Raw genomic sequence first — 1,086,804 nt, forward strand, 5'->3', positions numbered from 1 at the left:
ATCAAATGCATGCAATGTAGTAGTTGTGCTACCAAGGATGATGGTAGCACTTTTATCCTCTTTCGTCAACGAGCCAATTAGAACGTCGGAGGGTAAGGTAACTGCCACTGTCTGTCAACTCAAGAGAAAATAAGTCTTAGAACTGAAAAATAATATTTCAAAATACCGAAGGTGTAAACTCTAGCAAGCCGGGTGAGCCAAAATGCATCTCGAGCAGAGGTTCTTGGGAAAATTGGTAAATTTGCAAAACAGCACAGTCATTGGAATCGCTTGAAGATGATCGAAACCTCTGCTGTTGAATTCCTGTCAGCATGAGGCCCTTGCGATCATCAAAGAGTGTGTATTTATGACTTCTTAACCAAAATCCACAGCATATGTCTGAAAATTTAATTGAGATTAGCAAGAAGAATTGAGATGAAATGCATGTACATATGATCGATTCAGAGAAAAATACAAATACGTAATACGCATGCATTTATGTACATACAGTCATATTGATGCTGTATCTCTATCTTATTTGAACATCCCAAAACTTCCAAGCGTACTGCACCGTTTTCTGAGGAAAATTTCATTGTGTGAATCATAAATCAAATAACCTATATAATATTTACATATGTACATTTCTGTCATACTTGCAGATGGAGAAATGGATGCAGCAGCGCTGGTCATGTCTTTATTTCGCTTGTACTGCAGGGTTGACTTCATGTACTTCAAATATGTGAATCAAACTAATTCAACCAGCTATCACTAGATAAAAAGGATCAATGTTGAATGCCTCCCTAAAGGAGCTAAAGTTGTGCGATAAACCACAAATATGTGTTGTTAGATTATTATTTGCACAAATAATTCACGACACAAAATAGCAAAAATGCGTCTCGTTGTATATGGCTGACACCAATCTGTTCGTCCGAATAATGAATGAAACCAGAGCGAACGTCTGTTACTTTATTGATTTAAATTACAAAATATATTTATATGATGCCGATATGGCCTGGCCGAATAAAAGCCCCCGGTCGGGTGAAGTGAATCTCTCCGCAAGTCTAAGGTAATCAAACAAAGACAAACAAGTAGTTGCGAAAGTCTATTTATAGATTTTCTGATACAGCTAGAGCGAATTAATTGCAAGGCGACATAGTATAAGTATGTGGTACGTATGTACATATGTCGGGAGTCGGTTTTCTGCCAATGTCACGCCACGCATTCACACACTTTTTCACTAAATCCAGTTATTGGGTCGAATAAAATGTAAACTAAGAAATCATACAGCAAAGGTTTACATTTTACATGAACAACAGATACGTATTTATCCGTAAATCAATAGAAATTACAAAGTTTAATAAATATTCAGTATTTGTAATTATCTACTTACATAATAGGTTACTTTTAGTTTAGATAAGTTGGAGTAGCAGTTACATATTTATTAATACATAAATAACTGTTAATCATTTTTCTAATGATGTTGCTGTTGCCGGCGATTTGTTACAGTAATCTTGCATGTAGACGGACGTCATTTCTGCGGTTTTGGCAGGAATGTTACCGTTGAAATCAAAGCTCGTTTTCATTTGATGATTTGGGGAATCCACCGGTCGTTTGATGGGCGACGTTTGCATTTCTGGAGTTGTTCTTCCTTGCATTGACTCTAAATAAGCTGTAATTATTTTATAATGGTAAATTATCTACTTCATAAAAAGTGTTATGCATCAAAGATGAACATTTTACTAAATTTCGCTACCCAATACATGGCGTTCATCCTTAGAGTAAAGTTTGGAGGATTGTGGTGGAGTGCCAGGTCGCAGTGAAAATGATTGCTTAGGCCTTGGTTTGGGCTGACTACTCGTTTTTTGAGAAGACATTCCAGTATTTTTAGCTTCTTAAATTTCCTACTTTCTAAGCTGTATTTATTATTTATTTGTTGTTACTGCTGTTAAGAAACTGACTTGTTTTCAATGATTGAAAGTGGTATGTATTTGCATAAGTACATATGTACGACAGGTTAGGTGAGAGGAATTTATAATTTTACAATTATATTATTATGAGCTGACTTTTCTACTACCAAACCTTCGGTATTGTAAATTATCAGCTCTCTTTATCATATTTTATTATCACCGATTAGTGCAAACCAGCCATTCGTCCCTGTTGTGTCGTCAGTCTTCTTCCGTATACAAGTATGTAAAATAATGAGATTGGGTTTGATAGATGGATTTCTCTGTGACTCACAACAGGAATGATTTGAACACTGCAAAATTATTTATTATGCTCAACTTTTTCTTCAACATTTACAGAAGGTGCACACAATTTTGAATTTCTACCAACGGAAAATAGTATTTGTTTTCTGCATCTAACACAATTTTTTTGTAATTTACAATCACATCACAACAACAATCACAACATCCGTTTGATGATTAAAGTATTAGTTTAGTGTCTAAATAAAACAGTGTTCAATGCATGTTCAAACCTCATACACAAAGTTCTTGTACACATTACTAGAATATTTTACAATAGTTTGTCCATGCAACTATAAAGCTTAGATTTGGGCAAACCCAAAAACCCCTGAGGTATTACATATGTAGATAGTCGTTGACTAGTCAATGTATTTATGTGCTTACTACTATTACATTCATAAAACATTGTAGATTAACTGCTTAAGCAATCTAGTGATCAAATAGAATGTACTGTTTTGGCACGGAATGTTAATTTGTCGGTGGTGAGGATGGCATCAAGAAAATACTGAATTAATGAGATCCAGGATGGAATGGTTGCATATTACATGATCATTCGACAATTATCGTCTGATAGTAAAATTATACACGTTTAGTTATATAGTAAAATTAAGTTTAACACGTGAATATCTCAACCAAATGGTTTTTATCCCCCAACCGTAACATGCTGGAACCCGGCGGTGGGGTTATTTTTCTTATTGTTGGCCCACATTGACCCCTTAGCTAATTTGGGGTTGGGGCCATGAGCAAGGCCAGTGGCAGCGACACGATTTGTAAGTTGAGGTCCTTTGTGCAATACACTTGGGCCTTTTACAGGCATATACGTGGGTCTGAAATTTAAATTGATGGGTTCATACATCCGTATGTCACTCATGATAACTCAAAACTAAAAAAAAGTATTATTATTATCTTACTGGAGAAGTGCTGGGTTAGATCCTCGCACCAATGAAGAATTCGGTCCTTTGGCCGTTTTACTTGTATTAGAGTAATCTTTTTCTTTGTCAAACTTTGACTTGAACAATCTACAAAAGAACACGAGTCAATTAATTAAAAACTTGTGACATTGTATAATAAAGATCTCTCTCTCCTCGTAAAACTTGTTGTAATCTTACGAAGTGATAAAGTTTTTCTTTCTACTTTTTCCTTCAAGCTCAAAGTAACCAGAGTCTGGTGTGTCAATATCTGTAGTTTTAAAGTCGTCAACTTTATTCCATGATAATCTTGCGATATGAGGCATTCCAGGACTAATGACACTCTTGACAACTTCAGCCATTGTGTCTCCAGACTCGGCAAATCGCACCACTAACGAAATACAATAAGACAAAGTGGAATGAGTTCAAGTCCGCAAAAAAGTAAAATTCGTCCCAATAATCGTAAAAATTGTCATTAATGCTGGCATGCATACTTCGTTTCTCGACGCTTTCGTCTCTTCCCAGTCTACAAAAAGCAGCAGAAGGAGCATCATTTACTGGGGATAAAGCCACGAATGCTTTGAATTCATTTGGAGTTTCAGGTCCAACTTCTTGCAATTGTAAATAAATAAAATATTTAATTAGTGTACCTCCAGGAGGATATTCAAAGAGAAAAATAGGGGGTTTTCTACTAAAATATGATGACTAGTGAATTAATCTGGATGAAAAAATATGAGTATATATGGAATAAATTTAAAAACAACAAATAGTTTTAATGGGTTTGACAATTAGTTCGGTTTTATTCGGAGAAAGTGAAATCATGACATAACTAACAAAAAGTTCATGAATGTAGTACAAAAAAAAATTATATAAGTAATATTACTCAAATACTTAATTTATACAAAAACGTGTTCATTCATGCGTCTACCTCAACCTCCTCCTCTTCATCATCTAGTTCTACATATTCTATGGTACTAATATCTAGACCGTTATCAGTAATTAAATGGGATTGTAACATTTCAATAATTAAGTCGATATGGTTCATGAGAAAAAAAGGCTATCCAGTGTCTTCAATACACATATGGCGTCTAACTTTCTCCGAACTACCCATTTAATTTGCGAGATTAGAAGTGCCGAGTGACCGTAAATCTCGAAACTTCTGGCTTCTTCCGGAACAAAATACCAACCCTGTCTAACTTTCTCTCTAGAGCTGCATCCTCTATATTTCTCTTTAAGTTTAGGTGGCTTGCTTATGGCAGTCTTAATTTCATTGGATACGTGACGTAGATCAGTAAATGTCGTAAACGACACCGAAATTCCTGACGGGACTCCATCCTTGTTGTACCATATCAAACGGTATAGTTGGTAAATCCTTCCTCTTCCGTTTGGCAAATCTGCACATATGTAGTAAGTAGTTTTGTTATACATATAATAAACATGTGAACATTAGTATATATTTATCAAATAATTAAATAAAAAAATATTACATAATAAATCTGAATCCCTGCTTGTCCTAAACTCTATCTCATCCCTCTCGTTCAGTGCGAAAATTGAAATATTTTCACCACGTTGGTTTTGTATTTGAATGTGACCTAAGTTCTGATGTTTTGTCAAATTATCGGTAGATCGAAAACGGAAGCCATAAATTGGACATGGATATTTTACAACTAAAAAAGATTATACATACATAGTCCGACCATAAGTTCCCGTGAATGCATTTCCGGTGATAAAGCCCAAAGTATTAGAGCTATCTGATAGAAATTTTTGTGGATGAACAAGGTATTAATCTTGTTTAGAAATCATAACTTCGTTTTCACAATTTCCTCCACGGGCTTGTACACAAGACATAAGTCGTGGCGAAAACTGCTCGATCGCGGCACGCACGGATTTCCTGGGAAAAGCGCCAGATCTTCAGTAAGTGCGACCTCAGCCCTTCCACACTTGGGTGAAATTTAGAGCATACTTGTACCTATAATTTTGACCACCAGTCATAATTTAGGGGATTAAGGTCTGCAGATACTGAGCACCGTTCTACGGATGAAAAAAAGTCATGAAAATTCGTCTGAAGCCAGTTTTGGACAATTTTGCACCTTGCGCAGGAACAGAGTCTTGTTGAAAGGTCCAATGTCGATTTTCGGAGGGTCCAGGGTTCAGGTTATTAACGTTTGGCTTTAGGACACTCTGAAAATAATTCTTGGCTTCAACTTGTACCCTTTGCGATGAAAAACAGAGATTTCATTTCTCCAGCCAACTTGCTCCCATGCACACCACGGTGATGACTTCGTATTGACTTCCGCATACTTAAACGGATGTCAGACTTCTGTACAACAAATATCTGGCCTTTTTTTCTATTAAATTTTTTGCCAACGGTGAAAAGTCTGAAATACTTTTGGCACGAAAATTGGCGCGTACCACGATCAACCTGTGGCCGTCACGAGTTATGTCTTGTCTAATTGCCCGTGGACGAAATCTTGACAAAGAAGTTATGATTTCTAAACAATATTAATACCTTCTTAATCCATAAAAATTTCGAACAGATAGCTCTAATACTTTGGGATTTATTACCGGAAATGCATTCACGAGAACTTATGACCCCACTATGTATATCAATATTAAAATTTAACCCAAACAGGAACATTTAATTTTATTTTTTGGACTTACGCATGTGAATTGACTTGACATGTTGAATGATACTCGCCCGCCTCAACCCCCCAAATCCACAAATCTGACATCGGTAAGGAGAATCTTGAAGGTGAGTGTGACGGTAGTGATTTATTAATCGGAAAGGAGTTTCAAATGTAAAATTTCTGCAACTGTTGTTTTCTTCACCAAAATTCCCCCAACATTGATATTCCAAATTTTGAGTTCTTTGGTTTTCAACTTCCTGCATCATTAAATTATAAACGGTTGTTTGTTGTGGATTTACTTGTTCCACATTTTCTTCTGGGATAATGGGAGGCATTATTTCATTTGTCGAGGTTATGCGTTCAATCTATAATTAAATCATGTATAAAAATAGGGTTTTCGTGAGTATAAAAATTACACATACCATTTTTAAATATCTTATAGCGACAGATGACATTATTTTTTCTTTGTAAGATATTTCTTTACTCATAGCTTCCAGTATAGCTTTAGTTTCGCGTAGTTGCCATTCTTGTAAAGTCAAAGGTTTAGAGAAAGGTTGTTCATCCTTCCAATCCACGACTACCTCGCCTAAGTCGTTTCCATCCAGCAGGTTCTGTAGGTATTCTATTTTCTGTGGGGGAAGATGTTCTCCATCTCGAATGAGCAATTCGATGTCGGGTAAGGACAGATTTGAGAGTTTGTACTTATGTGTGGAACAATATTTATTTTGTGGACAATTTATCTGATTGTGATTCAAAAATAAATAAGACAATTAGATACGTTAAACAACACGCTGCAATAAAACGTAAAGTGTGATGTATGTACATATATAAAATTATGTATGATAATAGCAGAAAATTTTAAAGTTTTATTTACCTCATTACACTCCATGGGTTCCATCATGTTATTTTTCAGAAGATACAAAAATCGGAACTCCGTCTAAATGTCGGTACTTGTTGGATGATACTGATGATACTGTTGATACTTGCTGAACACAAATGATGCTACGAATGGTTGGAGACCCAAGAAAAAGCCAAGATGCCAATGGTGGCGTCCAAAACGCCGCTTTATGCATCTCGGCTAAACGTGACAATGGAGGACATGTTATCAACGACGCGGTATAATAATATTTTTCTATTTTTTCCATCTACTTCCACACATGGTGGATGTATATGAGAAACATATAGTATGTTATCAGACAAGCCCATGTTAATTTGAGAGGGGTCGTGTGGGGTCCCCTTAAACTATAGAACAATGCGGTTAACGGCATAATGACCGTATACCAAATATAGGGATAGGGTACGCATACCGCTTTTCAAAATTTTGAAAACTTTTTGAAATATCCTCGTTGACGCATCATGAACTGCTGTGACGTCACTTTTACACTAAATATTTTTTCAAATGATCTGAGTGCATGATAGACCTAAAAGGTCAACGGGGTCATATGTATGTGTTATTGGGCTACAACAAACATTTGAAACTTTTTTCAAAATAAGGCTTCCCTAAGGCGGGAAAATTCAAAGTGTCATTTTTAATGTCGCTTCATTCTCGCTGGATAAAATTTTTCACAGAGTCAATTTTTCGGGTCGGTCTCACTGGAATCGTATTCTTGAGGGTACTGTGCAGGGCCCTCTTCATACTTTTACTACAAGACTGACTGAATTATTCTGTAATCACAATTTGATTACACAGAGCAGATTGATCGTATCACTTGTAGGTATGTGAAAATATGTTGATGAAAACCAATTTTGTATTGGTTTTGATCTATGAAAGCAATGCATCAAGGTAGAAATAAAAAGCAATAAGGGTCACATCCTTTTCACCTGACAATAATCTGGATGCTTTCTCCAACTCAAACTTGGCAGCTTCGGACGCCCTTTATTAATAAGACGAGAAGATTGCATTTTAGCTTCCAACTTGAAAGTACGTATGCATGCAGCAATATATTTCTAATAGGGTTTAGATTCTCTCTTACCACGATACAAATCTGTTTGGCAGGTTGGGAAACCTTTTGATTAAGTCATCCTTCACCTTTTCCTTATCTTCTGCTGATAAATGAGGTCGAGCAGGTTTCATGAGTGGGGTTGGGAAGGGGGATTCGACCGGCTCACCCAAGGATATATGCATTTGGTTTACAACCTTTTGTTGCTCCAATGCTTTATTCCGCTTTTCAATAAGCAGTTTTACCTCCAGCCACTTTTGCCTAGCCGGTCTGAAGTCATAAAAGAGAAAATATAATAAAGTTTTGGCTAATCATCTTCACCACATGAAAGCAATGAATCTGTCTGATCATAACAATATTTTTATAGCCAATCTTACTTTGCTGGTGGCGTTCGCGTAAAGCCCTTTTGAAGCAGCTTCTGCATTGCCTTTTGTATATTGTCTTCGCAAGAGATCTGCATTAAGAAATACATGTACATGGATTCAAATTATATATATACATAAATGCATGTACGTGTACACGAGGTAGAAAATTTTATTAGAATTTGTTCAGGAACTGACTTCATAATTTTTTTTTACATTATTTAGTAATTAGAATAATATCTCTGTTTTTAGCATTCATATTAGTATGCCAAAGGATTAACGTGTATTTGTACTTGACAGGTAGATAATGTGTGGAGCATAAAATAATAAATAAATTTGGGATGCATTTGGAGTGGATATGAAATTGGGTAACCTCACCAAAACGTCCAACAAGAATGTTTCATCTGCTGCTGGGAAAATCCCCTTCAAATATTTTAGCTTCATCTTTGGACTCTTGGCAATTTGGTTTTTGCTTTCTTCCTTAACCTATGCCACAAGACACATGCACGAATGAATAGATAAGTGCGCACACCGCTGGGTTACTTTACCACCCATCTTATCTATATTATTATCTCTAGTTTAATTATTTACCATTTGCAGTTGTGGGGACATGGAGAGCATTGGGGAACCCCACCGAGTGTGAATGCTTCCCGTGGATGAAGGATTATTACTGAATTTTAGCATGGAGATAGGAGTTCCTGTTCTAGCTGGGCTCCCTGTTGTGAAGCTGCAAGATATAATTAATTTCTCCGTGTCATCAATTTTCTTCTCGTAATCATCACAGAAATAAGAATAATTAGTCTTAATTTGTGCCAACCTGCTCGTTTTGTAAGGTGAATGAATGCCTATCGACTTGTTCTCGCCGAGTAATGACGCAATCGTGTCCGTATCTCCATCCTTCAGCTTCAAGTCCAAGTGACTCGCAATTTCTGCAACGTAAGGGTGTTTCTCGACCTGCAACGCCGACACGACCAGCGTTGCACGATTGTGGTATCTGTCATATACGATTTATTCATTTATTATAGTCCTTGACCATAAATTAACAATTTTTGAAATATACTGACTTGTGAAACAAGTGTCGGATGTGTGGTTCTCCTGCAAATAATAATGAAATGCTACAATTAATTATAGTTAAACATTAATAGCGTAAAGCTATCTAGCACTTTTATGACTAAATAGCTCATATTAAACCAAAAAGGTCATGGTAGTATGTTTCATGAGAATGGCTTTCTATTCGTACCTGCCGTGGGAAAAAGGGCGCAAACGGTTCTGAATCCTGTTTCTGCATCGCACGTGCCCAAGAAGGACGGGACCCCGGAGTAAGAGGCGCTCGAGAATGATCTCGCGGATTGGGGTCGCTCATACGGAATCTCGTTATTGTTGATAAGCAACGCGTTAGATTCTGTCCCAATGCTGGACGAACGCCCACGACTGGTTCCAGGAGCTGCTTCATTCTGAGCAGAAGTGGACGCTGCAATAGTGACGGAAGTTGTGGTTGGCTTATCTTGAGCCACACCCAGTATGACCTGCTGCTGCTCACTTCTTCGTGGCGTGGGCACTGGAGATGGAGCAATACGAGGGGAACCTCCAAGTCGTGGTGAAGAGCCCCGTCGGTTCAATGTGAAAGCACGCAAGCTGGGCACCGGGCTCGACCAACGGCTTCCACCAACGTCCTGTGGGAACCAATATAATTACAACCTCATAGTCTACCGTATGTACTTAGACGGATATGTATGTATGGATAGACTCATGAGAAAAAGATCATTTGGACTACAAACTCAGCACTTCAAAGTAAAAGAGATCACGAATGTGTTCTGCTATTCTTCTCCCCGGTGAATAGTTCACCAAAGTAAATAATGGATGGAAGATCTTGTCCAATTATTCGTTTGTATTCTATGTTAGTTAAGCATGTAGGGTTTTCGGAAGGATTAGGAGCGAAGGAGGAGAAATTCTGCATCAAAAATTGATAGTGATAAATAGCCATGGCTGATACGGATGAGGTGTTTTCTCCGCTGGTTCAATGTACAGGAAAATAATGCCAGCATTAACTTGGCAGTAGATTATAGGCACTTAGACTTCATCGAATTATTTACTTGGTTGTTGTGTTGAATTAGATAATTTATCCTCGTACTTATCTACCCCATCATTACACTTATCTGCATTTACAAATTTATGTAAGCAGCAGTGGCAACACTCGCCACGATTCTTAAAAAGTATTTATATAAACATGCTGTTTGATACATTACGTATATATAAGTAAACAAAAGCATTAAGATGAATATCCGCACGATTCATTCATTCTTGTTATACATCAAACTTACCGTTGACAGTGCAAACTCGATATATATTTAAATGCTATACTTTAACGCCCGAGTCAGTGATTTTCTTTATATTTTTGTAATTTCTAAACCCATTGGGAGTGACCCTCTTTTGGTGCCCTGACCAATATTTAGCAAAAGTGGACTCTTTATTAAGCAAAACTTTCTCCACGGAACTCATCTTGCCCATCTTCAAACTCATTCAATTGGCTTTGTCAATGTCTAGCTAGATGCGCAATTTGTAAAGGTTTAATTTTTTAATCAGTGCAGCGGTTCGTTCGCTTGCGTGCAGACGGAAAGGCAGACATGACGATTTTTTAGCCCTGTTAGGACTAAAATTCGCGATTACTTATGGTGCGACAAGTACGGGTAGCAGAGTTGCATGTGAAAGCGTTTCTTCCGCATTTGTTTAATGACTGTCATTTGTTTCACCTGACGTGAGCTTCCATCCGCCGTTCCTACAATTCAACAACGATGAATGAATAATGAAGCCCCGAAGAGAGCAATAATTTTTAATTGGACAATTTATTCATTTCCATTCACAAAGAATTGCGATTGATTGAACCGAGAAAAACTGCTCGCCCCGACCGACTAATAATTGACAAGATGAGACATGTTGGAATGAGACTTGAGCCATCGCACATAAAACGTATGCTGAAGCATATCCAGCAAACAAGGTGAGACGTGTTGGAGCAAAGCAGAGTACAATCCGGGCAGACTATTTAATTAAATTGTTGTTTTTATATCATTAATTTCACAAAATTTAATCTTTAGAAATTATTTTCCGTTTCAAAATGAGTTTGTCAAAGGTGTTATCTCCACCCCGGAAACTTTATGTATTTTTTAATACGGAAGGTGATATCAAAATCAAGGAGTATAAAGAAAAACATTGTGAGTCATCATTTCTTTTAATTATTATTATTGTATTAATTGTGTAATTTTGTTTTTGTCGGCAGGCAAGGAGGGAATCACTCAAGTGATGTACTTTACTCCACTCGTGGACAGTGAATTTGACATGGTGGCGACAACGGTTGGGAGAACCAACATTATTGACGACATAGCAAAAGTGGGAAGGCAACGTGCATTAATTGAATTTTGCTCAGCAAGGTAAATATGCACCATTTTTGATTATAATTTCACACTCGATCTCTAAATTGTACATATTTTAGGCGCGTCAAAAAGTTTGGGATCGTCTATGGCCCTGTTCTGGGAGACAGCCTCCTTATATACACCAACAACGACGAAATCGCTGATCTTCTGAAGTGGTGGTGTCGAATTTTTATGGGAGCTATTGACTCCATGGAACCATCAGAGTGTATCTCCAAACTGGCCCATCTCGAGAAGGAGCTTAAGGACCATCTCTTCCAACTTGTTGACATCTTGCCTTCCTGTACGGTCTGCTATATGAGAAGCTGGGGGGATGGCCCCTTGATTGAACACTGGAATCTTTTTGCTCGCGAGCTGCAGATCCACCAGCCTAACCCAAAGGAGTTCGTGTCGGTTCCCACTGCGACGATCAACAATATCATCGAAGCGTTGAAATTCAACCCGGACGCCAAAAATCTCGTGGATGAGCTGCATAATCACCTCGATACAGCTGCAGCTCTACTATCACGAGGTACTTGCAACATATAAAATGGTGATGCTGTCGTCTTTGCCAATTTGAAGTGTAAATGTTACATTAATTTATATTTTTTAGCAAAACTCCAACAACATCCAGATCCGAAAAACTTTTGGTTAACGGAAGAGAAAATGGCCGAGATCGCCCACCGTGAGAAAAACCTGCCCTTGGCTCTCAAAAAGGTGGATGAAGGATCGGAGTCCGTGCTTGGTGCAGCCAGAACTCTGCAGCTTAATAGACAAACTCTGAAAATTAAAATGAAGCAAGCAGGGGTTAAGTCGCAGTTCAAAAGTGGGGGGCAACTGAAGACTGGTAAACCCGACTCGCTGGACGATGCGTTCGAGTTGGCGTCGACACGTGTAGTTGGCGTAGCGGATGTAGCAAGGAGCAAAGGAGTAAAAAGGACCACACTCGCCATGAGAATGAGTAGAGCTGGAATCAGGTCATCTGTTTCCGTTGGACGCCAACCCAGTTATACATATTCACAGGAGGACATGGATGAAGCCATTAGAATGTGTGAAGCTGGCGAGATGGCCCCAAAAGAAGCTGCTAGTCATTTTAGCATCCCATCTGGTACCCTTGGGTCAAGAATGTTTAGGTTTGTGGAATAATTTTTATTTATCTCGTAACTGATTCTACAAATATTATAATTATTGTTTTCCTGTATGAAATAGACGAAAGCAACAGCAAAGAAAATAAGACCGATTATTACCACAAGTCCTACAAATTCGATAATCTCATAAGGGTTTTCCCCATTACCCATACAACGACTCGACATTGTTGATGCTATTGACGGCAGTAATATCTGCACTCTAATTTAGAAATGGAGGATAGAAAAAGTTGTACTCTTATAAATAATAATAATACATTTCAGGTATACATTTGTATTGTTGTATACATTTTTTTGATTTAATGGCCAACTTTTAATTGGACAACCACTCGTTACTAATGGAAGGCAAGCTTTCATCGCCGCCACTTTCCCCTCGTCCTCTCGTCGCTATTTCATTTTGTTTTATATTTCAGACGCAGGGAAAATGGGGTTGCGGGATTATGAGATTACCGCACCAAATCCGCATGGGACGTGATTCTTGGTCACTGGTTTGCGAGAGAAAGCACTCTATGTATTATTGCATCGTCATGAAATCTGGATATGACATTTGTGCCCTCATTTTTTTGACACAAGAAAATTGTTATTCCAAGTGCACTTGTCTTCTCTAATTGAAGATAAAAACAAGGTAGGCTTATTTCTAGTAGTCGTGGTGTGGGCTGTGTGGTTAACATAGATTTTCGTTGCGTTACTTATTATTAGGGGAACAACTTTTATATAGTAATTGGTCCAACACACAGGCGAAAGTCACAAGAGTAAAGATTTAGCCAATTTCCTCATTCTGTGTGTTCTCCACAAAGTGACAAGGATTGCCTCACTAATTGCATTTGCAATTTGATGCGATGGTTGGCGACTACGGTGCCTGTGTATTAAGCGTCCACACTCTAATTGGGAAATGGAGTTTGGGGAAAGTATCGGCCTCGTAAGTAGTTACTTTTGTGTGGTCTGCGGCATACTTGAAACACTCCCTAAGAAATATTTCCTGTCATCACTTTGACAAAAGTCTGGTCTTCATGTTGCATCAAGACATCCTCGAGCAAAACAATTTTCATTCCTAATTTAAAGGTCAGTTGAGTGACGTAATTGGCTTCAGGTTCAGCAATGTTTTTTCTTCAAATATTGACGATAAAATCAATTAGGGCTGTCAATCTTTCATCGCTATCCATGCCACTTTGCTCACATAAAGCATTTATTCCCAAATTGTACGTTTATTTCAAGTAAACTATTAAAGCTAAAGTTGTTGGCAATTATCTCCATGACCAGTAACCTATACTTAACTATAGACTAGACTAAATAATTATTTACTGTCCTGTACATGTGTGTACAACGAACCCACATTTGTGTACTTTGGTACGGTTAAATGAGAATTGGTCGACCTCGAGGTTAATGCTGCTGGTTGATTGGTAACAAAATAAATCCAATTCCTTTCACCTAAAGCTTATTAGATGTCACTGACGGCAGAGGCCATCAACGAATTTGAAAGATTACCTGAATAATTTGAATTCCAAGTGCAGCGAGAAAGCAGGGCTGAAGGTTTTCTCAGTTTGTTCTAAAATGTATTTGTATGCAAAGCTCGAATGCGTTTAAACCAAACGACCGGAATTCTAAATCAAACAGATGAAAGCTTTCTCCATTTGAAGAAATCTTCTTTGCTTTGTCAACAATGCTCAGTTCCCACTCATCAATGATGGTTTGCGCCCATATAAATATGTAAAAGAGCACTCGGTAAATAATGTATGTTGAGTTCAAGTCAACAAAAAGAAACTCTAGAGAAGCAGAAATTTGAAAGGAAAATATAAACAGAAAAATATTTGAAGAGTAAATACGTGCTATGCTTTCTCCAATTCGATTTTTTGTGAAGTTCAAACTTTTGTCGTGAACACAGGCCCAACTACTGAACTAAAAAACATTTGACAATATAAAATAGCAATTCTTTTGAAGCTGATTTAAGTGTCAAGCTATAACGTGTATACATACAGACAGATTTCATTTCAAAGAGTTAGTAAACTGCCTTTGAAATGTTAGAGTAAAAAATAATGATTTTCTAGACTGAATTTTTCTCCGACCAGTCGATATTTTAGTTGGTGTTGTTTTTAGCTGGTGGATGGTGGAGGAAGAAATTAGAAAGTACTGCTGGGAAAGCAAAGAGCCGAGAGCTGAGTGCTCTGCTGAGAGCTCTGCTTTCTCAGCTTTCCCACAACGTGCCAGATCACGTAGCAGGTTAATGAGCCAGTTGATTACAAAAGCCATTTAACTCCTCTCTTGTGGCTCTGTCCAACCTCCAGCTCTCGAATATCTACATCCACCCATCCACCAAATAAATACCCATCCAACGTCTATTGCTATATAAATACTTTTCCCAACCAAGGACGGCAAGAAAAAAGTAGAAAATCGGCAATATATTATTGGTTGGAATTGTGACTGTTTTGACCAAACCCTTGTGGTTGAAGGAGGAGGAGGAGGAGATGTGATAAGGCAGCACTTTTATCCTCCTGAAAAGATGGGTCTTGTGCTACAGGCTAAAAGTAGCATCAAAGAAGATGTTAATGTCATAGGTCAAGGAGCCAGACAACCAGCAGAGAAGGAGTGAACACTAAAGTATAATTTATTGCAAACTTTAATAGAATACAAAAGAAGAGATGAATACTTCCAGCTAATAAAAACAAGAAAACCAGAAACTTGCGAAACTTGCAAACAATGGCTTTAAATTTCAAAATTAGCCTCATGAATTGAAATAATTTATTGCGCATTGCTTGTCCCTTCTTCCAGGTCCTAACCTCCCAGCTTTTTCTCCATGGAACGAGGCTCATGTCAGAAACGGGTAATTCTCCAATTCATAACTTGAGGATTTATGCTCGGAGAACAAAAGAAAATAATAAAATATGCGTTGTAAGACTAGACTGGAATGCAAATATGCAGCAATTGCCTTGGAGCCAGAGCTTCGGAATTTCGCTCCAGACCTTTCTCTATTTTCTAGCCTCTGTTTGACCGTTCTTCTGTGCAGTAATAACGAGCGAGTTAGCCAAGCAAGAAATGTGATGTATATTCCCATAAAATAATAGACTGCCACGGCCGCATGGTAAAAGAAAGAAGTCATTAAAATTCATTTCGAGTAGTACAGTTCCTTTGCACTCTGAGTATCTACATTCCTCAAAGAAATTCCATACACCTCACTTTCTGTGTTATTATTTCTCAATTTTGAAGAGTGGCAAGCAAAGGTGTGTGCGACTCCGCAATAAACCATCCATCATATCATGCAGTCATGTCATATTAATCAACCTCTGATCTCAAATCCTTGATCGAATTTTTACTAGAACTTTCATCCATAATCATTTACCTTGGGATTTCAAACAATCGTGAAACATAGTTATGAATTCATACAGCGAATGCATGTTTCTTATTATTGTCATTCCGACTCGCTTTATGGTGGTGAAATGCAACTGACTATGCATGTATATGAAGTAACGCTTGCGAGATTTGTTAACTTTTCGTAGCATCCAATCCCACGTTGTCTCTGCAAAAGGGTTGACTTTGCTAAATGAAAAAGAGTTTCAGGCTGGACTGACCTCGAAATAAGCTGATGGTTGAGCTACGGCAATGTTATATGGTGGAGGAGGGAAGACCAGTCGAGGATCAATCCACGTTGTTGTTTTCCCAGAATGATTTATAAAATATCTGCAACAGAGTATATAAACAATTCCTTATAAACAAATGTGGATAAGTTGTTGGTTGGCTCATATTTTGTTTTTATGCAGCTAAATACATTGTTCTACGGCGGCACGAGAGCTGCAAGTTCAGAGGAAGTGCTGTGCGAAAAGTACTAATGTATTATTTACTAATATTCAATTTTAAATAAGTCATAAGAGGATGTTAGCATGTGTTGTGAAACATTTCATACCCATATAATTTGGACAGGACTCGACGGCTATTAATTATGGATACCAACACACGCTCAGCCAGCAGTAAATAACATAAAGGACGAGTTATTTTCTTTGGGTGGATGAATTGCTAGAATTGTGAGGTGAAAATAAATGTGGTTGTTCCATTGTTTCTGCGGTTCGTCGTTGAGCTAGTAGAGAACTCAAGTGAGGAATTCCCTAATTCCCCAACTTAATTTACTAACGAAGATCGATATATAAATATAATGTGCCTTGGTTGATTGATTGTTAGAGCCACGAGAAAAATTAGACGAGTCAAATCCATTAATTTGCGGTCAATATAGGGCTCTCGGCTAGGCATCGATTTTCGGATTATTCTCATTTATGGGGCAGTATTCTGGTTTCTCACTTTACGTATGTACTGCCTCTTTATAATGTGTAGTACTGTTCACAAGTGCTAAATGAAATGAATAAACTACCACTGAGGACTGTGCTGCGACTAGCAAAATAAATGTCCAATGCTGTGTCGCGTAATTAATTGATAAGGACATGAACCAGTTGCCAGAATAAACTACTTGATTGTAGTGAATTGAAATTGACAGAAACCATAATTTTGCTTGTTTCTGTTCATCATTCTAATTGCAAGTTGCAATTTGCAACTACCCATGGCTTACGTAAATTTGTAACGTAACCAGAGTCAAGTCAAGTAAGCATTCATTCAACGAATGGCAACAACAAATTCACTTTCATCGGTCCAACATCATCATCATCATATTTTATGAGCTTGGAAGATGCAAACATGTTGCTGCGTATGCGAAAGAGAGAGAGCAAAGCACTCGAGAAGTAACCGAATTTACTGATCACAGTAAATGTCTTTAAAATTACTCAGGTAAGTCAATTTATTTGCATGCAAGCAACCTCTCTTTCTCAGAAGAAGAGTACCAAAACATGAGCTAGGAGTAATCTGATTACCTTTTCATTCTAAATTTGGGTATACACTATTATTATAAGTTCTCTCGTTTTAACTGTGTTATTTTATGCCTTGTATACTCTGTCATACGCGGTTGGTAATTTCATTAGGGATTGATTATACATTGGTCTTTTACTTCATCTCGTCTTTTTGAACGGAAATGGCCACGTAGATGTCTCCTCATCAAAGTCAATTTGCTAATGCTTCGGCCTAATAAATTGGAATGTGATGGTGAATGGAAATGTAAAAATTCTAATGATGCAGGAACACGTATGCTTTTTGGCTAGATGTTGAACACGATGTATGTTCCAAGTCATAAAAGTAATTGGAACACTTTCTCAATTTCACTGGAAATTCCCCTTGAATAATGCTCCTGGTAGATCGAGAGAAAGCACGTTTATGGTTTGGAATTCATTAGTTGGGATGATGACTACAAAGTGGTTTGTACGTACGTATAGACAGAGAAAGATACATTACTCTTCATTTCTGGAACTAAGGTTTGAAATACCGATAAGCCATATTTCAAAACTTGTATGTTCCCACTTAACGCGTGATGAGGCCATTCACATATTTATAGACTTTCACTCTTTCAATAGAAATATATTCAATGAAATATACGTATTACTTACAGTCGTCCCGTCTTTGGCTCAATCTTAGCCTCCCACCCATTAGGTAGAGGTCCAAGACCGAACGCTTCCATATTGCTAATATTCCCTTATCGATAACTATAAGTTGTCATCCAAGAGTTACGAGATTGAGTCGATAGAATTAGTTCAAGCGCATGTATGCCCGTACACTTCGGAGAAAAACGTTATTTCGAGTAAATAATTTTACAATTCAGTAAAAAAAATTTGCTTTCACAACACAGTTTGAAAAAAAAACTTTCTCTGCGTGCTGCAATTTTCACTTATAAACTATGGAGCAGTGGCATTGGAGTAATCCAGCAAGAGTCGAAAGTAGTGCACATTCAGTCAAAACTCTGGAGAATCGCATGAATGATTGCGTTATTAAGGTAGTTTATTTGTTTACTTTTCACTTTCCTCCTCCGTTACAGTACGTGGTATGGAGCACAGCACAACACTTTATATTAAGCCCAGCAGCAGCAGCATATTCCAGTTGCGATGATAAAAACCACGTCATTTGACTGCTAGAAGAAAATCTTGTATGCCAAAGTGGCTGCTTCCTTGAGGAATCAGACGGCGAAGGGAGAACCAGGCGTCTTCTTCACCTCGGTGAAATTGCCTTTGGAGAAAGGCATTAAATCGGAAAGTTTCCGTGTCGGTTCGGCCCAGAGTATAGTGTTCTCTGAATAAGAGATCCGTCCGTCCGTCCGTCTGTGTTCCCACCAGCTTTCTCCAACCTCAGATTGAATTTGATGAGGATCTGCGAATAAAACATTCACCCAAAACTTCTCCCTTCCACAACATGTGGGTGACTCAGGCAGTAGTCGTAGTCAGTTCCATGTAGATAATCCTACTGGCGACTGCACATCGCGAGCTGTGTGTGGTGTGTGTGTGTTGTGGTTTTCTACTCGTGCTTCACCATCATGCAATCTTCTTTCTCTCCATTCCCTGCACTTCTTCTTTCACCCGACTCTTCCTTCGCCCGGGTTTTATAGACTCAACAAGGTCCCCTCCAAGGCTTACTTTTGAGTCTTTCCCTTCACTTGACTTAAGTGAAACGACGGCAAAGTTTTAGCTGATCTCGTTCCTCGAATTGTAGTGTACAAGAAGAAGAAGGCGGCGAAGACGGAAAGAAACAAAAACGGGTGGTGAATGCCAAATTTTGTTTTCTGCATTCGCCCATACGGATCCAGACACGAATGAACTTTTCCGTATATAATAATGATGATATAAAGAATTTACTTCTCGGTGAAAAGCACCGAGTTTTAGTATTTTCCTTGAGTCCGAGAGGTTAAGATATAGCGAGAGAGCAGAGAAGAAGCTATTCCAACCCTTTCCTGGCTCACTTGGCAGTCGCCCTTGATAACCTGAGACGACAACCCAGAAGAACCGCAAAAGCTGTGCAAAATCCGGTTTAAAAAGGTCTCTTATCACCTCCACCTCAACGTGCCTGTACTTTCTCCTTATCTTGAAACTACTGTAACAGCCAAGTGACAATGGCTTTTATCGCCAGCAGAAGTAGTAGTGAGCCAGATCCTACACATATAGACGTAAAATAATCACTCGGCACAGATTCACTACTTTTGTACAGGAGACCATTCTTCAAAATGTAAGTTTGGTGTTGATGAAAATTCATGCTCTTTATATATTCTATAATATCGAGTAGTTCATGGTATTAACTCAGCTAAACTAAGTATGTATTATTTAATGAGGGTGCAAAGCAGGCTTCAATTTCACGCTTGTTATCTATATACGTACGAATACATACCTATTCACATATGTTACAATGGATAGATAGAGGATTCTCACAAACCGGGCTTTCCTCGTCGGCGGCCGGGTATTCGGCTCAAAGAGGGGAAATAGAAAGCGGGTAGATTTTCATCAAAATATAAAGACTGAGACTGCGTGTTCTTCTGAGGAAGGAGAAACTACTCTCGCTACGCACAGACGACAAACGGCTGCTGTCACTGCTTTCCCCCTTTCGTTTTAAGCGAGATGTTACACCGTACGACAGATACGTAGAAGGATAAATGCAAGCGTTGTTTGGATGGATGGACGGTAATAAGTAATAATTTCGGTACACATTGGTGTTACATAGTTCGTTACCGGCACGGGAAAGTTTTTTTGGAAGGTATTTAATCACGACGGTGAAAGTTGATGCGGCAGAGTTTTCACTTCACTCCCGTGCCGTGTGCTCTTTGGAGCATGTCTTTATATCCGCATCTCTTTAAATGCCGACGTAAAGTGAGCAAAGGCAGGGAACAACGGCACCCATGCATTATACATAATCTTTTGAATTATGTGTGCACCAAGCGGACCGTGAGAAGGCATGCAGACCCCAATCGCGGTGAAATTGCTTCTCAACTCAGGCTCATGCAAATTGAGAGACTTCTCTCAAAGCCTTTCGCATCGAGAGTTTCTTGAATCACGGGCATATTTCTGGCTTGGCGTGGCAGATTGGATGGAGAAAACGAGGACGGAGGAAAGCACGGAGACCGAGAATGATACTACTCGTCGTTTGACATCAAGAAATTGTACCCTCGCCAAATGAGTTTGGTTGGCTGATTTAGTTTCTCATCAAGTGCGGTCGTCTCAAAGTCTCGGCTCTGAAATCTCTCGCTGATCCTTCAGATTTGACATGGCTTTCCCCATTTGCAATACGTGAATTTTTTCTCTTATGCAGCAGGAGGAGGAGAAATATGTGTGTGTGGAAGGGTGGCTTGTAAACAGCAATCTTCTGCAATGCTGTCAGCTATTCAGGCGGAATGCGTTCAATTTCAACAAATTTGTCATGGCTCACGTCAGATTTGTGGCAGAATCAAAAGCACATCAAATAGATATGTAGCTGGATAGTGTATCTAGAGATATGCTGCACATGCACGCGCTTGCCTGGGTCATCATACTCTGCGTCTGAAAAAATGGTTGCTTTATTTACCTCAACCTTTAGACAAAATTGTCAGTAAACAAAATGCGAATGTTTGCATGTTTGTACGTTCAGGTGCTTTCTCGTGCTAAGAACATGCCCATTAGGAATATGACGAGGACGATGTTGTGAACAGAGTAAGTATTGTTTGAAGTGGGTGAATAGCGGCACAGGCTTCGCCTACTTGGCTCCATTCCCAAAACGACCAACGAACACGATGTGAAAACAGGCAGGGAAAGGTTAGAGTACCATTCAGTTTCTGTCTGTTGCGTATTCTACAGTAGAGCAACAAACAAAAGGGAAGCATTTTATTTCCATGCTACCTCCAACACTACACTTCGATGACTTACACAAAGGTGGATGAGCATTAGTTCCTGAGATATTGCACCACCACCGTTTTCAAAAATCTCCCCCTGGAATTAATTTACAGAGTACTTTGCATTGCATTATTTTATAGTTCCAACACATGTACATACAACATCCTACTTAATAATTACGTCAGTTTCTTTGTACTGTTAATTCTACTCCCCTTTGTAGCGAAGGTCCATGTCGAGAAAGCTAATAAGCTTGCAAGATACATAATGAAATACTTGCCTACTTATGAATGTATACCGATATAGCATCATTGCTCCAAAGTGGTACATATTTCCCACGCTTGGAAATAGCTAAAGTACTGATAAAATGTAAATACTTTCTGTGGTGAAAAGGAATCGGACATTTTAAAAAGCATTAACAGCTGGCATGAGGTTACTTTTCAGGAACTGTACAGTATTGGGGATATTTTATTAAAATAGCACGCGTCCTGTTTAAATTTGTGTAGCATGGGCCATCACAAAATTTTTTGAGCCTTTGGGATCAATAAAATATTAATATCAAGTTTTGATAACTTTTTCATTTCAATTTATCGAATTTTGTAATATTTTCCCGTATTTCCCAGGTGGGATGGGAAACAGCTTTTGAGACTGGGAAATATGTAACACTACTGCATATTTATTAGTGTCAGCATCCAAGTGAAAGTCAACATAGCGCAGGTTACGGGGTTGTTATGTTTTACCTTTACGTGCGAGTTTGTTTGTAGTTCACATAATCTTGCGATCTTTAGAATCTATATTTTCGCCTCGGTCGACATTTTGCATACAAAGTACATACGAAGTAAAGGGTAAAAATATAGGGTCATTGAGGTTGAAAGTGCTCAATTCAGGTCACTCAATATTTTGTTTCATTTATTGCTTGTAACCGGAAACTAACTAGCTAACTTTGTCTGCTTTTACTTTGTTTCAAGAAAGTGGGGACATTAGGCTTTAATTAATATCTCATCCGGCGTCCAATCTCCCCCGTCCCATGAATAGCATTGTGCATACACTCACACTCTTCACAGCTTTCTCTGGTCCCAGAGAGCACTCAAATCGGAGTTTGTTCTAAATTCATACAGTCGTCATAACGAAGGGAATGAATAGTTGGCTGTTTCTCTGTGACTACAACAATTATTAAACATTTCACCTTTCTCGTTAAGTAGGCAGCATGGCATGTTTCATCCGACTATTAACATCAAACGGTGTGATGGTACACTGGAGCCCAACTTTTGAGGTAAAGTCGACTTCCAACTGCGATATTTAGATTTGAGATGATTAAGAAACAGTTGAAGAAAAGGAGGTTGTTGTCGTCTTTGTGTGGCCATTATAATGGCACCACCACTGCCGACACACCAAACCAACACCGTGCTTTCTTTGTGTGTGGCTGGTGGGGCATGCATAAGAAGGAGCGTTGAATGAGTGAAGCTCGAGGTGCTGCTGCTACCCTCGCACTTACTTTTCCTCTTTTCTCTCCTTGTCCAGTTTATTTTGTTTATTAGCAAAAGTTAAAACTAAAATCTTGTTTCCGAAGAAAGTGCTTCCAACTCGTCGTGCTTCCAGCTGGCTTCCGTTCACTCCTTTTCTCTCCAGAGCTTCTCTCATTGTGAAATGTTTGCCAAGTCTTTGTAATTATATTACACCCGACCAGCAGCACCAGCAGCAGCACCACTACCACCAACACTCACTTTATATGTACATATACGACGAACATGCAATGCTGTGCGCTTTCTATAAACTCTTGCACCCACCAAGCCAACCAATTCAAATGTTTACTTTGTACTATTCAAAGTAACCTAAATACGAACTTTATTTATGTTCGATTCAACTCGTAGCAGATTTACCCACTCTTCTTCTGGTACAATAACAAGTAAAGAAGAAAAGTATCTCACCACCATCCCAACAACTACAGAGTTTTCGGTGTTTTGCTTTCCTCCACCACGGCCTCAGCCAGAGAGCCACGACCATTCTCCTTGTCCACCTTTCGACCTTTTCACTCAGACATCTAGACTTGCTTTTATTTAGTACTTTGTCAGCCTGCCCTTCCAGCTAGCTGGAAGGAATGAAAGAACTGAAATAAGTTATTTTCTATCCAAGGACTGATTCGATTCAGCATTTTCATTTCATTGATAAAGTGAATGAGATTTTGCGTGTATTTCATCCCAAGGAGTTTTATGTCTATCAGAGGAGCAAAATACCTCGTTATTGCACTACACATATAGTTTGGTCAGGAGAAAGATATAGAAATGGGAAGGATTCGTGTGTGTGTGGGTTCCACTTGGGCAGCTTGAGCAGCAACCAATCTATTCAGCCTCTTTCCCATACAACTTATTCAGTCTTTCATTGGCAGTCTCGACTTGTGCCCACACGGCTGATATATAGCTTATGAGAAAGTTCAAGGAGAGAAAGGATTGAGATAAAATAAAGCACGGAGGAGAAGGAGGAAACTGGAAGGAGTCTGCATGGGTGAGAAGTCGGTGTCCATCCATCCAGGGGAAAAGCGAGGCAGAGGAAGCAGAGTTTTTTCAGAGAAAGAGAGAGAAAAAAACGAAGGTGGTAAGAAGAAGCTTCGCCCAGCTTTCTCCGCTTGCCTTGGTCGTCCTTCTCGTCGTCGTCCTCGTCGTCACATGTGAGTTGAGGAGGCAGGCGAGTTGGGGGGAAGAGCTTCTTGGAGGAGGAAGGAAAGTAGATTGCTTTGGCCCAATATTTGCCTCGAGAGAAGGAGACGGATGGAGAGCAGGCGATGGATAAAAGTCAGAACCACTGAGCTCAACTCGCTGGATTCCTTGGCGAACCTCGGTCCGTGGTGCAACTCAGATCTCTCTCGTTCTCTCACTTTCTCACTTTCTCCGCTCGATATCAATATCGGATTTCTGGACAAAAGTGAATCATTATACGCTCGCTCGCTCGCTACCTCGGATCATCGCACATTACTAAAAATAACTTATTTACTCGTTTTTTTTTTGTTTTTACTCGAGAGGGAGAAACTAAATACCTGGTCCGCGGTGTAATAGATAGTGGTGAAAAAGGACGAAGTGAAATCGTGGTAGCTAATGGACAGAGAAACAAAATATCACCAAATTCACTGGACTTTTGTGAGTTGCTTGTTTGTTAGTGGTGGTGGTAGGACACTTGGCATGGTGTGCACTTGCTACTAGTCGAGAAGCACACAATCTGACTCCCTTCAATATTATCCGATCGGTTGTCGGTAGAGAAAATCCATAACAAACAAGGACTCTCATTCTAATCTCCAAATCGAAAAGTGAACTCCACTGTTCTCTCTCCAGCCAGATTGGGTCTGGAGTCTTACCACACATTCGGATGGGAAAGGAGTGTGAGAGACAAAGTCCAAAATCTATCTGTGGATGCCGGATGGGACACCGCTTCTTCTACTGCTGCTGTAATAATAACGGGCGAGTCTTCCGCTGCCAAATCTACTACTGTTAGTACTTTATACCATCTCGAATCGACATGCTCACTGTAATCTCTCTATACCTATTTGCGAGACAATTTCCTTTTCTGTGGTGAATTGGATGTGGTGTTGCCTTTTACGTTTCTCACCGCTAGCAGTGTCACCCTGACTGGATGCCATGTCACACACAACCACCAAATCACTAGTGCAGAGAGCCACTGAGATCAGAAGTCAGTAGCCAATATTCTGTCCATTTGTCGTCGTCGTCGTTGTCGCCAACTTTACTTTCCCACACAGAGCGGTACGAGTTGGAGTACCTATAATATTGGACAGTATAGTACAACATAATCATCCAACTGGCTCTTTTTGCTCTGCCATCACCATCATCATCATCAGTCTATTTAGAAAGTGTGGTACGCTTGAGTGACTGAGTGAGGCGTCTGGCGCAATCATCACCGCAGATATTGGACGGCTGACGGAACGAGATTGCTTGGCAGTTGGCAATCGTCAAAGAGAAAGTGGGGAAAGCAAGGTGCAGAGAGCAAGCAGTTTTAAGCTGCAAATTGAAATTGAAAACGAAGCTTTTATCTGTCATGTCTATTCAGCAGTCTGAGCAACTAGCATGGACGTCGTCAGCATCGCACTGGTGGTGAAAGTGGGATACGAAGTGAATTACACCGTCCTAGATTAAGACATGAATGAAAGGGAAAGTCAGTCAGTGCGAGACGGCTCCTGTATCTTGACTCCTCTCTGAAAAAAAAGACGAGATAAAGAGAGACTTTTTTGAGACAAACTTTTTTCTGTGTAAATAGCGAGAGACACGCACACACGGCCATCACCACATTTTATCTCTGCAGACTTTTGTGAGAATTTAATTTTATTTGATTTTTTGTATCTCGACGAGTAGAACGGAGGAATGAGAACGGTAATGCTGTCCAAGTGGGCTGGCAACTTTGCCGGCAAGTTTTTGCTGGTCGCAGCCATGGGCGTCATTGGTCTGATGGTCTACTGGCAACACAAACTACTCACTCTGGAAGAACAGCAGAAATACATTGGTAAGTTGTTAAACTTGTTCTCAGCCTTATACTTCTTGCTAATACAGGTATTTATGGCGCTCTAAAGTACTTCTAAGTACTAAAGTATTCTCAGGATTATCTACAAATAAATCTCCGCCTTATCTTTACTTTTCCGTTTCCTTGATAAACATTTTCTAAAGCTCCAAAGGTTTTCCTTTCCCGTGATCTTTCCATACAATCCACAAAACCATTCTTTCACATATAAAGCATTATTCTAGGTCCCCGTTTAAAGCCTGTGTTTGGTTTTTTCTTTTTATTTCTACGGAAGATGCAGCAATTTATGTATTATCACCGTCTGACAGGATTACAATTGTCCTTACCATTTTCCTGTCTCTTCTTCTCTGTAATGTATGCACATTCGCCCTTATAATCACGATCCTACTTCATTATTAGCATCTGAATGATGCAGAAGCAGCAGCAGTTATGTTTATGTATGAATTCATCAATTGCACTGGTCTGGGGACAAAGATCGGGAGAGAGAGAGAGGAGAGAACATGTACTGGGACCGCACAAGTCCCTTGTTCCTCAATTTTCTCTGGGGCGTAACAGAGTGAGTTAGAGAGGACACAGAAGAATTTCCAAGTCACTCTATTATTATTATGTAGCAACAAGACCGTGTTCATACTTCATGGCGCACGAGGCTTGTCTGTAGCAGTGGGCTAAATGTCTATCCATCCACCATCGCGTCTCTCCCTCCAATCTAAATCTTCGTCTTTGCTGACAACGAGGATCGAGTGTCGTGGAGCTGCTTTTCTCCATTCTTCCCTCAACAAAGGTGGTGGTGCGGTGGAGGCTGGCAGCGAGAGGAGAATGAAGGAGAGACCCGACGACGATGTAAATCGAGAGAGTGAAAGCAAAAGACCTTTCTCCGCCGTATACACATATATCATCTTTTGTCTTTAGTGAAATAATAACCTCGCCGTAGAGAACCCCGCTGGGGGGAATATTGTTCTTTATGAGTCTTCCTGAGTAACAGAATCATGATAAATTTGAAAAGCGGAGGATTTATTTAATAAATGTCTCTTCGTTAGGGCAATTTTTGAAGAGACCATTGACGTCAAAAGAGATAAAAGCTAAAATTGGATCAATGCAGACAGATTTCAAATTGATATAAGAGATAAGTGTCTGATGGTGATCTTGAAAGAAGGGAAACATGACTAAATTATTATTCTACCATAATAAGAATGATTATGATGGCGAGCGTCAGTTTTTTGAACGCGTGTCTCTCAGCCCAGAATAATAACGAGCGTTTGTGTACATGCATGTAAGTTATAATATGGAAACACGCAGGGGTAGTAAACTCACTTTAAATCAAACTCTATTGCATAATGGATAAGTGGCGGAGGAGAATTGGAACCATGTATGAAAGAGGATTTTATCAAAATGAATTGCACAAAGTAGTTATAACTTCAAGTTCCTACGAGTAAAATAGTTTCGGATGCATGCACATTCATGTATGCAGTTGATCATACAGAGTCGAGAGTTGAGTCGAGCAGCCCCTTTGAAGTTGAGTTTAAATCCAACCCAGACAAAGTTAACAAGGTTGAACACCTTATTTGTAAGGATCCGGTTGGCTGGTTGAATAAAAAAGAAATCTGCATATGTGAAGTTTTACCCTCTTTTTTCCTCTCTCTCACTTGAATAACAACCTGGATGGAGTTGTGATTATTGTGATAGACTTGACTACTTTCGACTTGCTTTCCCCACCACCACCATGCTAAATGCGTGCATTGAATGGACCGAGTTTTTCCAAAGGTTTCGAGAATGCGTCGAATGGGCGGAGAGGAAACTTTTGACCGGAGAAAGAGAGTTAGCCCGAGGGAGTATATCAGAATTGCAATCCATGGCTTTTCTCCACCACCATCACAACCGTACTAACTAACTAGCTGGGACGCATTTCGAAACGAAAAAGCTACTTATGTTCCACCACCACCAGAACAACATGAATGGAAGAGCATGGTGGTGGTCGTGGGATGCTGAGAAATCCTGAATGTTGTTTGGTTTGTGTGTATGGCTACTTAGTTTCAACTAACCAAATACGAGCTATCAGGATCAACTCTGGCACAAGATCATCGAATAAGACCATAAATCTAATGGTTAGCCGTAACAGAGCCCCGACAAAGTTTGGCTAAGTTGGCTGAGTTTACTTAGTCTTTCTCCTCTGGCCTTTCCACGTTCCTTTCTCACAGTGTGATGTAGATTGGAGTCGGGGATGGGAACATATTCTTTTTCATAGTTTTACGCCATGCCTGTGTAAATATTAGACGGTCACCCGTGGTATCATCATAAGTAATGCTAGCTGGATGAACTAACAGCCTTCTCCGTCTTCCCAGCAGAAGAACATTTTTGCCCAGTTGAGCCTTTCTCTGGAGGAGCAAACCACTTCCGTTCCGTTAGTGTCATAGTTTAACAGAGCAGAAAGAAAGGAGGCAGAGAAAGAAAGAACAAGCAGGCAGCCAAGCAAGCACTCGGTCATGGTTTCTCCTGTGCCGAATATTATTCTACGAGTAGCACTGAAGCTCTAATCCATTCCTATCTCTATCCATCTAACCTTACGGAATGGGAGAGAGTGCTATATTATGAAAGCAATAATAATAATATCAAGGGACATCAGGAGAGAAAAACTGAGAGGGAAGAAGACGAAGAGGTGGAAGAGAAAGGTGCACGAAAGCACATAATACGAACCAACGAACGAACGAACGGACGGGCGAGCCATGCCACCCCTTCAAGCCAAAACCAACCCAATTCCAGTCAATAGCTCTAATGCATTGCATTCCCTCGTGGCAAACCAACTGAAAAGTGAATCGTTGGTTGAATGTCGCTTCCAATGTTCCACCAACTTTCCCTCTTTTCTGTTTGTTCTAACACATTCCCGTCCTCGTGCTTCGGCTGGCCAGGCAGCCAGGCAGGGAGACTGGCAGCAGTATTAATGTTCTCAATGGGGCAGACTACATAGCATGGTCAGTTTATATATACATAAGGACATGTATACCTTGAATGTGGAACTTGACAGCACGTTCCCCCAGAACAAGCATTCATACCTCTGTTCTCCTTCTGGGTGGAAAACTAAGCAGTCGAATATCGAATACTGATCTGTAAATTTAACTCGTACAACATTCGTCTTGGTTAATGTGTTTCTAGGAAAGTCTTCCGGCACCATTCCCACCTTTTGTACGACTTTCTCTCAACGACACTTTCATCCATTTTCAATTCTCGGGTTCCTAACCCCATGGTTAGCACACATTGACATTCCCTTAATTTTCTTAGCATCAGTGGAATTGAATAGAAAACCAGACGAAAGATGAAATTGGCTATGACGGAAGAAATGCCCTTGTTTCTTTGTTTTTCTCAGCATAAAAATCCGATTACCTGGCCATTAAAATCCCAACGAGCTAGTAAATGCAATCCTCACTTTATTTGTTTTCCACTTTCACTACTTGGTCTTGAGCGTTATTTCTATTTCTTTTTTATTTCCGACTCAGTTGACAATAAAAGAGACAAATTTTCCTGCATGTGCATTTTCTCGTTTCTTCACCAAGCAAGAAAACCGTACATACTCACTGGTTCCAGACGTGTACATAAAAGTTGCTACTGAAATAAAATAGTCTTCACTCATTATTCAACCTGACTTTCACCTCTGACTTTTTCCTTCCAATGGGTCGAGCAAGAAGGAGAAAGTGGGAAGAAAAATCTGAAATCAGAGTCGTCTCTCCGAGAGATGAAGAGATAAAGTAAAAGTTCAAGTAGATTTGGGTAAGCTCACCGTGTGGAGAAGAAGAGAGAAAAGTTGTTGCTGTTGCTACTACGACTCCTGAGCTACATACATATTTACTGCCACACTACATTTTACTGCATAAATTACAGGAACGGAGGCATAAAATATTTCTCAATATTGTCACTCACAGCCTATTTCCTGATTTGAACTCTACTGCCGTGGCATGCCGTTGCATATGTCATTCTGTTTGCTTACTTTCACAAGCTTGGGTTTCTCGGGGTTTCTCACTTCTACGATGTAGGAATAGGAGCAGCAGTCTCAGCAAAAAGGACCCCTGCTGCAATCGAGCAACTTCAGTCACTCACAAACACAGTCCACAATAGGACAAACAGATAGGCGCATTTTACTTAGTTACAAAAGTGTTATTGTGTTGTTGTATCACGATTGCAAATACTGAGGAATTGGAGAAAGTGGTGTTAGTAAGAGTCGAAACTTGGTTGCACCACCACCACCACCACGACGGACGGACATGTTTATGTCTTCTCTATAAGCAATCCCCATGAATAATGTAGTCCTGCCGTATTTGGACGTATCAGTGACATATATGTTATAGGAGAAGAAGAGGAGGAGGAAGAAGGGTAAGATTCTTCCACTGCTGTTGTCAAATTTTCTCCGCTGGCTCCACTGCTCCTGCCACTCTTCTTCGAGTCGCGTACACCTAGTCCATCAACCCACATCCCACAGATTGCATTACGAGAACTACGGGGAAAGCAACAACAACAACAACCAGCAGCGAGACAAAGGCTTTTTTCTTGGTCTTCCTCGCACGGAGGGAAAGACAAGGCAGCATTCCAATCTTATTTATTTGAGTCAGCTTTGGTGACTACGAGTCTTCAAGTTGAATGAAGGGAGTCCACATTATCGACATAGCAGTACAACATTATGTCACTGCTGTCATACAGGACAACTCTCTAGAGTGAGAACGAGAGTGTTTGTATTCCGCAGGCTTTTTCCTCATTGAAAACTACTATAGTAATGCTCTCTCTCTCATCCTCTAGTGCTACACACTGGATTTTTTCTTCAATTGCATGCATCGATTTAGCGTCCTTTTACCCTTATTCTTCACGACCAAAATCTCTTGACTTTGGGAGAGCGTTGAAGTCGTGGGTAGGAAAACAGATCCAGAGTTTGAAGTTGGTCGAGAAAGCCGTTTACTTTGGAGTATTTGCTTTGCGATTTGCACCGCACACATTCCTCGACCACATTCACCAAGTTACAAGATTGGATGAACCACTGAGGCCTCACTATTGTAGCACTAATGCCCAACTAAAACTCAAGTATCTTTGGGGATTGGTTCATTACAAATTACAAGGACCTGAGTACACAAGTGAGACAGTAAAAGGTAACCATCGTTGCCTTTCCTAACGACGAAGGCGGCTGACTCTATACGTACGTCCTCCTATGTTTATATGGTATGCATGTATGTGCGTATACCTAGATATCTATATCCACATGACATCAATTTAGTGGTTGCTGCCACCAGTTATCGAAAACCAAGAGAGGTTTACGACTCGCAACTTGAACATTTATTACTTTTTGTAAAATTCTAGTCCTTACCACACTAAAAATATCTAAGCTTTCCCGTACAAAAAAGATAAAGTTCTTCTGTGCGCATATAAGCTGTACATAAATCAAGAGACATATTCCTCGTGTATCATAGCACAGGATTGAGGGGAGGTTCATGGTTAGTGATGGTAGTTTGTAGGGAGAAAAAGAGAGTAAACTATCTCCTAATTTCTCCCGGTAGTTGAATTATTGATTTTTAGTTAGGTATTCATCAACCTTGGAGAGATAAGACGAGGAATTACCTTCGCTTTTTTTCACCGAGAGACAGGGAAGAGTTTACTTTCCCCCAGACCAAGCTAACTCTACTCAGTTACAGTAACTAAGTGAATGCAGAAAAACGTAAAAGTTTACGCTGATTTCCATTAGAGCATTTGGGTTACGACTTACGACTCCTCGCATGCTCTACAATACTTTCCCAAGTTTCAGCCGTAACCAATCCTCCTTCTCCTCCCTAAAATAACAAACTATCAACAGTTCAAATCAAGTCATATATTTACCATCGTCTCATCTTCTTAATTCGCGTGCCTTTCACTACCAACCAACGAAACCGAAAATGAGTAAAAAAAAAAGTGACTGGCTACCTGCGTAGACATTTTGGTTTGCTGAAGCATTTTCCCATTTTACTTTCTTTCCTCCCTTGCTCGTTTCTTATTTACACAAGCGAACAACCGTGGAGCCATATCCAATTCAACTTTTGCTTTTCCAATGAATCTCTGCGTTTAAGCAGTCTCCTTCGCTAACTAACTAAACGACGCTAACTACCAGACACACGAACGAACTCGTCTCGTCACCCGCACAATGTTCCCTTCTTTTTTCTCTTTACATTTGCTCACCTCGGACAGGTTTGATACGAGTCAGTAAAAAAATGAAAGGAAAATTGCTCAAAGAGAAACTTGTCTACTCGCTATTGTAGTGAGCAGAACTGGTGCAAGTATCCATTCTACGCTTTTGTCAGAGGTAGCTCCTTACTTATGTGCATACATGTTATTACTTTCTCACTCATTTCCTAGAATTCGTTTCTTTCTTCATCGTCCTTTTTTGAGACTACACAGACAAATTCTAGGGGAAAAGGCGAAGATGATATTTTATTAGAAAGAGAGTGAAAGTTTGTTTGTGGTGCAAGGAAACTATCAATATATCCGTGTTTTCTTGTTTCATTACAGGAGCAAAGTTGGGGATCGTGACCAAGACGAATGCAAACAATGGCGGTAGTTCAGGGCGGCTCGGCAGCAGTGGCGTTGGTGGTGGTGCTGATGGTGGAACGTTTGGGGCTATCAACGCTTATGATTCTATTGATGGAAGTGAGTAACGTTTAATGTTTCTTTTATCAGGGAATGAGTAGATAAAAACAATGCAAACTGCTCAACACTCCTTCCCTCCTCCTCGCCTTTTGTGTTGTGTTTACATAAATACTTTGTGCAGCCAGCACATTTTGTTGCCCGTCCAGACGTTGCTTTCACTAGAAACACCGAGTACTTTTTTCCTCAACCTGCTACTTCTATGTACTCCTCTCTCGCAGTGTCATGTAAAAATGTTGTCAAAAATTTATTTGCTCCTTCACTTAACGGTAAGTAGGTTTTTGCCGAAAACAGGTTTGCAATGTCTACATAGAATATTGTAGAGTGAACAAACTCCTGCCTTGAACTGTGTGATGTCCACGAGTACGTAAATACAATAGAAAGTTATTACATCACATTCAAGGCAACAGCATTTGCTACAGACTGCTCCAGGTTTGAATGTTGCCCGGAGTGTTCGTGATGTGCAAAGAAAATTAAAAAGTTGCGTAACTTAAGATATTGAAATTTATGACCCATTTAAAAATAATAGACCGGTTGTAGCATGGTTTTAAATGCACACCTGTATATCAAGTAATCAAGTCATTAAAAGGAGTTTTACTGACAATTGATTAGAGCTCGTTATAAAATGTGCAGTGTCACACCTTATTTCAGTCCATTCAGGAATTGTTAAGAATTTGTGACGTTTAAGCTGTGCACATATGGTAGGAAATTTACTGGCCTTTCTTTCAAAGTGCTTTCCTCTTCCCGTTTTCTTCAATAGAAGCACAAGGTCATTCGTGCAACATTTTGTTTAGAGAGAAAGAGAGACCATGAAAGTAGTGCGTGGAGTGAAATGAAATTACTTTTGTAGAAAGCAAATGAAGTCGTTGACAATAACAATCAATGCGGAAACAAGTTGCAAGAGAAAGTTTTTCTGACACAAGTAGAATCAGTATCAGCGAATGCACATTTAACTTTTAAAACAACTCAAGCCCAGTTCTTTTAGGCTTTCGTTTTGTATACCCTTTTCCCTCTCCATAAATAATTTGGTGCTATTGTACATATGCACTGCTCATTTGTAGATATGTAGGTACAAAGTTCGGTGTGGTACTACTAATACGCGAGTTGGTTGTTTTATAGTACGCACAAAAAATAGTCATAAAATTGCAAAACTCGTGGAGTGCTTTGGTCGTTTGTAACTTGAGCATTTATTCGCACTCATGAAGCTACCTGTCACAAAGCTTGCATATGTCGAGCATTTAACCAGACTGGGAAGTGTCTTACCGACTAGAATGACTGAGCACCCGTTTTATGTCTCATTTTCACAGGTCCCAACGATGACTCTCCAGACTTGTCAGTAATTATTTACAATCGCATTCCCAAAACAGGTATATATTAATATCTCAGTCTCTAAAAGTATAGTTTTTCTTCCTCAGCCTTACTTTTTTGTCTTCGTAAACAATTTTATTATGCTGGAGATGATAATAATGACTCAATTTTCTACTTATATATGTATCTACCATTTTGAATATATTTGAATTGTGACCTATTTAGGATCCACGTCACTCATGGGCATTGCGTACGAACTTTGTTCCAAGAATTTATTTTCTGTGATTCATCTCAACACGACGAAAAATAGTCACGTGTTAACTCCTGCAGACCAAGTAAGTAAACGAATTAATTAAGCCGATCTAATAAACACCCGACCGCTTTATTGGGAGAAAAGAGAGAAAGAAGAACGCCATTCATTTTCACGGACGAATTCTTCCTACATATATCTCAGCCCCAATAAAACTCTTTGTAGGTATATTTACAGGCTATACAAACACATTGATACGCGTATACAAAGACCAGCCCCATTATTACGTAGGAAACACCCCGCTTGTCAGTATTGGGTTATTGTATCAGAAATAATAGTATTATCACTCGCCGTATAGGATTTCACTTTGCTTGTTTTTGTGTCGAAATGTGTAATCGAGATGAGCATGGCATGGATGATGTTGGGTGGATGGGAAAGAATAGATCAAGATTTAATTAGCATAATGCCCCGTCGTAAAATGCCCTTGTAAATTTAATCAGCTTGATGAACTGATAATGGTCGAGGACTCTGAATTTATATGACTCCCCACGTCACCTTACTTATTACTTGCCCATCCATCCAGGGTTGCATAACAGAAACAGTGAGGAGAGCCTTGGGTTACAGGCGGCCTGGGAGAAAGCATGCAGAGAAAAAGTGAGCTTATAGTTGGAAGCAGGCAACGTCGTTGACTATGGGCAAAGGGGGGTTAGTTATCTATGTACTTATACACTGTGCAATGAAGTCGGATAGGAGGAGGCCGGTTCGGTGGTGGTGGTCCGATTTCCCCCCACGGTGCTCACAAATCACCTTCTCGCATTCGGCTCCTTTCACTGTTTCATGTTTATTGTGAGCCGAAAAAAATTATTGGGCTGCAAATTGTTGTTGGTTTCCTCCTCCGGTCAGCTCTACTTTCTCCACGGGATGAAATAGATGGATTGCACTTTAATTTGACGTGTGATTATGTGCTCTTTCTTTGTCTCGTGATAGATTCGTTTCGCCCAAAATCTTAATACGACGTATATCTTTTAGATTCGTTTCGCCCAAAATATTTCGAATTGGATGGAGAGAAGGCCGGCCATATATCATGGCCACTTGGGCTACCTTGATTTTGACTGTAAGTTGAAGTACGAGAGTTTCTGTAGTTTGGAATATTTAGGCTAAAGATGTGCATTACTTGGATTTTGCAGCTTTGGGAGTGAATCTCAGACCTTTGTATATCAATGTGGTTAGAGACCCATTAGAGAGGTATGTACTTATAGTGCGTCAATCAAAAAAATTAATTTTTAATCAAAATTTACAATTACAGACTGATCTCATACTACTACTTCCTGCGATTTGGTGAGCGAAAAAATATTTATTGTGCTCAGATCAGTAATTCTAACGTTAAGTTAACTAATTGTGTGTCAATTTTTGCAGGTGATAATTTTAGACCGGAGGTGGTGAGGAAACGCAAGGGCAATAAAGAGGTTGGTCAACATTTTAAATAATAAACTAATTAATCCGATTTATTCCCACTACTTTATCACACGAAGACCCAATTTGTTGCTAAATGGTGAGACAAAGGTCTAGCGGAATGACTACCCAGGTTTGGTAATTATGGTTGTTGGAATGGAAATGCCATCAACAAAACCACACCACGTTTTGAAACGCATGGTAAACAAAAGCACATATTTGCCGTATTACGTTACTTTGAATCTGTAGCAGAATAAGGGCAAATGCCATTTCATCTGTTTTGTGATTATAATCAAATTCGTTCATATAAATTCCGTCTGCAGGACGCAAATGTAGCATTCTGCAATACAAATAACCCCGTAATCGCAATAATCTTGAGAATATCTAAAAGGTTGTATAATTTTATTTCTTTCTTGCTCGAGCAATACAAAATAGCGAGGCAGCAGCTTACCAAATACGTTGCTAAATTTCCCAAAGAATAGATAACGACGGGGATTGGATGATCCAGAGGAATACAGGAATCCAAACCCTACATTTGAAACCCATTACATTGGGCATAAATTTTTATGATTTCCTCTCCTCACCAGAGAAAGCAAAATACTTATCCCATTTGGAAATGGGCAGACATTTGGGACCTAAGTACAAATCCACAGAGTTTTCATGCCTCTCTATCCTTTTTGTTGTCTCAGCAGCAGCACCTATAAGCACTAGACTTTCACCTACTTGTTATTCTCTTTCGTTCCAATTGCTTTGAGTAGGATAGGATTACAATCCCTCTGTTTTTCTAGACACAAGATTATGTTTTCACATGTGATGTGCTTCGCTGGAGTTAGTTGGCTCTATGGGAAACAACAAAGAACAAAGAGTCAGGAGAAGGAGGAGAGGAGGAGGTTCCATCCTATGCAACATTCGACATAAGTAGGCGGAAGCATGCAAAGCTTTCGTCCGTCATACATAATACCACGGCTGCTAACTATACATACATATTCCTTATCCCTTCCTCGTCCCTTCACCTACTCGCGGAACGGACTTTTTCTCTCAACACCCATTTCAAATTCAAAGCAGGTTCCATATACGTACGCCACACCACCAGCTACTTTTCACCAATTTCAATTCTAGCCTGGGGCAAAGTAATTCACAGGCCGTGACCCGACAACGAGCAAAATAAGAGCATGAACATAGCAGGAAAACTGTTTTGCATGTTGTTAAAACGGAGACACAACAGTTAGATTTGCACCTCCCCAAAAGGAACGAACAAAGCGTACAGGTGCAAAACGATTTCTGACAATTTAGCGTGTGTAAGAGTACACGCTAAAGTGTAATATTCTCCACCCACTAAACGTCATATTATTACATATGCACAGCACAACTTGTGCAGGTATTATACACCAAGAGCAAATTTAAATGTTGGTTGAGGAAAGTCACGAAAGTACACAACTGCCAATGATAGTGGTCTTACTTGCCAGTTTTTTAGTCAGAGTATTTGGAGAAAGTTTTTATTTTATGTGTAAACGTCAAGCTGGAGGAACTTTATTGAGAAGAGATGCGAACGAATGAAGTTGAGATGTACGTTTTGACAGATTGAGAAATGGTTTATTCATAGAGTGTGAAGTTTCTCATGCTCTACTACATATCTATCATGGAGATGCATGCATGTGAATACATCTCGACATTTTTGTGTGCATGTGTCTATATTATATTTAATAATTTTGGAGGCTGTCAATCTCAAACTTTAAACATTTGTCTACAGACATTCGACGAATGTGTCACTCGCGGAGGGACGGACTGTGATCCGGTCAATTTGTGGATGCAAATTCCATTTTTCTGTGGTCACCACTCGGCGTGCTGGGAACCAGGAAATACATGGGCTTTACAACAGGTAAATAAATAAATTTTCCCAGCCATATGTACCATAGCTATGTTAATAAATGCATATTTACTCATTTTGCAATCTCTTATAGGCGAAGGCGAACTTGGCCAAGTCGTATTTCCTCGTTGGGACAACTGAGAATATTCTCGAATTTGTTACCCTGCTGGAAGCATCCCTTCCTCGTTTCTTTCGCGGTGCCTTGAAACTTTTTAATTCAGGTACATAACTTTATAGACATTATATTGCAACGTGTTACACACCGACGTAATATGATGACGGAGAATGTTTGTATTCATGCAAAAGCGCAAGTAACCAGCTTTTCAGCTTATGTATGAATTTGTATATGCATATGAAATTGTCACATTTCGAGACTAAAAAATTGTATGTAAACCATCGCTAATGATCTTTGATGTCTACACTTTCTCCATGCATTCGCCAGCAGTGCTCCTTTTAACGTAAACTAATTGATCTGCAAATAATAGGGTGCATTTTGTCGCTATGTAGGAATTCATGTCAATTTTTCTCTACATATTTGAATTTTTTCAGATGGAAAGTCACATCTGAGGAAGACGTTCGGGAAACAGCTCCCCAGCAAGGACACAATCAAGGTACGTAAACGCTAACTTTCACCACATGTCGGAAAGGGTTTATTCTAAAAAGATATTCTCTTTTGTATTTCCAGGTACGCAATTATTTTAGTTTATTCCATTTTTTCACTGTTACTAAAATTCTATAAAAATACTTAGGCGATCCATAAGTCTAAAATTTGGCAAATGGAACAAGATTTTTATATGTTTGCCAAAAAGAATTTCAACTCAATTAAAAAACGAGCTCTTCCAACCGACGGGAGTACATTCATCCCACAGCAGTTTCGCTTTGAGAAAATACGTCCAGGACTACGCTGAATCTTTTATGGTTGTATGTAATAAGTAATAACTCTGGATTTCGACTTTTGCCATCTTTGATCAACTCATTTTGTCATCGTACACTCAACCTAATATTTATCAGAGTAGATACTCCTACAGTCTGTCTTCACCGCAATTATTCAGTCAATTAACGAAATTTTGACGACTTAACTTATGTACGTATATATTGTTGCAAATCTATTCCTACAAAACTATCATATTATTGTTAGTAGTATCGTTCCCCAAATGTGTACTAAGATAATGACCAATAACCTTGTTTTACTGTAATATTGTTATGATTTTCAAACACAAGGAACAGAAATTACAAAAAAATGCTCAATTTTAAACATACAGTTCTCAACATGAGCGTGTATTTAAAATGGCATAAATATCACTTCTTGAAATCATATCAAAATTAAATATATGACTCTTGATCCCGAGGAAATGTCCCTTTTTCGACGACAAATCATTGTATATCTGATATAGCAATTGTCATACATATAAATATACCACAAAAGCGACTGCGACTGGCAGTTTTATCAATTTACCGTTCACGGGAAAAATAAGACTCGATGCAACATTATCAGATAGACTTACCTGAAGTAATAATAATGATAAAAATACGCTGATGAACCTACGTACTCATTTTATTTTCGTAGAGAGATGCAAATGTACCTTATGAAATCGAATCAAGTATGGAATGAATGCATGTAGATCACTGAACTGAACCAATTCAGCAAGAGACATCATGTTCCTTTAATAAACGCGTGTATTTAAATTAAAATATTAATCTATCCAATAGAAAAATTGTTGACCTTTGCAAATTATGTTGCATTTTTCTGTAAAATCAAATGTAATACATATGCATTTATGTTAAACAATATATGCATAAATAGTATAGTATTTGAATGTACGCTATTAATTAATTAAATCTGCAGTAATATTATTCTGATGTTGGTTGTTAAAAATAAAATAAACATTTTTAAGTGTAACGGTTTTTATCAAATTGAATTTTTAGTGGTGGAAGTTCATTTTAATTTTAAGATAAGAATTTGTTCTAAAGAGATGATGTTTCTTCTTATTTATTACACTTCTGTATGTATTACCACCGACACAACTTGTTAATGTACAAATTATATTTACCATGCAATTTTTCATTCTCGGATGGTAAATGAAAATTATTTTGTGAGGAATGGTTCACTCTTGTTTTTAAATAAATTTCTGAATATTTTAAAAACTCTAAAGATTTTAGTACACTCGAAGTATACGATTTATTTGGGAGATCATAATGATCGTGATAATAAACGTCATACAAATTGATAAAACTTCCAAAAAATCTTGCATCTATTAATACTACACGTACTTAGGCGATATACTTATGAAGTTGCATATCACCCCAAAAACTATCTAACGATGATATTGGCGGGCCGTCAATGATGCTTCGAGAAATTCAGACTAATTTAAAAAGAAGAATTATTTCATGAATGTAACAATAGAAAAAAATGATAAGCATAGATGAGGCACTTCATTAGAACGCGTTGCCGCTGAAATCACTCAGATTCGGCCCGACCATTTTATTTTATTCAGGATCGAAAGTAAAGTCCTATATTTTTGCATAATTCTCAAGGCGTGACTGAATTGCACCGCGGGGTGGAATTATAATTTTCGATATAATAATAAATGACTAGGGAAGGTCCATAAATTATGTCACACAAGAGGGGGCGGTCCAAGACTCCAATGATATCGTGGCTATGTAACACATGTTAAAGGGCGGGTCTAGAAAATCGCGATTTTTGCGTGACGTAATTTAGGCCCCCTACGAGTTGGCATGATTTCAAAAATCTAAAATATATGTTTGCTTAGACGTGTTTCGAAATAGTTTCAATTTATCGAAAATTTAATGAGTTTTAATGTCTGAAAATTCAAACATGTTTTGTTTTGAAGATTTATAGAACTTGGTTCTAAGGGCATTAGCGACTGTCCGTAACTCTGGCTAATATGGACAGGACAAGGTTTTTCCCTATCCTGCACAACCTGGCCAGCGTTACGGACATTCTATTTTATTAGGCTAAACGAGCAACCTGTCGAATACGCAAGTTAGAAACCAGGAATCTTCAAGTTTATTGATGACAAACCAAAAATTGTAATAAATAAAATATATTCGGGTAAAGCATTTTAGATAATACTTGACTTAGGTAAAGTCAACATGAGCGGTACACTAGGCATGATTAAGTTTACAATATAAGACGCGGTCATGGCGCTACTTGTCAGCGTAAAGGACGATATCCCATAAACCTGTGGCGTCATCTAGAACTCCTTCGTCAAAAGTCTGTTGCTGCAGAGTACCACCGCGCCACGGGCTCCATCAATAATTTTGCTGCGCACGCACGTCATGAGTATTCGGCATGCATGCTCGTTGTGGGAGGGACTCGTCCTCCTGGCGGCCGTAAACCGAATTAGCGATAGCATGGGCAAGATGCCCACACGATCCGTAAATGTGTACGATCTGAGGGCGGGATTTGCCTCTGCTCGTTCCCATCCGTGTGTAGAAGCACAAAACCAGTGCCCCACTCACACACACAAACTCGCTCAGCTGCAAACTAGTATAATAAGTTTCGCACTTATCATTGGGCTTATACTGCCATAAAAACGCGCCGGTGGCGCCCTCAACACCAATGAGTTTGCGCAAGAAGGGGTTAGAAAGGCCTCTATAATTACTTACCTTTGGAACAATCGGCTTGCAGGACAAATTCATATAAAAGTTTTTATTACCCTGTTCCGTTCTGCTTGCTCGTCTTCTCTTGTCCTCTCTGCAAAAACGAAAAATAACAAGTCTCAATAAGTTAATCAAACTTGCTTTATTTTTAGTACTTTTTCACCTTAATACCAAACCAACACACGACGGAAAAGTGGTCAAGAGACTGGAATTATAATGTGACATTATCATCATGTATGTAAGTCATATATTGGGCATAGTGAAAGTGAAAGTCTAAAGTTCAAAGTCAAGGGAAGGTGTGATTAGTGCATGTCTTGTTTAATTAAATGAACACCATTAAAATAATTGATATAAATCGTCATCACATTATTGCTGATGACTGCTGGTGGGACAATGAGCAATCGTGTGAAAACTGAAAAGCGGCCGTCGGTCCCTGCCGTGGGGACGACCACTGAGGAGCGAGAGTTGGAGGAATGGGCCCGCCGCCTTGTCAGTCGACCCACCCCCCAGATCGGAACAGCCGGAGCAGGTCAGCCCACCCTCAACAACTTCCTGAACCTCGGCAACCCCACCGCCGCTGCCACCGGAGCTGACGGCCTCCCACCTCACAACGGGTAACCAATGACATCAACATCAAATTACCCTCAGGATTTTGTTAATTTTGATTGTCACTAATCAGTAATCATTATAGTTAATATGCTCAGTATGATTAAATAATAATACGCTATTTTCTTTCATTCTGTAGGTTTGACAAAGATAGTGCCATAGGAAGGTTTACGTGGTACACGGTTGCAGGGGACAAGTACATACCATGTATCTTCAGGTGCAATGACAAATTTTGCTCGGTGAAAATGGCGGAAATTTCAGCCCTTGGAGATCTACTTAGACTACTGCCGGTAGAGCTTTATGAGTGTGTTAATCTCAAGAGTTACTCAGTAAGTCTTTACTTTACATAAGATTATTATTAATCATAATAATAGTTTGCGGTGTTCTAATCTAATGAATTAATATCATTTAACTCATAAACAGGCGAGTAACGTGGAAGCGCGACTACTAGGTCATATCAATGCATGGCATTGTGATGGATTTTACGGCTCTGAAACTTTTAGCACTAAAGAGCAACTCATCCGGGTGGAAGACATTGAGAAATTTTACAATTTTTTATATTTTGCTTACGCCGTGCTCAGTACTGGAGGTCGAAATGAAAACATGGACTACTCGAAATGTGCATTTATAAAAGTTAACTCGGACAATTTGATACCATATACTGTTTTACCGGGCGATGAGAAAGGGGTTCCACTTTTTTATTTTGAAGGTCAAACTGATATTTTAAAGGAAAAAGCTGTGGTAAGAATAATAATTGCATATCTTATTTTGTGATTCATGTATGCGTTGTATTTAAAAATTTCATCATTTGTTGCAGCCGTTGGAAGGATGGGAACTTGCCTATCTTAAAGTGTGCTGTAAAGTGCAGGGTGTGAGAAAAGACTTAATCGCTGGAAATACTTTACAAATAGTAAAAGTGTCTGACCTTCGCTCGTACTTTCCTAGGAGAACTGTTTTTACTGGTAAGAATGAATTATTATTAATTAATTGGTTTTTATTATTTAGTTTACAAGAACTGAATTGATTCGTAAAATAGTTATATGTAAAATGAGTCTTTCTACATTTGAAATGGTCCTTGCTACAAGTAATGAAAGGATAAAGGACAACTTTGCTCAGGATATTTTATTTTTCTGTTACAGAAGAGTGTTGGCCGGATCCTAAATCAAAGTCTTTACTATCGTCAAAAAATAATAATGGTACAATTGTTGCATTTCCCAACAATGCGATTCCCTCCTGTGATAAGTGGGCAAACTCGGTTCCCTACGTTAATCCAGCAGCTCCTAGAAGTAACTGTCCCAGTGGAATGGTTCCCAGTAGCGGTACGACGACGGCCTCTACATTTGTCAGTATTACGGCGAAATCGTCAACCTCTGATCAAGCACCTGTGATACCAGTGAGAAACGGAAGTGCAACAAACAATAGTAGTGTGGCTGTGCGAGTTGCAAAGACAAATGGTGCTCCAAGCATACCAATGGAATTGCAAGCAAAGTCGGATGCTCTTAAAAAAATAAAAGTTCTAAGTCCCCCTCAAGCGTTGTCGCAATTTCAACTCGTCCCAGAATTCAATGATCCTTTAAATCGGGATGGTGCATACTCAATTAGATTGGTAAGGTTAAGCATATTTTGTATAGTAAATAATATGGGTAAGGCAAATAGAAGCAATTATTACTATTATTTCTCATCATTATGTAGATTATCATTGATAAGGAACTGATGCATTGTATCAACTTGCATCCATTTAAAAATGACACGTATTTGGTGGTCCTGCAACAGTTTATGAACCAGTTTTTCCCGTCTATCTCAATATATCCTACGGCAGTCAGTGTGCTTAAAACCTGTGGTGTAGCAACCTTTATGCCAAATCAGTAAGTGCAATTATTGACTACTTTAATTCCGACGTAAATGATTCCAATGTAAATTACGTTGGTATTTTTTCACCTTTATTTTTAGAGCACAAATCCGTACTCTCAACTCTTTTGGATTCATGATTCAGCATCCATGGCAAATACCACTGATTCAAGCAGTGGCAGTCACTCAGGTTATGACCAAGCTGAAAGAAGTGTTTAGACCACGGAATGCTGCCAGCGCTATTCATAACTCAAACTCAAGCAGGGGTGCCCCTGGCCCCAGAAGCAATGGCTACGCTTATACCATCAGATGAAGCCTCATCCTGATAAACCTTAATTTTACATAATCGTAATAATTTTATTGTTATAAGCCTCATGTATGCTGTATAAATAAGTTTGGCTGCCTGTAAATGGTTTACCATACCTTAATTAAATTGTTATACAATGACTAATGTGTACAAGAGAGTATTTAATTGTTTCAACTACGGTCTTTAAATATTTCATATCTATTGTTTTGTTAATTTACGTTTGATATTACAAAAGAGAGAAAGGACAAAATAATATGAGTAAATGATATTCGTATGAAAAGAAACATCCATTTGGCAAACATTCCTTGTAACTTTATTTTCATGTTACATCATCAATTCTTTAGTTAACAGGAAGCATCGTGCAGTAACTTCATATTATTGATATCATATCGTTGTATTATCATTTTGCATAAAATAAATCTGCATGTCCCGGAATTAAATATTTCGCAAGCTTACAAAGTTACACAAAATCGCAGCATTTCTCTACCCAAGACAACTCAACACGAGTTGCATGGTTTAGCAATCCCATTGCCCGGTTTGCAATGTATTTGCGAGGGAATGTACATAATTTTGCCTTTTGGCAAAAATATTATCGTCGTAGTTTGTGTTGTCTTCCTCATCGTGGTGGTTGGTTGGGAGGTTGGTTGTGGTGGCCTAACCAAGGTCCTTTGGGCCTTTTGACATTTCTTTCTGCCATCACCATCCCGAACATATTCATATTTCAAGATCATCTGCCTATCTTACTTGTCCTGCCTCGCTATACAAGATAATCAAGACAGATAACGTGGGTGAGTGATTCATATATTCGGTTTCATGCATATACGGAATCTGCAAAGCGTAGATTACTTACAGCTAGAAATTTTCTAGTAGAAAATAAATCATGCTTTCCTATCCTCTAGTAAATAAGTCATTTGCATAGGCTTTTGATGTCATTGGTTTGCAAGCTGCTATATCTTCTTGAAATTCTCATTTATGCATTTCTGTACAATTTGAATTAATTTGCAATTTTTGCAAACAATTCTTTTAATTCTTGTAACTAGAAAGTTGCAAGTTGTAAAGTAAATATTCTTTGTTGCTTATTAATCTAGACGAAGTCTTTGATATATTATCCGCGTCCTTTCTTTTACAGTTCACAGTATTGATTCATCCTCGGACAGAGAAGGAATGCTTTGCTAGTACTTGAGACTTACTGACGACCAAGTTGTACACGGGATAAAATCATAATATTTCTCGCAAAATGAGCTCACCGCCAAGGGACGACCCGACGCCGACGCCACCCAAGAATGACAACGACGACACGACGCCACCAAAGAATGACAACGACGACCCGACGCCACCCAAGAATGACAACGACGACCCGACGCCACCCAAGAATGACAACGACGACCCGACGCCACCCAAGAATGACAACGACGACCCGACGCCACCCAAGAATGACAACGACGACCCGACGCCACCCAAGACTGATAACGACGACCCGACGCCACCCAAGACTGATAACGACGACCCGACGCCACCCAAGAATGATAACGACGTTCCGACGCTACCTAAGAACGACAACGATGATAACGTCGCGAACGACAATGTTGTAGAAGGAGCAGCTATATCACCCGAAGACATCCAAAATCTTAACACCATTCAAGATTTTGACGTGTGTAAGTCCACACAGCATTTTACTATTACATATATGCATCTCTCAAAAACCCTACGGCTACATATATGGACACTGTCAGTCTAATTTAGACACTAAATTGTCTCTTTTGTATAATTGCAGCTACGTCGGAAAATGTTTCTGAATTTCTCCGTTTCGTCGGCATTCCTGGACATATTATGGATTCTGAGCTTAATCTTCTCTTGTGGCTCATCTTGGAGCATGAACTTCAAGAATTGGACAAGAAGGTTTTGTGGATGGCAGCGAGAAATAATCCAAAGCCAGTTGTAAACAACGATAATGAAGAGGATGACGTCGTGGACAACAACGTCCTCCTAGCACCAATGCAACCAATCATCCTTGACCCTTCTATTCCTAATCCGCGTCCCTTCCTTCCAGGTCGAGAGGACCCATTTGCAGGACTCACAAGCAGAGAGCGGAGAAGAAATGCGTCACATTCGGCGAAGTCTAGGAAGCGTAAGTTTTCCCCATCATTTTTAAATAAATAGTACTATATAGCGTATAGAAAATTTTATTGTTTTTCCGTACCTTTCCGTTTTTAACGCTATGATTTTAGAGATCGAGTATTTGCTACGTACGACCGGGTATAATTTGCCATTTCAGCAACTAAGCGTTGCCGAGAGGAAGTCATTGTTCCAACAATTGGCAAATTCGTCTGTGATGCTGCCCCCCAAGTACAAGTAGGTTACATTGAATGAGATTGCTATGAAATCTCCTAATGTTAATTACTTAATAGATTAAAGTTGTACTATACTGATAGGTTATCATTGTCCTTGATTTTAGTTCAGTTCCTGAGATATTGGACGAGTTGCGAACCAGATCCAGAATTACGGAAGAATTCAAAATTGGGGATCGACTTGGTGGAGGGAACTTTGGGGATGTGTACGAAGTGACAAGTCGCCAATCGAATATAAAATATGCAGCGAAAAGAATCTCCCTCAGTATAAATTGTTTCGAAGAAATGAGGATGACTTTGAATGAATCGAGAATTTTGAAAAGTTTGAACCATGAAAACGTCATTCAATGCTCAGATTCTTGGTTGGAGTTAAAATACGACCCTAGGCACCCAAACGAAAGTGAGGCCGAGCCACTAAAGTTTTACGTCTTGATGGAATTTTGCTATCAGAGCTTTAGTGAATGGATTACTGAAGTCAGAGAAAAGCCTACTTTGAAGTTAATGATTCTTATATTAAAGCAGCTACTTGGTGCAGTTCGCTACTTGCATTCAAATCAAATCTTGCATTTCGATATCAATACTAGAAATATTTTGTGGCAAACTGAAGAAAGAACGGTTTTAAAAATTGGAGACTTTGGGTATATAATATTCTTTAACTAATGGTTATTTAAATCATGTTACGAATTAAATACGGAATTGCTAATATATTAAAATCATGTTGTGTAAATTATTGTGCATAGGTTGGCCATTAAAGGTGACTCATTCCCTTACCAAACAGGAACGCCACCATATGCTGCCCCCGAATGTGTTTTCACCTACAAGGTTAGCTTAATTTAATTTAATTAAGTAAACAAATGATTACGGTCGTGATAATTTTTTAAACAGAGTGACGTCTTCTCACTTGGTGTCACAATACTTGAAATCGCTGATAACATTACTACTGCTCAAGAATTGATTCAGAGACTCGAAGTCAGCGATTATTCAACTGAATTTGCATTCTTGGTATGTCAAATACTATAATAACACTATATTACCGTTTTGTTCTTTTTTACCCATGATTTTTTTGTACTTTGACTACAGAACAATGCTTTGCCCATCGTTCTGAGCAAGAATCCCAACACACGACCCTCTGTTCAGCAGTTTCAAAACATGTTGACTCGGGTTTTGAACCCCCCAGCACGGCCAGTGTTAGAATTGGAACCAGAAGACTATTTGCTTCTACGACCTCCTGTGCCCGACGCTATCCATGAAGAAGATGAAACCGAAAGTGATGACGATGACGATCAAGGAAATGGAAATGAAGTTGAGGAGGATGGAAACAGGGCTCCCCAGGATGACGACGACGACGACGACGACGAAGATGATGATGAGGACAAGGAGTGAATCCTAACCGTGAGGACTAGAACGATCAATAAATAATGTGATATATTATATTGTCTAGTGAACTGTGATAGCAGAAAGCGTATGTATAATATTATAATGAATAATAGTCCTATCTATAATGATCAGAGCTCCTAAAAATCAGTTTATGATTTCAAACTAGACTTCATCAGTTCAATATTATTGTGTTCCTCTATTTTATATTTTATCATGTGCTAATGTTTTTAATCTACAAGGTTGGATAATTTTATCCATTAAAATTATTATGATTCGTCAATGCTGAGCATGTTCCTTTGTTGTATGATATTATTATGTTTCATTTTTACTTACAAAGTACAAAATACAATAAGTGGTTTTTTCCTATGATCCTATTACGTCGAAATGGTAAATTATTACCCTTCCATAAAAATCGAAACTCGAGTTTAAGGTTAGCTTAAAACTGGAAGAAGTCATTGGTTTCTCCAGTTTGAATTCCTGAAATTGGTTCGTGTCCCGTGGATGAAATTCGTGTTTTTCTACATTATTACTACTACTATCGCAATTTTCCACACTTTGCAATTCAACTTGCTTCGCTGCAAAGCCACCTTGAAATTGAATGTTTATTTGGGTCACATTTTTAGGCTCACTGAAGCTGAATTCTATTTTTTGAGAGGATCCCTGCAAATATTTAATTATAACCAATCCATAAAATTACATTACATCTGAACTTCTTTACAACAAACAAATTTAAATTTGAATACCTTATCAGAATTCCAACATGTCTCATCACTCCCATCGAATAAAAATGTTTTTCCATACATCTTCTTATCTCCATTTAGCACGGAGCTAACCCTGGACAAACCCAACGTTAAACAAATTAATTTCATAATCATTTAACTGAGTTTATGATAATTATTGATAATCATTTGGTAAAAATAAACGGCGAATATAATAATAATGAACATTTCACTTACCTATAATCCTTGAGCTCGCGAACTAAGGAGGTCATTTTCTGTTCCTTATTTTAAATTTTATAAAATCTTGTAGCATTCTATTATAGTATTCAACACAAAAAAATGAATGAATTTTATTTACATCAATTGAACAACGTGTTTGTAAAACACATGAAAGAATTGTAAACCGCACAATTCTTCGTTTTCCCCCAAATTGAGATTCTCAACTTGAGAATCTCAAGTTGAGAATCTCAAACACCAAACTTGTCCTATGCAAAAAGCAAAACTCATGCAAAATCGACGTCACCGACTTGAATTTTACTATTAAAATGCTAAACTTGAAGGCAACGATAAAATTAAATTCATTCATCCAATTATTTTTTTAAGTGATTTTATTTGTAGCGAATAAATAAGCTAGTTTATTGTAAGGAACAAACGGTGGAATTTGGATCTGGGACTGAAGTTCCCCCTGCGACGGATTTTGAAGGAGGAGGGGGAAGGAGGACTGGGTGGTTATGCGGCACCCCTCCCACCAAAGATTCTCGTTTCGAAGGAGGCAGACTCGCTTGAAGAATTGCATGTTCACGAACACGTTGTTTCGCATCAGGATTCAAATGGTAAATTCCACATTTTTGGAAACAAGTCAAAACCTATGTAGAACCAAATTTTTAGTCACATAGAAAGCAAAAAAAATGTATGAACGCATATAGTAAAGTTCTAACAGATTCGCCAGATTTCGCAGACGACAGAAACGACAGAGGAATATTATGTTCTTGTGCAAATCTGGTGTGAGCATCTAGTCTCACTGCCCTCAAGTGCTCCAAGTCCCCTTTCAACCCCACCAGGGCAACGGAAGGTTCATAATTCCTGGTTCCTGAAAAGGCTGCAATGACGGTGATCCACTTTCTCAATTCATTCAATGAATTAGAGTTGGTCATGTCGTATGCGAGAAGAAAAAGCTGCAATGATTAGCAAATTGGGTCTTGCATACGTATATCATCCATATATATTGTTATCCAGAAAACTATAAAGTTAAGAATGTGCCAATATCAAACCTCAATTCCATTGATGTAGATGGGCAACATTTTTGAGTTCAAGGCGTTGGATCCAATGTCCACAATGATGAAAGTCACAGTGCCGACAGTTTTGAGACTCATCCTTCGAGCAAAAAAGTCAACCCCCTGCGTCGAATTGTACTGGCTTCCATGAAATGAATTTTCCACAAAACGCTTTATCATACAAGTCTAGTCAAATTATATTCAATATCCAAATTAGAAGAATTATCAATTATGCTTTGACGTTATACATATTTATTCAAATATGCAAGTTGTGATTTACTTACTTTCCCTATGCATGATGTCCCTACTATGCCCACACGAATTTGTTTTCCTTCAAGATCCGTCATGTCGAAATACTCTTTGTTTTTTGTTTATAATTGTCCTTCAGTTAGGTTAGGACACGATTTTATGAATTTCGCCAAAATTAAGGTTTAAAACCGTGGTAAGTTTAGTATGGCCGACATGATGATGGTCATTCATATGGGGTTTTTTGTTGTGCTAATTTCATAATCGATATTGGTTTCTCTATGCACCTTGTGAAGAGTTCCCAACCATTACTCCTGTTACACACTGCTTGTGTGTTAGTACGGAAATCTCTATGAATTTCTGTGTATGACCAATTTTAGATATGCATACAAAATATAAGTTTATTCAAAAATAATATTTTTCGCAATAATCATTATTAAACAAACATGTTGCGTTATAATTTATCCAAGTTTGCTAAGTAAGTACTGCACAATATTCTATGGCATTATCTATAACTATTTATATGCATGGGTACATCGTCTGACTGAAATATGCATATTTGCATATATTATAAGCATATTTGTATGGCAAATATGTTTGTTACGCTGTACAAGAAAAATTCCAGAGAACAAGTGAATATAGGTAAATTTATCACAAAACTTTATTTTCAGTCAATTTATGTAATGCCAGTTCAACAAAAATTGCATATTATTTAGATAATAGACTCCAGTACTAGAAAGTCGTTTTGGTTGCTCAAAACTGGTTTTGATCTCCAGAAAGAATTAAACTTGCAAAACAGCCTTCCGTGACCACCCGTCAAGTCCAGTCCATGTCGTATTATTTATTATGTATGTATGTGCCTAAAATCAAGAAATGGAGGAAGATGCGCTTTTAATTGCTGCTTCATGGATATTTGTGATCTGTCTGTCATTTAATCTTTATGATATACATCAGTTAAGGAATGGTGTATGGATCACAAAATTTTTAACGTACCATTTTCTTTGTATTTTTTGTGTATCCAGCCCCATCCTAAAATTTGCAGTTGACCATGATACGCATATGATATGTATGACCATGCTTTGTTTGCCAAATCGCAGATTAAAACAGACCTTTGTCTTGCATCCTTCGTACATTATATAATTACAAATTTTATTTTCAACCTGAAATACTTTAAAAATCTGTTACAATGAAAATCAGAATTGTAATCCTCTTGTTGGCGTTGATGTCCATCATCGAAGCAAGGCCTCAAGTTCCAGACCAAGTGCAACAATTTTTGCAACAGACATTTTTTAACCCTATTCTTGAAAAAGTAGAACAAGGAGGAGAAGCTGCGTCTCGAGTCATCGGTCATATAACCAATATAACTCGTGGTCACGCTGAACACGACCAGGATGGTCAAAACTCTGGAGTACAAACAAACGGATTTCCAGATTTATCACCCGTTGATCAGATTTTATCCAAAATCAAGGATCAAGAAGAGAACCAGGAATCGTCAACTGATTTGACGACGACTGCATCTACAAATTCGGATATTGAAATTGAACAAGTAACAATAATTCCTACCCAAGCCCCAGCCAAAAATAAAACTCGAATAGTAAATCACTTGGACAAAGAAGCAATTGATAAAATGTGAGCATGTTAACCAGTAAACTACAGCTTAAGCTATTGCATAATTCTCCGTTAATTAATCGCATATGGACTAAAATTAATTTAGGAAAGCCATGTGTCCAGAACTTGTGAATGCCACGGATTTTGAGATTGTTCGATACAGATATTTTGAGCCGAGGGGAGGTTGTTTCCGATACGGATTTCAAGGACCTTGTGGTAATGGCATGAAGCTCTTCATCAAGGAACACGGAAGCATCTATGGTCAATGCGACTGCCGACTAGATGCAAGAATGTGGATTTATCACGAGGAAAGCCTCGCCTGTTACAAAATATTCTCACAGGTATCGTAATTCATTAAAATACCTGATGAACTTCAGAAAATAGATTTTGATTGATTTCTAGGGTGGATGCTCAGAGGGGAATTACATGGACTTGACAGAAGATGGGAAACCTGGCTGTGTAGAAAATCCTTGTGCTGCTAATGGCACAGAATTTTATAAACTCCGTGGCGTGTGCGCCCAGATAGGAAAACCAAATGAGGAAATTTGCAAGGACAATTCTGTGATTGATTTTATTCCGAAGAAACGAACCCCTGATTGCATCAAGACTCAAGGAATTGTCACTGGCGTTGGAATTTTACCTTGCCGGCCGGGCTCAGTTCTAGCCGTTCATGGAAAATGTCATATTGAGGAGTGGGATTTCGGCAAGGAAGATTAGCTTTGAATTAAATTTTTAAAACTTTCATCTCTATTCTGAATCAAAATATTTAGCAGTTATGCATATTTTGTTGAGATTCTTTATTTCTTCAAATGAACAAATATAATGATTCATTAAAGAAAATTCCGCGAATTGTTATAGCCAAGTTTGTTATTCATAATACTCAAAGTTATCTGAACATTGGGTATTACGCATTTGCACGTGTATATAAGGCGTCATCTACGTTTCATATGTATATTAACTCAATACTTTTTATGCACGTGCATATGTACATATGCACATACGTACCAATATATACTTTATAAGACTGTATTATAAAGTTTGCTTTCGTAAATATGTAAATTACTGATGTAGAATATGTCCAAGTGCGAATGATCAAGACGTATTTACTGAATTTTTGCAGGAGTGGTATATGCACATATACAAATTCATGCTAAATTAAGGTCACTGCCAGTTCACGGGATTAAGAATTCTTAGAAGAATCTGTGGGATAAGAAAGATTATGAGGCTCACTTACTATGGCATTCTCACATGGTCGCATAAATTTTCTAATAAAATTTTCCTGACGGTTTCATTCATTTAAATAATTAGTTTAGTGATCATATACAAATACGTGCACATAAAAATAAATATTTCGATTCATTTAAGTAAATTTTATTTTCTAACAATGGAACTTCCGTTTTTTTCGTTTTTCGTATCTCTATTTTCAGTTTTTACTGGAAACGGTACGACTAATTTTAATTTACCGAATAATTCACATAAAAGTACATCTCCTGTTCGTCAAATTATTTTAAATATTACTGGAAAGATGAAAGTGACCCCAACAATTTCAACAACGACGACGACAACAACAACCCAGCTCCCAGACTTGTTGATGATTTTGTGAGTTGAAACCCCAATTCATTTCTCATATTTCTGTAGTTTACAACAATCTTCTATTTAATTAGGTGCCCGATGAGTCAAAATCAATCATCACAACTTCACTTTCGATACTACAACCGAACCAAACGGTGCTATCCCGTTTCCTCCAAGGGACCATGTGGAACCAACATGGCCTATTTTGCGGAGGATGAGACTTATGGAGAATGCGGTTGTCAAACAACTGACGATCGATTGCTCATTTACAATAAGAAGCAAAATCAATGTTACTTTATCTTCCAACAAGTATTCAAATTTGATTCATATTCAAAATCCGACACAATTCGTTCCAAATTTAACATGCTTTATTACTGCTTATATTTAGGGCTTTTGTGGAAAGACACAATGGTTGGACATTACTCGGAACGGAATTCCAATTTGCATAAGAAACCCATGTACATCTCATATTCGAGGCTCAAAGAAAGATTTTGTATATTTTCAATCAAGATGTGTCGAGGTGGGCGAATCCTGGTCTGGATGTGACCAAGACCAAGTCGTGGGATTCAAAATGTTTAGACGACTCCCTACCTGCATAAGTTCTCACAGTATTCCAGCCTCAGCTCGAGCTATCGGAGTACCCACGACCCCTTGTGACTTGGGCTCGGTTATGGCGTTGGATGGTCGATGTAACCCACCATTCGAGTTTGACTAATAATGAGGAAGTGGCTGGATTCATTAATTGTGTATGTTGTTTGTTGTAACCGTTGTTTATTTGAAATTAAAGCTTGTAGCTGCTAATAAAGTAGCTACAATGTATTTTCTTAATGTGCCATCACCAATGATGTACAAATTCTTTACTATTTCACCGAAACTCTAGATTGTAGTTAAGTGCCACTTATAGATACTGTAGTCATTATGCTCTATACCCCCATGATATATAGCACATTCCTTTTATCAGATGCACATTTGACACTAAAGATCAATTTCTGACATTTCCGAACTGCGTTGTAATTTTCACGCACTGATTGAGCACATTGTTTGTAAAATACAAAGGATACGACTTCCATGCATTGGAAACAAGTGAAGTAGACTGTAAACAATGTTAATTTTATTAACTGAGACATTCTTTTTCCGTGACACAGTTAAAATATATTCATCATCCATGAAAGACAGTTTTCTCTACCCTGCTCAAACTAACGTCCGCTAATAAGCCGAAAAGACGACGGAAACAGACCCACAATCTCACATACTTACGTATGCACACTTATGCACAAACGGAGTTGCTGCCAATACAGTGCAACACGTTCTCGTGTTTAAAAAAGTGTTTCTTTCACGCAGGTTCTTGATCTGCTCCCATTTCCATCCATAATTACCTTATCCCATCTCTGCCTCCTAGAACTTTAGATTTTTGTTTTTCCAAAAATAATCTAAAGAAAGAGTGCAATTAAGTAACTGCTATGTATGAACGCGTCTTGTATTTTCTAATCAAATTTGAAATGAACAAATAAATAAACCATTCGAAATTTGTTCCCGGATGGAGGGATTGGTTCATTGGAATCTGTTGAAATATTTTTTTTAAGTCAGATCACTTGACTTCATCACGTCAACTCGTTTTTTTCTAAACCTCGCCCACTACTATGCATGCTATTTCTAGGAGATTGCTGAAAAATGGCCCATGAGACAATTTCAACACATAATTCTGTAAAGAAACTAAACTTTATGTGAAGGAGAAATTTGTGATTTGTAGGAGTTAGTACTACTGAGGATAAGCAGGATAAAAAATGCATGTATTCCACGGAGCCAAAAACTAATCCACTCCAACAAGAATTCCCGTCCTGTGTGATGTAACTCGACATTAATTAAGTAGATTTGTAGCAGTTGAGTTATAATCTTGGTGTTGGTTTCATCAGTACAGCCCACCACCTCACGGATGATTGGATTTTTCTTTTTTTTAATAGGAGCCTTGCTTTCTTTATTATTCATCGTTAATTTACGACTGGCACAGGCCGTCCGGAAATAACCGTTGAATGAATCCTGTGGTGTAAAATGTTTGAGATGACATTTTGCCAAGATGAGATGCTTATCAAGAAAGCACTCATTTGGTTTGGGTTTGCATTAAATCTTTATTTCCTTAAGACCAACCAAAGCTTTATGCGTAACCCGTTGCGGTTTGTTATTCAGTTGAAGGAAGAAAATAAATTGTAAACGACGAGACGGCATAAAAAAACACAAGTCTTTTATATAATTTCTATTCTTATGTTGGGTGAAAGGTCTTGCAACTCTGATGAGTCTCATCTTGCTGGTTGAGCTACTCGGTGGAAATAAGATTTCGATGAGGTGGATGTAATACCCGTCTCATATATTATACTCGGTCTGACTAACTGCTAGCTGCGTTCGAAGGGTTGTGTCAGAACAAAATTCGGTGTTTTGTGTTGTAAATCTACTCCTGCAGTCACTTATCTGCCATGGTGGAAAAATGACTCTGAAAGTCAATACTCTAGTTGAGAAATATCCGCGTCTCATTCCGCCTCATTAGAAGAACAGATTGCTAATTTGGGATTGCAGTTCTATTCGAAATCATAAAAATGTCAATCACGTCAAAGTTGTTTGCGGAATCGTTACTACCCCGAAGACCGTCCTCCTCATCATCTTGCAAATGTGCAGTGCTGATTGGAATCATTTTCATCACAGTTTTACTTTTGATGCCAGCTCCAGCTCAGGCTCAACGTCGTCGATTCCTTATGCGACAAAGAGAGAAGCAAATTTTGGATATCGTGTTGAGCAATACTACGTATGACAACCGAATTCGCCCAAGTCCACTGTTAAATAGCACCACTGGAGAAACCCAAGTTTATGTAAATCTGCTAATTCGCTCCGTGAGCAAAATAGATGATTTCGCAATGGAATACAGTGTGCAATTACTGGTAATTCTTTTATTAATTATTATGTTTGGATTTATGTAGTCACTAATTTTTCTGTATCCTACAATTCTAAATCTCAATAAAGCTTCGAGAAGAGTGGTATGACGATAGGCTCAAATTTGAGAGCTTTAGAAGTTCACAAGCGAGCACCTCAGATTTTCCGCCTTATCTGACCATCGTGGACACCAAAAGGGTGTGGATGCCTGACATTTTTTTCATTAATGAGAAAGAGGGGAGGCTCCACGGGATTATCAAGCCCAACGAATACGTCAGAATATATCCCGACGGGAATGTTCTCTTTTCTGTTCGCATCTCCCTTGTTCTTGCCTGTCCAATGGACCTACAATTCTTCCCAATGGATGAGCAAACGTGTCGTATTGCAATGGTACAGTATTAACGAAACCTTATATAAATACTACTTCATAATTAAATGTTTGATTGCTTATTTTTTTCAACTCATGAAAAAAGGCTAGTTATGGTCTGACAACGGAAGATATAGTATTTCATTGGAAAGTGGAGGAGCCAGTACAAGTACCAAACTTGACACTACCGAGGTTTAATCTACAAGCTGTTAAAACCTATAAGGATGACCGAACAACAAATACGGGAACGTACAGCACCTTGAAAGCAGATTTTGTTTTACGACGAAATTTTTCATATTACATGACCCAACTTTACATACCATGCATTATGCTGGTAATTGTTTCCCAAGTCAGTTTCTATATTGGTGAGTAAGAATATACCTGAGAATATATTTATTAAATTAAAAACCAAAATATATGTGCAAATTAATATAATTTCTATGTATTTCATGTAGATGAAAATGGCAAGTGCTCGTAATTTACTTTTTGTGCAAGGTTTTTAGATGTTGAAAGCGATATAAAATTAATTTTTAGCCGTTCCTGCAAGAACAGCCCTTGGCATTACAACTCGTAAGCAATATTATGATGCTTCCCAATTATAGCAATTGGTCCAAGTAATTTAATAATTGTCTAGTGCTGACTATGGCTACACAATCAGCATCAATTAACAGATCATTGGTACGTATCACGTGTGAATTAAATACTTATTTTTATTATTATCCATACAATTTGGTCTTTCTTGTCTTTAGCCACCTGTATCTTATACAAAATCAGGCAAGCACGACAAGACCCATGCAGAGATGATCCACGCGAGAATGACCCATGTTTTAGACCCAACATCAAGATGACAGAATGACACATAGATATTCTGATAATATTCAGTCCTGAGTAAACGTTTGTGATATCCAGAGCATATTTCAAGAATTGTATGCAATTAAGAAATTTGCGACATTCTCAATGTTACAAATTTCATCGTACCATACTTTGGAATTTAAATTTAAATCTTACATTACTTTTATAATCCTGTCGTTCCTGCATCTTCACATTATTTTATACTTTCAGTGACGACTTATATACATTTTACTGACGGACATAATTGAATGAATAGGGTATGATGCATGTTCGGGGTCTAAACCATGGGTCATATTCACCGGGTCATCTTTGCATGGGTCACATTAATTTGGTTCAGTCGACGTATGGAGCGGAGTGTGTTTGATATTTGTCTTCGCTGCTCTGATCGAGTTTGCATTTGTCAACTACTACAACCGATTTGACAAAAGAACAAAGAAGCTTTGGATTGAGGAGCACGGACACGAGCCACCTCCGCCCGAGGGGTGTGGCTGGCTTTCAAGACGCTACCCGTCCAAGTCAAAAAGGATTGACGTGTGTTCTCGGGTCATTTTTCCAATTTTATTTATAATATTCAACATTTGCTACTGGTCAGTGTGCTTGACTGCCAAATTTTAATCTGACGCATTTAACATACTGAATAAAGTAGTATTCATCTAACAACTCGTCGAAATACCTCTGGAAATAAATGGGAAAATCTGGAGAAAAATAACTAAACTTTGTTTTGCCGAGTTATTTTTGGGCTTCATCCAACTAATTTATATTTTTACTTTTATTCAAAACACATCACATGACAGTATAAATTACATGCAACGTGTTTTACAACTGATTCTACTGTAGTTAAAAGACATGTTTTGTCAACTTACTCTTTGTAGATATGCAAACGAGTCAAAACAAAATGATTTGTCAACTATGTATGAATCTTTATAGACCGACCGAGTTGTTCCCCATCACATTCAAATTGTTCTAAAACTTGGTCATCGTGTAGATTTTTTAGCTCAATTATGATTTGCTTCGATCTAGATGCTAGCGGTTTGGATAAAGGATCATGTATGTGTAATGAGGAAGTTCCAATAAATTTTAAATTTCGGCACGTCGTCGGAACTTATTTTTATGCAGGGTCAATTATTTAGGAAAGTTACAATTGTGTGATCTTGAAACCTTGTGGCCTATTTATCTCTCCTAAAATTGATAGATTATGTACAGAACAATACGCAGTTACTAGCAAGCCTTGCGTCAGCAAAGATCAAATCCATTCTTCGCACTTTTCGGGTGGTGAACAATTGCACATCATATTTTAAAATATAATAGAAAGATGGGAAAGACGGAAAAAATATTTTTTAGCTTGTGTCTTATCATTGTGTCCGCAAACGGAGCCATGTCCAGCTACTCGTTTGGCCAATTTGGGGTAGCCAGCGAAGAAGAGACAAATTCTACCTGGCCCACAAAGATGACTTTCCATGAAACAAAAACCAACTACAGTGAGTAAAAAAAATCTATACATTTTTTTATACAATCGAATTTGAGTCTTTTGAAAATTTTTGCATGTTTCCTTCAGTGCTGGGGTCAACTCTGTTACGAAGATTGTACGGAAGAATTGATCATATGGAAAACTTATTCAAAATAGAATTGAATCAAGTACGTTATTTTTTCTTCGTTATAATTAACATGATTTGTATCGTAGTCATAATTTTTAACAGGTGTATGAGAAATTGCGTGACCAAATTGAAAAGAATTTCCGGAAATGTGACAGACAACGGAGACGAGCAGATACCTCGAAGCTGCAAAATGGTACAAACAACCCCAAAGGTTTTTATGGCGACAAGCAGTCCAACCGGAAAGATAGGGAAGGGAAGAAAGCTGGCAATAAGGACAAGAGGGGCAAGAAGGATAGGAAGCAAAGTAATGAAGGGCACGCCTCATCAGTGGGTCACAATTATTGATTATTTTATACATTAATTAACTAGTCTGATGTACAAACCGTATACGTATGCATTTTTGAGTTATTTGTCAATGATAATAAAATTTATTGTTATAATTCACAAATTTGTTCCATTTCATAACAGCACAATAACAAATTTCAGAGTATAAATGCATTCATGTACATACATTTAAAATATGCTGGTACCTTATATCACAGTTCATAAGAAAATTCCCATTAACAAACAATAGCATATGGAAAAGCTAGTTAATGTTTCATAATAATATTAAATTTCCATTCACTTACTTGAGACGATCGAATATCTGTAATATCAGAATTTTTATGCTTAGACAGCTAATTCATAAACCTAGTCATTTATGGCGAGGGTCATACAGCTATCGAATAATCCGAGCTGGTTGATCTCCGTTTATTTCTTCGGAGGTTGGTAGAGGAACCTGACTCTTTCATTTTGTGAGGTTTGCTCATTTCTCGGGCTGACTTTTTGTTCGTGTTGACATTTCTGTCTCAAACATAGAATATTGTAAAATAGTGAGAACTCGTAAATAGATATGGGTGCACAGAGTGTGTTGCTCACCTATCTTTTTTGGCAGTTCGCCTATCCATCGTCGTTCTTGACGGATCTCCGGCTGAAGAAGACGAGGAGCTGTCGCCGTTTTCTAAGTCAGAGTTATCGATGGGGATCTGGTGATGGTTCTTCTGATATCCCATGGATTGATATGGGAGAGGTGGCGGTTGAGAAGGAGGGTTGATTTGGTAAAGATTACCAAGACGAGATTTTTGAACAGGAATTACAGAGTATCTTTGTGCATTTTCACTCTCTGAATCCTCGGAATCCTGCATTTGTCTGGAATCTCTGTCCATCCATTTGTCATGGGACCCCCTGGGGAACTTTGTCGCCGGGTGAAACTTTGCCACAACTATCTCTTGACTAAAAGTTTCCTCGTGGAATTTCTTGGGGTCGGATATTTGAAAGGTTGCATACGGTGAAATATCATCCAATCCTAAATTTATGTAAGTAAAGATTGTTACCCAAAAAGCCAAACTTTCACAGATAATAATGGATGGTAGAATTATTGCGTCAACTTTTAAATGATTGTAGTTTATAATACAAGTGCGGTCTGCACATATTTAAGGGTGAAGATTGGTCAAGAAGCTATATAGTTGCAATTAAACATGCATTATGTACGCATAACCATACCAGGCGTAGGGCACGGAAGCCCGGAATAAAATTGTTCCTCTGCCGATAGATTTTTCCTTTGTTGTTGTAAATATCCGTAATTTACATCATTGGGTTGTTTTATAACACAGTTCGTCTCCAAAGTAGGGGGTTGTCGCCCTCCTTCATAAATAATAATTATAACTGGCGTCTTATTTAATCATATTACACAAATAATTAGTTATTATGTAGATATTACGCTTCATTAAGGATACAAAACTTACTGGTTTTGCAGTAAATTATGATTGCGATGCTGGACGCAAGGATTGCGACGATGGACAGTACGGTAGGAAGTATCAACGTGAGGTTGTTGTACAGGGGGGAGTACTCGCTCGTCACTTTGTGCTTACTCAGAACATCAAGGGATGGATTATCTGCTCAGATATTGTGCGTGCAAATTTATGATGCCAAAACTTGTTTACTTTAATTTTGTAACAAATATAATAACTGTTTTTTTCGACTTCTTTGGAAGTGGAAAAAATAACTCACCACCGAAAAGCGTAAGTGTAGTGAAAGTCAGTGTAGTGGAGCGAGATGTGGAATAGCCAAAAGTGGTGATCGTAATCTCATAAGGAGTTTTGGGTTTCAGACCGTCGATTGTATATTCGTTCCGGAACTGAATCTTAACATCTTTTCCTGTGTAATAACAATATCAACTCAGAAAAGTTTAAATATACCCAGAAAGTTTCTCTCAAATTAAATTGCATACTTATTTCTATGTATCCATTTTTGACAATTTGGTTGATTTCGCAAACTTTGCAATAAATTTTGAACCACGCAGAAAAATTTGCGAGCGGCATAGTAGCGCTATTAATCGTGCGTTCAAGTATTTGTACTTAATGGGTATGACTTTGAGCGTGAATTTAGCTTTGAACCAATCTGTGTCACCACATACTGGGCGACACGTTTGATGAAATTATTTATGGGAAACTAACCTGGTAACCACTCCGACGACCGCCATTCTTTGAGAGCCACGGAGAACTTTTCCACGGGACAGAAGGTGATGTTGGCGTTGAGGGGGTAGAGATTGAGGAGCACGGAAGTGATATTTGCCACCAGGAGTTCGAGGGGGTGCGGGAATGGGGCGATTGAATGGGAGACGACCACGCTCATTAAATGCGTGTCGACCGACATTCCGACCTCATTGAATCCTACCATGTACATGTTCAAAATTGAGCCGCATGTTGCCTGGAACGATCAAACGACAAACTTTGACACTCTCATAAAAAGCAATATCTAAAGAAAGTCACACTCCATGATCGTAACCTCAAAAGTTGCCTCTCTTCCAACCATACCATTTCGTGGACCTCAGTCCACCTCGCTATTTCATGTTGTCTATAAAAACATAGGGATGACGCATGTATTTACGAATCCGATGAATTCCCTGGCCCATGAATATTATGGCAACAGGAAATGTTTACGTATTCGGGTCAAAAGTAATCACTTTTGCAGATTATAAATTTTCGTTCAAGTTGGCCACTATATTCTGACGATTGATACAAAAATTTGACATATTCCTCGATCTGTTGAATCCCTTGGTCAAGTATCTTGAGAAACATATGTCTTGGCGCAGTCGATTCATATTATATTACATATTATTACAATGCTGTTGAAAAAAATATAAAACTTTTTGTTAATCCCAACGGAGACAAGATAACGCCACATTACTCACTCGGAGATCTTGCTTCGCTCAGATCGAGCTCGGTTTATATCTGTTTGTGGAGGATTGGGATGAAAACTTTACAAATCAAGTCACGTTCCTTTTCACCAGTGGGAAAAGTTAAGCCATCAGTTTCCTATCTTCAGAGGAACTCTGATCCGTTCTTTGTATAGGTCAGTAGCGAAAGATCCTAATTCTCCCAGCACATCCCGGCCGCCTATAGTCACCGTCTTTCCACAGTCTCGAAAGAAAGGCTGCCACGAAGTCGTGACCGTTGCAGTATCGTCGTATCGTCCGTTTGACCAAAAAACTCATTCAAGAATGAAGTGACCATTTCAGAAGACACCATACTGCTTTTTCTACCTAATAGTCAGCTTCTGCTAAATGTTCTTCTTCGCTTTCACCATCGCTGCTGTATTACTCGATTTGATATGATCAAAAACCAGAAATCGTTTTTTTATTGCTGGACTTTATGCCTCTTCATGCTTTTACCAATGAAGAGTTTTGCTACATAATAAAAGTTTGTGAGATGGCCTGCATCACAAATCAAGAGAGAGAGAGAGCGAGAGGAAGCATCAGCAGATCACCTGCCGAAACACGGTGCGATAGACTGGCCATAATTTTCCTTTTAATCTCGCAATGCTTTCACTAAGGAAAACTTTTAAGGGAGAAAGTGACGCGGTTCCATAAGTCATTCTCGTTTTATGCTTTCACCCAACTTGCGATAAAATTTACAAAAGCATCATAATAAAAGATGAACTGGAACGAAAAGTAAACCTTGAGAGTGTAGTTTCGGGCTCCGGGTTGAAAAATGATTTTCTTCCAGTCCAGTATTGAACCGAGAGCTCTAAAGTAAAGGATGAAGCCCATTGGGGGATCACAACTAGAACTCGTTTCGCCGTCCACTGCCCACATGACCAAAATATCTCGGTCAAGAATTTTGTACGATGGGGTGGGAGCACAAGGAGACGCTGCAACACAAAATATTGATATTGAAGCAATTAATGGCAAGATTATTCAGGTTTCATAAAAAATAAAATAACTCTCTGCCTTGATTAAGCATCTCAGTGTCAGGAAGAGTTCGGCTTTTTCAGATTGGTCAAATTACCATGATATTTACACTACAGTCACCCAAAATGAAATCAAAAGACAGGAAGCAATCCGAGAAAGTTTTTTCTTGGTTGAAAAGAAGTGATTAATGAACCGAAACAACAGTCTTACAGCCGTCTTTGCCCAGTGTGTGGCTTATGTACAGCGGACTTATGCTTTCAATTAAGTTGATGGAAGTGTCGTGGATCCCAAAGAAAGGATGCTGCTGCTGCTAAGACCTTTCTTTCGGAAGGACTAAGCGCTGATGTAACCATCGGGATTTTAAGCCAATTTACTCAATCACTAACAGAAATGGATCAATGGACTTGTAAGGGATGCCTTATACGTACCAACTTTCAATACTTTTGTGGTCTCACTGTCACATGCACAAAAAGGAAAGCAAGACTAAATATGTATTCCTGCTCACTAAACAATTGCAACGACTGTATCATGAAACTCTGTATGCACACAGGATTTGTTTGAGTACATATTTGGAGTGTTTTGTGTGGCTTGTTTATTTACACATTCACGGAGAACTGGGCACGATGGCAGGAATCATTTCTCTCCACGCCGATGTTTTAAGTACGAATCTGTTTGAAAGTGACGTATGTATGTATGCACGCATGCAGCATATTGACAGAATGCAGACGACTGGTGAAACACGAATGGTACACTGAGAACAAGGGTGTAAAATGAAGATTCAATCGACTTTGAAATATTCAGTGTCGGCCGAGGGGTGTTGGAAAGTAAACAATAATTTTGCATTTCATGCGGAAGGAAAAAGTGGGATTCGGATTGGTTGGCTGAAGGTGTGCGTAACTCATCTATCTTGGCAAGGAAAGCAATGATAAATCGATACCTTTGACTCGCAAAGTGTAAGTCAACTGCTGCTTTTGAGGTTGGAGGTCCATCCCGCTGATTACTTTTTTGGATGTCTTGGACTTTTTATTCCCGTTTTTACTTCCATTCTTCATCTGTGTGTATGAGCACGTATAATTTCCTTGGTCAGACTTCCTCGTGCTGATGAACATTAAATCGGTTTGTCCAGGTTTTATATAAACATTATTCCCATCGAATCCTACGCGTTTCCCATCCAACGACCAGCTCACAAAGTGCTCAGACGAGGGACCCATTGGAAGGTCGAGGATTCGACAGGGAAGGATCAAGGGATTCCCTTCCCGGATTTCAATACTTCTCGACTGGCCCACAAGCCGTGTTTCGACTGCAGGAAAAAGCAAGAGAAAGTAAATCAACACTTACTTAAATATATGGGAACAAATGGACTTTGGACTCGGAAGTAGTAAATATATTTCTAGAAATATATGTGAAATTTTGCCAAGTCTCGACATATTTCACCATATATCTTCATTTCACTCCCTTAGTCGTCGTATCTCTTCCTCTCTCATACACACCCAAAGTCAAAAGTCAATTACAATAAGCTCAACCAACTCGCACTTGTGCCTTGAGAAAACGTCTGTCATTTAATATTCAGATTTATTGTACAGGAGCTACGACCCCTTTTCCATCTTGGCATTATGCTCCCTTGATTTATAACACTTATATGTTCATGATTTGTCAACTACACAATTGTTCTTCTCTCATGCCCGAAAACCTACTTTACATAATCACCAACATCTTAATAATTTTAAAATAATCTAGTCGAGGGTTATTAAGCGGTTTATGCTTATCATTGGTGTCCTGCATAATACATAAATGAAGACAAGGCGAATGAATTTGGAAGAAAACGTAACCAATGTGTAAGAGTAGAATTAGATATGTGGCGCAGATGTAAATACATACGTACACATGGATTTGTGTAGATTATTCTTACCAAGTGGAGGTGGACTAAAAATGAGCTGTTTGGATGGTTGACTTTCTCCCATATGAGATGACGATGTCACCCAAAAGACGTACTTAAATCGGGACAAATCCAAGTCGTTTTCTTCGTGGTAGTCAACATTTCCAGGAACCGTTCTCTTTACATACGAATCCGACATTTTGTCGATCACTCTGCAGACACAAAATTTCATTCGCATTCGGTGTATAATATATTTAGGACGCGTATACTTAATATTACGAAATGTAACGGCTCGGTATAGGAATTAAGATAACGGAGGAGTAAAGTGTAAAATACCGAAAGTAAATGGTGCTGTGCGATGTAGGTTTTGTTTGAAGCCAACTCAAGTAAACGGAGGTCTCTGTGCTTGGAAATCCTATTAAATTACTTGGAGAAGACGGCACTAAATCAAAATCAGAATAGGAAATCTTGTCAACATCTTTAATAAATCTGTCATCTTTGGTCCCAGCGTGCGAAAAATGTATGAAAAGCTTAATAACAAGCCATGCACTTACCATCTTCCGAAGTTTTACAAAATACACTGAGCGACTGCGACCCTTCTCCGGCAATGTTTATCGGTGATATGTGAAAGCTATAATTCGTGTTTGGTGACAAACCTCCAATGACAGCAGTTAAGCCCGTTGTCCTATGCATTTCCCCTCCAAACCCTCCTGCCACAAAATTGGTAGTTCAGTCAGAGTCACGATTTTGAGAGGAAAGAGACGCAGAGAAAGACTGAATTTGGACCACGACGACACTTACTGTTGTTCTGTGCATTGAACTCTAATGGATAGAAGAGGACTTTGTAAGAATTAATTGGTCCATTTGATTGTGCGGGGTGTAACCAGCTTAGTTGAATACTATGGGACGTCAGCGCAAGACATTGTGGATTCCGTGGTGGCAGTTGTGGTGCTGTGAATTTTCAGCTTTCCGTAAGATTAATTAATCCGGTAAATTTATGTAGGGAAGGGTAATTGGACGTGAAATGAAATTTTTCTTGCCTTCTTCCGAGGTTCTGACAGAGAAAGGGGGAGAAAGCGGTCCGGCACCAGCAATGTTCAAACCTCGTAATGTTCAAACCAAACTTTGAAAGTATACGATCTCATGGTGATACAATGAGCAATGGTAGTAGCGGGTTTTAGTTCAAAAAAGTGTAGATATTGTTTTGGTGATCATTAGTCACAATAAAAATTATTAATTATTAATTATAAAATTATTAATTATTAATTATAATAATTATTACAACATGAGATGTATTAAAATGTTGGTTACCTCGTACTTTGATCTCATAATGACTAAAAGGAAGGAGCCCATGAATCAAAGTCTCACAACAATTTTGCTCGTTGACGGTTGCATTATTGTGGAAATTTCTGTAAGATGTGGCTGACGGGACTAAAATTGTTGCACTGTTTCCACTATTCCCATGAGACCTGCGAAGGAACAGTGGTCTACATATAAAATGCATGTTTATTCTCATTTTGATTTCTCTCAGACCACTTTTTAACTTCCAGAGTTAAACTTTTCTAGTAGCGTAGTAAAAAGAAGTATCATAATAAGATTGTACATAGAAAAGTCACCACGCTATGTAAGTACACGCGTGAACTATGATCGTGGAAGTGTGAACAAAAAATCTTGAATGTTTTACTTACGAATCCGCATTTAAACCAAGAACGACGTGGTAAGCCACAATTCTTCCGAAAGTCATGTCAACTGGAATTAAACTCCATGAAACTAGAAGAGACCTTGAAGACACTGCTATTCCGTGTACCTGTCGAGCCCATAAAAAAGAGGAACGAAATAAAGTATACGCATTTGTGATCTTGTTTACATGTAACAAGCGTGTTGATTTGTTGTAATAGGAGGAAGCATCAAGTTAATAAAATCAGGTCTCCCCAGTAGGATGCCTCTTTTTTACAGCAGATTACAATTTGTACATTTGTGCGTATACTTACATGCAGTGTTAGCTTATGCATTTGTTTTTAGGCTTTGCTTTTGTGGTGTGCTTACATTGCTGGGCGAGACAGTTGGTGGAATATTTGCAGTGCGAACCAGGAAATAGTCCGACGCTGGTCCAGCACCCGCTCTGTTGACTGCATGGACACGGAACGCATATTCGGCCGCAGGACTCAGATTGTCCACCGTGGCCCGAGTGTTCCCACCACCCGGGACTTCCATGTGTCGAGAAAATCGGGTATTTTCAGCCGCTTTTTCTCTCGTCAGTGAGAATTCGAGAACATAGATGAGAATTGGTGGTGGGAGAACGGCGACGGTGGTTGTTGTGCCTTCTTTTCCTCGGAATGGACGTGGTGGTTCTTCCCCAGAGAGTCGACTTTCCTTTGATGATGAGTATTCACTTGGTAAATCCCACTCTAGGACTACTCGTGTCGCTTCTGGACCATTTCTCTGACTTTCTTCCGCCAATCTCAGACGCTGCGGTGGTCCTGGTTGCTCTGTTTCGGGGTCACAGGAAATGAGCTGTTTCAGTGGTTTGGCTCAACACATATGTGTTGTTCTTTATTGCTCATTGTACTCAATTGATAGCATTTTATTCTATTTGCTGCCCTTCCTTTCACTTTTACCTTTGATTCCCTACAACCTCGCAGTCTTACCTACATGTACAAATACACTCACTCGACTGGTTTGTATGCTTGTATGTATAAGCACTTGTATGACATTATTTTCTATCAGAATTCGCCAAGGACCATGTGAACGAGATTGTCCACTTATGAACGTATGAAAGTGTTCAGAGGAAGAATGCGAAGAGAGAATCCAAGCAAATAAGGAATATTGTGAAAATACCTTCAACCATGACTCTGTAACTTCGGGCAACCTTTCCCAGTGAGTTCGATGCTGTGCACTTGTACAGACCTATTTTTGGATTGAAATGACACAGATTTACAGAAAGGGAGAGTGGGAGAAAGTAAATAAATTGTCAATTACCAACCTGTGTCATCACTGCGAATATCCTTCATGACCAAGGTGGATTTGGTCCTCCGTCCCTCCATCAAAACTACCGTATGAATCCTACGCGAAACATTTGTGTACTTATCAAAATATTCACATTTTACTGCTCACGTCAGATACAATCATCACATTGTGAACAACGTTGTCAGGCAAGTTATCGGAAAGCATCTCGTTTTCAGCACATGAAACTCAATGGGGAGAGAAAATGGAATATTTTGAGGAAAATTACAATTGACAGTTGACAAGCTTTAATGCACAGCAAATGGGTTTCTTCACATCGAGTAGTGCATTTCCAGCGTGTCGGAGGATCTTCATAGACGCGATAACATATGATATATACGTATATATGTGCAAAGATAGTGGATACATCGATGAAAAAGAGGCAATTTTCATCTAGAGGTAGAAAAATGTACTCGAACAAGGGTTGCATTAACGTGTTTGTCATCAGGAGGGATGTGATGTATTATTAATCATAAAACTGTCACCATCACTTATCAGCATGATATCACTCATGCTGATAATAAAAATAAAATGAAAGAACCACCATATTGTTGCCCGCGGTTCTATGATATTGCCTCCCGTGAAAGATAACTCTTCGCTTCGGTGGACATTAATAATTATTTGGGGAAATTGTCGCGTGGGTGGCGTGTAGGAGTGGGGAGGACGAAAGAATAATGCTGACTACCTGTTGGCCGGAACGTTGAAAAATACATTGGTTCCTTTGGACCAAGTGACATAGCTGGGAGAAGACGAACACACTTCGCAAGTAATCTCATGAGTCTTCCCCTGCGTCAAACTTATGGACTGACTTTCACCTCCCACAAAGTACGGCGGAACTGTAATTGTGGAGAAAACAAGAGACGAAGATTTGTTTGAACTTGATTATTTAGAAATTGGATTTATTCCCTGCAGCACTCTTTACATGAGAAGTTAAAGGGGAGGGATTTTTATATATTTACCATGAACATGGAGCTGTATGATTTTGGATAATCCAGATCCAATGCCGTTGGAAATGGTGCACATATATTGTCCTTCATGAACTTCCTCCACAGCATAGAAAATCAATGATCCATTCTCAAGAGATATTGCTTTTGCTGCGGCGGATGGCCAAATTGTCTCCACAGACCTCCAATTCAAGTCTTTGTCGTCACCTTGTCCGCCCATTTTGAAAAAATAGCGTATTAATTTATTATCTAGTTTATTTCCACATCTGTGCAAGCTGCCAAGATGCCAACATCTAGCACAACGATCTAAATACATACATGTCGAATACAGTATGGTTTTGTGTATCTACATTTTTTTCTTTTTCATGACACACTTGCTTTGATACTAATAAATCCATCTCAATTTTTGACATGCTTATTCCGAAGAGTTTGTAGAAAAAAATTGGGTGCTAATGGAACTTTTAGATTAAATTATAACGGACACTCTAAAACAAGGGACAAATGTTTTCATAACGTTCCATATTATCATTACGCACTACTTTTACTTTGCGTAGTACTTAACCTCAGCTTCATAGATTCGACCCTCCGTGCTGTACATGGTTTGATTATTTGAGAAAGTGTTGATTCAGCTGAGGGCTATTTAGTGAGTGGTGAATTGAGTGGAGTTTGCATGCAATTATGCAAATTCTAATGAAGTGCGGGTGTTAGGAAAACATGGGTTTCCTCCCGAGTGCAAACTCATTTCTCAATCAGCACAGTGTACGCAGTTTGGGGAAAAGTGAAAGTTTTGTATACCAACCTGTAGATTTAAGCCAGGTAATTTTTGGTTTCGGTATCGAAAACCCAGAACAGGCTAATTGTCCTCCATCTCCTCTGGTAACGTTAATATCCGCCGGCTCTTTCACCCATCTGGGTGCAACTATATTAAATTCATCACATTTGAAGCCAGGAACAATAATCGCGAATTCAAAACGGTAAAAATTATACTTTCTCTTATAATTATACATAGCAATATATAGCCTATTGGAAAATAATTGCTTTTAAACTTTATTTTTTTTTATTTACTAAACTTTGTCTATAATAACGTGGCGAATGGTGGCTTGTGACGTGTTAAAGGTTTGAAAAATTTGCAAAAATTCAGCACAAAAATGCAGTAACAAAACCATTTGATAGATACATGATTAAAAAGTGACACAAAACTCGTTGCAAAACATGTCACGCATCAAAAATGCTCAAGTTGAATGAAAAATGAAAATAGTTCCGTAACATGATGGGCTTTATTTTCACATCAAACTTTGACGTTAGAAAAATTTAGCCAAAAATAAAATCACCACCAAGAGACGACAATACTTACACACACAAAAAGTAGGGAGAAAGTTTGCACACCGGGACTGACTATTTGCGTAGACGGAACTCACTCACAAAGTAATAATAACAATAATATTCTCTTGCAGGACAACATTCTGAGGAGGCAAAAAAGAAAGTCAAGTTTTAAAGTTGCGACAAGCACAACAAGAAAGATGGTGGAGGAGGTATGTAAAAAAATCCATCCACATTCAAAATGCAGAAAAACTGCCAAAATGCAAAATCTTTAAAGAGTTTTCAATCGAGAGCACTTCAAAACATCATGCATCAAATAGTTACAAAAAAGCTGTAAAAATCATTTATAATCAACAACATTCTGTATTGTTTGTTGATTATTAACTGAAATATTTAGAAATTCTCCGTTATCGTGATCGTTATTGCGTTAGATTTATTTTGGCGAACTTGAGCCGATGCAAATCTCAAAATACAAAATTTTCTTGTTTGTTTTTGGTTCTTGATTGCCACAAAGTCGTCGAGCATCGAGAAGACCGAAGAGTAATTTGATATTTACTGGGACATCATTACACTGTCCAACGCCGTGTCTTCTTACCTTGGACGAGGAGTTTGGCCGAGTAATGTGTTTGAGAAACGAGATTTGTTGCGAGACATGTGTAAGTTCCAGAATTAAGTTCTGACAGTGAGGAGAATCTGAGGATGGTGGAGAAGGAGTCGAGGGTGGAAATCTCAATGTTGTTTCTCGACGTCGTTTGTGGGACCCCGTCTTTGAACCAAACGAAGGTTATTGGCAAGTCCCCCTGAGACACTCCGCAGACAAGACGGGTCATCATCTTTTCCTGCAGAGCTTCTTGGAATGCGAATGGCTCTACTTTCACTTTTACTTGAGGAGCATAAGCAAGAAACAACAAAAATGAGCATCATTTAAAATGCAAGCGTACTCCATTTCAAGTACATATTCATTCACAATATTTTACTGAGCATTTCTCACATTACCAAACACATGACACTGCAATATGCTACATTACACACCAATTTGTAACAACTCATTCCAAGGAAAATAGTATCACCAAACCACGCCACACGTTCCTCCATTCTCCAGACTTTACATTATCATTTGTCTCCCGTTACGTTAAACGACTGTGAATGGGACTGTCATGCTGTCTAAAACTGCAATGGAATTCAAATTGGGATAAGAATGTACTATGTATATGCATACATGTAGGTACGATTACTCGATTTTGAGCCAGTAAGTAATAGGAAAATACATCCCAAATAGATTAGAAAAGTATTCGTATATAAATATATTTATACTCCTTAATTCGCACGAATTAGGATATTTTATAGGACTGGTCTCGGAATTCTATAAAACTAAAATATAATAAGCCTATAATTAATAATTAAGAAGATGTCTCTTGCACACTTCTTCTCGTCATACCAAGAACTGTAAGGTCATGGCTGCGCAAAGTGGTCCCCGCCGCAGCCGAGGAAACATTGCAAACGTACAATCCAGCATGACGGTCCATAACTCTAGGAATACTCAAAAGACTTGTGAATGGATCCGTATTTAGCACGGAAAACAAGGCTGGTTCCTCGGCGGGTGAAAGCTGGGAGCTCGGTCTCAACTTTCTCTCCTCTTGATCTGGGAACTCGGATGTGTGCTTGAGAAGGGAGGATGAGAATCGGTGCCCAGCAGAGTGGCGATGGGACTGTGTGGGCACCATCGTCCATTGGATTTCAACTGGAGCATCCCCCGAACTTAGACCACAAACCAGGTTCAACCTCTCACCCTCCACTACTTTGCCGTTTTCCGGAAAGGGTGCAATTCTCAGTGGAGCTGAGTTACCCAAACCATTCAATTACTCTTCAAAGTCATAATTTCACGCATTCATTCATTAAAGTATCAAATCCTCCTTCTATACAAATTTATAAAAGTATTTTCATATTGTTGACCATGACTTTTCCAGTTTGGTTTGAGGGCTGTCAATTACATAAGTATCCAATTTTTACCCAGATGGTCTGTACGTAATAATAAGTAAGTAGTATTTGTGCATGTCCGAGGATGAGTGGAATGGCTGATGATAAAAACAGAGAAATGTGTGTCTGGAGTAAAATAACTGGAATTGGACCAAAAACAACTTAACGAGTTTAATAAAACAATCTGCAGGAGGAGGAAGTGGTAGGAAAAGTGGACGTCCAGGTCCAGAGTGGATATCAGTGTTGTGTAAGATGAGGAGCGAGTGCAATGTATCGCGTGGTCACTTTTCACAGAAATACACAGTCCAGTTTATTACTCCGGAAATGTGAGATACGTCGTGAATCTTAAGGAGGATGGAGTGGACTGGCTGAAGTGGGAAGTTGCGTCTAAGCTTCATATGGAGTGTGCTTATCTGTCTCTTCTTCTCTGACCAGGACTGAATTACTTACTGTTGTTCAATTCTCTGATAAATGAAAGTATTTCCATGAATCAATGCTGCAATGCAATGCTTTGTATTTAGTTTTCTCCACACAGAAAATGTATCTAGACTTTCACTTTACTGAATATAACTCGATTGGTGCAATAGTGTCGAAGGAATATCAACTTTGGAAAGACAAGTCGTGGGTGTCTGTCTGTATATAAGGAGGACTTGGAATGGTTGTAGTCAAAAGTTGTGTATGGTCGTAATAGAATAATGGTGTTGATTTGATGTTGTAACTACGTTCGTCTGGTTGTTACACCAGACGAGCCGCCTGCGTATGCACTTACCCACCACATTGACCCGAATCTCTCGTCGAATTGTTCGTCCCTGAGAATCCAGTATGGAGCAGTGATAGCCTCCTGAATCGGACTTATCAACCAGGGTAATTGTGAGGCTGCCATTCGTTCCGACCCGATGGCGTGGATTTGACGGCAGCTTCTGCCCATCTGCGGATACATGGGACAAATTACTCTGCAGTTGACAAACCACGCATTAAACACAAAACTACACCAAACAAGCAAAGCTGCTTCTGCGACTCTTGTTTAATCCGATTCATTATTTTGAAATGCTTTGATCCTTTACACATCTGCCTCATTTCTCCGCCGGCGTCAATATTCCAACCAAAATAAGCTTAATGAGCACCACAGATGGGATACATGTAGGAATGTGGTGAGAGATTTTTTTACCTTTCTCCCACACGATGCTCGAGAATCCCCTCGGCCATCCAGAAATAGGGCAACTGAGGACGAAAAACTCTCCACTGATTGCGACGACAGGAGAGACCACTCTAATCCAAAGAGGACCTGTGGGTGGGTGCAGATCAATTTTGCGGTATATGTTCCTAACTTGTCTACACGCGCATGCTTTTATTCGTCTCATTTATCAGTAGCGGAAATACATTAATTATTTGACGTACCATAAATGTTTAATCTTGAAGAATGGGAAATGACTCCAGAAGCTCGATTTTGTGCACTGTTTTAGATTATAAGTCTTTAGATTATATGCATCATTATACATGTGTAAGAGTTATAGTCAGAGTCAATTTGCCTGCATTGGTAATTTCCTCCATCCTCAACTCGAGTTTCGCTAATGTTGAGATAAGTGATCAAATGTCCGTGCGATGTAACGTTGCCGATCAATATCCTTTCAAAAAGAAAATTGACATAATTGTGATAAAATGTTGCGCCAAACTTACGGAGGAAACATTTGTCTTGATTTTGCTAATGATAAAGTGACAGAGTCTGAGTGTGCCATGCATGCGAGCCAGGGTCTTTTGACTGTTTCCTTGGAGGATTTCTAGACAAGTTTGAGAATACGGACTATTTTTGCTGGGAGAGTTTGGTTGTCAAGAAAAATGAAATATTCTATAAAACGTCATAAATGCATGCGAAAAATTTGTAGGTACCGTTTTTGATACCGATTCTAGTTCAATTATTTCATAACTATTTTAATTTGCAATTAAATTAAATCGTTGACATTTTACGACGGTTTATAAAATATTTCATTTTTCTTGACAACCAAACTCTCCCAGCAAAAATAGCGCATATTCCCAAACTTTAAAATCTGTAAAAAAAATTTGGAGAATTTTTGAACTGACATGACCCTGTCTAGAAATCCTCCAAGGAAACAGTCAAAAGACCCTGATGCGAGCGGTTTATGAAGGAGGCACATCCACTAACAACCAGCCTGCCTGACACACTGGCAGTCTCCCTCGTCAGCTTTATAAGTGTGTAGATATGCACATACATATATGGAGAAAATGGAGGTTAATGAGCATTTACCTGGAGTCGTCGGAGGAAACAGGCCAGCCATCGATAGTCCACTTGACCATAGTGGGAGGCGGCCAACCAAAGAAAACACACTTCAAGGACACCATAGGGCCAGGCATAAGGGTCTGGTCGTTGAAGCCATAAATCAGTCGTGGTGGAGCGTCTAATAAAATTCATGCCCAAAGTTTTTTTCGTTTTTTTTTCTATAAAGTACTGCCCATTAACTACAATAGGACTTCTTCCCCTTTAACTGCTATTTTATGAGGTAGCAAGTTATACAGTCGATATATTTAGTTACGGTCCTTCCAACAGCCACGCACAAATCACTCCCATATAATAACACATAAGAGCATGTGCCTACTAATTGAGCAGAACAACTGACCAAAACTAACTTTAGACTTCTCGAGACTTTCACCAGTGATGATAACATAAAACTTTTTCATACCTGCAATCTCCAATCGCACGGAATCTTGAACTGACTCCATTTCTGCCCTCGCTCTTACGAGACATTGCCACATTCCACGATCATCTTGTTGGATTTGATTGATCTATAGTAAAACAAATAACTCTCCATGGGTTGGTTTTCGATTTATGAGCAAGTGGGACATATTCTCACGTTTGGTTGTTGCATGAAAGTAAATAAGAAAGTTGTTTTTCTACAGTTTGACCCCATTTTCCCATTCATTTCGAATGAGAAAGTAGTAGCGGTCAGTGACAGCAGGACAATAAACCGGAAGCACAACTATACCTGAAGTACATTAGTTGCAAAGAACCGGATCCTCCCACCAGAAGTGATCAAATTGCCATCCTTAAGCCAAATAACCGAGGGCGAGTCGTGTGATGAAGACGAAACGGTGCAAGTGAGCTCTGTGGTGGATTCCAGAGGTGACTTTGCTTGATTAATGGTCACGCTGACGGACAATGGCTCACTCACTCGAACCTCAAACTCCCCCACGCTCTCCTTGCTGTTCGGACTGTCCCCTCTGCGAAAGCACCGATAGTTCCCGGCCACCGACTTTCTTGCGCTCTTCTCGCTCACTAACGAGTTTCCTATCTGTCGAAGTTGATGTTGGTGGAACGTCCCTCCTCCTCCTCCTCCCACTGAAATCTCCACCCACGAATTTCCTGACAATTTCTCCCATCTACAACGTCATCAAATTCATTTTATACATTTATTCTACAAAAAAAATAAATCTGGAAACTATTGCTTTGAAAGATGATGGAATAAATCTTGGCAAGAATATGAAAATTTTTAGGTTTATACATGACGGAGCTTTTTTTCATGACTTGTCTACGCATTTTGCATATCTCTCATATCTACTGCACAGTCAGCCATCAGCGACAAATAGGTTGCAGCAGAGAAAAGACGTGAAGACATACATATTCAATATTCCATCATTCCAGTTTCTTAGTCATACCTGATGTTGGCATTCGAGTTGAAGCTAGGTGACGACGAATAACAATTGAGAACAATTGGTTCTCCTTCACGGATGACAATGGGTACTGGAAAGCTTTCAACTATATTGAGATCACTGCGTGCATGGTTGGGCATTTCTGCAAAAGGGAAGAGTCCTGTGAGATTGGTGAATTAGTTACAAGACATCAGCAGCTTCCGCTCTGTCATCGTACTCCGCACATACGGATTTTGAACCCGCCTGCTCTTCCACTCCTCTCCTGCCAACACACCTCCATAATGCATCGCATTGTGTATTATCCTCTTGGGAGGAGTGAAAGGGAATTTTTTCATTTAAGAAAGAGGATGTGATGAGTCTGTTCTAAGTGTACGGTTGAGTGAACGATTTACTGCAAGCGAGGTGAAAGGTGTTTCCGAAAAGTTGGTGAGTGAAAGTTACCGACCGGAATCCTTGGCTTCCTCTTACAGCCTGCCTCTTACCTTCGTACATTTACTGACTCTGCTACTTGTTCCACTTCTCGTACTACCAACCACCACCTGCCTTCCTGTCTACCTGTCAACTAAATCTCATAATCTGCCAACGTCATGTTAGGGCTCCATTTACGACTACATACAATACCTCCCTACTCCCTGCTACAAAACACTGGCTTTAATTTTTAGTTTTGGACAAAAAGAAGTCATCATGGCAGAATAGAACGTAGAAATCTTCCATTCAACACATTCTTGAGTTTTGTATGTGTATGACTGACCCAGTTGTTTCGATATTGTGATTTGAATTTCCATTTAAAAAGAAAGTCTAGATTTTTTTCTGCCATACGGAAAATGAGTTGATAAAGGACGACATTCTGTTATGAGAACAGGAATAGAATGCAAAAATGAATGATGAAGTGTGTCTAAGGCATACATTTGTCATCGTACGTGCCTTCAGTGTCGTATCACTTTTATTCAATGCAACCACTCAAGTGAACACAGTCATCTCGTGATTACTCACTCTCTACAATGGATCACTTTCACATCCCTTTCACTGAATTTTGGCATGTCCTGTGTACATATCTTATCTTTAAATGGACAATAACCCTTCAGTTTTGACAGAAAAATTGAAACCTTATCCTGACAATTACTTATTTTCCATGTAAATGAGGAGAAAGTCACAAAATTCGGGAATATTTAGAAGGCTCCTTTAGTTCAAAGTGGCTAAACTTGAATCCATCATAATCTCGCAGAGTGAGGTAATAAGCGCTTGAAACGAACCATTTCCATGCTAATCCAATACAAACAACTGACACATGGTAACATACATTGGAAAGCAATTTGGGCACATGTTCACCTGAAAACGTGATGATGAAGGGAGGACTAGCAATTTGTTGTCTCGTTATTTTATGACGTGTTTGACACACCACTTTGGCCTCAAAGTCCTCTTCAAGGAGAGAATCGATAACCAAATCTCCATTCGGCAGAACATGCCAGTGACTCGACTCATCTTCATCACCACCGTCTGCAAAGGTCGATCAATGCAAAACAGAAAATGATTAAATATCACATAACCAAAGTGTCGAAGACTGAGTTTAAAACCATAGCAGAGTAAAACTCACCATATAATCTCTGAGATCCCTGCGTGATAAATTTCTGGTCTCTTTTCCACCCAGTCACCTGAACAAACTCGCGTCCTCCGCCCATCAAATCCACTTCGCATTTGAGGAGAATGGGTCCAGCCCTGGGAGAAAGATGAGCTGGGCTGGCAACTATTTTCACTGACCATTGTTGGGCTATAACTGTTATATTGAGAGTAAAAGTAATAAAGAGAAATGAGTTCATCTGAATAAAACCTACAATGTCTTCGTATGTTCGTATTTAGGAGAATGTAGTGAATATAAAAATTATCAAAGTGCTGAACGAGCCACTTTCCATTTACTTGGGTGCATTTGTGTAATCACGATGAAAACAATCAACTGTCACATAAAATAAGTAGGACAAAGGGCCACTTTAATATTACGGGCTTAGACTAAGCATGCATTAGCATAGTTTAAGGAGATTAAATTTAGAAGAGCAAATTCCTCCCTTCAATGTATTCCCTTTTCTATCCTATCTGCATGAGAGAAGTTTAAATAAATAAGAGAAAAGCGAAACTTATTGTTCTTACCAGCTCTCACGTGAATGTCTCGTGAACGAATTGTTCCCACAGTGTTCGACGCCTTGCAAATATAAATTGTAGAATGGACGTCCTGCACATGAAACGATTAATATGATTAAACCCATTTAATTTAAGCATACGAAATCATACACGTAAACGGAATAAATAAGTACTGGGAATAAATAAATACCGAACCGAATCTCACCTGCCTGTAGGCAGCTGGTTTGAACGGATGTATTAACAAAGTCGAGTTGGAAAGCACGGTACGAAAATTAGAAATGGTCGAAACTAGTTTATTATCACCACCCAACCAAATCACTGACGGCATTGGATATCCGTCTGCTTGGCATCTGTTGTGAAGGAATAAATATGTAGTAATCACGGCTAAGCTTAATTTTCGGTTGGCAAATTTTGGCAAAGCCGAAGGATTAAAAACATGGAGCTTATCCGCTATTGTGTAAAGACAACTGCGTATTTATTACAGTTATGGGACTCAGTATGCAAACTCATTGTCAGTAGGAAAATCTGGTGGCAATAATCTTTGAATGTGGCTTTTGAGTTGGGAATGAAATGGTGAAAGTGTAGCCTTTCGTGGGAGCCTATGCATTGATGAGCCGTAGCAGTAACATAATTATGGGGTCCTTTCGCCCTTGGAGGGAACAGATGAGTGAGGGAAAGCGATTCAACTTTTAGCCCACGACCAAGTAATACAATTTTATTATTATTATACATATAAGGTGGAAGACGAAGCGAGTCAAGTTCACGGCGATTACGGGGTATCATCATGAAATGAAACTGCTGCTGGTGTTCCTTGGCTATTAGCACCACAACTGTCATTTCCCTGCTGGTTGGCATAGTTGGCTTCTGTACGTCCATAGGGTCGGAGTGAAGGGAAATAGGACTCGATCGTATACTTGCAAATGATTCCGCTTATGTCAAGTGTAGATGGTTTAGTTATATCATCATCGTCGTGGAGAAAGCGGGCATAAACAGGAATGTAAAGCATTAAGGAAAATGGGTCGTTTCATTAACTTACACTATTACAGCACCGTGCTCGTTTAGAAAGTCAATTCTATCTCCTGGCTCCTCTGTAAACCGTGGGGCGTGCCATTGCGGCTCTGAGAATATTCCTGTGTGAACAAATAATAAGCCGGTAATTATTTAACTCAACTCAAGGTGGCTTCAAGTCCAAGAGACATTCTCATCATTTCGTCATTTCAATTTTTAGCGATATACTTATAAACATATGTTTCTTGTGTGGAAATAATGATGAGCATCAAACTAGCATATTTAGCATATCCACTATCCACATATGTGCGCGCATATACACACTCCGTAATAACTATAAAGGATATAATAGAATACGTACAAATCTGAATGTGTTGTCGTATTATGAGCATTTTTCACCAAGCTAAAGTAAAAATTATGAGACGTTCGAGTGTGCTATTTTTTCTAGGAGGAATAGAGATTAAAATCCTCATAAGCAGCTCAGAGTGGATTTTCATTCTGCGGAATGCAATCTTGGGTTTTGCAGTAACAGTCAACATCACAACGAAATTCATTTAGCAGTATAATGCAAATTTGCAAGAAAATTGAATTGATTTAATCACAACGAGGTTGAAATGTAATTGCAACACTTTCAACACTTTAGACAGATTTATAATTTTGTAGCAAAAATGCGCCATCCAACCAGACCAACTTTCCTCTTTCTCCACACATACATTTACGCGAGGAAAATACAGTGAACGAGAGTACCAAGAAAGGAAAACTGTATCAGCGGCAAAGGAACCGAGGAATAAGAAATAGAAAGCGAGAACGATGAATGTTGTTGGAAGAGATCGAGATTGGAAATGTCTCTGGGGACAAAAATCCCTGAGGAATTCTACATTTAGCTCAAACTAATACGAGAAAATTTGAATTTGAATTTCCACCATGCTCATCCTGACAAATTCCTCAAGTGTGATGACTTGATTGCATTTCATTTTCCAGATATTGACGTGCGGTGAAAGAAATGAAGATGAAACTCATTCAAAGAAGATTTCAATTGCGTCGGCAGAAAGACATGGAAATGTTCTCTCTTTGTCACTAATACACATGTTTCACAAACAGGACCATATTTTGAATTGATAAAACCGCTATGCTTTGATATTTGGGGATTAAATTGGGGCATTAATATTTCTGCAAAAATTGCAATCTTCAGTCAGATTCGTATTTTAAAATAAATCGGCAGCTTCCGACCGCTTTGCGCAGTGTGGAAAGTGGATGTGAGAAATGTCTTCCGTTTTTCCCCTTCGCTGCTGAAGGCTAGGCAATAATGCATAAAATTTACTTTTTGAGCATCTTTGCCACGTTATATGACGGAAAGCTTGGCTGCTTGGATGGTGGGGCCACGATTTCAAATCTTGAATGAAATAAATAAATGGCTATTTCTCTTTTCCACTTCGGAGCCGCATTTTCGCTCTTTATTTAAGCCAAGAGCAGGAAGGAGCTGGGGAACGTTATCGTATCACTGCTGACATGCGGAGGCAACAACGACGGGCCTGCCTGCTGGTCCTGTTGGTGAGTGAAAGTCAAATAACCACTCCGGCTCTTCGGCTCCGTTGATATTAACATTCAGAAAACATTTCTCTTGCTCGCCCTTTCATTTAAAATGCTGCGAGGAACGCCCAACGTCTTGATGTTTGCCATAACCTGCTCAAACTATTTATGCAAATGATCTTTGTGTATTTTTGAGTTTTTTTTACTTATGAGATGGCGAAAGTAAAATTTTTTGCCATTTTTAAGTGCAGGCCAAACTAAAAAATAATTTGACCCAAATCCCTTGAAATATAAATGCAAGCTTTAAATTAGTCAGATATTTTAATTCAATTCGTCCGAAACGCCAGCACCAGCAGAAAGTATTCGCAAGTGACAGGGATTCAATTTTGATTGGAAGACAACAAAGGAATTGTAGAGCTTGCTTTTATCATCGCAACAATGTGTCCCAAACCAACATACGGAAAGTTTTTCATTAAAAGATCCGAATCTAATTCCCCCAGAGTCTGGACGACTCACTTTCTTCTGGCCGTCTCTTATTTTGTACATACGGAAAACTCGGGTGAATGAAACAGAAAATTAGTGAAAGAGTGGAGAAAGATCAAGAAGTTATTCTTTGCTTCCTGTCCGACAATAAGTCTGCTTCACACTACAACTTCTCCTCCTGCATCATCTTCACCTTTCCTCCAAAGAGCAATTCCGCTGCTTTCTCTCCTGTTTCGTCTGCTGCTCCTCCTCGAGAAACATGGCATTTACTCCGGTCTGCAGAACCGTGTGTGTAGAGAGATATGTGCTCTGTTCACACAATGAACGACGATGTAAAGGCCTATGTGTATCTCGGGCCAAGTTGAAAACTTTTTAACGAGAATCATTCTTCTGTGCTTGCGTGTGAGACTTTCAGCCCACTCTACTCAATTTTGAACCAAGTTTGACCATCACCGAGTCTCTTTCAGTCAGCAGGTAGCATGTAGTACAACGTCCGCCGTACAAAGAGACCAAGCAGTATGTATAGTACAACGAGACGGAATTGGAGGAAGTGCTGAAGGGTAAAGTGAAAGGTGATGTAACATCATCGCAGGACGGAACGACGACTTTGACTCGTTCACTTTTCCAGAGTGAATGGTTAGTGGTTCACTTTTAGACTGACCCATGTGCCTACTTTGTATATGTAGGAGCAGGAGAAAGTAGGAAAATGATGATGATGATGAAGCTGCTGATCTGCTCCCTCAGTCGTTTGCTTTCCATTTGTGCCTTAGTCTTCAAAAATAACAGGAGAATGGAATCCATTGTCCCCTGGGCAAATTTGGAGCACTTTCACCGTGTACATACCTATTACGTTGGGACATCAGCTTCACCTATGCGCTATTTTATAAGCCACTAGTACATCCAATAAGTTGGACAGAAACCCAAACAAACTTGTCAATTCAAAACTTAATCCAGTTGGTTTTTAGAGTTTGTTCCAAATCGAATTTAAATTCAAAATCAAAAGAAAAGTTTTGGGCAAATGGGAGTCATCTCAAAGAAGTTGAGTAACTTGAAAACTCCTTCTGCAACCTCCTAGACAGATAGGCAGGTGAGGTGTTTGAACCTTTGTGACGACTGGGGGTTGACAATCTGTCATATTGAGAACACTCAATAAATGCTCTAGACCACTAATGAGTTAATGTGTTAATGTGTTAATATTTAACGTTATTAGTGTAGAAAATATCCCACCTAGAAAATAACGACAGACTCCGAAGACTCAGATTATTCGTTAATCAGTGGTGAGAGAAATGAGTCTACTCAGGTGTATAAATGAAAACTAGGAGGGACGTAAGAAAAAATTAATTTTAAGATTACGCATACGGCAAGTAAAAGCATTTACACATTTTCTGCATACATACATACGTACAAAGATGCATACATCCATATGTAGATGCACATACAGATCTGCCAAAGGATTTGGCTTCGGCACAATGTTTTCAAATAGGGGTTCTTGTCTGTAATTGAATTCATTCAAGTACAATTGCATTTGTCTTGTCCACTAAAATCAAGTGTGCTGCTTTCTCTCTGCTGGCCCTCACCGTTCCTGAGTTTATTTTCCAATCTAACTTGAGAGGCAGTTGGTCCAACGTTTTTCCCGAAATCCATTGTGAATTCAATTGAATTAACTGTTTAAAACTTGGAAAGTAGCTAATCTGGGGATGGAGCTCCACACATTCTTATTCCTTCCTTTAACCTGGAACTTGAAAGGAAGTGAAAGTAATGAAAATGTTGCTTTGCAAGGACAATGACATTTGAAAACGACAAAGATTATAAAATCTTCGAATAAAGTAAGGTGGTGGTATAGGGATAAGCTATAGGGATGTGCATACATACATATGTATGTACGCCCATATTCCAGTAAATCAGGTAACTGATCTGTACTTGTGTAGGACAATTTGTAGTCAGAAAGTCCAATTTAAGGCAAGTCATAGGCTTAACTGGAAGCGAAAAATAAGAAAATTCACAAAAATTTTCTTTCCTATTGCAACAACAGAGGTTGCATAATATTATGTTCAATTGAAAAAAACTTATAGGTATTCAGAAATGCACAAACACGATGATACATAAAACTTGAGTTGTCGGAAAGTCTAAAAAATAAAATAAAATAAATGTAATTGTGCAGAGTTGTGTGGTATTTTCCGACCTTTGAGAGCGAGACAGACAAGACATGGATGGGAAAGATAAATGTGGAGTGTTCACTTCTGATACGTGGTCTTGTTGCGAAAGTGGCTGATATTATTGGCACATCTTTCTCAACAACATGCACAGTAAAGTAGAAAATATTTCGTATCTTTTCGTCCCATGTCGTTGGTGAAAAAATTGTGCAAGTTGCTTGCAGGCTTATGTACATCAGTGTGAGCTTATGGTTGTATATGTGCCCAGTGTAGTCTCAACTAGTCTGAGAAATTCTATCTTAAATTTTATCCACCATTGCGAAAAAAAGTTGACGACTGTAAATTAATACTGGACATGACCACTTGAAGGACTAGTTGCGTAATGTTGTTCTTCACTTTTTATTCCACTCCGTCTTCGTCTACACTGTTAAATAACATATTCTTTGATCTTTCTTGTGTATTTACAAGATATGCATAACTGACTTACCAATGACTACGGAGAGGGAAAATACCTATGAAAAAATAATGATGCCGTATGCCATATTCATATCTATCCAACTTTTAGGAAAGAGTGTAAGTCACTAATGGGGTCTTAAATGAAAAATAATCGGGAAAGTTTTTGCCACCAAACTTTCTGGTATCAATTAAGAGTGAGGAGAAAGTTATTACGAGTTAAAGAACGAAGATGTGTGCAATCCAATGGTATATTTTATTCAGCTTATTAGGTTAGTTAAGGTTACCCACCACCACCCACCACGTCTCACGTGTCTATAAATACCCATTAGCTGTCATTTTTTCATCAAGTTCATGAATGGATTTGACATGCTAATTGCATATTCAACCGCATGACGTCAATTATTGCAAAATTATCGCAATATTTTGCGATAATTCACTGAAATGATTTGGTAAAATAATATATCGTGATGATCAATATGACCCATTGTCATCATAAAAGCTTTCTTATTTTAGTAGCAAATGGTAAAGGCAATTGGTTCATCAAATGTGTACAGCGTTGAATGGAATAAGACATCCATCCCATGTTTCATATTGTTTGCCCAAGGGTACTGTCACAAGCAGTTCGGCCTGTAATAGACGTTGATTGAGTACTTAATGATTTTATCCCATTAACACTCAGGAGACAAGTTTCACTTCAACTTCGCTACACAATATACTTAACTTTTCTCCGCGTAAGACGAAGTATTTCACTTTCGCCAACGATAAGTCAATTTGTGCAAAAGTCTTGTTAGCAATTGCTAGTCGAACCTCCTCTTTTTATGCACCGTGTATTGTATTTTGTATATAAATTCGTTTGCTTAGATCTAATCAGGTCATAATTTCATGAATGGAAATTTTGCAAATATATTCTTCGCCTTCCTCAATAAGGAGGAACGTGGTGCAAAATTATGCATTCTAGAATATTACATATTACAATATGTATATTGTATTTGATATGTAATAAACGATTACATATCAAACATTATATATGTATCATTATGCGGCACATGTTTGAACATGTACATGCTTGATCATGGTACATGCATTAACTACCGATCAGTAGTATTTCACTGGCTGTGCTTGTTCACACATTGTTAGTACTAGATATCTTTGCTTACTCCATTATGACTGGAATTGCCAACGTCAATGTGAAGCTTAATCCCTCCCCAGTTGTCCATAAGCATTTGAGTCACTGAGCTTTCTAAAGTGAGTCCCATGCCGTAAAGACTAATTATAGTTGAGCATCACATCCGGTACTCTTAAATCTGAGCATTTTATTTGCTTCCAGAGAAGCAGAACCAACCAACAATGTAGACATTCTAACTCTCAAACCCATATCTCTGTAAAATGGTTTGTATCTCCCTGATGAGCCACATTTATGACCAAAGGTCGGCTGTTCTTGGGCAGTCGCACAGTTTTAGAAAAATCTCCAGAGCGTTTTTGATGCAAACATTCGAAACACAGAGAAGCCAGGAGCCCAACGAGGCACATATCTGCGAGGAATATGTAAGGATACGGAGCTTTGACGCTGCATGGTTTTAGGGCTTTTCATTTTCAAGTGGTCTCGAGCAGGGAATGAGGAGGAGGAAATGAGCCTAGCTGGAGGAATGCAGAGCTGAGGATCCAGCCTGCATTTACTCCTTCCATCGTTTAAAAGCTTTCACAAGACTAAATTCATTGTCTTCCATTTATTCCCGAAATGTACAAGCAGAAGACACTGGTGGTGGTCTCTCATTTTGTGCTTTTGTCTGCTCCCCTCTCACTGGTTCCACTCCTATTTGCACTACTACCACTATCCGCTTTCTACTTTCATTACATCTCATCCACTCGACTGCCAGCAAAGCAACTCTCAGAGCCGTTTTGCACTATTTTATGCGGAATTGTTCCTCCCAACTCCTCAATTTAGTCGCTACTTCAACTCCACTAAAGGGAAAAAGAGGAATGTCAGTCTCACTTTCTTGGATGGAGTGTACAACACCAAAAATCCGGTTTGGCATCCATTTTCCTTTTCACTGTTTCCGATCCTGGGATGCCACAGATCCGTTTTTATCAGCGTCGTAACCCACTTGTGTTTCGTGGCCTGACCTGCATTGACTCTGACAGCTACACAATCAAACACTCGGTATATATTTACTTATCCCTACCTTATTCTACCATACCCTCTTTATTTCCAGAGATAACGTTGAATAAATACAAGTTTATTTCGTACTCCAAAACGTAGTATTTCTTACAAAAAATGGAGCAGTTATAAATAGCAATTACTTATTAGAAATTAGCAGACTTGGAAATTATCAAACTTTTTATTCAAGAGCTCGTCCTCCTCAAGTGCTTGACGAGTTTGTATCACAAACAATTTAAATCAATACGCGCAGACAGAATAGACTTGAATACAGCGAACATACAAATAATTGAGTTTGAAGGAGAGACTCTTCAAGTGGACGAGCAACAATAATCTCCGCCTGAAATGCGGAAGGTATGAATAAAATCCTCCCTCCAATCGACCAAAGGCGCAGTTATTGAAAAGGATGATGAGAGTTTGGGTGGTTTAGTTGGTTGGTTGGTGAGCAATAATGCGAAGGAAAAGTGGTAGATGCAAATGAGCTACGTGCCTGAGGATCGGTCTGGCTTGATTTGAGAGCAGCAGAAGACTCAGCTCCCTCTCATTTCCTCTGCGGTGCTTTCTCCCATTTCCACAAAAAATTGGAACCGTAATTCCACGTTTTTTTAATCTTCATCACGCGAAGAGCAAGAAACCCACCCAACCTCCGACCCAACACTTGTCGACCTTTACAGAAAATGGAGATTTTGTGATCAAGACGAAACTCGGCAACGCTACCTACAAAAGCACTTAATGTATGTATCCTATTTTTGTTGCTCCTAGTCATCGCTCATCGTTAGTTGAATTGATGGTATTCAGGGAAGCACTCAATTCGGTAGGCAAACCAAACACCGATGAGGGTGAGGCACAATATATCTGACCAGCTCAATCAAGTATCAACATCAACCGACACTATCCCATCATTCACTTCATCTTCTGTCTTCCTTCAAAAAAGTAAGCAAAACATGATGAAAAAGTAAGTACTCCTTTCCTCCCACTCGTGTTTGTTTTCCTTCCTTTTTATTCGGAGTAAAAATGTGCAGGAATTGTTCTACCGCTTTCACCAAAAATAAATTTAGTCTACCGTCATGTTAAGTGGAAAGGATTAGTATGCCTTTCAATTGCATGTGTCTGTATAGGCATTGAATTTACATGGAGCATGTTCTCAAATTTTAAGCGACTTTGAGCCCCCCTCTCATGTTTCAGGGGCTCAATTTCGATCACGTGTTTTATGCACAATCCCAAATAAGATGGCTACTTGATTCAGAGAATTTCAACAGGAGAGGTTATGCAAATAGTACGAAAGAATCTATGATAAATTTTTGCAGAATTTTTAAGCTACAGAAAACTGGAAATCAAATTTTTATCCAATATATACTAACGTTACTAGAAAATTTCTGAAAATTTAGTATGTCACCAGGAATTTTAATTTTCTACTTTGTTCAAAGAAATTCTAATATGTACTAATTCCACCATTCTCCAATGAATTTCGTGCATTCATTCATAGTACATGCAGAAAAAGTGATATGTAAAAGAGTTGCATTTAGTGGAACATACAATTCCCAGCGTGCTGTAAGAAACAAATAAAAAAAATATTAAAAAAACACGAAACGCTTCTCAAAATTGGCCAAATAAGAGTTTGTGGAATTATGCAAAAAATGGATATACGTTTGATCTAAAAATATATGTGGAAAAGTGGAGGTTCGCTTTATGTACCACAAGTTTCTTTCTCGACTGCTGGGATCACATCACACCTTTTTGGCTTTTATTATTGTTCTCCACCCAAGGCTGTCAATTTACTCTTTTCCCCAGACACCCCATGGGAAAAAAATCATGAAAAAAATTCATCATACTTTCTACGTCTCTCTCTCTCTTTATTCAGAAAAAAACGGTTAATGACATGGGAAATAAATAGCGAAAAAACTAGTTTGCTCCAACTCTAGTTTGAAAATAATATCACAATGCAAAATTGTGTAACTGAACGTTTAGCACACTGCATTTCCAGCCATGACAAACTTGAAGAACACGACGAAATTGACGCTAAAGCACTGGAATGTTTTAACATGTACAGACAAGGATTACAAGGACTGAATACCAAACACTAGAGTCTGTTCTGGTCCAGTAGTTTCATGTATCTCTACTTTCTAAGAGGAGAAGCAGGCAATTGTAAATGTCCCTCATCCTTACCTTTGTCGGGGTGAGAAACAGAGTAAAATAAGGGAACGGGAAACATGTAACTGCAAGTGAAAGTAAGCATTTCCTTCAGATTGTCACGACTCTTAGCCAATTCGGTATTGCCTCCGGTTGGGATTTGGAGCACAACAAGGGTTACAATAAGTATAAAGGAATGGGCAGGGAATGCTCGTACCGAAAACGGAGATGAAGATACTACTGTGACGACGATTCCTTATCCGTTCGATCTGGCTTTGTACTTTTCGCTTGGAATTTTCCATCCTACCTGTGATGTTGCTCTCCCTCTCTCTACACGTAAACGTAAGAATATACGTACACAGACCAAATTGGACCAAGTCTGCAGGGTGAAAATCCTAGCGTAAACCAACATTACTTAATGCTAACAAGTTTGTTTGTTGGTTGGTTGCTTCACATTCAATTGGGCAATACCATAGTACATACAAACAAGGACGCATTAGTCTTGAATGTTATATTGGCGAAATCGCTTAATTCAATAAAATGTCAAACTTTCACCTTTCTTTCTCTATTTGCTTGAATTGGTATTTCCTCCGGCGATTGGATATAGAGTACGAAAAGAAGATTGGCATGTGCATTCTTACATATTGGTAAATCTGTTGGGGAGTCAAACCAGATTTTCATGTATTCCTTGCATTTAAATGACCATACAATTCTCCATTTAACACGCATCCGGATTGCTGAGATATTTATGGACCTGCCCAAAGATTAATGACCTGTTGTTTTAAAACCGCAGTGTAATTGTTAGAACACAACTGTTGTACGTAGGATTCATTAACGTAGTCCAGCCAGCCTTAACAGCCATAAAGAGCTGTGTTTTCGACACTTTTAAGAAAAGTAGTTGGGAATTATTGTCGACTTATGTAATGGTGAAAGCTTTGAGAAATTTATTGGAGTTACGCGTAGGATTCTGCCAAAATCTACAAAGCAGCCGAACCACTAACCAAACTGACAAATTCTTTTCCAAGCTAAGACATGCCACAAGTTAACACGAAATGGAACTAAGCGCATGTAAAACTCTTTTTTTGAGAGATTCACGCATTGGAGAGATTTGTCCACGATACTTGAGTTTGCTCAGAGAGAGTGCAAGTGTGCAAATGTAGTATTTGGCATGGGAAAACTTGGTCTTATTGCTTCTAACACTCTTACAACGTGATGTTTCAGAGACAACCACTAAATACGACTTATGGTATTTCGTCGTTCGCTGGCAGCCCATTTGACAATTCACATCTCGTCTCATTTCACAACCAACGAGATACAGATATACATGCTATTTGTACATGGATGTCTTAAACCATTCTTAAAGTCTTCCCAGTATACCGTAGATTTTTATTTGACTTAAGCTTTCAAGATTTACGACACTAATGTCTTTCCTTCAACAAAGAGGTTGCCTCCTGGTGAAACTTAAAGTTGGAGTAAGCAACCAAGTCGGGAGGGAAGTGGGGGAGTTGAGTGGACGCACGAATGTCAAACTACAAGAAGAAGAAAGCAGAAATTCTGGAATTCTAAAAAAAACTTTATTCTGGAAGTGCAGTAAAAGAGACAGGAATTTCTCTCCATGGACTCTGCAAGTTCCTTATTCTGTAAACGATGCTGCATCTTTAGTTCGTCTGCCCCATGGTATAGCTCCTCTTCCGAAGACATCCAGCCCTCATTCTTAGGTACAACAATGCGGCTTGTTTGCGGTGGTATATAAATGAGAACATATAGATGTAGTCGTGATAGTTTTACCTCTTCGGAGTTCAAGAACAAACTAATCACTAATGTTTTTGAAATACTTCTACTCTGTTCTGCAACAGAGATATTGCCGCATCCTTGACAGAAGGCGGTGAAAGTCGAGACGTAAATAAGCGGCGAGAGGGATGTGTAAACCATTATGTTGCATTCTTAGTTTCTCGTTAGTCTAAGGGCGTACCCCTTTAATTTCAACGTAGATACTACATCGAAAATTCTAGATTTTAAGACTGGCGATTTAAAACTGGAATTACAATCCTCTTTCATGTACTATTTCGAAGTGAGGGTAAAAATAGAAAACAATTAACCATCTCTTATTTATGTATGCAGGATGCATTCCACATACTTATTTACTTGTTGTACAGTGATGCATGAACAATTTCACCGTTTTATTTGAAGTTACTTAACAAATACATTTTAAAATACGGTACCCAGTCTATTAAACTTGTAGTAGAAAGACAACCAAGTAACCACCGAGGCGGAAAACCAAACCAATGTCGTACAAAATGAAAGCTGATTCCAGGTTCAAATTTTCATCTCATTCACCGATGTGTGCATGTAACACTAGACAGCATTTTAGCTACGGAGATAGCATTTTCATCGTTCACACCACCAGTTTACTCGCCAGCCAGCCAGGCAGTCATGCAAGAGTGAACGGATTGCAAATAAAATGGAGACTGGGAACAAATCGACAATAATATCTCCACATGAATGAAGAACTTTCTGTCTCTCTCTCTCTCTTTCAATTTGTGTTTTCGTCTCCGCTTCTCGACTTTCTCCTGCTCGTTTGATATTGCACGTGCAGATGAATAGTTCCGCAAATCCATCAAATGCAAAGGGATGAGAAATGTAGATGAGCACGCTCATCGCTTTGTTGTTCGTGGTGAGTTAATTCTTTGATGGGAATCATTCATTCATTCGTCCAAGGTTGAAAACAGGATGTACAGCACCGTGTCAGATATTATTTTGAAACATCTGGCGCAAAATTATTATCATACTAAAATGGATCGAGTATATGCTTTCGGTTGATGTAGATGTGCGCATACCTAGCTAAATATTCTACCTTACAAGAATTATTGTGTTGTTGTAATGCATAAAAGTTCGTCCTAGATAGAAAGAACTCGTACTTTCGCCTATTTTTAGAGTGCCCATTAATTTTGCAGTGGTTGAAATTGTTGAAACATCAGACATGACGATTGGGAGTAATCTTAGGCATGTCGCAACCCAATGATATCTGTACATTCTCGCCTTTGATCCACGGTCTTGATTAATTCTACAGAAAGAGGGGTGATAAACTGAGTTCCCTGTAAATATGACATGATGTTTATCACTTCCGTGATACAAATGATACAGTTGTTATTGGAAAATATGGATGAAAAAGTTTATACAGTGACACATAGTAGGTATTCAGCTGTGTAAATATTTTATATTTTTAGGCATACTGCTCCAGATGTTCAGCCGTGTCGTACAAATTGTTGAATTTTAATCTACATATTTCTCTTTGAGGATATAATTGTACGTATGGCATACTATCTTAATATTTAATACGGTAAATGCATCTGCTGATTTGATTTACGTTACAAAGTGGAGGGAGCTTAGATAATGTAACTTTTCAAGTTGCAAAATACAACAATAATGATAAATAATTACTGGAGTCCATTTCTTGAAATGTTTTAGCTTTTCGTAAACTATGTTCAAACTCTTGATGCTTGTGTGATTCAATAAATATGAAAATCGATCAATTTAGCTTGCACTGCCTGTTAAAAAAATCAACATGCTCAGACCGCCACATTTCAAAGGAAAAAACCAATTCAGTATTGACAAGGATAGAACGACATACAGAAAGTCTAGATGAAATTGTGTAAGGGTGCTGAAATTGCATAATGCAAAGTGCAGTGATTGCACCAACCCATGAATTATTAGTGAGTCTTACGTACGCATTCGGGTGAGAATGGCAAGCCCACGGATTAAAGTCATCCACTGACTTGATAGCATCGGCAGCGTGTACCAATCTTACATTCAAATCAAAGGTGAGCAAAATTAGTTTTCCGACAGTCAAAGTCGGCTCCTCGAACGATTTACTTTCATCGGTTCACTCGAACGAAACCGCAGAATGAGCGTTGTAGGCTTAATTGGATTGAAATTTGTTATCGGGATTCGTAAGACTAGATCAGGCTTGACTGCTAGTAAAGATTAGAAAACTAAAATACTAGAATTTGCCGTCACAATTCTAAAATGCAAGACCTCGCGGTCTTTGACAAACTGCTCGTTTATCAAAATAGAAAGTTCCGAGGAGAACTAAATACTCGCAAGTGCTGATAGAAATTAAGTGCAGATGAAAAGCAATCCAATTTTAACGAGTGGAAATCTCTCCAAAGAATTGGTACGGATTGCATTATAAATTGGGTAAAAATAGACCTATGTACATATGTACATACTCGGAGAATAATAAATTATGCTGTAAAGCCAGCTCATCCGAAAATTGCAATCTTCTAGTATCAACCAAATTACCAAATGCTATACAAAGGTTTAGGAGAAAATCCAAGTATTTGATGAGTGAATAAGACCTTTCTCGAATCAGGCCAGAAGAGTAAAGAGAAAGAATGATGATGACTTGAAGTTAAGTACGGATTTAAAATCTATTATGATGACGTTTGCTGATCCCCCCAACTTGTTACCCGTCCCTCTTATCATACTTTCCCTTAGCTGCATTGCATTGCCATTTCTCAACCTTCCCTTTATTACAGAATAATGCTGTGCTGCGTCACATCTCAAACGATATATTATTTTAGGTCTTGAACTCGCCTTCCTCTTTCCACGGAGGAGAAAGAAATATTTTCTCATCACTTTTCCAGACTTTTCCTTGTTTCCCAACTCCGACAAACTACTACTTCTATGGATAGTCGTCCTGCCTGAGAGAGAAAATCAGAAGACTCAGGATCAGTATATATGTGTGCGAATCCATCCTTCCGTCTTCACCACAAAAGCTGTGAACCAAAACCTTTAAAACTGTGGATTCTGTTCACAGCCGCGGCATCACATGAAGAGAAGCCAGGAAAGGTTTTGTTCTTCTTGGTCTCGGTGAAGTGAATCAGCAGAGATAAATCTCACAGACTCACTTTCACTTAAGATTTCGCTGCTGCAACTTCAGAGCCAACCAGCCCGCCCGGTTATCTTCTATTAACTCTTGATTCCGTAAATACCTCAACTAAGTGAAGATTCGCAGTGAGGGGAAGAAGGCTTTGGTCTATACGAGTAACAAGGATCTCGTATTCTTACTTAGCTTGAGCCACACAACCAACCAATATGAGCGATTATGGGTTCACTGGCTGCTTCACATTTCGCATCTTCCGAAGTGAAAGGGCAATCCAAGCAGAAAATTCTCATTTCTTTTCACCACAACAGTCGCAATTCATTCCGCTCTTTTCATTCCACTCTTGCGTATATAAATATACGAGAACAATCGTCTTGGAATGTTGACGAAGGAAACTTGTACAAAATTAGAAAGAATCGAGATCTTCCATTATCCAAAACTCGTTCTAACTAACAAATCCAATCCGTTGTCTCTGCAGAAAAAAACTCTTCCCAAGTTCCCTGACTTACTTTCCCGTCTCAGCTTCGCACACACTATCCTCAAATTTTGTCGAAGTTCCGAAACATGTCACTCTTATATACAAATATATAAACATACAGAGACCGTCTACAAATATAATAATTTCTGAAATCATAGCCATAGAAAATAGTCCATAAGAAGCCCATTGCATTTTGTAATGGCTGTAATTGAAAAGCAACTAACTTTTCAGCTATGCAAGAAACCTTATTATAAATTTAGCCTCGATCGTTCAAATAATTATCTCGCCTTCTCCGTTACGTAAATGCATAGATGGCAGAGATATTCGATGCTCGTTATTCAATAATTCAATCTAAATAAATACTTCAAGCGCTCATCAACGAATCTTCTACCCAAGTCATTTTGCCTGGCGTTCTATGTGCGATCCTTGTGTATATTTAAATGGTCTGTGATGCAATTTACAGACATCAAACTCAGCATCATTTCTGGAAGGAGGCAACACTATACTTTTTCTATTAAAACTAAATTTTATCTTTGATACTACACCTGCAATAATAAATCTTGAACTGCTTTTTGCATAAAGAAAGGCCTGTGTATCCCGAGCCAGCGTTGTGGCACAGTTTTTGTATCCAACTTTCAAAATACTTTCTTCATTCTTCGCAAGAATAAAATCCAGAATTAGCACATCTTCTGCATAATTAAATCCATTTCGGTTATAATTACGCGTCCAAACGGCGTTCTTATATGTGTGACGCCAAGAGCTAGGCCACGCAGAGAATGTGAGGGAAACTTTGTTTTGGGAGTTGGTAGGATAGTGAACTAAATTAGTTGAATGCGATATTTACGCCTGGAGAACAATGGTTGAAGTTGGAAATTTGGAGGAAGATGAAACTTTCGCCTTTATTTACAATTTAGACTGGTTCGGACGAGACAGTGGGGAGACAGATGGTAGTCGGATGGAGGGCGATAAGGTCCATCTCTCCCTCCGGTATATGATGATAATGGCGAAGGCTCGGATGTGGTGTTGAGACTCGATCTTCCTCATTTCTGGTGGAGAACCATCCCAATTCAAAAGTTGTCTTGCGGACAATACATGCGAGCAACTGCTGCGTTGAGTAGTCAGTTCATAAGATGGAGATGAGTTGGTGAGGGCAAAGGGGGGAGACGACTTTCCCAGAGTTTTAGCATACTGACACCCGAGGAGGAGAGATTTAGCGAACGACTCATGCATAATTAGCAAAGGTCAATAAGATCCCTCCAAGGGTTTGCTAATTGCATTAAACAACAGCAGCCAAGTAGTCGACACCACCAAACTCATTCACTCACTTGGATGGAGCCAAGTAGAATATAATACTCTTCAGCTATCCAGACGAGAAGTTATCGCCACGTCACAGCAACATTTCAATTAATTACTATTTCAGCAACTAGCTTACTCTACTTTAAGGGGAAAGCAATTTAAGGCTATGTCTATAGCAGCGATACACGGGCACGAGTGTGCATGCAGTGTGTGTCAATTACCGTTAGTATTGATCATCTTTAAAACAGGAGCCTGTCTTAACAAAGTTGCTCAAGGAGGCAAAGTTGAGGTCACCACAGAGTGAAACGTGCTCTTAATGAAGTGGCATTTAATTCATCGTTTGGGTACTAAATAGAATGAGAACAGAGGCTGAGGAATTTACAAAATCTACTGTTTGCACTTTAGCCGTTAAAAAGAAGCAGCACTACTTTTGCATGAAACAAGTTCTATGTGCATGCATACAATAGTGCTCAGTCAGCCTCAGACAGGGACCAAAGATCTTTTGTGATAATAAAGAGAATGAATGACTGGATAACTTTCTTCTTCCAAGTAAAGCCCCAGCCAATCTTTCTCCCTGAAGAGTTAACTCATCTAGAATTTACTAATGTTTTTCCATCGGTGAATTCCCAACTGGGCCATTTGATGTTGTTTTTGTTGTGAATCTCCTCTTCTTCCGCTGCACAGGATCAACAACACACGGGTCCATTTACTCTTAAAATGTTTACATGCTTTACTTCATTACAAGCCATCCCAGACCTTTTGTAGATATCAGTAAAGTCTACTTTCGTGGGCACATTTTTAAAATGCAAACTTCACTTTCTCTCTATGTCCAACCTCCAAATATATAAATCTGTATGGGATGTAAATAGTAGCTTTACAAAAGTGCTGTCAATTAAAAATGACATTATTCTAGTTTCCTACATAGTATGTATTTTTTAAATTCGATAAACTTACTAACTCCTACTTAACGGCATAATATGTTTTATGTATGTACGTATTTGCTAATAAAAGGATTTTCTATGCCGAATATGGCGATTTATAACATGGCTCCAGCTCAGTCAGATGGAACTTTGCTCACACAATCTCAGTGAAATTATTAATATTATTATGTATGTAGGTACTTGTTGCTAGGAACACATCCCGGATTGCTTACACCAGTGTGGAATCCCTCAAAGTACTCCTAAACATGTAACGTGCATGACGAAGTGAAACTTCGGTAACCAAGAAGAAGCCGCAAATGGAATAACTTACTTTGTGTGGTAAAGTCCAAAGTTACAGTTTCCAATTCAATTAGTGAAATACAAACGAGAGCTGATATCGAGTTTATGGTTCACCACAACCAACAACTTTAGGAAGAACAAGGATGTTTGTCTATTTATCTATTTACACCTACAGAATTTTAATGTTAATGTCGGATGCGTGGAATGATGATGAGAATCACGACTACATACATTCTAAATATAATATTTGAGAAAACATACTTAATCAACGTTAAAAATACCCTTGCAATTTTCCTCAAGAATACAATATCGGATATTGGTCGGTCATGGAAAAGTCAGTCCATGCATGGAATTCAAGAGCTGGGCGTTCAAAGAATTGAAATTCGACATCTTCCGTTTTACATTGCGGTCGGGGAACGTGAGTTTGTGTGAAATGTTTCCCAAATTCTACTCGTTGTACAATATTCAAAATAAGTTCTTCCGTTTTCGAAGATGGAGAAAATGGATGGGTTCGAAGATTGGAATTCCCACTTGTGCAGATATTACAACAAAATATTAGGTACATGCGGCCATCATCATCCGGAGATCTGCACAACGCTCCGGGTGGTATGCAAATAAGGTTGATGCCATCATCAATGTTCTCCAGTCGAGGAGGGTAGTCCAGCCGCCTTGTGCTTTTACCACCATTTCCATTCTCCAGTCAACAAAATTTCGATTTTTCAACATCCTTTTGCAGAAAGACAATCATCAAAGCAAGATCTTTTTTATAAAACTGAGAAATGGAATATTTTTGGCTGATTGATAAAGAAAACTCCGTCCAAGTGGAACTGCGGGGATCACTTTCCTCAGTGAATGCAGCGAACCTATCTCTGGTGGACCGGTGAAAGTTTAGTGAATAAAGGGAGCGTATTCCTCACCAAGTATTGAAATTGAAGGAAAAAGAAGAATGCAGACATTGTTCGAAAGCTGAGGCATGTTGAAACACAAGATCTCAACTTGACCTATTTGCCATTTGCATTTGTTTGGGCCAGCTAGGAAGGCAGGAGTCAAAATGGAAATAGAGAACAAATGCACATTTCCAATTCAAAATTTTTTCAATTTCGAGGAGGCAGCAGGGTTCAGTAGTCAAGTGGAATTCTGGAAGCAAAAAGGCAAAAGACCCTCCCTACGCAGACTGATAAGAGATTATTTATCATTAGAGAGGCCAAAATACTTTTACTTTACTAAACCTTCCAAAGTCATCAAAACATATTCCGACGTAAATCATTATTAGAATTTTTGTAATTTCTTTAATCAATCTCTTAATTTAGTAATGTGAAAGCAAAGTGAAAATTAGATATGCATGTATAGAATTTAAGCAGGGTACGTGTGTCTTATCCCGAAATGTAATTAACAAATCTTTCTTAGTCTGAATTGCAGTAGAAATAAATCATGCGCTTAATATTAGAGAAACAAAGTTTTAAGTGAATTAAATATCAAACCTGTTGAGGAGGCAAAATTAATTGGGCTGGAGGAGGACGATGGCGTTGCCTCGAGTTCTTGTGGTCGTAGGAGGAGGAAGATGAAGAATATTGGAGAGTGGAGTTTACGGAAAATCCAGCAGGGCTGTTGAAGGGGCTTCATTATTTCTTCAAAATCAAACCACAAATTCAGTTCTAGTCGTATCTTGGCTGTTCCATATCACAGTTTGCAATAGATTCACTCAGCAGCAAGTCAGTACAAATTATTCGGTCTTCTTAAGTATATCTGCACGTTAAGTTTATTGCAGCAACTACGAATACGGGGAACTCTGGCTTGGTAATGACATGTAGAAGAGACATGATAGAAGTGTGTAGTAAGTGGATTTTTGTTATTATTACACGAGTACTTGTAGACAGGAATTCAGCGAGTGACTCCTTTGCGGTTGAGGTCGAGGAATGAGCTTGCACGCGAGGTTGGCGTCGGGTGAGAAAATATTGAGAGGTGGACCACGATGAGCGAGCGCCGGTGGCAGTCTGAACTGGGATGGAGAAAGCTCGCGGAGAAAATGAGAAAACGCAGCTTTCACCACAACCACCCCACCAGCACCACGAACAGAACGCAGTGGGGAAGTTGACTCTGGGGAGAGTTGAAAGACTCCACTTCATCCGTGGCTCCACTGCCTGCTCTTCCCATCACCCATCCGTCTGCTTTCACTGTGCGGTAGGCGAATTAGAAAGTTGCCCACAGTCAGCGCCTCCATTGTTTGTTGAAGTGGAATGACTTCACGAAACACTGAAGTATGCACTTGATACAATTTTGTATATCAAACAATGCACAAAGTGTGTAAGTTGTTGTACGGTACGATTCTTGAACTATGGGAGCTTTATTTCTGTTCAGTCGCTACTATTAAGTTGCCTCTCTGACTCCAGGAGTCGAAGATAAGTATCTCGAAGGTTTGCGAGCCGGAACCGGAAGTTAAGAGACTGGAGCCGATGGGTGAATTTGTGACAATGACTGTGTTTGATTTTCTCCGTGACGAGCCAATACATAGATCTGATTGGAATTGGAAATGCTGTTCGCTATGGAACACTAATAATTTGAGGTGCTTTTATCCAGCGTAGGACGAAATCAAACTATTCAAACTTACGAGTGTGTATCTATTCATTATAACTTCACATATCCAGCGATTTTTAAACCAAATGGAAGTTCAACATCTTTATCCAAGGGGCTAATTTGTTTAGATTTCTATAAACAATGTTCATTCTTTAGACCATATTTATTATGACAATATTTGTCGCATGAAAGCATATCTCCAAGAAATTGCTAAACTTGCTTCTTACCACCATTTGCTATTAGGTATACTTAATCTTTCACAACGAAGCGCTCAAGGTTGCACTATAATTTTCCAAACGAGGGTCTGGTGAACTGATTTGTACATAATTTTGCTCAAAGAGAAAGGAGTCGAGCTTGTACACAGTCCTTCTATCTTCAGCGATTATGTATAATTCAACCTAAAACTAGTAAATTTCATTTTATTATACAAGTTGTTATTCTTGAGCCTGTACATCAGTTTTTATGCAATGATCGCTCATGATCGCTGACACTAGTTACAGAGTTCTGCTAATAGAGTAGAATTTTATATGTTCAAATATACAGTCACATATAAACCAATATTACTGTTGGTGTAGCCATTGCTGGTCGTTTAGTAATGAAGGGCTGTTCCATAAGCTACTTAAAAAATGGATTTCGACAACAAATTGCAATTTTTGTGCAGGATTTCTAATTAGGTGATTTGCATACGACAATTCCTAAATGACGTATGAAGTTAACTTAACCATAAGTACTTAGGATTAGCCTATAGTTTATCCATAAGATATGTCTTGCCTATGAAGCTATCATGATTCCCAAGTCGTGCAGTATTATGTATGTCTTCTTGTGCTGGACTTCATGAATAATCCTAAGAAAAATGATGGTGATAAACTGCAGTACTGAATAGAGGCACTGAATATGCAGTATTCAAGGATCAAAATGTAGATATGTAGATATGTAGATTAAGCAAAGAGAAAGTGCTCAAGAATGTGAAAATTCAGATGATGACAAATATTATGATATCAAAATAAATGAACAATGTTGCTCAAAGTGCACTATTCTCCAGTTAAAAACTTCCACAAAGAGAACGAATCTCTCTAAATTTTCAAAAATTGAGCGATTTGAAATGTATATTTAGTAGCATACAGGAAAATAATTGCACAAATGGAAAATGGTTTGAGGTGATAAATTAAAGCATGAATGATAAATGTGTATATTGTAAGTTTTATTATACTTGAAAAGACAAAACATATTTACAAAGGGGAGAAATTATTAGATCTTAATTCAAGAAGCTATGAAATTAACGCAAGATTCAACTACGACGACTACAGTGAAGCTTTCTAAATATTTACATTTACTTATCATTTATGTTCTTAGTTCATAGTTATTATTATCCATATTTTTTTAGTACATTCTGATCTACTTTCATATGTACTTGCTAAAGATTTTTATGTTTTTATTTTAGTAGAATATATAATAAGTTTGAATATTAGTGTTGTTAAAACTATAAAGAATGCTACTTTCTACAGGCCAGTTTAAAAGTAAGTTAATCAATACAATGTATAACATTCAACAAATATGTAAATAATGTGATCAGACTAAAACTAGGGATTTAATTTTCGGCAGAGATGCGCACAATTTCTGCATTCATATGAAGAATTTGGTTCAAGAAGTTTTCGTCATGAAGGACTCTTCCAATTACATTCATGGTTTGTGTCAATTTTCCACGTTTGAGTCCCATTTGCTCCTCGCAGAGTTGGATTTCTCGAGTCTCCTTCACATTTCGGGATACATTCAATCGAACGTTGACTCGGTTGTTATTTTCCATAAAGAAAATTGTCATCGTCTTCTTTACATTGGTCTAAGCAGTGAGAAAGCGCGCATTAAAATACTTGTCTGACAACGGACTAAATGACACCTTAATTAGTAGAAACCTACCTTTGTTAAAGGAAAATATAATCCACTTATCGGTTGTCCTTTAGGGTCACGTTTGAGTACGGATTTAAAATCATAGACCAGGTTCCGTCTTTCAGCACAATCCAACCCACTTAGAAACGGTCGGTCTATGAAAATGAGACTTGAGTGTGATGTGACTTTTCCCTTCTTGGTGTCAGTAATGGTCCAGTTGATGTACTTAAGTTTGGCCAAGTGGGTGTATTCGTACTCTTTTTTGTTTGTGCCGTCATCATTTTGGACAAATTTTCCTATTGTTGAAGTGAAAAGTATTAACTTCATTACAAGGGCAAAGCAACTGTGATCATGTTATCGTTTTAGAAACTTTGTAAGATAATTTATCAGATATTAGTATGACACACTCACCAGTGTGTGGATAAATGCCATCTTCCATAATAGTCACTGGTCTCGAAACATGGTAGCCTGGGTCTAACAACATGCATCCGTTCCTATTATGCCCGATCATGATTTTTAGGCAAACGGAGACATGTTCCTTCTCGACAATTTCTTTATCAGGTGGCGTGTTCTTTATGTATTCCTCCGTGGTCTCGATTGCCTATACATACATATGTAGGTATGCATTGATTTTGTTCCCAACATGACATGCAAAATACGACTCACTCACCTCCTCGCAAGATGTTACATAAAATTTGCCAGCTGCTGGGTGGCGAGTTGGCAATGTTGCATTTATTTGAGAAATCAATTCATGAGCCAACCCAACGCACGTATAATGACATGGTGTTATTGGCGACTGGTATTGGCGATAGAATGATTCCAAGGAGTCCATTTTAGATTTTTTGAATGCTCGGTAGAATCTAGGAAATGTAAATTCTAAATTAATTCAGATCACAAGAATTACCACAACCACGCAATAATAGGTAAGATACCTAATAAAGTTGTCCACCGTGTTGTATTTATGACCCGACACGACTCGCTGGGAAACGAGTTCCACCAAACCTGCAAACGCCTCGTACTCGAGAACATTTTCAAAGTGTACCACTTTCGGTGGCCGTTGATCCCACTGGGGGTACGGAAGAGGACGCCCAACAGGCCAGTCATGAATCAGGACTTCCTGCTCTTGGACATCCTCCTCGTCTTCTTGAACCTCTTTCTCCTCATCAACTTCCTTGTGCGCATTTGAACCTTGTTGGGATGGGGTTCTTCGTCTGACTGGGGACTGGTTGTTATAATCGCTTTCATCGGTACTGATACTCTCCGTACTGTCACTCTCTTCATCTTGGTCGCCTCCATCCTCATCATCTGATGATGACGACGAATTCGTCTGGTTGCTATTTTGTTGGGCAGGGGGGTCAAGGCTAACCAGTATTGGGGGGTCATTGGTATTGTTGTGTTTGTCATTGGGTTTGGGTTGTGTACAATTGGAGTTCCGGTCGAGCCGCTGGTTGGAAGTAGTATTATTATTACGACTTCCACCAGAGGGTTGGGTAGATGCTGAGTCCGAATAATTTCTAGTGGGGTGTGCTAGATGAAGGGAGTTAGGTCTTTGTCGCGGCGAGGCTGCAATTTAGGTAATTTTGAAATTTAATATAATACTTGCAATAGCTTAACAATTATGTATATATTTTTGTAATAAAACCTGCGGCGTTGTCGAGTCAGCTTGGCCACTCACGAATCCAACGACTGTTCCTGAGGTTGGCATGTAATGCATTTCTTGCTTCGTTTTGAAATAGTAAATCTTCTTGTTGTTGAAACGATTTCGTCAAATCTGTCAAATTAGTAATGAATTGAAGATGAAGAATGGATTACAGAGAATTTTCCAATTTTGAGTTTAAAGCTTAGAAAATTTCTGCAACTCTTAGGTTCGTAAAGGTCACCTTTGATTGAGCTTTAAACTACTAGTTATATTCGTTAACATTTTTAGCTCTCAACTATTTTTCTGTTAATTGAAGAGTTGCCAAAATTTTCAACCGTGAACTTGACATGTACAACGTACATATCTAGGTAGATACTTACCCATAAAATGGAACCTTCACAAACTTTAAAAAGAAACAGAAAACCTGATTTTCTGTAAAAATTGTTTCGAAATATATCAGAGGTGACCTCTTTCGTATTTGGTTAGATATTCACTTCTTCTTGATGGTCTTGGGAAATGTAGGGTTTGTTTTGTTTACAAATTAATTAGGTTGACACTTGATTTTTTGTTCCGCTGTCGATAATGTCAGACAAATCTGAGTGGGTCAGGTGAGTTGAGCTAGTTATTCCTCAGTTCGATTAATATCCAGTTGCTCTTTTGTAACTGGAATATCAAAAATTTCATTAATTACATAGAATCACATAATAAAAAAGTTTAATTATTTCAGCGAAGTTATTGTAGCATCATTTATGATGATGCTACGGAAAATATTTAACCATAACAAGATGTATAGAAATTGAGAACTTTTTGCATGAAAGCAAGCAATGACTGGGTCTTTCATTCAGGTGACCTCAAACTACTATTAAATATATTCCTCAAACTTAACATTAGTATGAGGTTAATTTTATAAACATTAATCTACACAATCCTCCATTTTGCATTCATTGCAAACTGACATACTTAGGATTTATGAATGGAAAATTTTCCATTAATCAATTTATTTCCAGCAATTGAGACTTTAATGAACATATATTGTACATATAACATATACCTTTATTCTGTCATACAACCATCGTCATTATTAAATAGATGACTGTGGTACTATTTTTAAAAGCTTGATGAATATAATCACAAAATGCCCAAATTCGTCTATAAGATTCTAGCACTAATAAATTTAAGATGTCTCATTACGCCTCACAGAACAAATCGTGAATGCGAGTCAGTAGAAATTCTCAATGATAGATTACTTACTTTGCCTTACTTTGTTTCGTGTCTCAATTTCCTCGCACTGAATTCTCCTCTCTTCTGGTTGCAACGTGTCGTATTTTCTCTTTAAATTGTTTATTGCAGGAAACTACGTTTAATTTATGAGTTAAACTCCTAACAAATTAAAGTATACTTAACGGGTCAATCGAATTGGATTCCATTTTTAAGCTTGAACTGATAACACAACGAAATTAGCAAAAACAATTAAAACTTTGACAAATTGTCAAAACGAAAAAGCTATGAGCTCTGATTTGAGAAAGCTTGTGGAACAGAAGGACAGCGTCAGGCTATCAAACTCGACTGAAGAAGCTTAACAAATGGTGGGTTGTTAAAAGGAAAACTGTGTAAGAGCACTCGGAGGAGGAGGCACAAATGTGGCGTTTACAATTATTGGCGTATGTGTGCAAAGTGACATGTACATATGCATGGGTCGTGTTTATTATAATAATTATTTACCATATGCTGCATCACGTATATAAAAGTTAATGTAATACAAGCAGAATGTTTTCTGAAATACGTGACTATAAGCTCCCTTCCTGGTATGGTACGGACCAAAGTACAATGCAACATATTTTATCAAATAATGTCACGAGAAAGCTAGCATTGTTTGCACTTTGGACTTGATTTGCATGAATACTTTTGGGTATGCAGCATGTTATTTGCTGATATAAAATACAAAAATAAAATGCAGAGTTGCATGTAACAAAATTCTTGTCTTGTGTTATTAGAGGTTAAAAATGTTATCAACGATTTATTTCCGGCCTGACTGCGATGCATTTCTGTCAAAGTCTGTTCATTTACTTAATTCTAAGATGTTCGTCTTCTCATCTTTGCCAGAAAACACTAGAATCACGGGATAACGTGCATACATAAAACGAGTTTTACCTCATTGGATTTGTTGCGCAGATTTGTTTTTATTTTTAACTGTTCATTTGTGCATATGCAAATATACATCAAATGTACATTGATTGTGACCCACAAGGGCATTCCTCATGTAAACAGTAACACGTATGTACATGTGTGAACTATATTTCTCCAAAATGCAAATCAAATTCTTGTGGTAAACTTGTTACCGAAATGCATATGCAATATGCTGCATCTCCTGCATGCATTTTTAGTGCATGGAAGGCCGGAAATGAACTTTCATCCCGTCATTTAAGGCTATATCTCCGAATTCAGCCAGTCAATAATTCTAAATTTAGCTCATTATACATATAATTTGAATAGCAAAGTGCAAGGCTAGTAATAAATGCATACCTACTCACAATACATATTTTTCGTGCTATCGATCATTCTTTTACGTCGTGCACTATCAAGCTATACGCCAAGCAGAAGCACATTAAAAGAAAATGCGTCTTACTCTACAAAAAGTTTATTGTCCATGAAATTGGGTACGTTGTACGTAGAAAAAAACAATGGAACGCTTACGCATCATTTAATTTATGAATGTATGTACTTATATAATTTAAAGCATAAAAAATTACCTTGTAAATTGTGTCGCAATAATTTTTTATGAATAGTTGAGATATATTCACTGACAGGACACTATCATTCGTGGTGTCGGTATCATCGTCACGAAAATTAATGTAATCACAGAGTCACCAAGAATTCTTTGAGCATTAATAAATGTACCCAAATAACCTAAACGAAACTGTTTATTGGGCATAGGTTTTTTCACTGGAGATAAATTACACTTAACACTTCTTACTCCAAATTGCGTAGTTCCGTTTTTCATACACGAATTTAACCTGCTTTTCGGCATCCTAGGCAAATTATGACATCGTTATATGCTTTTTGTTCGTGTTGAAAATTAGCTTGCCACACTGCAATGGTAATTTTTCAATTGGTAATGATTAAACGTTCGAAAAGGGGATTTGAAAATATGTCGTACTCGACTAGCGAGGAGAGTGGAGGGCGAATGAATGTGGAGCACAACATGCTCTCGGGTTTCAGACTTGGCGAAATTCGGACGGACGGAGATAAGACTTGCGCAAGACAAAGACTTACTTGACACATACAACGTACGAACATGACGAATTTTGCAATACCATGAATCACACCTTATTCGTCATTGGGACAGGAATAAAATGCTTTCTGGACACGCAGATTTTTATGCCGCATGGACAGCTCGCAGTTGAACAAGCGTCAATGTTATTAGAATACGGAGGGATGCTATTAATAGCACTTTGGTTATTCTGGTATAGATGAGACATGAAGACAATCGATGTGAATGTATTGAGAAATTGTTTATTGATCGGTATGAATAAATTTGGTACGAGGCCATGATAATATTGGAATATACATGGTCAAATCTGGGTACTAAATACAATTAGAACTATAATTACCTAAATGATAATAATGCTAGAAATAACGCAAAAAATTGAAAAATAGAACTCAGCATAATATGAAATATATTATTGTTCACTCACTTAACATTCATATAAACTAAGGCCTAGTTTAAAATTTGGACAATATAGGTTTCATTTAAAGTAATTTTATTCGTGTACAATAATCTGAACAAAAAACCATGAACTCACTCACAATAAACCTGCGTGTGTGGATTATGATGGATCGTTATATTATTCTTCAAAGTGGTGAATTAAGACGTACTAAATCGTTATCGTTTTTCAATAAAAAATTTTGAGTGAGTGGTTACTGGTTACTTCTTTCTTGCTGGTAAGCATTTCGGGCAATACCACTTCCCCTTTGGTATCTGATTGAGTCCCATACATCCAATGTGGAACCATTCAATGGGACATTCTGGATTATCGCAAGCAATCATTTGGCCGTATGATACTTGATGACAAATGCAATAAGTTGGCTCGTTTGGATCGACGGGCATATCCAATACGTCCCCTGACGATCCAGCAGATCCAGCAGCAGCCTGTTCCACTGCCATAACAATTTCAGACTTTTGTCGTTTGCGAGATGGACTTGCGGATCCGACTTTGTTGCTTTTGTCTTCGGCCTCAGACTTGGACTTTTTAGATTCCTTTTCTTTTTTGCGTCCACCTACAATGAAATTCAATGTAATGGAATGGATCAAATATTACTATATGTTAAACATTTTTCTAAAATAAAAAATTATGAAAAGCTAATAGGATATTATATTTAGCTTACGCTTGCTAGCTGTAGATTGAGGTTGTTCTTCTCTAGGAGATGAGGCAGACTGTCCGCTTCCTCCACCATTTTTTATTTCAGATTCGAACCTAGCAAGATCAGAGTCCAATCTCCGTATATGTTTGTCAACCAACTCATAAGTTTGGATGGCCTAGTAAGTAGATTTCAAATTGAAAGTTAAGGAAAATAGGTCCGAGGTCATGCATATCTCCAGATTTAGTATATTTTATTTTAACTTACAAGTTGTACTTTATCATCTGCATATTCTTTCGCTTTACTATACAGTTTCTATTACAAGGACATGAAAATCATCGTAAGAAGATCCATATTCTAATTCACATCAGGAATGCATTATTTAACAATTTAGTAGTACCTGAATCTTGGACGACAATTCTTTTTTCTTCTCACTGTTTCCAGTTCGTGCCAGTTTTAAATAATCATCCCCGTGTTGGTCAATATCATGCATTACTCTTTGAGCCCTCTCGTCCAAGTCGCGCATCAGGATAAAATTTCTCTGAAGTTCCACAGGAAGCGACTCCAAGCCTAAAAAATAAATTTAAAGTAAAAACAGATGCACACAATCAGTGAATTCCCATTCAATTCACCCTTTAAAACTATAAACCCAGCTCACATTTAATAATAATTTAATAATAATCATTTAATCTAATTTGTTACAATGAGATACTTAATTCCATTAAATGAGATATTACACCTCAAGGAGACATTTCAATCATCAAGTTATCGAAATCGCCAATTTCTCTTTGCCAAGACTTACTTTCTAGATAATGCTCCAAGTAAATTGCAGTTGTCATTTTGTTTGACTTAATGTTTCTTAATTTCACTTAAAGAGTTCACCAACCACACTAACTTATCGTGTTGTTTTGTGATTATTATTGGAAGCTATTTCAACAGCTACTCCTCAGCAGGCCATTAGTGAACTGAGTAATATGCCAGGGATGTCAAATCTTGTAATTAACTACATCATTTTGTAGAATCAGTTCGGAATTTTGGGAATTTTTTGACCAGGAAATGATAAGTTGTGTCGTTTGTTTTGGAGGAGTTGCTTTGTGATGGGGCGGTTAGAGGCGCGTGACGTGTGAGTGGCCGCGGGGCGAGATGAGTCATCTATCAAAAAAACAGTTGTTGAGGAATCACAAAAGTTGAGGAGATCACTGAATCGACACCACTCCTTCCTCGCAACTTCCTGCTTTCACCCATCACAACCACCACCTGTTCCACCACTCACCAACTTTCACCACACCCACATCCTCCCAGGTAAGGTCAACTGACTCACGCCAACTCAATCTCACTTGACAGTTAATACACTTTGCTCTGCAAAATTTTTGCGGTTGGTTCTTGGTTGTTCAAGAAATTATAAACTTTAAATTGAAGACTTCAATTTGAACTTAAAATTTTGAAGTACAAAGTATTCAAATCAGGGAAGAACAAAGTGATGTTAATTAGTAAATATGTAGATTGTTCCGGTGCCATTGAATTGGTGATATAGTTATTGATGATCTGTGGAAAGTTTAGTTAGATAGATTTCTCTCAAATTGTATATAATTAGGATGTTACTCTTTATGTAGGTCAATAGACGGCGAGTCCATCCGGGAAATTGTGTTGTAGTGAAAGAGGGCAAATATGGTAAAATTGTTTGCCATCAGCGTGATTCGACGGCCCACGGAGGATCCAGTGGGAGGACGATGCGTCACGCTTAAAGCCTCTTTCGACCTCGCCTCCTTTGGCTTCTTTCAAAGAGCCAGCGTCCAAGAGTTCCTCTCCTTCTCGTCCACCACAATTGTGGAACGGACGGGACTTGCGACGAGGCAGTCTGTCAAGGAACAAGGTAGAGTGCCGAGTGTAGAGACACACTCATAATAAAATTACCTCAAGTATGCAAACCAAAGTGAAAGTGAAAGTTGTCTCATGCAAAATTTTCAGAATATCTATGCCACGTTTATGTAAGAGGAGACGGCCTGGGTGCGGTTTTGGTTTCCGATGCTGACTACCCACCCCGTGTCGCCCACACCCTCCTCACCAAAGTCTTGGACGACGTGTCCTCCAAAGTTGAGTGGAAAATGGCCAACGCTGAGAGTTTGAAAAACTACAAAGAAATTGATATAGTCCTCGCCAGATATCAAGATCCAAAGCAGGCAGATGCTTTAACGAAAATCCAAGCAGAATTAGATGAAACAAAAATCATCATGGTATTGAATTACTCTTAATTTCAGGAAAATAATAACGATAAACTGATGGCTCATTTGTGTGTATTTTGTTTGCAAATTACAGCATAATACAATTGAAGCTGTCTTAGAACGTGGAGAAAAATTGGATGACTTGGTAGCAAAATCTGATAACCTATCGGCACAGTCAAAAATGTTTTACAAAACGGCCAAGAAGACCAATTCTTGTTGCAACTTTTAGTTACTATTCTTATTTTAGAAGTAATCCAAAAGAAAGTGGTGATTTACGGCGGTGTTGAAAAAAACTCAGTCACGCATGGAAGATCATTATTCTTATTATTATATCCTGGAGAATTGAAAAACCACATACCATGATAAAAACAGTCACTAAATCATTCCGTACTAGTAAACAATCGAGAAGCTAAAACGCTTTATTACGAGTGATCGAGTGCTCGGATATTTATTCTCATTGTACTGACTGACTGAACAGTGTATTTTGATATTCTTACTCTATACTCGCTAGATTTATATATAATGTCATGTTGCATAATAATTTACCTCATTTGCTACTATTATGTTATACCTTATGCATTATTTACCATGTTTCTTGTGTGATTTTTTTGAGTCTTGTATCAACAAATGTAGGCATGTAGGAACACTATATAATGAAATGAATCGACACAGTGAGTGTAAATCGTAGTAGAATTAATTCATATTATGACAAAATGGCCAACATATACATATGTATGTAACTATTGATCGGAAAGTTGTGATTATTTGTAAAATCAAAAAAAATATTACAATGCCGATTTTGAATGCAGAATAACAACATAAAAATAAATATTTTGTTAACTAGCTATATCGCAATTTCTTGTTTAAGATGATAGATTCATTTTTATTTGACCCTTGTCGATTTCTTGGTTACAATGTATGCAGCAATGAAAGCCAGACTACACAATAATACACTGCAAAAATTTGTGTACGTCACAACTTCAGGGTGTTGCTCAACTAATTTTCCAACAATTGCTGGGTATGCCATCCCAACCAGCGATCCAGAAACTAACATAACACAACCCACAAAGTCCGTGAATACTAAATGCCTCTCCATAAAGGAACAGAAACTGGCGTATAATGTCGAAAACCCAAAACCGAGGGTTATACAGGCGCACCATAAGATTTTGGTGGAAAGTCCGAGATAAGCCCACATCAATAAAGTCACATTCCCTACAATCACTAACAGAGCGTTGAAACTAAGGATAATTTGGGGAGAGACTTTGAGAGTGATTAAAATGCCAATGCCCCTTCCAATTGCAAACGCTCCAGTTAAGCCAGTCAAGATGAGTGCTGCTTCTGCTCCGGATAACTTGTTGACACTTCCAAACTGAGCCAGAGTTGGGACAAATTGTAATGTGCACATTTCCATCCCTTGATAAAACCCAAGAAATAGACCGGAAAGGGTGACGAGCAGGATTTTACGAGAATTTGATCCCACGTTGTTGTCGGATTCAGATTGAGTTTTTAATAGTGCATCTGGTTGTGGTAGACTAATTTTATTGCCGTTGTTGTTGCCGTTATCATTCCCACTAATCTTGTGAGCATCTGTGTCTGAACATTCTCGTTCTGGGACGACGTAGGGATAACCGGTGAGTAAGAAGAGTTCGTACAAGACATTCATCAACGCCAACGCACCAACAATGGTAAACGGTATTTTGCTGGAGGAGCTGTAGTCAGTACCAGTATTTGCTTCACTTATTACATCACTGCTAGTGCTGTCTGGAAGAAATGGTCTTGTTAAAAGGGATGGCAAATTAGATCCTAGTGCGAAGCAAAAATGTTGCGCTTGGATGAAGGGTCCAGATTTACTCTGCCACATCTCCATAATCCACACCGTCTGAATGAGAGGTAGAAATAGAGAGTTCATTTCATAAAATTTATCACTGGTTTTAATCACATCAGAAAAATTTCGTTCGAAATGCATAAATCATTGTTCGTGTAGATAAATAATCAAATGTATGAAAAGAACTTGCCTGGGCGGTGTCGTATGCTCCACAACTTAACCCAAGAAAGCCCACACTGACGAACAAGTAAGTGATAGTTGGACAATAAGGGGTTACGAAGAGTGAAAGTGAGATGCCGGAGAAAGCAATGACTACTCCATATTGACGTCGTATTAGTTTCTCGTACATTATGCCACCTAAAAATATGACAAAAATGATCAGAGAGACACAAATGTAGTATTTATTATTTATTGTCTAATACATAAGTACCTAGCATGGCCCCACACAAATACGTCAGCGTCAGCACAACGAATATATTTGACATTGAACCAATATCAGTCTCATATTTCTCACTGAGTTGTACCAACAATGGTGAAAACAAGTTAAAAGCACAACCCTGTGGAATAATGCATAGAAGAAACTTTTATTATTTTTTTAAAGAAAACGGATCATTAGAATTGGCATACAAAATTATTTTGTGTGCAATAAGGCAAGCTTCAAAATATGTAAGTTTTAATTTTGGTTGACAATATATTTGTATGTTCTCTGCAAACGTAAAGGCTTATGTACATTAGCACACGTATTATATATTTGATTGATTTTCATGAAATGCAAATCTTACAAATGTTATACATTCCAGAAATATTGCAGCAGTCGTTAAATACATAACTTTTGCAGAGAGTGGAGGTTTCAACGTTGGTAAATTCGAACTTTCACATTTTGAATTCATCATCTTTCGAACCAATATTTTATTTAAATTTCAGAGAGTTTATATATGTATTTATTACGTTATACTACTTACTATTAGTAAAAGAGAGGAGTTTCCACAACATAAGTACATACATAGTTTAGTTGACAGATTGATGACGTGCCTATTCAATAGAAATAATTGTTTGTGTATCAATTTCTAGTCACTCACAGACCGTCAATCTAGTAAAATAAATGAAATGATACAGGTTAACAAACCACTATCAATCAGTTCAGTTCATACAAAGTAACATAATTTACACATAACCTGTCTTGATCTTGGCAATGATAGAGGTCATGACCATGCATATTCCAGGCACTCTTTATGCTAAGCGCATGCATTTGTAAGTAAATCATAACATAAATCAAATAGAGCATCTTTGCTCTGATTGTTCGTAATTGATGTTTGAAATAATACTTATGACTAAATTTAATCATTTTTAATCTGCCAAATTTCGCGTCAGATATTTGAAATATTCATATACATAGATAGCACTCCATATAAATACTCACATAATGTCAATGCACCCACCGTATTTATCCTTAGTTATATTATATATAAGTATCTATATATGCATTCTTGAAGCTCATCATCTCCTGATAAACCACATGTGTCCAAAGAAAATTCATTCCTAACGAAAAACGAATATCATATCTTGCACCGCTCGCTAGTCGCTGTGTTGCTACTTTCGGCTGAGAATAACTTTAGACTGACATCAACTTTGCATAATCATTTTAAAGAAATAGTAACATGACAGGTAAAGTGTCGACAATGGAAATTGGAGGAGATTTTGTATCAAATCCAATTCCTCAAATCTTGGCCACTCTGGCAGGTATGAAAATATTTGTATATACATGCGCTTACGAAATCGTTGTCATTTTAGGGATCACTGATTTTTTTTCCTATAGTGGCCACGTCGTCTTTCTCGTTGGGTGCAATTATTGCATGGACTTCTCCAAGTATTCCCGACCTTGAGAGAACTGGAAGTTTGGGCATTCTGACCCTTGAAGATAAGTCTTGGATTGCATCATTAGTGACTGTTAGTACACAAACTATGACATTTCTATTTGAGGATAATTTCATAATGCGTTTCTTTGTGGGGCCGTACGTATGTCTCCCGTTACTCATATCTAGATAGGAGCCTTATTATGTGGTCCATTTTCTGGATATATAATAGAAAAATGTGGAAGGAGGAGTAGCTTGCAAATATTTGCAATAATAATGACGATTGGTTGGTGCCTTATGTCCACTGGGCTGAATGTTCTAGTAATGTGTGTAGGAAGGTTTTTAACAGGTTTGTAATATATTACCACAAGTATTGCAACAATGCTACTAACCTAACATTGCAACACTATAATAGGATTTGCTATGGGTGGAAACATTCATATTACGATGGTGTATCTGAGTGAAATCTCGGAAGAAAAGATTCGTGGAATTCTAATGTCACTGACATACATCGAATGTGCCTTAGGAATCCTTTACATGTAAAAACCACTGCATACATAAATACGCCATGAACAGTTATATTACTAAATCGAGAATCTCTGTACCTTTAAATATTTAAATATTTTTCTGACGCAGTTACGTTCTTGGCAGTTTTGTGTCATGGTTCACTCTGACTGTAACCAATATTGTTTTTCCTGTCATCTCGTTTTGTTCTCTCTTTTTTATCCCCGAATCTCCACTGCATCTCATGAACAAAGGGAGAAAGAAGGAGGCAGGCGATGCTTTGATGTGGTTACGACGTGCTGATAGCTTTGAACAAATTGAATCAGAATTTAGAAAGGTACACCAGCAAAGAAAGAAATAAAATTACGTTACGTTAGTGGGAATTCTAAAATTAGAATTTTGTCATGCAGCTTTTAGAAATAAGTCTGCAGCCAACTAGTAAAAATGGAGACGTCATACAAGAAAATTTTTCAGCTTTCACCAGGGGAAATCTAGGCGCTCTTGCTATCGTTGTGGGTCTAATGTTATGTCAACAACTATCTGGGGTAGTGTTTTTGTATTTATTAATAGTCACAATTTTGATAGCAGTGATACTTAAATATTGGTTTCCTTAATTGAACCAGGTGAATGCAGTCGTATTCTATTCACTTTTCATATTCGATACTGCCGGAACAGGGCTGGATCCTAATATGTGCTCAATCATCGTGGGTGTCGTGATATTGGTTTCGGTTTTTATTAACTTAATGCTAATTGATCGAGTTGGTCGGCGAGTGCTTCTTATTGTTTCGCAATTGGGGATGACACTTTCACTCGTTTCTCTCGGGACGTTTTTCTATTTAAAGAAGGAAAATGGGGGCGAAACGCCGCCCGGACTTTCACTCTTGCCCCTGTTCTGTCTGATTTCATTTATGGTCACTTACAACTTTGGAGCTGGTCCTGTGCCGTGGATAATGATGGGGGAACTTCTGCCCATACAAATAAAGAGTAAGATGTATTTTTAGAAGAAATATAAATAAGTTCATATTTTTGAAAGATTATAATTTCATTAAGGATTTGGATGTGCTTTTGCAACTTCGCTCAACTGGGTCCTGGCATTTATTGTTACCAAATACTTTGAAAATTTAGTAGTGCTGCTGGATATTCACATGTGCTACTTTCTATTCGGAGGATTCTGCTTCATAGGTCTAATATTTTGCATCATGTGGGTACCTGAAACTAGAGGCAAAAGTTTGGAAGCCATTCAAATGCTTTATTTTCCCAAATAAATAATGTTATATAAATGCAAGTGTATTTATTGTATCACAAATAACATTCATAACACTTTCATAAAACGCTGTGCCAACGTAACCAGTACGGAACTCGTTGAAATTGTTCACTTTTACTTTCCCAGATGGAAGGGCAGGGAGCATACTATTCAATAAACGTGGCTCTTTGAGAGATTTAATCTCTGAGAACATGCGAACAGTGTCAATTCCAGTTCAGAATTATTTCCTCAGACCTATTGTTTTACAACGAATTGAAATAATTGTCCTGCCGCTAAATTACAGATGAAAGAAAACTCGAAGAAACCAGACTCTCAATGCAAAGAAACATTCATGGGTACGTATTATGTGATGCACTTGCTAAACACCAGACATACTGCGGGTTTTATGGTAGATTGTACCTAGATTTCATCATACTAAATTAAGGAAATGTAAACTAACTTAGAATACTGAACAATGCAGGCATATAAGCACCTTCCTACATACTTAAATACATAACTTTAGTCCTGAATAAGGAAGAAACGGAAATGAAAGAAAATAGTCTTGCTTGTTTTGACAATGTTTCAATTGTAATACGTTATTCCCAACGAATGTGAAAATGACTTTGGCCCTCTTAATTTAATGTGATAATTTATTTAGTGTTCCCGTACATAAGTCGGATGTTGGAAACCCGAAGTAAGTTCATGCTTGTAAGTTCTCTTGAGCAAAATAATGCAAATTATTTTCTGGTTCCGAATTAGATAGCTCTAAATTTTTGATGCATAAGCTCGTTGAACAAATTTCCGTAGAAGTCAAGCTCCATAAATTTCAAGACTAATCAATCTAAAAACATGTTAGAGAAAAACAATCATGAGAATGCAATTTGATAATCCAACACCAATATGCAATTTATAATGGATCGATAAAGTGAAGTGGTCGTTTATTTCTCCAAACATTTAATTTTATGTCAAGTATTCTGTGGAATTTGTATTAAGGTAATACAAGTCAGACCAATACAGATAACAGATATAGAATACTTCGTTTATTTGAACATGTAACATAGTATTACATAAATAGTTGAAACTTCAAATGTAGTATCGATTATAGATTGCATATAGTAGTTCCAATACCCAACGAACCTTTGAATTTTGATACACATAAGAAATTCAGTTAGAATACGGAAATTCTTTTTGCCAATTAGAAAACAGAGATTAAGGTGGCAAAATTGTGTGTTTTGAAAATGGCATCATTTTTAAATTTGATGGATTTTAGAATTTGACCCACCCCGAAGGTATACCACAGATGTGCGATTTGCAATTTAACTAATTCTTCACCCTGGAAGTTTGAAAGATTAAGTTTATGATGGGGTCAACCACGACCTTCAAAAATTTAAAGCATCATTCACTGGAAATAGGCGGATATACATAGTACGTTCTATGGAATAACTGGTTTTGTGCCGATTCAGTTGCAGGATTTCGATCCTATACCATGTTCAAAGTGCACAGGTCGGATGAAGCCTCATTCAATTTGAAGCGTCATGCATCAGGAACTTTTTTCATTATTGAACCCAAGAACCAACATGCTACTTGTTCGATGTATTCGTCTATGACACAAAAAAGAAAGTAGTCCCACCGGATTTGGTTGTATAATTCGGAGGACATTTCAATTTGTTGTTCGTCAATAAAAGGTTCTCATTTCGGACAGGTTGTCTTTATTGCTGCTGCGACGGTTTCGATTTGACTACTCAATTACACGGGAAGTAACAATAGTCCATCGAATCCTTGAAAATAATTCAATACACCGTCCCTCGCAGACATTTGATGCAAACTAGAATTTGGCATTTTTTTCTAGCGCAAGACGATACAAAAAAATCCCTCTGGTTGACCGCTTAAAATATATTCCAAGCAATCCAAATACTCAGCAGTTTTTTTTCCTGAGTGCAGGCGCCATCGGCAGTATATTTACATTTTGGAGATGACACTTTCCCATGAAGCTGAAGAGTGATGAGATGTCACAGTGCCAACCACATCGGTACAAGCACTTGGTAGTGAAACCTGCCATCAATGTCCCCCGATTCAATGGTGGAAGAAAGTGAACCATGCTTTGAATACGTGAAAAGTTACAAAGTCTCAAGAGCGTCTAGGACGTGTAATACATGAACCCAAGTTATTCCATTATCCTTTACAACTTCACTGGCGCATCAGCCCTTATGATATGTCCAATGTGCCAAAATCGATAAATGACGGACCCATTACCAGACAAAGACGACGCCATCCTCCAGTAGATATGTGTCTACTTGAAGTGAACATGAATTGCAGATATTGCATATGTACATAAGTACAATTATGTCCAAATGTTTCTTCATTAGCCAAGTAGTTCAACTTGTGTTTGGAACACAAATCGCTATTGGGAACAAGTACACCTACGGAATTAGTCTCGGCATAACATGTTAATGGAAGATTCAAAATGAGACAACAGTTGGCCTGCAAAATGATACAATTAAAAGTAAGCTGATAATAACTAACCACGGAATAACTACATCTCCAAGAGTATTTAACTGTTAATGCGTGTTACGATTTCATCTCACTTTTACAGCCACGTCTTGATTCATTACCACAGTGTTGATGGGGGATCAGTCTCATATTTACTTTCTCCGCTTTCGAGTCCACTCTCATATGACTATTAAACGAGTAATAGTATCTTCCCCTGCTCATTTTACAAAGCAAAGTCATCCTGACAGTTCTTGTCGTCCCCCATTTGTACAAATAATTCACTTATGTCAAGCTCCATTCCACTCACCACACTTTCTCCAACAACCACCATTTCCAGTTCTGTTCTCCGCTTTCCCATGTAGATCTCTGCAGTAAGACAATCTTTCTCCAACAGGTCTGCAATTGTAGATGACGTTGGTAGTTTTGGTACTAAAGTAGCATAACCCAAAAAAATGTGCTCCAATCTGTCTCAATAACTTAAGGACTTCAATGGCAAGAGTTCTTTTCATGATGATCCATTTCAGCGTATGCCCTACTGCGCCGTTCCCTGTACTTGATCTTATTATAAAACTGAGACTCGAATTTGCAACATATGGATCCTTTCAACCCACTTTCGACATGAATTTTGTAAAAGTTGCAAAGTTCAATGCGTGCAAGGCATCGTTCCAATTTTGTGTGGCAGAGAGCTTAAACAACACTTCCATAAATTGCGTTCTTTTCCGACGCTGTCCAATGTCCAAACGTCGACATGAAAACCTCTTTAATAAAACAAACGATACTTTGTCCTCGTCAACTTCAGTGTTCGGCATGGGTTATTTGTTTTAAGAAAATCCAATTAAAATTAGTTTCGCAACGCCTTGTGCGTGGACAAATCTACCATTTTTATTTAAAAAATGGCATCCAAAACGTGTCCACGCGGCTGCGGCTAAACAGTTTTGTGTGGTGATGGCATAATTGTTTATTACTAAATTATTCAATGATTAATGAACATAAATAGTACAGTATATTATGTGTAAATGCATCCAGTTTTGCATTGTCATACAGCTACATACATAAACTAGCAATATATTGTAAAAATAAAGGTGAGGTGCTTCAATATCTTGGAGCACCTCAGTTAATCATTGCCGATGAGACAGGGAGGAACGTTCTAGATGGTTTGAGATTATAGTAGATTTGAAACTTGAGAGTTGAACAACTGTTTGTTTAAGAAAATGAGATGTTGAACTTCTTCCTCGTCTTGGGTTAACGCTTAATCAAATAGTAGAGGGATTTCATCAGTTATACGAAACTACGTATAAGAACTAATTGTAAATTAAGTTTTTAGAAGATTGCGACGGACGATTTTCCGTGTTCGTATTTGTCTTTGACCTTCTTGATGAACGTTAAACTTTGTCCATCTCCAAGTGCAGTAGACGATGATCAACTCGGTGATGAGTAGACTATGCACATACGTAAATATCTAATTAAGTATACTACATTTGTGTGAATGTTTAATTTAGAGGCTACAATATTTACATAAATGTATGGTTGGTTAGAAGAAATATAAAGGTGTTGTGGCAAGATTGAAAATTATTCCGTCGTTGTCCCCTGCTCGACTACACACAAGAAAGTAGACAATTGACCAAAATGCTATTCTCCACCAGCCAATCGGGCATTTCACTCTCAGTCCCTGTTTGCACTTTCACCACCAAAGATTCGTTTTGATCCTCTTATTCCTTCTCCGGCTCCTCAACCAAACACCCATTGCAATGCAATAAGCAACTTTTAGAAGGAGGATTGTGGACCAAATTATTGATCGACATAATTTTCTATATTTATCCGCCTTTGCCTGTTTTGCTGTGCGTTGCATACTTGACAAACCATTCACATGGCATGCGTTATAAATAAATTTCACAATCAACAAAATTAACTTTGTCGAGAATATGTACAAATCACTACGAAATTCACAATTGAGAAAATCTCTGCAGTACAATGTTACATGCATTCATTCAAATTGTGGTCAGTTGTTTCCCCATTGTTCTGAATTCTGCTACAGAAAGAGAAAGTTGAACATCAATCCTACTTTTTGCTTGTTTGGTTTGGACTGACTGCATCCATATTAATATTGGAAGACTTCCCTCCTACTCCTCTCCCTCGAATGGCTTGCCAAGTGTTCGGATGGAAAAACAGACGCCATTTGTATGACCACTCGAACTTGTCAGTGAGGGATGGGATAGCATCAATCAAGACTAAACTACTTGGAAGAGACTGGGAGAGACCACTTCGTCAGAGAGATGGATTTGCGGATTAGTTTTACTCGCATAGTTTAAACGATCGAATACGAGAAAGGAGGACTCGCTCGAAAGGAAATAATGGACAAATACCAACTACTGGAGCCGTCTCAATTTTAACGTCATTCCAGCTCAGCAAAAAATTTGTGCATGTAACTTGCCGCAGATATGAGCTAAAAACGAGTTTCTGGTTAAACTGCCCTCGCCACTTTCTCTCAAACTGTCCGCAGTCCATTTCGTTATTGTATTATTCATGACGTCGTTTGTTTCATACATGTTTTTGTTCAAGTATACGTTAAGATGGGAAAATGGATTGAAATATGAAAAGAAGGCCGATTCATATCTTATTTATGAATAAGGACACATAAGAAATTCAAATAAGATAAAAAAATCCTTTCTTCTTTTCGCCGTATGATTTCTGAAATTCTTTATTATTTTAATGTATGTAACAGTTAACGAAGAATGTTCTAAGATGACAGCATAATTAATTGATTTGATTACATACAAAATGGCCACAAATAAACAGCAGGGAGATTTTCTGCCAATTATCGAAACCGTCCAGATAAGAGTGACAAAGGATATTGCCGATTTGAGTGCTTCAAGTTACATAAATGCGCATAACCTACAAAAGTTTTTTTTTCCTCTTCACGCCACCACTTAACTTTTCAGACTGAGCTGGTTTATGCCATCATAAACCTAATAAGCTTATTTTTGGTTTTCCGTTTACAAAGAATTTACTAAACTCTTTTATATCAATATTTTTTTTAGTGAGGCAAATACCTAACAACCAAAAAAAATTACTAAGTATGCATTTACCCCACTCAAAAAAAGTGACATAAATCGATTTCTCGGCCATTTCTTAACCGATTTTGATGAAATTTTGCACAGATCATTGTTAAGTAATTTAGAAAAGATGTGCTAGTCGACTTGGCGAATTTTTGATTTTTACCCAAGTTATGTGCCAAAATGTGCAAAAATTTTCCCCTGAAAACATATTTATTTTTATGATTCATAAGTGGTGTATCTCAGCATGCTCGCTTATTGAAAATATTTTAGTTAATGTCATTCCGGACATTTTAAGCGCAAAATGACCTAAATCGGTTGAGAAATAACGGCGTTATTCAAGTTTGAAAATCAAAAATTTAATAAAAATATTCAGGGTGCCGATAATAACGGCGGTTGTGCAGTAAAAATAATGTCTTTGACAACCAATTACAAGTTTTAAATAAACAAGGTCCCAAAAAGTGGGAAATCTTAGTGAGGAAGTGCAATTACAGCTAATAAGTAAATTTAGATTGCATAATTTTTGCATCACCGCTCTCGGTGCCATTCTTACTTTACATTTTTACCGAGAGCGGTGAAGCAAAAATTATGCAACCTAAATTTACTTATTAGCTGTAATTGCACTTCCTCACTAAGATTTCCCACTTTTTGGGACCTTGTTTATAACATAAAATTGTCGCTTGAAAGATGCAAAGTGTAATTTTATACATCAACTGTGTAAGCTAAACTTGAAGCAAACAACTAAAGAAGGAGTGTTCTAGTCCCAAATGAAAAAAATCCATATTCAATTCTAAGTAGAAATTGAGATAACTTAATTTCTCCAGTTCATCAATGTTAGGGTAGCGTATCATGCAGGTATTATTTATTGCTCGAGTTTTGATTACATTGAAAATTCAATCGTCGCAAGAAAGGTTACTTTCACCCCCAACCATCCAAATTCAGTGTAAATATACCTTGATGTACAAATTGGAGCGGGACTAATGCTACATTTTCACTGACAATGTAGAGTTTCCTGATGGTTGGAAGAACGGAGGACAAATTGTGCTGGGAGGAGGGAGAGAAAGAGTAAATTTCTTAATCAGAAGATATATTCGACATGAAAGAGGAACGCTACCCACCGTCCCACGCTCGCTTTCACCACCACCACCACCACCACCGCCACCATTATGGCCACAGTGGGAAAAAAGCAGAGAAGCGTGGTTGCCTACGCAGAGGCAGAGAAAGTGGAGAAAGCAGCGGAGAAAGCATAGCTTCCTCAGATGCGATGGGATGTTCTCTGGTCTGATCCATCTCCAGTCTGCCTCAGTCGGGTGACGAGGATCCGGCTTCCTATAAGAGGCCGCTCAATGTGGCCCTGTCGTCTCAATTGTAGTTATCTGGTCGTATCGTCAACAACAAATCCAAGGGTCCCATCAACAGCATCCACACCCTGTACACACACTTCCTCCAGTCTCAACCTTCCTGACAGTCTTTGATCCATTTCGGTAAGTCAAGTACTGTTACTTTTAGGAAATTTTGGATTTGCACCTTCAAAAAACGAGGTTTCATTTAAGATTTAAGCGTATTTTCTATTATTTTCGAAAAATAAAGACAAACGTTTATAGCAATATTTTATAGTATCATTTCATAGCATTGACATACATTGCAAATTAGCAGTTTTCTACCACATTGGCACATTCTGCTAAAGATACGTTGCTAAATTGTATTCAGGAATATCCCTCTAAACAAATAGGCACGAAATATACTAATCAGAAACGGCAGTGCGGAGGTTCAACGACAGACAGGTGAATACATGTCAGGTATTATATGACGTGTATCTCCGCTCATTTGTGTCAGTTCTTTTGTCAGAAAATCCAGAAACATGGTATGATTTTATATAATTCTCGCAAAATATAATAAACTAATTTGTTGTATTCGTGTCTTTCATTCGTACATTGGGTAGCTTTTATCGAAAATGTATTGCATTCCATCGATTTGTGTGTATCCCTGCAATATATTTCTCCAATTAATTATGCAGCAGTTCGCATAAAAAGAACGGAGGAAAGGCAATTCCTCGGATCACGAATGACTAAACTAACTTTCTCCTAAAAGGACAAAACACATTTATTTCCCTGCATGCATCTACCCACGTCGTGTGGTCAATGTTTTATAATCGACCAGCAAGCGTTTGTAAGGGAATTGTCCAAACAAACAAAACCATTTATGTATCGGGCTAAAGTGTATTAAACATTCGATTCGCTGACAATATAACAAATTAACTCGTACCACACGGTTTAATGCATCGTCCGCTTTGGGTGTACTACATATATTACTGTCCTCTCATTCCCCAGTTTCAGTGTAACCTTCTCCAGCTACAGGTTCACAAATAACGGATAAATTGGATATTTCAATTTCCTATTTGCATACTTGTTGAAGTCAAGAATTTACTTGAAAAGCGATAACAATTTAGACTTTGAACTTGAGGTTTTGTTAAAAATTCATCTTTTCAATTCGGAAAAGGAAGGTTCGTATTTTGAATATATAATGATTAACCTTACAAAAAGGGCACACTGATTAACCTCGCACTTCAAATTGCATGGCGAAGAAAGTTTGCTTGCTTATTTGTAGGTTTTTAGCTATTGGGCACTCCATCCCATTTCAATTATCGTTGAATGAACCATCAATTCGAAAAGTTTTCAGACCCACAAGTTTGAATTCAATTCTGATTCTTTACAAATTTTGAGAAGTGCTTAAGATATTTGACGTTTATGACTTATTCTTTCCTTAAGATTTCAATTTATTTTTTAAGGGGCATTTAGCGTCAAATCTGGCCTCTTTTTTTTACCAGAAGTAGCAAAACTTTTTTGTATATGGAATTATGGCAAATTGTTATTATTGTCATATCAGTAACTGAATTCTGTCGAATGTTCTGTTGTTAAATTAACATTCAACTTTTCATAAAAAAGGTGGCCGTAATCGCATATCAATAAATGTACTTTTCATATTTTCACTAACAAATTGCACTCAAAATTTGAGCATACATGTATTTATAACCTGGGTAAAAGAGTCCAAAATTGTCGTCTCAAATTGAACCGTGCCCTAAAAGAAAGCAGTTGGGTTTCTTCTTGGGCAAACGGGGGCTCAGCGTCACATTTGTTTGACATTCTCCACGCACCAAAATAGTTATCCGAGATTGAAGAGTAGGCCACAGGGGTCGGTGGTTGTTAGGTTAGAGGAGAGGGACAAAAGGTATATGTACGATCACAGAGATCTCATTTGAAGCCGGAAGACGAAGGTTACTTGTCCCTTGGGCATCTCCCAGAAGGATAAAGATTGAAGATTTGAGCGAATAACAAATCTGTCCAAAAAATTTGGCAAGACAAGGAGCCTCAAAAGGATATTGCAGTAATAGTTGAGACACAAAAAGGACCATGCAAGGTTTCTAGTGCTTAAAACCATTCATTTTTACAGTTTGTCTCACTTTCCCCCATTGTTGCATCCATGCAAAGATTATTTCTCATCATTGAGTTGGAAACACTGGCTTTGGTCTTGTCTCCCAAAAGAGAAAGTTGGAGATTCTACATTTGATTCTAGTAGTTTGAGCTCCTTAAACCTCGCAATTTGTTTGATAAGATTACCATTCTCGCTTGACAGTCCTTGTTAGTTTAAATATGGGATTTGTGGCGAGCAACATTATGGTTGAAACTTTTCTTTTAGATTTATATCATCAAAGAACCATTTCGTTTGTATGTAGATATGAATGTCTTCACGATTTAAAAGTTGTCGGTTGTCTCCTTAATTGTGTGAGTGGGTGGTTCATTGTGGTTTCTTTAACCCAAGAAATTCACCTAATTAAATTGGAATTAGTCAAGCCAAACTTTCAAAGATTTAGGTTTAAGAGAGAATCATAGAACCCCTTTTTCCCAGTGGAAAACCAATCTTGAGATTTGGAAGGAAAGGAAATGACTGTTGAAAGATGTCAATGGAAAGCGGAATGTAAAAATAATAAGAAAATCAAAGCAAAACTTTACTGCATTACGACCACCGTTTCTGGGGCATTACAAGTTTTTTTCAGCCCACCTGCATGTGAAACATAAAGGAACTAGTCGATTCTCTTTTCTCAAAGGTATTTGAATTTGCATTAAATTTGAGCTTGTTTTCTCCAGCGGAGGGAGAAACTCTTCTCATTCAATGCAACCTGGGATGAGATCAAAACGAGTCCAACAGTTAAAGACACTTAAACAAGTAGGAAAGCCAATGAAGGAAAATATGTACCTATGCAGCTGTGCTATTTCTTGATGACGGGAAAAGAGCGTCACTACTTATTGTTCGTAATTCCTTGTAATACTTTGAAATGGTCTGAGCTGGTAACAATGCTGCATGCAACAGTGAATGCAGGAAATACGCAACCCACGAGCTCCAACCAGTTCACAATGAGTTGAAATGGAGAAACCTAAAGTTCATGTAAATTAGCCCCACCCGGACATCGTCCCTGTCTTCTTCACTATCCGTCTTTGTCAAAGTTGCTACTTTTGCGTAGTTTCACTGCATGTCTTCACTCCTTCGCATTCTTGTTTCACGGGTGCAAAGGGCATGGGAAACTGCTTGATGAAAGCCACATCCTAATCTAATGAAACATCTTTTGACGTAGGTTGCACAAACAAATGGCCAGAAGAAGGTGGTCAAATGAATGAGTGGTAAAAGCGAGAAAGGTTCCTCGTCACGTCTTTGTGTGATTGACAAGATTGACATTACATGTGGGCTTCAGATCGGGAGGGGAGCTTGCGAGGTTGATAATAACAGATCTCGATGCCCTTTGGATATGTGATAGGGTCTCATGAGTGTACTAAAACCCTGAAGTGGTTTGACTCCATGGCCACATTGCTCACTGTGCACGTACACTCAGAATTTCTACATGCCAAGTCTAGTGCTGGACACAATGAGCATTGTGAGCATTATGTTCAGCAAGGAGCCGTTGTAATTTTTCAGCTTTGATCCCTTTTTTGAAAAAAGACACAAAATCAATTTTACCTTGAGACAAATGTCAAATCTTATTTATACATTTTATTTATTCTGCAAAGTCAAGAATAATAAGTGTAAAAAAAGTGGCGTCGTCGAGCGAGGACTTTCCCCTCCTTTGTGTATTTGTATAGAAAAATTTATCAATGAGAAGCACTGTTGGCGTACTTGCTTTTAAGCCCTCTTCACACCAAGATTTGGATGGCACCGACATCAATGGCATGCAGTCAAAATCAGTAGTGTGAAATACAAACCGGCGTGGCCAGGGATTCTGTTCATCGTTTTCCTCGATGTCGGTGCTGCAGTTTTTCCAATTAGAAAAATGAATTGACAGAGCTGCAGCAGAAAAAACGGAGCGTGCTGATTGGCTTAACCTCCGTCTCAGCTTGCACTCCGCGCGAATTTCAAATTATTTTTTGATTATTTTTTATTCTCTGCCCCTGATTTTTGCCGATAATTCTTCTAAACTGCTTAATATTTCATTATTTATCAATTTAAAATCGAAAATGAGCTTCCAATTATTAGTGACGGCAAATGAAATCTTCGAGAATTCTTAAAATGACTGTAAAGAGGCTAAAACTAAAGAAGTTAAAAATTTCTGCAATAACCGATTTGTAAATATAGGTTCATATTTTCCGCTGTGCTGAGCAGTATTTAGTCTCACAGAAACTGCTCATTTATAGGTGTCATAACATTCTGCCGTGTGAACGATTCACAATTTTTCTGCCACTGACACCTATGCCACAAGTTTCGTGTTGCATCCAAATCTTGGTGTGAAGAGGGCTTTAGTGTGGAGTGAAGGGGCAACTTGCTACATGCGGAGAAAATATTTTGGCAGATGACAAGTCAACAATAAATGCTGTTCAGAAGCAAGTTACGCACTTCGTGGTGGGGATTACCTGTGGCATTACTGCATTACGATGTACACATCTACGTATGTACGTACGAGTCCACGCACGAATGCCATTTTTGTTGAAAGAGAAAACTGCTTTCTGGATTTGGGCTAAAGTCGCTTTTTATAAGCTTTCTTTTACAGTATATATTTGTATCCATATCGTTGTAGAGTGGGAGGCTGGCAAAAGTTGTAAAGGATGAAGGCGAATTTTATTATTTATATTCCTAAACTATAAGAAAGCAGGATACGAGAAAGACGTTTTATTGTTTATACCTTCCTTTTTGTGTTATTGAAATAAGAGAGTTTAAAAGGATTGCGCAGAGGAGTAGGGTCAGAAATTGTGGTATGAAAATATTTTTGTCAACCTTAGTTCATCCTTTACAATTTCAATCTTTCAGTTAATCGTGAACATGGAAGAGTCAATTGTTTTACCAAGTTTTTACAATTTGTCAGTAAATCCGATATTTCATTTTGCCTTTTGGAGTCATACAATATTTTCATATAGATAGAATAAGAAATAGGTGTTGCCTGGTGTAGGCGGTGTACGCCAAAAGCAATCATAATAAAAGAAGGGAAATGTGTTTCCATTTCTCAAATTTTTGGGTTGGATGCGTAGGAGTAATAAATATGAAAACGATATAGCTGACTACAATATCAGTCGATTATAAAGAAAATATTTTGCATAATTTTCCTTGTGAGGATCTCAATATGCCCCTGGGCTCATTATTTAAATGTAAACGGATGTTTTTCATAAAGAAGGGTCCCAATTCAACTCTCACGATTGTTCATTTTAAATAAATATTCTGCTCTATATGATCTGGGAAAACACATTTGCAACCGTTCAGTAAAACGGTTCAGTAAAATATGGTAATTGGCTCGATCTTTCTCATGCAATATAGTAAGACACAAATAAGAAGTTCTTGTAGGCACTGCATGTTCACATCAAAAGTCGATGTCACTGATAAAAGCCATTAACTATTGAGCCCATGAGGAAACCTGTCGCCTACAAGATCCACTTCCATTCACCACACATCCGAAATCATTATTTCACTCGACGGTGAATCACCAATCGCCAGCGACATTTCATATTCTGTCCCTACGAACCGAGACGGTGTAGCTACTTTGCTTGTCACATTGTATTCACTTGGGCCCCAGCTGCAGAAGGAGCATGGAGAAAGTGGTGGTGAATTTCAGATCAGGATATTTTCATGATGTAGGCAAATAGTATTTCATGGGAGAGACTGATGGGAACTAGGACGGCATGTGCCGAAGGTCGATAAGTGTTTACCGTAGTGGATTCCATCTCCAATGCTGGCTCCATGTGTGAAATTTCATTTTAATAATGCTATCACCTGCCCGCAGGGATTGAGCCGTTACAAGCTCAACTTTTACATGCATACACGTCCTATTTTCCGTCTGAGAAATGGATACTTTTATTCATAATCTTGTCCTCTAAAATTTGCTACGCACGTAAGAATTTTTTAACAAATACTAAAACATGTTGATTTGCAGGTAAATATTCAGGAGGTAGTGTCTTCAGTGTAACTATATGACTTGCATATTTAGTTGCGTTCGAGCATTCTTACCGTTTGTAACAACTGACTTGTGCAAAGTCTACTTGCGATTTTTCCACAGCAGTAATACTGCAAAACATGAAAGTTTGCGTAGTGCAAAATTTTATCCTCTTATCCTGACAGGAATAATTATATGAATCGAATCTAAGGTAATTTCCCTGAAGCGTGCTTTCTCTGAATGAGAAATGTGGCATGGATGAAAAATTGACAAGAAATGCCTTTTGATATTTTCATATTTAATAATCAAATGATACTCCGAGTTCTATAAAGTATACTTACTTGATTAGTTAATAATTGAGTACTGCACTTAATCCTTAATTTTTTGATTTGGTCAAACTGGAAAATTGTCCATTCATTCATGGGTATATGCACAATACTTGCGTCATGACCTTCGTTAGAAGCTCTGCGTAGTGCTCTTGGTCTAGAAAACACTCGACGAATCATTGTAAATAATTTACAAATATGATATCCTTAGGCTAGAAAAGAGAATGCAATTGAATATGTATGCACTGATCCTGAATGCTGCAATATTCCCATCAAAGTTCTCATATCTAGATATAATTCTGTGTGGACACTGTACAACGCCTACATACATAGTTTTGCGTAATAGTAGGCAATGTGAAAAAGATGGAAATACGTTTTAACAATGAATATCTTAATACGGCCCTTGAGTTGAATTTGCAAACCTCCTGGACCAGGAGGTTTGCTTCAAAATTCTAATTTGGAAAAGTTATTGTCGCCAATGTTCACAGGCTGTTATCAAGTGTTTACTAAACCTCGGGAGGTATGGGATGAGACCTATTAGAACTTTGCTTTTAACTTTTCCATCCCGTTACGACGACGACTTTTAAGGGAAACTTGTGGTGGGATTAATTGGGTAGGATGCGCCCACTTTATATTCCTAAAAAGACCAGTCTATAGTTTTCCCAGTGTCGTAAAGAAATAATGGAAATGAAGTTACTTTCCAAACTTTAATATCCCACAGTTTCTGGAAACTATTTGGCGTCATCATCGTCACCAAATCACTTGCTCTGCTAAATAATACTTTCATCCTGGCTAAAAATTTGCAAACTAGAAAGGTTTTACCTTATTTCACTTACGGCGTGTGTGAGTAGAGTACACATTAGAAATTTTTCACCCATAAAAATTATCTGTATCCTCATAAAACTCATCTGCGTACATACGTATTGTTCATCTCGTCACAGTTCCTGTTCATAAGTTGTGTATACCCATCGAAGAGACACTAAATTAAATTAAGTGATATTACATAACCATCGAATTGTGTCCTTATTTCTCACAGATTTTTATCTTAATTTATCGCTCATAACACTTGATGCCGATTTTCCGATTACTTTGCATAATCTGCATAAGATAAAAATATGGAAAAGTATCATAATTCTGTACATTCGGTTACATTGTCATTTACAAGAAGGAACTTTATCCCTTGTCGAGAAATTCCTGCAAAAATATTCCTGGTTACACATAAATATATTTTTCTTCTGGTAGAATAAAGGTAAACTGTTTTTAGCTTTATTTAGTTGTTAGACCTTGGAGTCCCTCCTACACAGGTTATTTAGCGACAAAAGTTGTCGCGAAACCCGTCAGGACAGATTTCCATTACACAAGTTAACCTGGTCTGGCATTGTTGAACGCGTCTGTTTGCTTAGACGCGAGTAAGTAATAAAGAGAAAGTTTTATTAGAAGTTTGCCTCGTGGTTAACAATAAACGCAAGTGCTGTTCGGCCTTTCATACGAGCGAATGAGTGACAGACAACCTTTCCTTTATTGCAGATTTCGGAACCATGGAGTACGGAAAAACCATTCAGATCATCGGAGTCGTTCTTTGTGTCCTTCTCGTCGTAACCGAGATTTATTCCTTGCCTGCATACTCGAGTGAGGATTATGATCAAGGTGAGCACAGATTTTTTATATGAAAACTGATTATTTATGCATTATTCACTCTCATCAAGTTACTCTTCATACTTGGATAATAGATTTGCTTTACATCATTAATGGTGAAGGTCACAACTATTCAATCGTGATTTAATATGTTTCGACTAATGACCAAAACAGGAGATGAACATTGTGCGGAATGGAGCAAATAATTATAATTCAGCCGTTCATGCATGATAATGATATGAAACTCGTAACTTGAGTGAATCGATTTAATGACTTTCATAAAGATTGGTTACATATCTATCTCGCACAAAACAAATATTTCACCCCAGAATAATTTCAGAAATAATTATGATAATTTTGCCAAGAAAATATGACTAGAGTTGTTTAAGCTGGATGACATTCAAAATATATTTTTTGTTTTTGTTGTCAATGCGAAAATGAGAATTTCGCCAGATTTATATGTTTGCATGGTCTAATCTTGTAAGACAGCTAGTTAAATAATATTCGTAATGGTGGCAATAAAGAACAAAATATTAATAAAAATGGGTTAAAAGGCCCATTGGAACCAAGTGATAAACATGAAAGTATATTTGGGGCACGCTGAATCTCGGAGCATTTTCAATAAAGAAAATAGAGTTTTGTGATTTATCCACCAGTTGACATTTATTGTGAGGAGTAACAATATTGCCAGCCTATTTTTATTTTTGCGACAGATGAAAAATGATTTTTTTCTGACTCTTGGATTTTCTTACGACTTACATAATCCAATATTATGGCTGCACGGAGACCAGCCCACACGTTATTGAATATTAACATCATTTTAAAACAGAAAGAGTTTCATAGATATATTGCGTATTTTCTGCCACCCATGAAAAGGGAAATTTGAGTTTTCTAGCAGTTCTACACAGTACTGACCGTAATGGTAATAAATACGTAGTTATAACACATATTTGATATTCATTTCTGCTGGGATAAAGAGATTTAAGTATTTACTTGCACATTCTAAGATAGTTTTTAGCAGGTGAAAATAGGATCTGAACTGAATGTAAGTATCTATGTTATGTCGCCGTCCGTATTTAGCATGTTAATTGAATTTCACGTCACTTCAACTTTATTCGCAAGCAAATAATACATATGTGCAAAGTGAACTTATGTGCTTAAGAGAAGTATTTACTTATTTCTATGAGAAAATTCCACCTTGGATCAAGGTCCTTGATGTTCAATCCGACGATGAGGCAGGCGGGTGATAAACGCCCTCGACAAAGCTCAAGGCACTCATGAGCCCCTGCATAGGATAGCAGTGATCATTATCAGATCATATTCCAACCTGCCAATCTATTTAGCAATCTATTTACCCACAGCAATTATCAAATAAGATCATGTAGGAACGAAGGCTCCTGCATGCCTATACATAATTTCCTGTTCAGAAGGAATCTACTCCACTGCCAACCCAGATCTAAATAAATTTGTATATGTCCGATCGAGTCAGAATATTTTTCGTCATTAAGAAGGATTATTTACGTCATAACGTTCCTCGAAATGCCGCAAGGGAGACCTGTTGAAACTCACAAATACATAAGTAGTTTTGAAATTTAGGAGCTTATACCCCTTCACTTTGAAAAGGAAGATAAAAACAAATTGCAAATATTAATGATGTCAGGAATACTTATTAGAGCCCAATTCTGCGAAAATTATCCATTTTGCAAAGTACACGTGTAATGGCTCATATGTAACTCGTGATATTGAACAAGGCCTTCGAAGCGACACCAATTTCATGGATCCCTCATGAAAAATTATGTGTCTCCTTCCTGTTAGCATGTCCATGTAATTGGGAAATGATTAGGTTGAAGCCAAAACAAAATGACAAAAAACGGACGTTATCCACTCCATCATTGTCATTGCCCATAATGTCGTTGGTTGATACTCCTAATACGGCTATTACCGCAACGATTTTATACATTATCAGCATTACCTGAACGAAATGGAGAATAAAATTGTGTTGCATTTATCAACTCGAGTTCGAACTGGTTGAATCGTGGAGGTAAGTCATGGCTTTAGGCAAAAAATACGGGAGGAAAATCTTTTGCACCGACGAAATCCAATTTACACCTATGAATGAGAAAACTTTCATCTCCTGGCACGTCTGAGGATTTAACAGAGTTTTGTCCGCGACGTCTACAATCCTGCCTCATGTGATTTTCCTAAACAATGTTTGCTGTCTTTTTTCTTGTCACACTCGGGTAGTTCTGGGCGTGGAAGGTTGTAAGCCAGTTAACTCTGGAGCTCGTAACATCAACATATTCTGTCATGTCATCCTAGCGTTGCTAACATAATTATGTACATGCAAAGGTGAAATTCTTCATCGTATGCATACATAGTTTCTTCTTTAAACAGAAGATGCAAATGAAATTAGATCTTACTGTCACTTTATCAAATCTTAAGACTGACGACTTTCTTCTTCTCTTAAATTGCATTCATCCAATTACTTTTGTAAGTATGAGACAAATTATTTACTTCGACATTACGGCTCTACTTTGAATGTTTGCAAAAATTAATTAATTTGGGTATACGTGTATGCATAACATATTTTTCTACTTTTTGTAAAATATGGTTGGGTAAGCACATCGATTTGAACTTGATGTTTTAATGCCTATTTGGATTGAATTTATTGATTCTTAACCAACAGTCTCATATTCTAAATATTTTAAAACTAAAACGAGCTTATTAACTAACAATAAGTTTCAATGGGAAATTGTAATCAAATTAGTATAAATTCGTAAAGAAAGCAATATTTTATGCATAAAACGGACAACTTCTACTGGTTTAGTACATACATAGGTTTATATTCTACTCCCTGCTGGATAAATAGGATACATATCTACATGAAATAAATATGCAGCATTTATTACAAATATCATTCAAAATAAGGATTTTGTAATTCGTGTGACTCGCACGATTACTTTTTTTTATTAGAAATACTTTTCCATTGGTTGGTTCAATCATCGAATAAAGCGAAAAATCTATCTTGACAGACAGCTGCCAGAAGTGGATTATGGAAATGAGAAAACAAAATAAAAATGTTTGTGTCATGTTTCGTATGAATACATGTTTCCGGAGGGAGAAAGATCAAAATCAAGACTAGTCATAAACATCATAACTCACAGTTGTATGTATTACATAAATAAACGCGCTGCAGAAAATTACGAGTGACAGGAGTTGCAATGCGGAAAGTAACAAAAGCGTCAGAAATAAATTGAAGAAATGCATTTAATGATGCTGTCAAATTGGACGGTCGTTTTTTAGTCTGTAGAAATATAAAATGCTCAATCATGTAATAAAACTTGATTTTGTAGGAAAAGAGACCTACATACATAATCCAGATTGCCGAGAGAAAGTCAGGAGACGGCATAAAGTTGGTATTAGTCATACACAAGCTGAAAAAACCTATCTCTAGATTCCAGACTCGAATTTACTCCATTTTTCACTACATAAGCCTTGTTTATTATTTGTACAGTATTTGCTCAATAACAATTCCAACTTTCAATCTTCACAACTCATTATTCCTTGAGCAACTGACAATGAGTGAAATATATCACTTGCAGTGTTGAACACACTATTGATGGCAGAATTGAGCTCAAGGAAACAATCTTGATATTATAAACTGAGAATGCGTGGTTGATTATATTCTTAAATGCAGGGCAGACATGAACTAGGTCTGTAACTACTTAACGTTGATTCTAAACAGTCTTCCGAAAGTCTTTAACCTTTTGTGTTTCCGATACAGTCTCAATATTTGCTTGTAACAAAGAGCAGAATGGAAGCATGATTTGGCTTTTTCGACATTTGTGTGCGGTATCCGGTCTCCCGCTCGCAAATGTTGAATTCGATTGGGATCGCTAAAATATTTGCATTCATTCAAGTGTGCACACATTACTCATACCGACAGAGACACATTGCTTCACATCAGCAAACAAGGGTAAGATGGATGGCACATTTAGATAAAAGCTTCCTTTGGATACACGGCTTTCACCAACTTTCACCAACAATAGAATCCGCCACTCACCACCATTCCCGACAAGATTTTTGTTACGTGATACTGAATCACTGACATTGGTCGTTAGAAGGCGGCTATATGTATAAACGTCTGTATATGTAAGGGTTGGACTGGATTAGACAACGAGACAGAACAGGAAACACGGCTTCTGCTTCAAACATTTGTTTGCTCATATAATATCATAGTCAACTTTTGCCTAAATAAAACTACTTTGACCTTTGCATTGGTTTCATATCTGGATAATAAACAGGGTCTCTGTGGAATGCAGTTATTTAAATTTAAATACTTTAGTGACTATGCAGAGGACAGAATTGTTGAGTATATGAATACATATGTAATGTCCATATCCATATATTTAATAGTATGCAAAATCGTTTTCCGGAAGTTAGCTTTCCTTGTAAATCCTTCCTCTCCAAAAATATAGTGTTGATATATTGGTATTCTCTCAATACATGAATATTTTCTCACATGAAATTGTTATAACGTTGCATATACTTTTGGGAGTTCGTACCAATTGTACAGAGGCATTCATAGAATTGCTGAATACCTCTGATTCTGGTTTCGACAAATTCGACAATGGGAATGCTATAGGATGTAAATCGCCAGGAAAACACTCAAGATGAAAAGTTTAGTGTTTGTTTTAAACTGCACTATAGGTAAATAAATATGTATGCCTGGACGCTTATCGGAATTTGTGGTGAAAGCCTTGCAAAGAATGATGGTATCTGAGTTGTGTGGCTCTGTAGATTAAAGGAATGTGAATAAATGTTTTTTAAAATTAATCATGTTGGATCGTTAGCCACCGCAAAAGGTGCATTCCTCATGTAAATCGATCCCTTTGAAGTTCGAAATCAGTGTCGTTTTGATCAAAAGTTACTACAAAGCAGCTTTTAAAATTAGGAATATGGGAAGGATATTACCAGTCGTTTTTTTAATTTTCTGAAAAATTTGAAAATGTTCTTGTCAGTAGAGTTTGAGTTGTTAGTGAATACATAAACCTGGATTTGGGAACACGGCACAACATGACGCTGTCAAGTCGTACTACATATACTCAAGCCCATATCATAAAAGATAATCTCCTTTTGCTTTCACAATTGTTGATCGTTGTTTACAGTACACATAAACTGGTTCCTGTTCCACGTTCCTGTAAGGTAAGGTGGATGTGTGGGAAGGTTTCACCGTTAAATGTTAACTTGAGTATGGATGGAACTTTCGAATAGTTGCGTTGTTTTCAGTAGTCAGTCGTGAGGGATTTGGGATTTTTGAGTCTTTAGACAAGTGGACTAGATGTTCATCTGCTCTCTCGTTCCAGTCCAGATCATGACATACGTTCCGCTGGGAGAAAGTCATTAAATGCCGTCATGGGTCGGTGCAATCTGACTTACCGGTTATGTAGGGAGGAGAATAGATGACAGTTGTAGTTTGTATCCAGACATGTGAATAAAGCATGAGGGGCTTTCACTCTGCAAGAGCTGCAATGGATATAGGATGAAACATACAGGGACTACTCTTGGACTACGTTTTTACTACTGAAGAAACATGCCGTTCACAGATATGCCTACAGATAAGGTAATCAACAGGCAAAATTGGTGGGTGAATTTTTTATATCCTCATCTTTGTAAATGAACTCAACAATTGAATCTTCTACATATAGAGACGAGGCAAGATGAGACAGAGGATAAGTTGTAAAGTCAAGATGAATATGTATGCCCGTTATGCTAAAAATGCTGACTTTCGTCACTGACTAACACGTGCGCAGCTTATTTAGTAACACGTCTCAAAAGTGTAACGTAATTTCCCGTAGTTAATTATAAGAGCCCAAGTAAATTATCGCAGGCAGGGCACATTCACTTAAATCTCACAGCACTAAGAATGACTAATTATTTATGTGTTAGGTAACTGTGTCATCTCAAGCAATAATAAATCTTTTCATAGCGTAGGCGTGTAAAATAGTATCTCCATTTAATTACAAGAGGCAGCACATACATACAATATACGTCGTACACACAGTTACACATTTGCACTAACTTTGCAATTAGGAATTGTAACGTGTAAGGTGTAACTCGATTTGACTCGTTTTACATTGTGCAGAGAAATTACTTTCACCCGTTTACACGTGCATATTTCATTCACATCAATAAACTGATTTATGATTATGAAACACATGTTTTAATTTACAGAGAAATAAATCCTAAACAAATCTGCATAATCTCATCCGAATTGTACAAGCAAAATCCATTACAGTCAGTCCTTTGGTATATGAATATTAAGAGTGCTTACACTGGTTGATGCATAATTTAGAATTCCGGTTATTTTGCATATTTTAGATTGTTGGAAAGTCACCTTTATAGCAACTAGATTCTGGTGACAATATGCACTGGATAATTTTAAAGCTGCGAGTCATTAAAGAGTTAGTCACTGATTTAATTTGAGTTGGTGAGCGTGGTGCATGGAAGATGAAAGCAGGGAGACTTTTCAAAATTCCACAACACTCAGCTCAGGCAGCACAAAGACAACAAATGACAAAATAATCCAGCCAGACATAATCCGCAATGGCCGACATGTTGGTTTCGGTGAATAAACATCAAAACCTCATTCAATACGCGTCGAAAAGAGATGCTAAACACGAAGTTGTCGAATGTTTATTTGTAGGAAGGGGTTTATAACTTGGTCTCACAGCAGTTTCATGTGAACCTGTTCACTATTCAGTCAACTTCAAATCCTGCGTTTTAGCCATAAACACCGTTTTTGAACTTTAGATTAGTTTAGCTACCTTCGCAGCTGCCTTTTACATGTACCAACACAGGGTTGATTAGAAGGGGCTGGAGGTTAAATAAAAAGCTACTTATAATCAAAAGGTCAGCAGCTAAATTCATCTTATTAAGGCACGATTCCTTACCAAATTATGGACACTTCCCACTTGCTGAAAATTATATTGCAAGCTTGATCATCGTACTTATAAATGCGGTTCTGGAGGCTACTGCATTATTTGTGCCCGCTCTACTGGTACTTTTAGTACTAAACTTTGAAACATTAATCAGTTGTTTGCAGAACTTTGAATACCATCACGTTTTACTTATGCATGTAACCCACGCACGAACAGGACTGTTGCAGCTCTAAAGCAAGGTTGTTACATATTCTCATTATCCATTTTCTTGAATAACTGCTGCACAGAAACAACCATAATTCCAATTGTACGGCGCCATCCGAACGGCACGGCAACTGTCTGGTTCGCACTGTTTCCAATTTGTGTTTGATGAGTCTTGCCTCATCCCATTCCCAGTGGATTAAGACCACTATAATCTTATCTGGAGAAATTTGGTCGACCCAAGAAACATTCTTGAAGATCACCTTTGAGAGATTTCGCCATTAATGGAGTTAGTGGTAGTTTCATACCAATTAATTTAAAAGATTAATCATCTTTGCAGCGTAATGGAGGCGGTTAGGGTGCAATCACTTGCGGCTTATCTTGCCCTAGTTGTTTTTAGTACGTGTGTATATGTGCAAGTATGCAGTTGAGGAGTAAATTTAACTTTCTTGCTCTCATCCACCCGTCTACATTAAGACATTTGGGAAGTTTATAAAGAGCTATGGAATCGTCTACGGAATAAGCAATAGAGATTTTTAGGGATAAGAGGAGAAAGTTGAGATGGAGATTGCGGCTGAAGTTTGGACATTCTGATACGAGATTGAATTCGGTCGATTAACAGATTGGAGTGGTGCATATGAGGTCCACAATGTGCTCAACCCCTCCTTTGTTCGCTTTACTACCCACATTAACAAAATGTGGGAATGCGAAAACGAGTGGCTGAGGTACCAGTTTAGTCGTGGACATAAAACTCGACGCTCTTCACCAAAAGAAAGGATTCGTCCTCCTTCCTGCATGGTTATGCACAAGTAGCCCAAGATCGTGTACAATTCATGTGTACTACGAAATATATGGGCATTCTGGGCCATATTATGCATTATCAGTCGGATGGTTTTCCAAATCTATGTATATTTCCTGACAGAAAAAAATACTTTACAAAATTAGGTATAAGATACGTTAAGCGGCCGTTTATTCCTGCGGACTCTGTTTTTAATGTTTTTGGGAGATTTGAGCCTATGATACCAAATAATAGCGATCGACTCCTAACTAAACCCCATGCACCTGATGCTGCTTTGTGTGTCAACCCAGCAGTGTCAGCGTAAATACATATCAGTATTACCGCAATGTCATTTAACAGCCATCGCCTCCATCTCTCAATAAGGTATTTGATGTGGCTAACTGGAAATGTCGTTAAATTAACTCTGCCGGCTGTAATCTGGGTCTCCGTTGATTTGATATAAACCCAACGACATTTTAAGATAGCTCGGCCAGTGTTGGAAGCAGGAGAAATTTTACGATGGAAGAATACAATCCATAACCGTTCGTCATGGGGTGAAAGTGAAGAAAGCCGAGAGATTAGATTAGATCTGGTTTGACTTTCATTCAACTTCGCTTACTCTGACAGATTGGATTACATTGGAGATTTGTCTAATCGTGGCAGACTTGCTAGACCAGCACTGTTATCGTCAATTGGGAGGAAAGGCGGAAATAAAGAAGTCAATCGTACTCATGTTAGGTTGGGCATTTAAGTGTGTTTCTGTGTTATACGTTGCTACACATTTTCTCATGTTTCGAACCGAACCATTGTTTCTTTCTTGTCATTTGGCTTCAACTGGGGTTCATTATACTGGCGCCGAAGGGAATGATATGGTCGAATACTGCGTAGTTGATCCTTGGATGGATTATCGAGGTGCTGCATCCGAATTCCGAAGAAATCTCATCTGATCAATGTCTTTGACTCTACCATTTTCAGCTAACTGACAACTTGATGCTAGATTCGGGTTTTGTTAGGAGCGTGCCGTGGCCGATGCTACACAAAAGTCGCATGAAAGCCGTAGACTCCATGTCAGTCTAAACATGAACAGGAACAAATGCCTTATGGAGACAACTTCAGCTTTCGTGCAGAAAATCGTCGGGCAGAGAATTTCTCTTGCTGGCCCATATTTTGCTTGGACTGGATTCGTAATTGAATCTTGTAGAAACTAGAATTGCAGTAGAAAGCCATGTTATTGAGATAATTCGGCTGGAGTGAAATTAGCCAGAACGAAAGGGATGCTCGTAGGACCTTTGTAACTTTAGGTACTTGTAGGACGAATGAAGGGAAATGTCGCATGCAGAGAAAGCACTAAACCCTACATAGCTTATTATACGTTACATGTACATACATATATGTGTGTATTGACCGGTTTCATAATTCGATACCTACTGCGACAATGAATAAATTGGCAAGTTGAAATATTTGATAGTTGTAAAAGCAGCATCTCATTTTGTCTCGACAACAGAGACGAGGTCGAAATGAAATGCTTCACTTTTGTTGTGAAAATAGACAGGAAGGAAGTACAAGAAGTTGAAACGTTGGCAGCATTTTAAGCAGGCTGACAGACTCCGTTGTTTGCATAAGACCACCCATTAAATAAGTTTATGTACTAATTTTTTATGATAAGCCCAATTCCGTCGACGTAATATGCATGTGCAAAAGTCTTCAGAATAAATTTGAACTAAACTTTGTACATCTTGCTATTTCCTTCTTTTATATCTATATTTTTTTCTTTTTAAATAATATTCTCAGTGAAAACTTGGATTGTGGATTCTGATAATGAAAAAGTTGTGCTACGTCGTTTGCTGAATTGACATAATCTGAAAACGAGTAGTGATTTGGAGTTATCTATTTATTAAGCGTATATCAATCTTGAAATTATTTGGGGTGATTTGGTGCTGAGTGGATTTTCATCAGATATGAGCGATCCGTCGTGGATCATCTACTAAAATTGGTTATAAATATAATTCTGCCTTAATCAAACCATTTGCATAAAAACTTCTCGCCCTGAGGGTTGTATACATAATTGTGCTTTTTTAATTTGCAGGGGTGCGAGAAATGATGGAGGAGTTGGAGAGGCAGGGGCTCACGGGTCCCATGGTCGGTCGAGCGTACCATCCTAATCACAATATGATGAGAAAGTCGCAACGATCCAACAACTTGCGTCTTCGGTTTGGAAAGCGAAGTGTCCCTGACGCAGTCCCAATAAACACCATGTTCAAGGTTCGTATATTTAGCTCTGGTGCCATTTAATGAAACTTTGCGTTTCTCCGTAATGTTTGCGACGAGTGCTGTGTAAAATTGTTTACAAGCACTTTGTCAATGTCCTTATAAAATACACAGTATTCTATTTAAAACTTTTATATTATTACATTTTTTCTCCCCTTTGAACTCTTTAACGCCAATCATCAAAATATGTTGTTCATTCGTACTTTCACCTTTGACTGCTCGTGCATAAAAATTCAACACAGGGCAAATTCAATTAGCTATTTTGAGTAAATGATGAAAATCGACATCTTGTAGACTAGTGATTATGTCTGTTTTCAATGGAAAAGTTTACTGCGTTATCTAGTTTTCCTTTGATTCTCCTTTTTAGTTCAAAGGTTCAATTGAGCTCAGAAGAGCTACCGGGTTAAATTTTCTAAAGAAGAATTCCAGGAAATCAAGCTACACATAGTGCCTCCTACTTGTATAAAAATATTGTCAACTTCTCAATACAAAATGTACTTGTAAACATTATTGGCCTAAAAAAACGGTAGTGAGTCTGATAGTGAGCCTGATTGTGTAGGATTAGCGTTTGGAAGATGCTTTGGAAGATGTTTGGAAGATTTTACAAAAAATTCAACAGCGCAAGCTACCGCAATTCCTCAAGTACAGACAGACTCACGAGTTTTAATAATAAGCTATAAATATGTGACGTGGGAGGGATGAGACTTTTCTGAAAAAAATGTTAATTGCAACGATCTTAAAGTTCGGCTTGAGTTTTCAATTATCGCAATTATTTTTTCCCAGTAGCGACTGTAACGAGTGATGTCCTTGCTTTACAACTTTGTTTTAAACAAGTTCTTAGTAAAGTCTGCAAAGTTTTCGTTTAATGATACTTTGAAGGACTGCTCCCAACTCAAATGTCACATAATGAGAAACATTTTCTTAATTGACATTTAGCATAATGAGTTCAAGTGAAGGCGTGTATATTTATTGGTTGAATAATTTTTTCATCAGAATAATAGCCAAACGACTCATCTAATTTATTTTTTGCAGCCACTCGACGACGCCCAAAAAGCGGAATGAAGTCCAAGATCTGTCAATATTTGACTGGAGCATTTTTTGGGCGAAGCAAACCAACCCCAATGAATGAATGGCAAAATGCTTTCGCAAAGGGCAAATAAACATTTGTTTTACATCATTTATCTAATGAGTAAATAGATATCGTTATTCTCACAAATGACAAACTCGTACCTTTAGTAAGTATTTATCTCTAATTAAAGTATACGTGTGAAAATATGGGGTGACACTTTGTTTATTTGTTTATTATTTACTTACTTATTTCACCTGATGTAAATACATAATTTATTCAATTAGCGAAATTACTTATGCAACAATTTTTCAGCCTTGTAGTGACAGCTTGTGGTGCAAATAATTTTATGAAAACGGCTAGAAAAAAAGTATATATCCACTTAATCCCAACCAGCCTTAGCCGTTTCATAATACATATATATGCAACTTTTAAATTTCCTATGTTCCATCATATACATAACTAGCATATTATTAGCTAAAGGTGTTTTTGTATTACATAAAAAAACCCAGTGTCCTAAGTCTGTACGTTACAGTCAGTTGTATACTAAAAATAAAAATTATAATGTATATAAATGTATGTAAAAAAAATGCAAATAATATATTCCACACCTCACCACTGCATGATCCATGACCATCCATTTTGTGCAAGTATTAATCAAAGTCCTATTACACGAACTAAAATTTTGGCAAAAAAAGATTGAAAACAATTTCTATTTATTTTTATTCGTCTCATTTTCCCCCAAAAGTTTTCTCGCATTTTCTCTATACTATTGATGTTATACATATGTATGTACACATATTATTGTATCTTATATTTTCGTGAAAGTTTCTCTATGTAGTAATAGAATTTTACGTAATTACAAAAAATAAATCTAAATGTGCCATGTACACAATCAATGAAATTTGACTAAAAATAAATAAAAAATATTGTTTTATGGTTTCATAATTTCGTTGAAACGGCGCATTGCACAATTACGCATCACAATTGACTCATCCCTTTATTCCTGAATGATGTATGTATCTAACAAGTAAGTACGTATGCATAATCCGCCCACGCTTTCCACACGAGTTCTCACCTTTCACCCAAAAATCGTCTGCCATAAATTTGATGTCACAAAAAAGTAGAACGTCACCAAAAGTCCCAGGAGACCTGATTCCCTTCCATCCAGGTTAACTCAGGAATAAAAGGTGGTGAAGTCGCCCACCTACTTTTCTCTTTTTTCCCTTGAGGACACTGAAAATTAGGAGAAAGGTGGCCCGTTTGAATCAAAGGGACGCTCTAATTAAATGATGGAGCCGTGAGGTAAAAGAAAGTAACAAATTATGCTGACAACAAGTCACAATAAATATAAAGGTCCACGTGTGTTTTTCTTCTGCCATAGATAAGCACACGAGTCTACGTGTGTATACATGGCAGAGAATATGTGCATCCAGACAAGAAGAATGGGACAAGACAAGCCGTGCATGCTTCGTTACTTTCACTATGACCAATCAGAGCACCGAATTCGTTTCTGGAGATCAAATGTCTCCATTAAGAAAATACTCCCTCTGGAATTCTCAGGAAATTTAATTCAGAAGTTTACAAAGAACACGACCATTAATCTCCTCGCATGTCTAAATGGTTGTAACCTGACACTAAATGGACATGTTTCGCTGTAAATTTATCCCTGAAGAGAAACCTCCTAAATTAGCAACGTATAACGGCGTATGTTCAAATTTGCCTTTGTGACAATCTTGCTGAAAATGATTGTTATCTCTTATTCTAGTCCAATAAATTAAAATTTACTGTTCGGAGCTGTTGAACTATTGCTTACTAACTTTTCTTAAATTGCATTTTAATTGAACAAAAGGAAAAAGGTTCTACTGTGTAATTTTCAGGGGCAATTGCACATTTTAGTGAAATTAGATTTTGAAGGGCTTCATAAAGGTACGTTCTTGTGTTAAACTTTCTTTATTCATTTTTCTTAGTACAGTTAAATGTTATTTGATTTAGTAATTCTACTGGTGCAATGGTATGATTATTGACAGTATCACAATTCACAAGCAATAGAGCTTGAAACATTACAAGTCATTGAGTCTCACAATTCAATAACCTTCATTATCGGTTCCACAAAGGTATTTACTAGAATCTTGGACATATTATATTACCCCAAATTAATTAAGTAATTCTCCTGTATGAATTCTGCCCATATGTCTTCAGTCATCTCATGTTTTTATATATTAAAGTACAAAATAAATTACTTTTTGAGTGTCAGTCACAAACTTTCACTACAACTCTTCACGTTCATTAGCCTTTATTTTCATAAACCGGATAAAATCCTGTGCCTTTCTTGGATCGTTGTAATCTGAGGAAAACTTGCCGTTCTTAAAATATTGGAAAGTGGGGTAGCCAGAGACTTTGTATCGTTGGCACGTCTGAAATGAAACATATTTTATCATACAGAAGCATGAATACATGCGTTTGTGAAAAGGCACTTACTTTCTCAGATACTGAACAGTCAACGGCTGCCAACGCTCCAATACCTTCCCTGTCCAAAATCGCTGCAGCTTGAGCAAAATCTGGCTTGGCAGTCTTATCCGCTGCACATATACGAAATAATTAATTAAGATTCGTCTCAGAACTTCTGAGTCAGAAGTCTCACCTCCCCACATTGCAAAAAAACTACGCAATCAATCTTCATACATTGATTCAACGTGAACATAGGGCAATGTGAGAAATCGCAAAAACATGACATGCATTCTTGCCAAAATACTTACATGTTGTATAGAACATGACGAGAGAGGATTCATGAGTGCTAAAGTATTTCTCTATTGTGCTGTCTGTTAAAATGTTCACTTTCTCATAACCAGGGTTCTCTGACCAGTCGTCTTCTTGTGCGGTCTCCGAATTTGGTGATGGTGAACCACTACGTTTCAATTCACTCAGAAATCCAGATTTCTGAATACAACGGGAATAATCATGAGCCATTTAATTAAGAAAAATACGCTTATTATTAAAACTGAATAACGGTATTATGCCAACCGTTCTTTCTCCATCGTAGTTGAGCACGTCTTCTTTGTTGAAATACTGAAAAATTTTAAACGTGGGAAATCCTCGGACTTCATACGTTTCACAAAGAGATTTCTCCACCGTACAGTCAACAGCACCGTACATTACTCTCGGATCGTCCTTGAGTTCTTCCGCTGCAGCCGTTAGTGAGGGCTTGGCGTTTTTGCAGTGACCACACCCTATTTATAGCGAAACTAGAATTACTCTACCCATTTATTCTCATATTTTCTTCTGCAAAGGGCTAAGTAATGAGGTGAAAGTGTGCAAAAAGAATATCTTATTACATGGAGCATAGAACATGACAAGGGCTCGCTTCTTTTTACGCAAAGTCGATTTAAAGTTTTCCTCGTTAAGATGAATCACGGCGGACTCTTCTTCCGACCACGCCTTCTCGGGCGGAGGTGGCGGCGGTGGCTCTTTTGGATTTTTCATAAAGTCAATTATTGCTGATTCATCTCTCACGTTTCCGACATCAAAAGCTAATTCTCCGTCTTTGAAGTATTTTACGGTGGGGTAGCCTTTAATATCATACCGAGTCCCGAGAGACGATTCTTTCGTTACATCAACAGCAGCTAACACGCCGACGATCTGTGGTGAAAGTACATTCCAGCCAGACAAAGAGCGGGGAAACGATAAATTGTTAATTGTTGAAAAAACATGGGATCTGACTACAACTTATTTATACCTTCTGCTTCTTTAATTTTTCAGCGGCCACAACGTAGCCGGGTTTCATTTTCTTACAATGTCCTGTAAACATAAATGGTAGTAAGAATGAATCAGCAGCAAAGAGAGTACGGTACACAAATGTATAGATCGAAAATGATTGTTTTGAGGTGGATGTCAATTTTTAAACTTTTAGAACTCACCACACCAGGGGGCATAAAACATGACTAGAACAGAAGGATTTTCCTAGAAAATTTTAAAAATACATCAGTTACGGATGGAATTAAAACTTACTCAAAATTCAAGGCATTACGAAAGGCATTATGCATGCTAGGCTTCTTAAATTTGCTTATGAATGAGTATTACACAGAACTGCAATCTCGACAATACTACTTCTCAGTAATGATAATTAGCACTGAAAAGACTTCCCGTCAATGACAATTATAAATTCTGACTTATATAAGAGCACCACAAGGCGATGGTGGGTGTGATGGAAAGTAGAATGGATGGCATCAAGTATCAAAGAAGATATTCTACCTTAATTGTCGTATCAAAGGTGGAAGTCGTCAAATGAACCACTTCACTAGGTTCATCAGACCACTCTGCGTCTTTCGGTTTTTCCACTTTGGGAGCACTCGGGTCTCGCATAAAGCTAATAATTCCTTCCTTGTTGTTTTCTCCTTCAAACTGTTGTTTCATTTGTCCATTCCTGGAAGCAATTATGACGCTATTCTCATTTCATATTTCAAGTGTACACCATTCAAAGAAGTGGAACATACAAAGAGAAATGTTGAATTGATCTTTTTTTTACGCCAAATATAAAATTACGATAAATGTAAAATAAATACTCAGGTTATTTAGGCATGATTTACTACATACCATGAATTGCATATACTTTCAGCAAAGTTGTTCGTGACGAGTGATTGAGTGAACTGAGCAATAAAAACAACAGAGAAAAAGCTTTCACCTCTAAATGTCTTACCTAAAGTAAAGAAGGGTTGGGAATCCAGTGATGTTGTACTTTTGGCGAACAGGCCCATTCTCCGGCATATTTACGTCAATGGCAGCTAGAATTCCATCTTCTTCCTTCAGTTCTTCCGCCGCAGCAACATAGTCAGGCTTAATCTTTTTACAAAAGCCACACCAAGGGGTGTAATATAGAACCATTACCCCTCTGGACCAACTTTCCTTCTTTATAAGTTTCTGCAAAGCCTACAAACACACAAAATGTCGACATCAGATTGTAGATAAAACATTTCTTGTGTTTTGTGAAAGATTATTTCATTTTATGTCTGATTTCCGGAACTGAGGGTACTCAAACTAAAATTATCTACTGATAACATTCAGAATTTGAGGAAACACGACTTGATCCATATTTATTCATACGACATTGCTTACTGGATGAGAAATATGAACATGTGAACCTGATAAGCACGCTTAATTGAGGTAAAGTTTAATTAAGGCATTGTGTCAGTATAGTCAGCGGGAAATTAAGACGTTTTCGTGGGATGATGAACACATTTTCGTAGAAATGGAGATTAAACAATGGGAGGTTCATGTGAACATTAGCTTCTCAGCGTATAGAATGAATTAAAGATATTAAAAAGAGACCTGGAGATTTGGAAGATGGACCACAGCAGTTGCAGTTTCATCCTCATGCCAGGGCAGATCGCCAGTCGGGTCTTTCAGAAAATTCACCACGGACGACACCCTCGGAGCTCGGTCGTAGTCTTTATTAAATTCTCCATTGTTGTAATGTTTCATCACATAGTTTCCAGGAGAGGGACTGGCTTTCACTTTCTTGCACAACTTTTTCGCGTCCCTGAGTTTCAATGAAATGTTAAATTAATCATCAACTCAGAGTCACTTTTCATTGTGACTGGCCCCAAATGAAAAAAAAATCTAAAGCCAGAACTAGCTACATACACGTAGGTTAATGAGAATGTGAATGTGAGAAATGAGAAAGTTGACACGTTGTCGTTTCAACTTTCATTGAAAAATAATGGCAAACGTGTAGGAAGGCATTAATAATGGTTATTTAACATACTTATGCTAAGTCAGGGTGCAAAACATTCTCCCCTTTCAAAACCTAGCGGTATCAGGAGAAAGTGTAGAGTAAAAATGTGTAGTGTGGTGTCATCCGCCTGTCTTTTCGATTTCGAAAGTCGCCAAGCAGGTGGTTTCAGGTTTTAATCTCTTAAAAAGTTTCCTCTGCTCTTTAGCAAATGATCCCAATGAGACCTCATCCATCCTCCCTTTCTCCGCTAATGCTACCACGAATGTGCCCAGAAGGAACACTTTCATGATGGAACTACACCATCGTACCACCGCAAACTTGGTTCATTACAAACCGATGATACAACCTAATACGCCATTACATTTGAAAGTGCTACAATAAGTCATTGTTTCCCGATGCTCCCATATGCATAATTCACCATTAATATGTCGCATGTCTCCTGTGTATATTGCTTCTGAATTGACAGGCTATTTACCACCTGAAACCCACGCAGATCCACCAACTCCTCTTAAAAAGAATGACCTACTGTTATCCTCACACACATGCAGAATGTACATAATCGTAGAGTAAAAGTTAGAGTAAAAGTCGTGGTTGTAATGGATTGAGATTAATGTATGAGGTCGTTTCACAGTTTCACCGTAAATATATGGTAGTTGTTTCAGCAAAGCACGAATTCATTCAGTCTACAGGCATTTAGATAAATTAGATATATAAGATATTTCAGGTATCCAACCAGGTTTCACATATGAATAGTCCTTCTGAATTTATGGCACATTTACATACAACTCGTACTTCACTTTGTAAGTTTGCAACTAGTAAACAATATAATTTCTTCAATTACTGTGAATTATTTGAACAAAGCATTCATATAACCTCTTCATATAAATCTCCTTATTAATTAAGAGGCAAGAAAACCTCGAAAATGTAGCGTAATTAATATCTTGAACTTTCACTACGAATACATAAGAACTGGACGTGGAAGACTAAATCTCAAATTTCAGAATGTGAACGTTTACTTTCCTATCATTCCCTTTCTTTCAGTGTTTATATCTTATGAGAAAGAAAACAATGTTTTAATTATGTTTCCTTCCGTATACATTATTTCCAGCAAAGGAAGCTCACATACTGCGAGCCTATTCTGTCTGCTCGCATCAAGCAAATCATTACTCGGACAACTTTTACTATCCATTCGCAGTACATCTAGACGTTCACTGTATTTATTATCGTAATGCAATACGTAATGCAACATACATAAAATGAGCTACGTGATTTATCCGACCACAAAAACTTTGTCTGACCACATTTGCAATCTACATGTTAATAAAATCACAGAATAAAAATAAAACCGTATCTCCAACATAAAACCACACGATGCTATTAAAATAAGGTCTGCACTGTCTGTCGCAGGATCGTGATTTCATTCCTACAATATCTCACCCACCCACCTACCCAAGTATTAGAGTTTGGGAAAGTATGGAGAAAGTTGAGAAAACGGCATCAAAGGAGAAAGCAGGCTCACTTCTCCCCAAAAACTCACTTTCACCACCACCACCAAATGCTACATATATTGATGGTGACATAAGCAGCAAGAAGGAAAGAAATAGATACTTGCCCCGAACTGGCACAGTCGACGAGGGCGATGGTGCCCAAGCCTTTGACGACCCCTGCCGCCTCCTTGAGCACCCCGAGAATGTCGTCACGAGCAAAGGAAGCCCTGCCACTCCCGAAGCAGATGAGAACATTTGTCTTGCTTTTGATCAGCCTCTTCCATTCCTTAACATCCGTCATCTCATTGAGCACCACCTTGTTCTTCTGTGAACCAATGCGATTCGATGATAGCTGCTCATCACCCAAACTGCTCGGAACTCTGTAGAGCAGAGTGAGGAGAAAGGTGGTGGTGACGACGAACAATGAGAAAGTCTGTGGGGGAAGAAACGTACAATTTTTTGAGTGAATCGTAACTTTAATATTCCAAACGAATTGACAAAGCGAGTTCAAGCAAACGGGGAATGTTATAATTAACATATTGACTCTGATTCTTTTCATCCATCTAATCATCAACAAGTTGTTGAGTCAGACAAAGTTTTCCAATATAAGCATGAAGGAAAACAGATCCCGTGAAAATGTAATTGGTAATTAATTATGTTTCACTGAACATACTTGCTTTCTCATAGTTGAAAGGAAATCAATATTTCTTATGTATTCATTATTTAATGTGTCTGACAGATGCAGAAGAAATGTATGAATTTCATTTAACCAATTTTAAAGTTAAAAAGGAATTTCAAATCACAAGTGAAAATTTGCTGCACTTTCATGAAATAAAATACTTATCTAAATACTTATCTAAATATTTATGTAACAATGACATAAGAAACATGTAATATTAATTTCCTTATCTAACTTGTTCATTGTCCAACTTTTAGCTTAGTAAGCAATCTTTTGCAAAATGTATGCAATTTGAATAACTAAGTAAATGTTATAGTGCAACAAACTGAGAATTTGCCAACCTTTCTTCCGGGGTGAAAGTATCCATGAGTGTGCATTTGCATCTTTCTTCCCACGCAATAATTGATCAACTCATACAAATTTAGCTCAAACCTGCACGTTTTCCACTCAATTCTTCACACACACAAATGAATCAATTGTTTACAATTTAATATATAACTCTTATTAGCTATCTATTTAAACTGTGAAATCCCATTTATTCAAATTTTTGCAAGACATGTGATGTTTGACAACTTTCACTACTACTATAGTAGTAGTACGAATATTATGTTTTAAGTTTTTAGGCAAATCAGTTTAAGCTCCAGATTTGCTTTCACCACCAACCAACTCAAAACAATCAGCTTTCCGTTAATATTCTCTCCTCTTCTGGTTTGTCAGAAATAAGTTTAGGAGTCTATTTTAGATGCATATTTGCAGACTAATTTGTCTCCACAATCTAAATGTAAATATCATATCATTTCAACCGGCATGCTATATTTATCGTTAAATTGTAATTTGTCATTCATTGTTCATTTGTTCGTCAAAACAGGCATATTATATCTTTGAGATGTGATGGTGATGTGTCAAAAATCAAGTCGGATGCTCACGCAAATTCCCACACATTTCCTCCAGGCGCCTGGAGCAACAAGTGTGAGTTTGAGGATGCAGAGCTGCCTTTCGGAGCCAGAAATACTCACTTTTCTGATCAAAGTTTCTTCTGAGCGGGATTTGGCGGCGGATCATCCCTGCCGTTCACTTTGTTCTTTTGTTGTCAGCTTCAATCTCCTGATTTCATTTCATCTTGTTATTTAATTTTAGCGAGTTTTATAACTCTCATTTTAAAATATTAGTTTTCCTTTTTTGTGAATTGGTAAAATGGATGTCGCTGGAGCTACGACTGGACAACATCGTGTCGCTGACGATGTTGGGGAACGATGTCAAAAATTGTTTCAGGATTTTTTGGAACAGTAAGTAACATAAATAGAGATGAAGTAATGTAGTCTAATTAATTGATACGATTGCTTTATAATTCGTAATATGATAGGTTCAAGGAATATCAAACAAATCCTCCCAAATATCTTGAAGATGCTCGAAACTTGATAAAACCTGAGAGAAATACTTTGACAATTTCCTTTGCTGACATTACGGACTTCAACCAACATTTGGGGGACTGTATTACTCAAGAGTATTATCGGTAATAAAATGTTATTTTACAAATTCAATTGAACTCTATAAGTTTGTTAGTGCCGTGTAATTTCACCAGTTGTTTTTATTACCTCACCGCAGGATTTATCCATACTTGTGTCGCGCTGTGAAGAACTTTTTGAAGGACCAGGCCGACATTAATGTTCCTCTCAAAGAGTACTTTGTCGCTCTGACGGATGTTCCAACCCGTTTTAAAGTTCGAGAACTGTCAACCACAAAAGTTGGGACATTGATCCGAATTTCTGGCCAGGTGGTAAGAACTCATCCTGTTCATCCGGAACTGGTGGCTGGAACTTTTAAGTGTATGGATTGTCAGACGGTTATTAGAGATGTTGAACAACAATTTAAGGTAATTTTTGTTTATTAATTTGTTAATTTTAATGCGCATCATTACATAATTAATTTAATATTATTTTATTTCTTCATATTTTGTAGTACACTCAACCCGTGACTTGTACCAACCAAGCTTGTGCGAACCGTTCTCGTTTTGTTCTCGACCCAAAAACCTCGAGGTTTGTGGATTTTCAGAAAATACGAATTCAAGAAACTCAAGCTGAATTGCCTCGAGGCTCGATCCCTAGAAGGTTTGTTTTATAAGACGTGACTTTAATTAATATTAATATTAATATGTGGTATGGACATGATAATGTATACCACTCTATTTACAGCATGGAAGTTATTGTGAGAGCCGAAGCAGTTGAAGTTGCCCAAGCTGGTGACCAGTGCGACTTTATTGGAACCTTAATCGTTGTCCCCGATGTGGGGTCTCTTAATTTGCCAGGTGCAAAGGCTGAAACAGGGGCCAGAAATAGGGTGAGTTCAAGCTACTAATTTAGTCCGATTAAATATCTAATCCGACATGAATTAAAACACTGTATATTCTCTTTCTGTGTAGGGAGAACGATCGGAAGGTGATAATGATGGCCTACAGGGGCTTAAGGCTTTGGGAGTCCGAGAGCTTAGTTATCGACTAGCTTTTCTGGCATGTAATGTTTCGTCATCGAATCCCAAGGTACATAATAACCATATTGACATTATTTATCTCATATTTATTATGTATGTACAATGTACCTGATTCCTTCTAGTTTGCTGGACGAGAATGGATTCTTGAGGACATTTCAAAGGAATCCCTTCAAAAACAAATGAATCCCGAGGAATGGGCAAAGATTTTCAGCATGTGCAATGATAAGCATTTGTACGTCAAGTTGATTAGCAGCTTGTTCCCAACCATTCATGGAAATGAAGAAGTAAAGCGTGGTTTACTGCTCATGTTATTTGGTGGAGTTCCAAAAGTGACGATGGAAAAGACTGCACTACGAGGAGATATTAACATTTGCATTGTCGGAGATCCAAGTGTAGCAAAATCACAGTTTTTGAAACAAGTATGTTCGTCTTCAGTTTATCAATTTAAAATTCTTGGGTTTATGTACATTATTATATATATATATATTGTAAATCAAAACAGGTGGCAGATTTTAGCCCAAGAGCAGTTTACACTTCGGGGAAAGCATCAAGTGCAGCAGGTTTGACCGCCGCCGTGGTTCGAGATGAAGAATCGTTCGAGTTTGTTATTGAAGCTGGGGCTCTTATGCTTGCTGACAATGGAGTTTGTTGCATTGACGAATTTGACAAAATGGACCCAAGGGACCAGGTAGCTATCCACGAAGCAATGGAACAGCAAACAATTTCCATCACAAAGGTGAGTTTATTCGTATCTTGGTATTGCTAATTAATTTGTACATGCATGTTCCTTGCAACTGGAATGCAAAACTAAATGCCAAAATATATTTGTAGGCTGGTGTAAGAGCAACGTTAAACGCAAGAACTTCTATATTAGCTGCCGCAAACCCAATCAACGGCCGATATAATAGAGCAAAATCGCTTCGACAAAATATCAATCTCGGAGCTCCAATTTTGTCTCGATTTGATCTGTTCTTCATCCTGATTGACGACACAAATGAAGTCACAGACTATGCTATTGCTAGAAAAATTGTAGACTTACATTGCAGAATGGAGGAATCGATTGAACGTGTTTACAGCCGGGAAGAAATTTTGCGGTACATCCTGTTTGCACGTCAATTCAAGCCTAAACTGAGCACAGTAAGTGATAAACTAGAGCTTATTATTACTTAGTTGTTACACATTTTGAATAGTGAGTTAACTTTTGTGTTGTCGTTTCAGGATGCGTCTAAATTACTCATTAAATGCTACAAAACGCTTAGACAGCGAGAAGTTGGAAATTCATCTAGAACTGCGTGGAGAATTACAGTCCGTCAATTGGAGAGTTTGATAAGATTGTCAGAGGCAATGGCCAGACTATATTGCTCGGACAAGGTGAATTAATATAACATGTATATAATTTCGGAATAATCGTTGAGGAGAGAATGTATTAATTTAGTAACAATTTAGAAATATATCATGATAACAATTGATAACTTACAGGTGACTGTTCCTCATGTCGAAGAAGCATACCGTTTGCTGAATAAATCCATCATTCGCGTTGAACAACCAGACATAAATCTGGACGGTGAAGAAGACGAACCAGGCGCTGTACATGAGGAGGACGAAGAAGCTCAAGCAATGGACGATATGCGTGCCGAAGAAGCAGAAATGATGGAAACGGAGAGTCGTGGTGATTCACACAGTATTGCAGACTCTCGACCTGAAAGTCTTTCACAAAAGAAGAAATTGAAGATGAGCTACATCGACTACAAAAATATGTCAAATCTCATCTTAATATACATGAGGCGAGAAGAAGGCAAATCTGAAGATGACGGAGAGGAAACAGAAGGTTTGAAGAGAAGTCGTATCGTGGACTGGTATTTAAATGAAATTGGCGACACCATTGATACGGAGGAAGAGTTGATTGAGAAGAAAGAATTGGTAGAAAAGGTCATTAAGAGATTGATCGAACATGTAAGCAATTTGGTCGCTTTAATGACGTACAAATTATGAGAAATATATGACTGCGTTTAGTATGTGAGTATGAAATTTATTTAAAACTTGTATATATTTCCAAATTTAGGATCGTGTAATCATTCAATTGGTGACCTCCAAGTTTCAACGAGGACAACAAGACCCCATTGAAGAGGAGGAAGATCCACTGTTGGTCGTTCATCCCAATTACCAGATTAACTATTAATTTATGTTCTTTACAATTTCTTCGGCTAATCCTGTAACTAATTTTTCTATTGATCATATTTTATAAAAGTCTATCCAATTTTTAATTCCCGTGATTGTGACAAAGGGATATTAATAAAATTATAAATATAACATGTATCATTATTTTTTTTATATATTTCATATATATATATATATATATCAAGAGTAACAGCAACAATAATTTCAATAACGTTGGATTATTAGAGGACCTATAAGATGCCAATCGTTATCAACATGTAAAAACCAACACTAATTCTATTGCTTGTAACAACTGCCAGCTTTCCCTCGAGGATCCCATCGTACGCTGACTTTAATGACTTCATCGAGTCCATTAATTGGTACCTTGTAGGTGACGTCATAGTCATCGTGGGATTTCAATAGATTAGTTTGCCAATTATGATAATCAATACCACGAATGTCGCGGTCAATCATTTGACAAACGCTGTCCACAATTTCGACCGGCGTTTGGCATTTACCAGAGAAACGAGCGGCAGTAACGCAGGTGGCAATGAATTGCATATGAGCCGTGACGAGGTTTTGCAAAGCTCGGGCTCGTGCAACTTTTGAACTTCTTAGAATTTTTGGATTTCTGATTATCATCGCAGGATTCAACAACGGTTTGCTGGTTGATGTTCGGCATTCATATCCACACAAATAGTCAGCGGAGGACGAGTTCAAATGCAAGGCTTGATCAGCGTTGATTAGTTTAGTAGGTAACGGCCGAAAGAAGTTACACAACTTGATAAAGGGCACACTATTCTCGACATTGCTAACCTGAGGGATCTTAAAACGATCCATACAATCCCGTGCAAATACCATAAATTTCTTAATATGAAAGATTGACACATGGGTTAAAAAATCATTAGAAGGGTTTGCAGGCTCCAAGATAAAACGTCCCACGTTGTTCAAGTTCACTGAAGGCGTTAGTTTCAGCACCTGGGGTGGGATGGAAGCTCGACTTGTGTCGACAAAATTATCCCATCCTCCACTCGAACCGGTGTAAAATGCACATCTCAGGTGATCCAGTCGATTCAAGTATGAGAGAAACATGATAAAAGCATCGTGCAAAGATTTCACCCGTCGTTTGGCAGCACAAACAGCAATCAACTCGATGATGGTAATTCCGCCAGGGATGTATTCTCCAAAAAAGAGCGACTTGTACCAAAATTTGGCAAGGCGCACTAGGTCTTGCGTAAACGGGGTTTGTTGCCGCATAAAACCCAGTTGATCTTCCACCAAGCTGTTTCTGTAGTAGGCATGTGTTGTTGGATGGCGTGCAATTTTTCTAGTTACTTCATCCAGCTGCACCTTGGCAAAATTCAGCGATTGTGGATTGTGCACCAAATTCACTGCGGGCAGTATTTCGACGACAAAACCAGCGCTTTGTTCTAATCCTCCTATTCCAGACGGTGGTACTACAAACCGAACGCATTTGCTATGTTGAATTTCATTTTCATTGATGCCAAACGTTGTTGAGATTACGGCCTCGAAATCTTCAAGAATTTTAACAAAATCAGGTTTATCGTTAATGTTGACGAATACCGTGAGATAGAGGCTTTGGAACATGACGGCCGTGTACTTGTCATTGCGCCCTTCATAGATCATCCTCATGATGGGGAACTTGCTGTTAGCCTTTAGTGCAGCCAGTATCTTGATATGATAGGACAACCAATGACTAATTAATTCCAAACCTAGGTTTGTTATGTTGTTATCGGTGAATTTTTTTAACGATAATACCTTGTCAGCTAATTGCTGGCCTTCCATGACGTACTCGTCCTTGGGGATAAGAGATCGACTAAAGTTGTGTAAAGCATCGTCAACCTGAGATCCAACCATTGTGCTTTACTTTGGAGTAGCAAGATCAGCAATGAAGAAGTAGAAATTAATAAACTCAAAGGACCTGTTTACAATAAAAGTGAAAATTCAGAATATATGACGTTACTACAATTATTTCATTTCTTTCTTACCGATCCGTAGTGTGATTCGTCGCTGCTATAGGATAAGGACTGGGTCAGCTTGGCAGATATTTAGCCAAGTCGCACATGAAACTACAATGAATTTATGAATTTATCTAACGTATTAAAATAAATTGGATGACTGTTGTGTGTGTGGAGCAGCAGCAGACGCAATTTCCAAATGAACCTGCCCGCACACAGTCACATGTGGCCCCCACCTTGCTATTCTCAAATACCACACATTAGTAAGTCTTGTATTCCTTCGTGACTTGGCACACCCACAAACAAGCTCCTTGCCCAAATTTGTTGGCCTTTAAAGACTTGTTTTTAATTTAAAAAAAAAACGAATTTCAATGGGTACCTCAATTTTGATACATCAATGTCAATAATACATCAATGATACATCAATAATTCTCGCCTATCCGAGAATGCTTTCACCTTGTCCTACATATATATTATTTAAAACCTGTTTTTAAACCTATCAAAAATATATTTGTTTTTATATTACTAGATGCAAAATAACAGTTCTGCAACTTCAAATAGTGAAATGAAATAAAGTTCTAGAAATAAAGTTCATATGTAGAAAAGAGTAAGTTGTCCTTCTCTCTCTTGTTGCCCCATGTTGACGTATTGGTTTCTCCTTCATTGGAAGTAGTGAGTGCGACCACTTTCTCCAACACCATGTCCTCCGCGTTTGTTCTTTCTCCAAAAATATGTCTCCCGAGACTTCTTTCCATTTCCTGAAAGGCTTTTCTTAATTCACTCTGGGGAGAAACTTGAGGGTCTTTCGGTGATGAAAATGTCCCACTTATCTGAGACTGCAACTTGCTGACTGCTGCTCCTTCTCTTCTTTTCCTCTTTCTCTCTGTGTGTTGCCTCTTTGTGGGAGCAATTTCTTGGAGTAAACAGTTTAGGTTTCGAAATGAAACATGTTCAACGAGAGGAAACTATACGGCTGAAGGAGCCCAGTTAAAAAATCCGGAATTTATTTAAATTTGTACCAGAGTGCTTCAACTGCTACACTTTGATCTCTTGATGTCGGCATATTTGCATATTTGACATGAGACTTCAAAGTCCCATTTAATTGCCCTAATTTTATGTCTTGCGTGCACGTATCAGAAATAATGGATAAATAGATAACTTTCACTTGTGTTGACGTACGTTTGCATGATTTAGAGTTAAAATTGTCAATATAGAATAATTAACACCAGAAACACACAAGTTAACCAAGTTGGATACAATAATTTTTATTTACAATACATACGTCAGTATTTTCAATCTCACTCATGCATAACGATGCCGGAGAAAGCAAAATGTGAGTCAAATGAAATTAAATATTCGGAATAACTATGTATTGACATGCAACATCCAAACTTATCGATTTCAATAACTGTTGAACATATTACGTCTTTACTTGCTTAACACATGCATATCTATGCTATTTGCACGCACTATATGTATTTGCATGATTTTGATACCATAGGATTGAGTAGACGTCTTCTTCCGCTTCTTCTCATGTATTTTTCTGATTTCCTTATATGCATTCTTCACAGTGTAAGTTTTATGTAACAACGAGTTTGGCAGTCCAAATACTGACCGACAAGTCGTTTGAATACAAAAGGGTCAAGATTTATTTCTTAGGTCGAGAATTTTTGATTATGTATTATTTGCATGGAAGTCAAGCTTGAGGAATATGCACATTAGGCATGCGGATTTCAGTGAAACAGTGAAACCCATTAGTTGATTCTCATTGGAGGATTCCCTTCCGCTGCCGTTGTGTGAAGAGAACTGAGGTGGCACAAACAAGTTTTTGCACTTATCGGCTTCACCGCTCAGGTTGTTCATACTGTTGTTTGAATTGGACAAATGGGGGGTTTGAAAGACAAGACAAGTACAAAAATAGAAAACGCCCACAGTCAGCAGTCAGTACTCTGAGGATTTCTGTATGCCCGCTTGGCTGGACATTAGCATTTACTCATAACAATGACAGAGAAAGCACGGCCAACTATAAAGATTCCCACATTGGGAAATACCCAAGTTCATTAACATCAAGAAATCAAATTCCGAGATGATTACAATAAATTTGATGATTATACATAGTAAATCCTGGTACGTCTTACTTGGTCGATAATAAAATGCTTTCAGACCAGATGGGAATGACATGTAACTCTTCGTAACATAACAAAACATGTCCCTTTCCCGAACTAAAGATTAATGATCTAGCCATGCGACAGGGACGACAGCGGTTGGGCAATAATTTTACAAACGTAGATGTACAAATGTATGTACAAGAATTTCCTTATATGGATAAAGGGAAAGTGATATCTACAAGGCAGATTGCTCTTTGAGTTGAAAATAAACTTTCCCTATTCAGGAATTCTTTTTAATGCACATTCATCTGTGTGACAGGAGCGGTTTATTTCGACATTTTAGGACACACAGTCTTCATATACAGAATTTGAGTAACCTTTTGATAAAATAGTATGCAAACCTCAACCTTAATTCCTCAACGTCATTTGTTCTCCCAACTTTTGCAGTTACGACTTACTGTCGGTCATTTGTCTGGGCTTCCTTCCCCTGCAGCATTATGATGATGAGATCTGGTGAAGTGTTGCAAGTGGTGGCTTCGAACTTAAAATATTCCCACATTCTCGACTTGTTCAACTTTCTCCTTGGTCGAGGAGCATCTCTCATATAAAGGAAGAGATGACGAAGACGCTGTCTGGATAACTGTGACAAATGTTCGGGGTTAAAAGTGAATGAAATGGATGTTGGAAACGATTACCTTACCACCACGATATCTGGCTGGGGACAGTTGTGGCTTAGTTGGGTGGAATTCAACTGAGTTCCTTTTGTGACTAGTAAAGTAGTGGTTTCCTATAGAATTCACTCATCTATCATCTGGTTCTACCTGCCTATGCACATAGGGCTATTTTTGTTGTTTCCTTATATGCACAAGAAATGTAAATCTACGAAAATTTGCAACATCAGGCCAGCAGGTGTTGGTATCGGAAAAGTAATTTAAGGATTTCTCCTCTGATTTCAACCGTGTGAATAAGCAAATAAGTAGAACAGATGCATCAGATTACAGGGAGTGTGCATAATTTGGAAATATTCATCCTTCTTTCGCCCGTCACTGCCATTTATACATATATTCCATCACTTTTCCTTTATGTGATGTATATGTGTAGGTATGTCATGTCGTTGGGTCTCGTGCTTAAGCAAATTAAAATACAAAAGTATACGGGTCGATGTTTGCAAACAAGGCAAAAATACATGGTCATTTGTTGCTAATTTGAGCAATGGTGTTTGCATACAACTTCTGGCAAAGTTTTATAATGATACTTCATAGTGACTCGGGAAGACACAAATTTATGTGCAAAGGAGAAGATAATAATGGAACTGCTTGCAAGTTGGTCATGGAAAACCTTGGTACCATGATACGCATGGTATCAATTTATGGAGAAAGTAATGCAATAAAGCTAAACGAGGAATCAGCAGGTATCCGCATAAATGGTGTGCGTATGTATGTGGCATAATAAATGGTATGCAAATGATCAACTGCATACTGCAACAACTGGTCGTTCGTGGCGATTGATTTAAGTTTATATATCAAACTATGATATATGTACATAAGTATATATTATATATTGCGCAACTATCAACTTTTACCTCATTTCAGCATTACACCAAATTCTGGTCGGAAACACCATAGCGTGGCAAAGCATTTAGGCGAAATAGGGGAACAGCACTAAAAATTGGATCAAGCGTACTATGCGTGAGAGAAAGCGGAAGCATAATATGCAAATTCAAGTGATTCGCCTCTAAATTTTAATCTGGTTGATTCGTGCACATTTAAGCTCACGCACTTAAGCAGCTACCGGACTCCATCCTGAGGAACACACTCGGGTAGAAACGAATCTATTGTATTCAAATTACGACCCGTCGTTTGGTTGGATTACAGAATAAATCCAATTCCCTCTCTTATGCATTTCTTTAACGTTTCAAGACAAGAAAACTCTTTCCGTGTGGGTCATGGGCTATAAAGAAGAAAGTATAAAGTTTTTGGAATTTTGCTCCCGTTTGCGAAAACCCAAGTGCATAGGTTGAAGCACCCTCATCGTGTATATATTTCTACATACCCACCCAGTTACGCTCGAGCATTGTTCGATTTATACAGCATTCAACAAAATTGAGTAGTTGCATGCATACATGCTGAGTTCTGAAATCTTTCTTTCCTGGCAGGCTCCTCTTGAAAAAGTGCAAAGTCGGAGTCTGCCTGAGTTTGCTCGAGAGATTGGTACAACAGGAGGCGAGGAGGACGAAAGAAGTGAAACCGGTGAGTAAGTGAAGCAGTTGAGGTTTGTTGGCATGCGAGTCCAACTCAAAGTCTGCGTGTGAACACGGAGGAAGAGAAAAGCACGAGGCTGTAGCAGGAAAAGTACAAAGCGCAACGCAGGAGGGAAAGTTGTATGCATTCGCAGTGGCTGGAGAGTAAAGCAAGTTACACATTTTGTGTGTCCCTTGTTTCAGACTGCGAATCCAAAGCCCGGGGTTTTCCTTGCCCATGCCACATTTCACCTTCAGTCTTCGGTAAAGGAAGACGAGAAAGCACGCGAGAAGATCCGTGGTTGTGCACCTCAAGTCAACTATTACAAAACTCATTACTTCATATTACACGGTATTATAATACATTATAAGTGGAGGCTGCTGGGCTTATAAGGTGAGCAGCAGCAGAGGGCCGTTAAATTTCCAGTGAAGAGACTTTCATGCGTTGGTGCTAAATGTACTGCAGTACGCATATTATCTCCCAGTTACCATCCGGAGAGGAAACCAGCTTTTACATAACGAACACCATCGTGGAAACTGCAAACAAGATAAGTTAAAATAAAGAGATATCAACTTGATGGTTGGTACGTTGCCACCTATGTAAAGACATTCCTCATTCACCAACATTTCTCAAGTCTCATAGATTAGCGTACTTATGTATCTAAAGTCGCTCATTCTTGTCTCCATTATATAATTTCTCCGAGTGATGAGTGAAAGTAAGGTTCAAACATTCATCACAACTAGTGGGCAAAGGCGAAATACGTTAAATTCATTGTTCCAATCGTACCTGTTTTGAATTGATTGTGATTTGTTGCATAAATAACTCTTCATTTCCATACTTCTTTCATACTTTGTTGTCTTGCTCTCCTCACGTTGGTATACCTAAAAGGTGCTGAAGTGAAATAAAGTGTTGTGTGCACTCTCTTGAGGACGGGGACATTTTCCTGATAAATGTTTAAGTTGGAATTGAACTGATAGTGGATTCAAACATTGTTCTTCCATGCTGTGAGAAGAAATGCTGAGGGGCTCATGTGTCTGTTTGTACCCACGAACATCACCACCCACCAAGAGAAATAAGTGATCTCAAACTGTTTTTGAGTGAAAAGAATGGTGAAAGTTGTGCAAAGTTTATACACTTGGCTGACCGAGCTCATGAAAAATTTCTATTTGTTATCAAACAGGAAGTGAGACCGGCGGGGAGGAGGGAAGACGATTGTGATCGGAGGCACTTCCTCCCACACTTCAGTCTCTGTTGACCTTCCTCACAGTGATAAATCATCATCACAGCACACCAGACCCCACAACCAAGCTAAGCCAAACACACGCCAGCTATGTACATTCCAGCCCAATATTTAGAGAGTGAAAATGAAGTGCGACTAGGAGGAAAAATAATTGACTTTGATAGTGTCTGTCATCAACCACATATGTGTCTAGCAACAGCGTTCCGGTAGCCGGTGTGAATGTATGTACATACAACGTGTGCAATTTGGTGTGGAAAATCTTCCCAAGTTGACTGGCTCATCGTCGTGTGGTTGTGAAGTTCAAACAATTGAAGAAACAAGGTGTTAATCCATATGTCAACAGAGAATGTAATCTTTGTTTAACTAGCGGTGACAGCATTCATCGTTCCATCCATGTTTTCCTTTCGCTGTCTCATCGGAACAATGCGAATTATCAACTGAATCAATACCGAGATACTTCAAACTCCTGGTGCTCTGAGTTTAGAAAATATTTGTGTATGTACTCATAGGACACAAACCTTATTTCTATCGGCGTATGAGAAACAATGGAAATTGACTGACATTTGAAGCATAAACAACAAAGAACATAATAAATAATCGATATCGCCATTATCTTAACTGAGGTTAAACTTTATTCGTATATTTTAATTACTGGGATGCGTGTTATTGGAATAATTTATTATACCAGTTATTATCACATTACGAGGAATCCTCGGCACTGCCAGCAACTCGTGTGCAAAGATTAATTAGCCATTCAACCCGAAAACATCAAAAAGTTAAAAGGAAGCCATCCAAAAAGAAAATCACCAACCAACCACAAAACCGGTGCGGTTTAATAAATGGTCTCGTAAACACGAACTGAATGGATTTTCATCTTTGAAAGGATTTTTATCAAAAACAGAAGCGGAGGATGGTGTGCTTCCCTGATTTTCTCTCGTTAGTTAGTTCCTATGAAGCTTTGCCAAAGATCATAAACTGGCGTAACGGGAATTTAACGACATGAATACGTATAGCGGAAATAAATAGCGGAAATAACGAAAAATTTATGGGAATAAGCGTCACCTCATAAGCCATTTCATGCCAAGTCAGAATAAATGATATTAATGCAAATCTTGCAAATTATAAATCTGTCAAAAATGGAACACCACTAAACTCAACCTAAAAAATTCGGCATTCAGTTCCTGAAAAAGTAATCTTGAAACCTTTGAACTGCAAATACATCCACGATACTTTTCTCCCCATTATTTCTTTCGCACTACCGCAAAAGCCAGCCCTGGAATACATGCATGTAGAAACAAACCCAAAGGAATATAAAAACTGGCCAACCAGTCGGTCGTAAACTGGTTGCTACTGCATAAATGAAAGCAAGTCGCCGCCGCCGTCGTGAATTACAACTTTGAAAACAAGATAAGGTTTAACTGACTCAATTTCAACCTATATTAGACTTGTACAAATATATCTACAATACGATACGACATGTATATGCATCGTCAAATACTCAAAAACTAACTCATCCATCCAACCATAGCCGAAATCGGTGCAATAATCTTTGTGATAATTAGCTTCTGTAGCCAAGTGTTGGAGGAAACCGCCCCAAAGGAGACAACCGTAAATAGATTAATTACCTGAGATATTCCTACTCATCGCCGTCATCATGGATCTGAAAGATAAGAAGACCTCCAAACACGTAGTACAACCGGAAGAAATATGCATTCGACTTGAGGAACAAATGCCAAGCGCCCCAGCATCCGAACAGCCCTCAACATCAACCAGCCAGCAAGAAACTCAGCTTCAGCAGCAAAAGCGTCCTCATCCACAGGCTCGAAACCCACGACTAAAATCTCAAACATCTGAAAGTCTCGTGAGTGTTGGAGATGGATCGGTTAAATCTTCAGAGCGCCGGTATTGTATAAATATTTTATTTATCACATATGAACACAGAACTCCCCGGATCGAATCGTATGCATGCAGCGTTGCAGATATGTAGCAGAGTTGAGTTGGGAATACAAACTCTGCAATTCTGAATATGAGTCCCCCGTTTATGCAGTCATTTGCAACTTTTTATCATTTACACCGCAGCACTTATCTCTAAGTGTGATCCTGTATTGAGAAAAGGAAGAACAAATTGATAAGTCGAGATTTTGAGGGGAAAAGTCTACAAGTACGAGTACAAGTCTCCAACAGAAGAGCATCATCGCTCTCTCTGTTGGTATATCATTTCCGGCTGAAAAAGTTGCTCAACTTATCACAAAGAAAAGTATTAATGTGAACAAGAAAGTTAGTCGATAGATTCTTCTTGCGTTGCAAAAGGGATTTTCATCATCGTGGAATAAAGAATGTTCAGTTGGACCAGATCAGTCAGGAGGATGATATAGAAAATACAGTAATCTGGTTCACAAAGGAGCTTACTTTCAACTCGTACTTGTAAAAGCGCAACGGTGCAGAGTTTCCATAGGTTATTACATGTATTCTATTTTGTTATTTTATTTAGGAGGAGAGTAGATATAAACTATAGACATTACAAAAAGGCATTCATACTCCAAACTTTGGAATGTGTATACATATCTACAACTTCAGAATGATTATTCAGGCTTATTTAAGTAGTATACGATTATACTATAAAAACACGAGAGATAAATTTGCATGGTTTTAATCGGCGTCAGAGGACATGTTAATTGAGAAAATATTTACTATCTTGCAAGCTTTCGAATAAACATATAGTTATTTTTCTTCAGGCAAAGCACAATCGGCAAACTAAAAATCATTTCAAGTTCTAAATCCAATTGGTGAAAAGTGATGTATATAAACTATACAGTGCTGATTTAAAGAATTCTAGATTGGCGTTGAGGACTATTGGTGTTTTAGCATGTTTGTAAAGCTATATAGATAATCAAATAGAACTGACTACCTCAATAACTGATCATGCATACATACCATTATTGGTTTTCATAACTCATGATTCTCTATTATCGACAACAGAGAATAATTTAATTCAATACGGCACAAACGTGCGGTACTGAATAAAATTATCACCAGATTTATTAATTAATTAATTTTTTATTTTTATTATTGTACCAACATTTTTCTAAGTAATCCTTAGAAAGAACTGCGAAAATAGCTAAATACACAGAAAAATTGGACTTGAGAAGAAGCAAGTTGGACTGTCTGACCATTCGAAGAGCGATGGGTACGCAGTGAAAATGAGAACATTTGTACGTACAACTTATCGGCGGTGAAAGTCGTATAGAAGACATCACGATTCCATTCACATCCTTCAACTTTTGCTCGCCACCACATTCGTGGTTATGTTGGAGAATGGAATAATGTTGTAGAGCCAACTCTCTCTCTCACTTTCTCTTCAACGTGACAGGAAGAACGTTGGTTCGGCCTGTCTTCTGGCCGCAATAACCACAAACATGCTACAGAAGAATGAGCCTCCTCCCGGCAGCACGTATTTTGACTGCGTGTTATTACACCAAGCAATCTGTATAACGTATTGAGATCATGGATTAAGACGGAAAAAGGAGAAAGTCCAATTTGCTCAAATACTGAAGTAGAAGCACAAAGATAATAGTGCATTTTCATAAATTAAGCAAAGACATCTGCCTGGCCAGCATGCAAAAAACGAGTTCCAGTGTTCAAAGTAAAATGCAATGGAGGGACACTGGCGATGATCGGGTAGCCATAAGACCAGTTCTCCTCCTAGTCCCGCATTGCATTAGGATAAATCGCGGCGAAGGCTTAATTTCCTAAATTACAACACTTTCACCACTGCCACTTTCGCGAGTTTCCCAATTCCATTTTACTAATGAAATCATTAGTGGTTTCCTAATTGAGGCAGGAGAAGCAATTGCTTAAAACTTTATCCGTATAATTGTTTTTCCACGTTCGATGTCAATTCTCATGAATGCCTCGTTTTACTATTTATCAAAATTATACGAGAGTTTTAAATTGCATTCTATCTAAGTTTACAAATGTGAATTGAATCACCAATTCTATCGTATAAACATTTATTTTAGAAGATCACAATCTTATATGACATGAAGGTACTTACTTAATTTCAAGTAGTTTCATCCGCAATTGAGAGACAAATGATCGCTGTATGTTTTTATGTGCTGATAGATTGCAGACACATTGAATTGACTGTTGCTTAAACTGTCAAAGGTTGAAGTGAAAGCCATCCAAGTGATCGTTAAATCCGAAAGGAAAAAAAATCTTTTCAATCGATTTCTTCCCAGCAAGAGGAGCGTATAATAATACTAATAATAATATGAGAAGGACGGAGGAAACAAATGGAAAAGCAATGAGATGAGAGCTTCTGAAATCCTTCCTTGAGGCAATTTAACCAACTACGATTTTCTCCAGCCGATTCTCAACCTCAAAACTCACAACCTGCACTTTTGTCGCCAAAAAACTTTGTAACGAGCAACAGCCACCGAATTTGGCGTTAAAACAACTCCCCAATTTTTTGCGGTATTTTGCGTCCTCAGATGCATTTGTCAGGCACCTTTTTTGTTTCACCTAACGCAGAAAAGGAGGATCTCTGATGGCCACAGTTCGGATCAAGGAAAATGGTTTGAAGCCATCATACATTGACTGGTCTTTGTTGTGGCCATGGTTTGGATTGACAAAGAAAAAAGGAAGAAGGCACCGCTTAAGTGTTAGTTGTGTAGTTTGGTAGATGGAAAATGACACCATGAGTATCACTTTTTACGTTTATTGACAAGCACTTCGATCGTGTCATCCTCATCTGACGCTGATTTCTCTCGTCATATTATTTGATATTCAAGCTCTGCTCGTCGTGACTTACTTATTTACGTAAAGATATCAAACTGTCAATTTTTCCAATTGACGGGAGGCCAGCAAAGTAAACGGCATACAGAACAAAAGTGTCTCTTCGCCATGATACCAGAGATGCTATCAGAAGGTGAAGGGGCTTGGCGTGCGGTGGTAATGCTTCAAGCTTGCGATGCTTGACGGGGGATAAAACTTTTCACTTTGGCGTTTCGAAAGTTGTGTGATGTGACCTTTAATCAAATGTTTTTACGATGTTGGACCAAAATCAAAGTTTCAATTCTAAAAGTTTTCTGGACCAACTTTTTTATTATCTCGAAATTATACAAAGGCACATCAACCACTTATAACAGAATGCCATCTCCAGGCATTATGTTTACATAACACACATTTACGAGCACATTAATATCCGATTATACATACATAATCGTAAGAGCCTCAAACTATCATTTCGTAATTCATACAGATGTAGATCTAAATTTGTGTCCATTTTAATGAAAAATCTCTAAAGATTAGCGAAGCATTATTCAATTTTAATTTTATCTGGATGCATTGTTGGAAAGGCAATAAGGTATAAAGTTAAAGAGTTATTATGGCAAGGGTAACAGTTCATACGTGTTATCTTGGGAGGAATTGGAGACATTAGAACATTAGGATCCGAGAATTATTAACAGGAAGAAAGATTCCCATATGGTTCTCTGGCATTCACAATATTTCATTTGAACATGATGCATCGTGGCAATCCCATTTCTACTTCTTGATTAAATGTGAACCCATCCAGCTTATTCTTCCCCCGTTCCTTTGAAACGGTCCTGCGAGAAGCGAATCCTGAGCCAAAAGCAAGCACGAGAGGAAACAAGTGAAAGTGCAAGACAAGGTAACTGATAGGGACACAAGAGAAGAGCCATATTGTACACACTCCTAAAGGCAACGGCAGGCGGTGATCCAAGTTTTCTTGGATTTGAAGAATTGAAGAGAGTTCGACTTTGGCTTTCCGTTTTGCCCAGAAATCTCGGGAATATATTGGAGGAAGAGGATGTCATCATCATTACAATTTGACAGATGTATATAGATGTGGTCTAAAACGCCGGCTTATGACTCCTTGAGTCGCTCATTCTTTCTCAAATCTCCTCTAGAAAAGAAAATTCATTTCGCTCTTTGAATTCTTCTTAGTCTGGCTCAAGTCTCACAAAGGAAAAGTCGCACATATATTCCTACTCTAAACCCTTTTCTGTAATAAACCACTCATTCAATAGAATGGAGAGACAGTGTCGTATATTGCAGAAACTTATGGCGTAACACAAACAATAAGGAAGGAAGGGATGAGCCTCTTTCTCTTGACTTTGGATATTTCGTTTAAAAAGTTTTCATTTCAGTCACAGCAGTCATTCTTGCATCTTGTTTGGCTTAATCCATATCTCAAGGTAGAACTCGCACAATTGCTAGACACCCTTTAAAACAATGTAAAAAAGATGAAGAAGGACTTAATTTGTCGACTTCCAAATTTCTTGAATCATAAATCCTACAAGCTCTGCCTGAGAGTAAATATGTATTTATGTATTAATACATTGAAATGAAAGCGAAGCAAAGTTTGGTCCGTTGGTTGCAGCAGTTTGTTTGATTGCTAATTCACCATAAATTCTAATCTAGAATATTTTGAGAAAGTACAGCGACTGTTTCTCAATCCGGTCTGCCCGGGCGGATATTGTGTCGGGAATGGAAGAGGAGACCAAAAATGAGAAAGTGAAAACTTTCTTTTGTAAGAAAGCTGTGACGTTTCTTTCTCTCGAAATACCCAAGTGTTGTCCACCAGCTAAACTAACTCTCTATCCGGGGCACAAAGTTCCCCATCTCTCAGAGAAGGGGGAAAGGAGTGACAGATTCTCATTATAAAAATTGTCTCCCTGCGTAATCCAGCCGCCCTCCTTTTTCAATTAGTTTGCGGATAAATGATGTTTTCTCATTACAACTAAAGACCCGTCACGTTTCTTCTTCTCGTCTCTTGCAAAATCTCCATTTCGCATCCACATTTTATCCTCGCTGCACTAAAACCTAATCCTTCGTCTCGTCTTACTCGCTCCGAATTCAATCATTATGCAGCATCTCCTGTGTATATATGCACCTCCATGTAGTTATTCCTCTTTTTTAGTCGTTTATCCAATACGACCTCCTTGAATTACGGCATTTCTTTGTCTGCACAGTTGATTTAATTTCCCTCGTGAATCTGCTTCTGTGAAGTTTAGGCAATTTCATTGAATTATGATTCTAAAACCATTCTTCAAATTAATTGAAAATGCATCCGTGCAGCTCGTAGCATGTAGTAAACGTCAGTGGCAGCTATGCAACTCAATCCTTCTAATCCTAAGTACCACCCAATTCCCTGAAATACTTTTGGTTACCAAATTAAACTTTGCCCATAAATCATTTTTGTGTTTGGCCGTAAAGACAAGAGGGACACTCTCACAAGTGAAGCGTGTTAATATCTAATACTAGTCGATGTTGGGTCGCCTCTGTAAATATGTGAAAAGGAACCAATTGTAAACGGATGCATCGCGACGAAAAGAAAGCTTGCACGAGGGAATAACCTGATGCCCGAAAATATAGGTCCGAGGAGAGTGCAAGAAATATCAGTACGATTCTGTTGTAAAGGGTGATTGGTTATTTAGGTCAGATTTCAAATCCATCCCAACCTCCTCGACGACAACGGTTGGCAATGGCAATTTGTGCTGGTGGATAAAGTAACTTCGATCTAGTGGACTGTAACCACCAGCTCGGCTCAGCTCAAAGAGGGATCAAACGTCTGAATCAAGTCGAGTGCTTACTCACTGTCCCCTTTTGTCCTTGTTCCTCAATCAACTTTCATTTGTCTTAATCAAAGACTTCTCCATGCTCATGGACTGCATTTTATATATTTTTTTTCTGTTAAGACTGATCTCAGGTCCGATTTTTCAGTAGTGTTCAATTATTTTCTGGTTGGGTGGTTGTGATGCATAACTTGAATATATACATACATATTATTACGAACAGGATGCTGCTAACGTGTGTTGTGTGCTTTCCTCCTAACTTTTTCGACAATTGAGACTTGGGAATGGGAGCTGAATACTGATGACACTAATGAACACGGAATTATAAATTTTGAATTTCTCATTTTCTTACGTTTGTTACAGACGAGCCGTGGAGGAAGAAACGGCTGAAAACAAGCGGATTACAGCCATTGTTGGAGGAGCAACTGCCTGCATATTTCTCGCCGCTTTCATCCTCATCGCAGTCACATTAAAAATGACGCCGAAAATTGATGAAATTTGTAAGTTTGTTAATTATTTATCCTTGCATTTGTTCAAGCTTTGTAGTCATCTGGTGAATTCTGGTTACTCGCATGGATGTATGGCTTTGGTTTATTGAGTGAGTTATCTCTTCGCTGCTATTGCTTTGTCTATGTACGAGTATTATGTATATGCAAAAAGTAAGTAACACTAGTAGGAAAACATGCACGGAATAAAATGTTCTCAAGCTTACACAAGACCCACTGAAATGATGCTCAGCAAACCAACTACATGGTCTAATATCTCGTCGTGCAGTAATTCTGTTGAGGTTGAGTTGGAAGACTTGAGTTGCATTCAAATTCCGTATTAATGTAATAACGAGAAGCAGAACATTCTACTTTCTCCGAGTTGGAGAGTGCTGCATATTTCAGTTCAACTGATTCACCGTCTGCCAGGCTCACCCCGTGTTAGATTAAGTTATAAAATTTAGAGGGTAGTTTCTCATTAGACACCCGACTCAAATCATTGCTGATGTTTGCGATTGAAATAAAAATTGGTTATTTATTGAAATTTCTGGGCTGAGGGGTAACATTGAAGGGTTTATATTGCTTTGTTTACAGTCAATGTTTTAAGCGAGAATTCTTATGCAAGCAAATAAAGCAAGATTATAATTTCAATAATTTATTTGCAAGTTCAAAATCATATCAAATTTATCTAAAGGTGACAGTGTGAATAGATCCTTTAATGGAGACTCATATGCCATTTGCAGATTGTTTGATTGCTAATTCATCATTAATTTTGATTGAATTTGACTAATTTTGGTCTAAATGAGAATGATTTATTAATTGCGTAACAAGTGCCACAAATTGTTGTTAAACTAGCATTTATTATAACGGCGAGAGCATGTGCTTATACCGCTTGACTATTCTAGTCTTGGTTGGAGTGAAATTTTATTGAAGCAAAAACTACGGCTTGCCACAACTTTCTCCATCTAAAATGTGACTTCGGCAAGCATGGTATGAACAATTCCCGGGTTTCTTAACCGAATCCTTTGATCAAATGTTCAAGCAGTACCCGGCTTTCCCGGAAGAGGAATCTCTCTACCCTTTGCACTTTCACTCGGCTGGAAGCTGTACAATTGTTACCGACGATATTAACTCTCAGAGTCTTGTGGTACGCCGATATGTATTTTATGCAAATCATTCTAATAATGCGAAATAACTCCCGAAATCTATGTACATCATATAGTATTTTGTACCAAACTTATTATCGATATGCATTTGAATCGACTTAGGGAATAAAAACTCCAATTTACCCCTTAGCCGACGCAGGTTTGACTTGTCAAACATTTTTCATAAAAGCTCTGGTTTATTTCAACGTTATGGTTTCACATGCTTATTGCGTTATATGGCCATGCGTTAAAGGAACTCAAATTATACAATGTATACATGCAATTTGTAAAATAAATGGAATAAAACCTACCAATTTATACCACTCTAAGTAATGAAGTCGGGGGAAATGTTCGTAGTGAAAGTGGCATATTTTTGCTTCTTCATCACTTTAACCCTAAAACCACAAAAGCATAACACAGCGGAATTTGATGTAACGGAAGCTGTATTGCATCATCATAATTTCTTCAACTTTAATTTCGACCAAAGAATGGCAGCTATAAATTATAATTCTTCATGCAGGCCAGTAAGATAGTGGTCTGCATGGATTGATGGACGGGGTTGCTCCAGTTTGGCGGAAACAAGGCGGTGGTGCTCAGATTCATGAGTCCGTTTTCGCAAATTACTTTTTCTTATCAACATCCGGCTTTTAATACAAATTGCTGATATAACTCTCGTCTCTGTTGCTTTTTGTGATTTCTTCTCTCATCACATCCCATCATCTCATGCGATAAAGTAAGCTCCGAGTAGCCCCCAGTGACTCGTATTGCTTTGTCTGCGCGTTCTATCCTATTTCACGGGCCAATTCCATTTCCATCTCCCTTGTCCCACATACGTAGTATGTAAGTAGGCATGTGTGTCTGTTACAGCGAACAATAATGCCAGGGAATTCTGTAGAAAACCGGTAGAAATTCATCGTCAATCTTGGGCGTTGGTCTGTTCACTGGCTTGGTCGAAACTCACATTCCATCAAACGGATAAATCTGCATTTTGAATGTGTGTTACATATATTGGTCAGGAGACTATTGATCGTTGACTTTTGTATGCGGATTCCTGATCTCAGCTCGAAATATACAATAAAATTCGTCGACAGTTAAAGTTTAACGAGTCATATAAAATATATGCAAGTATTTTATATGCTCCGTCCGACATGTTAACCTCACGTGACCTGTGAATGCATAAACTTTGTGAATGCGTTTTATTCAATAATAATAAGCACATTTATTTCAAGGGATCATAAATGCATAAGTTCGTGGCTATAAATCTTGAGGAATAAATCTGACAAATACCTCGAGACCTACTGTGGAAATCTCAAGTAGCCCATTTCTAAAGGTTTGCAACGAATGATGCAAAATTCCATACCCTTCTCTAAACATTTTGTTGACGTGGTTGGGTTACTTACACAATGATTATATAACGCATACAGACATTCACTTTCTCTTTCTTTACGTGTTGGAGAATGTTGGCTCGAATACAATTTCAAAACCCAAGGTAAAAGTTGTGCATTTGAAGAAATCTAATTTCGCGCACCTAGCTGAACTAAATTCTTCAACTCACTGTGTTAATAGTGCTGTCCTGCGTCGCATTTCAAAAGTTGAGCAAGCATTACTAAAGCAATCTCGCGTAAAAAGAGGAATTTTCCGTGACTTCACACGTTGCAGATTGCCTCTTTCCAGATTTGAGAAGTGTCAGGGTCACAACTTTACGTAAGCGTGATGACAAAGCCTTGGATGGTGATCTAATGATAAATGATTTTTCCACGATTTTTTCATCCCTGTTTACAGCGTGGGGAGAATATATCGACCACGTTTAAAGAAAACTACTTGAGAAAGAAAGACACAACGAGACGAGGAGCAAGGACGAGTCTCGTAACCGCTTTTGAGTGTATCCAATCTCACAACCACCACGAAATAGTCTCATATCTCTCTTCTCTCCACACTCCACCAGCAGAGGAACAAGTTGAGTCGTCGTGTGAGACGGTGAAAGTAAATCTGGCTGGAGAAGATTCATCGGTGAGCATCGGAGGCTCCGATCTCATCATCATCTCCTTCACTACGTTCTCTTTTCCTGCCCAACAAGACTTTCTTCACTCACTGCAGTCCTCCTACGTACGTATTTACGTGTAGTCGAGTTCAGCAACTTTCTCCACCAGCAGCAGCGGACGGATAGGGGAATCGCCCTCCAGTTGTAGCAGTAGAAAGCAGTTTGGTTGTTGGGATTCCAGGCCGAGTGGGTCCGGTCGTGAGAACTCTCTCTTCTTCAGCCAGAGTTGAGTCACTCTTAGGAGTTTAGGTCCGTAACCTTTCCATTACAGAGGCAGTTTGGTTCCGTCTCTCAAACCATTCTGATCCCAACCTCACGTGCTCCTCTCATTAGACTCGCTTTCTCTCTGGTTATGTGACCGCAGCAAAGTTTAGGTGGCACTGACACTGACTGATAAGTCCAAGATATCATTGCCGTTAGAGTTGCAATGGGACTTTTCCTAACCTTGGGCCCATCCAAATAATGGAGTTGAATTCAAAAGCTACTGGAAAACAAGCACTTGGTAGTAGCACTGCAGCGATCGTCGTTGAAAAGTTGTTGGGTAAAGAGGAGGACACGGTTGTGAAACAGGGTGGACGTGCTGACAGTGCTTCTGACAATGAAGTGTTTGTGTCTGTCAAATCAATCAATATTTCAGGATCTGGACCAGATTTGCCTACGTTGGTGGTGGGCACCGAGGGGGAAAGTGGATTGAATAGCGGAAATGTGGCAGGGAGCAGGAACCTTGAAGGCGGTGGTGGTGGCGGAGAAAGCAACAATGAGCAGTCGAATCTTTCTAAAAGTGAGACGAGTGGTCGGGTGCTCCTAGTGCCGCGTGTGTGTAGTGATAGTCACATTGGCGAAGGTGAAGGTTTTCACTCTTCGAGACTCTCGTCCTCCGCCTCACTGGGCTCTCTCTCCTCGGCCGTCTTCTTGGCAGTGGGAATCTCTTCTGAGGAAGGCTCCAAGACTGCTTCTTCTGCTGCTCATCCTCCAGTCGTCGAGGATGGTGTGAGCGGCGATAAGAAGACGAAAAAGAAGTGTCAAAGTGGAGGAAACGAGGCGAGAGCTGAGAATGTGAATGCAGAACTGGGTGAAAGTTTACATGTCTCGTTTGGGAATACGACCCACAGCAGCAGTGGTGGCAGTGGTGGTGGTAAGAGCAAGGGGAAAACTTTGTTAGGTGTACTTGGTCCTGCTTGTCCTACTAAGGACGTAAAAACTGAGCCGGAGGAAAGTGATATCGATTTAGATACGGATTCGAGCATACAGGTTGAACACGATTTGTCTGTGGGGAATACAAAGGATTTCGTGGAAGACGAACTGCTTGAGGAGTATGATGAGCCGGACGATGAGCTGCATCGAGAGTTAGAGCAGATTTTTGAGACGGACTTGATACCGAGTGGTGGTGTTGCAAAGGGTGGGCACCGAGGAGGCAGTAGATTTAGTCCTTGCAAGAGCAAACGGTCAAAATACGTAGATTCCGCCACATGGACACAGGAAGACGATATGCCTAGCTCATTAAGTGATTTGAGCCCTGTGCAGAGTCCAAAGAAAAAAAGTAGTCACTCTTCTAGCAGTAAAGGAAGAGTGCATAGTTCGGGTCTTGCTGAGACGAGTGGGCATCATTCCACTTCTTCCACCGCTGCTGGCCATTATCCCGGAGGTCAGTTTGATCATCAATATCAATATCATAGCCATCACCAGAGCCACAAAGTAGGAGGAGGAGGTGGGATTGGAGGGCATCCAGGGAGTCGTCGCCATCCGCAGCAACAAGGGCAGCAGGCTCCTCAAAGTGGTAGCGGTAGTAGTCGCAACGGTAAAAGTCACCATCGTATCCATCAAAGTCAATCTAATCAACGACTAACTGGGAACTCGAGTGGAGGGCTCGGAAGTGAATTTATCCACCAAAATCAACCTCAACAACACCCCGTTCAGGAATGTTACACCGTTTCATCACAACTACTCTCGCGTGAAGGTACGTTTAAAATAGTTGATGGAAAGTTAATCAATGTTCTCCTATGTTTGTTGTTAATGGCTTAAAGGTAATTTTCATCTGATAAAATTTTTAGCTCGGCTCTACGAGAACTTCCCCACAACTCAGGGGGAACTGGAAACACTTGAGATTCTCCTCACTGGTGGAGAAAGCTGTAATTATCCAACATCAGGTGGTGGTGGTGGCTTTGGTAGAAATAATAGCAACCCCAAAGCTTCTACGTCTCGAAATTCCCTCTACAAAACCAACAACGGTGGTGGTGGAGGAAGTGGGAGTGGGAGTGGTGGGAGTTCTGGCACTAACAATAATAATCATATCCTCCTTCATTATCATCATCACAGTGCATCCAACCTGAATTCTTCTCCAGGACCAGGTTCCATCCGTAACTCTGTGGAACAGCTTTTTTCAGTTTCTGAGCTGCTGGGACCAGGAAGTTGTTTAGCCGTGGGTGGTAGTGGTGGTGGCATCGGCGGCGGCTGTGGTCCCCCTTCTCGAACCTCTTGGGTTGATAGTGGCAGAGAAAGTTTAAGTTTTGACGGGGAGAATAACAATTCCGGCGGAAGCTCGAGAAATTTATTGCTAATCCCTCCTCCACCCCCACCACCAATTAATTATCAAGGATTTGTCAATAGCAGTATCATTATGCAAGCCCATCACACATCCAACCAGTCCCCTTCGCATAATTCACAGGCACATTCCTCTAGAAAATCAGGAAGCAGGCGAGATCGGCTGGTACGACAGAAGCAAGCAATTGATGAGACCTTTCTCCCCATCCCCACAAACTCTACGGATAACCTGGGCATCGATCAAGGCGGAACTGGAGGGGGCTGCGGCTATTTGGCTGTCCCATCTCCACGACGAACAGGAGGCATGATGGCTAATAACCTAATTGCTGCAAACTTTTGCAATGCTGCTGCGTCTCCCATAAGTCTCCATCGACACCCTCCAGCCTCACAGATCATGTTGCACGAAAACAAGAAGAACAAACCTCTCATTCCTTGCGACAGTCCGTATGGCATCATGACCGGTGGGCATGGAAATGGTGACTGGACGTTTGGAGGAGGTACTGATAAGAAGGGGGGTCAAATGTCAAGAGATTTGCTTCGGTGTCGAAGTCCACAGCGGACTGGTCGGTCGAGAGGCAAGAATAGTCACAATCAATCTTTTGACTATGGAGAACTCCCCTCGCAACACCAAATGTTCCCCAAGAGGCATTTGCTGTCGAGTCGTCAACTTTCTTCTTACAACAACCACCAGCAAGGCTTCATTCCCGCTTCAGGGGGCAGCCAAATTGGAAATAATAATCCTGCCCTCATCTTACAACCCCAACAACAGCATAGATCGTTCCCGGTCGGTCTCTTTAGGTAAGTCATCACATTATGTAGACGATATGACTTCAGAGCACAATGGACATCACAACTGACACTTGACACACAACGACTCACATACTCGACTGATTTTTTAGTTTCACATATTAATGAAAAACCTACTAGAATGTAAGAATACACATATGTATGAGCAGGAAAAAAACACATGTATTTGAGAATCCAATAAACCTTGCCCTGTACGTACGTAGCATGGAAACGTAAACATGAACAATGGACCGAGCTACTGTTGACAAAGACCAGACAAAGTTATGACTACTTTCACCAACCAACCACGATCTCTACAAAGTAACCAATATCTAATCGGCAACAAGCAATAAAAATCATAAAACTGATGAAGACGGAAACAATTGTGGGCAATAAGTAATGACTCCTCATCTTGGCATGGGGCATGCAGCGCCTTATTAACGATACTGGTCACAGTTCAGCTCAGCAGTAAATGAAAGCAATAGGGAGTCGTCGTCGTTCATTTTATGATTGCTTAAATCCTTCCCTCCGCATTTCGTATACGTACATGTGCAGCACACGTAGAGGAGAAAATCCCACACTCTCTTCATCCCAGCAATAAAGTAAATGAGACGCGGAGCAAAGTGGGGAATAATACACAGTTGTTTTAGGAGTGGGGATGTTTTGTAGAGAAATGACGGAAATGACACTTACTTAATGAAATGAGCATGGGGTCCAACAGCAGCAAAAAAGGATTGTCATAAGATATTATCACGGCCGTGTGTGTGTGTTGCCTTTGCATCTCATACATAGTGTAAGCCCTGCTTTCCTTTCATATCCAAGATCCAGCCAACTTCTTCTTGTGTCATTCTCTTTTTTATAGCAGAAAGTGCTGGAACTTTATACTGTATCCGAGTGTAGATAGTTGTGTGGTGCTACATTCTGCAGTAATAGCACATGAAACGTACATTGTAGCACAGCAGCACCAAGCACAGTAGAAGAAAACTGCTCTTCTTTGTTCAGCAACAGCAAATGTTTGGCATCGTGGTCGTTGTTGGGGAGTCAATGCCGTCGCCATTCGTTCGTAAGGTACACACACTTCCTTCTTCTTCTTGAGTGTCGTTATCACGATCCCTGGAGAAAGTATGCTAAGCACAGTATTGTGTTTTCATGTAGCTTGAAAGGAATATAGGTCAGCTTTCACCTTCCTTCTCACTTTACATCGAGATAATACTGGGGCAAGAAGTGGATAAATGTAAAAGTGTGAAAATATGTACTGAGCTTTAGAGTTCCTTTCAGTGCATGTATATATTTTTCAGTAGCATTTCATGATACAAAGGACTTGTATATGTAAGCAGATCATCTGGAACATTCGTGCTGATTGGTTGTATTAATAGAGTCTGATGCTAATGCATGACGAGTTCACTGTTCTACGCGTATACATGAAACCCATCTACGTTCTATCTCTTAAGGATATATTTAAGTACCACAAGCATGCAAGGCTGTGAAAATATAAAATGGTGGTCAGCTTATTCCCTGTGTCAGGCGATGCAGAAACGAGGTTGTTTTGCAGGAAGTCGATCATTTGATTTCTTGCGAAAGTTTTTGGCCCTATGAACGAGTTCCACTTTGCAGTTTAAATGGAACTCGAGTACATTTCCTTTTATTATTTTTTCTACGGACTAAAAAATTGACTTTCTTTATACTCGTTCCATTTGACCACTAGGCCAGAGAAAGAGCGAGCCCATATGGAAAATGGTTTTAAATTTTGAGTCAAACTTGACACGCGGTGGTGGTTGTGGGCGGTCCATTTCCATTTTATATCTTTCTGATGGTTGTGCTCCATTTCTTTGGAAAAGCAGCCTCCACTTTCTCCGCCTGCAGCATGATTGATGGCTCTTATGGGGAAAGGAATTTCCAAACAGAGGATAGAGAAAGAGCAACAAAGAGACGACGACAGATAGACAACTCATGAGACTTAGGAGGGGAGCTTGCGAGGTTGATAATAACAGATCCTGATGCCCTTTGGATATGTGGTAGGGACCCATGAGTGTACTAAAACCCTGAAGTGGTTTGACTCCATAGCCACGTTTGCGCCCGCCACACCCACTCAAAAATGCCCAAAAACCGCTTTCACTCCAGTTTTCACTCACTCAAATCCACGCCAAAAATCCAATTTTGCTCGGATTTTGAAATTTCTTTCACCATTACACTCCCAGATAGTTGCTTTCTTCAATTCGATATCAAACTCAATATTTTAGAAATTATTAGTATTTTTAAAATTTAAAATTCTGAATGAGCAATGTTGTAGTAATCAACAACGCAAATTATGCCTGCGAAATAATCATTATCAAAATTGAGATTGACATTGGATTGAAGAAAGCAACTATCTGGGAGTGTAATGGTGAAAGAAATTTCAAAATCCGAGCAAAATTGGATTTTTGGCGTGGATTTGAGTGAGTGAAAACTGGAGTGAAAGCGGTTTTTGGGCATTTTTGAGTGGGTGTGGCGGGCGCAAATGTGGCCATGGAGTCAAACCACTTCAGGGTTTTAGTACACTCATAGGACCCTACCACATATCCAAAGGGCATCAGGATCTGTTATTATCAACCTCGCAAGCTCCCCTCCTCAGTGCCCCACCTAAATCAGCGTTAGGCCTGACAATGAAATGACATAAATATGTAATTTGTCGACATGAATTCTAAAAATGTGAAGTCCAAAATTTGTCAAATATTTTACTACCAAAAATACTTTCTCCACTATAACAAAATATATAATGGGAGCAGTGAAAGCTATTATCGGTAAAGTTTCAGACGAGTCTCGGAGGAGACAAAAGTGAATTATTCCTATATAATCTCAAGCAAAAGAGCACTTTCACTCTCATCCATGCAGTGCGTAAGATCTGATCGTGAATGTTGCTAGAATTACTAGAATATCATGAAGCATGCATGGCATCAATTTTTTCCTGTCCCAAAGATGACCACCAGCCAACAGATCACTCTGCTCTATCGACATTCCGCACTCCTAGTGACGGACTCACACAAAAAACTTGCCATCACCACCGCTCCGTTTTCGCTCATATCTTTTGACGAGAAAAGGGAAAGGAAAAAACTCTGTGTTGAGCAAAAAAGTTGGAAAAGGGAAAGTAAACAGTGAGTGGATCTCTCTCTCTCTCATCTTCTGCTGAACTTACCTCCTGTCAGTACTGGCTCCCGTTGTGCGGAGACATGTATTGTTTCATATTACATTCCACCAGAGTCGAGTGGCTCACCGATAAGTCATAAAAACAAAATTGTTCAAGTCATACGGAATAAAAGTATGGTTAGTGTTCGAGGATGCAGTTTCATTCTATATATATTTTTATATTACCAGCTTGCAAAAAGACCAGTCTACAGTCTTAATCCCGTGCATTTTTTTTACTTGTTAGGTTGTGAGTTGTAAATAGAAAATATCGTTGTCATTTCTGCTAGTACGAATAAAAGGGAAGAATAGACATACATATGTCTATTCTACAATATTGCACACATCGACTACCAACGAAAGAAAAAAATGAATGGAATGGTGGTCACAAATCCAAGGTTTGGAGAGAGAGCAGACGGCTGACATCATCAGTACGATGTACTTGTGGTTGGTCCTTCAGATAACATTTTTCTCATTGTTCTGTCCTAATGGTTGTCATTATCTCTCAAGTGTGTGTGTGGACTGTACAAGGGATATGTACTTATCCCATTTGGTCACCGTGTTTTCTTGATTTCTCTTTTCAATCCTGACTTGTACTTTTGCAAGTTAATGGACACAAACGGTGTGAAGAGTATGGCATCTTGAGCAAAGAATATTTGTCTCTTGCTACGAAAACCTAAAGAAAGCATAGTATTTATAATTTAGCGTGTGTTATCTCATCAAATACAGTAATACTAGAAAGGAGACGCTATGAGAAGAGTGCTTTCATTTGACGCCGCTTGGTAACAACCTTAATTTATCGCGACCTGACCATGCTCTAACTACATTTTTCTCCATGAACTATCTTATCCGAGGTTGTACCATTGTAATTACAGCAGATGTGCCAGTTTGTTAAAAAAGTGGAGAAAGTATGTCAGCAGTTAGAATGAAAGTTATACAACATAAAACTTTTCCACTTTCTACCACCGTGTTCCATGAACTCATTCCGAATGCAAAACTGGGTACCTGCCATTACTTGGCTTTGTCGTATCGGGGAAGGGATGATAAACTGAGAACCCTTTGTTATATAGAATCTCAAAACTTTCTCTCTTAATTTTAACTTATGTAATTTCTGTACACAATGAATTCTTAAACCACAGTTTCTCTTCTTGTGATAAATTACTATATCATTTTTATCCTCGTAGTTGGATTATCTGTAGGACGAATATCTGTACTTTCTTGCTACGAAGAAAATTGTTACTTTCGTGCATTTAGTTCCTATGAATAAAGATAGTGGGCCCCAAATGACTAAGAATATATTGTTAGTCAAATAATTGAACAGTCGCGATAATAACAGATTAAACAACAGGTATTACGAAACCTTCTCTAACGAAATGCTGGACTGATTAGTTGGACAACTACGACAATTATTCTACTTCACGGATGGTCAAGCATGCTTTCTCTTAAACAAACAATTTTCTTGAAGTTAACAATAGTTAAGCTGTGCTCCTGGATATGAGCAGTGCATAAGTTATGAGCCTGCAATCAATGTCTGGCTTGTGTTTTCTATTGGTTCGTACAATTCCCAATCCATTTCTACAGATTAAACACTATGTTTCAATTAAAGCTAAAGTCTATAATATTTGCAATTCATTTACTCGTTCCAATAAAGCTCCACACTTTAACGAGTTAGGCTGAAACCATTTTAGCTTGACATATAAATATATGTATGTGCATCTATTATGTGTCACGTTGTTGCCATAAATCTAGAATAAGCGAGCAATATTCTAACTTTATTTGGAGATAAAGTCTTTATCGATTTCGAATAGTTGTAATTTCACAATGCTGATGATGTAACTGCACAATGGAATTTTGACTGTCGTCGCATCAGCGTGAGCCTAAGAGTGGGTTTTATAAATGTCTTTGAAGACCGAGGAGCATAGGATGGAACAGCGAAAACCCGAATTTCGTGCGAGGGCAGAAAGCGTATCCCTTTCCATCCAATATGAGTAAGCGATATACTGCGGGTTTCGTTTCGAATGTGGGCGTCAGAGTGGGATGAACTGCTGATGATGAAAAGGCCAATCGACCTCCGTGGTGAAGATTATGGAGAAAGCAGAATTTCTCTTTTTCTTCTCAATAGCATGTTACAAATATAAAATAAGTGGGTGTAAGATGAGTATCATCATTAGTTTTAATTGCACTTTTTAAATCATCGGTTTAGCTACCACAATCATATCCCTTGTGGGAAAAGGTGTATATTATGGTTCATTAGAGAACCGAATTGTGAATATTTATCTAGTGCCGTCATACAAGAAGCAGATACCACAAGGCAAATATGTACATATGTATAAAAACCCTAGGTTTCTATTCTAGGAAACTACGTATACTTTAATGCGTGGGAGGAAAAAGCTTTTTCAAATGTCATAGTGAAGTTGCACTTACATAGTTTTCCTTTTATTTTGGAGAAAGCAGACTTCTCAATTCGGAGTTTTACGTACTTACTCAGCATCCGCAGAGGGGTTATTTTGCGGTCTTCTGTGAAGGAGAAATGAAACAACACTATAGCAAAGCGTCTTTCTTATATTTTCTTGGGAGCAGTAGAAAGAAATCTAAAAGATAAACAATTAATTTTGATAATTGCATTAAACTTCTAAAGTTTGTAGACTTTCAGGATATAAATCAGCCAATTAATGAATGCTAATATATGTGAGAACTTGTATATAAATCTTTTAGTTGTCTCATCAAGAGGAATGCACAGGGAACAGCACAGAAATTTAGAAGTCACACCATCAAAGCAAACTTATATAAGAAAAGACATGCAGTGGTCGAGAGTGAGGTCTTCGTTTCAAATAGTTTCCAAATACTTTAAGCTCACCAGACTTACTAGGAATTGGAACAATTTAACGTGCACCGTCGAAATTGAGAATTGTGAACAATTTTCGAATGAGGGAGGAAAAGGGAATTGTTCTGCATTGTCGGCTATGTTTCAACTGTTGTAAATACACATTCTTACACTACACGTTGTATAAGAAATTGCATATCAACTAATTCTTTGTTAATTGAGTGTCAAGAGTTAAGCAACAAGATAAATAGATGGCAATCCATTAAAGGGAAACAACCACTTTCTGACGTTCATATAATTTTCAAACCCACAAATCTCAACACGGTTCCAAATGGGAAATCAGTTCATAGCATGAGATATATATATTACCGTTGATAACATGTCGTTGGCCTACTTTCTCGTATGTTCTGCGCAAGCAATAAAATTCATTCTCAATTGCCTCGAAATGTTGTATGGCTTGACTACAGCTTTATCGTTCCAGTAAATTGTACGCCATATTCCAAATTGCTAAATAAATAAATTCAAACTGCAATTAAAATCGAAAAATAAGAAGCATAGGCCCAATGAACCTCGTACCTGCATGTGTTGACAAAACTGCTCATTAGTTCATTATCTACATTTACATATGCATTGTGACCAGAGATGTAACTGGTAACTCTTTGTTTCTTTCTACTAATTTATTCATGAGGTTTACATGTATGGATTTTCCTAATGTCGTAAATATGATTACGCCAATTTCGTTTTGCAAGGTTAAAAGCACATATGTACTATGAAATTACTTGAAACTTGTAACCGAACAGAAGAGGTTGGTGAAAGTGTGTTATAAATTCATACTAAAATTAAATTTAGCAAATGCTAAAGCAATTTTGCACTTTATACACATACGTGCGGCAAATTCACAAAGTTTCTCTGCGCTGACCATGAAACTTTGTAAGACAATCAAAAGTAGTTCTCCACTTTTGCTTCAAGTAAAAGTAATAGGAAAAGAAGGGTTGCTGTGTTCTAAATATACGACACATCGTTTTTGACCCGATTTGAGATTTCAATTACATACTTGAGTGAGACTCACAGTCAGCCCACTTGATGTATTTTTGTACGATTTGTAGAACTCGGTTTAGTCATAAAACGGTGAAAGAAAAGTACACTTTTTCCAGGGGAAGGATGAATTCAGTCCCACGGGAAGTTTTCATCTGTCCATTAATCTAGAAATATCTGCCGCTTTGCTCACCTACTTTCTACCCTACCTGACCTTTTCCTTTCAACCCATGCATAGGGAAGAAGGATGTCATAATATATCTCTCTCCATCCACTCACCACTTAATATTAGATGTGATCCAATATAACGACGTCTATTCCAAAGACGAGCTCACTCTACCGAGAAACCATTCTTGCTAATTTGACATTTGGTACTTTGGATCTCTTGACATTTCTTCTTCTGTGGGACGGGTTTACTGGCACAAGACATGCTACTGCACATTGCTCAAGTTTATTGATTGGGGTAGAAAGTTATCGCATGCGGAAGGGTTAGCAGCATCCACATCACGGAAGAAGTATGTAGTCATGTGGGCACGATGGCAGCAAAAGCATAGTGAGCAGAAAACGGATTAAATTCTAGTTTGCTTCCCGATCTCCGTGAGAACTAGGGCAAACCACTCCTTCGGCCTTTTCACAAGACCTATTTTCTGGTCATATTCACTGCTTATGCACACAAAACCCACTGTCTAAACCTTTAGCAAATAAAAGGCGGAGAAGACTTTTTAGTGACTTCATTACTTTTGTGAAGTAATTCCTGTGGCTATGTACTTATCAAAAGTATATTTCGATATGTATATCAAGCACTGGCACATGAATTTTATCGTGATGGAGAGAAAATGCATGGAAATTAAGGTTGTCCAATGCAGATTCTGCCCTCCATCTGGAATATTCCAAGCCAGGTAGAAAGGTTTTATTGGAATTTAGATTCCACGTCTGTGGTTTGACTCGAACCACACCAAGTTGTAAGATGGTGTAATTTGACAAAATTCAAATCACGTCGTTCAGCTAATTCAATTCCTTATTTCAGCCCCTGTTGCATTAGCTCCAACCCACACAGACCCAATCTTTTATGTCGTCCAGAGTCAATGTGACATGTAAATTAGCAAAAGCTAACAGAGAGATCTGTACTACAATGGATTCTTTGTGCCGTTGTGCTGGAGCTGCTCGTTGGAGTAGAGATTATTGGACTATTGTTACGGATATATATTGTTGGGAAGGATTACTATGTATTTGCTGGTGAAAGCCTTGAGTAGAAAAAGTGGTGGGTGTTGTATAAATTAGACATAAATCCCCATTGTCCACCCCAAAACCCGTACGCTTTTTACGACACAAAGTATTTGATTAGTGGGAGTTCTTACTTCTTTTCATATGGAAATAAGTATTGACCCGTGGAAATTCTGTACGAAGACATTGTCATTGACGGCTCTGTTGTCAAATGTCGAATGTTGAGTTGATGTTCAAAAGATTCTCAACGCTTCTTCTAGATTTTAATCAAGCCAACGGTGCAAATGAAGCACAAATACCCTGCACAAAACAAATCTCCCAAATAGAAGTGAGTCAAAACTAATTGAAAGGATTTCTAGGATGTATATATGTATGAAGGCCATTTGGTCCTGGGTATGAATAAAATAAGCATCGTGAGTGCCTGTGGCAGTAAATTGTCTCAACTCTCCATTCGTCATATCTCTCATATACTGCTTTCCCTGGATTTGTTCCACTGGAACAAGCAGAATTTACTGCAAGCTCGTTCGGATGTTGTTTATTCGTCCTGAAAAGCAGAGTGAGCAGCAGAGTTGCGGAGGTTTCGGGTTAATCAATCATAATCATTCATCGCGGATGAGTGACTCGAACATAATGTGTTTCAGTCACTGACCAACTTTCAGATGACTATGCATTTCCACTCACTCTATGTAAATACACCACGTTCGTTGGCTATTCAAACAAATAAATGAATACTCTCGCAGTGGCTGTGATGATCATTTTTATTATTATAATACTATCCATTAAAGCCCACTTCAAGAGTGAAAGGTACATAGTTTCGGACAGCGGAATCACACGTGGACATCCATACACATGTACATAGTGGACGTTACAACTGACTTGACCTTACATTATATGTACGACTTGAACGAACTGGTAGGATAATCACAATTTTGCGCTTTCTTGAAACAGCGGGGGTGCACCCAAGTCCTGTTCCATGGGGGACTTGACCTCATCCACAGCCTCGCCCAACAAACGTCCCCCCAACCACAGCAACCACCACAACTGCCAATCTTTTCACGGAAAGGCGTCGGACGAGGTTGCCCTCTGTCCTCCTCATCCGAACCCCGCCTCTCTCGTCACCTCGCTCCCCCTGCCACCCCAAACCTCGGTCACCTACGAGTTCTCTCTCGCCCCCCAATCCGGCACCCTCGCACCCGGCTGGAACTTGACCGCAGTCCAGAGAGGTAAATTTTCACTAAACAAATATTTAATCAACAAATAGTTAGCTGGAAATTCTAGACTGAATACATAGAAAAAATATGAAAGTCCCCGAATCGAAAAATCTTGTAGCCTGAAAATTTTAATAAAATTTTAATCCAAACAGGACTGGCCACTGCAGTTCCACTAGGTAAGTATCATTAATTTGCTTTACTATTCCTTATTTTATTACGACTAAAATTCAAATTTTGACAATATCTCATTAGCTGCAGCCGTTGCGAGAAGAAGATTGCCTCGCCCAAGAACAATGCGACCAAGATTTGGATTCACAGACAAGAATGAAGCACGAAAAGCCAAGTGGACCATTGTTGTCACAGCATTGGCATTGTTAGCCATGAGCATATTGTTGGTAGCCATCACGCTAAGATTGGCACCTTTGATCGATGACCTTGGTAAGAGAGGATGTTTGCCTCCCATTATTTTCCTCCAATCTGGTTATGGATACGTCTCCGCCTGCTTTGTTTGCAAGCTCATTTAAGCCAAATTAGTTTTCGGTGTTCGCTTTCTCCAGAAATAGGACGTGACAAGTTAACTTGAAAAATCAGGTATTTTTCTCCCCTTCTACGGGGAGAAGTTGGTGAAAAGGCAAATCTACGTCCCACGAGTGCACTTTTGGTTGACTTATTCTAACCACGTGCTAACGTTGCGTCATAGGTGATTCAGCAATTAAGTTCAGGTGTTGAGCATGTAGAGTTTGGAGACGTTATTTTCTATGAAAAAGGTTGAATAACCTGTGAACGGAACGGAGGTAGACATTGTGTCCATAAAAAATTGACATGACGCATTAATTTTTCTATAATGAAACTCACTTTCACGCTCACCTTTTAGATTGATGAATTTCTCCACGAACGTGGGTCGAATAACAATGGAACAAAAGTGGGTAAATGAGACATGAAAAATTGTTCTAAAATGTAGGCCCAAAAAACGTACAGCTCGGCTCAGTTGATTTGTATGATTTTTAAAAGTGATATAATTTATTTCCACTTGACATAAACTGTGTTGCAGGATACGCAAGAGTGAAGTTTTCGAGCTGGGTTTTAACTAGAATGATGGACCTCAGGTCTCATAAAACGCTAGATTTGCTTGATTTAAGTTTTCGGTATGAATTCGGCAAACGCCAAGCCAAGACAGCTTGTTACGTAAAGATACCACGGTTCGTTCGGGAGAATAGAGCAGAGCGAGTGGGGCTTGTGCGTGGGCAAGTGGTTCTCCGTTTGTTTTTGCTGATGTCGACAATTTATCCTCGATAAAGTTGATTGGGTGTGTGCTTTCTCCAACCGAGTCGACTTTGCGTCGCTCAATAGTTTCATACTCAATGGACCAATTCAGTGAAATGAGTTCTACTTACGTCCTTCCTGATTTCCTTCACCTCATCATCATTTCGCTAGATTTCCGCTTTTGTTCACTCTGCTAATGGTAATACAATCTGCACAACATTCCTCCGATTCGCATTTCTGGCATGCAATTTCCTCAATGGTTCGCTTTTGGCCAACTTTTCTCACCGAACCAACTCCATCCATACCTCGCTTTCTGTAAATGGGTGTACCTTATTATGATTTCACCCAGATTAGCTAGCTCATTAATTGAAACGTGATAATAAATTTAAGTACAATGTCTCCATTATGTAGTCCAAATTCCATTGCATCGTAGCCAATTATGTAAGGTCACGAAGTAGATTAAAATCAATTTTAGCATTATTATTTTTGGCGTGAGTTTATTTCTTTAAAAAAAATGGAGCAATTTTCAAAAAGTAAAGCCAAGTGTGAATTGGGGTCTATTTATAGTCTACTCATATACGGACAACGGCAACATTCTTTATTGCTCCCTCGTGAGCCGATGTTGCTAAACTAATCTAAACTACAAACTCCTCAAACCAAAGATATTCCAGTGCAAAAGAAACAAAACACTGACACCCATTGTATCGATGTTGAAACAATGGCTTCAAAATCTGCATGAGGTCCACATAACCCATTCATGATCAGAGTTTCTGTTAAAAACTATTCATCAACAAAAATACTGTACAATATCTGATTTAAGATTTTGCAATAATGGATGAACAAAACCGTGGATCTACCACGAGTCTCTCAGAGTCCGATTAATCTGAGTTGTGGGAGACGACCCTCTACGGTCACGTCAGCAGCGTAGGAATACTTTGAAACTATTTCATGTCAGTACTGATATGGCTTTCACGCAACCAACCTCTTTTCATCAGCCCACCCGCAGAACCAATACTTTCACCACGTCAGAGTATGTAGTCAATGGCTGTGTGCATAGTCACCCTACAACCCACAACACTGCTCTTCCCGTTCTCCACCAAATAACAACAAACTTTAGCACATTGTTTCAGATACGTATTTGGGTATCGTGCATGAGTTGTTTCATTTGTTCAATTTAATTCCCAGAAAAGAGTCGTAACAAATTAGAGACCACATCAAACCAACCAAATAAAGAGCAAGAATCTTTTGGTAGCCCATCATCGCATGTATTGCACATGTATCGAGAGCGTAATTGGATTTCATAGTACGATGTAACGAAATTAGACTGTAAATGGATTATGACGGATTCGTATGTTGAAGAACATGTGGGCAGCATTAGGCTCTTTTCCAAATAATTGATTTAATAATGAGGGTGCAAACGAGGTTGGTGTGATTAAGTGACCGCGATTTCACTCAATTCGATGATTGATCAAACACATTGGTTCTATTTTTAACTCTTGGTGAAAAGCTTTCACCAGCAGCGTGGGGGTCCCATCGTTAATCCCATCTCATCGGAGAGCACTTCTACCTGAATGTCACCGCTAGTATACGTATATGCCTCGCAGTAATGGCCCACGGAACGTCGACGGGAGGGCCAATATCCGATTGACGTGATAGAATTGTTTCAGACCGACAAATCCTTGAACTTTCTGCATCTATAAAATGTCCTTGGATCAAGTTTAGCTCTCAAAGCAGAATAACTAAACATGCGTCCTTCCACCAGTCGTTAGGTGTGGTCCGAGTGGCAGGAAATAGTCTCCGATTCACGAAGTACATACATTTATTTTCTATGTATACACTTGTGTACATATGTCAATTTAGCAATTTGTATTTAATAATTTGCAAGGCCTCGAGCCAAGACCAGAAAAACATTCGGCATGGAGAAGGGAAGGGAGAAGGAAAGAATTTTGGAGATGAAGCTCGGCAGGGAATATGAAAAGGCATTAGTTTTTTATACACGTTCCAAATGTTCAAAGTCACCTACCTGACTCTCCTCTCAGCCAACTGTGCACACAGTCAAAAACTCCTTTTTGTTCAACAAAGTTTGGTACACATTGGAGAAACTGTGTCTAAATGTTGTCTGCCTCATCTTACAGCGTACAGATAGCTCCGCTGGAACTTTCTCCTCTTCCCATTAGATTATCATCGCCTCTCCTCGAATCCTCCCTCAACAAGTTTTCCAGCATTTCGTGCTCTATAACTCACCTATAATTACAATTCTTTGTCTATAGCCTACAGATTTTTATTTTTTAAAGCCAGCCAAAAACTCTCCGCTGTTAGGCATGCACACATTTTGGACGCTGCGAGAGCGATAACATTTTGAAACAAACTATTATAAGATGGCAGCTGCAATACGTTGAGGAATACATGACCTGAAATTTGGTCATTAAAATTCAGGTCGCAATTTCTAATTCAGAAATGTTCTGACTTATCTGGAGTAACATCTGTGCCGTACTCTCTTCTCTGCTGTCTATCCGAGCAGATTACCACCATACCGTCTTACAAAACGGTAACTTTGAAAATCGCTTTTTGATCCTGTCTGTGTGGAAGCCTGATCTGATATTCATATAATCGCGTTCCGCAGCAGTGGCACGTCGAGTGAGGCAGTTCGGCTCCGTTTCTTATAAATGCGTTGCCGCCCGTGCTCTTTACACATTTAGCCAGTTTGGAAATTGTTTCAAATATCAACATATTTATAACACAATTCGGTGACAAATACGTTATTCGTAACTGAATTACTTATAACAATCAAGAGATTTGCATAACTGGATTACGTTTTGGAAATGCGAAAATATGAAAACTTGTGCAGATTTCCAGTTACTTACGAATGGGAGTGAATGGGACATATCCTTCGCGAAAGTGGGCAGCACGACGTTGTTGGGATGGCTGCTGCTCCACGGTCGATAACCTACTTTTGCTGATGCTCTTCTCATGGTTGCTTATGGATGCAAGAAGGATGAGGAAGAATTCGTTCATTTTTGTAATTACCAATGTTGAATGTTGAGCAGTACGGCTTTTTGTATTATACTTATTTCATTGCTTAAAATCCGAGAAAGCATGACCATATTTAGAAGTACTAAAAATCTGAAACATGATTTTGCTTTTTATTTACTTTGGCTTTGTCAGCGTACCGAATACCATAAGTTTAGCTGAATAGAAGAAATGCATGCGTTGCAGAACAAGGTTATATAGGTATGCATAAACGATGCGCTAGTTGCAACTTTTGGTGACTATTATATTATTTATATTAAATTGACCAGGTGCCAAGTACAGTTACAACTTGTTAAAAATTGGCAGGTCCAAAAGCTAAAGTTGTTGAAGTTACATGGCATAATTGCATTCCAAAATTTCTCTTCACTTGTACAACAAACGATCTTCCGCTGATGGAGAACGTGTGAACCCGATTCACTTGTTCTTAATGAAGGAGGATGCATTCGTATTTTTGGCAGCGAGTTTACATAATGACATTATTTGCCTTTGTGCATAATGTACTTCATGCGATCCCACACCAGATACTACAACTGCTATGTATGATTTTGTGCACTTCAACGACGAATACGTTGAGGCTGTGTCCGGACCTCGTTTGAGCTTTGATTTATGCTTCAGAATAATGAAATATGAGTGTGCCTTCTAATTAGGTGCAAACAACGTCTGATGTTACATAACCCTTGTTAAAATGGGGTTTTTGTTTCACCAGTTTGTAAGTAAGTACTTAAATGGAGAAGTACTTTACTCTAAATAAAATATTTTTTTCGTCTCTCCGTCCGCTTTTTGTCATAGGATACTTATCCAACATAATGGATATAATATAGTTTACACGATAAGGGTGAACTAAATTCCTTCTCGCTCTTTTCATGCCATGACTTATTTAATGCTGTGGAAAATTGCAGAATGCTACATAGTTGTGCTCATCCTGAAGCAAGTGGGTCTGACAAGGAGGCTGTTTGTCTCTGGCTGTGATAAAGGGTTTCATTTCCTATATTTGCCAGTTGAAATTAAGCACGAGTGGTGAAACAAAGTCGTTCCGAGTAAGCTAAGCAGTTTCTCGGCTCGTGAATTTAATCTGCGTGTGAATTTTGTTACACCACTCGCTCACTTTTCACTCGTGTACTGAACGGAAATTATTTTTGGCTTGAAAAGACCAACTTGAATTTTGCAACGAATCGAAACACTTCAAGAGAATTTCATATACTTGGAATTTCTTTTATCTGAGTGAAATAAACCAAGTGAATTGTATGGAACTTTTTCACTTGAGGGAACTCCAGAAAAGTTTTTGGTAAATGAAAGACGAAAAGATAATCCACTATAGAAAGTGGAAAGCCTGAATCGAAGGCATGTTGTTGCACAAGAAGTAAATGGTCTAGTTTTTTTTGAAGAGGTTGTAATTTTTCAGACACGATTTTATTTTGTTATATAGCCATCAAGTTTTTCCCTCGATCATTTAATCAGCAACTCTGTCAGAACATTTTCTATGAAAAAATTTTATTTTCAAAAAAAGATGAGTGGGAGTTTAAGTAATTGCTTGATTTAATCTCCCATCAAAATAGTGACAAACTTCGGTTGATGAGTATCACGATTGTATAGTCATGGGCGGTTTAAGATGGGCGAGTTCTAGAACACCACTAGAAACCGATGAGTTAGAAAAATCTCATAAATTTTTCATGTTCAAAGTGTCTGCCTGCGCGTAGCTTTCTCATCCATAAAGACTTAACTTTTTAGCTTCATAACTTTTACGAAGAAAGAAACTTAAAACTAGATGACGTCAATGATTGGGTAAACTTACAAGTAACAGCAGGCTACCCATTAATCAATTCTATCTAGACGGACCTACTCAGCACTGTTTGATTTTTAATAGAGGTTCTAATCATACATAAACCGCTGATCTTGATTCATGGCTATTTTGATGGTAATTCAGAGTTTCCATTGAAGGTAATTGATGGCACAGGTAGACCAGCGGTTTATGCTAATGTGCAAATACTCTTCATAGTACATACAAACTTGCCATAATTAGTTTTTTAAGCAAACAAAAGCGAGTTAAAATGAGCAGTGTTGTGACATTACATACAAATTAACACTTTGAAGACTTTTTGTGACCATGACCTTGTATTAATATTTGGACAGGAAGTAAATGTTTGTAAACTAAGCTACAAACACCACTACAGTACTTACCCATACAATAATAATACAAAACTACGGTTTAAAAAGGAACATAATATCTGGATTTGTCAATCCAACTTGCCAATTTCCTACAAGATATCCTATACATTACATCGGCCAAAGTTTGATCTAACTTAAGTCCAAGATACCAGTACTGACACTCATGGTCAACATAACATCTCGGTCTGCAATAATAAAACAACCATAACACGAAGAGCAAGAAAGTGCGATATGTATTTGCGAAAAGAGTTGGGTAGTTGCAATTATTAAGCAAACTATTTTGGGCTGAGGAGTTCGAAAAATAGACCAAGTATAGTTCTTCTCTCTCAAAAGAGCGTGTGACTTGAGTTTTGAGTGAGTGAAGAGTTGAGCAAGAACAACATAAAACAAGAGGAAAAGAAAGTAAAACAAACTCTGAGCAGAGAAAAAATACACGAAGCAGACGACAGATCTTAGCCAGAGTAGAAAAAAATCGAAATGGGTTCCACGAAAGCAACTCCATTCAACAACTCAAAATCCGAATTTTCGGATCCCGTCATAATCAACACTACTACTTCTGGTAAATCTACCGATAATAATGTTGGTGGGAGCCACCACTTCTTCACTGAGGGCATCATTCGGAAACCAGACCTCCGTTTGTCGACTTCTCCTTTGGCTGCAAACAACGGGCCAATTTACTTTCAAAAGGATAGTGAGGAAACTTTGTTGAAATTTAATTCCGTTTACTTATGGGACAAATCAAAGTCGCAAAGTAGTGGGGAGTGTTCTCTTCCTTCTGCAGAGTCCAATGGGAATTACAAAGGTTCTGGAACAACCGAAACTGCTGCCTCTCCTTCCTTTCATTCGACAGAGGAGAAGTCCAGGTTTAGCCTTTATGACCAAGCAGTAAATTTTGCAAACCAAGTTGGTTCATGGAATCGAAAGTTTGGCCCAGTCTGGTCGCCTCTATTGACCTACCCATCAGATCTGCACAGAATTGGGAGGACAGCTTTAATGACTGCTGTGACTGGCTACGTTCTCGCCAGAACCTTGGACCAGTTAGTTACTGGGGCGGATTTACAACAATTGAGCTATCTCTTAAGTAAAGTCTTGGAACATAATCTATTGGATGGGACGGATGCAATCGACCCAGGGAGAGTAGGAGTTAACAAGGATTTCATCTCCTGAGTCTCCAATTTCCAACATATTCAAGTATATACATGCGTGTGTGTATATATGTATACTTATGTACACATACATATGTACATGTACAATCGTAGTTCAATTAGTCAAGAAGTGTCGTTCTTGTAAAGTAGGGATTAGTGCCTGGAAGGAAAACACTTGCTACTAAAAGTACCTGTTGTATGTTATGTATGTCTTTCTGCTCCAATGCAATTTCCAAATAGTCGTATATTCAGTAGTGAAATAGGAAATGAATTACTACAAACCGGATATTCGCACGTCAAATATTTCAGCAGAACTGAACTCTGTGGAAACTCTTTGCCTGTGCTTGTCTTGAAGAAATTGACGTTGACATTGTCAAGTTTATGGCATGATTTCCCCCAAAAACAACCTAAATTTCTCTAACCAGGAAGCACGTACATAAATAAAGACCTAAACCGGACGTTCGAAATTGGACGGAAGGAAGTTAAAAAGAAAACCATGAAATCAGTATAGGCGACAGCAAGTCTTTGGGATAACCATGCAGACAGACTTTCACCTCCCCAAACAACCAACCAAGTTTCTCCAAGTTTAGTCAACTTTTTCGTCAGACAGATTAGCGAGTACTGCTTGCTTATCTCTCTCATACGGCTTTCCTTCAGTCTCGAGCACTTGTGGTTACGTAAGCAAGCAAGTAAATTCGGTACGTTGTTGTTGCTGCGTGTGACAGGATGATATAAAATGGTGAAGTTTTATACATTTTTGTGAATTGAGTCAACCTATGTACACGGTGGAGCTCATTTCATTCTGCATGGAGGATAGCAAAGGCTGCATGAAGAGAGAGTACTTGTGCATAGGGGAAAGTGGATGGCAAATAAAAGAACATACGAGCAAGGACATGTGATACATAGAAAGAGCCTGTTTTTCGTCAGTTTCATTGGAATGAAAATTTTGTGACAGGAGAAATAAAAAGGAAAGATTGTGATTTCTTCTCAAGATTAGTTTACCTTTCCAAGTACCTCCCACCACCACTTCCTCTACCTCCACGTTCTCTGCAACTTACGACGAGGTGAACTCCTGACTAGTGATACCACGTAGTCACCGTTATATTACTTTCTCCTTTGCCTGCTGCAGAGAAAGCGAGAGGAAATTATCGGAGCACAATTGGGGGAAGAAAAGAAAGGAGCTCTGTATATACACTACGACGACGACTGCTGGGTTGTGTCAATCTCTCTGTTATCCCATTGTCAACTAAATCCAAAATACGTTCACTCCCAAGGAGGAAGCTCGCTCTAAATTGAAAAGAAAATTCCTCGCTCGGTCTCCTCTTTCCTTTGTGGCAAAGGCCAACACGGAAATCCAGCCGGCTTACTCGCAACTTTCTCTGTTTGTGGAATGAAATTATTCTATAATCGATGAATCTTCCGCCGCATTCACTCCTTGCATCCGCCGTGTGTACATTGTCAAACGAAAATTATTCTGAAATATCGCATCAAATCATCAAATCATCTTGACACTGACAAGAATGGATCATCGCAATTTGTTCCAATCATACATCTGTACCTCGCAGAGAGATGGGTTCACAATGAGTGTAAGGTTTTTATTTATTTTTACTCTGTGCACAGATGAATCTTGTTGTGAGGTGAAATTAAAATGGTAAATGAACAAAGGTATTTATTTATGACCCAAGATTCAATAATGAAAAATAATGGTGATAATTCCAAATTACTGCTGGATTGGATAGGAGATATCCGATGTCAAAAGCAAGCAGGACTCCTATTTGTGATCTGGATGGTTGCAAACGGAACTGCAAAAGAAAGGAGAGTGTAGTTCTGTAGAAATGGGAGTGAATGAGGAGAATGAGACAAGAATGAGGCTGGCTGGCAGTTCCTACAGCAAATGCCGTGCTTGAGGCTGACGAAAGTGGTCTTGACTTTTGATATATCAATCTCTTTCAAATGTGTCCTACTTTTCCTTGTTTCACTTTCCTATGGAACAGAACAAGTTTTCACATAAATGAACCATGGCTGTAATTTTGCTTCTCAGAACTCACTCGAGCTCAAGAGATGAGTTGGAAAGTTGGAATGAATAATTGAAACGACAGAATTCTCTGGTGTTTTGGTTATAGCACAGTAACTACATAAAATGTCCAAATTAAATTGTGCCAAAAAATACGAATTTAAATCATTGTATATTTCATGAAGAATTTAAAAATTGTATTACGCACATTCATAGTTTTATTAGCCTAGCACTTCTGACTACTGACTTGTTCTGACAGAACTTTTTTTCCCATTTACGGTTCCGCGGACAATAAAAACTGCAAAGAATAAACCACTCGTAATATATTCGTGCACAGTAATAAATATAATCTGCATTAAATTTATTATATTTATTACTTACGAGTCTATACAGGGATTCTTGCCATGAAATATAACATGTCCTGTTTTAACAATAAGATTTTTGTTGGGAAATATCGAGCACACACGGCGCTATACGATTGCATAAATGATAGCTCCTTTCCTGATCTGGACCCTGTTTTCTTCTCTTATCTTTACGCTATGATGTATCGCGTATCCAAAATTCTGGATCTGACTGGACATTTATCCTTAAAAAATTCCATCTCTTTTATATTTATTCGAGAGTTCGATCGATTCTGTCACTGTCAATTCTTGTGCATGGTAAATGTTTGCGAGTAAACCTTGGTAGATATGTATATACTTATTTGCACACATATCTAACAGCAGAGATTTTGCATTGTTATTTACATACACACGTGGGCATGCATATTTTGCATATTATAGATGCTTAATATTTTTATTTTTCATATTTAAATATGTAGTTCGAAATGAATCGCAAGAAATGAGGTTTCCGCATGGTCGGTGAAAGTGCCGTCTGACATTTCGACAATTTGGTTGCGAGCTGAGCAAACAGACAGATTAGATTCATTGCTCTTTACTGCGGAAAGAAGTGGATTGTCCATCTCCATATGTCAAAGATTACACTGGTCGCTCCGCCTGATGAACCATTGTCTGAGAAAGGATGTACATTAGGCATGCATTCGAGTACCTTTCCGCATTGGAGAAAGCAAAGTGTGTGCAAAGTTTATTCATCTCGGAACTTGCAGATTTCGGCGGTACTTATCTGCGCTGCTCCATCGTTTTTTTTGGCCGGATAGAATCACGAGCTTTTAGGAATCGAGGGCAATTTATGAATGTTGGGTTCAGTGCCCCCGATAGGAGAGGAGGAATTTACGGCATTTTCAAGATTTAAAAGCTGAGTCTCGGTTTGACTCTTGACATTGGGATTTACGAATTACTAGATCTCCTCCGTGGACAGTGAAATATATTGCTGTTTAACTTTCCAAGACTTTTAACATTGGAAATTAAGAGTAATGTTACTTGAATTAATAAATCTGTGTGACAGAAATTTAAGGTTGTCCGATGAAAAAGTCTAAACGTGCTATGCATTGTTCATATGGTCAATGAGCATATATGTAAATAATCAAGTTTGATTTGAATCTCTCTCGTGACCATATACTTATGTAATCATTGAGAACAAGTAAACTAAACCTCCGCGGTATTGCATATGGATAATAACGCACTAGATTTACTTGTCCTTTTTGGAAGGAACGTTAGTATTCTTAAAAATCAAAGTATAGCACTCGCACAATCCACGCAGCTGGTGAAAGGCAGAACAGAATGGTCGAGGAGAGAAAAAGTCCGTCACTTCCATAATATTGGTTACCATTTCATTCTATTATGCCCGATCTGGTGGATGTGTAGCCATTCCAACCTCACTCTGGAGAAACGTAAAAACATCGGGTACAGAAGTTTTAACTTGGTTGCACGGTGCACACCACTAGCGACGAGGAGGAGGAGGAGGAGACACGAGGATAAGTAATTCCCAACCACTGCATCACTTCCTCCCTTTCTCTCTCCCAGCATGAGAAAGAACTTATTGTATTAATGCACCCATGGAGTCAAAGAAGGAATAAATTGTTCCCGTATTTTTACAGTTTTTGGAGTTTGGTTGAGATGAATGGGAAGTATGGGCATTCAGCATTCAAGACTTAGTTGGCATTACTACTTCACTTCTGATATCACAAGTTATACTGGGTGGCAAGAAATCCTCGTAAAAACGTCAATGGCCCATGAGGAACGTGAATGTGCTTATCTAAACCTCGTCTCCCTTTCCCAGACTTCACGGGCGGAATCGTAAAATTGCTTCACATTCCGATAAAGCATAACATTGGAACATCCACAGCTTCTCACACCACCACCAGCATATCCGAATATTTAGTATCGCAGGAGCATCACCGGCTTTATTGTCAGCTTCTCCTCTGACACATGAGTAACTCGTTTAAAGATAATAATGTTTGCTTTTGGAAACTGTAAGCTCTTTTGAAAATTCATATATCAATGAATTCAGTATCAAGGCGGTACAAGTCAAAAGACATCTGTTTACTGGGCTGGAGTAATGAAAGCTTGTCGGGATTCTCATTTCTCTGCAAGTATTTATCTAGTCCACTTTCGAGCTTCGGAGGATACCTTCTCCACGAAATTTGGTCGCAGTATAATTATTTCAAGTAAGCAAGGTTCTCCAATTCCTTAATATCCAAATGGAAAACCCATTAAGAAAATGTTTCAGTGGCCCGAAGGGAAAAGTCGGTCCTATAAATTTAGATACAAAACACAGGATTGTTCATTTCATAAACATTTCGGTCCGTAGAGAGATTTAGCAGAGCAACAGAGTAGGAAAACACGAAAGCTCATATATTATGTTTGCTAGATGTGTGATTGTGTTGTTGTGGACTGACTCAGGTCAACCCATTATTCACCGTATCTCACACTGTGCTTCTCAACACTGGGAGGTCTTACCCTACTTTCTCCAACACACCCTGTGATTAGAGAGGACTGAAGGGAAGAGATCAGCGCCGAGTTGAAACCTTGTCTTGCAAAATTTGTGCGAAACGGAAATCAAATAGAAACTGAGAAAGGATGGCCCTGTGCTAATCCAATTTAGAAACAGTGGGAATAAGAGCAGAGTGAGGAATTTAGCACAGGCTGCGGACCAACACACACGTGTGGTGGGTTTATCCAGCTATGTAAGTTTTGGTCCGTACGTCTTGCGATTGCCATTGTCTTCCACTTTATTTGATTCGATAAAGCTCAACCACACCACCACGTCACGATATTGCTTTCCTAGTTTTTCTAGTTTACTGTGGAGAAGGAGGGTCAATAGAAGCACAGATGGTCGCAAATGAAGAAAATAACTCTGGCGTATGGGCTTTCTTTTCTGTGGTTTCATCCTGTTTATATCACAGCCTGGATTACAACAATATATTTGCTCAAGATCTGCTCCGTAGACGGAGGCGAGCACCCGAAACATTTTCAGAGTAGAAGGTGACAAATTCGTGGAAGTCATTGATGAATTGAGACACAATAGAACTAATTGTCCAAGTTTACCAGTTTTCTGAGTTCGAGAAGACTTGTTTATAAAGTTTTTCTTGAGAAATAACATTAATGGTAATGCCATTAGCGTATATGTAACTTGGACTTTCTCCTCCTCTCCAAACTCCTATCCTATCATACGTACATATCGCAGCTTGTGATTAGTTCACTTTCTTCTCAGAGTTTCAAGGGTTGCAAAAGTCTTTGGAAAATGCTCCTTAAAACTGAGAAATTCTGAAGGCAGCAACTTTTCCGAGAAACCAATATAACCCGAACTCCTTCAAAATATTGCACAAGAGGTAGAGCTGTGGTTGGTGGAACGTGGAATCGTCAATTAAAAAACTCATTATTTCTGAGATTGATGAATATATTCGCCTCTCCAATCAGCATTAATTTGATCTTTCATCTGCCATCTTTAACCTTTAGGATCCCAGTCCACGAATGTCATGGAATTTATTAAATTTTCACTTAAATCCCATGTACACGAGTGTCATGGAATTTGTAAAACATCCCACAAATCCCAAGTCCACGAATGTCATGGAATTTTGAAATTTGACCCTGTGTCCCAGATACATGAATATCATGGATACGCGACAAAATGCGTTGAATCCCGTATACACAAATACGTGTATTTTCAAAAAATTACAAATTTGGCGACCGTGGAAACATTGCATGAAATTGAAGGGTTTTGATATGGCGCCCGAGTTAGGGCTTATGGAATCGTGATGGTTGTCCGTCTGTCTGTCTGTCCGTGAACAGGCTAGAGCCAAAACGACTGACCCGATTCACATGAAATTTTTAGTATATGCAAATTGGACAAAGTTAGAAACGAGTTCGCAGATGGGGAAATTGGTCAAGTGGTTGACCGGTGGGGGTCGTCTGAGTGGATGGGGTAATAGTATATGTATATGGGAAGTAGTTTTTGTGGATTATCATTGCATGTGATAATACAAATATATTCCGTTGGTTTTTTCTTGAAAATAAAATTCGGGTCAGTGTGGTCGAAAAAGATTCAGCAGCTTGGGTGCGTGAGGACAGATAGCTGACAATTATTTGGGCCTTAAAGGGCATTTAATTGAAGATTAATTAGGGACTTAGTGATACGATTTTTCGTGACAACAATTTTGAAATGGGATCCTAAAGGTTAATCAGATCACATGCGATGAATATTCTGATTCTGTGAGAATCAAATCGGATTTCAAGATGTTGCAATTAAACTTTTCGTAGACAACGATGACAACGTGAGTTTGAGTTCATCTTATACTCGTTTGTTTGTATAACGTGTAATTGTGACTACATTTGTCGTCGTTGTTCTACTGTATGCATTGATCATACTATTATAATTTCACTCTACAACAAGATTCAAATCGAATTGGTTATGTAAAATGTAAAAAGTTTGCAACTTTTTTTATTACTTTTTGTTTCAGATCTTGAGCCCAAATAACGTTGGCATTCTGTGAGCATTGATCCTACATGTTTTACCTTATCACACCTAACAGGCAATTTCGCACAAGAAAACTATCACACTCAATTTTGTTCAAAGTCCAAGTGAACAAATAAACTTCATTTCGTTTCAAAGGAGCTGAAACAGCCTTGCCATTCTAGGATTGCTGAACTGAACGGAATGTAATACAAAAGGACTATCTGCTTATTTCTATACACAGTGAATAGCAGGACTAGCAGTGTAATACCCAATTCTTAAAAGTCTTCAGTTTTTTGTGCTATCGTAATGAAATGACGATGGTCGTGGAATGAAAAAATTTCAAAGAAAGCAGAGCATAGTGGAACAATAATGCTGTTCAAGGGATGGGACAAAATCCGTCTAAATTGAAAAGTAGTTAGGTTGGCTTTGTTTTACAGCTAGCCTTTTGTTGTTGTAGTCATCGACCTAAAAGTCAAATTCAAGATCCAATTTGCAGTTTGGAGATCCGTTCATTTGGAGGTTATTTGGATTTCTGAGAAAAATCTGAAATTGTTGAGATTGAAATTTCGATACGTCGAGGGCGGTCGTGAAGTGTGCCTGGGGTGGAATTATTGCATCTAGAGGCCGATTATATGTCAAGTCAACTAAGAAAGAATGTTCCACACGGTGTTTGGTTGGTTGGCATGATTTTGAGATAGAGCAAAACCTATCATTTTGTAAATTTAGTCGGATCAAGTTTTCAAGGATCACAATGGAAGTCGGGAGCCAAACGGAGCCCATGGATCGTCAAGACATATTAAATCTACTCCGACAGAAATCGTTTGAGCTGGAGAAAAAGACAGGCGTGAGTTGTGGAGACCAGGACGAGATTCACTCTGTGGAAATCATTGATGGGGAGTCCCCCCACTTTAATTCACACAATGAGGACACAACTGGCGCCGGGCTGAGGAAAAATAGTCAAGCGGTCGGAAAACAACTTTCTTCCAAGAAATCTCTTAAAGCAGGACATCCTTTGGAGCAGCCTTCACTTGCAGATATGATATGTGACGCCGTGTGGAGTAGGAAGGGCAGCTTTCACTCGCCTGGACCCAGTCGAAGTTCATCCAAAAAGTCACGACTAGTGAGAAGTCAGTCTTTTTCAAAAGGTTATTTCAGAATAATTTTCAGTCAGTCAACCAGTTTGACTTGTGCTAGCACTCAACTAAATTTAACCCATTGGTTACCGATGTCAATTAATGTCTTCAAACTATTAACTTTTAAAATACTTTTTAAATCCCCATAAACCTAGTCAGGGAATTTTCATGATAAAATATCCTCAAAGATAGCAATCAGATAAACAAGGAGACACGCCCCACATGCAATTATATGCAAGTTGAAAGTATCTTCTAAATTCAACTTTGTGACAAAACTAACTGCCATTTATACTTATCTTCTTTAACAAATACAACAAAGGCTGTGTAAAATAAATCCCTTGAATCTGCTCTCCTTCTGCCGTGTCTACTTTCGTTTGTGCTGCTTTTCTTCTTACTCCAAAGTCCCAAGGATCTTGTCTCAATAGCTGAAATACTCTACACGCTGCTCTTATTTCTTCTTCCTCTGTACTAACGCTCCATCTATTTCACTCACTCACTTACTTTCTCCGCCATCCAAGCCGAACCATGCAGCAGGAACAACTGGCTTCCTCCACAATAACAACTTGCCGTCCCGAGTGGAGTGGACTAATACAAATAACAAGAAGCAAAGTCTAAATCTCTTCTTCTACAATAATTTAAAAGGTTCCAGTTCCACTTCGTCGAGCTTATCTCCCACCAAGGCCCATCCAACTGATGGTAGCACCAATGGCACTGGTGGGATTCCCACCACTACTGGCGTCTGCATGGACCCATATGCCAGAAGACCATCCGGTGCTGCGTCGTACATCCTCCGTTCGGCTGGGAACCGTCCTTACTCTTCTGCCAGCCGGGAACACTTACCTACTTCTTCTCCCAAATTTGATTCCAGAGTCCGACGAAGTCAGGGTGACATTGACATAAACAGGCAGATCAGTGCCACACTCAGTATCCCATCAAGGGAAAATTCGGTGAAAAGCTGCTCCAGCAAAAGCACCAGTGGCCAAATCAGTCCTGTCGTCATTACCCCACCAAGCAACACTCCATATGGATACGGATATTGGCCCACGAATCCAACTGTAATGATCCCAGCCCAACCTAGCACTTTCTCCGAGATGACTCCACACTTTTACAGGGGACAAGTTTCGCCAGGCTCGTCCAATTGTTTAACTCCGATAACTCATGGTAGAGGAAGTCGAAGCAGCAGTATTGCCCAAAGTACCACAGGCAGTGGTCATCAACACCAGTTTCGAGAAGAGTTTGAGGATCACGTTAAGCAGAAGCGACAACGGAAATATGTCGTTGTAGGCTTCACTTTCCTCCTGATCGTGGCCGTGGCCTGTGTGGTCATATCCTTGGGCTTATCCAGTCGCGTCACTCCGCCTGGTAGTGTGGACACGGTCCAACTTGTTACGGTGGTGCAAAATTACACTGATGACCAAGAAGAAGGAGAAGGTACCTAATCGTTGTCGAGTACTTATTTAGTGATGGAAATGTTTTTGGGATATGGTGGAGCAAAACTTGTTTGTTTCACCACGACCACGTATTCATGTACTATGCACTGACTCACCTCCTTCTTTTAGTCTGTTAATTATTAGCAAACTTAACTTTCTCTAATAATGCTAAACTCCTGATGAGTGAAAGTCTTGCATGATGGTTTGGTTTGGTGTAACAACAATACTTCAACAACCTATACCTACAATAAACTCGACTAGTATTTCTTTATAATTAGTTTTCACGATACTTTTGTGGTTTTGTGATGCGTGGAGTTAGTGCAGACAAGACCTCGGCCACAACAAGAGATGATTCATTTCCACTAACCCCCAAAATAATTACTTTTCTGAGAAATGAGCCAGCAGCCACAATATATATTTCACTAGAAAATAAACTTTCTCTAACTAACTGTATGCATGTACTTGTAAGAATTTGAAGATATATTGTTCTCCACTAAAATTCTGACGTTTCATTCTGAAGTTTTCATTTTTATTCCTTAAATTGTATTGATCGTCATACATCACAACGGGTACATGCATTATAGAATGGTGCCCATTCACGCCTAGCTGCTACCAATACCACATATATTCTGCTGATAAAAAGATTGTCTGTGCACCCTTAATCACTGGTGAAGGGCTTTGTAGTCGATTCACCATAACTTTTATTGGAACGTTATCACGTTTATTGGCAATTTATGGGATTTTCAGAGTATAACTGGTTGTTGTCTATTAGTACTCAACACGTTAATTGCACTTTCGTCAGTCATTCGGATTTTATTGCGTGTGAATGTAGTGGCCATTAAACAGTTTTGATTCCGGGACACAATAGTGAGATGATGATTCGCTCAGTTGGCCACGGAAGAAACAAACTGATGTTTTTGTGAGAAAAAATTAAATAGCTTGAGCATTGTTAGCCTAAAATTATCTGGGGAATATATACGTACATAAATATTATGCACAAGAATATTTATGCCAAGAAAAATAATTGTGCAGCACAAACTATGTACGAAAGAACCGCACCAAGATTTCTTAGTCTTTCTGTCAATCTTTATCATAACTTTGCTCAGTTTTCCAACTTTTCCAACGAGTTAGTTGGCTGAGTGTGACAACATGAACGTATTTTGCATACACATCTCGACTCATGAATACAGAACTATTACATTTACCAGCCAACCACAGCATCTCAGCAGCCTCGAATTGCACTTGGAGTTGAAAATCAGTAGTGAGTGATGGATGTGTAGTTAGCAAGCATCAACCGATTTTTTGCCACTCGTCTTCTTCCCCACGTCCACACATACGCAGGGAAGACAGACGACGAGAATCGAGGTTCAAGCCAGAGTTGAAATTGGAAGTGATAGAATGAAATGGGAAAACTACGAAGCGTGAAAAGTGAGATTCAATATAACCATCATTTCCGGAACCGAAGAAGAGAAAATTACTTTCTCTGGTGAAACTTGCTGCTGCTCAAGTTAAACTCAGTCACTTTATTCACCACCCCTTTGCAGTTGTCCCATAAAATTCTGTACTCACCAGCTTAACCAGCAGCACATTCTATTCTTACAATAGTTTAAAATTTTCTCTCTCTCTCTTTCTCCAAAGCATTGTCAAATTATACTTACTGGATAATAGTATAAAGATGTTTCACTCGGGTGAACTTTTTTAACCTTTGACCTGTTGTACTCAAACGACCAGAAGTAGCGTACGCGTGTAAAAAATGGCTCAAACCCTTTTTGTCATAATGCTGCAAAAAAGCTCGTATTAATGATCCGAGCGTGTGAGAACAGAAATATTCAAATTGCTTGGGCTAGCCTAGCTGGCTTGCTCGTGTAGTTGGAATTTATATGTAGATATGCAACCCTCGGTATTATTATGCTTCGTGTTTCTTCTTGGTGAGACTTATTACACTCGTGTACGCAGAATAAGATAAAGCCAGGCAGGCGTTTCTGGTTGTTGTTGTTCTTGGAACTTATGGATAGCAAACTGCTTTCTCCACGGTATAAAAACTTTACAAAGTTGAAACATGTCTTCAGCACCAGAGGTGAATTGCGAGAAGACGCAGCTATTCCCTGAGGAAAGTTCAGTCAAGGAAATTCCCAGCTCACTCATTGGATTAGGGTATGAGTGAGAGCATAATCAAGTTTTGAATCTCATCACTTTCTCCAACTCCCGTCAAAATTTACTCCCCATCAATTACACGCATCGTAGTTCCGGCCTCATATTCAAACTATGCATGCAGATTAGTCACGGGGCAGGGCTGAAATTGTGCGTACTTTGTACGGTACGGATGAGTATATTAAATATTGCGGGCATGGTGCGTATTATGAAACTGTGCGTTGCTTGCTGCTTGGATAAATACGTAGGATTGGGTAGGACGGCATGCAAATTTGGCGCTACATATACTGCCAAGTTAACATCAACACCAAGGCCAAGGATTTATTACCTCCATCCGAATCTAATTTACAATGTGTGTCCCCGGTGCATGAATCGTAAAGCTTGTTGTTGGTAGGGAAAGTTTCCAGATTGTCGGACTTGGGTGGGATTTTCTTGCTCGTGATGAAAGGTAAAGTAATTGGAATTGAGCTCTGAGGTTGTTGGAATGGGTCACTCTTCTCGGCAGGCAAGAGATTGCAAGTATTGAAACCATCAAATGACGAGACTAACTGGCTGGTGCAGCACAGAACTGTGATAGATCAACCCAGTGGCAGGCAAAATACGTAAGCCAGTTGGTGAAAGTCTAATAATAGGTTTAGTGTGGAAATAATTTTGTTTCAATTCTACAAACTATCAACTTTAGTAAACAGAGCATATATATTTTAGGAGTATGAAACGAATGTAAAATTAAACAAGTTTCATAATTAAGTTGGAAAGTAAATTAAATGTTGATTGTTCTCACCACATGTAGTAGCTGGCAATTCCACTTATTACATATGCATACTCGTATATGAGTCGTGAATAAGTGTAACGTGCTGATCCGACTTAGGATTAGTACGAAACCAGACGCCTTTTACTATTAATAGCTGACCTGCGTAATATGGGGGAACCATTGAATTTCTCATGTCCGTCTGTCTTTTAAAAAGTTTTCAATTGATGCCAATTGAATAGGAGCTGCTCCCCTATTGAATAACTCACAATTAGTAAGTAACACTACTGGTATTGAACAATAGGTAAGGCAAAATGACGAGAATCGATGCAAAAGTGTATAATAAACGCAATAAATAATTATACAATTTAGAAATAATTTTACTTGGAAATTATGTCAAAATTGTGGGTTCATTTTCTCCGGTTATTCTGCACCATTGATGTGTAGAGGTCAAAAGTATGTCAAAATATTGTGACGATTTTATCCGTTTCTTCAATGCCATACCATTGGTGTGTAGATGTAAAAAAAATTATGTCAAAATCATGTATTTACATATGTGTACTTACATATTTTCCCTGTATTACAGGGCAAGCTGTTTCCAAGTATTTCCAACATTATTACGGTTTATTTCATCATCACAATTATGCTTTGCAGGGTGTCTCTTGTAGTAGTTTCCTTTGTATGATGAATCAAATAGTTGTATTGTAGAAAAGCATAATACTTATTGTATTAATTGGCTCTCTTCTCTGTGATAAAATCTTTTCGTGTGAAGTTTTATGCATATTCGATGAAAATCGAATATGCATAAAACCCACATCGTTTTGCATATCTCTCGTTAATTCTACGCCGTGCCTATAAAAATAAACAATGTTTAATTTTGAAGAATGCTGACGACTTTGTCAACCGAATTTCATTACCAAGTGGATTGCTTCCTATGTCCCGGAAGAATTTTTGACTCGAGTATTAAGCTATGCTATTTGTGTAGTAGTTTGTTCTGTAGGGATGGATTTTACATATTCTCCCAGTTCCCCCTGATGGAATGGGCGATCGTTTACATGTGAAATTGGGATCATTTTGTAAAGAGCAAAGCAAATCTCCGTTTATTGAAATAGTTGTTGTTGTGGGTGGTGGGACGAGGACGGAGGACGAGGAAGACATGACAAAAACAATTCCTTCAAGTCTATTCCCCATTTGCTTTCTCATTTATTTTCTCCATGAACAAAACCAAACTTGGAAAATGATGTGTAGTAATATGGAAGAACATGGGCTGTTGAGTCATTCGCTTAACCAAGGCCTATTACCATACAGTATCGACCGAAAACATTTTGTGTATTGCCCTGCTCTCTATTCCCTTGAATCCATTTGAATTTCAAACAGTACAATTTGCACAATATATTGGGCAAAATCTCCGGAAGGCACCAACGCAGAAACAATATTGCAGAATTTCATGAACACAGTGAATCATTTTTTTATATACTCAAAAGAATCAAAAGGAGCAAAAAGAGCTCAAGTTTCCACCACCAACCGATCCTTACTGATACACCTTTTCAGTTCAATCGCCTCATATTCTAAATGTGATCACTTGGCGTTTTAACACGCTAACGCAACAACTACTTCATCAAATGCTGCGTTAATATTCCCCTCCAGTTTGCTCAATCCTCTTCTATGGGATCTTCGAGCCTGGCTTCTAATTACTCGTAATTACCAAAGTTCTCCGTGGCCAGACGGAACAATTAGCGTTGTAAATATACATTATGATTTTTTGTGTATCCAACTCCAAGCAAGAAACGTGATTCTGCTTAATTAATGCTCATCTTTAAGAAGGAGAGAAAGTGGGAGAGGCGCAACAAGGGGGAAGAGGAGAAAATCCTCTCATCCGTTATAATAGCTTGTTCAGCGTGCGTAAGTAACATTAAGCGATTTCATTCCACCACCACCTTGATGAAAAAGTTGCTTTCTCTCAATTTGAGAATCATCCTCCCTTTGTTGCACTCTGCTGTGCACTTTCCTTCTTCTGGGCTGCATGGGGAAGGACGAAAATGGAATTTATTTTACTCCCATTTGTGGAAAATACCCCACACACACTGCGACTGTAATAAAGCGTGTTTTATGACGGGAATACAAAATAGTCTGTCTCTCTGCCTGAATATCTACGTAATACGTACTCATGGGAAAAGTGGTATGATTTCGTTGGGACAAGAAATGAGGCTGGCATGACCCGGAATAATTTATCACTCTGCTCCTGGTACGAGGAGAACGGTAGACTTCACTTTTGTGCAATTGCTTCTAATGCTGCCTTTCATTTGCGAGTAATAAGGCCCAATTTTAACGGGGTCCTTGGTTGGTTTGTTTTTTAATGGATTGTATTAAACTATGCTAATCATTCAATTAATCACAGGAATTATGTTTATTTATTTTGCTTCAATAGTCTAAAAGCATTTGCAGCTTTCCAATATCTTTCATGCTATGGCATGATAAAGCAATCCTTGAAATTTATTTGCTTAGTTTTACGAATAGAGGTGGACACTTAACTTGTGAGAAGGTAGAAGATAACCTTAAACTGAGATTACTTTCTTTCTGTTACTTTTAGTGCGGAAAGAAAACGAAAATTTGATGCGGGTGATTCAGCACACATCGCCGAACCTCAACCTAACGAACACGAGCAACTTTTCGACCCCAGTTCCACCACCCCCTCTGCTAATAGATGATCAAGATGAGAGTAGTGGAAATTACAATAACAATAACAATAATAACTTTGGGGGCTCGTCTCTGACAAGAAGTGTGATCACTGTTGACCCCGGACCAGGGCCTCTTCCAAAAGTTGACTCGTCTTTGGAACGAGACATGGGAATAAGATCCATGAGAAATGAAAGTGAAAGTCCAACGACCAACTCTTCATCCTTTACTTTCACTACCACCAACCCGGCACCAATACCACTGGCACCACTGGACTTTGATAGAGATCGGGATGAAAGTGGGACCCTAAGTTCAAGTTTAATTGCCGACATTCTACTCAGCAGCAGCAGCGGCGACAGAAAGACTAAAACTCGTGTTGATAAGCCTAAAAACAAATTTCCCGTGGATAATGTCATGATGCAAGATGCTGCCGTTCCACTTGGCAATTCAGAAACTTCTATAAACGCAGAAACTCCCTACACTGAACAAATTATTAGCGATAGCGATATCGATGAAAATGAATATGATAGAGTTAGAACAAGCATTGTCCTTCGATGATGATGATTAGTTTTCCTCGTCCTCAGTTTGCGCTAAAGTAGAAGCAATCACCATGTTTTAATATGCCAGCATCCGCGTTCAATTGTTATTGCAGCGCTCAACCAAGAATGTGGAAGAAATTTTACTTAGACGCAGGACAAGGAAGTTTTACTTCAAAGGAAAAATATGTGATCAGTTGGATTATTATGCATGACAAACAACTCATGAACGGACTTCAGCACGCGATACGATATGCAATGCTAATTAATACCAAAATTTGCTAAACAGCTACATAACAAATATATCTACTCATGGAGGGACATGCAGTATTTAACATGCAATTAGTGATCGTGGGCAATTTTTATATGTACAAATAGCATTCGTGTGACAAGTTTTTCACTACTCTTGCATAGAATGCAAAAGTTGTTAGAAAAGGTATTTTTACTAAAGAGAGAAAAACAAAAAACAAATGCATCTTACGTGTAGAAGAATTCCATGCAGTTTTACAAGGTCCGATATCAATGAAATGTATTCCCTGCAAATATTTATTGCAAGGGGCATTAGATTTATCTTGAATGCATTCTTCAAGCCAAGGATACAGATTTGTGTACTTATGTGATGTGTATAGATAGCTAACTAATAACAATGTCCCCCAATAATTACCCCACCCAAGTACCTTCCATACCACACGTATAGCTATTTAGTTCCCCACTGTTTTTAGTCGCATGATTTCTCCAACCTTAAACGAGAATATATACTAAAAACCTTAGGGGAATCTTTCCTACAAAACCCTATGAAATTATGAAATTGCCCTATTTTATACTCTATAAAGGACTACGTTACGTACTTTCTCTCCGTAGCGCATCTTCCCGTTTAATAACCAAGACTTTGGACTGCTCAGAAGAAGAAGAAACACTTGTCAGCAGCAGTCTTTCAGATTGTCAGCGTTGAAAAGTACTCAGTGCTGATCTAACACAATTTATGGTAAATGCATAAAAATAATTGTTGGCGTTGATGGAACACGTCAGAGTATAAAATATATTGTTAGTGGCCTTGCTTTATTAGCATGGAATAAATAATAATTCGAAGACAAGTTTAAAGTCAAAATGCCAGGCCAATAACAGCGCATACATAATAGCAGACGACGACGACTCTTTGTAGAACACATTTATTAACGTTGAAGCAATCATTTTAGAACAAAATCATTAACTAACATTATAATTTAACGTGTTAGATTATGACAAGAAACTGAAACTCTATCGTAGCGTCTAGCTCTACAAACTATTATTACTATGCTATACTGACTGTAACGATATACTTACATGTATGGTACTTGACATAGCGTTTATTATTAGTATAAATATCATTATAATAAATCCGGACGGGAAGAGATGAATAGTAGAAATGTAACAAATAAAGTAATATACGAATTATAAAAATAAATCCTTGTTTCTATTGTTCACCAGTATTGCTATTTTACACATGTATATATTTGTTTTTTGCATACAATCAAGGCTAGTTTAAAATGTAATCATCACGATAAAACAAGTCGGAAGACTCCTTGCAATTCGCAAATCGATATTATGCATTGGTGTGATTCTCCATACATGATTAATTTGGGTATTTAAAATTTCGTCACTATAACAGGCTTTCTCCTAGATCGCCACTGCCATGTCCGTTCGTCTCATGCTCGTCTAAAATATCATCTTGGTCATCTTCAACCTACAAAAATCACATAAATTGTCATTCATTCTTTAGATTTATTATCATTAGTCAATTCTTACCGGTATCCCATTCTGACGAAGCGTTGTTTTTAAAGTGGCAATTTTATTGTCCTGTTCCGTAAGTAATTCCAAAAGTTCGTCTTGGTCCTTTTTCATCTTATCAAGTTCTTCAACCATCACTTTATTTTCCTCTTCCAATTTAATAGTCAATTCCTCTTGTATCGGATTTTTTGTGGACGTACTAAGTGACTGTTCCAATTCGTGAACTCTATATTGCTAGAAATCCCCAAATACAAATCATAAGTATTTGCTTCCTATTTAAAACAAAAACATGTGTTCAACCATTATTCAACCAGAGACTCACCAACTGTTGAATTAGGTAATCTTTCTGAGCAATTGCAGCGTTATGGTCTTCAATTGAAATGTTAGCTCTATTATTTTGTTGATTCAGTTCAAAGGTTTCTCTGTGTGCTTGTGCTAAGGCCAATTGACTTTTCAGCTGGTTGACTTCAGTTAGCATTTCTTCAATTTTTCCCTGAACATATAAAACTCAATTAATCCTTTTCTATAATTTATCCGTCTACTCAATACATATACAAAATTGCAATACACGATTACCTGAAACTCCTGATTTTTGTCTTTTAGCTCCCCAATTTCTTGCTTGCACCCTTCAATAGTCTCGTCTTGAGTCCTAATGACTTCTTTATAACGACTTATCACATCGTTTGGGGATTGATGATTGTTGACCATGTGACCCATGCTGTTAATGTCTGATCTAGAGTTTTCATGCGAATGGTGCGGGTTGTTGGGCTCACTAAGCTGGAGCACGATAAGCGATTCATACTTCTTGAAGACCATGCAGAATGAGTGATCAAAAACCAAGTCAGAAGAGTGTTTGGCAAGCAGTTGTGGGTGCTTTAGGGAATGTAAGTACAAGTCTGATTTTGAAATTTGCCCTAAACCATCAGTTAATGTTTCCATTCGTATCCTGTTATTAATCAGTTGGATCAAATTGTCCTGCACGTAAATTGTAAGCACGATTTGTAAAAAAAATCACCAAACTCAATACAATCAATCTTAAGTACCGAAGTTACCTTAGAATATGCCGCCACTGTGTTTGGATTAAAATACAAGCATAAACCAATAACGAATGCAGATACTCCTTTCACAAGAGCTTCCTTTTCATCTGACTCGGGAGATGTTATCTGAAAAAATACAAGCAGGGTTAATTATGTATATTGTTATCGATTTTCACTTGGCATAGAAATATTTTATCCATTACCTGGTTGATTAAAAATGGTACAGAGTTTGGATTAGAGAGAAAATGTGTGATTGCTGGTTGTGAATTCTCTAACCATAATGAAATAAACTGTAAGAGGCCAATTTTCATCTGCCATTTCGTACTCTGTAAGAACAACCAACAACAATCGCCATGAAGAAAATATTACTTTATGACTTCTGGCTAACAGAATATTGTATAACCACTACCTGCTGTAGAACTAGAATAAGATGGTTCATAAGTGTAGACGCTGGAGTGTTTGCCTTTGTTGCAAGTTGAACTTTCAGCAGATTCTCCCTTTGCGTTGGACTGTCAAGCAACGCGTGACTTAACGATATGGCCGAAAACCAATTGTTGGTTAGTTCCCTGCTAAAAAGGCCAGTACAGAGAAGCTGACCTGATGTGACTGTTCCAGGTGAGGCTGAAATTTATACACATGCCAATTACGTTTACATTTCACAATATTTCGCGCAAGCCAAATAAGTACACGAAGATACCTTCTGTAGACGCTGGGAGCAAGGTTTTGACAACATCATTTTGACCTTTTTCATTTTTAAACAAGTAGCATTGAATACAATACAGGACCGTGCATCGAAGGGACAATGGCTGACGTTCGTTAACCAGTGTCATTAGTAGAATGACTAAAACGGGCCTGCAAAAATACAAATCATCGAAATATGTTCATACAAACAACGTTATACACCTTAATTACATTATTTTTACGATATTTTCAGATCTTATCAGCAATATTCATTGCGAGCTCGATCACATATTTCCAGCAAAAAATATTGCTGTGTAATACTGGAGCTCAAGCTCGAGTATCTTTAAATGTACATCATAATTGGTAAACTACTATATCACTACTTTTTGTATGTTTTACCTTGGAGGATCTGAAGGTGCTTCTACTTTTCCAAAATATTCTTGATTATCTCTGCCACCTCGCATTGCCTCTGCAACAGTCGCTATGTACGAGATATAAGCGATTAGTGTCATTTAGTGATTTTTTAATTACGTTATCCGATTCAGTTAGTAAAATTGTTACCGATTGCTTCAGTTAATGTTTCCGACGGTATTCCGTTCGCCAAGATGATATTGCAGAGGCACTCTAAAATTCCACAAGCCTTCAGAGATTTTTGGCACGCTTGAGTAACATGGCTAGGATTCAGTGGTGAAACGAGCCTTCGTACAACAAACAACATGTGATAAAAATTTGAAACTTTTTGTGTTGGCCAGCCCAATTCTGGATCATCGGGAAGCTTGAAGAAGGGAACCAACTTCTTGACATAATTCCCTAAACAAAAGCAAACATATGAAAATATTCAATTTATAACTTAATCTGATAGATTTTCTGATCAGCAAACGGTTTGATTTACCTTCACGGAAAAAAGTTTGATTACTAGTGTTATTTTTCAAAAGGTTCAGAAACAATGATAAGCAATCTTCCACCACAGGGCCTCCATCCGAGTAGCCCTCCTCTTGAATTATTTGCAAAATCCGATCGAAACCATTTTCAAATGCAATAATTTTTTGGATACTAGCATTATTCCGGGTTAGAGCAATCAGTAGAAGAATAGACTAGAAAACGTAAGAATAATCAATGATTAGATTATCACAATCTAAATTATCACAGCAATCCTTGTCACTTGTGCCTACCTCATTGCGAATAAATTCTCTGGAATCACTGAGAAGATCCATGATCTTGGAAATGCCCATTGGACTAACAAGTAAAATCTCTTGCACATCTTTCGGTCTATTGGTCAGCAAGTTTGTCATTAGCCTAATTAAAGGAACTCTAATTTTATAGTCGTATTCTTCAAGAAGTAAAAGTAAGTTGGCTATGTTTTCTGGCTTCTTGGAAATAATTTCGGTGAACTGTTCCCCAATTCCTTTCACGTTGGGGTCCTCGTCATCCAGTAACTCTGGGGAGGTGACATTGAGGAGACACTCTACAGCGTAGGTCATAATTTCCGTGTCGACTCTGTCCAAGCCTAGCAAGTTGAGAATGGCATCCATTCCTTGCGCCCCAACTTCAACTCTATACTTGCGTGACAGGGACTTGAGCGCCCGGCAAGCGTCTCGACGGTCATCGAGTAGTGTAGACGTAATTAAACGTTCCACCAACCTTTCGACCTGCATTAATTAAATTACATATTAGTCAAATCATATGATGATAAAGGTCATTTTGTATCACGAACTATTAAACACGTTAAGCTCTTTATGCTATACCGTTTCTGCTCCTGTGGCATCTTGTCCAGTACTTTTCTGCTCACCGCCCCCACCCAACACAGTTTTAAATCCACTTTTGAACAACTCCATTGGATGCACTACTGGGTAATCAATTTCATTAAATCGTAGTTCAAATTTCACTTCTTATATTTTGTATCATTCAAAAACGCATTCGCCGTTTCTTTATTACTTTTCGATCTTCCTAACAGTCCATCATACTTCGTGTCTCGCGTATGTAAATAATGTCTAGTTTACTAAAAATTAAAATTAAACCAGCCAAAAATTTGCACAAATTAAATTAAATAAAGTCACAAGCTGGGTATTTCGTTGTGACAAGTTGGCAATCTGGCAAATTGAAATCTGGTGAATTCCCGGATACCCGCGAAGCGAAGCCTGCGGATTATGCTGCACACACAAACAGATGTAAACATGTAAATGGACATTGAATTGGATACTGGACACTACGTTGGTTGAGTTTGAGTTATCTTTGGTAAGGATTAAGTTTCATCAGGAACAATTAGATAATTTCCAATTAATGTTATAATTTTGTATGAACTAGTGTTAATTATTTTAGGGTCGGTAGGCCAAGGTACCAAATGCACCATGGCTGGACGTGTAGACAAAGTTACAACGTTCAAACTTTTCGTAAAAAACCTGGGTTATGGAACAACGCAGGAAGAGCTGAAAACTGTGTTTGAAACTTGTGGACGAGTAGTGGAATGCCAGATTTTTAAGAACACGTTGGCCTTTGTTGTGAGTTAATAATAAAACGCAAAGTTGAGATACCCTTTAATAGGACTCAACTTGACGTTACATAATTTTTTAATCCTGTATTTACTTTTTCCATTCAAAATTACGATTTTTGTAGCACATGGAAGATGAAATCAGTGGTAGGAATGCTATTCTGATGCTGAATTCAAAGCTAATCAATGGTAAATGTATGGCTGTGGAGGAGTCGCTACACAAGGAAGGCCCTAGTGTGGCGTCAACCCGTCTCAGAGTTCGAAATGTACCCACTGCTTTATCGGCCAATGCTTTGAGAGATCTATTCAGAAAGTATGGCGCCATACTAGCCGTGGAGATTACAGATAATGAAGCAATAGTGGTACGTCAAAATATTTATTATATATTATTTGAACAACAGTACGGAATTTTGCAATTGATGCATTATTTTAGACAATCGAAGCCATTAGTGATATGCGAGCAGCTATAAATGATTTAAATGGGTATGCATGGGATGGTCAGCAAATAACTGTGGAGCCAATCTTGAACACGGCTATAAGTTACAGCCCAAAGAAAAAAATGCCTTGGTATGACGCCTATCCACAGAAGTACAGCGGTCCTCCAAGAAATGACATGCGTAACGGTCCACCACGACCCATGTTCTCGGGGAGAGGATTTTATCCACCACCCTCACGAGGGGCTAATTTTTATAATCCAGAAGGACGAGTTTTACGAGACCCCGTTGGAGCTGGATTTCCTCCACCGCCACCAATTGTTTATGGAGTTGATCCACCACCGCGTCCTGATGTTCCAGCAGCGATGGGACGTGGCAATAATCATTATTCGAATGTTACTATTGAACCATTGTTCTTCAAAAGACACGAGTTTAATAACAAACAGCAGCAGCAACAACCAAATCAAGACATCTCATCATCATTTGATGAAGATGTATCACTCGACAATTTAGATAATGCCGGTATTTCATTTGAGTCGCCTCAAAAATCTAATTCTATACCATCATCGAATTCGTCTGGTGAACAGCAGCTGTTGACTGATCATCAACGACAAAGAATCCCAATGAAACGTCATGCGGTCGAGTCATTTACACCTGAAGCAGGAGAACAGGTGAGAGTTTTATTTTATTAGATCCAGGCTACTAATGCAATGAGATTCTTATTTATTGGTTTGCACTATCAAATTTTAGTTCCCAGTGCCTGGTATGATTGCTCCTGGGACATTTAAACCTCCCAAAAAGTATTATTGCAATCTTCCAAATCGCCCTAAAAAGAAGAAGAATAAGTCTCAGCCAAAACCTCAGCTTCCAGTCCCAGAGGATATTTATTTCCAGCGACCAGTTCCTGATTTCTCGAGCTATTATACAGATCCAAGTACTCCAGTTTCCTTACGGCCATTTCCTCCTCCGTCGAATCCGTAAGCGAAATGTACTATTTCCCAAACTTATTAGTAACTAATAATTAATACTTGTTTAATTGTGTGTCGTTTTAGAGAATATGATTATACCGATGACATTGATGTCTAAGGGCGATGATCTGATACTAAACGCGGTAAACATTTCGACAAAGCAGACATTACATCAACTATTAGTGATATATTTAATTTGTATTGTAATGAGACAAATTGAATAATGTTATTTACTGTAAACAAGACTGATTAAAACACTAGTAATTTTCATATAAACACATCGCGTTTTTTTCTTGCATGAAAATGAACTCATTCAGTAAAACAAATTCTTTTGGTGTTATAAACGAAAGCAAATCTCTGGAACTTGATCCATGTCATTATCTTGCACAGCTTCTTTAAATTTAAATGTTACTTTTCCTTCTGCACCTAAATATTACAATTCTAATATCAATTAATATCGATTATAAATCATGATTAGTATTATTATTATTATTGTCAATTACCACAATTGGCAACAATTTGTGATTCCCCAACTGAACTTTTATAGAATGTTTCTTTTCCTTTCACAATGTACGAAATCGTGTACAAAACATCTTTATTGATCCGAACTGGTGTCTTGAATTTGATATGAAAAACATCTTCTGTTACTAAACTCTTTACATTCGTGTCCATAATTTCTGCCAATGTGTCAGTCATTTCATGATTCAGTATTTTCACTCCTACGTCCAACACTGCGTTGGGTTCGATGGCTCTGAAAAATCCTAAACTGATGACTCTAATATCACGATCTGTTTGAAAACAAAAATTGTTCCATTGTCTTCCAAAGTCAAAGCCGTGTCCTTTTAGCCGTCGCAAGTTGTAGACAAAATAGCTCAGAGACCTCTTTGTCGTGTTGAATTTAAGTTGCACATCAGGCTTTACCTCCTCTCTTTTCTCTTGTGGCGTCGTCATAAATCTGAAATACAAATCAATCTGAAAATACACATTAGATTTGGAATGAAGGAGCGGGAAAAACAACAAAGAGCTTCTCTCATATGCAACCCGGCAAACCAATAATTTAGTTCTTTGTTGTTTCTCTTTGAATCATAAATATAATTTATTGTTGTTCACAAAATGATTAGTGATAGTGAGTTATTGCGACAGGAGCCTAAAGTGGGGGTGGATCTATTCTTCTGGAAAGACGACAATGATGACATCCAAATGCGTGTCATGACGGAGCAGGATATTAAAAGTAATTTTAATTATTTACACTTCACTCTAAATAAATTTGTGAACCAAATGCTAATAAATTGTATTATTTTAGAGAAACTAACTCAAATTTACTTCTCTCTTCTGACTGACAAACACGGGGATATGAGGGACATGACTGTGAATAAGGGGCCAGCAAGTACGTGTCTTATAGTGAAAACGGAATCTGTCGTCGGTAATTTTAATAGCAACGCTTTGGACCTCGATGGTTGTAAAGTTAAGTAAGTGATAAATGGTTCATCTTACAAACATTCATTATCAAGATGCATTTACAAAAATGAACAATTTACAGAGAACTTGAAGAACAATGGGGTTGGAAAGTTGACCCTAAGTTGACCTACTCTTTCCACATCTACACGGATGATTCTTGGGTCGCTGACCAACTCAGATTCCGCATTCGGAGGAAGTTTGGAGTAGTGTGTGCCAAAGCCCCATACAGCTCAGAAGTAGTGTTGGCCAAATATGCCGAGAAGATTGATGCACATTTGCGGCAATTTCTCCATCGTCTTCCGCAAATCAGGGAGGATTACTTCAACAACCCTCCTCCTCCTCCTCCAGAAAAATTACAAAACCCTAGACCACTCCCACCATCACAAGAAAGACGCAAATGTGTATTATGTGGTGAAGTTATCCAAGGGATCGCGAGTGGTCATTTGCAACACATGATTGTATGCATTTCTTATTTTTTCAAACAATTTCAATGGTATTGTATATAATATTAATGTTTCTAGTCAAGCCACTACTCCGATGCATTCCCTTGTAATCTGTGTCCCTGCAGTTTTGCAACACCAGCTAGCCGACATTCTCATCGAGCCATGTACCACCCAGGAACAGAACCACCAAAGAGGAATACATTCGGGATCCCCGATATTAATGAGGAGGACGCTGCAAAATGTGATGCCCTGATGGAGCTTCTCCCACTTGAAGAGGGGTCAAAGGCCATCAAGTATAGGTGCATTTGGGGACGAGATAGTGGACGAGAGTGTGGGAAAATGCACACCGGGTTGTTAGTTTCTCGGTAATTCACTTTGTATGTCATGGCCTCATGGGAATTATTATGCTAATATTATTATTATTGATGTTACAGTGAACACGCCTGTTCCCACTTAGGACTCAAACCGCACACTTGCCCTGCATCAGGATGTTACTATTCCTCTTCATTTTACAGCACCACTGTCAAACACTACAAAGTATGTACTCCACTTTAGTTATTTAGTGGCATTATTTTAATCATGTATTGCTCCCCTAGAATGAACATCAAGGAGAAGAAGTAGAGGACAAAGACTCTGAGGAACAAGATGATGAACCCCCAGACAAAAAGACAAAATCTTCAGCTCAACCACGACAATCGAGTACACGAAAGAGTTGTTAATGACGCCGCATCGGGGGCATTTCCACATTCAAAGGGATTTGAAGAAGTTTTTTATATTGTTAATAGTGCAATATATAAAATTTATTTATTGAATAATAGAGGAAAATAATAATTGTAATAATAATTGACTACCTGAAAATGGTGACGGTGTCCTCTAATGGCAAAATATTTTTGGGTACCACTTGCAGAGAAAAGTCTTCAGGGCTCATGTTAGTGAATCTAATGAGTGGAATCACGTCCTTTAGTACGTCATACATGAAGGATGAATCGTCAGGATTTCCGTTCATTTTCAAACATTCACCTCGACCCCACGAGTAAACTGCAGAATAATAAAAGTATTAAATATAATGTAACAAAACTTGTATAACTTCCTGAAGAGAATTATTTATGAACCTGCATTGAACAAATCAATCTCAGCTACGTTAAGTTCGTCGTTTTTCAAAATTTTTCCCAAGTCAGTCTTGTTAATTTTGGTAATTTTTCCAGAAGTGAAGAGTGAATTTGCATTGTGCAAAATATATTCTTCGGTCGCCTTGTTGAGATCAGGTTCATCCATGAGCTCGGCAACTTGATAGATTTGCATAACGTTTTGAACTGTGAGAGCATCCGTTAGCTGTTCGATGCATTTCTTTATGAGTTGGTTGCACATGTATTTTTTCCCAAGGACAAGAACTGAAATGAGTTTGTCGATATCACTGGTCGAGAAGGAGCCAGTGTATACAAATTCGAGAAAAAATTTGAAAATTTCCATCTCCTCGTCAGGAAGGGAGATTGTTTGCATGTGGATTTCTTTCGATTGCCACCGTTGGCCGAACATTGTTTCAAAAACGGGCGAATGAAGAACGAGCAATATTTTATGACATTCGATCACTTCCTCGTCAAACCCAACCGAGAATGCGACGTCCGTGAACAATTTGTTATTCCAAACGTACAGCCACCGATCTGTAGATTTGGAAAGGACGACTTGCCAAGGTTCCAAAGTCGCTGATGTGGTCCTATTGATTGCTTTCTCTTTTCCTGTATTTATTTCCCCCATTTTTGTAAATTTTTCAAGGCATGTACCAATACTGTATATAGGAGAGGAGGATCTTTAATCGCCTAAAACGTGCATAAATAAGATACTACTTCCTCGGTTCTCTGTAAACTCAGATGTGTGTGCAATTTCTATTTTTAGAACGTTACACATTACACTGCGTGCGAATCTCTGTCCTATGAAATGTGCAAGATGCATCTTTCTAGCCCGAGTCGGGGCATATGGAACCGCAAGTTAAGCCGAAGCTGGGCAAAATCGGTCTAGGGGTTAGTGGTTGACCGGTGGGGGTCATAGAGGTTGGAAGGGGAAGCCTTAAATTTGGCATAGTCCTGCAGGGGCAGGTCAGATTAACAAATACGAAGCAGATTTTACGATTTTGTTATCTAAGGCCCAATAGGGTGACCAAACTAATTTTTTAAATTTGTTGCAGAAAGTTGAATTTTGGTATCCATTAAGGCGCAAGGGCACATTCAAACTAAAGAATACGAGGTCAAATTTAGGAATACTTTTGCAAGATGAATCCTGACCCATACAGTTTTTCAAATTGGAAAGCTGAAATTTTGAATGCTAGATTATGGGAACATTTTTGAATAGTAGTTGAATAGTAGTAATAGTAGATTATGAATAGTAGTTGGGCCATCTGACAAAAATTTAGAAGTGGACTGTGACCCTATGACTCGGCCTAAATAAACACTGCATACAGTAATAATGATATGCTTATAATTATGTAATATGATGAGTAATAATAACACGCTTATAATTATTGTACGTACAAATGCTATTAGATACCCATCGTATCCACATATGAATATGCAATATTTAAGAACAATAAAAGAGAGACGTGGATTTCTTGGCGTCTCTTCTGGCACTGCGAGTGAGCTACTTAGGTTCGGAAGAGAAAGTTGTGCGGGGAAAGCGGAGAACGGCCGGTTTGCGGTTGCGGGAGAGAGTTGCTCTTTCAGTGACACATATAGTAAAACACTCCCAGCAACAACTCACCCCCAATTTCTACCCTCACTTCTGGCAGTTGCTTTCTCCAGCATCTGTAAAAGGGAAATTAGAAGAAATTACAATGCAGACCAACTAGTGATTAGTTAGTCCAGATCACACCATTTGTTCTCAGTTCTCAACATGTTACACATATTCTCAAGTAACTTTTTACTTTTTCTGAAGTTCATTTTGTTATTCATTCATGTAATTATTGTGTCACAACTGATGAGTTACAGATTCACTGATACTGATCTAATTTTATGGTTTCTAGAAAATGGGAGAATCTTTCATGAATGCTGCTGTGGGATGGGGCTCTGGTTGACCAGAATGGATTAAGTGTTTACTTTCTTCCGGTGACGCAAGACTGAATAATTACAAATATAAATATTGCACATCACACTGTAAAATGTCGCTAACAATTGTAAGATACAAGATAGCCCTTTGCTTCGTGGCTCTGGGTCAAGTGGTGGGGCTGTCGTTGTTATTTTTGGGAATTGTGGGTAACTTGGAGTTGAACCTCCATCAGGAGCAGCAAGACAATATAAATGGCGACGATACTTCGAAACACAAAATTGATTATAAGCAAGTTATTGATCCCGAGACGATGCCTAATCAAGTAGTTTTGATCATTGTGGACGCATTGAGAGTGGACATGATGACCCCGACTAACTTTCCCTTCCTTTTAACTTCCTTGAAAAATCACAAAAAGACTGGTGTATTGTTGTATAACGTCACGGTGGACTCGCCAACGGTTACGCTTCCAAGGGTTAAGGTAAGCTACTTTCTATTCATGTGTACCTAAACATTTCTAATAATTATAACTACATTACATTTGCCATCCTATAATTGTACAGACCATGATGACTGGAAAGGCACCCACGTATTTGGACATTCTCAAGAATTTACAGACGTCGGATAATAGTTTGTCTTCTAATCTACTAACGCAGGACAACATTATTAAACTTCTTAGGGAGAACAGAAATGATTTGGGAATTTGTTTTTTCGGGGATGAGACATGGGTAAGACATTTGGGGCTTCTGCCCGTATGTACATTTTTTCATTGATAATTTTATCGATGACAAAATAAAGATAGGGCAATTCTTAGTCGAGTTTTCTGTTGATCGGACGGAGGTATATGCTAATATATTTTTTTGCTACGCAGCTTCGCCTATTTCCTGCCGATCAAGATGGGACGTCAAAATTCTTTCAACAATCAGAAGGAGTTACTTCCTTTTTCGTGAAAGACTTTCATGAAGTTGATAATAATGTGACTAGGAATTTAAACAATATTCAAGACTGCAAATTTTTAATTTTACATTACTTGGGCCTCGATCATATAGGCCACGTTTACGGTCCAACGGAACGACCAGATTTAATTAAGAGCAAATTAAAAGAAATGGACAAAGTCATTCAAAAGATTTACAACAGGATTTCAAAGTTAAAAGGTCATTCAAATAAAAGTGTTATAATCGTCACTGGTGATCATGGAATGGCTAATGTTGGAGGACATGGGGGAAGCAGTTACGAAGAAATTACTACCCCTTTGGCAGCTGTTATTACTAGCATCTCGCACATGAAGAATCTGAAGCCGATAGTCTCCTCAATTAACCAGGTTGATATTGGTAGGAATTCTCCATTTTCTGTATTAAATAATCTTTAGAGTAAGAAATCATGCATGGCCATACATAATTTGATGAAAAATATTTGCTATTCTAATAGCTCCCACATTGGCTGCTTTGTGGAGGCTGAGAATGCCAGAAGAATCACAAGGGAAACTGATACTAGAAATTGTAGAATCTTTCCAATCCAGTCAAACGCTAGCACACACATACGAAGATAATTGTAAACATTTGATGAAAATGCTTGGTGAAGCAAGAATTGCTGCAACTTATCGACTATGGTTCAACGAGATTTCCAAACTTGAGAAGCCACTTTCGATTAAAAAGTATATTGAACTCGAAAACGAACTGGCCGTTGCACTAAGGTCTTTAAGGCAGGAACAGGGAACAATTTCTGGACATTATGTTTTGATTGGTGTAGTTCTATTGATTATTGTTGAAGGCGTAGCATTTTTCTTAACTGCACGGATGCTATCGGTTGTGTGGAATGGAGCAAATTATGCTGTGATTTTGTCAATACTTCCACCTTTGCTTATATATTTCAGTTCTAGTTTTATAGAAGAAGAACATTATATCCGTTATTTTATATTTAGCTGTGTCATGTTAAACCTTTATTGGTACAATGTTACTGATTACATGAGTGCGTGGAAACTGCTGAAGGTTTTATTTTATCATCGAATTCTAACTACATTCAATCAGACTGGGGATAAATGGAGTCATATACCGGACATAAACGACATTATAATTTGGGAAAACTTGACATGGCTCTCTGCACTGATTGGAACTATTCTTGTTTGGAGATTTCTAGTTTATTCGGGTAGGGATACAAAACTTTGTGCTATTTCGCTCGGATTGACCTGGTGGTGCAAAATTGTGAATAAGAGCGAATTTCTCTCAAAACTATGGCCATTTTCGTAAGATTTGCATCTTTAATGTTGTCAATACACATGTATGAAAGGCTACAACTATAAGTAAATAAATTATTTTCAGGTTTTTTGGTGAAGTGGGTATTCAACAAATCACATTTTTAATGATCCTATTTCACTCAATAATTACATTGTGGAGAAGATCAGCCAGAGAAAGTATCTTCACTGGAATTCTGCTAGTCGTTCTGCATCTTCAGCGTCAGCAAAATATATTGGTAGTTGGACTGCTGTTGACAGGACTGTTGGAACTCATTTCGTTTTTCCATCATCATCAAATGCTGAAATTGGAATCCCAAACAAACTTAAGCAAAGTTGCAAATAATGTACCGTTGTCTACTCAGGTTGCGTTTGTTTGGTTTGCCCATAATTCCTTTTTTTACCAGGTATATTATGGTTCTTTATCAACTTACAGGAATTACTTATCTAATCCTTCCAAATTTTTCAGGGCAATTCTAACGGATTAGCGACGATCGATGTTAGTGCTGGTTATATTGGTCTTGGATCATTTGCTTCAAATGTTTTAATCGCGATTTTTATTTTCCTAAATACATATGGAAATCCTTTTCTTGTATATCTACATTTTGCATCCATCAGGTATGACTTTCTTATCTGTGTTCATCGTTTTAAATTATTAACTTAAGTAAATTAACCTCAAATGTTCCGTTGTAGGTCTGATACTAAAGCCACTACCTCCAACAATTCTACTTACCATGTCTTGTCAAATAAGAAACCTAGATATCGGAACAAAATTTCTAATCCACTCCCTGTGATAAGCTTACTCTCGAATGGGGTGGAATGCATAATTTACTCTGTCACATTGCTCATGTTCTCCAACCATTTGTTTATTTGGTCAGTGTTTGTGCCAAAACTGTTATATCTTATTAGTCAAACTGTGATGCATTTAATATTGAATATTATTTATTTATTTATTTAAAATATTTTTTATCCCAGCAATAAATGAAGTATAGTTATGATTCATAACTTATGAACGTGTGCATATGCTTAGCTTATTTTGATTTTTATTAACGATAAGCAGTGAGAAGTTAAAATAACCCTTGGTCAGAACTTTTGAAGGACACCGGATGTTTCAGATGCACTCTTTTACTATGTTTGTAATATCTGCTTCGTTTTGATCTGTATCCATCATTTTGAGGCATCAAATTTAGATTTTGGTTGACTTTGGGTGGCAGTCCCACTACCTCGTAATGGATGGTTGGATGATAACCCGTGTGATCGCTAAAATATGTTACCACTTGCATTCGCCTAAATCAAAAATAATTACCGATTACTTATTGTTTTTGCCGAATTTTATTTTATAGACATAATTTTTACCCGTCAGGTAATAAGACATGGTAGCGTCCTTGTGCTCTAGAGTCCTTTCTAGTCTCCTCGTGTCCAAAATAATTTCCACCCCCATGAACTTGGTATTTGAAATCATAATTTGGAGTTTCCTATTCACAAATTTATGTTATTAGCTAATTAGACTTTATAAGCATCATGCAGTTATTTACATATTCCGGCGTGTCCAAATTTTGGAGTTGTTCTCCATACACAGACGCCATTTTCTCTTGAGGGGCATGTAAAATGTCTAAATTGCTGGATCCTTGTCCACCAGTGAAACCCCCCAGTCTTCGACTTTGGTATCCTTGCCTGCGCTGTTGCGATGTAGGGACTGCATGGATCACAATGGTAATGCACAGCACCGAGAATCCAAAATATTTGTCGGTCTTTGTTGGCAGCCACATCTTGGATTTTAGTATGAAGAATACCACAAATTCTGCAGCCAACTGAACTCGCTTTGCTTTTCAAAAATGAAAGAATCCAAACTTTCTTATCGCCACGAATAATTATCGGAAAGAGTTCACTTTGAATACGTAATATTTATGTAGAGTGACTATAATTTAAATCACCAACAATAAGTTATCAAACGATTCGTCAATCCAATCTCAGCCAGATGCACATGTTTATGCATTCTGTCAAATTACGCTTTCACGAGAGATAATTCTCGATATTAAAATTGAATGAATTTGTTGTTGGTTGCGGTGTTGAGAAACAGTAGGGCGTCTGACTGGCCGATCTGATTTTGTGCACGACGCTTTCTTCACACTCGAAAATAAAAATGAACAAAGGACAATCGATCAATGAGCCTTTTATTCAACGCGTTGCTGACCACACAAGTATTCTGCTCCTCTGGGATGTCACTTGTGCTAATGAACACGTAACTTTATCGGCATACGTATTTAAGAAGCATCGGCCCAATATCAAACCATAACAGTCTGATCTTTATCATTGTTTAAGGTGAGTGTTTTTGGATGAGAGGGTGAATGGAAGTGGGTCCCTTTGTGCCCCTTTTCGATGATGATCAACTTCCCTTTCGTTAAGTATCTCACCCTACATACATCGTAATTCGTCGCTAAAAAAGGCAGATTCACTCTTAAACTTCTTGCCCATGCGAAAAGGAAAGCTTGATCCTACAAAGTTGAGCGTTATGCCGCCCAACTTGTCTTATAAATATGTATTTTGAGTATTTGAGCTGTATATTAATTATAAATTACATTTATTTAAGTAAGCAGTAAAAACTTCGGTATTGTTTCTGGGAGAAAACATTGGGACCTGTTTATATGTTTCCAAAATCAATCCGATCATATTTTACTGGGTGTATTTTTTAAATTATTGTTAGCATTAGAGTAAAAAAATGCGAGTCATTTATTATCTACTAGCACTTCCTTTCTGGCTTGACGAACAAGCGTTTCCAATGAGTGAAATACTTTCAGCTTAATCTACGGTGAAGATTGTAACATGTTGCGAGAACTTGCACGCATATTACATTTACATTTTTAGTGTAGTCACTGATGGATGATTGTTCTTGGTGAACTTTCGTCGACAGTTCAAGTGACATGACACGAGAGAGGTTGAGCGCATTAAATATTAATTCACAACTTTTAAATATTTAAAGCTTGCCTAGCAGATATTTTTACGGCAGAATTTCAGCTACTATTAAAAAACCTTTTACAAAAGTATACAAGGAATTGTGATTAACAAGTAGTAGGCAATAATTGCCAATCATCTTGTATGCAAACGATACCTTTTCATTTCCTGCAACAATTTTAGGGAATGTATAGATTATCGTTATTAATTTCCATAAATCGCTTTTGCTCTATTTAATTTGTTAACGGTGAAAAGTTTGAATATCATTTTATCCGAATATGTAATGTCGCAATGTTCAGTCGAATGGAAGTGATTTTATCCTTAGAAATCTAAATCATGATCAGATAAGAATCGGTCAGTCAGAAAACGTTTCGCTTAACTACATTTTGCAGGATTGCATCATATTTAAGTAGCAATTATTCTTAATATATTTTTCCTGATAAAATGTTCAAAATAATACATATGTAACAATAGTGGTTAAATACCTTGTTGATAATTGGCTTGGGGAGCAGAGAGAAAACCCGAATATTGTGTACTATTGCTTCTGTAATTATCCGATGTTTGTAGAACGTAGTAGCCATTCCTTCAATTGATCATAAAACATAGGGGTTAAAATACCGATATGTAAACCTTAAATGTCATTGAGCCGTCATGTCATGACTGCTCATCATCTTCATTTGACCGTCTAACTCTTCAAAGTTGTTCAATTAGGTGCACAATATCTCCCTTGTGCACCTTTTTAGACATTGCTTATTTACTCTTTTTTGTTGGTCTTTGATAAGCTCTAGCGAGATTCGATTGATTTGGTCGGGGGCGTAGCTGCACACTTCAAGTGTCCAAATTTCTATTGAAGACTAATGCTTCAAATCAATATATTCTATTATTTAATATTTCATTTACTTAATTCGTGCAAGATGAACTCCGTCTGAAGGATTCTCCCCTTTGTATTTGTCTCACGGAGATCTAATCATTCATATTTGGATTTGGATCAATCTGCTATTTTGTGGAGATGACGAAACTCAGCTCTGTCGGAGTATCTACAGGGCAAGTGACAATGATACGAGTGCATATGCATTGGCGAGTGCTTATTAGTGCCAACTAAAACAACAGTGGTTAACCAATAATATAGAAAAATTGCTTGTCATCCCTTCATCGTATCATATTCCCCCTTATGAACTAATGATGTTTGTTAGAGATGCAAGACACCTTGTACTGATTTAATTAATTCAAGGTTTTGCAAATCTTATCGCTGCACATAATTGCAGGTTACCGAGGATTATATGCAACAACCTATTTCAAGTGAGACAAGACTTGTGGTGCACAATCTTTATTGAACGCCAAATTTTCCATGGAGGGAGTGTCACAGTTCAATGTCATCGGCGGTTTCAAATGGTTCACAGTTTCACAATACCAAATATTAAAAGATGCTCGTTGAACCAATTTTAACCAACGTCAGCTTTAAAAAACAAAGGAGTTATATACAATGCTTCAACAGAAATGGATAAATGCAATGACATATGTATATGCATATGTACATACATACATTAAGGCGGAATAGCATGCTGGCTGATGCGGGGTTTTTTGTTTGAATTGTTGTGTCTCAACTATTCCTTCCTCCATGTATTCAAATGGCGATTTTGAAAAATGTTCACCGCCTTTCGTTTTTAACAATATGAAGATATTAATGCACCTAAAAATCGGTAATTTTTAGGCTTACATAGCTAGGAGATAATAATTTTGATTTTTTTCTTCAACAAGAAGATAAATATAAAATAGATGAAAAATAATCAACAAAATTTAAATATTTCTTTATTGAAGAAAAAAATCAAAATTTTTATCTCCTAGCTATGTAAGCCTAAAAATCACCGATTTTTAGGTGCATTAATATCTTCATATTGTTAAAAACGAAAGGCGGTGAACATTTTTCAAAATCGCCATTTGAATACATGGAGGAAGGGAAAGTTGAGACACAACAATTCAAACAAAAAACACGTGATACAATGCCACGTTAACATGCTGCCAGTTCTTTTACTGCTTCTATGTACGTGTGCCATATGCACATATTAACAAGAATTAAGGGCTCATTACAAAATGTAAACTTATTTTAGTATTGTCCATAATTTTTTAATGGTTCATTAGAGATGTTAGACAAAAGTTTTCAATGTCATTTTCATATTATATTCTACATTTTCATGTTTAGCAGCTACTGACTTAGTTTTGACTAAGACAATTCCTTTGTTTTATTTATGCCTTTGAAATGCATGTAAGTATGTACATACCTACCATTTGTGTAATTCAACATTGCACAATTATACATAAGTCTTTAACGATCAGACGTTTAGAAAATTAAATTGGAAATAAATATTTAACATACATTCTTTTGTGTACATGCACACAGGTAGGTGCCCAGAAATCAATCAGGATTAGACGTTACTGTGTACAATGAAATTCCATTACTACAATATCCTGCCACTGATGTACGTATATTGATTATGTTTATGAAATTTTCATGGGCCCATCATTAACTGCATTTAGAGGATGTTGCATCCATCATTAACTCCTCATTTGAATTAATTACATAAATAAGGTCCCAATGCGGAATTGATATATTTAATTCCACATTTCAACATACACAAGTCATCTTCTAGGTACATGTGTATATGTTAATGTAGCTACTGGCTATATTTCGCAGGGCAAAGCATGTTGCTGTCTTGTAATAACGGATGAAAGGCAAAACCTTCTGCAAAATATTAACTCCTTTTTAGAATAAAAAAAGTATGTTAAGTAGTGAAATGATTGACGAAACGAAGAAGGAGGGTCTGATCATGATTCACGAGTTGGAAATACTTGAAAATGGGAAATATCGAAATATGTCGCATTTCTTATGGTCCTTATAAATTTCCAACACCTCGTAGTACACTGATTAATTTTCTGTCATTTCTTAGTCATGTATCAATTAATATACCTCGATATGCAACACATGAGTATATCCATATGTATATAGTAAAGAACGTGTGTGATTGACAAGTTCGTGAGCTGATGTTACATATTATTGTTTTTTTGAATCGATATATGTATATCAGACGTGTACTTGCAGGTATATATGAATGAATGAATATCATTGAAATATCAGCGAAATGCCTCATTGATAAATAACTTTAATGATTAATGTTCTTCTAATTTAAAGCAGCCTTTAAGATAATCGTAATTTCTGGCGCAAGTATGTGCGTTCCTGTATAAATGTTGCATCTTATTTAGTTTGTTGGTTGGTTGATATCCGCTGAGCTGAGATCCATTGGGAAATAAATTAATTGTCTATCAGCTGAATTTTGAATATATCTGTTTCTTGCAGGTAAAGAATCCAGTTTCCTGGGGTGATATTATTAATTAATTCATGATCCACGCAGTTCTATGTGTAATGGAACTGCTAATGTACATTTAATTTGATGTATATCTAGTTAGGCATGCTTATTTCTATAACTTGCATCATCCGTGCCAAATCATTTAAAAATCACTCCCTGATCTTTAGTTAGTGGAGAATGTCTTCGATCAGCCTGAAGCAAATAATAATGTTGAATTAATGGAGAGTGTGCATATGCAGATCTATGACAAATGTATGCACGGTGAGTCATTAAGATATTTTAAGGGCGTGTGTCCCCTCATAAATTAAAATATAGGTAACGAATGAAACCACGTAATACGAGATAATCGGAAAATAATGCATTGTTCCGCTTCGTATTTAGTATTTGCATTCGACCAAATATGGACTCTAGTCTCGACAAGGGTCACATCACGAAATAAAGTGATTGTCTTGCCCGTTCCCATGATAAATTTGAAATGAATGACGAACCAACTTTTTTCATCATTAAAAGATAATGCTACTGTTTGCTCAATTTTTGGCTCGTATGTTAGTAATAGCAATAATAATAATAACAATAATACTAGTCTCGGTTTGACGTGTCGAGGCTCCCTGTCGGCAGGTTTAATATGTAGATGAATGTGCAGAGGAGTTTATTTTTATTTACATATTAATTGTAAAGAAGTAGAATCACAATGTGTGTGTAAATTCTGGGTTGGTGAAGGTAAATGAAAGCGCATTGTAGTTTTTAATTTGTAATTAGATATATTATTTCTTTCCATAACTGTTTTCTGCATTGCTATTATTTGTTCGACCAGCTCTGCATTTATCTGCATTTGACTTGCAGAGTCAAACATTAATAATAATTAATTAATTGTTATAAAAAACGAAACTGGGCACTCCAGCAATCCATGTATATTGACCTTGATGTATGAAGTAAGCTGATTATAAATGATTAAACTTCATGACTTGATCACATTCGTGATGGGTATAGTTCGTAAAAATCATGTGCCTTGTCATTGCGAACATGACCAACATTTTTGGACATGAAATAGTCTGTACTCGGGACTCGTACCTACAATTGTATGGTTGAGAAAATGTGAATTGTGAAGCGAGTGTATGTCTGTACATACGTATATTTATTTAGTTTCGATTTTCTAGTTTACTGGTCAACACTTTATTCGGAACTTTGACTCTCCAAGAGCAATAATTATGGATCATCATTATGTGAGATTAGCAAGTGGCCATAAAATGCCATTAGTGGGACTTGGTAATTTATTTGCATGTCCAGATTACCCCTTAGTTTATTTCATTATGCAAAGTAGTATTATTTTTAACTTTGATTCTCAGGGACTTGGCAAGCCAAGGATCAAGATGAAGTAGAAATAGCTCTGAACGAAGCGCTTAGAGCTGGATATCGCCACATTGATACTGCTTACATGTATGAAAACGAGAAATGCATTGGAAAAGTTCTACGAGAATGGCTCGATTCTGGACGTGTACAACGAGAAGAATTGTTCATTGTCACAAAGGTACATAGTGAAAATACGACACATTTTCATCACTGCTAATAAATACTATATGAGAATCACACATTGTATCCAAATTTCAGCTCCCTTGGATTGGTATGTACTGATAAAACACTCGTACAAAAAATGATGAAGCATCTTAACTCTTAACCCATATTTGTTAATTAGGGATTCACCCTGATCGTGTTCCCCATTTTTTGAAAAAGTCCTTGGAAGCTCTCCAATTGGATTACGTGGATCTATATTTGATTCACTCTCCATTGGGCTTGCAATACGTTAGTGACACCGATACATGGCCAACCAACAAGGACGGTGAAACTTTGCTGGATATGAAAACAGATTTGGTAGCAACCTGGAAAGCAATGGAGAAAGAGGTTGATGCAGGTCACGCAAAGTCCATCGGAGTTTCTAATTTTGATGAAGATCAGGTTGAAAGAATTGTGAAAATTGCAAGAATTCCAATATCAAACATTCAGGTTACTGGTTTCATATCTACATATAAGAGTACATTCGTCAATTCTTCATTTAGAAACTTTGACTTGCTGTTCAGGTGGAACTACAAATCTACTTGCAGCAGAAACCCTTACGCAAGGTTTGTCTTAAGCATAACATATCGGTGTGTTCATATGGCAGTCTTGGGAGCCCAGGGCGCAAGGAGGCTTGGGAAAAATATGGAATGTAAATAATTAGTTTCAAATATTAAATTAATCATTATCTTAATTATTTGATTGGGAAAAATTATATACTGTCATTAGGAAATATGAAGATCCAGGTATACTGAATAATCCCGTGGTTAAATCGATAGCTGAACACCACAATAAAACAACTGCACAAGTTGGACTTCGATTTCTTGTGCAAGAAGGAATAATTGTAATTCCAAAAAGCACAAACCCTCAGCGACTTAGAGAAAACATAGACGTAGGTCCTTAATTAAAATTTCCATTGATGTGTAGGAGGAAAATTAATTTGATTAACATATTTTAAGATTTTCAACTTTGAATTAACAAACAATGAGATGGTTCAACTAAGAGCATTGGACAAAAATGGGAACGAAGGTCGTTTCTTTGCATTTGACAACATCAAAGGGTTTGTTCGCAACATATTTAAAAGATTATTATAAACTTTTAAACTTAAATGTACTAAAAAATTACCCTGCAACCTTTTATAGAGCTCAGGACCATCCAGAATGTCCAAACTTCGCCAAATTGTCAAAGTAAATGGATATTTTTTCATGTATTTAGAACTATATCGAGTACATAAATAAATATTAGAGCACACATTTATATCCTTGCTTTAATTACATTAAAATACGATTTGAGTTTAATAATCAGAGTGACGCCATGATAAACTCATGCTGCTTACAAAGCTATCTCACCTCTTTGTCTATTGTTGTCTGTACATGAATAAAAACCTAGTGGGACGGGTGCATCCATAAAATATTGACCTTGGGATTTCTACACGAATCTTTTATTTTATTACCATGTATAGGATCCCGAAAGACAACCAGCAATTCGAGAATCTGCCATGCCATGCATATTTACATATGTAATTCCACATTAACACGTATTTTCAGTCTCTTGTGTCATTTGCTCTGCCAAACAATCTTTGTGTTATCAATTTTAATAAACAAAATCTTAAAATATGGCTCAGTACGTAGAATTGGCGAGTGGGTATAAAATGCCAACTGTTGGACTTGGTAAGAAACCGATACAAAATTTTGTTGCGTTCACCAACTTAATTATCAGTTCCTTGTACACATATTTTTAGGGACTTGGCAAGCAACCAATGCGACAGAGATAGAATCTGCGGTGGACGAAGCCCTTAAAGCCGGCTATCGGCATATTGATACTGCATATTTGTATGAAAATGAAAAATCCATCGGGAAGGTTCTTCGAGAATGGCTTGACTCTGGACGTGTGAAACGTGAGGACCTCTTCATCGTAACGAAGGTTATTTTTTCACAATGGCTTACAACTTGGAATTCTGTGAATAATTGTTTTTTTTTTTGGTGCACAATAGCTTCCAGGAATTGGTACGTGACAATTAAATGACAATAATTTCGTGTGATTATACTATAAATTATGAATATTTAGGTGTACACCCTGACCGTGTTCCCTACTTTTTGAAAAAATCTTTGGAATCCCTTCAGTTGGATTACGTGGACCTTTACTTGATCCACTCGCCCATAGGAATGCAATACGTTAATGACACGGAAATGTGGCCAGCTAAGGACGGTGAGCCCTTATACGACATGGACACAGATTTGGAAGCAACCTGGAAAGCAATGGAGAAAGAGGTTGATGCAGGTCATGCAAAGTCCATTGGAGTTTCTAATTTTGATGAAGATCAGGTTGAAAGAATTGTGAAAATTGCAAGAATTCCAATATCAAACATCCAAGTTTGTTGCTCTTATTTTATTTATAAAATGCATATCAAATTAACTGTCACTACAAGTTTTAATGATGCAAAATTGAAATTTATAATTCGACTCTTTGACTCAGGTGGAACTACAAGTTTACATGCAACAAAAATCTTTGAGAGAAACATGTCGCAAGCATAACATATCGGTTTGCAGTTACGGGCCGATCGGAAGTCCGGGTCGCAAAGCGTTATTTGAAAAAAGGGGAATGTAAGTTTACGCGTACAATTATAGTAATATTTTGGGCTGATTTTTAACCCCCGAGCGAATTATTATCATTAGGAAATTCGAAGATCCAGGTCTGCTGGATGATGCTGTGGTCAAATCGATAGCTGAACACCACAATAAAACAACTGCACAAATCCTCCTTCGATTTCTTGTCCAAGAAGGAATAATTGTAATTCCAAAAAGCACAAACCCTCAACGACTCAGAGCAAATATTAATGTACATACACACAAATAAGCACGTCGATATTGATGATGCCTCTATTGTTTGTTTTGTCTGAGAATGTTTCTGTTTCTCCCCTAAGATTTTTGACTTCGACTTATCACAAGACGACATGACTCGACTCACGGCATTGGATAGAAAGGAGGATGGTCGATTTTTCACGTTTGCAGCATTCAAAGGGTTTGTATTTCATTTCTCGTATTTTATAGCAAATTAGAATTGTATTTTTTAACAGAATAAATAACCATCCCGAGTGCCCAAAATTCATCAAGAGTCGAATTCAAAAATAGAAATCCGAATTCAAGAATTCTTACCTTTGTTGCCGTATGTACATATGTGCATGCTGAAAAACGTCAAAGGATATATGATTATGTTGTTTGATAATATCATTTTTTGTGAATTCTACTTAAACCATCAGTTTCGTGCAATCAATTTAATACACAATATTAGATAATGTATTTACATACTTGAAATAACATCACTGTGAATTATGCAGTGTCATTTAAATAACCTTGATTTCCATGATTTAATGATGTAACTTTGGCTAAATAAAACAAGCTTATTCATGATAATGACAAGCACTTTTTGCAATTACTCCAACCTTACTTAAAAGCACGAGACTACCATTTTACCATTAATATTATTATTTCTCTCGTCACATCACTTGCACCTGTTACCGGAGCAAATCGTATTCTCCAGGTTGTGCATGTAAAATTGCAAGAGAAAAAATATTAAAATGTCGCAAACTGTAACATTTCCAAATGGCCGGAAAATGCCATTGGTTGGTCTTGGTAAAGCTACATAAATAATTTAAATTTGTCGCATTTTCATTGGATAATATTTTTATTTAGTATGTGTGAAACTTAACAGGAACGTGGTTAGCTACAAACGAGCAGGAAATTGAGACTGCGGTGAATGAGGCTTTACAGGCTGGATATCGTCATTTCGATACAGCTTACATGTACACTAACGAAAAAACCATTGGAAGAGTTTTGAAACAATGGATTGATTCTGGAAAAATCACACGAGAAGAGCTATTCATCGTCACAAAAGTAAAATGCATCATGAGTTCAGACATTTAATTATTAATAAATATATATAGCTGCACATGTAAACTAATAATCACATATTCCCTTTACATTTATCGGTATCTTTGAACCACTTATTACTCAACAGCTACCAATGATTGGTAAGACGAATATAATTTAAAGGATTTGTGAAGAAATATGAAATAACTAACTATAAGTAGTTACATACGTATTTACTTGTGTACAGGAAATACTCCCGAGAAAGTTGGGCATTTTGTACAGTTGCAATTAGAAGCTTTGCAACTGGATTATTTGGACTTGTACTTGATTCATGCCCCAATTGGGTTTAAATATTCCAACGATACGGAACTTGTCCCAAAAGGACAAGACGGAAAGATTGCGATCGACATGTCGACAAACCTTGAAGCCATCTGGACTGAAATGGAAGCCCAAGTCAATTCTGGCAAAATAAAATCCATCGGAGTCTCCAACTTTAATTCAAAGCAGATTGAACGAATCGTTAAAATTGCAAAAGTACCTTTAAGCAACATCCAAGTCGAACTGTATGTCTATTTCCAACAAAAGGCTTTGAGGGAAACTTGTGCAAAGCATAATATTACAGTATGTGCATACGGTCCGCTAGGATCACCAGGTCGTGGTGCTTTGTACGCGTCACGGGGGGTGTAAGTTTTATCGTAATTAAAAACTTAGGAAATTTCACACTAGTCTAATCTAATTTCTGTTGTCAGAACTTTTGATGCTCAAAACCCAATGGAGGAACCCGTTGTGAAAGAAATTGCTAAAAAACACAATAAAACCCCTGCCCAGATACTTTTGCGATTCCTTGTTCAGCATAAAATTGTTGTGATTCCTAAGAGCACCAACCCGCAAAGGCTCCGCCAAAATATTGAGGTACGATTTATTCAAATTGCATATGGTTATGCAATGCTTTATGTATTATTTACATCTAACCATTTCAAAATCCGTGATGTTATTTCGTTAACAGATTTATGATTTTGAACTGAGTTCAGTGGATATGGGACGCCTGGAAGCATTGGATCGTGGGGATAAAGGGCGAACATTTGGTCTGGATAGTTTCCCAGGGTAAGTTATGCTTCTAAAAGAATATGTTCGCCATTCATGTTTTCTCTTTTTATAGCGTCGACAAGCATCCCGAATGTCCCTACCTACTTAAATAACCATTTTATCATTTCAAAAATTTGAAGATATGAAAATAAGTTTCACCAACAGTTCTTGAATAAAGTACAGATATTGTGGAAATCTTATCTGGGTCGTAAAAATTTGTGAATTTTTTTGTGAAAATCTAACTTTGTGCGTTGTACAGAGGTGCATATAATAATTTAATTTATTGCATGTAACAATAATTTAAGTAGCTACTCAAACTCTCAGGATAAGATCTCTAAGATTTGTCTGGAGCTGATAGGTCTATATGCTTATCAGCTCCAGACAATAATTATCCATCCTCCAATTTACTCGTGAGACATATGCACAAACAGACATAAGGCCAGGTTTTAACTTTCAGTGATTAATGAATGACGACAAATAATTTTTTTATGATCCAAGCAACCTTGTGACAACATAAGAATGGAATGGACGGATGTTTCTTATATTTGTATACTTACGTACATACGTATATAGTGCGTCGTCAACAACAAAGTTGGAAGTTGACAGATTTTCTAGGTACATTACATTTTCATAAAACCAGATTTCAAGTGCCAGACTCAATTACTGGTACACGTTACATGTTTTGTGCATGTCTTGTGATACGTCCCATCAGCATAAGTAATCCTGTTGTAAAAGCCATTGCAACTCTTAAATCAGGTTTCCCTTTAATGAACTCTATATACTATCGTCGTTAAAGTGCATTAAGCGATCTGAGATTTCAGAGTATTTGATAATGTGTTATCTTAATAATACTCTAAAGAGAACTTGGGGGTAGGAAATTATCCACACTGCTTTAGAATGTCAACTATGCAGCAATAAATATAATGTCATTTCAACGACATCATTGTAAACAAATACCTACGTGTCGTTTTTGTGTATTCATTCGTCGTCTTTAATAAAGGCTTTTTATGAACACGAGTTCAAATGTTATTAATAAAACCTACAGTGCAGACTTGATATAGCCCGAGTCAGGCGTAAATCTGTTTTCAAATTAAAATTTTTAAAACTTCGAATTCTTCAATTAAGAGCCTTTAGTAACCCATATACTAAAATTTATTCACTATCACTAAATTTTTGTTAGTGCACACATTTTTTTCCCTTGGTCACCAGTATAACTTTGAAACGAGTGTATATTTTTTCTTAAAACTTTCAGGATATTATGTTACCAACATTCAATGTAACATCTATAAATTCCAGGTATGCGGGTGACTAGGGTCATATGCTTTTGTTCGTGCACAACACATATTTTTCTTCCTGGTCACCAGTATTGACCATGACCATAACTTTGAAACGAGTGTATTGTTTTTCCTAAAACTCTCAGGATATTATCTTGGTAATATTAGACGCAACATATGCAAATTCCAGCCACGCGGGTGACTATGTTCGTATACATTTGTTGGTGCACACATATTTTTCTCCCTGGTCACCTTATTGGGTCGCCCAATAAGGTCCTCCAGGTGAAAATTTTCTTATTTTACTTCATTACGAGCTATTACCAACTTGTCTACCAAATTTCAGCTCAATTTGACGAATTTGAAAAATTGGTATGGGTCACCCCATAGGGTCTGTCCAGGTGAAAATGTGTCCAATTTCAATTCATATTTTTCTATTGGTAGTCATTAACAACCTATATACCAAATTTCAGCTCGATTGGATAAGTTTTAATAATCGGTAAGGGTCACCCCCTAGGGTCCCTCCACATGAGAATTTTTATAATTTTACTTTATATTCTTTCATTAGAAACCATCATCAACCTCTGTACCAAATTTCAGCTTCCTACTATAATTTTGAAAATTTGGCGCATAATACCCCACCCACCTTTATGACCCCCACCGGTCAATCACTTGACCGATTTCGCCCATCTTCGAACTTAACTCCTCATTTGACCCATACTACATTTGTGCAAAATCTCAAGTCGATCGGATTAGTTTTACGGCAGTTATCGCAAGACGGACAGACAGACGGACAGACGGACGTGACGGGTACATAAGCCCTGACTCGGGCTAAAAACTCAAATATTTAATTGTGAAGCTCTGTTTGTTAAATCGAGCTCTAATGATAGTTCAAGTAATCGGAGGTGAAAGTCAGTAACTGACCTCAGCATACGCACAACCTATTTTCATATTGATTCTTCAATACAAATCAGGAGATATATATGTAGCGTGACAGAAATACAGAATTTTAAAATTCACTCTACTCGAGGGGTCAAGGCAGAGGTTGCAAAAAGTGGGCAGTGAACAGCAGTGGTCACGGACATTAGTGAAGTCATGAATTATTTTAATCGCGTACGGGAGAACATTCGTCGAAAAGTTTCTGTGTTTTCGGGATCACAATGGGTCATAATTTTAGTATTTTGTTTTGCATACTTATTTGCGGCATGCGTTAACTCGTTACAAGCCCCGTTTTATCCGGCTGAGGTAATTTATATGAAGAAAAATTAAGTTTGCTACCTTTACACGTGTCGCTAATTTCATGATTGATTAAGTATAGGCTGAAAGGAAAGGGGCTTCAGCCACAGAATACGGTCTTGTATTTGGAATTTTTCAACTAATTGTGTTTATTGCTTCTCCGATATTTGGGAAATATGTAAGTTTGGTAAATCCTGTCTCAATGAGTAGATGCATATGTGTGAATAGTATTTAAACACATATGTAATTAAATACTTGCATGAATGAATAATTTCAGATGCACTTCCTTGGAGCAAAGTTGGTTCTAGAGCTTGGATTATTTACGATAGGAGCAAGTTGCTTTGCTTTTGGATTTCTTGCCAGAGTTAATGATCACACAGCATTTATTACGTTATCATTCGCCATACGGGTGTTTGAAGCGATCGGTGCTTCAGCATTTTGCACTGCTTCGTTTACTATCATTGCGGGAGAGTTTGCTGGTTCGGTTGCGACCACTTTTGTAAGAATATATGTACATGAATCATGACGCCTTATCAATGGGATATTTTCATTGTGGTAATTATGAAACGATAGGCATCCTTAGAGACGTTTTATGGCTTGGGACTTATCATTGGGCCAACTTTAGGAGGTATTCTTTTTGAGGTGAACTTTAATAATGCTAATTATTAACTTAATTGCGACATTTCAAATTACTGATTCATCTACATTTTGCAATAACAGTTGGGAGGATTTTTGTTACCATTTGTTGTCACTGGGTTATGTCTGATTGTCGTGGCCTTGATAACGCCATGCCTTGTACCCGGTGGAGGCTCAATGGATAAAGCAGATTCGAACGACCAAGAAGGCTTCAGTATAATAACGTTATTGAGAATTCCTGCCGCGACCTTAGCCGCTTTGACAATTTGGATGAGTTCATGCTCAATCGGATTCTTAAGTGCGACGTTAGAGCCGCATTTGAGACAGGTTCGGTTACAGCTTATCAAGCTATGCTTTAATAAATATACAAACCTTATACGTACATGAATTTCTATTTTTCCCCTCAGTTTCACTTGTCAGAGATGCAAGTTGGCCTTGTGTTTATGACCACAGGTATTTCGTATTCTTTGTCTGCACCCATTTGGGGAAAGTTAATGGATAAAAAGTGGCACCCAAAGTATGTTTCTTTATTCGGATGTGGACTTCTTATCGTGGCTCATCTCATTATTGGTCCTGCCATCTTTATACCAATTGAACCGTAATCATTGCACAAAAACTGAACATTGTTAATTGTTGGTTTTGTTCGTTTGTCATGAATCTTGTTTGTATTGTATCACAACGTAGTCAACTCGGCATTACCTGTGTTGGTCTTATAATTCATGGCATTGGTGTGGGTGCAATCCAAGTTTCCGGTTTTGTCCTAGCCCTTAGAGAATCGATGTGAGTGTTAATTGTGCTCTTCTCAAATCAGTTTATAACAAATATTTGCATTGATTGAATGGCCAAAATTGTCGTATGATAGAGCTAATGGATTCCCCGATAGTTTGAAGACATACAGTGTTGTTTCCGGGTTGTGGGCATCCTTTCTTTCGTTAGGAATGTTCGTAGGACCATCGCTCGGGGGTTGGTTGCTGGATCAAAGCAGTTTTAGGATGTCATCCTTGTTTCCACTTGTTACAGCTATAATTGTGGTAAGCCGGAAGACCTCCCCATACTTTCAGCCTATTATTTAACTTTCAAACCAATTCTGGAATTATTCATGCATGCTGAACTAGTCAAATTAAAGCTCTGCCTTTACTGGTTTTTAAATATTTGTCTAACATTTTCAGTTGGTTCTTGTAATCGGATTTATCATCCGGAAATTCTTGCAACCATTTTAGTAAAAACATTTTAGCATGAATATAATTATTTGAATGCTAATAATTTTTTCGTTTGAATTTTTGGTTGAATTTTCTAGTCTGTTCTCGTAATTCCTATCGTTTACATTCACAATCGTCAGACAAGACGGAGGTTCGGCTGGGAGAGTAACGGAAATATAACCAACGCATCAGAGTCTTCGACTCTACTTCATCAGGGGCCAAACAATAGTCGAAAAGGTTCGCAGGAATTTTATGGATCGTTCCGGCCAATGGCGTAAATTAATTGGAGTGGAAAGCAAGGCAAACATAATGCATGGAGTCATAATTAACTTAAAACTTGTAGTCACATTAACCTCCGTGTCTATACCGTATACCGTACATATCTCGTATTCAGAGAAATTTATAACCAAAATAAAATACATTCACAAATAAGTGAATGCAAATGAACAAAGAATTTTCTCAATATTGCAAAAATGATCTGAAACGTTTTCTGATACTGATAAATTGCGAATATGCATAAAGTTTTATTTTTGCATGTATAATGTGAACAATCATGCGTAATATTCAACACCGGTATTTACAATTTACATACACATGTACAACATGACAACTCTCGACAAAGTTAACGATTTGGTTGATAAACATCAACCATATAGTCAAACGACGCGTTAAATGTGACCTTTCGCATAAATGTGTTCCATTTTTCCTCTATTTTGGGAAGATGAGATTTCTTCAATGCTAGTAATTGAACAATAGGATTCAATCAACCATACTTAAATAATTCACAAAACATATTTGTGTGTAATAATCGAATGTATATGTACCACCCAGTAGTTGCGAGAGAAAATAGATTGTTGCCACTAGTCCAATAATTTGTAGGGCGGGTCCAAATTTATAGCTCATCCATGAAACAAGCCCTCTTGACGGGTTTCCTGAGTATAAATCTTGTAAATTCATCTGTATTTCAAAACCATGTAACAAGTAATTTTGTCACCAAACCTTTACTCTGACAAAATAATTCTTTTGGACTCTCATCGCCATCTCCCAAAACGTTTGAAATTGAATTATGAAAAGTGGACACTTGTTTTTTTAGTTCGGCAACCACATCCAAAATTTCTTTGCCTAATTCTGCACATTGATAAGTAGAGGATTGAAAGTCTTTGACCACTGCATCAAGACGTAATTCGAGTGCCTGGATCTTCAAGGGATATTCTTCATGAAATTGGTCAGAATTTATCTGCGCCCGTCCTAACCCCAGTGAATAGCAACACTTTATGAAACCAGAAAGAAACACATTAATTAACTATTCAAAAAATATTCTCAATATAATTTCCATAATTTTTAAATGTGTAAAATTCATTGTAATGTCATACCCAGAAATAAGTAGCAATCAGTAACATCTCAGAAATAAACAACCTTTTTGTCTCCCTTCTTGTAGTACTCATTTTGCAGATCAAAATTGTGCTATGATGAACAATGGTACTATTATTTTAAAATATGCAATGTTTCATCCCTATTGTAAGAGGAGAGCAGTATCGGTATTATTTACACTGTTCTTCTTAAATATACATAAATAAGACAGCTATTCTCCGAGGGGTTGATAATCTAGATATGCAAATCTTTCTAAAGATTAGATATTGAAGACTGCATAAATAATAAATGAAGTTTATGTACTAGAATCAGTAAGTTGGCTGCCCTGTTCCTTTCACATCGATCCTCCCTGAACAGAAAAAACATAAAGGTTTTAAAAACACATAAATACTTCCTAAAAATCATATAATATTCAGCTATCAAATTTTTCATTTATTACAAATGCTTAACACAGGTAAGCAAGCAAAAGTGACCAACCAATACTATTCCTCTTTGTACATAAATGCGACTTTCACTCATACATTTATTTATTATTCTATCCATTTAAATTGTTGTTTAATCAATCGTAGATATGGATGACACGGATTTGATGACGTGCTTTTACTTGTTTCTTACCCTTGTGACATATCCGCTTGAACTGGCAAGGAGGGGACTGGTGGCCTTGTATGATACGCGATTGGGAAGACTAATTGGCAATGGAATAATGGATTTTGGGAATTTCCTCTGGGGTTGCATCAAATATTTTGCCAAATTCATAATTTGTTGGATCGTTTTCCGTCTGGTGATCTACCTTTTTGGATATTCCGACGCCAAGGAACTTTTGTCCTCGATTTTATTCATCTTGAAGTACTCTGTACAATTATTTGTTAACTGTCGCTGCTGGGCACTCGTACTTTTTATTTTTGTATGTTTTCAATTCAGACGCTGGGTGCAGGTTGTTTAAAATAATTAATAATTCTCCAACTCGTTTTACTTGTTTACTCGTTTTACCCAATTTATTTTATAATTATTTTTATAACTTATTTTATATTTTACGTATAATTTTTCTTGATAATAAGTTTCCATTTCTGGCATATAGTTCACATAGTTAACATACAAAAATCATGCCATCAACTCTGTTTCACAGTTTGGTTGTTGGCAATCATAAATGCAACAATGTAAACTATAACACGAAATATAAATACATTTAAGAAATAAAATGCTCCCTATTTTTATTCATATTATTTGCATAAGTTTTGTTTTAACTTCCGGTTTGCATTTTATCAGTGAAACTCTTAAGTGCTGGCCTATCTGCTGGAAATTGGCTCAAGTACTTCTTGACAAAGTTTCCATTCTGTTGTAGCAAAATATCCCCACCCATCTGCAGCGGATCATCCTTTATGTCCGGATAAGGAGTTATCAATTTCCTCCCTGTAAGCATCGCTCCAACGTAAAATGAATTTGTGCTGCGACTCCAACACTGAAATTGAAAGCATGAATTATAACATTATTACTACTAGAATATTTTGCATATGTAATTGAGAAATTTTGATAGTTTATACCTTTGCTAATGACCTATGCATTCCTAAAGCAAAGTAAAGTTTCCGGTCCTGGTCCAGATATATGTTAAATGGACAATTTGTATCATTTTTCCACCGTAAAGCTCCTTCCCTTTCACCGAACGAGACGATGATCACTTTACATCCCAATGCAGCCACCTTCTCCTAATACCAAACATCGCATTTCATGGATTATTTTGTAATTGTTGCCAATTAATAATCATCTCAGACAAATTTAATATCTATACTTCATTGGCCGCAATCAGGGATGCAACATGATCTCGTCACGGTAATCAGGCAAAATGTCGCAGAAACACCATCCACGTGAAATTCGACCCTTCAACGATGTCACGTATGTTTGGCCTTGAATCTGGATCTGCCAAAGTTTGCAGTTGGAAATCTAAAATGTTCCCATCAATATTTGGGAAGGGATTGAGCATCGTATCCAATTTATCAAGCAAATTATCATACTCCACCTCCGAGTTGAAAAAGTCCTCAAGTGTTTCCTGGAATTGTAAATTGTTTTTTTCAGAGATGGAAATGTGTTTAAGAAATTCCAAGTTTTCTTGTTCCGAGCCACTTTCACAGGCACGCCACAAATGTTCATAGGCCTTGAACATTCCCAAGAGCATGCCCAGGTTCTTCTTGGTGAATTCCTCCACCCCCTTGTCGGCCACAACTTGTTCCACCGATTGAATGATGGATCGAATTGTAGTTGAGAAATATTTCAAAGCCTCCTCAGCTACTCTAACCGAAGAAAGTTCCATTGCAGTGCGGGGAATTAAAGGAAATTAAATGGTCTCACACGGAATTGGTCTGATCTCAAAGGCTTAAATATGCATACATGTGTATGTCATAGTATCGATCTTCATGTGTAGAGTTGACTGGTCTGTTGATATATGACCTTGAACAATTGGACACACATGGATTGACGGACGCAAAGCATGTTTCATCCTATTTTCTTTTACATACATATATCCGTTGAAGTAGTAATTCATTCATACACCATACCGGCTCTACTCTGAGTAATATCTATCAATTTATAAGTCATGTCGGTGGGTTATCGACCCTACGATTTACACAGACGAAAAGAAACACTCATTGACAGTAGTCTATAATGCAACAATCTGTAAGTCAAATTCATGTTTATTTCTGTCCATATAAATGCTGTTACAAATTATAACTAATTATGGTCGAACGTTATATAATTTACACAGGCAATATAAATTACTTCCATATTTTAATGACACCATCCGCAGAAGAAGAAATGATAAAGCTTTGGTTAGGAGTTGCAACTGTGGCAATATCAGTTATAACATTATGATGTGCGTTTGAATGATGGTACGAATGACCAGAAGATGTATTCGAAGTTGGTGAACCGCTCCCACCTCCACCCGAGTCCATGTCAAACTTTTTGCCAAGTTGGTTTTGATTTTGGCTCACAGTAACATCTTGTATAACTTCAACCCCGTCAACAATTCTAAATCTAAATTCGCCGTGTTTTACAAAGGAACCAGTTACGGGCTGCTCTGGCTTATCAGGGCTAACTAAGACGTAAGAGTTTTCAGGGTTGGTGATCACGTCCCACCATCTAATACACATATCGCTCCCTGCAGTAATCACGGCGTTGTGAGACTTGACAAACGTCATGCCAAACATGGACATTGAAGGTCGTGATGGAATGCTTGATTCTGGTTGCTTTGATAATAAAGGAAGGTTGCTGGCTGGAAATGGAAAGCTCTATTTAATTGACATATGTATGTGCCTATGATTAATGTTTTTTAGTAAATGCGAAATGTCTTACCCCATAAGGACACTTGCCTACTTCCTACATATATCATAAAAAATTGTACAAAACTTTGTATTAAAAAAAGTGTTTGGGTTATTTTTGTTGGATACCTGTTTCTAAATTCCACAAGGATGCTTCATTTTGATATCTCGGACATGAAAATACGCTACCGGGGTGTAGAGGAGATGGCTTCAATTTCCGAACTGGTGTGTCAGTTTTCACTGGAAGGAAAAAGTCTATATCGCAGGCAAGCCCAAGTTATTTATATATGTCAAAAAAACATACCGGTATTGACAGGAACACCAAATCGTAAGTCCCAACATGTCAAAATTCCTTTAGATGTGCCCTACACAATAGAAAATGCAATATTTTTAATGATTGTAAATCATATACAAGTAATATGTGCATATGTATGCACATGTGTGGTTAATTCAAAATTCACATACAGTACACATCCAGTTTTGTTCTTCGTCAACGCACAGACTGCTTAATAGTCCCCATTTGAGATCCGATTGTAGTCTGAACACATCCTTTGTTGCAATGCGAATATCAAATCCTAAAACAGTACCCAGTTCGGTTCCAACCACCATAAGATAAGGAGAATGGGATTCAAGTGCCATTGGTATTCCAATATCCACTGCTTGATTATTTATTGGCAAAGTAAATATGCTTTTTGCAACCATATTTTCCAACCTAAAAATAGAAATAATTGGTAACGTATTACCAGTGGAACGAATGAATCTAGCAAATTAACATATCATATTGTTATTAATACACATACCCAAATCCATAAAGTGTTTTGTCATCGGCGACTCCAATCACATTTGCACCAGCGGCGTATGTTATATTCGAAATGTTTTTTTCTCTGAAATCATTACAATGCTTGACTCAATATTTACATGAAGATTTGGACTGCTATTGAAAAGGCCGAAAAATTGGTAAATATATTGTAAGACTTTTCACCTCTCTCCAGGCAGTCGAATATGACAGCGAGACCTGTTTGCAACGTTCTTTCCCTCCATCTTTTCCGCATCCCAAATTCTGACATCATTGCGGCAAGCTGTTGCAAATAGTCCTCTGAAATAATTAACAGTGCAGATTGCAGTGTAATCAGCATCTCTTCAATCGAATCGTTCATAATAGATTAATATTGAGGGTATTCATTATTTCTTCGTATCCTTAGTATTCTTCGTATCGTAAAATAACTTACGACGCTTACGAGATTTTGTAAGCGTCGTAAGATTTTCTCATCGAAAATCACGTTACTACGCTTACGATTTTTACTAAACCTGACCCCTTGTTTTTTCTTCGTAAACTATTTTACGATACTACGGATACGAAGAAATAATGAATACCCTCATTATATTAATTACTTTGTAAATGTCAGCGGACATATTTTAGTTATACAACTCGAGTGTTCATGTAGATGTGCGACAAGGATTCCTCTCGGTTTTTCTGTGAAGTTGGCATAATATTGTGGACCAGGGCTCTTTATATTAGGACTAATATTTGCAGGTATCGATGGCCCCGACATTAATGATGCTGAGCTCATATCAGGACCAGTAACGGTTGAAAATGATCCAGGATACATAAGTTCTTTCAAAGGAGGAGTCGACATGATAAGTAAATGACTTTGAAGCTGTTGCTGACTAAATCCGTTGTTTTTCCCATTGTTGGTAGAAAATGCAGAGACATCAGTAGTTCGCAGGCATCGTTGCGTATTAACTTTCATCACATGTTTCTGTAAGAAATAGATTTCAGAACTGAACTTATCAGTCCTCCAACAATTTCCTCCAATTACCTGTAAGAATGTGATGTAGACAGGGTCAACTGGAGTATTTAATCCCTCTGCCTTCAATCTTGCTAGGAACTATTTTGATACAAACAACAAAAAACTAATCAGCAAAGAATTCATACCTGAATTTAAGCATATAGATGCAAATAAATATTTGCATAATAATATTATTACACACAAATAAGGAGCAGCTTACATTGGAAACTTCGTTAGAATCAGGTTCTCCCTTTCCTTGTCTATTTCTCAAGTACTCGATCGTGACTTCAAGAAGAACGCCCTTTGCTTTACTACAACTTTCGTATACTTGACGCTCTAGAGGTTTTCTAATTTTGCTTGATATTGCCACCTCGTTCAATCCCCAGATAGAGGAGAAAGTTGGATTCAAATAAACTTTTAAACGTGGAATCACGTGACAATGTAAATCCACTTCAGACAGGTTTACTTTAATCGACGTGATTACTCCAACACTGGCATTTCGTAACCACAAATTTGGATGTATCACAAATGGCAAGACTTCTTCCAGTAAGTCGAGTAAGAAGCGGTGACCGAAATAATTGATCTCCGTCAAGCTTTTGATTGTAATTAAAGCTTGTCGCATAACAAATTCTTCTACATCCGACAGTCCTTGCTTCAATAATGGAATCAAAAGCGGTGCAGCGTGCCAACCAATAAACGAGGCAACACCAGGAACACAGCGAAAAAATGCAGCCCTTAGGTGCCAGTCGTCCTTGTCATTTAGAAACGTTATTAAATGCGAGAGTAGAATATCGTGAGATTTCACCCTTCCAAAATAAGAACATAACCCCTCTAATGATCCACTCGTAGAGACTAAAACTCGTTTCACCACAGGGTCCGTATCAGTAAGAAGGGTTGACAGAAAGGTGGCTACAGTATCGCGTTGAGATTGGAGTTCTGCAATAAATTGGGGCTGTTGAGGCCCATGTCCTTGGAGAAATGAAGCCTCCAAATATCTGTAAGTAATGCACCATAATTATATAGTCATTCATCATATTATTTTTAATAAGTAAGAGCACTATACTCACCTCATCGAAATCTGTGCAATGCGGGATAATGTTTTAGCAAGAGCAATTCGAACAGCCACGTCTCGATCTAGCCTTTCCAGCGCAGGGAATATATAGGCAGAAAATATGTTGTAGTCCGAAGGAGGAATTTGGGTTACCAAATCCAAGCAGTGGACAAGAGTTGTTAAAGCTTCGGCCCGTACTCTTGGTGATACTGGGTCTTGCAAAAGGTAAACAATGTATGGAATGACTCGTTCAAGGACATCATCGTCATTTAAGTTATGTGCAAGTCGTCGAAAGGAATCCAATGCAAACAACTTTGCAGTGACTGATTTTAATCCTCGAACTTCTGCGCTTACTAAAGAAGTAAAAATTAAGTTGAGGGATACATCATCCGGTAACGTCCTACAATATTAAACAAAAAATTATAATATGGTTTTGTATTTGGCATCAGTTAATAAATACATATCTGCATTTACCGAACGTCATGGCGCAACCTTGCCATTCGAGAATCTGGGGTAATGAGGGGCTGAAAGGCCAGGATATCAAAGTATGACTGCAATGTCGAGTAAAATACTTCTGGAAATAGTCGACCACGAAAGCGAGTCAAGTACTCTGCAGCGGTTAGTCGTTTACTAGGGTCCCTTTGTACCATGTCAGATAACAGCTCCTTTGCACTTGGATCTTCAATTAACTCTATAACTGTTGTTGGATCATAATCATTTGCGCAAAATGAGAGAAGTTGTGAGAGATCAAATGGAACTCTTCCTTCTGTAAATAATTCTATCAAGCAGCACCTGAAATATTATAGAAAATAATGTTTTAATTTATTAATTTATTGCCAATATTGGTATATTATATGCACTATAATATACTTATAGAGGATATTATTAAATAATGGGGCAATTGCATTTTTAATTGGTTAAACAGATCATTCTTGTATGTATGCACTAACCCTGCAGAAAATATATCCATGGAGGGAAGGAGAAAGTGTCTCAGCTCATCTTCTTGGGTCAAAAGGTTATCGAGTTGAGTTTTGTCATCTTGAAATCTCTCAGGTGCCACATAGCAGCATCGTCTTCCCGCAGTATCGAAAAAGAATCCAAAAATCGCGGAAGGGTTATTCCTTGGAAGATATACTGGCTTAAAAGGCGCAAAATCGCACAACAAAAGTCGTAGCCCTATTCAAAATTAATCAGTGGCTATAATTATATAAATTATGTCCAAGCTAATATTTCCTGTCACAATAAACTTGTAGTACCTGGAGTAATTAGGATATTTTCCAGTTTCAAGTCGCCGTGACACAAACTGTGTTTGTGGAGTTGTACAAGCCCACAAAGTAATTGAAATGCAATCCATAATTTTTCTGACTTTCTGAGAAAGGGCCGAGTGGACATTCGATCATATAGAGAAAATTTCACATATGGGCGGATTACGACCACCGATTTCTCTGTCGACTATAATATACAGTACATTATGCATTGTACATAATATTCTTATGTAAATTATTTCAAAAAGACTAAAAAACACTCACGATTGTTTTAGTGTAAGGAAGGCAATTTGGCGAAGGCGTGGAACCCAAGCATTTCCTAAGATTTTGCAATCTCTCACAATAAACTTGGATTGGAAGTGTGTGCTCGTGTATCACAAACACTTTCACCACCACAAGTAGGGGACCTTGTTTTGCTCGACAAACTTTCGAGAAAATCAAAATTAAAATTATTGCCATTGTCATCCCATCCGCACTTCATAAGTCAAGATCAGGATAATTAGCCTTTATTGCCTGCAAATATTTGAGAAGTAATTATTACATACCTTTCAGGAACCTAGTCGATCCCAAGCTGAAAACCATTAACAATTTACATTTTTATAGCCAAAATTATGCATATTACATATTATTGGCACATACTTTGATTCAAAGTAGAGTTCAGGAACATCAGTGAGGTAAAATTCTACAGGACGAATTAATGAGGGGGCAAATGCCACCAATTGATTACCCATTTCTATCAATGCGTGTGTAACTTGAGTTATGGGGAGAAAATTCAATAAAACAAAGTCCAACTGTGAATGGAAATAAATAAATAACGTCAAATAAATAACTTCATTCTCAGATTACGGATTACATATTTCATATTTAAACTATATTATATAACCAATAATATTACCTCATAGATACATGCGTAATCTGATGCTACATTGTCAGTTAGATAACCATAAATTTAAAAATGTCCCCAATTAAGTAAGGATACTTAATTAAGTTAAAAATAATTTAGAAAAAACACTGAACATGCGAGAACTAATCCCCTGAGCAGTCCTAAATGAAGATTTGATCAGCAACTATGTAATTTATGAGGCTTAACGTATTATTAATTAAGTAGTCACACCAAAATTACATCATCGACAATTTTTTTAAACACATTTATTAGAAAAATTAATGACGTTGCGTTTCTAAATTTTATTTGAAGTTTTTGATGTATTTTGATTCATCAGATGATTGAAGGAGCAAGTAAATAAGATTTCCCTCGCCACATCTCAGACTCGATGGGTCACCACCAGCACCATCACATCAGCCAGCCCACTCTAATCGCTGTGTGTACTGAGAGCAGACACCAATTTCTCAATTTTATTTGTAATTGGTTTCAATCATTAAAAATATTTCGTCACTAACTAATTGCGATGAGCGATATTACTGCACCAGCGATCAAAAATTGTGTGCAAACTGGTGACTGGTGTCAATAATTCATGGTTGTTCTGCTACAGACTAAATTTGGTGCATAATTACGCCTCGTTCGTCCTTCGTCTGGTGTGGCCTGGGAGGTCATTCGAGAAACTATAGTGAAAGCCAGTTGAAAGTGCGTTCAATAATTGAGCATAATTTTTAGAATTGTGAAAGGTTGTTGTGAAGAAAAGAGCTTTATAAGGAAGAAGGCTGAGGATTGGAGGATGTACTTTCACTTCACACTTTTGAGTGAGACGGACGGAAGTGATAACTAAACGGTACAAATAACTGGGATCGAAGTACGACCGGAGAAACGTACAGGCCACAGAAAAGGTCAGCATTTTTTTAAACTTTTGAACCGAAGTATCCGAATTTTGGTTTACTATTTAGCTTTAATTAATGTGTATGTAACAGTGACATAATCATAAATGTACATATCTTTCTCAATTTTAGTATAGATTGCAATTAGAGTAACATTATAAATAATTTGTACATGTCATATTATATTCTTGTAGGTAATATTGTTTGACCATACTAAATGTCTACGTCTGCTTACAGGCTATATAATAATTTTTCATAACTAAAAATTAAAGCATAAATTTTATATGCTGGCTAAAAAGGACTAAAAGAAACTTTTAGTTTTTTTCCTTGCAATTATTATCAGTCACATTCTTTATTCAATTGAGTTGCGTGTCTCATTTGTCTTGTCATAGTCGAGTTTTCTAATAGTTTATATCAGTCAGTTAACTACTTTGGGGTTAGATTGGTTTCTATTTTGTTTGAAGAAATGCGATTATTGTTGCAGTTAGGGTTATAGCATACAAGATTTATGAATTGTTACAGGTGTGGTGCATAGTATAAGTGTGGTTATTTGGGTAATAATAATAATGCAACCAAAGACTTTTATTTGCGTTCTATTGTGGTCTTGTTAATATTCATAAAATCATTCATAATAAATTATAGCACGATCCTTCCGCTCTTCATCTTTAAAATTCTCGTCTCCTATTTTTGCTCTACTAACTAGAAATGAATTAAGAGGTACGCCTAAATTGAAGCATATAATTACAAAGGATGGGCCGGGACGCTTAGGGTGGGAATAATAAATAATTCGGACGAATTTACTGTGTCACTACCGATATGCGTGTGTTGAATGACTTTTTTTTATCGCACTTCGTATATTATTCCAAACAACCAGATCCAACCAAGAACTGATCAGAATAGGAATAAGTACTGGGAGATAGTATGTATGTGCATAGTGATGTACCTACACAAAGCAAAAATTATCATGCACATCAAACTAGTACAAATAGAACGAAAATACAGTGAGTCACGACCGAGTAACGCGAGTTCATTCGATTCAACAATTCAACTCTACTACGTGTGCACGTCAAACTGTTTCTGCTGTAAAAGACGACAAGTTTTTTTTCATCCATTAAACTGTCATTTATTTAAGATTACTTATGTACGTGTGTCCAGAATTTGTTAATAAGATTTAAACACATAAAGGGTGATCTGATCCGAAAAAATGCAAAAGTTCTTCTTACGTGAATACTAAAGCGTTTAGTGATTATTAGTGAATTGCTCGAATTTGTTTGACGTTATTTTTGAACCATTTGATAGTACAGACTTCTGATTTTCAGATCCTTATTGGCAATCGGATTTGTCGCAAAACCATCTCACGTAATTATGAAATGTTTTATTGACTGATATTATGCACATTTGAAAATCTTATGGCATTCTTTCCGGACCACGCTTTAGATAAAAGAAAGTCAAATATCGCTTTATAACTTGCGAACCACGCCGAAAGATTCGGACACTCAGTCAGTAAATGCAAAAAACTAGTACTTCCTTCCTCCTACATGCATACTAATACTTCCTCCTAATTCTATTTTAATCATTAAATGAAATACAATTTATAGTTGTCAGATACAAGATCACGATTTAGAAAGGTTTGCGCCACCATCGTGTGTTTCGAGGGCTGCAAACTGTGCAAATTCAATAGGTTGGCAAACAATTTTCAGGGAATTTGTAAACATTTAAAACTCGAAATTAGACTAGACGCATGAATAAGTCGATTTGAAATGAGTCTTCCTCGTGCATCTTGTATTTTTAACTTTTCTCTCATGGATCAGAAGAGGAAGCCCCTCTTGTTGGGAAAAGTAAGAGTGCTTATTGCTTAAAATTACAGGGGGATGAAAACAGAGATGCTCTTCAATGTCTGTAATGTAGTACTATATTTGCACATTGTTGTCGGCGATAAAAAACATTATATTAGATGTTGTTTGTGCTGTTGTTGCAGAAAATTGGGTTGGCCTACTGTACAAAGTCTCAGGTCCTATTTGATTCCTAGAAAGCACACAGGACGGGAGCACCTCTTTATCACTCATCAGACAACTTGAGGACTGGAAGCTCTGAGGAAATGGATGCCATGAGTGAAAGTTTGTTCACGTGGGTGGGGACCTTGCCTCCATTCATCCAGCGAAAGTCAGAACCTGTTGCTAAAGATTTTATGGACGGAGCCATACTTGCAAAAATTTTAAAGGAAGTGGTGGATCCTAGCTTCTTTAAAGACTTGAATACATCTCCACAAGAATCAACTCCTCTCATCGTATTAAACAAAAAAATGCAAGAATACTTATGTGATCAGGTATGTATATCAGCATTAAGGATTTTATTGTTTCTGGCTGAAATAAAATCATAAGTCTTCGCCTAATAGGGTTTCACCCTATAATACTTTGTAATATGAGTTGGAATAGAGTTAAATTATTCTATTCAAATGTCATACTATGAGAAGCTATAAACCAAAACAATTACTGTTGTTTAACATTTGTTTACACATTCCACAGATTGGACACGGACTTCCTAGAGAAATAGCTCCTAATATTCCACGAATTATGACATCTGGTAAGCATATATAATTTTTTAAATATAAATTCATATTATTATAATATGCTTTTTTCTTAAATATAAATTGTATTCACCTTCTAGGAGATGTACGAGAAATCGGTCGTCTTCTCCAACTACTGCTCGTGTGTACAGTTAACAGTCCTCGTCGTGAGGTTAGTATTTTCATCAATACCACAATGTAGACTCCAAAACCGACTTCAAAAGGATACAATTTGCAATAATATAAATATTGTAATATCGTTTACTATTCAATTTCATGTCTAATTTTTGCCAGGAGTTTATTAGCAGCATAAGGACAATGGGAACATTTGTCCAGGTATGTAGTTTTAAACAGTTCAGTAAATCTAATGGGTAAGTTAAATCAAACGTTAACTATTTATGCGCATATTTGTAATTTTTGTAGACTGAAATAGTTGGAGCTATTCAAGAAGTTATTGATGCTAAACCTAATCAGTCTCCGAAAGAGGAAGATATGCTAGGAATGCAATTGAAGAAAGTCCAAATTGACATGATATCCTTACAAGAGGATAAAGAAAGACTGTCCCAAGTAAATCGAAATATTTTTTGCCCGACATGTGTTATTTGTTATTGGTATTTGATATTTATTTTACAAATATATTTATGATTTAGCAATGCCATGAACTCAATCAAAAAATGTCAGAAATGATGGTAGAGAAAACGGCTCTGCAGACGGAAAATGAACGATTGCAGCATCAACTGAACGGAACCATGAACGATCCAGAGTCCTTGCACATGTCAAACAAACTTCAAGAAGACAACAGACGTGAAATAGAGCAATTACGGGAGAGAAATTATGAGCTCGAGGCAATTGTGGATGATTTCAAAGTTAAAAATCAGGTTAGATAGCTACTTTATTCCATACGTTATGTTATATATTTAACGCCCTTCGTGTTCTTTTTAATGACGATTTAAACATGTTTGTAGGTGTTACAAAAGCAGATAAGTGAAACACATTTCAAAATGGCTTCAGCCGTGAGTGCAGAAGAAGAGGTGACACGACTTAAGGACGAAATGGATTCATTGCGAGAGATGGCTGACAAAGCGTCCCATTATGGAAAGCAAATGAAAATTTTGCAAAAGAAGCTGGAAGATATGGCTGAATTGAAGCAAACGGCGAAGCTTCTCGGGGATAAAAATACTGAACTCGTAACGGTATGACTTTATTATAGTATAGTGGTGTCTACAATGATTCGACCTTATGTCATGCAATTTATTTTTGATTTCAGTTGAATTTTGATTTATCAGAAGAAAACAAAAAGATTCAAAACTTCAAGGCGACCATAGACAATTTAAAGAAAAACTTGGCTGAAGCACAAAATACTCTGTCCCAGGAGATATTTAAAAGTACAAAATTAATACTATCATGATTTGGTTGTGCTATTGTAAATTTGTCTATTACATATGAATTAGATAACAAGATCAGCCATGATCTTCAACAAGCTCGAGAGAAGGCAGAAACCATGCATGGCCAGATTCAAGCATTGCAAGAAGAAAAAACCCATTTGAAAGATACGATTGAAGAGCTGAGACTGCTCAACAACGAGACTAATTCTCCAACAGGGTTCCCCAATATGGCTGGGACTTCTGAGTATTCGATGGAACTCTTACCTCCCTCTGTGAGACAAAAGATGGTTGGGCTAGAGGTAATACCATGAAAACAATTATACGATTTTACTATATACAGATAGAAGTTAATAATCTCTTGTAATTAATTGCTTAAATGTATGTTATAGCTTGAGAATAAGAAATTGCAGAGCAACCTGCAATCCGTAATGACCAATGACTCTTCCTCCGAAGGGTCGCAAATTCTTGTCGAGCAGCTACGCAAACACGAAGAAAAATTGGACAAAGAGCTTCTAGCAAAGAATCAAGAACTAATAGGTCAGTCACGACAGTCATATTTATTCGATAACTTGGAAGCTAACTACACTTGACATTGAGATGATCATGTAGTGATCATCCTCGTATGCATATCATTTTTTAGTGCTTGCGTATCATTAGTTTTAATAACGCAATTTATCCTTAATGTGATTTTTATTTAGATATGAAATCTGCGCTTCAAGAAAAGATCAAGAGCTTGGAAGCTATAATAGTTGCTAAAGACGAAGATCTAAAAAAGAAGGAACAAACATATAGTAATTATACTTTTATTGCCGATCATCATTACAGTATATCAAATCAACAAATGAATATAATGCATTATAATATAATTTTTCAGAAAAATGCATGGAGAAAGCCCAAAGTGTAATAAAAACTTTGGAACCTACCACGGCGGGTTTGGATCCTACAAAATCAGAAGAACTAGAGAAAGCACGATCCGTCCGAGAAATGGAAGATAAGCTTTTACAATCTGCATTTTACCACTATGGAATAGCCCTTCATCACAAAGCAGTCGAAGTCAGAAATAGAACATTCCTCGGACAACATCGTAATGTCGCTGGACGAAGGCGAGGAAGTGAATTGCCTTGATATGGGACACCATTTTTTTTTTACATACATACGTCCACTTCTCTCCCATTCCACCTTATCAACGTTAACGTTTTTCTTTAAATTTGTGGAAGAGAAGGAATTATTTTAATTTTAAATTTTATAAAATTTCACTTGTACCTGAATGAATCAAGGAATTTATTCTAAACAGCGCCCATGTAATGTAATTGTAGATAGGATATGTGTACACTTACATTGTATTTTAATGTATGTGTGTATTTTATATTATATCTCTTTTATTTATTTTTAGTTCGCAATGATCGTAACAGTATATGTATGTAGTGGTGGTCGGAGTAGGATCATTATTTGAATACCAAAGATTTTCAAGTTTCAAGTCACTAATCATTATTTTAGCCACACTGTGTATTTCTAAATTTATCTTCTTAAGTTATTTGATTCAGTCTCGCTTGTATTTTTAATCCCATACCTTAATATTGGAGATCGTAAACGAAATAAACGATTTCTCAAAGTATACTCACAGATTTTATTCAACATTAAAACATTCATGCTACGGGTACAAGTTTGTTGGAAAAATGGTTCACAAAAATAACTGTCCAAAAAAATGAGCCAGAGGTCACCACGATTCTTCAATGACTAGTAATTTGCAGCAGTTTCATAAATTGTTAATAAGCAATCTGATCCTCATCCTCAGTCCCAGACTTCAAAAGCGTCTTCTCCGAGGCCTGCATTATAAATATTGCCACCCACCTCGAAAATACTCTACAAAATACAATAGAGAAAAGTACGACAAGTTGCAATTTTTATGACTTTTTTGAGCGAGTGAGTAACGTGAAGTTCTAACTGTACTGATGCCATCAACTGTTTGTCTGCCCAGACAAACAGTTGTGCCCAGATGAAGTGACACACTTTGGGCTCAAATTACAATAGCTGATGTTTAATTATTTTATTGCGATACAAAACCTAGTAATTAATCCCAGAGAATCAACTTTTCATATGCAGAACGTTACGAATAATATGTAAACCACCACCGATCCAACCAACCAGCAGCAAACCAAGGTATAAGTGCCATCATTCCTATATCCGATTCGTCACAGGAAATTCTCACCACGACTTCACGGCTCCACTTACAAACAATGCCAATGGTAAAAATTAATTAGCATTTGGACTCGGAACAAAGACCTCAGTCGAATTCCCCATGACAGACAAATTCTTGTAATTATTACCTGTGCAGACAATTTGAGCATAAACTTGATGAGGTGACTAACAGGAAATTGAATTTCACCTGAATCTGGGGACCCAACAAACTCTCAATGTTAATGCTAGTGAAGCACCAACTTAAAACTTTATCCATATTGTTTTTCAGACAAGTTGGTTTTTATAACTAAATAACTTAAAATAACTAAACGTGTGTGTACAATGTACACTGTACATTGGTCAATTACTTTCGTTGCACAAAAGTTTTTGATGTAATAAACGGAAGGTCATAAACACCAGGTACAAAGCAAAAGTCTTTATATAACGATGCAATTAGGAGGCCAATTCTAGCTTGTGCATGTACGTGAGTTGGAGTCGGCTAATGACATTTGTGTAGCTCTTTGAAGGCCATAATTCAGGAAAAGTGTCAAAACAGTCTGGCTAAGGATTCTATCTCATTTCGTTTCTGTATTTTGGCTGCGCCATATTGATGGTGAATCTGCGAAATTAGGTAGACTGCTATTAGAAACAGTTGTCGCACGACCATTGAGGAATATACTTAAATTCCATATATAACATTAGCTGGATTTAGCAAACCGTCAATTGTCAATGGACAAAATCATCTCTTTTAATGAATCGACCAAATCACGTCGAAAAAAAACATTTGAAACTTGAGCACGTAGAGGCAGTTTCGAGATCGTTTGTCTGACTGAATTGTATCGTTTCATAGAAGTAATAACCCATGATTACCATTCCTTTGCAGGGAAGGAATAATGGACGCTTATGCAACCGTGGTACATGCATCTAGCTGTGTTTCATTTTACCCACAAGAGGTTCATCGCTTATGTATACGAATACGACGAAACGATTCATGGCCTTATCGACACTGACTGCACATTATGAGAGAGATTTAAAAACTCTGGTCATCTTGATAGCTAATTGTCATAAGGAAGGATACACAAATCTTGGAGGAGTTAAGACTGCGAGACAATGTGAGACTACGAGAAAGGATTCTTGTTGTCAGATTACAGATCTTCCATAAAAAAGCTTTCGAGAATCTATGAACTCATATGCATCAGAGAGAGAAGATGGCGAATGTATGAAGGAGGAGTGGTGAGAACCAAATTATCATTGTAACCCTTTGCACTCACCTGTGCACAGGTGGAAATGTGAGCACTTTTGTGTTAAAATAATATCCATCCTCTGCTCTGTAGGTAAGCTACATGGGAGAGGAGGGATCGAGACCGGACCAGCTTCATTTCACCATTAAAGGTGGTAATAACCCGTAGAAATAGTATGTTGCACACAAAGTACAGCTTTTATTAAAGAGTTTCTACCACCACCGCTACACGAGCACCATCATATCATCAATGTATCCCCGGATGTTGGAACAGGTAGGCAACAATAGAAACCAAAACCCTTTACACAACATCCAACTCACCTGAAGCCAAGTAAACCAACTTTGGTATTCAACTTGTATGCCAGCCAACCATGATTTGAAATGCACAGCAGAGGTTCACGTACTTCCCTCAAGCAAGCCCCCATACATACATCGACATCGCTCCACCGTCCTCGTCGTCGTACACTGCCTGCAACAAACAAAATAATAATGAACTTTTGTAACTGCATCCTCCGTCCAAAGAAAAGTAGGGGATTTCAAACTCTTCAATTGTTAGCACATCATCTCGGTGACTGAGAATATTTATTCTATTCAGTTGAGTTAAGTAGTGGTGGAGTACCATTAGTGAACAATTTTGCATAGCGATGGACGCACGCAGATTTTTGAGTTGCAATAAATAATATTATATTTCATGAATTGATTTAAGTAGCGACGAACCGAGTTGCCTTTGTGTTAAAGAGCTTTGAATTTAATTTTCATGTCATAAAATGCAGCCATTCCGTGTTGAGGAATCAAGTTCACCATTTCCTGTCAGAATTTATAGTTAAGTATTTGTGTGATTTGGCAGTAAATTTGGGTTATTGAAAATATGATATGTACAGTGAGAGTGTGTTATCATTTTAGTAAGTCTTACTGGAAGTGACTGGAAGTGATTAGAAGTATGTGCATACATTGAATTATTTTAATATTCGTTTAACCGAGTGTCATTCAACTTGTTCTACGGAATCCAATCAAGCTTATTAGAGGATGACAGAAACTGGATTCAAAACGCAGGTAATCTTTACTTTACTGTGGGAATTTTTTAAAGTGCATGTGAGAAAGCCAGAGGTAAAAGTTGAATTTTTTGCGCGACAAGCGTAATTAAATAATTATAGTTTTATGAAGAAGTAAAAGCATCGTAAAGTCAAAATTAGTTGAAACTTGACCAGATTCTGTTTGATGTCCTGAGAAATAGAGATTAAGCGAAGTCACTTGCAATGGTGGTGTATGTCTGTATTTACTAAGAAGGATGTGTATACCTCTGATCTACTCAGAATCTGCTGCATCGCCGGAAGTAAACTATCAGTTTGTGTTTCATCAGACCAATTAGTTCAAGTTCATTAGGAGATGCCCAAGAGACATTTCCTTCGTTTAATTTTATTAGATTTCGACTGCTGCCTGTAGTAAAACTAAAGCACTAAAAGTCAAAGGTGATTCGACCCCTATATACGACGCGCGTCATATTATGATGTCCTTCCTTATACCGTCGCACCTTTCTCCATATTTTCCTAGACCCATTTCACATAAATGTGCAATTCAGTCTCACATTAACTCGGCCTGCCCAGTGTTAATAAGCAAGTTGTATGGTGGACGTCGCATCGTGGAATTTGAACGGGTGGTGAGCTCATCTAACTGGTGGGTCATCTCTTGTTAATTTCAAAATTGCGCAATTGGATGTTACTGAAATGAAAGGCTTTGAGCAATTGTGCTCATACTCTTGTGGTTGCGAGAAATTGGTGAACCTGCCAAAATCGGATAGATTTTAGCAGACTGTTGGATTTTAGTTTGTCTTTTATTTTCATGTCCTTTCGTCTAGCAAAATATTCATTCAGTTTTAGCTATGTAAAGAACTGCGTTATGGCAGATTTGCATGCCATTTTAGAGATTGGCGAGGCATGCCAAAATCTCTTAAACTGGACTGTATATTGCCCCCACGTGTGAAGCATGGCAAAGAAATGACCAACTTTCACTTTGGAATCAGCCGACCCAACAACTCACTCACTGCTACTCCTACTTTTCTATACGGCACTTCTCCAAAACAATAAGAAACTATAAACTTTTCGTGTTCAAATTCATGATACTCTATATGCAGACTCATTTTGTACAACTGAAGTAAAATATTGTGCATGTGAGATATGAAACTCGACTACCAACTGCACTCATATGTTCCATTTCGTGCAAAACTGCTATAGAATATGTATGAAAGAGAAACGACAGTCCGTTGAGCGATAATGGAATAATATTCCAAATTTGGTACTTTAGCATTTTGCATGACAGCTATTGAGCATATGGCTTCTAAAATAAGTACGTATGTAGAGAAATTAGTCGCAAAAACATAGGTAAATACATAAATACATGGAGGAAATTTGAAATCAAAATATACCAAAATTCTAGACAAAGCACAGCTTCTTACAACATGAAGGTTGGATCGTCGAACTACATTTTGTTCGCATGGCTTTCCATAACCTAATAATAACTAACCCCGTGCCTTTTCATGATATATGTACATACATACAAACAATATGACAAAAGGAAGACTAAAAATCCAATAATTTCTCTATCCCACTCTCAATCGTAGTCTAATGTGAGGGGTTGTTGTACAGCCATATTATGTCAATGTATGAAAAAGGTTATTGATTTTCTACCTCCAATGCCTCATACACACCCCCACGTTTTCCGTAGCATATTAGTCGTGCGACAGGGGAGTGGAACCTTGTCGTCGTCGTCACTCATCACGTTATTACACTCTACAAATCAAAGCTAAATAGAACGAGGAGCTGGATCCATCTCGGATGATCAACATGGTCAAAGTGTCAAGTTGACGCTGCACAACAAGAAAAAGGGTGTACAGATTTTGTCCCTGTCAATTTAAAAAGCCGATTGGGTGTCGGGCTCAAATCCTGGTTTTGCTTCCGCTTTGTGTGTTCTCATGGCTGACTAGTTGTGCTCACCAAGAAAAACCAAAAACCTCGAACGAGAGAGAGAGAGATTGTTGAGATTGAATGGGTTTGGTGTTCACCCATCCAACCGTGTGGGGCTGATGCTTTAAAGGAAAGTCGTCGAGAGTGAGAGGAGTGAAGTCTGGTTTGAAACTCAGCAGCAGCAGCTCCTTCCGAACAGGATTTTCCCAGGAACATTGAGGAAATTGGAAGAAAGGGAAAGCGGCAGACACACAGCAGCAGCAGCAGGTTCCACAATTCCAGACTCATTTGATCCCACACACCGGGTAGTTCAGGCCTCACTTGGGGTTCAGCCTTCAGCAGGAGCGTGAGTGAACCGGGTACTTTCTGCCGTTACGACGAGGAGGACACTTTCTCAGTCGTACCTTCCTATCTCATCACATCCTTGGCCTGACTTTACTTGACTTGTGTGTGCTTGTGCAGTTAAACTTTCTCCCATACATCTTCCCTCGTGGAGAAAGTCGTCTCGAAACAAGCGACAACTAAACGCTATATGTTCCCCTCGTTTAGTGAGCGTGACAGTTATAAGAAATTCAATTGGACACTTCTTTTCAACTTTTCTCGTCTCATTCAACCTCTGCACAGATAGTGGCACTGCATACGTACACTTTCCGCCATGTGTGTATCCTGGTCGATGACAAAGTCAGCCAAGCTAAAAAGTAAGCCCAATGGTGTCCAGGACTCTTTTCCGTCTGTAATATTATTACGTAAAGTGTGGTAATGGGTATGTATGTAGGGATGGCATTGCCAGGTGATATTTACCAAGTTCATTCACGGATATTATATTTCATATTTTATTCCCACATGCATCTGATCTCCTCCTTGTTAAAAAAAGTGAACCGAATCTGGTCCCCGTGAGGGATTTTAGAAAGATGTAAGAAAAAGATAGTTCGTAATGCACCTTTTACTAACTTTTATGTATGTACATACGTAGAAGAGAAAACTTTAGAAGTAAGTTATTTTCAGTATAAAGTAATTTAATAGTATTATGTCTTAAATCATATCCCAAAATCCCAAATTCAGTTTCCAAACTAGGTAAAACTAAGTCTCAACTACAAAATTGAGTTGCCATTATGTTCTTGGTAACTCTATCAAAAAAGAGGAAGAGTCAAAAGTGCTTTGAAGTCATTCATTCATGAAGGGAAGAAAATCTCTCAAAACTCGGAAAAGAAAGGTTTGGTTTGACAGGATATAGATGGGTAGCGGAAACCAGAGACTTCTTTTAGCCAGAAACGATAGGGAGCAATATTTCGTATCCTAGCTCGTTGCTTCATCCTCCATAACCAACCAACCAGCGCAAACTAACTGTCGTTACACCCTCACATTCTCGTCTTGAGGAGACGATGTGTTGCAAAGGGCTAAACACTTTGTTAAATCCCACCCAGATGTTTTCTAATTCCAGCTTTTCAGAATTGAAGAAACCATTAGCCAACGCTTATCTGACAAAGTGGAAATCTTTTTTGTTCACTTGACTGGTCCAAGTAAATTTTAGAGCTAAATATGAGATCCAATGAGAGGATGAGATTATGTTAGAGACACACTACGAAGAACTCATTTTGATTCCTTGCCCAGTTCTACAGTACGTACGGACGGAGTAGAATGGTGGTCTTATTGTTGGGGATTTTTGTAGGTGCTGGACCGGACTGGTCTAAAAATCTTTTTGCCATTAAGTGAATCTCGTCTCAGAGGTCGTCTGGAAAGCAATAGAACTCGAAGTGAAGGATCTTTATCTCTCTCTGATCTCCTTCCACTTCTTTCTACCCACGATCCTCTTGTGGTCCAGTTGGGTCAGCTTTACGTCTGACCCTAAAATTTGGAATAATAATCCTGCTTGCACACTTGTGGCAAGTTTTTTAATGATACGACAGTTTATGGTCACTGTACCGTTGTCAAGTAGTGTTATGGCCATGGGTGACTCTACGTAGATATTTTCTTGCTTCTAAACTGTACCCAAGCTGAATAAATTTCAAAATTAATAATCCATTCTCTAAGGTTGGATTCGTTTGAAATTCTGATAAAGGGCAGTAACATTTAGATAATTATGCCAGTAATATATATATATCGAACAAATCAAGTGTCTAACAAATCGCTATATGTATAGAATTTGTATAGAATTTGTGCCAACAATTGACATATTTTGCTCCTCCTGGGCTGATGGTGAGAATGACTAGATCCTATGTACAAATGTACATATGCTATGAACATAATGTAAATTATACAATTCATCATTGCATCATATTTATTCTAGGACTTTGTTACATGATGCATATATGTATGCACATTTTTTTCTCTTTCATATGCAGTTGTAATTAAACTGAATGACAGGTTTTCAGCATTTGAAATCCGACAAGTAGAAAAAGGGACAATTTTGCCTCAATAAAACTAATTTCTATCAAAGTGTGATCAAAGTGTGGTTCAAAATTAGTTCTTTTTCGGAATCTGAAATATTTTAAAATGGTGAAAATCTAATAATAAGCAGTTGGCTCCCTGCTGATATTAATATAGAACAAAATCTAAAAATCGTCTACTTAATAAAAGTATTTTAGTTTTCTGGTGTCGATAAGTCCACTCATATTTTTTCTTTGAATAGCCTTCAGTTAAGTCTACGTGTTAGCTTAAAAACACTGAAAGGACTATGCTTACTTCACACACGATCCATTTATCAACATTTAATAATGATCTAATTGTTCCTATTGCTCTACAATTTTCCGAGTACCACTCAGCCTGAGAGTTTTGCACTCTGTTAAAAAAGAAATTCAAGTACCAGACTTGTCTGTAGCAAATTAATCAATGGCGAAAGAGCGGACGAACCACTTCATTAAATGTTTAATTATAATCGCTCATTAGCAGGGAGAGCGTGTTGTTTTTGCCACCAAGCACTGCAAACATTGTTATACAGACTCGGGACAAAATAGCAATTAAAATGTGGGCCACTCGCATTATTACTTATTGCTGCTGAGTACGACAATTAAAGTCATTTTATCTAAGCTGTACTTTGGTCTGCAAAGTAATTAAACACAAACAGATTAGCCGTGTCATTTTATTGGACAGTGGATTAGAAACGCTAAACGTGGAGAAATTATCATTTGGTAATTATTGTTAATTAACAACATTAAATTGGGAATAACTTGTGGAAATATGTAGTAAATGCACAGAGCCATCGTCTCTCAGGGGTATAACGAAAGACATCTTGCTGGACGCACACGGTTTATCTGTGAAAGTTGTGAATGAGATTAGAAGGACATTCTCATTTGTTTAAGTGGTTTGCTACCGCAGAATTCCAGATGAGACCTTGGAAAACAGGTTTTCACAGAGTTTAATACAAATCAACTGACTCCAACTGAACTTTTCCAGGTGAAAATTCAAGCAAATGACTGCATTTGACTGCATACCTCTCCATTAGAGACTCGGGAGTACAAGGAATCTCCAACATTTTACTGGTAAGCCAAAGTTTTTCTCTTTCAACTTATTTTTATTTGGAGTACGAAACTATTCGCCAAATGTCTACATATGTAGAACATCAGCAGACTGTAGTGTGTGTCGAGAGAGAGTATTTTAAACTTGAGATTTGTATCATCAAATTGGAAAGAAAGAAACGTGTCTCTCTGCACCTGCTGGTGAAAAAGTGTATTGGCTCCGAATGCATTTTATCCTTCCGTGCACCTGAATATATTAAGTCCAAGTCGATAGATAGATAAGTAATGCCCACCCACGGCCCATCCATAATTGACTGGAATTTATTAATGGTACGTGTACCAACGAGAATGTATTTGTAGAAAAGTCAAGTGCACACGAAATTGAGTTTCGAGTACCAGCAGAAAAAGTTCGTCCATCCAGTACATCGAGGATGAGCCCATTGTGTAAAAGACCGAATAAGCCATTTCTCCTCCTCCTATTTTCCCCCTCACAACAAAAAGGGCAAAAGTGATGGTGAAAGCGAATGCTGGAAATTATTCACGAGGGATTCACCACAAACTTCCACAGCCCACATTCAATAATGCGTGTTTACTTAACAAATATGTACCCCTCACTCACTTGTTCGTGTCCAGTTGAATTTGAGCCTTGTTGATTAATTTCTGCAATGCAACCACAACTTAATAAGCTGGTACAAAATCTCTTGTATATCATATTTATAACTTGAGCTTAAAGTTTTGATATCAGCACATTCCTCTACTATTCACTTTGAAAAATTGTAGATCATATCATAAAAATTGACGTGGCAGGAATGAGCATTGTGTCGCTCAAATTTACAAGCGTCCAAAATTGAAAGTAACATAAATATATCAAAAAGGTGCATGTATTCTCCTACTCTTGAGACTGAATTTCTCGTGCGTCCCCTCTGCATGACAATTTATGATTACGACCTAAAAGTGTAAGCAGAAAGATGCGTGTTTTGACGCATGTTGATGAACACGAGAAGGAAAAGTAAGTAAAACTTTATTCTATTGCCGATCTACGCAAATTTTGCTCTGCTGTTGGTTCTTCTGGTGCAGTCGGGCTGGATATTTTCATTCAAAGCAAATCCTAATCCGGGAACAAAACTACTGTCACCACGATTGATCTGCATCGAAAAGTTTCAAAAACTATTTGTAGCATTTTCTTTTGTAGACGAACTAACAACTTACAACTAACTAGATCCAAACTAAATTCCTCAACGATGGCATAAAAACTAACAAAACTCTAAGATGCCTGACTAAGACTAAGCGTGTTATTATTATTTTCATCATCATCATCACAGAAATGAAACACACGCAGCACACGAAATATAAAATAATATCAAAACCATGAACCGTTGAACCCTCGGTAATTGCATCTCTTTTTTCTTCTTCTTCTTACACACGACAATATTTTCTTGTGCCAGCGAGACGTTTGGTTACTTTGTAATCATTTGGCGACCGAGTCTTCTGGCCAAGCTTAACTAATGCTTCTTTCCCCGAGAAAGACTCTAATTCCGAGTTATGTGGCCGACCTGTGGAGACGGAGAGAAAGCGATCAACGATTTCATTCAGAAAGAAACATCGTGCTCGCGGACGATGATGTGAACCAGGCTGGAATATCGCGTCTGTTCTAGAAGAGAAACCCGTGCACCAAAAGGACAGCATGTTGGCTAAACGGGGATGGTGGGTTGGCAGAGAAAGCCAAGGACAGGAGGGCATTTTGCTACAGTATCATAATTTACTCCCTAAATTCTACCACCCTCCCTTTCACTGCAACACTTGCTTCAAAACTGTGACCTAGAGGCAAACAGGGCCATCAAAATTTGGTCATAAACAGCCTTTTTGAGGAGTGACTTATGACATGTTTTAGGCCAGAATTGTAAATAGATACACAGAGCGAGATAAGTATGTGGTTTCTCTTGGTGGAGATACACGTACATATTCCGAGCGTGCCGCGGATGAAATGAGATGAGAAGCAGCATAACAATGAAACTTTTTATGACCTTTCTCCTCCGTGCTTCCTCTTCTAGGCAGCAGGGCTTTGCAATAAAACACGAGTTGCAAATTTGGATGCGAGGGTTTAAATAAATATTTAGTTTACCTTCAAGCTGATGAAATTGGTAACAATAATATTTTTCAACAGATAAGAAACTGAGTAAATAAACGGACGTGCACATCTCAGACCTCTACAGTTAGTTCTACGGACGGATTGTTATATTTTATTCAAGGCACTTCATAAAAAGAATCGCTCGCTCTGTGCGATAATAAATGGTTCTCCACTCCTTGCTTTTTTGTGGCCCTCATTCATCCTTATATTGCGGCACCTTGAAAGTTTGACATTCATCAGGATTGTGCTAATTAAGCGCAAGAGGGTCCTCTTAAAAAATTTAGGTTTGGTGCATGGCAAGGAAACGCTTTTGTATACGTATAAAGTCAAAAAGCGTCGCAGTGATTTGCAGATTGTTCATAAAGTTAATAGCGCAGCAATCCCAAGTACTTTACAACCCTCAATTCAGCGCTCTTCTCAAGTTCGCCCCACAAGTTGTTGTCATCTAAGGACATCCGACAGCTTCTTCCCCTTTAGATCTACATCTTTCAAATTTATTCACTATCATCTCCCCGTATGGTTATTACATCCCATTATTTTATAGTTCTCCCGTAGTTCTAGTGAAGAAGGCATACATAACGAGTCAACGAGCGAATTACAATGACGCGGCGACGAGACACTGCATCTTTGCCTTTGAAATTTTACTAAGTAGTTGACACACCAGGAAAAACGCACCAGGTTTTAAACTCAGTTTACTTCCTGCAAATAGTTCCAGTCTATAAAATATTTTGCATAAAATGTACTCCCGAATCTACGTTAACCTTTAAAGATAGCAAAGGAGAAAGAAGGCACGACTCTCGTAAAGCCCACCATTTTTCTATGTCTTTCTCCTGGATTAAGGAGGAGGTAGGCCGGACGTAGTTCTCAGATTCTTGGTTTTTGAAGCAAGTAGGTACGTTAAACCGTCGTAGCAATATCGTCGTCGCATCACATTTGCAAATCATCTTTAACAGAAAAGGGATTATCGAGGCGTGGTGATGATTGCGCTTTCGATGGAAAGGGAAGATATTTGAGGAACCCATCATACATATGACATGTCACAGAGATTTCACGCTAAATTCTGCCTCCCACGGCAGATATCTTGTTTGCATAGGAGAGATTACAAGTTGAAAAGGGTTGGTTGGCAAACGAAACGTACAAGAGCCCCTCTTACGTAAGTACAGACGGAATCTTATTTGAAGTAAATGTGCATGGGATTTGGTGGGTTTTCATCAAGCCTCAATTTATACGTATGAAAACCTGTGGTTATTGGAAAATCGAGTGAGTGGACTTTAGAGGGTTTGAGTGACAATTATTTTAGAAGGAGGAAATATCAGCCAAGTATGGTGACAATGGACGAAGGGAAAAAATATGGGTGGGAGGTGAATAGCGTGAAGGATAATGGGGAGAGAGGTTGAAAACGGAAATGTGGGTAATATGTCAATAAAACGCTCCCTCACTTTGTAGTCATTTCCTTCGTGTCCAACCCCACCTGTACCCGACTCGGAGTGAAAGTGAGTTTCGGAAAATGGCTGAGTTTTCAAATTTTTCTTTGTCATTTGGGAATATGAAACGGAACAAAGAATCATTCACTTTATGGGTGCAGAGTTCAGAGGAGCTTTTCCTGACACCATTATTATGCGCATGTATAAAAGTAGCAGCTTGTGTAACTTGGAGAAAGTTTGAAATGCAACGTCAATTTTCCTAAAAAGTTAAGCCTCCACTATATTCAGAGGGTCCTTTTAGAATCGGGTACGGTTAAAAATCCGATGCCAATATATCCACCAATCGTACATTTAAATTCTTTTGAAGAAAAAAAAAACTCCGGTGAAAATCATTTCAATCCAATAAGTATTTATGAATTTCTTTCTTCAGGATTGATTAAACCTTTCATTACAAAGAAGGCTGCTGGACGCGAATTGCACAAGTATCTCATTTGCATCTAAATACGACCGGAATGCAGATAAGGTATATACGCACCTAAGAGTGAAAATACGTATAAAAATCACAAGGAAAAGTTTTCATAGCACATCCAACCAAATTGAAAATGCTCCTTAAAATTCTGACGGTTTCATTCTCACACTCGTCCGCTGTTTTCTAAACAATATGGACATGGGTTTAATACGATATCTGCCACCAATGAATGCAAGTGGACGGAGAAGGGCAGAACGCATTCGCTCCCTCTCCTACATACATACTCTCTGCCAGAGCATTGTGTTTGTGCAGAATTCCTTCCAAACCTTGTCTTGGTTGCTTTCTGAGCGTTTTTCTTTATTTCTCGGAGGAATTCTCATCTCGTTCCTTTCGTTCCGAGAGAGACAGGCAGGCAGCAGAAGAGAGAGAGAAAGAGTCTCAATAAGGAAAAGGAAGAAGTCTTAGACATATCTCAGAGCTGAGAGATGGGGTAAAACGGGGTCTAGTTTTTGGGGAAATGCTGCTGCTGCAAGCGTCAACTTTGTTCTGCTTATTAGTTCCATGTGAGAGTCCTTGTACAAATATTCATCACTTTGCCAGCCACTAAACGCAAATGAGTTTTCCATGCAACGGACTCGTGTCTGTGGTAGTAGAAGTAGTAATTGTTGGTTGTCTAAGTTTTACCATACGTGTATAATACATATGTAATATGCATGTGCCATATACGTCCGTAGAGTGTTGATCTTATTTTCCTTTCTCTCTCACCACTTTCGTCAATCTCTTTTGTTTTTTCAAACCCCGAGGTTAGGTTTTCTACAAATTTGCCACCCGGTCCCAGTCTTCATGAGTAATTATAGAAAGTGCATGATGGTTGGTTAAAGGTGGGTTTCTCAGGTAGGGAGACAGCCCTCATCAAGTTTTTAGCACAAGCAGGGATTAATAATTAATGCATAATTAGTTACTGTTCCAACAAAAGTATGTGAGTAATCCTAGCTCTTAATCCCTCACTGTCAAACTCATAAACGGAACAGTAATTTCTAATTGCTTCTTACACAAACTAGGGAAAGAAAGTAATCATGAAATGGTGCATGTAACATCTAAATTTAATGGAAATTCATTTACTAAACAAATAATGGAGGCAAAAACTATATGTTTGGTCTATTTGTTCTTGTGTGGCTCATTGTTTGTCTGGTATATGTAACTTTTTGTATTCATTATGAAAAAATGTGTATTTTAAGTTCTCATTTCTGACTTTTCGTTATAAACATACATGACTGAAGAAGGACTTTAATTCAATTTATGTAACTTTCTCTCATTTAAATGCCATTGGACATTATGTAAAGAGTGGCACAGAAATTTGCTCAAACAAAGGCTCCCATTTCGTGTAGGCCACTGTAGGCAAGTGTTTAATTAATTTTCAAAATAGCTCCTAGATGAAGGTTCCATGTAATTGAAGAAACTTTTGCTCAGCCTTCCACCAAACGCAACTAGACAGATATGGACGAAAAGGAGGAAAAAATTGTGTTGTCTTGTTCCTCAGAGGGATGCGTTTTTGATGGAGAGGAGCAGTGAGGATTTGCAGGAGACGTATTTATGTGTGCCATGTCTTATCACATTCTGCTCCCATTTTCTTGTTATCGAGACACCATAGCCAATAACATATTCTTATTTTCTGGACAGATATCCATGAATAAGAACAAACTTCTTTATGCCTCTCTTTGGGTTTAAGTACGACGACGACTTTATTTATGGTGCTTTGAGGAGCCTGAGTTATATTCTACGTGCCATCGTGTCACGGGAGAGAAGAGGAACACCAGATGCAGTGCAGGATATATGCCTGTGGATACTTGAAGATGCAAGTCTCAAAGTCAAAGATTTGAATGGATTGAGCCGACGACGGAGTCTTTGAGACGGAGGAAGAAATGAGGAGAAAACGGGAGTGTCTGAGGGGACTTGAGGGGAGCGAAATATGTGCCTGACTCGACGAATGATCAAAACCATTCGTTTACGTCGCTGTCTAAATGAACTCAATTCTTTCGCCCATTTCACTAATTTCTGAGGGATGTACATCTTTTCTCGCGAGTGCATCGCATTTTGAAAATTGCTCTGCCTGCTCGTTTGTTTTGTAGGACCTCGCACTTGACGATTACGATTTGGTTCATATTTTTCTCTAAATCCCGCACAATGGAGATTACAACACACATTCTTCTCATGCGCTAGGAATATTTAGTGTGGATTAAAACTCGTCGAATTCAAAAACTGACGGAAAGGGCTTGGTTTTCAGTCTCAATAAAGCTGGCTCAAGTTGGCCTCCGTTTATTTAAAGTCAACAAATACAATTGCTTTTATGACGATTTATGGGAATGTTAATGCCATTAATGCTAACGATTTATATCTTAAAATAAGCTAGTAATAAATTTGGAGGGTGTGATACGAACAACCCGAAGAATAAGCCAACTGTACATTAGAGACGCTCGTCTGCTGCAGCACATTAAAGCTTTTACGTACAATAAGTGTGAACCTTGTAAAAAATGCAATGTGGGACACGAGTAAAAAGGTTGTCGATTTCTCAAACCGATTCTGTATGTTCAAATTTGAACGGGCTTGACTTCAATTACGCAGAATCCCCATTGTTAATTCGATCCCCGAATTATCATTTTTGAATATTAATAAAGAGTCTTGCATTGTAAAAACGAAGGGTTGCACCAAAACTCTTTTTTTGGTGAAACTGTGCAATTTAAGAATTACTATAATTTCTGTCATTCAGTAATGTATACATACGTACACAACCTGTAATTGAAGGCCATAAAACTCATCCATATAGAATTGGAAATAGCAATCAAAAGTAATTTGGGTTAATTTGTGACGGTAAAAACTTGCACGTGCATAATTACAATGGCAATATCCTCAAAATTATTGGCTTGAGTACCCACACATACAATGGATGACGCAATTTATTAATTGAAAAACTTTGTCACTTTGCGGAAGCGTCATTTTATTACAATATTGTAACCAGAATTAAATGTGCACATTTATTTGCAAACAGTAAAATTATGTGCTTATGTGTGAATGAGGAGACAATTCGTAAGTTATGTATATTGGCAGCACATCATTCCTAGCAAATAAATGGAGCATGATATGATTCTGACTGGTCTGGAACAAATGAATTATTTTTCCCTTCCTCGTTTCACCCAGCGATCAGTGAGAAATACATATTATTTTCACCTCATTTATGATCAAATTAATTCAACTGCTTACGTTGCATTAACATTAGATAAAGAGCTCGGAATCCCAACGTTATGCGTTATTTCCCCCAACCGAGTTGATGTATAGCAGAAAATATTGGAATGTTTCCCATATTTCTCGCTTTTTGAACGGAACATCCATCAAATTAAATCGCTGGTCATGAAGCAATCTTGCTGCTGGAAGGTTCATAGAATAAAATTCTCAAATAATGAGATTGCAAACGAAGAAACTCTAAACACCATACAAATGGATCATCGCCAAAAAGTCTCCGTTGGACCGTTGATAAGTAGTTCTACCTCCAGAAAAATGCGGTTATTTGCACTTACACAATTTTAGTTCTTATTTTCACCACGGTCACACCCCTAATTCTACATTTTTTTTATGGCTTTCTTTCATGTTGAATTCTAAAACTGTAGTGTAGATTAATAACATCTACATCCTTTTAATACACGATAATTACATATATCGTATGTACCCGTAAGATTTATTTAAATCGGTTGATAAAAATAAATGCAGATTTACCAAACGCCAAATTGAATCCTAAAATGTCATGATGAAAATTATGATGATAATTCCGTGCATTCTTCTCCTTGTACACGTTTCGATTCGACGGTCAAATTTAATGAGATGATCATTGTCTTTGGTGCTCTTTGTTTTGATGAGGAGAGAGGAAGTCGTCTCCATTTGTCCTTTGCATAACATCCGACTGAGGATGAGGATGAGCAGGGGTTTTGGTTTGCTGAATGTGAATTACAGCAATTGCACGGGCCGAGAGACAAACGAAACTAACTTTTATGCGTGCTTAGAGACCAGAATAAGCGTACATACATGCGTTATGATGACAAAAGAGGCGTGGTAAAAGTATTGTTGTCTCATGTCATGTAATGTAATCCACTTCAGGGTATTCAAAAACAAGTCGCTGGAATAAGCTTGGTTAATTGCATTCCGTATCAATCCTCGAAACACATTCTATTACGGACAGAATGTGTTACTCGCAATTTGTTTTATTACATTTTTCCTTGACAGTGTTATTATCACTGGTGACTCCGTAAGGTATACTTTTGCGTACTCTATGCACTTGGATAATATTAAGTACGAGGATAAATCTCTTCTCCTGCAGAATATTTTTTTCTCTTTGATCTTCGTTCCTTGTCAATGGGAGAGGATATGTTGAATAATAAATAGTAAGGCCAGGAGACTTAAATTGGCAAGATATCCCCAATTACCCTCCCTCTTCACATGTTGGCTTCTTTTTATTTGTTTGTGATGCCGGTTGAACTTCTCTTTCAGTTTCAAGTTGGAGGGTGACATATAAAGATCAGGATTTTGACTAGCCGTGTCATTTGTCATGATAAATTGCAAAATTCTTGACATACCCGCCACAATAAATCTTCATTATAATTGAGAATGAAAATCTGTATAAAACATGGCTAGGGACATATCCCTTTCGGAACCTTCCGTTTCCAGTTTTATTGTAGAATTTGGACATAATAAATGGGGGGAAAGTACTGTCATATTATTTGCATTCGTAAACAACATGTAAATGTTGATGTGAAAAAGTGGCCGTTCAAAGTTGCGATAAATCAGTGAAAAGAGCATGCATACATAACAAGCGTCAATGTCAATGAAGAAGCGGTTTAATGGATCGAAGGTAAATAATATGCCGTTTATGTCTTCAAATAATGTCGTTTCACACTCAATGAATTTGCTAATTACCTGTCTAATTACATTTATGCAGAGACAAAGACTGGCACCCCTTCGTGCCCCTTGAATTTACTGCTCACATAACCTTTTGAAAGCTGCCGTTCTCCGTATTGCTATTTAAATCAGACTCGCAAAGCAAAATGAAATGACGTTCAACTCTGTATAAATCATTCAAGGGTTGGGTGAACTGGAATATGATGACAGATTGAGTGTTTTATGCTGATAATGCCACTTTGCTGAACGATATTTGCAAAAACAGAGAGCTTTTAGCTTCTGGCTTGAAGGATACTCAAAAGTACTAATTCTAAATGCTCTTGCATAGTATCTGCATACATACATTGCATAAAAACACTCGTCCCTGAAAGCCAAATAATTAATAGTGGTCAACAGTGTGCTCGACCAAAAGGCAATAATGAAACGTTTAGATATGCGTACAGTTACATAATATCAAACAGGAAATTAGTGTTGGGTTGATGGTGAAAGAAACTAAACACGTAAATATGCATATCATCGGCAAATGTCACAATATGCTAATTTAGGGAACAGAACTAATCGTAAGAGAAGAGAGACTGCTACTGCTGTGTAAATGGCATCGCTCGCTCCTCAGTCAGACAACGTGTCCAAGTGTCCACCCAAATTTTGCCATCCATGTTCCAACTGCAGAAAACCCAAACTTTGTTGAGTTTGATGGACTGAATAGAAACGAGGATGAATTGAACAACATCATAATGCATCCTGATCCTACATTACAGACATGCAATTATTTTGAAGTACCAGTTACACATTCATCCATGGTATCTTAACTATCGCTTTCGTCTACACATTTTTCTGCTTCGGTTAAAAATGCATAAGCCCTTCTTTAGTTTTAAGTCACGTTGGTAATGTGATACAGTACATTTATTTTAGCTGCGGGATGCAACGTATTATTCGTTTAGGAGAAGCATGTTTTTGACAAATGCCTACGTTTCTTGCCGAGAAACAGTTCTTTTATTTTTATTACTGCTTCATCACAAGCGTTTGAGCCGCTGCTAAGTGTGTGGATGGACAGAAAGTTCATTGATCTACCAAAGAAGAAGAGGTTTGTACTACACGACACTGCATGCAAACTGCACTCATATTATTTCATATGTGTGCATGCATAATCTGCTCCTTGTAACAACACGAGGAAAATGCCGAAACCCTCGAGACATGTATTTAAACGAAATATTGATCAGCTCAAGGATTAATAACACATCGATGCGCTAATGAGCAAACACAACGGGAGTTTTATCATGTCATGCTCACCAGTAGTGGCAGAATGCTTGAGAGGGCAATTAATTACACATAGACAGAGATTCTAGATAAATGACGAAAAAGATTTCTCATTAGACGACACTTTCTTGAACCCCACTGTTCGAATTCAATGGGTTGGAGGAGAGTTTCGTAACTGATATAAATATTATAGATCACCTCAAATGCTGAAATGGAAATTAGTGGTTGGTCCCCGACTCCCCAATTGTAAATGCACGCATTTTGCGTCAAGACATTCTATTTTATTTCGTCGTCCACGTTTTTATACATCCACTCTCTAACAATAAGTGCTAAAATTGATACCAGATTATATTTTCTAACAGAGTTGGCATTGTACATTGAAATAAGCTATAAAAATGTTTTTTTTGTGCAAAAATTTCAAGTTCCACATCATCGTGAGGGGATACATAGGTATACGAACGAACAAGAAGAAAGTATTTATATAGTCGCATGTTATAATGCTGAAATAATACAATTCTTTCGAAGAAAGGAGGCAATTAAAGCTCTTAAGGGATTCAAATCACAAAGAGTCGATATACGCCATGCAATGCCTTCCTGGCAGCACAGCAGGAGGAACACATCTAATCGAATCAACCAACAACATGAGCAAAAAAGCAAAACAATCCAAACTAAAATGCTTTTATTTATTAACTCAACATGTAACAAGAAGGAATGTTTGCAGATAAAATGTAAAAATGCAATCCAAGCTTTTCTTTGCTCACGTTTTGTTGCTAGATTGGTCATGAATAAAGATAACGGAACCAGGGACATGATTTGTTTCATTTACTTGTCGTGCTTTCTGCATTGGCCAAATGTTGGAGTAAGGTTTTTTATTTATTTATATCAGTCAACAGTCGTTTGCGAAGGTCTGATGACAATTTAGGATTTGCACAATATTTCTTTTTTGCACTCTCATCTTTTAGCAGCCGTTCGCCTTTCTTTGGCAGAGGATGATTGACAATTTTAGTATATTTTGCTCGTTTGAGTGTGTACGAGTTATTTATTTTATGGGCTTTGTTCAGCAACGACTCATTATCATTACAAAAAGAAATAGGAGTAAGTTTTCCTGTCAGGTCCTGAACGGAGAGAAATATATGTGCGAGGCTTGAGAAAGGTGAGATTGTGGAAACAATTGTCATCAAGATGAGACAACAACACTGCTGCCTTAATTTACATACTGTATGCACATCCGTTCCCCTTCCCATGTTCTCATTACTACACTCGCTGGCTTGCATTGTTTTTAATATTTGCTTTACATGGGCGCCGGAAATGGACTCGAAAATCTAAGTCAACACCCCCACCCAATGCTGAAACCCTGACTTGATGGTGTTTTTATTTAGCAGGGGTGAAAAGCTATAAAATATTTCCATGCTCGCAGGACCATGGGAAATTATACCTACATAAATAATATTCTAAGCTCTATAATAATAATATATATGCTCCCGTTAATGTACTCTCATTGTCTTCCTCCCTGGCTGAGTTTGAGGGTGCTCGTTATATGGATTTCATGGAGCACACAATCGATCATGACGCTCTGGAGAATGTTCGATCCACTTCCAATGTCAATATTGTATGTAGTCTTGAAACTTGCTAGCAGAGTTACACTGCATTAATGAAAGATGCACTCCTCTTGTCTAATGCAATTAGTTTGCGTCTCCCACTGCCTGAAATCTTGCCTAGCAATATTTCAGAGTAAATATGGATGACAACCTCTAATGGCAGAATTGGATTTGCACTGATGGATTGGTGGCAGGTTTAGTTTTCCATTTCGGTTTAGAGAGAAACCTCAAAATTCAATTTAGTTGAAGGTCTTATACGATTACTTTACCTGAGCGATTGGAGTATTTGCATTTTATACGATCACAAAACACTCCCGAGATTTGATTGATTAATCGTTTACCAGATGACGTTAATACGCATGCAATACTTTTGCATTCCTGGTTTGTGCTGGACAGTTGTACGTATTTACTATTCATAATGTCTTAAGGTTGGAAATCAATTGTAACCGATTGAAATTGATTAAACAATTTTATTATCAAATTATTGTCAAATTGATACATGCAGTTTGTACATATCTCAAAACCTGATTAAAATAATATGTCCCCGATATACGCAAAATTACCATGTGCATACATATCAACGATCCCTCGTACATTCGCACATTTTTAGTAGCACTGATTTATGCTCCATACTGTAAGAATCGCCAGTAATATTGCCCATGGTAAATCAGGTTAAATTTTTATGGGCAGTTATTCTTTATGTATAGGGGAGCCAAGAGATACAGGAATTTGAGGTATTTAATCTCGATATGTTACACAAAAGTTTGTGTATTCCACGCAGTAAACTAAATATTTACAACTATGTATGCGAGATCACTTAATCATTTGCTGTACCCTCTCCCACTGCACTTTACTGCGAGTTTTATGCCACATACTTACATTACAAAGAACCAACCAAAAGTATTCACCAACAACCGAAATGATTTTACCGTAAGCAACTTGTTCATCAAATCGCCGTATAGCACAGCATGCATTGCATTGTGCGAACTTCTTGCTAATCCGATCACTGTAATATCGTAGTAAATTGGGCCCTTACTCCCTTGCTTATTACCTGTCCTATCTACCTCTAATGAAATGCACAGTCAACCTGAACGTAAAATACACCTCACGCAGAATACACAGTGATAAGAAAAATAAGTAAACAGTTTCTCATCATGGCAAACCCCTCAATCTCAACGCGACATAGCACAACAGCAGAGCTTCATCTATCATTCTAGGCGCAGTGAATGGTGGGGCTTGTTTCGAAATGGTTGGGGTGCCAGACCCAGAGAATTTGTGGAAATTTAGCTGTACAATACAGAATAGACTACGACACTGAAAAACCAATCACGTTGTAACTCGAGCATCTATAATCTGCATAAATTTTGGATCTGACATTCGTGGGTTGGTTGAAAAGTTGATTTCAAATCTAATATTGAACATTGAAGACTAAACTCTGAAATAAAGTTGAGATCATCGGAAAGAAGCCACTGCGAGCAAGCGAAAAAAACTCTTGAGAAAAAACGTTTGAGAATTTTTAGCAGCAGCTTTTCAACAAATTCCCTAAATCATGCATTTGTACATACAGGAAGTGCACCCCCAACGACATTTGAGGATTGAATAATACCAGAGAAAACTGCATATATATTTATACAACCAACCAGTCTAAACCACTATTCACTGTCTGCCACATAACGGAAATATTGCCAAGATTTATCCAATATTCAGCGTTTGACTACTCGACGCCACGTTGTGCTGTATATTTTACTTTGGTGATTCCTTGGACGGACAAACCAAAATTGTAGAAAACCGCAATTTAGTTTGTGAAGAATTCAATACTCGGCTGGAATGATTGTCTTGATTCATATTTTACTGTTTATGAGATCGGCTCGTTCTGCTGAGGATGAGCGGAAGGATTTATCATCCCCAGAAGCGTCGTTTACGTTCTTTTTCTAGCTCTTTCACTGCATTCAAATCAGTGATCAGATTTTAAGCACCTACATGACAATCCATTCGATGGGGTTGAAGAAAATCTAAAACTGACGACAAAGTCCAAAATTCAAGGAGAGTGTGTGTAGATACATATGTCCTCGTTATTGAGATTTGAGGTTTGTGTCATTAATGTGCTGTGTTGTTGTTGATAGTGCATTTTTACCATCGAAAAAAGAGTTTATCAACCGTGAATTTCTTATGTGCGATGAAATGGATGGACTGATGCAAGGATTTGAGAGGGACGCTTATTAGAATTTAGCAAAGTGCAAATGCGCACGAGAGATAGTCAGGTAAATGAATGTATGTACGTAATGTGACGACTATTCATTGGTGTGACAATCCGGTGAAAGTGTCAATCTTTGCTCTAGATCCCTTGTTTTGTTCTCCAATATTGATATACACATAGGCACCAGGAGTAGCAGGGCGTTGCGAGCATGAGTCTGGTTGTGCCATGCAAAAAATCTTGACATAGCGTTTGCAATCCTTTGAATTTAATTTCGATTAAACGCACATTACAGCCTTTGAGTCATATTGATGAAGCCCATTATTTGCTGTTACGCTTGAAAAACTTTTATTTATTGACACTTTCGACTATAAATATTAAGATGTTAATGTGCGGTTAAGAAATCCATTTACTTTTTTATGTCAATTTCCATTTAACGTGAAATGTAAATGTAAATGTTGGAAATTATGTTAGTTTGACAATGAAAGTTATACGAAATGATTATCGATAAGTTATTTATACTATGATCATAAGGATAAATGGCTTAAAAATAAGTTGATACGAGCATAATTGGGGATATGCAAATGATGATCACGAAATCATAAATGGATGGAGATTGGGACAAATTCTTCGTCGAATTGATTACTCTAACTTTCCAACCCATTTAGAAGTCATGACCGGCAACACAACCGGCGTTGTTGAAGTTTAGATTTTAAAAGTACTACATAATGTTGATGAAACAAACAAACCGCTTACGATAAATTGAACAAATGTTTCACGATTTCAAAAGAATAGCAAAACTGCGTTTGGCCATTAAACTAAATTCCTGTAATTTCAATTTTGTTGGTACGAATTGTTAAATCAAAATCGTTAACCCAATGTCATAAAGGTTTGCCGGAAGATTTGGCCATTATCACACAGAATTGTTATCAATTTCGGATAAAACAAGGCCATAACGCATCAAAACATGCGCTTCACATTATGTTTCATGATTCATCGGTCTTCTGATTTAATGCGAACTATTAATTGATGCTTCGTTTATTTACTTGAATGGTGTGTATTTTTTTTATTTTCTGTTTTATTTGCAACTTTTTGTTTATTATTTATTTTTCAGATGTCAATATAAATTAAATAATATGGATCATAAATTGGCACCAAAAATGGAAGTAGGATCAGATCAAGGGTCGGATCAAGTTGCCAATTATTTGTCCTCCCGACAGAGCGGTGACACCATTGTTGTCGAAGAAAGCTTTAATGATAAATTGACTCCGCTTCTCGACCTGGTAAATAATATCAGTGGCAACGCATACCACGAATGTCAGCAAAACGAAGCCAACTCCAGGTCATTGGATGACGGGTTTTCTCGTCAGCAAGGTTTCAGTCAACGTCACATGGAATCATTGGAAGACGAGGGGGGGCAGCAGATGGAAATGGAAATCCGAATCCAAGGAGCAGAAAACGGAGATTATGGCGACTTTCAGTTCTTTCACCACAAACTTTCACTACAACAGCATTTAGGACACAATGAATTTTCTGGCGTCAGCTCCTTTGGATTACAGAATGGTAGTGCTGAGGAATGTGATGATAATGGAACTGGCAGCAGTTTTTCTGTAAGTTAATTATTTTTGGTTGGCTATTTTGATTTGTTTGTATTTTTTGCTCATCACAAAGTATTTCATGCTCATGATATTGGTGTCATTCACTAAAAGACATACATACACGAACGAATGTATATTATGTACTTACGCAAAGTTCAGATCTCGGGTTATACAGTTATGCTAATTGTGACAGCAAGTTAAGGAACGATTAAGCTTCTAAAATCGGTCACATTTTTTCTTGCAGCAGAAGAATGAATACTGAATCTCATTTGTTGTATGTACTTATTTCTGTAAACTGTTTAGAAATAATTGTCTCTAATGTGACTCTAGTGGGTCATTATATCTTTATCTTCGCATAAATTGTTCACGCCGCATTTTGAAGTAAATTAACAAGAAGACCACTGTCCTCCTCAATTTTGAATGGGTGGGTAGTGAATTGAATCCCATTGTGATTTTTGCCGGCGAAGATAAATAACTAGCAATTGATGGACATGAATTTTCTGCTTGACAAAGTACCTGTCGTATGTATTTAAGAATGCAACTACGACGGTGGCAAAATGCGACGGTATAGGATTTTCAATTTTTAAGTAGATAGCATCCGTTTGTCATAAACTGAGAGATTGTTGTTTTCTTGCTGTTTGTCGCTTGTTGACACAAATACTTCGAGCATCGTTCTAATTATGATGTGTACTTCTGAGTTCTGATAATCCCACTTAAAGTGGAATTTTTGTTGCAGCATGAGAAAAATTGCCGTTCACTGTCAAAGTCAAAGAATGGAATAATTTGTAAGTGGTAGCCGGCAGCAATGCGATAATGAAGTGCATGTTGATTAAGTTGTGACATTCTAATGATTTGCAAACCGTTGTAGCCATTTGCAGAAATATGTGCATAGATATAGAGATGCCATTCATTCATACATACATACATTGTTGGTTCGAAAAGCATAATCATGTGAGTTTGTAAAAAAGATGAGCTTCTTTGATGTTTCGAATATAATGACAAGAAAATCTTTGGCAATAAAATGATTGTGGTGATTTGTAAATTAGGAACGGGTGTTGCAAAACCTACAGTTTAAGTGGCCACCATTGATTTTGCGTCCATACAAATGTCTATGATTTCTATATATTGCTAGTAAATTGGCCTCCATTATCGTTGTCGACAGGACGCAATATTCCGATTATTGCTGCGGTCCCGTAATATTAATCTACATATTACCATCCTTCTTTCAAACGTCGCCATTGAGCTACTTGCTTACTTGGGTTTCTTTCTGGGTAATATGCTCATTCAGTTGATGAGTTCACACAATTTAAAAACGCAGCATATTTTAATGACCAAAGTACTTGTCGCTTTTCTCATCCGAATTTATGGACATAAATCACACTTGGTTACAGTTTGGCCTGATAACATGCTTGTAATGTTTTCCATTTATTACTTGAACCAACGATGAAAATTAATGATATCAACGAATGCTCATGTACATGTAGTGCATACTGACGTTGATTGTTTACGATGACAGATGAAGTATCACACACACTCATGATTTACTTCGCATCCTCGTCAAAGTAAAAATTATGCAGTGGACTTCTCCCCAGCCAGCCGTGCCGTGTTGCAACGTTAACAAATAAGTACTTGCCAATGAGTTTATTCTACATATCAAGTCTCAGTCTCAGAAAATCAAGAAGTGAGATAGACACGGTTTGAAAATTGGTGACGGCTGCGATATTTTATGAGAACGAGCTTCGCAACTGAAACTGATAAGCGTCAAAAAAGTAATGTTTTTAAAAGAGAAGGGAGAGAAGCAATGCATGCAAGAAAAAAATCGTGATTGAATTTGTATTCATCATTTAGAGTGAGTAAAAATCTATGTACATACAAATTTCCCAACTCAAGTTGAGATATGATCCGCCTGTGTGCGTGATTCTAAGGCGAATAAATTATTGCACAGTTTGAATCACTAATTCATATTTTACACTTTAATTGAAGCTGTACTTGGTTATCAGGAAATGCAAGCTTGCAAGCCTCACGTGGCGCTTACATCACATAAGAGTAAGAATTAAATGATTCGACAAGCAGATCCGCCGACTATTTCAAAAGTGGAAATACTCTATTGCATTATGTTCCCCACATGAAAAGAATTAAAACTTACCAATTTTTTCGGGCGCCAAAATTTCCCTTGGGGGGTTATGAGAATAATGGGAGATTTATATGGTGCACATAGGGCACAGCATAGCTATGGGAGGGGTTGAAGAAATTTTAGAAACAAAATTTTGTTAGACTCTCTGGATCAGTACACCGATAGGTTTTTCGAACCGAGTTGGAATTCCGACTTTCAGGGGTTTTTCGCAGCGACGCAAGATTGACTCAAAAATTGGTTTTTCGCTATGAAGAAAAAGTATGACGAAATGTTCATACGTTAGCGTTTCACCAATTTTTACTACGTTGCAAATTATTAGTAGTAGAATAAAGGTTAAATTACCCAAAAAGTTGAAATCGACCTGCGTGACCTTTTCCGGAGATCCAAAGGTCACAATGTCAAAGGTCACATTGCCCGATAAATGGGGTATCGTTGGAAAGGTATTGGCGAGAGAATTCAGAATATGTATACTTTGTGGGGTCAGAAATCACTCCCTGTAAGTCTAGAGGCAAACGAGCGAAAATCGACAGTTGTCCAGAATTTAACACAGCAGTGGATTGGGAGCTAACACGGAAGCATGCATGGGAAAAACTCAAAAATATTCTTCTGGCTCTATGTTTGCGGGGAGTGATTTCAGACCCCACAAGGTATACATATTCTGAATCTTCTCGCTAATACCTTTCCAACGATACCCCATTTATCGGGCAATGTGACCTTTGACATTGTGACCTTTGGATCTCCGGAAAAGGTCACGCAGGTCGATTTCAACTTTTTGGGTAATTTAACCTTTATTCTACTACTAATAATTTGCAACGTAGTAAAAATTGGTGAAACGCTAACGTATGAACATTTCGTCATACTTTTTCTTCATAGCGAAAAACCAATTTTTGAGTCAATCTTGCGTCGCTGCGAAAAACCCCTGAAAGTCGGAATTCCAACTCGGTTCGAAAAACCTATCGGTGTACTGATCCAGAGAGTCTAACAAAATTTTGTTTCTAAAATTTCTTCAACCCCTCCCATAGCTATGCTGTGCCCTATGTGCACCATATAAATCTCCCATTATTCTCATAACCCCCCAAGGGAAATTTTGGCGCCCGAAAAAATTGGTAAGTTTTAATTCTTTTCATGTGGGGAACATAATGCAATAGAGTATTTCCACTTTTGAAATAGTCGGCGGATCTGCTTGTCGAATTATTTATTTCTTACTCATAAATGCATTAAATAGGTGCCGATTCATCCCCATCAAATCTGAATAATTTATAACGGTAGTGGAGGAAAACATATCGTTGCACTTGCAATTTGGGTTGATCCTCATGCTCATAATATGTGTGTATGTTCATAACACAAGTGATATGAGAATTTTATGAGAGTGATATTCTGCCTGTCTAATTCTGAACAGATTGCTGGTAAAATTACTATTTAATTATGCAAACTCAACAGTTAGAATCTTCACATTCATTATTTTTTAATTTTAATATTAAATATGAATATTTAATTTGCCAAATCAGAGAATCGTCTCTTCGAGGAGAATGAGAGATGTGTATGTACATCCTACGATTAGAAGTTTTAATGAAATTAAGCCGCTATCCACCCAAAAATAATTAATTTTAACACAAACATGAAATAGTCTTTCATTTAATGATACGATCGTGCGTCACTCGCCAACATTTTCCTAAAATTCACAGTTGAAAGTTAAGCTTTGATAGATTTCTTGAAATTCTATTATTAAGCATTTGTTTGTCAAAAAGCAAGAATGCATAATATGTATTTACTTCTTATTTATGGGTCACTGAGATATTATAGATTGACATATCGAGATAAATATGACGCGTTTGTTTCATTTATGCCTGGCTTTTAACTTGTAAAAGTCTAACTTTGCATAATGCGTCAAGAAATTTGATACGATCAAGGAAATTAATTTTATTGTGTTACACGTACAATTGCAATTCCATTAAATTTATGTATTGTATGTCACAGCTGAAATAATTATTTTCAAGAATATCAAAGTATTATAATCATTCAGCTATGACTTTGGACAGGATAGTTTTAAAATAGACCAACCCCAGCAAAGGCATGTACCTTGTACTTTACACTCGTATGCATACGAGTATAACTCTCAGAATTATCTAAAATATGAAATGACAGCTTTATGCTATTGTAAACAAAGTTGTGCTGGCTGCTGGCTTATTTTCAAACTTGAAGACTATTCCAATTCCAACTCTTTCTACTTTGCAATAATAAAGTCATTATCTAATCCTATTGACTTGGACTGAAGAATTGGAGGAGAATGGAGAGCTTAACTTGATTTAAGAAACGTGACCCACGGTTTTATTCCACTTCCGTTATAAAACAACTTGTCCCAAATGAAGAAGTGAAGCAATTCTTCTGCCAATGTACGTTGGATGGCTGCAGGCAAACAAACGTGTAGGAGGGTGAGGGGAGGATATAATGATCGTCCAGAAGACAGAGCACCATCATTGCAGAATTTCTAGAAACTTTCCTGAGAACTGCATACTACTTCAATAAGTAAAGTTAAATAATAGGGGCAGATCTGCCAAACAATTTTTCCTCTGGGAACCAACTTTTTGCTATTTACTTGTTACTTCATTATCCGATAATATCTAGAGTCAAATCAAGATCCCATTCTGTGGGATGATGTTGCACGAGGGAGGAGACGATGGGGGATAAATGGGAAAAGTCTCAATTAATGGACCCCCTCCCCTCAACTTGAGATGCTATTTGTTGAATGTGTTTGCGATTGCCACGCAATGCTTGGAATTACACATTTCATCGTATCGAAGTTCTTGTTGATCAACATTTTAGTACGCTAAATCTCATTTTATTCCAATCTTACTATTTACATATATACCAGTTTCATGCAACTATTGGCACAAATACAGATAATCATATACAAGGATAATTATTAACCCCAGGCATACGACAGTTTTTGCAGGTTTCCTCGTAATATTTTTGTTTTCTAAGATTGATTAATATTTAATCAATCATGACTGTACAGCCTAAAATTCTGGGAAAACATTGAAACGATACTTATGTAAAGGAGAAAGTTTTCCTAAAAATACCTTTTGCAAGTACATATGTACTCATGTAACTTTTCTTGTGACGCACTGTTTGCACTGAAGTTTGTGTTATGGAGCCTGGAGATGTGTTTTTAACCGCATGTCAAAGAAGGAAACCTTTGGAAATCTTGGTTCATGTGCAGCCTTATAACAGAAAGCAATTTCATATGAAAATAATTGCATAATCAAAGAATTGAATGGCATTGAAATAAACGTACAGCTGCGAATATTTTTTTGCTTGGTTAAGTATATGCGCATAAAATAACATCCGTTGTACTTATCAATTGGGTACGACGCCATGAAAATTTGAAACTTTGTCATAATTTAAGAAGCACTAATAGAATTTGTTTTCTGATATCTAAATGTGGACAGGAATCAATAATGACATCTCTGGAACCGTTTTCTCAACGGAAATCCATTCCTCCTACGCCAAAGCACTATCAAACCAAATAGAGATTTTGAAATTGCAGATTAGATTACAAAATAAAATGTCATGAAAGAGGTCTCTCAGCTTGAGGATTTGCCATGCTCTTGTAAATCACACACAAAATCTTGTTAATGCTCACGAAGAAGGAAGCACAACACCACCACAGAACGGCTCCTTTTTTTCGCCTTGTTCTTCTTTCTTGACTTATCGTTTGTTAAGAGCACTGCCACTCGCAATGTAGCGTGCGTGGGATGGATGGGCAGAGATTAATGGGATCAGACGGAATGAAAAATGGGAGTGAAATAGAGAACCTGGAATGAAAGAAAATCTCGTGTTAAAGACGGATCGAAAGTTCCACACAAATAAATAAGCTAACCCAATTGTTTCTTACTTTCAGGAAAACCCGTTTGTTTTTCCCGATAATGTGATGGAGTACGGTGAACCACAGGTAAAAAATAATAAATCAAATGCACATAAACCGACCCTCTATTGAACTGGGAATAATAACAATAATGTAAATCCCTGAAATAGTTTTTCCCTGGCAGCTGTGTAACTGGGTATCTAGAGACGGTAATTATCTTATCTATTAAGTAGTGCATATTATAAGCATGCTATTAGTGTGCGAATTATTATGATGAACATAATCGGAACAGATACTGGAGGAAACGGATGAAGAGTTCGACGAGGAGGAGGGGTGCTCAGGTCGTCATTGGTGGAATGCTAATGACAGCGATACTGACACAGACTCCGTGATCAGAGTTGACAATCAGGTGCAACAACACCACAACCACTCCCAATTGTGCAACAACAATAACAATCAGTCAGTCTCATCAGTCGTCCCATCCGTAACCACAAACTCCAAGCTAAAGTCTGTCGACAATGTTGAAGATTTATCTGTCCAATCCACCTTTCGCTCCTCGGCAAGCTCAAGGCAAGTTTATTTAATGCCAAAACGTATGATCAAGTACATACTAAGTTGAATATGATTTTTCTTAATTTCAAAAGGCCTTTTGAGCTCGAGGATTTGCATCTCTTGGACCAACTTGATCTCGCATTTGAGGAGACGTTGATGGAACCCAGACGCAGGTCAGGATTTGCAGCATTTGGCCACCAATTACATTTGCTTGACCAACCTCTAGAGAAACATGTCAAACTATTTCATCACGATTATGAAAATGACGATGGCCGAGCAGCATTTCTCAGGGACGGAGTTGTTCTTAAAAGATCTGCAAGTCACGACGGTGAAAGGACAGTATTCTCCAGCGAGGATGATTTCATAGTGCCCCAGAGAAAGGAGAAAGTGGTTAGTGAAAAAGTTGAGAATAACTCGGTGAGCAGTAGTGGTGACAGGGACAGCAAAAAAGACGGTGGTGGTGAAAGCGAGTTGCCCTTGGGTAACGTCGTAAGTAAAGAAACATTTGGGTCGTCGTTGTCACCATCTTCATCCGACTCCTCAGAACCGCATGAAGTAGCAGAAGAGGATTTCTTTTACTCTTCACCTGGATCTGAAGAGGACGAGGAGGAGGAAGTTAGCTCATCAGATGACTCGGAGAAAGCAGAATCTGGAGGAGTTGTCCTAGCAGAATTTTCCCTAGCTGGAAGTGGAACTGGGGGAGGAAATAATAACTCATTTAGCTCTGGGATGCTGTTTGGAAGTGGAAGAAATCGTCGGTCTTTGGAGTCCACAACTTCATCTTCTGCCAGCTCCTCAAAGCTCAAGTCCTTTCGCAGTTTTGATAGTCTCAACGCCCTTTCAGGTACTGAACTCCTGTTCTCAAAAGCAGACACATTCCCTTCGTTCCATTACATTAAGGAAGATATAGAACCCGGTGGTGGTGGTGGCGGCGGCGGCTCTTCTGGACCCGATTGCAATCTTACTTCCTGTTCCACAAATGATGTTCCGGGCGTCAGCTGCCCTGAAAGAGGTGGCGAAGAGGAGTCCCAGTCCCTTCCATCTCATCACTCTTCTCCTTGTTATGGGCCAGGGTTCCCACCGACATTCCATATCACAAAGACAACCCCCTCTCACTCTTCATCGTCTACGTCGACAGCCTCATCCAGTTCCACGTCCACCACATCTGGAATTGTACATTCATCCGAGAATTTGTCAGAAGATAGTGGTATTGGACCCGAAGGGACATTGGCTGGAAGTCGTCGTCATCCCATCAAACGGAGCAGTGAGAGCTTTTCTGACGAACCTGAGCAGCAAGAAGATGGAGGCGAAGAAAGTGCCAAAGCATACATTGCCAAATCTGAATTCGCCCTGAATCCATTAGTATTCTCATCTCTCTCCTCGTCCTCAGATGCTGGGAGTAATAGTCCAAGCATAAACAGCATCCCGAGTTTAAATAATAACGAATCATCGTCAGTGGTGGATTTCTCGGGGAAGTTAAAGGAAGAATTAAAGGGAAATCAGGGATGCGTGACGAATGGAGAAAGTGTCGTGACTGCACAACCTGCGCCCCACCACAACTATTATGCGGAGAAGGACGTCGGAGTAGTGAGAGGCGGAGCGGAGAATGTTACAGATGAGATTGGAACCATTACACATAACTCTTTATCCAATTTTCATCAGGGCAAAGTGGATGCGAGTGATTCTCTTCAAATTGAAAGTCCACAGCCACAACCAAGTAATCATAAGGCAGGGCCGGGTGCTTTTGCTGCAAGTATTCCATTTGAGACGAAATTGCTCATTTCCATCAATGACCAGCCGACCAAACCCGCAGCAGCATCTTCGCTTTCATCCAATTTCTCCACCTTTGAATGTAATTGTTCCTCCAAGACCAAACAGGAATGTGGACTCCACCCGTATTCAACATCATCAGATACTACGGCGGATTTGCGAAACTTCACCACCAAAGTAGTAGCAGGAACAGGAGGGAAAGCTGACGAAGCGAAAGATTGCTGCACGCTATCTCCTACTACTGGTAGTTCTAGTTCTGGTAGTTCTGCCGAACTCGTCGGCATCATCCCTGATAGAGATTCAGATAGCCTCAATTCCTTGAACTACCACGTCACTCCTCAATCCGCCAGCTTAACGAATTCTTGCGTAAAAATTGACACCAACCTCGATCAACGTAATTCTAAGGTGGCTGAAACGAAACCATTATTATCATTCCCATCAGCAATTGAAAAAAACGACTCAACTCAGCACGAGAGCACTAGAAATCGCACAAACAACTGTCCTTCTTTGGCGACAGAATCCCATATTTCACTCCATCGTAAGAACAACAATGGTGTAGATGCAGAATCAAGAACCTTGATGAATAACTCTCAAAACCAAGATAGAAGAGTGGGTGGTGGTTCTGTGGTGCATTGTCAAGTGCCTTATTCGTCAGAAATGGAAATAAGAGAAGGGGTGCCAGACGAAGAGTGTACTACAAATAGTTTTCCACCTCCGCATGATTACTTATTGCCATCATCATCCATATGTCAAGGTGGAGGTTCGATAGAGATGTTGTCGTCGTCGTCTCATCGTCAACAAAGTAATGACATGAAAGATGGTGCGGATCATGTTTCTAGCTCAGCAGTGGATCCACCCACAAGCAAAATAACTCGTCCTATTCAAAGGCAACGAAGCCAGAGTGAAAGTGAGTTTGAGTGTGTGGAATGTGCCGTTGAATTGGATAGCTTTGTGAACTCGGAACCCACAACAAAGCGTCAAAGCAGCAGCATCTCATCTCCCCCCACAACGCGTGAACCCATTTGTGGTGATACTGCTGGTGGTAACTTGGCAATAAATGGGGAAAGTGGGCCAGTGTCAACCTTGATGCAAAGTTTTGAGCAGAATGGAATGCAGCACCAGCAGCAGCTTCATGAGGATGGGCAAAAAAATATTGTTGATGTTGCGAACATGAGGTCTGCTGCTCCCCATAAACTTTTTACTTCACCTTTGCTATCCTCCCATGATGGTGGTGATGCTCATGCTGGTCAGAAGGACCATGTTCATGCTAATGGCACAAGTGGTGGCAGTAATTCAATTGAACCCACTTATTGGCCAGCACAAGTTGGGGAGACGAGTTGTGCTGGCATTAAAAACGCAAAAATTTCATTACATCATCCCAGAAGTGATCTGTTGGAGCAAGATCATGCTCATCCAACCAATAATAACGTTAATGGTGAGCAGAAGAGTGAGATAGCAGCAAAGCTACCACCACCACAAAACGAGGCAGTGGGCCAGCAGATTGAGATAAAACCTTCAAGATCAGTTAACTCGGAATATTCCTCAAGTACGGATGTTGTCCATCAGCCAACAGTAGACAAAGTGAATAAAAGTGAATGTGGAGTTGACAAACATAAACATTCATCGTCGTCATCAGCATCAGTTATTGGTCGTATTCGTGAGGGATCATCGGATAATCACGCGGGGTTAGTTGGAGCAGTAAAACCTATCCACCCTATGCACATAGGTGTGGCAGACGTAAAAAAGTTTAGTCAATTAGATTCGTCCGCAGCACCAGCACCAGTATTTCATCTCTCTCATCAAGCAGTAGGAGAATCCGAATCCGAATCGGAGAACAAGAAGAGGCATTCTGGTGGTAAAACAGAAGAGGGGTCTATTTTAGGGCAGTCTAATTTTGGATTTTTTGGACGTTCTTCCCACCCGAAATTTCTCGCATCTCTCAATTCTGCTAAGAAGCAGGAGAGTTTGGAACGGTTCGGAACGGAATCAGTTCGCTTGCCTTCTTCTTCTTTCCAATCCATTCACAGCACAACTGATTCATCAGAGTTACCATCCTACGGCTTCCCATCTTCGCATTCTCATTTTACAACTCATCGTCCCAACCCCAACAACGCTGGCAGCATAACACAACTTGACTACGAAGAAGGGGACAAGAACCACGAAATAACAGAAGAAGAAACAACCCATAATAATACTACTACGAGATACGACCGAGCATCAGGGCATTTGCATCTGGAAGATATCACGTGTGGAAATCACCCAGACCAATTCACTATTTCATTGGGTCTTCACTCCCTTGGGTCCGTAGCTGTTGCTCCTTCGCTACCCTCTAAACGCCTCGTCTTTCTCAATGAAAGAGATTCCCTTCCCAGTGGTATAGGAACCTCCATTGCTACAACTCCAGCTTCTCCACTATCCATACCGAATAATAAGGTTTTTACCAAAGACGGATTTAGTAAAAGGACGAGTTCGAATAGTAATCCTCTTAATGGAGACGACGTTGTTGCAGACGACGACTCGACAAATAGTTGCCCCGTTTCTTCTTCCCATCACCCTCCTGATGTACTAGGAGTAAGAAAAACAGAATCTTCGTCTTCTTTTTCTCCAGGAAGTGGGGAGGTTGACAGGACTGAAAAAGGTGCTAAGCATATCGCAATGGAAGTCGACGCCGGTCGTGGTGGTGATAGACAAAGCCCATCAGGAGGAATCCCAATTAAGACGAGAACATATGGACCCCGAAACGAAGTTGAAGTTGTTCATATGAGTCGAAACTCTCGAACGCCAAGTCCTGCCCCCGTACCCGGCACAAACTTTCCTCTGAGCTCCAGTCTCAAACAAACTACTCAGCCCGTGACATCGTCTTCTTCTTTTGGTGGCGAAGACTGGAACGACGGCGACCAGCAGAGTGGTGGTGCGACTAGTGAGACAATTTCCAGTTCTTGCCCGGAACCACCGGTGAAAGCTCCGAGAACTCGGGTTCATTTTAGCCCGGTGGTCTCAGAAATCAGCTGGAGAGAGAGTTATATCGATCAAGGCTCCGAATTTTCTGGCTCCACCGAAGACATTGTATTTGCAGCACAACAACAACAACAATTGCAAACTGGTCGTGCGGAAAGTGGGATAGTGTCACCCTCCTTGCTCAGCAGTGCTGCTAGTAATAGTGAAAGTGTTGGGAACGTTGTCAATGTGAACAGTTTAGTGAGACCTCTGGAAATGACGGACACGGTGCATAATAATAAAAATAGTCCAACAGTGGGAGATAATCCTTTCCGGCAACAACGCCAACCTTCACCCGGAAGGGGTCCTCCCATTCTGGTGGAGAAAGTGCAAATGCGATCATCCTTTCTCCAAGGTGGAGATGATGATGATGATGAAGAAGATGATGACGATTTGGAACGTAAGTTGACCCTTGCCTTGCACACACAACAACCAAATAGAGCACGTTCCCCAGTGGACGAGGACCATTTGGATGGAGATTTTATAATGGACGACGGACCAAGGAAAGAAGGTATGCATTTCACTAGTGCGTCTTCCCACACAACAAACCAACTGGATAATAACGGGGTGCTGGATTTGTACGAAGATGTCAGTGTGGCCATAGAGCCACAGACAAATAGTACCTTGTCTATGATGCCAGATTTGCTTAGTCAGTGTGAAAATGCAGCCCACGCACAAACACATATTGACGTGTGCATAGAAGAAAGTGGTGCACAAGTTAATTATCCATCAGGAAAGCCCCCACTGAAGCCAAAACCACAAAGAAAATCTCATTCGCCGACACCCCAGCCTGTCCACTTTTCGTCTTCTTCTTTTGAGATACCTCCTCCACCCGTAGGAATGGATGAAGGTCTGCAACAACGACAACCCCAACAACAAATATTTCCCAAAATGTTTGCCGATGATTCGAACGGGACCACCTTTGGTAAATTTGGAAGCAGCAAAAGTGACAGCAAGAACAATTCATCTTCCTCATTAAACAAGAAAAAATCATCCAAAGGATTTGGTTTGGGCAAAAAGAGCGTTTCGGGGGGAGATTTACAAAAAGAGCAACGAGATAACAAGGAGGCAAGTAGTACCAGTAACAAGGAGAAAGAGACTGATGCTTCGAAGGAGAACAAGACTGGTAGCGGCAAAGGCAACAAACCAGGATTTTTCGAGCGTCTGTCAAAAATTAGGCTTAGCGGAAGCAAACCGAAAAAGCAAAAGGTTCATCCCAAAATGGATGAGGCAGTAGTGCAACCGCTAAAGGCTCAGAATGCTGTCAATTTTAATGGCAGTTCTTCCAACAACGGAACAAAGTCCTCCACTTCGTCAGCTCAACAACCCAATAAAACGATGCCCACACAACCCATTCTTAAAAAGTCCAGTCAGCCGTCTACCACTCCAGTCATACTAAATTATACGCCGAGCAGTGACTTTGATAATGAGCCGGATGAGTCACACGCAGCATTTGAAAACATTCTTGACGAAATTGCCGGAATCAAAAACATTCAGATGCGAATGGACAAATCATCCTCCAGCACTCCAGAGAAACGCCACGTCTCATCACCACCACCACCAAAAGAAATGAGGAGTTTTGCGAAACGAAAGCAATTCTACAGCAGTGGTGCCACTACAACTGAATCGTCAACTCCATCTCCACCAGTGAGTCCGAATGGAAGGAGTATGTCAGACTTGGACAGGAAATTAAGTCAGTTTAAAGAGGAGACGTCCAAGAACAGGGTCATAATTTCTAAATCCCATCCAGACTTGGAACTGATTGAAGATATGGTGCGACAACAGTCAGCTTCACCTGAACAAAAGATAGTGGTGACCGTTGATTCTTCTCTTTCTTCGCCCAAGCAGTCGAAATCACCAGAAAAGCCAGAGTCCAAGAAATCCCCGAAAAAATCCCACATGTCAGAAACAGGGCAAAAGAATGAACGGGAGTGGTACAAACTACTCAAGTCCGCAGCCGAGAAATATTATTATCGTGGGTCCAACAAGGACAAGGATGACAGTAAAGAAAAGGACACGACCAAGTCATTCACACTGCCACGCACGGGGATTGTTGAAACGGATTTAGACACTGGTACGTGAAACTTTACTACTCTCAACCTCATCTCGTAATAAATATCTCCATACACTAGTTTGAAATTGCTTCATTTATCATTGTCTTCATCATCTTATGAGCTTGAAACATATTCAACACGCCATTTGACAGATAGGTTGAGTAATGAGTATCGAAATTTATTAACACGGTTTGTGCATGCAACACTACAAGCATCATTTGAACAAAGGTGCCAGCAAACAGTCATTGCGACATTCCATAGTCGGATGCGTAGTAAGTACATACATACGTAGAATTGCACATTAATTATATTATTACACCTCTTCACCCAGTAATTTGTTCCACAGTGTTGACAATACAATGCCAAATTTGTCACATATCTACTACAAGCTCCTCTTCGTGGTGACGAGTTGCGAATTGCAAATGTTGCTACTTGATAATAATAACAGGGTTCATTCAGCAGAGTTTGTTCTGTCTGGCTGATTTGCTACTTCCTCCCTCTCTGCTAATGTCCCACTAACCAGCGCTCATAGAATAAAATATGTGTGCATCATGATTGCAGAACATACGAATAATGCTAGATCTATGCGATACGATAGGTATGATAATAAGTATGTTCCAGTAACAACCCAAAAGCTGGACCAAGTGCAGATTTATAATCTATGTATAGGCGTGTGCAGCATTGTTATATTTGGGCATAATAGTGGAGTAGCAGTAGCTCAGTGCGGTAAAAGGATTCGTACAAATGCTGATTAATGGGATTTCCTTTAATAATAGAAAACTCACATCACGTCATCCTCCTCTCTCCCAATTTTTCCGAAAGGCTTTGCGAATATTCTCAACATGAACGAGTGATCGCATGGCATCTCTAAATATGTACTCATACAGCACAACAGTATGCACCAACGGCACAGTGTACAATCTAGATTCGTTTGCATGATCATCGCTGAATTCATTCCTTGTTCAGTTCAGTCATTAATCTTTGTTCAATGCTAAAGTAAAGCTCTCCCTTACTTGGCGCACCCTTTGCTCAGATATCTGTACCCAGAGTTATGAATAGTGCAGTGGAATGATGATGAAAGTGTGTTGTACTGCAAGACTTAGTATAGCACAAAACTATCGAGTTAATGAAATGATAATTAATTCGACATTGAATGACAACAAGGTACTATGCATTAGATTAGAATATTAGACTGGTGTTTATATATTCTCTCATCATGTGCGTCCTTATCTCATTCCTGATATATAACATACGCATTATACAACTGATATCAGTTGTAATTTCAATGTCAACTTGAGCGAAGACCGTATAAATGCTAATTTTTAGTTCCGCAAAAGGTGTCATCTACTTCAGACCACATTACTTAATTCACTTGGCTCAATAACTTAATTATACATATTATCACTCGCGTTCAGTGTGTTAGTAATTCTATTTGTCCAGCCTGCTAATCAGGTCGGTGTTTGCTGTGTGTGGGTTGCTCAGTCCGTTTGAGAAGAGGTTTTAAATTATTATTATTTAATCATCCATAAAGTCTCAAGGGCATTTCGCAAGTCCTTTTACCAAACCCAATTACCACACATATCAGGATTTGCATGAACCACTATGATAACGTCAACGTCACATATGATCCACATTGCGGCCCAAACCCGACACATGCGAGTATGAAAGTACTGTAAATATATTTAGACTTGGTAATTATTTTCTTGGTCGCATAGCTAACGCTGCTCGACTAACACATATAGGTATTATTTAAACCTAAATTTTCCACCACCATGACATTCGTTTTACCTCAAGATTGAGTACACTTGAAATCGCTCAAGAAGATGAGGCATGAAATTCTATTGGGTCGTCATCATAGATCTTGTATATTAGTCGTCATCTGCGGAGCTGATGATGCTCAAGACATGACGGCATGATGAGAGATGTTCGAGTAGAAAAAGATCTATTTTTGGACATTAAAAGGCTGCACAGGAGCAAGTTGCAAGGTCCACTTCCTTTGAATCTTCCTTGGGAACATGTTTCCTGCTAAGATTTATTTGTTCTTCAACTTGGCTTATTTCCTTGTGTGAACCATAATGCATTGCATCGCTCCCTGCTTCAACAAGGGGAATGCTGACTTCTTTCTGTCGGCAAGTACACAAGAAGCGAAATAAACGGTATTTTTATTAAGCCATTCCTGTCTTTTTATGTCTATTCGAGACCAATTTGAGTTAATTTAAGTTGGCAGTTGGGCCTAACTTATTGTATTCTTGTCTGTGTAACACTCACACTTTACTTTCCCAAGTGAAATGGATATATGCATGGAGATACAATTAATTAATGCATATGTATACGTCTTTTGTACTTGTAATAAGAGGTTCCAGTACGAATTTCTGCTATACTTACTCGATAGTGATTGGAGTTGAACTAGTATTTAAAGAAAGGGTTTCAATTCTGTTTATCAGTGATGCGTTTAACTACTTTGCTGTTTTTCTCTTTATCCTTCGTGCTCTTTTGCTTACATTGTTATCTTCGTGGATTATAAATCCAGATTGTTCATTGACTGTCAAGTTTTATTTACGTCATGCCAGTACGTATGCATGTGTATATTAATTATTACGATCACATTAGCCCAGGTGATTTGTTCGCACTTATTGCTTATGCCTATTACTTATATCTCGTACATATGTGCATATGCATAACAATTTTTTATTATATTTAAAAGAACGAGCATTAAATGTTATTACAGCAGTTTTACTCGGCCTCAGTGATATTGTAGGACAATGGCGTTTCTAATCATGAATTATTAATAATCATGTTCCATACAAAACAATTTTCGAAATGAGGAACCATCACCATTTGCTCACAGTAACAAAATGCCTTCTACATGGTTTATTTAGCCGAAACTATTTGCATTTAACCATTGTGTCATCGATACTACCAAAATTTGATCCTAGATTTTCCACAGCACGTATATAGGTATGTATTACATCCTCTAAATATCCGTAGTCGCAAAATTTGCACCTCTCAACAACTTTCAGTTCATGTGTTTGCATATAATAATCTGAAAATTGGTGGTTATTAAATATCTACTCAACATCTCATTAGGACAACATCCATGTTAAATGATTGTTCCGTTTTAGTTTTCTCTGACATGTTAGTGCAACAACATTACTTATTTCCCCTTGTTCTCAGTTAAAAATAGAGCGTCTAATGATTTTAACACACATCATCGTAGCATCTGCCCTCCACAATCACAAGAAGTCGTCACTCACTGCACAAGACATAAGAGATGGTTGTGATTATGGTGACGCTTCACCAGGAGGAAAGTTAAACTCTTTTCCAGTCCATAACCAGCAAACAATGTTTAGCTGTATCTAAGAATAGTAAAAGTCTTTGAGGTGTACTCCGGTACTACGTAAAAGACCATTTCCTCATGGCCACATATGTACATATCTAGTCTGCCATCCAAAGTCATTTGATTTTTTTTTACAATTTTGCAGGAACAAGTCGGGAGATAGAGATGTTGGACGCTGAATTGGTGGAACATGGCAGAAAATTGCCAATGTTCACCGCTTCCACGTCGGACATAACTTACGGCACCCACACGGGCCCCTTGACCACGATGGCGTCCTCCTCCCCTGGAAGTTCTTCCACCACGACCAAGGCTCGAAGTCTCACCAACCTCTCCACTCGACTCCCTCTTTCCATCGCACCCTCCTCCTCAGCAAACTACGACGACGACGACGACGTGGACCATTTGGCCCAAAGGGAACTCAACGAGTTTGACGAACGAGCTAAATCTTACGAATTCCTGCTTGATGACAATCAAAAAAGCTTCTCTGTTGTGAGTCTGCATTCACATTCCTTCCTGTTTTTAATGATTTAAGCGGTTCAAAGAAAAACATATCAGATATGCGGCTGTTATTTGTGAAAAAAAATGCAGACATCAACTATGTATGTACATGCGTCAACCTTGCTGCAGTAATATACAGATCTATGACTTCAACGAAGACATTTTATTTTAGTGCATTTTTTAGTGGATTATACATGCAGAGGAGAAGCTATGCAAACGTTTTGAGGTTTTGACACAACCAAACAAATAGAGCAGCTCGAAAGAATTTTCCAGAGATCAAGTTGCAGGCGACGTGCTTAAAAAATATGGCATCTCTCTGTTGTTTAGAGTTCTGTTCAATTGTATGTATTACATTTCCAGACGGCTTTCTGCAATGTGAGCTGATTGTGAGTTGACTGGTAGGCAATAAGTTGATGCTAATTTAGGACTTGAGTTAAGTAGATTAATCCTGACGACGCTCCATCAGCACTAACTGAAAGTAGAAGAAGCAAAATAGGCAATTAGTTTAGTTTATTCGACACCACATTTATGAATGTATGCCCATAAGTACGAGACGCCTGACACAACATAAAAATGTCTAGCCCATTAACAGCTTAGTTTATGAATACAAAAAATTGAACTACTTTTAATAATTTAATGCATTGAAATACTTATATTTGACAAAATGAGGACATGTTTATAAACTTTGATTTTTTTTCATTAGCCTCCGGAAAATAAACTACGAACTGAAGCACGTCAGCTTTCTGAACATGAATTGAGGATTCAGAGATCACTTCAACGAATAGATGTACCGGAATGGTATAAAAAACACGAAGCAGCGAGCACAAATTCTCGAACATCTACTCCAGACCGACCATCTTCAGGGCAAGATCTGGAAAAATCTGGAGGAACGTTAAAACTTTTAAACCGAAGGTCTGAATTTGGAAGTTCTGGAGGATTGGCAGGCGGGTGGGCTGGGCTTTCGGCGTTTAAAGCACCGTCTCTGTCAAGTTTGCAGAATGCAAATGGTGGCCGTTATTCTGGTAAATATCATTTATTACTCTCATGTGCATGTGTCATTCTCTAACTAACCTCCAAATTGTATTTCCTCCAAAAAACTATTATTCTTTTCTTCAGTAATCCACTATTTCTTTTGTACTGATTTCCTTGTGATAAATTTTTCTCTATTCCGGAAGTATGCCTGATTGATTAATTAATTCGTATTTAGTTTAAATTTTATGTAACATTGACACCATTTTATTTATGTTATGTATACAGGGTCACTAAATCGTTCAAACTTCATTCGTGGACGCCCTGTCACGATGAGCGCCACACGACTCTCTAGGGAATCATTGACTGGATCCGGATCTGCCAGTCACAGCCCATCTGCTTATGATCGCTGTTCCTTTACGTAAGAATATAAAATATAAATACAAATATTTATATTACACTATGTAACCGTACTTTGATGACTTGTCTCAACCTGACCTTCTCTCTTATTTATGCAGGTATGGAATGCCATATGCAATGACACGATTTGGTCAAGGTCGAATGAGCAATAATTCGGGCACCGCTACTCCCACGTCAATTTCAGAATCCAACGCCTCTGCGAATCCCTCCTATGTGAAGAAGCCCTATTTAGGATGGCGTTCTCAGGAAAGACTGAACGCTGCTTCTGCTACTGCTGGAGGCACTACGAGCGATGGGGCCCCCAAATTATCTGTTTATCTTCCACCCGAAGAGAGATTGGCAGCGGACTTGCTGCGAACTAGGATTCCAATTAGGCCTCCAATTAGCGACAGACCTCCACTTCCACGGCCACCACCAAGATCTGAAAAAACTTCTCTGTCCAATACTCCCCAACAATCTGGAAATCAAACTCGGGCAGCCGGACACACCACGAATGCGAATTCAATCCCTCCTCCAAATTTTTATGACACTCCACAACAATCATCTTCCTCTTCTTCATCATTCATACTTGGCCATGGAAGAAGCTCCAACGTTCATGACTCAATCCGAGAAGTTACCAACGCCATCAATCAATACGTTGCCAAAGGGGAACAGGCGCCGAAACCACAACCACGAAGAAAGTCTCCTGGAAGACAAGCAATTTGGATGGAGTCTTCCTTCGTTGGGAGCAAGCCAGCCAACAACAAATAATAATAATACTTTTTTCTATTTTTTTTCTAGATTTTATTATGACGCAAAGCATACAAACTAACTTTCTCTCGAAATTATTAGGACACAAAACAGTCATCAAATATTTATATTTTTGTACAACCAAGATATATGAACAGTTAAGATGTACACTAACGAAAATGTTGGCCCTTTTGAGCAGCTTTCAAATTACTCAGATGCAGATACGTATGCATATAGTTGCATACATATGTACTGCAAATTGCAAATGAGCAAACTTGTTTTTATTTTATTATAAAATAGTGTATAAAAATTGTTGATTATTCGAACTCGTTTATTGTTAAAAATAATATATTGCTTAATTACTGTTTTTCAATTTTCTTCGACATGCAAGAATAATTTATTCTAATTTGTAAATAGGTATATATTGTTACAAGTGTTATATTATGACTATTAACAATCAATCGTTATTATGCTAATATTTGTTGATAATAAAATGACTTTCTCGGTATAAAATGATATGAATTTCGTTTTATCCACATGCACGGGTGCATGCATGCATATGTACATGAGGTGCTTATTAGAAAGCAATTGATTCATTTTCAGAATTAGCATAGTTATTTTTAGTAATGCCACTTCATCTTTTATCTTTCAAATTGATAGGAGAATTAAATAACTCGGGTTGTCCAGCAACTTTGCTGGAATTTTATTTCACAGTCCATGCATGGCACGATTGCTTGACATTAAGTATCTAGGTAACGCTTCTCCCTTAACGGTTGCGACAATAGACTGATAAAGTGTCAAATAATCTTGCATGCATGGACGAATTTGAATTGACATAATTTTGTAGATTATATTTTATTTCGGTCCGAATATTTTTTGTAACTCAAAATCGTTTGTCAAATAATACATTTTAATCACATTCTCACAAAATGGCAGAACCGAAAAGTCCACTTGAAACTAATGTTGACGTATCATTCCAAGACATGGCTGATGCAGTGATTGACTCATTCGCACGAATACAATCTGGCATGAACCCTTCCAAATCAATCAACCGAAGGCGCATAATTCGATGTATGTTGGTTCTAAAGAAAACTTCAAGTTGAAGTCTTCAACAGAAAAACTTGTAAAACTTAAAATACTTTTCATTCAAAATAATTTTCCTTCTTGACAAATGCAGCGACCCACTTTGATATGAATGAGTACATTCAACCGTCAAGAATTTTTGATATTAAAAGGCTGTGGAAAAATGAGACAAAGAAAAACAGGAAGCCAGGACGAAAGCATCAAATAAAAATCAATCCGATGAAAGGGTTCCAAGATCCACTGAAACTACGGAAAAAATGTCTTGTTAAAATGTATGCAAATATATTAATAAATTATTTTAAATGATTAATCCAATTAACAATTGGTCTTAATTGGCTGGGCTGGCTGTTTATAACAGTCTTGTGTATTATATGTAGGCCATCCGTTCCTGGCGTTCCATTCGTTTTGATTTATGATGAATCACCATATATTCCACCAGCCTTCAATGTCCCAGCGTAATAATATATGACACGCCGCTATATATGTATCATAGTTGAATACAATTTTATGCAGATGTACCCAAGCTAGATTTCTCACATTTCAGACATATTTTAAGTGTGGAGAGAAACCTCCCCAAATTGACAAGATCGCCAATGTTTCATGAAACTGAGGTCTGTTTAAAAAAGTATATCCTGATAACAAAGAAATATCAGCGGAATGAAATTCATTACATTTGTTTTATTAGGTGCTTGGAAAGTACATAAACCCTTGTTTCCTCAAACCCAAAGTGAAAACAAGAGTAAAGTCGAGACCTTTACAATTAGTGAAGGAGGCACACAAAATTCCCGACTTTCCGGAAGAATTTGCTCGTGAAAAATATCATGCCCCTCCAGGATCCAAGGAAAACTTCACTTGTAGAAATTGTCCAGACATTACCGCAGCAGATAAAGCGCTTGACGATGTTTCGATTTTCATGAACAGTCGCACCATCCGAAATGCACCACATGGAGATCTGAACAACTTTTCTAGTCTCACTGAACAACTCGTGAAAAATTTGGAAGGGGATGTGGACTGTTTAGCGGATGACTACGAGTGGACGAAATTTCATCTCCACCGGGGATCTAGCCTTCAATTTTCAGAAAGTGAAAGCGAAGCTGATCCGTTGGCCAGCATTGCAGAGTTTAAAAATTTCGAGGACGTCATGGCAAGAGATGCATCTTCCAAACTTCGTTCAAGTGAGACTGGAGACGGAATTGATTATCCTAATGAAGATTGTCAGTCATTATTATCATCGCCACCCGCAAAGGAAAATTTGACCATTGAAATTATTAACATGACGAAAGATAAGCCACACATAGTTCGCAGAATAATTAAGGAATCGCAGTCCGTGTCAGAGTGGCTTGAGGAGAAAATTATTTCTGTGCATAGTGACAGTTGCCTGGAAAAATACAGACCCCCATCGCTGTATGAGATGACCAAATCTGGTTCAACATTGCAACCAAAATTGAGACATGAGACCTACAAAGCTTTAAAAGCCAAATCTTGCTGCACGTTCGGGTACTAAGGCTGAATATTAAGTAATAATGCTATATATTAGTGTACGTTACTTATTATTATTAGTGTAAATAGCTGCAAATCCGAATCGAGTGAATTCCTACTTCAAACTACCAAGCCAGACAGTACCATTTCTGATAAATCACTGGATATTTTAAAGCAAAGGTCCAAATGCCATAATGTAACTCCACTCACAGCAATCAACTCTGTGGATGATGTATTACAACTAAGGACAGTAAATCCTGTGGGATTTTGTATTTGGCGAGCATTGTGTTCAAAAAAGCTGGATTTGTATGCGTATAAAAGCGAATGTCGTCCCCACTCAATCGACGAATTTGACACACAAGCTTCCATCTGCAAGTTCAAAAAGTTCAGTGCTCGACGACTGAGTAGAGGGGATGACGAATCTGATCAAACTGGATATTTGGGATCCGAAGAAGACGAGGAATACAAGTGTCAAATTCTTAATGGTACCATTTAATTTTCAAGTAATTCGTAATTTTGTGAATCACACTATGCAGTGAATATCATTATTAGATTTTTGGCCGATTCGTTCTCAATGTACGACTAAAGATTCTGAGCCATCGATTCCTGATTTTTCCAAGGATCTCCATGCAGTAAATCGTGATCAAAATCAAAGTGCTGCCCCCGCTAACATAATTTTTATCGACTGTGATGGATCGGAATACTGGTCATGTAAATCTGCATATGAGGACATATTCTATCCATTCCATGCTCATGTACAAAATTCTGACGATGGAAGGACAACATTTTCCCTGCATAATAATAATGGAAATGCCGATTCATGTAAAATTCGAAAGCAATCACATATTCAACAAACCCGATTAGGGCGTTGCATATCTAAACTTGCAACGTGGTGTAAGAATGGGTTACTTAAAAACCTATAAGATTCAAGAACAAGGATAAAATTCAGAATAAAATTTTTAGTTTTCTCGAAATAGTCGCTCCAGTACTGTACATTTACTGTAAATTTACATCTACTGTAAATTTCAAGTATGACCTATTTTTTAATTTTGTATAATATAAACCTTCGTACAACAATGTACAATATTCATTCACCACTTGATTTTAGATATCTAAGGACATATGATATTTTGTATTAAATTAACGTTAAGAAAGGACTTAAAGCTAAATCCCTTCCAGGGATATTTTTATTTCTGTTGCATGCATTCAAAATCCAAAGTAAGAATTTAATTTATTACTACTTAAAAAAAGTAATAAACAGCCATTTAAATATGTACAAGTGGTTTTCATGTATTTCTCCAGTCTCAAAATGTCTCATGGGTTTGTTCAACGGTTCGAAGGAGCCATTCAAACTCGAACCAGGAAGCTAAACTAGAAAGGAAAACACTCAAATAGTAATAGCATTTCTTTCTTCTGCCTTTCTATCCCCCACCAGCCGACGTGTTCATACGTAGTTTATTCGTATTATTTTAGAATATTTAATTTAGACTTCCAATTTAAATCGGAAGGGCAGGTGAACTGAGAAATTTATTCATCTCTTGCATCCTTCTTTGGTTTTCTTACCATTAATTATAGACAGATAGTTATCTTTAGTTATGTAGGGAGGTATCCTTTTAAAACACACAAATTTGTAGAGTGCAGAGAGTCGCACAGATTGGAAACCCTTACCGTTAGTAAGGGTCCCTTACGGATAACCTGGGAATGAACTGAAGTGGAACACTTCGTTTGGGTACGTATTAAGTGAGTCAATTTACCATTGCTTTGTATTTCGGATAGAAATAATACTTTTGGGTATTTAATTTCTATGTATTTCGTTCAATATGTAAGGTTGTGATTCAGGAGGGATATTACAGTGATCCTTGGCCATGTTTCAATACGCTTTCGATGCCATCAAGGTCAATTTGCCTTTCAACAAAAAGTCCAACGTCGCGAAAGATAGTTCCAGCGATGAAGACGAAGAAGATGGACAAGATGGGGCGCCTACTGCATACCCAAAATATAAGTCAAAGGTCAGTCTTTACATATTACTAATATTAGGCTGAATTTTGAATACCCTATTAATGATATGTATCACATCATCACTATCATCAGGTGATGAGTCCTGGTTCCTCAAATCTAATCTCCAAGACATTCGACCCTACAGCGGACTTGGGAGACGGCACAAAAGACCCCGCTGGTGACCAAGAGGACAATGATGAAGGTCGAGAAAGCGTCCAGTCGACAGGGTTTATTACACGCCTGGATGAATCAATGCCTAAAGGGGTCATAGATCGGACTTACTGTTTCGATATTAAAACATTTTGCTCCAAGAATCACAATTTCCAACTCCACTCTAAAGTGGATTTTGAAGCATTTCGCAGCAACGCATCTCCAGCATGGGCTGTCACGTCGATGAAAATACATGTCTCTAAAAAGGAGATACAAGCGAAGGAAACATGTCGCCATAAGATCCAGATTATGAAAGTTGTAAGTGTTGGATATGATTGGATTGACGCGGAATGGGGGGACAATAAAGTCCAGCGGTTGCCAAAATTGAAGGACCTACTTCCGAAATATCAAATAAAATCTGGTATGCGTACTAACTTACGTTTTCTCTCCGTCATTTCTATTTTACTCTAGAATTTGGTTATGCTTATTTATTTGTAATCTCTTAATTAATAATTATACATAATATTGCACTTTTCAGGTGACTGGCTGAAAGTACATTTTGAACAACTTTATGAGGCAGCTGAGGCACAAGGATTATCCGGTGATGAAACCTTGGGCAAGATTATTAGTATTCAGCCAAGCCAACAAAAAACAATTGTAGGAAAAATAACTAAACGAGGGAACGAATTTTGTGTGGAAGACTACATCTACGTCACCCTTGAAGCAATAAAGGGTGGCCGTCAAATTCCTCTCAACACACTTGTGCGATGCGTGGCTGTCGAATCGACTCAAAAATTGAAACATGGAGAATTTCAGTGGCGAGCTGTAGAAGTGTCTTTGTCTAATTTTATGCAGCATTTGACAGATAACCACAAGTAAGTACACAGTGAATAAATATGCATATTCTCTATTCTCTCATATAAGGAAATATTGTTAAATGTATTATGAAGGACGGTTTAAAACTAATATATGGATTTTTTCCTCTTGTTCAGTCGAGATGACGAGGAACACTTTTGTCATGAAAATGTTGACATTCGCTACCGTGATTTATACGACAACCGAGGCGGAATCAAAATCAAGCCAGAGGCCTATGTCAAGTTTCAGCCGGCCATCATTGGAACTTGTGTTCAAAAGTCTGTTTCCGTGCAGAATATGTCGAACCGAAGTATCACGCTTCAATCGATTGAATTTCCTCACGATAATGCAATTTGCAAGTTTGAGTTGGAATTACCTCAACGGGATCGTGACGTTATCAGAGTTCTTGCACCGGAGGACATGTACACTTTTAAGGTCAATTGTACTCCACTTCAAATGGGCAGAACAAAAGAAATGGGCCTATTTGACTTTGGCGAGTTCAAAATTGCTCGTGACTTCATCATTACGGGATTAACGGCTGACGAGGAGCTGCTCAACAAGGTCAAGAAGCCGGAACATGGACACCGTGCACAAAGGTTCAGTAGAATCCGTGGAGTGGAGCAAATCAGTGCACTAATGAACGATAACCATCGGACTCGAATTCGTGGAACTGCACCAATTCGCGCCCCATTCTTTGTTCCCTCAAGAATACCAAGCTATTCCGTACCAACTGAAATATGGGACGCCTACAGGGAGCAATCTGAAGAAATTATTAAGCAACACTATGCCGGAGTTTTAATGGCTTTAGATATCAACAATTATCAGGTTAATGCAACTTTTAAGCCTTTAAATTAAAGTTAAACCTTCCTGCTATAGTTTTATATTCAAATTTCATGAAAATTTAATTGTTCATGTTTACTCAGACCAAATTCCAAGTCAGCCTGTGGTTTGAAGAAGTTGACAACGATATACGAAGGCGCCAGTATGATTTGGGAGGGGTCAGATTCAAGAGAGCTTCGGATTACTACACGTTTATTGCCCCTCATATTCAAGACATACAACCTTCCGTGCTTATTGGCGACCCAATTGATGCATTTGATCCTGAGGACCCCAAAGGTATATATGATTGGAAAATTTCATTAATTGCGTTGCCCTGTATTGTACACAGGAAGTAACAGGCACATGTATAAAATAGTCAATATACACTATTGCATATGTTTCAGCTGTAAAATATCAAGGATTTATCAAAAAGATTCACGGGACTGAGGTGTCTGTTGGATTTAGCGATGCTTTTAACGAGACTTATGGGGGCGGACTTCTCAGTGTTAGATTCTGCCAAGGAAGGATGACCTATAAAAGACAGCACTATGCTGTCGAGTTGGCTCTTCAAAACCTCGGAGAAATGTTTTTATTTCCTTTCGGATTTTCGCAAACGGAAGTTAAAAACCCACGGATTCCATTTTTTGAAGATGAGGATTCATCAAACGAAACAGTCACTGATGAAGTAACCGAGCCCGTTGTTTCTACAACAGTAAGCTTGTGAAAAATTTATAGTTCATATATATATATATATACACATATATTCAGGTCGTATTTTAATAATAATATATATAACAACAATAATACAATAATTATTATGTATTGATTTATCAGCAACATCAGGAGGATTCAGTTGCTCCTGCCTTTGGATTATTTGCAAAACGACAAGAGCCAAATGAAATTAAGAAAGCTCCTAACGCTGTGGATAAGACAAACAGAAGAGTTCAAAGTCTTCGAACACGATTTGTCAGCGACGTTCCGACCACAAATTTTCTCAATGATGTCAAGCTAAACTGGTTCAATAAAAATTTGAATGAGGAACAGAAAAATGCTGTGCGACGTGTTTTAAGAGGACAAGCCCGACCACTTCCATATATTATTTTTGGACCTCCAGGTTTGGCTTAAATAAAATTGTGCTTGTTGATTCTGAATTAGTAAATAATATAAAAATGATTTTGGATTCAGGAACTGGAAAAACAGTAACTGTGGTTGAAGCTATAATGCAAGTAAATAAGTTGGATCCAAACAGCAGGTACATAAATGCAACTTAATTTTAGAGCTTGTTTATACGAGTACCAACCTACCAAAATTAAGGTTTGATTTTTTTCTCTAGGATTTTGGTTACTGCTCCCACCAACCACGCAGCGGACGTCATAGCAGAGTGCTTGGTTAAAAGTGGACAATACCATCCTGGAGAATTTATCCGGTTTAATGGATTCCTCAGACAAGAGCAAGGCATACTGGATTCCATCAAGGAGTATTGCACTGATGGCGAACTACTGGATCATGTTGCTATAAGCCGCTTAATTGTGTCAACATGCGCCACGGCGGGCCAATTTTTCAGTCTTAAATTGACACCTGGCCATTTCACGCATGTGTTTATTGACGAAGCTGGGTACTGCACCGAGCCTGAGACTATGATCTCTGCAGTGAACCTTGCTATCGATCGAGAAGGACAGGTAATAAACAATACTCATATGACAATATGCAGAGATAATTTCATATTTTATATTTATTTATTATTATTATTATTAAATACTTTTTAGTTGATTATTGCGGGGGATCCTAAACAACTAGGACCCGTCCTTATGAGTGACATTGCTCAAAATCTGGACTTGAATCTTTCCTTTCTTGAGCGTTTGATGAACGGCAAGAAAGGAATGCAAAACATTTATGGGCGGAACCCAGAAAAATTTGGACAAGAAAATTGTGGGTATAACACCCTAGTTTTGACTAAACTGGTCAAAAATTACCGTGCTCACGAATCCTTGCTCAAGCTTCCGTCTCATCTATTCTACGATGATGATTTAGTAGCATGTGCCTCACAGGAAGAGGCTTACATGTTAACCCAAAATCACACAATTTCTCAGAAGATTTTACTTTCCCAAGGGGTCCCTATTGTCTTCCACGGAGTTCAGGGCACCAGCGTTCGTGAGCGCGACTCCCCTAGTTGGTACAACGCTGCTGAAGTTATGCAAGTTGTAAATTATGTCCGAACCCTTAAGTCTTGTGGAGTCGAAAATGATGATATCGGAATTATTACGCCGTATCGAAAGCAGGTACTTACCTCAATGCTTTTGTGATGTTTACACAGACTTATGATCAGCCTTACAGAATAATAGGTATGTGTCAATAATTAACGTCCTTGGTAATGTTCCAGGCGGAGAAACTGCGTCTTGCTATGAAAATGGGGCTGCTTGAAGATGAGATTCCAAAGGTGGGTTCTGTTGAAGAGTTCCAAGGGGGTGAACGTCAAGTGGTTATCATATCCACTGTACGCTCCTTATACGAAGATAAGATAAACTCGTGTGTCCAACAACTTGGGTTCATTTATAATGAAAAAAGATTCAACGTCGCAATTACACGAGCAAAATCTTTGATGATCGTCGTTGGAAATCCTCACGTCCTTTGCAAAGACAAGCACTGGAAAAACCTTCTTCGTTATTGCATAGAATTGCAAGCCTACAAAGGCTGCAACTTGCCAATTGAATTGGACGAGGTTACAAACAAGCTGTATTACGATTTTAAAAATCAGGAGGGCAGCAGGGATGTTCCTACCCTTCCTCCTGACATGGCAACTTTGACATACAACCCTGATGGGTTGGACGAGGATGACTTTAAGGATGCGTTGCAATTGAATTAACGTTGAGACACGACTATGTTAAAATGTAATCAAATTTGTTGTTGAATTCATTGGTCCATGTAATGTTGAAAATGTGAAAGATGATGATGAGGATGATACCGTCAACAATTTCCGGATTTTTCATAATGTAATTGACTTTCCAGAATTTGTGTTTGTTGTTTGGCTATTTGTGTATGTATATATATGTAGGGTGGCACGAACACAGTGGCACATTTGAATATCGTGAATTATTATTATAACAATATTTAGAAATAGTATGCTAGCTGATCAAGGTAATGATTAGCTGGCCACTTTGAAAAACACAAATTTACGACAAAACATGCAGGAGATGGATTTGGGTAGTGTTGGACTGTAAATGCAAGCATTTAACATCATGCCATTTACAGATTTAAAATCCTTAATTTTAGATAGTTTTATGTATTCTACACAAATGTAGTAAAAAAATTATAGTGCGTCTTTTACCTATAAACAATGCTAAACTTAATTTTTGTAGTTCTTTTTTTCATGTCTTCTGGTACGTATTTCATCCAACGTATTGTAAATGAGTTCAGTTGCATGAATATATTTATATGTTATGTTATTTGATGATGCAGTTTAATAAAATCAAAATGCATTTAAAAAATTGCCAGATTTTTATGAAATCGCCTCTCCTTCTTTACATAAATATACATGGTATAAATTTTATTATTATACATTCTGCATCTCCAAAAATTTGACACGTTAATTATTTAAGAATATTATTTACTATGATTTTACTAAGATGCTGTCATTAAGATTGGATTCTTGTAGTTCAGCGTACTGCGCGTCGATATCTAATTGACTACGAATAATATTTTTTAAATTGGTAGTAGCAATCTGATCCTTTTGGGCTGAAATTGATAAAATATGTTCAAATTTCATTGGGAACGATGGTCTAAATTCAGGCGGTAAAGTATTTATGTATGCACTATATAACTTGTCATCAGTTAGCGTTTTGCGAACATTTTGTATAATAGGGTAGGAATTAGGTAGGTCCATCTTGTTTAGTGCCAGAATAGCCGATTTCTCAGTAAGGTCTGCTTGATACAACTCAAGTTCTTTATTGAGTAAAACGATAGTTTCCAGTGCTGATCGATGAGGATGTTGTGGACTTATCTGGAAGCCGTGCAGATCTACGACGAAAAGTAAGAGTTTTGTTCGTTCCACATGTTTTAAGAATTTGTGCCCCATCCCTTGATTTGCATGAGCTCCTTCAATTAAACCAGGCAAATCTGCCAAGGATATTCGACGAAAGTCATTAAACTCTACAATTCCTATGTTTGGATTAATCGTTGTGAAGGGATAAGACGCGATTTTTGGTCGAGCTTTAGACAGTGCTTGGAGTAAAGTAGACTTTCCAGCGTTGGGGAAGCCGAGGAAGCCCACATCAGCAATAAGTTTAAGGTCTAGAGTTACAATATGAGCTTGACCTTTCTCCGCAGCAAACCCATTGGCAGCACATCCTCCAATTCCTACAAACAAAAGATTACATCATTACAGTAGTGTCATACCAAGGTGTTGTTTGATGAGATGAAGTGAGCATGTAATATTTAACCTCCTTTCCCGATAACAACTTTTTCTCCCGCTCGGTTAATTTCCCCAATCGTGTTCCCATTTTCTGAAATGACAGTTATTCCTAAATGTGTAAAAAGAATAAACATTTTATTAGTCATGGATTAACATAATTGAAAATCTTCCATTGCGTACCACCAGAAATCGATGTGAATACGAATACCAACGTCTATATGAAAATTATAAGTATAACCCCCATCGTTAATTCTGGCTCGCTAAACAAATTATATTAAGATTTTGCGAGATTATGCATTTTCTAGTAAATAAATAAAATAATGCAAATCTTTTAAACCGTTTAAAATGGATCAAACGGATTTAACAGGATCCGCGAAATAGATATGTCATATAATGGAATTGTACGGTTTAATAACACATAGCTGCTCACCAAGGGGAACTGGGATTTGAATGGGTTTTGCGTTTTCTCCATATAAACAAAAGAATCTCGAGTCTTGTCCAGTGGAGGCTGCTATACGTTTACTTGGCCAGGCTTTTAAAACATCTTTTAGTGTAAAATTATCTTTCTTCGACCCCACTATCACGACATCTCCACCTCTCCCTCCAGCTCCACCATTCCTGGGAAGACCTTGGCCACCTTTACCACCTTTGACATGGATTCTTAAGCTGTCGATAAAATGTAAGTGTTTTTTTGATACTTTCTTCACTTTTTTTTCGTCAGTACAATAACATCGAAATTGGGGAAGTTTAAACAATGTTAGAGTTGATATCGTTTGAACAGGTCCACAACTGAATGTTTTATATGATCCAGCGGTGGATAAAATTGTATACCCTGCCTCTAATTGACGACAGGTTAATCTTGCATGCATCATTTTGAATGACATATCTGAAATAAATGGAGACAGCAATAAGTTCTTAACCAACCTGTATCGTCACAATTAAATATTTAAAATATTATGTGGCACTTACAAATTTGTGTTTATTAGTTATCTTTCTTTACTTCTTTGGTGGTTGAAGCAAGACTGTCTTTAGTCTGATTACTTCGAAATTCGTCCCTCCAGGCGATGTAGGCATAAACGGCAATCACAGTCCACACGGTCAGTACAGCAGCGACGACAGGAAGAAGCGTGTTGAGAAATAAATTGTCAGCTTTGAAGTGAGGATAGTTTTGCTCAAGGACGTATTTTGAACCAAAGTATGAAACGAAAGGTAACGTGAACATGAGAATGCTGAAATTATTATCAAGAGTTTACAACATTACGATAACGATGGTCAAGAATTATAACGAATAAACCCACCTGAACAAGAACCACTCCCCTAAAATTGCGAGTTGGCTTCTCATATTTTCATCACCAAACCTTAGACTGGCTGAAAATATATAAACATTATTTAAAAACAAATTCACAGCACCCACAAAATGTCATAAATTAGCTCAACAGCAGGCCCCTCAGGTTGGAAAATACACTGACCGTGCGACATAGCTAACCTAGACTTACCATTACCAAATATTCAGCTTGTCGGATTTCCAAATTTACTTAAAGTATTTGTAACTTCACAAAAGTACGAAAACGTGCAAAATAAATGCAAATCTCAACAATGCACCCTGGAAGATTGGCGGTCTAGAACTGTGGGAAATGAGACAGGGTGGCACTGTAAAAGAGCACTATACACTATGGGAAATTCGTCCAAATTATCGCTCAAAATTCCAGGAGCACTTTTCCGGAGATATTTTTGCATTATCCGAGCTCTGTGGGGTCGAAGAACTGCTCATAAAAAATTCGAAGAACCACACCCACTTTGGGTGTGGTTTTTTCCTAGTGGAGTTAGAGTCAATCGCCATATTTAAAATTGTAGTCCATGCGATTGTCGACCTACCATAAAAATTGCATCCAAACCCGTCCATAAACAAAAAAGTTATGAGCCTGGGAACCTCGGCGACAGTCAAAAAACCACGACTTTAGGGGCGTGGCTCTACGAATGGGGCAAATACCAAACTCCAAAAAGGACTCTTTATGATAGTCCTAGGTGAGATCTACTTGTTCCAGGAAAAACGGAGATCTGAAATCTGCCCCTTCCCAAGATATTATCCCGGGAACATTGAAAAAAATCATGTCGAAATTGTCCAAAACGGGTGAAATTCAACATGACGCAGAGCAGCGAAAATTGATATCTAGCTTTAGCTAGGCAGGAAAAGTTGGTCTCAAGTGAAATTAACCCATGTCGTAAGGGAACGATGTCGACATGGAGCTAGAGAGCTGAAATTCATAAGGAATGCTTCTCTACTCTTAAAAATGCAGATTCAACAGTTTTTGACCATGTCGACAGCATATGGAGCTAAACTAGATTTCGATTTTGATATTTCGACATTCCAAGGCTGCTATTTCGGGCAATATGCTGTCGACATGGGCAAAAACTGTTGAATCTGTATTTTTAAGAGAAGAGAAGTATTCCTTATGAATTTCAGCTCTCTAGCTCCATGTCGAAATTTCGATATGTCGACATCGTTCCCTTACGACATGGGTTAATTTCACTTGCGACCGACTTTTCCTGCCTAGCTGAAGCTAGATATCAATTTTCGCTGCTCTGCGTCATGTTGAATTTCACCCGTTTTGGACAATTTCGACATGATTTTTTTCAATGTTCCCGGGATAATATCTTGGGAAGGGGCAGATTTCAGATCTCCGTTTTTCCTGGAACAAGTAGATCTCACCTAGGACTATCATAAAGAGTCCTTTTTGGAGTTTGGTATTTGCCCCATTCGTAGAGCCACGCCCCTAAAGTCGTGGTTTTTTGACTGTCGCCGAGGTTCCCAGGCTCATAACTTTTTTGCTTATGGACGGATTTGGATGCAATTTTTATGGTACTCCTGTTTTTTTGGCTATAAAATCTCGCGGTAAAAAGGTTTCCACCTGGCCCACACAGTTCGCACCCACTTCCATTCAAAACCCTATGTCTAAAGTTTTAAGTTGCCATAAGCTTTGAATGGAATTGGGTGCGAACTGTATGGGGCAGATGGAAACCTTTTTACCGCGAGATTTTACAGCAAATAAAATAAGAGTAGGTCGACAATCGCATGGACTACAATTTTAAATATGGCGATTGACTCTAACTCCACTAGGAAAAAACCACACCCAAAGTGGGTGTGGTTCTTCGAATTTTTTATGAGCAGTTCTTCGACCCCTCAGAGCTCGGATAATGCAAAAATACCTCCGGAAAAGTGCTCCTGGAATTTTGAGCGATAATTTGGACGAATTTCCCATAGTGCTATAGACGGTGCTGTTGGTTTTAGTGAGACAGCGCGGCGCACCGAAATTGGCAATCATTCATCATCCGTCCTTCTCTCAATCGGATTTCCACATTTTTCGCAAATGGATGGCACCTTCACGGTGGTGGCTGGATCTTCGAATTCTAAATTCTGAATTTAATCAACCTGAACAATCAGTAACGAAACGACTAACGGCTCCCACACGGACGGACGGAAGGAGGGAGGTGAAAACAACTGGTGACTAAATTCCATCTAAACGAGGTGATTATTAATTTTTTTCCAGCCACGAAGCCACCAGGTGGTGGAAGAAATATCTGAATTAAATTCGGCGTAAAAAATTCTGATCGATTAATTTAATTTACATAATGTGTAATGACAATTACTGTTTTTGACCTTAGAAATTGGGGCGTATTCAGTATTGCAAATTATTTGATGTTTATTTGCATTACACAGTACAATTTGTGCTACACATGTTTACTTTCTTCTTGTTTACTTGATCGAGCAGTAGAATAAAATTGATTCGTCATCCTAAAACAGTATGATGACGATGATAAATTTAATTGAATGCTGATAGTATTCCTATCGTTAACTTATAATTTGGCGTTTTCCTTAATTAGCAGATATTAATATATTTCTTATTTGACGTTTCAGCGACTACTCAATTTCAAATTAAAGTTAAAAGAAGGAACTTTCCAAACAGTATTAAACGTGTAACTACCAAAGATTTTAGGTAAGTACGGTGGTTTATACTTTAAACTGTAAATGTTATTAATTAAACTGTATTAATAACATTTTATATTTATTATTTAAAAAAAATTAATTTCTAGCTGGTCCTGATCCTGATACAACTTGGAAAATTACTGTGCAGAATTACATTATCTGTTGTGCTTCGAGAATCGATTGTCGGAATGTCTTGCACAAGTTCAAGATTATTTTGTCCTCATCTATCATTCCGTCAGACTAATAGACATAAAAGATCATCAGGAAGAAGCGGCCATTTAAATGAAGAAGACGGAGGTAGTAGCATTAGTGTTCACAGCAGTGGTGTTGTAGATGATGCGTCTTCATATCAAGAATATATTCACGAAGGTTCTGGAGAACCTGCCGATCTGTTACCATTTCCATCTTACGATAATAATAACCAACACCAAGGAGGAGGAGTAGTAACATCAGAATTGTTGAGAAAGGAATTAATTTGTGAAGATTGTGATCCTAACGAGTTTTCCTCACCAAGGCTTCCTAATCATTTATGGAAGTGTTTAGAACCAAAGTGCAGGCGCATGTTGTGTGGAAAGCAAGGCCAAAATCATTCCCAATACCACTTTCAAGTAAGTAATATATGTTTATAACACGTTGTTACGTGACCAGATCTGCACACATCTTAATTCGTTTTTGCTAAATTACTAAACTCATTTTTTAGGAGTTCCCTCATCACTTTGTTCAGGAAAATGTTGCAAACAAGCGAATTTGGTGTAATGAGTGCAGCATGGAAGTATTTCCGGATCAAAGAAATAGAAGGAGTCCCCCAGCTGTATGGGTTCCGCCGATGGGAGTGGAAGAAGAACCACCTCGTGGATTATACAACATTGGCAACACCTGCTTCATGAATGCGGCTTTGCAGGTAATTAAAGTACCTAATATAAGTAAAATAAATGTGAATGTAGATAGAACATATACGACTCATAAACATGTTTATGCCTCATAAATACGCAAAAATAGTAATGTTGATAAAACTTGTTACTTATGTTTAATCCTAAACCCATCTTCACTTTACAATTGCAGTGCATGGCCGCAGTCAAACCTCTGAGCTCATTTATTCTTGGCAACAGCTGTAGTTTTAAGGGTATTGATGTGTACATTTTTACTGAGCATGTTATCATGTATGTAAATCATCGTTAATATGAATTTGATTTTCAGGAAAAAATGTGGCAAACAGTTATTTGTGGTTCCTCTCAGAAATGTGGTCCAGGGATAGTCAAGGTTATTCGAAAGGGGTAATGCCATCTAGATTGCTTCATTCTGTTCGAGCAGCACATCCAATATTCAGAGGTTTTCAACAACATGATACACAAGAATTTTTGAGACTTTTTATGGACACCCTGGCCGAAGAAACAAAAGTTCCTCATTTCATTTTGGACGAAACTGAAGTGGACAAACAAAGCGATGCCGGCTCAGATGATGGTACTATGTCCGTTGACTCTGAAACTGAATCATTTGAAACTTGTGACTCGGGCAATGCTTCAGAAGAAACAATGTCAACTCGTGAACCCCGCAATGGATGCAAGCAGCCATTAAAAGATATCAAAATACAAATGAAATCAATTGTTTCCGAAATATTTGACGGGCAGGTTGAAAGCTCAGCTCAATGTCTTTCCTGCAAACAGTAAGTAGTAGTACCAAAAGTGGGCTACAACCAATTACCTGAAATGATTAATTATTATAGAAATTGTACATAACAAACTGTATTTCAGAGTTTCCTCCCGCTTGGAAGTATTCCAAGACCTAAGTTTGCCAATTCCAACTAGGGAAGAACTTACAGCCCTTCGGATATCAGCGGATAGATATGAAGCTGAAGATGGAAGAAATAACCCCGGGTGGATTGGTTGGTTTCTTGAATGGGTCAAAAGTTTCTTTTGGGGGCCAGCTCCTACATTGGAAGATTGCTTTTCCGCGTTCTTCTCCTCAGACGAATTGAAAGGTTGGTCTCCATTATTATATTATCGTATCAGATTACTCAACTAATGGAAACAATGCGACTTTGTTTAACTTTTATATGTGCGTGATAGGGAAGAACATGTATTCCTGTGAAAAGTGTCAAAAATTAAGGAATGGTGTAAAACGATGTTCCTTATATCGTCTGCCCGAAATCCTCTGTGTTCACTTAAAGCGGTTTCGAATGTACGAGTACAGTGGAGGCATGGGATTTTCAGGCAAAGTAAGCCAGTATGTTCAATTCCCTTTGGAAGGGTTGGACTTGAGTCCGTTCCTGAATAAAGGTAACCACATCCTTGGATCAAGTTGACATTCGTACTTTATCATATTGTGCTCTAAAGTCAAGATTTGTTTTAGATTGCCCTAGTCAAGTAACTACTTATCGATTACTTGGAGCTATCTGCCATATTGGGTATGTTGGTTGGTACACAAAAAACGCAATAATCAAATGTGAAAGTATTTTATTTAACACATAGATTATTTAGCCTTATACAATATACCTCTTAAATACTCACATATACTACAATCAATTATATTGATAAATGTCGTATTTATAGATCATTCCTTGGTGGTCACTATACTGCCTATATCCGCCGTGATGACGAGTGGTACTTGTGCGATGATTCCCGAGTTGTACTTGTATCACCTGAAACTGTTGCTGATTGTGAAGCGTACGTTTTGTTCTACCAGTGAGTATTTTGAATCTTATTTTCAATTTTATACACGAAGTAATACATGACGTAACGCATTGTCATCATAGGAAATATGATCTTCCTGACCATGTCCGAGAGCTGAAGCAAGAAGTTTTGGAATCATGGGAGGCTGCAGACACTAATGACTTAAAAGAAATGAAGTTTCACTTATTGTCAAGAAAATGGTTGGCTCGCTTCATTTGGGGGGAAGAACCTGGACCGATAGATAACTCGGATGTTGTTTGTCCTCATGAATTTATCGCTCCGTATGACTCTGTTCATCTTGGAGCGACGTGGGTACCAGAACCAGTGTGGAATATTCTTATAGAGAGGTATTTACCTTCGTCCACATTAGTAGAAGTAGTTTATGATTTTATTATTTGCTAATAAGTCAATTTACTAGATTTGGTGGTGGACCTGACCTTGTCCACTCTGAGGAATGTGTTATATGTTTATCTGCATGGAGAAAACATATAAAATCTGCTAATCCAGAAAGAGAGCGAAACCTGAGGCGTAAGTTTTGCTTTTCTCATTAAATTATCATCAGATGCAATATGCATACATTTATAGATATATGTATATGCTAAAAAATATGTTTGTAACCAATTTCAGAATTCGACGGTGTGTAACAAAGTGCAAACCCAACATACTTATTTAACTGAATAGTTTTCTAACAGTCCAATTCCGAATACCCCAATATAAAAGCAATATAATGATGTATTACCACTTACAAGCCATTTGCCATTATTTTAATGACCGAGACATCATGATCTATTTTTCTTGCACCATGAAAGCTTTCGTTGATATTTGTGTGCTTATCCGCTTGGTGCATAGTTAATTATGACCATCGTGATGTATTAACAGTCATCCAATATCATTATCCTTAATTGTTAAATTCTTTTAGTCAGAGGATTTATTGTTTATATGTGCTACACAGATTTTATTATTTTATATGATACTTGAGAGCATCGTCGGAAGATTTGTTGTAAGCATTTCTTAATACAGTAACCTCACAACTTGCAGTTAGTAATATTGCCATCTGTACTCTACAACTATTCAAGATGAAATAATAATTCTGACTGAACTCTTTACTTGCATATGTCAGAAAATTTGTTTTATTATATTATGTATGAAGCTGTGCTTACATATACATAAGTATTTGCATATGTCCAGAATATATATTTTCTGTTATTAAAAGTTTTCACACAATTGGATTGGTACACACACAATAAAATGAAGTCAGGAAATTAACATTTTTTAGATTTTACTACCATTCAGTGAAAGCATTTTGGTTAATATATGTTTCACATTATTGTCAAAGTGTGAATATTAGTATCATTTGAAATGAAGAGGACCAATATTGCACTCACCCTCCTCATCCCTTAATACATATGTAGGCACACCAGGATCTGTTGTGGCTTACCAACAACTGGCCATGATTAGCATAACACCTGTGTCATTATTATTCCGTTTGAGGGGAATGTTAGTACTAATCAGTCTCGTCTTCATTAAATTTCCAGCGTGTCCCTCCTCGCCCATCAGAATTTATTTGTACACCGCATATGCATACATACGTGCCGCTTATTGATCGTATCTCGATTTAGGATCATCTTTTATAATTATTCCCATCCAGCAGTGATATTGGGAAAATTATAAGATACGTTTGGCAAAGTACCGCTTCTCGACAGTTTTTTTATTGTCAGTCATTCGTATGGATTATGACACATTGGTTAGTTGAATTAAATGCTGTTCTAAACGCTGCCTGTTTGGATAATGTCATGCCCAACTTAATACGACAATACATACGATGCAACCCATAAAGCTACATTATGTACATCGAGTCCAGATGTCATTTGAACGTCGTTACACTTCTCCAGTATAACTTATGTAGGTATTGCATATGAGATGAATATTTATCGCGTAGTTGTCCTATTGCTACAAACCTGGTTAATATAGTCAACGGCTAAAAATATTTAACACCAGGGCACAGAGAATACAAACTTTAAAGTAACCGGATGCTTCCATGGCGGACGGATCTCACGGACTTGGTCGCAGTGGTGTAGGAGTGGTAGAAAACAACTCAGAAGAAATAGTACCTACGACTAGTCAGACCAAGATCAGGGTCACTGCAATAGGAGGAGAACATGGGAGAAATCCGAGAAACATAATAAAATTGTACCAAGCTGCACCAGCTATTCTTCAAGACCAACAATGTGAAGATAGAACCGAGACAAAGGAGACAGATGCAAAATTATATTCTGCTGATCATGAAGAAGGTGGAATACAAGTCAAAGTAATTACAGAACAACCAAACAAAGAAATTCATCAAAGTGAATCCGATCAAATTGAAGCCGACAAAGTTCCAGAAATTACTCTGCAATTTTTAAACCCTGTTGACAATAATAAATCTGCGAATGAAGAATACACCACTCCTGCATCCTCTGGACTGGTCCTAAAATTTTCTGAGAACGAACAAAATGAGAATACCGAGTCTCATGAATTTGCACAAACGATGCCTCTAAACTTGGACATGCATGTTCATATCATGCAAGATTCTGGTGGTGAAAGTTTTGTCGAGAAACATAATGAATCTCTTATTTACAACAACAACCCTGAAGAAGGACTCATTAGTAATGATAAATCTGCAAATGATCAATGCTTCACTATTCGAGGTCTTGGAGAAGAGTTCCTCTATTTGCCACCGGCTAACCAAAATAGTGACCACCATCAACTTCAACATCATCATCATCATAATCATCATCCCTCGTCAATAACTTTTCACCAACTGCCCCCACAAATGCGACAAGGAGAACATCATCATCGACTAACGGAACTGGGAGTGACGCCGGCAGAAATGTACTATGACGGGCTAGGCTATGGGTCCATTCCTATTGAGAGGGTGCCAAACCCCCGACACTGGAGAGAAAGTCCGACCAACTCTCTCGCTCAGTCGGAGAAAGGTTGTCCATGTTATCAAAACAAAACATAATGATCGATCAGCTATTCACTGGCTAATTTTGTTGAGTAGATTTCTCTTGTGGTTTTACAGATTATAAGAAATCGGCTTGTGACAGGGAGCGTACAAGAATGAGGGACATGAATAGAGCTTTCGACAGGTATTTCAAATGAAATGTGTCAATGTCATGGGCGCATTGATGTTACCAAATCCAATGGTTATTTTATTATCAACCAAATCAAGCAAAATAGCTCACGGTCCCCGATTGTTTAATCTATTCCAACAATTTCCTGTCTCGTAAGACTTTGGGTTAATCGGGTGCCGTGAGTTGCTATTGTTGTGAAGCTCTTGGTTCATACTAGAACACAGAACTTGACTGGCAGGCACATTTCACATGAAATTTATATATACTCTGCATATCTAGCTTGCGAGCACGCCTACCATATGCAAAACCACCGGGGAAGAAATTATCAAAGATTGAATCTCTCAAATTTGCAATTCGACACATCCGATATTTGCAAAGTCTGTTGGAGAGTCCGAGTCCTCCAAACTTTGACCCTCACGTTATGGGAGGTCCGCTTGGACATCCAGGAGGAGGCTATTACTTTTCTGGGGGACGACAGTATCAAATACCAAGTCCTCGAATGGGAATGTTTCATCAGCAACAAATTCCAGTCCAGTACTGTCCATTTCCAAATTCCTACTTTTGTGCAACCCCTCCAACTACCGGAATGCAGCAAGGACAGTTTCCTGGAGTTCAGCAACACCAACACCAAATAGTAGAGTCAAGCCAAGGATTGCCACCAGGAATAGGAGGAAGTACTGGAGAATTACCTGCTTTTGCCACCACTTATTCCACCGTTGCTAATGTGGCGTCCCCGTACGGGTCTCCTCAATTGAAACTGACTGAGGATGGCGAAATTTCTCAGGGCGAACCATCTATGGAAGCCCCCACATATTTTAATCTCAACAATCCTTAATATCCTTATGTATGTGTACTATACTAACACAAGTTACGAAACATGTATTCACTATTTCATAGATACATATTTACTAGTCAGTCATTGTATTAATTATGTAAGATTGCGTCACATCTCAGTACATTCATTCTGTTCTAGTCGGTTCATAAATACCTGATATGAAATATATTCGTACGCTATGATTTTAATTTTTCTTATTTTCATCATTTGAATTCGCAAATCAGGATGGGAATGATACAAGTTAGGGTCAGTTGCTTAGCAATCTGAGCACAACAAGATGAACTTATTTTACGTTGTGGTGCAAGTTTGCGTGACACATTGCGAGTTGGTGCGACTGGTGCGAGTTTATTGCAAGCAGTATAAGCACTTTAGTTTTGGTCATGTTTTGGTATTATGCAAATAAGTATATAACTTGTAAATGATACGCACCCACTTTTGTTGTCGAAAATATCTATCTTACATTTCAATTTTAAAACTACCAATTTGTTACCATCATCATGGCAGAAGACCCTACTTTACCAGTTGTGGCGGAACTTAAAGATCTAACGAGCAAAGAAAAGACCACAAGTCAAGACCCTGCTGAGAAAGGCCAATTGAAAAACGACCCATCTAAGAAAGAGGTCGTCGTCGACATATATAATGTCGAGAGAAAGTAAAAAGCAATTGAAAATTTACATGCCCTCAGTACAAATAGAACACAATAACCCCATTGATTTTCCACATTGTTGTGTTATACTGTAGGCTTACCAGGGAGGAAGTGAGGAAGGCTCTGGATGTTAAGCTTATCCCAGAACCTCTTGTGTTCAAGAAGGCGGAAGTGGTCAGCCACCCGCCAAGACAAACTAGGATGGCTGACTTTACAACAATTTATCTGCTAGGAAGTGCTTCTTCGGTACTTTTAGCATATTCATTACATATATTGTAAATTGGCGAGTATGCAGTATTAACCAAATATGCGCATAAGGGCCCGTTCATATATTACGCCATCAAAAAATCGGATTTTCAGATCCCCCCCTACCCCCTTTAACATGGGCAAGATAGGCACGATATCATTGGTGGTCAGACCCCCTCCCCCCCCTCTCTTGTTGACGTAATATATGAACGGGCCCTAATTTAATCCTTAAAGGGCAAGACGATGCTCATAAATCGTTTATTGGATAAGACTGAAGTGCCCAAGCCCACTGTTGCATTGGATTACACATTTGCAAGGAGAACCGTGCAAAATGCGGAAGGCTCTCAGTTTCCGGTGAGGAATGGAAAATGATAATCAGATTCGTCAACGTTTAAAATTTTATTGTGCATACAAAATAGATCAAAGAAGTGTGCAATATTTGGGAACTAGGAGGTGACGCTTTTAGACTTGCAGAACTCGTGGAAACTCCAGTAGTCACAAACCGTGGATTGGATAAAATGGCAATTTTCTTGGTCTTGGATTTGTCAGAGCCTCTGAAATTGTGGCCAACTCTGGACACTGCTGTGAAACAATTAACACGGTACATTTTTTGTTAATAAATTAAACATGCATGAATGCTTGTGAACAGTAGGCTATAAATCGTACTTGAATTGCACATAGTGGCATCACTCAGGCTTTGGCAAATAATATGCGAAACAGTAAAAAAGGAGACATGACAAAGAAACTGGAGGAAAACATTGTAAAACGGCTTGGAGACAATTTATCGGTTGGTGCACATTTTAAATACATAATTTTAATTGGGTAAAGTTCTTTGTATTCATATTTTGTGTCTGCAGGACAAACCATACCTGGAGCCATTTCCACTCCCCATTGTCATAATCGGGACAAAGTTTGATTTATTCCAGGTACATAATGTATAACGTAGATATATACAGTTCGTAGAAATGAATCATAGATGTGTTGGTAATAATTCATGCATTGTCATTTTAAATCAACCACAAGAGTAAAAAAACGCCTTACACAATTTATTATATCAAGTCAGAAGCAAGATGAGTCACAAACATTCAAATTTCCATTTATGTCGCCAACGTCTTTGGCATCGTCCAATAATGCAATAATAATAGCAAATGTTACATCATCATAACACTAATTAAATTTTGAAGTTTAATGAGATGGCTCAAGTCAGTCGATCGATCGATCGGCTACATAATTGGATTTAATTTGAGATTAGCTTTCAATTGACCTTCAGGCTGTTCACACGGTGTTAAGTCTTTGAACTATCGAATTGAAGGGCACATTATGATTATTAGTTATGTGGAATAAGCTTTCTGCACTCTCATGTTACTTGGCCATACTACACTTACGTGCTTATATAATCTAGCATTAAAATGCAGTAAACGAGAGACGACCATAATATATTCGATGGATGATCCAACTTAAAGCGTGCTTAAGAAGGAAATCTTAATCTTAATCTTAAGGAAATCCAGTATTTAAATCTTGCAATGTGTCTTTAGTTGTAATAAATTTGCATATTTTTCACAGAATTTCGAACCAGAGAGGAGGAAACAAGTGAGCAGAATACTTCGGCTTGCGTCACATCGATTGGGTGCCTCTTTGAACTACTTCTCCAAGAATGAAGTAGCTCATAATAGGCGTGTACGTGAATTATTTACCCACTACGCTTTTGGAACACGATTCCCGTACGAATTTCATTACCAAATCAATCTTACAAAAAAATGAATTAATTTGCTTAGATCTTTGTCTATATTTTGCCAATCTCTCTCTATGTATGAATGTACAGGAAAGATGTGTGTCACGATTTCAACAAAGGCTTACTAATTCCCCACGGAGGCGATTCGTACAACCAAATTTGGTCTGGGGCAAATCCTGGCCAGTTTACCTTTGACTATTTTAAACACTTGTACGAGTCCCAGATTGGCAAAAGTGAAGACTACAAAAATGATGCTGCAGATGAAGCAAATTTTCGCGAGCCGCAGATTGACTCACAAAGAAATATCTTGCTTGAAGAATTACGCATGATGGAAGAAAGTTTTACAGAGTTTAGCAATCAGGGACATCAAATTAAAATTATTAAGTAGTCATTTTAACTTTTCTATTGAATAATTATTTATTTAGCATTCTGCAGTTATCTGTCAGAGGTTACATACATACGTAATATTAAATGTATTTACATACATATACCATTTTGTCATATTCGAAAAGTTGTAGGCAAATGCAATGGTGATCTCACTGGCCCCTGGCAAAATAAAATTAATTGATGAAGGAATGATAAATTCATTCATGGGTCAACAAGAATGCAAATTTGGCGTATTTTGTAGTCTATTCGCTATATATCGATTGGTTTGCTAACACGATGACTACTGAATATGTATGTAGCTGACGCCAAGCAGTCTGATCTGAATGAGTTGTCTAAACTAAAGATGTGAATAATTGGGTATGCATGTAGTGTGCATGCATACGTTTAATACCGAAGGTAGAGGGTGAGATCATCATTTTTAATAGTTTGCCCTTTAATAATAATCTGTAGCTGTCAGTCAACTCGGCTCTCCTTTAATTTAATTATTTCTGTTTTGCGAACTCTGGTGATCAGTGAAGAAAGAAAGACAGAAAAAATGCATCAATAATGCCAATTTTGAGGAAATATTGTTAGGATAACGACTATTTTTATTTTTAAACTTATCATTTTCTGGATTACAGTTCATGGAAGATTAAACGCGGAGTACTAATCTAAAATACTTTTACTTAATTTCTTACCATGTCTATAAATACAAAAGTATATGTATCACAATGAACAATTATCTACGTAATTTCTTAGAAATATGACAACGATATGAGTAAAATATATATGTAATTCAGTAAAGTATTAATGATATTAGTCAAACTACAAACAGTTGATTGACTGATTTTGCAGTTAGAAATTCAAGTGTTTTCATTTGAACCAGAAGTGTTGAACTTGAAAGTAAACTACGTATGCATGCAATTCCTACTATCAGAATAATTTTGTCAACCAGATAAATCAATTATCACTTGAAGCTACACGAAGAACATCTGACTAATTGCATTCCATCCGGTTTTTGCGATTAATGACCTCTGTATTGCAGTTTCAAGTAGCGAGAATTAAGTTACTTTATATTTAACCCTTAATTGCTCATGTAAATAATTTAAGAAGTTTTAGGAAGCGCTTCGAAATACGTGATTCAAAAGGAGATTCATTGACAGGAGATTTATTACATGGGAAGTATGTATGTAGACAGCATTAAACAGGGAATTTTTGGACGATGTATCCTAAGTTTGAAGGACTTTTAATACAAAATCAGTTTAAATGTTTCATAAATCAAAATGTGTGATAAAACAAGGAAGAGGTTCATTCAATTTGAAATCAAAGATTGATATCGTTTGCCACTTTTTTATGTAATAATTTTGGAGCATCAATAAGAGAAGATAAACATTTGATTGATACTCGTGTCTACCCTCGCCGTACAAAATAGGAAACGAAAAGCGAGATTACATGTAAATCTCTGCTGTTGGCTGTTTTGGCTGATGCTATAAAAGATGTGTCATAGTGTCATTGTCATTCAAGACATTCATCATGCAACTTGTCTCCCCTTCTACGTATTCATGAATGCTTTTTCTATTTATGTATAAGTTGTTTTGTGAATAACTGTGAATAACTAAATCAACCAACTGGAAGAGCATCCTCTCAGTTTGTTTTTAATTAATTGGGACAACCAATGAATGAATTGGCCTAGAATTTTCAAAGCAATAGACACAACCACACAACAGAAATGTTGTACACCACAAAACTCCTGCGAATTGTGTACACCAATAATTCCTCAGAATTTCATCGTCATTATCAAAACGCAGTATATTACCTAAAAATAAAGGATAAGAAATACATACATAATATTTCTAATTACTTAGTTTTTCTAACTGAAATATCTAATCTTCCTCCTCTTCCACACTTGGAAGGGAACATTGTCTCGGCATTCGTCGTTGTCCCAAAACGAGAACTGGGTTTGATGGTTCCAAGGCGCTCAACCAGCGTGGTAGGAGTAAAGTGTCCTCACAGAGGAAAATCAGGGCAGCTGAAGAGGTGTCACATTTCTGCACAAAAATGAAAGGCAATTACATATAATGCAAATTATGAATCAGTTATACATGCGGACATATTATGCAGTTTTGAATCGCTATGGGTAGACATACGTATAATCATAAAGAAGCCAGCCAAGCAAAGGGAAACCATAAAATTAATTCCAAATCTGCATAGGCAGCCAATAATTTCCCACAGCAAATACGCTACTACTGCATAAACTTTCTTGCCACAACCACCGGAAATAAGGGTTGATGATTAATAATGCAAAATATTGTAGGATATTCTGATTATATAATATTGATCTGATGAAAGTGAAGGGATTATGTTTGAGGTTAATGGTTTTCTTGTGATAATAGAATAATATGAAAAACGGCCGAATATCTAGATGTTTTTATGAAAGAGAGGTTTTTGAAATTATTTTAAGCTTGTAAATTTTCTTTTAATTGAATGAATTAGAGTAGATTTGTTAATGCAATTACATTTTGACATGTATTTAACCATATTTCGAAAGGTTATGCACAATAACTTTTTTAAGGGATTATTGCATGATCACTGACTGACAAATGAATTGCTCAATCGATGTTAGTTTAGCAATAGAATTAAAATATTGAGAGAGTTTCGTATCACTCGTCATCATTATGTACATTTGTGTATCTAGAATCTGTTTATTGCATGTCAACAACTTAGACGTCTTTAAAGGTTATCAGACTTATTAAAGATTAGCTCATTTGTTTGCATCTGTCTTTAACGCATTTTGCTATAATGATCGAGGTATTTATTTCTGAATAACTTACAGAAATAGTTAGATAACACGTAACGAAAAAAAATTGTTTGATCGATTTTTTGATCTTCGAAATATTGAAAAGTATTTGAAAATATTTTTTAAAAGAGTCACATGCTTACGAAGTTTGAAACCTATTTGTATGAACCTATCAAGTCAGAATTAAATAAATAAATAAACCTCTGAGTATTACGGTACAATAACCTCACAAGAAAATTCCTGAGTTGTTTTTCCTCCTTATTTTCGTCAGGAATCGACACAGAAATTATTAGTAAATAATATTAATTCTGAACAACATATTTACTAGCAGTCATACATTACATTATTCGCAATAACAAATTATGTCGACTAAACCAAACCTAATTTCTATTGCCATAATTTTCTACTTTCAATTAAAATTCATAATTCAAAGTCAACTGAGCAATTTAGCTGTAACCACAAACACGCAAAACGACGATGATGATCAGAGTAAGATGAGAATCTATGTAACTTCCCATATCAATTATTATACGAATGAATGTTTTGCTTCACTCTATAATTGCCAAGTTAGAAGTTGCATTTTCTTTATCATATTTTATATTTCACAAAATAGAGCAATAATGAGCAGTTTGACAGTCGACGTAGTGGTTAATAGTTGGCCCCAGAAGTCAAGCAAGTCCAGCTGTGTGCAAGACTGCAGGTTCACCAATACCAATTAGTGGTAACGATGATGAGGTTACGTGCCAAATGCTATTATTCGCATGTTATGTGATGTGACGCTATTATTGCTATACATTTTTACATATAAGCAACAATGACAACGAGGAGGCACACTATAGCAAGAGGAAGGATACAAATAAGCAATTACATGTAGGAACGGCCATTAATTTTCAACTGGGCCTTAATTAACAGCAGTTTTAATTAAGAGGTCGAACGGCTGCTGAATCAATTAGGAAATACCTTCGGTCTGAGAGTGAAGCCCTTGATGCCTGATCCCAACGCCGTCTCCTCGCTGGTCACTCCTCTCAGGTTGATGCAACCTGCTGGCTTCAAAGCAATCATTTTCCGTCTGTAACATGAAATAGAGAACTCATCAACACAGTCCTAATAATAAGAAGAACAAGCAATCATAATCATTCATCAGTATGTTATTAACATTGTGATCACAACAATAAGTTCACTTCCGATGAAATCGCGACCAATTTGATGCGTGTAAAAATGCTTCCTGGACACCCCTTTCTGGTCTATTGTTACTACAATTATTTAGCACACCCTGTCCACGCACAATGGCTGACAAATTTAGGACTTTGATCATCGTCCCAAATACTCTGAATACTTATGCCTACACGTATGTGCCACAACTGTAAAGAGAATGTTTACCTTCGACGCTTAAATAACTAACAAATGGCCTTATGGAATATTTAACTAATATTAAATTAAAAATAGGAAATGTGTACCATATTCTCTTTTTATTGACGTGACACAAATATTTAAGGCCCGTTCACAATTTCCAGCAATGAATCACGTGCAAGTATTTTTCGTTAATCAAGTGCATGGAATAAAGTGACGTAATGGAGTTTTTTGATCGAGTTAAATGCTCAATAATAACAATTAACTACAGCTATGCGCATTTGTCCAACTTAAATATTTGGATTTAGATAACGAAACAGAGGCAGAGGAATTCAAAATAGGATTTGCTGTCAAAATTTTTATCTAATCTTACGTAGTTACTTATGTGTGAGTAACGTTTTCAGCCTACTGATAATGCATATGTACTTGACTGGTCAACAGGAAATAATACTCAAGAATACGAAATAATTTTGACATGATTATTATTACTAAATATTATTATAATACGGAAACTCCAGTAGAATTGAAAAATAAAATTACGAAGAATGAGAATATATACTCCTTGGCCTATATTATATGTAAATATTGGAATCCGTTAGAGATAATAATTGTGAATCTGATAACGATGCCAAATACAAAGTTATGCTTTATTACTGTATTTCTAATACGAAGCATATTTGAAATACATTAATAATTTGACGCATTGTTTTTGCCTTCCAGAAATACTTTACGAAATTGCGTAACACGCCACAATAAAATTTAGCAATATTGTTCAATAATAGCTCCTCTGTCTGTAGCAATAGCTAGCTTTGCTTCACAAATGCTTCACAAATGCTTGATAAATGGTCCTGTTGCGACATGTCACCATAAATCTATGCATATATCCGATTACAATGACAACTGACTGAATCAGAGTGTTTGAAATTAACTAAAACATCTCCCATTTGAAACCTTGAACCTTCTCGGAGCAGCTCAAGATCATAATGTTCCATAAAACTGTCATTGTACTTTCGGATACATATTTATCTGGCAGATTTAGCTACATCACCATGAACATAAACCACAACTTAAAGCTTGCACGTACTCAGTATTTTATTGCCAACAGATTTAACTATACACCGCTGACTTAAATAGGTTTAATCAGTGTTGTGCAGTGCACTGTGTAAATAAGCGGATAATTAGTTGTGACATTGGGCTCAATACAATTTAGAAGGAGTTCAATACATTTTCCTTGAACTTCACCGGTCTCGTTAAATGCCTAATACATATGTTACACAAATAGATTTCCCATTGAGTAATAAACTCTATTTTTGCGTTCAAACTTGATGATGTGCAAACTGCGTCTATTTTTGACACTGTCCATGAGAAACCAGGACATTTAGATTTATAGGTTGCCAATCCCTTAAGAGATTAGTTGAGTCATGTCCTGTGCATATACCTCTGTTGACCAATTTATCGGCAATCATGATATGAATGATCATCTCCTCTAATATTAAAGAATCACCTACCGGTTATCAGGGTAAACGAGGGCAAAGTGATCGACGGAGGTTCGGAAGATGGAGAGGATCACTTTTTGAGGTCCGTGTAAGGAGCTGAAAAGCGTGACTGGACCCCGCATGATCTCATTATCGCTTGGATTCATGTTGTACCCATTGTTTCCAAATTCAGTTCCACTCCCACCCCTCTCAGCAGAGGCAGCAATTACTGTGTGGTTGTCAAACTTGTTGTGATACGTAGGGCTCAGAAGAGCGATTACTGGTGAGTTCATTTTTGAAAAATGGCGTTGTTCCACTACTTCACTTGTGCAATGTAGAATTCACTCCTGAGCGAAAAATGTGACGAATCTGCAAATAATTTAAATGATGTGAATTATTTTACGAGTCAAGTAATGTACGAGAGGATGCCAATTCTTTGCGTGAAACATAACTTATTCAGGGTTTATCATGTCAAATGAATGTAATTTACATAGAATTTTCCAACCAATGCACGAACTTTAGTCGCTGCCGTACGAACTTTGAAGAATGTACCACCCAAAATGCAGGGCAATGCAGAAAAATGCAGTTGGTTCGTGGATTGGGTGGATGGAGGATGTAATCTGGCAGGGGGGACAAAGTACAAAAGCTGCTTCAATTGGGCTTTGGTCATTAAATGAATCTTTCTTGATCTGATGTGATCTGCTTCATGACAATAGTTCCTTCACCTTTGCCAACTCTGACGATGAAACTCTGATGGAAAGAATGTGCGAATTTCTTCCCTTGTTGCACCTATGGTTTGACGTTGGTTGCACTCTCAATAACTGCACTCTTGTATTTTTTTTACTGAAAGTGAAATTCCTTGCACGATATACTATATTGGGCCAATTTCGAAACCGTTAACAAAACTTTTGAAAACTCTATTCAGCATACATACACATTTCTTGTTATGCAGGCAGAATACGAATAAAATACTTTCGGATCAGAACACTCTGTCACTACACCGACCAATCCGTCTGACCGCGGATAACACGCAGTTTGTCAATTTATAGAGTGTTGTTGCAATTCTGCAATGACGAGAACAACCGTTCTCTTTCATATCAAATCACAACAAGATTATTTAATGTACTTTGATGATAAGCATATACGTGTATGCATATTTACTAGTTATATGCAGTTAGATGTTTTATGTAGACAAATTGCGGCGGATAGATCGATAAATTTTACAACAGAACAGAACAGAATAATGACTTGGATAATTATAATGCTGCTGCCAGATACAAAACAGGACACAAAATTCCTATCAGAACAAAAGTCAAGTGGAGTTTTTTTGCCACAAAGTTCTTTCTAATGATTCATTAGTAATGATGCGATCTCTGGTTTCTCGATTAGCCACACGTGCTTGCATATACCCATTATATGTGCTATTCCTTAGTTATCGCCAGTAAATAACTACTTAAAACTGAGAGTAGTAAAGTCAAGCATATTTATATTTACCAATTTCAGAGCACAAAGACTTGAATTTTTGATATAATCACAGCAAACTTTGTGTTATAAAATAAATTATACGGCACTCATGTGTCGGTATATTCGTGTGATCCTCAAGTGACGGTGCTGTATTATTTGTTGACTGATAATGAGAGATTTCAATTTCAAATGTCGTACTTACCTAATTCACTCAAGTGCAAACCACCTCGTTATCTCAATAAATAATCCATAAACTGCGAGTGAATTTGTGAGTTTTATGTTTTCAGATCTGTCGAATGCAGTATGTCGTCAATAAAAATTATCCACTATGCATGCAGACAATTGTACGGGATATGTGTTAATTATGAAATGCGTCTCAACATCAGGACAACATGATATGAATGCATATGTATTATGTGTATTCGAGAGAAATAAAATAAAATACCTTGTTCTCTCTGCCACTTCCCGTTTCCCGTACTGAGTATTTCAGGAAGAAACTCCGTCTTATAAATGACTTTCGTTCAAAATATACGTACACATGTACACACTGACTTTGATACAGGTCAGGATCGTGTTACACAGCTCTGGGTCTTATTGTTAAATAATAGTTTTTCGGGCATATGGACACTAGCCAGAGATGCTGAAATATGTACTGTCGAGTTCTCAGAAAGACCAATTCTCAGATTTAATATAAAAAATCTTGAGTGTGTCACCTCAACTCACTCACAAAAAACAAATATAATTGGACTTTCCAAGACACGGAGTATGATTCACCAAAACACATTTAATCACAAGTTGGCACACAATTTATGAGACTCTGCTGAAGCCAAAGTTGTGGTTGTAACTGAATGCAAGACGACTCGAGCTGGTGGTTTTGTTGCAAAAAGAAAATGAGACGGAGAACTGGCAGCTTCTTAACGTTCTTATGGTAGCGTGGTTTGCTACTAAAGTTGGTTATGATGATGTTTGAATGATGATGAATAATGAAGACTCGGGAGAGGAATGCGAATTCTATAACACTTTTAGTGTTCACTCACATTCACTGACCAAATTAGTCGCTGTTTCAAGATTTGTCTTGCTTAACACACAACTACTAATTTGGAGATGGAAAATATCTCAACGTACACACCTACGTACATATAAACTAACCTGTCATAATAAAATATAGATAAGAAACGATTGCATAGTAATAATGCTACTATACGGTAAATTTTAACTGAAGATGAGTACTAATCTCTGAAATAAAAGATGATTCTGACCTGCGACATTCCGAATTTATAACCGTTGCCTGTAGAAAAAGTTTATCTTGCCTTTTTTACAGGAGTACTGAGAAAAATATTGTCAAAAATCACTGTTGTGGTACTATTTGTATTTAATTACGCGTTGTATTTTTTCATCATTGTTTGTGCGGTGCTACTTTTACATGAATGTAATTATTTGCATTCATTATCGTATCGTTACAATGAACCATGTGTCGATCGATTACGTTTCAAGACAAATTGTTTTTCGAATTCATTAGGTTTGAACGAACGCAAATTTGAATGAGCGATATTTCTATTGTTTCAAATAAATTATAGTTCAGACTAACTTTTGAGGTTAGCTCATATTTATGTACATACCACTCGTGAGGTGAGCAAGCAATGCTAGAATTATATTACCTTAAAAATCTACCTGGTGGAAATTTTCATGAGTTTTCACGATATTAATTTGTGAAACCTAAAATGTAGAAATGGATATATATATAATTAATAGTTATGTATAGATGTATACATACATATGTATGCACATATATACACATCAAGCTGTTTTTCTACATATGTACCTGTAGGTATTTCCTCAATAACATAGGTTTCTTGCTTTACATGTGCACACCTCGAGCGTATATCCAAATATCCAACCAAAGCTTTGAGGACAATTGACCTGTAATCCAGTGGTATGGAGAATCACGTAAATATTATTGAGCGCATGCAGGACGCTATTTATAAAATCTGACGAAATATTATGGATATGGACTAAGGAGGAGAGGTTGTGGACTATCAACTCACGGATCTCGATGCCCTTTGGACATGTTGTAGTGTCCCATGCATGAACAAGAACCCCCCTCCCAGTAGTTTGATGCCATGGCCACATTTGTGCCCGCCACACCCACTCAAAGGTGACCAAAAAACGGTGAAAGTAGCGCTTTCACTCATTCAAATCCACGCTAAAAATCCAATTTTACTCGGATTTTAAATACCCGTACACCATTATACTCCCAGATAGTTGTTTTCTTATGTCCAACATCAAACTCAACTTCTTGAAATTCTTAGTATTTTTGAAATTTAAACTTCTGAATGAGCATTGTTGTAGTAATCAGCAACGCAAATATGCCTGCGAAATAATCATCAAAAAAGTTGAGTTTGATGTTGGATATATGAAAACAACTATCTGGGAGTATAATGGTGTACGGATTTTCAAAATCCGAGTAAAATTGGATTTTTAGTGTGGATTTGAATGAGTGAAAGCGCTACTTTCACCGTTTTTTGGTCACCTTTGAGTGGGTGTGACGAGCGCTAATGTGGCCATGGCATCAAACTACTGGGAGGGGGGTTCTTGTTCATTTATGAGAGACTATAACATATCCAAATGGCATCGAGGTCCATGAGTTGATAGTCCATAACCTCTCCTCCTAAGTCATGAAACCTCAACTAGAATGTACCGTGCATCATTGCATTCACTTTCACTCACTGTGAATTTAAATTTATTTGTGATAATGCACCTTTGGTAGCCTGAAATTGAATGGATAATTGGAATTTCGAAGTTGAGACTTATGATCTGCACATATGTAGTCATGCTAATGCGACTGAGGAGAGAAAGCTGTGGCCCAAGGATTGGGGTTACATCATAGAACAAAGCCAAAACATGGTTGAAGCCGGGTATTATTATTCAAATGTGATGTTTATAACATTTTATTAAATTCGGTTTTGTCTCGACTGCTGGGATCCAATCCAGTTCAAATTACAAACGAATAAGAACTATCGACATATTTAGTTTAGACAGACCAGCACCGCTTCAAAAGCTTTGTAAAGCCGAGCACATCGTGATAAGAGTGTGAAAAGTGAAAATTGTTCGTTTCTCATTTTTGCAAAAATTCACTAAAAATTAATGAACATCCCCTACAAGGAATTTTTACTTACCTAACCAATTTGTAAACCTATGAAAATGAATAGCGTGTATGTACCTCTAAAGCATCTGTATACATGTATGTGCAAAATGTGAAAGAATTATCCACATTTCTGGTAGGTACCTTAACTTGCGGACTGACTACTTGATATGCTCATTCAAATTCAAAGTCGCCACAGAATTTGGAATTTGACACCATGTATGTAATACGGCATTCGTAATGGACGAAATCCTCCGACCTCTTCAAGCCTAAAATTCGCACAATGTTGTAAAAATTATCGTAATATTTCATTTTAGTGAACAGTGTCAAGTCAACCTTCTCCAACCCAAGCTTTCCGATTTAAGTCCGGCATAGACTGCATAACAGTCTCAATTTTTTTTTACTTAAATATAAATCAGCCAGATATTTTATAACCGGTTATAAAATTTCTGTTAAGGCCTTGACACAGACATGAAAACACGTTCTGCAGCAAGAAATCAACGCATTGAACAACGAGAAACCGCTTCAAAGGAAGTAAATTTTGAACAATGGTAACACCCAGAAAAGAATAATTTGCCTATCCAATTGAAAATGGAACATATAAATGCGATTTATGTAAGCTGGATAATTGGACATGAATGCAATTGGAATCCACATAAATCGCATCTATACATATTTATATGCTCCATACTGTAAAGTAAATGAAAATTTACTTGATAATGCTTAGGAAAATTGATGCTGAGACATGGGTAAAGGACGGTGTGGTAATAAATCCAGAGTTCAAGGAGCCATCGTTCGACACCTTGGTCAAATGGAAATTAATAGTCACAACTGCCCAAAATCATCCCAACGTCCTTGCACATAAAGATTTTACGATTGTTCGAGACCTTTGTCAATTTTTTGGAGTATTTATCACATATGAGACATCGGACTTAATCGTGGAATTTTCAGTAACACAACATTTTATTATTCACTTCATCATAGTCCCAAAATAAAACCAATAAACTAATCTTTGTGCATGTTTTGCAATATATTTCAGACTAATGAGACTGTTGGCAATGTGGAAAGGGAAAATGAGTCCATTCATCTCCTAAATTCCAACGGAAATGAAGAATTCGTTGATACTGAAAGCTCTTTGAGTTGTGTATTTGGAAGAATAGATCATTTTGAAGTCATTCCTAATCTTAACGCAGTTCGTATTTGTAACTATAAACTGATCAATGATTTGAAATTATCGTTGGCAGATCTCGTAGAATTTATCTGGACAGTCCCTGAAGTATTACTTTATGAAAAATTTAATTTTATATACGAATTTCTTGTGAAATTAGGAGTCTCTCCAGATACAATTACATCCGAAGTCTATCAAACCCAATGTCGTAGAGCTCAAAATAAGTTTCCTGCTTCAACTTTACTTCTTAAACTTGGCATTCCAGAATCAACTCTGGTGAAATCTTACGACGTCAACCAATATAATCATCATCATGATGACCCTGGTAGTGAGACGAGTAACAACCTTAGTCGCCGTACCAGTTTTTCTTCACAGTCTGAAGCGGATAGCGGAATTGAAAGCTGGGATAATTTCGAATCTTCTACATCAGTATCCCCATCACCTGATTTCGATACACCATCCATGAAGTTTAAGAGCCCTGACCAACTTGTTTTTGCAAAAAAATCAAAGGTGGTTGAGGTGATTGAGGAGGGTCCCCAAAAGTTGAATCCCACAGAATTTAGTCACGCTGCTGGTAAACAATTCAAATGTACTGTTTGCCCAAAGAGATATATCACAAAAGGAAACTGCAATTGGCACATTCGCAAGAGGCACCCTGGCGCTTGCTTACTTCCGGGAAGTAAATTGTTTCGACAACCAAAATCGTATTATTGTCCGTTTTGTGGAAAAGCTTTCACTTATCCTCAGTATGTTAAAAACCATATTGAAAGGTTACATCCAGAGTCATCTTCGAGTAACCTACAACAGAAATTCACTCTCCACTCGTCATTTAAGTCCAAGAAGATGAAGAATTTAGGAAATTTGAAACTGAGACACCAGCAAAGAAACAAAATCGCGTCTATTGTTATCTCTACTAATAGTAGACGAGGTCATCATCACCACTCTAAAAAAAGTCTGAGAAAACTTGTTACTTCCAGTAAATTAAATGGTTTGTAAGGAATCGGTTTAGTACAATTTCTCCACCAGCAACTACCGAAATGGAAAAGTTTTAAAACTTGTGCATAACTATTTATCTTGATGTGGCTGTATGTTAGTCGTATAATAAATGTGATGTATTGTTCGTATTTTTTCAATCTGTGGTTGTTTGCAGTAATGTATGTATTATGTATTAGTTATTAAATGCTATATAATGTGTATTCTGTATTACAGTATGGATCTCATACATATGTACTTACTTATTTACATACATTTTGTCCTTTAAATATAGTGTGAAACTATTTCTTGTCAAATTTGTTCATACATGTAGTTATTATGTGAATAATAATTAACTGCATCATGATATTACTTGAATGTACAAATGTTTGCTTGTATCGTTGACATCACGGTTTATGCAACTACTTGCATACCGACTCCAGTAATTTTTGTTTGGATATTATGAGTCATAATAAATATAGACCATTTGAAATTAAAAACAAATCACTCGTTTTGACATTAAAGCGATAACTTTATTTGAGATCGTCGCACTGCGATTGCGACAAATATCGCCCGGGAAGTAAATCGAAAATTTCACCACAACTCCACCACTAATAATGACTTAACACCCAGCAGATAATCAGTTCATTCTTTATCACTACTATAAACAGACAATGTAATAAAGAATTCGTTTTGGGTATACCTAAAATATTAAATATCAACAGTATCAGTCTGTTAAATGCACAATTTTACCTAATCGAATGTATTGCACAGTGGATTTAAAAACAATAGTAATGCATTTACAACTAACAAGGTTCCATATTATATATTTATAAGTAAAATAAAATACACTCGACCGACGAAATATTGCATCATTATTAAATATTCTCCAAGTAAAGCTGCGTGAATGAAAATGAGCATTCACGAGTCTAACCCTAACCTCGACATTATGTACTTTGTACATATAACTTACACACAATTTTGTATTTTTTCTACGATCGTTAAATAGAGCAGCATTGTGTGATGATACGATAGCGTAAAATCTTTCAATACTAGATCGAGTGACCACTTTTCATGCCCTAAAGTTTATCAAGAGATTAGTAAAGTTTTTTTCAGCGTTTCATACAGCATTCTTTTTCTGAAATATGCAGTGTGTTTTTGTTCAAAGTCGAAATTCTGTCGACGAGATAAATATTCTGCAAACTGCAAGCAAAATACTCCACAATCTCTTCCATTCTTTTGCTGCGGGATATCCTGAAAACGATAATAAATGATACTTGAAATTCTGTAAGTAATAGATTGAAGGGTCTTTCTGAATAGTGGAGTCTGTAAAAATGAATAATTTGAAACCACTTACATCAGCTCCTAGGTTTTTAATTATCCAGCCCTCTCCCAAATAGTTTCCCCAGGGTTCATCATCATCGTTAATACAGTTCAAATTTACAAGCGAAGTTGAACTTCTCCCATCGCGTTGTCCCTGCGTCACTCTGGAGGGCTTTAGTTCTTTCCACTCACGCTTCAAGTATCCAGCAATAATCTAAAATAGCAATAAATTATTATAATAAATAGTAAAAATAAGTTGTATAGAACAAAATTCTAGTAAATTTTGAAAACCTACTCGAAGATGCTTCTCATTATCGTGATCCATACTGTCGTAGCACATCATGGTTTTTTCATTAAAGTCCACCACGACTAATACCCAATGATGATCACTGTGGATTGGGATTAAAACTAGATCGAACTGAAATATATTATCCTGAAAATTGAAAATATTGTAACATAAATAAGACATGAAAATACCAACATAGTGAAATAGTAATAATTTATCACTGATATACGTCACCTTTCCGGTGGCTCCTTGCACTGATTCATATCCACGTTTGTCTAAAAGTTTATAGAAGTAGCTTTGGAAAATATATACGCTTGGGTACTGGCTGCCTTCTCGATTGTTGCGATGTTTGATCATTTCCAAATAAAAATCAATATTCTGTAAAGCAAATTAGCATGTACCGGTTAGTTAACAGTGTATATTTTATAGTATCTTATTTTATGAACGACATACGGCATCTTCCAACCATTCCGATTTATTATAAACTGCCAACTGTTCTTGCATGAGGGTAAGACCGTAAGCTGAGACAATTTTATCTTTCTTTGGTCTTGATAACTATGAAATGCAAAATGCAATGTTAAAATTCTGTAAAACCATTAAAATATTACGCAATTCAGATTAAACTTACGGCTTCTTCAATTTCTTCAAACATTTTAAAATACAGTTCAGGACCATTCTGTGGTCTTGGGTAATCTCGTAAAATTTCTTGGTCCGACTTGGGTAGATTTTCTTTGTCTACAAAATACAATACGTTTTATAGCAATACCATCATTTTAGAAAAATGGAGAATGGTAAATAAAGAACTGTCTTACCTCTCCCTGTGTCTGGAGGTTCTAAATCTGGAAGATCATCGTGACCAAAATCTTTATCGATGACGGCACAATTATTGGAGCTACCAGCAGGATCATCATAAAATGAGTTGAACTTGATCATCATTCCCGTATCCCCTCCTCCAATAGTTCGCGACCCACGTGGACTTTCATCAATGTCCATTGATCTGTATGATATGTCATTGCGCCCATAGCTGCGATTCCTTCCAATTGATGGCGACCTATCAAAATCTCTAGAGCTTGAATTGAACCGTGTTCTTTTTCTAGGAATTGGTACATCATGCTCAATGCCGTTGATTGGGGTAGGGGGTGGAGTGTCGTTTTCAATAACTTCGTCGTCAGGACTGCTTAAGAACAATGGACTTCGTCGACTAGTTGGCTTAATTTGTTCAAGGTTATCATCGATGGCTGATCTGCACTCAAAGTCGTCTTTTGGAATTGAAATTGTTGGTTGTAAATTAACAGCTTTAGCTTTCGTATTAGTCAAGCCATTTCTTCTGCAGTTTTCCAGAGGTTGACTAGACTTTACCCTGAGTGGAGATTGTTGAGCTTTGGTGGAGTTTCTTGTTTGTCGTTTGTTTTTGGAAGAAGCATTTTCCTTTTCCCCTGTAATTATTCAAGTGGAGAAAATAATTTATGATTATTTATTATTTATTAATTATAATAAATATTAAATTTAAATAATGTAAGATAAGATCTGAATTTCAAACCTTCAACTTCCAAGTCCATGATCAGACAACGGTTTTCAACTGGCAAGGGGTCTTCTGGTTGACTATTGCTTATCACACTAGAGGTTTCACTTTCTTTATCTCCATCATCGTCGTTTTCGTTGTCACTTGTATTCTCTCCAGTTATTTTTCTCCGCACCAAGTCGTCCTGCTTTTTATCGAATTCGACAGCCAACAATAAAAATCTAGTTGCACGTTCTGTACTATTAGGTGATGTCCTTCCCCTCCTTGCAGTGGGTGCACTCAGTATCTGAGCAACTTTCGAAGAGTACTCGTTCGAAGCAATTTGCTCGATAATATTATTTGCTAGAGTTTCGAGACTTGCATCTCTATTGTACCGTCTCTCATCTGGAGTTCCCTTCCTTGCAGCCAAAATCAATTCTTTCCATGTAGCGACACAAAATAATTTCTCCAGGTCTTCACTGTATCCATTCAAAGCTTTGGTGATGAATTTGAATCTCTCGTCCTGATGTTTCGCTATCCTCTTTTGTCGACGAACAGGAGATGTGTCATTTTCCACAGGGCTCGCCCGAATATTTCTGGTTTCAATCGTCATAGGAATGACTCCATTTAGCTTGACTGGACTCTGTAGTTTTCCACGACCCGTTGTGGCTCTTGTTTTCATGGTGTCTACGATGTTTCTGATGCAGAGTAGGTCTTGTTGAAATCAAATTTCAAAACCCTCACCTGCGACGATTGGAGTAGTCTTGATTTAATCGTATATCACAGTAAAATTCCTCACTTGCCGTTTTATGAACCGAAGCGTGCTGCACCAAAAACATTAAAAATTAATTACATTTTAACTCAATATTCACCCAATCATTTTTATTTATTTTTTGATGAGCAGTTGTGCTTAAATTGAAGGTTGACTAAATAAATGTTTTGAAAACTATTTTACTCAAAGAACAGTCCAACTACATACAAAGTATGAAGTCTCAAAATAACACAATTTACCTTCTTTTCTTGGCTTCGAGTCAAATCCGACAACCTTATGAAACTTGGTGACCTTACGTTTTGTATGCACACAATGCTTCGGTGGTAACACCACCCACTGCTGGTAAATAGTATTTCCCACTTATTCGCAGTTCATTATCAAATATTACATTCCTCATAAATTCAATTCAATCCTTCGTCCAGTACTTTTTTTTATGTTATGGTTAAATAAAATACCACACTGCGTTTAGTTAGGTTCAGGTTTCCAGACTGACTTGCCTACTAAGCAAGGCGTAGGTGACCCTTCACGAGCAAGGTAGATTTCTGAGTATTTTTATTTATTCATAGTATTTTTGTTTTTGTTGTCCCTTGGCCCTGCTGTGAACTATAGTGCGTGGTGGTGGTGTTGGTGGGTGGAGCAGAGAAAAGTAATATGGTAATATGGTAGTAGTAGTATAGCGAAATCACCACCATCACGGTGGTGGAGGTGAAGTTTAAAAGCAGGCAGAGTGAGAACAGGTCCAGTCAAGTCCAGACTAAAGTTTCATCGCAGTCTCGCCATCTCGCCAACTCACACCCTCTCCATCTACCACGACATCACTCGCTCCAAATATTTATAGTATGGCTTATCGTCCTCTGATAACCCCTTTTTACCACTTGCTACATTTGCACTGATAGTTTATCAAATTTGGCTGCAGGGCAGCTGGGCCATGGACGTGTTATATATGTTATTAGGGTTGAGATATATGAATTACTTTGTGCGTGTCAACCTGCCCCACCCCAAGTTCATTCTGAGATTATTGCTTGCAGTCTTCGACGCAACCTGTTTTTGTTCTCACTCTATCTTTGTTGCAGAGTGTATCTCCTGAGCACAATGGATGAAGGAGAAGATGAGATAATTGCATCACTAATGAGTTCTATGCACTGCACTGCAAGCCATCTTCGTTTTGGCATCGCGTTAAAAAATGTTTAAATGAGTGCAAGATGCTGGTTTGGGGTAAAGGTGGATGGATTTGCATGGGTATTTAACTTTCTTTATTGTCAACCCTTGGTTTTATTCCGATTGATTTTTCTACTATGTTTAACTGTGGACTCGAGACCTAAAAAGTCGCAGATTGTATAATACTTGCGTTTGTCGAAAGCCTCGTCGTCTAAACATCCGTACATTGAATTCAATTTTAAACAGTCCAATTGAGACAGAGTTATCCGTTGTCCGATCTTGGCTCCTTTCTCCTTTGGCACTAGGGTGGGATTTTTCCGATTTTTGCTAGATTTTATTTGAGTAGAAATTCATTTCGAATTTTATGGATTGATTGAGTATTTTTGCCAAAATAATACCTGAAAAAGTTTGTTCCATAGTGCATTATGCTGTTGTAGTCGTAGTGAAATGGCAGACTAACGTTGGTTGAGGCAAGCTTGTCAAAATTATTGATGAATCCTGCATGACCAAAAATAATGTTGGGTCTTACATAATATGCAATTTTGGAGACTTGTTATGCAATAATTTTTTCCACCTGTTAACACATTAGTTTTTGTCACAGAGATGAATTTATCTCTATCTGGACGAGATTGCTCGTGGTATACTCCCAGAGCGTGCATAATTTCATGCAATGGACTATATTGGCAAGTCTAATTAGTTGGGCAATTTCTTAAACGGAAATGTTATTATGCAAGTAATTTTCTCTTACCGTCCTAGACCTGCAAAACATTGCGGGGATTTTTTGTCAGGTTTTTGCAAGGACACGATTTGAGGTCCTCCCAATCTCCCAACTTTGTACAAATTGTAGAAAAGCGGATTGAGATTGGTACATGCATTATGTATATTCTGTATTAAAACTTATTGAATTCTCACCATATGACCAGCATCTGTGGAGCGTAAAAATTTAAAATATTTCAGCAGAATCAGACATTAGTCAAATAATTATTACTTAGGAATAAAAGTATGTATACCCGTTGGGTTTCTGCACTGGCCATATAATGAGATAATCTGGTTTATCACCGTCCCATTCTTTAAATGTGATGCATGTAAAAAATCCCAGCATATCGATAGCAGTTTTTATGATTTGGTACTCTTCTGGCACTGTTCGTGAATTGACATTCAGTTAACACTTAACAATTCTTCTGCAAGAACTCACCGTATAGATCACTGATCAGATAATGAACAGTATTGTTGGGCCATTTTCTATTCGGAAACTGTTTAAAATTAATTCCGACCCTGCCAAGCTGTATTTCAAAAATGAATTTATGCATATAATTCCTTTGCGTGACTTTAGTTTATGTAATGGCTTACATCATCTTCTCCGTCAAACATGCCTGCCATGTCCCCTGATTAATAAAATCATGATATAACTTGTATCGTACTAAATTGTCTCTTTGTAGTTAGTAGTTAGTAAATACCTTGAAAAAACCCAGGCATCACTTCTGGATCTTGCTCCATTAGCTCTTTATCACCTTGAATCAGATCTCTTTGTTTTTGGGCCATAGATTCCACTACTGAAAGGACAAAAAGACAAACATGGTTAACTATTCATAAACCATTGTTCAGTCATTTATTTTAAAACTCACAAGCTTTCTGAATCAGTTCTTTTATTGAGTCACGAGGAATTGTGACTCTGCTGTGAGTGCCCATTATCATCACCAACCCCACAATGAACATAACAAATCCCGTCATCATGCTTGATCTGTAAAAAATGAGATGCATATTCTGTCAACAAATAAGGAAATTTGATGCACGAAAGTTGAAATTGAGAGTTATTGGGGGATTGCGATATGAGACTTTTTTCAGTCCTGGTTGAAAGTTGAATTGAGACGTCGTCTCATTCCGATGTTCCAAGTGAGACGACGACCAGAATCGTCTCACGCATCCCAAACCGTCTAAACATAACGCGCATTTATTGAACACGTGCAATTATTCCAAGTTGTGCAACTTTCCATGCAGAAAAATGTTATAAAGTTTGCAAAAGAAAATTAAGTTTCAAATTGAACAGAGCAGTGCTCCGCTAAACAAAACTGAAATTCGATCTGTTTCACTTTCCCCAAGTGTTTTTATCTGGACTGCTGCTGCACATGCTCTACATGATTCCCATTTACTTCACTCGCCGTGACGAGAACGAGAAGGTATGTAAAATGTAAACTCATCCAATTCTAAATTGTGTGCACTTAAGTTCGAGTTATGTATGAATGTAATATGCATATTTAGAATTAATGAATCATGAAAATTAAAATTCATAAGTCTAATCTAGTTACCCACGACTTCTCTCAAGTAACAATTCTCTGTCAGGGAGAAAGCAGTCTCAAGTTACACTTTTGACGATATGTTGAATAGTTGAATTGGTTAATGCAGTCACGAATACGAATGAAACTTGACAAAACTCGACAATGAATGTATATTTGCAAGCTTGTCAGACTTGCGATTTAAAGTATGATTCTTATACTTGACAATTCTTTGTATCATATATTTTTTATATGAAGTATTAAAAATTAAATATTAAATATTCACATATTTAACTTTGTTAGATCCTCCAGTTATGTATTCGATGATTGAATTGAATATGTCGTCAGCTTCGAAAGAAAAACACAACTACTTTCCTCCTACAAGTTTTCCATTAAAACTGATTGGTTTTCAATCTTCTTCCAAGAATTGCAATCTTGTGTCGGGATTTATTGACTTGACATGAAACACACGATCAAGACAATCTATCAAACAGAACTTTTTGCCGACTTATATGTGGGCTTGTTAACATAATTACACTGTTCGTTTTACACGAAATAAATTAAAAGCCATCACCGGGTGGATTCGGTGAATTAATGTGAAATTGCAGTTAAACCGGTTCAGCTTGGTATCATATCACCACTTGATGGTCAATTTCATACTGACGACGACGAACCTTTCTTCCTCCAACTTTTGTTCACCACTTTCTTCTTGATTTCTTTGAGCAACCGCTGTTGTTGTTGAGCTGATCCCCTTCATCCCAAAAAGGCAACGGCTTGTTATTATCATTCAGTTCAGTTTGGTGTATCATCTTCGTGAACAAATTTGCATTAATGAAATGTGTACCAGAGTTAGGAGTGACAATGAAGTATAGATATATGTACAAGTATATTTGGTGTCATCAGTTTTTTACCTCATAGAGTACAATTCTTTTTTTAAGTCTGCTCACGACTTTTGCATTGTAATTGTAAGTATAAACAGAGGCAGTATCATCAGCAAGAGTTCATGTAGTCCATTTTCTTCACCTGTCTCACATTTCTCAGTCGCATTATCTGCGGTAGCATTTCATGTTTTTAATTTCCATTGATTAAATTTGCCCTTTCAAAGTTATGAAGGAGTGCACTCATACTACTACTCATTTTATAGCCAACTTTTGTGTTCATTGTGCTGCAGACTTTATGACATGACTTTACATGTGTATGCACATATGTGTGTATTTGTATTTTGCATGGAACGAAGAGAGGTCAAAGAACGCTTGACCAACCCGGAATACAAGATAAAGATGTACACTTTTTATAAAAGAATGTTTTACATTGTTTCTCTTATGTAGTATTTACGTAGTTAAACGTGACATGTCATGCCTATTTTACTTATATAATAATGGATACTTATAAAAATTGGCCATGCTGACTTGCCGTATTTGAGGCAGTAATTGAGAGTATTTCACGAAGCAACCTTTCGACATTGAATTTCTGCAACCAAGAATGATGTTTATCAATTGACAAACCTACATACATATTTGGCATTTGGTGTTTAAACGATCTCAACTATCTGTAGTGTTTGCTTTCTTTCATGACTACAATGTAGAAGTAACATTCCAGTTTTGTGTATTCAATTATGATTACAAGTTTATAATTACAAGTTAGGGATTGTACTCGCTAGCCATGTATGTATTCACATGTTTTACATTATATTCTATTCTAATGAACTGGGTTTCATTCTTTACTGAATTCGATTTACAATCTAACTGGCACTGTTTACACTGCTACCAATCACTACTGATTTCTGCAACTATACCTGTGTTACAAGGTTGTCTGATTGTGATAATCATGAAACATTTGCAGCTTTGATGATAACTAATTCTGTGTTGTACATGCCAAAAGTAAATATAAAGGCTAATCTGTCGATGTTTATAATTTCGGATTTCAGTGATATATTCAAAAACTACAAAAGGATGATGTCAAGACATAATTTAGTCAACTAACTAATTCACACTGTTGTTGAACAACCATAAACGGTCATTCACAGTAAGGAATGGTTGGGTACAATGAATCTGCAGATCACAAAGTGTCTGAATTATGGCAAGGCATCGCTGGAATTTCCAGTGGAATCATCACGCGAGTTTTATGTCAACCTTTGGACGTGCTAAAAATTCGTTTTCAGGTAAAGTGAGGTTTTTGGATTATATTGAGTATCATGTACAAATGTTATCGTAATTGCACAATTGAATAGCTCCAACACGAGCCCCTGCAACGCTGTTCAGAAAACTATTATTGGGGAATCAAGCATGCATCTTCTCGAATTGTGAAAGAAGAATCAATCCGAGCATTGTGGAAAGGCCACAGTAAAAAAAATTCTCATTTATTAGTTATGTAGTTGATTTCATTTCGATTTTGATTATAAATGATTCGATGTTACTGTTTTTTCGACAATGATTTAGTTCCTGCACAAGTTTTATCCGGGACCTATGGTTTAACCCAGGTTTGTAATCCACAATCATAACGACCTTATTTGCATTATGCTAGTTATTATCTATTGTATCTACATATTATTATAATGCATATATTACCATATGCGGAGGTGTGCGGATTTGTTTAATAATCCCTTCAGGGTAAAATTCTGCGATGTGGTACATAATTTACTGTCTGCATTAATATTCTGCCCCGCCCATTCCTGGTTGAGTTTGCTGATAAAAAATTTTGGGTTTTAAAATCTCGTCAGTGATTGATAAATAAAATATCATGATGGAATATTTTGCCTGCAGTTTTTTTTCAAACTCAGGAATAATAATATTGTATATGTATAAATGTTACAATTTTTTTTCCTTTTCAGTTCTTATCCTTTGAAGTTTTAACAAAATATGTCTCAAAATCCAGTGATCGCCAACTCAATAAGACTGGAGTTCATTTTGCTTGTGGCTGTATCAGTGGGGCACTTGCGACAAGTCTCACGATGCCGTTCGACACTGTGCGAACTCGTCTCGTGGGGCAAGGAGAACCAAAAGTGAGGAAATGATTATCATTCGGGGTTACGTGAGATATTCGGACATTTACTGTAATCGCTAGTCCTAAGTTTTTGTTTGCATATATCTAGATTTATAAGGGCGTATTTCATGCATTTACGACCATGGTTCGGACGGAAGGTTTCCTCTCATTCTACAAAGGTTTAACGCCGAATCTCATTCAAATCATACCTCACACGGGGATGCAATTTGCCCTATTCAACTTGGCCACAGAAATTTATAGCAGCGTAATTAAGACTGGTGCGATAAAACCCAAAAGAAGATAATCTACTTTAAACTTAGCCTTAATACTTTTGATGAACAAATTATGTAGATGCTTCCGGCAAGTTGCCTGTGATTGGAAATCTCGTTTGTGGATCATTGGCTGGTGTTGGAGCCAAAACTGCCGTTTATCCTTTAGATCTGGCCAAGAAAAGACTGCAGATTCAAGGGTTTGAAGTAGCTCGAGAAAAATTTGGCAGGGTAAAAAATTCTCTTGAATTGATATCACATTTTTATTTTATTTTTAATTGGATATGAACTTATCTAGATCCGAATTTACACTGGAATGATAGATTGTATACGTAGTACTTTTAAAGAAGAGAGTTTTTTGGGACTTTATAAAGGATTAACTCCTAGTTGTATCAAAGCAATGGCAACCAGCGGACTAATATTTGCATTGTATGAAGAAATATCTCATCTCTTCAAATCTCTAAAACTCTAGTGTCGTCCTAAATTCATTGAATTTACTATGTAGCCTATATTCTAGTCGTTCATATCTATACGCCATATGATCATATATAGTTGCGTACCTAGGCATGATACTTGTCTTATCCAGGAATGACAATAAAATATATCAATTAATTAGACATTGTAATGACGCCTCTGGTTTTTTTTATCTAAATAAGTGTTGAATGCATGGACAAGTTTCATACGTAAATTGAGCAATAAACATATTTATATGTATGCATCTCCCCTGATCCCCTGAAACAACTAATTAATTTAATGCGTCAATTTTCATTGAACCACGAAAGCATATAATATAATAATAATAGATTTATTTCAGCACACAAAATTTTGTCAAATAATTTACAAAAATGATCAAACCCTATCTAGTAGGAAATATCTTGATCATCTACGTCGCTTAAACAATATCAAGCTCATCTTGATTTAACATAAATATATTGTTTTACAAATAATAGTTCTATTGTTTTACAAATAATATAAAGGAACAAGAAGTTGTTGCAGTTGCATAAAAATCAGAAATCTGTGCTCAATTGACCCCGTCGGGTTGCGGCAGCCTCTATGTCTTTGCTACACAGTGTAGCCTACACTGGATTCTCGGGATTCTCTGAAAAAATTGTTGTTGACTTTCGTTGAAAGTTTGGTACGGATTAAATTGACGATCAGGCAAGCCAGAAATGTTTATCTGTTTTATTTAATTTAAAGTAGTCAATCTTTATGCATTGCTGTTGACCTTCATAATTTCAACAATCTCTCTAAATTAAATTAAGAATTGTGAATAATAATCACAGCTGAAAAAATAATTAGGGACAAATAAAAGGATGTCAAATTGACGCAACTTAACGTTTAGCTATACGACCTGAAACTTTACATGAAAAATGGATTCTTGTACGGGAGAGCTTGTTAACAAGATTGAAGGAGCAGAACCTTCACCTGAGCCCTTGGAGGGAACAGAAACTGTCCCCAAAAAAATGTTGACCAAAGAAGAGTTACCTTCGGCAGCGTGCTGCCGTCTCTGCGCTCATGGGGCTGAGCTTGACGACGACGATGGTGAGCTGGACAACAATACTAAGGAATTCCTTCCCCTTTTCGACGAGGACACGAGCGTAGCGTCAACACCAGAGACGAAATCTCAAATTCCCATTCACAGACTGATAAACAAGTATTTGCCAATTGAGGTAAGCTTTTCAGTGTACCAATAAATACAAATACTTAAAAATTGTATACATTATTGGGTTCTTTCTTTTAATAATTTGCTCTAAGGTTTTGGAATCAGATTCCTGTTATCCTAAATTCATCTGCCGGAAATGTTTCATATGTGTCGAAAAATGTATCGAGTTTTTCAACAAAATTTGTGAGGGACAACGATTGCTAGCAAATATTTTAAATTTCTTAAAAAATGACCTTCCTGCCAAACTACTTGAGCAACCGACATTTTCTGATGACAACCCACTGCATAAGGCAGCCAAACGACGCGGAAGGCCCAGAAAGAAACCAGCGCAAGAACAAACAGTCTTTAACAATTGTTCTTCAATAGATGATGAGAACATGGTCGACACAAATATTCAGAAAGTAACCTCTGAAAGAAGAACAAAACGACAAAGCCGTCCTCCAGTTAGATACGTAGATGAAGTGATACCTACAACTCTTAAAAGTGAGGCAATTTCCCAGGACGAAGAAGAAGAAGACCTCCAGAAATCTAGCTCTTCGGTTGTTATATTGCCTTTAAGAACAACTGTTTCCAACAATGTAAGCAGATTTATTTATATTCAAATAGTTAGGTTTCCGTTAAAAAAAGTAACAATATGTACTAAACAACTTGTTGCAGGAAACTTTCTTCCAATCTCCATTAAATCAGCTAATGGATTTGGAAAAGTTGGACATATTGATGGCTGATGATGTTACTTATACAGTTTCGAGAATTGTGACAGATATGCCAGACAAAAGCAGTACTTCTCCTGATGCGATATCTTCACATCCCAAGTTAAGTGACGGAGTTGTGCTACTCGGAGCTACAGGAAAATATAAAGAGAAAAACTTGCATCCGTTAGAAGAATTTGGCGAAAATTCAAGTGATAGTAAAGATCCAACCGTGAAATTACGAGACATTCATCGGCATAAAAGGCCTGCTAAAAGAAAAAAGAAGAAACCTGAGAGAAAAAATGTAACAAAATTTCAGTGTGAACAGTGCCCTAAGATATTCAACCATACATCTTCGTTAGTTTATCATCGTTTATCCGCACATGAAAAGACCAAAAATTTTATATGCACAGTATGTGGACGAGGCTTCGCTCATAAACAGCTCCTTAATAATCATAAATACGTTCATGCGGACGGAAAATATTTTAATTGTGACGTTTGCCCAGCAAAGTTCAAAAGCAAGTCAGTACACTATCAGTAATTCATTTTATAATATCTATAATACATTAACTTGCATCATGGTCATACATATTTCAATTTTTTCAGCGCCAGTTTGTACACTCATAAAAAGTCGAGGCATTCAGCCGTCAGGGAACATACGTGCGATGTTTGTGGAACTCAATTTAGTTTAAAGTCCTCTTTAGTTGGCCATATGAGACTTCATACAGGCGAAAAGCCCTATCACTGTAAGTTATTTTAATTGTCTTCTTCGCATATTACCTTGTAATCAATCGTTACCTGGTCACAAGTAGTATGAAGTACTGCATCACAACTATAAGTCATTTTCTTACAGGTGAATTTTGCGAAAAGAAATTTGCCCAACGAAGTAACCTTCGAGAACATCGGTTAGTTTCATTTTTCATACACATGTGCAACATTCAGAAGCCGTAAACTATCTTTGTTCTATTATTACAGGAGAACACACACGGGAGAAAAACCCTACGGTTGCTCCGAATGCCAAAAATCCTTTACTACTGCGTCCCAACTACGAAGTCATAAGTTTTGTCACTCAAATGAGAAAGTTCACTTGTGTCAAGTGTGTGGAAAAGGATTTAGTCATGCCGAAAATTTTAAGTATCACATGAGGCGACATAATTCAGAAAAGCCTGCTCAATGCCCGATTTGTAAAAAAACATTCACAGAAACGTGGACACTTAAAAAGCACATTCGGCTACACACCGGAGAGAAGCCGTAAATAAATAAATATACTTATATACATATACGTTCAAAATAATATTAACTTTTCTAGATAATTGGTAATTATAACTCATATTTCTAGATACCGGTGCGAGGTGTGTAACAAGGTATTCTCTGATCCCTCAAATTTCGCCAAACACCAACGAATTCATTCCGCCGAACAAAAGATTGAAACTCTTGCCGAAACGGAGCAGTCAATGGAAGAGTATTTACTAACTGATACTATAAACAATGATGATGTTGTTGATGATAATCTCATATGTGATGATGCCGAACTCTCCAACACCAATACTAATACTATTGATGAAACCGCAAGGACGGAACAGCTTGATGTGGAAGAAGGTTCGGGAAGTTACATTACGGCTGAACGACCACCTTCATCATTAGTACAGATTTTAAACTCGGACGACTTGACATTTAGAACATTAGCTCAAGACGACGAAGCTGAGCAAGTTATTTACGTCTATTCTGGTCCAGGCGGACCATTGTTCACCTTTGATTTACCGGATGAGCCTTCTCATTCGCAGCAACAAGAGGTTTATTAAAAATCTTTTAAACGTTCAGCTAAAACCTCCCTCGTGCTCTAAATTTGTCTAAATTACTTACATAATTAGTATTCTATTTACAGATTTCAGTTGAAGACGATGGAAATTTAGGCGTTGGTCCTTTGGAATCTTTTAATCCAAATGACATAGAAGCTCACTACTACAGTTTACAAACTGTTGGGGATTCTACCATTGCTGTTCCTATTCAAATACCGCTTACGCAACTCGGGTCTCATCATTTTGGAAATTCAAGTCTTTCCCAAACCAATCGAATGATGGTGGATGGACGATTAACTGTCGATGGGGACAGCGTTTCTTTAATGTTAAACAATAAGGCTTGCACGTCCGAATCAACATAATTTTCACAATTTTAACCTTACTAAATTTTCATACAATTTGACGATGGAGGATATATAAGTTTAGAATTTTCTCATAATTTTATTGACGAATAGATAAGTCGCAATAGCTTACAATTCACTAATTTTAATCAATCCGCCCATGAATTGATCGGCATTTTTCATATACAATGTTTCAATTCAAGTTTACCTGATAAAATAATAAAAATTAAATTAAAATAAAAATAATTACCTGGTCGGTTACAAGTCAAATGTAGAAATGGCATGGGTGAGAGCATTACGGAATTAAGTGGTGGAAGCAACTCTCTTTTAATGTTGCTTTTCTATCAAATTTTCTGCTATACGTGTTACATGTATTTGTAGCATGAAATGCATTTCTTGCAATGACTGAGATTGTATATGTATGTATACAATCTTGTCTTTTCTAGTTTGCAATGAGATGGTGAATCATCACTAGTTTCGCGAGTAGGCTTCCCTTCACAACATGCAAAAACTCTACAATGCAAAGGATGTGCTTTTTTGGTGAGATCTCAATCTCACATCCGTTCACCTACTGATATGCTACTCGAGCAAAACTCACTGATGTTAATGTTGGTGCATGCATAACTATAAGTTTTAATATTTTACCACAGCCATATGCGCTAAGCAAACTTGACAGTCGCCAATGCATGTAAACACTGCTGCAACACGTCAGAGAATCAAAATCAAGGAGAAAACTTGTATTTTATCATTATTATTTTACCTGAATTATTTTGGTTTCAAATAAACGCATTTGCAATTTATTACTGACCATCGTTAACAGCAGAAATTCCATCCTCACCTCAGCCAAGCCAGCTGAGGCCCAAGCCAGAAAAGTACCACTGGAAAGTGAAAACATAGCGTCATTGACTCTCTCTCTCGTCGTGTGTCCATGAATCATCAACACATTACATTAGATCTAGATTTCATTGCGAATATTGCGTCTATTTCCATTCGGCAAATATTGCAATAAATATATTCATTGCCCCGGAGCCCGAATTGGATTCGTGTGACGTCCACTAAAGTTTAAGTTTGTCTACATGGGCTGCTATGACTCGAGCATTCTTCGCCCTCTTCTCGGCTCAACAACAAATGGAATAAACAATGGGTCAAGTAATAATAACACCAATAATATTAATAATAACTCTTCCAAACGACGACGGTGGTGGTGCTTTTGGAAACGCAAGCAAGGTTACAATGGAATGGACGAGGATGAAGAAGTAGACATTGACGGTTTGAAAGTTCGCCATCACCGTTCTCCTGGACATCAACGGCCTTTCAGCTGTGACTCGATAATGGGGACTGGGCGGAAATTGGGTTTGTTGGTGTGGAAAAATCTACTCCTTCGGAGGCGCCACTACATTGTGACCGCGTTGGAAATACTGCTGCCCACATTATTCTCCTTGGTCTTAGTCTATGGAAGAGCGCAGGCTAACAAGGCGTCCCATGGAATCTTGTCAAACCCTGCTGTTGCTGACCTATTTCACTACAAGTCGCCCCCGGATATTTACGGCGAAATAAGAGAGGATGTATGTGGTGGAGTGAAAAAGACCGTTAAAATAAATAAATTCATAAAATTATGATAAGGCTTTCTTAACTGGGAATATTTTATGTGTTCAGGAATTCAGAATCTCATGTGGCTCACAGTCTCAGTCTGGAGTTGGTGGAAATTGTCTAGTTGCATATGCTCCAAATTCTAGTGACGCAACTGATGTGATTAATCAACTCGTTGATACTCTAGATTCAAAATTCAAGGAGAAAATCAGTAAAATAAGTTTACATCGTATTCTCCTTCTTTTGTTTGCGTTTCTAACTCATAAATTATTGTTTCTTTAGAATGGAGAGGTTTCCAATCAGAAGCTGAAATTGAGCAGTTTGTTGCTAGTCTGAGCTTTAATGAGATCACTGGTGGACATACGACACTTCGAGCGGCTCTCATCTTTAAAACCAGCTTCCGGCCCATCGGAGGCGTTTTTAGCTATAAAATTAGAATGATGGACAATTCTTTTGCATTCCCACCCGAGGTTATGTCTCTCTATCCGTCATTTCAACTACCCGGACCAGACACCAGTAATTGCAATTACATAATGAATTATACCCACACTCTATGTAAATCACGGTTATTAAATTAATGCTTTATAATCACTAATATTTTCGATTTAGATAACCTAGTTCGATACAAGGAATCTGGATTTTCAGATTTTCAATTAAACCTAGATAAAATCCTAATTAGAAAGTTTACACAAAACAGTCTAAATACAACGGTGAGTAGATACATGCACTGCAAATTGGGAAAACTCTTTATAATTAGATAGTGTTAAAGGACAATATCGTTTAATATGACTTGTTAGATCGGATTACAAGCCTTCCCTTATCCTCCACATGAAAGAATGGCTGTGAATTTCAGTGAATTTTATTTTATCATATTACCGGTTAGTACACAACAAACCAAAGTAAACAAGAAATTGAACCAAACAATTGAATTAACAAGCTTATTTCTAATTGGGTACAAATTCTTTTTCAGAATGTGATAATCCTTGGATTTATATTTATTGTGCCGTCCATAATCAGAGGAGTTGTTAACGAACGCGAGACTGGAATCAAAGTATTATTTATTATGTTTTCTTTATTATTTATTTCATGAGAAACGGTATGATTTTTAGTTGATTTACGTTTAAAATATGAATTCAGGAACTTATGAAACTTTCCGGAATCCCTGGATGGATGCACTGGTTCGCCTGGACCGTGAATTCAATGTTGTTTTTATCGTTAAGTGTCACAATCGTCGTTGTGTTATTTTTCACCGACTATCTGAACAAAGAAGCTGGAGCAATTTTGACAAAGAGTAATCCGCTCTTGTGGTGGATTGTCTTATTTTTGTATGTGCTCGCATCAACGGGATTTTGCTTCTTTATCTCATCATTCTTCCATAAACGTAAGACCAAATAATTTGTGTCGCAATTATTTTAACCAACGTCTTTCAACTCCTCACCAACATGACTAACGACTGATATTATGTTTCTTTTAAAAAATAATATTATATGTTTTAGCCATAATTGCGATAACTGTTGGAATAATATTGTGGCTGGCAACCTATTACGCTCCCTCCGTCCCGTTGGGTGACACTAATAAATATTTGAGCCTTTCCCTTTCGGATAAGATGTTAGTGGCTTTGTTACCTAATATGGCTTTATACTGGGCACTAAAGGTCATGTGTGGACTTGAAGGGAAAGGTATAGATTTTTTCTGGTTTATGCATTTTTCTAGTCATTTTGGTGATTTAATTGAGTATTATTCTTAAAGCATCTGGAGCACAATGGAGTAATTTTTGGGAGCCATTAAGTAGCACGGACTCATTAACCCTAGGTCATACTATTTTGATGTTTCTTGTGGATATCGTTTTTTACTTCCTTTTAACCCTGTACGTTGAAGCAATCCTTCCATCGCAGTATGGAACACGCAAACCGTGGTACTTTATTTTTAAAGTGAGGAATACAATTCAGAATTTCAGAGACTTGAATGTTCATGAATCAGTAGTAGCAAACTGAAACCTTGGTGTCAAAATTTTTTAGCCATCATCTTGGGGAATTTCAAAAAGTGCAGGAAACCTTGAAAGTGAGGATGATGAAGAGCTAACTGAAAAGCTTGGGTTTGAAAAAGAACCACAAGGACTCCATGCAGGAGTCGTAATCAAGAACCTGCGGAAACGATTTGGTCGAAACAATGTAGCTGTGGGTGGAGTATCAATGAAAATGTATGACGGAGAAATATTTGCACTCCTAGGTTCGTATTATTCTTCTTATGAAAATTTTCTTGATTTTCTTGCACGGTTGTGTAACACGTTTGTGTACAAAATAGGTCACAACGGTGCTGGGAAAACTACAACGATTTCCTGTTGTATCGGAATGATGGCGCCTACTAGTGGAACTGCTGTGATAAACAATTATGATATAAGGACCGACATGGACCTTGTACGAGAACAACTTGGCCTTTGCCCTCAGCATAATTTGCTGTTTGATGAGCTAACAGTGGATGAACACTTAACATTCTTTGGCAAGCTGAAGGGATTGGGCCATGAAGAAGCCAAACAGGAACGTGTAGAAATGTTGAAGAAACTCCAATTGACAGAGAAAACCGACACGTTGGCGAGTGCTCTGTCCGGGGGTCAGAAGCGTAAATTGTGTCTAGGAATTTCTTTAATTGGAAAAGCAAAGGTCGTATTCTTGGACGGTATAATTTTTAGCTCATTTATTTATACCAGACGAAAAGTCGTCCTACTTTTGACGGTTGTTGGACGTATATATGTGAATAATTTTAAAATATCACAGAACCCACTAGTGGAATGGATGTGGAAGCTAGGCGAGCTATTTGGGATTTACTATTAGCGGAACGAGGACAACGCACGATAGTGCTAACGACGCACTTCATGGAGGAAGCAGACGTACTTGGTGACAGGATCGGAATTATGGCACATGGCGAACTACAGTGTTGTGGAACTTCTTTGTTTCTGAAAAAACATTACGGTGCTGGATTTACTTTGTCAATGACCATGTCTGATGAAGATAGTGAAAATAAAAATGGTGCTTTATCTATTGTTCAAAATCACGTCCCAAATGCTGCTTTCAAAGAAAATTCATTGGATGGAAGTTCATGTGAAGTTTCAATAATTCTTCCTACCGAATCGTGCACTACGGCTGTATTTCCGGATATGTTCCAACAATTACAACAAAGCCAGCAAGCCTTGGGAATAAGAACAATCGGAATGTCTTTGACCACCATGGAAGAAGTTTTCATTAAGTATTAATACACAGTTTGATCACTTGAAATATATATATATAGCAAGAGTAATGTCACATACATGATGAAAAATGTTATGGCATAGGGCTGATGAAAGTGCAACTGAAAAACGGAATATCATGGGTCTCCAATCAACAAGAGATCATGAGGCAAGTTCTTCGTCCCTTTCAGAAAACACTTCCTTGAATCACAGGGGACATCGAAATGGAGAAGCACTAGTCTCAAAATTTACGGATCCTGAAACCAAAAGTAATTTTAACGTGTTTTCAACATTTTACCGTGTAAATATAACTTCTAAATTAAGAGTTAAGAGTCTTATAATATGTATTGATTAATAGATGCGGTAAGACCCCGCTTGACTTTCGGACTTCGATTGATCATGCAGCAATTTGAAGGATTTTTTATCAAACGACTCAAATATACTTCTCGAAAGTGGATGCTAGTCTTAACACAAGTGAGTGTTTCGAATTTCTTACATGTTTACATACTTTTAGGTGTTTTTCATTCCAAATTATTGTATTTCGATTATTAGGTGTCAATTCCTGTTTTCATTCTTATTATCGCCATCCTTGCTGGTAATACCCAATTACAACCTCCCACTTCTCCAAAAGCTTTAAAAATCGAACTAGGACCATACAAAAAGGCAATAACATTGTTTTCTGGCAATGATGAGGTATACAATAAAATCATAAAATGCCTTATAAGTTTCTGGCATCACGTGTATATGTATATACTACTTTCTTGTTTCGTTGTATAGAAAATGAAAGAGAGCTTTATGTCTCTCGCCGGATCGTCAGCCCAAATGTTTGAAGGAAACGGCACATTTGACTTGGTTCAAGAACTCATACGCATTGGTATCGATGATCTCGCCATATTTCGTGAAAGACATATTGTCGCTGCTGAACTTAATTTAACTCACGTCAAGGCAATGTTTTCGACAATTCCAAACCACGCGTCGCCATTAGCATTGAATCTCGCATCTAATACTCTATTGAGATCCTTAGGACCTACTCAACAAAATCTCAGAATAGAAGTTACCAACCATCCACTTCAGGGAGGCTTTGATTATTTGATTCAAGCCTTACAACCAGACCCTGCCTTTTCAGTTAGTAATGCGCTAATGTTTGGAGCACTCGGTAAGTTATCTATTCTTATCCAGAATTGAATTGATATTTATTGAATTAAACTTTAATCTACAAATTATGTTATTCAATGTTTTATAGTTCCAATTGGTCTTGCACTCCTTGCGGCCAGTTATATTGTGTCTCCCTTGGAAGAAAGGCTTTGCAAAGTAAGTATGGTTTATTAATAATTACAATAATTATTGCAATAAGATGACTTGACAATATACAATAACCTGTATATATTTTCTATAGGGCAAACAACTTCAATTGATGACTGGCGTTCATCCAATTTTATATTGGGGTTCGTCGTTTTTATGGGATTTTCTGGTTATGACTGCAGTTATTATTGTAATGGTCATGTGTTTTCCTATAGTAAGTGAATTATTAATAATTACAATGCTATTTTAAGTATCTACAGAATGTGTAATATATTTTAACTTGTCCCCAGTTTCAAAAAGCACATACTTACACGTCCTATGGTGGTGCTGGTAAGGGTTTTAAATTGAAATAATTTTGTACGTTTAAATCTATTGCTGATAAATACCTTACTGTTTGCACATCTACAACAGGTGCTATATTTCTGATTCTTCTCGTGTATGGTTATGCTGCTATCCCATTTTCATACATTGTCAGTCTTTTTGCTGGCACGGTACCTGGAGGATTTTCCTTTGTTACAATAATTCACATTGCTACTGGTACGTTTAAGGATATTCCTAATTCATTTAAAATACTTACTTTAATGACTCCATATATATACACAGGAATGATCCTACCGTTTGTGGTCTACGTCTTGGAAGCAACTCCAACGCTATCCTCAATTTCTGACACTATTCGAATGGTTGGCCGATTCTTTCCAACTTTTGGTGCATCTATCAGTACGATGAGGTTTGTAGAAATTGCTCTGAAAAATAGTCGATGCAGTTTGTTACCAGAAAATGCTGAAGCACTGCTCTGTGATAAGAATGTAAACTTGAACCCTGAATATCGTCAGTGCTGCGGTTAGTTCACTCCACTTTATAATTATCGTCCAATTAAAAATTGCTAGTGTTTAAACATGATTTCGTTTTTGACAGATAATTGCGAAAGTTTTGCTGGTTCAAATTGTATGAAACCAATTTCATACATTTCATGGATTTACAAGAGAGCATCTTTAATACCTGAGGGAGGTTCAGATAGTGTTGAAATTCCTGGAATTGGGCAAGATATTTTGTACCTCTTCCTACTTGGATTTGCATATCAAGTCATTCTAATATTTTTGGAAGTCGGACTCATTCAACGTCTTCTTGGTCTAATTTTCCGAACAAAAGCTGATGCATTCAGAACAAAGACTGACGATCAAGACGTGGAAGTTGAAGCCGAAAGAGTGCATGAAATTGTCAATAGCGGTTTGCAAAATTATCTCTACTTATAATTTAACCGTCTTGAATTGTCTCTGGAGAGATTTATAATTCTTTAACTGCGTGCTTTTCAGGAAAAATGGGCGAAGATGCACTGGTTGTAGAGAATTTATGCAAAAGTTATGGCTCTCTTGCGGCTGTGGCGAATCTAAATTTTGGAGTGCATTACGGAGAGTGTTTTGGACTCTTGGGTGTAAATGGAGCAGGCGTAAGTTGCATATATTCCGTTAAATTGCATATATAAGTTTTTTAATTTGCACTTCTTGCCATTCTAGAAAACTACTACCTTTAGTAAGTATTCGTTCTCTAACAGTATCTATTTAACAACATAAAGTGCATCACTTTTTTCTGCTTCAGGAATGCTTACTGGTGATGAAATGAGATCAAATGGAAATGCATATGCATCCGGGTTAAATGTGGAATCATCCAGAAAGCAATTCCTTGCAAAAATTGGATATTGTCCCCAATTTGATGGAATTGTTGGGGTTTTGACTGGTAGAGAAATGGTTGAATTGTTCGCTAGACTGCGAGGAGTTGAAAATGTATGCAAAGATTCGGAGAAGTGGTTATCGAAAGTTGGTACGTAGTTATGTATGAACCTGTGCATGAGATCACCCATTGTTTATTACAATTTTGTACATGTTATGTATATAAAATTTATAGGATTGACTGATAGTAGAAATGTACAATGTCAAAAATATTCGGGAGGAATGAAACGTCGCTTGAGTGCGGCTATGGTAAGGAAAACATTGTCGCATTAGTGCAGCCATGGTCTGTTTTAATATTTTTACTAGAAAGTCGGAAATGTTGTAATTCCCCATTATGTTTTTTTTCTAGGCAATGGTGGGTGATCCAGACCTTGTTTTGCTAGACGAGCCAGTAAGAAAAAGACCAAAGAATAACAAAATAATGCATTAATTCATTAATAGTTCTTCTAATTATTCAACTAATATTATTTAATTAGACAACCGGAGTTGATCCTGTTAGCCGGAGAGAATTTTGGAAAATTATTTCATCCATCAGAGAATCCGGGAGGGCGATCATTCTCACTTCTCATAGGTGAGCATACCATACGAACCGACTTGGAAGATATTATGATGTTGTCAATGTCGAAAGCTGATTGTTTTCATACCATGATTTTTGGATTATTGCAGTATGGAAGAAATTACGGCTTGTTGTTCGCGCTTGGGGATTATGGTTAATGGAGAATTCCAATGTATTGGCAGCGTTCAACATTTAAAAAATAAATTTGCACAAGGATACACACTTTCAATCAAGTTGAAATCAAATTCCAACGGATTTGAGGCTGAACTTGCACAACTAGATCGTGAAATAATCGCAAACCTTTCCCCTTGTTCCTTGAAAGATAAGCATCAGGTTACCTCAAATATCCCTACTTTTACTCTGCATATTCTTGACCATTTAATTTACATATATAAAGTAATTGCATAATTATTTCTAATTCAGACTGCAATCCAGTACCACATTCAAAATACATCCCTTCCGTGGGATAAACTTTTTAGGACAATGGAAGATCTCAAGCAAAGATTTGAAGCCGTAGAAGACTATTCTATCACCGAAACCACTCTGGAGGAAGTATTTCTCTCATTTGCACGAAAACAGTATCAAAACAGAGAAGCTAACATTTCTCTATTAAGAAAAATCATGCTATGTCAATGTAACCAATAGTATAATATTTCGTATTAATATTTGACAGAGACTTTGTTTATTTTATTTTTTGTAACGCTACAATTTTGCTATTACTAATAAATGAATGCCTTATTACCATACAAAAGTCAGATCATAATCAATTTTATTGTACTGTATATATCTAATTGAAGCACAAGTGTATGTATCTATATGTTTACGTTATTAAATATTCACTACTATTCTTGTCTTGCTTGGTCAATTAATGCATAGCTAGATATATTAAAGGAATTAAACCGGTCATGTGAAATCTAATATATTATAGCTATAATAATTTATAGCATTTTTTATCATTTTCAAATGACATTGACAAAGTTTAATTTAAAAAGATAATAGAAAACATCGAGCTTATATGATTTTCTTTTGAAAAGTTTATAGTCAGGCTATGTATGCGATTAACATTCACTTACAATAATATTATTATTATACATTCGAAATTACATTCGAAAGTATGTAGGTACAAATTAGAATGCAAGAACAATAATATGATCCAACAAAACCTTTACAAGAATCACAATAAGATATATTCATACATAAACCTAATCAGAAGATATACCACAGACGTGCAGTGATTGTATAGCATGCACAGAGTTATTTAACAACTCCATAAAGTTCAGACCATGAATTTTAAACATGAATCAAATTATAAAGTACAACTCATAATAATTCATTTGTCAAAATTGCTGATTATTGGACATTTCTCATTTTACCAGGAACATAATTTTTATCAATAACAGGATCTTGTAGAAACATATGCAAACATTTTTCATTCTGAGCCAAAGGATGTCCCGCAATTCTACAAAAAAAATCACATAACATATAACAAGTTTGAGTATCGTAAGACCATATAATTACAATATGCATAATAAATTTGAGACTCATTTACTTATTTACAAAAATTTCCAACCCCTTGCGTCTGTCCTGCAATCAAAATTTTTAATTCATTTCAAATATTTGTAACATTTGCTCTATACATCAAAATAAAAACTACCTCAATAAAATCTTCATCAAAGATTCCCTCGTCCTGGCGAAACGGCAATTGTCTTTTCCATGCTTTGCTCGGAAGTGGAGGGACAACTGTTTTAGTTGGTTAAAAATGACATTATGTATTCGAATATACCAAGCGACTTTTCATATCACCGATATTTTTAATACCTAACTTACCAATTACTCCCCTTTCCAATTCTCCTCTGAGCCATTCAAAGTCGGAATATCTAAAGCGAGAGATTGCATTATTTCGGCAAGAATTCTTATGTGGAAACTAAATACAATAATTGGCGAATAATAGAGTAATGTCGTAACTTCTTACCGTCGCCTTACTGAGGATTCCTTGATCCGGAATACAGGCAGGTTGGTCTAAAAATGGGGGCAACATTAGTTATTGCATTATTTTGTACACAATTTTTAAACAAGTAAAAGCACTCACTCTTAGTCTAACTTCATAGTCCGTATATCGTTTGTTCCCAATTCCATGGGTTATAGGATTAATTACGTCAATTTCCAAAAAATTTGCTGGAGCAGCGTATGCGTCTGAAAAGAAGGCACAATATTTCTTATTGATTAAGTACAAAGGATCGAGCTTATTAAAGTCATCTAATACTTACCATCTAGAGTTTGCTTCTTAACATTTAATCGTTTTGTCGCCTCCATTGTATTTCTAAATTCCTCCCCCTTACACTATTTACGTCAATATAGTTTCTGGTGTGGAATGTTATTTCGTAGAATCAAAGATCAGATAAATGGGTTGTCTTGTCCCACCTATTTCATTTTTAAGAAATTTAAGAATTTGTTAATATTGGATTTTACTGTTGATTAAGGAGGATATGTCGATTCGACATTGTCGAATAAGTATATTTAAATAGTACTTGAAAACCTCTTATTTAATCAAAATATTCATATTCAATACATGAACATTAATTAATAATTTACGTACAATTGGTACAATCTACTGCCTTTCCTGTATCACTCAATTTACCGAATTATTGATTAGCTGGAGAACGTAGATTCCAATTTGTTGAGTTCACTTCACACTTTGACTAATAATAAGTCATCGATTATTACTGTCATGTCAATGTGGATTATTGTGGATCAACATTTATTCAAGAAATTGTTGACCTGGCTAAACTATAGTGTGACGATGACTGTGTCGTCTCTAGCCCTTTCGTCCTTATTGAGAATATGAATGAATCAGTAAATGTAACTCCTACTTTTGTGCTGTTAAATAAAAGATATATGTACTATTATATTATGTAGCAATGATAATTGATGGTAAACGAACAACATTGTCAAGCAGAGTGCGGATAAAAGGAAACCATTGAAATGATACAGATGACGTATATACACCAAAGTCACGTTCTCAACACCGCCACAGAATATTCGGCTAAATGCTCAAATAAGCTAAAACATAAAAATAATACCGTACAATTCGTAATTCAATGGAAAATTTAAGAAAAATATTTCTTAAAGGTTGATATTGATAAATGATAGCTTAATGTTCCTGAGATTCCAAGAGGCTAACAAAGCTTCGAGAACGAGCGTTATTTTGTAGAAGAATTTTCAATTGGTATTTGTTTTTAACTAAACTACCAACCTACATACCAATAGTACATTGTATTGTAATAATTTGAATGCAATTTGTAGGTGCACAAATGAGCCTGTTGCCTGCTTGTTTTCGTTGTTTCCGGGGTGGTATCAAGTTGACATTGCCGGGCACGAATTCGTCCCCTGGTTTTCATGGGACCTTATCAATTCAGCAGCAACGATGGAAGGCGAATGATCGGAGGGCCCTAATCGACTCGATGCCCTTGAGGGATACGGGAACTCAGGGGGAAAAATCATTGGACATTGATATCATGAGTGCACCGTGAGTACAAACTGCAAGAGTTTTTGTTGGCAATATGTTGTAAATTGGAGTATCATGTTTTGTTAGAAAAGAAACACTCTTTCCTGACGAGGATACGCCTAATCAGTTATTCCATGGGATAAAATTTGCAGACATCCCAATTTGTCATATAAAAGTTTCCAAAAACAATACTATTTTGCATTTGACCGACACGGTGGGAAATAAAATAGCGTATCGATCGTGCGGTCAAGAAGGATTTAAAAATACAAGAAAAGGAACAAACATTGCGGCACAAACAACAGCGCTTGCTCTGGCAAATGTAAGTATTTAGTAATGGTGTAATTTCATATTTGATTGATTGGCCAGATGTTAATTAATTGCTTCCAGTTGGCGAAAGAACAGGGAGTTGCTGCTATAAAAATTGCTATTCAAGGATTAGGACCTGGTCGTATGAGTGCAGTTAAAGGATTGCAAATGGGCGGAATGAAAATTGTTGCAATTGCTGATACTACGCCAATTTCTTGGCACCCACCACGAGCAAGAAAAGCAAGAAGATTGTAGTTTTTTGAAGATTGAAAATAATGTGTATGAAAGTTTGAGTAAACATTTTGTAATGTGTAAAATTTGTAGCTTTAAAAGTAGTTTTTTTATTTATAAAATGGTAATACATCTAAAATGATTTTGTCGATGTTTGATTGTGTATTTTTGCTAAAAAAATATTTAAAACATATCAAATCAATATCAATTCAGTTGTGTCTGCACCTTCGCTACTAAGTTGAGATATCACAGGCTCACGTCAAATCACGCCCATCTTTTAATATATTACTTTCAAGATATATCACTACATCTAGTCAACTATCATAAAAATACGAAATATAAGGAGGGAAGGCTGCATAAGGTCCCATTAGTACTCTTTCTTATCATAGTAAACAAAAATGTTTCAGTCGAGTTTGGAATTTTATGTAGATCTCGGTTGTTGATGTGCTCTAGAAACACTTGACTTTCCATAAGCATTTGTTAGATTGTTGTTGTTATTATTGTTGTGATTCAGAGTAAATTTGTTAGGTCGAACTTCTAGACGGATATCTCCTCCAGTCGACCTAGCCGACGTGTCCACCGCTGTAGAAGTAAAACAGTCAATCAATATATGCACTTGGACATTTAAATACATATGCAATAGGGAATTATCGAGGGATTATCTTTTTTGATGTGTACCGTAAAAAATATTGGCGTTTGGCGGAAATTTAAGCTCCTTCATAGGCAAAATTTGAACCAAGTTGAAATTTTTTGGGTCCTCTTCTTCCAGTCCTAATTTCTCTAATGCCAATGCAATGACTTTGGGTGTGTGGTCAGAGTTTCCAATCATGATGGATTTGTACATGACATCTCCTTTCACAGGGGTGGACACTTTCACCACAAGCGATGATGATGATGTGTCTGGGCTGGGTGAAATTATTCCACTTCCTGTGCTCCCGTTGGCTGTGGTTCCATACAATATCGAACTCTCATTGGAGCTCGGAATTGAGCCCTGAAAGGAATTTTTACTCAATATTTATAATTCAATTCAAATTGGCGTGTTTTTATAAAGTTGTGTCCACCTTTCTTTGAAGAGCAGACGACGACTCTATATTTTCTGAGGACGAATGAGACGTAAAGGAATCCGTTTTTCGGTGTCCATTTGTTGGGGGTGGATTTTTCTCGGGCTGAATTCCGAGAGAAAGTTCATATGATACTTTATCATCGAGGACAACTAAAGAGTTAAACCACGTGGAAAAATACTGCAATAAAAAAGACATGCGAAAATAAGTAAAATCCACTGAATGAATTGCACATTGAATTGATAACATCATTGTATTTTTACCGGGTCTTCCTCCAACCTGTAACCTTTTGCAGAACCCTGAAGTAATTTGAGCTGTAATTAAGAAATAGACACAGTGCATGAGGTTATGTATAATGTGGGCAAACTATGCATACGCTTTTTCGAAACGATTCATAACAAAAACAACAAACCTGGGCAAGAATTTCAAACTCTTTCCTCCTTTTCTCAAAATTAATCAGATCTCCGTGAACTTTGTCGGAAATGGCAGAGTCGATAAAGGTCAAATCAGTCAGAAAAGTACCGAGATATGGGACTGTTCCATTTGGGCTGTCAATTTCAGTTGAAGCAACCCCTCGACCAGCAGTCCCTTGGCCACGAAGAACACGAGCAAAGAATTTCCTATCTTTTGGATTTTTTGTTGGGGTTGGGAATTTTGCAGTTCCTTCCGCCTCCAACAGCGTCCTTTGGGCACTACGGTTGTTATCCTCAGAGAAAATTTGCGATAGCTGGGAGAAAATTGAGATTCTGTCCTTGGAAATCAAGCTCCAGACTTTTTGCAATCTCCACACTTGATTGCATTCAAGTCCTGATATTCTATAAATATAAACATGTATTGTATTGTATGTATGTATGTAGTTTTTTATTATTGAAATACAAAAACTGTTAAAAACTACTCACATGGCTTTAAGTGAAGAAAAGTTTTTCAGCAAACGAAGCTCCTGTCAAATGATCCAAGGTTTTGTTTTCAGGATGGCGAATTAATGTATCTCAAAATAAATATTTTTATCTACCTGTGCAACCCGGATCCACTTATCCAAATATTTTGCTCGTAGTTGAGTTGTAGCTGTAGGGTCGAGTAAAATTGTGGCTGCAACACAAAAACGGGAAAGTGAGAAAAGTTGTAAAGAACAATTGTATAATTAATTATTATGCTATCTGATCAATTAAACTATTGTGACGTTGTATTCCGATGTAATAATAATCTACGAACCTACGACTCGACCCGATAAAGCGTTGAATTGTTCCACCGTCGCGTGGACGGTTGGGCAACCACATCGACGTTTCCACAAACCTCCAAGACACTCCCACACACGAAGATTTAGAAAAAGTTCCTAAAATTTCAATTTCAATATTATCTATTTATCTCAAATCATCTCCCTCCACCAATTGACAAATTTCAGCCGACTGTTGCAGTGATCTGTTGGTACATACCTTATCAATATAAGTGAGTTGTTGAGCAAAGTGAGATTCTGGAATGGACAGTAGTGAGTACATCTTAATTTGAAGTGGAATTTGGGTTCTTAAGGAATGAACGGATGCTGATTTCCTCATTTTTCTTCTTGTTCTTAGCTTGTACTGAACCTTTAGACTCAATGATTTTAGGTTTTCCTCGTGAGTGAATGGAAGAACAAGCTTTTGCAAACAAATGAAACCCTCCGACCTGAAATATTTATGTAGGTTATTACTACTATAAACATAAAATTATTTTGCTTTCAGTAATTACCCAGGGTCAAAATCTTCAGAATAAGTGTCCAGCCACACATGGATAGAATCCAACATGGCTCTAAAAATAAGAGTGACAATTTATGCAAAGTTATAAATAACGTAATGTCCCTAGAGAATGTCAATTATTATGAGGTGCTTACTTTCTCAAAATCTCTGAATTTGCTCGCTTGTATATTTTAATGATTTCCTTCATAACTTCGGGAGCCGTTGCAAACGCTCTATATGTGGCGAGAAACACGCTAAGGTGAGTAGCCTACAAATTTTTCAAAAAAAATTAACTCACAATTCACCCTTTTTCAAACATATGTGCGAATCCAAATCTCACCTGAACATCACTATCCTCATTTGAAATGGCTTCGACAACTTTCTCCAGTGATCCAGCTTTCAGCACTTTGACCTTCACTGTTTCCCACATGAGATGAGCTATTTCTTCGTGCAAGTCATCGTCGTTGCTGCCAATGCTTCGACGACCCCCGGAAGTTGAGGAGCTAACCGAAAGATTATGATTTCCGCTGGCTTGGACTATTTGCACTGAAATTGATTGATGAAATTGTATGCAGTTTATTGTATGTGGGTTCTTGAAATACCCATAAGATTAACAAGAAATATTCACAAACCTATTGCTGATGGCCTTTGATATCTTACTTTCTTGAGGAACACGCCAAACACTGCATTCTCCTCCTTTTCTTCTCCCCACAGTCTGCAATTCTCCTGTAACAAATGAAACACAAACAAGCTGATGAGTAACTTGCATATTATGAATCGAAATTACCAAGATATTCTTATTTTGAAAAAATCTCTGCAATTGTCTATTTCTCAATAGTTGAAGATGGGGGCGGGGGGTTACCTTTCTAACCCAGAATTTAGATCTGGACATGTCGGCACCTTTATTGCCCTCCTCCTTTGACGGGAGACACTGCGGAGCGAACCATTTGCCCAGCGTAAGGAGAACGCAACCACTATTTTTACGGTTCCTTGTTGTCGCCGTATCTTTGTTATGCGAAATAATGCCATTGCCGACGGGGTTATACAGCTCCTTCTTGTTATTACTATCGCTATTTGCAGTGTTAATTAGCTCTTTGTTCACCAGCAAGATGTTTTGAGTGGTGTAGGAGAGAAGCATATTTGTGAGACAATGATATGAGTAATATTATTATGCAGATGAAGTGTGATCTAATAACGAATGAGCTATGATGAGATCACGAGCGTCACAACAGCTCAGCACTTTTCTTGACTTTTAACGAGTATCGTTTAACTTGCTTATACCCATGCTCCTAGTTCAGTGGAAATGTAATGCAAAGCTAAAACTACGCAACTCTCGGAAACTATTTTCTATTTCATCCACGTAAAACCCCAGTCTCGAATATGCAGTTAGTCTGATGAACTGAGGACTATCCTGTCAATAATATATGTTCTTCAACACTGTCGTAGTCGTTGTCACAAATTATTCCAGGACAAAAAAAAACACAGTCTTGAGGAATTTACGACGCTACGAAATTCTTACAAGAACTAATAATACATGACACTTGACACTTGTTTGGCCAAACTCTTCACTCTTTATTAGTAATCGCAATCCTTTATCCAGACTTGGATTTTCACTGAATGATTCACGTTATCACAAGAACATTTGCGCACACACTGACCACGACTGCGAGGGTATTTACCCAGTTATTAGGTTAAAGGTTGATCGGCAATTATGACAGAAAGTCAAAGTTTAAAATGAAGAACTGATAATGCCATTGCATAATCATCCAAGCATGATTCGTCTTCACTTGACATTGATCTTGCAGAATAATGTACTTTTCAATTTCGGTTAATAATGACAATTTTTCACACGCTGCACGTCAACTTTCAATTAGAGATTGTCTATAATTATGAAGAGATGAAAATTAACAGACTAAAATTAATTTTGTCTGGATCTGAGAATTATCCTCCGTGACTTGGCTGATTGATATAAAGTCGGTGACAGTCGGCCCATTTTGAGTTATCAAAATCGCAATACTCAGTAGTCAACTGTATTGTTGTGAGTATACGTAATTATTATTGTAACTAAACATTGCTTAAGACACAAGAGTGAAACCTATACCACAATATATCTTATTCCATGAGTGAAACTTCTGAAACAAGACTGTATTGTTGTTGGTTATGTTTACACAATGAGTAACTGAAATATGCACAATGTGACATGCAATCTAACTTTTGTAACTCATGATTTGGTGTTATAATTTATATATCGTTTTTTCCAGAGACGTATTATACTAATAAAAATATGCAAGCTTGGTCTACTTATTGCTCTAGAATGGTGTATTTACCATAAATCGACACCATAAATGACTGATGCTCGAGTGTGTTGCAGACAAAATCATTGCCCAGCATAGCGTTATGCTCACACAAAAACTGAATGGGAATGGGACGAGCAAATATATAAACACGAGTAGGCATAAGATAATGGATATCATTTAACTTTAGTTCAAATAGAGGATGAGATGATTGTGGTGTATTTAAATATCCCAACTACCCATATTTTGCGATAGTACTAACAACTAAATAATAAGGCACAACAGTTAGCTATCCAGCAAGCTAAATATGTGAAATGTTTTGTCGTCATCTTTCTATATCATTTGGAAGCATTAAAATTTGCATAACAAAATGATATTTGAGATCGTGGAACTGGCAATAACTATCATATTATGTGTATATACGACAAGGAATAAACCCGTGTAGCCAAAATATGGATTGCTATTGTAGGAAATTGCTTACGGTTAGTATGTGTACATACAGATATGTATTGACTTCATAGATACATGCGAATCACTAAATAAATAGTTTCTATTTCTACGCAAATTATTCAGACAGGAACAAAATATTCGAAAATTTTACAAGTGTATTTGAGCACCTTGAAATGTAATTGGACGGCCATGACTGTGATCTTTGACCTCAAAGGATTCATTTTTCATGCGTACATTTTTATGTAGAGTCGTTCAATTATGTGTTTAGCCTAATTCATTAAACCATGTTTTTAGGAGTTTGTACATGTGTCCATATGCACACAATGGGAATAATTGATATTCGGAATGCGCAGTGTTTTACGACTCTTTGGTATTTATTTTACAGATAATTTTTTGTGTCCAGGCCACACAACCTATTCATATATACATGGCAAATTAATATAATAGTTACCATTCTCGTAAATGTCAAGGTCTAAAATGCGATTACTCTCAAGCTTTCGTATTTATTTATATTGGTGTGATTGGTTTGTTCATTGCATTGCGGTTTATGTAATAGCTCAATGTTTTTAGGCATGAGTTTTTTAGTCCAAGAACGTGGCTCTGTTTGCCTGAAGTTTCAAAACGAACGTTGAAATCGATCAACTCATCTTTAGTCATTCACAAAGGAATCAAGAACAATATGTACGAGTTTATGATCAATAATGTTTTATTATTGGTGTAATATTTTTAAACTTTAAAATTAGAAAAGGCTTGGATAATAAATAATGAATCACCACATCGTAGACTTTGTACATTGCCAAGAAAGGACTAAACTGGTCCGAAAATCCAGTGAGCCTCATTTGGCATTAGCATATTAAACAAAATGGGTCTTTGTCTGGAAATAGAATGATGGTTGTATATTTATTATATTAGATCTACTTTCATAGGAGTTGAACTGCATATATTTAAATAAATCGTTTCATGATTTCCTAACCCAAACTCAAGAAAACACAAGGAACAGACATTTTTCCATACATATGGCATAAACACATAATAACATGGTCATGGTCGTCTGAGACAAGACAATTCAACCCGTCAACAACCAACTTGATTATTCCAGAGAGTTAAATTTAGATCTGGCGAGAAAATTAACACTGGACTCATTGTTTCGCCTTTGCAAGAATCAAGACCTTGATTTCATGGCCAAACGCAATTCCAGGGAAAAAGGAAAACGTTCCAAGACAAGGAATAGGTCAATCAATCAATATTACGATTAATTCTTAATCCTGAGAAGGGTCAACCACGATTAATGTTTTTGGACTTTATGTATAAACTTTGGAAAAGTAACGTTAAAATTAAAACGATTTTGAGCAGATCAGTGCAGAGTGGTATGCGTTCGTGGGATTCTTAAAAAATTGGGCAAAGTACGCAAAAAAATCCACTTACCACAGGTCCTTGATCAAAATTTGTTGGAGAATATCCTCCAGAGTCAGCATCTTCGGTATCCATCCATCAATTTGTTTCAGTCCGTCTCGGACCAAAAAATAGTTTTATACACCACAAACTCTCACTACGTACAACTCATGAACGGAAAGCACAGTCCATGAAAATTATTGTAAAAACAAAAGCGGATCTTCGTCTCACTTAACAAGCACGAAACGAATGAGAAAAATTCGAGTATTAAATATATATTTGCTATGTTATCTCCACAATGTGTAGTTAGGCAAGGAGTATTCAGCTGCAGTTTTCTATACAAATACAATTCATGTGGCTGTAGGTACAATCCAGCTGCAGTGTTTTCTTATTAATAAATGAGATAGATGGGTCAATTTTCGTATACGTCATTCAAGGGAAAATTTTATTTTTGGATCAAAAAATTTCCATTCCTGCTGCACGCTTGTGACAATATTACGACAGGGACATGGTATTAAATTTTACCACAAGATGAGATCTTTATTTGGTGAGAACACACGCCTAATCAAGAGAAGGCTTATCGTAAAGAGCTTAAATCTGAAATGTTGCACCACACTTAGGAAGATATTAGAAAAGGATTGTTTTGTGGTGTCCACTATTTAACCAATATTAAGCATATTACACCTTTTTGCAGTTGCAGTATGACATTCCACAACCCAATCACTTGGAATGAGGTTGGTGTTTTTGCATCGCTTATTCTCACTTTGGGTGGACGATGTTGTTGTCTTGCAATTATTCGTATTCGCATATAGCAGAAGTTGCAGGATTGCAAGAGGACAAGTTACAGGTTGCTGCTTACAGGCATCCCATCGTAATAAGATAATAATGTAAGTGAGAAGAAAGTAGGCTGACGACGGTCCACTGAGCCAAAATTCCGACTCAGAACTATCAAGTTTGTATATTGCTAATCGAGTCTGTAAAACAAAAAATATTTGCAATAGAGGAATTATATTTATAATGTGGAAGGGCATTGAATATTACAATACAATATTTGCTGATATCCTAACATTAGAACTCGTTATGAATATTCAAGTGTATGCACATGCTTATATGACATTCAGCATGTTGGATTTAAGTATGCACGGATAATATTGATGGGAGGGTCATTAAAACCGATTCACTTTTTTTTAATTTTTTTCAATTTGAAGAAATGATAATTATGTAACTCGTAGTTGACTCTTATATCTAATTATATCTCTAATTCTATGGCTGACTCTTTCAATGTCCAAATGAACATTGGTAATTTGAGATCTGTCGAAAAATTATTTACCTAATAGATTTCATACAAAACAAGTTCTCAGTAAGAGGAGATTTCCTAATTTATGTACGTAACCCTATTAAAAGGATATCACAATATATATACAAATACTGCCCAACATGCATACAGTACACTGTATAAAAATAAAAATTGATTATCTGTGTATGTAGATGACTGAACAAAACTATTAGTGTACGATGTACCGATGGATGGTAAAATGTTATCGTGGATATTACTACATAATATTTGTACCCACTCAATTCGAATAATTCAAAGGGTGCAAATTAAGTAAGGTCACAAAAACTAATCAATAATTATCTTTGCTAAACCAATTGCATGTTTATCTTATAACCAATTCTTCCTTTTATTACTTATTTACCTTCCGAGTGTGTTACAGGATATTTCCGTCCATCGAAAACGTTAGCTTGATATCTCGGTTTACTTAATATGTTATATTATTAGCACCAGCAACACAGCTTTTTATGACAAGTTTTATAGTCTCTGTTCCGAATTGTCGTACACTTTAATTGCCAAATTCGGGTGAGTTGCGAATAGATCGATACACCTACGAATCACCCTTTTCACTTCCTGTCGGTTATTAAAAATAGTTATGAAACTCAATCACGTTACGAAATCCATTCTCAGACAGGTACATACATTGCGACCGCACATTTTTACGAAAACTACATAACTGTAGACGAACTTTACTGTACAAATAAAAATACTATTCACTCGTACATAATACAACTTGGAAGGTAAAAACGAGTGAGGTTCAGAGGTGCATTGTTAATGTGAGATAGTACGCATACATATGTACATACATACGTAGTAAAGTAAGTTGTTGTTGTAGTCCAATGAATTCTTATTGCCACGACGGTTTTACGTAGATAGAGAAATATGAGGATAAAGAAAGACGAAAGAGAGGATGATGATGATGATGATGGACGAAAAGGGGTGCAAAATTGATTGCATGAAGGTGAGCAGAATGTTTTAGTCCCTGAAAGAAAGAATATTGCATGATGTGCAATATTCAGACAAAGAAGTTTCACTTTGGCTGCAGCATCTCTGTCGCCGACTTATATTTTAAAACAAAAATGTCAAAGTTATTATTTTTTTTATGTGTAGAGACTCGTTGATCGAGACAAGCAACTGTCTCAACAAACCGTTTGAATAACTTCTCGTTGGGCGTGCACATTTGCAAATATTTATGTATGCGTTTGGCAAATATCAAATGAATGAATTGACTTCCGATTATTGATTTTTGTCTCTGTTCAGAGAATGCATGGTAAATTTATTTCGTTGAAAAATTTAAATTATTATTAAAATCTGTTTAAAAGATTAGTGTTCAATACAAGAAATGAGCAAATTCGAAAATAAAATAGTAAAACATTTCGTCCAATGATTCTGGACGTTTCCCGTTCCGTAATATAAATATAATATATATGAAGGCTGAAGTCCTAGTTGTTTTTTTATTTATGAAATCGATTTCAAAATTTACCATCCCCAGCCGCCCCCTAAAAATAATTTCAAATAACGAAATTTAGATTTGTAGTTATTTTACATACAAAATTTGAATTATTTGTTAATCTAGAATCTTACATCCCCAGCCTTTGCCACCACCTCCACTGTATCCACCACCCTTGATTCCACCCCCTTTGAACCCCCCTGAGAGATAAAGTATTTCTAATAAATTAGCATAAATGTCGTTCTGCAATTTCACTTACCCCCACCTCCGTAACCAATCTCTTTGCCTCCATATCCGCCTGAGACATGAATCATTTTTTAAAAATATAAAACCTATCAAATGATTCTGGATGCTAAAAACTAAAAACGTACCACCACCACCTCCACCGCCACCCCAACCTAAATGGGTAAGAATTTTTAAAAACATGTTTCTACAAAATTGATGACATCACTTTTATGATAACGTACCACCTCCGCCACCACCACCAAAACCACCCCCGTGTCCGCCGCCTCCGTGAAATCCCCCTTCCTTTCCACCACCACCACCGGCATATCCTCCTCCACCCCCTTCTTTCCCACCAAATCCTCCTGCATGGAAATAAATTTACTTGTCGTGTTATATTTTTAAACCGTAAAAATTATCTTACCTCCACCACCTCCATAATTTGCATTACATGCTACTATGAGGCTGGCACAGATTAGGATTCCCTTTAATTCCATGTAAAATTGTATTTAAAACAGTCACGAAGAAAGTATTCTCACAAAGAAATAGCTTACCAATGATATTGCCAAGTTCATTCCAAATTTCGAGTTTGATAAATGTCTCAGTGATCACCTTTGCCCAATTGTAGTAAAATCAGAGATTTATTCCAGCTTTTATACATGCGTCCTGATTAGGAATTTCTGGAACGACGATGAGCATCTTGTACCGGAAGTATGGATTTGAAGAGCAAATTAAGTAGTTTCCAGTCATTTCCATGCATATATATGCACATGTGTATCGTAATGTACTCCCAATGCATAATACATATACTAGAACTAATCAATCATGCGAAAAGTTCTGGGGTCAGAGCCTATAAGAAACTTGAGGACAAAAAGTGGGGCTTCCCATTACTTTTTTTTACTGTTTGTCAACAGGCATATTTTTATTTATTTTTACTATAAAAAATTACCGGACAAGGATATGCATATAAATTGAGAGCCAAAATAACTTACATCAGGTACAGACTAAATAGTGATGAGTACATTTTTATATGCACGCAATTCTATTCTATTTATTTTTAGATCAAATATCTGATTACCTTGTTTTCTAACTACTGTTGACGAAACAAATCATTAATTGAATAAATATTTTACCGAAAATTAAATAAACTTAAAAAATGTTAGTATACTATAGGTACATATACGATTTAGAAGTTCATTAATCTATAGTGCGTTAATTTTTGCAGGAAAAAAATTCTTCAGTCAAAATCATGGCTCGCTTCCCGTTTTTCTAACAAAACTTCTTCATCGTCATCATCACTGCCATCTTCGTTTGGGTCGAATAGCACAATTTCCTTTAACGTTTTCTTTTTCGGTTTGAAACCTCGCTTACTCAAACCAGCAGTTAAACCTGATTCCGTCAACCTAAAAATGTAATTATTATTTTTAGAACAGCATTAGTATTATTATTACGAGATTTAGCAGTAGCATACGCTGTATCCATTTCGCAATCATCGTCTGAATCTACCAGCTCCAAGTAAGGATTATTCCTGGTTCATTCATAGGATTATTCATTATTATTAGGATTATTCAAGGATTATTCATTCATACCTGGTTGGTCTAAACTTGTAGCCCGTAATTACAAAGAAAATGAACGTTGTCATTTCTAGAAACATGTCATCCACCCATTCATATTGAAACGGGACAGTTATCTAGGAATGAATAAAACATTGAAAGTTTTTAGAATATATTAAAATTAATTTAAAATCCCAAGTACAAATAATTAAATAGTAGGTATACTCACCCGCAACAACATCTGAACAATGATTCTAGTAAAGTATATATACGCGACAATCATTATGTAAAAATGACGAAACAATTTCAGCTTTTTTAAGCTCGCTTGAGCTTTGCCATCCGTTTGGGATGCTTCTTGTAAATGACGAATTGACCTTTAAACAAAGTTGACATTATGCTATCTATAGTATTATAAATAGGTCGAGTATTGCATAATATTAGACAACTTAATTTACCACACGACCGGGAATAATATAGCACCACAACACAATAAATCCACGGATATAAAGATGACTTTCCAAGTGGTGTGGACAACTTCGCCCTCTTCGGATTCCTCAATGATAATTTGGGCGACGTTTGCTAATACCTGAAGTATGAAAAATATTATTTAGGATTTAACAATAAAAATGAATACTGAGTGAGAGGAAAACTTGCCTGAAGAGGTATGACAATCATGAAAACCTTCTTCTCTTTGTCTGAGAGCAAATGCTTTACAAACGCGTAGCCGGTTCCAATCAGTAATATTGTTAGGAACAACAAGGCCCCTGAGCAACGTTTTTCGTAATTAGTATCACTCCCACTCAGTTGTCATAATAGATCAGCATCAGCATGCTTTTGTCCATGTTATAACTTCTTCCGTATTACAATTGTAATTACTACCCACAATTATTGATATACTTACCTTTCAACCTAAACAAAATGTTCCATTATTATTAGGCGCTCAAAGAATTAGATATTGTTGTAAAAAAATTTGGAAAAATGTCTCACGTACAGATGCGTAATATAGTAAAGTACAGCCCATCCTTCAGCGTGAAATCCATTATTTTGGATATAATGGTAATTTATGGAATGAAACAGTAAAGATAAACTCTTAACAAAAACCAAAGATCCCATCAAATAATGCAATTTGTACACGGTTACACCGACTTCCCGACTGTAATTCAAATACAAATTATGGAATTAACTCATTAAAAATTATAATATATAAACTTTCTGAACTAATCTTAAAAATACCTGCTTTTCCTCAAAATTAAAACCCAGAAGCATCCGGCAATGAAAAATAATATCGACATCATGAGATATCTGTATATATAAATTAACAATAGAATCACATAAAACGCCTGAAAAGTTTTCCCCACCACGAAAAGAACATAATATGCCTAGCATTAGGTAAACATACAATGCAGGTAACGGGGTTTCTCCGGCAGATAGATAATTTTGTCCCAGCAATGAATCATCCTGGTTCGACTCTATTATTTTCATGTCCAAAGTAACTCGACTATCACGATCATCGGGGGCGCAGTTGTGAAAGTACAAACTATAAAGTCCTTCACAGTCCTCAGCAGCAATGTACACAACAAACTAGAACAAATAACAGTGGCATAATTAATCTAGCTCATTTTCCATTACCGATATTACATAATTCATTCAAAATATCCATGTCAGTTTACATTGAAAGAATATGATAAAGTCCCGTCCGGCATTATGGTAACGTTCAATGGTAAACGACGGTTATTACAACTGTTTCCTTGCCCCTCGGTCAAAATACCGGCTCCTGTTTCAGGAATGTCAGCATCTTTTGCTTGTGAACTCGATTGCGAGTCTTGACCGTTTTGTACTTTTGGGGATGACGAAGATGATGCCACGGCTGGAGCAGCCGAGGCTGATTGTACTTCAGTACTTGGAACATTGGCATTATCATCGTTGACGCTCCTTTTTTGTTTTTGGGTCATCACATTTGGTATTTCCATCTCGGCACGAATTACAGCAGGTCTTTTAGGAACGCATGCACTAGTCTTGCACACTTTTACATGGGACTGCAGTTCCGAACTACAGACAACTTTAGTCGCATTTCCCTTAAGATCCATTTGAAATCGAATATTGGCTACAGATTCGTTCGAAGTATCAAAATCAGAACAAGTGGAGTCCATATTTTGAGAGTATGGATTTATTCCATTATTCAGCGTTCTGTCCACCGTGAATCCAATCTATTATAGAAAAAATTGTCATTAATTCAGTTCTTGTTATTAGTTCCTCCTAATCTACACAGCAATAACAGCGTATTAATAATAAATAATAGTATTTTACAGGGTATTCTTTCATGATGACCGGTTTTATGGAAAATTGTCTCAAATTTACTTCCAGTGATCCTCCTTTGAGAAACCCAAACGTCGTGATATGAATCAGTCTTCGTTCATCATTCTTCACAGTAAAATGATATTTAATATTATTTCTTGTCGATAGCAAACAAAGTTTGAAAATTGCAATTTAACTATACCTCAAGTTTTAGGTGGTGCTTCCGGCCATGAATAACAGGGGAAACTAGCAATATGCAGAAGCATAAAACACTTCTCAACTTCGACGACATTATCGAATGAAGATTTTCAGAATTTACAAATTGTACATAAATTTTTTGAAAAATTGGACCATTAAAATCTTGCAAATTTATGCAGATTATCCCAGCTGTTTTTTATCTGTTCATTATTCTATTTTGTTTTAAAAGGAGCCTAAACACATGCAACACTTGCTTACATTCCACTTAAACAAAACAACTATACAGATTTTCGAACAGGAATTTAAAATTAGATTAATTGCAAATTAGATTAGAGACAATTTTCGGAAGTCTGTCCAACCAAACACGGAGTAAAACCGAGTCGACTTGTTTTGCTACAAGTTTCCCACGTTGCACCGAATTCGCAGTTTGTACTTTGCATAAGATCGCGTAGCGTCGCATGGATAGCGTTGCGCAATGAATTTAACAAAATAAATACGAGCATATGCATAAGACTTCTCATTTACTTTAAATGCAACTAATTGCGTCAATCATAGACAGTAATAGTAATTATAAAAGTCTGTTGTAATACCAATTATGAAATTGTAATCATTTCAATAGAATCGCATAATTTAATTTGTATTTATTTATTAGAATTTGCTCCTTCAGTAAGTTTCAACAAACGCAAAATTAATTGCTAATTTATATTTGTAAACCTGTAAAGTATGTAATAAATTAGTAGACTAATCCATAAATATAGAGGGATAGATTGGCTTTTATGGTATGAGTCTGAAGAAAAAACAAGTTTATGCATTTCTAGTTCCAGAGAAAATGTCATTTCCGAATTAATGCATCCATATGCTCTTGACTTTGAATTTCCAAGATAAAGCTGTATCGAATAGTTTAAACTTGATTCATTCAAGTTAATTTCCATTCAAATTCACTGAAAACTTTTTACTGTACAATCAGTCACATCTGTTTAATGATTATCTGACATTGTTTGAACAGGGCATGCAAATTCATGCCTTCCTGACGTACACAGTATCCCTCCATTGGTTGCAAATAACATAGGCAATTGAGATAAACAAGCGTACTTGATAATATTAGTTTTAATCTATCTGAAGGAAGCCATTACCCGAATCTACAGATTAGAACGAACCATCAAATCAATACATTCCACAAACAATTAATCGCCATTCACGCGAATGTTCTGTAGTGTGACCGTGCTCGCATCGCACTTTCGCCTTTCAGAATTACAAACCTGCCACTCGTTACAACATCCACAGGGCAACTGGTCCAGTGCAATAATGAGGCTCATTATTAGTTTTGGAACTTTGTCCATTGTTCTTTTTGTTCTTGTGAGTTCAGGATACGCCAAATCGATCCCTGATCAAGAATTTGGTATGTAACGAGATTACTCCAGAATTTTTGCTGATGAATATTTGAAGGAGCTTTATATATTCTACATAAAATCCTTATTGTTTAATGATTCTACAGGCTTCAAGAATATTGCCTGCTACACAAATAATGGAGCGACGCCAATGATTGGTAAGAAGCGTTCTGTTCTAGACAATGCCGCGAACCCATGTATTTATTGTTTCTTGATTTTGGCATCGGTGTCACAAGATTTCAGAGACGCTCATTTTGGAAGTAGTGCAGATAATAAAGTAATGCAAAGTATAAATTTTGACTTTCTAGGGGATGTTCCTCACACTTTTGACTGCAACATATATTACAGTTGCGTATATGCGGCGTCAGGTCGGGTTGAACCTCTCATCAGGTTAATATTACTTATTTTGAATGTCTCAAGTTTAAGGTATAGTTCTACATAATTTAAAATATTTAGGGAGTGTCAGGCAGGTCATAATGGTACGCTTCTGTACTATGACTTCCGGAACTGTTGGTGCGTTGAAGAGGAGCTCGCCACCTGCTTCAACCACGAATCCGAACAAGACCAATTAGGTAACACCCATTTGATGACTATCTAATGCTGAACATGCTGACATTGCTATTTCATTTTCAGATCGATTCATTTGCGCTGATGTAGGAGATTCTAAATTGAAACATCAGATCTAGAGGGCTCATTAACCAAATTTTGCTATTTGAGAATTTTGTGTTATTATTTGATAGTGATGATAATATGCTAAATACTTATGATACTGCTGGCAGTGTCGAGATATTAAGTCGCATTGCCACATTTGTTGTAATTGAGTTTTCAAAGAATAAATATCGAAAGCTTCATGATGAGTCTGCACGTACACCTAACATGTAATATAATGATTTGCATAAGAGCGTGGAATTCTATTAGAAGGCTTAAATGTATGTATGGCAAGTATCCACAATATGCACGTATTTATATCATATGCATGTATTATTTATCATATTATAACATTTCTTCGTGTTTCCACTTGACTTATTTTTATGCATTTTTCCCAGTCCTCATATATTATAATTAATGGAAGAAGGAAGCACGGTGTAACATAAAATAATATTTGCAATTCAAGAAAAAAATAGTTCATCAAGGGAGCATTCAGATTTTCTGAATTTGATACTTGATAATTGGACACATCATCATTATAAGATTGTAGAACTAGTTTACTGCAAAATGCAACACAAACACCTCAGGACTATGGCTTGGTTCGCTGAATTAGGACCAGTTTTTTGAATGATGACGATAGGCTTCTGTATTTTACGCGAATGTAGATATGTATGCAGCAGATACTATGAATTCGTGGTTAGTGGTCACCTTTCCTATTATTTTTGTGACGTATTTATTATGCTTAATACTTCTAATCCCAAGTACATAGGCCTTATTTGACGCCTTCATTTGAGGACAGTCGCAATATACCGACAGACTAGCCAACCAAAAATAGCCGAAAATATCTAGCAGCCATCTTGCTGGGGTTTTCTAATTTCTTCTCGAAAACTCAGATATGTATAATCACCGCTACTAATGAATTTTATATAAGAATAAACACACATGTAGAATTGTTCGGAAAAATGATGTTCATATTTGATAACAACACACACATAACACCCCGTTGACCACAATTTCAACAAATACATCCTTATTATTTTATTCCGATAAAATAATTGCAATGTTAGACCAAGTTTGGATTCAAGTTCAAGTTGTGGGAAAACATTATTGTACTTGCCAATTACTCGAGTTTGCTGGAATTAAAGTAGTGCATGCATGCATGTATGGAAGTACATTACGTATGTATGTACATATATGTGTGTATTCATCATGTCTACACAATCAATCACGAGCTCTTTCGTGAAACAAACGGCAAAATGTTGTTTGGATTTACGATTCTTCACACAATAATAATTGAATTGTACGTACATCACTCTTCTACCTGATTCAACGTGTTTGGCATTCACAGGCAATACTTTTCTACATCAAACTCCTTTTAATCGCCTGAAAAGAAAAGAGTACAACTGAATGAAAATTATCATCGCACATACCTGAGTGCTTACAGTAAGCCGTGAATATTATGTAGAAGGAATCCCTTGCTGTCCAACAAGTAGTGACCAATCCAAGTATGCATCATTATAAATGCTTCGTGGGTTTCCCCACTGTAGGTATCGCAGTGTCTTATAGCTTCTGATTTGTGTGGGGAAGAAAAGAAGGTGAGATGCAGATTCTCAGTACAGCAAACCAGCTCGTGTAAATCCTTCCCTTTGTTAACTTATATCTAAATCTTTTAGCTCATGGCATAAAAACTTGTATTTGCAGCTAGCCTTGACAATTGTAGTTAGATTGGTAGAGGATTTGCAATACCTGCTCGCAAATCTCAGAGGTAGTTGGAATTGAACGGCAGCAGAGGCATATTCTCGTCTCACTCTCTCGTCTCGTATGCACTTGTCGACGAAATTATTGTTTCCATCATTAATATTCATCCTGATACCTCAAGTTGGCTAATTTTGTGTGCACTGGTTTTTAAACTGCGATAAGCCACAACTGTGAGGGTAATAGAAAGCGAACCTTTCTAGCAGAGCAAATCAGAGATTAAAAGTTGGCACATTATTGTGTGTTGATATATGTGCATGTACGTACAATAGTTACACTTGTGTGGGATTACACTATAAAAATTAGCACAATCAATTGTCTTTAACCTACAACAACCAAAATGTCCATGAAGAGGTAAGTATTCGCTGTCCCATATTTGGAATACTCAGAATCGATACACAATAATATTTACGCATTTACATACGTACGCTTGCATCAACACGTGAATTATTATTAACCTTTCAGGTATGATAACCCGGGTTTCGATTCGAGTCCTGAGGACTTGAACATGACCCAACTGAAGCGAAACAGCATCACGACAGTCTCTCCGGCGGATATGATTGTGAACGACACCAAAGCCGCAGGTCATGTCAATAAGGCCGTCGCAGTGAAAAACGCAATGAAAACCTACTCTGGAGCGGTAATAAAATTTGAAGGCTTCCCAAAAATAAGAAATGATGGGAATTGTCGGATAATTAATGGCAAGCAACCGCAATATTTTTTTGTAGGCTAAGCCCGTCCTCAATAACTTTTCCATGACCGTGGAAGAAGGGACCATGTAAGTTTATACTTGTTTATTGCTCAAATACTCAATGTGTGCATATTTAACTGGAAACATTTGATGCTCATGCCCTTTATTATCGTTTTCAGCTACAGTCTTCTCGGCTCATCGGGATGTGGAAAAACCACGATATTGTCCTGTATCGTAGGACTTCGAAAAATTGATGGGGGTAAAATTTACGTATTTGGGGCCATGCCTGGAACCAAGGAAAGTGGTGTGCCCGGACGTAGAGTTGGATATGTAAGATTGTTATGCAATTAAGCTACAAATTTAATTTTCGCCCAAGTTTACCTCATTAATGAGAAGTAACGTATTGCAGATGCCACAAGACATTTGTCTTTATCCTGAATTCACCATTAAAGAAGCGTTGCAGTATTTCGGAATAATTTATGGATTAACCTCTGCAGAAATAGAGGAAAAACAAGACTTCCTTATTAAATTCTTAGACCTTCCACAACGTGATCGGACCGTGGGAACCCTTTCGTAAGTAACTCTTTACTTTCAATAACATATTTATCATGGATGAAGCTGTCAATCTATGTACATGTGTATCTACAGAGGTCATAATTACAAATAATTAGTTAATATTTACACATTTCTTTATATTTATAGCGGAGGGCAAAAGCGGCGAGGTGAGTAAATCACAATTGATTAATTTAAATTAATTATTTTATTGAGAACTAATTAAATTATTGTTCAGTGTCCTTCGCATGCGCCTTGATCCACGAGCCACAACTGCTTATCTTAGGTAACGTATTCACGAAAGATATCTGATTCAAACGCCAATATAATTAGTTTATTTCAATTTGAATTTCTTCAATTTCCGGTCCGGTCCGAGCAGATGAACCTACAGTAATATTTTAAATCACAAGATTTTGAATCGTGCGTTATGCATTCAATGTTAAAATTTCATTCCTATTTTTTTAAATTTTAGGTGGGTGTGGATCCATTATTGAGAGAAAAGTGAGAAATTTTAAATATTTTTAATAATTAGTTTTAATCATTTTAACAATTTTAATTCCACTTGGATTTACCAACAAGCATAAAGTGCTTTAACCAAGTTTACATACATATGTATACACTGAAATTACTAAAGTGTGGAAAAGTCCAATTTTCCTATGCTTCCTCCATAATTACTTATCTTGGTATCTTGTATGATTAATTGCAGCATCTGGAACTACCTTTGCCAATTAGTTTCTACTCAGCGCACCACCGTCATAAGTAAGCATATGTATACCAAAATGCACACATTCACCTGTTGAGAAATTTTTTTGAAATATTTTTTAACCAAGTTTTTGAATAAATTTCTAGTTACGACACATTACATAGGTAAGTATTGAGAAGAAACCGATGTCGATGGTATGTAATTAAAACATGCGCAATAAATATTAATTTACTTTTTGCGTTATTTCAGAGGAAGCAAGACAATCACACAAAGTAAATATTTTTTGTCGCATTTTGCCTCTTTCTCTCTCTCTCGCTACTCTAAATGCTTGCTGACTCAGACATGAACTTCACATGTGGTCACATTCTGTGACCCTTCACTTTTTTGGCGAATCAAGTTATTGCGAAATAGATGAGACGAGTGGTTGCATACATACGTATATTCTCTATGACGTCGTTTGTGTACAGGGATAATTATCGCCAGCTACTTACAAGAAACATAAATTAGCAGTTCAGTATACGTCCAACGTACGTATGTACATAATAGCAGCCGATCATTTTTAACTGGTAATTTTAACAGGTTGGGTTGATGCGAGGCGGACGATTACTTACCGAGAAATCGCCAGAAGCCCTTCTAAACGAGCATCAGGCCACATTACTGGAAGACATTGTTCTGAAGCTGTGCAAAAATGACAGCATGGTCATGCAAAACACGGCACAGCCTGATGACGTTGTTGCTCAAGCGATTGATGAAGTTTCATTCCAATCTAAGCGAAGACTGTCCGTTTCACAAAATCAAAACGGAACTTCCACCAATCCTCATGCCAAACTTCAAAAGTCCATGTCCAGCCTGTCAGTGTTGTCCACCAGGTCCACGTATTACAAGAGAAAGCAGTCCGTCATTGAAAATGTAAGGGATGACCTCTGGATGAGCACCTATCGGTTGAGGGCTCTGATCATGAGAAATACCGTTTTGCTCATGAGAAACGTCAAGTGAGTTTATGGGCACCCTGGTTTTTAGTTCGCTGAACTGCTTTAAGTTTTGGAAAAATATTATAAGACATCAATTTCTGCATAGGTTTCTTTTGTTTATCTTGGCCCTACCCTGTCTCCAAATGATTAACACGTGCTTGACCATCGGAAATGATCCGACGGATCTGAGAATTGGAGTTGTGAATATGGATGCGGACTGCACTAATTATACTCTGAACCTCAACTGCGAAGGAGATGAACCTTCTGCAGCATTTCTGAGTTGCCATTATTTGGACTTACTTCCAAACAAGACGCTGTCATTGGTATGCCTCAATTATTCAATTTTAACTTTAAAAATATGTATGGTTATGGATTTAGGTGTTATATTATCATAATGCCTGAAACCCTATTTATATCGTAATGTTTTAAATATCATAGATAAACTTTGAATCGGAAGATTTGGCTCTTGCTGAGGTACAGAAGGGAGATTTGTGGGGATATATTAAATTCCCAGCAAATTATTCGCAAGCTATCTTTGACCGAGTTTTGAGTGGGGGTGACCCCTCTAACGAAACACTGGAGGGTTCTCTCATATCTTTTGAGATGGACATGACAAGTACGTGAACGTGTCGTAAATATATGATAAATTAGATTTATTTATTCGCATGAGGAGTAAAGCTTTAATTTTTTCCTGCAGGCAAGCAAATTGCAGAAACAATTAGGACAGAATTTTTCTTTACTTATCAGAAATACATTATGAGCTTATTTGAACTTTGCAATTATGATCCAAAAGTCGGAAAAATTCCACTGGACGTAAGTGCAGACATAACACTTACATAATTTGATAAATTCGGCATTCAAAGTTTTATTATAATATTTTAGTTCCAAGAACCCGTTTATGGAACTGTTAACACCAACTTCCGTGAATTTATTGCTCCCAGTTCTATTCTGGCGTAAGTTACAAATACAATCAAACTATTACTTGGAAAAACTTGATGTTAACATGATGGCAAAATTTGTATTCAATGTCTTTGGTAAATTTTCAGAATTTTATTCTTCTTTCCACTCATTTCTGGAGCTGTTTCCTACATCAGTGACAAAAAGAACGGAACCCTTGATCGTACTCTTGTTGCGGGCGTTCAGACAGTTGAAATTTTGGCCGCTTATTTTGTAACTGAAGGAGCAGTACTGCTAATTCAAACTGCATTGATCTTTATCATCATGACGCTTGTATTTAGCATACAAGTTCATGGGCCCATATTTTGGGCCTTTGTACTGGCTGCCCTCATCGGCTTTAGTGGATTGTCCCTCGGTAATAATATACACAGACTGCACATTAGAAAATTTCCCAATTAATACTAATGGTTGCATTATAAATGCTCGCAGGGTTCATGATATCCACAATGTGCACGGAAGAAGTGCAAGCCGTCTTGTTGGCATTGGGGACCTATTTTCCAAACATGTTGCTCGCTGGGATGGTCTGGCCCCTTGAAGGTGAGCAATTGATAGGACGGGAAACTTGTGAATTCATTTTATGTAACTTGTATTATCTTATGTTTTTTAGGCATTCCTATATTTCTGCAGTACGTCGCACTGGTAAGTGCCTACATAGATTTACGTACTTAATGATATTGTTAAACACACCTTAATTATACTCATTATTTTTCAATTACAGTTGGTGCCGTGGTATGTGTCTTTTATAATTTAATAATAATAATATAATAAAACCAAGGTTCTCTAACCCAATGGCCCAGTTATGGTAAGAAACTGCAAAGTGAGACAGAGCAAAGTGAGATGGGCAAAATGAGACAATGCGACTGTAAAGTAATGAGAACAATTTGCAGGGCCTTGTTTATAGAATCTTGGTTTAGAACGAATTAGCGAATAGAATACTTACTTTGAAATACTTTACCTTTCACCCTGTCAACTTTTTTTCCAGCAATCTTGCTTGTGAATCAATGAGGTCAATGACGACCCGTGGATGGGGGTTGACGCACATCAGAGTATGGCCTGGTTTCGCCTCAACTCTGGCCTGGATTTGCGTGTACTGGATTTTAACAATTGTCATTCACAGAACTATCGCCAAGAAATGAGCTTCTGCTACTTTACGTAATGTTCCTATATTCATTTTATTATCATTCAGACGCATATTCTTTATTGTTAAATGTATGAGCGAATCTCTCTATAAACAATGTATGTATATGTACATACATTAAATTAGCCTCTGTGAAAATCATCTTCAAAGTAAATTATAAATATGTGGGGTACAAAAAAGCTAATAAATCAAGTTTACTTCTTGTGATAAAACGTGATTTGAAGATTACCAAGAAAATTGAAATCCTTTAAATTGGGTTGAGCTATCGGAACGGAAAATTACTATAAAAGTGCCATCTGCACTCTGTAGTGATTCTCCACTGTATGATTTTTGCTGATCGCAGTATCTGCAAGATTTTTTTACTCTTTAATATAAAACCACTAAAAATAAATCATTAAGTGATAATGCACATACTTTTTGGCCAAGGCATACGACGATTTCACGCTTCCGTAAAAACTGACGGAATCATATTCGCAGTTTTCCTCCTTCTCCATGTCCGTGTATCTAATGTTCACGCGTAGTAGGGAAGAACTGGGGCTGACTACAAAGGTGGAAATCTCGTTGGGCTGGTACAAAGCATTCTTCTCTTCAGGGTGGTTGACATGTCCGACTGGATCTTTCCAATGGGAATGACGATATCGAATGGAGTTGAGGGAATCCCCAGCCGAGTAGTTGCCGTGCCCATGAAAGGTCAGCGTGAACCCATTTCCATGAGTTGTACTATCGGAGAAAAAGCTGACAAAAAGCAGTGGACCTCGGAACGTGTGGACGGCTCGGTTGCCTTGTTCTCTGCATGGAAGAATCTGGTTTAAGTGGATTGGCATCATCACACATGCCATAAGTAACTACTTATTAATTGCATATACATTCTAGAACTCGTAACCAGAGTCATTTCTTCGGTGAATTCTGTGACTGTTATGAAATCACTGTTACTGGTATTCTGGAATCCATCCTCGAGCACTTGAAGCATCACTCGTTGCCTTCGATTGGCACGAATCGTCCAAATACAACGCTCATTGTTGAGATATGGTTGTCGAAATTTGTAGGATAAAAGCCCAGCGTCGCCTATTAGAATGCCTCCGCATCCAGTGGCTACATATGGATGAATCTATTCGTTATGTATATTGCAACACATCACTAATATAAGACATTTACTTTACTTACTCTGTTCCACCCACTTGGGACCGACTTTGAAATAAAAATTGAAAAACAATTTTTCGTTTTGTCAGTATGAACATGCAGGTAAAATGTAATGTAAAAACACATGAAACAAAGCGTGAGTGATAGAAATACCTGAACTAGTCAAGTCCAGGATCTGCATATAATAATAATGAGGCAGAAAAGGGTATTAATATTACTATCAGATTGTTTCTAGTAAAGCAAAATTAGCTTGACGTAATAAGTTATTAAAATGATTGCCTGCTCATTATTGGATTGAACGTTCTTGTCCAGAGTTGTTAACGCCTTTTGATTGAACCTAATCTTCATCTCGTTCATTCGAATGTCGTGGGAAATATTTTCAACCTGAGCATAATAAAACCACTAATAATCATAATTATTCGAACAATTAAGTTGAAAACCATTTCAATTTTAAACCATTCAGGAACGGACCGATGAATTGAGCCTCTTCACGGATGAAGATACGTTCAGAATTTTTTCTCCGGTCGTGTTATACAAGTTTCTCAAGTGCATAGACAAAGAGTTGATCTAGATTATTATTAAATTATTCTTACAATCGCAGCAGTCTACGATTTGTACGAACGTCTATTTTGCGTAACATGTTTTATTATTCTATTCCGTTTATCAACAACGCAAAAACTTACCTGGCCTTCGAAACGACTTTTGTCCGCAGCGAAGGTGTTGCGAATATCCTGAGTAGCATTCTCATTAAGCCTGTAATTTTCACTGATCATTCCAACCTGTATAATCAACAATATGGAAAAAACACTTAAAAAGTATCACAAATAAATCATTTTTGTTTTGTTGATATCATGCAAGAAAATTTCCGCGTTCGTTTTGACCGAATTTATTTGCATGGCTCAATTAAACGCATGCTATGATAGTTTATTAGTATTGGTATGCAAATTTTGTGTCTTTGTATTTGCATTTCATTGGTAATGATTATATACCTTAGTTTGCATCTCCTTAATTGTAGCATTTGTTGTTACATGCCCGCTGATAACGTTGGACTCTACTTCCAAAAGGTGTTGTAAGAATGCCCCCATCTGAACGCAATCCAATCACAGGTTAAAAATCAATAAGAAACGGCAAACGTACTATCCAGAAACAAGCATACAGAACTGGAACTCATTTCGTACATCAGTCAGTCAAGTCTCAGATTTTTGGTTTCATCATAAAATATAATGCTTGCGTAAGTTGTCTGACTCCTAACGTCATTAAAGAATAATGCATCGTATTCTTACTCTAATTTCCAGTTCATCAACTTTTTTGCTTGCTTCGTCCACCTTGTTGTTTATGGCCGTTCTCTCTTCTTGGTTTTTATCCCCTCTCAATAATTGCAACAATTCCTGGAAGAGCAAAACAATTAAAAACAAGGAACATACATACATACCTATACCATGCTTAGAATTATAAAATTAATTTGTAGGCACACAATTGGTCCAAGTCCAAAATGCGACGAAAAACGGACACGTCATTCTCGTAAACCAATCATTAGACTAAGTTGTTGATTGCTTTATATAATATGATGCGCATGTTTTTTATTATTTGTTTCGCAATAATTTGACACTTACCGATTTTTTAAGAATGTCTTGGTCGGCAACCAGTTTATTCTTATTTTGTCGCTTGACTGTCAGAATTGATATATTGATAAATGTGAGTAATGAAAGGTCGATTGATATTAAGTAACCATAATTTTGCAGCTAAATAACCTTGATACGTGAATGTTTCTTCAACATGGTCAAGCTCGTCTTGAGAAGTTTTTATAGAAAAGTTGTTCACATTGATTGGAAAATGTTGAAGGAGGAGAAAATCTCCGGATGAATTGTCGCTAATTCTTTTACAATAAGTTGAATTAGAAGGAATTCAATTTAAAAGAAACGCGTGAGAAACCGCTTACGTCGTTGATGTGGTTCTTTCACTAGTTGCGTGAGTGGATGTGGACGGCTTGGTCGTTGTCGACACTTTCGGAGTGGTTGATAAATCTAGTTTAAAATCGCTTATTTCGCTCATTTCCCAATCTACTGGATCTATTAGTGAGGGTGGATTACTGGGTTTGTTAGTTGTCTTGTTGGCTGCATTATGTATGAGAAAAGTAGAGTATGGTTTTCTAGTTGTGGTTTTATTTGGCAGAATGGATATCGTAAAATTGCTCCGATATGATCGACCATTTTGCCAATATGTTTCTGGGATTCGGTTTAACTCTGGCATGCATTTCACGAGAAAAGGGGAAAATAAAACAACGCAGAAAAATGAATACTTTACAAACTTCATGATTACGTTGAAAAATGTTTTGATGTTGTCAAATGAAATGTCCAAGTGAAAGTGAACGGCTTTAGTGGTTGGATGCCAATTTACATATTTACATGCGTCAAATAAATATAAGACATTTGTCCGATTACCCTATTTTGAGTTCGTCGACAGCACGGCTAATCCGTTCCTGTGATTAAGTATGAGAATTACCAAAGATGGTATTTGATATGTATGCGTATGTCTGGACTAGTCTGGAGTGATCAGTTAGATTGTCTGGAAATTACATAATCATAATAATTCATCGTATTACCAATAGCTTTTATTGACAAGATTTAACTAATAAATGTACAATGCATTACAAATAGGAACTATTATAATCTTTTTTAATTAAAATGCAAAAACTTTACGAGTAATTAACTACCTAACTAAATACCACACGCTACTTGTTTTGTCGTCTGTGAGCTATCGCAGTCAAAATCCAGGAAAGGACACACCAGCCGAACAGCATGGCGAACCCAGGCCAGACATGACTCGAGGAAATGCCCCACCCGCGATTAACGATTGATCTGCAGACGACGTAGTAGAAAAGTAATTAATTTTTATAATAGGCATTTTATGTACATTTTATATACAGAGATGGGCCAAAGCAATAAAGGTTTGTGAGGTAACACGTTCCAAAAAAATGAATTAATGTAAAATTTAATAAAGCGGTGCATTATCTTCCATTACTCTAACTATGGGAGGTCGCCACACCCCTTCAGAAATGTCTCCCGTCATGTTTCCTGGTCATTTATAGTATTGTCTCACATTTCTCCAAAACCCTAAATGTGGCTGGGAACGGACTTTCGGCACACCCACCGGGTTAACATGGTCTTATCGAATGTATAACGCCCATACGACATATCCACAAAGAAATAATACTACACCCTAGCTCAGGGGGTGTGTCCCACGACCACCACATTCGAAATTACAACGTCCAGGGGAATTAGAAATGCATTGATGAAAACCGCATCAACTTATCGTGCAGATAAACAAGGTATTCCCACCATAGACAAGGTATTGGGTATTAACTGTTAATCACAGTTCACAGAGGTCACAAATATCGAAAAATTTTATAGGAAAATAAATTATCTATTAATGTTTTTTAAAATTGTGACAAAGTTTCAAATTTTTTGGAATGTGTTACCCCACAAACCTTTTTTGCTTTGACCCCTCTCTGTTTCTGCTGGTCACAGAGTTGCTCAGGCACAGTACATATGTATATGATATAAACAAATTAAGCATGTACATACCGGATTGCTTCCGTGGGATAAGTTGAGGGAAGACAGTGAGATAACACTTTAACCCCGAAAGCTGTCCCTTCCAAGGGCCAAATAATTCTGATTTTTAATGCAATCAATAATTACAGTTAGTTGATTAAAATTTCGCAAATCATTATTATTATAAAAAATCACAATGATTACCCTGATAAAATTAGAATTGGGGTGTAAAGGCCAAGGGTAATTATCACGGCCTCCATTTCCTCATTTACAAGCATTGCAATAAGAAATCCTAAATTAATAATTAGTTAAATGACTAATTGGAAATGACATTTTTGCATAAGCCGAAAATGAAATAGATCATACTTACCAAGCGACAAACCTGAGATCCCATTCAGTAGAAGAAGGAAAAAGAATAGAATGGATGAACCCTGTATCGTGAGACCAAAACCAAAAACCATGATGATGAATGAAAGCACAACTTGAAAGACGACCAAACTTCCTTCGGTGACCATGAATGCTGCGATTACATCGAACGCGGTCACTCCTGCCACCATAGATCTGTCCAGCGTGCCTAAATGCATATATTTACAACCCAAGATATAATTAACTCTTACACTAATCAGGGACATATCTATGTCTCTTATCTTGAATATTACCTTGTTTCTTATCCTGAATATATGCTATCCCTCCTGAAGCCAATGGCACAAAGTATAAAATTACTATTAAGGCAGCAGGTCCGATGAATTCTTTAAAGCCGGTCTCTAAATCGCCATAAATCGGTCGATACTAAAAGAAAAAGTCAGCATCATATGACACAAAAAGCAAATTCCAAAAAGTACCAACTTACATGCAGTGGGAGTTCAGCAACAGCAGCACTTTGTTGGCAATCCATTGCAATATTTTGGATAAACTTTTGATAATTTTCATAAAATATTCGAACCAACAAAGAACCAGCGAGGAAGTCTATCCGTAGCAGCAGTTTATTTAAAATATGATACATGCGTCCATACCTATGTACATACATATTTGCCACATTTAATTATCAACTTACTCGACATATCCATCTTGATAGAAATTGTTGAGCCTGTAATCGTTTCTTCATCTGCAAAATTTCTGTGAAGACCTCGAAGACGCAAATACTCTGTAAAATTTTCTGGGATTGATAAGTAACCCCAAATTTTGCCGCTTTTTATTGCAAAAAGACCATCCTCTTCTGAATCAAAATTGGACTACAAATGGAATATGCTTTAATTCAGGGGATTTATATAATCTATTTGAGTATAAATAAATAAAGTAAACTTTTCTTACCATTATGACTTGTTCTTCTGGTAAAGAGGATACGTACTTACACCCAGCACCGCTTGCCAAACATCCGGCAGAATACGGACAAGCCATTCCCCCCGTTTCATTGACTTGACCAATTTCATGATTCACTAAACCGACACTCATGTGCTTTGGCTCATTACCAATAATTAAGTTTATTACAATGATCTGGATGGCAGGAATGCACATAACCATCACGGCGAACCTATTTCCACAGGGTACAAATTCCCCATTACGTACAAATTTTTCGACTTGGCTCATTTCAATAAAGTAATTGTCATACTCACATGTAGTTTCGAAATAATGTAATGTAATTTCTATGAATGAGAGCCCTGATTCGGTCACCCCTATTTAATTATATATAATTATTTCATTTAAATAGATATATTTATATGCAAACATATCAATAAAGAAAAGAGTAAGTAATACAAGTAAATGAGTACCTAGAGTAAAAGTAATCTTGCGCGGCTTCCTATACAGCAAAGTTATGGTTTAATAGAGTACAGATTGAAATAGCTTCGTGAGAACAAATTATAAATTTACCTGCACAAATTCTGCTACAGATTGTTGGCGTTTTAAACTCCTCCCTCTGTTGTTTCCCGTCATGTTCTCCTCTGTGAACCTCCTCTTAAATTTTAGTCCGACGATAGGACTTCTGTCCCCAGTGATGGAAGGGTCGGGCTTGTGGCCTCCTCTGACCGTCAAGTTTTTGTTCCCCGTGTAGAAGGAAATTTCTTGCAATGCTTGGGAAACTTCATTGGTTGGGTCTCCCACAGTACTGGGTAGATTTAGTTCGTCTTTTCGACAAAGTTTTAGGACAATGTCCTAAAATATTCCATAAAGAATATTGACCCGTAACGCCTAATTTACTAGGTGCAGTGAAAATGTTTTTTTAAATATGCAAATAATCACCTCAAGCAGATCGGCTTGATATTCTATTAGTAACGCATTTGGAGCTTTCTCTGTATGCATAAAAATATAAAAATATTGGAATCATGTCATAACTATGCAAAAATCATAACCAACTAGCCTGTTAGCAATCGGCCATTTCTCATAAGTCCAACCTAAAGGTGCAAATTATTCACGTTGCATAAGATGAGCATAATTTGACCTTCAACTCAAATTCCAATAAAAATATTATGAGTTGTCTAAATATTGATATTTCTTATCAAACTTGCCGTATGCGCTGTTCTCGTTTCTTCGATATAGTGGGTTGTAACTTGAAATGTAAAAAATTGTACTTAAATATATGTTTATGCTGTAATGATGAATTGAAATCGCACCTATCACCGTTGTTTTCTTGGTTCTCACAAGGTTGGAGAGATGCTCCCAAATAGACTCGCGGAGCATCGGATCCACTCCCACCTACAATTTTTTAAAAATAGGAATGGGATTTTAGCATTGGATGAATAGCGTACGATTAAAAATCTTGTGATTCAAAATATTGATGTGAGCGTGTTAGGAGTAGAGGTGCATTAAATAGCCTGATTAAGTGTACTTACCGTAGGTTCATCTGTTGAGACCGGAAATGGAAGAAATTTAAATTGAAATGGTAAAACTCAATACTATTTACGTTTGGATCTGATATTCATGGTCAATACGTTACCTAAGATTAATAATTCTGGCTGGTGTACTAAAGCTACAGCTAGGCTAGTACGGCGCTGTTGTCCCCCGCTATTCATGAATATTATGATGTTATTATTGGGTATGCTTAAATTACTGGTAAGGTGTACAACGAACCTCAACGTCGCAATAATTCGTGAAGCTTCAGGTAATTCTAGTAAGCCCGACAAATACCCCAGGCGTTGTTCAATGTTCTCTTGGGTCATCCCGTATATCCTGCCGTAGTATTGCAGGATCTCCTTGATGGTCATGTAGGAATACAATGAAATGTCCTGAGGCATATAACCCACTCGAGGCCCTGGACGAATTAATTTATGAGTATGTTGTTCCCAACGGTATGATCTGGGTTTTACCAGGTATTTTAATTACCGGGTATTCCACTTTCTCTTGTCCCAGGTTTGGCACCACAAACTAAAATTTTTCCTTCGTCAAGTTTACGAAGGCCCACAATGCACTAAATTCCCAGTAAAAATTATGTGTTTTTGCATGCACCGTTTCAACAATACATTTATGACAATGCAAGATATTGCACACTATACCGAAAGTATTGTTGTTTTTCCACATCCACTGCTGCCGAGGAGCCCATATCTAAACCATGAATGTCATGCTAGTTCAGGAACGTCTGATTTATAATTAATGACAAATTAATTAATAAGTGAAAGCCTACATCGTTCCTCTAGGTACGGTCATATTGTAATCCAGTAGGATAGGAGGTCTATTCCCGTAAGCTTTTTTGGCATCCTTTACCAGGACACCGGGTGCAATACCGAGTGATCCCTTGGCTCCCGTTCCAGGATTTGTGCTGGGTATTCCCAAACTGATATGGCCCCCTCTAATTGACAAAATCTAGTGTCAATTTCCCCCCTCTCTCTCTCGGATCATTCGTGCATATGTAGGATATAAATTGCAAACAGTACTTACCGTTCAATACGTCCAAAATCCATTATTGTTTTTAACTTTAACACACTACAATTAAGACAAAGAATGAATAATTAAATGCAATTTTTGCAATGAAATAGCTGAAGTCACACTTTTGAAACTTTGCAATTTTTTTGGAACTAAATAAATAATACAATGACAGCTAATGGCTTGGGTTCTATTAACTTTAGATCTGTCACACTGTTAGCAAACTCTCCAGAAAATGGAACTCAGTCTCAAGCTTCAATACATTCTGAATCCTAGTCTTCCAGAGACTACCTTCCATGAGTATGCGGACACAAAATGTGCACAAGCTTGGTGTAAAATCTGCAGAGTACAAGTTTTTCCATGCTATCATCAAGACGTCATAATAAGCTCGTGGTTGAGAAAGAGGTGGCAAAATATTGAATACTAGCGTAGTAAAGTAGCTGCAGACTCAAGTAATTGATGCAGTATATACATACATACTACTCATACCACAACTGGGCCAGTTAGCGTTTACAGAAATTGCTTATGCAGAGGTACTCCGACCGGTTCGCGTTGCTGAAAATTCATACAACAATGGATGATGAATAATACTGATACAAGATGCCAACAAAGTAGGATAACACGCTTTGTATATGTATGTAGTACATAAGTTTCCTTCCTCACTTATTCCAGTCATGGACAATTCCAAAATCCAGCCGAAATTGAATATACCTATCACATTTTTCCCCCATGATGATTCAGGAACGTGGACTTATTGGCATTGCTCTTGAATCTGTTGCATTCAGGGAGAACTGGTTCTTGTTTTCATCACCATACAATATCTGAACGCTTTGGCTAAGAATACGATCCAATTAACTACCCCAACAAAAAATTATTTATTCCAGGGTGTACTGCCCATTCATATATGTATAACAACATGTGTCTTTAAGGGTTTTTATACACATCTTAGTTACATTTAATGATATTTTCTAAAATTTTTGCAGGTTAGATGTCAATTTTAGATGTCACTTCGTAAATGTTCATTAGTATGTACATACATGCGCAAGTATTTCTTTTCACGAAAACTTTATTGATAAATTGTTTTTATTTCGAATGACGGGATTCCTACGATGAAAGTGAGAAAACGTGTAAAATGTGTTATCATATCATGTGCTAGTTTACAAGTTTAGATTAGCTTATGCATTTCTCTTCTGCGTAAGCATTTCAGCTTTCGTCACCGCTTTTTGCTATTGGTTCAAGATTATGAAATAGGTTAAACGATATGACCAAAGTACGTATCTGTCAAGAATCGATTAACAAATAATAGGAATATCAGCGGCTGAAAGTTTTTAATCTTAATTCCATAACAAGCAATGATAAAAATTTAGATTGGAAATCAAAATTCGTCATTTACTACGTCAAACAACATCTCTTCATATCGAGAATATTAATGTAGACGTGAGATGTAGAATTTTATTGTTTTTAGTTATTAACAAAACAATATTTTTTGGTGTAAAGTCAAGGCGTACAGCTTATGTACATACACATGTTCGTATATTGTGTATGCACCAAGCATTGTGTATGTATCTGTAGTTCATCAGGAAATATAAAACAAGAAACAAGAAACAAGCCACCCAGCCCAACGAATCAATTTGCTGTGCAAGTCATGACACATGATACACATTTAATGGATTTATTAACAAACATGCAAGCCGTGAGAAAACTTTGAAACAAAAACTCGTGTGTAATTTGACGACTTTGTGGATTAAGTAGATCATCAAGGGCGTGGAATTTCATTATGGACCAACGCACGTCAATATAGCGTGCTTGTCTTACATGTTTATGCATATAAGGAGTTCAGTTGAATTGCAGTATAATTAAGCTTTCCGCGATTATTTCGTGGTGCATAATACTCTCCTTTCGCTAAAGTATGACATCCTTGGTCACTCAAAGAGTAAATAAGTTATATAAGAGGTTAAGCCATACCTGGGGACTTTGCCTTGCTATAAATGTAACTACTGCAGTTTGCATAAGGCGGACTGATGCAAATAGACGAGGTAAAAATAATTATTTACAACAATGCAATGCTACAATTAACATTGATATCGTAGCCGTGGGCTATTTATTGCGAATCCTTCTGATAATAATACTTACAATACATAACCCAATTATCCAGAAAATTGGTATTAGAAAACCTGGAAAAACCTTGCGGTGCAAAATCCCCCAACCTCGAGTTGCAATTGAGCGTAAAGAATGGATTGGCATAGTTGTTGGAGACCAATTGTAGAAACGGGCAAATTTTGGCAGAGATTCGGAAGGCCAAGAGACGCTGGAATACAAATAGCAATTTCAGACATTTTGTACTTTGAGGGTTTCATTGGAAATTGATGCTTACCCAGAGGTGACCATTAATGGTAAATAACAGGCTAATATTAAAAACATGGCCTGTGCCTCCTCATCTACAGCTTGTCCAGCCATAAATCCAATTGACAAGCCAACCAGGCCAACAAGAAACACTAGGAGTAGAAACTGCCAAACGACCCCTTCAATTGTAATCCCACTGATCACCATAATGCCATAACTCAGCAAAATCTGGGCCAAAACAATAGCTCCGTCACTGATCAAGAGTTCAATTAGCATGTGTGAGTAGCCCAGGCCTGCGAGTGCACAGCGCTCAAGGGTTCCATCTTTGCGATCTTTTATAAATTTGAGGGCTACCGATGTCGGCAGCAGGATGATCGTCCTATAAAACAATAATTGTTTTGTTAATCGAGGAATAAATTATACGTGAGATAATTTATAGTTCATACAGTGCAAAATATCCAGGCTGCATGTATTGCAAATATGTAGAGTCCAGGAGTCCATAAATGGCACTGAACTAATAGAGTTCATGAAAAAATTAACAAATGTAGGCACTTTATCAGATATCAGTAACTGTGCTGCTTACTTTAAGTGGAATATCAACCAGCTCAGGATTGGAATCACAGCTAACAGCCAGGTCTTTCAAAAATGTTTGGAAATATTTGTATGCTTTGAACTTAATGAAATCTGACTTAATGTTGACTGAAATATTAAACATAAGTTTAGCCATAAAATCTTAATTTGCAAATTAAATTGTAAGTTAAATTGACAAGCTTACAAGATACATCCAGTCTGCCGGTAATAGTCGAGCCCTCCAGTGTAGAATTCGTTACAAATTGCTTTAGAAGGGATCTCTCCAACATGTTTTGCGAATAATTACTCGGTATCGATAGAAAACCCCAGGCATCCCCTCGTTGAACACCTTTCAATGCCTCTTCATCTGACTGGTAGGTAATCTATTTTACAAGCCACAGACATACAACAGATATACATGCATGTATATGTTGGTATGTATATATTGTCATTACGCAAAAAAATCTCTTACCCATCGAAATTCATCGGGAGGAAATGCATTGATAAAACGGCAACTGACATCAGTTGAGAAGCATCCCGTCGTTGATGCAGTTTGACAAAATTTTACAAGGTTTTCATGTGGAAGCTCCCCATTCACAATGCCGAGATCAATATTCTTCGGATCGTGCCCCACGATCAGGAGAAAAATTATAATTTGAATAGGTGGTAATAGCACTACGACAAGTCCAAACCTGTGGCGAAGTGTCAATAAATTAAAGCTGTCAGAATTGAAAATCACAGAAAAAGTAAATCAAATGTCAGTACCAGGGCGTTCTAATTAAGAAAATAAATGTCTTCATAATTAAGGCCATCACTTTGTTGACATGATTTGAGATACATGCAGAACGTCCAGGGTGGTGCAAATTATATGGAGATGCGATTCCATCCGTTTTTACAACGGATTCTGCAGTTCCGGATTTATAGGATACTCCCGTGACATCCAAGTTGTCTTCTTGCTCGATAAATGGAGATTTATTCAAGTTGTCATAATTTATTTGAGGATTTGACACTAGGCCTTTGTCATCGTCAGCACAGAGCTTAAGAAATACTTTCTCAAGAAATGGTGTGTCAAAAATTTGAAGGAGAGTCTGAGGAGAATTTTCTGCCAAAAGCCTCCCACTCCTCATGATTCCAACGGTTGAGCTTTGTGATGCCTCATTGATGTAATGGGTGGTGACCAGTATTGTTGTATTTTGTTTGTAACAAATTTCTTGTAAGTGGTGCCAAATTCTTACTCGAAGAAGGGGGTCTAACCCTACCTAAAATTAAGAAAAAAAATAGGAATGAGATTTTAACATTGGGTGAATAACGTACGATTCAATATCTTGTGATTGAAAATATTCATTTTAAGGGAAGAGGTGCCTGAGTAAGTGTACTTACGGTCGGCTCAACTTACCGTAGGTTCGTCTGTTCAGGCCGTACCGGAAATTGAAGAAATTTAAATTTAAATGGTAAAACTTCAAAAATTGAATTTTGTTTAATATTTGTATGTGTTAATATCACTTTTACTTTGTAAACGTTACGTTTTGATCATTACCTAAAAGTAACAGCTTTGGCGAATGTAGCATTGCAATTGCTAGACTAGAACAAAAAAAAACAAATAAAATTTTTAGTAAAATAAAATTTATAAGGACAAAATGAACCAATAATAAAAATAAAGGATACACAAATTCTCTGTACCTCGTACGACGCTGTTGCCCACCACTAGTAGTTTAATTCAATTTGAACAATTAAAAACTTGTGTCAATTGCAATTTTCTTCAATGAAGTAAAAACACACCTGAGATTCTTAATCAACTTTTTTGGCTCCGGTAGTTCCAAAAACGTTGTTAGAAATTCTATCCGAGCATTCACTTCTACTGAGGTCATGGAGTAAAGTCGTCCGAAATAATGCAAAATTTCTTCTATTGTGAACACGGTATACAAAGCCACATCCTAATAAAGAGTATTTCATCGCATTACAATTTAAACTCCAAATTTGCTGGTGTCGCAAACAAAAATGCATTTCTTACCTGTGGCATCATACCAATTGTTTCAGAGTTCAAGGTTCCTGGCTGATGACCGAATACTTTGATTGTACCACTGTCCAAATGCCTTAGTCCACATATTGTCGATAACAGTGTGGTTTTTCTAATGAAATGCCACCATCAGTTCATGAGCATACGGAAACATGCATGCATAAGTCCAAGATCGTGTAACTAGAAAATATCTTACCCGCAACCACTGGCACCCAAAAGTCCATAGCTAAAGATTATATTTTTAATGTTAATTCATTACGCTTCTTGTGTTACTGATACCACGAAGGTTTTTGAATTTACGAATGTATCACTTACATTGATCCAGTAGCCACGCGCATGTTTAAATTATTTAGCACAGGCTCTCCATTTCTATATGATTTTTTTGCGTTTCGAACTATAATGGCGGGAACATTTGATTCAGAGTCTGAATAAACTTGTCTCAGGTTAACTATGTAATCCATCTTTTTAACCTCCTGCAAAGGTGATATCGCGTTGTTCAGCATGATGAAATAATTAAACAAATAAATAAATATTTTATCCACACAAATAGTCAAGAGGAAGTAAGTGACTTGTGACACGTTTGAATCTCTGATTGTAATTGATTCATGGAAAGTCCGAAAATTCACAAATAGTTAGTTTGTAAGAAATATGAAACAACATATGCAGAGTAATAGGAAATCCTATTTCTCAGTAAGCTAGTAAAAACTTGTGCTAACGAATTTCGTGGTGCCACGATGTCATAAATAAGTATTCAATTCAGTCCTCATACCATCAACGAATTTGGCGATTCAATGGCCAGGTATATCTTAAAGCTTAGCCAGAAACCTGTTTGCTGGTCAACGTGCCTGAAGCACATAATTTGTGTCATGCACATGAATATGCAGGGATGTACAAAAGACTTTAGCAAAATTTAGCATGCTGTTTGTGGTAAAGATTTAGTATATGCAGTAATTCTTACAACTAGAAGTCACATAATTACTTAGTGAGTTGCTTAAGCAAAAAACCTTAATTTCTAGGAACTAACGTGCTAAATGACGTATTTATTTAGCACCCACCCAAACCATATCAACCAGAAAGAATAATTTGCCTTGTTCCTCTTCAATAATATTGTCAACTTAATTTCATGGACAAAGTTGGTCTATGCCCGAAATGGGCATAGACCAAATGGTTTAACATTTAATTTATTTAGTCTCTGTCGCTTTAATAAGAATACAAAAATTTTTATTAGTGATTGTCAGGTCAGTAATGAGGGATACTTGGACGGTCGATAACTTATTTCCGAATGCGGTGTATAATTCCACTTAAACACACACAGAGGCTTATCCAAGTACAAAGTACCAGAAATCCAGGCCAGACATTATTATGAAATAAATCCTGACCTCGACTTACAATAGATCTGCTACTCTCGGCTGGCATTGTGATCGCTAATTTAAAAACATGGCATGTTTAAGCAATTTGCTGTTATGTATAAAAATCCATTCAAAATAAAATAAGGAATTACGAAAAAAATCCGTGATAAATTTTGCAGTCGGGTCCATTCCATTTCTTGGCCATGTACCACCTAATAATTATACAATTACTGACCTGTTATAATTACAAAGATAATCGATCAATTAAAGTTGTGCTGACACCAACCACTGGAAACTAGCACCGGTAAGTAGACGAATAGGGCCCATACCAAAACTTCTATCTCATGATCACACATAACTCCAAATAAAAAACCTGCAAGAACATCTTTTTTAAAAATACCTTCCATAATAATCTGCTATTACTTTAGTAGGTTTTAGTTACCAAAAGAAAGACCGCTAATGCCCGTAAGTAATGCTAATAAGAAGAAGAGAAAAATCGAGCCCTGAATTTCAAAGTTGAACACGACGATGAGTACCATCAAACAGAGGAAAAGTTCTAGAATCATTATGAGCCCCTCGGAAATCAAAAGGGAAACAATGACATGGAAAAAATCGACTCCTGCAACCCTGCAACATTATTTTTAAATAGAGCACATGGTAAACCACACGATGACTATACATAATATTGAGAATTTAGGAAAATTCTACATGGTTCTGTCCAAGGTGCCAGCCTTTTTGTCCCAAATATAAGTCACAGCTACGGTCATCGGGAGAAGGAACATGATTCTGAGTAGAAACATGGTGTAAATAAGTTTGTAGTACATACAAGTACCTTGATACTTACAGTAAAATTTGCACAGGCTGCATGTATTCAGCAGTCCCAGAATTGATGGCGCCATAAATTGCATTGTACTGAATAAAATTTTTTAATTTTTTTTTTGTTTTATTTTTTGGGGGATTTGAAGCAGAGGAATTGTGAAAAGTGAAAATGCCTTTTACCTTTAAGGGAAGTTCCACAACTCTGGGATCGCCACCACAATCACGCACCATTGCTTTTGCGAAACTCAGGTAATTGTTGTATATATTGTTCACCAAGAATACATTCATCAAGTAGTCTAAAGAACATGGTTATGTAAATATTTCCATGTACATACATATGTCTAAGTTTTTGTTTATACAATTCACTTACCAGCGTTATCCATACGCAATTTTATAGTACTGCCATCCAAAGATTCATTATCAGCATTATTTTTATACAAGATCCTGTTCTGCATGTGAAGTGTAAAATTATCCGGAATTTCCATATAACCTCTAACAGCACCGCCCTTCACATAGGCTAGCGCAGCATCTTTAGTTTCAAACTCATCCTATAAATTTTTATTTGCATATTGAATACTATAAAATTCTTATGGATATATTATCAAATATTATTTAAAAGATACTCTTCGCACCCACAAAATTTTGTTTCCGAATCTACCCAGATAATCACAACTCAGACCTGGACTTAAGCATCCAGGCTCCCGTTGTGCACAAAAACCTGCGAAACTGCGATTCTCAAAGTCCCCATTGACCACTCCCATCCGCTCATTAATCGGTTCACGGCCAACAATGTAGTTAAATAGCACTGTTTGGAAAGTTGGAAGTATCAAAAGGCCAACCACAAACCTAAAAAAATTTCGCCACATTGGCACTTATTTGATTGAATTACTGAACTATAAATTCAGAAATTTCTTCCAGTGGAATACTTACAGCGGATTCCGGAATAAAGTGAGAAAGTTTCTTTTCACCAAAGAAAATACTTTATCAGACTGACGTGCGAAAGTGTCGTTTACAGCTTCAATTACAGATTGCCTGAGCAGGAAATTATATTTCATAAAATAAAATATTAAATATGTTAATAAAATATTAAACATATTTAAATACCGTCTCCGACTGGCGGACTGCGATCGATTCCTTTGATACATGTCATCCTCTGGGGCTTTAGATTTGAATTTTAGTCCAACAACTGTATTTGCTTTAGTATTTTTATTGTGCGAAAAACGTTTCTTTTTTGAGTAAAATGACATTTCCTGAATAGCGTCCGATACTTCATCCGACGGCCCCTCCTTCTTACACAACTTTAACACAATTTCCTCCAACAGGTTGGCCTTGTGTTCTTCCAACAGGTCTGATGGAGGCTTCTCGACTAACAGGCGTCCTCCCCTCATCAATCCCACCTTGAGTTATAATAATCATATATTTTATTCTCATAAAATTTTGCTACCACGAAAATTATGGTGAAACTAACCGTATCACTTTTCGAACTTTCCTCAATATAATGTGTGGTAACTAAATAATTGTTAAGAGGCATTCACAATATTGTCTCAAACGTAAAGCCGACTGGGTATACATATGTCTATGCAAATGTTTCATACTTATGACTGTAGTGCGTCTTCTTGAGACGAGGTCAGTCAAATATTCCCAAATGCTGTGTGAATGAATTAAGAAAGAATAACTCATCGGTTATCAAAAGACTCATTAAGCACTTTTATACTTTACCTCTCTCGGATAAGCGGATCCACCCCTACCTAATTTTAAAAATATAAGAATGAGATTTTAACCTTTGATGCATAGAGTACTATTAAAAATGTTTTGATTTAAAATATTGGTGTGAACATTTTTAAGGGTAGAGGTGCCTCATTAGTGATTAAAGTGTACTTACGGTTGGCTCATCTTATCGGACCGGACCGGAAATTGAAGAAATTCAAATTGAATTGGTAAAACTCATTTTATATTTTAAATTATTGGGGTTTCAATTTGAAAGCAAAAACTTATTAATTTTTGCAGTTGAATTAGTAATTGGTTATTGTATGTATTAAGTGGACATGTTCAATACCTAAAATAAGGAGCGCCGGAGTATGTATCAAGCTTACACATAATGACACCCTGTTGATTGAGAAATACTGATCGTTGTAGCTTGATATGACCTAAATAAATATGCATTTAATATCCAGCATATTCGAACCATACCTCCTCTGTTGACCCCCGCTAAAAGCATTTAATAATCAATATTTAGTTTCGACGACTCTTGTAACTGCTGTATATTCTCGTAAAATAGAACCTTAAACTGTCAATTCTCCTAGAGCCTGGTTCCGGCAAATCCAGAAAACTCATTAAAAATTCGATACGAGCGGATATTTCAGACGTACTCATTCCATAAATTCCTCCGAAATAATATAATATCTGAAAATAAATGTTTTTACTTACAATGCGATGACGCCAGCGGTCTCGCTCCGATTTTGGCGAAACAACTATAATTATGTAGCCTTACACAAATAATTGAACACATGTTTCGGGATTTTTCATAATGCTCAGCTTAAACGAAATTATGACGTGATCCGTGAACGAGAATTTATCTCTACCGTGACATTTTTCTCGTGAGGGAGAAAAATCCAAATTCACGCATAGCGATTCCATCATAATTTCGTTTAAACTTAAAATGCGTGGGCATGAAGTGGTTTTCTACCGATTTCAAATTACTCGCACAAATTTTGAAAAATTTTGAAAATTTTGAAAATGCAACAAACTAGAGATTTCCAAAAATTAAAATTTTTGGAAACCAGATTTTTCTTAAATTTTCTTAAGACTCAATCTAATTCTGTGCAAAAATATTTATGCATTTTTGAAACCGGATAAAAATTTACCGCATTTCGATAAATCCTTAATTTGGCTTAAAATTTATTCCAAAATTCAGCCACAACCGAAATAACCCTACCCGTATTTTTACTTTTTCATGAAAACGCGTGATTTCGGTTGTAGCGGAAATTGACTGACTTCAGAAAATTCGATTGAGTAACTTAAGAAAAATCTGGTTTTCAAAAATTTTGATTTTTCGAAATTTCTGGTTTATTGAATTTTCAAAATTTTCAAAATTTTTCAAAATTTGTGCGAGCAATTTGAAATCGGTAGAAAACCACTTCATGCCCGCGCATTTTAAGTTTAAACGAAATTATGATGGAATCGCTAAGCGTGAATTTGGATTTTTCTCCCTCACGAGAAAAATGTCACGGTAGAAATGGAAATTCTCGCTCACGGATCACGTCATAATTTCGTTTAAGCTGAGCATTATGAAAAATCCCGAAACACGTGTTTAATTATTTGTGTAAGGTTACATAATTATCGTTGTTTCGTCAAAATCGGAGCGAGATCGCTGGCGTCATCGCATTGTTAGCAAGAGAAACGCAAAGTTTGGGGTCTACACAATAAAATCTTAACGAAAACTTACTTCATCAATTTTCATCTTTTGATACAAAGCAATATCCTGCATAAAATAGTATAAAAATGGATTTTAAAACATGTATGAATTTTGCTAACCGCATGTAATGGACAACCTGAGGCATGAATTTTGTGACTGATAAATATAAACTAATTCTTTATCACCTGAGGCATGTATCCGATAGTTTTGCCTGAGAAAAGTTCAGGGAAATTAGTTTACAACTACATAATTTGATTGTAATTCTTAATAATAGTGAGCTTGGACAAACGCTCGTAAACGAAAACGTACATATACGGAAAACAGTTTAGGGGGATTTATTTTTGGGATTACGTTAAGAAATTTAGGTTGGGCACATACAATTTTTAAACGTATACTTTACTATAATTTCCGTATAATATTTAGCGAATGTTATGGTGGCGTGGCATGGGGATAGAGTTTGTCACCGCGTGGTGAAAAAAATGTCGGTGACAATTTAACACCATGCGTTGACAATTTTTCGTCATGCGGTGACAAACACTAACGCAATGTGATTTCACATATCCACGCACGGTGAGGATTTACATCACATTTTGGCACCGGGTTATCTTAAATTCCGATAAATAAATCAATTTGTTTCATGTCATTCCATAAAGATCATGCTGAAATTTTCGTTAAAACATACGCTTAAAAATGATATGCGCCCAACCTATATTTCTGAACGTTAATGTAAGCGCAAAAATAAACCCCCCTCCCCTTTTTCCGTATAGGTTTTCGTTTACGAGCGTTTGCCCAAGGTCAATACGGAGCTATGTAAACCTGGAATGCCGCTGTCCTTTGTGCCTGGCCTAGCCCCATACACCCAGATATCTCCTGCATCAAGCTTCCGAAGTCCTACAATGCAAGAAAGTATCGTTGTTTTTCCACATCCACTGCTCCCGAGGAGTCCATATCTGAATCGTAAATGTCGTTAGCTATTACTATAACTAAAAGATTTAGTAATTACTTAAGTGAAAGCATTCGTACATTGTTCCTCGGGGTACCTTTGGATTATTTGAAGAAATGGTTTAAAATTTTACATTGTGTTTTAATAATAAGTATCTATAAAGTTTAACCTACTGTCATGTTGAGATCGTTAAGGACAGGTGGTCCTCGGCCGTAGGTTTTGCATGCGTTTTGTACTTGAACTGCAATTGGCCTGTCTGGGCCGATATTTTTCTTTATGTTCTTCAGAGTCAGATGCCCATCGATTGGCATCCCGTTTTCTTCATGTCTATTGTTGGCAAAATTCGAATCATCCAAGGCTGACGAACTTGAACGCGCAACCATAATTACGGATTAAAATCGCATGCACTATTTGAATTAATATCCGCTACAGGTTGTATTCACTCATTTACTACTAGAGTCTAGTAATTAGACACATGTGTAGATGTTAAGTATTGAAACTAACTTGAAAACATGCAAAGATTGTGAATTGCTATGAATTCAAATTTTATCTTACTAAATCAGCTACGCATTCTTACCCCAACTGAGTACTGGAGAATCCCATAATTTTGTTAATATTCAAACAAAACTAGTTAGTAGTCAGTTTTCTACTGTTTATTTAGTTCCCACGAAATGCTTCCTAACCAGTATCCTCTGGACTTGAGGTTGTCGATCACTGCCAGAAAATACCGTGTCCGCGTCAATTATGAAGTCTAATGAAAATGACATATTACAAAGTTGTGCAACGAATGTGGAAAATACAATGCCAAAATCTTCACACATTCACCCAGCCTAAATAGTAAAACCTTGAAGACAACATATTTACCAATTCATGTAAATGAGTATATTTTTAGCATTGATAGGAATAAAACAGTTTCGATCATGGTGGAAATTCTCACAATGTGTTCTATCAAAAAGAGATGCCAAAAAATAATGGCGAAAGAAAGAACGCAGCTCGCGGCTGGAGGAATTATCTATTATTCGCTTATGACCAACAATAAAATACGCAATTCATTCATGCTCATTCATTAGCTCGTCAAGTGTAGTCGTTTGGTCCAGTAGTCAAATTAAAGAGAATCCACCACCCCCATGTACTTTTCTACTCCTTAGGCACATGCTAAAAAAAGCCTGCTCATGCATAGATGCTGATATATCTCCTTGAAACTTTCCGCCATTCAGTGACCTGACCAGCATTACTGGAATTTCAACATAGCGTGGTCCACTTCAGATGAGAGTATGTGCATGCAATAATATGCAGATTTAGGCAATGTACAGTTTATGGGAGCAAAATGTGACATACCGTTTATCGTGTTCATACAGTGATTTTTTTATTGTGAAACTGGACTGGACAGTAGCACCACGAATTCATGGTCATTTCTTTGCACCGTGTAAGTCTGGGGATGGTAAATAAAGTACGAACGGTGTGGAGGGGTGGGTGGATGGGTGCAGTATTTTTATGCAAGTCACATTCAGCATTTTAATAGCGTCTCAATGGCAAAAAAATCAATTGACATGAGGAAAAACCAAAGTCTCTTTATTGGATGTCGCAGTAGCATAAAAATTGTTTTGCTATTCATCTCACATTTTCGTATGACGGAATAAGACAAATAAACGATGGTGCAGTATGACAATGGATGTAAAAAAATGGTACAAACTGGAACACCTTAAACACAGTTTCACTGTTACTATTGCCAATAAATTACCAGCTTTAATTTTTTGATGGAATATAATGCGAAGCGTAACTAAAATATACAATTTTATTAATTCGGAACAGAATTAAGTTGTTTAATGTCATAAATCAAATGGTTAAATTTTGCGTTTTATGATGTGAGGCTCTTTTGGTAGTGATATGTATCGGTTTATACTACAAATATAGCTTGGTGAGTTGAAACGAATATTATAAGTGATTCTTTTGTAAATCTCACAGTGTCATTGAAATTAAGTATTATTATAGAATAATTTATTACGTGTGTATAATATTTAATACTTGCACTACAATATTAGTATAACAAATGAGACATATAAGTTTTGTGCTTGTTATTTTATGAGCAAATGTACATGATAAAATGCAGGTAAGTATTTATTTAATACAGTCTTTTCAGGCACCACTGATTAATTCTAACTTGGTTATTTGAATCTTCTTCTAAACGCTAGTGATGCCAAAATCCAACTGCATACAATCCACGTCAAGAGGACAGCATAGGCAGGCAACACATATTGGTGGGTCAGAGGCCATCCCCTCGAGATTATTGACCTCACCCCACTAATGGCCCATGTGCAGGGCAGACAGTAGCTGATACTACGTATCCACCAAGGGGCAGCTTCAAGGGGCCACAAAATACCTACGAACTGCGATTAGTCACATTCTTACCAAATTGATATTACTATATACCACGTACCACAAAATATTAAATTTGGGAGGTAAAACCCAACACCCAAAATGAGAGCTTCGACCTCCTCATCCACGAGTTGTGCTATGAGGAAACCTACAAGATTTGATGAACCATCGTGAAAAATCTGGTCTTAAAAATTTTGATTAAATTTGGTTTGTTTCAAATTACCGAGAGACAGACCAGCTGCCCCTGTCAAAATTGTGATGAGAAGAAATCCTACGACAGACCCTTTTATTTCCATTTGAAAAATATATAACACTAAAACGTAAGCGATCAGGGTTTGGACGATTATAAGGAAGCCTATATAAAATGGAAAACATGAAGGTTGCAAGTTGATGATATACTTATGGGATAAATTATGTAAGGAGAAAACTAGCACCTTCCGTGACAAAGAAGGCTGACAGAAGATCCGTCATCTTAATGCCGGCAACCATTGATCTAAATGCACACAAATAACTTTAACATGCACACTTTGCTTAAAATAAGTTAGATCTACTCAAAATATTACCTATCCAGAGTTCCCTGTTTCCTGTCGGTAATATTGTACACTGAACAGGACAAGTATGGAATGAAGAACAAAATTACGATTAGGACAGCAGGAGCGATATAATCGTGGAATGTAATGTCCAAAGAACCGTAGATCGGCGTGAACTGCAATTGCATAAATAAATTCTATGTAAATAATTTACCAAAATCGCACGGCAATAATTTTTGTTCTCCTTACGTGCAGGGGTAGATCAGCCTTGTGAGCATCTTGTTCACAGTTTGATAGTGTGTTTTGTACAAAGACTAGAAAAATTACATATTTATGCAACAATTTGGTAACACGAACTATGTATGAGTAGAAATAAGAATGCATTTTAACAAAGCACTATCGTATCAAATAACCTTACCTAGAAAACTTTCGTACAGACTTTTAGTAAGCAGTGCAGCAGCAAAATAATCTGCAATACGTAATAAATATTGATTAATCATTCTCTGATTCCCTTTGGTGTAACTGATTTACGAGAATGGTCCAGTTGTAGCGTAATTGTCGAACCATCCAAAGTTTCATTGTCTGCAAAAATATTTGCGGCAGCTCTATCGATAAGATGATTACTAAAGTTATTGGGGAACGACATGTATCCCCATATTTTTCCTGTCTTCACATCGCTTAATGCTTGCTCTTTAGTAGTTACTGCAATCTAGAAACAATGACTTGACGTTGTAAAATCAAATTTCTAATAAGCTGATAGCAAACTTACAGGATTGATTATATTATTCGGTAGTGACTTGATGTACTGACAACTTAATGCGGACGTCTCACATTTCTTCATATTTATGGAGTCGCAATGAGACAAATCATTATGAATCTCTGGGTCAATTATACTGGAGCCCATCAAGATAATAAATTACTTTAAATATAATAACTTAACGCCAACTATAAAGAAACCCAGACTTACCCGAATGCGAGATTCTTTGGTTCTGGGCCAAGCGTTAAATTTGTGATAATTACTTGGAATGACAGGAATTTTAGAATAGGGATCGTTAGCGGGTCGAGTCACTCGACTCGAGTGATGTCATTTTGTTCAGTTCGACGAGCTGAACAAGAATATCGAAACCCGAAAGGTTTCGAAGTGCTACCTAGAAGAGCTACGTAGAAGATGGTAGGAGAATTAGATAGGAAATAACCCCAAAATTTTCAAAACACCCCGAAAACCCTCCCGCCGTGCGGGAAAATGCTTGAAATTCAATATTCTGCAATAAAAACCCAAAATCTCAACATACCCCCCCCCCCAAAATCTCAATATACCCCAAAAAATTTCCCGCTTTGGGGGAAAGTGAGACAAAGTCTTAGAATTCTCTGAAACGTTCCAAAAATGCAATAAAAATTTCAAACTTTGACCCGCCATAACTTTTGAACGGAGCGTTTCCGCGCTTTCGGGTTTCGATATTCTTGTTCAGCTCGTCGAACTGAACAACATGACATATCACTCGGCCCGCTAACGATCCGCCCCTATTCTAAAGTATACCCTGGAATGAGGGCATAACAAATATTGCGAGCATGAACCTATCATAAAAATATTTCAAAAGTTATAACGGCACGAATTTTTGCAAGTGAATACGTATATCTTACAATGGGCTGCGAAGGAGTGTGAGTGAATTTCGAATCGCAAGTGCACGAATTCTGCTATACTTTCCCCAGATTCCTTGAGTGGCTTGTTCCCTGATGGACATTGTTCTTTTTAGTGGCCTACGTTGAGCTTGACTAGTTTCGTTCTCTTTCTGATTTTTGTTTAGGTTCTCATCAATGGAATTCTGCTGCTTAAACTTCAGTCCTCTCACAGCCACCTCCTCCTCCCTTTCCGCTTTAATTGCGGGTTTAAAGTTGTTCTTGCGTCGAGAATAAAACGAATTTTCTGTCAACGCCTGTCTCACTTCTTCGTGATTCGACTCTCCAAATTCAGTTGTATCATTTCGACAAAGTTTCAGCACAATTTCATCCAACATTACACAATGATGTTCAGCCAGTAGAGCTTGTGGACTCTTTTCTGTTTGAGGGAATGAAAAGTAGACATTTTCAAATTTATTCAGTTAGCAGCATCGTGACACAATGTGGCCTTAAGCCCATCAAAAATGCAACGTATCATAATACTTGAATGCTAAAAAAACTAACCGACTAGTAGTTTCCCATTGCGCATAAGTCCAACCTAAAATTACAAATTCTAATGAGATTGCTTTGCTACGCAGGTAAAATTGCACTTCATAAACCAATTCGTATTATGCGTGTTGACATACATCCATTTGGAACTTGTTTAACTCTCAAAGATAAAAGACTCAACAAAATTAACATCAATGATCTAACGATCACTTTCCATTGTTTTTGGTACTATCTAAAGTATGCACGCTTTGCATTTGACACTTAAAAAATTAAGTGTTGTTGCATAACAGCAGAAAACTGGTCTTGAATTTCAATCAAGTTTATGTAGGTGTACAAACTTAATACGAATACCACACAATATGCACAGTATTATTATCCATTGTATGCTTTATTACCGTGTGACTCTTGGAAGATGCTTCTTCAATATAGTGTGTCTGAAATAATAAATCAGCATTCACGAATGCTTTATATGCATATGTGGCAAATTCAGAGTACGAAGTTAGCGTTAACTTACAGTGACTATCACGGTAGTAGATTTTTTTTCCACCATCTCGGATAAATATGCCCAAATGCTGTAACAAAATAATTGGAAATTACGTATCATTTAGTGAGAATACAAGCGTTTTCTAGTTGATCTCATTTCTGACAACAACGTCAACAACTAATCTCAACCTATGGTTTTAGTTAGAGATGAATCTCAGTGGATGACGAGTTCTACGTACTTTAGTGCAAGCTGAGAAGCATAAACTAGTATTTGGAGTTACTGGAACTAGTAGCAAAAAGTGGTCTAATTGATTTATATGTGGATAAATCCAAGAAAACCACATATCATGTATCCATCAATGTACATATGTCTGATCAGATTAGATAATACATATGCATATTTGCATCACAGCAGGATACAATAAATTACTTAAGAACGACTTAAAATGACTTAAAATGCTTACGTCTCCCTCAAAAGCGGATCCACACCCACCTGAAATTAAAAAAATAGAAATGAGATTTGAACACTGAATGAATAACGTACGATTAAAAATCTTGTGATTGAAAATATTACCGTAGGTTCATCCAGTATTAATAGTGAAGGCTCATGCAGCAAACATGCGGCAAGTGAAGTGCTAAAAATCATAACCATGTTTTTTATAAAATAATTTAATGTAATACATTTTTATAATTATATTTTCTTCCATCCATCAACTATTATTTATTGGAACACGTCATCACATTGGTATTTAGACACATGTACCAAACACAACATATTTATACATGTGTATGTAAATGAATAAAAAATAATCCCCTTACCGTCGACTTTGACCTCCACTGTAAGCAAAAATGATTTGACACCATTTTAGTATGTAATTACGTATGTTCAACAATCCTGCGTCATCATCATCACATGCTACTCTCATTAATATGCATGTATATAAAAACTACTTACGAAAGTGACCCAATAATTCCAGTGGGGTCAGGTAACGCCAAGAAATTGGTGAGGAACTCAATTCGACTAATAATCTCAGAATGAGTCATCCCATATATCCGCCCAAAATACTAAAGAATAAATGAAAATAAAGGTTTGAATGGAGAATTTTAATATAAAATGGACCACTCTTTTTTACCTGTAACATTTCTTTAATGGATAAGTGTTTGTATAGTGCTATATCTTGAGGCATGTAACCGAGACGTCGGCCAGGAATGTCTCTGGCCCCATACACCCAAATATCTCCTGTGTCAAGTTTGCGAAGTCCGACAATGCACTGTACACACACATTTTAAATAAACATACGCATACAATTAACCATTTTTCAAACAAGGTAGGCACACTATACCGAAAGTATCGTAGTTTTTCCACATCCGGAACTGCCGAGAAGTCCATAACTGTAATTAAGAGATTAAACTGTGTTTTCACCAAAAGTAAGGCCCATTCACGAGTTATTTTCTATGTAAATCAGTATAAACGCACATTGTACCAGCTGGAACAGTCATATTGAAATTTTTTAAAACGGGGACCCCATTACTGTAGGATTTGCATGCATTCACAACTTGAATGGCTGGAGGACCTTGTTCTTTCGCCGGATGGCTGGGGATGACTGAAGTCGGCGAAGCGGTCCGTTTGTCACCCATGTTGTTGTTGATGTTATTTAGTCCCAGTGATACCGGATGAATCCTGAAGACAAAAATATTATTTGAAACTTTTCACCCTTTTAAATTTTCGTATTATCAAAAGTGAGAAAAAATAATCAGCTCGTACTCGTTCAAATTAGGATTCGGAGGCATGCTTCAGTTGTACTTTGCCCAAAAGGTACTTAAAATTTAATGAAGCTAAATAAAATTTTGAACACAAGTATCTCGAAGCGGTCAATTGCAACACTGGAGGAACTTTCCAGATTGGTGGTTTCACTACCAACATAAAACTCTGCCAAAAACACTTTCCTTATTTAACGAAATTTAATGTTTGGTTTAAAGTGGTTGCTTCGCAGAGTAAAACAAATGTTCAGTGACTGACTCATGCAAAATTAAAGCATGATTTTTTTTGCGTTGGATGAAGATGAAACTTAAGTGATCTTTATGTTCTTCTGTTGAAATATTAATACACACAAAAACGCAGTAATATTTTTATCCATGTAAAGTTAAAGATATTTAATCCAGTTTTTGCCGGTCACGAGTAACAATAAGGATTACGATGATTTATCTTGGAAGGCTAAACAGTAAATACGCGTGTTGACCACCGAGACCAATCTTTTGTGATTTCAAGTTTTACATAGACTCAATCACTACGAAAATATTTGCATGAAAGAGTGCAACCAAATTACAAATGAACCTGTTTCATAAGCGACCACACCACTTTATTATGGTTAGACGACGACCAACGCTAGCGTCACTGAGAAGTTGGGAGATGATGACGAATCGTTCCAAGTAACAATAACAAACCACAAAATAACGATATATATGCCAATGTCAAACCTGCAACCTACTATTTTGTCATAAATTTTGTCATGATCAACATGCATACGCAACATTTTAGCTTATTAATGATTATGTTTACATTCTTCCATAATTTCTCTGAAGAGTTGACCTGAGAGATAAAAAATGTTTTGGAGATGAACGTAACAAAACTAAATATGCATATCCTTCCGCTTGAAGAAATTGTTTTTACTATAAAAGGAACAAGGAAAACAGTCTACTGTGCAGCAGAACGGAAAATTTGCATGGAGCATGAATATAAATACAGTAGAATATGAAAAGTATTAGAATAAAAAACCTACAGTGCAGACTTAATATAGCCCGAACCTCATGTTTCTAGTATGTAAATAGTTGAGTTTGAAAATCGGCGAGGGTCCCCCTTTTTAATCGACATATGGATATATGTATACTACAGTACCATGTGTGTAAAATTTCAGCTCGATAGGATGAGCTTAAAGAGAGATACCGTATTCCGGACACAACGGATACATTAATTGGCACTTTGGTGGCTGGTTAAAACTGAAAATTCCCAAATTTCTAAGCAATGTTGCAATGTTGACTAATATGAATGAAACCATGTTGCATTAAATTTTTCACGGATAGAGATATTCTTCAGCCAAATACTTCTTCCAATCTGAATGTTAAAGTTTATTATTACCAGACACACGCAAAATCATCTAATAACAGTTTCACTTCCATTCAATATTTAATCACGAATGAAATTTAACCCCAGGCCAGTCACTTCGTAAGTCACGAAGAGGCGCACGTTACAAGTCCCTATGCATAAATGCTTGCAATTAAATTGGCGAAACATTTGCAAAGTTTTGTAGAACTAAAAGCGTTAATCGCATCTCAAGGTTTCAGAAAATACACAATTGCCACTTATTTAAATGCATACGGATACGTATCGTCTTCTTGGCCCATCTATGTACGTGTGACATGTTGCAGGTTCAAATAAATATTTAATTGGTACCATTTACTATGTACTTTGGTGCACGTAAGTCTTAAACTAAAAAAACACCATCGAGTCTAGTAGTAAAGATTCAAGTCTTGTCACAACACTCTCACTTCCTGTTGCATATGTATTTGTGTGTATGAATATGGGTTGCTAATAATTTTATGAATAATTTTATGGACTTGCCCACAATATTGAACAATTAACTGCTTGAATGCACACTTCACTCCTTTTCAGACTGTACTCGTACCTTAAATCTTAGAATAATCTGCTGGACAAAGGTACAAAGTATTTGTTGTGGGTAGCAATGTGTGACCATAATAAGATAATTACGGAAGTTTTTTTCAGAACACGTAGTCGGCACTGACAATAATAATTTCTTTGTCCTGAGTGTATTATATATATTTAAAAAAGTATAATAATGTGGTGAGGCGATTACCTTTTTTCACTCTCTTTCTCTCTGCATGTAATAAATCGCGAACCCACAATTTTAGGTGTCTAGTACGTCTGAGAGTCTAAAAAAAAAGAGTCACGGTCAATGCGTCCTGCAAATGACTCTTGTTGTCTTGTACTCTCTTGAACGGTCTCGTGTATAAATGAGTCTGTATTTTCATATTCATGAATTAAAGTCATCTCAGGAGGATTCACAAGAATCCACGCATCGGTAACCTTTCACACAATTTCAAGTGTGAGGGGAGGAGTATGCATAAAGTTGTGTTATGAAGTTTGAGGAAAGGAGATCCTCGTTGACTATTTACTTTTGGTTCATTGTGTTGTGACCAAGATGAGGAGTTAGAGCCAATGTGCTAAGTTTTTGTCTGATCTTCTTGGTACTTGCCTCTAACTACATAATACATAATAATGGACGGCATAAACCTAGCTTCGGCTATTAACTCAACTTCTCCGAACGCAAAAAGATGAAATCCCAAAGCGGACTTGGACGGACGAACCAACCAACCACATAGTTTTTTTTAACTTGTTCGATCAACAACCATTTCAATAGAAGCAACCTGAGCTCATCCTCCTCGTCACTTTTGTAGCATGCAGAATGTGCTACACCTTTTATCTCAGGGAATCCCTCAATCGCATCTTCGTATTATTCAATGAAGGCATATATAGAAGTATGTACGATGAACGGAGCGTAAAACTATGTACAACCGTGACTTTGATGACTGTCGGTGATATCACAATTCCGAGAAAAGTGGAAGTAAAATGCAATTAGTCGCAAATATTCCAAAAAATGTGTATTGCTGAAAAGACAAGAAATATTTATGATGTAGCTGAACTTTACAAAAAAAATCGTTCACAGTCTTGAAGCCAATTACTGTCTTAGACATGAGGCTGGGTTCATCATGACTCAACAAATTAAATAACTGAACACATTATAAGTACTTCACGCTGTAGTCGTGATGTTGGAGCTTTTGCAAGTTCTGAAATCTCTGGCATCAAAACTTTATGGCAGTTCCTGTTGTCGGAATGCAGCTGCCATTGTTGGCAAAGACGAAAGGTGTTGCTGGTAAATTTTAGCTCGAGTTAAAAACTAATTTAGTAAAGCAAGGATACCACATCATGAATATCATTTAGACCATTTTATGGTAGAATAAGTTCAAGCAAACACCCAAAATTTTTGCTGGATTGGACTCAAGGTCAATTACGGCAATTACAGTGATCTCTTCTGCAGTTTTTTGTCAATATATGTTAACATGATGACTAGAATTGGAGAAACCTACAATTTTGAGACAGTGATACAGACATGCAAATGAGTAGCTTTTATTTATATATTTATTCACATACAATGAAGTGTGCATCGTTAAATTGTAGTACATTAGACATTCCAAACTGAATGCGACATTACAGTACTTATGTACATACACACGCGGAGATGGTGTATAATTCATGCACTTGAAGCGCATTGACAAATGCCGCAACAAGATTAAACTTATTAAACTTGATAGCAGGTGGAGTAGATAGATCCAAATATTTGATTAAACCAGCTATTCATTTGTATAATTAAAATGCATTATATAACTTAAACGACGATTAAATAGTCTACAAAAATTAAATTTTTATGGGTCCAGCAAGACCGTGGAAATAAAGTGGATAAAAGCAGCATGCACTTAATTGATACTGACTTTTAGCATTCAATCAAGTTTTCACATCTGTCTGTGTACATATATTGGTGATGATTACTGTCAACTATTCTACATGCAAATGTTAAACGCTGCATGCAAACTATATTTTCACATAATATAATATAGCGCCCAGTAGAACCATCTTATTCCACATGCATGCAGTGATTACAAGCTAAAAGGTAAATCTATGTGTACATATAATTACACAAAGAGAGATGTATAGATTAATCTGTAACATATTCTTTTGCTAACTTGTACATGCATAAGTGCTTAAAATATACAAAATGGTCGTTGGTCTCTAAATCTCAAATATCGGATTAAGAAGCAAAATTCATCAATTCAACATCTGTCAGATGAATCTGCTCTGGATGTTTAAAAGTAATTATTTCAACAACGATGTACTATTACTCACAATTATTCAGTATAACTCGCACAGACGAAATACAAGGTCGCTTCTAAAATAGTCTCATTCACAGAAAAGCATATTTGCATTCTAGGAATCTATTAAGAACTTTAATTATGGCGTGGATGCATCGGAAAAGAGATACGCACCATCCATTTTTGCTTCTTGTGAATGGAAAACTGGTTTGTTTAAGTTGCTACTTATTTCACACCTGAAACATTAATTTTCTCAGCATACGTATTATTTGACCCTATAAAATCAAAATTTTCCACATTTTATATTTTTTTATTCAGTTGTAAATCGTATTATGTATATTGCTAAATACAAATAAGTTGTTCTGTAATTTAAGATTCGTGATGAATCCATTGACCCTGCCTGGTCGCTTGCATTTTATTTGAGAGAGAATCGTAAGTTTACATATACACTTTGTATAGTTTGCGAGTGTGGAATTTGTAAATATGCTTAAATACTTAATACGGATCAAAATGTGACTTCCGTGTCCCTTAATTCACAATAAAATTTACACAGACATAAAAGGAGTCAAGGTGGGATGCAACCAAGGGGGATGCGGGGCTTGTACCGTTTTGATATCTCGTTATTACAAGGAAGAAGATCAATTTCGGTATGCTTATCAGGATACAATGTGTAATGTTTAAGCAATTTTTTAAGAACCACCATTAATAGAAATACTTAAATGTTAGGCATTATTCTGCAAACGCTTGCATCACTCCGATAGCAAGTGTCCACGGTTCTCACATCATGACTGTTGAGTATCTCTCTGATGCGAAAGAAAACACGTGTCACGTCATACAGGTTTGTACAGTGATAGGAAATTTTATTACGCATATGAACACTAAACATGTGACGAATTAAGCCTTCCCGACACTAATTACGACACAATTTGCATATCCAATGCAATTCCCGGGTTCTGCTGCTATATTATGCTGAGAAAATTGCTCTACATACCATTTGACAACTCATTACATTACAATAAAAATGACACCAAGACAGATTTACAATTGACAAGCCCCAAATGTTTATTCCCACTAGACTCAATCAAATAACGTGGCTTGGAGGGAGGAGAGAAAAATAACTAACTTGACCAAATACATACAAAAAATCACTTCTCGTGACCAATAAGAAACTTCAAGGTGCTGGAGAGATGCCTCTTCCAGCACATTACCTGCCGAGATGCCTCTGCAGTGCCCTACAACATACCCTTTAACCCTTTTTCACCCTTGGACTGGTTTTCCTTCTTCTTATTTACTGCTGCTGTTGTTGCTGGAACTTCTCCAACACGGCAGCAGCACCAATCTTCGAGTTCCTCTCTCGACCGAATCCAACGACGAACTGACTGATTTTTGTTCGAGCTCGCAGTTTTATGCTACGAGCCAAGACTCATCCTCATGACAACTCAAATTACCCCTAAACTACTTTCTCCATAAATATAATAATAATATTCTCTCCCTTACACATCCCCTCCCCCAAAGCAACGCATATAAATTTACAAAACATTAGATTACAATTTAACAGTTACATACTTAATACAGGCACTATACAGATAAATGAGTACAAATATACATACGAATACAAAATTTTACACATTTCACTGATTATAAATTTGTTGGTAAGATGAAATGATGACTGACTAATGGTGCTGAATTGTCCATAGGATCCTTTAGAAATGGGGAATGAGTTCCGCTGCGAGTATTGCTTGAAAACATTGAGTAGAAAGACTTTCTGCAAAAACTTGATTAAAAATTTTCAAATCATTTTGAAAGGGGCTCCTAAATTATTGTTATTGGGTGATCAGTATATAAGAAATGAACAGTAACAACGACTTTTTCACTTGGAAATTACACGATTTCAACCCTCATTAGCATTTCCCTCTATCGAATGGACCTCTATAGTCACCCATAATTTTATTGCATGATTTAGGCTCACATTTTCCTCTCTTTAACCAAATACAACCCTTATTTTGTGAACTAACATACCTTCTCTTCCAGAATAATAATAAACTCTTAATAAACTTTAACCTAAAACCTAAAATACTTGGAGCGCTTAACTTGCCTCCCATCAATAAAAATGATCTACGCTCTTTGATCGTTGTTGGACTATACCAGACTCGAACGCATTTCTTCTTATACTTAAACAGATACTTGTATTTAAAATGTGATATACGTCTAGTCTCTCTGATCAGTGGGACTCTGCTAACTTCATAATCACTCAGAAATTTAGTACATAAATGATGATCTAAATAATGCTTTCGTTTTATATTTGGTGTCGTGACTGTTTTAACTTCTAACTTTACTACAACATCATTAATAGCTGGTATCACAGGTCTCGGATCGCTCTTCACTGGTTCACAATCGACCGTCTCATTATTGCATACACAATCAGGAGAATCACTACATAAAGGAGAAACTTGTTCAACTATTTGCTCGTCTGCCCGGCTGGGTTTTGAAGAAACTTTATCAAAGTCGAGAGGGGAGGTGCAAAATTTAGTCTCATTTCGACTACAATACAACTCGACCGACAAGTCTTCAAAAGAATGAACCTCTTCAAAATCTTTCATTACTTTCATTATTTTCATTACAAAATTGGCCCTGCGATTTAAGAGTTAACGCATTGCAAAGGGGCTCGACGTCTGACTGCTTGCCTACAATAGCGCTACCATCAGTGCGTAAACCCTTTACAAAAATGAAGTCACTAGTAGGTGGCGGTGAACCCCCTCCGGTCTTGGAACAACCAACCGACACGTCATGTAAAGCCACACTTTGCAAGACAGAACGAGATCTTTTACTTTCTCCACTTTCACTCTCTATATTAAACGGTACTATCTTTTGCCTCTCTGACCCTTGATACCAGCCACCAGAATATAAATCAATAACTATCTTATTAGCATCAATAAAATCGCGTCCTAACAAAACCGAATATTGCAACTCTGGCACTAAATGAAATTTTTGTTTCCTCTCTCCGGAAACCCATGTGGTAGTTAAATTGACAAATTGAGATGCTACAGAATGCCCACTAACCCAAGAAACGTTGGTAAGACAGTCTTGTTTACTAGTATTTAATAAATTTACTAAATTGATTACTTGTTGGTTAATTAAAGAAATGGATGCACCAGTATCCAACAACGCCAAAAAGTTACGACCACATACAGAAATTCTAATCAAGGGAGACTTCTGATCCCATACCATAACTGATTCCCTATTACTAAACTGGTTGCCATCATTAATAACCTGAGCCACGCAACCTACACTTGGCTCAGGTCGGACTCGTTTCCCGAACTCTGAATTTGGCGATGAGGACAACTCCTTGCAATGTGTCCTTCAACCCCACAAATAAAACAAACAATATTGTGCTGGGAACTTGTACTAACATTTTCTAGACTACTTGACTTATTCTGATTTAGTGTAGAAGGAGTTACTCGAGAACTACTTTCTGATTCAGAAGGTCTACAATGAGAAGATTGAAAATTTAATGGACCTGGCCAACTCATATTTCGAGGAGAGTTAAAATTTTCACGTGATTTCTCTTGGGCCTGATCAATGTTCCTTCTCTGCTCGAAAGTTGGGTTATTCCTATTGCGAAAACCCGACTGTTGATTAGACTGCCCTACAGAATGGAAATGCCGAAATGGATCGAAAGAGCTACGTTGTAAATCACTTGTACCCTGTGTACTAAACGACACTTTCCTATTTTGCTGATTAAAATTAAATTTCTGAGAGTCTGGCACTTTATAAGCTAATGAAGGTTCTACTACACAAAACTGCTTAGGCTCACGGTATTCTTTTTCGTACCATATATCCTCCTGCACTCTCAGAGCTGCGTCTGCTAATTGCCTCATATTTAGAAATTCCTCGCCAGTTCTCAGAATCTTTTGCCTATAACTAGGATGCATTTGTCTAAGAATTCTAGAAATTCTGACTGACTCAGGCGTAAGAGGATCCATTCGCTGATAAAAACCGTTAATTATTCTTATGTAATGAGATAGAGTTTCGTGAGGACCTTGTGTTCTTTCCTCCAATTCCCTTCTCAATTCCTCATCATACCCTGGTGGTTGAAACTCTTTTCGAAATAATTGGCAAAACTGATCCCAGCACGTAATACTGTCCCTAATGAATTGAAACCATTCATAGGCCTGACCAGAAAGGGCTATTGGGACAATAGAAACAAACATTTGCAGCTCAGACAAACCTGCGGATAATCGATACTTTTCTAATTCCGTCAAAAAATCAAAAGGAGTTTTTAACTCCTGAGATCCAGAATATTTAGGAATAACCAACTCCTTTCCTTTCAGATGAGGGAGTACTTTCTCTCTATTCCAACTTTCTCTTGACGCAGAATCAGAACTACTTTGATTTGCTTTCAATCCTCCTAATACGGATGTCAGCTGCTCTAAAATCCCTGCCACCTGCTTACTGGTCGTCTGACTCTCCTTCACTAAATTTAACACTAAATCTTGCACTTCCTTCGCTTCACCACCTTTTCCGACTCGACTATTCGAAATATTTGAAACATTGTGTACATCAACATCATCATGGACATGATGCACATCCTCCCCACTGTCTAATTCTGACCTATGTCTGCTCTCATTTCTCCTACTTAAATTGGAAGGTGCATTTTGCACAACCTCATTTACACCTAAATACGCCATTTGCTGTCGTCGTTCTCTCTTCTTTGCACCCCTAGTTCCACTAGCCATGGTAACAGGACAGACTAACTTTCAACTTTTCACACGATGAATGACCCTTGGCCCTTTTTCCGCTAAATTAAGTTTTTTCCGCTACTTCCTTCCGTTTTTCACTAAAAAAATGACCTTTTGACCTTAGCAAAAAAAACAAGTTTCGAACTGTGCAGATCCCGGTTGAGCCCCCAATTTGTGACGAATTAAGCCTTCCCGACACTAATTACGACACAATTTGCATATCCAATGCAATTCCCGGGTTCTGCTGCTATATTATGCTGAGAAAATTGCTCTACATACCATTTGACAACTCATTACATTACAATAAAAATGACACCAAGACAGATTTACAATTGACAAGCCCCAAATGTTTATTCCCACTAGACTCAATCAAATAACGTGGCTTGGAGGGAGGAGAGAAAAATAACTAACTTGACCAAATACATACAAAAAATCACTTCTCGTGACCAATAAGAAACTTCAAGGTGCTGGAGAGATGCCTCTTCCAGCACATTACCTGCCGAGATGCCTCTGCAGTGCCCTACAACATACCCTTTAACCCTTTTTCACCCTTGGACTGGTTTTCCTTCTTCTTATTTACTGCTGCTGTTGTTGCTGGAACTTCTCCAACACGGCAGCAGCACCAATCTTCGAGTTCCTCTCTCGACCGAATCCAACGACGAACTGACTGATTTTTGTTCGAGCTCGCAGTTTTATGCTACGAGCCAAGACTCATCCTCATGACAACTCAAATTACCCCTAAACTACTTTCTCCATAAATATAATAATAATATTCTCTCCCTTACAAACACTATGAAAAGTTTGGATATTTAATAATGACACGTCATGCTTATGCATATATAATTGTCCTCCGATTTAAGTTATCAATGGCCATGAACTTTCATTAACGCTTACTAAATTAATGTCTTCAATAAAGGATGCCATTGTAAAAGGTTGTGCTTCTCAGTGCGGGTTTTGCACCCCTGGAATGGTATATTTACAATCTTGTTTAAAATCAAGTCAAATGAACAGCTCCCAAATCTTGGTAACATTAATTTTATCTCATTAAGATAATGTCCTTGTTGGCAATGGCCTACACTGAACCGGACACTCGCTTGAATATCACGCAGATCAAGAAAGCTATTCAAGGTACATACTGCTAAATAGTATAAAATATCTGAGGACTGAGTCAGTCTTGACAAATACGATGTACATACTCATACATGCATATTATTATGGGAAATTTTCAGGAAATTTATGCAGATGTACAGGGTATCGATCAATTTTGCAAGCGTTCCAAAACGTATCTCTGTGCAACTCAAAGGCTGTTAATGACATTGAAGATATTGGGAAGGGGATTCAGATGTTCGAGTCCCAGAGGACCGTTGTCCCACATGATATGTCTGTACTCACAAGAATCGAGGCCTTAATTGTGTGCACATGAACCTTATGAGAAACGTGCTGCTCTTCTTATGCAGTTGGATATATAATTAATATATATTTTTACGCAGAAAAAATTATTTCGTGAGAAGCCCCACAGTTTCGTTGGTGTTGAGTTCGTGGGACATAAGCTGACTTGGATAAGGCCACAGTCGTTAATTGAGCTTTCTTCCCATTTAAAAAAGCACCCCGCAGCAAAAATTGTATCAGGATGCACATCAACAGAATATCACCCACAAAGGGTGTCCTTGCTCAAAGAAATAATTGTCCAGATCGACTGGCTGAAGGAATTACACTCGTTTGAAATTTATGAAAACCATATTTGCATTGGAGGCGGACTCGTGATTGCTCAGCTAAAGCATCACTTGCATCATGCAATGCAAGCATTACCAAGTAAAGTACTTATTTGCATATTATGTATCTATTTAAACAGTCATTACGTAAGTTTAAACTCTTCTTGATCCTGGTTCTCATGTGATTTTATATGGACGGCAGTATCGAAAAGGCGAAGTGTCAAGTCGATCCTTTGCATTCTTCAGAGATTCGGGTCTCCCCAAATTCGTAACTCAGCTGTAAATGTCTTTGTCCGATTAAAATTATGTACACAAAATATTCCGTTATGTATATTATATTCAGACAATTGGAGGATGTCTGAGCGTGGACAATAGTGCGTCAGATTTGCAGACATTGGCAAATGCCTTGGAATGGAGTGCTCTTTACTTTAATCCAGGTAGACAAAGACATACGAGCTTGATTAATGAACAAGATCCTTACGATCTCACATTACTTATTATACCGTATGCATAATAACATACATTACGTACGTATTTCTGATTCACCAGTTTCTCAAGCTCACAGCGAAATCAAATCAGCATTCCCCACTCATCCTCAGTCTCAGAGTATAATAGTGAACGTTAAAATTCCTTTTACAATGATGGTAAGCACGAATATGCAAATGTTTTTTTTGCGAAACAGGGCATGCAGTGTTTAAATAAGAGAATAATATTTACGATAATTTCTTTGTCCCTTCTTTATTATAACGCCATGTGATGTAACTAACAGAACGAATACACCTGGGCATATAAATTGAGCCGTAGGAGATTTTTTGATACTGCCATTCTCAACATTGCCAGCAAAACCCAAGTTATCCCGGCTGATAATGCAGATGCAAAAATCTTTAAGATAAACTTGTCATTCGGTGGTTCAGCAATCAAGAGATTTTCACTCCTCTTCACTTACGGAACTAAACCAGAGTAGGGATGAAATTTTGATTAATACATGTGTATGAATCCTGAATTTCGAGGTAAAGAACTCTAACTGTTTACACGTTTTTTTAGAGATTTAAGTTCAGAACTCTTCATAAAGATGAACAACGACATTCAAAAGGAGATATCCTCACATTTGAATACGCACATGTACTCAATTACTTACATCTCAGCGCTTGCAAAAAAGTAAATGAGAAAGTTCAAAAATTCAATTCAATTGGCTTTAAGAATCTTAATCTGATTTCTTACGCTTTTCACATATGTACCGAAGCCTGCTAAAAAAGTTATACGAGTACCTCCATGACGCATTACACCCTTCCGTGTCATCAATTCATCAAGATCCTGATGAGATGGCGTTGACCCAGCTAAAAGCCACACAAATGATTGGAACAGTATGATTTCATTTTTTTGTTAGTTTTAAAATCTATGTACAATTCACGTTTCAGACAAAGCTGAAGGATCAAATTGATACGGATTTGGTGTGGAGAGCTATCCCGCATGAATCAGCTTACAAACATGCAACGGGTGAAGCTGTGTATTGCGATGACATTCCAGGTTTCAAGAATGAGTTGTTTTTAGAATTAGTGTGGAGCAAACGAGCCCATGCATTCCTGAAAAAAGTGGATGTGTCCAAAAGCTTGGAAATCGAGGGTGTTGTTGGATTCATCTCTCATGAAGATTTAAAGGATAAAAACATGTTTGGAATCATTGTTAAAGATGAAGAAATATTTGCAAGCGAAAAAGTACGGTGTGTCGGACAACTAATTGGAGCACTGGTGGCAACTACTCCGTCGAAAGCAAAGTTAGCCGCCGAGCTAGTGGACATCCAGTACATTGATTGTCACCCGAGAATATTAACCATTAGCGTAAATAACACATATGACACCGAATTTGCAGGAATTTTTTTCTTACCACTGAACATTTTAAAGTTTTTGCGTCTGTTGTACTTTAGGACGCTATTGGCTACAAGTCCTTCTTTGATGAGCATAGCACTTCCCTGAAAGTTGGAGATGTGGACTCAGCTCTGGAAAATAGTGAACATGTAATTGCTGACGAAATTAAGCTGGGAGGTCAAATCCACTTTTACATGGAACCACAATCTGCGATAGCCATTCCCAAAGGGGAAGACGGAGAAATGGAGTTAATCGTTGCGACTCAAAACCCAGCTGAAGTTCAAGTAAAAATTAAATTATCTGAAATCACTAAGTTGTTACCATTAAAATGTATGAATTATATTAAAATTCAGCTCTTGGTATCGCGCACGCTTGGAATCTCACAGAGTAAAGTTGTTGTCCGCGTTAAGAGAGTTGGGGGTGGGTTTGGGGGTAAAGATTCGCGATGTGCACTGGTAGCACTGCCTTGTGCCGTAGCAGCCAAAAAATTCGGAAAACCAGTCCGTTGCATTTTGGAGAGACGCACCGATATGATAATTTCTGGTAAAAGAGAACCTTTTCTAGCTAAGTACGAAGTTGGATTCAATTCGGATGGCCGATTACATGCGATAAGGATGAATATTTATTCCAATGCCGGACTGTCATTAGATGCTTCCTCGGTCGTAAGTTCGCATTGCGAAAGTACTAATCATGACATGTCAGTAAACGTGCATATCTCGATTCAGTCGATTGAGCGGGCTGTTCTTAATTTGGATAATGCATACCACATTCCTAATCTTGATGTTTTTGGAGTACCATGCAAATCAAATAAACCATCAAACACCGTTTTCCGAGGGCCTGGAACAGTACAGGGATCACATTTTATCGAAAATATTTTGGACAGAATTGCAGCAAATTTGAACAAAGACCCTGCAGACGTAAGTATGCGTTAACACGTATACACATGAGAATGGGCTATAATTTCTTACCTGTGCATAATAATTTAATCACGGATTGCAGGTCCGATTAGTAAATATGTACAAAGAATCTGACTATACTCCGTACGGACAATTGCTTGAAAATAGCACAATTCGTCAATGTTGGGACGAGTGCATCGAGTCTTCGAGTTATTATGAGAGAAGAAAAGAAGCTGAATTATATAACAGGTTCATTTTAAATGGGAGATTTTTAAAAAATACAACGTTATAATTAATTATATAACTAAATTACGATTTCATATTTAGCACGCATTTGTACCGAAAACGAGGACTTTATCTGATTCCTTGCCATTTTGGGATAGGTTATATCTACCTACCTCTTAATCAAGCAGGTGCGTTAGTTCACATTTATCGAGATGGTTCAGTACTGCTGAGCATCGGTGGAGTCGAAATTGGCCAAGGCTTGAACAGTAAAATGATTCAGGTACATATGTACATACATACTTAGCACAACGCTATTGCGTCTTAATAATAAAGTAAGGTTGGCAAATTAATAACAAATCGCCCATAGAATAACATGTTTTTATCCGCTTTACAAGGTAGCAACAAGAGAACTGGGGATTCAATCTTCAAAAATACGAATACTCGAAACAGCGACAGATAAAATCCCTAATTCTAGTCCAACTTCAGCTAGCTTGAGCTCTGACATGAATGGAATGGCAACTGCAGTTAGTTTCATAGTTCTTACGTTTATTGACACCAATGTGCGGTTAAAAAGATGACTTAAATGACGCATACTTTAAAAATCCTGTAGAATGCTTGCATAATCTTGAAAGAACGATTAAGTTCTTATGCAAAGATAACTCCTAAACTGTCATGGGATGAAATCATTGAGCGGGCATATCTGGATCGTGTTAATTTATCCGCCGTCGGATTCTACAAGTATTTAAACAATGATGATCACATTCATGAGATTTCCGAGTTATATTTAACACTATTTCAGGACTCCTAATTTAAACTGGAATTCAAATGACAAGCGAGGAAGCCCTTTTAGTTATTTCGTTTCTGGTGCGGCGTGCAGTGAAGTCGAAGTGGATTGTTTGACCGGAGAGTACCAAGTACAGTTCAATATGCAAACTTTCAATGCTCATGAATATATGGCGATAGTCAATTAACTTGATGAATTAAGAAGTATGTACATACATTGAGTACAATTATCTCTCTCTTAAACAGCTTCTGAGGACTGATATTATTATGGACACGGGGAAAAGTTTGAACCCAAAAATAGATCTGGGTATAAAGATAAAAATAAAAATAAATGCAAATCAGGTATAAAAGTAGATCTGTGTATAGGTCAAATTGAAGGTGCTTTCATGCAGGGGGTTGGACTATTCACTCTGGAGGAAATGGTATAACTCGCTAATTTACGAAACAAAATGTAGCAACAAATTACTATTTTTCATAAATTATTGGTGTACCATTTCAAAGCTCATATGGATTTCCGTTTATCATAGTATCAGTTTATCTCGAAAAATCAAGTATTTCAATATTGAATGTAAAATATGCAAAGTTACTTTGCCCATTGGGTGGACCTACACTCTTAATAATTCGGTTATAAATTTCTAATAACTCGTATAACCAAGCTACAGGTTATCAGGCCTTTAACCAAAATGTAAATAAAATTGTAACCAATTTATAACCAAAGAGAAATTCTATAATGACCGTTCTGGTAATATGCAGTTTAACTAAGTTGGTTATAGTTGTAAACACAATGGTTATGATTATAACCAATAAATAATATTTTATTACAACCAAAGCATAACCAAAGGTGAATCAAATGAATTTTAATTTAGTTATAATGAAAATTACGTATGGTTATAATTATGTGCATCATTTGTATGATTTATAACCTATTGGTTATATGCAGTGTTTATTTGACGCTACGCAAGTGGCGCTGATTCACTTTACTTTTTACTCGCATCGTCAAAAATGTCAAAATTAGTTCGTGTTTCCAATTTGACTCGTGGAAAAAAGGTTCTAATTTCTAACGGAAATTATTCCGAATTTTTATTAGAAGGTAAGTATATCAATTAATAAGTTTATCAACTATTTATTTATAATTTAAATGATTAATTTATTATTTTATATTTCTTTCAGTTAAAGCAAAATTCGATTTGGAACCTGACGTTGAAGTAATTTTGAAAGATGACCAGGGGGCAGAAATCCAGGCAGATGTTTTTTTGGTGCTCTTAGATCTAGTTCTAATACCAAATTTGGAATTCATCATTAAAGACGAATTTCAAAATGAGGTTCCATTATCTTTTAACCTTGACCCTGGAATATCATCTCATGGTAAATTAGTATAAGTTAAACATTATTTATTTATTCTAGTAAATTTTTAAATACTTTATAAACATTCTAGTTGGCAGTCAAAATGATTCAGTTAATTCTTGTAGCAGTTTGACGACTTTTGGGCAAAATTTGGATTTCACACAGGTAAGTATACTAAAAAAATAGTCCTTAAAAGATTTAAATTGAAGTATTATTTATTTATTTATAGATTTTAAAATCTACAGTCGACAGCAACCATGAATTGCAAAATTTGGTCACGGAGTGCAATTCCAAAGGATTTGTCAACAAGCAATCATCAACAATATTAATTAATTGTTTTGTGACTAAATTGATAGAAATTAAAGGGTAAACTATTTATTAATAATTTTATTGTCATCATTTTTATATTAATGATAAATTTTAAAACCTTTTTAGGCCATCGCCCTCTACAGCTGATCAAAGGTTGTTTGCTATATCAATATTAAACATTCTCCCTTGTTGGAGATATCCTCAGTCAGCTGAAGGGATTGTAAGTTTTTTAAAAACTTTGAATGTTTCATAATTTTAATCATAAATATTAACTTGTTTGTTTTATTTTCGTTAGGATATTTTATTTGATGATGTCAATCGGTCTGGCCTAATCCAATCCCGTTTAAGAGCCATTCATCAGAAATTGAATGCTGAGCAACCAAATCGTAAAAGGTCATCTCAAATAAAAACCTTGGGATCTCATTCAAAAACTTCAAAAACTGCTGTAGCAGAATCCCCGGAATTTAATGAAAAGTTAGTTCAAGATTTGAATTCTGCAAGCACAAAGGACGGAGGAGGTCTTATCAAGGAGTTGATGGGTGCAACATTAGACCACAGAAATTACTTGCGTTCAACAAGAGACAATTTATTTTTGAAGATTTATCCAAAATTCAAAGAGTGTGATTTTATGGTATTTTTTAATGATTTTCAAATTATAATAATAAATGATTTCATAGATTTTTAATTGTTCTTTTATAATTTTAGATCAATCACGAGTTTACATTGATGCATCCCAATGATGACAATCGTTTTTTGGAAAATTGGCCGGCCCTTTCAGAAGGAATTGTTGAAAAAGCAAAGGAAATAAGTCATGCGCCAGCCCTTTTAAAATTCTTGGCAGAAGAATTTTGTAATTATTATTTTAATTAGATTTAAAGAAATATGAAAAGCATATAGTTCTCTTCTAATATATTGTATTAATTATTATTCTTTGCAGCAAATTGGGACAGCGGCATCGGTGCATTGTTAGCGTTGCTGCATCTCATTCCACCTACTGTCCAAGGCAAAGGAAAGGGGAAAAGGTGCAAATTGAATGAAGCGGCCGGCCGCCTTATATCATTTTATAAGGTAAAGATAAGTTAATTAAATAATCATGATTATAAAATAACTAATGAATTTTAATCAATTGCAGACTAATACTCCTCTACAATGAATCCTCGACACTTGGAAACCAGAAATCACTCAGCCAAGTCTAATCTGCATTGGAGATAATAAGAAAAATCTCTCAAGCTTTTTCGTTTACTGCGACGGACACATCCTTCCTCTAGCAGCACAAAATTCAACGGAAGCAATTGACTCTCTCTTCAAGACCCACATTGTATTTAGCATCGAATATGACGACAACTTAAAAGGATTGTGGAAGTTTCTTCAAGCCTTTGTATACAAACTTGATTTGGATTCGCCACTGCCACCCAGAGTGAAGCAAGTTTTCTGCCAGCTGCAACAATATTTTAATTAGTATTTAAAATGTTTAATTGTAATATATGTAGCAAACTTATTATTAGTAGTAGAGAGTTTCAAAATCATGTTAAATATATTCATAATTTTAGTGAGGTAAATTTTAAAAGTCAAATTTGCTCTTATAGAAATTGTGATGCTCAAATTAATACTTGGAGTGGATATATGCGTCACATAAAATCTCACGATAGTAATGCAAATGAAATTAATAATAATAATTTAGGATTAGATTTAGAAATTGTTTCACAAATTCCGGATTTTCAGAATGAAGTAGTTGTAGACGAATCTTGTGAAACTGAAAATTTTTCTGTTGAGCTAGGAATTAATTTATTAGTTAAACAATTAGGAGAATTTTGTTCAAATTTAGTAGCAAGCGGCATTAATAATTCAATTGTTGATTTAATAGTAAGGGAATTAAAGCATACCATGTTAGAAGCTTTGGAAATAGTTTTAAAAATTAGTAAACCATTTTGTGAAAAAGAGTTTGAAAATTTTTCAACCAAGACAAAATCTTTGTTACAAGCCTTTGAGAAAGTTAAATCCGCGTACCAAAGACAAAAATTATTTGAAAAGAATGACAAAATGTTATTGCCAGTTGAAATAACTTTAGGGAGTAGGGTTGAGCAAAAAGTTAGAAATTTCAAAAGGCATCAAGTAATGGTAGCCGATACATTTATGTATGTACCTCTCCTCAAAACTTTAGAAAGTATTCTCTCAACCCCAGCTTATCTCAAATTCTTTAATTGTGAAGAAAGTTTAAACAAAATTGGACAAATTTCAAGTTTTAGTGATTCCCAATCTTTCAAAAATAACAGATTGTTTGCGCATCATCAAAATGCTTTACAGATTCAAATATTTTATGACGATTTTGAGACGGTCAATCCACTTGGCTCAAAGCGTGGGGTCCATAAAATTGGTGGAATTTATTTTATTTTGAGAAATTTCCCCGATTACTTTAATTCTCAATTAAATAAAATAAATTTGCTAGCACTATTTTATTCCGAAGACGCTAAAAAATACGGAATAAATTCAATTTTAAAATTTTTGCTTCCAGATTTAAAAACTTTAGAAAGAGTTGGGATTAACGTTCAAGGTTTGGGAAACGTTTTAGGAAGCGTTTGCACATTAGTTTTCGACAATTTAGGAGCTAACTCACTTTTAGGGTTTTCTGAATCTTTTAATGCTAATCATTATTGCAGAATATGTTGTACAAGCAAGGATGAAGCGCAAATAATTTTAAAACATTCTCAAATGACAATTAGAGATAAAAACAATTATGAATTGCATTTATCTCAAAAAAATTATGGAGTTCAACATCCTTGTGTTCTGAATGAACTTCAATATTTTAATTTCATTGACTCTCCAACAGTCGATATTATGCACGATCTGTTGGAGGGAGTTGTACCATATGAAATCAAAATTGTTCTCAAAAAGTTAATTACTTTAAATTGTTTTTGTTTAGATATTGTTAACCAAAGGATTTTGGCATTTAATTTTGGTTATATCGAGTCCAAAAATAAACCAAGTCCTGTAAAATTAGATTCTGTTGGTAACAAAATTGGGCAAAAAGCCGCACAAGCATGGTGCCTTATTAGGTTCTTGCCCACAATTTTGGGAGATTTAATTATTACTACCGAACAAAAGAAATATTGGGAATTACTTTTACAACTTTTAGAAATTTTAAGTTTAGTTTTTTGTCGAAAATTTTCAGAAGCAACTTTGCTTAGACTTGATGAATTAGTTTATGTTCATCATAGACTATTTTTGAAACTTTTTCCAGAGTTACGTTTGATTCCAAAACATCATTTCATGTGTCACTATTCTTATGTGATACGACAAACTGGCCCCTTAGTTTCTCTTTGGACAATGAGGTTCGAAGGGAAACACAATTATTTTGCCCAATTGGCAAATAATATTAAAAATTTCAAAAACATTTGTTATTCCCTTGCAATGCGTCATCAGCAATATAGTTCTGTAATGTTTAGAGAGATTTCTATGAACGATTTTAAAGCAGACAAAATATTTTGTTTAAAGTTGACTCAATTTTCAAACTCATTTGACATTATAGAATTGCTTAGAAATGTCTCAGGGTTTGAAAAATGTGATTTGCAGACAGAAGTATATACAACAAATGAAATTATTTTTAGAAATTATTGTTACAAAGTTAATTATGTTCTATGTTATGGTATGGGTAATGTCTTTCCTAAATTTGGAATAATTTTAGATATAATATTAGCTAATGATAAGACATGTTATTTTCTTGTTCAAGATTTGAAGGTTGAATACTTTGACCGACATTTTTTTTCCTATAAAATAACATATTCGAAAGATATTTATTGTCTCATTAATGTTAAGGATTTGATAATACATGATTGCATGGAAGCTATGCAAAATAGTAAAGTAAATGGTAATTTTATATCTGTTCGACATCATATTTAATTTTCTATGTTAGAAAAGTAATTTTTATGTTATTATAAATTTAAATAAGTTGTTAAATATTGTATTGTAATATTTAATTAAGCAATTATGTATATTATAAGCTCTACTACTAATTCTATAAAGACCGAAGTGCAGTCGATAGTTAATTTTAAAAAGACCGAAGTGCAGTCGATGATTAATTTTAAAAAGACCGAACTACAGAAAAAAAATTCTAAAAAGACCTAAGTGCAAGCATGTATTTACTTATGGCTATATCTTGCCAAAACGATTCTTCACATATCGCGCGATTTAGCCATAAGTAAATACATGCTTGCACTTAGGTCTTTTTAGAATTTTTTTTCTGTAGTTCGGTCTTTTTAAAATTAACTATCGACTGCACTTCGGTCTTTTTAAAATTAACTATCGACTGCACTTCGGTCTTTATAGAATTAGTACGACGATATGTAATATAAAATGTGTTATTATACATGTATTATATTATTATTATAAAATAAAACATTTTTATAACTAGATTTTATAACCATCAAATGCATTGTTTATAACCAAATTGTGCATGCATATCTGTGTAATTGGTAATACGTATAACCAGAATGAATAAATAAATACAACCGACATGGTTGTTTCTATAACCAATGGATTAAGAAGTTATAACCATAAATACATGCATCCTTTAATCATCAAGGTTATTTTTATGTCCACCGTGGTTATAATTTTAACCATGCTGGTTGTCCGAGTATTATAACCAACTGGTTGTGACTATTACCAATCCGGTAGAGTCGTATACTTGTGCGCTCTGGTTATAATTTGGTTAAAATTTTATTAAGAGTGTAAAGTTGATTAATCCCAAATAACAGAAGAATGCATTTTGTCTGAAAGGTCACCGATGACTTTGGGAATCTTTTGACGACTGGAACCTCATCGTACAAGATACCCACGGCACTTGATATTCCACTCGAGTTCAACGTTTCGTTCCTTGAAGGGTCTTCCAATCCAAAGGCAATCTATTCATCCAAGGTACATTTAACTGCACAACTGGATAATGCAGTAAATTATAATAGAATTTTTTAAGCCAACATTTACACGCCTTTTTCTTCCAGACCGTAGGCGAACCTCCATTTATTTTGGCAAACTCTGTGTATTTTGCGATTAAAGACGCTGTTCGCCAATTCAGAAAACAGCTAGGCATGGATACAAAGTTTAAGATGGACTCTCCAGCTACGGTTGAAAAAGTTTTGGACGCCTGTAATGATTTATATGAACCTCTAATTGTTTAAATTGATGTTCTAATTTATTTTGTATATAAACTGAGTGAATTATTTATTGTAAGATTTATTTCGTAATCCCAATTTAACAACAGCTTTGAACACATCTTGAACACCATCTTTTGAAATAGAAGAACAATCCAAGGCGATTGCGTTCTTAAACTTTTTGGTAGCTTTAATAATATCCTTGTATTTTAGTGGCTTTAACTTATTTTCCCCGAGTCGCCGAAGTACAACTGGATCACCTCTTAAGTCCTTTTTTGTTCCCACAATGACAATGGGAATTCCTTTACAATTGTCCTTTAATTCTAGCGACCACCTTTCAAGACTGCCAAAGTTTCCCGATTTTGCAACTGATTCAGGATTATCTACTGCTATGCACAAAATGACAACATTTGTTCCAGGATAAATAACTTTTCGTAACTCGGCGTACTCTTCATCTCCACACATCTCAAATAAAGAAATTAGCACCTGCAAAACGGAATAAATTCAATAAATATGATAGATTCAACCCTTAAAATGCATACAAACTGTTACCTCTTGTCCATTGTACAAAACAGAAGTACTATAATTGTCAAACATGGTTTGAACGTACGGGGGTTTCCGGTTTTGAAAGTACGATTGCCACAACCACGTTTTTCCTGCAGCCACATCCCCCACAATTGTAATTTTTAGTGTATTAGTTTTGTCCATGGTATAAAAACAGTCGCTGTACAGTCGTGTCTGTATTTTCAAGATATATGTACTCTCTCAAGTCTCTTAAAAATCTAGCAAAAATAATTTTCGGATTGACCAAAAATCTGTGATCCCCACGTGTGGAACATTGTTTCGTGCCGAGCTCGTGAATAATTCAATCATGATGAGGAGTTGAGTATACACCGCTTGCTCTTATCATTAGTGGTACTTAGCGAGTCGTTATTGTGATGAATATTTATTAGATAATCTATTCCTTTATCGTTAAATAAATATACATGAGTTCATACTGTGAATAAGATAATATGTAATAATATCTACTACTGGAGGATTGCATATTTCTATGCATGTGTATGTATTGCACATATATGTATGTGTACATATCTAAATAAACTCCAGTACGTATGACTTCAGTATTTTTTAGCATGTGTGCATATGTGTTGTGGTACATAAATTAAAATTGATTAAATACGTTTCCTGTCCTCTGCACATATAATTTATTTGAGAAACGTACTAAATTTATACCAATTACTTATTATACTGATGAAGGATATTGTCATTTAGCTGCATAGTTTTTGAGTGTTCACTATTCTTCGTCAGAATTTGGTCCATGACTGTTATACGAAAATAGAAAAAGGGTATGAAAAGAATTATTGCCAGGTCAAAGGTAATATTTTCTCACTAGGATTCGGCGTCCGACATTCCACCGACGTTGTCTAGACCGCCCGATATTGCCCTCTCACGATAAGTAAAGCCATTGAGAAGATTAGTCAACATTGATCCACCGATACTCAATGGGCTTTTGTCCAGCCAATCGTCCGGGTTCATTTGTTCGTTGTTGTCTCCAGAAATCTCCACATCTCTTTTTGCCATTTCTTTTGCGACAATAGGTTTTACAGGACGGCTTTTTGGCGGAAGTGGAATCAATCCCTCCAAGCCAAACTGTTTCAAAGCTTTTGCTACATCATCTGAAATTGCAATGGGAAATTCATGGAGTTCGCCTCCAGCAAGTGGACAGTCTTCATCGCCCTTAAAATTATTGTTTTCTAGATTAGAATCAGTTCTTGATAGATTTTCACTTTCAGAATGTGAACGTTCACTTGATACTGTTGAGCATTGCGACTGAATGGACTGCAAAGATTCTGATGACCCAGATGCATTAGTTTCCACTTGGTCATTTGCACCCACATTATTAAATGCAGATGAGTCGAACGCAATGAAATTCGGGTAAAAATCGTTGTCCGTCGATTCGACGACATTTTGCTCGAGATTCTCTGGTTGTGGCTCTGTCTCGCTTTCTGTTACATCACCTGTGGTTGCCGTATTCTGACGCTCGTTCATGACTTCAGTTATCCTAAATATGTTCATAAAGTACAGATCAAACGGGTATTTTTCTATAATATGGAGAAGTATGAAAATGAATATGTATGTACATATTGAGGATTTTGGAGAATCCAGTCATTGGTTTTAAATTGGTCTGTTGCCCTCCCAAACAACTAAGCAAGTCGTTGTAAAGACCTTGAAGTGGGGTCTCATCGCCATCATCATTTGGTCTGAATCCAGTTAATGTTGGCTTATCCATTACTATTATAGTATAGTTTACAGTGTCTTGACTGTTCGAATTTCAATTCAATAAGATTTATAAATATTTATTTCATATAAGGTTACAAGGAGAAAATTTAATGCACAATTAGCAAATTGGTTCCTTAGTTTCGTTTTTTCATGCGAATACATAAAATAATTTGACATAAAATGATTTATACGTCTGCCTGCTTGCATAGATTATTGATGCATAGCATTCGATGGAATATTATGCATGAATTTATCCAGATTTTGTAGCATTGTCTCAACTTTCTCCAATCTTTCAATCAATTCCAACTTCGTGTCGATTTCTTTTTCAGCCTTTTTCATATTGCGAATTCTGTCACTTTCTCTTTTCTCCAAAATTTGGAGAGCTTCCATCTGTACTCCTGAAGGCAATGTCATGTCCCGCGGATCATGTGGTCGAAAATTAAATGTGTACCTATCCAAAACCGTGTGGATTATATAATACATACAAAGTAGAATTTTTCAGAAAAGAATTAATGGATGAATTTGTATTACATTTTATATTCGTTTGCGAAAAGAGCATTCTTTCTAAGATGCTTTATCAGCTTGTTGGGCAAGATATTTATCAGACCGTTTGAGAATAGCATAGATTCCAGTTGAGAAATTGCAACCACTAATCGAGAAAGTCTTGCAACTTTTGCCCCTTCTCTCAACCCCTGCAACACTCGAGTATTTAAGATTCAGCAAAATTTCATGTAAAAGCTTACGTATATGTCCGACGCACCTGAATATCACTAACGGCGAGACCCACTAAGAGAGGAACATATAATATTATTTAATATTTATATATATACTTATAATAATAAGTAAATTAACATTGCCTAATAAATTCATTAGAACCACGGTCACGAGTAATAAAAATGCCGTAAAAACAATGTAAGTGTCTACGAAAAGCGGGTGATATTTTCCAGTTTGTTCGATAACTTTCGAAAGTTCTAATTCCCCCGTCATCATCACCATTGTAGATAAGAAAGAGTGAAAAATATTGCTGAAAGTTCTCACTTCATCGTTGACATCGTCTAGTAAAATTCCAAACGACAAAGTAAACCCTATTACAATACTCGAATACGCGATTACAAATAATCCAAAATTTCCAACAACCTATAAATAGTTTCATAGCATTATGCATTTCATATACATATTTGCGTAACTGGCTAAATTTTGTTATAATTACTTTAAAAAACATTTGCACATATAGACCAAGTTTGGGTAATTTGCCAATTCGGAGTAAAATCAGAAACCAGGCTACGACAACACTCACCTATTTATTTCAAAGAACAAAACAAATGACTTTAGGCTGTTAAAATTCATGCAAAAGCCGTAAATGTGAAAAACTTACAGCGGCAGACCTGTAATGAATATGATTCCAACGATTGAGGCAATGACAGATATCACCTTTGAAGTTAACTGGTCCCAATGGATCCGGCAGAATAGTGAGTAACGCCAGGATTATAAAAATCAGTTGAATGTAGTTTTCGCCCATTTTAAAATATGACTTTGGTGATAAAACCAGTTGAACTAATTCTTTTATCGTGAAGACAAAAATCATGAGGCATAAGAGATACCAAATCATTTGAAGGTAGTCCGGCATTTCAATTTCAATTAAAATATTCTCTGGGGTTGTCACTGTCACGTTTTGAGCAGTCAATGGACACATTGAGGCGTACAGGTGGAAAACGAAATAGGAATAGACCAAGACCATCAGCAGCTTGAATTAAATAAAAATGATTTCGCATAAGTTTCCGTTTAAAATTTAATTTAAAAAAATCTCATGCTTATTACACATTTACATTGGCAATAAAAGACGCCCAAAAGTATTTCATAACCCTCTCCCACTTCAGAACGAGGAATGCTTCAACCAGTGGATGTGAGAGAATGTCATAATGTCCAAAGGCACAAAATGATAGCAAAACCTCGGTTTCTTTTCTGGGTGTTGAAGTTTTGACATCCTCATTGTTATTTGTAACGATGATTGGCCTAACGAAATGACAATGTTATAAAATCAGTTGAGAAGAGATGGATGGTTCCATATCAAAATCAAACTTCACCGAAAATCAAAAGAGATGGTGCAGTCCGGATCAGCAATGTCATTTTGTTTGACAAAAATTGCAAAGTCTAAACTTTCTCTGATGTATCTGATTGCATGAGGCATCTTCTTTACCAAAATCTCCACTCCACTTTGCCCAGCATTATTTCTTACCATTTAATAATTTTCGTTAGTCCTTGCAAACCATGGTGGACCATTGTCAATAATCTTACGTGATTGTAAGGTCTGCTCCTTGTTTCAAAAGTGTGGCGACAATTGTAGAAGCCCCATTGTCCACGGCTGTGTTGAAGGGCGTGAAGCCATTTTCATCTTGGGCATTAATGTCAGCCCCATTGTACAACAAGGTCTCAATGCACTGGATGGCTTCAACATCTATAAAATGATCATTCTCATTTAGTACATAAATGCGTATAGAATTATTGGAAATGCAAATAAATTTAATTGTTGACAAGTATATTTTAAAAATACAGTTGGACAACGACGCAAATTGGATGCAGTGATGAAGTGGAGTCCGGTTCCTCGTGTCTCTAGTGTTGACATCAGCCCCGTTCTTTATCAAAAGTTGTATTGCTTGAAAATCTTTTGTCATTGCCGAGAGCTGTAGTGAAGTTTGGCCATAAATATTAAATTTATCTAACATGCAAAAACACATTAGAAAATAATTTCAAAAAGGCAGAATGATTTTATGAAGTAAATAAATAGCTCTTTACTTGGTTTAGCTCCAACTGATAACAAAAATTCCATGCAGTCTAAATGCCCTTGCTCTACGGCCACGTTAAGGGGGGTGTTTTTATCCTTTCCCTAGAATTAAATTAGCATTCGGATTAATTTTAAGCGAGGAGGTGCCGTTGTGGTCAATAAAAATCAATTACTCCACGCAATTCTAAACTTTGCAAATTCCTTTCATTCTGAACAAGTAATTTTAGTATGTCAATATTTCCCAAGTAGGCAGCTTCGTGTAGTGGCGTTTCCCAATTAATAGTGGTCCCAGCTAACAAAGCCCCTTTCTCCAAAAGATATTTTACAGATTTCGCATTTTCAGTTCTCACAGCCCAGCTCAGCGCCGTATGTGATTCTGACTCAGCGTCGGTCCTATAATCCCTCTCCAAACCGTAGTTTATATTCGCCCCCTTCGTGATCAGCAATTCCATTATTTTCTCGTTCCCATTCACGGCACCACAAGCCAAGGGCGTGATGCTGTTTGATGAGTCCAAAGCATTCGGATTTGCTCCTAACGATTGCAGGGTATTTTATTCGATGCATAAGTTATGATTTGTATGTAAATAGTTGAGTTTTTAATCCGAACCATAAGAGAGCAATAACTCAATAATATCGAAATGGCCAAAGGCTGAAGCAAAATGGATGGCTCGACGACCTTTTTCATCCGCAAAATTAACAACGGTTGAAGTATCGACTATAAATTCTAGAGACTCCAAGTACTGCTGAAGCTGTTCACAATTTCCTGCAATTGAGTCACGAAATACGGGTTGTTGAGTTGCTGGCAGTAAGGAAATTGTTTTCTCCGTAGACTCCATTTTCCATGGGTGATACCAGTCGAACATCGTTTTCACTGGAGTTTTAATTTCACTCAATGGAGTTTCTGTCTCCCAGCCGTCATTTTTACTCGAATTACGAGTCAACCCATAGGTATTGTAATGTTGACGTCCTTTTCGGTTTCGATTTCTGACTGCGTTTCGTCTATTATATAAAAAACAACAGTACACAGATTACCCATCGCCAATGCGTATCATATTATCCAAAACATTTGTTTTTCTGTAGGATAATCTGATAATTACCGTTTGACAGATTCCATTCCCCTGAAAGGCGGACATTCTTCGAAATCAATGGTCGTAGCCGATGCTGCAGCGGGGACCTGGCCTGCTTTCTCAATTGCAGCATCCCAAAGGCTAGCTGGCGTCCAAGACCAGATTCTCGAATACCAGGTCACTCGTTTTTCTTCGACAACCATTTTGGATAAAACAGAGAAACTCGACGAACGAACATCAAATGAGTGACGATACTTTTCTGAGTCCAAATCGCACAAGGAAAAGTTATAATAAATGCGTATATGGATACTAGTAGCTTGGGTGGATTAAGGATTTTTGTGGTAAATCATAGTTGTGTATTGACATTTTTGGCATGGATGCGGTCTTGACCACAATGACATTCACGATGCTTAGGTTTACACTGAAAGCATTAGTTCAGAACATGTCGTCATATTTCATGAAATTGCAACAGCTTGCGGTTTATGACATTTTATTGCATAGAAATACCTATAACATATTTACTTGGATTGATATAATGCCATGTAGCCATACGTATTTCACATAGGAATTTATAACAGTGAATACTTATTACCCTCTTGCGTGCATGCATACATAATTGCAATCTCAAGTTTTCTTCAGTCAAAATCAGAATATCATCTCTCGTTCAATTTCCTTCCCCACCTCCCAGAAAACTATTTTTGCTTTTATATTCAACTGTTGTCCTTTCCATGATCCATGCTTCAAAATCTTATCCATCGCAAAATTCTTTCTAACAAATACCACATCCATCTCTGTCAATTTAGTCGCTGGACAAATATCGTTGCCTCCGTCTCCAGTGTAATAAACCCTTTGAAAAGGACCCTTCTTTCCAATATATTTCAATAGTGCGGTCCCCTTGCACAAATTTCTGGGACAGAAAGTACATTCCGTCTGGGTCTCGAAAGGAGTCAATTTGAGAAAACCCTCTTCCGTCTTGTCCGCTTGGTTGGTAATGACCAAATCCGGAGTAACAGGAGGCTTCAAGTTGGATAAGAACGTGTCGATAAAGAACGAGTTGGCGTCTGACACAATTATGAGCTTAGAACCATGATGTAGTGATCGTCGGGCCATTACAATTTTGTGAAGTAGATGTGGTATTCCTACAACCAATCAATGAACAATAATGTAATTAATTATTACATAATTTATGCAGTACAAATCATAGGTTTCATGCATACCTTCAGTAGCCTGTAGCTGTCGAATTTTGTCAGCAATTATCTCATAAGTTCCTCCTTCTTCAGCCACGAACTTGAACACGCCTTCCATATATTCTTCCCAGTTGGTCCCGTCGAACAGCCTCGTCAGATTTGAAGGAACGGGGTCGTGAATGACCTCCATGACCGCCGTGTCTGAGTTTTGGTCAACAATGGTATGGTCGAAATCAAAGGCGTAGAGATATGCTTCTTCAGATTCATAGCTCGCACACTGTGAAACAGTTTCAAATACAATAGAAAGATACAACCAATGAAAAAGATCTCAGTTAAAGTTCATGGTCACCTTGCAGCATCCACAGAACCATTTTTCTTTTTTGATTTCGTCCTTATCTTTCCTCTTTTTAGGTTTTTCATCTCCGCCTTCGCTTAAGGTTGACGTGGCCGGCATTCGGTCAACTACCTCAACTACCGTCGACATGAAATTAACATGCAATGTTCATATTCTTATTTAACAAAAGCTTATTTAATATAACATAAAGTTTGTAATTTCACGTGACATAATATTGAAGTCATTGTTAAACATTATGTGGTCAAGAATCATGCAAATAGATATATCCAATGGTAACCTTGCTTTATTCAACAAAGTCCAATATGCATCTGCGGAAAATTATATTTGCATACTTGACGGCAATATGAAACCCAATCTACAACGCTATAAATATCTGAAGAGAGATAGAGAGAGAGCGAGAATACAGAGACTGAGGAATATGCATTAAAAGGCCGAGTGAAAATATGCTTCGAAACTCGAAACAAAGTACATACGTATATAATAGAATGCAGAGGTATTTAATGAAAGAAATGAGGAATCAAAGGTTTTCAATAGAAAATATGCAGCACAAAAAATCCGAATTCCTCGGCACTTCATAAAAATTAAAGTTAATGCAAACGCGCCCCAGATATTTTTATACTTGCTGTTTAATCACTTCAATTGATCATTGGACAGTAGTTATACATATAACTCAATACTGACAAAATGTACGATAAGACTAACAACGTACAATAAATATGTTACGAAAATAATATGCGAGTCCAAGTTGTCCATGTTCAAGTTGTCCATGTCAGTGGATTGCATTATACATTGTCGAGCTGCAATGAAAATAATGTTTTTATTTATAATCAGCATATTGTGAGAAATTAAATAACATTTCACAACTACGTAACATCACAAAAAGCGACTTACCAAATCATCGTAATCAAGATCGTTGTTTTCAGCAACGGGTACAATTTCATTTCCAACCTCCATGTCTTCTTCTGTTTTAATTTTCTTTTCATCTTGATCAGCATCAGTGATTGCATCTAAAGGCCGCTTCCTGAAAATGTTAGCACCTGCAGGTCTGTCCGTTTGTTGCTTAATCATTTTCAAAGGAAAAAAACTTTGCAGTTGCTCTAGCTGCTCTTCAAGGACGGCTTTGCTGAAGAAAATATCAATATTGTCGTTTTTGTCCGCACATGATGTTGTTTTAGCTTTTGGATCGAGAATTCGAGATGAAATGTTATTTCGTAGACTTGCAGCAGCAGGGTCAATGGGTCCTTCAAATGGATGGAAACCATCGAGCGTTTGACCCAAGATCAAGCTATCAATAAGTTGTTCCTTCTCGGATAAAGTATTTCCATCTTCCTCTGAAATAGAGTCTTGCTTGAAAAGTGCTGGAAAGTGAGGCACCGAAATATCATCAGCGAAGCAGATTTCTGAGTACACGAGGCACTGAAAATGAATTCGTTAATCAAAAATTTAATTGCGTGATACACTTAAAACACCGATTTAAAATAGGTATAAATACTTTTCGATCAACGTCGGCCGACAGGATCCCTAGGTTTACTCTTGAGTTTTTGCGGTACACTTTCCTCACAACAGCAACCCGGTCATTATTATGCAAAACTTGCAACAAAGCACTCAGCTTCACCTCAGCGTTCTAAAAAGTTATGAATATGAGAATTATGGATTTGATATGAAGCATAAATAATAAATAATATTAAATGTATGAACCGTACCGAGTCGCCTTTCTTGGCATAGAACAACGTAGTACCATCACCTTGTTGAAAAGCAGGGAATATTTTGTCCTTGGGACAAAATACAATCACCTTTAAGCATTTGTCTCCACTCTTGTAAGCATCTTCGTTTTCAAGTTCTACAAAAATCAAAAGATAAGTGTAATCGTTCAACTTATTGTTAATATAGACGTAGATTTATATTTTTTACCATTAAATGGGATCAACCGATCACCGTAAAAATAACCCTTTCCGACATCTTCATCGTCCACGACTGTCCCATCCTTCGCTTTCCAAAGATACTCCCTGTCAGTTATTTTCGAAGCAAATTCAACCATTACTGTCTTCTTAGGTCCAAAATCCTCATCTCCTTCCATTGATGATGGTATGGCCACTTCCGTGCTTAAGTTTTGTGAACCAGTGAAACTGGAAGTTGCTTCATTTTTTACAAGCGCCTTCTTCAGATCATTCTGTGTATTCTTCCTCGTGCAAACGTATCCACTGACGGCTATTTCAATATCCGGCCCAATTTCTAGACTTACGTTCCATGGCATAGACCTGCAATACCAAACAATAATGCTAAATTGTTCAAAGTTGCTGCAACATGAAAATTTACCTCTTGGGCGGTTTGCTCAACGTGTTCAAAATTTGCTTTTTCGCCGCTGATCTAGTACAGATGTTAAGGAAGTCGTCCTAACAAATAATTTCAAATATAAAAACAACCATGTGACTTGGCATAATTTATTTATGTCATGTCAATACGTACATTTTCTTTTTGTTCCATTATGGCCCTTAAAGATTTGTTATTTTCCAACTGTGTGGCATCCATATCTTTTTCATCTGGCAATCTAAAGCAATTTTTATTCAACATTAAAATGTTTTTTGAAAAGTATACTCAAAGTGATTTAGTTAGTCCATGTGCGGGTGGAGCTAGGTAAGTGAGAACCATGTGCTGGGCCTCACTTAACAGGGAGAACCGAGGCGAAACACAGGTTTCTCACTTGTGTAGCTCCACCCGCACAGGGACTAACTAAATCGCTTTGAGTATAGTTATAAAGACACAACTAAGCTTTACATTATGGACACATTGATGGTACTGTTTTCCAAAACCGTAGCAAATTCTTTCAATTTCTTCTCCTTCAAGTCGGCCTTCAACAATGCAAAGAACAAAATCTTTTTGCATTCGTACGAGTCAAATCTATAAAAATAGCATGCTGTATCAATTGACTTTGTCACATCATTATTGGTATAATAATTTAAAATAGCTAAACTCACTCTCCCTGTGCATTAATGACATTGCACATATCAATCAGTGCAGAAATTGGATCACTTCTAGCTTTTCCAGGCTGTCGAAATTTCTTTTCAACTTTTCGGAGAGCATTCCAATCAGCTGGGTCGAATTGCACGTTAGAACTCTCACCAGTCCTACAGATTGCGATATGATCCTGGTTTTCCGAGAAAATCTAAGTCACATAAAAATAAAATAAATCGGCATTCAACGATTTAATTCATTAACAACGAGTGCTAAAAAGGCCACAATATTTTACCTTATCTATTACACAGTGTCTCACTAACTGGATCGAATCCTCTGGGACAACGTCATTTTCATCCGCTTCTACCAAGTAGATGGCCACATCCTAACATTAAACTCATTCAATCAATAAATCATCAAGAATTTGATGCCTGACACCTAATTACGAAATTCTTGACCAAATTCATCATCACATTTTCAGAGGCTACCCTTCAAAATGTACAAATTAATTCTTACGTACCTTGGGAGCAACTGGTTTAATTTTCTTGGGAGGCATTTTTCACGTTTTTCCTCTTGTTAAAGAATATCAAGGATGAGGGGGAGAGAAACGTTCAGACTCCTCCTTCTTTGTATAACACTCCTGACGACGACTGACAATTCGATTGACAATTTAGAAAATCCGTGCGACACAAAAAAATTACGTGAAGTTGAAGTTGAAACGTTTTCGGACAGTCAGTGGGAAATGTGTGTAAGCGGATTCCCGCAACGCTCGTAGCAAAAACATTGCCGATGACGTCCTTGCTCCCACAAAAGAGGAAAACTTTCCCCGTCTCAATTTCCCAACGCGACTAATAAATGACTTGGTTGAGTTTACTTCTCGCTGGTTCGTCTCTGGCTTGCCTTTCTCTGGTCAAAGTGAAACACGAGGAGAGGTGAGCATGGGGATTGAATTTCCATACAAACAAAGCCAATCAATAATGAGCCACTCTATTCACATTTCGGTTAGTTTACTCAAAGGCTGGCTTTTCAATTCTTCCTGCTTTTACTAATATTCTAAAAGTAGCCGATAAGTTCCCATCCATCCAAACATAATGTGTCAAAATGAGAAATCTATTTATGAAATTGATTGCGAATTGGCGTGGTTGGAAACACTTTTTCTCTGGCTTCGGGTGTGTGTGTGAATTTTCCCACGTGATGGATACTGCTGTATGTATATGTACATGCATACCTACTTTTGCATTGATACTCATTGATTGATTATCAAGGACTCCTCTTACTTAGAAGCATCTTTCCTCACATGAAGTGGAAAAGCGTACTTAAAAATACGTACATATAAATGAAATGACCTGAAATTTTACTAACGAATCAATGGATGCTGTATGATATTTATAACCAAGTTTAAATATCAGGCTGAATTTAGACGAAATGCTATAATGAATTTTATTAATGACGTGATAAATTCTAACCTCTATCATCTAATAATAGTGGTAAATATCAAAACTACCACTAGATAGGTTTATGTAATAGGATTAATCTAGTGTAAAGCGGTTCACTTAAGCGACTAATTTAAAATTAGTAGTTTTTAACATTACCACTTCTCTGCATGGTACCTCATTCAAAGTGGTGGGTGATAATAATGGACTAAATTAGGTTCCACGTATATACGTGGCATACCATGCGGAAAATTTCACGATAATCCTCCTGCTGGTGTAATCATCAAGAGCTATTTTCATAAATAGTCGACTCCTCTTAAAAAGCACCACTGGCAGCAGCCAATTCACACCTAATAAACTGATTGGCCTTCTCATCTGCCACACTCATAGCATCAATGTCAATTATCAGCTAAAAGTCTCTGGTGTCAGACTGTTCCATTCTGGACTCGAGCGACAACTCTTCAATTTGGTGAGACCCATTTTTAATCAACCTTGTGGTGCTGGTGTTGTTGTCTTGTCACTCTTTTGCCGAAATTGCTTCCGTCACTTGAGGTGCTGCTGTTGCTGTTGAAAGCGTGTTTCCAACACGCTTTCGTTCCGCATACAAAAATATATACACAGTATATGTTCATATAGTATACATAAACATTAATTGCTATCTTTCTCCACTTCCTCGTTGAAGCTCTATAAATCTTTGGACGAATGAGACCAAATTAAACCCGGTTCTAGTGAAATATCTACAGTGCTCTAAATATTACACTTTATCAAAGTCACTATTAATGCTACAGTATAAATTAAATAACTATGAAACGGTTAAGAGGGGAAATTGACACTCTTTGTTTCGCGTGTAATAATGCGGCTTTGATTTTGTAGTGGAACAATGTTGTCCTCATATTAGCTTTCGCATCTCACTATCAGAAGAAAGCAAAAGATGCTGTTTTGAGCATGTAAATAAATCTCTTCTGTTTTTCTCCACCAGTTTATTTTGTTGAGGGCAGGACATTAAGCGAATGGTTGCACTTTTAAATGAATGGGTGAAATATGTTGGATATGCTTCTGAAGTGATTGATGACATCATATTATTTTCTTGGCATTTATTTCAGACATTCCCCCGACGACTCTCTCCTCTTTCTGGACCGTATCAGAAATATCGCTTATACGAGTGGAGATATACATACAATAGAGCCAGCCCTTGCCCCCAAGATATCCAGCGTCGTTTATTCTGACAACCCTATTGCCGGAGAGAGAAAGTGTATAATAAGAGTCGATTTTCCGGAATCTCGGCCACCACAGTACCTTCTCGCAAGTCACTAACTACCACTACTGCTACTCATATATACAAACATATGTATATACAAGCAAATGGGAGTTTCTATTGAAAAATGGATAGCGATGGCAGCTTTGGCAATAATCTCTATAATTCTCGGTTTAATTCCCAACTACATTTTCAGTACCACCAAATCTCCCCATCATGCAAGCAGCAGCACGTTACAGAAAATTGTCCTAACGATTCTTTCCTGCTTTGGAGCTGGCGTTCTCCTTTCCACGGCCGTGCTTCATGTTCTGCCCGAAGTTAGAGAGAGTTTGCAACACATCCCAGCAATTTGGATGACATTCGATGCGGATTATCCTGTGGCGGAAATGTTTCTCCTGTGTGGTTTCGCATTAATTTATCTGGTTGAAGAAATCGCACACTACATTCTGGTCGACGGCCATCATAACCATAATCATTCAGCCAACTCTGTTGTGAGGCATAACTCCATCGCACATGGGATTCCGATTCCGCACACCAGAAACCGGTCCTCACTCTCACTCCCACACGCTGATGAAGATTTCGGGCTTTCTCCAGCTATAAAAAGCAGCACTTGCACTCATGATGGAGGGACGGATAAGAGTGACACTGACGAGGAGGAATGCCCAGATGACAAAATAAACGTGGCATCCTCCTTCAGAACATTGATGGCTTTGATTGCACTTTCCTTTCACGCCATAATGGAGGGAGTTGCTATTGGCATTCAGGTCAACTATTTACTTCATCACATAACACGAGGCATTTTGATCATTCATTTGAAGGAATTCCTTGTGTTACATATCACTCGACCACCACTTTACACAGAAAAAATCTTAAATACAAATCTGCCACAGGCATGATTTGATTGTCCAGGAAATGTATACTTATGTAAGACTTGAGCATGATAATAGAAATCAGATTCTTTAGAATTTAACCTCGTGGCATACGTATGACAATTTCCTATCACGACCCCAGCCTGATGCGCACTTTCTTTCTATTCATGCAAGCAAATTTAAATAGAGGAACCTTTTTGACAAGATAATTGAAATATTCATGAAAAGAGGTCACATTAAGCTGATGCCTTTCTTTCTTAAAGCATGTCAACTTTTGAGAAATACGAAATAGTTCAATTCAGCGAACTCCCGATCCCAGTTATTGTACAGCAGATATGCATGTACGTACATAATGTTCACCAGAACATTCAGAGCCATTGGTCGTGAAATCGTTAGATGAGAGCAGAATAACCTCACAATAGGAGAGAGAAATGCGATCTGTCTTTTGTTCAGATGTGTACCATTTGTGTGCATCATGATTATTATGTATGGTCCTTCAAAGTTTCTGACTCCATAACTTTGAGCTGGAATCGTAAGCCTTATTTCAAAACAACAAGACAATAAATATTTTCCTACCAAAAATGAACAATACGAAATCGAGTTTGTGTAGGATGACGATTTGGGGCGTAATATTTCGCGAAACATATTCTTCTAAAAAGATATCTAAATGGCAGAGGTCAAATTTCTTGCTGATTGGTTGATATTAAATCCTCGAGAAAGTTTGAATCGATATTAACAAGTTGAAATCCTAATTGACAATTGGTAATAAATATTTTAGACAAAAAAGGATGTATGGGTGATGTTTTCGGCCGTGGCATCCCACAAATTCGTCATTTCTTTTTGCATGGGGATGGAACTAAGCACCACACAGACGAGGATTTCCACATACATTGGATCCATTGTGTTTTTTGCCATCATATCACCCATTGGCATCATAATTGGGTCCATAATCTCTTCAAACACGTCAACGAACACACTGCCCGTTGTTATGGTTCAGGTAATGTTAATACGCTCATTGTAGTATTTAGCTTTGAATTTCCGGGTATAAAAAGCAACAATTGTGCATAATCCTTAGGTACTGCATAGATGTTAGATGAATGAGCTCAAATGTTTATCCGTAATTCGGTTCATAGAGTCAGAGTCAGAATTGGCCTGCCACCATTTTCCTAGAATTAGCTGCGTCATTATTTTTCTTAGGTGAAGGAAAAAACATTAGGTAGTCACCAAATCCCAATGTACGTACTTTTCACTGCATCACCTAACGCGCAATTTTGATTCCATTTCACGAACTCTCTGTTCCGGTATACTTTCACTTTATTACTGTCACAGCTGGATTTTTTTCGGGTTTGCTTATATAACTTACTCGTCCAGCTTCAAGCTCTGCCCAATTATTTTGCTTTTCCAACCCCATCCTCCTACTCAAAATCTTTTGATAAGGGCAATATAAATAAGTAGACAGGTTTCCTAATTTCTTATTGTCAGTCATTATCAGACAGTCATACAACTCATCTCATTGATGTTTCTTTATGCTCGAAATGCAAAGACGTAATAATGGCGTCATACGTCGTTATATAACAAATTATTAGACATTTCATTGGACTGGCAAAATTAGATAAAATAATTAGATAAAATTAGTATGGACTAGAACTAATTTAGTTGTTAGAACTCGTGAAATATTTGATGCAGGAATTAAATGCCAATAGTTAGAGTACTTGATGCATTCAATGTTAATGTCAACGTCAATCCACGTTTCATTAGTGTATTTAGCCTCTGGATAGTAAGTCAGGTTTATCAATCCATCAACCCAAAGTTGCATCTGTTATCTGTGGTTATGGTTAAGCTTTCGAGTGACCAGATGATTTAATAATTCAATTATAACGATTGGCCGAATACGTCACGAGCGACTGCTATGCTTATGTCAATTGATCATAAGTAAATCTATTAACTTTCATCATGCAATAGGGTCTGGTGTGTGGAACATTGATGTACGTCGTATTTTTTGAGATTCTCAACCGTGAACGTGATCGAAAGACTTATTCCATGCCACACTCTCGGGCGATAGGCTTTCTCCAGTTTCTGTCTCTGGTGTCAGGGCTGGTGGCAATGGGCTGGTTGTCTGCCATCACTCACGACCATGATGGCCATCACATTGAGGCGCTTCGGAAACTCAACTCAACATCACTTGATCAACGCTCCGGTTTCATGGCCACTTAAGGATTGATGGGTCATCGTCGCCAGAATGTCTTGGGGTATGGAGCGCAGTAAGGAATGCAATTTGCGAGGTAAATAATTCATCAGGCGAATTCCTTACTCTGAAAATGACAAAGGACGAGGGACATGGACACAATGCAATTTTATTACATCCAATTTGAAGTCATTTCTAGAATCTCTACAATTAGCGTAATTTGTTAAGCACAAAATGCTACGCATAAAACAAACTCGAGTAGCAACACATTATGCTTGTGCTTGTATGCATCAAAGATGTATTGTATTTCCTTTTCCGTCGAATTGTACTTTAAAAAATTAACTTGTAAATATTATTTGTTTACGCACGTATGATACGCCTACAAAATGTGTACCTGAGATAACTAAGTCTTAGTTAGTAATTTTGACAATTTATATGAATAATAAATACCATAAATACATACACTATCGATACTTGTGTATACATTTGCCAACATCACCCAAAAATCATGTTTCCAGTTGAGTTGAGTAAGTGTTTGTAAATTACAAAACTTGTAGTTTACTGAAGCAATCATTGAAACCAGACCAACGTAATAATGTAAATTGAGGGCTAAGGGAAGGGTATAAATGATGTGAAGAATAGAGAAAAGTAATTTGGTGGGTTCTTTATATATGTAAAGTAATCATAGAGATCCATCCAAACTTTGCAAATTAAGATTATTCTAGGCTTATATGATCACCAAATAATCAAATTTCACATCTGTAAGAAATGATCTGTTGATGATGATTCGATCTCATAAGATGTCCATAAGCAAAGGTCTCGTTTTAAATACGCACTACTTGAGCTAGGAACTAATATATAATAGATTCTACAGATAGACGGATGGATGGGTTATGTGAGACCAAGTAAGATCGTGATATGTATATAATCCTCCCAGGATTACGTTCTTAGACACCTTTCTTGTGGTAAAATTTTACGGAGAAGTAAAATAAAAGGGCATAGCAGATGTGCAGAGCAGAATGCAAATGGGCGATAAAGTGAAAGTGACCCGAAATGGTTTCATCTCTATTTTAAAGATTTAACGAGGAACAATTGCATTACATTACCTTTGGCTTGGCCCCCATTTTCCCAATATCAAACAGCTATGTGCATTTACTTCTTACGACATTGGTTCATTAGTTAAGAAGACTTCTCCTTTGACTTTCCACAATGAGAAAGTGAAAGTAAGTAGGTGACTGACGTGCTTATATCACTGCAACAAACTTTCCAGCACAGCAGTTATTTTCAGGCGTATTCGTCGCAAATCTTCTTAATCCTTACCATTCATCCATTGATCTGGTCTCCTGGGATCTGGTTTTCTATTTGCATGAAGCGACCCGACCTGAGGAAAGCTAAACGCTTGCTCTGGGTAGACAATCCAAGTTTTAATTTGCGAATCGCATATTTCCTTCTTCCTGAAGATTAAGATCTTCCTTTCCTTGACACCAATGCTGGGCGATATGGACAAGGAAGAAAACCATGAGACATGATGATAAAGGTTAGAGTTTATTAGAAACTTGAAGGTTGGAGAGAACCTCGTGTCCCACATTGAAATCGTCTCAAGTTCTACAAAGATTCATAACGGAGACCAATCTCTTAATTGACATAAATTTATAAGGTACATACATATACTCAACTTTCGCTTGGAATACTTGCCTTAACGCCCATCCTAGCAAGAGTTACATACAAACTTTCCCTTATGTAAGAAACCTACATAACGTGCATTGTACGGGGAAATCGTAGAATGGAAGCATGGAGGTATGAACCATAAATCAGTAATAATTAATTACAGTTTCATTTGGACATAGGAATGGGAGTCTCGAAATAGGGAGAATATCACCATAATAGAATTCGTAGAACTAATTGTAATAGAATCAAGAAAGTCGTAATAGTTATAATACGAATAAAAGTCGTAAGAATTTCCACATGGATGCATTGGCACACGACTTTCTTTTGTGCTTCTGGCGTATGTACTACGTACGGTCCTACTGACTAACGCTTAAGTAGAAAACTTGTAAGATAATTAATATACACAACATAGCATTTCTTGCTTTGTTTTTTGTGGTTGGTTTGATGGGGTAATAAAGACCAAAATATCTCCAAGCACATTATCTTATCTTGTACATATAACAAAATATATATATTTTTTAATTCGCTCAGTTTGTTTTATAGTAAATGAGAATGAATTGTTAAATCTGAGCAACATCAAGCAAGAGATAAATGGAGTTGAGACAGAAAATACAGTTTTTCATTAGTAGATGAGACACTTTTGCATGAAGCATTTACGCTGTAATTTCACATTTTACACAGAGTTACATAGTTTCGTAATGGTTTCCATTAAGCCTAATTCTTCTGCTGACTGACGCCCTACTTACATAAATAAATCCGATCGTTCCTATATACAGAAAATACTTGCATACATTTCCCTACTCTAGAAAATTCCAGGCTAAACCTGGACAATTTCATCTTCGCCAGCCAATTCATGATGCTTCGTAAGCGTCGTTGGATTGAATGAAAGATGATGATGGTGATGCGAAGGATTGTGCGGGTGATGGATCGGCTGAACAAAGTTTCCAGTAAGATTGGATAATGTTGTCACCTCCGTGAGCACCATGTTATTCTGGGAGCGGGATGAGTGGGAGACACTCCGCTGGTTTATGGTTATCAATATCTCAGGGCGTCCTTTCCTCTGGTGCTGCTGATCCCCACAGCATTTGTTCACGCTGTCCTGTTGCACAAGTAAATTAATCGTAAGAATAAAACAACCCTGCGTCAATCGTCATCATGAGTGGGGAAAAGTGGAAATGGGGAGAAATGACACAATCGAGTTAGTACTCATAACATAGACAGGTTAGACAAAAGTCTAAATAAAGAAAGCTGCGTGTAGGACGTTCAGAACTTTTTCAGCTCTGAATAAAGTCGGTGATGAATTGTTGTGTAATTATCATCATCTCAGTTGCTATAAAGTCAGTCATAACAGCATTGACAAACTTACAGTATTGCACGGGTCTAAAATACATTAGTAATACAGTTTATGTGTGCATGACGAACCAGATTATCACAAATATGCAACACAACGAACGAACAAGTCTCACAGCACGTATCCTACAACATTGTAACACTATACACACGATACAACAACTCTGACAAGACCAACATACAACAGCATTCACATCAATTGGCAAGAGTAAGAGAAAGAGAGAGTAAATTTTCAGTTGGAACATACAAGGAAGAAGAGAAAGCGAAATTTTTGACAGTCGATAGCCAACATAAAAGCCAATCCAGATCGATTTCGCGCAAACATAGAAAGATCATATAAACGTCATTTCACAATTAAACTGACCTGTCATTTGGTTCAAATACTGTAAGAATGTGAGCAGGCAGAAAAATCCAGTCCAGGAGGAATTCATTCCGCAACATCAGGCGTGTTTTGTGCAAGAGTTTTCTAAAGCACACTCAACTCAACTCAAGTGGTGGGAACACGTCCTGTGTCGAAAGGACGGCTCCAATTTAATCAAGCCATTCTAATTGCTAGCTAATAATTCATCAGTTCTCTCAACAGGCCTACACATCATTTGGAATGTGCAATAATTACTCTGCTGCTCTGGGTTTAATGTATTTTCTGTCAGGAATCAAACATTTAAATGAAAATGTCGTTCAGATTTGGGCGGAAGTGGGAAGTATGTATGTGTTACATGTTCGCTGTGTATTTGCTCAATTAAGTACTCTCTTGAAGTGTGAAAATTGGGAAATTCTATGCAAGAACAAGTGAAACAGTTAATATATTTGTCTCTACTCACCCCACCGAAAATGCGTATGCGAATGTCTGATAACAATGTGTAGAAAAGTCTATTGCTAATAAAGAAATATGTACACATAGGGGTCTCCAGGAAATTTTTATAGTAATTTCATGCAGAGGACATTAAAATACAACGATTTAAAATATTCAAGCAGGACATCATGGGTCTTTTCCGTTATGAATGTACATGTGAATCAGAAATATTGAGGATGAGGTTGATATTTTTCAATTAGGAATTTAATGATGCAGGTTAGTTATGTGTTCTGCTGGGCATGCTGATATATACTGTGCTGTGCTCGGTTCATGTCACATACGATTTATTATAACAGCCATCAAAACGTTCGGTAAACCACAATAATTATAAATATCACTGGAACAGGAATCGTAATTTAAAACATTTATCACACGACATTGAGAGAAAAATGCCAAATAGCAAAACTTACTGCAATTTATGCTGGTTACATCATGAATGAAAGTTGTCGTTGTAAAGTATTCAAATTAATTACACTTCTCCAAAACCTCACGAAGTGAACAGTTTTCCAGATAACACTTAATGCTTATCTGATACAATTTGCAACTTTCAATAATTCGCCCACTTTCCCAACTGTACTAATCTTTTGATATAAATACAACATCGAATTACTACTAAGCTAATAATACCGTTCTGCCTTTGTATGTACACGTCGAGCTCTTTACATGCAATAATTTTCGTACATTGATTAATAAAATGTACAATTTTTTAGTGATTTTCTAAAGCAAACAATCTGCAAATGCTAATAAAACTGGAAAAAACTGTAAAAAATTTATCAAACATGCTGTAACACCTTGCTATTATAATTCTCATGGGTATGAGTACAAGAAAAACATGCCTGAAATGCATGTCGAAACTTCAATGAGAATAAATTATAGAGGATGGCGTTGATACACGTGGACACGTAGTAGAGCACCCCACTGAAAAATATTAAAACCCGTTATTTCGAATATCACCATCTCAAAGTGAGTCGTCCTTTATGAATTCATTTATTTTTTATATTTGTTTAATTTTTCGAATAGATAGATTACCTGATGTACGTCAGGACGTGGTAGGCTGTCCTCATCATTTCACTTTGCTCCAAATATTTGGTTCCCCAGATGGCAAAAAGTCTTTAGATGAAATAATTATAAATTAATAATATGTAATTATATATGTACATAATTATAATTATGATATAATAAATATACAATATAATTATATAATAATTATTATAACCTCTGCAGATGAAAGGGACACCAGCATATAAAGAATGCGCACACCACAGCCACTGAAATTACATAACTCATCTCATTTTAAATGTCTCTTTTTAAACGTCTATTGTCCTCATTAGACGAACAAGTAAATGAGTATAACTATACATATTACATAATTAGTTCCAGTACTAATAGTATCTTAATTTATAATGGGGACATCTCCCTAAAGGAGATACATATTTCATGAAACCAATTTAAAAGTCTAATGACATTGGGTTATATAAGGAATTAAATTGAGGCTTGTATGATATTAGTTTAAGGTAGCTAAAGTTAGGAACTCTACGATTTTCTACTTTTCACTTATCAAAAATATCTCAGACATCGACTTCAAAAGATGTGCAATTTTACAAAACAAAAGCATATTGGCAAAGTTTTTTAATTTTGGCTGGCTATATTAAGGACTAATTGTAAGTTTAATTTAATTTTGCATACTAACAATGCAAGGTTTTCACGTGCGCATCATTTTTCCATGCATTTTTGAAAAATCTAGCAAGTTTTAAATTACATGGCCTAAATTCGAAAAGTTTTAGCTTTTTTAAAATCTAAGGTTTTAGCTGAAACCCAGTTTTATAATTCTGCTAAGAGCTCAAATTAGAACACATTAATAAGTATGTGAAAAATGGGTCGGCTTATTTTTTGTTGGATAAAATAGAACCCATCAAAATCGGAGATATACATGTGAAAGACTCGCACTGTAAGCAGATTAATTTACGTGAAGAACTTATTGATTTATATGCTGGCAATCAATTCATGTTTGCATACAAATCGTAATCGTATAACCTCATTTATCATGCATTACGATCCCCATATAAAACAAATTAATTCCCCGTTGAGACTTTCTCCAATTTCATCTGAATCCCTCGAGAGGATCTTAATTAAGAGACATGACTTTACCAGGAAGGACAGGATTTCACTGAAAATTAAATTACAACTACAGTTTGCATAACTCTCGAATTTGTTACTCCAATTCCAATGGGAAGGAATGCAATTCTTCACCTGATCAACAATAACGGTTTGATAAGTGCATGCATGACACGGTTACCCATCCTCAAAATGCTACATCAGGGATCAACAAAAGTTTTCAATATCTTCTAATTATATTACCTGCCTCAACCCATCATGTTTTAGATTTTTTCTGTCTATCACAACCAACCCCATGAAATTATTCATATGTTTTTTTTGACACCCAATGAACTACTCTGGTCAAGGAGAAAGTTGAATGCATTGAATTTCTCTCGTGTGTAGAGGTCGCGTGACATTGGGATTAATAATATGAAGTGTTTCTCTAACTAATGATCCGAGCACCTGACTACATCTCATCAATAACCAGCCCTGATTGAACGAGTTACAAGGTTGCCAAAGGGAAAGTGAAGCAGAACAGCATAGGAGCAGTAGGATTGATTATGGGTCACTGCTGCTCCTACATACTCGTTACTTTTTGGTCGAAAGGACAAGAAATCATTATCACGAGAAACTCTCGTTTGCTGAGAATCCTAAATAACCCACAAAACTGAGACTGCTGAACGACATTTTGGGGTGGAGATTGACGGCGTAAAATATCTCATTCACAAATCCTTGAATTGAGACACTCCTTTTCCTTTTCTCGGCTTTTTACTCGATGATATATGATTGTCATTGAGCATGGTAAGAATTTGTCAAGTACTTATATTTCCATAAACCCATAATTTCCACATTTTTACCATGAGCTATAGTTTCCAAGCAGTGGTTATCTGAAATTGTTCCGCCATATAACTTTCTCTGAATTGGACTGTCAACTCTGCGTTCCTTTTCGTCTACAAAAGGCGAGTGTGACATACTGTCAAAGCATGTTTCGAGCAGATATCAAGTCCTTTCTTCTAACATGAGATAAGTCGCAGAGCGGGGTGGTCACACGTCAAAAATGATTTAAGACTACCTCATTCAAAATCAATTTTGTCTGATCTCTGTATAGAAATTGGTGAAGATGGGACAAACTTGCAATACTAATTTAAAAGCAATTTTTGTTATTAAATAAATTCAATCCTTCGTATAAAATTGCTAAAATCTCGTCGTAGTTTTCAACGATACTTGAACTTCAGAAATGACAAACTTTGTGAATTGCTTAGTTTATATAACACAGAAAATGACGTACTTGTTTCCCATCTTAAATTATACAACAGATTACACGTGGAATAAAGTTTTAAATGCGTAGGCAAAATTTAATTATTTTATAAGAAACCTACAGTGCAGACTTCGTTTAGCCCGAGCCAGAGGCAGATTCTTATTCCAAATTTTCGCCAGGTGATGAAATTACAAAACTATTATTACCAAATGCACGAGATAATATTCATACTTGTCATCAATTTTCCCACTAATCCAGCACATAAATTTTCAGCTTTTTGGAACCAATTTTAAAGGACCACCTTGGCCCTGGTCAAAATTGGGAGGACGTAGGGACGTACATTTCCATAAGCCTGATTAAGGCTAAAAATTACGTTTTAGATTACATGAGCTACAACGCAATCACTTATTTTTAAACTTTACAAACAAAACTTATGCACAGAGTATTGCGTTCAACCACATTTAAAACCAACATTATGATTTACTCAAGATGGGATAAACAGGCACCAAAGTTTGAGTGGGTGATTTACAAACCTCATTGCGCACAATTACATGGTTACAAAATGGTGAAAGCAGTAACCTACGCGTCAAAATGTTGTCAACCACCTTCAGATTGATTCCAGCCAGAAAGTTGTTTCCAAATCATCTATTTTAATCCATGTTTCATTTTATACAACCAACGATAATAACTCTGTGAATTATTCATAACCCGGAACAAATTACAGGAGGAGGCTGAAAACGCCCAAGTTTGATGACGGTGGTAAAAGTTTTACTGGATACGCTTAATGATGCACCAAAACTCGTTATATTACCTAAACTGCTTTTCATACAAAAACCAACCTCATTTTGCTTACAAGGAAAGTTCGTCCAATCTAGCATCAAAGATGAAAAAAGTATCCAGCTAATTTATTCAACTCTCCTCATTACGAAATTTAATATGCATTCTCCATTGTTGGGAAGCTACTTACTTATTTGTATGTAAGCAGGCAAACAGGCAGAAGGAAGACCAAGAAAATGTGTACTAATGAATTATTATCTATCAACCAACCATCGCATCACAGATAGTCTTGGTTGAAATTAAATGGAGATGTGGTGCATTAGAGGTTGGGAGGCAGTCGCAAACAGTTTTCAATTTCTCATTCGACCAGTAACAAGGTAGATGACGAACTGGAGCTGTCAGTCGCCGAGGAAAAGTAGATGTGAGGCTGGGTGGGTATCAAATTATGACAGGCCTCCACTTTTAGCCTTAACAACCTGTCATCATTTGTCACACATCCGCCTTTCCTGGGCACAATTTTCGCGACACTATCTCTTTGCCCGTATAACTTGCTGCGCCATTCCCCATCTTCCAATTGCAAAATCAATTTTATCATAAAAGGAGTTATCCGGGCCTGTACTCTAAATTAGTAATATGGAATACTGCATATAGTACAGCAGATCAATCACGAAATCCAAGAGCTTACAGCATGAGTACGGTTTCTTATTGGAAATTCCAAAGATTCACATTATCAAGCATAATTCCACTTTTATGCATTGAAGCATATATGTATAATGATTAGAGCAAGTAAGTTTTTATACGCAATGTGTGAACAGCATGCTTGCTTTGGATGTATTTGACCTATTATGGCATATGACATTGATTCAATGTTGCAAAAATCAAATAGTTGTGTATGAACTAAAAGATACGGCAAGAAATATAAAGTTTTCTCAAAGAGTCAAATAAGCTTGGTACCAAACCCAAATGATACATAGCATCGCCGGATTATTTTTTGCATCCAACTTCTAGAAACGTGAAAATATCCTTAATTTATGAGATCGTTAGGATCGTTAGGAATATTATGACATGTATCTTGGCAGTGGAACCACAAAACAAAACAAATGTCAACGCAAGCATGTCAAGTACGTGTACCCTAATCTGTCTTGGCTGTCGAAAACAAAGTATTTTAGTAGCGAGCTGTTGACTTTATGTCTGAGTAAGTACGAGTCAAGAATGCTTGTTACACAAATGTATGCCAGTACTATGTGCTATGCAGTACGTATGGCGGTAGTAAATTCTGCAGTTTTTATGCCCTTCAATCAGACCAGCATTACATCAGCAGACCAGCTTGACCAGCTTGATCGATTCTTGAAGAAGATTAAAGAAAGGAGTGAGTGGATAAGTTTTTCTGAACAATTGTGTAGTCAGCCTTCCTCAGATCACTGAAAAAACGTCACCGTTCCTGGTGGACAACGAGCAAGTTGATGCGTTAGGATTATCTGTCAACTTCAGCGTCAAGCACACGTATTACAACTAGAAGCACTTTGGACAAGCCATTTTTATCCATCGATTTGAATTACTGAGAATCAGCCTTCTTAACAATTCCACCAGTAAGCTCTTTGTTAGATTGTTTCAAATCGTAGTGGATTACTCGGTATTACACGAGTTCAAGATGTTGCATAAAATGTACTTAATTTTCTGATGAAACGAAAGAAAGTTGTGGATTTGAATTTGATTTATAATGAGATTTCTTATGAAATCATCTATGATGAAGCAGAGTAAAGACGACGTAAAGGTTTAAATTGGTTGACAAATAGTCTAATCAATGTTACTTAATCAAATGAATTTGCTGATTGGAAATAAATATATTGGATACCAAAGTAAAGCCTCAACTGCCTCAAATTCAAATCCAGCCTCGCCAACAACCACAACCAATGGGTTATAAAACTTGTAGATGGAAACGTGGAAATTTAATGCTTACTCTGGTGTACGAATCATGAGAATTAATTGCTCTTTTAGAGATGTGGTCTGTGGTAAAAAGATCAAAGTTCGCAAAGGTCGTAGAAAGAAACGCCATTAACAAACCCTAAGGCGAGAGGTGAGAGGATTTAAAGACCGAAATGAAGAAACAACGAACACAACAGATTCGCATATAATTTACAATAGGACAAACTTAAGGCACGTCGTGAGTTGAATGTTCTAAATAAATTGGCTTTAGACATCACAGTCATTCCTAATTGAACGTTTTTCTCCAACTTTCAAATCGGATTACAAGATTATACGGGAAGAGAAAGTTGGAAAACGACTTCAAGCTTTAAGTCATCTAATACATAGGTATGCACGTATGTACATATGTATGTCTACCGGGTCTGTTTTGGCAAGGAATAGAAAATGAGTTGTGTAACTTTGAGAAGAGGTATGTACAGAGGATTCAGCCATCAAATTACATTTCTTCTCACATGATTTCTGCCTCAATTCCGTAATTATTATTATACAGCAGTTTCATTGCGGAGAAACTTTTGTCTCACTTGTTTTAGGCAACTTTCCTTTCACCAGAATCGCCACCAACTTTGTCAATTTCTCGGTTAAGAAGGACTCTCATTAAATGTACACGCGCGTGCATCATCATTAAACAAAACTAGTGAATCGTGTAATATGTATACTGCATGTTTCCACTATTTAAATACATACACGTGGTTCGCCATGCTATGCAACTACTACGAGTTTAATTAACATTTCTAAAATAGGCACAAAAACTTCTTTGTCCTTTATTATTACGCAGATCTTTCGTTTTATGGTAAAATGTTGGACAGACACGCACCAGAAACCCATCTGATTCACAGAACATCACTCACGTATCAAGCGGATGAAATCTATTATTTATGGATGTCCTCGTTTTACATATTTCTTGAAAGCGAACCTTTTTCGATTCTTAAGTTTACAAAGGTTTTGAAGTTGTCAATTCATTCAAACAACTTGATAAATCTGTTATTCACATTGTGAGAACAATTTTCTGTTCCAGAGAAACTCATTCAACAACGGATAAATCAGTTGATACTCTGTTTCCTATGAAAATGCTTAATAGGATCAACTTCACTCTGTTTACCACTAACAATAAGAAGGAAGAAAGTTTCTTCAATGAATAAATTCATTCGATTAAGGAAAATAATTCACAAGTCCACAAATAAATCGACTCAAATTAACTCGTAGTAGTCTATTTAACTGGGCAGTAGTTTCCTTACATATTCACATATGTATTGGTTTAATCATAGGTTTTTCACCAAATCAAATCATAGGATGATTTGATTAAAAAACTTTGATTTATCCTGACGGATGTTATTCAACCATCGTGAGTTACTTATGCACGTGCAACAAAAATTTCTCAATACATAAACGAAATTGGTTGTGCATAAACATAAAGTTTGGACGAATTTGTTGACCAGAGTTTCGTTCGTTTCAATGTCCAAAAGTTTGGTTTGCCAGTACTTATATTTGATGAAGCTGACATTCCATGGACATGTGATAATGATTTGTAAGAGCATTAGTTAGTTCATCAGGAGAAAGCTTGTTTTTTGGGAAACTCGGAACAAATATTCACCTCAGCAGAGAGGAAAGTAGGCAAGTAAGTACAAGTTGTAAGGCCAATTGATAAAGCTCTACCACGTCAAAGCATTTGATTCAAATGTGTTGCGTGGGTTGCATGATGTGTAATAGCGCTGCAAGTTATTCTGCAGTGCTTCAAGGTTCTGAGACAGGTTTTTAACGTTATTGCATGCAATCCCATCTCACACGTAATGGCATTTCCGTATTATACAAGTATCGACTTTTCACTCAAGTGTACCATGTTTCCATTAGTATTTATGACTGAATGGTTTACGTGAGATTTGCAAATGTTAAGTTCACATTTAAAACAAATATTTATACCCGTGTGTCTCCAGTTAAAATATTTAACAAAATTTTCATCTCCACTGGTTTGAAAGGCCACTCCAGAGTAATGTAAAACATTTATAAACTGAATTTCAAAACCTGATTTTCCTATGTGCATACATACATTCGCAAACGTGTTATGTGTTACTACTTAAGCATTGGTTTTCATCCTATCCTCGTCTGAATTTCATCTAGACATTTATTACGCTGATGTTTAACTTATCAATCAGAACAACAATTAAGATTGTGCATTTTATGAATTACGTATGCAAGTTAGTTTTATGGTTGTCTAAATAATTTGTTCAGATTCTTAAATTAGCTACCAGCTAAAGTATTCCATCTTTTAATTTCCGTTGTTTCCCATTTGAAACATTGTGCATTATACAACACATAAATTCATTGCAAGATAATGTTTTTTTTATTTCCTGGCTCAGGACTTGGAATATGTAACAAAAATTTGCAGAAGAAAATGTCACTTATATACTGATCTGTAAGTACTTCGAGGAAATATCTACGTAAATTACGCATCTCAATATTAAACACTATATTTATAAAACTAAGATGCCAAGGAATTATTTTTTTCTGGGAGAATTGGACAACATTACAAGCGCTGTAAGTATTACACAAATTCTGCGTATTTAGTTAAGTATAATGTAATGAAATGTAAAGTAATGAAAACAAAACGCAACAGGATGTTAACAGTGTTGCGATATAAATAGATGGCTGAGAACCAGTATTTATTTAGAATGACTTGCTCCAATTAAGTAAAGAAAACCAAATATTTGGTGAAAGCTTCCAGACTAACGAAGAAGACCGAAATGAGTGGCGACTTCTCTAAATCAATGACATTATATCAGCTATAGCTTAACCAGGAACGAAACCATGATGCAATTTAAGCCTTAAGTATCTCAATTTGCAATAATGAAATGTTTTAACAAACAACGCTCCTAATTATTTCAAACTTTGGGCCATTTATTTAAATAGAATGTAGTTGGCTAATCTTTTGCTAGTTCTTGCAAAATAATCCAAATGTAAATATCTACATAATCATCCAGATCAAGATGAGACAATTTAGATAGGCCGTTGTAAATGTATCCACAGGAAGCATCCAAACTCGGCATTTCACAAACGATGCTAGTTATGCGTAGGAATTCTAGAAATTGATTATAACTCATACCCAACATTTTCAGAACCCTCTGTTGACCGACTTCTCTCTTGTGACCACTCAAGGATTTTCGGAGCCTCAGTTTGCTTTCTTTGACTCTGCTCGCATTTCGCAGAGTGAACCCAATCATGCAGTAAAGTCCGGTAATGAGAATCATTGGGGCGACGAAGAAGACGAACGTGGCGATTTCAAAGGAGTGTTCAATCAAAACTTTCTTCACACCGCAGGTCACCGCCGTTTGATTTGGTCCAACCATAATGTTATCCAGTCCGAACTGTAAAGCCTGAGTAAATGAGACGCAAAACAAAATAATTACTCTATTAGTTTATGGTTATGATGTTGCCATAAAATTTACGATTAAACCATTGTCCTATTTACAAGTACTTATCGCAACTTCAAGTAGATGCTCATTGTACGTATTATGTAAACAAATCGTTTTATTAGGCGGCTGAATGACTGGCTGGCTGACTGACTGCGATCCCTTGGGACGAGTTTGTTTACAAAAACTTTCACTCAAGGATTACACAACAAATTAATGTTCAGCAGACGCGGATAATATAATTTCCTTTTGAGCCTCTGAGCATTTAGTAAGCATTGTTCTGTTCTTCTTTGCTACCACCCTGAATACAAAATCTAGTTGGTTAATACCGTTGTAAGCAAAAGAAGGCAAAGGTCCATAGACGATGCAAGTAGAAGAACTGTTCATCGTCGTACTTGGATCCTTGCCAGTTCTACAAACAACCTGATGCATGAAAAGGTGAAAGTTAAACATGGCGTATAAATATATAACGAGATGAAATTTCCACTTTTCTCATTGGCTAAATGTACAAAAATTAATTTAAGCAATTTGGAACTATATCCGATCTAGTAAACCAAGTCTGCTTCCTCAAATAATATGACGAGCATCCGTTAGCTAAAGTGCGTACATATATTTTTGTTCTACATATATTATGTACACATGGAGAAAGCAGCACCTACACTGCTCGAGTCATGATGTCAAATGCAACACATGAGAGATTTACTCCTCCACTGGTTTTCACACATCATGAACACTGAACACTCAATACGGGTAGACTTTTACGTATTACTTTAAGGGTTTGCATTTAATTTAAAACTAACCTGGGGAATTGCGAAGGCGACGGAAATGACCCAGATGACTAGTATCTGACGGACCACCCGTGAAAGCTTGTTCTGCCACTTTTGGATCATAAAAGGGCGGCATATGGCTAAGTAACGCTCTACAATTGTTTTCAGTAAGTCAATATATTTTGTACGCATACACAATATAAATAAATGTGCAATATATGCAATCCTCTATTACCTACGGTGAAAGCGGTAATGGTCAGCACCGTGGCGTTCGACGAGGTTTCGGCAGCAAGACCACGGCCAATGCAGAAGACTTCCCCAAACACATCTGCAACATCAAGATATAAATTTTGTTCATGGAAATAAATTGAATTGAATCTTTCTTCCCAGTACAATCTGTGGGAATAAAAAAAGTGTGCTTTCTTGGCCATAAAACGTGTGGGAGGGAATTGAATGGAATATAAAACAGCTTGTCCCAGATAAAGCCTTGACGGTTGACATTGAATGTACTACTCACATGGATACCTCCACCAGATCGAGTGCATTTCGGCAGGTAAGCCAGCCAGGAGGAGGAGGAGGTCGGAAATGGCGAGGCTGAACAAGTAGTAGTTTGTTGTGGTATGAAGGTATCGAGATCTTATTATTACAATACAAGTTACGATGTTGCCGCAGAGGCCGAGCACCAGAATGATCACATAAATCACTGTGATGGGGATGAGGATGTACAGAGGGTCGCGGATGGGCCAGACGTATGCAATGTCGCCCGTGTCATTCGCACTTTCCACCAAGTCTCCCATTGGCCCCAGATTCAATCCTATATCGATACTTCCATTCATCTGCAGCAGTTGTCCACCACCAGGCTCATGTTCCACGAATAATGTCGCTATTGACGTCGCCACTTGGGGAAAGTTGGACAAGGAGTCAAAACTGTTGCTTTCCCTGCTGAAAGAGTCGTCCCCGTTTTCTGAATCTATCAAGGTTGAATGAGTTACGGCGAAAACACTGGTCGTATTAGGACTCCGATCCCCGAAAAATATCATTGTTCCGATGTCCACGGAGGTTGAGTTGTTGTTTCCCCTGTCAGATTCAGGAGAAGCTTGCATGTCGGATGTTCTAATGGACCGTTAGATTTATTTTTTTGCTACTTCTTCAATGACGGCGACCCTGCAAATTATGAAACACAATTTTTTTTCAAACAATGCCGATCATTGGTTATACAAGAGAGTTGTGCAATCGTTACGTGATAATAATAATTCAATTCGTGCATTGTACATGTGTACGTATGCATATATGTACTAATGTGCATGTAATTAAGTAATGGTAAAATTGTCAGTCTCGCTTCATTTGAAAAGTACAAACCCGAATGATGCTGTAAAAATTCTTAGGCAGCGTGATTGTATATGCGATCTCGTACTTTTCTGCTCTACATTTTACCAAGCAAATCAATAAAATGCTTTAAAGTAATGATTTGACGACGTGACGTGATAAGTAGTTTATCAATTCAAGAAGTACTTGATGCATTTTCCTATATTTGTACGCACATTCATGATCACAGGATTTCTAGGGTACAACATTGCCCTATTAGGGGACACTATGGGTATATAACCTTCGTTTGATTTGATTATGAATTTACAATCAAAATTACCAAAAAATATTTGAATCCTTGAAATATGCCAACTACAGACGAACTTATCGTGCATGTGCACTTAAGTAAGTAATATTTTTACTTCTGAAGCATAAGTACCTATGAACGTATGTGTAGCTACATAATATGTAACATGTATCATCTACACGTTTCTGCATAGACCATTCACAAAAAAATCATGATTAGCTGAAACCGTTAATTATCAAAACTGTCAAACTTTAAAAAACAGTGTTCTATCGATCAAGATCGTAAACATATATGACACAAGAAAATGCACACATGATAGAAGCGAGGTAAATATTTTCAATTGACAAATATGTTCTTTCGAATTCAATAAGACGCACGTATGTCTACCATAAATAAATATCATTCATATTTAAAATTCTTCTCCGCACTATACTAAATGTATCTGCGGAGGAGTTGTTTTTAACAAATAGCTCATCTTCAAAGTTGCCTTTGGCTGGTGGTAAGTGGTAATGACTGAGCAACCACCATCGTTATTTTGAGCGAACCGTAAAGTGGTCGTTCTTAAGTTGTGATTTTGAGAGTGAATGGTAATCATAAAGACTGCTCTCTTGCTGTCTCTGTGCTTTAGCCAAACCTGTCGTTAGAGATTCAGAACAGAGCTTATAATAATGCTCGATAATGCTGAAGGCAACATTAAAATATTAAACAGGACGATAATCATTACCGCCTGTTTTCATCAATAAATTTCCTCAGATTTACCTCCACCTGAAGCCAGCCGAGTGAACACGGTCTAACGCTAACAACCAAAAAGCACTCGCAAGCTCCACGTAATCTTAGCAATGAAGTGAAATTGCAAATTTGAACTAATGCGTCCATGTCGTTTGTGTAGCTCACTCGGCGGCTGTGCACCCTCTGTGTTATTTCATTCACCTTCACCAGCATTACATACGTATTAGAAATGTAGCAAAACGGCACAGTTGTGGACTAACTCATAAAAAATATTTAGTAGACGCCAATTTGCAAACCCGTATAAAAGTGTTGAGCTGGAAATAGGATCATTAGCTCCTTCATTCAGCTCACGCGGGGTAGCAATATCGAAAAAATGTGTGTGCTTAATCCCAAGTGCAGATGATGTTTTGAACAATTGCTGCTTGCTAGTGTGCAACTCGAGAGAATGTGATCGATAAGTCCAAAATTATATTAATGTGCATAGCTAGATATTCACTTTATCAGAGCTTTACTATTTAGTCCATTAGGCGCATTAAATATCGGCTATGATTACGACGAGGGCGTCAAGTTTAAAACATGCATTTACGAGAATGTGATACATACATATGTACACAAACATATATTGCAAAAAATAATCTAATTCAAAATCATCACTCAATCATGTAGAATAGAGACCCAGGACAATAATCCTGTGGAATAACCACTATGCGCAGTATGCACTGTGTGCATTTCAGTTAAATTAAGGAATAAAAGGACAGTAGGAATAACCAGAAATTGATAAATGGAATTAATTTTTGCTGATGGAAAAACGTTCGAAATACATCTTAAATACGCTCAAATTGTAAATGTATTGTAGTACAAGTATGTTGACGTCAATAATAACGACACCACACCAGTGCCCTGGTGTGCTTTATTATTCTGAAAAGAATGTAATACATGGATGTTTCTCGACAACATATTTCAGAAAGGGCAACCTGAGAATTGTGATTGGTTTATGATATCATATAACAATATGCATGACATGTCGCTTGAATTTTATTTAGAACTTTTAAAATCCAAATTTTAAATAAATTGACATATTGTTGTTGTTATTACTCGGCTAGTGGTTGATTGAATAATCCAAGATCGTGTATAATAGGAATAATCACACAATAGATTTCATGATTTGAATGAATATGGTTTTGAATATACAAATAAAAACAAATTGAACTTACCAGAGTGAAAGTTTTGCTTCGTTTAGCAAATAAACGTCTCAAATAACTTTTTCTCTTTAGAACTTGTAATTGAATCTCGGAAATGATAACAACCAAGAGATGCAGAGCAACTTCACGTTAACGGAAATTGAAAAGAAAGTTTGACTAGTAGATTGATCCGTACAATAATTCAGCGTTATTATTTTTTATTGGTATTTAATGGTACACGTGTCTGTCAATTTAGTCTTCTTGTTGTCAAAACCAATACTAGAGTTGCAAGGAAGAGATTATTCCTTGGTTCGTCATCTCATGTTGCCTCATTAGTCTCGGGAGGCAACTAAGCTTGGGATAAAGTGTCACGTTTCACTTTTTTAGAATTACAATTTCTTTGAGGTGGATTTTGAATAGTTTGAGTTATAGACAGTAACAAACAATGCCAATTTTGGTTCTCATGAGTGACACGGACAAAAACTTGGTCTTGGTATCACTCTTGGGTGAATTATACTTTCTATCACTGAGATACGTTGGGAAGACGGAGATTAATTGACGTGCACACGTTAGCTCGTAGGAGGAGAGAAATTATGACCAGTTCCTTACAACAATGTGGCACGACTAGCACCAAACTTGTCCAGAGATGAAATGGACCGCAGTAGTGACAACATGACAAAAGCTTCAAGGAGCTGAAAGCAAGAAAATCACAATGAAGTTACTTGACCTAGCTAATATAACTACATGAATAGCACATGAATAGCACAATATGAGTCCATGTGTGTATGTTTGTGAGATTCTAAATACCAGATCTAGATCGAGAAATCCATCAGTGTCAAGGTTGTACACTCTTCGAATGCTCTTTGGTTAGCACCCAAACTGTTGTATGGATAGCAAATTAATGCTAACAATGGAAGATTTACTGACGTGACTGCTCTCACAGGGAGATACAATAACCGTCTTGTCTCATGCTGGATTTGTACGATGGGGTTGTCTTGTCTCGGCTCGTCCTAATAAATTAATACTGACAAAGCGTTCAACCATACACTCGTACATGTATTTGCTTACACCATGTGATGATAACCGACAAGTTAACTGGCTCACTAATTACTTATTCACGAGATAATGACAATACTGTACTTAATTTTTTGTTGTACTTGTGGCTGTTTTGTTTTCGCAAACCTATGCATTAATTTGGTTAAGATTGATGATGAAAAGTAGTTCTTAGACTTTCATGAGAGTTTTATGTTCTGCACAAATTCTGCACAAAGAAAATTATCAATATGGTGGTCGACTCTAATGAAAGACACAATTAGCTATGGTTTGTAACGCAATGTTGCCTGAATGGCTTTTTTCTTCAGATGAAGTGACGAGTATGATTTTTGGGGTTGTTGCTTGCTGATGGAACTGCAAAGGACGAAGTAAAACTGGAATGTCGATGTGAGAATGTACTTGGGAGCTCGAAAAAGTGTGGGTTGGCTGGTGAACAAGTGAGGACAGACTACGAACAGAAAGTCTCAAGCTGAACTTTATTAGAAAGTGGGCAGCAGTGCACACGAACAACGACCACCAAAGCGAATGAGACTTTCAGCCACCATATCCAAAGCCCGGAGAAAGAAAACTCACGAGCACAGCACAATTTAATAATGGGACGCATATGAAAATCGAGACCAGTTCAGAGGATACTGTGAATATATAAATGCATTTGCTATACATATGCTGTACATAAAAAATAAGAGAAATGTGTATCTTTGAGCTCGCAATTCATTTATTTGACAATTCTTTAAACTTATGAAATATGGTGTTCTACACGCGAAGAAAGTTTTACAACCAACTCATAGATAAGTTCAGTTTCTGGTTCATGACTATATCTATTTGCAACAATGTATCCATCCCTCGGGAATGGTTTCCTAGTCGTCTATGAGTAATTGAGGTGCTCCTGGCGATATCGTGACATAGGCCTCGCGAATGCTATAAAATGATGCGATTCAAATAGTTTGCTTCCTGGGAAAATTGTGGTATGGAAGGAAGGTCATTTCAGCAAGTCGCTGTGTTTGGGTGAATAGTAATAAGGCAGGACTTATTTCACGGATCATTTCAAAAATATATTATAGATGATAGACATAGTCACACGTAGGTACGTACATAAGAAGGAGAAATCGTTGCTTCAATTCACAATTTTGAAGTATATACTTCAAAATACATGTAGCTACGATAGCTGTATGAAAGGACTCTTTGACTCCAGAAATGTGGTGCTTTTGCACAGTACATGCACAAGCAAGAGTAAACAACCTTCTTATTCACGGGTGGCGACTTTTTGATATCATTCATGCATATTCTTTGGGCTAGGTCCAAAAATTCACTTCACCTTCCGTAACATGCAATAATATGTAGTTCGCTGATATTTAATAATCCTCACAATTCACTGGCTGAATTTTTATGGCATTGCGTATACGGTCTTTATGTATAAGAACAACAACTACGTACCCAATCTAATACAGGACTACGTCTCAATCTATCACTCGTAACAAACTTGACAAGCTAGACACGAGAGAGAGATGAGTTGATTAAACAGATAGCTTTTCCATTCTTGGATGACACGACTTTATTTTACAGTAATGATGTGAAAAGTTTGAAAGTTCATGGCAAACTAAACTTGACAAGTTCTTAAATCTAGGGACACAAGGAATGCTTAGCTGAATACTAAAGCTTTCTTCGTAATTTTTTGTGTAAGCAGGATCGGGCGAATTATCGGTGCACATCTGATGCATATATACCGAGATTTATTAGTTTATAAATGGTATATGCATATTCTAGGAATGATGATTACAAAAATGTGCCAGCACTAGGTTAACTTAAGGTTAAGCAATCTGAGAGTAAACAAGTGCCACAACCGCAGCCTTAATCTTTTGGTTATGCAAAGAAGATTGGGTTCAGGTGTAATATCAGTGTTTTGCCCGAGAGATGTGGAGGAGGTAAAAATGGGGAGGAAATGGAGGAATATCTTTGAGAAAACATCCGAGAAGACTGTTTCGGTTTCATGGGGATGGCCCAAATGTCTGTCTCAAGATTAGATTTTTCAGAATCGGCAATTCGGGTCGGAATAAACAGGTGAAGAAAACATTGCTTGCCTCGGCAGTTGTTTGGCATTCATCTTCATACAAATAATGTCCTGTCCGCCAACAAACAGGAATCTCGTTCTAATTTACGTAACGTTTATGGTTGGTTTGTGCATGTGCTTGGACTCAAGTTTTTCTAGAACAGGGCAACATTTACTTTCTCCAGATTTTCAACAAAGCAGACAGATATGAAAAGAGACATCCTTACATTTATAGTCGTCAAAATCTCGGCTTATTTCATTTTGAGATTTAGGGTGTGCGAGAATGCAATTTTTACACAAGTACGTATGCACTACTGAAAACCATCGTCATCGCTGGCTGAATAAAAGTTTTACGTTCTGGAAAAGGAAAAGAAAGTATTTTTTCGCCAACTCCACAGAAAGATATTTGAATTTTAAATTATCCTTCAACCATATTCTTATATTACGTAAGTATAGTATGATATGTAATACGGTTCATTTTTGAACTTATTTGTGCATATACAACAAGCAAAATGCCTCTGTCAAGAGCTTTCTCCGTCATTTTTTTGCTACCTTAGCTTATTTGACACCGTTGAATTTCAACCTGGGCAGCATCTTCTCTCAAGAGAAGGTGAGCAAAAGGTAACAAGGCAGAATAATTTTCATTTCCGTTCATTTCATTTTGGTCTGACTCCTAATAAATGTTATGCACTTTCTTCCAAAAGTAAGTAATTACAACAGCTAGGCAGAGTACTCCTGCTAATCATTTACATAAAACAATTGTAACTTGTAGCTCAAAATGAAGCCATTAATTTAAGTGAAACTTGACATTTTGAGCACAGAACACTAAGTAAGGATAAAACTAAGGATTTCAAAAGTTTGTTGTACACCAGTATGCAAACATAATTTTAGCTTTTTCTAACCGAAGAACTGTAGACCAGTTGAGTCACACAGTTGGGTTCCTCTGGCAAAGTATGTATTCTGGAATTTGAATTCAGATTTTTGGACCTGATGGAGAACATGTTGAGAACATCAAACTTCACCTTCCTATTAAATTATAATTTGCTTGCGTTCCTTTTCCATACATAAACAGCGTCACCATTTTTTTCTTTAATGGACGATTCGGTTAGGCGCATTCGGATAAAGCGCATGATACCTCATTGTTCGATACCATGGTCATTATGGTTAGTACCGGCTGAAAAAATTCAAAGTTTATTTGGTAAAAATGGTTACTTTTGATTTTGTCACACCATCATCCGCATTGCAAGGTTTTTGGAAAGGAAAAATTTTGCAAAATCATATTTTGCATACTGATTTGAGGACCTACCGTAAATTATTTATTCAGTTCACAAACCCAACACGGTTTGGCTGTTTTTGAGTCTGACTCGAGTCGTGAAGGAAATGAATAATTGCATAAGGTTTTGTGCCAAGTTATGCATTTGATAATCTACGAATTTTATCATATAATAATGACAAATTCTTGCAAAAAAGATGATATGTGCACATTATTGATTACATGCAGCCACAAGATAAGTAAGTATTCATCATTTACAAGATTATACATCTCGTACGTATATGTAATTAGCTCTTTTATGGATATATAAATATATGTATTTCCTTTGATACCCACTTGGAAATTGGCATTTTCCGATTAACTTCCGGAGTCGAAGGACTCTCTCTCGCTTACAGCGGAACAATTTCCTGATTACAGTAAGATTGCACCACATAAAATGATCAGTTTACTTTATATTCAACATAAAGAATCGATGCCGCCATAGCTGGCTAACTTTCTTCAATTAATTTTGCGCTGGAAAATGCAGAACAGGAAATTAAATTGTGTGTATATGTGGGCTGACGTGTATTACAATCATACTTAGATGATGCACATTACAGGATAACAGTTGATAAGGCTTCTTTGTTGCCCACGTCTCACTGTGTTGGCGAGCACTAAAGTATATGTTCAATAGGTGATCTACTTATATATAGTGTCTCTATTTCTGTGGTTGGCGATCATATTTACTGGAGAACTCCAAAGAAATCGCAATTGGTTCATGCGTGCATATGTAAATGCAACATGTGGTAGAATATACGTGTTTACACGATTTTGGCCGTATATGAATAGCTTAAAATGATAGGTTTCACTTCTTCTCAGGACAATTTTGCAAACTTGGGAAGAGCGTTTAATGAAAGCAAATTTAGTGTACCAAATTATACCGATTACAAAGTTAGATTGTGACTAAAACATTCAAGTATAGATTCATAAAACAAAAATGTGTCAATGGGCTAAAGCATACCAAAAGTCTCTTGCACTTTTGATGGATTTAGTGGTCTTGTGGTTCGGATTCCACAGTGGATGAGATTTTGGTTGTGATCCCGGTCCCACAATCTAAAAATAAAAGCAATGGTCCATGAAGAACGCGTAATCGTTAAACCTTTCAAGTAGTGACATTGCAGTGCATATTTTATCCTGATTTACAACCAGGAGTTGTAAGGTTGGAATGAAATAGCAAACTTTCTGATTTTTGAGAGAAAATATTAAAGCTCACGTTTCAACATTAGACATCAACATTCGCTTAGCAAAATATCTTTTAAATGGCTAATCGCTGTTTCCGAATCAGCAAATTAAAATATCTTTAGTTCAATTTATGTATATTGAACGAATGACGTCAATATAAGTGAGCTTTAGCTTTTTGTAGTACGAATAAGTATGCACATGTACAAGGATTGGGGTATTTTGGAGAAATGTGAAATAGAGAAAGGTTGGCTGGTGTTGAAAATGTTGAAAGGGGTATTTTCTCTGAAGAGAGGCTCACAGATTTTGATGTTCTTGTTGTACTTTGTCACTTTTGTACTCTTAAAATATTGCGCTCGCCACACCCACTCAAATGGTTTGAAGATGACGATTTTCGTGGTTTTTACCTCTACGACAGGATGTTGCAGGCGCAATATGAATAACTCAAAGAGCTTATAACCATTGAGAGTTTTACTGCTCTCATAGCCAATGAGACAAAATACAAAAAGGGCATCAAAATCTTTGAGTGCAATCCGCCTGAGTTTGGCCAATACAATTTTGTCGTCCTTTTCTATTTTGCTGAGATATGTGCAAGCTGGCGTTTCAACATTAATATTGCAACTGCAAATGTCCTAATCTTAGAGACCAGACCAGAAATTGTCAAAACTGTTCTTTAGAAATCTAGAGGAATCCTGCCAACTTGTGGACCACAACTTGAGGTCTTAAAAGTTTTACTGAATTCGAAGAGATATGAGGATAAATATTTTCCACAAGTTATTGACAACAACAATAAGTTTGGTGCATTCGTGTCATTATAACGTAGCTTTGGATTGAGAATGTGTCTAAGGCTAAAATGGCATAAACTAATAAACCACCTACAATATGTATGCACATAAAGAACAGACATAAAGTTTGCGACTTGTACTATGTATGTACGTATGATTGACGGTTGTTGGTAAATTATGCACTTGGAATGAAACCTGTCACAAACACGAGAATTCTGACAGTAATGGAAATTAAATAAGTTAAATAACCTGAAAAACTGCTGATGTTCCTTGGTACGGTCTTGGGGGTTCCTCTGGACTTGGCTTATAGTATCCGAAATGCTTTTTATACAATAAAAATGTCATTAGGTCAATTATAAACTGTAACAAATTGATTATTTGTCGAATAGTACCTTAATCCTGTAAAATCCTTCTGGAATATCTGTCGGAGTTTCCCAAGACACTTCAATACGGCTTTGAGTACTGCCAAGGGCTGGTCTACTCCAGTGGAATCTAAGAAGCAACATATTTTATAAACGATACTGAAAGGAACGCAACATTTTTACAAGGTATATATTCTTATATTATTCAACTCTATGTATATATTTCACAGAACAAAACCCACGCACATACTTAATCGCATGTGTATGTATGTAGGTACATATGTGTACATGTACATGTAATTCTTTTGACGCAAAAAACTAAAGATAATTCAAAGTGACGAGAAAAGAGCATGATTAATGATGTGCTACATGCGCATCGTTTCCTTGCAACTTGATGGCCTTTGCGTAACCCCAAGTATATGCAACAAACTGAATTAATTTGATAAAGTACTAAACACTGGACATTGCCAAACGGGGAGGAAATACTATCTTTGCCCCACGTATTGATATTTCTCAGACAATTGTGTGAAGTGAAAGCGCTACAGTCAGAGAAACATAACGAGATTCTTACTTTGTATCCCAATCTGCATCCGTGCGAACAAGTTGCCACCGAGCAGATCCTTCATTTTCCCGTTCAATTGTTAGGAAAGTTCCTTCTCGCAATGGGTTGTTCTTGGGGTGTCCTCCAACGAAAATTGCTTTCACAACATCGCTGCCTTGATACGTCGCCTGTGAATGCATACGTTGATCATCATGATGTTACGAATGGCAATGCTAAAAATATGCTTGTGTATGCATGAGCAGGCAAATATATTGGCTTAGGGCCTCATTTCATAACGTTCGTTACATAATGTTGAAATGTGTGTTTCTCATTAGACTTAATAATGATTGACTCAATCTTTTGACATTGATTGGCAACGTCAAGTCTGGAATACACTGTGGGAAGTATTCCGTGGGAAATAAATATTTAGTTGGTCCGAACCCAGAACCAAGGTTGAATATTAAAAAAACATAAGAATTGAGTTCTCAATTCCCATTGGAATTCTCATATTGCCCCATTTCGCAAGAAGTGCTTTCACCATCATGCACTTTCGCTAGTCACTTACGGCTGAGTTACGGTTAACAATAAAATAAAGCTTTTAATGGTCACTACGAATGTAGAACCATATTAATATACGAAATTAAGCACAAGGATTATGTATGTATTTACTGCAAGTTCAATTTAAATTACCTCTGGTTCTAAAACTAAATCGCCAAAAGTCATTCCAAAGGGTGTCGAATCTTGTTGAACCTGAATGTTGTATGAATTCATATTCATATTTATCTCAGACAAATTTGTATCAGAATCAGTTTAGAACAATTCATTTTATATCAGAGCTGAAAAAATGAATTGAAATAACAACTTCAATTACCTCAGGTACTAGTGTAAACTGTTGGTCTAATAAATTTGGTGGCAATGGTCCCGGTCCAATATTTGTACCCTAAAAAACCCATGACTTCAGTAACCAACTTTCCATTCTTCCTACCTTTTTATAATAATATTTTTTTTCAACTTACATCAATCATTGATTGAACCAATGTTGGAAATTGTTGCAAATAGGCGTCTAAAGTGTGCGGACCATACACAGTTGAAGCTGCCTTAATACAAACAGGTCATTCATTTTCATTTATCATCATTAATCTCATTTATTTTTATTTGATGTATACCTCATATCTTTGCTTTTGATACTCCTCAAACGTGGCAATGTAGTGAGAATACACATTGCTCAGCCCTGCAACGACTACTCGGGGAGCTGGTTCTCCCGGAAGTTTGTTCGAAACAAGTTCATCCACAACCTTTCTCAATCGACGACCAGCCATTGTCTGAATGGATTTATGCAACAATAAATAACCGGTGAAATTTCCTCGTTTACTCATAGCACAACTACTCACTCATATTTAAATTGAGCAAAATTAATTGTTATGTACCGTCAATTCGCCAGGAACGCCGAGGATGTACAAGTTTCCAACTCGCAAAACCTGCGTCTCCACAATAGAGGGTACCCACTCATAAGGAAAAAAAGCTTCCCCCACTGCGAGGAGTACAGGTTTGGGACTAAAAATCAGGGATATGAATTATAACTCATGATTTTTTATCAGTCTGGATAACATCAAGTGTAGCCTCAAGGTACACATTTATGTACGTAAGAGAAAGCACTAGTAAAAGTACTCGTCTGAAATTGATCATGTGCAAGTTGGAAAGGTGAAGGTTAGCCAGCTTTTCACCAACCGCAGTTTTCATCTCGTCGGCATGAAGGGGATTTGTACAATGTGCGTCTTACGAGTAAAATTGAATGGACTCTTTATACATATGATAGGCATATGACAGCCTTTCACATTTCACGGATTTGTATTTGCAGAAAAGTGTAAAAAAGCTCTTTGTCTCTTATCTCAACCCCGTAGACCAGGGTAAGCAAACACACATATATATTGTCAACACTTAAAACAGGATTTGTTTCCCCAGGGACACTTCTCGTACATAGCGTGGATTTTAATATGTACGTAGTAATTTTTGTGAGTACCTACATTACTACACAAGCAGGTGTGAAGCTTGGTATTTGAGACACATTTGTTACGAGTTTCTTACCTTTGACACTCTTTCAACTCTTCTGTCGCATTTATTAAATAATCCTTGATAAAGTCCCAGAAGATACTTCCGTTCGTGTTCCCCTGTTGAAAGTCAAACATTCCAGGACCATCAGTTGTACCTGGAATATAAAGATAAAGATATGTACAAAGATGTGTAGATTTATGGATGAAATAGATAAAGTACCAGCCGCAAACGAATGACCCAGGGCGGCCTTGCACAGTTTTTTCACTTCCTTTTGTCCATTAGCGTTGGTAATTTCAACCTGTGGAAATCGGGTAATTTGTGAAAACTGCGTCAAGTCATGTCATAACACATTATTCTGTTATCAGTTCAGTACCTCGAACAAGCTCATGTTGACATACTGATGCTGAAACTGGACTGGACCAGAAATAGCTTCAGTTGCATCCCTGTATAGCTCATCAGCCTTTGTGAATTGTCGTTCCCCAATGATTTTAGTGCTTTCCTCCATATTTCCGTTGACTCCAGGTCTATGCGGATATGTGATATATGCATTATTTCAGACTATTATATATACTTGTATATTCTATTTACCCAAATGCAATACACTTCTGGACATAGCAATTCTGTCCATTCGAATCGCAACATGTACTGGTTTCAGTGTCGCAAGGAAGTCCTGGGTTTATACGATAATAAGTATGCGTACATATGTCCATTGTATCGATATATTCACAATCTAAACATCTCTGCTATACCTGTATCTATACATCGTGGACCCTCGATATTGGGACTTACATCACCAAGATCTAAGATATAAGACATAGTTACAATAACACGATATTTTTTAGCGTTCAAATAGGAATTCACTTGAAGAACCGAATGCGGCAACAAAAGAGCCTTTCCCCGGTCTGGCATTGGGATTCATTTTACTTTCAAAGAGCAAGGATGCATAACCTTTATTGTCCCCGGACAATAAAGTGTTCGTGTTGTTCATGCTTGAGGATAAGTCAATAGCACTCGATAAAATTAAAATAATAAGCTAGATAAATAAATTCTAAAATAAATAAAACCTAGTTGGATGCACTGGGAACCAATTTATTGATCCTAAGGGACTCCCATCTAGACTCTCGAGCCGTACAAGCTGCATATCTTTGTCAACGTCATGAGTGTACCTGAGGCAATTTGGAAATATTTCTTATTGAGTGTGAAACAGCTACATATTTGCATGATACTCAAATAAAAAATAAGTACAACACGACATAAATTTCCAACAGAAAAATGTTGAAGCCTTTATCAAACTAAGTTTTTGCCAAGCAAAACACCGTCATATGTACGCATAAACGATGATATTTTCTTACAGATCGCGTTCCGCTTGTGGATTCGCTAAGTAAGATGACGGTGATCTGTTAATGTTGGCAGCCAACAGTTCACCCGAGTTGAACAGAATTTTTCCAGGCTGAACGTTGGCGTCAGCCCGTTCAATGCTCTGAACAATGCCATCCACAATTGTTTTGAAGTTGTCTCGGTTAAATCCAAGACTCGTTATTCCATACAAAAGGTATTGAATATATCCAGCGGGCCCGCTATGAGTGTGGGTCCCAGATAAAAGCACATTTTGCGACGTGTAAGTTTCGCCAAATCGAAGCTGAAGTTCGGCGACCACCTAAAAATCAAGAAATATGGAATTCTACTGCAACATGTCTTCAACCTTACGGGTAATAATATTCGTAATTTCATTCATGTTGTTGAGTAAGATAAGTGGATTACAAATTTTCCCATGTCATCAAAAGAGCACAAATAAGTGTACATACATAATTCTATTGTAGTTGTATGTAAATATGTATAATTTGACATCTATGTTAAACAACTTTTCCAACCCCCAAAGTTAAGCCAACCTGAAATTATGGATACCCTCAATAATACCTTATGTAGGTAATAAATCTAGGCTCAAATGTGTCTAGGTTGGTTCTAAGGAGTTGTTGGATTGAATTGGAAAATCATTAAGTAAAAAAAAAGTTTCTCCTAGTCCAACTACGTTAAAGAAACTTGAGATGCCTTCACCGGAAGCTAACCCTTTCATTGATTTTTTTTGCTAAAAAAGACAGCCAGGACATGCCCAAATAAGTTATGTTTTTTATGGATGCAATGAAACCAACCATATACATATAAATATATACAGGGCAGCCTCATTCATAAATTAACAGTGTGTGTGTGACTTCTTATATGACAGCAGTAATATTAATTCTGACTGTCTCTGACTTTGTACTGAAAAACTTTGCTTGAAGACCCTGTAATAATTTGCGTTGCAGAATAAACGAGTCAGCCAGCAGTTGGTGGTTCAGAGTGTATATTTTCTGTCTACAGTTCTTAAGTATGTATGTATATAGTATTTACAATTAAGAGAAGCTGAAAAGTGGAACAAGCAATTATGGCATGATCCTGCGTAGCTGGAAAAATGTGCTTTTAATGTGAAGGAGAAAGAACTTTCTCCGCTTCCACTGCCTAAATTGCTGAATATACATACTTTGCGACATAACATGTAATTACGATTGCATGTACGTTTGCGTTATTGTTTGATCATCCGCCCACCCACCCACACTTTGTCGTCGTGTCGTGATAATAACTTAATTACCTGGGTTTTTATGGCCTGGTCCACCATGCCAATATCAGCACTCACGTAAACCACTCGACTCCCTTCAGATTCGAAAACAAATGCCCTGCTCCAGAGTCGTGTATGAATCCCCGTTGCGGACTGTGTCAGAGATGCGTATCCCATCTTCCCATAAAAAAGATTTATGTAATTATAATTTGTCGAATGCATTCAATTTTTAATACGTCTAGTAATTAGTATAAAAGGGGCAAAATCATGTGTAACGTGGGAATTTGTTTTCCTAGACGGAAGTAATCGCCGCATTGATGATGATTCTTGACCCACATGACCAGGCCAATTATTGTCTCAATCTCGCAGAATAAGGTGTGTATGTAGTTTACCACATATGCAAGGCTAACTATTTTACTGTGCACAAACCATCCCAATATCAGCAGCCGGTCCAGTAACGTCAGCAATACCAACGCCAATCCCGAAATTCCCATCCTGGTCTCCATGAACTCGGTCAACCAGGTTAATGACGAGGGCGCAAAACAAGGCAAATTGCCACACAAACGTAGAAAACTTTCCCATTTTGATTAAGACTTCTTGCAGAGAAGAATAATGGGAGCAGACAATGCAACAGTTAGTGACCAATTAACCAATTAACCTGGAAACAAATAGCGTGGACGTGGTTGGTGACGGTAGGAAAAATGTTAGGGTGGTGAGCATACTATTCCCAACGAACAGATTATGTTGGGGACATAAAGCAATCACTGAAATCATCACATGCCCAGAAATTATCAGACAACTTTTCAAGAACAGCAATACACTCACACAAAAAAATTGGCTCTTGTCAACGTGTCATTCAAGAAGATAACAATTAATTGGGTGTGAGAGCTATTCTTGCCAAATGTGAAATAAATGTTTAACTTGTCAATAAAAATTGATTTTAGCAGATTGGAATTTTCCAATCGTTTATAGATATGTATGTACAGATGTACATATGTTCGTACATATCAGCAACTCAACTTGCTATGTATGTCTGTCAAAGATGACAGGTTGAGATAAAAAGCAATAAGTGTTGCACTATTTATTTAAAACATTTGTACTCACTGTCCCTGGACATAATGAAATGTGTCATCATCATACTAAATAACTTTGACTTTTTATTCAAAATTCTAAAAATTCTCAGATAGGTCAACAAGAGTAATGCAAAATATGGACTAGAATCTTCAAGAATATAAATTTTGATAATATCAAGGAGAGGTTGTTGGACAAATGACACACATTTTATGACGTAGTAGAAGTCGTAGGTCCAATGGGCGCCATCGTTGCAGTTTTCCGCAAGGACTTTAAGTACGTTGATGTCTCTTCATACACGACGAATGTAATGGCTGTAGCGGGGACAACTCGGATAAGATTTGGGAGCAGCCCTTTATAGTATCCTCGGAGGCCCTCATTCCTTTGCAATGGGAAAATAAATAGAATTACTGGATAGCGCCGAGACAGACAGTTCAAGAAATGACAAAACTTTTACACTTTGCCTTCTAGAGCCGCTTCCGTCATGAAACGTAAGATATATATCACCACGCGAATTGAGAGGCGAGTTTATTAACTTTTAACATTGATAAAATGGTCAGTCATTTGAAAGACGCATGACATTGAACGCTTGCGAATAGCGTGTAAAATAACAAATCTTGCAGAATATATTATCTTTATCAGTACCATATTTGCATGCTTATATACATATACGGCCGGTCACAGAGTTGTCAGAAGAGTCAGTTCTTAAAATTAATGTAGTAAATCAACACCTTACACAAATCCTACGCCTGCCGGCAGGCATCAAACAACATACGTGGAAGACGACGTGGATACCACAAACGATACATTTACAGATATGTAAAATTGTTGTCTTTTAAGACCAGTGATAATAATAACCGTAATAATAGTAAGGGAATGAGCCAAAGAGGTACATAGAAAGTTGACACAACATGAAAGTTTTACAAGTAACAATCCGGAGAAATATGTTTTTTTTTTTCATCAATAACCCTTGCAAAATCTTCTACGGGGTGAAAATCTTGCAATACCTTTTACAACGAATAATATCATCTGCCACTAGGACTTGTGAAGGTCTCGTAAATAAGAAAAACCAAACAAATATTCGGAGTCACATGAAGCAAATATGGACTGAGTCCCTTATAAAATCCGCGTAATCCTTCATACCTCCATGTTTGTCGCATGACATCAATTACTCCTTCATAAACACGATGCTGATCCTGGAGTCGTGCACGTACAACCTGATATGGGTAAGTACTAGCTGCTGCGATTAACTTGGAAATTGCTGCAAAACTCAGATATTCTGACGTTGCCTATTCAGCAAATAAATGGCAGGTAATTTGTTATATGTTTCAAAACAGGGTAATTACAATGAAATAAATATGGCATTAAATGACAAACTTACCAATTTTGAATCAATTGGCATGTTTCTGTACGTGTTATACATTGTCTTCATTTCCTCGTAGGTCATGAACTGAATGGCCCCGTGAGAAACGCCAAACATTCCAGGAATTAAGCCTTTGTACAGTCCCCGAATTCCTTCCATTTTATAAACTTTCACCAATGCATCAGCCATGCCATTGTAATAAGTAGCAGCAATTGGGGCCCCTTAAGAAGCATTAATAATTAATAGGGTTGTATAAGTGTGAAAATAACTTGGGATTAAAAGTTTTTCCGTTACCTGCAATTGCTGGGGCTACCGTCGGAGGTCCAGTACCATATTGTAAACATAAACGAGTTTTTACTACCCAAATGGGATTTGTAAACATCTGAAATTGCATCAAAAACGTTTAAAATTTAAGTACAATTATTTTCGGTCTTTATTGAATGAGTGCGCTAAGCTAACCAGCGTCAGAAAACCAGCTTCTGTCGCTATGATCATATGCTTTGTGGGTCCAAGGTTGGTTTTTGAGTCTCCTCCTTGCCACCATGATTTTAACGAGTTATAAAACAAAAAATATAGTCCCCAGGCACTACCAGCTCCCCAAACGTTAGGAGTAACACCTCTACACAAATTATCATTGTCCAGTAACAAGCTCACAACAACATCCAAGAGTGCAATTTATCTATATGTAAATACCTGTAAAGTCCACGAAACCCTTCATCCTTGAGAATGGACTTGAAAGCATGGAATAAACCATCATATTTTGGTCTAGAGCTGAGGCCATCATTAACAGCGAATCGAATTTTTACAAGATCAAGAGGATGCAAGAGAAGCGTAGAAACGACTCCACCTGCAACAGAAACAAAAAATATTAGCAAAACTATAATAAATAACTTGTATAAGAAATTATTATCTGACCAGCTACACCAGCCAACATGTGCTCCATTTGAACGTGGGCAAACGCTGGTCGTGGTTCAGACGATGGTGGTGCGATACTGGGAGCTACAACGCTTCCTGCCAAGACTTTGGGAAAAAGTGATGAAAAATGTGATTTTCCACTATATAGCAATGTCGTATGAGAATGATTGACAAGATAAGATTCAGGTGGCTTCTGCGAGGCTACTGTGGCGTTTCTCGTCTGAGTTGTCGGTATCATTACAATAAAATAAGAAATTTCTGAGCTTGATGACCATCCACTCAGCCCCCTGAAATTTAATCAAACAACACAAAAATAAATTATTTAATCATGATTTGACATAAATGCAACTCGACCAATACATGTGTAGTATAATTCATGACTAATGACTATACTTTAAGTTTACTAAAGTTTTAAAGTAAACATTTGTTTAATGCCGAATCCTAAATAACGAAACTCAACAAAATTGATAACAGTTCAACTAAATAAATGCACAGACAGTGTGGGACAAAAATAATAATATGTATATCTCGAGTTCAATAAAAGTAGTCTTGTGATCTTTGACCCTTTTGGTTCTCAGTTATATCTTGAGTTGATTAGTTGCGGAAGCTCTATGCTCTGTACACATTCTACTGACTACAGGATTATTGAAAAAGTCATGACTAAAATTAAAACTGCATAAAAAGTTTACCCACCCGTATAAATTAAGAAAATTTATTTGTTTGCAGGGTTAAATACACATTACACAAGGTGCGTTTAGGTCTATAATTAATCGTGAATGCAGTACGTACTAAAGTAAAACGTACCCGAATTTACAATGACGATGACTAGATTTCAAAAGCGATTCCAAGGATTTAAGGGTCATATATGTAGCACATCCAGCTTAGCTACCACTACTGGCATGATTTATGTACAACTTGGTTTTTGGGCGATTTCTTCAATTACTTGTTCCTATTGCACTGAAATAATTGTAACCTTAAAGCATAATCAATTTAAGACTTAAATTTTAAGTTACAAAAGTCAAAAATATAGTCACTTACCAAAAATATTGCATCAACCACTTCAAAAACCCTATCATGATACTCGTTGCTTGGGTAGGCTATTTATTTTATGGTATTACTACACAAGAATCAAGTTGAAATCATACAAAAGAATTTCTCCTCACTGAAATACACATATTTGAGCTAGAAGAGCAATCAGGAGAGGCTTAAATTATTGTAAAAAGAAATGTTCCTAATATAGCCCTCATGGTATAAGTAACTTTTGCCAAGAAAAACGGGAAAACCTTCCACTTACACAAGAATTAAAAGTGTGATTGCTTTCTCGTGCAGTGTGCGTTTTAATTCTGATTTCTTAAACTTGGGAGCCCAAAGTTGAAGTTTGGAGGACGATCTGATGATGATGGTGAGCACGTTGTTGTTTCGCTGCTTTTCCGCACAAAACCACTCGTTGAGTTCTCTGCATATGCCAACTCAACTTTCTCTTTTGCTAAAGAATCAGCTCTTTGTTTTGTCGGTTTAATATTCAGACCTGACCGACTCGATGCAAATGCAGTTTTGGGAGAAATGTCGAATGAGTTCGAAAATGGGCATTACCAGACGAATGACTGATCATAAGTCATGTACTCATGATTGGCCAATTTAAAGTTTAATGAAGCAAAAAGCGAGTTTGGTGTGAGTTGTTTTTATTCAATGAACATACAAAATAACAAAAGTTATACTATGGAGAGAATTTAATTCCTTTATCTCTGGCAGAAGTTAGCTGCCCCACTAACGCTTTCACTTTCGGATGACAACTTTCATTTTGGAAATATTCGTGAGTAGAATCAAAAAACTCTTGGAGAAATTTCGGACGACCTTCGGAAATCTCATATTCATAGGCCTGCATGATCATGTCAAATTTGTCCAAATCTTTTACCAGCTTCCCTTCAGGAGTTGTAGCATTCTCATATTCCTAATGTGAGGATATTTCATGGAATTGATTAAAATCGACTATAGAACTTTAAATAACATGTGTACTAACCTCGAATAGTTCCTTCATTTCATTTCCTTTGTTACAACCTGGCAAAAGTGAAGCCAACTGGTCGATAGCTGCTGTCTCCAAGCGGTTTTTGGTGTCATTGCTGACGCCACAATGAGGAGTTATATCCCCAATTATCGATTCTCCAATGTCATGTACGATGGACAATTTTATGCACCTACATGTGTATCAGATTAGTTAATTCTTTGTTAGGTTAAAAATGATTCATTGAGGAGAAAATAAGTATGATTTGCACCTGTTTATGTCGATTGTTGGATCATCAATTACAAAGCCACTCATTATCGCCATTCGATACATATGACCTGCAACAGTCTCTGGCTTCCGAACGCCATGACGAATCCATCCGGTTCGATCCAGGTGCTTAAACAAAATTACACCGTATAACGCGAATTTATCGACATTAGAATAATGTCTCATTCATGTCTCATTTGAATATGGTTTTTCATAAAAATAGCATGGAAATTTTCATAATGCTAGTGGGGTCGGGGCTGAGAGAGTTGGATTTGAGTGCGCGAAGAAGATGCACGACGGAGACTCACCACCACATTTATCTGGTTTGCATATTCTTGTTTTGACCAAGTTTTTTCCTGTAATTAGTATAACATTTGAAACAATTCAAAAAATACTCACCTTCAGTTTAGAGAGGTAGTCGAGAAATTTTAGAACGGGGGGCATTTCACTGCCCTCATTCCTCTCATCCATTTTATCCACCGACTCGGCCATGCTTCTCAAAATTCTAAGAAATTCTCCTGGTGAGTTACTGTTTGCTATTTGGTAATTATATTTCAAGAGATGCTCAGAAGAGATGAGAGCTATATGGCACGTTTTCTGATAATTTATGTCCTCACCATTCTGTTCTGCCTCAGTGCAATCAGGGGAACTATACAGTGGTCTCAAATCCTAGCGCACTTTCATATCGGTATTGGGGGCATCGGTTCAATAATTTGCCTACTTATTTAATTTTCAGAGATGATGATTCGGCTTAAATCATTGTCAAGATCACAAAATGGACGCCTATTGGATTGCTTTAAGATTTATTGGAATCCCCCAAGGGAACTCTGCTCAGGGAGGAAAGATAATTCTCAAAACAAACCAGTTGAACCTGGAGAAAGTATAAAAGAAATGCCAGTCAACAAACCTAAAGGAGGATTTGTAGAAGCAATGGCAAAATTTGAAGGGCATGAAAGTTTCACAAAAATGCTGCGGAAATCTCCTCTAGTTCAGGTATACGTGCAAATAAATGGTGCCTGTATGTTATGTATGCATTGAATAATGTCATACGTAATTATTATTTTAGATTGGCGATCCTCAAGGGAAAATAGTTGAAGGAAAAATAATCCATGTAGTAAATGACGATCTTTATATTGATTTCGGTTCAAAATTTAACTGCGTTTGTCCACGTCCTCCTAAAAATGGAGCGTAAGTTTCAAATTTTCAGCATTGTTAGTTAAAAGGGATTATTATTAACACTTTTTTTTATTGCTGTTTAGATCTTATACACTCGGAAGAAAAGTTCGAGTGCTAGTCCACGATCTTGAACTGTCGACGCGATTTCTTGGGGCGGCCACAGACTTGACAATTTTAGAAGCAGACTGTACACTTCTTGGACTAGCAGCAAAGACCCAACCACAAGAATCTATTTCACAAGTCTCATGAGAATAGTTGTCTAATATCTATTAAATATTTTGCACTGTTTTAGTATTCTAAGGTGTGAATTAGTGGTGTGGAGAAAGTCAGTCAGTATGGTTATACATAGAGGAATATGCTCAGTTAATCATTTAATTAAGCTGGATAAATCGACATGTAACTTGCTCTAACCATAAATTAAACTATGAATAACATTAAAGTTGTATCATTATAAAGTGAGTTCTCAGCATCACTCAATTTCATAGCTTTCTCATTTTGCTACAACAACGAAAAGAAAGTTGATGAGTCTCAGCATGCCCCCCGAAAATGATCGATGAAAGTTCGTTGAGGCTTTGATGCAGAGGGATGACTCAAAAGTTGATGTGTTGGTTGTTTTAATATCACTTCCGCGGAAGTTGTCAACAATTATTTGGTTAACCTTTTAAAAACGGATTCCACCAATAAGGTGGAGGGCGATTTCGATCTCTTGGCGACGGACTACACCAATAAGGTGTAGGCCAAATTTTTCGCCTTAGCGACGGACTACACCAATAAGGTGTAGGCCAACTTTTTCTCGTTGGCGACGGATTCCACCAATAAGGTGTATGGTTACAGAATTCCGTTGAGACCGGGCTACATCAATAAGGTGTAGGAAAAAATAAAAATAAAATGACCGAGAAAATTTTCTCAGTTCCATTCTTTCCTCCTTATTTGTCGTTGGTTTTTCTTCAAGCCTGAACTAATTTTTTTAGAGTTTAGCGTTGTAGTTGTAGTGGGGGGAGGAACTCGGAGGAAGTGCATCAGAGGTCACGCCGCGCCCCCGAAAAATTATCCAACATTGGCGCCGCTAATAAATTGGTCGGCGTTGACCTCTGACCTGTATCATGTTGTAAATATGATACAGTTCATATTTTTTTAAAATTATCACAACGTTCTCTTTAGCTAATATATTCGCAATAGTGTCACCACCGATCGGAACAAGTCACAGAACACTGAAGGACAAAATTATAGCTAATAACTTGTTTAAAATATAAAATGCATCCCAAAATCAGTGTCATCAAATTGATGACATGAATGATGACGATTTGTTCGTTTAGTTTATTTTTGTAGTACTATCAAAATCAAATCCGATCTTTCTATCAAAATTAATATCGTGTGTTCATTTGGTTCAGTTGCAATTTCATGTTAAAAATGTATTATGTTATAATTTTTGTTGTCGAATCAGTTCCAGGTCTCTAATAAATCATAACTGCATCAGTAGAATATTCAAAATCGGTTTGCATTAATTCAGTCCCCAACTGATTTTATCACCGCCCCACAAGTCGGTCTCAATGGTATTCTGCCCCCCAGTAAATCCGCCCCCAAATGCAATAGAAACCATTTTTAATTCCGTTTTTAAATGGTATCCAGGTCAAAATTAATTAGTTTTTATAAGGTTAAAAAATTATTGTACTTCAAGGTTGAAACTTTTGAAATATTTCAATAAGCGCTGGGTGTTCATAATCGTGCAGCCAGTTCGAAATTGGTTTTGCAACTTGCTGAGAAGGTAATTTTGAATATTATAAAAACGTTATGCATACAAGTTTCAAAAATATTGAGTGGAAGTTTGTTATGTTATTAACGAGAATGACGATCTTTTTAGTTCTCCAGTGAAAGTGCAGGCCACAGTTACCAAAAAGTAATACAAGAATAGAGACATGTCCTTCCGTGAAAACTCGAATAAAATTCCTTTGGGGAGGCCGGCATCTTCATCTTCGAAACCATCCAGTGGGTCAAGCCTACTTAAGCCTGCATATCTACGTGGTGGTGGTGGTGAATCTAATTCCAATGATGATTACGAGCCATTTACAAATCACTACTTTCCCAATTTTCCCAATCCCACAACTGCAGCAGCTGTATCCAGTGCTGTAGCTAATATAACATCGTCATTAAAACGGGATATCAGTCGGTCTCATCGATCCGGATTTGATGATGATAGTAATGGTAGTCAATAATTTACCATTTGAAATGAATATTGAAAAGAGTATTGAGTAGGGATGGAGGAACATTAAAATGATGAAATCAAATGTTATTAGATACCCGGGACTCTGGAGGAGATCGGAAACGGAAGCGACGATCACGCTGGATGGGATCAGAGGATGAGAAGGCTGTTTTTCCAGGAATGCCTACAATTCTTCCTCCTGGGATTGCTCCGGATAAAGCTGAGGCTTATATAGGTAATTTGAAATGCTTCCCCAAAATGATCACAAATAACGTTTAGCTACATATGTGTACTTCAATACAATGTTTATTATTACTGTTGGTAATTTGTATGGCAAGTTTATTAATTATGTATATGGGGGGCTTGCCTCCCATTTTTCTAACCTCCATTTTCTTACAGCCCAACTACAAATTGAAGAGTTAACAAGAAAACTTCGTACAGGAGACATGGGGATTTCGCCAAATCCAGAAGAAAGGTGTGGCGTGGTTTAATGATAATGAATCATGATGGTGTTCAATATTGCTGAATATATTGGATGAATCAAAATCTAACTAATTTTATGTCATGATTAATATGCATATGCCATTGATAGTCTGTGAAAACTTAATTGTTTTATTTCCTAATTGACTCAGTCAGTCATCAGTTTAGGATTATCCATCTCATTCGTATAAATATGGATTGGATACATATATGGATAAATTTTTATTTTTATTTATGACATTAATAATATGACTAAGTTACGTGCAAAAATGTTTGCAAAATTATTTATCTGTGGGTTCATACAGTTTGGTACATATGTGGGGTTTTGCTTTTCTTTTAATTCCAGATCACCATCACCGGAACCGATTTATTCAACTGACGGCAAAAGGTTAAATACTCGAGAGAATCGAACACGAAAGAAATTAGAAGACGACAGGCACAAGCTTATCCAAAGATTACAAGAGCTGAACCCAGATTATAGACCACCCCAAGATTATAGGTATTTTTGTTGTGCACTGAAAATTACAGATAATGGTTTTATTGTAGATGCATTGCATTGTTATAATTAATTGCAGAACTCCTGTTGTGAAAATTGTTCAAGAGGTTCCGATTCCTCAAGAAGAGCATCCTGAAATAAATTTCGTGGGACTTTTAATTGGACCCCGAGGTAATACTTTGAAGTCACTAGTAAAAGAGACCGGGGCGAAAATCATTATTAGGGGGAAAGGTTCGGTAAAAGAAGGGAAAGTTGGTGGGAAAGCTGGACAACCTTTACCAGGTAACACACATTATTACTAATCACTATTACCACTTTGTAACAACTATCTATTCTGCTTATTTGCTTTAGGAGAGGATCAGCCTCTTCATGCATATGTAACGAGCAATAACCCAGAGTCTGTCAAAAAAGCATGCGACAAAATTCGCGAGATAATTCGCCAAGGAATTGAAATGCCTGAAAGTCAAAATGACTTGAGAAAGAATCAACTTCGTGAATTGGCCCTGTTGAATGGAACATTGCGTGAATGTGAAGGACCGAAATGCAGCAATTGTGGATCAACGGCCCATCGGACGTGGAATTGTCCGGATAAACCTAACTACACCAACAGTGTTGTCTGTACCGTTTGTGGCGGAGCAGGACATTTAGGAAAGGACTGCAAGTGAGTTATTAATTATATTATGGATAGATTATGAAAATTACAAATTTTAGTTTCATTAACAAATATTGAATTACAGATTGTCACGACCTGGAGCCGCTGTACCTTTGGCTGTTAATTATGATGACAAAACCAAAATAGACGAAGAATATCTGTCCTTGATGGCTGAGCTTGGAGAAGGCAAAGCCGAAACAGGACATCGACCAACTGGTGGAAGTGGTTGTGGATCACGATTTTCTAGTGGTGGACTATTTGACAGGTCATCAGCTCCTAAGGCACTCATGTCCACTGGCTCACATCATCAACATCAACCGCCAGTTCCACCACCAAGTGTTGGAGGTATATTATTTATCATCGTTCATTGTTTTAGCCTGAACCCGGACTTATGTAATTGTCCATCTGTCTGTCTTTCGATAACTCTCGAAAGAGTTAACTGATTGACTTGAAATGCGATTTGTTACCTCATCTCACTTCAACATCACAGCATACTTCACTGCACCACATGGATCTGCACCATCACCACCACCAGCTCTGCATACATATAATTCTGTCTATTCTGCAAGAAGTGACTCAAGATTCGACATTGGACTTGCGAAAGGAGTTTTGCATTTGCTTTGGTTGTTGGATTCAGTTTTTGTTGTTCTTTCAGAGGACAAAAGTGTCAGCCTTCGAACTTGGCCTGCCTACAAGCACTGCTTACTTGGGAATACAACTGCCCCTAGTAGTACTACTACTACACACTGTTCTTTCTTACCACCATCGCCAGTCGTGGTCGTCGTCGTCGGAAGAAAGAAATTCCATTCCCCCATTCGATGCATTCTACTGACTGGGTTTACTTTGCTCTATAGCCTGTCTGCAGCCCCAGCTTTTATTCCTATGATTCTCTCTTTCTGTACATAATGCGAACATGGGAACATACATAAGCTCCCCATAGGCGACGAGAAGGAAAAGGAAGGCTTGGCTCAACTCTGGGCTATTCGCTGCAGTTTAAAACTTTGGGTCGAAGAGAGCGCACCAGCGTCGAGCGAGCCAGCGTTCTCGAAGTTGTTGAGCGTGGTGTGTAGCTTCCCTGGCACTGAGTAATTCCCATGTAATTGGATTGGATTGGAGTCATATACTGCTTTTGGTCGTTCAAGAGTGGAGAAGAATTATATTGAAGCACAAGGAAAGTGGAAGGGTGCATCTCAAACACAAGAATTTCAAATTCCCCTCATGTTACTCGCTGAGCTTAACCTGAACTGCCTTTGGTCTCAGGTTGCATTTTACTATATGCATGTTGAACAAAGTTGGAAACAAGTTCGAAGATGGGCGAAATCGGTCAAGTGGTTGACCGGTGGAGGTCATCGGAGTGGGTGGGGTGGGGTATTATGGGGTAAAATTTCAATATTGTCGTAGAAAGCTGAAATTTGGTGTAGAGTTTGCTAGTGGCTTCTACTACTAAAAGTGGAAGAATAATAGAATATGGAAGGAGAAGAATATCCTGGTTCGGGCTAAGCAAAGCTGAACTGATAGGTTTTTGATATTTACAATTCTTGATTTCATGATCGTTTGATTAATTTTTCAGCCGCACCTCCTCCATTGCCTCCAATGATGCCACCAGGAAATGGTGAGTTAGTCGTCTTGTATTCCATTTTAATTGTAGCGTTGTAGTAGACACTTAAACACTAAACTCATGCATGACGTTTCGCCATAATTTATAATTTTATCAATTCCAGCACCACCACCACCACCCCCTGGCACTTCCATCCAACCTTCTCCTCCAGGAATGGGTTAGCATAGCATGTTTAAACCTTCTCTCTCTTTATAACAAGCTCTGACTCGAGCTCATGTATGGAAATTGTCCATTGAAAAATATATTTTTCTCTATTTAATTTCAGGATGGAACAGTTCGTATCCTCCTCCTCCTCCACCTGGATATCACACCCCTTGGACTGGGTGGGGTGGTCCATCTCCACCAAATCAACCTCCACCACCGGGCATGTAAAATTTCTCTGATGAAAAACATTTGTTATAATTTCCACATTTTCAAACCACTTGTAAATTGTTAGACTATACCATTGTATAATTAGTTCGCGAGTATGTTTGTTTTATGAATAAACCGTTGGTTGGAATTCTTCAAAATTATAAAATTCGTTTGCAACATTTTTGACCTGGGCATATAATGAGATACATGCATTATTACAGGGCCCTAATCCTGCAGGGAAGCTGAACAGTAGTGCCCCCATGAAACACATCTATATATATTAGCGTAGATCCTGAGTCCCCTTCATCTACGTGAGATTCACTTATATATCTCCGTATTCTTGCATGTTATTAAACTCCTCCCCCTTTCCATAATGCCACTGCTACGGCTGAGACTGAGACTGGTCAATGAAATACTAATATCAAAGCAAGCCAAGCTTCTTCAGTCATCAATGGAGACTGGTGGTTTCGAGGGGTGTACACAGCATACAGAGATCTGTATTTTTTGTTGTTTGTGGTGGTGGTTGTTCTTGCGCAATAGGAACGACTCGAATCTCTAAGCAAAAGAAATCGTTAGAGATAGATCCGCCATATTCATCTCTTGATTAGAAAGTTGAAAAAATGAAACTTTGAACAAATTAATTTCGTGGCAATTAACTTTGACCTGCCCAATTCCTTTCAGAAATACTACAACGAACAGTGCAAATTATTTATTATTGAAAGTGGTAAATGAATAAAGTTTTCAAATTGAAAATTTCAATTAATAGTGAATAGTAAATTGTCCTAGAATTTTATCATTGTATATTGTATGCTACCTAAACAGAAATACTACTTTTGTATTTATAAAGGGATTACTTCATAATGGCAGAGTGTATGGACGCCGAGGAAAGTAGTCAGTCTCCACGCGAGGAGGTGGGTGTAATTATAAAAAATATATATTTGTATTATAAATTATAATTAAAATATTACTTCATCATTTCTTACATTAAAAGGAAATATGCTATTTTTAATGACATGTTTAATTAGCTCTTTATCTAATTATATTCAATATCAATATTCAACTCAACTCAATTTAGTCAGTGGATTGGACATCATGGGCGACGGTGGAAATTCAACTCGATATTGAGGATGTATGCTTCGCGTTGAACGAGGAAATGGCTCCTGCACTGCCTGCACAACCTATTTGTGTCGAACCCCAGCTACAAAATAGAAAGAAAGAAAGAAAGCAGAGATTGGAAGTAAGGAAGACAATAGAATGTGACATGGAATCACAATCAAAGAAGGTTCCACTCTACCTAAGAGACCCAAATGCTCCTAACATAAGTGAGCAAGAAAAAAATCGAATTTTGAAGGCCATCAAATCGAAGAACCATCATCAAACAATTATTGACGAAAGAAATGCTTATCGGAAAAAAGTTAAAGAACTTACCACCCTATTGGAAAACTCGAAATCTGAGGCTCAAGATGCGAAGAAAGACAACGAGAGGCTACGTGCTATAATAGTAAAACTTGTGAAGTAAGGGCATATGACTGAAGTTTTTTTATATTGGATTAAACAAGGTAATGCAGATAATAATTTAAAGTTCTAGTGGCTCCACCCAACCACTTTAAGAAGGTGATCCGAAGAGCAAGGGAAAGGATTTTACTGTCGCAGAACTGCTTGGCGGCACTCGTGCCGCCAAGCCCCTTACTTGCATCCCTTGCCCTTACCTGCATCCACATTCTCCCTGCTTTTATTTGCAAATAAGTATAGTGCATGTACTTTTTGTCTTAGCTTATCTAGGACATACTTAGTCCCTATTTTTGTAGTCCATCATCCATGATTTTCATATTTTTTGCCTAGGGATTGTGTAAATATTGCTCGTCGGACGCTGCGTCGCTGCTTGGATCTTAATTTGGTAGAACATGAAGTGAATCATATGTACTATGTTTAATATGAACCGAATAACCGGCGATGTTCTCCCCGGTTATTCGATCTTTCCATATTGTATAACCCCACCCCCAACCTACAAGGTTAGTGTTCCAATATGCAATATGTGGCCACTGCATCCTTCTTACACAAACTGTTTGGAGACATTGTAAATATGTAATGGAAAAAAGTGACGAATAATGAGTCATTATTAACGATGACGATGCCACTTTTCTTGGGTGGGGGGTTTAGTGATGACCCTCGCTAAAAATAAAGTAACAGACAAAAAAATGACTGGCTCGGGCTACATCGTAAGGGAACGTTCTTACTTAATTAATGCTTATACAGTATAAGCATTAATTAAGTATAAGCTATACTTAATGTAAATTTGGCGAGTTTTTTTTTACCCCTCCCTCCCCATGCAACGTGTTTGTTAACCCCCTTTTAACATGTGGCGGACGTTGACCTGCAACGTAACGACCCCTCCCTCCCACTCCACTGTGTTACTTATTTTACTGTTTTACTGTTCACTGTTTTATTTTCACCAACTTCGCCTTTTTAACAATAAACTTTGCATATTTTTTAACAGGACACGCACGTTTTAATTGTTTGTTAATCTTTGCTTTTAATAAAATGTGCAGTTGAGAAGATTTTTTTCTAAGAATCTTCGAAGTGTAGTAGTACAACTAACTATTTAGTATAAACATAGAATCAATCGTTCATGTAAAATTTGCCTTTAGATTTAGGAATAAATTATTAAATTGTACAATTTTAACCAAGTCCAAAATTTCATCATTAATTATCACCTAAAAAAGGCATTCATTATGCATTTTTGGTCTCTTTTGAGAATTTAAAGATTACAGCATAATTAGCAAATGTCACACAAAATATAATTGTGTTACACAATACCACTACTCAAAATCAGAATCAGATCATGGGCTGCTTGTGTATTTCACGAAATCACAAAATGCATGCTCTGCCGTCCAGAAAAAGACAGAATTCTCATTCACCACCACCACCGCACACACTACTATTTAATATTTATAATACAAATTTTGTATTACTATTTTACACACAAGAAAGATTGTACCAGATCTGTTTCTACCTCATCTTGGTTTCTTCATTTCTTGCTAGTTTTGTGAACTTTTGTCACAAAAGTTTTGTGTACTTCCTTTCAGCCAGATGATTACATATGATATTTCGGTTTGTTTTGCACCGTGCAAATTGTACGCAGATGAAATAATTGCGTAGCATAATCGAATCGTACCAAATAAACCACGGTGTACCACATACCGATTATCGATTTATTTTAAAGTCTGGTGCAAAGTGCAAGCTTGTGTAGTGTAAATTTTATGGGCGTTATTGGTCAAGTGTTGCAGGAAAGTATACAACTTTGGAAAGAATGGTGAGTGACTGAGGTATCAATTTTCATGGATTTTCAAATTGCAAATTGCAATTGAACATCGGTTGGGCTATGATTTCCTATTTTTTAGTCGGATTGTCCAACCGACGATGAAGCAGCGCTAGTTCAGAATGAAGTTATCGACCAGACACCCAATGAGGAGACGAGTTCCTTCACAAACTTCAGCATGTCAGAAGGTGACCAAGCCTTCGTCGACGGCAACAGCATTGTTGGGGGGACGGAATATAAACCACGAATTGTACTCATGGGTTTGAGAAGGTATTATTGATATCTTAATGGTTCACTGATAAACCTAGATAAAGTCCTATATAAATACGTTTTGGTTTGTTTATAGGAGTGGAAAGAGCTCAATACAAAAGGTAGTTTTTCACAAAATGGCCCCCAATGAGACCCTGTTTTTGGAATCGACAAATAAAGTTGTAAAAGAGGATATTTGCAACTCATCGTTCGTACAATTTCACAGTAAGATGATACCAACTGATAAACAGTATTTAGTTATTCGGATTAAATTATGACTAATCTAAGCATATAATGTCTGTCTTCGCTTTCTTCTTTAACGTGTTTCCAATATCTCCTTTGTTTTAGTTTGGGATTTTCCAGGACAAATTGATTTCTTTGATCCCACCTTTGACTCTGATAACATATTTGTAAGCACTGCGATAATATGTTAGTAAAACGAAATAAGTACCACAAAATAAGTAAACCTACAATTATTAAACTTGCAGGGAGGTTGCGATGCCTTAATTTTTGTGATTGATGCACAAGTATGCCGAAGATCTTTCTTAGGTAATATTTTTTTAAATAATTTTAGAAACTATATTTTCTTCTTGCAGGATGATTATATGGAAGCTTTGGAGAGACTTCATACCACTGTAACCAGAGCGTACAAGATAAACCCTTCAATTAATTTTGAAGTTTTCATTCATAAGGTACTTCACCGTCATTTTGGACAAAAGATGCTTTACATTTGACACTAAAATTTATCTAATTGGCTGATTTGCTTTTTTACGAAGGTGGATGGACTATCTGAGGACTATAAAATGGACACACAAAGAGAAATTCATCAACGTGCCACAGATGATTTAATGGATTCAGGTTTAATATCAACTTTATACCATTATTATGCTTAATATTTTATTAAAATGGTTTTTATGATGCAAGAATGTACACGTTATTTTATTTTCCTGAACAGCGTTCGAGCAGGTCCATCTTAGCTTTCACCTAACTTCAATCTATGATCACTCTATTTTTGAAGCATTTTCTAAAGTGGTACAGAAGCTCATTCCACAACTACCAACTCTCGAGAACTTGTTAAACATATTTATATCGAATTGCTCTATTGAGAAAGCTTTTCTGTTTGATGTAGTCAGTAAGTAGTTCTTACTTTAATATTAAAAGAAACAATGATACTAATGATTGCAATTGAAGACACTTACATATGCTCATTTTCCAGGCAAGATTTATATAGCGACCGACTCATCCCCTGTTGATATGCAAAGTTATGAACTATGTTGCGACATGATTGATGTGGTTATTGACGTGTCCTTCATTTATGGCCTTACCTCAGCAGACGATTTAGCCCCAGCATTTGATCGTCACAGCCAAGCATCCATCCGCTTAAATAATGGAACATTTCTGCACTTGCGAGAAGTAAATAGATTTCTCGCCCTAGTTTGCATCTTACGAGACGAGGCAATGGAGAAACAAGGTAAATATGTCAGTATTTTTAAACGAACAGTCCTTTAATATTTTCTAATGTTTTTTAAAAATCATTGTCTAGGGATGATTGATTACAACTTTGCCATGTTCCGAAATGGCATTCAAAAAGTCTTTGAAGTTCGTAAAAATCAGCGTGCATTGCCAGGCCATGGGTCCGTTATTTAAATAGTCATAAATAATCATGATGACTGATGACGCTACTATATATATAATATAAAATGTGCTACCTATCGGATATCAATTGAGAATAAAGTTTTATATAAAACGTCAATTTAATGTGACCAGTATATATCATTTGTATTTACTTAACAGCTCCATTATCTGAATTATAATTATAAAAACTCTAAATACTTAAATTTTATCACTTGAAACCTATTATTCGGCTAGTCTTCGTCCACTATTGGTGTAGGTTTTTGTTTTGGTTGAGATTTGGAAGACTCGGCTTCCAATTTGTCTAGCATTTTTTGTTGCTTTTCTAATTTTTTGGCTTCCTTCATAGCCTTTCTTTGTTCCTTTTCTTTTTTGGCCAACATCTCTTGGAATCGTTCATCCCTTGAATCCACTGTAAACCCGAAGTGGCGACGGACCTCTTCCATGAGCTTTTCTTTTCGGTCCTAAACATATAAAACACGGCTCTCTTATTTTAAGGATTCTCTTGATTATTGATTGCCGAAGAAAATGATGAATTACATATAAAATACGAATCGAACCTTTGCGTCCTTTTGCTCTTTGTCTTTGGCCTGCTGCTTTGCAAATAGGTCGGCTTTATATTTATCTACTAGTTTCATCTTTTCATCAACCTCCCTCTCTCTGAAAATAAAAAAAGATATTATGACAGATTACACATTACACAAACCCCCAGTCAAAATATTTATTTACTGATAATAACGTCGAATCTCACCTCTGTTCAAAAGCTTCCTCTTCTGCAGCCTTCATTTTCCGTGTTTTTGTAATCATTTCTTGGATTGTGAATGGATTGCAGATATTTTCATACTCGATTTTCTTTTTTAACTGCTTTCGCGTAGGCCATAAAATTCTTGGGTCAACTTCACTTGCTTCTCCATACTTTCCAAATATTCTTCTCTTGTATTCTACGGTGTGATGGGTCCAAAATACAGGTTCTGGATGTGGAACTTGTCCATTCACTAATCTTTGATGATAAGCTCGTAATCGTGACTTGTTACGTTTTTGGTTAATTTCCTCTTCGGAAAGAGGAGGAGTAATTGTTTCTTCTAGGGAAAATATCTGCTCATCTGTATCCCCTGACTCCTCCTTTGCAACGACATCGGTGGGGGTTTTTTTCCTAAAGTAATCCAACACGGACCCTTTGGGTGTGCAGACATGGATGGATCGTGTTTGCGGAAATGGTATAATTATGGAAGAAAAAGTCCCCTTGAGTAGTCGGCAGGACATAATAAATCCCCAACAGCTTAACCTGTAATTATAGATGGAAATACAATAACTAATCTTCAATAAATTAAATTCTACTTTAAATCCCAAACTCTCAAATTTTCCATACTTTCTTTACTTTTATTTCTTTTCCTTCCCTTTCTTTCACTCCTCGACTCGACCGAGCTTTCTCACACATGCAACATGCAACCGGCTTCTCACGAGTCACATTTCCCGAAATATCATGCGGGATGAGAATGTTGTTGACTTGACTTTCTCCCATCAGCAAAATAATAACAGACAGACCGGGTTAAAAATAAAATTGAAATCTTGTGGAGAAAACCACTTTCAACTTAAAATTAACAATTAAACTACATCAGCTCTAAAGTTCCCGAGCAATAATATGGGGGTCTCACTGTAAGTACTTTCTGCCATTGCACACAGTTTTGCCATAATGTTCAACATATAAATTGCTTTCACTTCCAACGATATTAGTTTGCAGATGTATCCGGTGAAGGAGGGATTGACGGGGACACAGACGATTGAGCTGTTGACGAAGCGAGTGCAAACGTTGGGGGGTCAATTGAGCGGTCAGTTCCTCGTCGACTGTGACACCTATGGATCCACCATCCATTCAATGGGTAAGCCCATTTTCGACCACCGGCTTCCTCTTTTTGCTATCACAAATTGTGAAAATTTGGAAGATCTTAAATTAACATTAGTGAAATAACTAAGTAGGTATTCCATCGGCAATAGTCACAGTAAATGCATAATGCAAATCAGTTCAGTATACAGAAGTAATTAATTTCAATGATAATTCATTTATTGTCATTCCATGTACATTATATTGGAGTTCATATTTTGCATATAATATTATTTATAGCGTTTGCAAAGCTTTTTCTTGTAGAGCATGAGGTGTTTGACTAGATCACTTCAACTTTGCATAAAAATGCTTAGAAATATATTCATGGCATTGTGGATTGTAAGGTGTATTTTGTATTCATCAAACAATTGTACCCTTAACTTGCCTCCGATAATGTGACGATCCAACTGTTGCTAAATTTGAATCTATCATGGTATTAAAATTATTGGGCGTTGTGCCATTGTGGAGTTGGCGACTGATTTCGTCTCCATTTTGATGTAGCATTGTTGCTCCTTGATGATAATAATATGTAGAAGGTAGTGGTGCAGCTCGTAGCTCGATCCCCAGATTTTTCTGTTGAATTTGGTCTCGTGACAGGTACAAGTCTGCTGTGCAATGATACAAGGAAAAATTTGAAGGGCGTGGTTGATATGCTTTGTAATGAGGGAGGAGAAGGTGTGGGGAATGTTCTGTGATTGTCCGTCTAGTTGATGGAACTTCGGAAACAATCTTTGAATGATTGCAAGGGACGTTGCAAAGCATCTTATACTCATGAGGCGGACATAATACGTTATTGTACTCTTTGGGCACTGAGACATTACAGGATTTCGATCGGAGTTTTCTAATTGGTTCGTAGTCTGAAACACTGGTCGCCAAATTTAAGCAAAGCGTTTTTGGACATTTCTTTTCTACTACTGATGCCGGTGAACATGGAGGAACGACGACGTGCATTCTTCCACATGCCGATTGCAGGGGGATTGCTGAGTATGCGTAGGCTACAGTGTCTGCCACCAATTCTCTTTGATGACAAATACTTGTGAACTTGTTACTAGGATTTCCTTTTTGGGTATCATGATTAGAGCTATCACAACAATTTGAAGCCGTGGGTGGCGTTTCTTGGCTTGGTTTAGGAGTATTTTGAGGCGCATTTCCGTGATACATTTCTTCTAACTGTACTCCTTTCGTTTCTGGAACTAGGCAGCAAACGAAAAATAGGCCGGCAATTGATATGGCAGAATAAATCCAAAAAGCTCCATACAGTCCAACGGATGATCGTATATCCACATAAGTTTTCACCGCAGCAAATGCACACGCGTAGCTGAAGGATGTCGAAACGGCAGCACCAAACCCTCTGTACATATATTTGGAGCAGCAATACATACAACATTTTATTTTTAAAATAATACAACGTAGATGAGGGAAAGTGAAAGCTATAAATATACCGACCTATATTCCAATGGGAAGAGTTCACCAACCATTAACCATGAAATTGGTCCAATGCCTATCGAAAAGAACAAGGTAAAGAATAAGACGCATGTTAGAGGAATCCAGTCCAGGGAGGGCCCAAAGCCTGGGTAGTTTGGGGGTAGTGATTCTTCCATGTAATTATATAATCCAAACCCAAAAAAACTTGCAGAAATAAAGAGGTTGGATATTATGAGCAACGGGAGTCGTCCAGCTGTATCTATTAACAATCCCGATGTCTGAAACATTACAAGCATAATAAGCATATCATCGAGTTAGTCACTTGATGATTGTTATCAATTGGGACTGCATAAAGTCAGTTATGTATCGTACCATGGATCCAAGCAGTCGTAAAAGTACCACTACAATGGCTGCCCAATGTGCGTCAATCGATCTTCCAAAAACCTTGTGACACATGATTTATTCCGTCAATATTCTGGGTGCATGTATCAAGTCCCTGAATAGTGTGTGTATAGAAGACACCTCAGAGTAAATATTACCTGTTTAAATATTGGCACAGCATAATGGTGGAACACGGTGACACCGGAAAATTTTTGGAAAAACATCAATCCACAAGTTATGAAAAGCTGCCTAAATGGAAATTGGCTTGAGCATCTAGGGAAGAAACTTTTATGCTTGGTTGAAATATTGCTGCGTAAGGTTTCCATCTCGGATGCGACATCATCTTTACTGGATCTGAGCCACGTCATAGCTTTGCGAGCCTCCTCTTCACGACCATGATACAAGAGGAAACTCGGGGTTTCTGGGATGAGGAGGATGGCAAAGAAGAATAGAATCGGACCTCCTGCCGCAAAAGTTGCAAGTTCTCTCCAGTCCAAGAAAGCTCCGAGAGAGAATGATGACAGTGTTCCGATCTCTCCTGCCATTTTCAACACCGCACTCAAGCACCCTCGAATCTCTGGGTGTGCTATTTCGCTCACATAAACCTATTTAATATGAAAAACAGTTAAATCTCTTCCTCCCTCACGCAGCAGTCCTTTGCATACTTTTATTCATATACATATACTCATTGTCTGTTTAACAGGCAGAGAGGGAGAGAGCTTATCATTCCATTGCGTTGCTTTTTATTGCTTACTTGAGTGGCAAGGAGAGTGACAGCGGAAAGGAATCCTCCAATAAAGGAGGTGCAGTACATCATTTCGACTCTTTGAGCAAAAACTGTGAGGAGCCAAGAGCCCGAGAAAGGAAGTGCGACATAGAGGAGGGTCCGCTTTCTCCCCACTTGTAACATCAACCCACCCACAAGGCAGCCAAACAGGGCTCCCAACAGCGACAAGCTCGCAACCCAGGACCCTTCCTTTAACAAAATTCCCAAAACGCTCAAAAATCATCAAATACATATACCCTCGTTATACCTTCACATTACATTGAATAACGATAATGACAGCAGTTAATTTAGCGTAATGATAGCACATTCTACACCATTTTTAGCAGCCAACTTCCATTAACAAGAGTAGGAGTGTATGGGAGTGGTCATAATTGATAACTAGATTACTTTTCAATTGCCAGAGTTCGTAAGCTAGCTGATGGTTCACACGGATCATTGCCAAATTTGATAAGACATTTTTTTTATTGCATGTCGAATGGCCAAAGAAGTTCTCGTCCGGAGATTGCACAAATGTCGACAATTCAAATAATACTCAGACAGTTGAATGTATTTATGTAAGCAATAACGTTCTCACTTGTGCTGAGACGTGAAAGCTGCTGGTTTTTGATTCTTGGAGAGAAGATAAGGCTGGACTGCTGTACCCTTTACCTATTTTTCGTTATAATATTATTCATTCAATCATGGAACGTATGTACATATGTGGGACAACTTGTATTTTTAAGCACGCTCAATAAAGAACTGCAGCATATTATGCAGCTAACTTACCGAGTCCTGCAGACAACGGACCAAGGCTCACTGCCAATGTTGTCATAACCTAGCATATTAAGAACAGGCATGAATTAGATAATATTTGACAACACAAAAAGTATTTTAATACGCATATGATATTTTCGTATGCATTGTTATGCTGACCAGGGTCTTTTGACTGTTTCCTTGGAGGATTTCTAGAAATCCTCCAAGGAAACAGTCAAAAGACCCTGATGCTGACAATGTTACTCAATGAGTAATTCTCATGTATCTCGATCGGATTAATTGACTTTTACTTTCGTGAAAACTTAAATCTTGAAAGTGAAAATTGCGTGTTTCATAACTGGGTTGGCTGGTTGATTCTTCTTCTGCGACCCCACAGCCGAGATAAATGTTTATGTTTATTTGCTTGAGAAGGTAAACAAAATGTCACTTTTCTATTAATATTTATCATCATCTCCTCAACCCCTCATTCTCATTTTCGTCTTGCTCCTCCTCACCAATTCCCCTTTAGACAGATAAAAGATAAGTATTGTCGGCATCACCACTCTCTCAAGATAAACAAAACGTGGTAGTCCTTCCTTACCGTAATGTATATATCTGCCTGTGTATTAGAAAGCATGGTTTCTTTCAGAATGCATTAAGGATTCGAGCAACTTAGAAAAACTAACTCGACACTGAAACCACTCAAAAAAAGTTGATTTTATAATATTATCCCTAGAAAATTGTGAAAAAGTTGATATATGCCGTGTGTATATGGAATTAAGTCTACTGGCGAGAAAAGTTTGATTGCATATAAATTACGGTGGTGCTCGAGGAGTGAAAAGAATTAGGATAACCAAGGTTAGAAAATAAGCCGGAAATGTCGTCCTTGGTGTTGCCACATCCAAATCTGAGAGAGCGATCGTACATATAATATATTTGACGCGTATAATACCTGAGTGAAATGTCGAGGAATTTTGCTCCGAACGAGAGATAGAAAATTGGGCATCTTGGCATCAACGAGAGCTCGTCGGCTTCACTCTTCTACATCCAGAGCACTTCACTCACAAGTCGTCGTTGATGGAAACCATGATGGGTTTCTGCTGAAGATTACACCCCTTATCTTGGATTAGGACAATGTGTTTGCGTTTTCAAACAAATAATAGTGCCTCTTGACTTTTGCTTTTTATCTCAGGTGGGCTTCTTGTATCTCGATATTAAGTTTCAAAAACATCTTTTGAGACACCATCTTGGTTGATCTTCTCTCCAAATCACGTTGTTGACATTGTTATGTCCTGTCACATCATCTCAACTATTGAAAAATATTATTACAAACGTTAGCATACAATGTAATCTGACAAATGTTTATCATGTTCAGTGGATATTTTGTCCTGATATTTAATATGCGTCAATATCCAATCAAAATGTGTACGGTTTCACTTCAATTTATAATAAAAACTGCAAATCGTTCCCTGATCTATGTTTTCTATACCTATAAGCAGATATTATTATGTATGAATGCATTTCATCATGTTCGTGATTGTCTGTTTTTGCTATGCATAGGAGTTTGGTTTAGTGCTTCAAATTCATGAAAGGAAAGGCTATTTCGAGGTTGTCTGATGTAAAAATAGTGCAATGAGAATTGAGCGTTTCTTGATATAAATATGTGCACATACATAGTTCTCATGTGGCTTTCAATCCTTATCCAAGTTTCATTTCCTTCAAATGCATACATGCCTTCCTCTAACAATTGGAGTGGAATACACCCGATCAAAACTACAGAGTGGGAACCAGTGGGAGAATGTGACTCCCATATAGAATTATATGATCAAGTTGGATCAACTCAACTTCCCAATATGATATGAGCCGCAGAAAATCAGATTGGAAAATTATCGTTGAATGGGAGGTTTGTTCCCATATGGAAGTACCGAAAAAAATCATATATAAGATTTACACGATGAAACTTTCCATTTACCAATATGAGCAATGAATGGAAATCATATACGAACTTAGTAACCAAAATGTTCCCGAATTTCGTATTGGCACAACTATAAACTCCCATATGTCAATTTCTAAGAAATCATACTTGAGGTAAACATGATATAAATTTCTTTTTGCCAATATGACTAGCAAGTGAAAGTCATATAGGATCTTTTTGCATAAAAGTATTTAAAATTGCATATTGATGCAACTACTAAATTTTCCCTTATGACCAGTGGAATGGGAAGCAGATGGATATTTGTTATGATAATAAACGAAAGAAAATTTTAATCAAGAATTATTTTCCTCTGAAGTTAAATAGTTTATTTTACAATAGTAATTCAATTAATTAATTTCAAACAAGTTTGGTATTTCAATAAAATAATCCTTATCATGTACATTGAAGATATAAAACTTTTTCATCACCAGGTCCTCAAATCTCAGAAATCTGATAGATTTTTTTACATTTATACTACAGTAACAGATTTGAGGATTGTTTGCCATACCAATAACATTGAAAGTTTCTAATTGCGCAAAATAATTGTCATTCAAATTGTTATCCTTATGTTTTGCAGATATCTTAAAAAATTTCCTAACTACCCCAAAAACTCGATCCTCGACAAAAAAAATGTTGATTTTAATAATGCCTCCGTTACTGTTGAGTTCTCTAAAAGTGTTAAGAGCTGCTTTCTAATATCCATTAAGACAAAGAAATTCCCCTTCTTGTATACATCGGTCTTACTATAGAGTGATAAGCAGGAGGGACATTTTAATTCGACATCTAAAATTAATTCGCAGGATGGGCAATATGGCACTTTTTGAAACCAATTCGATTCAAGTGCGACTTCTTTCATAAGATTATGATAAGACCTAGGATAATTGACGTCGGTGGGGACATGACGGCTGAAGAGTTTCAAAATATCTTCGGTACATCTCTTAGTTAAGTTGTGCTTCTGCTGGAGGCGTAGAATTCCATAAATGCTTTCCTCTTTGGAAATGTTGCAACAAGGATGAAGCAGTGGAGCCTAAAATTATAATGACAAAATTAAGAATATTATTAAGAAGTAAATAAATTTTATTTATTCAACTGGGACTTATTAATTTTTAGAAATTACTTCATTATCGACATGAACTAATTCTTCACAGCAATCACTGGAGGTTTCTAATGGCGGAGTGATATCGTCGTCACTGTCGTCAATGCTGGATAAATCCCACTCCGGCAATTTAAATAGTTGCACAGCGTCTAATACCAGGCAGAAACATTAATTTTTGTTATATTTTGAAATTAGTTATCTTAATTACTCACTGTCTGAATTAGGAAGTAATTCACTGGTTAAGTCACTGATCTTGGTCTGCTTCTGACTGTCGTTATCGTCCTCACTGTCACTCAGAATTTCGTGACGTTTCCGCTTTAAATTTAATTGTTGAACCTAAATATATTTGCGAAAATTATTTATATTTGTAAGTCACAAGAAACTATAAAATTGACACTGTACAGGCCAATCAAACACGTGATATTACCTTCACATTTAATGTATGCTGTTTATTATAAGATAACTTCTGCCTTTTAGATATTTTCGAAAAAGTAGCTTGAAAAGTATTCATCTTGCTAAATACTTGATGATTACTTTTAAACAAAACCAGATGAATGAGAAACGGAATTGAGATTTTTTAACCGCTGGTTTTAAACTGAGCCGCACTGGCAGAGCACTTCGTCACTGTTTCTTACTAAACCTCTCTGCCCAAGTTTAATTTAAATTAATAAACTTTAAAAACCAAACTTAGCTGTCTTAGCAAGACTTTTAAATTAACTTAAAGTGGACGAATAATGTCGCATGTTGTCGTGCACTGGGAAAAGGAGAAATCCTATTCATGCGTTAAATTAAAAAAAGTTATTAAGGGAGACTGCGGTGTGGACGATCTGCTTGATAAGTCTTTCGACGTACAATGGGGTGGGGACAAAGAGAAGGGGAAGATAATTGGAATAGGTAAGTAATTTAGTAATGTGTCTCATCATTTTTAAATTGCAATGGTATCTGTGATCTCTTTTATTTCTTATTTTAATTATAGGTTCACGAAAAGACATGAAAATACTGGAAGGAGAAAAGGCACAAGAAGCTGCAGATATGTCATTTTATGAACATAATGGAGAAGAGGGAGTGGAAGAAGGTCCGCCACCGGAAGGACACTCCCAACTTGATGGTGGGACTGAAATTTTCGAAGCTGAAGTGCGAAACTCTGATGAAGGAAATTTTTCAGCTAGTCTCGTCCTTGCTCCTGGATCAGGTTCTCGTGAGGTGACGAAGAACGTATAATTTATAATATTATATTAGTAAAGTCGTCTATTGTTCTTTTTTTGTTATTTTAGGTTGAGGTTAATCACGGACGGCACGACGCGGACGTGATTCAACTTCAAGAGCGCTTGATTGAGAAGGACAAAGAAATTGCAATGCTCCAGGCAGAGAATTTGTCGTTGAGAACTACAGTTAAGCAACTAAAACGTAAAACTTCAATGATTAAGTTTATTTTTGATATGCAATCGTCTTTCACATTCCAGGAATTAAATTTATTTCATTTTCCAGGTCTTATAAAGAAAACCGGTGTTTCTAACGAGGAATCCCAAGATAGAGTCGAATTGGCCCATGGAATAAGTTTGGACAAGTCCCTCGTTGAACTCACCCAGATAAGCTATTCCTCTCGTCCGTCACTATTTTTTAGAAAATTGCTGTTCGAAGGTGGATTATTCCAACTTGAAGAAATCGCTGGTTCATCCATGACTGGTAAATCCTCGCCACTTTTCCGACATCTAACCCGGCCAGCATTGGATCCAGTACGATTTGGAGTATTGAAAGGTAAACAGCTACTACTTAATGGTGTGTGTTATGTAATTATGTTTAATGTACTCTAATTATTTCAGATTTTACAATCAAATCTTGTGGAATAAAAACCAACACACTGGAGATGGTTGAGTTTGAGCAAAAACTGAGAAACATCCCTGGCGATGCAAGAAAACGACTAGCAGCAGTGAACAATTCATAATATTAATGTGCTCAGAATATCTATTACAATGCTTTCTTTAAACGTTAATTACGGCTAAATAAATTTAAAATTAAATGAATTTGCCAATATGAATAGGTTTTATTTTGCATGCTGGAAAATTCCATTTTTGCATATCTGAATATGAGACCAATAGGAAATGCATTTAAATTCCCAAATGATTTGTCCGATTACAACCTATCTGATCTTCTAAATTATTCCCATTGGATTATGTAGTCTGAAATCTACCTCACTTTCCAACTACCTCTCCCATCTGCCTTGCCAGTTGGAATTAATGGGTCAGTTTTGCTCGGGCAATTATGAACACATCACACAATGTGCATACAAAGAAAGAATATGCATGTTCATAATATGTATGTCTAATACTAACTTTGTGTGGTCCTTTGAATTTTCTTACAAACATAAGTGTACACATTATGTGGTAACCTGAAGAAAGTAACGTACTCGAGACAGAAACGCCCGCATTACTTGTACACTGATGCATTTAAACGCCCACACTTGTCACACTAAACAGTAATAATTGTCACACTAAACTAGAGCTATAGATAGGTCAATGATAAGCAATGAATAAGTTGGTTCAACATGGCATAACTCGAAGAACTCTCATATCGTTTTCGGAAATGCTCGAATATCGACTGGAAGCTATACGATTTCAAATAATAAGGCAGCAGTATGCTAACCCATGACAAATTTCAAGTTTACTATGCTCAGCCGAGGACGTGTTGGCTGGCAAGTTTCACTGCTTTCTCCTGCACCAACAAGTGAAATATTGCATCAGATGTGCATGACACACGTATTCAAGATTTGAGCAAAAGGTCTGCTAAAGGAGCAAGGAGAACATGGACAAAATTTTCCAAATTGTCCTGTCACCACTGTCAAATTTAGCTCTGCTTTTAAAATTTATTACAACTGGCGGCGGATGTTTTGTCCACGAATATTTGTTATTACAAACTTTAGATATCGCAAGGGATTGCTACCCATTTTGCTATCCATTTTTCACCATTTGCATTCGAACGTTTTCAGTTATACATGCATGCATACATAAATACGTCATCCTACAGACTATTTATTAAGCATATGGGATCTGATCTAGTATTACATAAATAATATGTATAATATATATATAGGTCCATATTATGTACATATGTATGCGCACATACCGAAAGAGGCAAGTTGAGACTAACTGAAATGTATATTTCGTTCACAATCTGAAATTTTTTTAGCAAGATCCTCAAAAATTATGCCCAAGACTCATTCAGATTTTGAATCTTTTGCAAAGGATCTTAGCCACAATTTTGAGTGTGAAAACCAAAATCCAAGATCAAGATTCTATGTACTTGAAAATCCAAGATCCGCAAACGGATGCTGCCCATCTCTGTTTTGGATTCTACAAATTTCTCTGTCTTGCTCCCAAATGAATGCATTCCTGTGCATGCGTCATTTGGCATTACGCTTCTTAAACTCTAGAGACTGGTTCCCATATTCTTCCCTTCTTGGATTCCCAGATTAAGAAATTAATGAAATATGTATTTCATAACTGTTGTTAGTTATGTAAAAGTCATTCATTTAGTTACAATAGTCTGTGCCAAGCTAGCTGCAAAGATAACCTTGCATGGGTTGAACTTTGCAATTCAACTAATGCAAAATGCTTTGTATCGTATCATTCCCTTTTCGTCTTTCTTTCATTCACAAGAGGAAGTAGAAGTTGAATGTAGTAATCCCCATGATAAGGATGGTAAGTTGAAGGAAGAGGAGGAAGGTCGAAACTCGTCATCCTCAATGTCTTGCTGAATAGAAATGTTCAATCTTCTAATAATACTCGCATTTATTTGTCCGAGCATTTTGCTTTTCACACTGCAGTGAGAGGGAGGAAGTTAAGGACGTGAAAGTTATGTGGATTGAAGGGAAAGTGCAAAATGTATTGTAACGGGAAAACTTTTCCATTTCCATCATTATCAAAATAAACCAACTTTTAGTCAACATTAAATGCTAATATCAGCACACTTCTTCTTGTGACTTAATCCAACTACAACAGCAGAACTGGTGCTACCCTCACCCAACTCGCATTAATTTCGTAGTTGAAATTGAATGGATTTAGTGAGGAGTGAAAAGAAGTAAATCTCAAGGAAGACAGATTAAAGGCACATCAACGCTATCCGCTCTCTGGCAAATGCAAAAAGCTATTTATCAGTACTAAATACGAGGAGAGGTGTTCTGTTTCCTTACAATGGCCCATTATTATTCTTCTTCCTTTGCATGTCCTGAATGAATGAGAGGATGTTAGTTTTATATGCATAGCTCCAGTTTCTTCTTAACTATTAGACTGATGCACACATTGAAATGCCCAATAAGTAGCTACAATTCTAAATTGTTCCAACTACTGCAACTTTTATCCTTGCGTAGAATAAATGTACTTGAGTGAGTTTTCCATTACCAGCTATTTTCACTCTCAATTATTATCCTTTCTTCTTTTACGCTTCCCTGCTCAATTATTTCCGTGCTAATTATTATGTTCTCTCTACAAGCCAGCTTAGCTTCTGTTTCACTGCCAGAGAAAGTACTCACAAGAGTTTGGAAGAGAGTACGTATCAAATAGTTTTTTAATGGGAATAACAAATTTCATGTACTTACTTATTTACTACTATACATATACTACACGCATTGATTATTATAGTATTTTATTCCTCTCTCCCATTCATTCAGTACGTAATTGTTGGTTGATTAGGGTGAAATTAAGCACCTCTGTTCAAGACGACACCACCCCATGGGGGATGCATGGGGCCAGAGTCAAGTGAGTACAGCATATCCCTGGACTAATTTGAAAACGAGTGCAAAGGGGATGAAGCATGGATGAAACATTCTTAAGGTTTTATGAGGAAATATATGTTACGACAAGGAACAAATTGCACATAATTTTGGACGAGTTGAATTGTTCTCACTCACTCACTGAGAAATACAATGAGTAAAATTCCATGAGTGTGGAACTCTTCTTGATTGTCTCTGAACTCAATATTGGATTTCGTGGTGTTTCATAAAGTGAGATGAGAGCCCTGAATGAAACGGAATGAGCGATATATCAAGTGGGATTTTGTGGTGCAGGGAGCAGCGAGTGTGTATTGTAGTGGTTTAGGAGGCATATGGAGAAAGAGGAAGGGGTAGTTTTGTTATGTGGGCAAAATGTATAATGCTTCAAACAAATCGCTGTTTTGTGGTGGTTTTGGAGGAACATATTATTACGCAAGAAGGAGTGAGCAAGTAGTAGTACATACTTACGTACATACGTATGTACGACGGGCAAGTAAAGTAATCTAATACTTCTTTCTTCTCTAATGGCTTTTCTCTCCTGGATAACTCTGGAGAGACGGGCTGTTTCCTCTTATTTCTTCCTAATGTCGATTTCATTGCTGTCTTCTGGGTGGATATCTCTATTTCAAATTGTGCTTTATTGGGCTTCCTTCCTCCGCTCCTCGTGTGGTGCTGATCTCCTCGATACACACACATACAAATACTTTCACTCCTTCCTCCACCATCAGAAAATACACGGCATGTAACACAAGGAGGAGGCCTTAATCCAGCGGAATGTCGTATAGATAATAATGACACACGGCATACTGGGCCGATGCTGTTCCTATATTCCGTATTCTTCGCCTGGCATTGACAGTGACAATAGGCCGCTGCTTCCTTGCGGAAGCCAGATGGACAATTCAATTCACGGTTTCACTCATTTTGTCTATGGCACGACAGCTGTCCCCAATTCCTTTAATGGACCTCCTTTATCTTTATATTGGCACGGATCGAGGCAGTCAGTCGTGCTCCTTGAAAAATTGCTTGGTGTGACCCTCTTGGGCCTACCTAGCAATGATTGAATGTATTTGTCACATTCAGTTTCAAACACAATCAAACGAAACCATTTGATCCAATCATGCGAACGATGTAATCAGCTTTAACTCTGTTGGATAAAATTTTGCCGAGTAGGAGATCTCTAAATTAATCTATGAAAAGAGAGAAAATTCATTTCTGCAAATATAATCTTTTGTAATGAGAGTACGCGCAGCCCTGCTGGAACCCCTTGGAATTCCCAATCTTTCGGAGCATGCGAGAATGGGTGCAATTTTTCTGAAGAATCAAATTCTGCACTTTTAGGCTCGAGTGATTCAATCTGCCTTTGCATTCATTCATATTATCCAAGTTGCAAAATTTAAAGATTTGCGTTTCTTAATAATGGTTTTGATGAGTTCCAGTCAGTGACATACTTACATACTTATGTATATGTATGCACGTATTTATTTATATGTTCATGTGTACATACTCTTATTATGCATTATTGTTTGGCCACTCGGGCTGGATCGCTGATACATATCGGTACAACTGTGGTATTGATGGATATCTATGTATGTTCGTATACTAAGAATACTACGCATTGTTTTATTTATTTGAAATGCAGACTTCAAGTTTACGTTATGAATGGAAAGAAATATATATCGCTCTAAAATGTGGTGGAGAGATACAATAAAGCATTATCAACAAATGTCTTACTTGTAACTTTGTTCGTTGGGGCCGAATTCTCGTCAGTATTGGGCATAGGTTGTACCCGGTCTATGTACAATATTTCAATGTCGCCAGTCCTTTTAGTTCTCCAGATTGATTTCGGCGAAAAGAAGTCGTGAGACCGTTGGTACAAATATGGGGCGTCTGTTTTCCTCTGTCTCAAATTCCCTCCTGTTCATGATAAAACTCATTGTTTAAGCACAAATCAAGTGCACTCTGACTTACTCTACAGTTTACTTGCCATTTGAACTCTTTTTGATTCACACGATTCTGCAGGATGTCCGTTCTTCAGAGATCAGAAAAATAAAAATATATACATCGTTATATCGTTATATTAAATGAAAAAACTTTCACTTTTCTCAAACATAAGTAATTGTGCTGTACAACGTCTTAATGGTGAAGGCACACTGTGAAGGAGATTTCTGTATTTCTGGTTGGTTGGCTGGGAAAAGGATTCTTTTTCTAGGAGGATTTGGTTTGAGGTGGGCTTAAAATTGGAATCTTATTGTGGTGAAAGATTTGAGATTATGGGAAAGGCGATTGATTTACTGGAAGTGCAAAGTGCAGTCTGGGATTTGTTTATGTATTCTGAAATACTTTTATGAAACTTGTCTCTGTCTGAGAGGAAGGGAGATATCGTTGGATAAACGCTTAGTCCTCTCTCGTCTCAAATGTTCTCTAGTTGCACTGTTGTTGGCTGTTTTATTGTGGTTTGTTTGTGTCTTAAATCAGGAATGGTTGAGTGAGATGTTGTGTATCTAGATGATGTGTATCTAGATGTTGTGTATCAAGATACTTCAAACCCCGAATGTAGGATATCTCACGTTGGCGTCAGAACACAGAAAGGGTTGTTTAGTTAGCTGAGAAGGGATTGCAGTGGTTGACTTGTTCTCTGCTCAACTTTTGGGTTATGACTGAACCCAGCTTGGGATTCAATGAAACTTTTCCTCCCGTGGAAGCTGTGCTTTGCTCTCCATCTCCTTTCTAAAGCTTCGTTTCCGTGTCTCATATTCAGTGAATTGAGTTCACTTGTACGACATTAGTTGAGCTCCCTGTGTATAATGCTAAGCATATTGTTTTCACACTTTTCAAGTCTACTTGCACTGAAAAATGTGAATTCGTCGCCCTTCATTTGTACTTGGGGGACCCCGACCCTTATTTGTATGGATATGGATATATATCTACTATGAATACGGTAGTGGAATTTGTGAAACCATTATTTTGTTTAATGAATCAAAGTAAGTAGCAGTAGTGGGTAGTAGAAGGTTTGGTTTTTTATCCCATTCATAACAACCTCACCTAACCCATTGACAATACATATTGCAGAGTAAACATCTCTGTGGGACGGAAAATTTCCCGCTCTGTGACCTCATGTTAAAATAGGCCATTTCTCCGTCCCACAGAGATTTTTACTATGCAATGGGTACAAGTATGTGTAAGAATGCCCGTCCCCCACCTTCGGTTATTCGGTGCCATCAGTGGCGGGGCAGTCAGTTCTAATCGTTTCTATTGTTGAGGATAATGCTGGGGTCTGAGTGTGGAAAATGTCAATTTGTTGGTTTGATTAAGCTCATTGAGAGAGGGAAATCTATTATGGAGCGGAAAACAGCTTTCGTAGGTCGCTGGTCGCGGTAGTTTCTGAAAATGGAATCCAGCTCATAACTGCATACATTCACATAAGTACTACATACATATACGGTTTTTGAGTGCAATAACATCTGCCAGTAAAGAGAAAACGGTGAAGGTTGCATACAAAATTATAAGCATTTTCCATAAACTACTCAGTTTTCCTCCTGGATGGATCAAGTTGTGTGTGAGTAATGTGAAAGCACGCAAATTTGTGTGTGTGGTGGGGTGAGTTCCTTTCAATGAAATGAATGCAACGAGTTTCCATGTCCGTGATATTATTTTCGTGCTCATGTTGCACTCTACATTATTCTTGTTATATCATACATACATTTACCTCCCTTCGTATATTCAATAATATACATGCATACGCACATATATGCTCCTGGAGAAACTGTTAAATCGTTGAGCGTCATTGTACTTGAGTGGGCTCGTGCCGTATTGTAATGTGCAGCTAAAATTAGGAGTGATCCAACCTGGGGGTCAGGTTTGGAGTATTGATTATGAATAGAAGGAGGACATTCGACGTAATACATATATTTATACCCCATTCAGAAGAGCTGTACTAAATGGAAGGGGAAAGTTTTTCACGTGACATTTGTTTGTAGGTTTCGTTATACAGATTCTGTGACGGAATCAAAGAACAAATCACGGATCAACGATTGAAGCGAATTAGAAAGGATGAATAGAAGGATGCCGGGTAGATGTGCAATTATACTAATTACTCATAGTGCCACTTTGGAGATAAATATCCGCACATGCATCATCGTGCAAACAAATTTCACAGACCCTCCTTGAGTTACATATCTAAGAAGTTGCTGTAATGGAATTTGTCGGTAAGACAGGAGTAGTGCCGTTATCTTACCAAAGTTGTCGGCTTGTTTGGTTTGATTACGAAAATGGTGGTGACAATTGCCAATCCTTTAAACTTTATCTGTCCTATTGCTCATATAGATACCTAGTTGGGACATTTTGTCTCACTATTTGATTTTATTGGATTTACACACCAATGCATAGAACTGTGATTTAAATTTCCGTTATTGAAACAGACTGTGGCTTCTTGCCTATTTGTCGGTTAGACGTTTGACATAAGTGCATGCATAACTTCTTGACACTAATAATTGTAGGTAATAAATTTTAGGCATTTGTAAATCAGAAACTGTAATCCTCTATTTCTAGAAAATTAGCTACTCAGTGTAATGAATTCCAATTAAAGTAATCCATCCAGAACTTCATTCAAGAACTTCCTTGCTAATTGAACTTACGAATGACATGGCACGTAACTAATATCCAGCCAGAGAGAGAGCTACAAACTTTTTGTGTTCACTCACTTCCTCCACCACCTCCTACATATACTTCATCGGAATACTTTCTCAACGCCATTAAACGCCAATAGAAGAAAGAAATGGGTGTATGTATTTGACTGACTCTGAATGAGTGGGCAGCCGGGGTTCTTCTAACTTCTAACTGGAGTTAGATGGTAATTTCTCCAGGGAAATTCTCAAATATCTTTCACTCACTTTATAATGTATCATCATACAATATTGAACATAAAGCTCGAGCAGAAAATGACAACTATATGCTTCTACTTGAGCCTAGTAGCAGCAGTCCTTCGTTAGCAGAGTTAATTAGTGAAATACTTTGTAAACAACCAGAAGCAAAACAAACGCTGTAAGGAAAGAAAGAATATGCTCAACATCACCAAGTGAGAAGAGCATTCTCAGAGTTCCGACGAGTCTTACACCGTATTATTATATCTGTTTATCCAGCTCCTGTCTGCATGACTGACAGGTGCATGCCTTTCTTTGTGAATAAAAAGCATACTTTTTAATATTCAATCAACGGAGCAGGTATTATTTAGTTATAGTCGTCGTAGTTTTGTAGAAGACTGATGGTGTGGGCTTCCTATTATTATCCACAACTATAAATTCTAGCAAGTGTAAAAGACTGATGAATTTTGAAAGGAATCGCCAGGGACCAAATAAACACTCGATTCGGATACATGGAGTGTAAAACCTAGGGTAAGCATTTTAAACAGAGACGTAAAGTTGGTCGATATACATATTTCTTAATTTTTAAGCGAATTAATGACACATGTGCCTGATTTAGAGACAACTAAAGAGTGGAACTGTTAGCATTGAACCTGTCACACCCTCAAAATCGCTCAAATACTTATCCCTGTATTGGCTCGTTTAAACTATGACATATTTACATAGTTGCTCTATAAAACAAAGTATTTCTGAGACCAACTACTGGGAAGTTAGAATGTAAAATTGTTATATAAAATAAAAATTGATACATCAAGTGACATGACATTTGATGAAATAATTTAGTATTCAATGTAACATAGCCGAGAATGAAAATCTAGAACGTGCAACCATTTATGTACGTACTTACACTTTTACGCTTCCGTTGGTTTGAGTTCTTGTGTGGTAGTCCTGTCCTGGTAGGAGCCGTAGGAGGAATGAAATGAAAGCATTAATTGCAAGTTCAGCCCTAGCTATCTGGTTTTTATGACGGAATAGGGAATCAACTACTTTTTCTCATCACTGAACTATTTACATTGGTTCTGGATTCCTCTTCTGAATCACTGAATCGTTTGATGAATAGTTGCCGCTGGTCTGGTTTTTTATTTTTTGTGTCCCTATGAGTCAAATCATGGTGGTTACAATGGAGCCTGGTTAATTTGGATATACAAGTATACGGTGGATTCATTAGTGTACATAGAATGAATTGGACGGTGAAAGCTAACCTGTATTAACCAATGTACAAGCATTTAAATTTATGATACTAATGTAAAATGATGTATATAAATACATATGCATTAATCACAATTATGTTTTGTCCATTTTTTGTAGGTGGTCAACAATCTACACATCGGGTACTGAATGTTTTACATAATTCTGAACACCCTGCCTCTACTTTTGCCTTGTTGGAAGTTCCAGTATTGAGTGCACCTGGAAATCTCAATTTACCTCCCGGGTCTGGTGTTAAGACCGTCTCTCTCGTTGCTGACAATTTGTTTGATCTTCTTGTTCATAAAATGTCTCATGTGTACACTTCAAAAAAAATTAAAATAGAGTCCAAGGGCCCAAGGTTTGAGCTCGGAGACTTTGTGGTAAGTCATATGTATACAAAACAGGTTTTGAAATCATTTATAGCCATTCCACAATATCTACAAATATTACGACTTATGTTTTCCATAGGTTAAATTGGGGAGCGTTTTGATGTCTCAGAACTTCAAGGGAGTATTAGTAGAGGTAAGTGCACACGTATAACTAACCACGTTAATTTACATACATAGGTTCTTGCCTCCCACGTTGTTGTTGAGTAATAGATATTTCGTAATGTAATAAAATATTTTCTTGGTTTGAATGTCGTAAAAATTTCATCTGCCAAACTCATTAAGAACAAAGTTTATATAATACATAAATAAATATATTATTAATCGGGCTTCTTTCCAGATTAGTTTTGGTGTTTTTTCCCATATTCGTCCAACATATACGAAAAGCCAACTTTTGTCAGGACAGAAGTAATGAGACTTTTTCTTCTCTGCTAGTACCTCCAACTGGCAACTGGAGGTGAGCTGGGTTTTCGTTTTCTGGATTATCCATGGTCCGATCCAAGCCACTCCGGATTTTGATCTCAAAGAATGACGATCCAGCTCACCTCTATCTCCCCAACGTGGTTTTATCATTCCAAGATCAAATATGTTGAAAGTGACAGTGCAATAAAAGAGCGGGGCTGAGGGTTATATGATCAATGAAAAATGTATTTAGCCAAGTTTTTTGATGTGTAAACTTCCAGGTAGAATATCGTCCGTGTTCTATCGCCGAAGCCTGCTGGGAACTGTTGATGGAATTTATGCAAGGAATTTTAGGTCAAAATGCCCAACTTTCTGTTCCTAGAACTCTGCAGGTAGGTATTATAGGATTGTGAGGTTTGAACGCCGGATTTTAGTCTTTTAGGAAGAGAACACTTGTCTCTCTTTCTCAGCATTACTTCTCATTTCTATTAAGGAATGCCATTTGTGTTATGTTTGGCACACACATAGACATAGTTATTATTATTCAGAATTTTCTGTAGTACTCTATTCTGTAATATACTTAGAATTAGAATTAGTTTACATCAAATTTGTTTCATTCATGCGGACCGACCACGAATCTTGCTTTTACAATCATGCAATGTTTGTTATATACGATAGATATTGACCAGTCTCTTACTGATTTAGGGGATTTATGTTGACCCTGATTTTGCGTCTTTCCAGGCACGAATGAAGGAGATGTACACGCCGTTGGACACTATACATCAATACATGGACCAGTTCACTTCCTTCAGGAAACAAGCTAGTTTTCGATAATTTTTCAACAGCTTGTCTCCACTCGACTTTTACAATTGTTTGTAATTTATTGATTTAATGTTGTTTATTGTTACAAATGTATTTTGTATTTGTTTAAGATATATTCTTGAGATAGATATATATTTAGCGAAGCTGAGTTGAGGTGATAAAATTGTATTACGTGTTATATAAGGATACTAACTTTTAAAAAAAATCCTGTGTACTTTCTTTGGGAGAGAAATAAAATTACAAAGATCTATATCCTGCTTCCACTAACTTTTCTTTTAAATATTCCCGAAGAGCAGAGGGGTGCACTTTCAGCTCAGATAATTTTGTATAGTCGAAACTTGCAACATTAAATCCTAGTGATTTTAAATGCCGTAGTCTCATAACTTCTGAGCCTGTTAGGTGTTGTCCATCTCGAGAATAGTGTTCTGGTACGTGTATTAAAATAATGGTTAGTTCTCTATCATTATTTACAGAATGCAGTCCGCTGTTTAGCCTTGACGCAATCCGATTTTTAAGGTAATTATACCTTTCTGACTCAAATCTCCTAACATTTGCAACAAGAATATCAGCAATATAAAATGCATTCAAAGGGAGGTTTGGAAGCACGATAAATTTTTCAACGCTACATCGAACACCAAGCACTTCTTTCACCACTTCTTCCAACCAATTTCCCATGCGTAAAATTCGACCATCAATAAAGACAGATCTGGATGTAAAATCTCTGGGTAACATAGGTCCTCCATATTTGCTTGAACATTCAATGGAAATGGATATATCCAGAAGTTTTAATTTGCTTCGCAGTAGTTGTAAGTGGCTGAAAATATCAAGCACAAATTTCGGTGTGGGCAAATTAATTATGTATATATTTATATGTATTAGTATTTAAATATCAAATCTTACTTATAATCTTGTTCGCACGTGTGAACGCGATCTAAAAAATATGGAGAAAACACTCGGTCTGCAAAATTCAGTGGAAACTTTGATAAATAACAGCAGGATAAGAGAACGTCGATTATGTCCTTGGGAGAAAACTGGATGAATTTATCATCCAAGTACGTTTCCACCGTTTGCCAAAATCGTACGCCATTTGAAGGTTGAAAGTCAAGATGACCAAAAGCGGTCACAATAGATGTGAGATCTGGTGGAGTGATGTTTGCTGCTTTGTGAAGCACGAGAAATTCGGCGGCTGCTTCTAGAATGCTCTCTGAACGAATATGAAATTTTTTGCTAAAAACTAAAACTGCTGCAACTACCTTAGGATCCGTAATTTTCAGACCTCTTGCTTTCATATATTTGTTTAGTGCCTACAAGGTACAAATGTTTGCGATTAGTAATAATATACAATATTTAATTTGTTGATGACTTTTTTGCTGTATGGGTAATTTTTGTAAAGTTCAATAATACATAAAATCTAAATTGCTTTACCTTTACAAATGTAGTATCACAAAAATTTTGTGCTTGAAATGCCTTGACTATTGTGTACAATTGAGCTTCTGTGACGTGATGTATATTTAAGTTTATGCACCTAGATAGGGCTGACAAGACTCGATTTGACACTCCCACACCAACTTCTGTGCCACTCTTGACCACAATGGAGCTCGTTTTATCCGTCGTTATCAGGGTCTCGCAAATCTTGGCAACGACTTCTGTTTCGATTTTCCACCATAACGTGAGTATCTTACGCTCAGCAAGATTCAGTACCAATCTTTGACTCTTCTTAAAATGAGGTAGTACTTGAAAAATCAAAGTGATGTTATTTTCATTAATGTCTTCACTCTTTTCAAAAATTCCAATCCATAATTTATCAATCAGACTCGATTGAAGGGGAGGTTTTCCAGTATCTCGTTCAATTTTCCCCAAAGTTATTATTGCTTCACAAACTTGTGTCAATTGAAATTGCCCTTTGGTTACTCTTCGTAAAATTTCTTCCAACAGCTTGTCACGATAACCACTACTGTTTTCAATTGGAATTTCACATTTGAATGCATCTAACGCTCCCAGAAGAATAGTAGGATCATCTGTCGATTGAATTGTATCCACCAGTCGGTTCACGATAGCTGTTCTTGTAAATGTGTCCATGACCCCGTTCTCGGATGATACTGTCCACGGAAGCCCATCGTTCCGATATACAAAGTTGTTTTCCAATTGAAATAATTTTTTTAATATTCCCAAACTGACGAAAGGCGTTACTTCTTGCGTGGGAACAGTCTCTAACATTTTGAGAATTTGTTGAGGACTGTTGAAATTATTGAATCCTTCAACAAATGCAGCCTCCTCTCTGGCATCCAAGTCAATATAATTTTTTCGATCTATATCCACATAAATACAACAACCAATCATTTTTTAAAGACTGATTTTAAGCTTCCAGCTTACGCTCAAGAAGAAGGAAAATGTATTTTAAGCCTTAAAACTTGCATACTTTTAGCTATTCCCTTTATATACTTACCAGCTTTACCATTCCCTAGATCGAGTACTTCTTCCGTCTCGAAACAATCAGAACTTTTGGTCTTAAGGACAGCTAGCGGAACTTCTTGTATCTCCCCCCCTTCCTGATGCATCGTTGATGTTTCGCCCAGCTCCCGATCACTGGAGTGATGCCGGACAACCACGGACCGTAACTTCATATCCAACTTCACAGGCCCCCATGACGAGAAACTCCGGACCAAACCTGGACCTCTGTATTGTGAAACAACATTTGGACTAAGTCTAACGGGGGAGAAGAACAACGGTGGAGTGAAAGTTTGGAAGATTTTGTGCAAATTCCCTTTAATGGTCGATGGAATTTTTATGATGATGATGTTAGTTCGAGTCGCGACTGGGGAAGTCATCTTGACAAGTTGAGATTTAAAAGTTTTCTGGTGCTTTCACGCATTTTTTGCAAATTGAATATTCACTTTCTTCCATTATTTTGCAGGGGAAAGTTGATGATGAAATACGTAGTTGACAATTGTCTTTTGTAGAAATGAGACCAAATTGAGACACATTGCTTTCGAACGCAACCCGCTGTTGGAGTGGAGATGAGAAATGAGTCAGAGTGGAACTTTGGGTTGTGTTGAGAATTTGGATATACAAATAAACAGAAAGAAAGGAGTGTTGGTTGGATGGAAGTGTCAATTGATGGCTTCCTGTCTCCTTTACGAAAAAAATTCATTATATCGCTCATAATTTGACCTCGTTGTATACTAATAATACAGATTTACCTCTATTGAGTACCACGTACTCTGGTTGAAATTGAATCATATAACGCAATTGGGTATAAATATACTAAATTATAATTTGGTGAAATCCCCGACCGGTAAATTGTTCCTTAGCTAAAGGCGTAGGTATTAATGAGGAAGGAGGAGGCTTGTGTCTGTATTGCACTTTAGAGTAGTCATTTAACAGATAATGTCAAGCATGTCTGACTTAAATACGTTATTGAGCACGGAAATTCCGGAAGGACTTCAAAGTTTGTCGGATTCCAATGTGAATTTGGCCCGAGTGGCGGAATATTGTCAATCAAATTACTTTCAGGTATATATTTAAGTGCCAGTGTTGAAAAAATGAAAATATTACAAAACGAGGTGAAACATTACTTGGTTTCGATTTGCAGTGTGACAACAAACGAGATGCAATTGATGAGACAAAGCGATACACGACGCAGAGTTTGGCCTCTGTTGCATACCAAGTGAACACCTTGGCTTATCATTTTCTCCAACTTTTGGACCTCCAGGGAAGCCAATTAGGTATGGCATCAGGGATTAAATTAAAATTATATATCTATTGTACATTTTTATCTTGCTATTAGACGAAATGGCAGCCCAAGCATCTCATATTGCACAAGCTATCTCCATTCACAAGGAGAAAGTTAGCCGAAGAGAAATTGGTGTGCTCACTAGGTACTAAGGATATCAAGAATCAATCTTGCTTTAACTTTGAGTAATTTAATTTAATAAACTTAATGGCTCAAAAATAGCTCGAAAACGCCATCCCGACAGTATAAGATTTTGGCTCCGGCTACTCCCGAGAAGCCAGTGAAGTACGTGAGGAAACCAATTGATTATGCACTTTTAGATGAGATTGGATGTGGGGCAAGAAATCGCCAAATGATGAGTAAGTCTAAAAACTTTCACCCTAAAACAAAATATACATGTATGTAATCAAATAGAGTTAAATCACGCTGTCATTATTTCATTACTTCATCTGATTTCTATAGGGACAAGCATGTCATCAATGTCATCCATGAGGAACAATATTCCCCCTCCTACAATGATGTCCACACTGCCACCCAATACCAAACCTCCTACACCACCAATGGGAACAAAAATGGGGACTCTGCGCACTGGCGACAGGTCGATTTACAGAACTGCTCCCGCAGTAGCGCCACCACAGGTCCCAAGCCATTATGCACCAAATTACCCTCATCTTCAAAAGCGACAAAATTCTCAGATTGAACAACGAGGATATACTACTCTCCCCCTTCAAACTGCACATCCTCAACTGCAAGCGTCACAAAATCAAGTTCCTTTGCAATCATCAATTCCTTTCCGGCAAAGAGATATTCAACCCATGTCGCACCAGCAAATTATTTATGCCGAAAATAAGAGTGAGAATTTTTTACACTTGTACTATCCGTCACACATAATTACTTTTGTTGTAATTTTTCATATTCAAGGTTTGGGAATTGTCACGGGACCAGCTTCACCACCCCTCCCACCTCCACCAATGGATCACTCTCTTGATGACTCGGGACCATCCTTGGTTCCCAAAACATACTTGGAAAAAGTTATTGCTGTATATGATTATGCTGCCGAGCGAGAAGATGAATTAAGTTTCCAGGAAAATTCGCTAATTTACGTTCTGAAAAAGAATGATGATGGTTGGTATGAAGGTGTGCTCAACGGAGTAACTGGTCTCTTTCCAGGGAATTATGTTGAACCTTGTGCACTATAACTTTTCAAGACCTATGAAAATATTTCTTATATACTTATTTGCATCTTTGTATATAACCTTCAAATTTAAAAAATGTATAGACCACATTCAACTATGTATGTATGTGTACATACTGCGTTATTGTTGCTGTAAAATATCGTCGCTTTTTTGTGAATAAAATGTCAAAGCATTTGGAATAAAGGCGTAGTAAACGATTTTTTTGAACTACATTATGACTTTATTCAACAAGGAAATTGTAAATTGTCATCTTATTCGACAAGACATTTGCTAACCTTCTCTTGTTGAATATGAAGTGAATAATTTTTGGTGGTCGTGTTCTGTACATGTCGCAGGGTAATTTTTAATAGATGGTCTTCTCCCTATATTGCTATGTGTTGTGTCTATTACAATTGTATAGTAGCTGAAGATAAGAAGATATACACGAAGCGATGAAGAATGTGCTATCCCGTCTACTTCTTCTTGAGTTGATGACGAACTAGGAGAAAGGGGACGGCAAATCCTGATCCCAGCCACATTCCCATGTACAAGGCTAATTTATAACGATTTGTGATTCCGAATGGCAAATTCTGATATAGTAAAATATCACATTTTAGTATACTGCAAGTATCAAACAAAATGTACAGTTTCCTATAAAATGTAAGTTCTTACAGCTCCGGGAACTCCTCCAATATCGTGGTGACCTCCCGAACGAGCTGCTGAGGTCATCAACGACCTGCTGAAGTTCATAGCTCTGCGAGCAATTATCATTTTGAATACCGGTTTAATTAAATAGGATTTTGGGATTCTCAAATCGGTTTTTAAGTCGTGCAAAACCTATATGTGGAGAAAGTTATATGTTCAGCTCATAAGAATTCTCAATGTGTAAAGCCGTACTGAATGTTGGCTCGTTCCCAGTAAGTCTTGTGATCCATTTTGGCTGGTATATACGAAAAGTTGAATTTTGTTTCCAAGTGAAGCAACTATTATACTAGTTCTTTAGTACCAAGCTTGCCACCCTTGTTGCACAAAGTATGCATGCAATGCTTCATGCAAAAAGGTCCAAAATCTGATGCAAAATTTATGATGCGAATTTATGAAATGATGTCAATTTTGGTATTATTTGAATTTATTTTCACACACGTAAGATGCTTAATATATTTCATGAATATGAGGTGCATTCACGAAAACGTATTATAATTTTCGAATATAAACAGTTTGCATTTATTGTTCTTATTTATGTATGGGCGATGGCATACGATATATTTAATAATATATATTCGTCAATATATTTGGTAAGTGCCCAAGATATTGATCCTGGAACATACAAGTAATTCGTAATACGACACGCACTGTTCACCACATATTTTTTGACAATGTACTCGTTCTACAATAACAATTTATAAAGCTATAATAATAATCATATATGGTTAATTATAAATACATCTTTGTAAATAAAATTCAGTACTGATTAAATTGACTTAATTAACTGTAGATACTTTATGGATATTGTAAAAGTCGTATCATATTTCAGAGTGATTTAGTGTGGACTGTAATTTTACATGGTTCTTATTCCTTAATTTTCTTAGTCCTGGACACGGTTTATTATTGAACATATAGAGAAACATAACGTGCGAAATAATTGCGAACACCAGTCATCAACGTGACTTTTGGCAAACCATGTGCATATGTATGTATGATGATTCACTGGATTCTAAATACATATGTACATACACCATGGCATATTTCCTTATTAGCGAAACTGTGCGCCTTGTTTTTATATCATTTTAATGGTGGGTACATAAGGCTGAGGAGTATTCGTAAAGCAAATTTCCGACAATGCAAAATGCATTCTTCATGATCCAACGTTGCTCGCGACAAGCTATCCCCTGTTCGTTATGGAAGACAAAAATTGGGATTCCTTCCTTTGCACCCTCTCAAAAACTTATCCTTAGTTTTAGCAAGTTGAATGTCATTTGTGCAAGAAAGAACGCAAAAGAATAGCCAGACCGAACATTTTGTTTTGTGTGTTGTACTTTACAATTTGCATAGACAGTAGATACACCTGAAATATAAATTATCAATCAAGTCCAAAAACTTAAAGTCTTTCACATTTGTAATTTAGCGGCTTCAACATTAGTTAAAAATTATATTACTCTATTTGAACCAAAAAATTAGGAACTAATATTGTCATATTAGTTATTTAAGAGCAATATTACAATCGATTTGACCTGGGTGGTCGTTGTAAGTTTGAAAGTTTGAGACCGATGATACAGCTTCTTTACGGCGATGTTGGAGTTTAAAAACATTGCTTCCCGATATCATAACTTGTCATAATAAATGTCAAAAGATAATTGGAGATCATGGACCAGGTAAAAGTGCAACAATTAATGCGACTGGTAGTTAACTATTAAAATTTTTGTAATCGTTAATCCGTGAACATAGGATAATATCTAAATAATAAAACTATTTTGTAATTGTAATGCATCACAAGGAATGAATCACTAATCGCCTGTTTTAGTTAACTAAACACGGCGTGTATGGTATGCAACGTAATTCTAAATAAATACTATTCTAATAATGATATCTATTTAAATACGTGTCGAGAAGCCCAACACGTAATATAAGCTATTACATAAAATACCCATCTCCTGTCCTTTTAAAAAGAATTAATCATACCAACGACTGAGAACGATCAACACAAGAATATCCATACTTTTAATGCCAGCAGACTTATAAATGATTGAAACTTTAACCGATGATGATAAAAATTCATAAAACCACAATCTGTGGTGTGTGAGCATAAGTAAGTAATACGTTAAAATGCTAATTGTCTTTAATGCACACTATTTTTCATATTTTTGGTTGACAATATTAGACTTATTGAAGTGTAATATACAAAAATCTTGAAACGATGAGACGCTATGTGATATTACATATACCGTCTTTCTTTCGGATATAGGCTTGGCGTCTCAGATTTGACGATTGATTATTAAAGACCGTTACAACAAGGACACGATTTTATATAGTAGAGTTTGGCACGATTTGCATAATCAATTGCGATTAGTTTTTACAAATATGATGGTATACGTAGGTTATTAAAACCTGTCATCAACGAATTTTGTACACATTAAAGAAATTAGGTTTTCTGATGATACAAAGTTTTCCTCAAACTAATAATGGTTACGTTAAAACATATGTAATACATGCATTTCTGATTGAAATGAGTCACATTCTATCAAAATATCTAATAATCTAAATAACAAATGATTGATCGAGTTAAAGCGATAATTTCTCAAATTGTGCTTGCCGAGTAGTACAGAGGTCATCACATTTTAAAATAAACTACATACATACATGCGCTTGGACCGAATGTTCATTTCCTTTCGTATATGATATTGTCGGCAATGTGCTCTAGGACATATATAATAATCTGAGAGGCGTCTCTGGAATAATACATTCAGTTCGCTATACATATGTATGTTGATCATTCGTGTATTTTCTTATCTATTATTATTAGTCTTCCTACTACTCTATGACATATGTATTTATATCAATAAAAATAAAAATGCGTCGTTAATGTCGGGGCGAGAGTGGTGGGGGATGTATGCTAGGCGTCAAGAAGGAGGGATATGAGGCAGCGACTCCCACAGTTTCCGTCATACCTGGAAAACAGACAATCAATAAAGAATGAAAAAAAGAGTGAACATGGAAAACAGGGCAAAACTTATTTAAATTGGTAATTATATAAACAATAAATTACCTGCAGTGGTCGCAGTTTGCATATAGAATTGTACATGCGCAGGCAACAGTCTTGCTGCTGCTGCGGCGGCGGCATTGCTGCTATCATTTTGTTGAGCATGAGCTGCGTCTCCACCACTAATTGAGGAACTTGCAGAGCTCGGTAAGTGAGGGGTGCCTGGGAAGGAATATGGGGTTGGGGGGTAGCGATTCCTCGAGTTGTTGGAGCTAAGGTAGAAGGAGGGATAATGCATGGAAAGGTGCATTGGTGGGGGACCATGAAGACTTGGGTTATGGGCCTGTGGAAGGGGGAATGGAGACGCATGAAAGTTGGGGTTAAAACTGGTCGTTCCCCCAGATGCGTTTGGATTCTGGAAATGACCCTGTGACGAGGTTGATGTGGAACTTGAAGAGGACGACGAAGACTGGTTTTGATTGAAATTTCCATTGGAAGATGGATTGTTGTTTCTTGATTGGTTTGGGTTATTAGAAGTTGTGGCTGAGGAGGCAGCAGCGGCAGCGGCACTTAACAAATTTTGATACGGATTTTGCGCAGGATTCGGAGGGTTAAGGAAATGGCTTTGTCCTCCAGGTGGACGAAAGTTGGGCATTCCGTACATGGGAGAACCCTGGTTCTGAGAGGAACTTGTCACATTTGGACAGAAAATCATTGCTTGTGGGGGATTGGGGGCCGATCTTCTACGACTCTGTGAAGATGATGATGACGATGAGGAGGAGGAAGAGATCACACTCATGGAAACTGGTCCCGTCGATGATGTCGAGGGCACTGAGGTAGCAGCCGTGGGAAATACTGGGCGAAAAGGTTGTTGCAGTTGTTGACTATGTAAACGTCTATAGGATAAAGTAGTACACAGTATTTTATTACGATTCATAATGTGTAAATTATAACTTTACTCGTTGCAAATAAATTGCATTCATATGAAAGAGTGAATCATAAGGGGCAGAAATGGGTTTGTGAAACTTACTCTAACTTTTTCTTGAGAGAATCAGCTTGCGTTCGAAGTTCAGAAATTAATTTTTGTGCCTCTTCCGCCTTCCGCCTCGAATCCTTGTCCATTTCTGACTTTTGTTTGGCGAACCGTTTCTCCAAAGTGGTCATCGTTTTGAGAATCTTTGTCTTCGATTTCCTTTCCTTGTCCAGCACTGTGTAAAACATAGGCTTTCATGAATCGACTGAATACTACGCATTGTTGTATGTACCACAGACAATGGAGAATTTGCAGAATAACTCACTTGCTTTCCAGGTGGACTGAGGAGCGTCCAGCAGACTCATATCGGCCTCATGGTCTCGTTTAATTTGTTCCATTTCAGACAACTTTAGGGCATAATCAAATCTAAAAGTTGAAAATAAATACAAAGAATCAATACAAAATTCGGTTCGCAACCATAATAAATCTATCCGTTTTTCATCCATGCCTTTTCCTCACATATATTATTGTTTCTTTTACTTTGCTAGTTGTTCATTTCACAGGGAAGAATGGCATGAAAAAGTCTGAGAAAAATGGGTCCATTCGCTTCAAGAGAGAAGCAATATAAGTTACAAAGGGCCCGTAATATCGGAGGAGTTCATTGTGTAAAAATAAAGGGTACCACTCTGAAAGAAAGGGAGAGAGCAGAACCTGGCTATTATCCACAGACATCACAATTTCATGTCAGGTGGGTTGGGTACTCAGAGAGAGGTGGTTCAGTGGTTCTACACTTTCTTGTACAATTCTGCCCCTATACACATAGCAGTAAGTGCACCGTACATTTCATTTCATGAGAAGAGGACGAAATAAGGTAGCCAGGAAGAAAAAGTAGACAAAAACTGCAGAAGAGCTAGAGTGAGTGAGTGAGTAAGGTTCCTTCCTTCTGGCACTTTGTATTATTGAGGATGACGATGAAGGACCAAGAAGGAAAGAAGAAGGGCACCTTCCACCAACGTGTCTCATCTCTCCTCTTCTGCTCTCTCTCTCTAGATTTGAGAGGAGCTGGTCAGGCCCTGAGGTGCCCAGGTCCGCTGGTCGTCATTTCCAATTTCTATTCCTCACTCACTCTCGCACTTGGTTCTTCTTGTACATACAAAACCAACTCGTACTCACGATCAGCTTCAGCGCAGAAGAAAAAAGAGGAGAGGCTAGTAGAGAGGAGGAAAGCAAAAAGTAACACCACCATGGAAAATGATAACACCACCACCGCCATGGCTTCTTTTTACTCGTGGTGTCCCAACTCCATTTCGACATACACACGAGACACGTATGCGTGCAGATAATAAGTGGTGGGGTGTGGGGTTGGGTGGGAGTGAAAATCTTAATTGTGTCAAAAAATAATAATTTTCCAATAATTTTATTTTTGATATTTGGTTTTGCAATGTTTGTGATGATGCACTATTTTCCAGAGAAAATAGATCTATCTACAAGGAGAAATCGAAACTCTATGTATTATGTATGAAAATGGGCTCGGCATAAATTAATTCTCACTTCTCGGGTTGGTGAAAACAAAATAGTTTATACTTTTTTTTTTCTTTTTTGATAATTCCACCTGCTACTGAATTAAGTACGACTATTTATGTATGTACGCAAGTATGGTCAAATAACAAGGCATAATTATGGTTGATAAGAAAAATCGATGGATGGCTGTTGGGAAGAAGGAAATGAAAATTGGAGAAGCTTACTTTAAGGATTCATGAGCCAGTTGTTCTTCTTCATATTTTGCTCGATATTCATCCAATTTGGACTTTAGTTGACTAATTTCTTTGTGGACAATCTTCACTTTGGCTTCGTTGAACTTGGCTGCGAGTTCTTCAGTCTCTTCATCTTCCGAAGGAAATATTCTCAGGACGTCATTTTGTGTAAGAATAGCACTACAATAAGGGCATTCGTAGTTGGTACTGCAAAAGAAAAGAAAAATAAATTCATTTTTATTTGTTCAAGTAATGCAGCCAGACTGTGGGAACTTCCCACTGGGAAGGTCCCTTCATGTGCATGTATGTAGCTGGGTATGTAGGGTAATGCAATGTTGAGTATTTAGTGAAAATTTTAGCATATGGTTGCATAAAGCAGTAAGTAGTATTCTGCCAGTTGGCAGGATTGTGGGTGTGATCTTGTTGGCTAGCTAGCTGTACATTTATTTATTTCATGGACGACACCACGTCATTTTGCCAAGACAGTGCATTGTTCACTTCCCTCTGCATGTATGTAATACTGCAGATACATAGATGGAGAGAGGGCAATTAATTTTTTCTCTTGCATTGGACAACATTTGTGAAACCGGAATGCAACGTACATATACACGCTTTGACTGCTGCTTGCGTATCTGAAAGTCTTCAATGCACATATACGCGTCGATCATTAATAAATCCCCTTTCTCCACGCAAGGAACTCTCCTCCCGAGAAGCCCGAATGCGGGGAACGGGAAGTGGAAGTAGGGTGGCACAGCCTGTCTGCTTGCCTGCCTGCCTGCCTGCCTGCCTGGATAATTAACATAAAGCAAAAACTTTGGACAGAATCCAACGGGGAGAGAATCAAGAAGCCTTCTTCTTACAGCTTCGATCAGTCTCGTCTACAACATTAATTGCAAAATGAATTTTGTAGCTGCGAATTCAGAGAAGTAGAAGAAGACGAAAGGGGTTTAAATATTGTAGCAGACTTTCCTTTGTATGCTTACACCCTTTCATTGTGATGCGCAGTAGCAGATATTATGTGAAAGAAATTATATGTATTTAAATGGACGGATATTGGGTCGACGAGCCGGCATGCATATATGAGCCCAATTCATTCATAATTACTTGATGAGGAAAATAGGGAAAACGAACTTGCATTTTTAATGAAACTTTGGGGTGGGGTGGGAGCAGTGGGGTCATTATTATAGGAAGGAGGACCAAACAGACGGACTACTGGGATGGGCTCAATAATTCACTTTGGAGCTTTCACCAATAATACATGCAACTCTCATTTCTATGAGACAATACAATGGACCATGTTGTGCAATGATTCAATATTAATTAGAGGAAACCTTAGTATTTATTTAATTGACTTGTGATTCTCTAATGTGCGAAGCCAGGGTTTTCGAAATGAGAATGAGGAATATTTCATGAGTCATATCCAATACTATGTACTGCACATCATACACATACATACATACATACGCGCAAGTTTATTACGGCATACATGATATACTTTCGATTACCCATGACTTGATAACTCTCCGTCTCGTGTGATGATGTAACGTTGCATACTATTCAGCAAGGACAGTAATGGACCAAGTTCTTAAATTGTAATTTGGCTAACTTCATGCGTGGAATCGAAAGTTGACGTTATAAAATTATTTTCAACTCCAAACTGTTGAGCTTTAAGAAGTAGAGTCTGAGACAATGGAGTTGCATATATGCAGCATATCACACTGTTATGGAGCAGCAGCAGACATTGGAAATATAGAGAAAGGAGCAATAGGATAGTGGTACGCAAAGGTCACGACTGACCCTGGCCCTAACTTTTAAAGGTGGGGTGTAAGGCCGATCTGCCTACGCAACTGACTATTGTGAGTGTGGTTCACCCGAGGTCATCGCTTAATAGACTAGCATGCAAGAAACAATATTATTGTTATTCACCTACTACCTAGCTATTTTGCTAGCTGGTCACTTAACTGGTTTCTGTTTATAAAACTGGCAAGTCAAAAAACTGGTCCACCTATCCGGCCGTGCTGATTTTGCTGCTGATTGTGTCCATGAGGCATGCATGCCATTCTTTTAACTGCTTGGCTTTTAAACATATTAAGTAAGTGAACATCTGCTATTTCGTTGGTGAGTCTTCTTTAGCTTTTGGTCAATGACTCTAATTCCAGTTCAGTTATTTAAGTGGTCCATCCAGGCCAAAGTCAGAAGCTCGCCTTCACTTAATTAAAGGAGGCAACTATTATAAGCTTCCCTAAATTATGAAAAAATACTCGTATCTATCCAACTATCAGAACTATCTGTTCTCTCAGTCCACAATTCACAAATTCACATGCATAGATATATAGCAAGCAGCAAAAGCAGCAGCAATATGCAATATGCGTATTATATATATGTAGCGAGGGGTGAGTGAGACGAGCCTATCTTGCGATAATATATAAATGCCAGCAACCACTTTAATGGTATTATTACGTAGCCTGGTAGTATGATTCACATGGCATGCGGTAGAACAGCGCAAATGCCAGCTCCAACAGACAAAGGAACAAAAGGGAGCAAATTAATTTTTGCTACACCCATATCCATGTAAAAAGTTGATAAACAAACTCAAAACTGAGGAGTATGCATAACATGGAATATTAAATTTGAATCACTTTGAAAATTATTTTTGACAAAACATGTAAAAAGTTTGTGAAATATGACAATCTAGGTACAAAATGTGTAGGTCAGTTTAACATGTACATTGATAAATATGCATCGTGGCCGTTTGTCGTATAACTAATGATAACTCTTTAAACTTATCCAATCAAGTTTATACTTATTCGCTTGGGTTCTGTTTTGATGCGCGATGCCTTTTTTTGCACAGTTGGAATGGAGAACAGCTAATGGAGTAGTGGCTCAGTAAAGTATTACAAAAAATATGACAAAAAGAACTCACAGATTTTTCTGTTGCTGCTTGTGAAACCATTGGGATAAGCAGTGAGCGTGGAATAGATGGCCGCATTTTGTGGAAATGATGTCCACGGTGCCAGGAGCATGATTATCAGGACGGTTTGTCAACAGCTGAATTTAAAAAATTAAATTATGAAAATATGTAGTTGCATCTTTCTCTTTATTACTTCAAGTCATTAATAAATACTTTTAAAATTTAGGAGGAGAACCTCACTAGTTGCCACACACAGATCTCGATGCCCTTTGCATATGTTGGAACATCCCATGATTGAACAAGAACCCCCAAGTGGTTTGATGCCATGGCCCCATTTGCGCCCGCCACACCCACTCAAAGGTGCCCAAAAACGCTTTCACTCCAGCTTTCACTCACTCAAATCCACGCCAAAAATCCAATTTTACTCGGATTTTGAAATTTCTTTCACCATTATACTCCCAGATAGTTGTTTTCTTATATCCAACATCAAACTCAACTTGTTTGATGCTTATTTTGCAGGCATAATTTGCGTTGTTGAATACGACAACAATGCTCATTCAGTATTTTAAATTTAAATAATATTAAAAATTTCAAGAATTTGCGTTAAAACAACTATCAGGGAGTATAATGGTGAAAGAAATTTCAAAATCCGAGTAAAATTGGATTTTTGGCGTGGATTTGAAAGAGTGAAAGCTGGAGTGAAAGCGTTTTTGGGCACCTTTGAGTGGGTGTGGCGGGCGCAAATGTGGTCATGGCATCAAACCACTTGGGGGTTCTTGTTCACTCATGGGATGCTCCAACATATCCAAAGGGCATCGAGATTTGTGTGTGGCAACTAGTGAGGTTCTCCTCCTTAGTAGGCTCAAGTTACTTACGTCGCGGCAAACAATGCAGATGAAACTCATGTTGTAGCTGGATGATGATTTCCGGTGTTGAGTACTCTTTTAGCTGGTGACCTTCGCTCGGTCGTTCACTACAACAACCACCACGACCGAAGAAGAACACTTTTTTTACACAATTGGCTTAACTTTCCAGTCGCCACTGCCACGCCACGCCACCACTTTCACAATAACACGGTTCCCTGTTTGCTACTAGCTCCCATTTAATCCTCCATCCATCACCAACTTCCTCACTCACTTCAACGAATCAGCAAAATTCACCCACCAGCACGACGACCAATTTATGAATTGGTGATCAGTGGGAATCATTAAAATGCGATGCGAGGTGTGACGACGAATATACGTGCAAGGGCGATAACTCACAGAGAGAAAAGGCAGATTATATATGTATCATCCATCATCCAAAAAAAGTTTATTGTTTAATTTGGTATTGACCGGTGGGTTCGGAAGACGTTTTTACGAGAAATGGTTATGAACACAAGCGTGGTACATGTTTTCGGGACAGTCAGAGTGCAGTAAGTAGGGTGGACCATCGATCGCGGATGAGTCGTCTCTTCCGTACTTCGATCTTCTGTACCGTTCGTTCTCTCTTCTGATGGTTTTCAAGCCAAGAAGACTCGTTGCATTAGGAGCAGTTCCCTTGTCGTTCTGGATGCGAATGTGAGAGCTGATTGTTCATATTATTAAGAGAGAAGAAGAAGAATACGTGAACACAGAAACTGCTTTTCATATTTCACCATTATGTTATTGTTTCACTTGACTAATTTTCTTCGTTGCTCCAATCTCAGTCTCGATATTCTGGGCACACACACACGGTTAAGCTGGTCTTTTGTGTGGTGGTTCTTTGTTGGGGAGACGGAACAATATTATTTCGCCAAACAAGTATTATGGATTATGCTGATTCTGGTGGCCAGCAAAAATGTGGAGCAGTCCAGTGGACGACGATGATGGGAGCATTAATATTTATATTTGGATTGGACCACGATTTTCACTTTTCATGTCATTCACCAACTCCAACTACCCCCGTTTACTGTTTGTTGTAATTCTAATATCTCGACCCCAGCTGGGTTTACTTACTACTCGGAATAAAGTTCGTTTGATAACTGAGACCAAAGTCAGTTCAGGTTAAGCTCAGCGAGCACATAAATGTAGCTGCTAAAAGCTTTACCAATGTTTCAGTTTCTCTCGTATTTCCACACACTTCTTTTACCAACGACTACATAGCAGTAATATGCATAGATATAGATGTGCAGACCTAATTGTAATAATATTCGTTTCCTCCTCTCCTCCTGTTTTGCAGTCTCACATATATGCATGCATGCGCATATATGTGAGAGAGAGATGGAACTTGGCTGGATATTATTATTACAGCAACTTAACTATCCAATACAACTTGCATTCACCAACTAACCATTACACGTCCCAAATTATCTCTCTGTGTGCTGTTATGTGTTACTTCACTTGCACTTACTCGTCGTCGTCGTCGCCAATCTGCAATAATGAGATGAGTCGCATCTCTCACATCCAACAACCTTCCCTGTGTGAGAAGAACAATGAGTATGTATGTATATGTATATGCTGGAGTTTACACAGGCACCCACTTTTTGCAGTGTTATTTTTTTGGTTTGAAATCCTCAGAAACTTGTAGTTTTTTGGGGGTATGTGTCGAGGGGAATTTGAAATTTGAGATGCACCCTTCCACTTTCCTTGTGCTTCATATAATTCTTCTCCACTCTTGAACGACCAAAAGCAGTATATGACTCCAATCCAATTACATGGGAATTACTCAGTGCCAGGGAAGCTATACACCACGCTCAACAACTTCGAGAACGCTGCTGCACTAGCTCGCTCGACGCTGGTTCGCTCTCTTCGACCCAAAGTTTTAAACTGCAGCGAATAGCCCAGAGTTGAGCCAAGCCTTCCTTTTCCTTCTCGTCGCCTATGGGGAGCTTATGTATGTTCCCATGTTCGCATTATGTACAGAAAGAGAGAATCATAGGAATAAAAGCTGGGGCTGCAGACAGGCTATAGAGCAAAGTAAACCCAGTCAGTAGAATGCATCGAATGGGGGAATGGAATTTCTTTCTTCCGACGACGACGACCACGACTGGCGATGGTGGTAAGAAAGAACAGTGTGTAGTAGTAGTACTACTAGGGGCAGTTGTATTCCCAAGTAAGCAGTGCTTGTAGGCAGGCCAAGTTCGAAGGCTGACACTTTTGTCCTCTGAAAGAACAACAAAAACTGAATCCAACAACCAAAGCAAATGCAAAACTCCTTTCGCAAGTCCAATGTCGAATCTTGAATCTTGAGTCACTTCTTGCAGAATAGATAGAATTATATGTATGCAGAGCTGGTGGTGGTGATGGTGCAGCGATGCTGAGATGAGGTAACAAATCGCATCACGACGTATGACGAGACAAATCCACCATAAGGAATGCAAAACGTGGTTTATTAAATCAATTTCACCAATAGCAAGTGTACTTTTGGGCGAAGGACCTTGTCCTAATGGTTCTCTCTCTCAGAAATTGAGGAACTACTATTACAGAAGGACTCCCGTTGATAATAATAAGATGCACTACTGCTGGTCACCCTCCTCATAGACATATGTACATATACTCACTCTCTCGCACTTTTTCTTTGGGATTCACAATCAGCCAACCAAAGAGGGCTTAACTTAATACTTAAATATGTAAGGGCCCCCACCACCAGTATTGAGTTTCCACGACGAGCATAGAAGAGCTCAGCACTTGTACTTTTCGTTTTATTATAAGACACTAAGACAGGGAGAGTAAACTGCAACATGCGCACAACTATAGTACTACTTTTATTAGCAAACTATATTGTACATACATACAATAATTTCGGTTTGTATGGTACCCAAATTATTATGGTCGAGAATAGTTTCATCAAAACTAATAAGTAACTTTGAATTTATGTAAGCATGCAAGTTCAATTGATCTCTTGTGCATATAACTCTGTCAGTTTACCCCTTCTTCGCATTTCTGCAGTATGACATGACCATAGCTTCGAAAGATACATCATGAGATTCAAAATCTAGTCCAAATTTCAATACCAATTCAATAGGGCACTGCTACAAGCATGCAGTAAGTAATTGTCTACGCAGTGTGTGTTTCTGGTCAACTGGTGTCTGTTCTCAACTCAACTTGGTTAGCTGAATCGACCAAGTTCTTTCTTTAACACACTACTGACTATGCACAAATGCATATCTTGTGGTGGTGCAGTGATGCAGGTAGAGAGAAGTTTTACTTGCGTTGGTTGGGGGTAACCAAGAAAGTAAGGCGAGACAAGAGCTAAAAGCCGTCGTCGTTACATATAAGAAGGGTTTATTAAGATGAGGAATCTAGCACTCATACTTCCAAGTAAAATAGCGTTCATTGTAATGTGTTCTTCTCTAACTTGCTTATTCTGTGAGCATGATGAGAACTGAACTTATGTAGCCTCGACTTACTCTTGAGTTGCCTTGCTATTGAATGAGATGGTAGAGTGTGTTTTTAGGTAGAGCTTTTGGTTTCAAGCTAACGTCGCGTCATGATCATCACGGCCTTTTCTTCTCCCTTTCTACAAACATAGCTTCGATTTCGTTGGTTGGTTGGGAGAAGCTTAGCCATGCATTGCAGAGAGAGAGAGAAGGTCTGAATTCCCAGAGAGCAAAAAGAGAGCCTAAAGGACAGCCTAGTTCCCCTTCCTCCTCTGCTTTGCTGTGTAATATTATAGCTTCCCTTCTTTTTGCCTATTGCTGCGCTATTTGATACGCTCCTCCGCTTCACAGCAGATCTTCAATTCACTTTTTATTGCACTGCTCAATAGCAATAGCAGCAGCAGACCTTGCCATAATATTATAACACGAAACATAAGAGCGACTTTCCATCCAGCATACACAAAAATAAGAGACGAATGGACGCATATCCTCCTCATCCATGCCAAAAACTGCCATACATCACATCCAAATTATGTCCATTCTCAAAATTGAGCAGCACAATGCTGATTCTAATCGGGGAAATTCTAAGTGCTCGGCTGGGAGTTGAGATGCCACCAAGTTGAGATTGTATTTGGTTTGCTGGATGCGGACAGTATATGAAGCATCCTAAATCAGATAAAAAGAGAAGATAAGAAAAATGATACGCATAGGGACGAAAATAGGTTCGTAGTAATCTTCAAATTACTTTGCATATACACGTAAGGTAGAATCTCTCGAGAGATTCTATACATATATATAAGTACTAGCGATCCTCATTAAATGATCATTTTAAAGTATTTTATTATAGACTTACCCATGGCTATCTGTTTTATGTGCGTTTATTGAGAGAAATCCTATAACTATGCAAGTTGAAATCAAAGAAATATATCACGGCCTAATAATATATAAGTATAGTAGTACCACAAAAAGTCATTACACACAAGTACGTAAAAGTAATTAAACACGGGATGTCAACATTAAACCAACTGCGACTCGCATCATAATAATGAGGTTAAAGTTAAACGTAATTAGTTGCGTTATTAAAGTATTTCCGAACGAAAGACCGATTTTTCTAAAATTATTTTGTTTTTTGTGAAATACCCGTCGTGGTCAACTCAATCGACATCAATCGCCCATAAAGGAGCATCGGAATATTCTTCGTGTTCATTTGTGCCCATTGTCGACGAGTCTTCAATGTCTCGAATGTTAAAGTCTCCATCACCAGATGAGGATATTATCATTTTGTTATCGATAACTATAAGATCATTGTCGTCGACATGATGACTACTCTCATTACTGGATGAATTGCCCAGAATAATTGACTTATTCAGTGCATCGTTCATTAGACTCCCAAAGCTATCATCAATAGGTTGAAGCTGTTGAAGCTTTTCGTACTCGGATTCTAATAACCGAACTTCTGATTGCATGTGTAGCAGACATGATTTGTACGAAACTAGTCGAGCTTGAAGCAATGCAGCATCCTGTAAAAGATTCTTATAGTTAGCCCTGGAAATATACAAAGAGTGAATTTAATTTAATTGACCAACCCTCCCATCCGTTTGGCACGCCATATCAACCATTGGTTCCCTTTTAAGAAGGTTTTCATAGTGCTTTATTTCATTCAAATGAGTCTGTTCCATCATTCTGAAAATAAATAAATAAATAAACAAATGTAATTATTTGGTTTGAATCATAGGGGACCAAAGTACCAACCTGATTTTAATGCTTTCTTTATTGGAAGCCTCGACTTCCAACTTTTTCTCCAAATCCAATATTTTCTTTGCGTACGAGTCTTCTAGTTGTTTTCTATCTCCAATGAGCCGTTGTTCCAGTGCCTCTTTTTCCATTATTTGTTGAAGAATAGCCTCTTTTTCCCCAATGGTCTTGTCCACAATTCCCTTCCAATTGTTGTCCTTGGATTCGTTGATTTTCACTTGTTCCTCCAATTGCCTTTGTAATTCATCAATTTCAGAAAGCTTTTGTGCGTGTTCAAATCTGCATAAATTAAAATAATACTTGTAGTGCAATTTTATTTCTATTTTATAATTATGAAAGTTGTTTCTCACTTTAAAACTTCATGCTCTAACTTTTCATTTTCCAGTTGACACCCCATTTCCTCAAGTATCATATTTAATTGATCGATTTCTCCACGTGACTCCTTCAGCTGTTCAAATTGTTCTTTGGCTTGGCTAATCTTTTCCGCAATTGCCTGTCCTTCTTCATCCCCAGACGGAAAAAGTCGTAGCCCTTGCGAAATTACAACAACTGTTTTGCAACATGGACATGCCCCCTGGCTTTTTTAATGAGTTTAACATTGATTAGGTTTTGAAACATTCTTAGCAAAAATTAAATGAAATGATAGTAAAACTCACGCGTCATTTTGCCCGTTTTTAAGAAACCACTGTTTGATGCAACAATCATGAAAAATGTGACCGCATTGAAGTGCTATGATCATTAATTCGCCAGCATCTTCCAGTCCTTGAGGCCGTTCTGTTAACTTTACAAACATAGCACATGATAAAAGTAATGCTAGGAGTACTTACCTATTATAGTAAAATATTATTATATATACCAGATCTCGACAAATTGTGCACACTAGGCTCATCGTGAATACTATATCTTTGAGATGAATATGTTAGTAAGTCCGTAAAAAACTGCAAACAAAATGTAACACTCAATTTTACAACAAACTAGTAATATAATAATTATATTTGTAGACTTACAATATCAAATAGTCGTATAATTTAAAGAACTTTTTCAGCCTGCCATTAAACCGTTTGTACTTTCGTTTTCTTGCCACAAGGAAGAGCAAACTTTTTTATAGAGTAGAGTGTCGACATATAAATTGAACACGACTAGTGGCAATTAGATTAATTGGAATGGAAATATAATGCACACACACGACCAAGAGGGAGAAATCACATGTTTTCTCGGTATTGATTTTCTGAGAGCTACGTGAAAACGTGAATGAATGAAACTGTTGTGCAATGTTGTCGTCAGTTGATTTGGTCAAAGTTGATAAACACGAAGTGAAGGAGAGTCCACTCTTACCGCTAACGGCGAGTCGTCGTCTCAATTTGTCCAAGGGAAAGTGAGACATTGTTTCTTTCACCGTCCCCGCTTTCACCTCACTTTCATCCCAGCAGGATTGGATTTTGGTCTACAAAATCGTATGCATGATGCGCGTAAATATTTCAAATGCAGGCAAGGTGTGAAATATGATAAAATTACCAAGTAAAGAATAATACTTGGTAATGTTTTATGTTATGTTATTTTGCTTTCTCTACTTTATATATAAGTAACAAGAATGAAAATATTAAAGGAATGAATGACATTATCAGATTCAAATTGTGACTCAAAATAGAAACTACATTTTTAACAGTATATTTGATTTCTTCTTTGATGAAATTTTGGAACTGTGTCCGAAGACAACATGACTGTTCCCAGAGGGACTCCAATCGATCGTAAAAGAGTTCACAAGGCTTTGTGGGAGTGGTTTGAGGCGATGTAGTGATAGAGAACGATGAGCAGAAACAACCCTGCACCCAAAAGATTGGCGCACACCGCTAGCTGCACGTCAGTTATCATCTTAATTGATTATCTGCAATTCTAGAAAAAGAAAGTTCAAGTAAATTCAAACTTGAACGGCACCACGAATTGAAAATCGAAACAAGTAATACCATTCTTAGTTGTGAGCTACTGTTATTTAATACAACATTATCAAATGTCCCCCAGCTATACCAGCTGCGGTTGCACCCACCCACTTCATAAATTTGAGAAAGCATTTCACTTTGAAATGCTTGCCCCCACAGCGGCTCACAACAGTTTATATCAATGGTCGTTGGTTTTGTTTGTGAAAATTTTCAAATCTGTTCAAAGAAAGTAGTACCAATTGACTTACATAATTGCGTCTTCGCCGGGAACAAGTAAGGAAAGATAATTCCTAGAAATTCTGCAAAGATAGAGAACAACTGGAACTGGGCAAGCCGCAAGTGACAGGATGAACAATTTACCATTGCCACCACGTCATCGACTCAACTTGGACTCGCTCCTTGCTAACTCTTCATCGTCTCAATATTGACGGTGTCCGTACCAAATAGGTAAGCTTCGGCAGGTGGATTTTAGGTTTTTGAATCTTTATAAAAAATAGGTCACAGGGCATGCAATTAGTGTAATAGAACAATAATTTTGAAACAAGTTGCCCCCAACCATCCGTTATGGCCATTATTGTGAGTCGGGTTAATGTCACTCAGTGACATTTTTTGGTTTTAGAAAAATCAGGGAGTCGTCCCAGACGCCACAAAGTATATATTTTCATAATCTGCTCGTCGAGACCTTTCTAACGATATCCCATTTATAGGGCTATGTGAGACTCGACATTGTACTTGCAACAATATGGGGAAATATAGATAGCGAAAATTGACCGATTTTAAGGTCATTTTGGAGATGAGAGCTAAACGCCGAAAAATGCCGCCTAGAGACACTCAAGATGGTGTATAATCCGAAAGTTCAGCTTCCTAACTCAAAAGATGAAGAAGAAATCTCTGTACTACGGACCCTTAACCCGACTCACAATAATGGCCATAGCGGATGGTTGGGGGCAACTTGTTTCAAAATTATTGTTCTATTACACTAATTGCATGCCCTGTGACCTATTTTTTATGGAGATTCAAAAACCTAAAATCCACCTGCCGAAGCTTACCTATTTGGTACGGACACCGTCTATTCCTCTTTTCAGCAGAAGTGAATGCAACTTTCTTTTGGTGATTAGAAATCCATAGATTGTATTAATACTCAAAGTTGCAATTTTATATTTTATTATAGTAACGATTTTTCGTCAACACCAAACTACACGGACCAAATTAACCCCACATGTTTTTTGACAGTTGCACAAATAATTAATTCCGATGAAAGTGGATTGAACAGGAAAAAAGATAATTAGTTTCTCTCAATAAAATAGTATTTACACACGTTTTATGATAAAACGGCCTTGCAGTAATTACATATAAATATATAGAAGATGCAAAAAACCTAGATATAAATAGGTTTTCCACTCGATCATGGGTTTGTAGACGTGGTTGTTGTTGGCGGTGCCGTTGGGTCGAATATCCTTATGAAATTCGAGTTAGTGGGAGCATTATTATCATTAATATTTGGTGCAACCGGATTAAATAGAGGGACATTCTGAACAGGGAGGGTAGCATTAGGACTATAACTCGACCCTGATGGCTGAGGGTTATATTGACCGTACATTTGAGGCGTAAATTGAGGCGGTGCTTGTGGCTGGTAGTAACCCGTTTGGGGAAATGCTTGATTTTGAGCAGCGTTTGCAAACCATGAAGGATCGTTTGGTGTGGGTGGAGGAGCTGCAGTCGGAGGAGCGGCTGAGGAAAATGGCGGAGGTGGCATCATGACGGGGGCAGATACAGTGATTGGTGGCATTCCAGGAATTGAAAGAGGTGTCGTAATTTGTGGCGGCATTCCGGGGATTTCAACAGCAGCAGGCGATGAAACGACATTTGTTTCCGAAGGGGTTTGCGGAGCTGGAGTTGACGTAGGTGGTGACTGAACAAAACCACCAATACCGCCAGTGGTGCTGCTATTTGATCCATTCAAGTCAGGTCTAGTAACAGGTTGCAAATTAGGCGTTTGAGGCAGTGCTTCTTGTCCTTCCTCAGTAGCTATACCCAATGCGGATGAGAAAGTTTTTTTGCGTTTGTCAACTTGTTCTTGACTTTCTCCAGATTCTCCAACAGCAGTCTCTTGTGGAGCCATGGTGTGAGGGATTCTATGTAGATACCCATACCCAATTCCGCACCCCAAACTTCCTTCCCCTCCCCAGGATGAGTCAGGAATGATGATAACATCCCGACATTTATCAGTTTCCAAGTTGTAGACATATAGCTTAAGTTGACGTCCATGATGTGCTTCTACCAAACTGTAAAAATCTTCTGATTCATGAAGAACAGAGTCCGCACCAATCACGTAATCAGTGTATGAAATAAGGCCACATTTTTCGGCTGTGTAGAAAGAAACAGAAATATTTACAATGGATTTTTAAAATGATATATGATAATCCCAATGGGGGATATTATTCCCGAGATAACAGCATACCCTTCGTTTTAACACATTTCAATTTTAACAAATTTGTAGTATTTTCTAACCTGGAGAATTTGGTTGAATTTCAAGGATCCTCCATACGTTCTCTGATGCATTTTGAAATGAACAAAATCGAATAGACACTCCGAGAAGGCCTTGCCCACCCCAATTGTCAGAAGGCTTTATATCCAATTTTCTAACCGTTTGAGATTTGCTGAGGTTAAATATATAAATAATTATTATGGATATCCTTCAAGATAATTATAGCATAGCACATAGTAAAATGTAAATACGTTCTCACCTCGAGTATACCAGCATTTCTATCGGTTTGTGAACATTGGCTTTTAGAATTTCCTTTAATGTGTCGTTATCCTGGTCTAAGCGCACCTTGTTGAGGGAAATGACAAAATCAAAGAAGGCCTGCAGATATAAGACAATAATAATTATTAAGAAACGCTTCATTCATACATAATTACCTCATTTAAATAGAATTTTAATTTTGACCAACCTCCAATCCAGCTTGACTCCCTGGACTGTTTTCTTGAACTCTAAGCACATGATACCCTTCAGTTCCACCACCCGGAATCTCCACAGACTGGCTGCCTCCCATTATTTTTTCGTCCTGTTAACTATCAACAATCAGTACAACTGGTCCCCACAAGATTAATTAACTGTCACAGAAATAACAACAAACAATAAATATCATTCAATGTATCTAAAAGAAAATTGACTTGATTTCCCTTCCGCAGAAAATTAATAATAAACAAAACTAACCTTATTCTGAGGAGTGGGCTTGTTTTTAAATATTTCAACTTTTATTTTGACAGCCAGCAGGTGCAGTAGCGACTGACAAGAAATTTATTTATTATTAGCATAAGAATCGATGATTGACTTGGCAATATTCAAGCTGAGCTCCTCCACGTGTGTCACCCCGACACGTCACCTCTCTCATGTTTAATACCATTGAGTCTCCACTAACGCCAAAGTTTCTAAACTCTGAAACAATGGGAAAAGCTGGTGGACACATAATCTGATGAATAGGGGTAGATAAGCAAGGTTATCTAGTCGTCATTCTTACGATTTTCTAACTATTACCGTGACCAATGGCAATATTGTCATATCGGGGCAGCGTGGTACTGCATACAAGATGAATGGAGAAAGTCTCTCGACCTCTTAGGTCAGCTTATCAACAACTGGCAACGGCGCAGTCTTTATTACAGATTATTAACACTGGGTTAGAATAACAACAATAATAATTATGAATGGAACTATGTGTTGGATCTCTGTTTAGATTACACAATATATTAAAACACCACTTTCTCTTAATTTAACTCTGCATAACTCCAATTTGAATTATAATTCTACCTTAATTCTACACAAGAATGGATTATTGCATTATTATTAAGTACGAACCATGTATAGTAGGCAGGCAGGGTCTGCAAAATTATTTTTACCTTTTGAGTATATTAATGAGCGTTTGGGCTCAAGTATGTATTTAGAAGATACAAGAGGCAATTGGGTGTCGCAGGCAAACATTCAGATCTCCAAAATTTAATTGGAGCAAAAGCGTTTCTGGTTCAGCGTGTTGTGTGCATATCGGAACCATACAAATTCTTTAGATTAGACAGACCTCTGAAAAACAAATGTCTTTGTGTGATGATTGTCGTCCCAATAAAATTGATTTTCTTTGGTGATATCACTAATCATAACTTAATACATGGACGAGCATATGTACATTTAAAGGATTAGTACTAATTTCTAATGATGATTAATATTCTTGCGATTGAACTAGATAGGGATAAAATTTGTGAACGGGTACATAATATTCATACTCATACTCATTAACCATTCGTGTGCATACCTATGTATGGTGGCTAGTATAATATCTAATTATAATACATACTTGTCAATTGTCGAACTTAAGTTTCCCACAAGCATGCACAAGACAATAAAACTTTAAAAAATCGGTAGCCCAAGTAAAACACAATAAATTAAGAACGGTTACAATCAGGTAAACTAAAATGTTACACTAAAATTTAGTTTATGTACTAGTGTTGATCCCCCAACGGTTGATCCTTAGGAATTTGTTGAGCTTCCAAGTCGTAATTGGACTGAGGTCTCCTGGCTCCTCCCGTAAGAGGCCCTGAATTAATACTGTATGGTAACTTATCATCACTCAATGCCTTATCGTTCATTAGACTTGACACGTAACGGGCAGTTAGTGAAGCTGTAACCACCCCAATTAGAGCCCCTGCTGAGACGTCTGACCAGTGGTGTTTATTATCCATAACCCTTGATAAGGCTGTGTAATAAGCAATCAGAATGAGACAGATTTGGATCCCACATTTGATAAGCCTCAAATGACTGCGCTTGTTCATAACATTCCATCTAAGTTGAACGTATATTGCCACATAAAACATTGTATAGGCCGAGAATGAGGAATGACCAGAGGGGAACGACACCCTTGATTCCTTTGCATCGTTCTGAGAGTCTTGACATTTGTAGTCCGTTATGTACTTGTTTCCATACACTGAAAAAGTCATTCAATAAATGTATCTTGAGTAAGTTATAATTGTAGGCAGTTAACTTTAATTAAATTAAACTCCCTTACTGTCACAATGAGTTAGAGTTATGTTGGGGTTGCACACGGCAATAAAGTTTGGGCGCAGCCGACCCATAGTATATTTTCCTACATCTGTCATAAGCTGAGATGCTACACATCCAAAGAGGAAATCCACAAAACTTCTGTACATGTGTAAGAACCATATAGGAACAGGACGCGATAGGAATGTCCCTGTAGACCGAGATCTTCGATGACTTAAAAATTCAGTCAAGGATATCTGTAAGCATTACGCAATATTTTGTAACTTCGAGTTTCAAATACCTAAATTAAGCGATAATGCATAAATATGTAAGCTATGCATGGGTGTTTGGTTAGTCTATAACGGCAAGAAACTTATTTAGGTAAAATGCTAGTAAAAGCATACTATGGAGGAGAGGTTATGTACTATCAACTCATGGATCTCGATGCCACTTGGATATGTCATAATGTCCCATGCATGAACAAGAACCCCCAAGTGGTTTGATTCCATGGCCACATTTGTGCCCGCCGCACCCACTCAAAGGTGCCCAAAATACGGAGAAAGTGGCGCTTTCACTCATTCAAATCCACGCCAAAATTCCAATTTTACTCGGATTTTGAAAATCTATACACCATTATACTCCCAGATAGTTGTTTTCTTATATCCAACATCAAACTCAACCTTTTTGATGATAATTTCGCCGGCATAATTGCGTTGTTTATTACTACAACATTGCTCATTCAGAATTTTAAATTTTTAAAATATTAAGAATTTCAAAAAGTTGAGTTTGATGTTGAATAGAAAGAAATATCTATCTGGGAATATAATGGTGAAAGAAATTTCAAAATCCGAGTAAAATTGGATTTTTGGCGTGGATTTGAGTGAGTGAAAGCTGGAGTGAAAGCGTTTTTGGGCACCTTTGAGTGGGTGTGGCGGGCGCAAATGTGGCCATGGCATCAAACCACTTCAGGGTTGTTGTTCATTCATGGGAGACTATGACATATCCAAATGGCATCGAGATCCATGAGTTGATAGTACACAACCTCTCCTCCAAAGTAGAGTGTCGTGTGTTGAAATGAATGAAAATTAGTATACAAGAAGAAAGAAAGACATGCCACAATAATTTACGTGCTGTTGTGCTGGGATGGTTGTTAAAATATGGGACAAATAAAATAAAATATGACTGACCACCACAAACGGAATCGTAAACGTGTAGATGTAAAGCATCCAGTTGGGAATTGTACTGTCGTGGAAAGGATATCTGATGGATTCGTCGGTACAATAAAATCCTCGTCGGATGGGGGTGACTCCAACAAAAAATACAAGGAGGGTAATTCCGCCTTTAGATAATAATCAGAACCTCATCAGAACCATGCATTTACTTATATTCTAAATTGGCTAAATTAATTAATAGACCATTTTTATTTGAGTTTTGGACCCCCTTTGTTACAACTTTGTAGTCTAGTCACATAATGTTATCCGCTCAGTGTCATCATAATGCAAGTAAGAAGAGACACTAAGTAGGTAGCATTACATTTTTTTATCACATGCTTTAAAACGCCTGGTGTCCCACACCACTGAGTCATAAGTTATGACCCCCTAGTTTCGCCACTGTTGACCGTGTTAAGAACTGTAAGTGTGTGCGGAAAATAAAACCAGTCCAACATGCGCTAAAATGACATCAAAAGCAGCTGACAGACAGATACAGATATGTAGAATCGTGGGACGGAAACCAGGAACTTGGAACTTTAATACACAAAATAAGGGACAGTACAGACGAAATACAGAATTTTTAACAAACAAAATGAGAACAAGACATGAGAGCAACAGATAAAAGGGGGCATAAACTATTACAGAACGTGCGAACAGGGGACAAAATGATCAAGTGACAATGACCGTCAAAAACGAGATGGACAGGCAAGTTGCAGCCAGCGTTTTGGAGCTGAACTTTGAGCCAGGTATCACAGGATATCGGATTGACTGATCGGAGCAGAAAAATCCATTTCTTTGTGGGGTTGAGATTCCGACAAGAAACAGGGCGACTCCGGCTTTTTGCAATAATAAGTAAAGCTCATTTCTTAATACAATTTCATATTATACTGAATAGAATGCAAAATTAAATGTACATACATCCTGCCAAAATGTTCGCAATTTATCTTTCTACCGTACCATGATTAGATTATAAACTATCACTCGATACACCCAAATCATGTCTCAAAGATTTTTAATTTTACTAAATACACTTGTTTAGAGTATATGTAGATATGTAAAATGTATATTGCAAATACCTGTTGCCAGTGTTGCGAGATCTGTCAGTACCGTTTGCCATTTCAAACTCACGTCAGTCATCTTCTGTGAATTCATTAATTCATCAAGATTAATATAACTTGATCTTAAACTGTGCATTAAGATTTATGCACTACTTTAAAATTATAATCTTGTTATAAACTTAATCAAATCTAATCAAATTTTTACTGTGTTGCAACGACTCCAATTAAAACTAAATAAAATACTCTTCATCCAGTAACACGGGACAGGATATGGTTGACTCACCACAAATAGCTACATACCACGACATTGGATAACATGAATCTCACTCTCTCTCTCACTTGAATTAATGGTTTATACGCTGGTTATCATTTTACTGTATTGTCAGAAATTCACTCTGTTCAGCCGACCAACCAACCACAGCCTGGACAATATTGACTTTTACTTATATGTAGAATGCAAAGGTGCGTAGAACATATCAAATATATGTACAACAGTTTTACCAATACGATAAGTAAAGACGTACCTTGTAAGCGGCGTAATCAGTTTCCAGGTCAAAGAAGATTCAGTTCGCTATTGCTTCAGTGATAGATAAAACTCTTCTTGTTTCCGTTGCAGGTTTTTACATCCCAAACATCAACCATGGATTGGTCTCTTAAGCCTAAAAAATGAGAGATATCTAATGAGCTTATGGACTTATAATTGGAAAGTGATTTTTAGTAGGCATGAGTACATATTTATTTATGAACCTCAATGTGCTAGGAAATAAAAAGATTGCTGCGCCTGACTTGTTATGGAAAAATTGACAAGCTCTAATTACACTTGTGATTTGCGCGTCACAAATGCAATACGACAACCTATCTTTTTAAGTTTTGGCTTTTGGCAGATACTAAAATTTCTTGTAGGAAGTAGAAATTGTACGTAGTCGTTGCAGAGCTTCGTATAGAACGCCTATATAATAACTGTGGTGACAGCATGACATGAGATTCACTCAGGAATTAGTCACCTTCTATTACCTCACCAATTATCTCACGTTCTTGCTAAATCAAAATCTGTCTATGCATTAAAAGGTCGTTGTTGAAGGTGATGTAGTAAATGACGTGCAGCAAAATCAAATGGTAGTTAAAAGTACTCAGCATGTGTACTATACAGCATATTCCCATCTATATTAATGTAGTAAAATGCAAAAATGATGATGTTATGTAGCTTTAGGGGAGTGCGATTAAGCCTTTTAGCTCTACTCGGTAGCAAATTGCAGCTATTTTTATGACACTCTGCTCCAATGTGCGTGCAAAGAGAGCACATTATTAAACACCCTCATAGATATTGTATTGCTAGATCACTTAGGATTAGTATTACTAATTTAGTAATGTAGAATGTAGGTGTATATGTACATACATGACTTTATCTTCCAATCCTTCTAATAAATGCAATGAATATATATACTCACCAATTTTTGTACTTTCTTCGTCCTTTCCTCCAATTTTGTACTCAAATGAGAAAACTTTGCTTGACTTATTTTGCTTATAAAACAGATGTAAAGAAGATGTAGAAAGTAACGAGTAGTCAGACTGCAAAAAAACGACCTAATTTCACCTCACTTCACAGACTCACTACAGATCTGTACTCTTCTTTTCTCCTGCTTCTGCTTCTGGCTCCTGACAGCTAAAATACCGCGACGGCTATTTCACTTCACCACCAAAGCGAGTGTAAACCACCATCATAACTATTGGCTCACTCCATTTGACGTGCTATTTATCGCTGTCCTGCTCCGTGTGATGGGAAAGTGGTTCTTCGTACACCTTTCGCACTTTCTCCCTCGCTTTCACCACAACATGCAACCACACGAAGAGACTGATTAAATGCCATGAAATGATGCTGGTGGAGGGGATACAAAAACTCCTCCCTCTACTCCCTGGTCAAGTAGATATTGCAAAAAGCGGAGAGAAGGGATGCATCGAAAGTTGGCGTTGGTGGGTGGAGAGACATGAGAGTTGATGATCATGGTCATGATCTGCTTTCTTTTTCCCCGTCCTTCTTCCTGCTGGTTGTGGAGTTGATCTCTCTCCAACTTATTTTGCCCGCAGCTTCGCGTGGCTGCGAATTTCTTTTGTGCAGAACCTCATTTCTTTTTTTCTTTTGTGTGCAGATTACATGCATGGCTCATTCCTTCTTCTTTTTCATCATCGTCCTCTCTGTCTATCCATCCATCTCCCATCCATTGCAGATGAAGAGAGATGTAAATATCCATATTTGTGCCAGAGAGTACGTTTCTCTCGAGACAGGACGACATATGTATGTACTGTGCACCAAGTATTCAGTTGTACGTACTTTATAGTTTGAGTCTGGGTATTTGTTTATGCATGACTGTATTCAGAGGAGTCTATTTTTTGCGTTTAATTGTAGATGACAAGAATCATAATGAAAATGTTCATGCATATGCATTTGACATGCTTTGGACTTTTTGTAATTATTATGTAAAGTTACTACTTTCGGTAAAAAAAAACATTAAAATGACCCCATGATAAAGAAGTAAAGTCAAATGCAGGTCTTATTTCTGAAAAATTCATACTTTTGCATATCCTTCTAATTGCACTTTCTATCTCAAATGATGCATATCAGAAATGCGAGCATATTTAATACATAATTACGTAATTCTCAGCTCTGCACTTCCGCTACTTCATGGAGTATGTCTATTTTAGCTGTGGATTAAGCTTGGTTGAAGGAGAGTTCTTTATTGTGGTTAATCCAATACATGCAAAATATATGAAAACGTACAGCCCCATTGCTTCTAGTTGCCCAAGGTTTGTTAGCATGGTAAACGAGTAATAAGAGGAAGAAATAAGAATGGAATCAAGCAGAAGCAAGAGGGCGAGTAAAATAAAACAGTGGAGACGAATACAAATCTTTAGTCACATGGATGGATCGAGGAGGAAACTGCAGTTCAGTTGGTATACAATAGTATACATACGTGGGTCTACATTTTGGCATAATATAAGTACAGACACAAGGATATGTAGGTAGACGAACAGGCCTGTTTTGTCGGATTATATTAGCACTTGGTCATTATTTTACCTGCACATCTTTCACCCAGTTTCGCATCTCGTCGTCTCTCTCTTCATCTCCTCCTCTGTCCCCTACTACGACGAATATACTTATTTATACGAGGACTATTTTCTGCTAGCAGATTCCCTCTCACCTTCGTTGGAACATATTAATTTACTGACGGCGCTGTTAATCTGCTAACAACGGCTGTAAATTATATTTTTTATCGTTTAATGAAGCAATAACTTAAGGTAAGGTGAATACTTTACTTTGAAAGGTATTCAAAGGAGATTATTATGCCATATAAAACCAGGGTTTAGATAACAAGTAAACTTTTTACACCTTGATAAAATGTGTACGTAATGTAACACATCCTATTATAGGATTCCTATATCTTTTTTCCTCTAATCACTTTCCTTGTAGTTTGTAATTAACCTGCAAAAACTTTAAATCATTGTTTGGTCCATTCATTATTCGATGACTAGAGTTTGTGGGACGACAATATTTGCATGGAAAGTCATCAGTACATACCTTAAAGCTTATGTACATACATTTTTTCTTTATTACGCAGAATAGTGTGTGCAATCAAGTTTTTAATCTCAAGTCATGGATTATTTTATTGCAGAAGGAACTCAAATATTGAAGATCTGAAAATTCTAGCGATGATTGATAATTATGGAACCCACTTTGAAGGAGTGGTGGACCTCAAGGCCTGATACGGATAATGGCACCTTTTGTCACTCCTCCTCTAATCACTTTGATCCCTTGAGATTCGACATTACTAACATTGGACTTCATCATGAGCATTTCACTGCCACCTTATTGTTTTGAAAAGCTACCATGGTTCTTGTCAGTTGATGAATCTTGCGTTTTCAAATCACACATTTGATCCGATATGTTTGTTTAGTCAATAACTTATCAGAGTCAATCCAGAAACTTAACGTATTTATGTTGATATCGACACAGTCATTGCGAGCTCTCTTTTTGAAACGTTGTTACTTAACTCCTTGATGAGTCAAAATGTATATTCGCGTCAATTCCATGTCCATTATTCGGGTGGGGAGAAAGTTTTCCAGACTGTCCACACTGTTAGTCATCATGTTGGTGTCCCTCACCTTTCTCTTCCTCGTCACGCTGATCTCTCCTGAAGACGCCAAAGTCGTACCCGAGAACGACGCCAACTATCGACTAGGTATGTCCAGTACTGCTTATAGTTAATTTACGTTCTAGTTCACTAGTGTTCCATGTTTGTTGTGGTTTGCCACTAATTACGAAAATCTAGGAAAATTAACCATCATAATATAAATTATGTACAATGATTATGTACCAAACGCAGATATATATATACACATTCATATTGATTAATACACGAAACATTGAAATTGAATATTACTGGGCGTTTATGTGTTCAGAAAATGGCAGCCAAAAGAACTGGACAGCCTCTGAGTCTTTTGCAATGTCGGACTTGCGACACATTTTTAAATATTGGAGCAAACAAACGAGTTCTTTGAAAAAGCAACCTCCAACCAAGGATGATAAAAACAAGCGAATGTGTAAGAGTATATGAAAAAATCTCTGGGCAAAGTAACAATAATATGTAATAGCACATACTAGAATCAAGTCAATATTCACGCCCGCATTCCTTACAATCACTGAAAATTTAACGCTTACCGTATGCTTTAATACAACGTCTAAGCTACATAGGTCGTAAATTGCACACATGTAATTAATTGTCAAGCGGACTCATATGCAAAGCGTGTACAGATTTACTACAAATTTTACATGATGTTGCACTTTTTTGTTGTAAATAGCACCTCCTTATGAATATCGCTCTTTACATGGTCTTCAATCGGTGTGTATTTATGTATATAAGGTCACACAGGTTGCTTATTTCTATTGTTGATTTCTCGTAACTCTGCTTTTGTACATTATGTTGCACAAACTTTACGGGAGAACGTACCTTTTGTCACTCTTTCTGTAAACCTTAAACCTAAATCTTATTATTAATTTGAATCAAAATGTCAAAAATAAGTAATCGACTCTTGAAATCTTACAGCCGAGCTTTCCACCTGGAAAATAAATCAGTCCCTCTTAATAGAAGACTATATTGATCTACGAGACCCTCACTCATTCATTCTTCAACCAACCGGAACCAATGGAATGGATGACATTTCACCATATTGTGGAACGGATAATGTCAAGTTGCTTATAATGGTCGCGTCCGCACCAAAGAACATCGTGGCTCGAAATGTTATCAGAGAAACTTGGGGATCCAAGCAAGTTTTGTGGGAGAAGGGTTGCCGGTTGCTATTTATGTTGGGACGGAGTGATAATGCCACAGTTGATGTAGGTCACCCATTACCAAAGAATTTTACAATTTTTCAAGAAATTATTATATATTATATTTTATTAAGAAATTATTAGCAATAACGACCCATTATTTCGTACAGGAGCTTATAGCTGAAGAATCAACCAAGTATGATGACATCGTGATGGAAGACTTTCGCGACACGTACCATAATTTAACATTGAAATCTGTCGCTATGCTCAAATGGGTGAATCTGACTTGCACCAAGAATAATGTAACGGAATTCCCTCAACGACTTTTAAAGACGGACGACGATATTTTTATAAATATTGATCGACTACTACGTGTAATTCAAGAGATGCCTAATGCAAGAATGATGTAATTACACAATCATCTCTTCTTAATTATATATGCTGCTTACATATATTAATATTATATTGATATACTTTTGCAGTGGGAGACTCACCTGCGGAGCTACTCCAATTGGCGATTCTACTTCTAAATTGTAAGTGATGACAAGATTCATTTTCAGATTAAAAAAATCTGTGCATGTGCATAAAAACAAATGTGTTCTGCTAAATAGTTTATTCTGTATTAACATAATAGAGTTACAATGTCTTATTTTATTTTTTTAGGTATATGCCAAAATATTTATATTTGGGCAAAGTCTATCCTGGATACTTATCGGGCACAGCTTATGTTTTGAAATCAAATATAATTCCAACCCTCCTTGAGAATACAGCCATTGTTCCGATTTTGCATTTGGAAGATATTTATATTACGGGCTTGCTCGCACGCCGCAGCGGCATATACCCGGATGATTCTGCATTTTTCACGTACAATCGCATAGAGCCAAAGGATGATTGTGCCTTACGATTTATGGTATTGAAGGATTTGTATAAATACTTGTTTCAATTATTTATGTATGTATAACATTACGTATTTTGCGATATTTAACCTTTAGGTCAATTCTCATCAAATGACACCGCCAGAAATGAAGAAAATTTACGCGAATTTGAAGACCACCCCTTCACTCCCTTGCAACCTGAAGAAAGCCAAATGGCTCCGAAGAGTTCCGAAGAATATAAGCAAGCGGTTGCGAAACCTGTGCTTGTTCAGCAGATAATTTCAATGAATCTCCTCTTATATATAGTAAGCATTTATCTTTACTTTATACGTAGCACTCCACTTAGTATATTTAGTGCATGTGCACCTTCCTCAAATTTGTTTCAGACAAGTTCTCTAGTCACTGATAATCGTAATGTGTATTGACAATTAAATAGACTGATTTAATCAGAATCCTAACATATGTAGTAGTGCACTTATGTACTTAGGCTTAAGGCTTAAATTGTGTTTTGAAGTAGATATGTACATATTTTTTACTATTTTCTGCCAATGTTATACATAATTACTGTATTATTATCTGTATGTAAAGCTACGGCAAGTCCGGTGATATCATGTCAAGAAAAAAATCTCAAACTCTGGAAGTGTAATGGTAGTATTGAGCAGTTTACTTAAGAAACTATGAAACCTGATGGACTAATTGTTATTTGCCATATAATGTACATGCTATTTTCCGATAAGACAATAACCGCTGTTTATCACCAATGGAATATATATTATCGGTTTGTTACCTTTGCTGAATAGTCTCAGAGAAGTCTGATCACTGGAGCCTTGCCTTTTACGAATTTATAATCGAATGTGAGCCGTCCAAGTATGTATAGTAGTCATTCATTGTTGGGTTTAGCAGCACTGATGTAAAACAACATGACAATGGGAAGGTGACGCCAAAATTATCACACTTTCATGCCAATATTTTAGAATTAGGCCAAGAATAATGTTGTACTGGTGACAACTCATAAAAAATAATGTACGTAAATATTAATTATTGTTGTCTTTTAATTGCATTTTGGAAGATTAATTGATCAATATTATTATGTTGATTATGCAATAAAATAAAGTTAAAGACAATCATATTGTGTTATAGTTTCTCATAATTTCTAATACCGGTGTGTAAATAACCTATATATGTATATTATTATGCATTTATCTAAATCCTAGTGGAATTTACATATTATGTATGACATTCATACACGCATATAATTTCATTCTAGTGCTGCATCACAGACTTCCTTTCTCGAGACTCAGTAACCAAATGATTAAGAACTACTAACGCCACATTAATTAATAAATTAACTTAAACGTCAATGCAATGTACAATTTTAACAAATAATGTACAATTTCCTCGGGCTTAGAAACATAAAAATGAAATCTATCTACGCTGTTTTATGTCATGAAAGTGATAAAATTTACCATTATTATTACAAGTGCTAAAAAGTTTGGCAAATTAAAAGAGGCGGAACTTTTTCCCTTTGAGGGTTTCGGTTTGCTGCTGTGCTTGGAAGGTAAGCTGCTGTCCGTTGTGGTCATAATGTCGTAGGATGGATGGTGAGGATTGGAACCATTCTCCAGCGATATGGAGTGTGTGTTTTCCTGGTAGTAAACGGGTGGGTTTGATACTTCCGGAAGATAATTACCACATTTTGGAAAATCCTTTGGTGCTGACAGCATTTCAGAAACATTCCCAACCTAGATATGTGCATAGGTATCTTGAGTAGGAACTCTTGTATATCATAACAATTCGTATGTATGTATAATAATTTGTCAAACCTGAAGAATTAATCCCATTCCAACCTCCACTAAAAAATACATAGACATTTTATGGGGGCAAGATTTTAGGTCGTATACATAATACACATAAATATTTTTTAAAAAATACCATGAAAGGTTATATGGCAATGGTAAAACCAGAACCCTGGATTATCCGCACTACACATCATCGAATAAATATTAAAAGAGTTTCGCATTCAATACATACCGAATATTGAGCATACCGAAATCTGAAAATTGTGTATCCACCATCGGGAACGGTGACAGTATCCTTTATGACGGCTTTCAATGTCTGTCTAGGAATTAACCCCTATGTACATGGATTAAATAATTAAAGCACTTTTGATGTCAACACGTCAAGTCATGATTAATTATTATTACGGCTTCATCTCGATTTTTAATAAAATGGGGCTCAGTGGATTTGTTCAGTCGTTCCATTGCCACCACTCTGAATGCATGTCCATGTAAATGGAACGGATGGTTGGCGTCAAACGTATAGCCTCTACAAATTATACGGAATACTTAATGACGAGTGACAGTTTTTTGAATAATTGATATACGTTCTAAAACTGCTCCATATTTACCTGTCTACCATTACAAATTCCACAATGGAATTTAGCTCTGAAAAGAAATAAAAGAATGAGATTTTATCTAGTCGTATGTTTGCTAGATTTTATATGGGGTGTCGATATATACTTCGGTACTTACCAACTTTTAGCAAATGCACACATTCACAATACTCTGCAGTGCAGTTCACTTTCATGGACTTGTCATTGCAAAATTGCATTTCTGACATACTTTCCGGCTGTGTCAAAATGGGGACGGCTGGCATGACATGTGATATGTAATTCAGCTGGGGTGTATACAACTTAAACCCCTTTCGTACTGCGAACGAATATATAACCAAATAATTGTTAGCAGATCAATAAGTTTAGTTACACCGTTAAAGTCATTTGTTTTACCAGTTCGGATGGGAATATGTGGGCCATGAAATCTTAGATTGTCAATGGGATTGAAATCGTAAGACAAATAAAATTGATGATCAGCTTTCTCTTTTGTTAAAATTTCTGGATCATCATCTTGAGCGCTGTTCAGCTCCGCAGCCGTGATGTATTGACCTTCTACTCCAGGTGCAGTATTCAGAGGGTTTAATTGCAGGCCATATTTCTCTGGAGCGGCTTCATGCCAATTTCGTATATTGTGTGATGGGACCGTTCCAATAGGAACCGGGTTGTAATTCAACACTGCCAGTTGATATGCGCTCGTAAATCTATCGTCGCAGTCCATCAGGCCCTAAAATAAGGAAATCAATTGTTTCAGTTTGTGCGTACAAAATCATCGTGGGGAGTTCCAACTACCTGGAATTTGATCCAATATGTTCCAATTGGTTGGTCAGCTCGTATGACAATATCCCACCTCTCCCCAGCGTAAACAACTGACCAAGCAAAGATATCACAGCATTACTATGGATTATACTAAATTAAATATTTAGCTTCATCCTTTCAGTACTACTTGCCTATTGAGTCGACATCCACAGGCTCTATATCAAAGATAAGTTTAGCTAAGCCGTTAAAGTCATTTGTTTTATCAAATATATGAATTAGTACCGAGTACCTATATCAAAGCCATCCGATGATATAACCGTCATTGTATGGTTTTCAATGGACACCGCCAAGGGGCAGTTTAACACGCTATTAATGTTTTTTTATATTCTTGTTAGCATTTAAAAGAAAAATGTACAATGTAAAAATGTTGGCATTTTATCTTACCCATTGCTAATCAGTCTCACCCTGTAAGAGCTCCCTTGATCTACTCTCACTTCGTAAAGAGGAACATACGGCTTTCCCTTTGTTTTAATGGTCTAGAAGTATTTGATCAGTAAAAAACGACATTATTATAGATCATGGCACGATGTTTTGTTTTGATAAAAACCTCATGATCGCCAAAATCCTTAAAAAATCCAGGCGGAAATCCCCGACCGTTGATCAATACTCCACGAGGTTTGTTATCACCGTCGGCGTGATGATGACTAAGAAATACAGGAAGTGACAGATCCTACGACGACGAAATTTACAAATAATTTTTTGTGATCAAAGGGATAAAACATAACTACGTAATTAAAAATAGGCAGAACATACCGCCAACCAGTCCCAAATCAGCAATTCATGTTCTGGAAGGTCAAAATCGTATAGCGAATTGTTTTTCTTTGGTTGTCGAACGACTAGTGAACCGAAGATCCCGTCCCTGTTAAAGTATTATGGATTGTCTCATTAGTAAAATCATCCCCATCATTAAGCTGCTTAAGATGATTCTCAAATTGAGGGAAACTAATTTTTTCATTGATTGATGGTGGAATGAAATCGCTTAACTCACCCTCGTTGAAAGCCAGCATGAGAATGCCAAAAATATGATCCACCAAGAGGCACTTCAAACTCATACCTGGTCAATTGTGCCAATTTCATTAAATTACACTAAAGTCAAGGACTGAAATACCTGCTTCACTAATGTAATATGTAGATATGCACATATTTTACCGAAAAATTCCTCCAGCCGGAATGGGACATTGCGTGGTACCTGGTACGCCGTCCATCCATGGCGTTTTCTTTTGGTGAATCCCGTGCCTACGAAGTAAGCATAGCTTTATTTTTTTAATCTTTATTATTGGTTCATTTTGTCTCTACGAGTTTTACTGAATCTTTATATAAAATGAAATTTTACCAGTGAATGGCAGTACCCTCACCGTACAGATTGTTTTTCACATCCACAACCACGGTGTCCCCTTGGCAGACCTACATTTGCATATGAAACAATAAGTTCTGACGGATACTGAACTAATATTTGATTTCGAAGAATGCAATCTACCCGTATTGCAGGTCCGGGCATCATTCTGTTAACAACGGCAATCGCACGCTTAACTCCATCGGCAGGAATGCAGTCAAATCTCGAGCAGTCGGAAGTAATGTTCGGACACTCATAACATGCTTTGAAAGGAAAATTTATTATTAAGCAAAATTAGTAATGAATTGATTAGTGCATACCTAAATATTCTGATATTTATTCATTTGAGAATTAGATTTTGAGTTCATTAATACATTGTTTCTACATACATACATATGTATATGTATTCCTCATATGACGCTGCCTGCTAAATATCTGTACCAATTTACGTGGTACTTATTTGCATACTTGATCACATGAAACGCTAACGTAATCATCGAAAACCATTATTGTTTCGGGTATTCGTTTTGCTATGTAATTTGGTTTATAAAACATGATTTACACTAATAATTACATTAAGTCTTTTTATATTCCTAGGTATAAAAGCCTATATTGGTGTTAAACTTTGTGTTGAACTCCTTACAACTATAAATACGGCATCAAGATAATGCAGACTGAGGATGAGTGCTAAAAAAGGATGGCACATGTCATAGTTGTAAATGAAAGTTTGCCAAAAAATAACCCTGGGCGAAATTAATTTTATTTTAATAAGTTCCGAAAGCTTGCGGTCTTAAAAAACCTTGCAAAGTCATCTATCACGCAAATTAATTTTCAGAGGGTACAACAGTTGAACAGGATATGTTTCGGTAATGAATTTAGGAAAATATTCAAATACAACAAATGTCTTTCCTGGCTTTAAATTAGAAAATGTTATGCCTTAATGGGCAAACTTCCAGTCAAACCTAATGTCATCTTTGAAAGTGCAGCAAATTGCTTATCAGATTCCGAAATCTTTGTAATCCAAAATTCAAATTGCGTTGTCTATTATCTTCTAGGTTATGTATTTTTAGCATGTGCAATTATATAAGACGTATTCCACCATGATTGTAGTGTATACTCTGACACATTGCCATCTAATGAAGGTTTGTTTTCTCAATCACTTCCTTTCGGCCTGGAAGTATGTATATATCTATATGAAGCATAGTAGATATGTTTTCCTTCTTACCTTTACTCAGGACCCAAAAGTACTCTAAAAAATTACAAAAGCTTTATATGTAAAAGTGTTCCATAACATGAAACGAACAATTCGAGAGTATTTATTTACCCAGAGTGAAGTTGTATCCACAAGTCATACTCTTCAAAGGATCAGAAGAACATTCACGATAACACGGATGGCGTTCTGGGAAATCTGAGAATTTAATTATCCATTAAAAAGGTATCATGATTTCAGATTTTATCATAAAAACTTCCTTTGGCCAAAAAATACGTATGTTACACGAACTGAGGAATGCAAAAAGTGTATGTACATACATACATATTTACTAAAATTCAATGAAACGCGATCTGCGACCTTGGCATCCTTTACTTGGATGGACTATTGCTCGCGAAAATGAATTCTTAAATAAATTCGAACGCAACAATTGGTAATTGACTTTTCATTATTAGTGTTAGGTGGCCACCAGTAGGCTTTGCCTTGCAAATTCGGCACAGCTACTTGTTGCAAGTGAAATGACGAGGAACAATTACGGTATAATTAAGTTGACAGAAGCAGCGTTGATAAAGCTCCTCGTGCAAAGTAACGTCATCAATGCCACTGCATACGTAGAACCAAACAACATCAAAAGAAATTTCAGAGAAAGATCATATGCACAGCACAACAAAAGGATATCATTCAGCGCCGTTGAGTGTTGATTAAATAAACAATTTTTAAACAGCACTTTGCAGATTTCATTTACTACCCAGATGCAGTTTACATACATAAGCTAAATTATAAATTATATACTGTGCCTGATATAAAATATGATAATAATCACTTGCTTGCCAGGTGTTGGCTAGTATATACTAAATATTTGACGGTTGGACTGCTTAATTGTGAATAGGTCGTAAACTACCCTTATAATATGCTTCAAAAAATTATGACAGGCTTGTTGAATTAATAGAAGATTCATTGAACTGTGACATTGGGAAAGATATCCATTTTTACGATTAAGTTGGATTTTAGCAATAAAAAAATTGTAAAAATTTATACCTGCGTATGACTGTATGGTGGATTGGATTATTGGGAAAATTGAGACGATTGAGAGAACTGCAGCAACTGTCCACTGGATTGTGACTCTCATTTTGATGGCTTATTACGCTTGACACTAGTAAACCAAATTTATTTGCACTATTTTTTTAATTGTATCGAAGTTAATCACTAACTCTATATTAGGTAATTTCGAATCAAAATTTTCAGATCTACAAAGAACTCCAGTGAACCGGCAGGAATTTTTATGACGAAGCAGGTTCACAGACTTGCAAATCTCACTCTCCTCTTTTCATACGCTGTTGCTGCATAACTGAATTGCAATTGCTGTCTCACGGAGCGTAATAAGCTTCGACTTTATTCGCTAATCAATTCGCAACAGCAACTGATGATGCTGGAAGAAGGACTATGTTTTCACTTGATATTCATTTATCGATTGAACACCACCGTGTAATGTAAAAGTAAAGTGTGTGTAAATAAATTTATTCGTGCTATCAATCAGGAACGAGAAATCAACCAATTGTGGAAAAATCTTCCGTAAATCTGAAATGACAAAGAACAATACGTTGCTCTTGATCCGGATCCAGCAAGATCTTCGAGTGGATTAGAATTATCTTGAATGCAAATTCTCAGTACACAACACACACACATACAAACCACTTAATAATGATTCCACAGAAGTCATTAGCATTAGCACGAATATTCAAAAGTCTCAGTTTTTTGTATTACACGTACAAACTTGCTGTACACCTGTCCTCTGGTAAATTCAAACTGCAGCAGCAGCTTATTTATAACTCAAACTTTTTATTTATTTATCCAAATATACAATGCCTTCGGTTTGGAATGGACTATGGTTTGTCCGTTCTGACAATATTTCATATTTCACTAATGTATGTATGGTGATTGTTGCATGAAAGAAAAGCTCGTTTGGTTGGGAAATACCAACCAAGAGAACAAGATACCTGACTGGACGGGCTTGCTCACTGAACTTGAATATTCTTCGTGGAAGTGCAGGCAGTAGATAATTCGAAATTATGTAGCTACGTTAAGATACACGAACGCAACAACTGGTTCGATTACGTGGTAGTTTACACGAAAACACTAATACTTTGAATGACGTAAATTCAAAATATGCCTCAACACCAGCCTTACCATAGCGCGATGAGAATACATAAAATAGCAGCGACGACGTTATTGTTGTTGCTTTGTCGTATTATTTGGATACAGGTAATTATTTACAAGTATCGAATAAATGTCAATTTTAAATTACGTTCATTGTTAACGACGCAGCCGCCAATTTTCTAATAGTGTTCGTTCAAGGTGTCCTTTATACTTACACATTTACAAGTAGTAACCACAGCTAATCGTATGATGCAAACTAACTATGCAATTATTGTGATCTAACTCTTCGATGTCGTCATTTTTGCAAACGTCACAAAATATAATAACTGATATTGCAATTTATTAGTGAATCAAGTATTTCAGGTTCATGTGTGGTCGGGAACAACGAATAATTAGTTAAAACACTTGCGATTGCAAATTTCCATAAAGCAGAATCACACAGAACGAGAGTCACAATATTCAGATTTGATGGTTTGTTTGGTAATTCTCGATTAGAATAATTGCTCAGAATTGGATCTAGTTCAAACTGTCTTGTAGGTCAGGTTCACGTGAGAGATTGTATAAGCTTAATTTATTAACGGGTAGAAATGGATCTGGAGCTGTACAAAGAGAGAAATTGGCTTAATGAAGTTAATTTAAACTGGAAAATGCCTCCTTCCCCACAAAGTTACACTCCAAATACACCAGACTTATAAATGGTACTGATCGCTTAGTGTACTTTTTTGACATCATTCTGAGCTGCTGCTGCTGCTGCCTAATAAATATATTGCTCTCTGTATCATTTAATTCCCAAGTTTGAAGTGATTGCGTGATTGTATGACACAATGTAAAATTTCATACAGACGTTACACTAGTCCACGCATTTCAACTTGAAGCAAATTCGTTTCGGAAAATTAGTCCCCAACTCGTCGTTCTTTTGCCTACATGAACGCTTGTTCAGCTGCTTCAGATGAGATCAGTCAATGGGATCGTGGCGTTTTTGGCTGTTTCGTTTCAACATTCATCGCGCACTGCAGTTTATGACATTCATTATCGGGAAAAGTTAACACTTGGCTTAACAAGAGATTTGAGACTGTGATGGATAATTTAGTGACAGCTAACCTAGTTGCATAAGGTTTGTTTATCTATTATTCCAGTGATTAAGTATATGTCATTACATATGTATATCAAGTAAGGATCAAAATATTAAATGAAGTGGATATTGGATCGGTTTACTGAACCGAAGTAGTAGACACTTAAGAGGAATAATTATCATGAGTAATGTAAAGGATCGACACTTGAACTTATAAAATTCCGTACATATTTCATGATTTTTTACATGATTTCGAGTCATAATGGCATATTTTCATGAACAGAAGCAATTAATAAGTAGGACAAACTTATGACATCCCCGGATTGGATCAATTGGATCATATATGTACAGATTATTCGGCATTGCTATTGAATGTATGTAGATATTCAGAATATAATAGACGGGAAATTACGTCAGAATTTCTAATCTGGAAGAAACCATCTCATTATGCATTGAATTTGGATTTGTTTGTAAAGTTAAATTAAACTAAAAAAACGTTGAAAGACGAAACAATTCCAAATATACATACGTAACATGAGTGGATATTCTTCCCCTCGTGGAGGAGAATTATATATTTTCACTAATATGTGATGGATTCCTGCTTTATAATATGCATTTGATATGTAGCTCAGTATGTTGTACATAAATTTTACAGATTTGCACGAAAATATGCGTGGCGAGAGGATTCTAACCGTGTCCTAGAATGTGTGCCAGGGTAATTAATTCCGTATGATAATGGCCATGATGTCTATTTTAAATCAAATGGGAGGATTCAGTACATCAGGATATTTGTAATTCAATTTCTTGACGATGAGTACTCCATGAAATTTAAAAAGTCAAGGTTGATTTCTGTACCACTCAAGTGTTTCATCAGTTTTCTCTCTTATTGCGCCCAAAATTGTAGTCTGCCAGTGAGAAACACAAGATACCTGTTGACCTGAATGTTTCATTTGTTTGTCATTAATTCAATGTCCTTGATATTTTCCGTTGACTAATAGTATCCTGAATGGTGGTTACATCACTCTTGAAATGTGCATTAATGTACCAAACGTTTTAGATGAGCATATCAAACAATTAAATCCATTACTAATTCCGAAAACTTGAAATCCTAAATTTTCATAATCTTAATTGGCATGAGTTAAATATGCATTTCAATGAAACTATTTACATATAGACCAACTGTACGCAAATTAAGTACAAAATTATGTTACACAATGTGCGGTCGCGAATGTGGGTGGGTAATTTATTATTGTCTACATATACGACCATATTATGCAATTGTCATCACAAATATAAAAATCTCAAGATTGATTGATACACCAAAATGAGAAGTAAATGCATATATTTACCCTATTTAAATTTTTGAAAATATGTACATACATATTGAAATCGACATCAAATTAATTAAAACTAGTACAAATCAATGATTATCGAAGGATAACGAATTGATTTCGTGGTTGTATTCATAATTAAATATGTACATAAAACTGTGGAAATGAATTATTACAACAAGAATACATAATTAAGGTGATTGGTGATTGGCCAGAATGATGATTATTCACTATTTATCGTTAATTCGACCACCATAAAACTATACTACCGACTTATTTACCCTTTCATTTGTCTATGACAAATCGAATCAGAATCATGGATCACACTACCATGCACTTAAGAATGTGTACTTATTTATGCATATCGTTACATGTCCACGAGGAAACCAATAAGTGTCCAATCAGAAAGGATGGGATTGCGTGGGCCGTTCTCATCTTCATCCTCCTGCTTCGTTACACTAAAATCAACCAAAGTATTCGTTCACCACTAAAGCTGCATACACATGACGTGGTACACAACCGTCGGCGTAACATCCAATCGTTCAATGCACACCAATTCTAATCAGTTTTCGATTGTGTCTAATTTCTATTGATGGAGATGAGGTTTCGCTACTGAGCATCTTTACGCGAAAACGTGAAGTTGCAACTAGGTCAAAAGAAAAAGGCTTTGCAACAAGATCACTCATCGCATCGGGAGAATGGAAGTGAAGTCAGCAGCAGGCAGGCATTTATTCTTATTAGTGTTACTATTAGTTCTTCTCGCATGTGCTCGTGAGCAGGTGAGTGCATCCCAAAATATATGCACTTACAATTTCAATTTCCTTCCCATGCTCTCTTCTTATTCTTTGTGGCTAAATAATGGCAAACTAAAATTAAAGTCAACAAACAACAGCAAAGATGAGCAAGATATATAGATCTCAGTCAAACAAACGCAGCAGTCGTCGCAGAAGTGGTACCATTAATGACATTTGCAGTGCACCATATTGTTACCCATCAAATAAATTCACGAGCAAATAAAATGGATTGTTGAAACAGTCTTCATCAAATGTTTACCTTTCTTTTGGTTGCTCGACTTTAAATATATTGCACCACTTTGAGTCTTTTGTTTCAGATTGCATGCGGGCGTATGTATGTGTATGAAATAGTATGAATATGTAGGGACTGACTACAGCAAGCCCCTTCTTTAAGTTAACTATTTGTGATCTTTCTCAGGGTTGACGTACGTACAGAGTTGGCATTCATGTTCAGTTTTAGTGCAAAAGTTCACTGCGGAAGTTGACAAGCTTATTAAACTAGTGTGAAAAACTAGGAGTCATAATGAGACAGGAAATTAGTAACATTTAGAACTTATATTGCAATCTTCCAGGTTAGGGCGTTGCTGCAATTCCTTTTGTTACATAGCAAACCCTTTCCTTGCAACTCTCAGAATTCCAGTGGTCAAAGGAGCACCGAGTTATTGGTTCTAGAGTTTTAAAGCAACAACAATGTATTTGTATTGATAGAGAAGCAAACAAATATCAAATTATTGTTGCGTTTATTACGCGAACTTCTTGTGCTGAGAAGACCATGGAAGGCCCTGCATTGTTGTAATATTACCACTCCTTTGGTATTTTGGGTGAGCAGTACATAAGCTGAGTGCATTACATTGCATTGCATTATGAAAAGGAAGAGACTACCTACAACTGCAGCAGGAGGACCGCATAAATAAAATGATCAGAAACTGGTGGACTGGTTCTCTGTCAGTCAGTCAGTGCCTTCTTGCAGTCAGTTTCACTCTCGTTTACGTGTTGGCAAATATAGTGTAAAACTTAACAATAACATTCCCAGTGACCAGTGGACTTGCTTCATTGCATTCTTGAAGACTGTCAAGAAGACTTCGTCAGGCCGGTGTCTGGCCTCACTTTTACCGTCGTCGTCCTTGCTACGCATTCCCCTGCGGCACAATTGTGAGGGTGATTAGAAATTATCATTTTTGAGGAATATGAGACTTCTTCATCGACCCACAATTCCGAGCCCAATTGCTCACTTGTCGTCCCTGCAGTTTTGGGAACTATAAAATCGTGACATTACTCATCCACAACTAAACTAATACTTATTTCAATAAAAGTGAGATTTTTGGGCTTACCAAGATAACGGGATATACTAGATTCATTGTGATAATAAATAACGAGAGAGTGGTCGGTGTCACAGGGACTAAAAATGTAAGTACACACATCTTAACAACGACATAAAATAAAATTACATACTGTCGACCACTGTACTAGTTTTTTTTAATTTTCTTAATAATGTTTGCAATTGTGCATGGACTTCTCAATCTGTTTTTGTAGCGGTCTGAAAAGCCAGCAGTAGTTCGTTGATCCAAAAGATAAAAGTGTTCATGTTAAGGAATATGTAAAATCTCATGAAGCATCTTGATTTTTAGTAATGTGATACACACCAGGGACATCTTGCACTCTGAAAAAACAGGACATTTTTAGAATAAGAAAAATAGAGATAATTTCGTCACAGATTATTATTTTTAAATTATGCATATGCACTGAAATCATAAATATTTAGTTCATTTGAGGATTATCACGATATATGTATGTATGGTGATGCCTGGCTAGGTACATATTTACATATGTGTATACATACTTATTTGTATAATACTGTGGTTGATTAAGCCTCTAGATATGTTCCCATTCAAAGTGGGATGACTTTGCTGGCTCTCAGAGTTCATATTGCATAATAACAAGAGTTGTTAAAAATTCTCGTTTTCGACCAAACTTACTCAGAGAGTTGGCAAAGGTCCGTATAAATAATTCAATAGAGGAAGTAACTCTCTTCTGTCCTACCTACTGAGACGAGTCGTCGTCGTCGTCGTCGTGGTCATCGTGCAGTGTTGCTAATTCTTTTTCTCAATAATCTTGATAGCACTAATCACGTAGAACTTTATAGTCCGGTGTTGTGGGCTTTGTGGTTTGGGGACTCTCCTCTTCCTCTTTCTTTCTTGGTCGCACATCACCAAAACCTCTTAAAATACAATGCTTTTTGATGATGACATTTTAAAAGTGTGAGTCTTTTTAATGTTTCCATACACCATTAGTCAGCGTAACATCCTAACCTACCGACCAACTTGGATCCCAATGAGTTTCCTTGATAAACTGGAATAAGCTCGATCCACGCTCGATCTGCAATCCTATCACTTTTTATTAGCAACTTGGGAAGTAACTTGTTTGCCATGCATTTTACAACGGCTGTGGGAAGTGCGTGCTGTCACAATTTTGATTGATTTCATGCCAAAAATTATTCAATCAGATAAAAAAATCAGGACCTTTGTAGCTAATTGATGGAATAAGTGCTCTAATTTTTCTTATGTAATTTTTGATACCTCATTGTATTTACTTCTTGTATGCATTTTACAAAGTTTAGCCCTATAATAAGTTTAGTAAGACATTTATCACATAATCCGACAAGAAGTAGTTTTCATTTCCTTTTCGTGTGCACCCCTGTCCATTGGCACACCATTTTAAAGAGTAAAAACCATCCTGTCAAATAGCGGTGTAACTTTTGCTCATTGAGGTTTGTTTTTAAATGTAACGAGCAAAAATTTCCGTAAATTATTTGAACAGTCAAAACTGGAGTTTTCAGCTTCTGGTAGCGGTTTGAGGTTGTGTTTGAGTAATTTGTTCATGTCAAGCTTGTCAAAATAAATTATATTCGCCGTTGGAAGGATGACGTTTGAGACTAATTGGCATACCATTGAGGAATGCAAATAAATAAAGGGTGATTAGAAAATGAATTGTAGGAAGACGACGTGGCAGAGGAGGATGAAAAGTATTTTCATTTATCAAAATCTTAATAAGAAGCTATTCACTAGTTTGGACGTGAAAGGGAAAACACTTTGTTGATCTGACTTTTATTTTGTAAACGCTTCATAGAAAGCAAACTGTGCACCATGTGTATGGCAAATAATAAAAGAGAAGCATATTCACCACCAATCTGTACGGATGGGAACAAATTGTTGTAAGTTGTAAACCAAAAGTGTGTAATGAAATTCACACAATCTTCTCAATCCAAAGAACCACATACGTACATACACAATAAATTATTGACTGAGCTCATACACATCTCTAGTTTGAAGGTATATATGCGAAGGTGTGTCTTCCTATCTGTGTAGAATCTCAGTGTTTAATAAATACATTTTTTAATATAATTCAAGCTTGAGTTTTGACTTGCCATACAATGCAACGATTTTGCACAACAATGTGCCATAATCAGAAAGTCATGATGATGATTTTGTGGTACACAAAAGCATGTAAAAGTGTGTATTAAACATAATATCTGTACAGTGGTTATCACTGATTTTTAGGCTATGAAGAGATTTTCATGTACACATATGTATGCATACGCATCTGCATCATTAACTCGTTGTATATAAATACTCTACTACATTATTTTACTATGAATATTACTATTCCCAGAAGGAAACTCTTACAGGCTTTAAAATTTTCGAAATATTCTCGATTCCAACATCATTAAGGGTTTGCCAAATGAAACTCAATTATAACAATGATTTAAGATAAATAGATTACTGGCAAGAATCAGATATATGTACATATAACGCTACTCAATTTAATTGTTAATGATTACTATTCTCAAATTGTTTAATTAATTAATGCACTCAACAGCTACTTAAAGGTTTTTGGGTCGTATTTTTTTGAACTTAGGGGCTTATTTTCGTAGCCAATTGTTAATGGGACACGCTGGTATTTCCTAAGCTTTATGTTTGCATATTTACTACAAGAAATTTCATGCATCATTTAGTAGGCTTAATCGTCACAGATTATGTCACAAAATGCTTACAAAATAGTTATTGACGGTGTCCGTATCAAATAGGTAAGCTTCGGCACGTGGATTTTAGATTTTTGAATTTCCATACAAAATAGGTCACAGGGCATGCAATTAGTGTAATAGAACAATAATTTTGAAACAAGTTGCCCCCAACCATCCGCTATGGCCATTATTGTGAGTCGGGTTAAGGGTCCGTAGTACAGAGATTTCTTCTTCATCTTTTGAGTTAGGAAGCTGAACTTTCGGATTATACACCATCTTGAGTGTCTCTAGGCGGCATTTTTCGGCGTTTAGCTCTCATCTCCAAAATGACCTTAAAACCGGTCAATTTTCGCCATCTATATATCCCCATGTCGTTGCAAGTACAATGTCAAGTCTAACATAGCCCTATAAATGGGATATCGTTAGAAAGGTTTCGACGAGCAGATTATGATAATATATACTTTGTGGCGTCTGATGACTCCCTGATTTTTCAAAAACCAAAGAATGTTGAGCTCAACATTCATTCGCCACAAAGTATATATTATCATAATCTGCTCGTCGAAACCTTTCTAACGATATCCCATTTATAGGGCTATGTTAGACTTGACATTGTACTTGCAACGACATGGGGATATATAGATGGCGAAAATTGACCGGTTTTAAGGTCATTTTGGAGATGAGAGCTAAACGCCGAAAAATGCCGCCTAGAGACACTCAAGATGGTGTATAATCCGAAAGTTCAGCTTCCTAACTCAAAAGATGAAGAAGAAATCTCTGTACTACGGACCCTTAACCCGACTCACAATAATGGCCATAGCGGATGGTTGGGGGCAACTTGTTTCAAAATTATTGTTCTATTACACTAATTGCATGCCCTGTGACCTATTTTGTATGGCAATTCAAAAATCTAAAATCCACCTGCCGAAGCTTACCTATTTGGTACGGACACCGTCTATTATTAGTGCATATTAAATTACGAAGTACAGTGTGCATTGATATCTCTGTCTCATGCTTCTTCAAATCCAAGACGGATTCCTAAAACCATTTTACTGCAAAAATAAGTAATTGGCACATGTGACTTTTGTGCACATGCATATGATCTTAAATGGTCTCCGATAGGGAACGGAAATGTCTAACTTTTCCACGACAATATTTGAGCATGAAATTAATGCGAATGTGAGTGACTCAATTATGAAGTGTAATCAAGTTGCTATTTTCACCGTGAAAATATGAATCGCCTTTGTCGCGAGATGTGTAAGCACATATGTAGATGCACATACATAGATATTTGTTGATTGAATTTCCTGTTCTTCTTTAGCCGGAGGATTGACATTTAATAAAATGCAATGGTCAATCAAGTGGACCCAACTTATTCTTATTACTATTCTCATTTCTGTGTGAGTGGGTGATGCAGTTTTGTAACAGGCATTTTAGTCGTGGTGAATCTATCTCATCGCACTTTCAATATGCAAATTGGTCCTCAAGTGAAATCGTGGTTATGAAGAAGGAATAATAGTAATAGGACTGAAGTTGGCTAACTTTATACATATCCTGTATGGCTGGGTGGTTATCGACAAACGACCGCTGTCCACGCGGACCGTCTGTTTAATGATACCAACATTCAATCATTTCCGTATAATTTGTGTTTTTATTTGCGAGAGGTGCATTCCTTTACGCAACAAATGAACTCATCCCATGAAATATAATTGGTGTTCGCTAATATATTTACATATGCACATTTTCCTTGGTGCCATAAGTGTGTTACCGATGATGCAGCTGCACAGACACGGTTGCACTGATGCTAATAATTCCATTCTCATTTACAATTTGAGCTACTTGGCTGAAAATTATTAAATCATTATTTTAAATTATTTGACATAATTATTTATACTCACCAATGCTAAATTATATACAATAGTTTTATAACAGAATTTGCATCATGGATGAGCATTTTTGACATGTCGTGGTTGTTGCAAATGAATACCTGAATCGTAATGAAAGTTTAGTCAGTCATGATGCTATTTCTCAATAAAGAAAAAAATATTGAACAGACTTTGAATCAGAGTTAAATATTTAAAACTTACCGAAATGGCAAAGTTTTTGCCTTGTGCATTTCTTATTTTTTTATATTGTTACACTGACCTACTCTTCTAGAACGTTTCTCTGAGTCAAGTGATTCGTATAAACGGTCCGATGATAGACGCAAACTCATTCTAATCGTGGGATTACCGTGCGTGAACGATGTTTGAAAAACTTTTTGGGTTTTTTATGATAATTATCAATTTCCTAGCTTAGCTAACTAGCTATGAATAAATGCAGAGAACTTACTCTTTTAATTTCGCTTGTAAAGTGTCGCAATTTTTTAGAGTTCAGTCCCCTTCTGATTTATTAATTAAAATTTCTAACCGCTGGTCGGTAATTTAATTTTCACGCTAGATCCGCTTGCACGTTGCTGATCTTACAATATATAGTTTGACAAGAGTCCGTTCGTTTTATCATGCTAATCAAGCACGTATAACAGAAATGGAAAGTTGCATAGCCTTGTCTGCATTAAAGTATGTATATATACACAAGTTTTAAAGAACGAGCATTTTCTCATAAAATCAATAATATTCAGGTCCCTTCAAATATCAACAGTTATAAATATGAGGAGTAAAACTAACGTAAGATATCCGGTTTCAATTTACACTTTTCTTTTCACAGAACGGGATGACTATCTAACAGTTTAGTGTTAAAAATCGTGCGATGTGTATTAAGTCATGATTTCTTGAACTTTGGCGATCATCAGACGCATGAACTAGATTACATTCTGTAGTAAATACATACAAACATTTATTATACGCAGGGATGACAAATGTAGTTGTCCCATTTCCAGATCGAATGAAACCAGAAATAATTTGTGCTTACTAATAAAAAATACTTGCTATTAAATTCATATATAAATAGAAGAAGTCGTACGTATGTCAAGCGTATGTCAAGCTCTCGAACCATACTATTTAGTCATGCATTTATGCTACTCATGCTTCAAACTTTGGATTATTGTTGTCATTTCGTACTAGTTTATGGTTCACTAATGTACAAAAGTAGAATTATTATTAGGTTTTATTAGCAGTAAACCTAATTGGCAACGGATGGTTGAATTAACAAAAGTAACGAAAGTGAACTTGGTTCAAACGCTGCGTGATATTTTTAGGCCTGGTCTTAAACATCGTGCACATTAATAATATCTCAATTATCTGCTCTCTACTTTGATCCACTTCTGCTTAACGGACGAGATGGGCAAGGCCATTGCCACTGCGCTTCAAATATGCTTAACACAGTTGTTATCCTATTTATTTACGGTATCCGCACTTGGTTCTGGCTTAATAAAGTTATTTGCGATGGTCAAAATGAAAACATTTCATTTGGCTCACACTACAACTTTTTTGCAGAAAGTGAGGGGTTTCAAATGATTTAATATTAAGTGCTTGTGTACATGTAAATAAATTAAAAGTTGCCCATGCCCAGTTGCCATTGATAATAAAAAGCTCTTGGTGTAAAAAAACTGCATTTTATGCAATGTCATCCTTGTATTCTATGTATGTAATCAGTGGTAGACACCAAACTTTAAAATTCTATAAGACAACCTATGCTGCGGTTATTGCAATCTTTATCAGATCGAGGCAGCCTCGCCGTCAGTCCAATATTTGCATTATTACACAGCTAATGGACTTCCTTTCCTCATAGAAATTGAAAATCGTTTGAATGAAAACTGCAGTCGATCAATCGATGCAGTTTTTCAATACTGCATCAATTCTTCCACCCAAGGCTGTCGAAATAAGACAATGGGTGTAGAGTTGAAAAACGGCGTGGCATGATGGTTATGTCCGGTTGTGAACTATTTTAAGTGCAGCACAGCATCTAATCTTAGCTCCAAGGTTCCCTCGGGAACCTTTCCTTCCTGTGAATGGAATCCACTTTTACCTTCTGACAAAGTCTTCCCTGGCCTGCATGATTGGGAAGACTGTCATCCAGATACGCAAGGTCGCACGTCGTCTGCATGGGCACTTGGATTGCTACGATGGTGATAATGATCTATTTTCATTTCTGGTTTGGACTTGTTGAAGGAAACTATAAAAGTGGTTTTAATTGGTGACTGATCTGATTATTATTACAACACGCATCGATTGAGTTATTATATTTTCAATGTCTTTCTTTCATTCGATAAATGGGCATTTACTTCATTTCACGCTTCATTGTTTATTACTCCCCAATTATGATTTGTCAGCGTCCGTGTCAGAGAATAATGTCGATTAACAAAGAAGATTGAGCTATTATTTATAGATAAGCTGTAGACTCCCCTTGGAGTGTCTGGATCAATTTAGGTGATAATTCGACAGAATATAACTGAACGAGTTTTTGATTTACTTCCGAGTTTTGACATTTTGCATCAACAAGTGTTGACGGATGACCTGGAAGGAAGGGATTTTTTCCTTTATCTCGTAGTGCGTCTTAGGATTAGTTTTCAAGACAAGAACACATTCGAACATACAAAATTATAAACCCATTTCATATGCTCCCACTCGATGAAAAATTTGAAATAAATACCAGAAAAAGACCTCCCCCCCCTCCAGAAGGTCGAGGTGGAGTTCTGGCATAGACGAAACAATGTTATATTCAAAGCACTGAGTTCTTTAATTGTAGGGTGTTGAATAATGAAGCAACAATTTACAAGGAATTTATTTAGATAACAATTACTGACATAAAAAATGAATGAAATTTTAGGTACATTATCATCATGCAAATAATATGTAGATCATTGACGAATGTGTTTTATACCATATAAGCAAAGCAGTTGATTAATGTCAATTCAATTACGTGGATTATGAAGTTGAATGGGCCATTGTCAAAGCAAAGTAGAGCATATTCATTGAGAAACAACGAAACAACTTATTATTATGTCACCATATATTGATGACATGTGCATGCACATGTGTATGCACTATCGTAGACGCTAAATATTTAACATGTTTAATGTTTTGGGTGGTTTAACCTCAATCAACAGTAAACAATAGGATGATGGATAATAGCTCGCAATTTATTCTTATTGTATAAGCTAGATTTTTATGATTCAGCATCACTATCACTTTCGAATAATGACCAGTAATCGTAATCTTTAGGGATGAAATGAACCCCTGAATATGTAGCAATCTATAAGTGGTGGTGATTTATATTATTGCACTCAAAGGGTCGTGGAACTCCCTCTCAATATTCTCACCCTTGCCAAACGTCCTTGTCCTATATTTAATTCGGGTGTACAAGACTTGAGCCACTCCATGTTGCTTCTCTAACTCTGCGTCTTGAGTCATTGTTGGCATTGCGTTGTATAAGCAAATGAAAGCCCTGAGTCAGTCAATACTGCACAGATACATATTTATTAAAGGATGGGAAATATTCAAACAGGCCAACTCAATCCTCACTAATGAGACTTGCTTGCTTTGCACTGCTTGCACTTGAATTATTGCTATCTTGTCAGAAACTCTCACCCTTGTTGAGCTTTGTCGTGGTATATCCTACAAGTTTTAAAGAAAAGTTGTGAAAATGCACCCATGAGTGAGACGTGAAAAATTTATGCATCAGTATGTAAACCATCAATTACTTCTTCTTATCATTGTCAATGACATGAGAAATGAACTATGTATAAAATTGTTTATTATGAGATATAAGAAAAATATTAAAATACACAAACTATGCATTTACATATTTCAGGTATCCACTCGGAACTCTTGCCATAATTGTGATCAGCCTTGCGAATCACTTGCACGCTGTTTCTCAAGAAAAGCCTGAAGTACCAATTACCGGGCCATCAGTGATTCCAAATCTTGAAAATAAAAGATTTTCACGACTCCTTCACGACAATGCTGCGTCGCTCCAGTTTTCATCCATCTCTAACTTATCACCCCCTCTTTCTGGGCTGCCAAAAGATTTTAAAGAGTCAAAATCTAAAAATCCGAAGAAAGTGAGCTTGAGCATTTCTCCGACGAATTTTGGCCGTCGCACATTGGACTATGATGACACTGACAGCTTTGATGAAAATGGGGAACCTTTGCAGCGAGTCATCACTGCCCCACAAGCAGGAAATGAATACGTTTATATTCGACAAGGAGGAGTACAAACGGATCAGCAACAAGCAGCCGCTGCGAGTGTGACCACCATCAACAAGCAACCTTTAAGTCATCGTGTTCCACTAACTTTGCTGAAACAAAGCAATGGGAAAACTGTGAACTTGAGCCCAATTTATTCTGAGGAAAACGGCGGAGTGCATGTCCCGTTGTTTTACCAGGATATGTTGAATGGTAAATCGGATATTGCAAAGGAAGATACTGCTACCACCGTAGATTTAGATGACCAAGGGGACAAGGAAGAGACTGAAGTCACCACTTTCCCCACACTGCAAAATGATGATCCTCAAATGGTCGTCAACGTTGTCACTTCTGCACCTCGTATTGAAGTTGAAGGGCAAAACGAGACTGTTTCCCCTGTAATCGTTTCTGCAGCGAAAACCCAATCAACCCCCGTGACGACTTCAACTACTTCTGCAACGACAACAACGACAACCAAGCCCGTGCTAGTGTCGACCAGCACAACTCCAGCAGGGGATGACCTTAAGGAAAATTTAGTAGTCCAGTCATCCCGACGAATCGGCGCTTTCCCCGACTTTGAAGACTCTCCAGCTCGCCTTCAAGCATCAGAGAGTAATGCGCAGCCAGCACGCGTAAATGTTAGACCAGCCTCCTCTGGAAACGATTACGAATTCGAATATGTGTACTATTATTATGACGACGAACCGGAAATTTTTCCAAACAGTACGGATAAAACGCCTGGAGCACACAAAAAGCTCGCTTCTGAGAACGGAGTTGGAGCAGCTGGGAAAGTCCCCGTCGCAGCGGCATCTCCAGACGATTTTGATGATGAGGACCTCGAAGATGACCTTCCTCGTGCTGCTGCTCCATCAAGGACTTCAACGCCCGCCACAACAACCCTTAGACCTACAACACCAACCACTACAACAACTACCAGAAGAGTCACAACCACCGCATCAACTACAACGCCCACTACCATTCGTGTTGTTTCACCTGCAGACAAATTCTCCACGAGCGGTGTTAATGAAATCTCACGATCTCCAAAAGCACTCCCATCGGATAAAGTTAGCAGCAGTCCAGAAGCCGACTATAAATTTGAATCCGGGAATTTTGATCCAGAATTGTACGAGTATGAGGACGAAGAAGTCCAAGTGAGAGCAAAGGGTCAACCTCAACGACAACCTTCTGAAGAGGAAGAAGAAGAAGAGGATGAAAAACCTGTGGCAATGGTCGTGTTAGGTCCAACGGTTGCAGCTACATTGACTCCCTCCTCCTCTTCCCCAGCAGAAGTACCAGAAAGTTTGGTACAGAAATCTCATCCTGCCTCCGTTAATACTCCCATCGTTTTGAAACAATCCAATCTTCTCCAATCCGTTCCAGCATCTCGACTCCAACAACAGGTCCAAGCAACGCAAGTCCCTCTTACCACATCCTCTACAACAACTTCAGTTAGTGTGGAAAGTGAACCATCGTCAACTAGGGCAAGCTCAAGCAGATTCCGTGGTGGGTCCCCAAGAATTCGGGGAGAAGTGAAAGCAGAGACTGAAACATCATCCACTGCCAGCGTTGACGACACAGAGACTCCAACTCGCAGTCGACCACCAACTTTCACCAGAGGGTAAGATAATCTTTGAAGAGATTTCAATGTTACATACGTGGCTGCAATTGTTTGAGTATTAGATAATTGGTCTAATGTGACGTTATGCGATTTTCAGACGAATTCCATCCCGCCGTCCTGCCGTGGAGTCTAATTCCGCACCCAGCACAGAATCTCCAGAAGCCGTGTCATCCCCTCGACCTTCGCATGCTCGTTCTCGATTCCCTTCAAGAATAGCAACGCCGACTGCTGCACCTTCCACTACAACGACCACCACAACTCCTGCTCCAGTCATTAGGGTTGAGTCACAGTCTCAGACTGTAGAAGAACATGATTCAGATGTCAAGGACAATTTCGCAAGAAATAAAGCCACCAACGACTTGTTCACATTCACAAGACTTCAACAGGCCATCAGCTCCAGAACTCCTGCTAGAAAAGATCTAGGACATGGTAATAACTTTAGAATCCTTATTCTTTACGTACTCATAAGTTTCTATATACTTTAACAATTTTACTAATCTCCATTTATAAAAAATCTGTAGGCCCAGTGTTCCCCAAACAAACTTCCAGCTCATCTACTTCAAGCTCTAGCAGTGAACAGAGCACTGAATCATTTGCTAGCTCGGAAGCCACCACATTGTCCTCAGTTTCTGAAATTCGAGTCGAAGAACACATTCCAGCAATTACGACGACTACGACGACTACGACGACTACTACCACAACTCCAAAGCCTGCAACGCTGGACAAATTTGGTAAACAACGTAATCGATTTGGAACTGGAAGAGTGCGACCATCCACACCTGCGGCCGATTCTGACAGTCCATCATCTACAACTGAGGCCACGTCTAGAGCTCCCGTAAATTTATAAAGCATTAAACGACTATAATGAGTAAAGATTTTAAATCAGTCGTCTAATGGTTCTTGTTAATTCCAGAGTCGAGTTCGATTCGGAGGAGGACGACGAAGACCAACTTCAAACACTCCTGAAGCCATTAGTGAAGGTACTTCATCATTGACCAGCCAAACATCAGAGCCTGAAAAGCCAAGAGTTATCCCAACAAGAAATCGATTCAGTGGACGCACCCGACCAACAACGGAGGTATTTTTTTATTTTACACAAATTAAACCAAATGGAGATTGTATCGGGAAATAGATAATACTGAGCAATCTCATTTCCTTTAGGCCTCTACAACTAGTTCTGGATATGAGAAAAAACCTGAAAATGCGGAATCTGCATCTCCATCGCCTGTTGGTGCAAGAAGACGACCAATTTTCCAAGGTCGTAGAAGAAATCCAGCCGTTTCAAACGCAACTCAAGATGCTGGTAACGATGCATCCCCAAGCTCGGACCCTGTACCATCTCCTTCAACTCAAGTTTCAGATGCGTCACCTGTTCCCGGTGAGTAACTAAATTACTTAGTTAGATTAACTGTATATTAATGGCATTTAAAAGTGCAAAAAAATCAAATATCTTATTGTCTTATATTTAGATTCTGAACGTAAACGACCTGGATTACCAAATGTTCAGCGACGACGACCCCAAGTTGGTGGACCCCGACGAGGTGCAAGAATAGGAGGATCTACGTCCACAACGGAAAAAGTGACGGATCCGGCAGTAGAACAGGATGCGGAACAAACTGTTGCTGTTGTTGAAAACAGTGAGCCTTCAACCTCAACAAAGCTTGCTGTCCAAACACCAACGGTGGAAAACCAACGAGGAACCACGGGAGTTTTAGGTATAAACTAAAAAAAATACCTATCACTTACTCTGTTCAAAATTATGCAACATGTGTTATGTCACACAGGTCGTTTAAGAACAAAGCCCAGACTTGTTGCAACTACGACCACAGCCGCTCCTGAAGTAGTAGCGAAGGACAAGAAACCCAGTCGACTAAACGGAATATTGAACAGAAGAAAGCCAGGAACACTTGTATCTCAATCCGTGACCACTGCAGCTCCCGTAAAACCTGAGGAACATGAAGGGAGCGAAGACACTAACAATGCTCAAGAGCAAGATGATGCTCAACACAAGGGTGTTGTAGTTCAAGTTAGTGATTTAATTTAGTAAATACAAGGAATGAGCGAAGAACGAATGTCAGCTATTAATTTCCTCTGGTAATTTTAATTTGTAGGTGTCCAGCAGCGTTACAGAGTCTGAAGAAGTCCATCAGGGAGAAGAGACCGAGCCATCCTCGACCACTGCACCTTCAATTCTCAATAGATTAAAGTAAGTCGATGATAGTATTTAATCATTATATAGCTTGTAATATTACATATATGTATCAAGTACCAGTTATGTCAGAAATAATGAACATTCGTACGTAACATGCTTTGAAATTTTAATTTGCTTGTTGTAGGTCTCAAAGAAAACCTGGATCAATATTTAGAAAAAGAACCGAGCCTCAAGAATAATAAAAATCTGCGTGTAATTTAAGTCATACTAGATTATTAACAAAGAACGGATTAGACTGGATAACTCCATTACCTACACACATGGGTGAAAGCGTTGTTTTTAATTAAGAAAGAAGAATACTTAGTACTTACAACTCAACGACGCAAAATTGTTTTTGGTATTTTTTATAATTTGATACTTAATAATATTGTGTTAATACTTCATTATTTTGTTATACAAATGCCAAGGATAATCCAATGAAGCCATAATTTTGTACTCTATGTATATGTAACGAGTTTCTTTATTATCATAAACATTTATCATGAAAAATTCATCCTCAATAGATTATTGTACATATTTGTAAATTAATTTTAGTCTAAAATGTCTCAAAGTCTTCAATGTCATTATGAAAGACAAAACACCACATCCGACGAAACCACAAGCAGGAACGATGAATCTATATCACAATCGGTCTAAGGACAAATTTTTCAACTCCAAATTAAAATGCAGGAAAATATCCTCAAAAAATCATCCATCGTTGTTTTTATGCATCAATATTGCAGATTTTATCAAAAATTCAGTGTTGCATAAAGCTCGTTGTTGTTTGTGCCGAAGCCTAAATATCATTAAATTCAAGGAAACAATAACAGCCAGCAGAAAAAAAGGATGCAAAAAAAGTCACATAATTAATGACGGTGTCTATACCAAATCTAGCCTTGGCAGTTGGATTTTTTATTTTTGAATTTCCATCCAAAATAGGCCACAGAAAATGAAATTGTTGTAACAAAAGGAAAATTTTGAAAAAAGTTGTCCCCAACCATCCGCTATGGCCATTACTGTTAGTTTGGGCAGGGTTCGTAGTACGGCGATTTTGTCGACAGTTTTTGAGCTAGGAAGCTGAAATTTCAGATTGTACACCATCTTGAGTGTTCCGAGGCGGGAATTTTTCGTTTTAAGGTCTAATGTCGAAAATTATCGTCAATCTAGTCGCGCGACTAGATTGACGAAAACTCGACAATGTTCATAGGCTTCTAAATCTTGAGGGGGTGGTCCCAGACCCCACAAAGTATATATTCTCTGAATCCACTTGTTGAGCCCTTTCCAATGATACCCCATTTATGGGGCTATGTGAGACTTTAGATTGCATATATCTCAACATGGGAAAATTGATATATCGAAAGATGACCGGGTTTTAATAGGTCATTTTCGACATTAGACCTTAAAACGAAAAATTCCCGCCTCGGAACACTCAAGATGGTGTACAATCTGAAATTTCAGCTTCCTAGCTCAAAAACTGTCGACAAAATCGCCGTACTACGAACCCTGCCCAAACTAACAGTAATGGCCATAGCGGATGGTTGGGGACAACTTTTTTCAAAATTTTCCTTTTGTTACACCAATTTCATTTTCTGTGGCCTATTTTGGATGGAAATTCAAAAATAAAAAATCCAACTGCCAAGGCTAGATTTGGTATAGACACCGTCTAATGAGAAATGCGATGTTTTGCTACAATGTCACTTTGATAATGAATGAGTGACGACTAACCACTATTGGCGTCATCGTCCGTATAATAATTTGCGTTTATTATGTATAATCTTTGACAAAAACTAGTGAATAGACTACATTACTAGATACTTGTTCTAGAGTGCATAAATATATAACATCAATTCCTTCATGTTGGAAAATATTTTTCAGCAAAAAATTACGTATGCATAATTGTATAACCTACGTGAACTAAGCGTGAGAATTAATTGATAAAAATTCACTCAGAAAAATCCACCAAGCTTAAAGGTTTAGTTCATAGTGAGACTTGCGACGAATTGCTAGGCTGATAATATGATCCACGTTTCTTGAAAAAATTTTAACGTCTCAAACCAATTGAAATAGACTATGAGGTTATCAAAATCAGTTTCATTTTGGGGTCCGGTGTGCGGAATTATTATTTTCATCCAGCATGTGGGATGCCTTCCCGTGTCAGGTAAATCATACATAAAGGGAGATTATTTCACAGAAATCTGTGAATATATGTGTATAACTTCTTACTTTTAGAATCTGAAACTCCATGTGAATTACCCAAGGGGGTAAAAGGAGTGTGCAAAGATATTGCAATCTGTCCAGCTGCGTTGTCAAACCTTAGATCGGGAGTTCGTGACATTGTGAAATGTTCGGTAATATATAGCTGATGAATTATATGGGGGTGTATTTATATTTGTCCACTAACAATGTTCTTTATGGATACTTTAAGGGGGATGACCCAAAACTAATTTGTTGCCCCATAACACCACGCCCCAGTGCACAAAGTATGCATAGTTGTATTTATATGCTGATCTGTATGTGCGCATAAACACTAGGAAAGTATAGCTTTTATATTTTTTCAGAATGTTCGGAATACATGAATATTTTAAAATCAAGCTCGAAGGGACCAGTTCCCTTGCTACCACCGGGATTCTTTGAAGATGAGCCTGAAGAGATCCACTGCAGTTTGAACCTCAATCCATTAATATCTGGGGGCAGGCCGGCAGAAGTGGGCGAGTTTCCGCACGTCGTAAGGGCAAACAATTTCTAAATATTAATGTACCAGTTGATGAGTTGACCGTCCACCATTACTAATCCTATTCATATGCGCTCATGCCAATTATGAATCATAGGCTGTGCTAGCGTACGACGTACCAAGAATACCTTGGCGTTGTGGAGGCACCTTGATCAGCGATGAATTTCTGCTTACCGCAGGTCTAACTCTACTTTCCTACTTCAGAATTATGAGGAAATATCACTTGTTTTCACTTGTTTGTAAGCGTGTCAACTTGCAGGTCATTGTGTGAACAATCCAGCAGCGTAAGTATTTTATTTTATATTTTGCATCCATAATATTAAATTATTATACTGTAATATCTTACAAAACTAGATTATTACAGTCACCGTAAGATGATACGACTAGACGGTGTGTATGTACATATTTTACAGTTCTCGAAATATTTCCATAATTTACTATAAGTATATATACAGCCCTTTACAATAGCACGATTTAATAATCATAATCTTCATATGCACTGCTAACAATTTTTTCTGAAGAGTGGTCGTGGTGGGAATAGCACTTGTGTTTTCTTATAAAATGAGGTGTTGTTTGCAATGTACTTTCAGAGGGAGGTCGGGTTGACGGCGATTCTGTAGTTGTTGAAGATTTTGTAGTGTACTGACCGGCAGAAGATTGAATATCATATTTCACCATAATCGTAGGTCTCTTGTTGACAGAAGAGAACGTCGTTGTTTCAACATACTTTTCAGTCTTTTGCGACAAGAATTCTTTTAACGTGTGCATCACAACTGTCGCATAAAGTTCTGAACTATGTACATCTTCTTGGACTGACTGTGTCGTACTTATTCTGGGAACGTCCAGTAATGTTGACGAGGTGGGGAATTGTTGTTGAACAGTACTTTTGGTCCCTGGAGTTGGTGATGAATTTTCCGAGGTACTCAGGGAAAGAGTGGGAGGCGTGCTATGGGACACGAAAAAGTCTGCACTGGGCCTCTTTGTTTTTGGAGAATACGCTGGAAGTTTTCTGTTGGGGACGCATTCGTTGCGGATGTTCAATCTTTCATTGGGTTTGCAAATCGGTTTATACGATGTGGGTACGACTTGTCTGATTTCTCGTTTAGGAGTGTTGATTAGATCTTCAGTGCTTTCTCCAAAATTCGGAAGGTGCAGTGGTATCGTTGCACTTTGTGCAGGTGAGTATTTTAACAACGTGCACAATAGAAAAGCAACGTAGTGGATTATATGAGGAGAGCTGTGCATTATATCCAATTCAAATTTAATCAAACTTTCGGATTCAGATTTATTTACAAACTGGTTCAAAGATGTATCTATTTATCAAAGATTGTAACTTGGCTTCGCATGTGTACTTGTGTGTATTTGTTAACTTTCATGTAAATCTTGTAATCAAAATGTATGTCGCTACTAGATAATGGGTAGTATTTAATGTATATCATGGACGGATGAAAATTTGCACGTCAGCAAGTATCTTCTCTCTCAGCAACAAAAATGAGGAGAATTAATCCATTGTTCATAACAATTGTGCAATGATGCAAATACTTACTACATACTGCAAGAATCACATCGATATACGTTTACGAATAATACTTGGAACCAGACTGAATTCATAATCAGTTTAACCTGTTCTCTTTCGTTTTCTGGTTGACTATGTGCATGCATGTATACAATCTTATTCAAGATCATCAAAGAGTGATGAGCATTACTGCGACTAAAAGTAATGTTAGTGGTTTGGATGAAGGACGTCAACTTGTAGTAGTTTTGCCAATTACTAGGCGTCCAAATGCCGAATAAATAGAATGATTGATTAGTGTATAATTTAACTTTAGTAAAGAGATTTTTTTAGGCAAACATAAAAAACTGGCAATTGTAACAAAACCATCTAAAAACCACATAAGTACGGAGGTTTTTTGTCGTTTCATACAGTGTTTAGTACTTAGTGAGCTTGAAAATGATGATAAATTACGAGAAAAAAATTGTTTGTATAAAATTTATAATTTTCGGATCGCAACTTTTAACAGTGGACCACCCCTTCGAGTTTTGTTGGGAGATGTGACTCTGAGTAAAAGTACAAGCGAGACACGGGAAAATATCGACGTGGACACAATAATTGTTCACCCCTTGTACCATCCTCCTGAGACGTATCATGACTTGGCTTTGATAAAGTTGGCAAGAAAAGTCAAGCTGTCAAGGTATGTAACTAACTAGTGCCCAGCTAGCTACCAAGAACTAGTGACGATGATTACTGTATTCATTAGCACATAGCTGATTTCTTATCTATCCATTACTTCATACAAACAGATCTATTCTCCCCGCATGCCTTGTTCAACCAGAGGATGATTTCCTTAAAGGTGTGGAGAATCGGACGCTGAATGTGGCAGGGTGGGGTGTTCTTGGAACTGGAGGTAAGTGACTCACACGAGATAAGTAGTAAAAGAAGCAGTTTACACTGCATGATGGATTTTGATGTCAACTTTTTTGCTCGCTTAATATCTAACAGAAGCCCAAAGTGACATCCTTCAAGTGGCTGGATTGTCGGGTTATAGCCTGAAAAGCTGCAATGCTTTATATAATGGCCTACCAGCCAAGGATTTGAAGTAAGCAATTCATTCCATTTAGATCCGTTGATTTTGCTAAAGCTATGTCCGATTTGGTGTTCAGATTTCCAGTTGGAATTGCAAGGTCGCAAATATGTGCGGGAGATAAAGTAGGAAGAAAGGATACCTGCAAGGTATATAGGTGTATCTACACACATAAATTATGAATAAATGTGCATGTATCACTATCGTCAATGTATATTGGTAATGTTTTCAGGGGGATTCTGGGGCTCCATTATTCCTCACAAAAACTGAACGATGCGTATTTTATCTGCTCGGCATCACGTCTTTTGGGCCCAGTCAATGCGGTTCATTCACGTAAAATACTTACTCTATTGAAATATATTTTTTAAAGATCCTACTTTTGACTGACCGTAACTTTTATGATCTGTGCAGGCCCGGAATTTATACAAATATTTATTCGTACCTGGATTGGATTGAACAAAATGTCTGGCCTGAGAAAAGTTAGTGAATGTGGGCCCACAATATGCATAAACATACATATGCATGTACATATAATAGCATAAACCATTTTGTTAGCAAATCTTCAGACTTTAAAATAGTTTGTGCTCAAATAAATTTGTTTCTACGTGTTATATGGTCGCTTTATAAGTACACATATGTATGATTTTTCACTAGAAACTTACATATGTACATATTCATTGGCGATAAACGGGATATAATGCAGTATTCCAGCATGCATCATTACATTCATCACTGATAACGAGGATTCATTAGCCATAATTAGTTCAAAAGATATAAATTGTGACTGCAGAATCCCATTCAAACTATGACGTTGGGTATTGGGTATCATGGTATCCTAAGTCGATTGGTATTAATTTGTTGTATATTTTTAAAATGTACATTGTGACGCTGTTTTTCGTCCTGATTTTGAAATTGTCAGTCACCAAAACTTCTGGTAAGGTAATTTACTTGCAGCTTGATTTGTGTTTGACACGATATTTTAAATCCTAATTAGTTCACGAAATGTCCTGCCAGTTGTCAGACAAAAGGGCAACTTTGGGGACCTGTGTAAATGTAAAACAATGCAGTGCGTACGTCATTGGCCTCTTGAAAGTTGGACTGAACCCCACTGTTTGTAAGCTAAAGAATGACCCAAACGCTGTTTGCTGTCCTACAGTGAAAAGGATAAGTGAGCAAAGTAAAAAGGCAAAAGGGATTCAGATTACCAAGTCAGTAGGACCAATTCAGTATATTTAACTGACTACAATTTTAAAACGTTTTAGAATGCGAAGAATTTACAAACGTGCTTCGACAACCGATACCTAGAAAATCAAAGAGTCGGAGAAAGCTGATTCTACAGTCCAACCGTCCATCAACACCCCCGATATTTCAGAACATTACCACAATAAAACCTGATGAGAATGACATTATTTGTCCAATGTTTCTTCCCACAAGAATTTCAGGGGGTAGATCCGCATTCAAAGATGAATATCCCCATCAAGTAAGAAACAACAAAGGCGTGGCTGATTTATCGACAAAATGTACATATTCAGTTGCTTCAATAAATCTTGTGTTCAGGTTGCACTGGGTTATGGTTCATTAAACAATACTGCTTGGAGGTGTGGTGGGGTTCTGATTAGCACCCAATTCGTTTTGACCGCTGGTCTGACTATAAAATTAATTATTAAATCAATATAAAATTTCAAGAAATATTTGTTTACAGGTCACTGTGTCACCACGAAATAGTATTGCAGCAGTATTATTACCTATGCAAAACGTGCATTAAAATTGGAATTAATGCAAACTAAATATGTATGTTTAACCGTTTAGTGGCCCCCCTGTGAGAGTAATGGTGGGAGATCGAGTACTGAGCACTCAGGAAAACCCCAAGAGACAAATTATGGAGGTCAAAGAAATACATGCTCATCCAGAATACAAACCCCTGTTGTTGTATAATGACTTGGCCCTTATAAAATTGACGTCGGATGTAACTTTGAGCAGATCTATTATACCAGCATGCTTACCTCAGCCGCAGTATCGCTTTGATAAAAAGGGCACAGTCACAGTTACAGGATTTGGACAACTCGGAGCAATTGGTACTTACCAACATTTAGATACATACAAACATTATTGTCCAAATTGTTCTTCATTTCTAACGCGATTCTCAAGAAAATACTAGCGATACCCTTGTAAAAGTAAAAGAAGCAGTTTACGCTGCATGATGGATTTTGATGTCATCTTTTTTGCTCGCTTAACTAATAGACGCCCAAAGTGACACCCTTCAATCGGTAGATCTGCAAAAGTTTTCAATCACGGAATGCTCAGATACTTTCATGAATGACACTGCCATCCGTTCTAGGTTCGCCAATTTTCCAGCATTTTCAAATCCATTTTCAATTTTAAATTACTAAGCTCATTGAATGGATAATCCTATAAATACAGATTAACGGATGGAATTCTGCCGTCCCAATTTTGTGCTGGAGATAAGGAAGGAAACAAGGACACCTGTATGTGCTCATGTTAATATTTATTTCGAATGTGATATTAATAAAAAGGGTGATTTTTATTTTCAGGTCACGGTGACTCCGGTATGTGTGCATCCCCAATTTTTAAATTTTCATCTGAATCACATTGAAAAATTTCAGGTGGACCTGCAACTGTGACCAAAGACAACCCATGCGTATTTTATGTTGTTGGAATAACTTCATTTGGATCAAGGTTCTTATGAAATTAAATTATTATCTGTTTCACAATTTGAGTAACGTTGAATGTATGAATTTTCTTCTGTCCGCGTCACAATAGCTTCTGTGGCTTTCAGCAACCTGGCGTTTACAGGTTTGCCATTACAAAATAATCTTCTTTCAGTTACTATTAAGCCGAGAATTAAAATCAGTACTGTATACATATATAGTAATGTCCTCCGATATTTGGAGTGGATAGAAAATGCCGTGTGGCCAGTGACACCCACGGATGACGTAGCAAATGTGTCTCATTCGACGAGTCCAGACGAATCTACCCCACCCATAACCCTCCTTCCAGTTACTCCAACAATTTCAACAATTGAGCAAACGTCGAAAATGACTCCTCATACACAGAGGCCGAAAATATCCAGCAAACCAATGTTTTTAGTAGACACCGCAAAACCATCTGAACATCGTGCAAAAACAAGTGGGTTAACTTTAACTACGACCCCAAAACCATCTACTCCCCGACCACCACCAGAGCATGTTACATCGAAACCATCAATAACGGTCCGTCCACATTTGACAACCCGAACCAGAAGTACAACTGCTGCCACAAGTGAGGTTATGACTTTGAAAAAGACTGACAGAACAACCCAAAATCCGGAATTAGTTGCAGCAGCAACCATTGTCACCGGGTCATCGCCATTGTTAAATAAAATTTTGAAGTTTGGAAAGAATATAACAACGAAAAACACTACTGAAGAAGTTACGTCTGCTGTGAGCACAATTTTATCTTTGACTGATGGCATTTGACGACCGACAAACATTGTTCCTCAACTTGAATAATAATATGTATGTACGCATATAATAAATTTCTTAATATAGATAGGCCTATTAGTAAATAGAAAAATTCATGTTTTTATTTATCGCATATGTGTAATATGCAGTAATACATATTTATATTGCAAATGAATATTTTTATATCAAACATCTACACTATTTGGATTTAAAAAATATAAATATTGCGTTATTTGCATGCAAAATGTAACAAACAAAATTTTTGCAACATGTGAATACCATTGTTCATTGTCAACTATCATATATTTTAAAGCAAGGCATTTGTAATAAATAGATATAGTTTCAGAGAAGCCTTACTAATCTGCAGAAAATGCATTGTGGCAAACTTATCACACAGTGTTATTTAGGAGTTTATCAGAATGCGCCTCCACCTCCACTTTCAGTGTAATATGTCCTTGAACCTAATAATACATATAAGCATTGTGAAATCAGTCATTTAAGAGGGTATTCTTGAGATATTTAATGAAATTGCAATATTATTCTAATTATTCATTAATAGTTGATACTAATTTAATTTATTCTAATAGCAAAAGTAGTGGGTACACTTACTTTTCTTTCAGGTTTGTATTCAATTACGTACACTGATGACTCATCTCCATTTACAGCTTTCTTAATTTCAGTGAGCAGTTGGTCCAAAAAGTTGAAACATACTGTTGATGACCACTCCTAGATTCCAGTAACAAAATGCATATAATAAAAATATTAATTTGATAAAGTATCGGACACTAAATAATACCGTGGATGCCAGCTTCGGTAACATTTCCAACGGTAACAATTTCAACTCATGGACTACTCCTTCGTCATCTCGTAACCCCATTAAAATGGATGTCACACCGACAAGGAAGGACCTGCATGGACGCAGTACTGATTAAATGTTATACTTAACACATTTGTATTTAATTTCTACTTTACGTACTGACACCACCATTTGCGGAGGTTATGCCTAGAAAAAATACAACCGTTTTGCAAACTGCATTAAATAATATTATTTTGGGTTACGTACTTGCGAAAGTTATGTGGCATTTGACCGCCAGGAAATTGACGCGTAGTCTTGAGCTCAACCAGTTCGCTTTTGAGTAATAAATCTGGCCGTTTTTTGGGATTGGAATCATCTCCTTTTTTTGTCATAACGCCATCAATTTCAGCTGCATATCTAAAATAAAGTTAATGGTTGGAAAATAATTAAAATAATAAACTTGTTTATTCAAAATAAAATTCTCAAGACATTGGAAACATATAAATGCAATTGTACTCAAAATTAAAGAAAGACTTATTTGAAAATCACATATTTTATAATTTAAAAAACTCACAGCAGATCATGATTCCCCAACTTTGCATGAAATACGAAATTGCACTGAAAATAAGAAGAATAAAATTTGTTATAGATCTAATATCTGCACAATAGCATCTTAACCTTACCTCATCAGTTGAGCCTTTCGATGGATCTGGTTTTTGCAGAGGATCATCTAAATGTTATTACCGAGCTATATTATTTGCTTATTATCATCAAATAGTAAAATAATATTCAACAAACCAGATAGTAGAAAATGTTCAAAAGCGTATCCTGAAATTCACAAAAGTATCATCAGCTCTGCCATATCCAAGGACGATATGCAATACCTACCCCATTGGCTGAATCGTTTCAACCTCGGATTTGAATTAAACTTTTGTCTGTTTGAAATAGACTCTGGCGTTTCCAAATTACGAATATAAATGGTGTTATTTTTTGACATTGCAGCAATTTTCCATCCTTCTAAATTTTCGTACGGGGTGCACAGTAGTTTAGTTATCAAACCACGGTAGAATACAAAATGTGGTCTCCTATTATGAAAAAAAACCATCAACACACACATTAATTAGAAACTATTGTGTACTAAAAAGAGTAGAATTTTCCCCGGACCTCCTCTTGAACCGTTCTTCGTGACGATGAATCCAGTTGAGGAGGTGAACCAAAGCTGAAGTCTCCTCCAGAGAAGTCTCCTCCATATTGTCGTTGGGGAAGGCTTGTGGGTGTTGTTGGAGGTGACGATTTAGGTCAAACTTAACATATTGTGAGGCTGGTAGATGGCAAAACTTGAGAGAACATGGTCCTTCAGCGAAGAAACGATCTGCCTTGATGAGAGAGAAGCAGCCTACAATGAAGGGTTTAGAAAAGCTTGGAAATGGGGTTGTGTCACTGATTTGGGCGATGCTTATCTGGAAACGGTCAGATGTAACAGATCCCAAATCCTTCCCCGCAGCCCCGTCACGGTCTCTTTCTCTTGTAAACATGGCAGTCGACATTTTTCCAACAACTTGGTGGCATTAATCACCCCAATCAGAAGTTGATTATCAGGTCCAGCCAAATATTTCCAGTTTTCTGCAATAAGCAACGCAATACGAATAAATAATAGTCATCAAAAGTAACAACTAGAAGTCAAACCTTGAACAGAGGAACCCAGATTCCTAGAGTAGCAGGTATACAATTTCTCCAAAATTGTTAAACTGTTAAATATAAATTAGTCGACAACTAAGCACGAACGAGCAATTTGTTTGGATTTTTAAGCAATGTATGTGTACTGCATCGGCAAATTAAATTGGATCTTACCACCAAAAAACAACCCCATCCCCGTCAATCGTGGTGAGGAACATGAGACGACGAAAAATCAGAGAGAAAAATTAGAGAAGTTGAAGTACAACAATATTTTATTCGATTTTTGTAAAACGTAAGAAAATCCAAATATTTAATGACATGGATGTTAATATTAAGTAATACAATTGTGTTGTAAATAATACGGTTTTAGAAACTATTTTGCTGTGCAATTTGTAAGAACTCGGCACTCCCTGTATGAAGAAATGCCATAACGTGATGTTTTCCCAATTTTTAATAAGTTGTCGATATTTACCAATAGAGTGAAAGTTGAATTACCTTAAAGTCGAAATCCACCGGGTGACCTTGTTTTATGAGAGGTCATGTCATTTGCATCGGGCTGCACATACAAAGTGAGAAGGTATGCATATGTAAATATGCATTTGTATCCACAAATGCATATATGCACATATGCATATATGCAAATGCACATATGCATTAGGTGCCTCAAAGTAATACACTTTCACCAGACTTACTTTAAAGATTTTGCTATGTATTTAACGAATTTTCAATATTTCGAAATCCATATTGTTGGCTCATCATTTCTAGATATTTTCAAAAGTTTGTCACTTTAGCATTTCTACCCGATTTCTATTGCTTACCGTTACCTTTGTAATGTTGATTTTTGTCCAGCATACGCTTCATGAAAACCAACCAGTCAGCATCCCAGGAGTTATTATTACTTCCTCCCAAAAATTCGGGGAGTATCTCAGGTCGTAGGAAGCGATGGAGTGAATTTAAGTCGGTTCCGTGAACGTGGATCTATGTATATGCAATGAAAATTATGTAAATATATGGGGCTACTAATAAACGTTGTTTTTTTCTTGAAACGAATAATTACCCGGTCTCGAATTTTCTCAGAAAGAAACGGTTTTACAATGGAATAAACGAGATGAAATATGTATGGCTGATTGACTAAATGAAATTCTTGAAAGCGACATGGAAAGCTGCCCTGTTGCATAAAAAATTACAATTTTTAATTTAAACCACCACATTATTTAATTATTATAATTCTGACCTGAATAATTTTAATCATTCGTAGTGCGTGTTTAGGAGTAAAGTGCCGGGCTTGAAAGAATGAAAAACCATGAAAATCGACAACAGCACTAATTCCATTAATTTGCGTCTCAGGTAGTGAAGTCATTTCTTCCAGGTAAAGGTAATTGCAACGAAAAATGTTATCTAGACTAACTTCATTTGGATTCCAACTCCCTAGAAAAATTACGCTTTTACAGATCGTCGACTTTACTGTCGAATGTATCAGATAAGCTACATGTACATATATGTACCAGCTCTAAAAATGAACACTTGTCTGCCTTTATCATCTCGCGAACTGAGAACATGTTGAAGCCGTTTTTCCAAAGAGGGACGTAAATATTCTGGATTTAAATTTCTAAACAAACTTGGATTATCCCGTCGCATTTCATAATACGAAATAAGCTGAAATATTATTTTAAAATGGATAATAAAGTTATTCTAAAGCCAATAGAAAATTAATGGAGTATACCAATTTCATAGCTTCATCTCGATGAAATTTTTTTGCTCTGAGAAATCGGATTAAAAATTGCTCATCTGTAGGACAAGTAAGGCCTTCCAGTTCTGAAATATTTTTTTATAGAATGTAAATAGGTATATATTATAACTAACTACGTACATCCGCTCATCACTTACTCTCGATCAACATTCGAAATTTTACCACTTCCTGTGAACTGTCCTCCCTCTCATTTAGTTCCGTCCATGCTTTTTTATGTAAATATTTTGTGCTAGTAGCGTCTAACATTATCGAACTCACTATGAATTAAAACTGATATTTGGGAGATGAATGCACTGTACGTTTGTACTGTACGTATGTATTCACTACAATAACAGATGAGAGAAAACACTTATCAAACTTGCACAAACATTACAATACTGCTACAGCGAGTGATACCCTTGATATTGACAGAAGAGGTTGAAATTAGTCTTGCACTGGTATTATTATTATTAGCATTTATTTAAATAAACTTTCATATTGCTCGTCTGTGGACATACAACTTAATATATATGTCATGCATGCATATGTATTTATGTACGTACTGCATACAGCTTCATTCATGAGTGTATTTAAATGACAATTTAGACGTATACATCTGTATGAAATCATGTACTATATATCAATTAAAAAGACTATACGAGCACAAATATCATGTGCATATATAAATACATCCTCTAAATAAACAGTTTTTGTATCAAAACCTTGAAGCAATTGGACGTATTCTTGGTGTATTTGTTAGTCCGATGAATGAAGCACAACGATATTTATGCGCATATGTTAACTGCTAAATAACCTCAAGAAACTTTCTTGGCAAATAGCAGTAACAAGATTAATAATTTATAAATTAGAAAGAAATATGGCTTGCAATCTATTGGAAAATAAGGTTTCTTACGGTCAATCATTACATTTTTCAAAGAGTATTATTAATCAGTCTATGCAACCTGAGGTATTTAATAGGCATTTCTTGATGACAATCAATATACTGAAGAAAACATTGCTCATTACGAGTTGATTTTTGGCAAACAATTTGTGTCCACTGGTGGCGAAACAACTCTCGAAGGATTTGGACAAAAATTGCAGCTTAAACCGGGGGATAATGTGCTTGATTTCGGGTCAGGGTTGGGAGGGTCGGCATTTTATTTAGCATCGACCCACGAGGTAATTCATTTCCAAGAGATCCACTAAAAAGACAGTCTCACTGAAATAATTTATTTAGGTAAATGTCTTGGGGGTCGATCTCTCACAGAATATGATTATGAAAGCTAACGACTATCTAGACGCTGCTAACCCTCAAATTAAAAAACACGTAAAACAATTTTGAAGAAATGCAAATGATGAATATATTCATACACTGCAATCAATACTTAAATAATTTGCAGGTACAGTTTGAACTGCGAGATGTGAATGAGCGTGGCTTTTCGCCAAAATCATTCGACTGTATTTTCACCCGTGAAACAATCGTTCACATTCAGAACAAGCTGGAATTATTCAAAAACTTCCACGTAAAAGAATAATTATGTGAATTGTTGATTCTGTTGTGAACAGTATTATTGTCCTCCAGTATAGTCAATCTATTCTAAATTTTAGGAATGGCTGGTTGAGGGAGGAAAACTATTAATCAGCGACTATTGTCTTGGGCCAAATCCTTCCAGTCATGAATTTCAGGGTTATATAAAAAGTCGAAATTATAATATGATTCCATTATCCGAATACAAAGTTCTACTTCAAAAAGTGTGCTACTGCATATACACTTTAATAATTTATCTCTTTGACTCCTAAATGTACTCTACTCTTAACATTATGATGTAGGTGGGGTTTACTCATGTGGAGGTGACAGATATGACGGATATTTGCATTGAGATTCTAAACCGTGATGTCCAACGTCTTCACGCCATGAAACAAGAGTTATTGCTAAAATTGTCTGTTGAAGAATATGAACACATTGTTGCTGGATGGGAAAAGAAGCTAAACCGGTGTTTAAATGGCAACCAAGGTTGGGGAATGATTTTTGCAAATAAATGATCACGTTTTATTATAAACACTAAATTGAAATTATATGCTGATATTCAAGGATTGTCTAGCATAGTAGCTCATTATTAAACTTAATTCACCTGATGTAGTACTCAAAAGCGTTGATCAAGAATCTCCTAACCACATAAAAACATTTTCATTCAGTAAATAGCATAGCATAGGAATATCTGTGTATGTTACTCTAGATAAAAGATTTCGAGAGCAATAAATAAGTTATACACCACAAAAGAAAAGTGATCACAATATGTACATTAGCTTCAGTGTAGTATGGCGGTACAAAACTCCACTCGACTTTTATTACGGAGACAAATTGACTACTTTTTTTAGAGGACCGTCTAAATAGTCTACCAGCGCTTTTGCCTTCGCTTGCAACAATCCAAATCCTGTTTCCTCCTGTGCATACAGACAAAGAAGTAGATTCGCCACCTGCGTGATTGCTACTTTCCCCTCCTATAAAATAATGCAAAAGTTTGCAATTAAATGGTCTAACAAAGTATGAAAATGAACGCATCCTCTGCCTTTATCCATCTCACCATGCAGTCGAGAAGGACGAGATCCAGCTTGTCATCGTTTAAGGCGTTCCTCCCACTTTTTTCGTACACAGTCCAGATATTGCTCGCAATGGCGGCGGTGACCCTGGTAAAAATATTCACATTGCATATTATTTGCTCATGAATATTTGGAGTAGTGTATGAGTAATGAGTATCGTCGTATCCAGTACAAACTTAAATTACCTGGCGTCCTCGTCCCCATACCCGCTGTAGGCTAGGAGGGCACCCTCACGGTTCAGAAGTCTGCAGCGAGCAGGAATAAAACATTGAATTATGTAATTTTAGTCAAGATTCGCGACTCAGGAAATTCTAAATTGAAATATGAATGAATTTGATCTCGTACAATGTGTTCTTTACCCCTCCCGTGTTTGCCTCACTTAAAACTTTAGTTAGGGCTTTCGGTTTAAGCATCATTTATCCAACTTTATTACGATTCACGAAAGTTTTTATAATTAGTTCGACAGTCGAACTTCGACTTAATATTCAAATGAATAATTAAATTGGGTAATTAACGTAGTTTGACTAAATCCAGCAGATTTATTGTTATATTGCAGTATAGTTTTGTGGACTTAATATTTAGAGATCAGTTAAAAACAAAAATTGGTTCATTTATAACCGTATCGTAGTGTTATTGTGAGTGTTTTGTTTACTCATGTGACGAGAAAGTTTATATACATGCACGAGACGTCTTTAATGCTCAGATCAGCCGGGATTCACAGTTTCGCAATAAAAAGGAATTCGAACTTGCTGTTTAACTTACAAAAAAATTTAAATATAAATGCAAAATATGAGTATTTTTGTAACAAAATTGTACACACAAACCACACCAACGACTTGAGATTTTCAGTTTGAGTGCAACAAAAAATGGAGGAGAGACATTTATTATACAGTAATGATTTATTTACGAGGAAAAATTATACAAAAATGTGCAAAATTTGGACAAATGTTCAGTTTACCAGGCCCACTCTGTTCCACCCTAGTCACCACACCCATCCAACCACATTTATTATCATCCTCTTTTGTGTCAGCATCTTCAGTCCTATTTTAACCTTGGCTGCCAAAACGAACCAAAGTCAAACGTCTGCGTCTGACAACGACTCTGCCCCCGACGAGGTGTTTGACCCGTTAGGTCCCAAGGTTCGTTGCGACTACCTCCCTCTTGACTTTCTCCACTGCGACGACTTGGAGGACCACAGGGGAAACAAAACTGCGCGAGATAATAAGGGCTACGGATGCACAAAGGTTGTATTTTAAAATTCTGAAACATTGCAAGAAAGGTGATTTTAGAGATGATTTGTAATTGTTATAGTGGGGTGGAGATTGGTATGAGGAGGTAGAACATACATCTCGCTTGTGCCGACCACTTACAGGGATTACTTGTTTTGGTCGCAAAGAGTTTTTAAAGCCAGGATTTCCATGCGTGACGTATAAAGGACACTACTTTTTGTCAACCCTACTTTTTAGCATCTTCTTGGGATTTTTGGGAATTGATAGATTTTGTTTAGGACATACAGGAACTGGTGAGTGTTATACACACTTTATTTGATAATATTGTGACGAAGGATTGTATTACCATTTCTTGTCGTCGGGTAGGTGTTGGTAAACTGTTGACTCTCGGTGGCGCAGGGATCTGGTGGATAGTTGATGTCATTCTGCTCATTAAAGGAAATTTGGTACCTGCGGATGGCAGTAATTGGATGCCGTGAGTGAGACACTTTCAGAATCTCATCAAATTTAAAATATCCATTTTTTCGCCCCTATATAATTTAATTAAATAATTTCAGGTATGTTTAGCTGAGGCCGAACTTTAGAAGTTAGGATTGATGTGTGATATGTATAAGTATGACAGTAAAAAAAACTACTACAATCATGTATTCACGAATATGTTTATAATTTTTTTTCGTAATTCCAATTTTATAATACTATTAAAATATATTCCGTTTCGAACTTTCTTGAATTTGGAGTAATTAATTATACTGTAGTAGTAGATTTACTGGGTTGGTTGTAAGTAAAAAAAATGTCATTGGTGTTCAAGACTATTGGGGTTTCGTGGCTGTAAACAACCCCCAGGCTTGATCTCCAGCCCCACAACGAACCAATTTAGACTTCCAACCGTCCTCAATATACTTGAAGTCGGCCTCTGAGAACAATTCAATGAATTCTGATTTCTGCTTGTTGAAATTCTTCAGTTCTAGTTCCAAAATGTCCATAAATTCCTTTGTTTTATCATCTGCGACTACCGATTCGAAGCCAACCTATACAACAGTATCATATTTATTCGAGGAGCTATTAAATTTGCCCAAAATTTAAATACTGTCTCTGTCTTTACTTTTTCAAGAAGCTGGCCGTAAGCTCCGACTGACAACAATTGGTAACCCCTTTGCATAACATACTTGACAAACTCTTCAGAATGATTTTCCTTATCCCCGTGACAGTAATCGGTAATCAGGACTTTGCCTCCGGGTTTTAACCATTTCTGCATAAATTATAAATAGTTCAAAATCAACATATCGTACAACCTCATCGTCTCATCAACTTACAAAGAATTTGGAGAACAAGGCATCTTTATCCACAATGTGAAGAATCGTGTCTCTGCAATATGCATTGAGATGTAGAAATATGCATGTATGTGTTGTTAGAAATCTGTACACTTTACACTGCGATTTATACTATAACCATAAATACACCCACCTGCTGTAAATGACATCGAAGGTGTTTTCTTCAAAATCATGCTTGGTCACATCGCTCATTTCAAAGCTGACCTGCACATACATAAGGAAATATAAATTTAAACTATTTAAATAATAATTCAAACATGAATTAATCATATTCATAACTAACTCACCGCTTTTCGAACCGACTCTTCCATTTCTGACTGGTATTTCACCGCCATCGAAATCATATTCTACAGATGCAGTGTGAATAATTATATTTGTAATTATTCTCCAAACGCTGAAAATTACAATAATAGTACCGTGGATAAATCAATGCCATGAACTTTTGAGCCATAAGTTCGAGCGATGTAGAAAGCAGAGCCACCGATGCCGCAACCAACATCAAGCAAACTCAAGGATGGTGTCAAATTCAACGGCTTCACAAATTCCTCCGTCGTCGCTGCTCCTCCCGTCGAAACGTACGTCTTTCCAAAGATGAACTCATAGCGCTTAATTCCTTCCTCAGTGTATTGGTTTCCATCCAAGAAAGACTGTAATAAAAAAGTTAGTTTTATAATTTTTACTTAATTCAACAAAGTTAAAAATTGACAAGAAGAAGAAGTGGCGTATTCTTACTTGGAAGGAATCATACGAATCGGCATTGTGGGGCATTTTTCTTAGCACAAACCCTAATTGGAATGGGTTTCCGTAATGCTTCAGAAACAAAAAATCGAAAATTAAATACAAGTTAAGCTTTTAACAAAAATTGCCAACAAGTGATCAGGAGATACTGGAGGAGCAAGAATATAAGAAGAAAACTTGATCAGAAGAGTGACGCCACGATCAATCCACATATGTACATTCAGGAAAAAAAACATCGAAAAGTCTATGAATCTTGCTGTGAATGATACATGCATGAGGAGGTTAAATCCATATCAGTGCATTCAAAAGTCATGTTCATCAGTGACATTACTGACAATTACTACTGGATAGTAACTATACTGCAGTTTGTCATAGATTTCAGTGATGTGACGAAACTGGTCAAATATATGTAGATCTTCGTTAACGATTCAGATCATGGATGTAAAATATTTTAATTTAGCAGATGCAATTTCATACATAGAATTTTTTGCGTTAAATCATATGTTCTAATGGTCTTATCGTCAGTACATGCAATTTGATTTACGATTCGGTACGTAGTTGTGATATTTATGCGTGTAATTTTTGCAGCTTCTGCAACTAAAAATAAATATCAACTTGTTCACCAAATATGTACAACCCATGTAATAAGTGAACTATACATAATCCATGCTTAATTTTTATCTGGTGAATTTACTTATGCATACTAGTTAATTAATTCTAGCGTCATGTTCAACTACCAGGATCAAGAATTGTGGAAAAATTATATGGTCTAAAGTCAAGAGCGAGACAGACATGAGACGATGAAAAATGTATGAAATTGTATGTATCTCCAATGAAAGAAAGGGAGATAAATTCAGTTAATAAATGATCAACTGATGATCCACCTTAACGTTGACCACAGGGTTGAAGGTTGCCTGGATTTAATCACCTTCGCTCTCCACTCAGGCCATAGAATAACTAAAGATATGGCGTGAGTTCAATCAATTGGAGGGCCATCCGATTGTAAACCTAGTGTCTACTATACTTCTTTTTGGCAAAGAATAAGAAAAATACCGGTTTTGGAAGCAGTTTTACAAACACACGTGTACTATTATGCAATTGGGCAGGTAGAATGTACCACGTTTTTGCACCAATTCAATTAGATACAAAATGGTAATCACGACTAATCACATGCACAGACACAGATCTTCAGAACTATGTATAACTGAACTTGAAAATGGTTCTTTTTCTTACCCGAATGTACGCCTCAATCGATAACGCTCGTTCACACAAAAATGTGAACTTGTGTTTCCTGCTGTCCTCATAAATGTTGTGTTGCAAAATAGCAAAATATTCAGAAGGAGAACGATAGAAAGTTGGGTTGGATTCTCTTTTAATGTCCCCTAAAATATATGTACTTACATTGTAAATGCAATTCGTAATCCATTTATGTAGGACTAGTTTTGCAATTATTTTGATCTTTTGGTTGAAAATGAGACAAACCTGAAGGTCTGTAGCATGACTCCCTAACAAACAGATAGCCATCCGTTTTAACCCATGAGAGCATTTTGACGGTCAGTTTTTCCACTTCATCATCCCCCAAGTACATTAGAAGCCAATTCGAGAAGATAACGTCAAAACTGTTTATCAAATGGTTCGAAAGTGCGTATTATTAAAAAAATACCATCACATGAGGAAGCATTTAAATATTATGCATGTGTGGGTAGTACCTATTTGGACGAATATCTAGTTCGGTGACATCTGCAGTCATGAATGACACGTGAGGGTTATGACCATTTGTCTCCCTATAGGATTAATTTAAAATGACATTGATTATTGGTTGGTAGGTTGATAAATCTCAACCTATTGATATAATTTTTTAATGCAGTACAAAAATAGGAGTGTCTGACCTGTTGAGGTCCGTATATGCTTCGATAAAGTCAACAGCAGTGACAGACAATGCAACTTTGGCAAGCTCGGTCGTAAACCTTCCAATGCCTGCCCCCAATTCTAGAACGCGCTTGCCTTTCAAATCTGGACAAGTTTTCAAAATCTGGAGTCGGTCCTCCGCTGTTAAGAAAAAAGGTAACGCAAATGGTCATATTATTTTTGTTTTTCTAAAGGTGTTATTTTTGCTGTATGTAAAAATTGGAAAAGTCTGACCGGCCAGAGTGTCATTTGCAGCAGAGCAGAGCATCATCGAGCATGGCGATGGTTCATATTGTTCCCAGAACTGCTTCATTTTTCCTCGCACATTCGTTGGGTTGGTGATGCTGAGGTCCTTGATGGACATGTTTAGACTGGAAGTGCTCGGTAAGCTACTGGCTGCCGGAGTACCCTTCGTACCACAAAGTTCCAAACTTACAGGCATTTTCTTTAAGCAATAATGGTTGAACTGAACTTATTATTATCCCCAAAATGCACTTTCTTATGAACTGAGACAGATTTTCCAGTTCTGACCATCGTTTTATACTTCTCACTTGAGTTTTTGTGAGAATCCTGTTTTCATCATCACCAGACAACTTCATTCATACGATAGCAGTTGATGCTTGCATATTCGAGTTCATTCTATTGTCAATCGGTTATATATTTGTATATTTTAATATTTAACTTGATTCTCCTTGAAGTGTTTGGTACTCTTCCTAGTATCAACACTTTCTAGCAGTATATGTGCATATGTACATACGTAAATATATTCAACAAGCATGAGTGCAGTATCTTTCCATTGAACACGGAGTCATTTCATGAATGTTTCCAGTGTAACAGCTTATGGAGCATAGTCCGTCAGTAGATCTGCTGTATTCATATGCAATAAAATAGTCAAAGGTGATTGTATGTATGAATGGTTATCGTTATTCGTTCCAATGTCAAAGGTGGGCTCATCTCATACATAAGTGTGCATGCATGTAGCTCATCGTTAATCCTTATTGTCTAGGTCAACGAATTCAGCCAAAACAATTCTATCTCTTCGCTAAAATTATATATATCGTCTAACACTGAAACAAACAGGTCAAAGTCTAGTCAAGTTTAATAGTGTAACGGTTAGAATATTTGCGAACCTTGCGTATAAATGTATTTACTACAGGACTCTAGCTTTCACTTACAGAAAATCTTTATTTGTAACACAAAGATGTGCATGTACATATGTATATAATTTAGTTTTTGGTCGAAATTTTATAAACATGATGGCAAATGAACTTATTTCCAATTTAAAAAAAATAAATAATTGTAATGTAATAATCGTAATATTTATTACATTGTCCCACAATGAAAGGTCAAGGCAGATAATCGTAAGACAAGCTTAGCGAGCCTATCTTAACCACGGTCTAGCATTGTAAAATAAGTGTGAATAATATTTTTAGCACACAGGTATATGTATTCTAGTACATAAGTATTATTGCCTTAATTTCACAAAGCATTTTTAATCGATAAGATTAGACATTTTTACAATGACCGGATAATTTGAACATTAAGTGGTTTAAATTATTATATTATTATTGTCCGACATGTTTGACAAACTTTGGCTATCACTTGTTACAAGTATTATACGTACTATAATGGAATGTATACTCTTTCAAACTTCGAAACAGCCCCTCTGCACAAAGGACATCGATTATCCAAATTAACTAAAGCCTTTACACAGGTATAGCATAAACACACATGTTTGCAAGGTATACTGATGAAAGAGACTGTGTTATCCTGGCATATGACACACAGAGCTTTGGTATCACTAACACCACTAACGGTGTCTAGGTCGCCACCACTGTTTGCCAATTGTTGCAAGATACGTTTACAATTTTTAACAATGGCAGACATTTTTAAAATGCTCCTCCACGCAGACTTTACTAAATTCCATGAACGTCTAGAAATAGAGGCAAAGTTGACTTTTAAATAAATTATCCAGATAACAGCAACGACGACTAAGCCAGCCTTTCCTGGTCTGGGAATATCTTGAAAGGCTTCCCATAAGTTGTATGGAATGTCTATAACTTTAGATAGCATTAGAAAGGCGGTGAAAATTACATTCGCTGGAGCTACAATAAGCTGGGTAAGGAAATCTATGATTATAAGCGCTAGACAATGGACAGCATATGTGGCTTTTTCTCCTATAAAAACTAGAGACTGGCAAATAATTTGAGGCACTGTAGAGAAAGTTCTTGATGTATGGTCCACAACTGCAGCTTGAGTATCGTTTAGATGCTGTCCAATAGTGACAAAGACGTGGACAGATAATGTCTTGAGATCAATTAGTATCACCTGGAATGCTGTAACAAACCATACATACGTATGCAGGTAGCCATATCACACCCCTACCCGACACAATTTAAAACAGAGTTGCATTTGTACTTACATTCAAAAATCATCCAAATTGCATAGTAAATGAGCAAAATGCATTTTACAACTCCAGCTCCAAAGTCCCACAGTTCTGACCCAGTTAAGACGAGGATCTCCTTGAATTGTACTGCAACTCCCACGCAACTTGTTCCCAAAAATGTTAACCAGCTTGCTAAAGTTTGTCCCAAAACGTAGCTCAATCCAAGAATGAACTCGAAGATGTGGAATACTCCTGTGATAAGTCGTGCAATGTCACCAACTACGACGTCCAAATACTCTCCCATCGTCTCCATTAGTGTGCTTTCTCGACAAATCAGGAACGAGGCATTATCATCCTGGAGTTAGCCTTTAGGTCATAAACTAAACGGTACAATACATCAAAAGTAGAGCCAAACAGACTCAACTACGCAACTTTTGACGTAAACTAAAAAAAAAATGTTGAAACATTTGCATACCACGATTAAAGTCGTTTTCAATAAATTTTTAAAGAGTTCACAAGTTGATATTTTTCCTGGTTGGATCTGGTCGAGTATTTGGTATTCGAGAGTAAGAAATAAAAACTGCAGGGTTTGTTTGTTTTTGCAATGATCAGTGAATGTGTTGTCGTTCGTTTATTAGCAAGTGTATTTTTTCACACAAAAGAGCAAGTGAAAGTCCGGATGAGTTTTGGGGAAGTTTGCGACTCCCACGTTCAACGTTAGCATTTCAACGTGTTGTAAAGCTTCAACAAAGCAACTACGCAACCCATAAATCCTGCAAAATTATTATTTACATGTCAAGAAATGTTCATCGATCAGAATGAAGGAATAATGCATATGCATGTACTTATACTTTTATGACTTGCTTTATTCAATCACTAAATCAGCACAAAATAGAGCAAAACCAATTAATCAAGGGAATGTACAAGTTATTTACACAAACGCAATACTTTATCTGCATTTTAAGTTAAATTAAAAATTAGTTAAATTCTATACTGATTTAAAACAGGAATATATACTAAGGTCACATAGGAGGTTAGAAATTGTACTATTACTGACATTGATAAAGATAATATAGTTTGTATGTGTTTCTGAGATAAACCATAATAGACAGAGATTCTTAAAAAAAACTTTTTAGAATTGACATTTCAAAATTGTGGAGATTTCTTAATTGCCGAACACCCACTAAATACGTGTATATTTAAAATTACTAAAACTATTTTCACCGCAATAAATACATTTTTGCCCTAAACATGGCAGATTTTGTTAGAATTAATCATGAAAAAGTTTGAGATTTGATCAACATATACTATCATAACAATTCTGTAAAGATTTTATAAGTATGTATTTGACACAGGTTGTGTCGCACAACCAGTCAAGCATGGACGGAAATGTTGCAGACAAATAAAATGAGATTCTGAAACACTAATCTAGAACAAAACTAATGAAACACATTTGAAGTATAGACCACTGGTTTTCGGATCCTTATAGACAATTACATTTACCACAAAATAATGCTACTTTTACTGGTGGCTGAGATTTTGGTTTTCACCTGACATATGTACATCTGCATTTGAAAAGCTTTGGCATATTGGTCACCCTCTACTCTATATAGATAAGCTTTAATCTCATGGAAAATTTGGCGTGGGCTGAAGAGCACAAGTGATGAAGGGAAACATTAAAACATTAGAAATAAATACTAAAACTTGTAAAATATTTTTGATTAGCATTTGAAAACAATGGTGTAGGTAGTCATAATAAATTGATCACTCGTCTTGGTTGAGTGCTACTGAAAAAAATAAATGGAATGGGTAAAATTCCAGTTAGTAGTACGTTAAACACTGATTGGCTTTCTCTAAGTCGGAACTTGATTGTCAATATTTTAGTCAATTAATATTTCGAAATGTGTTGTTGCCAAACGTGCCAACCTGTCGGGTTTTACATTTCTTGCGAAGGCTTTACATTCGACATTGATAACCACTCCTGGCATTGGGTTCTTCAACTCGACCAAGATGAATGGCGATTGATAACCTTGCTGCTTCAAAAATGGAAAGTAATAGCCAGCTATTCCGCGGAACGGGTAGTAATTGATTTGTCCAATATTTTCAGTATCAGCCACATTTTCACCGTCACAATTGATCCACACCTTCATATTAAAAAACCATGTGTGATGAAGATAAGTTCAACAATAGCCAAACAAAAATACTATGCAAAAAATATATATCACCCTTACAGTTGAAAGCAACATGCGTCGATGGGAGTCAAAATTTTTTGTGTTGGGATCAAGACCTCGTGTTTCGTTCAAAATGTGGTATTTGAGGTCGACGGGCATGTGTTTTTCTCGTATCTCTTTGTCCAAATCATCCCTGAGTTGAGCCTCGCTGAAACGATCCCTCTCGTCGAATCCATAAGGTTCTGGTACATAATTATATACATGTAATCTAATGAAAAATTTGGTAATTTCAAAAATATTCTACCTGGCACCCATCCGTATATCTTGTTGAGTTTGATGAGAATGCACGGTTCTATTAAGGAAAATAAAGAAAAATGTGGGGAATAAACAACGTATATCATCATAAAAATGTACATCGATATGATTTCTCATGCATTCAATAAATTTCAATGTTTCTGTTTACTGACCTCCACGACTGAATCCGAATGCGTTGTTTTTGTTGCAATACTCCAAATTGTCGACCTTGACTTGACAAGCCGTGATGGAGGTCGCCCTTTTGTCATTGTCCAAGGTACATGCTTGGAGGTTTACACTTCCGGCATCCTTCTTCCCAGTATCCGTCTCGTCGACAAATACTTCTAGTTGCTTCGACCAGAAGAGGTAGTCGCTGGGAACATTTCGCCTGAAATATCAATCAGAGTTGACGTAACCAATTGTTGCATACCAATTACCATTAAACTGCCATGCGTTCTAATTCTTATCAATTTTACCTGAACCATATGAGAGTCGAGTCGGGGCTTCTGTCGGGGTCGGGCATGGGTCGAAATCCAAGTCCAGGATTAGTTCCAATCAAGCTTTCGTCCAGTTGAAATTTGGGCTCGTCCATGTTGAGAGTGAGGTAAAAAATGTAAAAATTGAGACAGAAGAATGAAGCTAGTCCGGCGTAGAAGATAATGTAGAACAGAATGATCTTGCCCCAAGAGCTTCCAGTTCTTCCCATCACGGTCCCATCCTTCGTGTTGTAAAGAAACTCTTTGAAACCATTGTTGGCTGATTTGCTAGGCGAAGAGTACTTTTTACTTTTTGGGTCGACCATGTTGTGAGATATTTCTGATGGCAGTGCGTTTCTAAAAAGTTTCAAAATTTTCTTGAATTTAAGTTTTAATTTCCCATTTATATGTACTATTGAGCAAGCTAACCGAGCTAAAAATCTCACCGGGTGCAATAATTGATACTTGCAAATAACCACACCCAGTAGTCAAATGTTGACTGGGTCCCTTTTATTTATCTGTATTTATTTATGAAATTTGTATTAATATAATGTCATGGCTCGTTAAATTCCGGCAAAGTCTTACATTATAATGAACTCTAACGAGATGGTTGATCTCAGAAGTATTGGATGGGCTCAGTTACCTGAGACGGATGGACGGAAAACTCTGCTCAGATTATTGCATATCTGAATCAGAATATGCTCAGATCATGCTAAAGAACGCTCAATTCACACTTTTAATTTACGCTTCAAATTCCCAAACACCTTGCAACAGGCTAAATCACAAATTCACGGTACTACTTGTTACATCAAGATACATCCGTACACGGAGTGTTCAACTTACGAAAGTTTACTTGGCCAGACTTTCAATGCGTGTATAATATGTATGTATGGTAGCACCTTCGCTTGGGCTAATAATGATAAGATATGCATGAACTTTACCAATGTTAAAGTAAAGACTGATCAAAGTTATAGATCGTGATTTTAAATAATGTTCCTGTCTAGAAGACGAGTCGAAGGAGGGCAAGAAAAGCGGCTCAACCCTTTGCTTTCACCTGTAATCCAGCGATGTTAGCAGACGACTTGAACAATAACGCTTTTTAGCTGATGGTGGTTGTGGTTTTATGTTGTGCTATAGGTAGACAGGGAGATATTTCCATTCAAAATTCAGCCAACGGTGAGTCCAGGTTGTTATACCATTATATTATGCTTGGTGAACTCATGGATGCAAATAAATGGTGGGGCTGTTTTACTGTACATAATATGAATAACACTATTGTGCATTATACTTTGACTCATATGAATACACCATTTTTCATCGAGTGGCTCTAGTTTTCTTTTGTGTAAAACCACATACAGGTGGTTATTTACTCGACATGGAAGTTAAATTCAAGAACATGAACCACTCTGGAAAATGTGAATGTTAAACGGAAGACAGTGAAAAATGTGAATTTTCGACATTTCACTCATTTTCTTCTGGGATGAGCCGAAACTCTTTTTACAGGCCTTTAATTTCATTTGATAAGCAGCAAAAGTGTGTAAATGCAAATTGCATTATGCAATATAGCTCTGAATCTACTAAGATTAAACGTGATATGAAAATTGCAGATAGATCGATATTAGTAAAATGTGCACACATACACAAGCGAACGCATACGTATATTACCTATGTATGCATACTTCGAAGTATTATCGCTCTAACATGACCTGGAAACAGAAGACTGTACCCACATTATATCCAAGCTAATGAGTTGTATTCAATATTCGTTATGAATTGTAAATTAGTGTGAAGTCACAAGATTTAGTATACGATTTAGTTGGTGTGTATTACAAACCAACACCAATTTACCAGCAAGTAATAGCAAGTTTATATTACTTATGTATGTATTATACCAACTTAACAAGCTATGCATTTAGCCTATATTTTACATATGCAATGTACAACCTTAACTTGAGATCGTTTGATTTTACCTGAAAGCTGGAAATATTGGTTCTGCATTATTATTTTACGACAACATATGCACGATATGTATGAATTTCAAGGATAATTTCTCATAAGTAAAAACAAATCAATCAAATTATTTTAAGGCAATCGTTGAATTAAATACTTGGTCGCATGAAAATGCATTTTTTATTCAATTACAATTTCTAGTAATTACTTTTTTCTGGATCGTTTAGGTTTAACAATACTCGTATCTTCTTCATCTGTCACAGCACCTTTTGCCTTTCTCTTACGTTTTGGCTTTGGTGGGTCTGGAACGATGGTCACATTCACAACAGCATCACTCGGAGTTGATGACGTCTCGACGGCGACCTTGTCCTTGAGAGCTCCTTCACTTTTGGGTCGTCGACTCTGTTTCTTTTCAGGTTGCAGATTGTTAACATTATCTGATTTTTTGGCCCTTGGCTTTCGGGGCTGAGAAACTTTTGGTGTCTTAGATTTATTCTTTGAAGGACCAGGACCAGGAGGAGTGGTTGGACTTAGAAACGGCCCCCAAGTAGAACATGTAGCGATTTGTTGACTTTTTCCCTGACCACTGCCTTTAGGTCGCCCTCCTTTTCCCCTAGAATCTTTTAAAATATAAATAATTTTGATGCAGTAGAAAAACTTTTACATATATGTTTCTTTTATGCAAAAAAGATAGTTTATTGTTTAAAATGTACCAATAATTATAGGTACGGACAAACATTAAAAGTACAGGTACATACAGCAGGCTGAGGATAAATAGACAACATTTAATAGATTTTCTGACAGGCCACAACGTAATAATAATATAAAATAAGAAGTAAAACACGTATTAAATTAATATTGATGTAATGTCGTCGACAATTTACACATCACACCGATAAAAGAAGTTCCCATTTAAAATACCATAGATGATCATCTTAGGATGAATGTTTGTGTAACTTACGAGCTGAATTGTTAATTATGCAGGATACAAGAAACCAGTGACCTCCTTACTTGACTTACATAAAATCATGCATACAATACACACATGCTCCAGATTTTATTTACCCTTCACCTATTATCACTCATTCCAATACCTGACGCACTTTTTTCAAGATAAGCTAAAGGACCTTGGAGTCCTGGCCCACCACCTCCTCCCATACCGTGACCTCCTCCTGGGCCCAACTGCGGAGATCCGATAGACTGCTGATGTACAGATGGCGAATAACCAATATTCGCATTTTGCATCCGTGATGCCCCCATCCCACCAGGTGTTTGGGGCCTACCTGACCCCGGCGTATTCGGCCTTCCTCCTCCTCCTGTGGGTGTCATGGGTCCCTGCGACATGGGTGTATGAGGCCCTTGGGATATTGACATGGGTGTATGAGGCCCTTGGGATATTGACATGGGTGTATGAGGCCCTTGGGATATTGACATGGGTGTATGAGGCCCTTGGGATATTGACATGGGTGTATGAGGCCCTTGGGATATTGACATGGGTGTATGAGGCCCTTGGGATATTGACATGGGGGTATGAGGTCCTTGTGATATGGACATTGGTGTATGGGGGCCTACGGACATTGGACCTTGAGACAAAGGGCCACTTTGACTCATCCCCCCACCTACTGCTCCTCCTCCTGGGTGGCTCCCAGGAGGAATATTTGGTTGCTGTGGATTATTTGCTGGACCTCCACTACCGACCTGCTTCCCTAAACAGAAAAAACGAAAACCACGAGTTCTATTTTACATTTGATATTGAAAACTACTAGTAGTTTGAAATGAATTACTTATACCTGCTGCTTGAACATCCGATAAAATGTTTTGCCAGTGGCTAATTTTCTCATAATTCTTTTTGAGCAATTCGTCCTTTCTCATCATTTCTAGCCTCAGCTCGTTTGAATCATCTTTAATTTGAAGTTCCGGTTTTTGAGCAGATATTTCCTGCCGTTTCTTGAGAAAATACGACTCTACCGTTCGAGCACATTCTATCACGTTTGAAATCCCTTGCTCTACATCTGCCCGTATTTCATCCCTGTCCACATTCGTTAGAGTATCTTCTTTTGTAAGAGATGCTAAACATTTCTGGAAATATTAAGTATCATGAGCATTATTTCAAACAATGAAATTTATCAATAATTGTACCATGAAAGATTCTTCAAACTTCTCTACGGGATTGACGAACAAGGGTCCGGAGCTTTCTCCACTTCCGCTCATTTTCTCTCAGTAGAATCTTTAAATCATCAAACTATCAAACTATGTATTAAATCCGTTCACACTTGTTTCAGATTTACACCAATTCTAATCTAATCTTCCCCCCGTAAACGCAATTAATTGATGACGAAAATAACTTTGCTAGATAAAACCAAGAACATGGCATCAAATGGAAACACTGTCCAAAGCGATTCGCGGGGAGCTTGGGAAACAGGACGTTTTTGTATGCGTTGAGCAATCCAATCCTAAAAGTCACACAGAAATAATAATACCTCACTGCCTATTTTCCATACATTTGTTCTCCACTTATCGCGTAATAATAATCACGGTGGTGAGATGATGATGGGTCGACATTATCATTGAAGGTCTACAACTGGTTCGTGTGAGCGTAATAGTGCTTCACAGTATATGTAATACGGAGCAGGAGAGGTTATGAAATCAGAGCAACCGATATATTCTTCATTTCAGTCATTACTTGCACTTTGATAGAGAGTCATTAAATTATTGATTTTTCAATAGCGTCGTTTCACCACTGGAAAGATTAAATGCAATAAAATTCAAGTTTCACACAAGAATCACATAGTGCTGCTAAAATCTGTCATTGTCATTGTGCATTGTCATGAGACGACTGGACTAAGGTAAAAGTTTTCCTGTGTGAAATTTCATGTATACCACTTCATCATTGTCACATATTATACGTTTAATTTGTAAATTATTTTTCTATGAGAAGCCAATGCAAGTAGTAAAGCTTGCTACCGAAAAGTGCACATTAAATCCAAGCTAAGAATTTATTGTTTCATTAATTTTCAGCAATCTCAAGGATGTTATTTTCTCGTAACAAAAAGATAACGAACTGATTATTCCTCGATTCACTAGTCATTACTCTCCTCTCAATTCTGCGACAGAGGGACAAAATGGAAGATTTTCTCGTCTATAGCCTCACCTATAATGTAGCAACTCGGTTTCCGGGACCAGGAGATGACTTTCGCCCAATTCTTGGGCTCGACACGAGTTCCTCGTCCACATCCACCTACGTCAAAATTCCAGACATGTACATCATTGCACTCCAAGAAGTCAAGGCCCAACCACAGAATATGGTGTGGGACACGTTGTTTGATGACCCTTGGACGGCCAAAGTGAAAGATGCATTGGCTCCTTTCAGCTTTGTCAAAATCCACACCCTGCGCATGCAGGTACATATGTATAAAATTATCTCTGCATGACGAATGTGACAGCCAAGTTATTGGATATTCTAATAACAAGCAACGTAAAGTTTAACGAGGATCTATTTTTATCAACTATGCAGGGATTGGTGACCAGCTTGTATTTGAAACGGAGTCACTTGGTTTACCTTCGGGACGTGGAGACCCTTTGGACAAGGAGGGGTTTTGGGGGGATGTGGGGTAACAAAGGGGCAGTTTCCATCCGCCTCGTGCTCCACGGGTGCTCTCTCTGTATAGTCAACTGTCATTTGACCCCACATGACCACATGCTCAAAGAGAGGATATCTGGTAATAAATCATCCGATTGCAAAGTTTATTGAAAAAGAATAAAAGAGTACCTTAGATTACAGTGCGGATATACAATTGATGTTAAAAACATTTATAGATTACCAAGAAATTCTTCATGGACAAACTTTCTCCTATCAAGAAACGTCCAATATTTTATTTCACGACTACGTATTCTGGATGGGAGACTTTAATTTCCGCCTCAATGGAAACACGACATCGGATGAGATTGTGGACGGTGTGTCAAATGGAAAATGCTCAGAACTTTTAAAAGAGGACCAACTACTTCAAGTTCGAATGAGTGGAGAAGCTTTTTCTGAACTCCACGAACTCCCAATTACATTTCCACCTACGTACAAATTTGAAACTGGAGTTGACAACTATGATTCCAAACGAAGACCTGCCTGGACTGATCGGATACTGTACCATGTGAATGCCAGTGCGTATGATAACGTGACATTAAAAGTCGAGGGAAATAATTACAAGGCCCATATGCCTTTCAGATGTAGCGACCACCGTCCGTAAGTGTCATATTTATTTTTGTGTACTTCGTAACAAATTGCATAACCCTAAAACTTGTGTGATTCGTGATCATTCCAGTGTGACTGCATCCTTTCAAATCCGTGTCTTCCGACCCACCACACTTAAACTGGTCGACTTTGTCAATGTTCCTCTTTGGTATACTGGAGAAAGTAATAAAGTGTTCTTCAAAGTAGTTCCAACTCTAGAAACGTCCCCGGACGACTGGATCGCTATTTTTAAGGCAGATTTTACAAGCATTGATGATTATGTGGCGTATGTCTACGCAACCCTGCCTCACATTGATGCGGAAGAGGAGGGTAGAGTGTCGACAGATGAGTCAAGTGGGGAGCGCAGCGTCACATTTTCCGAAAACAGTATCAACTTTGACGGCTCGTACGTTCTCATGTACTTTGCCCACGCATCTCGATCCATCTATGGTATGAGCAATGTCTTTGAATCAGCGTCCAGAGGATTGGCCGCAGGTGCGGACCTATAGATATTAATACAGTGTATTTCATAAAAACTGTCCAAATCTAGAGATCAAATTATGTATGTACATGCATGTACGAGCTAAGTAAACTGATCAGTAATACGCTGAGCAAGCGCTCTCAAGTGACGATTAGCACAAAATTGATATTATAAAGCCTTATTATCTAGCAGATAATTGTCTAGTAATAACTGGGCGTCCTTTATTTATGAATGTGTCAATTCAATACACAAATTTTTATTACGATATTGCATTTGGCATGCACATGCTTGTCAGAGTCTTGGGATTAACGAAAGTGGGATTAATGATTAGGATTACGGATTGATTTTAAAAAATTCGGGATTGAGGATTGAGATTAGGGATTAAATTAACTCGGGATTAAATCTCTCAAGTCATTCAATGGGATTAGGGATTAGGATTAATTTAGTCCAATTTTAATCCCGGAATGGGATTAAAGTCGTGTTTATCGTCGATCACATTTATATCTAGTTAATGTTTCTGATGTCTTAATTAAATTGTTTTATAAGTCTTAACAGTGCGATTGAATTTGAATAACCTAATGACCATATAAATAATGACCTAAAGTGTGAGTTGTCGCTTAAGTGACTTAAGTCCAGTCTCCATTTGATTAACATTCAAGTGTGAATGAGTGGGCATTACCACTGGCCACTCTAGGTTATTATTATACGGCCACAAGAATATGAAGTGTACAGATGAGTGACATAAAATAAGTTTACTTAGTCATCAGTGAACTAAAATCAACTTTAACAGATGAAGTCTTATCAAATGTTTTTAAATACATGAACTATTTGTTGGCATGCATTTAAAGCCTCTCCAATTAAATGGGAAGTACCCTCCAAATATTTTAAAAGTACCCTTCATGGATACCTGCCTCTTAAAGTTATTTTTGAATTAGGATTTCGGTGGCAAACTACCTCTTAAAATAATGTACATATCTACAAGCCATAATTTTATCATTTTATGTAAAAAGCGTATTATTTATATACGATTAAAGTTAAGGCTTCCATAAAAGCATGCATTTTTAAAAGGCACATGGTACTCAAAACTGCTGTGAACTTAACAGGTCCTCCACGCTTACGCTTGGTACAGGTTTTGGGTGCAGGACAATATCGAAAAATTCTTTTATAATTGCCAGACGAATCTTTATACAGTACCAATTCTTAAAAAAACTGGTACACGTACAATGGTACACCGATTTTTTCTCATCAGCGCAATAAAATCGAACTAACTATAGAGTCGCGATTTTCAAAAATTGTCTTAAAAAGGTGAAATTTGGCGCAGTGAAATTAGCGATTAATACCTAATCGCTTCCCACGAAAGAATATGAAGTTACAAGTGAGCAAAGTGCAACCAGTGACACTATAGGGTCACTATGTACCGTTTTTAAAAGTTATTATTTTTATCTTAAATTTAATATGGAGGGTAAAAACCACTCATGGATAGCACATACAGCCTAGTAATTTAGCCACAAACGTGCATTTTTTGATAGACTTCAATAGGTTTTTTTTACATATGTCAGCGATTTTTCCAAAAAGATATATTCTTTTAGAGAAATCTAAGAAATTCGCAATACATAAATAATTCCATTCATTTATGAGCTTTCCATGCGCACTTATATCATTGTTAACAACAAACACTTGGTTTAAATAAAAATCAGGAAGATTCCATTCATTAATGTAATATGAAACCAAAGCATGTGGAAAGCTTGTTATTTGTAAGTGTGAAATATTAAGCTATTTTTCACATTTTTGCAGTCAAACAGAATAATTTTTAAGCTATTCAAAACGAATTAAAAAAATGTTTTTCATAAATACATCTGTTGGGGATCTGAGTAAACATTTTACATGAAGAGTTAGGGTTTTTAAGAACATATTCAACCGGACTCTGGTAGTAAAACCCATCACTGATACGAAATTTACACAGATTTGTGATATGCAAAATGAGAGGCTACTTCCATTTAAGGGGAGGGAAAATTTAGAGCATTAAGAGGTTGCTTTCCATTTAGGTAACTTCTTAAATATTCGGAGGGTAATTCCCATTGTTTTGGAGAGACATTAAATTACTTCCCTATTTGTTTAATAATATCGAATTTTTGTTTGTGAAATACAACGATGGAATTTCGATAGTTATGGCCCATAACTTATGGGAAACATATTTTTAATTGAAACAAAAGGAGAACTGGCAAAGTCTCTGAGAATTTTCAGCAGGTGGAGCTGATTTAATCCCATTTTAATCCCAAACTTGGATTAAGATTAATCAATGCGCTCCGGGATTAGGATTAGGGATTAATTATTTTTTCAAAACTTTTTGGGATTGAGGATTAGGGATTAAAAGTCAAAACTTGCGGATTGAGGATTGGGATTAAGGATTAATTAATCCCCAATCCCAATCTCAATCCGTAATCCCGGATTAACCAGACTCTGATGCTTGTTATCATACAAGTTGTATGACAGGTATTACGGTGCTACAAATAATTGTGTACTTAATAATACAAACCAAAAATATAGTGATGTGGAGTTTACATCACATTCCATGAAGCCAATATTAGCTGTAAAAAAGATGAGTCTCATAAGTTACGTAATATTGATTGATGGTGCGGTGCTATCAATATTTTGTAACTATTATGCTTTTATGGTGCTCGCAATAAACGACCGCCACAATAATTATATTCAGCTGGATTAATAATTAGGTACCCATTTATGCAGCATAATGTTTGTTAAATTTTAGCATCTCTGTATTAATAACTGCTACTTAATTTTATCCAAGTTGATAACCTTTTATCCTGTTGCATTTGTTTAATATGTTATAGTAAACAGCAGAAAATTTAAAAGTGGCAATAAAACTGTAATATGTAACTCATTATTCACCTTATTTTCATCTAATGAAATGAGTGAAAGCGAGTGGAGAAAGCACACTGTTTAGGCTGGTGGACGGTGGTGGTGTGTCAATGCGCCCCTGCGCTGGGAAACCCAAAACGTGTACACATGAATGTAAATACTATAGTATTTACATTCATGCGTGTACAGTAGTTGCGAGAGAGAAAGAGAAATCAGCAGCAAAAGTGAAAGTGGAACTCTGGGATTTTTTACAATCTGTCAGGATTCAGATTCTCATCATACATCATACAAACCAAGCACATCTCATATCCTCACTATCTCTGCTGCTAGTGCTGCTGCATTTAATCCTTTGACTACTTTTTGTTACACTTTACTTCTTATTTGAATGGATTGTGAGTTAATTAGTGCAGGAATTGCCCAATTCTTTGAAAAGAGAAATCTTGCTTACTTCTCCAAATCACCAAGAGTGCTTTATCTCTTTTTAATTATTATACTTAACTTAACGTATGTAGTAATGTCATTGTGGTGATAGCACTACAATACTGGTCAGTTCCAAACATCTTAATATCCCTGAACTCCAATAAGTATGAAGTAATCATATCGTACTAACCAAGGTCAACGCGATATTATGTAGATATAATCAGATGTTCAATATACACTACTGTAAACAATACACTCGATAACACAAGTAATTGACGAGTCATCTTCAAGTTCCTTCCTTCACATTCTACCATATTTTATAATAATAACAATAATCAGAGGTGGTCAGAAACGTTCCGGTTTTCCCGTTGTTCATGATTCTATTATTTCGAGGGAATTTAACAAACAAAGAGGGTAGGCTGGAGTTTAGAACGTTATTATCCGTACCGTATTGTCCAATGCTGCAGAAGCGATGGGTATCATTTTCTCTAAACTTTGGTCATTGTTTGGCAATGAAGGTGAGTATTTCTATTTCAATATAGATTTGTTCTTTTAATAATCATTCATTTAAACTTTATTTTGTGATTTCTCAGAGCATAAGATAGTAATTCTAGGACTGGATAATGCTGGAAAGACCACTATTTTGTACCAGTTTTTAATGCATGAAGTTGTGCAAACGAGCCCGACAATAGGATCTAATGTGGAGGAAGTTACCTGGTATTAAATAACTTTACTTATTGCATAGATAAAAAATAAATTAAATCATCCTAAAAAGCACTTAGTACCTCGAGGTACTTTAATTTACTCCTTGTAAGGCTAATGTTTTTTATTGGTTTTCAGGAAGAATATTCACTTTTTAATGTGGGATTTAGGAGGTCAGCAAAGTCTGAGACAATCCTGGTCTACTTATTTTACAAACACAGAGGTAAGCGTCACAAATCTCTAGCTAGTGTACAAATTGCGTATACCTTATTATCAACTGACTAATTTTTTGCTCTGATTTTCAGTTTGTGATTCTAGTGGTAGATTCGACTGACTCTGAAAGATTAACTTTAGTCAAGGCTGAACTGGAGAGGCTAATTGCACATGAAGACCTAAGCAATGCTGCCTTTTTAATATTTGCTAACAAAGTAAGACCCGTAAAATTATAATATATTTCTATTGGACAATGATCGGCTATTCCTAGGAGAAAGTACGAAGAAATTTGCGTTATATTGAATTTGATTCCAAGGACTTTTTTGATGTAGTAGGAGTTGTTAGTTTTGTTGTGACTGTTTAATCTTCGGCATAAAATTCAGGACAGATGAATGGCCGAGTGAAAGTACATAAAATTACATACCAGATTTTTATAATGCTCTTCCGAGACAGTGTGTCTAGCCGAAATATTTTTGCAGCTCTAAATCCACACTCAAATAAACCTAATCTTTGTTTTATTTTACCATTTTTTTAGCAAGATGTCAAGGTAAGACCATTTTAAATTTTTAAAGAACGAAAACAAATGCTAATAAAGTAAATTGTAGATCTATATAAATCCATTATCTTATTAGGGTTCACTCACTCCTGCCATAATTTCCCGAGAGTAAGACATTTTTAATTGGTTGCCGTTGATGTGATAATGAGAAAAACGTGTAATTTCTTAATTGTATTCTTTCAGGCTAAATTTAACTGCTTTACGAAAGCAAAGGTGGCAAATCCAACCTTGTTGTGCATTGACAGGGGAAGGACTTTATCCAGGCTTAGAATGGATTGTTTCATTAATTAAAAAGTGATACTACTTATATAAAATTGTACTATCTGTTAGTTTAGCTATTATTGAACAATTTTGTATTTTGCCTCAAAATGGATGGATTTCGTACAATAATTCTTCCTATAATTATGTGACACATTATGATGTGGTCCACATCCTTAAAGTGAAAACCTTTACATTTTAAGAATGCTTTTTAAGAATAGTAAACTCGTAAATTGTAAATCTCTTGTATCAGTCTGATTGTATTATTGTTGCATTGATCAGTTTAGTAGAATTTATTAATTTCTTAGCTGCCCAAATTCTTTTCGATAACACGGATCGCTATGAATTTTTAATTTTGCGAGGGATGAATATTTCTTTCACTCCTTAATCATATGTACATTACAGACTATTACAGAGTATATAATTCTTACTCTTCATCGTCTATCGACATTGCTTCGTCATCATCATCATCGTTGTCGTCAACATCTCCAAATCCCATGATGTATGCAGCAAAAACTTTTGTTCCATTGATGAAATTGTTTCTGCTAATTTTTTCATTCTGGGAGTGGGCTCCATCGTCACCTTGACCCATCGGTAGAAGGAGGACATTCTTTTTAGTCAATTCTTGAAACACGAGCGTAATTGGGATGGAGCCACCTTCTCTTGTGTACTGAGGATCCTTATGGTAAACATGCTTAATTGCATTTGCAGCGGCTTTATAATTCGCATGACCAACATCCTCCTTCCACCATTTCCCCGACGACAATTTCTCCAACTTGAACTTGTTGGGAGAATCCCTTTGTTCCCATTTCTGGCGAAGATAATCTTTTACAAGTTGTGCTACCTCGTTGGGCTGTTGGTTTGGGACAATACGAATGGAAAATTTTCCTACGACTCTTCTTGGAATAACGGTTTTTGCGCCAGGGTCCGAGAAGGCTCCTTCAATACCGTGAATTGACAAGGAAGGAAATCGCCATCGATGGGCCAGAGTCCTTTCTTTGTCTGGAAAACGTGTCTTGTGAACGCCAGTTTCCGTTTTGAATTTATTCATACTAAATTTCAGCTCTGAATATGTCTGCTTCTCTGTGGCCCTAAAGACTTCTACGTTTTTGTTTATTCCTGGTATGATAATGTTGCCCTTTGGATCGACAAGTTGGTTAAGCATCCATACGAGATCCCACATTGGCTCATGCACCGCGCCCCCAAAGACTCCGCTGTGCAAATCCTTACTCCCTCCGTCCACTACAATTTGAAAGTAGAGAAGACCTCGGAGCCCATAAGTTAAGCAAGGATAATCTGTCCCAAGCCAGTAGTTGTCTGAAATGGCAATTGCGTCCACGTTGGACAGAAACCCATATTTTTCTCTTTTCAGAAGATCCTCCAATCCATCGGACCCAACTTCTTCAAGCGATTCTAGCACCATTTTGATGTTCACTGGGATTTTAGCCTTACATTTGATCAATGCTTCTATGCAGTGGAGCCACCCCAAGACAGGTCCCTTATCGTCGAAAGTTCCTCGACCGTATAAGTTTGGACCTACTTCTGTCAGGGTGAAAGGGTCGTAGTCCCACCCATCGCTCAGTTTGGCCGGTTGGACGTCCAAGTGACCGTAGATGAGAAGAGTGTCGTTGAGGAGGTCCGTTTCAAGTGAAGCAAAAATTACTTTCGGAAGCTCTTCTTCCTTCCCATTGTCCATTTGTTGCGGTTGTCCAACTTTACGCTTTTCAACCTTAAAGCCCAAATCGAGGAGCTTCTTCTCAACGAAATTGATCATTTTCGAAAGTTGATTGAACGTTGACGGCTGGCTCTATTTAAGTGAAACATGCAAATTATATACATACCACGTGTTTTACACAGATTTAGATATGTATGAAATGATCTTGCCTTCCAAGCTGATACATTTTTTATTGCAACGGCCTTCCTCAAGTTATCAATAAATCGTGGTTGATTATCATCAATGAATTTAAGAACTTTGTCCAATTGAGACATTATGCTATTTTTTTGGTCGAGTAGGATAGTATTGATTTAGTATTTACAAAATATACATACTTTGAAAAAGAATTATTACTAAAAATCAGTAGTAGTTTTGGTTGAAAATTCTCAATTTAGGAGTACTCATTACTGAAATTTAACTCCAAGGCAATTTTGTGCAAGTGATGCACAAAATAAAATACGGTTATTTATAATAAAGAACCCTAAAATTTCTTACATGAAATATAAATCTCCAAATTGGATAAAAGTAAGCTGTAAGAACAGCAGCTTATTGTTCATAAAGATTTCCTCACCATGTCAGGACCCCAACAAGTTTCACTCATCAAGTATGGCAAAGCTGACCTCCTACAGCCTGATGGTGGAATCTCAAGCATCCGGTTCATAAACCGTGTTGTCAGTACTTGTACTTGAAGTCACACAAATATGTATTAAATGCTTGATTTAATTAGACGTGAATTCCTTCGTGTCGGGTTTTTTATAGGCACAAGATCAACAAGCTCAAGCGTCGGGGGGCTGTGGTAGTGTCACGGACCCGGTACTTTTGGAATTGATGCAACATGCTTGCAAGGAGGCTGCATTAAGTCAAATTGATAAAGATCAGATTTTGGAAGCAATTGTCTCACCACGAGAATGGGAAGAAGATGGAAAGCGATACAAACAATTGGTGAGATGCATTCATAGATTCATTAACAACGTTTGAACCTAAATATGCACACATCATGGTAGTAGTTAAATGGTCTCCTAAACGCCTTTTTATTAGATTTCAAAGGAACCTGCGACTCGTGCGGATGTGAGTGGCCTAAATGAATTGCTAAACGAACAGCTAACGCTACGACAAGCTAGGCCTGATGGGATATGTCTTATCAGGCGAGAACTGGCTGAGCAATGTTTTGGTAAATCCATTCATACATAAATAAACATGTCACTTTCTATATGTGAATACCCAGTATAGCAAAAATTAAAGAAAACTGACTGATTCATAGATGAACTAATTCGTCAAGTCACCTTATCCGAAGCTGAACGTGGTCTCCTTCTTTTACGAGTTAGGGATGAATTAAGGATGACACTTTCAGCTTATCAGGATTTGTTTGTAAGCGCAAGAGACCATGATCCTCGTAAAACGGTGGGAAAAGAAATCATGGCGATGAAACAAGAGTATACCGCAAAATATGACGAATTTGCATCTGCAGTCAGTCGACTGGAGAAAGAAAAACAGGACTTGATTCGGACATTTGAGAATAATGATCAGATTTCCAAGGAGGAAAGGGAATCTTCCAATAAACGTCATCATGAAGAGTTTCAGTTCTTGAAGAGAATCAACAATACTTTAAAGGTTAAAAAAACACATGTCAAGGAGAAATACAATCCCAAAGATAATCCATGTTCAATTATATTTACAGCAACAAATTGATGCCATGATAGATCCGGAAAATGATATTGATCCAGTTATTGCGGCATATGAAAGCATCCCAATAAAGCAGACGAGAGGTATTTGGAAGTATACCAAGATCTGTAAAGAGGGAGAGGCGACGGCCACATAAGCTCACTTATGACATACAAGCACATTAAATTTTATTTGGCATGCTGATAATAAACATTGATGTTGTTTTGCCAGAATTACGATATTATATTTAGTATGCTAAGTACAAACATATATGTGCAAATGTGTGACTCATTTAATGGGTGACCAATCCAATCTTGAGTAAATGTCTTCATAATTTAGATTACACAGTATGTAAGGTTGTCCTCTTTTTGATCTGAATTAAATAATTGTATACAGTAGTATAACACTTCTTTCAAAGTCTGATTATTGTAGATGTTTAGAAATAAAAATTTTCCAAGTAAATTGTGTCTCCTCAGTGTCACACTTTGTACACGTGCAGTTATAAAATGACTCTAAAACGTTATTTTTCGGTAAAACCTTGTCTGATTCTAATTATGCTCATAACCATGAGCAATGCAAGCTTTGACGATTCTCCACAGAAAATAGAAAGGTTTCGACGCTCTCCGGCATTGTAAGGATTAAGTTTTGAAGTCCCTGCATCTAATCTCATGCCAAGTTAATTCTATTTCTGTTTTAAGCAGACTCAACAAACTAAGCAGCATTACACCACCGTCCCTTCCAAACCCAACATCAATGTTTGATTCGATTCGAGAGGAGATAAGCAAGATTGGAAATATGTCAGCAAGCTTGGAGAAAGCTTTGGAAATTGAGAAAAATGCGAGACTTAGTTTACAGAATTTTGTAGACAGCGTAAAAGACAGGGTACAAAATTAATTACAAATGTATTATGTGTATAGTTTTAACTTAAACAAAATAAAAAATAATTTTAATCTCTTGTAGATTGAAACTTTGGAAAATGCAGGCAAGTAATAAGCATTTCTACTAATCTCGTCTCGTCTTGTAGCAAAAAGGCAAGCAACATTTCTGACATTTACTGTTCCAGTCTATCCGGATGAAACTAACTATTGGGAAGAATCAAGTGAGATTATCAGTAGAGATTATTGTTAATATTCTAATTATTATTATTGTAAAATATGAAATGAAGCTGGGTTTTAGCAACTTGTGGCGGATTGGTGGTTTCACAAACAGGAAGGATTTCATACAAGTTAGATACCAGTTATGAACATTACGAGAAATGCGTATGGACTGTGAGAACCAACCACCGATCAAAGGTGAAAATTCAGCTCATATCACATGAAATGGAATCTGGATATGATTACATCGCTGTTACTGAAGTCCACAAAGACGTTGAACCAAAAAGTACCAAGTAATCCAGTAAAAAAAGTTTGAAATAATTGCCTTACGTAGATATGCAAATTCATGCAAATTGACTCGTCAGGATAAACCTGAATAATTAATTCATGACTACAGATTAACTCACAGAGGAAAATATGTGTTTGCTGGACCTTTATTGTTGATAACGTTTGTCGCCGACGGATCCGGTATTGGTAACGGATTTCAGCTTGAATTTGAGGGAATTGGTAGCAACATTAATAAAGATGTCACATACAGACATTTTCATGTCAACAATGTGTCAGGAGCTTTTTCCTCTGAGAATGTGACAGCCTTACAAAAATCGCAAGACTTACATTTTCCAGTGCTTAGGAATCCCACTCTAGAGTTGACTACAGTAGTTTTTAATCCGGATATCAAAAATGCAGCACAACTCAGCATCACAGTAAATGAAGAAAGCCTGAATTTACAACCCAATACTTGTGACCAAGCATCCTTGACATTTTATGCCTATTTGGAACAGAAGGATCCTCTAAGCAGGTAAAATTTAAGTAAAATTAAAATTTAGGAATTATAAACGATCTTAATTCATTTTTCTTCGTTTTATATGTATGTAGATGCTGTGGAGTAAAATGTGACAGTGTGGCGACCTTTAGAAATGATGACGGCGTTCTTCTGGCCCTGATCCGTTCACAACCACAATCAGAACCATCATTACATATTTCTTGGAATGCAAGTAAGTAATATAAGTTTCTCATAATTTTACCAATTAAAAAAATTTTGTATTAGGAACTGATGTTCGTCGATCTGACTCGGGTAGGATGGCAAATTGTTGTATTGATATTCAAAGGAACTTTAGATCTAACAGGAGGATTTTGTCGAAACCTTACAGTCGATACTTGTGGGGGTACAATTTCTGGCAGACATGGTAGAATTGCTTATAAGACTGGGAAAAATTTCGACAGTAACGAAAGATGTGTTTGGGCCATAAAACCGACTGGAAAATCCAAAATCAAAGTAATTTTTCGAAGTGAGGCGATTGAAGAAGGTTACGATTATGTTGCGGTATCCACATTTGATGAACATTCTACAATCATTTCAACCAAGTAAAACATGTTCTAATATTTGCGATTTTTTCTTTAAAAAATACAATGGTAGCATTTTTCTTCGTGCCTAATAGAATGCAACAACGGGTCGTTTACAATTTCACCGGACCGATTATCTTGATTACCTTCTATTCTGACGCTTCAAATGAAGGGAAGGGATTTGAGTTAGATTGGGAAGAATTTGGAGACCGTTTATTATCATCCAATGATCCAGTCTACTTTGATCAGGATTCAGGAACTGTGTCGCTGTCTTTACAATCCGAAGCTAACCAAATCGTTATTGTTAACCCAAAATATTTAGATGGTAGCTCAGTGAATTTGAAAATGAACTCGTTTGAATCTACATCAGAACCACAATTGCAAGGCCCAGATAGCGATAACGATGGTTTATTCATATTTGGAAATGACGATGACACATTTTCTTTAGCTCAATCGTAAGATGTTGCATAAACTTAACTAAGGATTAGTTTAAGCCCAAGTCATTTTGATAATTCCTAAAATACTGGATCAGATACAGTGACCGAGGTGTTGAAGCTATACCCGAAGAGTTTTCTGCAGTTGGAGGTGTATTTATCCTTCTGATAAAAATCAGCAATCCCGATAGTATTACCAAAATTGAGCTAACATGGGGAAAAGGTAATGGTCTTATAATTTTTATCGCTTTCACATGATGTGCTTATCAAATCTTCTATTTAGGATCTCCGCCGATAAAACCAAACTTTGACAATTTGCAATATGTCAACAACAGTAATAACAACCTACGTGCATTACTTATTCGATTTGAATTACAATTTCTACTAATATTTTAGCTGACCATTGTGGTGGTGTCTTGGTTGGAGATGCTGGACATATTGAATACAAGTTGCTTTCTCCTTATGAAGAAAATGCGAGATGCACTTGGGTGGTCGAGTCGAAACAATTGTGTAAACTCTCATTCAAGTTAATTAAGGACGGATTCGAGAGCTGCTGTGACTTTTTGATTCTTGCTCCATTGAATGTTGAAACTGGAACTTTAGGAGAAAGTGTGATCATGTAATCAGGTTTAAAATTAGGCCTAATTAAACCCCGTTTCACTGTTGATGGGGCCGCGTTAAAATTGAATTTCAGCAATGATTTTGTCCCAGAAATTCCGGCCCCATCACTTGTGAAATGGAGTTAATGACGCCGTATCCCACTCCCATTACACATTAAAAATATGTAAGATCATGAATTTTTCTTTCAAGAAATCGGGAAAATCGAATCCAAAGTTTTACAACACCCGTTGTTTTCATCATGTTTTACTCTGACCAGTCATTGGGACATCATGGCTTTAGATTAGACTTTACCACAAGTGGTAGCGAAATGCCAGTTGGTCGGGTTGGGTTTTCTCACAAAACTTGGCAAGAAACCCCAGGAAACGTCTCTTTTAGCACAGGCCCAAAGGACGAGGAAAATCTTGTAGCTGATAATAATAATGGGAGGACGCAGATTGTTACACAAGTCCTCAATTCCAATATGGACGGCACCCCAATGATCCCGATCTCCGTCAATCTACACACAAATGACTTTCGGGTGAACGATGCCTGTCATCAGGATAAGGTATCCTTCTTCCAGATAAAAAATCCAAAGGAGGAAACGTCGTTCTCTAAAACGGTCACATGTTCTGACGACATAAGTGCATGTGCTTGTCGACCGGCGACACCAATGTCCACCGATATCGAAACGTTCCAGATGAAAGAAGCTTTCTTCATCATGATTTTTAAACCGCTTGAATCCAACAGTACGGCATCCTTCCGTTTCAATTGGACAGTTGTAGGTGAGAGTGAACATTTGAATAAAGTTTCTGAATTATTCACGAATGTTTGAAAATACTTGTACTTATTTGCAGATTAAATAAACTCTACAAAAATATTTGTATGATATTATAGAATCAATAGATAATCAGTTTATTTGCTGGACTAGTAGTTAGTACCGGTTGTGACCTTATGTGATGTGCTATATAAACAGGTTATATTTATTACATTACGAAGGGTTGCATTGATTTTAATGTTAAATTACTCCACATCTGATGAACTATTCGTTTTTTGGCATGCCATTAGTATTTTTTGAATAGTGGCAGGTGAATCCATATCAAACACCAATTCTGCACCAATTGACTTGCGATATGATCTGATGGCATCTTTCACTGCAAAGAATACAGAGGTTGCTAGCAGTATTGGTGGTTCACCAACCGTTTTACTAGAATAAACTGCTTTTGGATTTGCGGAACCAGTTAACAATGTAACGTTAAACTCTTGAGGAACGTCTGAAGACGTCGGAATGTGATATGTTGACGGATCCGCCGAAATCAGCTCGCCATTTTCATTAATTATCACTTCCTCCAACATGAACAGTCCTATTCCTTGAACAAACGCACCTTCTATTTGACCAATGTCGATACCGGGATTTAAGCTTTGTCCTACGTCCATAACAATGTTGGTTTTCAGAATCTAAAAAATATATGGTCTCAATTAATATATAGAGTACACAACACAACAATGTTTACGTATGAATTTATATTACTTGAAACTTTCCAGTCAAACAGTTTAGTTCAACAACAGTACAGGCAGTTCCTGTCGAAAAATAATTCCAAGGGGATCCTCTTTTCCCATCCCACCCCATGTCAGCATCTTTGTGAAACCCTGTCGCAGTGAGGCTCACCCTGTCCATGTACGCCTTGTTCACCATTTCTTCCCAAGAGTTGTCAGGATTCTCGATCCAGTACGGCTGAAGTCTGGCGACCAGTTCTCGACATGCATTCTACGTTATTTAGAAAAAATTGTAACTCAAGCCTTGTAATAATTTGTGGAAATAACGTTCGGAGCCCGAACACACCATGACAGCCATCCCGTTGACGTCAGAAGTAACAGAGGCGCTACTGGGCGTCGTATTCGGAACTTTATCCGTGGAGGTTTCAGTTATTCGAATCTTTGAGGCTGCTATTCCCAGCTCTCTTGTAGCAATCTAGTAAATATTACGATGCATATGAAGCTCTGGAATCGAATCCTTCTAGAACACACATTCTTACTTGAGTCATTTTACTATGAACGCCTTGACCTAGCTCGACCCCACCGTGAGTTATTAGCACGGAACCATCCGTGTAAATATGCACAAGAGCACTTCCTTGATTCAAGTGCAGTGCGGTGTATCCTACTCCATAATGACATGGGTTCATTGAAATGCCTCGTTTCAGGTATTTATTTTGGCTGGAATTAAGTTCGAAAATTGGAATCTGAAAATTCACCTAATGAAATAGCAGTTCATTTTAAATTACCTATTGAACTCGTTAATCTTCGCCCGTGTCTCAAAATAGTTGGACTGTTGGAGGCACTGCTCCCAGCACTTTCGCACATTGCAATTGTCCAATTTTTGACCATAATGAGTGTAATCACCTTCGTTGTACAACTGACTTTGTTTTACCTGACATATTTATTACAACAAGTAAGTCATTGTTCGACATTTTTCAATAATAAAGAGTGGCCAACCTCAACTGGATCTTTCCCCAAAGTTGCGGCTATAGTGTCCATGATATTTTCCGCTAAAAACGCTGCTTGAGGTGCACCTATTGCAATTTGCAAGAGTATCTTTTATACTGTCATGATCATACATATTAACTCCGTATTTCAAGTTACCTGTGCCTCTCATAACAGAATTTGATGGGATATTTGTTTTACAAACATATCCCTTGTAGTCAAAGTTATGAATTTTGTAAGCGTTGTCCAAGTTCAACATTACTCGCTCAATTGGCTGCACAAAATATATATGAGTAAGAATATATATATAATTTAAAGTAAAAATGTAACCCACAGCCATTGAAACATCTAATGAATTCCCAGCATTGGCATAGACGGATATTTCCAGAGCTTGCAACTTTCCTTCATCGGAGAAAGCGATTTTCTGCTTCGAAAGATAAAAGTGACGCTTCCCACTGACTCGCATGTCAGTCTCCCTGTCCAATATGCAGCGCACAGGCTTCCCAAATCTACACAATTTCCACTTATTTAATGCATTTGTCACTAACCTGAAAAAATCTTGGATTGAAAGGGTTTCAGATTACTTTTTGGCTGCAACCGCACATGGCAAGGCGACGAGCAGGCATCGAACTTCTTTCCCCCCAAACCCACCTCCAATTCGTTTGACTTTCACTGTAATTCTATTTGCAGGCACATTTAAGCATTGTGCAACTTGCATCTATGAAATTTAAATTAGTTGATAAATTGTACTGAGGTGAAAGTCGGTGATATTTTTTTCGTACTTGTACGCCAGTGGGATTTTGAGTGGATGAAATTAATTCCATTTCTCCATCTTCCCCCTTTGGAATAGCAATGCAACTTTGTGCTTCCATGTAAAAATGCTCTTGTGACCCAATCTTAACTTCGCTTGAAACCACATTGGGGCTGGTTTCAAAAATTGGTTTGCAATCACCATCTTTCATGATGGATCCATGATTTTCATAGTAAGAGTTATGATTAATAGCGTCCTGTAGACGAAACCAATGATATGCAAACATAAACAAATACATATTTTAGAGGACAATATAATCCCAGCTTTTGTCCCGTTAATTATTTTTCAGTCGTGTCTGGACTCGGGAATTACCTCATTTGTTAAAATTACTGGACTAATTTCTTCATACTCAACGGTCACCAATTCTACGGCTCTTTTGGCTGTAGATCTATCATTTGCTAAAATACCACAAATTATTTGTCCTCTTGCTGTCACCTACAAAGTCACACATATTTTTAGCGTTAAAAAATTGTACCTAATTGTACCCAATTTAAATATCTGTATTTTAGGACATAGTTGTATACCTTTTCTGAGGAAAATATTTCTTCGTCTCTTTCTATAAGTCCGAACTTGTTGCAGTCAGAAGATAAATCTTGACTGCACACGTAACCAACCACACCGTCCAACTCCAGTGCTTTCGTGTAGTCGATGTTCACGATTTTTGCATGAGCTTTCGTACTTAACACAAGTCTGTACACCAGAGAAGTCACGATAGATTAAAATTATGATGGCAAAAAAAATTCACTTCATTCAAAGAAAGCCATTCAAATCTCAAAAATTGATTGACGAATTGATTTGTATGATTACTCTACACTACTCGCTTATTTATAATTTTGGATAATTTACCCCATCTCCAACTCGTTGTGAAATTTGGTAACATCGTCGCAAAATTTTGCTTCTCCAGTAACGTGCTTGTAGGCAGAAGCATGTGGGACGGATCTATGGACGAGGTCGTTACTTGTACCAACCACCTCGACCTTTATAAATATAATGCATGATGCCTTTATATTCCTTGTTTTAAGACTATGCATATTTGATGGTAATGTTATGTACATATTTACATGTTGAAATAGTTGGGTTGATTTAAAATTGGATTCTTGCACATTGTTGTCTGAACATCCATTGTCGACCCATTCTTTGAATTTCAGCAGTATATTTTTCGCCAATACTTGAATGTACTTCAAATATAAAACAGAATTGATAGTAAATAAATCTGAACTATATGCATAAACAATGTTGTGTTTAGAAATATTGAAGTATGGACAATACCTTCAAGTCGTGTAAAGAATCACGTACAAAATTGAGTTGTATCTGTTCTTCCAGTGTTGAAAAGTTTTCTGATGATTCAAGCCCCCTGTGAATTAATATGCATATTGATCAGTCATTTATTTACTTTATAAATACGTATCTTGAAATTTGTACTCCAAACAAGTCTTGAAGCGCTGGATGGCTAATCCTCCGAAAGTTAGAGTTGTCTCAGAGTCCGGTACGTGCTTGATTGCCACATTTAAAATAGCAGGGGCACAGTCTGTCCTTCTGCTAATTTTTTCAAACCAAACCTTCTCCTTCTGAGACCAATGAAATGCGCATATGATTTATAATTTGCCACTGTAGAAAATTATGATTTCGGAAATGGAGTCAAACCTGATACGTCAGGGGAATGCCAATGTGTGATATTATGCGTTGATTATTGACATCATCGTCATCTGTACGAGATAAACGATTGAAAAATGGCTTATCTATTATAGTTTACGCAATTTGTTATACCGGAAAGCTTCAAGTACGATACCACTACCCCAAATCCGTTGCAAAATGTTTGTAGGTCAGAATAATTAGATGGGTTTGACAAACTTCCTCCAATTGTCGCAACGTTCCGAATTTGCGCAGAACCAAAAGAGTGGAAGCAGTTTTTAAGGCATTTTAAAATTGATGCTTGTTCATCTGTAAACGTAAACCAATATATAAATAATGTACAGAATGAATAGTTGAGGCTAAAATAATATGCCAATACAAGTACATAGTGCTGAGAACCTGGTAATATTTTTATAATATTGTCAACTTCAAACTCCGCTTCACTAATCGTCAAAGCAGCTCCAAGGTTTAAGCAACTATCTTCTAACTTGACGATTTTAAGCTCTTCAATTTCACATAGATCGATCGTGTCGTAGGTATCGAAACCTTTAGGAATTAGTTGAATTGGCTTGGAAGTACAACCGCCAACAAGTTTTGCTTTAGGGTATTCAGGCAAGAGCGATTTCAGCTTTTTCAAATTACGAGGAACAAACCAATTTCCAAATGGGGTTTCAAACTGTAGACTTTTCTTTTGCGTTTGAGTACTGACAAATTCGACCTTTTAAAAAAGTATTAGTAATGCATTGCTCAAGAATGAATAATAAGAAATAAATACGTAAGCAAATTCAACTTACAATAAGTTTTTCTATGTTGAACACTTTTTTACTAGAAGTGTCAACTTTCCGAACTTCTTCAAATTGTGGGTCTTGTTGTGAAGCTCTTTGACATCGAATTAGATTGTTCCCCACTTGGTCTTCAATATCGTTAGTGTTTTCTGAACAAGGTTCTGGACACTCTGAACATTGCTTTGAACACTGCTGAATTGCGTCCAAAATCGGTCGATAACCGGTACATCGACACAGGTTCCCTGGTATAAATAGTTGTAAGTGCATGCACATATCACTGTAATCCTCTTAGCATACCTTGCAAAGCGGTTTTTATGTCCGACATAGTCGCATCTCCGCGCAATTGATTTTGAAATGCAAATACTGACATCACCTGAAGAGAGAAAGATGACAAATTATATTAGTCCTTCCGGAATAATTTTAAAGTACTTATGTACAATCCCAGGACTGCAAAAACCGCATTGTGTAGAATTTCCTCGAACCATTGCATCCTGCAGAAATACTTATAGTTTTTATGAGTTCTAATGTATAGTAGTGCATTAATGATTGGGTACCTGGATAGGTTCTACCAATTTCTTATCGGAAGATCCCAGACCTTCGACGGTCAAAATGTGACACCCGTACACAGAATAAATTGGAGTTATGCATGCGTTGACAGGAAAATGTCTACAAGATTTATGTAACAAAGTCGTTGTGAGACCATTTCAGGGTGTTATGCTCTTTAGTATCAAAAATCTCACCGAAATGACTGAGAATGTTTATTGAATCTTGACACCAAAACTGTGCACGATCCGCACCCACCCACCCCACAAGCGATTTTGGTACCAGTCAGTCCAACTGAGACAAGAAAAATACTTTACATTACACTTTTATCATGTACGAATTAATATGTACAACGATTGTCTTTCATAGTAAACACATTACGCCGGTCTCGCAAGGCATGAGCTAAACTCCAGTCCACGTCAAAGTCATCAAACTCGATCTGTTACATTCGCATGTGGATTATGCATTAGACCAACAAAATTAAGACTGTCTCAAAGAAATTGAAATTAATTAATGTTTATATAATTTGAAATTACCCAGTCTCCGTTAACAAAAAATTGAAATGTAGACATTGTAATTTGCAACTATTGCATAAATACAAAAGCAGTTTTTCCTACTTTGATGGGTGAATAGATTCTCTCACCGGTTGTTAAAACCAAACTAAACCGTTTAACTGTTAACCAAAGTTAAATACAACAACTATCGCACGTCGGTTTAGCAATATATTCATGTACTTGCCAATCATGATGAGATGCGAGGCTCTCCTCCCAGTCTGCCAATTTGTATACGTGTAATTACACTTCGACCAATTATTGTGTTGAACCGTACTTGTATCGTTATGATGTGACGATACAGATGCACACGACACAAATTTACGCTTGCTTGACTTAACCTTCACATAATATTAGTTCACTTTGTCTCATAAAACTTCAGTCTGTCACTCATCGGAAATCAGATACACATATGCATGAATTTTTTGCAAATATGACGAGATAATGTGAATTTATTTATTATGATAACAGCAACAAGAGCACTTCACATTATTCAATACAGAAAATTATTGAACCATGTAATAGATATTACTGTACTATTGACGATTTGAATAAAGCATCAATTTCAGCTTCAGTGTAGTTTAACAAGGATTGAAGAATTTCTTTTGTATGTTCTCCCAATTTTGGAGGCATCGTTCGGATGTGATTTCCTCCTGAGCTGAATTTCACCACCGGTCCAACCACTTTGTATGGGCCGACGCTTTTCACGATGTCATTATGCTTTACCTAGTGAAATGAATGTTAGATTTAATGTTTTTAATTATCTACCCACATGACATGTACATAATTGTTTGTGCTCTTGTTTGTGGAACCTGTGGATCATCGAAAGCCTGCTGAATACTGTTTACAGGGCCGTAAGGAAATTTATAGCCTTCAAATTTCTCGAGCCAAAAGTTGCATGTTTCGTTTTCTATAGTTTTTGACAGAATTGAAATCAACGCTTCCCTATTTTGCACCCTCAGCGAATTGGTTAGAAATCTGCTATCCGTTTTGATGTTTTCCAAACCAAGTGCATTACAAAGTTGTAGAAACAGCTCATTGTTCCCTATTCATAGTAAATATTTGTATAATGCACTATTATTTATGTACATTTCATCGACACGTTGTGTGTACTTAATGAATTTTTCTTGTATTTCATAATTATTTCATTCTATATTGCAATAAATATTATAGTGTTCTTGCCGGTCCCAATCGTAATCCAATCCCCTCCCTTCGTTTTGAAAGACTGATATGGAACTATGCTTTCATGTGCGGTTCCCCATTTGGTTGCATTTATTCCGGCATTCAAGTAATTTGAAGCGAGATGTGTAAGACAAGATAATTGTGTTGATAGCAAATTACATTCAATTCGTTGACCCATTTTTGTCTGAGGCAAAAAATATTTGCAATTTTTAATTTAGGGTAAAAATTGATATAGTACTTTCAAATTGTTGTACTTTAGTCCGGTTCATAAGTGCCACAACGATTGCACCGTGTGCATATAATCCGGTACATATATCCGTTTATGCGACCCCCACTTTGCAAGGCTCCCCTCCACGAGGTCCTGTGATGGAGAGTAAGCCGCCCAAGGAGGACGATATCACATCGTAGCCTCCTCTATTCACGTAAGGCCCGGTGGAACCGTATCCAGAAATTGACAAGTAAATTAATTTTGGGTTCACCTTTCGCAGAGATTCGTAATCCATGTTAAATCTGTCCAAAGTACCAGGGACAAAATTCTCCACCAAGACATCGCACTTTTTAACCAAATCGTGAAGAATGGATTGTCCACGTTTCATATCTATTGCCATGCTTTTCTTATTTCTGTTTATCGAAACAAAGTAACACGATTCATTATTGATGAAAGGAGGACCCCATGTTCGGGTGTCATCGCCAGAATTTGGCTTCTCAACTGAAGATAAAACGGGTAGATATATTTATTAAGTATGTTATAACACGATGAATATTGCAACACTTTTTCATGTCAATGTTTTTAATTACTTTTGATAATCTCTGCTCCCAAATCTCCGAGAATCATTGTTGCAAATGGTCCTGCAAGAATCCTTGTAAGGTCTAAAACACGGATTCCATGAAGGGGACCATCAGCCAATTTCTCGGTATTTTTATTGCCACTCAGACTAAATCCTCGTGAAAATAATCGATGGTTTTTTCTTACAGATTTTATTAGATTTTGTAGCATTTTATGTCCAGATATTTTAGCAGTACTTGAACCAGTATAAATTTTAATATGTATAAAAATTAGTAGGTAGAAGTAGTATTTCCCTTTTGCTCGTACGCGCATATGAAATGAAAGCCAATGTCGATAAAAGTTTAGCTGGAAGTTGCAAAATAAATAGTCAGGAAAGCTGCAACTGCTAAAAACTGAAAGGATTGGCCACAATCAATTGTACTTCGTTCTTCGCATTTGGATAAATTATGTATCGTAACGTACTTGTGGAAATAAATATCTATGTGCACATAGACAAGACTGCATTATGAAACCGGATTATTAATCCAGATGTGGAATTACAATTTGTTCATGTTTAATACTTAGATGCATTTCTGCTGTGCACTACCATTAATAAACATCTATGCATATGCAAACTAAATATATAGATATGTAAACATATAAATTTTCAATTATCCTTAAATTTCAAAATTTCGTATATATATAAAAGCATTTTTAGGTCACTCAAATCCATATAAAAGTGGTGCCGAAAGCTTGAATATAATAAATATTCCAAAAAATGACGTCCTTGCACTCCACACAAGTTTCAAGTAAATAAATGTGTACAATATGTAGTTAGTTACATAAATGCGCAGACACAATAAATACAAAGCGTTCTGCCCCGATTCCTCCGTCGAAATTAGCTCGTAAAGTCGGTCAACGAATCGTAAAGATACATTGAACGGGATTCCTAGTTGTTTGCAACACCATGATTGTTAGTTTTTTGATATTACGGTTCTAAACGGACTTTTTTGGTGGGTTATACTGTCTCGGTGGGATTTGATTCGATGCGCCCTTTAATTGCGTAATTGTGGATGTACTGCAAACACATCAAATAGTAAATTTCAAATGACTTTTAAGCTTTTCTTCTGTATCTTTATTTATTGCGAGGAAGCGGAAATCAGTTTATGAGAATTTTGAACACAGCGATCCTTCATCCGTACCAATTTGTTTAACATTTTGCGTTGCGACGTTTTACAGAGTACACGCCGTACGCACTGCTAGTTCGATATCATTCAGATCTCTATCCTACATTAGAATGGGTCGTATGCATTTCAGTTGCATAATGTATCACCAAACTTTGAATTTTTCGTCATATCTTAATATCTACATATCAATTTTCTCTAATAATTTAATCCTAAGTACCATCACAGAATGATAAAATCAGCCCAGCTTGTACTTATCATATTTCTGATAAAGCTCCACACCTACAATACTGATTTAAATACTAACCCAGTATCTTCAATAGCACCGGATTATGACTAATCCGTCCAAAATTAAACCACTCTCAATTGTGACCAGGCAATAAAGGGGGCTGTTGTACAAACAATTATGTTGATAAATTAATAATTCTAATAATGAAGTTTGTGACGTTAAGACTGAAGCGCCGAAGGACCGCTCCATTTTATATTTTCATAGCTTCTTTTGTTTTGTTATGTGTTATTCTTGTGACGATACACAATAACCAACACGAAAATGGGGACATTATTTCAGTCTCCAGAAGTGCAGGACAGAGCGAGCCAGATGACAGATTAAATTTCGAATATTCTATTTCACTGGAGGCAACTGATGTTGATCGCTTAGATAAGATAAATGAAACGTCAAATAGTATCCATGATCTGGATGGACAACTTGTGTCACGAGTTATGGACGAATCTACACCAATTTCTGAAGAAAAAATTGACCAGGAAATTCAGACGGAGACATATGTGACAAGTGTGGAGGAAAATTTGTTGCCAGAACTTAAAGATGATGTAATTTCAAATGTTGAAACTGAGGAACCGGAAAATAATCACAAAACTGAATTTCAAAATTTTCTCCAGGTACGTACTTACATACATATGTACATCGAAATTTATACTCTGCTACAATTTTGGGAACATTATTCACGCAGGAAAGTCTTTCGACACTGCTTGCTGCAATAGGAAACACAATCCGACCTATCAGCAAAGAAGATGCTTTGGCCAAACAAAGAGACAGGATTCAACGGTCCTTGCAGAACTATAGCAGAGATGAAGCAGGGGAAGAATTGTAAGTTGGGTTTCTCAGCATCAATCTCTTTTAGTTAGATAACGAAACCAATTGCTTTTCAGTAATTTATCAAGATACCAGATTCAAGAAGGTGGAAGTCCCATTCGCAATGTAATTTTTACTACATGGAGATCTGGTAAGAATTACTGTTTTATGTGTATTAATTACAACTTTCGACGTTGCTGCCTTCTTCCAGGTTCAACATTTCTTGGAGAAGCTATTAGCAGTTACCCCTCAATGTTTTATCACTACGAACCGCTTTTACATTTTGAAATTGTGCAGGTATTAAAGCAATTTTTTAAAAGTCCACACACTTTTAATCACAAATATACTAGAAACGACACATTACTATCTAAAGGCACGATCTTCGCCACTAGCGGATGAAGGGTTACGTGTGATAAGACAACTTCTCGACTGCAATTATACAGATTTACGTAAGTGTGCATTTTAACACAAAAAAAACATTTACTTCATGATTTAAAATTTTAATAAAAAATGAAATAACTATTACAGGAGACTATATAAATTATGGCAAACGTCACATAAATCTCCATACACATAACTTCCGCCTGTGGAGGCATTGTAAAAACAATCCCGAGCTTTTGTGTGGAGATCCAGATTTTTTGTCAAGAATGTGCCAAATGTTTCCATTTCAAATAATGAAGACTGTGAGAATGCGACTTCGATATGCAGAATCTTTACTACAAGACCCTAAGCTAGATGTTCGAATACTGTTTTTAGTTCGAGACCCCAGAGGAACTTTGAATTCTAGGAAAAAGTATGTCTTTTAATATTGGATTTAATCTCGAGTTAAAAACGCTGCAGTCTATTATTTAACACGTCTCAAGTTTTTCTGTTGTTGCCTCTCATTACTTGATCGGGGTTTGAGCTACACATGAAACCCTAATATTTTTCTAATGCTCTAATGCTTTGCTTTGCGGTTCAGATGAAAAAAAATATACGGATAAAGTAATTTAAATTGAAACAATAGTCGGGATTGGTGTCCTACGAATCCAGACTGTTTCCAACCCTCCAGTCTCTGTTCTGATCTGGTGGATGACTACCAAGCTGCAGCCTCTCTGCGCGAAAAATTTCCAGATAGGTTTTTGTAAGTTTTGATAGATAATTGATTTGTGTGATATAACCCCATTAATTACCCATTAGACAGAAAAAGATGCTATGAAATGCTATAATTATTAAGAATTAAAATAAATAATGAGTGCTTGCTCATTCTCACAGAATGGTTCGCTACGAAGACATTTCCATGAATCCGTTTTCTGGAATGAAGCGTGTCTTGAATTTCTTCCGGCTGAAATATCATCCACATGTTGATGCCTATATTCGAACCCATACGACGAATACAATGGGTGGAGTCTCCAGCACCTTCCGCCACTCAAAGTCAACCCCATTTCAATGGATCAAATACTTTGCAGACGGCAATAATACTGAAGAATTGGAGCATGTTGAGGAACAATGTGGAAAGGCAATGCAACTCTGGGGATATGCCCCCTTGGATTTGGACACCAGCAATAATGCTACCGAGTCCATGATATTGTTGAAAGCTCCATGGCCGGAAATGGTCCTCGCACCAGATGACGAGCTCAACACTAGTGAAAATCATCAAGTGTCACCTGAAAGGTGACCCAGATCTCACAATTAGAAGAATGAAGTCTAAATAATTTGTTGGTTGTTTTAAGAATATTAATTTATCGTCGTTTAAATGTAGCAATAAAAGCGTATGTTCTACAAAAATCGTTTGAAAGCACTCATGATTTTTTTTACACACACATTCACAGAGTTCTTGTTAGCCCATTGCATATACCATTGGTACATGCATGTCTATGTACATACGTTACGTATGATACGTACATTGCAAGGCATACAATTCTCATTTGAAGCGATATGTAGAAGAGGAGAGGATATTATAGAGATTCAAATCCTTTATGGTTTTGCTTAAAAAGTTCTACAGAACATAACAGCTTGAACAGAGTTTGAAAACTAAAGCGTAATAATGTTGTTGTTTTGATACGTTATCGGACAAATTGTCAAGTGCATATTTTCTAAAATGACAAAATTTAATACTTATTCTAAAGTTAACACAACTATTGGTAAATATTATATTTAAACAAATTGTTGAATCGTGGTGTACTGAACTTGAACGATAGTGCTTTGATTATGTGATTATTTTTTGCTACTTGGTTGGTTGGCGGTGTCAGTTTATTGAAATTATTTTCGGGACATGACTTTAATTTGCTACGTTTTATTTTGTGCCATGAAATACAGTAGTACAACAATACGTAATGACAATTGACCATAGTCAATAGTTGTGATGTGACCTCTGTAGAACATAACTAACAAATTTTACTTCATCCGCTTTGGTGAAAGCTTTTATAATTGCTGTCCCTTTATGTCTGCAAATATTATTTGTTCAACTCGCTATTAATGTTTTTCCCTGCACGGTTGCGAGAATTATTATCTGATGACTTTTAACGTTTCCTGTAAAATGGATGCAGGGATTCGTATGAAAGTTCTACGAGGGGGTCAGCTCGTGGATGAGAATAATGGGGTCGAGTTGGACGAGGACGAGTTTCAACATTTAATTGTCATGACCTCCCCCCAAAACCCGCAGTGGAAATGGGTCGCAGGTCTTCGACTCATCTTCTTCGCCTTTCTCGCCGTCACTCTCGCCACGGTCCTGTTCATCGTTGTCAAAGACTACACCCAAGCCCAACTAACTTGGCTGATGCAGCCAGTAAATAAATCTCAGGTGAAATAAATGCATATTAGATGCTCAATTATGTCGGGCTATTATAATAAACTTCCATCTGGTTGTCTTTAGTTGCTCAATCTCCACCACCTCCAGACGAATCCTCCCGTTGGAGGAAACGCCACCAGTCTTGATAGTTCGACATCACTTGACAGTTGCTTAATTGACGATGGGTGGAAGTTTGATTGTCACCCTGCGAACGGTAGGAGACCTCCATACATGCATACGCACATATATTTTGGGCGTAGGCTTATTATACCGAGGTGTTGAATTGCTGGTTTCAGTTGCTACGGCGGACGATTGCCTCAATCGAGGGTGTTGTTGGAAACCACTTGAGGTCCATAATTTGCCGTGGTGCTACTATCCCTTGGGTTTCGCATATTATGTGTTCACGGAATTTGTTCCAACGAAAACTGGTCTGAGGGGATCTGCGGTGTCAACAAGAGCATCTCCTTACCCGAAGGATGTTAAAAATTTAAATGTTGATATCATTTATGAGACTGAGGATATTGTTCGAATTAGAGTACGTACTTAGTATTTAGAGAGATTCTAATTAAGAGACATGATGTGTGCATGCATACTAAAAGAACGTTACGTTTACAGATCACTGACGCCAAAAATTCCCGATATGAAGTACCTTTTGAGTATAGTAAAACTTCCTATGATAAAAAACCTGACATTTTGAACTACTCTGTTGTAACTTCCCGTTACGGTATACAAATATTCCGGAGTGCAGAGAAAACTCCTGTGTAAGTTCACATAGACATGTATAGTGTTATACTGATTTGGGCTAATTTAATTTGATTTTAGTAATAATGCATTCTTCCCTTAATTTAGATTTGACACGACAATTGCTCCAATGATTTACTCTAATCAGTACCTTGAGATCTCTACAACGCTGCAAACTCATTATTTATATGGAATTGGAGAATCTGTAGATTTTTTGAAAAGAACAACAAACGGGTCTCGCTATGTTCTGTACAATCACGACAGAATTCCAGGATCAAACGTTAGTAATGTTATAAATATATTATTTAGCTGTATGATTAAAATTTGCTGTAACGATAGACGAATAATTATGGGAGTCACCCATTTTACATGATAATGGACAAGATGGGAAGAAGCCATGGGGTCTTTTTGGCAAATAGCAATGCTATGGGTAGGAAATGGTCAAAATTACTGAAGTACCATACAATACTATTTAAGTATTAAATATGCATGTGTATTTTGTGAACAGAAATAACAGTGCAGTCTGCACCCTCACTAACATTTAGAACACTTGGGGGAATACTTGACCTTCGAATATTCGTGGGACCTAAACCTCGAGACGTAACTGACCAATACACGCAAATTATTGGAAGACCTATGATTCCTCCATACTGGTCGTTGGGTTATCACTTGTGTCGATTCAACTATGGGACTCTCAACCATACCGCCGAAATTTTGCAAAATAATTTGCAAGGTGGACTTCCAATAGTGAGTTGGCCAGATTAAATATGTACAACGATACTAAAAATAGACTTGCAAATGACCTATCGTTCCTTATTTTTCATTAGGATGTCCAATGGAACGATTTGGATTACATGCATCATTCAAATGATTTTACATATGATCCTGTTAAATTTGCTGGCCTCCCAGATTTCATTGACGATATTCACAGTGTAAAATGAATAGTTTTTTTGATAATGCGTAAAACCATGTTCTTTTATTATTGCTTGTTACTATTTTTCTGCTTTGTATTTGCAGAAGGGAATGCGTTATGTCCCTTTGATTGACCCCGGAATTAGTAGTGGAGAAGCGAAAGGTAATATCACTTTAGTAAAATGGATAATAAATTTATTTGGTCATTGGACAAACTGCTTATAATGTGCCCTTTATACCTTTAAGGAAAATATATACCGTATGAAATGGGCGTAGAAATGGACATTTTTATCAAAAATTCTCAAGGGCATATTTTTGAAGGGCATGTGTGGAATAAAAAGGGCACAGTTTGGCCTGACTTTTCACATCCAAATGTCACCCACTATTGGATGAGACAACTTGATTCCTTCAGAAAGAGAATTAAATTTGATGGAGCCTGGATTGACATGAATGAGCCTTCCAATTTTTACAATGGTGAAAAGAATGGTTGTATCAAAACTTCGGTGTTGGACAACCCTCCGTATGTTCCTCGCCAAATTGATGGAAACACGCTGTACTACAAAACAATCTGCCCTTCTGCCAAGCAAGCCGGGGGCACACACTACGACCTGCACAATCTGTACGGAACCCAAGAGACGATCGCGACTTATAAAGCGCTGGGTGATATTGTTAGTGAAAGGCCGTTTATTATATCCCGAGCAACCTTCCCCGGTCAAGGCAGATATGGAGGCCATTGGACGGGCGACGTAGTATCCAACTGGGAAGATTTGCGTCAAACCATACCACAGATTCTTACATTTGGTCTGTTTGGAATTCCAATGGTGAGATTTAAATTCTGATTCAATTTAACATATTAAATTATATTAAAACTACAATAACCACAATAACTATGCGAAACTACAATTTACAGGTAGGGGCGGATATTTGTGGATTTAATGGCAACGCAACTGCTGATTTATGCAAACGTTGGCAACAATTGGGTGCATTTTATCCATTTGCAAGGAACCACAATACAGATGACGGCATTGTATGTTTATCATTTGTCTTGTTTTTTAAGTACTTGAGCTGAAACTATTACATACATATACATACAATTTATTTAATCAAACAATGTAGCCTCAAGATCCTTGGTCAATGGGCAAAGATGTATTCGAGGCTGCAAAAGAAACTTTAAAAGTTCGATATGACCTTCTCCCGTACATTTACTCCTTGTTCTTCAGAGCACATCTTTCAGGAAGGCCAGTCGCACGAGCATTATTTTTCGAGTATGCAATTCTAATTTTCTTCAGTTCATTTACTGTTTACGGTTTAAATAATATGCGAATTTACCTCTGATAAACAGATTTCCGAAGGATGTTCTTACATTTGGAATTGACACTCAATTTATGCTTGGACCTGGTGTAATGATTGTTCCAATTTTAGAAGAAAATTATACGAAAAACACCATTCCTGCATATCTTCCAAAGGGATTTTGGTATCATCACTACTATTTGAATGACGTTATCGAGTCGCTTGGAGAAGTGCACGATCTGCAGATACCAGTACACTCGATACCAATTTTATATCAAGGTGGGAGCATTATTGTAAAACAAAAGGGTGAACAAAACACTGTGCTCTCTCGAAAAAATAAGTTTAGCATTGAGGCATTTTTATCATCCGATGATACTGCTGACGGAGAGTTCTTTTGGGACGACGGAGTATCCAACCGTAATTATGCAACAAATATTCCACAACGTTGTAATAAATATTTTACTGTGAGAATAATCGGTAATAAGTAATTAACTTCTCTATGTATTTCAGTTCCAAAAGAATTAGTACAGTACAATCAGTACAGCTTTAAAGTATCAAAAAATGTTCTCACAATGACAACAGTTTTTGGGGGCTATGATTCTTCGAGTATGGTTTTGGGAGACATCACCGTCCGAGGAGTACGTGGCTCGGTAACCAGTGCAATTCTAAACAACGTGGATTTTCCGTTTAGTTTCGAAAATAAGGTAAAACATAAATAAATACATTTGCATATGAAATGTTACCGGTGTTGAAAATAATTCTTGGGCTGAAAATTCTGTAGGTTTTAACACTGACGAATATGACACTTCAAGGCCCTTCTGGATGGACTGATGGCTTGACGCTCGTTTGGAGTTAATAGCATACACAGAATCAATCAATTAACGCGGATAATAATCAACATGTGATACAAGAATGCCTTGTCGTTATAAAATAACCGTATTTAATAGTCATTATGTCAGGGAATTTGAGTGTTTTATCCATTTTTAACTTTATTCAAATGTATTTAGACGAAAAAGTGCAACAATAGTTATATATTTTCGCGTTTTGTCTACGTGCATGATATAAACATAGTTATTAAATGGCATTATAAAGTCATTCTAATGTACAATACACTTTTAATCTCTGTAACGAACGAATGAACTTAATAACTTGATAAGTTACGCCAGTGACTTGTGAGCAATCAGTTTGTAAATCACACGTTGCCCTTATGTAAGTCATTCATACGTGACTTCACCTTCTGACTCGACTAAGTTATTATCACAATTTTGATCTGAGCATTATTAAATTTTACTTCACTTTAAAAATATCGCAGAATACTAAATTATTTTGGATTTGGTTATAGCCATTTTTAAAACTAAAAGCAAACAGGTTTTTGGATAAAAAAATGCACATGACGTGGAAATCTAAACTAACTCTAAACTTCCACAGCCCCAGCCCCAGTAATGCATACCGTTTTTAAAATGTCAGGAAAACTTCCAAAGTTTCCGTCCATTCCCGAGCTATACCTGAGGGAGTCGGGAACATTAGCATATTGACCATAATTTCGATCCCGTCCTTCAAAACTCCGGGACATTATCAGCGGAGTCGTCTCATTCGCCATTCCTGAGCCGGAGTGATCAGCCAAAGAACAGATTGACGATGATCGTGATGTAACTCCTAAAATGTTGTCGCTGATTCCCGAGTCAGCCTCAGTTGTCCCGTCACGACTATCATCTTTACTTGACTGACAAATTTGGCTATCGTATGGGGACTGAATCGTGGAAAAAAAGAGTAGCACGAAAATTGCAAGTCCGAAAGAAAGCGCTGCCATAACTGTTGCGGAAATCGGAAAATCAAAAGTTTCCAAGAGATATCCTCCAAGGCCTGGTCCCATTACTTCACTGCATGCGTAGAATAAAAATATACTTAAAGATCATATGTCAATAGTTATATTCAGCTAATTGTAAAATATTAGTAAGTCTGTACATACCCCAAGGAGTAAACTGATGACCAAAGGCCAGCAATCAGTCCGTAGGTGGATGTGTCATCAGGATATCCTGCATCACTAGGAATATGAATAATAAGCAAACTAAACATTTGATCAACTGTATCAAAATACGCCTTATGGATTTATATATATCATACAGTGAAAGGTCAAGTATCGCTTCAAATGTTGGAAGGAGCGTCATTGCAATCGAGGTACCCAATATAATCAGAGCCACTATGTTTAACCACACTGAACTGCAAGGGTTAAACGACGTATAAACAGCATTTTAAAATTAACAATGCCACAAGTATGAAAGATATTTATAATGTATTTAGATGTGCATACTTGATTAAAGGTAAAAATGGACTTGGGCCTAAAAGTAATAGTCCAATTGTGTTCAACAACAGGCCAAAAAACATAAGAACCCAAGTCCTTTCCATTTTGTCAGCAACGTAGCCCCACTAGCGTATACAAAGAGTGAAGTTTAATTTAAAATTTAATGAAACGACAAAAATAAAAAAAATACCCAATTAACTCACCAAAGGGGATGTTGCAGCGTATAAAAATGAGTTAAGTAAGAAAAACAGTCCTAATTCCTTGGCTGATAGGTTAAACTGTAATTCAAGATTTTCAGTTAACATGTGCAAATAATTGTACGTATTTATCTTATAAATTATCAAACATATTTTACCTCAGACAAATGAATTGACAATGTTGGATCCAGGAAGCCTGTACAAAAGTTTCATGTAAGTTAGGCCAAACTGGTACTGGATTTGAAAATTTCGCTACCCCAAGTATGTTTTATACTACATTTTCTGTCTTAATTTAATTTTCTACACGTGTTTCTCACCCCAGGTGTTGGATGCTATTATTACGACCAAGCAGACCACAAAAACCGGAGGAAGTTTAACGAGTTTCCACATACTTCCTTTGCTATTTATTTAACGATAATCAGGTATTAATATCTTTAAGCATTGATAAAAAACCGGTAACGAAAGCAAACTATTCAATTCAAAATTTACCTTTCTACCACTTCCTCACCCCAATCTTCATTTGGGAGAAGCATCATGTTTATGGGAATGGTGGCAATCATTATGACGCCCAAAGTACAGAAGGGAAGAGCATAACCACCCAACTAGATAAAAATATGTTAAAAATATTCATGTAGACAAAAATGCGCATATTTGTGTTAATTTTCAGTAAGATAACCACGTAGCACGTACATCATATAAAATGCCTCCTATGGCTGGGCCAAATGACATACCTACATACATTTAAACGACTGGTAGTTGGAAAGGCAGAAATACTTAAGATATGTACAAAGAACTTACCTAGCCCCACAAAAGTTTCCAAAATACCCTGCATGCAAATATCTTTAAATGCTTAAAGTTTAACACAATTTGTATTGTTTAGAAACTGTATTGGACATACTAAGACAGCGCCGATGTTGTCAGGAAAAATCTTAGCGACGAACGTGTACGAGCTGGTGGCGAAAGCAGCAGCCCCCAGAGCTTCGAATATTCGAACAAGGAAGCAGTACGTAATAAAAACGGGAGTAGATTCCACTTGGTCCAGCATCCTATAAACCGGTCGTTGTAAGTTTAAAGTAAACTATCAATTTTTCACGGTTGTATGTATGCTTTACCCAAACAATAAATTACAAGCTCCTCCTAAAAATACTCCCAGAATAAGTAGAAATTTAGGCCCCGTTTGGCCAACCTGAAAAAATTAGCCCAGGACTTTAACAAACATTTTTAATAGGTAATTTGAAAATCATTAAAATTCGGTAATTATTATACACATACCACAATCCCAGTTAACGGCGAGGCAAGGAAAACGACTAATGCGTAGACAGAAAAAACAAATCCAGAAACGGAAGTCGAAACTCCTTTGGCAGCCGCCTAAAAAAAGATGTCAAATTCTTCGTGAAGCATTATGCACATACAGATTTTTTAACGGCGTTCCATGGACTACCATAAAAATATTTACCTCAGAAGGAAAGAATGGGGCCAAAATGCTCATGGCACAAAAGCTCGTGAAATCTACTAAGGCAAGAGAGCATAAAACTAGCCATTGCCTTTTTGTAAATTTTGGCACGCCTTTCAGGACATAACGCTGATGATTCCCGTAACGTTTTATTAATTTTTCTCGAATTGCTTCAACGTCTTCATCCACCAAGGCGGAAAAATCTGGTTCAGACTTTGTTCTGAGAATGGGCCTAAGCAAAAGTGTAAACAAATTAATTAGGATAGAAATGTAAGATAGAAAATTAATTCGATGGATGTGATTCATGCTCATTCCTTTGTCCTTCCCTTTGAATATTACCTTCTGCGACTTCGGGCAACTTGAAAGTTGACCATTGCAGGCCCGTTCGACTGACGAGATTGCTGGCGAATTCGGTGGATAAACCTCTCACTTGTATGATGACACATGACATTGTTCTCGCCCAAACCATTCTGATGCACTTCTTTCGAAGGAGAAATAGATCCATATCCTGAATTTTGTCCTTTATTTCTGTCATCGTCATTGGTGCCCATATTTCTACGGATAGTCACATTTCCTTTAAATCTCAGTTCTTAATGTCATTAGAAAAAAAACTTAGCAAGCATTGAGTCTCACCAGGATAATATTCCAACCAGAGTATAATTATAGTTAAGTAAATGTACAAAAACTTTTTAATTTAAATTAAAAACCCCTTGATAATTAAGGACTTTGTACATATATTCACTAAGCATTCACTTTTTGTCCTGCAATAATTTCTATTTCTTGGCACTTTTAGCTTTAATCGTTGATTAGTAAATTGGAATAAAATTTCTTTGTTTCGTGATTGTCTAGATTGATTAGATGATGCCCACGCATCCACCATTCCGTAGAAGTTGGGGTTGACTTTTTACCTCACAGGAAAAATGTGCTAGATTACCATTTGAACCGTTCAACAGTTCAAATTGTAGCTATTTGGTATTGGGTATCTTTATGATAAGCAAGTCCCAGCAGGAAATATTCCAGTAGGCCACTAATTCTCATCCAGTAGTTAGTCTAAAGAAATAAAAAAAAACCAGATTCATGAATCAAAGCATTCGAATAAATTTCAGATTATACATACGCATAAACTAATGACACTGCATGCATACGTACGCAGCAAATCAGTTTTGATTGCCCATTAATTAATGAAACACAAACAACCGAATCGCACTGGTTTTAGAATGAACTGATTAATGAAAATGACGAATCCGAGCATAAATGGGTGATGACCAGTAAACTCGTAATATAATTTGTAACATAATTTGTTACGCAATGTGTAATGGAAATTTTTTCATTTTCCAGTTCCGTCCGTCTCTCATGCTTAAAATGTGAATTACTTTCACATTTTGAAAGGTTTGAGAGCTTGTATTACATGTCGTTACACAAAAAAATTGCTGGTTAATAAATACATATAAATTAATCCTTGGTCTAAACTTAATCCTGATTAAGGCAGAATTCAATTCAGCTAAGCATTTACTGCGTCTACATATACGTATATGTGTATTTCTATTTAACATATTTATTACCTGGCATTTGGTATACAGACTTGGATAAAACAATGAACTCTGACACAACGGGTTTTTGTGTGAAACCAATTGAGTCAATTTTTTAGTAGCGCTGTAGTACTTATGTGTATTAATTACCCAAACTTTAGGAAAAATATTGGCACTATCAGTCAATCTTTGTGGAGGTGTCCATTATGCAGTAAGTTGAAAGCAATTTCTGGTGCTGGCGTGTGTATGATGTGTGTGTATGTCCGTTCTGAAGTGTTTAGTGTGCAACTACATAAAATCCTGGACAAAGATCAGGTGCAAACTAAGCAATGATAACAACATGGTCCTAATAAACAGATAATTGTGTTTATTCAATTGCATGTGACGCAACATGAGCATGAGGTTGTTTTGATTCAAATATGAAGGTAAATTTACTGGACAATAGACAATTGTGCACTTTGTCAAAAATATGCCGGTCATTCTCAATGGAAGACTTACTCAAAAACGAAAATGAATATTCAGGATGCACAGATTGAATTCGTGGTCTCATAAAGCACGCCATTATGTATTTATCTATGGATAATTATATTAATTCATGTCAGCTAGAAAATTCTTGCCTTAATTTAGCAGGGTTCCCAATGATTTTTTTCTCTACTCAATCAATTGGTGTAGGTTCAGGTAGCTTCATTTCAGAACTGCAATAAATCTTATTGTGATCTTACATAAATCAGCCAACCGAAAATGTTTTATATCACTAATTTTTGCTTTTCTATTTTCACTATTGGAGTAAAATGAAGGGTAAACTAAGGAGAATATGACAATTTCAGTTTTATGTAATCAGCAAGGTTGTTATACAGACACACCGAAAGCAGTTTCTTGTGCTTCTTCTTTCTGTGCAGGTTTGTAAATGTTGGCTTTAATGGCAAATCCTAACCATGTAAATGTATGGATAATGGATAACTATATCACGTTACGACCAACATGTGGGAAGTTTTTTTCCTTTATTTTACTGTGATTTTATAATGTTCAACCGCATCGTATTTCATTTATGATTATGACGAGTTCGGTGATGTCCAGTGCTTAAATCTTGCAAACTGTGCATGCATGGCTTAATAAAAACTGTATTCTTTTAAACAAAATCCATCAAACTATATATCCATGAAACCCAATCTAAGTGAAACGCAATCCAGAAAGTAGTACACATTTTACTTCAAGACAAGTATAAAAATTGGATGAGACGCATATTCGTGAGGTGTTCTTGTTCTAATTTCAGACCATGAAATAGTGTAATTCCATAGATCAGCAATTCATGCCGGTAGATTACAAATACACATAATCAGCTCAAGTCATAACAATTGATTTTAATCCATAGTTCGGTTTAATTTTTGCATAGACTGCATTAATTTCCAGAGAAGATTTGCTTTCATCTGCTGATCTGCAAAAGCATAAAGCGTAAGTTTAATGTTTTTCAATCTTGTTCAATTTGATCACAATTAAGGAACCATCAATAAGCTTTAAAGCTTCCGTGTTTTATTTTTTTCCGTGATTATGCAAACTCATGGAATATAACCAAATTACAGATAATATGTGACTGTAGATCGCATACTTTTTTATTGACGTAGTTTGATCAGTAAAATTGCTGACGAGGGTCATCATCACATTGTCTGTGATCACTAGCTCTTTTGTACACATAGTATCGCCTCATCTAATGTTGACTTGTGTGTACACATTGAAACCATGCAAATTTGCAGGACAGGATCAGAATTTTTGTAAACTTAGGCAGAAAACGATGATGAATTTTAACAACTTATCCTTAGTACAATACTTTATCATGTTATCTAGTTCAAAATGTCTCGGAAGAAATTGCTGCTCATCGGTGCAGGTGCAGGGTGATTATTTTGAATCTTTTATTTCTTTAAAATTTATGATAGTAAATTTATTTTCAGGACCCACAAGCTCCCTTATCATCCACAACCTCCAAAGTCTTCCACATTTGAAGAATGCATTTGATATTCAAGTCTGGGAAAAGGATCGACGTGTTGGAGGCCGATTCTTGACCTTTCAAAGTCCCACTAGTTCATCCTATGGCGACTTGGGTGCGCAATATTTGACATCGTCTGGCTTGTCCTTTAGTCAACCATATTTCAAGGGTTCATCCTAAAGCATACATATTCATACAAGGCCACAGCATTAAAATAAATACAAATTCTGGAATAGATTTACTGGACAACAAATTAATCAGAAGATTGGACACGCTGAATATTCCTGGTTTTAATCACGCTCATTCTGTTGGAAAAGTTAACTATGTTTGTACCTCAGGAGCTGCGTCCATTGTTGAGCACTTTTTTCATCAGGTCTCATCCTAAACTTTCTCTTTGATCACTACACCTCTTTCAATAAGATAAGTAAAATGAGCATGGTAAATATTATTTACAGGCTGATAACATTTCTCTCAGTTTTGATAAGCATGTGACAGGAATTAACACCTGCAACAACGGTCAAGTCAGTGTGATCACGAAGGGAGGAGATCAAGAAAATTATGACATTGTAATTACAACCATTCCAGTGCCTCAGCTCTTAAAATTGTCTGGTTCTGTTTTTGAAGGTAATTTAATTACATTGCATGTGAAATTTACGACAGTTTTAAACTCTATTCTGTAAATCGTACAATACAGAAAACTCCGCATTACAAGAAAATCTCAGAAAAGTTCAATACACAACCAGATTTGCTCTAGGGTTGTTTTACGACAGCAAAGAAGGTCCCTTCGCAAATTTGCAAGACTCTCAACCACTAAATTTCATAGACGATCCGATTATACGATATTGGTCGGTGGAGAATAGAAAGCGAGGGACAGAAGATCATGAACAATGTGCAATTGTAGCGCACACATCGGTAATGTTTGGGGCTGAGAACATGAATAAATCGCCCGACTCTGTAAAAGACCTTCTTTTGGAGAAAGTTTACGAAAATTTGAAACCAGCAATTAGCAGCACAAAGCTTCATCACTTTGTCAAGTGTCATAAATGGAAATATTCCCAAGTAAATAATCCGACCAATCCGACTGCTGATAAAAAATAATTATTGTAATTAACTAAAGCGATTAATTATTGTATTATTACATAGGTAGCAAACCCATACCTAGGAACTCCTGGTTTCGTTGAACTTACAAAGTCTGTCATTGCTGCCGGTGATGGTTTTGTGCGATCAGGATTTGAGGGATGCATAGAATCGTCGCAAAAAACTGTCGAGTTCTTGTTGAAATCGTTGATTTAAGAATTTGGCCTAAATTGTTAGTAATAATTTATTACTGCATAATGCTATACTGAATATTGTTATTTATTTTTTACATCATGATTGATTATAATGTTATTATATATGTATTGTGGCACAGGTCAATATAAATAATTATTTTTTTGTGGCACTGCATGTATATTGAGGAAAACTCTTGAGCAAATTTCGATCCATTTTCATGATTATTTGAGCAGAGCTGTACGTTCATCATCGCCGAAAGGATGTTTTTGATTGACAGCATATCTTTGCAATTCTTCTGATGTTCGTTTCACCGTGTCCTTGATGCTTTCTGGAAGTTGTTCCCATTGAGTTTCACCTGGGTGTGGTGCAAAATAGTCTTCCCAAACTCTTGTGAAAGGCAATTTCCTCTCTTCTGAAAAATTGAACATGATTTACACATTTTGTTGGAATGAAGCATATGCGGATGAAATATAGAGGATTGAATACTTTCTGGTTTTCTGAAACAGGGACATGCACAACGGCAAAACGACTCCCAGCAGCTTGACACATTATCAGTGAATCCCATAATAAATGCAAATAGCAATCTCCCTATTTAATTGCAAATTAAAACACTGCTCTGGTTGGTACAAACAAATATATGTAATTATTTATTTTTGCATCAAAATATGTGTATGTGCTTTTTTGATATATTTTTTTATTACGCATCCTTGCAATTCCAGTTACTCTGACATTTCAAAATAAATTCGAAGAATTTCAAATAACACCTGAGAAATTCAACGTCATATTTATTGTGATGAATAATGAATACGTTTAGTCATTGCAGATGGGAAATGTGGCATCAATTTTGCATATGGTCGACCCTAGAATCCAGAGGATTACTTACAACGGAGGTCTCCCGACGTATGCTCACAGATTTGAACCAAACTGGTATCAATCGATCACAAATTTAATTAGTATGGAATTTGCAAATGGCACTATCTGCCAATGGGCACGTTTTGCAGAGATATTTGCATCTGAAAAGGAGAAAAAGCGCAGTAAATTTGGAAGGTGTAAACTTTAGGGCTCGTTTTTTCTTCTTTTAATGCAAATATCTTTGCCAAACCCGAGTATAGGCAGATAGTGCCATTTGCAAATTCCATACTAATTAAATTTGTGATCGATTGACACCAGTTTGGTCCAAATCTGTGAGCCTAGGTTGGGAGGCCTCCATTGTTAGATGAAATTTGCTATACTTTCACAAAAATCTTGTATAAGTGTCTTCTATTTCACCAAAAATATGTTTGTTATGTATGCGCTAAAAAATTATTATGTTGTCTTATTGAGTAAATACTTATAATTATTTGTATCTTTTTATTACAACACAATAACTTCGAATTAATAACATAAAGTAAATAAGTTATTCTGCAGTAATAAAGTTGGGTCAAGTCAATTCAGTGCTGCCGTTCAATGCGTCAGTCAAGGAACAGAGATGGAGGAATTTAATTAAACGTAATGTGTATTATTTTGCATGTGCTAACTAATTGATGAGTAGCTACATATCTTATAAAATATTCTGCAGGCTTCATTAACGCAGGGTTATTTCATAGTTGGAGGTCTGGCATCCAAAACTGAATTCAGGCTTTCCATTTGTCTCCAAAGAGGTGAATTGGCAGACACTGTGTTGTCTGAAATAATTAAATGGAATTAAATTTATTTTAAGTTAAATTAAGCATTTGTTTTCTATTAAATGCTGACTAACCAGAAACAGATTTAGTAGCCTTTAAAACAATTGGCGGCTTCTGGGCGGATGAGGCTGAAATTTGATCACCAATTGCCAATTTTGGAATGCCGATAGCCGATGATTCATTGCCCATTGTTCCGTTTTTAAGATAGGCAAGTGATTTCGTATTACTGACTTGAAGAGGGTTGGGTGTGTCTGACGACTCACTAGAGACACACAGATAACACAATGGCAATTAATTTTACTCGAAATACAAAGAGTATAGGGGAATTATTTTAAATTATGCCTTATTACATTTTATTTTTAGAAACATTTTTTGTAGTAGAATGCATTCCTTGGAAGTTGGCATTTTGTATTCCACAAGTGGAGGGGTACTGGCAATGTTTGTAGTTCATCTCGGCCCCAAACTTTGGTTGATCGCATTGTAACGTATTACATGTAGCATTCTTATTTTCTTTTTTCAATAGGGCACTACTTTCCTCGTTTTCCTCATCGCTTCTTCGCCTGCCTGTGTTACAATGAAATATTAATAATTTGAATAAATACATAGCGTGACTTTTTAAAATATTGTATATGTCTTGGGAAAATGCCGAAAATGCTCACAATAATGGCAGAAAATTATCGATTTCACCGTTGTCCACATTGTTGAAGCTTTCAACTTGAATTGAAGGTGTTATTAATTCGAGTAGTTTGTTCATTTAGGGTTGTTGGATTTTCATTGCATCATGGTCATGGCTACACACACTTTGGTTATTGACTTTGAAGCTGTTTCTCAATAGTTTTCATATAAGCATCGAGTTCATCTTCGTCGTCTTCATTATTTTGGTTCATTTGTAAGTTATCTCTAACTTTAGTATAACTTGGAGAATTGCAGTCAGATTTAACAGTCAAGGTTTGGATTTTGAATTCAATATCTGAGCATCTTACTGGGGGCTTATACATCACATCTTCACAACTTGATGAATCGATTGAATTGATGTCACATGGTTCCTCTCCATCAAAGTATTTTTCTTGTTCATCTAGTTCCAAGTTTTCACCAATATCATACTCGTCATTGTTATCCACACTTGCATAGTCAAAGTCAATATCCTTCCCATCCAAGAAATGTTGATACATTGTGGTGAAGAACTCTTCTTTTAGAATCTCTTTCTCCTCATCTTCAATCTCTTCACAATCATCCTCGTCCACAATCTTCCCTTGGCTCCTTCTTGATGGTGAATTGCCTTGGTCCATTTCTTCATCATCATCAAAATATTCATTGTCTGCCTCTTCCTCCTCAGCTGTTTGCTGTTCTTGATCAAGGCGTCGATAACTTTCACCCTGCTCATTACGGTTCATATGTGCCATAAGCAAATCCGTCAGGGGAGTTTTCGAACATGCGGCCGTGTTATATGATCGTGATGCAAACGCTTCCTTTTCTTCCTTTGACTGAAATTTTCCTATTAATTGGTCAAACAAAATAGGGTTTCGTCTCTGCATTTCTTCTTCTGTAAAGTAATCTGTCGTGTCCACCAATTTTTGTAAAGCTGCATAACGTCTGTTCTTTAGACGGAGTTTAGCACCTAAACAGAACAGAACATGATATCATTTATTACTAGTTCGTGATAATATTCTGCTCCATTTTTGCAAGAAAGGAGAATAAATTAATCCAAAAATAAATTCATTAACTAGCATGGAATGGATTTTTCATACCGCTCAGGTTTCTGTCTAATAGCTTCAAATATGTTTCGACACCTTCGTCTTGTATGTCCCGCAAACATTGGAATTGATTCGACTGGGTGAAATGTTTTCCAAAGCTGGTCAAAAATGTGAGAGGGCTTAGAACGAATTTCTCCCTCAGAGCATCAAACTTCTCCTCGTTGGTCAAATCGGTTTCAGTCTTTTGTTGATTTTTAACCCGCAACTCTGGTATTTTTGACAGCATTTCCAGCATTTCTAATTGACTGCTCGTCAGTTCCTTCTTGGTTGACTGACTGCTGGCCAGTTCTGAAACAAAGAGGGTACAAATAAATAAATAAATAAATAAATGTAACAAATATTACTGCACGAAATAATTCCTAGTATTTATCTATATGTAGTAGTTGTTATTATGCCTTGCCATTACTGGTGGTGAGGTCTGTTGAGTTATCTACTTCCATTTTCAATTTGTTTCCGGCCGGTAATACCGGCCCGGTATTAAAATTTTGTAGACTTGACTAACGTAACTTTCACCTCCAGTCGTCTATCTAAACTATATAAAGCAGGCGAGTGTATCGCTGCTGGGTCGGTGGCTTTTTTGAGAAGTTAGCCTCTCCTTTCCTTTCTCCACTCTGCAGAGAGAACAGGAGAGGCTAACTTCACTAATGTTAGGGTAACGGGCTTATCGACGGGCCTATTTTGCACGTCAATTGACGGGCTTCTACTGTAGAAGTTCTACACTAGTACGATATTATTGAGTTAGTCGTAGTTGGAGTGAGCGAGAACCTCAGTCTCGTCTCATGCACTCAACCGGCGGCCACCACAGCGGCAAAGCCAACTCGCACCTACGACGACGTAATTAAAACTTGAAGCTTGTGCACCGCACGGAGAAAGTGTAAAGTGTAAAGTGAAAGCAAAATTTACAAGTCTACCACAATAAAAGCATTAAAAAAGTACGATAGCTAATAGAATATGGAGGTTTCGTCCGTCGAAAAATCAGAGTCGGATGTTTTTGTGGAAGCGGTATGCACTAAATTTGTCATTATATAATATAGTTTATATTATGTATTTTTTGCATTCTTTTTTAAAGTGAAAATTGCAATTGAAAACGAATAATGCCAAACGGACGGTAACAAATTGGTATAATATTATTCAATTATTCTGAATTCCATATACTTTTAGCTGAGCGATGAGGACTTGGCTCACGAGGAGGAGATTTTAAGAAACCCATTTTCTGTGAAGCATTGGATTCGGTACATCACCCATCTCAAGACTGATAAAAAGAACAGGAAGGATCCAAGAAGACTTTATCTTGTATATGAGAGATCCTTGAAGGAACTTCCTGGCTCCTATAAATTATGGCATGCTTACCTTGTGTTTCGAAAAAGTCACACGTTAAGGAAAGGTCCCAGAGACCCTTCATTGCAGGTATGGTTCTCGGTTCTCACCACTTTTAATTGTAGATGAGAGTAAGATTGATTGGGAATTTTATTTGTCCAGGAGTTGTATGTGACGTTCGAAAGATCCCTTGTGTTCATGAACAAAATGCCCAGAATCTGGATTGAGTACTGCGATTTTGCTGTGAAAACTGGCCGTGTTACGCAGACAAGGAAGATCTTTGATCGAGCTTTGAGGTCACTTCCAATTACTCAGCATCACAGGATATGGCCGAGTTACGTGAACTTTGTCACAAAGCAACATACGATTCCAGAAACAGCTATTCGAATTTATAAGCGATACTTAAAGGTAAGCTTGTCCTTTTTAACTGTGTATTACATATTTCGTAAATGACGGCAAATTTACTATTTATAGCTATGCCCTGAGCACGGCGAGGACTTTATCGAGTATTTATTATCTGTCGGTCATTTGGATGAAGGTTAGTGTCATGCATGCTTCTTCCTTCCAAGTATTCCTTCGGTTGTTTAAAACCTCTTTATTTTTTATTTAGCTGCCGTGAGATTGGCAAATCTTGTGAATGATGAAAATTTCAACTCAAGAAAGGTGAGGAAGAAAAAAATCTATAATCAACCAAACGGCAAATGTTTTTAGAAATCCTCGTGATTAATGAATATGAATAATCAATATGCAATCATTACAGGGAAAATCCAACTATATGCTTTGGGCAGAACTGTGTGATCTTATTTCAAAAAACCCAAAGGAAATAAAATCTTTGGACGTTGATGCTATTATTCGTAGTGCATTAAGGAGATATACCGATCAAATTGGATCACTCTGGACCAGTTTAGCTGATTATTATGTCAGATCAGGATTATTTGAAAGGGTAATTTTTTTATTAAAGCTTTTTAAGACTTCCGGACACATATATTGATGTTTATGTAACATTAACTTGTATTTTAGGCTCGCGACATTTATGAAGAGGGAATTAGAAGTGTTACCACAGTTCGAGATTTTTCTCAAATATTCGACGCATATGCTCAATTTGAGGAAGTTTCTTTGACAAAGTTGATGGAGTCTGATGGATTTGACGACATTGTAATAGAGATGCGTCTAGCCCGTTTAGAAAATCTGATGGAACGCCGACCCATTCTTGTTAATTCCGTTCTACTTCGCCAAAACCCGCACAACTGTAATGAATGGTTGAAACGGGTCGACTTGTTGAAGGAAAAGCCCAAGGAGGTGGTTATATACTTATCTACTACATTACTTGAATCATTCATTAATCACAATAGTGAAACATTAATTAATTGAATCATTTTTATCAATTTAAATTACAGGTCATAGCAGCATTCACAGAAGGCGTGCAAACGGTTGACCCCAAACAAGCAGTTGGAAAACTGAATGCATTATGGACCTCATTTGCAAAGTTCTATGAGGAGGCAGATCAATTGGAAGATGCCAGAGTAATATTCGAAAAAGGAACGCAAGTAAACTACCTGAAAGTCGACGATTTGGCCCACGTGTGGTGCGAGTGGGCAGAAATGGAATTGCGACACAAGTTAGTGTTTCAATCGATATTATTGTTTTTTTATGAATAATTAAGCATAATGAAATTGTAAAGGTTTATTTGTGTTTTGCTTAAAATTCTAGAAACCACAATGAAGCACTTCGTTTAATGTACACTGCAACAACTCCACCGACTGGAGTAAAAGTTTCTTATGCCGATGAAACTGCTACGGTACAAGCACGATTATATAAGAGTTTGAAGCTCTGGTCATTCTATGCAGACTTGGAAGAATCCTTCGGTACATTCAAAACATGCAAAGCAGTTTACGACCGTATTATAGATCTCAAAATTGCAACTCCACAAATCATTATGAATTATGCCCTATTTTTGGAGGAAAATCAATATTTTGAAGAATCTTTCAAATCCTATGAGAAGGGAATTAGTTTGTTCAAATGGCCTCATGTGTATGACCTTTGGAACACATACCTTTCTAAGTTTTTGGATCGGTACGGAGGAGAAAAAATAGAGCGTGCCAGGGATCTGTTTGAACAGTGCATAGACACTGTACCCCCAAAATACGCAAAGAATTTCTATTTGCTATATGCCAAACTTGAAGAAAAACACGGAAGTGCACGTCGAGCAATGAATATTTATGAAAAATCAACAAAGGCAGTGGACAAGAAAGATCAGTATCAGGTTGGTACAGAGATTGCATATGCATATATGATCTGGCATTGTCATTTTAAAATTACATATCTGATTTGTTATTTGTGTGTTAAATAATATAGATGTTCAACATTTATATTCAAAAAGCTGCCTCTTTGTATGGTGTTACAAAAACTCGTCCAATTTTTGAAACTGCAATGGAAACACTGTCTGATTCTGACGCAAGACAAATGGGAATAAGATTTGCAGAACTTGAAACTAAATTGGGAGAAATTGACAGGTAAACAAAACTGAGAAATAAGAATTTATTTAAAGATTTTCCTTTTTCACTGATTTTTAAAAAACTTTTATTCAGGGCTCGTGCTATTTTTGCTCACACTTCTCAGATTTGTGATCCACGGGTATGCATATTTTATTAATTTTCAAAGCGGAACAATCTATGTTAAATTAGCACAAGTAAATTAGTCTAATTTGTAATGTATATAAATGACTACAGGTATCATCAGATTTCTGGGCTGCGTGGAAGGATTTTGAAGTTCGTCACGGGAATGAAGATACGATTCGAGAAATGCTTCGTGTGAAACGGTAATGCAGTTTTTTTCTTGTTCTGTGTACTTATAATTTCGACATAGAAAGTTTGTACGTCATACGTGATGTCTCGTTTTATTTTACACAGATCCATTCAAGCAATGTATAATACCCAGTTCACTGCTCATCTCATTGCCCAGCAAACTCAGCTTTCTGCAGCAGCAGGAGTTCAATCCCAGGCATCGGGAGAAAGCACTACTACATCAGCAATGAAGGAAATGGAGGCAGCAATGGAAGTTGAGAAACCCTTGAAAAGACCAGACCAAGTTTCTTTCGTACGAGGTGATACCCTAGTTCAAACACATAATGCAGAAAAGACTGTAGCCAACCCGGATGAAATAAACTTGGATGAAGACGAAGAAGATGATGATGTGGCTGACAAAGGTAAGCAATGGTGATGAATCTCTGCACACGATGATGCCATTCGCTCAAAAGATGAGATTGAACTGTATGTTTGTATTACTGTGTATTACAGGCGAAGAAAATGAAGATATGGAGGTGGAGAAAGCACACATCCCATCCGCCGTCTTTGGCTCTTTAAAACCTGTGGATAGGGATGCAGATGACGAAAATGCTGATGCTGATGACTAGTGTGTATGTACACTGTATCGATGTGGATTGTTTTTTACCTGGTATATCATTATTCTCAGATTAATAAATAATTTTTACAAAGACTCGAGTGCCTCATTTGGGGAAAGTCGAGAAAGCAATCTACGTTTGCTAAGATATACTCGGTTCTACTTTTCCCACATTTAACTAACTCTAACCTTAATTTTATCGTTATCACAATACCCGACTGAATTCATGTTAGAGACGTCAATGAGACACCTCCTCCGTTATGGACATAATCAATCGTTCGTCTCATGTTCCTCTGCTCTTTGCTAATTGCCTCTCTGCTGTTGATAACCTACATTTAAAGCAGCTCTATGTAATCCTCTAATTTCTTTAAGTCTGATCGTAAATATTGAAGAAGCACGTAAGTACGTTCATAATGTAAAGCATTGTAGAAATAGGAAACAATCCTAAAATAAAATAATGTGATTCTCATCTGCTACTACTGACTGAGTAGAATGCGACGATACGATATAGTAGTACAGTCAGTGGGTGGATGTGTTTTTTTGTCTCATCCAACCTCCTCTCACATTTTGTGCCTATCTTTTCAGTTTAACTCTTTCGAGAGAAATCTGCACTGGTTCTGGCTCGGGGGTTGTTATATGACCAGCAAAAGAGACATAGTCAGAGTCTGATTGAATGACCAATTCCTTCATATCCTTCGTTCGCTGTTGCCTTCCTCCTCAACTCGTCGTCGTCGTCGTATTCGATTGAACCCAATAATGAGCTCGGAACAAACAGATTGGGCAGATGTCCTTTGGAAACTTTGAAGAAATTAATGCCGAGCTGGAAATATTGAGAGAAAGAAAGGAGAAAAATGTTCACGATCATCTCATCTCGTCGGAGTGTGGTGAGACATAGTGGCGGATATATGGAGCATAGGCGTGCGGCGTATATAGCGGCGGTGGTGGCGGTTAGCTCGGGGGTTTGGAGAGGGAAAGCAGGAGCCGTTCCCTCCACAGCAGTGTGTGGCCCACAGTGTGGAAACAAATTGACTGGTTGTGAAAATCCTCAAGCAACAAATTTCGATTCTGGTGGAATTTTGGCGAAAAGGTGGACCCCTTGCTGAATCCGTCACTGGTAAACAACTTTCACTCACTTTCTCCCATCAGGTCACCCCACAAGAAGGTCGGAGCGAGGTTGGTGAGGGCAAAGTGGCCGTTTCGACACTGCCTCCTACGAGTAGCAGGCAGGAAGATGGCCGCCCTCAACTCGCTCCGTCCTTCTCGCGCTTCCTCGACCTAAAAACTCCCCACAACCGCACCTCCTCCAAATTTGGAACTGTTCCGCACTCCCTGTTTGTTGGCACTAGAATGAGCTTTCGTAAAATATTTTTGGGAGGATTTGATGCAGTGGTGAGGTAGTGGTGGCAAGCAGCAGAGAGTCGTTGGTGCTATTACGTACGCATATAGTAGTACCACACATACCGTGAGCATAGCTTATATAAAATCGAGTTCAGCAGAAAGCAGCATTGCATTGTATATACATAGAGTGCGGCGGCGGTGGTGGTGTAGGCAGCAAAATAGAAGAAGGAAGCACCATCATCATCATCAAGCGCGATGGTGTTGGGCGATGGGCTTAGCAGCATTGGCAAAGGCAGTTTTCCACGGGGCGGAGCGTCCCTGCACAGAGGACATCCAGAGGCGCATTGGACGGAATTCTACGACGCTGCGGTGCCTCAACATGCAGAGGATAGTGGGTTCAGAGAGAATCATCCAATGCTTTTCACCATTTCTCCATGAGTTTCTTCGTCTTGAACGGTCCCACCCACTAGCTTGGGCCCACCTCGGTTATCTGGCTCTTGTCTCGTGGCGATTCAGGTCAGCCACCACGCCTGCAGGCCCCCCCGTCCCCACACCACCCTCGTGTGCGGTCTCATTCTGCTGGGCTTGACGAGTCCGACCTCCTCGCGCAAGAATGAGCACGCTATGACGCTCCTGACCGGAGATGTCGAAATTTTCAAACAAGCTTCACAACGGCTTCTTGTCGGCAAAGGTGGTGGTGGTTGGTGGAGGTTCGTATGCAGGACTATAGAATGGAATTTTATCCGGATAAGTTTCATTTCTGCTGCTAAAAGGAGTGGCAATGGTCTAACCCATCCATATCTTTCACTTGTTTAGATGAAGTATTTATGAAAATGTCACTTGCTTTGTTTATAGATTTTAGTCGATATGAAATATATGATTAGGAAGGGGCTGATTCCATAAGGTGTAATACTTGCATTTTGTAAACTACGTGACTCATGAGATTGCAGATTCTTTCGTTGACCATTGCGATACCAGGTTTCATGCTTATGATAATGCCAAATTATTATGGTGACGGTCTGTGCAATGCAATTAGTCCAGCACAACGTACTAATAAATCCTCACATATTGCCACTACTGGTCCGGAAAATGCAATGAAATTCACACAAGCTGCTTGTTTATGAAGAATTTGTATCAGCACATACACTACGTTGCAGGTTGATCAATTTCGTAATACACAAGTATTTATAAGTGAAATGCAGTTGTATATACAATACAACTACCTCGGTATACTTGTGGAAATATATAACTTACAAATTGCATGCTCAGAAAAACGTGCATATTAACATATCTCATCTGAGGATATATCCGTATTCAATGATACAACATGTACATGGTTCGTCAATGACTTGGTGGTTGTTTTGGTTTACACATACGCATATTGGCAACCTCATTCATTTTCGTTGGACAGTTGGACGAAGAAACGGTGCTGGTCCATTCCATGGAATTAGATATGCTATGCTATACTTTCTTTCGCAACTAAAACATACAACAAGCGCGTATAAAATGCATCATAAACAAGGTCGTAACATTCTATGTGAGACTGATGAAACAGAACATGCCCCAGAGTGAAATGAAGGGTATATTCATAGACATAGATAGCTAGGTGCATAATAATACCATTATTTGATTTAAATTCTGAATGTGGACTCAAAATCTACGGTTTCTCATCGCCACTGTGTACTGGTTCTGCCCTAAGTACCTACCAAGCAGCATCATATCATCAGTCAGAACTCAGAAAGGGTATCAGCAAGGACTGGCTTTATATCATTGGTGTGTGTTGATGGACTTATGGAGTCGCACTTTTACTATTCATCACGATGAACTCCTCTACCTACTGCAGATGCGAGGTGTCAGTTAGGGAGCCTATTCATGGAGGGACATGATTTTGCTGTGTGCTGGAGATGTGAGACGGTGAAAGTGGGCTTTGTTGGGAAAGTGAGAAAGCATTATGGGTATCTCACAGTATAGAAGCTCAATATCATGATCAGCTCCATAAAGAAAATGTTGACCAAGGTTCTTCTTCTGCTGGGTTTCAATTTACTGTTGAAATGCATGCATTCTTTCCTGAAGAGGATGCCATGGCTTTTTCTTGCTTTCTCTTTCATGAGGATTGGGTATAGGGGCAAGTTGGAACTTTCTCCCCTGACCATCCAACTTGCTATCGTTTGCGTATAATGTCGTACTGTCATTCTCATCAGAAATGTAGTAATAATATTATGCAATCTTGATATTTTGTATGGACTTTTTAGGATGCAGACCTTTCAAGCGTCATGTCTGACGGAGGGCAGCAACAACAGCGGGTCCTTGATTTAATTGAGTATAACAATACTTTTAAAATCTTTCATGCTAATTATGTTGATCTTATAAATGTACTCTGAAATTGCTTTCCTTGAAGAACAAAACTAGTACATACGTAACTAATAATGTGTTTTGTAAATAAATTAGCGATCCAAATGCATTGGAGTCATTTTTGGGAGGACTCACATCAGACAGCGAGTTACTTCCATCCGCAGAATCCGTGGACAATGTCGTTGCATCCTTGGCCCGATCTCTGGAAGCAGACTATGAGGTTGACTCGCCAAACGAAACCTTATTTGACACTCTTGAAGCATCCTCCAATAACTTGACTGACATATCGCAGTCGTATGTACCCTCTGACTTTGAAAATGCTATTGCAAATGCTACTGGAGGAGGAGGGGGTCAACAAGGATTTAACAATTCGATGGGATCTCTGTCCAATGGCGAAGTCAATAATCATGTCCTTCAGCAACAACAACAACAACAAACATTACAAAATTCATTGTCTAGCATTGTTACTTCTGGAGTTGACCAATTTCTTATGTCATCTTCGCAAACGAATAGTATCGCATCTTCAAGTTTACAACAATTAACTTCTAACTGTGATTCTTCGTCATCTGCTTCTCAATTCCTTCAACAACATCAGATTCAGATGAATCAAACTCAAGTAATTCTGGATAGTAATAATGTCACGTCGTCGTATTCATTTAGTCAAGAACTTTTGCAGAAGCAGCAGACTATCGTCAATCAGCAAACTCAACAGATACCTAGTCTTTCGTCGACGACCTCATTAAATCACCAACAAACTGATTCCTCTTCTCTGAATCAGTCGATCTCTGTTTCGATGCCATGTAATCAAAATAATAATACTGGGCAGTTGACTACTCATAATAATGCATTTCAACAACAGCAACAAGCTGAGGTGCCCCAACAACAACATGGTCAAATACAGATTATTAATCAACATCTTCAACAAGTACCCAATAACTCGACTTCAAATCCTGCTGGTACAAACAATTCCTCCTCGGCGACTAACAATGATGGCAGTAACAATAATAATGTTAATAATATACCCATCAACAATAGCGCTAGTATTTCTGTTAGCAATTCGTCTATTTTACGAGCACAACCCCATTATATCCAGAGTACTACCCACCCACAGCAGCAAACAACCCTAAATCAGTTAGTCTCTGCAGGGCAGACGGTCAGTCTAGCGGGTGCTCATCAGTTACTGGCCACCTCAACGGGGAATATAATGACAACGGGCCAGGCTCAAACCAACATAATTCAACAGATTCAAACTGGAGGAGGTCAAAGTTATATCACAATGGATCAGCCTACAACTGCGCTAATTGCGGGACCAGGGACCTTCGGCGGAGCCAATTTAGCATTATTAGCTACGGGGGGTGCTCCAACTTATGCAGTAGTAAATACCGGAACCCAATTTCTATCAAATACAATAATGGCACAGCCCCAAGCCTTTCAAACATGTTTAACAAAGGGCCCGAATGGAACGTACTATCAGACGACTGCAGGTGGAGCAGCCCAGTTGGTTGCAACATCGAACGTTGGTCAGATTCAAAACGTGAATGTAAGTATGGCAAGTAGTCCAATCGCCAGCAAACCCAAGCAACCTCCACAGTTGTTGCCGAAACCTCAGTCCAGCTCAAGTCCTGCAAATGTTACGACAAACGAGGTCGATGGTAATAATATGTCGGCGCCATCCACAACTGTTCCTAATGGCGCACATAACACAGTTTCCGTCAATACATCCGATGGCGTAACTCAGATTTTTCAGCAACAACAAGGTCAAGTGGTGGTTACATCTGTAGGCAATACAATGATTCCTCAACAATCTTTCACAATCGGTGGTGCAGGACTTCAACAGATGGTTATGTCTCAGGTTTGTTTAATGAAGGAAATCTGAGAACTCGATACAAACACAATTTAAAACGTTTTTATTTATTTTGCTTTACAAAACTTTTAGAATGCAAACCAGCAAACACAACTAACTGGAACAATCGTTGTTAATCAATATGGCCAACCAATGTTGGTGCCATCAGGGGGACAGCAGGGAATTCAATTTATTGTGCGACCTCAGCAACAAGTTTTGACCCTTCAACCTGGGACAACTACCATTGGTGCCCAAGCCAATAATGGGAAACCAATTGTGCGATATGTGTCGCAAATGCCTCAAGTAGCACAGGTAAAGTCTGGTTACATATATATATATATATTGCGTAGCCTAACCATACACACATACCATCATCTATTGATTATATATATATCTTTCTTTTTAGACCCAAGGATATGGTCTCCAGCAAATCCAAACGCCCAATGGTCCCGCTTGGGTTGCTGTCCGATATCCGCCTGCAACAACTTTGACAACGTCTTCGGGACAATTTAGTCAGATGCAAACCGACTCAAATATTATAACTTCTCAAACAGCTCAAATTTCTTCGCCTCCACAGCAGCAGCAGCAACACATTGGTCAAGTACAAATTCAAACAACACAACCGCAGCAGCTAGCGTCAACTCCGATAATAACAACAACAGCAACAACTCCAAATTCTCAAACACAACAGCCAGTAGTATCCCAGCCACAAAAACCACCCACAACTAACAAGTTGCAAAAATCTAATATCCAACAGAATATAATTGCAACCCCTGACTCATCCTCCGAGCCGTCCCCACCCAAGAAACCCAAGTCTAAACCAAAAGCAAGCAAAAAGAAGGTCACGTTGGACTTGGAGCAGCTATTAAAACAATCTGGAATAATGGACGAGGACCTGCAAGACGACAGCTCATTCGACTTTAGTTTCTCCAGTCAAGATGCCACTCAAAATGGATTTGACATTGACTTTTTGCAAACACCTTCAGAAGTTAAGACGCTAAATTCTTTACAAGATCCAGGTGTCAATTCATCAGGTACATTTCAATCATTTGCCGTGATAATTTTTGTACCTTTATAATAAAGCTTTCTCTAAAGCTGGGAGTAAGATATTTGGCTAAGTAAATAGTATATTTATTTAGAATCAGTAGTACATCTTGATTTCTGGTTTTAGGGAAGACAAAAGGTGGTGGAAAGAAGAGGCCAAGTACATCAGGTGGTTCCACTGGTGGGAGTAGTAATAAGAAGAAGAAAAGTCCCCAAAAACAGAAACCTCCAACACCACCTCCTCCGCCCCCGCCCACACCTCCAACTCCTAGATCACGGCCCAAGAAAAAAGGGGGAGGGGGCAACCAGAAGGCTGATTCCAAGACTGAGAATTCAAAAAACGAACCTGTCAAGAAAGTTTCCAGTCTTGATGACATCATGTCGTCAATTGATGCTGTAGCAAATGCAGCATGCTCTCCGTCCCCACCCTCTAGCCCAGCGTCATCACTTCCTCTAAGCAGTCCTGCACGCGTTCTTACTCCTGCGACTCCTGCTCCAATGACACCAACTTCACCTGCCATTCCTTCCAGTATTAAGCAACCTTCCACGCCCATACAACAGGTTCAAGTGATGGCTCCAGTCACACCGACATCTTCATCGCTTGTATCTATAGCCTCTAACGGAATCAACAATAATCCGAACCCGGTAGCCTCCCTTGTATCATCAAACGCAGCAACAAGAACAACAACCAGAATAGTACAAACAATTCAGTTAACCCCACAAAATCAACACTTATTGAGGTAACTTGTGTTTATTTCATTGGAAATTTCTCTAAGTATTAATAAGTTAAACATGATCTCTTACTCATTATATGTCCACAGGAATATCCAGGCCCAAATTTCTAGACTACTTTCCCTTCCTAAACGAAACGAAACTGAGCAAACGGCTCTTCAGAAACTGATTGTCCTACAACAACAAGTTATTTCAACCGGTATTATTATTTTCTAATTTATAAAATTTCTATACGAATAGAGCTTCATGAATTCAATCAACAGACTTTATGTTTTATGTCATAAACGTTCATAGATTTATTCCCTACTAAAAAATTGAAACACTTATTGTTACGTTATTAGAGTATTATTTATTTGGCTTTATGAAATTAAAATGTAAGCTCTCTCTACGTTGATTTAATGTATGGTTCAAAGCTCACAAGATATTCGTTGCAAATATTTAACATAACTTACTTATTTACTTCTAGGAATTCCTGTTCCAAACCCCAGTCACTTGAGTAATGTAAGTTGATGAAGTCCATTAAGTTGTTCGTTTATGCAATGCGTTTTAAATTGTTAAAGTCAAGCCGTGTGACACTGTTTATTAACTTATAAATTTAAAAATCTATATATTCCTTGCTGTATGGTTTGGGTGATTTATAACTGTTTGGAAATTCTAACTCTAGTGTGGTTTTGGGAAATTATATTTACGCTTTCCAAGTAATTACATGAAAGGTATTAGTTGTGGGTAGATCTGGTTTCATTGCTACATATTTAAACCCACAGTCAGGGTAGATATTAAGAATCAACAAATCTTTTATGAAAATAGATCTGCAGCTTACAAGAAATTCAAAAAGAATATTTATAAAGGGATAGCATGAAATCAAGTGATTGGTGGTGGTAGCTTGTGTTAATGTTTGCCATTCATTGTTGTTGTACATAGCTGGCTCAATCTACGATTTCTAATGTTCCTGCGTCAACATTATCTACAACTCCATCAACGACATCGACTTTGGGAGTTACCTCTTCGTCTACCTCTACTATCGAGTCCGTTGCTTCTACAACCACTGCGCCAACGTCCACAGCTACAATTTCTTCCCCCACTAGTAATATTAATACGAATAATAACAATTCAAATTCTCCAGTAACTTTGTCTGCCACCAATTCGAATGTAAAAATTCTCAAAAAAGTTACCATTCCTACTTCAATTGACGAGCCCAGCAATGATCTTAGTGGAAGTTTTATTGAAACAATGGCTAAAGTAGGTACAGTTAATAATGAGAGTTCTAATGCAAACGTTGGAGTTATGGAAGAAAACAAGGTAATCATTGGAACAGATTAAATGATGCTACACTTTGTTATGCAAAAAGTTGTACCTTCACATTGTCGTCATCATATTCTTTATTGATGACGACTTTCTCTTTTTTTAAGTTATTGAATTCAATCATACTTAGTTAAAGCGCATGGGATTAGCATGATAAATTAGCACAACCTTAATTATGCTTTTATATAACTTCTCCCCACTTACATATGCTTACATACATGATGCGTCGCATGCTTTTGACATCCTATATGTTTATAATTCTTGATTCAGTGCTTCAACCTTAAAATATGGTCATTTAAATATTTCTCGTATATAATATATATTTCTCTTTTTTTAGGAAAATGCAACTACCAGTGCTTCAAACATGGTTGTATCATCAAGCACATTTGCTTCCGGTACAAGTACAACTAATGCACTGGGGCAGCACCACGTACAATCCTTTCCGACTACATTTAAAAGCCCCGTCGATGAAAAAAAGGCTGATGACCAGCGCGTTGTTAACTTGAAAGTAGAAGAGGAAAAACGATCCAGATGGAAAAAAGAAGAGTATGTACACAACGCACATACAATAGATACATGCCAATATAATTTGAGATGTGCATTTGATCAAAATAAAATTAATTGTTTTTGAATATTTCACTTTTATAGGTTTGAAATGTTGTTGAAACGAGATCAACAATGCGTGACTCAACCAGATTATGAAATCCCCTTCACTGATAAAAGAGACGCGGTGGAACGATTAATGAAATATCACATTCTTCGTGATCGTAATGATATGAATTTTGAAGAATTTGACAATGAGTTTTGCGATAAAGCATCGGTCCTTCTTGATAAATTTCATGGAATGGTTTCGAAATATCGATCATTATTGCTGAAAGAATCGATGGTAAACATTTATGATTTTAGACATTCTTATTCTAACGAGATTTTCTATATCTATTTCCAAACTTTCTCTATATTTTTAGAAAGAGGTTGGTTGCGCAGAGAGGGTTATGTTAGAAAGAATGTTTGTGACGGAAGAGAAGATGAAGATGGAACAGGATAGGTTGTTTATAAGTCAAGGCGAAGGTAATGATATATAGTTTTATACATTCATTTACGTATATTTCAATGATAATAGTTGAGAGTGTCTAAATTTATATTGTCTGAATTATATAGTACTCGACCTTCCACCACCTCCAGCAGGTTGGGTTCCTAAAATCCAGGAAATGGTCGACAAAGAAATGAAGGAAATGGAGCAGGACTCCTATGTTAATATGCAAGTTCAATCTGCTATAGATTCCATTATTGGCTTTGGAAATATTGACTCGACGAATGCAATTAACGACGATGAAAATAAGGCAAGTCACTAGTTTACTAAAACTCATAGCACAGAGAATAAGAGAGGACTGTAATAATTTAATTATTTTGGTTGTTTGATGTACAGATTGAATACGATGCCTTTGGAGTGCCAATTAATAATAACGGGGGTTTGAATACGTTTGGACTGAACACGTCTTCTGCCGACATAGATGAAGCTGTGAGAAGTATAATGATGTGAAACTACCACCACATACACTTTGTGACAAACAAAACAAAACTCTATACAAGTTAAATCATTTTAATATTAGGTCATGTCGTTGGACGTACGTATGTATACTGCCGTTTTTTGCATTTATTCTATTATTTGAAACATACACCTATGGTCAAACTAATAGTGTGGCGAAAAGAGTAGCCACGTTGGGAGTATTTAAACACACAAGAATACTCTGATAATAAGGAATCAATTGTGGCATAAACTTTCTCATTTTGTACTATTATTAATACGAATTATGTATTCATGCATTTTACCCTACCTGATATCCGTAAATGGACTCTGTGTGAAACCTACATATATGTATTAATAGTCGTATTTTCTAATTACATGACATGCATGATGAGGGAACTCAGGGTGTAAAGTTATCAATATTATGTTTGGAACACCTGTGTTTGTATCTGGGCTTGGTTAATACATACGGAGAAAGTGGCTGGAGACTTAGTAGCTTGTGATATATAGGTTAACATTTTCTTGTAGTTAAGAAAATCATGTCGTCTCAACTAAACATTACGTAAATTAAGACTTGTGTACTTGATTACCAGTGCTGTAACGGTTGCTGAAATTCAACCGATAATATTATGACACGATATAAGCCCGTACTTTTAATATGTCGAAAAATATTTTAATAAATGATTACAAACAAGAGCTGAACCTCATTTCTCAGTATTTCAGTAAAATGAATGCATAAATGATGCAATTTATAAATATATAGAAAATATAATCATCCAAAGTGCTTGAACGCATACATGTAATCATTTCAAACATTGTTAAAATTTTATTTTGTTTCCTTGTTAAAATTATGCACTGGGAGTTTGTGCACCATGAAATTTCAGTAAAAACAACAAATAACAAACAAGTGATAAATACATGTGAGCTCATCATCAGAGCTGATTAAAAAATTGAATATAAATAGTTTCTAAATTAATGGTCGCCTCTAAGTAATTCGAACAGCAAGTTGAAACCATTCGATCCTTCCGTCTTAGCTGTGAGCATTTCTTTCCCAACCTAGTTTCAAAACAATTGGTTATAAATAATCAGCCCTGCATTCCTTCTGCATTGTGAAGCTGAGTGATCATAAATACCACTGTACGAAAAAGAAAAATAATGCATTAAAAAAAATACTCACTTGGCAGATTCGTTGTAATTCCTGTAACACATAATTCAACACACGTTTAAATGAATGCATTTAATTCGAGGTATACGAATTAGGGCGAAGGAACAACTTACAGGAATTTTCAAAAGCAACTCTCCAAATTTGGACGGAGACTCTGGACAACGTGCCAGTGTGTATGCTTGGAGACATTGCAATAGTCGCTCCTGAGATTCTCGAACACGGTCTCCCTCGTGCAATTCATCAACCTCTGAAACAGAGTAAAGGCTTTAATAGCTAATGGAATTAAATGGGATGAAATTTTTTAAATGTATGTACTCCATTAATGTATTCACTGTTTAAATATTAACTCACCGGATGACATGAGGATGATGACTTTAAGTGCTGCGTATTCTACTGAAAATTCCAACAATTTCTTATTGTTATTTTTAATTCTCTTGTAATACATTCCCTTAAACACACAATTACTACCAGCAAAATGGTCCTTACCCGTGTCAAGGCGGAGTCGTCGTAAGTTTTCCGTGAAATGAATCATTCGCGTTATGCATTGATTTCCATGAGCATCATTTTCTTTGAGACTGAAAATTAAGTAAGGAAAATGTAGAGTGCTGTGGGTGTGCATGTACATATGCATGGACAATCCATATATTTACCTTAGTCTTTCATTAATTCGAATACTTCCAGCCGGCATGGGGATTGATCGATAGCAACCTAACACATGAAGTATGTAAATGGTGAAGAATTAAATGGATAATTGCATTGCATTGCACAATGATAAATAGTAAACTGTGTCAACTTACATGAGAAGAGAAGCAGCTCACACCAAGAGTTTAAGAGCAGTTTGGTTTGATCATCCACCTATGAATAAACGCAACAACAACAAAACAAATGGTTATCGTACATGTAAATAAAAGTACATGTAGCCAGAAATAGTTGCAAGCAGATTTTTTTAAAATCCTGTATGTATGTCCTATGCATACTTGAATGTTCTTGAAGAGGGGAAGAGATTTGCACCATTTCACCAGTCGATATAGCCTCCGATCAGCAGCAGCACATAATTCCTGTAAGTAATCTGCATTGTTGGCGTTGGGTCCATGATGATGAGGAGATGCTTTTGTCAAGTCGCTCTCCTGATCACCATCAGCGGATAAGTGCCATAATGACTGTTAGAATAGTGTAATGAATTAATATGTAACCCCGTATTCGTAAGTAGTTATTAATAAAACAAGCATATAACTAACCTCGCACTCCACAATTTCCTGTAATAATAATTCACAATTAAGTATTGCATTACACACAATTAAATCCACTAGGTAAATAGTTTTTTGATACCTTGAGAAGATCTGGGATTTCCCATGTTGGTGCATTTTGTTGTACATTTTCGGAAAGGGAAGGCGTGGCTGAGGTTGGAGGAAGGGTGTAACTGCAAGCGTATGTGCTTCTACCGCCTCTGGTTCTGTCTTCTCGAATTGCTTCTAATCTCATTCCCTGCTTCAAGCATTTGTCAAAACGACATGCAGGGCATTTTTTCCTGGTAGCGATCTGAAATGCAAACATGACTCGTGTAATTTCATGAATTATTTATAAAAAAAGGACTGCATAATAGGAACAAATTATTGATTTCACTCACGGTTACATGGCACGAAGCTCCTCTAAGGCACACGTAATTTTTCCTGTTCTGTACGGTTCTCTTGAAGAAACCCTTACCTTGAGAGGAACAAGCGAAGGTCATATAAATTTTAGATCCAACATTGAATTTTACTTCACCCGAAAATTATGATTGACATCTTAAGTCTAGTCTAATGTGAATTTTTAAATGATGTGAAAAAATTGCAGACCGTTTGTCTTTACGAAAATACATACTGTAGTATTCCTATCTACAAATGCAACATAAAACTGCCAAGACCCTCGGTGACTAGTGACCTTCAATTAAAAGTGTGACACGTATGTAGGTAGTTCGCTAACGAAAAAATCTAAACTATTCATTTGAAAATTAAAACTCAAGTTTGACAATAATTTAACGACTCGACAGTAATTTTGAGTGTTGATTAAAATTCTTATAAATTCAGAAATTCTCAATACTCTCTTTGTTTCTTTTGACATGCACCATTTTGTTGGTTTTTAAAACATAAATTTCACTTACAAGATTCACAGGAGAAGATCCCTGAAATTATTTATAAAGTCATATTACGTAACTATTTGTAAAAAGAAAAACACAAAAAAAAATCTTATAGAGAAATACCATAATGGAATCCTGAGATTCTATCTCCACAAATGGGACATGGACTGCAAAAACCGAAAAAAAATTAATGATTGGTAAAATATTATTTAAAGCAAGGATAAGGGCAGTATAATACCTGTTGATTAGTTGCGACCTAGAAATCCCTTGAGATGTGAGATTTGAGGACAACAGCACAGAATCCTGTTGATCACCATCTATGTAGCAGATTAGTAATTGTGTAATTAGTTACTTTGCCCAATGACATTAATTTCCTTTTATCTGTTATGCAATTACCAAAATCCTCCACTTTATTAACTACACGATTATGAGACAGTAGTGGGGAGTTGGACGGCGAATAATTCTGAAAAATATTTATAGGTGATTATTAATTTCTCAATGTCAATGCACATGCAATTTTTAGCTATATAAGTATTGTATGTTTGTATATCTCACCTCTATGCAAGGTGGGGTTGTGTTGTTTGATGAGGAAGAAAAGCTTCGCTGTGAAGCGTCTGAGTTATGGCGAGATAAATTAGACGACGGGGTTGACCAGCCTCCCAAGGCAGAGTCCTGCATGGAACCAACCCAACATTAGCAAAATATCCAAGCGAATCAATAAACTAATGATGCATAAGTAAAATAAATTGTAAAAATTTAAAAAAATATATATAAAAAGTTGATACCGGGGACGGAGGGATTTTCGGGAAGGAAAGATTCATCGGTGGTTGCGAATGCTGCTGTAAGATCATTGTTGCAGGTTGACAACTGCCCAGATTAGTTTGTGGACAATTGAACGACGAGTTATTTTGCACAAATCCACTACTGCCGTTTATAGCACTACTGGAATTACTGTTTCCAGTTCCCAATCCGTTCAACCCATTCAATGAATGGTTCACTGCATTGTTGAGAGAGTGTGGGTGGTGGTGACCGTGCTGTTGCTGGTGGTGCTGATGAACTTGGCTTTGGTTTCCAGCTCTATGTTGTAAGTTGTTGTTATTGTTGGTAATTAAAGCATTGTTGTTGTTTGGAGCACTATTATGTTCACACAGAACTGAGGACGTCAAACCATGAACATGTGTGTTTCCATTCACAGAGTTTGTAGTTGTACCATTACTAATATTATTCGTACACTTATTCGGAGGTAAAGACGCCGGAAGCGGTGGGGCACAAGGACTGTTGTCTTCGGATGAATTTAAGCCGTGGGGACATGGTTTGACATTGTTTTTGGCTACATGCACCACTCCTCCGACTCCAGAATTGTTGGCATTATGTTGGTCTGAAGAAGGGCACAACAACAAGGATGACTTTGCAGGAGGATGTGGATGAGGAGGAGGAGAAAGTCGAGAAGAGTCGTCAGAGTGGTTATTGTTATGATTTTGATATTGAGATGGTGGTGGAGAAGTGTTGGGAGGAGTATTGGCATTATTCGAGGACAATGTCGTCGGCTCTTCTGACCCGGAATAAGGACAATTGCTATTGTTATTATTAACGTTATTACTACTAGTTGTAGTAGAGGAGGAGGTCGAGTCCAAGGCACTTGAGGGTTTCGGAGAGGAAAACTCCACGTCGTTATCTTCGTCGTCGTCGTCGTCGTCTATGTGCGCGGTATCCACGTCCTCTTCCTGTGGAAATTTAAATTATCAAAATATACTGATAATCTATCTGCAGCAGTCTATCTTGCTTACATGTGTATGCAACTCAATCAATATTAACTCAATTTGTTTTGAACGGCACTTTATGCAATTTTGCTGTTGACTAATTAAGTATTTTCAGTCGAGTTCAACTCTTTGTTTGTACGTTTAGCCAAGCTTTTCATACGAAGAGCTATTTGTAGCTCACTACGCTACAAATGGACACGATAAACTGTTGTTAATAAAGCGTTGCTTGTTGCTCCCATTCATAAACTTTTCAACTGATTGCCTATTACTTTGTCATGCAGAGAGATAGAGAGACGCATGCATATATATGTACATACATACACTAACGCAGAAACGTTAGTTCCGTGAACACCTCACCAGCCAACAATTAGTATAACTAATCATTAATATATGAGCATTGGTTTTGGTGTCGGAGTATGCATGGTGGCCATAAGCACTGTACTAATAAGTACGTACAAGCAGTAGTAGTGGCGTGAATGACCTAAACAAACTCCACACACCAACCGAAAGGAGATGCTTTATTAGTCGTTAGTTCGTGGTGGAGCGTTCTGTTATCCTGCAAATATCCTAATCATCATTGGTGCAGTGCCATTATTGTGTAGAGTGTCATTTCTTGATGGCTGGCTTGTTCCTACTTTTAATGACTTAACACTTTGGGAGATATATGTGGAGAGGTTAAAGATAAAATCCCGTATAGCGGAGATATTCTAATGGACTCATTGTCGTTACCTATTCATGCCCTGTGTTGTGGGAGGGATGTGTCTGCTCCTAAATTACCAACTAACTGGCTAAAAAAAGCTAACTGTGATTATATACTTAAGCCATTTTTCTCTCTGATTTATGCGTGTACTACATCGTGCAATATTAATAATAAATTTAATAGAATGCATCAACGTGTGCCAATACATACGTTTCATTTGATTAAATTAAGTTACAAAGAACTCCTACATAAAACTTTCATTGATTCACGGAAAGTGTATGCCAAGTTAGTTTTTGGGTTAAAAATCGACCAGTATAACAAATTCGAAACGTAATTGAAAAGTTTTTCTTACAATAATGATGGCATCATCGTTGTCGGAGAGTTCGCCATCCCAGGACATGGGTCGAGGAGGGTCATGTCTCCCACCCACCCCGTGAGCACTATCGCCCTGGTCACCTCCCTCTCCTTGTGACGATATCCTCGCAATCTCCTCGTCACACTCGGCTTCAATGCTCTCTTCCATCCTTCGAGTTGCCCCTGCTGCTCGTGTGCACTGTTCGTCCTGCAAGGATAACATTACACCAATTATAAAACGTAACATTGGTACTGACATCCTACATGCAGAAAACACATGCATAATGATCTTGCATGCAATTCATTTGTTTACTTCAGTAAATTCATGAAATGTCAACACTAAATTGCAAAGCCTCAGTTACTGGGCCCAGTTTAACGAACTTTAAACTTGGAAGGTGAAGGTCACGACATTGAGATAATAATTTTGCTCCAGGAAGAATTATCATTTAGCCAAACTCATTGAGACTTTGCTCCATCCATTAAATCGGATTATCGCATATGTGTTATGAATGGGGCCGGAATATATGTACATGTGTGCAAATTGGGATAATAGTACATATTACATATTATACTATATACTGTAGGTACAATTTGATAAATTATTGTGGCAGATATATGCTTATATAATCTGCAAGGTTCAAAGGTCACACAAATCTGTTTCCCACTAATATGCATATATATCATACCTAAGTAATAAGTATACCAACACGGTATTCCCTCTACATGCAGCAGATGACATGTAATTTACATATACTGCATATTTTATGCATTATATAATAAGAAGAGGGGGCGAGTGAAAGTTGGCAAAAAATGGGAAGGAAATCCGATTTGCAAGTTGCGTTGTGTGCATTCTGGGAAAGTGGGAAGGAAAGTGGGAAGTGGGATCGATACTCTGTCCGAATCCCGACCTATGCAAAGGCCAAGGCCACGACGACGTCGGAGGTTTCTGGGAGATCAAACCTCTTCTGCCCACTCACCACCACCAACAGCAACCCACCACCAGCACCGACGACGACAACTAAATACTCCTACGCTTTCTCTTTCTTTCTCCCTTTCTCCCACCATCCACCACCACCACCAGCATCGTCGTCATCATCTATGAAGAACAAGTCAGCAGACATTTGACTGACGACTAACCTAGCCTAGCACAAGAATGCGGATGAAATGTCCTTCTCCGCCATCGTTAGTTTCACTTGACAAGTTTGAGAAATAATACAGATGCAAATCTGATGCATGCATGTATCTATCAATTCCTGTCTGACGTCTGTCTACTACTCGTCTCGTGATGTGTGTGGAAATGTGGGATGGCCTGATTTAAGCATCTATAAGAAATTTATCAGTTTGACTTTGTATATGTAGTTGCCTCAGTCATGAGCATGCCATTGGGAAAATTAATTCAAGATCATTAGTCACCAATGATCCATCTCACTCAATAAAACTCCTCAGTTCGTGTACCTTTCTGAACATGCATTTACGGGGTACATCAACCCTTTAGTTGGACATTTATTTCGTCATAGAAAGAACTATGCACAACATAAATTAATTAACATGACTCACCAAACTCTTTGTAGATCACATCACATGAATGAATCATGCAAACAAATGCGAAATGTCAACAAATGCGTTGCAGTAAGAAGAATTAAGTCATAATAACAACGTTCACAGTAGTGCAGACCATTTCCAGAGATTTGTAATTACTTGTTTAAAAGAAATTAGTCAGTAATAAATAACCATTGCTTGTTCATCAAGTTTTGCAGTATATAATTTATCACCAGTATTATGTAGAATCACATCACTTGGCGAATTAATATACTTCTCAATTTGTCACAGATCTTTTACTCGTGTATCACACTGAATATTTTATGCGTAAACTATATGTATACTCAAGTTATTACTATTATGTATTTATTAATTTAATAGCCTCCACAAAACATCACAGAAAGTTTGCACGAGATTTTTTTAATTCTCAGCAATTCATTTCTCAAATAGCGATTGCACTATTCGACTGAATAATGCAGTGTTCCATTTATATTCAAGTGTTTGTTTTCTTAATTACTCCATTAATCTTAAATTGTCGGTAAAATTGGAGTTAAATAGAGACGTTTGTTGAGAGTGGATATTGATATTTCCAATTGCACTGCATCGATTATATAGAGGTTTATAGTTGCGTTGACCAAGCTTATAATTCTGTTGCATCGGTTGTACTTTCTCTTGTATTAATTTCTTAAAGGATTAACTCTTCTATGTCTCCGTTATCATTGACGTGGTGATCACCTCTCTTCACATTTACTTTGTACTTTGGTAAGTGTTGTTGCTGCATGTATGCTGTAAACTCCTGTATGCTCACGTTGCGAGAAATCGGAAGGTCACGGTCAAGGTTATTCAAGGATACTCGCTACACTCTCCTTAATTTTTCGTCAACTTGTACAATGGCACTGGTTAAAAATGACAATAAGTAATCCACTCTGGCACGCTTACTTTGATGTGTAATTGTATGCTAATTTCTGATACATTTTATTTCCAAAGTATGATTCCAGTCACATCACTTTCATTTTGATGGATGAATTTTTGGATGAGAAGATGCGAATGAGTAACACGGTAGACAACTTTGGTAATATAATTTTGGTTGACTTCTCCTTCAGATTTGAAGTCATTTCGTCAGTTTCTTTAATGTAATGAGATTTTAGTCGTATTTGGTTTGTTTTATTAAAACTTGTTCCGAGTACATGTTAAAGTTGGGCTTTTTTTACAGCATTAAAAAGTTTTTGGTTAGCCAACTACATTATAAAAGAACGAATAACTAGTACTTGCACTCCACTTGCACACTGATTTGCGGTTATCCATACGTAATAGTCCGGTGGAGGGTAAAAGCCGAATTTTGAAAGAATCGGAGTGTGTTGCTGGTGGTGTTAAATGACATTGTAATGTTAATTGTAGTCGGTCGGTCGGTAAAATAATGATGATGGTAGTGAAGAAAAGTCTTATTACAAACAGTCTATGATGATATCAAAGCAGCACACACTCCTCTCATCTCAAAGTCGAATAAAAACTTTGCATTAGTTTGCTGGATGTTATGTTGTGTTGGTTATTGAATAATGTGATATAACAAATGAAAGCACGGCGAAGCAGGCAAGTGTGAGGATCAAAACTGTGGGGATAGGATTCTCTCATCATTAAAGGAATACTACTACACACGAGACAAGTCGGTTGAACTTGGATTTGGTAACAGAGAGAGAGAGAAGTGAGTGGTTTGGTTATAAAATCCCGATGCTTCTAAATACACGTAACCTGAATGTGCATATATCCGATATGTGCCAGCATGAATCTGCTCCTAGCTGCTGCTTTATAAGGACTTTTGTTATAATTTCTCCCTTTACAAACAGTCGGTAACTCGTCGCAAGCCAAGTGCAGCAGGGTTTTAGCGTGCCGTGCTCTCATCATCGCCGTGGTATCATCAACCCTTTCTCTCTTTTCTATCTCTCTGTGTATTTCACGTTCAAGTTGAAGGTTCGAATCCGTCGGTGGTGGTGTGGATCATGGATGTGCAGAGCAGCAAATGGAACCACCCTTTCTTATGGCATTGGCAAGGCTAAACTCTTGTTAACCACAAAAAACGACGTCACAAGAGGAAACACACAGCACCATGGACTTTGGTGTTGTGGTCTGCATCTATTTGTTGCCTATAACTAAATGTTATTGTTCCCACCGAATGAATGCTCTTGTTGGCTCTCCAAGGCCCTTTCGGATGATAATTGTACACTTATTTACCTCCTTTTCGTAACTTTGACTTTCTTTGGAATGCGATGATGAGTGAGGACAAAACCTGACTTCCACAGGAGGTTTGTAATGTATGTGAACGTAATGTGTCTATTATTCCTCTTTCTCAGACACTTCTAAACAATCCTTGTGATGATCACTGCAGTAAAGCATGATTGTCTCCATTCTTAAAACAAACCAAGGACACATTAGTAATCTGCTCAAAGTTTCAGAAAGTGAGGGAGGGTAAAATCTAATTTCCTCTCCATTATAATAATATTGTGACGCAAAGTATTATACAAACCGACCATGGATATGTAATGCATATATAGTTTAATACAAGACTGCCAGACTGTGGGGCGTTTATGTCGATGTAATGCATAAACGGTGGTTTAAAGTAGCCTGGCAGAACCTTGAGCCTTTGTTCGCTATATGCACAGGATAGAAATGATTTTCTCCGAGCATGAAAGGTTGTGAGGTTGACAGTACCCGATTTGATGCCATTTGGATATTTTGTAGTACTCAGGAGGAGAGGTTATGTACTATCAACTCCCAGATCTTGGTGCCCTTTTGATATGTTGTAGTGTCCCATAAATTAACAAGAACCCTCAAGTGGTTAGATGCCATGGCCACATTTGCGCCCGCCACACCCACTCAAAGGTGCCCAAAATACGGAGAAAGTGGCGCTTTCACTCATTCAAATCCACGCCAAAAGTCCAATTTTACTCTTATTTCGAAATTTCTTTCACCAATATACTCCCTGATAGTTGTTGTCTAATATCCAACTTCAAACTCAACTTTTTCGATGATTATTTCACAGGGATAAAAAGAGAAAGTAGCGCTTTCACTTATTAAAATCCACGCCAAAAATCCAATTTTACTCGGATTTTGAAAATCCATACACCATTATACTCCCAGATAGTTGTTTTCTTCTATCCATCGTCAAACTCAACTTTTTTGATGATTATTTCGCAGACATAATTTGCGTTGTTTATTACTACAACATTGCTCATTCAGAATTTTAATTTTTTTAATATTAAGATTTCAAAAAGTTGAGTTTGATGTTGGATAGAAGAAAACAACTATCAGGGAGTATAATGGTGTATGGATTTTCAAAATCCGAGTAAAATTGGATTTTTGGCGTGGATTTTAATAAGTGAAAGCGCTACTTTCACCGTTTTTGGGCACCTTTGAGTAGGTGTGGCGGGTACAAATGTGGCCATGGAATCAAACCACTTGGGGTTCTTGCTCATTCATGGGAGACTATAACATATCCAAGTGGCATCGAGATCTATGAGTTGATAGTACATAACCTCTCCTCCTGATACATATGTATGATGTAGTACTAAGCCATTTTTAGATGCCTTCCTTATGTAAAAAATGACTTTAATTATAATGCCTCGACCATAGGTGAGTACGAAATGTGAAGGAGTGTTTTACAGTAAAACTTTTACTCCATGACCCCATTTGTGCCCTTCACACCCCCACAAAAGCTTTACAACCACTAGAAGCTATTACTCGCATTCAAACCTATTAGAATTTTCGTTTTAGTACATTCCTCAGTTAAGACAAAATATGCTGGCATTAAAATCGGGCACTGTCAACCTCACAACCTCCCTTCACGAGTTGATGTCAACGATCAGTACAACACAACAGTGCAGTGGTGCAGCAGTGGCGTCGTGGATTTGCGTATATGTTGTAGGACTTTTCACATATTATGCTCATTGCATGCACCTCACCATATTGCCAACTTTTGAATGTTGACTTGAACAAACTCGCTGTCATCTATATCGTCTCATGCTGCTTCTCGTTTCTACATAGGCATCACTTTTATGATAATCAATTAAACTTTAACATCCAAAAAATACGAGCTTACAAACAAATTTGCACTCACCAACCGGGTTGCCATTTTGTATGCAAAGTTTTTTTTAAATCAAATTATTACATTATATTTAACTTATCCAATGTTACTGGCCTCGCATACCCTTGGCACAGATTGGACTCTGGGGATGAATGGATATATGTACGAGGCTCAACAAATTTTGGTTTTAAGAGACACTCCCAAAAGACAGATTATTACGCCGTCTTTTTACGTGTAAAGAAAATACCGTTAACCAAGAATTTACGTATGTATGTGCAACAATGAACTTGGTTTAGTGCTTGGCTGGCACACCTTGAAAAAACGTAGAATTATTTGGTTGGTTATTAATACACGAGTTGCAACCATCGTGTCCTAGTGCTGCTGCTAATTCGTGAACTCGCACGACTTTAATCTACAGTCACGAGTCGCACTCACAGTTATTTTTACTTGCATTGGTCGTATTGTCTTCGTAATGCTGCATATCACACTATATTACAGTGCATCTAAGAATATTTTCTTGGTGCAAATTTCTGATGACTTATTTGATTGGTAGACATCCTTATGAATGAATATGGATGTATTTCTGCCTGATATGAAATGATAATGGTTGGTGGTGGCAAATGGCAGAATTTATTTTCTCATTCCCAGTAAATGAAGCGTTCATCTTCCAGACGTTGCATGAGACCGAGTTCAAGGTAAAATGGAACTGCTGGCTTCGCTGCCAACATGTATATTATTACATGGCATTACATACATAGTACACCAACAGACGCGATCCAATCGTTGTCTGTGTCTGGGTCGTCCTCATCCTCGGTTCGTCGGCAAATTAAGTGCTGAATATATTTGCAAAAGAGGCCATTGCTACCCAGCAGTTATGTCACAGTTGCCCGTAATTCTAAACATGATCACCCAGAGCAATACTGCAGTAATTTATTATTGGTGCTTCGACAGGCTAAAATTCACTTAGAATGAATTATAAATCGATCTGATTATCTGCTTTATAACCAGATGGTAAAACAGAAAAAGATAGATTTTTTTACAGATAATAATGTGAAGTGATGGCTCCTTCTGCACGAGAATCTCTCCTTTGGTCAGTCTTGCATTATCTCAGAGAAGAAGAGATTTGAAATGTTGAAGCGCAGTTCTGAACAAGCTCACATGCTATCCAAGTAAGTTATACATAGGTTGTTTCAAACCATGTAATTATGCAAACATGTTTCATTCCATAGATAAAATTTTCCTTGCATGTTGTGTGTCGGGCATTGGAGGGGCATTTTCGACAATCCATGTTCATATTATAAACGACGGAGACTCACGTAATTGTGTACCTTGAATCTCTGTTGGATTGGATGAAGGTACACACTTAAGCAAAGTATCCATGCTCCTTACAACGAGATGAAATGAAATGAAGTCTCTCTCTCTTGGCGTTCGATGAAATTCTTCTCACACAACAAATATGCATCTCGCAAGAATCCCGATCTTCATCTTTTGGGCCGGAATTCTTTCTCTGAATTCCTTCAGGCAGAGATTCTTGGTCTGTTTACGGAATGGATGAATTAATGTTTCTCTCGTCTCCTTTACCTTGAATTTCGTCGGGTCAACAGGTGTTTCTAGATTTGTGTTTCAATTTTTTCTCATCATCTCATTTTCGTCAGAATATGTAAGTAACTTGGTTCAATAGGAAAAATCTTTGATTAAGAGTAGCTGCTCAACGCAACCCGCATTTGATGACAATATTTTAGAATTGTCAATTCAGGCCACATTGGGTTGATGTGTCACTGTAAAAGATGTTGACTGTGTGGTTCCGTTATTTGTTTTATGTATTTAAACTGGATGGACTGTGCACGTTACAGTGAGAACAGTTTTCCGCTACTCAAAGGAGACGAGACAAGGTGTATGTAAACTATAAAGTGTATATGATTGTTATCTAACCAAACAAATGTGTCGCCCGATAGACTCAAGTCGAGGATATTTATTTGCATATGATAGAAAATAATGTTAACTTGTAATAACCGTAACCCAAACATGAATGAGACATATAGTACGCATCAAGATTAAGGACAATCACCTCCACAGTTTCGTGTCATGAATGATCATGCACGATGTTTCCGATGTATGCATGTGCACATAGCCGTCTTTGCACAAGTATTGTTACCAAACTCACTCTGCCCAAGTACTGAATGTTGTTTGTTAGCACCACACATTTAAATATTGATAATAGAAGACGATCCAAAATCTTGTTGATTGCATGCAAACGGTAAGGCTTTGCGTGAGTCGGCTAACTAATCCAATGTATGCATACTCTATAAATATGTGACATTTGAGACTCATAGGAATCAAGACTCATAGGCTACAAGGTACATAAACGTTCAATATTTCCGGCGTTTTGTTTTCCATCTTGTAATTAGTTGTTGTATAATCATCGAGTCCATAAACTTTCGGTTTGAGTCAAGCCGACAGGACGACGTACTCACATGTGCATGTGGACGTGAAAGAATAAGACTGGCTCGTCTTCATTATCTCACATTTTTCATTGATGTGCATCTCTCTCTCTCTCTCGGTTCTCTCGGGCAATAAAACATTTGCATCTTCAACGTCTTTTTTTCGTTCTTTCTCACAGCATGAATGCAACAACAAGACTTCTCAAAACAATGACTTGACATTGACTAGAACGTACAACATGGATACATACATCTGTTCAGACGTAAAACTCGGCACATTTCAACCTGGGTTGCGCTTGAGACGGAGTAAGCATTGCATACGTATTGTTGCATGCATGTTGATATTCTTCTACATTGAATAAACTTGCTAATTAAAATGTCAATTAGCCTTCCATCTCAGAGATCTCTGTCGTCATAAACAATCGCCAGGCAGGTAGGGTACAGTTAACTCAATGGTTCAATTGATAATTAGTTTTGCGAGAGGATCATCGGATGAGGAAGTGTTGATACCAGGTTTAAGAAATGTACACCTTGATTTCACGGAATAAAGTACATCACGTGACTGTTTAAAATTCAGTTAAACACTTATTGGTGGAGGGATATGCAAAAAAAATTGAGATTTCGTACAAACATTTCAATAACATTTTGACATCTATTGCAAAATTCTGAACAACAACACGATTTGATTTTTTAACTCCTGAGAATAAATACTTTCGTTCCTCCCATGAGTAAATGCAGTTAAATATAACATGGAAATATTGATGAACCAACTTTCTGTGTATTTTATACTTACTGTTCGGCAAAAGTATTTGAAAACAAACATATTTACTGGTCATTGCTTCACGTCTCATCGTATATCCAACCCAATATGATGCAAGTATGTATATACCTACACGAAGGATTAACATCACACACTGCTTGTGCTGGATTTAATCCAAATTATTACCAAAAACAGGATTTCATTGAGAACGAGAAAACCTGAGTTGACCTCTTGGGCACTCCACTCTATCCTCGCAACTGACCATTACACAAAATGGGAGATAGATCGTTTCTTGAAATGCAAATTAAACACCACGAAGCTCATCTCGCTTCATTCATACATTTTTAAGCTAGTCAGGACCATAAAATAAAGCGAAACAAAATGAAGAGACCAATATTTTTGTATACACTTTTCTTGTTCTCCATCAAATCCTTATTGCTGACTGACTCAACTAACTACATATATTAAATATGATCACATCACGATGGCTGCTCTGGACATTGTTGTGCTTATTGGTATAAATTCACAATTCAAGCGTATCTGCGTAATTCAAAGTGGTTGCATGGATGTTAACTGTCAAAATTAAGGTAGTTTGTGTAATTCATGAGGATGAACTCATAGTTGAGACACAAGAAATAAATTCTTCTAATTAAGGCAAACCTCTGCCAGAAAAGCAGAGCCTCTGTAGGTATTAGCCCTACCTTTTTGCCAAATTGCCGCATATAAATTACCCAAATAAAATTTACCAAAGGTGAACCGGCTGGATGGTGGAAAAGTCGAAAGAGGAAAATCATCACAACAACAACGGTCCCAGTATTAAATCTGATCTGATACGTACAGGTGGCAAAGGTGAGATGGGACCCGTTTCACTGTTGTTGGGGGATGTTTAATGTGAAACAATTTAATCCAACAAGGTTCGTTATTCAATAGCTATACGTGTGTAACATGTAAATGCAATCTGAGTCGGGGAGGAAGATGCAGCAGCAGAAGACCAACAGTTTTGAATGGAGGAGAGCTAAATTGGACGATGAGTCAGAAATCAAAATTAGCCACATGAATTGGTTTGCTGTGCTCTCCTATTATTTGGTGATGGTCATAATAGAAATCAAAACCGGTCTTACTTAATACCAAGATTAATAACATTCCAAGTCGAGAAGAGGCGCACAGCAGCTCCCTCCACCGAATTTGCAGCCCCTTGTATAAATTTATTCCAGTGGGGCGTCAACTTTTTATTACCCTCGCTCGCCACTGCACAAATACATATGTGTATGTATGCATATATGTAAGTACGAGAGCTCGAAAACACAGGTGGAATTATTTATTTGTACTTTTTCTACTAGTTAATACCCTACTGCTAGTTTCTTCAGTCTACTGTGCTTCCCAGCCAGCATTTCTTCCCAACAACCGTCATTATCCAATAAGTACATTGTCTGTATGGCGAAAAAGGGAGGAAGATCATTGAGAAAATTGGGGAAAAATCATTCATAAAAATATGAGAACTCCCAAACCCCCACATTATTAAAGACAATTGTCATTGATCATTTTTTGCGGAACAGCATCATGTAGTTCATACATGCATACAATTATATGTCTTCAAACAACAATGGTTCGCTTTGTTGTATATGTACTATCAATCATTTAAATGTCCAGACGTTACGAAACAAGAAAATCACTCTAATATTTTAATCCACAATCCCAGACACGAGAGAAAGAAAGAGATAAGAGTCGGAGCTCAATAAACTCAATCAAAGCTATCAGACAACCGTAAGTGTGTATCCTATACATGGACTGCGAGATAATTATCTTCATGAAAACACATTGTACAATATAATGCATAATGTGGATGGAAAGCATCGTTGGAATAAGGAGGAGACGATGATGAGGCACATCCTAAACCACGAAGACGTCTTCTTGATCAAAAATTGTTATTTGAGCCACGCAACGACACGGAGAAATTGTGTCTCTCTCTCGAAATGGGTGAAATCACCTTGAGAAGGTTGACCAAGTTTATTCATGCTCGTCTCGTCGTCTTGTGTCATTTCCCCGAACTTTGCACTCTTCTAGTCAACCCATGCTCATTTGGAAATAGACACAAACAACTCACAGTTTAGACATTTTTGCTCGCATTGTACACAAGTTCGGATTTGCAAATAATTCCATGCAGGTTATAGATTTGAAATAAAATAAGCTGTTCAAAAAATGTGCATACATTTAATGCCGCGATTATTGCCAAATTATATAGTAGTGACGACTTAATTTGTCATGCAGACATTCATGCGTGAGGGTAAGTTGAAAACGAGTCTTGGAATTGTTGTTTTTATAAATATCACAAACCAAACTTAACAAAACGAACATCCTCGACACACAATAAAGCAAAATAATTACAAAATCATATCCGTCACATGAGCCAAGCTTAAACTATTCCTAGCATACGTGTGTACCTATACATCCATGGTGTGTACGTACATATATATATGCAATCAAAATAAGTTACAACAACGGCTTATCCCACCCAACAACATGCGTAGGATTTCCTGCACATTGTGATGGTTGAAGGTAGTCAAAAAGCGGGCAGAATTGAAGCAGACAAAGGGACGGATGGAGCCTTAACTCATCTGACCACTTGACTTGTCCTGGCGACCGGATGTTTAGCGTCCTTTTTTGTTCAAATTGTACCATTACCTCAGCTCACACAACCTTTCCAACACACCAACCATTATTATGCCCCCATAGTTTTATACATAGTTTAATAGTTGGTTTGGTGTAACTAGCACATGTAGAACTCAAAGTTTCAAAAGTCAGAATAAGGAATGCTTCCCTCCTCATCGTGCTAAATGCCACAAGTCATTAGTAAAAAGGTAAAAATTTAGCAGGAAAATAAATTGTATAATTTTCAACCATTCCAGGAACTTTTCCCAACACATGCGAATGTGGCCATGATACGCAAACCCAGCAATGTGCAGTGCATAGGCTAAAACATAAAACCAGTAACAAATGCATACACATACACACTCACAGGATAACAATGAGAGTTGAGAGAACGCGTAAAATCATGAGTAAACACAACGTATGCAAATCATGATCATTTTTTGACCGAAGGTGCAGTTCATGGCTAAACAATGAAGAGCTCATTCGGATCAACAGGTAGGCAGGGAATATTTAACAAACAACAATCATCCTCATTGATGATGATATGCATGCCTGAAAACTGTGTGATTTCATGACATGATCGTTTCCACACAACGTCCACTTCCTTTCCACACACACACCGGCCATCCATCCCATCAAAGCAGATAGCAGGAGACCAACGCCAACTAATCCTTAGACCCGTCGCAGCAGATCTCGTAGACATTCAACTCGGTCTCCCTGTTTATCATGCAAATTGTTGGAAAATGGCGAGAGGGCGAAGAGTACGAACTAAAAAGATACGAATGAACTCATGTACTCGTATGTTCATACTTATGAGACGACTTATTTGCTCATAGCCTCAAGTTACAACAGGAGAGATGCAGAGTCATTTTAATAGTTCGCTTTGCTTTTTAAATTATCAATTGATTTAAAGGAGATTATCCACTAGAGAAATAATATGCAATTAATTTAAGTATAATTAAGTCAATAATACTTGAGCACGTATTATTGAAGTGGTTACCAGCTTTTTATATGCGATATATTAATTCGGGATGAACTATACATCAAAGTACCCTAAATCTGTTGTAGGTAATTTTATGGAGGTGGTTGTTATCTGACGCACCAGGTGCACCACGTAGAGCGACAGGTACCAATCCAAAGAGTTTAAACATACCAATTATAAAGCCGAATGAATTATTGGATCCGTTGATTTCATTGCACGGAAAATTGTTGGATTCAAACAAACAGTACATATTTAGTTAGCCAGCCGATTCCACGAATTATAGTCTAAAATGTTCTTAAACGGAGGTTAGTTTAAGGATCAAGTAATTAAAGATCTCTTTTAGCGAAAGCAAAACTAGTCAATATTTTTAATGACGTTTAATAGGAGCAACAAAACAGATAATACAAACAGGAATGCACAGGCATCATTTTAAAACCTAAAACTGATCAGTTGCTGTTTGAACATGTACATTTTCTACAGTAACGTCCCAGTGATTACTTTGGTGAAGATGATCCACACATAAATGGCAACCCTCTGAATTTGGTGGTTTTTCTATACGTGTTCAACTTTCAAGCAAGAGTAATTTGCATAAACGATGCTGGAGGCATGCGAGGCAGGACTGGATTGGATGGTCATCCACGGAGAGTCGTTGAGGAAATCTCCCCTTCCGCGCCCAAGGACAAGGTCATCAGACGCCAAAGCAGACATTCTATCGCCACATTGTTGCCACTTATTTCCATTTCGTGCTTATTCTTCTCCTGCTTTGCTATTCTCCGTCTCCTCAGGTGTTCCAGTGGCACGCCAGCAAGTCGCAACACGGAGAGAATAGAAACTTGTTCTGCACAAAAAACAAGACACAGTAAGCTAAACGACCACATACCATGGGCAGAATATGTATCAGTATTCAACTCCCTGTTCTCATCATCTCGCTTTTGTGCTTGAGGAGAAATAAAAATCGAGTCCGGAGAAGCAGAAGGTGACGAAGAAGCGTATACACGGGTGCTGGTTTTACCTGGTAACAACAATCCTCTAGCGGATCTGAATAAAAAATTATATGGGTTTCAATGTTTGCAATTGTTACCATACTGTGATTTTTACATGAGTTTTCATAGTGGATCTTCTATTGCGCTAAAAAGAAACATAGGTACAAAATGATGACAAATGAGTATGGAGACATGAATAAATGTGCAGTGCATACATAACGTATCAATTTCGTTGTCTCTCTGTTTAGGATACTGTAAAGCATATTTATTTAATACTTTACCTACCTAAACATTAAAGGAGAGCGATATTGTAAGAGTTCAGTCTTGCATGCTGCCTGTTACAGGAAGGAAACAAAAACCGGAATATTTTTCTTTGTTGCAAGCCGGACCCGCAATCTGGTGGAGGAAAGTGAAAATCCAGCCAGAAGTTGCATAGTTTCATTGTAGATAGAGAAGCATGACAGGACGACTGACGACTTTCTCCCGGTTGTTGCAATGCACGAATGGAAAGTATAAACAATTCTTTGTATGCAATTGTCACAGAAAATAACAATTGACATATAAATCCCTGTGCATTTCAAGCTGAACAATGTTTAATGTCACAAATAAATTCCTTAAATAAAGTAACGACGCTCACGACCTCACCACTTATCATCTCTCCGCACAAAAGTGAAAGCCATTTCTCGGCCAGAAAAAGAAAGTCTGATCATTCTTGATCCAGGGGCACGCCAACTATTTGGTCTTTTTTGCTAATATTTTTTTCTTTGGCAAGCATCTCCTGATGATTTATCTTCGATGGGACCTGATAGTCAGTGCCAATCTAAAAAATAATCCATTCAATGCATGCAACTATATCCACACATCCCTCAAGCATTCTTTTTTCATCGTAGATTAGACTACATCTGAAAAATGACAAAAAGATTTGTATTTCCATTTACTTTTCTCTTACCTGTTTACATTGTGGCAATTCAATTTAATTTCGCCTTTTATTTGAAGAATTTTCATAGGTTTACAGTCAGTGTACTGTTGATTAGTCGGGCAAACAAACAAGTCGATCTATAGCGAGTCAGCATCTAACCATAGGTTTAAGCAGGTAATAAACTAACAAAAATATAATACAAGTTTTGCAACGAATCACAAGCGAATTGTAGAATAGAATAGAATTGAATTGAATTTCCAATTAGTCTGCACCTATATTCCTCGAGTTCAGAGGTAGAAAGCCACATCCAGTTTCCGGAGTGAGTAAATAGTCCTCCATGCATTCTTCCGTTGTGCGGCGAAATTTCGTAGGGAAAGCGTAAAAGCTCCAGACGCGAGGACGAGACATTAGTAAAATCCGGAGCTCGACCAAGTTTTCACAAATACAAATATTTTTACCTCTTACGCAGCTCCGAATCATACGTAACAAATCTTGGCAATTAAATAAAGTGGTAAATATATGTAAATATTAATCAGCCGTAATGGATTGTAAATTTAATTTAATAATGCCCAATAAATGCAAGGCGTTTAATTATTAAGTAAAAAGCATATTCTCAGAATTTACATATTCATGCCGCATATTAAGTAAGAGAAGGTACTCGCGATCACCATGAAAGAATTCTACGTCTGATGTTTACTCTGTACGCTGTTTTCTTTAAGCGACTTGTGATTGCTACTATATGCAAGGATGATTCTGATTCTGAGTTTACTGTTTGTATCGAGGCATGCATTTATCTTGCCAGAATTAGGAAATAAATTGTAGAAGTCGCCAATTAATAAGCTTAATTTTTCATCTTTTTAGCCTGAGTCAGGGCTTATATGGGATCTTTTACCTGTCTGTTTGTCTGTTACACGCTAGCAGCCGAACCACTGGATAGTTTACAGTAGTCTTAAAATGAGTGTCTCTCCAATGCATTGGACAAGTTCGAAAATGAGCATGATCCACTGGTTGACCGGTGGGGTCATATAAGTGGTGGGGGTAAATAGCACTTGTGCAAGTCATCATAAAAACCTTAAATTTGGCGTGTCCGTGCAGGCGTCATTAGGTCCAAGAATATGCATGAGTATAAATTTTTAAAAGTTTCGCCAAAGGGACGCAGCATTGTGATTCACACTGGTTTGCGAAACTGGCTAGAAATTGCATAAATTTGGGAGGAAAGTGCTAGTAGATTTCAGATTTACGAATGAGAAGCAAATTTCTAGAAATATTGTACCAGAAAGATCAAACAGAAAGACCACACCATGTTATTAAAGTGGTTCTAAAAGAATTGAGATTTTGCATGCGGTGCTGAGTATATGGGAAAATAGATGATGATATTATCTCATGCGCAATTTGTGCCGAGAAACTGTTGAATTTTACACAATTAGTTTAGGCAATAGTAATTGGTTCAGCTGAACAAAGAAATTAGAAGCGAATCTGACCCTGACTAGGGCTAATTGAAGAGTCTGAACTGAGGTTTATTTCCAATAAATCTTGTATTGAGAAATATATTAATCAACAATTACCCAAAGCGGGCAGCCACCACTGATCATTATAGTAATAATTACAAGGATACATGTACGGAAATCCTCGATGTGGGATGCTGGGATCTGATTCATCTGCAGTGAGACATAAGTTTTCATCCAAATTCGAAATTTGGTAGTACGTCTGAAACAAAAATAGCCGACTTTTTTCGACTGAAAAATGCATTGATAATAAGTAAATGGTTACTCACGCTGCCCAAGAACTTTTTCCAAGTGTCATAGTTCTTCCAAACCTGTTGTTTGGATGATCCGTCGCAGTCAAACTGTAGGACTGGGGTGTTTTTAACTGATAATGTACCAAGTGGTCCAGCCGTTAAGCATTGCCCGCTTATTTTATTGACCAACTGGTAACTATTTGACGCATTGTAAAGACCCTGCTTGCATACAGATATGCAGCTTCAACAACATTGTTAAACATCGTCAGAATTACAAGGTTAATCATTGATTGGCTAATTACCGACGCTCTGTGTGCAAAGAAGGCTAATTTCTCATCACCTACCACACACCCATGCATTTGAAGTTTAAGGCCGGCTTCCGTATTCGATGATGAGAGGCACTGTCCAGAAGCATAGTTGTACATACGTATCGGCGTGTGCCGCTCCAAGCACACCTGAAAAGTATTATTGATGTGAAAGTATAATATGTAGACATGAAAAAATAAATTTCTTACAGAAATATGGCTTACATTGATGTCAGAAGATGCAAAGGATTGTTTGGCAATTATAACGACAATGAAAAACAACGGTTTGATAGTCATATTTTATTATGAATTTATAGAACAAATAATTTTCAATGAGATGCAAGCATAGTATGTAAGTTCTGAAGTCTGATAGGTAACTGTGTCATCAGTATCGGTTCATAAATAAACTGTTTACGAAGAATGTTGTGCTGCTCCAACTACGTCTTATATGTAGCTTGGTGTGATGAAATGTTGTTTACATGATAAAGAATGTCGTTTTTTACAACTTGACCTTACTTTTCCAGTTACGAAGTTATTTGCTTATATTTTAATTGTAAAATATTCCATCCAGTTAACATAAGCTTGTACCGGCCGAGTACCACGGGTTAGTCATGTTGCCAGTACTTTTACAGTTCGGATTAAAGTCGTGGCGCCGATAGCAGAATGCCGATAATACGTGCTGGGCGATAGTGCGCCCTTGTCGGAATTTTGTACCAAATCATCATACTAATTGACAATCAACGAATCCACATCAATGTAAACATACATATGTGCATACGTACATATAATGGCTGTTTGCTTATTAAATATAACCCACAAGTAAGTTGCGTCCCGTGTGAATGTATGAAATCCTAGAACTGCCCGCAAGTACTTAAATTGAAAAGTTGTTTACAAAGAAATAAATTTTATTTGTGTCCCTATAGATCAGGTGCAAAATAAGGTTAGTTGAGGAATAGCTCAGCACACCGTAACTTCCCCAAGAGACCCAGAGGTCATACAGGCGACGGAGTGCTAATGATATGTTGCTGCAAAAAATACACCAACAACACGCTTTGAGATATTGACACATCACACTTCTTGAAGCATTGGAAGGATGGAAATTGCTTCTTGAACTTACCGTTGCTGGATGGAATTTCTCCCTCTGCACTAACACCATCCGCCCATGGGATGTTGAGACAGATTGGATTCGGAATACTTTTATCGAATTTTCTGGATCAATTTGCCGTACTCTCTCCAAAAATACTTGTTCTGTGTTGCAAACAGCCAAGTATAATGAACTGTTCAATGCACATCACTACTGCAGCTGAGGTTCTTCCCAATTGGTCCTTGTCTTGCTTCTTTCGCTTTGTGGTTGTCCAAAAGTTTTCAATTTACAGTTGAGGCGGATAGTCTTATTGGCTTTTGAGTCACGTTTAGTTATAGAATGATAGCAATCAAGTTGCGTAAGATCATTAAATCAGAATATAATCAGATTGTGGTATTTCTGGGAGGTATGAATGTCAAGTATGTAAGTAGGTTGGGGTGCCATGTTAGCGTTACATAAGGCTGAGCAGAATTCTCTCACACCCCACACACTATGTAGCATCATTTCCTAAGATCTTTTTCATGTTCCCTAATTCCCTACTAGTCCTAACCTTGAACTAAACCTAAACTCAAGTAAATACATTTGAAGCTATGCTGTTTTTCCGTATATCTCTATGTTCAAACGACAAAATTAGAACTATAATTTTAGAAATAGACGAATTCAAGAGGCGGGCTGAATAAAGGCCTACGTATTTTGGAGTTGAACAATAAGATTTGCATGATTGAGGAACATGAGCTCCTTTCTTTGTTTCCAACAGTTGTTGTAGTAATGTTGTTCGATGGTCCGAAGCAATCGCAATGCGGCAGTTACACCACCCATTCACTGATTCACTCCTCCCGCATCAGTCTTCTGTATACAAAATTGTCCGGCATCGGACTGAATTTTGACGTGAAAACTATTTTCTCTTCCATTCTCGTGGACAACAAATTTACGACGAGCCTTATTCTTGGACAAGGCTGACCGAGGGTGGCGATATTTTGAAAAACATGACACAAGCCTTCCTAAATTTATAGCGTATGTACAGATATGTGCATGAGCCACAAAGCAGTTGACTTTCAATATTGTTTAATGGTGTGAGAATGTCTGCATTTTCACATGTAAAATGCATCCAGTGTAACGTAAATCAGAGCGAAAATACAGAGAGAAAGTGTGAAAATAGGGTTTTCACTCCTTCGCTCAAGGCGGACAAGAATACGCCAGTCGTATGAAGAAAAGTTTCGATTTCTTTCCAAGAGCAGCCTGCACTGTGGTGAAGGGCACATTCCTCAAGTTCGCATTCAGCGTTGCTTCTAATTGTAGAATTCTTTCAAATTCTGCTGCTGCATCTTGTAAGTGAGAACACAGATAGATAGTTGGAAAAACCTAATCCGTGGAAAAAAGTTCCCCAAACTTTAATTAAATATCACTTTAGTCTAAGCACAAATGAGGGTTTACACAAAATCCCAATTTCACTAACATGCCCTAAGCAAAATTTCTCCATTTCTTTCGGAGAAAGTGGGAGCGTTGCATTACTTTCTTTTGTAAAAAATCATCTTTCTCACAATCTTTTAAACGATTCATTTAGATTTCAGACTTTTAGATCAGCCGAGTAAAAAGATTCGATTATAATTTTGATCGCTCCTTGCATACTAATAAATCACTCGTGAATGAAGCATTGTGTAGTCAGACCATTCTCTCTCTCATTCACGCAACTACAAATCCTTGCGGATTATGGAAATAACCTACAATAATAATTGCATCGTCGACGGTGAAAAAGACAAAGTGGGTTATTTTTATCAGAGTGGTTTATTTCCAGTTAGCACGGGATTGTCGAGTAAGAAAAGAGTCTGAACCACGCGGGATTGAGATGGATGCGGAATCGGTAATTCAGGTGATGCGGTGAGGGATCACCTCTCGAGGCCACCGCTGCTCTTATCCTTAGATTAAAATCCGTGTGCAGGAGGAAAAGTTGTGAGGAATCAACAAGTCAAATAAATATTTGACTTTCTCCAATTGGAGAGCAGACAAACCTATCCCGGTTTTCAAAATAAGGAACGTCTAAATTAAAAGCTCATGCATGCCTTTTGAACTTTTTAGTCAAAACCAGTTTCAATAAATTAGAATGAAGAACAAACAAAATTTATTTCCCAATATGATGTTTTTAAATTTGATGAATTTAACATCAAAAGATGGGATTTTGCTGTTGCGTTAGACATTGTTCAGGTCTAACTGAGTCAGCATTATTTGCGTATCTTTGCAGTTGATTTCGTGCAAATAATACTAACCAAACCATCAATGTTGTCATCAAGGAACACCACCAGACAGCAGGATCAAAGGGAAAGAAGACTTGCTCGATATTAAAAAAACCGTACACCTATTGTTCGTCTAGACACTAGACTAAAAATTGACGGGGGTTATTACCCAATTGTGTACAGTCAAGACTGAGAAAATTACGGAGATATATTAACAATACACAACAAACGAGTACAAAGACTTGAAATGTGTTAAACTGCTTGATCCACAGAAAGAACTAAAGGTAATTCAAGATTGTGAAACATATTGTTTTCTGCACACGTCCCATTTTTCAAGCCATAGCTAAATTTATTGCACTTGAGCCACTCATACAAATTAGATGGATACTCATTTATTAATCTCGGATCAACTAATACGATGCGGTAGATCTGACATGTACCAATTATTTCTTCAAAAAAAACATCTCTAACCTTATAAGAAAAGAAAATTATCATCACTTTCTGCGCTCTTATCGTGGAACAATTACTCCCACGTTCGTTCAGCTTTGACGGACGGAAAGAGAGCAAAGAGAAAGCTGGCGTGCAGCTTCCTGCCCATCCAGCTCATATTTTCACTCGAGCCTGCTGCATCTCAATCAAAATTCAACTTGAAAGTATTTGATCCATGTGAATCGCCAAGTGGTTGGTACTTCCACGCATTCGGTATTTATTTTCCAGCCTGGATTCTGTTATTGCTACCTTCTCTTATTACTTACGAATAATAAATAATGCTTCATATGGAAATTCTTCGTTCCACAACCATGAAAAGGCGAAAACACTGGCTCAAAATCTTGCAACGAAAAGCCGATTAGCTCACTGTCTACATTTTTAAAAATTGAAAAGAGAACGGGTAGGGCTAAGCTCGTAAATAAATATACGTATTTGTGACTCTCAGTCAAATAAAAAATGTTTCCGTGAAATAAGCGTAATTTATTTATGTCTCCTGACGTTGTGTCACATCCAGTAGTGTATTTTATATTATGTACCCAATCTCTGTCCCCATTCGTAACGTTGTGCATTTATTATTGTGTGAACCTTAAATTATTTTTTAAGAAATGGAAAGAGAAAGTCTTGATATCCTGTCCCATTGTATTTCACCCGTTGCAATTTGAAGCAGCTGCGGTAAAATGTACAAAGTAAAATGCACATTAAGTGAACCTCTCCAAGAAGTCTCAAGGCATACTTTTCATGTTTATGGCAACATTTATTTTTAGGTTTCAGAGTAAGACAAATGACAAATGAGATGATTTTTCATTTGCAAACTATGTACGTGCTGCAAAAATATTTTAAGATGACTGATTTGGGGATATCATTTTGTTAATCACAACTTTTAGAGATTGTTTTGCAAAAAATGCAATCCTGTCACGGACTTATTTCTGATTCGATGTGGAAGGAAAGGCTGACACGAACATCCCCAAACTGTGAACAACAGTCGGAAAGAATCCCTCAGCCTCACACCTCCGCAACACGATAAGTGAATATTTGATGGCGTTTGTAATATGAGCGAACGAAACTTATCAAAGAAGTAGAAAACAGGTGAGCCATTGAAAGCGTGGCGTGTGGCTGGTGAAATTTTCCGTGCGTGTCGTATCCAATTTTCTAAGTTCCAGATCTTTCTAGTTGATTCTTTTCATTTCGATGGTTCAATAAAAGAAATTACACCCACTTGCGAATTTGTATTGAGATTCGTCGGAATTTATTTATAATGATTTTTTGTTACATAATCAAGCACTCAAATTCATTGTCATTCCAACATTACATTCATCCTAAAAACATTACATCTGTATTTATGTTACATAATTACATAAATGTGTTTGTTTTGATTCTTTATACGGAATGAAGAACTCTATAAACTGGCAGATTTGAGTGATTTGAAATGACGTTAAATAGTTCTAAAAACGTGCCGTGCAGTAGGAGCAATTTGGTGATGTCTCACACCTCGAGGAAATGTAAGACTGCGACGAAAAATCATAAAATTGCTCACAACCGATCTTCTTCCTCGGCTTCGCTAAGGTTTCGACGAATGCGAGTGTTGTATTTGCAGGAAGCAGAGTCAGTTTGGAGGGTGAGTTGTGTGGTGAGCATCGTCGTGCTGGCATTATTCCCTGGACTTCGGCTACAAGCTTTTCGGAAGAAAAAGTCCTTTGAAAAAAGATTCTTGATGGAACGACGAAATGCTTTTCCGCTGCAGCAATACAGGAGAAAGTTGATGGCAAAATTGGTATTAAACAGAATGTTTGCCCAGTGTTGTGCAACGTTTAGTCGTTGTAATGTTTCCTTAGACCCAGATCCAATGGACTACAAAGATAATAATAAAAATAACTCGATCGTACATCATTTCATGCCATTTCACTTTAAAATGATGCCAATGCTGGATCCATTGTTGATGTTAAATACACATCCATTCAATATGTGGGCTTTGTAAACAAATTCACAAAATATAAACGGGATGGGAACACGACTCTTTTTTGAGTTTTTATATTAAATCGAACCCTGGGGTTCATATTACTCTGAGAGCATAAACAGAATGTATGCATGTAAGGAGGAATTGTTGACTTTCCAATATATGTAATAATACTTTGGATTTGGATAATGATACTTTGGAATTAGAATTCATGTCCAAGCTAAGCAAACAAGATGGACAGTAAGCTAAGCTAAGAACTCGGGGAAGAATTTTACCTCAATAAAAGCAGCGACACGAATACAATGTGAGGGGAAGTGAAGAAGAAGAAATACACTTGAGACCAAGAGTAAAGTTTTCGTTACTCTGATTTCCGTAGCCGTCGGGGTCATCGGAGTCACGATGGGCTTGAAAGGAGGAGTCACTTCACCAGGACTGCTTTGACTGTCCTCCATCTCAATGCTGATTGCATTATGTTTCAATAAGCTTTTCGACCCATTCCGCTCGAGATCTCTTAGCCTCTTCTGACTGTTCGGACAGTTGCTGTTGGAACATGAGGCAAACGAGCTTGTGGATCCCATATTCTGACAGTCCGCAGCCTCTCTGGCTCGTCTCGACTTTTTTCTACCTTGGTTGCGACCCCCTGCTGATTTCTTGATGTAGTGGAACGTGGTAAAAAAGTCCTTCAATTTTGCTTTTCCTTCTGGTCCGGAGATGGGCTGTGGCTTGTGAGATTGACGATAGTGAATCTTAGTGTTGGCCAGCATGCTTTCTCTGTGGCCTTTTACACGTTTCACGCAAAATATGATTTTCAGATTGAGGATTGCGATGAGCAAGAATGGTAAAATAAACGTGAGGATACTGTCAACATAACTATTGACCCGTGATAGCTTGTGATATTTTTCCGGAACTGAACACATGTAGACTAATTCTTGCTCATCAACAAGCTTAGTACTTTCATCTACGTTGTTAGCCCAAGTTTGTTTGTTGCTGCCCGTAGCATCTAAATTTACAAGAAATGTCATCATACCCCAAATGAACGAACTTGACAAAAAGCATGTACATAAGAGTACACTACTAATTGAATCATTCTCAAACATAAATATATGATGCATGCATTGATTACTTAATTAATTAAGAATATGTATGTACATAGGCGTAGAGCTGAAAATGTGACATTCTTACCTTCAATTTCGCCGTATTTCATTTCGCTTTGAAAACTCTCCGGGACATTTAAAGAGCGATTCACCTGTAAGTAATTGGATAGCATTTCATTTCCCGGTGAGAATGTATTGGCGGAGGTTGAGAGATCGAACATTGATTCATGAGCCTTCTTATCGCTTGGCAATGATTCTGAATTTTCTTGATGCTGTTCAGGGTACAATCTGAAGGTTTGAACATCAGCAATAACTAAAATATAGGAAAATGCCAATGTTGCCGTAAGACTGAGTCCCAAGACAATTTTTTTGGCACGGGAAGCAGTACACTGAGATGGTTTAAATAGGGGGTAACACACAACCACGAATCTTTCAAGTGTAAAGCAAACAACAAACTGTACAGACAAAAATCCAGTTACAGTTGCAGTATACATCACGGTTTTGCACATGAAGGAGTTGGTCAATAAACCATACCATCCCACATTGTCTAACCACATAATTAAAAGATTGATGAGATATCCACTGTCGCTTATCGCCAAGGCGGAGAGATACACAGACGAGGACAAACTCCCACGAGCATTTTGAGACTTTGACGAGAAAACAATGATGGTGAGACAGTTGCCGATCAATCCAAAGAGAAACAAGAACGGTGTGTAGAACCGATCCACGGTCATTGCCAAGTGGAAAAGCCTGAAAACATTGATACAATTACGGTACTTTTTTCCACTAAAAAAACTTTAGACATTATCAACTTCCTCATCATTTATTATTCCGAGAAACTTTTACATTCTCCTCACGCGACTTTATTATTCCATATATCCAATAACTTATGAGCAACGTCTCCCCATTTCTTATCGAATATTCTGAACAACAAATATGTCTTACTTACCTTGTTGTAATGGATTGCGGTTCTCCGTCCTCCGGGGAGTTAAAAAAAGGCTGTTCCGTAGAACTTGTATGTGTGAGATCCATTCTTACGCCTTATTCTTATGCAAATTACATGTGTATGCACACCAGCTTTTTAGTCACAACTAGTTGTCTCTGAGATAATTTAAAACGAAATGTTGACAAAATGGGATTTCATTTTGTGGCTGATCTTTCTCCAGACATTTTTCTCCAGCAACTAAATTACTACCACACTCTTAAGCAAGTCGGTAAATAGTTCTATACGATGAAGACCGAGTCGTTTTCCCCATTTGAATTCTATTACTTATTCAATTTATGTATGGATAAATTGCAAATTGCAATTCCCCTGCCTCCAGCCCAAGCCGAGACGGACGCTCGCTATTATTGAAGTTGTTGCGAAAAGTGCAATTTGAGCGTGCATGGAGAGGGAGCGAGAGAGAGCGAAATGAGGAACGAGCGGAGTGCGGCGGGCGAGCTGGTTCCAAAGGGTTGCTTTCTCCTTCAGCTCTGCGGAGCCTTTAACGGGGAGCACGTTAATGGATGCGAGGTTATAAGCAGCAACAATGTAGTCTCACGTCAAGCAAGAGACAGTCGGGCTTGTTGTGGAGAATCCTCAGGCTCATCATCATCATGGCCACACGGCATCGGAGAGAAATATTATTTCAGAAATTGTGGGCGATGAGATCTTTTTTTGTTCTACCCGTGCCCTTCACTCTTCTTCTTCTCTCACATTCACGTCGTCTCTCTGGGCCGAGCAACTCATTTTCTTTCTTGATTTGATGTGACAAGTCGCTTCACTGATTGTCTGCCTCTTGGAAATCCAATTTTGCAATGGAGAGCTTTCCTCCTGCCCTCACTACTCACTCGCTCACCTCAAACAAACTGTCACACAAGGAGGATGACAAAGTAGACAGTTTTCATTGTTTTACACTTCTTGTCACGTAATGCTGTTTACTCTTTGAGAATCATGCACATAATTTGATGGTGACAAAAAGGTTGTTTTATGTCGAGTTTGGGAAAAAAAACTCTGGTCAGTCACTGATTTATTGTTTTATTCTGTTACGCCAGAAAATAATCATTGGGATCCTTGATTTATGGGCATTGTGTATTGATTTCTCACCTTGTACAGAAATGCCCTTTCTGAGAAGGAAAAATGACGTGTTGAAATGTGGAGAAAGCATATTGTTACAAATTAAACTTTAGTTCTAGTTTCTGAAACTTATATACATGGAAAGTGTAATAAGGAAAAAAATTAAGTTATTGTTTACTCACAGGAATGCAAAAAACTCGCTATTTATATGCAAGTAGTTGCTGAATAAACCATGATTAGGCCTACAAACTGAGAGTTGCTTTTTCTGAAAATATAGAAGATATGGTATTTTTGGTAATTAATACGTAAAAAAATAACTCGACTGAAGAAGACTTTTTGTGCTTGTTACATATATATGCCCAACATGCACAACAAGGTCGCATACATAAATTAGAGAAATCATGATCTGTAAAGCCGTTAGGTTATAAAAATGTAGTAGTTTGTCCAGACAGGAATTATGCAAATTTTGCATATGTTTTGTCACTCGTTGCATTGGCTCAACCTTTCAAAGCAGTTCGTACGTACGCCTACGCTGGATGAAGACCAATTCAAATGCAAGTAAGCTGACAGAGGTATGTAGATTATTCCATAATCCTTTTAAGGAAGTAGAACGCGCAGATAAACATTAGGGTCGCATCGTTCACATGGGAAATTAGGGAATCATTATATGAACAATTTAGGTATGCCATGATTACTCACTATTGCTTTTTGATAATTAAAGAGACGTCAATGATACTTTGTCAGGAGAAAACCGTATTCAGCAAATGGACCAAGCAATCCATTAGTTTTTAATGCTGTTGTAGGTCACTTGTAACCTCATCAAATATTCCAAGCCAACGATATGAAACTGTCTCGTTCTTTATTGAAATGCTCACAAAGCACATTCAACGTCGTCAGCAATTAGATTACATATTTGACAAGGCAGCGGACAAATTCTAGACCCTTGCTGCTTATTAATATTTAAAATTTTGGGCATTCAATGGAAAGGAGGTGGTATTTCTGCCATTTATTATTACCACTGAATATTTACAAACTTTTAAATTTTTAACTTGACACTAAACACTGTCCTTGATAATTACAGACAAATTTTAATTGGTTTGTTTGGTGAATAATAAATACATAAAGACATTTATCATGTTTGTCGAGTTCGTTTACTAAATTGCAAACAATTTCCTTACTCTGTGTACTTTGTAAATGAGGATACGACAAAATAAACGAAGGAAAGGATAGTGACATGCTACTTCAGTGACATACAATTAAAATTTTGCAATAATATAATATACTTTCAAATACTTACATAAGGATTATATAAATTAATGCTAGTAGATATACTTTATTAATAATTTGAGTAGTCTATAGCATACTTCAATAGCAAATCCTTTATTTGGCACAAGCTTGTACTTATACAAAATTTCATCATATTTTAAATGTATGCATAAATGTGTATTTATATTTATAACATCAAAGCTTGGTAAATATTGAGATCTCTATTCAGTGGGTTTAAGTTTGATTAATCTCGACAGGTACTCAGATGAAAATAGTCTGAGGTAGTCAAGGTCAGATCCACTTACACAATCGACGTATCCAATTCAATTGATTCAAACTCGTTCGTAATATCCGTTTTTGTTACATTCTTTGGAAATGCGGGTTGTTGTATTACTTCGTTCGCCTCAACCACTGTGTTTCCGTCTGCTCGGTTACCGCTTGGCACAAATCGGACCGTTTTTTTGAGAGTTGTGTTGGCAAACGACCTCGGCGACCTCCTCTTATTTTTATGGCATCTGCCAAAGAGAACATTCCACAGCGATTTACGAAAGTTCCGCCCACTGAGACAATAGAGAATAAAATTTGATGCGAAGTTGGTATTGCTGCAATATAGGATTAGGCAATATTAGACAATGCATAGAATAATATGTCTTAATATTGTATTATTACAAGAGCAAGACATTGGAGAGCTGCTGTGCTGCATACAACCTACGCATGACCTCTATATCGTCCCCCCAGAAGACAGACTGTGATAATAAAGTCAATACAACATTTAGCACAAAAATATTCCAAACATCAAAGACGATTAAGTGGATGCATAACAGCAAATTTATTATTCCTTGTACTAGCTCTCGTGCAATGCAATTTGGGTAAATGTTCTTACTTTCACTTTGCTGAGAGCGAGAGAGAGAGGGGAAAAAACTTTGTGAGGATTATCCTGTGCTTTTATTTTCTACTTGAGTGAAATATTCTATTACTATTTGATTCAATTTCAATCCTTTTGAAATTGAATACCTCGTCTACACATACATTTCGTTAAGTTATGTTATGTTTGTGTGGGTTTATAGGAAATTCCACAGTTTGTCCCATTTTTGCTTTTACGTAAAATAATAAAGTATAAAGTCATTAGTTTTATCTAAGGGGACCGTAGTTTTAAACTGACGGAAAGTGAGGGCATCTGATAGATTACGCAATTTTTGTACATATACTTTGCCTCCTACTTAGGGGGCTTTCTACTTCACTACTTGAGCAAGGCTGAGCCAACTGTGCAAATCCGTTTCGCATCGATGTCACCGAATTTCATAAGAAAAATTGCAACTTGAATTCGGAGTGCAAGGATAAATTTGGTGTGGCTATTTTAAAATTACATGCACCCACCCCCTTTTAAGAAATTGGAGAAGGAAACTTTAAAAAATGAGAAAGTCAATGCACACTTGGTAAAACAAGAAATACACCATAAGTTGCATTTACCATTCGTATGGTAAATGAATGATTAGAATGCATTCTAATTTCCCCACGTCTATTAACATTTTGACGCATCAGAAGTTTCAAAATTCGGAAATTTAAGGGTGTGCCCTCTACACTAAGCCATTGAAAAACTCGGTGTTGCAAAACTTTCTCTTCTAACAACCTATGTCAGATTTTTCTACTCGGGAAGAGCTATATTTTTACCTTTTATTGTCCGAAGAGAAAGTTTTGCAACATGGAGATTTTTGTGGTCAAAGTTTCAAAATCTGATCAAATTGAACTTTTGGCGAGCGCATAAAGATTTTGATTTTCTTTTTTTGCCCCTTTGAGTGGGTGTGGCGGGTGTAAATGTGGACATTGAATAAAAACACTCTGGGATTTTAGTACATACAGTACAGTACTTCTGAGATACTACAATATGTCTAAAGGGCATCAAATTCTGTTATTGGCAAGCAGTGAAGCTTGCCTTAGCTTAATGCATAAAAGTTGGGCCATGGAGTTAAGGATAAGTAGATGGGCATCCCGTTAGCCATTATTATGTGATGTGTGTGCGTATGTGTGTGTGTGAAGGTTATTACCTGGAGAAAGACGAGCAAGCGAATGGCATGAGAGGGTAAGTTGAGAATCAGGAACGAAGTGGAGACCAGCAACAGCATTTTGGTGACTCGTGTTTCCGACGACGATGAGATTGTACTTTGTGGAGTATTGCAGACTGTGAGATTGCCCCGTCGACTTATGATCCCCATTCCGTGTAACGTGTTGGGAATCAGGTTTTTGAATGATCTCAATTGTGAATTCTGTACAGATTGGCCAACTCTGCGGTTGAGATCAAGAGCTGGAGAAAGCTCTGTTGGCAGTAAAACTGGATTTGTGGTTGATGAAGAACAATTGTGTGCACAATTGCTTGGAAGATTCCGTTCTCTTAGCGCTGTCGTCCTATTCTCAAGAGACGCCGGAAGGGAAACCAGACTACCGGATTCATTCAATGTGGGTTGACTTTGTAAAGATTTACATCCTGGACAACTAATTTCGTTTTGTTGCTGAGATAAATGTCCGACGTTTACATGGTTGGCATTGGTTCGTTGTTCCGGGAATTGTTCCATCAAGTTGAGATTGGAGCTGTCACCACCTGGTACACGGCCACACATTTGGCAAGTCCACCCATCACGCTGGTGGTGGATGTGGTTGATGGGGCGAAGTTCTTGAGCCGCCTCTTCTGCATCCTGTGGTGGCCGTCCACGTCGAACCATTCTTCCCAAGTAACTCTTCGCCCCGGTGGATGTTTGACTACTCGGAGTTGATATTTGATTTAATTTACGACGACTCATCACGGTCCCAGCCACGATCCTCTTTCGCTCATCTTTTAGCCTCCAGACACACACGGCGATCCGCACGTTGAAATAGGTGATGAGGCAGAAGGGAATGATGAGCGTGATTACAGAGTCCAAGTAATTTGCGATGATAGAAACCGTGATGTATTTTAATGGTACTGTGCATCGCAATTCGGGTTGGTGAGACTCGCCTCCTTTCTCCGCTCCTTCGTAGCCTGTGCTGCTGTCACCCTTGTTGAGATTTATGAGCATCGTCGTTGAATTAAACATGGTCATCAATGGGTTCCCGAGAATGGAGTCTCCGTCGTTGTCGTCGCCATTTGATGGGAATCCCGTCATGCCTCCACCTGAAATCAAACACATCTCTGCTTACAAGCGCCATAACTGAATGAATGAGAGAGGCCTCGTCGTAAAGACAAAGTCGTTGTTTATGGTAATGAGATATGACACACAACAGAGAGAGAAATACATCTAGCCCATATTTATTGTTACGTAACAATCTCTCCGCTTGACACGGTGCACAGTTGACGAAACTGCCCAACACTGATCCCTCGTACAGCCCATAAACATTTCCTTGAAAACTGCTTTTCACATGAGCGAAGCAGATTTTCCACTAACCTTGCTCTCAATGCATCTCTCCGAGCACCATATTATACGAGAAGGATGTTATGTGATATGATACTAGAGTGTATCCATTTGTTTAATAGCGACTCCGTCAAGACTGAAGTTTGATTGTTTTTCCAGACTTTCCTCCTGTTGCTTACAAACGACTATATTCATGGTGCCTTTGGTTTTAACGATCCTTTGAGTCAGAATGACATCAGACGACCGACTCTACTTTATTCCTTCACCAATTGGGAGAATTAAGATCCCACCAAACCCAACCATGACCCGACAACTTTTTCAATCAACAAGGCAAATAAACTTACGTCCGACTTGGCCATCACTTTCATCCAAGTTAGAAAAGGTTTCGCCTCCGTCACCTCTGACACTATTAGCGAATTGCCGTTGGCAGCTCTCCTCCTCAAAGCACCCGGCTCTATTCATCTTTAAGGAGTGGAGAAAGTCGTTGCTAGACTCTTGATGATTGAGATGAAGTGGAATTAAACTTTCTCTTTGGGGAGTAAAGCTCTGTTCAATCACAGATGTCGGAGTAGTATGATTGTCGTCATGATTTTGTTGATGCAATAAGTAGTCGTCATTCCGGATGTTTGCTGTGTCTTCAACCCTGGCAATAAGAAGTGCGTAGGAGAAAGCAATGATGGCAAACGTCGTGAGACTAAAAATCACTTTCTTGGCTTTGGAGACTGTACACACGGAGGAGCATCTAAGTGGATGCATGACAGCAAAGTACCGCTCGATGGTGAATGAAACTAAGTAAGAGAGAAAGTGCATAGACATGAAAATATTGCAAAAATTTAGTCTTATGTAAGCAGTAATAAAGTGCTTGCTTTTTGAATTCTATTTTTGAATTCCACTTACCCGTTAGCCACACGCTAAGGAAGCAGGTCACTTGTCCCGAGTACATGATGAATGGACAGCCAAGTTTGGAGGATAGGACACCCGGCCCAAACGTCTCCAGCCAAAAAACAAATACGGTGATGAGGAAGCCTGTGTCACTAATGGCGAGTGCGGAGAGATAATACGAGGACGAGAGGTTTCGCTGATTTGCATTGAAGCAGAACACAGCGAGACTCAGACAATTACCGATCGCCCCCACACAACATAAAAGAGGCGTGTAGTAGTGCTCCACAAGCTCCGCCACATAGGATAATCTGCAAATAGAGAAAGCACACATGTACCTAGAAATACATCCAAGTTTCATATATCCTCTCTCCTCCTGGTAGTGTTGATACATTCGTTATGAGAGATTTGTGGTTATTCATCACCCATTATGCATTAGCCCACTCAGCCAACTCGCATTGTACTCCTAATCCACTCTACATAATTATTATCTGTTACAATAATAATCTCGAGCGAAATCAAGCCTCGCCAATGTTTATTTATATATAAGTCTAACGCGTTAAGAAAAATTTGTTAACAAATTTGGGTTTGAATGGCCTCGGTGAGGCAATTGTGTATTTTATAAGTGCTTTATTTCGTTCTTACATATTCTCCTAGTGGCATTCTTCTTACCCAGGTTTTCCATCTTTTAGAGTTTAGAGCTAGCTAATCAGACACGACGCATCCCTTAAAAAGCCCTGCGGCTAAATTCTCAAAACTTCTCACGTCAACACCAAACATAGTTTGGACTTAATGCGTATATCTTTTGCAAGTGTGGTGGATGGGATATGCATATCTTTAGTGTGCGGTTAGAACCCATTACGTATACACTTTGATAAATGCCCAAGTCTCTGGCTGCATGAGAAAGTGGGATGAAATAGGATGAGCGTTTTCGCAGATCCATCCAAGGAAGACTCAAAAAATCTGCACGGAACAAACAAAACCTCTCTTTGGCACATCTAATATTCCTTCAGAGAACGTTCCAAACGGCGGATCGATGGAATGCGTTCAGTCAGACTCCCTTCGTATTTTTAGTTATCCCTCAACCCAAAATGAACTTCAATTCACGCTCAAAATGTTCATAGGTCATAATGAAATAGTAAGCCAAAGTATGACGTATACGTGTAAAACTTTATGCAGACATTACTGACATTGCGAAAGCTTGAAATCCCAGATTTCCCAAGTTAGACACTAAACATGAGACTTGAAGTACCTGTTGGGAATACAAAGTTGAAGTACATTTTGCATGTATCTATCTGGTCTACCGCTCGGGTTGGGTTAAAAGGCAATAAATTCTACTTGTCCAATGGTTTTGGACCTCCTAATCAAATCCCAATGTTTACAGAAAGGTAGAGTTGTACAGGAAATGTGTTTTGTGACCCAACAAAGTCGTTAAACCCGGGTATCCAATCGACCAGAAAAAATTTTGCAAAAATAAAGCTTAGCACAAAGTGTAAAATGTGGTCGTACAATAGCAAAGTTCACAAAAAGGGAGGGAAACAGCTCATATTATTTTTATGTGGTTCGAAGGATAATTCTGCTGATCCCATTCGCGGCTTTACCTTGCTCCACCTAATTCATGGAATCTTTCGCGTCAAATCCTCAGGGATGTCATAAAGAGCTTGGCGACAGCACTTTATATCCCAGAATGTCACATTTAAGAAAAGCCAAGATTAAGTCCGTGCGACTGCACCTGGATCTTCTTTAGGTGCAAAAATTGAAGGAATCGATTGAATGTGTCCAGCTGAGTCTGATACATTTTCTAAGCGTCGATGCACACTTGATCGACTTACTGTATGAAGCTCTCAAAATGACTTTTACTGCTTTTAATGAAGTTAATGAAAAATAAAAGGAAACCGAATGTTTGTAAATACCACCATTTATTTATGTATGAGCCTCTTTCGCAGCAAAAGTTATTTCCTTTTCAGCTCTCGAGACCATATGAAGAAAAAGTTCTCCATAAAAACATGACTTTTTAAATTGGGAGAATAAATAGGGGCACACCGTTTGGGTGGCACGGAATGAATACCAAGGATTATAACCTAACCTCAAGATTACTTTTATGTTACGTGATGTGAATGCAATTTCAATACTTGTTGTGTCCATGGATTTCACTGGATCCTTACGTGTTGCATTCCGCTGCCAGATTCAACCTAAACTTCTCAGCTTATTTTGGACTTTCTCCTTGAGGTTTAGATAACAAAATACTTTGATATTCGCATGAGATCGTGCAAATATGACTAGCTGTCTGTTACTATGTCGAGCAGTCGAGCATATTTATTAACCATGATGATGCATGTGCATATTTTTCTTTCTTCACGTAAATAAAATGATTTTATCAAGGAACTTGCAAACGTATTGCACATTTCATAACTATTATAACGACACAGTCAAAGGCATGAAAGGAACATTATTAATCAAATCATGGATCAATATATGCTATGATTAGTAGATGCGTTATGTATTAACTGCTCATTTATGCACAGATATGATTCGAGCAAATCATACATAATTTCTTTATATAACCTTTAATCTGCACTATAATTTGCACCATATATGTGCATATTCTTATTTATATGCATAGTTTGACTATCCAAAATTCACTGGAATTTGGCACATCTCATGTTGTAACCATATTCAATAAACGATTCATAAGAATAGGTTTGCTTAAAATGCTTGTTCAGTTCCACTTTTGATGGTCAAAATAATTCATATGAAATGTCCCGTCACCATTCCTGGCTTTGTTACAGTATATTTGTGGAATTTAATTTATACGCAAACTTACTACCCCTCCTCACAAATCTTGCACTTTGCAGTAGCTTGGACATAAATTATTCCTTTTGAACCATTGTTAACTATGACAAGAATAAATTTCAAGCATACCTATTCACAGAAAATATATCATCCAAATTGTTTGTATAATCTGGTCTTGACGTTGTAGCAGAATCCTCAGCGGAGAAGAAAGTTGAATTTTCTCCAAAGTCACCCATTCTGGCTAATTAGCAAATGTGTACGGGCAATTTCATCAACCAACATTATTTCAACTGTCTCTCCTAATCCACTCTCTTGTCCACAATTGCCTAATAATAGCCAGCTCAGGAACCTGTCACAACCATGAACTTGTTGATGCTCACACTGAAAAATCTCAACTGGAATCTCACTATGATCAAATTGTTTGCAAATATTTTACTGACTGACTCAAGGGTAGCAAACCAGGAAATCCAATTTGTCACAACCACAAAATTCCAGACCAGTCCATTTCACAACGTCCATGACAGACTTCCATCCACTTTTACTCTCTCCTACAACTCGGAATAACGTGAGTGGGAAGTTGAAATTTGGACGAGTTCAGAAGTGGAAAAAGTGCCACTTTCGGAATGAGAAAGTGTGAAAAGGGAAATTAGAGTAGTGGAATATTGGCCCGTGTGATGATGGTGACGGCTCACACTGGATTTTCACTCTGCTCAAGAGAGAAAGGATTTTATCTGACTGAGCAAGCAGCCCGGCTGCAGCGGATGAAGACGACCGAAGTAAAAGGGAAGAACCAGCTCACTCAACTACTGACCCGGATTGAATGGCATTACTAAACTGCGTTCCTTCTCTAGTTTCATCTCGTTTGGGTCTGCGGGCGATTTCTCTTGTCGAACCCACAACCAAGCCCTTCCCGATACAACAGAATGGGATGTGAACTGCAATGCAAATCCTGACAATTTTTCCATGCGGACCATCTGCTGTACGTACACCGAATAAAGTCTCGGGACCAAATTCCTATTATGAAATGACATATTTGGTTCATTTTCATGATTCGAATACGCACATATCAGAATATTTAATATTAATGGAAAACTTTTCCACTTTCACACACATCCAGTCGTAGAATCTTGCATTACCCAATCTGCTTACGAGTTTTGTCAAAGGAAGGGTAGCTGGATGTCGCTCAATGTTAAAATTTTAGGGTAAACTATTCATCTTACGTCGGATCATGATTTTGAGTATATATGATCCGACAGTGCGGAAGAAAGCAGATTCCACATAGCTCATAAAGATCCAAAATTCACAAAGAGTGAGAGAGAGAGAGAGAAGATACAGTTTATTTGTGTTCTTCTCGCTTGGGCCAACACAGAGATGAAAAAGATACCACTTTGAATTACAAAGATAAAGTTGAGACATCCCTTGTTTTGTTATCCTCTTGAGATCCTTTCATAAGGTGACATCAACTTGATTATATTAGGATTATACATACTTATCTGTGCATATTATGCACAGATTGGATGAACCACAGGGACGTTGTGTGCATATTTACATAAATATCTACTTATACGTATATATGTATGCAAATATGTAGGTGGGGTATAAGAAGGAATACGTAAATTTTAATAAAATTATTTGCCAATAGTGCAATATGTTTTCTGTAGCATTCAGTCAAGCAACTTGACAACAATTGTACACCAGAAATCTGACGAAATTGAACAAGTATTTTTAGTTAGTGGTTTATGTAACTCTGTATTATTTTGCAAACACATCATGGCTGGCACGGTGTTTTGGCAAATATTTATCTTCCGACACTAACCAGACGGCAGAAAATGCAGTTTGTGCGTGAATGTGTTTAGAAATGCAGATGCGAATCGGCGTTACTTCCTTCATCAGACGGCTCCAAAAGGGTCACGGTCTCGTCCAGCTGGAAACTATTCCCAGAAGCGGCACTGCTAAGCAGACACCACGAATACATATTTTGTAACCAACATACACACCTGCCCTTCAAATTATATGTCCCAATTACCCGATGCGGGTTAATATGACCCAGTTTAAAGTAGATTGCTGTGGAGGCTAGTAACAAAATCTTGGCTATTGAAACACTAACCAACTATGTATAGGTTTTGTAACTGATAATATGCATTGAGTCATATGTATGTACAAAGGTGCATTTAAGTATTTAGCGATTAACTAAGAACTAAAATAAGTCAATAACAGTGATGAATTTGGCAAATTATAGTTCATAGCTCAACAAAATTACAATCTTCCTTTCTTTTTCAGCACATCTACAATTTTAGATTTGAAATAGTAAAGTCAACAGTTTCTCTAAACGTTGTAATAATACGGTTCAAATTCAGGCGTCGTTTTGTTCGGTCGGTAAAATAATAAAGTCGTCCTAAATGTCAACTGTGTGGTTGTCATTGAATGCTAATAAATACTTGGAACATATGTTTATTATTCTGCCCCATGGGAATTCGTCTATACTTTCCCAATCTTCCCAGGTTTTCCATTAGAACAGACATGGCAGCTACATGTACATAAGTTTAGCATTAACTTGATGTATTCTTTGTAGAAATAATATGCGTAAGAAACAGGTAGGCAACCACATCATACAAAAGTCTGAAATATTTCTCGTGCTTAATGTTGCATGTTCCGGTTGGTAAATTTCCTCCAAAAGTTGTGGTTGCACTCCCATTTCGTTTTTGAATTAATTTCATCGTTGTTAAAAGCCACGCAAGCAATGTCATTACAGTGAAATCTCGCAAGGCTTCTGACACGAACGAATTTTTGAGTATGTTGTTATTTTCATCTCATAATGGAAATTTTGCCACAACACACAATCATGACAACTCGAAACCCTACTTTATGTAATGCTCCCTGAATAATGAAGCTCATGACACATAGCATTCAGCTAACAAATAGGAATCTTGGATTTAATAATGTGATGGACCTGTACTTGTCTGGGCAATAATCAGTACTTTTTCTACTAACTGTAGACAGTTTTTGCTGCAAATGGCTTCTCTTCTACGTACTTTCCACTCCATATTTAATGAAGTTTGTCATTGTTGACAGACGACTGAGACCACGAGAATAAACTTTTCCTGAATTGTCACTTTCTTCTTCGTCAGTACGTAGGTTATGATCACCCAGCAGCTTTATTTCACACAAAATTTCTCCGTAACCCGGATCCAAAAGTGAAGGAAAAAACGCTAAATTGGAAAAGAACTCTGAGAACATCGGAATTGAGTTTGACGAAATCAACCTTCCTTATGGCATCTAAATCCTTGGTTGCGAGATAGTTTTAAAAACATGAGAAGGCATGCGGACCCTCCCATGAGACTGCTGAACAAATTGGATATCTTAGAAATAGTCCGTCTCAAGTGGAGTAATTTATAAAATACAACAAAAATAAGTAATTTATACGATGACATGCGATGACGAACTTTCCTTGATTTCTCCTCAGCTGGTAATTTAACCGCTGTGATGTAAACACAATAGTAAATACACAATTCCACGAAACCAAAAAAGAAAGTTGTTGAGTATGTGCAACAAAAATGCAAACTGGAAAGTATAGCGTGATCGTCAGGAAATTATATTTTAACGACTTTCATCAAGCAAGTGTTCAGCACAACAATACGTACAAAACCTAATCAACTTTAAGAGACGAATCATCACAAATATATCATATCATTTACAACAACCAAATCAAAGCGACAGCGAAATGATTGTGATTAGCATGATTAGGGCATTGTTTTAAGTCTAATTATATGCGCATCTACTTGCACAAACTATAAACTGTGCCATCCTCCATTTACGTTAGTACTTGCACTATTATTATTAGATATGTGTGAATGATGATGCCAATAAGGATATTCGCAGTTAGCTCCAAATATTTTCTCGTTTTATTCATTTGAACCGAGACAGAAAGAAGTATTTAATTTCAGTGGTGGGAGTGAAAAGTAATTTCAGACAAGTTGTGTTTGCAGTGGTAAACTTCTAGCCTTATGTAACAAAGAATTTAATTATTAGTGGAATCCGAATTCAGTAAGGAAATGTAAAACTACTGTGATGCTGCGGTTACCGGGTCCGAAATCATAAATTTCTCAACAATAAGTGCATATTGATCCCATTTGAAGCATGTGTGCTATGCTGTTAGCACAGACTGTAAATAGCATACGTAATCCTACTTTAAGTTGATACTTTACTGAATAATTTGAGCAAAGAGAATCGAATTTATATTAAATTTTTAACAAAATTGCCTCTCTCTGCTTTATGTAATAATAATAACGAAGAATTTCAGAATTATGCGACTCGCGTACACACATGCTTCAGACGTCAGTAGGCAGGCAGTGAGCGACTATGTCTCCCTCCCCCAGGTTTAAGCGGTGTATATTGTCAGTTGGCTATTTTGCAAAAAAAAACAAGTTAATCTCAACTCCATTGAAATGTTCCATGAAGCTAAATCATTTCACTTATCTTGCAATGTCACCCACATGATCACAAAACTGAAGCCATTACATGCAACTCGTGATTGAAATAGCCTAAACCCCTGAAGGGGAAAGTATATGTACATGTGTACATACATAAATGCATACGTATGTACATTAATATGCACATTGTGCGTGTATGTACATATACTGTTGATGCTTTCAGCCATGTTTAATTCTCACTCGAGATTAAATACTCGCCTCTAATTTGTCAGCTATTATCAGTATAATTTCTTTCGTAATTAAATAAAACAATTGAACTGAGTTGGACTTTTGTTCTTTCTGCGCAATTACATATTTGTAATTCTCAAATTATTTAGCCTACACGTACACGTTGAACGATTTCACCTTGAATAAGCTTGTTAAATAATTTGAAGTCACTGACTTTTCAGCCATTTAAATAATTAATATTTGTGATTACGATTAAAATCAAACAAAACAACGTTTGTTTAAACTAAATGATGATCTAAAAAACGCCTCCTGAATGGCCAATAAATAACCATTATTACATTTAAATTTGTTATTTACATGAAAGGGTGGTTATTTATTCACTAATCACATGATTTAAACTTAATAATAAATTTAATTAACGTTAAATGGGGTCAAAATGCTTTATTTAAGCATGACAAATGAAGAGAAAGCAATGTATCACAATGCCCCAAGTAAAGAATTATGACAGATTAAGCATTTATTCAGTCTTTTATTTAACACTATAATCACAAAAAAAGCAAAAATAATCCCAGATCACATTTGTAATAATAAATGTATGAAAAACATCACAAGAAAAAGGAGGAGGAGGCGCAGAAGATTTGTGACATTGAAATTGACACAAGGAACCGAAAGCTCAGTGCTCTCTCTCCCAACTTGAGTTATGGGGCACGAGAAAGCCCTGGATTTGGCCTTTATCCGGATTTCGGGGACAAGTGGTCATGTGTCGTTGGACAGCATCTCGTCTGGATAATCTGTCAAGCAAATAAGAATTTGTAGAGGAATTTTTGGAGACATGGATATGGTTTTTTGAACAATTCATATTTTTAGTAAATACGGAATTGAAATAAATGAGCGAAAATAACATACTTTTTATTGCAGTATTTGCATCTTGGATTTTGAGGGGCTCTGTGCTTCATTTTGATGTGTCGGGTCAGATTATCTTTTCTTGTGAAAGTTGCTTCACAGAACTATACGTGTACATGCACCATAAAAAACATGTCAGAACTAAACCACACGCGAGACGTACGTACATTTGAAGCTTTAAGAAGTTAACTTGTACAAAATACCTGACAGCTTTCGACATTTCTGCAATGTTTCTGCAATTCTTCGTGACGGCGTCGCTCGCTTTCCAGTTTGAATACAGCGTTGCAAATGTCGAAATTACAAGGATGTGCACAACTTTCCTCAGCAACAATGTTGTCTGTTTCGTCGTTCACATTAGTTTCCCAAGGTCTCCAAATCTCAATTTGATTTATTGGATAATTAGTTGACGATGGTTCTAAAACGCAATAAAAATAAATTTCGTTAATGACTTTCACAAGTTGCGAGAGATTTCCAAGAGTCGCATACGTTGGTATCGTTGCTTAAAAAATCCCATTCCTCCCATTTTACGACTTTGAAAAGATGACAGGAAATGAACGAACGGGCAATATTGTCGATTTTTTAATGAATGATTTTTTTGGAAAGTGGAGAGATGTGGAGACAAGTTGTTTGTGGAGTAGTACACGGATCTGTAATGATGCAGCTCATAGCTTTTTTCTGCGGAGGTGGTTATCAACGTAGCATTATCAATTTCAGTTTCAGGCAGCCTCATGTATAATATACATCCATACAACTACACACATCAACCCTCCCTTTAATGGAGACACTAAGTTAACTAATGTATAATAAATCCCTGGAAATTAATCGTAATGATTTGACAATATGCATACATACATATGTGTATGCAATAATGTTGCAATTAGTACTGTCGGCTTTTGTTCATATCATAATTAAGCTTCATAGAATAAGCTTTTGATTTTGATTCGATAAGTCTGCAAATTGTGACTGTATACATCGTCAACAAAAGGTTAATATATGCAAAATTATAGCACCATCACATCAGTTCTCATCCACTGTTAATTGATTCATGAGTCTACTTGCTTCAAGGAATAATTTGAAATATTTCAGGAGATATTTCATTAAATATTTCGTAATTTGGTTCCATGCTGAGCAAGTTGTGACACGTTTGGTACGTGTTGTTTTCTATGTTATGTTTAGTCAGATTGTTAAGGGCCTGGGGGAAGTTGCTTAGAAATCACGTCAACTTTGACGATAAAATTCAGCAATGCACAAGAGGGCAGATTTTTTAAATTATGTTTAATGCGTTAATCATATCTTTAGATTTTACTTGAGTTTTTTTTGACGATCTGCCCTCTTGTGCAGTGGAGATATTTGGTCGTAAAGTGAGGACAAATTGGCTTAGAATTGCCAAATTAATGGCAGGAATTGCATTTTGAGTATCCATGGAACAAAAGAAACAACTTTTTTCAAAAACTTGAGGGACTTGAGGGAAACTTTTTCAAAAGCAGTGACAAAACCAAAGCTTTTGAAAGTGAGTGTCCCATAGAAACGGTGTCAATTAATTGTGGTCGTAACCTAACAGAGCGATAATAATCTTGGGGCCCTGGCAATTATTGTTGCTAACATAAAATCAAGTAAATCTTCCCCCGGGCCCTTAACTAAATAATTGAATCGATTTGGATTTTAATTATGACGTTATGCATACAATTGTGTGTAAAGTAATTAATTGTGAAATGCGAGTTTCAACAAGTTACACATGTATAAACAAACACATACTTTCGCATAATTAAGCGATTACTCAATTACGGGTGTAAAGGTTGTGTGGAAATGAGTCACGAGTCGAGATTAGGACAGCGTAGCAGGAATCGGAATTTCATTTCCAGGAGTGGCATCATCACAACCAACCACACGGGAATGCTCTTGAACAAAAAATGCAGAATCGGAAATGAGCACTCATTTGTATTAAAATGTCGTCACATCAAAGCTCTGCAATTTCCGAAAAATGATAAGGATTCATAACATATACACATTCAACACATATGCGCCGTGTAAATACTTCCTTCTATAACAAGTGCTATTATTCGCATATTTATGTAAATGCGTATGAATAGGTAATAGAATTGAAGATCAGATGGGTGAATTTTAAAATATTTATACAGCTTGACCTCGCCACTTCATGACGCTGGATATAAATATGTCATGCCGTTTACTGAAAAAAGTATGCGGCAAGAGAAAACAAAACAGTTGCAGCATTAATGATTTTGTAAATGGTTCAACATGCATGATTTATTATCTGCGTTCATTGCAAACTAATTTTGTAAGGTCAGGTCAGTCTCGATTATCGGCGTGGGAACGAGATTGGTGTCGAATCTCTCGTATTCACTCCTCCTCCTCTCCCTCCCTAGGTATGTATTCAATACCTCCACGCAAACACCAGTCAGACTTAGCCGAGTGGAAAGCTGATTTGCAACAACGCACAAATGGTCTGGTAGGTAGGTAAGACTGTCCTGGGCAAGATAAGGAAATGATTGCACATTTATACGGACGGAGGACGGAGAGCAAATCGTGAGAAAAGTAAACACGGGCGAGACTCCGGCAGCACGGACGTGTTGTGTATGTCGCTTTTACAAGTGGGTCACCGCAATCTATTTTGAAGAACAGGTTATCATCATTTGTGGATGCGGAGTGTTTGTTGGGCATCGGATTTGTTTGTTCTGTATTGAAAAAAGTACACATCCATCAGTAGCTAACACAAATCTGAAAGTCTGAAAGAAATGCAGCAGTTGAATTCAATTTCGTTGATTTGAGTCAGGAAAGAAATTTGCACATATATATTCTAGCTTACGTGTAGTAAGTGCAAAATATTTGTATATTTCTTTCCCTCAGGTAAGCTCTGCTGAATTAGTGAAATGAACCCTTTAAACGTTTTTTCATGTACTAAACACTCATAAATGCGTAGTATGTTACGTCGTCTCATTTTGAAGTTTCTGCTGTCATTAGATGAGAGTAAATTGACGAGACTGCGAGGCGTTGTAGCATTATCATCAATTATCATCCGCATCCCCGTGTCGTACAATGAAAAGTCAAGTGTACAGTTTTACTCATAAACTGAGCTTTTAAACGAACTTGCGGTGTTGATCTAGTGAGTAAGCGCTCATGAATTTGAGAATAAACGTTGGTTATCGCAGAGATATAACATACGTATGCATGAGCTAATTTTGTTTCACGAGGCATAGACATCCTGGCTTTAAATTCCTTTATTTGAATTCATGTTCAAACTTGATTGAGATCGTTATTTATTTATTATTAGTAACGATCTACGCGTGTACAGACTGGCTCAGTGTATGCACATTGATCAGCAAATTGTTGACCAGTTAAAGAGACTTTAAATAAGTAAACAGAAACACTCACTGAATAAGTTTATACTCAAGAGTCCATGAAAATCTCATGAAAAAAATTCATGAGCTCCTCATGAACTGACTGAATTATGCACAAGTTTGCTGTTTGGGAATGGTTTTCATATTTACAAGAGGTTAATAAAATAAATCCTTCACCCTCGATGTCTATTTCAGTGGTTTATTTACTTGCTAATTTACGGACTTCATCTCATAATTCCACAAATATATCCTTTGCAAACCCCGTCATGTAGTAACATTGCAGTGTTTGGGGATAACATGACAAGTCGTGATGATTGCACAATACAAATTGTATATCGCATCTCATCTCTGCTGATCAAATAATTATCTCGTGGGAAATTATATGTATTATCAAAACGGTGGAAAACAATGGAGGGTGAATTCGCTCACTTATCATCGATTAATCACCTCAGCATTGACTTTGCAAAATAAAATGCAGCCACCACTGGTCCGATGCTCCCTTGAACTTATCCTTGGGATAAGAGAGAGAGTGAAAGCTTTTCAAGTGCTTTTCCCACTTCCTTCTACATATAAATAAATAAATATTTACTACGAATCACAAATCAAGAGTGCGCTATGATGCTTTCCCCTCATGTCCTAACCTGTTGTTGAGAAGGTCAGGCAGGTCATGCATGTTGTAATAATCTGCGATCCTTGATTTTTGGCGTGGGGCTCGTTCGTTCTGGGGTAAATCAGTGCGGGGTGACTGGAGAGGTTGAGCTGAAGCGGCTATGCTGACTTGATCCCTCCACCTTTGTGCATGTGTGTGGCTATACCGCCGACAATTCTACTATTTCATCCGCTCACAAATTCCAAACTAGTTTTCATAATTTCTGAATTTCCTCATAATTTTAACCTTGTCTTCAGATGTACCCACGACCACCACAGTGTTGTTCAAGCAGTGTGTTCATTAGTAATTTGTAATATAATAGTACTCATTTGTTATTTTTGGTAACGCTCATTTTCCGTCCATCGGAATTATCTATAACAATGCAACAACAGTACTCGTCCCCACAAAGGTTGGAGCATACTTATATTCGCCAACCGCCAGGACACATGATGTCCTCGCCGTCTTCAGCTTCCGTCGGGAATATGTCGCTATCCCCCATGCAGATGCAATCCGGTGGAACGCCAGACCAAGACGTTATTGACCATGCTGCCAGAACGTTGGACAAGTTGATGAATAAAGACCTACAGTTGCCCTCACTGTATAAAAGTCTTACACAGGTTGCTGATCCAAATAGTGTGATATCAGGTAAACCTGCTTATCAATAAGTTAGTTTTAATAAATTGTATTAGTGCCGTTGGCGATAGTAATTCAAATGATTTATTTCCTTGTAGGAAATCGACCTGTTAGTGGATTCATGGATTATGATTATCCACCTTATCCTCAGCGGAATGTAATTACAGATCAGCAATTCACAGTAACGTACAACACACCGATACCAAGTGACCTAAATGAAATGCTTAATCGTAAGGACATTAATTTTTTAAATCGTTCGTGTACTGGTTCATTGATGCTTTTGTTTTGTACTGTAGAAGCTGACGTACAGTACTGCCATATGGGCCTTTTCCCTGAGATATATAGAGCTTGGATGACCATTGATAGCGATATTTACCTTTGGGACTTTCGTGATGGGTGTGTTTTTAATATCGAGCTAATGTGAACTGTTTATGATTGAAATTTTGTCTAATATCATAGGACTGATTTGTCATTTTTTGATGGACTCAAGGAACCCATAATAACCATGTCTCTTGTTCCTGTTAAACGCCAAATTTTTCAAAATTCCATTAAGCACCTTTTATGTGTAACGACTGCTTCGGAAATCGTTATTCTTGGATTTATTCTCTCTGACCACGCTTCATCAAACTCTAGTTCTCCAGGTATATATTTCAAAGGAATTATTACTAAAATATAGTACATTTAAATAAATCCAAGTTGTGTTAAAGTCATTGACTTTATTCTTGTTCTATCTTTTAATTACAGTGATAGAATTGGTACCTCAACCTATATTTGTCGTCCCGACGGAAGGGATAACATTCAATGTAATTCATGGCACAAAAAACGGTCGTATATTTCTGGGAGGCAATGATGGATCAATCCACGAAATAAATTACAAGGTTTGTAATCAAATAATTGTTGAATGCATGACTAATTGATTAATGTAATAAATTAATATGCTAAATTAATTCAATGTATAGTCTGAGAAAGGATGGATGACGGATAGGTGTTGGAAAACCAATCTTACGCGGTCATACCTCACAACAATTTTTAAATTTATGTCGTCTTCCACTACAACCGATCCTGTTAAGCAAATAGTATCTGATGATTCACGTAATTTATTGTACACTCTGAATCAATCTGGATGTCTTCAAGTAAGTACCATAATGCCCAGTGTAATCCTGAGATAGACTTATTGACAGTAAGTTATTGTCCTAAAACAAACGAATATTTCTTCCGAAAAGGTATATGACTTGGGCCATGACGGGACTGGATTTTCACGCTTTGGTTATATTACATTTGAAGGAGTTGTAAACGAAGTGGTAAACTTGTCTAAAAAGACGTTGGAAAGTAACATCGTCAAAAGTATTCTGACAATTGCACCTGTTACAACTGGTTAGTGCACATAAATACTTTAGAAATTACGATTGTTTTTTAATACAGTTGTATATTTATTTCAACAGGAGAACTGAATTTAATTGTGGTGCTGGATAACGGCACTCGATTGTATTTTTCATGCTACAATCCACCCACGGGAAACATTCAGGCTCCAAACTATTTCCACTTGGTGCATGTAAGAATGCCACCAGGTTATTGTACCGCCACAGTTATGCCTAAACCAAGTGTATCCCACACAGCTTTTGCTACACCAGGTCTGGCTAAAATACTCGTACAATATATATTGCCAACAACTTTGATAGGGTGCACTGAATGAATGAGTACCTAATTGTTTGTGTTATCTGTTAAAGGTTTGCTCACTCTCGCGTCAAGAACCGCCCAAGACAATGACAGCTTTTGGATGATATCCCCTTTCATGTATCCAGTGAGTTGTTTGTCGGAAGTTTTCACCATTCAAAAATTACCAGGACAAACATTGGATATCAAATTGATTCCTTCATCCAACTTATCCGGAAGCTCCGGATTTGAACATCTTCCCGATGTTATTACTCAACACCTAAATTGGCACCGAGAAATTGTGGTCCTCACATCTGTTGGAACGTGTGTTTTAAGGGGTAAACCGCAAATATTGATTTAAAAAACATCTCGCCAACACTATTGGAGATAAAATCCATTTGATATTCTCTTTTTTTGCAGCTCACAAACCATATGAAATGTTGAAGAATTTATTAATCCAATCTGGAAATACCGATAACTTACGGAGTCATTTTGAATCTGGGGTTTCTAAAGAACAACCTCTTGCGAATGCTGCTCTCCTTGCTGTTCATCCAGTCACCCGATCAGAACCGAACATATTAGAAATGGCAATGAAAGCCTTCTTTTTGTATGGAACTGAAGGGCGACAGTGGGGAGATGGACGAATTAACAGTATGTTATAATTGATGACCTTGCACTGGCAAATATAATTTTATAATCGGATTTTAGTTACATATAATTAATATTAGGTCCTTTTGACAACACAATGGACTTTAATCCTAATCTGGTATCGACTCCAAGGCAGGAAACTATTGGAGGCCAAGGTCAAAACATGCATAGTATGTCTAATGTTGGTGGTGGCGTCGAGTCTGGCTATATGAGCCCTCCCTTAGCTGGTGGTGGTGGTGGTCAACAGCAATACGGACTCCAATCACCATACTCCCTAACAGGACCTTCTGGAGAACTCCTGTTTTCCCCTCGACATGATGCCATTTACTTAGTTGTCGGTCGGGTATTGTTCCACTTTTGGAATCGAACTCTTGTAAATTCTGGAACTGCTGATGGAACGGGAACACCGCCAATTGTAAGTTATCAATAATTTAATTTTTATTACATAAAGGTGAAACGAGATTTGAATTAGAAAAAATATGTTTCCAGATAACCCCAAATATTCACAGCCATGAAGTTACACAAGCTATTACGTTTCTTCAAAATATTATTACTTTCATCAACAATAATCCTTCATTGTACATGAGCAGGTAGTTTAATAAGATTACAGATTATTTGAACACATCTCTGTAATCCTTGTTGCTGACCTATGTATTTTTATGTTTCAATTTTAGAGTCAATTTATCTTCAGGAATGCATAACATCAACTCAGTGGAAAGTCGCCAGCTGTATTCACAGGAAATGGAGAAAAATTCCATAATTGCACTGAGAGAGTTTTTGAGTTTGTCCTTGGAAGTTTTGAACATGTGGAAAATTTTATGTGATCATCAATTTCATATTGTACTTCATGTACGTATTTATATTTAAAAGGTGCTATTTTATTTTGTGACGAGCTTTATTTTATACTTTCGTTTATTTCGCAGGGAGTGGATAATCAGCTTCAAAATTCAACTATGCGTGACCTTGTCATTACTGGGCATGCAACTGTGTCTGTGATTATAAACGCACTGATTTCTAAGTATGAACAATAAGAATTAAGTATTTAAATATATATTTGCGGTCAGAGCCAAGTCTAATAACAATGGACTTAAAGTTGACATTGTTGTTTTTATATTTCTTATAGATATTTAGGGGACAATGCTGCAGTGGATGCCATAAGTATGAGACTTCGCGAAGTGTGTCCAACTCTGTTTAAAAGTGAAGATGCGATAGGATCAAAAGTTGCAGAAATTCTCGCCAAAGTCAAAAACTCGACAAATTCTGAAGAAAGGGAAATATTGTTAAAGGAATCACTCGTTTTATCTGAAAAAATTTGCGGGCATGGTCGCGTTAATATCAGAAACCTCTGCAAACAATATTCAGACCTGGGATTTCCCGTTGGAGCTGTTAGACTGTGCGTTTCAGCTGCAGCAGCTGCAGATCCAGAAAAACTTGGTTTAGATACCATCAGAACAAACGCTGGGATGGGCGATTCGATTGGAATGCAAGCTTACCAGACTCGTGCTGAGATATATAGGATTGTGTTTGATTTGCTCGATAATTATGTCCAGTTGGCTTCCACTAACCAGTCGCCGTTATTACGAAGTGTTGAAGATAGAATTTCTCCTCAAACTGCACAGTTATGTGCTGAAGAAACAATTCACGCAATTCTTTCATCTGATGACGAAGTGTTTCATATTTCACTGTACAATTGGCTGCTCGAGAAGAAACAATTTGACAGATTGTTGGAGATCAAACATCCTTATTTGGATTCATTCCTCCAACGTGCTGCGGATGCAGTTGTCTCTGGAAAATGGACAGCAGGTGGAATATCTGCCAACGATACTCGTGTGTTGGATCTCTTGTGGAGACATCATGAAATGAATCAAAACCATTCCGCTGCTGCCCAAATTTTGTCAAAATTAGCCGAATCTACTACGTAAGATTTAATTACAATTAAATAAGCTCATTCTCGGTTAGATTTATCAAGTTAATTTTTATTGTATTATGATATATTAGAACTGGGTTAAATCTTCAGCAACGTTTGGAGTATATGTCGAGAGCGATTATTTGTTCGAAAAGTTGTTCTCGACGTGGTGATTTATTAGAAACTTTGGAAGACAAAGTAGAAGTAGCGCAAATCCAAAAGAACATTCTAGACGGAATTACTTCCAAGATTTCAAGATTGTTAAGAGTTCCAGGATCAGAAAATGATTCTGAACTCAAACTCTTACAAGATGCAGCCACTAAGCTGAATTCACAACTCCTCAGCATTACTCAAGTATGTATTATTTTCAAAATATAAATCAATACAACATTGTGGTAAATTTATTGATGATGTTTTTATTATACTGTTTTTAGCTGTATGCTGGATTTGCGCATCCTTTGAAATTAAACGACGCCAAGCTCGAAATATTTTACGCTGCGGGTCAAGGTGATAAGCAAACTATTGAGGCTGTGTGGTCTGAAATAATTGAAGAAGGTATCTATTCAGTGTGTCTCTATCCGTCATTTGACATTCATTCATTTTATAATCCTTGAGATTATTTATATTTTCATGTTCTCTGATTTATTTAGAATTGGCAACTAGTGCACAACGTTCGACTGAATCCCAAATGGAAATAATTCGTCGTAAAATTGTTATACTGGGGAAAAAATATAAAACTTCTCCCACATTCTTTCCCATTGGTAAGCTTTAATTTGGCTAATCAAAATGTTTGGACAGATTGAGCTAATATTATTGTTTTAAATTTTGTTAGACTTTTTAATCGAGCACCTAGAAGCTATGAAACCCCAAGATTCAGAAAATGTCACTTGGGTGTTCAAGACCATGCTAGAAGTGGGAATCAGCTTTCCAGAAGTCTTAATAATTTACGAAAGGTTGGTTCAGCCGTTTTTTAAACTTGTTGTTTACATCAACAATAATATGATTTATTTTTCATCAAGGTTGTGGATCAAATATATAAATCGATCCGGTGCAGCGGGTGGAGACTGTCACACTGCTAAGGTTATCATGTTTATGATTGATTCCCTAGCCAAGCAGGAGTTGGATATCCGAACCACATTTTTAAATAGGTAAGTTTAACCTAGCACTGTTAAATGATCATATATATTTTTATATCTTCATAATTTTTACAGGCCTGATCTCTTGGAAAAATGTAAAGATTTAATATCAGCAATGATCGTGGAATTTTCTTCACGATTCGACCCATCCTCAGCCGAAATGACAAGAATGTTAAACCGCGTACGTGAACGCCTGGATAGAGTTATTTAATTTATTTATGAAGTTATAAGAATAATGAAATGAGATGTCAAATATTTAACTTTCATTTTTTGTCTGATTGTGGTCCGACTTATGTACATATTGCTTGTGATTAACCATTATAAAAGACTACCATAAGGGAATTTTATTATGTCGTTCTGAGCGATTTTTTCTATATTAATAATACGGCAAATAGTTGACCACACAAAATAAATAAGTCAATGGGCAGTGTTATACCCGAATATGTGTACGTTGATCACTTGTTTTAGATTATTATCTCATCAACCATCATGTTCCATGTTTTTCAGTCAAAGAATCAGCATCTTGATATTTAATATGTTTGCATGTGCATATATTCTCAATAATCCAAAATATCTGGAATGAAATTAATCTTTTCATGACGTGCTTCTTTAGCCAGCTCAAGGCCCAAGCGTGCTCACATTTTGTAATATTGTTAAACACAATAGTTGCTTTCTCCATTGTTCTTAGATAATTCCCAAAAATGGAGATTCTGCGGAGGGCGTGCCGTGTCCCCTTGTTTATCGCATTATCCTGGTGTTTGTTAATGCTATATGGATCACACTTTGTCAACGGGGAGTCGGAGAGATTAAAGTATGACTTATTCCTAATAAATCCGACTTCCGTGTTTTTCAACAAAGCATATATTCTTCTGCTCTTGATTATAAATAATAATTTGACGATTTATATTTGTAATTACAGACGAGGAATCAAAGACGCAGTGTCAAAGGACTCTTCAGGGTATTCACCAGGCAGGGATGGAAAAGTGCAAGCGCTGACAACACGTGTAAATAATTTCATAAAAACTTGCACAACTATCCTTGGATTAAAGAATATATAATCCGTAAATGGAGGTCGATTTTGTTGAAAATTTATTAAAGTGCATTTGACTCTACAGTTGGAAACTGTTGAGTCAAAACTTGAGACTATGGAGGCTGCAGAGACAGAAATACTAAGGACTTTACAAGATGGATTTAAAAATATATCACAACGTGAGGAGAAAATGGAAGACAAAATAAAAAATATATCTCAAAAGGTTGTTATTTAGTTTAGCCAACCAAAGTTAATGCATATATGAAATTCTTTATGCCTTATGTATAAGTGGTGATTTGTAATTTCAGATCCAAGATGTCGAAGTCTCACGTAAGGATATCTCAATTACTATGCTAGACTTATACATATGTATCTTAATACTGCTATCATACATCACTTACAGTGGATACCGATGAAAATTATTGGAACTACTCAAGTTCGTAAAAAAAGTCTTATGTTCCAAAACACAGGCTACTTACCTTATTATGAATTTTAACATGCAATTTAGCTGTATGTGGAGGCATCATGATAAGTCAAGCAGGCAAAATCGCATACACAGAACCATTCCGAATAGGGGCAACATATACAAAGGCCAGTTGTGTTTGGACGATCAGAACAAATTATCGATCAAAAATTCATATCCAAGTTACCAGTTTTAGCCCAGTAATTGTTTCAGAGTTGCTGCTGAGTGACGACGGTTCTCACACGGTCAATCATACCACGTATAAATTACAAATTTATGCTATCGTTCATTATACAAATTTTCCTTTTTCAAATCACTATTGCATAATATGCATATCATCACCCACTAAAACTATGTAGAGTCGGATCATCAAGAAATTATATTTTCAACGGCCCAGTAATATTTGTCACATCGCCAACAAGAAGTTTATCAATGACGTACAGTGGACATGGAAAGCTTATTCATGAAAATGTGGATTTTCAACATCATTATGTCAACAATGCCAATGGAAGTTTCAACCTCAACGAGAGATCTGCGTCTCAAGCAGATGGGAAATTAACGCGTGTTTTGTCCACCTTTGTTGCAAAAATTGACCCGAGTAATTTGGTGGAGCTAAGCATCGTTGTTCCAAAAACGTGTCAGAACTCTTCATTTTATGTCCAAACTGGGGACGATGATTTTGAGACAAGTATAAAGTATGCAATTTTCTAAAATGAAATTAACAAAGACAAAGCTTTGCTTTCACTACATATTTCCGTGTACGTTCTCCGTTTCTAGCAACAGCAGCAGTTGCTGTTTGGAGAACCCGTGCAATATCCGACGTTACACGCTGGATGGTTGGTTTTCTACAAGTCATTCAACTTTGCTTCCGAATCATGACACGATGACATTACACTGGAAATCTCGTACTAATCAAAGCGATTCAAGTGAGCATAAAGATTTATAATTACAATTAGTACGACAATAAAATTTAATTCAAATATTTGTGATGAACTATTAAAGTTGACAAATGTGGAGGAATTATAATGGGCAAAGGTGGACGAATTTCCTACAAAAAATTTTCTACCTATAGGAACAATGAGCGATGTGTTTGGGTAATTTACCCTTTTCCTAAGAAGGCCATCAAATTTTTACAATTTTCCAGTAGCTTCGAGACAACGTATGACCACCTCACAGTTTTGGAAGTTGACAAGGACAATGTTGAAAGCACATCGTAAGCAGTTACTAATTAGTTCTACTAGCACCTCTTGATTATTGTTTCACATAAATAAGTGCGAAGGAATTATGCCATATAAATAATTTACAGATTATCTGCTCCGCTCACTTTGTCGACTATGAAAAATTACACGGGAAGAGTGTTGTTGGTGACATTTTACACAGATACATCAATTGCTCGACAAGGATTTGAGCTGAATTGGGAAGCTGTAGGACCTTCGTATTTTACAAGAAGTCTAGACAGTGAAAAAATCCTGCATAATAGTTTCAAAGATTCCGACACCAATCACGTGTCCTTGTTACATAAAGGGTTTGCCATATATGTAATGACCAACAGGGAATTAGATGGCGGATCACTGGCCATAAGTGCGAGGAGAAAGCAAGGACAAAATTGTGTAAATGGCAACATTAAAATCATCGGCACTAGTTCAGGGCACATTGATAACATTAACCTTTTGACCACCAAGTGAGTCAATTTTTACCCACTCGGATATAAATACATATGTACCTATATGTAATAAGTACGAAACCTAATATGCATGATCTATGATAAAAACTTATCTCTGAATATTTCAGCCCATGCACTAACCCAGCAGTTTGGAACGTTTCTAGTCCTGATGGAATAGGTTTCATTCTGTTGGAGAATAAAGATGCTCAAGGAGGATTGGAACTCGATGTTTCATGGAATTTTGGTAAGTTATGTACATACATATTTAAATACATATGTATGTCATGCAATGATACACTGGATTAGCTAAAGTATGTATGCATTCCCAATAAGTTGATGATTGTTGATTTAATTTTGATCCGCAGTTGCTCCTGAGACAACCGATGTCAATGCCCAAGGTGACCTTTCATATGGATAATCCCTTATTGCAATTACGAAATCTACAACATGAGACGCACTTGCCATTCTCAGAAATATGTAAATACGAGTATGCTTGTTGTTCTCTAGTAGATAAGTGTGGAGGAGTAATTCATGGAGCATCGGGGCGTTTGAGTTACAAATTGGACTCTTTGTATGAGAACGGAGAGAGATGCATCTGGTTGATTCATTCACAAGCCAGCTCGGAAATTCAATTGAAATTAGTTAAAGAAGGATTTGAGCTGTGTTGCGACTACGTGCTTGTCAACACCGTTGATACAAGCACAGGACAAATGAACAACTTGACAATAACTCTAACGTATGTAGAATTTGCATCATGTTATTTGCATCGACTTATGCACTCTAAATATGTTCAGTTAAGGAAATTTGCCAACCTGTGGTTTCGTTATATGTATATTCATTATCTAGACGAGAAAATAATACCCGAGTTTTCCCAGGAAATCTGGTGATTGTCAGCTTTAGGTCTGATGCGTCTGTAACGGGGAAGGGATTTGTTTTAGAGTACACCGGTCGTGGCCAAGTTCAACATCCTCACAAGTACACGCTCATCCATCTCGATGAGGTTCTTGGTTCGTATTATTACCAACGACAACCCGGTGGGAGTGCTGATGGGTGGTTTAGAAATTCGGAAAACAATAACGACGAGGAAGTTGATGAAAACGAGTTGACGATAATTGCTTACAGTACGCAAACTGACGCAGGAGACAATACACTTTTAGTCTTCAATGTCACAATAGAAGACACGGTGTTTGGAGTGGATGAAAATTGTAAATTCGACTCGTTGAACTTTTATACGACTCCATCACGAGAAGGATTTACGCTCGGAGAAAGTTATCCTAAACTGGAATGTGAGACTACTCTGCATGGCTGTGGAAATTGCTCGCATAGCAAATTGGTTGGAAATGACACCACGCCGCATACTTTTTCTTCTTCGTTCAGAACTTTTGTAGGTATTTACAAGCCTGTCCGGTCCTCCGTAATCACAAATCAGACATTTCACATACGTTGGGATACTTGTAAGTGCCGTGTGTGCTATGTATTGTCAACGGGTATTACTTTTAGGTGTTTACATATGTATTTTTTGTACATACTTTGATTAGCATCCGGATGTGGAGGGATTGAACACCAAGAAGAAGGAGCTGGACGAATTACATATAAATTAAATGCAAAATATAAAAACCTCGAGCAATGCATTTGGACAGTTTACATTGCGAACGCAGCCAAAATTCGCTTCCTTCTTGTGAGCAATGGATTTGAAGCCTGTTGTGACAATATAATTTTGAGCTCGCTTGATCCAATTAAGGGATCAATTGGCACCTCAGCAATCTTAAAGTAAATTATCAATATTTTTTATTTACATATGTATGCAAATAGTTATTTTCTTGATGCAGTCCATGAAATCTAAATTAAAAATATTATTGTAGTAATTCTAATCTGTATCTATGTCTTTCCAGGTCTGGGAGTATATCGGCAATAATGAACGGTCCCGTCGTATTTGTAGTATTTCGAACTGATGCCTCAGTTACAGGCGAAGGATTTTCTTTATCATACACCAGCTTAAATAACACCTCAGTCGCCACAACTATTGCTCCAACTTCTTTAAGTCTGCTCTCTAACGACTCTTCTTCAGAAGTTGAGGAGACATCACCAACTCAACTACCCACAATCAACTATTATCATTACCATTTCCACCGGCGCAATTCGTCCTTTACTTATCCTTTCGGACGTAGAACATCCTTGGGAGTGAATGATATACTCACCATTACATTCAGCCCTGAGCCCTACAAAAATGAGTCCTTTCTGCGATTTGGAACCGCAGTGAGCATAAAAGAACTCAATCTTTATGTCAACAATGAGACGTGCATTTCCGATTCGCTGAGATTTTACGAGACGCTGACTGTGGCTGGATTTAACGCTTCGAGGTCATACAGCATCCCAACGTCTCCCAATAGCAACAACAGTGCAATTTCTTCCTGTGACGAGGTCGGTGACGAACAATGGGTTTGCGACAACTGTTTCCCTAATACGACAACAACTGGACAACGCACCGTGTCCACCACGTACCCAGCTTTCCTGGCCATTTACAAGTCAGTCACTCTGCCCAGAGAAAGGGAGAAGCGTTTTAAAATTGAATGGGCGGATTTGCAACGCGCAGACACATTGCTAGCTCCCACTACCCAAAGGAGTGTGGGATACTATGGCAGATAAGGAAGATGCGTGTTTTATCCATGGGCAGCAACAGGAAATTAGCATTAGAATTTAGGATGATATGGGTTTCCTGTTATGCTTTTCAACCATTTCCATGCGCCTCTCTTTGAAAGTTACGCCATGAATTTGTATAATAAAAATCATGTAAAATACATTGAGTCTTCATATTGTTTGGATGGAATCCATCTCATAAAAAATCGATACGGATGACTGTTTTAGACTTCAAGCCAAGCAGATTTTGGATCAGACACAGAAAAGTGAATGGATGAACAACTCGTGGGATAAAGAAAATTGACTCCTTTAATTTCTGTGGCATGCGAATCTTTACATTCTTTACGTTTTAACTACTCTCTTCTCTGCAAATGACAAAAAAGAAAGATTGTATCTACATTCTCTTTGACTGGCTGCGATATGACGTTGTATTTATATAGGTTAACAGCCAACCTATTAATAGTTCATGTTCAACAGAAAATGTTGAGATTAGCCAATGTGAACTAAACTTTTATTTCAGTTTGGTAGTTTTTTTTAGCACGCCATTTTTTGTCATTCTCCATAGTCTACGAGAAATTGCAGTGTAGAATTTTTGGTCAGGGTCACTTCGCTCGTCGTTCTGATTGCTACGTGAAAACAAATGCAATTTTAAAATAATGAGCATGGAATCAAACAAAAGAGAGTGAAAGTCAAACGCAGTCTCATCATTTCGTATTTTTGTCTGAACAGAGCACCGAAGGGTTTCAACTGAAAAAGATGAAAGGCAGTTTTCAATAACAAAAAAATAACTTGTTTTTCCATAATGCATACAATGTTGTACAATTGTTGTCTGACTCGTGTCTGGCTCTGGATGGAGGAGGGAACTTGTGGAAATCGTTCAGAAACATGGTCGTCGTCCGTTGGTGGCATAACTGGCAACTGAAAATAACATTGGACAGAGAGCGAGGGGATTTCAGTGTGAGTGAGTCAGGCCCAGCTGTGTGTATCCGTCTTCTTAACATCTCCCGATTTATCCATTTTTTGTTCTTAAATAAATACGCAACTATTTCCAATTTAAGTTACAATGAGAATTAACAGGATTACGACTTTTTATTCAATTGAATGGTCGTGAGTGAGTTTTCGTGTTTACCTTCTTTCTCCTCTGTGTCGTTGGATTATAAAATGGGTCAATTGGAAGCAAGCAGGTAATACAGGAATCATATATTTAAGCTCAAATTATTTGTTTCAACTTGTTTACTCAGTGTTAGCTTTTCGGTGATGTCATTCTGTTTAGAGTTGTTGTATAACGAAATGTGTAATTATGTCCAGATATTGGTCTGTGTACGTGCCAATTGTATGCGCTTCAGTTTTAATTCATTTAAAAATCCAACAGTAACAACAGTAATGACATAATGTTTACGTGTTAGTTGTTATTGAACTTTAGACTAGTGCCGCATAAGTAATATCATGTGGCATGTGGCTTAACCTCTCTTTTCATATAATACGAGCATCAAGTTTCCATTCATATTTACTACATTACTACATACATGTGACATCTTTATTCGGCCATGATCTTAGAAGCCATTGACCATTTATCTTAATATTCTTCTTCATAGTCGAAATTAGTTCACCCTTTGCTTGGTGGTAATTAGCTAGCTAGTAATGTTCACAGAATTATCATAGTCTGGCGTCTTTCATCGTTAGAATAATATTACCTAATTAAGTTATCCTAGTATAAGTCAAACTAAAACTCTTTCCATCCAAAGCCACTAAGTAGACACATGCTAATTGATTAACATTTGATTTGCTTAGAAAATGAGTCAAAATAAGAAATTGAGGATGGTTAAGCCAACATCAGCATGATGATGCTTTGGTGAAAAATATTTTGGTGAATTTGGTTATGTATAGATAGATGTTAATGCAAAAAATGGGTATTGATGCATTACATCGGCATCAGAGGACATTTTAACTTGAAGTATTTATTGTTGCAAGCTTTCGATATTCATACAGAATTTCTTCATCAGGCAAAAATATATTTGTAAACTAAAATTCATGTGTACGTTTCCTCCTCCAAGTCAAGTTTTGTTTGATATCAAATAATTACATGGTTACATTTATAAATTTTTACGTGGACTTTGAGGGCTATTGTGTATATGTTAAAAAGTTTGTTAGTGTACTTGACCAGATAGGGCTGACTGCGACTCCTCTCGAAATATTCATCTTGTTAGTGGTACTTTTGATGAACAGTGCTTCTTTAAATTTCCGAAAATATCTTCTAGGTTGTTTTAGAATTAATTTATACGAATTTGGGTCCAAATTGTGTTCATGTTCATGCCTGTGTAGAGCAACAGGAGATAATCTTACATTTCCACTTCTAATGGCATGAATGTGTTCCTGAATTCTTGTAGTATAATCACGTCCTGTTTCTCCAATATACTTTGCTGGACAATTACTGCATTGAATTGAATAAATCCCACAATTTATTGTTCTCGGTTTCTCTTTAGTGTTGGTTAGCATTCTGGATAACTTCGGGCCAGGAATGTAACCTATTTTCATTTCTAGTTTACTTTCTAGAAATCGTGCAATTTTTGTGGTGGTTTCACCTGCCCACGGTAAAATAATTCTTTTGACTGGTTCGTCTAGTGAGTTGTTGTTATTGTTATACTGCATTTTGTTTTTGACTTTCTTCAGTCTGTATTCAATCATTTTTCGTGGGTAATTATTTTCTTCCAAGATTTTCTTCAAAAAATGGGTTTGTTGTTTCCTTCGCTTATTATCATATTTATCATTTCCTACCACAACCTTCCCCTAGATTCCAAGTACCAAATTTTACGTATTTTATGTTATGTTATGTTACATAACATAACTTTGTATGCATATATGCAAACTAAATATTACCAACTAAATTCGCAATTTCTCTTTAACCTCAAAGTCAGTAATATCATCATCATAAGTAAGTACAAAGTATAAGTATAAGCAACTGGTTTAGTTTGCCGATATGTTGCTGTTTTGCCTATCTCATCTCAGCACCACAAACACAAACCTCACTTAAATCGTAAATAGCATAAATTCCATTCATAAAATAAACATTTGCATTTTGTATTCATCGTGAATATGAACGACAGCCAAAAAGTAAGTAGAAATCCCATCTCGGTAATGATGCCACAGTGACAGTCAGCAATGTCTGCATCGAAAGTAGAATGAAATTTATTATGTGTCGTCGTCCGCAGATTATAAATATGTATTCGACATTGTCATCAAGCAATAATCCGATTCCGTAAACCTTTTGTTCGTTGATCGTGTTACAATGGGATTAAATAACGTTTATGTATCAATGGACCTGTGAAAGTGGTAGTATTCTCAATCTAAAAACATTATTGTTTTCTTGTTGATTCAGATTTCAGAGGTGTGAAGAATGCTGGAATTGTGGATATTAAATGTGACAAATTCGCTATACCGTCCAGAGCTAAGTGACGAAGTTTAAGCATAAATTAATTCAAGATTATAACTCCAAGAAAGAATGTAATCTTTAAAGAATTAACACTACTATTAGCTATTGATGGATCATATTGTACGATTTTGTGATATGATCATACCATAGTATAGCAGCGTGCAGTCTTAAATATATCACGTTTTTACACCAGTGATAGCATTTTCGTGGTACTTACTTTCCTCAATTCAACTCAGTTTATATCATTCGATTTGCAATATAATCAGATCTAATACGCCGATCTTCCGTCACGTCCATTGACGTCAATCATCAGATAATCTAACAACTACTTATGAAGTTGTTAGTGGAGGTGGTGGTCACCCATATTTAAAAACGTGAAATCAGTTCCCATTACGTCTTTCGTGTAAATTGTCTTCAATATGCCTGCATCATCAGGAGAACTATGGGGTCATCATTTGATGCCGCAGAGGCTCGACCTGGACATTCTTCTGCCTACCGGTGTGATTTTGCCATTGAAATGCCAAAGGGATCAGACACTTCACATGATAAAATGTAAAGAAAAAATAATAAAGCTTGTTTTACGATGTCATTAATTATTAACTATTTTTGATATGGTCCGTATTTCAGCTCAAGTATGGAAGGAAGGGCCTAAATTTCCTTTGTTTCACCTGCTGTCACCTGAAGCAGAGTATGTGTTCACGTCGGGTATGTAAGCTAGCGTTTATTATTAGTCAAGTTAATGTCAGTATATTATTAGTATCAGTGTATAAAAATATTGTAAATACATTTTGTAATGCTTTTAATGTCTGACAGTTACATCGGACGCAAAGAAGGAGGAATTTCATGACGAATCCAGGCGGCTTTGCGATCTTCATTTATTTGTTCCATTCCTAAAATTAGTTGAGCCCAATGCTTCAACCAAGCAAGAAAACATACTTAATTCGCAAATAAGTAAGAACTATAAATGGCACCATAACATAATTTAAATGTTCAACCAACGATACCTGTGTGATTACCATTATTAAGTAACTACAAGTAATAATCTATTTTTTTCGCAGGTTTTATTATTGGAATACCTGCTAATCAGTTCGATGAGCTAAGTAAGTAATTCGTTAATTTTCAAACCTAACACATTACATTACAATAGTTAAAAATTACGTTGATTTATTCTGATCTAGGTGGCCTAGAAGTAATAGAGTTTCGAAAGGACTCCATCAACCTTTGCAAAGAAATAGTTGAAACGAGAGAAGTTACAAAAGAACGGCATGCCAACTATGCTTATGCTGCCCAAGTTGTGAAGAGTTTAAGTCCTCATCAAATGTTTGCGGGTGGTATGGTTCTATTGTCAGTTTGGGTAAATGCTAGTCATGGAAGTCCAGTCTCCGTAAAAGTGGCCGTCGAGGCAAACGCTGACACTGTTATAAAGGAAACTATTGAAAGTACGTACCGGAGGAAAAAAAGGCACGATAGGGACGTCCCATTGTCGACAAACTTTGTATTAAAAATTTGTGCACGACAGGAATATTTGTTGGGACCACAATCCATATCGCAGTATAAAGTAAGATTTATTTGCTATTTTAATTTAAATTACATGAATCATTGAATTATGAATCATCAAGGTTTATGTATTTATTATTAATTTATCCCTGATAGTACATTCGAGAAATGGTACGCGTAGATGAAATTCCACAGTTTGAATTCATTGACCGTGACGTGTTATATAATAAACTTCCCATGGAACCTTTCCATATTCCTGCGTATTACAGGTTAGGCATCATCACATTTGAGCAGAAATTTAATAAATGTTTATTTACAAATATTATAACTTTCTTTTGGTTTATAATACAGACGGACACATAGAACAAGTGAAACAGAGAAACCCGTAGGAGATGTGCATTTGTGGAGAATAAATGTTCCATTTTTAGTAAGCATTTTATAAAATCTCAAGTAGGTCAGGAGTAGAGTATGACATACTTTAATTTGCTTAATTCCAGGTTCAAGTTTTATGGGCTACATACATAAATGCAACGACAGACAATGTGTGTGTAAAAGCAGGGATATTTCATGGAGATGAAGCGTTGTGTGGACTTCTTCAAACAACACAATTACCTTGCAGTACTGCGCGATGGCAGGAAACATTAACCTTTAATCTCCCCGTTTCTGAGATTCCTAGAAGTGCCAGGTACAACTTGCAATTCTCCTTTCATGACAAATTGAAGATTTTTGTTATACTATCTGTAGATTTTATATAATAATGTGAAACTGATTGATGACAATTTATGAATGGAATTTAACCTAAAATTAATGTTTTTTGTGTGTTTCAGATTATGCGTTTCAATATGCAGTGTTTCCAAGAGTAAACGAAAGCCTGCTAAAGTAAGTTTTGCAAGTACTATAAATCATGAGTATTAATTATGTCAGATTTACAACCAACTTATTTTTCAGGAAGAATATTGTATGTTATCATGGGGTAAGTCAAAAATAACAATGCACTCTGCTCTATATATTAAAATTAATTAATAAAATGAGATTTTATTGCACATATACCCAGGGAACGTAAACTTGTTCGACTATAGAGGCAGGTTAATTACAGGAAAAGTAAGGCTAGAGTTGTGGCCTGCTCCAATGACGCTCGATTCTGTTCAATTGCTTAATCCATTAGGATTAACTGGTATGGGTTTTCATGCATATTGTTATTAATTTTATAGCAAACCTTCAATTTATTTAAGCATTAATGTAATGCAGGCTCCAGTTTGGACAAGGAATGTTCCTCGCTGGAGCTGGAGTTTGACAAATATTCAGTGAGTGAAAATAAAAGTTTAGACTTGCTTTGGAGAATATCATTTTATCCCGAATAACTATTGTCGTCAGTTAGGGTTGTCCTAAATCCCTCGTCTTCAGGGGGGAGAGAGATATTTATTGCAATGTTTTTTTTGTAGCATCCTGTTTATTATCCGAAAGAACAAGAAATTTGTACGTTAGCGGAATTTCTTTGTAAAACTGAGGATATTGTTGCCACTTGTCCACCGTCCGAAGAAGTAAGTATTTAGCTTAAATAATTTAGTAGTTACTTGGCGTACGTATATATGTGTCAACAGTAAATAATTTGTAATGCGCAGAAGTACTTAGCCGAGTTAATAAATCGAGACCCACTTTGTGAAGTTTCGGAGCAAGATAAGGCATTAGTATGGAAATATCGAGAATTTTGCCGCCTAGAGTACCCACAGTCACTTCCACGAGTAATTGCGGCCGTGAAGTGGAATTGCAGAAAACAGACTGCAATCGTAATTTTTCAATAGCATGTTTTTTAATTCCATAATATGGAATATAAATATTATTTAATATTATTAATGTTTTTCAGTTTTACGAACTACTGAGACGGTGGAGTTCGATTCCAATGGAAACTGCATTAGCTTTATTGGATTGTAAATCAGCAGATGTGTTTGTGAGTAAATTTGGATCACACTACAATTACATATGGTTTTAGTTAATACAGTAATTTTATAAATGTGATTTCTAACAACCTAGTCACGGGAATTGGCAGGTAAGATAATAATATTAAATCGTACACGAGATAGTCTCTCCCTGAGAGTTTTGCATCCCCATTTTATTATATTTTATTAGTGCGGAACCTGGATCAACTACTCTGGGATTCTGATGTACTGGACTTGCTTCTTCAATTAGTCCAATCTCTCAAATATGAACCATACATTAAATCACGACTGGTCCTGTTTCTTCTACGTCGAGCCCTAGGGAATCGTCAAATTGGGCATTACTTTTTCTGGCACTTAAGGTATGAATGAGACTTGGGAGGACAAGGAAAAATTTCAAGTTTTGCATTCAATAAAGCAACAGTGTAGAAAAAGATAATTAACCATTACGAAATTTCAGGTCAGAAATATCTGGCAAGTCCTGGCTGGATGTTCGATTCGGTCTCATTCTAGAATCTTATTGCAGAGGATTATCTGGACACTTGAGAGATTTGTACAAACAAGTTGAAGCTTTAGATAAATTAACAGTTTTAACCGATTCTCTGAAGGATCGTAAGGATGATACACCAAAAGATAGACTAAAGTTAGCTGGTCATTTATAAAGTTGTTTATAATATAATGAATTTGATCCTAAATTGGATTCACTTTTTCATAGGTTTCTCAGCGAACAAATCCGACAGGCAGATTTCTTAGAGGTTTTAGAGAATTTGAGTAATCCTGTAAGTCCCACAGTGGAACTTGGTTCCTTGAAAGTTGAGTCTTGCAGAATTATGGACTCTGCCAAGCGACCATTGTGGCTTGTATGGCATAATAACGACCCTTTAGCACAACTTATAGGTACAAATTTTTTGTAAAAAAACATGAACACATTTTAATTCATCAACTCTCGCAGGGTATGGCAACACTGCTGCAATTTTTAAGAACGGAGATGACCTACGTCAAGATATGTTAACACTTCAAGTCATTCGAGTAATGGACGAATTGTGGAGGTTGGATGGTTTGGATTTAAAAATGATGACATATATTTGCTTAGCCACTGGAAAACAAGTTGGTTTGATTCAAGTGGTAAGAGACTACAAAGAAAACTGTTTTTTTACAATGAGGGGCATTTGTAAAAATGATTAATTGTTATTGTTCCGTTAGATTTTGAAGGCTCAAACCGTATACACGATCCAAAGACAAAGAACACTAGCGGCAATCCAAGTCAATTCGAGACAACTACACAAATGGTTAATGGAAAGGAATAAAGGTAGTTTTTTTCTTCTTCTGCTTCTAAAATTATTCCAACTATAACTCTGTTACTTTTTACAGGAGAGGATAAATATTCACAAGCTATTGACACCTTTAAGAGATCATGCGCCGGTTACTGTGTTGCTACATTTATCCTTGGTAAGCGTTTGTATATTACATAATGCATGTTATATAGTGTATATGTTGATGGGGACTTTAGAACTTTGAAACTCGCTAATTACGAGTATCTTTATTTATTGTAGGTATTGGAGATAGGAATCCTGATAATATCATGGTGGCCGAGGATGGACATATTTTCCATATTGACTTTGGTCATTTTTTGGGCCATTTTAAAAAGAAGTTTGGAATCAATAGAGAACGCGTGCCGTTTGTGTTAACCGAAGATTTCCTCTGTGTGATTGCAAAGGGCCATGATAACCCACGAAAGAGTCCCGCATTTCATGAGTTTCAACAGCTTTGTGGAAGAGCCTATATTATTCTACGTCGTCATGCAAATCTACTGATATCATTGTTCAGCCTGATGCTCCCGTGTGGAATTTCGGAATTGCAAACTATTGGCGACGTTGATTATTTGAGAAAAACTTTAGCTGTGGAAATGAATGAAGCTGAGGCTTTAAATTATTTTCAAACAAGGTAATATAATAAGTAGTTGCACTGATAGGTTAATAATCACTTTTGCTTGCAGCAATTAACTCGCGTTGTTTGTTGTGCATAGGTTTTGTGAAGCGTATGGGGGTGGCTGGATAACAAAGTTGGATTGGTTTTTTCACTCTTTAAACCACATTAAGGATGCGTCTACTTGACTCTGAAATAAATTTGCTCCCTTCCAATAATTATAACTCATGGTCTGGAGCTGGCGTTACGAGTCTATACGTGAGCCATGAGTTAAGCTCTAAAAAAGACAAGACTCTTTTATTCTCATAGTCTGTGATGTTCATGTATGTACATAACATGTTAGAGGAACTTTTGAGACGTATGTTTCTCTCGGAATCCTTACTTACCTCATTTGTATTAATGTATTAATAATATTGTAAAGATACCTGTGAGTATGTCTTGACAATGCCTATATTATTTGGGAAGATCTCTTAATTCAACATAAATAATCATTATACATAGTTGTTGAACGACTTGTATGTAATTTAGGTAAACTCTTTGTTCATTCATGTTTTGTGTCCAGATCGAAAATTGCAGGCCAATCTGTTGGTTACTGGGCTTATAGGGGATTTTTTTTTGTAATAAGCTGATAAAATATATTAATGAATCCTGTTAGTTCCTACGTATAGATACATACATAAATAATATACCTCACCTATGCAAGTCGATTGGAGCTAATATCCGTAAAAGTGAAACTATAAAAACTTGATATATGTATAAAGACATTATTAGCCTTTGCCGTGATCGATCATTTACTTAAATATTTCGTGATTGATCCCTTTGCCAATTCTAATCAATGATTGATCTCATAGTATGCTGTAGTATATTATGGTCATAGATTTGTAATATCAACGAGTCCCGATTAATTCAATACTACTAATATTCCAACTCTGTAATCCAATACTTAGGTTAAAGAGATGTTAACGAATCTTGAAAAAATTTTAAATTTATGTCAATTTCATGTAGCGATTCGTCGCGGTTATTTCAAAAACGTTTAAATACACAAAGGAATAATATGTATTTGTTAAATAAAGACTGATTAATTAAACTTACGTATCTTGTACACCCTGTATATTTCATTGAGTATACGCGAACTGGAAAATGTAATGCCATATATAACTACTTAATTGTGCACATACCTACAACTACAGTATCGGCAGAAAGTCATTATACCCTCATGCTTTTTCTACTTCAAGCGGGATATTGTTCAAGAAGCTTGAGGGCTTGAACTGCAATTTTGCGTAATTACTTATCACGACGTAAGGTTTCCGGAACCATACTTTGAATGACGGTGTGGCACAAGCAACGACACGGTGGAATTATATCCAAAATTCCGACTGGAAAAAAGTCTTTACACCTCTATTCAAGTTTCATGAAAAATTTGTCCAAAGTTTTCTGTGTTGAATAGCAGTGAAATTAGCATCTGGGATGTCCACCTCGATCCTTTGGGAAGGTGAGGGCACGTCTTTGAATCGACTAAAAAAATGAGCTGGTGAAAGAGGTGTCAAAATTCACCAATTCAAGCTTTATAGCGTCGACCAGATTTTGAGGTTTGATAGCGTGTGCTGAAAAATTTTGAGCTTCACCATTGACCATAAATGTTTATTGGCATGCTATGCGATGATTATGTAAGGCAAATCAACAATTAAATGTCCTTTGTTCTAAACCAAATCCTCAATAACTTTGATAGGGGCATAAAATCACCTTTCTATTTGAAAATATAATTATTCCCCAACGCTTATTTCCTTCCGCCACCATCAAATTCCAACCCAAAATGTCGCAGTAATAGTTTTTGTACATCATTACTTCGGCTGTATCAAAATTGATGACGCCCTTCCACTACTTGACGCCCAAACAATTTGGTTTTCACCAATAAAATCAATGGTTAGCATACGGTCGTTGGGTTTGTCAGCGTCTCTTTGCTAAATCCATATTCCACTGGTCCCAATTTGAACCAAACATGTTGATGTTGACGTCGCTGAACAGTATCAGGAGTTTCTAACGTTTAGCCATCCAATCATCATGCTTTTCAGCCCATTTAGAGCTGTCTACAGTATAGCCCTTGCGGAGAAACGGATTTCTCCATGTTGCTCGCTATTCAAATTCATCTTAAGCTATCCGATTCTTTATAATTCGCACAGAAACTCGAAGATTATATTCTTCCCTCGTTTCCAAGTTGATTTTTGGTGAAGGTTACCATGGAGTCATTGGCTTTTGCAGAAGTTGCCGTGATCCGTCTATAAGCGCGTGCTCCGTGTCTATGAAAAACCTGTTAAATTCTATATCATCATTATCATCCCAAATTTTTTGCAGCTCCAGACTATTCTGGCAACTGTACCATTCTTAATGGGTAGTTAATCGGAAATTCTTTGGTGTCGAAGCCTTTTATCATCAAAATTAACCAATTTTTCCCCAAGGACGGGGCTAAGATGTTTTTGAGTCAGTATGAGCTAATATTGATAACAGACAAGCTGTCCAGCATTGCAAAAATGTTATTTATCAAAGAATAGTACATCATATAGTGGGTGAAGAAGGATTTAAGGGGATGTTTTTAAAAATTACACTGAAAGTACCAAAAAGTCAAAGGGTGTAAAGACTTTTTTCCTGTCCGAATTTTAGATATAATTCCACCGTGTCGTTGCTTGTGCCACACCGTCATTCAAAGTATGGTTCCGAAAACCTTGCATCATGATAAGTAATTGTGCGAAATTGCGGTTCATCCCCTCAAGGTTATCGAACAAGATGAGGCTTGAAGTAGAAAAAGCATGAGGGTATAATGACTTTCTGCCCATACTGTACCAACTACGGTCCGTTTATTTACGATACGACCCACGACGTCATCATTGCAACGCTATTAAGGAGTATAAAATTGTATGCAAAAATAACCACAACTTGCTCTGACCCGGGCCATATCTAGTCTACACTTTTTAACAGTTGAAATCATTCATTGAGAATGAAATATACTATGTAATATATATAATATATTCATATGTTTATCAGGAAAACTTTAATTCATTATGGGATTATGATTATAGGATTCGAAGTTTTCATACGGATCACTGATGCTATCAGTTTAGCTTTCTCAGAGAAAGCTAAAAATTCAGGAGTAACCTGCAGAATCTTGTATGTAGTATAGGTACATATGTACCATGTACGTACTACATATAATATTTTGCATGATATAATCAACATTAATAAAACACTCGTACTACGTACATATGTAGAAGTTGCTATTGACTGGAAAGTATTTAAGCATGATGGAATTTCTGCCCGCCAAAAACATGTGCCCACGTGATTAACATTGCAAGCGGGATGAAATTCAAATCAAATTCATCACGCTTAAATATTGTCCAATCAATAGTGATGATAAATGGACACCAAAAATTATCTGTAATTTTATATCTCCATGCTTGACATAGACATAGGCTATGGAATCAATTCGAGTCCTCTGTACAACTAACGTTCTAATAAATACATCCTTGATTCGATTACTTAAATTTCTCGTGATTCATACGGACATCTTTCTGTTTGTATTGGCCGTTCTTACTTTTAGTCTCAATTCACACACGGGTTACTCCACGAGTTATGGTACTGGATCTGATGTCGAAAATCGATTTTTTTGAAATCCTTCAAGTATGTGTTGGAGGACCTTAAAATATGCAGAAAAATCAGTTTCCCCGAACTTTTGAAGTTTCAATAGGGCTGATAGGAGGGGGTGTGGCTTCCGTTGAGATACCACCTTTATGCAGCCGCTATTTCACGCAGGGACTCAAAATTTCACATGTGGGTACCATGGGCCAATACAATTGCGGGTCTTTTTCTCTTTTTTTGAAATTAGGTCATAGTGACCGTTTTTAGGTCAAAATGTGCATAATATCTAATTTTTTGTAAATCGTCTCACATAGCCCCGTAAATGGGGCATCATTAGAAAGGTCTTGGCAAGAGGATTCAGAATATATATACTTTGTAGGGTGTATGACCACCCCCTGGCAGAAAAATGAAGATTTTCAATTTCCCAGATTTTAACACAGCGGCAGATAGGAGAGCTAACAGAGAAATAGATGGCAAAAACTCAAAAATATTGTTCTGCCTCTGGAACTCCAGGGAGTGGTCCCAGACCCCATAAAGTAGATATATTCTTAATCCTCTTGCCGAGACCTTTCCAATGATACCCCATTTGTGGGGTTATGTGCGACCTGACGTTTTCATACTTATTTGACATGCGGTAAATTTTGACCTGAAAACGGTCATCATGACCTAATTTCAAAAAAGAGAAAAAGACCCGCAATTGTATTGGCCCATGGTACCCACATGTGAAATTTTGAGTCCCTGCGTGAAATAGCGGCTGCGTAAAGGTGGTATCTCAACGGAAGCCACACCCCCTCCTATCAGCCCTATTGAAACTTCAAAAATTCGGGGAAACTGATTTTTCTGCATATTTTAAGGTCCTCTAACACATACTTGAAGGATTTCAAAAAAATCGATTTTCGACATGAGGTCCATTACCATAACTCGTGGAGTAACACACACAAATGCTGGCGTTAATTTGCTATGCAGAAATTCGTCGAGGAAAGATGTATAACGCCCAACAGGGTAGATCCAGTTGATCTTCGGGTGTATCTGTTGAGTCATCGAGATTGGCGTCTCCCTCTCTTCCTAAGGTTGGATTTACAGTCTCGTTTGACCGGACTCTGAAATCGAGGATAGAGTTTTACAAGGGACCTGGCCATTTTTATTTTGGCGTTCAAATTATTCAATTTCGTATGACTTGTACTTCTTTTATTTTTATTTTGGCGTACAAGTCTTACGAAATTGAATAATTTGAACGCCAAAATAAAAATGAGTGATGTGAAATAATAAAATAATTCGACTGTTCGGCTAATGTAATTGTGGATTCATCCATTATGGGAGGAGCAGCTGTACACCTTGGCCAGTTCCCTTGTAAAACTCTATCCTCGATTTCAGAGTCCGGGCAAACGAGACAGTACCTCGGCCTAAAAAGTGAGAGGTGGAGTTGACGATTGGAAACTTAATTTCTTTTGCGTCTGGCTAGGTGTACAGATACAAATTCGCACCTTTGTAACTATTCCCAAACATTGTGCTTCGATTATGGATGTTTTTACTAGAGCCATACAGTCAATCACGTATATGCATACGTGTACCTACAAGATAATAAATCTGCCCACAATCTACGTAGCTTCATTCAGTTTTACTTTTCAATGAGTAAGCTACAGGGGCATGAGTCATACGTTATGACGTATTAATTCATAAGTATTCATCCTCAGTGCAGCGATTTTGTCGGTTAACAAAATATCACTACGTAGTTTATCACAATATTCGTAATTTACAATGTGATTTGTTAATCTGGAAATTGTTATGCTGTATTCGGCATTGAGTTGGGTTGACTATCCAATTACGAATATGTATGATGAACCAAATGGTCATTTTTCAAATGTCATTCCATTACCTGATTTACTTTAAATTTGTGGTTGGGGGTGGCGGAGCAGAATGCACCAGGGACCAGGTCATGTCAAACATGACGATACATACATAAGTATGTTCATCCGAACTGTATAACAAGGCGAGGAACACAAAATACTGCTGCTCACTTTGCCTCTTTTCACTTCTTCTTTTTGCATTATTAATGAGTGGCAAATGACATTTCCTCTCATTTTCCACATAACAAACGAGTAGCAGCCAAACATAACAGATCGGGACACGCTGCATAAAATTAGTCCCTTTTGTCCTTGTCCACCCTTTTATCTATAATGTAGCACCGCATTACATTTCGTCCACTACAACTCCTCCACATCCACATCTCTCATGTCTCCTCGAGTTTCTACTAAAAGTCTTCATCTTAAACAGGCCGTGTGCACTGTGGTTGGTAGCTTTCTCCGTGCTTTCTCCTCTATTCTGGACCAAGGCAGATATGTAAATGTGTATACATAAGAAGATGCGTCCACATACATGTCGTGCTGGTCGACTTTGACTTGCTTTCTGCTTTGTTCCAGATAGTGGGAGAATTATTAACTTTGTTTGCAAATTTTGTCTTCCATTACTTTTATCATTTATTTTAATAAGTGTATGTACGCTGTATACGCCGCATTATTTATAATGTGTTATGGCCTATTAAAATAATACATTTATGCAAATCACGGCAGTGGCACGTAAACTATATTTTTTACGCATTATTCTTCTAAAAATAAGCTTACTAATACTATACACAGACTTTTGTTGGGCACAATAATGGGTTAAACTTTATTCAGTCGGAATACATACATCACTTGTTGAAGGCATGCAAGGTTGGATATAATATGATACTCGACTGTATCAAGTGATCTCACTCAATGACAATGTTTAGACCAACAAGGTTTACCTTACCAACTGTGTTAAGACTTTGGCATCCAAACACGCCGAATGCAATGCAAGTCGACGTGAGTCGTCTAAAAAAGTGGTTTGCATTAGAATTCACCTTGTCGAACGAGACGGGTGTAAGAATAGGACTCATCTCACCCACCCACGACAGTGGATTTCGGAAGACCTTTGTGGATGAGAGCTGGAAAATCCTGTCGCAAAAGAAGCATGGCGCAGGAAATCTCAATCACGTAAGAGAAATTGAAAAGCTTTTTAGAATTTCCTCAATTCTCATATGGTAATGGGGCTTGAGAATGAATACAAGATGAAAGTGGAACTTGTTAGTAACCACAAGAGAACGCTGATCGGTAACGAGGTCGTCAACTTTGAAATGGGATAAGCTTTGAATTGAAACCTGGATGTTCAGGTATTCATATTAAGAATAAGGAATAAGGTTGTCTCAACCAACCCAACCACCACCAGACCAGAGATGCATACAAGTAACTGATAAATATCCAACAAAAATCAGGCGGCTCGGTCGTAGCTCTGTTCGTCCTAAGGGATTCTACATAAAGCATGCGACCGAAGTTACTGCAACTTCTATTGACATGAGAAAGGGGGGAGGGGGCTCTTTTTACGTCAAAGTTGGGAAAATCTCCCAAAAAATATGGTTTTATCTACAATGCGTTACATATGACTATCGCTCTCCTTTGTTTTGCATTTCTGGTTTTGGAATAAATGCGGTGGCGCAACACCACTGGTGCCTTGGGTCCTCTGTAATATTTAGAAGAATCATAAATGCAGCCTCATGCTCTGATCACTTGTTAGAAAAATTCAGGAAGCAGTCTGTACATACTGCGAGTACATGTACTTCTTTTCCCTTCCCTGTTGCACGTATTGTAAAACTGGGTTGTGAAACTATACTAGAGATATTTTATTATATTCTAACGTGGATAATGGCACCAGTCAAAACCCAAGTACAATATTGATGGCGAGGTCGATATTACATATTCGAAACTGCTACTCATACACACCAAGGCAGAGAAAATTACACTTCTTATTTTCCATTTGAAGCAGTCATGACCAAGATGGAAAAAGATATTGTCTCCAACTTCTCTCCATTTCATTTAGATTGCATGAATCATGAGTCGTGCGGTTGACATCCAATTGTAAATATTCCAATGATTTATTGCCCTCCACTTAATCCTCTCCCTCCCACCTTTTTCCAGTGCTGGTTGTGGTGAACTAAATGGAAAAATGTACATAGAAAATCTGAGCTGTCCTTTCCTTACATTGCATTGCACTGCTTACACACATATTTCTCAGAATACAAACAAACTTAAATTTACATTATATACTTTCAAAATTGAGTGGGCAATTCATTGAATAAAATTCCGTCCGTCCGCCAACACCTGTCAAAAATCTGAGTTTACATTTCAAAAGTGGACCTAAAAAAGGCTAGGAAACCAAAGTACTTGTGTATGGATTTACTTACGTGCTTGTAGAGGGGACTTGGTGGTGGGTGGGTTTGATTGAAGTACAGATGAGCTTATGAAATTTAGTTGAGATTCATTCATTCATTCATGAAGCCGAAGACAGTGTCAATCGAACCACTATCTGTTGGGAGTGCAATTTGGGCAGGGGAAAGCAGTATAATACGAAAGCAGGAGGAGAAAGGTAAACTGTTTCCTTTGACTTGAGGTTTGAAGTGCTTCAACTTCAAAGTGCTGGGAGCTACTTGTGAGGAGCAACCAAATTGGAGTAGCCACGACCACTTTCTCATTCCAAACCAGCCCCAAATCCTGGCTTTCGGTTTTTCTGTACTTCTTCACTCCTTTCCCTTTTGCTGCTGGACATGGGAGAAGGTAAGAACAAACAAAGTATGGCCGTCGTCCTGTCCGTACGTACGTAGGTAGGCAGGCAGGCACACGTACATAACAAGCTCAAGGAGAAACATGAACTTGTAAAGGATAAATTTAACTTGTTCATACGACGTACGGGGGCTGAGATTATGTCTGCCGGGATGCGACTAACCCCGATAATCCTTTTGCTCAAAGTGTGCCAACTTTTTCAATTTATATGGAAAATCACAGCATCAGAATTTATCCGAACAGAATGTACTACTTTTATTGGACAAGGAAACAGTAATTCTGTGTGCACTGGTTGTGGTAGATTTAGACTATAAAATGAAACCGTTATGAGATTGATAGATGAAAAGAAATAAGTGTGCCGTCTCATTCTTTTACCCAGAGATGAAGAGTCAGAGGAGCACATTCGCTTTACTCGTTTTTGTTCAACAACTACACAATAACTACGCTATAAACAAAAACTCTGCACATTTATAACTGGCAGAAATCTTATAGTAAATCTGTATGTATGAATGGCTATACAATCTTGCGGCAGGATTGATAGTTTGGTATTTTCGATTCGAATGATGCCACAGTAATAAAGAAATTCATCGTTTTTGTCAACACATCATGAACGACTGCACACATTATGATGTTATACTGCTTCATATTACATACATCGACTCCAGACAGAGAGAAAGTGACGGGAAAATACTCACAATCGTTCACTTGTTGATGCTGTTGAGTCTGGTTGCTGATGTAGTATTTATAATGTGTATGTGCTTGTCATAAGTATTTTCACTATAATTTGATCCTGTTGCACTTGTTTTGTGTATAGTTAAAGTTTGCAAAGACCAATGATGAATTAAAAACACTTTTCCTTCAGCTTTCACATGGGACTAACTGCATTTTGCATGCAAATGACGTAGATGCAAATTACCACGAGTATAATTTGTGCCCTGTTCTTCTCTCCGAGGACTTGACGGCTTTCCTCTTCTCTTACTTCTCTTCATCCGCCTCTGTTGGCATGTGGATCGCAGTAGTCTCGCTCTCTCGTATTTAGTACGTCTATACCGGAACAATAATGCAAAGATGATGGAGAAAGCAGGGCATGAGATACAAGTGAAATGGGCGCTCATATAGTGCTCCTATGCTGGCATACAGCCACTAGAAATTACATTTTTTCTACGACTTGCCGTGTTAAAAAGTTGTAAAGTTTGTCACATAAAAGAATGTTTTATATGTACCATGAAAGTGAAAGCACTTTTGAAGTATGAAGTATGTAGCCAACACGGGTGTAGGAAAACAAGGCATTTATACATACTTAAATACAACCATTCTTTCATCAGAATACACTTCACGGGTGTCTTTCATGTTTTCTCAGTTCATCAAGGTGAACGCAGTTGTTCTCATTATTACCTCATGTCGAAGCTTAATTTGTTCTAGTCACATGGCCGACGAAATAAGTCTGTCTGCTAGTTTTGACGAGATAAGAAACAACTCGGAGGAGGGGACAGGAGGTCGTGATTTAGCCGTGGGAAAAGAGATTAATTATGATATAGTTTTTCCCGTTGGAAATCCTGATTGAATCTCTTTCTCAAAGAGCTCGGCTCGTGGGTTTGTTGATTGTTTTCTTTTGTATAATGGCTTTGTGAGGCATATCACCGAGGTCTGTGCGGCACGAATTAAGCGTAGATGTGCGCCGCTTGTCATGATGTGCATTGTCTTGCCATGCATGATACATAAATAAATTTACGAGGATAAATCTATTAGCAGATCTGCTCCAATAATTCGTTCGTTTTACTACTTCTTTCATTTTTTGGTAGTGCATTATTGATGAAAGAAAGCGTCTCGATCTGATTGAATCAAGTCAAATAAGTATGAGCTGAAGAAGAAGGAGCAACAAACATTTGGGCAATCCAATAATGCAAGCAGCTTGTAAGTTAATTTTATTCATCTAATCGCTAACAATATAATTTACATATGTATGCGTATACACACGGACACACGCAAAATACCTCTTTTAATATTTAACTACTCTGATTACTACCATTTTAAATACATGCAGTGGCATTAAGTATCTTAATTCATACTATGTACAAGTTAGCACCAAAGTATCACCTTTATGCTAATAATCAAAGCAGTTAATAATTTTATCATCAAGATTACACATAGTAAAACTACATATTTATCACAATTTGGCCTTAATTAAGTTGTGTTCCTGAATGACAAAGAAGAAGTATTCCCTGTCAAACTGAAATTAAAGCTACAGAGAAGACAGGGATTTTGTGTCACGCACAGTTGCCTGCACATTTTCAAGTTCCTTTACAAGTATTCTACTTAATTTCAAATTCGTGTTAAACAACAATTAAAGCTCATCCTATCGCGCCAAAACCAAAGGCCAACTAAAAATGGACATTGATTACCGAGTTGATAGATAGAGAGTCGTGAATTCTTATTAATTACATGCTACACACTGATAAATATCTCTACAGTCTACTGCAGTGTATCATAAATAGGAGGACATTGATACGGAACATACAGCCTGCGCTTTGATACTAATATGCACAGGAACTTGAACAAACCTAATTCAAGTGGATGTTGAGTGAGACGTTGTATTGTTGGGTGAGACGTTGACAAGTGAAGGAGGTGCAGGAGACAGGCTTGGGACAGGAGGATGCTAATGGGGAAAGAGAAAGTAGGTGCAGTTAGGTAGGCGTGGAGGGTCGGAAGAGAAAGGAAACCCCAGCAACAAACTGACTTGACTGAGGAGTAAATATACAAGTAGCAACAGGTATACGCACAACAAATGCCATCTGCTCTACTTAAGCGTCTAATCATAAACCTGGCTTATTACGCCTACTTGAGCTAATATGCGACTACTTGAGGAGAGTTTACCCACTTTTATGCAACCTGCCTTCATCATCGGAGAAGAGCCATTATTCTTACAATCATACCGAATAATTCCATTCCTCGCTCTTCAGAGTCCTTCACCTAATCTGCTGCCACTTCTCCTTTCTCCCCAATTCGCCCACACTCCTCGTCCTCTCCTATGGCTATGCATGACTTGAAGCAGGAAGCATGATGAGGAATAATGTCACGGCTAAAATAGTACTGATTAGTTCACATCATCACTCCATGCACACACGACAACGACGAGAGTTATTTAACCTTTTGTAAAAGAGATGAAGTGAAAACAAAGAGACTTTGTTGACAAGGAATGATGTTTGACTTAGGAGGACTACTTGTGACTGACAGACTCACAGGTTTTCATGCCCCTTGGATTATAGTAAGTAGTACTAGGTGAGTGCACGAAAAGTGAGGGAGGATTTTATTAAATGGTCCCATTTGGACCGTCACACCCCTTCAAAAAGGAACCCCACGCTAAGCTGGTTGCGCTAAATAATCCACAAGAAATCTTTTTTTGATTGGATTTTCATAATTTTCGCACTTTCGTAATCCTGGATAGTTACTTTATCATAAATAATATCAAGCCCAATTTTTAAAAATTTTTTCAGTATTTTCTAAAATTTCTTGACCCATTTCAGGCATGTCTTCGAAAAAAATCAAAATTTCAAAAAAGTTTAGTTTTGATATAATAAAGTAACTATCTAGAATCAAATAAACGCTAAAATTACGAAAAGCCTATCTAAATTGTATTTTTGGTGGAGATTTTAATGAGCAAAAATTAGGTCTTTTTAAAGGGCGTGAGTGGCGTTCATTTGAGTGGGCGTGGTGGGCGCAAATGACGCCATGAATAAAACCCTCCTTGATAGACTCCCCTAGTATTCCCCTAGTACTCCAAAAGGGAATCAAAATCTATGATTCTGTCAAGTTGTTCTCCTATATTGACACAGGGTGACGAGGAGAGGTGGTGCAAAATAAGGGGCTGAAAAGGTTGAAAACTACTTAAACTCTGATACACATAAGAAATGGGAATTATGTTGGAATTTCGACTTATGTATTTACGTCTGATTGGGAGAGATTCAACAGTTGAACGACGACTACATAGATCACAATAAGTCCAAAAGTAGAATTCCAGCACATTTGACAGAAAGAGATTATACAAACACAAATGAACTTTGGGCTGTTGACTACTTTATTTATGATACATATATCTAAATATGTGATGTTGATACTAATATCAGCAACCCTTAATTGTCATCCTCTCCTAATCTTTGCGACTATTTGTTGTTTGTATTTGCTAGCTTAGCTTCGTACAGCATGCATATACTTAAACTTTCTAGTTTTGAGTAGTTTAATCCGATAGACATTTGTTTCACTTATGTAATACCTAATTTAGCTACAGCAGACTAAGGATAAGTATTTGGAGCTTATATAACTTAACATGTTTGGCAGATATATATTCTACATTTAATTTTAGTGGCATTTATAATCATGCTGCAATTTGTATATGTATTACACTGACTTTTATATATTTAAATCTACAGAACAGCATGCTTCTTACACATGATTGTGGTGTTTATTCATCATAAAATCCGAGCGAGTCTTGATGGTCGGCAATGTCGAGGTCGAAGGTGAAGTCGTCCGTGTCGTCGCCGGTGGTGACCTGAAGGAGGCAGTCCTTGCTGACCGGACTTTCATTCCCCACCACGTCCGACCCCTCGCTCTCCTTCTCGTCACGAACCACCTGCAGGACGAGGGATTTTTATCATTGTCGAAAAAACGTGGGTCGCTCCTCTGATAGAAAAAATTGTCAAAACCTTACCATTCCCGTGAGAGCAACGATGTAGTTTTTGGCCAACGTTAAGGTTTCTAATTTGGACAGCCTACGGCCTTTAGTTGCCACATGAGGGATCACCTCACGAAGAGACTGTAATGTAACAAAAGTAAACATCATTAACTTCATCTCTGTTGGTCGCTTATCTCTCCCTCTCTCCACCTCCGCCCTTATCATCATCTGCATCCCTGTGTCCGGCTCGTCTATCACTAAAAATATTACTTTTGTTGCAAGGCTGTCCATGTACAAATACGAATGTACGTCGTGGGTTTGGATGTGTGTCGCTGGTAGACTTGGGAAATAATGCCCTCCTTTCACCCTCTCTCTGGTGAATTCCAAGGTGTGGTGTATGTATTTGACCACACGTCAACCGACTGTAATAAACCTCGGTTGGTCGTTGTAGTTCAGATTTACAATGTTGAATATGTTTAACCACCGGTGAGCAAATATAGCGAGATGTTAATCTTGTCTGCTCCTTGTGCGAATAGGTTAATTTAGCGAATCGATCATCATCATCATGGTGAAGGTCATTCTTCATACGAGGAAAGAGATCTACACCAAGAGGGATATGGCACGCTGGCGAATACAGCTTTCTCCGCCTATCAAATGGACTTTGTCAGCCTATTAAACTTTGAATGAGTAATGAACTAGCAGGAGCATCCTCCTTCTCCTACTCTCGTGCTGGTACAGTAATAATAATGACCGTAATATGAGCTCTGGGTGATAAACTATAAATTTTAGGGAGGCAGGGCAAAGTGAAGCAAAATCAGTTTCACTGTCATTAAATTGATCCGAAATCTCAGTGTTCATTCAGTATTCAGAGACATGGATGGATTTGCTAGATGGAGGTTCGTTGCAGATAGAATTTAGAATCTTTTTTGGACCTCATTGCCACCAGCTCGTCGTACAACTCACAACGTACAGGACCAGATACAGAGATACAGCCTGCTTTCTCCTCTTTCACCAAAAGCCACATTTTCCCTCGGCTCATAATATTCTACGCCAGCCTAGTTCCGCTCACTCCTTCCAAACAAAGTGGATGAGGAGGAGGAAGGTTAATTCACCAACGAATATTGCTAACTTTACAGAGGCTTAGTTCGGTTTCCTTTCTGGTGTCACGTTACATATGCCTCACCGACATATTCGTAGGCCAGTCAGAGTAGTCGGAACAATGCCCCTGTGTAAATTATTGGGCCCAGTACCATTGTTTGGCGGCTTTCACTACAAGGCATAATTCCATACGTATGCAGCTGAGGAATAACAAGCACAGCTTTCTTTCTTTTTATTGTGACTTCCTTCGGATGACAAACTGGATTATACTAAATCAATACTGGTCATTGAGTTCAATGGTTCTGGCAACAGGCATTTTTCCTTAGTTTGTGATAAGGTAATACTGGTTTCCACAATGAATAAGAATATATGTATTTAAGACTAGTTAGAACTTTAATACAAAATGAAATTAATTGTGTTGCATAACTTTATACTATACTTACTATTGTTAGTACATCTAAAGTCAGTTGCTGCCCTATATCTATAAATATCTGCAAACGATACAACGAGCTGGTTTATGCATAATGCGAAGAGTTAGCAAGGTGGCATTTGTAGGAAAGCTGTGGTCTTGTGGCTTGCGGCATGCCTCATCCACAACTTGATGGAATAACGAACCCTGAAATAGCCAGCTACTTGATATTTGAATAACTAGTTAGTCTTACATTCAATCATTTGACATTCACATATTTCATAAAATCAACATTTACTCAGAGTATTGGCAACCTAGTCTCTTTCTGGAAAACTTGAATTACCATAAATTTCACACCCGCACTTTACAACTTGAAACTAATTAATTTTGTATTGTAAAGGAGCAAAAATCAAACAAAAATAAACTACGCCATGAACATATCAAGTAAGTAAAATTTCAAATTCCAAATTATCTCTTTTGACTAAACAATACAATCAAGCCAATTCAATCGACAACATACAAACTAATCCCACGCAGGTTGCAAAGTTTTTTTTTTAGTTTCCAATTTTCTACATAACCAGGTAGGTCCCTGCAAAATATAAAATTCTGGCATAAATTGCAAGCCTACGTCATTTGTACTAATTGAGTATTACAATAGCTTTTATCTTAATTCGTGCACTATTGAATTATTGTTGATAATTATATAACACGGATAATTCCACTCCTAAATATGATTAGCCTCAGTTGACCAACTTTTGTTGAATTCATTTATTGGACCATTCTCATGAAATTCATTCATTGCCTTCAAATCCAGTTCATTTTGTTGGACAACTGCTGCTCGTGATGGGAAAAGGCTGGTTTGTTGGCCGAGGTGAAAGGAGACAAAGCAGAGATTAGCCTCTCGCGTGGGTCATGCCATTCGCATTTGGTTTCTACAATCAGGAGCAGGAAAGGGAAGCTCAAAGGAAACTTGTTAAATTAATTTAACCATTGTTTGGGTGGTGTGACTGTTTCCACCTCGCACTGGCAGTAGCAATATGTAATAATGTTCTCTTGTCAATTCTCGGTTTGATTTTATCCCTGCTACTGCCAGGAGTTAATTATAAGTTTCCGCTCTGAGGCAACATGCGAAGTACAAACAGAAAACACCAAGTTAAACCCATACCCAACCACACCACCAACCACTTTGCTTCTCAACAAAAGGTGACGAAAACGACAGAGGAGTGCACGTACATATAAACTCCACACATCGGCCAAGTCATGACCAAATGCAATGTTACAAATAACGAGATGTATATGAGATTTCATGGATAAATCGTTCAACCCCAACGGTGCCCCAATTCTGATTCTGACTAATCAAAACTATTGTTTGAGATGCAGTCAACAAACCTAAATTTATGTAAATATTTAGTAAATGTTTTCCACGTGCATTGCAATTGTATACTCGCAGCCTATGTATCTGAAGCAACAATTTGCATGGAATTTGTCGCCAACTTGACATTGCCGTGCTTGTGGGTGTATTCTCCTCATCCTCGCAAGCAGGCAGGATGAAGGGAATACTGCCACTTTGTGATTAGCTTTCTCTCTTTACGTTGACTCATCAAACTGTAGGAATTCCAAATGCATTAAAACTGGGTCCATAATTTATGCCTTTCACTTTGGTGTGTAGTGCAATCGCTATTTCCCACACACTTTCTACCAACTCAATGCGAGGTGTACGGATGTGTATGTAACAGAGATAAGTAAGATTCCAAAGAAATAATTCACAAGTCAGAGGAAAGTTGACCAAAGTCTTGAAGCAGTTTTATACGCAATGCTCCTTCTTAATTCAAGAGCCTTCAACCACTCTCCTTTCTCTCCTTGCAAGTGGTGTAGCATTAATGACATTAAATAAGGGTGTCTTAAGGTCGCCAGATTAAAGTGGTGGTTGGTGAATAGGTCACTTCCTACTTACTGTAGTTCATAGGGCAGAGATAGTGATTGTGTGACGATGTGCCGAAGCAAGTAGGGCATTTGGAGACATGATGGCAGGCAGATTAAAATTTTAAAATGTCACGAATTACATAAAAATGATAAAAACCCAAATTATCTGTGAATCTAGAACTACCAATTTTTGGAGGCTTGTGACTTTGCATTAACGCATCATTGCCACCAATCTTGGAAAAGTTAAGGGTTAAAATAAGTTTTACCGAAAAGGCTTGATTAAGCGAGTGCATTCTTAATCTTTCTCTCTCATTGCTCTCCAGTCGTCGCAGTGTCTTCTCTCTTTGACTCAAATTCAACTTCCTCCTTCCCACCGGATTCTTTTTCCTTGTAGCGTCCGTAACGTCACCAGTCGTTGTCACCTCGCCATTGGGATTATCCACCAGTCGCCCATTCGTCACACTTACAGTCTCCGCCAGAAGCATGGTGTCTTGTCCGCCGGGGGGTGTGGTAGCCCCACCACTACTGCTCCCAATCACGTCCACTGAGATCTGACTATTATTGTTCTCATTCGGATTAGTGCCATTGGGGCATCTGCTGCTCTCATCTTTGAGGTTATTGACATGAGCTGGTGTTAACGTCGTAAGGTTGGGCCTACTGCTTGGATTATGGTCATTGCTGTTGCTTCCGGTAGTGTCGTTGTTGGTGAGATGATTTTGCGGATGCGGATTCTGGTGGTGGGTGAGTCCTGCGCCAAGTATTTGGATGTCGGTGGTAATGAGGTGATTTTGATGATGGGGGGATATGCTTTCGACTGTGGTGGGGTGTAAGGTTATCAAGCTGTATAGATGATGCTGACTGCTGTTATCTGGCTCATCTCCACTCGTATTGTTCGTATGCATTGTCGCTGTTGAGGATGTTGTTGATGAAGAATCACTCAGGTAGAAATCGCTCGATTCGTCCAACATTTTCTCCAGTATTCGCATCAGGAAATCTTGATTTAAGAAAGAAGCGACTACACGGAAATGCAACAAAGTCGCTCAATCGTGGTTTCTTGTTAAAATTCTAATATTTCGGCTCAAGAGCTAACTCTCGGATTGAGAGCGAGCAAATGAAGAAAATGTTTTACAAGAAGAAGAGGCTGCTGGCTGTGGTTGGGTGAGTGTGTGTGTAGTGGATTTGGAAATGACTTTCACCCACTTGTCATCTTCCCCTTGGCACAAATGGGTCGTGGTTTAACTCTGTTAATGTATGGGTGGTGCTCGGCTACCTCGGGTTGAGTGGTTCAATGAAAGGATGACGTCTATTTAAATTCAAAACTTTACAGTCTTTTGGCTCCTTCAAACGTGCGTGAGATCCGTCCTTTGCTGATGATTGGGTAATTTTGATTGCTGCTTTCACCACAACTTCACCTGCAATATAAATTGAATCAAGATTATTTTAAATAAATTATAGTCTACCAACTAACTGCTTGATTTGACAATAAAAAAAATGAGACAATGTGACGCGATGCGATGGAGATGAATGATTCTCAAGTGTCCTTAAATTAATAAAATTGTTGCATAAAATAATTGGTAAATATGTGTATACAACCTGAACAACATTGAGAGTTGGTGCAGGTGACGTTGTCTTACATAAATTAACTACTTAACTCCCAGCCTAGTCGCATTATACCAACCACTGGCATGTACACATGCATACTTAATAGTGTATCGTGCCATAAAACAATTGGTAAAGGGTTTGATTTGGTTTCCACGTAAAATTGTCCTACCTGCATGAGTGTGCACCTAATGAAGAAAAATGGTCATGGTGAAGATTCCAGGAGACTCTTTGAAGCCTAGTCTTGCATATATGCAAATATGTACTATACACACTGCAGACTTTGTGAAAGAAAAATTGAGCGAAGGCAGAATGAAGCAATTGGGGAACTTTTCTCAGTTCAGTGAATCGATATTTTATAATAATTTTATGACATGTCCTTCAAACGCCGAGTCCCAAAACTTAAGCTTGAACAATCAATCAGCCCACAGATCTTCTTTGGTTACATGCAGATACTTGGAAGCAAGAGTTGGATAGTAAAAACTGTCATCTTGGAGAAGGAATCCTTCTATGTGCAGCTCAAATACATAATAAATTCCTGGTACACAGACTCCCATCAAACTCTTGTATGTATTCATACTTAACTTACTACTGCTGTTGCACATACAAAAGTATAAGTAGCGTCACATGTACAGTATCTATAAGTTGAGTTGAGTTGAGTTATTAAGTATTTTTAATTGTAATTCGATTTGTCAATGAGCTAACACACTGCTTGGGCAGTGCACATAAATAATATGGCTACAACTATACAATATAGCTCATAAGAAAAGTAGGGGTAATGGGTCTTGGACTTGTTTTGGAAGTACATACGGACCAATTGAAGCAATGAATTAATTTAATCATCTCTGGAAACTGCTCTCCCCTTTTGACCTTCTTGCTCCTTCCGTTTTAAGTTTTACCAGTTTGTATCCTTGTTCTACTTATTTCGAACCAAGTGCTCACTTGGCGTGGGTGAAGAATGTGGAGAAACCTTTAACATGGCTTGTTGAACCAGTTGAGCACTGACTGTTGAACTACCAATAAATCTCTTCAGCCCACTCTCTGATGATAAAGAGTGACTCCACCGCCTGAGCCTCCGGAAAAGCCAAGCACTTGAAAAAATAAGAGATGGGTGCAGGGTGAGTGTGGTGAATCCTTTCCTTATTCCTCAAATGGAGCCCTTCAACAACCCATGGACACATTACTGCATGTATTTTGGCTCCAGTGAGGAGCTCTGTTAACATTATTGCCCTTTCTTTGCTGGCCTGATACCCGTTTCTGCTGGAAAATCTGCTTCTTTTCAGAAAACGACTGGCCACTTTTCCCGTCCAGTTTGTTTCGTACAATGGCACAAAGCAACAGAATACAACTCACACTGCTCAATTCTCCCGAGACATTATTACTTCGTTTTATTACACATTTTATTTTGCCCTCCTACCCTTTAAATTCCGACCCTAAATTGAAGAATTCGTATGTGCGATGGAAAAAGTATAACCCTTGTATCTGCCTTCGATATAAAATGAAGGATCCCATCAGTCTCACCGAGTTGGTTCTATGATTGAATTTGCTGTGTAAGGGGTTGTTTCAGTGAATTTCTAAAATTCGTTGAAATTAGTCAGAAAATAAATCCACCCCATTATGACAAAGATTAGTACATAGATTAGTACACGCATAACTTGTCAAACTATGTAGATACGAGGAAATCAAAATCTACACTATTCAATAAAACCTGTTGACTATGTGCATACATACATACGTGTATTTATATATGTGAATGCGTACGTTATAATATTCTCATAACATACGGTATTTGTCGATGTGTATATTGTCGATACGGAAAATACGTAACATAATCGATATAGCGGAAAACTACATATTCTGTAAAAATTGCATAAGTAACAATATCCATGTATGCATGAATACATTTTCAACATAATTTATACCTCTGAATCGAAGGCTACTAAATCACAAGTTTTAAATGTACTGCATTACCCACAAATGTACAACTGATGGTTCATTTTTTCAATAAATACATATGCAAATATGTAGCCCCAATTATGTCGATTAAATCCTTAATACATATGGATATATGTACTAACACTATGATTATGGTGGCCACCTACTTTCTAGTGTCATTTATCTATATGAGCGTTGATTTCTATCACAAAACGGACCGATGTTCAGACAAAAAGCCTTAATTTTGCTTTGAGGCGGTTAATTGAAGTCATTCAGTCTTGTTCATTCTGAAGTAGACAAGCGAGAAAGGGATGAAATTGAGTTTTACTTATTTGTCGTTTGTGATTACTCCGTGCGATATACATTAGCTTATAAATTGCTGACATCTCCTTCAGCCTATTACCTTTCAATTAAGACAAAGGTTTTCCATGTTTCACTCTACAGTACATTACGGAGAACTTGAAAGTTAGTCATTATCAATGATCCTGCAATCTCATTCTAGCACAACCTTGAGCTCATTGTTGCATATCCTCTCATTTACGCAATTTACGGACAATCAATGGTTGCTAAACAGATAGCCCGTCGTGTGTGTATGCCCTGTTACTGTTGCATATTTTAGACATGCAAATATTTGGCGAGTATTTGATACATACATCACGACCCACCATACCTGGCTCGTGTTTTATAACTCTGTGGTCTAGTAAATTAAAAGTATCTCAAGACGTGTGTACCTTGTGTCCTTCAAGGATGACGAATGTGGCCAGGATGTGAATAAGCGGGTCTCGATATTTCTTCGCCTGGCAGAAAGAGAGAGAGAAAAAGAGGAGCTGTATGTGATCCCGAATTTGTTTATCCTCTTCTCCACCTCTCGCAGAGTGAGCGAGGAGAAAGCAACTCGTGCTCTTTTGACAAAGTGTTTCCTCACGTCATCATCATCTCCTCCTCCTCCTCCTCTGCTTCCCAAAACATGCAACAAAGTTTTCCTCCTCCTTCTCTTTGTTGTTACAAATATTACACGTGTAAAAATATATTGGTTTGTTCTTTGAGGAGAAAGTATCTCAATTCAATTCCTCGAAATTCTACTTATCCTTCCAGTTTTGTGTTCTTCAGGCCACTTTCTCCCGTATGTGTGTGTACATACGTGGATAGCGGGTAAGAGATTGACAGGAGAATTGACACTGACGAGGAAAAGGATGAGATGTTATCTAATCCAAGGGAAGATGGCGAAGATGAATTTCTGGGCAAATAGAACTTGACGGCGAGATGGGAATACAACAAAGGCGATGTCTTGCTGCTTTTTTATACTTTCAATGTCTCACTTTTCCAGAGCACTAGGCAATTCCGTATGTGCAAGGTTCCGTCCGAGGAAAGTTGCCTATTTTTGGTGGATGATCCAAATATATACAGAGTTTATGTATCGCTGTTGTTATTTTGGTTGCCGATTGCACTTGAAATAATGACAAAGCAATTGTCAGTTCGATCATGTAAACGAGTTTCTGGGAATAACTCTTCCAAGATTAGTCCACTGCTTGCGTCTTGGTTGGGTGTCAGTAACAATGGGGATCGGGGGAAGAGATGAGACAAAGCAGTGTGTACAGGATTTGGTTGTTACGTGGTAGTGGGAGTAATGTATTTTGAGTTGGTTGAAATGTTAATGTAATGAAATTACGGGTAGGACGAGCCGGGAGAAAGATACTTTCACAATGCACTTTCAACGGATCAAGTAAAAAATGTGAGCAACAACAAAAGAAAACGGATGAGATGATGAATTTCACCCCACTTGCTGTCTCACTCGTCACACCATCTCAATTCAAACTCTGGCTCATGAAATGCTCCTCTAAGCTCGGGCTTCGGCCGTGCTGTTTGTGTCGTCTTTTCAGTTTCGTCCTTTTCTTTAGATTCTTTCTCTCCTCCAAGTTTATGTGGAATAAACTTATTCTTTTTATTATTATTGTGCTCACATTACTCTATTTACTCCAGTTGTTTTAAGTTTGTGCACTCTTCGCGTGTCAAAAGTCTCGTTGTCACACAACTGTGTATGTAGACCGCCTTCTCCTTTGCTTCGTTTGACTCAATATTCGTTGAAAAAGTCAAACGTTCTCCACAAATATGATTATATTATGTATGGATGTGATACGTGGAGTAAATTATAACCATTTCCCTAACCCCCTCCCAAAAAACAGTAGTACTTGTTGATACTAGTGTATCCGAAGAGCAGTTGATATTGTGCTCAGCACTGTCTCAACTTTATGAGAATTGGAGCTTGTGGAATATGCAGCCCACCAGTTGATATTAGCAGGATGGGTTTCCCTGATGAAGATTTATTTTGTGAATTGAAGTAGGAATATGAGAAATGGTTTAGGCAGTAGTGCTCCCAACGAGGGAAATATTCGGAATGTTGGCGGAAAGATAATAGACTGTCCTTTACCCCTGCATCATGGAATAACCAACCGTGGAGAAAGCAACATCACTCTACATCCCACGACAGCAGCCAGCGTTTGGTGGAGCATGGGGCGTCTCGGAGTTTGCCCGGTTTTATCCAGCACCACACACACCGCACCACCACCACCACCGCACCGGAGGAGAAAGGCAGAGAGGATCCACAAGTTGGAGGAAAACTGTTGACTCTCTCTCATGTTATATATCAGGATGGTTCCCAGCAGCCAGAATTTCCGATCTGCTTTGCTTTCACCCAAGGAATACGTTCGTATGCGATGGAGAGAGAGAGAGTCTGCCTCAAGCGAACCACATATTCGCCTCGTGTTTTATGGTTGCAGTGGAGGTCGAAACGGGGTCCTCTTCTTCTGTTGCGTATTTCCCCACAAAATGAAACTCCTCTCTGGTCTTCTCTTACATATCGGCTTCCCACTGCCTGAAATTCCATTTCTCAGGTCGGCGTGGGTGGGTGGGAAGTGAGGATCAAATTCGCTAAGAATGAAACAACAGAAAAGACAAACTACAAGGAACGGAGGGACGGATTCGCTCTCATTCTTCAAAATGTTTTATTATTACGCTGCTTTATGTAAACTTTCGTTTTGGGCATAAGTTTAGCTCTAAACTTTTCGCAGAAGGTGCTTTCGAAGGGAATTTTTAAGTCCACCTTCTTTGCTTATATGTACGTATGCATATATGAGTATACGTATGTTTGTAGAATGCATAAATAGTTAGTTCTAGGAATAGACCAACGGCAAACTCTCCTCAACTGAATTTTTAATCAATGATGGCAGACCAATTCAACAGAGAATACAAATTCTTGCATTCCTTTTACAACCTAATACGGCAGGTAGGAGTTCCCTTCGAATCAGAGTAGTACATACTCGGTGGTTTTGGTAGCATTGTTAACATATTAGTCATGTGAGTGCTATCACATGAAATAATTTGTAGCAGTTTCGTAAACTGAATCAAATTTAACAATATTGCTAGCACTCGTTCGTCCATACATTCGTACAAATACAAATATGCAGATATTTATTTTTACTTGCGAACTAACCAAATTCGCTTGCAGCCCAAGAATGTGTGTGGACACTCCCAACTGTCGACCATCAAAACTGAACAAAACAAAATGCCGCACAGCGTTCCACGAGACCACAAAGCATTAGGAAGAGTGAGAGGACTCAATTTGGGTTGATTGATGGATCTGATTCGTACATCCTGAGCGCATAAAAATATTGTATTTTGATAGTACGGACAGCGTGGAAGAAAGGGCGAAAGCGTATATATCATGAATTAAAAGGATAGAAAATTGAATCGATTATCTGTTGTGTGCGCAACAAACGAGTGAGCCTTAGTAATAAATGGCATCTTTCTCAATTTGCACTTACCTAACTGGAAGCGAACTAAAAATACAACAAAACAGCCTACACCACACAAGGATGGACTAATTTTAGTAGAATGGTATAAAATTTGCATCATCCATCATGTGCATACATATATCGTGTATTGATTACTTTACTGTTACGCTTAGGTATTTTTTCATACATTTACGCAACAGCTACAAATTGTACACAAATAATGACGGCATTCTTCCTACGTACGTATCCAGACTATAATTTTGGGTATAAAAAATTGCCCACAATGCGAATGATGAAGTTTGTCCCGACATCGGCTGTATATTAATTCTTATCTTGTAGAAATAATCCATATTGCGAAATATTTTTACAGAAAGCTGTCAAAATTACGTTATAGTTACTTCAATTTAATGTAAAAGTCAACATGCATACTAAAATTTCTCCCATGGGGTCAGTACTACGCTGGTTAGACCTTGTTTTGCAGAGCACGTAATCATCGACATCAGGAATTTTCTTGGCAATGTTGGCAATTCTTCGCAAAATATTGGCATCAAATTTCATTACAAATCCTCCAGACCTCTTACTTGAACACTTGCTGACCGTAGTCTAGTCTTTGTGGGTGGACATGTCTAAATTCGAACTGACATTATTGGCTTCTTTCTTCCCCTATAATAATAGATCCCTTATTAGCGAAGGACGTGGGTTTCATGAGTAATGCTGCAGCAGCATACACACTCAAGAATATAATTTATTGCTCCCATTTATTGACTTTTAGCTATGCATTTTAATTCATACAATATTAACAACAGAATATTTTTTCATTCAAAACAACGAATACCGATATAAAATGGGTCAAACGGAAGGTTTGGGGGGCAAACGGAAAGCCCGATTTAGGTGGATTGACCTCTACTTGATTCGGGTACTGTCAGCAAGATTCAAATTAAGACTTATCATTTTGTTTTATCCATTTTACAGTTAATATTTTGCAGTTAAGTAACAATTACATAACTGATATTTGAGATTAAAAAATTTACATTGATTTAAAATGTGTATTCTTATACTTCGGAATCTATAGTCCGCGGCTTGTCTGCATAAGTAGTACACGGCCAGGACGTCAATCTAAATCTCGCTTAATATTTCGCATGCGATTAAAAATGACGCGATTTATTGTCAAATGACATTTTTCATTTCCGCTCCAACACACCCACATCATAGCCAGAAATCCATCAAAAGCAGCGACAGAAGCAGAATGGAAGGCACTGATTATGATGCGGGTTGAGCACCTAACTTCAGCAACAGTTGGCTCCCCATAAAACCTTTTATGCTGTCACGCTATCACAATTTCCATAAAGTCCACCAATCAAATATATATCAGAGCCGATATCCATTACCTTTTTGTTTCCAGCAGAGTCAGTGCTACTCGTCTTTAATTAATTACCACTTTCACACTTTCCCCCACTCAATAACGACCAAAGTTTGAAGTGGATTGAAATGAAATATAAAGAAATTGGAATTCTAATGGCAGCGACAACTCAAGTTGATTGAAACTTATAAACGACCAACAACTGTCAGTAACCTTGCTAAAAACATCATTTTATGAGCATTTAGCAAACGAGATGCTCTAATTTAGGAAGTGCATTTAGCAGTTGTGACTATTGTATTTGTACGTATGCAGTTTAGATAGACAGCTTCTACGTATAGAGGCAATTCTTAACTTCGTTAACGATTGAACGTACGTAAAGTTCCCACGCACAGTTAGGAGTTTCATTATCACAAAACTACTGTCCAATTCACCTTCAACTTAAATCTGTGTAGAACTGTATTAGGAAATTGCAGCTCAGTACGAGATGTCAAAAAGTCTGTACGAATGGATATACCGACTCTTGTGAATAAGCTCCACAGCGAGACAATAAACACGATCGGGGACAATCATCAGTGTTCCAACCGTACACGACATGCTTGTATTTATGCACATTGGCTTGCTTTGTGTACAAGTGCAAAGTGTTGATTTCCAATTGTTAGCCTTTCCAGCAAGGAAAGTGAAAGCAAATGAAAGATCAGTGTGGAACCATGAAGGCTCAATTTACCAGAGAGTGGATTTTCCAATCCCAACGGACATGGAAGACCGCTGTAATAATAACACAGCACAATACTCTCTCACTCATTTATGAGAACTGGGGAAAGCATAGCATGACCAGAACACGGGTGTAATGTTTCATGTGCACAATGCCTTCACTTATTATTTTTCCTCGAGTCCCTTCTCACTGATCCCAATGGTGATGGCCAACCACCCAGCCAAGGCATAATCTCGTATCAGAGAGTACAAACGACTATACAAACGTAGGAACCTGCATCATGTTATTGAAGTCTACATAGTTCTTGTGCAGATGACGATATATTAATTGTCACTCAGCGCTTGTCCTTGTCCGATTCTTGTTGTTAACTTTCCATTTCTGACGTGGTGCTCAGTCAGACACTTTCACCAAGTCGCAACCCATCACTCAGCGGTTACTTGCTTGCAAATTGCTCCATAAAATAAAATTCATAAAAATAAAGTGTCTTGGACCTTTTGCACTCATTTTTTCCCGAAAGCTTTTACGTGTCAACCGTTCCCATTTATTGGTCATGACTGATGAAATTGGAATGGCATGACAAATTTCAGCATTTTGACACTTACATGACAGGTACATAAGGTAGGCATGTAAACTATTTGGGAGGCACGATAAGTAAATTGAACCGGAAAGTATAAAATGTACGAGAGCTTAGACAAGAAAAGAGTTGGATTTCTGTGAGACCTCGCCGGTTTTCTACGTCCGGAACTAGGCTCACTCAACCGGATTTACATTTAGATTATGGATTCTGAATGCGGATTTTTATTCTCGGGGTTACTTATGCAAGGAAGTAAATTGAGTAGGAATATTTTTTGCATGAAACGACAAGATGAAAGATGTGATTAAAGGGTCCCCAGAGTAAGTGGAAGCCGCCGAAACGAAATAAGTCGACTACGTCAATGTCTTTTGTGTGATTAGGACTAGGGAATGATTTCACTGATGTCAATTTACTTCAATATATTTCACATGTCATCCGCCCATCTTCATGCATTAATTTTATTTTTGTCTCGTCCTCCTATGCCGACATACGTGAAAACTGAGCAACAAGAATCTCTCTCTGGTCTCACTGCTCCTACTTATTCAGCACAACAAGCGACGAGGAGGAGGAGGAGGCGAAACTGGTGAAAGGCAAACTTGTTATCATGCAACAAGTGGTTTGCGTTGGCGTACACCGCATTTAGCTGGACTCGTCGCTGTCGTCGTCGTCGTCGCCGCTTACGTCTTTTCAACAGCACCACTCGCTCCAGTTCCTTGATGCGTCTTTGGGGATCCAGAAACTTGAATTGACACTGACTTGTTTTCTTGTCGAATTTCCTTCTCGTCACGCCGACCTCGACTTCTCAGCCGCCCTTTCTCCCTTCTGATCCCAGTCAAACCAACCAACCAACCAACTCCAAATATTCCCAGAAATCATATAGTAATGAACAACAAGTACGTAAATAGTCAAATTTTGAAGAAGCCTTTCAACCTTTGACTCACCCTTTTTAGTGGTCACGTCCTATCTACATCATGATTGTCGTCCTGCACAGATCTAAATTTAAACCAAACATATTGCACATATGGAATATATTTACTGGGAGACAGTAAGGAACGTGGATCCGTCATATGCTTACACGTGTTCTTATTAAGGTTTATTTCGTAGCCACTAAAAATACATTACACTTATCATTTATTTTATAGTATCGCAGAGCTCGTATGATTATCTATTACACAAGAAACCTGTCGAAAAATTGATTACTCAAGACTCTTGAGTCAAGAGTCCAAAAATCCCAACCTTAAAAATGTGCCTTTTATGAAAGTACCTGTTGAACTTTCAATTTTAGACAACTCGGTTCATCTAAAATGTTAAGATAGCAAATATCGTCTATAAAAAATGAAATTAATTGAAAAGTAATTTTGTGGCATGAAGTACTTGGGTGAATTTCGGCCAACAAGAGATTTCCATTGTAGAAATGAATTGGATGAGGAAAGAGAGAAAAAGAAATGGACATTGTCAAGTGCCAAGAGTAGAGTGGTTATCACTTTTACTTCTTCACGAAATCACCACTGCTGCTTCAATCACAAGCAATATTTCCTACGCACCAAACATCACTTTCCCCAATACACAGAGAGATTATATATAGCAAGAAAACATCCAAGTCGTGGTGACACGACACACAATATACTGAAAAACAACAGGCAGCCTTTGCTCGAGTTGTATGTATGTACTTAGATACTAGTGGATGAAGATGCGTGTATAGTACAACGAGGAATCTGGAGGCAAACAAAAGATAGTCCAGGTTTGTTGCACACACACAAAAACCAGTGAGTTGGTTGGAGGACGAAACATGATGAAAAACTAAATTTATTTTTATCTCGAGATTTTTACGACGTCCACATTGAACATCAAATTAAGTGCTCGCTTGACCAAATCCCCACATGCGAAACTGATAAGGTTTCTGGTTCTATTGGACTTTGACTCTGGACAAAGCAATCAAGAAAACTGACAAACAACGAAGGAGTGAAAGTCTGGGGCGGTCATGGTCTGGTGAAAATCAAAATAGAACACGACATAGCATTTGCCCACACAGTGTTGGCTCATGTAAACCAAAGTGAGAACGCCTCCTCAACATGTCCCAATTATGAATATGTAATTACTTTCCCGAGAAGTAATTCAATTTACCACTTGGCCCAAGAAGACGACAGCTTTTTGTTGGGATGAGCTAACGCATTTGATTTCCATCATTTATTCATTAGTCATCATCTTGACTACATGCTATTCTCCAAGACTGTGCACAGACCACATCGTGCTGTCGAGTGAGGTTGCTCGTCAACAAAATTAGTAGATGGATGAACTTGATAAAATATTACCATTTTGGTAATGTCGTCAAATATTTTCTTATATATTTCTTATATATTTACTTACAAATACATGGACATAGTTTTATGTGTAACAAGTTGAGGTCATGCAACGTATGCACACTGCCTTGTTCCTTAAGCTTACGGCGTCGTAAAGTTGGTCCGAGGAAAGCGATACTTAACCCGACACTTAAAGTGAATGAGCACGTAAAAGGAAAAGGCCATGTGCATACGCAGAGCTATGTGTGCAGCACTAACTAACTATGTATCCATATATGAAGCTCTTGCTTTACGTAGAATGTAAATTTCTTGCGGTCTCGGTGGAATAAGTGAGCATTTTATTGCCACTGGTTGTTGGTAGTTACTTAAGGATACACCGCCAAACCAAGTGAAAGTATGAGCGGGACTTATTTGCGAAGGGGAGGAGAGGAGAGGAGAGCAACTCATGAGTTATTAACGTCGTAATGGGGACTGAAGGTGGCCCCAGTCATCCGAGACCAATTTGTCATACACGGGGAAATTCAATGCTTGTGTGACCCGGAGAACAAAATTCTATTTTCATCTTGAAATTGACCAGCTTCATCGTTAACCGTTATTCCTTTTTACTTTTTTCGCAGTTTAATACGGCAACAACAATATTACCAAGTCAGTGTATATTATGCATGCGTGTGCATGCGTGTGTACATACATAGATACATACGTGTTCTACAAGTTGGATAAAGTGAACGTGGTACTAAAATAGGCTTATTATATAGGCTGCTAACATAGGCTAAGCTACCATAATGGGTGTAATGATATAAGCAAGAAGAAGCAATTTCCATGAACTATTATTATTAAGGATGGTGGGATCGGATCACGAATATCACGATATATGAGAAATGGAGTCCTTGGGGAAAAAGTTTACTCTAATTTTGTAAGAATATGTGCAAGCTTATGTATAAACCGTCGAGCGTGTCGGCACACATGCACGTGAACAGTAATTGAAATTGTATGAATCATTTAACTTTAGACATTATGAAATGTATTTTAAGGAACTTTACAATTTCCGCTACAATTCAGGTTTAGCACACTTGGGGGAAAAGGTGGCCTATAGGATATTTCAAGTAGAAAATTAACATTAATTGAAGAGAAAGGTCCAATTCCCCACCGGAAATAACCCAATACTTGAACTGCATAAGAAGTAAAAATCTAGGTCGGCATAACTTTCTCCCACTCTTTCTTGTACTCTTTGAAAACTTTGTGAGCAAGCGTGAGGATTTTTTTATATGAGGATAGCAAAAGCAAATAAAACACTCGCATTTTCATGCCTCTTTCTGCAGGACAACAACTATTTCTCATTCAGAACATGACTGACGGTGCCCCAGTCGAAGAAGAGTTAAGCTTAGAAAATTGACAAAATAATTCTCCTGAGATTCAAGTTATCTGCAAGGAAAGAAGAGAAAATAAACAAAAATGCTCCAAGTTGAAATAAGTCTAAGAACGAGTCAACTGTTGAATCCAATTCTAAAGTCGAACACACACACACACATATGCATCGATATACACCCATATATATATGTAGATGTGTAGATACGTATATGTACATCCCTCTGCGACGTTTTGCCTAAAGAAGTGGTGAGGATGTTGGGGGTGCGGTGGGCGGGTCCATAAAACCAAACCCGTTTCTGAACACAATACTCTAATGCTGCATATTTAGATATGTATATAAATGCTTTGTATATGCATACATCATAATATGATGTATGCATATATATATGCCACATATTATGTGGCATTTATTTGTATGGGAGAATATTTGGTATACTTTCTCCTCTTCATCTCTCGTGGCATCATTCTAATCCATCGATGTAATAAATAAATGTGACTCCCACAGTTAGCTTGTAACTACGATATGCTTGTTGTGGTGGTGAACTTGTAAGCGAGGAGGCAAGTGTTGCGGCTGCTGCAGGAAATCCACAGGTGGTCCGACGAACGGAGAATTTCCTCGCACTTTATTCTCAATCATAATCTTCTCCTCACTCACTCACCTTCCCGCAGAGCCGTATATTGCAAAATTTAACCATTCCTTGCTCTCCAATAATCCATTTCTTTGGTTGTTATTTGACATTACTGCTTTAAACCTGGTTCCTCATTCACAACTATACACACAAAGAAAATCCGGTTATACGAAGTCGGGGCAATGCAGGAAAAAGAGAAAGTCGGCAACGCGTATTATGTACAGAGACTAAATTGTTGTATTCTCGCAACCGTAAATGTGGGAAACCATTGACAAATGTTGCAAATTTGTTCCATTAATTATATCACCACCTCGTGCATGCGATACATACCGTAGAGTAAATTGTTTCGTACGTGCACTACATATGGAGGATTAGTTAGTGGATGGACTAATTTTATTAAAATAAGGCGAGTAAGGACGAAGCTTTCGCAACTACTAAGATTAGCAAAGTTCGCAACGTGGGTAATTTGCCTGGGAGGGATAGACACAATAAGTAAGGAGTAACAAAATTCACTTTTCATTATCTGCCCTGGTGTTAGGCTGTTACGCGTGGAGAGAGAGTGATTACTCTCTTCGAGATCTTTGTCTGATGGCGACCAGGACGAAGCATCTGCCGATGTGGGTAATATAATAGCATCGTCGTCGTCGTCGTCGCCATCGCCCATTGCCACAGGGAGGGAGCAACTGGTTGGTGGGTTGGAGCAACACATCTCAGTTCCGAAAACCATGAAATGGATGCATCTATTAAACCAAACTAAGTCTCTCTCATGAGCAGTAAAAATAATTCTGCAAATGGAAATGGACACTTGGGTCATAAAGTAGGAATTCTGGGAAACCATTCCAACTAGAGTACTGCATACACCTACATGTACGTACATACGTATAAATGGGGTCTGATTATAGTCACGTCATCCTCACACTCACTCGCAATCACAAAAGGTGATGCAAATTGTGTCTCGAGTTGGAAGACCGTGCTGAAATATCTCTTTCATTAATTGGAAATTTAAATCTTCAAGTGCCTTTTAGCCCATGGTCGTAATGGCGAAAAACGCGTGGGGAAAGATGTACTAATAATTTGAAGGTCAGTAAAATCATACTAACCTAGAGCGAAGCAGTGTGCATTATCTATTAGGTTTTTAGTGCGTTGTCATTTCATCGATTTTTTTCGTCTCCACGCCCACTTCCACCCAATAGACAAGCCTGATGCTGCTATTTAATAACATTTGATCCTCAAAATCTAATTGAACTAATCACCTACCATTAATTTTAATTATGCTGAAGTAAATCCATGTTTGTGATGCAGACAACACGCAAATCACTTTTTTTTATTTCTGTGCACAAACTTGCACAGAAATATGTCTCATTGACTTTAATTTTTGCAATGTCTAGCATGGTTTAATTGCAATAGCGATAGAGTGGTGTAAATTAAATTATCTTGTCCATCCATCTGCTGATTTGCCCATTCAAAGCATTCAAGTTAAACGCTTATATTAAGGGCGAGGATAAGGTCGAGCAAGGAGAAAGCAGAGATTTATCCGTACAAGTAGTCAAGATTGATACCATTTGCCTGTGTAACCTGCTATGACCATGCTCCTCGTCCTCGCTCCTTCTTGTGTTGTGTGTGAAGCCAGCCTGATGTCGAGAGGTTGACCCACTTTCTACTTAATACACCTGTCATCAAATCGTCATTAAGAACGAGTCCAGAACTTGAGGGCTTTCTCCGCTAAATTGTGTACTTGTTTCACAATCAAACTCTTCTTCTTCTCCCATCGTCCTCTCAATCAGCTTGTGACTTTGACATTTCAGAGTTTGCAGTTTTGAATACAACAACACGTCATGTATAAGTAGCAGTTATGTGCATGCATACACATAGTTGTGTACATAGTTGCCGCTATGTTATAAGCAGCTAAATTATCCCTTCCGTATTTCTTAACATTTAGGTAGGTACGAATCATCTGATTCAGTCAAGATCGGGTGAACCGGCCACTCATCGAGTGAGTGTACGTATTTAGGTAGCATAAGCTCAATCCCCCCGCTGGCGAATTCATGGACAATTGAGTTGAATTGAAATAAATTTAGCAAAGGCACATTTCTCCGTGAAGTATATGATGATCCCAGCTATTGTTGAAGCCTGAAGTACATTTTGTATGGAAGGAGGCGACGACAAGTGCTCCGAGGGTGGCTCTCAAACACCAACACTCTCCTTGGCAAGCAGCTAAATGAACTTTCGCATCATTCGCTCCTGCTGCGACGTTTTAATTAATCTGCAAACTTCCACTTATTAAGAGCCTACTAATTCATTAAGCTAGACGTACTTTCTGGAAAAATGTTTGTGACAGAAAACATGGAAGATTTCTTTAATTAACTACGACCGAAAAGAATTTCTAATTAATATCGTCCCGCAGGTTTTGTAATATTTACCTTTGTAAAATCGTTATACCTTCCCTCACACAAACTGAAGTATTTAACTAACTAAATGTATATGTTAGCAGTACACCAAATACAATACTATATGAAAATCAATCATATCTCTTATTTTAAGAACTCCACGAAGGATTAGAGATTTGAATAAGTAATTTTCCTTTCTTGTATATGAGTCTAATATGTAAAATCGAACCCGTGACTTTAATCAATGATACATGCAAAAAGTGCACATGTATAATGGTTCTCATCAATTCAGTTACAGATACATACAACCCGATGCCAGCCTAATACGGATTCAGTAATCAATTTCAGTTAAGAGCGACACAGGATGAAACTCCCGAGCCCACTACACTAATTATACTAAGACTGAGATTACACCTCCTGCACACAAAACAAAAAAAATCTTTCTTTAGCCCACTAGTTTTCCTTTTCTGTGTATTATTCCTCACAGAACTATGCATGCACTGTGTTGGTCATTATCTAATGCTGAAAATATCCTGAAGGGTTGTGGAAGAAATAGAAATATCAACGAGTCGCAATTTCAGAATATTTATGCACGCCACAGTTCCGCTGTCAGTGAATGAAGAGAAGAAAATGCCCGTTTCTTCTTGTTCAACACTAGTTCGAATTGGTTGTAGAATGAGGAAATCCGGGACTTGTTTGCTCGCTTTCTCCATTTCCCAATTCCCAATCCAATATATCATTAAAGTCGAGTCATCTCACTGAATGTTCCAAATATCAAGTTCACTTCAATCGTCTCAATCAAAACTATTTAAAAGTTCTGCCATAACTGCATGAATATTAGGTACATATGAACATATTTAGATCGAGGTAAATAATAATAATAATAATAATATTTTGGTTCGTCGAACTTTAAATTATGGTTTAAAACTTTTCATTCCTTATTATTCAAGAGATTATTCAACCCAAGAAGTACGTAGTAAGGTTACTGGTATGTGTGTGCTTTCACTAAAAATAGACGCAGGATTGTGAACTCAGACAAATTAGCCGTAAAGGAATGTTGAAGCAACAGAAAAGCAAAAAGCAATCAAAGACTTGAGACGACAATCATACCAAAATAACAACTTGTTACTTATTTGCATGTGAACAAATCACAACTGAATATCCAATCTCAGTTTCAAAGGTATCCTTTACAAACTCTTTTATCATCCGTCTTCCATTCAAAAAATGTAATATTCAGCCCAAATGTTCAGAGAACTAACAAGTCTTGTATTAATAATACGTGTAATATTACATCACATCGCATCGTATCATGGTATCGGGGAAAATATCGTAACCTGGGGAAATCCCAAAACCACTTTCTCCTCTTTCCCCATCTTGGCAACAGACTAATAATAAGGCAGCAGTGCACATCACAGGTATGTAAACAAGAGACAGATCTATATGTACACACAAGAAAGACGATAATATTTAATACTTCAAGCTTGATAAGAGTTCTGGTTGACTGATAATTAATTTTAGTACTCGAGTACGTTATAATTTATCTATTTCAGACGAAACCAGTTTCGGAATGGCTGACTATCATCTCGCATAGATAATTTCTAATTTCTTCTTTTGTGAGATCATAAATCTCGCCAAGATGAAACTCGATGTTGTTTATATGAGGGACGTATATACGTTCCCATCATATGTACGTATATATCACCCCGAGATTATTTACTTCTAGACAGTATTACACTCGATGGGCTTGGTGTCCACTTTTAAAAATAAACTCAGGCATGGATGCGAAGAATATCAATCTGAAAATGCGAGGATTGGAAATAGGGAGAGAAAGCGAATGAGAGAAAACCATGCAGGGGAGAATTTATAGAAAAGTCAACACTAAATCTTCATTGGAAAGCTCACGCCGACTGCAGAGAAAATCTCATGGTAATCATCCTTGGGGTTGTTTTCTGCCCACATTTTCTGTGCCGTAGTCAATTGTTCATGTGCAATTTTTGGATATCAAAAAGTCAAGTAATTACTATTGATCCATGAAATAGAAAGTGTTGGGTATATGTATATATTCGCCTAAGGTGCATATACACATTTATAATACTTTTCACTTGTTTATTAACTAGAAATCCTAGAGATTTCTGTCTGTGTGTCGAATATTGAAAAACAGGTTTTCTTGTTTTTCATGTTAGTCCTCCGTGTACCTTGCCTGGAATTCAATTCCATCATCAAGAATTGGTCCCTTAATTAAATCTTAAAGCAGGAGGAAATACCAGAGTTTGCTGATTGGATTGGGACGACTCCTGTCAATGTCGTCGTGGGTCTAACTCGCCTCATCTTCCCATCTTCCATACAACTATGCGAGCTACCTACCAACCATACCATATTCAGAACAAGCTTATTTATCTGCAGGAGAACATCTGAACTGGAGGAATGTGTGCAAGTAAAGCATATAAAGTCTTCAGAACGATCCGTTTCACTATTTGCTTTCACGACTACATACACAACCTAATTCTTCCGGGACTGAATCCTATCTTCTACACACATAGGAAATCTGATACGGAGAACTCAAATATCTCATGAAATCCTCAATTACATTAATCAACAGTTGTATGATTTCTTTTCAATAAGCGAAATTAACTTGCTTACTTGCGTCAGTTCTCAAAATCTCATCTCAAAGTTGATTTAAAACGAAAAATATTATGCTCCAGTTCTCCAAATAGTAATCATTGTTGTTATATGATTGACAAATAAGGTTTCAGATACGCATTTGTAATTTTATACATCAGCTTGTAAACGTCAACGTTTAATATATGCATTTATATATGGAATTTATAATAAGTTATGAGGACAACAATTTTACTGAATAAGGTACAACAAACAACATGGAAGTTTCAATGTAGAAAGGGAATGCTTACTTGTGAGTATGATAAACATATAATTATGTAAGAAATCACAGTACACCTCCAGTGATGCTGTAAATATAACTCCATCCAGCGTCCCCATATCATAATTTGAAAGTTTGTCAACATCTTAAAAGTTAATAAGTAAAATCTTATGTAAGTAATTAGATAAAATTAGTTAGATTACAGTGGGACATTCTCAATGAAAACATTTCTAGAGATTTGAGGCATCGAGATGATGTACTGTACTTTTTTAAAACTTGAATGAAGAATATGTCTATAATCTTAAAATGATACTTTCTATAATATTAATATGCATGTATGAGTTAAAAGGAATTGTTGTGTTAAAATTAAGCCATAATTGCTTATATTGGCAGGTGTAAGAAATCAGCACAAGGTATTGCATACAGGTAAAAATTATATATATATATTTTGTATTTAAACCGTGGTCACTCTCCCACCATGAATTTTCTTCATCTGGTAGACGAGTTGCTCTGGAATCTCGGCCAATACTTCCTTTGCCAATACCACTTTTGTTTCGAGTTGATTGTTCCCATACAAAGTAACGAACTTTTGCAGCTCTGGTATCATATAACAAGAAGACTTAAGTAACATACATATGTGACATAACTCTCACACTCAAAACATTATTATTATTATAGTTCGTTATTGAAGCAAATTATGGTTATCATTTGAAAGTCAAAGCTCTTGCTCTTGCTGTAGACATGTATTAAGATGGTGAAAGCTTGAGTGAAAGTCAAGAACAATGAGCATTTTTGTACACGTTTTTCAGCTGCAAATATTCTATTACTAGGCTGAAGCAGCTGGAACCTCTGGATTTGAAAGTTTAGCAAACGGGTTTTAATTTTTTCATCCAGAGCACCAATTGGTCAGGCAACTCGTGCAGCACTGCTCTCGTCAAGTCCTGTTTACTATAAGAGCCGCTTTGCTGATAACCATAGCCTTGGGTCATATACTTTCTCATTTCTGAAACATAAATCCAAACGTCCACATTCACTCTGCGAAATTTGTGAGCTTTTACAAAGTAATTATATAAGTAAGGAAGCCACAGCAAACATAGAACCCATGATGACGAGAAAACAATGAAAGTACAAAACTTAAATAAAATGAAGCAACTTTCACTACAACAATAATGCGTGCGATTCTACAGACAACACATGAGGCAAAATTTTAGAAATTTGATGGTTAATTTACCCACAAACTGCACAATGTCTCTTGCAGCTGCTCGACCGTTGTGTCGCAAAACACGACCATCCGAATCTAAAAATTCCATTGCGGAGAAGTCCTCTTGTCCTACGCCAATAATTCTAAGCAAAATCAGATAATAAATTAGTGAGTACCACCATACAATTTGACCTACTCAGTATAAGCTTATTTTTACAATTATTTACATGATTGACATTGGCAATGTACTGGCGTTGATGATGGCATCCTTAGTAGAGTCTAAGTCTGTAAGTAGAAAATAAACTCATGCATGAATCACACAATTACTCAAGAGACTGAGTGTAAGAGAGCATACCACAAATGATCCCGTCAGTGAGTATAGTTAAGATGAAGTAAGAATTTCCGTCTTGGTAAGATGATGCAAATCTCGCAACATGGTTAATTATTGGAGCAAAGTATGTTGGGCCTACAATTTTAGAGTTAAATTTCATGATAAAGTTGGTTTTAATGATTCCTCGCAATTTTAAAATCTTTTAAAAACGCATACCGTAAAGTTGTACAGTATTCAAGGCGCGATTATATGCTTCCAGTATTCCGGCCACCCCTGGAATAGTGTTCATTACAATTTTTTATAAGAGAGATGGATTCCATTTAAGAGATGGAAAATAAAACAGTTGTGGACTACTAAATTATTATGTAAACGAAGAAAACTATATATTTTATACCCGGGCAAAATGGACTGTCCGTACTTCCATTGAGGAAAAATTCATGAGATACAACTTGTCCAGGGGGAATTCTAGCGCCTAATCCAGAATTACGTGTTTACCAACCAATAATATTCATAATATGCAGATAAAGCTTACCAAACCCAAGAGCAGGAAACAGTTTGTCTGAATCATAATCTTGAATTATCTCTCCTGTAATTGTTATGCAATTGAAATGGTCAACAATAATGAATTGAACTTTTCACATGTAGCCTACATGATGTAGGTAAGTACATAAATCATACCGACGGCTTTAATGGCAAGTGAGTATTGGTTATCCATTTGTGGATGTCGATAGTGCAGGCTCTGAGGGTTGTTTGGGTCTCCTATGTTGAATAATCCAATACAAATTAATAAATTATTATTACATTCACCACACTTTTAAGATACTGCTTCTTACCATTAGATGCAGTGAAATCTACAGCTACTGTAAAGTGAAGTTGAACTCCACTTTGAATGTAATCCAAGAATGACTTTTCTTCTTCAACTCGAAGCCATTCCACATTAATAACTCCAGAATTTGTGTAGTTTTTCTTTTTGTCCTTTTTCTTTTGATTAATGGCAGGAAAGCTTGCACTGTTTTCTTTCACGGCTGAATAACATAAATCATAATAGTAATTTTATTTTAAGGCTTCAATTAGAATTACTTAGAATTATTTAATTGTTTAATTAATCAAGGTGTACATTGTTGTAGCTGGGTGTAGGTCGTGTTAAATTCTCCAATAAAATCTCCTGATCCGTTACTATTCCAATCCCAAACTTGGAAACGCAACAACCTTTCAGGATTTCCGCTAGTCAAAGAAGCGACTCGAACAGAAAATGGTTGCCAATCAGGATTCAATGTATTTTTAATGACATCCGTCTTGTGGACATCAGTCCACGAACCATCATCCATCTTCTTACAAATGGTTACATATGGATCAGATTTTCCAAACATGTCCTTCTTATCCAAGTTCCGCCCATTCATCTTTATGTGCAAAATCTCTTTGTTGGTTCCAATCTCTTCGGCACAAACAACAATGGATGACGATTTTCCTGAGGATGCGAATCCGGGGGGCAATTCCAATTTTCGCTCAAACTATATAAAGCGAAGAAGCCGTATTAATTGTAATCAATGAATATAAATATAAATATTATAGACATATATGATACTCGCATATATAGTATTATAGACATATATAATATGTATATATAATATATATTTTTACCTTCTTATTTGGAGCTGCAACAATTTCACCCAAACTGAAAATTGGGTAAAACTGTTAATTTAATTAAAATCAACTAATAAAATTCGTCTAAAATTAACCTGCATTCCAAACTTCCGAGAAAGTCATGCGCGTCCAAAGTGTTCGAATTTCCATCCCAATCGTAAATTGAAAATTTCAGAATCTGTATGACCAGTCTTAAAAAGTCAAAAACACAAATTACAAGTTAAAGTTATGAAATCTTACTTGGCGCTCCTCAAACCGATAATCTACTGTAAATTTTTTGTTCCAAGATGGGCTCAAATTGTTTTTCACTTGTTCCGTTCTTCCCAGCTCGATGTACTGATTTGTCCGCAATTCCTTTGCGTAAAGGACACAAACGGGGTCGGACTTGGAAAAGGTATCTCTATCGAGTAAATTCCTGTAATATGGAAGACATACAATATAGTTTGCGAATATTAATTGTACAATATGCTTATCAATTAAGCACCTGCAACCAACTTGAAGCTCAACAAGTACTTGAAGCCGACTCGGCCCTAAAAGTTGGGCACCCAATGGGATTTGATATGCCATTTAAAATTAGCCTGTGTAAATATATTTTTACTTATTTTCACTAAAATTGACCACGTTTGAAACTAGATGCACCGAAATAATTACAACCAAAGTTTCCTAGCGCTAACTGATTCAATTTTCAAATATACAAACATTGCAACTCAAACGGTTAATATTAATTTCGGCACGATATGGATACTTATGTAGCTTTTACATCATATGCCAAGTAATCTAACCAGACTGCACAGCTTTTGACGACAAAAGCTTTTAGTAAGCTATCCAACAAAACAAAGGTGATTAAACAAATAGATATCGGAAAGACTACACCATCAATGTATTACATGCAATAACTGGATAACCCATCCATTTAGCAGTAGCGTCATTAATGCAAGAGTGTACGTACGTACAATAAGTATTTGTACGCACTATAATATGTAAAATCACTTGTGTACGTACATAAATGCACGCAGCCTTAGTAATAGACAATGAGAAAAGAGTGTTTTCCAGAGTTCCAAATGACAGCATTACATTTGCATACGAAAAGATGACGTGACTGGTGACAATTGTCAATTCCTTGTCGAAATCAGTTTGATTTTTTGAAGTCAATAATCAATACCTACTTAAAATTAAAACTATTCTAAAAATAAGTCGTGACGTATGTGACAAACACAATATGCAATTAATGAACAGGACAACTTTTTAACCTTTAATCATACCACATAGAAAAGTATCATTCTACATAACCATGAAAATTGAACCTTTGGTTTCGAAATTCTTACTTTGCAGAGATGATGAGTTCAACGGGGGCCGTGGGGGTGGTAAAAGCTGGTGCAGTTTGAACTCCCCCACCTCCTGGGGGACCCATCATCATCGGTGGGGCGGATGCATAGGCTGCGCCGCCATAGGGGGGTTGTACCCCCGGGTAACCTGGTCCTTTAGGGTACATCTGTTTGAGATAGATACACTTCAATGAGTCACACGATTCACTGGATTACTTGCTAATAAAATTATCTCCCAGCAATAATGCAAAGGTTTTATGTCACCAACTAAAGTTTATTCTTAAGTCTACAAAAAATTAATAATTATCTGAGAAGGCTAATATTATATTATTATTATTCAACAGCTAAAATCAAACAACCTACAAGATTCTTGTCAGCAAACAAAAATTGTATATTGAGTTCGCTGCATTAGTTCATCTCAATTTTTTAGTGCGATGGCGTCATACGTATGCATTGTCAACAATTGAGAATCGATTACGCACGCACGTCTAACAGACGTCCAACAAGCACATGCTAATGATTCATTCCCTTATCACACTACCATGTAACGTTCCAGAGAACAACTATGACGTGTTCAACGGTAGTGACGTCAGTCAAGGATTCAAAAGTTCGGTTATGACATGACGTCACTGTCAGTAGTGTCAGTCCTATAGTTGGTCCAATAGCACAGAACAACTTGTTCTAACTTATTCTATATTATAATGATATATATTGTGTATGTATTATCTTGAAACATTTTTCTAGGATTCAATACACATGTTTTTACGGAATAATTAAAAAATATTTACCTCAATAGTAGAATTTTCCAGACCAGATCAGGTACGTCGGAGTAAACAAGTGTCCGTTCCGTATTCAGATTGACAGGTATGAATATCAGAATATCTATATACAGCTGTTAGCGTGGCTTATGTTGGATACTGAAAAATTTATGTTCTACTGATGCTAATTGCTGATTACAATATAATTCTTACATGCTAACAGGTTTTTGTCTAGTGTTTACTATCTACACTTCTAGACACTAGTTAAACATGTGTGGTGCTATTCTAGTCTGACGAAGGACGACAGAACAGTGAGACTCTTGTATGCTACTATGCTGCGCTGTAGATTTTCCGGGTTTTCGGTTTCCGGATTGCAAGCAAAAAAATGAAACTGAGCCTACATCATCTAGGATTATATTTACGTTTGTAGTGTATTTTATTTAGCATCGTGATCCGGAGATGAGTGCATTTTATGAAATTTTATAATTGTAGTTGAAATGTACCATATTTATCAGTAAATATGAATATTTCAAATTCCAGTCAAACAAGCTCCGAATCCGATTTTTGAAATGCTTCTCAAATAATAATACTTTTCCCACATGTGGAAAATGTAACCCAGAAAATGTTTGCCTTATAAGATTTCTTGATTAATATACACATGAATTTTATGAGAATACTTAAGTATAAAATTTAATATATGACTTCATATCTTTACATTTATGTAATAAAACAAAGATTCTATTGAATAATGGTCAAAACATTTATAGTATGTGTAGAAAAGAAACGCTCTAAACATTTGCATCTATTGCTAAAATCACAATTAGGCGTTAGTGGTGTATAATCTAATTATATTTTTCAAGAGGAGCATAATTTAAAAGTTTCTCGATAAGATCAACATGTCCCAGCAACATCCTCCGACAGCAGTAACGCTTCAATCCGAGCGCATCCAAAGCATCCCTGTTAATTTTAAATAGACATTTCATAAAGGAGGTAAAAAGCTATCCGCAACATATCAAGTAAATTTATGGCACATCATCAACTGACATAGACGGTATAAATTATAAATACGTTTAATTACCCTTCCGTGTATTCTGCCTGCAAGAGACCCAAATACGCCTCCCACTTATTCCCAATTACTTTACCACATGTGAAACATCTTACGGGAATAATCATTTTCTCCTTCTAAACTAAAGTAAAAGTAAAAAAGAAACATTCAATCAAAACATCAAACAATTTCAAAATCAAGTAGGATTCCTACTGTAGGAAGTGTTACCTAAACTCACCAATTTGTAAATTTTTCGCTTATGACAATTTGGAAAAATAATCCAGCGTCGAATCTCGTATAATTTTAATTATTCTTCAGTTGACTTTACGACAATACAAACTTTGAAATTATTAAAGTTTTGTGTGTAACCGGAGAGCGAGTATGATTACGATGCGAATGGTGGCGGTAGTGGTAGTGAAATGTGAAACAAACTCTCGCGTGAGACAAAGATGTATAATTTATCCATGATTTATTTCCAATAATTAAATATGCATGTGATTAATTATCATTACTAAAATAAGCTGCTCCACACAATATGCTGTCATATAGCACAGCCCTGTTCGAAAAAGAGATTATTTTATTATCATCAATCAAACATTAAATTGTAAAAACCACAACCAGCTCTTAATTACGAATTACGACAAAAGAAGAATAAAAATGAAAAATCAGAATGGATTTGTGAAAGTCCTTTGTTAAACGAAAAACTGCACATTTATGGTAAAGAATGAACACGTATTGTTTTAGTCCGGCAAACCTGACGATGAGTTTGGCAATGTCATTTTTATGTAAGTAATAAGGTTAGTTTTCACGATTACCGGTGGAATGCAAAAATTGCGGTGGTAAGACAATAATTACAAATTAGTAGAAGTTTTTCTCATGTGCATAAATTCGCAAAGTTGGCGAGGAATTTCTGCAAGCACTTGTTTTCCCAGAGCCGCCCTGGTAGCGGCATGGTCATTCCCAAATTTGCCAATGATATCTCGCAAAGCTGTAATTAATTTACGGTTACGGTTCGTTTCAATTTTAACAATTCTACAACTAACGCAAGTCTATGCAACTAACCAACAAACTGCACAATGTCTCGCGCGGCCTCGATGCCGTTGTGCTTCAAAGCCCGTTTGTCGCCGTCGAGAAATTCCATTGAAGAAAAGTCTGCAGGGGATATTTCGATTATTTCAAGCACAGTGATCATATTTGTCTGGCATAAGTTGAACCAAACAAAGTGGCTGTTGCAGTGATTAAACTTCTTTAAATGTGTAAATACAGATTTCGGACAAGTGCCACTCTCCTCGGCTCAACTTATGTCAAAATCTGATCACTGCGATTGAAATTACCCTCTGAGCCAACGCCGACGATGATAATGGAGAGTGGAAGCTTGCTCGCTAATACAATCGCTTCACGGGTGGCATCCAAGTCTGTACAACGAAATAACGTTTTAAAAATTAAATTACACATAAAATAAAAATAGCTAAAAGGGTGTGAGTTAAGCAAACTTACCACAGATCATTCCATCCTAGAAAGGCAATTACACAAAATAATATCAGTAGAGTACATTTTATATGAGATTTGTTATTATTTATTACCGTAATGATTAAAAGAATAAAATAATGTCGGCCATCTTGATATGTCTTGGCAAACTCTGCTACATGACTGATCGTATTTGCGAAATTTGTGGGACCGTAAAGGCGGACTAGAAAAGAAAAATGGGCGCTTGACAATCTGAAACAGTTGTATTGGCAAAATTAAATCAAATGTATCACCTTTTCGCAATGCTTGCTGATAAGCTTCCAAGATGCCCTCGACACCCTTACAGAATGGGTTCTGTGGGTCAAAATTAAGAAAAAAGAGGTGGCTCACTTCCGTATCGGGTGGGATTTTAGCACCTACAATTAAATAGTTCATATAAAAAAGGAGCTTTTATTTCTAATATATGCATATGCATGTCAAACTTACCAAACCCAAGAGCTGGGAAGTGCTTATCAAAATCGTAGTCCTCAATGATGGATCCTATAAATATATTTTATCGGTATAAGGGCAACTAAAATAATAATTGTTAAATGCGTTTGTGTACCAATTGATTTTATGGCAGTAGTGTATTGATTATCCTGATCGGCTACCCTCGAATGTAGACTAAAAGTAAATCTAACCTTTAGGGTTTGTTCCAGTATCAACATTGGCCTTAAAAAATCATATATTTAATTGCACCTTTTCGCATCATTGGGATTTCCGTTGGATGCAGTGAAATCTACTGCAACTGTAAAATGTAGCTGAACTCCAGTTTGTAAGTAATCTACAAATGTATAATTTGTTTCGTCCACCTGCATAATAGAACAAATAAATGAATAAATAAATAAATAAATAAATAAATAATGCAATAAACTAGTTTTATGTATGTATCTATTATATGAACGTAGTCGAATATGCCCTGTGACACAGACACAGTTTTGGATATAAAGAAGAGCTGCATAAGAGCTAATTCGGGAGAATTTACATAGATTCGGTTTCCACTTAACGATGGTGCCTACCTTATTTTACTTGAAAATTACACCCACCTGTAAATTGATGTTCAGTACACCCGAATTTTCATAACCCTTCTTTTTTTCCTTCTTCTTTGGGTTAATTAATGGCATTGCTATTGGGTTGCTCTGTCGTGCAACTACATTCAATCAACACATTATTAGTTCACCAAAGTTATGGTCAATGTTTTAAGGATACAAAAATAACAATATCTGAATCTAAACCTACATCTGCATAAATCCTCCCAATTGGTTTCGAATTCTCCAATTAAATCGTGCTTGGAATGCTTGTCGTGGTCAAAAACTTGGAAGCGGAGCGGTCTGGTGGGATTTCGTCCAGTCAACTTTACCGTGTGTCCAGTAAATGGTCTCCACTCTGGATCCAATGACTTTTTGACCACTTCAGTGGTAAAGACTTCAGTCCAGCCTTCGTCATCATCATTTTTCTTTGAGACAATGGCGTATGGGTCGGATTTTCCCAATAGGTCCTTCTTATCCAACCCCTTTCCACTTAAGGTCATTTGGAAAGATTCTTTGTTGTCCCCCATTTCTTCGCAGTAAATTACAATCATGGAGTCCTTGTTTTTTTGAGCCAAGTTCTTTGGCAACTCCAGTTTCCGTTCAAACTATGCATTCGACAAAGGTAACTTTGCATCTCAATTTAGATTTAGATTTTTTTAGTAGCATTTTACTACTAAAACAATTATTTATTACCTTGCTGAATGGAGCCGCTACAATTTCTCCTATCGTACACACAGCGTTACCAAGATATTCCGACTCGGCCTTGTGTTTCTTATTGACATCTCCGTCAAAGTCATACACGGTAATGTTGAGCTCCTGTCTTTCTTCAAACCGGTACTCCATCGTGATTTTTGTTTCCCATTTTGGGTTCAAATTGTCCTTAATAACTTCTGTTTTCCCAATTTCTACGAGTTCGTTAGTTTTTCGGTCTCGAGCAAAAATGACGCAAAATGGGTCTGACTTGGAAGTCACGTCCCGATTAATCAAGTCCCTATTATTATTAATAGTAGTATTTAGAAGTAGTTTTTCATAGGATCCAGCCAGTTTGTATATTTTTTAAAAATGTATGCATTTATTAATTACTTGGCTGACAGGGTCAACTCAACCATGATTGATAGCGGTTCTCCTTTCTTCCCTTTGGCTGCCATTGTAAATTAAATATTTCGTTCTGCAATCAAATAATTTTTGTCATGAAGGGTTTGTCATGCTCAAAATTGTTTATTTCATGAATACTTCTAGAATGAAAATGATATTTTCCATATGTATCCGTAATTAGCATTTACAAGTTACAGATACTTTTCTCATGCATTGGACACGGATGTCATTAAAATGATTCAAGGTCGATTATACTGGAAATTCGAAATAGTCTACATTTGCAATAACCAAATGCAATTGCTGTAAAGATTGTGCAATGGGCATGCCGGTTATGATAAATATGATTTGGGAATGAGACACTTGCCTGTAATACGATCCAAAAAGATTGTCGCAGATCGAGCTCGATAAGACGGCCTTAAAAGTACACAACTATGCACAACAAGTAAGTTCCTGTTTACTCTTCTACAGCCCCATGAACCAACTGAAGTTAAAAAACAAAGGTTCTTGTCGTGCCACACGAGCAGTGATGATGACCAACTGCTCAACGATGATGTAAGAAGTTTGCCATATTTTGAAGGTTTTGTGAATAACAATTGCACGAATATGAGTCAAATAGTGTTATTTATTTACGAAATGAGAGGGTGGCGAATGGTGAGGTAATGTTCAATTCCATTCAATCTACCTCATTTAGCACAACCAACAGACGTCCGCATACAACACAACACTATTCTTCATATGTCTGGATTAGAATTCAAGCGCTGTTCATCCAGTCTATTTCATCTTATGACATCATTCTTTCGACCACATTACGTGCAACATGATGCCAACAACTAACCTTCGTCGTCTAATAATGAAAGAAGCTGCAACAACAAGCAGAATTTTATGTCCCTCCAAGACTTGCAAGATATACAAGAATCAAGACAACTAGCTGGTCTGCTGCTTCAAACATCGCATTCCAAGCATGTGATGTGATGTGATTGCAGGCTATGTAAATTTTTTGTAACAACTCGATGGAGCTGCAACATGTTGATGAGCATAAACTACAGACCTACATATGTAGATTCATCAGCTACGCGGCCATATCGTCATTTCTTCTTGGGTGCAGTTTGTCATCCTTGAAGGTAAATCAGAGACCAATGCCGCACCATAATCACTGTGAAGAGCACAATTAGAATTCCTGAATGAATCGCCGTGCAAGAATTTTGGTTCAAGTGTCACTATACAATTTTGGCTGCCCGAGTGTTTCACATGGCATATTAATCATGTGTACATATACACAATGAAGACGAGGTTATTAAAAATCACTACTCAAGGATGCAGCCTATGGACAATTTAAACAGCGATGCATGTTACTACAATTAATTTATGAAATGGACATTTCAGCTTTTTTTACTGATCCTATATATGATTACGTTCATTGTGCAATATTATTTATATATTCGCATTGCTTTTTTGATTTGTCTCTTTATTACTTTTGTGCATCTTATATAAACAGCTTATATAAACATTATGCAATTCGGAGAGTTTATGTAAATACCTAAACCACAACAACATACATAAAAACTAGTTCAGATGCACTGTTCAACAATCCCGTGGCACATTAATAAGATTTCGCTTGCCTACATATTTATAGAGAGTGAAATTCTTGCATGGATTTTCACACATATTAACTTATACCCCATTGAAATATATAAAATCACGTTTCTTCTGTCTGAATCATATGTACATTTATCTTTCATGTACCAGTTCGGCCATGAATAGATGGCTTGACAGGTTTAAAAACATACAGTTTTTTTTCTGATGCACATAAATACTAATAGTTCAAATTGGATAGTCACAGTTCGTCCTGGACCGTGATCTAGGTGGGAAAAGTGTAAATTGCCAATTACCACAGACATAATTATTAAAATTTGTGTATGTATGTGCATACATACATAGTCGGAAACACTCAAGTGTCAATGACATATAGCTTTATTACTTTTGTAAATCTCAACTTAGCAATTTTTGATTTATTTTACCGAAAAGCCAGATAAATTTCAATTCAAAGACAATTTTTAGTCTTAAAAATTTCCTCCTCCTGCGTCAATGCCACGCTAAAGACGAGACGACCACTCCTCGATGGAATTACGCACCCGATTCCAGGGACATTTTGTGGCATTCCGGGGTCAGAAATTTTTTCCAAGCCTCCGCACTTCTACGGGGCTTAGAACACACCTTTGCCCCTAACTTTGACCATTTTTCATATTCCGGTGGTTCAAATCCATCAAGGATGATGACCAATTCTGATTGGAGATAAAGACCGGAATTTGTTTTTTTTAGCTACGCTTGGGTCATTTTTTGCACTATAAGTTCGTGCTGAGTCCTGCTGAGAGGTCCCATCGATTCCATTGAATTGGATCTAACTTAGGGGATGTACCACGGACTCAAAAACATATTTTAAGAAATTTGATTCCCCCACCTCCCCCCAATTTTCAGCAAAATGTAGAGAAATTACCCCAATTAGCTCCCACCTGCCAAAATCATCAAAAAATCTGAATAATGTGACTTTCTGACCTTTTATCTATATCGGGGGATGTCTCTGACCGATTTTGCGTAGATTAGGACAATTCGCTTGTTAAAAGATTTTTCCGATGTTAAAATCTCCTCATTTTTAAAAAGAATCCTGCTCACTTTTCTGGAGCGTACCGCTTGAGGTGACTCCTGCATTTATTTAATCTGGTTTTCCTTTGGGGTACGATCAGGATGTGGCAAGTACCACATTTCAAAGCCTTAAGCCTAAGCTTCAATTTGAGCACTCATTGGATAATTTGAGTCGACACTGTCAGCAGTGAGCCCGGTTTCCGTTGGAATTTCGTGAATTTCTTCGGATACCAGGCTTGAGAGGCTTCACGATGGGTGTGGTCCTTGGAGGTTTTCAAAAAATTCTTCTTCGACTGTTCTTAGTCGATTCGGTCCCCATGAATGTTTTTATAGTCCGTTGGGCTAAATTAAAGTACACCTTTGACTTTTTCAGCACATGTCAAATTCACTGTTTTTCTTCGATTTTTTTTGTGAAAAACTATCGCCGCCCGCTTCTCTTCAATTTCCTGTATATTCATCCAGATGTTCAAAAATTACAAAGTCCATAGTGAATCATAATGTAAATCGCATGGCGAATCTAATGCACTTATCAGATTTTAATTCTGTGGCTTAGTTTTCTAGCAATCGGCTGTTGACACTTGAGTGTTCCCGACTATGTAGTATATTTACACGGCCACCAATTCCCCTCTGCTGCACCCTCTAATTGCAACCGGATGCCTATATACACCTACTCCAAGAACAGACTTGCATATTAGTTAGTTGAGATTTCTTTTCCGACAGGTCTCACGATTTCTTTTAGATGTGTGAATGGATAAGCTTCCGTTTTCACGCATTTATTGGTCATGCACTTTATGTGAAAGTTACGCACTTTCCAAACCTATTCAATCAAACATGTCAAACTGCCTCCCAAGTTTTACTTGGGTTCAACCCTGGAATTATTGCATGGTGCAATTATGTAAATTCTTATCAAATAATATAGTGAATTAGCTTCGTTGCTAGCCGCAGCATACATACATACATACATACCAGAGATGTGTGCCTACAGACTTGTGTATGTAGGATAGAAAGTAAGATTAGAATGCGTTGCCTTTCCACAAATACCTTCCAGTATTTGTATTTATTTATAATAAACTTCATAATGCTCGTGCCTCATCGTCAGATTATTCTAATAAAGCAAAATGTACCATATAAGTTTAGTTTGCTAATGTAAAAAAATATGCAAGGCACAAAATTATGTAACATTCGGTGCTTCTAAATAAGTAAGCAGTGCACTAGCATAATGCTTTGCAGCAGGAGGAGCATTTAAGTATAAGCATGGGTTGACAGTTAAAGAGAGTGCGAGAATTCATGAATGCGGATACACAACACAGCACACACCAGTATTTCCTTTGTTAAGGAAAAGTTACGACTTTCTCCACAAGAAAAGGGGCGGAGGAGAGGAAATGTGTTTAAAGGGTTTCCATTTATTCTTATCATAAACAAGTCAAACAATAAGTTTTGCTCGAATGTTTCATGCTTCACAAAATGTGGATGAATTGCTTCCTCTGATTTTATTCTAATCTCAATGAATCCTATGTGTATTGTTGCAGATGCATCTTGTTTTTGAACAACTACCAGATATAACGCCGTAACCCTTAGTTGATTACCATATCCGGTAAACAATAAGGAGAATTTAAAAATGAATGACCCTTATGTGCAACCCGTTGCAGTTTTCAGAGTTTTTGTTCTAGGTGGTATTTTTTTGCAAAATTGCACACTTGAAATTGGTTCATTTGCCTCCTCGTTTCTTACATGCACTTTCATTTGACTTACATGCATCTACCATTCATTTAGTCTTTTGGGTGAATATGAATATACTTGTCCCTTTCAGCAAATAAACACTGTTTACGTTGGTAGATATACATAAACGGATACTGTGCGGGTTTGCTGGAGAAGAACAATTTTGATTCACTTCTTCCTTCCAGCAGTAACTGCGCCATGAATGAAATACGATACGATACGATGGTTGTACTAGTAACTGATAACTAAGGACTAATGCCAAGGAAAATTCAAATTCAAAATTTATGGAGGCAATGATCATGAATCAAAAGACAGCGTGCTATGTGAGCTTATGTATGGGGGGAAGGATCGGAGAAAGAATCCAATATTTTGCATGGGCGTAATCGATGTCCCATATTAAAGGCAGTTTAAACATTCAGCCATTGTTCATATCCAAACCTTCATACCAAGTCTATGATAAAATAAATCTCGATTATAGAAAACAATAACAAAGCTGGCTGTCTGACAGGCCATGCAAATTCATACTCAGCAAAATATTCGTACACATAATATGATAAATTGCGACGTTCAAATGTGGCCAAATTTTTTTTGATATTATTTGTAGAATCTATAAATACACATATGTATTTTCCGAATCCATAACGGTTTCATACGTGAGGCCGAGTGGGGAAAAATCATCGCACTTTATTAGATCCAGAGTAGAAATGATTTGGAAAGTTTGAATGTGTCCCCATTGGGTGCAAGTAGCAAGAATTGTTACATTTCTTGTGTGGAGGGAAACAACAAGTAAAAAGGAGTTTAATTCCAACGGGACTCTTTGATTTAACACACATTCTACTTGCCTCCTCTCCTCGGACGAATTCACGTTTGTATGTGCATACGTATATAATTCTCGTCGCACTTTCTCCGCAAAACTTGTTCAACTTTTTCCAGTATACATTCAGAAGCACTCTAGAAAAAGTATTGGACATCCTCTGGCTTTAAAGTTTGTAGAATTCTCATGAAAAATATAAAGTATTCATTTCCATATTTATACACGCTCTGTAAAGCAAATATATTTTAGTGCAGGGAGAAAGGGGAAATAAGCCAAGGGGAGAAAAGTAAGCGTGTATCATCAGAAAAGTCCTTGTGTTGTCTCCACTCACTTCTGATGAAATTCATACCTGGAAATGTCATGGGGACTTTCTCTCCATGCGGTGGCGACGGTGGTTGGTCTTGGTAGGATTACTTATTAGTCTGTCTAGGCCAGTTAAGATTACAGATATTACGATGACGCCGCAGAAGTGGGCCTACATGCTACTCCATTCTCTGCCTAAGTGTGGTTTTATGTTTTGTGCTGGAAAATTAGAAAAAAAGTTTGGATAGAATTTAAAATTCAGGAGAACCAGATATGCACCACTGGGTTTAATTAAACAAATGCGTAATGAAATTTCTTAGCTGCGGTAAGTCGAATTAGGCTGGAAAGATTTTTGCATACCAAAGTGGGAGTTCATAGATGGGAGGTAGATTGTGGCGAGATGCGACTTTGTGATCTAAAATTTGATCCGCTTTGCACCATGTACGGGACCAGACAAGGCCTACACCAGTCAGAAAAGAGGACGCTTTAAGTTTTAAAATTTAAGATCCCTTTTAAAATTTTATTCTTGAAAAATCGGTTCAAGTTTGAAGCATGAGACAAATTCAACTGGAAACAAAATATTAGTGCAAGTATTAGTGATGACGACGATAAGGAGTGACATGTAAATATACCGATACTCACTACTCTGCTGAGATCCTACTTATAAATATTTAATTGCACAGTTAGTGAGCATGTGATGATTAAATTAAGGATATTAACAAATAATGTTTCACCCAATCATGTCAATGTTGACAATATAAAAAGTATGATTACCTATTAAAGTAGAAATCATTTTCATATTAAGTTATGTGTACAACAAAAATTTTAGCTTGATCGTTTATTGTTCTTTATTGTCATCATGAAACTGATTTTTGCATTTCCCTGCGTATATTGTCGTTTTGCGTAATATTGTTCGTGCATTTACGAATTACAAGAAACGCAATACAATTATTTTTACAACTAGTGAAACTTTATATTTCCGGTTGAAAGTAGTCATAAATCCCACAGTCGCGGGAGCAATCGAGAATATATTTGAGAATGTGAGTCTGACGATGGATACAAATATACAAACAAGGCCTTAAATTCAAAGCGATTGCATGTGTTTTGTCTTATGCATACGTATACTTGGAAGCGAAAGTATTATGTTTTTCGAGTAACAACTCATTCGTTCAAAGGTCGGCAACACTTTTATTGCAGTTTTGCTGGATTGTCCCATTCCAAGATTTTATGATGCTTATTCAATTTACAACTTAAATCATGACAATGTCAACAATCATTCTAAACAGTTGATCATAAAAAGAAAATAACTTTTTGTAATAGTGAAATGCTAACACGCATGAATGTACATGGATGCATTGGCTGGTCTAAAATGGTTGGCTTTAATATTAAATGTTACAAACAAAAGGGAGGAGAGTTTAAGGAACAGAGAAAACAGGATGTAAGATGCAACTGTTTGCACGAACTGCTTATTAACGTCTCATGATGAATCTGACATTGTTCTCTCGCTTTCTCCGAAATATTCATGACGAGCGAAGACCAGCCCACAATCTTCCATGCCTTTCTCAAATTTATCTCTCGTGCCATCTTTATGGGTACATTATCTCTTGGCCTGGCTTTCCATTCCATTTTTCAGACACTCCCCGTGGACTCACAGTAATCAAAACATCTTTCACCCGGGATGAAGAACAACTGAGAAAATTATGGCAGTTGGGCGAACCCACACCGCTCTTTTACTAGTACGCGAGTTGGTACAAAACTAAAATTTGACAGCAATTGCAAACCCCAAGTTGTTTGCATCTCCCCATTTCATCATAAACAACACGCCATTTCCAAAATATCAAAACTAGTAGCTCCAGTAGTAGCAGACACTAGTAGCAAATCATACTTGTGTCCTTTGTTTGAATTTTTCAACAAGTAAGGATATCTGTAGTACATATAAACGAGCATGTGGTAATACGAGATCTTGGAAGCTCCTTAGTGTGTATTCGTGTATGAAAATCCAGTGTGAGAAGTCAGCCGATTGCAGTCATGTATGAAGACTAAGGACTGCCGATGATGTGGTTAAGTGAAAGTCGCACTTCATTGGTAGAGAAGAGTGAAAAGGAGACCGTGTGTACTCACGGCTACACCAAGTCTCATGTTCCCTTCTACTGCACTCCATTTCCACTTCTCCAAACAAACCAGACAAAAAGTGTGAAAGAGAAAGGTGAGTTGGAAGAAGGGAGGACTGAGCACGTATCAGTTCGTTTCGATTTGTCGGGTGTTGAGTTGAATTAATTCGATTCGAAAGGAAAGCTGTCTGGCTACCACACCACCACGACTAGCACCAGTTTCATGTACGTCATGAGAAGCGCAGAAACTACGGCACCAAGGGAAGAGAAAATATACGGAATTCCAAAGAAGACGCTACTCTGCTGTGCTATGACTGACTGAATGTGGCTTTGAGCTGACGAAGGAGCGGAGGAACTGAATTCTTTTATTTACCGGATGCGACGAGGTTTTCCCACATGACTTGCACCAGATCCACCCAGACACACCCACCAGAGCTCTCACCCTCACCTCAATCAATGGGTTGGACCTTTGCCTTGCTCATGGTCATTCCAATGCTTGAGACATACATATCGGTTGAGTGGCAGCAGCAGCAGCAGTCATTTTGCGGATAATAACAAACCCAGAAATGTGGGACTTCTTGGAGTAGGTTGAATTGCTTGAGATGAATTTTGAAATCAACATGAACAATGTAACAGTCAGGGTTGGTTGGGGTTCTTTCTATGAAAGTCATTCCGTATGCGGCACGTGGCATTCATTCTTGGCTCTTCTTCACTTGGCTTTTTACCATTCAGGAAGAAGAGAGTCGAACTGATAGACACACAGTCGTCGTATTATTATTATTATTATTCGTCTTTATTTTGTAGAACGCTATTCGGAGGTCATTCATCATATTGTAACTTGATTGCGAGCTATTACTTTCATATTATTTAACGATTGTGTGCAAACATCAAGGAACGACTGGTTAGAGTTCGTGGGCTTGAAAGGTTTTAAAGACGGACAACTAAATAGTTTTTTGCGGGTCCTAATTGGTTTGGTGAGGCGGAAAGACAGGCACAAGTAGTATATGCAAATGAAGGGTTGCAATGAAAAAGAAATGAGGGGAGAGCTTAAATAAATCCAGAAAGATTAAATTTGACCCCAGCTCCTTAATAAAGAATCCAATGAAGAGAAAGTACTATTTTATGAGCAATATGCCACCGGATGGTGTGCAACCTTCATGCAGCAGTGGCGAATAGAACTCTGGAGGCAACGTGTTACACAAAACGGGGTCCTCCTCGGAGCTGGCACGAGAACAAAGACGACGAGCATTGGCCAAATGGGATATACGTGTAGTCCACATAGTACATATACGAAGACTGCATATATACGTATTATATGTAGTCTAATGTAAGTTATGAGTTACGGATAGTTTAGTATGAGATCTTTTGGCATGACATGGTGATTGCAACAATAATTCATCAGGAACAGCAACGGCAAAGAAAATTCGCATCCTGGTTTACCCTCTAAATCTCATTTGTGCGGATGTGATAGTTTTCCCATCTCGAGCAGAGAGAGTAAGTTTCATGCAAACTTCCCGTCGCCCAAACCAAACAATGATTTTTCTAGTAGAAGTGAAGTGACAAGAACAAAAACACATGATTCATCGTTTACTATAGTTAGTTAATATATATTTGAAGCTTGAAACACTGCATTTGTCTGATCTCATCTTCGAGATCAGAAAGAAATGCAAAATCTACATGAAATATGACAATGAAAATTCAACCAAAAAAAAAAAACTTGTATCATGCAAAATCTTGATACAATTTCTAGCTTGCTCTAAAAGACATAAATATAAATCAATTGTGGATATTTGATTGCAATTATTGAAGTTTTAAGAATACGATTATTTCTATCGTAAGTTTCTCATTTTGGGCCATGCTATATTAAAAAATTAGGTTTAGTATTAGAAAGCAATACTTACTCAAGCCAAATATAAATCGTCCCCCCATTTTCCATATTCCAGTAAAATTTTCTAACTTTAAGCTGCATCAAGGCCATATATGGCAGATGTATATGATGGCTTAAGATGCATTACATGATTTTGTAAAAATTCTTACCTTTCCTGCGTGTGTACTGGCACCGTTCTTATCTTAATTCACGCAGGACCATTGCTGTGCTCCGTTGTAGTTGAAGACTACTAATGCGGGTCCCTTATACATTAAAATACATAGTGGAGTGGGAACGATGTTCAAAAAACATGGTCATTTTGCGCTCGACACTGACAGATCCACTTCACACAAGCCCAACTTCAACATTACGCTCTAATTGTTTCATCAGAGCAGCAGCAGTAACATTTGGAGTGATGACAGGGTATAAAATATATCCTCAGAACGGGGGCAATTTATAGAAGCAGATAAAGTGGGGACGGACGAAACGATCAAGGGACACGAGGAAGTTCCGCTTGGAATTCTGGACGCAACGAGAGTATTCCATTAGAGTCGGCCAGGTCACATTGGTCAAAAGGTACTCTGAAGACAATAAAATGGTGTGTGGCATTACAATAAAGTTTAATAAATTAAATGCTGCTGAGTTAGACCACAAAACTGGTTTGGAGATGGATGGAGAAATGAGCTTGGCGTAAACGGAGGCGCTTTTCCCCTTTCCAAAAGGCGGCGGAGAAGGGAGGGTAATAAATTGGTAGGAATAAAAGGAGGAGGACGTGCTAGGTGCACTGCGACCACAGGAAAAGGTTTGATAGATGGTAAGAGGGCTAACATGTCAGGAAATAAAGTCTCACTCAGTCTTTGAAATCCAGTTGGTTAGCAGAAATGAGAATTGACCCTTGGCTCGGCCTGGAAAGTGAGGATTTCTCAGGAGATAAAGTGTTATTGGTAGGAAATGCGACAAGTGACAAGTTGATTAAGGAGTTTCGGCTACCCAGAGAATTACTCTCGCTCTCTTTCCAACCGTCACAAAATTCCACCAATTCTTATTTTATAGTCACATCTTGAATCCAGAAATGGGGCATTAAAATCCAAGGTTTTCGTTTCGGACATGTGACACAAGCTTGGTCACCAGGAAGTATCTTTTTCAAGCCGCTTGATCCATTATTATGTCCGGTCAGCAAAAGTGTGTTCGAGGAGACACCCTTTCGCCACATACTTGACGCTTCCCCTGTACACCTTATACAACACTCGTGCTACATAAATATGCACATACACGATGCAAGCAGAAATACTTATATGCAGAAATATATACAACAATATGTAGAAATATATATAATAACGACCAGAAATATTTGCACCAGAATAATGTATGTTGAGTAAACGGAGAAAAGTATGATAATGTTGCACACGTACACAACAACTTTATGTAGTTGGACAACAAGGCTAGAGAAAACGTTGACTGTTTCCCATACCAGTTTTGTTTAATTTTGAATTGAAAATCCAATGTCTTATTAAATCAGGTTGGCCGCGTTTTGGTAATATTTATTCATTTGCTTCCCTATTATTCATTAACAAGCTCGATGTTCTCCGTTGGCTAGTCTGTTCACGATGCATCCACGAAGGGTATATTTATTTGAAACGACCAGTCCTTCCAGTTCCACTGCTTATGCATGTATTAGCTTAGCATGCATTGGCCCGTTCAGGGTACGAGCAGGAGAAAGCTATGTCGTAATAATTAGTATGCATAGTGGAATACATTACGGTTAGTAGGTGAGGGGAAAGTGTTGGCCTTTACTCGTCGCTTGATACGGTGAACCTAGTCCGGGATGAAGTATGCAGTAAGTTTCATTTTCACGGTTTGCCCACAATCCAACAAGTTCGCTCGCTGCTTTCTAACCTGGCCTTCTTCTTTGTCTCCTGCAACTATTGTAGTAGAATACATTTGCATGTTTGACAACCCGGTCGGGCACTAATTTAATTAGAACATGCGGACCGACGGAAAGCCCAAAGCAGAAGTAGCAACCCGCTCTTGTTTATTCTTGATAAGGAACGATCCCTTGCATTAAACATGTTTTGAACATGGAGATTTTTGTAATATATCATAAGCAAGGATAAATGTCGATCACGATGGAATCAAGAAAATCTACACGTTAATAAAACAATCATTGTAGAAATTGCAGAAATTAAGAGGCGCCTAACTGCTAAATATTTAGGTCAGAACTTTTGTCTAGAAATATTTCAACAACGACCGTATAGCTGTTGTTCTCTGTACAAAAACCTAGGCGCAGAACATGCACTTTGCTGTAGCTCAAGTTGTTGTTGCTGCTGACCCAACGAGCAAGCTCAGGAAATAAATTTCAATTTCCTCTGCTTGGTGTTATGTAAAGGCGTAATTCAATGTTGAAATTGACAGTGTACAAGTTTTTTTGTTGCTAGTAGTGCATGCTGGTCAGCTCGCCATGTTTACGGGTTCTGCTGCACTTGCTGGTGTTTCTCCCGTCGACAAAGTACAACTTCTTGCTCTGACATAAATGTGGAAATGATTTATGGCTGGGAATGTCTTGACCCTAACGACACAGTAAACTTTGTATTCCAGCGGCATTAAAAGGATGTTTTCTGCAAACATTACGTAATGAAAACATATGAGATGTTCACCCGACTAATTTGTTGGAATTTCACTCATAGTTGTTTGGCTGGGTGCAACTCGTGAGGTTTTGCTGTGTACCATGTACAACGAGTGATCTCTCTCTCGAGTCATCTCTGTTGTGTCGAACATTGGAATGAAACACTGGTCTGGAACAATGAACAGACATGTAATTAAGTTAATTCGATTTCTACGAAACTTTTCAAACTTTGCGGACATTGGTCAGCAGTGGAATGTCATGTCCTTTTGTACGAACTGTCTGTTTCTAGACAGATAGCTAACAAGGTTTTTATTAAAATATTTAATCTGTAAGGTTCAATTCATATAAAATACAAGTAGGACGTTCCTATATGCATCTCTAGAACAGTTTATCTGGGATCATCTCAAGTTGAATATTGTGAGCAAACGTGTTATCTCAGAGCAAATTTAGTCTGTTACAAGTAAGTATATTTCACGATAAAAAAGCTGCGAAACTCAATAATCCCTCAATTTCCTCGAAACACAGATTTCCTTGGGATGATTGTCTCCCTTCGTGGATATTTCAGAGGATATTTGGATGGGATGCTTGCAGGATCCAACTACCTCAATATGCATGCACTTACATATATGCACATGTGCTCTTGAAGAAGAGAGGATTTTGTAATATTTGATAGGATTTTCTTGTCGTCGTTGCTTTCACACAATTTTCTGTCTGCCAAATAGCAGCAAAGCGAAGCTTCCTGACTGAGGCAAGTGACTGCACAGTGAGGAAGTTGTTTCGCGATCAATTTGGAGAATAATGTACTCAATACTTTGTTGAAATGAAGGCACTTGGCCACTCGGCAGGCAAGGAGGAGAGCCGTCCGTAAGTACGGGCTGAGTGCGGTGAAAGCAGTTTCGACGCACCACCACCACCACTCTCGTATCACACTCTACACACTTCTTGCATTTATCTACGACCATTTTGTCACCCATTCTTGCGTCTTTTTTCTATTGTCCAACAACCGACTAACTGTGGGAGTGTTTATGGAGCATCGTGGTGCTGCTGTCCTGTCTGCAAAACACGGATGCTCAGTCATGATGGTTGATGGAGGTAAACGACTCGACAAGGACTTACTTTCACTCACTGAGTTTTTCTCGTGAAAATAACTTGCTTGAAAAGGCAAAAAGGGTGGAAGAGACCGTTTGGACACTTTCCAAGCCAGCAAGTGAGTATATGGACCATTATCCCCATCGAAATGCAGTGCGTAATTTGTGAACCACTAAAGAATATCTGTGGGTGGTTGGTTTCCTATTAGCCGCCAACACACATATATGCATCATCAGTGGCTTATTCGCCTACGGGTCGATAGCTGCGGAGAAAGTAAAAGAAAGTCCCAATGGAATGGAGGCCCAACATTGGCTGCAATACATAATTTGTCGCCCGGCACATTAAAGACGTGGGTGGTCCCATATCATATTTGTTCAGTATTTATTACACACAGCTTTTGATAGAATATAATAAGCTATTTACACCTAAACAGGTATATGGTCATATCATAAATACGTAGGTGGTGCATTCCTATTATAAAAAGATTGAATCGAGGGATACCATTAAACAATAAGTTGGGCAGATGCATATGAATAATTGACACTTTTCATGAATGTTAAAGACTCGAAATTTATTCAAATCGGGATTGAGCCACGGCATTTCAACCTCCTCCTGCGTCCGTCCTAGTGAGAGTGAAAGTAGTGGGAATTTATTCCATATAAACAGAAATATGGTGGGTGATAATGCATCTGCATCTCATATGAGGGGACGACTCTGCCGAAAGTGCATTAGTTGTTACAACTTTTGTGGGGAAATTTCTTTCCATTTGTTGCAATGCATATTTGTTGAAATAATCAGAACCATGTCCACAGGGGGCGAAGCAGAGGATGCAAAGCTGAGCCAGTTTTATCATCTGACTGATATCTCACTTGGATCTTTCCCCAGTTTCTGGAATCAGATAATGCACGAGAAGAAAGTAATATACGGTGCACAGAGCCCTGCATGCATGCAAATAACGGGTACAAATTGAACCAGAGAGACTTTCAAAGACAAGGAAGGTCTGTGTTCAGCGAGAAAAACAAAGTCAGAGACGGACTCCGGTTGATAGCTCTCGCTATACATGTATATCTCGACACTGTTAAAAAAAGGCCAGTCTGAGCCAACACAGTACGAATATTTAACAACTCCCTCAGCAACACTATGAAAATTGCAAAGGGAACTTTGGGAATTTCTTCTCTTTTCAAAACCAACCCGAAGGAAGAGGTCGTCGGATAAGGAAGAAGAAGAAGACGGAGAAACTGGGAGCAGGAGTGGTGGAACCGCATTCTATTCATCACAGCATTAGTCGCATTAGACATAACGAAACTTGTACAATCCAAACAAAAAGCAACACCATGGAGAGTTCTCTCCCTCTCTCGCTTCCCTCCTTGGAAAAACATGCTCCAAAAGAGAAAAGGAAAGTGGCAACTCCAGGTCTCGGGCCCTGCTTCCTCTCCGCTGCCTCCCTGCTTCCTCAACTTTTTTGTTTCAATATATTCATGCTACCACAAAAAGGCTGTTCTGAATTTGTATATGGAAATTTTAAAACATACATTATCTTATTCCTGCCCTGCTTGGCTGTTGTGCCAACTCATAACCAAACCAATTTTCGAACATCACGAAACATCAGTAAAGATGCGCTCCGTCTCCTTTCTTGGGTCCCACGGAATATGTATAAGTAAATCTTTTGAGGTTGGGCAAGAAGGTTTACACGCAATACTTTCCAACGCTTTATTGTTGCCTGTGAACGTGATAACATCGGTATTATCACCACAAAAACATGTGGTTTGTTGACGGTATGTGTGTCGAGGTAAGTAATACGCAATATGTGAGTATACTCGCTGTTTGTGGAGAAGGTCCACTTGGCAGAGAAAGTATGTTGGGTGGTGGTGGTGGTGGTATGTGACGACGGCGGAAAGATTGTCGTTTTACAGGAGGCAGGGGCCGTGAATTGTAGAGTTCCGGATTGCTGGAAGCCACGCCAAGGCAAAACGATCTTTGTTTGCATTGCTACTTTGAGTTGAGCTAGGAAACGGATGTATCATTTATTTATTCGCAATGTCCCATTGTGGACTTGTGTCAATTTGATTTAACATTCCTTGTTTCTTCCCGTGTTGGCTAAAGTTTATGCCTCCAGCAGGAAAACACCACATTCAAAAGTTCTCCCTTTGTACATCCTTTCAAACCGATGAAACCAAACCAAACAAAGTTTGGCATTTGTTCCTCATATCTGAATGTGGTGGAAACGGCTCTCTTTTCCTAGCTTGATATTTGACCTGGATATGATGCGATTATGAAACGCCCCCGAGCATATACTGCATGAATAACACAATTTCCATCTTCCTTCACAAACACAAGCCAAAAATTATGGAGACCTTGTTTTGCTAAAAAAGGATCATCCGATATATGGAAGGACATTTTATGTAAACAAATATTTTATTGAAAAATGTAATCACATATTTTCTATGAAGTATTTATAATTATCGTTTCACGTTAAAAAGTAACAGTGCTTAATGTAAAATTTCTCCCATTACGTGAGTCGTGCATCGCCGTAAATCAGAGCTTACTTATTAGCTGGGTAGTTGAAAGGGATAAAAACGTCGCACCTGGAATATATAAAATATCTACCTGAACGTGATGATAATAAATATTATCACCGATATGTGATGGATTTGAGTTTACTGCGTCATAATTTTCCAACCAACCTGTGGTTTCAATTTGGAGTTTTTTTATGAAGAAGTGGGTGTAAGCGGACTATACGACCCCGCATTTCTACAATACATATATTGATAGATGGATAGTCAGAGGGAGAAAGGAATAGATCATGGATGGAGATGAGTGAGAAGAGCGAGGAGAAAAGTGACGACGAGGGTTAATAATCCACCAGACCCGTTCCCTCTGGGGACACCTGAAATAAATCAGACAAAGGCTTAATCTCCCATCTCATCATCATCGCCCAGCCACTCAATACAGCAGAAAGAGAGAGAAAGAGAGAGAGAGAGGCGCATAGAATGATCTCTTTCTAATCTTAGACAAGATTTCTACGGCTACCAGAAAGTATGGAGGTCGGTAGCGGTGGAAAAGCATCAATGTCGAAATCCTATAATCAAATCTTGCTCAATTTCCGACAAGTTGAGACTTAGCAATCAATCCTTCGCTTCATTTAAGTCCATTATCAGAGAAAGAGGAATCTTTTTTGAGGAGAGATGAGAGAGATGCGATTGGAGAAGGCTCGTCAGGGAAAATTCTTATTACTCACCTGATAACAATCTATTTGGTCCTGCTGGACTGGACGGCTGTGCGTTCACGTTCACGCTCGCCTCGTACAGTGTTACATTCGACACCCAGTATCCATTTCCAATCGTGGCTGTACATCTGCAATTATTGCTTTATTTTAAGACTTGCCATAATTTTTACCACACAGAAATACGTATTTTGCTAGAGTTATTTTAATGAAAGTATGTAACGTATTTATTACTTTATTCGCAAAGCCCCATTTTTCAAATGCATAACTTCAACTTGAAATTCTAGCCCCAGGATGGACGTCTCGAGTCCATAAGGCTCCAATGCCGGTAAATATTCAATCATGTCGCCAAAATTTGCCTAAAACGAGTGAAAATTACGAAACGGCACATTCAGCCTAATTTAACAGCAGTAAAAGTTACTTGGGTAGAACTGACTAGTTGGTATTTTCACTTACCTTTCCCTCGTTTAAATAGAACATGAGAGAAGCAGCTGGTTTACTAGCGTACGACGTGCAATTACATTTTAATACGTCTCCTTGTTGAATCAGTGGAGGATGGCAATCTATGTGCGGCAAATCTCTTGGGGGGGCTACAAAATTTAATTCAGTGTTACTAACTTTCTCCACGATACGAGTGACATTATTATGGTCGAAGATAATGGTGTGGAATGTCGAAGTAATAATTTGAACCAAATCCTTCCTGTACATTTCCAGTCACATACCCGTGTTTAATATATTTATAATAACACCACCACAATCCTGAGACATGAAGCTAAACAAGTACTTGCATATATTGTCAACTTTTGTTATTACGTGTCTCGTTCTACCATATATCTCAGGAATACTTTCTAAAATTGAACGAAATCTCACCAGTAACAAATAATTCTCCAGACTGCGAAAGCGTTCTGAAAGAGGGGAGATCAGCGCTGACTTCGCACCTACAATTTTAGAATCATAATTAAAAGCGATTATGCCACAATTAAAAGTGAAGCGACCATCACCAATTATTTTTTTTCAGTCAATACAAATATTTTCTTCACAGACTTTCATTTGAGGTTGAATTAGGTAAGAATAAATTATTTCATTTTTTATTCCATTTTTGCCTCACCTGTACGAGCCACTGGATCGAAGTGAAATGTTTCTGAGCACCACTTGGTTCATGTTTGACTGCGTAATCTACATTCATCAAACATTTTGTTCAGTGAGTGAGTTGAATTTCACAACTTGTTTGCTCCATTCTTCACACCACTTGTGTCAAGAGTGGTGGCGAATGTGTGGAGGGTTGGGAGTTGGGGAAAGCAAGCAGGACTGAGAATGTGGTGGTTTACCTCTACAAAGACTCCGTCAATGGGGAAAGTGAGGATGAATGGAGTGCTTTGTTCAGAGTAGCGAAAAAATTCGTGCCCATCCTTGTACCATTTTAGGACTAGAAATGTGTCTTTCTCCAAATCAAAGAAGCAGCCCAGAGTGACACCTCCGTCCTTTATGCCGTATTGTGGAATGGATACGTTTTCCAGCCGGAGACTGAGACCTGAAAGAAAAAGTTAAAATAGATTCTTGCATTTTTGCAAGATGGAATTTTTTCTCGCTCATAGTAACGATGAACGAACGGACACGGTGACACCTTGTCCGAAGATGGGTATTGATGTCACAAAGAAATTGTCATTATTCCATCTCTGTTTTGCACATCATTGTCATCCGCCTCGTATTCAAAACTTGTTGAGACGATTACCTCAACTGGCACCATGAAATCAAATCATCAAATGAACCCTAGTGGGCATCTATTTTTAACTATGCTTGATAAGAAAGACGCTTTCTTATCAACACAAGCTACAGTTGATGCCCAACCAAGTCCTGACGTGTCTTTAGTTGAAAAACAACGCGAAGCTCATTTGGGCAAGCAAACAAGCTTCCCATCCCTTACTCGGACAGCATTTTATCCTCATCCAGTGCTTCTTGTCGTGGTCGGATCTCCTCCAGCCAGAACATTTTTAGTTTTACAAAGTTTCAATTTTTGACGGAAATTCACTTTACAAAAGGTAACTCTAGACAGGATTAGTGATTTGTTGAGTGACAAAAATTAAAATTTCTTATCGTTTGTTATTAAATTAAACATGTGTTGTAGATAAATTTTTCCACTCTTTTTATAGAGTTTTTTGAGATGTCACGACCACGTCGGTCTTCTCGTTTGACCAATCCGGTTAATTATGCAGAGGACGATAAGGCTGAAGGTAAAACATATTTTGATTATAGGGAAGAAAAAATGATCATATATTTTGTATTAATTAATTATTAATGTTGTTTTTTATTCGTTTTTAAGAATCATGTCAGTCGTCTGATTCATCCTCAAGTGATGAAGTCGTTAAATGTCCAGTTAAGGGGAAAAAGAGCAAACCGGTCATCTCGTCGGATGAAGAAGAGGAGAAGAAAGTAGAAAGTAAGTTTCTTTGTGCATATTCCTAAACAATTCAAGTAATAATATTTGCATTGCATTTTTATGCAGATTATTATGACGAGTTTGACGATGAAGACTTTCATTTCGGAGAAAGGACTGTTCCACCAGAAGTTGTCGAAACTTTGGATAGTGCAGCCGGACCCAGTGCCGTAACAGAGGGACCGGAAGTTATATATTCATTTTATCCTCGCCTCCAAGCTGAACGACTCATCGCCGTGGAATGGTTTAAGTCGAAGACACAGAATCAAGCCGTACTAGACATCATCATGGCTAAAGCTGGGGTCACCACAAGAATGACAAAAGAGATCCATTTTGCATCCGAATTGGGCTACTACGTCTTGAATGGAAACAACAAGGGGAAGCCAAAACGACAGAGTTTGGCAAATTATTTAGGCAACAACTGGAAAACGTCTTGTTCAGAAGCAATGCAAAGAAAAAATGCAAATCCAAGAAATATAGCCATGAGCTTACTTTGTACAAGCAAAAGAAAAGCACTGACTCCCAACATGGACATTTTTTACTGTGCCGTACTCTTATACATTCCTAAAGACTTCGACTTGGATCCGTTTCGGAACGAAACTCGTAGTTGGAGTGACCTCATTACTGACCCTTCCATCAGACGACAATATTATTTTGGAAAATGGAAGTCTGAAGACGGACAATTCGGGATGAGATGGTCTCATTTCACAGCACGTGACAAAAGAAGCAGCCAAGTCAAAGATCGTTTACTGGATGAGAAAGACCCATGCATCTGCTTGGAATTAATTGTCACTCTTTGTGAAGAAATGTATGTCGCAGAGCAAACTGAAGGATTTTGGATGGTACGTTAATCAAACATAACCTTCATTCTTACATAATATATTATCATTGCACCACCTCTAAAGTCGCATGTTTGTGTTTCCTCCGTTAAGGCATATGGTGACCAGATGAACGTCATGACGGACTCGGATTTGTTTATCATAACAAAACCCGACGCTACCATCCCGATTGCGAAAGAAGCCACAGCTAGGATGTTAGCGAACGACCATGAAGAGGATGGAACTTCTTTCTTTAAGTTTATTGACGAAGACGAGACGCCATACCCCCCCTATTTTGCCACTCTGGACGAATGTGAAGCTGGTCATTTCTGTATTAAAAAGTCTTCTGTCACAGAGAGGTGGGTTTCAGGAACCCGAGAAGATAATAACAAGTACAAAATTATTCGTGATGCAACTATTCAATTATGTCGTTAGATAATATGTTATACTTACGTAAAAATGAACTTACATACATATTTAGTTCTACTTACATATTTAATGAAATAAAGGTACTCAAGATATACAAGAAATGCTAATATAAAAAATGCAGCTTATCATTTGTAATTTATCATATAATTTCACCAGTGCTACAAAGGGCAGAACAGGAGAAAAAAGACATTGATTTTAATAATATATCTTTAAACGTCCACGGGGCATTATTAGTCTTAACAAGAATTCACCGATAGTCTGAAATTATTCAGGGAAACGGTGCTTTCTTCAACATTTTATCATAGCCAAAACTTTGTCTCTAAAAGCAAGTCGCATGAAATTTGTTAGTGAAGCAATGTGTGGTAACAAAAATCAGCATTGCAAAGTATGGAAACCTAGGAGGAAGACGTGATAGTGAGTTGAATGCATATGGCATCTGGCATACAGCGGATGCAAGCATTGGCTCTTTCTCACCCTCATTTTTCATAAGAGTCAAAGCAATATAAAATTTTACGACGGTAGGAAAAAGGCTACTTTAGCAAAAAAAAAACACACACACGAGCTCAACCATCTCTCGCTTCTTATACATTTTTGAGAGCAAAACAAGGATGGCTGCTCCGTCCCTCACAAGATTCTCAATTTTGGGACAGAGTACATACATGGACGGAGCGAGGCGGAGAAGAAAACTGGGAGAAGAACAAGGACATCGGACTAACGGTCCAAATGAAGTCATAACATAAACCATAAACAAGTCTTACATCTCGAAATGTATGCAAAGTAAAGTTGTAAATATTTTACATCTTCTCCATTTACCGTCTCAATTGAACTTTCACACTTTCACTTATGATAACATTTCTCCTCACTCAATACATTACTCCTCGCTCAAGTTTCAATATGAAAACTTTAGGAAACATTAGCATTTTAGTAAAATTGGCAATAGAGCCTTCTCCCAGGCTTCCCCGATGTAATATAGCTCGCCGTCTGCCATACATTGTCTTCACATCGCGTTTTCACTTTGTTTTTAGATTGAGCTATTCGCCTTGAACTAGAATATTTCCTACTTTCTAAAACTGCAGTTAATGACTCTTATTCTTAATCCCGCTTGTCGAGTAATTTTACTTGGAGTGTAATTCATACAAAGTTTGCGGTTAAGAAAGAGTTGGTTATAGCCGAAATGTGACTCCTAGGCCTGCTTTATTATATGGCATGGTGGCAAATATAGGGGTGCGTAACCATTAGTAGTGAGATTACGACCGACCGTGGTGGCTGAACATAATTGCTGTAGTGGCGGTGGATTGGGTAGTCAAAGGATTGGGATTTGAAGTACCAGAGACAATTAGAAATTGGTAACTTTCTACAAAGGTGCACTTGAACTACTCAACAAATGCAGTAAATCTAACTGCAATGTCGAATTGAACTTTTCAGCGGCACTTCCAGCTAGTCCCAACTGGGACTCGGACTAATTTAAGTACGGAAAATTAATTTCGTCATTGATGATATTTTCACCAAGTTTAGACAACTGAAAGACTAGTCTTGGAATGTTTGTAGGGATATTTAGTTCCCTACTACTTGCTCCTCACGAGGCCGACCAATGCAGCTAGAAACTATCCAATTTAATAATAATTCACCAGAATCTCGGGAATCACTAACCAAACCAACCAACATCAGCCACAAGAGAAGAACAAGAGTTTACGACAAGACCAACCGACAAGAAAATTTGGGTTTGTGTGGAAGCATATTCATGGAGAAAGCGAGGCGAGAGGAGGGATCCTCCAGTAGGAGAAAAGTCAAGGAAACTTTCTCATAAATTTTCGATCCTTGGAATGAAATGTCAGAGAACCGTCAAGAATTTATAGAATATTCACTCATTCATTTCCCCGCATTCTCTTTACTTTTCCGTTCCTCTCTCCACGAGGAGCTCGACTAACTAAACCACTATCCACTGGAACGACGCACCCATTTATGGTAACGGCTTCAAGTGTGAATTTACACGAAGGGAAATGAAGTATTAATGAAGCAGACTGGGATTTATTTCAATTCTTGTGCGGATTTCCTCCTCAGTTTTAATTATCCCCTCGGCCGCAGTGGGAGTGCAATCCTGTTTACTTCAACGTCTTGATTATGCTTATTTTGTTTCCGTCAAATAACATTCTTTGTCTCTTCATTCACTGTCCGACCGAGTCAGTCAGTCAGTCTGTCTGGCATTACATTTGCCATTAGTTAATGATGCAAGTTTTGGCTGAATCTCATGCAGGTTATTTATTATGTACTAATGTACTCTTCTTCCAACCCAACAACGTGAGGACAACCGTTAGTTTTAGTTATGCATTGTGACTAAAGTTTCATTTTAACAAAACGCAACAAAGTTCCGTTTCACTTTTTACCCTTGTAAGCAAGCGTGCATGTGTATGTACACATGCATATCTCCGCCATACACGGTTTGCTAGCCCTGCGTACGATAATTATCAAAGTTCAAACAAAGAGATAATGGTAAACTCTCACGCCGACGGAAGGTTTAGTAAAAGGAGTCGGCAGTAGTTGAGTTTGGTTTAATGATGATCTAAACCTCTGTTTTGTTTTGTAGTGAGAAGGCGGAGGCGGAAGACAAAAGTTTTCTCTTATTATTAAGAAAGTCCAACAGTCAGAAAAGTTCTGCTCCGTTATCTGGACGAGATCAGGAGAGGAACGCCAACAATTCTGTCGCTCTCTTGTTCTTCCATGGTCTCGAGCTGTGAATTCTGATTGTGCATTGGATGAGATGATGCTGGGGATGTAGATCGTAGTGCAGATATCCTACGGCGACGGCGGTCCTTTCTTTATATATAAATACTCCCAGTGTCTCTTCTTTCTTTCTCCGCGATCTGCCGTTGGATATGTGGCTGGCATTCGGTTAGTTAGTTACTCAGTGGGGATACTTGATGTCTTATCTCGCACAATGCAGCATGGCATGGGAGCCACTTTATTTACTGCCCTCGTTGGAACCTTTTCAAACCATTTCCGTTGGCTAAAAGCAAAACCTGGCTAAAGGAAACAACTTGATACAATTCCAGAGAGTGATGCCATGAAGCGAATTGTTGCGTACAGCGTAACATGAGAGAAAGCCAAGGAAAAAATGTCATGCACTTGAGAAGGAGATGCATTGCGAGACAGACAGATATTTACACACAGAGAAAAAGTATGTAGACGTGCGGGCAGTGGAAACAAACCACACACACACGAAAAGAAAATCAGTAGAGAAACTGGACGATGGAAACAGAGAGACAAATCAAGAAGACATTATTGAATGAATGAAAGTCTTACCCCAATTGGCCAGGAGTGCACAAAGTAAAAGTTTCTCCCCCATGCTGTTGATTTCAATCGATTACTTATTCCGTATGTTAGTCAGTTAGTTAGTTGGGGTTTATACTTGACTTGGCATGTCAGTCCTTGTCGCTGTTGATGATGATGGTTCTCCCTTTCGAATAATTTGTCTGTTGCTTTCACTCATGCGACGTACTTTTCTGCCACATTGGCAAGTGGGAAATGTAAGACAGATTTACTGCTCATTAGAGAACGTTTGTAACACGGTCCAGACAATATTTGTACATACGTACGTGGGATTTCTGGTACAATGACAATTCAGCAGAGTCGTGTGATTTTGTGTTGGACTTGTTTGGTGAAAGTTATGTTGATTCCTTCTGCCTGAACAAATCAAAGTGTTTGTTGATGCCAACACTTTTGTTGCTGTTTTCCTCAAATGGTTTTATTCTGGCACTACCACTCTGCTCCGCTTAGTCAAGGCTGCGAATTGCCTTGTGGACCACTTGGGACGGGGGAAAGTGGGAAGCAAACTGGAGCAAATGGCGATAATAGTGCACTTGTCCCCAACAAAGCAGGAGACTGTCAGAAGGATGACACTTTACAAACCAAAACAGTAAAGTTGGGAGTTGTTACATAGATTGGGTGCACAAGTGGATGATGGAACAAGTGACTTGTGTTGTGTCAGAGAGAGAGGGAGAGAGAAAGTGACGGAAGAGAGAGCAGACCACAAGTGACGAGGCACAGAACAACGGCGACCAAAATTCACTCGCCGCCTTCTCAACTCTCACTTTTGCATCGCTTGGTCCGTTGGTCGGTTGGTGGCTGGCTGGCTGCTTACTTGCTTCCAGGACTCCTGCCGCTGCTGGTGTGTGTTGTCTGAGTTCCGAATCTTGGAGAAAACTGTGCTCAAGATCGATGAAAACCCTCGAGTATATAACCCACGTATGTACGAACGTACGTATGTAACTCACACACGCTCCATACAAACTGACTCCAACTTTAAACTTGCCCCAATGAGTGGAACAATGGTCGTCCCTCGCACATCTTCTCCGCTGCACTTTGTTTCGTTTTCGGCTCCATGCTCGTGTTTAATGTGCAATAAGAAACGTTCGCAGAGGTGAAAGGATCCAGTTGTGAATAAAAAATATTGCAGATGTTATCAGGTGAAAGTTGCGATAATTTTGATTAAATTTTTCTGCGCGGTGATGAAGCAGAAAGAAATCATTTCTCTTTCTTCACCATCAAAAATTTAATCTGAGTTTGCCAAAAAGCGAAATGAATTTAGCCAAAGGCTCGACTTTTAGTGTGAGCCATAAAATATTTGGCGTGATTATGAAATGAATGTAGGAGGGGAAGAGCACTTTTACGGTAGACGAGTTTTACGGGGAGGGACATGAATGAAGGTCCACTCACTCGCCTTGCTCGAGTTAACAATCTAAAAAACTTTGAGTCTGTCTGTGGTTAGTCATAAATCTACTAAAAGAACAGAAGTCCAATTTGTCCCACTTTAATCGAAAAGGACATAAACTTTCCAATAATGTAATAAAACAGGTCACTTTTGTAACTCGACTAATCCCCAAACCACTACTCACAGCGAGAGAATTTCACTTGAGACCCACCAAAAAGATAATTTTGCCGCACCACTTTCACCGCATACTCGGCGCAAGTTAGTTAAAAAAGGTGAAAGTTAATGGTTGAGTTACGTCGTATTTCATTCAATGTTATATTTATGGCAATCGTGTCAGCAAAAATGAGGAAGATTGAGTGTCTTATGATAGCAAGTTTGGCCGGGCATTTTGTCTCATCGACGGCAGCACGACCACGAGCTATAAAACTTTGAATCCTTCACTGATAATGATTCTTGTGTCTTTCAGACCAGGATATAATCATTGCTTGAAGGAAAATCGCAGTCATTTTCCTATCCCGGTGGATTTGGGTTATTAATGCACATCCAGGGATTATGGATTATTGCGAGGGAGGATGCCAACTCACCTCCGTACTTGGCATATAGCAGCACATCCGCACCGGTCCCAATGGTGGGCATTTTGTGCAGAGATTTGTAATGCTCCATAAATAGTGCTAGCTTGCTATTATTAAATATTACTATAGCTGGTTTTGGTTACATTGATCAAGACTAAATGTCAAGCATGCTATGATTAACACAAAATTAGGAACCCCATCTTCACTTCGACCGTTATTCAATTTTACTGAGTCCTAGGAAAGTATGATTTTATGAATCAATATGATGCATGCATTCTACGTGGCACTGTCGTAAGAAATAATGGGCAATGTCGCACTTAAGAATATTAATATTACGCAAAGATCCTTTCCAGGCAATAAACCACGTCCTCCGAAGCACTACATGGCTGCTTCGAGCTAACTAATGCATTCGATCTCATTAAACCAAGTCGGAGGATTTAATGAAAGCAATAACCAACATGTCCATCGAGCTGAGCTTATGCTGGACTCACGCATTGATTCACAAGTGACATGTACAAGTTGCGCCTTTGAGCTTGGTCTTTTTTTCTGTACTTGAGATTGCAACGACTCTTCACTACCGGTCCAAAGTATATTTGATTTGAAAGATTTATCCACTTAGGTCCACCCGCGAAATTGTCTTTAGGTTATCAGTATTCTGGTAGCGATCACAAGATTTCCAAGTTTGAGACCGCCGTTTCAGCCAAGTAACGCACATCTTAAGCTGGCCTATCGATTTATCCGTGCCAAAGAGGGTTGCTATCTATTTGGGAAAATTAAGTGCACCTGTGCAGCAAGATCAGACGAGTGGCAGGATGCTGGCAATACAAGCACCACCTCTTCCTGAGGAGGTGACGATCACTTTGGTGCGGCGATGGATGGGGGAGGATAAGGTAAATAATAAAAGTGAGCCTGCCACTGGAAGAGAAAGAGAGAGAATAAGGGAACAAAATCCTATTTGAAAGTGAATTGGATTTCCATTCGAATCCTTTCGAGTAATAGTTTTCAAGAACTGTGTCACTTGAATTTGGACTCTCAGTTTGTTATCTGACAGCCCCACCAGCACTGTCTTCCGCCATCTATTACACCCACCCACCCATCCAGATGTATGTGTGTACTTTTTGTCATCCTCCTCTTCTACATGGGCTGCTGGATATCCTGTCCTCCTTCTCGTTTGTATATCTTTCTGCTTAACTTGTTCCCCATCTCCTTCTCTATCAAGCATCGAGAGTTTCTTTTTTGCCAAACTAAAAGTCCCAAAGTCTGCTGGAGAGCATGTTGATACGTATGAACTCACTTTTACTCAACTAAACTCTTTTTCATTCCATCTCCACCACTTACTTTCATCCACTTTCACCGTCCTCTCTATTACCCTGGAACTCCTCAATTATCCATATCTACATAAAATATAAGAAAAGTTTTCTTATCCCATAAACGCCGATATAAATACATCTCATTCAATTGATAACTGATCAATGGAACTTGCGAGGAAGATTGATTTTGATCTGTTACTCGTAAAAATCAAATCGGCTCAAGGCTGCGTGACCTAATGCAAAACCCACTTTCCAACTTTGGAAATTGATACGAATTTGATAAGGGAGATTGCATAAAATTGCAAATGTTTAGGAAATTTGAACTTTCAATTTATTGCAAAAGGGAGTTGGGTATTTATTTCTTTATGGAAGTTAGGTAGTGAATACATGGAAGAACTGCGAATTTCAAAAATCAGTTTCAAAAATCTTTGAAAATAATTATTGGAAATACATTATTAAATTGCTAGTAAAACTGCAAAAATGTAACTTTTAACTTATCAAAAAACTAACACCGGCACGTGAATTTGAATTTGTCAATGTGAAGCTGAAGTTCGATTTTGAACTGTAATGAACTGCATACTTTATTGCATGCTAATGTATAATTTCCTGTGAGATATGATAGAACGCGTTTGCACTGAATCGAGTAAAACAATTTAAGTATGAATCTGCATGTCTGTAGAGTTCGTGGCTCATTGCTCCCTTAATTGCTTATATTCAAGTTTTGGTATATCTCCATAAACCCGGGCTGAAATTGTTGCAAGTTTCATAATGCCATGTGGAAGAGTAATTTTCAAGTCGTCGCTCACAGTATGTGGGTGTCTGTTCATTGTCAGCCATTCGCCTTTTGTCTCTGAGGAAGCAGGAAAGAGATATAATTCACGAGCAAACAAAGTTATACATTCACAAGTGAAAGATTTATGGAACCCGAGAGTGATACGTTTACGTGCATTTTTATTGTTTTTCCTTGGGGTCCTTCGTCAAGAATACTTATTTCACGCAGCCATTTCGCTTCATGCCATTTTCTAAATTCTCCAAGTGAATGAGAACACGGTCGCTGGTAAACAATTTATAACTAAATTTAAAGAAAGCAAGAACGGAAAAGAAATAAATAACTACGAGTACAGCACATTGGGATTAAATTGTAGATCTCGTGTGCTAGAAAAATTTAGTTTGAAACATTTAAAACATTTCAAAATGAATTAAATCATCTCAAAACCATTGCCGCCCAAATTCTAATTTAAATAGATTACAATGCATGATTTTTAACAGAAGCACGCACAATTATAACTAGAAGCACTGGGTATAAAATCAGTAAAGGCGTTCCATTAATTATTTGTTTAACTCATGGTTCGCTCCTCGTGGAAACTTTATGAAACTCATAGTTCAAAATACTCGCAAGGATTTCTGATCATTTTTCATTTAGTTTGAGGTGACAACAGGAAGTACTATGTCATAAAAGACCAAAACTTTCACAGCTACACGAGAAGAAAGATAGCACAACGAACCCCTTTACAAATGGCCCCCAACATGAATAGGCTGCACGGGAACGGCAGCATCGGCTGAGAAGGAAACTTTGTAAAAGCTGATGGCAATATCCACTTCCGGAGTATGTACAAACCTGATTACCGCAAGACCACAATGTAACAAAGTGTACCTCTTCTTCTTGGTCCCACTCCTAGCCAGCTCACTTTCTTGGTTCCATCACCTCTATTGATCACCCATCGTCTCAATGATTTCCAATTTAGTCCCTAATTCCTTATTTCACCACCACGTAATTCAAGTTGCCCACTAAAATAATTTAATCAGCTTGATGATAAAATTATGTTTGGTCAATGGCGATCAGTTGGGAGGCCACCTTACATAATGCCCGCATAGATCAGTGTCATCTCCACCTTTCACTGGGGTTAAAGTATTTTCGATGACGGACGAGAACAGCCTATGCAGCATAACATGATTAGTGGTGGTGACGGAAACTCTCAAAAAGTGACACTGTGCTTTTCTGTCGTTTCTAAAAAAAAAGACATGAAATTCGATAAGGAATGGACAAGGATGGACTTCGATCAGGATAAACTCTAAAAGACTTTCCTTCCTTCATCGTCGTATTAGAAGAACTCGTTGTAAACTTTTGTTCTGGTTTTTGGTATCCTTTCATGAAACCAGTTTTGTTTCACGTTCTTACAATGTTTACCTTGTCTTCTTCTCAGTGGAGAACAAAACACTAATTCCTAGCGTACATAGAATTGAATCCTCGTGTGGACTAGTTGGCAGGAGCAAAGTGTTGGCTGGAGGTGATAATCGTGGTGGTGGAACCCTCTGAGGAAGAGAAAGCACAGTGTTATACCCCCAATTCTGACGTATCTCTAATTCGCCTCCCTTAATTCGCCCACAACACATCCAACTCGAACATTGAGTGTTCTGTAACAAAGGCCAAGTTGAAAAGTATCTTAGGAATCCTTGTTTCATAGCATTCTATTTTCTCACTCCCTCATTGTTTACTTTCCCTCGAGGCTTTCTCCGCTTCTTTATCTGTCCCATTCTCCTGATCCATTTCACTTTTTTCGTGCCAGCTCAATTTTTCGTACCTAAAATCAACTCCTGCTCACATGAACATACATACGCATCATACTTGCTTTCTCTCAATAAAATTATTACTGTATCAAGTACAGCGGTGTGTAATTATTTTATTTTAACTTATTTATTCGGTGACAGGTAACAGTGTTCTGACATGGATGAATAAGTAGCAGTAGAATTTTGGTTAGGGTTTTGACAACCCTTTGAATATATGGCCTCCAACAATTCTTGAATGACACAACCAATTTACATCCAATCTTGGTCTAGTATCAACTAGGTGTTACTCTAATACAGCTGATTAAGGGCGCTTGTTGCCCGCATAATTAGTAATTAGTAGATAATCAAAGCACGAGAAGTGGTGGTAATATGAAGTGGAGTGGTGGTGATGGTGAGCAGCTCATGGCACACGTTCAACCGGAAAACGAATGAGTGGTGACGCAGACCAAAACCACCACGAAATCATTTACTTCATTCACTATCGCTACCTCATTTTCAAAATCCACTCCACGACTAGCGCGACTACGTACGTACTTCCAGTGCCACTCTGTACTCCGGATTTGATTGAAAATGGTTGGGAAATCATAAAGATTACAGTCAATTAACTAATTTCTAGCACCACCAACTTCCGAAACCTTTCCAATTTCCTAAACGCTCCCAGGCATTGTGACCCACATGCAAACACCACATCACAAAGCGTGATTGAGTCAGATTAATTGCAAACTTTATTTCCCTCTCAGCATGGCCGCACTCATTCTTCAGCAGCCAAAATGGCATAACCTAATTTTTCCGGTGGACTCAATTTCACATGCTGAACTGACAGCCCGAACGATTTATCGGTCCATAGTGTACGCATATACATGTGTACACACATACATATATTAATAATTTGGCTGGTTTTTGTTACCAAATAAAGTTTCTTTAATACTTGAACGTCTTGATTGACAAGATAAGAAGGAGTAATAAAATGCCTCCACGAGAAGTCAATTTGATTAAACGCTACATTATTAATTAAATATCCCGTGATCCATGATGACACGTCCCTGACCGAGGCGTAACAATGATGATTGTTTTGTGGTAATAGAAACTTGAGAGAGGTTCCCAGTCAGTCAACCCAGCAAAGCTAGCAAAGCCTTTATTCCCTGCCTTGTCATGTCCGTTTATTCTTGATTCAAATGTGAATGAGTTGAACAGTGATGGGAATGACTGCTCGGCTCAGCACTTCTTGGCTCTTTCCCCCAAAATTCAACCAAACCTCTGGATTTTCAATTCCACTTGGGCGATGACGGCAAGAGAAAGCAAGAACAAGTACGTACGAGAGAGCATTGGAGTGGGAATCCTCTGTCTGTGCACGTTTTATTGGGAGAGCTATTAAGGTGGGTTGTATTAGCAGAGCGGATGATGACAGTGATAGTCGGGATGATGCTTGAGGAAAATAGGTGTGAAGTGCCTGGGGACCACCTTTCATTTTATTGCCAACAGCTCGTTTTGTTTAACTATAGCCCTTCTCTGCTGGAGCGAGGAGAAGCTAAATAGAATGGCAAGTAGAGTTTCGCTGGATAGACAGGAAGTTGCTCCTCCTGCTGCTGTGGCCCTTCGTTTTTCTCGTCTTTTCAACTAATTCACAGCTGAGGTATTTCGTATGGATTGCCTGCATCCAGCCCGCATCTCTTCACAGCTTTTATTTTATGCACGGAAACAAAATTGCAATGTGGTGCAATGTAAAAGTGAATGACAGGATAGGCGAAGGAAAAAAACGCGTGCAGTTTAATGTTGAGTAGCTGTCGGTGTGTGGAAAAGGAAAGGACTTTTTTTAATTTTTCTAAAATTAGGAACTCTTACCTCTCTCGCTTGCCTTGCAGATTAAGTTTCACGCAGAAGGATTTTGCAGCATCAAATTAAGCAACTATTTCATCTTGCGGGTGGAAAGAAGTTGGACACAACTTTATCGGAATGATGAGAACACGGGCTAACTAGGGAATCAGGGTACATTTTAGTTGGCGAGGTAGTGTAGCATAAATTCGTACATGTGTACATACACTCTGAAGATCATGCACTGCTGTGCTGGTTGGGTTTCCTTCGTTAGTTAAAAATGAAACATATGCTGGAATTTATTGCCGGGATTTGCGATCCTGACTGACTAAATTAAAGGAAATAAAAAGAGATGAACGGTGGAAGAACACGAGATCATCACAAGATGGACATGTATTTGTCTGGTCAGTATGCGTATCCACACAACATGTAACAAATTGCATAGTAGGAAACGAGTAAGTGGGTGGATATATCTCATGGACGTGAGCAATATCGCCTTTGGCACAGGAAATTATGTTTCGTTTTAATGAACCGATTTGTTCAGGTCTGTGTATATTCCGTCCAGTCAGCCCGTCTATCCAGAGTTTATTATATTTCACGGATATGTACATGTTTTGGTTCCAAAGGGAAGAAATCCGGATGTGTTTTGTTGCGAGATGATATTGTGCAAGTATTATTCTACGGTATGTCTACATGCACACATAGTTCCATGTTAAAACTTGGCATCTGCACTGCCAGCACGACAACCAAAGCCCTGAGTTGCAGTGTAACATTTCAGCAGCCGAAAAGTTTCAGTTTCATGCTAGCAATCATCAATTGAGACAGGTCATTTATCTTCGTTGACCACTTTAAAACTAACTGATCTGAATTTGGAAACGTGTTTAGAGTTTAGAATCGTTCTCGTGCCTAGTTGCTGAGATCCGTCAAACTTTAGCTGAATGTAGGAGCACATTTTGCAATAATGACGATTATGTAAATGTATTTACTCAATAGGCGAATGTATTTAAGCACGCGAACTGTACTTTCTCCTCGTTCTCCGCTCATTGAGAATAAATTCAGTTGATGTACAACATTTGTAATAATATTAGACTAATCAAAGAGAAGAAATAGCCAAGTGGTTGGCAAACATGAAATCTCAACATGGAGACAAGGTGCCTATGTATGCATCTGGCCAGCAAATTTCTGTGGCCAATTTGACACGGATTATCTCATTCACTCAATCATATCCACAAGCCAATGTATGTTTATGGTTAATTAAGTTATTCAAGAAACGTACTTCGTAAATGCATATATTTGAAATCATCGAATAAGTTCTTCATTATAAAAGTAATCAATTATTACATAAAATATTATTATTAATTGAATGATGGGATCCCAAAGTACTCTCAAAAACATCGCTGGATATATACGTAATTAGAACTCTGGAACAAAATATTGTGGACGAGATGGGAGAAAGTTCGGTGGTTGGAAAGGTGCAGTGGATGTATTTTGGTAGAAATAAACTCCACGGAGAGAACTACGTCCTAGCTAAACGAATTATCAGAAAGAAGAGTAAGGCAGTGAAATTTCGAGGGAAAGTGCTCATCTTATTTCGAAAGTGATTAATCACCACCAGACACCGTTGGACAAATTGCCTCAACTTTTGATGCTCCATGTGAACTGCAAAAATGACGCACGACCGACGGACTTTTACGAAGCAGCAAACTCCAGTTGGTATGTACTACCTCCACCACATTCTGACTAAAATAACAGGTTTAGAGGAATCTTAACTTGTAAACTGAAGGAAAGAAACTTGATATAATTCTCAAATCTTTACATAATCTCACAAAGTTCTTTCATCTTGTGGGTACATGTTTGTTTTAGTTATGTAACGGTTAACACGGTTAATTGATTGATGGTTGCAATGGTCATTATTACCCACTTTTAAACAAATGTTCCTATTCTCCCTTTGTTATGTACATCTGCATGTAGATAATCATGGATCTTTTGGTTCGTAGGATTATTACTGGACTTTGTAGTATTTGCGTGTCTCTTGGTTTACCACATTCATCTTAATTAAGAAAACTTTTTCAGCTCCAAATTGTCTACGCTGTCATATTAAGCTGCATGGTGGAATAAAGTTGTAAGACTAGTAGTTATAAAAATTGTTAGTGCTATCAAATTGGCGATATTTTTGCCGACAATTCTTGCAAATATTATGAGAATTAAATGAAGTTCAACAGACACCGCCAAGCGCATGTGACTGTCACTTTTTAGGCCCAAAAGTATAAAAAGCCCATTAAACATGAAAGAAGAAAAGAGAAAGTCGCTGAGCCGGAGAGAAATTCCAAAATGAATACGGAACGGATGTCAAGGCTATTAGCGACATTAAATGGCTCTGTTAGTCTAAAAAATGCAGAGAGAGAGAGAATGCCACGAAAACCACGAAAACCTATGTCGACTCTGTCATCATAACACGGTCCATGGATGTTGGCTAAGTGAAAGTTTGAGGAGATTCTGGGCTGCTGTATATCAGACGACAGTAGATTGGTTAGTGGTTCTGGAAAGTCTGGATGACGGGAAAGCTGAATCGAAAGCCAAAATCCTAGATAATATTTACATAATACATAATACTAAAGACATCAGCTTTGGGTTGGGACGGGATGAGCAGCAGCAGCAGCAGGAAGTCCTTCCTGGCAGATCCTTCCCCAAAAATTGAATACATAACAAAACACAATGGCAAGCTATACAATCGAGTGAGTAATAATACGCCTTCCTAATTTCCTTGATGCAATGGAACCAACAAATAATAATATGAGCCTTCACATCCTGACTTTTTGGTCGCATAATTCCCTTCAGAATATAAGAAAAAGATGGATCATTCCCCAACCCATCTTTCTCTTTTCCCTAAAGAAAAAGAAGAAAATCTGTTGAATACTCTGGGTACACTTTCCAAATAAAAATAGGTATTTGGGTGCATTCAATATAAGATATGTTTGGCCCGTCACATGATTTCAAACTTTTGAGACTATCCCTTCCCTTACTTGCTTGTTACAACAAGTTGAATTTGATTATAGTCTCGAATCATAAATAATGTATTCAATTCCAAGTGTTCGCAAAATAAATTGTGCTGTACTTGGACATGGCAAATGAATGCCTATGCAGCACCACAGGCAACAGGGGTACTACGAACATACATAAGTTAACCACTGCCTGCGTTGCTAACTTTATTTGCACTTTCAGTGGAAACTAAATACATTTTCATCTGTACTGGAAGTAAAATGTCGCGAACATTTTCCAGCGAAGAATTAGGAAAAATTGGTCTCCGTGAAATAAACCCCATGAGACTTCCTGATGAAAGCGAAGAAATCTTGTGCCTTCATACTTGTAATCGTCCTTAATGAATACATTTCCTTAACGAATGAATAGTCTGTCGTATTATCCAAAAATCTTTGTGCTCGGGGAGGCATCCCGCTGTTTTGAATCGCACTGCTAAAAACGTATACATGTCTCCGTAATTTGTACTTTGAAATTCTTTCCACAAAGGTTTGCAGATTGAAATAATTTGTAAATTCATTAAAGCACAATCTTAGTCACACATAATCATGTGCCTATACTTGTCTATTCATCTTTAATTAGTGGGTCAACTAAACAAACTCGCCTTCATGGTGAAATGTAAAGGGGTGTGGTTCATACCACTGTGTAAAAACATGCACATGCATAAGAGGACCAACAGGATATTCTCATAAAGTAGTATTCTCTCGTAAATAAACTGGTCGAGTGTCGTAGGAGCACCCCGCTTTCACCTTTTCTACGAAATTGCCAAGATGATTGCTCAGCCTGTGACTGGAAACAATTTATATAAATGATGGATGTTGTTCATTTTAAGATATTATTAGAGAGTTTCTAGTCTGGTCGTGCATCACTCACAAAAACGATGTAAACAACGCTAGGTGATGTCACCATGTGACAACCAACCATGACTCCATCCTTCGTATGATGGCAAATCGGCCTGGAGGAGTGAAACTGCTTTCAAAGTCTGCTACAGTCGACGAGATGAAGGGCAGCCGAGGCCAGCAACGTGTTCATATACAGTCGCACACCGCCGTGTCCTTTTTCCCATCTATCTTCCGCCACATACATCCAACTGCTGCTCCTGCTGCTTCAGAGCCAAACAACAAGCACCACCACCACCATGAGAAAAGTATGAAACTCACTTTCTCCGGCCGCCGTGTGTGCGTTCTCATCTCGAAGCATATTCCTTCCTTGCTGGCCGAGGAAACAAACCCACATGAAAATCTTGGTTGGAGTTCAGTCTTTCGCAGAATCTTCCCCTCACACTCCATGTTGCTCTCTCTCTCTCTGATGCCACACAACCAGAGCCCATTCCCATTTATACTTTCACCCTAACTTTCCCCCTGACACTACTCTTTCGACTCCAGGAGTAAAATCAACCACCAAGAACCATGGTTAAAATCTCAATCGGGATCCACAATGGTAGATCTTAAGCTGCTTAAATTGTCTTAATAGTCCAAATCCTCTCAGGTGCCCCAACTTAAATAAATACATATAGTCGAGCAAATTCCGTCTCATCTTTCTGCTGCTAATACTCAACTCACGAGTGAATGTGTGCGAGTGAAGCGAGGATATCATGAACTGTTTGGTTCCTTATAAAAAAGAAACTGAATCCTTTTTTGCCAATTTCACAACAGACTTCCTTTGAGAGATTATTTTGTGACTATTTATGTATTCAAGAAACCAAAAGTACACAATTAACCAGGGATTTTATCAGGCTCCTCTCAACAAGGACAAGAAGCAGTCGTCTTGTTAGTAGGACTTGGAGGAGCAGTCAACAATGAGAGTGAGGAGCGAGGTAATCTGCAGTCATTATGAAGGATTTTCCTGGTCGCTGAGGAGAAGCTGTACGGAGAAGGATTGCGACAATTGTGAGGAGGAAAAAGTGCTCTGATTGTGAGATCGGGTAGAAGAGGATAAGTGTTTTTTTCTCCGGGGAATGAACTTTCTCCACTCTGTCGGAACATCTCCCATCAATGTTATTGTTGCTGGTTGGAGCAATTAGTGATGGTGGTGATAAGGACCCACCATGTACATGGAATTATGGCAACAAACACAATCCTTCCTTTTTGCTGAACCAGGATAATTTCCTTTATGAGAAGTTGATGCTGTGCTCCGTGTTTCCAGCTTTACCATAAAACTACATACTTTCAACTCCTTCTTGACTTGAGGAGAGGAGAAAATCTTAAGACATTGGATAAACCGAAATAAAATAAAATAAAACCAGGATCCCTCCGCGTCTAATAATAACCAAACTGCAAATTGCGGCCGTCTTGCTTCAACAATCAACCAGCTTTATGATGGGCGAATTACAACTGAAGCGAGTAGGAAACGTGCCTTCTTTTGTAATCGCTCGTGCAATCCTGGGCTCGCTTTGCATCCACTGGGGTATCCATTTTACACACATTTCTCTCTTGTATTATTGGGTATAAAGATGGTGGTGGGGATGATGTTGTGGGAGGAGAAAGCATGTGCTGTTCTGAAGTCCAAGTTAACGAAGCGACGATCTCTTCAACCAGTAAGCTGTGTGTGGGTTGCTGATTGATAGTTGATCATTTGTAGAGTTCAAAGTTTGAAAATGGATTCTGCTGGCTCAAAGAGAGCAGTAGCTCGGCAGAGATTAGATGAAAGTGATTGGTCAAGGAATTTATATTGGTTGTTTATTCTTTGATGAACTCTAGGAATGCTGATGGTCGTCGGACTGAGGTTGGAGAATGTGACAATACCAAGAAGTGGATCTGTCGGAGGCTCCGTGACACTAGGCTGTGATTATCATTTAGAATCTAACGACACCCTCCTCTCCCTCAAGGTTTATAACAAAATTATTTAGTTAACTATTAGCAATCAAAAGTAAACTATAATTGTCAATTATTTAAAAAAACAAACAATACTTTCAGTTTTACAGGGATGAAGATGAGTTCTTTAGATTTTTCCCAGGTATTGTATTTAGATCATAAATAAATATTACTACATTTACATTGCATTTATTATATTAAAAATTATCCAGGAAATAAGGAATCCCCTATTGCCATTTTCAATCAACCTGGGATTCATGTTGACGTAATTTTGGCTTTGGTCTCTTAGTGTCCATGTAATCCTACTAAACAGCTATAACCAATCTATTACCATTTTATTTTTTTAGTTGGGAGAGAGCTTCAAAGTGCTACAAAATCGAGTAAAATTCCGACTCAAGAACTTGGACTTTAGTTCTGGGGGGACTTATAGGTAACAGCACTACCAGCTCAATAATGCGCAATTCTACTTGTGTAACTGTAAATACTGACAACTTGTAGATGTGAAATCTCTGCGGACTCTCCTTCATTTCGCACATTACACATGGAGAGAAATCTTTCCATCATTGGTACTAAAATTGAATTACTCTCGATTAATTAACGTCATATACATGCAAAATTTTATGTAAAATTTTATTCCAGCACTACCCGAATTTCCAAAACCCGTCCTGTCTGGGTTCCCAGCGATTGCTCAGTACGGCGACAAGATTAGCAGTAATTGCACGTTTGCAGATTCCTTCCCCTCCGCAGAAATTACATTGTACCTAAACAACAACAAGGTAAGCAGCAGGGCCAAATTGGACGAGTAAGTCAACATAAAAAATGCAATGATGTCTGTCGTGTGGATTGACAATCTCCACCATCACACTCATCATTCTCATCTTTCATGCTCCCTTAATTCTGCCAAGAGCTCTTAAAACTTTCACCAGTGGGCTCTTGACTTGAAACTATTTATTAGCTCACAGACCCGACTAATTCCGAAACGTACTACAAGGCAATTTAGTCAGCAGCAATGTGATTGAGTCATCCAGCAGCGTAATAAGAGTAAAGCACCCTTGAAATGAGGAGGAAGGGCAAGTGTTGTTGGTGGACACATGCATTCAGGCGACATGTACGCACAAACTCACGTCTAAGGACATTCGTGTAGATCTCTCGCTTTCTCCCTTTCTCTCTGTGACTCTGACTTGATACTTGCATCTTCTGCACACACAGAGAGCTAAACGCCACCCGCTTGTCCATATCATCATCTCACGTACCATGAAGCACCAATGAAAAAGGGTGCTCAATCTTGTCACAAAATTTGATGTAGTGAAAGAACGTGACTTTCCCGTCGAAATCGAGTGAGACAACAAGCAGCAGCAGTTGCAGGCTCTCATCAGTTTTCGGATTGTGGATGTAGCATCCTATCATATACAGATTTTACTTTGTTGCCGCATAAATCCCACATACATTCTCTAGCTCAGTGTTCGCAGCTTACCACTCTGTCAGTTTCTGGTCGCTTTGTTGTTCATACAGAAATAAAACCATGTTCAAAGTATTCACATTTTGGGAATGAACGAACAGCTGGTAATTGTGAAGCTGAAATGGGATTTAGAAAAATTATATCCTGTTAGAATAGTATCAACTTTCACTTTTCGTGTACGATTCAAGCAAGAAATAATCTCGCGTCTGACTACTGTCACTGTATTTTAGGTAACAAACTCAGATGATGTAGAGCTAATCCACTACAAGCCATTGCAACTTGGACGAAGGCTGACAACCATTGTGGGGGCAAAGTTCCGCATTTCACCAAAGCATTTCCAGTCGCGAGTTCTTCAGATTAGATGTGAAGCCAGGTTGTTTGATCAAAAGTGGGAAACTCTAGTAAACATCACTCATCAAAATAATCAAGCACCATTCCACACTGCAGGACAAAATCGATATTATGGCGGCGGCGGTAAGTTTCTTATCAGTATTGGACTTCTTTTGCAATTCGCATTTTAATAACTATCAGCAATAGTGACGCAAAAACTGTCATGTCAAAACTTGAGTTAATAACCATACACTTCCCATCTACAAGGATCTAATCTCGTATCGTGCATTTTTTTACAGGTTGCTGTCTTATAAGCCTACCCAGAATTGTAATCACTCTTTTAACCACAACCTTGTTGCACACTTGCCAAACGGATGTGTTTAGTTGTTTTTCGTCATAGATGAATAAATTACTTCGACTTGGACAATGGATAAAGAAAGAAAAAAACTTATTTAACAACAGAAAAATTCATATTTCACTTGGATTTATAGATGTGTACAATTCATTCTTTTTTTTCTATTTGTTACTTTGATCCACTCAAATTACACATATATGAATAAGCAATTACGTATGAGATGATGACGCTATATGCCCGACTCTGGTTGTGTATGTATATTAATTTTTGTACCTGCGGCACAACTACCGCTGTCAGGATTTGGTAAAAAGAAAGTGTAAGACAAATTGAATGGAGATTGAATAAAGCTACCTTTTTCATCACAAAGAAAGGAGTGCACGGCACTTGTGCCATATATTTATATGCCTACGAAAGCTGGTATCATTTACCTTCCTTACTTATAGTCAGGGATTGGACTCTGTTGATGTCAAGGCTTTGAACAGGGAGGACTCTCTCTCTTCGTACTTACTTAATACTCGCAGAGATAAAACCCGAGGGTAATGGTGGTGGTGGAGTCTTTTGTCAGTCGTGGCATGAAGCGGGCAATATCATTCCAGGAAGAATTCTGTGGAATCCATACCGAGGGAGAAAGGAAGGAAGGCAACCAGGAGAGAATGAGACCAAGAGGTGGATGGGATGAGAAAACAGAAGAAGGTAACGTCCGCCTGGGTAGCAGAAGTGGTAGGTGAGGAAGGGCGAAGAAGAATTTGGCGTCAGTTTGGCTTTCGTTCATGTTGTGAGGTGAACTACTTTTTCATGAAGTTTCTCATGGCTGGTGGAAGTAAATGATGTAAAAGAAAGAGGATTGAAGAAGGCAGTTCAGAATAAAAAGAGCCAAATTTATCTACGCTAATCACATCCTTGCTAACTCAGGTTTTCATAGCCTTTCTGAATTCGAAGATATAAATGAAGATAGGATTTCCCCAATGAATTTCATTAGCGTCATTTTCCCCTGTATGTTCCCACTCCGGGAGGCATTGCTTTCTTTGCATTAGTCAAAGAAGCACTTTAACCATTATGTTTTTCACTCCGACGTAATTTTTCCACAAGAAATACTCTGTGATCTTCCTTTGTCATGTCGTATCCCTTTGCACAATAATTTTTAAGAAAGAGAGGACCAGAATTCAGACACCATTTACATTCAGCTGTATTATGCATACATACATTATTTAATATGTGTAGTGTGTCTACATATATGTAAATAGTACATACTCGTTTCTGTCTAAGGTGTGCAGGAGACAGGACCAATTTACAATTCTAGTTGCAACCAGCTCAATGAGTCAATTTACACCTGATGCAGCAAACACAGCAAAGTGCGACAGTTACGAAGGACATAAGAAAATTTTATCACTTCTTTCTGGGACAAATTTCCCATCCTTTCCTGATGAGGTGGTGGTCTGGTCGAAGCTATTGAAACAAGAGACTCACAAACTTTCACGTTTTTTGAGAGTGACCCATCTGGAGTTCTAGTTTCTACAAATGACACTCAATTTGCCGTAATCGACTCGTATTCACTCCTACTCGTCCATTTGAATGCTCACCACCTTTGCCATTTTATTTTCATTCCACTCCACTTTGAGGTTTTGCTGTGGCTTTTGGTCCAAAACGTACTGGTTAAACATAACTCAATTAGTGAGTGGTCAGCAACAGCAGCATCTCATTCAGTCACAGGCTCTTTATGTTGTGGTCTCTGTGCAGGTTGGCTTATTTACGTTTTGATGATGACAGTTTCACCAGCGTTAACCAATGCTAAATAAATAAATGGTACATAGATGCTGCCTACACGAGATGCATTATTCAAGTGGGTTTACTCCTGGGCAGAACAAATATAGGAGGAGGATGAGATAACAATAATAATGTCAATTTAAAAATTGGACTCGTACTTTCACTTTTGCTGTTCCAGTTTTCATCCTCTTTTTTCACAAATATTACATTTGCAGCTTTGCATTCAAAGAACGCACTCCAATGCAGAAAAGTAGTACACTTTTATTTATTTTAAAAGAGATTGAGATGAGCTGCATGGCGTTGGAAACCATTTCAAAACCTTTCTTGAAAGGACATGCTTACTGTAATCTACATATGAATAACCGTGATCCTAGTTCTCTGTGATGTACTGGTAGCTTGTATCACTCTGCACATCTTGTCCTCGTTCCCATATTATGATAATGCTATTTTGAGGCCAAGCATGTATTTGCAGTGCTTCTGAAACTCTGACCTGTCTGGAGAACATTTCGTCCGGTGAAAGTGACTGAGTGGGTGAATTTCGCACGGTATGAATTCATCCCAAGAGCCTCATTGGCTTCTATAACCTCATCTCCAATGGGGGACGACAGGGCGACAAAGTAAACATACAAAATCACTCATTGCAAACCCAGTTTAAAACAAGACGCGTATTGTAACATGATTATTTGTAAAAATTTTGAAGTTATGAAAAATACAGTAAAAAATCGTGCTAGTGTATAACCTCTAGAATCAACTGGAGGCGTGTATAGATATGCAAAATACCTTGCAAAGTTCTAAACTATTATCCGATCGGACAATTCATGGTCACTACATCGTCATTATTCTGCAGGAATGTACTCGTATTTATGCTGCATGTGCTTTTACCGTGGCTGTATTGACCGAAACTTACGTAGTTATTGGATTGGATACTTTTACTTAAAACAATTGAGAAGGTAATTTGAGGGGTGTGGCGGAGGCTAAGGTTTGTGTCCAGCAGGTAGTCGGAGCTTCTGGGCGAGTATCAATCACAAGGGTGGAGTTGCAATCAAAGTAAATTCGAGAAAAACATTGCGCTGCTGGAGAAACAAGGCGAGTAAGTAAATGGAGGTTTTCCGTCAATTTCGATTAGAAGGCAGGATCACTGGGGAGTAGGAGAAATTGTCAGAGGGGATTGAAGACATTTGTCACTTGAGCTTGACCCATGGTCATCCGAGAACGTCTTACTCATCTCCTTTTTCTCTGTCTCAGCTCAATCCGTATTTTTATTTTGCTCACAACTTCCATTACATGCGCAGCGATTCTTATTTCTCACTCCTCTCGAGATGGAAGAAAAGCTGACAACCAACACCAAGTGCAAACATTTGAATTTGGGAAAAGCAAGAAAGTATAGAAATAAACGAGCTTCGATTTGCTCCAGGACTATTTTTTCCCTTTCTCGGATCAGACAAATCAGAACCTTTGACTCTGTTTTCTCCAAGTCAAACGAAGATGTCGAATTTCAAATACATCAACTGAATGCAATTTTTTTCTCTGGAAGGTCCTATATTTTTTATTGGTGTCATTCCTTCGCGTCAATGACAATCAAGTATTGCGTTAATGGGTTGTATTACATTATTACTCTGCATAACTTGAGAAGGTTGAAATGTTTGGTGATTTAGAGCAAGGAAGAAGATACGTATCTCGACTCCTCAATACTACAATGTGACTCACTCGACTGATATGAAGGATACATGTCTGTCCGCCGCTGCTGCTGCTACACAGTCCAACAAAAGAATGATCGCCTGATGTCCCGCAAAGTCTACTCAACCAAGAACCATGTAATGCAACCTAAGCTTTTCACAATTGGTACTTCTCACAGAAAGCACAAAAAAGGGCCAGATTTCTGAGAGGAATTGAAGCGTAGAAACCACCTAATACATACATATTCGTACTCCATATATTCAATAGTACGTAATACATGTCTATGTATGACTTGAAGTAGTATTTTGTACTTGTATGCACAAAACCGGTATTAAATTTGAACCTAGAATTATAAGATTCAACAAGGACTTCCAGATTATGGTATACATATATTACACAAGTACACTTTAAATATTTAGTTACATAACCATCATTTGCAAATACGCTGGCACTGATTTATTTCCATCCGTATGTAGCCCACAGTTGTTAGTGGAGCTTATGCATATTCCTTAACTTGAATTGGTAAACTTTAGCCTCGTAACAATATCTGAAGGGGCAAGTTTATGAGGGGAGTGAGTGAAGCTATATGTACGTAAATAGTACACATAGGATAGTGTTTTCTCCAGGTTGTATTATTAATTTATACGGAAATTGAAATTGCATTATCAAGTTATTATACAAGATGGTTGCATTAAGGAAAATTGGTGAGAATTGAAGAGAATCATGTGTCGACTGCTCTCGGTATAGAGCACTCTCCATGCACGGCTAGCAAATCCTTGGCCTACGAGCATCTTGGTTGGAGAAAGGATCCAGAACAATTTCTATCGGAATAACGCTCATAACATCCCATCACATCAGAAGTAAATTGAACATTTAGGGAACAATATTAAATTTGCGGTAGAAAGTGCTCGCTCTCCCCTAATTAGTTTTTGGCATTAGGTGAAGCCCAAGTAGTCCACCAACCAACATCAGACAAGTTCCACATTGCGGTGCAGTAATATGTTTATGCAGCAGGCAAGTTCCCCCCGCCGCTGCTTAGACAACTTAGACCCCATCACATTATCTTATGTTTTGTGTATATAATGTAATATCCACTAACTCTTCTCGCCTGCCACTCTCCTTCGGCCTCCGGATAATGTGATGAACCAGGACACGCGTTTATCCACGCTTACGAGAGAAAATGCAGACAAGCAGCACACCACCCATTTCTCGGTACAACGACGCATAGTTCACACCCCACCTAAATTTCTCCCAGCTACCAAATACCCTTAGTTATCCATGTATTTTGCTCATATTCTTATTTAGGATTGACATAGAACGCACAAATAAATATTATTAGAATATATTTATCTAAATACATCGCAGCCTTTATTACCACTTGTTGACAGAAGGGATCGCATTTGTATCAGAATTTTATTATTTGCGTATTTATTGAATCTATTTTATTTTTGACACAAAATACATACCACTCGCTGCTGCTGATGTAATTCAATTTCTTTGCGGATACTCGTGATGGCGCAAATATATAGGTTCGGAAAACTACTGTCTATTCCTCAAGCCCCAGTTTGAGATGCCATGGCATGAACTGTCTTTCTCTCACTCTCTCCTGAAATTGAGGGATGAAAATTAGGAGCTTCCGGGCAAAGTGAAACTTGAAAGTTGACTAACTTTCTCTTGCTCATCGTCCATCAAATTCCTAACTGACTTCTCTCCCAAACTCGTTGGTTGGTTGCGAAGTGCGGGGCAGAGAAACTGGGAAGTCCACTTGTCTTCCAAACTAAAACAGTTTACCAAATTAAGTCTTACAACTACAACTACAGCACCTCAAGGTACGACTTCAATCTCATTTGAGGTGCTGCTCCTCTAACTCCAAGTCCAGATGAGATTCTTGTCATTTGCAGTAGTAGAAACCCGGGCAGAGCGGAATCGCGTTACAACATTGCTATGATCTTATGCCCCATTTTGGTGTAATACATATTTCGCTTACATTCGTACACTACTGGTACATCGAGAGTGGTTTGGAACATGATGGTCATGATAGGAATGAAAACTTGTCCATAAAGCTCAATGTTTCTCATGATTTCAGTATTAGAGTGTCATGTTATATTATTCCCAGATTTAACTCACTCATGCATTGTAGTTCTGGCTGAATAATATTTATTTGCAATAAGCTTGCTGATCGTGAACCTACATCATATCAGGGTTTTAATTGGGTAATAAATTAAATAACAAGTACAAAATATTGTTCTTATATAAATAGATTTTTATTCCCCCTCAGTTCCTCACATATTTATTAATATTTTGTTTGGTACAAGTTTGCGCTTCCTGCATCGTTTATAAACTCTCAATTGTTGTGGTGCATATGATTTAAGGATCTTTTGCTTCTAGATCTTTTTAGCTCAAAACAATCACATCGCAGTTTGGCGAGCAAAACTCAAAAACTGTTCTAGGAAGAAGGAAGATCAATGTCCATATTACATGAGAAAGTTGGGACGAGACTGGAAATTGAAATTCCACATTCAAATCAGAAGATTAGCCTCATATCCCATATTGATTTCTCATCTGCGCCAGGCGTACGGTCTGCATACGATATTTGTCTTACTGAGGAGAGATCCAGTGAATCAACTGTCACTAATAAAAGTCATGGGAATGATGTTTTGGGCACATTGCAATCACCAGGGAGGGCCATTAGATAGTTAGCAGTCATGCATTATCCTCTCATTTATGGTAATACGTTTCTTAAGTACATCATCCAATCCTGAGATTCTTTATGGCAAATGGCTCAGCTGCATTATTTTGATGGGAATCCTATAGATTTGCTTTTCCACGTGAAATTGATCACTCTCTTGCTCCAGATGCGTCCGTTTCCTCTGAATCTTTCGGCCGTGTCACGTCACCCCAGGCAATCCCTTGACTTATTTTTCCCAATGCTCATTCCAGACTTTCACTGCGTCTTGATTCCAATTCTGGAAGTATTACAAGCAATTGATCAAGGGAACCAATGAATAATACACATCAAAAAATCCTTGCGAGTATGTCATGCTCATCATGGTGGGCTTACATATTTGTTGGTGCAAGAGTAACCAATACATATTTGGGTAGAATTTTGGAGTTCATTTCTAAAAGGAGTATCACGTCATGACACAAATGCGACTCACAACTGACTGAGTAAACTATTAACGAAATGTAATATATGCATATATTCAAATTACTGTTCATGCATATTATATTTAGCCTTATTTATTATTCAACAGACAGAACGGTGTACTTAGCCTCGTTAAAAACAATCTCGAAATGTAAGCCTAAAAAAGAATACGACTTGTAGAACCAACATGATCTTTTTGTGCCAATATTTATTGGAATCTTGGTTGGTGATTTATTTCTCATGGAAGAATAGAGACCGATACAAGATTTTCCCCGGCAGCAGTACGACACGACCTCATCATCATCTACGTGTAGCTGTATGTACATCTAACAATTCACCGAAACTAAAGTAGCCAGCCAGCGAACCAAGCATTGATTGGGAGGATGAAGAGTTGGAGAAATGAAAGACAGACGGAAAGAGCATAACGAGTAGTAGCCACCAGGTTTGGCCTCAGCTAATCTTCCCCTTCGTGCTTAACAATCATCAACGTGGGCAGGTCGTTTATCTTGTTGACCACACTAAAGTTTGCTCTTTTGGATTGGGATGGATGTTTCACTAAAACTTCAGCCTCACTCAGTGTATTGCTTTCCTCGGAGCTGCTGCCTTGTTTCGTACATGCTGCTATATCTGACCATTATGGGTCTCTGAACTGGAGCTCAGTGAAGTGGACTTTCACCACCACTCTCGTCGCCGTAGTTTCAACGAGGAAGAGCAACACCAAAATTTCTCTACTCTGCATTTCTCTTCGCCACATTCCCAAAGTTTGGTGGGGAATGTACCTCAAAGCACTCCTCATTAAACTTGTCAATACACGGAATCCAGTGAATGTACATGTCTGTCAAGACTTTCAGCTCCATCCACCCAGCCAACCATTGCAATTAAATGTCAGCAGTGCTCCAAAAAATCGACCTTTTGATCTAGGGATCTGATCAACTTGCGCATCAATATGTATTGCCTACGTAACATAACATACCTGCCTTTGCTTAAAGGTAACGAGGAAAAAGTTGGCGTGGGTTGTGCAATTAATGTGCATGTAGACATACGATATATGCATGAATAAATTTATTAAACTAGTCGTTTCATTCATTGCATCTTTCATTTATAAATAGTCAGGGAAAATTAGAAATTTTTAAATTCAAAAGGAACTACGAAAAATTCCAATTCATAAGACTCGTATCTGATGATTTTTTGTCTGTCTAGTGAAAGTCCAGGAAATCTAATGGTATTGGGTCAAGGGTTAAGCCCTGTTACTTTATAAAGAGGGAATACTTTATGCGCAAAAGAAGGACGAAGCGTGTCTTCCGGTGAATACTGCAAAGATTACACGAGGTTCCCTTCAGCGTTTGGTATCATGTAGTTCTCGTTACACAGATTCTAGACGGCTTTTCTGCTTGATTTATTTCATTTGGGTTTGCAATCCAGTGCCACTGGGGTACATTACTTTGGCATACATTTCGCAAACCTGCACTACAATAAATCAGTCAAATTCCACTGCCTAGAGAGAGAAGGAGGGAGAGGAGTATTATTTTGCTCAATTTTGTCGTGCAAAGGATTTTCTACTTCAATTTAGCCCGGCTTTGCTTCGATTTACCGACTTTCGTCTTTCTCATTGTCTACGATAAGGATGGATTTGCTTTTCCTCATTCATATTATTCCCATGATTGATAATCATGGTTTTACATTTTCAAGTGAGATAAGTGCTCATAAAACGGTTCAGTTTTATTGTCGTGTATAAAACTTTGTGCGTATAAATTAACAATTCACACTCAATTAGACCAAGGACAACGGAATTCTGACTGGCCGGCAAATAACCAAACGAACAGATGAGATGTTTTCATCCAATATTTATCACCCACGTAAAAAGAGCAATGTGAACAGGAAAAGCTACTGTTGGAGTAGAAAGAAAGTGCACAAGAGAGATCCACAAACGACAGGACGACCACAGCCTATTCATTCCACCTTCCCCAACCAAACCACGTATCACATTTGTTGTTAGATTGGTCCATGTATGGGTCGCATATCGTTAGTTTTATGGTGGGCTGGTAAGTAATCAGTATTCAGAGGTACTCCTGCATAAGTTAAAAGGACAGATATTAAGGGAGATAGGATGATGAGATAATGTGAACAGAACGAGCTGATATATAGTTCCTCCACTACCCAGGCTCCGTCTCCGTCTAATAGGTGCACAAGGAACTGGCTCCTGAGGAGAAGACGACGACGACGGAGAAAGCAGTCTAAGTACGCACCACGTTATGTGTGTGAGGGGAAGTTTGGACCTGCATGGAATTGGCGAAGAGCAGCAGCAGCAGAGTATTGAACTCCGAGTCAGGGGAATCTCCAAAGGGAGTAATTTAAGAAATCGTTTTGATAATGCTTCGACAATGAGAGGAGGTTGGTAATGGACCCGGATAGAAAGTAGATTATATGGTCTCAAGGGGTGCCACATAACTCTGTCTACGACTGTCCTATTTTCTCCGTATCACAGTTTCTGCTCCGACATGCTTCCCTCCTTCACCAGACCAGCCCAGCAAGCCAAACCCGCTTCATTACATTATTGAGTTCCAGTTAGGCCACCAGCAAATGTATGTAGCCACATTCTAGATACCAAGAGGACCAAACTTTGGGTCCCCATTTACCTAAGAGGCATATAAACACCTTCTGATCGCTTTCTCCAGTCTGTTTAGCATATGCCGCAATCAGTAAACAAGTTGACACAATTTTTTAACAACGTATTATAAACACCAAACAATCCAATCTTGTAGCAACTACAATTGTGTATCATTTTCATTTCATGTCTTTGACATAAAATGGTGATAGTCTTGGTCCAAAAAGACATTCGACTAGTTTAAGCAGTGCATAATCAGCATAAAATTGTTTGTTTTTGTTTATGTTATGAACAGCAATTCATTTCGTGGTCTGGCTGTCACTTATTTTCTTTGGTAATCATATTGCCTCAAATGTTGGCATCTTGGGCTATATGACCACTTGAAGCAATATTTGAGGTAATTGCATTACCTCCATGAAAATAATCGTAACAGTTAAAGCAAAAGGAAATCTAGGTGCCACCAGATATGTCCCATTACGACGACCACTACCGCTTCTCCTAACACCCTAGAATGCAATGGGGTGCGTAATTCTCGAATGCCGAGTAATTGCAATTGTGTAACAACTGGAGCAGTTGTACACCCTTTGATAACATACACATGAGTGGGTGTCCCATTAAAAGAAAGGAATAAGAAGGTGATGGTGGTGGTTGTCCATGAGGCTGGAAAAGAGGAGGAGGATTCCGGTTCTCATTTCCTCGAGATGATAACAGCTCTTCCAGTTAGTGGACAGGTTATGTGATGAGCAGATTGTCTTTTTCGCAGCCCATTTCGGACCCCAGAGCCCCGCCAATCTGCACATTAGTGAAAGTGCTGGCCCGGAAGAAGGGACGACCTAGAAGAGGACTAACTTGGATCTAAGGTGCTATGTCGATAAGTTAAGCAAGTGCTCAAGTGAACAGGATTTAAAGCGTCACTGAGTCGGTTTATCTCACTCCCACCAGTTCAACTTGCTCCGTTCGTGCACTGGCAGCAAAAAAATCAGACAAAGAAATATGGGATAGAAATCAGAATACAGAAACGGGATTTGGTTTGAAAAAGCGTGAGCTGAGCGAATTTGACTGTTCGAAAGGTATCGCATCCCTCCAACTGTTGTATGTTTGCACCCATCTGTGGTGTCTTCTCGTTTTGGCTATTTCCTTTTCTGGTACAGAAAAATAGAACGTACGCTCTCGTCCAAAATCAGATTTGAATGGAATAAAAGCATGTAATAATGTAAAAGTACATCACTTCCGCGTGGTGTGGATATGCATTTATGTATATATTGCGTGTACATACTGTACTGACTCTCCTTGTTTTTTTGCGGTCTGAGTTTTCTTTTGTGTATGTACGATATGTGGCATGGGGCTCTGGCGAGGTTCGTTTCGATGCGGTCGGTTGCCGTGCTGGACAGGAAACTAGGAGGAAAGGGATGGAAAAGGAAGTCCCGAAATTGTGAATTGTGATGATTGGTTGCTGGTGCTTTGCATAGATCAATGATATTATTATTCAGGAGAATTCAATACATAATAGGAGAACTTGGTCATAACCTGGCTTGGTGCGCCCTATTCATTCATTTTTCAGTATTCCAGACCTGATGGTGATGGGGCGAGATGTGGAGATGGGGAGTTAAGAAAAGAACTGGGAAGTTGCAGTAATAAATCAATCCGTCATTTTGCTGGAGGAAATCCGATTTCTAAAAGGCTTTACCTACCTATTCTTTGAATTCATTCATTCATTTCATCACGACGTATAGAAAATCAGCGGGTCCAGACGTATGTCACTGCGGCCGCAACGAGCAGAGCACCAGCCCTCCAAGTTTACAAGTTTCGCAAGTTGATTGACAAAGAAAGTCATTTTGTTCTTTATTCTAATTCTTCATATGGATGTGACTTTCTCTACCTTATTCTATTCCATCTCGAAGAAGAGGACGCGAAGGAAGTCTGAAAAAGTCTCCCATTGTACTTTTTTTTTTTCATACGCAAATCGAATATGTGACCTGACCCAGGTAGATGTAGTCTGTAGAATAATTTGGGTACGAATACTTATTTTCTAAATCTGTCGATACATGTGCACGTATTCTGTGTGTCCTTTTCACAGAAAGAGTAATATTACATGAATTCATATGACTTCTTTTTACCTCATCATTGCAATAACTTTCAGGTAAAAATAAACGACCAGAGGTCACCTTTCTCCAGCCAACAATTTTAACAAAATATCGCTAGTCCATGATAAATATATGGGCATAATAGAAAATTTCAAGCTTTTGTAACCATCTTGAAATTTGTGCATTTCATCTCCGACCAAAATATATACTTAAAAATCAGTGGTAGTGCATCAAATTTCCATTCGATTGGAAAAAGAGATCTCGAAAAAAGATAGACGACGGAATCGATTGCATAACCCATGGTTCGGGGAAAACACATAACCCATTACCATTTCCAGATACCATTTCAAGTTGTAATTTGATGGATGGATGGATGGCTTAGCTTATTAATGAAACTTGCAATACGTACGTATATACTCGCACACGTTTATATGCATGTCGTCGTCTGTGGCATAAAAATTATAAGTAAATTCATCAGACAAACTGCTTCAGGCGATGGGATTTTACGAAGTGAGCAGGAGGGGAAAGTTGTTGACATTTCAGTCATTGCAATAGAACTAATCGTGAAATGATTCAGTTCGTTGGATCTTAACTAGATACGGGGGAATAACTCGGAGGAGAAAGTGGCAGGCACCAGGCAAGCAACCTCTGCAAGGTTACCATACGATGAATTCTACTCTGTAATTTCCATCCAACTTGGTTGGTAAAGTTGCTGGCTTCGCGAAGCAGGAGGACTCTGCTGTACCAGTCATGATTCCCAAACTCACGACGATTCCCTTAATATTTACGAGAATAGGGCCCCTGAGACACAACTCTAGTGGGTAATACGACAATGACGAAGAAATTGTACGGGATCACCACCAGAGTTGAAGCCTCAAGTTGGTATTACTCCCTTTCAACCGCGTTCCCTCCTTGTTCTCGTACAAAGATACATACAGAATAATTCGATGTGGTTGTTGCGCTACCACCATCGCCATGAAATGACAACGGTCACAGGCCCATACACACGCGGAGCCTATCCTTTCCTCACTCTGCGAGAGTTGAAGGCTGACTTTAGTGGGCCATATAGTATTCAAAACAATATCAACTCAACGATACGATATTCTTTACCAGTTGAGCATGAGATTTGGGATTATATAACCAATCCTACAAATTCAATATAATGCCCGAGTAATGTCAGGGCAAAGATTTCTATTTCCCTCCTGAGGTTTGGTTTTCAACTTGTTTGGAATCTCAAGCCAGTTCGGCACACGCATGAAGAAGCCAGTTATAAATGACGGTGAAAGAAGTCCAGAGGGGAATTTTTATTGTGAGGTTCTATTTTCATTGAGTAGATTTCCAATGCAAGTTCCTCATCCGTCCTCCTGATACATGTGGGTTTAGATAGAACCATGCGTGCTGCGTGCATTGCAAGTTCCAATTGGGAACTGACTGTGCACAATAAAATGACCGTCTTGTCGGATATTATCACGTTGCATTTAAGATATTCATTCATTTCCTCTTGCTTTCCTGCTACATCGGCAAATTGTTGCAATAAAGGTCAATTTTTATCATGAAGGCGCATTTCATTCGTTGCTACCAGTTCTGTAGTGAGTATTTTAAATGAAACCATAAAATGTATGTACAAATATTATCAATTCAAGTAGAGGAATTGTTCCAACAATTGATAACCAGTTATACAACTACGGATAACTTGTAGACTAAAAATAGTATGATATATACGATGTCATCATGTAGAATGTGGGGAAGAAAAGTATGAGTGAGATTTGACGGGTGCATTGATATGGTGGTCGCGTAGTACAAAGGAGTACGTCTGGGGCTATACCGGGAAATGTTTCCTTCGATGGAGACCGGGGTCACCAAATTTTTGCACTATACCGTTATTTCTCATTCCTACAAGAAGGCTCATTCATTATGCCTGAAACTCTGTTTCCTGCAACTTTTCTTCGCATTGGCCCAGATTAGATTGAGAATTCCCCCTCGTAGAGTTGCTTGGATTAGATGTGTGGTGTACAGTATATTTACCCAGACCATCATACGGAATCATAACAGAAGAAAAGTTTTAGAGGAAGAATAAAAACCTCGCAGTCCGGCTTTGCCTAGCCCGAACTAGGATTTATCAAACACTGTACTATTTATTTTCGGCAGAAATATAGCACATCGTTTTGAACCGGTACAATGCGTTGGGTGAACAGGTTCAAATTTTTGCAATTTGACAACCAGTTTCAGTTTTTCGTTTTGGTTATTTTTAAAATTTGGTGTAGAAAACTTCGCTCATTTCAGTGATCTCACCAATACAAAATATGTTTGATAAGTAAGTAATCGTTAAATCGGCTCCCAAATTTCAATATAAATATGATCATATCTACTAGTCGCTACCACACTTCATCGAGGACGGACGGACTGACGGGTACATAAGCCTTGGCTAGAATAATAAAATTGGGGATTATAAATGACTCCCAGTTTATAGATCAAGTTTTCTCTCTGTAATGTCTCGCACTAGCCACACTACATAGTTCTCAGTCTCAGTTCTCGGAACGATGCTGGGAAGAAAGCCCACCCACTACCCATTTGCCGTTGTGGTAAAATCCTACGTACGTAAAACTGCTCCATTATTTCCGACGGAAGTAAAAAGTGATTTTATATCCATAGTCTTCTTGGATATTATGTGACACCGTTTCACGCCCATTTTTCACTTTATTTTGATTAAATTTTTCCTTCATCCCACTTGGTTTCTCTGTTGGTTCCAGTCCTTCTATTATTTTTGCTATCTCTCTCTCTGTGAGTACCTATGTGTGTACGTGTAAGAAGGAAATGTTCAAGGAAGGAGGTTCATTTCAACTTAAATTCTTTGCACATTTTGGTTTTGACAGTTTGTAATGCAGATGTGAAATGTGGGTGGATGCAGTTTCATTTCCTGAAAGACAATACGAATCGATAGTCGTCGTCTTGTCTTGACCAAGACAGAGGAGAAAGTGAGCTTTCTCTGGTCTCAAACATGCTCGTTAAACTTAAAGTGATGACCTTTCCCCGATTTCCGCTCCTCTTTTTATTTCTGCATCCCGGCTGCCACCCAAGTGGAATAAAATGTTGTAATGGTTTTCATTTTTCCAGCTCCAGTGAAATGAAACGAGGAAACGTGCTCCTTGGTGTTTGAAAGATTTAAAGAAAGACCTCTTCGTGGTCTTAGACACATCCGTTTATGCCGTAATATAGATAATTTATTGGCAAGGCGTGGACCCGTCCGACATGTGTTTGAACTCATGTTGGACTAAGCCCACCAGCCAATAAAATATTTGCTGGCCCTTTTATCAGTTCCGAGTAGCTGCCCTTATCATAATAGTCATTAGCCTCTTATTTGGTAAACTGACAGAGCGGAAAGCAGGGGAGAGACAGAAGAACCAGAAGAAAGGAGGAGAGCATTATTGCCATTATCATCGTCCACCCGAACAGCTAAACAGCAACATTGAATATTATCTGCTGTGCTTTCATTTCCTTTAAGATTTCTTTTTATTGCAGCTTGTTAAGTGCATATCTAGTTTCCCTTCTTCCACCACCACCACCACCATGTTACGCTCCTCTGTAATTCTGTACTCTGTAACTCTGAGCTCCTTCTTCTTCTTCACTGTGCGCTTCCGTGTGGTTGACTTTTTAGTGGGTTAAAGTGAGAGAAATAATGGGGAAGGAAGATCACTGCGAAATAAACATGTGCATGGATTTTCGGGTTGGAAAGAGGAAGAGAAAGCGAGTTACTTCATAAAGAGCGGTCCACGTGATATATGTATGCAATGCAAGTTATTTTACTATTGTTGTTTTTTGGCTCTCCGCTGTACTAACTGCTAGTGATGGGTGGGTGGGTGGGAGTGAGTTGGCCGCACTATTTCTTCAAGTAAAGTTCCATAGATTTACAACTTTTATTATTTTATGGCGCAACCTAGATAAAATCTAAAGTGATATTTCCGTTGCCAATTCAGCCCATTCTTCTTGTGGTAAAGGAACTAAACTCAAATAAACTCACTCTCGTGGTCCAAGATACATTATTCGAGTCATATGCACATCTCAAGCATTGTATTGGAATCACAACTTTTTAAACTCGACGTTAAGATTTTCCTTGATGTGCGTGGGGTACGTTGGTTGAACTGACCACGATTAGACTCTGCATCAAAAATGGTCCAACGATTGTCCATTATTGCTTTAATGATAACGAGAGTCCTGAAGTAAGGACAAAGGAAAATGGTCGTTTTATGAGGATTATGAGCTCACTGTCACACGACAAGCAAGCCCAGTATGAAAAAATAACTATCATGTTGGGGGTAGAAAGAGAGAGCAGGAGTTAAATATTTATTAGCTCAGGGAAGTCTTCTTCTTCTTCTGGAGTGAGTGAATAACTGAGCTGATGGATGGAGGGATTTAAAGGGGGCAAGATTTTTATTTGCTCATAATAAAGCGAGAGTGATATGAATGGAAAGTCAGAGGGCATTGGGCAAAAGGGGTTGACGAAGTGCAAACACGCTAAAAATCAGGGCGAAAGAGTTCTCTTCTTCTGCCCTCCACACCATATGGCAGAATTCCAAAACAAGTTAGTTGGATATCATTTCTGGTTCGGAGAATTTTATGACACGACTCATTTTTTATTTCGGTTGGTTCCTCCTGTCCGTCCTTTCCCCACCACCACTACCGAGTTGAAAAGTCTCAATGATGTTGGTTCCTCTTGGATAACCTGCCAAAACACGTATCATCTCCACTCCCACAAAAAGTCCCCAATTCCTCCATCCGCACGGCCCTCCTATCAACTTATTCCACTTTTTTGCTGGTGGCAAATTATCTCTCTTATCTTCCAACTCCTGTTTTTCTGTATATGTGTACAACCGGCAAAAAAACGTCCTCCACACACTTATGTGCATGCATAATAAGAGCCAAGATAGGATTTTCCCTACCATAAACAGAACATTATTTGAAATGGCAAAAATCTAAATTGCACGATTCAGACGATTGCAGAGTTTACAAGCGTCGTAAAGGGTGAAACTGCTGGACAAGTCGGCGGACAATCGTCCTAGTTGCTATTCCAGTCGTCTCGAGATCATTATGAGTCGAGAGGACCTTGGTTCATTCATAAGTGAGTGAGTGAGAGAGTGTAGGACGGGGCTGTTGAACGTCAAATCTACGTCGTCGTGAGTGAAACTCTAGGAAAAGGACAAAGACGCCGATGATCTGACCTGTGACTTGGACGGTGGTGGTGGTGACTGGTGAAAGGGAAACAAGTGCCTCACGGTCATTGCAGTTGAACAGGCGTCTCTCAAGAAAAGGCCTCGTTTTTGGTGTGGATACAATAGAAACTCCTGACATGAATGCCTGCTCATTTTGGGGAAAGTGATTTATGCTCCTGTTGGTTGTGCGACTACATATAAACATCTACAATATGCACTGTATAACAATGAAAGGGAGTCTGATTTAATGATTAAAATTGACATGTTTTTCGTCGTCATTCACTCTTCTGGGGTATAAGAAAGTCGGTGAATACTTTATGTAAGGCATGCAAATTTAAATATGAAATTCAGGTAGCCGGCAGACGTAGTATTTTATAATTGTGCGAGTAACCCCAATACCCTTTTATTAATTTTGTGTGCCTTCCATTGTGGAAACACAGCCAGATATAAATACGTACGAACCTATGTGAGTTGGAAAAGTGCGAGGAAACCCGTAAGCCTGAGATATGGATATATGGAGGCAATTTCTTACTCGTAACTTAATCCCTTCACCCACTGCGTTATGTCTTTACTGATTTATTGTGTAGGTTCTTATCCCACCTTCTTGCAGATATCGGCCACCTCGCAATAAAGAACTTGGTGTTCAATATGCAGAATCCTTCGAACGGAATAAATCAAAGGCGGAGGATCAGTATAGAAGCATAAAACCCACTTGAGTGAGTTTGTTCAATCTGCCTCCCACGTTGGATATCGGAGCTGTGAGATTATCAAACTCCTTCAATCTCGCTTTTTAAGTCCGCCACATATTTCTTACAATTTCAATATTCTCTTTTCCAATTCCCATCTCTACTATATTTCCAACTTTTTTAAATTAATTTACCAGAGACAACGAAACTGTCTGGAATGAAATCTTGCAAAAAACCTACGGTACAGTTCAATATAGTAACGGATATGGGAAAATATATCTGTATCTGTGTCTGATATTCATCTGTTGCATTATTATGAAAATCAACGCATCGGTTTAATCCATGATTCTTGAGCAAAGCAAACTCAATTATTTCTCACATAATAAATGTATTTCTGTAAAAAAAACGTGAGAGCCTGCGTCAACTTCAAATATATGTAGACTATCTTGGGTTTAAAAATCCACCTCATAAATTTTGCAGTTAATCACCTCGAGCTACTTGGCTAAGCTTATCTCACCGATAAGGTTGTTTCTCGCATTTTGCAGTACTCGGGATGAATATAATGAACCCAATGCATATCTCTGCACATGTATAGCTGCCTAGAATAGGCAGACAGAAGAGTAATGGACGGATGTAGCGCAGAGATTCTCCCGAGATAAATATGAGGATAACGTTGATTCGCATATTCACACAAGGAAATACACCCAAGATTACGGGATTGAGCCACAGCATAGAATAATAAACGATAAATGGTTGCAATTTGGGTTTAATGTCTCATTTTGGAAACGCCCAAGCAATCTCCGTCAGGAGAATTAGCGAAAGTTGGCAAATCCCGATGGAATGGATGATAATTTTGCAACCTCGGCATTCCAGATTGATCACTCCCGTTGTGTACTCGCTTCAATTTTCTTTTTCATCTCGAAATGAGGTTGACGATGGTTAATGTTTTGTTTTACAACAGGAGGTCGATCTGGGAAAAAACGTGAGTGGATGGACGGATGAAATAAAAGGACTAGCGGAAGTCAGGCTATTAGTTTAGTGGATCATCATGAATGAATGCGAACAAGACTTTACTGACATGATGGACAAGTAACTTCTGTGCTCTCCTCTGGTATTTGTCTGTTTCGTTTGGTTGTAGAAGGTAAATAATCGGTCTGTTTCACTCGCTGCCGCTTAACCAGGTCGTCAAACAGTGGGATGTTTGATGTTTTTCTACTACCTTTCATTTGTTTCCATTAACTCGGCCTCATCCATTAGTATGCTTTTAGCATGGAATAAATTAAGATTTCAGTCAGAGATGATGAGCAGGACGATCATAGGCGTGTGCTATGTCGGATTTTCATCCATTTATCCAAACACGACATGTCCTTGTAAGATAAATGACCTGTTATTCCGTAGAGTCTGGATGGTTTGGTAGACAACCAAATAATCCTACCATCCATACGGCCAAATGTCAAACCGAGATTATCCATTTGTCCATTTTCTTTGACTAATATTTACATATCATCAGTAGTGATTAAGCTAACAAATTGCAACGTGCATATTGCGGAACAATTACTCAGAGGATACAAAATGTACATGTCAGCCCTTAGGAAAGTACATATTCAGGTGTGGCAATCTTAAGAACTCTCTGCTGGAGAAAGATGTCATTATGTGGATATGTACACCTAATGGATATGTACACCTAATGGAATTCTTGCAACATAATTGTGCACAAAAGTGGAAATATCAATTTTGTTAGAGTTTTGTTTTTAAAACGTGTCTTTCATTTCCCAGGATGAGCTTTAGTCGTACTGGATTCTCGTCGAGAAAAAAAACGCACGCCATAAGAAAGGATTACAAATCCAATTCACAATTGTTTATGAGATGAGTTGCCGACGGGCATAACCTACGAAACCTCCACCAAGTACATAGTTGAGCAAGTAGCAGTTTTACTAAATCATATTTGTTAGTTGGTTGGCTGGTCTTGGGTGAGGTTTGTATGTAAGCCGGGGGGCTTCTTGGCTTCAACAGGAGCAGATCGCTTGCGAAAAAGAGGAACAAGTAAGGAAGGTGAGCATACATTGCGCGTCTCTAACTAAAGTGTCCAGGTCTCTGAAATGCAATGACACACTGGGGAGGAATTGGCAGTCGTGTGCAGAAAACGTATGAAAGTTGAGCCTATGGAGCCTATGGGGGCAACTTAGTTCTGGATTTCCTTTTTACCGAAACAACAACTTTGGGACTTGGCCACCGCCGTCGTCGTCTTGTTCTTCTTGCGCCTTAGCGGGAGACGGCATAAGGTTTCTTAAAATAAATATTTAGAATTTAAAAGTAGTTCACGAGAGAGACACATCTCTCTCTCTCTCACGACCCTTGCTTGACATGGACTCTGGCTGTCGTGCAAAATTTACATTTCGACGTCTCTAAACAAACGTGCAGAGAGAGAGGTGGCCTGTAGTTTTGCGTCTGGTTCAACTCTCATGCTTGCAATTACACTCTTGGTTTAATGATGTGAGGAGGGGCACACACGGCAGTGGTCGTACGACTGAAATAGCTGGGCTGATGAAGCGTAAATGGGAGCAGTGGAAGACAAAGTGGAGCCCTTATGCAGGTCGTATGGAAGCTTGATGAATGTAAATTAATTTTATCAGGTTTTGCACCACTGATTTAATCCTCACACAGTCAACCGAAACAGCTTTCTCTTTACAAACTAGAATTCATACATGTATGCACTGAGGCCACAATCAACGTGGTTGTGTAAATGTAAGTAGGCCCACGTCGGCCGCAATTTGAAATAATTTACGGTGGTGGAGGCATCAAAAACACAAACAATTCTTGGCTTGCTTGGAGGAGTGAAAGCAGCATCACTGGCAGCAGCACCAGCAGCAGTCAGGGTTTGTCTGAATATTTGGGGGAAGCGTTTCCTACGTATATATTGAAATTTAAATGGTGCATCGGACATTGACGATGCATTATATGTGAAGGCGTGGTCGGCCGAGTTCAGAGCTCATCATCTTCATCCTCCTCCTGCTGCACTTTGCCATCAAAATCAACGATGTGCTGTTGTGCGCTATCACATTAGATTTACAAATCAGCAAATATAGCGAGAAGCCCAATAACGCCAGCCAGAAGAGAGGAACTCCCCAGCAGCCAGCAGGTTTTGTTCCTCAGCTTTACGTGCACAAGAGAATCATCACCATCCCCCGTGCCACGCTTTCTCCATTTCGTGGAATTCATAAGACTTTTACCGTGGCGGTGGTGAGTGAAAGGGTGGAAATATTCTTCTCGTGAGTGGGAACAGTATACTTGCATAGTTGGCGTTGGTGAACAGTTTCGGTGTCTGTATCGCGGCATCGCATGTGGTCTCCTACTAATATATGAAGATCGTGTATCTTGCAGGAGACTGATGTGGAATACAGCAATAAATCACACTACGTGCCAACATTAATATTAAATTTGCACGATCTCACACTGTTCCACTGGCCAAACATTGATGGTACAAGGAGTACGGCTTCTGGTGTAACAACTCCGCCCACATTTCTCAGACAGATGATAACACACGGTTTATAAAAAATCTCTGAACAAAGAGTCAAACGAATGTGGCCCCAACATGCAAAACACTACTTAATAGAATAACGGCCAGGTCAGTCAGTTGTTGTTCGGAAGGGGAAATGCATTGGAAAGTGGAAGAACAAATGGTAAATAATGACCACTCACTCACTCACTCGCCATCATCATCATCGCTACCACCCAGAAATCATGCCCAACCAAACAGATTTGTAAATAGAAAGAAAAGTGACGGGACGTTATCCACATTCCGTGGCCGAGACTGTCAATAAAAATTATTCCATCCTCCAAAACACTCGTAGAGAAATTAAGCAGATTAAAATCTATTTTTAGTCTCGAAAAACAGAAACCAAGTTGTTGTGAATCTGAAAAGTGTGAGAGTTTCTGCCAGTTGGGAGCAAAGTAATTATGTTTCTGAGCATACACAGCGTTATGGCATCCAACTCCTACGGCCACACAGTACACCTACTCCTCCTCCTCCTCCATACATACATATTTCGCATTCCCTGTTGCTTTGGTCGGCCCATTCATTTTCTCTGCCTCCCTCCTCTCCAAGTTTAGCACTGGCAGTGAAGAGGGAATTGGATAATTTGTAAAAATTAAGCTGGAAAATGAAATTCTTGCCAGGATTTTAGGATTCTATATAGCTGATAGAAAGCTGTGAAAAAGAGTGCTGAAAAAAACGAGGATATGTTCCGGCACTATACGTGAGTATGGAATGGTTGTGTATCACATGTTTCGAAAAGAAAGCGAGCACGAGGGGTGAATGGTGGAGAAAGTCTTCAGCCAGAGTCATTCAGATATGGCAAATTGGTGAAGCAACTCTGCTCGGGTGAAACTTGCCCAAGTCAAACGAAATGGCATCTGTAGAATTAAGTTAATCCCAAAAGATTGAGTCAAGACGTGAACGCATTCTTGCATACTGGGCGTACATACTGGGGGGAAATTCATTGGGGGATCCCAGCCTTTTTTCCATGGCTAAATGGCTCCAAGTACCCCATTTTCTCTCTTTCTTCCCAGAGAAAAGATTCCAAGGAACACGAGACAGATGGGCATGACTTCGACACACATATACTTACATATTACTCCCCATGAATGCCGAATGCCGCCCAAGTACCACAGTTCTTTTATATGTAGGAGGAAACGTATTGTTGCTCCTGCCATTTGCTACTTAGGACGTTGAAGAACACGTTTATGTTCGCATGACACATGTACAAATACGAAAAAAACTGGTTGCATTTGCACCCAGGTCAGTCTTAAAATTACATTTATTTCCTTCCCGTTGGCCACTACTAATATGGCTTAATTGACACCGTAAACTTGAATTCCAATGAAATTTATTATGGGAAAATGAAATTTACATACAGAATTTTAGAATTCACTTAGCTCGAGAATTATCATTAATCTAATACTTTTGATTATTTAATTAATTTTTAAGGAATGTTGAGACAATGCATAGAAATTAATCCCAGATAGTGCGTGAATTTAAGCATTGTATTATCGCACATAATGCAGACACTCAAGTGATTCCATAACCTATAAGGGGACATCTACCAATAATAGCGATACATACATACTGATGGCTTGACGCTCGTTTGGAGTTAATAGCATATACAGAATCAATCAATTAACGCGGATAATAATCAACATGTGATACAAGAATGCCTTGTCGTTATAAAATAACCGTATTTAATAGTCATTATGTCAGGGAATTTGAGTGTTTTATCCATTTTTAACTTTATTCAAATGTATTTAGACGAAAAAAGTGCAACAATAGTTATATATTTTCGCGTTTTGTCTACGTGCATGATATAAACATAGTTATTAAATGGCATTATAGCGATGCACGGGTTGATTGAGCTGTAAAAAATTTCTTCACAATGTAGGGTTAAAGATATGGCTCGTAAAATAAAGAATGTAAAGACTAGAGAAAATTGCAGAAATGGAGAAAAGAGGGAAAGTCCAACTGGAACTGTGGCACCATCTGATTCTTGACGCTGGAAAGATAAAGAAACACCAAAATCATCACTATGCAACGGTCATGGGTAGACACATGCCAGTATTGAAATGAGAGGGAATGCATCCCTTTGTGTCGAGAACATTGAAAAAATTCACCGTTTGTACATATGTAAGTGGGCCAAGGAGGAGACCAAGTTTCAATAAAGTGGGATTTAAGGATCGCCATTACACAGGAAATCGTGGAATCGAAGTGGACTGTGCTGTGAGTGAAATTGCGTGAATGTAATGCGGTTCGTATGTAGGATATTGATAGTAGTGGACCCAAGTGCCACCCAGTCCCATCTGCTCGAAAAGGGAAAGTTGGCCCCATCACAAGTGCTACATACATATCTTGTCTACAATGTCTTGGATTATCTGCCTAGTTTACTGCCAAGATAAAAGTTTCTAAACTGTGTCTCATGCATCATAATCCACAAATCCTGGTTCTAATAATTGAGAAATTACCACTTGAGAATTTACATACCGGAGGAGTACTGATTTCGTGCGGAGGAGTAGAGTGGGTGCTGGTAATTCTTGTTCTGATGAGTAATATTCTTGCTGGTAATCCATTCGCGACCGAGGATGGAAGCCTTGCATTTAATTCGAATGGCCCCTTTATTGAAAAAGTTGTTATCCACGCGTACGCGGAGACCGATTACGGATGTCCAAACCTCCTTTCCCTCCCGGTCGATCTCCTTCACTGACTCGTACTCGGTCACATTTGGGCTGCCCCACTGCCAAAATTTGTCACCATTAGAAGATATGAATGGTGAATTTGTAAAACACGTAGTATAATGTATATAAAGCTGCTTTTCTGTATGAATATAGTCATAGTATACTTGGTGTAATAAGGAATAGCCCGTTATAGTGCATGCATTACAACATCACTTTTAATAATTAGTTCTACCTAAGGAAAACAAAGTTCTCACTATGCGTTTAAAATCGCTTAATTTTAAGCTAGAATTTTTACTGTGAGCAATTGACAAGTGACAAGGATTAGGCTCTCATAATAATAAAAGTACACAGAGAGGAGAGCCAAACAGAAAACCTTTCGGGAAAAAAAACATTATCCGACACATCTCAATATCCGAAATTTAGCACCTTCGTGAAAGTTGACTTTGTCAAAATCTGAATTGAAGATGCCAGTTCAATTTGGAAAACTTTGTATACGGCGGAACGAGAAAGGAGCAGAAGGTGGGAGTCAGTTGTTAAGGTTTATCAAAAACTGGAGAAAGTCACGTAGCGTAAACTAAACTGGTTGTTTTCTCTTTGGGGGAATTTCTTACTTCCAGTCACATCTCAACACTACGTATCATAACTAACTTTTAAGTTGCTCACTTTCTCCCCACCTTCTTCTCTTTCTGGTTTGTACGAGAGCGAGATGCACAGAATCGTGGTGTGTAACTTATCATCATCGGCGAGCAAGAAAAAAAGACACAACGTAAACACCAAGCAACATACACAGGTTTACACTCACCTTTCTCTCGTTGATGTAGAAAGTGAGATTTGCGGCTGGATAACTTTTATAGGACGTGCAGTTACCCGTAAGAATTTCATACATGTGGATCGTGGGTGAGAATTTTGATAGATGCGGATTACCCGGATTTGGTGGAACTGGAATTAACCCCCCCAAAAAAATTGAGGTTAAGTCGGCTTAATTAAAAAATCGTTTCCTTGTTGGGTGTGAGGTGAGACGGAGAAAGATGAAAATATATTTATGTATAAGAAGTTGCTTACTTATGACGTTCAGTTTCCTCTCTTTGAATACAGTTTGGAAAACGGGAGATTCTGAGACTACCTCGCACCGAAATAATCCACTCGAATTCAAGCTCAGACTCCGAAGAGTAACCCGGTTGGGGTGGTTGTGAAGTTCTTGGTTCTAAAGTTGTAAATTAAAGGAAACGCTATTAACTCACTTCATTTCATAGGAGGAAGATGAATCCTAAGGAGTTTGCTGTGCTAGTGTTTGAGTTGGAAATTGGAATTTCACCTTATTTATGTTCATGTTAGTGGAAAGCGTAAAACTTTGACTTATTTGTAAGTGAGTGAGTGAGAGTGAAAGAGAAACTTGGCTGACTCACGTCAACTTGGACGCCATGAGTTTGGAAAGTAACAATGTTTGGTCGACTGTTTGGAGAATATCTGAAAAACTCTTGATCATTTTTGTACCACTGGAATTTCAAAAAGTTTCATTTTATTCTCTTTATTTATGCATCATATTTATTGGCTAGCAGCACAGCACCTTCAACGAGTAAAGCTTGTCGTCCTCCAACCTATGCACAAAAAATACGCTTTTGATTCCCACAATGTATCAGGCCTCTGTCGAACTACAAATTTAGGGCAAGTTTAAAAACGACGTTCACAAACCGGTATTGACATTCCAGACCAACGGACTGCCCGATTATGGCTACCGATGGCACGGTCACGTTCTCCAGCCGAATGCCTACGGTCATCAGTACACCTTCAAGAATACGAGATCATTACAATAATTACCATCAGGGGAACAAGTTTTACGTGCAGATGACTATTTTTGACGCACCAATTTGTCAAGTACACGATTAAACATCAAATATTTACCACCTGAGCCATTCAACATGCAGCACACCCCTGTTTTATGCTCACCCTTATAGTCTCTCCATTTTATATCATGCCTCAACATATTTAACAAAGCAGAACAATGAAAACTTAACTCGTCGCAAGGTTTGCATAGATTTCCATTCAAACTCTTAAAGAATGGAAAACAAATGAATGGATAATTAATGGATAATTGCTCGATACATACACAGAGAACACACAAATGGAATTGTGCATATCTCGTCTCGGAAGGAGTCGTCGAGTTGTAAAAATTACTGAATTTAAGAAATGAGTACAACATCCCGCACTTATGGCGAAGTTTATTTACACAATTCAAAGGAACTCGAGAAGTTAAAGCAAGTAAGTCTTCGTCGTCGTCGTCGTGTTGCTTTGCCTTTAGACGGCTGCCGGTGTATCTAGATAGAGGCTGTTGAAGTTCAAAATGACTTGTGTGCCTGTGACTACATATAACGTTCCACATCTTGCACCCAAAGTTGAGAGCTTTCTCCAAAAGGTGTTTGTGTTTAAATATTCTTGTAAACTCTGTTATCCATCAGTTGGAAAGTGGAGAGAGTCAAATTAAACTCGAAGAAGTCTGTTCTGTAACTAAATCGTCCTTTTCTCTTTCGCATTCTGTATCACTCCTTTTATCCATTACTCATGGTTTCTTTTTACACTTTTGATTCTCAAATACAATTCCACCCGGCTCCTTCTTTCGACGCATTCTGTCTGCCTGCCCGCTTCAAAAACTACCACTCACTTCTTAACAAGAACAACATCAATTTGTAGCACAACGAGAAAAATGTCCTTTCCATTTTTATTCAGCATTCAGACAATTGAGTTACAAAGAGCTCATTTTATTCATACAAATTGTCTCCATTCTTCTTACCTCTTTGCACAGATTTGAGTAATACCTTGAATAATTAAAACATTTCGGCGTCTTCACTCGCTCTCTTATTTACTTGGCTTAAATACAAGCACATCTCGGCATCCGTGTCATTGGTGTTGCACCAGGAAATATACGCGGATAAAATCATTTCTTTACCTTACTCTTACTTATGTACATATGTATTATTGCCTCAAGAATTCGTCACACAAGTAATAACGTAAGCATCTCATGTCATTTCAGAGTCCGGAAGATAAGACGTAACTACGTACGTATGTATGCAAAGAGTTTCATTTCTTGATGAAAATACAGTGGGTAGAGATATATGTCCTAAATATGTGTATGTGGTAAAAGGCTGTTGCGTTGTCTACCAAGTAAAACTAGTACGTGAGCCACTATTTGCACATCCGCAGCTTCCTTGTCAGATTAGAAATTCCGTTCGACTTGGCGGCGGATGGAGGGCGAAGAAGGAACGAAGAAGGGAAGCATGGAATGAGATCCTGTTACAAACTAAATTTGAATCCCTTTGAGGAAGACGTTTTTCCCATCCTTCTAGTAAATGGGCAATATGCGGTAGATAACTAAATTTCCTCCAAGATCTGCAAGCGTTGGGTGCAGTAGACATGGGACAACTTGGGAATCCCTTCAAATGGGAAACCTTCGTCGAGTCACAGCTACTACATACTCATCACATCTTCTCACTCAACATCCGCCGTCCACTTTGCTCGTTCCATGAATATCTACCATCTGATAATCCGTCCAACTCTATGTACATAGCCGAGTCTCATCCTCGTCTCACGCAAACCTGAATTCCTGACAGATATATTTCTACTCCGATTTATATGTGCAGCGATACGAGGAGCGATTGCGGAAGTTCCAGAGAAATGACGACGACGAGGACAAGTGTCACACTTGTCTCAGTTCTGACACCCCCTTGCGGAACTTTGTTGGCTAGATTTTTTTATTTGCGAAATAAAGGAAAAATGAATCATGCTTCTCGGATTTTCATCACCCTCGTGTAAGAAATCACTTGCAATTGTGGAGAAATAGTAAGATAAGAAAACCATATGAATTGGAATTGGATGCAAGTCTTATCAAGTTTATTGGAAATAACGGCAAGGTTGCACAATCAAGCTCGATATGAAAGGTTGACTAAAACAAGTTCTGATTACTGAGATTGAGTGCAGCTGATTTCCTTCTTGGACAATTCAGTTATCCTACTTTCCTCTCCTTTCATTTGTAATAACCTGCTTTGCTCTCACATAAATGATCGCATAAATGAGATTGTCGGGTATTGGAAATATTTTAGCAAGTCCTCACCATATTTGTTGCAAGCCAAATATTTGGAAAATGCCAAAACATTTATTGTTTCAAAACTTTTCCCTTCCGGACATGTTTAATGCCGTAAATAGATAAAACTGCGCACATAAAATGCATTAAGCTGACCACGACAGTAAATATCCACTAAAGAATACGACCACTTACTGCATTGTAATGCGAGGCCCAGGAGAAGAATTCCAGGGCAGTGACAGGGCGAGGGAATTTTACTTTCTCCACAAACAAGCCTCATTAGTATCCGCTTCGTTAGCCTGGTTGGAGAGTCAGGAATCACTACGGAATTAGTGATTGTAGACCTATTACGGAAATCCACTCTCCCTTTTCCCCTCCTCGGGCACCTCTAAAAGAAGCCTGCTTTCCTCGTCTCACACGAATGTGCAAGAAAAAGACAACTCAACAGCAAACTTGGGGCAAACATCTCCAGCACACACTCGTCCTCTTGTACAGCAAGTTGGTAAGTAATTGTAATCTTCAGAGAAAGTAAATAGCCTCGTTGTGTTTTGATTGCACTTGAATTTTGACACCATTTCCACACACTTGTTACCACTCCATTTCCTTATCTCGTCAAGAGTCGAGGCTTGAAATTTTGCTCAATTTCCCTTTCGGAACCAAATCCCACTATAATTATGAATGGGAAGTTGAAATTTGCGACTTTTTCTTCTTAGCAAGGAGACAATTTGGATGCCCTTCTCCTCTCCTCAAGGAGTTGTTAACCATTTCATGGCACGAGGCTCCCATACCGCACTGATACGTTTTGAAAGAAATTGAATGTTGAATTTGAATTGAATGCTTCGTTGGCTCCCCTTGAGATCCGGTGCTGGTGGAGACTGGAAACTCGGAGAAACTGAACTGAACAGTTGAGAATTACAGCATCCTAGTTTCATATCGCTGCTGCTGATCGTGAGAGAACGACCGGCAGAAAGACAGGCCAATGTTCTACCCCATCATGTTCCTCCTCCAAGTGTTGAGAGCTCTGAAATGTACTCGCATTTCATTATGGTGAAAGTTTGATCAAAAGTTGCACTATTCTCGCATTCTGGGAGCACTTTTCTTGAGGTGATACTTGAAATTATGGCTACTGTACTCATTTGTTTGACAAAATATTGCTCTGTGCAGAATTTGTTAAGGGAATGTTGATATATAACGATGACAAAGTGTGGACATATTCATCTCTTTCGCCATAAATTAGATATAATTTCAAAATATGGAAACCAGTTTACATTATGCCTAGAAAAATTGTATTGAAAACTAAATATTTAATGACATCCTAGCATTTTTACATATGTACGTGTGTATGTTGCGGGTATCAAATAGATAATTCGTATGTGAAGAATAAATATCGGTAGATACTTTGCTTCAAATTTTGGCTTAAAAAACGGCGTGTACCCTTTTGGTTTAGATGACATTTAACAGCTTTCCTCCGTGTACCAATTTATATTGTTTGTCAAGGCTTTGCTATAATGGTTTGGTTTGATTTTATGAGACGTTGTCTGAATAGAACACAGGATGAGAAGTCCTATATTACGAAATAGATAACCGACCATGCATAGAAAGCCTTTCGTGACGTAAACATTTTAAAACGTTAAAACGACGCAAACGTTTTAAAAAATAACTCAATTGCGCAGCAGGAAAAAATACTTTCCGGAAATTTGTTCAAAAATGCCTGAGAAACTGCCACTGACAATGCGATGACGCCAGCGGTCTCGCTCCGATTTTGACGAAACGACGAAAAATATGTAGCCTTAGGTAAATAATTAGACACGTGTTTCAGGATTTTTCATAATGCTCAGCTTAAACGAAATTATGATGAAATTCATAAGCGAGAATGTGCATTTTACAGCGAGAGTTTTCTCGCGAGAGCGAAAAATACTGATTCTCCATACATTGAATTCGGACGCATGAAGTTCTTCATGTTCTTCAAGTTTGACCATACCAATTTTAAATTGTTCACATAAGGAAGCAAGTGGACCCATATTTTTTGCGCTTTCCGAGTTTTTATATTTTCAGCTGTAGCTGAATTTTTGAATAAATTTTTAGCCAAAATCAGAATTTTTCAAAATAATGTAAATTTTCCAATTTCGATAAAAACAACATATTTACACGGAATTACATTACATAATTTTAGAAAAATTAAGTAACTTATGAAAAAAACACTTTTCAAAAAGTTTTTAGGAACGTATTTTTTATAACTTCATTGAAGTAATTTTTACCAAAAGTGTTCTTAATTTTTTAATCGGGTCGAATTTGGAAAATTTAGATCATTTTGAAAAAATTCTGATTTTGGCTGAAAATTTATTCGAAAATTCTGCTACGCCTGAAAATGCTAAAAACTCGGAAAGCGCAAAAATACGGGTCCACTTGCTTCCTTATGTGAACAATTTAAAATTGGTATGGTCAAACTTGAAGAAAATAACTTCATGCGTCCGAATTCAATGTATGCGAGGATATGTATTTTTCTCTCTCGCGAGAAAACTCTCTGTAAAAATGCCCATTCTCGCTTACGGATTCCATCATAATTTCGTTTAAGCTGAGCATTATGAAAAATCCTGAAACACGTGTTTAATTATTTACCTAAGGCTACATATTTTTCGTCGTTTCGTCAAAATCGGAGCGAGACCGCTGGCGTCATCGCATTGTGAGATTGATCCACCGATAAAACATGCTTCCAGCGATGATTTTTCCTCTTGACAAACTTCGGATAAACTCTGAGGGTCTGGATATACCGTGTGTTACAAGATTCATTAAGTCAAATTCATTAAGCGAAACCGGAATTGGGACAAAATATCCTGCTTTTACGATAAAGTGGTGGTCTACCACAGCTTCAGATCCCAGAAACGACAAACAGTGCCCTTTACGAGAAATTGATCTTTATAGTCTACAATTAGACCGATAAAGAAACCCCACGTATCAACGACAGACGGGAAACAATTAAAGGTAGCTCAATCAACTATTAGGAAAGTCATTCCACATAAACTTCTGATGCAAGTTGCATGATTTTTATTTATTGAGCCAAATCTGTGGAAATGATGTAGGCTGGTTGCCCAGAAGCCTGGAGAACACGGTGCACAGACAAAACTAATTCACAAACGCCGGATACAATATAAAATTAGTTTCCTACTGTGTAAGAACCGTTCATCCTCGGTAGGCTTTTGGTTGTACGGTTTATATGCAAAATAGCATGAACTTTAATGAATAAGATGGCTTTTTGCACGAATTAAGTAAACGACAGAGTTTGCAAACCACTCCTCTTGCTCTTCCTTCTCCACCCTTGTTAATACTTGTTATACATTCATTCCTGGTTGGTTACTCCAGGGATATGGCCGAGGAAAGATATATACATATACAGTTCAACTCTATGGTCTCTCTTTTTTCGCTATTGTGCTTAATACTATCATGTTACGATTATGTATTGACGGTGAAAAGTAATAGGCCCCATGGGTCAAATCAGAAGAGTAGGTTAAGCCAAACCTTCCCTGAGCTTGACCATTAGAATAGTGCTTCTAAATATATGCATGCATACCATGTTTAATCATTTATACGCAGCTTGAATGAAGCTAGACAAAGATTTCCTTACACAAAAGTATGAAGTAGTGCACAAAGCGAATTGTTTGGCGAGTGGTCTGTTAGATAGATTGATGGCCAGAGGTTAGGACAGATGGGCAAGTAATTGATTCCATCTCAACTCCAGATGACCAGTTACCATACATGTGCATACATGCAGATAACAGTAATTACTCGCTGTCCACAGACATTGAGGAGCTATGTATGTTTACTTACTTGGTCTTACTTATCTGACTACAGGGACTCATTATTACTGCGGCGACTATTGATAAACCAACTCTTTTTTGAATTTTGTCGACCTGTCGTCAGTTTAATTCACAAGGGCGAGTTGCAAGTTGCAGTAGGTACGATTCCCAGTGAGTTTTTGCAGGGACAGAGTTAGCCATTATTCATTAAGACCATAATGAGCATTAATATCGATATCATATTTGATTACCTCGGAAGGTTGAAATTAGTAACTGTGGTAAGAGAATTGTGTTTTATTGCTCAGATTTCGACTACAGAAGTGATTTTATCTTTAGGTCGTAGGATTCTTGGATTTGCTCCTAATTGGCTATTCTTACTACAACACGGACGCCAGGGACCAGGCATTCCTTTCTGCGGTTGTAGTCTGCTTCGTGTTCTCATTTCTTCTGGTGTTGGGAGTTGTACTCGAATATGTCGTCGTGTCAGATTTCTTCATTAGAATTGTAGTAACAATATACGACTTTATTGAAATTCATTATATTTTGACCAAAAGGAAGTAATTTGTTTTTTATATGTTAGGAAATGGTGTTTCACAGTGCAGCCTGTCTACTCCTGTTAGGAACCGATACATTTTTTCTCATTTCTATTTTGAAACATGGAAAAGGCGAAAATTTCGGGATAAGAATTTTGGCAATGGTAAGATCCTCCTTTTTGCAAATATTTCTACTCATGTTGCTTTATAAAGTAGAGAACTTAAAACATGCAGATGTTTGGATACCTTAATTCGGCAGTGTATGGATACCTGCCATGGACCTTGGTAAAATCAACATAGACACGGCGTTATACTATAAGAAATCATCGCTTTAATTCTATAAACTACAACATTGTAAATAATAATAGTATTAATGACGTGTATGATAATAGCACCAAATTTTAATCTACAAAACATGATGTACTTTAGGCTGAATTAATCAGAATTGAAATTAAATTATTTTACATCTACGAATAAAGAGAATTAATTATTAATTAAATTAATTAGAGTAAATATTTGATGAAATTTTAGTTAATATTCCAAGGCTTCTTATAACCAGCCAGCATACAATAACGTGAGTAAATTGTAACTAAAAGGTTGCATCGGCATTCAAAATGGATTGCATTCCTAGACGGAGTGAATAGTACGAATTATTTGATTATTATTATTAGATACTCATATCAAGACAATTAATTGGTCGCGGTATTAAATGCACGCTTCATGCATCATTTATTATAAGCATCACAATTATGCAAGTAAGTTTTCGCTACATTTATTTATGTATGTAAATTGAAATATACGAATTTTATACTATTTAAAATTTAATCGTTGGGCATTTTGAATGGCTTAATTATTGTGCATGTTATTCATAGTAGTATTATTACATTCTCCTTATCTAATGAGTATCGCTGGCATAGACACTTGTGATGTGGAACAGCTTATTGAATATTCGCTTTCCTTTCTTGCTGAACTGATATGAAGCTCTGGAGTTTGAAGCACTCGTTATTAGGATAGCACAGCAATATACGGGAGGTTTGATTAGTATATGTTATTATGATTATGTTACAAGCAGACGGTTCTTTCTGGATTATGTGAGTTAGTAATGCCACTTGGATTTGTAATTTCGTTAGTACTTGGGTGTAGCGAAAGCCTGTAATAAAGCACACGTTCCCTTCTTCTTTCTATCCCACTGATCGACTATTCCCCAGCAGAAGGCTCCATGGGTCGGAAGGACTCCATCCAGTTCACGACTTGATAAGGTAACTCTGCCAACACCTCGGCAGCCAGCGCTCGTTTTCTGACGTAAGGTTGTTTGCTTCCACGCTGGTCTCTTGACGCAGACATGAACTTCTTAAAGTCTGAAAATGATAATGATTTTGATAAAATATTTGTTTTTTTTTGTAAAAGTGAGTCAAACACGTACCAACAGCCTGCACGATATCTCTTTGGGCCTTCTTCCCGTTAAGTTGCAACAATCGTCCATCGCTATCGAGTTCAGCCATCGACTCGAAATTGTTGTCTGAAAGGTGAAAGTATGAAAGTAAAAGTGAAAGTATGTTTCAATGAAATGTATTGAATGAGCAAATTTATTTACCTCCAACACAAATTATGACTGAAATTAGAAAAGTTTTTAAATATTAGCTTCATGTATAAAATCAAGTGAAGATGAATATTTTTCTCAAGTTACTTACTAACGGACATGGGAAGACCACTCGCATTTATAATTGTTTCAATCGTTAATGTTTTATCTGTTGAAACAATTTTGTCGTTATTGTTTGAATGAGCTTACTTTAGATAAAAATATCTACCATTAATAATTCCTCTCGTGATCATTAACAGCACAAAATACTTTGTTCCATTTTGGTTGCTCTTTGCGAGTTTTGCAGTTTGTTTGATTGATTCGGAAAAAATTGCAGGGGTTGATATCGTCACTGTAAACAAAGCCAAATATTAGTTTATAATAAAGTGCATGATTTGGATTGAACGATGGCGTGCAGGACATGCTTGCTATGATTACATGGCATTTGTAATAATGTGACATTAAATCTCACCTTTTTTAAGAGCTTCATGGTATGCAGCCAAAATTCCATCTACCCCTTCACAGGCAGGATTATCCGAGTTATAATTTAGGGGGAAATATTGATTGATCTACGCATCATAAATTAGACAATGTCGAAATTGAAGGCATACGAATAAAATATTTATTTACCATTTCATCCTTTGTTGGTTTTGCTCCAAAGGCGAATGCTGGAAACCGTTTGTCAGCATCGTAATCTTGTAAAACATCACCTTCAAATGAAACAGATGAACCGATTTCAAAAATACTTTTAACTATTCGCATGAGAATAAGGCACTTGACCACTTATTGTAACGCGATTAAAAGAACATTAGCCATTGAGCATTTGTAGCGTGGTCACAAAAGTGCTCCACGCACTTACCCACAGCTTTGATGGCAGCAACATAACGATTCTCCTGTTCCCCATCAATGTAATGGTACCTGCACGAACACATTGCTTCATTCCATGTCTATTTAGATATTGGTCGATTTTAATAATAGAAAAAGGGAATCGTACGAGGTAGGGGATTTTAGGCTCTTGTTATGTGAAGAGAAATCAATCACAACGGTCCATTGAAGTTGAAGTCCACTTTGTAAGTAGTCCACGAATGTCTTTTTTTCGTCAACTCGCAGTTCTTGGATTTGAAGGAGTCCGGAATTGGTGTACGACTGGTTCTTTTCCTTCTTCCTCAGATTTATCAGTGGAAATGATGCCTTGCCATCTTGAAATGCTGTGAAAGAACAAGCATAAATAGTAATGCACTTGGTGAAAGTTAAAGTAATATCAAAATGCCCCAAACACCTATTTACATTAATCCTAAGTATGTATCTATGTACGCACCTTGCATTGCTTGTTGGAATGTTGTGAGGAATTCCCCCACAAGTTTTGGAGGACCATGATGACTCCAATATAAAACACTCCATCTTAAAACTGTATTCTCGTGTTTTCCCCCCAATGAGGACATTCGCACTGAGAAGAATCTCCAATTTGGATTTTTTGTATTCTAAAATATGCAGATGCATTTTGCATTTACTTTCACTGGCATTAAAAATACATATATTTGACATTGAGAAAAATACCTCGAGAACCTCAGTTTTATGCACCACCGTCCATGATCCATCCTCCAGTTGTTTGGAGATGATCAAATAAGGATCGTGCTTACTCAACACGCCTCGATTGATTAAATTGGTGCAGCTTAAACGAAACCCAACGACGTCTTTCCCTTCCTTCTCACTTATTTCTTCCACGACAATGGTGATTGTTGAGGGAACGTCACTTTGACCCAAAATCATGTGTGGAATGGCCAATTTGCGGACAAACTGTAGCCTCAAACTTTTACCACCTTTCTCCAAAAATGCGTAATACATAGCATGCAAATTAAAATTAATGATTGTTACCCTTTTGTTTGGTGCAGCGACAATCTCTCCCAAAGCACAATCCAACATTCCGAGAAAATCTTGGTCCTTCCATGAACTGGTTTCCTTGTCCCAATCATAAATTTTGAACAGGAGACTCTAGAATAATAGCGTTTAAGGGCGAATTTGAAATTAAAATATGTCGAAATGTTTACAATACGTAGCATCTATATTTTTTAAAGTATTTAAATATCTATAAACATAGTCAAGTCATTTGAATCATACCTGACGTTCTTCAAAATTATATCGAATGCTAATCTTCGTATTCCATTGAGGACTAAATGTATTTTCCAAGACCTCAGTCCTAGCCTAAGTATTTAATTTATATTTATGATTGTTAGTCCATTTTTACCCTAGCATGATGAATTAATATGCAATGCATAATAAATTAAAGTTACTCACATATTCGACCCAGTTTTTCCTGTGTGGTTTGGTTACGTAAACGGCACAAATTGGGTCAGATCGACTCAACTTGTCACGATCCACAAGATTTCTTTAAAGGACAAACAGACGGGTAAACATGTGTGCATAATACGTAGGTGTTTTATTATTAATTTTCAAAAGGTATGTTCCGCACTGTTTCTGACCAAAATTTTGATGAAATAACAAACTTCAAATACATTTAGGAGGCTGTGATTTTTTTCAGCTCTGTGGGTTAACATAAACACTAGCAATAAATCGGCAAACTTTACCTCGACGGAAAAAATGCTAGATTTGCAAATTAAATATCGTAGTGTGATTTAATTTTTAATGCTGGATCGGCAATACGCAGATTTATGGTTGAATCCTTAAAATTTACGATGAAGACTGCCCAACACAAAACACAAATTCAATTGGGTCAATAATTTTAAATGATGGCGAAACGAGGTCTCGGACAAAAAGTCGCCAGGACGCTCAAAATCCGTTTCTTCCACAGAAAGGCTCCGGAAACTAGAGGAACAAATAATGAGAGATCCGCGATTGAAACTGTCCTATTTAGCAGATGAGATGGGTGTTCCAAAACCAGCAATTTGATCCATGTTAACTGAAGACTTAGGTATGAAAATGGTTTCCGCCCGTTGGGTACCAAAATTGCTTTCAGTATCTCAAAAACAGGATCGAGTCGACTTTTGCAATGCCAATTTTAACCTATTAAATGAAGACTTGAACCTGCTCAATATTTTATTAGTTGCATATGGTACTTGGGTTTACTATTATGACCCGGTGACCAAATAATAATTCCCTCAATGGAAGCACGAGGGGTTGCCACCGCCCGTGAATTGAAAAGTGCAAAAATCTGACAAAAAAATTGATGATGACCATTTTCAAGGATACCAAAGGTCCCCTCCTTATAAAATTTATTGCTGGTAATACTGCAATAAATGGGGCCGTGTATGCAGGAACCCCGAAGGAGCTGCGTCCTCCGGTTGAAAAGAAACGTGGGGTCAAAATAAAGAGTTGTCCTTTTTTTAGACGACAACGCGCCACCTAATACCTGGCTTTTTGCGAGGGTTAGTGCAGACGAAAATCGCTTTACCTGCACAAACCACGCCCCGTGCAGTCCAGACTTGTCCCTTAGTGATTATTATTCGTTTCGAAACTTAAAGAAAAACATCAGGGGAAAACGGTTTTCGGATGATAATGAAATCAAGTCGTAAATTTTGGCATATTTTCGAGGTAAATTTTAATGAGTTATTGCTAGTGTTAATGTTAACCTACAGAACTGAAAAAAATCACAGCATTCTAAAAGTATTTGAAGTTTGTTATTTCATCAAAAGTTTGTTCAGAAACAGTGTGGAACATACATTTTGAAAATTAATAATAAAACACCCACGTACATGACAAATGGGACATGGCAGATTGACACTTGACATTCATGTCAACTTGTTTGCACAGACCCGAGTAAGATGTTTATGTAGGTCATGCATTGTACTAAACGAGTGATTCCGTGATTGCGAATCACGGAACGTGACAACGATTGCATGTCTCCAACAACATCCACCCGAAACCGGAAATTGGGAAATTACAGGGAAATAAATTAAGTACGAGAGATGACAATCAAAAAAGTAGTTGACTCAACTGTGCAGAGATCGTTAGCTCCACTAAAGTTGAAGGCAGGACAAACTGTGGGCGTCGTGGGCGATGTTGGGGGGATAAAACTTCCTCACTGTCGGGATTTGTGACCACCACTTCGGGTGTGGCTTTTTTCTTGGTGCTCATGCTATTTATTATTCGAGGGGTCCCAGGACAGTAGCACCACGGACTATGTTGCAGTACAAACGAGGTCGACTAGCTATTGCATCCTCGTTCGTCGTGGTTCTCGTCGTTCTGTGTACACTTACCAAGCTCGCAGATCTGAAAGGTTAACTATTTATTCTAGGATGATGATGACGATGATGAGCTACTATACGCGTTGTTATTGAGCAGTGCTTAAGGAATGGAAGGATGTCGAATAATGTCACATTATAAAATAAGGATATAGTGCAGCAGCAGCAGCTACATACATAGTTCATCTCCCCGCTGGAACCCGGGTAGGACACGGACGGGCCAAACTACGCAAGAATTTTATTGATCCTAAAATAATACAGCATTCGCCAACTAAAGTAGTTTCCTTCCATCATATCCATCCAGCCACTTTTCTCCATCTAAACCTTTCCCCGACACGCGGACGGACTACTGCACACAGCTTCAATTCTTCAGCTCAATCAGTCCCAACACACCTAACAATAAAAGTAGTGCAATGTATGTGCATATGTAGCTGTCGAGCATTCTAGGTGTACATTATTGAAGTTTTTAGAGTTGTTGTTTGGTGGGTGGAGGAAACCACGCCGTAGAAAGTTGCACGGCAGTCATATTAAAAGGATTAGTTCCGCTTTCACCACAGTTAGTTGTATACAGAAATATTACATGAAGTGAACGCATGGTGGTACATAGCTCCATCGGATATGAATTTCTCAGACGCCAAAAAATTATGAGAGAACGCTGCTGGCTGGAACACGTCCAGCTCATGCAAAGCTTTAAGACACGCCACAATGCAATTGTGTACAAATTTTGCCGCATGTCTATCGAACTCTGGGCTGCAGTCGGAGAAAGTTTCTGATTCTGGCACAGTTTACATACAGCTGCACTTCGGCCCTTAGTCTTTGCAAGCATGAAAATAAATAGATAGCCACGCTGATAACTCGCTTCTATTTACTTTACTTACTTACTCTATGCTTATATAACATTTACTTTGCTGGACTACTGTTATGTGAATGTATGTTCTGAGTGACATACTTTCACCATGTTCATGCTGTTGCTGAATATGTATGTGCAATCCATGGCCGGGCAAAAAGATTGTGCATGTACATAGTTGTATATGTAGAAAATACAAATCTTGCTGTCTGACTGAATTATAGATGCATACATTTAAAAAGCGCTCAAAAACTTTGACCCAGACTCATGCAGCCAACATGTAAACGTCAAAGTTAAACGCTTCAATAATAACCATTCAACATTTTCACAAAGTTCATTTCATCGTGATCGTTTGCTTTAAAGTACGCTGAGTGAAAATGATGCTTATTGTAAATGGTCTGCAGCAAGCGATGATACAAACCTCTGTTGTCGATATGATGATGAATTAAAGTAATGCGACTCATCTAAAATTCAAATGGGTATCTATCGAAAGTATTTATCGTTAAGTGGTCAGAGTCAGAATAAGAACCCAGCGAGTAACGGCCCCACATTATATATTTAACCACAATGTTATGCTTCTTTTTCTAGATAATTGGCAGATCGCTGCACCCACCTGCCCCATCTTTCGACAAGGCTGGCAGGGACGACCTATTGCCTTTCAAAAATTGGTAAGTTTTTACTATAAGTCAAGCATTACCAAGACTTGATATTTTCCTTACTCATTAATTTAAGCACATGAAGCAAATCTGACTACAATGCGGTCCATGTAATACGACATGCACGGTGACAAAAGAAGAATACTTTTACTCTGTAATGTTTCCAAATTTGCCAACATTTCACATGAACGATAACAATCGGAGAGTAAATGGTCACATTCTAAAACAAATGATGCATTGATCTGTCCTATTGAAGCTTCAAATATAGTACAACCTGAAAGTTTACGTCATCTCTATCTAACTGCATGCATGCATTTTCAAATGTGTTTGCTTTCTCAATTATATTATTCTCAGTGAAATGTATAGATATTCATTTGGCAAAAATTTAAAACTATATTTATTTTTCTGCATATATGTACAAAGAACTACTGTCATTTGTTTTTTACTCTTTCAAGACAACAAACAAAAAATCCATCTGTAAAATTAGTTTCAAAATTTGATTTAACACAAAAACTAGACCACTCGTAATTAGAATTTTCGACACGATGAGTCCAGCCTGATAATGCTTCTTTCACTCTGAAATTGAAATGCGAAGTGTCTTGTATAGTGTCTTGTGCTGCTTCTTGACCTTCGGGATTTGCGATTGCATAACCGTCCCCCCATTCCAGGGCTGCTGCCACCACGTCCTCATTTTCACTAGAATTGATTGAACAAGTGGAATATACGATCCGCTTTACCTTTGGAAACTTCATTGCATGCACAAGTAATTTCCTCTGATAAAAAGCGAGGCCTTTTAAGCGATCTTTATTCCGTTTTGCTCCAGGACCATGTTGCATTTCCACACGGTTGTACATTCCTGTGCCAATTTTTTTTTACTCATAAACCATCAAGTAATACTGCAAAGTGTGACACGAGCTATTATTTGTATATATTACCAGATCCTGAGCAAGAAGGGTCAACTAAAATATATTCTACTTCGGGATGTTCGCTTGGTACAATATCTGTGAAATCTTTGTTTAGAATGGTCACATTTGTCGCTCCAAGTCCTTCCAGCATTGTTCTCAAAGTGTCACAACGTTTCGTATCCCGTTCAACAGCAATGATGGAACCTTCATTTTTTGTTAGAGCAGCCAATAGAGATGTTTTCATCCCGGGGGCTGCACAAGCGTCAAGAACAACTCGACCAATTCTTGGTTTCAGACACAGCGGGGGTAAACAACTAGCCTAAGGAAAATTATGGATTATAATAATGTTTTATGATGGAAATTATTATTCCCATCGATTAAAGCATAATTTACCTTATCTTGCAGTATGAGTGACCCATCCAAGTACAATGGATGCTTATAAAATTCTGTTCCACTTGGAAAGACTAACATGTTATCAACAAAATTATCAACAGCAAAGTAGTCGCCAGTCAGGTTATAGTAATCTTCTGTTTCTTGTTGGATCCATCCTTCTTCCGTCAAATAGCCAAGTGTTGTAGATAAGTCAGTTTTAAGCGTATTGACGCGAACATATCGAGGTTTTTTAACTCCAACTGAATCAATGGTAACAGGAACATCGTCAGCATCTGCGGAATCCTTCGCCTTGTTTCTATTTTTTCTCTCAATCTTGTTGATAACTTTGTCGAATTTTTCCCTATATGACAACACTGTGGTTACTGGCTTGGATTCTCCGCCCAGCCGTTTCTTCCCCCACAACAGCTCAGTAATCAGAATCTTGGTCAGAGGCACCTGGTACGAGAGACCTAAAGAAATACATGTGGAGAAATTTTATGAACAATTCCCTCATACATATTTACTTAAGTGTGCATGTACTTACCCTTCTCGTGTTCCAAAATTTTTGATTTTGTGACCACGATCGAAAGTAGTTCTGAATGTCGTAATGCCTCTGATACGAGCGCTGTCAACGCTTTCATATTCTAAACAATTATTAAAATGAAGCATGACACACAAACAACAAATAATTATCTTAATGTTTTTACGGGATGTTTTAGACTGTGGACGGCATTTTTAAGACCTTGGCCCTCTTCAATTTGCTTCAGAGCCTTGGCAGCTAAAACAGGTCGTGGCTTTTAGTAAATTATTAATAAATTGTTAATAAATTAATTTACTAACCTTCCTTATAAAGTCGAGGGACTTTAACTTTAAAGAAAAACATAAAATTGAAACATTAATTTTGAATTTACAACATTCGACTTTTAACGTTCATAAGTAATTCAAACCTGAGTGAGGTTTTCTTCCGCCCGTGGAACCACCAGTGACCGTATGACACTCTTCCTCCATCGCAGTATTATCAAAATCCTCCATTTTGGGGGTCAATTAATTAAATTATTGAAAAACAAGTCGATATGAAAAACATGTAGTACCGTCAACAAATGCACATGGGTTTTTGAGAACTCCGCTCAATAATATACCAAGTCTCCCATGTACATGAAAAAAGTTCCTTTAAACTTTGATGTAATCATAAATTTAACTTCAAATTTAACTCTTAACGTATTTTTTAAAATAATAAGCATGCTAAGATTATAAGGCCGTGAGGTTATCTTAGGTTTCAATAATATTTCATATCTATGTACAAGCATATCCTTTGTATTATAACCACAATATCGTTTAGGTAATCCAATTTACACTGTATAACATTATTTTATCACAAGTCTCAAATTCCCTTCCAGAAATATGGAATCATAATTCTCAATTTCATAATGCAAACATGACTTGAACAAATAGAGGTGGAAAAATTCAGCTATTGACAATTATTAATGTAATACATCATACATATGACTTTCATAAATTCGAAATTCTTTGTTTATAAACAATCCAACGTTAAGTCGAACAATGGCAAAGGTGCAAAAGAAAAGAAATTGTGATATCATATCCATTAGGACGTTAACAGTAAGGTGACATAATTGTGGTGACCAAAGTTTACGTGTATCCATTACTTCTTGACAGCGATGATGCTGACGAGCAGTAAAGTGAAAGTGATAATGCAAAATTCATGTAACTCTCCAAGAACACCTCGAAATTGGATTTGTCTCAAAATGTGCAACTTGTTAAATCTCTTGCTACTTCTTTTAATAGTTAATCTTTCCCTCGTGAAAGCTACTTATACAAACATTAGTGAGCATTCGGGTAATGTAGGTTGGATCAGATTGTGCACTTCTGGAGGTGGTGACAATATTTTGGGGGTGGTGACGGCGGATAAGTGTTCATCAGGCTACTGGTTCAAAGACCCAGTGAAGATTGGGTGTGCTTGTGGTCATGGCGTGTGAGTCAAATTGCAATACAAAAGCTATGATTTATTTCTTGATAATTCGCAATTTCTCGCTACAGATGGATATTTGCTAAAGGATGGTGTGACAAAGCAGTAAAAGTTATTGTCGCTTACAACGGCTCATGCTTCTCGGTGGATAAAGATGCAAGTTGGATTTTTTCAATATGTTGTTTTGTGTATGCGTCTAAAAGCATAATATATGTACAATTCAAATTACAGGTTCGATATATCCGGAGCATAGGAAACCCATCGAAAGCCTATATGCCATATCATTTTCAATCCACATCAGGATTCGAATACATACAAGAATTACCTGCAAATTTCGAATATTCGTATTATAGTCCAACTTATGACCAACATTTAGGAGCAATATTTCCCATAAATCAAATTGAATCTCTAAATTCTCGACGCTGTCTCGAATTCAACACTACAAAGAAAAGCGCCGTGACCATGAAATACTACGCAGACAAGCTACCTTATCGGCAAACTAATTACTGCTACAAACCTCATGGACAAAAAAATTTATATGAATATGATGATGTTTTCGAAATCAACCAATTTTTTTCCATCAGAGGTAATACATATATGAGGCGCGTCTCAATATGCCTCACCAGTTGCAAAAAACTTGGAAAATATCCTAATTGTTATTTTAATTATGCAATTATTAATTTATAGAGAAGAGGAAGGACCCCACGAAGCCTTATGGAAAACTGCCATCTGGGAGTGGGAAGAATGACGCCAAATGCGCCGCCATGTGCATCGGCAATGGGGTTGACCGTGGGGGGAATGAAACCACAAAAGGGCAGGACAGCACCGTTCCTCCAGATTACTTGGACCCCTTGAGAGATGATTACTTGATCATCGAACCAGTTAGCCCCTCTCCTGTTGGGGGTGGAAATTCCTCCGACTCAAATTCCACAAACTCGACAGATTCCACAGCGACTGGACCAAAAATGCGACTTGAATTTAAGTTATTTAATCATAAATCACTTCACGACTGTGATGGTACGACTCCAAAATATAACTTGACTACAAAAACAATCCGAGAAATTAATGAGCAAACCAAGCGAATGATTCTGGCCAATTTGGGATATTCCTTAAAAGGAATTTCTACACCCAAGGTCGGAGTGAATGACTATATTTTATTGCAAGTTTCGAGAAAAATTGTGCAAAGTGTGTGCCCCGACGAGGAAGTTCCACACACGGTCCTGACAGGACTGCTGAGAATGTTCCGAGTTGCGCTTAAAGAAAGTCTTCAATTTTATCCGTTTGAGGATAAAGATGAAAATAGAACATTGGCCATTTACGAAGGGTTGAAGACCTGTTTAAATAGTTCAAAGCCTTTTACTTTCAATTATGGCAATTCCTCAGATCCCGATGCTAAATGTCCCACTGCTGAGGTAAAATAGCTTTTTTCTAATCATTTATATGTATTTTATTGCTGCATAGATGTCCTAAAGCCCACACATATGTAGCATATTTTTTGATTGGTGGGTATGAATTGAGAATTTAAAATGAAACTTGATATGCTACCGACTTTTAGTTTCGGGATGTAAGCTATGAATATGGGGGAGGGAAACCCATAAATAGGACCATTCTCACGGATCTCCCGACCCAATTAAAGACAGATTTACAACAGTTGGATCTTCCGGTGGAGGTAGCGTGGAAAACTTATCTCTTGACCCAGTACTACTGCAGTCGGCATTTCACGTTTAATGCTTCAGAATACAGTTACTTTTACGACAAAATAGAAATGTTTTTCAATAGGTGGATACAACATAGATGGTGAGTTGAGATGCATGTACATGTATTGCGCACTTGCTTGTTAGCAGTAAATTATTCAGTCGAATTTATCAAGGTACTACCCTGGACCTTCACTCAAGGCTTATGCGTATGTGTTTCAAATGTATGACTTGAACAAGTTTTCTGAAAACTTGGACAAATGTGTTGGTGAGTAAAAATACTGTAAACAATGACCCTCAAAGACCAGTGAATGCAATTTGATCATATGTGCCCTTTTATTTTAGGGGCCTCGAGGAGCTTTTCTAATAATAGAAAATGGATCAAACGACCACGTTATGTTAAGCATTGTGGTGGAGCGTAAGTTATTCAGACACACTAAATGCACATGCTTATCTAACAATAAGTACATAATTAACCACTTCAACCCTAGGAGACGAGTTTTTTCATACCTTTCACCCCTAGTAACCGCGAATTTTTACCTCCCTTGACCCCGAAATTTTTATCTACTGCATGACGTTAATTCCTGGGCCATGAATTAAAAAATGGTGTTCCCACCGGAATTATTCTGGACACTTTTTTATGAAAATTGATGTGAATAACCTTTCAAGAAGGTATTTTGAGTTGTAATTTGCATTTTTGAGTTGTGGCGAACCACCAATTTTTATAGCCGAAAATAGCCAACACGCCGAATTTTAAAAATGATTGTAATTGCATGAAAAGTTAGACAAGCATGGAGTAATACTTGCATAATAGTACGTAAACTCGCAAATATTGATTATAGCGCATAAAGTGCCTTAGGAGCCGATTTTGGGCGGGAAAACCAAAAATCCTTACAATGACTTTAAATAGACAGCAATGACAATGAATAATTATCCCGTGAGAGGAAATTGCTCGAACATAGACTATGGCGCATCTGGTGAATAGAAATCAATTTTAAGCGGGAAAATTAAATTCTACTAATTCCTGGCAATCTCTCAATTTTTAATTTTCCCGCCCAAAAGATATTTCAGCGGCACCCGATACGTAATGATTAATTTTGACGTAGTTTACCCTACCGGCAAGATTATTTGTGGTATATAATTAAATCCATGCAATGATGCAATTCATCAAACTTTTAGTTTTCTCGCCCAAAACGCCCGTTTGTGCTACATGTGAGCAAAACAATTTCTCTAATCTTATCGTAAACCGTTGTTGAAATAAATCGGTGTCGAAATTTCCTTGCAAAAAACAGTTTTCACAACTCGGCGTGTTGGCTAGATATAGCCACTTGGCTATAAATTTATTTTGCATCCATTTCTAATATTATTTCCTAAGAGACAATTTATCTTCCCACCTAAAGGGCGGGTTGTTGACTCATAACTCTTGCTTTACTTTGCTTGGAGAGGCAATGACCTAATTTTTTCCGGATACGACACATAGTCGTAGGCCGGTGTGAACGGAAAATACGCCACATAGTCGTATCCGTTGTCAAGGGTCAATACGACACATCGTCGTATTCCGGTGCCAAGGGAACTTACGCCACATGGTCGTACTCGGCGTAAAGGTCAAATACGCCACATAGTCGTTATAGGGGTGAAGTGGTTAATGTGTGGGAGTGTTTACATGTGAAATATTAAATTGTGCTTAATAGGACATTTCAAACTGTGGATGACAAGAATCCGAAATCTAGCCAAAAACCAAAGTACGTCATATAAAATTATGTATACAGATAATTATGTATAGTTTTCCTATAGATAGTATGTACATGTAATATGTAGTATTTATTGTACCCACTTGTATTGCAATATGATTTTATGTATTTCAGATTGGACTTTATCACACCTGAGCTGACAGAGTTCAAACAAAAAGCGTACTGTCTCCCATTTTGGCATTCGCCATCGTCTAATCCTGGGATTAATTACGATCCTTCAAAGGAGGGAGGTGAGGGTTGTGTTCAGTATAAAAAATACGAATGGGAAGATGAAGTGACCCCCAACATTCTGGTTAATTGGAACAATAAAATCTGATTAATTAGTTTTCAATTCGCACTAAATAAAGTAATTAACATTTTAAAGCAAATTGAAAATACATACTCCTGATTTTTGCATGCATTTGCATGCATTCTTTCATGAATTGAGTTGAGCTGTCAACAAATTGGGGACATTTTTCGTACTACAAACCTTCAAATGTTGCAATGGAAATTCTCTGTGGTCAAGTTTTGTCACTTTTTGGTCACAATATCGTCAATAATGCGGATAAAGTGCGCTTCTGTATTTTCCGCCAGTTGAGATACTCTAAATACAACGCTAATTATTTATATTGATTCACAGCATGGTTCATTTATTTATTTGCCTTCATTATGCATTTTGTTCATTTCATCCTCATTTATCAACCAAAAGTATTCATGCATTTATCAATTATACATTTATCATTTAGACATTACATAGGATTTGGACAGAGGTTTATTTTTGGAAAAAATTTAGTCCTGTAATTTACGTAAATATACGGCATAAAAAGTTACCCGGGACATGGAAAAAGTGGTGTCGGCACACCCACTTCTTCTCTACACGGTATGTGAGATTTAATATATTTACAAATGCATTGATGGCATGAAATACATAGATCGCCAACTAAATATATATACTTACAAGTCTGCTTATGTGAAAGGTGCTCAGAAGAATTTTGTCTCATCTCACATTTAAAGACATTCTGTCTATGCGACAAGTTTGCTCAGAATGGATGATTGAAGCGGATCATAAACTAAAGGACAAAGTTTCAGTTAAAATCTTTTGTCTGGATCAGTTGAAACGATTTGTAAATGAAATATCTGAAGATGGTATATACATTGTATCGCATTATCACATTGAAGGCTTAAATTTGAACCGAATAGAAGCTTCCAACTTTTTAAATAAGTTTGGACCCACAATCACAAGTCTGAGCATAAACTTTTGCGATTGGAAAAGTACAACATTCCGGATTTCTTTGTTCAAGAAACTTCCAAACTTGACGAGCCTGGAGGTCTCGTCCAAAAAGAATTGTGGTCAATTGTTGGAATGCTTGATGCCAATGAATTGCTTACCCTATGGCTCATTTGTCCATTTGAATAATATGAGGGAGCTAAGAATACAAGGGGATTTCTCAAACAGAACAGACTTATTTTATGATATACTCAAATCGTCACCAAACTTGAGAATAATCCATTTGTCAAAATATCACCAGGATAACGACGACCTTTTTGGGACGTGGTTTGTTGAGATTATACTTTCCTGTCAATTTTCTCATCTCTCCAGTCTTGAAGTAGAATGCACCTTAATTCAACAGCAGGTTGACTTACTCTCAGAAAAGGCATACCCATTAAGGCGTCTTTCTATTGATTTGGAAATGGATGCGGTTGACAACAAGTCCATTGACAAAATTCTGGGACACTTTCCCTTACTCGAAAGTGTAGAAATAGGTGTTGACAATGTCCCACCTTCCACTTTTCGGAATTGGAAACATATTCATAGCTGTAGTACTATTCAGAATGGAAATCGCGTCAAAGTAATGTTTCCAAAACATGCAAGCAATAATAACAATGTCCTTGAACCATAAATATTTTATTTTTTGTATGCATACGTCACATGAATGCGTATTTAGTTATATTACGAGATTAAACAAATATGCAAATAAAAACGCTTGGATAAATTTAATAATCTTATTTATTTACTAACATGTATATGTAGAATACCAACAAAACCGAAAACATCGCTATGTCATAAATAAATATGTACAAACCAATTTGTCGAGGGCATTAGTGCATGTCACTATCTACCGCATACAGTTCTAACATGGCTTCAATTTCCTCATCCGTCAGCTTGATGATATTGTCATACTTATTAATTTTATGATTACTGTAACTGCTACTAGAATTTTTTGCAGTGGTCGTAACGACCTTTGTGACACTACTACTACCGCCATTAACACTATTACCAGAAATCCCGGTACTGGTTGAATTTCTATTTCGTTCAACGTTCGAGACTACGTTTTGTAGCACGGTAAATGCATTGCTAGCTGAAATGTACAAGGTATTCATCACTTCAGCAAATGCTAAAATATGATTAATTTTTGTTATTACTGAATTTATCTTAATTAAGATGGTAATAAGTTTGTCAAAAGGTGCCAAAATGGAATTAAGTTTAGTTAGCAAAGCTTCGAATTTACTAAAGACAGTTACAATGGTGCTAATACTTCCCAAAGTTTGTTGTGAAGGGAGGCTTCTAGAAGTTGCTGAATAATTTGATGAGAAAGAAGCTACTTGAGCATTTGCTGCTATATTACCTAATGCGGATTCTACTTGTTCCCTAAAGGGTTGGTTCCAGGATGAAAAAAAATTTTGTTGCGACAAACTCCTATCCTGCCAGACATGACCAAATCATTGGGTTTACAAGCCCAGATTGGGACTGGTCCTACTGCGATGCAAACATCACCATTCCACTGCCAATTTCCCAATTTAGGACATGGATTCTCTTTCTCCGTAGTATTTTTTTTATGATTTGTGACATCATCAGACTTTGCAGATTTAGGTCCGTTATATGAGGAATACTTTGCCTCCCCATCACCGTAAGTATCTACATACTGAGGATGCTCCTCATCCGACTTTCTCGCTTGTGCAAACTGGGGAGGTATAAAATTGAAGGAATTTTGGGGGAAGGACGAAGGCAAAGAGGAGTATCCTCCACTACCACTACTTGAGTATTGTCCCCCTGGGAATGGAAGTTGAAGTTGGTCTTCCTCGTTACTGCTACCGTATCCAAAAAAGTCTAGAATTGGTTGGTAAAAGGGAGCCGAAGTAGTGGTTTGTCCTGGCAAAGGGGAAAAGGGATAGGGCAGTTGGGGCATAGCAGAATTTTTGTACGGATTTGAAATGTAATTCGGGTTAGGATAACCACTTTGGTGAGAGTACCGGACTCCGTTGGGTGGTGGTGCGACCTGCTGAGGTGTGTTTACAGAATCTGCAGGGAGGTAATTGTCCTCGTCGTTGGACAAGTACGGACTGTCAGCGTAGCTTGCTTGTGGCTGTTGTTGGTTGTACTGATACTGGGAATAGCTGGATGGGGAATTCTGACTAAGACTGATGGATGGTTGGGGTGGACCAGTGACACTGTTAATGATTGCCTCGTCAACTTCTTCCGGGTTGGATGACGTGTATGAGGACGAAAGCCAAGGGAACCTGCAATATTACATCAACCTCTGTTAATAGGAAATTTGAACTGAGGATACAAAAATGTCAATCTTGATTGTTTGCTTACCAATTTTCCATAAAACTTGGAGCAGTTGTGGTTGTCGTCGGAGGGTCTACGTATAGTTTCCCGTTAACAATGCTGTAAGACATTTGGTAATTATTATTATTCTGGCCACAGATAAGATGTGGAAGAATAATAGTCATTGCACAAATGATGACAAAGGAGCGTTGGTAAATCTGCAAAAATTAAACAAGGTATAATATGAGACTAATAAGACTTTGCGAGAATGAGACGCTGTGAGAAATATGAGAAACGAGTGAACAAAGTGTGTATACACTTACCATCGTGAAATACAAGCACGATATCAAATACTACTTATCAAAACAAATTGGTGCGGAGGACGCTGGACTGAAACTGTCGACAAGTTTGAGCACACTGAAATGAAAATTGGTCAGCAGGGTAGTAGTGAACAACAAAGATCAGAATCCAGTTCAAGAGTGATATAGGTGATGAATCCAGTTATGTCTATTTTCGGTCTGTTCATGTCCAACCCTTTCCCTGCGTGGGTTATGCCAACACGTACCGCAAAACAATAAGTGCCACTTCGCACACGGAACCCTTAATATTGCTTTTACAAGTGTCCAAGTGCCGATATAATGGAATGTCAACTCGAATGTAGGTCTTGGACCGAAATAACTTTCATCATGCAATCTACTTCCTAGATACACAAAATATTTATTGGGCTTCATTTTGAAGATTGTACCATATTTTAACCGTTGGGTTAGATTTAGTTGGTAGTACACCTCTCTCTCTCTCTCCCTCTTTGTATGTATCCGCATCATTTACCATTTTTATGATGCAACTAGCATATTCTGTGTTATGACGAAAATAGATTTGTTATACTATTTACAAGAGGATATATCTGAATGAAATTCCAATTGATTCGAATTGGGTGGGAATCCATATAGAGTTAGTTAATACTTGATGATGCGGCATTGACACTTTCGCTTCTTGTTAACCTTCAATAGCTCTAGACGCGTTAATTTGGCTCCAGTCAGCAACAAGAGATTAAATTTAAAAAGTGAAAACTTGATTTCCATTCACAACAAACATCTCAATCATCATACTTAAACCCACCATTTGTCACGTATTTCCAAAAAGGCGTCTCGCTCGAGTTCGTGACTCGTGCATTATTATTATTATAACCCAGACATTGGAAATTATATGACCTAACCAAACTAGTCAACGTCAACAATGAGCAAAGGACTTAGATACGGTATAATTATTTTTATTGTGTATTCACCACCCACTAGCTTATTATCTAATCCAGAGTTGAATATTAATTTTGTTTCATAACGTATAAAATTTCATTAAGATTTTCGACAAAAACATACAAGACATGAATTTTGAATTCACTTGAATAATGTAAACAACACACAATGAAATCAGAAATTGACTCCCATTTACAAATTATCCAGATAGTCTTTAACTTCTCCAGTACTCAAACGGCGGAATCCACCATCCTTTGTGACGATTCCGATTTCTATGTTCTCAGCAGTCATTTGTCCCTCAAAACTTTCTTTGAGAGCCAGAATGGCCGTGTGAATGGCATCTTCTAACTCAATATCATTCTTATACCTGCCGCATTCAGTAATCACCCACATAAAAGAAAAATAATAAATTATCAGTCAGGATATTTTGAATAGAAAATTAATTATCAAGATTAATAGTTTTCTTTTATCATGTATGTGTGCATATTATATACGTGTGTGTACCGTTTTTCAAGGAAAGTCTTGCCGCTGATGAAATTCTTTCCCATTGCTGTAGCCTTCCATGGAAAATATGCGCCAGAAGGATCACACTGGACCAAGTAGGGCTTCCCATCATCCCAACCACAAATCAACAAGGACACGCCGAAAGGACGAACGCCGCCGGACTGTGTATACTCTTGCATCACTGCCGCAACTCGCTGGACCAATTGAACCGTGGGGATTCGTTCTCCATACGCCATTCTGTAACATTTGAAATATGAATAAAATATATTTGCCTGTCAACGTTATTAGTCAAAGTCATAAGCACAATAAATAACGAATTAATAACTATAGGTTTATTTATACTTGTAAGCTTGTGCTGCTTTCCTAGCGCTCTTGACCAGCAATCGGTAGTCGGGTCCCATTCCCGAGTAGCACATTCCAATGTACTCGTTGATGGTTTCAATCTTCCAGACACTGGTCCCATCATAGAGCATAGATTTATGCTTCTTCTCCGTAGCCAGTACCACACCATTCGTCGCTTTAATACCGACCGTGGGGGCGCCGGATGCCACTGCGGCAAGGGCATATTCAATCTGTACCAGTTTTCCCGATGGGCTGAACGTGGTCAAGGAAAAGCTGTAGCGTTCAGACGTTCCAGCCATTGTGATCTTGTTATAAAACAGGAATTAAATCAATGAGCAACGATGAGTTGTGAAATGATAAAAATTCAAACAATGAACAAATTATTTCAGCTTTCATGTGTCGCTCACTAAATAGGTTAGAATGAATACTAATTCTTACCTCTAGTAGTAGTAGATATTTCGCTGGAAATTGATTTTATTTTTTCTTGAAAACTGGGCACGAAACAAAATCTATTTTGTTGACCGGCGGAAGAGAGATGTGATGCAGTTTGTATAATAAGAATGACACTCAGAATTTAAAGTTCCTTGCCGTGTTCGTGGGGAATTTGAGAGGCAAAACTCGCACATCGAGCTACAAAAAACCAAACCAAATCAACATACCGCATATTATGATGGGCGACTCGTATATTTGCACACATTCGCCACCCGACTGTGTACTAAGCAAGAGTAGAGATTCATTCATTCTCTGATGTGCAAAAAGTGTGTTGTAATTTGTAATGCAAATACAAAATAACAATTCTCCCCATCTGATCATCGTTTTTACAAGTGAATGACTGACCCGATTCATCTCCCCCAGTTGTTATTTTTTAATAAAATTTGCACAATCTTAATTTTCCATTGTAAAAAATTTGGTGTGTCGGTGTGTGACTGACATTTCGTCAATGTGTGCAATTAATTATACTAACTAGTATTATCAATCAGTCGATTGATTGCTAATATCTAAGGGGAATATAACATAAACAAGGACACATAGTTGATCAAGATAGCCGATAACCTTTGACACACAGTAGCCTATATGTTCTTGCCTCTCTGCAGTGGTAAATATTTAGCAGGAGAGACACTGCTTAATACTTACAGTTTACACACAACTGCTGCTTGTGTAGATGTAATATAATCAATCCTCAATAAAATTCATCATCATCAACTTTGCTCAACACCAATTCATTAATTTTGTAATGCCATTCTCAAACCCTGAAAATCAGTCCGTGAGTTACAAGGAGTGGACGTACTAATATCTAATAAATATCAATTCGTTTCGAAACCACAAGTTTCCAGATTCCTCTAGGATAAGAGAACTTATAAGAGAAAGCAACATACCCATCATTCTCGTCGCATTTAACTTCAAGGTATTCGAAAGTTTCAATATATTATGTGCATAAACACGCTAAAATATTGTTAATGCATTGTGGCCTATGCATGTGCTATTAGATTTAAGCCATAATTCCGTAATGTCAAAAGCATATTAAACTTACATAAAATCAATACCCAACAAACTCGTAATATAATCCCTTAAATTCATTATACTTTTTTAATATTTTAATATAATATCCGACTTTTTGATACCTGTCGCATCATTATTCTCTTCATTCTCTAATACTTGTCTCATCCTCATTCTCTTTTATTGTGTTTAAATAGCTGTTTGTGGTATTGCATGGCGTAGCCCTCATTAAATGTCGAGTTACTATTTTTTCTCGTGGTTACTACTCCATACATACAACAATGAACAAAGTATCTCCACTAAAAAAGTATCCAGCGGCACATTAGCATATTGTAGTACTTACTTTTTTCTATAGTTTGTGCAACATTACATTAATTCTTCGTTCAGAGTAAATTAGTATTGCCCAGCATATATACATATGTATGTAGCTGCAGTAAATAATAGCCCAGCATGCACTGACGCCCCAGGGACTGCGTATTAATAATTCCGTTTGACTTTCATTTATTCAATTCACGTCAGCGATGAAACAACCATTTTATTTTTTTGTAATAAGAATGAGAATTAGAATTTCAATGGAGTTTACCATGTGCAGATATATGCATTTGGCGATGAGTTCATGTATACAAAGTCGATATACATATATTAGCTGCAAACCAGTTTACTATGAGCAAAAAGATTCTTTCAATGTTCTTCAATTGTGAATGTGCAAGCAGTACATATCAATCGATCTTTCGCTAGTTGAATGCATTTTGCTGCAATGATACAATGTCTGAAAGCCTATTTTTTTATCAAAGAGTTTTCACCAAGGAGAAAGACCAGCAATCAGATCGATATTTGGCCCACTGCTGCTCATGCATGCTTATTAGTCCATGCTAACAACTACAATTTTCCTATTTGTTCGTGGCCAATTGTACTGAAAGAACGCAAGAAAGACTCGGTTCTAAAGAAGATATATCCATTCAACCATTACATATATATTTGGCTTTGATATTGTTACGTAGTAGTTCTGAGGCAGTGTGTAATAGTCACTCATGTATGTCCATTTAATCCGAATGAAGAAGCCTGGGAAAGCCAAGGCCTGCTGGCGTGTTGGTCGACACTTTCTCATGAAATGTTCTCTTTATTCCGGCTTTAAATGTTTCGGCTCACACAATTGTGCACATGGTCCAAAATAAAATACACTGCTGAGACTGCAGTACCTACTTTCTCCGAGTAGTAGCAATGTGAACACGGAGTGAGATTAGGTTCAGGGAGTAAGCCGAATAAGCCTATCATGGGTGATGCATCACAAATCCATACGATAAACAGAACACATCATTTCATTTCTCCCGTGCATGGTTCCTGAATCAATGACGATTTATTTTGTTCGTGACGAGAGGCATTTGCAAGAAATCAAGTTCATGTGGGGCGTGGTGGTTCCTTTTAGTGAAATTACGCATCTTGTCTGATCCCATCATACATACATATACATTTTCCATCCCTGCCCATTTAAATCCACATATTTAGATATATTGGCATTGGCATAACGTATTAGCTTTAAAATAGGGGTCAAAAGTTACGATTGTGGGATTTTATTGATTACGGGAGCAGTAGCACCATCATCAATTTCTGTAAAGTTGCCTAAATCGAAGGAGAAAAGCGAGCATTGTTATAAATAGATATCAATGGATGTAATTACACTAGTTCCACAATGCTTACGCTTTTGGCATGATCAATTATTGATACTGTTGCTGCCACTGCCACTTTTGACTTTTGTCATTTAATGATTATTGACCGCAATCCTTTTCTTATTTCCAGTATGCCTCAGCAGAAAAATGAGATAATAATTATTTCGACTTTCTCTTGACTGTCGAGTTTACTGGATTTAGACGACGACGATTTTATCGCAAATTAATTATTTAAAACTTGCTGCCGGACTTCTATACATAGCGAGTGAGTTTATTAACATTGAGCACAGGTATCATTGTTGGAGAAATTGTGGAAAATTGCCTTATCAAGAAACATACATATAAAATTGAGAAGAAAATCAACACATCTCTCTTACTTACTTAACGAATAGAACAAGTGACTGACTACCATCATCTGAAATAAGTTCGGGGACACTCACTTTGGCGAATCAATCAACTCAACTTTAGTGAACCCCATCATACATCTCAATCCAACCCAACTCGGTTATATAATATTCCTTCGTTTCGTATTATTAGCTGTCCGAATGTTGCTCCTTGCGAAGTTGCGACTCAATCAATCAGCTCTAGTGGCGTTTCGGAAGTGCGACTGTGACACTGCTGGCAGCTCTGGAATTGGATCTTAATATTTTACTTGTTGGCGAATTGTGCTCCTTCTCAGTCAGTGAATCACTTGCTCGAAAAATTTCGTCAAGTGGGTTTACACACCGTGGCGACCTTTCTATCGGAAATATTACTCAGAGGAAAATCGAACAGACGTGAGGACAAGATCCTTTTCTCGTTAAAATGGTTCAAAAGTACCAATCCCCCGTCAGGGTCTACAAGTACTCCTTCGAACTGGTCATGGAGGTAAGTTAATCCCCATTTACTCTTACTGCGTGCATTGGATAGAGTTTCATGTATTTTGAAATTTAAGCTCAATAATTTTGCCCACTATAAAAATAAAAAATGGTCTCATCGCACATAAAAATTATACTTTATACTTTGATGGTAAGAAACGACATCACATCCTTTGAATAGATATCCAGTTTATGTTAAATCATAGTAATGATTTTAAATTGGCACTCATATCCCACTATTATTAACGCGATATGGCAATGTTGTTTGGATCTGTGTATTTCTGTTGGTTGTTGTTGTGTTTAAAATGATGGCAATGATTGACCTGACCTCGTACATGAACGTGAATTACGCAGCCTTCCACTATCAATAGATTGAGCGTGCATATATGAATAGTCACATTTATTACAATCAATTATCTCAAGTTTCTTTGCCTTCTGATCAAGTTTGCCAATTAAATATCACAACATTTTTATGACCTGCCTGTAGTTTGCTAAATTTGGAAACTTTATTTCGTCGTGAATGGTCAATTTATTCATACAGAGAGCCAGTGAATTCTTGTCTAGATTTTATAGGGACAAACCGGAATAACGCGAAATTACATATGTGTGTATGACATGCATAACGGGTGTTAAATACAAATTTTGTTTTACGACAGGCGTATGAACGGCGGTTTCCAACCTGTGATATGGTACGTAATTTATTAAATACATATCAATTTAGAGTGTGTTAGATGTCAGCAAATGGAAGTCGTACACCAAGCTTAAGCTATAATTTCAGTTAATTCATATGTTTGCGCAACAGTTCTAAAACACAGTATCAATCTAATATCATTTGTCTCGAATCGTCTAAAATTTCTTAAGATTAGTTTCGCTAAATCTGTTGTGTAAATATTAATTTTATATATGCTGGTTAACAAATAAGTTCCTTGTGTGCAGATACCCGTATTTGTTGGCTCAGACATTCTTGAAGATACAGAATCCGATGATGGATCTCAACACGTTGTAGAGCGACGTTGCAAGTTAAATATCGAAGCACCTTATTTGCTCAAGGTTCGTGTGTACATAATAGGACATTATTTATTAACAATATCGTAATATCGACATCTGAAATTTTATTCCAGAAAATCGCAGGAGTGGATTTAGTATACTTTATACAGAAAAATACCCTGGATCGTAAGAATAGATCCCTTAAAATTGAAGCTTTTAACGAAAGTTTTGATACTCGTCTCGTTGTTCACGAAGTTTGCAATTACTTTGTAAGTTCTGTCCTTGCTTCTCAAACATAAATGAATATACTTCATAAATAAAAGTTGACTATTATTGTAGGTGCATCCTGAGAATGCAAGTTGGACTTGTTTCGATCAGGTAAGTTTATTTTTCGCAAGTTATGTCGTCGACACTACATTAATAAGCAACGGTTTTTAATTACCACAGAGCGCTAGTCTAGAGGTAAAGTCCTTCTTTGGCTTTGAAGGCGTTGTCGAGAAGATTGCCGTAAAGCAATACTCAGCCAATATTGCTAAGGTTTGTGCGTACATTTTTCCTTTCTGGAAAATAGTTTTTATTCCGTAATCATCGAGTCTTAGCTTATGTCGAGTTTTATATTGAAATTTTCAGGGTAAAGAAATCATCGAATATTTCATCGAAGGTAAAAATCCTACTCTGTCTGCTCACTGATTTGTAGACGACGAAAAGGGTTTCACCGTGTTACTACTTGCAATTTTGCATTTTCAGAGCTAAAGAATGAAGGCATTACTAGCCTGCCGGTTTGGACTCCTAAAGAGATAACTCAATCTCAGGGAAAAGTAGAAGGTGGAAATGAAGCTACTGTTGAAAGGTATGGTTTTGTATACATGGATTTCATAGATAGATTTTATAACAAGAAATTCATGTTTAAGAGAGTTGTAGAGTACACATTTTTGACATATACTAATTCCATTATTGAAGAATATCACCTCGTGTTTGATATGTATGGATACTTCGTTAGCAAATGTCAAAAGTTACCCGTCTTTTATATGAATTCACTGTGTTAGAATCACAATGGAAGGTCATCCTTACTCATGCATACACGAGTTGATTAAATAATACTTTTGTATTCTCAGGGATGCCGAGGACAGTAAAGCAAACATAAGTGACGAAGCTTCTTCTAGCCAGACCATAGTAACTGCCAGGAGACCTTCAAAAACGTTAGAAGATTTAAAACTTGGAGCATCTGCTTCAAGCCTAAAATCTCAGCATTCTAATCTTAGCAGGCAGCTATCGGGTGACAAATCTGCCGGAAGCAGTGTAGTAGGAGGAGGTCAACCAGGGATTCCTGCTATTCGTTGTGACTCCTTTTCAGAAGACGATGACAAATATCGCCTAGATGCTGATTATATCCAAAGATATTTAGGCGACCTCTCACCATTAGAAGGCAATAATGATAACGCTATTTCTAACTAGAGCTAATGGCTATCACATACTAATAATGGATATTATATTGTCCTATAGAGTCGCAGCTCATTCAACTAAGAACCTGGGTAGCTCATCTACAAAAGGGAAAGGTTAGAAGAGATGAACATACATATACGATGATACCTTCATTAATGCAATGTAGCGTCATCGGTAATATTTATTTATTTCAGATGCCGAGTGATGCAATACTTCTTAGATTTCTTCGGGCTCGAGAATTTAACATTGAGAAAGCAAGAGAAATGTTATCACAATCGCTAACCTGGGTATGTAATGATTTATTAATCTCCGAAATAAGTACACACATCATAGATGTAGAAAATGTGGTGCCAAATACATACATACGACGTTTACATTATTACATTTATTTTTTAACAGAGGAAAAAATTTCAATTAGACAAAATATTGTCTGAATATGAGGCCCCTGAAGTTATTAAAAATTACTTCCCGGGTTGCTGGCATAATTGGGATAAAGGTATATTGGCTAAGCTATAAAGTGACTGTCCAATTGAATCAATATCCTAATTGCAATATCGTTGTGAAAAACAGATGGCCGCCCATTATTTGTGCTGCGGTTAGGTGTTATGGATGTAAAAGGGTTGATGAAAACCGTCGGAGAAGAAGGTATGAAATTATGATAATCGAAATTGTAGAATGTACACAAGTATTATTTTGCATTTTCTAAGATTAAGTATCAAACTTTTTTCAGGCCTTCTTCGGCTGACACTTCACATCTGTGAAGAAGGGTTAAGGTTAACAGAAGAAGCTACAGTGCAGTCTGGTTATCCCATAACGACTTGGACGCTACTTTTGGATTTAGAAGGACTAAACATGAGGCACTTGTGGACGCCCGGTAATCACTTTATTGCCTAATTAATTTATGCAATTATAATTATTTTAATTTTTTAAACTAGGTATAAAAACTCTGCTGAGGATAATTGAAATTGTAGAAGGTACGTAAGTATTATTTTACATTTTCTAATAGATTAAGTAGCAAAATTTTTTGAGGACTAGTCGAACTAATAATAATTAAATACTTACACAGCAAATTATCCAGAGACGATGGGTCGAGTCTTAATTATTCGTGCTCCACGTGTGTTTCCTATCCTCTGGACCATTGTCGGTGCATTTATAGGTTTGAAATATTAAAATGAATTTCGAGTTTGCACGCATGTGTATATTTATAATATACGGTGACCTGTTTAATTCCAGATGAACGGACGTGTTTAAAATTTGTATTTTATGGAGAAGGACCTGGGGATTTTCCAGACTCAATTCCAGAAGATTACATTCCATCATTTTTGGGGGGTAAATGCAAAGTAAGTTAATTGAATTCATTCACTGTATTTAAGGGAGAGACCTATCTTAATAAATTTGTATCGTGATAAATTATTAGACAGAAATTCCGGAAGGTGGTTTGGTCCCAAAAACGTGCTATATGCCTGAAGAACAATTTTTGAAACACTTGACCCTGTCAGAAGAAAGCATATACAAGTGTGTAAATTTATCCCGTGGACAGGTATGCATATTTATAAGAATAAGTATTTAGTGAGTGGTGAAAATTATATTTAATATATGTTTTTCAATAATCTATTGTTAGGTACATGAGCTAGTAATTCAAAACGACGATCTTGGTAGCGTTATCACTTGGGATTTTGACGTACTACTTTCGAAAAATGTGTAAGTGTTGTGGTTTGTGTTTATAGTCCCATCTAGTAAAGTCTAGAACAAGTCTATATGGTTTACGACATCCTCGTGACTAATAATGTATGGTATGTCCATAATACAGCCATGGAGTTTGCTTCTCAATTTTTCGAACTACGAATTCTCTTCCGGCAATGGTGCCATCGCCAACGGGCGCTCTTCAGGTCAAACCAAATTGTCCTCCTATATCTGAGAATACGGAGCACAAGTCCGTGATCGAGAAAGCTTGGAAAGAAGGTCATGATTTTTTCAGAGTGGAGTCATCAACTGTTTGCCACGACGGAGAATCCGTTCAGGTATTTTTAGCATGATCTAATGTTTCAATGACTATTTAACTAAAGAAAAAACATTGGTCTGTTAAAGTAACGTGACATATTGATTTATTTTTTCCAGGGATCCCATGTTACGAATCAAACAGGCTTCTATATTATGCAATGGAAATTCTTTGATCCAAATCCAACTTCTGGGCATCATATTATGGATTCATTGACAGTTCCAAAAGCGAAAGTTATGTATTACTTCGAAGTTTTAAAATCTGCCGATTACCGGTTAGTCTTATACTTGTTAGTTAAAGAAACAAAATGATCAAAATTCAGTACAGTTATACAATGCATTTATATTTCAGAGGGTCAATGACATCACTTCAGTCCCAAAAAAGCTGTCTGTCTTCATTAAGTTCTGCATCGAAGGCCAACGGTTCCACTGTGGAAGGTTCTTCAGATAAATCATGTCTTAGCGCTGGTCTTAGCACATGTCCGTCGAGATGAATGTAGTAGACTTTTTCAGTTAATCGTTACAAAGTACGCGTTTTTTACGCTTATTCTTGGGTAGGCACAATTTTGATTTCATCTATTGAGTCTCATTTGACTAGTTTTTATACAACGGATATGCATTCCGATCGGACTGTATTATGTTATTATTAAGTTCTATTGTGCATACATATACGACAGTTTTGATGAGTCGTGTCACAAAAATATATGATGCAATTTCATCACGGGAACATTTTTTGAGATTGTGACAAGCATTACAAGATGCTTCTACAAATATTTTATGAAAAGAGATTAAGATTCACATGTTTTATTGTTTATTATTATAAGACTTACAGAAAGCCTTCACTTGTAGTATGTGATTGATTTAAATGCTTCTTCCAAAAATACCTTCCGATTAGTCACTTACTAAAAATGATGTATTGTTGCAATTAGTGAACCAGTCAGAGAGATATTAAGCATAGTCTACGTATATTTTTAATGTTAGTGGCTAAGTTAAACAACCAGGTAATATTAAAATTGCTTAATGACTGACACGTGCATTCCCATCGGAAGACTCAAACTAATAAGATATTGGTGCTATACACGTAACGCATTACCAGTTTTGCTTTATCCGTTATTCATATGTAACTCCATCAATTCAAAAGAGTTACCTATAATGTAGTAATGTTTTTTGGCATGCCATCATCGCCTTAAGTACATCTGAATGTTCTTATTGGAGATACACAAATACGTTGTAGCATTTAGCGAGGATAATAAATATATTAACGATACTTCCTATTACTGTTATAATTACATATTTATTATGTAGATGTACGAACTTTGCCCGAGTAATCTCTCAATAACTGACGTGTGATAATATATTTGAGCCTCGAGAAAATTACGAACCTCTGCTTTATGTACAGTTATAATAAAAATATGCCCTCAGTCACTTAAAATGACAGTAGCCAAGATCTACCTAGTTCCCGAGCAGAGATGCTAAAATGTTCTAGTATTTCTTACATTTTTCTGTTAATTTTTGCATATAATATATGTGCTTGTAAGTATTTAAGTAATAACCTTTGATAGATATTAAATAACATCATTATTATAGAATTTTAGCAATTGAGATTTGTTCTGATTGATTGATGTATGTAATACGTACATATCTAAACTTTTTAATAAGGAGGCTATTGAGTAGCAGACTCCTTCAGTAATTCGCTGTCAAGTAAAAACTAAATCAAAATCGTGAACTAACCAATGATGTTAGCGTGTAGGTTAAAACTAACCAGATGCTGCTGGTCTCTTGTCTAAGGACAAGTTGTTCTGTTTTATTTTGCAAAACTTTAATTTCGCAATAAAGTGCCACTATTTGTGAAACTACAAACTATGCGTGAATATTATTAACACATTTATGTGTAATTTTTTTAGTTGGTAAAAGAAAGGAGGAGATGCATAACTCGAAATGGTTTTCACTGACTCATTTTTATTACAAATTTCATCTTCAGTGTAGCGTCAAATGACATCGTTTTATTTAATTCTAAGTATTTCAAGGATTACAGCTACGCAAGATATAAGTATGAATTTTCATTTTCAAAATATTACCAATAGAGCATGTGTTACACGTAATAATTTTTCCTTGTCCATTTTCTCCATTGCTCAGAATATTAGTAATATAATAACGAAGGAGAACAGTAATCGGAAAACTTCAATTCGACATGAATTTATTTTTCAGGAAAATAAATATAAACAAACCAATGATGGATGATGGAAAGGTACATTTCTATCAATTTCCCGATTTTATTTATTTTTTAAATACCTATCAATTACGAATAGTCCAACAAACAACTAAAAAATGGGAATATTACATTTGACAAGTTGACTAGAAATCTGTCTGAAACGTTTCATACATATCTCATCATAGTGAGTTAAACAAGATTTTGTGTGACATTCTTTTTACTTATTGGTGAAAATACGAGTGAAAGTTGTATAACTTTAACAAGACTTGTGACACAAATTACAGATAACAACAATATTCTTAAAGTAGGACAAAGTTAAGGGCGAATATATTGCTTTGTTTATTGAGGGTAAGTTTAGGATTCCAAAGTCGTCTTTTGTATTTACTTCAGCCGCAATTTAGTACATTTGCGACTTTGCTATATATCACAAGAACAGTAACTTACTTATTTAATGTGCAAGTTATTCCATTGCATATCATACCGATATTCTAGGAGCTAGGTCATAAATGTCCACATAAAACTCTTACTTTGTGATACACATATTATGGGAAAAGGTATACAATAGATTGCGAATGCGCATAATATATTTTATCCTAAGATTGATCATCAAGTTTTCTCGTTCCCGAAAAAGAGAACATTTTGCAAGTCAACGAGCACATTTATTTCTACACATACGCGTATATGACAAAAACTAGAAAAATATGTGAGTCAAATTAATTGTACTGTACATATGTACAGGTTCTTATTATTAACGAGCAACTGTTACAAAACACTAAAAGTACACGTGCTATATAATAATAGCTGTCATATTATGCCGAGGATAATATGTTCGTATCACACTACTTGCTAAAATATAAGTCTATTCTCAGTTCTCTATACTAATGTACGTACATAATATGTAAATTGGTTACTTACAAGTTTGAAATAGTGGAATAGCATATAACAAAGAGGCAAAAAGAGCTAGTACCTTAATTGCTACAATTCAGTAATTGGAATGGGTTTTACAGGCTGGTGTTGGTGGAGGGCGTAATGAATTGGCAAATTATGGTCAATTTGCTGACTGTGATTATGAAGATGTGGATAGTTGATCGAATTTATGGGGGCGTCGTATTCATTCGAGTAATTAGGCGAGGCGTAGTTGTTGGGACTGCTCTTGTAGTGATGAGATGGGTGGTGAAGACTATGGCTATTAAAACTATTAGAGTTATACGGGTAATTTAGGCTGTTCATTGTCACTGGGTTTAGTGTGTGGCTGGAGTGCATGTTATAATTGTTTCCCCCATTTGCCCCAGGACCAGGACTTCCACTCGACATTAGGGATGCCCGTACTTGAAAAGAAGAACAGTTTTCATTAGTATTATGATTGTGCTGAGTAGCAGATGAGGTAATACAAATAGTTTACATAATTTGCCACAATGCATTGATTGTCACTTGCTCAACACTACAAGGATTAGTTAGTTGCTTACCTGTGAAGTCGTCGTCCGAGAAAGGGTATGGGCTTTGATTGCTGAGAAAGGACGTTTTTGTAGCAGTATCCAGTTCTTTTCCACAGGAAGAAATGACGGAGCTCCGCTTTCTTCGAGAGGGTCGACGGAAGCCACGTTTGCAGGTTCCCTTGATGTTCTCGTGGTAGCGGTACAGCAGGAAAAATATGATCACCAAGATGATGATCGTCACAGTAATGGCAACCCCCAATATCGTCTTTTGAATAGGACTCTGCGGATGATAAACGGATATAAGCACATGTGTATGCATCGTAATGTGTATGCTAATTCCAGCCAATATTGACAGCTTACCTGAAGATAACAGTTTAGATCTTGTGATGAAAGGGATGTCAGCTTCTTATCTCGGAGGTTACCAGGCTCCGCACACAGGACGAACGATGACGAGTTTTTGAATTTCTCATCCGAAAGCAAGTCTCGAAGCCAGAATAGTTCACAAACACACAAAAAGGGGTTTCCTTCCAGGTGAAGAGATTTAAGACTTTGCCAAGATACGATGTCCTCTGGAACATCTTGCAGTGCATTATCCTTGGGGAAAAAATTTATAAAAATGTTAAGATAATCGTCTACTTTCCTCTTGCCTCATTTCCAATGCAAGGGATTTATTCAAGTGTAAGCGATAAATATGTGAGAAAAGAAGAGTACATGGACGATCAGCAGGAGTCGAGGAACATCAATCATTTACGTTTCCCAAATGTGGTTTCAAAAGATTGAAGATGGAAATGATGTTCCGGAAACGTGAATCTTTACATTGGTGGTTATGCACCTATCGAGTCTGGTTCATTTCTGCTGCTTTGGGAGAAAGGGAGAAAATCATCTCTGGCGTGCTTTCGCTAAGGTACTTCTCAACATAAGGATCTGTCTGCATAAAAGTGACAGCTTCTCCGTTTCCCATCTGTCTGCTCAAGTATTCAGTTACCTCAAGAAGAGTGCATTTCACACGATAAATTGAACTAAGGTCTTAAAGAATCAAATGTTGGTAAAGGCAGAATTCATACCTAGTTTACATTTAAGAGAAAGTGATAAGCTGACACGTTTGAAAGATGAACTGGGTTAAGACAACTATGCCAAATAATGTATGTAAAAACGATTGTCATTCATCAATCATTCTGTCGAGTGGTTTGCTCTCACTCACATTCTACATACATACATGTACATATTATAATGGGAACGTTATTTGCATTTTGCATAATAAATGTCCAGATTTATTCGCATATGGCTCTTGAAAATTATGTAAAATCTACACAATTTGAGCCAGAAAAGGATGCGGGTGAGAATATGGAAGCACACTTGAATAGATTAAAAGTGAAAGTGATTATTGCGAGATTTATTTATTATTACCTTCAAGTTGAGATTCTTCAACCCACTGAGCCCCTTGAACAATTTAGGAGGAAGGGTGGCTAATTTCTTACAGTTGGAAAGCTCCACATTCTCCAAATCCAAGTTGTTTGAAAATGCTTCTTCGACAAGAGAAAGCTCAGGTGCGCCTGTAGTGTTTTTATGCGTTTAATCGATTAGAAAATCCAATCACAATAAATTTGATTAAATCCAACCTATGTGCACCGTATTGTAAAGTGTATTGCGCAACTATTTTAAACCAAAGTAAATTTGTTGGTATTTAGTACCTGCGATCTCCAGATTCTTCATCTTCTTTAACCCTACAAAAGCATTTCTGGAGATTCGATCAAAGGGATTTCTTCCTAATTTGAGTGTTTCCAGCTGCATCAACGGGGGAAAGCTGGTTGTTGGAACGGTCATCATGTTATTGTCAGTTAGAATCAGTTTCCTGAGCACTCCCAGCCCTCTAAAGGCATGAATGTCAATGGAGGATATACGGCATCCTCGCAGGTCAAGTGAAACAAGATTTCTGGCCGCTGAGAACGCATCATTCACAATTTTCTCAATTGGATTGTATCCCAAGGACAAGTCTGCCAAATGGGGTACCAAATTGTTCTTTGGACTCAGTTGATTACCATTATTGGAGGAGGACGAAGAAGGAATGAATGCCCTGTTGGAAAATACTTCTGGGATTTGGTTTAGCTCGTTATTGTCTATTTTTAAAATCCGGAGGCCAGCAAGTCCCAAGAAAGCACTTGTATTTAGCTCTCGCAACGAGTTTTGGCTTAGGTCTAGTTCTTCCAAGTTTGGAACATACATGAACATTGAGGACTCGATTCTCTCCAGTAAATTATTTTGGAGGTTGAGCACGGCCAACGAATTCATGACACTTTGAGGTCCACCAAACGTTCTATTGCTCAGGTGAGAAATTTTGTTTGCGTTCAGATGCAATTGCACCAACTTGGTTTGAGAAGCAAAGCTCCCCGTTTGGATCCGGATCTGAAAAAAATTAAGGCAAACTATATTTCCAGTCAATGTATCAACACGCCCCCTCCGACTCCTTTTTTACGTACAACGAATAAGATAAACAAAATTTAAATGTATTCAAAATCGCACGAACATTGCCCTACAAGTAAATCCAACTTCTTGATCATTTTTGTTGCATATTACGTTCCACTCATTTCTCGCATAATAATAAATTATCGACAAAGGATAAAATAAGATAAAACAAATCAAATCTTACCAAATGATTATGACTCAGGTCAACATGGATCAGCTCGTGGTAGAAAGTGAGAGTCCCTTGGTCGATGCTTCGAATTTTGTTATTTTTCAAAATCAATCGCTGTACACTGGGATTTAGCGTAATTGGAACAATGTCCAGGTTGGCCTCGACGCAGTTCACATGCAAGTTCTGGAAAGAAAAAATTTACATTCAAGTCAATAATGCTGAAAATATTCCACGTATTATTGTCATGTAGTCATCAATCACCTCGTCGTCACATGTGCATCCCGTTGGACAGACGGCTGCAACACTTTCAAGAACTCCCGAGAAGCATAAAAATACGACGAGATGAATTAGCCTCATTTTCAAGACGATCCTCATTCTGGTGTCCTTCTTGGGTGGTGATGATAGTCGCAGTTCGTTCGCTGTGTAACGCTGCGATGAGACTATTTAGCTCCTTCGCTATGAGTAGGTATACTTTCTTCAATTTTGGCTTTTCACTTGGTCGATCGAATAATCCAAGTTCTCTTCTGCTCCCCTCTCATCTCATCTCATTGATGTTTTCTCTCCAGACTTTTAGTCTTCTTCTCGAGTATTTTCTCTCCTTGATTCACTTTGCTCACACACCTGCTGTCCAATCTGATTTATTTTATCTCTTACACCCAAGTAAGTTGGGTGATATTGGAATGAGAATCGGGCGTCGCCCTTTTCCCACTACCCCACTCGGTATTTTTATATGGGAAGACTGAACAAAGGAGCCAATTGATGGTGTTATATTATTTCACGGTGTCCATACAATTCAGTCCATTCAGAGAGACTAATCCACTTTGGACCCAAAATTGTAAGGACAGCAACTCAGATCGTGAGCAATGGTTCACTCGTTGTCCGCCTTTTTTGTCACGGATCTGAAACAAACAAACATGCAAAGGTTTCATTAAAAGATGTGATATAGGAAAATTACGACATGTGTATTACACTCCACGTTGGGATATCATTCCACTCGAATAGTGCATAAATTAGTAGAGTTAATTAGTCTAAAACTGCGATGTTAGATGGACTGGAGATTCAACCATCACACATACAAATAATTATAACCACACAAAATACCCACGCAGCTCATATGACTAATCATGTCTTTTGTTTTTACATTTTTTACTAATCGCCCAAGAGTCAGCGCCTTTTACTGGTTAAGAGAGGATACAAGTGTAATAACTAAATTTGATACTGCAAGAACTACCTCATTGAGAAGTGTAAATGTGTTTCTTAAAATCTCAAATGTATAAATATTATGAAAACATGATGTCGTTTCTAATTCACGAAGTAAATATGACACCATGCACAAGCAAGCAGCAAAACACGACCCTCCTGCTCTGCCAGTTCACGAAACGTAATAAAATAAAATCTCTTTGGACATCATAACATGGAATGGTTGGATAAATCAATTGATGATAACTCTTCTCGTCATCGCTGTACATGCTCGAAACTGGAATAACCATTACACGGTGGGAAGAGCATGTATGCATATACAGACCAAGCTGAATTGCATATTTATCATATCAAATTTCTTATCAACATGAACTGGAGTGACTAATCCAAAAACCTCTCATTATTTTAATAGTGGTTCATTTATCAATAGCAGTTTGCAAGCTAAGGATAAATTACTTATATGCTCCTTTAAGCGTATGTATCACCAACATTTTTGCAGCTCAAGCTTATCTCTGATAATAACTCGGAAATGGGATTTTATGATTGCGCGAACATGGCCTTAACAGGAGCACATATTGCATGGAAGCAATATCGAACACTATCTTGTGGGTAGATGAACTTGGTCTAATTTGTCAGTGTTACTGGCACGAAATTGGATTCCGCAAGTATTCGAGTCCGCAGTTGCTATCGTAGTGGAGTGGCCACATAAAATACATAAAATATTGTAATGGAATAGGAGGCGAGGGTGATGGAGCAAAAAACTCATATTCAGATATCTAAAAAAAAGTCGATTCATTTCTTCATGCCGGCCATAGCAGCAGATGGAAATATCCTAAACTTATTCAGAAGAGTTGCATTTTCCTGTGAAATATGGTCAAATCAACGCAACAATTTCATCCTGACAATCTCTTTGTTCAGTTATTTATAACCGCATACACTTTTCTTGCTTGTGCGCCACCGAAAATGTGCAGATCGTGTTTTGGAGAATAAATGAGGATGCTTTATGTTACGAAACTAAATATTCTATCGACATTCTGGAGGAGCCCAGCTATTTACGTCCAATGAGGACTAAATGCATCTCAACTCATTCCAAGCCACTGCGGTAAGAGTATCGGTGTACCAAATTTTTATCTTCAGTCATAATGCGGTCTTGCTGATAAGCTTTTAAAGGCATTGGGACCGTATAATTGAAAATAGGTAAATAGATATATCTACTCAACCGTCAACTTTCAAAACAGCCCACCAACCAACAACTCGGTGAAAAAAAGTTCGGAAAATAAGAAAAGAAACACTTTGCCGAAAGGAATGAGAAAGCATGGGGAGCGAACGGAGTGGAGGTGGATGCACGAATCTGCATTCATTTCTTGATAGCTGTAAGGAGCCTCTCACACTAGATGCGTCGTACAACATCCAATTTTTATGAACGGCAAACTCAAGAGTGCAATCTAGATTCTGGCCAGCCACGACGGGATGAAAAATGTTTTACGTCTTATCTTTTCGAGAAAATTGTGGATTTCAACGCTGCACGCTTTTACTTACTTGCATTCAGAAGGCAGTACATGAGAAAGTCTAGATTTAGGAGGAGGAGAACCCCAGACTTCATTTTCTGTAAGTGGCTTCTTTTTATTTGGAAAGGAAATGCATGCAATCGTGTCCTCTGATCGATTGTTCCCAAATATTTATCGCCGAAGGTACTTTCTCCAATCGTTTCCTTTCCGAATATCATGTCAATTGCATCAAATTCATATCGGAATATCCGACAGAATACAGCGCGTCTTGTGCATACTTGGGCACATCACCAGTGTCGCTCACCGACAATAAATTAGCCATCAACAACGGATGATCACATGTCAATGGTTCCCTGTTTTTTTTATTTAACCTTTAGGATCCCATTTCAAAATTGTTGTCACGAAAAATCGCATCACTAAGTCCCTAATTAATCTTCAATTAAATGCCCTTTAAGGTCCAAATAATTGTCAGCTATCTGTCCTCACGCACCCAAGCTGCTGAATCTTTTTCGACCACACTGACCCGAATTTTATTTTCAAGAAAAAACCAACGGAATATATTTGTATTATCACATGCAATGATAATCCACAAAAACTACTTCCCATATACATATACTATTACCGTGGTGAAAAACCTATTAGTACAGCTTCGCATAGCCCGAACCAGAAATTTTTATCCCAGTGAGGCCTTATGTATTTGCCATGTCTGTCTTTCGGTCCACCGATACCATACACCCAAAACGGTTTGCCTTCAAATTTTGCAGGTGCCAAAAATAATCGAGTTCGCAAGTGAGCCAAATCTGTCGAGTGAGGTCATATAGATAGGTGGGTGGAATCGACACCAAACTTGAAAATATCGCTAGAAAGCTGAAATTCAGCACATTGAGTGCTAATGGCGTGTAATGAAAGACTCGGAGGGGAAATCTAAAAATATTTAACCAGAGGGACAATATGGGGTGGAGGAGGGAGATGACCCATACCGATTTTCAAAAATAGCCACAAACCTACATTGTCTGCAATTATACAATGTCCTTAGTCAAGGACGGACCGCTCCTAAATTTTTGTCCGAATTGACCGGACTGCGATTACCACACCCCGTGTTGGGAATGGTCGAATGTGTGCAGAATATTTGTTATTTTGTGGAGTATTTACAAATCCTTCCTTGACTACCAGGACCACTGTGACTTGCTTCTTTCAAATCTTCCAAAGTTTTATTTGCTATTCAGAAGTCATTTTTAGCCCCTATCCCAAATTCCAGCTGAAAATAGCAACTTTTAAAACCAGTATGGGTCACCCTCTAGAGTCACTAAGGTTACACATTGACCACTTTGAACTTCATATACTTTCATGAGAACCCATTCAGTATCCTATGCCGATTTTTATATTTTTACGACAATGTCTTAAAACCGGCATGTGTCACCCATAGGGTCCCCTCGGTAAGATTTTGCAATTTTACTTCATATTCTTTCAATAGAAGCCATTAGCAAGCTCTATACCAAATTTCAGCTTTCTATGACAATTTTGAAATTTTAGTGTATAGTACCCCATCCACTCAGACGACCCCCACCGGTCAACCACTTGACCAATTTCCCCATCTGCGAACTCGTTTCTAACTTTGTCCAATTTGCATATACTAAAAATTTCATGTGAATCGGGTCAGTCGTTTTGGCTCTAGCCTGTTCACGGACAGACAGACAGACGGACAACCATCACGATTCCATAAGCCCTAACTCGGGCGCCATATCAAAACCCTTCAATTTCATGCAATGTTTCCACGGTCGCCAAATTTGTAATTTTTTGAAAATACACGTATTTGTGTATACGGGATTCAACGCATTTTGTCGCGTATCCATGATATTCATGTATCTGGGACACAGAGTCAAATTTCAAAATTCCATGACATTCGTGGACTTGGGATTTGTGGGATGTTTTACAAATTCCATGACACTCGTGTACATGGGATTTAAGTGAAAATTTAATAAATTCCATGACATTCGTGGACTGGGATCCTAAAGGTTAATAAGTGTCGCCAATTTAGTTATCACATCACAATTTTGTGTTTTGTTATTCCATCCATTCAAAGAAAATTCCGTCAATTTTCATTTTTACATGCACCACGGAATGACTAGAATTATTGACACGCAACAATGTATCCTTAATTTCAAACACAAACAAAGAACCAACTCGACACAATACTCAACCGGAGAAGGGTAAATACATATGTATGTGTGCGTCTCAGAATGTTTGATCGAATTGAATACGAAATTGAGGATAAAATACTAATGACTTGAAAGTTTACATAACTCCAGTCAGTCGCTCGGTCCGGCTCAAATGATGCACCTCTCTTCTTGGTGTGTACTTTGTTCTTATCTCAATCCTCTAACTTGGAATTATTTGTACTATTATATTTCCATTTCTTGGCTTTACCCTACCCGAGCTGAATCCCTTCATCTCTTCCCCTGCACGGCAAGTTTTATTATAACTGACAGGTTTCCTTCGTTGATGAGAACAAACAGGCGTCTAATCAAGGCCAGCCAGACCTGATATGCAATTCCACTCTTTCTACATATCTCTCCCCTGGTCTGGAGAGCGGAGAGATGCAACGTTTTATCACGTACACGCTCATATTAGACACCAATTTTCATCTCGGTCGAATTAAAATGAAGAAAGGTGCCATTATAAGCAGTATTCAATTTATCGGAAGATGAATGAAAAATAATAAAACCTATCAGTACAGCTTTGCTCAGCCCGAACCAGGATTGATTAGTAAACCCATGTTTGTCAGAATGTTATACTATTTTTCACTAATTCTTTCATTAACTAACGTCACTTGGTAGTATTACTTGGCACCAAACCAAATACCACGAGTAGTAGAGGCTGTTCGTATAAAAATTTCGAAATTCAACCCTCCTATATTCTAATTCTAAGTTATTTTTCGACTCCACACTAAATTTTATCTGAATATACGAGGGGGGGTAGATAAGTAATCGGCCTCGCCTTGAAGGGGGGTCATTTTGCTCCACTTTTTTTGTCGGTGCGAAAGATAAACTCATATGTATCTCAGATCTCACAGCTTAAAAATTCACGGTCACAGCCGAGTCCAGGTGATCATCTGATGTGATCAAAAACCATGAAACAGGCAAAACTGATAAAATTTAGCCCTGGTTTGTTACGTAGAATTAGACCGCCAAAACGGAAACATGTACTTCTTTTTGCCTTTAATCACTGAGTAATGAACCTAGGTTCATTATTATGACCTTGAAATTAGACAAAACAACAAGCAGTGGAAGCACCCACCCGCAAAGGAGCAAACCGGGAACTGAAGTTGTTATGATGGCTTTGGCCACTTGTTTTGGAACTCAGAAGTACTTCTGCTACTGGACGTTGTGGCTCCTAAAACGGCCATACCTGGTGCGTATTACACCGCAGTTTTGAATTTTTAACCCAAGCCGTTGTGGAGAAAAGACGGGAACAAAAATCCCGTCGCTCACGAAAACGCTCACAGAGAATTTTCAAAATCCAAACTTTTGAAGGGTGCCATTTTAGGCCAAAAAATGCCAAAATTATTTCATCCCCCTTACAGTCCACACCTGGCCTCTAGTGACTGCTGTATATTTCGAAATTTTCAAAAAACCTCAGGGGGAGGAGATTTCGACGATTGATGAGGTGAAAACAGCGTTTTTGACTTTTTTCGAAAACCATTTATAAAATCGGGATAGAGTGTTTGAAATTTAGCGGACCAAGTGTGTTAACCTCGCAGGGGGCTACATTTAAAAGTAGTAGGGCAAGTACCCCAAATTTGTTACCGGATCATGGCGAGGCCGATTACTTTTCTTCCCCCCCTCGTATAAACTCTTAGAAATCGGTATGGGTACCCCTTAATGCCCCTCTGATTACTTTTTGTTCATCTTTGACTTCATATAATTTCATGAGAAGCCATTAAGTATCACCGTTCCGAATTTCAGCTTTTTGCGACAAGTTATGAAAAACGGTATGGGTCACCCCAACGGGTCCCCGGATATGAAAATTATCCCGATTTCACTATTCTTCCATTAGGGGCCATTAGCAGCCTCTATACCAAATTTCAGCTCGATTGGATGATTTTGAAAAATCGGTATGGGTCACCCCTCGGGTGCCTCTGGTTGAAAAATTTTCCAGTTTCACTGCATATTCTTTCATTAGTAGTCATTAGCAACCTCTGTACCAAATTTGAGCCTTCTACGACAACTTTGAAATTTTGGTGCATAATACCCCACCCACTTCGATGACCCCCACCGGTCAACCACTGGACCGATGTCGCCCATCTTCGAACTCGTTTCCTAACTTTGTCCAATATGCATATGGTAAAAATTTCAAAGCAATCGGTCAACTCGTTCGAGAGTTATCGAAAGACAGATGGACAGACAGACGGACATGACAATTACATAAGCCCTGGTTCGGGCTAATAATGAGGCATTTCCGAAAAATGTGGACCAAAATATTTGCCGATTTTCTGAATGAGTCTGTATTCTTTTAAACTATATATAACTTACTGATTGTGCCGGCGAATCAACAACTTATTAATTATTAAATAGTATAATAATCCATCGCGTAACCGGAGATTAAGAAGGCGCCATCGATGGTGTAGCATAATAATTACTTGTCAAATAATAAATACAAACAAACAGGGGCTACTCAATCGCTTAAGAAAATGCCGCATGCCATTTAAGCAAGTAACCTGACGAACCACCACTTCCCTTGGACCATTTCCTTAAGGTTTGGGTGCATGAAGACTGAGAGGTAATAATAACACACCGGTGAAATTTGGTGTGCACAACTACCGGAATAGTTCAAAGAGATCATTATTATTCTTATCCATTCAAGTTTTCAAGTGGAACCGGCCATTATTATTATTAGTCCGACGAATGTAAACGGTGAGTGGGGACGGAGGACGGTGTGCTTATTATGTCTTATCAGATTTCAATTTTCTTACTTTCATGGCTCGTATGCATCGTCACACACTCAAACTCCACTTGCTTATTACAGATCTTACTTATTTACACGTGCATGCTACAACTCGACTACAATTGAGTTGGAATGAAATCCACGCATGCTGGATAAAATAGTGGAACTGGTACAAAAAAGTAAAGTAAAATTCTAGCGTAGATAGAAAAGGAAGAAGAAACTGGTATCTCATATTTGTTTGGCTGGGACAAGGTATGTCAGCACCTGTGATCAACTTGTCAAAAAGTGTGATGGATCATTTTTCCAAGTCATGTGCATATTCATGGCTTGACAAGGAATGAAAATGATACTCTTTGGGGAACAAAGTTAAACTCGAAATCTGAAATTGAGCATGATGCATTGATTTTGATTCTGCTGATGTTTATTAAAGTCTTCAATCTCTGTCAGACATTTTTACTAGTCAACTTGCACAACTCGGTTCTCTGCCCCTCTCTTCCCGACTTATTAGCCTTGTATCATACTACCCGGAAATTGGAATGCTATTGTAAAATATTAAACCTTTTTATCGGCCAGAGCTAAGTGAGAGATGTTGTTTTGTGTTTATTTGCAAAGCGTTGCCCTGATATAAAGCAGGCCTTTCAGTACATCTCCACTACTCGTAGTGAAGATTTAGGAGGAAATGCTGATAACCACGTCGAATGTTTATTCAGAAGAAAGCGTCAATCTCAGCTTCATGAATCTCTTTGAGTAGCCAAAAATGCTTCAAAATGGGATATTCTTACCTGAGCCTAGTTGCGTCTTACGATTAGGAGGAATTTTATATATTCACGTGTATAACTATGTATTATCAGTAAAAACTATGCTCTCCTCCATTCCAGCTGCACACTGATCACTAATTACAAGGTAAATGACGGTGTTGTTGTCACGATCGTTATTCGCGACGATGATGGTTCAAAAATAGCATCAATAGGTGACGTAATGTACACAGTGTGCAATAATGGCTATAACAAATTCACTCACTGTTAAAAACTAACGCAAATTCGTATGAGCACCAACTTTGTTTAAGCCACTCCGCAGTACATGCAGAGCCGAAGTAACACTCATCCACGTTCAACGCATACCACGGCAAAAAATGTTCTGGCGGAAACAAAGTTCCATTCCATCAACCATTGTTAATGATTTAAGGCGAAAATCAAGTTAATATTGTTGTTCTCGTCAAATGTATCCACATACGCGTCAGTATTTAACGAATTCAAACAGTTAGCAAAATCTTTAAGGAAAGAGTACAAGGCAACTGAATGAGGTGAAGAGAAACGAAGCTAAACAGTGAATAAAATGTTTTGTATTAAAAAATGACCAACACCTCTGCATGCATGTAACTTCCAAGCTGCTAAGCTAAAGCTATCGTGCTGTGTTATTATCACTCGGATAATAGTTTGTTCTCTGCATATGTCGAATGTCTTGTGTGGTGCATTACATATTATGTACGTACATATAAACTAAATGTGTGTGGCTTTTGACTCCTCCAGGTTGAGTCATCCCCCCGCAGCAACAGCGTAAACGAACACCGTGTAATCATAAATACACATTATCAGCGTGGAGATGCTCCATTGTCCTGATTCATTTCATTAAGTTCTGATTTATAGCAGCCACAAATGGTTGTGTGAATCGGGAAGAGTGGAAGTTTGATAAGGTAAACTCGAGTAAACTTTGTATATATTTCATACGCGTACTTGGGTACAAATGCTGCTGCATACTCCGTCCGTTCTCGTGCATACACCTTCCGAGACAGAAGTTGAACAAGTGATTATGCAGCGTCGCTTACACATATGCATAACCAAGCGTTTATCACGTTCACCAATTTTCAGTGCACTTTATGAATACGGGCGCACATTAGATTTCCAAGTATCCATTTTACTATCCACTTGTAACAAGAACAGCACCATAAGTGGCGAACAAATCCGACCAATGTCGTTTTGTTTACTAGGGTTTAGCACTGTTTATTGCATGCTTAATAATGCTAATTTCAAAGTGATTGCAAAGTGAGAATATCCGTTTCCATTTTCAAATCAGTCGACTTTGGTCTCCACAAATGGTTGTAACACTTATTACAACCTGCAATGAAGATAAGAGCAGAATGAGATGTGCACCATAAGGTTTGCCAGTTACATGTATTTAATGCCAAGTAGAATAGCCAGCAAAAACCATGAGACGTGTTGCTCGACGCTAAATTACATTTTATGTATCAGCGTCTTTGCCCAATATTCCACTATTTGATTAAGCTGAGTAAATAATTCAAAGGTAAAGTCTAAAAGTTTACATTACTGTACCTACAATTAGCAAAAACGGCTTGAACATTGATTTCCATTAAATATGTGCTTAAAGAAGAATGTCAAATTATACACTGTGTGCATACAAGCACTATCAACGTTGCACACATATGTAAATACATATATTCACGTACATCGCATCCGTCCACAAATATTTTTCAATGTCCATACATATAATATTCGTTGGATCATTCATTACGCCCATGTAGAATTTAATTTGGTTCTATCAGTCAAAATAGATTGTAATTTTACCTTCCTCCAAGCTCAACTGTCCAACTTAAGTACATTCGTTCATTTCATTTCCACGACATATGTACTGCACACAACTGCTGTAAAATACATATGTACTACATGCATACACACTTCTTGTATGAACCCAGAATCTTATTTGAAGATAACGAAGATTGAGATGTCAAAATTACACGACGTCTCATCTCATGTCACCAAATCTGCATTGTAATCATAATTCACAACCCCCGAAGTCAATAGTGAACCACAAACGCCGCAACAATCAGTCAGACTAGCAGAGTCAGATAGTCGTGTAATCTAAATTTGTGAGTTTTCTCATTTTCCGGCTCCTGGGGGATATTTTACCCAGTAATTCACCACCGACAGAACAACCTTCGAGTTTTCACTGCGCCACCAAGAGCGATCCGGATCTCATGCCAAGAAAGTCCAATTCTTCATGCCCTGGAGCAGCCTCAGCCGTGTCAACTAAACTACTCAGAGATCAACAATTCAGCACCAGCAGACTAGAACACGACGATGTACGTATAATATGCAAGTCACAATATTATTATCAGAAATTGTGTCATTCATCGTGCAACGCTCATCGACAGCTTCGATCGCACGATAATATTTTGCCTTCTCAGCTTAAATTCATCCGAGTAGAAATCCTACATATTCAGTAATCTCCAGCGGTGACTTCGGTCAATATAACCAACCCCCCGGAGATAGGAGGAGGCAAACAAGATCCACCCACCATCTTATTCATTGTGGCTCAAGATTCACTTTTTTACATTTCTATATAGCCTCCATAAAAATCTTACGGCTATTATGACGTCGTATTTTAATCAATTTCATTACTGGAGATCTGCTTGCCTTGGGAATATGTTTTGTGTGTGTACATATTTGTAGGGTCAGGCCTTCGTGTAGACAAAAACGAATGATTATTTTCAATATACCCAGATTGGGAGTGAATTATTGTGGTTACTTGATAAGCTATTTGGTGAAATACATGTTTTTCTACAAATAATTTTCAGAGCTCATTCGTATTTAAAGTTTTGTAACTGTTTGCGACGAGGTAAACATCTTGTGTGCCACAGTAATAACTAGTCGGAAATAAAACCTTTGGGCATACTTATATCCGGTATTAACCTACAAAGGTAAGCTTTCACTAGGAAACAGAAAGCTTACTACAATGCGCGCTGTATCAAAAATCCTTATGGTTTTTACATTTTGCAGATCCATTTCCTAAATGTGAGAACCTGAGGAAATTTCGTCATTGCATTATCATTTCTGATGGAAGCTCATGCCCGATATAGTCAAGTCAACGCTGTGTTACGGGAGGAACCCTGCTGCTATATTTATTGTAATAGACGGTCCATGAGCATCAAGGAAATTGAAATTACTACTTGATCCATCACCACAATTCTCTCTCTCTCTCCAGCAGATTTATGTCATTGAAGTAAAAAAAACTGTTGAAAAACGGAGATGAAAAAGGGTTCTATCCTTTTCGAGTAGTAAATACGATACTCCTTTGAATGTGTGTCTCTTGGTATTAATATAAACTATAATGTGTCACATAAAACCTGACAGTTTCCCAATATCGTCTAAACTCGAGGGGTTCTGTTTCCTTTCAAAGTCCATAATTCTTGAGTTGGACATCGAAGGAAATGTGGATCGGCTTCTCAAACTTTATTACAATCCCTCAACTACGGCACCATATAATTCTTGACATTGTTTTCTACTATAAGGTAAAATTTTTGCACGACACACAAACTGAGTCGTTTTCTCATGGCCGAAAGTAAGCCATCCCAGCGTGAACCTGAAGAAAGTTAGTAGAGTGGCAGAAATCATGAAAGGTAGCGGATGAGCTCCGGAATTAGTGAAAAAGCACTCTCACATCTCATCATTTCCAGTCTGAAGACTTGAGAAAAATTATGTGCTATCCCATTATTATATATTTCTGTTCGTACCAAAAATAGTCTACACCTACCTACCCCACATTTTGCTTTCACCAGTACAGAAAAAAAGTACAAAAGATTTTTATTCGAGTGCACAAAGTCGATAACTGAAGTGTAAAAGTTTATTTAATACGAGACTAAAAGACGAAAAACCAAAAACCATCCTTGAATCAATGTGTGATGATAGGAAAGTGAGAGCAAAAAGCACAGTACAAATCACATGTACCTTATACCACGGTTAGTCTGACGCACTTTCTCTCTCCACAAATGTTTCATCACATTGTCCATTGTCTGCTGATCTGATAGTTGTACGCATTCCGCATGCCGTTCTTCCATTTCTACCGTCATACTGCGAGTTGTGAACAATGGAGAGAATTTGTTTCCGCACTATACCGACCGTAGTTCCAGCAACCCGGCCACTTCTTTGTTTTCACCCTCAACCACGGCTGCCGATTCTGCCCAACCAAACCCAACAACCATACGCATTCATCATTGATAATGGAATGAGAGAAAGCATCTGGAGAAACCAAGCATGGCAAAAAAATCTCAAGCAGGCCGCTCGGCTGCCCTTTTGTCGTCTTTTGTTATTTCAGGGTAGACAAAATATATGTAGTCAGAATAATATAGAAATAAACATAGTCAGCCTAAAAGGCAAGTCAAAACATGACATATTGTACGCAATAACAATATATATATAGCTACTCAGCTTAAAAATGACCTTTAATGGAAAAAGGGATTTCATATGAATATGAACAACGCGGTCTTTCAGAGGGTAAATACTTTATCTAATTTTTTCAATAAATTTATTGTGCAGCCAACCCAGTAATACTTGGTCTGATGACATTGCTGTTAGAAGGCTGATAGAGTCTGATGGGAGACAATGCGCCATTATTGTCATCCGCCAACTACGTAATAGTCGAGAAAAGGCAGCAAAGTCATGTGCACTCACACATCCAAGAAATTATTCCTTCAGAATCACACCCATTTCACATTCAGTCAAGCCAAATTTCCAACCCATCGGCATTTGCATTTGCTCAATACTATTCTGATGATGACGACTTGATATGCAACCCACCACTTCATGACCAACTTTATACTCGCATATTCCGTGGATATTGTGCGACTACTGCATAAGAGGAAAATTTGGAGACTCTACTACGCTTGCCCTTCTGTTGGTGAAAGAAAGAAAAAAAGTCACCCCAAATGTCTCAAATAAAATCAAGGAGAAAGTTCCATTTGATTTGATTTCGATTTCATTACTCTCAGTTGAATGGAGCACGTGGATGAAGAATTACGATGAGAGCGGATTAGAGCTCGCAGATTATATTGGTCTTAAAACCCTTCGTGGTCGTAATAGAAAATTTTGAGAGGCTTTCTTCCCTTAAAATGAAGGATATTAAATTCAAGTATAAACTTCTTTCATAATGTTAAAAGCCCCAAAACTAAACCGAATTGAATTACAAATTTTGGTTCATTTATTGTTTCGTTAGTTTAGTAAAGATTTGCAATCTCTCGAATACGTGTAAAAGCATTACGAAACATGTCTATGTCTGGGCGAATTTATAAAGGGGTATGCTTTAATAGATTTTTAGCCATGCAAAGCCACAACTATGGCAAGTCAAAGTCGATTTCCAAGATACAATGAAAAAATAAGGAACACTAAACTTGCCAAATCGCATTAAACGGTTGAATAGTTTCAGGCAAGCTTCTGAAATCAGCATATTTTTAAGAGTCTAGAAAAGTATTGAGCTCCGAATTTATTACGACATGGCGTGGCAAGGTTTCTAAATTCTAGTGAGTGTGCCCAATTATGAGCTGGAATCTTCGGGAAATGATATATTCGAGAAATTACCTCAATAAATAAAGATATATAGGAACCTTTTCTAGAACGATTTTATTATTATAAAGTTTCGCTAAAATCCTTGATTATTCCTCTAGTTCCTCAAATTTGAAAGTTTGTGCATATTTAATTTGGCCATATTTTTAACCAACTGAATGAAGTGAAACTAAATACATATGCAGCGTAATATTCTTCCAATAAATTTAGGGATTGACAGATATAGAGTATTTCCCAGCAGGAACTCAGTTAAGAATTAGGCCGTGAGCATGGCAAAAGTTTGATAGCCAAATCTAGAAAACTTGTCCCACTTTCAATCAATCTTTATACAAATATTCTAATTTCTTTCCATAAATGATTTAATATAAATAAGTTATGTTTGAAAGGAGGAGGAAATATACGTCAGTCCTACAAACTGCACTGCGTGTTGCTAACTGATTTTATGCCCAAGTAAATTTTTGACAAGGATTCATACACAATAACACTTTTCCAAACTACAGAAATATGCACATATCAGCAATTCTCAAATAGCCACTGGAACTTAAGAAACCACAGTCGAAATGAAACCTGAAAGTATTATCATAAAAATATTTTTGTGGTCGAAATATCATTTCGTGTGTTGCCACAAAGCATGTTTGCACCTACTCGAAACAGCCAAACCGCACAAGGCGTATTTTGCTAAGGGAAAGCATATCATGATCATTAAATCATTCATTATTATCTCTGGCCAACATTAGGAGAGTGCAAGAGGCTCCCTTCTCATCATTTCAACGATCACAAAGGACTCGGAAATGGAGCTGGCCATTAGGAATTTAGGAATACAAATTATGAATAGTGAAGTTAGTGCTCGCTCCATGCATGAAAGAACGAGGTACCAGAAATAGACGACGATGCTTTGCTCCGCTATCACCACCACCATGCTCAAAAACATAATGTCATAATTCAACAAAACACACATTATGTCCGTTTCAGAAGAAGCCGGGAGAAAGCCCTCGTTTCGTTGGGCTGCTGCTTTCCGAACGAAAGAAGATTTTATACGAAAGCCTATTTTCTAGCCCTATTTCCCCCTTTGCTGCCACATAAACCACCCAGCTCACCTACCGATCTTAATAAAATGTACAATAAATATACAGCCCGCACAACTTTTCCTCTTCCTTACCATTCGACAAGACTACTCTTGGTAACAAGCTGGAATTTATTTTTATTGCAACTAGGTCTTCTGAAATTCTTTTACAATGTAGTAAAATTCATATAATAATGCGTAATGTGCTAAGAATGCAGTGCTCCGTCCCACCAAAGTTCGCAATGAATATGTCCTTCTCTCCAGATCAAGAAATGCAAAAATTCTTCTTTACAGTCTCCCAGAGACCGGGAAGAAGGTTGTGGAGGCAGGCAGGCAGGCGGGTGAGTGTGTGGGGTGTGGGTGTTTTTTAAGCCAGTCTTACCCTACTTTCCCTTACGCCTCTCTCCAAGGAAAAATTGCAGGGGGAAAATTATTACATAACATGATTTACATTAATACCACCACAAGAATCCTGCTGCTCCCAGTATTTTATTGGGACCCTGGGAATTAAGTTTATGTTCTTTCCTCTTCCACCACCACCACCACCACCACGCCACTGCCAGACCTCAGAGATAAGTAATGAACTTTCCTAATGTGTGCAAAGATCGGAATAGTTTCCACCGTCTCAGCCAAAGCAGAGCAGCACTTAATATATAAATTAAATGTCCAAAACTGTATTATTTGAATTGCTTTTTTAACCAGAAAACCGAAAAACCATGAACCCACATATTCAACAATAAACTGGTCGTGTGCTAATGGAAAAGTAGATTTAATACAATTGGGGACGCATCGGTACAGTTACGTATTGATGAACGGTGTAAGGGACTTCATAGATGCACAAGGACTCCAGCATTCGCTTGGATGCCGACTAGTTTGCACAAGTTAAAAGAGTAGCTTTAATTTTGCGTCTCTCTGAGATCGTAATAGATAATGCCTCCTACTCATTTCTGGCGAAAATCCCGTGGGCTTCCACACAGCACGGCAACTAGACCTACATAATATGTAGCACATATGTATGTACGTATGTATGTATGCCAACCTTAAACCAACTTATAAATGAGCACGACGCTTTGATCAGTGAAACGGTATAAAATACTTTATGGGGCGACCATTTTGAACCCCACCAACTCTTATGGCATAAAGTCTAAAAAGTAAAACTGGGTCATAAGATTTAATTTCAACTGCTTTACTTGCAATTTCCTTAATTCTATTCTCCGAAGACTCTAGATGATAGAAAATGTAGTGACTGATCCCAAGTCAGCCCAATAGGAATACAAATTTGTTTTCAAATTTGTTTTCAAACTTTGTTACGATACAAATTTTATGATGGAACGGATGAACGAGTCTGTTGCATCTTCTCGCGGTTCACTAACTGAACCCATAACACAAGCGACTAACCTCCCTTCTTGCCCACTTGGCCAAGCTGACAGCGTAAAATTGAAGTGATAATAGAGGCCGGAGGATTGGCATGAGAAGGAGAGTGGAGATTTCTTTTTTGGAAATTTAATAAGGAAATTTCCCAGATGACCCATTTAAGTGAAGACTGAGAGAGAGCCAAGGACCAAGCGACACAAAGGTCATATGTTATTTGACTCGAGCAATACATCTCGTTCGTTAGTGTAATGGGAGAAAGTGCTAAAGAGTTTACGTACTTTCCACTCGAGAAATGTGTGTGCAGATTTCACGGATTCAAATGGCCAATCACATTTGCGTTTTATAGGTTCAAGTTCCGCAAGGGTCCCATCCTTGCGTATTATTACTACTGCTCTCTCTCCACCATGACATTAGACACGGGGAGCACAACCACGTCGTACGGGTCTGACACACGCTGCGGTTTGTTTCCATGCAGTGTGATCTATAAAGACAACACTAAGCAACTTGACTATTCATAACGGCCTGAGAGTGAGAATGTTGCTCAACATCATGCACCCGGGAGGCATGTGCTATTCTACTGCGGCGGACTATATTTAAAACAAAATTGCCAAAGTCAGCTTTCTCCAGTGCTCCAACTGGGGGGTCATATATCTGCGGGGAAAGGATTAATATTTTAATCCTCCTCCTCATTCATTGTGCAGTATGATCCAAGCAACAGCACCAAACTGTTTCGAATTATGGACTCATTTAAAGGGAAATAATGGAGTTGCTTGCTCCACTTTCTATCGTATGTATGCATGCGCATATACTCGAATACTCGTTTTTTAGTCGTATGCAAATCTAATAAACCATTTCTCTTCCTTCATTAGGTCAACGTTTCTTCCTCTCCGCAGCTGCTTGCGAATTTTGAGATAATGTTGCACGACAAGAGGAGGGGAAGAAGCCTCAGCACTACAATAATCAGTAGTCACCAGAGTGGTAGTAGCAGTGGTGGTAGTGATGATGGTGGGGTGTGTACTTTGCTTTTCCCTATTACCATTAGTTATCAGAGAGGAGGGTAAAGTGAAAGTCGAATTTAGGTCTTCTTCTCTTCAACCCAAGTCAAGTGGAGCAGTAATAAAATAATATTTGTGTTCAGACCTTCCGAGTTCCGAGAGAGAGAGAGCTTGGAATCACATTGTAACTTTCTCCCTCCTCTCGAGAAGAATTCCCACTCGTGGCAATGCTCTCTTCTTCCTTCTTCTTCGCCTTGATGACTCGTTAAAGGAGGCAACTTCCGCTGCTTATTGCATTTTCTTTAGCTTTTTGCATAATTCCGATGGCTCAATATTTGGTCTGAATTGAACATTGGCGTTGCTGAAGACCTCTCTCTCTCTCATTGAGGATGCCTCTCACATTTGCCCCGTTTAATACAGTCAGGTTTCGTCGGATCATAAACGAGTCGCAATAAAATTTCCCACCATATTATAGCAAACTTTGAAGGTTTTGCAATTTTAGTCAGGTTTTACTTTTCCTGGCGGCCCTTGTGCCCGCCCTTGCTGATACTTTTAAAGGAAACCAATGGAATTGTTATGTTATGAGAAAACCTCCCTTTTCATTTCATCACTTCACACGTCCTATGCACTGGGACGACACAAAATGTGCAAAGTTTTACGGTTATTTCCAATGCTCGCCATTTAACCACCACATACCAATAATGGGCTCAACGATCCAACTTTGCCAATAATCTATACATATGTAATGATAAGCACATCCTCCAACAGGACGATAATAGTGATTTGCATAATTATCGTAACAAGGTCTCACCTCCGAGTTATATCTGCTCCACAGGTTCACTCCAACATCTGCTATAGCGTTAATCGTCTGAATCTGCAAAACACAAGAAAAAGACTTGTCACTACACTTTGTACTCTTGCGATATCATCATTAACAGCCTCATTTGACAATAATCCGACAGTAAACAAGTGATTTGCAGGAGGAAGTCGTCGAGGCCCACTTGATGTATATCCACGTCATCAAGAGCAATTTCAGAAAGCCAGATGACAACTAATCGTAAGTCATCCAGACTGCGCGACGGAAGATCAGGATTATCGTTTTGCAAACTGGAGTAAACAATATGAGACAAGCGGCTCATCTTCGTCGTCGTCGTCCTTCCTCTCTATTATCTCCGTGAGAATTGAACCACTTTTGTAGCTCGTTTGCTTTCTCCGCCATCATGCACATGGTCTGGCATGTGGATATGATGGCGTAATTCTGGTAATAAGTTATAACCCAACAGCAGTAATCTGAGATTGCGAGATGCGGACAAGAAGAGAAAGCGAAGGAAGAAAGCACTCAAGAACAGAATAAAATTTTGTTGTGACAGTTCTACTTTCACTTGAATGGCTGTTTGTTGTCCTAGCCAAAAATCTCATCTTGCATCAGCCCATTTACGCTAAATTACAAAGCAAGCACCGGAAGATGGAAACCAGAGAAGTGGAGTGGACACAGCGGAAAAGGATACGACGAGGACTGAATGAGTGCACCCCCCTCTTGGAATTTCTTCACATTTGAACGTCAGTTCAAGAAATTCCTCGAGTGGAGAAAGCAACCGTCAACCATCTTAAGTGGTGAATGCGACAATCTCATTTGCAATTTCAAATTTGGAAAGTCCTCAAATTCAGGATGAACCAACCACGCGCTTTTCTCCCTCCCTTCAAATTCACCATCTTTTCAAATGTTCCACACGGATGGGTTCAGATCCAATTTTTGTGGTGCTGCCCAAGAATATTATTATGAGGCTAGTTTGGCAAACGAACAACAAAATATGCAGAGAGAGAAATAAAGAGATGTACGAAAAACAGGCACAATAATACTCCAATTTTGTATTTTATGTGGTATACAAAACTCATTAGACTATCTGCATATTATTTAGTCCGTCTTCAGAATAATCAACATTTCTTCCAACTCTGAAAAATTATGGAAATTCATATTTCGGTCATTTATATATATTTTATGATGAAATCCAAATTGCATGGTTTGGCAGTGAAACAGATGGTTTTCACTCAACAGAAACTATTTATCAAAATTTTAGTTCGAGATTGTTTTTGTTTCGTTTCGTTCAGTTATGAAACCAAGAGAATGACAAAACTGAATTCCATTTCATGGTCATTTTTTATTTCCACATATATTGCAAACTAGCCAACCAAAGTTGGCAGTGTGCACAAAAAAAACACGATCAGCATCAGCATTGTTGTTTTAACTGTGATCAGAATTTAGTGAAATATTTTAGAATAAAGTGCTTTCCCTGCAAATTTATATATTTATTTCTATTGACAGCAGAAGAGACAGCGCATATCAAAGATGAGACCCAGAGTGTGGTGTTTGATAACACTCAACCCTGCCTGCCTGCCTGAAATAACGAGAGAAAGTGGCCCAGCTCTATTTCTTTTGATGTTGATGGGCATCAAGAAAAAATGTGCTGCATGCAATTTGTGCTCATATGAGAAGCATCCAGAATAACATCAACTGGGTGAAAATGTTGGAATATATAAAAAATATTTGTGCATTTGTACACGAAAAAGTAGATCGGACCTTGTTGTTCCTGGAACCTCTTGAGTGGAGTGGAGCAGGTTATATTACAAACACTATTTTTAGAAAAACTCCGACTTGAACCTCATATAAATAATTCAGAGTTCTGAAATCGCATCCCCTCTCCGACACACAAAAGACATGGCGAATTCACAGCCCTCCTCTTTTACCCGGCTGCCCACCTAGAATGATGCTCCATATGACGAATTCCCATCATTCTCATCCATTTCATCTACAGCCTCACATTTTACTTGACGCCCTTTTCAATATCCGTAATGGCAACGAGCAAAAGTTATTTACTTTCTCTCACTTTCTGAAATTTGAATAAATTTTTGCATAAAAGTCCTACGTCAAATGTGGATTTCTTCACATTTGTCTTTTTTTTCTGGTTACATAATGCTTTATAAACACTTGCACAATTTTAACAAGAGTGAAAATTTCCATTAAATTCCATTAAGCGTTTGTGCTTTCACTGGTCGATGTAAAAATTAATGACTTGAAATATTACTCGTCCGATTTTGGATATTGAATGGAAAAGTATCGTAATCCTCTTAATTCCCTGCCACAGCGTGTGGTGGAAGAAATATAACTGCTGCATAGATATGTTTTCTTAATTTTACGTAAGAAACAGTGAGGTCGACAAGATTTTCCGAGTTTCGTTGAAGAAAAGCGTTCTCTGGTAGACTACTTCCAAGACAGATTTCTAAAGATTATTAGCATGCATTAGCTCATCTTGCAAAAATGGTTCCATACGTAAAATCACTTGCTTCGCAATATTTTCTAACAATGGGTGCTTTGTAGGGCTGCTTCTTTAACAAAAGAGGAATATATGATTTTTCACGATTTATTCCACCCCATGAAACCAAGAGTGGGTGGGAGAGAGACCAGTGAGTAATAGAACGGGGAAAAGAGTTCATTAGGGTATCGTGAGAAAAAGACAGACAAAGAGAGGATCACTGAGAAGCTTAATGTACGCATTAATCCGCCTGACATTTAACTAATGCACATCACCAAAAGAGCTCTCTCTCAAACAGCTTCCTCCTTGGGGAAAGTGCTCCCTCGCCAGTAAAAAATAAACTCTTTGTTCTTGACTATTGTGAACCAAGAACCATTGAAGCTTGTGTGTGAGAGAGAATTGCATATGGATTGTTGCTGTGAAATGTGACATTTCTGACGCCATTTGGAACACAAAATGCAGAGAAAACGTGGCTGGCTGCCATTCCACCCACAAAAGAGCGAAAGTTCTTGAACATATTGAAGAGTAAGGAGAAGGAGGGCACTGGAAGTAATTGTGACAGCGGGTTAACATGCTTTACTTGAGGGGCACGTTTTTCACAAACCCATTGTGATGTAGAATCGAGATTCTTTCTTGTGGAGGAAAAGGAGAGTGCCAACTTCTGTCATCGCACAACCAGCAGCAGCAGCAGAACTTTGTGAATTCAGAAGTTGCTCCTGTACAACAACAATGAAATAAATTGGCTCGCTAATGAACCACCCCACCCAGCCAGCGATGGCAAGTGTGCGACTGAAAGGGAGGAGGATGTCCATATGCGGGTATAACCTGGAGATGAAGTAGTGCATGGCATCATCAAATGGATTATAAGCTGTTTCAATCTTTATAGGCGGAAGTGAGGAGCAACTTGTTTTATTCTTTTATTGCCCAATTTTCGATGTGAGCCAGCCTGCCCCGCATAACGACCAAGGAGGACAAAAACACGCGTAAACTGGAACATTTAATTAGTGAGGAATGTTACGTGAAAATTTCTTGTGTGTAGAAAAGAGTGGGCGAAAAGGTATGTATGTAGTCTCATCACGTCATGTAAATGTATGTATGAAGTACGAATATGTATGCGTTCAGTCGAGCCACTGGGGAATTTGAGAGTGAAAGTTTCAAGTCAGGCGTAAGTACAACTTTAAAGGTCTAATCCATTAAAAAAATTGGGGAGTATTATTTTCAACACGTGTTCTTCCTAGATTCACATTGTAGACAAAAAACATGGCACTATCGAGCCTTTTATGTGTCCAATTACCCACAATCACCTTTCCATAAATCCCACTAATTAATGATGATTCTGGTAATGATCGTCGTGACTGACAATGCTGTGGCATACGAAGTTCGATTAAATTGAAAAGTAACTGTGCACGTGATGTCAGCCTTTGACTAAGATTTCAGTTATCGGTTATCGGAAATCTTGGCATGTACATATACGGATAGAAATTGTTTCTAGTCAACTTAATGCATACACCCTTCCAAATTGAGCATATATTCAAATTTTCTAGTCTAGTAAAAGTTTCGAGACGGATATGTTCAAATTAAGGATTGTTATATATTTATTTTTCGGTGATGCTACCACTTGACGTGACCAAATTTTCGTCAAGAAAAATCAATATTACAACATTTGAATTCCAATCAGCGTAGTAAAGTGAATACGTATTCTACCATAAAAAAGAAAAAATATGATACAAATTAGGGCTTCGTGCAGTCAGCGCTATATTCGAGGACATACATACTTACTTACACATATGAACCAAAATGAGGACATTTTAGTCCTAAAATAGTGCGTCCTCATACAAGCTCGAAGTCAACTGAAATGCGTAAGCCATAAACCGAAGAAGGAGGATTCGAGGAGTGGAATGATATAATTTGTCCAGAGTAACAGATGACACTGGCTTCATGTTAAATGCTGTGTGGAAATTACCTCGACGAGCATTAATTTGCTACGACTTATATGGTAATGAACTTAATGATCTCTTGAAGCGACGACGACGACTATTTCCCGTCTCTTCCAGCCCTCTTTCTCTCTCCCTCGCTCTTCCTCCATTGTGTATTTCCTCCTCTCAAATATTCCAGCTTTCCTTAATTTCCTCCACGCTTCAAACAATGAATGTCAAGCCCAAACTGAACTGGAGTTGAGTTAAGATTACTACTCGAGTAGCAGAGAGATCAAGTTTTGTGAGGATCACAACACGAGTACTAAAAATGCTTCAAATTGTGATATCGTTGGAGCAATCTCATTCATAACAATTTTCGAGATGGTGACAACGGGCTTGAGCACTGAAGCCAGGAGGAGGAGGCCAATTACCAACTTCGCTCTTCAATAAACGACATAACTTCTCCATAAGTGTCATCATATCTACCTTTCCAACTACTGTAAATGGACGTTTATGGGAAAGAAAAAGTGGACTGACTAAATGTCCTCGAAAATTTGACAGTAATGCCCCGTGCAGGGAAATGTTATTACACAATCGTACCACTTGTCATCCGAGCTACGACGGCATACAGCCCGTCATACGAATCTTCTTACGGATACTTTTAGCTTAGCGAAACATTTTCAAAATACTTGAGCGTATGCAAATTGAATTGCCCTACCGAAATGTGAAAGAAATACGTATATCGACCTGAAATGTTCGATAAATACTTATCCAATTTCACACAGCAAGTTGTCTAACCCGACAAAAATTCACCAGGGAGTCTCATTTATCATTCAAATACGGGTAATTGCTATTGGTAATTGGAATACATACTCCATCCCACTTTTAAAAGTAATAAAACTTGTACATTTTTCCTTCCACCCACGGAATACGTACGTATGCACATGTCCTGGATGAGATGGGAAATTGAGTATAAGTGCAGATGACACTTGGTGAAATCACTTAATCATGTCCTTAGGACACATGTGATAGTTCGCTGATGTCCACAGCAGGGGATTGAATCATGAAATATTCTTCACTCAGTCCACATCCACACATGTGTAAAAATCAATTTGTGTGATCGTCATTCTGAATTGACACTTCTCCAAACTTTCAATCAGCACAAACCTTATGGTTTGCAATGTAGGTGAAGGGGAGTATATGTGCGGTTGTGGAAGTGGTGGGACTCTAGCCCAGAATTCATATAAAGCACTATTACATAGAAGGACAGAGATTTATGGGCAGTTCTCGTCGGGGAACAGCCCATCCCATTAGAGAAATTCAGAAAACACACATTTAGGAAATAATGCACAGGATAGAGACCAACCACTTGCTTTCATCACTTGTACTTTCTCCACATTCGAAGGGATGAGTTAACCTCTAACAGCTTTCTTCACCGTATTTCTTTGCACATTCACATTCGAATACCACATCCATTTATATAGAATGGTATTTAAATTCCTCAACTATGCCATGCACTCTCGTTAAGATTGCAATCGGTGGATTTTCACTGCATTCGGTTGTAAAAGTATAGTGTACATGGAGAAACGTGGAGTAGTGTACATACTAATTTTAAAACAGCGAAGTAATGAAAAGAGGTTGTTTCTTGAGAAGTCTTTAAATTTAAGAAATCGATACGTCTACAAATTAAAAGTCTCCTGGACTTCACCATGTGCATTTTCCCGTGATTTAAGCCATACTTCGAATCAGACTGTAGAATGTTTTCCGCCATATTTTCCTCGGTGCTAAGAGAATGAGAAAACGAAGAGCAGTCAGTGTTTCGGAATGGTGGGAGGACTTGGTGTGTTTATGAAGAAAGCAATTTTTGGTACTCGTCGTAATAATGCTCGAGCAAGGAGGGAGCTGCACTTGGAGGACGATGAGATTCCACGAGCGATTTTATTGTTGGACCGTAAAATTGGCAAAAGGTCAAATTATTTTAAGAGAGGAGAAGGAAAGCGGAGTTTAACTTAATAGTGGTCGTATAGTATTGCACACAGGAGCAGAAAAGCTCCTCCATCCAGTCCTACTAAATTACAGACGAGCCTATGTTTCAAGAAGAATTTCAATAGAAATGAAACCCCATAAAATTCTCCAGCTCTCGTTCTCAAAAAGAACGAAAGTATGTTCAAAACGAGAAGTAAGTGAACCATGTTTACAACAACTATTTTATATTTTGTCGACGGCCGATGCACAAGTTGGATGTTAAAATCTCTCAAACTCCGCCGGCTCCTCTCAACGTTGTACGTAGTAGCCTCATGTGAATGGTTTGCTACTTTGGGCAATGAAAGTTTCTAATTATGCAGATAAAGAGCGGGGACAGAAAGAAAAATAATTTCCGTTCCATTTAAGAAGACTTTGCTTTGGTCGGAATTCTAAAACCGTTGGGTGGAAACTGTAATAAGTTGTGACCTCATCCATAAACAAAGATATGATAGCAGGACGACCAGTGACTCAACACATTACGTTTCCCATCACACATACTAAAATAGCATACGAGACTAATGGCATCACGAAAACTTTTTTATTTTATTTCTCCGCATTTCTCATTCGCAAAAGATACTTATTGTGCAACTCTGAATAAAATATATTAAATTTATTTGCAAATTGGCAACATAAAACTCATGGAGAACAAATTGTGTTGAAAATCTTATTCTGCCAAAATTCTTCTCTTCCAATATAATATGGAACAGGGAATGAAATATTGGCAAGTGTGCGAAGCCCAAAAGCAATATTACTGCATATGTACATACATTTCGCTACTATGTATGTACATACATATGCATATCCAATATGCCCAATTGGGCAACTTGTGTAATAGGCAAATGCAAGCATTGACAAAGTTTCGCTTCGCAACGATGGCACTGGGACATGGAAGTCGTTTTTGTCACGTTGGAACAATAAGTAGCCAATTTCTATTCGTTTCTTTCTCATTTGACCAAAAAGCGGATTTTTATTCTGAAATTTGGATAGCCAAACGCGACAGTTCCAATTCCATTTCCGTTCCCATTCCATCTCCTAAAATGAAAGTTGTACTCTTGATAGATTTGGTCGGTCGGTCCGTGGCATAGTTTCCTCTTACTCATCCCTCGCTCCTACGTAGAGTTCTCGTAGTCTCTGGATGGGGCAAGTGCCCATGTCCGTACGTCCTATTTTACTCCAGCTGCGAGATAGTGAAAGTTACTTGGTTGGGTGGCGAATGATTATTGTGCAGCCTGGCTATCTCCAATATGCCAAAAGGGAGACCCGTCCTCGACGACTTTCACCTCACAATCATGTACAACGTATATATGTACGACCAGCCACTTCATTTTTAAATTCAGATTCCACTTGATTATGACAGGGGACTAGGAGAAAGAATGTAAAAGTTGTGCAGTGCAATGAAAACTCTGACAAATTGCACGAGGGCTGAAAGGTGAGAGAGAGAGAGAGGGAATCTCCCTTGAGGAAGCCCAAAGCACTGCCATTCCAAATGGAATCCTCCAGCAGCAGACTTTCTCATCTCTGTGCAAATATGGATAGGATAATGGATATGAATGTTAAAGTGAAAATTTTTCCAACAAGTTCCAAGTCCCGATCTCAGGTTCAACATTCTTCTCCACTTTATTTGGTTATTCCAAACATACTTCTGCAACTGCTCTAAATTCAGTGAGCAGTTTCGAGTGAAATGACTTTCACTCTTTGTTCCAGTTCCACAAAGACACGACACACTTACATTCATTTTATATAATGACATTACCGTCACCCTTGACTTGCTACCGGTCACAGTTTGATTGGGACAGGTGAATGCGAGGTCATGCAATATTTTAAAGTTTAATCAAAACTTTCGACTCATATCTAAATCGCAATGATATGAAAGTTGATACGTACATATTCACTTGTGCAATGGTTCATGAAAATTAGGTATTTTTACACGGTTCCAGAAGTGTAATGATTTGCTTCTTAAAAATAAGGATTCCAAGTTACTTATTGGTTTCGACAATGGATCATAGCCTCATAAAAAACCGACTGCGTGTGGTAATGTGGTTCCTCCGACACCAACCATCAATTTTGCATACGTTTCGTAGGAAGAAACATTCAGTGATGGCACAACCTGAGCAGAATACTGATCAACATTTTATTGCTGTTTCCTCAATTGGTTCACGTCAAGTTGTATAAGGTTTGAATTGGGGGAACAATGTGTGATGAAAAATTCCAAGTTTTTGCCAATAGTACTCTCTCCTGCAGGTTAAATGAAACCTACGAACGGCATAGATCGAACTGCTTTAAATATGGAGAATTTAATAAACAGTCTCCCATCATCTCATCATTCCTTTGTTTCGTTCAACAAAAATAGCAAGAGAGTGGAATAGAGAACAATAATGAACAAATGACTAAAAATACGATACAAGAAATATTCCATAGGTTTCCAATTTCTAATAACAGATGATGGATTTATTACTATTTTGCTCATACTTCACTTATTTTGGCATTGTTTGATTTGTCTCTGAATTCAAATTATTTCACCCCAAATTGTGAAGTATTCAACCTAAGTCATTCAACAAAACTCATATGTCATTTCTAACCAAAATGCCCAACAAATAAAGCCAAAAGGTGTAAAGTTTTCAAAAAATTATCATTTTGTTCAGTTAAATTAATTGTAAATTTTAAATCTATACATTTTTTCAAATCCATAAAACTGAAAATTTTATTTTACTCAATATCAAATCTCTGCTAGATTAAAAGAAAACTTTCTCCCTCTCAACTTGGCTAAAAAACAAGTTAAGATTTCCATTCAGTGAAAAACTGCTTCACACATAATTTAGTTTCAAAAATATGCATCCCATAGATTCCATGTAACATACGTTCAAAAAGTGATTTTATTTCTAGGTCGTCGCCGCATTTCTGACAACAATAGCAAGATGATAATGGGGTTCGTCATCAAAGGGGGAAAGTCGTTGGTGCATTTTTGAGGTACATCTCAGCAGGGGGAAACTGTGATATGATGATTTGCTGACTCCGCTGAGACTGCATCATTTCATTCCTTGTTGTATATACGGGATAAAATGTAAAATAAAGAGAAAGCAGGAAGAGACTATCCAGATGCAACCATGCACGGGCAACACACAGTCAAGACGACTCCCCCACTGACACTTCAGAGACTGGAATGAACTGCAAACTTCACTTTCTTCCTGATTTTTCTCTCCTAAATTCCACCATAAAGAGAGCTCCGGTGAAGTAAGACTTTGAACGATTACTTACATACTCGTACTCTTACACTCTGGCAGAATTCCGGATTAGAGTAGTTTTCATCTACAAGAATAAAACAGAATGCTGACGAGTTCAAAAATGAGTTGGATGGAAGGGGAGATAAAATCTTCGAGACAATGAGTCAAAAAGTCTTGGAAAGACAGACTGCATGTTCACGGAACTGAAGGACAAACCGTTTTCACAATCACAATGGGCACTTCCTTCAGCAACATTAAATTTGGAGAGGGGAGGTCAAGTTGACTGAAATTTCCGAGTTTTGAGAAACATTATGCCGATGGGGATTTTATGCACGATGAGGAGGATATACAGAGAGCGAGTTATTGTAATTCACCCTGTCGGCACTCTGGCATATGATTTACGCATAATTCATATCCACTGATCTATTGTGAAAACACGAATCTTACCTGTACTGGATGTAGTAGATTTATTCGTACTGCGGATTAATCTCCTCGAACAAGGCTAGGAAAACGGGCAGTGCTTAATCCATGTGTGGCAGATGTGCAAACTCTGTAACAAAAATACGAGTCACCCTTCGTTAATATTGAGTGATTAATTAATCTGGGAGCCAAACAGGCAACCCCGTTCTACACTCTGGCTCATGTTTCATGGCTGATATGTCCAATTTTCTTTCGGTTGCAGCGCATTGCTGCTACATAAGCTCTGGTCCATGCTTTCCTCCATTAATTTTATCAATGAATGTGGACAAAGATTGTCATTTGGAATTTACGGGCGGATATAATGAGCTGACTTCTGTTCGATCTATGCCTGACGGATATTAACGGATTATCACGTCAAAAATTCCATTTGTGCTTCAGTACCCACTCTGTTCAGACAAAGTCAAGTTTACTTTTGCCCTGCATCAACCTCACGACAACTAGAACGCGTACACAGATTCTAATTTCCATAAATTATTTCCTCCCTTTCCCAATAGTTTGTACATTGCTGGTGTGCATAAGTTTGACGCAGACGTGCAAGCGAAATATGCTAAACTGAACTCTGGGCAAAACTAGCGAAACAAGACTACATAACCAAAATAATTATGACAAAAGTTTCACGTCGTGGAGAGTGGTGTTTGGCTGAAGGATTATTTAAGAATAAAAACAAGACAGCTAATTATTACACAGAAACAATGGTAAACTGTCTAAAAAACTGGGTCATTTTTATCCTACAGTTTTCATCTTTTGTGGGTTAATTTGCATATTCATCAACAATAAGAAACAACCATATTATTTCTGTGCATTATTATTTCAACTGGGTAGTAAAATAAAAAATAAAAAATAAAATAAAATAAAACTAATCCGGGGATTAATTAGATTGACGACATATTTTTCAAGAAGCCATCGTCGAAAAAAAAACTTCGTTCAAGTTGTAGTGTGATTGTTTTCACTTGAAGGAGAAAGTGGCTACAAGAATAGTTTTCGCACTGCCCAAGTTCAAGTCGTGGTCCCAGAAGTCTTAGGTAAAGAAAGGTGCTTCACATGAGAGCGATGCGTTTCGTTTTTCACACAACAAGGAGTGAGAGAAAATAGTTGAAGGAGGAAATCGAGAGAATCGCAACTTTCGAAAGTGTGTAGCCCATAACTATTCTTTACGAACCCATAGCGCTTCACATTCAGCAGCCCATTAACCGTTTGTCTTCCATTTTCCTGACTGCGAACTTCGCACAGCCTTTAATATTATTATCAGAGTGCACGCAATCACTAGAAAATTGTGCAACTATACGGATGCGAGGAAATGATCACGAGTTTTGCTCTCAAGTGGCTTCTTAAGCACTCTCCAAATGACTTGAACTGACGAAGAATGCGTGTGCAATTCACCCGTCTCTTATCCCGTATAGAATACATAAGAAGATACGCGCTACTGATGCGCTGCACTGATATTGCACTTCAAATGACTTAAAAGAAATTGAAGCAGAGATTGTCCACAACAATAATTTTTATAACCATTAGCAAGCCAAGCATTTGTTTTAATTGAGAATTTGTGGTTATTTTAAACAAATTCTTCCACGAGACAACAAACGCCTTCCCGTCGATAGATTTCATATTTCCGAGGAGGATGACAAATAATAAATGTGGAGGAACGTGGAAAGATAAGATGATCCCATCATATATTGTAACTAATGATCATGACCGTCGTGAATTCATGAATGATTCAACGGCGTCTCGGTAAAACATTAATTCGCATTACGAGCGATGGAACTGAGATCGCACCTTCTTGGGAAAGGTTTATGGTTAGAAAACAGGATTCTATTTCAACACATTTTCCATTCCATTATTTCGCGTTCACTTTTTCGCAGTTGTTCCCAGGAACTTTACTTGAAGAATGCACATACACACAGCTACGAGACCACCAGCAACAACGCCACACGCCTATTCAGAAACATTTTCCATTCCGACACAAACAACCTAGAAACGTATACAGTGTTATTTTGAAGGAACAAAAGCCCCTGCAATTTGTAGTAGTGGAGCTGTGCTCCCCCATGTGCTCTCCACTTTTAAGATATTGATAACTCCGTAATGGACCAGCGTAATGTAAGCAATAAACTCAGGTTTCCACCAAAACAGACAAAATAATTTGACTTTATGTTCTCATTTCCTGAGAGAGACTGCCACGGACAAAACTGGATCCAGAAAGTCCTTGCATTCTTTGAAGTGTCTCTTTAACGGACCATCATGATTGCGTAATCAAATTCACTGGTGTTTTCCGACCCAACGAGTAGCGAGAGTGTGAACCCAATGTCGCACCAATATCACACTCCTCTCGATTTCATGAAATTGCTGATTGAAAAAACAAATATCTGGTTTATCCGCAGCATCATAATTTGTATTCAAAAACATTTTTTTACTTTCGATAACAAAATGTGTACATTAAAACAAATTTTAAAATGATTAATTTGTGTGTATAAATTTTCAGATTCTACGCACATAAACATATTTATTTGTTCATTGTAAGAATCTTAACTGTTGATATGTAGCTAGCTAATTAGGACTCTGCCAAACTTATAGGCTACTAAATGTACTTTATATTTAGACATATTTAGTAGGTTCTAAGGTTCTCGACCCACAGCACGTAGCAGACAGGAGAAAATTGGAGAAAGTGAAAAATAGATGAGTGCTTTCTCCAAAGGAAACATGGCATTAACGCACTGCTGGACAGAATATAAATATCAGTTGGTTGTGCTGCAGTGGCCAGAAATACATTTATTTGAAGGAAGGAAACAATACGAATGATGGCAGTCTTCCATATTTCAACTCCATTCTTCCAACGCATGGCCATAATCAATAAATTGTTCATGCTCATTTTTTTCTTTTTACCCCCAAAGAAAAAGAGAAAACTCTTCCGACCAGTATTATCACTCCAAGTGCAAGATTGTAGTTAATAGTACGCAGAGAAAGGAGGCGGTTGGTTGGTCAGTTGGCGTGGGTGCCAATACTGATTTCCAGTCAAGTGTGAAAACGCATAAGACTCGAGCGGACTTGAAAATTCTTGTTCTGCTACACCAACCGCCGTTCAATATAAAGTAGCAGCAAGTCCCGTTGGAAAAGAGAGTTTTTTTATACAAGTGCACGTAAAGAAAATGAAGTATGATTTGGTGGTGGCGATACGGTCGGAATTCAACCAGAAAGTGTACTCTGGCTGCTGCCATTTCCTAAATTCGCTGCCACCTTGCACGAGATGTTGATAATAAAGCGTATCTCTGAGAAATCTGGAGATGCTTTCTCCAAAACCTGCCTCAACTGCAGTTAGTTGAATGTTAGACGACGCCGAGGACGACGACGTGCAATAATCGTCCTCGTCGCAAGTCTCGGCAAGTAACAAGAGAATAAAAGTTGACTTGAAAGGTTGGGATGATAAGTTGGTGAAAGCACGTTGAAGGCCAAGGCCGGACCAATGCACACACAATTCACGTTTACCCTTTCACACTTTTCTCTCTGACTGGATTCTTTCCCTTCAATTGGCTCATTGTTGCTATTTCCAAGTATTTTCTGCTTCACAAATTTTGACACATGAAATCTTTTGGGTTGATATATATTCCGACTCTCCGGGTTTACTTTATCTTTTCGAGTTCAGTTGGAACTTTCTCAAGTGTATACATATGTGATCTCTGCATCTCTTCACGTGAGCAAATAAAGAAGGGATTCGAATTGGGAGGCAACTATTATTGATCGGACACTTTATTTGCTCTTACATATTTTTAAAGTCTATGCCTTTGGCTTGTGAGGCTTGAGGCTAAGCTAAAACACAACGTCCTAATACGTATGCACTAAAACATAATAATCATATTTAGGCAATTGTAATTGTCAAATACTGAAGGTCAGTTCACTTTTATTATTATATAAAAATGGTATTTTTTTAAATTAGATGGTTTCACTACTAGACATAAAAGTGTGAGAGACCATCTCGAGCTCAACTCATAGCTGTCAGGGATTGAAGGAAGACAAGTGGACAGGAAAGCTGGGTGGTGCTACTTCCTCTGACTTATCAGCACTTGGTGGAGTGATACAAAAAAATGTCCAATTTCAGTAAATATCTCGGATAAAATCTAGAAGGAAAACAGTGAAGAGAGTCCAACCGCACTCTAACCTGCCTGCCTCTTGGGTTGACTGACTGCTTTCCCTTCCCCTCTGTCCATCCAAAAGATTTCTTTCAAAAGAAAAGGGCGACAGACACAAGAGAAAACTTTCCAAAACGGAAAACCGACAATTTCCAGGAAACAGCCAATTTTTCTTTACCAAAGTCAATGTTCTAGTAAATCGTGGGTTACGTAAGGTGCTTCCAACACAACTCCCTAATTTTTAGACTTTGGGATTTTTTCTCAAACACAGAACCGAAACCAGGACTGGTGAAACCATGTAAGCCAACAAAAGGCCTTACATAACACCGTACAAAAGTCCATAGTCCATATCAGACCCTCATTTTTAATATATGTTTCTTCTACAAATTCGGAAAGATATAAACGGCACGTGCTGAGGTCCAAAAGTACTAAACTTTTCACTCGAGTCTTATCTTCAAAATAAAATCCTGGGTCAGTGAAAGCTGGCCCAGGATTAGATCCAGTATTGATTAGAATCGGTAAATACAAATAGAAACCTTCCCGAGTGCATAGCCCAGCAATAAGACGGACTAAGAAAGTATTGCTCCGTAGTACATATGTACACACACAGTTTTCTCTAAAGTGAAATACATTTTTTTATTTACAAGACACATTTAATGTGGGTGAGTTGCTCAAAAGTCAAGTTTTTGGGGTTATTTGTTTTTCACTTTTGTCTGCTTGTCGTAACGGGACGGAAACGGCTCATTAAACCGATGCAAACCATTTTCCTTGGTAAATCTAAGAATATATGTATCTCAGAGAATTGCCTAATAGTGTGCGTACAATGTGCGTAATAGTGGAAGTAGGAGGATTGCGGATCACTTTATCCAAGCAGCTCGGAGGGTGAGTTTATACACAAAAGTGAATGTGCTGGGAGTGAATAGCAATATGGAGTAATCTTCCATGCCCTTTTAGCTCATCATAGATATCCGTCCCAGGGCTTTCCAAATTCATGACTACCACGGAGGTTTCTTTAGTGCCAGAAAAAGCCTCTTCAGAACGCATTTTCCCATCCACTAATTCCATTCTCCTCGGGATGGAGGGACCACCCCAACTCCTTCCCTCCTTCCAGCTCCTATTACTTCTATTCTATTAAGAAAGTATTAAATAAATCCATCTTCGTCTGCTTCCAAGTAAGTAATTGTCCTGTAACCGAGACCAAGTAGTTGGAGAAGGAGGAGGAGGATCTCCATGGTGGTGAAAGAAGACAAAAGACCAAGAGCTGCGAGTGGAACGGAGAAAACCAAGTTGTGAAAAGTGTCGTCGTCGAACAATCACAGACTGTGACTGACTTGGCTCAATTTTATTAGAAAATTTGAAATTAAATTTTCTTAGCAAACAGAGATTTCCTCCAATCCAACAAGGAAAGCTCCACTGCACTATGTATCGTGTACTACTACCTACATATACATACACACTGCACAATACACGTGGCGAAACCCAGCTCAATCACTGCCTACAACTTAAACTTTACTCGTTGTCACAGAGAAAGAAAGAAAGGAGACGAATGAGCATCCTCCTATTCAAGTAGTCCCAGGAACTTTTAGTTTAATGAAACACGAAAGAATAAGAATGCAAACGAAACTTCTGCTCCTCTCCATCGCAGGAGACGCAGCATAAGTTTCAGACACATTCGCTCTCAACGAGATAAAAAGATACACTGCGTATTGTGATAATAATTATAACATTGGAGATAATGATGATGATGATGATAATGATGCCATGCTTTGATGCGGTGTGGATTCATTTCCTTTTTTGCGTGCCCCCCTTCTTACTACACTGAGGAAACTTGATGAAAATGGAATAAGAGTAAAGTTTTCATCAACAGCACAACACAAGCTCTTCATATTTTTCATTACATTAGCATTTTTGGTCTTGGTCAGAAGCAAGTGCGTAATTTAATCTTAGCTCTTATTTTTATTTTTTTTTAATGCTCTTAATCAGAATGGCAGTAAGTTGGGCTTAGCATGAGTCGCGTGTTTTTTTTTAGTTTACCACAACCATCATAAGATTCACGTCTATATTCAATCTCAACGTTTAGATCTAATTCCCACTACAAGTTAATGAACCAAAACTCTACTTTGATGACATTTCCTTGACCACGCCGAGTGACCGTCATCATCATTATCCAAAGTAATCAGTTGATTATTGCTCGTGATAAATGCACCAAGAGTCGCAAAAACAGGGCAGAGTGGTTTTTGGTAGCTCGTTTGAAGTGCTAATAGAATCCGGACATGAGCTCAATAGCTTCTCTCGGCGTTTTTCTGGTGATCTATCTCCCATTGAAGTAAACTTAATGTACTTGAGTCTAGAACAGACACTTGGTCTCTAATATATACTTGGTCTCTAATAACGTGAAATGCTCTGCTCCTTTCCACTCCTTAACGCAATTACTCGGCTTTAATTGAACTGGCGCAGTTTGAAGAGAGTGGTAGCAGTAGCAATGAGCAACCGTTCAGGAGATAAATGAAGTTTAGATTTGATGGTGCCCTTATTCGAAGCGGAATCTATATTGTTTTACGCCCTCCTTGATTGTCCCTTCACTCTAATCAGCAACGTTTGTGAGCAGGCAACGAGCTAGAGCTTTGTCAACGAACTACGATCTCGTACTTGCTTGAACCCACAGTTCCAACAGCATTTTGTATTGTTTAGTAAAATATGGAGAGTGGGTCTCAAAAACTTGGAAACTGTGTTTGCTTTCTCTCGGATTATGTAATTACATCATTAATTACTTCCTTCCACATTGCACTTAATGATCAAGACGTTCAAAACTTTTGGCACATTGTTTAACGCGAACTTTGAAACAGCATGAGTAGAATCCGTGATTAAATCAGAATATGTACATTGTAAATACCATGCACTCTTCATATTCAAGTAACGTCTATCTTTGACCAACGCCATACATTTAGTACAGACATATGTACGTGAGGAGACTTATTTAAGGTATTTTTTGTGTCTGTACATCCAATGAACAGTAAAATAGTGCTGCATAACTGAAATAATTTGTCCGTCCAATTGCATGGGAATTTCAACTTTCAACAACAAAGACCAGCTCAATTAGCCTCTCAATACGATTAAGTGCTAACGAATTAAGTTCCCAAACCCTCGATATGCCCAAAACAATGAAATCCTTTAATCATACAAGTCAAACGATGATGTCTCGTCATAATCAGGAGGAACATTTCACGACGCCAGAGTTCCAGAGCAGGAAACATTAGACGGCGAAACTCTTGATGCATCAAACCTCATAATCAAATCAAGTCAAAATTGTATCACAGCAGTAGATACGCATACTCCAGGTGAAGCAGGTGTTGTATCGCATCCACCATCTCATGTTGTTCACATATAAACGCCACAAAATTATCCATATTTGCCGTCAATGTTGATACACTTAATAAAAGCTGGTGCCATACAAGAAAAGGTGTTCTCAAACATTTCTCCACGCATTTTATTAGTGGACTGGATAACCCCTCATTATACTCCTCTCCACAATCAAATTGTTTTAAAAGGATTACTTAAGCGTTGTAAAATCAACCCCAGACTCCAGCCAGAGGATGTAACATGAAACAACAAACTGATATCACAATCCACCAAACATTATCAGGAAACCACTTGACTTTGCCACTACACAACAATGCTGCTGGTGGTAGTAATTGCTTGCTCCTTCTACAAGTATATTTTCTCAGCGTATTACATACGCCTCACATTATTCTCACATTACGTGACTGTAAGTCAATCCGTCTGGGCGTCTAAAATTCTCGATCTATAGAGTAGAAAAAGGTGAAGGGTTTAATAAGATCTTGCGGTGGAGACATGTGGAAATACGAAAAAGGGACCAAGAATGATTACTGTATTCTTCAAAGTGCATCCTTCCAGCATGCACACTCTTCCTCCACCATCAAGCCTTGCTGCCCCTTCGTCTCCTATTCTCTTTGTCAAACAGAATGAGAGAGACTGACGAAGTAGCTGTGGGAGTTGGTTGAGAACGTTGTTGGCTTGATAGATGGGGAGACAAGGGAATCCAGCAAGATTTTATCGAGCTGGAAGATATTTCAACCCCAGCAGCAGCAGCAGCTCCCATAGTGCAAGTAAGCAGACAGTAAATGTTGGGCCAACAATGATGATGATATCCTGTTACTCCTCCCTTTCACACTTTTATTTCATTGGCCAGGAAGGAAGGAAAGAACGTCTTTATTCACGGATGTAAATAATATGAGGCCCCCTCCAGAAAGTAACTGCATCAAATCACCAATTTATAACAGGAGCGACGGTGTGGCAGGAGGGCTTCGTTGGTGCAACTTTAAACGGGTGTTGGTAATGCTTCGTGCTTTATACGACGCTCATCTTCTCCAATGTCAGGTCACTTACGCTTTACATCTTTTTCTTCTCCTTGCGAGAAGAAGGATCGAATCTGTAGTTGGGGTTTGCTCTTCCACTCTGTCTCCTGTCACCTTGAAAAATTATTCGGTTTATATCATCGACTAAGGATGTGTCGGTCGGGTGTTCTGCAGGCCAAGTCCAAATGGCGGAGTTGAAGTAGTTCAAGTGAAACGGAATTCGAATTCAAGTTGAGGACATCTATGTTGCCACTAAAGCGAGGATGGCTCGTCGGTGGCACTCTCGAGAGAATCCCATCGGACAGGAAACTCTCAACCCTACTTCAATTCTGAATCCTTGGATAAATGAGCCTCCTCCCCAGCCATGCGGGCACAGACGACCTGCACGGCTGTCACAACCATGGAATAAATAACCCATTTGTTGTGTAATCCAATGTGAGACAAAAAAGTTTTAGATTTAATGTATTGTCTCGTTACAAAATATACCCAGTTGGCTTTCGGACCACTGCAAGACTGTAATTTCAAACTTGTCCTCTGGAAAATTGAACCTAAAATGATATATATTTTCGAGCCGTGTGTCATCAATATGTAGTCTAAGATACGTCTGTCTCTTTCTGTAAAGAAGTTTGAAAAATGTGTTTGAAACAGCTTAGCGAATGGTCAGTTTATGCATGGGACCAACAACCCATTCATCACTTATCTTTTGTCCCCGTTGAAGACAACACATGCATTAAACATTTAGTTTTGACATGGACGAACACATCGAGGACGAGAGACCCTAAAGTTCCGTGGGCCAAATTCAACATCACTTTGCAAATTTAATGCTAACGCGATCTCCCTGCGTCCAGAGCACATGCAACATCCGTTATCCTTGTAAAACTCGTAAATCACGTCGATTTGTCACTTTTCCTTTGTGTCCGGTCCAGTAGTGTTCGTTCATGCTCTTGTCAGCATGTCATATTATGTTTTGTCAGTAAATAGTACTTGCGTGGTTCATACTTTCGCATGATTGTAGGATTGTAAAAAATTGTGGACAGTTCTCAAAATTATGCGTACAAACATGTAATAATATTTTTTTGAACAGTTCTGTTTCGAAATGAGGTTACCGTGTGTGCGTCATGTGTCCGTTGATTTTCTGTAGGCAGTCGTAGAGCGATTAAAATATAAACTCTTGTTGATAACCTTAAGGAGACTCAACTGTGTGCAACTCTGCTCAACCTTAAGTCCTGGAGCTACACATTATCCAACAGTAATTGCTACGAAGTAGTAAAAATGTTGGGTGTTCGTGCACTTAATTGCAAGGTATCACAAGGAATTAATTCAAACTGGACTTTGCTTGTCAGGAATTAACTTGATTTATTCGTTATGCGTCCATTTTTACGTGGGTATTACGTGTTTGCTGGGTAAAAAATCTATGACCTACTAAAAGCATTTCAATGCATTTTTATGTACAAAATACTGTTAGAATGTGGATATAAATTGATAACCGCATATGTATACTTATGAATATACTTACTAAATATGTGTATGTGCCCAAAAGCAATAAGTTGGAACTTGATCAGCAATTGTCGTGTTTCTTTTCATTGTATTCTAAGTTCGATTAACATCAAAAATTGCGTCTTATTTTTACTCAGACTTGGTAAATTGAATTTCTGAAGGTAGTAAGTAATGAGAATATTGGTACGACTGACAACTAGTTTTCCTGCATCCGGGCATCTAGATTACTATCAAGGTTGGACAGGATTTCAAAGCATCCATCTTTAGCTCTAACCTCACCGACGAGACTAGGTTTTCAGCCACGATCAGACCAATGTCCTAATGGCCAAGACTAGTAGCATGTCCAGAACTCATCGCTCATTTGAGTTGTTAGCGAAGAGTGGTTGATGAAGCGTATCCGGTCTGGGAGCGGTCCAAATGGACGACAAGCTCAGCATTCCTGATTTTTCCTCGACGTTTATATCCAACTCCTTTACGTGGAGAACACAGTAATGAAAGTGGATGAGGAATGGAAGGTGGTGTGATTTCTTATGATGGTGATGATGATGATGGGTCGACCACTACCACTGCTGCCCACAAGCCATTACAACTAAGGAGGGGAGCTTGCGAGGTTGATAATAACAGATCTTGATGCCCTTTGGATATGTGGTAGGGACGTAGGGACCCATGAGTGAACTAAAACCCTGAAGTGGTTTGACTCCATGGCCCCACTTGCGCCCGCCACACCCACTCAAAAATGTCCAAAAAACGCTTTCACTCCAGTTTTCACTCATTCAAATCCACGCCAAAAATCCAATTTTACTCGGATTTTGAAATTTCTTTCACCATTACACTCCCAGATAGTTGCTTTCTGCAATCCAATATCAAACTCAATTTTTTCGAAATTTTTAGTATTTTTAAAAATTGCAATTCGGAATGAGGATTGTTGTAGTAATCAACAACGCAAATTATGCCTGCGAAATAGTCATCAGCAAAATTGAGTTTGATATTGGATTGAAGAAAGCAACTATCTGGGAGTGTAATGGTGAAAGAAATTTCAAAATCCGAGTAAAATTGGATTTTTGGCGTGGATTTGAGTGAGTGAAAACTGGAGTGAAAGCGTTTTTTGGGCATTTTTGAGTGGGTGTGGCGGGCGCAGATGGGACCATGGAGTCAAACCACTTCAGGGTTTTAGTTCACTCATGGGACCCTACCACATATCCAAAGGGCATCAAGATCTGTTATTATCAACCTCGCAAGCTCCCCTCCTAAGAAAGAGAAAGGATAATTTTCCAACAACCAAGGAAATGAGTCATTGCCCGACGTTTCCGAACCTTTCGACACATTATTTCCCACACGAATGAGCACTCATCAGCTTTCAAATTTTGCTGGGCGAACGATATACCTACACATCCAGTCTCTTGCTCACTGATATAAAGAAGGCCATGGTTTGCATAGCCTACTGTGGGGGAAGATACTATAGAGCAAATAATAATTTCCCCGTATCATACAAATATGCACATATGTACCCCAAGAGCTTGCACAAATCAAGTCACACCAACTTACGAGTACATACATATGTACATACGAGAATATGTACATATATTTTTCATGTCATTACAGGGTGTGCAGGGAGGAGAATAAAGCCTATCAGGGAGCATTTCAAACCAAACTAAAGTTTCGGAAGTGATGTGAATTCACAGTTAGTTAGCTTCATTTTTCTCCCTCAAATCCAATTTATTTTCGACAGGCGTACCTATTAGTCCAGAATTCAGAGCTGAAGGACTCAACGAAAAAGAACGCGTTAGTTTGGACATTACCCTGTTGTTCTCCACTTAACAAGCTCAAATAAGCCTAGAGCTGTTTCCTCTGCCCCCACTCGCTGGCTAGCACATCGAATACTGAATGCCTCAAGTTTGGACCTGGTTAACGAGCAATGTTCACAAGGATAATGAGGAGAGGTCACTTTCCCCTCAGAAAGAAGGAAAGTCTGCAAAGGACTCTGACTAACTAACCAACATGGGAGGGAGGGATTATGTACGTGGGTTCATCTCTCGATTCATCTAGATTCCGATTTAGATTCTGCATTCCGGTCTCTAAATCATTGAACAAAGTATTACGACGATCCCAATGGTGAACGTAATGTAATGGAAATTGTTGGTTGCTTGATGCGTACGTACGGCTAACCATACTTCAGCCTGACATCAAATGGGCAATCCGGAGGGAAATATTCCTGTGATCATCATCAAGTTTCTCAGAGATCAGAATTCGTGAGTGAGTGCTGTGACTGAGGAGTAACAACAACTTTCGAGTGTGGGACATGGGTGGAACAAGCACCAAGCTGAACTTGTACTTGGGATGAATGGCAAACGAAATGGAGCGAAGATGCCGGTGACTAAGATGGATGGACAACGAGCCCTTCTCCTTGCCCTTTTCACTTACAACCCAATCAATTCAATTCTCTGATCGGCCCCAGTGAAAACTGGACACATGAATTTTACACCAACAACGAACGGACGAACGAATTTACGGAGCAATAAGTTTACATCGACCTGCTTGCATTGGATTCAATTTATGCCCTCTCTTAATTTAGACATTGAGGAATTGGTAAGATATGAAAAACTCTAATTTTAACCAAATTTGGACAACAGTATTTATTGTGACGAAAGAAACCAATACTACAATGTGATTACCTGACATAAATATACGAACATCAAATTGAAATGTCTCGTATTCCCATCATTTTTCTTATCTTATTTCGTCATCATTTTTGATTAGATTCAAATAAGCATGGTTAGTTTCTTTCAAGATTCGTATCAGATGTAAATTATTGGAGAAATGTTGTATTCAAATGTCGCAGTGCAATCTAAAAAGTCAATGGGATCATAATAAGTCCCACCCAAACCACTTCATCCTCGCACAATAAATAGCACTTTGTCAATAGCATACAACCAAAAGCAAGTAAAATGCAAAGGGTATTAATATCAGCTGCCGAGCATAAAATTGAAATTGACTCGTAACTTGCTGGGGTGAAGCTTCATCTGCTGTTGGACCATTAAGGAAAATTTTCCACGTAATAGAGAAGCCCACTCCAAATCTCATTATGTGTGTGGATTGTTGATTGAAATTGCATAGGGTGTAACTTTTATCTCGACCACAGAAAAGTGTTTCAACTCGAGTTCAATTCGGATCCATTTGGGTGGAAGAGGCGAAGGTAATGGGGCACCGCCAGCCTGGTCAAATCCAGTTAACGAAACAAATGTTGGCCCGTCAGATGCGGACCCTTGGTCGCCTAATGAATGGAAGCAACTGAACATTTCTCCCCCAAACACATAACAAGAATTCACCGAATCATTGTATTGCCAGAAGAACTGCAAGATTCGACGCTAAAACAAAAATTGATGATTAGCAGCAATAATATAACGATCACCATAATAAGGAGGTATATATCTGCATATCGTATAACGGATCAGCTAATGCACAACCGCGACTAATCAATCGTGTTTATTAAAAGTTGAAGTTGACGTCTACTTGAAATATTTAAAACGTAAAGTACATCATATCCCCGCCTCCTTTCATATTCGATTAAAGCCCATTGTTCAATTCGTTTTCAACTCCTCAAAATGCAGCCTTATGACTGAATCGGAATCTCTAAAGAGGAAGAAGCAACTCTGTCTGCATTCATATTTAGCAGGAGCAGCATGTGAACGTAATAAATAGACGTCCCAAGTTGAAGTAAAGTGTTTCTATTTTATATGGGCATTCATGTTAAGGGGAGCTTGTGATTCAATTCAGCATTCATTGAGTGACTGTTATGGGTTGTTGATGATTTTAAATGAAAGTTTACCCAGACTTTACCCGAGGATTTAAAAAGAACTAATGGGCCCTTCATTCACTGTCAAATAAGATAATAAATAGAAATAAACTTGAGTTCATCCGTGATGAAATTTGAATTTATGTTTTATGACCCTTGCACAGGCACACGAGTGCTCCAACCCAGCCTTTGTCCATACAGATACCGAATTATAATATACAACGGCAGACGGCCGAGAATGATTTTTGCAGCTTATTTTAGTCATGCTTCGGTGACCTTCATCTGACCGCCTGTCCATCTTTTTTTTTGAAAACCTCCCTCCCTCCATCACCGCACCATACTCTCCGATCGCCTGTGTGTACAAACTCTTGCTCAGTTAATGATCTCCACTTGAAAAAAGAAATAAACAAAATTGGGCGTCTGGCGCTTCTGCTCCGAGATGTGCGTACCCACAAAAAGGTCAGACGACGAACAACGAATGCACGTATTCAGAGAATATGGCAAGAAAGCGCTTGAAAATAAAATGAAATTCTGCGGACTGGGTTGCTTCAACTGTACATATTTTAATTTATGGCTGGACCTACGACCACACTACTGTATGGGCGTGTCCATACGTTTTCATAATATGAGCTCTTTGTGTAAATTCACAGCTGTCCCTAAGCCCTGCTACATATTTATAAGAAATCCCATGCAAATATTGGCCAAATATTTTATGATTTACATCCGGATCCGGAGTTGTGTTTCGAATCAGCACATTCATCACAAGCAGTCTACACAGTCAGAATTTTAGGAGATAAATCGCTTCCTTCCATACTCTCATTTCTGAGCAATTTATCAACGGCTGATTTTTAAATGATATTATCTATGGCTTGAGATGGCGCATGTATATTTTTGTATATTCAATTTTCCATGTTGAAAAGTGACCTAATAGACCTATTTACCTGTTGTTGGTTAGTATAGGTCGAATTCAGCTGCAAGGTATGTAGCCTTTCGTAAATGCACTGCAATTACGGGACCTGAAACAATTTAGAATTTCATGATTAGAAATGGACTTCATAAGAATTGAGGACAATGAGTTCTAATAAACATTAAATAGGCGAATTTGAGCAACTACGACTGGCAAAGAGACTTTTGTCCAGAAAATCCTACTTAATTTTGGAGCAAGTGTGCCATTATCATTCCAGATGAATGATCCGCATTGACTTTGACTCTCTCCAATTGGCTTCTCTCGAGCTCTTTCTCTCCATCCACAGTTAAGGCAGAGCAAACGTTCAGAAAGTCTTGGTCTCCTTTTAGACGGAGCAGTTCACATCACATCACAATCAACCCAGACAAAGATAATCATGACCATAACAATAAAGCAGATTCAGAATAACAAAATTCATGCTTTTGATGACTCAATCGATAGCTAAAGTAAACCAGTCAACAGGAATTTCGATTTCGTCTACTAGTAGAATGCTCACGTCAACCTAATTTCAAGATTGGGTAACAATCAAACAAGTGCACTGTAATCCACCTCTTCTTAAAAAAACACTAAATCAAGTCGTTGACATTTCATTAAAAACTCACGGGAAAAGTGTGCTTAACATTAAAAAGACACATATAAATTATTTCTAACGTTTGTGCCCTCTTTCAAACACACGTGACCGTATAAATCTGATCAATTCATCGTTTAAGTTGCGGATACATACACATGTACACTCAAACATGTCAAGTATTTAGTGTGGCTGGCAGTGTAGTTGAAGGTTCAAAACCGCTTATTCGAGTATTTGAAGTTATGGTCGTAGCCAATAATACATATATCATTTTATGAGTTTATATAATCAACAACTAGCCAAACAATGCACGTTATGATTTATCAAAATCATCAGAGAGCCACAGAGTCCTCCATGCTCCAATTCCTCGACCGATCTTATTTCCTTCCTCCTACATTCCTTTTGTCATAAATTAGCTAGTCCATAAATCTCATCGGTGTCAAAAGCAAGGATAATGCTTTATTTCCACATCTCCACATTGATTCGTAATACGAATTTCGTATATCGGGTTCAGTTCAGCGATCCTCCGGCCCAGGCGATCGAGGAGGAGAACACAGGAGAAGCGAGGGAATGTATAATAGGAGGCGACGTGGAAACCTCACAAAAAGGAATCCAGAGCAAAGAAGTCATTAAGATATCTCAATTCAACAATCATCATGAGCACATAATGGCTCGAGGCCCCTTCCTTGACAATTCCATTACACTTCAATTTCATTTCAATTTAATCCGATTTTCCCTCCTCCAGCACAATACTTGCCACAAGGACGAAAATGGATTGGCCCCTTCTGTTATGTGCTACTGACGATGTTATTCGCTGCTCACTTATTGCTCTGCTTCTCTCCTTGGTCTCATTTCGTCAAGAGGAAAAATCTACTCAATTAAAAACTTTTCCTCATGAACTCTCCGAAGAACAAAGAGAGAGAGAGAGAGGAGAAAAATCTGACTCCCAAACTTTTTACACCACCACCACGTCCACAAAGTGGTAGCCAAACAATGAAACTGCAGCTGCCAACTCAAAATCGACTCTCGAACCCTCAGCGTTCTCCCACAATACTCGTTCATTCTTCTGCAAGGGACGACTCACGGAATGCATGTAACTAAAGCCCTCTGCATCTTTGGTTAAGGATGAAGGCAGACATGAGAAATTCCGATGGATATAAGAACCGATATAATTCCATGATCTGCTAAGTTCCCAATAGTCAATGCCACATTATTGGCTGTATTTTGTTTGCTGCTGCTGCAGTCGGAATAGTTTTTCGTTCAGTGTCAGGAGGGGGAAGACTTTCTACTTCTTCTCGCCCATGTCAAGGGATGTCAAGGTTAAATTACCAATTAACGACGACGATGTTCCCAACTTTCTTGAGCCAAAAGAACGTGCCACCACCAGTGGACGAATACGTACGCAGCTGTAACTGGCATGCATACGTTGCCATGCTTTAATTGAATCCGACAAACCCTTGTACCAAAATCCAAATGTAGCCTTGTCTAAACTAACTTATTTAATTACTTTTCTGACCAAAAACTTTTAAAACTTGCAAGATGAACAGTGTACCCAGTGTGTATTTATATACAGTTACATGCTGAGAATTTCAGTATCAAGTTGCGGTTAAATTTAGCTAATTTTCGCAGTATCAGGAGGTCTAAAATAGATCTCAGACGACATTACGTAACTATATACTTGCGTAATACATTGGTATATACAACCACTAAATACCAATTGCACATCAAGGACCAATAGGACTGATACGAACATCACCTTACAGAACTAATTATGTAAATCCTTGAAATTGACAACATTGTGGTTACAAATTAGGAACAGTGCTAGTAGTGAATCTAAATTTGTAAACTATGCTACAAAAATTGAGTTAAACAAAAATTATTCAAGGCTAAATTGGTAATTTTCCGAAAATTGAAGCCGAATAGTTAGCAAAGTTTCATAAACCAGTAGATTTATTTCCAGTGACATGTTATCCTTCCATTTGAATTCCATTTCCGTTTCCCCAATGATTTACTTTTATTTTCTATCATCCTCTGTCACCGTGGAGGAATTAATGGGAAAGTAGCAGGAAAGGAGGCAAGTTTTCAGACCCATTCGCCCGCACGCAGCTATCCGCCGGTGAAATGAGCAGTGGAGGAAGAAGGAGAGGGAGCGAACCTGGTGAAAACCGTCCTGAAGTCAATAATATTTTCAGTTGGGAGAAAGTAGCTAAGGAAGCCCTAGAGTGGAGCAAGGAGAGAAATCCAAATGCGAAATTTTGATGAATTGTTTAAGAAAGTTCAGCCCGTCCTCTAATTACTAATGACAGGCAGAAGTGGAAGATGGAAGAGGGTCGCCTTTCACCGGGCTCAAATACTTTCTTTCACTTCCTCGCACCACCACCACCGCCGGTGAGCAGAGTTCCATCCGTGGAAAAGCTCCCGAGGGAAGTGGCACGAGAAGAGGAGTTCTCTTCCACTTCCTTCCTCTACCGACCAAAATAATTTGTTTCATTTTCTCGTTTAAGAGATCCGTCTCTCTTTTCTACATATATTGTGTTGTGCTTGAAGATGCGGTTCAAGTAAGAAATATTACCATCCAGAAGCATGCTATGTATGTATACCGAAAATAGACTGCACAGGATCGCAGTACACAAATAATTTGCTTAACGAGGAAACTTTAATTAAGACACTTAAGATCAGTTTAAGCACTTTATCTCCCATTAGACAACTATAATTCAATTACGGCAATTAAAACTGACCACAAACCCTTTCTTAAACCATTGTACGGATTGGATAGAATTTAGGTGAGGAAAACACAGGCTGTAAATCAATTAACTCTCAGACTTCTGCCTCAACAGTTTAGTTAATCTTGATAGTCCCGCAAGAAAAGGTCTGACACCAATGAATTAATTATAAACTGGCCAAAAATAGTATTATACAACTCACTCAAAATATCACCCTACATAATCTACCGCATATTTAAAATTAGCTCATCTTTTAAACCCTAGTGACACCGGCTTATTTACGTGTACACATACGTACGTATACATATGTACAGATTATGCAATGTATTGTTATGTGATGTACATTATGTAACCTACAATTTTTGTCAAATCGCTTTCATTTAAATGCAAATACTGGCTGACGACCCAAATCTGTCTCGTTATGAGTTATCTTGTAATAATACGACTCCTTATTGTAATCCTAAGGGCAATCCCGTAATCTTGTTGTTCTGATTGTGACTAGACGAGGAGAATTAAACAGACAAATATCTCTTGTTGTTGAGACACTTCACTTGGCTGTACAAATAAGATCAAGATTAGTCACGAACGAATGGAGGCATAACTTGTCTCAACCAAGTTTTCACTGTTTCGCACTGGATTGGATTGAAATTGCAAGTGACATCGTCCATTACCAACCAGAGAGACAGAGAGAGGAGAGATTCCATTAAAATAAAATAACCCATTCTCCTCTCACTCTTTCACAACAGCAAGAATTAGATTAGTTGCATAGATAAGGGGATCAGCTCGAGACCAAATCTGGGGAGAAATAAATGTTTGAAATTGTGTTGGCGTTCCAGAGCCTCAATAACTCATGGGGAATAAACATAACTTTGCCCAAATCGTCACGTGAATGTCGGGTACAGCTCCCAGTTAAATATCTCATTTCCTTCTAATAATCAGACAAGGGCATTGACTGGAACATCAGCATTTCAGCATATCAATCAACTACGTATTTATAATTTCCTGTTCCAATTTAAACTCCATCATCAGCCAGAGAGAGAGACGTCCATACAGTTCTAGAGATTGCATGCACGCAGTAAGCCAACATTTTTTGGCAAGTCTTTAATTCAACTTTGTGGAAAACAGGGAAAAGTGGAAAATTTCTCCGCTCCGCAAACACATACGTCCACTGTCCAAAAAACAGGCCATAATAGGAAACGGGGGACAATATAGGGGCAAAGTGGAAGAGAATAGAAAGAGTAATGGGATACATGGAACTGATCCAAAGCAGTTTCAAATGTTACATACTACACACTTAAACCTTGTACTTGAAGCTGTGCTTTGGCCCTCCATTATAAAACATGGTTTTCTTGAATTGAACGAGAAATTGAAGCCAATCGAGCAGTGGAGCCAATCTTATTGAGTAATGCCAATAGTAATTTACGATTAGAAGAGACGACGAGTCAAAGCCTGCTTCCACTGGGAGAGAGAGAATACCAGAGCCAGTGCTACTCAACGTAATGACAGTCCAGTCACCACAACTCTGTGAAAGTCAGAGGAGGAGGAGGAGGGCTTCAGATATATGGAAGACTTTCTCGTTGCGGTTACCAGTTGTGCAGACGAGGAATGTACTCGCATGTATGGACCAGAAGAGGAAGAAGAAAAAAGAATGAAATAAATTATCCTCCTCTCACTTCTAAGAAATAATTCAAACTGAAGGAGGACTTCTCTTTCCTTTGCAGTTCACATCAGTAAACTAAAACTAAAGTCAGAAACCCACTTCTTGTCGACAATCAGGCCAGTCACACTGAAACAAGGCCAAAGTTAGAACAAACTACAACGAAATAGGAAGGAAAAGTAGTAACAATTCTTAAGCCAACAAACCAACCAGAAGTAGCAATATACCTATATCTACATGTACATACTGCATAAGTACGTACGAATACGGTGGTGAGCGGAAGAGAAATTCCTGAATGGCCCATAGGCACACTTGTACTACACTCTGTATTTGCTAGCCACTCACTTGGTGTGGTTCTTCTTCAGTCGGATCTAAACAACACCAACAAGAAGAAGGGAAAGTGAAATGGGCAAGTGATTGCTGTGCCGATTTTGTTCTTACTTCTCTCCGTCCTTCTCCCTTCTCGAGGCTGAGACGAGTCGTGTACAGAGCCCAATCTTCTGGAGAAAGCAGTGCTGCAGACGGCATTGGATGGAATGGAAGGCAGCAGATTAGTGGGCCATGTATGTGTGCGGGGGTGGGCGATAAAGGCACACACGAGCACAAGGAGAGTGCTTAGAAGAGAAAGTATGCAAGTACATATCAAGCATTGAGAGCAACTGGGCTAGAGCAAACTTTGCCTGTCTTCTTGATTTCACTAAAGAGAGGGTAAAGAAGCTAGCACACGAGTTGTTTACGTGTCTCGTCCACTTAGTTTTGCACAAATTCTTGGATAGGCTCTATTCTGCCCATTGACATCAAACATTGTCTAGCGCCACTTTCTGCAAAACTTTAACCATGAGCTAAGCATCTTGTCCAATAAAGGTCTACTTCACAGACAAATTTTCCTCAATTTATTTGCGAGAGTGGCCAAGTCCAAACTCATGATGAAGATGTAACTGATAACCAACTGATGGATGAGGCTAAATCACAGGTTTTACCTCAACAAGGAAGACTTTTGAACCATTTATTATTCACGAGATACAATTTGAACCCATTTCTCCTAGACTAACAATATCATTAAAATTATCGGTGACTGGAACAGTCATGACTCTAAATCAGTGATGTCTCTTCCCAAGCTCCACTTCCTCCGTTTCAACTTCATGGATCAGTTTAGGAATCTGTGCTGGAAGAGCGGAGTAATCAAGCGAGGCCATAAGTTAAACACTCGGGCGGATATTTATAATCCAACCAAAGCCATTTCTCCTTGTGCTTAAATACGCAGAGAGAACATATTTAATGAATGTGATCTGTCCGACCATTGCGTCAGACTCGGATATCAGAATTCTATCTTTATCAAAATACTTTCGACTTGAACTATGTCGACATTCTCGTATCGAGGAGTTGATAAATCGAGAAAATCTCGACCAATCGTCAGCATAAAACATTGGCAGGTAGGCAGTAGGTGTTCTTGGTGGTTGGTTCAAGGAGTGGATGGATGGGGAATTGAACGAGCTGCTTTTGACTGTGACAGATTTTACCACAAAGCCAGATCTTAGATCACATCACTAATCCATTTCAGGAAATTGGACACATCGATTGTTGAGGTTGTGAAGTTCTTATACGCAAAAGTCACCTGTAAAGACTAGGTCACTATGCGCACGTACACATGTAGTCGGGTCATTGACTTCTGGATCTAATCAATTAATTTAACCGATTAATTGCTACAAATATGCACCTAAGTACATAGTCTTATGAGGTATGAGTTGTGCAACATAAGTAACTCACTAAACTAAATATATACTACTTGGGAATTTCTAGCAAGTGAAAATAATATAAAACCACATATAAATCTTGATCTCATTTCAGTTTTCTAAATCTAAAATTAAAAAATAAATGTCACCCGCGGCGTCTGTCTTAAGAGCTCTCTTGCTATACCCAAAATTAACGACGTGGAGCAATACTTGGATTCTTTAAAATTCTCTCAAATCAAGAATTCAATTCCTGCACGATTTATGTTCATATTTTTTTGTTTCGCCATAGCGTGCCGACATGGGGGGATGTGCCGACAGAATGGGGTCTCTTCAAATCCCAGCAGGGTCCTCTTCTTATCCCAACATGGTTAATTTATGAGCTTTCTCATCTTCCTTTCTTGCTTTCGCATTTACTTTACGCCAGCCAAGTAGCTCTCTCTCTCTGCTCAAATCCTTGTTTATCTGGATTGGATCTTTACTTAAACAAAGTTTACCCACACAGCAAGACCATCTCTCTCACTCGCTGCCAACTCGACGACGAGTCTTGTACATACTTTACTCTACATTTACACAGCAAACAAGTCTCCAAGACTGGACAACTTCATATGAACGGAATGGTGGACGAATGACGGTCTGACTGCGGTTGAATGTTTCCTCTCTTGTTACCAACTTTGACGGAGAGGACGAGGACTTGTTAGCACTAAATAAATTGTTTGACTTTCCCTCATTATCGTTTCGCTGCTGGATCTACAAAATTAATGCACTATGGAGTTTCCTGGAATCGAAAAGCATTCTGGGTTATTTTACTTGACTCCACTGACCTATCTCTCTCTCTCCGCGTCTCTCTCATCTATTTAGAAACCCACACAATGACGTCGTGTTCTTCCCCGTTTCAACACCACTTCCCAAGAACTTGTTCCCAGTCAGTCTCGAAAACCGCACCTACATCAAAACCAGCCAACCACCCTCAAGACATCCCAGCCTCAAAGACAACTGACATACATACATGGATGCAGAAGTTGAGCCTGCTTTTGGTATCCCACTGGCAATATGAGAGAAACAAAAGTTTTACTTGGCATGGCATTCGCATAGGCATCACAAGTAAGGCAATCCTGCCTGGAGTAAAATTGTATCTGTCTAATCATCATTTTTGTTAACTTTGGCTGTCCATGTCTTGTTCTCTTTGGAAAACAAGGCATGCAAGATGATGTGAGGTGTAAGAGGCGAGGAAGGCGAACCGACTGGGAGTACAATTGCGGACGGATGAGAGTGAAGTGATAACAACATAGCAAACTCAAGAACAACTAAAATAGTTACATTTTGTTTTTCTGTTGGAATGTTGACCCTTTGTCAGAACATATGTGGTTTCCACTAATGTCGAACAGAACAGCCTTCTCAAACCAAAAGGAAGGCAACCAAGGCAAGGAGCACATATGTATGTTGATCCCTTTTCCTCTCGTCAAACACACACAATGTTCCCGTGTACAAGAGTTTGCTGCAAAAGGTGAAGTCAAAAGTCGAAACTATGCCGCATCTGCCGTCTTTCCTCTCCTGGAATTAAAGGATATTCCATCTCGGAATTTTGAAAGATGAGCCAAACTCAGGAGAGCAACTTTATAATACTGCCTTCTGCACTACTTTATGCAATATGGATGTACATAGGTACGGTGGTATACTGTCAGCTATGGCGTGGTCTCAGGATAGGATATGATAAGGTCCTTAGTTATAAGACATACTTGATAAATTTTGCAGTATGGCAAAACTAACTTCCTGTTCTTGTTCATTTTGCTTGCTTTGCTTTTGTTTAAAAAAATCTTTAAAAATTCTGAGTGAAAGTTGCAGACTTGTTTAATTTTGAACTTTTTCTTTGTAGTTTACTTTGTGGTTTATCTGAAAGTGTAACGGATCAAAGTATAATACTTGTTCAAACCAGTATGAAATTTTTCTTCTGCGAGGAAACATACCTTCCTCGGTTGCTTATTCGAGTCAACTTGGTAAGGAAAAATTAAGAGTGACTAATAGGATTCTAGTGTTACTTGGAATTCTAATTAACTAACATTATTATCTCAAACAACTAATTGCAGAACACTTTTATGCCATATTTTTTGGTTGCGAAAAAATAAATTCACACGAGTAGGCATGTATGTACAAATGTGGAAAACTAGTTGAACAAGGCTGCGAACAAGGGAAAATTATAGGGCAGGTTCTAGTTTATTACTAATTCATTACACCTATTAAATTGTGCATATCGGATCCAGAACGAGTTCGAATGGCAAAAAGTCGTAAAACCAGCCGAGGAATTGTGGTTTAGTTGCATGCACGTATGGAGCAACCCCCAGCGTTGAACATCTCAAAAGTGATGGAAGGTAATGTTGAATGTGTGAAACACTTGAAACGACTGTAATGAGTTTTACAACCACCCAAAAAACTGTTTCTCCAGAAATCTTCATTCCTTCCCCTTCCTTCTTTCCTCTTGTCCATTGTTGGTTTGAGCGACGGGCAATTTGTTCTTTTACGTCCAAGATACTAATTCATAGGCTCCCCAAATTCCACCACAATCTTTATTCGAACTCTCGGCGCATATTTTACGAGTTCAGCTTGGATGAAATTATTACAATTTCCAACTATTTACTGCCGCGATCCTTGTGAAATTATGTACGTACGTATGTACGTACATATATGCGCTCTGTTTCAAACTCAATCTTTATCTGGTCAATGAAAACATAAATCCACTCATTTCGACATTCAGTGTGAGCTTGAAACTTGGAAGGGGTCTAAATGAAGATGTAATGTGTTTCAAGTGATTGAGACTAGAAAATTATTGACCTCATAAAACAAGTCGTGTCTAGAAGTTCATTATTCGTTTCTTCACTTGAAATGTTTTACGGCACAGGTAATCAATGGCATCTAAGTATTTAAGTAGCCTGTATTTTATTACATTCAGCGAAATGGTGAGTTAGTAATCTTGCTTGATGTATGTAAAATATAGTTTCACGGCCGTTTTAATGACTTTGGAAACATTAATTTCCCCATAAACTGTGTAATTCAACATGAAGTTTAATTTTGCAAGCTTTGATGAAACGCGACTCATTATACTTAAATCTCTGGACAAAGTAATACCTTCAAGTATTTGAGAATTTGAGAATGTAATATAATACGATTGGTTACTTACCAATGATCAAGTCACACAACCCAATGAGTGGATTTCTGAAATAGAAAATATAGTCTTTTTAAGTAATGGGTACAATAGTCCTCAGACCATTAAATGTTAATTATCAGTACATCTAGCGGAATTACAAATTCGGCATTTAATCTGTCTCCATCCTCCATGACACACGTTCGCTCGCAATCTTGGAGGAACTGGAAACAGTTGAGATCAGGGAGCGTTTCTCATTTAGCTTTCTTCCACTCCTCGACATAGACAGAGACTGATTCCAAATTAGGAAACTTATGAAACATTCAAGATTCATCTCCTCAACCCAACCAACCACCACTACCAGTCACTGACACTGACACCAAGAGACCAGCAACTGGGACGAAAGTAAAGTGCACTTTCCCCAAGTGGATGACTTTCGACAAAATTTGATGCATAAATTAGACGTTGCTGCTGCTTAAACACTATTCCCAGTTCAGCAGTAGATAACGAGTGAAGAAAGTCGTTTTCTCAGTAACACACTATTTCCTTCCCCGGCTCCAGATTTTAGACGGCCAACTCGGAGCAGCTCATCCATCATAATTTCATAATGTCGTATTTGTATCTCCGCTGTCTCTTTCTCCTTCAAATGTATTTCACTCCAAGACTTTGACTCGAATGGATGAAACAATAATAATGAGCATCACAAAAAGGTCCATCGATAGCACGAGCCTTCCGTGCATCCTTAGTTGGCTCCTCAAACAATAACAATTCCACTGCCCACTTACACGTCTACAACATTTTGCAAACGACGGCTGAACACTGTGGTCTCATAATATTACCATTTTTAAGCGACACACAAATTGTAAAATCGTCGGCGAAAGAACTAAGCTGCTGTAAAACCTGGCAAGTTTGTTATACATGCGTATGTTCCTTATATCTTTTAAATTTTGCAGTAGAAACGTGATCACCCTACAGAACAAGGAGCTTGTAAATTGCAACACTGCTAACACTCTCCAGCTTTCACGTCATACGTAAATGTACATAAGTGTGTCCTTCGTACATGTGCAGCATAACAAAGGCTTCGCACTTTGAGCTAAATGTGGGTATTTACCTTTATTGCAGGTGGATTTAAATGGATGGAATGCTAAAATCTCTGTCTTGTTATAAACATAATATCAATAATCAGGAGAAGAAATGCAAACGACCGTTGCAGAAATATAGCGTCTTGTCAAAATGGTTATTTCAGAGATTGGATAACAACGTTAAGCTGAATCTGCATCCAGGACAAGACTAAAAGGACGTTGTCATTTCCGTTGAAAACCACACGTAAAAGATATTCAGGCAGAACTGAACGAGTGGAATTCATGTACTTAGCTAAAATTAAGGTAGGTGTAATACACGTATAACTCCAAACATTCTCCATCCATCCGATCTGGAATCACAGCAAATAAATCTCAAAATAAAGGGTATCAGTATCACGAAGCAAGTACGTTTACACCATGTAACATCAAAAAGGTTGTGGTTACCGGTTTCCTGCTCCTCTAATTTCAGCCTCGCCGGTGAATAATTGTAGTGAATCTCTTGTCTTACTCAATTCATCATGAGAATCTGCTTCCATTCACACGTCGACCAGGTGTGAGATTGTTCTCCGTTTCTCAACCTTAAGAGTTGACTAGCCTCAAGTATGAACTATTTATGTATTCGTTCAATTAAAGGGGCAATAATACTACTTGTTACCAATTATTGGGAAAAAAGTTGAATGCGCAACGTATATTTGCCTGCCGTAATTCGATTACGCCCAATTATAATGATTGGACACTGCTTAATTTATAATCTCATCTTTAAATTAAGGCTCACTTCCTATACGACCCATTACGACGAATTAAAAGTGAGTTAAAAAGCCTGATTTTTTGGGTAATAATAAGCAACTCAGCCTTTACAACATTTTTACTTGATGGTGAAATGCTGCAAAGAAAACCTCATTTCTGTCCACTTCACGGAAACCAAAATCATGTTCACCCGTAATTAATTGATTCGGCAAATAACGAAACAACTTGCATTCATTCAAATCATTCATTTCCCATCATTTATACCAAGTGACATGAGAACAGCTTGGCTAAGCACGTCCACACCACAACTTGGCTACGACGTACAATTGCGTAATTATTCCTTTTCATTAGCATACCACGTTCCAATGGAACTTTGTGGTTGCAGCGAAAGTATATACGAATACAACTGCGTGCATATTTAAAGAACAAAGCAACCAAGGACTGCGACCATGTTTGTAAAGGTTCCTTCCTGATGCTCGGAATGTATATACGGTGTTGCACCAAAGTAAAAGCAAATGCAAAATACAGATGCTGCCATACGATGCAGTGAACATCATTAATGCTTCTAGACCCATCGTCCTCAGCATGCCATCCTCTCCGTGGAAACTTTCTTTGCCAGTGGTACAACATGTTCACTCTGCTTCTCATAAATATTATCATTGTCCAAAACAACCATCTCAAAACATTCACCAACACTATGTTATAGGTAATCACATGCGGCAGCGAGCGGTGCACGATACCCTTTGTGGGGTGAATGTTCTTGGATGAATGTAATTAAAGTCCTCAGAAAACAGTTAATATAATCATATTGTCCGAATAATTAGACCCACGTAAACTCTGCCTGACTAATTAAAGTGCTGAACTTTAATTATCCGATTAGAACACAGTTATTATTTACAGCGTATTATTGATCGGTTGAAATTCCATGTGTATTAATCAAATTTTCTCTCCATAATTTATGTATAGTTTTGTATACTGTAATAATCCTTAATTACAAACATATTACTATTAGTAAGCATGCATGTATAGCAGCAGTGAAAATGAAAATGGGTAAAATCGAACGAACGAACGAACGAAATAAAATTCGATGTGCGATTCCTGAACGAACATCTCCCTGAAATCAAACGCATCCAATTCCAGTCCACCTGCGGCAGTTTGCAACAAAATTTCTGCTTTCTATGCAAGTCATGGTGGTAAGTAAAGGATTTGCATTTTCATGGTCTGTCATCCCTTTTACTGTGGTCGTTTTTCCAGAGAGTGAGCGCTTTCGCAGTGTGTCATCGAAATTCGACAACAGAAAATTCTATGCAACAGTACGTACATGAAAGTAGTCTACTCTTTTACGGCGAGAGATGTGGGGACAGAAATGGACTCCCTGCCACGATGTAAACGATCCCACTCATCTCTGACCTAGTCAGTCGTCTGACATCTTTTGCAATCAGTTGTCCAGTCCATAAATGTACACAAAGTAATTTACTGCGATGGAATATAAATATCTGAATGAATTTATTTCGAGAGAGAGCGAGAGAGAAAGAGTAAGCAGATTTCAGTGCCTGGAGTGGACACATGATGTAGTGGAGAAAGACCACAGGCAGCACCACAGCCAATTTCAAAGGAAAATTGGATCATGGAATTCGTTTGTAGTGAAGTGAAGTTGTGAAGTGGCAGGGCGCCTATCGAGGAAGATCATCATAGAAATCCTTGTCGTCTGCGGGAGCTGTGTAAACCGTGTCACTAGATCTATTCCCCTATGCGCCCTCTCCTCAACAACCTCCACCATAACATTACAACCGAAATCGGAACTTCATTCAACCGGCCGAGAGAAAGTGAGAGAGAGAGAGAGAGAGTAGGAATAAGGGACGGATAAATACTTGTCGTGTGGGAGAAAGCACACTTTCACTTGGACTCTAAAACTCATTTCTGTATACGCGCTTTCTCCCACCACTTCCATCTCCTCCTTGGCTCGACATACACTCTCAACCACGTGCGGATGGAAAGCAGTTAAAGTTATAATCCACTCTCAAAGTTGTTTATAGCACGAGAAATGGAGACCAAAGTTTGCCGCGTTATATGCACGTTCACATTTTGCACAAAACAACTCGACTCAAGGAATGGGACGAGCTACATTCCGCTACATTCAGTAGACATTCCGAGCCAAGCAATTTTTGTGGATAATGTAAACTATTTTCTAACTCGTATACTTTCACCGGCTTCCTATACATACAATTGATTTTTCATGCTGGAGGCATGAGTATGTATGTGTAAGACTTGAGGTAGAAATTGCAATAATATTTTCCAACATGAAACGAATTTTGGGGTTACAAGTTAAAAATACGTTTATATGCTTCATAAGTATATGTTAGCTTGTACATCCCTTAATACTAGTCAAACTCTGCTGCTTCTTTCCTTGTAGGAAATAAATATAATAATATTCAACGAGAAATTGCAACTTGATCAGTTGAGCGACTGCCCAAACGGCAAAAAGTTAATATCCGCAAAATCAGATTTTGTGAGCAGCCAGCAATGATTGCCATATTAATATGTAAAGCAAGAGCATGCATTTCTCAAGAATATCTCCCAAGTATAAAACTTGTTTATAATTCAGTCGTGCATAAAGTATTGCAAGCTCAGTGGCACATATTTAAGTAGACATGTTAGCTAGCTGGCCTCATTGTTTTTTGGAGCTCAAGAATTCTGCGAGTCATTGCAAAATAAGGTAAGATTCTTGTGATAAGAAAGGTTTCAAAATTCGGATAGGAGAAACTAAAATATTCGCATGTTGAAATCTTCAACCAAGCGAGACCCAAAATCTCTCAAGTCTTGCAGAAAATTTTCCTTTGAATATATTCATAAGAAAGATACTGCTATCTTATTCCCCCGTCATATTTTAATACTGAGCTTGGTATGGAAATCGTGGAATTGAAAATTCAGCTGAGATCAAGACCTCCGTCTTCTCATGTTTGCACTTATTTGATCCCAAGAATAAGAATTCTCAATTTGCACTTTGAAAATGGGGTCTGGTTTTAATCAATATCAAGATCTTTTTTTAATTTTTAAGCAAGTATGTATTTATGAAATAATACCTCTAAAGCGATAAACTTAGGTTTATCGTAACACTTCTATGTTTTGATCTCAATTCGAGCAATATGTTGCCATTCATTTGTCATGGTGCACATGATCCAGAGAAAAGGAGAAAAAAGTATACATGTCGCAAAACTATAATCATCACGTTATGAATCCTACCACTAGATTTTCTTGCTTTATGAATTGTGCATTAGAAAGTACAACTTCCCAATGGCCGACTTTCTCTGGTTCTACCTTCATTCGAAAATTTATGAAATTTTACTTTCAACCTAATACAATGAACAAACTGCTAAAAGAAAGTCTAATACCTACCTACTCACAATCAGACATGTACATAGCTGGCTATACATTGCTGTATTGTTGGCTACCCGCATTGATTATGTGCATGCTTGGAAATATGAGACATATTATGGCGAAAATCTGCTTCTGTTTCTCCATTCTGGAAATGCTTCTAGAAGTGTGAAATTGAGTGCTTAGATGCATATCAGAGAAAACCACGTCCCGGATTCTTTCATCCAGAGAGCTGAGCTTAATTGGTTATTTATTAGTATTAAGCAGTTCATCCTTCCTTGTCCAAACAGATGACCGATTACTTTGTATCTGTCATTCGTTACAATCAAGATTCTGTTTTGTATTCAAGGCACAATTTGTATTGTTTGTGAATGTGTCAATAAAGTTGGAAAATTGTTGTCGTGTATCAAACCTCGTCACTGACACTCACTAAACGTAGGTAAGTATATGTGTAGCTTTTCTAACAGTTTTGGGGTTATCAGTGGACCAGGCCATCCGCCACTTTTGCTTTTTAAACAAAAAACTGATTTATGCTATGTGCATCTTGACTGTTCTTGACAAGACGGTCTGAATGTGGAACAAGACGAAGAAGCTGCTTTCGTTTCGTAGTGGAGAGGTTGAGTTAAATTTGAATACGATACAAAGGACCACTGGACGATACAAGTTGATATGGACAAAGACGAAGAGTTGTTGTTTTGAGATATAAAGATAAAATTTGAGTGTTATTTAGTCACCGATTCTTGCCTGGTGCTACTACATACTACTTGCTTACGTTTGTATTATAGAAACGTATGTAGGTACGCGCATTTTAACCCTCAACTTCCAGATTGTGTAACGTTGAGCAGCTTTTTTAAGAGCGTCAAAACTGGTGTTTTTTTTGCTGAGCATGTGCTTATTATGGACGCAGTGGTTTTGTTTATGTTCTCTTCTCACTAGTCCAGTTCCAGTCATAAATTATGCATTAGAAGAAGAAGAAGAAGCAGCAGCAAACATCAACAAATATTACTACAACACCAGGCTGCCAACTCAAACTACAATGCTAATGTTAGTCAAGTAATTCAAATCCAGCCAGAGAGGAGAGGGAGAGAAGTAGCTATTGTAGAGAAATTTCCGACAGCAGGCTTCTTGTACGTCGTCGTCTCAAAAGTCAAGTCAAACAAGGCTCGCGTTTCTTTCTTGCATACATGTTTGTAGGAAGTAAAAAAAAGCAAGATACGCTCGACACTGTTTTTTAGGAAATCCACTGGAAAAAGACAAGTTTTGAATTTGTAACAATGGTTCCTGCTGTTGCTGAACAAACAGAATTCGTCAGTGTCAAATTTCGAAGTCTTTTCGATTCCTAATTTTAATCTGTAGTCATATCATTACTGGTTCTTAACAATAAACTTAAAGAGCAACCAATCCCATAATCACCAGAAGTGGAGGAAAAATGCAAGCTGATATTTCATCCATTTTTAAACAGTTGGAAAAAGCTTTCAACTTTCACTCCGTGTTACTCTAGACATTCATCACGCACTCCAAATTACACTTGACTTGAGTGTTGCTAAGTCAAGTTAACTTATCCTTGCCAAACTTTTTTTCCAAGCCAAAGGTTCATGTGTTTCGGGTTGCACTGCACGTTGACTAACGTTGCAGTACAATCACAAAGCGTATCCTGATTAAAAGTGACGGATTTACAAATGATCCTGTCTTCTTTGTAGATGACTGCATTCGTTTTCAACGGCAGAGTACAATATTTTATCCAACCCACCAAATTGAAAGCAGGAGATGAATCAATTGTCACTCGCAAAAAAAGGATGAACAAATGAACATATCTGTTGTTATCTTTAATCTAGTGTTATTTTTACTACACGAAGAACATGGTGCTCGTACATATGTAATTCTATACGACTTGCGATTTCCTCTTGACGAGTCTTAGCATATATTTTTGGATACTTATTGATTTAGTCTGACAACAAGTATTATTTTTGAATAATCACTCATTCATGTTTCTCTTCTGTCAAATGCTGTCACTTTTCTGGTTGTCAGACACAATGGTGTATTTCGGTCTATGCACAGTAAAAGCATCCCTGGTACATTTCCTTCCTATGTGCATATCCGAAAAAATCTGAACTTTGAGTCATGATTCTAGCAGTCGAGCCCAGCTCTTTAGTGTCTCATCGCAATCCGTCACTTTCCACATTGTCAACCGTCCATGTCAGTCATCAACGGAGCTTTTACAAGTGACATAGTACGACGACAATTCGTAATGGAACAAGAAAAAGACATGCTTCGTTTAACATGTTGAAAAGTATTCTCAGCAGTAAAATGAGGATCAACTACCATACATTGCTCCCTTATTTGTAAATGCTGCATGACTTAATGTAATTTTTTTATATAGATCGCTTCACTTACGAAACGTACAACTCCCCGGACACATTTTCGCTGTTTTACAAGTTAGTTGTGTTCCTAAATATTTGTCATGCCGCAATTGAAAGTAGCGGACCAAAGAGGATCGCTCCATTGCATACTAGCTGCTCTGTGATGATGACTTGTGCCCTAGAATTTCAAAACTCAAACGTTGAATTGATCCACCTTTCTCCTGAGCATAAGTTGAACCCAACTAACCAAATTATTCCTCATCATGTCACTCTGCTCGCCCAAAGCCAAATAATCCAAGCGAAAAGTAAGCGGTTTGGCCTATGTAGCGAGCGAGGGTTGGTCGTGTTTGTTGGTTGGTTAGTGGAGGTTGAGTCTAAGCTTAATGAGGACAAGTTGGAAATTCAGGCATTATGCAATCAGTAAGAATAATGTCTCTCTTGCTCAATGTTCCACTGCAATAGACAAGATATAGAGGATGCAGACTTCAACCAACCAAAAGATTCTTTGGAAGTGAATTATAACGAAAGATGAGAACATGTCATTGAAATGAGGTGGTTGTTAGCTTGTTAGCAGGTTCGTGTACTTGAGAGGGTAAACACGTTTCTCTCCTCCAGCATCCAGTCTCTCAGAACTAAAATAATAATAAAATATAGACACAAGTCGCAAAATCAAAATGGAACCACCACAAACTATACAATGACGAGATGAGATCGTCAGGACTCGTCTATATGTAGTTCGATTCTTATTCCTTTTCCTTTACATGCTCATGAATTTGGATATAATTTCGAGCGGAGAAACCAACAGATCAATGCATGTCAAATGTTATAATCCATTAAATAACGTCAACTCAGCTTTATGAGCATAATACATTTGGTTAGATGATCAGGACTCGCATTCAATTTGAAGTAGAACCTCTCTCACCCTTCCTGCCATCGCTCATTTAAATAATAAGGATGAGTTATTTGGATTGAGATCATGATTCGAGTGGTGTGGTTTGAAAATCGACTAAACTCAATCAAATGTCATAATGAGGTATGTACAAGGCCACGTATGCTGAAGATCAGCTCAAACTGTGGAATTTTGGATTTTCAGCTATTCAAATAATTATTTATTTGCTTATGTTTGGCAAATGACATAAATTTCTAATCTACTGAAGAAATGAATCCTCATAATATAATATTTGCCCTAACCTTCTTCCTTATGTAAAAGGAAAGAGAAGTGATTTTTTGTGTGACTCATGAAGAATCCCACGTTAAAAAATATTGCCCATTGTTTGCACTTGTTACCTAAGAACTGCAGCAGCAAAGAATGGAGGCGTATTACAGGGCTGTTGGAATCTCCCCTCGTCAGTCGCATCCTATCTGTCACTCTTCGTTGCATTCGTCAAGTCAATTTTTAATTTTACGAGACAAATCTGAATAATGTTTCTCCCACTAATAAGCCAAGCAAACAAGGAAGTTGACGAGGACGACGACGATCTGGTCCTCACACTTAATTCCAGTTTCACACAAGCGGGCCAACTCCTGATTCTCTGGACAACTTTACAGAGCAAGAAGAGTTAACATCACTCTGCTGCCAAGTTTACTTATCTTGTTTCCCCAAAGGATTTGAAAATTACGTTGTTTGCTCTTTTTTATGAGACATTTCTTGTCTCCTCTTTACGACTTTTGGATGCATCACACGCATCCTTGCCTTTCACAAATCCATTTTGGTATCTAATCTCCTCCCTCAGATTGAGATGGGATTCAAGGAAAGTGAGCAAAGTGATGGCAGCTCCACAACATTACACTAACACGGTTTCCTTATTATGCGAGATATTCACTCTTTAATATCATCCTGTTATGTCCTTCGCATGGGTCGAAACAAAGTTTACAGTAAAGATGGAACTTTTATGACTTGCTCAATTCCGCCCAGATTACGCATTAATTTTAATAAATAATAAGGGCACCAAAATGAGTCTATAATATTTAAAGTCAATCCATATTTGTCATCCTTACGTGACCCTAGCAAGGTTTTTGAGTTGACTCGAACTTTCAAAACTATTTTGGCTTGGATAAACGTAGTAGTGAATCAGAGGCAGGGTGCGACATCCAAAAGTAGGAATTTAATTAATTTCATGTCAAAATTAAAAGCATGAAAAATACATAAAGTTACCTCTGAAGACTAACAACTTGTAATCATTATTTACCCTGTACTTGTATCCTAGATTGCGCATCCTCGCACATATGCACAGGTAGAAATATTTAGTTAGATCTTATTATAGTAAGAAATTTAAGGTAGTAAGTTCATCTTGCGCGCAACAAAAGGGAATCACTGAGGAATTTTACGCATGTCATTTTCAACAGCCCTCCCGTGTCTCCCTTCAACTTTTTTAAGGTTGTGCAGTGCTCTTGAGACATGAACTTCAAGAGCTGAATTCAAATGCATGTCCTCATCAATGCCTATAAATTTAATTCAGCCCACGTATAAAAGAAGAAGTGATACTTGAGGATTTTTGTTTGCCCACAAAACCCAGAGCCTACCTTAATACATACGAACTTGAAGGCACCTCTCTTTGTCAATGTCCATTTGAGGCAGAGGGGGGAGACCCGTCCAAGGAGGCACAGCAAAGAAGAAGCAAACGAAAACCCTAGATAATCATCAGACTCTGATCAAACCATCCGCCTTCTGTAAATGTGGGACTCCTAGGTTTACAAAAGATTGTGTCTGATGTTGGATGGTAGCATCAAATTATTCTTGGAATGATAAATTCGTGATGTTTGATGGCATCGAAAGAATTTCTGGTTAGTTGAAAACATCCTGATGCGTATTTTCTGAAAGTGTGTTGCACACGTTTGTTGTACATATTATTTGTACATCAGTATATATTTATACACACATTTAGGATTAGTATTCACATAGAACTATTTCATATTCAATTTGGATCATATTTAATTTTAATCAATGTTCATCAGACAAGCAGAAAACATGCTTTGGTTTGGTTACATCTGTTCCAGTTTTGCGTATGGACATATAAAGTACATTTCTCGTAATAAATGTCTCCCAAAAATTCGTAATTGCTGACTCATTTCCACCGAAAACACTCATTAGCCTCGGTTTTGTGTAGATTTGTTGGAAGCTGAATACTGGAATTGGATACAGTATTGCAGCAGTGTGGAAAGCTTTACTTTGTGAGAATTTAGCTGAGGTGTGAAAACCATCCAGTTTGGGGTAGTCGTCGGATAAATTCAATTTATTGTTGAGCTTAGCACAAATGATGCTTATTACTCAGCAAAACGTCACAAGTTTACAAGTGGGTAAGGCCCAACGGAAATCTTATTAAAGACGTATTATATACGGTCACCCAATACTGCGAGTAGCGTCTCCGCTCCAACATATATTCTACACTGGATTCAAATAAACAATGATGCTTCTTCCGTTTGATTTAAACCATAATTGGGATGGAAGAATTAATCATACTGCTGTAAAATGGAAAGGCAGACGTGCAACCCCCTTTCTCAATCCAATAACCTGGACAGCATTTCTAAAGTGAAAAGTTGAAGAAGGAAAAACTCATTACTATTGGGATTGGGATGGATCGTGTCTTAATTTTCAATATTTATTCCACTAAACTATGAAAAAATATATGAAACCACTACCGACACCGGCAGCAACTCATATAGTGCACTTGAAAAGTATATTTTCCTGAAAAGAAATGAAAACTGATAATTAGGAGGTTTGAAACTAACTATACAAGTCCCTGTCTCACCCGAATAGATTGGTATTGTCGGCGAGACGAGACGAGACGAAATAAGGTCGTGAATAGACTACATAGATTTAAGGGCCTCTTAAAAACTGTTATAATCTCTCAAATGATTCAACAAATGTACCAGAATCTAAGAATCTAGATCAGAACAAAAGAAGTTGGCAGAGGAGGATGGATGATGGTAGGCATTCACATCCGAGATTGGACAGTTTTCGTTATGCCAAGCGTGATTATTTGACGTTCCATTTGTGAACAAGTAAACACAGTGGGGGTGAAGAGTCCCCTTTTGTTTTGCCCTCTTAGTTCTTGGTAATCTAGCTGCAGGAGAAAAGAGAGCCCGTTGTTGTTGTGCATTATATCGCTAGTTCCAATGAGCCCTCAAGTTTCTTGGTAAAGACAACAAAGGTTTGTGGTTGTGGTGCTTTACTTCTTCACTCCTGCATGCGGGCACACACTCGAAATGATCTAAAGCCGGTTGCCGTCTTTAAAAATGAGGAAAACCAAAGCCTCATTACTGCACATCATTCATCTCCCTACGTTTCACACATTTCCGACATTTTCCACTTTCATCTCGACAGTTTTCCCCAAAAATACTCCTTGCTGCGAGCTCCCTAAGGTGCTTGTTTGATGCTCACATGAGTTATGTTTGGTTTTACAAATATCTATGTACCCACCAAGACAAGTTCCACTTACTAAATTTAAATCTATGAGTTGGTCCCATTACATAGTTGTAAGTTTGTTTAACTTATACATACGTAGTGTAGTCCCTTCGTGCCTTGTCTCGTTTTCAGGATGCACAAATTTTTGTTTTGTTTGGGAGAAACATGTACAAAAACAATTAGCAAATGTCAAATATCAGCATGTGGAACAGACAAGACTAAATATTTTGTGTGTGCCGTGTGGCATCCCGCAATACGAAGATGTTCATAAAACTGTTTCCGCATTTGACTGCAAAGAAAGTGGCAGGTATTCGGATTAAATGTATATTTTATTCCAGGCGAGGCTTTCCAATCATAATAATACTAACCTTGAAGTTTTAAATTGGAAACTGTGTTGGTCTGCTTTATTTCGCCAAATTTTGGAAATGTTTTGGCTAGCATCGTATAAAGGATCATTAAAGGTGCGATGCACTTTTGTTTCCTTTATAGCCCTGCCGTTGTATAATATTACAACTATGTGTATGGATCCAGCTTCGCATGCCAGAGAAATTCGCACAAGCAAGCTGAAGTGGAGCACAAGAAATAAAATGTTATGAGAGAAAGTTGTGACACGGCAGCTTTCTATCTGGTTTTGGATTTGGCGACAAGAAGAAGACTTGGTTCATCCCAGCAGAAGGGAATTGCACAACAAAGGAGGAGACAAAGCAGGGCAAGAGTGACTTCACTTTGGGATGAAATTTCATCCGTCGTTGGTTGTCGTTATGTCGTTGTCATCAACCTTTTACAACGCCATGCTCAATATCATAACTTTTTATACAATTTTCTTACCCTCCCACCATTGCACGTTATGTTTTTTTTGCAAAATTTGGATCAGTAATGCTCTCATATACTGAGTAGATGATGGTGCTCCTCCTAGTTGGCAAAGTTTTCTTCCATAAAGAATTTCTTGTGGAATATTGGATTGTTCCCCCTAAGCAACTTTTTCATTATTAAATTGACCGATTTACTTATGCGTATAGATATGCATGATAAGGAATAAGTATGTGCATGCAAGAGGTGAACAAAGTTATCCTCTCGATTTGGCCATGTATTTGCCAATATGTTAGATCACGGGAGAGTGGGTTCTGGCATAACTTTAGATTACTTTTGATTACAGGAAAAATGAGGGCGTGGGAGTGGGAAGCAAGGAAACTGCAAGTGAAATACTGGTAGTCGTTGCTGTGCAGGTAAAATATGTTTGAATCTGACATGCAGGAGATTAGAGCATCTCACTCACTCAAACCTCTCCCACTCACTCCGGTCTGCCACCCTCGCGACACGAACATCATCCTCAAAATTAATCATAAATACCAGTCAACACATATATCTCTACATATGTATGTAGGAGAAAGCAGATAACCTAATCCATGGAATATGACGCTGCAGCAGAATATTTCGGGCTGGTTCGCATTGTCAGCAGGCGCACACCATTCTCGTTCATGTCTCGTGTGCAAATCTCACTTTTTTTGTTTGTGTTTCCTCCAGAAAAACTTGAAACAAGAGAAGAATGATTGCTTAGCCACCCACAACATCCAAAACGGGCAAGCAGCAACGGGTGCAGAGACAAAATTATTTCAGCGAGAGGCGTTATTTGTGAGTGAAAAGGAAGACGTAGACATATTGGTGGTGGCGAAATGAAACCTCGGAAGAAACCTGAGCAAATTTCTCTTTTTTAAACCACATTGCTTTCACCAACACACCGTACACGTTTCACCATCTTATTACTTCTTTCCCTCTGCCTTTGTAATGTTGACGTCGCTCACTCCTTCTGTGAATGTGGTTGCTGCAGAGCAGAATCCTTTTTCGTGCTATGTGTGACACCCAAAATGTCTGCCAAAGACAACACATGGCAGTTCGTTATTCGTATTCTTTTGTAATACATTTCATTTTGTTTGAGGTCTGCTTAAATTTTCAAATCAGACCCAACCAAAGAAGAAGAAGACGTATGTAGCAACGTGCCATAACGCGGAGGAGTGAAAGCGAGAACGGGAAAAGGAGACGGATGCGTAAGAGGAATATATATGTGGGTAGTTTGTTCATATGGTGGAGAATTGGAATGGGGATGATGTGAGGCAAGTGCACGTTGGGTGGGACAAGGCATAGATTTCCTCGTCTTGGTTTCCCGAGATGAAAACCTTTGAAGTTTTGAAGGAAATAGTGTTGGAATCGTTGACGGGAGAAAAATAGGAGGGATGGAAAACGTAATTATTAACATTGTGAGATCCAATTCCCTGCCACTTACTTGCCCAAACTTGATGTGTGGGAGGCAGATGCTTACGATTTTGATCAAATTTCCTTCTTGTGCAGGTTGCCAGTTAGCAATTTGAGCTACACAATTTTTTTATACTTTTCATAATATTTCAGTATGTACAGAAAAAGAGAGAAAGAGGTCATGCCAATTGTATGTACAATGTGTTTGAAAACAATAATAAGTATATTAAACTGTTAGATGCATACATACTCATAGGAGAAGCATTTTGTTCGCCAAGTCAAGAACTGCAAGTTATAGTTTCGAGTTTTTGATGAGGAATAATAGAGTTGAGACAATATTTATTTAATTTCATTATCTTTTGGCTTTCTCTCTCAGCCTGTTTTGACGCTAGCTTTTTGCTGCGGTTTTATTGCTCTTGGATGACTGAATCTGACTGAATCTGTCATAACCAATGTTAATCTAAAAATGAATGACTCAATCTTTGCCAAAAACGCCAACGAACAAAAAGTTTATTATTTTATTTTATTATTTGTTTGCGTTGTTAGTGTCGTTTTCAGTTCTTGCTTGTATTGAACTCGGAGCAACCCATGTTTCTCCGGCACGTTTTTCCAGTTCCATTATTCCGTTATTTTTTAAGGACACAGAAAAAAACTTCGAATAATTTGACATGTGCACAACATTACGTTGATAAATTCAAAATTACTGGCTTGAGCTAAAAATCTACTTGGGCGTAACGGTGTGAAGTCGGAGGCGTCGCACTGACTAAAATTCGAGATATATGCTTCCTATATAATTTATGCTGGATATTGGCAATTAATTTTGTGCAATTATCACATTCTAAATGACTTTACGCTGCTCAGACAGACCGCAAACGGCAAACGGTTTTAAGTGGTATTTTGCCGTTGTTCATATTCTATGACTTGAGTTATGAACTCGACCTACTGACCATACATTCGCCGCAATCTGCTTCGAAAGTATTTAACAAGCGACGAAATTAAGTCGAACGTCTCCACACCTTTAGGAAAACTGTGGTTTCATTAGTTTTATCTACCTATTTCTCCTAATGGTCGCTGAAGTTAACACTTGGGTACGAATCCATCAAGTTTTATTACCTTCTAAAACACTCAAGGGTCTTTGTGGACCTGAGACGCTACCTACGCTTAAGCGAAGGTGAAGTAAAGTTGGGATCAAAAGTCAGAACGTAGCATGGTCTCTCTCATCTCCCTCGCATAGGACAAATATGGACTTTGGCACAAATAAATAAAAGAAGGTTCCATTCCATCCGTCATGAAGAAAAACAAAAAAAAAACTTTTTTTCCCTCTTGGCCAAGTATTTATGTGTTACAAAAGAAGAGCTTATTCCTCCTGTTTCTCATCTCACAAGCCCTGCCGTTGGTTGCTTTCCTTACTTTTTGCTGTCAACTGAAGCGTGCACTAACAATCGCAATCAGTATCTTCTTATCGGGTCCATTTGTTCTTTGAAAGTATTCTCATTTTTACACACAATAGTCGCTTCATCTGCGTCTCTCAAGTACAAGTATTAATCTGGAATCTAAAATACAGTGCTCCAAGCTACTCTAGCCAGCCAGCCAGCTTAGCCGGCAAGTAAAAGTTGGTACGAGTCGATTTCAGGCCAAAAAGTGATGAGTGATCGGAAGCATCAAACCTCGCAAAGTATGGATAAGTCTCCGAACAAGGGTTGGAGGCGATGGTTGAGTAACAAGAGACGAAAAAAGCAAAATCCAGTCAGTGCGTTACTTTACGGCCAACACAATAATACGGGACGAGGAAAATCCTCCTGTAATCTCCATTCAGATTGGAAAACGTCTTACCAGTGAAAAATGATTATGTTTACTTTTCTACCAAAGTCATGTGTAAAGAACAAAAACTCTTCTCACTCTTTTCATTGCTCAGCCGAACTGTATGCGAGGAAGAGGAAAGGAGGAGATTGAGATTGATTTCACCAACCTCAACCAACGAGCTTCACTTCTAATTTGGCATCATTATTCATATTCATCCGAGAATAACATTGTCAGAGGAGACAAAGCCCTTCCTCACTCGCTCACAAACAAAGCTCACACGTTTGACAAAGGAATTCATTCTTACCTCAACTTTGTTGACTTTAACACCCAACTGATGCAGTCAGTTCTATAGGTCCGACTATCTGAAATTGAGGAATAAGTTTTGTTAGAAATTTTAAGTAGTAATTTTCAAAACTAAATAAATATATACATAAATCATTGCATGTATAAAATGTGTGAGAAATTCACGATGGGATTCCTATGTAGTATGTAAGTATGCATCTAATAAAATGTAAATTGTCCGTGTTACAGGTTTACAAAAAGCACAATAAATCTTCATTCGAGCCATGTGCACCAACCAACACATAGAAAGCAGACGTTATTATTATGTAGTGTTTTCTCACCCTTCTCTCCTTGCAAAGAACTACAAAATATGTATCGCCAGCATTGTGCCCTTTGTGAAGCAAAGCAGCTAAATTGACACATCCGTATTCTACTTCCTTTTCTCAGTTCTCAACTTGGAAGCTCGTTATATCATTCCCCAGCAGAGTAAATTAAATTGGACAAAATCGTAAAAAAGTAGTCCCTTGTTGATTTCCAGGGACGCACGTCGACGGAGCAAAACAAATGAAATATGGTTCGGCTATGAACTCGGAGATCGTGGGAACTAGACTGGAGCCCAATGGCACGAATTTCCAATGCAAAGTGTAACAGAAAGGTAATGATTGAGCACCTCATCTCATTCATTAGTGAAGGACCACAACCAAAGGGCAGGTATAAATAATACTAATAAACAATGCAAAGCCAACCAGAGTGATAATGGTAATAATGCGATCGCTAATGATTTACTTCCCATGCCAAATTCATAACTTACATATCAGTGAATTGGGAATTGTCGGTTCGAGACATGGATTTTAGTAGTAGTATTTATTACGCCTAATATTTCTCGAAATAAAAATGGATCCTAGATATTCGTGCAGCTCCGCATTTCGTGCCATATGAATTTTTAACGAAGTGCGTCGTAATGTTGTCCATATGCCGTCATAATACGTTGAAATTCCATCTGCAATATCAATAACAAGGGAGAGACTCGGCTGGAGGAGGATGAGGACGAAATACTATATGGAATACTATACGGTGTTGATGGTGGATATTTTGTGAAGGGAGGATGATAAGTATCACATGCACACAAGTACGTAAGTGCATGTATGAAGGTATATGTATCCGCATCTGTAGCAGCAGGGGACTGAGCATTTGTGGTTCCGATATTTTATGACTTTTTCAATGAAATACGACCCAGTCAAACCCTCATCCTTTTATCCACCCCCATTGGATTGGATTAGATTCAAAAGCAACTTTAAGATGCTTGGTCTGTTTTCAAAGTGTTTCTCCATGATACTCTTGAGTTTCCATCGATTTCGAGCATTTTCTATAATATGCTATGAGATGCTTGCCACCTACGTAATTGGTGTATGAAAAATTCACTAAGTTTCTCTCTCTTTTTAAAGCGGTTCTAATCGTATTGTTCTCATTGGGTGTGAATAAGTCAGTAACAAGGAAGTTTAGCCCAAATTGCTCATTGCACACTAACACCATCAAACCATCAATTTAATTTACAATACAATACAGCATTGTGGTGAGCCAAGAACTGGCTGGAAACTACCCTGCTGACCTCATTCGATTTTGGTATTTTCACCCAATGACCCGGATCGAATCTCGTGTGGAAAAGGATATTCGCTGTCATGATGAAGGAAGCAGCATGAGTTCCCAATAAAATGAACGCTTGGGTGATGCATCAGATATGTAGCTGATGCCGTCGTCGTGATAAAGAGATACAACACAGGCTTTCACTAAGCCAAACAATGCACAGGGTATCCAGCACGTAATCCGATTTAAGGATATAGGAAGCTGAGTGTGGATCCGATATCGAATATCGATTAAGTAAATAAATGCAAGCAGCTAAAATCCATACATACTTGATATACGTACTTATTTAGGAGATGACTGGAAATGAAATCGAATTTTGAAAATGTGGTAGCAAAGCCCAAAACTATTTACAAAGTAATGAAATTAACCTACTTCATTTCGGATCTCCAATGATTTATAAGGACAGATAAGCGGTTGACATATCTAACGATATTCGCTATGCACTCCATTTGCAGACAAGTAGCATCGTGCATGCATACATACATACGTATAAGTATGTCAGTCTGCAACTGATGCTGTACATTGATCAAATCCTTTCAAAGCTTCTAATATCTAATCGTAAGTATTACGAGGAGCAGAGAAAATATTAAAAAGTTGAAAATCGAAAACTTATAATTATAAAGTGGATAATTTGCCAATCTTCCATATGCTTCAAAGAAAGTAACCTCAATTTTATTAGTAAAAGTTTAAAAGTAAAAGTCTTTTAAGTATCAAAGAGGACGACGACTTACAACAGCTGGTCATCTCGAGTATGGCAGCAAGTTTCAAAGAAAAGAGAAAGCTGGTTAACCCAAAATATGTCGGGTAGCATTAAGCTGAATTTCCAACTTGCGGAAGAAGCGAAGCACACTTTTGGCAAACCAACCTCTTTGATTCTCCACCAAGTAAGTCGGGTAAAGTATCTTTGCGGCCAAAATTCAGACAATCTGTAAAAGGCAGAAAGCCAACCCAAAAAGCCAACCCAACTCCAAAATTCTTAATTAGATTATATGCTTGAGCTTGCACCATGTTTAGTCCTGCGGAATAATCAGGTAGTTGTATGTACATATGTATACTTGCCTTCTTGCTTTGCAATATTACACGACGGCAACGTTCTCAAGATAATCCTGCAACTATAAAATGGGAGACCATCTCCCTCCATCCATCTAGATGTATGTATATACCTATGTACTAGTAAATATATACGCAGTAAATAAAGGCAGAAGGAAGTTCCTCAAAGTTAATTGATCCACGGATAGTACGGAAAAGGGTGGTTTATGAAGAAACTATACCTTAGCCAACTCATGGAAAAAGTTATGCTCATTTTGCAAATGCCCAAATAAGAAATTCGTCCCAACATGATTTCCTGTGGCTAAGCCAGCTTCTTTCAAACAAATGAATGGCCAACCCAACTCATCGTCACTCCCTTTACCACAATATTAGCTGCTTACTTATATATAATTCAACTCCGGAAGGTTCGTTACTCCACCAAGAAGAAGATGTCTTTTCCATTAAATCGGATTAGTTTCAAAAATCCTTCTCTTATCACAATGTTTCCTTGTACAATGCTTGGATATGCAAACAACCAGAAAAAGTTTCAAACTTTCAATCAGAATTCCAAAAGTGTACAAAAACACAGTCATCAGCAGCGGTTTAGAGAGTTCTCTAATCTCATTGCATCTTAAAACCCAGAGCAAATATAGTAGAAATGAAGGAAGAAGCGAAAGGGGAACTTTATCACTAAACTCTCAAACTCCCCGCATTAACCAGTCCTGTCATTTTCAAAGTCAACAAACGTTGAAAAGTTAACGTGATTTGCGTACAGACGATTGTTAATTCATGTATTGACTTCATCAGAGATGAGTGAAGCAATCCCATTTACAAAAAAAGTCTGCTGGAAGAAGGCTTAGCTTAACTCAGTTAGTTGACCACGTACAGATGGTCATTCATAGCTAATGCAATATTAAACTTATGTATGTATATGAAACTTTTGATGCATTGGTATAAGAACATTCATTCACGTACGTTGTGAGTGTTGACGACGCGAAACGAAAAGATTTAGTCAACACGAAATATATCAACGCGACAATAAAAAATAATAATCCCTTCCTAATCCTATTTCGGCCAGTGTACACCGCGTCAAGAAGTAAGACTGTCAAATAATAGCTGACTCTAAATCTTAGGATGTACGTACACGGAGAAAAATTATGTTTGTATTTTATTTGATGACACAATTGTGATAGAATTTTTTATAAATCTTGTGACCTGGTTATGGAATTATGTGACATAATGCTACGCATGTATACATCTGGGAGTGTACATATTTATGTATGAATCCTTCAATATACAAATTCATGTCCAATTAATTTTGTAAATCTGTCAAAACAGAACCGCAGCTTGAAAGTATTTATTATGCATCATAAAATAATTATGGTTCACAATAAGGGTACTCCATAATTTGCATTATAAATTCGCCATGAATTTTTGGTGACAGTTGAGGGCACGAGTGCCAATTTATTACAAAATGATATTGAGCAATGAGCACGTACATATGCGCAAACGTAGGTGAGACAAAACTACTGCACTGGATTTACCGATCGTGTCCTCGTCGTCGCAGTGATTTCCCAGGTGTAATAAACCAGGGTTAGGAACTCTCGTCAAATCTCGCACGTTCAGATTTTCCGCAACTTAATTAACAGAGAAACTTGACGATGATTCTTTGGCTCATGCAGATCTTTATACATGGCAGAGTAAACCCAGATGAACCATTTAGTAGGAACTCTGGTGGCATCAAAATACCGCATTTATAAGTATCTTCTGCAGAGGATAAGTGCTTTATCATCTATCGAACTCAAATAGTTTGCGACGAAATTAGTTAGATATATTAATAATTGTAATAGGACTGCAACATCTCCTGGTACATTTCATTTGATGCAGTGGTACATAGATTGTAAAAAGTGTCAATGTGCAGATGTCTCGTCCTTGTTTTTTATCGCCAATACCTAGAATAGTGTAAAGGAATTCCAGTCCAGAGCTAAGGATTGGTGACATTTCTTTCAAATTCCTAACGTTAAAAAATGACGGCTAAGAGAAAGATGAGTGGCAGGAATCCGCTGATATCTACTGGTTGTCCAAATTAATGCCAAATCAATTTGCTCTGTAGTCACCATATAAGTATTTTACTGGACCATAGCATCATGGTATCATCTTGTTTATCTTGCAGCCCTTTATAAGCTGTTTCAGTCAGTGATGAGCGGAAAGGAGCCAATTATTACATTTTCGTGTCGAGTCTGTCAACTTTGGTAACCAAGCTTCCTCCTTGATTTGTTCTTTTGATGCCACTCGGCTTCGTTGTTCATCATGCATGGATATTACATACATATTATTATATTCCTCCCTTTCTCTTGTATGCATACATTCGTGTCTGTTGCTACTCGTGATAAACACACACACATGGAATTCCTTCCTAATTGCCTTCGAAATACCAAGTTATCAGCATCAAACCAATACAAGGATGGCATAACCCTACGTCTTGGTTCAAAATGCCGCACAATCCAAGTCAATGCAATTTCATGTATGTATTTCTCCCTCACCCACACAACGCAATAACATATTATGCACTGTAGATTAGATGTAAATGCATAAGGAGTTATGTATGCAATGCAAGTTTGTTGTTGTCCTTCCCTGTTTGCACGGAATGCAGGAATAAATTGAAGAAACTCTTCGCATTAGTTTGTTGAAAACTAGATACTTAGAATGCAAATCAGTCACAGACTACAAGACAGCAAGGCTAGACTGACGACTGACTGGAGAGCTTGAAGACTTTTCAATTGCTGCAGTTCTTTGACTGCAAAGATAACTCCGAATGATGGCACATTGGGTCTGCTCATACATAATCAGAATCACACGAAAAACTTCTTGGCCAAGTTAACGAGTTGGGAATTCGATGATGACTCGACGCTTAAGAAATTCCAGTCCTCCCTCCAGAGTTGATAATGATTATATGATCTGCGTAATAATATCATTATCCTATAACTGCTTATCTTGAATCTTAAGTTGGTTACCAAAAAAACTTTGAATAAACTCACGATAATCTACACTCATTTCACGGTTCAGTCGCGATAATCCACACCTCACAAAGGCCACAAAAAATAAAGCACACAAAACGGTTGAAATGAGTAAGGCATATGTAAAATAAAATGAAAATTCACATCCAAATTTATAACTAGCTAGTTTAAAATCTAAAATATTTGACGTCGTGGTAAATGGAACAACCATACTCCCCAAAATTCTGCAGTATCACAACATGCCGCAATTTAGGACAGGAAACATTGGCTAAAATTTCTCCAGCAGTTTTACAAGTTTACACTGGCTAAAGTGCAAGGGTATCAGTTCTTTTGGATGGAATGATGCGAAACTTGTGCTACTTGTGAGGATTGCAGACAAACTCACTTACTCATGAAAATGTTGTGTAGTTTAGATGTACAGGGGAAATACGAGAGAAACGAATGAACTGTGAACTGGGGAGGATGAGAGCTCACTGCACAAGAAGAGGTTGACAACACCCAGAGGATTTCCTAGGTCTAGTTTGTTGTTGTTCCGTTTAGACTTGCGGGACAAAATAGGAAAACAACGCACTTTGATTTACTCTATCCAGCCATTCCTCCTTTGCACATCTTCCGAAACCGAATTCCAACTCCATTTGTATAACACACTCTCCAGCTCCCACATACATGCATACACAGCAGAAAGAAACACACAGGATGATTCCCTTAAGACTGAACTCTGTGGACTAAACTAGGACAGTTTACGGAGCCGGTGAAGGAATCAATAAAAAATAATTCTGTCCTCCATCGTTCTGAAGTTGTCCTTCCTTTGGGCTTTGAGAATTCTCAGACGCAATCAACGAAGATCAATTCATTTGATCTTCTCTCTCTCGCTACCATTTCGCTCAGATCGTTTTTTGCGTATCATTCATTCCTTCCTCTCTTTACGTATTAAGTGTTGTCCTCAATCGGCTATTTCTGATTTGTACTTTTTTTCTACCCGTTCCTGTCCTCTAATATTTTGTCTGAGCAATTGTCTTGTCTTGTGCTGCTGGTTGGATTTGCTGTGGACAGCTAATAAATGCCAAGTTGTTTTACGTGTGCTTCCAACATGGTATAATAGTTATCAACGTCAAGTTCTGTATATGATTTGTCTGCATAACGGATTCCAGCAGGGCACGACAAGACATGGGGGTGGTTACATACTTAATTGATTGTGCACATTTTATATGCACGATTATTCGTGTTTCTTGAAAGAAGGATGATTCTCCATTATGATTTGCAATATAGTTGTCGACTGCATTGTGCATGAACAAAGTTGCTGTATTTTATGTGATCATAAACAAGACAACTACTTCAGACACACACTTTGTAACGAAAACCAAACTGTTTATTGAAACCCACACATTGAGAATACTAGACAAGTGAGTATTAAGCAATTTGTTAAAGGAAATCATCAGTGGAATACTGGATTTTCCTGATGCAGTCTCAACAAACAAGTTGAAAACTTATTTAAATATGTTTATTACCTGCTGTAATAAACATATTTGAACACACACACTGCCACACAGATCCACGGTTTTATAGAGTAAACTACATTTCATATGGATTGAATTTACATTCATGGCCAGAGATTATCCATCAAGACTCTCGCTCACTTCATGCGAATGACCTGCTTGCCTTGAAAGCTATCTCGTCGGTTTTTTGTTCGTTTTTATGTTGTGAATTCAGCCGATCAAACTGTATCCAGCAGCATCAGTTCCAAACCACCAACATCGGTGCTGACTTTTATGGATAGTGCAGTGGTTCATGTATACACAATACATGATGGTGTTGCTTTTGATTTATTCTGCATATTTTTGACTGCTGAATATATGCTGGATGGGTTTGATCAAAGATACGAGTGTATCAGACAAGACAAGTGGATAGATGTGCACTTTATTGTGGCTTCGAGAATCAGAATTGACAAGACAGGAAAATCTCTTTGAAAGTCTGTAAAATGCTGAACCTTGGGAAGGAAAATCCTGAATGACGAATCCGCAAAATCTGTATGCAACTGAGCAAGATATCGCAAATTGGGTTAGAAATAATAAATAAATAAATGGACAGAGGCTTAAAAGTCGAACTGTTTCTACCGCAGATTTTTACAGATTTCTCAAACCGTGTAAGAAATGTTTAAGCCATCAATGTCGACTAGACTCAAATATTACCAAAAGTATTAGACACAAGTTAAAATATCATCATCATGAGTAATAATTTCGAATCATCGAGTGATACGATATAAAACTACATAATACTTCTATACATGCATGCATACGTAGATTTGCGAGAATTTCGCATGGAGAAAGAGACAGCAGCTGGACGAATCCACTACTCACTTTCTCCTCTCATATTAAAACAGTCAAGCTCTGGTTGGATTATATGTGCTCATATTTAAGCTCAGCTCAGCACTCAGCAAGTTGACATTCTAGTCAAAATTGGTTCTGTGAAATCTCAAGTTGGTCTCAAGTTGGTTGTATGTACTTACTTGTTAGTTAGCAGGAGCCGTTTCTCAACTTTTGTTATCTCAGTTAGTTCAACTACCACCCGGATTTTATGGGTACATATGTTCCTTCGATTTGTAAGTGATTACTCAATAATTCATGTCACAATTTCAATAACTTTTACTTTACTGGAATGAAGAACCGTTGTGAACTCAAAGTCCTTTTAAAATGTCAGATTCCCAATCCCGTTGTAACTGCTTGCTTTCTTCTTCCTCTTCCTTGTGCCGATCTCGATGCTGCTGTTCAGCTACAGCTGGGTGGCTACGCTCTCATTGCCAAACTTGTAACATTCAATGTCTTCTCTTTCGGATGAGAAAAGAGTTTTGTCCAACTGCACTTGAACGAATGCAATGCCGGGAGGGTAGCAGGTCGTTTTTTACGGCCAAACTTTGCTTTTTAGCCTCACTTAAGCAACTGCTGAGCTTTTGCCAACTTTGTCTCGTCTGTGCCAACTTTCACCAGAGGAGAAGACGAAGAAGGAGGTAGTGCTGGACTTACGAGAAAACCGATGTATTTCCCTTTTCTTTTTCCTACTCACCCTTGGCGAGAGAGGTGGGACACTTTACACAATTTGCAAAATGTAAATAAACGCTGAAGGTTGGTTGAAGAACCTCGATTTCAAGAAGAACTTTCCCTCAATTGAGATGTGATGATGGCTATGGCTTTGTTACAGACGGTCACAACGAGAGCTAAGGTCCGTAGGAGAGAACACAGTCTTAAATGGTAAAAAAATCTCAAGTTGATCTCAATTTTAAAATTCACTGTCAGCCTCAATTTTTCCCTTTGAAACCAAGATTTAGATTCAGAGGCCCACTTCCTCTCCTCCTGTTTGTCTTTTATACTCCTTTCTTTTATTTCTCGGGCTACCTTTGATGCCCCAAACCTATCAAACAACTCAACCCCTTCGTCACTGTGTATGTGCAGAGAAATGACTTTCACTCTTGAAAATTTCAAACTTGAACTCGAACCGTGTTTACTTTCCTTCAATAAGAAAAGAAAGGTTTCGCTTGTGGTGGAAAAATTCGCTTTGCGCTTGAAAAAGTTGACATGCACGTCTACACTCGAAGCAGGTCCTCTGAGGAATGAACCCAAGCCATGTTGGCAAAGGTATCTGCAAGTCAACCGGAGAAGCTCTCGACCGAAAGCAGAAAAGTGCTTTAGGCAGCAGCAGCAGGCAGAATGAGAGGATGAAAAACTGAGACCGTGTGCGTCTGTCTCCTCCTGAAAGCAAAGTTGGACTGACTTGGGGTCTGTTTTGCTCCGTGGTGAACACAATTCTCGTCTCGGAACAACGTCGTTCAGCAACAACAACGGGAGATTGGGGTTCGAGGATTCTAAACCAACCGACTTTCATACTACAATGATCCAAAACTTTGAATCTACTACTCTCGTGTGTACCGTGTGGTCATATAACGCAACTCAAAACAAGCTCTCTTTGTAATAAGAATAATGCAAATAAGTGTGTATTCATTCTGCTGATTGTCCTGTGGTAGAGAGATACTTATACAGGCTACTACCTTCCATGCACCACATAGTATATTTTATGCATTTTATGTTCATCCAGAAGCTAAATATAAAGTTTGTGGTTTGATGATGGAAACCTCATCATCGAGTCCGCAAATAGCGTTTCAACAACTTATGTAACGGATGAGATGACCCACAGATATATACAGAAAAGCCTCCCCGAATATGTGAAAAAAATGAATTTTTAGGATAGTTATACCCTTATGAAATAGTTACGAAAAAAGCTTAGAGATACCTGAAAAATATTGCATTTTCTAATTTGTGCTGGGAAATTCAGAAGAATAGGCAAGAAAATTAGACACATAATATTCCAGACACATAATTGAATTATCCGCTAAAAGGGGTGTGTTAACTTCAAGTGTTAATTAATTGAAGTAGGCAAGGGTTTGGTAATAAAAATATGCAAAAGTTTTCAAGATCCATGAAATATTTGTGGTTTTATACACATTTGTTTAAAAATATCTCATCATTCCATACATCTTTATCAAGGTTCATTTTCCCTGCACATCATAGTGTTGATTGCATCTGAATCTAAATAAGTATCATAAGTCTCATCTCACATCTACCTTTGTATTCGTAAGAATTCAAGCCTGGCAATTTTTTAGTGTCCTTTTTAAGCTTCTAAAGTACAAGAAAATTAAAGAAGAATGTTCACATTCTGTGTAAAAACGACAATAACTCGTAGATTGGTTTGTCATTGACAGATTGGTTTGACCTTTGCTCTAATACATGCATGAAAACCGTGTCACTCCTCTCCTCTAAAACGTGTCAAGAATAGAAAATGATGTAATACTTACTTCTCTCCAGAATAGCAGCCATATGCAGATTCTAGAATACGTAAAGCAGGAAATATTCGTTCCGTTCCCTATCCCTTTATCCAGCAATTATGTACTACCGAAACACTGCCATACAGATTGCAGGTTGATACGAGGGTAGCTCAACTCTTTGCGAATAAATGCACCATTTCAATGACAGCTGCAATGCAGGGGATTTTAATTTACAGGAACAAAGATCTCTCAGTCTGTCCCGGTTTGAGGACTCCCCTTAAGTAGCACCCGGCCATTATGCGATTAGCCACTCTTTATTGCAATTCAAATGTTTTAAGTATTATTCGTATTCTATTTTCTGACTTTTTGAAACCTCCCGAGTTTTAAGCACGACTTACTATGATTGCTATTAATGGCCAAATGAAAGCGAAATAGACAGAGTTAACCATATATCCAAAAGTTAGCAGATGTATGTAAAAGTCACAGAATAGTATAATAATCAGCTAGGATTGGGTTGTTGGTTCTTCCATTTGATGTGTCCACTTGCGTCAGTCCGATTGAGAATCAGGAATTTTTTTATTCGTTTTCACATTTCGGATCCCAGCATTCCAGATGAACTTCAAAAGCAATGAGGTCAAGCGTGATAACCATAAAATTTATTAATGGAACTTGAACCAATCTGATACCTTTCAAAGTTCATAACTACGCTCAAGGACTTTTTTACCAGTCAAATATTTTGACTTGGATACTTTCAAACGCACCGAGGGAATAAGTGAACTTCAATAGCAATAAAACGAACACATACTGCGTTATATGACTTGGTTGGGGGAATACGTCAAGCCAAGCTCGAGTCATGCCGTGCAATGTCGATGGTGGAGAAATGAAGTCTTCATACACATTTACTTATTGCAGTTTTAAATAAAACAAAATCATGGTTCATTCCAAAACCGAACGTAGAAAAATTAAATGTCAAATGCAATTCTCATGTGCAGCGACATTTATTTCACATTCTTTCCTTCTCGCAAAAAACACTGACGTCAAACACTTTCAATTTTCTCTGCAATGCAATTCCTTATACATAAAACATGTAAAACGTATGTAATGTCTTCTTATACGAGAAACAGCGAAAACATAAATGATCAATGACGTTTCACGAGTTGTTTTCCGACACCTGAATCCACCAAGGTTTGTCTTGTACCTGTTGTTTCTCATTACAAACTAAAGTGCACTTCATTGCCATTTCAGATGTGGTCTTCTTCTACTGGTCAAACAAATGAAAGGTCTTCATTTGTTGGTCAACCTGCTCAACATCATTGAAAAATTGACAAAATCGTGGGATTCTAGAGCAGCTGCTACATACATGTTGAAAATCTTAATTTTAGATTGCAACTAGTACATACTCAAGTGAATCACTAACACACTGTCCTATGTTACAAATATGTCCTTAGCATTCGTATCATCAATACAATGTCAATCGGTGAACGAGAACATGCGTGTGAATTTTGAAATGTGGCAAAGGTGGGACAAGGGTAAATTTCCAATTTCTCACCAAATCGAGGACCCTAATTTGAAACTGGAAAATTGATAATAAAGCATCGATATGAAAATACCACGTACTTACTGGAATATGAGATACGTATCGGATTTTGTTAAGATGAACATTTCCTCCAGACTTCTGCTTCTGATTTCCTTTGCATGCCACGGACGAAAGTTACCATAATTATTCTGCCCTGCTACATCACCGTAAAATGTGGTGAACTAAATGCTTGCTGAACAAATCAGGTATTAGTGCTGGTAGTTCAAACCTGTCAAATATGTAGAATCGATACCCGTACTCACTTTCCAGGTAATTATCAATTTTACATTATGTCTATCAAATCATTACACAATGCACAACTTTACCCAGTCAGATTCCATGGCCTAGAAATTCTAGGCTAGAATGTTTGGTCAAGAATTCTTTTTGGGCATGTACGTATTTATTTATAGTATGCGTCAAGCAACTGTCAGTTGCAGTAAACAATGTGTACTCTCGAGTATGGAGTACTGTCAAGTGCACTCGCTCGATGTTTGCAAAGCACCATAAAATAACCCATGGAATAATAAGTAATTTATGTTAACCATAATAAAACCCTTGTCTTAATTGTCCTTTAGCCATATACTTATTATTGGAAAAATACAGACTGTCTATTATTCAACCGCATATGTAATGATTGTCTCATTTTCCTTGTCAAATCTAGGATCATTCACCCGACCCCCAAATCACTCACGCACAATGATCAATAGTAAAGGTATTGGTAAAGTATCCTTAAATTTCCATACCAAAACAATCAAAATGTCAACCTAAGTATGTATGCATACGGGAGAATTGCAATTGAACGAGAAAAAGTGTTATTGTCACTCAATCAGTGTCAGACAAGGGGTGAATAATGAGATGATTTATGAAATGAACCTAAAATGTGTTCAATAGCGACACTGCTGGACATCTTCGGACGGTTTTCCTATTCTGATCTTTGGTTTTAGAACTCAATGAATTCAGGTATATCTGTAAATGTAGTGGTTGAAATATTCCCCTGCCGTACAAAAAGGCTACAATGGAGTCAAATCGTTAACAAGAACAGGGATAGTAAAAGTTTAAGTGCAAGGTAATTGTAGTGTAATTAAACAGCTCATAAACACCTTTCTTTGCATTTATGGCTTTGTTGCACTTTTTATGAAGAGTGTCAGGAACCAACTTTGTGGGAATCAGTAAGTACATATATGACCAATGCAATCAATTTTTAAACAAATGGATTACCATTCAATTGGAATTGGGAATAAAAATTTATGGAAATGAGCATTTCCGTCTCATCTTATTTTTCTCTTTAACGAACCCCATAATTTAGCACTTATTATTAACATGAGCTTGAGCTACCCAGCTGTCAGGTTATTCCACACTTTTTAAAACCTCATTGGACCAAGGAACATGTTGAATGGGGATATAGTTAGGTTAACATACAGTGTAATCTGGTCAATTAAGTCAGTTTTAATGATAATCCATTTTCGTGACAAGCCCACAGTTCTACCTATTCTACCCCCCGTTTCTTCAGAGCTAATAACTATAAGGCAAGTCGTCGTCCCTCTCTCTCTCTCTCTGGGGATACTTCTATGGATCCCTTGATGATTAGCAACTCTCCTCCCGTCGCGTTTTCTCTCATCAACAACAATAATTCCGAAATCAACAAGGCGAGCGAACAAAACAGAGTTTTATCGGATCAGCGTGAGCTCAAAACACTGTTCAAATGTTAACGATGTGGATTCAAAATTGTTTCTAGCTTCTTAACCTTTTTATCACTTCACAGCCTTGCCACGCCGAAGCAGAATTCTAATATTGCTTATTATGACGTGGCTGTTGTATCATCGTGTTCTTCACATAAGACTTACATCATACTTCAAATATAGTTGTTTTCTTTTACAACACGACATGCAAAGAAACTTGTGTTCTACATCTTTAGCATAATTTGAAGACCTTTCCTTCTTTGTGCAGGATTTAAGAAACGGATAGACACTCTCACCTAGTGGCATGAATGAAATGAATTGAGTTGGGTCAAGTTGCTTCTTTCTTGGGATTGTTCGGCTTGGATATATTTGCTCAAACTAAATTGCATAACTGTCAATCTGCAAGAAAAGTTTTTAGATACAATGCATGTTACTTATTTACACGATCCATAATTCCAACTTTTCCCAATGTATGTATCTCCCTCAACAGTTTCGAGACTGCATAATGCTAACATTCAGGTCCGTTTCAACGTCCCATATATTAAAACTGCATCATATTAAATACATACATACGTACTTTGCATCAATATATTTTGTAATTTTCAAATCCTTCTGCACTTTAGTATTAGCTAAATTGAAGGACTTGGATTATACATCGTGAAACTTTGACCTTGTCCACGGAAATTTAATCAAAAAGTAGGCAGTCAATAAGTAATAATTTTGACAAGAGATCATTTTCAACTTTTAAACTTTCTGTATGCCATTATTCTTCTTTCGTGTTTTTTTCTAGAATGTCCCTTCGCATCTTGGAGAAGCAGCTGCCAAGGCTGAGTTGGCACTTTATGACCCAGGTTAGATTTAATAGAACGTAAAAGAAGTGGGAACCAACCTTTTCTCGTTATTTACCTTGATGAAAGAAAGAAATGGTTCGTTCTTGGCTTGGGGTCCATCTCTTATTTCGACCATGTCAGCCCCAACCATTGCTCAAGTTCCCTGATACTCCCTGTCTGCATGCATTGTTATTGGGAGCAGAATAAAAATAAAATAAAATTTCAAGAAAGTATACATGCACTCTCCTCCACATTATATCGTTTATGAGGATAATGAACACTCAGCAGGACGCACGGAAATCCACCAGAACAACGAAACCAAATGCTTTCAATTTTAAAGAAAAGTCTACAAACTCATCTGGAAACATCATCTCTGAGTTTTTGACAGAATTCTAAATTGAATACCTCGGGAGGCTAATGTTTATTTCACAACATTGTTTAGGATCTCATTTTGTATATTACGATGCTTGTCGTATTTTTCATCAACTTGGCTCAAGTAAATTTCCCTCGTTCTCAAAGATAATTTTATTGGAATATTATATTGAATGATATTTACATGAAAAGTTCAGTGCCTCATTATTATTAGGCATACACACTTCATACATTACGTACAACAGAATTCCGATCTTCCAATAACGGATAATAAAGGCATAACTTGGCTAATTTATCAGTACTGAGAATAATTCACATTTTTAGTGAGCACATATTTAAATAATACCAATATTTTTTCATTTTTCGCTACATATTGATATGTGCATATGTTTGTTTGATAAACTACTGGTATCTTGGATGCATGAATGTATGTGGATGGGTGGCAAGAAAGCTATGGAAAGTGTGTGTCCTAGTAAAACTCAAAGGAGAACCCCCTTCGGGAGGTGTGTAAGGGAAAAACTATGGAACTCTTTGAGAAAAGTGGGACCAGTTTGAGACCTTTTTGCATTTGCCCAGTCAGGTAAAAGAGAATTATCACACTCACAAATGGGTCTAACTCACGAGGTTTACTGTCAACTAGCAAGTCTTTGAGTCTTTATTAGTTCATTGTCGCTCCGATTACTTGTGTCCTTTGTCAACTTCATTGAAAGGTGAACTCTGAAAGGGTCTCCTTTCCTGCTTCTGTAGTCTGAATGAAATGTCGGTCGGCCAAGATTTATTTACTCGGCAGAGGTGCGGTTGTGATGCAATCTCAACATATTTCCATGTTCCGTAAATACGTACATTTCATTACGTCATGCACCTGGGTCCCGCACAGTGAGGTAGTTTTTGCTTGTATGACTAATTTAGCTTTTCATAGAAAACTGGGATGAGTGTGCGAAAATGAACAATAAAAGAGTGAGATGATTTCAAAAATTTTCAGGCTCGACTAATTTTGAAGCATACTTTTTGCGTCACCTTTTTCTGAAAATATTAAAACATAGATATGCGGACGGACATGGTCTTGGTCACAAAACCTTAAAGATGCATAACTAATTAATTTGAGGAGCAGAGGCATCAGGATATATAAATTTTTATCTTACGCATACTTATGTACTTCCATTTTCGAGTTGTATATTCAGATATCGCTATCGAACTTTGATCATTCAACGTTGGACCAACCAGAAGACTCCATAATGTAGGATTCGGTTATTATTAACACGCCTGTTTGGTGTAACTATATTTTTTCGACCACGCCAACAAAACACGATCTACGTGAGTTTGAAAAGAAGTAGTTTGGTAAAAAAATCATTTATTCAAGAAATGAACCCGAATCGGACCACCTGAGTGGATGCTATCCATGATTCCCACAATACTAAAATGAACCTATACACACAATACTATAATTCCAAGGAACTGTGCAAAAAGCATGTGATCGATTTGAGTGGGGTAGAGGTCTACCCTTCACATGTTAATATGACATGGGGCATATAGGTCACACCAGGGGTCAAAATTCCCCGAAAATCGATCAAATGCTTTATGTACGGCCCCAAAAAAGGGATGAGTTGGGCACCCAATCCTTTATTATTATGTGTAGAATATATATATTTAAGTAGAGATTCGATTGAAAATCATAAAAAACATTGTCACTGGATCGAATGTTGTGTGTGTCAACCAAAAGTGTCGTCCTGTATAAATTGTACGAGTTTGATCTGATTTACATTGATTCCAGATCGTTGGGTCCATCGGTCGTTCATCAGTATCCAAGTTAGGAAACTAACACAAATCACGGCCAGCAGCCACAGAACAGAATGTCCGCACAAATGGAACTACATATAAAAGAAGTGTACAATCCCACCTGGGTGGGATTTGGATCGAGATCAATTGTAATTGCACATAGACAGGTACAAATGTTCAGAGTGTCAATCCACCCGACCCGACCACTTCAGTCCCACTGAATCTGCGGTGTAGTGACCGAAACGTTCCAAATCGACAGAAAGAAGAGAAGCTACTTTAGGGTTTATTTTGTCTGTTTGAGACACCTCTACCAATCCCAATTTAATCCATCCAATCCTTGTTTGTGGCAATACGGAATTACATGCAGACGAAAATTCGGGTGGAGAATTTTAGTCTCGTTTGCTGCTTCAACCCGACCGATAAATTAAAGAGGTCCAAATTAAACGAAAGGTAAATAAAACTCGGCAATAATAGTGTGTCCCAACAAAGCTACTGGATTGATCAAGCCGACAATTTATAGTTTTATACAATGTTCATTAGTATTTGCAAGGGCTACTGGCCATTTATGCAATAAAGACATACATACATACATACAATGTTCATTAGTGAATGATGTTGGTTCAATCTATTTTAACCACTGCATGCATGGAATTTGTTTAGCCAAAATAATACCCATCCTCCTACGCATGTACCTAGATACTTAGATTGATGACATTGTTTATTTAGTTCAACTTTCCAGATTTTACCGAAAAAGTGTGCACAAACCACTAGGAAGTTCATTTAAGAAGGGGTCTTAAAAACTAGGGTTTTCGTAAGTATTTAGATATGCAATTTTAATCTGTTTCACTTGTAAGAAGATAAGTACTTTCCACATCGGGTGCAAAGTGTGCTTAGTAAATTCTAAGCTACTAACTGAGTTTTATCATGCAATTCGCTTAGACTGGCTTCGCATTGCTGGACAACTCCACGGGTTTTTGGCACCGCGTTATCCGCACATGATAATAACAATTTCTATTTCGCTCGAAGTCTGTTTTTTCTTTAGTTTAATTTACTGCTGATTACAGAGCAGGATTTTTATATCGGACCACAACAACATTCCTCTGTTTTGCAAACCACCAAAATTTCAAGCAGGTACTTATGAAAAACGAGGACAGACTTAATTACGACAATGATTTCATTTAAGGAAACACTAATGGGATGATTTCGTCGCGTTATCTTTAAAGGAAGGCAAATCTCGAGAAGAGAGTTAAGATTTCAGCAATAAAACACCGCATATCAGTATCTCAAACAGTACAAACAGGCTCTAAAACGATCTGCTTAACTCCAAATCTGGAATAGTGGCTCCTCTTAATTTTCCACTCGCAATTAATGCGTCATCATAAATAATGCTCACTATCAGCGAAAATTGGAGCGTATCTTCAACACATGCACTACATCTTTGTTGACTCGTACATAGGTACATACAACATGAAACGAAAGTGCTTTATTTTGGCATCCCACTCTTGGCATCGGTCTTCCTTAGTGTGTTTTGAGTGCTTGAGAATTCCAACCAAGAAAACGTATTTACTTACTTCCGGTAGCCCAGCATTCTTCGCACCTTCTCAATTATGAATTAGTTTAAGAAATTCATCGGGTTCTGGAACAAAAATTATTAGCACGAACGAACCCTGATTACTTTCCCCTCTTGTCGGGAGCAGTTAACGAGCAAAAACAAAGGTGCTCCATTAATCTTCTTTTGATCTTCTTCCTTGTGAAAGAAGGCACACAAAGGGAAATAGCGATCCGACCAAAGTAGTCGCCGTCGTCGTCCCATAGTAAATAGACCATTGTTTGCCTCCCTGCCGCCGAGGAGAATAATTTCCTTCGTGTTGCACATACTTATTTTACCTCGACCATGACAATCTGTACTTGCTACTACCATACTCATTGTTTAAAAGTTAAAATTGTTTTTTATAAAAATAATGCTGTGATTTATGAAAGCCCAAAAACGATGGATGTGCATTTTCCATGTTTACCTCCACAGTGTGAAAATGTGGAAAGTGCAGTGCAAGTTACATAATGCCATGTGCATACAAAAACGGAATCACGTATCGCTACCTGTGTAAATATAATGCACACTTGGCACTCACTTCTCTGTAAAAAGTAAACAGCTTGGTTGAAATGTGGTTGATTTCCATTTTCATAACTTTGGTCCCAACCAGGTGATGTTGGTATTAAGCTTTTTGGTAATTGGATAAAATCCTACCCCTGACGATGGTCAGATAGTAATTCTAAAATAATACAACTAGAAATCACACTTCCATGCTCACTCTTTCGCGTAGAACCACACGAAGAAGCGATGATGATGACGACCCAGCCTGCACGTCTCAATAAAATACAACCACGGACGGACCCTTGCGGCCTTCGTTAGTGTGTGTGTGTGGACTCATCAAATAAATACGGTCACGCGATGCAATGGTGCGTATATGTAGACATCAAGCATTCGAAGGAAATTGAGCATTATGATTTGACAGCATTATGTATAGCATATCGCGGCGTAGCATATTTGGGAAACTCGCTTTTCCTTCCATGCCTGTATTTTATTTCTTTTCCATATTGCTGGCCGTTGACGCGTTCATTATTCACATTGCACTTCCAATTTCGATTCATTTCGTGTTTCCTCACTTACTTTTTGACACGACAGGGTTCAGGACCAAGGTCGAAATTGTGGAAATAAAGAAAGATGTGATGGTAAACGCAATGTGAAATCGAACAAACGCAAGTGAAATCTTTTACCAAACTCTGATGCAATCCTGTAAAAGTGGAAGGTTAAAAGTATTATCTGTCAAATGGAAGAACAAAACGCATTAATATTCCAGCAAAAGTGTTTCTCAATAATAAGTATTCCAAAAACGCAATGTTTCTCGTGTTTTATTCCTCCTTGTCAAATTTAATATTCGTTACGTGTACTGATAGCTTGGAGTAAATGGGTTTCAATTTACCAAAAACGAGCTATTACAATTTGAAGCAACCCAGTTATTGAATTTCAGTCAGATTGAAAAAGGATTCGATAAAAATTGGTTTGCCAATATGCCGCACGTAACATCTTTGAAAACATAGGTCTGCAGGAGCTCATCAATTTATATATAATTTATGTATGCATATTTCAATCTCGCGTTTATGTTGATTGACGGTACAGAACTATTTTTATAATAATCAGAAGCATGTTATAGGAATTTATGAAATGGTAACTAAGGGGTATGGTTTGCAATTTCGCTGAAAGCTAGACACTACAATTACCACTACACGCACATTTTATTTTGCAACTGCAAGTAAATCAGTTGACGCTCCAATACTCAACTAGTTTAATTAAAACCAAACACTGATCGCTGTCCAAAGGTTGACAAAGGAAGAATGGCTGCTCACGAGTTGCCCGAAATGCCAAATGGGCCTGTAATGGAATTGCACGGTCAGAGGAAACGATTCCATGTGCCCCATGGTTTGAAGCCATTGCTTGAAGAAATCACTCGAGAAATCTTGAGGTATCAGCCAAACGACATTTACGCCTTTCTCTCAAAGTTCATGGAGTCAAAATTGGCCAAACGGGAGGCAGCATCCAAAGAAAAACGCAATAGCGGAAATCGGCGTTGGAACTCTTTGGAAGGACCGGATCTTTTAGACCTCGCTGAACTGGATGAGTTATTGGATGAGTTGAACATCTCCAAGGACATAGCTGACAAACATGCGACCAAAATTCAAGCAGCATTCCGGGGACACCGAGCTAGGCGCAGTTTAACAGAAAAGGGCAAAACTATCCACAAGGACCACAGGAAGAGTTGGGAGTGGAAAAAATGGAGTTGGGAAGGACCATCTACTCTCGACAATGATCAACTTCAAGAGTTTCTAGAAGAATTAAACGTGGACTTGGAAAGTGCCAACAAACATGCGTAAGTACACTACATATATTTACATATGTACATAGATTATGTTTTACTTGATGCAAATATTCGCCACTGCATTAAATTGTTCTGATTGCCAGCACAAAGATTCAAGCAGCATTCCGTGGTCATGCTGTACGCCGGTGAGTCACGAATGAAAGCTATAATCAATTTTTTAACCAATGACCATTACGGTTCGCTAAACACATTACTTACTCAGGAAGAGCAAAGAAGGTACCAAAAAAGATGATGGCGAAAAGAAACTCGAAGAAGCAGCCAGCTCACAGCCCTCTCCTCCCACTGCCGAACCGGCGACGGCGGAAGTCACACAAGAGCCACCGGCAAGAGGTTCCATCGGAGCATCAGGTCCTGCCGTAGAAACCACTGAAGATGGTCAACCTCGTAAATCTGCACCAGGTCGAGCGTCCAAACCAGAAGCCACGGAAGCAGACTCTCCAGCTCCATTACCACCACCAGAAAATAAGGAACCAAATTCTGAAATAACTGGTGAAATTCAGTCGGAGACGGAAATGTCAGACAACGAAGCAGAAATGCCATCAATTGCGAGCCAAGACGAAGCCTTTACTGGTGACGAGGAGGAGACTTGATCATGTAAAAATAAAAAAAGGTGCTCATAAAAATAGGTGGTGAAATACAACACACACAATAGTAGTTTGAAGTTATGTTAACTACTTGTCAATCCGTGATTCACCAACTGGATATTTGTCAAGATTTGAATATAATCAATTTGAATAGGCACACTGATTTACTGCAACTTTATTATTCAAAATGCTTTCACTCTCGAATGGAATGATTAGATTAGGCTTTACAAGAGATCATAAATGTACAACACCACATAAACTTCAATTGTCATAATCACTAAAGTAAGCAAAGTGTATTTACATGATTCATGATAGGAAATAACCACTAGTCAAAAAATTAAGCCTGGTCACCAGTTCCCAGTTTGTCCAATTTAGCTACAAGATCGTCTTCCTTCTTTTGAGCATTTTTACAGAAGGACTCCAATTTCTCTGCCCGATTCCTCAGTTTCTCACTTCTCTCATGTACCACTGACATGTCATGTCGTAGCCTAGCAAGTCTATCCATACCCCCTTTCATTTCGTCCATCACGGCAATCAGTTGTGTCATATCCGGACTGTTTTGTAATACTCCATTGTGCTCTCCGACTTTCTCCAAGAGTTTGCTTTGTTCGTCAGTTAAATTTCGTATTTCTTGAGATACATGAGTCAGCTCCAGTTTGAAGTTATCCAAAAAGCCAGAAACCACAACGTCGGGGAATGGTTGCATCGTGGGAGGAGTAGGAGAGGTCGACGTATTATTTTCTGGCAATTCGGGTTGTTGTACTACTGCCCCTTCCGTGGTGGTGTCGCTAGTATCATGTTCAGTCGGGTCCATCATATTGGTTGTCAGTCCACAAGCATCCAATCTACACCAAATCAAGCAAAAAGTCCATTATAGCACAACCCCCATAAATATATTTTACATAGAGCAAGCACGTTTTGCACACTCATAATATGCTCAGATAAATCTGGAAGAAATATGTAATACTTGTCGCAGCTTCAACCACAGAAAGCTTCATGTAAATCCCAAACAACCCTTTTGAATAAATACAAATAAATTACCGTCTAAATAAATAATAGCAAAGTCTGAAATGTCGTAACGAAGTTTCATTGCGTCAGTATTACAACTTAATGTTTTGCAGCAACCCATATTCCACATTCCATAAAGATACATATATATATTTCAACGTATGTATAATGTTTCATCCAAATTCAAATATCGCAATGCGACGAATTTTCGTACAACAGCAGGAGAGCAGCAGCAGTTCAAAGTTCAACTGTCCCATGTGGATGTAGAAATGACGAACTCCAACTCACACTACTTTCACCACCACCACACATGAGTGAGTCAACTCCCCAGGCTCATGTTATCAAATCATCGCATGGATCAACCCCAACTGCATGTCCGTATTTTGAAATGTTCCACAACCACTGATCGTACAGTATGAAAAGTACTTTTCGAGTACAACAGTGAACTGCGTTTTGGACAATTCCTCTTCGTGACCTCAAGGGAATCCAGGAAATTGTACAAGTTGCGTATCCATTTCCCCTTTTCTCCTGAATATAGACGCTGCCAAATAATATGCAAATTGCCGGACAGGGTACAGCAACATCTTTTACTCGAGTTGTAAGATTATATGTTTAAATATATTTGCGTATATAGATATGTAAATATATCTCTTAATATCCGCGTCCCCTGCATCCGCGGTGGACAAGAACAAAGGATGAGACGAGGAAGTGAAAACCAGACACTAACCCAAATCCACATACCTTTGAATGAATATTATTGGCTCACATAAAATAATAGGGACAGATTTATCCCAACTTCCTCTCCGAACGCCAGCTGGATAATTGAATATCTGTCAAAGCCTAGGGTGCCTTTCCCCACTTGCACCACTCCCTTTGATTTTGTGTCCCATAGGAGCAACTGAGATCAAAAGCAAGCGATTAGCCACATAGCGATGAAATGAATGCTTTTACTACTGCATCATCCTATTCCATCACCACTGAACTTCCCTGCTCGAAAGTATACGTGCGCACTGTGTGATGCAGTGGGGAGAGAAAGTGATGAAATGCACAAGTACCTGCAGACAGACAAATCTACACACTACACATTGGCTCCATTTCAACTGTTTTCAACGGGTTCCATGCGAAAATTTGCTTCTTCTTGGTCCCATCCCTTCCACCCTTTGTGCTCTCGTTGGTGCATGACAGACAATACCGAAGCGATTGGAAATAGCATTCCCTCCTTTCTACTCATGTACCGCATACACATTGTTTTTCTACATCGCCATACGAGTGCTAATGCACAAAAGGTTGGCGTGAATTGTCCTGTGATCCATAACAATCCGAGCTCTGTTGCCGCTGATGCTCTTCTACCCTCTCATCTCATTTCCATACTGCAAGCCATCCTGCCTGGACAACTTCAACACAACTGGACGGATGATGCAGTGAGTGCAACTCGCACGTATTTTTCCCTCTCGTCTCAAATGACAACTCAAGAACATAAACGCTAAAATATTACCAAAAAGCAATACAATTGAGTGCAGGTTGGCAAAGGGGAGGGAACTGTTCGCTTTCCCTTTCCAAATTTGATGATGACAACGTGTGTGGTGCGGGATGAGATCAGTCAGCAGACGCTGGATTCGGACAACTCGCCCTCCATAATATTCGTCTGCAACTGATCACTTGGGGATAATGGAATGTTCACTGACCAGTTCTTTTCAGTTGACTGATTCTGAATTCTTATTTTATTTACTGCTCAATGAGTGCAGACGGATGGAAGAGAAGGAGGCACAGATGAGACTATTCTATTCTTTCTCCTGCTGCTGGTCTTTCTCCCCTCGTCATCCAGTTGGTAAAATACATAGAGAACCGACCACAACAACCAGCTTGATGTGTCGACGACTCATCATCATCATCTAACAAGATTAAGAAATCCGTTGGTTATTCAAACGGCAGAAGTTTGAGTGAATAATAAAATCCCCTCTTTCACCAGGATCCTGTAGAGAAATATGATTTTTGTGTGTATGGGGTGATCGTCGTCGAATGATAGCTGACAACAATATAATTTGATTCTATGTAACAGCCTCCAGCGACAAATTTAATGAAATCATCATATTGCGAGACTCCGTAATAAATAATTCTACCTCATGACATGAAAGCTGAACATCATTCTCACCCATTCCACTCCAAGCCCCTTGAGAATGAAATTTACTGCATACTTTCGCCATAGTCATATGAAGTCACGTCTTGCATGGAAATAAGGGAGGATGAAAGTGCATTAGTCAATAAGGGGTTTAGTGTTCACGAAATGTTGGGAAGACGACCAACGTCTGATTCATGGCATCATTGCCACATATAAAATGTGATGCAATCAAACTTTTCCATGTAACAATAACAAGGAATTGATTCATGAAAAGAGAAAGTACGATCCAAGCAAAATTGGATTGCAATTTCCATCCTAGGTTATGGGTTATTTAGGTCAACGTTCTTTCGGGAATGGGATCACATACAAACACGATGTCGTACTTTCACTTTTAACACGAGTGGTGAAAGATCAAAATGTCCAGATGTCCTTCTGCTCTTCGTCTTGATTACTCACTCGGCTCACTTCACTCTCGTCCTGATTCAGTCACAAGCATCAGGAGTAGCTTATCTTAATTCGTAGTACGTCACTCTCAGAATTCTCCTCAGTCCTGGCTAACTTATGATGCAAATTCGCCAGAGTTTTACATCCTGCAATAGACTTCCACATGTGCAAGTTATACATAATACAATATATATTATCAAAAACGAAGTTCATGAAAAATACTTGAGTGCTTGGAAAATCTTTCCAACATTTTTTTTACAAATAAAAACTTTCACCAGAAATCTGAAAGGCTGAAAACACCCCAGGGTCTAATTTTTAGTTATATACTGATGGCTTTATGGCTGAGAGGACGAGTGGAACAAAAAAATCAATGGATATAATAAATTGGCTATTAAACAAAATCTCCTGCTCATTTCCCCCCACTCACCACTTATATTACGTGCATACAGCACCATCCATCTGCGTGAAGGTAATGACGAAACAGACGAAGGGATCTATTTAAATCAAGAATGTAAACGTGAGACCAGAACGACGTTTGACTTTCTCTCGCGCACTAGCTTTCCACACTAAGCCGCGAGGAGTAGTGGTGGCATTTTTATATATGTATAGATATCAATTGTAATACTCTTAGCCTGGCTTCCTCTCTGTCTGTCGCAACCGGGAGGAGAAGTAGTCAAGTTGAAGGTATGTGTGTTGTATGGAAGCATATTTAACTCCCAGTGAGGCAATTGCAATGAATCTCCATATAATATATGATTTCGTCCAACCGTACATTTCAACAGTCGTGGGTCCAAATTCGGCTGGAGCAAGTTCACAAACCAAACGAGTAATGGATAGGAAGAAATGGAGAAAGCAGGAGCAAAGAAAAACCAGTAATACGAACATCCTACAAGCAATAAATTTCATTTCCACAGAGCAACATCACTTCCAGATTTTCTTCACAAAATGCCTTTCCAAATCTGCGGAATGGAGGACTCTATTAGCCTCAAAACTAGAGTTGTTCCTTCCACGCGCTTCCCCGTCAAGCCACATATCTTCACTTCCAGCTCAGAGTGAATTATATTGTAGAGGTCTAACTTATGGTGACCTATCCAAAGTAAAAACAAGGCCCCATTCCTCGGGTGGGCCTCTCCTCCAAAATATATATCTCACAGCCAATTCCCCAGTCTTAAGAGATCTGGAGGTGAGCACCAATTTTTGCTCACTCGACGCAATCCTCAAGCGCCACTTTACTTACTTTGGCCGAGTCGGAATGGGAAAGGCAGGAATAAAGATATTATGATTCCAATGACCCAGTTCCCCAGCTTCTGTTTTCCAAGTAATGGACATTTTATTTGTTAAATTTAACAATTTTTTCCAACATTACTCCCGGAAACTTCTCGGCTAACTGACTAATAAGTAAGAGGAGAGGCTGAAGGAAGAAAAGCGTGGTGATCAAAAATGTATTTCTCAATCTCAACTTTTTCACTAACTTCTCAGGCGTTCCAGCTGTCTTTAGAAATAATCGCTTTCAAATTGCCGGACAAATGTTAAATTCCTCTTCTTGGAGATAGCAATTCTTCACACCATTCTTTCGCCCTTTCAACTTTCTCCCTTGCAACCTCTTTTCTAATAATCCGATAATGCGCCATTTTTCAACACTCGACTCGAACAATATGGCGAACCAATATTTTATATGTGACCGAATTAAATATTTCCTTTACGTTCCAGCTATATAACTAGCCAGCAATAATTCATCGTGTTTTCAAAAATGGGTTGCGAAAGTATGCTACGCTTCAACAAAAGCAGACAAATTATTTTATAATGCTTGAAAAATTTAAAGTGTGCCTCATTTCAATTGCATATACTTTCAAAAACAGTAAAAGAGGAAAACAAAATACGAAAAAAACATCAACTGCATTCCTTCGCCCCATAAGTCTCTCGGATGTCGCCGCCTTTCACTACGCAAAGTTAACAGTGTCAATGGAGCGTGGCATGTCACCAAAATGAGGATATATTTTAGCCTGCCTAACCATATTACCCCCACCAAAGATCTCTGCCCTTAATCTTCAACAGAACGCAAACACAAACATTGGGAGACTTTTTCAGGAGAAAACTTTTTTCATGTGAACAGACTTCACTGTCACCAACCAAATCAATGTTTTTCTATTAAGAAGGACTTTTATCAACCAACTTTCGCGTTTAGTCAACTTTTGATTATTACACTAATAAAATTTGAAAGAAGTTCTGGAACACTACAGTTCAGTGGTTGGTTAACTATTAGAATCCTTTTCACTCTTCCCATTTATTTCACACCCTAAAAATAGTCGCAATGTGTTGTAACGATGTGCAGAAGAGAAAAGTTCTTTTTGTAAAAAAAGCCAGTGTTTATTTTCTAACGAATGAGTTATTTGATGTAATTAGCAAAATTAAAGGGTTAAACGGACGAGGATACTCTAAAAAGGACCCGTCGTCTCTTATGACACTTCGAATTTAGCATTTCCTCCTTTACTGCATACAGTATAACACAGTCCTGTGATATGCACGAGTGTTTCCTTTTGTAGGAAGCTTCATTACAGAGAGTCCAGCACGTTGCTGAAAACGTATTTGACCTTAAATAACCCCGGAGCGGTTTGTCGTAGCGGGTCAAAATTTTGAACAGAGGAGCATGTTATCCTCAGATAGTTGTGTGCAAAAATTCAACTCTCTACTTTCAAAAATGCCTCCCCCACAGTCCCCAGAAGATGAGACAGTCATTTCAACTTGTTCCAAAAAAATTTCGCCGGTGTTTGCAAAAAAAATTATTTAAATTTTCTGTTGAGGAATTGGAGTGAGTTATTGGTGACAATTTACGAAGAACTATTTTCCCTACAAGTTACTAATTGGGTTCGAAGAGCTTAGTACACGACAAATGCCAAAAAAAATTCAAGAAATTTGGTGGTTTTGAGTGAGGAGAACTTTTTCAAACATTTTATGGTTGTGGGTGCAATGTCCGGTCGTGGTATCCTCCCACTTATCAAAGTCCCCCCAAAAGTGAATGAATCTTCGAAGTATGATGTGGACCGTGTATTGAAACCACTTTTAGAATAACACTTTCCTAAATTGCACGGTAAAAAAATAAATAAGGTGATTTTTCATGATGACGCAGCGTCTTCCCAGACGGCAAAGTTAACCCAAGATAATGCAAAGGACCTTGAAGCTAGATTGGGGATAAAAATCATTTCGAATAGTGAAATACCTGTGCAATCCCTCGATGTAAGTCAAATTGACTACTTTGAGTTCGGATACTTGAAAATTAAAATTTTTCTGCGGGGACCAAATTTTTTAGACGGAGTTTGGAAAGAGTTGAAATGACTGTCTCGACTTCTGGCGGCTGTGGGGGAGGCATGTTTGAAAGTAGAGAGTTGAATTTTTACACACAACTATCTGAGGATAACATGCTCCTCTGTTCAAAATTTTGACCCGCTACGACAAACCGTTCCGAGGTTATTTAAGGTCAAATACGTTTTCAGCAACGTGCTGGACTCTCTGTATTTAAGGCCTCAAATTCCAATGAATATGGAATCGCAATGTTATAAAACTTTCAAAGCCAACTACTTTTCCTCCTGAAGCTAATTTGTAAGTCGGGCTTTTCAACATTTTTGAATTTGTATTTCTTTACGTCTCCGCTAATTAGTTTGTTACTCATTCATGGTTTCAACAAACGCTGAATAATTTGTTCAACCGTGGTGCTTGCAAACCGTGGCGAGTTCATTGTTTCAGTTCTAGCTCGAAATCCTTGCAAAATATGATGGTAAACAGCCCAATTTATTTCTAGTCAATTATAATTTCATTGTGAATAACAATGCTTTCTTCAAGTATTTTTAATAAGGTGTTCGAACTACACAAGCAGATTAATTTTGCATAAGAAAATTCATGATGAATAGCATTTACTTGCATAACATAACATTTACTTTTAATTTATTTGCAGTCAAGCTCACAAGAATATATGCGACTGACTGCATAGAATAAATTTGTAAAGGATGTGAATGCGCCATGGAGAAGAGAAAGTTGTGAGAGTGGGATGTTTTTCTTGAGGTTGTACCAACGACCTAAAAAATGTTCATCTACCAAAAGTTATCTACTTATAGCACCACAGACATATGGCACAGCCCTTAACTTTCTCCGACTGGAGACCTCATTTAGAATTGAATCACGATCAGTGGTGTTTCCGTATTCACAGGTTATCCAACCCATAGCATATACCGCATTCAATTTTCAATACTCATGACTCAGCCACATCGTTCCAACTCACATATGCTCCCTTCGTGTGTGCTATGGATCTCTCTCTATAAGCATTCTCTATAAGGGGTAAAAAAGGAAAAGAAACCATGTCGATGGATAAGAAATAAAATTGGATTCCACATTCAACTCATTACGTAAAATGAACAGCGTTCGGACGAGAAAACTTTGCTGATGTGCTTGGAACTCGCGTAGTTTCAAATTCTAAGAGTAATCACGACGACCACCACTACCCACAGATGAAGATGATGATGATGACCAAGGAGAGAAATTGGAATGGAGAAAGGCCGTGGATCAAAGGAGGAGGAGATACTATACTTACAATACTTTTGCAAGTGTACAACAACCCCAATTGCTTTTAGCGTAGAACCTACAAAACCTATTTTCTTGTTTACTCCGACAGAAACGTATATCCGAGAGGGAGAGAGATTCTTGAAGATTGGTTAGAATTTAGAAATAGTGTCGATTCAACCTCACTTTCTTCTTCTCCTCCACCAGACACTAGGCAGTCAGCATCAGCAAAATAGGATAGCATCTCTTTCTCTCTCGAGAAGTTAATAATCCTACTCTTCTCTTAGGGGATTAAAAACTGAAACATAAAAGGGTTTTGTTTCCGTTTCATAAGCCATTTTCCCATTGGCTTCGTCCGCATTGTTTCTTAAGATGAATTTAAACGAGAGAGAGAGATAGATGCGCCAAGTTGCATGGGACTTTGTATATTTTGTCCAAATCCAAATCCAATTCAAAATTCTCTTTGTGTCAGCCCTTGAGCTATAAGCCCACTAACTAATCTGATGGATCGTTAAATGTGATATTTATGCCAAAAAGTAATATTCACTTTTCACCAAGTTGGCCATGACGCCATAACCTCACGCCAACGGGTTTGCACAATACTGCTAATTTATACAATGATCCCGATCCAATACTTTGTGAACATGTCTGCCCTACACAAAGACGAGTAGCATAAGGTTAACTAAGACAAGACTTTAATTACAAGAAGGAGCAAAGTCATTAATTTTTCAGAACCATTCCTCCATCTCATCTAGTATACTTCGTCATTCTCTTTCACTCTGCCCTTGGCCGGAAGCTTTCACTCCCAACAACTTTTGCTGTATCCGTGAAGGAAGGCGCTTTCAAAGACCAACCGGTCTATCTATCCATCTATATGCAAGTATTTGGTCTCTGACAAAAGAACAAGGATGACGGAGTAATTTTGTCCGCCACAGAGTCAACCACAACACCACAACAACTAGTCGAGGAGGAAGCGGTGGTTGGTTGGCGAGTGAAAGTTAAGTAAATTAATTCACCTCCTCCTCCCGAACACAAAGTGCCGCCGGGAAGGAAGGGACGGATGGAGAGAGAAATAAAGGAAAGTCGTTTCGCCTCCCTCCCAGCAGTGACAAATAGAATGACGGTCCAACATTTCCCTTCGCCGTCGCCACCACTGCCGGTTATTGGATAATTCACAAAGTTAACCTTTTAGGGACCCTCCTCAACTCCTCGGCTTTCACTTTAATATTCCTATCGAGGAGAATAGAAGTGAAAACAATACGGGGTTTCACTTTCCCTTCTTCCCTAAATGTGCCTCAGCCACTAAATAAACATGGAGAATTTTTTAGAAGGAGCAGAGGAAGAGGAGGGTGCAAATTCCCACGGGGAAAGCGCCCCTCTCCGAACGAGACGAGATAGCCGTGAGTGAGTGAAAGTGAAAGCGCTCGTTCATTTCATCACATACAGCAAACCCAATAATGATGCATTAATAATAATAATAAATAATAATGCATTAATGAATGGTCCCGGTTATTTATCAAGACAAATTAAACCAGTAATTATTTCACAAATTTTGCTATTATTTTTAAATCAATATTCTGTGGTTGATTTTTTTGCAACATGCGTTCTTTTGTGCATTAAGATTAAGAAAATTCACGTATTTATGAAAGTGTGGAAATGAGGGGTTTTTATTCATAAATCAATGAAGGATAGCCGTGATCTGTGAATTAAAATTAACATCAACAAGAGCTGAGTACAGAATGGAATAATCGATTCAAATTGAATCCTTCAATTACGAATTACTGCATCAAATGATTTGATTCAAATCCCATATAGGGACAGATTTTAGTTTATCTTATCAAAATTACCTGACATATTTAAACTGTAGGTGTAGTGTAAAATTAGCAGACCAAAGTAACCAAAACATAGGACACTAATTAATATCTTACCGTAATGTTATATGGAACTCTTGGTGGTCTTCCAGTGATCAAAACTCAGAAGGTCGATCTTCGTCGTCTTCGATTTTAGGAACTAATACTTACTCGCACTTTTACTCCCGATTTTTCAGAATACCATATATATTTTAATTGAGCTCTACAAAAATGATTTTTTATAAGATAAGTAAAGTTTGTTGAACAAAAAACAAATGCTGTGTGACCAACATATGATGTAAATCGATACTGGCGCAACTTACCCATAACAAAGGATGATGGGTTGCTCAATGAGTGAAGAAAATGCTAGTAAACTTATCAAAGTATATTTTATTTAAAATTTAGACAATTTTTTGCACGATCTACATTTTTAAATTTTAGTAACATTGTTAATATTATTATTGATTAAACAGGAATGCAACAATGATATACACAAAGTTAAAGGCATCCCAATCTCTTGTTGTTCTTATATTTATATATATATTATATACTTTTCAGAAATTGGTACAAAATTGTCAGCACGCTATGAAATTTAACACTTATTTTCCACCCCAACCCCAAAGACCTTTAACTAATCCGGTGATACCTCCGCCTTCTTTCTTGGGAGATTTCTTGGATGTACCGGCCTTTTCTTCAATTTCATCCATGGGGTATGAAATGTGGTTGCCAGCCAAATCAAAAAATAATGGTTTGCAGGGTATCGGTCTGTAAACAAATGCATAGCATGTTAATACGTTTTTCTGTGTATTAATAGTCAGCTTTACCACTGGCCACTTGGAATACTGCATATAGCTTATTACCTCATTGGTGGAGGGATGGTTATGACGTTTGGTTTTTTGGACACCAAACTTTCATCCAAGACATATTCATCTAATCGTTCGCAAAGTGGTTTTTCAGGACGACTGTATTTAAACAAGTTATCCTCCCCTCCGTCTTCCTCCAGTTTTTGCTGTATAAGAATTTGAGCTTTGCATTCAATTATTACCCCTTCGCAGTATGTGGCGTTTGTTTTCGCAAATCCAAAGAACGGCGAATCGGAAGACAATCCTGGAACGAAATTTTATTCAATTAATGGGTTTAACAACAGTTTGTTTTGATGAGTATATTCAGTAGCTACCTTTCAAAGCCTGATTTATATAGTCGAAACTGCGCCCATATACTGCCAAAGCTTCTGACCAACGCTTATTGTATTTGTAAACGTCGCCAATGTATCGAGACCTAATTCCTTGGAATAGGATTATTTGATCATCGATTTCTTGTTGAAAATCTTCGTCAGTTTCCAATCCAGGAATTGTTTTCATTTCACCAAAGTTATGATTAATCATTTCCACAAATCTAATTTTGTCCTTTGGTACTTGTTTATCTTGCATCATCAGTTCCGTTCGAGAGTTTGTTAGCCTCAAACGCAAAAATAGCAAATAGCTTAATAACATTGATGGCTTGGTTTTAGCGGTAGGTGGCTAGAGAATTTCAAATTAAATTCGTAATTAATTACCATCCAGTAAATATCACATGCAATATGCATACACGTTAGGAATCATTTTCTACCTGATCCGTCTTTGCAGAATCACGAGCAGTTTGGATAGCATCTCGCAATTCAATCAGAATTTGCTCATACATTTCCACTTTTTTGTCAACCTTTTTCTCAAATTCTTCAATGCGTAACAACACAGCAGCAACTTTTTCGCTATTAACAGCTATTTTATTGTTCCTGAATGTCACTTCTGACATTTTTGGCCGTTGTGCAATCATTGCTTCAATGGCTGCTGATTGGTACTCTGAGGCCAAATCAGAAATATCCAGCTCTGAAAATAAGACATTCTCTTATCAGCACAATGTATTTTTTGTGTGTATTATTTACACCTAATCAGACTATGAATAGTTGTTAATAAATTGTTTTATTACCAAGCTCGTGTGTGTTGTAAGAGCAGAATCTCATAGCTGGTAGAATCTCTGCAGTTTTTTCTGCATATATAGCCCCTTCTGGATGCTCTCCAAGTGCTTGTGCAATTTGAGTGTAAATACTCCTGAAACGATATTTAATAACCTATGATGATACAGTTTACTAAATTCCTACTCCGGCGCTAAAGTGATTTTCGACTTGAACGTACTGTGTTTTCTTGTAGGCAACCATTGCATCATTCCACTGTTCTCTTTCAAAGAAATACGCCGCATTTATGAAGGACGCATAGGCTTCACATTCCAGCTTAGTCCTAGCATCAAGACGTGTACTCTCATTGGCGATGTTGACCAAATTTTCACTATGCTTCACAGCTTTCTTCAGACGAGAAATCAGGTGAAATTTTTTTCTCGTTTCCGTATTGGCATCTTGTTTTAAAGCCATTGCACACGCCCAGGCCCTAAATAAAAATAAACAATTTTAATTAAATGATTGCTCCAGAGACTAACCACAGATCGGTTTAATTAACTATAATTACATCTGCGACATGCGTAAATTATTTGCTTATTATTACCGCTCAGTAATAGTCAAAGGTATTTCTAAATGTCGACTGTCCGCCTTTTCCGCATCTATTTCAACCACCGTAATTTCCTTCTTCTTAAAATGTCGCCTGTCTCCTTGTGGAATTTTGAGGGTTTCTCGAAGTCGACGCAGTCGTCGAGAACAATATCCTTGATATCGCTGGTAGTCCCCATGTCGAAGTCCGTGTTGTTGTTGACGTTCCTTGAGCAGTGGGAGGACTAAAATAACAATGAATAATCAGATATATTATTCTTAACGGTCATTTTGTTTTAATATATCAAATTATCAAAATAACTCAGTATTACTTTTCATAGAAATCAGAACATTTCCATCGGCACCTATTTCTTCAGACTTCCCATCCCCAGCAGCACCTTCTGGATTTTTGTCGGTCACCATTATCTAATTGTTAATCTTTACAACGGATAATTTCAGAAGAACAATGAAGAATTTCAGTTAATTTTTCTTGTTGATATGACATACGGAAGATTTAAGAAAACGAATATAATTTTTAAGTGAATGTGGTGAGTGGAAGTTTTCATAGCTTGCCACCTGCAGTAAAACCAGTCAGTCTGACGAGATACAGATTGACCATGTAACGAGATGAGATGAGAATGAACTCGATTTTTATGCTTTGATATTTAGTCATGATGATTGAATTGTTATTTTTAATAACTATTATTAAGATTTAACGTAATATTGCCTCATTAAAAAATTTATTTCAACACAAGTTATACATTAAACAGGGAGGGTGGAATATGGACTTGGGAGAAAATGCTGTGAGGAACGGGCCCTCTTTGGGCGGCGCTGGGGTTGGCGTTCACCGGAATTATTTCGGACGCCCTCTGCTTTAAATCGAATCTTCCAATGTCTCCTCGTAAGCTAAGGATTGCCATCAACTGTTCTCGTGTCAAGTCAGGATAGTGCTTAATCAAACTGTGAAGTTCTAGTGATAAAATGTCCAAATCTTCAACTTTTATGACTTCAGCCGTGGATTCTATCGCGTTAAATGGACAACTTGATGATTTCCCTTGTGGGGCTGAACCAATCCGTTCGAATAGACGACGAACTTGATTCGCTTCGATAACAACTTTTTCGGATGCTTTTTTCCGTTCTTCTTGATTCTTGAAGGCTACTTTCCGAGACATCAAAGCCAGTAGGTATTTTTTAGCAACGAGATTTTTTCCTTGTGTCATTACGTGTTCGAAATTCTTTTGTTTTAGATGCACATAATCCTGCAATATAATTACAATAAATAATATGTTAGCTATATTCGCTTTAAACCAACTCCCCACATAGTTGGACATACTTGAAAATAATCCTCTAATGTAACGCAGATGGTGTCGATAGCAGCCCTATTTTCTAACCAAGGCCTGGTAACTAAATCTTGAAAATGAGGTTCTAAATCCAAAAATGCTTCCTCCAGTAAAAATACTGTCGCTTTTTCTCGAAGACTCTAAAATTCCAAAGTTCATTTATTTATAAGATACAAAAAAGTACTCAGTGCCATGTAAATAGACGCATAATTTCCCACCTCAAATGTCTGAAGAACAGCCTCAAATTTTTGTGCTGCTTGGCTGTCACCAACGGCTGACTTCCAATATTTGTCTTTGGTTTGCTCAGCCAAGTCAATAAAGTATAAACAATTGTTGACAACAGCAATGATAAACTGCGTAAAGTTTTGGACCTACAAATTCAGGAAGGAAACAATCAAGTTCAGTTATTGACTAGTATTGGGTTAAATATGTTAGCAAGGGTACTTTGCTTCTATCTTCAAAGTATTTCATTTTGAATTCCTTGACTTCATTTTCGTATGCTTGTCCATAGGCGCGTATCATGTCTAAGCTGAGCAACAGCATATCTTGAACTAACTCTGACCTGCATATATAGTTGCATATGAGACATTGTGAAGTTCGCACCAATTTCCATATTATAAATAGTTCTTGAAGTACCCGACTGTTTCAGCCAATTGTAGATTTTCGCCCACCATTTTGAAAATTATAATGGGAGCTTCGGTATTAAAATGACCATCACTGTCAGATTGTGGAGATGCATCCTTCCACCACTCTTCAACTTCCTTGTTTAATGCATTTGTTCGCCACGAACGGTATTTGTTGTCAATCGTCTGTTGAAAATTTTTTAAAAAGATTTGAAAATAAAATATAGTTCTAATAAAAATAATGCAGCACTGGTTGAATACAGCGCAAGTTAAATCGTTATACATACCGATAAATAGTTTCTCTTTAATAGTTTCATTGTCTCATCGGTTAACAACGTCTTGGGGATTTGTTCCGGTTTAAGATTTAATTGTGGGCTCAACAATAAATCTTTTCCTTTGTACGTGTTTAATACCCACGATAACAGTGATACAAATTCGTACTGCTCCAGCTCCCCAACGATGCACTCTTCTAACTGCCAGACAAAATAAGCAAATTGACTTTACTGAACTTCAAAATAATAAACTAGGGATTGATTTAGGAATTGTTACCAATTTTGCAAGACAACCATGATACATATTAACATAACGTTCCAAAATTCGATAGGATGGTGGGAAACAAGGAACACACAAGGATTTAACAACTGACAGGTCTTCTAGCATTAATAGTCGCATGACTTCTAAATAGCGGACGAGCCACATTTTGTTCTCCTTTCTTGATTCCAGTTGGCTGAAAAAAGTAATTTGAACTATCAAGAGACTGAAGTATATCATTCAGATCTCATTATCATGAAATCTGATCATCAAGCAATCCAGAACGAATAACATTAAGGAGATTCTAGAAGACATTTTAAATGGAGATTGTTAAACCTTGCTTCTAGTCGTTCCGTCACTGATGCCTCGAGAATATCAAATGTCATTTGTCTCCATTTCTTAGGTCGTCCAGGAGGGAGGAATCCGCTTATATCATTTCTCTAGAAAGAAATAAAAAAACCAAATGAGAATGTATAATGTTCAGTGATATAAACGTGGTCATAAATATCTAGGTAGGTTCAATTACTTGCAGTGCAACTTCGTCAGCTTTCTCTTCACGTTCAATTATTCTTATCGTTGTAACTAGCTCCGTTGGTTCCTTTCTTGCAATGTTAAGTGTTCTTTTCAGGTTAAGGACTAACTGTCTCTTTAAATCGTCAGATAGTTTTTCGACCTCAGAAAAATAAGTCATCAGCATTGTTTGTTCAGACTGGTTTCCAGCTCTTGACAGTTCAAATAGTAAGTCATCTCTGGATGTTTCCAATTCAGCTAATCTCTGTGTTCATAAATAGTTTGCAAATAATTGTGAGCACTTTTATTTATAATACTAATTATATAATTACTAAAATTACTGACCAGATGGGCTTGTAGCAATTTTCCTTCATTAATCAGCACTTTTACCCGATCAATATTTTTATTAATGTTAAATATATTGTTCATGTTTTCCATTGCCATTTCCTACAAAAAATTTAGACAACTCTAATAAATACATGCACGGAGTTATGACTGACAGACAATTTGCAAAGCATACGACTATGCTTTATGCTAAATAGTTTCGATTACCAGTTGTGAATGTTCAAAACTTTCTTGACGTATTTCATAAAGATCTTTCGCTAGCGTAGGAACATCATTCAAGACTTTTTTGATTTCCGTCATACTAAACAATAAGAACACTCATGGAATAAATAAATAAACCGGATTGTACATAGATGGATGATATGTACTCACTGTTTTGATACGATGGTAAGGTTAGCTCTGGCTTGTTTCAACAGTTCGAGACCAATTTGGACCCCTTCCAGCTGGGATTGAAGTGCTGTTTTAAGGGCTACAAATTGCGAAGTAAATTTTAACTTTGAGTAGTGTCTCGCATCTCCAAAAAAACGAATTCCTAAAATAAATCTAATGTTTCATTAAAGGGGCTATGTACTCACCAGCTTCCTTCGCCGCTTTCTTACGAGTTTCACGCTTCTTAAACTCCTCCACCTGCAGTAATAAAATTAGTATACAATAATGGACAGTCATCTTTGTAATTGTTTTCCATTTTGCATAATTAGGTAGTATAGTTCATTACCCGTTCCAGCTGGTCAGGACGCTGTATTAGTCCAGCGATTCTTTCGACCGCTTTAGCACGGGCTGCCTCCTCCAGCTCGGAAGTCCTACTCATTTCGGTGTATTTTATTATATTTCTAGGTTCAATTACCCCAGCGGAATAATAAATTGATATGTTTTAATAAATTCTAATTAGTTAGAGATTCTTCGGTTAAATAACAGATTGGTGTTGTTTTATTTGTTTTGAATTAACCAAATCACACTGCTATAATAAGTTGATTGACTTGTGTATTTTTTGTAACATTTTTATTATCTGCTCAGTCTGAACAGTTCGATATACGAAAGTTTTGTGAATTTCCGATGCAAAAATCATGTACTGTCACTGTAAAGTTGAAAGTTTACAAAGTTGTTGTCAAAAAGTGATGTGGACTCGGATTCCGCCTACCTTGAATCTCAATTGGCCTCCACTTATGTATATCTTACTTTAGAGCAAATTGTGCGAATTAGGAATAATTAGGATAATAAGGAGCTATTTAGGCAGCGAACTAATCCTAAGGCCAAGGGTCTCGCATTCTATTTATTAGTCATACATTATGACTCATCCTAATCCTATGATATGACTAATCTGATACATAATTATTTAATAAGGCAACAGGTGTATGCATAACTCAATGATGATTCATATTATATATCTACAGATTTATTTTAACCAATTACTTAGGATTAGAAGAATGATGGGTAATGGAATATGTACATAAGAGTTTATAATATTCAAAGCGGTACATATTGAAGTTGCAAGTCAAAATAATTGACAAAAATTAACGAATCCTACGATTTTTAATGTCAGTTCAGCTAATCAAGAAAAGCATTTTGGAGGATTCCTGCAGTGAACGGGATGAGACGATTCAAGGCTTGAAATTTCATGGCCCTCTTCAGACCAAGCATTTCCATCCGCATGCTCAGCATCTACATTACACTCATAATCATGCAAAATTGGAATAATGAAATATTATGCTCAGATTTGTTCTCTCACATATTCATAAATCTAACGTTTAGTTCCATAATAATTTCTTACATCTCGGTTGCTGCAATGTTCAGTTAAATAGCGTAAAATTTTTGGTTTTAAATCGGTCTCTTCAGGTAACAGCAAATCACCAGCCATTGTTGATTCGTCCCGGAATGCCTTGAGAAAGTACATTATCTGATGTAAGGAAGGACATATATGTATAATTAATTGAACTAGCAAACTAACCAATTCAGGTCGCTCGAATTCCCTGGAAGAAGCCGGCAGCGTGGCTTGATTAGGGTGATTCGTAGGAAATGTGGTCACGAAGGCCGATGATGGATTGAAGCGAAATGGAACTTGTTCGTTCCTTTCCTCTGGGTGGTGATTCATTTCGGGAGGATTGGCAACTGGGTGATCCCTTGGATTCGTCATAGTTTGAATCTTTGTGTTTGCAGGTTTAGGCAGTGAAACATTTTTACTGGTTTGTTTTGTAGTCCTGGAACGCTTCTGTTTTTGACGACTTGATACTGCGGCAGGTGCCACAGCCGTCGCCGTCTTTGACTTGACCTTTCTGTTGGGGAGTGTTCTCTTATTTGGAGAATTTTTTGTTGAGGTGGTTCTACTACTCGAGGGGTTAAGTGACGATTGTGAAGATTTTTTTCTCCGTCTGGCTGACTTGGCTTTCGTTTTAGGCATATCATCCTCCTCATCACGGGCCAGAATGGTGGCATAGTACGTGTCCCTCTTCGTTTTATATGTGTAATAAAGTTTATAAATTGGAGACGAAAAATCTTCAATAATTTGTCCATAAGCCCGAAAAACATGTTTCTGCGGATCAATCTGGATCTGATTTTAAAAACAGTTTTTTTATAACTTTCCACTTAAATCTTGTGTGACTTTTAAGGATACGAAAAACGTTATTACCTTCAGAATCTTGAAAACTTGGTTCCACGTGAGATTAACTGAAATTGCAACTGGGATTGTAATATCGCCCTCGATAACCCCTTGTACTTGTGAACGAACTTGCAATCGGACGATGCTAATTTCCTATAACGGTCAAGGACAAAATATTAACTGACGTTTAATTTTCCTGATCAGTCAAAAGGTTTTACCTCGCCCAACTGCTTTCTTCCATTTTGGACTCCACATGTTAAACTGGAAGAGCAGACAGCTTCACTTCCCCCAGCGCCTTGATTTAACGAGTCCCCCATTGAAAATCTAAAGTGAAAAACACAGAGAAAAAGCAAAGGTAACGCAAACTTTCACATTTAATAAATAACCGAAGACTGGTTTATAGGCTAGCTTAGCTAACTATGACGGTGCAGTGCAGCTTTGACTTGCAAAAATGGCGATTATGTACAAAGACACAATGCAAGAATTTAACAACTAACTCATTCTAAACATTGCTGATTATGTGCTGCTCATTATTGGCTACATTTATATGGCAAATAATAAATAAAAGCAAGAAGAATGCATGAACCTATCTATATATGCAGATATAGATACAAAAGTAAGTATACAGGGCATAATATCGGATTACATTTTTAAAGCTGATTCGTGAATCAGATCGGAAATTCGATCGTTAATTTGACACCTGAATGGGTAATGAATGGTAACTTGGCGAACTTAGGATGAGGTTTTGGGATCTTCGATACCGCATGAATTTACTTCTCTACTAGTAGTTTTATATAATAAAATCATATTATTGAAACAACAAATTTCCAGAAATGTAATGCTAATATGCGCTTTTTATCACGATGAATTTTGATAAATTTTGTACGGTGCTAATAACGTTTGGCATTTCAACATGGGAATGTGAGATTTATTGAAGGCATGCAATAATGATATTCGACTTGAGGCGAGTTGAGCCGGTATGTGTGGGAATGATTGTGTAAACTTTGGAGTTTGGACTCACTCACTGACATAGTGAAAGTTCTCTCTTGTGTTGGTCTCATTTTTATCTTGAAATTGCTCTCTAAAATATTTCCAATATTCCAATATTTAAAAATGTTAAACATGTCAAAAACCACACCTCTTCTACAGACATTGCGATCTTTCTCCGGGTACCGTTCCATCTCCAATGTGAGTATCATCGGAGGAGGCTTGATGGGTTCTGGCATTGCTCAGGTAAATATATTAATCTTGGACCTTAATCTTAACTGCATAATAATAATTAGACTCAAAGATCGTATTCCACCTATTTGACTAAACTAGGTAGCTGCAGCTGCTGGAAACGATGTAAATGTGATTGAAGTTAATGACAAAGCGTTGGAAAAGTCCAAGGCAATCATTACCAAAAGTTTAGAACGTGTCGCAAAGAACAAATTTAAGGTGAGTTTATAATATGTTTTCCCGATTTATTATAGTTTTACCGTTACTTTAGCCTTACTGTGAGTTGACCTATTTTTCTTGTAGGATGACCCATCAAAGGCTGCCAGTTATGCTCCCTCCATCCTTAAAAAAATCAGTTTCACCCAAGATTTGGGTGTTGTGAAAGGTTCGGGATTAGTTTTAGAAGCCATAGTAGAAAACTTGGTAGCGAAACAAAAGTTGTTTAAAGAAGTTGAATTGGTATGCGTACATATATTTTACATTAGTGTTATGACCAAAGTAGTCTTAGGTTTTAAGAAAGTATTATCAATTTACAACTTGATATTTTACAGCTAACTACTGACACAACCATTTTAGCCTCCAACACCAGCTCCATACAAATTAAAGATATTGCTCTTCATTCAAACCGTAAAGATAAATTTGCTGGTCTACATTTCTTCAACCCAGTGCCCATGATGAAATTGTGATTTTCAAAATTTTATTAAGCTAACTTAAAGAACTTTATTAGTTTAATTTGTATTAACTTTTAATATATTGTTAGATTGGAAGTTATAAGCACTCAAGAGACGTCACAAGACACATATCGGAAGCTAATGAATTGGGGACAGTCGATAGGAAAAGTATGTGTAACCTGTAAAGGTAATTGACCATTAAAGAAAAATGAAAATCATACGAGTTTACAAAAAAGTCAATTATTATGTAATTTTTGTAATCATAATTTTTTAAAGACACCCCAGGATTTATTGTAAATAGACTGCTGGTGCCATATCTCGTACAAGGGGTGTTAATGTATGAAAGAGGTGAAAAATTTGTAGCGTATGCGCTAATGCTTATAAAACTATTGGTTAAAGATCGATTCTAATGTCAATTATTAGGCGACGCATCTACTACTGATATTGACATTGCAATGAAGCTGGGGGCTGGCTATCCCATGGGCCCGTTTGAACTAGCGGACTATGTTGGCTTAGATGTCATACTTTTTATTCTACAAGGTTTGATATTCATATTACTCTTATGCAATCTTCCGTATTTAACTTTTGTCATTAATTTGTTGCAATTGCTAATGAAGGTTGGGTTAAAAACCATCCGGACAATGCTAGCTTCGTGGTGCCCAAAACTCTTGAAAAACTTGTTCAGGAAGGAAAATTGGGAGTCAAATCCGGCTCAGGATTCTACAATTATGATAAGAAAGGAAAATAATGTTATAGTTTTAATTGAGCTTTATTTTAAATCACAACTTTTGTTCAATCAAGAGAACGCATGAAATGTGCAGATTTGTGAATGTTGTTTCTTATTTTAGAAAGTAAAATTATATAACAAGACCTTAATTAATATTTACTGTTCCTGTGATTAAGTTGATGAACAACAAATTCGGCGGTACACGCACCCATCCGTGTACATACATATAAGCGCATTATCCCATTTATGCACTTGTGCCAAAATGAAAGATTCGAGTCGATACAAAATTCAAGATACAAGATTAATCATCCTCGTTATCCCAATACGATCGACCCCAGTGATGTCCTGGGTTGGAGTGTGGCCGTGGAGGTCTATTTGCTTGCTGAGGGACATTACTCGTCGACATGTTTCGATAAGGGTACGAAGACTCGTAATCACAATCCTCGTAGAATTTAAAGAATGGGTGTCTCTCAGGTTTGGTTTGGAAGACTGGAAATCAGAAAAATTGGTGTAAGCGAATTATTGATTTGATATGCACATTTGTCATAAAATTCAAATTAATCTCACAAGTTAAATCAAGAGGTGGCAGAGAAGATGAAAAGATGAATCCATTTTCTCCTGATATTGAAGCTGACGGGGGAGACATTAGCATTGCAACATTCTCCACTTCGTCATCGTTTCCCCAAATAGCGTCGTTGTCATTGAACCGAAATTCTTCAATGGGGGACTTTATCATCGAGTTCTTCCTCGACATCACCACCGAAGTCTTCCTCGACTTTGGTTTCTTTGTTGGAGTTTCATGATTCGCAAAAAACAACTCGGAGGATGAATTCCTATGTTCCTTGACGCATTGTTGGGAAGTGCCAATGAAAATATGTTTGACAAATTTTGCATCCACCCATTTCTCCAAAGCTAGTTTGATCTAGAAAAAAAGATGGGAGACGAATATTTCAGATTTGTACATACATGACTATCTACCAGATGCAATGAATGTATTATGTATTTGTTTACCTCCACATAATATTTAATACTTATAATGTTGCATCCAAGTAAGTCGGATGGTGGAAGTACAGGAATTTCAAAGTTGCTCTGCCACAATAGATATCCACCAACTTCAGTTGGTGGCCCGTTCAGTTGTAAAAATTTATCATGACTGGACTTTGTTTCGCCTTTAGCGTGGCCAGTGAGTTGCTACACGAAAAAACATCAATTATTCAATTCATTAAGCTGTCTATATGTCGAATGTTTGGTAAAAAATGTACCCGTTTTAAAGACACGTGAACACGATTAATTCTAGTTGACGATGTATTACGGATTTCAACGCCAAATTGCAGAAACTCTCCAGGCACGAAGCCAGTTTTGCCTATCATAAAGTTAAGAATAATTGGTCCTTTCTGACAAAGGTTGAATCCCACGAATTTTTCTTGTTGCATGCTCGCAGGTTCCGCTGTCTCTGGAGACAGGTCAGAAATACTTGTGACATGGATTACAGATTCTTGAATTTGGTCATCCTTCCACGGACGTTGAATTGCGGCTTCCAAATAGTATCGGACAAAGCAGTGTTGTCCTTCAATGGAGCTGGGAATATTGGGGGGAAGTTGGAGTGAAAACAAGTATTCATAGGAGCCTGGAGCCATAACCGTTTGTCTGCCATCCTCTGCAAAACAATTTTAAGTACTCGCTAAAAAATACTAGTTAACACTTGCCCCCTGATGAATGTGGCAGCAATAATTTGCAAACCTGGGACAAGTAACTGGGCAGTAGCGTTGACGTATGTTTCAGATTCTCGATAAACAGTGTTATGTTTGATTCCAGTGTTGTCCCAATACACATTTCCTTTTCCGATTAGTCGAACGACTATTCCTATTTGTTGAATATTTTAAATTGTATGATTTATTTACAATATCTGTTGCATGCATTGTATAAAAATACCTCGCACAACTTTCTCTTTGCCAAGGGCCAAGATAACCCTTCCTTCGACCAATTGTCCCGCGTAAAACTTTTTTGTGGTGTCGTCATCAAGTCGAATTTCGAAAATTTGAGGGTACATTCTGCAAAAGGGCTCCACGTATCTATTGCTCCTCACTTGTAAATGGAAGGGATTTTTTTATAATACTCGCATACAAATTACCATCACTTCCACTACGTGTATGAAGTACATACGAAAATTACATGCCCATTGGATACTTTACAGATATTTAGCAGAAAATTTAATATTTTTGGAGATCTTAAAGCCAGGTGGGTGGTCTATTCTACCTATTTATTTGGAATTTGCTGAAGTGGAGGTGGAATATATGGGACTGAGCAACCTAGCCCCTGCCTCCACGTACATTCGTACATACGTCCTGAGTTATCGATTACTTTCACAGCTTTCTCTACTCACATATAATACGCAACTCTTTGTGAGAATTTGTTGGCGTCTATAATCCACTTTGCCAAAAATAGCATAACCTGTGCACGCATTTCAACAGTTGAGCAAATCGCGTAGTTTCCTGTCGCTTCTGTGCACTTCTCATATTCCAGATTATTTTTGGTCCAGCGAAGGATGTACGACAACGGTGCATATATAAATAGATATGCAATTTGCCGAAAACCATATCTTTGGTATTGTGGTCTATCTATGATGGAACCAAAATAAATATATTTCATATTTTCTAATGTACTTTCCATTATTTGTAAACAGTGGAAAACACTGCTTGCGTCATCAAAATTAGCTGATACATAGATGGAATATGTAACATTATGTAACTCTATGATTTCAATATGCAGGGATTTTCAACGGTCAAGTGTTCTATGGTTATGGCTTCTTATGATCGGGTTGTGATTTTTTATTTTGTAAGTTGGTTCTTCTATTTATGTATGTATATGTTCCCTTATAAAACAGTTTTATTTTTGGCACGAATACTTTGTATTTAGTTTTTGTTGAATCAAGTGAATCAACTCGGCGTCTAAAATAGTATATATATGCTACTGTCAACTACTGTCTGTTAAGAAAGTACCTGCTTCGTGTTCTATTGTTGTACGCAGACACATATTTCTTAAATCCAGAGCATTGACCATCAGCAAAAAAAGAGGAACTTGAACTATCAAAAATATTAGACAAAAGACGCTTTTGTTTTGTTTCATGAGTTGGTGCGGATATACAAATCTTTTATCATCCAGGCAATTTTGTTAATGGCACCGTCACGAAAATCCATCCATAAAATGAATGGAACATCGTAATACGTAACCAGTCTTTTTCTGATAAATCGGGGTTTCCAGTGAAAGTTATGACAAAGGCCATATTTTTAATTTATTGAACAAATTTTAATAATTGTAAATAATAAGTAGTAATTGTGAGTCAAGGGTTGAAGATGAGGTTTTTAGCTGAATTCATACGCCTTGGTCCTGCCATGTTCATTTTCATGGAAGTATTAGAACTTCTCCTTGCCAAATTTGTTTTCATGGATCTCAACAACGACGAAATGGATATGGCATATGAATTCAACATTGACAGTTTTGACTATATTATTGGTAGATTATTTATCATTTTGTGATTTGGTATTTTATGTGATAATTATATTTTCTTGTTCTGCAGTGGGCGCTGGCTCGGCTGGTTGCCAACTGGCCAACCGACTTTCGGAAAAATATTCAGTTTTATTACTTGAAGCTGGGGGCCTCCCAAGCCCCTACCTCAGCATTCCCGTTTATGGATACCTTCTCAATAATCAAAAACCTGTGGATTTTGCACATCGAACAAGCAAGTCTAATATACATAGCTGATTATATTTAGTTTAAAAGTAGTAATTTATTGCATTCTAAACATACACATCTGATAGTTCCTCAGCGAGATGCTGCTTTCGGGCTTAACAAGAGGGTAATTCTAGTGTAGCTATATAATATGTAGACATGGTAGATTTCATTTCTATGCATTTCATGCAAGGGACATTCTTATGAATATTTTGCTAACTATGAACGCCTTTGACTAATGGTAAAGGTATCTCACTGGCCTGGAGGGAGACAGCTTGGAGGCTCCTCGACAATTAACGGACTAATATATATCCGAGGAAATGTTCAAGGATTTAACAAAATCGCAGAGAATCTTGGAGATGAAAAATGGAGACTTGAAAATGTATTGAAATATTACCACAAGATTGAGGATTATTTTGGCTATTTTGAGGATGGTATGAAATAAATATTATGTAGCGTTATCAATTATGCTGGAAAAAATGGTTATTGCATATTTTTACAGGATCCCACGGAAAGGGTGGTGGGATGGGTGTGGAGAAAGCTTACATAATGCCATTTACATCTCACTTGCTCGACTCTGGATTGGAATTAGGGTATAAAATTAGGGATCCCAACAATGGTCCATACACGGAAGGTGATGATAAAGATGGATTTATAAAATATTTTGTATAAATCCAATAAAAGGTAAATATTTTTCTCTATAGGGTTCGCCCCAATGGACTTTTACACAAAAGGGGGACAACGAGCTGACGCATTTACTGGCACGTTACTCAAAGTCATGAAACGAGTGAATTTGATTGTTCGAAAATTTGCTTATGTGACCAAAGTTATCATCGTGGACGGACAAACGGTTGGCGTAGAGTATGAGAGGCATGGGAAGGCCTTTCGCGCCTTTGCAGATAAAGGTATCTACATATTATGTCGGTTTTGAAGAAAGAAAATTTGTAATGAAGCAATGCAATGCTCTGGTTCTTACGTGCACAGAGGTAATATTGTGCGCTGGAACTATTAATACGCCACGAATTTTAATGTTGTCCGGTATCGGGCCCCGGAAAGACCTGGAGCGACTAGGGGTGAAATTCACATTAAAAAAATACCTAATCAATATAGTCAGTAATTCCATGATCAACATTATGTAAATATACGTATTATATAAGTAGATCAAAGTTGTGGCTGATCTTCCTGTGGGTCAAAATTTGCAAGATAAATATGGGGCCCTAATGGGACCATTTATCGTGAAGGACGGCTATTCATTCATTCGAGAACGAGATATCACGGTCCAAGTGATCCTTCGGTGGTTATTTACGGGAACGGGTCCGATGGCTGCGGCGAGGACGGAGGCGACTCATTCGTTTCTCACAAATTTCTCCAGAGCTTTAGGGGACACTGTTGAACGAGATGGTCTTGATGTCCACACGTACGTCATTTCCTCCTCCACTGATGGCAGGACGGAACTGGACTATGGAAAGTCATTCAACTTTAAACAGTCGAGCTTGGACTATTTTGGGTCAGCGCGAGGAAAGGATTCATTTCTTCAACTGGTCACCTTAGCACGACCGAAAGGAGTTGGCTATGTTAAGCTGCGCGATAGAAACCCACGAAGTCCGATGTTGATTGATCCGAAATATTTGCAAAATAAAGAAGACGTAAAAATCCTGGTTGAAGGAATGAAGTTTGCAGTCAAGTTAGTCGAAGAGACGAACGCGATGAGAAAAATTGATGCACATTTAATGAATATTCCGTTTCCGGGTTGTGAAAAACACAGTTTTAAAAGTGATCGATATTACGAGTGCTTAGCAAGGCACACCACGATTACTGCGTACAAGTACAGGTATTTTACTTATGTTTATGAAGAAATAATAAGTATAAATTAAGGCCCTCATTTACAATTTTACAGCGGTACAGCTCCCGTCGGCAGGATGGGTGACCCTGAAGCCGTTGTGGATAATCGTTTACGGTACTTTTTGAATTAAATCTGTATACCCAGATGTACTATTTATTTGTATTAATAAGGGTTTGATGTTTTTAGGGTGTTTGGAGTTCGAAATCTTAGAATTGTTGATGCTTCAGTATTACAATTGAAATATACTTCTGTAAATGACGCAACGATGCGGATGCTGGGTCAATTTTCTTCAGACATGATTTTGGACGACTGGAATAATCCAGATTTGGGACAAAATCAATACGCTTCTAATTTAATGAATTTTACGCAAAATAATTATGTATGATGCAGAGAAACACAAAATGTTTATTTTATTATCAAACTTTTCACACTTGGTCATTTGGTATGAATAAACGGTTGCGTATAAATGATTGAGTACTGAACCTCAGAGCCGGAAAGAGTTAGTTTTGGTCTGCACTCATTTTCGTCGATAATATTGTTTAGTGGACATTTATCACTATAAACCTGTGACTCATCATTCTCGCAAATGTAATTATTGAGTCTATGTTCGTTTTCAGTCCTCATCATTGACGGCGATGGTGCAGGAGTATTAAGTCTTGGTTTCGAAATTGAGAACATTTTTCCATTTGTAAAGGCGTCCTTATCGCTGGCAACCTCCAAAGAAAAATAATAAATCGCACAAAGCCCGTAGAGTTTTATTAAGAATGATAAAATTGCGAATGCAACCCCAACTTTCGTAAATTTTATCACTTTGCAAAGTCCGAGTGTTAGTATGATGACTATCATAACCGCTTCAAATATGCACCATATTTTGCATGCGGTTGCGTGTTTCTGAGCAAAAAAAAATATATGAAAATACGTGACTGCAGTTTTAAAGTTTTACATTAATCACCTTTCTGTGAGCCCAAATCAGAATCCATGACATAAAAAATCGGGAAAGGAAGCCTAGAGTGAAACCACATATGCATAATGTTATATATATGTTACATATATTATTTTACATTACCAAATAATAGCAAAGTATGAATTGATACCTAGGCTAATCCAAGGATAGTTAGTGAAAATAATAGAAAACTCCAAAAGCGACCAAATCTACGTATGAAATAAGAAAGTGGATAAACCGACGAAGTAAAAATGCCAGCACCAAAATGTTTAACTTCTTACAAGGTTGATGTACGTGAATATTTCCAATTGACGTGATACTAGAACCGTCTTCCAACGAATAAGCCTGGCTTCCATAAATTATGACATTGATGAATTATTTTATTAAATTTTAAACAGTTAACAAATTAGTGATTACACCATTTACAGCAATGATCAACTAAAACTTGAACGGATGAAACTCATGAGCAGCAGGAAAAATGTAGTATTTATTATTGCTCTTGAGCAAATAATTGCGGTTAACCTCATTGCTGCGATATTTGTTCTTTCGTACCAGGACTGGCCTTTGTCTCCTAGTTCTCGACGGCTCTAATAAAGCAACATTCCCATCATTTTCATTGACGACCAATGCTTGGTACATTTTATTAAAAAATGTCTCCACCACGCGAATAGTGTTATTTGTATTTGCCATAGTTTGCAGGAGTTTGGCCTATAAATAAATACCAGAATTTGGATCTTGTCATATGGAGTAATTAGTATAATATTGGGTTTAGTTGGTCAAATCACATACTTGTGTTACGCCTACGGCATCGCTACATAAATAATTGCAGTTAAAATTATTAGCTAAATAGATTTACATAATGTCAACCATGTATGCATGTTTAAAATGTTTGACATATAACCTGATGGAGTCTGCCATCCAATTCACTTTGGGTTTAATTGAAGGAATTATATTCTGGATAAAAGCGATAAGGTTTTTATCGAGTTCTCTTGATAGCTCCTCCTTGTAGCGATAATCAGGAAGTTTCGATTCAGGTCTCTCCTGTGATCTAACTTTTCTCAGGGTTGAGTTAGTAGAAATTCCAAGATTTGAGACGTTTTTTAGCCGATTTTTCGAGTAAATTGACACCACAGTAGGAAGAATTAAAAAAGATGCCAGGACGATGCCAGACCTCCACATTTTGTGACAAGCGTATCTTATGTAACTTCCTTGCAGAAAATGTAATTGTAAGTGAGTAAATTTTGTAACAAAGTCCATTATATGTACATTTATACTTTTCATCTTTTTTATGGTTGAATGTTATATGTAGATGCTCGAAATATGATAGTTTTTAAAATGGCAGAAAAATGCACTTTCTTAATTATTGTGTTCAAATGCAATGATTTTTGTGCTTTACATGGAGTGCAGCGGCATTATCCACATTCGTACCTAGGATATATCATGACAGCTCTTGCATCATTTCGTATACATTTTCGTGATCAACCCCTTAACCCTAACTGAATGCGCACATATAAAGTTGTTGGACAAGCTTTTTGGTTGACCTAAACATTTGGCGGAGGGTATTTATCTGATCGATAGCACTATTATATGAATTTCATGTGTATGCATGCATAGGGGGAGATTTGTCTTGGCTATGCTTTAATATGGGAGCAGGCCTGACTTACTTACGTCTAAAAAGACTTGTTTTGAACTGCAAGTTGTAATGACACGAGAAGAGCCTGCAAGACAATGCTAGATCTGCAAAAGTATCACAACTCATCACAATTCAATGTAAGTGTAGGACTCAAGCAGTTTTTATTCATGAAGGAGTAACATGTACATACATAATTTTCTAAGAAAATTGAAGGTAGTCATTTTACTTCTGTTCTGTTCAACTGATTTGTAGGACCATTAGTTTAGCTGCAAACGTAAAGAAATACAGAGTGGCCAAATATTACAGTTAAACCATATTCACGAGATAAGTAATATATTATTTGGTAGAAAACAGTTTGGATCATATGCGAGTGATAGCGTCTCCTCAGTATTGCTAGAAATAGGCGAAGGTGAATTTTATAGAAAAATGTTGTGCTCAGATAAACTTTCTTTGAGAACATCGACATATTTTTGGGCATTTATGCACATGGTGAGAATTTTTAATTTTAATTTTATTTTATTATAAACATAAGTTGCAACCTTTTTATTGATATTTTCATACAGTTTTTGGCCGTCGTTTTCTTACTCGCATGTTCTTTGGAATCTTTTCAATTCAATCGAAATGAAGATGAGCAAAGTTTTTGGATTTACGTATCAGCTCCAATTGTAAATTTTCTAGATCATTTATGATATTTTACATTCTGCATTTTAAACTCTAATCACTCCAACAACTAATTCAGGCTGGTCGAAGGGCCGATATATTTATTCTCTGGTGCTACGGAATTTTATACTTTTCCAGTGGCATGATGATGTTTCATGGAGTTCACAAGGTAGAAATACACATACGTCAAACATCAAAATGACATTAAATTACTAAATTGTTGCATAGATTTGACTCATTTATTTCAACCAATTTGTAACAGGAGCTGACAACTCTGATAAAATGCGTACTTTTTGTGTACATCATCTTGGAAGTTTGTGCAATAGGATTTATTAAACGACTTATCAATAGCAAATTGGAAGAATCATCGCAAACGAGAGATTTCATGGATTTATATTTTATTGTAATTCAGTCAAGCCTAATTATATTTTTTCTTACAGTTCAAGTTCTTATTAGCATATTTTATTCAATTAATCTATTTATTTATGTCTATATTTTACAAAAGTCTAAAGCAATTATACAACATTGTGACTCACACGTTTAAGAATTACCAAACAAAACATGTACAAATAGCGAATTCTAGTGATATTATTATCAAAGTTGTTTAGTAAATACAAATGAAATATTCATTGGTTATCCGTATCCATTTATCAATTATTGATTAAAATGAGCTTATCGAGATACGAAACTCAAATAAAACATTTACATTCCATTTTTAAAGCTTACTTTCGTTTCATGTAAATGATAGGCGTTAGTGGGACAGATTTAATTCCGATTACACCAGTGACCTTAATTATTACTTGATACGTATAATTTTATTGTTAGTAATAATCCGGTCCATTTGCATGAATCAGAACAACCGGACGAGAGATAAACCTAATTTACTTGCACTCTCGTATACACGGATAGGTAAATAAAAATAAGCTGTATAAGATCTGCAAATAAGTACGCGAGACCGTAAAAAGTAACAAGTCAACCGTGGGAAAATTTTTCCACAACAACGGATCAGAGTCGGCCTCGACTTTATCATTGTTATGTTACACTAATTTAGTTATGCATACTATTGCGAATTTGAGATTTGACAGCCCCGTTATCTCCTTGTTGTTCAACTGTTCCTTCTTCTTTGCAAGTTGTAGTGCCGAAGAGGTCGATTCGCCTCCATTGTGCTGCACATTACATGTCACGTAAATATGTGTCTTGCTTTGTCTGGTGAAAATTAATTGTCTGCAGTTGTAGTCCTCGTGATATGATGCAATCCAATCTTATGCGGATGTGGTCATTGATGAAAACCATTTTTGCTTTCGGTTGGTCACTCGTTTTTCCCACGCGTCATTTCGCATGTCTTATATCGTATCAAAAATCTTAAACGTAATCACGAATACTAATTTATTACGATATGAAATAATAATTAATGTCCGGTTAAGTCAACACCGCCGCCAGATTGTTTTTATTGCCTAGAAATCGTTTTTAATTTTTTTCACATATGCATTCTCCTAAAATTAGCATAATGAACTGTTGTAGTCTGTACACGAAGTTTATGACAAATAAAACTTTATTAAGTTGTCACCGCGGCATTACATGTTGCCGATTTTTCAGAACTTAACAAATGTCACGCAGGTTAATCCATGGCATTGTTCTCTGGCGATTTAAAAAGGCATCACTTTTCCAAAGTCCACCCTGGACACAAAAAGAATCTTATGAGCCAACTATGCATGCATCACTTTGTTTTGTTACAAGGACAATAAGGAAAGAAGAATCAACCAAGAAGAAGACGGAGACGTTCCTCACACACAAGCTTTTAGCTCGACAAACACAACAACCTGCTTCACGTTGAAGAAGCCCAATTCCAATGATACATGACCATGTACCCATGCACCAGACCAAACCACGCGAGAGGACCAAAAACTTCTTTTAACAAGTGGCTTTCATCTTCAGTTTTAATCTGGCAGGCTCACGGAAAGGACTGGCTGGAGCTGTGCTATAGCTTTGTTGGTTGGCCAGTTCCATACGAGAGTTCCTGAGTCTCATTAAAGTCACTAAATAACGGAATTTACCATTAGATTCTACTCTTTAAACATTATTGAGATTTGCAAATTTTGTCGAGTTGAATTATAGCATTTTGTGAGCAAAGACAATCTATTTTGACGTTTTCCAACGTCAGCGTTATCTACATTTGGTCAAACAAGGCAATGACATCGAACCGTATTATCACTTAAACCACAAATGTAAGTTGTCGTGTACTATACTACTCACATGTGCGTGTGTATTCTGGAGAAGCTCTGTGTGTATGACTTGATAACAATAAGTCAATAGATAATAAAAACGTTTACTATATACAGTTGTCACTTGACTAAAAACTTAAATGCACCACTTTTACATTTTGATAATAGTCGCACGTATTCACTCCAATCGTGTTGTGACATGTTTCAGTAAAAAATAAATTCTTGTAAAGTTCCATGAATGCAAATTCGGCCCCACAGCGAAGCTATCAAACAGTTTCTCGTGGAAAAATAGTGATGAGAATTAATAATCTTAACAACAAAATATACGAATACTTATCCCGTGAGTGGACGAACTGTGGCAGCAATAGACTTTTGTAACGTGAGCCGATATTACATACAAACCCAAGTGAAGTGTCAAGTATAATAAGAAACAGAAATCTAAACAATAAGCACCTCGGAGTCCGAAAAGATTAAAGTTATTTTTCAGAAAAGCTCATATATCAACACCGCATTCATACACACATCTCCGCCCCCAAAGCAGACCAAGTTCCTTGTTCACGTCCGCATTAAATGGGAAAAGACAATCACATATAACCGCCTAATCGACCCCTGTGCCTGTGCAATATGTGGATATGATAAAGGTTCTCTGACTGACCCTTCAAATTCTCGACTTACAACAGTTTTTTTTACTTTTGGACCACCAGAAAGTTCAAAGTTTTGGGTTCAACTTTAGCCATTTTCGTCTCATCGACTGACTCCAAGAGATAGTTAAAGACTTCCATGAAAGAAAGGCCTCTGTTTTAAAAAAAATCCTTCCGTACGCTAGTTATTTATTGTAGATATTTCGCTGGTCAGCTTCTCACCCCGTACATCACGTTGAACAATCCAGCATGTGCATGTAGAAGAGTTCCTTGAAGGAAAAGAAATTTGAGACTTTTGTCTCACTATTTGGACTCGCACTTATAAATTCTTGTTCCTGGTTGGGTACCCTTTTAATTTTCAACTCAGCATGTAGCAAATTGTCAGTTTGCTCAAACATATTTGTAGTCGGTACTCGGTACATTATTCCCTCCCGTGGCTCATAATTGAAGCGAAGAATTTCTGATGACCTGCAAATCATCCTCGTCCACAAAATACTTTCCGAGATTTTTTTCTTCCTATAACGTTATCAATACGTAGCTTTATATGCATAGATAATTCATCATTAATTTAACAAGGGTGGATTTCCCGTGAATTTTTCAAAGTGCCATGAAGTGTACAATAAAATAGCAATAATATGTATTTTGTAAAAATATCTTAATTTAGTTAGTTAAGTATTATCGTTAACCTGTTTAAATGTCTCTGCGATGAAGTTGGGAAGGTGGTGCTACGCCAAAGTGGGGACAGTTCACCAATCACCATTTTTAACCTCGCCTGGATCCGTTGGGCGACTGAACTTGGGACGAAGGCACTTATCATTCCGCATGATGCAAGGTTTGATTGGCATCATGCTATTTTGCATGTTCCTCCTCGTCTTTCCTCTCAGCCTGCTCTCCACCCACGCTCAGCCCACGATTTCTACCACTTTAGCGTTTGATGATGGGAACTCGAATGCAATTGCAGTCCCACAACACCAGCGAAAAGACAATGCAAACGATTTGCAAGTGAATCTTGGATTCGCACCGGAAACATCTGGCAATTATAACTATTTGTACAATGACGGAGGAGATAATTACCAAGATGAAGGCGAGACTGTAGTCAATTCGAAACTAAAAAATAACACAAACAGTGATGAGTCGTCCAACACCAATTCCGAAAACAATCGAGTCTCGTTTAAGAGCAAAAGTGGTGGCGTGTCAGAGGCTGTGCTAACTCGAAGAAGGAACAAATTACTGCAAAATAGTCACTACAAACAAAGACAAAAGTTGTTGGACAGTGTGTTCATCAGTGTTAAAACTACGAAACGATTCCACTCCACGAGGCTGGAACCCATATTAAAGGTACAATATTAAAGTAAACGTAGTAAATTAAGCGACAATGTATGTATGTCTATGTCTAATGAATTAAATTTTACATTATTTTAGACCTGGTTCAATCTTGCAAGAGAGCAGGTTAGATTATTTAACAATACCGATGCTTTGTTTAGCCTTACTTTAACCATGCTTATTGTCTCGCTTTTCTCGAAATATAAATAAAACAAAAGCTATATATGCTACATATATATACAGGAGTTTGCGAGGCTTGAGACGTTGTTGTTTGAATACGTTAAATTAGGTCAACTAAACATGACATACCGTCGTTCTTCATTATTTATGTAATTGTCAAATCTGTAGAATAAAAGGTTCAACTTCTCTAAAAAATGTTCATGTTTGCAAACCTATCCCAACTATTCCTACAAACCATGTCGTATCTTGACCTTGCCGTATTCTGTACAATTGAGATATTGGATTTGTTTAGAAGCAGTTTGAAACAAAAAAAGTTTGAGTTCAACTGTCAAGGGTCGGTTAGACACTCTAACCAGCGATACCATATGCGTTTCATCTCGGTAGATTAGACAATGTAGGTTATGAAGATGTTTATTTTCAAACATAAAGCTTTTCCTACTTTTGATTTACTAAATACCAAAGCTGTCCAACGTATGGTCCAAGTAGACTCAGCGTGGATTGGTTAGTATGCATTTATTTAGTTAGTGAAATCCTTGATGAAACCGTATACTCCGCTCGAACAATTTGTTTAACTGGATGGAGGGAGATAAGCAAGTAAAGGCCAACTACCTAGAATAAGGCCCATTTCTGTTCCACAGCACCCTAAACCGAGATCTTACACAAGGGCCATAAACTACTCCAAATTTTACTGCCAAGAAAAGTAGACCCTTTGTAGTCATCCATAACTGTGGAGGAGACGTTGTAAATCTGAAGAAAAGTTGGTGGATGGTTCAAATTTCCTCCGGACCCTTTGGCCCTATATACTTGTATAAATGCTCCCTAATAATTTACATTGTTCGCTATTCTTTCCACTTGAGGGGCAAGCATTATGAGATGGAGAGGGACGGAATCCATATAATTAGGGCAATCTTGGTGCATCACGGCCCATGGTGAAAATATTGGACACATAAATGTCAAGGAAGAGCATTTATGAGCGTCTACGTATATGTTATCTGTATTCAACGGTGGCTGTGTGGCTCCTTCAAATGCCACTGAAATAATTCCATAAAACCGAGCCAGTGAAAATCAAATTAGTCTGTGCACCAGCCGGAGGAGTCTTAATTTTTTATATGTAACAGGATCAACCAAACTTTGGCATCTATTCAATGCTAGAAAAAAATAATAAACCCTCGAAAAAGTTTTTGAAAACTTTTAAGGTCTGGAAACTAAATATCCAAACTTCTTTTCTGGTGAACCGTTGCAAGTTGAAATGAAGTTGAAATGTTTACGAGGTGGCATACAACACTTGTTTCGCTTCTTATGATGTACATTTCCGCGTTAGTTTTCGTGTATCTACAAATGGCATTGCTATGCGTATCCCTGTTTTTTTGACCGAGTTGACACATTATGGAATTAAAGGCGAGTAAATTCAAGCGATAAATTCATTACGATTCAATGTTTCACTGAAGAAACAAATCGAATCAATTTTCTCTGCATTGGGTTTCATGGTTTCGATATGCTCCAAGGACTTTTATTTTTTATTCTTAGGTGAAGCTATCAAATGATTAAAAAAACTTACTGCAGGCAACATCGTAGGACTTGTAAGATGGCTTTATTGATTCTATCCTAATAGTTGGGTCAAGAAATATACTTTTGTGTTCAAAATTTTCACATAGAATCGCTTAAAGAAGGTTCCCCAAGAAAAACTTGTACTTGTAAACTTAACAAATCTGATTACACATGTAGCCAAACACGAGTTTAATATGAACAATTATAATTCTAAGGTGAGGGGATAATGTGAAATTTAGTAATGGAAAGAAGCTGAAGTTGGAAATGCTGGTAAAATTTGTAACCCATCAATCCAGATAATAATTTTCTACAAAAAATGCAAAATTTAAATTTAGCCAAATTACTAGTTGGCAATACATACATACAAAGTAAAATTGCAAATTAGTAATTCTAACTTCAACAAAATTTTTTAACTGAAGTGTAAACTGCAAACTATTCATCTTTTATTTTGTACTTGTAATCGCACCTTCGCTTCGCCTAAGCCATCTTTTTTGGGTTTAGTTTATTGATGATGAAGTCTTCAAGTCAACTACTACACGTATCATAAGTAGTTCCGTGCTAGTGCGTTTGCTTTCTTTCCGCTGAACCATGAAACTTGTGGTTTGTTGATTCTTGGTAGTTGTACGTAAGCATAACAATGGTTCGAGTTTAAACAACGCTATGATGCATATGCCTTGTTACTAATCAAGTTTGACAATATTTCTTATGTGCACTGCGTAGTAAATCTTTTCAGGTTAATGTTCTTATAATTCTTACAGAATTAATAGTCGTATGGTTTTTGCTACAATGACTTGAACTCTAGGATTCGCTATAGTAAATCGATGATCAATCTTTAGATATTTCGGTTTGTCAAGTAATAAAACTCGTTCCATTGCGTAAAAAAAGTTTGAGTTGTTTCTGTTACTATTTTTACTACTCCACCAAGTTATCAAGCACGAAGAATGATACTCTTTAGCGGTTGACGGATTGGTATTTATATTTACTGGACAGTTTGAAACGGAGGACAAGAATTCTTAGAAGTAAAAGGATTGATGATGATGATGAATAGAGCTGCAAGACAAATTGGATTTGGATTGTCGCATGTCGTAGAATGGAATGAAATCTTGGTGGCATTTGGACGAGGGGAAAAAATATTCAAACTTTATATGTTCTTGACAAACATTAATCAGTTTCAACTCTGTTGCACTCACTCTTGTCTTGGATCCTTATTGGAGGAGTGATGAGATGCAGCAATGCAGTTCCATTTTTTGTCTGTGGTTTTTACGCACATCAACGCTCTTTGGAATAAGTAGTACTAGAACATCTTAACAGAGTTGAACTATTAGTTTTACTAAGGATAAGTCTTTATATCTGCATTTGTTTAGAATTTATTTCAGTTTATCATGCTGGCCACAAATGCGTCTTGCGGGCATTGGCAACTAAGTATGCTAAAGTTGATGGAAGATTGAAATATGGGACCCATTTTCGATTTCTAGATGATCCTGGACAGACATCATTCGGTTTGCTTAATGATCCACTTTCCATTATCCGCCTTCATTTCGTCGAGATTTTACAACTTGAATAGTTTAAACTCTGCACTAATGGATTTCAAGTGCATTGGAATGGAACTGACAAAAAACACTAATGCATATCCATTCGTGTTCTGATCCAATTTCCAATTTGAAAACCAAATACCAAAAACTCAGGGTTGTATATACATATTTGAGCAAGAGCATTAAAAGAAAAGACTACTCTTAACTTACTTTATATGTAAAAATAGCTGTTCCTTTTAATGCTAAGACCATAATCTTGCCTGTGTTGCGTGTTAGCAAAGTTTTAACAAATTCAACAACTATTACAAAAATGTAAATTATTATTGTAAAATTATTATTATCTTATTGAGCATACTATTTAATGAGCCTTGAAACTGGAATGCAGAAATATCCTCTACCGCTTAAACCGGTAAATACATACTGAGATAACAACACGGCATAAGAATAATATTTGTTTTCGCACTCTTTTTGTTGGAATTTACAGAGCCTAGAGTTGGTAAAACCAGTTTTGAAATGTTTTTACCATGAAATTGTAGAGAAACATCTTTAAATGGGCAACCTGTAAGGTCAATCCGGATAAAAGTGATGATCATGAAATGGACCTGCTGCAGAACGATCAAATCACGAACATTTCTCGCTGATTTGTTGAATTTCTTATGATCCAAAACCAACGTATTCAAAAGAAAACGACTACAAATTAATCAAATGTATTTTTTTCTTACAATCAGAACAATGAACATATCAGCACGCAATCCATCAACAGTGCTCCTTTGCGTCTTTGTACATAACTTTAGCTTTAGGCTGTGTTATATAGCAAAGGTCCCTGAACTTGCATGTGAAGAATGTATAGATATTACAAAAAAATGACAAAATATAACCTTTTGATCTGAGAACAATTTAGCAGTCGCAGCAAATGTATTTACTTTTGGTCGCTTACATATACGAACAAATAGTGCATGGTCGAACAGAGTGAAAACGAATAAAATAAATCCCGTCGTCTTTTCTCAGTAACTATTCTCTACTCACTTCTTGAACTCTTTTCAAGCCGCTTCACTAACAAGAACTCAATAAAAATTCATTTATATTGGTTTTTAGTTTTAGTATGTCAAATAATAAAATTCGTGAATATTAAATACGTACATGCATAAACTTAACGGGTTAATTCAGGTGCTTGGTAATGTACAGAGATCACTATCAAAGGTCGTATCAGTTCCTCGACACTAAAATACGACCAACAATAAGTATTCATCGCCCAGGTGTCCGTTTTCCTTGTTCTATTCAACATCAATCGAATCCAGTACGGAGTGAACAGATTGATCTGTTCATACCAAATTAGTGCATGAGATGGCCTTATCATGTGTAATGACCACTTTAAGTGCGGGACAAATCCCACCAACATATTCAAGGGCACGCACGTTATATAAATACCTGTCAAATTAAATTGGAAGTTTTTGGTTGCGACGCCGTTTATGTGAGATCATGTGGAGCTCAATAAATAAATGTGGATAATTCCGACCACTAAACCCGACTATACGACTGAAGTAGTATAATATTATATGTAGAATTTTCATAGAATTTATTGTGGAATATTACCCTGTGTACGATGAAAAGTCTTTGAGAATTTAAAATGCCCTTTTCCTACCAAAAATAACAATAGCCCAATGTAATAATCTTTATCAGCAGGTACTTTTAAATTACATTGATCATTTGGGAGTTAGTTTTAAGATCTTCAGATTTGGATTTCCAGATAACCATCTTTTACATCACGCCACACAATGATAAATAGTTTACATCTGGGGAATTTTGTGAGGGTCTACCATTGGGGATAATATTTGTCTCTGGGTCGCGCTGAATATTTGTCATACCTACATAAAATGGTGTATTACGACATGTATTCGACTGTTTAAGAATATCTGAAATAATAGCACCTTAGGTTTTTGAGGAAACTTGCTTCCATCTGATTCCCTTCGGGGAATTTTCAAATAATGCATTTTCATAAGTTTTAGAAATAGTACCTCACTGACTAATTATTTACCTGTGATGCGCTGTAAAATGTTTTTATTTGGAAAATGATAATTATGGGGTACCAAGCGCAGGTGTCTATATTATTAAATATTTGCAACATGATGCATACCAAAACCATTGTAAACCTCCAAAAAACAAAGTGCACATTGTCCAGATGTCCTTCCCCGTGAACAGATTCTTTGATTTTGGCACTAGCCAAATACACACCTTGCAGCAGATGTTATATGTACAGAAGGTCGTATTCTGATATTCTGTGCAATTTGCAATGGTCATAAATTTTTAAATTTAATAAATCTACCAAGTTATCCACCACTTTTACACAGTTCATAATATACAATTCCTATAAAATTACAGTCACATCTCATGTCGTATATTTAAGTATATGCATACATGGCTCTCTACATATCTCGTCAAGACAATCGTCTTCTTTTCACCCACAGTTCGTTAGCCTTTGCCTTTGCATTAGGTATATCATGCGGTTGTTTCTTATTGGGATGTTAAAATTATTTCCCATCCGCAAAAATTACTTAAGAACAAAGCAACATTTTTTTACAACCAAATTCACATTGACCAAATCTCACTAACGATCCAATCCAGCAACTAACAACGTCCATAATGATGTACCGATGATGTAAAGAGTTGATGCATACCGATTCTTAGATCACAGTTCTTTTACATTATGCAATGCAATGCCTAGATGCATATATCAAAAGTATGAAATAACACATTGGCTAAGCAGTCTTATTGTGCATACAGGTATACTGATTTTTCTTCAATATCAGGGTTCAAAGATTCCTACGTGCATTTGGAAATGCAAAGTTTTTGGTCATTGATTTATATTTTTTTGTGCGCTGAAATGATTGGCCAAGAGCCATATAAATATTTATTTCATAGCTTGTTGCAGCTTTCATGCATATGGTAAAGTCTGGTTCACTTTTCAGCTTTGCATGCATTTTTGGCCACAATATATACATAAAAATAATGACTCTGTGAGTCGTACATTATTACGATTGTTTCTAAAAAATATTCTTTGATTTTTAGACCTGGATATTCACAGATGCCGATGACCCTGTATTAGACAGGAGAACAGGTAAGAACTTTAGCCATCTTGGTTTAGAATTTATTTTAAATGGTTATAAACTATCGGAACGTTAACCTGATGAACTTGTGTTTAAGGGGGACACATGATAAATACAAACTGCCCTTCAACGCATTACCGGTAATAAAATAAGCAGAATTTGTCTTGATAAAACGTAACGCATTTTACTTACTTTTTCCTGATTTTGCAAAAAGGGAGGGCCTTTGCTGTAAAATGTCAGCAGAATTCGACACGTTCATTCATTCCGGAAAATCGTAAGTTAAAGCTTTATATTTTTTTATAGTCGTGATCGTGACTGCAAACTAGGGCGTTAAATATACCAAATTTATACATATGAATGAAGCAATTCGTTCCATGCATTCTTTCACTCTCGCTCGAAAAATATCTTAAACATTCAAAACCATTGAACTTGGAGTTTTTTTAAATATATATTTTGTCACTCACTTTTATGACTGTCGTGTTATCTTTGTTCACTTTATTTTAAATTGTTGTTTTTCTCAGGAATTCATTCGACGTGTGTAATCTTTGCCTTATGTGCTTAAAAGTTTCACCAACCAACACCCTTCCTAAACTCATCTCGAGATAATCGTTGGAGCATCAATGCGTCTTCTCAATCTCATTTTTTAACCTTTCCCTACTGTTACGACCCATTGAAGCTGAAGTGACATTTAGGAAGTTGGGAATAGTTTTTTGGTGTCGCATTATCTAATCGTCTTTCTGTGTGTTTGTGTTCGTAGGTGGTTTTGTCATGTGGACGACGACAATTATTTAAACGTCCCAGCCTTGTTGGACCTCCTAGAGAAATATGACGCGAAGGAATATTGGTACTTGGGGAAACCAAGTCTCAAGAAACCAATTCATTTGAAGGAAAATAAATCGGTATGTACATAAATGTTTATATCCATTTAATACTTTTTTAGGACATTCGGCATTTGCAGATCATATAGAAAAGTATGGTAAACTCTTTCTTCACGACTCATTGGTTTACATTCATGATTATGCGATATTGAAAATAAGTAATTATTGGAATAATTCAAGTATCTGTATTCATGAAGTTCCCTTTCTGACCATAAAGAAAATGATTTAGAGCCAGTTCGGATCAATATTTAAAGTAGTAATGAAAAATAATTAGAATTCATTCCGTTTGACGTTTTATGGCCTATAAACACCCAACTAGTACGTATCAGTTGTGGAGTGACCAAATTTACAAACAACTATAACCAGTAGCCACCCAGGGGGATAAGAAAAGGCGTGGCAGAGGAGCGGAGTAGTTAAAATTTTATTAACAATTCGGTAGTCAGTCAGAGTAGAATATCAATTTGCAAATTTAATGAGATGATCACCCCGATAATAATATTTACGAAGGTGTACTCAGAATTTTAATGACATCAAGCTAAAATTGATCGGTAAATGACAAGCTGTCGGGTTTGCGGTCTTATGCATGCTATGTCATGATAGAAAATAGATTTCAATATATTTTCGAATATCTTTTATTATTTTGCTTAACTGGTACGATAGAATTTTTAGACGCAGTGAAGATAACAATGTAGTCATGATCATTGTCAATCTGGGAAAAGAGTGAAGCCTGAGAGAATGTGCAGATTTATGACGACTCCTTTTGCACTGTCGAGTTTGAGTACAGCAAACTTGTATGTTGTATGTTGTACTTGCTACGTGCAGCTCAAATTATAGTGGATAAACTCCATGTAAATTATAATTTAGCCCTAGTCACGTAAAAGATAAATGTGCTCATCTTGGTGCTCTTACATACTATCTGGCGTATGTCCGTTCCCGAAGAGAATCCTGGTATGGTGGGTGCTATTGATGATGCATGGTGGGTATGCTGCTTATGCTGCATCTAAAGATCTTGTTTTTTCAGTTACCAGCCTTTACAATAGACATAAAGTAATAATATATTCTTAAATTCCTTTCGCATAGCCCGACTAATATTGGAGGAGCGTCGAGTAATTTACTGCTGCCTGTCGAATACAACTTGGTTTAAAGAAGCGACCAAGTTTCCAAGTTTTTCATTAGTTTTCATGAAAAAATCTCGAGCTTAATGAAGCAGAGAATGTGAGCTTGAGGGGATGTATTGTGGCCAAGGTGCCAGTCGTGCCTTCGTGGCGTGCCTGGACTTTTGACTAAACTTCATTGGCACCACCAACTGTATAAAATCGTCTTTTTGTTGCTCGTGGCTTCTTCTGATTGATCATTCATACTCATGTCCACTTTTATTTAATGCCAATACCAAGTGCATCATCATCTACACAGCATGTCCAAATCCGGTTTTGGCCTCGCAATAATTTCAATTTTTAAACCATTCATGCCAAAGCTGCCCCCAGTTTTCGTATTTTCACGTGGAGGGTTTATGGGTAGAAGGCAGTCCTATATTTATATGATCGTGATCGACCAGGTATATTTGCTGCTGTGTCGGAGGAAAATCTGCACAATTGGAATGCAGTTTAATTACCTATAGGACAAGTAGAAATAAAGTTGGGTTTGTACGTAAAAATTGGACGAGCATTTCTATTTCTCCAAAAGTCTATTATTTCTTGAAATCCCAATTAGATGCGCAACTTCAGGTCTACTTTCCATCGTACACAGGTGATACAATCGAGATGCAGCGTTAGACAGATTGCCTGTGGTACATAAATATTGTATCAAAGTCTCTTTCGATTTATTGCTTATGGACTCTGTCTCTAGGAGGATTTATTTATGCTGCAAAAAACCGGCTCTATCTCATCTCCAACTTTTTACCTCTGTCGAGTCCAGGAAAGCCCATTATATGCATAATTCAAGACATTCAAGAGAAGGCTTGGTTCGGCTGGCTAACAACATCCAAGCAACTAAGCAAAGCGAGATTGAAAACCACATTATTATTTACGAGGTACACGGGGAGCTGGATTTATTTTAGAGTCAATTTAAAATATTTCCGTAAAAGTATTGCAAAGTATTGGAGATCATTTAGAATGAAATCCAATGTTTAAGGAAAAAATAATTCAAAAGTTTGCCCATAATTTGGTAATTTACAAGATACCAGTCTGACTCAATGTAAGTTTAATTGGCTTTTATCGTTATTTAATCCTATTTAAAAAGTCAAAAACCTTATCTTAATACATCCAGGTTCACATTTAGAGCTAATAAAAGAATACAAAGTCTTAAATCCAAATCGACAAATCTTGTAAACTTAAAATATTTCGTGGTTTTAATTATATTGGAGCGAAAAAGCACCTTTGTCCCTTCCTCTCCCTAATAAATTTTAAACAATTTAGATGCAATCTCCGGGAGAAATTCTAAGCTGAAGTTTATAACACTACAACCACAGCATTACATTCAAGGGGCCCTCTCTCTTTGCGTGCAAGTCGCAAGAGTTGACTTTGATGTAGCATTTATTATATGTCCAACTTATAAATTTTGTGACTCTCCTTTCCTCCTCCATCAGATTTAGGATCAGAGAAAGGGTGGAACAGGCAGGTCGGAGGAATGTCGTTTATCGTATCAGCGTGCAAAGGACACGGACTGAGGAATAAATACTCGAAAGCATCGTAACCCTTCCTTATCTCGTCCTTCATCGACCTGGGGTCACAAAAAACAAACAAGGCCTGACTCTGACTAAACTATGCATGTCAACCCATTATTTTGTAGGGCTTAATAAGAATATGATGACCCCGAACCCTTCGATATCTCTTCTTCCTCATAATGTGTATAAGGATATGAGCAGACTTATGTATAAGTCGGCAACTTGAACCTTCACAGGGTCGAATTGCATTTCACCTCGAAATTGCTTTCCATGAAACAGCGAGTCCTCTACACTTTCATTTTATGTGTTTCAGTGTCCACAACGAAAGACACTGAATGTTAATAAAGCAAATGTGACGGAAAAGGTGACCTGGTGAGTGAATAATTGTGATCTCATGTGATCCTTGACAATTTTGACCAGAACCAGCACATTATCTTCACCACTACTGGTCCACCATGCGGGGAGACATACTTACCAGGACCTAGAGAAAGGGTTAAATTTTATAAGATGGGCTTAGATAGACACAGTTTACAGAATCTGTGCAACATATAAACACAAACCCTCCGAAGAAGAAGGAAACTTGGCACTTATGTATTTAAGAGCAAGGCGGTGGGTAGGGTAGAGACGACCTGCTTCTCGCTCGTCATAAATAAATTGACAGCATTTAATCCTTTTCAAGAACAAGGAGGAGGAGAAAATATGTCCAGTGAGAGATTCCTTTGAATCTTAATCCTCCAATTTCATGGATGTGGATAGAAAAGAGAGATGATGCAGCAGGCACTTCGTATTAGTTGAGATTTTTGGGAACATAATTTGTAGAATTGAGCAAGGTTCAATTGGCACAAGGAAGAAGGGTTGCATTATAAATATATTTTGTCGTCCTCGTTTACTCAGTGTCTCCAAATGGTAGATCATCTTTGGCTAGACAAGCAACTGAATTGAATTGTATGAGATTAGAGACGTCCCTTCTTTTGAGAGCAGTATGCAGGCAGACGTTTAGACCCTTTGCTTACATTATTATAATACTTTTAAGTAGGAGGCAGATCGGTGGATGGAAAATTTAAGGTTACAGATTCATATTCTTGTGTTACTCGTGTTGGCAGTTTAAACACAACTTGACACTTTCGCATGGAGAATGAGGAATGAGGAACAAGACCTACGGCATGAACAAGAAAGATAAAGGCTCGTTTTTTAGGGTACTTTGAATACCAAATATAATGGGACTACTAAACATGTTGGATACGTGCATAGAAGCCATATGTTTACCCACCATCGCCATTACACATTCAAAACGATGAAGTTTCAAGTCATTGCATAGAATTTCTTTTGATTTAATCTGTAAATATATAAAGCAAAGGGTTGAAGAATGATGAAACGGAGACTGACATGGTATGACACACAGAATGATGCCCTTACGCTCACGTCCATTATTACTCTTATTTTTTTCTCGTAAAATAAATGTCCATCAACTCATGTAAATTGGACTTCGGAGATGGAAAGCTTTATAAATATAAAGATATGAGCTGGATGGAATTCGATATTTTATTTGCTTATTACAGACTCCCCATGACAAGAAGCTTCCATCATTCGATGATGATGTGTGAGTGTGTCAAGTGCTAAGTAAAGTTATTTCAAGCCAAAATAAATAGATGAGGTTAGTCATAAGTTTAAGATGAAAATAAACACTGCCCTTTCAGAATTCCTGACCACTTCAATCGTAAAACCTTTAAAGTCATGTTAATCTTCACGCATGTTTTCTTAAGCAGGCAGGATTAGAATTGGGGGAGATGGAATTGTTTCGGCATATAAAAACTGAAGGAACGGTTTAGTGGCGAGATCAACGGCGATGGAATGTTAAGAAAATCCAATCTCCTTTACTCCTCAGCTTGTAGTTTCAATCTGTTCCTATTTATCAGGGTCAAGAACGATGTGTATAATAAGATGTTGCTTCATCAAATTGAATTTTGACTTGTGAATTTAAATTGCTGCACGTTGCCCTTCCAGATTATTGAACCTCCGTACTTTGAATGCGTGGGGTAGATTAGATTTCATGTTTTAATGAAAGTTTTAACATAAAGTTTGATGTAAACCTCAAACCAGGCATCTGTGTCATGCACAAATAACCGTAGGCTAACCACATATTTATTATGTACTGCTTTTACCTTACAATTTAAAAAGTAGATGAAACGTTAATCTTGTATCGCCTTAAATTTTTAGAAAGATTTCCTATTTCCAAACGTGGATTGGGTATCGTGTAGAGTTGACATTGCCAATATTCTGATCTTAATTTTGAACTCTGCTGTAGACAGATCTAATAAAAATACAAGTGATCGTAGGGCCAGACCACACGCTGACACACGATGTGATATGTAATATCTATTTTTCTATTCGTTAATCTAAATGCAAATTTTACCCTCGTATATTCATGCCAGAAAGAATTGACCTATCAACGACAAAATGATTCATAGATGCGCACCACGCGATAATTCCACTAAATCAGGGCTTATTTACATCCTCGTCACGGGAAGGAACCTGTAATAAGTATTTATCTAGTAGTAGAGTAACAAAATGGAATCACAATAAATATGCGGTAACCAAATGGAAAGTTAGTTAGTTGGAACTTGTTCATATATTTTATGTCATTTCACTTTTACGAAAGCACGCCGACTGCCTGCTCGAAAGAATGAAGTAACATTTCCCTCTGATTAAGTCAATTGTTACGAATCCAATTGTGTGAAGGTAATGCTGGATGAACTATTACCAATATAGCAACTCCAGCAACTACTTCTGTACGAGTACTAGAAACGGGGGATATTATTATGCATGCAGCGTATATGTACATAAGTGAACAGGTGCTCTCCCATCCATAAGGTACCAATTTCCAAAGATCATCTTCCACCTATCCCTTTGACTTGCCTACTTGATTATTCCATTTCCACTGATTTTCCATTGTTGAAATTGCTTCGGAATGAGGCTGTAAATGCCAACGGGGTCTTGTTTGTGCGTGCACTTAAAGGGTTTGGTTTTATGTTGTTGAGTGGAATGGAGGCGGAATGATATTGAGGAAGGGCAGAACATGAAGATAACAATGCAACTTTGGAGGGGACGAGGGTAAATATACGCCGGCTTGTGGTCCATCCAGCCGGTAAAGTGCTTGGAGCATTTATTTATCTTCAACTTTTTTCGTCCTTTCTGAAGAGATGAGAATCCTGAATAATCCTGATGGAAAGTGGAAAGTCAAGGCAAAGCTCAATAGAAGGGCAAACCAAAGTCAGATTCCGGTACCATATTATTATCCTAGCATTTTGTTGCTGGGTTTGGCCACTGCCCAAGCCCATCCTACTATGTCTGTTGTATACATGATTAGAATTTTGAATATAATGTGCACTTTGTTTGTGGTCAGGGTTCGCTACCCCGGGTTTTTGTGGGTTGGGGTTTTTGGGGTTTTTGTGGATTTTTGGGGTATCAAATCTCCGGAAAAACCCTAATGCTTAATGGGGTTTTTGCGGGTTTTTGTGGGTTTTTGTGGGTTTTTCCGGGGTTTTTGTGGGTTTTTCCGGGGTTTTTGTAAGATTTTGAGGCAGATTGAAACAAAATCCCTTAAACTACAACGTAGATCATTGCTAATTAACTTTTCTGCCTCATCTTGAAATTTTGAGAATTTTCATTTGCGACTTGAATTTCCAAGTATCATTGCATATTTCCAGGTTTACATGTCAAACATGAATTTTCGATGTAATAGTCCAAATCAATGATAACGGTTAAAATTGCATGTTAAAATCGTATATTAAATTAGTTTTTCTCTAATAAATAATTTTAGGAATTCTGGTTCAACCTGCCCCAAAATCTACAAAAACCCACAAAAACCCACAAAAACCCAAAAACCCACAAAAACCCCAAAAACCCCGGAAAAACCCACGGGGTTGGGTTTTTCTACAAAAACCCCGGGGTTTTCCGAACCCTGTTTGTGGTAGGTTTCAGCACATGGTTCAATTTATTGGTACATATTTTGTTGCTCTATCTCTACATTAAATTTAGTAAATAACTCGTGTTGTATTTGTAAAACACTCCATTTTTGGTCGTAGGATTTAATCGGTTGAATTTCTTGTAACTCTAGAAAAAAAAATCTAGCTGTGTCTGATTTAGCTTTTATTGTGCAATTGGAACTGATATGCATCGGTCGGTTGGAATGACTTGCACTTGCACCATGTAAATGCTTTCTTCTTCTAATGCCTTATTATGCACGTCTTTTTAGACGCCCTCAACTTTTAAAATCTCCAAATGGCATCAAACAGAAGAGATTGGAGAGAATTTACGAAAATAAAACTTTGTGTTAAAAAGCTTATAGAATGAATCGACGTATAGAAATTCGGTCGTCGTTGTACTGCCTGCTGCTACCTTTCCGTCTTGTAATTCGTCAGGAGACGAACACAATTACGGGCACATTGATTTCGACGCTCTTCAATCCCACATCCATTGATTATTCCTGTTCCTTTCATTTCAATCTGATTTGGCAGACGGATTACCAGCTTTTCGATGCAATCTCTCTCGCTTAAGATTGATTCGCTCTTTCTTGCATGATGACTTACTATTCTGCTTTGTCCTTTGACTGGAAGAAGTACAACAAATAAAGGAGTAAAAAAGAGATTAATCTGAGAAGTTCTCAGATTACAGATCACATAATGAGAAGAAAATGAAGACAGAGTTGAGAGTGTCATAAAATGTGAAGCAAACAAACTCATGATGATGGCTGGTTTAGTCGATGGCAAAAAAGTTGTCGGGAGAAGAAGAATTTTAGACGTCCATGTCGTCCACTTACATACCATCCACGTCTAGTATTACTTAACCGTATTACATAATTCCTGCTCTTCAATTTATCACTGATCAAAGTTTCTTGTTATACGTATGCATATGTAATAGTTTATAATTTAATTGCAACATTTATCTCAATAACTCACTTATCCACCAATGATTGTGGCGTGATGGGACTTGGTGCATAAAAATCTGAACAAGAAGAAACACTTCTTGTATCTTCTGGTCCGGAGTGTGTGCGTTTTCATTAAATGATCAATCACTATTTATAATTGCTTCGCCAGTGGTGTTAACGAATAATAGGACTAAAACTTGATATCGTGATTCGGAAAATGTTGACGTTTATAAACTTTGTTTCGTGATGAACCTTTAAAGCATTTAAACGGCAAAAATATGCTTTGGAGCTCCTCACCGCAATATAATGACGACAGAGAGGAATTGAATGATCCGTGCTCTGATAAAGCTATAATTACTTTTTTTAAAGATTCCCGCCCGGAGCAGCTCCATCCGTCTAATTACAATTTTGTTGATGATGAAAATTGGGCGGTGGGCACATTTCTATTCACATCATCTCCATACGACCTGACACCCTATAGCTATTTATGTATTGTCCCAATCTTCGCTTTGTACACTATCCAGGCACATAATACGTATTGATGTATGTACATGTCTTCTCATCCATATCAAACATTATTACGCTATTTAGCTTACATATCATGCATTTAATTATTAATCTATTTTATACCAGTTGCAGTTATCGGAGATACACAGAATATACGTAGGATTGCTTGGGGTTGGTTTTGTATTCTTCATTTGTTACGCGTTGTCAGTTCTATTGCACATTGTCTTTGATAAATGTAATCTGCCAAGCATCCTCAATTTTCCCCTTCATTAAGTAAGAATGATAAGCATTTTTTTTACTGCGTCAGATATCGAACAAGAGTTTGAAATTGTGGGTCTGTAGACGCCGATTGCTGTTTAGGTAAACTATAAAAATGCATTGGCTGTTTCAAATGCGTTCTTCGTCATCGTAGCCTCGACTGAAGTGCGTTCATGTGTTTTCCTGTATTTTGATTATTAGTTTTAAGCTCAGGATATTTTTTACTCTGCGTTTATCAGCAATTAAGTAAAAACAGAGATAACTGAGGAGTAGTTTGAGACGGGGAAACCTGACCTAATCTAAGGCCTTTTTTAAAGAAATGGAAAGTTTATCGCGTGGACCTGCGATTTAATGGATTTCCTTTGATCCCGATTTTCCTATCGTATACACTTATTCTTTTATCAAAACGTACAGGGCTCATGCATTACGATCACGATAATAAAACCCCTGCAGCCTGCCAGCTTTTTAAGACATATCTAAATCGTTGTTCTACCGTCGCATTACAAGCTTTAGAAAATTGAGAGCATTTTCAATCAAATTCCAACCAACCAAAAAAGAACTCCCGCAGAAAATGAAATCATTACTCGTTTCTAAAAGCATAATATTGTGTAGTTTCCGGCACCTGTGATTATCCTCGAAGCAATAATGAGCTCAAAGAATCAAAGGCAGGCAATAAGTGAGAGTACCTTTGCGAGATGCGTGGAGAAAAACCTTTCAGATTTGGGTTGATTAGTGCCCATTCTGGACCAAGTTCTCGTTAAGCTCCTAATAACATTGTTTAGTTATGCTGTGTCAAGTTTCAGACTGATTGTTGCTGGAGAGAGAGTACATCATTCAGGTGCACGCCCCTCCTCAGCCGAATTGTTGCTCGTCGTAGCTTATAAATATATTTTCTGTCTGGGACTCTGAGATCATGATTGTTACAATCATATATTGTACAACAGTGCATGTACGCTCTTATTGTTAGCTTGGGTTGTAACAAGCTCAATTGTGAATGTAATCTTTGGAGCACCTTCACGAATTCCAGGGTGAAGAATAGAGGATCACTTGAAAAATGAAATAATAATAATAATACCTCCCTCGTTTCCAATCGCACTGATGAGGATCCAAAACCGCCCACATGTAGAAAATTCTTTCCAATTTAAGAATTATTAAGCCCAATGTGATGATGTTAGTAATGGCCGATGATGCTGAGAATTAGTGAAAGCGTACATACGTGCACACGTTTTACGAATCAGATTCTCAATTTCAACAGATTTGAATTTTGAGCAGTATGTCCTTTCACCACGAGAAATCTAAAATATAGAATATTTATTCGACAAAATAGGACAAACAATAAAATCAAGTAAACCACAAGGTCGCCTGTCGTGGCTTTGGTTCGTGCACTCGTTCTTCATTATATGCTTTTTTGTGTTGGGAAAAGGTTCCCAACGGGGACAAAAAACGGAGACACGTTCACAATCTGACATGATTTTTACGCTTTCGTCCCAGATTGTGATGCGAGTCAACATTGAATTAATGTACAATCAACACAATGGTCGCTCCCTCCGACCCTTAAATGCTTCGACCACGACCACAAATGATACGGACACAGTGACAGAAAAGTCTTGCACACCACAATGCATTTCTTTAGAGCCCCCTAGCTCCGCAAAAAATGGAATCACGTTCTCCAGAGATTAGACGACAACATCATTGTGGAGCCTCAAGTGGAGTGGATTCCAAATGAGATCACATAAAAGTGGGTTCCACAAGCGTCAGAGAAAAATAAACGCGTGTGATTGAGGAGATGCCGTGACTTTTGGCTTTGGCCGGTTATGTAACGTCGACGTTCGTGAGTTATACACAGGTTGTAGGAATCAGTTTCATATTTTTATGTTCCTTTCACATACTTCGTGTCTGAAACCATATTCAATTACCAATGTATGTGGTTTCAATTTCTATTCGTGTAAGACCTAATTTTATTAATCTAGGAAACGAGAATAAATAATGGGTCTTGTTTATTACAAATTCTCGCTGGTTATCATTCGTATTTTAGTGATTCATATTCTTATTTGATATTTTACTGCTTATAGAAGATTGAAAACTTTATCATTTCTGGCAAGAACTAAATTGGCTTTCGACTCTGAAGGGACAATCCAGATATTATAACTTTTGTTTAGGATCAAGCGCACAATAATTGCTGTTAAACCGGCATTTAAAACGTAATGGCAAAAAGTTTGAATCCGACTTGGAGTTGTTTGCAAGGAGGACCATTATGTTTAAGGTATATTTATCTCAAGATAATTTGTTGGGGAGGTTGGGAGCAGATTTTCTACTTCCAAAGAAGCCAGTAGCATTATGGCGGTTCGTTTTTCCAATGATAATTTTACCTCAGACCATGATCATCCATCCCATCGCTCTCCATGCACGTACTTTTCTTTTTGTTCCAAGAATATTTTTTGTCAATAAAACAAGTCAGTAATTGTGGTGTCTGTCTCTGTGGCTGAGGCCCCGGCCCCAACGTAATGATTGTTACCTTCGAACGCTTAGGAATGAATCCAGAGAGACAGAAAAACTTGGATTTGAAATGGTTCCGCTTTTTGTGGAGAAAGTATAATTATGAGGTTGGGTGTATAAATGAGAAGTGTGATCAGACCATTTTTTGACCCATTTTTGAATGCCACACAAGAGCCATGCAAAATTTTCAGTTCCGTGTTCTCTAGACGTAAATGTTTGCTTAAATATATACATACGTTATTCCCTATTTTACATAGGTTATCAAAATTGAAAATCTAATTGTAATTTATTTGTTTGCTATTTCCAGGATGACGTTTCCTTCTCGTTTGGTACTGGTGGTGCTGGTTTCTGTCTTTCAAGATCCCTTGCCCTCAGAATGAGTCCTTTGGCCAGGTAATGACTCCTTTTAACATTTCACCAGAAATCTCTCTTCCTCAGAACTTCCGCCTTCTTCATCTGACTTTACTTCTGAAAACCTATGATCAAATATGTTTCGGTAACTAACTGCAACTTTCGGTATAAAAACTTCAAGTCAGACTCATATCTCACATCGTTTCCCTTATACAATGCCGACTTGCAACAATTTGATGAAGATGATTTCTGTAACCTTTCTTCAAACTGGAGCAAAAAACAACGCAGCTTGAGTCGTCCCTTGGCCTGGTGCCTGCCAAGTAATGCACATTGTTGTATGAATTGTACATCATCCTTCTAAATAGTTCCATGTACAATAGTACATGTTTTACACGTATGTGAGAGAGGCAACAATGCCGAAACAGAATTCATTTTACTGACGTACTATTATATGAGCAACTATTATGAGACAACCTGTTGCATCATCTCTTGCTCTCTCTCTTGGCTTTCTACATTGCATTGGCTTATGCTCACCCTCCTCTCGCACTTCAAAATTCGGTCTTTTTACTTTTTTCCGGCAGAGCTTGACAAGACAATGAAACAATGGATTTTGTATCCACCTCAGAGCTCTTGACTATGAAAGATGAGTTTCAACCTTGTGAACATTATTCTTCTTCCACCTCGTGAAATCAAGGAAGACTTTATGATTCCTGCCTTCGAGGAAGATACCAAGATACGATGGTGCATATGCACATACGTATAAGGCTTTCGCCCTCCGCATCTTGGAAAATAAATCATGTTGCTTTAGGCGCTTCAACGAAGTTTTTTTGTGTCTGATTGTTGATGCCGAATCAACGCTCGTAAATTGTAATTTACATTGTTTCTTACTTTTAATTTCATTCTGCTGTGAATATTCTTTGGTGCGTTATGCATTGTGCGACGACTAATTATTCGCTTTATTATTCATGATTTTTTTTATGTATTTTCAGTGGTGGCAAGTTTATGAAACTTTGTGATCGCATCCAACTTCCAGACGGTAAGTTTGTTTATGTTTTAATGATAATCAAACGGAAACAAATTGATTACTTTCAATATATAGCTATTTAAAACTAAAAACGAGACTAGTTAATCAAGATAATATGAAATCTATATAATAATATTGTTTTTTTTTCAGACGTCACTATTGGCTATGTTGCAGGTGAGTCGGTTGGTTTCAGAAATGTATTTGTGGCACCTAATCAAGAATTATTCAGCCGTGTGATTATTGCCCATTGTTTATCGCTGTATTATTGCCACGTTGGATGAGTTGGAGGGAGAGAAATAGTTGTCTCGGAGGGGTGTCCCTATTCTCACACTCGGCATGGAAGACGATCCTCTAACCACGCCCTACTAATTACAATGACGGTTTTCATACCTGCCAATTATGAAAGGGGATATGGAATAGGCACAGCAGTGTAATTTTCTAGGATGATTTGCATCATGGAATTGCCTTGTAAATAAGAGCGGAATTTTCGCCGTATAAGCATACACAAATCTTACATGATAATAAAGATCATAATATGTACGAAAATACCGTCATACATATTTTTAAAAAACTTAGATTTTACATGTCGTGTCAATTTCAATTTACAATCGTAAAGAAACGCAAGCCAAGGCTCAACACCAATCTACACGAAATAAAACTGGAATATAAATGTAGTATTTTCCAAGAGGGGCCTGAGGATGAGAAGTAAATAAAAATGAGCTAGTTTAGTTGATGGGAGTAGTACGATCGAAATACATTTTTTACTCGAGTGAAATTTAAATTAAAGAGGAGATTCGTTTTGAATTTGACTGATTGGCCCCGTTGTTAGTGAGGAGGAGGTGGTGGTGGTGTTGGGCAGCTAATTATTACCTTCGACTGAAATTAGAATTCCGAAATTCCATCCAAGATGCAGTTGCTCATTATCTTGTCTCTTTTTGTGGTTCGCAGGGCACCTTCTTGCACAAAAGTTGACTGTCATCCCGCAATTTCATTCACATTTCGAAACCATGAAGTTCATCACTACCAAGAACCCGGAGTCTGAAGTAAGTACAGATACATATATTTAATTAATTGCGCTTATAATTTCTTACACGCCATGCCAGTACCTTGAGCGTCCCCTCGTTCAGGATTCCAGTTTTAATGAAAAATACAAAATCAACAAAAATGCGTTGATTCGTCATAAAAATAAATAAAATTAACCAAGAACCTGGATTATGATTGAGAGAGAAAAGTCGAGTTAAATATTTATCCACTTTCAACAATCAAATTGTTGATGTCCTATCGGACTGTAGATTTTAATATAAAAGTTGTTATGCTTATATAAACCTCCGTTTAGAAAATAAACTAAAATCTCGTAGTTATTTGTATGTAAAAATTTATCGTGGGAATAAAAATGTTCAGTCCTTCGGGATTATTAATTCAAGAGGGTGTTGATTGGTATCAACATTTATTTTGTGATCAATAGATAACCGACACATTGTTTATTTTAACAATTGGACTACCTAATTTGAATAATAGCATGATCTGTATTTTTCGCTGTGTTTTGGAGCAAAAAAAACTTGCTTTTGACAAGGCGTTCCTGCTTTTCAATGTATATTACAAAAAGACATAGATATGTAATATCTCTATGCATCACTGAATGATGAAGCTCATAAATTGGATTGCAAAATACTAGGAGTAATATTCTAAACATGTTTATTTCTACTTTTTCAGATAACATTCAGCTACCTGAGAATGGGAAACAACGTAAACATTCTCGACGTTCAAGGGTACTTCACGGAGGAAGAGGACCCCACAAGATTTCTGTCTCTGCATTGCCTCCTCTTCCCAAATTTTTCATTTTGTCCGAAAGGGGAAAGGAGAAGATGATCAGAGATTATTACATCGTTCTCAACAAAATAAATAAAGTTCAAGTCACTCGCGTGTAACAAATGTCTTTTTCGCTGAAAGACAATCCAAAAACTGAATTGTTTGCTGCAATTTTATTTCTCCGCTATTTGTTGGGTTTGTTATAACCTTTCAATGGTTTTGATAAAGAATTCTGTGATATTAAAATATTAGATACTTACAAATAAATATATTCAATAGTGTTAGGTAAATATTAAAAATTATATATAAATTTTGAGTCACAATTATGGCATAAGTTGATATTAAAGTATAACATACATACAATCAAGCGCAAAACAAATGCAATTTTTCGTTTTAATCTGTGCCAAAATCTTGACTTATATTATGTATTTCAAATCAATAAAACCTACTTGAATTCATGATAATCAAAAAATTGACTACATTCTGTCAGTGATTTTCTCATCATGCAAATCATTTGGTTCACGATTCGTACATAGCAATAAAAATCGGGTTAATTACTGCACTTACCGGTCAAGTTTCAAATGGAAGGTCTCTATTAATTTATACGTGTCCTGAGACTGATGATGGACCAAACTGATCATTAGAATAAAATGTTAAACACCGGTAGCCAGATCGAACTTTGTATGTATGTAGCTTTTTTATTACGCTATTACACTCGGGAACAACCATCAAGACTACTGATTACTTCTCCCAATCCAGAATCTGGCTACATGCAATAGCTTAAAATGAATCCCGTGCTTTGTATTTTGATCATGACTGACAATGAGAGTAATGCCTCTGAGGATGCCTTATTACGACCCATCTTATTAAATTGGAAGAATTTGTACAATTGCATATGCACATGTACATGCATATCACTGGAATAAACTTGTGGTTAGAGAGTGTGCATGGATTATTATTTATAGACTGAAAAAGCTATGATGAACTCAAAAGAAATGTTATCCGGAACATCAATCATTTGCTTCATCTTCGATCAATCCTCGTTGATTTGATGGATGTACATTATTCCACACTCATTTCAATTCATAGCGTTACGTGGCTGGAAGGATATATTTGGACGGCGGATGGATTCTGATGATGAACGACGGCTCTCTCCATGATTACCATCTTTCTCCTTCGCATTTAATATTTTGATTCTTGACCGCCGGCTATGATGAATAATGCAGTTGGATCCAAAGATCCGTCAAAGATTTTAACTTTGAGTGATGCCAAGAAGCCTAGAACAAAGCAGTTCCCTCTCATATTCTGTGTTATTTTGTATCTTAATGACACTTCTGCCCATGAGTCGTTATTGTGGTTACGTGATGGCGATGCACATACATACTTTACTTACATAAGTTGCTGGGTGTAGTTAAAGTAAGCAAATAATCCTTGTTGTACATATACTTATTAAGGTGGTAATGAAAAGTTGATCATTCGCCTCCAGCTCTGTCAGCTTTCGAGATCGGACAAGAGACACATACTGAATTTTAATTCGCACCCAATCTCTGTACACACACGCTTAGAATCGGATCGGATATTGCCTTGTGCATCCTTATAAGGGAGTTGCTGCTCGAGTATTAAATTATCAGGATAAAGGAAATGTGAACCAGGAAAAACAGGGACGCCGTATAAAATGTGTATACTTTGCACATGGCGTATTAGTTGTCTAAAAACTTATCCTGTCTACTTCACACTTTTACATTTCAAAAACATTTCTATTGGCCAATGTCATTTGCATATCTTAAAACAATTATGAAAACCAGAAGCTATGCAGCTTGTAAATTTGATCTTGTCCAGTTTACATATCAACTTTTCAAATGCATAAGAGTCAGCTAAAAGTGTAACTCGAGAAGGTGATTGCACTACTGCAGACTCAAGTGAGATCTGGCAGATTGCCTACTTCATACTACTAGTTATATATCTTAAGAAAATATGCATGTGCATAAGAGTAATGTCGAGTGAAGGTTTGGATAATGTTTCAGCGGTATCAGAATTCCTCTATAATTGCTAAATTGTCATTGCAAATAAATTCAATAATAATGATGAGTAATCTGATACAATGTGAGTCATGTTGTAATCTCACATAAATTCATATGAATTCTTTCGCATAATAGCTCATGTAATACCGTTTCTTTTCTGAACCATGTACAGTATTCCTTGACTCACTGATATTGAATAGAAGACACCTGCCGTAAAATGGTCAAAACACCTGAACTGCCATCCTTCGTGTTTTTTACTGGACGAATTTCTCTTCAACAACCAGTCGTTGTCGACAAGCTAAAGCGTTGCTTAAAGAAATGTGTTGTATGTATTGTAGCAACCATTGGAGTTGGTGGGTCGAATTTCCATTGCTAGTAGGAGTTTACTAATAGCGTTACTGGTATAGCATATTGCATAAAACCACCTGCCCAAAGTAATACAAGTTGGTGCTGAAAGGGGTAAGTGTACATATACGTAAAGCCGACTTCATATTACAAAACAATGGTATTTTACTGGTGTATTACCAATCCGATGTAAGCATTTTTCCAAACAAAAGCAACATAAAATAGGTGTGCCGCACTGGTTGTAAAAAAAATTGCTAAAAAATAAAATGATGTGAAGAGTACAAAAGTTTCTCGAGTCTAAATTTCTAAGTGCCTGAATAAAATGTCGTCATATCGTAGCCACAATGAAAAGTGTGAGATTCAAATACCCAAGGCCTCCAGTAAGTACATAAATAAATAGGATATTACAGTATACATGCACTGAATCAAACATGATCCCGTCTATTTTTTTTTGGAAAACAGGCAGCTTGGTTTATGGAGGAGCTCTCACGTTTTTGGCAGGAGTAGTTTTGTTAACAGCGTTTGCAAGGTAAATGTCACAGTATTCCGTAAAAATTGTTAGAGAATATCATGTTGCGAATTAGATAAGAAATTATGCTTTTCCATACAGTCCATATTGGTTGGTATCATGGGAATACACTTTCAGCCCATTCAAGAAAATGGGCTTATGGGAGTTTTGTTTCGACGGGTATCGGCATCCCAATTATCAATTTGACTACTTGTTCAACGGGTGTCACTGGGTGTTTTCTTACGAATTCTTGATCATCCGAGAATGGCTTCTGCCCGGCTGGCTGATGGCCGTCCAAGCATTCATGACGTTGGCTCTTATCGTATCTCTGGGCACTCAACTGATTTTAGCCCTCCTGGTGACAAGATGGCCTTTACAAATTGTGCTGGATTATGAATGGATCCTAACGATGGGTTCCTGCATCGGGAATGCTATTTGTGGTCAGTGAAAGACATCATTTTCATTACAAGATTTTGGATAGCTAAATTTTTGCTTCATTAATGTACTTTTTTCTTTTCAGCCGCCTGCATTCTTCTTTCCATTTCTATTTTTGGAGGTCAATACGACCGAAGGGATTGGCTACAGTACCCCCAGTACAATTACCCGTCTTGGGCATACGCCTTTGCAATTTTTTCCCTCTTGGTGCACGGAGTTGCAGCTTTGATTTTGTACAAGGAGGGTCAGGAAGCCAAGGAGAGGTCAATCGAGGGAGACGGTGCTTTGGGATTGCCCATGCATCCCACCGGAAGGAGCGGTCCGAGCAGTCGTGGTTTTGGTGGGGGAATGTCCAACACCGGATCTGTCTAACTTTCACAATCACAAATTCACTTTTACTGCCCTTGATACCGATGTTAGGATAAAAAAGTAAATCTCTCTATAAATTATAAGGTTTGCATGTATCTCTCTTCACACAACCCATAGTACTCTTATACCCAACTAATCCTAAATAACTACTTATTCTAGTTTTAACAGAACAATAATTTTAGATTTTAGTGGATTTGGTAATACATTTTTACATACAGCTTTATTACATTTACAAATTAACGACATATTTATTAAGTATTGCTTATACAAAAGGGAAAAATTTTTGATTATTCCTCGAGGTTTTCCCACTTCGCATACATTCCACTTGTGTACATATCATATCAAATATTTAAAGAAATTGCATACGCATAATTGTTGTCTATGTTGCTATATCCTGTTATATAAGACGTATAATAAAGTAAAGGCGTTTTCTTTGTTAAAAAAAATTGTGTTGATTTGAGAATTAATTTACCATTTCAAGCAGAAACAAAAGCAGGGTGCAAAGGTGAGACTGGTGAAAGTCTTGGCGAGAGATGCAGAGCCAGAGGCCGATTGCCATTGAGCAGAAAGCCTGCAGAAAGTTGTGGGATATTTCCTTCCCTCCTTCTCAACTTCACTTACACTTTCTCCAGAGTGCCAAAATTGTTATAGTTTCGTACTGCTAAAATATCCAATTTAATTATAATTTATACAATGCAGTAGATTTAGATTGATAGTTATGTGATGGACAATAACGCAGCAGAACAATGTACCGACGACAACCAATGGCAGCAGCACGAAGTTTTAACGGTAAACTTTCACCGATAATCGAGTAAAATTTAGAACTTATTAGTCTGAATTAAACTAATTTAATATGACGATATTTCAGAGGTCTGGAAAAGATGCATGCAATTTGTGTAATGCTCCAGCAAATAAATCTTGTTCCGCGTGTCAAGTGAAATATTGTTCGGCCCAGCATCAGAGGGAGGACTGGCCCACCCACAAGAACGACTGCTGCCCTTTCAAGTTGAAAACCAACCAAAAATTTGGTAGACATTTTGTCGCAGCGAGAAGACTAAAAGCTGGCACTCTAGTTATCCAAGAGGATCCAACGTTATGCGCCCCTCGAGGTCTACCGGATGGGTCACCAATTTGCCTCAGTTGTTGCGTCCTAATGGAATCACAGGGAAAATCTTCATATCGATGTTCAAAATGCGCTTGGCCAATATGTTCTCCAGAGTGTGAGCAGGTTAATTAATTAATCAACATGTCGTATTAAGGGAGGAATTTTGTTTTTTATGAAAGAGAAAGCTTATATTTCCACTAATATGTTAATAGCACGAGCTGCATGCACAGAATGAATGCAAGATATTCTCCGAGAGACATATCAAGTACCCACCATCAGAATGTGAATATCCAACATATATTGTGTACAAAGTAGTTGAAATTCTACGTGGAGTACTTATCAAAGAAAATGATCCTGAGCTGTGGGCCAAGATTACAAATCTCCAGTGCGTAACGGAGCTTGGAAATAAGACTGATTTGTTTCAAGACTTGGGAAAGTTAAGAAACACTTTCGGCGTTGAAGATATTGGACTAGAGGAGGACTGGAAAAGAATTTTAGGCATCTTAAATGTTAATAATTTTTCTATGAAGGGTCGACGCAATGGTCACGGACCATGGTTAGTTTGTTTGACATTTATCGTTTCTTAAAATTTATTATGGCAATGTAGGCAGATGAGATACGCGCTTGAGTTAATTTGACTTGGAAATTACAGGTTTACTGGATACGTATTCTTACAAAGTAGTATGTTGGCTCATTCCTGTTTACCTAACTGTTGGTGGGGCGTGTCAATGTTCCCAGACCACAAAATTCAAGTTCGCACCACCGTTGACGTTCAGAAGGGGGATGTATTAACTGTTCCTTATAGTTATATTTATAATGCGTTTGGAACAAGCAAACGACAGGAATTGATCCAAGATGATGGGGAATTTATATGTAAATGCGAGCGCTGTGAAGATCCGACGGAATTAAATTCTTTTACATCGGCCCTGATTTGTAGAAAGTGCAGAAACGGAAGCGTTTTGCCACTACACCCTCTTGTCATCGATTCTGAATGGCAGTGCAATATTTGTCACAAGAAATATTTCTGGGATGACATTAACAATACCATTCAAGAATTAATGACGAAGCTGGAACAGTGTGAAACCGTAACGGATATGGAAAATTTTATTAAAGAAGCTCAAGGCACTGTCCACTTAAATCACTGGTTGATAACTGAAGCTGAGGATGCCGTTTGTCAACAAAGAATGCAGACGCTTTACGAAAATGATGAAGTAACTCTGGAAGAGAGAGATGTACACATTTCAATGTGCGAGCATTTATTGAAAGTAAAAAATCTCACTGCTCCAGGATTTTCTTTGGAACGAGGTATGTACATATGTGACAATGTCAATTTGGAAGACCAAGAAACTTCATAAAAACTACAAATTAGAATAATAACAGCTATGGTGTTTTGTAGGTCGGCTTTTAAATCGCTTGGCTCGTGCAAGATTTGAAAGACTGGATGATATTGTGAAGAATAACACGGTGGAAGATGCAGATGAAATTTTGGCTGAAGCAGAGTTTATTTATGTCTTGTACGACGAAGCTTTATGTTTTTATAAAAATGACATAACGGAAGTGCTTATTGGTGAACATTATGGTTTAAAATGTCGTATGATTATGAGTGACATGCAACTAGTCAAAGAAAAATTTGCCATTACAACTGATACTATTTAATTTATTTTTAATGTAGATTTTTAATGTAGACTTTTTATATTTGAATTGCTCAATCGAGCCCACAATTAAATAAATTAAATTAAAATCGTAAAAAGAGGAGAAATTAGTGCTACAATTATTTTTACAGAGCTATATATATACAATGCTTATGAACTTTTCCTTAGATGCACATTTCATTGAAAACCTTGTGGAAAGCAAAATTATGAAATAACTCATGAGAATCTATTGAAGTTTATTAAACACAAACACATTATTAAAAATAAAATAAGGGCTCTTTATAAATACCTTAATAGTTAATAGTTGATCGTGGAAATCAAGGGACGTTTAAGAACAGAAGCGACAGCGCCATAAGTGACTGGAAAAAGCATGTGATCGATTTGAGGGAGTTAAGGGTTAAGGCACCCTACCATCCCATGTTAATTATAACATGCGGCATATAGGTCACACCAGGGGGTAGGGGTCAAACTTCTCCGAAAATCTATCACATGCTTTATGTGCAGTCCATAACTACAATAGAAATAAATAATGCGATTCATTTCAAATGCAATTCATTTCGAAATTATGATATGAAATTAACCAACGTATGTAGAAATAAACTAAAATGCAACCGACAAATAGAATTGGCTCCACCGCCAGGAACGTAATTTTAGGAATTATTTTCATAGGCATCGTATTACGGGTTTTACTAAATTTGCAGCAAGACTCAAGAGAAATTGTTCTAAGGGACCCATTTTTGCTGGCTCACAGCTTGGACCCAAATTACGGTAAATAAACTAACAATAGTTTATAGCTTAGCATTTGCTATGCGAATAAACGTTAATAGAATAGTGGGTGGGTGGCAGGTGGGAACAAGTTAAAATTCCAGTTTGACTAATTCCCCTAAACGTGCATCTATTTAGGACCTGATGCTGGATATCGGAGTTGGAGAAGGTCACAGTGGGAGGAATGGCTAACCCAACGTGAACCTCTGCATAGATCTGCAGCAAATGCAGTCAACCGACGGAGAAAGCATCCATTGAATAGAAAACCTGTGAACACGGTTATTATTGGAACGCCGGATGAAATTCAAGCTGCTTTTACAGGAACACTTGACCCTGTATTTTTTATGTAAACTTCAAATCAAAAATGAAGCTAATTTTGAGTTTAATTTTTACAGCAGGGGAGTTATTACTTTTGGAGCAACAGAATGTTCGAAATTTTCGACATCCGCAGAACGAGTGGTGGACATTTGATAATTTTCCGCTGCCCTCCCACCTACATCTCTGTGGGGATGCTTGCAGGAAAACCAGTTCACCTTAATGGTTACAGCGATGTAAAAACTGCGTCTGGAGGAAATCTCAACTACGAACGAAAGAAAAAGTGTGTTCAACTAAACTAGTAAGTTCTAATAATTGCTGAATAATGCTCAAAATAAAAATAAAACTTCGCATTATCTGTAATGCTGCTTAACACTATATCTGTTATTGAAGTCGCTGAAAAAAATACTACCATGAATTATCTGTCAAGGGATATGGCATGATGTCTAGATCAGATTCACTGGATTCCGATCCTAGGTCTGTCTTGAAGTTTACGTTGTTGGCAAATTTGAGGTCACACTTTTTGCATCCTTTGCGCCATTTTGCTACGTTCTGGTTCACCTGAATAGAAGAGATTATTGTGATTAGCAAAGATTTTATTTATTTGCAATAACTATTTCATGAAGTTTGCTTTACTTTAGTGAGAAAGTAGTCGAATCTAAATGTCTTTGCAAAGTAGCCATCACCTTTTGCATTTTGTTGGAAATTGTCCTGAAATCAAACGGATACTTATAATTTATGAAAAACAGTATGTGTACAGAAATGGAAGTCATATGCAATTTCGTACCACAAATGAGTGGCTTCCTTCAAAGTCCAATATACCATATACATTTTGAATGTATTGACGGAACCTTGACAAGTTGAAACACATGAGTTCTCGAGCAGGCTGGATCAATTTTGCAAAGACTTCAGTGTCACGATGTCTGGAAACCTGAGCATTGCTGTTGACTCTGATAATGTTTTCACAAGAGGTAAAATGCTCTAAAAAACCAATCGCAATTTTCCCAAAGTTGCAGTCAGAATGATTTATAGCCCAAGAGTTAGCAAAGGCTGAAAATTTTTTCATCATGAGAATTTCTTGATCCCACAGTAAAAGTGAAAATATTGCATTCTTCATCTTAATCTCAGTATTATCCCAATCTCCGCTGGACGTTTCCAGCTTCCAGGGCAAGTGCCGCACCTCGAAAACATAAAACTTGCAAACCCTTCGCTTCAGATTGAGCAGATATCCAGAAATGTTGTAGGAATTGGCTTCAGTACAAATAATCAAGGGTGCATGCATCTCTTTCTCCCCAAAGTAACGATTTTGTTGAAGAAGCATCGCTACCTGTTGCTGTTGAATTCTTCGAATTGCAGACAAATCACAAAGTTGTTCTTTGACGGCAGGGGAGCGAGTATTCCATCTCCAAGAGTTTTGATAACATTTCGTAGCCTCATTATTCACAAGAACCAAACTTGAAGTATCTTCAGTTTGTAATCCAATCGTTCGCATTCTTCTTTTACTGCTGCCCTGCTTTGCACATGAACACAATTTTTCTCCCGTAGGAATATTATCAATAATGTCGCTTTCCAAGTCACTGTCGGTGTTTTGATCGGTATCATCATCACTTGTGGTATCTTCATACCAGGACTGCATCCTCTGAGAATAGGCGTTCAAGCGCTGGACAAATTTCCAGGATTCTTGATGAGCAACGACCTTTTTAGAATTATCCAACACATTGGCAAAATAATTTCTCAAATTAACTAAACGGCGTACGATTTGCAATTTTGCGTTAATAAACTTGTACAAAAATAATGCTAACAAAATCCCACACGTAATTAAGCAGTAACAATTTGATTGGGACATTTTAATTGTGAATAAGATGACGACTCTAAATCCGAGTGAAAACTACGAGTCTTTTGATGCGAGGAAATGTCGCGAGCCTCCGTGAAAAAAATGAGACGAAGAAGAAATCATTATCTTGAGCATCCAATGAAACAACCAAAGTCATGGGCATAGAAAAGTGTCGTTATTATTTATGAACTTTGAGAAATATAAAACTTTATGCTAATGCATACAAAGACGACTTGAAGCAATAAACAATTAGCTGTCATCTAGAATGGTACGTATACACTTAGGATAATCTAAGTTGATAACCAAAAGCTCCTCTTTCAACTAAATATGATCAGCGATTTACTACTCGGCAGATTCAGCACGAAATTCACGTCTCGAGTACATATTAAAGTCGGAACCAAGAAAATAATTTGAGTCAAAGAGTGAAATCTCAGTTTCACGAATTGAGACAAGAAAGAATATGTGTCCAATTACTGAAGATTTGACTGGAGTTTAGTATATGTATGGCATTGAATTTGACATATGTAACAATGATAAGTAGACAACTGCAATGTATATAATACGGCATGACCCTGTGGAACGAATGTGCTGAAATAAACTGTAAATGGTCATAATCCCAAGAACTCGAAACAAAAGTCTTATCTAAGAAAATAAATGCGTACAAAAAATAGTGACATCCTTGATTTTTCTGATTTTATTACTTACGCTGTAGAAAAAGATGAGATTTAAGCTGCACGAATGAGCTGATAGATTGTTGGAGATTTAACGGAGTTGTTTGCCATCTCTGTTTATCAGCTTTCTCACGTTGCATGGACGGGACGTGTCCCATAAACTATTTGTATTTGAGGGTCAAAGTTTATTTGCTTACTCAATTGTTTTTTTTTCTGCGAAACAGAAATATCTATCCTATCACCTATCTATCGTACATAATTGTAGATTGGAATCTCTACATAAAAAAAATCAGCTTATCAAATTCATATATTTCTCAATACTAATCCTAATTTAAGAATTTTTTTGCATGGTACAGAGTCGAGGCTTGACTATCATGACATATGTATGTACACATAAGTATGTGATTGTCCATGAGACATTTTTGTGACTGATTTTGAGTAGCTCATGCTAGTCTAAACTCGCTACGAGAATCTCGTAAAGAGATACACTTATTTACATAAATATGTCTTTCGGAATAAAATTATTACTGGCTTTGATTATTGTGATTTATTGACACTTTTTCTGAAAGTTTATTCAAGTACTGTAATTGGTAAACTACATGAACACCGATGAGCAATAATTAATGAGTTAAATGATTGGCTTATTCTGATACTCTAGCGCCTGGGGATTACAAAATGATTATGAAAACATTGGGGACGTCATAAATTATGCTTATATTGTTGCAAATACCTCGTAGAGCTCCGTGTATACGTTGCTGAGAATAGAAGGTTGAAACATTAAAAGAGAAGGGCTTATTGGTTGGTAAATAAATAAAAATAATAGTTTTTTTGTACTCACATTCTCCAATTCCTCTTGTACTTGAAGTTCGATATTGCGAATATCTTCCAGTGTTAGCTCGTACCAGTTGTCCTGTTAATTGTGCATTCAAATGATCAGCCATGCTTTTTCTTCCGTTAAATTAAACGTTAACTCATACCAGCCAACAATAGACCTGCCTATGGAACTTTGTGAATAGTCGCATCTCATATTTTTGAATCAATTTCTCGACTCTGGTTTGTAATCCGAACCAATTGAAATGGCAGGTGACTAGTTTATAACAGGTCATTACGGGCTTAACCTAGCGTAATAAATTCGACTCGAGACTCGAAGCAAGAATGTTTTTTTTCGGATTATGATAATGATTTTACCGTATTGATCCATCCTGGGGTCAGGGGGCCCCTATCGCACTTTAGTGATTTGTGCAATCTAGGATCTTCGTCCTTATCGTAATCCGCAGGGTCCTTATTAAGTAATTGGGTTATGCAAGGTCATAGATAAATGCTTTAAATTATTTATGAACTAAATCAATCAAATTTACTAGTAACTCCCCGGCAATGTCAATAATGACAACTTCCCTTTGAGCTAGTTTCTCATTTGTTAGCTGATGAACATTTTCATGTTCACCTTTTCCAGGTAAATGATATGTCTCGATCGAGATCCCAAAATCTGAGCCCATGTACTCGTTCTAACAAGATGGACCAGATCAGAGATGAGGATGTGCTCACGAAATTAACATACAATTTTATAATTTTATAAATATGTGTATTACCGTCAATATGGTGCGGCAATATGGATATGCGTTCCAGGCGTTTTCCTAATTTTATATATTTTATTAAGTTCTTTATCATCTTTATCCATATAATTACGTAGACGCCATTAATGAATCATAGTTACCTCCAAGACGAGGGCAGATTTTGGTAACAGAGTTTTAACCAAACCACCTACTTTACTACCATATTATGAGTAAAACATTTATTAATCATAGTCCATGGCATCTATTTATATTTATTTATAACGTAATAATTACACTAACTTGGCAAGGTAATATTTTTTCTTGGTATACTGTCCTGAAGGAAACTGGTGTCCGAGAAGTGGTTGGTTTTCAAAGGACTCGTTTGTTATCACCTGGATCCCGTCCCCTCCTCCTGTTTCATTCCGACTGGCCTGAGCTATCGAGTAGAGCTGACCAATCTGGTACTACAAAATGTGACATTCTTACAAATTATTTATTTAGATTTATCTCTAGTGAGTGGACAGACATACCTCCTCGACTGTTAGAGGTAGAATAATCCTACTATGTTAAACACAAAAAAATGGATTTGTAAATTAAAGTGATCAAAGAAATCATGAAATTTGGTATGAATTTGGCTTACTATTCTTTAACCAACATTTCTTACTGCTGCGAATTGGACGGGCACAGTTGAAGTTGTCCCCTTTGTGTGCTTTCTGAGGTTGAAATCCAAACTGAAACCCAAAATCGAATTGGCAATGTGAAAACTGGATTAATGCTGGCTCACTCTGAAAAAGTCAATAGCTCGGGTTTGCAAATTAAATATTTCATTATTTAATCCAGCTACCCAACGAGGGGTTTGGTAGAAGGTAAATACACAGGTAAATCCATATCCGTTCACGGAAGCGCAACTAAATATGACAAAACCCTATGACAACTTTTTTTTAGGAAACAATACGTACTTCCCTATTTAAACTATAATACTGCAAGCAATTCCAATCACCTATTATTCAACTCTACAATTTAAGTAATATGTGTACTACAAAATTTTATTCAACCAAACACATTCATAAAATGTAAAAGAAAAGTATTGTATTATTTTTAACTCTTGCAATTCCGTTCATTTGGTTATTTGCTATTCTTCTATGCATATTTTATATAAACATTCCTTCGGAATTATTATCTTGTGAAAGAATATAAAATTTTATTTATTAGTAAATCATCTGAGAATATTGGAATTTGGGTGGCATATAAATAGAACGTTGTTTTATTATTATCTCCCTTAGTCCCGAATCGTGTGACCCCGGACTGCCCCTTGTCCTCGTGTCTGGAATTATATAAACCAATTAATTATGTAGACAATGCTGCCCAACTAAATATGACCATGGCATGGAATTGGGTGAAGCTTACTTTTTCCAGTTCTGCCTGAATCGATTCCTCAAAGCGACGAATATCGTCCAAAGTGAGTCCATACCACCGATCAATCCAAACAAATACTTGCCTGTGAAACGCATTTATGAGAAAGAAATGAAGTGTTTAATTTTAAACATACATAATAATACAAAAGATTACGAATATTTAGGACAGGAGTGGGTGTACATATCTTTATTTATTTTTATATGTGTACTTGCCTGTGAAATTTTGCGAATAAGCGTTCTTCGTAACTCATGACTTTGCCTTCTACCAGGCTTTGAAATCCAAATTTTTTAAAGTGAAAATTGACCAATTTGTACGCTGTCATTATTGGCTCTGTCTACAACAAATGATCGTAAATTGCTTCATGACACGCAATACTTAAATATGCTTTAAATATGTTATTGGCTAATGCTAGGCTTGCAATGCTTACTTTGTCCATCCACCCAGGCGTTAAGGGTCCTCGCTTAGTTTTGCGAGATTGGAACTTGGAAGGATCTTCTGATTCTGAGTAATCCTGGCTTGGGATACTCCCAGCAATGTCGATAATAATGACTTCCCTTTCCTTTAACAAATTGGGGGGCAATTCATGAACATTTTCTTGGTCAGGTTTTCCAGGCAAATGATGCGTGTGGACAGTTAGGAGGAAGCTGTCGCCGAGGTATTCGTTCTATTGTATTAAAACCACAAGTACAACAGGTAAATTAAGACCCTTACATATCCAAAAAGAGAATTCAACTGAAATTTGCAGCCAAATTGACTCACAGTAACGACGGTTTTGCAGTACGGGTAAGCGTTCCAGGCTTCTTCGTCTAGTATTAAAGCACTCTTGGGAGCAACGGTTCTTATAAAACCGTTCACTTTATTTCGGAAAAAGTACTTCTTTTTGGTATACTGGCCACTAGAAAACCTATCTCCCAGTAATGGAGTATCTGCAAAAGGTTGATTTTTTAGCATCTGCACTCCATCCCCGCCCCCCGTTTCATTTCTACTGGACTCGCCAACGGACCACAATTGACCAATTTGATACTGCAATAAATTTATCGGATCATGTTGTGATTCTCACTGTGCTAGAAATAATTTAATTCATCTGGCTGATTACCTCATCAACGGTCATAGGCAGAACAATACGGCTATAAGAATGTGACAATTAAGACATCTCGTTGAATTGAAAATGAAATGAAATATAATTGAACTATTTAGACGACGTACAATTCTTTGATGACCATTCTCACTAGGGGCAGCGTATGACTTCACCAATCCGTATTATTTGGATTCAAGAGAATGAAAACTAATTGGATAAGAATTTATAAATCTTTGACAAAATTGCCCTCGAAATAACTCTTGACTATAAATTCGTTCTTAGCAACCCTTTCACAGGGTACATTTACAGTGGTAAAAAGAATGCAGTTGACTATGGGTCTTTTTTATTCCCACAATTAAATTGATTTATTGGTCAGAGTCATACTATTATTACAAAATATATTTACTAGACTTTATTGCACCACTCCAAATCCATCTCCCCCCAAAGTAATATCCCAAAACTGAGATAAATTATTGGAAATAAGCGAAGTTTTTAAGGCTTCCACGGCTTCATTTTTGGTGTCAGGTGGGAGTAAAACAAATACGCATCCTCCACCGCCAGCCCCAGTTAGTTTAGCGCTGAATTTATGGTTTTTGGCAATGTCGACGATTAAGTCAATTTTGGGGTGGGATACAGTTAGCTGAAAAAAGACAGCTTGTTTAAATATCAGTACATTCCATAATACTAATTAACAATTTATCCTTGCGTTTATAATAGAGATACAAATAATATGGGTAGAGAATAGAGAGATTGATGTTAGAAATACTTCGAAGTTGAACTCATGCGGCAAACTTGTAACCGAACCCCATCAATGGCGTCGCCATTCTTAAAGATACGGGCTATATATATAGCCCGTATCTTTAAGAATAATATCCAAATCAATCTCACTCTATTCACCAATATCATTTCCTTCACTCGACCTCTTTCAGAAGCTCTTGATTTCTTGAGACATTTTGGGGCGTAGTTTGTCCAGAACTGCTTAATTGTTCAATTACTGACTCTACAATCCCATTAATTTCTTTCATTATTTCTTCGTGGCGAGTGGAATTTGTTTCCTGCAATGCAGCAACCTGGAAAAATAAAATGAAAATTATTTTGGCAATTCATGCTCAGTATTAAAATATCTGATTTGAATGCATAAAATTGTACTCACTCTGCCCACCAACTCTTTAGTGGATCTAGAAACTTGAGTATTTACGAGAAGAACTCGAATTCCTGTGCAGCTTAAATGAACTAACGATTGACCCTTTTGAAACATGACTGCACCTCCAAACGTCCCCACGCTATTATCAATTCCACTGGGATTTCCATGTACAAAGCATTCACTTGTAAATGCCCACCGATTTACCTAAGTATATAAACAAGGTCCCAAAAAATGGGAAATCTTAGTGAGGCAGTGCAATCTCAACTCAGAAATAAAATTAAATTGCAGAATTTTTGAATCACCGCTCTCAGAAATACACCCCATTAATAGTAGGGTGTGTATTTCTAAAACATAATGGTCCATTATATTTGATCTCAGTTAATTTAGCACATTTCTTTTTCACTAGTAAAAACGCATTAAATTCGCAAATTAAGATTGGAGAATTCATTCTTATAAGCAAAATTTAGTGCATCCAGTGAAAATGATATTCAGAGCGGTGATGCAAAAATTCTGCAATCTAATTTTATTTCTGAGTTGAGATTGCACTGCCTCACTAAGATTTCCCATTTTTTGGGACCTTGTTTATTTAAAACTTGTAAGTCGGTTGTCAACGACATTATTGCACCGCATTATACTTGCATCCACAGTAATTTTACTAAATTTTTAATTTTCAAAATTGAATAGCGTCGTGATTTCTTAACCGATTTCGGTCAACTTGGTCTTAAAATGATTAGAAGGAATCAGCGTAACTTTTTCCAATAATTTAGGACAATGTGATGCTCTGAAATGGAACAATGGATGGAAAGGTGACTCCGAGTGCAAATTTTTGCTCTATTTCGCCCATAACTCGGGTAAAAATCAAAAATTCGCCAAGTCAACTAGTACATCGTTTCTAAATCCTGTAACAATGATCTGTGCAAAATTTCATCAAAATCGGTTGAGAAATGGCCGAGAAATCGACTTATGTCACTTTTTTTGGGTGGGGTAAATGCATACTTAGTAAATTTTTTCGTTGTTAGGTATTTGCCTCACTAAGAAAAATAAGCCAAGGTTAGAACTAATATAATTACAATAAATTCACTTGTTTCAAGTTTGTTTGAATTCTCTCTATGCATACCATATCTCGATCAATGGCGTCCTTTTTCATTCTCCCCGAAGAGATCAAGAGGGCACCAGCCAAGGCTACTCCAAATGAAGCCGAAGAACTACGCATACATACATATATACTTACATAAATATGTAAATAGTTTTGACTATTATTAGAATTCGAAACTTACCCGAGCCCAGCTCCCACTGGAAGTTCTGTCGTCACAAGAATTTCGAGAGGGACAGATTTTTCGAACATTACAAGGTAGAGAAACATGACAGCTTCGAAAGCGGATTTACTTGCTGTCAACAATTCTTCCTTGCAGTGAATCAAAGCACGTTTTGCTACAAATTCCTCCAAAGATTTAACCATTTCTGGGTCAAGTACAATTGGATTATTGCCATTCATTGTGTCGAAGCTACAAAGAGGATAATATTTTCATTATCAAAAAAATCCATTACACACATAATTTTATGCATGCACAACGGATTGTGATTATTATTTAAAATAAAGGTTTGAATATTTTCTTACGAAAAGTCAGCTTTTGTTTTCAATAGACTTCGCAAATCATCAAGTTCCTTTATACTGAATGCTGAAATTTCATCAAGAATGCATTTTAAATATAATTCAGATCAATTTTGAATATAGTTGCATTCCTCAAATGAACTGAACAAAGTATATTTATTTTTTTGTTCCACTCAAAAGTTATTATCTACAGAACAAATAAGACCCACGCCACTAAACCGACGTTTTTTTTATTATATTTCTAAAAAAAGATGTTGTATTCAGTTTCATTCGTATGAGACGTTATGACCACTTTGTCCTTCTTTCTGTTCATATTTGTCAAGTTTTCGTGAATTACTGAATCAACTTAAAGCATTTTTCCATTATTTTGATATAAGCATGTACATATGTCGACGTAGTTCATAAATGACACGATAGTATAGAAAATTAATTACTGGTCAATTATTTAATATACTTACCAGCGTCAATACCAACTTCGTTAAAATTTAATTTGACCATATCATTGATTGGATGGATTATAACATTTGTATTAAGCCCAACGCTGACGGCTATAGCTTTGGTCCCATAGACAACTGAATGCTCTCCTGTTAACAATGAGAAGGGACGTGATAATGAGAACTCTTTCGAACTTACCATCAAAGATAACCATTAAGATAAGGCTTACCATGTAAGATCACTTTTCCGGGTGCAAATGCTTTTACCTCCATTTTGAATTGTGTGTGGGGTTCCTATATGCATAAATAGAACACCCAAAATGAAAATGAGTTTTTTGCAACTAATTTTATCCAGCTTGAATATCTCTAATATCAAATAGGTTAAAAAGAGTCAGTAAACTCAGGATATGTACATATGCATACGTATGCATGTATTTATTGGTGAAAATGTAAAGCTTGTGCATCCAGGCCAAGGTCACTTTAATTGAAACAGACTATTTTATTTGCTTTGGTCAATAAATTAATATTTTAATAAATATTAATAATAAAATTGCTTACAAAAATAATTAGTGATTGCACTTGTGAATATTTTTAACACTATTATAGTTTTTTCTTTGCAGATCCAGAACCTACTGATTTTCTTGTTGGTTTCTGTTCATCTGTAGAATATTTCAGACTAAATTGCAAGTAGTGGCAGTACAAGGCAAACAGTGAGAAATGAAGGAATGAGTAAATGGCAATTCCGGCTTGGAATAGATGAGGCAGATTCTGAGGAGGTGTGACGAAATGGAGTCCAAGTATTAAAGCAATGTATCCCCCAATCGAACCGATGAACGCCAACCTAGATATACACGCAATAATATAGATATATTCGCTCGCTACAAGTTATCGTCAGAAGATCTGTACACGTTGCATGGGAATTGTTGTAAGAACGGAAATTCCTCCTTGGACTTACTTTAACAAAGCTGATTTTGACGAGTCAAAGATTTTTCCTTGTTGAGCAACCAATATGAAGAAGGCAGTAGTCAGAAGTAGAGCAGCATGAGAACCTTCTTCCAGAAAGAGGGGATATAAAGATAGTGATGACACTACCACAAACCAGGCTGAGGCGAATGGGTAGAAAGGCAAAAGTAGTACCGCAGCCAAACCAGGCAACATAATTGTCTTCTCATGAACATGGTATGAAAACAAGAAACAGACGATCGAGCTGTTGAACAAGTGAAGCAAGAATGTCTTGCGCAACACTGTCACTTGTTGACCTTTCTGGAAGGAAATTATAAAAAAATGATTTAACTGAAACAGCATGGGCTTACTAGTATTAAGTATGTAAACTACTAGATTTAGATAGAAATACTCTTACGTACCTCTACTGTTGAGGCTTTCATGAAAAGATTTAATGTAGCAGGAATTAACAAAACGATTGTACTGATTCCACAAAATTCTGCCACAATTTGATCCGGGTAAACGCCCTTTACTGGTACAAAACGGTCGAAGACGTACCAAAATGTGCCCACCTTATCTTCAAACACTCCACGTTTCAAGGGGAAAATTCTCTTTAGTACAAAAGTCCAATAGTCTCCAAATGGCAGCCACATCAGCCCCACGGTGGACATAATTACTGTCCCAACTCGAAATGTAGTAAGTACATCAATCCTCTTCATAACCAGAGTTCCTACCATGTACGCAAAGAAGGTCAGCGAGTGATAGAGGGACATTTGCTTATGATGAATGGCCAGAGTGAACAAGATTGCAGATAATGAAAACTGATTCGAAAGAAGTGTCACAATTGCCAAGACAGTGAGCCCCAGTGAAACGCAGTTGTATTGAAAATGCCCATAGTCCACCATTATGAAGGGTGGAGCAGCCAGCGAGCACATTACTAAAAAATGACGGAAAAACAATTGTTTCTCAAGCTGAATGATATTATGATTTGTATATAATTAAAGTTCTGAATAGGATAAAAATTATACTCACTGCAAACCCACGGGGCCAACTTCTTTTCAGGGTTGAAGAACATGACATGAAACAAGATCAAGGCTGGGACGAGTAGATCACTTAAGGAGACGCTCATTCTCATCAAGAAAGTTAGCAGTGAACTCTCGTACCCCCGACTTGTTTTTATTTTGACAGCTTCTGGGAGAATTATTTTGAAGGCGCGTCCCAAACCGTAACTGTGCCATGCGGACAATGGGGGGTAATCTATTCCCCAGTAGTCGAGATCATTAAGGCTTGAGTTGTAGTACCACCGACTGAAATAAATCATAACAAAGTCTTGTTGAGTTCTTGTCCCTCATTCTACTATTTTTCTTGAAGGAGTTACCTCATGGGAATATTGGTGGTAATTTCCATCCAGTGTCGATGTGCTTCAAAGTCACCGTAGCGGGGTGGCTTGCCCTGTCCAGAGTACGGGAACGTGGACACACCCCATCTCAGAACTATGGCCAGGGCCGCACAGCACACGATGGTGCTCAATTCTGACGCCATAATTCTGTTTTTATAGACACCCTAATTTCCTAAAGACTCGTCTCACTCCAATAAAAATCTTCCTATTGAAACAAAAAAGCTGAATTGAGCGAAACTCCCAGTTTTAGCACCCAAATGTCAACTAGGTGCTAGGTGAAAGCTGGCAGTGAAATTCTCCTTCACCAGTATTAAACGCATGACAAATTTTGTTTTGTACCAATATGTGGGACAATGGATCGATACATACATTTCAAAAGGTTGAGTAGATTGAGACTCATTAAATATTTACAGCAAAAAAGTGTGTCGATGATAGCAAACTGTATCGAGTAGATGTCGACGAGACACGAAAAGTAAAAAGTGCCGATAATATTGATTTTATAAATCAACAATATCTCGATTATTGCTGTTCATCTCTTGTCAGAAGAACAATAATATGCAGCCAAATTCAATAATTGGTCCAATTTTAGTCTAAATTTATTATGATGTGTAGATTTTTTTAACTTATGTAAGTTAACCAAGTTATGGAAGGAAACTACCTATAGGATATTATTATTTAAGTCTCACCTGTAACTTATGCCTCCACGTTTAGGCAAATTAATTTTATGAAAAGAAGGCACAATAAATGAAGAAGGAAACTGAATAGATTCGCCGGTTTGCATGTTTCGCTGTCACTTGCTTTCTTTCTTGTTTACTCCAATCAGCAGCTCAACTGTTCATCTTGCATGGTCTCGTTTTTAGCGTCTCATGATGTATGTCTCGTGGTTTTTTGATCTGATCTGTATGCACTATTTCATAACTATGTATTTTTGTCAGATATAAAAATACAGAAGACAATAAATGATATAAATTTATAGTGTTTTAAATACACCGGCATAAATATTGTCAGTTGTAGGTTTTTTATCCATGTTGGTTGAACGGGTTGAACCTAATGCTCCCGTAATTATCTAAATTGCTTCATAAATGATGTGCACGTATATCGCATCGCATATTGTCGAATGACGTCTTTCCAAGAAAGAACGAAATGTAACTTTTTCTCACGCATTGTGACCGATTAATACACCATTAGCCAAGAGGAACATGTTGTTTTTGTGTGGTATCATTTAGCACACAATCTAATGCAGTACGTTTCAGTATGTTGAAGACATTATTAAATCAGTTTGTGATTTTAAAAATAAATTAGTAAATATTGAATATGACGCCACATGCAAAATACCTTACACTGTGCACTCTTCTTATGTGGTCGGCCATTCAATTTCTAGCATCTGCAGGTAATGAATACAAAGAGAGAACGTATAGTAACCCGTGTTATTCAGATTTTTCGTGCACTAAATTAGAAATAGTAACAGAAATAATATATTTTACGGTAGATGTCCCATCAACTGAAGAGATTGTAAAATACTGCAACTCCACATTCAACAACCGCCGAGGAATATGCATCAGTTTCGAAAAGAAGTTAAAGAACTGCCACCCATTGCTGAAACTTCTCCGAGAGAGAAAATTTGCAGAGCTGCAACAAACGTTTTGTGACGAACCGGAACAAGGAGATTCGTTTGAGCTGTCCTGGGTTATTAATTATGAAATATACAACACTTAAAAACAGCGTTTGTACTGACCGTGACATATGATTCTGCAATAGGTTTGCTGTCCCGAAGATGAATTGGTTGACATATCTCATGAGGATTTTGGATCTCATCCGAATTTCAACCTTTTGCCACATCCAGAGAATTCAGTCTGCGGACAAAGTGGAAATTCTGACAGGATTGTGGGTGGAGAGGATGCTGGGGCGGGGGATTTTCCGTGGATGGCACGCCTTGCCGTTAAAAGTAATATAATTATGTGACAATTAAAAACTCGTACGTTGTTTAAGACATTCAAACATTTTCCATTTTTAAGGGGATGACGAAGACACGGAGGAATTTGTGTGTGGTGGATCAATTATAAACGAACGTTATGTCCTGGGGGCTGCGCACTGCTTTAAAGACAACGTTAAACTGTATGAACCATTTATTTTTATACGTGTCTGAAAGTCATTATAAAACAGTTTGATTTAATCTAGAACAAAAATTCGAGTAGGAGATACTCATGATGACGTAGAGAAGGAGTGCATTGAATATGGCGACAGCACAATTTGTGAAATGGAAGAAGATTATGGAGTAGAGGACATAATAATTCACCGAGATTATTCAGGAATCACTGGATCACAGCACGACATTGCTCTCATAAGATTAAATCGAGACATACGGAATATTTCTTCATGTAAGTAAACTGGCCATTTCATTTCAAGTCATATTATAAATGCGACTCGATCCACTTTAAGTATTTTTGGACTCGTGTGTAAACCCCTGGAAAGCCTGGTTCTGAGCATCTAATTCCTATTTTAATACGCATTGCATATAGAATAAAATTAAAACAGCAATATTTAAATTAACCATATTACCCCACGAAACGATTCCCACGACACGCCAATATCTGTCATTGCTCTGCAGTTGTAAAGGTCCCCCTGAATTTATGTATGATATTCACGGAGTGAATTTATACTCTATTTTGTCAACGACACGCCAGTACAAATTAGTTTGTTACCCGAGTCTCCTAAATTAACAAAACAATGTGATAAATATGAAAGATTAACAGTAATTCATGACTCGACCCTGACCTTGACAGCTATCCCTAGAACCTGATCTTACTCCGGCACAGAGATTAGTATCCTAAACACAGGTTTATTATTTTACACAGAAAAAGTATGTATTCTGTGCCATTAAGGTGATATTTTAAGGTACTTCAATTGGCTGAGTGTAGGCTGCTTTACAGTCGTCTTGTTTCCAGATTGGAACAGAGACTTCCATCAAAGTGTTTGAAGTTGGACCCCCGTAATAAATGGCTACATAATTATATTACGATAAGACCTTTAGACCGTAAGCTCTCAAGAATAGAACGGTAAAGGGAGAAAAATAACTTTTTTCCTTACTTCCCCATCCGGTGACTATTCCAATTTCATTTTCATACGTCTTATCTTCAAAGGGAGGAGGCAAACATATTGGTCGAATCTTATTGTTGAAATAAGCAGACCGAGCTAATCGAAGCAGGGCAATGTCATTTTGATACGAATATCTGCGTAAAGCTATTACTGTTACTACTTTGTGGAATGACAAAACAATTTCTGACTTGTGAGTCATGTTTCAAGGCGCACAGACCTGTTGAATTCTTCGTGTACCGTGATTGATAAAACTTCAAAATCTTCTGGACTCGATTGAATTCGAGTGTTACTAAAGTCATACTCTCCAAGTCTGATTTTGATATCCTTAGCTTGGAATCTAAAATCACAGGAATTCGGAATAACTATTTTTTTGTAATTGATTTTGCCCCGATGGAAATATTAAGAGTACCACATTACTGATCGACACAGTGACTTGCGGTTAATACATGGAATTCGGAAACTAGTACACCACCACAAAATTGACCGACACGGATATCACTACATGTCATGTTTAGAACAAAAGTCTCATAAATTACTTTATAAAGAACTGTGTTTGTACACTAATTCTTACCCTGACTCTGGTTTTGATCGAATTAGTGCTGCCATCCAAGTCCAAGCTTTGGGATCCGCAATTCTGCCCCCCACTATTAATCCCATTAAATAAAAATAAGAATTTGTTACAACTGCCCCCGTAATTCTTAAAATTCTGATAAATCCGCAACCCTCTATTTTTAACAAAACCCATGCTAAAATTATGGACCTATTCTCGATGTCTTTTGTTCTGAATATCCACACAATCGTGTACCGTGAGCTACAGGTTTCGGAGAAACACGTGGTGGGGGGAAAGTGAAGGGGAATGGAGTGGTAGTTTTAGACGGAGGTCGGCCCGTATTGGGAGGGAGAGGTCGAGGAATTGGGTCATCAATTTCTTCTGGACAGCAAACTCCTACATAGTTTCCGTATGGAATAGAACACGTATATTCCAAAAATCTCAAAAAGTCTCCTCGAAATTCTTCAAGGATGCAGTGCTCAAGGTGTCTGCAATAGCCAAACTCTCCAGACGGAGTATTGCAGCTACCAAAACTGTCGTTTGGCTAAAAATGCATTAAACTATATTTTCAGCTTGCACAATTAATATGAGGATAATTTTGTACGTCTATTAAAGAAAGACTCATACACACTGACCTCCTGGAACCCAATAGGGACATATCTTCTACCTCCGTCATTCCCCCGAACAAAAAATCCTGTCCCATTTTGTACACGAGTACTCCAGTCCAAACCAATTTGGTCAATATAATTTGCTTGGGAGCAAAACTGACCGTGTGGACCGCACGGATTGTGACCTTTCTTCTTCCCTTGATTCTTATTCCCACCAGCGTTTTGTCGGCCATTCCCGTTTCCCCGTCCTGGAGGAGGTCCTTTGCCTTTACCGTTTCCTTTCCCACGATTTCCCTGACCACCTCCCTCCACTCTAAATCTTAACTGAAAAGTATTTGGATCCTCTTCTAAACCAGCGTTGTCTTCTTCATTTGAAAAATTAGGATGGGTATCAGGAAGCTTCCTTGACACTCCAATACCGAATGCACCGAGCGAGTCCAATCTTGCAGTAACTATACGAAGAAAAATAAAAAATTCAGACCCTCAAGTAAATTGTGCACCGTTTATGCCTTACCATTCGCACTTCCTCTTGTACTCCCAACTCTGGTATCGAACACGAATTGAGCTGCGTTAAAGTATGTAGATTAAGTGTTTATCGTTTCAAATAACAAGGAATTTAAGCACTTGAACCATTTACCATTGATTAAGACATAAAAATCTGTCAACAATAAAGTACTGCGTAAAACAACCTGCCATCGCATGATGCACAACTGAAACAGTTAAATTACCGTCGTCCTTTTTATTTCATATTTGTAAATTCTAAAAAGAAGCTCTGGTTTGAAACTGCCTTTTCAAGTTGATAACTTTGTGAAATACATACCACGTGTATATAATAAATATATATTTGCCAGTAGCAAATATATTCAACCTGTATTTCCAAGTAAGTGAATGTGAATATCAATGAAAATCCAGCATAGTAGTTGCAGAAAATTCGCTAAAAAAGTTGTTCAAGGGTGAAGGTTTGGTTTCATGATTTCATGCATGTTTTACGTACTGCAGCTCGAACAAGCCAACCATAACTTTGACATTGATCAGGCAGTGCAAATTTTATTGTACTTTTCTTTTCCTGGGTCTTCTTAACTTTATCATACTTGATTTTATTACAAGTACAGTACTATCATAATCAACCCAATGTACAGGACCTATGTAATCAACCTACATACATATAGTAGAAAATAAATGCTAAGGATTTCATGCTCGCTCGTGATAACAGAAATATTGCTTATAAATTTGTACATAAGTATCTTGATTCCTTAATTTTTTTTAGTATTCGTGCGTCCTATTTGCTTGCCCTTCACAAAGGAATTCAACATACCACCCCTGCAAATTACGACACCCGGTCAAACCGGGAGTAATGTACAAGCTATTGTTGCAGGATGGGGAAAATTGTATAATTCTGGTACAATACAATTTTGGGATTTACCCAACTTAAAATGGGCAATTAAATGATTATAAATTCTGCAGATTCGATTGGAAGTCCCGACCTTCAGTTCCTGTCCGTCCCAGTAACCGATACTGTTCAGTGTGGAAAGTCATTCAAGGCCAACAACGTCACCGTTACTGAGCTACAGGTGTGTACTCAAAAGACATACCACATGTACTTACATGAGATTGATAATGATGCTCATTAACATGTAAATATGCAGGTATGTGCTGGAGGTGAGAAAGGGAAAGGGTCGTGTGCTGGCGATTCTGGCTCACCGTTATTTTATCCAGCAAAAACCAAGGGAAAGGCGACGATTCGAAATTTTCAAATTGGAATCGTCTCATTTGGAAAACACCAGTGTGCAGCAGGCAATGCTCCTGTTGTGTACACGAGAGTAAAGCGGTATCTTACCTGGATATTAGACCACATAAAATGAATGAGCATTAACAAATGTCATATATAATCAAAGATATTTTATTTGTAAAATTTGTATGTATTGTACAATAGCATTTACTATTGGATCGAATCCAAGTGGATTGGTCGGAATGCACAATTTGGTGAGAGTATACCTAATAATAAATTTCAGATGGGTAAAAAATATCGTGCGGTGGTGAATAATCTTTCTTGGAGAGTGTCAGGCTATATTATGTATTGCACGCATATATATTATCTAGCATAATAGCATAAAGGCTTAATTATAACAATGGTGGTCAAATGAAACAATTTCGGTTCTATCCGAATTGTTGTGAGCTCTATCGTTATGTAAAGTAACTCGTTTGGACAGCAATTCAGCTTATTTCACAATTGGGTTGACTTCTGCGCCCTCGATTCGTTGCAGAAACATCACCAACAACTCCGGCTTCACTTTCTGCAATCGCTTTTGCTAGTAAAAAGTCTTCCTGTTCTTGAGTAATGGTATGATTGGGAACAGGTAGAACAGTGGCGTTGGGATTGAGAGATGCTTGCAAAGCCAGTTGAAATGCTTCTTCGTCAGACTAGTAAAGAAACACTTCAGTTATAGTGAAAGTCAACCGAATTGAAATACAATATATTTATAGAAATTATTACCAAATTTCCTTGTACAGCTGCAGGTCGGAAACCCATAGCTCTACTTAAACCGTTTGCAGCGGATGATGTAGCATTAGAAACACGGGTGACAATTGATTGTTGATTTCTTGATGACGATGATGAGGCAGCAGCCGTTCTTGCTAAAGCAGCTTGTCCAGCTTTTCCTAGAGATTTTCCACAATTTTTTGTACATTCATGATCTTGAGGATGGCGATGTTTTAGGCAAAAATTTAAATTGCAGGTATCGCATAAAATTGGAATCATTTCTTTTTTCTTGCAAGTTTTAAATGTGCATCTATTCGTGTACACTTTCTGTAAATAGAAACCCAAAGGCATCAGAAAAGGTTCACTCATAAATATTTACAATTACAGTTAACGGGTCTTTAAATTAATAGATAATTAATTACCTGACGTCTACCAATAGCTGCATCTGATTTGCAGTCGTTGTCAATATGTTGACTAACTCTAATGTCTGGCAGTTCGTTAAGGTTTCCAGGCACAGGGGCATTACATAAAGGACATACTGGAACCTGGACGTTTTTCTTATAAGCGACAGGACAATTGTGTCCAGTATACGAGTAGTGGTCACCGCTAATACAATACAAGAAAAATATTAGAATAATTGTTTATTTGCAATCAATTGATATAAAGTAATTTGCGTAACTTACCAAAATACTTTTGAACATCCGTCACATTTTACAGGTAAGAAGTCTAATAATATGAGAAATATAATAGAATGCTGCTATGTAATACTAAATTACAATCTAAATTTGAACAACCATACCAAGTCGTCGGCAGTTGTCTTCGCTGCAGTGTGTTCCTAAATGTGGAAGTTCCATCTTGTGTCTTGCTCACCGTCACCGTCAAAAATTTGTGAAATTTCTTGACACTTAGTAAAAAAAATAATAATTTAGTCACTTCGTGGGTCTTCGTAAGTCAAAGGACAATCAAACACTAAACCAAAGAATAGGGCCAGCAACAACTTTATTAAAAGTCTCGTCAATGACTTGCATATCTGGTCTGATGACCCACGAATGAATTTAGACGTCACTACATTAAACTAAACCTTATTATGACGAAATATGAACCCACTGACTCAGCAACTACAACGTATTGTAGTTGCTGCTGGGAAGATCTCGAAGTATTTTTTACTAACTCCCGCAGTACAAATCATCACAAACTTTCAATGTCTATAGACATTCCAAGCAAAGTATGATGTCATGAGTTGTTGCAACTTGCATTTCAAAATTGCAACTATATTCTTTTATATTGCATCCCATTTCCCAAGTAGATTGCATCTCAAATTGAAATTATCGATTCATTCAGTCAGGTTTATGACTGGAATTTACGATAGGTTTTGATGAAAAACCTACACTTTGTGTGTCGTTTCCGATATTTGCAAAAAATTTAGGTACAAGTGGCTGATTTTACCAGTCGTGCAGTTGAAGCAACCCGTATTTAAACTTATGCAAACTGCCAATCACGTCTTGTAAAGTATTGTTGATTATTTTAACGATTTTTAAGCACTCATAAATGGCCTGTTGGCTAAAAAATTTCTTTTTAAAGATTTTTGCATGGAACAAAACTCCATACAGATTCCATGAGTTTGGTGGGTAATGAATGAGGGCAAAGGGTTGGGCTCATTTTAACACTGTCAGTGTGGCCGAGTGGTCTAAGGCGCCAGACTCAAGAAAAATCTTGCCATACACAGTATGGTCTTGTAGAATTCTGGTCCTCACTGAGGGCGCGAGTTCGAATCTCGCCGCTGACAAAATTTTTTGCTACCAAGATTTTGCATGCAAATTGCAATGCAATAATTCATTTAAGCAGCAATCCACTGAACCATTTTTGCATGCAATTTACGGAGAAGATTTTCATGATGGATGAAACCAATAGCTAGATGAATATAGCCAAATTATTTGTGCTAATCACCTAATTGCATATTTTGACGAATTCGTAGTTTATTTAACGTGGAAAGTCCGTAAAAATGGCCACAGTGAGATTTATGCAAATTAGGTGACACGCCTAATAGGATAGCAGTCCGTTCTGTGTTCAAAAATTTTTGTTACGTCGGTATATCCACATCATATTCCACATATTCCACAATTTTCAAACAATATATTTTATTCAGCTTTTCAAAGTGGTTAATTTTATCTTTATTTAAGGCTAAATAGATTCATAAGAATGCACATACAATTAGTACGCCAGGCTTATTCGTTCTAGATTTTTTGCAAGATCAACACATCATGACCCAAGCCATTCATGTGTTTGGCTTCATCCATCATGAAAATCTTCATGAAAATCTTCTCCGTAAATTGCATGCAAAAATGGTTCAGTGGATTGCTGCTTAAATGAATTATTGCATTGCAATTTGCATGCAAAATCTTGGTAGCAAAAAATTTTGTCAGCGGCGAGATTCGAACTCGCGCCCTCAGTGAGGACCAGAATTCTACAAGACCATACTGTGTATGGCAAGATTTTTCTTGAGTCTGGCGCCTTAGACCACTCGGCCACACTGACAGTGTTAAAATGAATCCAACCCTTTGCTCTCATTCATTACCCACCAAACTCATGGAATCTGTATGGAGTTTTGTTCCATGCAAAAATCTTTAACAAAAAGTTATTTTTGGACTACCTACTTGCAATAAGAATTACAGATTTTAATGATTACTAATGGTTTTTTATATTGTAACCCATCTTTGTCTGCAAAAGTTTACTGAAGTAATAAAGTGAATTTAAAGTTTACAACCTTTTTATCCTGGGATTATCATGCGATAACTATTACAACCGATTAAATCATTACGAATAAATGATCCATTTTTTTTACATATATCCCGAGGTTAGTTTATTTACCTCAAACTTTCGTGAGCATCAATAAAAATTCTAATAGTTTATAAAATTCAGAGAGGACAGAAGAAAATTTATCTTCCCATTTTTTGTTAGGTCGGATTCAAAATAGTTTTTTTAGAACAGACACGGTCGTTACATATGTTCCACATCTTCTGGCTTGACTCCGGTTGCGTTGAGGACAAAGACTTTGAAGTCATCAGGAAGCTCCTCGTCTCCGTACAACCGCTCGCAAAAGTAGACCTGATGAATTCGCGATTAATTATTAAGAGCCATTACATTTAATATTTAATCAGTAACATGTATTTCACAAACACGACGCAATCGACAGTTTGCATGGATTTGAATACGGGTTGCTTCAACGAAACTGGTTCCATATGCACGACGGGTAAAATCTGCCAGGTTCACTTGTACCTATAATTATTTTAGGAAATATCGTGAAATGTATTTGGATCAATTAGTTGTAAAATTAACTTGATTCCATCCATCATCAAGGCGCAAAGGCATGGTGCAGTTGAAGGGACGGATTCGAGTGCATGACTGAAAGTTGCTTGACCGGAAGCGACGCCGAAAGTTCTTGTCATCCAAAACCTATCATACAAAGTAGAAAATCAATGATAAATCTGGCTAAATTGAAAACCTTAACATATTTAAACTCATGTGTCGTTGATTTAATTAAATCTTATTTGCATATGCAATTCTGTAGTATTCTTACCTCCACCTCGAATGTAAAGTATCGTTTCAAATTCTTGACGATGAGAACCAGAAATGGAAGGCGAATTCCGAGACTTTTCCAAGGACAAATTGGTGTGGAGATGTACGTCGTTGTAACATTGTTCCCAACAATTTCCAGCGTCACTGAGCGAATGCAAGGATCCGTAATGCGTTTGATGTGACCGTTTATAACCTAAATGAAATTATTATGTGAAAAATGCGACACAAAAGATTTACTCAAAATAAATATGTAAATGCACCTTGGAGCACCAAATGCTCAAAGGTTTGCACCCGATTGCGTAAAATACGGAGAGAAATCCGGACTGGTAAGTATTTCGAAACATTGCACAGTTGTCAGGAATGACACCTTATACGAATCCTTTTTGTTCCTTTGTGCCGTATAGTTGATTCGATTCTGTGCACAGACACCAACGAAAGTCAAAAACTACAAACTTTTGAGTTGAATTGACTTTCAATTTTTCGTGTCCTCAATTGAATTGACTAGGCAACGGAACAGATCCACTGGAAATTCATGAAAAAATGTGAAAGGCATCAGAATTTTATATTTTTCATGCAAGGCTTGGCGCTGAGGTAGGCAATACGGAGCATTTTTAATTTTTTAAACCCGAAGCAAGGGTTATGTAAATAATCGTCATGTCTGTCCGACCGTCTGTCAGCCGATAACTCTCGAATGTGTTACCTCTTTTTAACCAAATTTGTTGAAAACAATTATCTGGGTAATGCATCATCCGAAGATAGCTTTATCAAAAAAGATTTGGACCGGTGGGGGTCATAAAAGTCGTGGATCGTTGGGTGCAGATGTTATAAGCGATCCTGTGATAATTTTAATCTGTACATAATTTACACAATTCAAGATAAGCGAATTTGAGTGGATAATCCTGATCCTTAAATAATTTAAGGTGGAATAATTCGGTCATAAATTTTTCTATTATTCAACTTTTTTAATACACATTTCTAAAATATAGCATCAATTTCATGAGTTTTGAGATAAATTCAACTTTTTTGATACTTTAAAATGTAAGTTAATATTTCTGTACTTCAAAACCCTGAACTTGAAAAAATTAGTTTATTTATTTTCTTTGAGGAAATTTATTTTGAAAAATGCAAGTAAATAAACTAAGTTCGAGGTTTTGTCGTATCAAAAATTAACTTTATATTAAAGTATCAAAAGTTGAATTCATCATAAAACTCATGAAATTGATGGCATTTTAGAAATTTGCATTTAAAGATATTGAATAGGGTAGAGTGGTAAAATAGGGTAGTAAAATATATGGTACATCAAACTGTGAGTAAATGTACCCCTAAGGTACCGCAGCCAATAGTAAAGCCTTCAGAATGTCAGAAATTGCATATTACCTTTGGGTTGTTGCGTTGTGTTCAATCAGTAATGCGATTATTTGATCAGTGATAAATTTGGAATGCGATCTAATTCCAATCAAAAAAATGATTGATCATCCACAAATTAAGTACATACGTTCATGAACGACTTACATTTACCTTCCGGGAATGCGATTACAAAAACACTTTTATGACACTATGGATTATAGTATTTTATAACTTATCGACTTGGTTTTGTTTGTGAAATCGTTGTGTATAAATATGCACATGTACACGACGAAATTCCATGAACAGTGCTTCAGGAATATAATTAATCCTAGATAATGGATTGGATGTATAAACATTTACATAATTTTATGCTTAATCTGACCCTACACAATTTACAACGTATTAAAATGATATTGAACTACATATATAAACATAGTCCTGCGAGTTTGAAGTTTCATCCATCAATTGGGTTCCTCCGGCGTTGACGTTGCAATTTATAAAAATGCTTAAATATATCATTATTACAATATGTGTAGTCGGTTTTGTGGAAAGCTTTTTCTGGGAATTGTGGAGTAATCCAATAATTCCTGTGCGTGAGTTTAATGGGTAACTTCTTGTTAATTTTAAGATCGCATTTCTTTTATATTTCTATATATCTCATCCCTGATCCATTTTCCTAGGCACAAAGTGTACAGAGTTGTTCCAGAGACATTGGAACAGTTGGATGTTCTGAAATGGTTAGAGGCAGACAATGACCTAGATTTTTGGACCGACGCTGCAATATATCAGAATGTGGACATAATGATTCAAAAGGATAAGGTGAACGAAATCCTCAATACATTCAAGGAATACGAAATTCAATACCAAGTCATGATTGAAGATGTTGAAACGTTAGTTAGTTTTATTTACCCTTCATTCAAATGAATGTTTAAAATTGGTCAATATTGGATGCATTCAGATTGGTTGCAGCAGAGCGTCATGCCATTGAGAATCACAAACCTTCTCGACGATTTGACGAAATTGACTGGTATTCATATTACAGCTATGACGAAGTTGGTCTAAAATTTTATATTCATAATTAATACATCATTACAAATGTTTATTTAAATAACCAAAAATTAACCATTTAAAAATAGATCATTGCATGGGCAGATTCTCTCGATTGTGGAGAAAATGTTGATATTTCGTCTCAAGTTTACGGCAGTAGTTCAGAAGGTCGTGACTTGAAGGTTTACAAATTCACAAATGGTTCTTCTGATCCCAACCCGAGACCATCCATGTGGGTCGACGGTACATTTCACGCACGGGAATGGATCTCACCTGCAACGGTGACCTATTTTATGAATGATTTGTGCAGAAATCCTTCAAACACGTTTCTTAATGACGTGGATATTTATGTCGTGCCAATCGTTAATCCTGATTACGAATTTTCTACGAATTTTCTCGTAACGTGGACAGAATGTGGCGAAAAACAAGAAAGAATCACAATTCACCCGTTGGATGCATCGGTGTTGGTATGTCATAAATATGCTTATGTATATTACACATGACACACGATGAGTATACTGTTTTCCAATGATATGCTTATGATTTATAGATCCAAACAGAAATTTCGAGTTTAAGTTTGGTGGTAATGGAACCTCGAATGACAAGTGTTCCAACAATTACAGAGGACCAAATGCATGGTCAGAACCAGAAGTTCGGTCACTTGCAGAATACTTGATAAGCACTACAAATAGTGCTGATTGGAGGGCTTATATTACTGTACATAGCTACGGACAATACATTTTGATTCCGTACAGTTTTGACAATGAAACGTTCCCTGCCGATTTTCCCGAGATGGTATTCATGCAATTTCATACTTTAATTAATAGTTATAAATGCATTTGTACGTAATTTCGCTGAGAAAGTGCTTAGTGCTTAGTGCATAAATGGCACATTTTGCCTTTACGCCACATCTCAGTTGTAAGGTTTTACATGCGAATTCTGTTACTCTAGGAGAACTTGGCTACAGACATGGAATCTGCTATGAAAGCTATTCATGGAACGCCGTTCACAGTTGGCCATAGTGGATCAATTCTAGGTAAATTTAGTTTAACATATAAGTTAAATTATTTGTCAGAGTGGGCGATTACTATATATTGAAAATTTTAAACGATTCAAATCGCAAATTACTTATAGGGCCCACGTCTGGATGTGCAGATGACTGGGCGTACGAAGTTGCAAACATTACATATTCGTACACTTATGAGCTCCGAGATACAGGAAGATTTGGCTTTTTGTTGCCTGCACAATACATTATTCCAACGGCGGAAGAGACTTTAGAAGGTTTAAAATATGCGGCTCGTTTCATTACGCTCTGATTTTTGGTCTATGAATGTAAAAAACTCAAGAAAATTTAACAAATGTGTGAGTATATATTATATCAATTAACATTTTATAAATGTTTATTCAGAAAATAAACAGTTGGTTGAAACAATTTGAATTTTGCAAAATGAACTCTTGATATTTCACTCTTGATAGCAGTAAACTTTCATGATTCTTAAAACACTAACCCGTGTGAATCACGTGTTCAGACCAGAATATAAAATGAATAATTGAAAGTTGTATAGTAAAAATAAGAAAAAGAACAACACTTAATACAAAGACGCCAATACACCAAACAACTAAAGTACATAAATGCTGTTGTTGTTTTTAATTCATTTCCGTCTTGAATCACGTAATTCTTGAAACCAACAGCAAACTGTAAATAATAATTACCAATTATTATATAATTTCTTACTTATTTGTGCATAATGTGTAATATATCATTCTTTCGTTCTCACCTCTTAACGACGAGAATCATTGGATCGAGATCGTGAACGACTCTCACGATCAGCAGAACCCCTTGAACGCTTTGGAGCAGGGGAATAACTGCGGCTCCGGCTTCGAGGTGATCGAGAGCGGGATCCCGATTCAGAATCCTTTCGAACTCGAATATACGCCACCTCCCCCTGCAATTAATAGTTTTCATTGAATTAAAAGAAAGATTCATTTATTATATAAACTCGTAATCTAAACAAAATATAAAAATCTAACCTCGTGTGATCGGAATCGCGAGTCGTCGAGTTTCTTGATAGCATACTTCATGTCATCATATCGAGCGAATTCGACAATTCCTGTTCCATCCTTGGACACGTTAGCATAACAAACTTCTCCAGCCTCTCGCATATGATCCTTGAGATCTTGCCAAGACCCAGATGGAGGAATTCCTGAAGATTACATGAAGAATTTGAAAATTATCGATGTGCTACAACGCATCAAATGACCACGTCTTCTTATAAATAGACGAATGTTTGTTTCCGAATAGCAGATGAACCGGAGAAATCCTATACATACATATATAAATATGCCGAAACATAGTAATTATATCGAGCAGCCATATTTTAACAATAATTTCATATACGGTCGATGTTTCCAAAATGGTATAATAATAGTTAGTTCGCAATAGTAAAGATTTAAAAAGCAGAATATTCCTCATGCATGCATTCAGTCAGTCCCACTCACTATGGTATAACGCTATAAAAACACTAGAACTAGTAGGTATACTTTGAGGTCAATAATGTAGGGAAAGAGAAGCAAATAATAAATAGTTAGTTAGCATTAAAAACAATATTACGTAAAATGTATGCATTAAAAAGAAATACATTGACAACATATTACACACAGAGTGCTCGCAATAATAAATAATTGTCGATTATACAACTTTAACTGAACCCTGATGTGTTGTTATCGTTCATGTTTAGTATATAATAAACGCATGCTCATGCACAACATTTCTACTCAACACTTTGATAATAAAAAACCAAAGAGAAAAACTAATAGCTCAAAACAGATTCAAGAACGGATCAACTATAAAATTCCAATCGTATTATTAGTAACTAATAATGAAGCTCTCGAGAATGGAATGAAATAAAACTTGAAAAATTCAATAATAATCAATCACCTAAAATATTGATGATCGGGCGCAAGACAAGAATAATGACGAATTGCAGAAAGTTTTGTAAGAAAAATTACCATATTTGAATATCAAAGCGTGCTCCTGACATGTGCCATGAATTTCCAACATGAGGATGATGTGAAGTACGACAACATCATTCATGTTGCAACAATTCAAGAAACCACACAATGGGCGCAATTCCTAATGAGTTGGCTCCAGTTTTTTGTCTCCAATCCAACTTTACCAAGCATGATTTGATCAATTGACGGTCATTAATTCGTCACGAGAGTCCGCGATACCCTGAGTGAGCGAGTGTGTGAAACGTATCGATCGATATCCACAATATTCGCATTGACAGCTTTCTCCACATTTTCATGAGGCCTCTCCAACTCGATATGACAAAATGCTCCTCTCCTCCCACGACCAGACTAGTAGAAGAGGGTGCACCCGTGCAAGAGGAACATCAAAATAGTGCACACGACCCATCGCCGCCAATTCGCTGCAGATTCCGCAGATTCAGGACAGAAGAACCGCCGCCGCCCAAATGAGACCTAAGCATTTCTTTGTGCTTTCTTTCTCTCACTCCCTTCTTAGTTAGTTTCTAGTCATTGTGTCTCCTGCTCCCTTCATCCGACATGTTTGTCTGTCTGTCTGTCCACTTTTCATTTTCTTTCCATTTATACCAGAAATTCACTCTGCCAACTGAGCCCATTAACGATTGAAATAGTGACTTGAGAATTTCCAAAGAGTCTAAACACATATAAATTTGGTGGTCAATCATCAACTCATTCTCTCATCATCGCTAAAAGATCGATTAATCAATATGATAGGAGGAAATAAAACACAATGTGTACGACGATACATAAAGCAAGGTAAACATGGAATACATAATTAATTTGCTGTAATGTTTATACAAGTATGTCAAGGCTGAATCGTTCCTTTTTAAACTATTGATATTGGTTGCCTCTGGCTGGCTGGCTGGGGAAATCAATAATTTGGATTATTCAAATAAAAATCATTTAAAAAAATTTGATATTGAACCGCAAGGTTGCCCTTCGTCTGTAGGCAAAGTTATTGAATAAAAACTTGAGCATCTAGTTAATAATTTTAATATTATGACGTTCATATCTACTTGTACTTAAGACGACGAAGTCATTTACGTTTAAGGAAGGGGAAATTCAAAATTGTAACTTTTGTTTGATAATTATTTAGGGACAAAGATGAATCAGAAAATATAAATATTAAAAAAACTGTTCTTGATTTAATGTGTAATGCTCAGATAATATCATTCTTCAACATCACACATCACTTGAATGAAAAATAGTATATTATAAACTATAGCATGTATTATGTATTATAACCCTATCTGTAATTTATGTGAACAAACCTTCAACTTTAACCCGAAATTCACTTCGGCTGAACGCAGCACCTCCAGGTCTCCTCCCACCATCTCGTCCTCCATCTCGCCCACCTCGTCCACCACCACCTCGACCACCGCCACCCCCACCAGTCCTAAAATTTTATTAAATTAAATTGTAGGGTTCGTAATAAAATGTTACATCTGCTGTCGGTGTACAACTGCTTATATAATTGGTTGTTTATAAAGTGTAACTACCTTGGACCACTTCCTGTAGGATACTCGACTCTAATTCGATAACCATCCAATTTGTACCCATTTCGTCGTCGCAGCGCGTCCTCAGCATCCTTTGAGGACTCAAACTCCAAAAACGCAAAGGGCAACCCACCCCGAGGGAGCCTGCAATAATAGATAAAAATAATACTTGCATTAATTTTTCTCGCTACACTACTGGCGAGTAGACCGTGCACTGCATTCTACGTTTTTGTGACGTTACTTACTTGAGGTTAACATCCATCACCTTAAACTTGCGGAAAAGGTCTTCGATATCCTTTGATCGGACATCATTTGGTAGATTTCCGACGTATAGGCGACGATCTTTGGCAGACATTATGATGACGACAAAAATTACTTTTTCAAAAACAAGAAAATCGGGGTTGTCAAAATTTAAACTTTTATTTGCTAGTGGGACTAGAAGACGAGCAACTAACTATATAATATTTCCTTGACGAAGCACAACTGGAAAACACGTCAGCAAAATAGCGTCTTCTTCCTTCTTCCTTGTATACGAGGAATTTACAAATGTATTTAACTGCCCAGTTAAATAAATATAAATGGAGGATCTGCTGAGGTGGATTTGTTGTATTGTGCAAGCGGAGTGAGAGAAAATGCGCTCTGGTCTGCGCACGAAAACTCTGCCCTCTTCACCACCACCGGCCAATGCAGCCAGCCTTTGTCTCATACACAGTCGCATTCCGCGTCGTCATTTCATAGCTCCATTTACTCCATACAGGTTTGACTGGTGAATTTTGTCTCGAGCTAATTAAATAGATGACATGATGGTTTGATTGAGATTTTATTGGTGACAATTATTATAACCAGATTCTACTTGAAAAAATGTACGAAAAATTCTGACAACTGGGTCTGATGTTTTAAATTATTAATTCGGTTAAATGTCTATTCATTCTTAACCAAAATGATGCGTGGATAAGATATTATAATACTTTTTGCAATCGTATAGAGACGTAGGGCTGAGCCTCCGTTGCGGCTTTCGCCAATAGTTCCTTATTTTAATAGAAAGCTAATAACTCTAGTGCCAATATTGAAATGTGCATCGTTAAATTTAGCAATCTTAAGTGATCCTGAAGATGAGAGGCTTGATTGACAATGGAAAGTATCAAAATAGAATATTAATAATTTTTATGCAATTAAAAATTGTTAGCAATAATAAAGTAAACGATGAATGACGACTAAAGTTCGACGTTGAAAATCGAAAAGTAAACAATAAAATTGTAAATAAATAATGAATGCAATAAAATCTACAATAAAACTAAAACTGGTTGTAAAAGATTGTCTTAATTGAGCAAAATGGATCAATCGATCGAAAACTAACCAAATGTAATCAGACTGTTCCATTGAATTGATCGATTCACGAAGACACGATACGAAATTGTGAGAGTTGGCATATTCGGAGGTGCTCAGAAGGAAAGTTGAGAGGATGCCGATCATGATATTTAACTTGAAAATGACATACTTTTTTGCCAGTTGATCTTCAACGCTTAGTAATAATCCATGTACCTTTAATCTATCGTAATACTTATTTAGATATGTGAGTGAGTGAAAGTGTGTGTTCTTCAGGAAACTAATTGCAAGGGACAAAAATGCACCGTGCATACAATTTTATTATCTGTTAGCATTAGAAAACACAAGTGTCATCCTAGCATTAATACCTGACTAGTAAGTTGTATTAGTAATATTTTGCATGCAGGAGGAAGTACATATCTTTGGTAGATGTGATTAGCATTTAACATTTAATTTTCACTAGGGTATAGATATGAGTATTAAGCAAGTAACCATCATTTTGTAACTGGCGACTCCTTAGATTAGAGCCAATTATATAATCATGGTTTACATGGGCTGTCAAAGTGCACTTTTTGTGCTGATGTTATATATCCAGTTTTGGACAAATGTTGGTGCAAGCGGTCCGTGTGCATTGCTGTAAGAAATCATACAAATATATAGATTATATACATTTATCTACATATATTCATATTTGTATGCACATCATTTTTTAAAATTTCGTTAGAGAACCTCGTGCAGATGCCTTGTGCATACCGTTGGCATCAATTAATCGAGCGTTTCGAGATGCCAGGCAGTATTTTGGTCTCAAGTACCCTATCTCATTTCCGCCCCATAAAACACAACATCATTTGGATGAAGTGGATCGACTAGGAATGGTATTAACTCAGACGACAAAGTACATTGCTAAAGAATTTGAAATCAGTCAGGAACATATCGAAAAACTGCTTCCTGAACTGGACCTTGAATTAACGGACGTTTGGAGTTTTTGTCCGCTACAATTTCGAAATAGAAAAGATTGCAAAGTACGGTAAAAAATATAAACGAGCATACAAATCATAATGTATAAGTGACTAAAATTAATAATTCCTGCAGCTCAGCATATATCGTGAGCTAAATGGTCGGTGTAATAATCTCAATTTCCCCGAGTGGGGAAGCACATTCACTCCATTTAGATATCTCATTCCTGCAGATCGGTAAATTTTGTTAATTCGTTTTAACGAATGTAAGGTCAATAACGACCTTATTAATACATAATTTCAAAATAATGTAATGCACAATTCTAGTCCGGATGGCATAGAATACCCCAAAGACCCAGACGCCACATATTTGCCCCCTGCTAGAATTGTCAGCAGCAAAATGCACCGAGATAATGTTGTCCATGATCACACAGTGACGGTTATGCTAATTGCCTGCAAGTGACATTATAATTAATTTACTACATATATGACATGGATTTATATAACTACGATTCTACTGATTGACTAAAGGGGGGCAGCTAGTTGACCATGACATAACGTTAACCGCAGAGACAAAAGGTACACTTGAGTTGTTCATGCATTTCAGGAAATTGTCAACACTAAATATGACAGGTTGTTAAAGAGCTAGTATTCCCTTTACATAGATCCATACACGAAGAGGGACCCTGATTGTTGCAAGTATTTACAAGATGGACCTGATGCAAAACTGCATCATAACTGCTTCCCAATTCAGATCGCCAACCATGACGAATTTTATTATGGACACCACCAACATTGCATGAATTTTGCTAGATCAGTTTCAGGAGTAAGACCAAACTGTAGGCTGGGTGAGAATCATCATGATAATCTACTAAACGTAGCACATGCTGATAATAAATTGCATTCTAAGGTCCAAGAACTGCATTAAACTCGATTAGTTCATTTCTGGACGCAAATTTCGTTTACGGTTCTGAGGAATATTTGAGTACAAAATTAAGAACAGGAAAATACGGAATGCTTGACTCATTGCCTGAATTTCACAAAATCGGTCTAAAAAATCTTCTCCCCTTGAAGCTGGACCACCCTGATGAAGGATGCATACGGCCAAACGAGCATGTTTATTGCTTTCTTGCAGGTGTCATAATAATAACTCAAAATTGTGTATGTAATTTGCTCTAACATCGTCGTTTTTATGAAACAATAGGGGATCACCGAGTAAATGAGCAACTCGTCCTTACCGTCCTTCATACAGTTTTTATGCGTGAACATAACCGAATTGCTTGGCAGCTAGCAAAGATTAATTTACATTGGGATGACGAAAGATTGTTTCAAGTGAGATTACTACCTACAGATACAAATTGATTATTACTCAAGTAATAATTAATACTCATGTAATAATTAATTTTCTGATACAGGAAACCAGGCGCATTGTCATTGCAATTACTCAACACATCACATATGAAGAATTTTTGCCAATGGTGTTGGGGAAACGATTATTGAATGAGTTTCAAATCTCTGTCGATAAAGAGGTAGCATAATTTCGTAGCTCTAGCATTTAATAATATTACATTCAAACGATTATATTGATATATATGAATGAACGATTGTATGCCCAACTCTTCAGGGGAAATTTTGGAATGGATATGACCCCAACTTGGACCCTTCGGCAACGGAAGGATTCATCACAGCCGCGTTTAGATTTGGTCACTCATTGCTACCACACAGAATTGAAAGATGGTCTGTAGCTCATAAATTTATAGGTAACATAAGGTTTCCTCATATTTTTGATGCTATATGTGACTTAAAATCAGCTAAGAATGGTGTATGACCGTAATTCTGCATAGACAGTAAAGAATTAAGTCGCTTAATTCGCCAGCCATTTGACATCTTAAAACCAGGGTATGTAGACACGTATCTGCTAGGAATGGTTAACCAATTGGCTCAAGCAATGGATGAAGGTGTCACGGAACAGGTGAATTTCAAAGATTTAGTTCGGTGATGCTTCATTAACCAATTGATGGCTGCTGCCTTTCATTAGGTTACAACATTGCTGTTTAAGAAACCGCATAAGCATTTTGGAATGGACTTGGCTGCTATAAACATTCAGCGCGGAAGGGACCATGCAATTAGAGGCTACACGGAATATCGAAAAATGTGTGGACTCTCTACGGTGCAACATTGGGAAGACCTTGTTGGAATCATGAGGAATGACACGGTTGCAATGTACAAAACTATTTACAGGCAAGTCTTGAATGATAATGTGTAATCATAAAGAACACATCGAACTTCTAATTGCTGTAAATTGAAATATTGATTTCGGTGGTGATAGGGCCCCCCAAGATATCGATTTGTGGTCCGGAGGAGTGTCAGAAATTCCAATTCATGGTTCCTTGGTTGGTCCTACATTCGGCTGCATCATTGCAAAACAATTTCAAGCTCTGCGGTATGGAGACCGACATTGGTATGAAGTGCCGAATCTGCCATCAAGCTTCACTTCGGGTTAGGCATATTTTTAGAGGGCCTCCTCAGACACACGAAAAAATCGTCGTTTCTAATTTCGCTAAGTTTTTCGCTTGCTTCCTGATAAGCGAGCTCTGGGATAAGCGAACAGAAACTCAACTCAGAAGTGGGGTTAAGGTCGGTTAGCTGAAGTCGAAACAAAATTTTACAATTTTCATAATTCTTGCCATGTTATCGATAAGCGAAAAACAAAGCAAACTTCGAAGCGACGATTTTTTCGTGTGTCTGAGGAGGCCCAGAATTTTAATATTCGTGGCAAACTTACATGGATTTTTCTGCTTATCCTTTTCAATTGATTTGATAGAACAACTTGAGGAGATCAAAAAGATCAAATTGTCTCGACTTTTATGTGACAACGGCGATTATATAAAAACTATTCAAGTGTATGCCATGGTTCTTGCGGATCCTCACCGGTAAGTTTTTAAACTTGCATTTGCATTTTCCAAGAGTTGCCAATTCTAAAATTGTAATTCATTCTAAAAGTAACCCACGCGTCCCATGTCAAGGACACGTGTTACCAAGAATAGATCTTAGCAAATGGCACGAATCAAATCCCCACCAAGTAATAGTTTACCCTTATTGAATTTGTATTGCATGAAACTTACAATATAGCACTAAAAGTCATCTAAATTCAATTTTAGAAGGAACCCCACCAAAAGCATAATTCAATCTACAAGCATAGTGAGGGTTATACCACGTTGCATGCACCAAAGTTTGATCCAAATTACTTACAAGGACCTCACGGGGAATATCAGCAGCCGCCTCTGAATTCTGCCTACAACTTATCGCATGAAACGACAAATTATGCTGAAAATACCCCAAGTTATCCTGAAGTCGAAGCAAATAATGACATAGAGGACGATCCAAAAAATGCATATCTTGTTCTGCTTGATAGTAGTAACCGTGGACGAGACATTCCCCTTAACGATGTTATCAGACAGGAACATATTTATGACAATGATCATCAAACAAGATTTGAAGAACAAAATTATCAAACCACTTTCGAACCAAACCATCCACCACCTGGATCAGGCCAGAATGGACCAGAAATCTTGGAAAATTTGGAAGCTCCACCGGTTGACGACTATATCGAGGGCGAGGAAGAAGAATATGACCATGAAAACCAACAATCACCTCCTCAATTTCCTCAGCCTCTTTCCAACACATATCGTCAACCAGAACCAGAACCTTATTTGCCCCCACCATCACGCATGCCTCAACATTTCAACAGGCCTGTTTTGCCAAAACAAAGACGTGTGAACCCGTTTCCAGATTCGCCATTTCCAGGAATGGGTGGAATCTTTAGTCCTAATCCAGGATATCTTGTGAAACAAAGGTTTTCAATACCAAGATTTCCATTTATAGGATAAAATATTTTATGACAATATTTAGAAAATTTATTAATTGTATACATATTTATCAGGGTGTAAAACAAATAAATAACATTGACAAATGAATGTCATAATTAATACTTGGCACAAAGAATAAGAAGAGAGAATACATAAATCAATACAAAACATATCAATCAATGTAATTTGTATACTTGTTAAAAACGGAGAGACTAGACTTAACGACTACTAGAAGATGATGTTGTTCCTCGTAAATCAGTTTTTTCTGAATTATTATCCACTTCTACACCTACATCTTCTTTTGAAACTCCTCTAGTTTTCTTCCATATCTTTCTCCAAAATATTTTCAATTTGTCAGCTTTGCCAGTAATTTCTTTGAGTTGAAGACGTTTTGTAGTTATGTTGTGAATAGGTCCAAATGCCAAAGCAACCACAGTACAGGTTAAGCATATCACATTGTACGGCATCGAGAAATCAGGAGTGGAGAGGTTGATGAGCAATACCCGTGAGTAGTAGTGACGCGTTTTGGGGGTATCATTTTTTGTATAATTTACTTCAAAATGAGCAGCCTCCAAATAAAATCCATGATTTGCATCTGGAGGATATTCGTCCCATTTGAGGTGTCCCTTTTCAACCATGAAACTCAAGGTGACCTTTGATGCTGGTGGAATCTGGACATCCATTTCTAATTTGTGCAGTGTCTTACGATCAATTCCAGGTGTGTAGTGAAAGTAAGCCCCTATTATTTAGAAACATCAATATCCTTTGCACCTAGTAAGAATGCTTTTTGAGTGCACTAACCTGGCGGGACTGGAAGCTTTTGTTGACCACGAACAACTTGAATGGACATTGTATGGAGATACGGTCGGATATACCAAGGTAAAACTTCAACATATAGCACAGACAGAAACTCGTCCTTTAAATGATTGGTCATTTCGACAACCATTTTTCCGTATTCTTGACCATACCCTATATACACAAGAATTTTCAACAAAATATTAGCCATACATTATTACAAATAAATTTGTAGTCCTTGTTGGCATCATCACATTCACAATAGTTATAGCAAGATAATATGCCTACCTCCCATGTACTTCATTGGCGTAAACACTAGATTCTTGTTATCTGATGTATCTTCTACCACGTCTTTTATTTTCAGATTATTTAAGTCTTCTTGATTAATAGACTTCCATTTATTATTTTCCCAAAGCTTGATCGTTGTTTTCTTGGAAGCATGACATGGGAAAATTGCCATTGATCCAATTACATTCTTCACAAAATTATCATTCTGTCCCAAGGACGATGGACTATCAAAGACTAGGGACAAACTTAATTTCAATTGCTTGGACAATTCAGTTTGGACGTATCCAATATGGGCAGAGTGATAATGGGTGTTGAACACCTGCTTTGTTCTCAACAAGGAGGCAACCCCTCTCTAGATATAATTAAAGATAATTTTAAAATCACTCATAAGCATTAACTTCAAAGTGAACCACTATTACTATTACCATAATGCCGCACGGGAGAAGCTTTGTCCAAGGTGTTAGATTCTCTGTACAAATGAACTCTCTTGGTAATGAGCCAACACGAACATGAACCTGTTTCGGTGTTAATTTTCCCAATGGCCGGTACGCATATTTTGGCTCGGTTGACGTTGTCTCGTCCAAGAAATTCAATGAAGCACAAGTTAATCCACTCAGTCTGTTAGTCAAACCTCGCCAATTTGCATCTACATCCCTTTATTAAAAAATGACGTAATTTTTAAATCACTTGGACATACAAATATCAAGATTTTTGTGTTTACTTTGACTCTGAAGAACTACTGGAAAACCAAGCGATGACATGAGCCCCTGTTGGGGCTACTTGGGCTGGATGAGGATCCCCCCACGATTCTAGTTGCCAATGGCCCTGAGTCAGACTCACATGGAGCTCTTCGACACTGTGAGCTGTCAAAATTTCTGAGAGTGCTCGAGGAAACACGGAGGTGTGATTAATATTAGAGGAGGGGCTTCTTCCGATAACAAATTCCATCCAAACGTGAACGTGACCGCTTGACAATCTACGAATCCGAAGCGACTCTTCATATTCTTCGTCACAGGAACTTATCCCAAAGACGTTGACGATCAGGACAAAGCACACAAATGATGCCGCATTGATTCGACACATTTTGGCTGCACCTGGAAGTTAAAGGTTCCAGTACTGTCAAAGGCAGCTGAAAATAAAATGCAGCATCAAAATCTGTGGTTTTTGTTCACTGAATTCGCTGTTCTCTAAAATTATATTAATGCAAATGACAAACAACTTACCAAAAATAACTCCCAAATGGATCTCGGTACCTATGCCTGTAGTCTGCTAGTAAATTATAGTTTGACTAAATTTTCAATTAAAAAAAACTTGTTTCAGCAATTAAATTAAACTCTTTTTATGTTTTATTTGTATCAGTTGTCGGGAAAAGTGTGAAGTGCGAAGTGAGTTTCATTACCGGGCAGGAAGTCTTCAACTTGAAGAGGAGAGGAGAGATTCGTCTTGTTCTTGTTCGTCTTGTTCGTGTTGTGATTGTCGCGGGACCCAGCTGCAAGATCGTTTATTTTTTAAATTGAATATCAAAGTTTCAAATTGAAACTTTTAATTCAGTTAATTTTAGAAAAAGCTTTTAATATTGCACAAACGTTTGAGTTCTAATTATAGCTCACAATTGCAATTATGCAGATAAGACGTCCCCTTGTTTTGTAAGTCGGTTTTTGTTGTTCACACTTTAAACTAAACATTTAATTGTGAATTGTGCAAGTAATGATGCCATCTAAATTACTAAATAATAATATTACTAAAATACTAAATTTAAATTACTATTATTAGTAGTTGAACTAATACTGAATATTATTATTTTTCAGTACGAATCAGAGTGACAATAAATTACTAAAATAGGTGATCAATTTAATCATGAATTAATTAGCTACGTATGATCCGATTGATAATCAATCATTGATTGTCCAAGTGCTGAACCGAGACACATGCTGTGTCTCAGTAAGTTGAGTTCAACACTTGGACAAATGATGATGCTGCCAATATTACAAATGGTTTAAATAATTTTCAGATTCCACGCGTCTGCAAAGCAGACAGAAAATGCCGAGACCAAGAAACCCAACGTCCGCAACAACCAAGAGGAAAATACTGAAACCTGTGACAAAAAAGTATTTTGAAGAAACATGCGTGATACTTGATTCAGATGACGATTTCGTGACACCTAATCCTTCGATAAAAACAAGGTTCTCCGAGAAAAGCTACAATAGATTTCAGTCCAGCTTAGCAGTACCGTCGCCATACCCCGTGAATATTAGTGGTTGTCGAGTGATTGACACTTCTGACAGTGAGATCGAACCTGACATAAATGGAGATTCAGCTACTCATGCAACTAATGCCGATCTAGATTCTGAGTTTGGACGGGAATTTAGGACGACTTTAGGAACAACCCCTCAGTCATTTACATTCAAGTTGAAAGAGAAGGCGAAGGATGTTCAATGCCCTAGCACTCCTTCTGAATTGATAGAAAATGAATCTAACAACATATCATTTCAAACTACACATGAAATTATTATTCCACAACCAATATATTTAAATAATTGCAAAGTGTCTACAACTTCATCGATATCATCATCCCATTCTTGGTCCGGATTGATGCAACGAATGCAAAGCAACCAGAAAACAATCCACAATAAACTCACTGATGCTGTATCAAAAAAGTCTTTCAAATCTTCGAAATTAACGAATAAAACGTCAGCGCAAGTTGCCAAACGAAGCGTAATTAGGAAGCCGGCTGTTTTGAACTTTTTGAGCTATACTGCACGTAAGTTTTTGAACCTAATTAATTTTTTACCTGGATTCTTGAAATTACAAATATACCTTTTTTGGTAAATGCAATGGATTTAGAAGAAGCAAGCCCTCATAAGAAACCTAAATTGGAATCGTTTAACAATTACACTATGGATGAGGCGGATACATTAGAAAGCGAGCCCGTGTTATCATCGTTAGAAACCAAAAGAGACGAGGAGATAACATCATCGGATTTGACTACCGTCACTTCCAAAGAAACGACATCAGTTTCGATCCAACATTCGCATGCTAAGATTCCTGACATATTTTTGAAACCATCCGAGAGGGCAGCAATATTTAAAAATAGAAAACAGGAACGTTTGTTTGTGCAGCAAGATTTATGTGATGCTTTGAAGGAATTATCAATTGAACCAGATACATATGATTCAGTCGTGATGGATAGTGATGATTTCGAGGGCAATATTGTCAAATTGAATCAAGTCGAAACAGAAAATCCATTCGGAAACAAAATCAAAGCTTGTCCGTTTTACAAGAAGCTGCCGGGTATAAATTATCTTTGTTACACAACAAATGGTTAACTTTGTTATTAAATTAGTGTGCTTATTCATGCGACTTTCTACAGGAACAAGGTTTTCAGTTGATGCTTTCAACTACGGCTTAATTCCTGGAGTTGAGGTTTATTTTTTGAGCCACTTTCACTCGGACCATTACATAGGCTTATCCAAAAAGTTTTGCAAAACGTTAGTATGCAGTCCTCCCACGGGTAGAAATATTTTAGTGTTTATAAAATCATACCTGTTATATTATATGTTATGCTACAAGTTGTTTCTTAACTTTTAGCAACACTTGTGCGAATGAAGTTCAATGTTGACCAACATTGTATTAGGCGACTGCAGATTAATAGACCCTATGTCATTGATTCTGTAGAAGTAACTTTGATCCATGCAAATCAGTAAGTGAATTTTGTTCATGTACTCAAACACTCCCAACTGGGGTTTCGGATTCTTAACTTGAAATTATTTCCAACTATAGCTGCCCTGGATCTGTGATGTTCGTTTTTAGACTTTTAAATGGAACGACGTACTTTCATACCGGTGATTTTAGATTTACAGAAAGGATGCTTGACAATAAGATTTTTCGCGGCCTGAAAATAGATTGTTTGTACTTGGACACGACGTAAGTACTAACGTACAGTGTAACGTTTAGTATAATGATCATTTGTTTCAAAAATAAACATGCGATATTTGCATATATTTTTCAAGGTACTGCGACCCGCAATACAATTTTCCAACTCAAACAGAAGCTATAACCGAACTCATTACAGTTGTTAAGCGTAAATTACAATGTCGACCAAACACACTGATTGTATGTGGCTCATATGTAATCGGTAATTAATAATATCAACGTTTTATTTTATAATAATAATTATTATAAAATAAAACATAATATATAATTATTATATATTATGCGGGACTTAATATTTACTATTTCACAAGGTAAAGAACGTGTATACTTCAGTCTAGCGGAGGCGATTGGAGAGAAGGTTTTCATGAATGCTGATAAGCGACGTATTATCCATGCTTTGGAAAATCCCAAATTCATATCGTATTTGTCTGATAGAGAAGAATCTGCTTCTATTCATGTTCATCAAATGTTTAGCATAAATCCAAAGGTGCGCTTATTTTATTTTATTGATGTTTAATTTTTAATTATTTTAATATCTTGCATTTTGCTTATTATTACAGTTCCTCTTGGACTATTTGAATTCGAGAAATGGTAAATACACGCAAATTATTGGTGTGAAACCAACAGGATGGCAATTTTCTTCTTCTGGGGATCAGTCTACCGTCCGAAGCTTTTACAATGATACCGTAACAATCATAGGTAACTTAATACATTAATTTTAAGACAATTCAAAATACATACTTCATATCCTACATTATGTTTCTACTATTATTCAGGAGTACCTTATTCCGAGCATTCTAGCTATTCAGAGTTGGAACATTTTGTGCGAGCGACTAGACCAACCAAAGTTCAGCCAACTGTCAATGTTGGTAATGCTGCTAAAAGAGAAAGTATGATGTGTCATATCAACAAGTGGTCAAGGAATGAAAACATTCATTAGCTTTAGTTGCTTCTAGATTTATCTCGGTGTATTTTATTTACTTTCTATGGACCATGTACAGTCAATAAAATGAAATTATAAAAATTACTTGCTTGGCCGTTTAACTTGATTTCGGAAATAAATAGTCCACCACGATTCTGAGATTGGATTATTTTATATTACTATTAGCTATTTACAATAGACCAAGACATTTGTTGAATACTTCTATGTACATAATGATTGAATCATTCATCAAACATATCACATTGGACGTCTCATTTCTTAGACATTCCGACTAAAATTATATCAGTCAAATTACCTAAATAAATGTTATCAAAAACTTTCCCTTCCAGTATTACAGTAAAAATAATTGAGCATTGAATTTCGTCCAGTGATTAAAAAAAGAGACCACATTTGTTTAGCGAAGTGCATTAAAACCAGAAATAATTTGAGACGTAACTTTTTTCTTTTTCGAGTCGGCTGAACTTTTCGTGGGTGGGAATATTCTCCAAAAACGAAGCGTCTCATCGGCACCAACTGTTGCAACCGTGGTTTTGTCTGGGGACAACGCCATATGAAGAATACGAGATTGATGACCAAGCATTTCTCCTACCTTTAGTTAGATTACAAAAATTATTGCATTACAAGTTAAGACAATAGCAAGAGTTAAAACACAGTAAGTAGAGAACGGTGCATAAATACGTACCTGAGTCATTTCTGGGTATTTCCAAAGTGCTAACTGATTCTTGGTAAACCCATGAGAACTGAGTATCTCTCTATAATTTTCACTCCAAATTAAGCCGGAGACTTGACTCTCTGCATTTATGCTTTTCAGCAACATTCCACTTGAAATATTCCACAATTTAATGCATCGATCATTCGTACCACCTCCGGTGGCTAAAACACTTGAGTGAGAAGGAGACCAGCAAATTGCTATGTAAATAGACACACACATTAGCATTGTTTGTTATATACCTAACTATCGCATCGCCGCTGATCATAATAAAGTTTAACTGGCAAGTACCCTTAATAGCTGCTTGATGTTCCGAAAATGAGCAAACAGGTTGGCACGTATTATTCATGTTCATCGAATCCCAAATATTGACGATATTGTCGTTTCCACCTGTAGCACAGAAACGACCGTCCAAAGACCATCGAACTCCACACACCTTAACGAAGAACAATTAATGTAAATCTTAATGCAATCTATGTGGTAACAAGGGTGCAAATTTTAATACAGGTACGGACCTCCTGAGAGTGTGCTCCTCTTCGTGTCATCACTTCGTGCTCAGCAATACGTAAATCATGATTTCTAAGAGTCCCCAAACGATTTCCTTGTGTTAGTAAATGTGCATTCAGATTCAGAGCAGCTATCCTTTCATTTTCATCATCAGTTCGTAAAGTTCTGAGTAGTTTTGTCCTCTCCACATCCCAAATTTGGATTCGACCAGTGTCTAAAGCACACACTAAGTGGGCACCATCTTGCATCCATCCGACTGATGTCACCATTTGCATATTGCTGCAAGGTTAGCAAGAATAAAATTGTAAAGGCCTAAAATAAAACTTTATTGAGTAAACTAAATGAATAGGTGTAATATACCTCTCAGCCACATCACATGGAATGCGGACAATTTCAGCCGTATGAGCTGTCCAGAGATATACTTGGTCCTTCAACGCAATCGCAACCACGTTCGAATCAGACCAATCCAGTAAATTAAGATAAAAATCGTCAACAATGTCCGGAGCATCTAGTACACGATCAGGTGATTTGGGATATACACGATATTTCACGACAGGATTAGATGAGACAACGGACGATCCTTGGTACACTACTTTCAAAGCATTTTGATATCCCTGTGAATAAATGCATGAGTTATTCGAATGGATCTAATTAGAGTCTTTAAATATGATTCATGAGAGATTAGATAAATAAATACGGTAAGTAAACTAGTGTTGTAATATAAATTATATTACAGCACTAGTCTTATATTATATTATATAATATGTATCTACCTCTGGAGGGGCTTTAGGTTTCTGAGTATAGCTTAGAATACGAACGCTCGATAAATCTGCCACCCCCAACATGCTTTCAGTTAGTGAACGAGAATACAGACTAGCTTCCTTTTTCTGCTTTCCCTTTTTGTCGCCTTGATTCTGATTCTCTTCATCTGCAGCCTTTTTCAGAAGGTAGTGAGCCATCTCAAAGTTTCCTCGATCGGGAACAAATCTATCCGCAACAGGAGTCTTCGTACTTCGAGATGCAGACTTGTTGAGACGAGACTTATCCACAACCGGAGTCTTTGCAGTTTTTGAGCTTTCATGCGAATTCTTAATCGAGCGATTCAAACTGAGATTCGCAAAAGATCCATTTATACTTTGTAAGCTGAAACAATGTAAAATAAACCCATCATCAGTATTCCGCATAATACACTACACATGCCCATTTTATATATTTACTACTACATATTTATACACTGCATTATATCATCTGTACATTTTTTACTTTACCTACAACTAGACGAGTCCAAAGGATTTCTATGCCTCTTAGACGATTTAGATGAAGTGGCTTTGCCATTTGGAAGATCCATCGATCAGTAATTTTTAAATATAGCCTTTTTATACGGCTTATAATTGTCAATCTCTTACTTTCACCGACTCAAGAAAAATACAAACTGAACTAATAAGTCTAAGTTCAAAAATCATGTACCGCGTGGAAAGAGTAATTTCCTACGTCAATAAGTCAAATATAAAATTGAACGAGATTGTGGACTTCGGAAACGGGATAAATCACTTTTATGATGATGTCAATACTAAAAAATTGGGAATGCTAAAAATTTGACAAAACTGAAAAAATCCGGACAAAAGTAAAGGGCAAAAGTGAATGGTAGAAGCTGACGAGAAATTGGAATAACCGACAACAGAAAGTTGTGTTCTCTTGGGTTTTTAAAAACGTGGACTTGGCCCAATCGCTGAACTCACTCCGCCTCTCGCGAAGAGACAAAGAGATACTTGCAACAAAGAGAATTTAAGGGGTTTAAATTTATTTATTTTTTGGTTGTATGCCAAATTGCACGATATGTTTGTCTATTTAAAGGAAATAGACTAACGATAGTTTACTAATCACTCAAAAGTGTACGACTATTTCAAGGATAGTTTTATGTCAGGTGGGGACTTATTGAACCCAAACATTTCTGCTCTATACTGTAAAACCTCTGTTTATGGCCCACTGTAAAAATACGTATATCCATTTGGATGCTGACCCGGTCAGTAGAACCCGGTTATAAATTACATTTGACAGTAACCTCCTCGACTCAGAGATACATCTTTTTCTTTACTATTGACACGACTACATTATGAGAGCGAGCTACTATTTTTACATGCATAATACACATTTTAAATGAATATTTATCATGGTATACATTCACAAACCTTGCAGAACTGCAGTTTAAACTATTTGCAACGTCTTGTAAAATTTTGGGATGTCCGAGTCTTTTGGGCGTTGAAGCAAACATCGTGGTGGATGCTCCTGCTGCTGTCGTTCTGAGAACCGGTGGGGTCAGGGGTACAGCAAATACCATCGATCTCGTAGAGGATGGGTGGGCTTGCTCCGAACCGTTTATACGGGCATCAATGTTTATTCAATTAAAAATGTCTGTTCTTACCTAAATACACTGAAAAATAAATATGTCATTTACAGAATTTGACTTTGTGAAATTGAATTTCAATTGGACATTTAACTTTCTTATAACATAACGTAGCGACAATTCCTTCGATACTTCAAAAATTTCTATTTTCCAAAATGGAGTCCGTATTCATCTTACTGATCTGAGCTA

General features: G+C 37.6%; 165 protein-coding genes, 15 long non-coding RNA genes, 3 other non-coding genes and 1 pseudogene across 308 annotated transcripts; 85 read left to right on the top strand and 99 right to left on the bottom strand.

The window, feature by feature from the left end:
• Positions 1-1,272: 1,272 nt before the first annotated feature.
• LOC110846865 lies at positions 1,273-18,657 on the bottom strand. Of its 4 annotated transcripts, none has more exons than XM_035848919.1 (15): positions 18,083-18,657; positions 16,172-16,280; positions 9,300-9,732; positions 9,124-9,154; positions 8,877-9,053; positions 8,651-8,786; positions 8,438-8,545; positions 8,075-8,151; positions 7,731-7,967; positions 7,579-7,631; positions 3,625-3,738; positions 3,332-3,521; positions 3,134-3,241; positions 1,733-3,049; positions 1,273-1,648 (listed from the first exon to the last, which is right to left on the bottom strand). In XM_035848919.1, the coding sequence occupies exons 1-14, from the start codon at positions 18,151-18,153 to the stop codon at positions 2,866-2,868; spliced, it is 2,028 nt and encodes a 675-aa protein (XP_035704812.1). In that variant the 5' UTR covers positions 18,154-18,657; the 3' UTR covers positions 1,273-1,648; positions 1,733-2,865. The 4 variants fall into 4 exon arrangements, with proteins under 4 accessions (XP_035704812.1, XP_021949397.1, XP_035704810.1 ...); XM_022093705.2 differs by having other exon boundaries at positions 1,740-3,049; positions 3,625-3,741; positions 18,083-18,656; XM_035848917.1 differs by having other exon boundaries at positions 3,625-3,741; positions 18,083-18,656.
• Positions 11,597-13,031, top strand: LOC118434758. The gene is made up of 2 exons (XM_035848924.1): positions 11,597-12,596; positions 12,673-13,031. The coding sequence occupies exons 1-2, from the start codon at positions 12,130-12,132 to the stop codon at positions 12,695-12,697; spliced, it is 492 nt and encodes a 163-aa protein (XP_035704817.1). The 5' UTR covers positions 11,597-12,129; the 3' UTR covers positions 12,698-13,031.
• LOC110846682 (heparan sulfate 2-O-sulfotransferase 1) lies at positions 16,274-38,989 on the top strand. 4 transcript variants are annotated; one of them, XM_035848922.1, is made up of 14 exons: positions 16,274-17,372; positions 25,669-25,816; positions 32,342-32,479; positions 33,784-33,843; positions 34,010-34,119; positions 35,022-35,039; positions 35,082-35,148; positions 35,222-35,279; positions 35,341-35,372; positions 35,451-35,500; positions 37,237-37,365; positions 37,448-37,574; positions 37,903-37,964; positions 38,103-38,989. In XM_035848922.1, the coding sequence occupies exons 2-14, from the start codon at positions 25,678-25,680 to the stop codon at positions 38,259-38,261; spliced, it is 1,149 nt and encodes a 382-aa protein (XP_035704815.1). In that variant the 5' UTR covers positions 16,274-17,372; positions 25,669-25,677; the 3' UTR covers positions 38,262-38,989. The 4 variants fall into 4 exon arrangements, with proteins under 4 accessions (XP_035704815.1, XP_021949197.1, XP_035704814.1 ...); XM_022093505.2 differs by lacking the exon at positions 35,022-35,039 and having other exon boundaries at positions 35,064-35,148; XM_035848921.1 differs by lacking the exons at positions 16,274-17,372; positions 35,022-35,039 and adding an exon at positions 19,571-19,685 and having other exon boundaries at positions 35,064-35,148.
• A 1,801-nt stretch (positions 38,990-40,790) lies between these two features.
• Positions 40,791-44,026, top strand: LOC110845461. Its single transcript, XM_022091886.2, has 7 exons — positions 40,791-41,591; positions 41,723-41,912; positions 42,007-42,324; positions 42,401-42,545; positions 42,723-43,189; positions 43,276-43,448; positions 43,534-44,026. Exons 1-7 carry the CDS (start codon positions 41,353-41,355, stop codon positions 43,742-43,744), a joined length of 1,743 nt encoding a protein of 580 aa, XP_021947578.1. The 5' UTR covers positions 40,791-41,352; the 3' UTR covers positions 43,745-44,026.
• A 343-nt stretch (positions 44,027-44,369) lies between these two features.
• Positions 44,370-47,752, top strand: LOC110845460 (myosin light chain kinase 2, skeletal/cardiac muscle). Its single transcript, XM_022091885.2, has 8 exons — positions 44,370-44,526; positions 44,868-45,393; positions 45,513-45,866; positions 45,967-46,090; positions 46,194-46,724; positions 46,827-46,908; positions 46,972-47,088; positions 47,167-47,752. Exons 2-8 carry the CDS (start codon positions 44,976-44,978, stop codon positions 47,467-47,469), a joined length of 1,929 nt encoding a protein of 642 aa, XP_021947577.1. The 5' UTR covers positions 44,370-44,526; positions 44,868-44,975; the 3' UTR covers positions 47,470-47,752.
• A 2-nt stretch (positions 47,753-47,754) lies between these two features.
• LOC110845462 (nuclear receptor 2C2-associated protein) lies at positions 47,755-48,652 on the bottom strand. The gene is made up of 3 exons (XM_022091887.2): positions 48,420-48,652; positions 48,207-48,297; positions 47,755-48,123 (listed from the first exon to the last, which is right to left on the bottom strand). Exons 1-3 carry the CDS (start codon positions 48,452-48,454, stop codon positions 47,827-47,829), a joined length of 423 nt encoding a protein of 140 aa, XP_021947579.1. The 5' UTR covers positions 48,455-48,652; the 3' UTR covers positions 47,755-47,826.
• A 120-nt stretch (positions 48,653-48,772) lies between these two features.
• Positions 48,773-50,641, bottom strand: LOC110846866 (ras-related protein Rab-28). The gene is made up of 4 exons (XM_022093706.2): positions 49,741-50,641; positions 49,454-49,642; positions 49,121-49,357; positions 48,773-49,048 (listed from the first exon to the last, which is right to left on the bottom strand). Exons 1-4 carry the CDS (start codon positions 49,801-49,803, stop codon positions 48,818-48,820), a joined length of 720 nt encoding a protein of 239 aa, XP_021949398.2. The 5' UTR covers positions 49,804-50,641; the 3' UTR covers positions 48,773-48,817.
• A 139-nt stretch (positions 50,642-50,780) lies between these two features.
• On the top strand, positions 50,781-52,159 carry LOC110846601. Its single transcript, XM_022093407.2, has 3 exons — positions 50,781-51,331; positions 51,417-51,651; positions 51,713-52,159. Exons 1-3 carry the CDS (start codon positions 50,889-50,891, stop codon positions 52,025-52,027), a joined length of 993 nt encoding a protein of 330 aa, XP_021949099.1. The 5' UTR covers positions 50,781-50,888; the 3' UTR covers positions 52,028-52,159.
• A 218-nt stretch (positions 52,160-52,377) lies between these two features.
• LOC110846535 lies at positions 52,378-54,442 on the top strand. 2 transcript variants are annotated; one of them, XM_035848923.1, is made up of 4 exons: positions 52,378-52,909; positions 52,975-53,191; positions 53,271-53,628; positions 54,028-54,442. In XM_035848923.1, the coding sequence occupies exons 1-3, from the start codon at positions 52,695-52,697 to the stop codon at positions 53,595-53,597; spliced, it is 759 nt and encodes a 252-aa protein (XP_035704816.1). In that variant the 5' UTR covers positions 52,378-52,694; the 3' UTR covers positions 53,598-53,628; positions 54,028-54,442. The 2 variants fall into 2 exon arrangements, with proteins under 2 accessions (XP_035704816.1, XP_021949009.1); XM_022093317.2 differs by having other exon boundaries at positions 52,382-52,909; positions 53,271-54,434.
• A 736-nt stretch (positions 54,443-55,178) lies between these two features.
• Positions 55,179-57,734, top strand: LOC110847973 (glutamate-gated chloride channel). Its single transcript, XM_022095046.2, has 8 exons — positions 55,179-55,809; positions 55,892-56,191; positions 56,275-56,533; positions 56,624-56,632; positions 56,703-56,738; positions 56,803-56,846; positions 56,918-56,942; positions 57,358-57,734. Exons 1-8 carry the CDS (start codon positions 55,471-55,473, stop codon positions 57,633-57,635), a joined length of 1,290 nt encoding a protein of 429 aa, XP_021950738.1. The 5' UTR covers positions 55,179-55,470; the 3' UTR covers positions 57,636-57,734.
• Positions 57,735-59,020: 1,286 nt separating this feature from the next.
• Positions 59,021-97,563, bottom strand: LOC110846867 (Down syndrome cell adhesion molecule-like protein Dscam2). 2 transcript variants are annotated; one of them, XM_035848937.1, is made up of 37 exons: positions 97,041-97,563; positions 78,799-78,892; positions 77,968-78,112; positions 77,772-77,853; positions 77,224-77,403; positions 76,959-77,126; positions 75,636-75,771; positions 74,966-75,359; positions 74,663-74,765; positions 74,230-74,380; positions 73,496-73,591; positions 73,365-73,420; positions 73,135-73,251; positions 72,736-72,894; positions 70,585-70,872; positions 69,469-69,588; positions 68,685-68,876; positions 68,411-68,561; positions 67,706-67,785; positions 67,561-67,629; positions 66,769-67,211; positions 66,411-66,529; positions 66,034-66,191; positions 65,763-65,825; positions 65,524-65,673; positions 65,277-65,432; positions 65,059-65,164; positions 64,756-64,934; positions 63,784-64,146; positions 62,613-62,806; positions 61,111-61,363; positions 60,665-60,811; positions 60,400-60,549; positions 60,158-60,298; positions 59,534-59,960; positions 59,332-59,458; positions 59,021-59,261 (listed from the first exon to the last, which is right to left on the bottom strand). In XM_035848937.1, exons 1-37 carry the CDS (start codon positions 97,180-97,182, stop codon positions 59,241-59,243), a joined length of 6,120 nt encoding a protein of 2,039 aa, XP_035704830.1. In that variant the 5' UTR covers positions 97,183-97,563; the 3' UTR covers positions 59,021-59,240. The 2 variants fall into 2 exon arrangements, with proteins under 2 accessions (XP_035704830.1, XP_035704829.1); XM_035848936.1 differs by lacking the exon at positions 70,585-70,872 and adding an exon at positions 71,428-71,826.
• A 1,750-nt stretch (positions 97,564-99,313) lies between these two features.
• On the bottom strand, positions 99,314-102,040 carry LOC110847209. Its single transcript, XM_035849156.1, has 6 exons — positions 102,037-102,040; positions 100,950-101,580; positions 100,688-100,877; positions 100,429-100,618; positions 100,048-100,313; positions 99,314-99,970 (listed from the first exon to the last, which is right to left on the bottom strand). Exons 1-6 carry the CDS (start codon positions 102,038-102,040, stop codon positions 99,722-99,724), a joined length of 1,530 nt encoding a protein of 509 aa, XP_035705049.1. The 3' UTR covers positions 99,314-99,721.
• A 3,109-nt stretch (positions 102,041-105,149) lies between these two features.
• On the bottom strand, positions 105,150-107,144 carry LOC110845871 (inhibitor of growth protein 4). Its single transcript, XM_022092403.2, has 5 exons — positions 106,818-107,144; positions 106,416-106,585; positions 106,283-106,330; positions 106,043-106,193; positions 105,150-105,934 (listed from the first exon to the last, which is right to left on the bottom strand). The coding sequence occupies exons 1-5, from the start codon at positions 106,852-106,854 to the stop codon at positions 105,582-105,584; spliced, it is 759 nt and encodes a 252-aa protein (XP_021948095.1). The 5' UTR covers positions 106,855-107,144; the 3' UTR covers positions 105,150-105,581.
• Positions 107,145-107,167: 23 nt separating this feature from the next.
• LOC110845872 (synaptobrevin homolog YKT6) lies at positions 107,168-109,084 on the top strand. The gene is made up of 4 exons (XM_022092404.2): positions 107,168-107,317; positions 107,629-107,888; positions 107,984-108,249; positions 108,332-109,084. The coding sequence occupies exons 2-4, from the start codon at positions 107,684-107,686 to the stop codon at positions 108,464-108,466; spliced, it is 606 nt and encodes a 201-aa protein (XP_021948096.1). The 5' UTR covers positions 107,168-107,317; positions 107,629-107,683; the 3' UTR covers positions 108,467-109,084.
• On the bottom strand, positions 108,850-111,162 carry LOC110846869 (sodium-dependent glucose transporter 1C-like). 2 transcript variants are annotated; one of them, XM_035849518.1, is made up of 4 exons: positions 111,025-111,162; positions 110,493-110,619; positions 110,253-110,419; positions 108,850-110,116 (listed from the first exon to the last, which is right to left on the bottom strand). In XM_035849518.1, the coding sequence occupies exons 1-4, from the start codon at positions 111,061-111,063 to the stop codon at positions 109,121-109,123; spliced, it is 1,329 nt and encodes a 442-aa protein (XP_035705411.1). In that variant the 5' UTR covers positions 111,064-111,162; the 3' UTR covers positions 108,850-109,120. The 2 variants fall into 2 exon arrangements, with proteins under 2 accessions (XP_035705411.1, XP_021949400.1); XM_022093708.2 differs by lacking the exon at positions 111,025-111,162 and adding an exon at positions 110,845-111,011.
• Positions 111,163-111,603: 441 nt separating this feature from the next.
• Positions 111,604-113,704, top strand: LOC110846870 (facilitated trehalose transporter Tret1-2 homolog). The gene is made up of 8 exons (XM_022093709.2): positions 111,604-111,802; positions 111,879-112,009; positions 112,105-112,264; positions 112,331-112,454; positions 112,552-112,756; positions 112,830-112,964; positions 113,043-113,403; positions 113,470-113,704. The coding sequence occupies exons 1-8, from the start codon at positions 111,721-111,723 to the stop codon at positions 113,682-113,684; spliced, it is 1,413 nt and encodes a 470-aa protein (XP_021949401.2). The 5' UTR covers positions 111,604-111,720; the 3' UTR covers positions 113,685-113,704.
• A 6,793-nt stretch (positions 113,705-120,497) lies between these two features.
• LOC110847335 lies at positions 120,498-140,729 on the top strand. 2 transcript variants are annotated; one of them, XM_022094263.2, is made up of 4 exons: positions 120,498-120,689; positions 128,464-128,583; positions 138,578-138,753; positions 139,792-140,729. In XM_022094263.2, the coding sequence occupies exons 2-4, from the start codon at positions 128,475-128,477 to the stop codon at positions 139,819-139,821; spliced, it is 315 nt and encodes a 104-aa protein (XP_021949955.1). In that variant the 5' UTR covers positions 120,498-120,689; positions 128,464-128,474; the 3' UTR covers positions 139,822-140,729. The 2 variants fall into 2 exon arrangements, with proteins under 2 accessions (XP_021949955.1, XP_035705950.1); XM_035850057.1 differs by lacking the exon at positions 120,498-120,689 and adding an exon at positions 121,572-121,708.
• Positions 140,730-141,755: 1,026 nt separating this feature from the next.
• Positions 141,756-148,439, bottom strand: LOC110846096 (protein disulfide-isomerase A5). The gene is made up of 12 exons (XM_022092727.2): positions 148,064-148,439; positions 147,169-147,476; positions 145,151-145,361; positions 144,522-144,751; positions 144,077-144,248; positions 143,743-143,785; positions 143,562-143,623; positions 143,161-143,464; positions 142,850-143,055; positions 142,585-142,765; positions 142,307-142,407; positions 141,756-142,242 (listed from the first exon to the last, which is right to left on the bottom strand). The coding sequence occupies exons 1-12, from the start codon at positions 148,103-148,105 to the stop codon at positions 142,096-142,098; spliced, it is 2,007 nt and encodes a 668-aa protein (XP_021948419.1). The 5' UTR covers positions 148,106-148,439; the 3' UTR covers positions 141,756-142,095.
• A 349-nt stretch (positions 148,440-148,788) lies between these two features.
• LOC110845977 (DNA replication licensing factor Mcm6) lies at positions 148,789-152,519 on the top strand. Its single transcript, XM_022092548.2, has 12 exons — positions 148,789-149,008; positions 149,086-149,235; positions 149,328-149,595; positions 149,682-149,830; positions 149,915-150,059; positions 150,142-150,258; positions 150,332-150,628; positions 150,712-150,945; positions 151,041-151,346; positions 151,428-151,580; positions 151,689-152,162; positions 152,272-152,519. Exons 1-12 carry the CDS (start codon positions 148,917-148,919, stop codon positions 152,386-152,388), a joined length of 2,502 nt encoding a protein of 833 aa, XP_021948240.1. The 5' UTR covers positions 148,789-148,916; the 3' UTR covers positions 152,389-152,519.
• LOC110845978 lies at positions 152,218-154,782 on the bottom strand. The gene is made up of 3 exons (XM_022092550.2): positions 154,376-154,782; positions 154,146-154,308; positions 152,218-154,058 (listed from the first exon to the last, which is right to left on the bottom strand). Exons 2-3 carry the CDS (start codon positions 154,242-154,244, stop codon positions 152,664-152,666), a joined length of 1,494 nt encoding a protein of 497 aa, XP_021948242.1. The 5' UTR covers positions 154,245-154,308; positions 154,376-154,782; the 3' UTR covers positions 152,218-152,663.
• A 4,051-nt stretch (positions 154,783-158,833) lies between these two features.
• LOC118434772 lies at positions 158,834-170,092 on the top strand. Its single transcript, XM_035848973.1, has 3 exons — positions 158,834-161,835; positions 167,895-168,031; positions 169,062-170,092. Exons 1-3 carry the CDS (start codon positions 161,588-161,590, stop codon positions 169,145-169,147), a joined length of 471 nt encoding a protein of 156 aa, XP_035704866.1. The 5' UTR covers positions 158,834-161,587; the 3' UTR covers positions 169,148-170,092.
• Positions 170,093-171,023: 931 nt separating this feature from the next.
• Positions 171,024-208,338, top strand: LOC118434771. The gene is made up of 6 exons (XM_035848968.1): positions 171,024-173,159; positions 173,254-174,541; positions 183,720-183,994; positions 184,135-184,158; positions 184,235-184,420; positions 206,507-208,338. The coding sequence occupies exons 1-6, from the start codon at positions 171,665-171,667 to the stop codon at positions 207,148-207,150; spliced, it is 3,912 nt and encodes a 1,303-aa protein (XP_035704861.1). The 5' UTR covers positions 171,024-171,664; the 3' UTR covers positions 207,151-208,338.
• Positions 208,282-212,696, bottom strand: LOC110846364 (general vesicular transport factor p115). Its single transcript, XM_022093085.2, has 13 exons — positions 212,359-212,696; positions 211,786-212,262; positions 211,506-211,707; positions 211,175-211,423; positions 211,013-211,094; positions 210,630-210,784; positions 210,342-210,553; positions 210,136-210,258; positions 209,948-210,058; positions 209,472-209,870; positions 209,218-209,388; positions 208,914-209,129; positions 208,282-208,851 (listed from the first exon to the last, which is right to left on the bottom strand). The coding sequence occupies exons 1-13, from the start codon at positions 212,446-212,448 to the stop codon at positions 208,768-208,770; spliced, it is 2,571 nt and encodes an 856-aa protein (XP_021948777.1). The 5' UTR covers positions 212,449-212,696; the 3' UTR covers positions 208,282-208,767.
• Positions 212,697-212,733: 37 nt separating this feature from the next.
• On the top strand, positions 212,734-214,779 carry LOC110846368. Its single transcript, XM_022093088.2, has 6 exons — positions 212,734-212,848; positions 212,933-213,111; positions 213,227-213,463; positions 213,535-214,206; positions 214,286-214,512; positions 214,588-214,779. Exons 2-6 carry the CDS (start codon positions 212,962-212,964, stop codon positions 214,619-214,621), a joined length of 1,320 nt encoding a protein of 439 aa, XP_021948780.1. The 5' UTR covers positions 212,734-212,848; positions 212,933-212,961; the 3' UTR covers positions 214,622-214,779.
• Positions 214,676-218,433, bottom strand: LOC110846366 (BTB/POZ domain-containing protein 1). Its single transcript, XM_022093087.2, has 4 exons — positions 217,517-218,433; positions 217,256-217,442; positions 215,007-215,458; positions 214,676-214,929 (listed from the first exon to the last, which is right to left on the bottom strand). The coding sequence occupies exons 1-4, from the start codon at positions 218,157-218,159 to the stop codon at positions 214,841-214,843; spliced, it is 1,371 nt and encodes a 456-aa protein (XP_021948779.1). The 5' UTR covers positions 218,160-218,433; the 3' UTR covers positions 214,676-214,840.
• On the top strand, positions 215,508-217,481 carry LOC110846369. Of its 2 annotated transcripts, XR_002547582.2 has the most exons (7): positions 215,508-215,734; positions 215,807-215,972; positions 216,044-216,419; positions 216,483-216,769; positions 216,839-216,941; positions 217,001-217,237; positions 217,312-217,481. XR_002547582.2 is itself a non-coding variant. In XM_022093089.2 (6 exons), the coding sequence occupies exons 1-6, from the start codon at positions 215,617-215,619 to the stop codon at positions 217,121-217,123; spliced, it is 1,173 nt and encodes a 390-aa protein (XP_021948781.1). In that variant the 5' UTR covers positions 215,508-215,616; the 3' UTR covers positions 217,124-217,481. The 2 variants fall into 2 exon arrangements, 1 of the variants encoding a protein (XP_021948781.1); XM_022093089.2 differs by having other exon boundaries at positions 217,001-217,481.
• Positions 218,434-219,023: 590 nt separating the features above from the next.
• On the top strand, positions 219,024-222,672 carry LOC110846365 (GPI ethanolamine phosphate transferase 2). Its single transcript, XM_022093086.2, has 8 exons — positions 219,024-219,306; positions 219,418-219,918; positions 220,001-220,165; positions 220,309-220,768; positions 220,866-221,679; positions 221,756-222,074; positions 222,137-222,285; positions 222,361-222,672. Exons 2-8 carry the CDS (start codon positions 219,553-219,555, stop codon positions 222,623-222,625), a joined length of 2,538 nt encoding a protein of 845 aa, XP_021948778.1. The 5' UTR covers positions 219,024-219,306; positions 219,418-219,552; the 3' UTR covers positions 222,626-222,672.
• Positions 222,673-222,688: 16 nt separating this feature from the next.
• On the bottom strand, positions 222,689-223,906 carry LOC110846371 (pro-resilin). The gene is made up of 3 exons (XM_022093093.2): positions 223,203-223,906; positions 223,024-223,142; positions 222,689-222,954 (listed from the first exon to the last, which is right to left on the bottom strand). The coding sequence occupies exons 1-3, from the start codon at positions 223,434-223,436 to the stop codon at positions 222,735-222,737; spliced, it is 573 nt and encodes a 190-aa protein (XP_021948785.1). The 5' UTR covers positions 223,437-223,906; the 3' UTR covers positions 222,689-222,734.
• A 5,064-nt stretch (positions 223,907-228,970) lies between these two features.
• Positions 228,971-230,789, top strand: LOC110846370 (aldose reductase-related protein 2). The gene is made up of 9 exons (XM_022093090.2): positions 228,971-229,060; positions 229,139-229,247; positions 229,328-229,509; positions 229,590-229,602; positions 229,675-229,982; positions 230,057-230,184; positions 230,262-230,424; positions 230,492-230,592; positions 230,675-230,789. Exons 2-9 carry the CDS (start codon positions 229,190-229,192, stop codon positions 230,721-230,723), a joined length of 1,002 nt encoding a protein of 333 aa, XP_021948782.1. The 5' UTR covers positions 228,971-229,060; positions 229,139-229,189; the 3' UTR covers positions 230,724-230,789.
• Positions 230,790-231,003: 214 nt separating this feature from the next.
• Positions 231,004-232,954, top strand: LOC110846372 (aldose reductase-related protein 2). Its single transcript, XM_022093094.2, has 8 exons — positions 231,004-231,202; positions 231,274-231,455; positions 231,526-231,538; positions 231,600-231,904; positions 232,008-232,135; positions 232,208-232,370; positions 232,456-232,553; positions 232,609-232,954. Exons 1-8 carry the CDS (start codon positions 231,148-231,150, stop codon positions 232,661-232,663), a joined length of 999 nt encoding a protein of 332 aa, XP_021948786.1. The 5' UTR covers positions 231,004-231,147; the 3' UTR covers positions 232,664-232,954.
• Positions 232,955-233,003: 49 nt separating this feature from the next.
• Positions 233,004-234,687, top strand: LOC110846355 (1,5-anhydro-D-fructose reductase). The gene is made up of 7 exons (XM_022093075.2): positions 233,004-233,164; positions 233,244-233,425; positions 233,550-233,562; positions 233,649-234,084; positions 234,151-234,313; positions 234,408-234,505; positions 234,561-234,687. Exons 1-7 carry the CDS (start codon positions 233,110-233,112, stop codon positions 234,598-234,600), a joined length of 987 nt encoding a protein of 328 aa, XP_021948767.1. The 5' UTR covers positions 233,004-233,109; the 3' UTR covers positions 234,601-234,687.
• A 522-nt stretch (positions 234,688-235,209) lies between these two features.
• On the top strand, positions 235,210-239,283 carry LOC110846871 (MFS-type transporter SLC18B1). Of its 3 annotated transcripts, none has more exons than XM_035848969.1 (10): positions 235,210-235,512; positions 236,618-237,003; positions 237,077-237,172; positions 237,272-237,493; positions 237,568-237,636; positions 237,715-237,957; positions 238,038-238,228; positions 238,315-238,410; positions 238,493-238,661; positions 238,928-239,283. In XM_035848969.1, exons 2-10 carry the CDS (start codon positions 236,854-236,856, stop codon positions 239,105-239,107), a joined length of 1,416 nt encoding a protein of 471 aa, XP_035704862.1. In that variant the 5' UTR covers positions 235,210-235,512; positions 236,618-236,853; the 3' UTR covers positions 239,108-239,283. The 3 variants fall into 3 exon arrangements, with proteins under 3 accessions (XP_035704862.1, XP_021949402.1, XP_035704863.1); XM_022093710.2 differs by having other exon boundaries at positions 236,649-237,003; XM_035848970.1 differs by lacking the exon at positions 235,210-235,512 and adding an exon at positions 238,800-238,849 and having other exon boundaries at positions 236,527-237,003; positions 238,928-239,047.
• Positions 239,284-239,323: 40 nt separating this feature from the next.
• Positions 239,324-240,413, bottom strand: LOC110847514. Its single transcript, XM_022094463.2, has 4 exons — positions 240,203-240,413; positions 239,829-240,099; positions 239,654-239,761; positions 239,324-239,567 (listed from the first exon to the last, which is right to left on the bottom strand). Exons 1-4 carry the CDS (start codon positions 240,272-240,274, stop codon positions 239,452-239,454), a joined length of 567 nt encoding a protein of 188 aa, XP_021950155.1. The 5' UTR covers positions 240,275-240,413; the 3' UTR covers positions 239,324-239,451.
• An 84-nt stretch (positions 240,414-240,497) lies between these two features.
• Positions 240,498-241,399, top strand: LOC110846268. The gene is made up of 2 exons (XR_002547573.2): positions 240,498-240,654; positions 240,770-241,399. It is a non-coding gene; the product is annotated as an uncharacterized LOC110846268 (long non-coding RNA).
• Positions 241,400-241,440: 41 nt separating this feature from the next.
• On the bottom strand, positions 241,441-242,505 carry LOC110846269. Its single transcript, XM_035849158.1, has 3 exons — positions 242,056-242,505; positions 241,742-241,903; positions 241,441-241,659 (listed from the first exon to the last, which is right to left on the bottom strand). The coding sequence occupies exons 1-3, from the start codon at positions 242,503-242,505 to the stop codon at positions 241,441-241,443; spliced, it is 831 nt and encodes a 276-aa protein (XP_035705051.1).
• Positions 242,506-242,864: 359 nt separating this feature from the next.
• LOC110847410 (phosphoinositide 3-kinase regulatory subunit 4) lies at positions 242,865-248,846 on the bottom strand. Its single transcript, XM_022094348.2, has 18 exons — positions 248,510-248,846; positions 248,254-248,405; positions 248,160-248,185; positions 247,879-248,039; positions 247,606-247,801; positions 247,300-247,525; positions 246,824-247,141; positions 246,366-246,749; positions 245,519-246,293; positions 245,329-245,397; positions 244,901-245,268; positions 244,491-244,604; positions 244,309-244,392; positions 243,974-244,220; positions 243,813-243,873; positions 243,638-243,748; positions 243,543-243,566; positions 242,865-243,462 (listed from the first exon to the last, which is right to left on the bottom strand). The coding sequence occupies exons 2-18, from the start codon at positions 248,343-248,345 to the stop codon at positions 242,966-242,968; spliced, it is 3,753 nt and encodes a 1,250-aa protein (XP_021950040.1). The 5' UTR covers positions 248,346-248,405; positions 248,510-248,846; the 3' UTR covers positions 242,865-242,965.
• A 1,857-nt stretch (positions 248,847-250,703) lies between these two features.
• LOC110847382 (protein Hook homolog 3) lies at positions 250,704-254,952 on the top strand. Its single transcript, XM_035848972.1, has 13 exons — positions 250,704-250,743; positions 251,414-251,710; positions 251,910-251,967; positions 252,052-252,122; positions 252,245-252,286; positions 252,374-252,517; positions 252,601-252,828; positions 252,916-253,143; positions 253,218-253,335; positions 253,402-253,634; positions 253,725-253,872; positions 254,034-254,126; positions 254,210-254,952. Exons 2-13 carry the CDS (start codon positions 251,483-251,485, stop codon positions 254,458-254,460), a joined length of 1,842 nt encoding a protein of 613 aa, XP_035704865.1. The 5' UTR covers positions 250,704-250,743; positions 251,414-251,482; the 3' UTR covers positions 254,461-254,952.
• Positions 254,953-257,217: 2,265 nt separating this feature from the next.
• LOC110845995 (serine-rich adhesin for platelets) lies at positions 257,218-298,621 on the top strand. Of its 3 annotated transcripts, XM_035848939.1 has the most exons (11): positions 257,218-257,806; positions 263,107-263,192; positions 278,297-278,792; positions 284,816-284,866; positions 284,950-284,988; positions 285,072-285,349; positions 285,424-292,172; positions 295,635-295,978; positions 296,691-297,009; positions 297,245-297,377; positions 297,475-298,621. In XM_035848939.1, the coding sequence occupies exons 3-11, from the start codon at positions 278,319-278,321 to the stop codon at positions 298,124-298,126; spliced, it is 9,039 nt and encodes a 3,012-aa protein (XP_035704832.1). In that variant the 5' UTR covers positions 257,218-257,806; positions 263,107-263,192; positions 278,297-278,318; the 3' UTR covers positions 298,127-298,621. The 3 variants fall into 3 exon arrangements, with proteins under 3 accessions (XP_035704832.1, XP_021948270.2, XP_035704833.1); XM_022092578.2 differs by lacking the exon at positions 257,218-257,806 and having other exon boundaries at positions 263,082-263,192; XM_035848940.1 differs by lacking the exons at positions 257,218-257,806; positions 263,107-263,192 and adding an exon at positions 276,251-277,249.
• LOC118434763 lies at positions 262,752-263,139 on the bottom strand. Its single transcript, XR_004834229.1, has 2 exons — positions 263,024-263,139; positions 262,752-262,964 (listed from the first exon to the last, which is right to left on the bottom strand). It is a non-coding gene; the product is annotated as an uncharacterized LOC118434763 (long non-coding RNA).
• A 1,111-nt stretch (positions 298,622-299,732) lies between the features above and the next one.
• On the top strand, positions 299,733-301,861 carry LOC118435036. The gene is made up of 4 exons (XM_035850078.1): positions 299,733-299,799; positions 299,874-300,685; positions 300,758-301,152; positions 301,220-301,861. The coding sequence occupies exons 1-4, from the start codon at positions 299,782-299,784 to the stop codon at positions 301,588-301,590; spliced, it is 1,596 nt and encodes a 531-aa protein (XP_035705971.1). The 5' UTR covers positions 299,733-299,781; the 3' UTR covers positions 301,591-301,861.
• Positions 301,862-302,043: 182 nt separating this feature from the next.
• Positions 302,044-307,976, top strand: LOC110846385 (RNA helicase Mov10l1). Of its 2 annotated transcripts, none has more exons than XM_022093112.2 (12): positions 302,044-302,407; positions 302,495-302,676; positions 302,759-303,236; positions 303,354-303,690; positions 303,808-304,495; positions 304,594-304,786; positions 304,894-305,201; positions 305,324-305,603; positions 305,675-305,741; positions 305,823-306,168; positions 306,256-306,768; positions 306,870-307,976. In XM_022093112.2, the coding sequence occupies exons 2-12, from the start codon at positions 302,533-302,535 to the stop codon at positions 307,350-307,352; spliced, it is 3,837 nt and encodes a 1,278-aa protein (XP_021948804.1). In that variant the 5' UTR covers positions 302,044-302,407; positions 302,495-302,532; the 3' UTR covers positions 307,353-307,976. The 2 variants fall into 2 exon arrangements, with proteins under 2 accessions (XP_021948804.1, XP_021948805.1); XM_022093113.2 differs by having other exon boundaries at positions 302,044-302,396.
• A 42-nt stretch (positions 307,977-308,018) lies between these two features.
• On the bottom strand, positions 308,019-309,782 carry LOC110845929 (GTP-binding protein 10). 2 transcript variants are annotated; one of them, XM_035850089.1, is made up of 4 exons: positions 309,328-309,508; positions 309,078-309,111; positions 308,926-309,006; positions 308,019-308,842 (listed from the first exon to the last, which is right to left on the bottom strand). In XM_035850089.1, the coding sequence occupies exons 1-4, from the start codon at positions 309,367-309,369 to the stop codon at positions 308,097-308,099; spliced, it is 903 nt and encodes a 300-aa protein (XP_035705982.1). In that variant the 5' UTR covers positions 309,370-309,508; the 3' UTR covers positions 308,019-308,096. The 2 variants fall into 2 exon arrangements, with proteins under 2 accessions (XP_035705982.1, XP_021948178.2); XM_022092486.2 differs by lacking the exon at positions 309,078-309,111 and having other exon boundaries at positions 309,328-309,782.
• A 2,456-nt stretch (positions 309,783-312,238) lies between these two features.
• On the top strand, positions 312,239-316,663 carry LOC110847328 (ubiquitin carboxyl-terminal hydrolase 20). The gene is made up of 13 exons (XM_022094257.2): positions 312,239-312,423; positions 312,814-312,892; positions 312,990-313,490; positions 313,583-313,783; positions 313,945-314,005; positions 314,080-314,545; positions 314,634-314,860; positions 314,949-315,158; positions 315,232-315,286; positions 315,432-315,563; positions 315,635-315,898; positions 315,970-316,079; positions 316,179-316,663. The coding sequence occupies exons 3-13, from the start codon at positions 313,071-313,073 to the stop codon at positions 316,193-316,195; spliced, it is 2,163 nt and encodes a 720-aa protein (XP_021949949.1). The 5' UTR covers positions 312,239-312,423; positions 312,814-312,892; positions 312,990-313,070; the 3' UTR covers positions 316,196-316,663.
• Positions 316,664-316,939: 276 nt separating this feature from the next.
• On the top strand, positions 316,940-319,690 carry LOC110847249. 2 transcript variants are annotated; one of them, XM_022094152.2, is made up of 3 exons: positions 316,940-318,526; positions 318,595-318,682; positions 318,947-319,690. In XM_022094152.2, the coding sequence occupies exons 1-3, from the start codon at positions 317,590-317,592 to the stop codon at positions 319,500-319,502; spliced, it is 1,581 nt and encodes a 526-aa protein (XP_021949844.2). In that variant the 5' UTR covers positions 316,940-317,589; the 3' UTR covers positions 319,503-319,690. The 2 variants fall into 2 exon arrangements, with proteins under 2 accessions (XP_021949844.2, XP_021949846.2); XM_022094154.2 differs by having other exon boundaries at positions 318,616-318,682.
• Positions 319,691-319,816: 126 nt separating this feature from the next.
• Positions 319,817-323,288, top strand: LOC110846872 (cytoplasmic dynein 2 light intermediate chain 1). 2 transcript variants are annotated; one of them, XM_035850090.1, is made up of 8 exons: positions 319,817-320,154; positions 320,244-320,394; positions 320,665-320,748; positions 320,814-320,995; positions 321,076-321,181; positions 321,252-321,320; positions 321,958-322,115; positions 322,217-323,288. In XM_035850090.1, the coding sequence occupies exons 1-8, from the start codon at positions 320,000-320,002 to the stop codon at positions 322,512-322,514; spliced, it is 1,203 nt and encodes a 400-aa protein (XP_035705983.1). In that variant the 5' UTR covers positions 319,817-319,999; the 3' UTR covers positions 322,515-323,288. The 2 variants fall into 2 exon arrangements, with proteins under 2 accessions (XP_035705983.1, XP_021949403.1); XM_022093711.2 differs by having other exon boundaries at positions 319,820-320,154; positions 320,629-320,748.
• On the bottom strand, positions 323,083-330,523 carry LOC110846730. Of its 3 annotated transcripts, none has more exons than XM_022093566.2 (4): positions 330,024-330,523; positions 328,148-328,483; positions 326,250-326,358; positions 323,083-324,540 (listed from the first exon to the last, which is right to left on the bottom strand). In XM_022093566.2, the coding sequence occupies exons 2-4, from the start codon at positions 328,405-328,407 to the stop codon at positions 324,376-324,378; spliced, it is 534 nt and encodes a 177-aa protein (XP_021949258.1). In that variant the 5' UTR covers positions 328,408-328,483; positions 330,024-330,523; the 3' UTR covers positions 323,083-324,375. The 3 variants fall into 3 exon arrangements, with proteins under 3 accessions (XP_021949258.1, XP_021949259.1, XP_021949260.1); XM_022093567.2 differs by lacking the exon at positions 330,024-330,523 and adding an exon at positions 328,840-329,141; XM_022093568.2 differs by lacking the exon at positions 330,024-330,523 and adding an exon at positions 328,605-328,807.
• A 1,944-nt stretch (positions 330,524-332,467) lies between these two features.
• On the top strand, positions 332,468-335,367 carry LOC118434878. Of its 3 annotated transcripts, XM_035849396.1 has the most exons (5): positions 332,468-332,790; positions 332,861-332,939; positions 333,038-333,271; positions 333,448-333,670; positions 333,760-335,367. In XM_035849396.1, the coding sequence occupies exons 3-5, from the start codon at positions 333,192-333,194 to the stop codon at positions 334,882-334,884; spliced, it is 1,428 nt and encodes a 475-aa protein (XP_035705289.1). In that variant the 5' UTR covers positions 332,468-332,790; positions 332,861-332,939; positions 333,038-333,191; the 3' UTR covers positions 334,885-335,367. The 3 variants fall into 3 exon arrangements, with proteins under 3 accessions (XP_035705289.1, XP_035705288.1, XP_035705287.1); XM_035849395.1 differs by having other exon boundaries at positions 332,468-332,939; XM_035849394.1 differs by having other exon boundaries at positions 332,861-333,271.
• Position 335,368: 1 nt separating this feature from the next.
• Positions 335,369-339,467, bottom strand: LOC110846248. The gene is made up of 9 exons (XM_022092933.2): positions 338,982-339,467; positions 338,010-338,794; positions 337,282-337,905; positions 337,098-337,204; positions 336,923-337,024; positions 336,704-336,847; positions 336,479-336,616; positions 336,218-336,397; positions 335,369-336,114 (listed from the first exon to the last, which is right to left on the bottom strand). The coding sequence occupies exons 2-9, from the start codon at positions 338,650-338,652 to the stop codon at positions 335,950-335,952; spliced, it is 2,103 nt and encodes a 700-aa protein (XP_021948625.1). The 5' UTR covers positions 338,653-338,794; positions 338,982-339,467; the 3' UTR covers positions 335,369-335,949.
• A 499-nt stretch (positions 339,468-339,966) lies between these two features.
• On the bottom strand, positions 339,967-342,890 carry LOC110845919 (zinc metalloproteinase nas-14). Of its 4 annotated transcripts, none has more exons than XM_035849398.1 (11): positions 342,468-342,890; positions 341,526-341,641; positions 341,358-341,453; positions 341,251-341,285; positions 341,096-341,183; positions 340,911-341,040; positions 340,813-340,826; positions 340,649-340,730; positions 340,475-340,575; positions 340,299-340,398; positions 339,967-340,227 (listed from the first exon to the last, which is right to left on the bottom strand). In XM_035849398.1, exons 2-11 carry the CDS (start codon positions 341,632-341,634, stop codon positions 340,002-340,004), a joined length of 981 nt encoding a protein of 326 aa, XP_035705291.1. In that variant the 5' UTR covers positions 341,635-341,641; positions 342,468-342,890; the 3' UTR covers positions 339,967-340,001. The 4 variants fall into 4 exon arrangements, 3 of the variants coding, with proteins under 3 accessions (XP_035705291.1, XP_021948167.1, XP_021948166.1); XM_022092475.2 differs by having other exon boundaries at positions 342,460-342,889; XM_022092474.2 differs by lacking the exon at positions 342,468-342,890 and adding an exon at positions 342,207-342,446.
• On the top strand, positions 341,852-346,049 carry LOC110845920 (mitochondrial thiamine pyrophosphate carrier). Its single transcript, XM_022092477.2, has 8 exons — positions 341,852-342,077; positions 344,101-344,334; positions 344,404-344,515; positions 344,612-344,652; positions 345,004-345,174; positions 345,265-345,433; positions 345,507-345,655; positions 345,723-346,049. Exons 2-8 carry the CDS (start codon positions 344,206-344,208, stop codon positions 345,894-345,896), a joined length of 945 nt encoding a protein of 314 aa, XP_021948169.1. The 5' UTR covers positions 341,852-342,077; positions 344,101-344,205; the 3' UTR covers positions 345,897-346,049.
• A 161-nt stretch (positions 346,050-346,210) lies between these two features.
• Positions 346,211-350,574, bottom strand: LOC118434879. Its single transcript, XR_004834332.1, has 2 exons — positions 350,167-350,574; positions 346,211-346,523 (listed from the first exon to the last, which is right to left on the bottom strand). It is a non-coding gene; the product is annotated as an uncharacterized LOC118434879 (long non-coding RNA).
• LOC110847119 lies at positions 346,498-350,162 on the top strand. 2 transcript variants are annotated; one of them, XR_004834329.1, is made up of 9 exons: positions 346,498-347,094; positions 347,180-347,665; positions 347,745-348,298; positions 348,383-348,522; positions 348,630-348,681; positions 348,752-349,027; positions 349,116-349,375; positions 349,455-349,569; positions 349,662-349,680. XR_004834329.1 is itself a non-coding variant. In XM_022093974.2 (8 exons), the coding sequence occupies exons 1-8, from the start codon at positions 346,795-346,797 to the stop codon at positions 349,935-349,937; spliced, it is 2,538 nt and encodes an 845-aa protein (XP_021949666.1). In that variant the 5' UTR covers positions 346,737-346,794; the 3' UTR covers positions 349,938-350,162. The 2 variants fall into 2 exon arrangements, 1 of the variants encoding a protein (XP_021949666.1); XM_022093974.2 differs by having other exon boundaries at positions 346,737-347,094; positions 349,116-349,569; positions 349,662-350,162.
• A 275-nt stretch (positions 350,575-350,849) lies between the features above and the next one.
• Positions 350,850-359,060, top strand: LOC110846684 (ATP-binding cassette sub-family A member 2). The gene is made up of 30 exons (XM_022093507.2): positions 350,850-351,481; positions 351,573-351,717; positions 351,789-352,022; positions 352,116-352,216; positions 352,304-352,384; positions 352,477-352,557; positions 352,644-352,887; positions 353,003-353,185; positions 353,256-353,437; positions 353,525-353,735; positions 353,811-354,182; positions 354,281-354,749; positions 354,835-354,998; positions 355,088-355,203; positions 355,282-355,422; positions 355,507-355,885; positions 355,973-356,040; positions 356,126-356,245; positions 356,322-356,361; positions 356,443-356,568; positions 356,635-356,871; positions 356,947-357,258; positions 357,345-357,478; positions 357,546-357,561; positions 357,628-357,849; positions 357,934-358,007; positions 358,108-358,149; positions 358,235-358,329; positions 358,425-358,647; positions 358,738-359,060. The coding sequence occupies exons 1-30, from the start codon at positions 350,993-350,995 to the stop codon at positions 358,957-358,959; spliced, it is 5,523 nt and encodes a 1,840-aa protein (XP_021949199.1). The 5' UTR covers positions 350,850-350,992; the 3' UTR covers positions 358,960-359,060.
• A 6-nt stretch (positions 359,061-359,066) lies between these two features.
• On the bottom strand, positions 359,067-361,239 carry LOC110846685 (sorting nexin-12). Of its 2 annotated transcripts, none has more exons than XM_022093509.2 (8): positions 360,953-361,239; positions 360,582-360,735; positions 360,404-360,507; positions 360,287-360,333; positions 360,142-360,191; positions 359,969-360,054; positions 359,864-359,898; positions 359,067-359,773 (listed from the first exon to the last, which is right to left on the bottom strand). In XM_022093509.2, the coding sequence occupies exons 2-8, from the start codon at positions 360,625-360,627 to the stop codon at positions 359,665-359,667; spliced, it is 477 nt and encodes a 158-aa protein (XP_021949201.1). In that variant the 5' UTR covers positions 360,628-360,735; positions 360,953-361,239; the 3' UTR covers positions 359,067-359,664. The 2 variants fall into 2 exon arrangements, with proteins under 2 accessions (XP_021949201.1, XP_021949200.1); XM_022093508.2 differs by having other exon boundaries at positions 360,911-361,239.
• A 117-nt stretch (positions 361,240-361,356) lies between these two features.
• Positions 361,357-362,507, top strand: LOC110846688 (28S ribosomal protein S11, mitochondrial). The gene is made up of 4 exons (XM_022093512.2): positions 361,357-361,540; positions 361,618-361,840; positions 361,907-362,138; positions 362,207-362,507. The coding sequence occupies exons 2-4, from the start codon at positions 361,626-361,628 to the stop codon at positions 362,378-362,380; spliced, it is 621 nt and encodes a 206-aa protein (XP_021949204.1). The 5' UTR covers positions 361,357-361,540; positions 361,618-361,625; the 3' UTR covers positions 362,381-362,507.
• Positions 362,447-371,295, bottom strand: LOC110846687 (ral guanine nucleotide dissociation stimulator). Of its 2 annotated transcripts, XM_022093511.2 has the most exons (15): positions 370,963-371,295; positions 369,299-370,239; positions 365,762-365,855; positions 365,470-365,675; positions 365,285-365,397; positions 365,143-365,202; positions 364,851-365,079; positions 364,630-364,750; positions 364,430-364,506; positions 364,317-364,357; positions 363,830-364,232; positions 363,681-363,731; positions 363,418-363,597; positions 363,035-363,347; positions 362,447-362,938 (listed from the first exon to the last, which is right to left on the bottom strand). In XM_022093511.2, the coding sequence occupies exons 2-15, from the start codon at positions 369,359-369,361 to the stop codon at positions 362,778-362,780; spliced, it is 2,112 nt and encodes a 703-aa protein (XP_021949203.1). In that variant the 5' UTR covers positions 369,362-370,239; positions 370,963-371,295; the 3' UTR covers positions 362,447-362,777. The 2 variants fall into 2 exon arrangements, with proteins under 2 accessions (XP_021949203.1, XP_021949202.1); XM_022093510.2 differs by lacking the exons at positions 369,299-370,239; positions 370,963-371,295 and adding an exon at positions 365,992-367,507.
• A 782-nt stretch (positions 371,296-372,077) lies between these two features.
• Positions 372,078-372,845, bottom strand: LOC118434824 (ctenidin-3-like). Its single transcript, XM_035849159.1, has 7 exons — positions 372,825-372,845; positions 372,695-372,755; positions 372,516-372,635; positions 372,420-372,446; positions 372,308-372,346; positions 372,183-372,248; positions 372,078-372,097 (listed from the first exon to the last, which is right to left on the bottom strand). Exons 1-7 carry the CDS (start codon positions 372,843-372,845, stop codon positions 372,078-372,080), a joined length of 354 nt encoding a protein of 117 aa, XP_035705052.1.
• Positions 372,846-373,161: 316 nt separating this feature from the next.
• On the bottom strand, positions 373,162-376,704 carry LOC110846689 (protein GPR107). Its single transcript, XM_022093513.2, has 13 exons — positions 376,321-376,704; positions 376,131-376,244; positions 375,494-376,030; positions 375,223-375,404; positions 375,057-375,125; positions 374,815-374,976; positions 374,725-374,732; positions 374,478-374,587; positions 374,279-374,409; positions 374,053-374,197; positions 373,860-373,960; positions 373,742-373,798; positions 373,162-373,673 (listed from the first exon to the last, which is right to left on the bottom strand). The coding sequence occupies exons 1-13, from the start codon at positions 376,408-376,410 to the stop codon at positions 373,508-373,510; spliced, it is 1,872 nt and encodes a 623-aa protein (XP_021949205.1). The 5' UTR covers positions 376,411-376,704; the 3' UTR covers positions 373,162-373,507.
• A 755-nt stretch (positions 376,705-377,459) lies between these two features.
• On the top strand, positions 377,460-378,572 carry LOC110847423. The gene is made up of 5 exons (XM_022094363.2): positions 377,460-377,715; positions 377,812-377,862; positions 378,013-378,094; positions 378,161-378,276; positions 378,338-378,572. Exons 1-5 carry the CDS (start codon positions 377,520-377,522, stop codon positions 378,388-378,390), a joined length of 498 nt encoding a protein of 165 aa, XP_021950055.1. The 5' UTR covers positions 377,460-377,519; the 3' UTR covers positions 378,391-378,572.
• Positions 378,573-380,101: 1,529 nt separating this feature from the next.
• Positions 380,102-385,336, top strand: LOC110845902 (ABC transporter G family member 23). The gene is made up of 22 exons (XM_022092454.2): positions 380,102-380,461; positions 380,573-380,747; positions 380,836-380,885; positions 380,978-381,128; positions 381,208-381,371; positions 381,501-381,520; positions 381,589-381,636; positions 381,730-381,740; positions 381,823-381,851; positions 382,057-382,109; positions 382,200-382,217; positions 382,303-382,325; positions 382,633-383,045; positions 383,131-383,347; positions 383,463-383,640; positions 383,722-383,837; positions 383,907-383,977; positions 384,071-384,336; positions 384,411-384,518; positions 384,589-384,620; positions 384,700-384,710; positions 384,964-385,336. The coding sequence occupies exons 1-22, from the start codon at positions 380,448-380,450 to the stop codon at positions 385,115-385,117; spliced, it is 2,322 nt and encodes a 773-aa protein (XP_021948146.1). The 5' UTR covers positions 380,102-380,447; the 3' UTR covers positions 385,118-385,336.
• LOC110845903 lies at positions 385,137-388,621 on the bottom strand. 2 transcript variants are annotated; one of them, XM_035850177.1, is made up of 13 exons: positions 388,199-388,621; positions 388,011-388,129; positions 387,873-387,928; positions 387,543-387,647; positions 387,249-387,344; positions 386,943-387,038; positions 386,731-386,826; positions 386,539-386,643; positions 386,413-386,434; positions 386,284-386,307; positions 385,986-386,211; positions 385,534-385,908; positions 385,137-385,465 (listed from the first exon to the last, which is right to left on the bottom strand). In XM_035850177.1, exons 1-13 carry the CDS (start codon positions 388,570-388,572, stop codon positions 385,345-385,347), a joined length of 1,815 nt encoding a protein of 604 aa, XP_035706070.1. In that variant the 5' UTR covers positions 388,573-388,621; the 3' UTR covers positions 385,137-385,344. The 2 variants fall into 2 exon arrangements, with proteins under 2 accessions (XP_035706070.1, XP_021948147.1); XM_022092455.2 differs by having other exon boundaries at positions 388,011-388,135.
• Positions 388,622-388,848: 227 nt separating this feature from the next.
• On the bottom strand, positions 388,849-394,030 carry LOC110847997 (ABC transporter G family member 23). The gene is made up of 22 exons (XM_022095082.2): positions 393,681-394,030; positions 393,427-393,591; positions 393,299-393,347; positions 393,129-393,213; positions 392,877-393,057; positions 392,743-392,810; positions 392,639-392,649; positions 392,420-392,501; positions 392,315-392,355; positions 392,167-392,200; positions 392,049-392,098; positions 391,680-391,961; positions 391,580-391,608; positions 391,424-391,483; positions 391,122-391,341; positions 390,865-391,042; positions 390,661-390,776; positions 390,470-390,599; positions 390,181-390,384; positions 390,015-390,102; positions 389,844-389,930; positions 388,849-389,117 (listed from the first exon to the last, which is right to left on the bottom strand). Exons 1-22 carry the CDS (start codon positions 393,701-393,703, stop codon positions 388,991-388,993), a joined length of 2,310 nt encoding a protein of 769 aa, XP_021950774.1. The 5' UTR covers positions 393,704-394,030; the 3' UTR covers positions 388,849-388,990.
• Positions 394,031-395,737: 1,707 nt separating this feature from the next.
• Positions 395,738-399,378, bottom strand: LOC110846873 (ABC transporter G family member 23). Its single transcript, XM_035850176.1, has 14 exons — positions 398,911-399,378; positions 398,792-398,821; positions 398,590-398,707; positions 398,358-398,512; positions 398,259-398,282; positions 398,116-398,159; positions 397,975-397,985; positions 397,344-397,837; positions 397,051-397,270; positions 396,784-396,961; positions 396,592-396,707; positions 396,455-396,522; positions 396,040-396,387; positions 395,738-395,973 (listed from the first exon to the last, which is right to left on the bottom strand). The coding sequence occupies exons 1-14, from the start codon at positions 399,096-399,098 to the stop codon at positions 395,763-395,765; spliced, it is 2,205 nt and encodes a 734-aa protein (XP_035706069.1). The 5' UTR covers positions 399,099-399,378; the 3' UTR covers positions 395,738-395,762.
• A 332-nt stretch (positions 399,379-399,710) lies between these two features.
• Positions 399,711-405,948, bottom strand: LOC110847998 (ABC transporter G family member 23). Of its 3 annotated transcripts, none has more exons than XM_022095083.2 (24): positions 405,699-405,948; positions 405,295-405,487; positions 405,202-405,218; positions 404,995-405,128; positions 404,364-404,389; positions 404,209-404,244; positions 403,045-403,166; positions 402,954-402,971; positions 402,820-402,869; positions 402,646-402,656; positions 402,483-402,511; positions 402,359-402,411; positions 402,232-402,272; positions 401,868-402,160; positions 401,694-401,795; positions 401,396-401,609; positions 401,134-401,311; positions 400,944-401,059; positions 400,789-400,856; positions 400,653-400,730; positions 400,387-400,571; positions 400,231-400,317; positions 400,097-400,156; positions 399,711-400,019 (listed from the first exon to the last, which is right to left on the bottom strand). In XM_022095083.2, the coding sequence occupies exons 1-24, from the start codon at positions 405,722-405,724 to the stop codon at positions 399,868-399,870; spliced, it is 2,289 nt and encodes a 762-aa protein (XP_021950775.1). In that variant the 5' UTR covers positions 405,725-405,948; the 3' UTR covers positions 399,711-399,867. The 3 variants fall into 3 exon arrangements, with proteins under 3 accessions (XP_021950775.1, XP_021950776.1, XP_035706068.1); XM_022095084.2 differs by having other exon boundaries at positions 405,295-405,448; positions 405,699-405,947; XM_035850175.1 differs by lacking the exon at positions 405,699-405,948 and having other exon boundaries at positions 405,291-405,404.
• A 954-nt stretch (positions 405,949-406,902) lies between these two features.
• Positions 406,903-414,700, bottom strand: LOC110847996 (ABC transporter G family member 23). 2 transcript variants are annotated; one of them, XM_022095081.2, is made up of 23 exons: positions 414,549-414,700; positions 412,154-412,357; positions 412,020-412,068; positions 411,810-411,947; positions 411,632-411,741; positions 411,496-411,513; positions 411,251-411,311; positions 411,141-411,169; positions 410,708-410,765; positions 410,589-410,627; positions 410,209-410,242; positions 409,669-410,083; positions 409,565-409,602; positions 408,995-409,046; positions 408,797-408,920; positions 408,559-408,736; positions 408,446-408,496; positions 408,277-408,341; positions 408,061-408,203; positions 407,932-407,990; positions 407,721-407,852; positions 407,559-407,645; positions 406,903-407,501 (listed from the first exon to the last, which is right to left on the bottom strand). In XM_022095081.2, exons 2-23 carry the CDS (start codon positions 412,312-412,314, stop codon positions 407,287-407,289), a joined length of 2,256 nt encoding a protein of 751 aa, XP_021950773.1. In that variant the 5' UTR covers positions 412,315-412,357; positions 414,549-414,700; the 3' UTR covers positions 406,903-407,286. The 2 variants fall into 2 exon arrangements, with proteins under 2 accessions (XP_021950773.1, XP_021950772.1); XM_022095080.2 differs by lacking the exon at positions 414,549-414,700 and adding an exon at positions 412,442-413,700.
• Positions 414,701-415,877: 1,177 nt separating this feature from the next.
• LOC110846051 (xanthine dehydrogenase/oxidase) lies at positions 415,878-433,715 on the top strand. Of its 2 annotated transcripts, XM_022092664.2 has the most exons (27): positions 415,884-416,826; positions 416,994-417,051; positions 417,173-417,266; positions 417,346-417,457; positions 422,275-422,328; positions 422,408-422,486; positions 422,588-422,769; positions 422,849-423,170; positions 423,273-423,349; positions 423,414-423,507; positions 423,620-423,714; positions 423,840-424,030; positions 424,115-424,228; positions 424,314-424,434; positions 424,489-424,908; positions 424,995-425,219; positions 425,289-425,597; positions 425,661-425,852; positions 425,935-426,080; positions 426,159-426,336; positions 426,452-426,580; positions 426,667-426,794; positions 426,856-426,970; positions 427,086-427,146; positions 427,206-427,261; positions 433,266-433,403; positions 433,487-433,715. In XM_022092664.2, exons 1-27 carry the CDS (start codon positions 416,761-416,763, stop codon positions 433,661-433,663), a joined length of 3,933 nt encoding a protein of 1,310 aa, XP_021948356.2. In that variant the 5' UTR covers positions 415,884-416,760; the 3' UTR covers positions 433,664-433,715. The 2 variants fall into 2 exon arrangements, with proteins under 2 accessions (XP_035705200.1, XP_021948356.2); XM_035849307.1 differs by lacking the exons at positions 426,856-426,970; positions 427,086-427,146; positions 427,206-427,261; positions 433,266-433,403; positions 433,487-433,715 and having other exon boundaries at positions 415,878-416,826; positions 426,456-426,580.
• On the top strand, positions 427,268-433,022 carry LOC118434858. Its single transcript, XM_035849308.1, has 9 exons — positions 427,268-427,929; positions 428,010-428,204; positions 428,275-428,348; positions 428,413-428,549; positions 428,619-428,712; positions 428,788-429,123; positions 429,198-429,342; positions 429,430-429,560; positions 429,625-433,022. Exons 1-9 carry the CDS (start codon positions 427,842-427,844, stop codon positions 429,643-429,645), a joined length of 1,221 nt encoding a protein of 406 aa, XP_035705201.1. The 5' UTR covers positions 427,268-427,841; the 3' UTR covers positions 429,646-433,022.
• On the bottom strand, positions 433,677-434,679 carry LOC110846053 (ras-like GTP-binding protein Rho1). The gene is made up of 2 exons (XM_022092665.2): positions 434,189-434,679; positions 433,677-434,122 (listed from the first exon to the last, which is right to left on the bottom strand). Exons 1-2 carry the CDS (start codon positions 434,342-434,344, stop codon positions 433,703-433,705), a joined length of 576 nt encoding a protein of 191 aa, XP_021948357.1. The 5' UTR covers positions 434,345-434,679; the 3' UTR covers positions 433,677-433,702.
• A 145-nt stretch (positions 434,680-434,824) lies between these two features.
• LOC118435043 lies at positions 434,825-435,954 on the bottom strand. The gene is made up of 3 exons (XM_035850103.1): positions 435,778-435,954; positions 435,027-435,698; positions 434,825-434,958 (listed from the first exon to the last, which is right to left on the bottom strand). The coding sequence occupies exons 1-3, from the start codon at positions 435,924-435,926 to the stop codon at positions 434,931-434,933; spliced, it is 849 nt and encodes a 282-aa protein (XP_035705996.1). The 5' UTR covers positions 435,927-435,954; the 3' UTR covers positions 434,825-434,930.
• Positions 435,955-435,977: 23 nt separating this feature from the next.
• On the bottom strand, positions 435,978-440,014 carry LOC110846877 (transient receptor potential channel pyrexia). 2 transcript variants are annotated; one of them, XM_022093715.2, is made up of 14 exons: positions 439,796-440,014; positions 439,306-439,697; positions 438,872-439,230; positions 438,710-438,800; positions 438,468-438,632; positions 438,212-438,371; positions 438,001-438,147; positions 437,743-437,929; positions 437,292-437,660; positions 437,127-437,213; positions 436,774-437,053; positions 436,677-436,702; positions 436,448-436,608; positions 435,978-436,367 (listed from the first exon to the last, which is right to left on the bottom strand). In XM_022093715.2, the coding sequence occupies exons 1-14, from the start codon at positions 439,966-439,968 to the stop codon at positions 436,127-436,129; spliced, it is 2,838 nt and encodes a 945-aa protein (XP_021949407.2). In that variant the 5' UTR covers positions 439,969-440,014; the 3' UTR covers positions 435,978-436,126. The 2 variants fall into 2 exon arrangements, with proteins under 2 accessions (XP_021949407.2, XP_035705994.1); XM_035850101.1 differs by lacking the exon at positions 435,978-436,367 and having other exon boundaries at positions 436,470-436,608; positions 436,955-437,053.
• Positions 440,015-440,246: 232 nt separating this feature from the next.
• LOC110846879 (pyridoxal phosphate phosphatase PHOSPHO2) lies at positions 440,247-441,453 on the bottom strand. Its single transcript, XM_022093718.2, has 3 exons — positions 441,302-441,453; positions 440,983-441,229; positions 440,247-440,904 (listed from the first exon to the last, which is right to left on the bottom strand). The coding sequence occupies exons 1-3, from the start codon at positions 441,434-441,436 to the stop codon at positions 440,411-440,413; spliced, it is 876 nt and encodes a 291-aa protein (XP_021949410.2). The 5' UTR covers positions 441,437-441,453; the 3' UTR covers positions 440,247-440,410.
• A 462-nt stretch (positions 441,454-441,915) lies between these two features.
• Positions 441,916-445,040, bottom strand: LOC110846329 (X-ray repair cross-complementing protein 5). The gene is made up of 11 exons (XM_022093041.2): positions 444,780-445,040; positions 444,555-444,644; positions 444,283-444,470; positions 444,083-444,205; positions 443,774-443,855; positions 443,624-443,700; positions 443,219-443,565; positions 443,011-443,147; positions 442,800-442,931; positions 442,199-442,723; positions 441,916-442,104 (listed from the first exon to the last, which is right to left on the bottom strand). Exons 1-11 carry the CDS (start codon positions 444,813-444,815, stop codon positions 442,090-442,092), a joined length of 1,752 nt encoding a protein of 583 aa, XP_021948733.1. The 5' UTR covers positions 444,816-445,040; the 3' UTR covers positions 441,916-442,089.
• Positions 445,041-446,085: 1,045 nt separating this feature from the next.
• On the top strand, positions 446,086-450,463 carry LOC110846880 (zinc transporter ZIP1). The gene is made up of 4 exons (XM_035850426.1): positions 446,086-446,161; positions 446,796-447,711; positions 448,595-448,813; positions 449,779-450,463. The coding sequence occupies exons 2-4, from the start codon at positions 447,055-447,057 to the stop codon at positions 450,028-450,030; spliced, it is 1,128 nt and encodes a 375-aa protein (XP_035706319.1). The 5' UTR covers positions 446,086-446,161; positions 446,796-447,054; the 3' UTR covers positions 450,031-450,463.
• Positions 450,464-451,527: 1,064 nt separating this feature from the next.
• Positions 451,528-469,172, bottom strand: LOC110846881 (pyrokinin-1 receptor). Its single transcript, XM_022093720.2, has 10 exons — positions 468,752-469,172; positions 468,491-468,693; positions 467,717-468,375; positions 464,679-465,325; positions 464,397-464,489; positions 464,195-464,313; positions 463,088-463,358; positions 455,089-455,140; positions 454,902-454,982; positions 451,528-454,790 (listed from the first exon to the last, which is right to left on the bottom strand). Exons 4-10 carry the CDS (start codon positions 465,262-465,264, stop codon positions 454,646-454,648), a joined length of 1,347 nt encoding a protein of 448 aa, XP_021949412.1. The 5' UTR covers positions 465,265-465,325; positions 467,717-468,375; positions 468,491-468,693; positions 468,752-469,172; the 3' UTR covers positions 451,528-454,645.
• Positions 469,173-469,490: 318 nt separating this feature from the next.
• LOC118434890 lies at positions 469,491-472,731 on the bottom strand. Its single transcript, XR_004834343.1, has 3 exons — positions 472,636-472,731; positions 472,393-472,569; positions 469,491-471,957 (listed from the first exon to the last, which is right to left on the bottom strand). It is a non-coding gene; the product is annotated as an uncharacterized LOC118434890 (long non-coding RNA).
• A 188-nt stretch (positions 472,732-472,919) lies between these two features.
• On the bottom strand, positions 472,920-480,337 carry LOC110847318 (neutral ceramidase B). The gene is made up of 19 exons (XM_022094246.2): positions 480,037-480,337; positions 479,641-479,784; positions 478,367-478,671; positions 478,079-478,180; positions 477,876-478,003; positions 477,764-477,814; positions 477,603-477,684; positions 477,388-477,538; positions 477,234-477,312; positions 477,048-477,168; positions 476,390-476,516; positions 476,129-476,284; positions 475,979-476,059; positions 475,834-475,902; positions 475,653-475,712; positions 474,993-475,150; positions 474,452-474,551; positions 474,309-474,380; positions 472,920-473,148 (listed from the first exon to the last, which is right to left on the bottom strand). Exons 1-19 carry the CDS (start codon positions 480,187-480,189, stop codon positions 473,038-473,040), a joined length of 2,250 nt encoding a protein of 749 aa, XP_021949938.1. The 5' UTR covers positions 480,190-480,337; the 3' UTR covers positions 472,920-473,037.
• A 407-nt stretch (positions 480,338-480,744) lies between these two features.
• On the bottom strand, positions 480,745-484,334 carry LOC110846708 (mitochondrial folate transporter/carrier). Of its 2 annotated transcripts, none has more exons than XM_022093539.2 (9): positions 483,995-484,334; positions 483,761-483,913; positions 482,957-483,243; positions 482,735-482,888; positions 482,501-482,660; positions 482,336-482,423; positions 482,060-482,262; positions 481,822-481,967; positions 480,745-481,060 (listed from the first exon to the last, which is right to left on the bottom strand). In XM_022093539.2, the coding sequence occupies exons 2-9, from the start codon at positions 483,817-483,819 to the stop codon at positions 480,889-480,891; spliced, it is 1,269 nt and encodes a 422-aa protein (XP_021949231.1). In that variant the 5' UTR covers positions 483,820-483,913; positions 483,995-484,334; the 3' UTR covers positions 480,745-480,888. The 2 variants fall into 2 exon arrangements, with proteins under 2 accessions (XP_021949231.1, XP_021949232.1); XM_022093540.2 differs by having other exon boundaries at positions 483,761-483,929.
• Positions 484,335-484,621: 287 nt separating this feature from the next.
• Positions 484,622-485,881, bottom strand: LOC110845739 (5'-deoxynucleotidase hdd1). Its single transcript, XM_022092226.2, has 4 exons — positions 485,625-485,881; positions 485,230-485,354; positions 484,977-485,151; positions 484,622-484,907 (listed from the first exon to the last, which is right to left on the bottom strand). The coding sequence occupies exons 1-4, from the start codon at positions 485,715-485,717 to the stop codon at positions 484,674-484,676; spliced, it is 627 nt and encodes a 208-aa protein (XP_021947918.1). The 5' UTR covers positions 485,718-485,881; the 3' UTR covers positions 484,622-484,673.
• Positions 485,605-486,857, top strand: LOC110845740. Its single transcript, XM_022092227.2, has 4 exons — positions 485,605-485,746; positions 485,962-486,218; positions 486,292-486,413; positions 486,485-486,857. The coding sequence occupies exons 1-4, from the start codon at positions 485,716-485,718 to the stop codon at positions 486,648-486,650; spliced, it is 576 nt and encodes a 191-aa protein (XP_021947919.1). The 5' UTR covers positions 485,605-485,715; the 3' UTR covers positions 486,651-486,857.
• A 180-nt stretch (positions 486,858-487,037) lies between these two features.
• LOC110845738 (splicing factor 1) lies at positions 487,038-492,366 on the top strand. 3 transcript variants are annotated; one of them, XM_022092222.2, is made up of 12 exons: positions 487,038-487,053; positions 488,056-488,166; positions 488,263-488,603; positions 488,696-488,836; positions 489,001-489,076; positions 489,428-489,580; positions 489,657-489,859; positions 489,929-490,238; positions 490,315-490,574; positions 491,800-491,841; positions 491,951-492,004; positions 492,113-492,364. In XM_022092222.2, the coding sequence occupies exons 3-12, from the start codon at positions 488,318-488,320 to the stop codon at positions 492,217-492,219; spliced, it is 1,632 nt and encodes a 543-aa protein (XP_021947914.1). In that variant the 5' UTR covers positions 487,038-487,053; positions 488,056-488,166; positions 488,263-488,317; the 3' UTR covers positions 492,220-492,364. The 3 variants fall into 3 exon arrangements, with proteins under 3 accessions (XP_021947914.1, XP_035705341.1, XP_035705340.1); XM_035849448.1 differs by lacking the exon at positions 487,038-487,053 and having other exon boundaries at positions 488,002-488,166; positions 488,263-488,597; XM_035849447.1 differs by lacking the exon at positions 487,038-487,053 and having other exon boundaries at positions 488,003-488,166; positions 492,113-492,366.
• A 324-nt stretch (positions 492,367-492,690) lies between these two features.
• LOC110847461 lies at positions 492,691-494,881 on the top strand. 2 transcript variants are annotated; one of them, XM_022094409.2, is made up of 4 exons: positions 492,693-492,922; positions 493,046-493,109; positions 493,274-493,713; positions 493,781-494,881. In XM_022094409.2, exons 2-4 carry the CDS (start codon positions 493,059-493,061, stop codon positions 493,806-493,808), a joined length of 519 nt encoding a protein of 172 aa, XP_021950101.1. In that variant the 5' UTR covers positions 492,693-492,922; positions 493,046-493,058; the 3' UTR covers positions 493,809-494,881. The 2 variants fall into 2 exon arrangements, with proteins under 2 accessions (XP_021950102.1, XP_021950101.1); XM_022094410.2 differs by having other exon boundaries at positions 492,691-493,109.
• A 217-nt stretch (positions 494,882-495,098) lies between these two features.
• Positions 495,099-497,519, top strand: LOC110846147 (ras-related GTP-binding protein C). Of its 2 annotated transcripts, none has more exons than XM_022092784.2 (10): positions 495,099-495,511; positions 495,600-495,787; positions 495,864-495,991; positions 496,115-496,176; positions 496,255-496,293; positions 496,363-496,458; positions 496,543-496,624; positions 496,722-496,898; positions 496,983-497,237; positions 497,310-497,519. In XM_022092784.2, exons 1-10 carry the CDS (start codon positions 495,509-495,511, stop codon positions 497,411-497,413), a joined length of 1,134 nt encoding a protein of 377 aa, XP_021948476.1. In that variant the 5' UTR covers positions 495,099-495,508; the 3' UTR covers positions 497,414-497,519. The 2 variants fall into 2 exon arrangements, with proteins under 2 accessions (XP_021948476.1, XP_035705342.1); XM_035849449.1 differs by having other exon boundaries at positions 495,100-495,524.
• On the bottom strand, positions 497,502-498,885 carry LOC110846148 (growth arrest and DNA damage-inducible proteins-interacting protein 1). Of its 2 annotated transcripts, none has more exons than XM_022092787.2 (4): positions 498,768-498,885; positions 498,150-498,683; positions 497,959-498,058; positions 497,502-497,862 (listed from the first exon to the last, which is right to left on the bottom strand). In XM_022092787.2, exons 2-4 carry the CDS (start codon positions 498,659-498,661, stop codon positions 497,632-497,634), a joined length of 843 nt encoding a protein of 280 aa, XP_021948479.1. In that variant the 5' UTR covers positions 498,662-498,683; positions 498,768-498,885; the 3' UTR covers positions 497,502-497,631. The 2 variants fall into 2 exon arrangements, with proteins under 2 accessions (XP_021948479.1, XP_021948480.1); XM_022092788.2 differs by having other exon boundaries at positions 498,777-498,867.
• Positions 498,886-498,895: 10 nt separating this feature from the next.
• On the top strand, positions 498,896-518,413 carry LOC110846025 (mediator of RNA polymerase II transcription subunit 20). Of its 2 annotated transcripts, none has more exons than XM_035849452.1 (6): positions 498,896-499,054; positions 499,133-499,278; positions 516,672-516,931; positions 517,020-517,073; positions 517,621-517,731; positions 518,045-518,413. In XM_035849452.1, the coding sequence occupies exons 1-6, from the start codon at positions 499,041-499,043 to the stop codon at positions 518,171-518,173; spliced, it is 714 nt and encodes a 237-aa protein (XP_035705345.1). In that variant the 5' UTR covers positions 498,896-499,040; the 3' UTR covers positions 518,174-518,413. The 2 variants fall into 2 exon arrangements, with proteins under 2 accessions (XP_035705345.1, XP_021948317.1); XM_022092625.2 differs by having other exon boundaries at positions 498,898-499,054; positions 518,081-518,413.
• LOC110846024 (facilitated trehalose transporter Tret1-2 homolog) lies at positions 499,439-513,111 on the bottom strand. Of its 2 annotated transcripts, XM_035849446.1 has the most exons (10): positions 512,572-513,111; positions 512,176-512,473; positions 503,558-503,914; positions 502,639-502,687; positions 502,448-502,521; positions 501,841-502,062; positions 501,245-501,691; positions 501,078-501,149; positions 500,727-500,983; positions 499,439-500,631 (listed from the first exon to the last, which is right to left on the bottom strand). In XM_035849446.1, the coding sequence occupies exons 3-10, from the start codon at positions 503,609-503,611 to the stop codon at positions 499,641-499,643; spliced, it is 2,166 nt and encodes a 721-aa protein (XP_035705339.1). In that variant the 5' UTR covers positions 503,612-503,914; positions 512,176-512,473; positions 512,572-513,111; the 3' UTR covers positions 499,439-499,640. The 2 variants fall into 2 exon arrangements, with proteins under 2 accessions (XP_035705339.1, XP_021948316.2); XM_022092624.2 differs by having other exon boundaries at positions 512,176-513,111.
• On the top strand, positions 504,955-507,700 carry LOC118434889. Its single transcript, XM_035849451.1, has 5 exons — positions 504,955-506,570; positions 506,653-506,879; positions 506,951-507,083; positions 507,165-507,434; positions 507,500-507,700. The coding sequence occupies exons 1-5, from the start codon at positions 506,411-506,413 to the stop codon at positions 507,619-507,621; spliced, it is 912 nt and encodes a 303-aa protein (XP_035705344.1). The 5' UTR covers positions 504,955-506,410; the 3' UTR covers positions 507,622-507,700.
• On the bottom strand, positions 518,196-521,127 carry LOC110846023 (FAST kinase domain-containing protein 3, mitochondrial). Its single transcript, XM_022092623.2, has 4 exons — positions 520,608-521,127; positions 519,587-520,470; positions 519,062-519,465; positions 518,196-518,975 (listed from the first exon to the last, which is right to left on the bottom strand). Exons 1-4 carry the CDS (start codon positions 520,987-520,989, stop codon positions 518,399-518,401), a joined length of 2,247 nt encoding a protein of 748 aa, XP_021948315.1. The 5' UTR covers positions 520,990-521,127; the 3' UTR covers positions 518,196-518,398.
• Positions 521,128-521,265: 138 nt separating this feature from the next.
• Positions 521,266-523,305, top strand: LOC110847299 (abl interactor 2). The gene is made up of 6 exons (XM_022094219.2): positions 521,266-521,674; positions 521,754-521,886; positions 521,949-522,039; positions 522,117-522,253; positions 522,357-522,746; positions 522,816-523,305. The coding sequence occupies exons 1-6, from the start codon at positions 521,549-521,551 to the stop codon at positions 523,091-523,093; spliced, it is 1,155 nt and encodes a 384-aa protein (XP_021949911.1). The 5' UTR covers positions 521,266-521,548; the 3' UTR covers positions 523,094-523,305.
• A 964-nt stretch (positions 523,306-524,269) lies between these two features.
• On the bottom strand, positions 524,270-535,637 carry LOC110846019 (probable basic-leucine zipper transcription factor Q). The gene is made up of 7 exons (XM_022092616.2): positions 533,280-535,637; positions 532,417-532,541; positions 529,485-529,700; positions 528,065-528,165; positions 527,797-527,974; positions 526,833-527,662; positions 524,270-526,734 (listed from the first exon to the last, which is right to left on the bottom strand). Exons 1-7 carry the CDS (start codon positions 533,307-533,309, stop codon positions 526,646-526,648), a joined length of 1,569 nt encoding a protein of 522 aa, XP_021948308.1. The 5' UTR covers positions 533,310-535,637; the 3' UTR covers positions 524,270-526,645.
• A 1,926-nt stretch (positions 535,638-537,563) lies between these two features.
• LOC110847417 (E3 ubiquitin-protein ligase TRAIP) lies at positions 537,564-539,815 on the bottom strand. Its single transcript, XM_022094355.2, has 7 exons — positions 539,506-539,815; positions 539,355-539,436; positions 539,155-539,279; positions 538,849-539,076; positions 538,496-538,777; positions 538,330-538,426; positions 537,564-538,263 (listed from the first exon to the last, which is right to left on the bottom strand). Exons 2-7 carry the CDS (start codon positions 539,385-539,387, stop codon positions 537,898-537,900), a joined length of 1,131 nt encoding a protein of 376 aa, XP_021950047.1. The 5' UTR covers positions 539,388-539,436; positions 539,506-539,815; the 3' UTR covers positions 537,564-537,897.
• A 212-nt stretch (positions 539,816-540,027) lies between these two features.
• LOC110847229 lies at positions 540,028-541,378 on the bottom strand. Its single transcript, XR_002547622.2, has 2 exons — positions 540,684-541,378; positions 540,028-540,391 (listed from the first exon to the last, which is right to left on the bottom strand). It is a non-coding gene; the product is annotated as an uncharacterized LOC110847229 (long non-coding RNA).
• On the top strand, positions 540,782-541,805 carry LOC118434891. The gene is made up of 2 exons (XR_004834344.1): positions 540,782-540,882; positions 541,521-541,805. It is a non-coding gene; the product is annotated as an uncharacterized LOC118434891 (long non-coding RNA).
• Positions 541,583-543,920, bottom strand: LOC110847589 (Golgi reassembly-stacking protein 2). 2 transcript variants are annotated; one of them, XM_022094560.2, is made up of 5 exons: positions 543,656-543,920; positions 543,390-543,503; positions 543,183-543,301; positions 542,947-543,095; positions 541,583-542,802 (listed from the first exon to the last, which is right to left on the bottom strand). In XM_022094560.2, exons 2-5 carry the CDS (start codon positions 543,489-543,491, stop codon positions 541,841-541,843), a joined length of 1,332 nt encoding a protein of 443 aa, XP_021950252.1. In that variant the 5' UTR covers positions 543,492-543,503; positions 543,656-543,920; the 3' UTR covers positions 541,583-541,840. The 2 variants fall into 2 exon arrangements, with proteins under 2 accessions (XP_021950252.1, XP_021950251.1); XM_022094559.2 differs by having other exon boundaries at positions 543,390-543,552.
• A 139-nt stretch (positions 543,921-544,059) lies between these two features.
• Positions 544,060-549,764, bottom strand: LOC110847799 (putative phosphatidate phosphatase). Of its 3 annotated transcripts, none has more exons than XM_022094804.2 (6): positions 549,182-549,764; positions 548,258-548,392; positions 547,752-547,815; positions 547,360-547,511; positions 545,493-545,721; positions 544,060-545,411 (listed from the first exon to the last, which is right to left on the bottom strand). In XM_022094804.2, exons 3-6 carry the CDS (start codon positions 547,810-547,812, stop codon positions 544,930-544,932), a joined length of 924 nt encoding a protein of 307 aa, XP_021950496.1. In that variant the 5' UTR covers positions 547,813-547,815; positions 548,258-548,392; positions 549,182-549,764; the 3' UTR covers positions 544,060-544,929. The 3 variants fall into 3 exon arrangements, with proteins under 3 accessions (XP_021950496.1, XP_021950494.1, XP_021950495.1); XM_022094802.2 differs by lacking the exon at positions 547,360-547,511 and adding an exon at positions 546,652-546,803 and having other exon boundaries at positions 549,182-549,753; XM_022094803.2 differs by lacking the exons at positions 547,360-547,511; positions 549,182-549,764 and adding exons at positions 546,652-546,803; positions 548,481-548,821.
• A 902-nt stretch (positions 549,765-550,666) lies between these two features.
• On the top strand, positions 550,667-555,055 carry LOC110847798 (beta-1,3-galactosyltransferase 1). 2 transcript variants are annotated; one of them, XM_022094799.2, is made up of 8 exons: positions 550,667-551,027; positions 551,402-551,968; positions 552,189-552,329; positions 552,833-553,122; positions 553,227-553,462; positions 553,539-553,589; positions 553,720-553,966; positions 554,049-555,055. In XM_022094799.2, the coding sequence occupies exons 2-8, from the start codon at positions 551,797-551,799 to the stop codon at positions 554,208-554,210; spliced, it is 1,299 nt and encodes a 432-aa protein (XP_021950491.1). In that variant the 5' UTR covers positions 550,667-551,027; positions 551,402-551,796; the 3' UTR covers positions 554,211-555,055. The 2 variants fall into 2 exon arrangements, with proteins under 2 accessions (XP_021950491.1, XP_021950492.1); XM_022094800.2 differs by lacking the exon at positions 552,189-552,329 and having other exon boundaries at positions 550,671-551,027.
• A 5-nt stretch (positions 555,056-555,060) lies between these two features.
• On the bottom strand, positions 555,061-562,500 carry LOC110847797 (laccase-2). The gene is made up of 21 exons (XM_022094798.2): positions 560,721-562,500; positions 559,797-559,880; positions 559,698-559,721; positions 558,617-558,735; positions 558,473-558,543; positions 558,289-558,375; positions 558,128-558,193; positions 557,893-557,998; positions 557,687-557,809; positions 557,524-557,615; positions 557,369-557,445; positions 557,271-557,294; positions 557,113-557,189; positions 556,717-557,047; positions 556,463-556,639; positions 556,339-556,375; positions 556,136-556,256; positions 555,979-556,064; positions 555,864-555,913; positions 555,755-555,783; positions 555,061-555,673 (listed from the first exon to the last, which is right to left on the bottom strand). Exons 1-21 carry the CDS (start codon positions 560,809-560,811, stop codon positions 555,371-555,373), a joined length of 2,175 nt encoding a protein of 724 aa, XP_021950490.1. The 5' UTR covers positions 560,812-562,500; the 3' UTR covers positions 555,061-555,370.
• A 3,650-nt stretch (positions 562,501-566,150) lies between these two features.
• LOC118434908 lies at positions 566,151-568,374 on the bottom strand. Its single transcript, XR_004834360.1, has 3 exons — positions 567,013-568,374; positions 566,368-566,696; positions 566,151-566,292 (listed from the first exon to the last, which is right to left on the bottom strand). It is a non-coding gene; the product is annotated as an uncharacterized LOC118434908 (long non-coding RNA).
• On the top strand, positions 566,312-579,449 carry LOC110847055 (mucin-5AC). The gene is made up of 10 exons (XM_022093901.2): positions 566,312-566,443; positions 574,806-576,797; positions 576,895-577,226; positions 577,319-577,632; positions 577,711-577,875; positions 577,959-578,175; positions 578,267-578,512; positions 578,582-578,823; positions 578,909-579,003; positions 579,134-579,449. Coding segments are annotated over exons 1-10 (3,660 nt in total). The 5' UTR covers positions 566,312-566,441; the 3' UTR covers positions 579,189-579,449.
• On the bottom strand, positions 570,696-571,931 carry LOC118434909. The gene is made up of 3 exons (XR_004834361.1): positions 571,142-571,931; positions 570,953-571,041; positions 570,696-570,897 (listed from the first exon to the last, which is right to left on the bottom strand). It is a non-coding gene; the product is annotated as an uncharacterized LOC118434909 (long non-coding RNA).
• Positions 579,450-580,648: 1,199 nt separating the features above from the next.
• Positions 580,649-584,912, top strand: LOC110846174 (serine protease snake). Its single transcript, XM_022092829.2, has 12 exons — positions 580,649-581,146; positions 581,218-581,336; positions 581,414-581,468; positions 581,547-581,713; positions 581,817-581,898; positions 581,979-582,003; positions 583,741-583,911; positions 584,021-584,124; positions 584,220-584,316; positions 584,381-584,450; positions 584,534-584,634; positions 584,713-584,912. The coding sequence occupies exons 1-12, from the start codon at positions 581,059-581,061 to the stop codon at positions 584,783-584,785; spliced, it is 1,152 nt and encodes a 383-aa protein (XP_021948521.1). The 5' UTR covers positions 580,649-581,058; the 3' UTR covers positions 584,786-584,912.
• A 137-nt stretch (positions 584,913-585,049) lies between these two features.
• On the top strand, positions 585,050-588,113 carry LOC110846882 (serine protease snake-like). Of its 3 annotated transcripts, none has more exons than XM_035850073.1 (12): positions 585,050-585,235; positions 585,296-585,478; positions 585,564-585,781; positions 585,859-585,943; positions 586,004-586,025; positions 586,111-586,376; positions 586,543-586,639; positions 586,723-586,787; positions 586,854-586,868; positions 586,926-586,998; positions 587,083-587,115; positions 587,192-588,113. In XM_035850073.1, the coding sequence occupies exons 1-12, from the start codon at positions 585,175-585,177 to the stop codon at positions 587,775-587,777; spliced, it is 1,704 nt and encodes a 567-aa protein (XP_035705966.1). In that variant the 5' UTR covers positions 585,050-585,174; the 3' UTR covers positions 587,778-588,113. The 3 variants fall into 3 exon arrangements, with proteins under 3 accessions (XP_035705966.1, XP_035705967.1, XP_021949413.1); XM_035850074.1 differs by having other exon boundaries at positions 585,296-585,469; XM_022093721.2 differs by having other exon boundaries at positions 585,050-585,478.
• Positions 587,859-590,428, bottom strand: LOC110846578 (decapping and exoribonuclease protein). Its single transcript, XM_022093377.2, has 12 exons — positions 590,410-590,428; positions 590,245-590,306; positions 589,723-590,181; positions 589,447-589,643; positions 589,357-589,386; positions 589,242-589,288; positions 589,133-589,176; positions 588,826-588,975; positions 588,739-588,765; positions 588,559-588,670; positions 588,372-588,488; positions 587,859-588,223 (listed from the first exon to the last, which is right to left on the bottom strand). Exons 3-12 carry the CDS (start codon positions 590,103-590,105, stop codon positions 588,152-588,154), a joined length of 1,179 nt encoding a protein of 392 aa, XP_021949069.1. The 5' UTR covers positions 590,106-590,181; positions 590,245-590,306; positions 590,410-590,428; the 3' UTR covers positions 587,859-588,151.
• A 61-nt stretch (positions 590,429-590,489) lies between these two features.
• Positions 590,490-592,470, bottom strand: LOC110846664 (alpha-tocopherol transfer protein-like). Its single transcript, XM_022093485.2, has 9 exons — positions 592,123-592,470; positions 591,959-592,050; positions 591,741-591,891; positions 591,470-591,663; positions 591,293-591,403; positions 591,060-591,213; positions 590,928-590,996; positions 590,731-590,791; positions 590,490-590,645 (listed from the first exon to the last, which is right to left on the bottom strand). Exons 1-7 carry the CDS (start codon positions 592,229-592,231, stop codon positions 590,941-590,943), a joined length of 867 nt encoding a protein of 288 aa, XP_021949177.1. The 5' UTR covers positions 592,232-592,470; the 3' UTR covers positions 590,490-590,645; positions 590,731-590,791; positions 590,928-590,940.
• Positions 592,471-592,716: 246 nt separating this feature from the next.
• LOC110846434 (phosphoethanolamine N-methyltransferase 1) lies at positions 592,717-594,244 on the top strand. Its single transcript, XM_022093197.2, has 6 exons — positions 592,717-592,868; positions 592,943-593,143; positions 593,202-593,291; positions 593,365-593,487; positions 593,573-593,716; positions 593,795-594,244. The coding sequence occupies exons 1-6, from the start codon at positions 592,842-592,844 to the stop codon at positions 594,005-594,007; spliced, it is 798 nt and encodes a 265-aa protein (XP_021948889.1). The 5' UTR covers positions 592,717-592,841; the 3' UTR covers positions 594,008-594,244.
• LOC110846436 (ragulator complex protein LAMTOR2) lies at positions 593,988-595,213 on the bottom strand. Its single transcript, XM_022093199.2, has 4 exons — positions 594,911-595,213; positions 594,751-594,810; positions 594,550-594,652; positions 593,988-594,466 (listed from the first exon to the last, which is right to left on the bottom strand). Exons 1-4 carry the CDS (start codon positions 594,979-594,981, stop codon positions 594,314-594,316), a joined length of 387 nt encoding a protein of 128 aa, XP_021948891.1. The 5' UTR covers positions 594,982-595,213; the 3' UTR covers positions 593,988-594,313.
• A 61-nt stretch (positions 595,214-595,274) lies between these two features.
• LOC110846435 (TM2 domain-containing protein 2-like) lies at positions 595,275-596,514 on the top strand. 2 transcript variants are annotated; one of them, XM_035850077.1, is made up of 4 exons: positions 595,275-595,809; positions 595,877-596,087; positions 596,161-596,273; positions 596,352-596,514. In XM_035850077.1, exons 1-3 carry the CDS (start codon positions 595,432-595,434, stop codon positions 596,271-596,273), a joined length of 702 nt encoding a protein of 233 aa, XP_035705970.1. In that variant the 5' UTR covers positions 595,275-595,431; the 3' UTR covers positions 596,352-596,514. The 2 variants fall into 2 exon arrangements, with proteins under 2 accessions (XP_035705970.1, XP_021948890.1); XM_022093198.2 differs by having other exon boundaries at positions 595,278-595,809; positions 596,161-596,269.
• Positions 596,440-600,334, bottom strand: LOC110846430 (phosphoethanolamine N-methyltransferase). The gene is made up of 12 exons (XM_022093187.2): positions 600,006-600,334; positions 599,753-599,912; positions 599,573-599,647; positions 599,346-599,482; positions 599,097-599,245; positions 597,858-597,935; positions 597,542-597,772; positions 597,413-597,472; positions 597,259-597,329; positions 597,108-597,159; positions 596,897-597,043; positions 596,440-596,822 (listed from the first exon to the last, which is right to left on the bottom strand). Exons 1-12 carry the CDS (start codon positions 600,211-600,213, stop codon positions 596,604-596,606), a joined length of 1,587 nt encoding a protein of 528 aa, XP_021948879.1. The 5' UTR covers positions 600,214-600,334; the 3' UTR covers positions 596,440-596,603.
• A 602-nt stretch (positions 600,335-600,936) lies between these two features.
• Positions 600,937-602,824, bottom strand: LOC110846433. Of its 2 annotated transcripts, none has more exons than XM_022093196.2 (3): positions 602,633-602,824; positions 602,194-602,523; positions 600,937-602,107 (listed from the first exon to the last, which is right to left on the bottom strand). In XM_022093196.2, the coding sequence occupies exons 2-3, from the start codon at positions 602,468-602,470 to the stop codon at positions 601,395-601,397; spliced, it is 990 nt and encodes a 329-aa protein (XP_021948888.1). In that variant the 5' UTR covers positions 602,471-602,523; positions 602,633-602,824; the 3' UTR covers positions 600,937-601,394. The 2 variants fall into 2 exon arrangements, with proteins under 2 accessions (XP_021948888.1, XP_021948887.1); XM_022093195.2 differs by having other exon boundaries at positions 602,194-602,537.
• A 178-nt stretch (positions 602,825-603,002) lies between these two features.
• LOC110846432 (sodium/potassium-transporting ATPase subunit beta) lies at positions 603,003-606,290 on the bottom strand. Of its 5 annotated transcripts, none has more exons than XM_035850075.1 (7): positions 605,742-606,271; positions 605,528-605,616; positions 605,099-605,455; positions 604,796-605,010; positions 604,633-604,680; positions 604,389-604,570; positions 603,003-604,301 (listed from the first exon to the last, which is right to left on the bottom strand). In XM_035850075.1, exons 3-7 carry the CDS (start codon positions 605,422-605,424, stop codon positions 604,038-604,040), a joined length of 1,035 nt encoding a protein of 344 aa, XP_035705968.1. In that variant the 5' UTR covers positions 605,425-605,455; positions 605,528-605,616; positions 605,742-606,271; the 3' UTR covers positions 603,003-604,037. The 5 variants fall into 5 exon arrangements, with proteins under 5 accessions (XP_035705968.1, XP_021948883.1, XP_021948885.1 ...); XM_022093191.2 differs by having other exon boundaries at positions 605,684-606,271; XM_022093193.2 differs by having other exon boundaries at positions 605,545-605,616; positions 605,742-606,270.
• Positions 606,291-607,192: 902 nt separating this feature from the next.
• LOC110846431 (basic salivary proline-rich protein 1) lies at positions 607,193-609,474 on the bottom strand. Of its 2 annotated transcripts, none has more exons than XM_022093189.2 (4): positions 609,188-609,474; positions 608,839-609,127; positions 608,152-608,754; positions 607,193-607,668 (listed from the first exon to the last, which is right to left on the bottom strand). In XM_022093189.2, exons 1-4 carry the CDS (start codon positions 609,257-609,259, stop codon positions 607,253-607,255), a joined length of 1,380 nt encoding a protein of 459 aa, XP_021948881.1. In that variant the 5' UTR covers positions 609,260-609,474; the 3' UTR covers positions 607,193-607,252. The 2 variants fall into 2 exon arrangements, with proteins under 2 accessions (XP_021948881.1, XP_021948880.1); XM_022093188.2 differs by having other exon boundaries at positions 608,143-608,754.
• Positions 609,475-609,517: 43 nt separating this feature from the next.
• LOC110845474 (phosphatidylinositol 4,5-bisphosphate 5-phosphatase A) lies at positions 609,518-614,649 on the top strand. Of its 37 annotated transcripts, none has more exons than XM_035850247.1 (7): positions 609,518-609,894; positions 610,067-610,449; positions 610,563-610,767; positions 610,865-611,285; positions 611,365-611,795; positions 614,212-614,247; positions 614,484-614,649. In XM_035850247.1, the coding sequence occupies exons 2-5, from the start codon at positions 610,171-610,173 to the stop codon at positions 611,780-611,782; spliced, it is 1,323 nt and encodes a 440-aa protein (XP_035706140.1). In that variant the 5' UTR covers positions 609,518-609,894; positions 610,067-610,170; the 3' UTR covers positions 611,783-611,795; positions 614,212-614,247; positions 614,484-614,649. The 37 variants fall into 37 exon arrangements, 21 of the variants coding, with proteins under 21 accessions (XP_035706140.1, XP_035706132.1, XP_035706134.1 ...); XM_035850239.1 differs by having other exon boundaries at positions 611,365-611,723; positions 614,430-614,649; XM_035850241.1 differs by having other exon boundaries at positions 611,365-611,723; positions 614,468-614,649.
• Positions 614,650-614,788: 139 nt separating this feature from the next.
• Positions 614,789-617,020, top strand: LOC110845475 (ADP-ribosylation factor-like protein 5B). The gene is made up of 7 exons (XM_022091907.2): positions 614,789-615,569; positions 615,645-615,768; positions 615,892-615,976; positions 616,059-616,181; positions 616,502-616,513; positions 616,599-616,630; positions 616,706-617,020. Exons 1-7 carry the CDS (start codon positions 615,524-615,526, stop codon positions 616,818-616,820), a joined length of 537 nt encoding a protein of 178 aa, XP_021947599.1. The 5' UTR covers positions 614,789-615,523; the 3' UTR covers positions 616,821-617,020.
• LOC110846883 lies at positions 616,832-618,814 on the bottom strand (annotated as a pseudogene).
• A 476-nt stretch (positions 618,815-619,290) lies between these two features.
• On the top strand, positions 619,291-620,499 carry LOC110846884 (33 kDa inner dynein arm light chain, axonemal). The gene is made up of 4 exons (XM_035850250.1): positions 619,291-619,436; positions 619,533-619,665; positions 619,756-620,105; positions 620,173-620,499. Exons 1-4 carry the CDS (start codon positions 619,323-619,325, stop codon positions 620,311-620,313), a joined length of 738 nt encoding a protein of 245 aa, XP_035706143.1. The 5' UTR covers positions 619,291-619,322; the 3' UTR covers positions 620,314-620,499.
• Positions 620,500-620,517: 18 nt separating this feature from the next.
• On the top strand, positions 620,518-624,563 carry LOC110846218 (cubilin). Of its 5 annotated transcripts, XM_022092889.2 has the most exons (15): positions 620,518-620,787; positions 620,855-621,038; positions 621,117-621,138; positions 621,220-621,255; positions 621,333-621,543; positions 621,648-622,049; positions 622,127-622,245; positions 622,299-622,325; positions 622,402-622,615; positions 622,690-623,049; positions 623,127-623,251; positions 623,312-623,362; positions 623,425-623,647; positions 623,839-624,410; positions 624,483-624,563. In XM_022092889.2, exons 1-15 carry the CDS (start codon positions 620,663-620,665, stop codon positions 624,485-624,487), a joined length of 2,676 nt encoding a protein of 891 aa, XP_021948581.2. In that variant the 5' UTR covers positions 620,518-620,662; the 3' UTR covers positions 624,488-624,563. The 5 variants fall into 5 exon arrangements, with proteins under 5 accessions (XP_021948581.2, XP_035706122.1, XP_035706123.1 ...); XM_035850229.1 differs by lacking the exon at positions 624,483-624,563 and having other exon boundaries at positions 623,839-624,476; XM_035850230.1 differs by lacking the exon at positions 624,483-624,563 and having other exon boundaries at positions 620,858-621,038; positions 623,839-624,476.
• LOC110846885 (xanthine dehydrogenase) lies at positions 624,506-630,541 on the bottom strand. Its single transcript, XM_035850228.1, has 27 exons — positions 630,414-630,541; positions 630,259-630,316; positions 630,075-630,171; positions 629,889-630,000; positions 629,772-629,825; positions 629,632-629,707; positions 629,344-629,576; positions 628,949-629,267; positions 628,685-628,858; positions 628,562-628,623; positions 628,340-628,485; positions 628,187-628,271; positions 627,979-628,095; positions 627,764-627,894; positions 627,442-627,607; positions 627,230-627,352; positions 626,889-627,113; positions 626,691-626,824; positions 626,441-626,615; positions 626,266-626,380; positions 626,119-626,195; positions 625,908-626,053; positions 625,662-625,839; positions 625,469-625,597; positions 625,157-625,393; positions 624,653-625,083; positions 624,506-624,589 (listed from the first exon to the last, which is right to left on the bottom strand). The coding sequence occupies exons 1-27, from the start codon at positions 630,447-630,449 to the stop codon at positions 624,553-624,555; spliced, it is 3,873 nt and encodes a 1,290-aa protein (XP_035706121.1). The 5' UTR covers positions 630,450-630,541; the 3' UTR covers positions 624,506-624,552.
• A 329-nt stretch (positions 630,542-630,870) lies between these two features.
• LOC110846887 (succinate--hydroxymethylglutarate CoA-transferase-like) lies at positions 630,871-632,828 on the bottom strand. The gene is given in 5 exon segments (XM_022093725.2): positions 630,871-631,154; positions 631,241-631,473; positions 631,611-631,794; positions 631,865-632,319; positions 632,409-632,828. Coding segments are annotated over 5 exon segments (1,371 nt in total). The 5' UTR covers positions 632,710-632,828; the 3' UTR covers positions 630,871-630,956.
• A 620-nt stretch (positions 632,829-633,448) lies between these two features.
• Positions 633,449-636,417, top strand: LOC110846888 (carbohydrate sulfotransferase 4). 2 transcript variants are annotated; one of them, XM_022093726.2, is made up of 8 exons: positions 633,455-634,457; positions 634,529-634,665; positions 634,728-634,801; positions 634,862-634,947; positions 635,024-635,099; positions 635,179-635,443; positions 635,657-635,773; positions 635,905-636,417. In XM_022093726.2, exons 1-8 carry the CDS (start codon positions 633,993-633,995, stop codon positions 636,305-636,307), a joined length of 1,623 nt encoding a protein of 540 aa, XP_021949418.1. In that variant the 5' UTR covers positions 633,455-633,992; the 3' UTR covers positions 636,308-636,417. The 2 variants fall into 2 exon arrangements, with proteins under 2 accessions (XP_035706126.1, XP_021949418.1); XM_035850233.1 differs by lacking the exon at positions 635,657-635,773 and having other exon boundaries at positions 633,449-634,457.
• Positions 636,418-636,564: 147 nt separating this feature from the next.
• LOC110845863 (lysosomal alpha-glucosidase) lies at positions 636,565-641,543 on the top strand. The gene is made up of 16 exons (XM_022092388.2): positions 636,565-636,773; positions 637,179-637,432; positions 637,505-637,634; positions 637,717-637,955; positions 638,036-638,181; positions 638,270-638,441; positions 638,501-638,591; positions 638,670-638,908; positions 638,989-639,093; positions 639,179-639,236; positions 639,320-639,894; positions 639,984-640,100; positions 640,190-640,338; positions 640,416-640,780; positions 640,874-641,067; positions 641,145-641,543. Exons 1-16 carry the CDS (start codon positions 636,731-636,733, stop codon positions 641,217-641,219), a joined length of 2,952 nt encoding a protein of 983 aa, XP_021948080.1. The 5' UTR covers positions 636,565-636,730; the 3' UTR covers positions 641,220-641,543.
• LOC110845864 (MFS-type transporter SLC18B1) lies at positions 641,424-646,130 on the bottom strand. The gene is made up of 17 exons (XM_022092389.2): positions 645,878-646,130; positions 644,949-645,365; positions 644,655-644,870; positions 644,319-644,547; positions 644,135-644,230; positions 643,975-644,048; positions 643,761-643,908; positions 643,661-643,688; positions 643,553-643,593; positions 643,352-643,464; positions 643,180-643,262; positions 643,021-643,058; positions 642,869-642,943; positions 642,675-642,790; positions 642,488-642,583; positions 642,333-642,407; positions 641,424-642,243 (listed from the first exon to the last, which is right to left on the bottom strand). The coding sequence occupies exons 3-17, from the start codon at positions 644,864-644,866 to the stop codon at positions 641,778-641,780; spliced, it is 1,890 nt and encodes a 629-aa protein (XP_021948081.1). The 5' UTR covers positions 644,867-644,870; positions 644,949-645,365; positions 645,878-646,130; the 3' UTR covers positions 641,424-641,777.
• A 745-nt stretch (positions 646,131-646,875) lies between these two features.
• Positions 646,876-649,860, top strand: LOC110846279 (renalase). Of its 2 annotated transcripts, none has more exons than XM_035849490.1 (8): positions 646,876-647,159; positions 647,238-647,296; positions 647,687-647,726; positions 647,791-647,940; positions 648,062-648,198; positions 648,281-648,449; positions 648,520-648,884; positions 648,969-649,860. In XM_035849490.1, exons 3-8 carry the CDS (start codon positions 647,693-647,695, stop codon positions 649,116-649,118), a joined length of 1,005 nt encoding a protein of 334 aa, XP_035705383.1. In that variant the 5' UTR covers positions 646,876-647,159; positions 647,238-647,296; positions 647,687-647,692; the 3' UTR covers positions 649,119-649,860. The 2 variants fall into 2 exon arrangements, with proteins under 2 accessions (XP_035705383.1, XP_021948664.1); XM_022092972.2 differs by having other exon boundaries at positions 646,878-647,159; positions 647,791-647,994.
• A 560-nt stretch (positions 649,861-650,420) lies between these two features.
• Positions 650,421-653,284, bottom strand: LOC110845703 (coiled-coil domain-containing protein 97). Of its 4 annotated transcripts, XM_035849488.1 has the most exons (7): positions 653,189-653,284; positions 652,916-653,047; positions 652,510-652,803; positions 651,421-652,379; positions 651,112-651,325; positions 650,836-651,023; positions 650,421-650,761 (listed from the first exon to the last, which is right to left on the bottom strand). In XM_035849488.1, exons 2-4 carry the CDS (start codon positions 652,953-652,955, stop codon positions 651,568-651,570), a joined length of 1,146 nt encoding a protein of 381 aa, XP_035705381.1. In that variant the 5' UTR covers positions 652,956-653,047; positions 653,189-653,284; the 3' UTR covers positions 650,421-650,761; positions 650,836-651,023; positions 651,112-651,325; positions 651,421-651,567. The 4 variants fall into 4 exon arrangements, with proteins under 4 accessions (XP_035705381.1, XP_021947868.1, XP_021947867.1 ...); XM_022092176.2 differs by having other exon boundaries at positions 652,922-653,232; XM_022092175.2 differs by having other exon boundaries at positions 652,916-653,232.
• Positions 653,285-653,316: 32 nt separating this feature from the next.
• Positions 653,317-657,327, top strand: LOC110845702 (pre-mRNA-splicing factor syf1 homolog). The gene is made up of 14 exons (XM_022092174.2): positions 653,317-653,517; positions 653,677-653,922; positions 653,995-654,240; positions 654,307-654,370; positions 654,443-654,495; positions 654,593-654,775; positions 654,853-655,131; positions 655,230-655,450; positions 655,543-656,095; positions 656,188-656,345; positions 656,421-656,466; positions 656,562-656,650; positions 656,742-657,037; positions 657,129-657,327. Exons 1-14 carry the CDS (start codon positions 653,467-653,469, stop codon positions 657,242-657,244), a joined length of 2,601 nt encoding a protein of 866 aa, XP_021947866.1. The 5' UTR covers positions 653,317-653,466; the 3' UTR covers positions 657,245-657,327.
• A 130-nt stretch (positions 657,328-657,457) lies between these two features.
• On the top strand, positions 657,458-668,063 carry LOC110847962 (flocculation protein FLO11). 2 transcript variants are annotated; one of them, XM_035849486.1, is made up of 14 exons: positions 657,458-658,345; positions 660,822-660,889; positions 661,018-662,773; positions 662,858-663,076; positions 663,171-663,798; positions 663,936-664,548; positions 664,630-664,739; positions 665,007-665,041; positions 665,462-665,839; positions 666,180-666,388; positions 666,491-666,728; positions 666,808-666,910; positions 667,001-667,182; positions 667,269-668,063. In XM_035849486.1, the coding sequence occupies exons 2-14, from the start codon at positions 660,843-660,845 to the stop codon at positions 667,380-667,382; spliced, it is 4,632 nt and encodes a 1,543-aa protein (XP_035705379.1). In that variant the 5' UTR covers positions 657,458-658,345; positions 660,822-660,842; the 3' UTR covers positions 667,383-668,063. The 2 variants fall into 2 exon arrangements, with proteins under 2 accessions (XP_035705379.1, XP_021950722.2); XM_022095030.2 differs by lacking the exon at positions 665,462-665,839.
• Positions 668,064-668,167: 104 nt separating this feature from the next.
• Positions 668,168-677,442, bottom strand: LOC110847963 (nuclear hormone receptor FTZ-F1 beta). The gene is made up of 19 exons (XM_022095031.2): positions 675,020-677,442; positions 673,461-673,670; positions 671,434-672,372; positions 671,204-671,320; positions 671,045-671,111; positions 670,887-670,965; positions 670,772-670,815; positions 670,673-670,693; positions 670,160-670,236; positions 669,862-670,071; positions 669,771-669,788; positions 669,510-669,692; positions 669,330-669,387; positions 669,183-669,240; positions 669,019-669,107; positions 668,884-668,925; positions 668,646-668,779; positions 668,545-668,565; positions 668,168-668,423 (listed from the first exon to the last, which is right to left on the bottom strand). The coding sequence occupies exons 2-19, from the start codon at positions 673,629-673,631 to the stop codon at positions 668,340-668,342; spliced, it is 2,412 nt and encodes an 803-aa protein (XP_021950723.1). The 5' UTR covers positions 673,632-673,670; positions 675,020-677,442; the 3' UTR covers positions 668,168-668,339.
• An 11,867-nt stretch (positions 677,443-689,309) lies between these two features.
• LOC110847542 lies at positions 689,310-691,360 on the bottom strand. The gene is made up of 5 exons (XM_022094497.2): positions 690,974-691,360; positions 690,082-690,881; positions 689,854-690,006; positions 689,588-689,770; positions 689,310-689,520 (listed from the first exon to the last, which is right to left on the bottom strand). The coding sequence occupies exons 2-5, from the start codon at positions 690,151-690,153 to the stop codon at positions 689,368-689,370; spliced, it is 561 nt and encodes a 186-aa protein (XP_021950189.1). The 5' UTR covers positions 690,154-690,881; positions 690,974-691,360; the 3' UTR covers positions 689,310-689,367.
• Positions 691,361-694,883: 3,523 nt separating this feature from the next.
• LOC110846889 lies at positions 694,884-698,526 on the bottom strand. Its single transcript, XM_035850493.1, has 4 exons — positions 697,658-698,526; positions 696,797-697,458; positions 695,890-696,614; positions 694,884-695,508 (listed from the first exon to the last, which is right to left on the bottom strand). Exons 1-4 carry the CDS (start codon positions 697,738-697,740, stop codon positions 695,191-695,193), a joined length of 1,788 nt encoding a protein of 595 aa, XP_035706386.1. The 5' UTR covers positions 697,741-698,526; the 3' UTR covers positions 694,884-695,190.
• Positions 698,527-699,606: 1,080 nt separating this feature from the next.
• LOC110846890 lies at positions 699,607-710,711 on the bottom strand. Of its 4 annotated transcripts, none has more exons than XM_035850047.1 (7): positions 710,509-710,711; positions 707,215-710,424; positions 704,311-704,603; positions 703,758-704,201; positions 702,076-703,175; positions 700,700-700,776; positions 699,607-700,632 (listed from the first exon to the last, which is right to left on the bottom strand). In XM_035850047.1, exons 2-7 carry the CDS (start codon positions 707,319-707,321, stop codon positions 700,332-700,334), a joined length of 2,322 nt encoding a protein of 773 aa, XP_035705940.1. In that variant the 5' UTR covers positions 707,322-710,424; positions 710,509-710,711; the 3' UTR covers positions 699,607-700,331. The 4 variants fall into 4 exon arrangements, with proteins under 4 accessions (XP_035705940.1, XP_035705939.1, XP_035705938.1 ...); XM_035850046.1 differs by having other exon boundaries at positions 707,215-710,427; XM_035850045.1 differs by having other exon boundaries at positions 707,215-707,434; positions 707,526-710,711.
• A 260-nt stretch (positions 710,712-710,971) lies between these two features.
• On the bottom strand, positions 710,972-711,866 carry LOC110847899. Its single transcript, XR_002547709.2, has 2 exons — positions 711,167-711,866; positions 710,972-711,086 (listed from the first exon to the last, which is right to left on the bottom strand). It is a non-coding gene; the product is annotated as an uncharacterized LOC110847899 (long non-coding RNA).
• A 369-nt stretch (positions 711,867-712,235) lies between these two features.
• Positions 712,236-713,312, bottom strand: LOC110847618 (PR domain zinc finger protein 5). Its single transcript, XM_022094594.2, has 4 exons — positions 713,133-713,312; positions 712,850-713,061; positions 712,650-712,750; positions 712,236-712,534 (listed from the first exon to the last, which is right to left on the bottom strand). The coding sequence occupies exons 1-4, from the start codon at positions 713,167-713,169 to the stop codon at positions 712,417-712,419; spliced, it is 468 nt and encodes a 155-aa protein (XP_021950286.1). The 5' UTR covers positions 713,170-713,312; the 3' UTR covers positions 712,236-712,416.
• A 3,474-nt stretch (positions 713,313-716,786) lies between these two features.
• LOC110847123 (nuclear pore complex protein Nup155) lies at positions 716,787-723,068 on the top strand. Its single transcript, XM_022093984.2, has 21 exons — positions 716,787-717,296; positions 717,383-717,514; positions 717,581-717,680; positions 717,744-717,925; positions 718,029-718,162; positions 718,244-718,417; positions 718,508-718,658; positions 718,727-718,915; positions 719,012-719,275; positions 719,358-719,588; positions 719,666-720,000; positions 720,075-720,175; positions 720,260-720,434; positions 720,509-720,603; positions 720,709-721,503; positions 721,584-721,845; positions 721,926-722,046; positions 722,142-722,252; positions 722,324-722,444; positions 722,511-722,639; positions 722,703-723,068. Exons 1-21 carry the CDS (start codon positions 717,032-717,034, stop codon positions 722,836-722,838), a joined length of 4,203 nt encoding a protein of 1,400 aa, XP_021949676.1. The 5' UTR covers positions 716,787-717,031; the 3' UTR covers positions 722,839-723,068.
• Positions 723,069-723,254: 186 nt separating this feature from the next.
• LOC110847573 lies at positions 723,255-728,583 on the top strand. Of its 2 annotated transcripts, none has more exons than XM_022094535.2 (16): positions 723,255-723,438; positions 723,547-723,631; positions 723,743-723,880; positions 723,966-723,987; positions 724,061-724,093; positions 724,166-724,379; positions 724,480-724,815; positions 724,898-725,046; positions 725,123-725,333; positions 725,427-725,801; positions 725,912-726,027; positions 726,149-726,181; positions 726,291-726,519; positions 726,630-727,237; positions 727,322-727,553; positions 727,676-728,583. In XM_022094535.2, exons 1-16 carry the CDS (start codon positions 723,329-723,331, stop codon positions 728,427-728,429), a joined length of 3,645 nt encoding a protein of 1,214 aa, XP_021950227.2. In that variant the 5' UTR covers positions 723,255-723,328; the 3' UTR covers positions 728,430-728,583. The 2 variants fall into 2 exon arrangements, with proteins under 2 accessions (XP_021950227.2, XP_021950228.2); XM_022094536.2 differs by having other exon boundaries at positions 726,294-726,519.
• Positions 728,584-728,903: 320 nt separating this feature from the next.
• On the bottom strand, positions 728,904-729,679 carry LOC118434794. The gene is made up of 3 exons (XR_004834245.1): positions 729,550-729,679; positions 729,231-729,462; positions 728,904-729,167 (listed from the first exon to the last, which is right to left on the bottom strand). It is a non-coding gene; the product is annotated as an uncharacterized LOC118434794 (long non-coding RNA).
• Positions 729,467-738,298, top strand: LOC110846541 (phosphatidylinositol 4,5-bisphosphate 3-kinase catalytic subunit alpha isoform). Its single transcript, XM_022093330.2, has 25 exons — positions 729,467-729,604; positions 731,797-732,402; positions 732,478-732,555; positions 732,664-732,801; positions 732,909-732,950; positions 733,029-733,408; positions 733,504-733,616; positions 733,699-733,774; positions 733,845-734,032; positions 734,175-734,226; positions 734,296-734,320; positions 734,402-734,521; positions 734,596-734,651; positions 734,790-734,888; positions 734,970-735,134; positions 735,212-735,295; positions 735,379-735,394; positions 735,475-735,643; positions 735,742-735,924; positions 735,997-736,178; positions 736,234-736,406; positions 736,485-736,590; positions 736,653-736,730; positions 736,835-737,225; positions 737,308-738,298. Exons 2-25 carry the CDS (start codon positions 732,270-732,272, stop codon positions 737,393-737,395), a joined length of 3,135 nt encoding a protein of 1,044 aa, XP_021949022.1. The 5' UTR covers positions 729,467-729,604; positions 731,797-732,269; the 3' UTR covers positions 737,396-738,298.
• Positions 738,299-744,513: 6,215 nt separating this feature from the next.
• On the bottom strand, positions 744,514-745,826 carry LOC118435028. The gene is made up of 3 exons (XR_004834439.1): positions 745,096-745,826; positions 744,959-745,012; positions 744,514-744,845 (listed from the first exon to the last, which is right to left on the bottom strand). It is a non-coding gene; the product is annotated as an uncharacterized LOC118435028 (long non-coding RNA).
• Positions 745,827-747,370: 1,544 nt separating this feature from the next.
• Positions 747,371-754,860, bottom strand: LOC110846892 (protein dimmed). Its single transcript, XM_022093731.2, has 3 exons — positions 753,837-754,860; positions 750,177-750,281; positions 747,371-750,098 (listed from the first exon to the last, which is right to left on the bottom strand). The coding sequence occupies exons 1-3, from the start codon at positions 754,554-754,556 to the stop codon at positions 749,931-749,933; spliced, it is 993 nt and encodes a 330-aa protein (XP_021949423.2). The 5' UTR covers positions 754,557-754,860; the 3' UTR covers positions 747,371-749,930.
• An 18,129-nt stretch (positions 754,861-772,989) lies between these two features.
• On the bottom strand, positions 772,990-778,531 carry LOC110847923 (copine-8). 3 transcript variants are annotated; one of them, XM_022094970.2, is made up of 15 exons: positions 778,393-778,531; positions 777,605-777,771; positions 776,520-776,694; positions 776,375-776,457; positions 776,277-776,310; positions 775,753-776,146; positions 775,469-775,660; positions 775,314-775,394; positions 775,168-775,221; positions 775,030-775,107; positions 774,852-774,908; positions 774,660-774,770; positions 774,532-774,589; positions 774,335-774,447; positions 772,990-773,700 (listed from the first exon to the last, which is right to left on the bottom strand). In XM_022094970.2, the coding sequence occupies exons 2-15, from the start codon at positions 777,769-777,771 to the stop codon at positions 773,558-773,560; spliced, it is 1,740 nt and encodes a 579-aa protein (XP_021950662.1). In that variant the 5' UTR covers positions 778,393-778,531; the 3' UTR covers positions 772,990-773,557. The 3 variants fall into 3 exon arrangements, with proteins under 3 accessions (XP_021950662.1, XP_021950665.1, XP_021950663.1); XM_022094971.2 differs by having other exon boundaries at positions 773,559-774,106; XM_022094973.2 differs by lacking the exons at positions 777,605-777,771; positions 778,393-778,531 and adding an exon at positions 776,764-777,072.
• Positions 777,779-779,251, top strand: LOC110847926. The gene is made up of 2 exons (XR_002547715.2): positions 777,779-778,468; positions 778,586-779,251. It is a non-coding gene; the product is annotated as an uncharacterized LOC110847926 (long non-coding RNA).
• LOC118434846 lies at positions 779,026-779,815 on the bottom strand. The gene is made up of 3 exons (XR_004834293.1): positions 779,646-779,815; positions 779,441-779,549; positions 779,026-779,319 (listed from the first exon to the last, which is right to left on the bottom strand). It is a non-coding gene; the product is annotated as an uncharacterized LOC118434846 (long non-coding RNA).
• Positions 779,816-779,953: 138 nt separating this feature from the next.
• Positions 779,954-783,775, bottom strand: LOC110847925 (copine-2). The gene is made up of 14 exons (XM_022094974.2): positions 783,404-783,775; positions 783,028-783,112; positions 782,638-782,935; positions 782,153-782,549; positions 781,960-782,063; positions 781,613-781,725; positions 781,479-781,537; positions 781,361-781,414; positions 781,168-781,290; positions 780,991-781,097; positions 780,905-780,920; positions 780,742-780,822; positions 780,470-780,559; positions 779,954-780,395 (listed from the first exon to the last, which is right to left on the bottom strand). Exons 2-14 carry the CDS (start codon positions 783,090-783,092, stop codon positions 780,259-780,261), a joined length of 1,644 nt encoding a protein of 547 aa, XP_021950666.1. The 5' UTR covers positions 783,093-783,112; positions 783,404-783,775; the 3' UTR covers positions 779,954-780,258.
• A 15,146-nt stretch (positions 783,776-798,921) lies between these two features.
• On the bottom strand, positions 798,922-807,305 carry LOC110846893. Its single transcript, XM_035850213.1, has 8 exons — positions 806,410-807,305; positions 800,757-800,959; positions 800,537-800,604; positions 800,299-800,366; positions 799,885-800,018; positions 799,663-799,787; positions 799,444-799,559; positions 798,922-799,092 (listed from the first exon to the last, which is right to left on the bottom strand). Exons 1-8 carry the CDS (start codon positions 806,450-806,452, stop codon positions 799,007-799,009), a joined length of 843 nt encoding a protein of 280 aa, XP_035706106.1. The 5' UTR covers positions 806,453-807,305; the 3' UTR covers positions 798,922-799,006.
• Positions 801,384-803,139, top strand: LOC118435075. The gene is made up of 3 exons (XM_035850212.1): positions 801,384-801,659; positions 801,749-802,704; positions 802,795-803,139. The coding sequence occupies exons 2-3, from the start codon at positions 802,150-802,152 to the stop codon at positions 803,113-803,115; spliced, it is 876 nt and encodes a 291-aa protein (XP_035706105.1). The 5' UTR covers positions 801,384-801,659; positions 801,749-802,149; the 3' UTR covers positions 803,116-803,139.
• Positions 807,306-818,360: 11,055 nt separating the features above from the next.
• On the top strand, positions 818,361-822,436 carry LOC110846894. Its single transcript, XM_035850209.1, has 9 exons — positions 818,361-819,521; positions 819,815-819,942; positions 820,031-820,070; positions 820,141-820,193; positions 820,276-820,358; positions 820,427-820,494; positions 820,568-820,704; positions 821,618-821,861; positions 822,017-822,436. The coding sequence occupies exons 1-9, from the start codon at positions 819,431-819,433 to the stop codon at positions 822,115-822,117; spliced, it is 945 nt and encodes a 314-aa protein (XP_035706102.1). The 5' UTR covers positions 818,361-819,430; the 3' UTR covers positions 822,118-822,436.
• A 22,065-nt stretch (positions 822,437-844,501) lies between these two features.
• LOC110846895 lies at positions 844,502-850,436 on the bottom strand. Its single transcript, XM_035849681.1, has 8 exons — positions 849,733-850,436; positions 847,155-847,248; positions 847,030-847,060; positions 846,869-846,958; positions 846,525-846,666; positions 846,265-846,401; positions 845,272-845,521; positions 844,502-844,786 (listed from the first exon to the last, which is right to left on the bottom strand). Exons 1-8 carry the CDS (start codon positions 849,815-849,817, stop codon positions 844,665-844,667), a joined length of 951 nt encoding a protein of 316 aa, XP_035705574.1. The 5' UTR covers positions 849,818-850,436; the 3' UTR covers positions 844,502-844,664.
• LOC118434938 lies at positions 849,943-854,377 on the top strand. Of its 3 annotated transcripts, XM_035849684.1 has the most exons (4): positions 849,943-850,039; positions 853,668-853,835; positions 853,912-854,028; positions 854,099-854,377. In XM_035849684.1, the coding sequence occupies exons 1-4, from the start codon at positions 849,959-849,961 to the stop codon at positions 854,162-854,164; spliced, it is 432 nt and encodes a 143-aa protein (XP_035705577.1). In that variant the 5' UTR covers positions 849,943-849,958; the 3' UTR covers positions 854,165-854,377. The 3 variants fall into 3 exon arrangements, with proteins under 3 accessions (XP_035705577.1, XP_035705575.1, XP_035705576.1); XM_035849682.1 differs by having other exon boundaries at positions 853,912-854,377; XM_035849683.1 differs by lacking the exon at positions 849,943-850,039 and adding an exon at positions 853,465-853,609 and having other exon boundaries at positions 853,912-854,377.
• A 128-nt stretch (positions 854,378-854,505) lies between these two features.
• LOC110846896 (copine-9) lies at positions 854,506-859,816 on the bottom strand. Its single transcript, XM_022093735.2, has 15 exons — positions 859,396-859,816; positions 857,739-857,829; positions 857,562-857,645; positions 857,319-857,435; positions 857,001-857,240; positions 856,762-856,924; positions 856,438-856,651; positions 856,303-856,361; positions 856,074-856,153; positions 855,916-856,012; positions 855,673-855,795; positions 855,556-855,612; positions 855,459-855,476; positions 855,288-855,383; positions 854,506-855,222 (listed from the first exon to the last, which is right to left on the bottom strand). Exons 1-15 carry the CDS (start codon positions 859,533-859,535, stop codon positions 855,062-855,064), a joined length of 1,740 nt encoding a protein of 579 aa, XP_021949427.1. The 5' UTR covers positions 859,536-859,816; the 3' UTR covers positions 854,506-855,061.
• Positions 859,817-861,082: 1,266 nt separating this feature from the next.
• On the bottom strand, positions 861,083-861,224 carry LOC118435157. Its single transcript, XR_004834542.1, has one exon. It is a non-coding gene; the product is annotated as a U12 minor spliceosomal RNA (small nuclear RNA).
• Positions 861,225-861,514: 290 nt separating this feature from the next.
• LOC110846467 (28S rRNA (cytosine-C(5))-methyltransferase) lies at positions 861,515-863,545 on the bottom strand. The gene is made up of 7 exons (XM_022093234.2): positions 863,370-863,545; positions 863,263-863,289; positions 863,130-863,200; positions 862,967-863,066; positions 862,444-862,892; positions 862,081-862,369; positions 861,515-862,001 (listed from the first exon to the last, which is right to left on the bottom strand). Exons 1-7 carry the CDS (start codon positions 863,452-863,454, stop codon positions 861,577-861,579), a joined length of 1,446 nt encoding a protein of 481 aa, XP_021948926.1. The 5' UTR covers positions 863,455-863,545; the 3' UTR covers positions 861,515-861,576.
• A 553-nt stretch (positions 863,546-864,098) lies between these two features.
• Positions 864,099-868,183, top strand: LOC118434825. Its single transcript, XM_035849160.1, has 10 exons — positions 864,099-864,144; positions 864,226-864,412; positions 864,478-864,562; positions 864,638-864,992; positions 865,094-865,818; positions 865,962-866,203; positions 866,277-866,368; positions 866,446-866,518; positions 867,792-867,842; positions 867,966-868,183. Exons 1-10 carry the CDS (start codon positions 864,099-864,101, stop codon positions 868,165-868,167), a joined length of 2,058 nt encoding a protein of 685 aa, XP_035705053.1. The 3' UTR covers positions 868,168-868,183.
• A 337-nt stretch (positions 868,184-868,520) lies between these two features.
• Positions 868,521-869,832, top strand: LOC110847652. Its single transcript, XM_022094632.2, has 2 exons — positions 868,521-868,710; positions 868,808-869,832. Exons 1-2 carry the CDS (start codon positions 868,669-868,671, stop codon positions 869,729-869,731), a joined length of 966 nt encoding a protein of 321 aa, XP_021950324.1. The 5' UTR covers positions 868,521-868,668; the 3' UTR covers positions 869,732-869,832.
• A 120-nt stretch (positions 869,833-869,952) lies between these two features.
• On the bottom strand, positions 869,953-871,927 carry LOC110847704. Its single transcript, XM_022094696.2, has 3 exons — positions 871,704-871,927; positions 871,429-871,598; positions 869,953-871,349 (listed from the first exon to the last, which is right to left on the bottom strand). The coding sequence occupies exons 1-3, from the start codon at positions 871,704-871,706 to the stop codon at positions 870,470-870,472; spliced, it is 1,053 nt and encodes a 350-aa protein (XP_021950388.1). The 5' UTR covers positions 871,707-871,927; the 3' UTR covers positions 869,953-870,469.
• Positions 871,928-872,629: 702 nt separating this feature from the next.
• On the bottom strand, positions 872,630-874,074 carry LOC110847007 (proteasome subunit alpha type-2). The gene is made up of 4 exons (XM_022093852.2): positions 873,918-874,074; positions 873,480-873,784; positions 873,138-873,374; positions 872,630-873,000 (listed from the first exon to the last, which is right to left on the bottom strand). Exons 2-4 carry the CDS (start codon positions 873,776-873,778, stop codon positions 872,826-872,828), a joined length of 711 nt encoding a protein of 236 aa, XP_021949544.1. The 5' UTR covers positions 873,779-873,784; positions 873,918-874,074; the 3' UTR covers positions 872,630-872,825.
• Positions 874,075-874,165: 91 nt separating this feature from the next.
• LOC110847004 (protein real-time) lies at positions 874,166-883,788 on the top strand. 4 transcript variants are annotated; one of them, XM_035850180.1, is made up of 24 exons: positions 874,166-874,884; positions 876,774-877,510; positions 878,157-878,189; positions 878,437-878,550; positions 878,622-878,756; positions 878,827-878,865; positions 878,935-879,024; positions 879,118-879,148; positions 879,235-879,337; positions 879,603-879,686; positions 879,750-879,913; positions 879,991-880,043; positions 880,125-880,217; positions 880,330-880,426; positions 880,501-880,575; positions 880,661-880,804; positions 880,866-880,904; positions 880,997-881,086; positions 881,164-881,270; positions 881,348-881,470; positions 881,552-881,631; positions 881,741-881,951; positions 882,049-882,203; positions 882,281-883,788. In XM_035850180.1, the coding sequence occupies exons 2-24, from the start codon at positions 877,448-877,450 to the stop codon at positions 882,420-882,422; spliced, it is 2,265 nt and encodes a 754-aa protein (XP_035706073.1). In that variant the 5' UTR covers positions 874,166-874,884; positions 876,774-877,447; the 3' UTR covers positions 882,423-883,788. The 4 variants fall into 4 exon arrangements, with proteins under 4 accessions (XP_035706073.1, XP_035706074.1, XP_021949539.1 ...); XM_035850181.1 differs by having other exon boundaries at positions 879,753-879,913; XM_022093847.2 differs by having other exon boundaries at positions 876,774-876,908; positions 877,036-877,510; positions 879,603-879,913.
• A 79-nt stretch (positions 883,789-883,867) lies between these two features.
• On the bottom strand, positions 883,868-966,927 carry LOC110847005 (slit homolog 3 protein). 4 transcript variants are annotated; one of them, XM_022093848.2, is made up of 13 exons: positions 965,667-966,927; positions 957,493-957,550; positions 941,203-941,237; positions 931,324-931,398; positions 916,566-916,668; positions 906,457-906,519; positions 888,470-889,107; positions 888,224-888,391; positions 887,268-887,979; positions 886,984-887,129; positions 885,937-886,170; positions 885,607-885,856; positions 883,868-885,468 (listed from the first exon to the last, which is right to left on the bottom strand). In XM_022093848.2, the coding sequence occupies exons 7-13, from the start codon at positions 888,581-888,583 to the stop codon at positions 885,116-885,118; spliced, it is 1,977 nt and encodes a 658-aa protein (XP_021949540.1). In that variant the 5' UTR covers positions 888,584-889,107; positions 906,457-906,519; positions 916,566-916,668; positions 931,324-931,398; positions 941,203-941,237; positions 957,493-957,550; positions 965,667-966,927; the 3' UTR covers positions 883,868-885,115. The 4 variants fall into 4 exon arrangements, with proteins under 4 accessions (XP_021949540.1, XP_035706075.1, XP_021949542.1 ...); XM_035850182.1 differs by lacking the exon at positions 931,324-931,398; XM_022093850.2 differs by lacking the exons at positions 906,457-906,519; positions 916,566-916,668; positions 931,324-931,398; ... (1 more) ...; positions 957,493-957,550; positions 965,667-966,927 and adding an exon at positions 896,643-897,234.
• LOC118435063 lies at positions 898,425-900,027 on the top strand. Its single transcript, XR_004834466.1, has 3 exons — positions 898,425-898,957; positions 899,453-899,575; positions 899,655-900,027. It is a non-coding gene; the product is annotated as an uncharacterized LOC118435063 (long non-coding RNA).
• A 10,577-nt stretch (positions 966,928-977,504) lies between the features above and the next one.
• On the top strand, positions 977,505-978,999 carry LOC110846898 (sperm surface protein Sp17). Its single transcript, XM_035849419.1, has 2 exons — positions 977,505-978,132; positions 978,225-978,999. Exons 1-2 carry the CDS (start codon positions 977,600-977,602, stop codon positions 978,268-978,270), a joined length of 579 nt encoding a protein of 192 aa, XP_035705312.1. The 5' UTR covers positions 977,505-977,599; the 3' UTR covers positions 978,271-978,999.
• Positions 978,877-989,006, bottom strand: LOC110847162. Its single transcript, XM_022094039.2, has 2 exons — positions 988,776-989,006; positions 978,877-979,570 (listed from the first exon to the last, which is right to left on the bottom strand). Exon 2 carries the CDS (start codon positions 979,540-979,542, stop codon positions 979,063-979,065), a length of 480 nt encoding a protein of 159 aa, XP_021949731.1. The 5' UTR covers positions 979,543-979,570; positions 988,776-989,006; the 3' UTR covers positions 978,877-979,062.
• A 69-nt stretch (positions 989,007-989,075) lies between these two features.
• LOC110846345 (signal recognition particle subunit SRP68) lies at positions 989,076-991,768 on the bottom strand. The gene is made up of 8 exons (XM_022093064.2): positions 991,545-991,768; positions 991,232-991,457; positions 990,869-991,117; positions 990,663-990,784; positions 990,306-990,562; positions 989,875-990,217; positions 989,558-989,804; positions 989,076-989,462 (listed from the first exon to the last, which is right to left on the bottom strand). The coding sequence occupies exons 1-8, from the start codon at positions 991,633-991,635 to the stop codon at positions 989,297-989,299; spliced, it is 1,701 nt and encodes a 566-aa protein (XP_021948756.1). The 5' UTR covers positions 991,636-991,768; the 3' UTR covers positions 989,076-989,296.
• A 152-nt stretch (positions 991,769-991,920) lies between these two features.
• Positions 991,921-995,693, bottom strand: LOC110846344 (exocyst complex component 3). The gene is made up of 14 exons (XM_022093063.2): positions 995,277-995,693; positions 995,137-995,188; positions 994,934-995,030; positions 994,769-994,862; positions 994,562-994,663; positions 994,233-994,481; positions 994,043-994,146; positions 993,725-993,902; positions 993,463-993,648; positions 993,189-993,361; positions 992,997-993,114; positions 992,771-992,923; positions 992,546-992,692; positions 991,921-992,471 (listed from the first exon to the last, which is right to left on the bottom strand). Exons 1-14 carry the CDS (start codon positions 995,367-995,369, stop codon positions 991,968-991,970), a joined length of 2,250 nt encoding a protein of 749 aa, XP_021948755.1. The 5' UTR covers positions 995,370-995,693; the 3' UTR covers positions 991,921-991,967.
• A 246-nt stretch (positions 995,694-995,939) lies between these two features.
• Positions 995,940-998,052, bottom strand: LOC118434992. Its single transcript, XM_035849929.1, has 5 exons — positions 997,373-998,052; positions 997,185-997,307; positions 996,507-997,106; positions 996,330-996,437; positions 995,940-996,220 (listed from the first exon to the last, which is right to left on the bottom strand). Exons 1-5 carry the CDS (start codon positions 997,469-997,471, stop codon positions 996,107-996,109), a joined length of 1,044 nt encoding a protein of 347 aa, XP_035705822.1. The 5' UTR covers positions 997,472-998,052; the 3' UTR covers positions 995,940-996,106.
• Positions 998,053-998,155: 103 nt separating this feature from the next.
• On the top strand, positions 998,156-999,923 carry LOC110846012 (probable 3-hydroxyacyl-CoA dehydrogenase B0272.3). The gene is made up of 8 exons (XM_022092603.2): positions 998,156-998,387; positions 998,475-998,591; positions 998,676-998,831; positions 998,924-999,054; positions 999,133-999,230; positions 999,320-999,391; positions 999,467-999,583; positions 999,661-999,923. Exons 1-8 carry the CDS (start codon positions 998,268-998,270, stop codon positions 999,789-999,791), a joined length of 942 nt encoding a protein of 313 aa, XP_021948295.1. The 5' UTR covers positions 998,156-998,267; the 3' UTR covers positions 999,792-999,923.
• Positions 999,862-1,002,170, bottom strand: LOC110846013 (arrestin domain-containing protein 2). The gene is made up of 6 exons (XM_022092604.2): positions 1,001,703-1,002,170; positions 1,001,511-1,001,633; positions 1,001,033-1,001,427; positions 1,000,782-1,000,961; positions 1,000,338-1,000,692; positions 999,862-1,000,259 (listed from the first exon to the last, which is right to left on the bottom strand). Exons 1-6 carry the CDS (start codon positions 1,001,818-1,001,820, stop codon positions 1,000,072-1,000,074), a joined length of 1,359 nt encoding a protein of 452 aa, XP_021948296.1. The 5' UTR covers positions 1,001,821-1,002,170; the 3' UTR covers positions 999,862-1,000,071.
• Positions 1,002,171-1,002,705: 535 nt separating this feature from the next.
• LOC110846899 (glucose dehydrogenase [FAD, quinone]) lies at positions 1,002,706-1,005,750 on the top strand. The gene is made up of 10 exons (XM_022093737.2): positions 1,002,706-1,003,283; positions 1,003,348-1,003,509; positions 1,003,589-1,003,626; positions 1,003,747-1,003,933; positions 1,004,002-1,004,133; positions 1,004,204-1,004,404; positions 1,004,484-1,004,572; positions 1,004,660-1,005,330; positions 1,005,397-1,005,456; positions 1,005,529-1,005,750. The coding sequence occupies exons 1-10, from the start codon at positions 1,003,124-1,003,126 to the stop codon at positions 1,005,725-1,005,727; spliced, it is 1,899 nt and encodes a 632-aa protein (XP_021949429.1). The 5' UTR covers positions 1,002,706-1,003,123; the 3' UTR covers positions 1,005,728-1,005,750.
• LOC110846606 lies at positions 1,005,718-1,007,493 on the bottom strand. Its single transcript, XM_022093412.2, has 7 exons — positions 1,007,187-1,007,493; positions 1,007,075-1,007,096; positions 1,006,567-1,006,993; positions 1,006,437-1,006,494; positions 1,006,295-1,006,347; positions 1,006,135-1,006,233; positions 1,005,718-1,006,056 (listed from the first exon to the last, which is right to left on the bottom strand). Exons 3-7 carry the CDS (start codon positions 1,006,639-1,006,641, stop codon positions 1,005,778-1,005,780), a joined length of 564 nt encoding a protein of 187 aa, XP_021949104.1. The 5' UTR covers positions 1,006,642-1,006,993; positions 1,007,075-1,007,096; positions 1,007,187-1,007,493; the 3' UTR covers positions 1,005,718-1,005,777.
• A 542-nt stretch (positions 1,007,494-1,008,035) lies between these two features.
• LOC110847585 lies at positions 1,008,036-1,009,303 on the top strand. Its single transcript, XM_022094553.2, has 4 exons — positions 1,008,036-1,008,407; positions 1,008,482-1,008,583; positions 1,008,658-1,008,747; positions 1,008,841-1,009,303. The coding sequence occupies exons 1-4, from the start codon at positions 1,008,345-1,008,347 to the stop codon at positions 1,009,120-1,009,122; spliced, it is 537 nt and encodes a 178-aa protein (XP_021950245.1). The 5' UTR covers positions 1,008,036-1,008,344; the 3' UTR covers positions 1,009,123-1,009,303.
• Positions 1,009,304-1,010,532: 1,229 nt separating this feature from the next.
• Positions 1,010,533-1,034,512, top strand: LOC110847136 (fringe glycosyltransferase). Its single transcript, XM_022094000.2, has 11 exons — positions 1,010,533-1,012,779; positions 1,012,864-1,012,890; positions 1,019,091-1,019,139; positions 1,019,226-1,019,268; positions 1,019,343-1,019,402; positions 1,019,886-1,020,027; positions 1,031,164-1,031,249; positions 1,032,197-1,032,243; positions 1,032,382-1,032,405; positions 1,033,180-1,033,274; positions 1,033,945-1,034,512. Exons 1-11 carry the CDS (start codon positions 1,012,147-1,012,149, stop codon positions 1,034,098-1,034,100), a joined length of 1,362 nt encoding a protein of 453 aa, XP_021949692.1. The 5' UTR covers positions 1,010,533-1,012,146; the 3' UTR covers positions 1,034,101-1,034,512.
• Positions 1,034,513-1,036,285: 1,773 nt separating this feature from the next.
• On the top strand, positions 1,036,286-1,038,164 carry LOC110846463. The gene is made up of 4 exons (XM_022093228.2): positions 1,036,286-1,036,786; positions 1,036,869-1,036,935; positions 1,037,017-1,037,354; positions 1,037,435-1,038,164. The coding sequence occupies exons 1-4, from the start codon at positions 1,036,729-1,036,731 to the stop codon at positions 1,037,719-1,037,721; spliced, it is 750 nt and encodes a 249-aa protein (XP_021948920.1). The 5' UTR covers positions 1,036,286-1,036,728; the 3' UTR covers positions 1,037,722-1,038,164.
• Positions 1,038,165-1,038,275: 111 nt separating this feature from the next.
• LOC110846694 (SET domain-containing protein SmydA-8) lies at positions 1,038,276-1,040,573 on the top strand. The gene is made up of 5 exons (XM_022093519.2): positions 1,038,276-1,038,507; positions 1,038,587-1,038,946; positions 1,039,036-1,039,379; positions 1,039,476-1,040,128; positions 1,040,220-1,040,573. The coding sequence occupies exons 1-5, from the start codon at positions 1,038,442-1,038,444 to the stop codon at positions 1,040,477-1,040,479; spliced, it is 1,683 nt and encodes a 560-aa protein (XP_021949211.1). The 5' UTR covers positions 1,038,276-1,038,441; the 3' UTR covers positions 1,040,480-1,040,573.
• On the bottom strand, positions 1,040,475-1,043,469 carry LOC118434939. Its single transcript, XM_035849685.1, has 3 exons — positions 1,042,343-1,043,469; positions 1,042,192-1,042,266; positions 1,040,475-1,042,116 (listed from the first exon to the last, which is right to left on the bottom strand). The coding sequence occupies exons 1-3, from the start codon at positions 1,043,399-1,043,401 to the stop codon at positions 1,041,964-1,041,966; spliced, it is 1,287 nt and encodes a 428-aa protein (XP_035705578.1). The 5' UTR covers positions 1,043,402-1,043,469; the 3' UTR covers positions 1,040,475-1,041,963.
• Positions 1,043,470-1,044,587: 1,118 nt separating this feature from the next.
• LOC110847428 (phosphatidylinositol transfer protein beta isoform) lies at positions 1,044,588-1,046,888 on the bottom strand. 2 transcript variants are annotated; one of them, XM_022094368.2, is made up of 11 exons: positions 1,046,254-1,046,888; positions 1,046,144-1,046,174; positions 1,045,914-1,046,077; positions 1,045,775-1,045,829; positions 1,045,650-1,045,694; positions 1,045,419-1,045,565; positions 1,045,249-1,045,341; positions 1,045,038-1,045,178; positions 1,044,899-1,044,970; positions 1,044,791-1,044,815; positions 1,044,588-1,044,721 (listed from the first exon to the last, which is right to left on the bottom strand). In XM_022094368.2, the coding sequence occupies exons 1-11, from the start codon at positions 1,046,268-1,046,270 to the stop codon at positions 1,044,702-1,044,704; spliced, it is 810 nt and encodes a 269-aa protein (XP_021950060.1). In that variant the 5' UTR covers positions 1,046,271-1,046,888; the 3' UTR covers positions 1,044,588-1,044,701. The 2 variants fall into 2 exon arrangements, with proteins under 2 accessions (XP_021950060.1, XP_035704976.1); XM_035849083.1 differs by having other exon boundaries at positions 1,044,588-1,044,815.
• A 1,556-nt stretch (positions 1,046,889-1,048,444) lies between these two features.
• Positions 1,048,445-1,054,610, bottom strand: LOC110847940 (dolichyl pyrophosphate Man9GlcNAc2 alpha-1,3-glucosyltransferase). Of its 4 annotated transcripts, none has more exons than XM_022094990.2 (9): positions 1,054,325-1,054,599; positions 1,051,528-1,051,591; positions 1,051,322-1,051,447; positions 1,050,870-1,050,930; positions 1,050,529-1,050,756; positions 1,050,369-1,050,456; positions 1,049,261-1,049,455; positions 1,049,028-1,049,177; positions 1,048,445-1,048,747 (listed from the first exon to the last, which is right to left on the bottom strand). In XM_022094990.2, the coding sequence occupies exons 2-9, from the start codon at positions 1,051,568-1,051,570 to the stop codon at positions 1,048,520-1,048,522; spliced, it is 1,119 nt and encodes a 372-aa protein (XP_021950682.1). In that variant the 5' UTR covers positions 1,051,571-1,051,591; positions 1,054,325-1,054,599; the 3' UTR covers positions 1,048,445-1,048,519. The 4 variants fall into 4 exon arrangements, with proteins under 4 accessions (XP_021950682.1, XP_021950683.1, XP_021950681.1 ...); XM_022094991.2 differs by lacking the exon at positions 1,054,325-1,054,599 and adding an exon at positions 1,051,856-1,051,997; XM_022094989.2 differs by lacking the exons at positions 1,048,445-1,048,747; positions 1,049,028-1,049,177; positions 1,049,261-1,049,455; ... (3 more) ...; positions 1,051,322-1,051,447; positions 1,051,528-1,051,591 and adding exons at positions 1,051,777-1,052,138; positions 1,052,253-1,052,560; positions 1,052,662-1,053,176; positions 1,053,272-1,053,546; positions 1,053,618-1,053,843 and having other exon boundaries at positions 1,054,325-1,054,610.
• A 52-nt stretch (positions 1,054,611-1,054,662) lies between these two features.
• LOC110847941 (phenoloxidase-activating factor 1) lies at positions 1,054,663-1,059,918 on the top strand. The gene is made up of 8 exons (XM_022094992.2): positions 1,054,663-1,055,028; positions 1,055,128-1,055,324; positions 1,055,397-1,055,583; positions 1,055,654-1,055,753; positions 1,055,817-1,056,016; positions 1,059,160-1,059,291; positions 1,059,357-1,059,463; positions 1,059,539-1,059,918. Exons 1-8 carry the CDS (start codon positions 1,054,953-1,054,955, stop codon positions 1,059,752-1,059,754), a joined length of 1,215 nt encoding a protein of 404 aa, XP_021950684.1. The 5' UTR covers positions 1,054,663-1,054,952; the 3' UTR covers positions 1,059,755-1,059,918.
• Positions 1,055,747-1,058,809, bottom strand: LOC118434800 (proclotting enzyme-like). Of its 2 annotated transcripts, XM_035849081.1 has the most exons (14): positions 1,058,713-1,058,809; positions 1,058,530-1,058,602; positions 1,058,407-1,058,457; positions 1,057,920-1,058,344; positions 1,057,495-1,057,828; positions 1,057,306-1,057,378; positions 1,057,152-1,057,232; positions 1,056,952-1,057,071; positions 1,056,726-1,056,868; positions 1,056,538-1,056,638; positions 1,056,414-1,056,465; positions 1,056,341-1,056,349; positions 1,056,198-1,056,260; positions 1,055,747-1,056,132 (listed from the first exon to the last, which is right to left on the bottom strand). In XM_035849081.1, exons 2-14 carry the CDS (start codon positions 1,058,591-1,058,593, stop codon positions 1,056,050-1,056,052), a joined length of 1,599 nt encoding a protein of 532 aa, XP_035704974.1. In that variant the 5' UTR covers positions 1,058,594-1,058,602; positions 1,058,713-1,058,809; the 3' UTR covers positions 1,055,747-1,056,049. The 2 variants fall into 2 exon arrangements, with proteins under 2 accessions (XP_035704974.1, XP_035704973.1); XM_035849080.1 differs by having other exon boundaries at positions 1,058,530-1,058,801.
• LOC110847942 (AN1-type zinc finger protein 2A) lies at positions 1,059,777-1,061,496 on the bottom strand. The gene is made up of 5 exons (XM_022094993.2): positions 1,061,171-1,061,496; positions 1,061,055-1,061,097; positions 1,060,794-1,060,977; positions 1,060,387-1,060,698; positions 1,059,777-1,060,313 (listed from the first exon to the last, which is right to left on the bottom strand). The coding sequence occupies exons 1-5, from the start codon at positions 1,061,223-1,061,225 to the stop codon at positions 1,060,107-1,060,109; spliced, it is 801 nt and encodes a 266-aa protein (XP_021950685.1). The 5' UTR covers positions 1,061,226-1,061,496; the 3' UTR covers positions 1,059,777-1,060,106.
• Positions 1,061,497-1,062,039: 543 nt separating this feature from the next.
• On the top strand, positions 1,062,040-1,062,157 carry Trnal-caa. Its single transcript has 2 exons — positions 1,062,040-1,062,077; positions 1,062,113-1,062,157. It is a non-coding gene; the product is annotated as a tRNA-Leu (tRNA).
• Positions 1,062,046-1,064,571, bottom strand: LOC110847943 (cilia- and flagella-associated protein 20). The gene is made up of 5 exons (XM_022094994.2): positions 1,064,208-1,064,571; positions 1,063,949-1,064,140; positions 1,063,708-1,063,824; positions 1,063,549-1,063,647; positions 1,062,046-1,063,476 (listed from the first exon to the last, which is right to left on the bottom strand). Exons 1-5 carry the CDS (start codon positions 1,064,289-1,064,291, stop codon positions 1,063,369-1,063,371), a joined length of 600 nt encoding a protein of 199 aa, XP_021950686.1. The 5' UTR covers positions 1,064,292-1,064,571; the 3' UTR covers positions 1,062,046-1,063,368.
• On the bottom strand, positions 1,062,789-1,062,906 carry Trnal-caa. The gene is made up of 2 exons: positions 1,062,869-1,062,906; positions 1,062,789-1,062,833 (listed from the first exon to the last, which is right to left on the bottom strand). It is a non-coding gene; the product is annotated as a tRNA-Leu (tRNA).
• Positions 1,064,572-1,065,556: 985 nt separating the features above from the next.
• Positions 1,065,557-1,067,917, top strand: LOC110846901 (carboxypeptidase B-like). The gene is made up of 7 exons (XM_035849161.1): positions 1,065,557-1,065,900; positions 1,065,975-1,066,184; positions 1,066,253-1,066,346; positions 1,066,431-1,066,812; positions 1,066,892-1,067,136; positions 1,067,293-1,067,377; positions 1,067,476-1,067,917. The coding sequence occupies exons 1-7, from the start codon at positions 1,065,797-1,065,799 to the stop codon at positions 1,067,655-1,067,657; spliced, it is 1,302 nt and encodes a 433-aa protein (XP_035705054.1). The 5' UTR covers positions 1,065,557-1,065,796; the 3' UTR covers positions 1,067,658-1,067,917.
• LOC110847058 (serine/arginine-rich splicing factor 1) lies at positions 1,067,718-1,071,520 on the bottom strand. Its single transcript, XM_022093904.2, has 6 exons — positions 1,071,131-1,071,520; positions 1,070,889-1,071,029; positions 1,070,661-1,070,785; positions 1,068,373-1,068,545; positions 1,068,120-1,068,287; positions 1,067,718-1,068,037 (listed from the first exon to the last, which is right to left on the bottom strand). Exons 1-5 carry the CDS (start codon positions 1,071,238-1,071,240, stop codon positions 1,068,123-1,068,125), a joined length of 714 nt encoding a protein of 237 aa, XP_021949596.1. The 5' UTR covers positions 1,071,241-1,071,520; the 3' UTR covers positions 1,067,718-1,068,037; positions 1,068,120-1,068,122.
• A 913-nt stretch (positions 1,071,521-1,072,433) lies between these two features.
• Positions 1,072,434-1,077,144, top strand: LOC110846902 (peroxidase). Of its 2 annotated transcripts, none has more exons than XM_035850422.1 (16): positions 1,072,434-1,072,847; positions 1,072,936-1,073,233; positions 1,073,304-1,073,404; positions 1,073,495-1,073,622; positions 1,073,699-1,073,746; positions 1,073,833-1,074,015; positions 1,074,078-1,074,302; positions 1,074,372-1,074,499; positions 1,074,583-1,074,696; positions 1,074,792-1,074,927; positions 1,075,012-1,075,139; positions 1,075,206-1,075,408; positions 1,075,497-1,075,666; positions 1,075,992-1,076,100; positions 1,076,171-1,076,249; positions 1,076,332-1,077,144. In XM_035850422.1, the coding sequence occupies exons 1-16, from the start codon at positions 1,072,753-1,072,755 to the stop codon at positions 1,077,055-1,077,057; spliced, it is 2,871 nt and encodes a 956-aa protein (XP_035706315.1). In that variant the 5' UTR covers positions 1,072,434-1,072,752; the 3' UTR covers positions 1,077,058-1,077,144. The 2 variants fall into 2 exon arrangements, with proteins under 2 accessions (XP_035706315.1, XP_035706314.1); XM_035850421.1 differs by having other exon boundaries at positions 1,072,435-1,072,847; positions 1,076,329-1,077,144.
• LOC110847056 (GPI transamidase component PIG-T) lies at positions 1,077,060-1,079,613 on the bottom strand. 3 transcript variants are annotated; one of them, XM_035850424.1, is made up of 7 exons: positions 1,079,519-1,079,613; positions 1,079,343-1,079,407; positions 1,078,841-1,079,248; positions 1,078,545-1,078,773; positions 1,078,120-1,078,471; positions 1,077,838-1,078,005; positions 1,077,060-1,077,775 (listed from the first exon to the last, which is right to left on the bottom strand). In XM_035850424.1, exons 3-7 carry the CDS (start codon positions 1,079,200-1,079,202, stop codon positions 1,077,255-1,077,257), a joined length of 1,632 nt encoding a protein of 543 aa, XP_035706317.1. In that variant the 5' UTR covers positions 1,079,203-1,079,248; positions 1,079,343-1,079,407; positions 1,079,519-1,079,613; the 3' UTR covers positions 1,077,060-1,077,254. The 3 variants fall into 3 exon arrangements, with proteins under 3 accessions (XP_035706317.1, XP_035706318.1, XP_021949594.1); XM_035850425.1 differs by lacking the exon at positions 1,079,519-1,079,613 and having other exon boundaries at positions 1,078,841-1,079,213; positions 1,079,343-1,079,511; XM_022093902.2 differs by lacking the exon at positions 1,079,519-1,079,613 and having other exon boundaries at positions 1,079,343-1,079,511.
• Positions 1,079,600-1,083,079, top strand: LOC110846379 (DNA cross-link repair protein SNM1). Of its 2 annotated transcripts, XM_022093102.2 has the most exons (11): positions 1,079,604-1,079,765; positions 1,079,928-1,079,961; positions 1,080,131-1,080,880; positions 1,080,964-1,081,410; positions 1,081,490-1,081,630; positions 1,081,708-1,081,819; positions 1,081,900-1,082,043; positions 1,082,130-1,082,254; positions 1,082,364-1,082,539; positions 1,082,613-1,082,751; positions 1,082,829-1,083,079. In XM_022093102.2, exons 3-11 carry the CDS (start codon positions 1,080,160-1,080,162, stop codon positions 1,082,990-1,082,992), a joined length of 2,169 nt encoding a protein of 722 aa, XP_021948794.1. In that variant the 5' UTR covers positions 1,079,604-1,079,765; positions 1,079,928-1,079,961; positions 1,080,131-1,080,159; the 3' UTR covers positions 1,082,993-1,083,079. The 2 variants fall into 2 exon arrangements, with proteins under 2 accessions (XP_021948796.1, XP_021948794.1); XM_022093104.2 differs by lacking the exon at positions 1,079,928-1,079,961 and having other exon boundaries at positions 1,079,600-1,079,765.
• On the bottom strand, positions 1,083,003-1,085,938 carry LOC110846381 (cell division cycle 20.2, cofactor of APC complex). The gene is made up of 7 exons (XM_022093106.2): positions 1,085,480-1,085,938; positions 1,084,985-1,085,354; positions 1,084,572-1,084,825; positions 1,084,220-1,084,490; positions 1,083,996-1,084,140; positions 1,083,678-1,083,904; positions 1,083,003-1,083,584 (listed from the first exon to the last, which is right to left on the bottom strand). Exons 1-7 carry the CDS (start codon positions 1,085,557-1,085,559, stop codon positions 1,083,390-1,083,392), a joined length of 1,542 nt encoding a protein of 513 aa, XP_021948798.1. The 5' UTR covers positions 1,085,560-1,085,938; the 3' UTR covers positions 1,083,003-1,083,389.
• Positions 1,084,358-1,084,932, top strand: LOC118435107. The gene is made up of 2 exons (XR_004834510.1): positions 1,084,358-1,084,497; positions 1,084,561-1,084,932. It is a non-coding gene; the product is annotated as an uncharacterized LOC118435107 (long non-coding RNA).
• Positions 1,085,939-1,086,804: the final 866 nt, after the last annotated feature.

This window comes from Folsomia candida, unplaced genomic scaffold (assembly GCF_002217175.1).
Source record: "Folsomia candida strain VU population unplaced genomic scaffold, ASM221717v1 Fcan01_Sc003, whole genome shotgun sequence".
NCBI lineage: Eukaryota > Metazoa > Arthropoda > Collembola > Entomobryomorpha > Isotomidae > Folsomia > Folsomia candida.

Excerpts from the sequence above, each read along its gene's own strand:
- LOC118435043 (XM_035850103.1), bottom strand. The coding sequence starts at position 435,926 with ATGGATAAGCCAACATTAACTGGATTCAGACCAAATGATGATGGCGAT. Across the intron at positions 435,699-435,777 it reads TTCTCCAAAATCCTCAATAT|GATAACTGAAGTCATGAACG; the intron begins GTACATACATAT and ends GAACATATTTAG. Across the intron at positions 434,959-435,026 it reads ATGTCGGACGCCGAATCCTA|TCATGGACCAAATTCTGACG; the intron begins GTGAGAAAATAT and ends TTCGTATAACAG.
- LOC110846601 (XM_022093407.2), top strand. The coding sequence starts at position 50,889 with ATGAAAATCAGAATTGTAATCCTCTTGTTGGCGTTGATGTCCATCATC. Across the intron at positions 51,332-51,416 it reads AAAGAAGCAATTGATAAAAT|GAAAGCCATGTGTCCAGAAC; the intron begins GTGAGCATGTTA and ends AAATTAATTTAG. Across the intron at positions 51,652-51,712 it reads GTTACAAAATATTCTCACAG|GGTGGATGCTCAGAGGGGAA; the intron begins GTATCGTAATTC and ends ATTGATTTCTAG.
- LOC110846053 (XM_022092665.2), bottom strand. The coding sequence starts at position 434,344 with ATGGACAAAACTAATACACTAAAAATTACAATTGTGGGGGATGTGGCT. Across the intron at positions 434,123-434,188 it reads TTTTGTACAATGGACAAGAG|GTGCTAATTTCTTTATTTGA; the intron begins GTAACAGTTTGT and ends TCCGTTTTGCAG.
- LOC110846463 (XM_022093228.2), top strand. The coding sequence starts at position 1,036,729 with ATGTCGTCATATCGTAGCCACAATGAAAAGTGTGAGATTCAAATACCC. Across the intron at positions 1,036,936-1,037,016 it reads TTGTTAACAGCGTTTGCAAG|TCCATATTGGTTGGTATCAT; the intron begins GTAAATGTCACA and ends TTTTCCATACAG. Across the intron at positions 1,037,355-1,037,434 it reads CATCGGGAATGCTATTTGTG|CCGCCTGCATTCTTCTTTCC; the intron begins GTCAGTGAAAGA and ends TTTTCTTTTCAG.
- LOC110846365 (XM_022093086.2), top strand. The coding sequence starts at position 219,553 with ATGTCGCTAACAATTGTAAGATACAAGATAGCCCTTTGCTTCGTGGCT. Across the intron at positions 219,919-220,000 it reads TTACGCTTCCAAGGGTTAAG|ACCATGATGACTGGAAAGGC; the intron begins GTAAGCTACTTT and ends ATAATTGTACAG. Across the intron at positions 220,166-220,308 it reads TTTTCGGGGATGAGACATGG|CTTCGCCTATTTCCTGCCGA; the intron begins GTAAGACATTTG and ends TTTGCTACGCAG.
- LOC110846879 (XM_022093718.2), bottom strand. The coding sequence starts at position 441,436 with ATGTCGACGGTAGTTGAGGTAGTTGACCGAATGCCGGCCACGTCAACC. Across the intron at positions 441,230-441,301 it reads GGTTCTGTGGATGCTGCAAG|TGTGCGAGCTATGAATCTGA; the intron begins GTGACCATGAAC and ends ACTGTTTCACAG. Across the intron at positions 440,905-440,982 it reads ACAGCTACAGGCTACTGAAG|GAATACCACATCTACTTCAC; the intron begins GTATGCATGAAA and ends GATTGGTTGTAG.
- LOC110845929 (XM_022092486.2), bottom strand. The coding sequence starts at position 309,781 with ATGTCATTCAAAATGATGCATGCAAGATTAACCTGTCGTCAATTAGAG. Across the intron at positions 309,007-309,327 it reads TCAAATCCCAGTTCCCCTTG|GAATAACTGTCATTTCAGAA; the intron begins GTGAGCAGCTAT and ends TTACACATTTAG. Across the intron at positions 308,843-308,925 it reads AGTTGTTATCGGGAAAGGAG|GAATTGGAGGATGTGCTGCC; the intron begins GTTAAATATTAC and ends TTTTGTTTGTAG.
- LOC110847943 (XM_022094994.2), bottom strand. The coding sequence starts at position 1,064,291 with ATGTTTCGAAATACTTACCAGTCCGGATTTCTCTCCGTATTTTACGCA. Across the intron at positions 1,063,825-1,063,948 it reads ACTTTACATTCGAGGTGGAG|GTTTTGGATGACAAGAACTT; the intron begins GTAAGAATACTA and ends TTTGTATGATAG. Across the intron at positions 1,063,477-1,063,548 it reads CAAACTGTCGATTGCGTCGT|GTCTACTTTTGCGAGCGGTT; the intron begins GTTTGTGAAATA and ends CGAATTCATCAG.
- LOC110846051 (XM_022092664.2), top strand. The coding sequence starts at position 416,761 with ATGGCGTGGATGCATCGGAAAAGAGATACGCACCATCCATTTTTGCTT. Across the intron at positions 425,598-425,660 it reads CATTAGATGCTTCCTCGGTC|TCGATTGAGCGGGCTGTTCT; the intron begins GTAAGTTCGCAT and ends ATCTCGATTCAG. Across the intron at positions 426,337-426,451 it reads TGAACAGTAAAATGATTCAG|GTAGCAACAAGAGAACTGGG; the intron begins GTACATATGTAC and ends CCGCTTTACAAG.
- LOC110846248 (XM_022092933.2), bottom strand. The coding sequence starts at position 338,652 with ATGAAAACAAGAGCCACAACGGGTCGTGGAAAACTACAGAGTCCAGTC. Across the intron at positions 337,906-338,009 it reads CATGGACTTGGAAGTTGAAG|GGGAAAAGGAAAATGCTTCT; the intron begins GTTTGAAATTCA and ends GAATAATTACAG. Across the intron at positions 337,205-337,281 it reads ACCTCCAGACACAGGGAGAG|ACAAAGAAAATCTACCCAAG; the intron begins GTAAGACAGTTC and ends TGTATTTTGTAG.
- LOC110845863 (XM_022092388.2), top strand. The coding sequence starts at position 636,731 with ATGACAAAATTTAATACTTATTCTAAAGTTAACACAACTATTG. Across the intron at positions 637,433-637,504 it reads AGCCAGTAAATAAATCTCAG|TTGCTCAATCTCCACCACCT; the intron begins GTGAAATAAATG and ends GGTTGTCTTTAG. Across the intron at positions 637,956-638,035 it reads AGGATATTGTTCGAATTAGA|ATCACTGACGCCAAAAATTC; the intron begins GTACGTACTTAG and ends TTACGTTTACAG.
- LOC110847209 (XM_035849156.1), bottom strand. Across the intron at positions 100,619-100,687 it reads ATGTAACATCTTGCGAGGAG|GCAATCGAGACCACGGAGGA; the intron begins GTGAGTGAGTCG and ends ATGTATGTATAG. Across the intron at positions 100,314-100,428 it reads TGGCATTTATCCACACACTG|GAAAATTTGTCCAAAATGAT; the intron begins GTGAGTGTGTCA and ends CTTCAACAATAG.
- LOC110846865 (XM_022093705.2), bottom strand. The coding sequence starts at position 18,153 with ATGGAAGCGTTCGGTCTTGGACCTCTACCTAATGGGTGGGAGGCTAAG. Across the intron at positions 9,054-9,123 it reads ATCCGACACTTGTTTCACAA|ATACCACAATCGTGCAACGC; the intron begins GTCAGTATATTT and ends CGTATATGACAG. Across the intron at positions 3,242-3,331 it reads AAGAAAAACTTTATCACTTC|ATTGTTCAAGTCAAAGTTTG; the intron begins GTAAGATTACAA and ends GTTCTTTTGTAG.
- LOC110845738 (XM_022092222.2), top strand. The coding sequence starts at position 488,318 with ATGTCCTTCCGTGAAAACTCGAATAAAATTCCTTTGGGGAGGCCGGCA. Across the intron at positions 489,581-489,656 it reads AGACCACCCCAAGATTATAG|AACTCCTGTTGTGAAAATTG; the intron begins GTATTTTTGTTG and ends AATTAATTGCAG. Across the intron at positions 489,860-489,928 it reads AGCTGGACAACCTTTACCAG|GAGAGGATCAGCCTCTTCAT; the intron begins GTAACACACATT and ends TATTTGCTTTAG.
- LOC110847940 (XM_022094989.2), bottom strand. The coding sequence starts at position 1,053,781 with ATGGCGTCAGAATTGAGCACCATCGTGTGCTGTGCGGCCCTGGCCATA. Across the intron at positions 1,053,177-1,053,271 it reads GTTGGCCCCGTGGGTTTGCA|TAATGTGCTCGCTGGCTGCT; the intron begins GTGAGTATAATT and ends GTCATTTTTTAG. Across the intron at positions 1,052,561-1,052,661 it reads TGAAAGCCTCAACAGTAGAG|AAAGGTCAACAAGTGACAGT; the intron begins GTACGTAAGAGT and ends ATTTCCTTCCAG.
- LOC110846385 (XM_022093112.2), top strand. The coding sequence starts at position 302,533 with ATGTTTCAATACGCTTTCGATGCCATCAAGGTCAATTTGCCTTTCAAC. Across the intron at positions 303,691-303,807 it reads CATTTGACAGATAACCACAA|TCGAGATGACGAGGAACACT; the intron begins GTAAGTACACAG and ends CCTCTTGTTCAG. Across the intron at positions 304,496-304,593 it reads TAGATATCAACAATTATCAG|ACCAAATTCCAAGTCAGCCT; the intron begins GTTAATGCAACT and ends ATGTTTACTCAG.
- LOC110846372 (XM_022093094.2), top strand. The coding sequence starts at position 231,148 with ATGGCTCAGTACGTAGAATTGGCGAGTGGGTATAAAATGCCAACTGTT. Across the intron at positions 231,905-232,007 it reads TTCCAATATCAAACATCCAA|GTGGAACTACAAGTTTACAT; the intron begins GTTTGTTGCTCT and ends TCTTTGACTCAG. Across the intron at positions 232,554-232,608 it reads ACGTTTGCAGCATTCAAAGG|AATAAATAACCATCCCGAGT; the intron begins GTTTGTATTTCA and ends ATTTTTTAACAG.
- LOC110846682 (XM_035848922.1), top strand. The coding sequence starts at position 25,678 with ATGAGAACGGTAATGCTGTCCAAGTGGGCTGGCAACTTTGCCGGCAAG. Across the intron at positions 35,373-35,450 it reads CTACTACTTCCTGCGATTTG|GTGATAATTTTAGACCGGAG; the intron begins GTGAGCGAAAAA and ends CAATTTTTGCAG. Across the intron at positions 37,575-37,902 it reads CTTGAAACTTTTTAATTCAG|ATGGAAAGTCACATCTGAGG; the intron begins GTACATAACTTT and ends GAATTTTTTCAG.
- LOC110846873 (XM_035850176.1), bottom strand. The coding sequence starts at position 399,098 with ATGCTGAACAACGCGATATCACCTTTGCAGGAGGTTAAAAAGATGGAT. Across the intron at positions 398,513-398,589 it reads CAATTGGTATGATGCCACAG|GATGTGGCTTTGTATACCGT; the intron begins GTAAGAAATGCA and ends ACTCTTTATTAG. Across the intron at positions 397,271-397,343 it reads TTCTTAATTAGAACGCCCTG|GTTTGGACTTGTCGTAGTGC; the intron begins GTACTGACATTT and ends ACTTCGCCACAG.
- LOC110847058 (XM_022093904.2), bottom strand. The coding sequence starts at position 1,071,240 with ATGTCTGCCAAAGATCGTCGCCTATACGTCGGAAATCTACCAAATGAT. Across the intron at positions 1,071,030-1,071,130 it reads GTGATGGATGTTAACCTCAA|GCTCCCTCGGGGTGGGTTGC; the intron begins GTAAGTAACGTC and ends CTATTATTGCAG. Across the intron at positions 1,070,786-1,070,888 it reads CCTACAGGAAGTGGTCCAAG|GACTGGTGGGGGTGGCGGTG; the intron begins GTAGTTACACTT and ends ATAAAATTTTAG.
- LOC110845871 (XM_022092403.2), bottom strand. The coding sequence starts at position 106,854 with ATGACAACTGCAATTTACTTGGAGCATTATCTAGAAA. Across the intron at positions 106,586-106,817 it reads CTTGGAGCATTATCTAGAAA|GCTTGGAGTCGCTTCCTGTG; the intron begins GTAAGTCTTGGC and ends TTTATTTTTTAG. Across the intron at positions 106,331-106,415 it reads AATTGTCGTCCAAGATTCAG|AAACTGTATAGTAAAGCGAA; the intron begins GTACTACTAAAT and ends TCCTTGTAATAG.
- LOC110847589 (XM_022094560.2), bottom strand. The coding sequence starts at position 543,491 with ATGGGAGGCAGCCAGTCTGTGGAGATTCCGGGTGGTGGAACTGAAGGG. Across the intron at positions 543,302-543,389 it reads GGAGTCAAGCTGGATTGGAG|GCCTTCTTTGATTTTGTCAT; the intron begins GTTGGTCAAAAT and ends TTATATCTGCAG. Across the intron at positions 543,096-543,182 it reads GAAATGCTGGTATACTCGAG|CAAATCTCAAACGGTTAGAA; the intron begins GTGAGAACGTAT and ends ATTTAACCTCAG.
- LOC118434824 (XM_035849159.1), bottom strand. The coding sequence starts at position 372,845 with ATGAACTTGGCAATATCATTG. Across the intron at positions 372,636-372,694 it reads AAATTATGGAGGTGGTGGAG|GAGGATTTGGTGGGAAAGAA; the intron begins GTAAGATAATTT and ends ATTTCCATGCAG. Across the intron at positions 372,347-372,419 it reads TGGCGGTGGAGGTGGTGGTG|GCGGATATGGAGGCAAAGAG; the intron begins GTACGTTTTTAG and ends TTCATGTCTCAG.
- LOC110846279 (XM_022092972.2), top strand. The coding sequence starts at position 647,693 with ATGTCTCGGAAGAAATTGCTGCTCATCGGTGCAG. Across the intron at positions 647,727-647,790 it reads ATTGCTGCTCATCGGTGCAG|GACCCACAAGCTCCCTTATC; the intron begins GTGCAGGGTGAT and ends ATTTATTTTCAG. Across the intron at positions 648,199-648,280 it reads TTGAGCACTTTTTTCATCAG|GCTGATAACATTTCTCTCAG; the intron begins GTCTCATCCTAA and ends TATTATTTACAG.
- LOC110846096 (XM_022092727.2), bottom strand. The coding sequence starts at position 148,105 with ATGCAAATGCACACTCATGGATACTTTCACCCCGGAAGAAAG. Across the intron at positions 143,624-143,742 it reads GTTTTATGCCCCCTGGTGTG|GACATTGTAAGAAAATGAAA; the intron begins GTGAGTTCTAAA and ends TTATGTTTACAG. Across the intron at positions 142,408-142,584 it reads CGTCATGTTCTATACAACAT|CGGATAAGACTGCCAAGCCA; the intron begins GTAAGTATTTTG and ends GTATATGTGCAG.
- LOC110847585 (XM_022094553.2), top strand. The coding sequence starts at position 1,008,345 with ATGTTGTGCTCAGATAAACTTTCTTTGAGAACATCGACATATTTTTGG. Across the intron at positions 1,008,408-1,008,481 it reads TTTGGGCATTTATGCACATG|TTTTTGGCCGTCGTTTTCTT; the intron begins GTGAGAATTTTT and ends ATTTTCATACAG. Across the intron at positions 1,008,584-1,008,657 it reads TTTACGTATCAGCTCCAATT|GCTGGTCGAAGGGCCGATAT; the intron begins GTAAATTTTCTA and ends CAACTAATTCAG.
- LOC110847996 (XM_022095080.2), bottom strand. The coding sequence starts at position 412,467 with ATGCCTCCGAATCCTAATTTGAACGA. Across the intron at positions 412,358-412,441 it reads CCGAATCCTAATTTGAACGA|GATTCATCCGGTATCACTGG; the intron begins GTACGAGCTGAT and ends TTTTGTCTTCAG. Across the intron at positions 408,737-408,796 it reads CGAATAATATAATCAATCCT|ATTGCAGTAACTACTAAAGA; the intron begins GTAAGTTTGCTA and ends CATTGTTTCTAG.
- LOC110846606 (XM_022093412.2), bottom strand. The coding sequence starts at position 1,006,641 with ATGGAAGCCAGGCTTATTCGTTGGAAGACGGTTCTAGTATCACGTCAA. Across the intron at positions 1,006,348-1,006,436 it reads CTATCCTTGGATTAGCCTAG|GCTTCCTTTCCCGATTTTTT; the intron begins GTATCAATTCAT and ends GTTTCACTCTAG. Across the intron at positions 1,006,057-1,006,134 it reads AAGTGATAAAATTTACGAAA|GTTGCCAGCGATAAGGACGC; the intron begins GTTGGGGTTGCA and ends TTTTCTTTGGAG.
- LOC110846889 (XM_035850493.1), bottom strand. The coding sequence starts at position 697,740 with ATGGATCTCACACATACAAGTTCTACGGAACAGCCTTTTTTTAACTCC. Across the intron at positions 696,615-696,796 it reads GAAATACGGCGAAATTGAAG|ATGCTACGGGCAGCAACAAA; the intron begins GTAAGAATGTCA and ends TTGTAAATTTAG. Across the intron at positions 695,509-695,889 it reads GTGTCGCTGCTTTTATTGAG|TCCATTGGATCTGGGTCTAA; the intron begins GTAAAATTCTTC and ends TTATCTTTGTAG.
- LOC110846381 (XM_022093106.2), bottom strand. The coding sequence starts at position 1,085,559 with ATGGATCTTCCAAATGGCAAAGCCACTTCATCTAAATCGTCTAAGAGG. Across the intron at positions 1,084,826-1,084,984 it reads AACCTAAAGCCCCTCCAGAG|GGATATCAAAATGCTTTGAA; the intron begins GTAGATACATAT and ends ATTTATTCACAG. Across the intron at positions 1,083,905-1,083,995 it reads ACATCAAGCAGCTATTAAGG|CAATTTGCTGGTCTCCTTCT; the intron begins GTACTTGCCAGT and ends CTATTTACATAG.
- LOC110847652 (XM_022094632.2), top strand. The coding sequence starts at position 868,669 with ATGGAAAAAGTGGTGTCGGCACACCCACTTCTTCTCTACACG. Across the intron at positions 868,711-868,807 it reads ACCCACTTCTTCTCTACACG|GTGCTCAGAAGAATTTTGTC; the intron begins GTATGTGAGATT and ends CTTATGTGAAAG.
- LOC110846892 (XM_022093731.2), bottom strand. The coding sequence starts at position 754,556 with ATGCGAATACTGGAGAAAATGTTGGACGAATCGAGCGATTTCTACCTG. Across the intron at positions 750,282-753,836 it reads CGCTTAATCAAGCCTTTTCG|TCTCTTCGTGAGGTGATCCC; the intron begins GTAAAACTTATT and ends GTTACATTACAG. Across the intron at positions 750,099-750,176 it reads TCGTTGCTCTCACGGGAATG|GTGGTTCGTGACGAGAAGGA; the intron begins GTAAGGTTTTGA and ends CTCGTCCTGCAG.
- LOC110847007 (XM_022093852.2), bottom strand. The coding sequence starts at position 873,778 with ATGGCTGGAACGTCTGAACGCTACAGCTTTTCCTTGACCACGTTCAGC. Across the intron at positions 873,375-873,479 it reads AAAGCAGCACAAGCTTACAA|AATGGCGTATGGAGAACGAA; the intron begins GTATAAATAAAC and ends CAAATGTTACAG. Across the intron at positions 873,001-873,137 it reads AAGACTTTCCTTGAAAAACG|GTATAAGAATGATATTGAGT; the intron begins GTACACACACGT and ends TGAATGCGGCAG.
- LOC110846345 (XM_022093064.2), bottom strand. The coding sequence starts at position 991,635 with ATGGTGACCGACAAAAATCCAGAAGGTGCTGCTGGGGATGGGAAGTCT. Across the intron at positions 990,563-990,662 it reads TTACAACACACACGAGCTTG|AGCTGGATATTTCTGATTTG; the intron begins GTAATAAAACAA and ends TCTTATTTTCAG. Across the intron at positions 990,218-990,305 it reads ATTCTGCAAAGACGGATCAG|CCACCTACCGCTAAAACCAA; the intron begins GTAGAAAATGAT and ends GAAATTCTCTAG.
- LOC110846019 (XM_022092616.2), bottom strand. The coding sequence starts at position 533,309 with ATGAGTTTCATCTGCATTGTTTGCCGCGAC. Across the intron at positions 528,166-529,484 it reads CTGGCTCATGAATCCTTAAA|ATTTGATTATGCCCTAAAGT; the intron begins GTAAGCTTCTCC and ends TTCAACTTTTAG. Across the intron at positions 526,735-526,832 it reads GCAAACTGCGACCACTGCAG|GTATGACGGAAACTGTGGGA; the intron begins GTAATTTATTGT and ends TCTGTTTTCCAG.
- LOC110846894 (XM_035850209.1), top strand. The coding sequence starts at position 819,431 with ATGATGGGCGAATTACAACTGAAGCGAGTAGGAAACGTGCCTTCTTTT. Across the intron at positions 820,194-820,275 it reads AACCTGGGATTCATGTTGAC|TTGGGAGAGAGCTTCAAAGT; the intron begins GTAATTTTGGCT and ends TTATTTTTTTAG. Across the intron at positions 820,705-821,617 it reads TGTACCTAAACAACAACAAG|GTAACAAACTCAGATGATGT; the intron begins GTAAGCAGCAGG and ends ACTGTATTTTAG.
- LOC110846872 (XM_022093711.2), top strand. The coding sequence starts at position 320,000 with ATGGCAGAAGACCCTACTTTACCAGTTGTGGCGGAACTTAAAGATCTA. Across the intron at positions 320,996-321,075 it reads GCTGTGAAACAATTAACACG|TGGCATCACTCAGGCTTTGG; the intron begins GTACATTTTTTG and ends AATTGCACATAG. Across the intron at positions 321,182-321,251 it reads GGCTTGGAGACAATTTATCG|GACAAACCATACCTGGAGCC; the intron begins GTTGGTGCACAT and ends TTGTGTCTGCAG.
- LOC110846174 (XM_022092829.2), top strand. The coding sequence starts at position 581,059 with ATGAGGTTATCAAAATCAGTTTCATTTTGGGGTCCGGTGTGCGGAATT. Across the intron at positions 581,469-581,546 it reads ACCACGCCCCAGTGCACAAA|AATGTTCGGAATACATGAAT; the intron begins GTATGCATAGTT and ends ATATTTTTTCAG. Across the intron at positions 582,004-583,740 it reads TGTGTGAACAATCCAGCAGC|TGGACCACCCCTTCGAGTTT; the intron begins GTAAGTATTTTA and ends AACTTTTAACAG.
- LOC118434758 (XM_035848924.1), top strand. The coding sequence starts at position 12,130 with ATGGCCGAGATCGCCCACCGTGAGAAAAACCTGCCCTTGGCTCTCAAA. Across the intron at positions 12,597-12,672 it reads CTTGGGTCAAGAATGTTTAG|ACGAAAGCAACAGCAAAGAA; the intron begins GTTTGTGGAATA and ends TGTATGAAATAG.
- LOC110846024 (XM_035849446.1), bottom strand. The coding sequence starts at position 503,611 with ATGCCCAATTTTCTATCTCTCGTTCGGAGCAAAATTCCTCGACATTTC. Across the intron at positions 502,522-502,638 it reads TCCGTTGTCTGCAGGACTCG|GTAAAGGGTACAGCAGTCCA; the intron begins GTAAGTTAGCTG and ends AACGAAAAATAG. Across the intron at positions 501,692-501,840 it reads TCACTCTCCTTGCCACTCAA|GTTTATGTGAGCGAAATAGC; the intron begins GTAAGCAATAAA and ends CATATTAAATAG.
- LOC110846688 (XM_022093512.2), top strand. The coding sequence starts at position 361,626 with ATGAGCCTGTTGCCTGCTTGTTTTCGTTGTTTCCGGGGTGGTATCAAG. Across the intron at positions 361,841-361,906 it reads ATTGATATCATGAGTGCACC|AAAAGAAACACTCTTTCCTG; the intron begins GTGAGTACAAAC and ends ATGTTTTGTTAG. Across the intron at positions 362,139-362,206 it reads CAGCGCTTGCTCTGGCAAAT|TTGGCGAAAGAACAGGGAGT; the intron begins GTAAGTATTTAG and ends AATTGCTTCCAG.
- LOC110845872 (XM_022092404.2), top strand. The coding sequence starts at position 107,684 with ATGGTAAAATTGTTTGCCATCAGCGTGATTCGACGGCCCACGGAGGAT. Across the intron at positions 107,889-107,983 it reads GCAGTCTGTCAAGGAACAAG|AATATCTATGCCACGTTTAT; the intron begins GTAGAGTGCCGA and ends CAAAATTTTCAG. Across the intron at positions 108,250-108,331 it reads ATGAAACAAAAATCATCATG|CATAATACAATTGAAGCTGT; the intron begins GTATTGAATTAC and ends TGCAAATTACAG.
- LOC110846025 (XM_035849452.1), top strand. Across the intron at positions 499,279-516,671 it reads ATCCACCATCCATTCAATGG|GTGGTCAACAATCTACACAT; the intron begins GTAAGCCCATTT and ends CATTTTTTGTAG. Across the intron at positions 517,732-518,044 it reads CTGTTCCTAGAACTCTGCAG|GGGATTTATGTTGACCCTGA; the intron begins GTAGGTATTATA and ends TTACTGATTTAG.
- LOC110846689 (XM_022093513.2), bottom strand. The coding sequence starts at position 376,410 with ATGTCGTCGAAGTTGAGAAGTGTTTTATGCTTCTGCATATTGCTAGTT. Across the intron at positions 376,245-376,320 it reads AGCACCACCTAAAACTTGAG|AATGATGAACGAAGACTGAT; the intron begins GTATAGTTAAAT and ends TTTACTGTGAAG. Across the intron at positions 375,126-375,222 it reads GAAACCCCGTTACCTGCATT|ATATCTCATGATGTCGATAT; the intron begins GTATGTTTACCT and ends TTATATATACAG.
- LOC110846535 (XM_035848923.1), top strand. The coding sequence starts at position 52,695 with ATGGAACTTCCGTTTTTTTCGTTTTTCGTATCTCTATTTTCAGTTTTT. Across the intron at positions 52,910-52,974 it reads CCAGACTTGTTGATGATTTT|GTGCCCGATGAGTCAAAATC; the intron begins GTGAGTTGAAAC and ends CTATTTAATTAG. Across the intron at positions 53,192-53,270 it reads GTTACTTTATCTTCCAACAA|GGCTTTTGTGGAAAGACACA; the intron begins GTATTCAAATTT and ends GCTTATATTTAG.
- LOC118434938 (XM_035849682.1), top strand. The coding sequence starts at position 849,959 with ATGTGCAAGAAAAAGACAACTCAACAGCAAACTTGGGGCAAACATCTC. Across the intron at positions 850,040-853,667 it reads TCCTCTTGTACAGCAAGTTG|GTCGTAGGATTCTTGGATTT; the intron begins GTAAGTAATTGT and ends TTTTATCTTTAG. Across the intron at positions 853,836-853,911 it reads CAGATTTCTTCATTAGAATT|GAAATGGTGTTTCACAGTGC; the intron begins GTAGTAACAATA and ends TTTATATGTTAG.
- LOC110847410 (XM_022094348.2), bottom strand. The coding sequence starts at position 248,345 with ATGGGTAATCAATTGGTGGCATTTGCCCCCTCATTAATTCGTCCTGTA. Across the intron at positions 245,398-245,518 it reads ATTCTAACGAAGTTTCCAAT|TTCCTAGCAAGATTGAAGGC; the intron begins GTAAGCTGCTCC and ends GTATCAAAATAG. Across the intron at positions 243,749-243,812 it reads TGGTGTTCCTGTCAATACCG|TGAAAACTGACACACCAGTT; the intron begins GTATGTTTTTTT and ends TTTTCCTTCCAG.
- LOC110846884 (XM_035850250.1), top strand. The coding sequence starts at position 619,323 with ATGCAACATGCTTGCAAGGAGGCTGCATTAAGTCAAATTGATAAAGAT. Across the intron at positions 619,437-619,532 it reads GAAAGCGATACAAACAATTG|ATTTCAAAGGAACCTGCGAC; the intron begins GTGAGATGCATT and ends CCTTTTTATTAG. Across the intron at positions 619,666-619,755 it reads ACTGGCTGAGCAATGTTTTG|ATGAACTAATTCGTCAAGTC; the intron begins GTAAATCCATTC and ends ACTGATTCATAG.
- LOC118434771 (XM_035848968.1), top strand. The coding sequence starts at position 171,665 with ATGGAGTTGAATTCAAAAGCTACTGGAAAACAAGCACTTGGTAGTAGC. Across the intron at positions 183,995-184,134 it reads CTTGACCGCAGTCCAGAGAG|GACTGGCCACTGCAGTTCCA; the intron begins GTAAATTTTCAC and ends TAATCCAAACAG. Across the intron at positions 184,421-206,506 it reads ACCTTTGATCGATGACCTTG|TGCGGAAAGAAAACGAAAAT; the intron begins GTAAGAGAGGAT and ends TGTTACTTTTAG.
- LOC110847998 (XM_022095083.2), bottom strand. The coding sequence starts at position 405,724 with ATGGGATTCTCCAGTACTCAGTTGGG. Across the intron at positions 405,488-405,698 it reads TTCTCCAGTACTCAGTTGGG|TTCGTCAGCCTTGGATGATT; the intron begins GTAAGAATGCGT and ends TGCGCGTTCAAG. Across the intron at positions 400,572-400,652 it reads GGCACCTTGGACAGAACCAT|GGTTGCAGGAGTCGATTTTT; the intron begins GTAGAATTTTCC and ends ATAATGTTGCAG.
- LOC110846664 (XM_022093485.2), bottom strand. The coding sequence starts at position 592,231 with ATGTTAGACGCTACTAGCACAAAATATTTACATAAAAAAGCATGGACG. Across the intron at positions 592,051-592,122 it reads ATTTCGAATGTTGATCGAGA|AACTGGAAGGCCTTACTTGT; the intron begins GTAAGTGATGAG and ends AAAATATTTCAG. Across the intron at positions 590,997-591,059 it reads CAAAAATCAACATTACAAAG|AAATGATGAGCCAACAATAT; the intron begins GTAACGGTAAGC and ends GAAAATATCTAG.
- LOC110846269 (XM_035849158.1), bottom strand. The coding sequence starts at position 242,505 with ATGGAACTTTCTTCGGTTAGAGTAGCTGAGGAGGCTTTGAAATATTTC. Across the intron at positions 241,904-242,055 it reads GGTCGAATTTCACGTGGATG|GAGAAGGTGGCTGCATTGGG; the intron begins GTGTTTCTGCGA and ends GTTTGGTATTAG. Across the intron at positions 241,660-241,741 it reads TGCATAGGTCATTAGCAAAG|TGTTGGAGTCGCAGCACAAA; the intron begins GTATAAACTATC and ends TTTCAATTTCAG.
- LOC110847797 (XM_022094798.2), bottom strand. The coding sequence starts at position 560,811 with ATGAGAGTCACAATCCAGTGGACAGTTGCTGCAGTTCTCTCAATCGTC. Across the intron at positions 557,295-557,368 it reads ATCGGATGGCTTTGATATAG|AGCCTGTGGATGTCGACTCA; the intron begins GTACTCGGTACT and ends TCTTTGATATAG. Across the intron at positions 555,674-555,754 it reads GAATGGGATTAATTCTTCAG|GTTGGGAATGTTTCTGAAAT; the intron begins GTTTGACAAATT and ends GCACATATCTAG.
- LOC110846147 (XM_022092784.2), top strand. Across the intron at positions 495,788-495,863 it reads GTACTCATGGGTTTGAGAAG|GAGTGGAAAGAGCTCAATAC; the intron begins GTATTATTGATA and ends GTTTGTTTATAG. Across the intron at positions 496,294-496,362 it reads TTTTTGTGATTGATGCACAA|GATGATTATATGGAAGCTTT; the intron begins GTATGCCGAAGA and ends TTCTTCTTGCAG.
- LOC110847382 (XM_035848972.1), top strand. The coding sequence starts at position 251,483 with ATGGATGCCATGAGTGAAAGTTTGTTCACGTGGGTGGGGACCTTGCCT. Across the intron at positions 252,518-252,600 it reads ATAAAGAAAGACTGTCCCAA|CAATGCCATGAACTCAATCA; the intron begins GTAAATCGAAAT and ends TTTATGATTTAG. Across the intron at positions 253,144-253,217 it reads AAAATACTGAACTCGTAACG|TTGAATTTTGATTTATCAGA; the intron begins GTATGACTTTAT and ends TTTTGATTTCAG.
- LOC110847997 (XM_022095082.2), bottom strand. The coding sequence starts at position 393,703 with ATGGATTTTGGACGTATTGAACG. Across the intron at positions 391,043-391,121 it reads CAGAAGAACAAGTCATAATG|TCCAATTTTGATTCAGAAGA; the intron begins GTAAGAAAAGTT and ends TTCCATTTGTAG. Across the intron at positions 390,777-390,864 it reads TATCAAGATGGATATGTCGA|ACTTCCTCGCTGGTTCTTTG; the intron begins GTAAGTTGATAA and ends TGCTACGGATAG.
- LOC110846687 (XM_022093510.2), bottom strand. The coding sequence starts at position 366,267 with ATGCTTCTCTCCTACACCACTCAAAACATCTTGCTGGTGAACAAAGAG. Across the intron at positions 365,080-365,142 it reads TCTGAAGATTTTGACCCTGG|GTCGGAGGGTTTCATTTGTT; the intron begins GTAATTACTGAA and ends TAAATATTTCAG. Across the intron at positions 363,732-363,829 it reads AGTTTGAAATTCTTGCCCAG|CTCAAATTACTTCAGGGTTC; the intron begins GTTTGTTGTTTT and ends TCTTAATTACAG.
- LOC118434889 (XM_035849451.1), top strand. The coding sequence starts at position 506,411 with ATGTCGCATGTTGTCGTGCACTGGGAAAAGGAGAAATCCTATTCATGC. Across the intron at positions 506,571-506,652 it reads GGGGAAGATAATTGGAATAG|GTTCACGAAAAGACATGAAA; the intron begins GTAAGTAATTTA and ends TTTTAATTATAG. Across the intron at positions 507,435-507,499 it reads ACGATTTGGAGTATTGAAAG|ATTTTACAATCAAATCTTGT; the intron begins GTAAACAGCTAC and ends TAATTATTTCAG.
- LOC110846369 (XM_022093089.2), top strand. The coding sequence starts at position 215,617 with ATGATTAGTGATAGTGAGTTATTGCGACAGGAGCCTAAAGTGGGGGTG. Across the intron at positions 215,973-216,043 it reads CTCGATGGTTGTAAAGTTAA|AGAACTTGAAGAACAATGGG; the intron begins GTAAGTGATAAA and ends AACAATTTACAG. Across the intron at positions 216,420-216,482 it reads GTCATTTGCAACACATGATT|TCAAGCCACTACTCCGATGC; the intron begins GTATGCATTTCT and ends TAATGTTTCTAG.
- LOC110847299 (XM_022094219.2), top strand. The coding sequence starts at position 521,549 with ATGTCAAGCATGTCTGACTTAAATACGTTATTGAGCACGGAAATTCCG. Across the intron at positions 521,675-521,753 it reads GTCAATCAAATTACTTTCAG|TGTGACAACAAACGAGATGC; the intron begins GTATATATTTAA and ends TTCGATTTGCAG. Across the intron at positions 521,887-521,948 it reads CCTCCAGGGAAGCCAATTAG|ACGAAATGGCAGCCCAAGCA; the intron begins GTATGGCATCAG and ends TCTTGCTATTAG.
- LOC110847318 (XM_022094246.2), bottom strand. The coding sequence starts at position 480,189 with ATGGGAAAGTTTTCTACGTTTGTGTGGCAATTTGCCTTGTTTTGCGCC. Across the intron at positions 478,181-478,366 it reads CCACAAGCGGAACGCGATCT|GTACACTCATGACGTTGACA; the intron begins GTAAGAAAATAT and ends AAATTGCCTCAG. Across the intron at positions 475,713-475,833 it reads AGTTTACACTAGTACCTGAG|GTTCAACAAGATTCGACACC; the intron begins GTAATTGAAGTT and ends TACAACATTCAG.
- LOC110847056 (XM_035850424.1), bottom strand. The coding sequence starts at position 1,079,202 with ATGTGTCGAATCAATGCGGCATCATTTGTGTGCTTTGTCCTGATCGTC. Across the intron at positions 1,078,774-1,078,840 it reads AGTAGTTCTTCAGAGTCAAA|GGATGTAGATGCAAATTGGC; the intron begins GTAAACACAAAA and ends TTTTTAATAAAG. Across the intron at positions 1,077,776-1,077,837 it reads AAAGCTTCCAGTCCCGCCAG|GGGCTTACTTTCACTACACA; the intron begins GTTAGTGCACTC and ends TCTAAATAATAG.
- LOC110847973 (XM_022095046.2), top strand. The coding sequence starts at position 55,471 with ATGTCAATCACGTCAAAGTTGTTTGCGGAATCGTTACTACCCCGAAGA. Across the intron at positions 56,192-56,274 it reads AAACGTGTCGTATTGCAATG|GCTAGTTATGGTCTGACAAC; the intron begins GTACAGTATTAA and ends TCATGAAAAAAG. Across the intron at positions 56,847-56,917 it reads CATCAATTAACAGATCATTG|CCACCTGTATCTTATACAAA; the intron begins GTACGTATCACG and ends TCTTGTCTTTAG.
- LOC110845702 (XM_022092174.2), top strand. The coding sequence starts at position 653,467 with ATGGAGGTTTCGTCCGTCGAAAAATCAGAGTCGGATGTTTTTGTGGAA. Across the intron at positions 654,241-654,306 it reads TTTATAAGCGATACTTAAAG|CTATGCCCTGAGCACGGCGA; the intron begins GTAAGCTTGTCC and ends TACTATTTATAG. Across the intron at positions 656,651-656,741 it reads GAAATGCTTCGTGTGAAACG|ATCCATTCAAGCAATGTATA; the intron begins GTAATGCAGTTT and ends TATTTTACACAG.
- LOC110846890 (XM_035850047.1), bottom strand. The coding sequence starts at position 707,321 with ATGGGTGACTTTGGAGAAAATTCAACTTTCTTCTCCGCTGAGGATTCT. Across the intron at positions 704,202-704,310 it reads CCTTAGCGTGTGGCTAACGG|TTTCATTCACCATCGAGCGG; the intron begins GTAAGTGGAATT and ends TCTCTTACTTAG. Across the intron at positions 700,633-700,699 it reads CTCTCCAATGTCTTGCTCTT|CAATACCAACTTCGCATCAA; the intron begins GTAATAATACAA and ends CCTATATTGCAG.
- LOC110846877 (XM_022093715.2), bottom strand. The coding sequence starts at position 439,968 with ATGGTTGTCGAAGAAAAACGAGTGACCTGGTATTCGAGAATCTGGTCT. Across the intron at positions 437,930-438,000 it reads ACCATCTCTTTTGATTTTCG|GCCAATCATCGTTACAAATA; the intron begins GTGAAGTTTGAT and ends TCATTTCGTTAG. Across the intron at positions 437,054-437,126 it reads ATGTGCAAATGTTTTTTAAA|GTTGTTGGAAATTTTGGATT; the intron begins GTAATTATAACA and ends AACTATTTATAG.
- LOC110846899 (XM_022093737.2), top strand. The coding sequence starts at position 1,003,124 with ATGAGGTTTTTAGCTGAATTCATACGCCTTGGTCCTGCCATGTTCATT. Across the intron at positions 1,003,284-1,003,347 it reads CAGTTTTGACTATATTATTG|TGGGCGCTGGCTCGGCTGGT; the intron begins GTAGATTATTTA and ends CTTGTTCTGCAG. Across the intron at positions 1,004,405-1,004,483 it reads TCGCGCCTTTGCAGATAAAG|AGGTAATATTGTGCGCTGGA; the intron begins GTATCTACATAT and ends TTACGTGCACAG.
- LOC110847798 (XM_022094799.2), top strand. The coding sequence starts at position 551,797 with ATGTATATTCGCGTCAATTCCATGTCCATTATTCGGGTGGGGAGAAAG. Across the intron at positions 551,969-552,188 it reads CGACGCCAACTATCGACTAG|AAAATGGCAGCCAAAAGAAC; the intron begins GTATGTCCAGTA and ends TTATGTGTTCAG. Across the intron at positions 553,123-553,226 it reads GTGATAATGCCACAGTTGAT|GAGCTTATAGCTGAAGAATC; the intron begins GTAGGTCACCCA and ends TATTTCGTACAG.
- LOC110846901 (XM_035849161.1), top strand. The coding sequence starts at position 1,065,797 with ATGCTTAAATATATCATTATTACAATATGTGTAGTCGGTTTTGTGGAA. Across the intron at positions 1,066,185-1,066,252 it reads ATGATTGAAGATGTTGAAAC|ATTGGTTGCAGCAGAGCGTC; the intron begins GTTAGTTAGTTT and ends GGATGCATTCAG. Across the intron at positions 1,067,378-1,067,475 it reads CCATAGTGGATCAATTCTAG|GGCCCACGTCTGGATGTGCA; the intron begins GTAAATTTAGTT and ends AATTACTTATAG.
- LOC110847055 (XM_022093901.2), top strand. Across the intron at positions 578,176-578,266 it reads AGATGCGTCACCTGTTCCCG|ATTCTGAACGTAAACGACCT; the intron begins GTGAGTAACTAA and ends TCTTATATTTAG. Across the intron at positions 578,824-578,908 it reads ACAAGGGTGTTGTAGTTCAA|GTGTCCAGCAGCGTTACAGA; the intron begins GTTAGTGATTTA and ends TTTAATTTGTAG.
- LOC110846888 (XM_022093726.2), top strand. The coding sequence starts at position 633,993 with ATGAAGTTTGTGACGTTAAGACTGAAGCGCCGAAGGACCGCTCCATTT. Across the intron at positions 634,948-635,023 it reads TACATTTTGAAATTGTGCAG|GCACGATCTTCGCCACTAGC; the intron begins GTATTAAAGCAA and ends TACTATCTAAAG. Across the intron at positions 635,100-635,178 it reads CTGCAATTATACAGATTTAC|GAGACTATATAAATTATGGC; the intron begins GTAAGTGTGCAT and ends TAACTATTACAG.
- LOC110847925 (XM_022094974.2), bottom strand. The coding sequence starts at position 783,092 with ATGGCAGCCAAAGGGAAGAAAGGAGAACCGCTATCAATCATGGTTGAG. Across the intron at positions 781,726-781,959 it reads TACTGAACATCAATTTACAG|GTGGACGAAACAAATTATAC; the intron begins GTGGGTGTAATT and ends TCTATTATGCAG. Across the intron at positions 781,415-781,478 it reads TACTGCCATAAAATCAATTG|GATCCATCATTGAGGACTAC; the intron begins GTACACAAACGC and ends ATATATTTATAG.
- LOC110845461 (XM_022091886.2), top strand. The coding sequence starts at position 41,353 with ATGACTGCTGGTGGGACAATGAGCAATCGTGTGAAAACTGAAAAGCGG. Across the intron at positions 41,913-42,006 it reads TTAATCTCAAGAGTTACTCA|GCGAGTAACGTGGAAGCGCG; the intron begins GTAAGTCTTTAC and ends ACTCATAAACAG. Across the intron at positions 43,449-43,533 it reads GCAACCTTTATGCCAAATCA|AGCACAAATCCGTACTCTCA; the intron begins GTAAGTGCAATT and ends CTTTATTTTTAG.
- LOC110845462 (XM_022091887.2), bottom strand. The coding sequence starts at position 48,454 with ATGACCTCCTTAGTTCGCGAGCTCAAGGATTATAG. Across the intron at positions 48,298-48,419 it reads CGCGAGCTCAAGGATTATAG|GGTTAGCTCCGTGCTAAATG; the intron begins GTAAGTGAAATG and ends GGGTTTGTCCAG. Across the intron at positions 48,124-48,206 it reads CATGTTGGAATTCTGATAAG|GGATCCTCTCAAAAAATAGA; the intron begins GTATTCAAATTT and ends AAATATTTGCAG.
- LOC110846730 (XM_022093566.2), bottom strand. The coding sequence starts at position 328,407 with ATGAACTCACCAGTAATCGCTCTTCTGAGCCCTACGTATCACAACAAG. Across the intron at positions 326,359-328,147 it reads CTCGTTTACCCTGATAACCG|ACGGAAAATGATTGCTTTGA; the intron begins GTAGGTGATTCT and ends TTCATGTTACAG. Across the intron at positions 324,541-326,249 it reads GCTTCACTCTCAGACCGAAG|AAATGTGACACCTCTTCAGC; the intron begins GTATTTCCTAAT and ends ATTTTTGTGCAG.
- LOC110845739 (XM_022092226.2), bottom strand. The coding sequence starts at position 485,717 with ATGGCCGAGTCGGTGGATAAAATGGATGAGAGGAATGAGGGCAGTGAA. Across the intron at positions 485,152-485,229 it reads CCAACAATCGACATAAACAG|GTGCATAAAATTGTCCATCG; the intron begins GTGCAAATCATA and ends ATACACATGTAG. Across the intron at positions 484,908-484,976 it reads AAATGAAGGAACTATTCGAG|GAATATGAGAATGCTACAAC; the intron begins GTTAGTACACAT and ends TCCTCACATTAG.
- LOC110845703 (XM_035849488.1), bottom strand. The coding sequence starts at position 652,955 with ATGGAAGTAGATAACTCAACAGACCTCACCACCAGTAATG. Across the intron at positions 652,804-652,915 it reads AGACCTCACCACCAGTAATG|AACTGGCCAGCAGTCAGTCA; the intron begins GCAAGGCATAAT and ends TCTTTGTTTCAG. Across the intron at positions 652,380-652,509 it reads ATTAGACAGAAACCTGAGCG|GTGCTAAACTCCGTCTAAAG; the intron begins GTATGAAAAATC and ends TGTTCTGTTTAG.
- LOC110846364 (XM_022093085.2), bottom strand. The coding sequence starts at position 212,448 with ATGGAGTTGTTCAAAAGTGGATTTAAAACTGTGTTGGGTGGGGGCGGT. Across the intron at positions 212,263-212,358 it reads ATGCCACAGGAGCAGAAACG|GTCGAAAGGTTGGTGGAACG; the intron begins GTATAGCATAAA and ends TAATTAATGCAG. Across the intron at positions 209,130-209,217 it reads ATTACCTAATTCAACAGTTG|CAATATAGAGTTCACGAATT; the intron begins GTGAGTCTCTGG and ends GGGGATTTCTAG.
- LOC110846329 (XM_022093041.2), bottom strand. The coding sequence starts at position 444,815 with ATGCCTCCCAAGAAAATTAAACCAGTTGCTCCCAAG. Across the intron at positions 443,701-443,773 it reads TAATGGAACAAAAAGAAAAT|GACGACTTCCTTAACATCTG; the intron begins GTACGTATTGAC and ends ATTATTTGTTAG. Across the intron at positions 443,566-443,623 it reads TTGAGCAAACCGCCCAAGAG|GTCTATGCCATGGAACGTAA; the intron begins GTAAATTTTCAT and ends TTGGTATTGCAG.
- LOC118434772 (XM_035848973.1), top strand. The coding sequence starts at position 161,588 with ATGGATCTGAAAGATAAGAAGACCTCCAAACACGTAGTACAACCGGAA. Across the intron at positions 161,836-167,894 it reads GTTAAATCTTCAGAGCGCCG|ACGAGCCGTGGAGGAAGAAA; the intron begins GTATTGTATAAA and ends CGTTTGTTACAG. Across the intron at positions 168,032-169,061 it reads GCCGAAAATTGATGAAATTT|TACCCGGCTTTCCCGGAAGA; the intron begins GTAAGTTTGTTA and ends ATGTTCAAGCAG.
- LOC110846370 (XM_022093090.2), top strand. The coding sequence starts at position 229,190 with ATGGATCATCATTATGTGAGATTAGCAAGTGGCCATAAAATGCCATTA. Across the intron at positions 229,983-230,056 it reads TTCCAATATCAAACATTCAG|GTGGAACTACAAATCTACTT; the intron begins GTTACTGGTTTC and ends CTTGCTGTTCAG. Across the intron at positions 230,185-230,261 it reads GCTTGGGAAAAATATGGAAT|GAAATATGAAGATCCAGGTA; the intron begins GTAAATAATTAG and ends TACTGTCATTAG.
- LOC110846218 (XM_035850229.1), top strand. The coding sequence starts at position 620,663 with ATGACTCTAAAACGTTATTTTTCGGTAAAACCTTGTCTGATTCTAATT. Across the intron at positions 623,252-623,311 it reads TGAGCTAACATGGGGAAAAG|GATCTCCGCCGATAAAACCA; the intron begins GTAATGGTCTTA and ends TCTTCTATTTAG. Across the intron at positions 623,363-623,424 it reads TTTGCAATATGTCAACAACA|CTGACCATTGTGGTGGTGTC; the intron begins GTAATAACAACC and ends CTAATATTTTAG.
- LOC110847119 (XM_022093974.2), top strand. The coding sequence starts at position 346,795 with ATGGATTCTTGTACGGGAGAGCTTGTTAACAAGATTGAAGGAGCAGAA. Across the intron at positions 348,523-348,629 it reads AGGCGAAAAGCCCTATCACT|GTGAATTTTGCGAAAAGAAA; the intron begins GTAAGTTATTTT and ends ATTTTCTTACAG. Across the intron at positions 349,570-349,661 it reads CTCATTCGCAGCAACAAGAG|ATTTCAGTTGAAGACGATGG; the intron begins GTTTATTAAAAA and ends TTCTATTTACAG.
- LOC110846433 (XM_022093196.2), bottom strand. The coding sequence starts at position 602,470 with ATGGAGACGATGGGAGAGTATTTGGACGTCGTAGTTGGTGACATTGCA. Across the intron at positions 602,108-602,193 it reads AATTTGGATGATTTTTGAAT|CATTCCAGGTGATACTAATT; the intron begins GTAAGTACAAAT and ends GGTTTGTTACAG.
- LOC110845978 (XM_022092550.2), bottom strand. The coding sequence starts at position 154,244 with ATGGTTGGATCTCAGGTTGACGATGCTTTACACAACTTTAGTCGATCT. Across the intron at positions 154,059-154,145 it reads GCCAGCAATTAGCTGACAAG|ATACTGGCTGCACTAAAGGC; the intron begins GTATTATCGTTA and ends TATCATATCAAG.
- LOC118434825 (XM_035849160.1), top strand. The coding sequence starts at position 864,099 with ATGATGCTGACGAGCAGTAAAGTGAAAGTGATAATGCAAAATTCAT. Across the intron at positions 866,369-866,445 it reads AAACTTGGACAAATGTGTTG|GGGCCTCGAGGAGCTTTTCT; the intron begins GTGAGTAAAAAT and ends CTTTTATTTTAG. Across the intron at positions 867,843-867,965 it reads AAATCTAGCCAAAAACCAAA|ATTGGACTTTATCACACCTG; the intron begins GTACGTCATATA and ends TATGTATTTCAG.
- LOC110847162 (XM_022094039.2), bottom strand. The coding sequence starts at position 979,542 with ATGATGGACCCGACTGAACATGATACTAGCGACACCACCACGGAAGGG.
- LOC110846685 (XM_022093509.2), bottom strand. The coding sequence starts at position 360,627 with ATGGAGGCGACAAAACGATTAAATGTTAAGAAGCAAACTCTAGATG. Across the intron at positions 360,192-360,286 it reads GAATCCTCAGTAAGGCGACG|ATATTCCGACTTTGAATGGC; the intron begins GTAAGAAGTTAC and ends CTCTCGCTTTAG. Across the intron at positions 359,899-359,968 it reads TTGATGAAGATTTTATTGAG|GACAGACGCAAGGGGTTGGA; the intron begins GTAGTTTTTATT and ends TTTTGATTGCAG.
- LOC118434800 (XM_035849081.1), bottom strand. The coding sequence starts at position 1,058,593 with ATGCGATGGCAGGTTGTTTTACGCAGTACTTTATTGTTGACAGATTTT. Across the intron at positions 1,058,458-1,058,529 it reads TTTTTATGTCTTAATCAATG|CTCAATTCGTGTTCGATACC; the intron begins GTAAATGGTTCA and ends ACTTTAACGCAG. Across the intron at positions 1,057,072-1,057,151 it reads GCAAGTCACTGTGTCGATCA|ATTCCAAGCTAAGGATATCA; the intron begins GTAATGTGGTAC and ends CTGTGATTTTAG.
- LOC110847249 (XM_022094152.2), top strand. The coding sequence starts at position 317,590 with ATGGCGGACGGATCTCACGGACTTGGTCGCAGTGGTGTAGGAGTGGTA. Across the intron at positions 318,527-318,594 it reads TCTCGCTCAGTCGGAGAAAG|ATTTCTCTTGTGGTTTTACA; the intron begins GTTGTCCATGTT and ends TTTGTTGAGTAG. Across the intron at positions 318,683-318,946 it reads ATGAATAGAGCTTTCGACAG|CTTGCGAGCACGCCTACCAT; the intron begins GTATTTCAAATG and ends CTGCATATCTAG.
- LOC110846871 (XM_035848969.1), top strand. The coding sequence starts at position 236,854 with ATGAATTATTTTAATCGCGTACGGGAGAACATTCGTCGAAAAGTTTCT. Across the intron at positions 238,229-238,314 it reads ATCTTTATACCAATTGAACC|TCAACTCGGCATTACCTGTG; the intron begins GTAATCATTGCA and ends ATCACAACGTAG. Across the intron at positions 238,411-238,492 it reads CTAGCCCTTAGAGAATCGAT|AGCTAATGGATTCCCCGATA; the intron begins GTGAGTGTTAAT and ends GTCGTATGATAG.
- LOC110846684 (XM_022093507.2), top strand. The coding sequence starts at position 350,993 with ATGGGCTGCTATGACTCGAGCATTCTTCGCCCTCTTCTCGGCTCAACA. Across the intron at positions 354,750-354,834 it reads ATGGAAGAAGTTTTCATTAA|GGCTGATGAAAGTGCAACTG; the intron begins GTATTAATACAC and ends GTTATGGCATAG. Across the intron at positions 358,648-358,737 it reads CCTTGAAAGATAAGCATCAG|ACTGCAATCCAGTACCACAT; the intron begins GTTACCTCAAAT and ends TTTCTAATTCAG.
- LOC110845902 (XM_022092454.2), top strand. Across the intron at positions 381,852-382,056 it reads GATCCATTATTGAGAGAAAA|CATCTGGAACTACCTTTGCC; the intron begins GTGAGAAATTTT and ends GATTAATTGCAG. Across the intron at positions 383,641-383,721 it reads TTTTGAGATGGACATGACAA|GCAAGCAAATTGCAGAAACA; the intron begins GTACGTGAACGT and ends TTTTTCCTGCAG.
- LOC110847005 (XM_035850182.1), bottom strand. The coding sequence starts at position 888,583 with ATGAGGATCGTCTTGAAAATGAGGCTAATTCATCTCGTCGTATTTTTA. Across the intron at positions 887,980-888,223 it reads ACCTGAGTCATAATCATTTG|ATCCGGATCCAAACGGGGAG; the intron begins GTAAGATTTGAT and ends AATTTTTTTCAG. Across the intron at positions 887,130-887,267 it reads GAAGAATCTGGAGATCGCAG|GCGCACCTGAGCTTTCTCTT; the intron begins GTACTAAATACC and ends AAAACACTACAG.
- LOC110847461 (XM_022094410.2), top strand. The coding sequence starts at position 493,059 with ATGGCAGAGTGTATGGACGCCGAGGAAAGTAGTCAGTCTCCACGCGAG. Across the intron at positions 493,110-493,273 it reads GTCAGTCTCCACGCGAGGAG|TCAGTGGATTGGACATCATG; the intron begins GTGGGTGTAATT and ends AACTCAATTTAG. Across the intron at positions 493,714-493,780 it reads ATAATAGTAAAACTTGTGAA|TTCTAGTGGCTCCACCCAAC; the intron begins GTAAGGGCATAT and ends AATAATTTAAAG.
- LOC110846870 (XM_022093709.2), top strand. The coding sequence starts at position 111,721 with ATGACAGGTAAAGTGTCGACAATGGAAATTGGAGGAGATTTTGTATCA. Across the intron at positions 111,803-111,878 it reads AATCTTGGCCACTCTGGCAG|TGGCCACGTCGTCTTTCTCG; the intron begins GTATGAAAATAT and ends TTTTTCCTATAG. Across the intron at positions 112,010-112,104 it reads GGATTGCATCATTAGTGACT|ATAGGAGCCTTATTATGTGG; the intron begins GTTAGTACACAA and ends ACTCATATCTAG.
- LOC110846432 (XM_035850076.1), bottom strand. The coding sequence starts at position 605,424 with ATGGTCGACCCAAAAAGTAAAAAGTACTCTTCGCCTAGCAAATCAGCC. Across the intron at positions 605,011-605,098 it reads TCGACTCTCATATGGTTCAG|GCGAAATGTTCCCAGCGACT; the intron begins GTAAAATTGATA and ends TTGATATTTCAG. Across the intron at positions 604,571-604,632 it reads GATATACGGATGGGTGCCAG|AACCTTATGGATTCGACGAG; the intron begins GTAGAATATTTT and ends ATTATGTACCAG.
- LOC110845903 (XM_022092455.2), bottom strand. The coding sequence starts at position 388,572 with ATGAAGTTTGTAAAGTATTCATTTTTCTGCGTTGTTTTATTTTCCCCT. Across the intron at positions 387,929-388,010 it reads AGAAACATTCACGTATCAAG|TCAAGCGACAAAATAAGAAT; the intron begins GTTATTTAGCTG and ends CAATTCTGACAG. Across the intron at positions 386,827-386,942 it reads AAAGTCGTTTCGAAGGCCAG|ATCAACTCTTTGTCTATGCA; the intron begins GTAAGTTTTTGC and ends ATAATAATCTAG.
- LOC110846355 (XM_022093075.2), top strand. The coding sequence starts at position 233,110 with ATGTCGCAAACTGTAACATTTCCAAATGGCCGGAAAATGCCATTGGTT. Across the intron at positions 234,314-234,407 it reads GGCTCCGCCAAAATATTGAG|ATTTATGATTTTGAACTGAG; the intron begins GTACGATTTATT and ends TTTCGTTAACAG. Across the intron at positions 234,506-234,560 it reads GGTCTGGATAGTTTCCCAGG|CGTCGACAAGCATCCCGAAT; the intron begins GTAAGTTATGCT and ends CTCTTTTTATAG.
- LOC110846467 (XM_022093234.2), bottom strand. The coding sequence starts at position 863,454 with ATGGAGGATTTTGATAATACTGCGATGGAGGAAGAGTGTCATACGGTC. Across the intron at positions 863,201-863,262 it reads CCCTCGACTTTATAAGGAAG|CTGCCAAGGCTCTGAAGCAA; the intron begins GTTAGTAAATTA and ends GACCTGTTTTAG. Across the intron at positions 862,002-862,080 it reads CCCTTCTTGCTCAGGATCTG|GAATGTACAACCGTGTGGAA; the intron begins GTAATATATACA and ends AAATTGGCACAG.
- LOC110845920 (XM_022092477.2), top strand. The coding sequence starts at position 344,206 with ATGGTTGGGTACAATGAATCTGCAGATCACAAAGTGTCTGAATTATGG. Across the intron at positions 345,434-345,506 it reads TAGCAGCGTAATTAAGACTG|ATGCTTCCGGCAAGTTGCCT; the intron begins GTGCGATAAAAC and ends CAAATTATGTAG. Across the intron at positions 345,656-345,722 it reads CTCGAGAAAAATTTGGCAGG|ATCCGAATTTACACTGGAAT; the intron begins GTAAAAAATTCT and ends GAACTTATCTAG.
- LOC110846578 (XM_022093377.2), bottom strand. The coding sequence starts at position 590,105 with ATGTCGACTGCCATGTTTACAAGAGAAAGAGACCGTGACGGGGCTGCG. Across the intron at positions 589,644-589,722 it reads GAAGAACGGTTCAAGAGGAG|GAGACCACATTTTGTATTCT; the intron begins GTCCGGGGAAAA and ends TTTTCATAATAG. Across the intron at positions 589,177-589,241 it reads CGAAAGGCTCAACTGATGAG|TGCAATTTCGTATTTCATGC; the intron begins GTAAGGTTAAGA and ends TCTTATTTTCAG.
- LOC110845995 (XM_035848939.1), top strand. The coding sequence starts at position 278,319 with ATGGATCATAAATTGGCACCAAAAATGGAAGTAGGATCAGATCAAGGG. Across the intron at positions 284,867-284,949 it reads TGGAGTACGGTGAACCACAG|TTTTTCCCTGGCAGCTGTGT; the intron begins GTAAAAAATAAT and ends TCCCTGAAATAG. Across the intron at positions 284,989-285,071 it reads TAACTGGGTATCTAGAGACG|ATACTGGAGGAAACGGATGA; the intron begins GTAATTATCTTA and ends TAATCGGAACAG.
- LOC110846867 (XM_035848936.1), bottom strand. The coding sequence starts at position 97,182 with ATGAAGCCCCTTCAACAGCCCTGCTGGATTTTCCGTAAACTCCACTCT. Across the intron at positions 74,766-74,965 it reads TTGCAACTAATGTACTTCAG|ATCAATCAAATCCAACAAGA; the intron begins GTATAGTTGTGC and ends GTTTTACTATAG. Across the intron at positions 71,827-72,735 it reads GATTCGGGTCAATGTGGTGG|CTCCACTGAGAATTGCACCC; the intron begins GTAAGTGCATAC and ends TGGGTAACTCAG.
- LOC110846148 (XM_022092787.2), bottom strand. The coding sequence starts at position 498,661 with ATGTCCTGCCGACTACTCAAGGGGACTTTTTCTTCCATAATTATACCA. Across the intron at positions 498,059-498,149 it reads GAGGAAGCTTTTGAACAGAG|AGAGAGGGAGGTTGATGAAA; the intron begins GTGAGATTCGAC and ends TTTTATTTTCAG. Across the intron at positions 497,863-497,958 it reads AAGAGCAAAAGGACGCAAAG|GACCGAAAAGAAAAGCTCAT; the intron begins GTTCGATTCGTA and ends TTATATGTTTAG.
- LOC110846893 (XM_035850213.1), bottom strand. The coding sequence starts at position 806,452 with ATGGGGGAGAAACTTTTACTTTGTGCACTCCTGGCCAATTGGG. Across the intron at positions 800,960-806,409 it reads TGCACTCCTGGCCAATTGGG|GTCTCAGTCTCCGGCTGGAA; the intron begins GTAAGACTTTCA and ends TTTTTCTTTCAG. Across the intron at positions 799,560-799,662 it reads AATGGGGCTTTGCGAATAAA|ATGTACAGCCACGATTGGAA; the intron begins GTAATAAATACG and ends CAATAATTGCAG.
- LOC110846344 (XM_022093063.2), bottom strand. The coding sequence starts at position 995,369 with ATGAGTAGGACTTCCGAGCTGGAGGAGGCAGCCCGTGCTAAAGCGGTC. Across the intron at positions 995,031-995,136 it reads GAAAGCGGCGAAGGAAGCTG|CCCTTAAAACAGCACTTCAA; the intron begins GTGAGTACATAG and ends CGCAATTTGTAG. Across the intron at positions 994,664-994,768 it reads GTTTTGAACATTCACAACTG|GAAATGGCAATGGAAAACAT; the intron begins GTAATCGAAACT and ends AATTTTTTGTAG.
- LOC118434939 (XM_035849685.1), bottom strand. The coding sequence starts at position 1,043,401 with ATGTCCCAATCAAATTGTTACTGCTTAATTACGTGTGGGATTTTGTTA. Across the intron at positions 1,042,267-1,042,342 it reads AAGGAAGCCACTCATTTGTG|GACAATTTCCAACAAAATGC; the intron begins GTACGAAATTGC and ends GTTTGATTTCAG. Across the intron at positions 1,042,117-1,042,191 it reads TCGACTACTTTCTCACTAAA|GTGAACCAGAACGTAGCAAA; the intron begins GTAAAGCAAACT and ends TCTTCTATTCAG.
- LOC110846371 (XM_022093093.2), bottom strand. The coding sequence starts at position 223,436 with ATGTGGCTGCCAACAAAGACCGACAAATATTTTGGATTCTCGGTGCTG. Across the intron at positions 223,143-223,202 it reads ATTTGGACACGCCGGAATAT|GAAACTCCAAATTATGATTT; the intron begins GTAAATAACTGC and ends ATTTGTGAATAG. Across the intron at positions 222,955-223,023 it reads CATGTCTTATTACCTGACGG|GCGAATGCAAGTGGTAACAT; the intron begins GTAAAAATTATG and ends TTTTTGATTTAG.
- LOC110846881 (XM_022093720.2), bottom strand. The coding sequence starts at position 465,264 with ATGCAAGCTTCTCCTGAATCTGACAGGGGAAACAACAACTCAACCTCC. Across the intron at positions 464,490-464,678 it reads GATCTGGTGGAGGTATCCAT|ATGTGTTTGGGGAAGTCTTC; the intron begins GTGAGTAGTACA and ends TTGATGTTGCAG. Across the intron at positions 454,983-455,088 it reads TGTCCCTTTCATCTGCAGAG|ACTTTTTGCCATCTGGGGAA; the intron begins GTTATAATAATT and ends TTTCATCTAAAG.
- LOC110847428 (XM_035849083.1), bottom strand. Across the intron at positions 1,045,342-1,045,418 it reads ACATTGCCGGGGAGTTACTA|GACCCTGCGGATTACGATAA; the intron begins GTAAATTTGATT and ends TTACTTAATAAG. Across the intron at positions 1,044,816-1,044,898 it reads TACAAGAGGAATTGGAGAAT|CAACGTATACACGGAGCTCT; the intron begins GTGAGTACAAAA and ends TTCTATTCTCAG.
- LOC110847799 (XM_022094804.2), bottom strand. The coding sequence starts at position 547,812 with ATGACTGACGTGAGTTTGAAATGGCAAACGGTACTGACAGATCTCGCA. Across the intron at positions 545,722-547,359 it reads TGTCCATCTCGTTTTTGACG|ATATCCTTGACTGAATTTTT; the intron begins GTCATTGTCACT and ends TAATGCTTACAG. Across the intron at positions 545,412-545,492 it reads AACTCTAACTCATTGTGACA|TGTATGGAAACAAGTACATA; the intron begins GTAAGGGAGTTT and ends TGACTTTTTCAG.
- LOC110846882 (XM_035850073.1), top strand. The coding sequence starts at position 585,175 with ATGTACATTGTGACGCTGTTTTTCGTCCTGATTTTGAAATTGTCAGTC. Across the intron at positions 585,782-585,858 it reads AAGATGAATATCCCCATCAA|GTTGCACTGGGTTATGGTTC; the intron begins GTAAGAAACAAC and ends TCTTGTGTTCAG. Across the intron at positions 586,640-586,722 it reads GACACTGCCATCCGTTCTAG|ATTAACGGATGGAATTCTGC; the intron begins GTTCGCCAATTT and ends CTATAAATACAG.
- LOC110847514 (XM_022094463.2), bottom strand. The coding sequence starts at position 240,274 with ATGAGTACTACAAGAAGGGAGACAAAAAGGTTGTTTATTTCTGAGATG. Across the intron at positions 240,100-240,202 it reads TGATTGCTACTTATTTCTGG|TGTTGCTATTCACTGGGGTT; the intron begins GTATGACATTAC and ends GGTTTCATAAAG. Across the intron at positions 239,568-239,653 it reads TCTCTCGCAACTACTGGGTG|CATTGAAGAAATCTCATCTT; the intron begins GTACATATACAT and ends TTCAATTACTAG.
- LOC110847004 (XM_022093846.2), top strand. The coding sequence starts at position 877,448 with ATGGTTCAAAAGTACCAATCCCCCGTCAGGGTCTACAAGTACTCCTTC. Across the intron at positions 878,551-878,621 it reads AAGCACCTTATTTGCTCAAG|AAAATCGCAGGAGTGGATTT; the intron begins GTTCGTGTGTAC and ends ATTTTATTCCAG. Across the intron at positions 878,757-878,826 it reads ACGAAGTTTGCAATTACTTT|GTGCATCCTGAGAATGCAAG; the intron begins GTAAGTTCTGTC and ends CTATTATTGTAG.
- LOC118435036 (XM_035850078.1), top strand. Across the intron at positions 300,686-300,757 it reads AAATCTTGCTGCACGTTCGG|CTGCAAATCCGAATCGAGTG; the intron begins GTACTAAGGCTG and ends TAGTGTAAATAG. Across the intron at positions 301,153-301,219 it reads CAAGTGTCAAATTCTTAATG|ATTTTTGGCCGATTCGTTCT; the intron begins GTACCATTTAAT and ends TATCATTATTAG.
- LOC110847573 (XM_022094535.2), top strand. The coding sequence starts at position 723,329 with ATGGAGATTCTGCGGAGGGCGTGCCGTGTCCCCTTGTTTATCGCATTA. Across the intron at positions 725,334-725,426 it reads GACAATGTTGAAAGCACATC|ATTATCTGCTCCGCTCACTT; the intron begins GTAAGCAGTTAC and ends AATAATTTACAG. Across the intron at positions 725,802-725,911 it reads ATTAACCTTTTGACCACCAA|CCCATGCACTAACCCAGCAG; the intron begins GTGAGTCAATTT and ends TGAATATTTCAG.
- LOC110847335 (XM_022094263.2), top strand. The coding sequence starts at position 128,475 with ATGGAGTACGGAAAAACCATTCAGATCATCGGAGTCGTTCTTTGTGTC. Across the intron at positions 128,584-138,577 it reads GAGTGAGGATTATGATCAAG|GGGTGCGAGAAATGATGGAG; the intron begins GTGAGCACAGAT and ends TTTAATTTGCAG. Across the intron at positions 138,754-139,791 it reads CAATAAACACCATGTTCAAG|CCACTCGACGACGCCCAAAA; the intron begins GTTCGTATATTT and ends TATTTTTTGCAG.
- LOC110847923 (XM_022094970.2), bottom strand. The coding sequence starts at position 777,771 with ATGTACCCTAAAGGACCAGGTTACCCGGGGGTACAACCCCCCTATGGC. Across the intron at positions 775,222-775,313 it reads ACTTGCCATTAAAGCCGTCG|GAGAGATAATTCAAGATTAT; the intron begins GTATGATTTATG and ends TAACAATTACAG. Across the intron at positions 774,448-774,531 it reads ACATTGCCAATGTCAATCAT|AATTATTGGCGTAGGACAAG; the intron begins GTAAATAATTGT and ends GATTTTGCTTAG.
- LOC110846368 (XM_022093088.2), top strand. The coding sequence starts at position 212,962 with ATGGCTGGACGTGTAGACAAAGTTACAACGTTCAAACTTTTCGTAAAA. Across the intron at positions 213,464-213,534 it reads CAGATAATGAAGCAATAGTG|ACAATCGAAGCCATTAGTGA; the intron begins GTACGTCAAAAT and ends GCATTATTTTAG. Across the intron at positions 214,207-214,285 it reads CACCTGAAGCAGGAGAACAG|TTCCCAGTGCCTGGTATGAT; the intron begins GTGAGAGTTTTA and ends ATCAAATTTTAG.
- LOC110846435 (XM_022093198.2), top strand. The coding sequence starts at position 595,432 with ATGGAGGAGAGACATTTATTATACAGTAATGATTTATTTACGAGGAAA. Across the intron at positions 595,810-595,876 it reads AGGGCTACGGATGCACAAAG|TGGGGTGGAGATTGGTATGA; the intron begins GTTGTATTTTAA and ends TAATTGTTATAG. Across the intron at positions 596,088-596,160 it reads TTTAGGACATACAGGAACTG|GTGTTGGTAAACTGTTGACT; the intron begins GTGAGTGTTATA and ends GTCGTCGGGTAG.
- LOC110846379 (XM_022093104.2), top strand. The coding sequence starts at position 1,080,160 with ATGCCGAGACCAAGAAACCCAACGTCCGCAACAACCAAGAGGAAAATA. Across the intron at positions 1,080,881-1,080,963 it reads CTTTTTGAGCTATACTGCAC|AAGAAGCAAGCCCTCATAAG; the intron begins GTAAGTTTTTGA and ends CAATGGATTTAG. Across the intron at positions 1,081,411-1,081,489 it reads GTTTTACAAGAAGCTGCCGG|GAACAAGGTTTTCAGTTGAT; the intron begins GTATAAATTATC and ends GACTTTCTACAG.
- LOC118435075 (XM_035850212.1), top strand. The coding sequence starts at position 802,150 with ATGGCTAAAGCTGGGGTCACCACAAGAATGACAAAAGAGATCCATTTT. Across the intron at positions 802,705-802,794 it reads AAACTGAAGGATTTTGGATG|GCATATGGTGACCAGATGAA; the intron begins GTACGTTAATCA and ends TCCTCCGTTAAG.
- LOC110846885 (XM_035850228.1), bottom strand. The coding sequence starts at position 630,449 with ATGTCTACATTTCAATTTTTTGTTAACGGAGACTGG. Across the intron at positions 630,001-630,074 it reads AAACATTCTCAGTCATTTCG|ACATTTTCCTGTCAACGCAT; the intron begins GTGAGATTTTTG and ends TAAATCTTGTAG. Across the intron at positions 628,272-628,339 it reads CGCTTCAAGACTTGTTTGGA|GGGGCTTGAATCATCAGAAA; the intron begins GTACAAATTTCA and ends ATTAATTCACAG.
- LOC118434992 (XM_035849929.1), bottom strand. The coding sequence starts at position 997,471 with ATGGGGGACTCGTTAAATCAAGGCGCTGGGGGAAGTGAAGCTGTCTGC. Across the intron at positions 997,308-997,372 it reads GAAGAAAGCAGTTGGGCGAG|GAAATTAGCATCGTCCGATT; the intron begins GTAAAACCTTTT and ends TGACCGTTATAG. Across the intron at positions 997,107-997,184 it reads AAGTTTTCAAGATTCTGAAG|ATCCAGATTGATCCGCAGAA; the intron begins GTAATAACGTTT and ends TTTTAAAATCAG.
- LOC110847328 (XM_022094257.2), top strand. The coding sequence starts at position 313,071 with ATGTCTTGCACAAGTTCAAGATTATTTTGTCCTCATCTATCATTCCGT. Across the intron at positions 315,564-315,634 it reads GCGTACGTTTTGTTCTACCA|GAAATATGATCTTCCTGACC; the intron begins GTGAGTATTTTG and ends TTGTCATCATAG. Across the intron at positions 315,899-315,969 it reads TGGAATATTCTTATAGAGAG|ATTTGGTGGTGGACCTGACC; the intron begins GTATTTACCTTC and ends TCAATTTACTAG.
- LOC110845740 (XM_022092227.2), top strand. The coding sequence starts at position 485,716 with ATGCTTCTCAAAATTCTAAGAAATTCTCCTG. Across the intron at positions 485,747-485,961 it reads AATTCTAAGAAATTCTCCTG|AGATGATGATTCGGCTTAAA; the intron begins GTGAGTTACTGT and ends TTTAATTTTCAG. Across the intron at positions 486,219-486,291 it reads GGAAATCTCCTCTAGTTCAG|ATTGGCGATCCTCAAGGGAA; the intron begins GTATACGTGCAA and ends TTATTATTTTAG.
- LOC110846895 (XM_035849681.1), bottom strand. The coding sequence starts at position 849,817 with ATGAGGCTTGTTTGTGGAGAAAGTAAAATTCCCTCGCCCTGTCACTGC. Across the intron at positions 845,522-846,264 it reads TCTACATCAACGAGAGAAAG|TGGGGCAGCCCAAATGTGAC; the intron begins GTGAGTGTAAAC and ends AAATTTTGGCAG. Across the intron at positions 844,787-845,271 it reads ACGAAATCAGTACTCCTCCG|CGTCAAGAATCAGATGGTGC; the intron begins GTATGTAAATTC and ends TTATCTTTCCAG.
- LOC110847963 (XM_022095031.2), bottom strand. The coding sequence starts at position 673,631 with ATGGAAGAGAGCATTGAAGCCGAGTGTGACGAGGAGATTGCGAGGATA. Across the intron at positions 670,816-670,886 it reads AGGTCGCAACTAATCAACAG|TCCATGTCCCATTTGTGGAG; the intron begins GTATTATACTGC and ends CGGTTTTTGCAG. Across the intron at positions 670,072-670,159 it reads GAGCTTCGTGCCATGTAACC|ATCGCTACCAGGAAAAAATG; the intron begins GTGAGTGAAATC and ends TTTGCATTTCAG.
- LOC110847618 (XM_022094594.2), bottom strand. The coding sequence starts at position 713,169 with ATGGGAGGAATGGGATTTTTTAAGCAACGATACCAAC. Across the intron at positions 713,062-713,132 it reads TTTTAAGCAACGATACCAAC|AACCATCGTCAACTAATTAT; the intron begins GTATGCGACTCT and ends ATTGCGTTTTAG. Across the intron at positions 712,535-712,649 it reads TGCAAATACTGCAATAAAAA|ATTATCCAGACGAGATGCTG; the intron begins GTATGTTATTTT and ends TTTGCTTGACAG.
- LOC110846866 (XM_022093706.2), bottom strand. The coding sequence starts at position 49,803 with ATGACGGATCTTGAAGGAAAACAAATTCGTGTGGGCATAGTAGGGACA. Across the intron at positions 49,643-49,740 it reads GGACATCATGCATAGGGAAA|ACTTGTATGATAAAGCGTTT; the intron begins GTAAGTAAATCA and ends TAATTTGACTAG. Across the intron at positions 49,049-49,120 it reads CTGCGAAATCTGGCGAATCT|GTTTTGACTTGTTTCCAAAA; the intron begins GTTAGAACTTTA and ends GGTTCTACATAG.
- LOC110847962 (XM_035849486.1), top strand. The coding sequence starts at position 660,843 with ATGTCTGACGGAGGGCAGCAACAACAGCGGGTCCTTGATTTAATTGA. Across the intron at positions 666,389-666,490 it reads TCCAGATGGAAAAAAGAAGA|GTTTGAAATGTTGTTGAAAC; the intron begins GTATGTACACAA and ends TCACTTTTATAG. Across the intron at positions 666,911-667,000 it reads GTTTATAAGTCAAGGCGAAG|TACTCGACCTTCCACCACCT; the intron begins GTAATGATATAT and ends TGAATTATATAG.
- LOC110847704 (XM_022094696.2), bottom strand. Across the intron at positions 871,350-871,428 it reads CCAAGTTTTATGGAAAATTG|GTTCCCTTGGCTTTCGTCCT; the intron begins GTAAGCAAACAA and ends GTAATATTGCAG.
- LOC118434878 (XM_035849395.1), top strand. The coding sequence starts at position 333,192 with ATGAAAACACGTTCTGCAGCAAGAAATCAACGCATTGAACAACGAGAA. Across the intron at positions 333,272-333,447 it reads GAAGTAAATTTTGAACAATG|GAAAATTGATGCTGAGACAT; the intron begins GTAACACCCAGA and ends GATAATGCTTAG. Across the intron at positions 333,671-333,759 it reads ACTTAATCGTGGAATTTTCA|ACTAATGAGACTGTTGGCAA; the intron begins GTAACACAACAT and ends AATATATTTCAG.
- LOC110847941 (XM_022094992.2), top strand. The coding sequence starts at position 1,054,953 with ATGACGCCACATGCAAAATACCTTACACTGTGCACTCTTCTTATGTGG. Across the intron at positions 1,055,325-1,055,396 it reads ATTCGTTTGAGCTGTCCTGG|GTTTGCTGTCCCGAAGATGA; the intron begins GTTATTAATTAT and ends ATTCTGCAATAG. Across the intron at positions 1,059,464-1,059,538 it reads TCACCGTTACTGAGCTACAG|GTATGTGCTGGAGGTGAGAA; the intron begins GTGTGTACTCAA and ends GTAAATATGCAG.
- LOC110847136 (XM_022094000.2), top strand. The coding sequence starts at position 1,012,147 with ATGAAGTTGGGAAGGTGGTGCTACGCCAAAGTGGGGACAGTTCACCAA. Across the intron at positions 1,020,028-1,031,163 it reads ATTTGAAGGAAAATAAATCG|GATGACGTTTCCTTCTCGTT; the intron begins GTATGTACATAA and ends TGCTATTTCCAG. Across the intron at positions 1,031,250-1,032,196 it reads AGAATGAGTCCTTTGGCCAG|TGGTGGCAAGTTTATGAAAC; the intron begins GTAATGACTCCT and ends ATGTATTTTCAG.
- LOC110846708 (XM_022093539.2), bottom strand. The coding sequence starts at position 483,819 with ATGACCCTTAAATCCTTGGAATCGCTTTTGAAATCTAGTCATCGTCAT. Across the intron at positions 483,244-483,760 it reads CATCGTCATTGTAAATTCGG|GGGGCTGAGTGGATGGTCAT; the intron begins GTACGTTTTACT and ends ATTAAATTTCAG. Across the intron at positions 482,263-482,335 it reads GGTAGCCCCAGCAATTGCAG|GGGCCCCAATTGCTGCTACT; the intron begins GTAACGGAAAAA and ends ATGCTTCTTAAG.
- LOC110846896 (XM_022093735.2), bottom strand. The coding sequence starts at position 859,535 with ATGAGCACCAAGAAAAAAGCCACACCCGAAGTGGTGGTCACAAATCCC. Across the intron at positions 856,652-856,761 it reads ATTCCAACAAGCAATGCAAG|CATTTCAAGATGGCAAGGCA; the intron begins GTGCGTACATAG and ends GTTCTTTCACAG. Across the intron at positions 855,796-855,915 it reads CCATGAAGCTCTTAAAAAAG|TGACGATATCAACCCCTGCA; the intron begins GTGAGATTTAAT and ends CTTTGTTTACAG.
- LOC110847123 (XM_022093984.2), top strand. The coding sequence starts at position 717,032 with ATGCAACAACAGTACTCGTCCCCACAAAGGTTGGAGCATACTTATATT. Across the intron at positions 717,681-717,743 it reads CTTTGGGACTTTCGTGATGG|GACTGATTTGTCATTTTTTG; the intron begins GTGTGTTTTTAA and ends CTAATATCATAG. Across the intron at positions 719,589-719,665 it reads GGGAGATGGACGAATTAACA|GTCCTTTTGACAACACAATG; the intron begins GTATGTTATAAT and ends AATTAATATTAG.
- LOC110846902 (XM_035850421.1), top strand. The coding sequence starts at position 1,072,753 with ATGGTTTACATGGGCTGTCAAAGTGCACTTTTTGTGCTGATGTTATAT. Across the intron at positions 1,074,303-1,074,371 it reads TGTTTATTGCTTTCTTGCAG|GGGATCACCGAGTAAATGAG; the intron begins GTGTCATAATAA and ends ATGAAACAATAG. Across the intron at positions 1,074,500-1,074,582 it reads ATGACGAAAGATTGTTTCAA|GAAACCAGGCGCATTGTCAT; the intron begins GTGAGATTACTA and ends TTTCTGATACAG.
- LOC110846366 (XM_022093087.2), bottom strand. The coding sequence starts at position 218,159 with ATGGGGGAAATAAATACAGGAAAAGAGAAAGCAATCAATAGGACCACA. Across the intron at positions 217,443-217,516 it reads GATTGATTTGTTCAATGCAG|TTTACTCGTGGGGTCGAGGT; the intron begins GTTCATAAATAA and ends ATTATTCTGCAG. Across the intron at positions 215,459-217,255 it reads GACACCGTCACCATTTTCAG|ATTTATGACGACGCCACAAG; the intron begins GTAGTCAATTAT and ends TTTGTATTTCAG.
- LOC110846430 (XM_022093187.2), bottom strand. The coding sequence starts at position 600,213 with ATGCCTGTAAGTTTGGAACTTTGTGGTACGAAGGGTACTCCGGCAGCC. Across the intron at positions 599,913-600,005 it reads TGCAAATGACACTCTGGCCG|CGGAGGACCGACTCCAGATT; the intron begins GTCAGACTTTTC and ends TTTTCTTAACAG. Across the intron at positions 599,483-599,572 it reads CTAGATATTCGTCCAAATAG|TTTTGACGTTATCTTCTCGA; the intron begins GTACTACCCACA and ends TTTGATAAACAG.
- LOC110845460 (XM_022091885.2), top strand. The coding sequence starts at position 44,976 with ATGAGCTCACCGCCAAGGGACGACCCGACGCCGACGCCACCCAAGAAT. Across the intron at positions 46,091-46,193 it reads ATGCTGCCCCCCAAGTACAA|TTCAGTTCCTGAGATATTGG; the intron begins GTAGGTTACATT and ends CCTTGATTTTAG. Across the intron at positions 47,089-47,166 it reads CAACTGAATTTGCATTCTTG|AACAATGCTTTGCCCATCGT; the intron begins GTATGTCAAATA and ends CTTTGACTACAG.
- LOC110846434 (XM_022093197.2), top strand. The coding sequence starts at position 592,842 with ATGGCTTGCAATCTATTGGAAAATAAG. Across the intron at positions 593,488-593,572 it reads AATTATTCAAAAACTTCCAC|GAATGGCTGGTTGAGGGAGG; the intron begins GTAAAAGAATAA and ends TCTAAATTTTAG. Across the intron at positions 593,717-593,794 it reads ACAAAGTTCTACTTCAAAAA|GTGGGGTTTACTCATGTGGA; the intron begins GTGTGCTACTGC and ends ATTATGATGTAG.
- LOC110847942 (XM_022094993.2), bottom strand. The coding sequence starts at position 1,061,225 with ATGGAACTTCCACATTTAGGAACACACTGCAGCGAAGACAACTGCCGA. Across the intron at positions 1,061,098-1,061,170 it reads AGACAACTGCCGACGACTTG|ACTTCTTACCTGTAAAATGT; the intron begins GTATGGTTGTTC and ends TCATATTATTAG. Across the intron at positions 1,060,699-1,060,793 it reads CAGCTATTGGTAGACGTCAG|AAAGTGTACACGAATAGATG; the intron begins GTAATTAATTAT and ends TTCTATTTACAG.
- LOC110846431 (XM_022093188.2), bottom strand. The coding sequence starts at position 609,259 with ATGAGCGGAAGTGGAGAAAGCTCCGGACCCTTGTTCGTCAATCCCGTA. Across the intron at positions 609,128-609,187 it reads AGTTTGAAGAATCTTTCATG|AAATGTTTAGCATCTCTTAC; the intron begins GTACAATTATTG and ends TAATATTTCCAG. Across the intron at positions 608,755-608,838 it reads ATCGGATGTTCAAGCAGCAG|GGAAGCAGGTCGGTAGTGGA; the intron begins GTATAAGTAATT and ends TTTTCTGTTTAG.
- LOC110847542 (XM_022094497.2), bottom strand. The coding sequence starts at position 690,153 with ATGACTATCAAACCGTTGTTTTTCATTGTCGTTATAATTGCCAAACAA. Across the intron at positions 690,007-690,081 it reads TTGCATCTTCTGACATCAAT|GTGTGCTTGGAGCGGCACAC; the intron begins GTAAGCCATATT and ends AATACTTTTCAG. Across the intron at positions 689,521-689,587 it reads GGAAAAAGTTCTTGGGCAGC|ACGTACTACCAAATTTCGAA; the intron begins GTGAGTAACCAT and ends TTTTTGTTTCAG.
- LOC110847417 (XM_022094355.2), bottom strand. The coding sequence starts at position 539,387 with ATGAGCCTAGTGTGCACAATTTGTCGAGATCTG. Across the intron at positions 538,778-538,848 it reads TTAGAGCATGAAGTTTTAAA|ATTTGAACACGCACAAAAGC; the intron begins GTGAGAAACAAC and ends TAATTTATGCAG. Across the intron at positions 538,427-538,495 it reads AAAGAAAGCATTAAAATCAG|AATGATGGAACAGACTCATT; the intron begins GTTGGTACTTTG and ends ATTTATTTTCAG.
- LOC110845474 (XM_035850234.1), top strand. The coding sequence starts at position 610,171 with ATGGAAGATTTTCTCGTCTATAGCCTCACCTATAATGTAGCAACTCGG. Across the intron at positions 610,768-610,864 it reads GCTCAAAGAGAGGATATCTG|ATTACCAAGAAATTCTTCAT; the intron begins GTAATAAATCAT and ends AAACATTTATAG. Across the intron at positions 611,769-614,211 it reads GTCCAGAGGATTGGCCGCAG|ACTCTGATGCTTGTTATCAT; the intron begins GTGCGGACCTAT and ends CGGATTAACCAG.
- LOC110845864 (XM_022092389.2), bottom strand. The coding sequence starts at position 644,866 with ATGGGCACCAATGACGATGACAGAAATAAAGGACAAAATTCAGGATAT. Across the intron at positions 644,548-644,654 it reads GTTGCCCGAAGTCGCAGAAG|GCCCATTCTCAGAACAAAGT; the intron begins GTAATATTCAAA and ends ACTTTTGCTTAG. Across the intron at positions 643,689-643,760 it reads ACAACATCGGCGCTGTCTTA|GGTATTTTGGAAACTTTTGT; the intron begins GTATGTCCAATA and ends ATTTGCATGCAG.
- LOC110845475 (XM_022091907.2), top strand. The coding sequence starts at position 615,524 with ATGGGTATCATTTTCTCTAAACTTTGGTCATTGTTTGGCAATGAAG. Across the intron at positions 615,570-615,644 it reads GTCATTGTTTGGCAATGAAG|AGCATAAGATAGTAATTCTA; the intron begins GTGAGTATTTCT and ends GTGATTTCTCAG. Across the intron at positions 616,631-616,705 it reads CCTGCCATAATTTCCCGAGA|GCTAAATTTAACTGCTTTAC; the intron begins GTAAGACATTTT and ends GTATTCTTTCAG.
- LOC110846869 (XM_022093708.2), bottom strand. The coding sequence starts at position 110,955 with ATGATGAATTCAAAATGTGAAAGTTCGAATTTACCAACGTTGAAACCT. Across the intron at positions 110,620-110,844 it reads TTCTGGAATGTATAACATTT|GGTTGTGCTTTTAACTTGTT; the intron begins GTAAGATTTGCA and ends ATTATTCCACAG. Across the intron at positions 110,420-110,492 it reads TTTGTGTGGGGCCATGCTAG|GTGGCATAATGTACGAGAAA; the intron begins GTACTTATGTAT and ends TCATATTTTTAG.
- LOC110846023 (XM_022092623.2), bottom strand. The coding sequence starts at position 520,989 with ATGACTTCCCCAGTCGCGACTCGAACTAACATCATCATCATAAAAATT. Across the intron at positions 520,471-520,607 it reads TCTAGGGAATGGTAAAGCTG|ATCGAAAAAATTATATTGAC; the intron begins GTAAGTATATAA and ends ATGTGGATATAG. Across the intron at positions 519,466-519,586 it reads GTGATACTACATTTGTAAAG|GCACTAAACAAATATATGAA; the intron begins GTAAAGCAATTT and ends TGTACCTTGTAG.
- LOC110846880 (XM_035850426.1), top strand. The coding sequence starts at position 447,055 with ATGGGAGTTTCTATTGAAAAATGGATAGCGATGGCAGCTTTGGCAATA. Across the intron at positions 447,712-448,594 it reads GAGTTGCTATTGGCATTCAG|ACAAAAAAGGATGTATGGGT; the intron begins GTCAACTATTTA and ends TAAATATTTTAG. Across the intron at positions 448,814-449,778 it reads TGCCCGTTGTTATGGTTCAG|GGTCTGGTGTGTGGAACATT; the intron begins GTAATGTTAATA and ends ATCATGCAATAG.
- LOC110846541 (XM_022093330.2), top strand. The coding sequence starts at position 732,270 with ATGCCTGCATCATCAGGAGAACTATGGGGTCATCATTTGATGCCGCAG. Across the intron at positions 735,925-735,996 it reads ACACCAAAAGATAGACTAAA|GTTTCTCAGCGAACAAATCC; the intron begins GTTAGCTGGTCA and ends ACTTTTTCATAG. Across the intron at positions 736,407-736,484 it reads AAGTTGGTTTGATTCAAGTG|ATTTTGAAGGCTCAAACCGT; the intron begins GTAAGAGACTAC and ends TTGTTCCGTTAG.
- LOC110846012 (XM_022092603.2), top strand. The coding sequence starts at position 998,268 with ATGTTAAACATGTCAAAAACCACACCTCTTCTACAGACATTGCGATCT. Across the intron at positions 998,592-998,675 it reads TCGCAAAGAACAAATTTAAG|GATGACCCATCAAAGGCTGC; the intron begins GTGAGTTTATAA and ends TTTTTCTTGTAG. Across the intron at positions 999,392-999,466 it reads GGTGTTAATGTATGAAAGAG|GCGACGCATCTACTACTGAT; the intron begins GTGAAAAATTTG and ends GTCAATTATTAG.
- LOC110845977 (XM_022092548.2), top strand. The coding sequence starts at position 148,917 with ATGGATGTCGCTGGAGCTACGACTGGACAACATCGTGTCGCTGACGAT. Across the intron at positions 149,596-149,681 it reads ATGTTGAACAACAATTTAAG|TACACTCAACCCGTGACTTG; the intron begins GTAATTTTTGTT and ends CATATTTTGTAG. Across the intron at positions 150,060-150,141 it reads AAACAGGGGCCAGAAATAGG|GGAGAACGATCGGAAGGTGA; the intron begins GTGAGTTCAAGC and ends CTTTCTGTGTAG.
- LOC110847423 (XM_022094363.2), top strand. The coding sequence starts at position 377,520 with ATGTTCTGTAGTGTGACCGTGCTCGCATCGCACTTTCGCCTTTCAGAA. Across the intron at positions 377,716-377,811 it reads GATCCCTGATCAAGAATTTG|GCTTCAAGAATATTGCCTGC; the intron begins GTATGTAACGAG and ends ATGATTCTACAG. Across the intron at positions 378,277-378,337 it reads ATCCGAACAAGACCAATTAG|ATCGATTCATTTGCGCTGAT; the intron begins GTAACACCCATT and ends TTTCATTTTCAG.
- LOC110846694 (XM_022093519.2), top strand. The coding sequence starts at position 1,038,442 with ATGGACAATAACGCAGCAGAACAATGTACCGACGACAACCAATGGCAG. Across the intron at positions 1,039,380-1,039,475 it reads CGCAATGGTCACGGACCATG|GTTTACTGGATACGTATTCT; the intron begins GTTAGTTTGTTT and ends TGGAAATTACAG. Across the intron at positions 1,040,129-1,040,219 it reads AGGATTTTCTTTGGAACGAG|GTCGGCTTTTAAATCGCTTG; the intron begins GTATGTACATAT and ends GGTGTTTTGTAG.
- LOC118434858 (XM_035849308.1), top strand. The coding sequence starts at position 427,842 with ATGTCAAAATTAGTTCGTGTTTCCAATTTGACTCGTGGAAAAAAGGTT. Across the intron at positions 428,349-428,412 it reads AAAATTTGGATTTCACACAG|ATTTTAAAATCTACAGTCGA; the intron begins GTAAGTATACTA and ends ATTTATTTATAG. Across the intron at positions 428,550-428,618 it reads AAATTGATAGAAATTAAAGG|GCCATCGCCCTCTACAGCTG; the intron begins GTAAACTATTTA and ends AAACCTTTTTAG.
- LOC110846898 (XM_035849419.1), top strand. The coding sequence starts at position 977,600 with ATGGCTGCTCACGAGTTGCCCGAAATGCCAAATGGGCCTGTAATGGAA. Across the intron at positions 978,133-978,224 it reads GAAAGTGCCAACAAACATGC|CACAAAGATTCAAGCAGCAT; the intron begins GTAAGTACACTA and ends TCTGATTGCCAG.
- LOC110845919 (XM_035849398.1), bottom strand. The coding sequence starts at position 341,634 with ATGATGACGGGATTTGTTATGTTCATTGTGGGGTTGGTGATGATAATG. Across the intron at positions 341,286-341,357 it reads GATGCCTGGGTTTTTTCAAG|GGGACATGGCAGGCATGTTT; the intron begins GTATTTACTAAC and ends TTTATTAATCAG. Across the intron at positions 340,576-340,648 it reads TGTTTTGCAGGTCTAGGACG|TCCATTGCATGAAATTATGC; the intron begins GTAAGAGAAAAT and ends TTGCCAATATAG.
- LOC110846436 (XM_022093199.2), bottom strand. The coding sequence starts at position 594,981 with ATGATGCTTAAACCGAAAGCCCTAACTAAAGTTTTAAGTGAGGCAAAC. Across the intron at positions 594,811-594,910 it reads GGAGGGGTAAAGAACACATT|ACTTCTGAACCGTGAGGGTG; the intron begins GTACGAGATCAA and ends TGCTCGCTGCAG. Across the intron at positions 594,653-594,750 it reads TATGGGGACGAGGACGCCAG|GGTCACCGCCGCCATTGCGA; the intron begins GTAATTTAAGTT and ends TATTTTTACCAG.
- LOC110846013 (XM_022092604.2), bottom strand. The coding sequence starts at position 1,001,820 with ATGTACCCTCAAATTTTCGAAATTCGACTTGATGACGACACCACAAAA. Across the intron at positions 1,001,634-1,001,702 it reads CAAAGAGAAAGTTGTGCGAG|GAATAGTCGTTCGACTAATC; the intron begins GTATTTTTATAC and ends TTCAACAAATAG. Across the intron at positions 1,001,428-1,001,510 it reads TGCCCAGTTACTTGTCCCAG|AGGATGGCAGACAAACGGTT; the intron begins GTTTGCAAATTA and ends ATTGTTTTGCAG.